A 1,120,423-nucleotide genomic window follows, 5' to 3' on the forward strand; every position below is an offset into this window, starting at 1 on the left:
TCAAGAATGTTTTGTAATTACAAATAACATGTGTCATCGTGATTATTATTAAAATCACTTTGTTTCCTGAGCTAGGTGATTCATCTCAATGAAAAGAAAGATTTGTGCTGTTCTGGATGATAAAAACTTTGCAAAACAATGATTGCTTCATTTCAGCAGCCCCTTCTGTGCTGGTCACGATGTCAGTCTACACTGGCATCAATTCCAGATAATCACTGAGCTTTCTGAAGGTTTTTGTTTGCATATTTGTTTTAGGGCAGATAGAATGACTTAGGTAGTACGATTACATTCTCAGGAATTCACAGAGATGAAAACACAGATCTGAAATGATGCCAGAAAAAAGCATAAGAGCAGAAAATCACAAGAACACTCAAGTGTTCAGTCTCCATCTTGTATACAGGAGGAACTTAGAAGTGTTCTCTTTTCTGGGCTTTTGACCCATCCAGTGCTGATAAAATAGGTTACCAATCATCTCTCACAGATCTTGTCTTGCTACTTTTGGCTCATTTTTATTGTTATCAAATATTTGGAATGTCTATAGGTGTTAAGGGTTAAATAGTTTTCATGTGATTGAGGTATTTGGCCAGAAGGTATTTGAGTATCATTCTGTGTTCAGGCTCTTCAGTGGTTTGGAACCTAGTATAGAGAATCTGAAAGGACAGATGAGATGGATGACATGTGAGGACACATCAAAAACAAGGCCATAAATTTGGGTTTTCATGCATGTCATGGTGTGGCCTAGTTGGAAACATGGGGTAATCAGGAAAGATTTACTAGTGAGGCCGATAGTGCACAGAATCTGGTACCAGCAATTCCTGCCACTTCCTGGCTGTGTGATTTTGGGTAAGCAACTTCCCCTCCCTGTGTTTCAGTTTGTTGTAACTGTGAACAGAGGATGATAGTGCCTTCTTTGTAGGGTAGCTGTAAGGATTAAATAAGTCAGTGTATATATAGCACTTACTGCAGCCCAGAACTTCCCAACCATCGTGCAAAGCACAAAGGCTTCACGTGAGTGGCAGACCTATTAATCCCAGGCCCCTGGCTACAAGCATTCCCCACCTGTTTACCGCAGTGTGCCTAATACACTGCATTTTCTTTGTAGGCCATGATATGACAAAGTCTGCAGGGCGCTACTAGGTACAGCTCTCTAGGCCTGAGGGGTGTGGGTGTCTCGGTAGATAAATGCACTGATGCAGCAAGATGAGGCCACTATTAAGAATCTGTATTTGGTCCATTGACATTAAAAGGTTTTAAGCTTTTATTTGATCCGCTGGCAGCAAAAGTGTTTGACACTGTGAGCACAGCTCAAATCAAAAGCAACTGAAGTGATTTGTGCCTCTTCTATTATCAAGAATTGGAATATTAAAAAAAAAAAAAAGAATTGGAATATAATTTGAATTAAAAATGAAAAAAGGATTCTTTAGTATAAACATTTGCCCTAGGGGCTAAATTCCTCCTACCTCCTTCCAGCTCTCTGGTAAATTAAAAGTTGAGAGTATGATTTTGTGGAACAGCTGACTCCATGCCACCCTTGTCTGTCACACAACCAGTGACACTAGGGATTTGGGGATTCGGCTTGAATGCTCCCAGTTAAACAGGTGGAGTGTTGCTCATCGTGGAAGATGGGGGTGGGCACAGATGGTCCTTTAAGCTGATCTATCTTTGTGTTTGTTTTATAATTTCCACAATTAAAGTCATTAAACATTTGTTCAAATAATTAAAGTCCCTTATATAGGATAAAGAATGATAGTGAATTATGATTAACTCTGTTCTTTATATTCTTTTTGAAAAAATATTTTATTTATTTATTTGACACAGAGAGAGAGAGAGAGAGCACAAACAGAGGGACCAGCAGGCAGAGGCAAAGGGAGAAGCAGACTCCTGGCTAAGCAGGGAGCCCGATGCAGGGCTCCGTCCCAGGACCCTGAGATCATGAACTGAGCCAAAGGCAGATGCTTAACTGACTGAGCCACCCAGGTGCTCTTGTTCTTTATATTCTTACAAAATTTTCTAAACCACACAGGAGATCTCAGTGTTCCAGACACTTGTTTCTTATTGTCTGATTTCTCTCTTTTCTTCCACTTTGAGAATAGAGTTCATTAAAAGCAATATACCATGAGTTAAGCTCCATTGATGCCAGTTAATAATAAGAGCAACAGCAGCAGACACTTACACACTTATACTTCCTATATGACGGGCACATTTTTAAGCACCACAGGCCAATGAGATAGATACTCTAATATCCCCATTTTACAAATGAGGAGATACAGGCACAGAGAGTAACTCCTTTGAGTTCACACAGCCAGCTAGTGGCAGAACCAGGATTCAAATCCAGGCCATCTGGCTCCAAAGTCCATGCTCTTTGATGATGTAAGATTGCACCAGACTTAAGCATCGGCTCTAGTATTTGCCCCAAATCTGTCTTTTGGCTTCAGCAAGGGAGCCAAATGCCTGCCTCCATCCATACCGTTTCTAGCATCTGTGACCTGGTGTGTGTGATTGCAAAGGCTGCCACCATGGTTCATCAGCTTATGTCAGGAAATATAAACAGGAATATAATTAGAATGTTGTGTTAATATTGATGCATTCCCTTTCAAAATATGGGTGAGTATTTTAGATGTTCTTTTTTTTTTAAGATTTTATTTATTTATTCATGACAGACACACAGAGAGAGGCAGAGACACATGTGGCAGAGGGAGAAGCAGGCTCCATGCAGGGAGCCCGATGTGGGACTCGATCCCAGGACCCCGGGATCACGCTCTGGGCTGAAGACAGTCACTAAACCGCTGAGCCACCCAGGTGTCCCATTTTAGATGTTTAGAGAAAATATCTTCTACATGCTCTTTATCTGAAAATTCTGTCAGCTGAAGAATCAATGCATAATTATTATTGCAAGAAAAAGATGCTGTAGTAATTGATGTGAGAGATGTTCATTTTATGTGCAAAAATAATGATCAAGTACACCAAAAAAATAAACAAATAGAGAAATAGGTTGACAATGTGAATAGGGAAAGTGTGTTAGCTAGATAACTTTAAGAAAAGCATTGTGGCAATAATTATATAAGGCAGAATGAGAGAGGATTAGATTGTTTTGTAATTTTCATTATGAACTTGCTCAGTGACTTGCATTCATAATATTAAGCCAAATGTTTCAGGGCTATATTTAATTTATAGTAAAATCTGTCTAGGTGATGAGCCTTTCAAGAGAAGCCCCATTTGGGAAGTCTCCACGTCTTGTACGGTGACTTGCAAGTAGAATATCAGAGTTTCACATGGAGAAAAAGTCTCTGAACTCATGTATAATATATTAAAGATAAATTATCTTCTCTCCAGACATAGCCAAGAACATAAACAGTGTGAATAAATGAAGAAGGTGTTAGAGAAAAGAGAAACATTGTTTGCTATTGTACCAACAACTGAAGGTGGACACATTCTAAATGTGCCTACAAGAGAGATATAGTTGGCAGCACTGAGAAACTTTTTCCACATGTAATGCTAAGCCTTTAAAATATGACTATCAAATTTTAAATGTTCTAACTCTTGAATATTTAAAATAAAATTTCAGATGTTCTGTGTTATATCCTGGAAGTTTATTTTATGAGAATTACCCATGTTAGGTCAATTACAGGTTTTAATAACTAGACTTCTAAAACTTGGCCCAACTGTATTCACTGAGCCTCTTGGAGCAAAAATTTCTGTAAAACCGGAATGAAATTTAACCTTATCTTAAAAATCATAAAATTTAGTAGAGAACTACACGACAGAAGTTATAGAAGAAAATGCAATTATCCAAAAAAGGAATAAGGAACAACTAGGTCCAAGGTAGAAAGATAAAGAACATGGAACCAGGGGTGACCACAAGCTGAGTAACAGTTGGCATTATGAACAAGTATGATTTAGAGGGTAATCATATTACCTATGTATTACATCTGTCAAACATTATGAAATATTATCCCAGTAAGTGTTGACAAGGACATACAGACACTGGACAGGGTGTAGACTGATCATAATTTTTTTTAGTGAATAAATAAGCCAGAATTGTCTCATTAATAAAACAGTTGACTAAGAGGCATCGTGATTACTTAATCAAGAATATGAAGGGTTTTTAATGGAAGAATGCAAACGTATAACCCCCATTATCTATGGAGGTCTGAAAAGGAAGGAAACCTTTTTTTTTAAAGATTTTATTTATTTATTCATAAGAGATGCAGAGAGAGAGGCAGAGACACAGGCAGAGGGAGAAGCAGGCTCCCTGCAGGGAGCCCAGTGGAGGACTTGGTCCCAGGACTCCAGGATCACACCCTGAGCCAAAGGCAGACACTCAACCACTAAGCCAGCCACAGTGTGGAGGAAAGACTTTTAAGTAAAATTAAAATTATACAGTATTTTATATAGTATTATACCTTCTTAAAGAAGGTTTGAAGATCTGATGCCTCCATAAATCAATCAATCCAAAGATATTTAGTGAGTTCAGACTATTTGTCAGGCACTATGTTGGGTACTGGGAGCAAATAGGCAGGTGGACATAATCCTTGATGAGAAAATGAGGAGGACTCCTGCCCTAGATGTTAGCCCCACGGGCCTTGGCTCAGGTCTCTGAGCCCATCTCAGACACATAGAAATATAGGGGACATGAAAAATTGTATTGGCTACTAAATACAAGTGGAGGAAAAACAGGGAAAAAAATGAATGTTGAAATATCTATGAAATGCAACATTAGTCTATAATGTATAGTTTGTCAGACACTCATCACTCCTCCTATTGGAGGAGCCCCTGGCTGGCTAGGTAGAGCAGGCAACTCTTGATCCCAGGGTTGTGAATTTGAACGCCACATTGGGTGTAGAGATTACTTAAAAATAAAATCTCAAAAAATAAAAAATTTATCACATTGGAATGCTACCTGTAGGCTATATATTTCCCCCCCATTCAAACTCCCAAATTTGCATGGTGATTGCTGTGAGTCACAGCCAATCATAAATGGGTTATTTATAGCCTAATAAATCCAAAAACAAAATTATAGAAGTTGTTTCAGATATTTTCATGGAAAGAAGTACAGCTCACGTGGGGCTCTGGTGCATGTTGCACACTTAGAGGCAACTGCTACCAACATTTTGATTAAAAATACTTTCCAAAATTTTTTCCTATTCCTCAGTAAACATATTTGCAATAGCTTTTTTGAGATATTATTCAAATGTCATTTAATTCACCCATTTAAAACATAAAACTCAATAGTTTTTGGTAAATTCACAGAGTTGTGCAAAATCACCATGATCAATTTTAGAACCTTTTTATCACCTCTCCCAAAACCCCTTTAGCTGTCATTCCACTTTTCCCTCCAAACCATTCCCACCCAAACCCTAGGCAACTACTAATCAGACTTCTGTCTCTGGATTTGCCTGTTTTGGACATTCCATATCAGTGGAATTAGACAATATGTACTCTTTTGTCTGGCTTATTTCACTCAGTATGTTTTCAAAATTCATGCATGTTGTAGCACGTATCAGCATGTCATTCTTTTCTATGGTAAATAATTTCCTGTTGTTGGGATGGACCACATTTTACTTATCCATTCATCAATTGTGTATGGACCCTTTGTCTTGTTCCCCTTTTGTCTCTTATGAATAATGCTTCTATGAAATTTGGGTATACCTTTTTGTAGGGACATACATTTTTATTTCTCTTGGCTATGCACCAGGGAGTGGAATTGGGTCATATGGTTACTCTGTGTTTAATAGCTGACTCTTTTCTGGAGCAGCTGCACCAATTTATATTCCCACCAGCAAGGTATGAGAATTCAGGTTCCTGCACATCTTCACCAACACTTTCTATTCTTGATTATAGCCATCCTAGTGAGTGCAAAGTGACAAATAAGTAGATTTTTTTGAGAAGGAGGAAGGGGAGGAAGAAAAGAGCTGAGATCATTTAATAGGCATGGTTCTGCCTATTACTTTTTCATGTAACATTTAATGTTAGATCCCTCCATGTCAACCAATATAATAACTGTAAATGCTTGCGTGACATTCCATTGGCAAATAGTTCAATAATTATGTTGCCAGAAGCTATTGTTGGACACTGTGCCTGCTTTCAGGTTTTGCCTACCATACGCAGCCTGCAGTGGCCAACCTCATCTTTGTGTGTATCTTTTTTTTTTTTAAGGTTTTATTTATTTATGAGAGAAACAGAGAGACTCCAAGAGATAGGCAGAGGGAGAAGCAGGCTCCCTAAGGCGAGCCCGATGCAGGACTCAATCACAGGACCCGGGGATCATGCCCTGAGCCAAAGCAGACTCTCAACCACTGAGCCACCCAGGTGTCCCATCCTTGTGTGTATCTCTGTACACTTGTCCCTTGATTTCTCCTGCAACTTAAAAAGTGGACCTTTCTAAGATCTTTGATAAATATGGCCAAATATCTTTCCACAAAGATCTTTCCAGTGTGTTTTCCACCTCCCCCTATATTCTTTTCCATAATGGCTCCCATATTCAAATTTTTAAAATGTAATTGTTTAAAAACATCCCATTTTAATTTGAATATCTTTGATTACTAATGTGATGAAACACCCCTTTGTAACCTATCAGCCATTTTTAGAATACTGGCTAGTTACAGTCTTTGTGACAAAGACAGATATTTTCTATTAGAGAATTTGTCTTTTTTTTTTTAATTGATTTAGAAGACCTCTTTATAATTAAACCTGTGATTTTTAAAAAAAAATCTTTGCAGAAAACATGCTTGTCATCAGTCTTTTAACTTTGATTATGGCATTTTTGCATTCAGAAGTGTAAATACTTAGATACTTGAATCTCAGGATTTTTAAAATTATGGTTTCTTGCTCTGGTATAGAAAACTCTTCTTCATCCTGGCATTATAACAATATTTACTTATGCTTTCATCAAATATTACAATATTTTTTAAACATTAACTCTTTAATCATTTACCATTTATTTTTATATAAGATATGGGGTAGGGGTCTAGCTTTTTTCTTTTCCTCTTTTTCCAAATCATGAATCAGTTGTCTCAAAACTATTAATTAAATAATCTTTCTAAGATAATTTAACATGTTATACTTCATCATACACTCAATTCCCACGTTTATGTGGGTCTGTTTCTGAGCCTTTTCTTCTTTGTTACTTGTTATTCTAGTTACTGGTAGCTTAAAACTAGCTACTCAGAAAGAAGACCAGTCATACTTTTGGGGCAAATTTCCTTCTTAATACTACTTTTCCATAAAATAAAAATAAAAAACTATTGGCTATTCTTCATACAGTTGTTCCAAACAAATATTATAATATAGTCAATTTTTAAAAAACAAAATAAAAATTTTAAAACACAAAAGAAAATGTTTTCATTTAAAAAACAAAATAGGGATCCCTGGGTGGCGCAGCAGTTTGGCGCCTGCCTTTGGCCCAGGGCGCGATCCTGGAGACCCGGGATCGAATCCCACGTCAGGCTCCCGGTGCATGGAGCCTGCTTCTCCCTCTGCCTGTGTCTCTGCCTCTCTCTCTCTCTCTCTGTGACTATCATAAATAAATAAAAATTTAAAAAAATAAATAAATAAATAAAAAACAAAATAAAATGAGAAACTCTAATGGGACTTTCAATTCCTTGTGTTGTATTTATAGGTTAACTTGGGCAAGCAATGAGAGCTATTTTTGTCCAGTTCTGTGCAGGAAATTGATAGCTCAATTAAACTGGGAAATAACGGAATGTATTTAGCAAAGCATGGGACATACACCAGGGCTGGGCACTAAGGCAGGGTGGGATGGGAGTGGGGGTGGGCTGCTGGCTGAGGCCGCCTTTGGCTCTGAAACGACCAAGGGCCCCTGAGAGACACAATAGACACAGTAGCTATATGAAGAGGCCATCCAGGAGGAGCTGTAGCCTTCTGCTAACCTTTGTCTCCTACAGGTGCCTCCCACTGGCCAAACCCAACAGAAGCCAGAGGGCAAAGGATTAGCAGGATGAGGAAGGATGGAGAGTGGGCCTAGGGGCAAAGGGAACCTGACCAGCCTTGCAATGTCAGTTCATTTGCACATAATATATTCAGAGTTGTGGGAAGCTTGGGTGGCTCAGTGGTTGAGTGTCTGCCTTGGGCTCAGGGCGTGATCCTGGGGTTCCAGGATCAAGTTCCGCATCAGGCTCCTTGCATGGAGCCTGCTTCTCCCTCTGCCCCTCACCTCACTCATGCTCACGTGCTTGCTCTCAAATAAATAAATAAATAAATAAAATATTTAAAGAAGGGATGCCTGAGTGGCTCTGCGGTTGAGCGTCTGCCTTCGGCTCAGGGCATGATCCTGGGATCCCGGGATTGAGTCCTACATCCAGCTCTTTGCAGGGAGCCTGCTTCTCCTCCCTCTGCCTATGTCTCTGCTCTCTCTCTCTGTCTCTCTTGAATAAATAAAATCTTTAATATATATGTATATAGGGGTTGTGAGGAGAAAGTTAAACAAAATTTACAAAAAAAAAATTACCCATTGTAAGGGAGATTGCATTCCCTTTATTCAATCCCAATTAGCCTTGGGCTGGGGGCCCTCCCTATGAGCCCTGAAAGCCGCTTTCTCCCCGTAATCATGTCTACCTTTCCCAATCAGGGCTGCCAAATTTAATAAATGGAAATGCAGGACACCCCAGTAAATGTGAATCTCAGATAAACTATATACATGGTTGCTTAGTAGAAGAACAGTCCTTGCAATATTTGATCAGCCCCCTCCCTCCTAGACTGGACTCATAAGAGGAGTACATTGTCCTTAGCCCTAGAATAGAATCCAGTACATACTAGGTCCTCCTTTGAATAGAATCTTGAAAGCCGCTTTATTGGATCATTGGTCATTTATTTAGAGCCAGTCAAAAATGGGGAAGGAGGGCATATATTTTAAAGCTGCATTTTAATTTTTCTTTGGGAGTCCAGAGGGATGATGAGAGAGGGTGTGTGAGGATGAAAGCAATCTCTCCGTGAAGCCTAACGCCCTTCATGAAGCAGGGACCTGACCCTGCTTCCCAAAGCCACAGTGGATGCGCCCTCTGCTGAGTCACTGTCTGACTCCCTGCAGTGGACTTCCTCTGCTAGCCACCAGCATTCTGCTCAGCCTCAATGCCAGGGATCCCTGAGGCTGCATGGGGCAAAGAGGAGTGGATTTAGAGGGTTCTAGAACCATCCCAGATATGTTTGTTGGGTTACTTCAGCAGAAAAGCAGGAGGAGTGAAGAGTCAGTCAGTATGTGGGTAATTCTGGACATGCTTCTCACCTGTGTCCTTTCTTTCTTTCTTTCTTTTTTTTTTTTTTCCACCTGTGTCCTTAAAGATGGATGTCTGTGGATAACTGGACCTTCCATGGAAGCCCACACGGGGGAAGGCTGGACCTGAGCATCTCTGAGATGTCTTCTTGTGATTATTGTATTTGAAGGGAGCCAGCACTAAGGCAGCTGTTTGGAGCATAGAATCTGATGAGCCAAACTCATAGTTTGAACTCCCTTCCATGGCCAAGACATTGTTCTTTCCTCTGGGTCCATGAATAGCAAGTATATGTTCTAACTTCAAAAGTAAACAGAGAATTGAGAAATTAGGGAGAAAAATGCATCACACCTGCACAAACAACTTTCTGCAGATGGTCCACAGAAAGAAGACCGGTCATGCTATGTTCATATAGAAAGGCTAAAGCATTGTTCACAGGCTCATGACCAACTGATGACGGTTTCCCCTGAGAACTGGACAAGAGGCAACTGGTTAAAATCGTAACAGGAAGTTTACATTATAGTGAAAAAAAAAAAAAACACCACTCACAGGAAGTGGTCCTTGATATTATTGGCTCTGGGAGGATATACATGTTTTGGTACCTGTCCCCCCCAGTGACATAGAGATTCTCTCGAATACATCCTGTGTGGGCTCAAACCACAGTGCTTTGAAGTTTAGATAGATCAAAACCTCTACCAACCCTGTTTATGAACCAGCCTCTCAGATGAAAACCTACATGACAACAGATACCTGAACCCTTGCCCGAGCAAACTTGGCTTAGGCATCCTGCCCATGTTTGGTGTCACTTCTCGAAAAGGCTACTTTGGCATTTATTAGGCATTACATCATGGTCTCTTTTATGAGCTGAAATTATGAAATATCAAGAAACAAGGAATTAAATATATGGGTCTGGGGTTGGTGAGACGTTTAGCTGGATGACTTGGTTTCCGATGATGACAGAAGTGGGCTTACCCACCCAGCCCTTTCCTTGTTTGGGCAGTGACTGGCCCATTAGAGTTGTTTTGGAAGCAACTAGAAATAGAATTGATTGCTGTTTGTGGTGATACAAAAAAATATATGTCTTGGGCTGGGAAATGAAAAATCTAAGAGGTAGCACCTGATGCTGGAGTGTGCTTTAAACTGAGTTAAGCTTTGGAACATTTACAGAAATAAATGTATATTTTAAAAGCCATATTTGAGTTTTATTGGGAACTTGAAAATACAGAGCTGCCCCAGAAGAGCCTTTAGTTCTCCCAGGGCAGTTTTTTGGCAGAGCCTTGTGAGTGATCCCAAGGGCTATTGTCCCTGACATGGGGACACTATTGTCCCTGACATGGGGATACCCAAACTGCTCTAGGGTCCTGATCCTGTTCTTTATTCTCTTTCATTGTCATCCCAAATACATAAGATGAGCATTGGTATAACTGAATTACTCAGAAATAAGGAAGAACCCGTTTATGGATCAAGTGTCTATTATATTCCCACTGCCAGGCACTGCAGAAGGGACAATTGGTGTCCCAGGTCGGAGCAGTACCTGCTTCCAAGGACTTCTGATAAAGTTGGAAGTTGAAACAAATATTTGTGAAAGAATCAGAGACAGGAGAGGAATGGACTTCTTTGGAGTGTATTCTTTTTTTATATATATATATAGTAAATTTATTTTTTTATTGGTGTTCAATTTGCCAACATACAGAATAACACCCAGTGCTCATCCCATCAAGTGTCTCCCCCAGTGCCCGTCACCCATTCACCCCCACCCCCTGCCCTCCTCCCCTTCCACCACCCCCAGTTCGCCTCCCAGAGTTAGGAGTCTTCATGTTCTGTCTCCCTTTCTGATATTTCCCACACATTTCTTCTCCCTTCCCTTATATTCCCTTTCACTATTATTTATATTCCCCAAATGAATGAGAACATACACTGTTTGTCCTTCTCCGATTGACTTACTTCATTCAGCATAATACCCTCCAGTTCCATCCACGTTGAAGCAAATGGTGGGTATTTGTCGTTTCTAATGGCTGAGGAATATTCCATTGTGTACATAAACCACATCTTCTTTATCCATTTATCTTTCGATGGACATCGAGGCTCCTTCTTGACCTCCAGGAGAACAGCAGTGTGCCAGGGAAGTTGGGCTGGTCGCAAATGTCCCTGAACTGCAGATGCACAGAGTGGGGGACGTGCACCCAGGAGCGAGGCCATAGCAGCAAGCCTGGGCGAGGTTCCGGGCACTGGGACAGAAAGGAAGATGGAGAGGAGCAGATCAGAGGAAGAAAGAATAAGATGTGGCTGCAACCTGGATGAAGGGAAGAAGGAGAGGGAGCTGGAGCCATGGGGGTGGCGCTGGCCCTGGGGCAAAACAGGGGCAAAGCAAGGTCAAAGGGACAAAGGGGGAAAGGCAATTTGGGTTGTGAATCATAGTTAACAGTAGGGTGCCCAGGAGGTGTCCTGTACCAAGCAACTCTGCATGCAGGATTGGCACACTTGACCAGCTGGGGATGAGGATTTGGGAGCCATCCTCCAGATATGGAAAGGCGGTGTCAGGAGGATGAGTGCACTCAAGGAATGAGCTACAAGGACCCAGACTTTCTCCTTCCTTCCTTCCTTCCTTCCTACCTTCCTTCCTTCCTTCCTTCCTTCCACCCTCCTTCCTTCCTACCTACCTACCTTCCTTCCTTTCTTTCACCTTCCTTCCTTCCTTCCTTCCCTCAATCCCTTTCTCCATCCTATTCCTCTTTCTTCCTTTCCTCTGTCCTTCCCTCTCTCTCTCTCTGCCCTTCTTTTTATTCCTTTCTTCCATTTCGTGCCTCCATTTTTATCCTTTTCCACCTGTACCCCCTCCTCCAGTAGGCAATCCCTTTAACGTATCTGATAGGGATTATTTGGTTTTTATAACTTCCTGTACTACTGTTTAAGTCATATATTCTTGGTAACTTTGTGTTCTAGAATAATTCAAATTTGCTGAAAAGTTGCAAGACTAGTGCAAGGAACTCCCCTATACCCTTTACCCAGATTCATTCATTCACACTTTGCCTGTTTGCTGTATCGTTGTCTCTCTCTCTCTTTCCAGCTCTCTAGATACACACACACACACACACACACACACACACGTGCACACCCAAACACACTCCCCGTACCTAAACACACACACACACACATAGACACACAACATCCAAATGCACACACACATATAGCCACACACACACCCAAATGCACACCTACAGGCACACATATAGACATATACACACATATAAGTACATATTTTCTCTGAACCATTTGAGACTAAGAAGCAGGCATTGTGTCCCGCACACCACAGTATGTATTCCCTAACAAAAACATTCTTGTGCACAACCACAACACAATGATCAAAACCAGGAAACTTTGCCTTGACAAAGCTATCATCCAATCCACAGTCCATATTCAAATTGTACCAACTGTCCCAATACCGTCCCTTATGGCCTCTCGCATCCGGGACCTGATTCAGAACAGTAGAGAGCGCTTAGCCCCTAGGTTCTCTGGCTCACGGCTCTTCCACGTACACCTCCATCCCCCGGGACTCCTTGTGTCCTGGTCCCCTCCGACCGCCCTCCTGCCCTGGGCTGGGGGCCACCTCTTTGTCCACCCTCTCCCTTACTGCCTCTCCCTCTGTGGGAGGTACTCTCCAGGGACATGGGCAGAGGACTCCTGTGATCCCTGCAGACCTCTCCACCCACTGGCTGCATGACCTCGGGCAGCTCTGTCATCCATTCATCTGTGACACCGGATGATGAGAGCACCCATTTCAAGGGCGTTTTCTGAGGACTAGATGGGCCCATTGTGAGGATTAATGGAGTCCGATTATGTGATGTGCACAGGACAGTGCCTGGCACACAGTGAGCACCCAGTGACGGCCGTCCCCTCCCATTCACCATCACCCTTTGGGGCTGCCTACCCCAGCGCCTGGCGCATAGCAGGTGCTCAGTAAAACACTTGCTGGAGACTGAGTCTCAGCTGGGGAAACAACACTGGGTAGTATCCAAGGTTGTGGAAGTGCCCAGGAGAAAGGGAAGGCTCCCAAGAGACTGTGCGGAGTTGACTGAGCACATTGCCAAGCCCCTTGTTCCTGCAGCCCCCCAGTTAGGGGTGTGCGGCCTCCTCAGGGGAGAGCCCCCTACGGGTTCAATTTCCCTTTGCCAGTCGGTGTTTTCCAGCAGCAGATGGACAGAGGTGGTGGAGGCGAACAAAAGGCTCTGATTTTAGGAGCTGGAGCTGGGCATTTGCAAGGAAGAAAGTGGCAGGTGGGTAAAAGGGTGACCTGGTAGGGCGGCCGGCCCTGTGTCCCCTGGGGGCTCCTGTGACTGGACCCCTGAGGGGCTGGGTGAGTGAGGAGGGGACCCCTAGTTTGCGCCGAGGTGGCGGAGCCAGGGATGCGGGCAGAGGGAGGGTCCGGTGCCCAGACAGCCGCTTGCACGCTGAGTCAGTGCCCCTTTGTTGATTCAGGAGAGAGTTCATGCCCTCAGTAAACCAGCGGTTGTGACCCAGGAGGGTGGGAGGACAGAGGTCCAAGGCCAGGACCTTGGCCCCCCACTGTGTGCCGTGATGAAAGAGGAAGAAGGCAGGAGGAGGTGAGCCAGACGCTTCTGTGTCCCAGAGGCCGCGGGAGCTTAGCCCTACAGGGAGTGAGCCCCGGAGCCACGGAGCCACAGAGCCACGGCAGGAAGCCAGGAGGCCAGGAGGACTCCACTAGTTGCATTTGCCCGATTTCAAGGGACGAAGGATCCAGCTGGGGGGAGGAGATGGCAGTGGTCCCAGTTAATATTTAAAACACGGGAAACGCAAACCGTTGTCTGAGTCAAACACAGGGTTTTCTTTCTGAGCCTTAAGAAATCCAGGCTGATGGGCCCCTACCTGCCAGACACCAGGCCCGGTCCCTGCCCGGAGCCTGATTCCCGGGGACACCACCAGAATCCCTGGAACCGTCCTGCCCAGAAGGCACGCTCTGAGTTGTCACTGGAGACCCAGAGATGGAGTCACGTGGCCTTCTAAGCACTGAGGGCCTTAATGTGACCTGGTGAGGACTGAGGATAGACCCACATCCTGGATATCTGTTAGCCTGTGTTGATTCTACCCTGGTGAAAGCACCAGGGAGGTGCAGACCACTTACCCCCCAAAACCCCTTTAAGAGGCCTGAACTTCTTACAGTATCCCCAGGAGAGGGATGGGGTATTAGGCTAAGAAGCTTTTTTGTTTGGGGCTCCAGGAGGGAGATAAAATGGATTGTCTCATGGGTGGTGACAGGGCAATGTGACAGAGAGCTTGTGTGCAGGGGGACCTGTGGGGTTTTGGGACAGGCACACTGGGAGCGGAGAGCGGGCCCTTCGACCTTGAGAAGAGCATGGAGGGTCTCTGGGGTCAAGTCCTTGGAGAGCTCTCACAAGCCGGGGTCCACAAAACCTGAGAGGCTATAGCACTGCTCAGCCATAGATGATGGGGAGAGGCGGCCCCAGAGGCCAGGGACGAAAGATGGGGCCCCTCTGTTTTGTTCTGGATCCTTGGATGAGCCCTTGGAGGCACAAAATGCCCGACTACTGACCGATCCTGCCACCTGCCTGGCCCTACAGGGCCTTTTGGTTTAGAAACACAATATAACAGTCCCACCACCAAGAGCTGTGGACCAAAGTCACTCCTGCCCTGCCCTAGTGCAGCCGAGAGGGGTCCCAACATGTATCCTGAGTTTTCACTGATTTATTCTTGAAATGCTCGAGTCATTTTTTTTCTAACACGTTTAATGATTTATACATTTCTATCATGGTAGGAAGCACATAGCACTGGACTCACCCTCCGAGTCATTTTTAAGTATGTGGCTCAGTAGCCTTCAATCTACTTCACAGTGTTGTGCAACAGGTCTCCAGAACCTTCTCCTCTTGCAGCACTGAAAGACTCTATTTCGAATCATTTTTAACAAGAGTCACTGGGGAGCTAAGCTGCCAATCTACATAGATAAAGATGTGTGCATTTATCCTTCATTGGAGTACACGCCGCGGAAGGCGGGAAATGGACACACCGGCCGTGATTTTACACCTGACGCCAGAAGGGCTCCGCAAACAGGAGGCCTGCCACATGTCACCGCCTCCTGGGCCACACCCCTGGATGGACAGTGATTACGGGGCGGACGGCACGTATTAAGTGAGGTCGGGTCACAGCACTCTAGCCCTTGTGACTGTCACCTTTGCACACTTGGAGTGACTTTTCACTTGGTCTCATGGCAATCTGACAGCACACTCAGGTCTGGAAAACAGGGAGAAAGAAGTTGTTTCATGCATTTCTAAAGGAAGCACAGAAGAACTTAGAACTTCTGTGGATTTTCAAATGTCACTCAAAGGTCTGATGCCCCCCAGGCTGTGCTTGGCTGTGGGAATGGCTGGGGGAGAGACTGTAATCCCTCAACCCAATTCTTTCATTATTATTTACCTTCTATGTCCTCTCTTTCAAGAATATTTTTTTGACATTTGCCTTCTGGCAGAGCTGGGACCAGTGAGTGGGAGTTGCAGGGAGGTGGACTTGGCTGAACATAAGGAAGAATGTTCTTAGTCAGAGCGGTCCAAAAATGGAATGGCCTGACTCAGAAGACAGTGTGTCCTCAGCCTGGACGAGGTCCTGGTGAGGTCCCTTCAGGGGAGCGCTGCCCGGTGCCCTGATCCGTGTGCACAGAAACCAATGAGAGGCATCTGCTCTGAGCACCTACTATGCGTCAGCTCCATTTCTAGCACTTCCAGGTGGACTTGACTCATTTCCTGTTCAAACGGCACCATGAGATGGGTCCAGTTATCTATCACCTGTTATGTTCTCCATTTCACAGATGAAGAAACTGAGACACACAGAGGCTTAGTGACCTGCCCAAGCCGATGCGGCTGGGAAGTGAGAGAGGCAGGCTGCAGGAGTCAGCTGCCTGACTCCCCTGCTTATACCTCAGGGGGTGTCCAGGAAGGGGCTCCATGCTCCAGCTCGGTGACCAGCTGCTGTGTGCTGAAAGGAGTTTGCAAGGCAGTTGACTCAGCATAAAACACCCCAGTGGAGGTCAGGAGGGCTGCTACGTTGCAGAGGCAAGGCCCCATCAGTCAACAGGTAGCCCGGGGCTGGGTTTGCTCAGGGCAGAGGGCAAGGGAAACATGCCACGTCAGGGCCCACACCCCCAGCCTTAGCATCCACGTAGTTCTGCCCCCTTGGGGACAGGGTCTGTAAACTGGCTCCTTGCCTGTTCCTTCCAACCCACCCTCCAGTTTCAGGAGTCCAGCCCAGACTTCTCCCTAAGGCCGAGTGCTTGCCTTGGTCACCTGTCCAGGACAGCTTCTCTGATAATGCTTTAGGGGAAGTGGCAAGAGGGCAAGCCTTTGGAATCTGGGCTTCAAGCCTGACCTCCCACCATTGGGAGAAGTTGCTTCTACTTCTGACCTGCATTTTTCTGTGGATGCCTGTTTCATAAGACTGTGGGGAAGATCACAATGTGCTAACTCGCAAAATCACAGATCGTGGCTGACCGACCTTTTCCATCCACAGACCGAGGGTCCCATCCTGAGAGTGGCCTTCTGGCATCCCGCCGGCAAGGGTGTTTCTATAAAAAAACACAGTGCAGCAAAGTCCAAGGAAGAATGTGCTTATGTTCGCCCTGCGGTGGGAATCGTGAGCACGGCTGATGCCCTTAGGCTGCAATTGCGTTGAGCTAGGTGATTCCTCTAACAATGCTCTGAGTCAGAAAACTTTGGTACTGCTCAGTTCCAGGACCTGTGCTTGGTAAAATGAGAAACTGCTAGAATATCCCTAAAACTCCTTCTAGCTCTAAAAGGTTCTGATTCATGATCAAAGGAAGGAGGAGACTGTGTACGTAATAAAATAAAAAGAATTTCTCAGATGGGCCAAGGGATGCGTGAATGCATATTCTGGGTTCCATATGCTTTATGTTACTAAGGCCCCCGAATGGGACATTGACTATTGTCTGGCAAGAGATTCCACGCAGGTGAACTGGCTGCAGGTGAGCTGGAGGCTGCAGCTTTCACCAGGCAGGCTTCGCCCGGGGCCTGGCAATCGTAGCATTTATGCAACGATTAGCTACGAGTAAAGTCCTTCTCAAATATTACTACTGACAGCGTGCTTTCCCTGCAATCATTCTACAAAATGGGTTAAGATATTTTTTTCTGGGCAGCCCCAGTGGCTCAGCGGTTTAGCGCCGCCTTCGGCCGGGGGTGTGATCCTGGAGACCCTGGATCGGGTCCCATGTCAGCCTCCCTGCGTGGAGCCTGTTCTCCCTCTGCCTGTGTCTCTGCCTTTCTCTCTCTCTCTCTCTCTGGGTATGTGTGTGTGTGTGTGTGTGTATGTGTCTCATGAAAAAATAAATAAAATCTTTAAAAAAAAAAAGATTTTTTTTTTTTTCTGATTTTGCATTTGGGAAAACTCCTGTACAAGAAGGTCTGGTCATCTTTCCAGAATGTGTGAATGGGGGAAAAGTTTGGGACCTGGAACTGGCTCCATCCTAGCTCAGCAACCCTCATGGTCTCAACCAATCCCATCTTTGAAGCGAAGGGAGTTGCTTCTCGCTTTCCATCAAATGTTTGCCCCCGATTACCACACCTGCTATGAGATTGCAGGTTCCTGAGAGCTGAAAGGGAAGCTTTTCTTCTCGCTTTCTTTCAAGACATCTTGAACTTGCTGCCCAGCTTCAATCAGAGGAGAGGAGGAGAGTCCTTTGTTACTAATTCCACTGTTTTAGGGGAGCGTTTGAACCAGAAGGAATAACAGCATGTGTGATTTTAACCATTTTCAGCATCTGTTGTTATGACACAATCTGAAGCCTTTTGTTAATTTTCCTGATGATTATCTTCCCCCCTTAGATTCTTTTCCCACAGCTGTCTGGCCCTTTTCCTGGGCCAGCCTGACACTCTGAAGTCACAGGATTTCTGAAATCCCAACTATGTTCTATCCCAAAAGACAATCTTGCCTGCCGGGGCCCCATGAGGTGTTTTAGAACACTGGTCTCTGGCAAAAAACAAAGAACTATAACATTCTCACAACAAAGGGTAATTCATCACATCAGAAGATGCAGATAGGAATGGTGAGATCCTCCATGTCATCCAAACCCCTTTCTCACCGTACAAACAAAAACAGTCTCCAGTGTAGGGAGTGTTTGTCATAATATGGAACTCTCACGGGCAAACATTGAGGGCTCCAGTGCGTGTACTAACTTTCAATCCCGGATTTTAGAATTTATGGGTATGTGTTCAATAAGGTGGTAACAGTGTTTCTTAGAATCTATGACCCACTTTACGGAGAAGAAAAAGTAACCAGGAATTTCAAATATGAGTCTCCTTCTTATGGGTGGAAAATTGTCTGCCGCAGATTTGGGTAGAGGAAGAGGTCCCAGACCTCAGATGTGGCTCACATTTCCCACATCACTTTGGACGGGCTGACTTGTTCATTTGCAGCCCAGAAAAGGTTTTCCCCGGACGCAGTAGAAGCGCAGCGTGCCAAAGGTGTCATGGTGGTGGACATGGAGAAGGGCAAGTACTCTCTTTCCTGGAAGACTGAGGGTTTACCTGCTAATCTGGAAGGGGACACTTCAGCTACCAATCTTGCACTTCCTTATACCCTTTCTAGACGTATTTCTGTGGTCTTCTGGAGAACAATAACTATGTAGGCTCCAGTGTTTACACACCTTGAGCAGCTGTCAATCAGCAGCCCGTGGTGGGCTCTGGCATCGACATGGTGCAGTAGCTAATGTAGGATACAATGATAAATTAAGGTTCCTATTTTCAATCCACTTCCCAATAATAAGACTTTATTTATCTATTTATTTCTTTTAAAAATATTTTATTTTATACAATAAATCTGGATCATGGAATGGCATTTCAAATATAGGTCCCCTTCTGTTGTTTATCCACGGCCAATAATTATAAAAAAAGAAAAAGCAAACCTTTGTTGCCAGGATACTGGAGGATCCTGTATTATCTACTGCACTGGATTTTCACAGAAAATGAGCCATTTCACGGGAAATGGGTCTTACCATGTACCCAGAATCATAAGGTATTTTTAGAGACAGAAAAGATTTTGAAAATCATATTGCCTAATATCTTCACAGGCAAGGAAGTCAGGCTTGGGCAGGTGACAAGCCCCCCAGACTACAAAGCCCCCAGAATTACAAAGACCCCACAGAGTGGGTCAAGTGGCCCCACTCACCACTCCACATGGCTTCTAGATGACAGGAGAGCTTACCCTCTGCTTTGTAACACACAAAACTCTGAAATGCAGGAACCTGACCTTGTCCACCTGGCCAGCATCTCCAGCTGACATGAGATGTCCACATGGGAGGGAATTATGGCCAGAAGCAGGGCTGCTAATATCATAGCAGGGGGAGGCAGTGCAAAACAAAGATGCAAAATTCCATATTCAAAAAGGAGAAAAAAAGCTTTGCTTTTTTTTCTGTGGTCTCTCTCCCAACATTTTTAAAAATTTGCTATTTAATGAGTATACTCCCCTCAGATGGAAAGTGGGGAGATCCATGCAGACCTCACTGGGAACACAGCACCCATGCTTGGGAGCCCTGTCCTCAGACTGTGTGTGTGTATGTGTTGATGGGGATGCTCCAAGTCACCTGGGCCAGACCCCACTGGGGGCAAAGGGTGTCAGTGGTTTCTCAATAGGGGCTGAGAAGGGGATCTGGGTCCCCAAGGACACCAGGGGACAGGGAAGGGGCAGTTGTGACCTTCTGTGAGGCTCCAAGCCCCTAGCACATACTCCATCATCCCATGGAACTTCACTTACCAACCACAAGGTCAGCGATAAAATTTTAAGTTCAAGACCGTGATTGCAGATCATTAAACCCCGTGCACGGGTCCCCTCTGAGCACAGGATCCTGTATATCTTACTGCCGCACCACCAGGAAGCAGGACCAGGTGTGATGGCCCCAGGGGTGACAGGCTCAGTTCAGGTAGGGTCCACCTTTCTTCCTATAGCCTTTGGCTACAGCATTTCCTACGGGATCTTCAGCTCTTGCCCATCATGGCCCAGGCAATGACAGATTTGGGGTGGACTCTGTCTCAGCAGGTGTCTGGAAGAGGTGACTAATACAGTCTCTAAAAGCTGATTTCCCCTTAGAAGGTGCACTCTTCTGAGAAGTGGGGAAGGGACAGTTTGCAGGCTGCAAACTGTCCCTTCCCCACCATTCCAATCTTTCATTCGGTCCATACAAGCTTTGCCCCTCAGGACAGCATCTTTGACGGCAGACTTTCCTTTCTGTGCCTTCTGAGTCTCACCTGGACTCTGATTTCCCTGCTCTTTGCTGGGATCCATCGGTGTTTTACACTTAGTTCTGGTAGGGCTGTGGGATTTCGCCCTGAGACTCTACGAGGCAAGACTCAGGCCATGAAGACCTAAGATGGAGAACCCCACATCTAAAAACACCACCTCCCCTCCCCAAGGAGGGAATCTTGGCATCTATTTATTTGCCAAGCATCGTGATGTGTGTGCCAGGCACTGTTTCAGGCACTTTGAAAAATTAGGAAGTTATTGTGTCCTGTTCACTACCAAATGAGACAGGTGCTATTTATTTCTAAGTCTTCAGATACAGTGAGTAAAACCAGAGAGGCTAAGAAATGGACTCTGACTCTCACAGCCAGAAAACAGGGAGCTGGAAGTCATTCCTGGTCTGTCTAGCTCCAAGCCTTTGGCCTGTGGCCTTCAGGCCACTGCCCCACATTCACATCCAGGCCCACCACCAAGGTGGGTGATACAGAAGGACTGGCCCTTTATCAGTTTAGTTGCCATGTGGACAAAAAGTATTGAGTCTTGGAGCAGGAAGTTTCCATGATAGTGAGTTTAGGAGACGTATTCCCTGGCTGTACAATGTAAAGGGCTATAACCGTCACCTCTTTCCTGACTTCTCATCACCAGTTGTTGTTTGGTGGAATCTCAAGGATTCTTCAGAGCTGGTGTTGCACTTCCTTGCCTTTGGTGGATGTGCCGTTCTTATTGGAAACCTTGGGTAATCTGAGTTTTCTCTCTTCCAGGTGGGCAAATGTGTGTTTGGAAATTTAAGTTTGTAAACCGAGCCTGGGAGGCATCCACAGCTCAGCATTGCTTTTGGCTATTGGCCTTGGAACAGTGACTACCAACAAACAGGCTGGCAGGATGCAGATGGGGTGCATGTGGACTGCGGGTCAGAGGAGGCCCCTGAGAAACCCAGAGCTTCTGCAGTGCAAGCTGGCCACTGGTCCTGTCTCACGGTTCACTGGCCCCATGGCCAGGCTCCCGGAGGTGGGTGGGAAGGAACAGGTGGCTGCTCTCTGGAACATTATAAAACCCCTGCAAAGCATGTGCTTTGTTTTCAGGGATAGTTGCCAAATTCTTGCCCTTGAAATAATTTTCCAGGTCTTTCTACAAGAAAAAGGTTTAATTTGGAGGATGGGGGAGGGAGGGGATATGGAGACCAGGAAGGAATAGCCAAGTTAGAATAAAGCACCAAATTCTCTGAAAAGGAGAGGAATCATATTACAGGAACCTGTTCTAAGGACAGACCCCCCCCCCACCACACACACACACACCCAATTCTGCAAAGCAAATAATCAGCACCATGACTGAATTCAGGGCGCCTGGTCAGGCACGTTGAGATAGCTTAGAGTCACATGAAGGCAACATGGACCGAGGGCCCCTTACCCCAGCTTGGAGAAAAACTGTCCTGTGTTTACTTGGTTGGGCCCCACACGCCCTGGGCCACAGCAGCCCCCAGATGCGGGGACCGCGGTGGTCCTGGCAACCCACACCCACTGCACTTTCTGCGGGCCTGGCCTCGTTAGCACCGCTGGGGCTCCGCAGTTAATCTGTCGAAAGCGGGGCCAACACTGAGTCATCCACCTCCTTTTCAACTAAGACATATTTCTGGGAATGTGAAGAACACCAGAGCGACGTGACATTCCTTAGCTTGTAGTAGTAAGGCAACTCCCCACTTCCTTTCTAGCCGGGTTGCATCATCTTCCTCAACAGGACGAAACAGATTTCCTTGAAACTTAACATGCCTCTGGGACAGAGAGGGGGAGTGCGGAGCCGCACCCCTCCCTCTGTAGGGCGCTCTCGCCCTGCCCCAGCGGGACAGCGGGCAAGCCTTGCACGACTGCTCTCTTGCCCTCGCTCGTGTGGCTCAGAAGGGCACACAGGACGGACCTCTCAGGCTCACCCCACGTGCTGCACAACCCGCACTGGCACAGTCGCTGCACACGTGCGTCCCAGCTCGCGTGTGTGGGGGGGTCTATGGACACATGAGCTCTGCTGAGGGGTGCTGCCGTCTTGGCCTTTCTTTGTCCTTTTCATCTAAGTCACAGGGCAGGTAGATGATCTCTGTAAAACCTTTGGCCGGTGGGTAAACTTTTGTTCGTCTAAATCCCAGAAGAATGTTATTTATTAACAGTGCTGTTAACAAACAAATATTGAGGGTTTGGGGAGGGAGCCAGGGGCAGGGGTGGTGGATGCAGAGGTGAATCAAGAGGGCCTCTGTTGTCAAGAAGGGCCCAGTGTCATCCTCCACGTCACACAGGGAAGGGCACGTCACGTGTGCGGTGAGGAGGAGGGGAGTAGAATGTTCTAGGAGCTGGTCAGAGAAGACCAATTCCAGGAGGCAGGCTGGGGATGGTGGGGAACAGTGTTGTCCCAGCGGTGGGGCCATCACAGAATGTGAGAAGACAGACACAAGGTTGATGCAGAGATGGGGAGCTGGAAGCCAGGCAGGGCGGGGTGCAAGCAGAGGAGTGCCCAGGCTAGAAACAGACCCCGGACAGTGGAAACCGTGCTAGGACAATTCAGGCTTTAGTTTGCTGGTGATTGTGAACCATGGAGAGTCTTGAGCAGAGTCAGACGCTCCAGTCAAGCCACGGAGAGGTCATCCTGGCGGCACGCTGGAATTCGGCCTAAGAAAGGCTGAAGGTGGGGGTGGGTCTGGAGGCCCCATCAGTGCTGTGAGTGGGCTGGGGTTGGGCCTGCCCCATAATGAAGGCCAGGGAGCACTAGAGGGTGATGATAAGGATAACGATGCTAACCACAACTCCCCCTTTTGAGATGCTAAGCACCTACCTCTTACTTCACCTAAGTGGCAGGTCTGCTATCAGCCCATCTTACAGATGAAGAAGCTTAGGTCCCACAGAAGGAAAGCAGCTGCTTGTGGTCACACAGTATGTGGGCAGCAGTGCCAGGGTTCAACCAAGATCTGTCTGACTCCAGTCCTACGCAGCATAGTGGAATGACAGAGTTGAAACCCAGCGAACTGTGGGAGGGGAAGGCGATGTTCTGGTGGTTTCTGCCTGGGTGCCTCGGAGGACAGATGGCAGTGGGTAAGTCAGGGGCAGGCAGGGGAAGGAGGAACTCGTAACTAGTTTGGCTGGAACCAAATGAAAATGATGCTAGCAAAATGCCACAGATGGTGTTGACTGTATTTGGAGTTAGGGCACTTATGTCAAAGATTGGAGCTAGAAGTATCCACTTGGTACAAAGGGAAGATGCTTGTCTGTATAACCAGGATAGAAAAGCAAGGTGCAAACAGAATTATAGGAAACTAGCTTGAGAATTTACAACATGCCAAGCACATGCTTATCATGCATCCTTATGACAACCTGTCCATGCTGCCATGTTACAGGTGAGTAACAGAAGCCTGGGGCTTAGTAACTCACCTAAGGTCACACAGCCAGTAGCGGTGACCTTGTACCTCCAGCCAGAGTCTACCTCCCGAGGGCATCTATTAGACAAATACAGGACGAATTCACCTAAAAGGGGTTATAAAGCAGCATCCTGGGATTTGCTTATCTGTATTCTGTCTACAGTTAACATGTACTATTTTTGTGATAGGAAAAAAGTTTTAATAAAGCAAAAAAGTAAAAGTGTAAATTGGTAGACTTTTTGGAAGACAATTTGTAGACCTCCATCAAAAGTTGAAAATGTAGCATATTTTTGGACCCAGCAATTCTATTTTTAGGAAATAATCAAAGAAGCAGGGGGAGATTTATCTATTAAGATGTCGAAAGCAGTAGATTAGAGAAAAATTGGAAATACCTCAAATGTCCAGTAACGGACTGAGATAAATTTGGGCTCAGCCATCCAGTTAAATTCAATACTAGGTAGCATCAAAACGGCTCCTGCAAATTGACATGAGTACGTGAAGAGTGCTCAGGATGCATTAATGCACGAGGAAAACACACCATAAAATATTACCTACTAATCGGTCTCATTTTGGTAAAAAAATGTGTTTATATGAATACATTCATCAAACTTAGTTTTTAAGAGAAGTAATGATGCAAATAATTATTCAGTTTTAATTGTGATAAATGACCATTGGAAGAATGTGTACTGTGATGGGGGAGGAAACCCAACCAATTAGCAGGAGGCACTTGAAGGCTAAGAGTTGGAAGGATATACACCAAATTGGTTGGTGACTTTTTCTTTTTAAAGATCTGTATTTTTTTAAGATTTAAATTTTTTTTTTTTAAATTTATGAGATACAGAGAGAGAAAGAGGTAGAGACATAGGCAGAGGGAGAAGCAGCCTCCCTGTAGGGAGCCCAATGCAGGACTTGATCCCAGCACCTTGGGATCACAAACCGATCCAAGGCAGACAGTCAACCACTGGCCTACCTAGGTGTCCCTAATGATCTGTATTTCCCAGGTTTCTTCTACAGGAAAAATAGATTACTTGGGGAGAAATATTTACTTTAAATAACTTTTAAAATGAAAGGGAAAAAAACAAGCCCGGAAGTAAGGAAAGGTGAAGAATGTGTTCAGGGAGTCGTGGAGGAGAGACTGTCCAGAAGAGTCAACAGCATCCACTACTCTGAAAGACGGAACAAGATGAAGACCAAGATAAAAAAAAAAAAAAAAAAAAAAAAAAAAAAGAGGAAGCCACTGATGATCTTACATTTCTTATGGGAAACGTTTATTTATTGCTCTTTATCTCTAGCCACCTTCCTCTCTCAGCCCCACATTTTCCATCGCCTCCTCTTGGACATCTTTACCGGGCTATCCAATGGATAGCTCAAACTTAGCATACCCCAGAACTGCCTACTCTCTCCACCCCTTCACTCCAGCCCTCAGTCAGACAGGCAGACACCAGACTCATTCACCTGTTTTCCCCATCCTCCTCGGTTACACTACCATCCACTCAAACTGAGTATCATTACAGAATCTTTCCCTCCATTTCCCTATGCACATTTAGATAATTCTTTAAGTATCTCTTTGACTAATCTCTCTAACCTCAAGGCTACAGCCTTAGTCAGGCCTCTTGATCTCTTATCTAGACCAACTCACCACCACCCTGCCTACCATCCTCCTACTCCTAACCCATCCTCCACATCTGCATGGACTTGGATCATTTGACTCACACATAACACCCTGACCCCATTCTCCCCAGAATAAACTCTAACTTCTTTTTAAAAATTGTAGATAATGAAATAATGAGCATCCATGTACATATAACTCACTTTATTCATTCAAAGTATTTCCTTGGGAGAAATTCCCAGGTTTGAAGGCTATGGGATACTGTTTGGTATCAACACTGCCACACATCCAAAATTGAGCATAAATGCACCTCCCACCTGCCTGCCCCCACTCTTCTCCATCAGAAGTGTTTTTAGAAAAAAAAAATCTTCATATTTGTGCCCTGACTTGGTTTGTATTTTTTCTTCTCTTCTAAATCAGGTCCCAGTTATCTTTTTTTGAGGAAAAATTATTTTAATTTTAAAGCAATTTGTATTTAAGCACTTCCCTCCCTCCAGCTTTTTTGTTTGTGTTTTGATTTTGCTTTTACACACATATTGCTTCAGGTTATAGAAACTTTTTTCTAACTGGCAGACATTCTCAAGTTTTGCAATGTGGCAATTTCTCCCCAGGGAACTCTTTTTAAAAGCAGGGCAGGGGTGGATGGAAGGTTGGATTTACTGCTTTCAGGTGCTCCAAGTTAATAGGAAAAGAAAAAAAAAAAATAATGCAGAGAGTGCTCTGTATTGTAGTGGGTTATTCATCCTCCCTAGCCTAATGGGCCACTTTCTTTTTTTCAATAAAGAAAAATTTAGTAGGCAAGGTGTCTGGATCTAGAGATACCGAAGCTCTCCTTTGAACTGACTTTGAATAGTTTGGGCTGATTTTGGATTGCCCTGAAATTTTCACAAGGATAAAACCATAGCTGAATAAGTGTCTGGGACATTCCTCCTCTCCTTTTATGAGATTATTCAGAAATCTTACCAAGGATATCTGTGCCATGGTGCTTATAAATGCTAGACTGGTTTTATATGTTCTCTTAGTTTGGGGCTAGTAGGGGAATTTCAAAAGAACTTGAGTCATTCACATAAACAATTGGCTTCAAATAAAACTTACCATATCTAGATTAAGTATGCATTTTTAGCAATAGAGCTTTCCCTCAAATCAGGAAGAATCTAGGAATGTTGCTTCATGAATGCCTTTATCAAATCCTCTCTGCTTTCCAAGGCTCGAACCTGCTTTCTCATCCTCAAGGATGACCCAGAAATGGTAAAGGAATGCCTCCATCTTCCGCTACAAACCCACTCACTCTTGTCCCAGTCTTTTACCTATCTTGTTATCTGCTCAGTAAAGGTTCTTGGAAGGAACTCTGACCTTCATGCCCCAGAGCCTCTGCACATGCTATTGACTCTTTCCACTTGCTCTCCACCCCTACCCCACTCTTTCCTTCCAGTGTCAGTTCCTGTAGTCTTTCCTCAGAGCCTTCCTTGACTGCTCTTGATGGGTAAAAAGTCCCACTTATATGTCCTCCTGGCATTGTGCACTTCTCCTCACAGGTGTCATTTTAGATTTTTTTGTGTATTTATTTGTTCATTGTCTGTCTCTCCAATGGGATTGAGCTTGATGGAAGCAGGACCCATGTCCATGATTATCTCCTGTGATTACTACCCAAAGAGTGATTATGGCCAGTGTGATGAGCCCAACCATGAGTATTATCTGCAAAGTCAAAGATGAAATGCAGCCTTAGAGCACCTGGGAGGTAGGAGATACCACTGATCACCACAGAGGTCCTGTGTTGTGATTCCTTTATTCCAGGGACTATGATAACTAAGTATTAATACATAAGAGATGAGGGAACAGTAGCTACCTAGAGAAAAGCACTCTTAGAAAGGCCTGTGGGCCGCCTACAGAAGACACCCCACCTCTTGTCTCCACTGCTGTCACCCCACTAGAAGCCTCCATGAGCTCGCTAGAGGACAGTCCAAAAATCTCCCCATTGTGTGTTCCACTTCCAGCTGGAAAGTTGTCCAACAGTCTCTGTAGAATCCCATCACTGCCCTGCTCATAGTGGAGTAAGACCTGTAGGCCCATTAGAACAAGTTCCAACCTCTGGCTGTGCAGCCCCATGCCGCCTGCCCTTACTTGTCTTCCTGTCTCTCCCCAGTGGCTCTGCCTCCTTGGCTGCCTTGAGGGAACCTTAGACACTCCAGCCCTAGGCTTGGTGTCTCTTCGAGGAAAGCTCTTCCTGGCTGTCCCTTCCCTTATAAAGGTCTCTGCTGGATTGTCACCTGCTCAGAGAGGCCTTCCTTAGTTCTCAGGCATGCAATTCTCATCTTATTCTAGTTCATGTTCTTCCTAGCTCTTATCTCTGTCTGCATCGTTGTTATTTTCTTGGTAACGTGTTTACTACCCATCTTTTCCTCCCAGGATGTGTGTTGCAGGGGCCTCCTTAGTACATGGCTAAGTGCTCACTACCTAGATGGGGAAGCACTTAACACAGGTTTGCCGAGTGGAAGATCAAATACACTTTCAGTTATTGTGTTTGAGAGGCAGAAAAATACAACATGTTAGGATTGCAAGGGTCCCAGGGTTCATCTAATCCCACATAATATCCCTGAGGTAGGTGTCCAGACCCTGCCTGACCTCTTATAGGGCCTAAGAACTAATTCTCACCCAGTAGACACACGGAGATAGCCAAAAATAGCCAACGAGGTGACATTATGTCATTTTCCCCGAGCTAATTTAAAAATCTCACCCTGGTTGTCCACTTAGCATAACATTTATTAAACATATATTCAGGGTGGTGGGGGAAAGGGGCAGACATACAAAGAAAATAAGTTGGGGCCCCTGGGTGGCTCAGTCGGTTAAGCATCTGACTCTTGGTTTCCGCTCAGGTCATGATCTTAGGGTCATAAGATTGAGCTCCACGTTGGGTTCCTTACAGTCTGCTTCTCTCCCTTTCTCTCTCTGCCCCTACCCCCAGCATTTCTCTCATAAATAAGTAAATCTTTTTGTTAAAAAAAGAATCTAAGTCAACACCCCAAGTGGGAGGACTTCAGTAGAACATGCCTCAGGGAATCTAGATTCCACCTAAGCCCTTTCCTAGGCATCCTAATGTTGGTTAAGTACTTGTGAAAATTAAAAAAGGTGATGTAGGAGACCCCTAGGTGGCTCAGCGGTTGAGCGTCTGCCTTCAGCTCAGGGCATGATCCTGGGATCTGGGATCGAGTCCCACATCGGGCTCCCTTTGAGAAGCCTGCTTCTCCCTCTGCCTATGTCTCTGGCTCTCTCTTTGTGTCTCTCGTGAATAAATAAATAAATCTTAAAAAAAAAATGTGATGTAAGACAATGGCCATCCAAGTGTCTGGCACACAGTAAGTGCCTAATAAATGTGTGGCTCAGGTCTCTCACAGAGCAAACAGCCAGCAACAGGCCCCCTCTAATAAAAACTACATTTCCCAGCCTCCCTGCAGGTGGTGGGGCTATTTGACCAAACTCTGGCCAATGTGAGCTCCAGTCAGATGTGCCACTTACTGGTAGGGCTTTCAAACGCTGGGCATGGTCCCTCACCCTTCCGGTCCCCTTCTCTAGGCTAACAGGCTTGATAGGGACCTCACTGCAACCAGGGATGAGTCAAATACCCTGGAACATGACAGAAACACGATGAGTGAGACAGGTGAGCACAGCCTCCCTGCCAGCCTCTCCACCTGACTGCCATGGAAAAGGCTGAGAGAAATGGTTCTCCATTAAACTGGTTTATTGGGGCCTCTTTGTCACAGCAGCTTTGTCTTTACCTCACCAGCTCAAGAATGATCAGGGAATTCTGCCGAGGTGCTGACATTTGTGTCGGATTTTGAAGGATAAATAGGAATTTCTCAGTGCAGGGGTGGAGTGGGTACAGATTTCACAGAAAACCACACTGTATCCAAAAGTACGGACACAGGAAGGCCCTTGGTGGACTGTGGCCCAGTGTTTCCCCAGTAGAAGGTCCTCCTTGCTAAACACAGATTCCTGGGGCTCCCTCCACCCCCACCCAACACCACCAGGCTTTCTGGATCAGAATCCATAGGGGACGGGCCAAGGAATGGATGTGAATTATTACCCAGTGCCTCGGGTCATTCTTCCCAGCAAGTCTGGGAAGCACTGGGAACTGAGCTGGGAAAGCTGGATTGAGCCCAGAGTAAATGGTCTCAGATCCCATAAGGAATTTGAACTTCTGCAAGCAGTTTTATTTGGGGGTTGGGGGGAGGCACAAAGTCTTTTAAAAAATTAATGAAAGTTATAAGCCTTTTGTCAGAAAATTCTCACCATTCCCTTGACATTTGAATACCTTTTCAGGGACCCCAAGAATTCCCCTGTGGAACCCGGTGGAAGAGGGGTGGGGGTGGTGATTTCAGTCAAGGCAAGGACCTGATTAAAGACAGCGTCCAAGACCAGGCAAAGACTATGGGTGGGCAAGGGGCTCCGGAAAGTGGAGTTCGCAGGAAGGGAGGAGGGGGACAAAGAAAGGCAGGAGGAGGAGGCCAGGTGACCAACAACTGATCACAGTAAAGCAGCTTTGTCTTTACCTCACCAGGTAAGGTTCTGCCTGGAGAGCCCCGGGGAGGGAGCGTGGGGGTGGGGGTGTGGAGCAGGAGCAGTGACTCCAGTTCTCTGAGGAGTCCAGTGTACAAGTGAGGGGGAGGACGGTGAGGGATTCAGACATCAGTTCCAGGAAAGCTGTGGATGTTCAAGCAGAAGATGGGGGGGGGGGGGGCTGCAGATTCAGTGCTTTTGAGTATGGGTGACAGCTGCCCTCCTGGGAGTCCATGGTCCCCTCCAGGACAGTCTGCAAAATGAGACAGAGAGACCCACCTCTGAGGGAAACCAGGAGAGGAGCCCATGGAAGGGGAGGAAGAGGAGTGAGAGACAAGAGGCAGAGGGGAGGAAGAGGAGTGAGAGACCAAGGAGCAGAAAAGTCAAGCCCAACGCCTGGGTGGCTCAGCGATTAAGTGTCTGCCTTCAGCCCAGGGCCTGACCCTGGAAACCTGGGATTGAGTCCCACGTTGGGCTCCCTGCATGGGGCCTGCTTCTCCCTCTGCCTGTGTCTCTGCCTCTCTCTTTCTGCCTCTGATGAATAAATAAATAATATCTTTTAAAAAAAAGTCAAGCCCAACAAATGCTGCCAGGGCATTGGACTGGGCAGCTCGGATATGGAGGTCACTGAGCAGCCCTAAAAGAGTCTTTCTTTTGCTAACTTTGCATTAACGTCCTTGTCCTTGGTAAAAACACAGCCAAGTATTTAGGAGTATAAGTATAAGTATAAGGAGACACGATGTCTGCAATTTACTTGCAAATGGTTTAGAAAAAATATATGGAGAGAGAAAGAATGATGAAGAAAATGTTCACAGTGGAGAATCTGGCCGAAGGGTTGGGGGGGTTCTCTGTAATATTCGTTAAACTTCTTTAAGTTTAAAATGATAAAGAGCTCCCAGTTTTAAAGAGAACACTTCGGGGGGAGTGCAGGACGCCGGCCGGAGCCGTCGGTGGGTTCGCGCGGGCGGACGAGCTTTGGAGGCGGTTAAGGACGAGGGAAGGAGCTCGCTGAGCATCTGAGGGCTCGGGCTTCTTTAAAGATGGGGATGGGGAGGAGTAGGTGTCGAGCATATATTCCGGCTAAAACAACCGTCTAGGGCTGGGAGGGAATGGAGGGGGACAGACAAGGGGAGGGGGAGGAGAGGAAGGGGGAAGGTGGCAGGAGGAGGGAGAGGGCGGGGGGAGGAGGAGAGGGAGGCAAGGGGGAGGAGCCCAACCAGGGTGAACTGTGGATCAGGCCGGGGTCCGCCTTGGGGTGGAAGGGGGGCCACGCTTCAGACGGACCGCGGAGAAGGCGGAGGTTGGGGCCACTTTGCCCCTGTCCATGCCCTTCCCCCTCCCGCCCCCGGAAGCGCTGGCCCTTTTAAGGCGCAGCCCTGCGGTGAGTCAGTCGGGCGGCCCCGCCCCCGCCCCGCCCCGCCCCCGCCGGCCCCGCCCCCCGCCGCCGCCGCGACCCGCCGCCGCGACCCCCTCCGGCCCCCCCCCCGCTTCCCCCTTCCCCCCCGCCTCCTGGACCCGCCCCGCGTTCCCCGAGCCGGCCCCAGCCCCCTCCCTCTTCGTCCCCCCTCCCTCTTCGTCCCCCCTCTGCCCCCCCCAGCCGGCCCCAGCCCCCTCCCTCTCCGCGCCCCCGCCCGCCCCGCGCCCCCCCAGCCGGCCCCCTCCCTCATCCCGCGCCTCCCCAGCCGGCCCCAGCCCCCTCCCTCTTCGCCCCCAGCCCCCTCCCTCTTCGCCCCCCCTCTGCCCCCCCCAACCGGCCCCAGCCCCCTCCCTCCCCGCCCCCCCCGCAACCCCCAGCTGGCCCCAGCACCCTCCCTCCCCGCCCCCCCCCCCCCCCCGCAACCTCCAGCCGGCCCCAGCCCCCTCCCTCCCCGCCCCCCCCCTCCCTCCCCGCCCCCCCCCCGCAACTCCCAGCTGGCCCCAGCACCCTCCCTCCCCGCCCCCCCCCCCCCCCGCAACCCCCAGCCGGCCCCAGCCCCCTCCCTCACCCCCCCCCCCCGCAACCCCCAGCTGGCCCCAGCCCCCTCCCTCGTCCCGCGCCCCCCCAGCCGGCCCCAGCCCCCCCTCCCCCCCCCCCCCGCAACTCCCAGCCGGCCCCAGCCCCCTCCCTCACCGCCCCCTCCCCCCCCCCCCCCCCCCCGCAACTCCCAGACGGCCCCAGCCCCCTCCCTCTCCGCCCTCACCCCCGCCCCGCGCCCCCCACCCTGCACCCTCCCAGCCGGCTCCAGCCTCCTCCCTCTCCGTTCCCCCCCCAACCCCCAGCCGGCCCCAGCCCCCTCCCTCACCGCCCCCTCCCCCCCCCCCCCCGCCCCCCGCAACTCCCAGCTGGCCCCAGCACCCTCCCTCCCCGCCCCCCCCCCCCCCCCCCGCAACCCCCAGCCGGCCCCAGCCCCCTCCCTCACCCCCCCCCCCCCCCCCGCAACCCCCAGCTGGCCCCAGCCCCCTCCCTCGTCCCGCGCCCCCCCAGCCGGCCCCAGCCCCCCCTCCCCCCCCCCCCCGCAACTCCCAGCCGGCCCCAGCCCCCTCCCTCACCGCCCCCTCCCCCCCCCCCCCCCCCCGCAACTCCCAGACGGCCCCAGCCCCCTCCCTCTCCGCCCTCACCCCCGCCCCGCGCCCCCCACCCTGCACCCTCCCAGCCGGCTCCAGCCTCCTCCCTCTCCGTTCCCCCCCCAACCCCCAGCCGGCCCCAGCCCCCTCCCTCACCGCCCCCTCCCCCCCCCCCCCCGCCCCCCGCAACTCCCAGCTGGCCCCAGCCTCCTCCCTCTCCGCCCCCCCCCACCCTCCCAGCCGGCCCCCTGCCCCTAAGCCGGCCCCAGCCCCCTCCCTCTCCGCGCCCCCCACCCTGCACCCCCCCAGCCGGCCCCAGGCCCCTCCCTCTCCGCGCCCCCCACCCTGCACCCCCCCAGCCGGCCCCAGCCCGCTCCCTCTCCGCGCCCCCCGCCCTGCACCCCCCAGCCGGCTCCAGCCCCTCCCTCTCACTCCTCCCCTCCCCCTCAGCCCCCCTCCCTCTCCGCCCCTCCCCCCTGCCCGCTCGCCGCCTCGGGGCCCACCGGCCGCCTGGGTCCGGGAAGCGGTCGGGGGCGCCCGGCCCATTCCTTCCCCCTGAGCCAGGCGTCTTCGCGCGGTTATCAAAGTTATTTTTACACGTCGAGAATTTTTCAAGTGAGCACTTGTGCGGTGGCACCTTCTCCTTGTCGCGCTTGTGCCTTGAAGAAATTTACCGGCTTATTTATAGCCCGTGTTTATTTTTACTCAACTCCTGAACTTGAGCTTCCTTAAGTGCCAGTCTGGGCGGCGGCGGAGCGGCAGTGAGCCCGGCCCCCCTGCCCCCGACCCCGGCCCCCCTGCCCCCGACCCTCCTGCCCCCGACCCCGGCCCCCCTGCCCCCGACCCCCGCCCCCCTGCCCCCGACCCCCGCCCCCCTGCCCCCGAACCTCCTGCCCCCGACCCCGGCCCCCCTGCCCCCGACCCCGGCCCCCCTGCCCCCGACCCCGGCCCCCCTGCCCCCGACCCCGGCCCTCCTGCCCCCGACCCCCGCCCTTCCAGGACTGTTCGTGACCTGGGAGGCCTGGGGGCCAGAAGAGGACTGACCAGTGCGGGCCTGGGGGGTGCTGGAGACCCCGAGCAGGGGCGGAGAGGCCCCGCGCGGCCGCTGGGGTCACTCTGGCCCCTAACAGCCCCCACCCCCACCCCGGGCCGCCGCTCCAGGTGCAGGAGCAGCCCAGCCTCGCCCCCGTGGGCGATGTGCCTCTGAGCTTGGGGCGGTATCAGACTGAGGAAAGACTGAGCTGATTCATCCTAAAGCTCATACTCCTCCTCTTAAGCTTGTCCTGTTTCTTGGGGGCTCAGGGCGGCAGCATGGATCCCCACTTGACAGATCGAATAGAGAAGCTTACGAAGTGGCTCCCAGTTACCCCCAGTAGCAGGGAACGGTGGGAGGGCGGGAGGGCGCCCCGCAAGGAACTGCTCCTTCTCCACCCTGACATTGGACTGGCCTTGCTGTCTGCCCAGGAAAAAGCCATCTTAGAGACAAGAAAAAGACGAGATGTGACATAAGAATGGGTTTCAAAGCCGCCGCTTGTCGGCCCCATCCATGTATTAATCACCGTGACTTACAGAAATTTCCCAGGGGTTGCCCAGGGAGGGCGTGAGCTTGGAGTCCTGAAAGACAGTTCAGGCAAAAACTCTAGATTTGGACTTGAGCCCTCAGACACCTCCACCATATAACTGGCCTGCTCAGGCCTGATGGAGCCTTTCAAGGTAATTTGGGGGGCTCTGGACTTTGAGGCACAACTCAGAGCTGAATAAACCCCATATTGATTCTTTTACATTTGCCCAGAGCAGCTAGACAGTCCATTATCTCTCGTGAGTCAGGGCCATTTGAATTTATTTTACATTTATTCTGAAACAAGCCTGATTTGGCTGAAGTCACCCTTATTCAGCTCTAAACTATAAAACCCCAGCAGTAGAGTTCAAAAAGAAAAGATCAGAGTATAATGCTCTTTTGTTTGATTTTGCTTTTACTCTCCAGAAAATGGGTCTGTGGGTGGGAATGGAGGTTTTGCAGACCTGTGGTCCCAGGCAGAGATTCTGCAGCTCCTGGTGATGGGAGGGACCCCCATTTCCGGGTGAGCAGCCTTGGGGCACCCTCTGTGTGTTTTGTTTTTCCTTAGATGGATGGGTGTGCAAAGGGCAAGAGCCCTTCAAAGAGAGCACTGAGGCAGAAAACACGTACTGCCTACACTGGCCTCCTGTAGAAGCCAAGAGAGCTCCCACCAGGACCACCTTCAGGCTGGGCACCTCTCATGCCGCCTGCCTGGGAGACCACAGGGACTCGCAGATTGCTTGCTTTGGGTGATTACTCTTCCTAATTTCTACCCTACAGGAGAATAGCTACTACATTCAACTAAGTACTTACTAAATCTTCCTCCTTATGGGCAGTTGGTCAAGATGTAAGACATTGACCCATCCTCAACAAGGTAGGCAACACGTGTTCTAAAACCTGAGTTGAACTTTGGGCTACTTAAAACAATGCTTTCTTCTCTTGATTTCGTTCCTTGATGCTTTGTTCATTTAAAGAGCTAGTTAGCAAATAGTTCTGAAAATTATAAAGCTCCGCTGAGCAAAAAACTGCTTTTAATGTTACAGTAAATATAGCTCTCATACTTAACTGTGTGGTCTCCCATGATTTTGTTGATATATATAATGAAATTAATTCCGTTTTCTTACCTTTATACTTTGAGACATGGAAAGAGTATGTTTATTTTATTTTTAAAGATTTTATTTATTCATTCATGATAGACACAGAGAGAGAGAGAGAAGCAGAGACATAGGCAGAGGGGGAAGCAGGCTCCCCACAAGGAGCTTGATGTGGAACTTGATCCTGGACGCCGGGATCACTCCCTGAGCTGAAGGCAGACACTCAACTGCTGAGCTACCCAGGAATCCCAAAGAGTATGTTTAAAATGTAATTTTGTAGAACATTAGGCTTTCTGGAGGAAAGATTCTAAGTAGCATCAGTCATCCCAGTCATGGACATGAATGAGTGTCAGTCTTCGCCTCCACTGAAATGAATGAATGTCTTCAGAAGGTGCCTAGATCTGGAGTTCGTCTCTGCCCAAAGCAATAACTCCCTTAGCTTCAGCGTTATGCATAATTCAAGAGGGGAAGGCAGGCCTGGACATTAGTGCTCAAGTTGGCAGAAGCTCGGGCATCCTCCCCTGGTGGCTGAGCCCAGTTGTGATGTGGTGCAGGCTCCTGGAAGGTCAGGGAACCCCGTCCCCTTCCCTTCACAGGTATACTAAGACTAAGCTTTTTAGGAAACCTACAAACAAGATACTCTTCCTCTTGCATGATTTACCCTCTTCTAAATAATGAGTCACATCCACCATAATCTATTTCAACGTCGCTAGTTTGAAGTATATAATCATTTACATATACATTATTTAAAAAAATCTTGCTGCACAAGAAAGATCAAAAGGAAAACATTTGGGGATCCCTGGGTGGCGCAGCGGTTTAGCGCCTGCCTTTGGCCCAGGGCACGATCCTGGAGGCCCCGGGATCGAGTCCCACGTCGGGCTCCCGGTGCATGGAGCCTGCTTCTCCCTCTGCCTATGTCTCTGCTTCTCTCTCTCTGTGTGTGTGACTATCATAAATAAATAAAAATTTTAAAAAAAGGAAAACATTTAATTTGTGAGAGGAAAGCATACCTGCCCTTATTTTAGTAGCCCTTCTTTGTATGTTAGTAACTTGGTGTTGATTTAAATGATCTTTCTCTGTTTCCTGAATAAATCTCATGTTTTCCAGGGGGCAAGATTCTATTTTCCTCTCCTTTGGCTTTCTATATAGTTTTGAGGATAATATAATTAAATTTCTTTTTTTAAGATTTTATTTATTTATTTATGAGAGACACAGAGAGAGAGAAACATAGAGGGAGAAGCAGGCTCCATGCAGGACGCCTGATGTAGGACTCGATCCCGGGACCCGGGGATCACGCCCTGAGCTGAAGGCAGACATTCAACCTCTGAGCCACACAGGTGCCTCTAAATTTCTTTTAAAATATTAAAGGAGAATAAAATATGCCACCCCCAAATACGTTACTTGCCTGAGGATTATTTTGAGCTGAAGGCAAAGGAGAAAAAGCAGACACAGGAAATGCATTCTGCTGCCCTCCTGCTATCTGCCTGAAAGTACAGTCTGTATTTCCCTTTGAAGATGTTCCCCACTCCCCCATACCAGGAAGGGAAGAACAACATACATCACCAGAGATGGGGACGGTGCTGGCATGAGTCTCCACAAAGAAATTCTTACTAAATAACCCTTGTTTTCATTAGTTTCCCCTGTATGTTTATCTCCCACATTCACCATCCCTAGAAGCCCACACACCTGCTCCTTTGTCTTGTTGCTTCTCCACATTTTATCCCTCTTTGTTAAATGGTCTGTAAGCTCCCCAAGTTTAACTGTTTCTTCAAGTCTTCATTTCTTTTCTATGAAGGCATCTGCCCCCATGAAAATTAAAGTATTATGTTGAATAAAATTTGTATGCCTATTTCCTGCTAATCTGGCTTCTGTCACCCTAGTTCACAGACCCAAGGCATAGAACCTAAGAGGGAAGAGGACGGTTATTTCCTCCCCTACAATATTTTCTTTTTTTTTTTTTAAGATTTTATTTATTTATTCATAGACACAGAGAGAAAGAGGCAGAGACACAGGCAGAGGGAGAAGCAGGCTCCATGCAGGGAGCCCGATGTGGGACTCAATCCCGGGGCCCCAGGATCACACCACAGGTTGCAGGCGGCGCCAAACCGCTGAGCCACCGGGGCTGCCCTCCTACAATATTTTCTAATTAGATTCATTAAGATGGGTAGTTCTATAGTTTAATCCCATCCATAAGATTTTATTATATGATAAATAATTTGGGGAAAGAAACATCCAATTTATTATTGTTGCGTGGAACCATTTGTAAATTCTTTCTAGACGTATCTGTATCCTTCCCCAGAACCCTAAGAATATCCATTTCTGGAATGTGGAGACAAAGACCTAAGAGCTCCTGACTACAGAGCTTTACAATCTATTTTTTTTTTTTTATGATAGTCATACAGAGAGAGAGAGAGAGGCAGAGACACAGGCAGAGGGAGAAGCAGGCTCCATGCACTGGGAGCCTGATGTGGGATTCGATCCCGGGTCTCCAGGATCGCGCCCTGGGCCAAAGGCAGGCGCCAAACTGCTGCGCCACCCAGGGATCCCCAGAGCTTTACAATCTAATACAAAAGAAATGTGAATGCTTTTCTTCCTTGGAAGGTTTTCTTCCCATGTGTCAGGTGATTCACTGCCTGGCTACTCTCACTGGCTATGCTGATTGGTCATCATTTGCTGATAGAAGCCAAGCCTTTATTCCGGATCCTAGGTAGGAGAAGATATGAAAGTATGAGAAGGAAGTGGCTTCACACTTCCTCAGGATGAGGTGGGGATGAACCAGAGCCTGGGAAATAGACACAGTTCAGCTCAGCAGTAAGCCAGGGAGGGTCCGCATCATCACCTTGGTCATCACCCTCACCTTGGTCATCCTCCTCCTCTTCCTCTTCCTCCTGACTGTTGTAGTCATGGTACCTGCCTGTATTCGCCATGCCAAGCAGCAAGAACATACTTCGCATGCATCACCTCACAGCTGTGGATGATCAGAACCCCTCTGGGGATTCTGTTCCCATCCCAGACGCCAAGATAACAGTCCCAGGGAAGGGAAACAAGCCGTGTGCATCCTTCTGGATAAGAGCAGCAGCAAATGCAAACTGATTATCAAGCCCAGAGAGAAGACGAAGCCGTTCAGGACAAGTTGTTGGCTTCCCCAGTAGGACAAAGAGTTCCCTAAGGTAGTGTCTTCATTCACTTGATAAAGATCGGAGCACCTACACTGTGTAGGAACCATGCTTGGTGCTGGGGTTTGGGGGCTGAATGGGGCAGAGGTGGTCCTGACCTCAGGCTTCCGTTTCTAAATGCATCCAGCCTTACAATCCAGTAGGAAGGAGGAAGCAAGCAGTCGATCCCTCTAAATCCAGGACAAAAGCAAAGAAAGCAGGAGTCTGGGACATGGAACAGAGAAGAAAGCCTAGCTGCTGGCTGGGCCTCGGGGAAGGTATGAGCAGGTGCAATGTGGCACCTGGGCCTTTTGCAGAGAGCAGGGCCGGGTCACATGGGCTCACAGAACAATAGGATAGTTCAAGGAGTCAAAACCCGAGTCAAATCGGGCTGGGGTGGGAAAGCCCCATAGAGGCCCAGGGAGAAACCATGTCTTCCGGAGAAGCCGGGAAATTGTCTGGGAGAGAGGGATGAGTCACCGGGGTGGGGTACTCCCAGCGAAGGGGAGTGGCAGGGCCCGCTGGACCTGACATGGCCATGGGAGATGTGTGGTCTTCCCTGGAAGACCCCAGCCCCCTACCCAGCTGCTGCATTGGCCACCTAGCAGCACCCTCAGGAGACTGGGGTCCCTGGCCCAGCCCCAAAGGAGACAGTGGAAAGGCTTCCCAGCCTCTTCCTTCTGATGTGAAGTAGTTGAAAGAGAAAATAAGAGCGATGAATGATCGGCTATTTGAATTTTGACTCCCTGGATCTTGCATGTCTTAAGACACCAGGATACAGAGGCTCTTAGCTGGAAGCGGAATGCACGGGCTGGAGACAGAATGTGTTTGCCCAAGGACTGGCTGCATACTGAACACACTGTAAGCTGGATGTTGCAGAGGAGGGAGGAAAAGCCCCCAAGACTCAGTGATCTGGGTTGCTGTGGAGGAGAGTGGGGTGATGGAAAAAGAATAGGAGGCCAGGAAGTACCCAGTGATTCACTGAGGGAACAGTTAGGACGGGCAGAAGTGTACTTGTGGCCCGGAAGCAGGATCTCAGAGAATGAAGTAGGCAGTGCTCCCTCCAAAACGGAGACACCTGGCTGCAAGTCTGAGGGATGTGAGATGACGTCCCTGCTTCCTCCTTCCTACTGGATTGTAAGGCTGGATGCATTTAGAAAAGGAAAGGTAAAAATGAGAGGACAAAAAAAAAAGATGAGAGGACAGAAGTTGGTGTCATCACAGCATACAGTAGGCCACCTGGACCCAGGAGAAATTCCATCCCGTCTCTGAGGGAGCTCCACAAATGGGCAGAGAGCAGTGTAAAAGTGAGACATCCACTGGAAGCCTCTTAACAAAAATCAGATTCTTTCACCTACACCCCTCCCCTTCACCCAAGTTTACGGAGCATCGGTTATTGGCCAGGCACTGGGATAGGTGCTGAGGACACAGTGGTAAAGGAGATAGATGTCATAGTCCCTGGCCTTCCAATGGCAGTAAGCAAGCAAAAGCCAGAACCGAAACCAAACAAGGTAACAGCCTAAGAAATACTGTAAACTGTAAGTTGATCTAACTGAGAGGGGCCTAAGTGGGGGAGGGTAATCAGAGGAAACCTCCTGCAGGTTGTGAAATCCACCCTGAGACCTAAAGGAAGAGAAGAAGCTAGCTAAGCAAAGGAGAGAGGACATAGCAGGTGCAAAGGTCCTGGGGCAGAGGACAATTAGAGCTACTCAAAGAGTGGAAAGAACACAGTAGGAGTGGTATGGGATGAACTTGGTGATAAGAGCAGAGGCTTTGAGGGTATTCAACAGGGGGATGGTGTGATCTACTTCATGTTTTAAGAAGGCCATTTTTGCTACTATGTGTAAACTAGATGGTGAAGCTTCTGACAAATTCTTGATTTATTAACAATTTCATGCCTTAGAAGATCTACTCCCAGGAACGACCGCCATATAGGGGGACTGTTAGCCAAATCAACATAATAGAAATCTGGAAGTAGCCAACTATGTGATTTTAGGGTTCGCACTATCCTAGAAAGATAACACAGAGTTAGCGCATATTTTGATTATCAGAGTGGAAGATCTCAAATCTCTGGTTGAAAAGTCTTGTGATTCTAAGAATTGCATCTCAAAAGGGGAGGTCAGTTCAGAGTACTTCCAACCGTGTCATTACAAACGACTTTCTTTCCAAAGAGGGGGAAATGGACATAACGGTGGACATGGTTCTGAGGGAAACTGAGATGTTTAAAGAACAGGTAGCTAAAAAGAAAAAGGGGATCCCTGGGTGGCGCAGCGGTTTGGCGCCTGCCTTTGGCCCAGGGCGCGGTCCTGGAGACCCGGGATCGAATCCCACGTCGGGCTTCCGGTGCATGGAGCCTGCTTCTCCCTCTGCCTGTGTCTCTGCCTCTCTCTCTCTCTCTCTGTGACTATCATAAATAAATAAAAATTTAAAAAAATAAATAAATAAAAATAAAAAGAAAACGAAGGTTAACTACCCACAGGCAAATACAAGATAGGGACCTCTGAGAATAATCTCAGGAATGCACAGCACCATGGAAAGGGAAATGGAAAATGATTAGGGCAGGACACCTGGGGCCCACAGCAGACAAAGGCACAGCGCTGCCTGGAGCCAGGGGAAGCCAGGGATTCCTCCTTCCCATATCCTTTAGGGAGGAAACCTGCGGGACGAGAGGCCAGGCCTCTGAGCACAGGACTCCTGCTTGCTTTGCAATCTGCAGCACCCCCTGCGTGGCTGGCCCAGGTAGGTGCTTGTTAATATTTGCTGAGTGAATGGTGACCCAGGTGGTGCTGCTGTGATAAAGATAGGCAAACTCTCCAGGCTAGGGGACCCGTAGACTGTCTGTCCCTGAGGAGGACTGTGCCCTGTTCTTTGGCTTCCTATCAGTAATTTCAGCAGCCTTACTGGGAGCCCTAGTGGGAACAGACTTCACTTGCCTGGACAGAAGTGTCAGGGGACGAGACTCTCTCCTCGCTTGAAGCTGGAGCATGGATCTGAGACCTGATCGGATGCTCTCGAACGGCACATGTGGAAGCCAGAGCTGTGGAGAGATTGAATCTGCAGGGATCCTACAGGCAACAACATCGTTCCCGCATAGTAAGAGGCTTGCAGGGCATGGGCCTGTCCCCTGTAGCCAGCATCCCTGCCCTATGCCTGCCTGGTTTGTCTTTCTTCCATTCAAACTTTTAATGTCGACGTGAGTGCAGATCCACAATTATAGTGATCATAGAGAGGTCCCGCATACTCTTCCCCAGCTCTGGTTACACCTCATGTGACCATGGGACCCAGAAAATGAGCCTGCACAATGTGTGCAGCATCCTGGCTCTTTTATCTGGTTCTGAGCCTTCCTACTGGTTACTGCCCTATGCAATACCATTTCAAAACTGTCTTTCTGTCTAAATTAGCCAGTCAGTCCTACTATTTTAAACTGAGAATCTGTCCTGGTGAAAAGTAAATAGGACAGTATAAGTCAAGACGTTGCAGCCTGTGGGGGAAGGGAAAGAAGGCTCCCGTGTGTGTGCCCCCGGGGGTGCTTGATGGGGCTAAGAAGACCAGGAGCTGAAAAAAGAAGCTGATGAGGGACATGTCTGGACTTTATTCTGTGAGCAGTGGGAGCTGTCAAGGGGTTTCCAAGTTGGGGATGACAAGAGCAAGGAGGCCTCTGGCTGCAGAGTGGGGGAGGGATGGTTGGGAGCCATACAGCTGGGAATTAGGAATAAATCGTCCAGAGAAGTAAATGAGCAGGAGCAGTGGGAGGAGGTGACAATTTAGGAATCATTCAGAGGTAGACCCTGCAGGTCTGGGATCTTGTTGGGAGGTGGGGGAGAAAGAGGACAAGGAGGAGAAGGTAGAGGAAGAGAAGGAGGGGGAGGCAGGGGAAGAAGAGGAAGGAGAAGAAGGGGAAAGAGGAGGGGGAGAAAGAGGAAGCTCATCAGAAGATGACAAGGCTTTGAGTCACTGCCCCAGCCCGCATTGGCCCTCAGTGCAGAATAAGTGGGTTGCAGGCGGCAGGAAATGAAAGCAGCCCCCGCAGAGACTGGGCACCCGGTTCTCGGCAGCACCACTCTGGTTTGAGGGACTGTGGTGTGGTCTGGGGCTGGCTCATGAAGTGCTGTTCTTTCCCTCCCACACGAGTGCACAGCTTTACTTTGGATGAACACCTCCCCTGGCTTGATGTGTGAGTCCCTGGAGCCAGGGCTTGGTGGGTCTGTTGAGGTTTACTGGGGCTGGTAATAAGGCCCTTCCCCATCAAGTTTATCTTTTCTAATATTTTTTTTCTAATATTTCTAAGAACTTCTGTGCCAGACGCTTTTCTAAGTGCCATACCTTTTATCCTCCATTTAATGTTCACTGTTCCAGGGGTTAGGCACCGGCATGGTGCACTTGGGACAAGGAGTAAGCAGGTGGAGACTAAAGCATCATTTTTGTCCCTGAACAAAGAGAATATCCCAGAACATGACCTGGCCTTGCTGGTTTCCTAGCCAAGTGGACCTGACAATTCTTCCCTAAGTTAGGAAGCTGTAGGCACCAAGGAGCAGGGCATGGCTGGCATGGAAAGGGGCTCAGTCCGGTCTCCCAAACACACTAGTCAGGGGAACTGACTCTCTTGGTGAGAAGGTGAGTGGGGCAGAGAGATGTCTCCCCAACCAGGAACAAAGAATGGAGTGATGTTTTTATGGGGAAGTTAGGAATGGTGCTTGGCTGGCAGGGTGCGGAAGGAGGGCGTCCCAACCTCAGAAGCTACAAAGGCAACTGGGTATGAGGTCTGAAGGTTGAACAAAACCTTCAGAGTGGTAAGGGCAGAAAATTTGGTACAAAAATACAAGTTATTAGGGAGGCAACAAGGCTTGGCTTGACTCTGGATATGGTGGTGATGGTGTCCCCCGGGACCATGGGACTGTTCACTGAAACCTAGCTTACACAGGGAGAAACAGATTGAGGAGAGACATAATGAGGTGGGTTTTGAGTAGTTAGAACTGCTTAGGCCCATGGGCCAGCAGGGGAAAGACAGGCAGGAAATGTATGCTTGAATCATCAGCATGTTTACTCTGCAAATATTTATCAAGCACCTAATGTGTGCCAAGAGCTTTCCTAGGTATTGGGAATGACATGGGAGAAAGATAACTGACCAGATTCCTGCCTACATGGAATTTAGAATCTAATTGTGGGGACAGGCATACAACAAAAATATATGAGTAAATATTCAAAACAAATTTCGTGTTAGATGACAAATTATTCTAGGTGTTATGAGAAAGCACCAGAGAGCTCAGGAAGCAGGAAACAACATTGCTGAGAAGAGGGAACCCAGATAGCTTATGCAAAGGCCCTGTGGTAGAAAGTTTTTGGTTTTCCCAGGGAGTCAAAATAGGAGCATAGGCAGTTGTGATCACAGAGTAGACTTAGAGAATGAAGGTGAAGAGTCAGGGATGGTGGCTCATATTTTTATCTTATTCTAGGTCCCATGGGAAGTCATCAAAGAGTTTTTCAAGTTTTTTTGCCCAGAGTGAGAGGAGGTTCCTATAACCACTCAAATGAGAAATTCTTTCACTAGAGTGATGGCAGGGGAGGTAGAGAGTGGGAGGGATTTAAGAAGCTGTGGAGATACAAGCAGTAAGCCTTGGTGATTAAATGGAATTGAAGAGAGGAGGGAAAAGGAAGAAAGCAGCAGATGTCCCAGGTTTGCATTGAGCAGCTGGCAAAGGGGGTGCTGCTCACTGAGAGAGGGTCCGGGTGGGAGCACGTGGAGTGTAAGGTGGTGGGACATCCAAGGGAGGGGCCAAAGAGCTGACTGAAGATGTGGGTCTGGCGTGGGGACCAGGTGTCAGGGCCACAGGTATGAATCTGGAAAACATTAGCTGACTGAAGTTGTTTAAAGTCATGGGCATGCGTGAGACAGAAGAACCTTTAAAATGATCTGGGAAGAATGGCCAGGACTCAGCCCTGGAGATCCCAGTTTTGAAGACCGAGGGGTCTTCAGTAAAGGAGCTGGAGTGGTAGTTGAAACAATGAGTCAGTTGGGGTTAAGATTTTTTTAGGTGAAGGATTTGGGGGGTGGTCCCAGAGAAAAGAAAAGAATGCTTCCAAATATTTGAGGAGTGACCACATGTTAGAGTGTAGACTCACTTTGTCTTCACTTGCAATATGGTCATTGGCTTAACATAAGGAAAAATGGCCCAAATCCAGAGCTGTAAATAGCTAAAAGGATCTAGAGGGAATTCATCTTCAGATGGACACTTGGAGGAGATAATCTTCCAACTCTGAATCCCGTCATTCTGGTTTATGTCTGAAACAAGAAGAATTTGCTTTGTTGCAACCTTAGCCTTCTAACAAAAACACCAGAAACTAGATCCAGTCACCAGGTACATATTTATGGAGCTCCTACTGCATGCTGGGCCCTGGGACTCAGTGGCCCTCCCGGAGTCTGAGGATGGACACCTTAGGTTTCCTGGGATGTGCCTATATCCCTCCTGCCTGGCAAGTGCAAGTCAGGGCTCACCCTCCACATCTCCCTGCTGATCACTGGAGTGCAGCAAAACATCATTGTTGGAAAGAGAAAAGACTCAGTTTAACAACACATGAGGTCAAGAGGTGAAACAGATGGTCTCCAGCATTTAGAAAATTGTTAGAAAGTTGAGTTCCACTTCCTCATCAAGTAAAAATTCCCTTTCATCAGAAGACAAATAATCCCATATTTTCACCACAGATTATCACCCACGGAGGTGAGGGTGGTTCGATGTGGTGTTTCAGTGCAGAGGAATTTAGGGTACAGAGCTTCATTCAGCCCTCCCAGACAGTTCCTAGAAGCCACGTGTCTATGCCCAAGGAGGCAGCATAAACGAAGCCAAAAGTTTATGATGCAATTAATAGTTATGCTGTTTGTGCTTTTCTTGAAAGGTCTCACTCCCATTCTTTCAGTAAGCCTTTCCCCCCTTGAAAAGTGCCACATGTTCATTATTAGCCTTTGTTAATTCCTTCATCAAATATTTATAGAAGGTGCTGGATAAATGAGGAGGAGCTGGGGCGATCCAGAGGAGAGGAGGGAGGTGGTGGAGAGTGTCGGCAGGTTCTCTGAGTGCAAAGAACAGAAATTCATCCAGCAAGATTGATGAGCGAGGGAGGCTGGGGGAAGGAAGGGAAAACGCCTAGAAGGGTAGGAGAAGGAGAGGGTGTAAAGAAGGGATGGGGTGGGGGGTGGGGGGGGGGTGGAGGGGGAGATCCCTGGGTGGCTCAGCAATTTGGTGCCTGCCTTAGGCCCAGGGCGTGATCCTGGGGACCAAGGATCAAGTCCCACATCGGGCTCCCTGCAGGGAGCCTGCTTCTCCCTCTGCCTGTGTCTCTGCCCCCCTCTCTCTCTCTCTCTCTCTCTCTCTGTGTCTCTCATGAATAAATAAATAAAATATTAAAAAAAAAAAAAGAAGGGAAGGGAAGGGGATGGGCAGGAGTGAGAGGAGAGTGGGGCGGGCAGCAAAGGGGACAGGTTGTCCAAAGAACAACTGCTAAGGGGCATTCCCTTCAGGGCACCACCTATGAAATAAATCTGCTCCAACTGTTTTGTTGTTGTTGAAAATTCAAATGCCAGACTGTCAGGGGTCAAATTCCAGAGGGGAGAGTCTGATTGGCTGGATTTTGCCACAACCTTTGGGAAGGTGGGGCATGTTGTTTGACACCATATTGGGGGTGGGGGGCAGGTAATTCCTCCAAGGAAAATCAGTTGCAGTCTGGTGGGGGAAACATGAAGAACTGGCAGAGGAAGTGCTATCTACCTTTAACAGGGAGGAAGCTGAGCCTTGCAGAGATGGTGCAGAATGTGTCCAGCAGACAGAGCAGCACATCCAAAGCCATGAATTGAGAAAGGACCAGAACTGAGGAAGGGGCAGCTTGTAGCCCCCCATAGTTGCAGGAGTTGCCATGGGGAGGGAGAGGCAGGTGGAGTGGTGGTTGGGTTTTCTCTAAGTTGAGATGCCATAAAAATATTCATTTTAAAAGATCACCTGGCTAGAAGGTAGAGAGTACGTGAGGGTGTGCTCAATCAAGTAAGCCCTCTCTGTGCCCTTGGTTTAGCACAGGGTTGTGGTTGAGAATGGAGCATGGACCCTGTAGGGGAAGAAAAGCTTCCTCAGCCTTCTTCGGTTCATGAGTGGAGTGTGCAAATTAAACTGACAAAGGACAGCTTAATAGGAGAAAAAGCATACAGATTTTGTTTTTAATTTTATGTACACAAGGGTTTCACAGAAAAGTGAAAACCCAAAGAAGTGGTTAGACTTGGGGGCTTATGTACCATTTTAACAAAAGGCATTATATTGTGGGAAAGAGCCAAGAGAAAGATGAGGGGGCTTCTTCTAGGAAGCAGTAAATTGTGGGAGGTAACTGTATGGGGGAACCAATGGCAGAGAGTTATTTAGTAAGGTTTGCTTATGCAGAGTTGCCTTAGTACCATCTCCACCTCTGCCGTTAGGGTTGCTCCCCCAGTCCTGGTACAAGAGAAGCCTAGGACATCTTCACAAGGGGAATTTATGCCCTGTGTTCAGGCAGATAGCTGGAGAGCAGAGAGCCCTTCCTGCTTCCTGTGGTAGCTTTTTCTGTTACCTTCACTCCAAAATAATCGTTCTGCCAAAGTAGTATAGTTTAGGGTGGCATATTCTGATCCCCTTCAAAGGCACAGGACCAAGATCAGCCAAGGGGTGGGGCTGGGAAGTCACTTTTTACAAGAAGGACAAAATGAACGTCACGGAGGCGGGACACGCGGAGCAGGAGTCAGCGTCAAGAAGAGTAAGCAGAGACCATGGAGCCAAGTCTAAGACCCAGGGTGTCCTTGAAAATGGGGAGGAGCCCACAGGTACCAGGCACCCAAGTAGGCAGGACAAGGACGAGGAAGGAGCAGGAGACACTGTGAGTCTAGATAAACAACAAGGTCCAAAGTCTGCAGTGGCTGAGACAGGCCAAGAGGAATGGAGGAGTCCACAGGAACAGCACCAGGAGGCAAGCTGTCTGCCCTCTGGGTCCCTGGCCTGACTTCTTGTCAGGGAGAGGAGATGTAAAGATCCATGTGTTGGGGAGGGTCTTGACTGAGGCAAGTACAGTCTTCCTGAATCTCCTTTAGTGAAGAGCAGGGTGATTCAGGGAAAGGAGCTTGGGGGCTAGACAATGAGATTCACAACTAGGAACTTTTCCTGCTGATCCTGTTGATGTACCTGCACAGATGCACAGAGGTTTGTTCATTAAGGCATTATGTGTAACAGTCAGCAAACAGACTAATAAACAAACAAGGAAATAGCCTAAAGGTACATGAGTAGGAAATTGATTAAACAACCATGGGCAGTGGAATATGGTGTACATATTGGAGTACAGTGGAATATGGAGTACAGTGGAATGGAGTGTATGGAGTACAGTGGAATATGGTGCACCATTAAAAAGAATGAAGTAGGTCCATATGTGTTGACATAAAGTAATGTCTAAAATGCTTTGTTTGAAAAAAATCCAATTACAGAACAGGAGTACAGTGGGATATCTGTGTGTAAGAACAGGGGTATACAAATATGTGCTAATATGCATATTGAAAATCTTTAGAAGGAAAGACAGAATGTTAATGGTGGGCTTTTTTGTTATTTTAATTTTGTAATATTTTGGAAAAAGGACTATAATTTTATGTGAAAATTAAATAAAATAATTCTAATTTAGTTTACAATAGATGGTGACATGTGACAAGCATGTTTAGTGTCCGTATAGAAAATTAATGTGAACTTAAGATAGTTATAAAAGTCTCATGATGGAAAGCAATTTTTCAGTAAGAATTAATCAATAGGGACACCTGGGTGGCTCAGTTAAGTGTCCATCTTTGGCTCAGGTCATGATCCCAGAGTACTAGGATTGAACCTCACATCAGGCTCCCTGCTCAGTGGGGAGCCTGCTTCTCCCTCTCCCCTTACTCCTCCCCCATGATCATACGCTTTCTCTCTGTCAAATAAATAAATAAAATCTTTTTTTAAAAAAAAGCATCAGTAATGTTAAGGAAGTTTTTGCCTACTATTTCATTTTTTATTCATGAATATAAATATGTTTTCTGATCAAAATGTTAGTATCCAAATAACCCTTGGATTATTTTTTTATATTTTTTTTTACTTAAATTCAATTTGCCAACATAGAGTATAACACCCAGTGCTCATCCCATCAAGTGCCCTTCTCAGTGCCCATCACCCAGTTACCCCATCCCCCGGCCTATCTCCCCTTCCATTACCCTTTGTTTGTTTGTTTCCCAGAGTTAGAAGTCTCTCATGGTTTGTCTCCCTAATTTTTCTCACTCTGCTTCCCCTCCTTTCCCTTATAATCCCTTTCACTATTTCTCATATTCCATGTATGAGTGAAACCATACATGTTCATAATATGATCAACAGTGGTTTTGTCTGAAAAGAAAGCCTGGGGCTAAGAAGGTGCATTCCTACTTTCCTCCTATTTGATTTCTCTTTCTGTGAGCATATCTTATTCCTATAAATATTAATTAATAAATACTGTTTTTAAAACCAGAGTAAAGAAAGATCCATAACTCATTAGAAATAGAAGGGATCTTCTGTAACTCATTGGAGGACATTGCCCAAAAACCTACAGCAAATATCACACTTAGAGATTAAATGAGAAACCTTCCTTTAATGTCAGGCATGAGACAGCAATGCCCATTGTGTGTGCTTCCATCCAACCACACAAAGGATTTAGATTCTAACCTGTGCATTAAAAACAGAAAAGTTAATAAAAGGTGTAAGGTAGAAAGGAGAAAACAAAACTGTCATAAGTCACAAATAATGTGATCATCTGCATAAAAATTCATGAAAATATTTGAACTAATACATTTTTTTTAAACTAAGAGTTTATCTTGGCTGCTGAATTTTAGGCTGATATTTAAAACTCAAGTGTATTCTTATATACTGGCAACAGTACAATTTTAAACTACAATTTATAAGAGCAAGAAAAATTTTATAACCAAGGAATAAGTATAACAAAATGTTTGTGATTTCTATAAAGAAAATTGTAGAACTACAATTATAAAATTTACAACATAAATTACACAATTTACAAAATTGTTTAAAATGTATGTATTGAAACACATTAGGGATGCCTGAGTGACTCAGTAGTTGAGTGTCTGCCTTTGGCTCAGGCTCAGGGTGTGATCTTGGAGTCCTGGGATTGAGTCCCGCATCGGGACCCCTGCATGGAGCCTGCTTCTCCTTCTCCCTGTGTCTCTACCTCTCTGTGTGTCTCTCATGAATAAATAAATAAAATCTTAAAAAAAAAAAAAAGAAACACATTAAAAAGGAGGAGAGCTATATACCATATTCATGGATAGAGATACTCAATATCTCATAAAGATGTAAGTAAAATCCATATAAATATATCAATTCAATGCAATACCAGTCAAAGCCCCAAAAGGAATTTTGAGGAAATTGACAAGCTTATGTTGGAGTTTAGATGCAAAAGCAAACAAGACAAAGATTTAAGACTATTTTGAAGAAAGAGGGCAAGGTGAGAGGTTGTGGGCCTTGCCCTTCTAAATATTAGGACTTATTATAAACTTACGAATTGAGACATGTGGTATTGGGACAAAAATAGACCAACAGACTAAAGGAACAGAGCCCAAAACTAAACCTATAGATATACAGATATTCTTTATGTGATAGATGTGGCACTGTTGTGATAGGATTTAACACATGCTCCCTCCAAATATGGCACCTTGGTATACTGAATAATCTAAATGGAAGGAATTTGAGAAATGATCTCCATCCCTTGAAGTAGATCATAGACCCTCAGAGGACAGGTGCCCTCTCTACACCCAGAGAAAAGGAGCATCATTATCTCCAAAGAGAATGCCAAGAGAAATCTGAATGAATAGATCTTGCTAAATTTCCCGCAGTCTACTCCTCTTGACTCCTACACCATTGTTCTATCACATTTTCCCATGACTTTTTACTCTTCATTAAACCCAGTATAAAAACACTCACATTTAACTATTCTTCAGGTCTCCATTTCCTTGTGAAAGCTCCTGGGTCATGGAGAATTTTTTTTTTTAAGATTTTATTTATTCAGAGAACACAAACAGGGGGAGAAGCAGAGGGAGAGGGAGAAGCAGACTCCCCACTGAGCTGGGAGCCCAATGCAGGGTTCCATCCCAGGCCCCTGGGACTGTGACCCAAGCCAAAGGCCACCCAGGTGCCCAGAAGAACTTATGTTAAGTAAATTTGTATGCTTTTTGTTAACCTATCTTTGGCACAGAGAGCCCCCACCAAGAACCTAGAAAGGTAGAAGGAAAAATATGTTTTTCCTCCCCACAACAGATAAGTGGTAAAAGACTGGAGTGGTAATTGGTGCTGAAGATCAGGTTGCATTTCTAGAAAAAAATTAATTTACTTCACACCAGACACAAAAGTATATTCCAGGGGAATTAAGCATGAAAAGCAAAATTTGAAAAAATTAAGGGAAAGTTAGGAGAATACTAACAAAAGATTTCTTAACCAAGACTCAGAAAGTACAAATCATAGATAATAAGGCAGACAATTCATTAAAATTAGAAACTTCTGTCCACCAAACATCAACAACACCAGAAACAAAAGGACAATACAAGACAGAGACTGGGAAAAGATATAGGTAGAGTTTTTAAACAACAAATGATTCACATTTAGGATTTATTAAGAACCCCTACAAGGAATTAAATAAAAGGGGACCCAAAAGGGAAATAGGTGAAAGCTGTGAACCGAAAATTCACTACATGTTTTTCCTATGCTTTTCAGTATGCATGAGATATTTCATGATTTACAAAACCAAAGCTCTAGTGTCAAGTTTCCCAGTCTGCCTGTATCATTTTGGACCAGTCACCTGCCCATCTCTGTGCCTCCTACCTCCTTTGTAAAATTGAGGGTTGCATTGGAGGACCTGCCATGTCCCTTCCAGCCATAAAATTCCATAACTTGTCAATCCATAAATGGATAAAGTGGTGTGTCCATACAATGGACTATTATGTGGCAATAAAAGCAATGAAACACTGCCACCTGCCACAGTGGGGATGCACCTGAAAACAGTATGCAAAATGAAATTAGCTAGACACAAAGGGCCACATATTGTAGGATTCCATTTATACAAAATGTGCAGAATAAGCAAATCCATGGAGACAAACAAAAGGCAGATTCTTGGTTGCAAGAGGCTGGCAGGAAGGGGAGACCTGGAGGGGATGGTGGCTAATTGGTGCAGGTTTCTCATTGGGGTGACAAAAATGTTCTAAAATTGATTGTGAAAATGATTGCACAAGTCTGTGAATACACTCAAAGCCGTAGAGTTGTGAACTTCAAGTGCGTAAACTATATAGCTTGTGAGTTGTATCTCGCTAAAACTCTGAAAAAACGAAAGTTTCCATTTCCCAAAAAGCAAAATTTTCAGTGACCCTGTGTTCATCCTGTGACTATTCACTCTGCAGTGGCAGTGAGCCCCTCCCTGGCGTTCTTGTTAATACAGATTCCCTGGCTCAGTTAGCTCTTTAAGAGAGTTGGGGACAGCCTATTAGTAAAAGTGGGTGTTGGTGACTAACTTCTGCCTCTCCTGAGACACATCTCATGGATTTGGATGTTGTGGACAGGAAAAGGATCGTGGTGTGGCAGGCAATCTGATAAAGGGAGCTAGGAAGGGGAAGGTCCTATTAGTCAAAGTGCATGAGAGCATTCCTCTACAACTGAAGGTAGAGAAAATAAAATCCTGACTCTGGTGGCTGTCATTGCCACCAAAAAAAAAAAAAAAAAAAGAGAGAGAGAGAGAGAGAGAGAGAGAACGAATGAAAATATGAGTAGCAAGTGGGATGCTGAGATGTTTCATGAACAAGCTATAGTCCTAGAATGAAAATACAGTAGCTTTGGTTGTTTCCAGCTGTAAAAGTGATTTGATGCCGGATATCAATTTTATGGCCTTTCCCAGGGTGTAATAACTGGAAAGTGCTCAAGGAAAATCTCTGTCCGAAATCTAGCAGCACTCCGCATGGGTCCTCCTGCCTGTACGAGTGAGAGCTGATGGGGAGCTAGCAAATAATTACATTATTTCTGCAGTAAAGCCCGATACGTCCCTAATAAAAGTTAATGATTATGCGCAGATTTTCAGACATTCGGAGTCTAGACTGAAGACACTAAAAGGAATCTTTGTACGTTCACTCTTCAGCATTCCAGGTGAGCAGGACTTTAAGGTGACTTCAGCGCCAGCCTCAAGCTGTTTGTTCCCTTCGGTCATCTGCACGGTCCCGCTTAGGAAAGTCCCGTTAGGACCCTCGGAGTAGATCAAGGATGTATTTTATGTTCTGAAACATTAGAAAGCCACAGTATTAAAACATAAATACAAAGGCAGAACACTTTAAAATGAGAAAAAAACATCCTTTCTTGGTAGGGTTGGAAGCTTCATCTCTTTCCCTAGACACGGTAAATAGATCCTTCTCTCTTCCTTCCCCAGTGGGAAGAGCAGGAAATGGGCAGAGGGGGGTGGGCAGGGAGTAGTGATACTCTGTCTTAGCTGTAGGATTTCAGAATTGGGAAAGAGCCTCAGGAGCCCTCAAGGCCAACTCTTTATCTCACGGAAGAGGAAACCAAAGCTCAGGAAAGTCAGATGACTTGCCTAAGGTCATTGGCCTCAGGCCCCTGGGGAGTTAATGTATCAGGGAGGATTGATGACTTTATGCATTTAAAAGAATGAACTCCCCTAGTTAGAAGATCACTCTGATACCTCATTTATTCATCCAACGAGCATTTACTGAGCACCTGCTCTGTGCCAGGCTTGGGCCTGTAATGACAGCTTGTCTCCTGCAGCTGCCCTCTTGTGGTAAAGTAGGGAGATGGGTGAGCAGGTGAGTCCGCAGGATACCTACTAGGACCGCTGGGACTGGGACTAAGGGGTTTGGGAAGGCTCCTCTGAGAAGAGGACGTCTGATCTGAGACCTGGAAGACACGGGAGCAGCCATGAGAAATGAAGAGGCTGTGCTTGCACTGGGAAGAGAAGCCAGGGCAAGGGGCGGAGGCCAGCGAGCGAGGCTTGTTTGGAACAGAGCCAGGTGACAGCAGGACTAGATATCGGACAGGAGGCCACAGGGGGTTATAAGAGAAGGAGGGACAGATGAGCAGAATGGGTGGTGGAGGGGAGAGGGCCAGAGGGGAGGTGACCAGGAGATGGGGAGGAGGCTTCTCAGGTCTCCAGGTGAGTCACTTATGGTCATGGTGGAGGTGGAGAGCAGGGCATGGATTCAGGTCTCATTGTGGGAACTAGTTAGAGCCACCTCGTCCAGGTGGTCTCTGGGCTCTGCTGACAGTGCATCGACTGCGTCTCTCTCCACCTATCACCTGTCTGTGTGCCCTCCCTGCTCTGTCAAGCCCTCCTGGCCAAGACCCATAGTAGGGCATGTGCTTGACATCAAGACCAGACCACATCAAAAAAACAAATATTTTACTGAAATTCTCTTATGTGAGTGCTGCATTCCAGCATTTTCCATTTTGCTCTATTTTGTTTTTGAAAATGCAGGTTGCAATGCACTGAATTGGTATAATGGCCTGCTACTGGAGGAAAGTACTGCCCTGGAGATGAGGCCATCTGAAGTCCTCCTCTTCACCCCACCCCACCCCGGCCTTCCCCAACCATCAGGTTGCAGAGGGCTTGTAGGGCTTATGTTCCTCATGTCTAAATATTAAAACATTATACATCAATTAACTATGATAAATAAAATAAAGCATGTAGACCCACCCTAGACTTCTGTGGGGCCAGGAAATGTACGTGGAGCCCCTGGCCCCTGGCCCACGCGTCTGTGTACCCCGCTTTCGGCTCTGCTCACAACACCCAACCTGCACATCCAAGCTCTACTCCAGCCTCCCCTCTCACATCCTGTTGTCCCTACCTCACACCGCTCACCTTGAGGGGCCTACTCCACCATCCAAAGGGCAGGCCCTACAAGTTTGCTTGGGGCCATTGGGGCAGGGGATTCTCAGGTCCCAGAAAACCAAAGTATGACCTAGAAGTGAAGACTGAGATCCTTGCTCTATGGGGAAGGGTTCAGTCGCTGGAGGACCAAAGTGGGGTCCTTGCAAGTAGGAGACCCCAGACAGGGCCCCGCCTGGGCTGGAGGTACAGCAGAGGTCATTGCTGAGGTACCACCATCATGCCTGCCTGCCTTCTCTGCAGGTGGGTGCTTTCTTTTATGATTTGGTTGGTGCAGATCCTTTCTTAAAGTTTAAATAACTTGGTTCATATCATTCAGAAGTAAAAGGCCAGTTCTGGTATCAAAGAGGAAGGCCAGGCACCTGGGAATGTCTCGTGCATCCTTAGGGCGGTGATCAGTTCTTTACCAGAGGCCTGAAGAGTGTCCTTGGCTGGTGCCCATGTGGTCCACACACCACTCAAGAAGACCCATTGTTGAAGGGACACCTGTGGATTCTGAGATTGTTGTTCCTGTCCCTTCTAGAAGACCATCCAGGCAATTAAAAATACAATTACAGAAGGCTTCTAAATTTATTTGCTCCACTGTTAAAAATAATGCATACTTTTATAAAAATGGGTGAAACAAAAAAATATCAAGAGAAGCATAAAAATAAACCACAGTGCCACCTCTCACAGAAAACCACTACACATTTTGATGCATCATTCTGGTCTTTTTTTCCATGTTTGTCTGTGTATCCATCTAAATACATGTTTTGGGGGGGATTTATGACCATATTGCATATGCTGTTTTGCTTGAGGGCTTCCTTCTTCACTTAACTATACCATGAACATTTGCACATATTAGATAGATATTCTTCTAAGACTGGGTCATGAGCATGTTTACAGCTTTTGATAATCTTTTTCAAATTATACTCCAGAAAGACTGTAGCACTTTGTGCTCAAACTCAGAGTCTCCCTGAGGGCATGGGGGCTCTGGCGTGAGCCCCCAGCAGAAGCAGAGAGGTCAGGAGCACAGACCCCTGCTTAGCTCTAAAGCCTGGTTCTGTACTTCACCCTGTGTGACCTTGGGATGGGTTACCAGATTTTCTAGCACAGGGGTTGGTCAGCTTTTTCTGTAAAGGGGCTGATGAGGACCGCCTTCATGGGCATTCATCCTGGGCAGTCACTGAGGGCCGTAGGCTTAGAAGGGCGCACGTTTAGCTTAATGCTCTGCTGCCTCTGCTTTGAAAAGTCATAACAGTTTATAAACAAGGGGCCCCAAATTTTCCCTTTGCGTTGGGCCCTGAAAACAGTGAAGCTGTCCTGAACTGGGGGCAAATATTCTGAGCTTCGGGGGCTGCATGGTCTCTGCTGCTACTACTCTAGATTGCAGGTGTAGAGTGAAAGCAGCCAAGATGATACGTCATGAATGGGCATGGCTGTGCTCCAGTAAAACTCTACCTACGAATGCAGTCTGCAGGCTGGATCTGGCCATAGAGTTGCCAGTTGCCAACCCTGGGCTGCTGCCTCAGTTTCCCAATGGGGCAAATGGGAAGAATATTATTCATCTTACATGACTGTTCTGAGAAGCAGTCACTGAGACAAATAAAGCACCTGAACAGTCAGCATTATAGTAAGTATTAGGCAGTGTGAGCTACTTTTATCTTTAAAAAGAATATTATTTTTTTTAATTGTGGGAAAAAATAATTAAAAAATTTTTTTAAAAATAGTGGCGAGTTAGACACAATAAAATTTATCATCTGTAAGTGAGCAGCTGAGTGGGATCAAGCACATTCACACTGTGGTGTACCCATCACCACCGTCCCTCCCCACTGCTATGGTTACCTTGCAAAACCAAAACTCTGTCCCCACCAAACACTGACTCCCTGTCCTCCCTCCCTGCCTCCTTCTGCCAGCCCCCACCCACTACCCTTCTACTTCACCTGTCTCCAGGAGTTTGACTCCTCAAAGTATCCCATGTAGGCAGAATCATCCAGTCAGTATATGTCCTTCTGTGACTGGCTCGTTTCACTGAGGAGAATGCCCTCAAGGTTCATCTTTGTCGTAGTGCGTGTCAGAATTTCTTTCCATTGTAAGACAGAATAATATTCCATCGTCTTAGCTCAGGCTACCTTAACAAGGTACCAGAGACTGGGTGATAAACAACAGGAATGCATTTGCCCGCAATTCTGGAAGTTAAAAGTCCAAAAATCAAGATGTCCACATGGTCGATTTCTAGTGAGAATGCTTTGCTGGCTGGTAGGGGCCATCTTCCGCTTGTGCCCTCAGTGATGGGGACAGAGAGAGGGAGAGCAAGTGGTCTGGAGTCTCCTCTTACAGGGCACTGATCCCAACTCAGGGCCCCACCCTCATGACCTCATCTAAACAGAATCACCTCCCAAAGGCCCCACCCCCAAATGCGCTTCCTGGCGGCTGGTATATCTTCTTGGCAGAAATGCCTGTTCAAGTCCGTTACCTGTTTCTGAGTTGGGTAGTTTGCTTTTTTGTTCTTGAGTCTTAGGAGTTCTGTATATATCCTGGATATTAATCCCTTATCAGATGTACAATTAACAAATCTTTTCTCCCATTCTGTGGGTTGCCTTTTTACTCTATTGATAGTGCAACTTTGATGCACCAAAGTTCTCCATTTTAGAGAAGTCCATTTTTTTCTATTTTTCTTCTAATACCTGTGCTTTTAACTTCATATCCAAAAAATTATTGCAAAACCCAGTGTAGTGAAGCTTTATTTCCTATTTTTCTTCCAAGAGGTTTATAGTTTTAGCTCTTATGTTTAGATCTCTGATCCATTTTGAGTTAGCTCTTCATATCATGTTAGGTAAGAGTCCAACTTTGTTCTTTCGCATGTTAATGTCCAGTTTTTCCAGCACAGTTTTTTATTTGTTTTATTTTTTGAGAGAGAGAGAGAACACAAGTAGGAGAGGGGCAGAGGGAAGAGGGAGAGAAAGAATCGTAAGGAGGCTCCACTAAGTGTGGAGCCTGACATAGGGCTCAATCTCATTACCTGAGATCGTGACCTGAGCCAAAATCAAGAGTTGGACACTTAACCAACTGAGCCACCCAAGAGCCCCTCCATTTGTTGAAAAGACTGTCCTTTCCCCCATGGAATGGTCTTGGCACCCTTGTTGAACATCATTTGGCCAGTTATATGAGGATTTACTTCTGGGACATCTATTTTATTCTGGTCTAGATTATTCCACCGGTCTAGAAGTCTTGTCTTTGTGGCAGTACCAACCTGTTTTGATTATTGTAGCTTTGCAGGAAGTTTTAAGATCAGGAAGTGTGAGACCTCTTACTTTATTCTTTTCCAACACCGTTCTGGCTATTTGGAGTCCCTTGCAATTCCACATGAATTTTAGGATGGATCTTCTATTTCTGCAAAAAGAATTGTTAGAATTTTGATAGTGATTGCACTGAGCCTGTAGATATGACAATTACTTTTTAAGGAGTTTGTAAATTATGGTATTGAAGTGATATTTTGTTGTTTTAACTTGTGTTTCTTTTATTGCTAATAAGGCTGATTAACTGTATCTCTCTCTCTCTTTTTTAGAAGAGGGAGAAGAGCTGAGGGAATGGGAGAGAAAGAATTTTAAGCAGGCTCCATGCCCAGTGTAGAGCCTGGTGAAGAGTTCGATCTCATGACCCTGAGATCATGACCTGAGCCAAAATCAAGAGTCAGACGCTGAACTGAACCATCCAGGCACCCCATATCTCTCCTTTCTGAGTTACCTGCTAAACTTTTTGCCCACTTGTTCACTTAGAGTTTAGGGATCACATATATGAAGGATATAAGACTATCAACACTTCTTTTGCTACATAAAAAAATCACCAGTCATTGGGCACCTCTTTAGACAAGCAGCTGTGCTGGATGTTGGCCTACATGGTGTGGTGAGGAAAACCCCACAATCCCTGCCTTCAAGGGGCAGGCAGGGAGGCAGTCGTGACAGAATTATCCGAATATGTAATTATGAAATGGGATAGCCACGTAAAGGGGAGGGGATCTGATCTAGTCCAGGGCTCAGGAAGGTTCTTCTCAGGAAGTGATGCTGGAGCTGTGCTTTGAAGGTGGAGTGAGCAGGAAATAGGCACCTGCGGTGGGCGGGGCAGGGGCTGGAGAGACCTTAGCCCTGGCAAGCCCTGAGGCCCTGAGGAGCTGGGTGTGTCCAGAGACAGGAGGGGAGGCGTTTCCAGCTGGAATGTGAAGGATGACATTGAAGGGAAGTGGAGATGGACACAGAGACTAGAGTTCCAGATTAAGGCGAGGCAGTCAGACAGGCAGCAAGCAATTATTTATGTTGTGTTTCTAGACTCTTTGTCCACAGCTATGAATAAGACAGCTACCCAAGGCCTAGGTGCTTAGCTCACGGTTCTTTAAGCTTTGCCATTTTCTTGGATGAATTCACCACCCATCATAGGGAAGTTTCCTTGATTGGCTCTTTCACCTGTCCATTTATTCCACAGGTAGTCACCGAGCACCTATGATGTGCAGGCTAGTAAATAAGCTAATCTCAGATGCTGATGAGTTTTTGGAAGTGAACAAAGAGGGGAAACGGTGGAGAGATGACCGGGCTCTGTGTTGGGAGCTAGCGTGGCAAGAACTCTGAGTAGCCACCTTGAGGGTGGCAGCAGGGGAGCGGTGTACGCCCCTGAAAGTGGAATAGGCTCTTCATCGTCATCCTCAGGGCAGAGGGAAGTTGAAAATGGTTTTCAGTCAGGAAGTGGCTCCATCAGGTTTGTGGTTGGGAAAGGTCCCTCTGGCTTCTCTGGGGATGATGAAGCCAGGGCTGCTGAGTAGACCCCAGAGGTCACAGGAGGTCATTTCTGTGGTCCATGTGGGATGAGGGCATCCTAAGAAGGACTGGAGGCAGTGAACACTCAGTGAGGTAAGTGGATGGCTCCAAGGCATTCTAGAAGGATAATCCACAAGACCTGGCAAAGGGTGGGTCAGGTCCGGGCAGGGGGGACCCAAGAGGTAGTCCCAGGTCCCATGAGTAGAACTGGAGAGTGCGCTATTTAATGAGAAACAGCCCAGAAGAGCCGTGCCATGGGAAAAGACCTTGAGTTCGGTCACAGAGCACTGGGTGAGAGAGAGGAAAGTCATGAGGAGGGACCCTGGTTTCCAGCTTACACTACCTAGAAAGATGGTGCTGTTTTGTGGCAAACACCCTTCCTCACTTGTCATTGGCCTTTTACCTTTTGGGGGTATGGGGTTATTTCAGCTCACCGTGAAAGAGTGGCTCGCCTGTACGTTTATTAATGTTGACCTGAGATATATCCAGATCATAGATTTTGGGGCCACGCTACAGCCTTACGTTAAAAAAATAAAGTCCTTGGTGTGCTCTAAGCAATAATACAAGGCCATGCCTGGACACAGGGTCGAGCTCACCACTTCTTCTAACAGCCAGAGAAACCGAGTTTGTTTCACGATCAACTCCCACGCCACCATCTTCCGCAAATCCTTGAGTCCCAGATGTGACTGCAAAGAACCTCGGACCGTGAGTTGCCACTGCTCCCTGGAGGCCGAGCACCTGCTGAATCCTTAGACAATTACAAAAACAACAATCTCGCTGGTTCCCGGTACGGCTGTGAGCCACAGAAATTAATTACATCACCTGTAAAATTAGCCGGTGTTTTGCCTCCACAGGTCAATGTTCAGGCCGAGAAATGGTTTAGTGCTTTCAAACACGGGGCTCAGCACATAAATATTTATCACAGGGACTCATTGTACACGGGGTGTTTACCTTATCAGGCAGTTACCTGGGGCAAAGAGTCCACTGTCTGCTTCCTGTCCCAATTTCTCTTGCCCAAGACCTTGGGCAATTGTTTATTTGACAGAGTGTTCTGTCCCATTCCCTTTCTTCTGGGAATAAAGGCGCAGCCTGCTAATCAAGCACATCACCTGGTCCACAAATACCTGGGGAGAGTTCTAGGTGTTTGCTTGAGAGATCCAACAACGGTTATGAAAGAGAAAACTTCTGTGACACCCACAGGAAGAGCAGCGAACATGCCTTTCTCCGGCCCCGACTCCTGTTTTGTTTTGGTTAGTGTTTCGAAAGCTCCCCGTGGATTCTGGAAAGCCCAAGATCTCGAGAGTGAAGGCCATGCAACAGACACGGGCGCACAGCGATCACAAACATGATTTGTGGCAAAAACACAGCCTTCTTTTTATTACTGTTTTCTATGTTTATGAAGCAGGAATGTTAGAGAAACATTGGCCAAGTTGGCTTGAATCTGGCCACATATTTGTTTTGGCCACTCTTAGCTTTTATTTCAAAAGTTCTCATACTCCCCAGCTCGGGCGATTGTTACATAAGAAAGCCCTGCTGGGCCATGCGCCAAAAATTCAACTCAGCATTTTTCCACCTCCCCATGGTGGTCTGGGGAATGGGTTTGTGAGCCTGTGGAACAGAAGTCTCAGGGTAAATGAAATGAGCTGATGTGCAAGGAGCCTCTCACAACATAGTGTTTTTCAGGTGTTGGTTTTCTTAGACCCCAATGTCTGGTTCTTACTAATCAATCATTACATCCCCTGCGTGGATTTATCAGAATCTCTTAGCCTTGTCTGTCCGAGCAGCTACTAACTGTTAAAGTTTCCTAGCAACTCTGCACTGTTAGATTTTTGCTGTTTTTTTTTTTTGTAAGATTTTAGTTATTTTTTTTTTAAATAATGCTTGACTTCAAATGGTTTTTTTTAAAGACTTTATTTATTTGTTCATAGAGACAGAGAGGGAGAGAGAGAGAGAGAGAGAGGCAGAGACACAGGCAGAGAGAGAAGCAGGCTCCATGCAAAGAGCCTGACATGGGACTTGATCCAGGGTCTCCAGGATCACGCCCTGGGCTGCAGGCAGCGCTAAACCGCTGCGTCACCAAGGCTGCCCTAGATTTTAGTTATTTATTCATGAGAGAGAGAGACAGAGACATAGGCAAAGGGAGAAGCAGGCTCCCTGCGGAGAGCCTGATTGCGGGACTTGATCCCAGGACACAAGGATCATGACCTGAGCCAGAGGCAGATGCTCAACCGCTGAGCCACCTGGGTGCCCATTTCCAGTGTTTTGTGGGAATTCGTGGCTACATGCACTGTTAGGCTTTAATTTGCAGATATTCTAATTTGCATTTAATTTGGTCATTTCTATTTCTTCCTTCTGAATGGCCTGCTGTCCTTTGCCTACTTTTTCTGGAGTTTTTTTGGAGTTTTAATGTCATAGAATATCAGACCTTCTTTCAGTAGATAAAATCACCAGTTATCCATCGGGCACTGCTCTAGTCCTGGGCCTTGTGCACGGTTCTTCTGTTTGTTCTAAATATATCCCTTCCAGGTGTCATAAGATAGTATTTCTACCTTTGGAAAAAACAAATTCATATTGATATCCAGTGATTCCACAAGGACAGGGCTTGGTCTGTCTGTGTGTCAGTGAATTCCAGCACCCAGACAAGTCTGGACCACGTAGACATTTGAAAAATTTGTCTAATAAACAGAAAATCCATCAAGAAATTATTCTCTATTTTTCCCTAGAGGCATCCTTTTTCTAGGAAAAAGAAAAAAGGTCCTAACCTCTTTATTCTAACCCCAGTATCAGCCTCTCATTCTCCTGATTATTTTAGTGTTTTTCCAAGATATTTTCTTAACATACAATAATTAAGAATGCATATGCTATCCTAGATTGTATACAAACGTGGGAACATATGTGTTTTATGAGTTTTTGGCCACAGCAACCACAGCTAACCTGTTAGCCAGTGTCTTCATTGGAATGATCCACTTGACCTCCCTGAAAACTGATATAATGGAACTTATTACCCTATCCTTATAATTTTGCCAGATTTCCCCAATTCATTAGCTTGTACCTGTCAACCCCAAAACAAGTTTTCAGGGCTACAGAATCCTTACGCATATGGGGAATGGGTCATGCCCACATCTGTAGAATGAACTGAGGAATTTTGAGACGATCCCTCCTGCTCCAGAACCTTTCCCACATTCAAGATGAACCTCGTCTGAGTTCCATTATTTATTGAGTGCTGACTTTGTGTCTGGTGTTATGTGAGGCACCAGCAGCAGAGATTTGTGCCTGGGGGCTAAAGATTTCCAGGCATTCTCTTTTAAAAAGTAAGTTCAACCAGGAATGGACATCACATTAATCATGGATGCCTGAATCAATTTATGAGGTCCCTCAGGTTTACCAGACCCCAAAGGGGTGGAGTCAGGATTCCCACCCAGGTAGCCTGGTGCCATAGAACCCAAACGAGTGTGGCCTTGTACATCATGGGGAGGTCACCCATGTATTTACTGTAGTGGTCCTGCCATTCTCCAACATGTTTGGAATTGCTCTCTTGGAATTTGATCAGAAACCGAAGGACTCGGAATCTAATTATGGCTCTCCCTAGTGAGTCGCTAAGAGGCCATAAGTCAATCACTTCACTTCTCCAGCCCCCTTTCCTCATTTGTAAAATGAGATCAAGCCTCATGTCTGATGAGATTCCCTCCAGCTCTAATGACCTGCAGTCCTGTCTTAACCATGGCATTTCCTTTCATTAGAAGCTTGGTTTTTGTGCTCTCTTCTGTAAAATAGGGATATTTAAACTTGCCTAGCCTGTCTTGCTGGGTTGCTGGGTGTGAATTACATGACAGAATAGCTTTAAAATCATTGAAGGGAACAGGAGATGGATATAGGTTCCGGTCTTGGGACTTTATGTCATCCAATGTCAGGCCACTGCTACTTCTAGGCTCAATTCAGTTTGAAGTTCAGTTAATAACAGTTTTTGGAACATCTACTCTGTGTCCATACTTCCCCAGGCTCTGGAGGAACAGTGAATACATGGATTCAGCACCCGAGTGAGACATAGACACCGAAACAAGTCAACAGACTCTACAAGTTCATCTAAGATGAGGGAAGCAGTGTCAAGGACACCAGCCAAGGGCTGAGCTGAAGACTAACAGTCCACCCTGGTTGGCTCAGTCATCTTAGAGGAGGGTCTATTTGAGACCTAAGCCTCCCCACCCCCAAAGATATGTCAAAGTCCTAACCCCCAGTACCTGTGAGTGTGACCTTTGGAAATGAGGTCATTGCAGATGGAGTTGGTTAAGATGAGGTGATACTGGACTAGGGTGGGCCCTTAATCCACTGTGACTGGCATCTCAGAAGAAAAGACAACAAATGCAGAGGAAAACCCCTTTGAAGACAGAGGCAGAGACTGGAGCAAGGCATCTGCAAGCCCAGGAATGCCAAGGATTGCTGGCAACACAGAAAGCTAGAACAGGCAAGCAAGGATCCAGCCCTGCTGGTTTCAGAGGGAACGCAGCTCTGACAACACCTTGGTTTTGGACTTCTGGTTGCTAGAATTGTGAGACATTTCTGTTGTTTTGAGCCACTCAGTTTGTGGTCATTCCTTAAGGCAGCCCCAGGACACTAGCATCAATGTGTAGGAGCCAGGCACAGAAAAAATGGGAGAAGAGGGTCCCAGGGCTGATGGAACAGCATTGGCAGTGGCTCTAAGGAGGCATAACCGTGGCGAGTTCAAGGAACTGTAAGAAAGCTTGCAAGGCCCAGCCCCGTCTGCTGCTAGGGCCGCCAGGGAACGTGTCTGGTTGTTAATGATGGCACTAGGAGATGGTAGAGGGTGCCAAGCAGATAGCAGGACGAGCCTGGTAAGAAGGCTGTGTGTAGGAAGAGGATGGGGTGGTGGGAGGGGAGCCCAGAATCTGGAAGCTGGTGCCCCTGTTCTAAGATGGTGCAGTGAGAGAGTGGCGATGGAAAGTTCTGGAAAGTATGATAGAAAAACTGAGTGGACTGGGGGCAAATCTGGTGCAAATATGTTCAAATTATAAATAAAGGCTTTAAATAAGTTGGTGTTCAGGCTGGTGATGTTCTTCGTGAGTGGGCGAGAATTGGGGAGGAGCAGGTTCGAGGGGGGAGGGGATACGGAGAGTTTGCTGATCTGTTATTATTTGGCTCAGTCTTTTGTCTTATTCATCAAACTTGGCTCCAAAGGACTTGGCAGATTCTGTAATTCAGGCCCCCTCATCCTCCTCCAAAGAGATGCAGGAGCCCCCGAGGCAGATATTCAGGAGAGAGTCTTGTCCTGCAAAGGAATTTCAATCATGTCCTTTCAAAGGGTGTAATCATTTGACTAAATCTCCTACTTTGAAGAGGAAAACACCTTTGAATATGTAAGTTCTGGTGTGTTTATAAAAACAGTCCATCGAATTGCTTTATAGCCATTCCCTCTGAGTCCAGGTTTGCAAACATCATGTCCGTGCATGTCCTCAAGGTGCTTAGCTTCATTATCAAAGGCTGTTTGCTTCTAAATAAATAATAAATGTATTTTCCCATTCCCACTTAATTAGGAACTTTATAAGCTACCCATGAGCTAAGAGTCTCATGATTAAAACAGCATGTAGCCGGAAATTCAAAACAGCAGTGCATGTGGCTCTCATAGCTCGAGACTCCGTTTTTCTAAGAGTTATGATAATGTTCATGGTAACAGAAAGAGGCACTAGCTACTGTAGTAGCCATTTTTATATGAAATGCTCTGTAGGATAAGGCTGGGGAAAAGACTCTACAGTGTTGGGGATGGCAATAAAAAGGTAGAGGCAAAAAAAAAAAAAGGTAGAGGCAGCCAGTGCAAAATGGAACTTGATTATATCTCAAAACTATGTAAACACCCAGACCCCCTTCCTTCTCACTCTCCCTGGTTGATGTCATCACCTCCCAGAGCTTTACTTATTATCACACAGGCTGGTGACCCTTAACTTAAATTGTCATTGCCCGGTCCTGCTCCTGAGCTTCAGACCAGGGCCCCTTGTGTCCTGTTAGGTAAGTCCTTGCAGTCCAAGGCTCCTGAATGGAATGTGCCCCAACAGAACTCTCATCTTCCCACCCACCCACCCACACCTGCTCTTCCCTGGGCTCTTGCCTGGTTTCCCCGCCCCAAACAGCATCAGGCCTCAGGGGGCTGTTCCTGATCATCTGCCATTATCCCCGCAACCATCTTTTGTCACCTGCATCATTGTCAGCTCTCCCTGGCTCACTCCAGTCCCCTACTTTCTGATCTATTGTCTGCATTGCAGGCAGGATAATATTTCATGAGTGCAAATTTACTCATGTCATATTCCTTTTTTTTTTTCATGTCATGTTCTTTAAAAGAAAGAAAACAACTCTTTGATATCCTTTCCTTTATTACTCTAAAGAGAAGCCCAATTTCCTTAACTTGGCACTCTGGTCTAATTCCGCCTCCCCATTCAGGGACACTCTGCCCTCCAATCTCCCCTGACCTTGGGACTGAGTCCAGTGCCCCCATGGTGCCCGTGCACCCTGTAGCTCTGTAGAGACACACATTTTACAATGCATGGAGGGATCCCTGGGTGGCGCAGTGGTTTGGCGCTTGCCTTTGGCCCAGGGCGCGATCCTGGAGACCCGGGATCGAATCCCACATCAGGCTCCCGGTGCATGGAGCCTGCTTCTCCCTCTGCCTATGTCTCTGCCTCTCTCTCTCTCTCTCTGTGACTATCATAAATAAATAAAAAATTAAAAAAAAAATTTACAATGCATGGAGACCACCTGATTACTTACTTGCACATGCGGGTGCATGGAAACATCCATTTCCCTCTTCCTCTTCAATCAAATTTGACTCCTAACCCCCATCCTGCTAGGGAAGCAGGAAAGTTAATATCACTCATTCCTGAGGTTCCTGATGTTCCCTCATCCTGGCCCAGTGCTCCAGTCAGAGTGAAACATTGGAGGCAGTCATCTGAGGGTACCATAACTCCAGATATCCTTGCCCCCACCCACTCTGCTCCTGGCCATTCCTGGACACTAGCCCCTCAACCCAGACTGGAGCCCTGGTGCCCAACTGCCTCCAGGAGGAATGGACTTACTCTCCGTTCTCTGACCAGTCTCAGGGGCTCTTTCCAACCAGGGACAGCCAGCTCTATCTCCCCAGTGGGTTCAGGTTTTTCTAGAACACAAGGAAGGTGGCTTCTTGATAATTTCTGCCACAAAAACCTCCTCTGGGGAGGACTCAGTACTGGAGATGGGAAAGTACAATGAGCCCAACGTGGGTTGCCATCCCTGTAAGTTATCCTGGACTTGCCTCCCTTCACTCAGCAGTGACCTCGAGGACAAGGCCATGTCCCTTTCTAACTGCCTGACACAGCGCCTGGTAATCAGAGGAAGATCAGTGATGAAGTATCACTCCAGACCTACCAGATGTGCAAAGATGAAGAAGTCTGATGGGGCCAAGTGTCTCCAAGGAAGTGGAGAATCAAGAGCCCTGAGACACTGTGGAGGGATTATAAATCCCTTTTGGGAGCAGACAAAAATACCAAGTAAAGTTAAGAATTTCACCCTGACATCCCACTTACAGTGTAAACCTGGAGAAACTTCTGCCCAGGGGCATGTGAGTGATCACACAGATGTTTGTTGCAGCATTGTTGATGACAGCAAAGTCCTTCAAAGAACATGGACATCCATCAACAGGTCAAGTAAATTATAAAATATCTTTATGTAGAGTGGTATTCAGCTGTGGGCTTCCACGTGTTTGTTCATGTTCTCCTTAAAGAGATTTTGTGAAACTATGCCCCCCTCCTCATATTTTTAATTTGACATCTGAAATAGCTCATTTTAAGTTTAACAACCGGGAGAAGTCATTTTTAGGACACTATAAGTACACACATTTTAAAAACACCTCTTCCATTACTCTTTTGACGATATTCAGTGGCATCTGAATGGGTTGATTGGATGTATTTTACAATGTATTTTTTAAAACATATGAAGAAACTCTTGTTTAATAGACATTTTAAAAAATTATTTGGGGGTCGTTATAATGAAAGATTCACAGCAAGTACATCACTTTAAATATTTTCTGCCATGTATTGCGTGACTATCAAAGAAAATCAAATGAGTCTAAAAAGGTAGAAATAGAAAGCATGAAAGCAGGAGGAATATCTGGATCTACTGGAGCTGCAAGAGCCAGCTGGAGAATGCAGCAAGCCTTGAATGTTAATCTTAGTAAATTGTGAAGTGGAAGTTAGTCTGGAAAATAAAAAGTCGTTTAGATATGTTATTTTAATAAATGATGAAATGGAAGTAAACAGTCTTGAAAACGAAAAATTGTTTAGATATGTGACTTTAATAAATAATGTCTTAAACAGAGCTCAATGTTTTTCTTTCCTCCTAAGAAAGAAATGTTTCAGCTATTAAAGTCAACATGAGGGGTGCCTGGGTGGCTCAGTCAGTTAGGCATCTGCCTTTGGCTCAGGTCATGATCCCAGGGTCCTGGGATTGAGCCCTACAGTAAGCTCCCTGAGCAGATGCTTCTCCCTCTGCTTCTGTGCCACCACCACCTGTGCTCTCTCTCTCTCAAATAAGTAAATAAAATCTTAAAAAAAAAAAAAAGCCAACATGAATGCAGTGAATGATAAAATGCTTGAACTTACTTGTAGATAAATCTATGAAAAAGAAGAAAAAGATGCAAGGACAAGAAAATGATGAATATCAAATAGGGAAAACTATCAATTTCAAGATTAGAAGTATTAGCCTGTTTTCAAAATTGTATGTGAATGTAGGTAATTTAAGAACAAAGTATGAAAAAATTTGAAAACTTCTGAGTTATTCCAACTTACTAAATCCTGAAACTTGGCCAGTGAGGTTTACAGAGTTTGTGGATGAAGGATGAAGAAAAAATTAATAAATTAAGCCAGTTTATTAAAATGACATTTCAAGAAAATATTTACCACTTATTTGATAATAAAGATGTTGATTTTTTAAACAATCTCAGGCAGTATAAAAGCAGCTAGAAACAATTGTAATGTGATTGCTGTTAGTCCAGTAGAAGTTGAGAGAGGATTCAGCATCTTGGTTGATGTTGAGAAGATTTCCAGTCATGGAGACTAGAGATAACCTAACAACTATTCCATTAATAGAAATCTTTTGAAAAATTTGGTGCTGCCAACAATTATTTTTTAAATGGTAAAATCGGCTTAACTCATACAAATATTAGATGAACACATGTCAAAGATTTTATTTAACTGATTAACTGATGAAGAAACCAGTAAGATGTTACAATCCACTCCAAGTAGAATTTGGAGAGCACACTATGTAGAAAACGAAAAGTGCCAAAATGAATAAATGTGCAAATTGATGCAAAGCAGGTCAATATCCTATATTATCTCCACAGGACAATATTAATTCGCATTTCTGTGCACAAAGATCAATTACATTACTATCAGTTTCCACAACATACTGAACTGTGAACTAGCTCAAAAACAAAGGTGCATATAAGCCCTAAGGACTGGAGACACCGATATTCTCTTCTTGACCATTTCCAATTTCTTAGTTTTTTCTGACACTGTCATTCCTCATGTCCAGTGACAGCTTGGACCTGCTGGCAGTGTCATATGGCTGGTGATAGCCATGCCTAACAAACAAACAAAAATTGTCCCTACAATTTCCAAACATCAACAAATGATTTTAACATGACTAGATTGATTTGATGAGTGATCTATGTTATAACTTATCACTTTGTAACCAATATAAAAATATATTTTGAGGCTGGGTGGCTCAGCAGTTTAGCACCTGCCTTCGGTCCGGGGCGTGATCCTGGAGTCCCAGGCTCGAGTCCCATGTTGGCTCCCTGAATGGGGCCTGCTTCTCCCTCTGCCTGTGTCTCTGCCTCTCTCTCTCTCTCTGTTTCTCATGAATAAATAAATAAAATCTTTAAAATATATATATTATAAATATATATTTATATCAAGATATAAAAGGCGTATTTAAATTTTGACACATTTCATAAAATGTTATATATAATACGCGCTATACTATATATGTTTTATATGGTGATTTACATATTTCTATTATTTGTATATTTATTTTTAATATATTCCCATTATATATTTCTGTTACTATGACATTATCAAATTTTTGGATCTGCCTCCAGCATCCACACAGACAGATACACACATCCTTGTGTGTAAGAACTGGATACAATGCAGAGAAATGCCAGGGATAAAGAAAGTCTCCACATCCAGGCAGATTATAGTGAAATATAGCTCTCACTTATAAGTAGAGAGGCATTCAGTTTATATGAAATCTATAAACCACAAACAACATGGTAGGTCTCAATGTACTACCATTGACCCAGTGGGTCACATCTAAAATCCAAGTATTGTCTTGGATTCTTCTCTCTCACATACAACCAGTCCATCCAAAAGCCCTGCCATCCAGGGCTGCCAAAATATATTCACTTCAAAATATATTCACTGTTCTTCAGAATATGGTGCTTCTCCCCATCTCCATCTCCATCTGGTCTCTCTTCTGGGCAGGTGCAGTGGTCTCCTGACAGCCTTCACTTCCTTGCTTCCCCCACTATGACCCATTCCTTGCTTTGCAGGCAAGGTGATTTTTAAACAGCAAATCAGATGTCATCATTCCCCTTATGCCCGTCAGTGGTGCTCTTAGACCTGTTGTCTAAATTCCCACCTTTAGCCAATAAAACTAAAAAACCTGGACTAGATCTGTTTCGTATCCATTTAAAACGATAAAACCTCCTTCCTTACCCTCGCACCGCACAGACCCTCCCTGATCTGTCTTTCCATGTAACTTATCACATTATACATTATATTATGCTACATAATATTAGACCTGTTATCTCTCTCCGTATTTTATTCTTTAGGTAGTTTATTGTTTGTCTTCCTTTACCACAAGGTATAAGCATGAGGTCAGGGATATTTGAGCATTTTATTCTATGCAAGTACTTAAAATAGTGCCTGGTATGTGGTAGGAGCACAATAACTATACGTGAACGAATGAATGGGTCCCCTCACTTACTAGACCAGAAGAGAGCCTGAGATTTTTCCCTCACTTGTTAGCCTGCCACATCTCATGGATGTGGGTCTTCTGGATCAGAGGCCAGGATGTTAGTGCTCACAGCACAGCAGGCAGCCCAGGCTTCATAATTTTAAGGGAGAAAAACAAACTGAATAAGATACTCTCAGACTGGGAGGGTGAGAGCAGTTATAGACTGGTATCGAAGGGGCCAGGGCACTGATGGAGAGAATGGCCCCAGAGGAGGGGCGGGGGCAGCATGGAGAAAGCACCTGCTGCAGGAAGGACTGGACCCAGGGGCAAGGCTGGGAGGCTGCTGTAATGGACAAAGTCAAGAGAAGGAAGAGAATGAAGGGAAGCGAGATTTTGGAGTGTTGACAATGAGAACAGCCAGAGGCTGAGACGGACACAGGGGAGGACGATCAGGTTTAGAGGAAAGGCAATGAGCTTAGTAAGTGTCCAGAAAGTAAGCAGGTGCACTTCCAGCAGCAGGCAGGGGTGGGAGGCCAGGCCACACCTGGGCAAGTGGTGAGCCTGTCACAGCACCTAGCACTTCTGTCCACTTGGTACCAGGCCGCTCACATGTGCTAACTTGTGTAGTCCTCCCCGGATCCCTTGAGGTCTGAGGACACCAAGCCGCAGGAGGTTAAGTGACTTCTCCAGGGTCACAGGAGGCAGGATGGTAATCCAGGGAATCTCCCTCTGGCCTGATACCTCCACTCCTCACCCACACACAGTGCCACAAGCTTTGACCAAGTACTCTGGACCTGGAATTATGAGTCCAAACCATAATGCAATAGAACTTTAAAAAAATATATTCAGGGGCTCCTGGGTGGCTCAGTCGGTTAGGTGTCCAGCTCTTGGTTTTGGCTCAGGTCCTGGAATGGAGCCCTGAGTCAGGCTCTGCACTCAGCATGGAGTCTGCTTGTTCTTCTCCCTCCCTCTCTGCTCTTCTCCCACCCCTCAAATAAATAAATAAAATCTTTGTTTAAAAATGTACTCAGCTACTTTTCTGAGAAAATACCAAGCGTGAGGTGAAGCTGGTGCTGCAGCAGGAGCAGAAGTCCCAAGCGTGGGTGGAGTTGGAGGCCACGCCACCAGGCCTGGCCACCTGGCCAAAAGCATGGAAACTATGGGCATGAAGGAGATTGTCTCTTCTCCTGCCCAACTCAGGATTCTAAGATCACTGAGTGCTGCTGGGGCCATCACTCCAGGATGAGGTTCTAAATCTTATGCCTGTCAAGGACACCTGGGCTGGTCAGCTAGGCAGGGACAAGGCATTTGCGGCCTTTGAGACTACAGTGGTCATGCTGCTCCGCTGCCATGCATGATGCCCTTGCTCCAGCCAGGCAGTTCGTCATCCCTGGGAAACAGTGCCACCAGGGAACAAGATAGGCAGGTGCCATGCTTGCTACTCCCTGAAAGGTGACAAGGCACAGGGACACTTGGCTCACGATGGTGTATCTGATCCCCATTCCTGGAAGGAAGGGCATTATCTCTGCCCTTGCCTAAAAAGTGGCCACCACTAGCCAATATTTACAACTATTCCATTTTGAGTAGGAGAGAGCTGGGAGCCTAAGCAACTCAGTTAAAGCCACTTTCCCTGAGCCTCGGAGCCCAAGAGCCATGCCACCTCTGACCCATTCATCCAAGATTCCATGCAGACAACCAATCCCCACAATAGTGTGCAATGGTGCCCACATACAGTGTTTTATACAAGCGACCCCAATCTACTCCCCAAAAAGCTTGTCCATTTTTAAGAGACTAATCACAGTGCATGGATCTTATTTGAAAATCCTGCTTCAAATGAACCAATGGTAAAATGTGAGCACTGATCATATAGGGATTAATTCCTTGGTGTGATAATGCAGGAATTTTTTTAAAGGTCTTTATCCTTTAGAGATACACTGAAAAATTTACTGATGACATTGTACCTGGGATTGGCATGAGGTAAGGGCAGGACGTCTGTCGAGGATTGTTGAAGCTGCATGATGGGCACATGGGGATCAAGACACTCTTATTTTTCTATGCATTTGAGATTTTTTGTAATAAAACATTTTCCAACCGTTCCAACAGATTTGAAAACAAATGTACACTGTGCTTTTCCTACGTTCACACTTGATTTCCATCAGTTGATCTCACTGAGTCTTGGCCAGATCATTTCTGTTTTGTGCCTTCCTCCGAGGATGCTTTTTGGGGGTCCCGTTGCTACGAGCTGGCTTCATCCACTTCTTTAATCTGCCAGTAACTTTTCTTCTTTAGTGAGGATATTCTTCTCAAACTGCCCCCAACTAATCAGAGGAAAGACATCAATTTTCCTTTCTATCCTAACTCTTTTTTCCCACATGAGAAAGAAGACAAAAATGGGAAGAATTATAGTCACCACACAAAATGGGGAAGGTCTCCGTGCTGGTTTTCCTAGTCAGAAGGGAAGGATTTTTCCACTTTATTCTTTCTTAAAGTTCCCAGCCTCCCTTCTAACAAATATTATCTGCTGCGAGTACTGCTGAAGATTTACATCCATTGGGTACTCTGATGCGTTCCCCAGAAGCTTTATCTATTGTCTCAAATGTCAACTATTTTAGAAACCAGAGCTCTTCGGACTTCTAAAGGAGCTTGGATCCTTCTAGCACAACCCTCTTTAAAAAGATGTAAGCAGAAAATTTAACAGATTTTAGGTTGTTTTTACTTCGATCCTTAAAAACATACGCATCACAAAAATTAACATTTTAAAACTCTTCCCGGGAATCAAACAAGACAGTTGCTACCTGTCCCCAGGGCAGATGTGGATTGAAAGTGCTCCTGATGTTAAAAAAAAAAAAAAGAAAAAGAAAAGAAAGAAAGAAAGAAAGAAAGAAAGAAAGAAAGAAAGAAAGAAAGAAAGAAAAGAAAGTGCTCCTGATGGTATCCGTGTTTCTCTGGGGATGGGGGGTGGGGGACAACCAGTAGTCCTATGGTGTTGATACAGTGGTATCGATCCAGAGTCTGCATTTGAAATTTTGTTTCCCATAGTCCCTTGAAAATATTTTTCTCCCCACAGGATCTGAATAGTGGAGATTGGAAAATGTTTAACATATGATCATTCATAACAGCTCGGCTTATTTGAAGGAGGAGGAAATAGTTGTAGATGAAGCACTAGAAGTGTTAAAAATGCAGGTGTCCCAATTGCTAGAATTGCATCACAGGAACTAATGTTCCCAAACCGCTGACCCCAAAACCCAGACAAAATATTCAGTGCAATAGAAACTTCTCTTCTGGGACTATTATTACCCTGTGCATTCTGGAGGACAAGTGGGACGGGAATAAATCTGTCCCATTTCCCCTTTCAGCGACTGAATGCTGCTTCTGTTGGAGTCAGCTGCTTTCACCGTGTGCCCGGGCTCCTCGCAGAGAGGGGACGTACAGAGCTTCGAGGGCGAGCATCGAGGCACCACGGAGACGTGCTGCCATAAAAGTGTCTTCTCGCATTTTCAACGTAAACAAATGTTATTGCCACCAGGAAATAGACCGCATGAAAAGAAACGTCGGGAACCTGGAAGAGCTGCCCAGGCAGTAATTCTTTTCGGCTTCCAAGTTCATTACCCTCATTAACTCAAGTCAATGAGACAGAACAAAAGGCTTCTCAAAAGCCCCATAAACACGAGGCATACATATTTTCAATCTGGGGCTATAATCTAACAAAGCTGATTTTTCTTCTTGCTCACTGGGCACTTCTAGTTTTTCTCTTATGGTAAGTGTGCCTTGTATTATAGTCCTCGTATCCTGTGTTACAAAGTACCATTTATCTTGAACTCACTGATGGTTTTTTTTTTTTGGGGGGGGGGGTGGAAGGCAAACAGCCATAACCCTAACTTTCTCAGCTTAGACTGTAGGAGGTAGCAGGTGTCACAGGTAAGTTGTTGAGAACTATGGATGCCCGCAGGTGGCAGGTTAAGCCCTGTTAAGATGCAGGGGTCCCTACTCTGGGAAATTTCTTGAGGTCTGGTGGTCTGGGGCATGCCAGGACTTCCCTTCCAAAGTGAAGGGGCAGCTGCTGCACTTTGGGTCCCCTGCCATCAGGATACATATGTAAAGAGGCCCATGCTTGGGTTTGGGAGGCCACCTGTGGCACGTGTGGATGACCTGTTCTTGCCGATTTACTGGATGACTCAAAAAGCCATCAGCTTGGAGAGTAAGAGAAGGAGTTTCAGCAGGGCCAGGCTGCAGTGTGGTGGCTATGGCCCTCAGAGTTCATGGCCCACCCTCCCACCGTCAGGAGTTGCTGGTCTTATCATGTGCACCAGCCCCTGCAAGCACTGGCTTTCGAGGATGCTGCAATGATGGTTAATTTTACATGAATGTAAAATTACTTGAATGGGCCATGGTGTGCCCAGGTATTTGGTCAAATATCATTCTGGGTGTGTCTGTGGGGGTGTTTCTGGATGAGATTAACATTGGAATAATGTACCCAAAGGGCCTAATGGAAAAAAATAACTTGGTCCATCTAGAAAGACGACATGACCACAGAATCAGATCTGCCACAGAGAAGGTCTGAGTCACCCCAACCAGCTCGGAATGGGGAACCAGCAAAAGGTGTCGGCTGAAGGAAGAACAGGAGCGTCTGTGTGCATGTGTGTGTGTGCGCGCGCACGCGCATTCTGGTTTCTAATTGGCCTCTTTTTCTCTTTACTTCAGGGTTACATGTAGTATATGTTTTAGGGGCTAAATTTATTCTTTAATCCACAGTTTGCATTATATACTCATGAGATCGTGATAGAACCAGAGAAAGAGCAGGCTTTTTCCTCCAGATCCTGAGTTTGAAGCTGGATACATTTGTGTATGAGTAACTGGGAGTTGGCTGATTTTCATTTGCATAGATAGTAGCTGTATTCTATTTCAGACACTTCTGGAATTATTGTGTATAAAGCAGGATGTGTGGGCCTTGGGCAGTCAGGGAGTGGACTGGAATGACTATCATTGCTGCTGGGCTGGCATTCATTTTTTTTTTTTTTTGAGAGAGAGAGAGAGTTCGAATGAAGGGTGAGAGGGAGATAGAAAATCTAAAGCAGGCTCCCTGCCCAGCGCACAGCCTGATGCGGGGCTTGATCTCAAGACCCTGAGGTCACTGGATGCCTGAGTGGCTCAGTGGTTGAGCATCTGCCTTCAGCTCAGGTTGTGAGGATCAAGGGTCCTGGGATCAAGTCCTGCATCAGGCTCCCTGCAGGGAGCCTGCTTCTCCCTCTGCCTATGTCTCTGCCACCCTCTCTGTGTCTCTCATGAATAAATAAATAAAATTTTAAAAAAAGACACTGAGATCATGACCTGAGCTGAAATCAAGAGTCGGACACTTAACAGACTGAGCCACCCCGGTGCTCCCCTTCTGACGCAGCACGCCAATATTGGTTAGGACACTAGTCCTCCCTTATAGGATATGGTCTTGAAAAAACTCAGTTAAAATATTCCTCCTTCCTCTGCAAAGAGGAGGGTGCATGACATAAGTTAGATGGGCCAAAGGCTTTCTCCCTGAAATTGGAATCCTTAGCAGAATCATACCCAAGTTTCAAATGGTGAGAGCTGTGTTATCCCAGAGGGAACAGCGTGATGAAATTATCACTTTGTTCCTGTTCCTAGATCTCTGTTCTTGTTCTGAGTCTGATTCTTCACCTCTCACTTTGACCCTATGAACTACTCCATAGCCTTTTTTTTTTTTTTTTTTACTCCATAGCCTTTTAATAAATTCCATTGTCATGTAAATTGGCCAAAGCCTTGTCTCTGCAGTTGAAGGCATGGCAGCAGATAGAACTTCCCTGGGAGGGTGTGTGGCGAGAAAAGGAGAGAGGAGAAGGGGGAGAGAGGAACACGCAGCAGCAAGGGGCAGCCCGAGGCTGGGGGAAGGCATGGAGGGTCCAAAGTGGAGCCACAGGGAGAGGTGACGGCCAGCAGGAGACTCTGGGCGGTGGGGTCAGGACCGGCTGGAAGGCCAGAAACTGATATGTGCCCACTACATCTACGGATGGCTTCAGTGTGGACTGTGGTGACAGGTGGGCACAGCTTGACTGCTGTGGGCTGAGGGGTCCATGGAAGTGAGGGTAGACAACATCTTAGTTAAGATACAAGTTGAGCTGCTGTCACATGGATCACAGTGACCCCAACAAGACAGGAGGTCTAATTCTCTCTCACACGAAGCCCAGCACACCTTAGCTGGGTGATTCTGTTCCCTGACGTCATCCTTTGACTGAGCTGCTCCTAGAAGTCACTCTGCTGTCCCCAGGGTGTTTTTTATGTCTATCTAACAAAGCCAGGTCATACCCTCACATTCACCCTCCAGTCTTCAAGGAGAGAAAAGAGGAGGCCAAGGCCAAACAGCTTCTTTGTGAGACATGTCCTAGAAGCAGCTATACCCTCCATTCAGACCCACAGGCTGGAAGTCAGTGGAGTGACCATACCTGCTGGTGAGAGAGACTGGCCACAGTGTCACCAGGCTGTGGCCAATCAACCCTGGGGGGTGGTGGTTATTTTCAAAAGAAAAAAGGGAAATGAACAATGAGGAGCCAATAGCAAGCATTGCCACAGACAACTGTGCCAAGCAGTCAGGCTATGAAGGAAAGATATGGGGACCTGGCTGGTGAGGCACTGGGGTCCGGGGTCCACAGGGGCCATAGAGAGAGATGTTGAGGGTTAAAAACCATTGATGATAAGAGAGGGAGAGCTCAAAAAAGAAGAGCCATAGGTCAGTACGCAGACACAGAATCTGACCTTGGATAGGATGATGGAACAGAGGAAAAGATAGAAGAAAATACAAAGCGGTTTGCAGGCTTCGTGGTGGCAGCAGAGAGCATCTGTTGGCTGCCATTTTCTGTGTAAAATAGGAAACCAAGTCTCCTGCTACAAATTGAGTGGGAAGGAGGGCTGCTGGGTGTCTGAGAGAGGGGACACAGAAATAGTCCTTGCTGGGAAGGCTGGCCGGCAAGCGTGGTGGGATCATTTGGCAGGATCAAGAGTGCAGGTGAAGTTGGTGAGTGGCACCCCAATCTTGGTGGCAGGGAGATTTCTCCAGTCAAGGGTGCTAAGTAAATCAGATACAGGTTTTCAGGAAGCAGATAATTGGGTTTCTCCAGTCCAAGTTCATATGGGGAAAGAAGTGAGGACGCCTTTATTGGAATGATCACGTAATCATTTCAACGGGTCTTCCAGAACACAGCACAGAAAAACCCGCTCTATTTTTGCAATATTGGGTCCGGGGAACAGAACTGGCGAGAATCAACACTTCCATAAAGTCAAACTCGTATCTGTTGTTACTCAGACCTTTCAAACAAATGCACCCAACTTCTGAACAACAGGCATCATTCGCTGGTGTGACGAAAAGAGATGGTCTTCGTTAGGATCAGAAAGTTGTTGACAGCTGAGCAACGTCAGCTTGCAGGCTCCATGCGGTGGAGGAGGGAAGGCTGGCCGCCCCCATGGGGCACACAGGAAGCATGCGACTGCCAGTCCTGGGTCACCAGTAATGGGTGCGCGTCACCGGTAGAGAGTTTTATGGGCCGTAATAGTTTTCTGTAAATGAAAATTGCTCCTCCTCGCTGGGCAATTGAGTTATATCTGAGTTAATCCAGGAAAGTCTTATTCATATGAACTATGACACACATGAGTCAATGAGTGAGTGTCACCCAGAGACTTAACGAGGCACTGTTACCCTTCCAGTTCTAGGATGGTTGCTTCCAGGGGTGTTTTGAGGTTGGTTGTGCTGTTTTGGCCATCTCCAGATGAAGCTAAGGAGGTTCATCCTCCTCCAGTGGATGGGGGTTGGACAAGGTTTTCCATAGGCTTTTCCCTGATTTAACCAATCCCAGCAGCTACTTGTCAAATGCAGCCCTGAGGTTTTTGTTTTCCCCTGTGAGCATCTCATTTACTCATTGGTTTCCATGAGAAACCGAGTTCTTGAGAAGCGATTATTACAGTAATATTAATAATAACAGTGATGACATTTTTCCTGTAAGTGATGTTCCCAGGTGGGGCTTCTGTGACTTTCCTTTTTTTTTTTTTAATTTTTTTTTTTTATTTATGATAGTCACAGAGAGAGAGAGAGAGAGGCAGAGACACAGGCAGAGGGAGAAGCAGGCTCCATGCACGGGGAGCCCGACGTGGGATTCGATCCCGGGTCTCCAGGATCGCGCCCTGGGCCAAAGGCAGGCGCCAAACCGCTGCGCCACCCAGGGATCCCTTCTGTGACTTTCCATATGGACACTAGTCAGGGTGAAGGAAAAACTTCCACCTGCTTTTAAATGTATGCTGGAGGGATCCCTGGGTGGCGCAGCGGTTTGGCGCCTGCCTTTGGCCCAGGGCGCGATCCTGGAGACCCGGGATCGAATCCCACATCGGGCTCCCGGCGCATGGAGCCTGCTTCTCCCTCTGCCTGTGTCTCTGCCTCTCTCTCTCTCTCCGTATGACTATCATAAATAAATAATAATAAAAAAAAAAATTAAATGTATGCTGGAGTCCACGTGTGATTGTGAATTCAAGCCCGTGTTGGGGAGCATGGGAGCTCTTCCAAAAGTTCAGAATGGCAGAAAGGTTATCTTGTGAAACTTGGAAGGACACAGACAAGATTTAAACCGAGAGGGAGAATGATTCCCTCTGAGTTCTAGCACAGCAGGTGCTCTGGGTGCCTGTAGGTGGACACCCCACCAGCTCCCAGCCCCCCTTCGTCTCAGTGGACCATGTGCCGATGAGTACAGCACCCTCCATTTATATGGTAGCAGCATCTCAACCAGGGCCACAGGGCCTGCGGGGATCTGTGTCAGGGGAAAGGTGACTCTCTCCATCTTACTATGGATGAAATGACCCGCAGGCATTTATTTCTTGGGGAGAATCAGGCTGATTGCATCAAGTCTCTGAGTGGAGAACGGAAATTGTGTGTCAGTGGAGTGTGGATTAAGCTATTTGCTGGACATTATTTATTTCCCTGCCTGCATTAACAGTACGAGTGAGTCATAAATACCACAGAGATATGTGTAGATTTTTAAACATTAACTTCGGATTTGAAAGAATAATTAGCCTTAGGTTAAATGTATAGACCAAGAGATTCTATTTTAAATGTGTGTAAACGCTACCAAGTCCTCTGTTTATGCGGGTCTCTACATGTGGTTAACAGGAGAAGCTGGTTTAGGGGGAAAAGGAGCATGTTTATAGAAACAGTGATAACTTAGCTCCTATGTTTCAAGATTAGTTCACTGTCAAGACAGATTCTAATCCTTTCATTTTATCCTTCTCTCATTTATAACAAGTCTTTACTGGTGGTCTGAACTTCTCACCTCTGACACACACACAGAGACAAAAACAAAGCAAATTTAGTTAAATATGGCATGTTCCATGGTCATGATGAAATTGTAAGCTTCCCGTATCCATTTTGATAATAATGGCCATTCCCTTCAAAATAGGGACTCATACTTTCCACTAGACCAACAATTTTGAAGATTTGCATCAAAAAAAATTTTTTTAAGCATCTACTTCTGGCTTCCACTTCAAATCCTCTCCACCCTCCTTCCTACTCTACCCGATTGGTTCTGAGCTGATTTCTATCAGCTTTGTTAGCTGGGGAGCAGTCCTATCTCAAGCCCACATGGGTATCCTTGGTAGCAGGTGATATGGGGGGCTATCAGCTCTGACCCCCATCCAGCCCAGAGGTGTAGGGAGACAGAGCTGTGGTCTACCCCTGATCAATGGTGGACAGGAGCTGGTGGGTACATTCCTCCCCCTTCTTTCCCCATGAGAAAAATTCTAAGACTGATTTCATGAGGCTCCTCAGAGTCCCACCAAACGGAGATCCCTTGGCCAACTCGGTGACACATCCTCGAATTGGCTTTCCTCTCTTTTATGTCTGCTTCTCCTACCCTTACTTCTGCTTCCTGGGTTTATACTCCCAAGTAAACGTTTCTCAGGTTTTGCTTTTGAGGAAACCCAGATCAAGAGTAACTTGAGTGTATATCAAGAAAAATCCCCCCAACTTAATTTTTACTACTGACAACATCATAATTTCCTACCAAGAGAAATTAAATTTTAATATTCCATTACAGGTTTGTCAACTAAACTTCACTGTCTCATAATGACACCTGCTGGAATTGTGCTGGTAATGATTAAATAGCATATCTACCTGTGAGCCATAGAGGCAGGGAAGGGCAGTGGGAGGGAAATGGACTTTGAGTTTTCATTCCAGCCCCACCTCTTACTAACTGTGTGACCTTGGGCAAGTCACTTGACTTCTCTGGGCCTCATTTGTGAAATGACCTTAATGCCATAAAGGTAGAAATTAATGACAAATAAATGAAAGGACCTTTCCCCTGGAAACATAAACACTTCTGATAAGTCAATGAAGAAGCATAAAATGAAATTGCAGGACGTCTTAAAAAGAACAATGAGGAAAACACAGCATATCAAAATGTCTGTGACAGAAACCTAAAACCTGGAGCAAAGTTATAGCCTTGAACACTTATAACAGTAAACATAAAAATAGGTGAAAAGGAATGAGTGAAACACACACTGAAAAATAAGAGACAAACACACAGAACATTTACCTTTTGAAAATTCAAAGAAAATTGACAACCCACCGGAAAAAATTGCTCAAAAAAAAAGATAAGGAAAAAAGTAAACAACACAAAGGATGAAAAAAGGACAAAACTGCAAATCAACAGAAATGTAAAATATAGAAAGACAATATTATAAAAACTTTGTGCCAATGAAGATAAATACCGATTAATTGGCAAATTTCTGGAAAAAGATATAACTTGCCAAAACTGACTGGAGAGGAAATAGAAAGCCCAATGCTCCCTAAGCTGATTTATGGCACAACCCCAATAAGAATATCATGTTGGTTTCTGGAGTTGTTGATGATAATGTCATGAAGAGGAATAAACAAGTAAAGAAAAGCCAGGAAAAGAAATGCAGTGTTTGGGGCACCTGGGTGGCTCAGTCGCTTAAGTGACCAACTTGTGATTTCAGCTCAGGTAGTGATCTCATGGTCATGGGATCGAGCCCCACATTGGGCTCCCGCCTCAGTAGGGAGTCTGCTTGAGATTCTCTCCCTCCCTTTATCCATCTCTCTGTGTGAGCACTCTCTCTCTCTCAAATAAATAAATCTTTAAAAAAAAAAAAAGGAATGCACTGTTGGGAGTTTGACTAGCATATCCAGGTATTAAAGCACATTTATAAAGCCCCTACAATAAAAACAATGTGGTATGAGTATGAACATATATAGAGACAAATAAAACAGATAGAAAAACCAGAAATAGACCCAAATGAATAGACCACAGAAATTTGGTATAGATCGAGGTGACATCTCAAATCAGTGGAAAAATGTGATATATGTTATTGGCATACTGGAAGGTATTTGAAAAAATCTATCTTTCAATACTACATACCAGAACATATTCCAAATGGATCATAGATTTAGATGTAAAATGAAGAAAATATAGGGAAGTTTCTTTATAAACTAAGAGTTATAACCAAGAAACTTTCTAACTCTGACTCAAATCCCAGAAGCAATAAGGAAAAGGACTGATTAATGTATTCACATAAAAGTGATAAAATTTGCATGGCCAAAAGCATCATAAGCCAAGCAAAATCACAAACAACAAAGTGCAGGAAAATTTACAGTTTTTATTGCAGACAAATGGATTAATACATCAGGTGAAGCCTGAAATTACTGATATTTAACCATTTGATCTAACAAAATAGCAATTTCATATAGTTCGTTTTAATGCCTAAAATTAAAAAAACTTCTAGAAATAAAATGGGCAATACCCACATAGAAGAATGACTAGAGTTAGGAACACAGTGTGTAAACTAAAAATGCAAGTGGCTTTTAGTCATAGGAGAAGACACCAAAGCACACCGTATCCCTTCAAAGATACACTGCCAAGACCCCTAAATGATGCATGCAAAACCAATTTTGTACAGTACTCTGTGTAAGAGCAAAAGACTGGACACACTCAAGTACCTTGATATCTGATAGAGTGAGTCCTTCAACATTTTTGTCCTGGGATTATTTTGGATATTCTTAATCTTTGCATTTTTATGTACTTTTTTAAAAAAAGATTGTATTTATTTATTCATGAGAGACACGCAGAGAGAGGCAGAGACACAGGCAGAAGGAGAAGCAGGCTCCATGCAGGAAGCCTGATGTGGAACTTGATCCACAACTCCGGGATCATGCCCTGAACCGAAGGCAGACGCTCAAACCACTGAGCCACCCGTCCCTTTATATACATTTTTGAATCTGTTTTTCAATTCACACACACACACACACACACACACACACACACACACACACAAAGTCCTGCTGAGATTTGCACTGGGATGACATTGAATCTGCAGACCAATCTGGGCAGAATGGACATCTTTACAAAATTGTGTATTTCACCCATGAATATTTACTTAGGTGTTTTTTCTTTTCTTTTCTTCATTTATTTTCAAAGTTTTAATTTAAATTTTAGTTAACATATAATGTAATATTAACTTCAGGAGTAGAATTTAGTGGTTCATCACTTATTTATAACATCATAACAAGTGCTCATCATTACAAGTGCCCGCCTTAATGCCCATCGTCCATCTAGCCCCTTCCCCTCCCACCTCCCCTCATCAACCCTCCATTTGTTCTCTATTGTTTAGAGTCTCTTATGATTTTCTCCCCTCTCTCTTTTTTCCCTTCCCTTTGTTCACCTATTTTGTTTCTTAAATTCCACATATGAGTAAGAGTATATGGTATTTGTCTTTCTCTGATTGACTTACTTCACTTAGGATAATACACTCTAGCTTTATCCAAGTCGTTGCAAATGGCAAGATTCCATTCTTTATGATGGCTGAATAATATTCCATTGTGTTGTGTGTGTGTGTGTGTGTACCCATCTTCTTTATCCATTCACCTGTTGATGGACATCTGGGCTCTCTCCATAGTTTGGCTATTGCTGATAATGCTTCTAGTTAGGTCTTCTTTCTTTAATCTCAATAATGTTTTGTAGTTTTCTATATACAGATCATTAACTTCTTTTATTAGATTTTCTCCTGTGCCTTTGATGTTCTTTGAAACTTGTAAATGCTACCTTATTTTTAAATTCACTTACTAGGATATTAGGGGCACCTGGGTGGCTCAGATGGTTAGACATCTGCCTTCGGCTCAGGTCGTGATCTCAGGGTCCTGGGATTGAGCCCTAAATCAGGCTCCCTGCTCAGTAGGGAATCTGCTTCTCCTTCTCCCTTTGCCTCTCTCCCCTGCTCATGCTCTGTGTGTGTGTGTGTGTGTGTCTCAAAAGAATAAATTTTAAAAATCTGAATGGCCATTAAATTTTATCAAATGATTTTCACCATATATTGAGATGATCCTATGACTTTTCCTATTCTTAGAAGGTGGTGAATAGCAACTAGTTAGTTTGAATAGCAAACTAACCCTGCATTTCTGAAACAAACCCAATTTGGTCATGATATATTAACTTTTATATCTAACCTTTATATCTAAATTGGTTCTAGTTTAGGACTGCTGTTTAGGCTTTATAAACAATAATGACAAGAGAGATGTTTCTTTCTTTTAACACCAGGCTTTAGCACTGAGTTGATACTGACAAAATGAATTGGGATTTTTTTTTCTGTCAGTGTTTTATCTTCCTTAAATGTTCAAAAGAATTTACTGATGAAGTCATCTGGGCCTGAAGTTTTTCTGTGGGAAGATTTAAAATGATGAATTCACTTTCTTTGATAGCTGTGGGCTACCTACATTTAGGGTATGGTTTTTTTCCTGGGAATTTTTTTCTTAATTTTCAGGTTCATTGGCATAACGTTATATATTTTTATCTTTTTAACATCTGTAGGAACTATGCCATGGATTTTATTTCTTCCAGATACTGGTTACTTGGATATTCTCTCTTTTTTTCTTGATAATTCCTCCCAGATGAATCTTTTCAAGAAATCAGCTTGAGGTTTGCTGATTCTTGTTTTCTCCTACGTTTTCTATTTTCACTAATGTTTGGCCTTACATTTATTGTTTATGCCTTTTGTTTAGGAGGTGTTAATTTCCATTCTTTCTCTAACTTTTTTAGTTGAATATTTAGGTCTTGATTGTCAGTCTTTTCTTCTCTGTGGCACACACTCACTGAAGACTCTAAGTCTTCCCTTCAACATGGTTTTAGGGTATGGTATAATCATTTTCATTCAGTTCAAAATATGTTCCAAGTTGTTTGTAGTAAGCTTTCTTCTCTGATTCTAGTTATTTAGAAATAAATCATTTAATTTCCAGATTCGGGGGAATTTTCTATTGACTTTTTGCTGTTGATTTCTAGTTTAATTCTACTATTTTCAGAGAATATTATGCCTACAGTTGAATCCTTTTAAATGTGTAACAACTTTCACTCAGGTGCAGCATTTGGTCAATATTTGTCAGTGCCCCAGATGCGCTTGAAAGGGATGCATGTTCTGCGGTTGGAGACAGTTCTGTAAATATCAGGCCAGATTTGTTAATTAGGTTAAATAAAGTCTTCTGTCTCCTTAATGATTATTTTATCTTCTTTGTCTATTCATTATGAAGAGAGGTGTGTTAAAATCTTCCACTGTAAAGGTGGATTTGTTTATTTCCCATAAATTTGTCAATTTTTGTTCAATATATTTTGGGATTGCTGTATTACATGCATTAGAATTTAGCATTTTTAAGTCTTCTTAATGGAATGACTCTTTTTTTCATTATGAAATGTTCCTCAGTAACTGTAACAATTCTCCTTGATGTAAAGTCTACCCTGCCTACTACAGTTGACTCTTAACAACTTGAGGGTTAGGGGTACTGATTCTGTCACCCTGCCCTGTGCAGTAGAAAATCCATATATTACTCCTGACTCCTTCCAAAAACTTAACTACTAATAGCCTACTACTGACCTGAAGCCTTACCAATAACTTGGTCAACACATATTTTATTTATGTATTATATACTGTATTCTCACAATAAAGTCATCTAGAGAAAAGAAATGTTAAGAGAATCACAAGAAAGAGAAATACATTTATTCTACTAGACTGTATTTATCGAAAAAAATCCACACATGAATGGACCCAAGCAGTTCAAAACCATGTAGTTCAGAGGGCACTTTTGTTAAAATAGCTACATCAGCTTTCCACAGTTAGACTTTCTACAGTTAAGCTTTTTGTGCTGTGTCTTTTCCTATCCATTTTACTTTCAATTTATCTATATCATTATATATAAGGTGTATCTCTTATAAGCAGTATATTGTTGAAGGTTTCTTTTAATCCAGTCCGATAATTTTTAAATTAATGATAATCTCTTAATTGGTGCATTTTGTGTTTTTACATTTGACATATGACTGGTATAGGTGGGCTTAAATCTACCATTTTACTATTTGTCCCATCTGTGTTCTTTTTTCTCCCTTTTGTTTTCTTTTTTTGGTTCATCTATTTTTTATTTCCACCCCAAGTAACTTGCTATACATTTTTGTACTGTTCTTTTGTTGGTTACCTTAAAGATTACATCTTGCGGTCTTTATTAAAGTCTAATGTAAGTCATAATTTCACCACTTCTCAGATAGTGCAACACTTTGTATTTACCCTATTTCTCAACTTTTGTGCTCTTGTTGCCACATATTTTAATTCTATTTATTCTTCCATATGTTTTGACCTCCAATGACAAACCATTATTTACATATCAGTATATAAAATAACATTATTTTATATACCAATATTCATTTAGATTTACCCACATTTTTAGTCTTCTGGAGCTCTTCCTTCCTTCCTTTCTATTTCTCCATGCTTCCTTCTCAGATAATTTTCCTTCTGCTAAAATAATCCTCTTTCATATTTCCCTTCATATGAACCTGCTGATGGGAAATCATCTCAGTTTTTATTGTCTTAAATGTCTTTATCTTGCCTTCATTTTTGAAGCACATTTTCTCTGGGTTCAGCACAATCCCTATCAAAGTCCCAAATGCCTTTATTATTCTTTTTTTTTTAAACAAGAGACAGACCTAGGATAAGGATAGCCAAAATAATCTTGAAACAAAAGAACAAAGATAGAGAATTTATACTTCTCTACTCCAAAACCTATTACAAAGCTGAAGTAATCAAGAGGGTGTGATACTGGGATAGAATAGACATGTAGACCAATGGAATAGCACAGAGAGGCTAGAAATAAAACCATACATCTGTGGTCAATTAATTTTTGACAAAGGTGTCAAGACTATTCAATGGGGAAAGTCTAATTTCTTCAACAAATTGTATAAGTGCTGAAACAACTGGATATTTATGTGCAAAAAAAAAAAATAAATTTGAGCCCCTATCTCACACCATATACAAAATTAGCTCAAAATGAATCAAAGATCTAACTGTTAGGGCTAAAACTATGAAATTCTTAGAGGGAAACATAGGTATAGATCTTCATCACCTTGGATTAAGCAACAGTTTCTTAGGATAACCAAAAGGACAAACAACCAAGGAAAATAGATAATTTGGACATGGTAAAAATAAAAAACTTCTATGCATCAAAAAACTATAAAGAAAGGGATCCCTGGGTGGCGCAGTGGTTTGGCGCCTGCCTTTGGCCCAGGGCGCGATCCTGGAGACCCGGGATCGAATCCCACATCAGGCTCCCGGTGCATGGAGCCTGCTTCTCCCTCCGCCTGTGTCTCTGCCTCTCTCTCTCTCTGTGACTATCATAAATAAATAAAAAAAAAATTAAAAAAAAAAAAACTATAAAGAAAGTGAAAATACAACCTACAAAAAATGGGGGAGAATTTACAAAATGTATATCTGATAAGAAAGTCTCTAACCCCTGGAATATATTACAACTCAACAATAAAAAAGACAACCCAATTTAAAAATGAGCAAAGGACTTGAACAGACACCTCTCCAAACAAGAATGGTCAATAAGGATGTGAAAAATGCTTAATCATTAGGGAAATTAGTCATTATGCAAATCAATACAAAGAAAAACAATGAGATACTAACTTCACATCTATTAGGATGACTATAATTTTTAAAACAGAAAAAAAAAACACCCAAGTATTGAGAATGTGGAGACATTGGAACCCTCACACATTATTAGTGGGGATGTAAAATAAATGATGCAGCCTCTTTGGAAAGCAGTCTGGCAACTCCTCAAAAGTTAAGTATAGAATTACCATAGGCCCATCAATTCCACTCTTGGGTTTATATCCAAAAGAATTGAAAACATACGTTCCCACAAAAACTATTAGACAAATGTTCATAGCAGCATTATTCATACTAGCCACAGAGTAGAAGCAACTTAAATGTCCATAAACTAATGAATGGATAAATATGATTTGGAATATCATTCAGCCATAAGAAGGGATGAAGTGCTGATACCAGCTACAAAGTGGGTGGTTTCTGGAAACATTACAATAAGTGAAAGAAGCCAGCCAAGTCTTGTACAATTACCTTGATACAAAATGTTCAGACTAGACAAATCCATAGAGACAAAGAGTACATTGTAGTTTCTAGGGGAAGAGGGGAAGGAAGAATGGAGAGGGACTGATGATGGGTATAGGATTTCTTTTGGAGCAATGAAAATATTTTAGAACTAGTCAGTGGTAATAGTTGCACAACCTTGCAAATATACTAAAACCACTGAATTCCACATGTTATATAGGTGAGTTTTATGGTCTGTGAATTGCATCTCAATTGAAAATTTTGAAAAAAAAATCCTTACATTCCTTGGATATTTCCAATACATTATTGTATCCATTGATTTTATTTAGGGTTTTTGTATATTCATTTATATGTGAGACCAGCCTCTAACTTTCTTTTATAAAATTGGTTATCTTTTAAGTGTGTGTGTGTATGTGTAAAAATCCCACATGGATGTCATGTGGGGGAGGAAGGACACTCCCTCTACCTTCCTAGTCTCCATATCTGGGTCCATGAAATAAACAAACAACAGGTAGATCAATAGGAGGAAACGTATACAAATGTATTAATTTTTAGTATTATGCACACAAGGCATCCCAGGGGTGAAAAAGGGACTACCCAAATAGAAGATAAGATTTGAAAGTGTATGTAACGTCTTAGTAGGGGAAGGAGAAGGGAAGGTGGGCCTCTCAGGAGGCCCTGAGAGGATTTTCCTCTCAGGAAAATAAATGATTTTCAGGAAGGATGAAGGGGCCCTTGGGAGAACAGATGGGAGGTGTGATCGTTTGTGACAAAGTCTGTGTGTGGCATGGATTTCTGGTCTCCTCTCCTGGGACACAAGTCCCTCCTCCTCAGTTGATGGACTCCTGAGGGGACATGACAGCCGAGGAGGACCTGCCTTCAGGCTGGAGGTGGGGCTCCAGAAGAAGCCTCTCCCAGCATGTGCTGTTTTGCAAGTGCCTTCAGCTCAAAATATCACTGTATGAAAGCAGCACATTTTGGGGTAGCGTGTCCTGACCTCCTTCACTAACAATATACAAGATGGAATCTAAATAGAAATTATTATTGTTACTTTAAAGATCTATTTATTTATTCATGAGAGACACAGAGAGGCAGGCAGAGACATAGGCAGGGAGAGAAGCAGGCTTCATGCAGGGAGCCCAGTGTGGGACTCGATCCCAGGACCCTGGGATCATGACCTGCCGAATGCAGATGCTCAACTGCTGAGCCCCTCAGGTGTCCTTAAATAGAAATTATTTTGCATCTTCTTTCTTGTCATAGTTCTTGAGTTTCTGGACAGCAGGAGAGTGGGACAGACGATGTGCTGAGCTCTCTTACTGTAATCGTTTGTTCGGTGGATCTGCCATTTCATGCCCAAGAGTGTCCTCTCCTGAGTTGTGTGTCTCCAAGTTTGTCCTGCCATCGTCCCAGCTGAGCCTTTCCCTGTGACATCAACCCACGCAGGGCTGGCAACCTTGCCATGTTAAGTCTAATTGCAGCTGAGGTGCTGCTTTATTTGGAATTTTTATAAACTTATTTTGTTCATAGCTTCCGACTCACCATGTGTTCCATCCTCCTCCACAGGGCAAATGGAAAGGAAGCCTTTTATGGAGCTTCCCTCTTTTCAAACTGGAAAATTGGCAGCAATGGGGCTTAGAAGTGAGTCGGAAAGTCTGTGTCAGGCTGGCAACATGACCCTTTTGAAGATGAGGGGTGTTTACGGGTTTATTTATAAAAAGCGACAGAGCTGGAGCTCTGTTCACTTGGCACCACAATGGAATTCTGACCACATTTTCAGGTAAAATCTCGTCACAGAGGCTTCTCACCTGTCCTTCCTCCAAGGAGTCACAGCACTCTCAGATGGCCAGGCATGAACTTCAGCGAGAGAACTTCTGGGGGCGGGGGGCAGGTGGACTTGAATCCTATCATCATTTGGTTGCCGTACCTTCTTCACATCACTGTACTTCCAAAGCAAATGTTCTCCAACATTGTCCTTTTCCAGAAAAATTCAGTATTCAAACATCACAAAATTTATAGGAAGTGTGAGGACAGCTAATGAAGTAGGTAGGGTGGATTTGGACCAATCTAGGTAACAAAACTATGAAAGTGGAGAGAGGATGCCATAAAAGATGGCCAGAGTAGAGCAAGGATGGAGGGGAAGCCCTGCCCTCACTTAGAACTGGTTCCTTGGGGTGAGGACACCTGGACAAAAAATGAAGGAACCACATCACTTCAGGCTGGCTCATTCATTCACAGCATGTCAAGTACCTGTTCTGAGTCTCGGGGACACAGGTGCACAAGATCTGCTCCTGAAGTTCAAGGAGCTCGCCCAGGTAGCCAGACAGGGATACGGGGACACACTCTGCTGGGATTCAGGACTCACTGAAGCCCTCATGTAGGTAAGCTGAGCTGCATGGGGAAGATGGGCTCCCGCCTGTGTCCTACTCCATGGCCGGGAAAAGAGGGTCCTACCAAGGCCTAAGAAAGTATATTGGCAGTGGGGGAGAAGAAACTCTCACACTGCCACCCTTTTTTTTTTTTTTAAGATTATTTATTTATTTACTTATTTATTCACGAGAGACACAGAGGCAGAGACACAGGCAAGGGAGAGAAGCTGTAGGAAGCTGGATGTGGAACTCGATCCCATGAACCTGGGATCATACCCTGAGCCAAAGGCAGATGCTCAACCACTGAGCCATCCAGGCGTCCCAAACCCCAAAGCCCTTGATCATGATTGGAACAGGGTCAAGAATTGACCTGGAAGCAATTAAAAATGTTAACTATGACACATTAAACCTCTTGAGAAATATGGTTGATGACTTTACACTCTCAGTTTTTCACCAAACACCTTGAAGTCTATCTACCTTCCAAGAGTGAAAGAGTTTTCACAAGAAGTGAACAGAGCATCTAAAGATGATTTACACCTCTAGAATTATCAGGAAATGACATGTCCAGTGGTTTGCATGATGAAGAATCCTGTCTGAGCTCCTGCTCAGAGTCCTCAACAGGGTTGACAAAAGTTCTCACCACCTTCAGAGGCCTCCCCAGCCCCTGGCCTCTCCCAGTCTGTGAAGGAGCCAGCAACATGGCACCCATCATATCTAGTGGTTCTTCTCCCAGGAAGCAATGGGGGCAGCGTCCTTGGGGCGACTTGCATGAAGCATATACAGCCTTGGCCAGGGTGGGCAACCCTCAAGCTGAGCAGGATTCGTCAACACCCTATGGTTGGCCGGCGGCAACCTCAAAGTTATTAAGTTGGCTGCTTCTATAATGTAGGCCCTTGAGTAAAGAATCTAATTTTATTTGAAAGAGACAACGGCTGTTGAGCAGGTTCCTCCTGAATGGGTAAGTCTGATCCATTGAGCTGAGTTGAAAAACAAGTTAAATGGAGTAAAAAAAATCTCTTTAAGAAAGAGAACAACGTAGGCTGTGTTGGGGCTGTAAGTGGAATTTCGCTCAGCAGGAGCGACTGTTTTCATCAGAGAAAAGATTATGGAGCTCTTGAGGGAGGTTTCCAAGAAACAGAAAAATAGTCCCGATTCAAACATGGTAAATAATGAGGTGTCTGTCTGTTGGCAAGTCAACTGTCGGCCTCAGTGAAGCCCAGGGAGGGAGGCAATGAATGTGCAGGGAGGCAGGTTCTCTGAGGCGAAGACAAAGAGGGTGAATTAATACCAAATGCCTCCTGGACAGAAGGAACATCACGGTGGGAGGGCAGAGTGGAGATTTGGGGGTGGGGGCCCCCGTGACCTTGCTAGTCAAGTGGAAATGAAGACAAAGCCCTCGGTGTTCAAATGGTGGAGATAACGCTCAGGGATCGAGCCAGCGAGAGCTCGACCTTCTGTTCCATCCAAGTTCAAAAGCACCTAAGTGAGGTTTTTGGGAAAATTAGAAGTCAGGAAACGATGCACTTCATATTGTGCAAAAATAGCAATAGGAGTCCAGGGTCACCCAGAAATCTTTCATTTCTACTACCCTATAAATTATGGCAGGAGTCCCTTCCTGGACAACAGGAACAAGCTTGTAACGACTTCCAAGATCCTTCCTCTGTCATGAGGAGATTCATGGTTTGGTTCTAAGTCATAGCCCCTTTGGAAACATCCCAGTCATAGGTGAATGCAGTAACGCAAGAGAGAGCAGTTGACGCTGCGCTTCACTACTTTCATTACACAGAACACCAAGGACTTCTGTTGGATGTGTACTTAAAGAGACTGTGCTGGGTTTTCTGCTTTTTAACTTATTTTATTATAAAGTAGCAGGTGTTCATTGTAGAACAACAACCACCCCATGAAGAGTGCCAAGGTGGCTGTATTAGTATAGAAGGCCAATGTCACCTGTCCCATCCAGATGCCACTGCCAAAGGTAGACACTAGGGTGGTTCAGAGGGTATCGTTCCAGACCTTTTCTTTGCATATACAAACTATATAAACATGCACCTCTTTCTTCCCTTAAGCTTCTAGAAATAACATTAGGATCAACATTTAAGCATTCCTTTCTCTTGTGCTACATTTGATAACTGCATGCTCCGTTCGAACCATGATCTAAACCAGATGCTTCCTCTCGGGGAGAACCATGCCAATTGCTAACTACTGGAATCGGAGTCATGTATTAACTCCTTTTCAGCCCCATAGTTGTTGAAGTCATTACGTCTAGACAGCCAAGACCCCAACCTGGTTGGCACCCAGTAGCTGCATCAGTCACTGAAAGCTTGCATAAATGGTGTTCAGGAGCCCAGGTAGACCTGGGTCGGAGGTCCAAACTTGCCTCTGTAGGGGGTACCCAGGAGCCCAGAGGCAGTTGTTCCAAACCAGTTCAAGTTTTTGATGATCACTGAGGGACACCTACAAGGAAATATAGCACAGCAAGTACATTCAAAGCTAGGACAGAAGAGGCTGTGTGTGAAAAGAAGTTCCAAGAACCAGAGTCGTTAAGCCCTTCCAAAACTTGCAGGAGCCTGGTGTCTCATGTGTGGCCATGGTGTCATCTGTCCAGAAGCAGTGGGACGTCTGTCAAACTCACCATCCCAGGCCTGCCGAGTCAGACTCTGCAGGAATCCTAACAAGCATTTCTAAAAGCACGACAGGTAGGTTGTAGTCACACCAAAGTGTGAGAACCACTGCCCAAGAGCACAGAAGAAAAGGAGACAGAAGTCTGTCTCTGTTCCCTGGGGCTTATTGCAGGCTACCCTGTGGCCAAGAAGACATTTAGGCCAAAGATGGGAAGGTCTCCTGGCCTTGGGCAGCCACTGCGTGTGCAAAGAAATCAAGTGCAGGGACAATGTCCCCCTGCAGAGGGGAGGAGAGGAGGTTCTGTGAAGCTAAAATAACTCGTTCTTTGATGTCAGAAATCAGTCCCTGTCATTTAACAAGCCAGCAGAATTGACCAAGAATGAGGGTGTGCTAAGCTCACGGGGCCAACTGATTTGCTCAGGGACAAAAGATAACAAGAGCCCAAACAGTGTTGAGCAGTGGGAGCCATTGTGTTATGAGGCGGGAGATCAGGTGGGGTAGGCAGGCAACCCCGAGGAGGCAGATGAGGGGAAACCAGGGTAATGAGGGAACACTTCAAGGATTGGGAGGATTTGAACACTCGCTCTCCAGGAATGGGCCCGGAGCTGGGAAAGAGCAGAGGATATTCGCACCCAAGTGGGGGCCGGGTGAAGGGAGTGCAGGTCCAGAAGAGAGATGAGGGAAGCAGATGATGGAGGGCCTGGAAAATTAGGCAGAGTTCAGGCTTCATGATGTGGGAAATGGCCAGAGGGATATAGAAGGGGCAGCCCATCTCTGCTGTGGAGAATGGATCATCTCCTGCCTTAGGGCGCTCCTGCAGAAGCAAGTGATACTTCCACCCCAAATCTCAGTGGGCCCCTAAATGCGGTCTAAGTTTTCCGTGGTAGTTCATAAGCAAGAAGCAGATCTGGGGGAGGAAGTCAAGGGCTTGGGTTTCGGACTTGGCGAGTTTGAGGAGCCGATTTGGATGTGTATCTGAGTGGAGGGATGAAGCAGGCAGTAGAACAGAGTTTAGAGAACAGGGGGATACAGCAGAAGGCTCCTTGGCAGCCAGCCAGTAGTTAGCTGGCACTTAGTGCATCAGGGGACCCCATCAGCCTGCCCTCCTCCAGCCCCACCGGCAACACCAGACTGGAACCAGAAGTAGATCTGTTCCCTCGCTCAAAATCCATCCCCAAGCATGGAGGAGTCCCCAGCCCTTGTGTCTGACTCTGAGCCATATTTTGTCACTTGGATGTCTTGCCAAAATGTCTAACATAAATAACGAAAAAACCCCAACGTGTCACAATGTGTGGAATGTATCTAAAGTTGTGCTCATAGGGAAACGTATAACTTCTGACGCTCACGTTGGGAAAGAGGAATCGTCAAAACATGGACAATCTGAGTGAATTTCAATAAGAAAGACAGCTGACCTCATAGAAATCCGAGGAAAAAATCTTGACCAGGTACCTTAGGAAATCCTGAGATGACCAATGGACACACAGAGAGATGCCCAACCTCATTAGTCATAGAGAAGTGTAAATTATAACCACCACTACACACCCGTGTATGGCAAAAGTAAAAGACAGACACCAGATGGCAAAAGTAAAAGACAAATAGTACCAGACTTGTGAGCAATAGTCTCTAGATGTGTTAAAACACGCTGCTGTTCGGAGGGTAAGTCTATAAACCTTTTGCAAAACCGTTTAAAATTATCTACTAAAGGCAATCATATATTTCCCCCAAAATGCCACTTCTGGATACATACTCAACAGAAATGTGTATATTTGTCCACCAAGGACACGTATTACGCCGTCCGTAAGCACATGGTCATAATAACCCTCAGCTAGCACCAGCCCAAGTGTCAACAGAAGGATGGATAAGTGCCTGAGGGTTCCTACAACACATGCAGCTCTGAAAATGAGCTAAGGGCCGCAACAACAGACACCCCTTCAGAATCAGAATGAACAGAAAAAGCCAGACACAAAAGAGCACACGCTTCTGATTCCAAAACCCAAAGCGAAGCGAAACTGTAGCTTCCAGGGATGCACACCGCGGCCCGGAGCTACGGGGGGCCCGGCCTGCAGGCTGCCTCCTGTCCGCCTGCACCAAGGAGCTCGCGTCAGCGTCACGAAATGCACTGCTTAGTTTGGTTGCCTTTTTTTTCTCTTGGTAGTAAGACTTCCGGATGAGGAAGCAGTGCGTTGATATAAGTCTGGGGCCATCTCCGCATCTGGCAGCATCTGGACACGCCAAGCAGCCCTGCTGTGCATCTCCTTGGCTCACCTGGGTTCACCGGTAGCTCGGCAGGCAGCTCCCAGCTCCAGCTGCTGGGATTTCCCTAGCACCCTGAGGACTTGCTCTTCCTCCGAACCCTGCGACCACAACGCAGAGCGGTTAATGCCTCCAACCAGAGATCCCTCAGACAGAGGGGACAGGGAGCTGCTAGATAAATGTCCCAGCTGCCATCCTCCTGTAGGACATCATCGGGCTTCTCAGAGGCCCGACAGGACTGAGCCCCCGTAGCCCACGTGGGTGACCTACTTGGGTCATTTACATCTGCGTTATTAGCTCTTCTCCTCCCCCCATGTCATTCCTGCTTCCTGGGACCACCTTCCCAGTAAACTAGCAGCTTTTGCAGGCAACAAAACGGACTCACGTGTGGATGTTACAGCGACAGAAAAAACCAGAAAGCAATGGACATAAAGGTCAAAATGGTGATTACGTCTTGGCAGGGGTTGAGAGAAGGGGTAGTGACAGAAGGCACGAAGGGGATTTCTAGGGAACTGGAGAGTCTGCTCCAGACCTGCCTGTGGTGACTCGTGAGTGATAAATCCCTGAGCTGTTAACTTTGTCACATGCGCTTTTCTGTTAGATTTCATGATAAAGTTTACTTTATAAAAATTTACTAATTTGGGACACCTGGGTGGCTCAGTGGTTGAGCGCCTGCCTTCAGCCCAGGGCGTGATCCTGGAGTCCCAAGATCGAGGCCCGCATCAGGCTCCCTGCATGGAGTCTGCTTCCCCCTCTGCCTGTGTCTCTGCCTCTCTCTCTGCGTCTCTCATGAATAAATAAATACACTCTTTTTTTCTTAATTTTCTTTTTTTTTTAAATTTTATTTACTTATGATAGTCATACAGAGAGAGAGAGGCAGAGACACAGGCAGAGGGAGAAGCAGGCTCCATGCACCGGGAGCCCGATGTGGGATTTGATCCCGGGTCTCGAGGATCGCACCCTGGGCCAAAGGCAGGTGCCAAACCGCTGCACCACCCAGGGATCCCTAAATACACTCTTTAAAAAAAAAAAGTTTACTAATCAATGGACATTCTTAAAATAAAAGATTAAAATAATTTGAAATTTTTATGTTTTAAATGTATTAATTGTATATACAGTGGTTACATGTTAGAAATTTCCATTCAGGGCAGCCCGGCTGGCTCAGCGGTTTAGCGCCACCTTCAGCCCAGGGCGTGATCCTAGAGTCCCGGGATCAAGTCCCACTTTGGGCTCCCTGCATGGAGCCTGCTTCTCCCTCTACCTGTGTCCCTGCCTCTCTCTCTCTTTCTGTATGTCTCTCATGAATAAATAAATAAAATCTTAAAAAAAAAAAAAGAAATTTCTATTCAGTAGATTCAAATTTTTAATAAATTGGACAAGCAAATAAAGAGATAAAGCACAAAAGCCACTGGAACTTTAAAGATCCCAGAGATGTACTCTCCAGAAGTTTCTTTTCTCAACAACCACCCAGCGGCCGGCTGAGGCTCCTCTGTGAATGCTGGGCTCGCTCTTCTCTCAGGGGAACCACAGCAAACAGAGTTGAGCTTGGCAGAGGAAGGCGTCCACAGGCACCAGAAAGCAACCAGAGCCTTGGGGTCCTGACCGCCTGGCAGCTTCATCGGCCCAGACCCGGGGCTCCCAGAGGTGGCTTCCTCTGCCAGGTGCCCAGAGCTGTCCCACCAGGGCTGTGGATGGAGCACATTGAAGTTCAGGGTGCCAAATATTGCCTGGAACACATTTCTGTGTAAAAATTACTATTTACCTGAATTTCACATTTAACTGGGCATCCTGCATTTTCTCTGGCAACCCTGTGTCCAGATGAGACTCACAGCCACCCTGGGTGCCACTGCCTGGGTCTTGGTTCTGGAGCCTGAGTCCAACACCCTTTGACTCTAGCATGGCCTGGTATCCAGACCCTGGGGTCCTGCTCTGGCTCAGCTCAGACTCTAATTGCAACCCTAGAGTTCTAACACCCCTTTGTCCCGCAGTTCGGACGGTCCCGAACTGGGTTGGGTTCCGCAGGCTCTATAAGGAGGGCGTATCATTTTCCTGCAGAAACAGTAATGATCAAGTTCCCAAGGCAGCCCATAACTGTTTTAACCCATAACATACCGTGTGGACACAGGTTCAACAACACAACTTCCAACTGCCTCCATTGTATGTAGATCAAGTAAATGCATTCGAAGGTCTGCGTGTGGCCCTTTACCAGATGCTTCCGGACTGGACAAAAAGGAATGGGGTTATTCCTAGCATTTGCTTTGCCTTGTAATTAGAGGATGGTCATTTTGTGACTTTTTCTTGATGGAGACAGACCTTCGGAGTTCAAATGCAGTCTCAGGGTGGCTGTTGCCCTCCCGGCAGGAGGAGCTATGGCAACAGGAACTGTGTGTGCACACGCACGTGTGTTCGCGCCTACATGTGTCTTATCAGCATACTTATCAGCGTGCATACATAGGAGTGTGCATGCACGCAGGCGGTGTAGGTGTTCATGTGCTTGTGTGCAGGCAAGTATGAATCCCTGAGCTTTGTCACATGCACTTTTCTGTTAGATTTCATGATAAAGTTTACTTTATAAAAGTTTGCTAAATCGGGACACCTGGGTGGCTCGGTGGTTTAGCACCGCCTTCCGCCCAGGGTGTGATCCTGGAGCCCCGGGATCGAGTTCCCCGTCGGGCTCCCTGCATGGAGCCTGCTTCTCCCTCTGCCTGTGTCTCTGCCTCTCTCTTTCCGTGTCTCTCATAAATAAGTAAAATATTTTTTTAAAAAATTAGGATAAGCAGATGAGGTTCAAAATGCACAAAATCCTTAGCGCAGGGCCCCGCACAAGATGTTATTAAAAACAATGATATTCATTTAAAAAAACAAAACAAAACACGTAGCTGTGTGCTCTGCAAGACAAATGCATCACAAAGTAAAAAGAACAGTTCAGTCTCGGAACCACGAATCCTTGCAAGGTCAGAAAATGCTGGAAAAGACCCATGCATGGCCTCTTCTGTCCACCCGTCCACCCGGTGCGGAGGAGCGCAGGACGCACAGGAACGCAGGACGGCCGCGGCGGGCTCGCGCCCAGGCCCGCAAAGGTGAGGCTCTTCCACCACCTGGTGGACGCCCGGGGATGGCAGGTGCGCCGCGGGCCGTCGCTGCCCCGAGGCCGGCTCGGGAGCCTCCTCTACCGGCCGCGCCGCAGGCTCGCTCCGCGGGCCCAACCGCCTCGGGGCTGCAGAGGGGCTGGGGTCCCCTCGGTTCTCTCTTCCTGACCTGAGCCCTCTCAAAAGCCGTCACCGACTGTGCGCCGTGAGCAGGGGGGCCAGGGAGGCACCAAGCCGGTGGGACCTGGGGTAACATCGAGTCCAGTGGGCTCCTGTGAACAGTCCCTTTGGGCCTGACCCGGTCACTTGATATGACAGCCCTTGGCGTTGTCCTCACCCGGACCAGGATGCTGTTTGGGAAGGGGCGGGGCTCCGTGACCTCCTAGGATGGTGTCCCCACCCCAGACAGTCCCCGGATTTCCCCGTTCAGCTGTGAGGTCCATGGGTGCCCTGCCTGGGCCAGGGGATCCCCTGGGTCTCTCCACTGGTCCCCACCCACTGCTGGGCGGGCCGACCTTCCGCACCGACGTGAAGGGTCGCCCCCTCCGTGGGGATGTTGCCACTTTCAGCTCTGAGCAGAGTGACTGCGCCGCAGCCAGGCTGCCGTGCGTGGGCCAGCTTGGCCCAGAACAAAATCCTCCAGGACGGGGTGGGGCCCAGCCTTGACCCGCAGGGGGCCCCTGGACCCAAGCCTCCTGGCTCTGTGCAGGGCCCAGGCGGGTGGGCTTCTCTTATGCCCCCTCCAAAGATCCCTCCCTCTCCTTCCCCGCAGGCCTCCTGTCTCCACCTCTGACAAGACGGGACATCTCATCCACAGGCAAGAAGACATGCCACCCTGCCATCAGGCCCTGGAGGGTTCTAATCTTGGAAGGTTCTAACTTTGGAAGGTTAAAGATGGTCAAAGGAATCTTTTTAAAGTCCTTTCTTTCTCCACAATGCCTAGATTTCAAGCCTTTTCTCTTGCTGTAAAATCCAATTTTGAACGCCAGAAATGAGCCATTAGCTTTTGTTCTCTTAGGGTCCCTCCCTCCCCTCCCCCACCCCCAGACTGATGGGAGCTAGAGAAGCAGCTGCCCAGCTGCTATCCACACCCACTTCCTCCTCCTCCCTGCAGGGACCACCCATCCTGGCCTCCCTTGCTTGCCGGGTGTGTCACGTCCCGAGTACCCAGACGGTGGCCTGTGAGCGAGCAGAATGTGGGCCTCTGCAAGCCTGTCTCAGGCAGAGCCGACGTAGAAGGAGCCTGGGTCCCTGAGTGACTGCGTGGAGGCCCCCACTCCACCCGGCAGGAGCACCCCTTTGGACCTCCCAGGAGTCCCAGCTAAGCTTCTATGGTGCGAAGCCCCTGAGATGTTGAGGGTTTTCAGTGAGGGCTGTGAGCTTTCTGCTAAGGAGCACGTCATTTGGGTATAAAAGCAAAATAGAAAAACACATTGGTATTTTCCCAAACTGTGTCTCCTACTTAGAGGAAAAAATAAGATAGAACCAGATATCTGATGGTTCATTCTCCTCTGCCTGGCTGGAGACTGCTGAGACTCCTCCAGGCCTCAGGGGGACTCTCTCCCCTCCATCTCTCCTGCCCATGGCACCATCCACAGCTTGGCTGCAATTTGCCCCCGTGGGCAGCTGATGCTCCAAGGATCATCTCTGAGCTCCAGACCCCTACCTCTAGTGGCCTGGATGCCTCCTTCTGTCTCAAAACCAACCTGCAACTCTCACCCCATAGGCCAGCCTGCTGTTTTCCCAGTGAGTCAACATTCCTTCATCCGGGTGTTGAGCTGAAAACTTCTTGGCACCTCCCTCCCCCCTTCCCACACCTCCTACCCTCCATCTATCAAGTCCTCTTGTTTTTACCTCCTAGATGCCTAACCAATCTGCATCTCGGTCCCTCCACCATCACTCCCATCTTCTCCCACCTAGACCATTCTATAAGCTCCTACCTGGGGCACCCACTGGTCTCCTGGTCCCCTCCAACCCATTTTCCACTCTGAGCTCCATGATCTTTGCAAAATATGAATACGGTTTATGCCATCCAGTTCCCTGCACCAAACACTTCTAAGCTTCTCCTTGTTCTTAAAATATGACAGCAGCCCACGAGGCCTGCAGGCTGGGCCCAGTCTGCCTCTCCAGCCTCCCCGGCCCCCACTCACCCTGGCCTCTGCATCCCAACCCCACTGGTTCCTCAGTCCTGCGCCCACCATGCCCTCTCCTGTCACAAGAGCTCAGCCCAAGTTGACGCCTGTGCCTGGAACACACTGCCCTCCTTACTCAGCTTTAGTGTGCTTCCCAAATGTCCCTTGTCCTCAACGGACACCTGACCAAGGTGGCCAAATTCTCCCTACTATAAACTTTCATAGGGCCACATGCTTCCCCTTGAAATACTTTCCATACTTTCACTACAGGCTATTTGCTCCATCATTATTTGATTCAGCCCACCTCACTTCCACCCCAGGCCCTTTGTTTTGTTTTTTTAAAGACTTTATTTATTCATGAGAGACACAGAGAGAGAGGCAGAGGGAGACGCAGCCTCCATGCAGGGAACCTAATGCTGGACTCGATCCTGGGACTCTAGGATCACGCCCTGAGCCTGAGGCAGATCCTCAACCGCTGAGCCACTCAGGCATCCCTACCCCAGGCCCTTTGCACTTGCTCTTTCCTCTGCCTGGTATGACTTTCCCCCAGATATCAGCACGACTAGCCCCCTGGCCTCCCAGTCTTTCTTCAAATGTCGCCTTCTCAGTAAGGACTCTTGAACAACCCTATTTAACACTGCAGCCCTAGCTCCTTCTCTGGGGAGTTACTATCTTCAGGCACATCACTAATCCATGTTATTTGTCTTGTTCAGTGTGTCTCTCCCTCTCTGCAGTGCTGTGCCTCCGCGGCAGGAACTTCTGTCTGGTTTGCCCGTGGCTGTACACGCGGTCCCTAACACAGTGACGGGCACAGAGTAGGCCCGGGTACAGGTTAGGGAATACGCGGAGGCAGTAGAAGCTTCTAGGCAGGGCCAACTTATCCGGACCGTGGGCTCAGCGCCTGGGGCACCCGGTGCTTGCAGCGATTGCCAGAACCTAGCGCATCTCTTGGAATCAGAGGGGAAGGTGAGAACCCTTAGGCCAAGGAAAAGCCTCGAATACGTGGTGCCCTCGCAGTCATCCCTAGCCAGCGCGTTCGGAAACCAGCACGGTAATCTTGGTGGGGTGGGGGGTGCGCCTGGGGCCCGGCCGGGGAGGGGCCCTGGCGGCCGCGGGGCGGCGGGGCGGTGCCGCTTTAAGGCCGCGCTGCGGGACCGCCGCGGGCTGCGCGGGATGCAGCGTGACGTCACGGCCCCGCCCCGCGGGGTGATGCTGCAGCCGCAGCGGCGGGCCGGGGGCTGCCGGGCGGGGACCCGGGCTGCGCGCGGGCCAGGCGGGAGCCCGGCCTCGGAAAGGGATGCCTGCTGTCTCGAACCACAGGTACCGCCGTTCTCCGCGCTGGGGCGCCGCGGCTAGGCCCCCGGGAATCCGAGTCCGGGATCCGGACCGAGGCTGGCCCGGAGACCTTTGTTCTTCCCTGATGGTGTCTAATTCTGACCCGTACGTGGAGCCCCGGTGGCGCCCCCGGAGTGCGGGACCCTTGGCCCAGGGCCCGGAGGCCGGGAGCGGCGGGGCTGGAATGTGCCCGAGGCCTGGTCCCGGTCACCTGGGCAGGTGTCATCAGCTTCCGGTTCGCCTCCCGCCCGAGGCCGACCCTCCTGGCGGCGGGGGCTCCTCGTAGGACCCCGTGGGCGTCCCAGGATGAAGTTTAGGGTGACTTCATGGCCAGGGCTCCGGCAGGGCTCCTGCAGCAGGAGGCTGGTAGCGTCGGTGCATTCTGACCTCATCAGCCAGCAGGGAACTTCGCAGGTGGTTTCTGGGGTCACCTGCTGTGCTATGCCATTTGTGTCTCCAGCTTCTTCGGGAAGCAGAGTCAGGGGCTCGCGAAACCCAAGTACACTGTGTGCCTGATTAGGGCTTTCGGGGTCACCCGGTTGTCAGAGAGGGACAGGATTCCGGACAGCAGAAGTGAGGACCCGGCCACAGTCGGTGACCAGCGCATCAAGCTCGCCCCTCGGGCCCTCACGGGCCTCCCCGGCTTGGGACAGTTTCCTCGAAGTAGTGGCTCTGAGCGTTGGTGGCAGCAAGAGTAGGGGAGCCCTGTGGCCTCCCCGGCCGCCAGGTGTAAAGCCCGTGTCATGTAAAGAGGAGGAGAGACAAATGAGGAAATGATTCTGCTCATAAAAGGGCCATTTTCAGCATTCAAATTGCATGGGCATTGTTTATTTTTATTGATAATTTGCAGTTTAATCTTCCCATACTAGAGTTGGAGGGATTCGTTACTTGGAACAGCCTCTGTATTCAAGAAACACAGTGGGCACAGCACAGAACCTTTGTGGGGCCAGGGATATATAATAATATAATATAACATAATATAATATAATATAATTTATATTATATATATTTTTTGGACTGAATTAATGCTCATAGAGTGTGATCAGGATGGCCAGATGGTCTGGTAAATATTTGTGTTTGTGTATTAAAATTCTATTTCATTATTCTAAATTTCACTTTCATGTTTTCACTCTTCATTTTCACTTTAAATTTCACTTTCATATTTTTTATGACATTCAAAAATGACTTTTAAGCATTCTTCTTAGAATAACCTTTCATGGATAGCTTTTAATAAATGTGTTCTTGAAATGAAAATAGTAACACTGATCCCCCGATTTGAAAATGAACCCTCAGGGAAGACTTTTTCAAGTCCAGGTTTCATTTCTGGTTTAGCTGCTAGAGGTAAGGCAGCGGTCTGGTCTCATTTTTGCTAGGACAGGCCGCAGGCTGTGTTCTAAAGCCAGGGGGTGGTGGGCAGGTGACAAAGTGAAGCGATCACCTCGTAGGCAGAGATATGAGCTATCCACATAATTCATTTTAAGTAAGGTCGAAAAGATTCCCCTTTTCAAAAATATGCTTCCACCATGTGCTGTTTAAATCTGAAATTCATCCAAAGTGGGCCATGGTTCTTCATTACAAAATGAAAGGCAAGGTTTCTAGCGCCCGTGCACTTAGGTTCACGTTATGGGGGTAGAATGGGATAGGAAAAGGTGGCGCCCTGGGCTGCTGGGCTGGAAGAGGGCAAGGAGCAGGGAGTGGGGGTGGAGCTGTGACCGGACAGGTGAGGTCAGGTCAAGCTCTCTCACGCACCTGTGCTAAAGGTCCGCCCTTTAAGGAGATGGTCTTATGCGGTGTTCCAACGGGCACTTTATTTTTGTAGTTTTAATGAATGAGTGAAGATCCAGGGAATGCTAACAGCCACTTGGGTTTGGGGGTTTTGTTCTTGTTTTTTTAAGATTTTATTTATTTGAGAAAGAGAGAGCACAAGCAGGGGGAGTGGCAGAGGGACCAGGAGAAGCAGACTCCCCTCTGAGCAGGGAGCCCGATGTGGGGCTCAATCCCAGGATCCTGGGAGCATGATCCGAGCTAAAGGCAGATGCTTAACCAACTGAGCCACCCAGGTGCCCTCACCTGGGTTTTTAAAGACAAGACTGGCCAAAGGACAGATTTTTCTGGAATATTTACTATGGGCTGAGCTAACACAGGAGGGAGAGAATCAAGAAGTTTAGCTTTTTAAAAAAAAATAAGTTTCACTTAATCTTCATAAATGAATTCTTAAAAATGTATTTACTTTAGAGAGAGAGCATGGTGGGGTGCAGAGGGAGAGGGAGAGAGAGAATCTTAAGCAGATTCCCTACTGAACATAGACCTCCCCCAACGAGGGGCTCTTTTTTTCAAGATTTATTTATTTGTTTATTTATTTTAAAGAGAAAGGGAGCAGGGGAGGGGCAGAAGGAGAGGGAGAGAGAAACTCAAGCAGACTCCTGAGCATGGAGCCCAAGGTGGGGCCCAATCTCATGACCCTGAGATCATGATCTGGGCTGAAATCAAGATTCAGAAGCTTAACCAACTAAGTCAACCCAGTGGTTATGATTTTAATGAAGTGTTATTTGCCTACACAATTCTTGGGTATCTCTGTTCCTGTTTTAGAGATAGCATGATAGTTTTCTAAAGTCACAAGATAAGTTACAGAAATAAGAGCAGACTGGGTCTCTGGGTATGTCCTTCCCTGGCATCTCTCAGCAGGGCCACAGGCCCTTCTTGGTCAGCTAATTCCTTCCTGATGGCTTCCTCTCTCACCTCGCTGACCTGGTGCCCAACTGTTGCACATACAGCTCCTTTACACAGGTAGTTCCCCCTGTGTAGGACACCTTCCCTCTACTTCCCACCCAACTTGGGGGCAGGAACTTTGTCTTTCCTTTATCTTTATGACCTCAGAGACTTGGTACTTAGTGCTCAGCCAAATGGGAGGATAGGTGGACAGGTGGACGGCTGGATGCATGGATGTTTGGAAAGGTGGATGGGTAGACAAGTAGATTAGAAGATGAGTGGGTGGATATGTGTTATGGGTGTGGTTGGATGGGTGGATAAGTAGGTGGAAGGGAGAATGGATGGATAGATGGATGGGTTGGTGGGTTAACACAGTGCTCTGAATCCTGCTAGAGTGTCTCTAAAGAAAATCACTTCCACCACTGGTGTCTTGCAAACAGAAGGAAGACAATCCTTGTGTAGGGTGGGGGGGGGGAATTTAGGATACAAATCTGGAGTGATGAAGCATTTCCTGAGTGCTTCATAAAGAAGTTATGGACTTGTGATAGCGTGATGGAAGGCAGTAAGTTAATATCAGGGATAAGGGCCTCATTTTTAAAGCTTAAAAGTAATTTTGAAAAAAAAAATCCTGTATTATTGATCTTGGTAAATAACAAATGTCCTTATCAGGAAGCCCATCAATGTTGGGCATGTTGTCTTGGGTTTGGGGCCTACTTCTCACGCAGGACTTAAAAGGAAATGTAGGCAATTACTGTTTTGTGAGGCGAATGAGGTGAGCTGTCAGAGGCCAGACTGAATCCTAGAAGGCTCCCCTCTGATGATTTTATCTGCCTCTTTACCTCTGATCTTGGTGGCCTTCCTCTCTCTATGCTTAATAAAATTGACATTGGTTAAAATGCACAGGTCAACATACTAGAATCTGTTCTTTTAACAGTTACAATCTCGATTAATTCCAAAGCAGCGAGAACCAGTTGCACCTGGGGCAGGACTCTGTGTGGCCAATTGCAAACCCCAGGGGGTCTGGGGGCCTGAGGGAGACTAATTCCCCACCCAGGGCCCGGGCATTATGAAAATTGCTCTAAAAAATGATTTGAGGATGGAAGATATCTATTTCTCACCCTCCGTGGTTCTTTTTGTCTCCCTCACTTGTGTGTGTGTGTGTGTGTGAGTGTAAGTGTGTGTGTGTGTGTGTACAGTATCCCTATTCAGGGAGTCATCTATGGCATGTGGGATTCAAGGTGTTTGGTTTATCTCTTTAAAAGAGAGCATTTTCAAACACAATAAATCTCAGTTCTCCTGATGACTAAAAAATGTCATTCATCCGTTGGTGCTGTAAGGAAAGGCTTGGAACTAAATGCACGCATCTGCTTTTAGACCAGGGCCCCAGCCTCCCAGGAAGAGGAGACACAAGTTTTAGGCAAGGTGACCGCTGTGACTTTCCATCCCATGAAAGAAGGGTTGTCCCACAGCTGTGCACAGGCGCTCAGGGTACCTGTAGGTGGGTCCTGCCGCAAGCCTGGGCTCCCCACCACTCTGCTCCCCTGGGACCTGCAGGCCAGGGCAGAGTTTGTCCTGAAATGAGCTGTGGGCCCTAAAATAGGCTGGCACCCCCTCAGAACCATGGGGTTCCTGGCCGCCCTCAGTTCCTAGGAGGCTCCTTGCTTGGCCCTCCTCATGGAGCCTCTTTAGGGGAAGGTCCCCTTGAGTTTTAGTGCAGGGACCTGCAGGACCGGGCTCCTCCCTCTGAGCAGGGACAGGGCCCCAGCTGTGGTCTCCTGAGCCACGTTGGACACGGGCCCTGGCGACATCTTCCGCCAGCAGTAGGCCTCCTCTCTGGGGGCACAGCAGTCGCCTCTAAGAACTCACCCCTCCTCATATGAAAAGGAGGAGCAGGTGCCACCAGTCGGGAGGGGGTGGAGGGAGCCACCTGGAAAAGCTGATTCTCACCGTGGAGGCTCCAGTGAGTAACTGCCGCCCCCGGACGGGCTTTCCCCACAGGAACATCCACCGGCCCCCCCTACGATGATCCCCCCGGCGAGCAGCACCCCTCCAGGAGAGGCCCTGTTCCCCAGTTTGGCTCCTCAGGACTTCTGGAGGTCTCAGGTCTCAGGCTACTCGGGGTCCGTTACCCGGCACATCAGCCATCGAGCCAACAACTTCAAACGGCACCCCAAGAGGAGGAAGTGCATTCGTCCTTCCCCGCCCCCGCCCCCCAACACCCCGTGTCCCATCGAGCTGGTGGACTTTGGGGACCTGCACCCCCAGAGGTCCTTCCGGGAGCTGCTCTTCAACGGCTGCATTCTCTTTGGCATCGAGTTCAGCTATGCCATGGAGACAGCGTACGTGACCCCCGTGCTCCTGCAGATGGGCTTGCCTGACCAGCTCTACAGTCTGGTGTGGTTCATCAGCCCCATCCTTGGTGAGCCCCAGCTCAGCCCCGCTGGTGGATGGCCTCCGGAAACCTATGGAAGCTTCCAGAAGCCCGAGTTGAAGCAGCTAGAGGGTCAAGGGAGGAGCAAGAGTTAAGTTCCACTCATTAGTTTGGGGTTGTGGGAAAACACAGGAAGGGTCACCACACCCCGTGTTTTAAGTGACTCCCTCTAAACAGGCCGTAGACCAGGAATTTCACAGACCCCAAGGATCACCACCATCCTCACAGAGCTGTCACTGGAGAATCCAAGCAATGAATTTAGCTTGATGTGGTTTGAGTCTGGGCGGCCCTGGAATTTCTTGGATTGCCAAGGGAGCTCACGGCTGCTTAGTACCTTGTAGGGGCCTAGGTAGAAGATCTGAGCTGTTCCAAGAGTCTGTCTTTTGTTTTTCTAGCTTAGGGTTGTGTGCTCCAAGTTTCATTATCTATTCGTTTGACGCCCTGGGATCTTCCGGTGCAGGTGTTTGAGGGCTGGGACCAGGCTGTCTCTGTCCAGCCAGGTATGCCCAGGGGACCCCAGCGATGACCTCTGAACTGCTCTCTTTCAGGATTCCTACTGCAGCCACTGTTGGGTGCTTGGAGTGACCGGTGTACCTCAAGGTTTGGAAGGAGACGCCCTTTCATTCTTGTCCTGGCTATAGGTCTGTTGTTTTGGAATTGAAATAAAGTGGAAAAAAAAAAAAAAAGAAAGAAAGAAAGGCCCCAGCTGCTTCCTCTTAGCAAAATCTGACAGTGTTGACCCAGGCAGTGATGCAGATAATTTCACAGGCGAGGTGGCAGGGAGTGTCCAAAACCTGGCCTGAGTTAACTGCAGCAAGTTATCACTGATTTTTTTAAGAACAAGTTAATAAAGTTTATGTCATTCCCGCCCTGCTTGACAAAATAAAAACCCTGATCCAAGTGGGGAAAAAAACTCATGGTGAGTCTGCAGGTGACTTTTCCAAAGGGCTCTGCTCGGTGTTTGGTGAAAAAGGCATCCTTGGGCCCTAGAGACTCCCCACTGAAGCGGCGGGTGCAGGGGCAGAGCTGCTCTGCGTTTCCTGGCGGCGTGACTCTGCTTCTCTGTCCGCAGGGGCATTGCTGGGCCTCTCGCTCCTGCTCAACGGCCGGGACCTGGGCACGGCGCTGGCCGACTCGGCCGACGACCACAAGTGGGGCCTCCTCCTGACCGTGTGCGGGGTGGTGCTGATGGACTTCAGCGCTGACTCCGCGGACAACCCCAGCCATGCCTACATGATGGATGTGTGCAGCCCCGCCGACCAGGACCGCGGCCTCAACATCCACGCCCTGCTGGCAGGTAGGTCTCCGGGCCGCGTGTGCACTCCCGCACGCCCTGGTGCAAAAAACAAGTCGATACAACTCCAATATATGGAAGAACGTGGCGTGCTTGAACATATGTATTTCAAACAATATTGTTCAGCAACACTATGGAGTGCTGATCTCTACGCATGTACGTGTACGAACTATACGTGTAGCCACATGTGTGATGTGTAAGTATCCGTGCATGTGGTTATATGCGCTCTTTATTCTCATTGTTCGAGGAGTTAGGTTCTGTAGTCACCATGAGCCCTGAATTAGCCGGTCCTGAGTCACTGCCCCTAGGGAAACTACAGGGTCAGCTTCCTGTGAACCTCTGGTCACATATTCCGTCCCAAGCAACCGGTCCGTACCTAAACTTGTCTTATGTGTTTCAGTTTAAAGACACCTTTTGGACGTACACCATAGACTCACTAACAAGGAGCGCATGGCAACAGCACCATAACGCATGCCTGAACAAGGCTTGCCAGACACACGTATTTGCTTCGTAAGACACATCACAGCCTTCTTGGACTTACGAACAAGAGACAGCTGTGCAGGGGCACCTGAGGGGGCTCAGTTGGCTAAGCGTCGGCCTCTGGCTCAGGTGATGATCTCAGTCAGGGTCTTGGGATCAAGCCCCGTGTCAGGCGCCCTGCTCAGTGGAGAGTCTGCTTCTCCCTCTCCCTCTGCCCTTCCCCCTGCTTGTGCTCTCTCTCTCTGTCTCAAATAAATAAATAAAATCTAAAGAGAGAGAGAGCAGTACATCAGTATTACACGTGGGGGCTGTTTTAAACAGTGATGTCACCAAAAAGGGGGGGGGGCAAAAAATCTGCAGAAACGTGGCACCATATAGACTACAAAAAAGGTTGCTTATTCCCAGTCTTGATGGTTGAAATAGGAAAGCAGAGCATCACCTTGTTTGGCCTCCTCTGGGACCTTGTGTGTCGGGCAACTCGGTTTTCGCTGCTCTGCACGTATCTGAGAGTGATTGTGTATGGAGTGTGGATTGACTAGAGTCACAGGTACATTTTAGTGAGCAGGTAAATTGGCAAATACAGATTCTGCACGTGATGAGGAGTCGCAAACACATGCGTGCCGCGTGCAACGGTGTGTGCTTGAGGCAAACGGGAGAAGGGTGCCCGTGGAGGTCAGATAGGAGGCGGAGTGACCAGGGAGCCCCAGGGCCTGTGCAATTAGAAGGGCGAGGATTAACCTCAGTGACTGCGCAGCACAGAAACCTTCAGGAGAACTGACTGCAGGACACTCCGAGAGTTCAGTGTGATGTCTGCCCGTCAAAGTTTCCTATAAAATTCAGTACTTCCAGCGTTCTTACATAAAACACGTACCTTGTTCAAAATAAAATGCAATAAAGCAATCCCTTTTAAAATAGCATTGGAGAGTATTTCTAAAGGTCAAGGGGAAGATGTAACAAGACCGGGTCTTGGAGGACCTGGGTGTGGAGGCAGGAGGCCCGCACGCGGCTGGAGGCCGGTTCCAGAACCTGGAAGCCTGAATCCATTCTGGGCTTTGCCTCCTGTTCATTGTGTGACATTGGGCAAACTGCTCGGTCTGTCCAGTCCCAGTTGGTTCTTCTAGCAAATGCCACTACCTGCCTCTACTTACACACATGCGTACATCAGGGTCCGGGGAACTTCTGCAGGGGTCTCAGCCGGGCCAGTGCTGGGGTGTGGAGGGTAGCAAGAAGGGTTCTGCTTTTAACCTTATAGTCTTCTGTATTGTGTCTTTTCTTTAAAGATTTCTTTATTTTGGAGAGAGAGAGAGAGAGAGAACACACACAGGTGCCCGGGGGTGGGGGAAGAAGGGCAGAGGGAGGGAGACTCTCCAGCAGACTCCATGCCCAGCACAGAGCCTGACATGGGGCTTGATCTCAGGACTCTGAGATCATAACGTGAGCCGAAATCAAGAGTTGCTGCTTAACCAACGGAGCCACCCGGGAGCCCCTCTTTTCTTTTTTTATTGTGCTAAAATACACATAATATAAAATATTATGTATCTTATTAAGATACATATCTTATTAAGATATTAAGATATTATATATCTTAACCAATTTTAAGTGTACAGTTCGGTGGCATCCAGCACATTCACACTGGGGTGCAGCCATCACCACCATCCACTCCCACACCTTTCTCATCCTGTAAAACTGAAACTCTGTCCGCTCTGAACCCTGACTCCCCATTCCCCACCTCCAGCCCCCAGGATCCCATCATATACTCTCTCTGTCTCTGTAACTTTGGCAACTTTGAGCACCTTACATGGATGGCATCACACAGTACTTCTCTTTTTGTGACTGGCTGATTTCACTTGGGGTGATCGTCATCCCCGCCGCAGCAGGTGTCAGCATGTCCTTCATATATAAGGCTGAATAACACTCTACTGTGTGTCCAGATCCTATTTTGTTATCCTTTCACCTGCTGGTGGACGCCAGTGGCTCCCACGTTTCAGCTGTTGTGACTCGTGCTGCTACGAATAGGGGTGTGCAGATGTCTCTTCAAGACCCTGCTTTCAGTTCTTTTGGCTAGAAACCCAGAAGTGAAATTACTGGATCATATGGTAATTCTATTCTATATTTTCTGAGGAGCCTCCCTACTGCATTCCGTGGCAGCTGCCCCGTCTTACACCCCACCAGCAGTGCACCGGGCTCCTATTTCTCTACATCTTGCCAACGCTTGTTACGGTTTTTGCTACAACCCATCCTCATGAGTTGAGGTGGGATCTCCTCGTGGTTTGGATTTGCATTTCCCCGCAGGCTAGGGATGCTCTCTGTGTGCTTCTTGGCCCTCGGTATGTCTTCTTTGGAAAAATAGACACTAAATAGATATGTAAGTTCTTTGCCTTGTTTGAATCAGGCCGTTTGTTTTATCGCGGCTGAGTTGTTCACACGATTTCTTTCCTGTGAGAATACATTTGCTTCAGTCATTGTTTTTTATTATTATTTTTTAAACAAGTAATCCTTGTTTTTTCTTTTTCTAAGACCCCATTGATTTATTCATGAGAGACACAGAGCGAGAGAGACAGAGGGAGAAGCAGGCTCCATGCAGGGAGCCCGACATGGGACTCGACTCTGGGTCTCCAGGATCACAACCCCGGCCGAAAGTGGCGCTAAACTGCTGAGCCACCTGGGCTGCCCCAGTCATTGTTTTTTAAAAAGTGATTAATAAAGGTCATCTCACAGCTGATGTTATTTAAGGGCCACAAAATAGCAATTATGTCTTCAAAAGAGGTGGGAAGAAGCTAACTGGGACCATGAACACGGGAAGGTAAGAATAAGAAGAGTCGGGGGCAGCATGAAATTCAAAGGCCCATAAGGACAGCTGGGGACAGATGAAAGGGCCATAGGAGGAAACCATTAAGAAGTAGATTCAGGGCCACATGCCATCTTTAGGGACCTGGAGAAGGATGAATTTTTCCGTAGAAGTCACAGCTTAAAAGTGGCTGGTTCTCCCCGGAGCAGAAGGTGACCAGATCGCAGCAGCCGGTTGAAGACAGGTTCCTCTCCAGGAGCAGAGTTAAATGGAGAGAACTCGGCTCCCAACCAGGAGACGGGCTCAGAACGTTGCTGAACTCAAAATAAAACAACACACCAGATCCCTGGTGTAGCAGGGAAGGGGGCTGGAGGTGCTGGGGACGTGGGAACTTGGGAGCCGGCGGCGGCGGGGAGACCACACTTCCTGAGCTCAGTAGATGGGGTGCTGCTGGTGGGGTGCGAGGAGGCACCACCCGCGTCTTTACGCGGTGCCGCATGCATCAGTGTGCCGTGCACCTGCTCCCCGAGGCCGAGGCCGTGGGAGGCAGCAAGCAGGAGCAGAGGAAGGGCCCAGATCCCTGCAGCCCTGTTGCTCCCTGATGGCTTGCCGACCTGGAGGGTTAGTCACCGGGGTGGCCATCCTTGGTCACCAGTAGGATGCCGGCATCAGGAGAGTAAGACCGGGGTGGCCACGTAAATCCCCTCCGCCCAACTGTGTCAGAGACCAGATCTTCCATATTTGCCTCCCCCAAGGGGAATGTGACCCAGTGTAGAGACCGTCAGTGTTCCAGCAAGGCCACGTGTAAGTGGGACAGAGGTGGACAGGCGGTCACTGTGCCCCTTGCTCTGGAGCCAGGCAGGCCCAGTAGGTGGCCCTCGAGCGGGAGAGGGGGCACCCCGAGGGGGTCCCCCTGGGAATCCCATTCTCACTCTCCCTTGTGCTGGGGTTTAGGAGGGACCGATGCTGTATCTGGATCCTCGCAGGGATTTGGCCACTTGAGTGAGACTCAGAACCACGACTCTCGAGGGCCCCCCACCGAGGGTCTCCTGCCCCCGCACCACCTGCAGGGGGTCAGCCAGGGGGACTTAATCCTGCTTCTGTCCTCAGGCCTCGGAGGAGGATTCGGCTACGTGGTTGGGGGCATCCACTGGGACAAAACTAGCTTCGGGAGAGCCCTGGGCGGGCAGCTGAGGGTGATCTACATCTTCACCGCGGTCACCCTGAGCGTCACCACCGTCCTGACCCTGCTCAGCATCCCTGAGAGACCCCTGCGGCCCCCTGGTGAGAAGAAGGCCACCATGAAGAGCCCCAGCCTCCCGCTGCCACCGTCCCCGCCCGCGCTGTGCGAGGAAGGCGCGGGCGAGCCCCTGCCCTGTCCCCCGGCCCCCGGCCTGTACGCCGGCCTGTCCAGCCCCATCTCCCCGCTCAGCCCCCTCACGCCCAAGTACGGCAGCTTCACCAGCCGCGACGGCTCCCTGACGGGGATCAACGAGTTCGCCTCATCCTTTGCCACGTCCAACATAGACAGCGTGCTCATTGACTGCTTCACGGGCGCCCCCGACGGCGCCCCGCGGCAGGCCCTGAGCGTCAGCTTCCCCCGGGCCCCCGACGGCTTCTACCGCCAGGACCTCGGGGACAGGCGGGAGGCAGCCCTGGTTGGGGGCCCCGACGGGGACGTGCTGAGGGTGGGCTCCCTGGACACCCCCAAGCCCCGCTCGGCCGGGATCCTGAAGAGACCCCAGACCTTGGCCCTCCCGGACGCAGCCGGAGGGGGGGGCCCCGACACCAGCCGCCGGAGGAACGTGACCTTCAGTCAGCAGGTAAAAGCGAGGGTGGGGGTAGGGGCATGGGACGGAGGGCACTGCGTGTTGTCCCCCCTCAGCAGTTAGAGGGAGGGGGATTGTGGCTCTGGAAAGACCCCCCACCCCGAGCTCCTCCCCCGCTGGAGGCGTTGGAAGGTCGGTGGAACTAAGCCAACAAGGCCTGGGCGTGAGGGGTGGTGAGACTGGGCCCACCGCGTCAGAGGGACACTCGTTTGAAACGTGGTCATGTCTGCCCAAAGGCAGGTCAGGCCAGGAGGTTCCCGGGGTGACTCTGTCAGGAGCATCCTTAGTGTCGTCCCCAGTGTCCATGCGCTTGGGCTGTGGTGTCTGGTGCCAGCAGGTCTAAGTCTCCCCCAGGGGTGGGCTCCGAACAGAACGTCTGGCAGACGATCCTGGGTCCTCCTGGGCTCCTGGAGGCTGTCAAAGCTCTGGATTCTACAAGGTAGTGCGTGGCACAGTCAGTGCAGGTGAAGAACCTTCCAGAAGGCTGTTGGTGTCGTATTTAGTGTAGGTCAGATGGGCTGAAAGGCCACCAACTGACAGGTGGGCTTTTAAGCAGCATCAGAGTCAGGAGGTCACCTCAAACAAAAGAAAGGCTACCCTGACGCTTGAAGTGGACGTAATCGTCCTGGGCCCGCCTGCCCTCAGGGGAGTCACAGGGTGAGAGAGGATTCCAGGAGGAATTCGGAGTTTCTTGAAAGGGAGTTCGACCTGCGGGGCCGAGGCAGGCAGCCTGGAGGCCGGGGAGCTCGGAAGCGCGGCCTGCTGACCTGACCCGACCCGACTGGCGGGCGGCGTGGGGCCATGTCTCCCGTGGAGCCTGGGAGGGCCTGCTCCTCGGCCGGGGTCTGTGCTCCGGGAAGGGCTGCCTCCCGGGGGGCAGCTGCATTTTCTGTCCCCGGGTCACCCTCCAGCACCTGTGTCTGGTTTGCTCTCCTGTGGGGCGCTGGCGGCTGGCTGGTCGTCATGCCACCTCCACAGCCCCAGGGAGGAACCGTCCTCCTGCGGAGGCACGTGGCATCCTTGTGGGGAAAGCTCGAGAACACCTCTGGAGCTCAGGACTGGAAAAGGCCTGAAGAAGCGAAAATCGCTGGAAGGCTGGGGGGTCCGCTTATGGCCGGAACAGAGGTTCCTCTCAGGCCTCGAACCTCACCCTCCGTCACTGATGACAGGAGGGCTCTCGACCAGGCCTCTTGGCAGCCCTGCGTCATCCAGTGCCGCTTCACTACATCCCACCTGGCTTCGGGATCCAGTTCTGTAGTTGTGGTCGGGGCTGTCGTCGGAATCCTCTCTTCCGGTTCCTTCCCCAGGGGGGCACCATGTAGGAGGCAGCTCCTTGAGGAGAGTCAGTCACGGGCCACGGGCAACGTGGCCGGCCTCGGGCGGGCACAGCGGTGGCCTTTTAGCCTCCTCCTCCTCCGCCGGCAGCCACGGGACGAGCTCCTGGGTCGTGGCTGCCTGGGGACCCCGTGCCGTGGGCTCTTAGCTGCCCTGCGTGGCCCCGCTGGTGACAGCAGCCCCAGTGCCCCTGTGGAGCCAGGGCAGCGCCGCCCCCCGCCCCCGCCGCTTGCAGAACCGTAGGTCACCTGGCTGGGGTCTGCACCAGCGACCCAGGCGAGCGACCCCGGAGCGGCGCCCCCTTGGCCTGGGGCAGTGAGCAAAGCAAATCAGTGAGCGGGTGTGGTGGGGGGGACTCCCGGGCCCCAAAGCAAGCAGCCCCGCGCCCAGGGCTGAGGTAAGTGTGTCTGCTGCCTGCACCTGCTCAGGGCCGCCGCGGCCTCTGTGGGGGTCGGGCCCCCTGGGAGAATTCTGAGCAGATCCCCCAGCCGCCCCCGCGCAGCCCTCTGCGCCTTACTCCGAGCGGGCGGGGCTCTTGGGACATCCAGGTTCGGACTGGCCCTTACTTCCCGTGTTTCCAGTGTCTTTCATGTTCGAGCAGGTAGTCACTGGCGCTCGGCGGCACCCATCTCTCATGCCACCAAAGGGTGGGCGCGTCCTCGGGTGCCCCGTGGCCCAGGGTGCCGCTCGGCGCTGGGCGTTCAGCTGGCACCAGCAGGAGCGCGAGCCCGGCAGGATCTGTGCGGCTTCCTTTTCAGGTGGCCAATATTTTACTGAACGGCGTGAAGTACGAGAGTGAGCTGGCGGGCTCCGGCGAGCCGGCGGGGCAGCCTCTGTCCATGAGGCACCTGTGCTTCACCATCTGCCACATGCCCAAGGCACTCCGCAATCTCTGCGTCAACCACTTCCTGGGTGAGCTCTCCGCAAACCTCGCCGTGCTCTGCGTGTCCCCACCCCCACCCCCGGCTCACGCTTTGCCATGGGGACATGCCGGGGACACGGCTCCCCGACCCCGGGCTCCCTCCCCAGCCGGCCTCCCGGGAAGCCCCGGAGCCCGTCCCGTCCTGGGGTGGGGGCGACATCGCCCATGCGGGTAGACTCCGTAGGTCCCATCGAGGGGAGGACGTGGTGTCGGGTGCCCCGGGGGGCTTCTCTGCAGGGGGCCAGACCGGTAGGTGCCCGGGGCCGCCCGAATGACGCCAGGTGCTCGGGCCGGAGGCACACCCCTTCCCCCCGGCCGACACCTGGTCTCCGCAGAGCCCGAATTCTGCTTACCAAGAGCTCTTCGGATAGCTCGCACCTCAGTGACGGACGCCACCGGTGGGGCCTGTACCTTGAGCCCGTCTGGGCCTCACTAGTGTGTTAGAGCCGAGGCGGCCGCACATACAGACACTCGCACGTGCCTGCCCGTGCCCGGCTCTGGCCTCGAGCCCCAGGCCTGACATTCCGATTGCCATTTCACTCCCTTCGGGATCTCCCTGCCGTCAGGTTGTTGAACCTCTGAGGATGATTAGGAATTTGAGATACTCTCGGGCTCTCCAATATTGTGGGATATAAATCAGGATGTCTTTCTGGAAGGCCATCTGGCAACAGGCAAGAATCTTAAAAATGTCCATAACCTTTATCCCAGTGACCCTACTCGATATTCCATGCAAGGCCATAAACAGAAATGTTATCAAGAATCTATGTGCCAGGTATTAGTCACAGCAGGATGGATAACAGCCAGACGCTGGGAAGCAGGGGTGCGGGGGGGGGGTGCAGGCCCAACAGCGGGAGAAGGGGTTCAATGTATTAATGTTGTGCCCACTTTGTGCAGCCTCGTGCTGCCGTTAACACGGGCTGTTTGAGAATACTCGCTGGCTTAGGAAGTCGTGCATGGTAACGATTGGGGTTCAAGAGGTCCCACAAGTGCCGTCCTCCCTTCCTCTACCGATGATGGAACTGACGCAGGAGCCCCGCGGTTCCTTCGTCCGAGAAGCCTGTGGGCCTCTGGCACCATTTGCACTTCCTAGCCTGCCGCTCTCGGCTAAGTGCCACCCTGTCATGCCAGCGGCTGCGGCTCCACTGGCATTTTCTTGTCCCCTTGCAGAGAGGCGAGTGGGAGCAGGATGAGGCGGTTAGAAGGAGTGAGGGCTTCGCTCCCTCCGGGCCATAGTGTTCAGAGAAAGAGCAGAACACGATCTCAGGCAACAGAGCCTGTGTTTATGAGGATACACATTTGCTTTAAAAAAGACTGGTAGGGGCCCTGCAATGGTTTAACAGAGGTAAAGTGATCTCTGGGTGTGAGGCTGTAGGTAATTTCTTCGTTAGGTTTTGAAGCCATAAAAACCGTGTATTACTCTGTATTTGGTAAAACCACCTATTGGCGAAAGAAGAGGTGGTAGCAGCGTCTTTGCCGGTGGTCACCAGCCCTTTCCCCTCCCAGGGTGGCTCTCATTTGAGGGGATGCTGCTCTTCTACACGGACTTCATGGGTGAGGTGGTATTTCAGGGAGACCCCAAAGCCCCGCACACGTCAGAAGAATATCGGAAATACAACAGCGGCGTCACCATGGGCTGCTGGGGGATGTGCATCTATGCCTTCAGCGCTGCCTTCTACTCAGGTACCCGCGCCCCAGGGAACAGGTGGGGGTGGGGGGCCCCTTGTGGGAATGACAGCTTTAGTGGGGTCCTTGGAATACTTTGAGTTGAGGGAGGTTTGTGACTTCACGATCGCAGGCAGAGCATCCCAATTTGGGGAACACTGTCATGGGACCACCTGTTGGGGCCAGCGGGGTGGCACTGCCCTGTGCTGGGCGATGGGGACCGGTGTCTATCCAGACCTGAGTAAGCCGGCAGGCAGAAAGGCCAGGCCCATAACTGAGGGCAAAGGGGAGCCCTAGGGACAAACACCGAGGTCACCCCCAGGCCGGTGGGCTGTCTGCCCACCCCCTCCACCCTTCCCACATTGGTTCGTGTGGCAAGTGGTCCAGAAGGAGGGAAGGAGCAGGTGAGAACGGGGTGGGGGGGCAGATGGGAGGGCATGTGGGGAGAGCCCAGGCCAGAGGCTGAGCTGACCTCGAGGTCTGTAGGGGGGAGCACAGGGGACACAGGAGGCCGAGCTGGATCCCTGCAGGGTGCCAGCGACCATCCCAGTGGGGACCTGGGTGATGGTGCCACCAGCAACTGTCATCTCAGGGTCAGCCCGCATGTTCCGTCAAGGGCCAGAGAAGGGGCGCTTTCGGCCTCGCAGGCCACATGGCCTCTGGGGAACCCCTGGACCCTGCCCCAGTGGCTCAGAGGCCACCACGGACAAGATGTTTCTGTCTAACAAGTGTGTGCGGTCAAGTCCCAGTAAAACCTCCTTTACGTTCAATAGAAATTGGAATTTCATATAATCTTCATGTGACACAAAATACTTGTCTTCTTTTGATTTTTCAAAACCATCTAAGAATATAAAAACCATCTTTAGCTCCGGGCGGTGTCCAGGCAGTGCTCCGGCCTGCTGGATTTTGCCTCCTGCCCTGTGTCCTGCCCCCCAAGCCTGTTTGGTGTTTTGGACCAAGATCCCTTCACCTGCACCCCCTGGGGCCTGCCGTCCCCTGGACCATGCTGGCCTGGGCACCCCTGGAACTGATGCCCCCTGCTCCCTCTCTGCAGGCTTTCTAGTGTGGGGCGAGCCACCTGCCAGACGTAGGCCCAGTCCTGGGGAGGTGGCCCAGGGAAACAGAGTGCCTGGGGCCACCGGGCAGAGCGTGACGCTCACCTTTTCCGGCCCGCAGCTATTCTTGAGAAGCTAGAAGAATACCTCAGCATCCGCACACTGTACTTTATCGCCTACCTGGCCTTTGGCCTGGGGACTGGGCTCGCCACCCTGTCCCGGAACCTCTACGTGGTCCTGTCACTCTGCATCACCTACGGGATTTTATTTTCCACCTTGTGCACCCTGCCCTACTCACTTCTGTGCGATTACTACCAGAACAAAAAGGTAAGTGCTTCCGTTTCTCTGCCTCGGGTCCTGAAAAGGCCGGCCAGGACCTGGCCTCCACCCCCCCAGCTGCCTGGAGGAACCCTACCTGAGAAATGGCCCTGGGAGCAGCTCCACGACGGGAATGAGGGGCCCGATCACACGCTAAGAATGTCCAAGCTGGGGTCCGCGGAGCAGAAACCCGAGTGGGTTGCTACCTCCGTTGGTGCCCCATTTGTTGGGGAAGTTGGGCGGCGAGGAGGGAGCAAGGGGAGGCTCACCCCTTCGTGTCCCCTGCTGTCAGGCTTCAGGGCCACTTGTTAGCCTCGGGCAAGGTGAACGAGCCACTCACCTGGGACACAAAAAAACTCAGTGATCAAGGTCAAGAATAGGTTAGCACAGTATTTCTAAAAAAGAGAATTAGTGCCAAAACTCCGTGCTGAACAAAATATCAGAACTTCAAGACAAGGTTAAATCACATCTCCGTGCCACACCACAGTGCAGATGGAGGCAAAAGGAAAAATCAGGAAAATCCATCCTGTCCTTATACAAAATTTTGACATTTTGCTCAGCATGGATCCTCCTCTGACAGCTTTGCTGAGATAGGAGTCACGGTACAACATCGTACGGTTCACCCATTTCAGGTGTGCAGTGTACTCTGAGACACTTTCGTCACTCCCAAGAGAAACCCCGTACCCATGAGCCATCGCCCTCCCCGTCCTTCCAGCCCAGGCCCCACCACCCCCCTCCTCTGCACTTGTCTGTCATGGAGACACGTCATGGAGACAAAATCATGCCACATGTGGCCTCCGTGTCTGGCTTCTGTCATGGGCGACCTGTTCCCAAGGAGCATCCATGTCGCAGCGTGTCAGGCCTTTGTTCCTTCTTGTGGCCAGTAGTGCTCCTGTCAAAGATTTTTTGCAGTAACTTGGAGATTTAAAGTACTGTATTAAAAGATCACCTTGACACCTGGGTTTCTTGCACCCCCTTTTAATTTGGGGCTCCTGTCGCCTCCCCCAGGCCTGGCCCCAGAGGCATCCTGAGTTGTTTTAGGGGGTTTGGAGTGTCTGATGACTTCAGCAGGGGCCAGCTTGGAGCACAGCATTTTTTTGTGAGATGTCAAAGTGGCCTGGAGCCCCTGGGTCCCTGGGTGGTAGCTGTAGCAGTCCCTCCAGACCCTTCTCTGCCAGCAGCTGGACTCCTGGCCCCACGTCAGGCAGGGGTCACGAGGACCGCACTTCCCCCTGGAGGGGACGGGGGACAGAACTATGACTGCTGCACCCCAGGGACCAAGAAGGGGAGGGGACATGAGCAGTGCTACCCCTGCTGGCTGGTGCTGTCCCCCTGTCAGTCCCCTGCAGCCCCAGAAACCCCTCGACTGGGAAGAACAGATGGGCCAGTTCTTGGTAGGAAGGGCCACCCTAACTGAATGTGGTCAGGCCCCTGGAAGCCTTGGGCCTCTTGCTCATAGAGTCTTCTAGACACTCACACTCCTGTGAGTCTCTGTTCAGCTGCAGGCTCAGGGCTGACCTGTGACCACCCCATCACAGCGGCCTTGCTGACTGTGTGCAGACGCAGGGATGGAAGGGGAGGCCAGTCTCCCTGGGACACATGAGGTGTGCATCCACAGAGCCGTCCCCGGGGTGGGGGCCGCACCGGTGTCTGCTGGCCCCCAGGTGGAGAACACACTGTACTTTGTGGGGGTGGCGCCAGCCATAGCTTCGGTGGGTGAGGGGGTCCTGTGCTGGGGAACAGAGTGAGGGGACCCACCCCGCCTCCTGCCACCATTGCTCCTGCAGCCCCGGTGGGGTGCGTGCGTGGCAGGGAGGGAGGGTGATGTGTCCACCCCTCGGGAAAATGGGCCAAGAGACTGTGAGGATATTTCAGAGTGTGTGTGGGCATCGTAGCTGTCAGAGGTCAGGAAAGGGGACGAGCCGGGACGCAGAGTGCCAGCCAGCCTGGCAGGTTGCCTGTCTTTCAGGGGAGAAGGCAGAGAAGTCCAGGCTCCCTAAGCCAGAGAGAGCCTTTGTGCCGCCGAGGCCTGTGGGAACACGGCCCTTCCGCTCCTGTTAGTCATGGATTCTTTTCAGGGCCATCATCTCTCTGAACACAAATATTATTAAACTCTTGGCTGAACTCCCTGCACATGTCAGTGCCGGAGAATGTGAGCCCGCTGCACGCGGGCCTCGTGGGTCCCCAGGCCTGCAGGAAATGTGGGGCTTGGTGGGCACCTTGCTGCCCAGGTGTCCCGCTGATGTGTTTCTCCTTCTGGATCAGTTTGCAGGGTCCAATGCGGACGGCACCAGGCGGGGCATGGGCGTGGACATCTCCCTGCTGAGCTGCCAGTACTTCCTGGCCCAGATTCTGGTCTCCCTGGTGCTGGGGCCTCTGACCTCGGCCGTGGGCAGCGCCAATGGGGTCATGTATTTCTCCAGCCTGGTGTCCTTCCTGGGCTGCTTGTACTCCTCCTTATTTGTCGTTTATGAAATCCCTCCCAGCGATGCCACCGAGGAGGAGCACCGGCCCCTCCTGCTGAACGTCTGACACCCCGGAACCTCAGCTTTGGCCTCGAGCCTGTGCCTGGGGGTCTGGAGCCGTCCAGCCAGTGGGAAACCCAGGGCCTTGGTGGACGCAGGACAGGTCTCCTGTGGAATGTACATATGTGATAAAACAATAAACAGCAGCAGCGAAGCCTATGGTTTCTGGTTGGGGCTCTCCCGAGGGTGGAGAGGTCACCTGGGGAGCGGGCTGCTCTCTATGGGGCCTTGGGGAGGGGGCTGTGAGAATCACTCATTGACAGTAGACGTGTGACTCAATCGTTCTCAATTGGCGGCGATTTTGCAACCCCCTCCCCCCACTGAACCGGAGAAGACACTTGGCAATGTCTGGGATCGTCACAACCTGGGTGGGTGCCTGCTGTCCACAGATGCCTTAAACCTTGTACAGTGCACAGGACAGTCCCCACAATGTAGACTGTTCCAGCCCCTGACGTCAATCGCACTGAGGTGCAGAGAACCTGATCTAACTGTGTGTTGCATCCCAGAATGGAGTTAGAGTATATGATGTGTTTGGGTCAGAAGGCCTTGTATTCATTCACTCATCCATTCTCCCACCCACCCACCCACTCATCCATGTATCCATCCATCCATCCACCCACCCACCCACCCACCCTACAGATACCCATCGAGTGCCCTGGGTGTGCAGGCAGTGGTAGGTGCTGGGGTCCAACTGTGAGCAAGTCTCTGCCCTCGTGGAGCTGATGTAGGAAGAGGCAGACAGTACACTGAGGTCTGTGCCTGAAGATGGCGGTAAGTGCTATGAAGGTCACAAGCAGGGCAGGAGGATGGGGTGACGGGCCTGGGGAGTGGGCTCTGCTAGGGAAAAGGGGGCATCCTTTTTGGAGAGATGCCGTTTGGGCAATGCCCTGGTGGAGAGGGGAAGATATTGGAGAACTGAAGTGGGAGTGTGCTTGGTGTGTTCGAGGGATCGTAGGCTCCAAAATGCTTGGGCCATAGTATGCCCTAAGGTGAGAACCTCCAGATGGAGATGCCCGGGTGAACGCATACCTACCCTCTGACTTGACCCACTGCCTGCACCCACCACCTTCCGGTGGATGGAACTGGATGAATCTCTGACTTCCTGTGAGTGTCAAGGTCCTTCGCCGGGTGGTTTCTCACCATCTTCCATCACTTGAGGCCCCTTCCCCGTGCCGCCGGGTGGGCTCCTGTCCCCAAACTGTTGAGTGCTGGCTGTGTGGACCGTGAGGGGTGGGTCATGGCCTGTCACTGTTGTGCCTGCCCGTGGCACTGGAACTGGGCCCAGCCCCTGGCACCTTCACTGCATGGTCCCTATATTTTGGGGATATATAGGAGAAAATGATCACAACCCCTCCCCCAAAAGCAATGGGGGTCCTAGGGCCATGGCCAGCCTCTGAGGAGAATCTGGGGTTTATGGGCAATTGACATGTCCCATCATTTTTTTGACAGGTCAGGGACAGTGGGTGTAAAGCCTCCAACCCTCTGCAGAGCACCTTACCTACCTCCCCACGTGGGCCATGGTCTCCCCCAGTGCCATTGCCTGCTGTCCTCCTGGAGCTAAGGTGGCTCCTGCGAGGTCCCTGGAGCCCAGGCACCTCCTCTCTGCCCTCACATCTGGCCAAGGATCTCTGCCCACTTGCCTCCAGTCGACCCTCCCTGTCCAGCCTCCACTCTGCAGCCGGGGGAGCTATGCACATGCCTGAGCACATCCCTTCCCCTTAACACTTTCTGGGGGCTTCTCAGAGCCTGAGGAACTGGGTCTAAACTCCTCATGCCCATCCCAGGCCCTGCCTGTCTTCCCGAGCCCATGGCCTTCTGCACAGCTCCAGCCTCCAGGACCACAGCCACAGAGCCCCTTCTACCCTGGAAGATGCCCTTCGTGCCTGTGCTCATGCTCTTCCCGCAGATGAAGTCTTTCTACCTCTTCACTGCCCAGCGACTTAGATCCGTCCAAATGCCACATCCTCTGTGCAGCTCGCCCTGGTTGGAACCAGTGAGTCCTCTTTCTGTGCCTTCGTGTCATGCCGTTTTACCCTTGGTGGTTACAAGCTAAGTGAGGCAGGTCTCATCTTCCCTGCTCCACGTGTAGGTGAAGTAGAGAGAATTTAGGTAACTTTTCAAAGTCACACAATTCCTTTGGGCCTCCTGTTAGTCCCATGCTTTTCCTGGGACTGCAGACTACTCCTCCTTGCATTTATATCGTTCACAAGAGCTTTAGATGTTTTAGAAAATGTGGCGTCAGATGGCTGTCACCTGGTCTGGGATGCTTTAGCCCAAAATGGTCAAATCTTTGAGCAGATAAAAGGAGCAGGGAAGCTCCCCTCTCACTCCTGGCTTGCCAAACCTTGGGCCTTCTTCCTAGAACTTTCTAATAAGTAAACAAAGATTGCTCTTACATGTGGGAATCTGCACAGAGTCAGTGGCTGAGCAGAGCCCTGGCCGCCCTCGGGCCTGCACCCAAACGCTGCTCTTGACCTTCATTCAGGTCTGTTCTCAGCAGATGGCAGTGGGAGCAACCACAGGATCCGAAACCGTGAGGCCTGGGACTTGCTGAGAGCCATGCCCGCTTGACTTCCAGATCTCAGAGAATCAGTCTCTTAACAATGGAGCTGTGATGATGATGAGGATGGTGACCACTGCTTGCAGGTCCCCAAGTCCTAGGACAGGCCCTGCAGTGAGCTACATGCCTGTGTAGTCTTCTGGCTTCATCCTCCCGACTAGGAGGAGGAGCCACTATGGCAGGCAGACCTGGATCCCGACACAAGCATACTAAGTGCCTGGCCTAGGTCACACAGGGTCGCACCCTTGAACCAGGGAATCTGACTCCAGACCTCACCCCGCTTAATGTTTCTGGGCAAATGCTGAGCGGCAGGTGTCCTTCCCTGCAACCTGTCTCCACCTGGCCACAATGAAGAAAGGTAAAGGAAGCCTTTGCTTCGTGGGCCCGTGAGGAGGCGGACACTCCCCAAGCCACTAAAACCAGACACTCCTCACAGATGCCACTCCATACTTTCCGCTCAGTAAACCTGGAAAACCAACTCTCGTCCCTTGACGCTGTCTGGGAATGTATACACCACTGCCTCTGCCCGCAGCCCACAGCATCTAGAGCAGACACTGAACATGGCGCCAAGGGGGCCAATCATGAAACCACAGCCTTCGCCGTCTGATTCCTTCTTCCCAGACTGTTAGACTAACACTGGACCCTGGTCTGGGATACAGAGAGTGGGCAAGGTGGTGTTCTGGACCACAGGTATTGAAGGAATGGAGGTGGCTTCCCTGGAATGTGCCAGAACTGGCAACTGCTAGGGCCCACTGTGTGGTGACATGCTTGGCTTCATATTACGTTCAAGTCATGTTTGCAGGGTCTGTAGGTGTGTGCTGTACCCTGTCATAGCTGTGAGCAGGTTGGAGATCACCCGAGGACCCTCTTCCTGGAACTCGGGGGAGGAGAGGAACAGATATCCTGAGATGGGGGCACACTTGGGGCACAGGACCCTTAAGGCAGCGGCAGCTCAGGAGACTCTCCGGGGGGCTTCTGGGGCCAGCATGCTGGACATCATCACTGCTGAGGGGCTCATGGGTGATTGCTACTCAGCGAATGTTTACTGAGCACCTATAATATATGGCCCAGCATGGGGGGATGCAGCTGAAAACAAAAGAGGGGCACCTCCTGTCCTCCCAACAGCCTTTCCCTGCCATAATATCCATGCTGGGCCCTGCCAGTGCCCCTGCAGCCCCCAGGTCCCCCCTTTCCTGCCATCTCTCACCCACACTCCTGCTGTGACCTGTTCCAGTGGCCCTTTGCTCCAAACACTCCACCTCTCATCTCTGGCTGCTTGTGCCCAGGAAACATCTGTTCTTTTACAAAATACATAGCATCAGTCCCACATGCCTCTCCCTTCGTCGCTTGGGTGGGGACTTGGGTCCCTGCACGTGGAGAAGAGTGATGCCAAGACTTTGCAGACACTGCCACCTGGTGGTCAGGACAAGAGTGGTAGCGAGGACCAAGTTCCAAATCTATTCTGTGCCATGACTTGCAACAGAGCTCATGCAAATAAGGGGAGCAGAGGGGACCTGGGAGTGACAACTGATGGACACAGAAGACGCCAGCTCTTAAACACTCTGCCCTCCCCAGGCTGGAAGGGTCTTCTGAGAAGTGCCTTAATGTTCTGTTTTTAATCTAATTCACTACATTGGGTGTCCACGCCCTAGGGGTTTCAACAGAGGCCACCACTGTGATGCAGATCTCCTCTCCCTGCCCAAATATTGAAGAAGAGGGCAGACTAGGGATGGAGCCAGAGGGGCTGTTGAGATCCTAGGGCAGACACAAGTGGTCAGGGGAGGCGGGATTGAAAGTTGAGGGAGAAAGGGGGGATCACTTCAGGTGCCCCAGTAGTGACCAGCTCCCTGGATGGAGCCAGAGGCCCTTCTAGCTGGTCCCCTGTGCCGACGGCTCAACAGCACATCCGGAGGATCCTTCCTCTGCGGGGGCCTGTTCAGTCAGTTAGCAAGTATTTGCAAAGCAAGTGCCTTCCGCACACTGGAACCTGGCACTCAAGGTAGGCAGTCAGGACGCCCACGCAGGTGCAGAGCTGGGTCGGGGTGTGGGGGGGTCAAGGGTACAGCCTCTGCAGCCTGGGTCCTTAATTTTCCAGAAGAAAACAATTACACAAGACTTGGAAGCTGTTCCTGGCAGAGACAGCTACCAGAGGAGCTGCCTTGGGTCAGAGAATCAGAGCCCGAAATGTGGGCTGCAGGCCCCCCCATGGCAGCTGGGAACCCTGTGAGGATCCAGGGAAAGGACACCCCAGATACTGAGTCTTCCAGGGGCCAAGAACACAGGACAGAGAACCCGGTGAGGGTGGGCAAGGCCGGTGGGAAAGCCCGTGCTGCTCCTGGGCCATGGGCTTCACCATGATAGACACCGTAGCTCCGACAGCCCGGCGCCTGCCAGGCTCTGCCTTCCACCGGGAGCTCCAGGACCCCAGAGCTCGCTTTATGCTGCAGCCTGAGGGGTCCAACTGGACAGCCAGCCCTGTGGGCTGCCTCCCCCGCGGGCATCTGGCCGATTCTCCCTGGGAGGGAGGAGGAGGGCTGAGGGTCCCTCTGCCTCTTGCTGTCTCCACAGCTCAGGGGACAAGTGCAGGACTGATACTTCTGCTGGTATTGGGGCCTGTAGCTTGACCCCAGGTGTCTGGAGTAACTGGTCCTATTCGGATTCCACAGCTTTTGAGTCCAGGAGCCGACTGGCTTGGCCGGGAGAGGGTGATAGCTGAAGTCCGTTTTGGTGCCAGGCCAAAGTGCTCAAGGTGCCACCTTGTGGCTGCCAGGGACTGGCAAGGGGGCGTCTCCCCAAATGTTCCGTGCACTTCCGCAATGAAGTACTCCAGCCGCACTCCAGCCGTCATAGTCATTCATTAGCCCCAGCGTCCGAAACTGGCTCAGCATTCTTGGTATTTGAGTGTCTTCTGTGTCCACATGGGAGGTCACTGCTGATCGCTCTGTCGTGCATCCTCACCCTGTGGGTAAGGGGCCTCGATTTACACCCGTGGGGCCTGAGGGAGCTGCCCTGACCCCCTGGACTTACCAGACATATGTATCAACACACCAATTCATGCACCAGGCCTGTGAGGGATGTTTTCTTAGCTCATGTTGCAGCAGAACCAGAGGGGCTGCTGGCCAAGCCAGGGATCCATTCACAAGGACTCTAGGGGCAAGAGGCAAGGAGGGCCTGGCTACGGCACCGTGGCTGGACAGCAGATGCTTCACCCTCCTCTCCTCATGAATCCAGCCACTGTCTGCTGCTGCAGGCGCTCCACTGAAGGGTGATGGCACTGTGGGGACAGCAGCCACAGTTGTCCACACCTGAGAAACCATCACAGCCTGGATGGCTCTGGGGGGTCCCTTCTGCAGCAAAGATCTATGTATCTTTTCAGACACTGATGTCTTATCATTCAACCTACTTGGAATTTGTAGTTCAGACATTTGTGCCCACAAAACACTATCTTCATAAAGAGCACAGTCTAAGAGACCAGCCAAGAAGGCACCTGGGTTCTGATGGCTCCTCCTTTCCCTCCCTCCCCCTGCCTCTTCCGTCCTGCCTTTTCATCCAAGACCCAGAAGGTCAACTACTTGTACCCCGCCCCCCATGCCTACTCTACAGACTCCTCAGGTTCGTCTCCCCCAGCTACCCCCAGTCGCTGGACCCATGTCAGAGGACACGGGAACTGTCTCTAGGGCATCTATGTATATGCCACTTGGGACTCTGGTGGCGAAGCCTTCTCATCCTCAATCAGGTAGTGTTGACACGAGCAGGTCCCCAGCAGGCAGAGTTGGCCTGGTCTGTTTTCCAATAGGGTTGCTTTTGCCCAATCTCCCAGGGCATCTAGAAACCCCTATTCCGGATGGAATGGGATGGTCTTGGAATTTTACGAAAATGCCGTGGACAGTCTCTGAGAGCACAGTCTGAACCCGCTGACTGCTGCCCCCTCACGGCCACACCCATATCCCACAGGCCATCTGCTGCACCGCTTGGCCCTCGGGAGCTAGAATGCATCCCCAACACTGGAGGGCGACTCTGAGGGCTGGCTAGCACACTGGCAGGCTTCAGGGAGGTGGCAGAGAGGAACAAATGTAGGAGCCCACTGCAGGGGGTGGGGGGCAACTAAAGACCTCTCTTCTAAGCGGGGAAGGATGTATATGCTCCTTCACCTTGGAGGGGGTCTACAGATTTGAAGTGTGGGTGAGTGGCAGGGGAAGAAAGGAACCTTGAGTGAGGAGAGGGTGTCCCTGGTCCCAGTGTTATCATCCCCCAGGCCCATTCTGCTGCTTGGGTAAGCTCACCACAGGTCCTGATTATCTCAAGCCAGCAGGTTGGGAGCATCCCTGAGAGCATTCACTAGAGAAATCCTTCTTACCAGACATGGCAAAGAAGAATCATTCTGGAAGTTGCTTTGGAAGTTAGGCAAGTGGTGTGCCAGAAACAGCTGAGAACTGAACTCTCCCCTCTGCTCTTTCCCCAACCCCGGGAGACCCAAGTAGAGGTAACTGCCAAGATCCCCACCCACTCCCAGGAATGAAACACAGTCCACTGGTCCACACCCAGCTGCTGTAGTGTAGCTTGGTTTTATTTATGTCCACAAATATTTCAAAAAAATTACAAAATACTCAAATGGAGAGAACACAGAAGTCACGATTTCTGGGTGTCTACTCTGTTTACACTGTGTTATCTCATGGCAAACTACTCATATATACATTTAGCTTCAAGATATATATAAACGTAGCAAATCAGAATGTACACTCTGCTCTGCTGCTGCAGTGAAATGTGAAGCTCAATCTTGACAACATTCAACAAGATACGTACAAAACACAGAAAAGCAAAACCAAACTTCAAACAAAAGGAAGGAAAATCCAAAAGGAAACCAAGGGGTCGGGCTTCAAAGACACTGTGAAGGTCTGGGGCCTCCTAAACACACCGTAGCTGACCAGTGAGGGTTTCAGGTCTTAGGTTCTTAAATGGAAGAATCTCAGTGCTTCACCTTGGGATATGGGGGAAAACCAAAACGTTAACGAGCAAACACCTTCAGACAGTCTTCAAGTAGAGACTTCCAAGTACTTCACTATGTCTCTTCTTTGGAAAAATGGATACAGAGAGAGGCGATCAAGAAGGTCTAACTGAATGGCAGACACTGTGTTCCACCCAAAGGAAAACAAAGATGCAGAGGAGGGGCCTCGGGCAGGAGGGCCGCCTGCCTCCAGGGGAGACAAGTGCCTCCTGCCCTTGAGGCCTGGCCCGAGTCTGGACACACGGTTCCTTTGAGTTTGCCTCTCTCTAAGAAGCTAGAGTTAAGGCAGAAATGGAACGGGAGAAAATTAAAGAGAAAAACGACAAACATATCCAGAGGATTCCCAGCAGACAAAACAATCCTGTCTGTCCCATCTGAAACCAAACATAGTTTTAATAGAAATGGAAATACCCCTGATGCAAGTGTGAGTCCAGAACCTGAATCTGAGCTAATGCCTGCTGGCTTCTGGCTCAATGTGCGGGCCTCTGGTCCTGGCCACACTGCCGCACCCACTGACCCTTGGGCACTCTGCCTCATGTTGTAGCAGCTCTCAGATGGGACTTACAACAGCAGGGGTGGCCCTCAAGAGTCTGAGGGGGGAGGAGCAGGAAAGATCACACCCTGACAGAAGGACTGATCTCCAGGTGCACACATCCCCAGGTCCCCCCATCCCTCCACCCTGGAGAAAGCACACCATGCCCTTGGCTTAGAAAGGAGAGGTGGGTCTTCTGCAGAATGGCCAGAGCCCTAGAGTGGCAGCTCCCAGGTGGAAGGAAGCTTGCCTTCTCATCCCACGTCGGCAGCTGCAACTCTCATTCCTACACCCAGAAGGAACAGTGGGACTTAAATGGTATCCCTGTCTGATGTGGGTCACCATGCACGGACCTGTTCCTGGGGGAGATGCACAGGCCACCACCCACAACCATGCCAACTCCTGGGCCTCCCTCGCTCTAAAGTGGCTTCCAGCTATGTGGCCAGGCTGGCCTGGCCTTCCCACAGGAAGATCCCGACGATAACACACACAAAAGGGCAGGTTTTTTTGTTTTTGTTTTTTTTTTAAACAGATTCCTTTGGCAAGTGTGTGTGCTGTGAATTTTTTTGTAGGGAATCATGTTTTCTTGAATTTTCTAGAATGTTCATGAAATCATAAGAGTACTTAAAAAGGCAGTTCATCCAGAACAACCAAATGTGTGTGCATAGAAATCTGTAAGGAAATCTACAATCAGACACACAGAAACATGTGCTTTCTATCATGCAGAAACAGAACAAAGTGGACATTTAACTCTTGCACTCCTGGTACAAAATAAAAAAGGTTTCATCTAACAGATATCTGGACCTCTGGCAAAGCACAAGCTAGGAAGAGACAGAAGTGAAAATCAAGGCAGCAAATCAAAGAAATGGTCTGTAACATTGTCCCTGCAGACCCCTGGATGCTCACTGCTGCGACCACACCGTGTCCCAAGCCTCTGCCCGTTTGCAATTAGTAACGCCCATCTGTTCCCTTTAATTAAAGGGATAATTATATATAACTTTTTATTAAAAAATCAACTCTGTATTCTGTCAATAGCTGGTAGGAATTCACAATTAGTGACATGGCTGGAAAAAATAGATCAGAATAGTTTGTGGAAGAAAAAAAATGCCATTCTAAAATTATTTATTTACAGACGTAAAAAGCCATGCTGCAGAACTTTCTCAAATTATGAAGATCTCCTACAATGTATTAAAATAAAAGTTTTTGTTTTTTTTTTTTTTTTTTAAAAATTATAGCTCTTGGATTCCAAACTCATATGCCACCTATCTGCAAACCTCGTGGGTTCTGGAACACACATAACTGAGTGTGTCTGCACGCACAGTGAAGGGTGTGAACTGGATTCTAGCACCTACCAAGAAATCAAGGAAGGAAAAGAAAACTAAAGCCAAACCCCAAGATTGCAGGGAAAGTTTTCTGAATGTTCAGTCCAGTCCAGGACTAAGTTTCTGGGGGACTGTCATGCAGGGAGACCCAAACCAGTCTCAAGGAATCCTCTCTACAAACAAACACTATTATGCTGATAACATTTTTAGTTGTGGGGTTTTTAAATATATAAAGAAATCTTTAGAAGATATTCTTTTTCTTTTGTAGCTCATATCGTATGTAAAAAGTCCTGTTTCTCCCCCCAAGAACTGGGGTTTCCACAGCCAGCACTAACAAATAAATAACTTATAACTGCTTGTCACCTTCTTTCTTCAGTCGACTAGAAAGAAAACAAAAGGAGAAAGTATTCAGCACCAGACCTGGGCAGGTGGGACCAGGCATGCAGCTCAAGGGTGCAGATGACCAGAGTGGCCTCCCATGCAGGTGACCCTCCCTTCCTCTCCCTCCCACCAATATGGCTCTGTGGGAGAATCCTCCAGTGCCAAGAGGTCAGGGCCTGCAGAGCCATAGGGAGGAGTCTGGCACTTGCTGATATGGGAGGAGCACTGTGGGCATGGCTAGGAGGGGAGACCATTAGGCAGGGTTAGTGGCCCACAGGTGGGGTCAGACAGCGAGCCCACTCCCTTCTGGACTCTCCCCACCTCACCTGTAATAATCTTCCTGACTTGGTAGGTGGCCACCATGCATGTGGGGGTGTCCATGCAGCCATTGCTGTTCCATGGCCAGTCTCTGCAGCTCTGCCGACTGGGCATGCATGGCCTGCAGCTGGTGGGCTGCAGACATGGGGGGTGGGATGGCCCCGGGCAGGTCTCGGGGGTAGGGAGTACCTGCCAAACACAAAACAGCCTTCGATACAGAAAGGCCAGGGAGTGGCCAGGACGAGGCCAGCAAGAGGTCAGGTCAGGAGATAACCTCCTGAGGGGAGGAGCAAGAGACTACTTACTCTGTAGGGACCCATGGAGCAGAGCCCCCCAGGAGAGAAAGAAGGCCCAAGGTACTGCCCCGTGGATCTCCTGAGCCTGGGGTGGAGGTCAGGGGAAGATAGAATATGCATTCCCTCATCCTCAGGCTCTTCTTCATGGAGGCCCACCCTGAACCCTCAGTGTAAATTCACTGCCTCTGTCACTCCTTTACATCGCATTGTCTTGATCCTGCTCTTATTAGGCATTCAGACCCATCCAGCCCCAGCTCTCTGAGGGCAGGGGTTTGCCTGCCTTGCTCCCCAGTGGACTCCTGGCACACAGGAGGTATTTGCTGAACACATGGATGAATGAATGAATGAACAGACATCAGATACCAAACCCAACTCTCACACTGGAACCCTCCGTCCCCAGGTGCATGCTTACCAAAAACTGGATGACGAAGCATCTCGTGCTCATGGGGGGGCTGTCCAAGCAGAGGGTTGGGGAGGGTGCCAGGGGGATAGGGAAAGCGAGCCAGGTGAGGGCCAGCGGTCAGGGGGTCGACCAGCGGGTGCACTGGGCCTGCTGAACCTAAGAGAGGGGCAGAAGTCCAGATGCAAGTGGTGCAGAGCTCTGGGGCTCTCTGCGTCTGCCCTTGTTGGCCGTTAACTACCAGTGACTTCCTCACCACAGCCAGCTCCTGGCCACCAGGGCCACCAAAAATCCTGACCCCAAGTGGCTGCCCCCACTCCAACCTATAGTAAAGTTCCAGAAAGTAACAGAGAGATAAAGGTACATACTATTTCCTCCTCTTGTTCTTGAGTACCCCTACAGGCAGCATCTTCCCTATGCTGTTTTGTTGATGATGCTTGATCATTAGAACCTGCCTGGCCAAATCCCTAGACCTTAGACCTGCCCTGTACCTGTCAGCTCCAGAAGGACCCTGGGGCCACTCCAGTCCTGCCATAGACAGTGTTCCTCAACCCAGTTGCTGGCTGGATTGGCAACGCTCCCCAGAGCTGCTTCCCTGGCCCTTCACCCACAGAACCCACAGGAGGGGTTCAGCAGATTGGGGGATGCCAGATGCTGCATGCTGTTGGCAGGGTGCCACTGGCAGGGACAAGGCTTACCAAACCCTGCTCTCTCCTCTCAGCCCCTGTGCCCCAGCCACCCTCCCTCCCTGCACATGTCTCTTCCCGCCTTCAAGCCTGCTCCAAAGTTACCTTCTTGATGAGGCTTTCTCATGGCTTTCTAACTGCAACCTTGTGCCCAGCTCCCCTGTTCCCTTTCCCTTGCTAGCTGTCCTCCAGAACACTGACTGCTTTGCTCTCTCCAAGACACACCGACTTCCTGCCTCCAGATTGGGAAGGTGGACAGGGCTGTTGTCATCATCTACTGCTGTGCCTGACACATCACAGATGCTCCGTAACTATTTATCAAATGGATGAATGTTGTATGAACGAATAACTCCCTGTCCCCATACAGCATTAAGACATTAAGCATGAAGACACATCCACTGGTTATACTGGGGCTTAGACAGCCCATGCTGGGTGGCATCAAAGCTCCAGGTGTCAAGACCATGGGTGAAAGTGACAGCTCCTTGGCTTCCCCAGAACCAACTGCCTGTATAGAGTCCAGGCTCCCCACATCCTGGCACAGGTAGGGAGCCAGATGCTGCCTTCTCCACTTCTGGGCCCTGCTCTGTCCCCCTCCTTCCCTGCATGGAGAGAGGTTTGCCCTCAGAAGTCCTGCATGCAGCGTGGGCTGTGCCATGGGGCTCCACGGCAGGCCTGGGTCCCAGGGTGCAGGTACAGCTCCTCCCACCCCTTCTAGCAGGGCTACAGAGCTACAGACAGAGGAGAAACTGTGTCTGTGTCTGCCTTCAGCCTGGTTGGCCAGTCAGCAGGGCTGCGGGAGCTCCCATTCTTGGAGTGGACAGGCCAGGGTGGTCCTGTTCCCCAATGGGAATGGGAGGACTGTTGGTTTCTATCACTGGGAGATGCTCTAGAGCCTCCTGGGTGTCCCACTAGCCTCCATTGGGTTCCTTGCCCCTCAGGCCCCACCTTCCGCCTTTAACCCAATTCAGTGAGCACAGGCTGCTTCCCACCATCCCCAGCACTGGAGGCACAGGGCCAGGAACACAAGCTTCATCCAGCAAACTGCAAGCAGAGGGCCCCAGGGTGACTCAGCATTCTGGGGACTGGCAGCTCTGGAGGACTGGGGGGCTGGGCAAAGACAGAGGCAGCGGGTGAGTAAAGAAGTAAGAGGATTTCCAGACAGATGTAGACTATTCTCAGATCAAGGATGAGGGATTCCTTTAGGAAAGAACCGTCTCTGCTATTGGATAGTGGCTCTGTCTCTGGCCTGCACCTCATCATAACCAGAGCTCAACCCACAGTGCCCCCTCATAGCCCAGCCTGGAGGGCGGGCACCCACCTTGGTGGAGGGGGTCCTGCTGGTGGAGGTGGAGGTGCGAGTGGATGTGTGAGTGCTGGTGATGGTGCGGGGTCACGTTGAACATCTGCAGGCGGGCCAGAGGGTCGCTGGTCAGCGAGGCCATGCGCTCAGCGTGGATCCGCTCGGCTGCCAGTCTATCAGGGTAGCTCATCTCAGGCCGCAGCTGGGGGCCCGCCAGGGCCAGTCTCTCCCTCTCCAGGGGGTTCAGGCCCGGGTGGAAAGAAGCAAAAGGGTGGGGGCCCGCAGTGGGGGGGATGGTGAGGGCGCTGTGCCGGGCGAAGTGCTCCATGGGGTTGGTGGCTGGGTGCAGGGGGTCCAGCTCTGGGGGCTTCACCTCGAAGCCTGGCTTCATCCTCTCCCGTAGCTCCCGCTCCCGGATCTCCCGCTCCCGGATCTCCCGCTCCCGGAGCTCCCGCTCACGGATGGTGGGGTCCACGTTGTAGAGGCCAGGCATGTGGTAGGCCAGCAGGGGATCAGTGGGGTTGAGGGGCATGTAGAAGGGGTGGTTGCGATTAGTGGGTGACATGACGTGGGGCCGAGCGTACTCGCTCAGAGTCCGAAGGGCAGGTGTGTCGGGCCCGATGTATGGAGGCACCGCAGCAATGGTGGTTGGTGGCGGCTCGAAGGATGGCCGCATGTGGCCAGGACCACTGAGCTGGGGGTCGCTGAGGCGGCCCTCATGGGCTGAGCTGGACGCCTTCTGCTGAAGGAAAGGAAGATGTGAGGGGCATATTCCTAGCTGTCCAGGGGTCTGAGCCTGGCCCTGCTGCCATCCTGCACTGACCAGCAGGAGGACCAGTTGATCCCTCCACCTCGACACCAAGAGCAGGCCCCAACCATGGCCTGGGACAGGCTTGAGCTGCAAGGACTGGTCCAGACCCTGCTAGGACAATCTGCTTTGTGCCTATGACTTCCCCTGTGCCCTAGATAGGGCCGTGTATCTGAGAGACAAAAAGAACACCCACAAGCGTGTGAGTGTGTATCTGAGAGAGTAAGCCACAGTACAGAGCTATAGAGGGACCCCCCCCCCCCCCCCGTGGCCTGGCTGACCCCCAACTCACAGCTGCTCTCTCTGCCTCCCGCTCCCGCTCTCGTTCCCGCTCGCGCTCTTTCTCCTTCTCCTTCTCACGTTCCCGTTCCTCTCGTGCTTTCTGCTCAGCCTCCCGTTTGGCCTTTTCGATGGCCTCCTCCCTCTTCTTGGCCAGTTTGGATCCCGCCAGAGGCATGAAATACAGGTCCGTCCGCGCACATGAGTTGTAACCACGGTCCAGGTGTTTGTAGAACCTAAGGAAGGCCACATCTCTCACTGGGGCCCTGCCAGGACTGCAGCCTGCCCCTGATGCCCAGCCTGTCCCTGCCCTGGCCATGTCCACATTCCTGGGAAGCCAGTACCTGGCTGACTGGCTGGCATGGCTGGGGGTATCCACCACGGTAGGCTCAGGGGACGGGCTCCTAGGTGGTGGAGGTGGGCTCTCGGGCTCCTCTGCATCATCCAGAGCCTCTTCCTTGATCTGGACAGTGGGGAGCGGGCAGGCTGTCCCCCCGGGTATGCTGCCTCCCGAAGAAACAGCAGCAGAGCACGGAGGCTGGGCTGAAGGGCCAGGTCCCGCAGGTGGCGTGGAGGTGGAAGAGCAGGTTGGAGGGGTGATGGGTGTCCCCCCAGGGACAAAGGGGTGCTGAGCAAATGAGGGCTGGGGGGGCACCTGGTGGAGGCCTGCTGGGGGGTGAGCAGTAGCAGCAGGGGGCAGGCTCTGGCTCTGGGTCAGCACTGGGGGCTGTGCAGGGGAGGAGGGCAGGGGCTGGCTCTGAGGCATGAGCTGTAGGGGAGGGGGATGGGCAGAAGGGGGATGGTGTGTGGACAGGGAGCTCAGGGGTTTCAGTGCTGGAGGGGGTGGGAGGTTGGCGTTCATGGAGAAGGGTGAGGGCCCCGAGAGATGAGGTGGGTGCTTGTGGGCTTGCGGGGCTGGCAGCTGGGGGATGGGCGTGGTGGGTGGGGGCTTGATGTGAGGCATGGCCAAGGGGGCTGGTGGCAGCGGCTGCTCCCTTGGGGGCTGCTGGGGCTGCAGTGCTGACTGTGAGGCTGTGGGCTGCAGGGAGGCATGAGGGAGAGTTGATGCCTGAGAGGCCTGGGGAGGGAGACTAAAGGGCTGAGGGGGGCCTGGGTGCTGTAGCAGGGGCCCGGCCTGGAGGCTATGAGGGCCACTTGGGCCCTGGCTATGCAGCGGGGGCTGGCTGTGAGGTGGGGCGGAGGTCTGCCCAGCTGGCACGGTCAGAGGTTGGAGTGGGGGATGTGGTGAGGGCAGCCTCTGGGGGTGCAAGGTGGGTGCCTGCTGGATATGAGCGTGGGGACCAGGAGCCGCTGGAGCCTGTGGCTGGCTTGGGGGCTGGGAGGCTGAGGGGGAGCCCTGTGGGGGGCCTGCAGTGGCAGAGGGTGTGGGCCCTGGCGTGGGGAGCTGAGAGGTTCCTGGTGGGGCGGTGGAGGGAGCCGGAGGGACCACACTGGAAGCCTGCAAGGCTGGGGGCTGAGCCTGCAGCATCTGCTGCTGGGCCGAAGAGTCCGAGTCACTCTCGTTGTCCTGGGGGCTGGGGATGCTGGGGGACGTGCTGCGATTGTCCTGGTCAATGTCTTTGGGGTCGCTGCTGCCCTCATCGTTGACACTGCGGCTGTCCGAACTCTCTCCCTCGCCTTCCGATGGGGAGTTGGGCCGGCTGATCTCCTAGGGCCAGAGATGGGAGGGATAAAGCTCTAGCAGAGCAGGGGCTCTGGCTGCCCTGCGCGGCTAGCACCTGACACACGACAAAGGTCTGTGCAAATGAGGCATGAGCCTGGCCCCAGGGACTGCAGGTACTCCTTTGACCCTCCTCTGACTCTAGCCACTCCAAGTCCCTCCAGACTGCTGGGCCCCAGAGAGAATCTGGGCTCAGGGCCTCTCAAGGAGCATTAGCTGCCAGCTCCAGTCACAGTGGCTCAGCTGCGCATCTCACCTGGGTTTTTGTCTTCTTGGAGCTGGTCCTGTCAGCCTCCTCTGTATCAGAGGCCACCTTCTCCCTCTGGCGTTTGGTGCTCTTAAGGGGGGATGAGGCTTCCTCCTTCACCTTCTGCAGTGGAAAAGCCCACAAGGGGCATCAGGCCAAGGGAGGGTGTTCCATTAGCCTCAGGGGGTAAATGATGATGGTTTGCTAACACCTTACTCCTGAATTCTGAGCTGCATCTCCAGAAGCAAGAAAGCTCTGGAAGGGACCAGCTGATGCCAGGAAAAAACAAGTATCTGGAGGTGGAAATAACGTGGCTTTGTGGGGAAGGAGCCTTCCCAATCACACCCTAACCTTTGCCCCCGAGCCCTTGGGAAACTCAAGGCAGAGATGGCCCCCAAAGGTCAGTGCTGGAAGCTGCACTGGATCCCCTCTCTCCAGGCCACACTCTGCAGGCCTAGTCCAGGGCAACACTAATACCCAGGGAAGCTCACAGGAATAATGTGCAGCCCTGTGTGTGAGGGAGGTGAACATCAAGTCCACAAACCTGGGGTTTTAAGAGGGCAGGGCAAAGCAGGCCTCACTACTTTGGGGGATGGGCACCTCACCTTGGCCGACTTCTTTTTTTTTTTAATTTAATTTTATTTATTTATGATAGGCACACAGTGAGAGAGAGAGAGAGAGAGGTAGAGACATAGGCAGAGGGAGAAGCAGGCTCCATGCAGCGGGAGCCTGACGTGGGATTCGATCCCGAGTCTCCAGGATTGCGCCCTGGGCCAAAGGCAGGCGCCAAACCGCTGCGCCACCCAGGGATCCCTTTTTTTTTTTTTTTTAATTTTATTTTACCTTGGCCGACTTCTTCACTGTCTCTGCTTTACTGTCATTGCTGGAGGTGCTGGCAGCACTGGGCGAGTTCCGGCCACTAGAGCGGATGTCTTCATTGATGGGCGAGGTACGACCATCAGGGCTGGCTGGCTGCTTCTTTCGACCACTGCGCAATGTAGACATCTGCCCACCCAAACCGGATGCTGGTGAGACTAGACCCCACACACACGCAGGAGCCTTAGGAGCAAACCCCACCGCCAGCATTATGGCAAATCCCCCGCCCTGGCCAGCATCAGGCACCTCTGGCTCTTCCTTGCTGTGTGGGAGTCAACATGGAGCTAGGGGAGGAGGGGGTGAATGGGTGGGTTCACATGGAAAAGACAGCAATTCTTAAACTGAAAGCACTCATTTCTAGGGACTGTCTTGGATGTTGTGTGGTAGAAATGAGCGAGACTTTCTGAGCGGCAGAAATCGGCCAGGACCACCTACCTGCGAAGTTCTCTGGAATGACAATCATACACTCTGCTTCAAATCACCTCACCCTTTCTGTTTAAACCACCCACTTCCTCACCCAAACCTAAACCAAACCCCTGCTGATTTCATCTGACAGGATGAGAAGTGACCCAAAGCGAGAAGCTGTCAAATAATATAGCTCAGCTCCTAAAACCACCAAGCACTTAAGCATGTTTCTGCAAAGCCATGGGGCTTAGAAGAGATGGGGGGGACAATGATTCACACTGGTCCACCTGCTGGGTGGCCAGGGCACCGACAGCCTTGACAAAATCACAGAAAGGCGTACAGTACCATCCACATGCCTGAAAGGGCCACTGGGGAGGCCAGCTACAAGGAAGGACGTTGGTGGCATCCCTAGCTCCCAGCCTGGGAAAACCCTTGCTCCTAAAGGTCCCTGCTGCCACATTTGCAACCTGGAAAACAAAACCTCTTTATGAAAAGGGCTATACAGTGAGGAGAAAAATTTACCACAAGTTTCCAAAAACACCTGCAAGTTTTAAGCAGCAGAGAGATGCCACAGTACAGGTGGTGGGCCTAGGGGCCAGAGGAAGGTTGGGGGACTTGGAGAGCCTTCACTGAACCAGACACTGGTACTGAAGAGCTCTCTATAAAAGCAAACTCAAAACATGCATCCCACTGACTCCCCGGGACAACACGAGGGAGGGCGAAAGCAAAGGCTCTTCCCAGATGCACAGACAAAACTAAGTATCTTTGGACCAATCATTCCTTTAAGGGGGCTGGTTCTCTACCTAAAATGAATCACTTCCCAGCCTCCTGGAAGGCACAAGCCTTAGCCTCCTAGAAACCTGCAGTGGCCTCGGTCGCCTGTCCTGGGGACTCACCGAGCCACGACTGCGCCGCGTCCTCATGCTATGCTTCCCACTGAGCCCATCGTCTTCCTCTTTGACAGGTTTGAACATGAATGGGGGAGGGTCCACAGGCTTCTCAATGGGGGGGAGCTCGCCGTATTTCTTGAAGTGGATGCGGCAGTCTGTGCAGAGTAGGATGTTCTCCCTGCCCCCGTGGTGCCAGTCTTTGGAGGCTGTGTGAGAGAAGAGGAGTGCAGGTGGGGAGCCTGGCCCTTCTGTGGCCTTGGACAGACACCCATTACTCACTCTGCTGCTGCCTGCTCTCTCCCAGGGTGGGAGAGGATTTCAGGACCACCTACTCCCTCCCCAATCTAACAGTATCCAGGAGGAGTTGGCAACAGGTTTCCCAGAAACACAGGTGTCCCCACTCCACCACACTGACTGTAATTGGGGGAGTGATAAAATATACAGATTTCATGCAACCAATGACACCCTGGCAGGTCTTCAATTGGATTCAGGAAATGTTCAGAACCTGAAAGTGCCTGAGCCTGTCCTGTCCCAGTGAGTGTCCCCACTGCTCCCTCCTCCCCCCATCCCTACTTACTGGTGGTAAAGCAGTGGCGGCAGGCGTACCCCTTCAGTTCCTGCTCGCTGTCCTCACTGTCAAAGTCATCCTCGCTGGCTGAACTCAGGTCCACTGGGCATGGCGGGAACACAACAGGGGTGGGGGAGACACCATCATGCTTGGGCAAGACTAGGGCCACCTGTGACCTGCCCCATGCTCTGAGCCACCAGTAAGAGTGGCCTGGAAGGCTGAAGTGGAGCAGTGCTCACAAAGGACCACTCTGAATTCCTCAGGGCCAGGGATCAGAATGAAGGACTCGTGTGAGGGATGGTACCCAAGGGGCTGCCCTACCATATTTTGGGGGACTGACATCACACCTATATCCTGGAGTGGCAAGCACTGATGGGAATGTGAACACAGGGGGAATGTGTGGGAATTCACAGCTGGGAATGTGAACAGGTGAAGTACATCCCTATGAATTCCCTGACAGATCCAGAAATCCTGAGGAGCTCCCTCTCCACCAAGTCCTACCCATGCTCCACTCTAGCACTAATGGATTATTTCTTGTTTGCACGTGCAACATAAGCAACCCTCAGGCTGAGTGCACTGAGCTAGGACAGAACCACAAGGCCCACTGCTGTATGCCAGCTTTTAAGGGTTAAGAAGGTATCATATTAGACTGCACATCATGCTGGGATCAAGAAGAGGATCTTGGCAAAGCAGGAGGAAAAAGAAGAAAATGTTAATCTGATCTTACTGCTAACACAAAACCAATGCAATGAGAACTCAAACAGTATATCATCCACTAAGTGAACTTCCTCTGAAGTTACTGATAATACCCCAGGGCAGGGCCAAGACTTACATTTTCATGAAAGTTAAAATGATGCTGAGTTTATTTTAAAAATTTAAATGCATGAATAATTAGCATGTAAAACTCTCCTACCAAATCCCCCAAGTCAAGCTACCTTTGGGTGCAGGCTTTGCACAGATGGATTAACACACACAACATCCCCAACCAGCACAGTGATAAGGATGCCTGTGAGGGCAGGCTCAGAGCTTGGACAATGAGTGTTTGGCTACACGGGAGAAGTCCCTCACTTACGGAATTCACTGGAGGGGGGTCTGGAGGGTGTGCTGACGGGTGTGGATGCAGTGCGAGTCTTGATCCTCCTGAACACGGCCTGCCTGCGGTGCCTACGATGGGCCCTGGAGCTGGCTGCTTCGGGGGTTTTCTTCCAGTAGTAATAGAAGGTGATCAGCTCCCCCTGCAGGAGAGAAGGGCTGATGGTGACGGAAACGCTCAGAGGGGCTTGCTTCTCCTTGTCCCCCCAGCACGCCAGCTCTCTTCTGCCAGGAGCAGAAGCTGGTTCCTAACAGCAGTGCTAGAGATGAGCACAAAGGGCAGTCATGAGAGGAAGAGGGCTTGCTCGAGACATACCCGTGAGCCGCCCACTAACTGGATGAAGGGGCTTGTCTCTTCAGTCCAGCAGAGTAGAATTTCTAGATATCAAGAACATTCGTTCATTCCACAAGTATCTGCTGAGCACCCACCATGTGCTACCATGGAAGTACACCAATGAACAATCAAAAAGAAGGAAAATCTGTGTGTGTGCACAGATGTTTTCTTCACAGCATTCACTGAAATCATACAGGTGTGATTAGACAGACTACTTCAGAAACAAGTAAATGAAACAACTTAGACGGTGGGGAACTGGGGTTAGGAAAAACAGAGACCCCCAAACCCAGGAAAACTGCTCCACAGCCTCTACCCCAATCTCTGAGTGCCCACATTGGGACAAGTTGGTACAGCATCATGAAGGTGAAGACTGGGGCTTGATAGACGAAGATCCTGGGGGACAAACACAGAGGTCCTGATGCAAAGGGGAAGTGCCACAGTTACAAGGCCAGCCTTCACAGGAGAAGGAGCTATTCTTTTCATGGCCCAGCAGAAAGGAAAGCAAGAAATCCTCAAAAAACAAAACAAAACAAAACAGCAAGGGGGGTTATGAGCCCCAGGGAAACTTTTAAAAAGGGGCAATTCTGGGGTGCCTAGGTGGCTCAGTCAGTTGAGCATCTGACTCTTGATTCTGGCTCAGGGTTGTGGGACCCAGCTCTGTGATGGGCTCTGAGCTCAGCAGGGAGTCTGCTTGAGAGTCTCTCCCTATGCATTATTCCTACGTGCACACGTGTGCTCACACACACACACTCTCTCTCAAACAAAAAAAATAAACCTTTAAAAATAAGAAAGAGGCACTTTTGCTACCCTCCCACTCTGGCCCTGGAGCTCAGTAGGCATGGCATACATGCCAAGAGGTGAATGACATGTTCAGCTAATCCTGGTTGACCTAAGACAAATTTCTTAAGAAACATCCCAAGATAAAGTTTCTTTACCTGGAATTAAAAAAAAAGGGAGGGGGGAGAGTGCAGAGAAAGCACCTACTTCACATTGATCTTCTCGAACTGAATCAACCTTGTGGACAATCAGTTAACATGGCTGAGTACCGTATCCTGGGAAGCCACCCTGTGGGCAACTCGCACCCCAAGGTGGGAGCCACTTGGCCAGAGCACCACACAGCCTCATGAATGGAGGAGCCAAGAGAGAAACAAAGATTTTGTTTTTCAGTGACCTCAGATCTGGCCAGTGCTGGGAAGCTCGAGTGGCCAGTCAGAGGGGTTCCACCAAAACACACGTCAGAAAGCAGTGCCCCCAGAACAAGGAGAAGTGAGTTTGGAGAGAAGTGGACAGATGTTCGGTGGGGAAGTAGCTTCTGCAAAGCAGATGTACTTGTGTGTTGAGTGCTCACTATTCAGAGTTGGATTCTATGCCTGTACGTTTTCTAAGAAGGGGGACCATAGCTGTCGTCAGATCCTTAAAGGTACCTATGATTCAAGAGGAGCTTCTGACCAGCTTCCATGAGCCTATAGCATGTATCTCTTGGAACTGTGACTATGTTTCAGTCTTTCCAAGTGCCACTTAACAAAATGCTAGTGACTGCCAATATTTAACAGATGAAGCATGACTCCAGGCCAAGGAGGCCAGAAGCCAGGCACCAAGAACGAGCACATGCAAGTCTGCAAGTTCACCCCACCCTTTTCAGTTCCATGAGATAGTAACTGAATGGTAAGGGAAAATGTAGGAAATGCCCTTGGATTTCTGAGCTGTTTGTCTATCACATGTTATTCTACAGATGTAGGCTACAATTGACCTATAGCCTGCACTTGTGGTGACCGGAGCATCCTAAGCCCCTAGGTCATGATCCAAAAACCTCCTGGCTCCAGCCTCTTTACTTCCTATTTTCCTGACTTGGAAAGTTACTTTTCTGTACTGATCTTTTGGTGTTGGCTGGCTAGAGGGAACAAACTCATAAATCCACTAGGGGATTAAGAGACCTGTGCTGATATAAAACTGATCTGACTCTGGTTTTCCTATGAGAAAATATGGAACAGAAGCCAAGGCAAGTTCACTGTCACCCTTCAATACTTTGTCAGTGACATGCTCTATCAGTTCAAAAGAACAACCAGTGCAGTAAATCATGGCCCAATCCCAAAGCTAGAAGGAAAAATGTGAAGCCCCAAAGCGGTACCCTTCCACTGCCTCCTCTAGCTAAAGTCATTTTAGGGGCCAACAGATGAAGAGGCCTGGGATCTAAGAGGAAACACGAAGCTACAGGAGACAGAAGGAATAAAAAATGGGAGAGAAAATGAGATGGGAAGGTGCTACCAGTGTCTCTGTTCAAACCTCCACCTGATCGGATGGCTGTTAGAAAGCAGCCATCCCATGGGATGCCTAGGTGGTTCAGCGGTTGGGCGTCTGCCTTTGGCTCAGGGCGTGATCCCGGTCCCGGGGACCAAGTCCAACATCGGGCTCCCTGTGGGGAGCCTGCTTTTCCCTCAGCCTGTGTCTCTGCTTCTCTCTCTGTGTCTCTCATGAATAAATAAATAAAATCGAAAGAAAAGAAGAAAAGAGAAAAGAAAAGAAAAAAGAAAAGAAAAGAAAAGGAAGAGAGAGAGAGAGGCCACCCTGACATCTCTATGCTGCATTGGTCTGTGGCACAGTATTGCCTTATGCAGTTACAAGGGACTGGGGATGAGGGGCACTGACACCCTCCACCACTTGCAGTTAAACATCCAGGTACAACTTCTGACTCCCCTAAAACTTAATCGTCTACTGTCAACCAGAAACCTTATCAATGACATAAATAGTTGATTAACACACATTGTGCATGTTATATGTATTACTTATGGTACTCTTACAATAAACTAAAGAAAATGTTACTAATAAAATCATAAAGAGGAAAAAATATATATATACAGTCCTGGACTACCCTGGGGGAAAAAAATCTGCTATATTGTAAGTGAACCTGAGCTGTTTTAACCTGTGTTAAGGTCAAATGTATTTCTATTTCCCAAATATGAATGCTTGAGTTTCAAATGGTTTTAAAAGATGGCATAACTCATAGATTAAAACAGGAGAAGCCAGAGTTCAATGAGGCTATGGTACTGGCCCAGTATCAGACACCAGACAGAAAAAGGCTCAGTAAAAAAAGCCCAGGTTCCCAACCTTAACTTCCACTCCTGAACTGCGTATTCCTCAAGAATGTGAGAAGATCAGGACATGACATAGAAACTTAATATCGAAATAAACAGTGACTTTTTGTCAACACTTAAGAAATAATAGCTTTTAGGGTAGCCTGGGTGGCTCAGTTGGTTAAATATCTGCCTTCGGCTCAGGTCATGCTCCCAGGGTCCTGGGATCGAGTCCAATGTTGGGCTCCCTTCTAAGTGGGGAGTCTGTTTCTCCCTCTCCCTCTGTCCCTGCCCCCCCCAACTCCTGTGTGTATGTGCTCTCTCAAATAAACAAATAAAATCCTAAAAGAAAAAAAAAAAAGGAGACAAAGAAATAGTAGCTTTTAAACAAGGAAAAGGAGTCCAGAACAAATTCTATTGTCTGAGTACCAAGAATCAAACAACCAAGCCAGAAGGAGTCTCCACTAGAAGTCTATAAATTAGATCAGAAAATCAAAATATATATTTCAGATTTCAGGAAGATAGGGTAGGGACTAGAACTCTTGTACACTGCCAGTGGGAATATAAAATGGTTCAACTAACTCTGTAAAACTTTGGCAGTTCTTACAAAGCTAAACAAACATTTACTGTATGACCCGACAATTGATCCCACTCCTAGGTGTTTACTCAAAAGAAATAAGAACATATGCTCCTGCAAAGACTTTTACAGATGCTCAAAGAAACTTTACTCTTCATAGCCAAAAGCTGGAAACAATCCAAACTCCCTTCAACAGGAGAATGAATAAGTATTACTGCGTACCCATTTACTAGATACTACGTGGCAATAAAAAGGCACAAGCTACTGATCGACTTGACAACATGGATGAATCTCAAAACATCACATTGAACGTGAGTAGCCAGATAAAAAGAGTACAGACGGTATGATTCTATTCTAGATAAGGCAAGTCTATAATCACAAAAAGTAAATGAGTGATTGTCTAGTCTTGAAGACAAGGAAGTAGAGAACTACCTATGAAAGAACATGAGGAAACCTTTGGGGTGAAGGGAATATCTTACGAATCGACTGCGTTGTTGTTTGCATGGAGGTACAGTTGTCAAACTTATGGAGCTGTGCCCTCGCTGCACTTACAGAGGGTGTACCTTTACGGTATAAATGGTACACATGCCAATTACACATCAATGAGGTTGACTTAAAAAAAAAATCCAGGCCAGGTTTTATTAGCTGCCTCTCAACCACTGTCTATGGAGGGATTAAACACTGGAATGGTGCGAATCTAGGAGGATTAGAAACAGCATACTGGTGACTGCATGGGTGGCTAGGTCTTGAGCGCAAACAAAAGAACATGTCGGGAAAAGCTTTGGTTCTACAAATAGGCAATGAGGCAGCCAGCGGCCTCACCAGGAATAAAGTCAATTGAACTTTAATCAAACATGCATAGTGTGTGCTGCAGAGACCCGCTGCACATAAATTCAGGGAACAAAAGCTGTTGCAGAAATCAATAGCTTGCTGAAACATTAACACAGGCAATCATTGATCAAAAGGCAGCTCCACAAAGGCAGCCTTGCAAATTAGCTCCTGCTTCTGCTTGCAAGCACACACAGAGGCATCGCTGTGGACATGAATGGTCGGAGCCGATCGTTTTGTTCCCGGTGCTCTCACCCACCTCACAACAAGGCCTCCCAGTCAGCGTACCTCACATCTCTGTGCTGTAATTGCACACAGCACGAGCAAGTGACTAAACTGGGTTACTGCCTGGGCAAAAAAAGGAAAGGAGAGGGGGTGAAGTCCTCTCCAATCGATAGCACTATGGGCTGCAGTGCTTGCTGAGAGAGGTGCTTAGAGCCAGTAGTCTATATTTAGCAGATTCTCTCTCTCCCCCAATTATTTGCCTTTTCTTTGGTGTAAGGGGTTGGGGGTGCACTGGATTTTCCCAACGGGTCATATGCAGAAAGCCACTAGCAATAAGGGATATGCTCCTGGATTTGAGCACCAGCTTTCCTCCCTGAGGCAGGATCTCTGCACAGCAGGTCTTCTCTGCAGGCAAACGACTCAGGGGTACAGAACCAGGCCCCATTAGGTTTCTCTGATTTTCAAACAAAATGAAAACACGAGTTGGCGAGTGCCTGGCACAGAAGCAGGAGAGAGTTACATGGTGTTCAGGGCTGTGCTCTATCTGGGTAGGTGGGGGCTGAGAGGAGAGACTGAGAGAGAGAGTCAGGTTAACAAAAGGGTCCAGGCACCAGCAGACAGCTCAATCACAGCCACTCCTGTAATACAGAAGCTTCCTGGACTTGCCACTCAAAATTAGCAGAAGGACTGGCTCCTCCTCCACTGTCACCATTGTACTTCTGTGCCTCCTCAGGTTAGACTATGAGTCCATCAAGCTCATTCAACGCAAAACGTCGGGGTAACCTCCATCCATGCCCACTGCCCCAGACCATCTGAACTGAAGCAACTAGGGGAGGGGATGCCTGGGACTGTTTACTACTACTGGTAGCTTTCAGGTATAAACTCATTTCAGGTAAGTTCTGCTGGTATGTCTGGGCCCAGTTCTGCTTCACCTTGGGAGAACAACAGACTGGCGACATGTTCCAGGGCCCAGGGTAAGCATCCCACTGTGTGTGTGTGTGTGTGTGTGTGTGTGTGTGTGTGTGTGTGTGTGTGTGTGTGTGTGTGTAAGAGCCGAAGCAGGGTCGGAGCCTAGAGGTGGGAGTTCACAGCCCGGCCCAGGAGACAACCTGACCAGGTCTCCTTCCTGTCTTACTAGAAGGTTAATTTACCTGCAGCCACTTGGAGAGCTAAAACAATCCCCACAAACATGAGTGCTATTTAATTTCCTCCAGGAAATTCCTCCTCCAGCACTTCCTCCTGCAGTGCTAAAGGAGGGGAATCTGTAACCTGTCCTGCCTGATTAAAAAGTATTTACACATACACACACACACACACACACACACACAATTATATACTATTTTTAAAGAAAAATAAGCTACATGTCTTCTAAGGGTCCCTGGGAAGGAAGGCACTGATGAGACAAGAAGGCACTGTATACACTGCAGGCCTCAACGGTTCACTTGGTGGGCATGGCTATCTCACTGTCCTGCTCTCCTGCCCTGAGCACAGTAGCAAGTTCCCCACTCCCTGGGTTCTCTGATACCTCAGCCCGGCAAGAAGCAGCTCTCTGGGAGGCCACTGTGGAGGCAGGAAAAGGTAGGCAATTATTTTTGTCCCAAGGTAGAAACATAAGGGTACACCTAGGACTGAGTCCTCCCAATTTCTGTGATTATAACATACCGTTACTGCCACAACTATGCAAAGTCGTGACATCCCAGGGTGAGGGTGGTGATGCGGGGGTGGTACGTGGCAGAAAGGAGGTCCAGAGACCCCAGATGTAGACCACAGGGCACCTGCAGGCTGCCATCTACTATTAGGCCAAGGAAGGCCTCAGTCTTCTGGAAATAACCCTCTTTTCACACACTCCTTTCATTCAATTCAGTGTACAGAGTTGTGCTACGTTATCTTCCATTCTCACAGTGGTTCTGTGACCCGCAGAAAAAAAGGGGGAACAACTGCTAGCCTTACAGTTATGTCAAGGAAGGCCATGAGAAACCAGTCCTTGGTCCCTGCATGGAGGGGCAGGGAGGACCTAGGAAACAGTTCCAGAAATTTCCAGTAAAAGCCACCCACGAATACTTCCTCCACTGGGGAGGGGGAACTGCTACTCACTACTTCTTCTGCACCAAAGCTTCAACAGGCATCCTCTGGAGCCAAGCACTACTTACTGTAAAAGGGGCAGTAGGGGAGGTTGGAGGGGGTGGAGGGGAGGCCTGGAAGCTGCACATGGATAATGGCATTAGAAACAGAGCTGCTCTCTGAAACTACCTTGCAGGCCCCTCAAGCCCACCTGCCACTGTCAGCTGATGTGATGGGACAGGACCCTCCATGTAGCAGAGCTGATATATGCACACCTTTGCACACAGCTGACATACAGCACTGCAGGGGTTAGGAAGTAAGCATTTAGGAGAAATTACTCTAATTCTTTAAGCCCCATTATTAACTGTTCTGATGCTAAATATTTTACTATGAACAAGAAGAGAGAGTATACTGTCTTCCACCCAATGCCTTTTTCTGCACACCCAGGTACAATTGGTTAGAATCAGGGTGTTGTTTCCCCACAAAAGCTCTGTCTGAAGGATACACTTCAGTTACCATACGGCCCCTTCTTTGGGGGCCCAGGTACAGAGGAGTGAGTGCCACTTGTTGAATGGAATGGAGAAATCTAAAGCTCCTCTCGTCCCTGCCTTCCCTTTCCTCCCTCCCTTCCTTCCTCTCTTTTCTTTTTTTAAAGGTGTGTTTTTCCAGAGAGAAGTTCCAGCAAGCAATGAATAGTTACAAAACAGGTCCCAAACCCAGGAGGGGTAGGAAGGAGAAGGAAACATGGCACAAAGCTGCTCCTTAGACTTCATTCCCCAACCCAGGGCCCCAACAGTGGTCAAGGCCCCAGGGGAATGTGGCTCTGGCTCTGGGAGCAGGTCCGGGAAAGCCTGCATGGGCCACATCCCCTGGGAAGCACTCTAACCAAAGGGCTGTGACCTTGTAGCTGAGTTTGGCCCCTCTGGCATCCATGACCACCTCTGCCCGGGAATTATAGCTGCATTTCTTGGCAAAAACTACCAACTCAAGGGTAGTGAGGCAAGTCAGTAAAATTTCCTGGCACAGACTCCATGCAAGTCATTCTTTCCTTTCACTCCCTGAGGATCCAAGGGCTGGAGCTGACAACTGTTGCAAACATCTGAGGTGAGAAGCTGGGCACTGGGCTGAACCATCAGCTATGTTTAGGAGCAGCCACCTTTACAGATCTTTTTCCATCAGGCAACTGGTTGTCTTCCAGCATCGACTCTGGTAATTAAAGCAGTGCTCTCCTGGGCTCCTTCTTTTGTTAACCAACCGAATCCCCTAATCCCTAAAGGAGCCCTGACACTGTCAGACTGCTCTGCTGCTAATTGTTAAATACCAACTCTGTGGTCTCAGAGTGCATCTGACAGAATGATGATCTGCTTGAAGGCACATGGCCGAATCATACCTTCTGCATGTGAGGGGCTACAAGGGCACCTATTTAACACGTCTGACAGAGGAGGCAGCCTGTTTCTGGGCAACACAACCTCTCCTTCCCACCTCCAGGTCCTCTTCTGCAGAAAGGAGGAAGGGAAGGGAAAGGGAGGAAGAAGATGATTCTGGAAATGCATAAAGGTCTCCTGGGTTTAATAGGTTGTAAAGAAAAGGCCACACTATGACACTCCTAGAGAGGTCCCAGAACCTGGCACTCCCCCAACATCTTTTTAAAACATCCTAGTTGAGGGGCCACCTGGGTAGTTTTGGCTCAGGTCATGATCTCCAGGTCATAATATTGAGCCCCACATTGGGCTCTGCACTTGGTGAGTCTCTCTCCCTCTCTGCACCCCCACACCTGCTCACATTCTCTCTCAAATAAATGAATAAATCTTTTTTTTTTAAAATCCTAGTTGAGCAGGTTAAAGAATTTTTTTTTTTTTTAAATAATGATTACCGCTATTCGTACACTGTGGAAAAACTAAAACAGAGGGTTTTTTTTTTTTTTGTGCCAAAATTGTAATGAGATTTCCTAAACTATATGTTGTTTTAGTTGTTGACCTCAGCCACTTATGGATTCTACCTCTGATCCCACACCACCACTCAAACATCCAGACTTGAGGTCGTAGGCTGCCCTGTCCTTTCCCACAAAGACATGCTCAGCCTTCCCAAAGCCCAGCTCTGACCTTGTCGCTCCCCTCTCCAAATCAATAAGGCTCCTCAAGGCCAACAGAACAAAGACCCAGTTAATTTGCTGCCTCTCTCAGGCCTCTCCCTCTGTCTGCACAAGACCCTTCTACTTCATTCCCTAACTGTCACAGCCCTTGGCTTATGCCAAACACGATGGCCAGTTTGTTGCCCCTCAGTGCTTCCCTTCTGCTTGCAGGCTGCAGCCCCGCAGCCCCACAAACCCCTCACCACTGTCTCCTCACTGGATCTACGTCCTTAGACCTTAGACCTGTGGCTCAGGTCATCACAGATGCTGCCAACTTCTCCTAGAAGCCTTACTTACCCTTCAACCCAACCTCCAAGGTCATCAAGGTGTCTGCACACCTATACTTTCCTACACTTGCCTCTTTCCTGGTATACCCAGGCTCTCTTTTGGACCATAACCATGAATGAACCTGTCCAATGTCCCCAAGCCTGTGTCTACTTCTTTTGCAAGTACCCTAAAGGTTTAGGACAATGTCGTAAATATGAGTATTCAGTAAACATTTGATGGAATGAGTATTTCCTGAGCATTAGAATTCACCTAAAATTAATTCCAAAAAATTAACTTCTGAGAAATAGATAACCAGATTACTGATTTTTTATTTTTTAAAGTACAGTCATCAAAAATAACTGCTTCCTGGGGGCACCTGAGTGGCTCAGTCTGTTAAGCCTCTGCCTTCGGCTCAGGTTGTGATCTTGGGGTCTTGAGATGGAGTCCCACTTTGGGCTCCTGGCTACTCAAGTGGTAGTGTGCTTCTCCCTCTCTCTCTGCCCCTCCCCTTGGCTTGTATGCTCTTGCTCTCTCTCACAAATAAATAAATGAAATCTTTAAAAAAAATAACTGCTTTCTGATCTCACCATTATTTCATAAATGACATTTTATCTCTAAAAAAAGAAAAAACACACAATATCTAGGTAAGAAGGGTTCCTTAATTTGACATCAAATGTTACGAAAAATGATTACACTGTTCTTATTTTTGTTTCATTTTCCAGGGGCCAGTGGAGACGTAATCCATGGTGGGCTGACAAGAGAGAGAGGGGGGCTGAGGAATCCAATGCCGCCACTTCCTCGTTGAGCAGACTTATGAATCAACCATCACCCTTCACTGGGTTGTGAAAGCTACAATGATGAGAGCTAAGCACTATAAACAATTGTCTTCCATACCTTAATACATTTAATCTTCATAGCTACCCTAGTAAATAAATATCTTCATTATCCTTGGCTTTACAAATGAGAAATCAAAGAACAGGAAGATGAAGTCATGTATTCAGCTCACACAGCTTCAAGCAGCAGCCCCAGGGGTTTGGTACCAAATCCTCTGCTCTTAACCATTCTGCTATGAATTGAGGGGAAATATGTGCATTTTTTTTAAGCCAGAGGCTCAAATTTGGGTTATCTTTCATTCACAAAGTATCTTAAACCTCTTCCATGGACCTTGAATAGTTTAGACAGAAGAGCAAAAAAGGGCACTGTGCATCCCTGATAACAATGGGTGGCCAGTCCTCTCCCCTCAGGGTGGAGCCAGCCCCCCCATGCCACACCCAAACGTGGCCAAAGCAAGGGTACCAGGTTCAGAAACACACTTGGGAGGCACAAGTGCACAATCAGAATTACACACAAGCCTAGACAAATGTGTTCTGCTTCCTGCACCAAGAACAAACTCCAAAGACTATATTGGACAGACCCTGGGAGCTCACAGCTATGAGCACCCCCTCACAACCTGCTCGCCATGCCTCAAGCCATCCAATGGCTTATGCTTTGGGGGAATCCCCCTGGGCCACTTTTGGCTCCAGGCTACATATGTTGAAGAGATGTGCCACGCAAGACTCTTGACCTGAGAAGGTTGAGAGTCTGATCCGGTGGAGGCCCTCAGGAAATGAAGAAATGACTTCTGAACATGCTACAAAGCATTTTTCCAAATTACCTCCAGCAGGAAGCACCTCTTTAAAATGGTGGCTTCTCGAAGTGTGCTCAAAACTGTGAGGATGACTCGAGGGCCACAGGGTGGATCTCCTGTACCTCCTCTTATTGCCACCTCTTCCAGCAACTCCACTAAAAAACCTATCAATCGAGCAACACATAGAAGATTCTTCCATTTAACCAAAAATAACAATAAAAAATAAATGAGAGATATGGAAATGACGTGTTTGAAGACAGAGGTCACAGCCATCACAAATCCTTCTAGAGCTCAGCCTGGAACAAAGGGCCCTGCCCTCACATGGGGGTGGCACTAGTCTATGGCACAGAAGCCTGGGCAGTCCTGAAGCAGCTGCCAGCCTGGTCTTCGCTTAATGTGGGACCCACTCAGGGGCCTTAGTCTCTGATTTTACTGAGCTGCTGAAGACGACATTTGAAGTACAATTATGCCAACACTGGGAATCTTGTGTTCTCTGTAGGGCCCCCAAACAACTAAGAATTCATTCGCTGAAATCAGTTTTCTTTCCTATAAGCTGAATACTTCGTTATTTCCCGAATTCATTTTATTGGAGTTCAGCAACAGGGCAAGTGGGATTTCACCGCCTTCGGTTCTATTACCACATCACCCTTCTTAATGTTTTCTTGTTCCTGTAACAAAACCACAATTCTACCAGCAAAGGGGGAGAAGAGAAGAGAGGAAAACAGAAAACCATAAAACTGTTAAAAGTGCTATTCTCCATCTCGTAAACATTTTTCTATTTATCAGCCTTTCATTATATGTGCAATATTATTATCCCTGCACAGTATCAAAGTGACATCGTCAGGGTCACCCTATAAAATATACATTGGCAATGTAACATTTAATGACGGGAACAGGACAAAAGATGAAGGATGAGAGAGGGTGGCATGCTGCAGGACGTTTTAAAGGGATCATCAGTTATATCTGTGCATTTCCCGAGGTGATAATTGAATGACAGCGGCTGGAGGGAAATCCATTTTTGAGCTCAGAACGGACAGTTAGGAGAAAAATGTTTTTGTATTGGGAGCATGTAATGACTGCCAGGAAATGAGAACAGCTACTCCAGCAACATTGCTTCTTCTATTTTATGGTTTTTATGGACACACAGCAAATTATCAAGTACAATCCATTTCTGCAAGTTGAATTTTAAAATAAAAGACTGGCTTCCTCATTATAAAGAAAGGAGGGAAAGGATATTTAATTTTGTCATTGAATCACATCTGTTTAATAAAAAGAGCAGAAGCAAAGATCACCCTTCAAAGCACACAGACACAATTACAATTCCACACCCTTCTTAGATGCAGACCTGAAACATGTCCTCTCTTTTGCCCAAATTTTGGATTTAACCTAAGGCAAAGATTTTAGAAAAATCCAGACAGGCTTGCAAACCCAATCTGTGCTCATGTCTTCCACATATGGCTAGTAGTTATTTCGTAGTGGCTTTTAGTAGGAAAGAACTCCAGGAAGGAGGGCGAGGGGGCAACAGTTGCCTTCACAGAAGCTGTTAGGGGCTGAGTTGTGTGTCTCTCCCCTCCCCTCAAATCATAGGCTCAAGTCCTAATGCCCCCAGCACCTCAGAATGTGACAAGGTGAAAAATTAAATGAGGTCATGAGGGTAGTCCTAATCCCATCTGACTGGTGTCCTTACAAGAAGAGGAAATTTAGAACACATGGGCACATAGAGGAGATGGTATGAAGACACAGAGAAGAAACCAACCCTGCTGACACTCCATCCTCAGCTTTTAGCTCCCAGAACTGTGAAAGAATAAATTTCTATTCTTTAAGCCCCACAGCTTGGGGTCCACTGGTAGTATAGCCCTAGTAGACAAATACACAAGCCTAAGGACAGGGCTTCACAGATTGTAGGAAGGAGGTGCAGAGGTGGCAATGCCCACCAAACAACTCCTCCAGGCTTTGAGAAGAGCCTACAAAGCTGGTTGCCAGCAGCAGACAGGGTATGGTCTTTCCCTGCGTGCTCCATGTGTCCTTAAAAGGTCACACTTGAACATCAGCCAACTCTAACAAAAAGTTGCACAAAGGGAGGGACACTGACAGATGAGCTCTGTATTCTTAGTACTCAAATCCCAGAAACAACTCTAAAAAGTCAACAAACTTTTCATTAATTCAACAGCTTTAAAAAGCTTGAGTTTCCAGTTGCAGGAAGCCTCAGAAACTGGCCTTTATCCAGTTCTGCTTCACTTTCCAAAAGAAGTCAAAACCCTTTGCAGTGAAGGAAAATATAAGGGTAGAGATTCCTCTGTGAGGCGATGCTTCAGACTTGGGCCCGCGCCCAAAGAGCCCTACTGTGCCGACAGAGGAGCCCACGTCAGGGCACAGAGCAGGATTCCCAAAGAGATATCCTTCAGAGGCCTGCTCCTACAAAAGCTGCTCTGCCATCTGCCAGGGCCTTGGTAGCCTCCACCTCCTACTGCATTTACCTTTCGAAAAGGAACTGGGGGCTTTCCCATGTGTACTACCTTCTGGCTTGGTGCAGGCTCTTGGAACATCTCTCCTCTGGTTGCTGCTAGCTCACGCCACCAGCACTACTACACATCTACTGCACTCCTCCTAGCCACCTTTTAGGGCACCTAGTCTATATGCCATCTCATATATACTATCTTTGCTGACCCCAGAGAACAAATTTCTTATGAGCCTCTCTCCATAAATACCATGTTCTCTCTTGCTTAGCTGTGACCCTTTCATGGCTCCTATGTCACTGAATCTGGGAAAATAGTAATTTACGTCTACTCCTCGATCCCCTACTTCTCCTTTTCCCAATTGGACTCTAACTGCATGTGAACAGGGATGCACTCACCCTACAGTCTGTATCCCCAGCAATAATTAGCATAGTGGTTGGCTTGAAAGAGGTGCTCAATAAATGCTCAGTGATTTGTACTGAGCTATATCACAGACATATACATATCAGTATTACACTTTAACGAGGAACATGCAAAACAAAAAAGACCAATGTTCATAAAAACTATATATTCTCAATTTTAGAAATAAGAAATTTGGTGATCTTTCATTGAAGGTTTTCAAACTTGAGATAAACATGAGCAAGATGGGAAACTAGTTATGAGGACTTAAACTCAGGATTATTAAGTTACAGGACTTTGTGTATTATAGGACTTTGTGTATTAAAGTAAAACAAAACACAACCCCAAAAGAGTTCTTCAACCCATTTTTAGGCTAACTCAAAAATGAAAATGATTTTCCTGTCCCAAGGGATATTCAAGTGTGAAATGAGAACAAGCATCCCATGGGTGGTGCTGCTTTATGTGCACACCGATGCATACTCAGAATCCCTCATGTGAGGAGCCACATAAGCTTTGGCCTGACACTGGCCCAGGGGCTCAGCCTTAACTTGAATTAACAAAGGTATCAGCTGATACCTATACCCTGGCCCAAATGAACATTCTGATGGATACTAAAATGGTAACTTCCATTTTTTAAAGGCTGGCTGTTTCCTTGTTTCATGATGTGAGAATGTTTTGGGCCTATCTTAAGTGCACTGAAGGAGATGGTTATAATTAAATCTTCCTCTCAGAGCTAGTGAAAACAGGCCCCAAATTCTGTTTCAATAGCATAACAGTTTATGACAGGTCTTAAAAATCAGACTGTTAAAAGAGGTAGAACAATTCCAGAATAACACAAGATTCTACAGGGGGAGGCAGATGAAATGAGAAAAGTTTTAGTAAGTTATCTGCACATACTACATTTTCAGTACTTTTACAAAGAAAAAAGATCTGTTTAATTTTAACATTTTGATTGGCTGATTCATGCCCTAATGTGGCTTCAATGTCTGAGTCATTCCTGGCTTAAATTAATACTTGTAGTATTTGTATCATAAAAGTGCCATATATTTTGTCCTGATGACTGTGATGCACTGAGAAGTTAGTTTCTTTCTTCTTCTTTCTCTTTCTTTCTTTTTCTTTCTTCTTTCTTTCTTTCTTTCTTTCTTTCTTTCTTTCTTTCTTTCTTTCTTTAATTTTGTTTTGGTTTTTTGGTTTTCATTTGTTGTCTTGCTCATGTAGTTTGTACAATCTGGTTAGCCACCCTAAAATGATTTAAAACTTTAGAATGCCATGTGTTTCTTATTTGATAATCTTCATCAATTGTACTGCATTTAATGAATATTAAACAGTGCATATGCCATACAAAAATGGAAATTTTTTTTTTTTTTTTTTTTTTTTGGCTAATGATAGGGAAACAAGAAACTCAGCAGGTGCCTGAATAACAGGAAGCAGGAAGCCAAAATAGCATCACAATCTCTTTATTATGATTTCCACTGTGCCCAGCCTCTGGGAGCATCAGCTCCTTCAGGAGTGAGGGCTGAGCCATGGGGAGGAGCATGCAGCTGTACTGGTGGGAAGACAGGGCTTGGGGATGTTCCCCTCAGCTTACTGTCAAGTTACCTTCTGCAGAAAAGAACAAAGGAAGGGTATAAGGGGCCAGAGGGCATTGGATCCTCCAGTTATGTGTTCTCAGGAACCCCCTCACAAGCCTGTATTTGGCTAGAAGATAGATCACAGGCTGAAAATGAGTACCACACTCCTTTAGGGTGCTCAGGCACACACAGGCTTCCTACAGGCATATACCAAGAGGCCCTGGGATTACAGTGTCAAATTAGAAGTCCTGATACAGTCTTAAGAAAACAAAACGGGGCAGCCCAGGTGGCTCAGCGGTTTAGCGCCACCTTCAGCCCAGGGCCTGATCCTGGAGACCCCGGTCGAGTCCCACATCGGGCTCCCTGCATGGAGCCTGCTTCTCCTTCTGCCTGTGAATCTGTCTCTGTCTCTCTCTGTGACTCTCATGAATAAATAAATATTTAAAAAAAAAAAAAAAAAGAAAGAAAACAAAACCAAAAAAGAACAGCCTGCTGGGCTATGGCCTAAAGCACCAGTGGTGGCAAATCATGGCCCATGAAAGTGCCTATGCTTACACCAGCTTGGCTGCAATGATCCTAGGTCCACTTCTATGCCCACAGCTATCACAATGTCAGTAGAACAGGGTGACACACAAAGCTCCCTCCATGTGGATTTAAAAAAAAAAAAAATCACTTTCCATTTTAGGCCTTGGTTTTAAAGGCCTTTTGGTTAATTTTGGTCCAAAGGTACCTGTGTGTATGTGCACGTGGCGGAGGGTGGGAGAGAACAGGCTCTTGAGGAAGAAAAGAGGAGGGGAAACAATGAACAGTTATTGGCTGTCTAGCCTTTCTCATCTGGAATTCCTCACTTGAACAACAGAAACTCACAATGAGAAAGGCAGCCACTGGTTATGCCACTTGGACAGTTTACCTAACCCCTCTTGGCTTCTGCTTCTTCATCTTAAAAACAGAGAAAAATAACAGCATCCACTCACAGAATTGTGATATTAAGAAGAGCTGATACACCCACTACAGAGGCTGGCATACTGTAAAAAAAAAAAAAAAATCCATAAATGTTGACGTTTATGATTACTTGATGTATGACACTGGAACAAACCAAAAGCCCACAGTGGTGGTGGCTGGCTGCAATGCTACCTCTTTTGCCCGACTGGAAAATAACTGCATCCCAAGCCACAAAAAAAATCTCCCAAGCAGGAGAAAGCAAACAAACTCAGTATTCCTAGAAATAGCAAATGCCTTAAATATTTTAAAACTCTGATTCAAAATGCAGAATTAAGCCAAACTGGGCGAAGAGAATACAATTATATTTAAAAAGAAGAAGGATCTGAACAGTTCAAATGCTTACAATGGCCTCAGGGATGAACTGGCTGTATCTCTGGGTTGGCTACATCCATCCCTGGGAGTGACAAACACGCAGTTAAGCCTTAGCAATGCCATAAGCAGGGTGGCCAAAGGAGACCTACACATCCCAGGTCAGCTACAAACATCTTCTGCTACAAATAACTGTTTCTCATCTGTATCTATTAACCTATGTTCAGCATAAACCAAAACACCTATAATGAGCCAGAATCTACTTCTGGAGTCTGATAGGACAACACATAAGGCTTTTCCCACCTGCATCCCTATTTCTGTACTGAATTCTTTCCAGTCCTCCACCTACTAGCTATGTGTCTATAAGAAAGTCAGCTAAGCTCTCTAAGATTCTATTTTCTCCTTGGGTGAATGAGAGATGGTTTATAGGGTTGTGGGTAGGATGAAAGTGCTTAACAACAGGGGCCTGGCAATTATGCTTGATGAATGACAATATTATTTTTATTGTTTCCATTTGGGAAAAGGACTAGAAACTCAAAACTAACTTCAACCATTTTATTTTATTTTTTTTAAATTTATTTATTTGAGAGAGGGAAGGAGCAAGCAAGCGAGCGAGTGCACATAAGCAGAGCATCGGGAGGGAGAAGCAGACTCCCTGCTGAGCAGGGAGCTTGATGTGGGGCTCAATCTCAGGACCCTAGCTGGGATCATGACCCAAGGTGAAGGCAGACACTTAACTGACTAAGCCACTCAGGAGCTCCAAGAATCATTTTAATTAACTGAATTTAAAAAGGAAATCTCTCAAAGAATAGTCTCTGTAACTGACTGAATTCTTCTATCATGTCTCCTGAAAACTACAGGCACTTCACACACAGAATAAGGGAATGCTAGACATTGTGAATAATAATGGTGTTTGGGGCCAAGTTCACAGGAGGAAGATAGCACAGTTCAGTGATCAGCATTCTCCAGAAGATCCCCAAACAGAAACACAGGGACAATATATACCTACCTAAAGGCCTCACTGAGTAAACTTAAATTTATTTATTTATTTATTTATTTATGTATGTATTTATTTATTTATTTATGTATTTATTTATTTATGATAGTCATACAGAGAGAGAGAGAGAGAGGCAGAGACACAGGCAGAGGGAGAAGCAGGCTCCATGCACCGAGAGCCCGACGTGGGATTCGATCCCGGGTCTCCAGGATCGCGCCCTAGGCCAAAGGCAGGCGCCAAACCGCTGCGCCACCCAGGAACCCCTGAGTAAACTTAAAAAGTCCTGTCTGCCCAAGCTCAGCTTCCACTCTCAGGTAATCAGCAAGAGAATCAGAACAGATAGTATCATTAAGCCTTTCAGCAGGAATGAGAACAAAACCAAGTTAATGTACCTGCTAATCTTTAGCAGGCTACCTTGGGGTTTACCAGCTATTCCTACACTTCAAAACAGAATTAGCTCTGATGGACAGATTGGAAAGGTCCTGCTAGGGGGACTTGCAACATCCCATTATTTAATTTCATGACACCATAAGTCTACTCTTAAAAAGCATCAAAGAACATACACTTATGTTAACAATGATACCTAATTACGATGAGCTCTATTACTGAACTTTAAAAATATTCTTATGATAATGTGGAACATAGTAGAGCAACACGAACCCCAGACTGAAAATTACTGGCTTAGATCACAAACTCTTTAAGCAGAAAGAAAATGCAGATGACTCTTCAAGAGTTTAAGATATACAGAATCTGCATTTCTGATGCTGAGCTAAGGATGGAAAAAATGTACAACTCACTGAATCACCCCCAAACATCCTGGGGCCTGGGTTCTACAATCTAGTCCACTGTGTGGTTGTCCTCCTGCCCCTCTGTTCTGTGTTGTCAGAGGATGGCGTGAGCCTGGGCATTTGTAAAGTTCAGTCTACCCCTGAGTTACATGTGTCTTTCCCTGCAGTCCCACTTTTCCCCTCAGGTCACACTGTCGATTTTGTAACGCTTTCCCTACAGGGATTGTACTGATGTGTCCAGAAAATTAATGTGCTGCTCTGGATGCACCGACATCCTAACATAGTGTTAATAAGAAGAGTAGGGATCCTCCCCTGGGAACTCAAGCAATCATTTCAACAGTAACTCACATATGGCAGCAAATAAAGAGGCAAGTGTTAGCTGCTTAAGGCAAGAGCAGAGATAAGAGGTGGTATACTAACCCCAGATAAGAGGAAAATTGGTCTGATGAGTAGCACTTAAAAATTCTTGTCACATATGTTCTGGATCAAAGGCTCCGATGCCACAACCAGATGCCCTGAAGGGGTTTCCTATGCTCCTTCTAGCCACAGGAAACAGCATGGTTCTGTACGCTTTCACTCAATTGTTCCAGAAAGTAATTCCAGACTGCTGATAAAGAACTCAAGCTACATTTTTTTAGTCCCATGACTTAAATCCTAAGAAGTCCTACTTATGTCTCATTCCTGTGGGTAGAACTGAAAATCAAAGTAATTAGTGCTTCTGTGAAACAGGTGAACTGTCCTGGCCATCAACACGTGATTCATGGATCTATTTCTCAATGGATGAAATGGCCAAGATCACTTTCTCAAACAATCTAAAAGTGAACCCAAAGCAGTCTCTGACAAGTCAGTCCCTTTTGCCCAATTCTCCTCCAGGGCCTGCCTGCCCAAGAGCAGATCTGCAGGGCTATTTCTACCAGCCACTGGGATATTGGGTCCTCTCACCTTCCGTTCCTGGAATTCTAGCAAAACTAGGTCAAGTGGACCTACGCTGCTCTTTACAAGAAGCAGAGGGGGAGAACGCAGCCACTGAATTGTTCTAACTGCATTTTAAAATTTAATATGCTCATTGTCTAAAATCAAATCAAAATGGATTATATATATAAATTAATAGTTCAATGAATAATACCAATACCTGCCACAGCATAATGACTGAGTTGACTATTAATGTCTTTAATGATGCCTCTTCGCCCCTCCGAGAGTCTCTGGCTGCCTCCTGCCTCCTTTGCCCTTTGCCTAGACAGAGGGTCAGGTCTAGTCAGGAAGTCTTGATTAAAACATAGCCCCTGATAAGTCGCAAATGATCCAAAGAAAACCTGTTCTAATTCCTAAAGATTGAATAGTACTGGGGTAGGCTATAGCAGAGTTCTAAATACTGCTTTATGTTAATTCACAAAGGAAATACAGAATACCCTGGGTGCCAAAAAGACCTTTAAGAATATCAGATAATCTCATACTTGTAGTTCTCGGTGTCAAAAACAACACAATACAAGCAAACTCCAGGCCTAAGAAGGCCTGATCAGCTACTTGGTGAGCTTTTATCTCCTTGAAGGGAAGACCTCTCTGTCATCCCTCCCTCTCCCTGCCCGCCGCCCCCCCCCCCCCCAACAACCAGGAGGAGTCAAAGAAAGGCAAAGGAGAACCAGTTTCCAAGCAAAGGAAAATAAATTTCACGAATTTAAGGTGTACTTCTGCCTCACTTGGTCAAAGTACTAGTATATTTAAGAGAAGTTGTGATACTGTGGTTAACTAATCTCTCCTTAAAAATTATCCTTGAGTCAGAAAGACAAAAAAAAAAAAAATTTACTGTTGCGTTTGTATAAATCTTAAGGAGAAAAGAGAGCCAAGAAAACTTCTCAGGAACCTCTCTCATTCCAAGCCAAGAAATACTTCCCGCATTTGGGCTTTACTAATAATAAGAGCATTTGTGAGTTCCTATTAGCTCGTGCAGCACTGTCCCATAAAGACATTAAAGACACACAAGCGAGGCTTCCCACTCTACAAAATTAGGCTCTGAAACACAGCCAAGGCCGAATCCCAAAGAGCCAGAGTTTCCTTTCTGGAGGCAGCAAATTGAATAGCGGCCCCAAATTCTTACGGTTGGATTTTCAAACAAAGCTTACCTCAAAAACAGAACATAGAAGACAAAGGTTTTGAAATCTATTCTGTATTCTCTCAAGGGAAGACTGCAACTTGGGATGCAGGAAATAGTGTGGAGAAATATTTCATAACGTGACTCGGAGAGGCTGTCCAAGTAGGAACGGAAGGAATAAGGAAAGACCAAAATTCAATGGACTGGATCTAGAGGTGCAATTTAATGCAACTTCACTTAAAATCCCACTGGTTAGTCTGTAGCACAAGATAGATTGCTTCTAAAAATTTTAAAGAGCAAGGGGCCAATAACCAAAATATTCTTGAAAAAGAAAAAATGAGTGGCAAAGTGCTGCACCGAACATCAACTATTATTCTAATGCTAGACAGTAAAGTGCTGACACACGGGCAGATAAACAGACCAGTGGAACAAAAACAGAGCCTGAACATAGATTCATGAATTTCTGGAAATACCATTTTTGACATATCTGGCAATACAAATTAGTGAAAGAAAGGGTAGATTTCTCAAAAGATGGTATTGGGACACCTGGTTACACACACACACACACACACACACACACACACACACACAAATGGTCCTCTACCTCATACCACACACAGTAAACTAATTCCAAGAGACTAAAGACTTAAATAAGAAAAGCAAAATTATAAAACTCTTAAAAGACAAAGAGAAGGGATTGCCTTTACAACCATGAAGGTTCCTTAAACAATACAAATTCAAACCATAAAGACTAATAAATTTAACTACATCAAAATTAAGAAAATGCTAATTCCACCATAAAAAACACAAAAGGTAAGCCACGAATCAGAAGTAGATATTTGCAATATTTAAAATAAGGAGCATCTGGAATTTTTACAAATCAAAAAGAAAAGACAATTCAATTGAAAAATGAGCAAAAGATTTACATAAATCCTTCACGAAAGAGGAAACATATGGCCAATAAATGCATTGCAAGATGTCCAATATCCATAGTAATCAAGGAAATACAAATCAAAACTACTGTGAGATACTTCAAACTCACAATGCTGGAAAACATTTTAATGTGTGACTCTATCAGGTGTTGGCAAGGATGTGATATTATTGGAACCTTTATATACATCTGGAAATAACTGCCTTCATTTAGTAAATTAAAAGATGTATGTGCCTATAGCCTAAGGAATTGCCCTTATACATGCACCAGGAGACATGTACAGGAACATTTACAGAATTGTTTGCACTAGTGAAACAAAAAAACAAACAAAAAACTGAAATGTCCATCAACAGCAGAAATGAGAAGTAAAATGTATTCTGTTCCCATAATGCTGTGAGTGTGGAACTAACTACCCAACTTAGTTAAATCTCAGGATAAAGATGGGTGAAAAGAACAAGGTACAGAAACTTATTCTTCTCTTTGACTCCACTTCCATGAAATTCAAAAACGTAAAAGTAAACAATATACTGTGGAAGAATACAAATATTTGAGGCAAAACCAAGAAGGAAAGGAAAGGGTTTATAGCAGAGTATTCAGGATAGTGGTTATCTCTAAGTGGAGAGGACAGGGAATTGGCTCGGGAAGGGAACAATGCATGCAATCTTAAACTTGTGGTAGTACAGAAATTCATTGTTATTTTTATATGAAACACGTATTTTATAAAGATTCTTTTATAATTCCTCAATTATTTACTGAAACAACAAGCCAGAGAAGATTGTCAAATATTCCAATTGGGCCATTGAAAAAAGGTTTCTCATCTTTACCAAGATAGTAACAAGCAAGTACTTCCTGTTCAGAAGCCCACAGGGCAAGGGTTTTACTCTGTCCCTGCTTAACTGTTTTTACACCCCAAATAATTCCTCTTCCACCTGCCCTCACTCTTCCCGATCTCTAGCTGCCTGAGCCCCCCTAGCATAGCCACTGCAGGGCCGCTCACATTTTGGTATCCTGCATCTACCTGTGTTCGAGCTCTTGGAATCCAAACACAGGCCTCGGGTCTGAAACCCTTCCTTCTCTTGCCCGCTCAGTGTTAGGACCACTGTTTTCCTGAATATGGTGATATCTTAAGGGAAGCGTGGTGCTTATAAAATGACAATCCCTTAGAAACCATGTATTTCTGAAAGGGGTGACAAGAAGTGCACCCCCCAGGGTAGTTCTCAAAATTATCCAAATGAACTTAAAATAAGCAGAGTTGTGCTTCCAGATAAGGCCAAAGTGACTATTCTATAGATGTGAACAGGTTCCAAATTAATGTGCAGGAGAAGGCAGCTCAAGTGATACAAAGAATATGCCAAGTCAACCCATGTGTATGTTTGTGTAAAACCTGGAAAACGAAGTATGTACATGAGAAAGAAGGTAAAATTCTCACCCTCAAACATCTGCTGGGTGTGCCATGTCACTGTCTTGCTCTTCACTCACAGCTATTTCAGAAAGCCCTGCCATCCCACTTAAAGATTTTTCCCGTTATTTGGCTCAGTGGATACTCTTACTGTGGTGAAGCCAGAGGTGGGACAAACAAGCACACAAAAGCCAAGGTTGCTGCCTGATTTCTCAACTTCCACTCCTGACCTACTTCAACCCATTTTCTACACTGCATCGTGTGTGTGTGTGTGTATGTGTGTGTGTATGTGTGTGTGTGTGTGTGTGTGTGTATAAAACAAAACAAATCTGATATAACTTATCCTGCTTGAAAATTCTTTAATGGCTTGTTTTATCATATAAAAACATAATGAGGTGTTTTAGAGTATGGATTCTTTTTTTTCAAGATTTTATTTATTTACTTATTTGAGAGAGAGAGAGCATGAGCAGAGGGGAGGGGCACTGAGAGAGGGAGAAGCAGGCTCTCTGCTGAGCATAGAGCCTGATGCGGGGCTGGATCCCAGGACACTGGGATCATGACCTAAGCTGAAGGCAGACATTTGATTGAGCCACCCAGGTCCCCCAAGGGTATGACTCTGTGGTCAAATCTTGGCTGCACTACTTTATAAACTCGGGCAAGGTACACAGCCTTCTATCTATGACGCCAACGGATCAATGCATGTAAAGCACCTAGAACAGCGCCTGACACAGGAGAGGCCCTCAGGACATGCTACCAGCGTACTGCCGGCGTTTGCAATGTCACCACAATCTGACTCTTTCCCATTACCTCTACTTCACCCTTCACTAGTCTCCTTTTGCTCAATACACCTCCATACGCTTATTTTCTTTTAGTCCCACCTGAGTTCCAAGGTCATCCTATTCCAGGGCCTCTATACAGGCTGGTCCCCTGGGATCGGTGCTCTTCTGATTCCATCCTTCCTCTTCAATCTCTGGGGTCATAATTTAAATGAAACATCTTCAGACATTCCTTTATTGAAGTTAGGTCCCTCTGTTACTATCCAGTACTTTTCCTTTTATAGTACTTATCAGAATTTATAACTATACATTTAAGAGATTATTCACTTAATTGGTCTTCTTCACAGATTTAAAATTTCCATGAACGAGGGAATCTATTTCTTGTGGAATGATACACTTCTAGCATTTAACACAATGTTTAGCATTATGCAGACTGTAAATAAATATTTGCAAAGTGAATGAGCATAAGCAAATCTAACACCAACTTGACTCATCTTTTAAGAAGTAACCTAAAAAACCACTTACATGTTCTTGAGATTACAAGTTAAACATAATGCCTCATTCTTTTGAGATAAAAAAAAAAATCTTACAAAGGACATTGTAAAAAAAATAGCAATCAGCAAAATATCATCCAACCAAAAAATAAAAAAAGTCTACTCTAACCAAATCCTTTTATCTTTTAAGTCTGATATTTTTACCTAACCTGGATACTGAATATATGTAATAAGCTTAGAAAGCACCCCCCCTTTCTCTTCTCCCCTGGGTCTCATTTTTCATTTCTAGCTTCCTAAAAATTCAGCAAAGATAAAACATTTGCTCTTCCCTGTCAACACTGAACACCTGCTTTGAACACAGTCCACATCACCTCCATCCTTCCTTTTAGTGGCTTTAATTATGGTGACAAAGTACTCATGATTCACACTAGTGGTGGAGTCCATCTACAAAGGATTCAGAGACCCTAATGGGGTTGGCCAGCATTCGTGAAGCTGGTGCACACTGAGTAAACATCTGCTGAAAGACTGTGGTGAAAACACTTCCATCAATTAGGCGATCTGGTCTGGAAAATTACAAACCCTGGAGGGATATCTGTGATGAAAGTTTCAGCTACTCGTGAAGCAGCACTTTGATCAAAGCAAGTGACCTGAGCAGAAAGACACAGCTGCAGCAGACGCGATGTGTCATCTCAGTGATTGTTTTCAATGGCCTTTCTTTCACAGAAATAATGTAAGAATTCTCAACTATGTAAAGCATGGTCAAGAATACAGTTTATACTATCCAATGAAGATGTGCACTACAGAAGATAATGAAGCTTATCATGAAGTATGAGAAAGAATGTGGTCAGTTTACTTATGATAAGAAGAAATTGGGACGGGCTCACAATTAGTGACTTCCATACAATTAGTGACCAGGCATTCAACTTATTCAAGACAATACTGCTTTGCCACATATTATCCTATGCTTTGCATTACTTTATATCTTATCTTTCCAGACATTTCTGAGGTTTTCAGTCTTAAGTTCTTCTGGGAGGGCTCAAATATAACAGTTCTTATATCCACCTCCAACTAAATGAAATAAATGTCAAGGAAGATGCAGTGTCCTACTTGGTGAGGCCTGAGCCACAGCATCTGCAACTCTGGGGCTCTTCTAATGGGAACCATAGTACGAAAACAGCAAGCACCAGCTTAGTGGACTTTCTTTCTCTTGGTGACACAATCTAAAAACCTGCTATATTGCTCTGGGTGAACACTTCCCCTTCCTCATGTCTCTTCTAGTTGTACTTATAAAATGGGTTTGATTTCTGGCCCTAAAAGATCAACATGCTTTGATAATGATACAGAATGTTCTGTATTACTGACATACTGGGTTCCCTCTTAACAAAGGAACCTGAGCACAAATAAGATTATTTCTGTTATTAACATCACTTGAACAGCATAGGTCACAGAAAACAATAACCCTCAATTCTGATGCATCCAGAATTGGGCAACTAAAGTAAACTAGAGACAATCAATGAAAAGTCTGGGGACATCAAATTACTTATGGATTTACTAGTATCCTGATAAAAATGACAACTATATAATAAACTAGAGCTTAAGATATCTCAAGAAAATATATTAAAGTTTAAGAATATAATTTTTAAATCCCTTGTTTATAATTTGAAGTGCTATAAGAAGCTTTAGCTAACAGGAGCTCAACGCTGGTCTTCCACACGTTTACTTGCTGATTCTGCAGCACAGGCCAAGGAAAGCCCCTGGTTTCTGTACTAAGAAACCCTGAGAGCTTGAAGACAGCAAGGTGGAGGGATGGGACTGATACATTGGGAAGACCAAATCAACTGAATTTCTTAACATTCTGGAATTCCAAATTTCAACTTCTAATTCCAGTACTCTAACTTTGTAGACAGGACAGAGCCAAATCTGGCATAAATTCATACAATTCATCTTTGGGTTCATAATACTGTTATATGAAGTTTCCTTGGTATTGTTTGAGAAGTGCAAGCAGAAATTTGGATTGTAAGTAAGCTCTCCCCACCCCAAAGTAAGCCATAATACGTATGTATGTATGTATGTATGTATGTGTGTGTGTATATATATAGTGTATGTAAGTATATATGTATAAAATATGCATATACGTAAATAATTTCAAATTGTAAAATTTTGAATAAGATTCTTTTGCTTTTCAAGTCCTCAAAATACTTTAGCTTTCACAACTACATACAGGTAAGACCATTTGGACCCTCAAGTACAGGCATACCTCAGATATCATGGGTTCAGCTACAGAACACCACAATAAAGTGAGTATTACAATAAAGCAAGTCAAATGAATTTTTTGGTTTCCCAGGGCATATGAAGTTATTACACTGAGACTATACTGTTCTATTAAGTGTGCAATAGCATTATGTCTAAGACAACAAAGTATATATACCTTAATTAAAAATACTTCACTCCTAAAAAGTGTTAATCATCATCTGAGCTGTCAACCAGTTGTAACCTTTTTGCTGGTGTGGAGGTCTTGCCTCAATGCAATGGCTGCAGGCTGCTCAGAGTGGTGGGTGCTGAAGGTTGGGGTGGCCATGGAGATTTCTTACAACAAGACAACAATGAAGTTTGCCACGTTGACTGACTCTTTCTTTCACGAACAATTTCTCTGTAGCATGTAACGCTTTTTGAGGGCCTTGTAGCCACAGTAGAACTGCTTTCATAATTGGAGTTAATCCTCTCAAACGCTGCTGTTCTCTATCAGCTGAATCTGTCTCCTATTCTCAATCCTTTGTTGTCATTTCAACAGTCTTCACAGCATCTTCATCAGGAGTACATTCCATCTTAAGAGAACACTGTCCTTTGCTCGTCCATAAGAAGCTAAAAGTTTTATCCTGAGGTTGCAGTGATTTGGTCCCATCTTCAGGCTCCACTTCTAATTCTAGTGCTCTAGCTGTTTCCACCACATCTGCAGTTTCCTTCCTGCACTGAAGTCTTGAACCTTCAATTTGTAAAAAACAGTATCTGCGAAGCACGATAACACAAGGTACGCGTGTACTCAATCCTCACAAATGTCCTAGGATGTAGGTCATATGATCCCCGTTTTATAGATGAGAAGACTAAAACAGAGCAATTGAGTAACTTGTCCAAGGACAGGGAACGCAGAACAAGAACTCATCCACATTTCTTTTTGCCAGCAATTTTATGTAAGAAGGAAGAAGAGGCTACTGCAGAGCTGACAAACTTATCAGTCATGAGATCTCATGCCAGGAAGAGAAAGGTTTAGTTGCACCCAGTGCTTATGGGGGGATGAGCAAATAAGAGTGATAACAAGTCATAGGTCTGCATCCCAGTGCTTAGCCACAGTCACCTAACTGCTTCAGGAGATTGTCATGAAGAAGAAAGAAGATAAAAACGTGAGAAACTGCTCTGTAAACTGGAAAACCCATTAAAGGGGTCTCTGGTACATCCTCAGTATCTATCTAAAAGGTCTTCTACACAGGAACTCAAATGTCTGTGGAGTGACTGGCTGACTGAATAAATACATATAAATAAAATTAAAAAGAAAAAACCCCACACTTTAAGGGCCAGTCAAAAAGCACTCCTCATGAAAAGTTAATTAACTTAGTAATAATGCTTCAGATATGGTGTCTAGTCTGATTTCCCTTAGTAAGACACTGCATTTTATTCCTCTGCTTCCTCCAAAATAAATCAAGTACTAGGAAACTAAAAATAAACTTAATAATACCAAAGAATGAGCAATTTCCTCTTTGGCCTTGTTTGTACGACTAGTTTAGGGAAAAAAGGAACCTTATTTCCTGCTCAGCTGTGCAGGCATCTGAGGACACTTGGGGCTGGAGGAAGAAAAAGGTGGAGGGGTATTTGACTTAGAAGAGTGGTGTATTTGCTAAGGACTGTGAATAAGGTGCTTTGAGGAAACAATGTCAAACTTGTGTGGATCTTTCTGTAAAATAGGTTTATTTCCAAAATTCTTTTGTGGAGATGTAAGACATCTGTGTTTCTAAACAGGGAGAGAAAAAACTTACCAACCTTCTTCACAAGAAGGCTTGCATGAGAGTGCAGTCAGAATGATGAGGGGCTCGACTCGTTTACAGCTGATGAGGCGTGGCCAGAAGCTGGCAGCAAGGGCACAGAGAAAATGGGGACAAAAACCGAGGAAGGAGTGTTCAAAGTATTACTTTAGCACAAATTATTCTGCTCCAACAAGGCACCAGGGACAGCTACCCCTTCTCTCTGTGCGGCCTAAAGGATGGCCATTCCATTAGCTATTCAGTTAGCAAGAGTCTTCAAGCCCGTACTAAGAGCCAGAATGATTCTCAAGAAGGCACAGAACCACCAGGAAGAGAGAGTCTGAGGGACCCTCGACACCCTCACTCCTGTTCTCAGGGATACAACTCCCATCACAACCTCTCAGTGGGGATTGGGGAGGGGGGGAGTCCATTCTGCGATGGTGTGGTTTCTCCGTGGCACAAGCTTGAATCTCAGCTTCTAGATCTGAATTCAATGTTAGGTCTACCGTCCACACTCAAATTCAAAACTGAACTTAGAAGCTCAGTGCACCCCATCCCAGTAGCTTACCAGAGTCCTTGTCTCAACAACTCCTGGACACAAAAGAGTTGTGTACTTATACTTCATCACTGTAAGTTGGCCAAGGAGTCCTACTGTGAATAAAGAATTTCTATGATAATAAAATCTTACTTTCCTCCTATAAGAAGCAAGCATGGCCCCAATTCCACACACTCACACCACAGAGGCTCTGCTTTTGGCTCACCCTCACTTCTGACCTAGATGGTGCTGGTGCAGAGGGCCCCTTCAGTGTCACTGCGCCTCAGTTTCCTTCCCTGAACTTGTACAAGAACCCTGGCATCCTCACAGGATATCAGGAGAAATGATGAAATGTCTGTAAAGTGTTCTCAACTACAAGGATGAAAAGAGCTATAAATACAAAGTCAAAGCAGTATTAGAAAACTTTTTAAAGCTGCAACCACTTCTTTCTTTTGAAATGGAGAACCACAAGAAAGATCAAAGGAGTGTCACTGTTTGTTGACTGCTGCTCTGGAGGCACCTCCACCTCCTCCCACCAGCTGGCAGAAACCTGAGAGAGAGAGAGAGAGAGAGAGAGAGAGAGAGAGAGAGGTCTACCATGATTTCTAACTTCACAAAATCTCAAGACACATTGTACAATGGTTTCCTAGAATGCCCTGAGTAGAAGATGCAGGGGCAAGCTACACAGCGGGCAGGGCTGGTTATACCCTTCCATGAAAGCAGGCATGACCAGAAGGCAGCCTCGGTGAGAAGAAATGCAAGGATGTGCGGAAAGTGGCTTCCCCTCATCTATCACAAAGACCTGGCGCAGTGATTCCATAAGCTTGCAGCAGCTTGCGTAATCAAATACATAACCTTGGCTCAGTTAACCTCCTGAGCCATAAAAGAGGGGAGAGGGGGGAGCAAAATTAAGCTTACGGGAAATAAACCTAATCAAAGCTGAACAGTAACAAAGGGCACCAGAAACATTTCTACTGTATCGCATCCCACGGGCTGGCCAAGAGCCCAGAATTCTCATTACAACTTTTCAAAGAGAGGGAGAAGGGAAAAAATATTTCACAAAACCATTATCAAGGCCCCAACCCTGGATGCCCTGCTGTACAACCAAAATTTGTGAGAGGTCAGCCTGTCAGGGAGTCAAAAACCCAGCATGTGGAAACTGGCAGGCCTTTTATATAGTAGGAGGGGTTCTTAAAACGACTACTGTTTTGCACTGAAGTCTCGGAGCTTCACAGACCATTAAAGGTTTCTGAACCACAGAGAAAGGAGGGCAGAGTTAAGGAAATAAATCAAAAGTTCCTCTGGGATGCACAAATGCCTACTTGGAACAGGCTTTCAGCACGAATATCCTCCACATTAAACAACAAGAAGGACTTTTCAAAATAAAAGCAGAAAAGAGATTCATTTTGTTATAAGCAATGTACTTTCTTTTTGGTTTAAAGGTTATGTGTGCTATAAAAAATGACCCTGGCCGGGAGCACTGGGGGAGGCAAGGGTTGGGCCGAGCGCAGGGGCTGGCAGTGAAAGAAATCAAGTGTAAGGAACAATGATCAAACAGAGAAATGCTGGATTTGGGAGCACCCCCAACAAGTTAAAATGTCTTGGAATATTTTAGGGGCAGGATGTGAGGTGGGGGAATGGCACTAGAAGGGACCTCTACACCATATGTACTCCTTGCCATCTCTGCCAGAGAACTCAATTTTCTCACAGCCAGAAAGAGTTCTTTTGTTTTTCTTTGCAGCACACACAGAGGAAGGCTGGGGGAACCGGACCGTATCCTCATGAATGCAGAGCCATGTGGTCTGAAGGAAGCACCAGTAGTCTCAAGACCAGCAGAGGGAGTATAGCATCTGAGAACAGGAAATGGTCAGCCTGATACCTAAGGATATGTGCTTATGCAAGACAGTGGTTGTGAGGCTCAGTTCTAGACCTTCTGACCTTGCCTGTGTGTTCTCCAGTAATGGTAAGCAGAATGAAAAGCTGGACTACCTACTCTGAAACAACCAGGTGAGGCCACAGGGATGCAAGGGAAGCGCCTTACTTCTGGCAGGGTATGTGTATTATCAACTGCGGTGTTGGGGTACTCTCCCCACCAACCTGAAAGGAGTGGGGAGGGCTCTATAGAGAGGAAAAGCTCAGTGAAAGGCAGAAAAATCCAATTTGGAAAACTGACAGCAAGCACTAGAGCCATGATTTCCCTTAAAATCCAGGGCTCCCAGTTTAGTCCATGAATAGCCCATTTCCCCATTTTTTTGTTTCCGAGTGGGAAGGGAGGAGAACTCTGTTACTCAGGCTTTGCTTTCAACAGCTGGTTGAAACAAAAAAAGCAGCCAACAGATGAAGGCACAGGTCTGCTAAATGACTATCTTCATCTTCGGCCACAGTTTACTAAAACATGTAGGAATGGCTGAAAGACTGCTTTGGTGCCAAGATTATAATAAGCATGGACAAGACTCCTGGAGAGGGTCTGGGGTAGAGATTAAAGCTAATGGTCCTTCCCACTAGGAAAGAGCCCATTGTTTCACGTTTGATTATGCTGTGGTTTGGCACTGGAAATCTTTGCTCAAATATACTTCAAGTGTGAAATGCTCTGATAATTAGTCTGAGTATACACTGCTATATCAGGTAATGTCTTTTATTAAATACTTGTTCACTGTGGGAAATGAACTGGGTTAAAAATGCTAACCCCCTTAAGATGTACTAAACTTAACAAAATAAACAAAACCTAAAATGGGACTTTCTCTTATACCAGAAGCGTGCACTGAGTTAATACATGTGCCTGCCTGCTTTTTGAAGGAGAAAGCCAGGGTGAGAGACAGGTGCTACCCTGGCTCTCTGACACTGCTGGTAGGGCCAAATCACAATGGTCCAGAGAAGCTCACCTAGAATGCATGGTGTGGAATGCAGAAGTCCAGGCAGGAGTGCTGACTACCCTGACCCATCTGAAGAGTCTCTATGAAGGAGAGGCATGGCACAAATATTTCTCTATGTCATCAAAGGACTCAATTTGGACAAAACATGGATGATGAAGGGATTCAGATCCCAGCTTAATAAAAGGAGGACATCTAAAGTAATGGAACTGTCCCAAACCACATCGGTCCCATTTAATGGGTTCAATGTTACCAGGTTCTCAGGAATAGCAGGGCAGCCACTCTGAAGGCATGCGACAGAAGGATTCAGGTATTAGGGAATTCCTCAAGGATACTTCAAGGACTTTCTTTGGCAAAGTATTTCTTTAAAATACCTATTCTTTACATAACTTCCAGATCTAAGTGCACATCTTCCAGAATGTTCCTTCAGCCCTTATCTTCAGGTGCTCTGATTCCTATTACCACATAGGGTCAGTGCCCCACAGTTTTACCGTCAGGGTCCTGACACTTGCACTGTGGTAACTGAATAGTCGGAGAGATCCTCAGCTAGTGGAGCCACATCTCATCTGCTCGTTAGACTCAATAAACTCTGGAAGTGCTTGCTGATTGATTGGTATTAGGAATAAACCATACATTCTTCTATTCACACTATCTAAACATCCTGCTACTGATTTCTAGGAAAATTTTTTTGCGAAATGGAAGTATTTATAGACATGCCTGGTAAGGCAATTTAGCATTTGGGCAATCAGTAATGAGAACAGAATATAGGACAAAAGAAAACAGTATGCTTTAGCTTCAATCTGAGACATACATACTGGACAAATGGATGCATATTCCAAGGTGTGAACTTGCACATTTTAATATAAATACAAAGTAACTATGTAAGAAGCATTATATAATGTGGTAGACAGAGAAGCACATAGTCTTTTTACCTGAGTCACCTGACAGGCTGACATGGTCAAAAGAATTAAGAGATTCGAGTTTTTCTTTAAGATTTTATTTAATTATTTTAGAGCGAGAGCGAGCTCGCTCGCACATGTGCGAGAGTGTGCATACGAGGCGGGGGGAGAACAGAGGGAGACAGACAAGCAGACTCTGTGTTGAGAGTGGAGCCTGACACAGGGCTTGATCTCAGGACCTTGAGATCATGACCTGAGCCAAAATCAAGAGCCAGACATTCAACCAACTGAGCCACCCAGGCGCCCCAAGAGCTTCAAGTTTTGATAAGCAAATTCAATCCACAGGACAAAGCAAATTTAAAACTTCCTTTTTAAAAATCTTGCTTTGCTTTCTATCCCACCTTCTCCAGAATGTCTATAGGGTTTGCCCACTTCATTTGCTGCCTGCTTTACTTTACTGAAGCTGGCCATGTATACAGATTCACTGGGCCTGTTTCCTTTAGATTTAATTACTCCTCCTGTTGTTCAACACATTCCAGATTCTCCTTCCAAAAGTTAAACACTTCCCTTGACAACTGAAGGCCACAAACCTCTGACCTGCTTCCATGTACTTCATTAGCACATTTCCAAAAGAGAGCATCTGTGGGAAGGAGAACGAAGTTCTGATCGTAGTAGGTGTGTGCCTAAATCAATAATCATCGAGTCCCAAGGGCTTTGGACCTATGCTGTTCCGGCCCTCTAAAATAATCAAATACTGAAAAGTCACCATTACTTGCCAAACTCACAGAAAATCCCAACTCCTACACATGGGGACAAAGAGACAATGGCTGCAGCTGAAAATACATCACCAAAGCATCAAAGGAGAAACTTTCAACTTGATATTGTTCAGAACATTATCAGTGGGATTTCATTCATACAGCAAAGACACAGGAGAAGAATTCCTGACTGTTTTCAAGATAATAAAATGGCATATGATGGTGACTCACTAACTGACTAAAAGGGGAAAAAAAATCCTTAAACAGTCACAGGAACCTTGAAAAGCTGCAGAGACCTGGCAACCCTGAACCTCGGTCACTTGGCTCTCACCTCCAGTACACACAATACATACAGCACACACACAGAACAGACATACAAACACACAGACACAAACACACAATAGTTTTGAAGCCAGGCTGCAATTGGCTAATGGCTTGCTCTACTGCTTAAATACAATCTTTTATTCTTGACTTGCTCAATAAACCTGCTGAGAAAAATAAACAATGGGTTTCAATCTTATAAATAATCTAGAAAACAGAATTGCTGTGCAAACAGCAAGGTTGATTTACTGCCCACGATAAGCACGAACAGGAAAAGTCCAAACAAGGCACAGTGACCCCCCTACCCCCAGTCCTAGTCTTACACTGTCTCGAGACAGGAAAGTTAATAAGGATTTTCTATCTCCTACATAGTCTAAGGCCTAGGATGTGCAAGTTTTAGCTGGTCTTTAAAATAGCAGATCTGAAAGCAGATCATGAAAAACACATGAAGAACAAAAAATGAGGAAAATCTTTCCTTACAAATACTGAGATATTTTAATCTTTTAGGACCAATAACTATATATCTATCTATGGTTACAGTGTATTTCCATCCCATTATTCACACATATGAATATATTCCCACACATATACAGGGCTGTACACCTCATTTTAAACAAATATCAAGGAAGAGTCTGTTGGGCACTACAGGAGATATAAAGAGGTATTACAATGAGAAGGGCTGCCCAGAAAGCCTTATATTCTGTATAAATACACAGATGCATATACTTGTGCAGAACAGAAATGCATGGAAGAAAAAAGGAAGCAGTGTCCATAGCCTAGGACTAAAACAAAATAAAGAATAATTTTTCAAGGGCAGAAAATACAATTTTTCTGAGAGAGAAGTTGGGCAATTTGTGTAATTGCCACCAGTGCACAGAGAGGAGAGCTTGTGTGGCTCTCATGACTGTGCAGTCCAAGCCCTGTAACTGGGCTCTGGACAGTCTCAGTGACTGTCACTCAGCACCTTCCAGAGGAGAACACAAGTCCCACTGGCCTCTTTACCAGTGGATTCCACAAGGGTAAGCACCCTCACACCCACCACAGATACCTCAAGGAGAATACACACCTTGGGTACCAAAGGTTCCCCCAAACAGTTCCCAAAACAGTCTCAATTTTGCCAACGGAGAACCATGGCAATGGTTTAGACACCTCCAAGGCCAAATCCTAGAAATTATGACACCATAATTTAGAGGTTTCAGAAGAACTTAAGACATGTGAACAGGGGATCCCTGGGTGGCTCAGCAGTTTAGCGCCTGCCTTTGGTCCAGGGCGCGATCCTGGAGTCCCGGGATCGAGTCCCACGTCCGGCTCCTGGCATGGAGCCTGCTTCTCCCTCCTCCTGTGTTTCGACCTCTCTTTCTATGTCTATCATGAATAAATAAGTAAATAAATCTTTAAAAAAAAAAAAAAAGACGTGAACAGAACAAAGAATTGTAAAAATAAAAAAATAATGGAGGTTATTAATATTGAAACTGAATTTAAAATGTAAACATCTCGAAAAAAAAAACTCAGCTTAATGGAATTCTAGTGTCCCAAGACAGTTTTCTTCTGCTTGCTTTTCCCACTTCTATAATACAATTAATGTTTTCCAAATTACATCCAACAGAGTAAAAAGAAAGCTTATGATGGGGAGGTGGGGGTAGGGGGGGGAGGACTGCCTGGGAGGCAGCCATGAGTAAGACAGAACTGAAGGCCTTTACTTTTCCAAACAATACATGTAATTTTTACTCCATTCCTTAGTACTACTCAAAGACATAACTTCAAATAAGATTAAAATGAACTGGGGCAGCCCCAGTGGCTCAGCGGTTTAGCACCGCCTACAGCCTGGGGTGTGATCCTGGAGACACAGGATCCAGTCCCACGTGGGGCTCCCTGCATGGAGCCTGCTTTTCCCTCTGCCTGAGTCTCTGCCTCTATGTCTCTCATGAATAAATAAACAAAATCTTAAAAAAAAAGATTAAAATAAACCAAAAACACAAGGATTAGGACTTCAGATATATTTTAAAACTTATTTTTGAAACAAGAGCAAACTGGATTTTCAAAGTTAGGACGGGTTCACCGATCTTATGAAGGCTAAAAAAAAAATCTATGATATAAGATATGAGCTCCAAGTAAATAAACACATTGAATATAACCACAGTAATCACAGCTTATAAGCCTTCTTAAAGATAATTTCAAACCTTTTACTTGTTTAACTGGCTAGTAAAATGGGGGAATCTACTTAGGCTTCAAAGTCATAAATGTCTCCATCTAAAAAGTCACCAGGTAACCAAGACCCAGTCAAATCATAGGAAAAATACAGGTTAGCAAATACCAACAGCAAATAAAGAACTGATTCTTGTAAGCAGCGGTGTGTTCAGTAACTTTAAAGTCCAAGGTAGTTTCATTTGGAAGCAGTATCTACAAGCAATACATCATACACAACTGAAATACTTTTTTGTTTTTAAAGATTTTTATTTATTTATTCATGAGAGACAGAGAGAGAGAGAGAGATAGGGAGGCAGAGACACCGGCAGAGGGAGAAGCAGGCTCCATTGCAGGCAGCCTGATGCGGGATTCGATCCCGGTCCCCAGGATCACATCCTGGGCTGAAGGCGGCCCTAAACCTCTGAGCCACCCAGGCTGCCCCACAACTGGAATACTTTCATGCCTTTCCCTTCAGTTCTGATATGCAGAATAAGGCCAAGGGTAGGCCTAAGACAATTTACAGAGAACAGCAAATATTCGAAGCCCCTTGGTTTAAACAGTCACCCAATTTTTAAAGACCTCCTTATTCCCACCAACATCAGCACCAAATATTTCTTACAAATTTTTTAACTGCTTTACTTACACAAGAGAATCTAAGCCAATCTCATTTAGATTACCTTAGTCAAAACTGGACCACTGCCCAGCCAAATATCCACATAGCTTACACTACCAGATGAAAAGATTCAAGCTTCTGCTTCATTTTAATGCGAACAAACCCCCTGCATGGCAATAACCATAGGATCACAGTACTCACTGCTAAAATGTAGTGGCTTTCTATCGGGTAATCACTATTTTTTTAAGGGTTTTATTTATTCATTTGACACAGAGAAAGCGCACAAGCAGACAGAGGGAGAAACAGGCTCCCTGCTGAGCAGAGAGCCCAACATGGGGCTCTATCCTATGACCCGGAGATCATGACCTGAACCAAAAGCAAGACACTCAACCAACTGAGCCACCCAGATGCCCCTCAGGCAATCACTTCAGGTTTGAATGGAAAATTTCAACTTTATCTGCCCCTACCTGAGGACAAGTTATTAAGAAAAGAGGCATGGCACCAGTCTGGGTCTCTCCTTGGATCCAATCTTGCCAACCTCTCAAAATATGTAGACTTCGTTATCGTATATAAGGGGGTGTCAGGGAAAGAAAGTAAGACCTGAAAACACCACAGTATTAAGTATGTAAATTTCATATAAATAAAAGAATATCATCCTTTCAAACAGAAAAGTTTCTCTTAAATACTTAAGATCTAGGCTAGCCTGACTCACATACAATTAACTGCATGTGGCAAGGAAAGAGGAGGACAACAGTTTTTATATAAAATGTGACAGATGTTACAATTGTGTTTCTAGGAAAAAATGAAAGATAGGAAAAGGGAAGCTATATTAAGAAATTCTATTATTGATAATGAAAATAAGCCCAGATACTGTTCTGTGTATGTGGGATACTTTGTAGTAATTCAAAAAACAAAATTAAGCCCTAACAGTGAAGCAATTTATAACGTTAACAGAATAAAAGCAACATTATTTTAAGAATGAATGTGAGAGGGGGCCTGGGTGGCTCAGCGGTTGAGTGCCTGCCTTCGGCTCAGGGCATGATCCTGGAGTCCCTGGATCAGGTCTCATGTCAGGCTCCCTGCATGGAGCCTGCTTCTCTATCTCTGCCTATGTCTCTGCCTCTCTCTGTGTCTCTCATGAATAAATAAATAAAATCTTTAGAAAAAAAAATGAATGAATGAATGTAAGATATGGGTTTAGGATTCTGCATATCCGCACTATTGTCAACAGCACTGCTTTTTAAACTATGCATTCAAATCACCTGGAGAGCTGATTAAAATGCAGATTCTGGTTCAACAGGAGCGGTGCCACAGTAAGGTGATGTGAGAATGCTGTCCAGAAGAGCACCCTGTGAGCGGCAAGGATGCCCAGCACTTGCAGCAGAGGTCTCTGGTTGTGTGGCTATAACACAACTGTGTCCTCAATAGTATCAACCTATTCAGGAAGTCCACACTTTGTTATGTAACATTAGATTAGGCATTAATGAGGCTAAAAAATTGTTTATCTAAGGTTTTAATCTGAAATTAAATAAAACTCCATGCTGAAGGCTCATGCCAAATGCTCGAGTCATTCTTAACCTCTTAATATTAACAGAGTTTGATTACTCAGTCTTAAAACCTTTCTCAGTAGTAGTTATTCTTTGCTGGGGAAATGTGCTTTATGCAAAGGATACTTTGCTTGAAGAAATGAACAATTAATATTCAATAGTTATGTACATATTTAACAGAATTCATTTCCAGAAATGTGGCTGAGAGAGGTGGTTGATTTTCATGTTACTTCTCAAATTAAAATCTTAAATCTCTAGTACTTTTCATACTATCATCCAATGTTTAAAAAAAAAAAGACAAAACCTAAAACATCAAAACCAGCTGCCCCTTCATCCTAGTGAAAAAAAAAAAAAGAGGGGGACACATTTTCACTGGAGAAAATCAAGATAAAAGACTCTTCCAGTTCCACTAATCACTCTCAACTCCAATTTTGGTCTTACTATGAGACCAAATTGTTACCTCCTTTCTGGTCTGCGCATCTTGTTCCTGCTGCTCAAGAATGCTCCCACAGCTCAGGCAAGACCTCTCCTTTCTCTTCCTAGAAGCTTTCAATGGGTCCCCAAATGTCTTCTCTGAAGAAAGTGTCCTCCACATCTACCCCCAGGCCGTAATTTTGGCCTAAGAAGTCTGACAGCAGCACCCCTGGTGACCTCCTCTCCACCCAGGCTGCTGTACGTGCTGGGGACGGTTTGCAATTTCCTGTCTCCATGCCTTTGCTCATGATATTTCCTACAGCTGGAAAGCTGCTTTTCTTCTACCCTCCCAGCCATGGCCTGACCAAAAACATATCCTTCCTTCAGAGTTCTAACACCACACCCTCCAATTAGTCTTCCAGGAGCCCACCCTCCCTTAGCACCCTGTGTTCGCTTTGTGGGGCCTGAGCCTATGCCAGGGCCCTTAGTACATATGGCCAAACATGGAAAGGATGCATATGGTTCACCTTTCTTGCTGCAATCCAGGGCACGGATGGCTCCTTGATTCTCAAGCTATAGAATGTTTAGCTCTGAAAATGGAAAGTGTTTTTTAGTATAGAAAATATTCATGCCACCAGCAACTGGGATTACAAACAACCTAAGATTAATCCCTACTGGGCTAGGTGTACAATATAGAGATGAGAAAGACACACCCTTTTCATCCTCTCCTCCTACAGGCTAATAACATGCTGAAGGTACCTCTCCTCTCTACCAAGCTGAAGCAGATCACATGGTCTTCTCTCTAATGTTAGATGTCTCTGAGATAGGTCACTGAGTAAGCACTCCCGGTCTACAATCCGATTCGTCTTGAATAACAGTAGACAGAGCTATACACAAAGGCCAGCCAGGATTCAAGGGACGATCATCTAGGTGTCAGACATGGAAAGTCTTTGATTCAAATAACACAGACATGTGCTCAGTGTGAAAGAAGATAGGTGTCACTGTCATCAGAGTAGTCCTCTCATGATTTTGAAGAAAATTGCAATGTATGGGGGAAAAAAATTGAACAAAAAATTATTTTTGGAATGCCCATGAATTTTGTATTTTTTGCAACATGGGTTCCCTTCTTGGTGATTTAAGGTTCAATTCTATTAGGTCTCCTATTTTCTCAAGCATTATCTTAACATCGAAGGTCATGTAATTCATCGATCCTAAGATTATGTAGCAGTGCTTAGTACCCCAAAGGCCTGACTGCCTATCACCTCAGAAGCTCAGCCACTGGGACACTTGCTCTGATTTACACAAACATACTAAAGCCCAAGACTCTGATGTGGATTAGGCCAAACAGTGTCTTGAGAGAGAAGAGGAATTTGAGATGCTCAGCAAAGATCTTTTACCATATCTTACTACTAATTACACATCTTATAAACGTATTGAAGAAAGGAAGAATGGGAGAAAAGTAGTAACTACAGGATATTTGCACAACCATGACACTAAAGTATTTGACTTGCAGTTATTCTCTTGGGTACCAATGAGGTTAATCTGAAATACCCACTCAACTAAACTTTGATATAATAGTTGATTTTTCACAATCACAGCTATTGTTCTCGGAGAAAAGCCAGATTTAGCTGCTGTGTAATAAACACAGAAGCCAAAAGAACTATGGAAAGCTGTTTATGTCCATGCCCACCAGAAACCTGTCTCCAAAACTACACAGAATAATCCAGCAAGGATGGAAGTCTCCTCAACAAAGCTTTAAAAACAGAGGAAAGACATCCTTTAAACTGGGCACCGCCCCTCAACACCTCCCAGTTTTTCAATGAAAAGAGTTCTTCTCAAGACAGGTGATAAGAAACCAGTCATTTCTTTTTACACAGATCTGGTATATTTACAAGCAGAAAATAATTCTGTACCTTCCACAGCACTTAGTTACTTCAGGTAGCTAGGACCCTTGCCTAGCTGAAAGTATTTGGGGTACATGGGACAAACCGTCATTTCCAAGTGTTTTTATACACGCTTGGCAGATACCATTCTCATTTAAATTCTCAAAACAATTCTAGAGGGTAGAAGGATTGCCCTATTTCACAGACACAGGCAGTTAAGGACAGGGAGGCTAATAATTTGCTGAAGGTCCCATAGCAGGCAAGTGACAGAGGAGACGAGAGCCACTTTGCTCTCAGGCAGAGCAATAACCAAAGGTCTGCAAACATCTTATTAAGACTGTAGCATCTAGGAACACCAAAGAAACACCATTTTAGAATAGATAATTCTCCAGTCCTTATCAGAATATGACCCTGAACTTCCCAATGAACAGCTCAAAGCATACTGCACAGTTAGAAGAGGTCGTCAAGTACTATAGTTACCAGTAAGGCCAGGAATAGAACACAGGTCTGGTGACCTCCACGCCATGCCCAGTTGGGCATGTTCTTTTGGATGCTGACACCCTTCTGAAGTTACAAGTCAGTTGAGAATAGCAAAGAAATGAGTTAATAATTTTAGTAAATAGAAGAGAATGTGGAGAGTATCTAGATTAGAGGGATTTGACCACATGAAGATTTCTACCAAGGAAGCTCTGAACCAAGGACACTAGTACCTGCAAGTTTTCTCATTTTCTGCAGCAAAAATGAAAAATAACCTTTGCCCTCCCCACCCTAGGAGTTGTGAATGATTAGCCTGGCTATGTCGATAACTAAGGAAAATATAAAATGAGTGCCTTTCTCTCAGATGATTAGAATACTTACAGGTTTACTCTTACCACCAAACTCCTCCAGTTCTAGGCAAAAGACAAGAGAACACTAGGAATGTTTAGCCAACGGCAGCCATAATAAACCCTCCAGTGCTGCAAAAACTCTCCTATTAGCACCAACGATCGTGCCCTGATGAAGAGGCTGGAAACAGGAAGGCTGCTGGGTGCCAAAAGGGAAAGTGAGGAGAGAAGCAACATAGCTGGAAAACAGGGATGGCAGGGAGTAATGGGGAGGAAGCGTCTCAGGACAGAGGTGCCTAGAAAAGACTGGGGAAACAGCTGGAAATGCTGGTGTGTGTATACCAGCAACTTCTCTGTGGGTGAGGAAAGACTACTTATCGAGTTGACATCATCAGTAAGTATAAGGGACAGCCAAGAGCAAGACAAAAAATAAATAAATAAAAAGGAGTGGAAGATCCTTACCTAGGCTAAAAGTTATTCAGATCCACAATCACAGCTACTGTGATATCTCTAAAGAGATAAAACGGCAGATAAAATTGTCTGGTGTTTCCCAAATGCTGGACGGCAGTTTTCAGATTTGATGTTTAATCTTACTATTATAAATTTATTTTTTAAAACAGAAAGATAAAATAATTGTCAAATCATATCTTGTATCAAATTCTTCATGGTTTGCAACTTCTAGCAGAGCACAGGGAGAGATAAAACTGGAGCTGAGAGATTATAATCTGGCCTATCACATCAGACCACACCTATTCATGGATCTCATTTTCACTCTAATTTGGCCAAGCCAAAATTCCTACACTTGGGTAAAACATTTTAGTTTCAGAAAAGTACATAGCAAGCTTCAAATATTTGAAATTCACAGAAAACTTAAAGGTATTTCCTTCACTGTGTCACATTAAATACCTCTTTCTAAACTGTTCTGGGAAGACCAAAAAGGGAAAAAAAAAAAATTTGGTTACATAGATCAGTTACAACATATATTTCGGTTTAATGTCTATAAACAATTCCCTCTCTTTTTAAACCATTCTCAAAATGACCCCTCTCACATATTTAGATGTATAATAAATATTAAAAGTTCAATGTAAGTATGAGTGGTTGATGCAAAACGATTTATATAAGCCAGTACTTGAAATCTCAGAACCTTTCTTCCCTACTATGAGTTACTGCTGTTCACACAAGGTACCCTACAGAAAAAGTGTCTAGAAACAGTTTACTAAAGAAAAAAAGAATAAAACTCAGAATAAAAGAAACCAAACTGAATAAGAGGAAATCAATCAACAACACTCAATTAGAAAACTAAAAACCAAATCAAACCAAAACAACCCAGCCCTTTCCATAATGGATATTCTCCATCTGTCTTTTCCTCCTTCCACTCAGGGAGGGCGGGGGTGGAATGAAAGCAGCTCAAGGTCTAAATATTCACCCTCCATCCCCAAGGCCTGAGAAGCACTTCCGGTAACTTGGCTCTGTGGAGGCCACAGACACTGGGACTTGCCTGGTCCCACTCCACTCCCAGCCTCCCCATTCCCTGGCTTAGCCAAAAAAAGAATTCCCCAGCCCCCTCCAATTCCACCTGGAGGGAATTCAGTTAAAAGAGACTGAATCTCCTGCTAGCATTCTCTTCCTATAACCTCACTCTGAACTTTCCTTAGCAAACTCTCCTACCCCAAGTTTAGCAAGAGATGGGACTCTTGGCTTTGTGAAATACCAAAGGAATTTGCAAAAGGCTCATTTAAGCAATTATTAAGAATCTCTGTGTATCTGTCCAATGAAAAGTATAAATTTTTATTTAACGTTATTTACTTAATCTCTAAACCCGGTGTGGGGCTCGAATTCACAACCTTGAGATCAAGAGTCGCATGCTCTTACCGACTGACTCAGCCAGGTGCTTGGAAAGTCCAAACTTTTAAGGCTGGGAAATCAGAGTTAAAACTACTCTTCAAAATATAAGCAACATTAAAGAAAAAGTCTCCATAGAATTCAAAGTATAGCAAGCCACAGATCTCTTCATTCTATTGTTTGGTTGATGATTTCTGTCAATAACCAAATCCAATTGGTGGTAAATGACATTTCCTATTTCAGCCACTGTATTTACAATTAGATGTTAATGGTTCAACACCCCAGACAACAAACTTTCTGTTGTCAAAGACCTTTCTGTTTTTAAAAGGGAAGTCCATCATCTTGGTGGGGGTAAGCACAATCTGTCACTTCACTATCTAAAATCAGGAGCTAAAACTAAAAGTAAAGGAAGTAAAATGAAGAAGATCCTAAGGACCAGCCAGAGATTGAGCACAGCACAGGGTTAAAGGAAACCATTTCATAAGATCAAATGCGGAGAAGGAGCAGGGGCAAAGAGGGGAAAAAAAAAAAAAAATCAAGTTACATAAAGTCCAATTGTACTCACGGTTTCCTTATTGGGAAGCAGTTCCTTTCTAATTCTGAAGAAGTTCTTGCCGTACTGCCTGAGCCCCTTAACGAAGCGTTTCTGTGATAAAAAGAAACAACAAATGGGATGTAAAAACCAAAAACAAAACAGGATGTCAGCAAAGCAAAGATATCTGCAATCAGCAGAATAACCACCGCAAAAAAGTCTGAGCTAGGGAATACTGACGAGGCTGGGAGACCATTTCAGCAGCACCACTGGGCCCCTCCGGCCAGGGCAGGCCCCAGAGAGCCTTTGTCGGAACCCTGATGGCACACAGCACACAGGTTTGGGAGGAGGATATCCTGGGTCTGAGGCTAAGAAGCAACGTGTGCCCTCTGTGCCACGGTCTCCACATCAGCCCACGAAGGTAGAAACAAATATGCTCCTGCTGTCAATAACACAGCACAACTGCTTTCCACCTGAGAACGAAGCTTCCCAGAGTGTTGAGCAGAGGGGGGATAATCAAACCTGGAGACTTTTCTCCAAAAGGTCACTCAGGAGGGGTTAAGAGGCCCTTTGGTCAATCTGAGGACGTGGTCAAGGAGGCGCCGATACCGCGGAAGCCCACGGGAGCCGGCCCCGCCGCCGGCCTGCCCCGCCATCGCCTTCACGAAGAGCCTTCGGAGGCACCGAATCATCCTTCGCGCCCCCTCCTCCTTCCCCACGCTCTGCACCACAGCCAGCCCCCGGCAGTCTGGAGACTTTCACTTCGTCCCATTCCCCCGCCCCCGCAACCCCGCCCCGGCCCCGTGGGGGGCAGCTCCCAGCTCCCAGCTCCCAGCTCCCGGCCCCGGCCCGGCCCCACCTCGGGGCCCCCACCTCGAGCCCCGGGCCTGGTCCCGCGCGGCCGACCCCCGCCACACTTCCGCAGCCACAGGTACGCGCGCCGGCCGTCCTCGGTCCGGCGGCGAGAGGCCGCGCCTGTCACTCGGCCAGGGCTCCGGCCAGGGCTGCGGCCAGGGCTGCGGCCAGGGCTCCGGCTCCACAAAGCGCAGGGCGGAGGCGGCCGGGGCGGCTCGGCGTGTGACTGCGGCGGGGCCGCGCGGCGCGGGGCGCGGGGGGCGCGGGGCTGGGGCCGCCACCGCTGCCGGGGGAGGAGGCTGGAGCGCGGCGCGCAGAGCCCGGCGCGGCCGCGGGCGGCTGCAAAAGGCGGCCTGGATCGCCTCGCCGCCCGTCGGCCCCGCGCTCCGTCCCCGCGCGGCGCCCGGCCCCCGGCCCCCGGCCCCCGGCCCCCGGCCCCCAGCGCCCCGCCCGCGGCTCCGCGGCCCCGCGGCCAGCGCCTCCGGGACCCCGGCGCTGTTTATCTCGGTGTCCTCCCTCTGCACAGCAGGAGTAAATCCAGGCAGCAAAGCGCAGAAACTTCCTCCCTACCACGGCAAGCGTGAGCAGAGGGCACCCGTGCGGCCGGGGCCGGGCCGCCACTCGGGACCCTGCTCAGGCCGCTCCGGCTCCAGTCCTCCTTCTGGGCCGGCAGAGTCAGCAGCGCGACAGCCGCAGGCCGACCGCCCCTGGACTGCGAAATGGGGGGCTGGCCCCTAAGACCCTCGCGGTCCCTTCCGGCCGGGATTGTGGGCGGCAGCTCCGCCCGGCCCAGGCATTAGCCTGCACCTCGCAGGGCGCCGTTTCACAACTAAATCACCGCGGAAGCTTCCCAGCCAATAAATCACCTGCCCACCGGGAGAAGAGTCCCTCCCACTCCCGGTGTTTGAGACCAGTCGGGCAAATTCAGTGAAGAGCCAGACTTGGCCTGCAAGACCGATCTGCAACCTCCTACTCCATTCCTGGAGGCTCTGCATTTTCAGATCTCACCCCCTTTCTAAGATATGACTCATCATTGTCAGTTTCCAATATAATTCGAATAGTTCAAAGGAAAAATCTGTCAAGGCACAAAAAAGCTCTCCTCTACTGTGAAGAGTGACCTTTCTGACTTGAATGATCAACATGCATCCTGAGCTCTGTGCAGAGTGTACCCTCTGGGGATGCTGGCAGGCAATGAGACTTCCCTGCCCTCAAGGCCCTCCAGTCTGGCAGGCAGGCAGGCAGGCAGGTGAAGGGATCAATTTCCTGGCCCTCTGAAAAGCAGTAGAGGGACAAAGGGCTATGAGTCGGACTAGGAGAAGGAAGCAATTTACTCTGCTGATGTCTTGGAGGAAGTGACAAGGAAGAACAAGCCTGCCAGGTGGGCTCCAGCAGGGTTTCCAACACAGGAGTCAGCCAGGAAGGGCATACAGAACATTCTGGGAACTGCAAGGACAGGGTATACAGAATGGAGTGCCAGCAGATAAGACTGAAGAGGCAGGAGAGGATCAGGTTGCAGAAGTCTTTAACCCAGGCTGAAGAGTCATGGTAGTAACTGTAAGCCACAAGAGAAGTTAAAGCATGAGTGGTCCATGGAAAGACTGGGTAAGGGCTGCTCCAGTGGCAGTGTGGTTGGCCTGTGTCATGGATAAGGGACAAACTGGCTGTAACGCAGAGATTAGGTAAGGAGGCTGGTGAGGTAACAAACCGAGGTGTGAGAAGAGAATGGCCAGAACTCCACCTCAGCCATAAGAATGAATGCTTCTTAACCCACTCTTTAAGTATTTACTGAGCATCTAGCACTGGGAGGGATTTTTTTTCTTAAGGGGGCAGCCATGGACCCTTTATTAAAACTATGATTCATTTTTAGCAGGTAAGATAAATGTGTGTGAAGTCATTATAGAACAATCTGAGACTTCATTCAGCTAAGAATAAAGTAGTAAAGTGTAACTCATCAATGCAGCAGGGGCATAGTAGTCCAGGATACCTTCACCAAGGCAGCAAGATGGGTCAGACCACAAAGAACCAACAGCATTTGCAGAGGTGGAGGGGGGTGGGAAGGCCTTCCATGAAACACAGAGGTGGAGATGGAAGTGGGTTATAGGAGAGAGGCTATACAAAGTTGAGGTGGGTGATCTGGCATGAGTCAGATCGTGGAATGCCAGCACTATGCAATCCGAATATAAGCTTGTGCCAAAGGACACACAACAGGCTCACCAGGAGAGACTGGCACAATGAAGGCAGCAGCTGAGAGACCAAATCTGAAACATCAGGGTAATGTGATAGATTTGGGCAAACTTGAATTCAAGTCCTGGTTCTCCTACTTGTAATGATGTAATCACCAAATATTATGCATTTAACTAGTAGTTATTAAATATGCCTGCTATATGCTAGGAGCCTCACGTATATTAATTTAAAACCTGCACAACCTTGGAGGAAGTACTATTACTATCTACATTTTCCAGACAAGGAAGCTGAGACACAGATGGTTAAGGAACCAGATCAAGGTCACCTAACTCTTCAGGGCAAGGGCAGAATGCAAAGCAGGATCCAAACTCCCATGTCCTGCAGTGGACATGGAGATAAGAGTCTACAGAGGTTGCCGCTTTTGGTCATGGTACCATTCATTACCTGCGACTGCGCTTTCCTGCTGGCCTCAACATCATGTCACCAAGTCCTCAGCATTCTTCCTAAGAAAGGTCTTTCAAAGCCCTCCTGTCTTACCCATTCCAGTGCTAGTCCCAGGCCAAGCCCTGATCTCTCTCTCCTACAAGTTAGGCTAATAGCTCATCCCCCACATCTGGTCATGTATAAGCTTCTACTAATGAATTCTTCAAACCACACATGTCATTGTGAGTCCCATACTGTCTTGCTCCCAGCCCCGACCTAGGAATAGCTCCTTGACCTCTTTAGAATGATATTTACACCCGTTATCTCTTAATTCAAAGACCCTCTAGGATCTTGTCTCTGCCTATCTTTCCAACCAGATATCTAGAAATGGCAACTGGCCCACTGCACCTTCTGTTGAACGCTAGACACTGGGGCATCTTTTCTACTATTTCCACAGACAACCCAAGATACTCTCAGTTTACCTCAAACCTAAGCTCAACCCCCACCCCCTTTGGCAAAACTTCTCTGACCATTCTGCCCCAATCACATGGCATTTGTTTATTTGTATAAGGCCTCACTTACACATAGAATCTGTGAGCCCTGAAAAGACAAGAACTGTATCTTCTATCACTTTGTCTCCCGATAGCATTAGGCAGTCAGAGCTCCTCAGTTTTGGATGCAGAAGTGAAACAAACCATGAGATGACAAGGCCTGGGCTTGAGTGGTCAAGGTGGAAAGAGACTGGTAAAAGTCAAAGGATCTGTCCTGAAACCTAACAATAGAGTTGACCTTGGCTCCATGGCACCAAACTCTCCTGGTTTTCTTCCTATCACCTGGCTTGATTTTTCACTCAAGTTTTAAATGTTAGGGCTCTTTCCACAGCTTTGTTCTAGGCTTTCTGCTTTCCAAACCCCCTCCCAATGTGATCACTGCTCCTCTGGCTTTCAATATCACCCAAGATTCTCCCTACTATTTTTAAAAGCTAAATCTATGGTCCAGGTCTAGCAGGAACACCTGCTTGAATGTCTAATACACATTTCAAACGAACTACTTCCAGAAATTTAAGTTCAACATTGGTAGTAAACACAGACCACCACTGTCAATGTGCATCAATGACTGTGTTATCAAGTGCAAAAGTACCATTGGCCCCACTTAAAAAAAAAAAAAAAAAAAAAGGAAGTAAAAGCTTCATGTGGCCTGTACTGTTACTTCTCTATGGAAAGCCACAAGGCCTCAAAACTGGCAAAACATCTGCTTCTCAGAGACCAGCCTTTACCTTGTGGTTTACCAGAAATGTAGAGTAGCCTTTAAAATCGAAACAAAGCCAACCCACTCAGAGCAGTCAATGATGAGAATAGGTCAGTATGTTAAGTGGGTTTCTGAGGCCTTAGACTCCTTCCCTCTATTAATTCATCTCTCTTCAAATGAGGACCCTGAAGGTTTTCAAGCTTTAATTTAATAATTAACACTACTGACTTAAAAACAGATACTATACACTCCTAAATGAAAATTCATAGACACAGTCTGTTTCTTAATAGCCTTCTAGTAGTTGAACTGAAATTCAGCATGTCCAGTGCTGAAATTCAAGTCTTCATGAATTATTTCTATGCCCATTAGCTTTTCTGTCCCTGGCAGTGCACAGATATTAGAATGCTAGGATGCTGGGGGTGAAGGAGAAAGAAGACTGTTCATTTAAGAGGCAGTAACTTTGGCTCAGTCACGGCTCCTGGTGCTTAGCAGCCCTGCTTTTGATACTCCCCAGAGGCTTGCCATCCGGCTACGCTCAAATGTATGAGCTCAGGGTCTTGGGGTATTGGCACTTGTTTCTCTGGAGCTGTTTGTTTCCAATCAACCTGTGTGTTCACCAGGAGCACAAAACAAGTCCTTTTCTATTTTTGAACTCCAAAGCCAGATGAGATCCAAATATAAATATAAATTTATTTATGGCAAGGAGACTGTCCTCTGCTTTGTTTTACAACTTAGCTTATAATAGTGTTCCAGGTTTATTTATGTATTGAAATATATTTTGAGGGGCCCGTAGGTAGCTCAATTGGTTAAGTATCTGCCTTCAGTTCAGGTCATGATCTCAGGGTCCTGGGACTGAGCCCCACATTGGGCTCCTTGCTCAGTGGAGCATCTGCTTCTCCTTCTCCCTCTGCCCCTCCTCCCTGATCTTGGTGTTCTCTCTCTCTCTCAAATAAATACAATCTTAAAGAAAAAAAAAAAAAGAAACATTTTAACATGCAACACTGTATACATTTAAGGTATACAACATGTTAATTTGATTAATTTATATGACCTTCATTGTAGTGATAATTGGCACCTCTATTCCGTTACATAATTATACTCCAATTTATAGACAAATTGCTATAGTTTTCTGTTACTATGCTGAAACTTTATATCACCATCAGAAGTCACCTAGTTCCTAGTAGAGACCATTTAAGTCCTGGCTTTTAAAAAGTGAGTTACCTGAACATAGCACTCACTGTTAAACTTGGGTTTTAATAGAATCTGCAAGGCAAAACTTTACACTTCTATTCTTAGTAAATGGAAGAGTAGGAGACCTAAACTCCAAAGTCCTAGGATCTAGTCTTCTCCTTTGTTCCATACAGGAAAATTTGATTAACAGGATATAATTAATAAGAATAAGCATAATTGGGCCCATATGCAATAACATTCTCTTACAATGAAGTAGTATGTTCGAAAGTTCCTCATGCCCTTGCCGCACCTGTCCTACATCCAAGCCTCCTGAGCCCTGTGCACTGGCCTTCCCAGATGTTGACCCTTGCCATCCTTGGAGTGGCAGGGGCCAGGGCAAGCAGCTTCATTGTCATGTGTCCATGACAGGAGAACAGTAGGGAAATACCACCCTACATGAAAATAAAAACGGCTCCACTGAGTGCTCCTACCACATGCCAGGCACTGTCTCAAGTGCTCCTGCTGTGTGGACCTATCTAAGTGCCACAGTGGCCTTATGAGGCAGGGGCTTCTAGCATCTCCATTTCACAGATGGGAAAACTAACTACATGTCAGCAAATCCTTGAACCAGGGTGGGAGTGTCAGGGGCGACACATGTGAACAACTGGAGAACCTCAGGGATGGGGTGAGATCTAAGAATGGAGTCAAGCACAGGGTGCTGGTCAGGGATGTGACAACTATCTCTGGCCTGTATTTGTATGTAAACATTTAAATGTTTCCCCTCTTAATCTATAAATGGACAAGTATAGGCTATATTGTTGTAACTTATTTTTGCCTCAATTTGTTCACCTTTTAAATTGGCCTTATAATACTTGTCCTACCTATCTCAAAACCATGACTCTGCATATCAAATTGGATAGCGCACAGCAGTGTACTGGACTGGAGTAAATCTTCCAAAGGACAAGGTGTGCTCATCTCTCTCATCTACATGTGAAACTCCCAACATGGCTCATCTCAAGTGCTGGCTCTGACCTGTGTCTGCAACAAAGAAGCAGGAAGAGCGGGCTATGCTACAAGAATGGCTAAAAGATAACTCTGCATTAACCCCTGGCTGAGAGCTTTCAAAATTAACTCCCTCTGGTGAATTTTAACTAGTGTATCACAGTCAGAGACTCACCAGGATTTCGGAGAAGCCATTTCTACTCAGTCCTCTTACATAACTGTTTGGAAAACACTGTAGGTATTAAAATGATTCCCACTGTGAAAATGGCTCCTTCTGCTCTACCCTGTTTTCTGCACAAAATTTTATGTTAATAACTTACTGATTCTCAGGGGACCAAAGAGCAGGCAGATCTGCAAGTAAGCAAACTACAGTTTCCCTCACCAGAGATCCAAACATCTAAGTCCCTATGCCAGGGAAGAAATAAGAGGAGTCTGTCCATGGCCCTTCTGTAGGTATAAAGCAGCAAAAGAGAATCAAAGAGGTGTCCTAAAGGTGGTCCTGTGTAAATGGCAGGGTAGGATGAAAGAAGAGAACGCTGATGGCAAGCAAAAGAAACGAAAGCCTTTCCAAACGTGTATTACATGATACCTACCAGTTCATCAATGGCTCTTGCTGACCAACCGCAAGATGAGAACCTACTACACTTCGTCCATATGATCCTGTATATTATAGATTTCTACCACCTCGTATCTAAAACACATTTCCTGCTGCAGACATACTACTAATAATGCTTTGCCAAGCATCATTTGGTTTTTGGTTTTAAATATTTATTAACATATTGATGAAATAGTGACCTAAAGTAAGGCACTACTTTTGCAGTAAATAACATCACAATCAATTTGTCTGGGAGGAGACATGCCAGCAAGCCAGGGTGGGCATTTCTAAGGGCTCTAGGATGTGCTCCTGATTTCTGATTCTACTTTGGAAGTACACTTTGAACTTACTAGCATTATTCAAGGATAGCTTATAATTTCATTAAACTAAACAGCTGGGCAGCCCTGGTGGCGCAGCCATTTAGCACTGCCTGCAGCCCAGGGCGTGATCCTGGAGACCTGGGATCGAGTCCCATGTCGGGCTCCCTGCATGGAGCCTGCTTCTCCCTCTGCCTGTGTCTCTGCCCCTCTCTGTCTCTGTGTTGCACATGAATAAATAAATAAGATCTTAAGAAAAAAAAAAACTTGTTACAGTTGACCCTTGAACAATGTGGGGGTTAGGGCAGTTGGACGCTCCCCAGCAGTTGAAAATCCACGTATAACTCCTGACTCCCCCCAAAATTAAGTACTAATAGTCTACTGTTGACCAGAAACCTTACCAATAACAGTCAATTAACACATATTTTGTATGTTACACATACTATTTACTGTATTCTTACAATAAAGAGGAAAGCAAATGTTATTAAGGAAATCATAAGGGGGCACCTGGGTGGCTCAGTTGGTTAAGTGTCTACCTTTGGCTCACATCATGATCTGGGGAGGGGAGGTCCCTGCTCAGTGAGGAGTCTGCTTTTCCTTCTCCCTCTGCCCTTCCCCCAGCTGTGCTTGCTCTCTCTCTCACATAAATAAAATCTTAAAAAAAAAAATCTTTTTTTTAAAAAAAAAGGAAAGAAAAGAAAATCATAAGGAAAGAAAGAAAAAAAATGATAAGAAAAAAAAATACATTTATAGTACTCTATTTATTGAAAAAGCCCATGTGTAAGTGAATTTCAAACCTGTGTTGTTCAAGGTCAGCTGTATAGTTTAAAAATAGCCAATGTAAAACAATAATCACATTTTCATGATGATTCTCAAATCTCTCTCTACATCTGACATTTTTTCCCATTTCAGGCTTGCACCTACACTTTCTATTCAGAGTAACATCTTCCAAAGACTCAGGACATCACAATCTCAATGTGGACACTGATGTGCCCCAGACCACATTCTCCTCAACAGGTGTCACTGGGGCCACTCTAGAGATGACGCAGCCGAGGGTCAGGTAAATTAAGTATCCTGCCCGAATCCATACTAAGCAGGAAGAGTGGAGGAGTAAATAAAGTTTCAAAATTGGATTAATTGCTTAGAATCTAGATGCAGAAAACATTCTATTGTACCTACTTATGCCAGAGGAATTAAAGAGTATTGTAACTTAAAACAAACCTCTAAAAGAAATGTTACATATACATACTTGCTTTTTAAGGCAAAAGCACTTGTCTGAGATTATATGCATATGCCGTGTTAAACATTTTCTCACAAAACAACTTAGCTTAGAGTACATAGCTCTGCCACTCGGTAACTTTATTGCTTGTGAAGGTCACCAACTCTCTCTCAAGGCTTCCGAGCATTCCTGTGTAAGAGGAGCCTTTGGGCCTTCTGCCACTTGTAAAGTCTCTATAGTCAGTGCCTCTAGTTCTCTTCCTCTGAGGGCCACAGTGAGGTAGGTAGCCTGTCTCCTATATAGAAATAAGAGGATGGCTATACTCTCCAAATAAGACTCTGTTAATGCAGGACATGTCTTCTCAACTGTCTTACTTGGACATTCAGAAGATTAGTCAAAGATATCTTTATATTAAATAAATTGTAGTTTTAGCGGCGCCTGGGTGGCTCATTTGGTTAAGCACCAGACTCTTGGTTTCAGCTCAGGTCATGATCTTAGGGTTGTGAGATCCAGTTCTGTGCTCAGTGGAGAGTCTGCTTGAAGATTCTCTTCCTCTGCCCCTCCCCATATATGTGCGCATGCTTGCTCTCTCATAAATAAATACTAGTTTTAACAACAAAAAGATCTGTTTCCCTGCCTTGTGCCATATTGATTTGACAGTACTTACATCAAAAACCCACATCCGAGCATGTTCATGTCTCAGAGAAGTCCTCTCTAGGATCAAATATGGCAGCTGCTTAGCTGTTGCAGAGGCATTCTCTTTCTTGTTCCTTTCCTTTCCTTTTTAATCTTCCAAAGAGCCAAAGAGTACAAGAATGAGAATGGGGGAAGGTAGGTCTAACATGATCCTGCCCTGAAGGAAGGTACTTCATTCACCAGTATCATGATCATGGACAGCTCGTGGTTCCAATCCCTGTTTTATATGTCCCTGTCCCCACAAGATTAGCTACAGAAACAGAACACTAAGGGGACTGAAGTGCCAGGCCCAAAGTCATTTGAAGCCAGCAAGAGAAGTCCAGGAGACCCCTACTTCCCCAGCTGACTCCTGCTCACATGCCCCAGAAACATCTACAAAAGCTGGGCAGCTGTCAAGTCAGCCCTCACTCCCTGTCACATCTGTAAGAATAGCAGAAGAGAATGTCAGAATTGGAAGGAAGCTTTCTTGCCCACACTTGTCAGTCAAGCAAACTTCAAGATGACTCCAATCCCATCTACCATCTAACTGCAATCTCATGAAAGCCCCCAAGCCAGAACCACACAGATGAGCCATTCCTAAACTTTGATCCCACAGAAACTGTGACAGATAATAAATGATTACTGCTGTCTTAAGTTGAGGTGATTTTTATTGTTGGGGTAATTTGTTATGCAGGAATAGGAAATCACTACAAGATTCACTACAAAACCACAAAAAACTTTAACCTCCATGTTAGTCAACTATTAATTAAGTGAACCAGTAAACAATTTTCCATCAGACTTCCTAAGACAATCTGCATGCCTTATCATGCTGTATAATCTTACTCTGATTTAACACATAGCACTTATTATCATGTGATATGACATGACATGATATGTAAGATACTGAATACGTGAGAAAATTTGTTCATTACTATGTCCCTGGCAACTAGAACAGTACCTGACACAAATAGCAGATGATCCACAACCACTGATTGAATTAATAAATGAATGTTATCTGCAGGTGAGCTGGTTTGGTCTCCCCACAATACTATTTGACTTACCAGCCATTTGCTCTCCAGCTTGACTCAATGCTTCTTGATCAGTGTTCACTGTTTCCAACTCTCTAATTACTACCTACAAAATGATTTGACACCAACTTTCCTGTATGTTCAAATGTGCAGGTCCCACTACAGAAACCACACCATCCCATCCTGTGATGCCAGTTCAGCACCCAGAGTGAAGCCAATTATTATCAACACACCTGTGTTGGTTAAATCCTTCCCAGGTGATCTCAAATGTCAAATGTCAAAGTGGAATCAGTATTCCTTCATTCAAAGACCACATGTCCCATGAGAAAATTACCTCATGTTGGATGGTTTACATAGCAACTGGGCCCACTAGCAAAGACCACTGAGCCAGACTATATAGCTTTGTCCATATGCTCCTCTGAGTCTAGATCACTACACTGAGTATGTGGAAGTCCTTTCATTATTTCAGGCCTAACAAAGCACTGCTACTGGGTGAATATTAGAATGCTTCAATGCACTTTCAAGTCAAAGGAGAACTGGCTAGTTAGGCAGCAGCATTAACAGATGTAGAAACACCGCCAGCTAAATACCTCTTGCCAATTATGGCTGCCCAGCTATGCCCAAATTAAAAATAACCCAACACTAATAACAGAACCCAAATGGGCATCAGAAGCTCCTTCTCTCCCTGCAATATCACCATAAAATTTCCACATAAATGTCTCTGTAAAGTGGCTCATAAATAAGTCATTAAAAAAAAGTAGAGCTCAGCACAGGAGGAAGGAAGAGGAAACTCAAAAAAGAAATGTGGCTTGTCTAAAAGTTACAAAGGAAAAAAAGAAGTAGAAATGTTTAGTGAGAAAGCATTTTGCAAAAATTATAACTAAAAGAGTCTAGATCTGTGGATGCCCAATAGAAACTGAATGTGAGTCAAATTGTGAGCCAAATAGGTAACTTTAATTTTCTAGTAGTCATATTTTAGAAAGAAACAGGTAAAATTAATTTTAGTAATACATTTTAACTTGATATATCCAAAATATTATCATTTCCAACACATAATCAATACAAAAATATTAATGAAATGTTTTACATTCTCTTTATCTTACTCAGTGTGCAAAATCCAGTGTATATTTTACACTTACAGCACATCTCAACTTGGACTAGCACATTTCAGGTGCTCAATAGCCCCATGTGGCTATTGGGTACTATATCGGCATAGGTCTAGAATGATCCTTACTTCTTTTTTGTAAAACATTAAAACACTCAAAACACTGAAAGTTTTCTATTTGGGAGGTAGAAATACATATACTGTCAGAATTATGGACAATAATATATATGCAATCCTAAATGAAACACCATTAATAAAGGCTTGTTATTTCAAATTAAGTGAAATCTGTCTTCCTGAAGAACTCAACCAAATCCAGAAGCTGTTATGATCTGCTCGTCTTCCAAAACAGGGGAAACCAAGGCCCTGACCAGCAGGGGCTCACTTCAATTCTTGTCACAGAAGGGGCTCCTGGACTGTTTTCCCATCATGACAACATGACAAGGGCCAGGGCTCCCCATTGAACTTGTTTACTTTAAAAAATCTCCAAAAGGGGAGGGAGATCAATTATTCCTTTAGAAAATGTAGGGGAGTCAGGGGAGGGAAGAGGAGTGTATTTCAATTACAAAAGGCAAACCTTGGTCATAAGGCAGATCTCTGTCTAGCCAGTGGTTATTGTTTTCTATTAACAGGCATCCCTTTTGGTCTCCTGCCATCGCCAAGCAGGATGGCAACCACAGAGAGTCCCTCAAGGGAGGATCCCACATTAGGGCCTGGTAATGGGCCCCACCACAAGGCTGCTCTGGTGGCTTTTGTTTGCAACAATAGTGCTCCCATGATACCTCACTCTTGCACGAAAATATTGGTATTAAGGGAGCATGAAACAGCTGTGTGTAAATTACACAAACAGATTAGATCTGTATATTTATAAGGAATACAAACACACTAATAGCACATTTACATACACAGTTGGATGCACTGGGCTGAATGCAGAGTGCAGTTTGAGTCCCAAAGTGCGTCCTGAAAATTTTACAAAAAGAAATGCTCAGGTTCCTTAAAATTTTATAAAAAGAAATGCTTGAGAAATGCTCAGCCAGCTAAGTCAGGCTGAGACCCTTCTACCCTATACAGAATACGTCCCAAAATGAATTCTTCTTCATCTCCACCTGCAATATTAAGAGTATTTGAGGCTCTAGAAAGGAGAAACCTCAAAAAGAACTTTAAAATTTACTTTTACAGCAAAAATAAATCAATATGGGATAATTTTCACAGTTAAAAGGTTATAATTATAAATGAGGGAGGGGCACAAAAAAAGGCAGTGTAGGCGGAAGCAGAAAGTGAGAAGAATCTGGAAGTTCAGAATTAACTTGTCCTAAAATGACAGCTCTCCCGTCACACATGGATGCAGACACATACAAAGAGGAAGGCCTATTTAAGTACCTATTAACACAGCATATAGTAAGACAAGATCTTTGGATTTTTCAGCTAATTTTGAGAAATGGAAAAGCAATCAGTACTTTATGATTACTGCATCAAATCTCGAACAGAAATAGGCATCAGGAAAGTAAGGCTATAGTTCTATGTATGATTCTATCAAGGCTTCATAGATGACACCTCAAGCAAGCCACTAAGATGGCCTGGGCTGAGTTTCTCAGGGAGAGACTGCATCTCAAGGATCCTAATTTAATAAATAAATAAATGGCACTAACTTTTAAGATGTTGAGTGTTCCAGTAAAAAAAAAAAAAAAAAAAAAAAAATTTAAGAGTAATGATCCAACTAAGTAAAAATATTAATCTACACATGTACAGAGAGATACATAACAACAAGCACATTATAGGCCCTAATTTTTATTCTTTAAAAAATCTGCAACAAAACCCTCCAACTGATTTTCTTTTTTCTTGATGTGGTTTGTATAAACTCCTGGTTTAAAAAAGAAAAAAAAAAAGGCCCATTTCTGAGGCGTGGGTTTACCATGCTCACAGTTCCACCAATAAATCATCTCCCGATCTGGGCTTGGAAAAGCACTGGCCACGGTTTGATTGCTCCAGCCCCGGGTTGCCAGGCAACCAACACACGGGGGAAGTCTGAGAACCTGAGAACCGCTGACAGATAGCCAAGTGGCTGAAACAACAGACTTCTCTCTGTCAAAAATGTGTTTCAGAGAGCCACTTCCCCACCTCTGCTCTCTGCTAAACACTACATGATTGTAAAATCACAATCAAAAGGCCACTGTAATAAAAACACACTTCCTGCTCAATTACTAATTGTTAAAAAGCTGTGGGGAGGCCCAGATCACACAGTATATGGCAACAGAAATGTGATATTGTAAATGAGATAAAGTCAGCAGCATGTGAGAAAACTGATCTAAATGCTGCTCTACAGCTTCAAGTGCAGGGACCTGTGCATGGAGCAAATCAACTGCCTAAGAAAGCACCAGGAAGAAAGTAATGATCTTGGAGGAGACCCTAAAGAAGCAAAGCAAAGATTAGCTCGAAAGCCACAGGTCTACATTTCTTAATAACAAAACCAAGAACATTCTCAATTGTGTGAAACGCATTCTGGAGATAACCAAAGTTTTCTCCTTCCACTCACTCTGGTGTGTGTGTGTGTTTGGGTGATTCCCTAATGTCTGACTGTAAACTGGTTACAGCAGATACTAATATCCTTGAGATAATGCCTGATGATACATCTGAGGTCTGACAATCTAACATACTGTGTTTTAAGTAACGCTAGGCTTGAACTCAACCTTGAGATCAAAAGTCACACGCTCCACCAACTGAGCCAGCCAGGTGCACCTACTGCAACATTTTAAATTCCTATCCCTACCGTCTATGCCCCAAGCTTGTAATGTTGCACAACACAGTACTATACCAAGCATCCGCTCTATGCAGCATCCTTCCATGAAACCACTTCATTGACTGTCATCTGGGACTCCTTGGTATTTGGACTGTCTGTGGTATTTAGAAGAGACCAGTACTCAGAAGAGGGTTCCTCACTTTTTTTGTGCCATGGGCGCTTCTGGCAGTCTGGAAAAGCCTAACCTCTTCTAAAAAAAGATTTTAAATGCCTAAAATAAAATATATGGGATAACAAATAAAACCAGGCATACTGAAATCTACTTATCAAAACATTAAAAAATGTAAATATACATCCTTTATTAGCATGTTAAATAACAAGGTCACAGAAGGCTTTGTTTTTTTTGTTGGTTTGGAGGGTGCTGTTCTGTTTTGTTTTTTGATATAAGCCAAGATTATAAACTCCCAGAGGGCAAGGACAGTGATTTATTCATCACTCTATTGCTATAGCACCATACATCCTGGGTTGTGGCCCACGGCTGGCCCACTTGTACCCTAGAAGATGTCTGCCAAGCTCCCAGGCTGGCCAGCCCTCTCCCCACACTCAGTCCAGATCCTATGGGGCCTGACTTTCCCTGGGCTTTCCCAGTGCCTAGGACTGGGCCTGGTAGGCAAGATTTGTAGGTTCAGAGTCTATAAACTAGGGTGTGCAGACATGAAACAGACCCACATGGTTCTAAGGGAATTCATTTCCAAACCTTCCACTTTCATAGGTTTTCTTTCCTAAATTCACCTGATAACATTCACCTCCCTGAGAGTAATTCCTGTGAGGAAGGTGCCCTTCTTTCACCTCCCCACATAGCACAGCATTCTCCCACCTGGAATGCTATGCAGCAGCACTGCCCCTGGTGCAGAAACTCCAGGGCACCAAACAAAGGATGGATTCAAAACCCTGATTTGCTGTTGACACAGTGACTAACTCTAAGGTCAGGATAAGAAAGTCTTATGCAAGTCAGGTACTTTCCAGTTCTTTGCCTTCAACAAAATTGAAGGAGGATCTGATGGAGGTATCATCTGATAGATTATTACAAACCAAGTCTGATGATCAATTATATTTTTGGCACTCTTATGGAAGGAATTCAAATTACTGAGTGACACGGTGTCAAAACTATTATTCCCATCTGCTTATTCATGCAAACAAAGGTTTCTGAGTGCTAATATCTACAAATACATGAAAAATAAGAACAAAAATTGATGCAGAACATGGCCTCATTCTAACAATAAGTAATGTTTATCCAAGAATTAATGTGTCTAAAACACTGAATCCCCAAAAAAATAAAAATAAAAATAAAAAAATAAAATAAAACACTGAATCCATCTTATTTCCAATAAATATTAAACAAAAAGTTAAATTTTATCAACATTTATAATATCTTGTTTTGATCAACTGTACACTAATAATTATTATAACATAACTGGAGAGAATTTCTCTTTTAACACTTAGAGCTTTATTGTTAATGGAAATAACAATATGTACATGTCTTTTGACACACATACTTTTTGTTGCAGGGTACAGCAAAGGGGTGATACGACATGGACTCCCAAGCAGGAAATGCTTTCTTTTCCTTTTAGAGATTTATTTATTTTAATTTGAGAGAGAGAAACTGTAGCAGACTTTGACAATGAACCCAATGAGATGCTCAATACCAGGACCCTGAGATCACAATCTGGACTGAAACCAAGAGTCGGACACTTAACCAACTGAGCTACCCAGGCACCCCAGGAAATGCTTTATATTAATAATAAAGTCTACAGGGAAGTAGATTGAAGAAAAATTACTAGTTACAGAAGTTAAAGAAGGGGAATAAAAGAATGTAAAATTTCACTGTTAAGGAGGAGCCCATTCACATATTTTTAGAATAATAATGGGCAAAAAATCGAGATGGTATTCAAAATGCCCTACATAGATTTAAAAGTGATGCAACAGTCTCATATTCAATGTCACTATTTATATGTTAGAAATTACATCCTTATCAGGAAAAGGTATATGCCAATTTAATCTTGGAAGGAAGCATATGGTTTTTAAAACAAAATTCTTTAGGGGCTTCATGGGAAAGTTATTTAATTTTTTTTAACTTTATTCCTACAAGGAAGATGGAGGAATTCTGGAGAACGCCAAGCATGCTTCCACCTCTCAGCTAGATTTATTAAACTCTGGTTTTACCTAACTGAACCAAACCAGGGTCACTACAAACATTTTCCAGGACTAAGATCATACCATTATAGACCCTGCACTGTGTAACTGCTATTCCACCAAGGTGAAGACCACTCTTTATCTGAATTCTAAAGAACTGATCATGGCACTTCCCTGCCCAAGACAGATGGAGGGAGAGCTCAAACTCCTTGGTGTGTGTATTGAAATATCTAGGATCTCCATTTTACCACTCTAGCCTCAGCACCTACCACCCTCAAGTGTATGGATTAGAAAATGTGTTAAAATGGAGTTTAACGTTTCATTTCAGCTCCTGGGAAGACAGTGCTATGTGAAATGTGCACAATGAACATAAGAAGGCAGGGGCAGCACTTGTGCTGCATACAGATCCCTAAGAACCTACCATGACTGCCTCCATTTACAGCCAGGCTGCTCCCTGACCATGTCCCACACTCCCCACACCTCAGTAGTTCATCACACAATATTGTATCTGGGGACCCTGTGCAATGTCACTTGGCAGCTATTCTTGGGCTGGAAGCTTTGATTCACTTACCACTGGTATGACCCCAAACAAGTTTATTTACTATCTCACATCTATGTTTTGTCATACTTCTCTGTGCTTCTACCTTTCTGCACACTCAAACATGGAACTTCCCACATCCTACCCAGCGCTAGGTTCTAGGCATCCAAGTCCATCACTGCCAATAGGGTGTCTCTCCTTGAGGTCAGGTGGTCCTATCTGGGTGCATCTATCAGAGACCCTTGCACATGTAAGTCAGGCATTTAATAAGCATTTCTTCAAAGACAATTCCTATTACCAGTACCTGAGCCTTTGGGGGGCCAGCAAAGACTAAATTATCTAATTAATACTCTCATTTCTTAGAGAGAGGATCAAAGACTTGCCCAAGGTATAGCAGCTGGTCTAAAGCACAGATTCAACCAGAAACAGGTTTACCAACACTTTTGTTTGCTACAACCAAACTTTACATCACAAGTAGGTGGTTGTCTCCAGACTTACAAGGAGTTATCTGAGAAAAATATAAGTGAAGAGACAGGGTAGAAAAAAAAAGGAGAAGAAACTAGAGATTCTTGTTTTTGAGCAAATCACAAACTGAAAAGTAACAGGTACAATGGTAGCAAACATTTAGAAGAAACCTGAAGTTTCGATCCCCTGGATGACCTGAGAGGAACCCTCATGACTTTCTCCAAGGCAGGCAGAAGATCCAGACTGCTCTGACTACAAGCCACCAGAATTGGTGGGACCTTTTTTTTTTTTTTTTGTGGTGGGACCTTCTCAACACAGTGTAGGATGGCTAACAGTGGAAGAATTCTTGTGGCCTAATAAAGGATGAAAGAAACATTCTTTACAATGAGGAAATGAATCATCTACCCATCAAGTTCCTTCATGTCTTTTTTTTGAGGCTTTCAAGTCTTTTTGGTAAAAGATATTGAAGAAAACAAAATCATAGTGACATCTACAGGGGACTCTACAGGTTAGAAAGAGCCTCCTTTTGGGTTTACCACAGCTTCTTCCGGCTCTCTTCACTACAGACAATATGCACTCAAAGCTGCTTTTAAGATCATCAGCAAAAGTTTTACAAGAACCAGATCCTTCTCTTCTAATCTGTCCCCCAATCTAAAAATAATGAAGAAGGTTTATAGAATCTTTTTGGCATTTAGAAATATTCTATTATCCCATACTTGAAAATGTATGAGAAATGAACAGACTTCTAATTAGCTACATGATTTTATTTCTACAGCAAAGTTCCCACCTGTCCTTTCAAGCAAATTCAGTTCGTTCTAAGCTCTCAAAAGTTCCCAAGTCCTGTAGCCATTTATCTGCTCCTAACAAGGAACAGTTTATAGGCAATTGAGACATGATGCAGAAAATCACCAGATGAGGGCTAAGGAAAAATGATTTACATACTACTTTTGATTAAGTGACTTGAATTATCAGAGATCTCATTTGTCCAGACTTACTCAGAACAGTCATATGGAATGAGAAGCTACTGCTACCCAGAAGAAGGTGGCTCCACGACTACACAGCCAATACCCTACTCAGAGTCTCCTAGAGTGTGACTGACTTGAACTCTTCATAGCATCCATCTGGATTACCTTATTTACATTAAATTGTCTGTGCTCCCTATTAGAATGTAAGTTCCATGAAAACCGTATGTCCAATGTTATTTTTATCTCCAAGCCTTGGACAGTATCTGGTACACAGTTAAATGCCTAACACTCGTGGAGTGATGGAGGAAACAAACAGCAAAATATATTCTGGACCCAAAGTTCCCATCTGAAATTTTAAATTCTAAATATTGTTCTATTAACAAAATCCTGTCTCCTCACCACTTGCCTCCATCTTCAACTTCTACATGTTAATCCAATTCAACTAAGCATTTAGTGAGCCATGCCGAGGAGTTGACACTCTAAGAGATAGATTGGCCCTCAAGAAGCACATCATGTAGCAGAGCAGCACAGAGGGGTCTCAGCCACAGGACCTAAAATAATCATCAATAACCACAGATTTCTCTCCTACCCCTTCCCCGTTATCATATCCCAATGCCTACTTCTGCTAGGGACATCTCACCTTAGCAACCCCACACTGGGCCTGCATACTATGTCCTCTAGAGACCTATTGACTTCTCTCCCACTCCTTCCCTGGTCTCTGTTCTCCAGATGCCCTCATGCCCAAAGTCCTCCCCAATCCCTCAGCGTCCTCATATCATGATCCATCCAACAGAACTTCCCAATTCCTTCAATAAGAGCCAGAGGGGTTTAGTTCCATGTGCATTCTTTGATTCCAGTGGTGACAATCCTGTCAGACCACATCATCTACCACCTCCAGCAGCTTTTCCTTATCACAGTATCAGCCAGCCATGCCAGTCCCCCTTCACCCCTATTCAGTGATCCTACACCTAGTTAAAAGTCCCTTTCTCTTTCCTTTTTTTTTTTTTTTAAGATTTATTTATTTATTCATAAGAGACACAGAGAGAGAGAGAGAGAGAGAGAGAGAGAGAGAGAGAGAGAGAGGGGCAGAGACACAGGCAGAGGCAGAAGCAGGCTCCATGCAAGGAGCCTGACATGGAACTTGATCCCGGGTCTCCAAGATCACACCCTGAGCTGAAGGCAGGCATTAAACTGCTGAGCCACCTAGGGATCCCCCTTTCCTATCTTTTGATGGTACTCTCAGGAACATGAAAAACCTTGCCCAGAGCCCTTCTAATATGGTTTGCATCCACAAACCTTAGTGCCCATTATTCCAACATAGCCACCCACTGGTAGCCATCCCTTATGGTTGGGCATCCCTGAAAATACCCAAGATATAAAACTAGAAATTTTCTTATTTACTACCATACCACCACCATTAATCCCACAAAACCTCTTCTCTGGATTGTGCCCCACAGCCCCTTGGCTCTTCTACCACCTCTACTTGGTTCCCCAAGTTTGGTATGCAGCCTGGGACTCACTATCAATTATTTAAACAGTGTAATCAATACTACTAGACATGTCTCAGTGTCCTGACCTTGTATCAACTTCCTTCCCCAATCTTTCAATGGAGTTATGCCAAAGATAGCCCCAGTCCTATTATTGCCCATACTAAAAAAAATACAGTTACTCCTCATATCCTATTGAGTTAAATATAATGTTTTACAAATTAAATAATATAGAGTCCAACCCTTTCTCCAGTCTTTTCTGACTTTGTCACTCTGTCCATTCCTATGCCTCTCAACATAAGAATTCCTCTGAGAGTCTCTTCTCACTCTGCACTGCTGTCCCTGGCAACTCATCAGATCTTGGCTCTTCCCCTTACTAGCTGAGATCCTGAGCAAGCTAATTAACCACTTCAAGCCTGGTTTCCTCAAATGTGAGTTTTCTCTGTAGACCAGAAATCTTTCCTATTATTAAAACTTCATTTCTAATGGCTGGATCCACCTGCATCTTCTTCAATCACTGCAAATTAACAGAAACTCTCCCATTCTCTCCTAAAGCAAGTACTTCTCCTGATGCCAGATTTTGTTAGTAATACCACCAGCCTCTGCCCTTGCACCAAAACAAAATCTGAGTTCTATTTCTCCACTCTTTTCTCACTTACCACCTCCAATCAGCTAGGTTTCCCCAGAGACACCATGTGGTACAGCAAGGTAGGAGATGGGCTCTGAAGCCAGGGGGTCAGACTCGAAAGTAGGTCTATAAATCATTCTGTGATACATGAGTAAATGAGTCAGTTCAGGCTGAGTGCTCAGAACAGCACCTGGCACAGAATAAAGGTCTTATGATTGCTCCATAAGTTGAAGTGACTTGAATTATCAGAGATCTCATTTACCACTTCATTCAATTTTAGTTGCTCCTCTCACGTCACCCTTCCTCTACCCCCGTTCTTCTCAACTTCAACTGTATATTAGAACTCAATGCCCTGGTCATATCCTAGATGAATCAAGTCAGAATCTTGGGATGGGGCAGCCAGGTAGTTCAGTCAGTTGGGTGCCAGACTCTTTAATTTTGGCTCAGGTCATGATCTCAGGGTCCTGGGATTGAGCCCCGCATAGGGCTCCATGCTGGCCATGGAATCTGATTAGGATTCCCTCTCCTCCTCGTCCCTGACTCCCTCATGCTCTCACACTCAAAAAAAAAAAAAAAAAAAATCTTGGAGTGTATCCCAAGTCTCTGTTTTGTATGTGTGTGTGCATGCTAAAGCTTCCATATATGATTCCAGTATGCAACCAAAGTTGAGAATTGCTGCTATAAACTCAGAGCTTTCAATAACTCTCACTAGGACCAGAGTCCTTAGCCTGGAACATGGATGCCTGGGTCCCACCCCCAAGATTCTGATCCAGTGGGTCTGGAGTACAGTCTGAACACTGGGACATTTTAAAGTTTACCAGGTGATCCTAACATGTAGTCGGATTTCAGAACCACTGATATCCTTCTCTATTCACTTTACTGTCCACATTACTGCCAGATTAATCTTCAATGATGGCTCCAGTTGTATCATTCCCCACATTAGAAAATGTGTGATTATTCCTTATTTTCTATTAAACATAAACTTCTCTTCCCATAAAGAGTGGGTGCCTTTGAATCAATCAACTATCTTAGGCAGTCCTCTACCTATAACTTCATTCAAACTGGCCAGTTGGCTATTAACCAACCACACACATTGTTTTATGCCTTTGTTCTTTCATTAACCTTGATCCACTGTGCCTGGCAAAATCCTACCCATCCTTCAAGGTAACAACTCTTCCTCAGAGCCCTTCCTGATCTCCCTGTCCATGAGCAGAAAGCGACATGTGCAGCCCTGCATTCCCCATGGACCCCCAGAACAATGTCAGGAGCAGGAGAAGCACTCAGATTTTCGTTTCCAATTGTGTGGCTGCCATCCCCTCTCTAGGTTGCCTGTGGTGACGACATCTAACTCAAGTGCTCATGTACACCCACTGCCAAAATCAGTCAAGGATGTCACTCTGCCAGGCAATTATCAAGGCCAGTGAGGATTCCTGCAGAGATCTTAGTGGTCAAAGAACAAATGTAATTTTCAAGTCAGTAATAAGCTCCCTTCTTTTTGGATGAGGAACTAATACTATTTTCTAATCTTGTTTCTAAAACATGAAGCTAAACTAACAATAGCAGGAAGAGAAGGCTCTAGAGGATGAATTATGACAGTGAGCAGTGGATAAGGGGGTTCCATAAGATCCAGCAGAACCTTGCAAAGAACAGGTATGGAAAGGCAGTGGAGTTAAGTTCAATAGAAGGGGGGAGGGGATTCCCCAACCAATAATATTTTTTTCCAATAATATTTTTTAAGGAAAATCTAAAGTTGGTTATCCAGAAAAAGATAATAATGCTTGGTTTTGAACTATAAAAATCCATTACTCTTTTTGTCAAGGTACTCCTTTGAAGGAGAGTGCCTTCCTTACAAAGTGAATATCTTCCTAGCAATGGAATTCTGCAGTGCCTGAAATTATTTCAAACTAGTGGAGAATAATATGGTACAATGCTTACTGACACCTCTAAATGTGTGAGCAACTGAATGATCCACCTGAAAGTTTGCCTTTTAAAAGCCAGATAATTTAAGTCGATCCTTGGGATGTTTGACACGAGTTTTAGAGACAGTACTGGCTCACAGGGGAGAATGTGAGCAGATTATAAAGTCAGAGAGTTCTAAGGAGGGAGACACACTACCAGGGTCAGGCTGTTCTGGGGTCAAAAACTTTGAAAGATGACAAAGTTGGGCTGTCTAAAAGGATAATCAGAAAAGAATCTCATTTTCATGGACTGGATTGAGAATTTCATTTTCATGGACTGGACTGAGAGAGGATCCCAAATATTCAGAGTCCATCTCAACTTTAAGCTGCTTTGGGAATCTGGAACAGCTCTGTCTGATGAAATAAGAAGTCCCAAGTGGTGTTCTGCTGGGAACACAGGAATAGGAATTACAGACCAAGAGCCCAGGGCCTTCTGAAGCAAAGCTATTTTATTTTTAGATTATTGTTAGATGGGTTTTGGACCCAGGTTAACTGGCTCCCCAAATCTATGCTTAATAACACCTTGTTAAAATTCATTCTCTAAAAATCCTCTTTCAAAAATGGATAACCAAGCCTGCTTAGCTAGTTATGTTATCCTAATTAATTAGAGGTCCTGGATGGAAAAAGAAAATGACTAATTTAGGCTGATTGTAGTCTGTTTAGAAAGTGGCTTATTAGCAAATGGGTTAACGCCTGCACAGACTTCAGGAATAGCGGCTCCCAGACAAGATTCAGGTTCTCAAAAGGAGAAAAGGGACTGAAGTAACACAGAACAGAACCATTGGTGATGGACTGTCCTTCCCTCTGGCTCTGGGATAGACTGGTACACTTGTTAACACGCATCTCTGCAGTCCAGAAATCTTATCTTATTACAGCTGATGGGAAAAATAAAACAATTAGAAAAAGATAAGAAAAATAAATAATCAAAACTGACAAATCAGCTGCAAGGGGAAACTAAGAACTCTTAGTTAGCAGTAGGACACATAAGTGTGTGGGCATACATACTTTCAAGTTTCTTAAACAGAGATGATTTCCTTTGCTATAGAGAAGACATCAGCCCAGTTTTATACCAGGGCAGTGAAAGGCAAGGGTGGCCAGCAGGCAGGGACTGGAATCAGATTCAGGTTTCCTGTCAAACACACCCACTGGCTATCGCAAAATTGGTCCTTTCCCATGTCTTCTCCTTCCTTGTCATTTCCTACACAAGATAATTAAGACCTAAGGTGGGGACCCGACTTCCTTGAGGTCCCAAAGGTAGCTGCCAGCATAAGGACCATTGTCCCGGCCTTGCAAGTCTTGGGTGGTCATTCTCTCTGTACCCTGCCCTACCCCAGCAAGTCTTCCAGAGAGAACAGAGAGGGGTGTGATTTATCCTCTTTCATTCCCCTGGAGCTTAAGTGTGCTGCATTTCAGTAGCATTCTTCATGCCCACGGACAGCAGAGCCAGGCAGGACACTGGACAGTGGCAACAAAGCAGAAAATATTCAGCATGTCCCAGACACATTTCCAAGACACAGATCTTCCTAGTATTCTCTGGGTCATAATTTCTGAACATTTAATAAAGGGATCCAGACTGACAGAGTATACACTTAAAAAAACCAAACAGGGGAATCTGGGTGGCTCAGTCGGTTAAGTGGCTGCCTTAGGTCATGATCCCAGGGACCTGGGATTGAGTCCCACATCAGGCTCCCTGCTCAAAGGGGAGTCTGCTTCTCCCTCTTCCACTCCTCACTGCTCTTGCCCTCCCTCTCTCTCTCAAATCTTAAAAAAAAAAAAAAAAAAAAAAAGGCTCAAAACATAAACTTTAATACAGTGTTGTTAGCCTTTTTGGCTCTTAAGGCCAAATGGTGTACTATCAGCCATTTTGCTCCATTCTCTATTTGGTTCTTTTTTTTAAAAAAGAAAGACTTTATTTATTTGCAAGAGAGAGAGCACCTGAGTGCATGTGTGAGGGGGAGGGGGAGTAGAGGGAGAGGGACAAGCCGACTCTGCCCTGAGCATAGAGCCTTACCTGGGGCTCAATCCCACAACTCTGAGATCATGACCTGAGCTGAAATCAAGAGTTTGATGCTTAACCAACTCAGCCACCCAGGTGCTCCTGTTTGGTTCTTGTTTTACTTGCAACTTTGCTTTGCCCCTTCCTTAGTTCTTTGGTATATTTTTTTGATAGTTCTTCTGTTTCCTATTGCTTGGATAAACTACATGGGATCTAGCTCTTTAAAAGGGAAGAAAATATCCCAAAAGTGACCAAATAAGGGAAGCACACTAGAGGTTTGGAGGCAACCTGAGAAGAAAGGTCTATTAACCACACACCACAGCCACAAAAAAGATGGCCCCAAACAACCAGACAGCCTTAAGAAAGATTTACAAATAGGTGGTTCTGCTTTCAAACCTGTGATGGGTCATGAGGGAAAGCTGGTTAGACTAACACCAGGCTATCAACTAAGGCTTCTTCCTTCTCCTCTTCATTGCTCACTCTCCCACAGCAGAACACGGTAACCACACACATCAACAAGTATGAAGTGATGCTGGCAAAAAGTGAGCTTTTCTCTATTGGAGTCTAGAAAATAAAACCAATGACACGTAGAAGGGGTTGGCTGCTGCTTCCAAGGGAAGCTACTGAGAAGAAAAGAATAGGGCGGTGTCCAGTCAATTTTTCAGGAGTTAGAATGAGCACTGGCCCGTGCAGGTGGAGGGAGAGCCCCCTGAGGCAGCAGCACATGAGCTCAGCCAAAGGGGCCAGCCAACTCCACTGATGTGATGTGAGGACCTGGGTGAGGAACCAACATTTATTAAGGTTTCTCTTCTATCCACTCAGTCAAAACAGTCTTTTCAGATTATCTACCACACTCCTGGCCCCAGGCTATGTTCTGGAGCTTTAAGAAGAATTAAACTATTGTCCCTGACCTTGAGACTTCCTAGTCTGATGTGGAAGCTCCCAGACCCAACTTGCCATCATAACCCAGCATGCAGGACCCCCCCCCCCCCCCCACTCTCCAGCACATGGCTAATGCACTGTGTGTGTTACTTGTTTTGATCTGTCTTCTCCATGAGAACGTCGGTTCCGGGAGCACCGGGATCCCTGCCTTTTTTGTGCGATGCTAGACCACCAGTACATAAGAGGTGCCTGGCAGGCAGAATGCTGTGCTGGTGCTCTATGAACATCTGTGGAATGCCTCAATGCCAATTATCTAAAATTAGAAACTGAATAAGTAACCTGGTAAACAACATGAAGGGTCATCCTATGTTCATGTTCACACAGGGTGGACAGTAATGGAGAATGAGCAAGTAGGCTTGTCATCTGCAAGCCCCAACACCAAATGCAAGAAATACAGAGCCGGACAGACAGATATGGGCCTGAACTCTAAGCTGGTGAGGTCAAATGCACAGACTTTTTCCCTTATGACCACCAAACATACTCTGCTTCCTAACACCTCAGCACTTTGCTTTATATATGTGGAAAATGAACTGGAAGTCCCCCATATTTAGTACTTTGGAAAAATGTCTGAAAGCAAGTTCTGAAACATCAGTCAAAAGTGTCACTTAACAGCATGCAGAGTGGTGGGGGATGAAGAATCACAAAACACTACCAGGACATATCCAAACTGTGCTGGCACTCCAGTGAGGAGGGTAGCTGGGGGGCTACTGAAGCCATTCTTACTTCTCCTTAAGAGACTTTGGGTGTTAAGACACAAGTATGCTAAGGAAGAGCAGACAGTTTAAAATGAGTTACTTCCTCTCATTGTACTGTTTGTTTGTTTTTTAACTTCCTGTTTCCTTCCCCTGACAACTGAACTCTAGTTACCCGCTGATACAGAACGTTTCACCTGTGAAAATGTACGGTTCCAAAGTCATCATACACAGAATGTTCCATGCATACACATTAAAATGGACTCCAGCTCTGTTGCTAAGAAACTGCAATAGGAAAGGGTTTTCTATTCTCTTCATTTATAAAATATCCACTTAGTCTATGGGAGAACAAATGCAATCTCTCAAGTTCCCTTGTGTCTTGTTCTCATTTTTTAAACGCATAGAGAAAGATGATGGAGGGCAGCTGAAAGTGTATGCTATCTCCATTTGTTTTACACGCCCTTGAAAATGAGATGGAAAACATGGTTTCAATAACCCACTGCTGTAGTGTTTATTAATCTTTCAAGCTGAAGATTCTCCCCAGTGCTCTCACACTTCAAGCAAAAATGAAAAATGTCCCATAAAAATTGCTCTTTGATTTTAAAAGATTATCCTAAGCAGCAAGGAATAACTCAGGGAATGCCTCTATTCAGTGTGGGGTTACTTCCCAGGTCTCTGCACTGCTCTGCATCGCCCCAAGGCCTGAACATGGACACAAGCATAAACATGGAACCCAAAGAACAGCACAATTTACTGCTAGATTTAAACAAAAATACCTAATATGGGGGCTGGGGGGGGGGGGTAAGGAACTTGAGAAACATATGGGTTAAAGAAAATATGAAAAAAGAATGACCTTGTTCAGAAAAACAGGCATACCACCTTCTTTGACCACAGTTTACAGAGGAAGCCTAGAAAGCAATAAAGCCCTGTATGTAAAAGGCAAGGTGACTGCTGAATTTGTAGATTTAACCCAGAGGCAACTTCTATTGATGCGGGACTCGATCCCGAGACTCCAGGATCATGCCCTGAGCAAAGGCAGATGCTCAACCACTGAGTCACTCAGGTGTCCCTACTAAAGGATTTTAAAATATATTTCTCTTTACAGGTTGTTAAACAGTAGAACCTTCTGCAAACTGACAAAATTGATTGTCTGACACCAACTCTCCTGCACATATAATTGATTTTTAATTCACTGTCTCATTGTTGAATGGACTTGACAATAAACTCCACTCTTCACACTATCGATTTGTTTAAAAAAGGGTTTGATTCAAAGGCTGATGGGCGTCGATCATGGGAAAAATAATCCAATTTCATTAATATTTGAAGCATTATACAAATTTATTTGTATCTAAATTTTTCTCTTTTATTTATTTATTCCTCAAGATTTTATTTTTTAAGTAATCTGTACACCCAATGTGGGGCTCGAATTTACAACCCTGAGATCAAAAGTGGCTTGCTCTTCCAACTGAGCCAGCCAGGCACTCCTACATTTCGCTTCACACTAAGGAGTGATTTTTGCTATGGACCATAAGAACACATGAACGAGTAATATGTGTATTACGTACGTATAAATAACATGCTAACATTTATACGTCTCTTATCTTTCCTACTCTCATATCTCAGAATTAGGTTGTTCATGAGGGATGGTACCAATTATATTAAAATGAGAGGAAGGGTAATCAGTTGAGAGAAAAAGCTACTTCAATTCTATTTAAAATTTATTAAATACCTATTATGTGTTGCACTAAATACAGTGTATCTCTATTTCGGGTTCCAGGTGAACTATAAACATTCTCAGATTAAGATCTCTTACAAAAGTGAGAATTTCAATATAATGATTCAATTTACATAAGTTTACAAATACATAAACCAGTGTAGGTATGAACAAAGACACGAAGAGAGCATGAAACCAGGAACGTGAGATGGTAGTGAGGTTTCAACCACCCTTTAATGTTTTCACAATGATGTTCTAACAGAGAAAATTCACATAAAATTTATAAAAGAAGAAAAAAAAATGAATGGGTTCATATTAGATGACCAAGAGGATCTTCCTATTACCCACATTTTTTGAATGACTATATAATATGCTCAATAACTCTGGAAATCTGACCATTCCTAAAAATCAGTATCATACAACTAAAGCTTCCCCTATATTGAAAATATCCAATCTAAACACCAAGATTAAGGGACATCTTAAACTCAAAGGATTGTCACTGCAGGCTGAGGGCAGGGTGGCTGGCTCTCTTCCCCCTTGTCACTGTCCCCATCTGTGCTTTCGCCTCCACAACCTCCTGCTGCTACAGGACCTTAACTTTGGTTTTGCTGTGATTCCACTTTCTACAGCTGCTACACAAACAGTAAATAAAATTCATTGTATTTTTGCCCCACTAAGCAGCTCTGTCTTCTGCCACATCCAGATGCCTGGCTTAAAAAGAGTGAACAATAAAAACAATGTTTTCTCCAGCAGACATTCCAAAAAAGGGCCTGACACAAAGGCATGTGAAGATGCTGTTGGGAGAGACACCATGCAGACAGCTGGTGTGTTCTGTGAAAGTAATTCCTTGACCAGCCAAATGGGTTCATTGGTTTACAAATATTCAGAAAATTAGTTTGCCATGTCATGTCAATTTTAAAGAAGGATTTTCATTTATATTTATGATAATGCTGAGCTTTAAATTGAAGGACAGTTTAGATGTTTTAAAATTTATGAATTTGTAAATCCAAATACATGGCCAATTAAAGTTTACCACCATACCACAGATTAACTAGCTATGAATAAAAATTTTAGAGATTATTTGTATCTAGGTTGTTCACTCAAAGTATTACATCAAAATTGGTATGAAATATTTAAAGGGAAGAATATTTCCAGATAAAAGCTACAGTTACCATGAAATGGAATGCTCTGTGGGAATTTCATAAGCAACAAAACCTTTACCTTTATGGAACACCTGGAATTTTGCTGAAAGCTACTTCAACATGAAAATAATTTCCAAAACAAACAAAGCCAAGTGGATGGGAAGCAAAGGGTAAAGTGCATAGCTCAGTGGAGTACCCAATCTTACAACCTTGCAAGTCAGGCCAAACTCCACAAGGAAAATGCAGGCCCAGAATTTTAAAAAGAATTCAATTAGCATCCCCAGTATTTCCATAATCAACAGCTGAATGCTAATTAAGAGCACAGCATCAAGCAGCAATGGAATCCCAGTGCAATAAGCAACAGCACAGCAGCAGCAAATGCTACCTTCAGCTCGCATGCATAAATAAGCAGAATTAATAACTACCCGAGCATGGAAGGGTGACTTAATCTGTTTCGATTAGGTGCAGTTCAGCCTGGGGCCTTTGTGTTATATTTAAATGTGTTCATCATGTTTAATTAAAAACCTAATAATCTAGAGTTTCTTTTTTTCTTTTTTTTTAAGTTCTGATCAGTATTTTTCTCTGGTTCTCTTCGTAAGTTCTACTGATTTAAATGGCTTCCTGAAATGGAACAAAATTTTTAGCATAATGTAAGTGAAACTGGTTAACTGTCCATACAACTCCCAAATGTAGCAGCCAGCCATTTACTTTGGCTCCATCCAACTGACCTAGCATTTCTTCCAAACTGCCTCTCTGATCTGACCCAGTTTATTTAGCCTCAGAGACTGCCTTGAGCTAGCTACCAATGTGTTTCTCAGTCATTCCACTAAAGCAGAGTGCAACTGTCATTCTCTGGCCTGGAATTTGACAGAAATTGCCCCAAATCTGGCATCTGTTCCACAAGATTTAAAGTGTCTCAGCCCCAAAGAAATTTCAGTAAGAAATACCATATCTATATATACACAAGTTGTCAAAGGAAGCACGAAAAGAAAATATAAAATGAAAGGCCTCCCACTGTGTAATTTTGAGGCCTAAAATTTCAAGAATTAGTGATTATCTGAAAGACCTAGGATGAAGAAGTTGGATGGTGTTATCATTAATAATATGGAAATGTTTTTCCAAAAGTAAAACTTCTAAGGTTAGCTTTGGGTGCATGTAAAAGTTTTTCTCTAATGCATAATTATTAACTATTACAAGTTTTAAAATGCTAGATTGAGGACAATCTTAATTATGGTAAAGAATCGTTAAAAACAGTAATCTTGAATAAAGAGTTGTCAATATTCTTCAAGCCTCTCTAAGACAAAGACATCATTCTCTAGCAGACACTATTCTCACCATCAGTAAGTACTCACTCTTAAGAAGTTTACCAACTAGGAGGGCAATCACTTGAAAATAAAGACTGTGAGGAACAGAGATGGTGATGGTGGAAGAAGAAAGTGAGGGGCAAGCTACCAACAAATATGGCAAGCAGGAGAAGCAGCTCAGAAGAGGGTATGATCACGACAGGCTGGGCCCAGGAACTGTTCTGAACCTTGAGGGTTGGTGAGGGTATGGTTTGGCAATATCAGGAGAGACTCATCTGGTCAGGGAGCAGTGCACCTGCTGGGATCACAGCACACACAGGCTGCCAGCTTGTAGCATGGTGGGGGGTTCACAATGGCAGGTGCTCATTCTACCAACCCTTGCACACACGTGGAGTACTCAGTTCATATAAACGTAATGGAAAATAACTTCATTGACAGTGCTGCAGTTTGATTAAACTGATATACTGGAGGCAATGATGCTTAAAAATAACTAAAATGTCCAAAGACACAGAAAACTGGGGGGGAGGGGTGTAGGCCCATGTACTTATTTTAGTCACTTGCTTTGCTTACTCCTATGATTCCCAGGGTGAGAAAATGTGGGGAATTTAACAGAAGGGGCCGCATACACACAGCAGGTTATGTTCTCACAGCCAAAACAAGAGGCCCTCAAGTTTCTGTGCCTTCTTGCCACATAAAGCTAGTCAAAGAATTGACTTGGGTAAGTTCATGAGAAGCTCCTTTCAGCCTATCAATGATTCAATCCCTCTTTCTCATTCACCTTTGAGGTTTTAGAAAGTGAAGCTGAACTTCCTATAAATAAGGGAACCGTTTGATCCCTGGGTTCTGCAAGGACTGGATGATTGACAGCACTTTTCTCAAAACCTCCTTAAAACAAGAAGCAAAGATGACAAAAATGAGTCCAAACGACAAGGATTTATTCAGCTAAGGATCATGACCATGTACTCAGAATGTGCAGCATTTTGGAGTCGTGTTTCATTTTTCAAAAGAAAGCCAGGCCTTTCCAACATGTGAGCCTCCCCTTTCCGTCCTGCGGTCTGCTACCAGGACCCAGGCGACGGCAGTAGAAGCAGGGACACAGTCCACACTGTGCCCAAGAGAAGCAAGTGCTGCAGGGAAAGGAAGGCAGCTGTCTTTTAAGTGGGAGTCCTTAAATCCCAGGGGGAAGGCCAGGCTGCAGGAGAAAGCATGGGAGTTCCCTGGTTGCTGAGGAGCCCGGGGTGCAGGTGAGCAAGGGCCCTGGCTGGGAGGCCCCCGGATAAACAGCCTTTCACACACTCTTTCCATCCTTTCCCCCTACTCATCTTTCTTCCACCAAGGCTGTTTGAGGAATCTTGAATTTTTAATCAATCAAAATTCTCCTTTCCTTCTAACAAAAATGGGTCCACAGTGAGAAACAACATCTGACTTGACAAAACAAACAAATCTCACATTTTTACTCTGTGACTATCTGAACAATAACACATGTTTAAGAGGTTTCTGACCCTTTACTGATCATATAAAGTTTTTAAATATTTAATTTCAAGACAGGAGCACCAATGTCACACACCTGATCAGCCACAGGTGTCAATGGATTCCTGAAAAGGCTCTCCCCTAAGTAAACCCTCAGGGGCCACTTCAGTCCCTCCCTGCGGCCTCCTGCTCCACACTTTGCCCCTCCCACCTGCCACCCACACACAGCCTTTACTCCAGCAAACCCACTGGCCTCTTGCTCTGGCAGTACACACCCAGGACCTCACCACTTTTCTCCCACACTGCTGCCATGGTCTTCAATCACTGGTCTCTGGCCTGGATGCCCGAAATTGCCCTGGAGGCCCACATTTGACTCAGGGGCCAAAGTGTGCCCCACCAGCAGATCAAGTTAACCCTCTGCTCAGAATCTGCTGGCACAGAGCAAAGAGCAAGGCGCCATGGGTTCACAGGCCACACGTGACCTACCCTCTGCGGTCTCCCTCCCACTCCAGTCACGTTCCTGTCTACTTCTTGACCATACCAGGGGCCAGATTTCTCTTCCTCTCAACTTAGGGCCCCTGTTCCAAAAGGCGTGCCTCTGCACTATGGTCTCTGCTCAAATGGATCTTAATTAGGCTTTTCCTCAGCCCCTTAAGAAAGATAACACCTCACCCAGTCTATCCCCCACCTTCGTTACCTACTCTACTCTCCTCGGCTCATATATGTACCACCACTTGACATTTACTGATTTGGATGGTCTCTCCTCTTAAAACATAAGCCTCAGGAAGAGGGACCTTTTGTTCTTGATAGTGCTCCTAACAAAGCACCTGGCACACAGTAAGTATGTAACAAATACTACCAGCTGAAAAAACGAAAGAGCAAGATCAGGAAAGCACATAAAGTTTCTAAACACTCTTTCTTAACATATTTTAAAATATCAGCGACGAACTTATAATCAATGTGTCTATCAGCGCCAGCCTTCATCTTAATTTCTTTCAATGTAAAGGGCAAATGTCAAGTAGTAACACTCAAACACAAGACTGTATTTGCAAAAGCACAAGTAATTTGTAAGTCTTTTATGGCAATACCTTTCAGAAGTCACAAGATGGGAATGTAGCTTAATGAGAACTCGGTCTGCTGGGACAGAAATCCATGAGTATTCAAATCTGTACTTGTGGGCACATATTTTATCTCCCCACCTTCTTTGATAGACCATAATGACATAATGAATATGAAAGATTCACTGTATTTATATAATCAGGTCTATGCTTCCTGCAAGTCACTGGCTCCACTCTAGGTTATCACCTGGTTTACAAATGCTTGTGTCTTAAAATAAGGAGGTATTCAAAAGCTGGCTTGCTAAAACCAGCCAAGCAATACTACCAATCTCATCTCTCTTTCCATGAAACCTGAGAAAATCCTTCCCACTAAGCTTACCAAGATCAAGCCTCCCTGTACAATTATGAGGCTTGAAGGCTCCTTCCTTTGACTAACAGATGCCACGGCCAGTCCCCAGAGAAGCATAGAGGGCACACATTTAAGAAGCAAACACCCTGATGACCCTGGCCACAAGGCTGCTCCCATCCACACTTACCACTTCATCCTCCGTCCAGCACTTTTCAATCAGTTTGGGCACAGGCTTCTTTACCAGGCGCTGCAGGGCTTTGCCAGCATCATAGCCACTTTCATGTAGCTAAAACAACAACAACAATTTTAGTTAGTTAAGTGTGCCAAATAACAGGTCTGGCAGCCAATCAATAAAAGAGAAGTCCTGCATTTGTTCCAGCAGAAGAATCATGGAATGGGCACATTCATCTGCAAGAGAATTCGTTCTTATCCAATCGCCCTCTGATCCCAGTACCAGCTGTTCTGGGAAAGGGAAGCAGGGAAGGCAGAGCTTAATTTTGGCAAGAACAGGAAGAGGATTCAGAACAACAGTAACAAACACTTAGTGAACATCTGGCCAGGCACAGCGGTGAGTGAGCACATTCTGTGTACACATTATCTTTCTTAATCCTATGAGGAAGGTATTCTCTCATTTAAGCTTATGTGTTAGGAACTATAGTCAACCCATTTTATGGATGAGGAAACTGAGGCATAGAAAGGTCAAACAAACAAACAAACAAACAAACAAGAAGAAAGGTCAAACAAAGGTGCTCACCACACTAACCCAGCAGGTGGTAAAACCAGGACTCCAGCCAAGTGTGATTCCCACCCACTGTTGTCCCATATAAAGCGGTTCACAGAATTATGTTATTTCCCTTTAGCATTTCTGAAGTCTTTCAACTGTAGTAACTTCACTAAAAAAAATTCAGGTACCTGAACTATAAAAGCTTTTTAATGAAACTGTATAACAGTATACTAACTGTTCAGCCTGTGAATGAAGATGCTGGTTTAGCTACACATTCCTTCTAGGACCAGACTTCTCTCTCATCAAAAGTAATAAACTTACTCCACTTCATATCCTTTCCAACCCCAGGCAGTGCCTGACACCACTCGCCTTCTCTATCTTGCAAAGACATTCCTTTCTTGGTTCATGTGACCCCAATCTGCTTTTAGTTCCAGAGTTTCAACTTGCAGATGATGGAATCAAGTAGTAGATAGAAAGATCCTCTTGTTTAATTGACCTTCCCCAACTGTGGCTGTCCATTGAAAATTCTCACCGGAAATCTGGCTTTCCTTTACAGATCTTGTTCTCTGCCACAAGAATCCGTTTCGGTTAAGACCTTATTTCCAGTGCCTAATAGTCCGTAGCATATGTAGATCCAAAAGAACTACTGATTAAATTAATAAATGCCTTTAACTATTGTCCCTACGTAAACTTCACCCAAATCTAAATCACAAGTTGATTTGAATTCATTCAGCCATATATTGACTAAGTGCCTATTGCTTTCTAGGGAATGTACTAGACCCTGGGCATACAGCAGTGACTGAAACAGGCAAAGGCATCCCTGCTCTCATGGAGTGGACCTTCCAATCTTCTCACTATGCTTCAATCCTTTATTTGAACAATTTACCACCATCAGCTGCAACTCAATACAAATAAGGTCCTGGGTGGCTCAGCAGTTGAGCATCTGCCTTCGGCTCAGGGCATGGTTCCGGGGTCCTGGGATCTGAGTCCCACATCAGGCTCTCTGCGAGGAACCTGCTTCTCCATCTGTGTCTCTCACAAATAAATAAATAAAATCTTAAAACAAGTAAGTTCCAAACCTTGGTAGCCCACGGTTTTTATTTTCATGAAACTCTCAAACTCCTGGGGATGTATTATGGGGACACAATACATATGAGATAACAAGATCAAGGAGACAATAGTTAATTGCTACCATGGAGGTGTAAGTAAAGAGCTACAGATCCACAAAAGGAGACAGTGCTGTTTCTCCCCTCTTTAGTAGAAGACTCATAAGAAGGATGTACAGATTGCCTTCCTAATAACTGCTACAGATCCAGGGCTTGGCATATAGTAAGCCTGCAGTAAATATCTGTTGAATAAATTAAAATAATATTTGAAATATTAAGTCTCAAGTCTCTCTTCTAACTATTCATTGCTATTGGAAGGGATATTACAAATATCCATTTTCACTGCTCAGAGAAACAGTATTAAAAATGAAAATTTCCGGGTGCCTGGGTGGCCCAGTCAGGTAAACATTTGCCTTTAGCTCAGGTCATGATCTCAGGACCCTGGGATCTCTGCTCAGCAAGGGTGGGCATGGGGGGAGTCTGCTTCTCCCTCTCCTCTTCCCCCTACTTGTGTACTTTCTCTATCAAATAAATAAATAAAATATTTTTTTAAATTAAAATTTCCTGAATATTCTCAAAGTCTGGAAGACCCCAATTTATTTTAAATCCAGGTCCAAGGAAGTCCCGGCTATATGTGTCTGTATGTTAACTAAAACAGTAAATCTATCTTAAAACAAAACACCTATGGCAACAATCAATGTTGGATTCTGGTTTTTATTTTTAAAGTTTTTTTTTTTTTTTTTTTTTTGACAGAAAGCACAAGCAGGGGGAGTGGCAGGCAGAGGGAGAGGGAGAAGCAGACTCTCCGCTGAGCAGGGAGCCCAATGTGGGGCTCAATCCCAGGACCCTGACTGAGATCATGACCTAAACTGAAGGCAGATGTTTAACCAACTGAACCACCCAGGCACTCCTGGATTCTGTTTTGATTCTGTATTTCTGTGTGTGTGTGTGTGTGTGTGTGTGTGTGTGTGTGGAGAGAGTATATGCACTGTTATGAATGCTAGATACTGACTTACATGTTTTCATAACATTCATCATTAGACTTTAAAAAAATATAATAAATATCATACTAAATAAATGCTAAAATATTTGAAAGCTGTCCAATCTAAACTTCTTTCAGCAGTATAGAAAGATGAAAATAAAGTTAGATTTTCAAACTTTGCCCCAATATCTAAACCAAGCAGATATAGGTCAAGTTCTATAATATAACAAGAATCTATAATATGAGCTTAATGTCATGGACTGTAACTGAATAAAAGGAAAAACTGAATACCTATTTAATTTTTTTAAAGCACATATTATAGTGATAATTTGAAATCAATTCAAGTTGATCAAATCATAAATTCTTAATAAAAAGCTTATGGAGAATTAACATTTCTTAAGCGGTAATTATAGTATATGGGAGTAATTATGAAGAACATGATGAAAATCCACGGATTCTGGAGCTAAACTACCTGGATTCCAATTCTAGCTCTATTACGTACTAGGTGTAGGAGCTCAGGCAAGTTACTTGTCCTCTCTGGGACTTAATATTGTCATCTTTAAAAATGAGTATAACAACGTCTACTTCTTAGGATATTATGAGGATAACGTTAGAAAACACATGTAAATTGCTAAGAACTGCACCTGGCACATCATATGCTAAATGAGTATTAGCAATTTATTTTTAAAAGGAAAGAGAGGGAAAAAAAAAAAGGAAGCAGTCTCTACTCAATTTTCATCAATTTTCTAGATTAGATAGTAGCCTTTCCACAGAGAGGGGGTAAAAAACTATTAAGCTATAAACAATATCACTTATGTTTCACATACTCATTTCAATAATTTTTGAAATTTGACTAAAACTCTGGTACAGTACACTGAAAAAAAATTTAAAATTTTAAATCTTATACGGCTGGTAGGAAATTACTCATAAGAACACAGGCCTGGGATCCTTGGGTGGCGCAGCGGTTTGGCACCTGCCTTTGGCCCAGGGCACGATCCTGGAGACCCAGGATCGAATCCCACGTCAGGCTCCCGGTGCATGGAGCCTGCTTCTCCCTCTGCCTGTGTCTCTGCCTCTCTCTCTCTCTCTCTGTGTGACTATCATAAATAAATAAAAATTTAAAAAAAATTTAAAAAAAAAAAAAAAACATTCCTCTCTAATATAGCATCAAGTTCTAACAAAATAATTTCATTTTGTGGAAAACATTATGTGGGTTTCAAATTTTAAACAACCAATCACAACCATAGAGACACATCTGTACAGTCAAGAAATTCAGTGCAAGCTTTACCTCATTATCGCTGAGGTAAAAAGGTCCTTTAATGTGAATAAAATTTTCTACCATTTCCCCAGAGAAGCCTGTCCAAAGAAATTACAATGAAGATGGGGGGTGGGGAACCCTCAAAATGACTTACAGCTTCACTTTGTAGTCTTGGAAAAGCAATTAAAGTAAGAAAAGTAAACCCTTTTGTTCATTTTGCAACCAAGCAGGGTTGGTAAAATCTGGGATTAAATGTGATTTTAATGTAGAGTACAGTAAACTGTACTATTTTGGAGTTGACTGGGAAAGATCATCACAAATTGCAGGAACGAAGATACAACATCATTACTCAACCAGCTTCCAATGTTTACAAGCTATTGATGGGAGAAGCATTTAGTTCTCACACCATTCCCATCACCATGCCAGCCACTAAAGCAGGATGTCATTCAGCAGAAACCACTGTTTTCAAATTCATCATCCCAGGGGTGTGTGTGCATATAACCCAATGACCATGGAGGCATATACTTCTAAATCTGCTGCTTCCACACTGAACTGGAAGTCTACACTTCTACACAAGCAAAATCTGTCTTCCCCTAAACCACAGGTCAATATCCAGGAAATTTGATAACAAAATGATAATACTTCATCAGTCCCCCAGCCTTTCAAGTCACTGTCAAGGAACCATCTCTGTTTTGCTGTTTTGCTGTTTTGCACCAGTTTGGTCTTTGGTGCCCTGGGCTTGTGCCATATAATCTTTAGGCTATGTTTTTTCCTTCACTTTTGGTTTGTTCACTGTGAGGTAGCAAGCAGAACTCTTCCCTTATTAGGTGTGTCTAGCACCCCCTACCACACCATCCAGTGCCCATAAGATCCAGTGGGACATCTCAGCATCAAACACTGTGGCATAAGTGAACCAGCAGAGTGGACTTGGTGGTGCAATTTGGTGCTAAAAACAAGAACAGCTTGGGTAACACAATCTCCTGGTTTGGTACAAATGAAACCGCTACACTGAATCCACTGAGCCAAAGACTATGATACCACATGTAATTGGATGCATTTAGCCAGTTACACAATGCATATGTGCCCAGCAGCCCCTTCTATATAAACCATCCCACAGTCAATGCCTTCTTGTTAATACCTAAGTGAACACAGCACAGGATTTGAGACAGGAGACGGATTTTGTTATCAGGTTTGTCACAAACTGGCTGAGCTGAGGTTTTCATCTATCAAATGGGCCTAAAACCACTATCCCTCAGCTGTGTCAAAAGACAATGGAAGGGATGAAATCAGATACAATGTGACAAGATATGTGAAATGTCAAAAAGCTACAAACTATACTGGCATCATCACAGGGAATCAAATTTTACACACACATCTCTTAGCAAAGACTACTCAACAACTAGAAGTTCCACAGATCATCTACTATACAGTGCTGGTGAGGATACACCCTCTATGGTCTCGTTAAGCTTCTGACCTCTCCCTGATTAGCAGGAAGAAAGGATCATGCCCGAAGAAGAAAAACACATTTCTGCATAATTGCCCAAGTTAAATGTGCTACTCGCACTTTGCCTGACAAATCATTCTCTGCTTATTACTTTCTATAATTTAATATATATAAGTGCTTTACTGGCAAGCTTCTTGAAAGAATAAATAATACTTAATGACTGCCTACAGTTTAATTAACTCATGATTGAACTTCTCATGGATTGCTATAAACATTAAATTATATCCTTCCTCAAAGCTGCCATAGATGGAGATCCAGTTTCAAGCTTTAGCTCTCCTGCCTTAAACAGTTTTGAAATTTCAGCAAATCTGTATATAGGACAGAGGTGAGAGAATAAACCTTACTGCCTAGTTATAAAGTATGTTATTTTATATAGCAAGGACAAGGTCTTAATTTAAATAAGACAGAAAATGTGCACATGTCCAAACACCTCATTTATATTACAGCAATCATTAAGCATCTCAGGATCTCAGGCAGTCTTATTAGCACAAACTCTGTGTATAACCACAAGGCTTCAAGTTTCTGCCCTGGCTTCTCATCTCAGCTGCCGTTTTCCGTCTGCGTGATGTTGCAAATAAATTTTCCTTTTGGCATGGCTCAGCTGTCAGGCACCTCTGTTCTATAATGAACCCATGAATTATATCTCCCTGCTCTGACATCTCTGGTCTCACACATCAAAATATTGTTCTTCAATTGTAATTTATAACTTAATTTAAATGTCCCTTTTACTGTGACCTTTTTAGATCAAATGGCATTGCATCTGGCAGTTTCTCCTACCTCAAAGCATCCTTTTGCAATTACAGCCATCATAATAACTGTAAAAAAAGCCTATCTGAGTTAGAGTGCATTCATGCTAAATACTAAATAATTGCAGTCCATTAAGAACAATATTAGATTTAAAAGTCTTTTGCTAAAAAAAATAAAAAATAAAAAAATAAAAATAAAAGTCTTTTGCTATATGAAATATGTTTATTTGCAAGAAACTGCCAAAATAGCTTAGAAAGAGGAAAAAAGTGGGATTTGGAAAAGATGTTAAAGTTCTTTATGAAGTTTTAATTATTTCAACTATTAACATAAATGAGAAAGATCTTGAAGAAATCTAAGACAAAACTTTAAAAAATTTCTTATAATCCATAATTTATAGATATCAATATGTTTCGTTCCACCACCAATGAACTAGTCAAGCTCAAATATAGTACATATATGCATTAAAAAACTAGAATTGAGGGATCCCTGGGTGGTGCAGCGGTTTGGCGCCTGCCTTTGGCCCAGGGCGCGATCCTGGAGACCTGGGATCGAATCCCACGTCAGGCTCCCGGTGCATGGAGCCTGCTTCTCCCTCTGCCTGTGTCTCTGCCTGTGTCTCTGCCTCTCTCTCTCTCTCTCTATGTGACTATCATAAATAAATAAAAAAAATTAAAAAAAAAAAACTAGAATTGAAACTAAGGCACAGTATTTATTTTTGTTTGGCCACTATCATTCCAAATGATGCTTTTAAGCACTAAGAAAGCTAAATTTGTATAAATGTTCTTATGGGAACACATTTTAAAGATAACAGCAAATGGGCACCTGGGTGGCTCAGTTTGGTGAAGTGTCTCCTTTGGCTTAGGTCATGATCTCAGGGTCCTTGGATCAAGCCCCATATCAGGCTTCCTGCTCAGCAGGAAGTCTTCTTCTTCCTCTCCCTCTGCTCCCTTCCCCCTGCTTGTGTGTCTCCCCTCTCTTTCTCCTTCTTTTTTCTCTCTTCTCTCTCTCTCTCTCTCTCTCAGCAGGGATAATGAATAAAATCTTTTAAAAAATAAAAAAATTAAGATAACAACAAAAAGACAGAATGTAGCTGCTTAAAGTAGGGCTGAGGAGCAGATCTGGTTAATTTTCAGAAGGAAAACACACAGTTGCTAAACCAACTCTCCCTGCAATTCTCCCTGCATAACTACGATGTCCCAGGAACTATGCCAGTCCCTGAAGTCACAGAGAACAGAGGGGCGGCCAAAGTTTGCTGAGCATCGTGTATGTGAGGTGCTGTATTAGATCTTCCTGACTTCATCATTCCTCACACCACTATTTGTGGTAAGGCTACTAAAAATGAGGAAGCAAAACTGAGAGGCTTGATATGTTGCTCAAGGCCACTTCCACCGCTGCAAAAGAACATAAGGCCACATCCAGGAGCTCTAAGAGTCCCTTCCCCAGCGTTTGTTGTGCACCAACTTAGGACCTGGGGGCCTGGTGGTGACCATGGGTTCACTAAATCCTCCAGCAGCAGTAGCACAGGAAGCTCGCTATCTTTTCTTCCCTTGAGGGCGGGGTGGGTAGACAGGAGGGGGAATCAGCAGCTCAGAGAAGAGGAAACATACACACACACATAAAGAAAATAATGAAATAAATGCTATCATAAAAACACAAAGACTGCCAGTGAACACTGACTCTATCTAGAAAAAAACAAGATGACTTCACGGAGCAGGTTTTCAAAATCAATAATCAGTGCACTATGATTGATAACCTTGTCTTGAAGAGCAACAATCAAATTAAAAACGTTCTAGGAACCAGTAAAAATAGGCAGTAATATGTCTAGGTAACATCTCACAACTGAATTTCCCGTGGCTGATATATACTCCCGTATTTCTCACTCATAATTACTTCCCACATAATAATGTGTCTAGAAATTAGAAGGTCTCCATCTCCTGGCCAGGGTGTTTTTGAAGGTATTCAAAACCCACAGAACAGGAGCCTCAACCAGTAAGCTGATCAGAAAGTAGGCATCAAATGCTGGCATCTACTGAGATCAGGGAACTATTTACAAAATACAAAACAAACCTGGGCAGCCGGGGTGGCTGGGCGGTTTAGTTCCACCTTCAGCCCAGGGCCTGATCCTGGAGACCCGGGATCGAGTCCCATGTTGGGCTCCCTGTATGGGGCCTGCTTCTCCCTCTGCCTGTGTCTCTGCCTCTCTCTTTCTGTGTGTGTGTCTCTCATGAATAAATAAACAAAATCTTAAAAAACAAAAAACTCTGAACATCTTCACCATTTCTGACCACTCAGCTATCCTGAGGCTCTAATCCAACACCATCTTCATAAACACCTGGAAAAAAGAATCTCCAGAGGTCCTGGAACCAACAATGAACGTGTGGGAGTTCTGCAGAGATGAAGCCCAAAGAAAGGGTTCTGAGCTCTGGCATTCATTCAAACCCCCAACTCTGCCACAGCTCTTGCTGTGTGGTAACAGGCAAGGTATCTCTCTTAACCACAGTTTTCTCAACTGCAGAAAAGGAAAATACAGAACCTATTTGGAGAATAGTTTAGGATGAAAAGATGCATGGTAGTCCCTGAGCAGGATTCCTGGAGCATAGGAAATGTTCCATCTGGGATGGCGGGCTAAAAAAGGGACAGACTGCACAACCATTGCGGGGAAACAGCACCAGTGCTGAGGAAAGCCAACAAGCTTCAGAACGCCACAGGAACAAAGTTTATTCTGCGGTGCTTACAAGACAGGATGTAATGTGGGACTGAGAAGGGAAATCAAGAACCAGGTGACTTGTTGGGAACTAGGAGAAAATCTGAGCCTGGGAACCAGGAAAGTAGCAGCAGGGGCAAAGGGGTTCGGGGTGTCCCTCCTTCACACAGTGACGCAGCCCCTTGGCTTCCTCACCTGTAGCAGAGTGGCCGAAGTAGGTCATTTTTGGAACTTCAAAGTTAAAATTTTTTTTTTGTACAGAGATTTCTTTTAAAATTAAATACCAGAGGATGCTATTTTTTGAATAAATAAATGGTAATATTAACACATTCAGTTAGAAAAATAGTAGAATAAACAATATAGCCAATGAACTAGGCCAAACTGCCCAGACCAAATCCTGAATAGCTAGCTGATGCAGAGGCTATACTGATATCCACTGGTTAATATCTTAGTTTTCAGGTTTCTGTGAAAACAGGAATAGTTTATGCCACAGGTGTTTAAAGACTTATTTATTTATTTATTTATTTGAGAGACAGAGAGAGAAAGCATACAAGAGTGGGTAGGGGGAGGGGCAAAAGGAGAGGGAAAGAACCTCAAGCAGACTCCTCGCAGAGCATGGAGCCCAACCTGAGGCTCGATCTATGACCCTGAGACCATGAGTTGAGCTGAAATCAAGAGTCAGACACTTAAACAACTGAGCCACCCAGGCATCTCTGTGCCACAGGTTTTTAAATAAAATTACAGATAATCATCTATACAGCAAACATATATATACCTCACTTCCTAGAAACCAAATCTTTCCTTCTGCTTTTTGCGTGAGTCTAGGCAAAGTACATAAAGAAAGCAAGGCTGCTGTGGATCTAAGCTATGAGCCATGTGATCCTGAGGGAAGGCTGACTCCTTAAGACTCAGCAAACCAATCCCCGAAGGATAAGATACAGCTTAAAGATACAGAATTAGTAGAATTCTGGCCACAGAGAGAAAAACTACTGGCAGATGCATAAATCTAGATTGTTTATGCTGCTTTTGTGAACGATAATTATTTGTCAGTTTGGGAAGATCTATGTGTGATCACAAGTGGAAATAGTTCAGGGCCACAAGTGGAAATTAAAACACTTTTTCATTTACTCCTTAGCATCCTCACAGCCTTGAATACAGAAAAACAGTATGTGAGGCTCTAACCTAGAGGGTGACAGGAAAAAAATAAAGTTCTATCTATCTCATGGAAATGTAGGCACTAGTGAACCCATTCATAAAAGCTAAATTGACCCAGAAAGTATATGTGAAAGGCCAGCTCTGAGTCAATTTTATCCAGATTCCTTCAGAAATTTAATTTGAGAAAATAAATAAAAACAAAAACCTCAAGACCAGGGGTGTCTGGCTGGCTCAGTCAGAAGACCATGTGACTCTTCTTGATCTCAGGGTTGTGAGTTCAAACCCCATGTTGGGTGTACAGATTACTTAGAAAACACAACCAAAAACAAACTCTCAAGCAGCTGCAAAATATTAAGCAAAAAACATTTACAGAAACTGTTTTAAGTCCCACTAAGTTGAGCTTAGGTGCATAAATGAATCCCAATCCATGAAGCTCATAAATCTTAACCTCAGTGCTTTTTGACAAGTAATTTTAAGGTTGTTTAAAAAAACAGTACACTTATTCTTTTTGATCACAATGATAAGGTAATGGAACAAGTAAAGTCAAAGAGGCATACACTGAAACATGTGTGACTCCAGAGTAGGGAGAACACTTCTGAGTGACTGCTCTTTTATCTGGAAACCTCAATGATGAACATAGCTAGTGACAAAGAAAGAAACAAAAAGACTCCAGGCAATGATAGTACTGCTCTCAAGCAATAGCCCTGGAGAATTTAAAAGGCCCTTACTCTGGGCCTTAGAAACTTAGCTTCTGAAATTATGCTTTCCCCAATCAAACATATGGTCTTAGAAGAACAGATAAGATTATATGATTTCAAAGCAGCAGTCATGGCAGACAGCCTAGCCTGACAATGGAAGATCCCCAAACTTGCAAGGTATTATGCAAACCGGAAGTCACAAATTCTAACAGCTGCACATGATTCTGTGTGATGGCCATATAATAATGACTAAGAGGTAGCAAGTAAAGACAAACTTGATTTAAGAACCCATGAAAATGTACAACTCATTTCTGGAAAAAAAAAAGGAGAAAAATGAGGAGCCAACCATCCTAAAAATGCTTGGGTAACTGACACTCCAAAGTCCTGAGGTGAGCTGGAGTACACAGCTGCACACCAGCTCAACACCTACTATGGACAGGGAGAAGGCAGGCCAACAAACAGGTAGAGCAGCAGGCCCGGCAAGGGCAGGAGGTCCTGTGCAATCACCTTAGAAGCCCAGCAAGTGATCAACCACGGGGGACTGTCCACCTCCTGGTTAAAAAAGATGGCCAGGGCAGCAAAATTTGTCAGAGTCTGGCAGGGCTGAGCTCAGGGCAGGGCTGTAGGGCTAGACTAGAAACCAGAACAGGGCAATTATTTTAGTGACAAATTATAATATAATAGTAAAATCCAACTGTGGTATGCTGAAAAATAACCGTCAGAAGATACCCACATAAAATCTCTGGAACAGATGAGACCTTAATTGGAAAAAAGGTCTTTGCAGATAGGATGAAATTAATGATCTGAGATGAGGAGATAATATGGACCCAGAGAGTTCAGGAAGGCAGTGTGAAGACAAGCAGAGAAAGATGTGGCCACAAACCAAGGAATGCCAGCAGCCACAGGAAGCTGGAAGAGGAATGATTCTTCTGAGGAGCCAGAGAGAACATGGTGTGGCTGACACCCTAATTTCATACTTCTGGCTGGCAGCACTGGGAGAGAATGCACTTTTATTGTTTTAAGCCAGAAAGTTTGTGGTAATTTGTTACACCAGCCACAGGAAACACCAAATTTCAAAATCTGAGGGGTAAAAAAATTATCTAGGAGAGCTATAAAAAAGTATTCCAAAGTATATTTTTAAACTAGGATAAGAAATATACATACTATCAAATATAAATTTTAGTGTTCTATAGTATATTTTAGAACTAATGGTAACATATGAGCCTTTTAAAAACTCGGGCGTATTTTATTCTACGATTAAATGCTTACTTAGATTATCAACACTTTCAACAAATGCATTCCCATACTTTCCAAAGAATAGGAAGTGAATAATGTTTATTATTGAATAAGTAAATGAATGAATGATTTTATTAAAGCTTCTTCTTAACTGTAAAAAAGCTCAGAGCTTTTATCCTGATTTGCTAAATACTTACTGTGTCAATATTAATGCTTACTATAGGTTCACAGATGGGTAAAATTCTGATTGATGTTAAGTGGACATTTTTCAAACATCACGTAATTCTCAAAACACTTTACTATGGGGAAAAAAAGTAATTTGAAAGAGAAGTTTCTTAAATTTATAAATGAACTTTCTAAATTTGCCAAATACAAGTAAAAGCCAAGTCAAGTCCCCAGCTCCTGCTGGGTGCCTAGGGGAAAGAATGGAGATGTGCCAAGAGGCTAGAGCATGAAGGACTTCTTTATATTTTATTTATTTAATTTTTAAAGTAGGCTTCATGCTCAATCTAGACCCCGTAGAGGGGCTTGAACTCACGACTCTGAAATCAAGACTGGAGCCGAAACCAAGAGTTGGACACTCAACAGAATGAGCCACCCAGGAACCTCAAACATGAAGGATTTCTAATGGGCTTAAGAGCAAAGCCTCAAAACTGCAGATTCTGGACATTTCAAGAAGTCTGCAATAAGGCACTGGCCTCAACTCTGTTCTATTTTCAAGTTTAAATTATTATGTATATAAATATATATGACAGTGTGCTTATTAATCTGTAATGATAATCATACTTATAGAATTGTTATAAAGATTAAGGGGTGCCTGGATGGTTTAGTTGATTACTCAGCTGGTTCCTGATTTCAGTTCAAGTCATGATCTCAGGGTCCTGAAATCCAGCCCCATACCGGGCTTTACACTCAGCCGGAAGTCTGCCAAAGATTCTTTCTTCCCCTCCCCAGCCCCTCCCCTCTGCTCACTCTAACTCTCTCTAAAATAAATAAATAAATAAATAAATAAATAAATAAATAAATAAATAAATAAATCTTTAAAAAATTATTATGAAGATTGTTTGTTTTTTAAAGATTTTATTTATTTATTCATGAGAGACACAGGCAGAGACACAGGCAGAGGGAGAATCAGGCTCCATGGAGGAAGCCCAATGCGGGACTTGATCCCAGGACTCCGGGATCATGCCCTGAGCCAAAGGTAGACACTCAACTGCTGAGCCACCCAGGCATCCCTATTATGAAGATTAAATAAATTCATTCATGAAAATGCCTCTACATCTTCGCCTAGCATTTGTTACTAATATTACTATTGTTACTAATAGTAGGCAGCTAACTAATAGTTGATATTCAATAAAATGAAAATAGTTATAAGCTTAAGGTCCTGTGATTGGTTCAAAATTCAGTCAAAATGCTGAGAGTGGGATAGAAATGGCTTAGCAAAGGCCATTTCTAAAGAAGTATAATTTCAGAGAGAAATGAAATGATACAAGACAAATACAAGACAAAAAAATGTGGCAAGCACACATTCATAAAAGCTTAGACTACATTGGGAAGATGAGCTTTTAGGAAAACAGAAGTGTTATTTCTTGGCCACCTTATACTGATCGGATCTGGGGGATGGTGCTTCAGTGTCAGTACCACATTTTTAAAAACTAAGACAAAGCTGACCAGAAGAAGAAATAAAATGGTTATATATATATATAATATAGCTAACATTATTACACCATAGACAAAACTCAAAAATGTTACCCTCAGTGAAAGAAGCCAGTAATAAAAGGCCATATACCATATGATCCCATGTATACAAAATGTCCAGAACAGGCGAATCCATAGAGATGGCAGGCAGAATAGTAACTGCCAAGGGGAGGGAAGGGGAAACTGAAGAGTGATTGCTAATGGGTACAGGTTTCTTTCTGGAATAACAAAAACATGATACAACTAACTGTGGTGACAGGTGCACAAATGTGGGAATATAATAAAAGTCATTAAATGGGTACACTCTAAATGGGTGAAATACATATTGTGTGAATTATATCTCAGTAAAGCTATTCTAGTAAAAAAGAAGAATAAAGGGACAGCCCAGGTGGCTTAGCGGTTTAGCGCCGCCTTCAGCCCAGGGTGTGATCCTGGAGACCCTGGATCGAGTCCCATGTCAGGCTCCCTGCATGAAGCCTGCTTCTCCCTCTGCCTGTGTCTCTGCCTCTCTCTTTCTCTGTGTCTCTCATGAATAAATAAATAAAATCTTAAAAAATAAAAAGAAGAAGAAAAAAAAAAGAGAAAAGAAAAAAGAAAAGAAATGGCTAAAGAAAAACATGAGAGTGATTCATGTTGGAGAAGTCAAGCCAGGCCACAATCATGAAGACTGGCAACAGAAGCACAACAAATGAAAAAAATTAGAGCAATACTTTTCTGTTACAACTATCAAAAAGAGGCATCCGGGTGTCTCAGGTCATGATTGATCCCAGGGTCCTGGGACTGAACCCCATGTCAGGCTCCCTGCTCAGACGGGAATCTGCTTCTCCCTCTTGCCCCTGCTCCCTTGCTCGTACTCTCTTCTGAAACAAATAAATAAAACCTTTTAAAAAGCCTATCAAAAATAAAATCACTGCTGCAGTTAAGTCATAAATGTGCCATTACCAGAGGTTAACTTAAGTGGCCTTTCATGTCCCCATCCAGCCCTGAGGGACTTTGAGAATGCTCTGTTGTATTTAGTAAAAGAACAGAGCAGGGCATAATATTCAACTTTGACTAAAGCTACAGATCACCTACAAGGAACAAAATATCAAAGCATTAAAGTAAAAATGTCATCTTCATCCAAATGAGACAGAAGGAATAAATTACATAAACTGTGAAAGTGTTGTTGCCTGGAACTTTTGGGTTTTTTTGTTTTGGTTTTTCAGATTCTCTCAAAAAACAAACAAACAAACAAACAAACAAAAACAGAGAATGGGTGAGTGGGGCAAGGGGCAGATGGGGAGGGAGAGGGAAAGGGATGGAATCTCAAGCAGACTCCTCACTGAGTGTGAAGCCCAAACAGGGCTCCATCTCAGGACCCAGAGACCATGACCTGAGCCAAAACCAAGAGTTGGACCGCTCAACCAACTGAGCCACCCAGGTACACCTGCCTGGAACTTTTGGTATAAAAGTGAATTTATGAAGTTCTCAGCCCAAAGGGAGCCACATGGATAAATTTCTAAACACTTAAAGAAATGATTTTCAAAACAAAAGTCCAAAATGTTTCCAATCAGTCAAAGTACAATTAAAAACCCCTCACCTTTATATATTATTATGCTGATAGTTGAAAAGGTCTTGGTTACACCAGAAAACCTCCATTGTATCTTCATTTATGCTATTATTAACAATGTGATATGCAGTAGACTCCAATATCTTGATATAAATAAAATACTAGCAGATGTGCTTGCCAAGGCTGATTTACATAGGGGGCTGCTCTGAAATTTATTGGATTTCCATAATAAGAAATCATACAGCATATAAACTTTTCCCATTTCTCTTTTCAACAACAAATCAAAAGCTTAGAGGAAAAAAAACCCCATCATTCTACAACTATTTAATACTGACTTATCTGAATGGAGAATGGTAAAAATAATTTAAGTAAGGGGGGTGGCTCAGTCAGTTAAGCTTCTGCCTTTGGCTCAGGTCATGATCTCAGGATTCTGGGATCAAGCCTCTGTTGGTCTCTCTGCTCAGTGGGGAATCTGTTTCTCCTTCTCCCTCTGCCCCTCTCCCCATGCATACATGAACTCTCTCTCTCTCTTTCTCATGAATAAATAAAACATTTTAAAAGATTTTATTTTTATTTATTCATGAGAGACACAGAGAGAGGCAGAGACACAGGTAGAGCAAGAAGCAGGCTTCCTGCAAGGAGCCTGATGTGGGACTTGATCCCAGGACCCTGGGATCATGCCCTGAGCCCAAGACAGACAGATGCTCAACTGCTGAGCCACCCAGGTGTCTCCCCCAACAAAAAAAGAATTTAAGTAGGGATGTGAACATAGCATGAACATCACAAGAATCCTGATCCTAAGCTTTAGACAAGTTGTAATAAAAGGGCTTTCCAGTAATGCCTTATTTAGGAGCTGGGAAACACTCAACATTCATTTAAGTCCTAAGTACTGCAAAGCTAACCCAGGGCCAGATGCTTTACTGAAGTTGTCCATTTATAATGAACAAACAGAAAACCTCCAAGAGAAATTCTATAGACTTAATTTTTTAGAATAAGAGAAAGATGAAAACTCTCTACTAGGCATCGAGCTACGGTTCAGAAAACAAAGATGAATTAATACCCAATGGTTAGCAAATAGTGATACTTATAGAACAGAGATTTTAAAAAAAACCATTAAGCTATTGGAGGGCTTGCATCCTTTGTTGAAGGAAATGTGGGTATGCATAAATAAATAAGCAAACAAATATATACTCTCTTGAATATGTAAAAAGCTTAATCCAAACATCTAAAAGGCATCCATATTTCAAGGAATAAAACTGTCCAGGCAGAAGTGAAATCTTTGTGGTCTCATTATAAATTTTACTTATATATAGTGTGCATATATATGTTTAGTGTTACTGAGAGAAAGTAAACATAAAAATGCAAATAAGTTCTGAGAAAGAGAAGCCAAAAGAATTTGAATTTTATTAGGAAATGGGAAGGATACCTGAGCCCAACAAAATGAAATCCAATATAAACTTAGTAAAAACAAGTCAGCATGGTATTTTCTAGAAAACCATAGTCTCAAACTATAGGACTCTGTTACAGTTTCTTTCTTCTCTTTCTTCTTCCCTCCCTCTTCCTTTTCCTTTTCCTTTCCTTCCTCCCTTCCTTTTCCTTTTCCTAAGATTTTACTAACTTATTTGATAAAGAGAAACAGAGCACAGGCACAGGGAGCAGCAGGCTCTATCCCAGGACTCTGGGATCACAACCTGAGCCGAACGCAGACTCAACCAACTGAGCCAACCAGGCACCCTCTGTTACAGTTTCTAAGCATAAATACAAAGATGATTTTGTAAAAGGGCAAATAAATGCAAGCACTAAGAATGGCTGAATCCCATTAGAATAATACAGGCCATCTCTATGTTATATAGCATTATGTTTGCAAATTATATATACACTAAAAGAACGCAGATGAACCTCACAGAAACTGCACATGAAGAAACACAAACCTGAAGAGTACACACACAGAAACATTTCTAAGATCTTCTAGAAGGAACACCATTGCTTTGTCATACTATACCATGTTATTTAACATACTATAAAATTACAAATAGAACAATTTTACATTAATAACTGCTCATAATTTAAAATAGTAAAATACAACATCTTTGCCAACATACATTAAGGAGTTTGCTCCCGTCACTAAAAACACCATCCTCTTCCAACAAGAAAGACCAACATATTTATCACATCATCTTCCTCTACATCAATACACATTTTTTAGTTTTTTGTTTTTTACTTATGAAATAAAAAGATAAATACATTTTTAACATAAATGATATACCTGTGTGGCTAACTATTCTGCAACTTCACCACTGGACCAAAAGTAGTAAGTCATGGCACCAGGAAAATAAGATACATTCACTACTACTGTGATTCTCCAATGAGAGCTATACCATTAAGAATGTATACATGTGGCTCAAGTTTTATATAATCTGAAGACCATCTATATTAGATTAAAATGGACTAAACACTCTAAACAAAAGGTAAAGCTTGCCAGACTAAATAAAAAGCCAGAAACAACTAAAGATTGGATATTCTTTAAATACAAAGAAAAAGCAAGATTCAAAGTAAGAAGCTAGAAGAAGATGTATCATGTGAATAAGCAGAGAAAGCTAGAGTAGTCCTCTTAATATCAAACAACAAAGAGTTCAAGACAAAGAGAGGGTCACCCCAAAAAGGTAAAAGGGGTAATAGACAGAGAAAGGTAGGGGCAGCCTGAGTGGCTTAGTGGTTTGGCACCTAACTTTGGCCCAGGGCCTGATCCTGGAGACCGGGGATCGAGTCCGATGTTGGGCTCCCTGCATGGAGCCTGCTTCTCCCTCTGCCTGTGTCTCTGCCTCTCTCTCTGTGTCTCTATGAATAAATAAAATCTTAAAAAAAATTTTTTTAAATTAAAAAACAACAACAAAAAAATAGGTCCATGTAATTAAAAAGTTCTATTAGAGAGATGCCTGGGTGGCTTAGCGGTTGAGCGTCTGCCTTTGGCTCAGGGAGTGATCCTGAAATCCCAGGATCAAGTCCCCCATCGGGCTCTCTGCATGGAGTCTGCTTCTCTTCCCTCTTCCCATGTCTCTGCCTCTCTCTATGTGTCTCTCATGAATAAACAAATAAAAAAAATTTTTAAAGTTCTATTAGAGATGGCAGTTTTAAAGATCGAAATATTTATTTAAATGCATCTAAATTTAAAGAGTCCTACTCAGATGTTTAACATTATAATGTGGCTGTATTATATAGTTTCATACACTTTAAATTTCTGTACTGTCCTGACAAACAGGAAATAGACACAGGTATATTCTAAGTTGAGAAATGCCTAACTTTGTTTTGACTCTAAGAAAAAAATAAATGCTTCTCACATGACAATGTATTTATCTTTTAATTTTATTACTTTTTTTTTTAAGATTTTTATTCATTTATCCATGAGAGACACAGAGAGAGAGAAGCAGAGACATAAGCTGAGGGAGAAGCAGGCTCCATGCAGGGAGCCCTACGTGGGACTCAATCTTGGGACTGACTCTGGGGTCACGCCCTGAGCCAAAGGCAAATGCTCAATCACTGAGCCACCCACGTGTCCCGACTTTCTGACTTCCTGAATAACCCCTTTGGTTATTTATTTTTTTTAAAGATTTTATTTATTTATTCATGAGGGGGGGGGGTGCAGAGACACAGGCAGAGAGAGAAGCAGGCTCCATGCAGGGAGCCCGATACAGGACTCAATCCCGGATCCCAGGATCACGCCCTGAACCAAAGGCGGTCATTCAACCGCTGAGCCACCCAGGCATCCCTAAATTTATTACGTAATGCAGCCTGAAACCACCATTACTCCAAGGAAGTTGAAATAAACATTAACTTCTCATAATATTTTCAATTCACCTCACTTTTCATTAAAGGAAGTACCTACAATTAAAACTGAGCCAGTAAAACAATGAAGTAGACTACTGTAACACTCACTAGACCTTTCCATTCATCACAAAATGTACACACAACTCAGTCCTTTCGTGGCTAAATGCACTTAGATTGCATAACCCAAGACATTTGAGCCATCTTGGACATGCCTAGACAGGAAAATTTCAAATGATGGGAAGGCAACAGAAATAAAAACTCATAAAACCAAAAGCCCTCTGGCAATGCTTAAGAAAATTTCAGAAGAACTTGCTACAAAAGACCATGGGCAAAAATAGCCCAAATCATTTCTATATAAAAGTATGTTCTACAGAATCCTTAGAGGGGTTAAAATAAGAAAGAGAACAAATTAGATCAATTCAGTAAAGTGACAAAAATAGACATTTAATTAATATGGCAACATCTTCGTTATTCAAAAATTCAACTGATCAGCATGGACATGAAAGGGGAATTTTTTTCATAAAGTTTTTATGCAAAAAATCCACAGAGAACAAGCTCATATCCAAGTTACTCTGAATAAACATAGACTTTTTAGGGTATTTTGAATTTAGCAACATTCACACCACTCCTAACATTCCCACTGTATACAGATTCACACATCTGCGTCTCTAATTCCTCATCAATAAAATACTCTCACAGGTCCCTTCTAGCTCTATCATGTATACTCAAAATAAAGACTTTATAAAAACAAAAACTCTAAGTATGGAAGAAGTGAGAAAGTAAAAGAAATACATGTATGGGGATATAAAAAAAAATCATTCAGTTCTTTAGCACACGGCCCAATCCCAGCAAGATCTCTCCACCTCTAATGTGTGAGAAGACTACTATCATGTCATGTAATCCTCAAGAAACACAACTAGACCAGGAATACACATCAGCCATATCCACGTGCTTCCCTGAAAGCAAGCTGGAAAGTAGAAGAGTCCCTAAGTTGGGAATCTGGGTTATTTTCTGTCTTCCATTATGAACTTTTTGGATTGCTAGCATTCACAACAATCATGTGGCCTTTTCGAGCCTTAGATTCTTATTTAGAGACTGAATTAGTCTGTGTGGTTACTAATGTGAAGTCATCAAATTTGATGAAGTAATAATGGACTTTTATGCATTTCTGATATACTAATAAAGTTATATATATTTACATAGGATTACTGAGCATGAGGCTGAGCAACTCCTGATGACTAACTAAATGTTATTTAAGCACCCTTTTTGTTTTTCATTTTTCTTGAGAGGTCATTGTAGTTGGAGGAGACTTCACACACAGAGAAGAATTATTTCAAGAGACTTTATAAAAAAAATAAAAATAAAAATAAAAAATAAAAAATAAAAATTAAAAAAAAAGAGACTTTAAAATACATTAATTTTCCTACAGAGCCTTATATGATGTATTCCAATGTAAAAAAAAAAAAGTCCAAAAAAAGTAAACTGGCTTCAGTGATCATATTATTTATAGCAATAGCAATTCGAGTTCTGTTCTTCTGAGCTGTGTGCGTGTGTGTGTGTGTGTGTGTGTGTGTGTGTGTTACAGGATGAGAAAAGATGAGTAAGCCTGCCAGATGTCATACAACCAACTCAGTACAACTCAGTACACATTAGGCTCACTTGTTACATTTTACTCTAGATTTTTTTAGGATTATTATTTTAAAATTCAATTTTGTTATATAATCATGTGAAATATTTATATGACTCCAAAGCCACATCTATAAAAAACAAATTTGTTCCAGGAAGTCTGGCTTCTTCTCTATTCCCTCCACATATTTTCGAATTCAGTCTCAGAAAAGAAGGCAAAAGGTATGGCCTCTAGATTCACATCTTGAGTGTATGACCTTGGCCTGTGACTTACTCACTCCAAACTAATTTCATCACATCTACAATGGTGATAATAATAAAATCTACTTCAGAGGCACGTTGTGAGGATTAAATAAGATCATCTGATAACAGTGGTCAGCTTTGCGGGATCTTGGTGCAGATCAACCACTAGCTTCAGGCTCTCATTTGAGGCTCAACAGAATCCTGGGGTACAGACACAGATAGGAAATGAACCTGGAGGCACCATATCACTGGATCGAGGTCATGGGGCCCATAGCCAAGACCGCAGCCCATCTTTCAATCCCAGCACTACACCACAGTACTCATTAAGATTCCAGGCTCCTTTACATTCCACACTCATCAAATACTCCCTACAGCCAGCACAAGGAAAATGAATTTTGTTCCCACCCAGGGCAACTTCAAAAGACTCACTGTATTCAGCGCATTGAGGGTAGTGTCATCCCGAGATGCTGCAACACAGCCATCTTCTGTGGAACCTCCATCACACATCCCTGCGAATGCTGCCATGCTCCTTGGAGGACAGGAAGGAAAAATATCAGCAAAGAAATTTTAACCCTCAGTTTTCAGAGTACATTTTCAGCCCAAATTCCATTACTACATGTGTGACAAGTTAGAGTGTTCAGTCCTATTTTTGCTTTTGTTTAAAAAAAAAATTTTTTAGGGGAGACTGGGTGGCTTAGCAGGTTAAGCAGCCAACTCTTGGTTTTGGCTCAGGTCACGATCTCAGAGTCGTGAGAATGAACCCAGGTTCCACAGCAAGCATGGAGTCTGCTTGAGAGTCTCTCTCTCTCCCTCTGCCCCTCCCCTAACTCGTGTGCTCACACCCACCCCCTCTCAAATAAATAAAAATTAAAAACAAAATTTTTTTTAGGGGTGCCTAGGTAGCTCAGTCAGTTAAGTGTCTAACTCTTCATTTTAGCTCAGGTCATGATCTCAGGGCCTTGAGAGTTGGACATGGAGCCTGCTTAAAATTCTCTCTCCCTCTGCCCCTCTCTCCAGCACTCACTTGCTCTCTCAAATTAAAAAAAAAAAAAAAAAAAAAAGTTAAGATCCTCTACAGTTCACCCTTCACTCACTCACAAAGGAAAATGTTTCATTTACTCTGGTCCAGCTGTGTTATTTCTTCCCATGCTTTACCAGTACTCAGATTAGTTTTGAGGGCATGAATACGCTAAAACTATTTGCCACAACAGCTGGCTAGAGTACAATCTTTTGAAAGAAAGATCATAATCTTTTCGAAAGAAAAATCTTTTGAAAAAAAATTAAATTATTTGAAACTTTGCTTAATTCTTTTCATGCTATACATCAACTAACCTTAGGTGAGTTAAAAGCGGTAAGGCAGAAGAGAAAAATTCTTAGTGGCCCCATACATACTACACTGAGGCAGCTTCATCTCAGGTATGTGCCTCCACACACAGCACAGCCTACCACAGGATTAAAATCCAGTTACCAGGCCTGCCCTAGTGCACACTGCTGATACTTCAGTTAGTCCCAGAGACCACTGCAGGCTAAGGCAGGCTCTCTGCCCAGACTGTAATATGCAGGGGCAGATTTAAACTTATCTTTTATATTTTAGGCATTTGTAGGCTAGCAAGTCCTCATGTAGTAGGTAAGCCACAAAAACACCAAGGTCAGGCATCAATAAACAGCCTAAAGTAGAGAAATCTGGAGTGCGATTTTAAAATGGGCTAAATGACCCAATTACTCTATCTGTATTTCGAAGTTTTGATAATTTCATGTATGGCTTAAGATGATTCCGTTCTGAAGAGTTCTACAATCTGATGTGGGGCAAGCATTGGAAAAAACAAAGTGACTTTACCATGGTAAACTTTTTCTCTGGCATTAAAAATCAGAGTTCTGATTACAGAGGGGTATAACAAAATGTAAAGTCAGAGAATGTTCAATGTATAAATAAAATTTCAGGGGAAAGGAGAAAGTTTATTGCCTCCTAATCAATTCAGATGGCCTAATTCAGAGGGTAGAATGGGGATAATTCCTATTACCTTGCTGCTCTTAAGTACATAAGGAGGTCACAGTCATTAACTCCAGGCATCCAGACCAGTTCCTCATGTTGGGTCACAGTGTCACCATCTGGAGAAGGGAACGGTTGCAATTCAGGAAGTTTGGCCTGTAAGACAGGAATGAAAAAGTCACAATCAAGGAGCATTTAAAGAGCTGCCTCAACAGGCAGGCCCTGGGAACAGATGCAGTAGTTACTGAGCCTCTTTCTTCAGGCAGTACAGAAATAACAAAAAAAGCGTGAGTCACTGAAACCAGCCTATAGCATGTTTCAGGATCATTTCACCATAGAAGATTTCACAATGGACTGCTTAATCTCTACTTAAGGAGCAGCAAACAGTATCAAAATAAACCAGTGCCAGCATGATCCAAAAAGTGAAACAGAAATGGATGCACGTGAATAAAAGAAATTAGAAAAAAAAAAAACCCAAAACCCCTTAGGACATAACCAAGTGCCTTTATAAGGGAAAATGTACATTTCCAATTTAACAAGTTTACAAAGAGACATATATAAATAATGAAATCTCACCTAAGAGTATCTGCTAAAAAACCAAATGAGCTATCCTATTAAGTTACTCTCAAGAGAGTCAATAACTACAGTATTATCATGGTAAACATAAAAAGAGACACAGAATTGGAGTTAAATTAAAAACACAGTGGAGAGATGCCTGGGTGGCTCAGTCAGTTAAGCATCTGCCTTCAGCTCGGGTCATGATCTCAGGTACTGGGATGGAGCCCCAAATCAGGGTTCCTTGCTCAGTGGGGAGTCTGCTTCTTCCTCTCACCTTCCCCCTGCTTCTACTCTTTGTCAAAGAGATAAATATAATCTTTTAAAAATTATAAAATAAATAAAATCACAGTTGAACTAAATGATGACAGCAATCAGACCAGCAGTGGCTTCAGGAGAAGCGGACTGCTTATAAAGGGACAGGAAGGAGCTTCTGGAGACAAGAGAAATGTCGCACCTTGATATGAACTATTACAGTAGATTCAACAGTCTACATAAGATATGAATAGTTCACTGTACATCAAGTATACCTCAATAAAATTTTTAAAAAAATATTTGAACAACAGTGCTTAACAACCAACAGTCTAAGTCACCTCTGGGTTAGGGCAGAGCAAGAGTCAGCAGGTACTAATGACCAGCACAACCATCAGAGACTTATAAAGTCAACCATCTACAAAATACACATTTCCTATTGTCTCAGATGACAAACACAGACACATCAGTCGAATATTTTAAATTAAGAGCTATAGTTAAAAAGCTCCAATGTCCAGAGAAACCGCAAAAAGATTGAATGAAACAAGGAAGAGGATAAGGCAGCACTATCCAACAGAAATAAAATGAGAGCTACATATTTGATTTTAAACATTCTATTATCCATATGAAACAAAACATTACCTCCTAGTTTGGACTGGCCACATTTCAAGTGCTCACAGCCACCTGTGGCAGAGGCTCCTGTCCTGGGCACACAAATATGAGGTGCTAAGGAGTGAAGAGAACCAGGGTATAATGGAGAGAGGGCTGCCCTGCCCAGGGAAAGCAACCAAGCAGGAATGAGAACCAATACTTGTATATCCCCTGATTTATTTCCAAAGTCCAGAAATTTTGATATTTTATGAGAGCTAGCACTTAAATGTTTAAAACAATTTTGTGGCAAAACGCAACATTAACAGACCATGTGGCTTCAGGGCTACCAGTCTGCCTCACAGGAAGTTTCTGAGACCTCTAAATGTTTATCAAGCATTGACCTTCTCCAAACAAGGACACTCCTCTTTAATTTACTACTGGTTTTTATAACATTTAATTGGGTGCCTCAATGAGTTCTGCTTAAGACATGGAGAGCACACTGGAATAAAATTTAAAACACAACAGATATTCACATCAAAAGGCATTTAAAAAATTTATTTTATTTTTTATTTTTTAAAAAGATCTTATTTATTTATTCATGAGAAACACAGAGAGAGAGAGGCAGAGACACAGGCAGAGGGAGAAGCAGGCTCCATGCAGGGAGCCTTCATGGGACTCAATCCCAGGTCTCCAGGATCACACACCAGGCTGCAGGCAGCACTAAACTGCTGTGCCAACAGGGCTGCCCCAAAAGGCATTTTTTCTTACATCTTTAGCAAGTTCTGCTTCCCCAGCACCAAGTATGGTACCTGGCACAGTAGCTCTCCAATGACACCATTTCCCATCTATCAAAATGATATAAATCCCAAAGTGTGACCATATACAAAGGCTGTGGTATTAGTACTTGCATGAGCTGCTAGCACAAATGCAAAAATAGTACGATCTCTACAGAGGGGCATTTGGTTATGTCCTACCCTTTCCATGTGCACGTGCCCTTTATGGCAGCCTTTCCCTTTCTGGGAATATATTCCAAAGACATGTTGGCAGAAATATAAAAATCTGTATATGCAAGATTCACTGCAGCATTACTTATAATAGCACATGATTGAAAGCAACCTAAATGTCCAACAATAGGAACTGGAAGAATAAACTGTTCCATTCCCGCAATGGAGTTCTGAGAAGTGGCAGAAGGAAACAAGGAGGCACGCTACATAAATGCTATGGGGGGAACGGCAGGATACGTTGCTAAAAGATAAAAGAAAGCTGATAAAAGTGTATATATCATGCTACCACTTATCTAAGAACAGAGGGTTGGGAATAAAAAGAAATAAATCAAAACCTTAAGTTTAAAAAACAAAAACAACAATTATCCATCATTAAGAGAAAAAACATGCGGAGGGAACAGAGGTAGCAGACTTTCTGAGCACCCTTCTTCCTATGTTTGACTTTGGAGCTATGTGACTAACTGAATAATTATATTGGAATCTTTGAAAATGGGATTTGAGACATGGGGAAAACACACAGATATAAAGGAAATAAAGATAGGATTAAACATAAAACCCAGATACAAATTTGAATTGGAATTAGAAGTATTAGAAAGAATCTAAAATATATTTTATCTTCAAAAAAAGGGGGAGGCATATTTCTTGATCTGTTCTCTGAAAAGGCCTAGGAATAGTAACCAACCCAGTAACAATGAACACCCCAGCACCCAGTCAAGAAATGTCACTTCCCAATAAAACAAAAAGGGCTCCTATGAGAAAAGTTTAATTCTAGATCGAGGGCAGGGAATATATAAGATGAGACATTAAAATCATGTGATACCAGTTAAGAGAACCCATCTAAAACCCCTGGGGTCCAACCAGTCAAAAGGGCACAGAAGACAGAAGGAAAGAGGCATCCTACTAGCCCAAGATGGATAATTTAATCATCAGTAAGAATAAGGACAACTGGTTAGCAGATAACAAATAGTTTAAAGTCCACTGGTAACTGTTGGGAGATGTTGGGAAACCAAGCTAGTAATTTTGAAAACTGGTGAACAGAAGGAAGGAATTGGGCATTTATCATCTTGCCTTTCCTATGTGATTCTGGTAACCAAATAGCTGGTGTAAAGGGAAAGCTTCATTTACTCACCTAATAAATGAAGGAATGACAGAATTAGAGTATCACCGTTTTAAAGGGTGGATCCAGTAAGCCATGGCTGTAAATCAGCACTACAAGGACATATATACATACATCCATTTATACAAAGACATATATACACAGCATACCTAGGCCAGGGGCAGAGGACTAACCTAGGAAGATATTAAACTTCTAGATTTAACTACTAATTTTCAAGATACGCCAAGGACCAGGGAACAAGTCTAAAGACAAATAAAGATGCAATCAGCCAAATTCAGACAATGGGACACCTTACTGGACAAAACACTCACCTTCTTCAATACATACACTGAGAGAAGGGGAAAATTAAGAACAATATACAAATGAAGAGAGATTTAAGAGACTTATCAACCAAATGCAATGTATGGCTCTTATTTAGATTCCAATTTGAACTATTAAAAAAAAAAAGAGAGATGTATGGGGAAATCTGGACCGAGGGGGTACTCAAGAAAATGCTAATTTTTATTAGGTGTTACATATTGTGATTTTGTTTTTTGAAAGAGCTCTTATCTTTGGGATATTTACAAGTAAAATGGTAGATTTGTGATTCATTTCAAAATAATGGTTGGAGAGGTGTGAAGGAAAATACAGAAGTTTGACCATACTTGGTATGTGTGAAAGCAGAGTAATACAGATAAGGGGATTTACTTTACTATTTCTTGACTTTTAGATATGTTAATGTTGTACCTAATTTTAAAAAGTTAAAATTTGGGCAGCCTGGGTGGCTCAGTGATTTAGTGCCACCTTCAGCCCAGGGTCTGATCCTGGGATCGAGTCCCAATTTGGCCTCCCTGCATGGAGCCTGCTTCTCCCTCTGCCTGTGTCTCTGCCTCTCTCTCTCTCTCTCTCTGTGTCTCTCATGAATAGATAAAATAAAATCTTAAAAAAAATAGTTAAAATTTTAATAAGGAAAATATTGCCAATGCATTTAAAGTCCTGTTATGTTTAGTGCTCCAAAACATTTCTTTTTTAAAATAAAGCCTAATAAATATATTTAAAACCTGATATAAAATAAGTGAAAGTATACAATAATCTAAGCATAGTAAATCTGTTCCTTTCCAAGATTTTAAGCATCTTTTACCTAAGAACCCCTTTTTTTTATTATGGCAAGGCAAAAAAAAAATGTAAAGTAAAACTTTAGTACTAAGATCTCAACTCAGGATACTAGAGACTCAAAACGGAAGAAAGAAATGGGTGGAAAACTACAGTGCAAGATGGCAGAGCAGTGCCAGGTGAGTACTGGATTCCCTGGTTAAGCTGTAACTCCTAAGCTTGCAGGCACAGAAAATAGTCGGTGGTAGTCAGATCCACCTACCAGGCCACATGAAGGCAAGGGTATACTTGAGCAAGGCAGGCATTAAGAGGAGTGTCCTCTTGCAACTTCTTTTTGCCTGTCTCAGTTATAATCCTAGTTCTGTGATGAAATGTGCCTTCTAGAAAATAGATGCCTCTGATGGTTTCTGTGTTTTGATTTTAATATTCCTTCACTTCTTAATTTCCTTCTCATTACAAAGTTCAAATGGGTTGTTAAAAATATAAATGGCGAACAAGAAATGCTCAAAATCCAGACAGAAAAATGAACAACTAAAGACTACTAAAACTTCTATATCCTTACGGTTGCCTATCTCTCGCATCCGTACTATGTGATGGCCACATAGCTCACTCTCAGCCTCCATTCCAACTGAAATGACAGCCCATGACAATCATGCTAAACTCACTTTTCTTACAGCTTAAAAATGGACAATGATTCAATCTGTGGCAATGAGATACAGGAGAATGCTCCTTGCTCTTAAGGGGAAAAGAAGGGTGATCCTTTCTTCTTCTCAACATCTGCTATATCTCATTCACTGGAAGATCCACTATTATTTTAGTGCATTTAGAAAGGAAAAATGCTGCCAATTAAATTATGCTCACACTCTAGAATGTACAATGAAGTCTGATATCAGAACTAATAAAATGTGAAGGAAAGTAGCACATCTTAGAATCAGTAGAATTCAGCTACTGCCTAAGAAAGAAGGCAGCCCTGGGAGATAGCTGGGCAGCAAGAGAATTATACAGAAGCTGAACACAGCCCTGGCTGGTCCTGTCTGACCAGGATGTGATACTACATGAGACCATCAACAACTATGGGCAGCCAGAGTTTTCTGGTCCTGCCTGTCAAAGTGTCCTGATATATAGATATGGGGGTGGGGGTCGGGGGTGGAACACCAAACAGGACATTAGGGGTCCTAGTAAACTGAATCGAACGAAAGGACACAGGTCATGACATAATAAGCTGCTGTCTGACACAGAGCCAAAGGATCCTGAAGCTCTTCTGAAGTTTTTAAAAAGTTACAATGCAAATATATAGGACCAAACGTACACGAATGAATGAATGAATGAATGTATAAACAAAATGTGGTAGCCTTTAAAAGAAATTAAATTCTGGTATGTGGGGCACCTGGGTGGCTCAGTGGTTGAGTGTCTGCCTTTGGCTTAGGTTGTAATCCCAAAGTCCTGGGATTAAGTCCTACTGCAGGCTCCCCACGGGGAGCCTGCTTCTCCCTCTGCCTATGTCTCTGCCTCTCTCTCTCTGTGTCTCTCATGAATAAATTTTAAAAATCTTTAAAAAAAATTAAATTCTGGTATGTGATACAACATGGCTGCACCCTGAAGGTTCCATGTAAGTAAAACAGGTCAGACAGTAGTACAAATACTGTGCAAATCCACTGATAGGAAAAACCTAGGTGAGTCAGATTCATGGAGACAACGTCTCAGTGGTGGCCACAGGCTTGAGGAGTTAGTGTTTACTGGGGACAGAGCTTCAGTCTGGGAAGGTAAAAAAAGTTCTGGGGGTGGGTGGGGTGATGTTGTGGTTGCACAACAATACAAATGTACTTAGAGCCACTGTACACTTTAAAAATGTTTAGAAAAAAATGTTAGAATGGTAAATTTTACATTATGTGTATCTTACCACAATTTTTAAAAAGTATGCAGTGATCAGGAAAAAAAATGTGCATTCATATTAAATTCCCTAAAGCATAACGATTCTCAGTTGCTGCTCCACAGACTAAAGGGCTAGCAGAATAAGAAATCAAACCCTATTAGAGAAGCGACTAAAATTTGCTTTACCTGATGGCTAGGACCAACACGAATTTCCCCCTGGGTGCTGTTCAGCCTCCTGTCATGAAAAGAGCAGATTAGGTTAGCACCATATAGTTCTGGCATAAACATTCACACATTTTTTTTCAAGGCATATAATTCACTTGAAATAAATGAGGGATAACACAGGAAGAATTTTTCCCACTATTTCTACTGTTGTCCTATACATGTACCCTACTCCAAAACCCCATACACATCTCTAAAATCTCTTTCTTCTAAAATCTCCTGCCTGCAGCTTCCTGTCATGAGTACCCATACCACAGTTCCTTCACACCTCAGAGATATACATTCTTACAGCACAATCCCAGTAGAGGTTTCTTCTTTTCAAAACATTTCATGTGTCTGACTATAAACCTTATTAAAAGATACACAAGAGAACTATAGTTCCTAGTGCACACACACTAGGTCATTCATTGATTCAATAAATATTTATTAAGTACCTACTATACGCTCACAACTGTCCAAGGTGTTGGGGATAAAGCAATCAGAAATACAATGTCCCTGCCTTACCAGAACTTAAATTCTTATCTGGGTATAAAACAAAGAAACAAAAAAACAAAAAACAAACAAAAAAAAAAAACAAACAAAAAATAAATAAATAAAACAAAGAAACAAGTAGTAGGTCAGATATAAAAGTGCCAAAGAATTAAGGAAATGGTGAACAATGAAATATTTTCACGGTTCTTTATACAGGATAGTCAGAAAAGGCCTTTTACGTTTTTTAGGGGGAGGGGGAGGGACAAAGGGAGAAGGAGAAGGATCACAAGCAGAGTCCACACCAAGTTCAGAACCCAATGACGGGCTCCATCTCACGACCCCAAGACCATGACCTGAGCTGAAATCAAGAGTCAGATGCTTAATCGACTGAGTTACCCAGGCATGCCCCAGAAAAGGCCTTCTTAACAAAGCAAAAAAGGCAGAGATGAAAAAGATGTGTGAGAATGAACCCAGGAGGTCTAGGAGGTGGAAGACTTTGTCTCATTTCTATGTCATTCCTACTGTACCTGCAAAGCTTACCCTCTCTTTGCTTCAAATCCTAGCTATCCAGGTTCCTTTTAGAAGCCACTGTATCTGTAAAGCCTTTCCTGATCTCCTTCCCATTTTACCCCACAATTCCCCAAAGTATAGACTGCCTTCCTTTTTCACTCCTTCACAAAACGCTCATTGACAGTCTGTTCTGTCCCAGGTCCTGCACAGGGTACTCATTGGGTATACGCTGATGCATAAAGAAAGTCACTGCCCTGAATGACTTTCCTGGCTCCCAATTACCCTCAGCTCTATTCCCAACCCCCAATTACTCTCAGCTCTGAGTCATGACTAACTGTGGGCGATCTCAGGACACCATTTCCATGCCCAGAGACATGTCTGTGGTGTTGTACAACCACCTTTGCATTTCCAGGAGTGCCAGGGATGAGAGCTGCAGGTGGTGACAGGTGCTGCGGAGCAGAACACAGTAGCAAAGGCCCAAACAGGCTGCACGGTCTTGTGTTTGCCCTCCCACAGAGTTGATAATCCCACCATGATGTGTAAAGTTGTTAAAATTAATTCTGAAAAATGATTATTTCCTTCAGGTCTAATGCTTTCTTCTTTCGACCCAACAATTTCGCTCACAAAGAGTCTTATTTGGGGAAAGTGGGGAGTAGACACAACAAAGGAAGTGAAAAGACTAACAGAAAGTAAGGGTGTGTGGCCCACTTCCTAAGGAGCTTCTATTCCAATGACCCAGGGAGGTAGCATCTATCCCTAAAATACCAGGACAGGTCCAATCACTACACTGGTTAAGCATAAAACATCTCAGGATAAACAGAATACAAAAATGCCGAAGGAAGTGATCAAAGTTAAGCAGACTTCACAGGGAGACAACAGTGCCTGCAGTGGTTAATATTCAAAGAAACCTCTGAAGGGGACCACATCAGCAAGGCAGAACAGAGGTCTTCCCAAGGGGGAATAAAAACCTGCAGAGGCGGGACATGGTGGGAGAAAAGCTTGCATAAATATTGTCTTTAACATACAAGGCACCTTTGTTTCCTCAGTAGGGGAATGGCATGTTGAAAAACAAGCCAGAAGATAGACTGTTCTAGTAGGTTCATGTAGGAATGTCACACTGTTTTAGGAGGTCTGAGAAGAATCAAACAGGCCAGGAGGTGATTTTAATCATGAGTGCTTTAAGACAAGCATGCAGTCAGTGTTACCATTTCTCTTCGAACTCGCCCCTTTCTGTTTCATAAGTAGCTAAGAGCAAAACTAGTTGCCAAAAGCTCTCCCCTATATTTCTAAATACTTTCCAAATGCTCACCTGCCTACAAGCAGGTCTAGCCAAAATGTGTCATCTGAGAGAGTTTTGGCCACAGCCCATCCAGTAACTTGTACCCAGTTCAACTTCCAAGTTCTTCTAGAAGGTCTATGCCAAGGTTCACAAGTGAATGCCTATGAAAGCATTTCCCCCATCACTGCTACACACACACTAAGTCCTTGATAATTCTAGGATAAACATTCCTGGTTTGTTTTTATTTTAATCTTTTCCCTTTTTTATTTCTTCTGTGGCTTATTTTTTGTTTTTTCTTTTAGTACTTTCATAAGCCAATATTATTATATTTAGCTAAAAATGTGCCACAGTAATAAAATAAACACCAAATATCTTATTGGATATGACTATATCCTACAGGTCTGTATAAAAGAGGTAAATAACTAATAATAATTATACAAGTGAGACAAATAAGTGTATTAAGGATCTTAAGGGCCTAAATTGGAAACTGTTTGAGAGAGAATCTCAAACGGGCTCCTTGCTGAACACAGGGCCTGACTCGGCTTAATCCCATGACCCTGAGATCATGACCTGAGTCAAAAATCAAGAGTCGGACACTTAACTGAGTTACCCAGGTGCCCTGCAATATGTTACTTTAGTTAGAATATAGGAAGAAAACCTAGCCTCACAAAGATAATAATAGGGAAAGGGAAGAATATTTTAATAGTCTTTTTGGCAGTTATGAATATTATTTTTGATACTACCCCAAAACTCAACAAAATGATCATTTCTTAAAGGTTTTTACACAATGTGAATCTAAAACCTTATCTATGATCTTTCTGAACTCTTTTACATTAAAAATCTGTTAGTCTTTCTTGGCCTTTCAAAGGGTCCTTCTACCCAGACATGATATTTTTAATGTCATGCATGAATTAGGTGGAAAATATTAGATGACAGGTTTATCCTTCAATAAGTAACAAAGATGGTTAGCATGTGAGTACTTCCTACGGTTCTGGGTGCTCTACAGTCTCATTTCTATGTATGAACTCATTTAATTCATATTTTGATATTAATGAAAACATTATAATGACAGTCACCAAAATATAGATCTTATTCTAATCTTATGTGTAAAACAACACAGTTACTAAAGAGGTTTTTACTTGATGTAAGTGTTGCTTAATTAACATAGTACGTCTGGGCAAAAACAGGACGGCCATCAATTAAGGAAAGAAAATCCAGGCCATCAATGGTGTAAATCTCAGTGAGGTCAGATAAAGGATACTACATACAAAATATGAAACCAAAGATGGAAGTCATGTCCCAGGATAATGCAGGACAAATCTATGTACACCCTTATACTTGCCTCAGGGTTTTCACCCATGTTATCTTAAATTCAGGATATCTGAGTGACATGACAAACACCAGCAAAATAATAATATTAGTTATCACTTATTAAGTGCTTTTTGCTCCAGGTATGCATTATTTCATTGTTCCTGTGACAACCCTATGAAGCAATATCTGCTCTTTATAGATAACAGTGACAGTACTAATTGTAATATTAATGAAGAAATATATATGGTGAACATTTACTATGTACCAGGCATTTTAAGCTAAGCAAATTCTATATATTTTCTTATCTAATCTTAGGATGACCCTATACGGAAGGTGCTACTATTACCTATCCATAGAAGGAAACTGAAGATAAGAAAGAGTTATGAAACTGCCCAAGATTACAAAGCTAACAAGTGGAAAGGGAAAACCAAGATTCAAACTTGTTTAGTTGACTCAGAAGCCAGAGCTCCTACATGGAATAAAGATTAAATTACTGAACCAAAATTACACAATTACAGATAGAACCAGTATAAGAAACAATGTCTTTATCTTCATTTCAAACACCAAAGCAAGACAGAATCATCAGGAAGAGTTTTAGTTTGAAAATCATGTTAAAAGAGAAAACCGATAGGGACGACTGTGTGGCTCAGTCAGTTAAGTGTCCAACTCTTGATTTCATTTGGCTCAGGTCATGATCTCAGGGTTGTGAGATTAAGCCCCAAGTCCGGCTCAGTGCTGAGTGTTGAGCCTGGAGCCTGCTTAAGATTCTCTCTCTACTTCTCCCTCTTCCCCCCCACCCCTTGCACCTCACAAGTGTGTGTTTTCTCTGTCTTAAAAAAAAAAATTAATGAAAAAACCATCAAAGTTAAACCAATTTATATAACATTGTCAAAATAATAAAATTATAGACACAGAGAACAGATTAGTGGTTGCCAGGTGTTAGGAATGGGGGTAAGGTGAGGAGGAGAGGTGAAGTAAGAGGTTTGTATGGTAACAGGACAGACATGACAATGGCAGTGTTACATAAAGCTACACTGACTACAGACACATTTTACTAATTTCATGTCTGGGTTCTGATGTTATGCTAGAGTCATACACAATGGGGGAAGTGAGTGAAGGGTACACAGGAGCAGTCTGCAGTATCTTGCAACTTTCCGTGAATCTAAAAAATTAAAAGTTTTTAAAAAGTCAAAAGAAGTGCTTGGCTGAATTATGTCTTACAGACTGGAGAGAAGCAAGCTAGATGTGAGAAAAGCTTATCAAATGGCCAACAGATTCCCCTAAGATGTACTATAGATAGCTGAAAAGTCACAGAGAAAAGAATGTCACAGTTCAGAAAGGAGATTCAAGGAATTAACTCAAGTCACATAAATTCTTTTTTTCCTTGTGTTTACTAAGTATTCTGGTCTGAGGTCATCCTTTTTGAGACACCCCTATGAATCATATTACAGAAAGAAAAAAGAAAAGAAAGAAAAGAAAAGAAAAATCATCCTCACTAGCAAGGACAAATTTCTCTGTAAGGTTAATGTAAATAATATATGTTTTTCAAAACAGCTGAGGTTCAGTCTCCATTATTCTACAAATCTTTGCTTTGGACTATGAAAATATAGTCCCAGAAGCCAAATTACAAAAATAATGGCAAGTCATCGTGTTTATTCCTTAAGCAGAGAAAGAATGGGAGGGAGGAGGAGGGGGGAGGGAGAGAGAGGGAGAGAGAGGAGGAGGAGGAGGAGGAGGAGGAGAGAGAGAGAGAGAGGGAGAGAGAGAGAGACAGAGAGAGAGAGAAATTCATTGTATATGAAATCCGATACAAAAGAAATCCGTGTAACAAAGCAGTATCCATGGCAACTACAACTTAATATTTCAGTCCTCTTCAGCTGCAGTGGATTAAATAAAATGACAAGATGTTCCCTTTGAAAAGTAACCTGTTACCATGGAAACGTTTTAGTCTAAGAAGTAAACAGGGAATGGACAGAAAGGGCAGGAAGCCTGTAACTGAATATCAAAAAGGGAGAAGCATCCACGCAAAGGAGATGAGATAGCGGCTGGCCAGATGCAGGCTGGGAGAGGCAAGTATCTGTGAAGGAACATACACTCAAGACACTCAAATAGCTCTACAGGAGTGTAGTAATTGCTTATGACAAGGATTTGGGTCTAAAAAGGAACAAGAGCATGGGGTCCAGGGGAGAAGACATGAGCTGTAGAATACAGAGAGCTGGCATGAGTTCCCATTATAAACCCAGACCTGGTCCCAAATATAAGCCCGGAGCATCACAGCATTCCCATTCCCAAAAGGCTGGACTGCAGAACTCTCTAGTTGGACCCCTTCTCTGTGGCTGGTGTCACCCATCAATGAAATCACTATGCAATCTTCCTTTACCCAATCCTTCATATCACAAGGCTCAAAGAAGATATAATTCTTACTTTTTCCACACAGTGTTCAGTTAAGCAGGAAGACTGACATGAAATCAACACAAAGACTCTAGAAATTCTACACTCAGTCAGAAAATGATCACAGAAATGGACTGTAGGTCCAGAACAAATATAGCAAATTTTAGGAAAATTGAAAGGCAATTTATCAGAATCACTTTCTTAAGAATGGTTGTGGGCAGGAGTGAAAACAAGGATGATAGTAAGGAAATCTAGAATAGCATGCTGGGTTTCTCAAATCTCTCCAGCATAAACACATTATTTCCAAAAGAGTCTTGATTTTTTTTTTCGAGATTTACTTATTTTAGGGACAGAGAGAGAATCCCAAGCAGACTGACGTGAGGCTTGATGTCACAATCCCAAGGCTCATGACCTGGCTGAAATCAAGAGTCGGACACTCAACTAATTGAGCCACCCAGGTGCCCCCCTCCAAAGGAGTCTTTAACAAGTCTGAAATGTCTTTAAAATCTGACACAGTATCTTAAAAACCCAGGTAAATGTTGTATTCTATTCCATAACATACTCCCATTAGTTCTAGGAGAAAAAAAAATTCCCTAAACTTGAGTAAAATCACTGAGCTTTGTATACCCCATCAGATGTCCCAAGATTCTGGCAGCCTGCTACGGGAGGGAGGAGATGTTACATACACCGCAGCCTAGATGCTCAGGTGCAAGGGAAGAACACAGACTTCAGAGTCAAATGAACCCTGGCTAAAGTTTCAGTACCAAAATTTTATTAGCTTAAATGTGACCTTGAGGACACAATTCAATCTCTCTGAGCCTGTTTCCTCATCTATGAAATGAAGTTCATAATGACTAGTTAGCAAAGTTGCTATAAAAATAAAAGATGATCTACAGAGAGAAGCAGCACTGTCCTGCTGCACAGTGCTCACTGCTATTATTAGCTCTAAGCATTTGCAACAGACTACAACAGGAGCTAATTCCTTTACCAGAAGTTCTCAAAGCACCACCTACCTCTTCTCAACCCTATTACAGGCATGGTTTTTTACTTATTTTGCATGATTTTGTATTTATCTTGTGCAATTATTTCTTCAAGGCCTTGCCTTTAGACTGAAAGCACCATGCAGGTAAGGGACCAACTCTGTTTTTACCTCTCCATTATATCCCAGGGCCCACTGGCACTCACTAAATATACTCCAAATGAATAAATGACTATACTATGTTAATTCAACTATTGTGTAGCTATAGATAGCAACTAAGCACTTTGGTGCAAAATTAAATCAAGTCACTGTGATAGAAGGCTAGTCCTCCTGCTCAGGAAGAAGTGCTTTGAATGAATATTTATTTATTTATTTATTTATTTATTTATTTATTTATTTATTTATTTATTGGATATTGATTTATTAAGAAAGAGAGAGAACCCATCAACAGCTCAAAAAGTTAATGTTCCAAGTTCATACACAAATGCTAAGGTCAAGACAGAAACTCATCAAAATCATAATATTCTACATTTTTTCTGATGGAAAGTTTCTTAGAAGCCATGTGATCTAATCTTCTAAGCCTAACAGAAGGAACCAAGGCCTGAGGAGATAAAGGTGCTCTTTCAAGGGGTCACCGGGAGTTGACTACAGAGGAGTCCAGGCCACAAGAAGTAGCTCTACTTCCACAGAGTAGTCCCCCCCCGCCCCCCGCCCAATATAAGTCAGAGTCCAGAACTAAGAATTTAGGCATTGGCTGAGGAATAAGATGAATTTCCATGCTGACAATAAGATGCAGTAAACGTGGCCTCTATACAAAGTATGTAACATCAGGGGAAAAAATGGTAAAAAAAAAAAAAATTTTAACACATGAGAAAGGATCTCATTTCAAAGTGGTAATCACAGGCCAACGTAAAGCTATACACACAAAAATGATGCTTCAAAAAACAGACTTATTATTTTAATCCCACTGTGGTTGAAATAATTTATAAAAGCAGCAATATTTGAAGATTAAGCCTATCTCCTAACCAAAAGTGTTGTTGGCTTTCTGCACACTGAAATCAAACTTTATAAAAAAGAAACATAGCACCCCCAGAAAAAGAGGGACATTGAACTGTAATTTAAGTATGTCTTCAATGCATCTGTGAATGTCTCTTTGTTCCCAGTGGGGAGTCTTGAGGAAACACTATGAAAAATATGACCATCACCTTATGCTTCTTCACTGTGGTGGTTTGAGTATGGGGAGGAGGGGGCAGAGAGGAAGGATGCAGCCTTCATAGCATTCGCATTCACACACACACACACACATACACACACACAACATCACAGAAAGAAGGAAAGAATGTTTAATGCTGAACATAGCAAATGTTTTATATGATATGGAAGTAAAGCTTCTTTTTAAATTTTTTTTATTTTTGGAAGTAAAGCTTCCTAAAAAAATTTTTTTTCAGCAAGTATAAAGAAAAACATAGAACACTCAAAGGGCAAGAGAAGAAAGGAAATCAGTAAATGGTGGTTAAACATACTGGCCACTAATTAAATTGCCATAATTCCTAACACAACTCCCGACACTGTCTTTAATAGATTGACCAAAAACTATAGAATCTGTTAAGATAACCATACCTACGTGAGACTGTAGACTTGGTTTTTGAATTATTGACAATAATACACTGAGAAGCTAAGTGTCAAGCAGTTTCAAACTGTTTTTACCCCATTTTATAACAATGTCAAAAATTATATTTATTTTATCGGAGATATGGTCATATATAGATATGACCCATGAGAAAACTGAGATTCAGAGGAGTGAAGAAATTCATCCAATGTTACTAATTAGGTGGCATTTGAACCATACCATCTAGCTCCAAATCTAGTCTCTTCTCTTACAATAAATGCGACCCATTTATTCAACATATTTATGCTGAAGGCCCCTTTGGGAGGCACTCTAAAATAGACTATGGCTACAAGTACAGATGCAGCCCATACACCAGAAGACAATCAAATAGTGACAAATAAATGTATAATTCAAAGAACTTTGATAGAAATAATGTCTAGGGATCCCTGGGTGGCGCAGCGGTTTAGCGCCTGCCTTTGGCCCAGGGCGTGATTCTGGAGACCCAGGATCAAATCCCACGTCGGGCTCCCGGTGCATAGAGCCTGTTTCTCCCTCTGCCTGTGTCTCTGCCTCTCTCGCTCTCTCTGTGTGACTATCATAAATAATTAAAAATTAAAAAAAAAAAAAGAAAGAATGTCTAATTGTTCCAATGAATTAAAATGAGCTGTTGTAGTTTAGATCCAAAATATCATAGAATGAACAATATAAGAATAGACTAGTTTTCTTTCAAATCTGCTTTAAAGATATGTTCAGGAACCTGTATCCTCCCCTATCACAAACTGCTCAATACAGATGATCACCACTTTGGGAGGAGACTCATGAATGCACACAAATTCATGAATTTCATTATTTCAAATCTTCCTTTAGCCTGTTTTTTTCTATTTTCTCTCTCATTCTGGATGACATTTTTTTTATAGCTTTAGAATAAATGCCTCTCTGGTGGAAAGACAGCTCAGTTCAGTAATGACCAAAAAGTAAAGTGGAAAATGAAAAATGAATTCAGAAAGAGAAAGGATCAGAAACAATGAATTGGACAATCACAGACATGGCAAACATCAGGTCTTAGGTGAACCAGAGTCTTTCAATTCATAGCTAACACACCAGACAAGAACTTAGGAAGTGGTAAAAAATGGAGCTATGTTATTAGCAGATTCACAGGCTCTGCAAAATTTATGTTTTACATAAAAGGAACACTTTAAATGTAAGCCTCAACTTTGGATTCAGATTCAAGATTCTAACACAATGACAAGAAAAGCTAATAACAGGATAATATTTTGGTGAACTTTTATGTTCTCCTGAAAACATAAGCTGTCCATTTTCACTAACATTTCCTGATACTCTGAGGTATAGCAGGAGGGGAGCCATAAGCCAAAATGAAGCTAACAAGCATCTTTCCAATGCCCAAGCTGCACAGACCCTGGACAACTTTACCAACCAAGAGAATAACCTCTCATGTGCTGTTTCTTCACTAAACTACCATGAGACAAGTATAGAAGACCCAAAGCAGGAGATGGTGGGCCAAAAAGTAACATCCCAAAAATATTTACCTAAGATAGGAAAGTATAGAACAAATGCAAACTACATAAGGAACTACTCTTGTGACTTACTTTACCTGATTCCAACACTGAAATTCGGCCCTAAACAGCCAGCAGTGGTAACTGTAAGTCCTCACCGTCTAAACAGGTGGCTGCAGTCAGGCTCACAAATGCACATCTCTATTAGGCCAGGCTGGCCAGCCAGACCAGTGGGAGGAAGCTGCCCAGAGCTGATTCACCAGTACAGCTTCCCAGTCACACTTTGTTTGCTAAATATACAAAAGTTGAAGAAGTAAAGGCCTGAGAAAAGAAAGGGAGTTCCATAACTATTTTCCGGACGAGTAATGTCCTGACTCAAATAAGGATTTTCTGAAACAAGTCTGGGGTGTTAAGTGCCCCTGGGCCCAGATCCTCTTGTCTGGAGAGAGGATAATTTAAGACTTACAGGAGAAAAGCAGAAAGAAGAACATTCTACATGGAGTGAATTAAAACAAGTTCCAGAAGCAACACTACATGGTAAAGGGAAAAACTGCCCAAAACTCCCAAATGTAATGTTCAAATAAATGCAATCCTAATTGGTCAGATAGACCAATCAATGGAAAGATCAATGGAAAACAAGATTAAAAATAGCAATAAATGATTAGTCCTAAAATTATCCCCGTATAATTCATCTCCTTAATCATAATCCTGAGACTAAACCTTCTGGAAGCCAGATGATACTTCAGTAATATTGTCAGTGGCTAGAATTCACCATTAGCCTTCCTTACAACTTTCTGCCAAAATCAGGGTCCTCCTCCAACAAGAGGTGAGCACACACAGCTCCATATTCATATTACACTATGAAGAGCTTACACTCAGAATCTCTCCCTGTATGTATCATCAATGTCTCATGAACTTCCTCACTATCCTATGAGAATTTTTTCAGCTGCATTCTTCCACATCGTGTACTTCCTCCTTTCAACCTCACAAATGCATAAAACTTAAATGTGACTTCAAAATTTTTTTCGCCTTTCATCAGAAGAAAAAAGGGGAGAGGAAACAAAGAGAAACAACTAATGTAATTCACCAACTTCACTTACCGTTTACTTGGTTAAAAATTCAATTTGTCCTAACCTGGAATATTACAAAGAGTTCCCTATGTTAACCATAGTGAGATCCATCTGTCTGAGCCCAGGCTGCAAAAAAGGACACATAAAAAGCACAACTCCCCCTCACAGAAAAGACTAGTGCTGGGCCCATCAAGCAGAGGGCACAGAATCTGACCTGGTCAGTGCCAACATTCTTAAGTATCAACTGCTCTTTTTACTTCTTTCCTATAGAACATACAAGTCACACAACAAAATACACATATACCACAAATGCCACCTTCTGCTAAAACAAACAAAATAAATAAACAAAATACCTGGAACTCTAACTTCTATCACAAATGTCACTGCAGACTATTTTTTCTTAATTGTCAAGACATTGTCTACAAACTGGAAAGAATGGAGTTTTCTTTTGAAGCCACAGAAAATGATGTGACATAACCTTTTATTTCTTAAAAAACCTCCATTTTAAGGTGATAATGTTGCAACCATGATCCACAACTGCTTCCTGCATATGTCAAAATGTACATACTATCTTGTTTTCAGACTTCAGAAACAGATCACAAGAAATATAATTTGCTCTGGCAAACAGGCTCTCAATCAAAACAAGTTCCACCCACCTTCAAAGCAACCAATAGCTGCCCACCTACCACCCTTCCTAAAACATCCAAACAGAGCTGCTCTTGGGCCCAGGCACTCCCTACCAGCCACACGGCAACAGAGCAGCCGGCAGGTTTCTTCTGCAGGTGCTTGAAGGCAAACAAGCTCACACCAGGCATCCATGCAGGACTCAGGTTAAAGCTGTACCCGGTGAGAAAAGGGTAAGGGAAACGGGAAAGGGACAGGGACAGCAGAACCCACAACGTTCTCCATTTGCTTAATGCATCTCCAGGCAGACCCCATTCTTAGCTCTGATTTCACGCTTCGCAACACCACCTACATGGCCAGCCAGGGTTGAATTAAAGGCTCTCAGGAACATGCACTATGAATGATGAAATGATTCATAAACATCTTCACAAGTGAGAAAGAGCAGCAAAAACCATCACTGTTTTGGGGAGGCCAGAGGAAGATAGCCTACCTGCAGGGGCTGAATGGATCATCCATGACTAACAGAGGCTCTGGTGAGTCTAAGCTGTGTCCCTGAACCTCTACTTACTGTTAAAACTCTGCCCTTTTCTACTCTAACAACTCAAAATGGAGGCACATGCAGTCTGAGAGACCTCATAGAGCTTTCACTGAGCTTGTGCTATGACCTAAGCCTTCACGCAGAACGCAGAAACTTCCCCCTCACACTGACAGGACTGAGCATGTGCTGTGACCCTCCCTCATCCATACACTGTCTCTCAACGCAATCAATCTCAACCCTGCTGTTTCCGTAAATAAAGCCCAGCCAACAGACTGCAGCTTCTCCCTGCATACCAAGCTAGTGTGCAGGGAAGTGGGGCCTTAGAAAGGGGATCTGAGACAGCCAACACCAGGGAACTCGGCAAGCCACACCAGCCATCTAGAGGCTTCAAAGAACTCAGACGAGACAACAGCAAGTTTTGTTTGTCTTTTCTTTTTTTGTTTAATTGTTGTTTTAAAGATCTTCAAGAAGGAATAATATCAAAAGATACAGGTACGAATGACCATACATAGGACTAATGAACAGAAACTACAGCACATCTATAAACATAGCAGTAGCTACTTAAGGCGGAACAACCCCACAGATTTCATTTTGAAAACTTTGTAAACATTTGGGAAAAGGCCACACAAACAATCCTGGCAAAACTGTGGAGTTCTGGGTATTGTCACACTACAAATGTAGTACAGACGGTATACCAAGCAGGGGATCTTAAAGAATACTGTGTTTTATGCAAGGAGCTAATCTTTCTTAAATAAGAAGCTCTAAAATTGCCTAAATAATAAAAACATTTTCCAAAAGACATAATAATCCAGTCAGGCATGTCTAACTTGAAGAATGTATTTCTAACACTAAGAAGGGTAGGAAAGTTCAAATCAGAATGTCAAAGAACACCCTGCCACAAATACTCAAGCATCTAAAAAATCTCATTTGAGATCTCCTGATTCAAAGTTCTAGGCAATTCTTTATAGTACTGCCCATGAAGCTAAATCCATTTAAAATTTAATCAGAAAAGATTTCTAAAGCCACATCAGCAAGGCCACATGCCATGCTAGTCATATTGAGTTCTGTTAAGTATATTGCCCACAGCACCAGCCAAGACACTTTCTGTTAAAATCTTTAAAAACACACTTTATGCGGTCTCCCCACAACCTCCACCTCCAACAAAAAGGCAAAGTGGGCTGGCAGCTACATAAGATATCCTGTTCTGGATGTGTATAGAAGCTTCGTTTCTATTTGCAAACTAAAAGATTCTATGTGTGATTACTTAGTTACAATTAAAAAAGAAAAACAAGACTATGAAACTCCAAAAAATATATAAAGGACAAGACAGAGTAGGAAAGAGCAGTGCTGTGTTTCCCGCAAATGTAACAGTGTGAAGAAATTAAGACCCGCTTAACAGAGTACTCCGTGTCCTCAAGATTCCTAAAATAAATGCAAGATCTCTTCCATTTCCTTAGTATTCCTGTTTTTGCTATCAAATAAACTAAATTCTGAGGCTATAATTTAAAAACTCTAATCATACTGAAAATGTCATTTAAACACAAGAAATGCCAAATACACCTAAAATAAGTTTTGCTTTTGACCCAGCACCTGAAGTATCTACTGGTTGGAAGAACACTTTCCATGTTGGTATCTAAGATAAAATGTCCCCAGATGTGTGAGACCAGAAACAGTCTGAAGAAAAAGACTCTCTAATACAAAAGTGAATTGCCTAGAAGCCAAAGAGTACGAATACGACTATCAAAATATTTCTTTCATAGTGCATTTTTCAAAACTACCAAATCACATGGAAAATGCTCACTTGGAGAAATCAACTAAAATAATAATTTAACAAATTCATCATTATTCTGAAAAACCACAGGAGCTGTTCCATGAAACATAGCATAAAAATGATTATTACGATAGCAATTCAAGAAGTGTAAATTATAACTTTGGTCCCACCAAATACCTTGAGTGACACTCAAAGGCAAGTCATCAAAACCCTATGACCTCTTCTCCAAACACTTGGTACTCAAAGTAGCTACCCCCTTCAGCGCCTTCTTGGTCATCTTTCCTGACCCTCAGCTCATAGCTGTCCTCTCACACCACCTGCTACCTCCCACCCAGCAGACCTCCAGCCCTGTCTCAACCCAGGACTCGCCTCACTCTCCAGTTACTCTTCTCTTGTATGTGGAGAAGTCCCTCACTTGCCCACAATCCCAACCAGCTCCTCTATGGAGAGACCTCCTTATTAGGAAAGCTCAGAGAACTTCGTTCTCCTCATGTCAGCTTTTTCTGGGGTGCCTCACCTCTCTTAACAGATGATAAGCTCTTTAGGGCAGGGACAGTACCAAAATCATCTTTACTGGAACCACTCAAATCTCTTATTTTGTACCAAAACAACAACAAAAAAATACATCTGAAGCACTGAGAAGGGCAAAATAACATTTAGATATTCATTCCCTGGCAGAACTTAACAAAACCTAAATCTAATCATGAGGAAACATCAAACAAACCTGAACTGAAGGATATTCGACAAAACTGGCTTCTAACTCTTCAAAAATGTTGATGCCATGAGAAAACAAAAAAAAGGCTAGAAAACATCTTATGAAAACAAAGAGAAGCAATGGATATTAAAGAGATCAAACAACTAAATGCCGATGCATGATCACGGGCAAAAAGTACATGAAGGTCAGTATTAGAAAAACTCGCAAAATTTAAATATGGACTATATTAGATTAAACGGTATTATATCAATGTCACCTTTTCTGATTTTGCTAACCATATAATGATTATGTAAGAGAATGTCTTTGTTCTTGAGAAAAACACACTGAAATATTTAGGGAGAAAGATGTTTGATGCTGCCATTCATTCCAAAATAGTTCAGGGAGGGAAAACACAACAGTGAAGCAAAGATAGTTAATAGAGAATAATCCAGCAAAAACAGAAATAATAAAGCACATCTGTAATAAAATTAAAAAGATATGTAATACATAAAATAAAAGAATAAATTAGTAAAGCAAAAATTGCAAAATGTTAGCTGGTGAACTGGGTGAAATATATATATGTGGGAGTTATATGTAATAACATCATAACTCTTGAGTTATATATATATATATAAAATATTAAAAATTTAAATATATACATACATATTAAAGACATCTAGTTTTACTAGTTAGTCTTCAATTATCGGTCCTCGTGGAATCTGGAAACTGGACACATGACTGGCAAGGAGTGACGTGCAGGGCTGTTTCCACAGTGCTCTAATCCTCAGACTGAATCACCTTAACACCAGCTCTGAGTGCAATCCAACCTCAGGATATGAGGTGAGTTCTCTGCCTCACAGAAAATTAAGGAGCCCTGAAACCTAGTGGTTTGGTAATTAAGTAAGTCAATGTATTATTTTAACATAAATTCCAATTCTAGAAATGGGCTCCTTTTCCACAAGCAAGCCCTACCTTACACTGAGGACCACCCTGTAATTCTACTCAGTACTTCCAAGCCCCTAACACCTGGACCTTGTTTCTTCCACGGTTGTCTTGACCACTAGATGTCTGCTTACTGCCTGTGACTATGTCTAGACCTCATTCCTGCTGCATTTCCTTGCCACCTGGCTGCTTGCAGGGATATGCCCACAGGCTGCCCAGGTGCTTCCTTTTGTGGTCTACTGCTAGGTCTTCCCAGAAGTCCTGTGATCCCAACTACTTCTACATTGTCTCTGGCTCTCAGACCTTCCTCTCTCCTACAATTAATCCCTTGGCAAACAACAGGTGAAGGATTAACAATTTTGAATAGATTAAAAGGGAGCTGAGAGGGTGAAAAAAATATACTATATTAACGGATTCTTTCTAAAATTAAAAAGGCTTACTACATAAAAACAGACTGAAAAAACAATTTGGCTACCGTAATACTTAGTTTTTCATGAGCAGAAAATTTACGTGTATCAGATGTAAAGCAAGTTTCCTTACTTCCTAATATAGAAGTTTCCTAGGTTTTAAGAGTTCTACTTACCAGAAATAGAAAAATATTTAAAATATTTTATTTACTAACAACAAATTGTAAAGCAAAAGCAGCAACGAAAACATTCAGGCAACTCTAGAGAAAAACACTTAATGGAAAAAAAATTCTATCTGACTTTTAAGATTTTATTTATTCATTCATGAGAAACACAGAGAGAGGCTGGGACATAGGCAGAGGGAGAAGCAGGCTCCCTGTGAGGAGCTCGATGTGGGACTTGATCCCAGGACCCTGGGATCACGCCCTGAGCAGAAGGCAGATGCTCAACCACTGAGCCACCCAGGTGCCCCTTGACTTTTAATTAGTACTAACTTCACATCAAGAGAAGGGAAGCATTTAAAAACAGTATGTTTACATTTTATTCTCTAATTGTCCCTCCTGTGTAGAAACGGAACTGAGGGAACCCTGGGTGGCGCAGTGGTTTATGGCCTGCCTTTGGCCCAGGGCGCAATCCTGGAGACCCAGGATTGAATCCCACGTCGGGCTCCCGGTGCATGGAGCCTGCTTCTCCCTCTGCCTATGTCTCTGCCTCTCTCTCTCTCTCTGTGACTATCATAAATAAATAAAAATTAAAAAAAAAAAAAAGAAACGGAACTGAGCGTTATATATACTGCTCTGATATCCGGCAAACATGCTGGTATATCATATCAGTTCTAACTATGTGTTCACATGCTTTCTCAGAGTCTCTATGGCAAAAACTATTAAACCATATTAGCCAAGGTTCTGACACATTTTCATGTCATAATGGACATAAGACTCCTATTGTTTCTGATTTTAGAGGGATATTTCCCAACACTCTGACTCTGATTTTTGTTTAATTAATCAGTAACAACAAGGAAGTTTGGGTCTACCCTTACTTTGCTAAGCGTCCCCTCCCCCAACATGGACTAGTTGTTGACTTTCAACATGTGTTTTCTCAAGATCAAGATGAGTATATATTTCTTCATCATGTTAAAGTGGTAAGCCATATTAACAGATAATTTTTTTAATTAATTAATTTATTTATGATAGTCACAGAGAGAGAGAGAGAGAGAGAGGGGCAGAGACACAGGCAGAGGGAGAAGCAGGCTCCATGCACCGGGAGCCTGACGTGGGACTTGATCCTGGGTCTCCAGGATTGCGCTCTGGGCCAAAAGCAGGCGCTAAACCGCTGCGCCACCCAGGGATCCCTTAACAGATAAATTTTTAAAGTAGTCTTGGGTTCTATAAACCCAACTTGGATAAGGCAGATTTTTCGTGCTTTGCCAGATTCTATTTTCTAATATTTTATTTAAACATCTTACATGCATGTTTCTAGGACTGACCTATAAATTTCACTTTTTTTTTTAAAGATTTAATTATTTATTCATGAGAGACACAGAGAGAGACAGAGAGACAGAGAGACAGAGACACAGGCAGAGGGAGAAACAGGCTCCATGCAGGAAGCCTGATGCTGGACTCGATCCTGGGTTTCCAGGATCACGTCTTGGACTGAGGGGGTGCTAAACCACTGAGCCACCAGGGCTGCCCCTAAATTTCACTTTTTAATCTGGTTTTGGTATAAAGATTTTACCAGCTTCTTAAAAAAGCCCCATTCTAATTTTTTTAAATCTTTGGTCTAATGAGAAGAAAAGGAAATGTCCTATACAAATTATGAAAATGCCCTTGAAGAAGGCATGCATTTTTTACCCACTTCTTCCTTCTTCCAGCCTGAGATCTGGATGTCATGGCTACCATTTGATCGACACCTTGAGTATAAGATAAAAGCTGAAGTTAAAGATAGGTCCCTGATGGTTGTAGAGCCCCACAGCCATCTAGGATTGCTTTTTCTCAAACTCAGCTTACATGAGAGGGAAATAAAGGTTCTATTTTGTTTTAGTCTGTTATATAGTCTTTCTCTGATAGTTCTAGTGTTGAAGTTCTCAGGTACACATCTTACCATTTGTTTTATCTGACTCAAGTTGATGTCACATGGTTTCTTCCAACACGTGTAACTTTTAACAGTGCATTTGGCATTCAAAGATACATTATTTGTAGATATCCTACAAGTTCTTGAATGAGAGCATGTCCCTCTAAAAAAATTTTACATATGCTTCTCCCAATGAAGCTCTCTCACTGAGCCTCTTGGAGGCTCATGGCCCAAGATTACTTTTTACATTATCTTCTCATCCTGGAGTTCTCATATTTTTCAAGAATGTAAATCCATGTCCCAAGTGGGGGCAAGGCTCAAAGTTATGAACTATAAGGGAAATTCTCCCTCTATTCCTCTTCTTTTCTGTGCTTCGAGTCCCAGTCCCAAACAAGTTTCTCTATCATTTCCCTCTAGTTCTGGATATACAACCTAGCTCACCCTTTCACTGAAGAACAGAACTTTGATGGCCCAACTTGGTGGAGGGCTCTCAGTTCCAACCCCCTTACCCCCTGAGATCAAGACCCCATCTCCTATACCTGGTGGGTGTTAAAGACAAGACCTTTGGTTAAAGAAAGAGTAACTAACCCAACCTCCTCTCATCATGGGCTGATGAAGAATCAGCTTACTGCTTTACTTGACAGTTTCTCTTAATTCCTAACAGGCTCAGCTCTGCATTTAAAAGTTCTGTCTAGGGGCACCTGGGTGGCTCAGTCAGTGAAGCATCTGCCTTCAGCTCAGGTCACAATCTCAGGGTCCTGGGATTAGAGCCCCACATCAGGCTCTCTGCTCAGCAGGGAGTCTGCTTCTCCCTTTCCCTCTGCCTCTCCACCACTCGTGCTCTCTCTTAAAGAAATAAAATCTTTTTAAAAATTTAAAAAATAAAAGTTCTATTTTACTCAGAATTGGTAGATGTTTACTGACAAAAGATTTTTGAAATTATCAAATCTAATTTTTGTCCTATCTTATTAGAGTTCTTATATCCTCAGCAGGGCTGTGTTTCCAAATACACACGAACTCTCAACTGTTTCCAAATATGCCATCTGACATAAACATCGTGAGTTCGACCGTGATGGCAGAGACAATCCAAACAAAAAAACCTGTATACCTAGCTCCAGCTTCTTGTCCTCAAAAGCTATACAAACACCAAGAGCTGTGATGAATAGAGAAGACAACAAACAGAAGATTTTGAAATGTCTAAAATCCAAATTAACTGAAATAAAGATCTAGATTGTTACTTTTCAGCTGAAGTATAAAGATTTATGTTGAAAAAAGATGGTCACAATTTTATTTAGAATAACTAAATATTAGAAAACCATAAAGTTCAACAAAATGGGAAGAGAGAAATTATGAGGCATCCACGTGAAGGTAGATAAGGTGCTCATTACAAATGTTTGTGTAAAACATTTAATGACATGGTAGTATGTTCATAATAAAAGAAAATGAGTAAAGGAATGCCTGATTATATATATATATTATGTGTAAGCAATATTTTAATTATAATTTTAATACATACACGTGCACACAGATGTAAACCGAAGGGGAAAAATACAAACATGGCTGATACAATTATGTATTTTTTCAGTTTGCTTCTTTAACTTTTGTATTTGTCAAGTTATTCTCTAGTGAGCACATATTTTTCTCTTTATTAGAAAAGCTTCAAGTTATTTTCCAACACAACCAGAAGAAAGTGAGGTTATATATGAGTTAATCTATGATAAAATCATCAATGTTAAGAGCACAGGCTTTGAGTCCAGTAGGCTAGGGGTTTCCTGTTTAGTAACTGTATGCCTTAGGTAGTTATTTAATATAATGCCAATTTTCTCATTTGTAAAATAAAGGTAACATCAACCTCACTGAGCTCTTACAGTAATTAAACAATCAAGCATAGAGCAAGCATTCACTTCTTGCAAGGAGTTGTTCTCCCATGGACCCTGAAAAGAAGATGTTAAAATTTGATTCTTTAAGGTCATACTTTCTTAAGAAATACCAAATGTTAAATCTAGTAAAGATACAGTTCAAGATGTCAAAACCCATCCATGTGTGGAAGAGAGCTGAGTCAATGATAGGAAATCAGAAGTAAAGATATTAAGGATGGTGAAATAAGGCTTCTCACTCTCAAAGATGAGAATTACAAATAAGAAAAAACTAGCAGGAACCCTATGGTATTAGATTAGATGTGGAGAATTTGGTATGAATGCATGGATACACACATACTGATACAGAAATATAGATGTAGAAGTCTGTATACCCTCCCTCTCCCTCTCACTTCCCTTCCCTCCCCCACCTGACACACCAGAGCTGTTTACTCAGAGGCCTGCCAGCAGTGACAAAGTAATAACCACACCTAAGTATCATTCTCCAAAATCTAAGGCAATTTGACCTAAGAATCAAAATGATAGTAAGAGATTATATAAACAACTAAATAAAATAGGAAGCCATTAATCCACCTAGCGTAAATAAATGAATAAAATGAAAGTTTCATGAGGAAGAGGCCATTGATACATAGTCTCAAAGCAACTTTCCATAAAATGGTCATTAATTATAAAAGTAAAAAGAGAAATGCTACAATTGCAAAGTCTAGCAGATAGCACCTTATTCAACTGATCGAAGTGAACATTACCAGCCATGAGACAAACTAAAATTATGATAGGATGCAGAAAAAAAGAACACATGACTTCTGTACTATCCCTGTCAAAGAAACATGATCTAAATCTAGTAAGGAAACATCATAAATGTAAACTAAGGGACAGTCTCCAAAGTTTTGGAGATTTTCCCTACAACCTTCAAAAGTACCAAGGTCATGAAGTGAAAGACTGAGAAACCATTCCAGACTGACCAAATAGTTGTTAAGACAACTAAATCCATCAAACTGGCTCATTCTACTACAAAAGTCTTTATTGGAAAACTGATAAAATCTGAGTGGGGTCTGTGAATTCGATGGCATTATCTGAACATTAATTTCTTGAGCTGGAGGACTGTATTGTGGTCATGTAAGAAAATGCCCTTGCTCATAAGGAACACACCAAGTATTAAGGTGTGGTACGGCCTCATGGAGACAACACACTTCTAAATAGTTCAGTTAGAAAAGATCTTCTATGATACTTGCAACTATTCTGCTTCAAAACAAAGTGAATGAATTATGCAAGTAAAACTCAGAGTAGTGCTGGGCACCATAGTGCGCACTAACTATAGCTATTATTATTAACATGGCCACTGTCAGTTGGGGAGAGATTATTTATAATTATTTATAAATCCCTGCAAGTGCCTCAGTTTATGATTGCTGCTAAATATAATGGCAATAATCCTTAAGTTTCAATAAGGCTTTAAGAACTCCTTGGAAAAAGAAAAGGAGAGAAGATCACAGACATTCTCTCCTGGATGAGATCTGAACTCTCAACTTGTTTTCCATCTGCATATTAAGAGAAGACTCATTTTCACAAAGCAAAGAACAAAAAATACAATCAGATGCTACAGAGCAAGTCTCGGAAGAGACCAACACTTTTAAAAGATAGTATGTGGTTGGGGGAAGGGAGGAAGCAACAGATCAGTGACCATCAATTAAAGATGCTATGTTTTATATCTTCTCTTCATTATCCCTACATGCAATTTTAGTGACCTGAAGAACTCTTACCTAGCGAGGGGAAACAAATGGCTGGTTCCTGGGAAAATTTATGCTTCAGAATTTAAGGATAAAGGTATCTCCTTTCCAATGGCCATTACTGAATCTTTCATTCTTGCTGAGACTCCATCATTACTCTTGCCCTTTCTCCCATCCTGACTGGCCTAAAGCAAGAAGGTAGGAGAACTTTTCCAAGGAATGAAAAGTATACCCAAAAGGGCCAGAAAGTACAGTAAAAAAAAGGTACTGGCCAATAATTTAAAGGATGAGAGGATGGGGTATGAGGATGAGGGGATGGGGAAGAGGACATCCAAAAATTCAATAAAACCTATGTACTATATAGGGGGAGTTCATTAACTATAAAAAGCTCAGATCTATTTATTAAGAAAAAATTTTTTCAATTTTCTCTCAAATTTTTCATTGAAATATTCTAACAATAGAAATGTATTGTTTCACATTAATATCACATATTCATTATAAATGTTCTATCAGTTTCATTAGAGGCAAGAAATTTATCTTTCATTCTTAGCAATTACTATATATTTTTGAAAAGAATTTTATAATCAATATTCCAAGCAGAGTCAAAAATCCCCAGTGTTCAGACTTCTGTAAGTCAGCACAATCAACCAGATGGTTAATGGTCTACTTGGTAGAATCAAGACATCTTAGGAAGTAGTTTATGTTTTGCTTTTGGACTTAACATTTTATGGGGTTAAAACAAAACAAAACAAAACCAAAAAACCTTTGATATTTTTCAACTTTTTTTTTTTCAAAAGAAAATTTATAATTCTTTTGGCAATTCCCAAGAAGCAACAATAACAAAAAAAAAAAAAAAAAAACTTCACAGTTTACACAAGCAACCTACAGGATAGCTTTGGCACTCCCACTTTATTGAGGTAGAAACAGAGTCCAGAAGTACCAGCTTTAGCCCTAGACACAAAGATGAAGTGACAGCCCAGAACCAGAACCCAGGCTGCCTGGGTCTAAGAGGGGAGTCAGTCTTATCAACAGATCAGATTAAATGGCTATGAGATACTACATAAATAAAGAAGCAACTAAGGACAGTAAGCAGATGAATGCAGCCATGTCCCTAAGATTACAGATTATAATCACCTCTTTTTGTAAGCCAAGACCAACCTAATTTAGTTTAGCCAAAAATACTGGTGGTTGTACAAATTCTTTAAGATCTAACTGGCTTTATGTATTAAGACTTGTGATCTGAAATTTACTGGCTTTATTTTCTAACCAGAGTTTGGATTAGAACCTTCAGAAAGAATGAGAACATAATGGCATTATTATTGCAAAGTATGCTGACTGTAGAATTAAGCTTGGGGTGAATCTTGCTCAGGTAGCCAAGGTGCACATTCCCTGAGTGTAGAAATGTCAAACTCCAGAAGCAAAGCCTGATTACTTAAGGATTCCAAATTCAGGCCTCTCTCATTAGTCAGACCCTTGCTGCTTACATCCTATTTGAAACTGGAAATATCTGCCACCCAATTTTTTACTTAACTTTTATTCCTTAAATGTCATGGCTAGCAAGAATATGGTTATTGCCATCCCTTATCAAAGATCTTAAGGGTCAGAGGATTTTCAGAATTCAGAAGTTTTTGGATTTAGAGAGGTACTATAGCCATATACCATATACTATGTGACACCTCAGCAGTGTCTGAGCAATGACCCCCTACTCTATCACACTAGTACTTCTGCAGTAAAAGTTGTGCAAACTCACTCAAAGTGAACTAACTCAAGAATATAAATAGTCACATCTCAGTTCAGGCCAAGTGTGACCATCCAGTGAGCTTCAGCTCATTTATTTTTAAAATTTTTTCAGAGCTTTCAGGTTTCAGAATTAAGTTTAGGATTTCAGAATTAAATACAGTATTTTAGAATGATAAAGATTCCATGTCAATTACCAAGTAATCCGCCCTCCTTGAACTTTAAAGGCAAAGTACCAAAGAATATAGAAAAGTCTGTTTCCTACTGTCCTAGACATGTTCATTAACGTAACCCCATCAAAACCAAGAAGTCTGGAAAGGTCAGGTCTCTGACAAGATGAAACATTCAGAAATATAATAATGAGGTTAAGGGAAACAATTTGTAAGAAGCCAAACACTGGGGCTTTAAAAAAAAAAAAACAAAAAAACAACCTTATTCAATAAACGCGAAAACACATTCCAAACTTTCAGTGCAGGTGACTATGCTAAATAAATTATGGAAACTTACATAAATCAACTTTTACTGTCAGAAAATGTGCTATGAGAAAGAAACAATCCCATTTCAAGTTTCAGTTTCAACTGCTCACTTGTTCCTGAGTTATTTAAGGGCAAGGGAGTAGTCACCAAAGTGACTGTTCTGACATTTGCAGTGGTCTCATCCATATATGCTCTCTCTCCCAGACACACAGCAGGTGATGTTTCTGTCCAAATGACTTGGGGCACCAAGAGCACAGAGCACCCTGTGGCCATGATTACATGACTACACGATTACACAGCTACACGACCACACAATTACATGACTACATGCCAGTCCTGCTCATTCAAATGGCAGAGAAATATAGCAGCAGCTCCTAGCACAACCCCATCCCTCACAGACTTGAAACAAAGACACAGACAGAGGTAAATTCTGCAAGAGTGTGAAGCCTGAGTATTCCAAGGATTAGACCATGGGTAAGCCAGGTGGGGAAAGAAGAATTTTTCTACAATCCTAGTAAATTACATACACTCGTGACAATCTGAGCAGCTTTGGGAACTGCATACCCAAACCCAAACTTCAGAGTTATAAAGTATTCAAGGTGAAAACACTGGGAGAGAGCAAATTTTTACACTCACTTTGTGAGAAGTGTGAGATTTGCCACAAGCTTTACTTATAAGCAGACATTCAAAGTCTTTTTTACCATTTCACTTCATCCTCATAAACCTACAACATATCATAGTACAAGATGACAAGGAGAACACAAGCATAGAAATGAACAAATAGCCACCAGGAAGTCAAAGCAGTAAAAGAAGTGACTCAGGAGGGGATCCCTGGGTGGCTCAGCGGTTTAGCGCCTGCCTTTGGCCCAGGGTGCGATCCTGGAGTCCTGGGATCGAGTCCCACATCAGGCTCCCAGCATGGAGCCTGCTTCTCCCTCCTCCTGTGTCTCTGCCTCTCTCTCTCTCTGTCTCTGTCTATCATAAATAAATAACTCTTAAAAAAAAAAAAAAAGAAGTGACTCAGGATGCAAACCTTATAAATGCACTGCCATGGGCATGTCTCAGGGCTGTTTTATCAGATGAGAGACAAATGTCCTTCTGCTGCATACCTAAGCCACACTTTAACATATAACTGATGGGAAGAATCAGTTGACTAGCAGCAGCATCCAATGAAAAATGAGACGAGAACTTGTGTGAGTCTCTACTTACAGTTAAGTTATATAATACCACCTTCAATAAGCATTCAGCAAAAAGACACTTAACCAAAACTAGTAAACAAAATTTATTTGGTTGCTTCTTATGAAACCAAGAGCTAAACATTTAAAACACAAAAGCTATTTAGTCAATTCGTGGATACCATCTAAGTTGTGCAATATGACAACTCCTGATCAAACAGTTAAATCAACGTGGCATCACTGAAATTATGGACTCCTTTGTATCTAGACAGAAATCCAAGATATGACCAGGCAGTCAATAAATCCATACGTAAAATAAATTCTGAAATATAGGACGCTCTTGAAATATGACCACCAATCAACTTCTTTGTCGCTGGAACAGGGCATACTTTAGAAAAAGAAAATAAAAGCTCAAATTTACTGTTTTCTAAAGGAAATAAAGGTAAGTAATAAAAAGGTGACCATTCATTACACCATTACCCCTATAGCTGCTGTCTACAATATATACAGAGACACTAATATGTATGCACCAATAGACCTTTAGGTAGTCTCTTACAATCGTAACAAAGAATATGTTGCCTTTTATTAACCCTGGAGTGACTCACTAAAAGTAACCTTCTAATTTTTACATATAATTTCTCAGCATCTACTAAGAGAAGGTTTTCTCTAAGACAATACCCATCTTGCAATTACATTGAAAGCAGCTCTTCCACTACCTTCCTTTGGCCAAGCAGCTTTTATTTCTAAGTCCTTATATCTGCAGAGTATGTCTCAGATGTCCCGAACACAGACTACCTGATCATTAGCTACCATTCTTTTTCTTTCTAAATCCTTAATCCATTGTAGTTGCACAATGGATACAGAATAAAAATGAATGCACATAACTCTTAAAGAACTTTTTCCATGTGCTGAGTTAAACTACAATCTACTACAAAGAATTTTTTCAGCTAAATTATTTTGATTCTATTGTTCCTCATTTAAAAAGTAATTCTAACATCGGGCTCCCGGTGCATGGAGCCTGCTTCTCCCTCTGCCTGTGTCTCTGCCTCTCTCTCTCTCTCTCTGTGACTATCATAAATAAATAAATAAATAAATAAAATTTTTTAAAAAAGGGATCCCTGGGTGGCGCAGTGGTTTGGCGCTTGCCTTTGGCCCGGGGCGCGATCCTGGAGACCCGGGATCGAATCCCACATCGGGCTCCCGGTGCATGGAGCCTGCTTCTCCCTCTGCCTGTGTCTCTGCCTCTCTCTCTCTCTCTCTGTGACTATCATAAATAAATAAATAAATAAATAAAATTTTAAAAAAAAATAAATAAAAAATAAAAAGTAATTCTACCTGTTACATACATCTTACAGAGATGGCTGAGAACTGAATGTATCCATCTCATACCAGTAATCTTAATGAAAATATTTCTATGAGTGTTTCTGGGGTTTTACAAATGAATAAAACAAATGACTAACCAACAAACTTTCCATAATGTCCTAGTGTTTTCAGGGGCACCTGGGTGGTTCAGTTGGTTAAGTGCCTTTGGCTCAGGTCATGACCTGGGGTCCTGGGATCAAGCCCTGAGTAGGGCTCTCTGCTCATCCGAGAGTCTGCTTCTCCCTCTGTCCCTCTCCCTGTTCATTCTTGTGTGCACTCTCACGCTCATTATCTCTCTCAAATAAAATCTTTTTTTTAAAAAGTCCTAATGTTTTCAATATGGTATCATGGAATGCTTGACACAATGTGCAGTAGGGCAGTAATAAACTGCCCATTCATTAAGTTCAAAACACAGATCAATTAAATGTCCATCTTTGCCTTGCCCTCTCAAAACCCAAATTTTCTCATTTTCCTTTTCTTAATAAAAATCAAGAGCAAACAATAAGCTGCTTTAGTTGCCAAAAACATTAATTAGAACTCCTTTCAAAGAGGCTTACTTTGGGTTTTGGAGTTGTCTTTTTAAAATCTTACGCATGCATGCGAGAAAAGCAAAAGTTCGCACTGAGTGGGCCCAACTGACTCACTTACCTTGTCTCAGGGTTGTAGCCTAATATGTAGAAAAATGAATCCACCCGAGCTTTAAACTCTCTAGCAGCAAATATGTCAGAAAAATGGGAGATGTTACACTTCCCTCTGAAAATAAACAAGCATAAAAAATATATTAGTATCACCGTCGACTGCTTTGCAAACCAAGACACTATTGGAGGGATGCAGGTAGGGGAAGACATAACTAAATCCACGTTACTCTAAAAACATGTAGAATATGGCTAAAGATCCCATAACTACCAGTTCAAAAAACTGGGAGTTCCCAAAAGAAAGAAGAAAATGTCCAACAACGTATTTTTCTGTTTCAGGACTGCTTTCACCTACAACTTCACAACTTGACTCCATTTACCTCAGCATTTTAGTCATGGAATAGAATTAATTAAACCACAGAGGTAAATTGAGGGCAGGACTGTGATGAAAGGATATTAAACTAGAAATGACAGGAAAATTTTAATTTAAACCACAGTTAAATTACTTTACAAAAATAAATCCGCCTAAAGCCTAGTTTGTAAATCATCAAAACAAAATGGGCCTTTTCTTCCTCTCACTTTATTGCAGGCAAAATGTATAACCGTCAAATATTTTACTTCTCTTTCAATGTGCAAGAAATAAACTGACTTGGAAATTAAAACCAAGAGACTTTAGCTTTTTAAATACATAGACTGGCTCTAATATATAAACACACACTTCCAAATTTTCAGGTAATGTTAAATGACTGTAAGTTGGAAAACACTTTCTCACAGAAATATTGAAATAAAAAGACTTTCAGGTTCATCTACCAACAAAATTTAAAACACATTATAGCTGAAAACTCTATAATCCTACCAAAGTCCTTAAAACACACACACACACACACACACACACACACACGCACACACAAAGTTGGGAGAATTTCCACAGTTCCCAATGAGGCAGGGAGGTTTTAAGCAACTCCCTTAGTGGTCGCAGAAGGGAACTCTAACACCAAGCAGAAGCCAAGGGTTAGGAGCACAGCAGATGGAATTGGAGAATCAACAGCACATCAACAGCACATGCGGGATGCTTCCAGGGGAATGAATTTCTATCACTTCAACAGGCATTTCATTCTCATGAGGACTCCATGAGTTGGTGCATTAACAACATATACACCAGCTAAGGACCAAGGTGTTTGAGAAAAAAAACTAGCTGAAGGATAGCAACCTGGGGTGATATTCATTTGCCTCCTACCAAGAAATTAAAAAGCAATGTCCTCCTCTTCCACGGAGCTTAAGAACTATGACCAAAGCCACAGCAATGCGCAGAAGCTAAGAGGGAGCTCAAACAACCTCCATTTTAAAAATTAAACAAAAATGTTTCTGATTTATTGAGGTTGATTTATTGGGAACTACTGATAACATAATGCAGAGCTCCTGAGCACTTGAAATGTGTCTGGTCCAACTGAAGAGAACTGGATTTTAAATTTTATTTAATCTTAATTAATGTAAATTTAAATAGCCACTTGTGGCTGGTGGCTAACATACTGAACATGGATTTATGGAACATTTCCATCACCACAGAAAGTTCCACTGGAAGCACTGATTTGTAAGTAACAGGATATAACTAAAGGGAAATATGGACTAGGCATCAACTTTGCAGGACCAGGACCTATCTTTAGTACATAGCTGGAACTAAAATGAGCTTCTGGAAAGAAAAGAAAGGCAAGATCACTTTTACACATGAACAAACAATGTACACATGAAACTACCCATCAATATGACATGATGTAGTCCCTGAAACCTAGAAAAAATAGGTAAGTTCCTTTATTAGCTGAACAGAGATAAGAACACCTGTTAGACCCATCTTATATTAAGAAGATCAAATAAGAAATCTATGAAATTTTATATACTACTTGGTGCTACACAAAAGAAATTATTTCTATCATTGTAACTAAAGGAAAGTGATCTCTCTTACTAGTCTTCATCATTACTCACATTCAAGTATACCCTTTAAATTATTTTTTAAGATTTTATTTATTTGACAGAGAGAAAACACAAGCAGGGGGAGCAGCAGGCAAAGGGAGAGGGAGAAGCAGGACCCTCGCTGAGCAAGGAGCCCAATGTGGGACTCAATCCAAGGACCCTGGTATCATGACCTGAGCTGAAGGCAGATGCTTAACTAACTGAGCCACCCAGGTGCCCCTCAAGTATACACTTTAACTTGAGTACTTAATCAATGTATTCGTTCAAGGTATAGAATCCCTACGAACCCACAATTCTAAACACAAGCACTGGAAATCAGATGTTTTATTTAGGAAAAGGTTTCTCAGGCTCAAAACTACTGACATTTTAGACTGAATAATTTGTTGTCAGGGGCTATACCCCCATCACACTCACAGTGACAATCAAAAATATCTAAAGACATCGCTAAATGTCCCATGGGGAGAGCAACACAACTGGTTTAGGGAAAGCCAGAAGCAGCAGGAACAGAAGTATAACGTCTCATAAATGTCCATGAAACTAATCAATGACGTCATCTACGAGTATGTCATCAATTTACTTTCTTTTTGATTATGTGAAAGCTACTGATTTTTGTATGTTAGCTCTATATCCTGCTACTAGACTGAATTCTTTATTATTTGATACAGTTTAATCATTGGTTTTCTGAGTTTTTCCAGGTATGCTGTTACTTGCAAATAAACATGATTTTACTTCTTTTTTACACTTTCTCAAGACTCAAATTGCGGGATCCCTGGGTGGCTCAGCAGTTTAGTGCCTGCCTTTGGCCCCGGGTGTGATCCTGGAATCCCGGGATCAAGTCCCACATCAGGCTCCCTGCATGGAGCCTGCTTCACCCTCTGCCTGTGTCTCTCATGAATAAATAAAATCTTAAAAAAAAAAAAAAAAAAAAGACTCAAATTGCATAGGCCCTCTTACAGAATATGGAAAGTAATGGGTACCCTTGCCTTGTTCCTGACCTCAGTAGAAATGTCTCTCAGGTATTACTGTTAAATATGATACTAGCTTTACAGAAAATCGGGCAGCCTGGGTGGCTCAGTGGTTTAGCGCCACCTTCAGCCCAGGGCATGATCCTGGAGACCCAGGATCGAGTCCCACTCAGGCTCCCTGCATGAAGCCTGTTTCTCTCTCTCTCTCTCTCTATCTCATGAATAAATTAAAAAAAAAAATAAAAATTAAATAAAAAAAACAAATATCATAGATTTTGAGATATGGGGTTCCCCCCCTTAGATGTAAGGATATGGTGTACAATATCAGCATAGTCTCTAACAGGGAGCCTACTTCTTGCAATCCTGGAATAAATCCCAATTGGTCATAATATCATTTTTAATGAGATATTAAATTTTTTAAAGGATCTGATTAATTAGATTTAATGTTTCTTCTCATTAACGTCTGTTCCTATTTTCCTTCTGTGTGCTTTTTTGCTGTCGTTCATAATAGCTTTTATTCATACTGGCATAGAAACAATCCAAATATCCATCAGTAAGGAAATGGGTCAAAAATTATTACATATTTGTAAAATGAAATACTTAAACACTTCACAACAGTAACAAGGAAAGAAGTACTGATACATAGCACATCATGCGGGGGAAGTCTCAAATGTTAAATGCTGAGTTGGGATGCCTGGGTAGCTCAGCAGTTGAGCATCAGCCTTTCACTCAGGTCATGATCCTGGATCTAGGATCGAGTCCCACATTGGGCTCCCTGCAGGGAGCCTGCTTCTCTCTCTGCCTGTGTCTCTGCCTCTGTGTGTCTCCCATGAATAAATAAATAAAAATCTTTTTAAAAATAAATACATACATACATACATACCGAGTAAAAATAGCCAGGCACACAAGAAGTATGACTCCCATTTATAATGAATGAATTTCTAGGACAGGCAAAATAATTTATGGTAAAAGAAATCAGAAAAATGGTTGCTTCTAGGTAGATAGATTTATGAAGAGGGTGGGTAGCTTAAGAGAACTTTCTGGGATGATGGGAATATTCTATGCCTTGTTCAGGATCAAACAAATTTATCAAAATTCATGAAAATATAAACTTAAAATGTGTTTTATTGTATAAATACTTTTAAGTATTAGGAGAAAATAAAACAGCAAGAGTCCTAGCATGTAACAATGGCTAGTTAATGCTGCTGTTCTTGGAGCACCTTGGTGGCTCAGTCACTTAAGCATCTGACACCCGGTTTTGGCTCATGTCTTTAGAGTGAGTCCCATGTCAAGGCTCCATGCTCAGTGTAGCATCTCCTTATCCCTCCCCTCTACAACCCTGTTCTCGTGCTCTCTCCCTTGCTCCCTCCCTCTCTCTCTCAAATAAACAAACAAAATCTTTAAAAAATAATAATAATGTTGCTGTTCTTGGCAACTAATGAACCATCTGTACAGAGCCCTGAGTACTAAGCAGAGCTGAAGATGGAGTAGGCAAGCCCACTATGGTTGGTATCCATTTCAAAGTATTTTTCACAGCACCTCTTGCTGAAGAGTAGAGCTTAGAATTTAAAGACTAGAGCTTACATTTAAAAAGTGTATAGGTATCATTTTAAGCATTCATTATTTTTGTTCTCCAAAGCACTCTTTTCATCTACTGTCTCAAAAGCAGTACATTATTTGACAGTGTTTGTGGAATGGAGGAGGAGAGACTGTTAAGAGAAAACTGCCATCATTATCACCTTGGTGAAATATGTGGTTTCAGAACCTCCAAGGTCCTATACACCCCATTTCTAATGGGATACTTCACTGTTAACAGAAACATGACTAAAGATCGGGAAGCCCCCTATTTTAGGGGCCTCTCATTTATCAGAAAAAGAAGGCCTAATGCTGGACTTGTTTGAGTATCCCTTGGTGTGGGGGCCCACAGTTCCACCCTGGGCGCTACACTGGCCAGTGGGAGGAGGCAACCTGAAGCAGATGAAGGAGCAGGAAGAGAATATAAATGGAAATATGGCCCAGGAATTCATTCCATCAGAGCTGTCTGTAACTGGGAAAGTCTCTGTATATTCCCAGGCACATGCAAACCCCAAAGAAACTTGCAAAGAGGCACACAGGCATGCACAGAATGCTTACAGCAGCAGACGTGCCTATGGCTTTGGTCATCACCCTTGCCTGAGCACAAAGGGAAAGAAAGATCTTGAGACAGAGTCAGCATCTTGTCAACTGTGAGCCATTTGATGAATGACAGGCAAATAATTTTTTTTTGTTTGTTTTTCATTCTACTTCTCTTCCCTTCCTAAAGGTTATCTGGACACTTTTTACGATTCACCTTGATTCATTTACAGTGTCTTGAGAACATCACTCCAGTTTCCTAAATAGGTACTGTTTGTGTGACAATTGACATCACTTCCACTTCCATGCCTCTGCCTCCCCACTGTCAAATGGAATGTTTTAAGCATCTCTTCTACATATGCTGAGCTCACTAGCAGTCCATCCTTTAGATTTGGTATTCTTTTTATTATTTAAGGTGGGAACTCAATCCTTTAATTTCATTTGAATTTATGCGCTTAGTGTAACTAGCTTTCCTTTGATCAGTGCTTTAAATGCATGCCACAGATTCTAGTACATAGTATCTTTACTTTTGTTTTCAAAAAAATTCTTTAATGTCATGGGGTGCCTGGGTAGCTCGGTTGGTTAAGCATCTGCTTTCAGCTCATTATCCCAGGGCCCTGGGATATAGAGCCCTACATTAGGCTCCCTGGTCACCTCTCTCTCTTTCATGTACTCTCTCTCTCAAATCAATAAAATCTTTAAAATTTTTTTTTAAATTTCAGGTTTTATTTCCCCTTCTACTCAGGAGTTGTTTAATAGGAAACTTTATTTTTTTTCAAGTTTTTAATTTCAATTTAGCATAGTTAACATGCAGTGTTATATTAGTTTCAGGTACACAATATAGTGAGTCCACAGTTTCATACGTTATTCGGTGCTCAACATGATGAGTGTACTCTAAATCCCCATCACCTCCTTCCCCCCTCCCTTTATTCCTCTCCCCTTTGGTGACCATCAGTGTGTTCTCTATAGTTACGAAATAGGAAGTTTTAAATTTCCTGGTGAAAGGGTCTTTCTATGTTTTCGTTTGTAAACTACAGTTTTATTTCCTTTTAATCAGATATGTTTTCTCTGTGATCTAACATATGATCAATTTGAGAATACGCCATGGTACATAAAAAAAGTGTGTTCTTTATTAGTAGGGTATGAGGTTCAATATACATAAGATTAAATGCATAGAAATAAATGTAACAAGAATGGGAACACCTCTATGAGGAAAATTCTTAAATAGTTCTAAACAACACAAAGTAAACATGAACAAATGGAAAAATATTCCCTGTTCTCAGATAGGAAAACTCAACATGGCATTTCTTCATAGTCTGATCTATAAATTCAATGCTATCAACTAGCTATTTAATAGAATGAAATATTTTACTATGAAGATTTATAGGAAAAACCAATAACTCAGAAAGGGGAAACTATCAGTATTACAGTAAAAAAAATACTATAATGCCTCTATAATTACAAAAGCATGTTGGACAGAATAACAAGTCCAGAACACATGGAACATAATCTATGACAAAGGTGGCATTGTGGGCCATTGAAGTGAAGACAGGCTTTTTGGTCTATGTCTGCTAAAAGAAGCACAAGATAGGCTTTTTAATAAATGGTGCTAAGACAACTGGGTGGAACTCTTCTGTAAATCGGGTTTATAGAGAGAGGTTTTCTAACTAGAACTCAAAGGCCTGAGGGAATAAATGAAAAGATTGACAAATTTGACTACATAGAAGTAAGTTTTGCAAAACTTTTTTAAAACCATAAAAGAAAACTGACAAATGGGAGCAAATATTTGCAACATATACAAGAGAAAATGTAAAGAACTTTAAAAAAATTTTTTTATTTATTTATTCATGAGAGACACAGAGAGAGGCAGAGACATAGGCAGAAGGAGAAACAGGCTCCCCGCAGGAAGCCCAATGTGGGACTCGATCCCAGGACCCTGGGATCACGACCTGAGCCAAAGGCAGATGCTCAACCACTGAGCCACCCAGGCGTCCCATGCAAAGAACTTTTATAGACAAAAAGACAAATTCCAAAGGAAATGACACGAACAGGTAATTCACACACACACAAAAAGACAAAAATATCCTTCAAACATAATGAAAAAAATGCTCAAACTTACTATTAGCAAAATAAAGTAAAAGAATACTTTTACTAAAGTAAAATGTACTATTTCTCACCTAGCAGACTGGCACAATTTTAAAAAATGAAACCACACATTTCTACTGGGGAAACAGAGCAATAGAAACTGGATATGCTTTCTGGAGGAGAATCACATGTACATGAGCCTTTCAACCCAGCCATCTCTCTCCAATGAATCTACCCTGATTCACAGCCAACAAGAAGGAACTACCTCTGCATGAGGACGTTCAATACAGCACCACTTATAACTGAAACATCCTGGAAAAAACCTCAATGCCCATTCAAAAGAGAGCAGATGAATGAACTATGGTCCAGCCACACAATAGACTTTATGCAGCTGTAAAAGAGAACGAGGAAGATCTGAATGAGCTATATGGAACAATTACCAAAACATACCATTAAGTAAAAAATGCAAACACTAAAGAGTTATCTGTAGGATGCTACCCTTCACATAAGAAAGAAGCGATGAAAACATAGACCTGCATTTGCTCATTTGAAATGAAAACATGAAGGAAGGATAAATTAAGAAGCAGGTGGGTAGGAAGGAGGTGGGGGATGGGTCATGATAAGAGAGTCGACAACTTGGTGTCCATCCACAGCCCTGACCCTCAGAAGCATAGCCACAGTCTGCACCCTCACAAGTCTAAAACTTAACAACAGTCTACATCAACCAAGAGGAGCTAGAAGTGGAACACAAGGTCCAGCAGATGAACCTAACTCTATTACAAATGGATAACACAGCCACACCATAAGGAGGTGCGGAAGAACAGAACTGATCGAAGCAACATTGGAAAACGCTGTCTTGCTGACACATCTCAAGACTAAAGACAAAAATTATGCAGTAAATCTATTTCTCACAGGGACATGGGTTACAAATTCTGAAACTATGTGTATTCTTGAAGAAGATAAAAATATTATATTTCAACAACAGGAATGGAATTTTTTACTGCTGAAGAAGAAGTTGCATAAAGAGGCATGATAAAAAAATGAATCTTGTGGTGCTGGCCTGGAAGCTTGCGTTCCCTCTCTATTCTAAGCTATGCAAGGATACAAGTCGGCAGTCTGCAAACTAGAAGAGCAATCTCACCAGAACTCAAACACACTGGTACTCTGATCTCAGACATCCAGCTTCCAGAACGATGAGAAATAAATTTCTGTTATTTATAAGCCACCCAGCTGATGTTATTTTGTTATAGCAGTTTTGAATGATTAAGACATTAGTGATCTTCAGAATGGTCTTCAGTTCAACTGTATCAAATTAATGCTAATTTCCTAGTTCTGATAACTGCACTACAGTTCTGTCATTCTGTGCTAACAATGAGGAAGACTGGGGGAAACACAGTACTTACAACTTTTCTGTGTGTCACAAGTAGCTCCGATAAAAGAATTTTTACAAGACTGAGAAGTACTCAAGAGCAGAAAGAGTGTATTATTCAGGTGGGTGCTCCCAGCACCTCTGAGCTCTTCCCCAACTAGCAGCTCAATGGTGTGTTAAATGATGAATGAGCCAATAAATAAAATGACTGTCAGGTTATGGTGTTTAATGAAGTACAAAGCACGTACAGACAACAATAAAAATGCTGAAGGTAGAGGTTATTTCACATATAAAAACAACAGGTGATTAAAGTCAGGAAATAATCTTGGAACTACAAAGCTAAAAGCTCTGAGGCATCATGAGACTCCTCAGGGAGCTCTCAGGAGCTAAAAGGGCAGTATCAGTGCTAAGAATGGTTGGGGAATTGTACAAAGACATAATTAGTCTGTACCAACTACTACACATACGATCCTATATGCCCATAACAAAGTAAAGAGATTGATTAATTCAGAATGAAAAGGAGGGTTTTAGAAGCTCTGCAGAGCCAGTTTAGGGTTTCTTGGCTCAGAAGGCTGCCAGAAAATTCAGACTAAAATATATCTCCATAAGACAAATCCGTAGTTAAGATGATAGCTTGTTACCTGACCTGAGGATATTTTTTTCCTAAGTGATTCCCTGAAGAAACAGATCATCAGAAAGTTGGGAACCAGCCCTTAAATCATGGAGATATTTATGATACTTGGGAATTCATGGTTACAGGTGCACAGTAAAACACAAAAATTCTGCCAGGTCACACATCCAGTCACAAAGCAATCTCTGTGGATCCTTTCTTTGATCATCAATAAAACATGATCCTTAGAGTGAAAAAAAGTAACAGAGGAAACAAATTGCAAGCGATAATTTTTATTAAGTGTAATAAAATTTATTTGTTTGTTCTCAGAGCAGGTTTATCTCCTCTTTCGCAGAGCATCTAGGGATGGCTCCTCAAGCTAAACTCTTCCTCCCATACCTGAAGTAATCAAAGTACCCAATCAACTCAGTCAAGAGGCAACAGAAAGATAAATGGATGCTGAGTAATTGTGCTGTCAATAACTTGGTACAGAACTACATTTAATTTTACTTTTTTCTTTTCTTCCTTTGATTTTCTTTTTTTTAAAGATTTATTTATTTATTTATTTACTTACTTATTTATGATAGACACACTTACTTACTTACTTATTTATGATAGACACAGAGAGAGAGAGAGAGAGAGAGAGAGAGGCAGAGACACAGGAGGAGGGAGAAGCAGGCTCCAGGATCACGCCCTGGGCCAAAGGAAGGCACCAAACCGCTGAGCCACCCAGGGATCCCCTCTTTCTTTTATTTTCTAAGTCCCAATTCAGATTCAGTGACTATAAACACTACTCATGCTACTGTGAGGCACTCTGAGAGACTTTTTCACACCTCTTATCTTACTGGATGTAGAACCAAAAGATGTGTGTTTGGTTTGGGGTTCTGTCATTTAATCACATGGCCTTGAGTAAATCTGTCAAATGAATAACTCAAAAGTAACACAAAAGTTAATGAATTTGACCCTGATCACAAAACAGAGCCAGGATTCAAACTGAAGTCTTCTCATTTCAGGGTGCCTGGGATGGCTGTCAGTTAACTGCCTGCCTCTAGGTTTCAGCTGAGGTTCTGATCTCAGGGTCATGAGATGGGGAGCCCTGCATTGGGCTCCACACTGGGTGGGGAGTCTGCAAGAGACCCTCTCCCTCTCTCTGCCCCTCCTACCACTTGTGTGCTTGTTCTCTCTCTCTCAAATAAATAAATCTTTAAACAACAACAACAACAACAAAAACAGGATGCCTGGTTGGCTCAGTGGTTGAGCATCTGCCTTTGGCTCAGGTTCTGATCCTAGGGTCCTGGGATTGAGTCCTGCGGCACCCTTGCAGGGAGCCTGCTTCTCCCTCTGCCTACATCTCTACCTGTCTCTGTTTCTCTGTCTTTCATGAATAAATAAATAAAGTCTTTAAAAAATAAATTTAAAAAACAACAACAACAACACCACCAGAAGTCTTCTTATTTCACTCTGACATATTTTTCCTATTTTATCAGCATGACCCAAAAACACTTACATACCAGGGAGTAAGGAGAACTCAAAAATACTTCTCTCAAGATACTAACTTTACTATATGGCTACTGATAAATGTAATAAAGAAAAGAAAACAAACAGCAATAGAACCTTAGCTTGAAAGGTAGGGATGAGGGACAGCCAACGCAAGAATTTAAAAACAGCAGCCAAGCAGCAGTGCTGAATCTGAAGGTTTCTGGAACTCATGGTCCCACAATCTCCCCTGGGAGTGAATTTAGTTTGGGGAGAGAAATACTAGAATATCAACACAGAATAAGCTGAAGAGGAAATCTGTCTTCCATATGATTCATGGAATGTGTGCTCTGTCCTCCCTTACTACAATCCTAGCACCAGCTTAGAAGAGAAAGCTGTGCATCATTATCCTCCTAAAGGAATGCAATGGCAGGAGCCCCCCTCATAGTCACTGAGTCCCATGAAGTCACACAACTAAGCACTTTGATCTTTGACAAGAAGGGTGCTAAGCACTAACGTAATCAGTCTTTCTCTTCTCTTCCCCGTTTTTTTTCCACTATGTTCATTTGATCCTTTTTCATGTGTCTATAGACTATTTTGTCGCTTTCAAAAATCATTTTATTTTTGGCAGAACTGCTTTATATCTATAGAGGAAAAAAAATTCTTTCTGTGGATAGATGGTGAAGGAAAAATTGGAGAAAAAAGTTAAAAGTTGGGGCACCTGGTTGGCTCAGTCGGTTGGGGGTCCTGGCTTCAGCTCAGGCTGTGGTCTCAGGGTGATGGTCTCAAGGTTGTGATGTGAGCCCAAATCAAGCTCTCCCTCTTCTCTGCCCCTCCCCCTGGCTCACATTCTCTTTCTCAAATATATAAATAACATATTTTTTTAAGTTAAAATTTAATTCCACTACCACCTCCTGCCATATTTTAAAATTAAAGTAATCCACGGGTACCTGGGTGGCTCAGCCAATTAAGCTTCTGAGTTTAGCTCAAGTCATTATCTCAGGGTGCTGGGATGGAGCCCTGCCATCATGTTGGGCTCTGTGCTAAGCAGGTAGTTTGCTTGTCCCTCTGCCCCTCCCTCCAGCTCTTACGTTCTCTCTATCTCAAGTAAATATTATACATAAAATCTTAAAAACAAAATAATCAAATCATCCAAATTTGCTAAGAGAAAAGGAACAAATAGAGATGGGGAGGAGGAACCACCATTCAATGCTGCTTTTATAGGAGATGATCTTATAGTGAGCACTCTGCCACTGAGAACCACGCAAGATTACTAAGTAATGGTAAGAGCCATACAGATTAGCTCAGATGCAGACAAATGTCAATACATGTACAAGCATTTACTGAGCACGTACTAGGACAGATCATTAAAATATTATGTGACTACTATTATCTGATATCTTTAAAAAAAAGAATCAAATTGTCAGGATGCACAAAGAGCTAACAAAATCAAATTTAAGATGACAGCTATAATGAAACCACCTCATGGCCACTTCAAAGATAATACCATAAGAAGAAAAAAACCTAATCAGTAAGGGTTCTAATCACATCCACAGTGAAAAGCAGACATGGAATTACCATCAGCATTCCAGACCTTCTGTGCCTAGGAAGAGGCAGTGACAACACAGTTATACATCTCCAGAAAGTGTGTGATTATAAACCTAGTTAAGTACATTCACTGGATCCAGCTGGAATTATGTGAGACAACTGGTTCCTCTAAAAAGCTTAAAATAGAGGCTCCTGGGTGGCTCAGTTGGTCAAGTGTCTGACTTCAGCTCACATCATGATCTCAGGGTTCTGGGACAGAGAGCTGTAAAGGGCTGCTCCCTGCTCAGCAGGGAGTCTACTTGTTCCTCTCCCTTTGCCCCTCTCCCTGCTCAGGCTCCCTCTGTCTCTGTCTCAAATAGGTAAATAAAATTTAAAATGTTTTTTTTTATTTTTTTCAAAAAATAAAAAGAGTAAATAAAGTAGTATAAAATGACTCCACAGAATCTGAAGAGCCACTAATATTTAAATATATTCACTTTAAGCAAATATACCAAAACATATTAAATAACCAGAGTTATGTCTCACATATTTATTTATTTTAACTTCAACTCTACTACACACTGCTTAAAATCATGTACCTTAACCAATGACACATAGAAACAGGAGGGAAAAGGACGCCTGGGTGGCTCAGTGGTTGAGCATCTGCCTTCGGCTCAGCGTGTGATGCCAGTGTCCTGGGATCAAGTCCCACATCTGGCTCCTTACAGGGAGCCTGCTTCTCCCTCTGCCTATGTCTCTGCCTCTCTCTCTCTCTCTCTCTCTCTCTCTGTATCTCCCATGAATAAATAAATAAAATCTTAAAAAAAAAAAAAAGAAAGAAAGAAACAGGAGGGAAAGAACATATACAGCAAGAAAAGAAAGAATGCCAGGATAAAGACACTTGGTCTTAACAGTTTAATGGCTCAATACATCCATCCAACCTTCCATTAACTTGCTTTGCTCAGCATCTCAAGTTTAAGACTAGAAAGTTATTGCCACAAAGACATAAAGAACTTGTGGGAATTTTGGAAGACCTTATAAAACATCAGAAGAATTCTTGAAATTTATCTAAAGTCCTGTAAGAAGCCAATCTACCACATATATTCCTTCCTATACAGCAGGGATTGGCAAACTATGACCCCTGAGCCACATCTGGTCTACTGCCTGTTTTTATACAGTGGAGAACTAACAGTAGTTTTTACATTTTTAAATGGCTAAAAAAGAAATCAAAAGAAGAGCAATATCTCCTGTGGAAATTAAATGAAATTCAAATTTTAGTGTCCATAAATAAAGTTTTATTGGCATATACCACCTCATTTATTTACATATTGTCTAGGACTTTTGCACTATAATGGCTGAGCAGAGTAGCTACACATGGGAGACCATATGAAAGATGATCTGGCCCAAACCTGCCCTAAAGGTTGCTACTAATTTGCCTTGAAATAACTGGCTTTAGTTATGTAGCTTTGCACAAGAGACTCCAGATGGTTTTACCGAATACTATCTGAGCAATATAAAAGAGAAATTATTTTATCTCATTATAGCTAAGCTAAAAGCAAGCAAATCCCTATGACTTATTTTTTTTCCAACTGTATTCTTTAGAAAAAGAAAGTAGTCTTTCTCCCTTTACTCTTTCTAGTTGGGAAAGAGTTAAAAGATTATTACTTGTCTTACTTCCTCTACCACTTAAGAAGCCCAAAGTCAGGGCACCTGGGTGGCTCGGCTCAGTGGTTGAGTGTCTGTCTGCCTTTCACTCAGGTCATGATCCCAGGGTCCTGGGATCAAGTTCCACATCAAGTTCCCCGCAGGGAGCCTGCTTCTTTCTGTGTTTCTCATGAATAAATAAATAAAACCATAAAGCGCAAAGCTTGGTCTCATGGTCACTTTTTCACATAATTACCTAAGGCTACCTGCAATATTAACTCCTTACTCAGAATAAAATCTTCAATATATTCTAACTCCAAGCTTTTTGGTAGGAAATTTTTCATACATACAAAAAAATGAAAGAATCGGTCAATAAAACTTCCTATACACCTGCCTAGGCTCTCACGTACATGCTGCTATGTATGTTTCACCAATTTCTCTGTCTTTTCTAGTAGAAGTAACGGATTCTTTAGAAAATAATCTGGAGATCATCGTAACACTTCATCCTAAATACTTTACCAACCAGTGCCAGGATCCTAGTTTTCAATACCAGCATACTAATAAGGGAACTGAGATGCAAAACTTCCAAGGGGAAATAAAAAAATTTTTTAAGTTTTTTCCCCACACACAGATTAATGAAAATACAAGTAACATCTGAAATCCCAATAATCTACAAAGTTAATTAACCCTGGAGTGTTAGCTTACTGAGACCATAAGAGTAGTCTGATTAACAACAGGATTATCAAAAGAAATCAGGATAGCTCAGACTCACTACCTCCCATGCTCGGTGACTGCTCCTTCGCAGGAAAGACCACGTCTCCGGTACTTACCTAAGGGCAGCAGCATGGTATGTGTCAACGTAATCAGAAATGAAGAGCTCTCGGTTCTTGATAACTGGGTCTGTAATGACAAGTTCTCTTCCAGAGTCTGTCAAAATAATTAATTAAGAGTATATTAAAATTGAGCCTCCCAAAAACAATTAGGAAAAGTTTGCAAAACCTTTCTTTCACGTTCACCTGCCACTAAAGAAAGTACAATAAATAACCAGGTCTGGTCAGGAGGAATAACAATAGGAACAAAGTATCCCATTGAGTGTGTTTTATGCCCTTTACTAAAGTCCTCACATTTTGCTAAAATGCTTTAAGCAATAAAAAAAAGAAGAAAGAAGAAAGAAAACAATCACATTTTAACACACTTGTAAAATGAAATAGTGATCCTGTCCATTTTAATTTCTTATTGCTAAATATTCCAGGATGGAGTGAAATCACACTGTTTCTGTTGAAAATATATAACCAAGTTACTATTTTTAATTAGGAACCATAATTTAACTATTTTAACAGAAATTTTTATAGTTTCAAAGAAGGAAAAAGCTAGTGATTACAAAAGAACATCATTCTTTAAAACTGTTTTGATTACTGCTTTGTTGACTCAAAACCCATCACCAAAAACAGTGGAGATGAGTGGGCAGACTACAGACATCAGGGCTGACCAAGCTGAATTCTGGCCAGGCTGGGACCACTTAGTAGACATGTCACCTGGCAACTCCTTGAGCATCTCTACCGCCTCAATTTCCTCACCTGAAAGTGGGCAGTGACAAACTCTAACTCATATGATTAATGGGTAACAAATGTGAATCAGCTAGCATGAGGCCCAGCGCTGCTCAAAAAAAAAAAAAAAAAAAATCAATAAAAATGCACGATTATACAACTAAACAAATGCAATACACATTTTATGTGCATATCTCACGTGTTGATAAAATTAGGTAGAAACTACAATTGCAGAGCAAGAAAAAAAATAAAAGATGCTCTGAATTACCTTCCTGATTATTGTGAAAGTCAAGATGCAAATTGAATCCCAAGTCCCTCAAGAAAGCTATGCTTTCAAAACTGAAGTTCACAGCCCTGAATGCAGAAATGCAATCATACAGATTATTGAAAAGGAAAAAATAAATAAATAAAATGTAACCCTAGTGTTTTAAGTATTATTAGCTCATCATTCGGGGAGAAAAAGTAATTTAAAAAATGAAATTACCGTTATTTTCAAAGAAGACCTATCTCTATTCCAAGTTTAAGGGGAAGATGTTATTAGCACATCTCTCTGGTTGTTTGGGGTATTTTAAGGCAAAAATAATGAAAGAACTCAGCAAAAGTAAATAAACATTCCTATAATTTCCTTGGTTATGAAAAGCTTTTTTAGAGACAATTTTTCATAGTGGTCATCTCCATTTAATGAATGTTTTCAGAAACAGCCTTGTCCAAAGCTAACAAGAAAATGTAAAAATCAAACCAGGACATATTTACCATTTTCATTATGCCGATCCTGAACCAAATGCTGGTACACAGAATCTGGAACTTCAGACTGACGGTAGTACCATTTCACGTTCATGAGTAGATGGTCCCTCTTACTCTGAAAAGGAAAATCTAACAGCATTAGGAACAGGATTTCGGGTGCCACTGGTGTATACCATACCCATGATCAAAAGCCCCTGTAAACAGGTGGAGAGGCAGAGAGGGAGACTCACAATTACTATCAGGACCACAAAAATACATTAAGTCAATGATGAGGTCAAAGGTGTTTTTAATCCCAGCCAGAGCACCCTCTAACCCTATCACTCAAAATGCTTTATTCCAGGAAACCAAAAGAGACCAAGCTTGAGCCTATAAATCTCCTCAGTTTAAGCAATTCATTCACTACTATATTCTTTATTTAGCATTAACTACACAAAACTACATGAGCACATCCTTCTATTTTAATTCTTAATCATTCTGCTAAAGAGTTATAAATTTTGTCAGCGCAGTATCAAGGCCATTGAGGACATTGTTAGAAAAAACTTACCCTGCAAGGCCTGGCACAAAGTCATCTCTCTGAGATGTGCCAATCTCCCAGACTGAACTACATCCCCCTCCGTGGTACTGCCACCTGACTTGCAGTAATTGCTACATGGTAAACTAACATACAAACTGTGTGTAGCTGTAAAGGTACTAGCAGTCCATGGAGCAGATTCTACTTTATTCATCTTTGAATTTCCAGAGAATGGAACAATGTGTTCATAAATATTTATGAATACTAAAGTTCTATTATGATCACGGGCCCCTAAATGTTAGTGGAACACTTAGTCATGTTATCCCCAGAAGCTAACTTTGCTCCTAGAGCTCATTCAAGAATAAAGGAGGAAATACTGCCTTTCTAGTTGAAGGCTATGGGGCCACAGCCTGAAGGAGATTGTGTCTGTGCACCTGGCTGTGAGATAGCTGAATATGGCAGTGTACTAGGGTTTCCATGGCCTCATAATATAATTTCTAACCCAAGTGAGGGCCTTAAGAGACCTCCCCAAGGTTAATGCAATATCATTCATTCCTCTTAGCTGCATCTACCTTCTCATCACAAGTCAGCAGGTGAGTCAGAAATAAATGAGAGCTAAAATTCAAGACCCGCTTTATGTTTATGGAGATGATCAAGTCCTAAAATATGTCAAAGGAGACTTCTTTATGAAGTAAGATGCTTTCTGCTTAAATAAGAGGTATGTATATGGTCTTCACTTAAATACCAGAAAGCCTCCCCCAAAAAAACCAACAAAAAAACCTTCACTGAAATACTTAAGCCATTTAAATGACTAGAAATAAAAGAATCACCAAAAGTCTTGATAAACTCAAATGTGAAGAAGTGCTATTCCAATGTGAATATCAACACCAGGGTCTGTACTTTATAATTAACTGTGTCAGACAAGCCTACAAAAACAGGGCATCATTACTGGTTTGCATAAAACAGACTGTACACAAAGAATAAACCTACATACTGGGTACTTTTTAGTTTTTATCTGTTTTGCATTTTTATATTCTACACTTTTATACTAAAGATGAGAAAATGAGGATAAATCAGTGTTAACATAAAAAGTATAAATGTTACATGCAAGAGTTTATACACAAGAGCAATTAATTACTCCCTGCAGAGAGAATTGTGAAGAAGGTAACAACTGACCTGGAGCGGGGGGAAAATGGGAAAGACCTGAGGAAGCCACAAAGAGAGAGAAAGGAGAGAGGAAGCACTAGACATTCCTACTGTCCACCTAAAACATGTCTCCACACATTGCCAAATGTTCCAAAGGGGCAAAATTACCACCCAGATGAAAATCAATAATCCAAGAGTTTCCTTTATAAAGAGAGCTAATGAGAATAAAACTTAGTTTAAGCACAATCAGAAGGGAACATGGAATGTAGGTAAGAACATGGTAACATCTGTCAGAAGTTGGGTTTAAACCCAATCTTCACCACTTCCTAGCTACATGACTACCTGTTACGGGCATGTTAATAAGATATTCCATCTCCTCTTTTCTGTAAAATGGGAATATTGAAACCTATATTGACTGACTGAAAGAACGAAGGCTGGAAAAGCATCTGGAACTGAGTCAATAATACTCTAAAGAGTACTGTCTTCTGTTAGTAGGTGACCATAAACAGTGCTTCACAGAAAAATTTCAGGAACTTTGTTGAGAGTCATAGGAGTTATTTCTTTATGAGAATATGGCTTCTTTCAAGAGATGACAGAGATCTCCAGTTCCTTAACTACTAACGGATGTCTCAGTTCTCACAGTAATGAACTACTTGTAAGTATTTAATGGAGCCCAAAGGAATTCAGATCTACTAGCAGACTTAGCAACAATGCTGTGAAATCTATACTTCTATATATTTTTTAAACACATCTAAGATGTCGGAAAACCTGAGAGGCAACAGAAATAAGCCTTTAAAAGTAGCATAATTGGCAACTATACAATGTCTATTTTTCAGAACCAAGCCAACAATTCTGATGACCTTTAGAGGTTTAATATCTGTGTTAACTTCTGACTCTAGCACACTTAATGATCTCTCTCTCTCTCTCTCTCTCTCTCTCTCTCACACACACACACACACACACACACACACAGAAAATTACTGCACTGGTTTATTCGTACCTAGATTTATGATTCCTAAGACAAGAAGCAGTTACAAAGGCAGTTGAAAGCCTATCAGATTTCCTAATGCAGTACTACTTAATCACCAGGGAGTGGCAGCATTGCATTGAAAAAAAGCCTCCAGACTTAATTCCGGTTACAAAAGAACAAAAGGTAGGTAGGTTCAAAGTAAACAAAAGTTTTAAACAAGCATAAGAGCTGTAACAAATATAATCTTCCTAAATAGGCCTGGAAATTAAAGATTAAACATCTATAAAAGGAGGCAATGTGCTGTTTCAGAGGGTACCAGACTAAAATAATCTAGCCTCCTAGTCCTGTCTGCAATCACTAGTTAGCTGGGGATAACCTTTGAGGAGTCACCTGGCCATCTGACAAAGAGGAAAACATGATTTCTAGGGTCACATTCCATTTTGTATGCTTACATCTAGAGTTCTTCCCCAGACAAATCCAGTAGATAAAGTGGAGTCAACATATTATTATCAGCTCACATTACCACTCTAAAGAGGTTTTACAAATCAAAACACCTTCCCTGGAAGCTGCTGTGCACTGAGGAACAGCAAAAGGAAACACAGCATAGCCCTTCTCCATAAATGCTCCCAATGCCACCTAAGACACACCTGTGCTGCTCAACATTAACCACAGGATAGCTTCATGTTCTTCCCACTACCCATTGGACAAGGATTTCTGTTCAGAATCACAGAAAATTGAAAGCAAAAGTGAACTTTTGATCATTTGATTTAGCCCAAACCACCTAAGTATGAATCAGTTTTGCAACTGATTTGGGCAAATGACTTCTCCAAGTCTCACTTCTCTCATACGTACATAGAGGGGAAATAATATTCTCTACCACATTCAGTTGTGAGGATTAAATAAATGAATATGAGTGGAATGAACTGGCTCTCAATAACTACTAGATATTACTATCACTGTTTTACGGATGCAGACAGGAATCAAGCTATAAGAGCTTTACTTACATATTTTGCTTTTCTGTAGTTTCAAAATTAAACCAGTAAGAGCAATACAAAAACAAATCATATAGCTAAGTAGAGGGTGGGGGTAGGATCCACTTCTGCAACAATTTGAGAAACATATCAAGTATTTTTAACAAACAGGCCTCATTACCGACTAGTGATATAACTGTACAATTCCATAAAGGCCAAAGTGGTTATAAATGACACATTTTAAATAGAATGCTGAATGAAGAGGGAAGTGGTGAAAGTTTCCCATGTGAAGACACTCTGGGGTATATCTCTGGATACAGAGAAGAACCGCCTGAGTAGTAAATAATTCCCCACCATTTTACCTTCAGAGAGAGAAAGATCGGACTCTGCAAGTACCGGAAAGCACCAGCACTAAGAAAGAACCACCACACAGGAGCACCTCCAAGTGCACAGAGTAAGGTTTCCCAGGGTGACTGTGCAAACAGGGAGAGCAGCTGATTCTGGGTTTAGGGATTCTTCCACCACCTGGATCTCTCTGAAAGGAGGGATATGTGTAAATTTAAAGAAATAGTTTAATTGAGGACAAAACCCATCCCTACCTGGGTTTAAAGACAAACAGTCTAATATTGGGTGTTTGGGAACAAACAGGAGGATTTACAGAACTATGAGTGTCAGGCAATGGACTGAAAATTAATGAACTAAAAAAGTCAGAACTGAAATTAAACATTCATGATGGGACAGGGGAAAGGCAGATGAGGGGAAAGGGAAGGCAAACAGGAGGCTGCCTGTTGAAGGGACTAGAGCTCGACCATCCCAAATAAACATAAGATCCAGGCCAGGGAGTAAATTGCCCTTCCTAGAGATCTTTCATGATTATTAATATAGCACTTCCATTGATTAAACAGCCAATTTGAATCTTTCCTAGGACCAGTCTTGATATCATCTAGGAAAAAAAAATATTAACATGAAAAAATAAATGATGGGCGCGGGGCTTGAGTTCATAAACGACCAATAAACCAACTGCAGATTCTCTCATACAATGTGGAGGAGCCCTCTAACCCAGGATGGGAAAAACAGTAATTTTAAGTTCACCAGCATTATACAGGAAAGACCCTCTTTGTCCCATCAATTACCTACCAGCTCCTAGAAAATACCATCAGGGTTCCCAAAGCCCTCCAAACAAGCCCTGCTATCCCTCCACCATTATTAAATAGGACAGAGGGGTCAGGCCAAAGACAACTAAGCAAGATATAAAGAGTAGCACCATCAAATAAAAAAGTTTGCAAAGTCAAAATAATCTGCTACAGATAATGACTGAGGAATTTCCTTCAAATTTTTAACTGTTTAGTTCTTGAGAGCTTGAATTTTAAATAATGGAAGATCTAAATTCAGAGTCCGGTGAAATCAGACCAAAATTCTTGTTTTCTAAAGCCAAAAGAGCCAATCAAGTTTTTCCAGAAATTTGGGAAGTAGGAACTAATATTTTTATACTACTATATGACTTAAGAAAATATCTTTTGAAGAAACTTTTCATACATTTCCACAACATGGTGATAATAAGGTTAAGAGTTACATGCATATTAAAGGTTTACTGTGGGCAGCCCGGGTGGCTCAGTGGTTTAGCGCCGCCTTCAGCCCACGGGCGTGATCCTGGAGCCCCGGGGATGGAGTCCCATGTCGGGCTTCTGGCATGGAGCCTGCTTCTCCCTCTGCCTGTGTCTCTCTGCCTCTCATAAAATAATAATAATAATAATAATAATAATAATAATAATAATAATAATAATAATAAAATAAAATATAAATAAATAAAATAAAATAAAATAAAATAAAATAAAATAAAATAAATAAATAAAATAAAATAAATAAAAGGTTTACTGTAGAATTCAGATAGATCCACACAAACTCGGAATTGGTGTTAGGACACTAAGCCTGCAGAGGAGGGGAAAATGGTCCACCAGAGACATAGCGGCCTCTCTTTTGGTGTTCCACAGAGCCAGTTTAAAGTGCCATTTCAATCCTGCTGGGTCCACCACCTCCACCCACAAAAGATGCCGGGTGGGAAGACTGCCCTCTAAAGATCTTGGGGACAGTCTTACTGGCTCCAATCATTGCTGACTATGAAGGAGGGGGAAAGGGACAGACAATGTGGTCAAGGCCTACTATTATTCTCTAAGGCTAAAGATACATCCAGGTATATGCACAAAAGAATCCAATGTATAGATAAGCTTTCTATATCAGAGGATTACACTGACCTTTGCAGATAAACATCAGGACTGAGATCAATCAATATGAAATTGGGTAGGAAATATAGTATTTCAAGCCACTGCTCTATTCCTAATATGAGACACTATTCCTAACATGAGACATTCCTGAGGAATGTAACAGTTTCTATATTTATATATAAAAGGCTTTATAGACATCACAGCTCAAAATACCATGAAAGAGTTACAGAAAAACATAACAAGCGCTATCAAGGAAGGCTTGGCCACCAAGGTCTATCCATCTCAGAGTTCTGCTCTGCTCTACCATGATTCTGACTCCAGAATCTTGTTCTCAAAGTAGAAGAAAGGGCTTTGAGTATCTCCTCCTATCAGGCAATCATATATAAATCTTCCAAATGTACTAAGAAGCATTTTGTTTTTTTATTTGAGAGGGTAGAGTAAGGGAAAGTATCTTATTGCCATTGAGTAAACAAAGTACCCACTCTTGTTTTGTCTTAAAATGTCCTTCTTCCAACGTTCTTAAGCGTGCAAGTGGGCCTGAAGGGTGTGGACCTGCAGGGGTCATGCTCTAAACCCACTGCCCAATGGAGACTGAGCACATCTCCCTTCTGGTGGCCATACCACCTGAGTTTCATTGTCCTGTTCAGTGGAATAATGGTTATATAATTTTATGTGTCAACTTGACTGTACTGAGAGGGAAGCCCAGATAGCTAACTGGTAATACATTTCTGAGTGTGTCCAGGAAGGTGTTTCTGGAAGAGATTAGAATTTGATTCAGTAGACTAAGTAAACAGAACTGACTTTAATGTGGGCAGGCATCACCCAATTTGCTTGGGGCTGAACAGGACAAAATAGCAAACAAAAGACACATTCCTGAGCTTGGTCATCCATCTTTTCCAGGTATCAGAGCTCCTGGTTCTGATACCAGTGACTCCAGGTTCTCAGACCTTTAGCCTCAACTGGGAGTTACGATACTGGCTCCCCTGGTTATCAGGCCCTTAGACATGGACTGAACTATATACCACCTGCTTTCTTAGTTCTCTATCTTGCAGACAGCAAATTATGGGACTCCTCTGTCTCCATAACCTTGTGAGATAATTCCTATGGTATATAAACTCTCTAGATATCTCTCCAATTGGTTTTGTTTCTCTAGAGAACTCTAGTACAAGTGACTATCATTTACTGGCATTTCCAAATGGACATAATCTGGAACTACATAGGGGTCTACTCAGAACTAGCATAATGAATACTCTCTTTAAAGATAAACATAGGAAAGAAACAGAAACAAAGCATATCCATTTGACCAAGGTGCTACCTGGCTATAGTCAACAGAATCAAGATTGCAAGCTCGTTTTCCAAAACTGTGGCACCTCAATCCAAAAGAATGAGCTCATCAGCAGCTGGATCCTGTAAAAGGATTTAAATCCCCTTGTACCAGATGAATCAGGTGTAGCAAGAAGGTGGAACTCCGGGAGCGCAGAGGACTTTTTACAGTGTCACAACTGAGCTGTGCAAAAAACTGGTTACATACAAATCCCCAGAAAGATGATACAACTAAAAATGTGGTGAAATCTAGGCTCTAATGATCAGAAATCATTTCTAAAGTCACTGTTTCTTGATGATGTCTTTTTTTTTTTTTAAGATTTTATTTATTTATTCATGAGAGACACAGAGAGAGGCAGAGGGAGAAGCAGGCTCCATGTAGGGAGCCCGACGTGGGACTCAATCCCAGGTCTCCAGGATCAGGCCCTGGGCTGAAGGCAGCACGAAACCGCTGAGCCACCCAGGATTCCCAATGATGTCTTATTTATTAAATTTCTGCCTGTAGGGCACCTGGGTGGCTCAGTAGTTGAGCATCTGCCTTTCACTAAGGTCATGATCCCACGTCCTGGGATTGAGTGCCACATCGGGGTCCCCACAGGAAGCCTGCTTCTCCCTCTGCCTATGTCTCTGCCTCTCTGTCTTTCATGAATAAATAAAATCTTTTTAAAAAAATTCTGCCTTTAATTATTTTTACAGTTTAATCTAGACAAAAGTCAATATTTTGGCAGAACCAAAAATGTAGATGAAAATGAAATCATCTCCCACCTGCTAACTATGGAACCCAAGCTTATTGAGGCATTTTCTATCTAGGACTACACTGTGTAGGCACAATATAAGTTTTAGACAACAGATTCCTTTTATTCCTTTATTAGGTGGCTCAACAGACAACAGTGGAGAGACCGAAACTGAGCACAGGTGCCGGCCTGGGAAAATTCCTACTTCTTGGCCTCCCTTGTAAGATAGGAGGCGGGGTTTCCAGGTAGTGTCCACTGGCACTGTGGAAGATTGTCTTTGTCCTCTTAGACTAAATAACAAGTTCATGTCACATACACATGAATAAGCCTACACTTAAATGGAAACTTCGTACACTGAGACAGGTAACATCAAACTACAAGGCATTCTTGTAATTTACCACATATATCCTGTATGTTATCTTGACAAAAATACTGAATGTCAGATTCAGGATTTAAAAGGTCTCAAGTTTGAGTAGATGGATCAAGTCAGGAAGGTGAAATTTCACAGATATATTAGGACTCTATACTTGAATCCCCAAGATCTGCTGCCCAAACTCAAAATAAATTCCCTTTTACAAGCCAGTATTAAAGCTTTCCAGCAGCTATGGTTTTATCAGATACATTTAAAACCACAAATTTTCTATTTGACTCCAAATAGTTGCCCCATGATGGAGGAAAAAAACAGCTGCTCATAGGCAGCACCATAAGAAATGGCCAAACTGCCTTTAATCCATACTAAATGGAATTAAATAGTCCAGTGAATTTCTTTTTTAAAAAGTCCAGCTCAAATACCATAAAGTTTGACATCTTTGCAATACTTTGCTTGTTCTCTGTTGATGGTGGTGACAGCAGCAGCAATTTTACTCACTCTGGGGATTTTACTCACTTTTACATGACCTAGCCAGAAAAGTTAGAGAGCTCTATCACAAACCAATAGCAGAATCAGATGGCGTAGTACTGAAAAGGAAGTTAAAGAAAGGGGATAAAACCTAGGCTATAGGCTTCTAAAATTCTCTAGGATTCTAGTTTCACAAATGAAACTGAAATGATCACTTTAACTTTTAAATAAAAGCTACTAACATGATTAAAGAGCTATATCGCACAGATTTTGCTATTAGAAACATAAGCTGAAATATCTTGAAAAGATTTCACTGAGTCAATACATGCTTTACAGAAGTGGTTCTCAAACCACCTGTTAGACTCGGAATTCCTTACTCTCTTCAAAATTATTTAGGCATTCGGGTATCCCTGGGTGGCTCAGCAGTTTAGCGCCTGCCTTTGGCCCAGGGCATGATCCTGGAGTCCCGGGATCAGGTCCCACATCAGACTCCCTGCATGGAGCCTGTTTCTCCCTCTGCTTGTGTCTCTGCCTCTCTCTCTCTCTCTCTCTCTCTCTCTCTTTCTCATGAATAAATAAATAAAATCTTTAAAAAAAATTAAGCATTCAAAGAACTTTTGGTTTTGTGGGCTATATCTTATCAATACTTTACAATATTGGAAAATTAAAATTAAAAAATTTCAAGGTATTTTTTACTAATCCATTTAATAATAACCTAACTATATGTTAACATAATTATAACAAGTTACTAAAAATTTTAAAACAAAATTTAGGAAACATGTAATACATATTTTAATATATCTCTTATGTATGACTTAAGATAACAGATTCTCATATCAGATACTTGCATTCAATCTATTGAGATATTACAGACCATTTAGCCATTGGAAAACTTACTGTACACTCATGAAAGGAGAATGAAAAAGGCAAATGCTATCCTAGCATAATTGTGAAAACAGTGTGACCCTGCACACCCATGGGCCAAACTTGAGAATAGCTGGCTCTATGGGATGAAGCAAACAAGCTGTAGAACTCTGATAGTCTACACAATGGAAGTAAGCAAGCATGCTGGCCAAATGAAACCATGAATGGAGATCTGAAAGCACACATTCATTTAGAAGTAAGATACTACTAAAGAATAGAAGACTGAGGGTACCTGGGTGACTCCGTCTGTTAAGTGTCTGTCTTTGGCTCAGGTTGTGATCTCAGGGTCCTGGGATGGAGGCCCATGAGCCCCATGTCCAGCTCACTGCTCAGGGGGTAGTATGCTTCTCCCTCTCCCTCCGTCCCCACCCCACCCCCTTGCTAGCCCACTTGTGCTCTCAAATACATAATTTTTTTAAAGATTTTATTTATTTATTCATGAGAGACAGAGAGACACAGACATAAGCAGAGGGAGAAGCAGGCTCCCCATGGGGAGCCCGATGTGAAATTCGATCCCAGGACCCGGGGATCACAACCCAAAGGCAGGCGCTAAACCAACCCAACCAACCCAAAGGGCCAAAGGTAGGCGCTAAACCGCTGAGCCACCCAGGTACCCCCATACATAAAATATTAAAAAAAAAAAAGATACAAGATTGTATTTTTATTTATACAATCCAACATTCTGATAGTGGGCAAAAAGTTAAACTCTTGTTAAAGGGAAGAAAATCTAGATAAAAAGTCATTTCAATTTAAAGTATTTTTCCTTCTAAAATTTAAGCTCAGGGGCACCTGCGTGGCTCAGCTGGTTAAGCATCTGCCTTAGGCTCAGGTCCTGATCCCAGGGTCCTGGGATTTGCCCCCCACCAAATCTGGTTCCCTGCTCAGCAGGAAGCCTGCTTCTCCCTCTCCCTGATTCTAGCCCTCTCAACCCCCAGCTGGTGCTTTCTCTCTCTCTCTCTCTCTCTCTGTCTCTCTAATAAACAAATAACATTTTTTGAAAAAAATTGAGCTCATTATAATAATAAAGAAATATTTAAAGCTTGATTCAAACAAGAATACATAGATCTACACTTTAAAAAAAGGTATACTTTAGAACAGTGGTGAACCTATGAGAGTTGAAAGCATGCATGCATAAAACGAATGGTCTGGATAACTATATGTTAACAATCTGAAATTCCAGGCAACTCTGTGACCATTTCAAAAGTGGTGCTGCTTCCTACTCCAGAAAACTAGCAACATGAAACAACATTAACAATTAAAAAAAGAAAAATAAAGGACTTTTAGTTTACAATACTATATTAAAGCAACAGTTTTTAGTTTTTATAACGATGAACACGCTTATTTTATGAGTCATTAATAGCCCTCTCTTTCTGGGTAATAACTTTTTTGTACCATCATTTTCTGAATTAAAGTGCAAAACTAGAGAGCTGGCAATGCAGTAAAACACCTTTTAGCAACACAAAGATGTTTAGAAATAGTATTTGTATTCTCAAGGAGCATTGATCTAGGCTTAGAAATCATTATTGATGTAAATAAAGTCAGCCTGTATAATAGGAAAACAATTACAGCTGGGAAATATTTTCAACTTGAAAATAAATTCAAATAGTCTGGTTAAAAAAGGAAAAATCAGTAGGAACCCTGAGAATTTATGTTTTGCCATTTCATTTTATGTGAACTAGTCTGTCTTGTATTAAATATCTTTATTATTCTTTTCTCCTTTTGACTCAAACCTAAACAAAGACTGTAACCTTTAATACCTGTTAGTCTATTTATAACTGTTCCATCTACAACCATTTTTCTAATACAAACATGCCATGATAGCTTATCTCAGGCCACATGCCAGACAACAAAGGCACACTGGCCTGCTGGAGAGGAGAACTGGAAAGCAGGAAATGAGAAGGCTTAGTTAATCCCCAGATAATCGATCAGTGTGCAGTCAAGTGTGAGCTGAGCTGGGGAAATAATGCAGAGAGAGAGAGAGAGAGAGAGATATCAAAGAACACATGACCAGAGAGCCACAGGTTCATTTTAAAATAGGTTAATTTCAGTAAAAAAGATTCCCCATCACGTTCAAGCCCTAATACAACGTATATAAATGTTAGTATCTTTTGAACTAAGACATTTTTCTTTAAAACCCTTCATCCTCTATCCTTTTTGAGAAACGAGTTTTAACTTTTGGCTTTTGTTTCAATGTTCTGGTTCATCTTTTTTTCTAAGTCAGCCTAACTTAGGCATAATTTATATACAATAAAATTAACATATTTACAATTTCAATTAGTTTGACAAATGTTTTAACAACCACCACAATCAAGATAGGGAATGTTTCCACTACCACAAAAAGACTACCTTCTTTTATAAGTGATGAATCTGAAAAAGCTTTGTGCCCGTGAAAGCTAGAAAAGAAAACATCCTAATCTAAATTCCTTCCTCTATTTTAACTCACAGAGAAGTAAATGTAAGAAAAACAACACTGAGTTAGCTGTTCCCCTAGTTATTGCTGAATACCACAGACAACAATCCCACGCTCTTTAAAATAAAATAATTTGCTAGATAAAAGTTTTGGCTGAGACTTTATTTATCTCCTAAAATTTCCAGAACATAGATAACAGTTATAGTGATCACAGTTACAAGAATGAAAATAATTTCAAATTAGTTTTACAGTATGCTTTCCTCAAATCATGTAACCAATATTTAATGAGCTTCTATGAGGTAACAGACATTGTTCAAGAGACAGACACTGAATATTCACATGAGATGACCAGATAAAGTCCAGACTTGACAGAGCTTGGGTTACAATGAAGGAACAAGACCCTTTGCCAATGCAACCCTTCCACCACTAAAAACAAGGCTAAAAAAAAAAAGAATGGTTAAGTGTTTCAAACAAAGCCAGGGGCAATGAAATCTGCCACTTAGTAACCATATACCCCTAGGCAAGTAATTTTTTAATACTATATATAGTCTATGGGGTTATTATTTTTCCCCCTGAAACTAGCAGTCTTCCCAAAGGCACCTAAGGATGGTAGGAAAACGTGTACTATGACTTGACTGTTTCATATAACCTTGACAAATCTATACATCAATCTCTCCATCCACAGGAACAAAACAAAAACCCAAATGTGTATATGTCTGTCTCTCAGCTAAGGTTGAACTTTGTTCATTAAAAACTCCAAAAGGCTGGGGATCCCTGGGTGGCTCAGCGGTTTAGCGCCTGCCTTTGGCCCAGGGCGTGATCCTGGAGTCCAGGGATTGAGTCCCACATCGGGCTCCCTGCATGGAGCCTGCTTCTCCCTCTCTCTCTGTGTCTCTCATGAATAAATTAATAAAATCTTTTTAAAAATTCCCAAAGGTTCTTCTATCTTCTTTCTTTTGAAGAATTTATTATGTAACACTTCACAGGCAGAAAGGGATAAAAATAATTTACTATGTACTAAACATTTTAAGGAATAAGACAGTACCAAACCTGAAGAAGCTGCCTGCACACTCCACCTAAACAAGGTTCTTTTACTTCCCCAGAGGTTACAACTACCTTGAATTTACTGTTGTTTATTCCTGTTCACTCTTTTATGCTTCTACTTCACACATTTATATAACTAAAAATATGTAAGATATGGTTTTGCAGTTTTTATACTTTACATAAAAGACATCATACTGATTTCTTCTGCAATCTGTTTATTCAGCATTATGCTTGCATGAGTCACCAATGCCCTAGTTCATTCATTTTAAATAATACATACTACCTTCCAAGTACAACACCAGAATTTGCTCATAAATTTTCCTGATGATAAATCATAAACTCCTATTCATGTCTGTGCAAGTTTGTCTAAGGTACATGAAACATTTTTTTTTGTTTAAGTAATCAATACCCCGAATGTGAACTCAAACTCAGGATACCAAGATTAAAAGTTGCATGCTCTGCTGACTAAGCCAGGCAAGTGCCCCTGAAACTTTTCAATTCAAATTATCTAAATTACTCTGAATGTTTGACACCACAGCTAACTGTCCAAACTTATTAGTATAACATTGTTCATAATGTCCTTCTGATATCTTATTAATGCCTATGGGACCTATAGTATTGTTCCAATTTTATTATTCATATTGGTAATTTGCTATCTTTATTTTCTTTATCATCTTTACAGGAACTTAAGTTTTATCAGTCATTTCAAAAGAGCAACTTTTGATATCGGGTGATTATCTTTGCTCTCCTTATTAATTCAGTAATTTGCATGCTAATCTTCATTATTCCCTTCTTTTCCTTGGGTTTAATCTTTTTTTTTCCCCCTTGGGTTTAATCTTAAATTCTTTTAAAATTTCTTAATATAGATACTTAGACCATTGCTTTTATTCAACCTTTTTTACTTTCCTATCTATATTTAAAGCTAAAAATTTACCTCTGAGTACAGCTTTACCTATAACCTACAATTGTGATATGTCCTAAATTCAATAATTGTTAAAGCAAAATATTTTCTAATTTCCATCACGATTTCTTATTTGAGCCTTAGAAATGCATTACTATATGGCACACATTTGTGGATTATCTAGGTACTCATTTTGGTTTTGATTCCTAGCTTAATTCCACTGTGGTCACAGAAAATGTTTTCTATGATTTCAATCCTCTGAAATATGTTAAAGACCTGCTTTAAGATCTAACACATTTGGGAAAGATACAAGAAATTGGTAACGATGGTTGCCTCTAAGGAGAAGTCTGGAACAATTAATTATGCAAGAAAGTAAGAAAGTGCTCAAAAAATAACTAGGACATATGAAAGACACACAAAAACTATCCAGAAAAAGTTCCCACTGGCTAAATCTGAAAAAAATTTAAAAATCAAAATATATAATGATAATAATGGATTATAATCCACTGAATAAAAATAGGAAACTATATGTCCATGCTGATATATATAAATGAATAAACTAAACAATTACTGAGGAACAGGATATTTTCACAGTCACAAAGTACCTTTTCACAAAATACTCACTAATTACAAAGGATAAAAAAATTCACTTTACAGCAGAGAGGCCTGGTAGACCCAACTATAATCAAGTGATCAAAGTGAACACCAAGAATAGAACAAACAGAAATGGAATAATGCCTGCAATGAGATGCAATGAGAAGATCCCTAAATCTGAATCTAATAATGAGGGAACACCATACAAATGCAAATGGAGGAATATTATACGAAATAACAGGCCTGTAAATCTTAAAAAATGTCAAGGTCATGAAAGTCAATGAAACACTGAGGAACCACTTCAAATTGCAAAGAACTACAGAAATATGGCAACTAGACCTAACACAAAATGAACAACTACCTAAACAAGCATGGGGTTTGAGTAACAATGTATGGGAGGCCAGTTTTGATGGCTGATTGTTAAATTGTGGGTTATATAAGAAAATATCTTCTTGGGACACCTGGGTGGCTCAGCGGTTGGGCGACTGCCTTCAGCTCAGGTCATGATCCTGGGATCCGGGATCGAGTCCTGCATCAGGCTCGTGCAAAGAGCCTGCTTCTCCCTCTGCCTATGTCTCTGCCTCTTTCTCTCTGTGTCTCTCATGAATAAATAAATAAATCTTTAAAAAAAGAGAAAGAAAGAAAGAAAGAAAGAAAGAAAGAAAGAGAGAGAGAGAAAGAAAGAAAGAAAGAAAGAAAGAAAGAAAGAAAGAAAGAAAGAAAGAAAGAAAGAAAGAAAGAAAATATCTTCTTTGTAAGAAATGCACACTCAAGTATCAGGGGTTCGTGGAGCATAACTTGATGACATTCTCAAATGACTAAAAAAAGTTTTTTTACATTGCACTTGCAACTTCTCTGTAAGATTGGGTTTGGTTGGATAAAAGATTAGGGAAATAAGTTTTAGTTCCAATTTAACGGTACATCATCACAGGCAGTAGTCTCTGAAAACCATTCTGACCAATCAATAAACTTAAAGTTGGGTGTGATGTGTAAGAATGAAAGGACAAGCAACTGTACAGAATAATGCATGCCAATGTCAGTCAGTTAAGAATTATTTTCAGGAATTGAGTTTATGATAAAGATGGTATTTCAGAATAGTAGAGAAAGATAAGCTTTTTAATAATTCTGTTGAGATTAGTGGGATGTCATCTGGAAAAAGAAAAAATTAAGTTACATCCGTACCTTATACTTTAACGTCAAAATAAATTCCAAAATAATAGTACAAAGACTGAAATATGAAAAAAACCATAATAAGAAAAATACAAATTAAAGTTACATCAAGAATATATTGCCCAAATTGGCAAATATCTAAGTTGTTAGCCAGACCGTGGGGAAACAGATTCTCATGTACTTCTTACAAAAATATTAATATATACAGTCCTTATGGAGGGCAATTGGGAAATACGTAACAAAATTATAAATATCTTCACCTGTTTCCCCAGCAATAGTACTGACTGCAATTTCTTCTAAACATATATTTGCATATACACAAAATAACATGAACAAACAAGTTTATTTAGCATAAACAATGTCCGTTAATCCTCATTAAGGGGACTAACACAAGGGAGTACCACACAGAGAATATATATTTTTAAGGGAGCAGGGAGGGGAGAACATTTTCTACACACTGATTGGAAAGATCATCAATGTATATTCTTAAGAGCAAGCTACAGAATAGTGTGCATAATTTGATAGCTGTTATATTTGATTGTACATCATAGAGACCCCTAGGAAGCATACATATGGAACATAATAACAATGACTATCTGCACAGGATGAGGTGTGAAGAAAAAGAACTTAGGCAAATAAAAGCCCAAGGACTGGAGGCAGACTTTTCAGTATACCCTTTAATACTTCCTGATTTCTGAATCATAGAAACATATTACCTAGGCAAACAATTTTTTTTTAAGTCACCGATTATCTTATGTCACAGGCCTCTCTTTCTTTCTCCACCTCCCACCCCCTCTGTCCACCCTGGAGTGTTTCTGTGGCTCTCCTTTCCAGGATGCTAGCCGTCCTTAGATGACAATGTCTAACTGAGTTGGAATACATATCACCCAGACTGCTAGAGAACAAAACAAACAGGAACAAGCCTAGTTAATTACAGCTGTTCATGCCAACAGTCAGGCACCCAATGTTTTACACCGAAGGATTCTAAGAATGTTAAGGCAAATAAATATAAAGCAGTCATACATGTTCTCAACTGCTTATAGAAGAAACTCACATACTCCCTTGCCCTCCATGCATACCATACCATCCTTACACAGAGCATCTCACCTCAAAAATGGTCACAATGTTGCTGAATTTAAAAAGACAGAGTTAAATAAAATTTTAAAAAAGAAAAAAAAGGGCAGCCCAGGTGGCTCTGCGCTCTGAGGCGCAGGGCGTGATCCTGGAGACCTGGGATCGAATCTCACATCAGGCTCCCTCCATGGAGCCTGCTTCTCCTTCTGCCTGTGTCTCTGCCTCTCTCTTTCTTTCTCTCTCTCTCTCTCTCTCTCTCTCTGTGTGTGTTTCATGAATAAATAAATAAAATCTTTAAAAACTAAAAATAAATAAATAAATAAAAATAAAAAGACGCAGGGTCTTTAAATATAAAATCTTGAGTCTACAATTGAATATAAGATACTCCACTCAATGCTGGCTATAAAACCAGCCCTGAAATGAAACAGAATTACCAACTCCTATTCATCCTGTAATTGACCATGGTGGCTGTATACACACTTAAACATGGAAGATGGATGTTATTAATAAGATGTAACTGAAACCCCACCTGAAAGATAGCAATGAGCACTATTTTTTATCATAATATTTTTTGTCTATGTTTGATATTTCCACAAACTCTTTTTTGATTACAGATCATGTCTTTCTAAGAAGACTACTTGGCAGCAAGCTGCTGACAAAGTATTGATGTCCGTCCTCCTTACACACAGCCTTATTAGCATTTCTATTGCTACACTGCACACACTGGCATTATAAATCACACACACTCACTGTCATGCACAATAACCAAACAGTTACCTAACAGTTACCTAACAACTAAGGGTATTATAAATGCTTTGAACTAATCTTTGAATATATGCTCTGATAATTAAATTCCATTAGAATTCCATTGGTACCTTTAAACCAAAACACAGCAACACTGAAATCGGGTGCCATCCACAGCGCCCTCACATTTGCCATGAAATGTCATTTATATTATATAGTTCATATCCAATTACTGAACACAACCAGTGAGAGCATCTATCACTTACATTAAAACAAGCAGAACCCAGCAGTGGGGCTGTCGGAAGCCATCACATGGCTTAAATGGATTTTTCACCTTTCAAATATCAAGGGGTCCTCTTTCCCAGAACATCTCACTAAGGGATTTGGCCTTTTAACAAAGAGAGCTACCCAAGTTGAAAGAAACATTCAAAAGGCAGGACATGTTGCAAAGCCCAGCTCAGAGCTGGAGACATCTGCCCCTTGTGTTAAAATACAAAATAGTAAAAGATCCTTTATATGAAAAATAAATACACATAAAAAGGAGCTTTTGTCAAGGCTACTAACAAAGAAGCTAAGTTATATTAATATCAATAGAGTCCTTGTTTTTGGCCAGTGTCCCACAGAAATTAGGGAGCCCTCCTGGCCTGAAGATCTATTAATTTCCCAGTTTTTAAGAACAAAGAAACCTTTCCTGAAGTCTTTTTGCCTGAGCCCTAAAGCTAAACTGGCCACCAAGCACAAAGCTATGCTCCCCTGTGTTCCTGTTATTCACGTATAGTCAGTAGGATTAGAGCAAGCTAAACTCCAGATTTGTGCAATTACACATTCAAGCACCTATCACCAATGATGATCTTAAAAAGTAGGATCAAAATAACTTCCCTAATCTTCTGAGTTCAGAAAAGCTTTTACTGTCAAAAGAAAACATTAGTAGCTGACTCCTGGCAATTAACACATAATACAGCCACTACTTACCTATTAACAATATTAGCATATTCTGTCATTTGGGGAAGAACATCATTACGGAGGGAATTGCAGGAAATCATTTTCTAGCTCCACCAATGTTATGTCAGATAGAGAAACTGTCAGAGTTCTAATTGGCAATAAATAATTACTAGGACATAAAATGAAACAATGCCCTAGAAAATTTAATCAGAGCATACAGAAAAGATAGGAGAATCAACTGCCCAGAGAACTTAGGCTACTGCCTCTTTGCATTTATAGAGAAATCAATAAGTGGTAACTACACATCAAATCAGGCTCTAGAACAATGGTTCTTAACCTTTGCTGAGACAATCTCTCTCCAAAGAAAAAAAGAAAAAGAAAAAAGTGCATACCATGCAAACTATTGCATAAAATGTCTGAATGCCCAGAGGCTGCCAGTATACTGTTACATTTGCTATGTACTGTTTGTACCCCCACCAAGCACCCCAAAAGAACCTAAGATCCACAAGGGCAGCAATGTCATTTAGTTTTGTTCCTTGCTATTCCCTGGAGCTAAAATAATGCCTTGCTCATAGCAAACCTTCAACTAATTGGAATGAATGAGTGACTAAATGATGACAATAAAAATCACAAAAATATGATTTAATTACCCCAAACAACAAAACATTCATTAAATTGCCCTAGACGAAAAAGACAACACAGAATTTGAAAATCTTCACTGCATCCTAAACTCATGAATAGTAAGATGCTACTTTGTACCAAATAAAGCTGGCTCCTCACTCATCCACCCATTTGTTTTAACATGTGAATAGGGAGGAAAAAGGTCGTCTAGTGCTCTATCAACATGAGGCCCTACTCTCCAAGCACATGATACCCTAAGCAGTCCATGAAACATGTGCTGACTCCCGCAAAGCTAGTTTTAAATAAAAAGTAACTTAAAATAAATCCATTTCTAAACAAAAATATTTTAAGATTTTGCATTTGTGTGCATTATGTGTGAATCTCTCAGTCTATGATACCATACAAATCCAGATTCATCTATTGTACAAAAATTCATGAGTGTGCCTACATTACAAAATAGAGGCACAGAAAATAATAACCAATTATTCATTACAAAGAGAAAATACCAGAACTGTCCTCTTAGTCCCCCCTTTCCCCTAAGTGTCGTAAATGGAATTTTAATATACTTTTAGTAGATTCAACCATAATACTCCAGTATGCAATCTACATCTTGATATACCTTTATATTATGCAGATATAAAATAGCCACAGGGCAGCCCGGGTGGCTCAGCAGTTTAGCGCCACCTTCAGCCCAGGGTGCGATCCTGGGGACCCGGGATCAAGTGCCACATGGGGCTCCCTGCATGGAGCCTGCTTCTCCCTCTGCCTGTGTCTCTGCCTCTCTCTCTCTGTCTGTCTCTCATGAATAAGTAAATAATATCTTAATAAATAAATAAAATAAAATAAAATAAAATAAAATAAAATAAAATAAAATAAAATAAAATAAAATAGCCACAATTAGGGAAAAATCAGGAAACACACTTAAAAAGTGCAAAGAATCAAATTTAATAAGGGTTCATAAGAATTATCATGCTATAGTCAAATCCCACCAAAACAGAAGCTTCATACACAGCAGAAATTGTCTTTTAAAAATCTGGTGACATTGATATGAAAAAAAAAAAGCATGGAGGAATTCAAACTGAGTTGTATCTGTAGGAGCCAGCATCTTTTAGAGGCTGACTATAATACAACAAGATAAAAGAGGCTAAAAGCTAACCAAATATAAATAGTAAAATGGAAGGACACTTCAAAAATTAACATTATAGACAGTGTCAAGTAACTTGGCAAGATCTCTTTAAAGTTCATCATCACATCTATCACAGGGCCCTATATAAATAGCCCCTTATGGGAAGTAATGGTAGGCAAATTACTACACACTAGAATTAGATATCCTAAACATCTAGAAAAAAAAACTGACACATAATAACCGAGGTGATTCAAACAGTTCACAGCATAACCAAACAGCCTTTAATTATATTTACCACATTAACTGGTCCATTTACTTTGGAATTCATCTCATGCACTACAGTAAAACCAGCTAGACACCAGTGAGTAAAACCAAATGTGAAACCTTTGATATAAGTTCTAGTTTAATGTACTGCAAATGCAAATAAAATTTGGATTAAACCCCAAAACTAGTGTTATAAAACAGCATTACAAGATTTACACTTACTTAACTGTATATTTTTAAATCTGCACTGGATTTTAAAAATTGACATATAACTTACACCAGTGAAATACGGGTACTTTTGGTACACCATTCAATTGGTTTTAATAACTATAGATATATAATATATAGTTATATTATATATCTATAGTTATATTTATATACACACACTCCTTTATAACAATATATAACTTTAATAACAATATATATACACACTCTCCTTTATAAGTTTAATAACTATACACACATACACACACACACACACACACACACTCCTTTATAACTCAAACCCCAAAAAACATTGCTACCAATGTAGAAAGTTCTCTAGAGCATTTTTACACTCAATCCCTCCCCTATCTGTAGAGGGAACCACTATTCTGATTTCTATCATGGGGAGCAGGATATATATATATAAAATATCCATATATATATATATATGGATATATATTTAAATTTGTAAGAAACTGTCAAACTATTCTTGTGGTTGTACCATTTTCATTCCCACTAGCGAAATATGTCACTTCCTTGCCAACAATCAGGGTTACAGGTCTTTTCCATTTAGCTATCCTAGTGTCTATGTGGTGGTGTTTACTAGAGCTTAATCTGCATCTTCCTGTAACTAATGATACTGAGCGCTTTTTCACAGGCTTACTCCACCATTTGTGCATCTTCTTTTACAAAGTGTCTTGTTCAAATTTTCATCTGTTTTAGAAAAAACGGAGTTGTCTTATTGTATTTTTTTACTTTCAAATGTATTCTGAATTCAATTCCTTTCTCAGATACATGTTGTAAAGAGTTTGTCACAGCCTGGAGCATCCCTATGAACATTCTCAACAATGTCTTTTGATTAATTCCATTTTTTTCTTTTATGGTTGTACTTTCTATCTTCTCTGTAACAAATCTTTGTCTACATCAAGACTGTAAAGATACTCTCCTGTTTTCTTCTTGAAGGTTTATAATTTTTACGTTTTGTTTAGGGCAATGGTCCAACTCAAATGAATTCTTGGGTATGGGGGTACCTGAGTGGCTCAGCCAGTTAAGCATCTGCCTTTGGCTCAGGTCATGATCCCACGGTCCTGGGATCGAGCCCTGTGTCAGGCTCCCTGCTCAGTGGGGAGCCTGCTTCTCCCTCTCCTTCCTGCTCATTCTCTCTGTATCTCTTGCTCTCTCCAATAAAATAAATAAATCTTAAAAAAAAATTCTTGGGTATGGCATAAGGTGGGTTGTGTGTTGTCTTTTATTTTTGCCATATGAATATCCAGTTGTTTCAGCCTATTTGTTGAAAAGACTTTCCTCCTCCCTTTGAAAATAGCTTGATAGTATACATGTGGATTCATTTAAATTTGCATTTAAGAACTAAAAAGTATATTTTAGCCCATGAGACCAATGGCATTTTAATCTCCCTTTAATCTCACTAATGCTGTATCATTTCCTCTTATTAGTATACTTTATATTTACATAAAATAGTAATACTGACCTAATGGTTACACATTATGAGATTTTTCCCATTTGAATTATGCAATTATACTTCATAAACATATACTTATTTAATATGTGTGCATATACACCAAACTACTGACACATGTAATGGCTAGTGTTCATGTTTACAAACATAAAATTTCAGCTATAACTGCTTGCTGACAAATTAAATCACATGAATGTATATGTCAGAAATAATATTCATACAGAACAAAACATTTCCTTAAATCTCCAACCCCACTCACCAATATGGTTGCTCCCTTGGCTGAAACAGTAATATGTTTTAGTGTCTTCTGTAAGGGATACACCAATAGGGAAAACTTGAAGCTCTAAAACATACTATGGGGAGCTCACATAAGTTCACCACAGTGCCCTGCCAGGACAAGGAGCAGTGAGAGGAGAAGCTACAAGGATTGGAACAATTACAAATTGAACAGAAGAGAAGAGGAGGTTCTGTGAAGTTAAGAGAAACTCCAGTGAACCACACTTCCTTTTGAAAGTTCATGAAAAATTAAATTTGCATAAAAATAAGTAATAGAAAAGTACTTGAGGATAAATTTCATACAATGTTACTAACAGGAAAAAAAAGGAGGAGCTGAATAACATCCCTACAGTCAATGAAAGCACGTGAAAAAATGCTTTCAGGCACCTGCTTGACAGGCACCTGTCATGCGCACACACATACACACAACATACAGCTAAAACTGTAATGAGCCATTACAAAACAAGCTAAAAGATACCATTAAATAAAGATACAAGACATTAGGGAACAATATCAATCAGACTCAGGAAAACTCAGAAATGAAATGTCAGACAAATTATTTAAGAAATGAAGACTAAACCAAAAGGAATACAAGAGTGAATAAATACAGCTAACAATGTCTTTTGAGGAGAAGAAAAAAGTGAAAAGAAAACTTTTAAAAGTTAAAAAAAGAAAGAAAAAACATAAAAAGGATCCAGGAGAAAGTGACAAATACTAAAGACAGGCAAGGAACAAATAGCATACAGACAGAGGAGCTCCTGAAAAAGAAAACCAAATTTAAATTTAAGAAGAAATACTAAACACTATAATCCAAAAAAATTTCCCTGAAATAAAAAGATTTGAAACTGTATACTTTAAGAGCACACAGTATACTTAAGCATAGTGGTCCAGAAGACCAACATGCATACTGTACACTGAAATTACTTGATTTTAAGATTTTTATTTTTAAGTAATCCCTACACCCAACGTGGGGCTCCAACTCACAATCCTGAGATTAAGAGTCACATGTTTTACCAAATGAGCCAGCCACGCACTCCTGAAATTAGTGGACTTTAAATGAAAAGGAAGTCTTCAAGCATCTAGGCAAAAAGAATACAGGAATTATGAGAAAGACAATTAGATTATCAATAAAATTTGACAGCAAAGCTTTACGCATGAAGAAAATATGTCTTATATTTAAGGAATTTGGGATGAGAAAACACCGTGTTGCAGATTTGAAAGTTACTAAGAGAGTGGATCTTTAAAGTTCTCACTACAAGAATAGAACTTCTGTAACTATATAGTGATGGATCATAACTAGACTTCATGTGGTGATCATTTCCTACTACATACAAATACTGAATCATTACGTCCATACCCAAAACTAATATAATGTCTTGTGTCAACTACACCTCAGTTTAAAAAAACAAAACATGAACCAGCAAATCTGATCTGCAACTGTAAGAGCACAACCTATTCTAAACACTGAAGAAATCAAGAAAACAGCATTCCTACAAGTTCTTTTCTAAGGAAACTACTAGAAAACAAACTCAGACAACTAAAATGACTAGAGAGACATCTATTTAAGAACTAATGTAAAGATTAAATATATAGAAACTTGGAAAATGCAGACAAAGTGCTATCATTTAAAATGTGGGAGAGAATATATAAAATTATTCTAGCTTAGAAATAAAAATGAAATGGCATATTCAAATTTCATAACAGGGAGAGTACAAACAAAACATTTTTTTAAACTCTTTTCAGTTGGACACCTGGGTGGCTCGGTGGTGGAGCATCTGCCTGTGGCTCAGATCATGATCCAGGGATCCTGGGATCCTGGGATCCTGGGGTTGAGTCCTGAATCAGTCTCCCCACAGGGAGCCTGCTTCTCCCTCTGCCTATGTCTCTGCCTTTTTTTCTCATGAATTAATAAAAATTTTTAAATAAATAAAGTCTTCAGTAACCGTAATTGGTGGTGGCAATATTAATATTGTTACTCTGAGGCTACTGTATGGGTAGGGTGAGATAAATAAAATAACTGTGGGATATTTTAATTCTGTCACTCCTGTGTCCCTGAGAACCAGGCATTTCTGTACAAAAGAAATCAGGTACAGATGGAATAAAGATTCAGTTAAATAAAAGCTCTGTAATTCTGAATTTGAAATGAAAAATATCAGTATGAGGTGCACCTGGGTGGTGCAGTTGGTTAACCATCTATTGGTTTTGGCTCATGTTGTGATCTCAGGGTCCTGGAATGGAGCCCAGCATCTGGCTCTGTGCTCAGCAGGGAGCCTGCTTGGGTTTCTTTCTCCTTCTCCCTCTACCCTTTGCCCCGCACGTGCATGTGTGTGCGCTCACTAACTCTCTCTCCCATAATACACACACACACACACACACACACACACACACACCCCTTGGGGTGCCTGGGTGGCTCAGTAGGTTTGGTGTCTGACTTATGGTTTCAGCTCAGGTCGTGATCTCATGGGTCATGGGCTCCATGCTTAGAGGGCAGTCCATCTGAGACTCTCCCTTTGCCCCTCCCCCTACTCTCTCCCCTTCTCTCTCTCTTTGTCGCATGTGTGTATGCTCAAATGAATAAATAAATCTCTAAAAAAAACTGTATCAGTATAAGGTATAATGGATATTTCCCAGCTCTGATCACTGAAATTTTAGAAATGTTCACATAATATATAAATCAAAAGACTGAGAACTAATGACCATCTTGGTAATGGTAACAAAAAGATCTAAATGGCCCAGACTGTGCTCTTGAAATATCATTTCTCATTAAAAGAAACTAAGGATTCTAGAAGAAATGCTGATTCCAGGTCTGCTGTGGGAAATTAACAAGATGAAGCTGGAGCACCTAGACATAGAGATAAAAATATGATCCACTAGGATCATATGAAAAGCACTCAAAAGCTAACTGGAAGAGCTCCCACTAGCCAACCACGGAGCAATTCAGGCTTCAAAAAGGATTCAGAACTGCAATTATTTGAAACCCATCAAAAAAGGTTTAAGGGTACCTAATGTATTATTTGAAAGTTGGGGAAATAATGAAGAACATTAAGTCTTTATCCTGTCTTTTCCTATATAAATTGCACAAATGGGTAACCAAGTAGATGACAGGAAGCCCTGCCATATAAAATTATTCAAGCTAATAAATGAAAACAAAATGAGAGAATTAGAACCTCACAATTTTGCAGCTCCCAAGGAATTACCAGATATAGGTAATACTATCAAAAATGAACAAAAAAACAGATGTAACATATAACTGATAACAGTGTATTACACCATCTGTAAACCTGCCCAAATAGATCAGACTAAGTCTGACCAAACCTCTGGATCTAGCTACTAATGTGCAGGAAATATAGAGGAAGGCGCACCTCTTTAACTGTACTGTATAACCAATAACATCCAGACTGTGGGAGAATCTCCAGGTCAAATGGCTTGGATTCATCAATAGATGAAATGTTAAGAAAATAAAGGGATAATGAGGGAGAATCTATAGATTATAACATATTTAAAAGAGATTATCGCAGGCAAAACTAAAACTTCAGTGCCCAGAGATCCACACATGGGAGATAAAACTATAAAAGAACATAAGTAACTACTTTAAAATCAAAGCCATGGTTAATATTGAAGGAAAGGAGGGGACTGTGATTGCAAAGGAACTTGGAAGATGGCTGGCAAAGTCCTATTTCTTGACCTGAGAGGGATTTCCTACATTAAAATAATTAATTAAGCTACACATATGCTTTGTATAGTTGTTTGTATGTGTGTTTTACAGTAAGGATTTTTTTTTTAAGAAAACATTAAAAACACACCTCACCTGCATTCTGTGTAAGAAAAGGTACCAAGCAAAGCTCTAGCAACCAGAGAAAGAAACTCAGGAGAAACAGAGTACACCTAAAGGACAAGTCTCTAATAAAGAAAGGTAGGTGAACTTCAGGCCTCAGACAGACTTCAGCTGGAGACCAGATGCCACAGATCCATCACACACAGCAGATAAAAGATGTATTTTACCAATGTTTCACAAATTTATACATCTCATAATTACGTGGTTGCTACTTAAAAGACAAAAACAGAACCAAACTAAAAGAACTAAATTAGAAAATGTCTGTAAGAAAATAGATAAGCATCTGGAATGGTCACAGGATTCTTAAAAAGGAACAAAGAGATATTTTGCATATAATGACAATCTCTGCAGCCTATTTGAGCACAGTGACATCCTTAGAGTAAGAATACAGGCCAGGAAACTAAAATTTAAGAACAATTTTGAAATATAAACAAGTAGAGCAAAACTTATGAGAGAACTAGCACTAAATTATTTTCTCAAAACAATTGCCACAGCTTCTGATGGAGCAAATCCCATCCCAGGTTCTGGGTCTCAAACCCTTTATCACAGAATTTCTCATCTTCTCTCACATACCTAACAGCCAGTCAATGATCAGAGAATCCCTGGACATCCTGACCCCAGCGTCTTTCTCATCTGTCCTCTACAGACTGCTTTATAGGAAAAAAGCACAGGATTTAAAATTATGGAGACCTAGGTTCAAAATCTGGCTGTCAATATATGATGTTAGGAAAAATCACTGAACTTCTCTGAGTCTCCATTCAAAATCTGCAAAAAACAGAATCATTTCTACCTACCCTTACAAAAAGCCACTACAAGTCCTCAGTGGATATAATACATAAATCAAATTATGAATTGATTGATACTGAATTCTAAGTATTCCCTGCCTGCAATATAAACTGACTGGTAGCAAGGACATTTGTTTTCACTGCACAACAGATAAATGCTGCTTAATAACTTAAGCAAGGTCTTCCCTTCCCCTCCAACTCTCACGAACAGCATCCAAGATCAGACCATTCACTTCGGTTCATCTGAACTATTTAGCAGCTTTCCAGTGAGTTCCTTCTAATTTAAATTTCTCAAAGCACAGTTCTGGTCATGTACTCATTTCCTAAAAAACCATCCATGATTCTCCATCATCTAACAAATGACATCTAGTTTATCAGCACGGCTTCCAGAGCTAGGCATATCTTTTCAGCTCTATCACCAACCACTGCTATCATCAAGCCAAACTAGGCTCCAATATTCAACAAAAATATTCTGCCTCTATCCTTTGTCTTAAAAAAGCTTCGGTTTAAAGCTCTGGTAACCGGAGATTAGCTGGTTATCAGTCAAATCCTTCTAACCCTTTGAGCCCAGCTCCAAACACCATTGCTCTGGGTTACCCTTGCCAGAAGTCCTAGCCTTGGGGAAAGGAAAACAAGTAAACAAGACAAACCACCAAAGGATTTCAGATGATGATCAGTGTCATAAGAACCATAAAAGGGATCCCTGGGTGGTGCAGCGGTTTGGCACCTGCCTTTGGCCCAGGGTGCGATCCTGGAGACCTGGGATCGAATCCCACATCAGGCTCCCGGTGCATGGAGCCTGCTTCTTCCTCTGCCTGTGTCTCTGCCTCTCTCTCTCTCTCTCTCTCTCTCTCTCTCTCTCTGTGACTATCATAAATAAATAAAAATTTAAGAAAAAGATTTAAAAAAAAAAAAAAGAACCATAAAGACATTAAGATTGGGCAATTAGGGATCCCTGGGTGGCGCAGCGGTTTAGCGCCTGCCTTTGGCCCAGGGCGCGATCCTGGAGACCCGGGATCGAATCCCACGTCAGGCTCCCGGTGCATGGAGCCTGCTTCTCCCTCTGCCTGTGTCTCTGCCTCTCTCTCTCTCTCTCTCTCTCTCTCTGTAACTATCATAAATAATAAATAAATAAATAAAAATAAATAAAACTTTAAAAAAAAAAAAAAGATTGGGCAATTATCTTTAAAAAAGGACTAAGGACAAAACAGGATGAGACCATGCATAGGGTAGTCAGAAAAGCCTTCCTGAGGAGGTGACACCAGAGTTGAGACCTGCAGGATGAGGAGCCCCTCCTTTGGAGATAGAGAGCAAATCCACCAAATCCAGAAACAAATAGCCTACAATCCACACAAAACAGTACTAGGGACCATAGAGAATATCAAAAATATTCAAAATACAGCTTGTCCCCTCAAGAAATGTAAAATCCATTTAGGGAGGTAAATTAACTCTTGAAATAAATTTCCTGAAGCCATGCAGAAAACTGAGGAGGAAATGTGACCCACTTTGCAGCCTACAGATCATATTGACTCAAAGGCCAAGGTAATCTATTTGGTATTTTGATTCTGATGCTGCTGGAGAAAAGAACACAAACATGCTTTTAAGCTTTCCAAAGTGAAACCTGAAATTTTCTAATCTTAATTAGTTTGACTTAGAAAAGAAATATTAAGTCACTGCTTCCAGGCAACAGGGTAAACACACCATTAATCTGCTAGTCTGGAAAATCTAGTCTTTAGATTGCATTTCTTCCACTTTTACTTTACTGGCCACTCCCAAAGCCTTCTCAGCAATGCAGATTCACAGCTGCTGCTTCTCTGCCACTGGCCACATGCCAGGGCTCACCCAAAATCCTCTAGCAGTTTCTTTCTCTAGAAACAGTTGAAGTACTGCGGAGTAGAAAAAGCTGCCAACCAATTAGTCTCCAAACTATCCTGACTCAACTGTATCGTTCTGTCAGTATCTGGAGCAGTTGAAAGTTATTCAACTATTTCAGATGTTAAGAACTGAGCATGAGCTTCCCAAATGTTTGCTCACTATAAAGCGGAAAGCCAGCAGACCTCTTCCAACTGAGACTCAGAAGAAAAGGCTGCAAGAGAGTCCTGTGGCGTGGCGTTGTCATCAGATGCACTACATCTTGTACCAACTTCCACAGGGCAACCAGAAAGTAAAGATCAAGCTACCTGTGCTGGCAGATAAGGCAAGTTTTTCTCTACGAATAAGCGGGTGGTGAAGAGGTTTTCCTGGGATAAAACAAGAAGGAAAGGTACATATATTCTTCAAATGGAAGGGTCAAGAAAAAGATGGTCTAAGAGCAAGAACAGTCCTGACTCAATCAGCAGTCGCCAAACATTTGTGACCAAAGTAGGTTTTTCTCAGTGACTATGAACAGCAAATGACCATCAGCATTATCTTCACTGATTAAGAGGGAAAAAGAATGCCAATGAATGCCTTTAGATGAAAAGCCAAGCACAATCAATGATTTTCACTGCAAAACTGCCTACAGAAGCTAATTAATAGACACTGCCCTTGATCTTCCCACATTCCAAATCTCATCACTATGACTAAAAGTCATCCACATGATGAAAACTACAGAGAACAAACACCACTCGGAACCAACCAGCAGCTGGTGATAAAAGTTTCTTCAAGTTACCAATCTCTCCCTTCCACTGCCCCTTATCTGTAAAAGCCAACTCCAAACCCACTAGTTCAGTTCATTAGGATGCCTCCTCCTCACCTTACAAATGGACAGGTACAATTATTTTGTGCCTCCTCTCTAATGTACAGACACTATAGCAAATACATTGCTTTGGAGCTACCTTAAAGACATCTACTATGTCCTGTACCTCCCACAAATATTTGCATATGTTGAAGGTAAGAACTTGGATTTTCTCTTAAAGATGCAGCCATCATGGGTAGCCCGGGTGGCTCGGCGGTTTAGCGCTGCCTTCAGCCCAGGGCCTGATCCTGGAGACCTGGGATCGAGTCACGTTGGGCTCCCTGTGTGGAGCCTGCTTCTCCCTCTGCCTGTGTCTCTGCCTCTATGTCTCTCATGAATAAATAAACAAAATCTTAAAAAAAAAAAAAAGATGCAGCCATTGTTCATAATCCCTTCCTCTATAGATGCCTCATATCAAACACTACATAATAAAAAGGTTTAATATACGCTGGCTTAACAAAGACTTTGATGGGGTGGGGAATGGCAACGCCAACGTGAAATATTACATTCATGGTGAAGACATTTTACTTTACTTCCTAATACTGGCAAACAATGAAATTAAGATTTGAAAGCAAATAAAATTCAACTAAATCACAAGCTACTTCATTCTTGTTAGACGTATCTCTTAAAAACCTCCCAACAGGGGTACCTGGTTGGCTCAGGCATGACCTTGGGGTCCTGGGATGGAGCCCCACATTTGACTCCCTGCTCAGTGGGGAGTCTGCTTCTTCCTTTCCCCCTGCCTCCTCCCCCCCCCCTTCACGTTCTGTCTCTCTCTCAATAAATAAAACCTTAAAAAAGAAAAAAAACCTCCCTACAACTTATACCCTACATGTGCTTACACACAATATACCAAAGAGGATCCAAATAGGATGCCAATTCCAAACCAACAAAAAAGTACCTTTTAAAAGTCATATTTCAAAGAGCTCTACTTCCATACCTCTTTTTAAGTAAGCTCTACACCCAACATGGAACATGAACTCAGAACCCTGAGATCAAGAGTGGCATGCTCTAATGAATGAGCCAGCCAGGTGCCCCTGTTTCCATACCTTATCCTAGGAGAAGCACACTTAAGCATATTTGCATGAAGCCAATCCACCTTGGTTTAAGATAAGGAACTGTAACTAAATTCACAAATTTATTTTCAAGTTATGAAAATACAAATAAATGTAAAATATATTTAAAATGTTCCTTTCTATGAAAGGTAACTATATATAGTCTCTTATATTTTACTCTGCTCTTGACATTCTCAGTATGTTTTTCCATCTGAGATATACAGTGGTTCTCCTAGTCCCCCTAAATAGCTGCTGCCCCTGGGGTCATTACTACTAAAGAACTGGACAGGGGATTCCCTGGGTGGCTCAGCGGTTTAGTGCCTGCCTTCAGCCCAGGGTGTGATCCTGGAGTCCTGGGATCAAGTCCCGCATCAGGCTCCCTGCATGGAGCCTGCTTCTCCCTCTGCCTGTGTGTCTCTGCCCCTCCACGCCTCTCTCGCTCACTGGCTCTCTCTCATGAATAAATAAATAAAATCTTAAAAAAAAAAAAACAAAAACGGACAGCCTTTGTGAATTTGATTCTTTGCTGAATGGCTCTGAGGCTTCAGACCTGTCCAACTGGCGCAGAGACTGCTGGCTGCCTACTCTACAGCCATTCTCTCATTTTCCTTAGTAACAGAACCCTTTCATTACTGGAACACAGCCAAAACAACTGCAGCCTCCCTGGAAAATCTGTGTAAACTGAAGTTGTTACATGGGGCTACTAGAGACACTCTGGAATGGAGATCTTGGCTTTTGCCTATGTGCCCTCCTCCCTCAGCTGTATGGCTGTAATGGAGAACCACTTGCAGAGTAGTACTCTTATAAAACACAAATACGATGCTGCATCAATGTCAGACAGCTATAAAAATCTCTAAATCGCTACTTTCCATTTCTGTATATATCTCATAATAGACTAGTAACAAATAGTTCATGTCCTGGGCCATGATCTGAATAACACTGGCCTAGAGTGTGTATCTGACAGCTGTGGCTGCAAGGGCCATCTGTGGCCACAAGGAAATCCTGAGAATGGAAATCATGCAATAAGGACAATGCAGCCAACGGTAGGAAACTAGATGCCTGGGAATCACGGTCTTCCTACCAACCTGGGATGGCATACCCCAGAAAACACCTTGCTTTACATGAGAATATAGACTTGTTACCACTGTGATTTAGGTTTTTGTTATATATAGCCAAACCCAATAACTGATACTCCTACATTTGTAGATCACTGTAAAATATTCAAAGCACTATTATTACCTCTCTTTATTCTCATGAGAATAATCTTATAAGTAAGCAGGATAAGTATTACCTTGATAAGACAGATAGATGGAAACTAATGTCATAAAAAATTAAATAACTCACCTAAAGTAAAGCTAGAAGTCTTGATAGTAAGAACTGAAAACAAAAGCCAGCTGGCTACTTTTCCACAAGGGCAATCTACCTCTCAGTGAAATGAAATTACTTAATCATAATTTAGTAAAATAGAATATAAATGATCAGGAGTATGTACCCACAATGAATTACCTGATGTGCGTATGCCACTGGATATAAGGGCATACCAGCTCAAAATAATACAGGAAAGGAAAATGCAATTCCCCAATAACTCTTTTGTTTGGTCAACTTGTGAAGACAGAGTCGGATTTAAAGACTGCAGTGAGATTCTACATTTTACAGTAGTAACAAAGCATTTGTGGAAAGAACACAAAGAGGCAGAAATCCCAAACAATTTTATAATAATTTAGCCAGAAATGTCCCAACTAAACTAAAAGCAAATAATACATATGTAACACATTAGTTTAGGTTATAACCCTCAAATCCTACTCTCAAAATCTGAAACATTAATACTCTATCTGGATATGAACAGAATCTGTCAATAAGTAATAACGTTTCTTAAAAATTGTTTGGATAAGGACGCCTAAGTGGCTCAGCAGTTTAGTGCCTGCTTTCAGCCTAGGGCATGGTCCTGGAGTTCCGCATCGGGCTTCCTGCATGGAGCCTGCTTCTCCCTCTGCCTGTGTCTCTGCCTGTCTCTCTGTGTCTCTCATGAATGAATAAATAAATAAATAATAAAAATCTTTTTAAAAAATTGTTGGGATAATATTGCCTTGGTTATAATAATACTTCATTTAATATAAAGACTTCTAAGAACCACTGTCAATTAGATGAGCTCTGTGCTGTTCTTTCAATGGTGAAGAAAGGCTGGCACGGAGCCATCTCCACTCATTCCCCACAATGCCACTGTGAGCAAAAGTCTATTATTAAAAAGCTGATGGTTAAGATCAGCCATGTCATCTGTGACTATGGGCTAATTTTTAATTGAGCATGTTTTCTTTGCCTATGTGGATATCAAATGTTTTATTTCATCAGCAACAAACACTAAATATACTTATCTGTTAAATACTAAATTAAACAGAAAAGTCATACTTTTCATTAAAAACAGATTTTTTTAAAAGACTATTCTGCTGTCCTGAATATTTTGTTGCAACATTAAAAAGAAAAAAAAAAAGACCCACACAGAAAATTAAGACACAAACTTTAATGTTTTTTATTATACACATTTAATCTTTCAAATTTCTTCTATAGATATAAGCTAACTGCCAAAGGAAAAAATGAACTAAAAAAAAAGCACTATCAATTCTTCCTATATGTAAATCCAAACATATTGTAAAAATCCTCAAGAACCATTAGTGAGAATAAATTCTCACAAGGAATACCTACCTATTAGCGCACTATACAAAAACCATAAGGGGGAGGTGGACTGGTTATTATAGAGAAACAGTAGGCATAGCTTTAAGTATAAGCATGAAAAATACTCACCAGCTCAAAGTCATACAGGAAAGGAAAAAGCAATTCCTCACTAACTGCCAACACACAACCCTCTCAGAGGCATGAGGCCAAGTGAAGAAGGAAAGAGAGCTCTGGAGTGACTCTTTCATGGGAATAATCCTCCACAGTTTATACTAGTCAGCAAACCACAGGCCCACAGGCGATATATATCCCACCATATATTTCTGTAAGTAAAGTTTTACTGGAAAACAGCCATGCTGTCACATATTATCTATGACTAAGGTAAGGAGATACCACAGGGAAGACAAAGCTGAAAACATTTACTATCTGGCCTTTTACAGTAAAAGCTTATTACCACTCCTGAGTGCAAAAAGCATCTGTCAATAAGCAATAATGTTACTAATCAGCTACCTGAGCAGCAGCAAAAAAATAAGATAGATGGCATTTCTCTGGAAATTGGCAAGAATGAGCCTAAGTTGCATAGGCACCCTTGTGTATGTATGTATATGCAGTTTTAGTTCGTGAGATGTAAGATTTGCCTAGGAAAAAAGCAGACCCAAAGATAGAATGTCTCCAACCAGTATGCCAAACAGAAAGCAGCCTATGAAATCTAGTGAACCACACTGATATTTTATCTCCCTTAGAGGGAAAACTCAATTTGAGTGATAAAACAGGTTTCTCTAATGAATTAACCTCAGAGATCTATGATCCAGTGTAACATATCTTTGGAAACAATGCTGACATAGAGTGTGTGACAATGCCCCGCAAAACGAACTGAGAGAAATTCCAAGTTCAATACTCCTAAAGGTCAAAAGCATTATTAAACATGACAGATGCCCAGGGCATGCTCCAGTTAAAAGGGAACTTTCACTGGATCTCACCTCTCACCACTTCCTCTGAGAGTTAAAATAGCAAGTGCTTAACCATTTCATTTGCACCAATGCTAATTTTTAAACAAACGTTTGAATTTTTTTTTTTAAGATTTTACTTATTTATTAATGAGAGACACAGAGGCACAGACACAGGCAGAGGGAGATGGAGAGGCAGTCTCCATTCCATGCAGGGAGCCCGACGTGGGACTCCATCCCAGGTCTTCAGGACCATACCCTGGGCTGAAGGCGGCGCTAAACCGCTGAGCCACCCAGGCTGCCCTGAATTTTTTTTAAAGATTTTACTTATTTATTCATGAGACACACAGAGAGAGAGAGGCAGAGATATAGGCAGAGGGAGAAGCAGGCTCCCTGTAGGGAGCCCGATGTGGGACTCAATCCCAGGACCCCAAGATCACAACTGAGCCAAAGGCAGATGCTTAACTACTAAGCCACCCAGGCACCCAAGCATTTGAATTTTCAAAGAAATTCATGTTGCTTCTTGCTTAAACTTGATCTCAAAAATGATAACCCAAACAAAAAAAAAAACAATGGGAAGAAAAAATACACAAGACTAGAAAACTGGGTAATAAGAACTCCGTGACTACAAGATATAGGTACAAAGGAACTGAGCCTGTGAAGTCCCTGTCCCGAGGGCGTGGAGAGAGGCAAGGCAAGGCTACTACTGCCTGTAGCACACAGTCTGTCAGAGTTAGATTCAGGGCAGAGTGAGAGACTGAAGTGCACTTATGGATGACCTCATTTGATCTGGACAATAATCAAATCTGTGAAGCAGGGCAGTTTCACTATAATTTTGTAAGTAAATATCTCACTGGATTTCTTTTTTTAATGATTAGTCCTTTTGACAATTTTCTAGTCCATCTTCTAAAAGAACTCATTCCTCTGCTCAACAAAATGCCTGGTTCTCAGCAGTCACTGTTAGGTAATTTTATTTCCTCCAGCAATTGCAGGAAGATATCATTTCATCGAGAAAGTGAGACCAAACACTAAGTCTCAGTCCTCTGCCCTTCTCCCCATAATATAAAAGGGTAATAAATCTCTTTCTTTCAGATAAAGCAATATACTCAGAATTCCAACTGCTGCACACTGAGACTATGTTCTCCAGATTTTTTTAAAGGTTTTTATTTTATTTTATTTTTTAAATTTTTTTATGATAGTCACAGAGAGAGAGAGAGAGAGAGAGAGAGAGAGAGAGGCAGAGACATAGGCAGAGGGAGAAGCAGGCTCCATGCACCGGGAGCCCGATGTGGGATTCGATCCTGGGTCTCCAGGATCGCACCCTGGGCCAAAGGCAGGTGCCAAACTGCTGCGCCACCCAGGGATCCCAATGTTCTCCAGATTACTGTGACATCACACGAGTGTGCATTTTAAAGACTCCTCCACTGGGATTATGAAATCAGCCGGATTTCATGCTGGAGTGCCACCCGTCTTTAGCTCCTGGACCGACCACCACACCCAAGTCCTTTACTTACTCACTCAACCAAAATGACTCAGAAAGGAACGGGGAGCTGTGAATCTGGTCAGGGAAATAGGAAACAATACATAAGACACTGCAAAAAGCAGCTGAGAAGAGATCGTCACTATGTATAGAAAGACAGGTGGGGCTCCCAGGGCATTCCTTGTCTCCCTACGCAGTACATACAGAACCAACAGACCTGGTGTGGGCTGCAATGTTCACGAATAGCATCTCTCTCCCCAAAGACTCTCTCACACTAGAACCCAGCCGGCCTGGGCTCCACTTCTCCCAGGTGAGCTCTCCCACACCAGAGTCTCTGCATGGCAGCTGGGCACCCACTGTGGCTGGACTCCATGCACATAAGCCACTTCTAATACTGTTACTGAAACCAGTCATCAAAAAGAATTCACAAAGACCTCCCTCTTTTTCTACCCTTACTTCATTACTTGCCCTTCCCTCTCGATCCTGCTCCACACTAGATAAAAGGATTTTTAAATTTGATCAGTCTTCCAGAGAAGCAGAAATGTGATTCTACATTATTCATTAGCCTCACCTCATGGTTCTGTTACAGGGACCAATGTTCTCTTAACATGGCTTTGTCCAGCTGACCATGCTCTTCCTGAGGCTGAACCGAAAAAAAAAAAAAAATCCTTTATAGGGGTGTCTGGGTAGTTCAGTCAGCAAAGCAACTGACTCTTGATTTTGGCTCAGGTTATTATCTCGATCCCAGTGTCAGGCTCCATGCTGGATGTGAAGCCTACTTAAGATTCTCTCTTTTTCCCTCTGCCCCCTCCCCAAACGAATGAATGAATGATGTTTATAAACAGTACTCTACCATAAATGTGTCACACCACCAATTTTGAAACACTGAAGCAGAGTCTCCTCTTTTCTTAGACTGTAGAAGAAGAAAGGCAGAAGTCTTCAAACTTCACCCCAAGGGGCGCCTGGGTGGTTCAGCTGGTTAAATGTCTGCTTTCCACTCAGGTCATGATCTTAGGGTCCTGGGATCAAGCCCCACATCAGGCTCTTTGCTCAGCAGCGAGTCTGCTTCTCCCTCTGTGATCTCTTTGGCTCTCACCCTCTCCCAAATAAATAAAATCTTAAAAAAAAAAAAAAAAAAACCTTCACCCAGAATATTCCAACTGTTTTGGTCCAGTGGACAAGTCCAGTTATGCGTCCACATGGCAATGCATCTCAGGCCAGTGGATAACAGCAAAGGACTGACCCAAAGGCTCTTCCTCCCCTAGCCTTTATGTTATACTGGGACTAGTTACACTACCAGCACTGAAAAAAACACAGTGCTGTTTTCTTTTCTCTCTCCTTGACTCCCATGAGATGAGGTTACTTTGTTTTTCAATTGGTTGGCTGAAATCACATCAACTACCTAACAAATTAACACCATTAAGAGTTATACACACACACACACACACACACACAATTAATACAAATGAAGTCAACTTCTTACAGAATTTTCTTCCTAAGGGAAAAATATGAAACTCAGCATGTACTAATTAATCAATGTATCAGGTGGATGTAATATGCCAAATGCAATTGATGTTTGCTAAGGGTACTGCTAAAATAATCTGTTAACCACCCACCCACAGCTACAAAAGAGAAAACAAACAAATAAGAAAACAAGATTAAAAAAGTATGTGTATATGCCCAACACTGTTTAATAACGCCAAAAGATACAAGGCCACTTGAGCAAAAGTAAATCACACATCTATTCAAGAGCATTGTTAAATGGAAGGAATTATCAAAAGGGCTCCACTGGCCGACTGAATAATTTTAATACAAAATGCCTAGCAAATCTCCCTATGCTGCCGACAAATCACCAGCTGAGGCAAATCCCAGATAATGAAACACTATAAGAAGGGCTCTTTTTAATAATTTAGCCCATCAAGGAGTATGTATCGATTCTTGTTTTCAGCAGAGGAGAGCGAGTTATCTTGAGCTTTCCAGCTCAATGACAACATCAGGGGATTTAATCACAGTGCCTCTCCTGCCACGCAATCCTTCAACTGTCATCTCGGATTCTTTGTCGTTCTTCATCCATTTCTAAAGAAGCCCTGGTCTCCTGGACGTGTCTTCCCTACTTAACCAACAGTAACCACAGCAGCATTTCAAGTTCTACAGATTAAACATATCTGTCAATTATCATTTGCCAGCTGCATTTCTTTTAAATAAGTTTAACAATGCATCAGATATCTTTGTGCATTCCCATCTTGTTTTTTTAATAAAGCTGCTCAATATCTTAAGAGCAGATTGCAGATTGTCATTCAATCATTATGGTGAGTGTGCCAATCTCTGGACATCTGTGGACATTTTTAATATACACAAGAAGGCGCTACTAAAAAGAAAAAATCAGGGGAAGCTATATAGGTATTATGCATCATTTCCTCATCTGAACACGGAAGGTCAGAAAGTCCCCGAACATTAAAAAAAAAAAAAAATTAACCAAATAGCAAATTTAGCCGTAATATTAAATTTAAGAGTATTCCCAAATTTTATATGCTAGAAACACATTCAAAACAAACTTCTTAGACTGAAATGAAGCCAATGGTCTCTGATTCAAGTACAAATCAAATAGCCCTAACCTCTGACAGAATGTTCTGCACTCCAGTTCCACTACCCTAAAACTCCACTAACATCATTCAATTTCCTTTCTGTTGTTGGGGACAAGCAGCCCCACCCTCCACCAAATGTGCTGGAATAGGACTTGGGGTCAGCCATCTCTGCCACTAATTTGCCTTTGGATACAATTCCAAAGCATCCCTCCACAATCCTTTGGATCAAGGTACCTTACTAATTAATCCCAAGGGTTTCTGGTTCAAGGTCACCACACACACCTACTGCAGGACACTAATGGCATTGTACAGCTGCCTTTTTAGTTCCTTCTATCTTTCCATCCAAACTATAAATTGATACAAGGCCCTGGGGCAGTGCAGCAGCATTCTCCATTCGATTCAGCCTCAAGGAGAACTGTCACTTGTCAAGAGGCTGCAACCAAGGGCAGCAGCCTCACAACCAACAATACAACCCCCACTTTCCTGTTTTAAGAGTTCCCTGTAAGAAAAATTCAAGGGGCAAAAACACTAGCATTAGAGACCAAGACAGCAAATAAATGAAGACAAAAACATAATAAACCAGCTTGAAGTTACCTTAGCTGAAAAACTGATATGCACATGTGTGCAAGGCATTTGTTGTATGAGCTCCACAAGCCCAAGAGAATTCCAACAGGTACAGAATCAAATATTTAAAATAAAAAATTTTTTCTGACTCATATACTAATACCTAATCACTGAAACCATAGCCAGGAATACTCTCCAGGTCCCACACCTCTCTTGTTTCTATGGGAGATAGAAAAGAGGGTGGAAAAACACCAGTCACTTTCCTCCAAAGAAACCTAATATACATGCACACTAGGTTCTTCTGGCTGGTACTGGCAGATCTTCCTCTTGACTGTATTGGATGCTATACTTTGTATTGTTGGTCTCATTTGTCATATTTAACATATTCCTTTAAAAAATCCTCCTTTACCTTATTTATTATATATATATATTTATATATTTATATATAATTTTTCCCCCTGTCCTCTAAATGAAAACAACTACTAATTCAATAATTAAGGAGTGACTTTTCAGAGTCAGGAAGTATTCCAGGCATTGTAAACAAGAAGATAAAGAATCACAGCCCCTTCATTAATTCTTACCAAAAAGACAGACTTCAGTAGACCCTTGAACAACACAGGTTTAAAATGAGCAGGCCTGCTTATATACAGATCTGTTATGGTATGGTAATGCAGCAAACGTATTTTCCCTTCCTTATGATTTTCTTAGTATCTTTTTTTCTAGCTTACTTTAAGAATATAGTTTATAATACATATAACACAAAAATATACGGTAAGTGACTATTCATGTTATTAGTAAGACTTCCTTTAGGCTGTCAAAAGTTTTGGGGGAGCCATGAGTTATACAAATTTTCTACTGCAAAGGGGGGTGTCAGTGCCCCTAAACCCCACATTCCTCAAGGGTCAACTGTATATATAAAATAGCCAAAGCACGATGTCAGGGACACTGGCCAGTTGTCTCTCTCAGGTGGGGAAGTGGGAGAAGGAGAAGGTTCATTTTTCTTTTCATTTAGGTGTATATCAGTGTTTTCAATATATTCATTTCTTAGATTGTCTATTTTATAATTTCAATTAACAGAGTTTAGAGCTCCATGATTTAATTCTGAATAAGTTTACATACAAATAACTAAGTAGTACTACTATAGGAATCACAAACTAAGCAAGTAAATAAGATAAACCCAATGTGCCACACATTAAAGCCACATAAGGACAAAGATACATCATGGCAAGCTACATTTAATACTTACGGAGGTTTCTCAATTACTATAACAAAAATGAAAGCAAAAGAAGAGCTGAATCATCTTGAGGATTCCGCTAGTGTAACTAAACATGCCATACACCACCCTCTAGCCCCCAATAATCTGGGCCATAAGCAATTAGTAACAAGTGGCTCTTTTATTTCAGCAAAACACAATCACCCATTCCATCAAATTGATGTTGGTAGTTAGAATTTGATTGGTTATTTTAGTGTGATTTGAATTTATAAATTGTCTCTTAAAGCTGTATTAGTGATATAGACATGCAGATTATACCTAATTTGTGTGTTGGGGAAGGCAAGAAATTAAAGTGATAAGGGAGAACCAGAGAAACAACTTTTAAAGAGCATAAGATGCTCAGGTTTGAGAAACATAAGAAGTCCTAGAACTAGTCCATATTCTGCAAAGGACATGATCAAATCTGCATTTACAACAGTCACTGAGGTGGAAGACAGAATTCCATTTGCTGGCTGCCCATCAGAATCTCCTTGGGAGTACTTGTAAATACTATGGACTCCTGGGCCTGGCTACAGAACTATTGAAATAATATTCTGGTTTTACAAGTGAGGAAACTGAGGGGCAGAGAGATTAAGTAACTTGATCACTAGTAAATGTTGCCAACATGAATCAAACCAAGACCACAATTTCAACAGTAAAAATGTACTTTTTAACCATGTCCATGATTCTTTCCTTCTAAGCAACTTTTCTCGCCCCTGGAGCTTAAAGAGGAAACAAACTCTATCACAGGGTTTCCCTCTTTCTATAAAAAAAAAAAAAAAAAATCCGAAAACTTATACAGTCCTTGTTGCTAAAAATGTAAAAAATAAAAAACCCTTAGGGTTCAAACAGGCTCTTCCTTCCCCCCCATCCCTGTACCCTTCTTTGACTTTACTCAAAAATCCCACACTTGAATTAATGGTAGCTGAATTGTGATCTACTTTCCAAAGGCAGAGCAATTTAGCTTGAGGTTTTTTTTTTTTTTTTTTTTTTTTTATGTGACATTCCACAATCGCCACAGTGACTCAGGCAAATATAATCACAGAGTGTTAATATTAGGGGGTGAAAATTTGATAAAGAACATAATATTTACTCGGTCTCAAAGTTTCTCCCTACAAATTATTCATTAATTACAAAGGAAAAGTTAGTAACTTATCCAAATGATCAAAGTTAACATAGCTAATAATGCGATAAACTGATACCATATTCTCTCTAATGTAAAGACCTCAGGATACAATACCACTATTATAATAGTCTGGCCTAAAATGTATAACCTAAATCTAATAAGCAAGAAACAGCAAACAATAACAAAAAAAAACTGGACTGTAGGCAGCCCTGGTGGCTCAGTGGTTTAGCAATGCCTTCAGCCCAGGGTGTGATCCTGGAGACCTGGGATCGATCCCACATCGGGCTCCCTGCATGAAGCCTGCTTCTCCCTCTGCCTATGTCTCTGCCTCTCTCTCTGTGTCTCTCATGAATAAATAAATAAAAAATCTTAAAAAAAAAAAAAAACTGGACTGAACTTTTTAAAAACACGTCAATGTCATGAAAAGACAAAAAAGGCTAAGATACTGTTTCAGACTAGAGGAGAGTTAAGAGACACGGTAACTAGGTACCAGTGTGATGCTGGTCTGGATACTAGGCCCCAAAAACAAATGGCCATGGAAAGCACTATTGGGACACACAGCAAAACTAATGGGACACACAGCAAAACATGGATGTCTACTGATTAGATTAGGATTGTTATACTGTTAAATTTCCCATTTTTGGTAGTTCTATGGTAGCTATATAAATAAATGTCCTTTATAAAATACACACTTCACTATTTAGAAGTAACCAGTCAAGATGTGTGCATTTTACTCTTGGATTCATAACAATAAGAATAGAAAGCCCTGGAACAGACCCACATAAATCCAGTCAACTGACCTCTGACCAAGGAGCAAAAAAGGCAATACAATGGAGTAAAGACAATGTCTCAACTACTGGTGCTAAACAAATGGACACTCCCAAAAAGAAACCTAGACACAGTCTTTAACACCCTGCACAAAAATCAACTCGAAATAGACCACAGACCTAAAACATAAAATTTAAACTATAAAACTCGTAAAAGATAATGTAAGAAAAAAACTAAATGACTTTGAGTTTGGCAAGACTAAGTTCAACACAAAGCACATAATCCACAGCAGAAAGAGTTGATAAACTAGGCTCTATTAAAATTAAAAACTGTTCTGCAAAAGACACTGTCAAGAAAAGAAAAAGATAAGCCTCCGATTGGGAAAAAAACTTACAAAAGACACATGACAAAGGACTGGTGTCCAAAATACGCAAAGAACCTTTAACACTCAACAATAAGAAAATAAAGAACCTGATTAAAAAACTGAACCAGAGGGACACCTGGGTGGCTCAGCAGTTGAGCGTCCGCCTTTGGTTCAGGGCCTAATCCCAGATTCCTGGGATTCAGTCCCACACAGGGCTCTTTGCAAGGAGCCTGCTTCTCCTCCCTCTGCCTGTGTCTCTACCTCTCTTTCTGTGTCTCTCATGAATAAATAAAACCTTTAAAAAAGAAAAAAAACTGAACCAGAGACCTTAACAGACACCTCACCAAGAAGACAGACAGCAAATAAGCATGTAAAAAAACAAAAACAAAAAAACTCTGTATCTTATGTCTGTCATCAGAGAAATCCAAATTAAAACATCAGTTAGATACCCCTACAGACTTATCAGAATGGCCACAATTTAGAACACTGACAATACCAAATGTTGGCAAGAATGTGGAGCAACAGAAACTCTCAATCATTGGTGGGAATGTAACAGGATACAGCTACTCTGGAACCCAGTTTGGTTGTTTTTTTTTTAAAAACTAAACATACTCTTACCATACAATCCAGGAGAAGCGCTCCTTGGTACTTACCCAAAGGAGTTGAAAATTTATATCCACACAAAAACCTGCACAGAGAAGTTAGAGCAGCTTTGTTCATAATTGCTAAAAAATGGAAGAATCAAGACATCCTTCAACAGATAAATGGATAAACTATAGTACATCCAAACAATGAAATATTATTCAGCATGAAAACGAAGTAAGAACTTCAAGCCAGAAAAGGCATGGAGAGGCACGAGGTATTTGGGAAATCTTTGCACTTTCTGCTCAATTTTCTGGTGAAACTAAAGCTGCTCTAAGACTAAAGTCTATTTAAAAAAAAACAAAAAAACAAAAAAGCAAGAAATGACAAGTACCCCATATTCAATCTAATCACACAACATGAAATTAAAGACAAAAACAGAAAATGCTCACTCCCAGGCATGAGTCATAATAATTTAGTATAATATTTTCTATAGACCCTGCAAATGACTGATTAACCTTAGGTTATTACTTAAACTTTACTCTAGTTCCTAACAAAAATCTGGTACCCTGTTGAAGGCCATGGTATTTGTACAAGCTGCTGTCACCAAAGTACTATAAGACATCCTAAAATGAGGGTAACACTAAAAAAAGTTGAGCTAAACAAAACTGCAAGTTCTGCTTCCATGTGCTGAAATTTCTTTTGCAATTTATATACTAATATAAATATAAATATACTAATATAAATTAATTCTGGAGAACTTATAGAACCTGAGAACTGCACATATTTGCTTAGATATTTTTCAAACAATATAAAACAGCCCCAAGAAGGCAAGGTTAAAAGACCAACAGTGCATGTAAGTAATAAAGGGTGATGCAGTAGTATCCCTGAAAGAAAAGCAGCTCATGAAACCTACAAGTAGGGATCCCTGGGTGGCGCAGCGGTTTGGCGCCTGCCTTTGGCCCGGGGCGCGATCCTGGAGACCCGGGATTGAATCCCACGTCGGGCTCCCGGTGCATGGAGCCTGCTTCTCCCTCTGCCTATGTCTCTGCTTCTCTCTCTCTCACTGTGTGCCTATCATAAATAAATAAAAATTTAAAAAAAAAAAAAAATTTGAAACCTACAAGTAATCTTCACCCTTCATATAGACCTTTGGTAACAAAAAGACTACTTAAAATAGTAGGCAGTTTTATAAAACCATAAGGTTATTCAAATCTATGTTCTGTAAATGTGGCTCAATGTCCCTTTTGTCAAAAAATAAAAATAAAAAAGGAGCAGATGAACATGACAGCAAGACAGCCCTTAAGAACAAATCAGCTGAAATTTGCTTTATGGAAGAGCAGGATATGAAAACAACTGTTTCAAGTGAAGAAATTTCTCTGGAAGGAGGACAGAGTACTATTCTAATACTGGTCGGTTGAGTATTTTAAGAAATTTTTAGACTTGCTTCATTAAAATTCAATAGCTATTAATCGCCTCTCATTTCAGGTAGTTGAATTAATCCTAGGCATTTGTATCAGCTATTTTTTTAAACCTTGTTGTTTTAACACCTTTAATTACAATCAAATATAAAAGACAATAGTATTTTTAGCATTCTTAATGTCAACTGAGGAAGCCACAGGAAATGCTGAAAAAGCAGGATATCCTGAGAAACTCCTGCTTATCTACACAAGCAATCGGATTAGAGTGCTTTATACAAACTAGGTAAGAAACAGAATCAGCATTGAAAACAGCATTTTATAGTAAATGTTCACTTTTAATTATTAATACTGAAGACCCAAGTATGAAAAAGAAGTTTTAGAAATGACACTTAAAAACAATAAATGCCTTACTTACACAAGAGATACTAATTTTAACACTGCTATGATTATTAAGCAAAGCATTCTTATCTTTTAAAAAAGTAAATGACATATCACAGAGGCTGGATGCAAGACATTCCTTATGGGTCGAGGAGGTAGTAAGGAGCAGTGGAAACAGCACTCACTGACCAGATACAGGCAACCCAGATTCTGGCCTAAGCAGCCCCCCATGAAGCAGATATCTGGCGAAAGCCACTGGGCCCTAGCTTCCTGCTCTGTTAGTGGAGCAAGCTTGTGTAGATCAGTGGAGTGGATTTACTCCAAGAGAAATGTAAATTCCATTTCTTACATGCACGAAGTTTTACCTGAAACAAACACACACAGATTAACAAAACAAACTACAGGAATTATTTTTCAAATGTATGTATATACCATTAAGATAAATGAAAAGGGAACTCAAAGAGCAGTGCTTGTTATTACGCATTTTTTTAATGAAATGATACTAAAAATAGGACTACCACAAGAGCTAAAAGGAAAATAAAATAAATGATACTAAGAAGGGTTCTCACACCACTGTGACCACCAGTGTCCATTCAGTCAAGGTGAGGGCCAGCCTGGGACACTCTCAACGGCAGAAGCCGTCTGCTCTACCAAAGCAAGTGAGCAGCATGCCAGCTCAGGGAACTCTTCAAGTAAAGTGGAGACAAAGGTGTACAGGGACCATCCAGGATGTACAGAAGCCAGCCATGAAAATAGCAGAGACTACACAAGGCCAGGGTGAGCTCCTCAGTAAACTCAGTCCTGACTATTCACTCAAGGCAAGATTTTATACAATTGTAAACCTCAAATTTTCTCATCTGCAAAATGAAATAAATATCACAAAGTAAACTATGTGTAAAGAGGAGCACAATGCCTGGGCACAAAGGAAATGCTCAATGTTAGTTTACTTCCTTAACATACAGCTAGCTGATCTGAGATTTTAAATAACCCACTGCAAAGACTGTATAAAGCCACAGTTCCTAATTTTAATTTAAAAAATATTTTTTTAAAGATTTTATTTATTTATTCATGACAGACACACACAGAGAGAAGGGGGGGGGGGCAGAGGGAGAAGCAGGCTCCATGCAGGGAGCCCAACGTGGAACTTAATCCCAGGTCTCCAGGATCAGGCCCTGGGCTGAAGACGGTGCTAAACCACTGAGCCACCCAGGCTGCCCTAATTTAAAATTTTAAAAAATATTTTAGGAATCTACTGATTAGCATCCATGATTGAAAAGAATAAATTCTCTCCAGAAAAATTCACATAAATATAAGACTCTGCAATCAATTTCAGAAGTTCATAGACTCTTAAACTCAAGTAGTCGTAGGGGCCTATGGATCCCAGATCAAGAATGTCTACAACACTAATAAATTATTTAAAACCTGAATTTGTATAATGAAAAACTATGTGGCAACAGATAATCCTTAATAAATGTTTATTATATGCTTACCATGCTAAGCAATTCAATGAATTATTATGCTTTGCAACAACCCTTGAGGTAGAGCATAGTGCTGTGCCATTTTATTAGTGAGAAAACTAAGTGTTAAGAAGGTTAGTTAATGTGTCTCTTGTTACAAAGGAATGCATCATAAGAAAAACATGTTCTCTAATGCACCAAAAACAAAATTTTTTTTCAAAAAAAAAAAATGACATAAATAAAATAGTTCAACCCACTATTACGTCCTGTCTTATCTATCTGTGTTAGTCACTCAGCAGAGTTCTTAAAACATGCAAAAAGATGGACTACAAAATAAAAAGACTAAATAACAAATTATTCTAATCCTTGATGTCCTAGTGAGGAAGGGGTTAGGTGCCCCAACAAGAATTCCAGCCTGCAGAACTGCATCCATGACAACAAAAATGAACGTGCATTTTAAGTTTCCTTTAAATATCAGTACCTTTCAGCTTTGGATTGAGTCTCAGTACTGCCATTGGACCCACCCATTATGGGAGCCGCTGGAGGCAGAGAGGATCATCTCTGCCTGGTCTAGGGAGAATCTGGGCAATGTTTTCTTCCCCTTCTCACTTCCCTCACTAGTCCTGAACCGCCAGTAAACACAGTACTTTTTGCTTTAAAAAAAAAAAAAAAAAAAAATCCAAGCTATTAGATTTTCCGTAGTAAGTACAAAGGCTGCCTTTCCAGCACAAATATTTTAAATATGAACAGTGAAACTTAATTTTATAAAATTTTAACAAATGAGTTGATGTCATCAGTAGTGTAGAAACACAGATCACATATACCTGAATATACGAAGAAAGTTACATTATGATGCAGTCAGCACTACCCTATAAAAACTAAATTAACAAAAATAGTCTATTAGGGAAGACATCTGGTGTATCATGGCAAAAACTGTTAATAATATTGTCTGCAACCCTGTAATCAATTTTTTTCTCCCAGCAGCTCTCTCATTGCACTGTATTAGATCTGTGTGCCTGCAGAATTTATGAGAGCTCCACACATGGGGGATAGCTGTGCCAACTGGATCCAATTCAGATCCAGTTCAAACGACTTTGGCAGCATGAAGCGTTGTTAAAGAACAATCAATACAGTTTGCTTTATGCAGCATCGTCTTGACTCAGAGAAGATTCATTATCTTACTACAGAATCTTCACAAACCTATATATAATGGTATCTGAGTATGCCACCAATCATGAACTTATTTAAATGCCCAGTGAATGCAATACTTTTACTGCTAAAATAAATAAATACTGATCATCACTAATGCTAACACAAAAAGTTTACTAAAGGCAATGTTATTATAGGCAAAATTTTAAACCCATTCAACAAATCCTGATTAGTGAATATTGTGGTAAATGAAATAGTCTAACAATGGCATTCACACTAAAAGGAGAATAAAATGAGAAAATACCAGCCTAAAAGATAAAATCATTTTCAGAGACATACAGAAATAAGATGGCACTAGTAAAGGCTGAAGTTTTCGAAGGAGGTAGTAAAGGTGGGACTTTGCTAATCTGTCCCTTAATGAGGTCAGTATATCTCTTAGGGATTAAAATTAGACTTTTATCTACCACATTGGGTTTTATCTTCCATTGTGAACAATTATTATATCAAGAATTCCAAGGATTTCACAATGTGAACCTTTTTTCTGGTCTAATTCTTGATAAATCACACCAGCAACTATTTTAACATTAAAGTGTTATGACGATTATTCCTAGTTTTGTTATGATTATTAATATCCTATATCTCCATTGTCCTGGCCCTCCTCAGTTTATGCATGGGTGACAGCCACCTAACTGCAGCTTCCGCAGTCAGCCCTGACTCCACACTGCTACCCAATCAATCTTCTTAATAAGCAGGCATTTGCAAATCAGCTTGCCTGGAATAAAAAAGCCTATGAAGGATTCTCTCTTCCGCCATCACATAAAATCTTCCTTCATCTCACCTTTACAACACTGCTCCCATGACCCACTAACCTGTACTCTCCGTTGATGTCCTGCGGTCGTGTCTCAACTCCCAGCTTCACCGGGCTCACTGCCTACATGGCTTACAGGGACAGGCAGACATGTACACTTGGAAGGCTCATCCAGCCTGCCTGTCCACATGTCATTGACGTACCAAAACCAAATCCACCTCCTCAAAATCTGCCTACCTTCACAAAACTTTCCCAAGTGATAGAGCCGATTTGCAGCACTCTCTTTTTCTATTTTCAAGATACTGTTTTTCTACACTGCAAATGAACAATTCATTATATATTGCCAGTATCTTGTAATATGCACATGCATACATGATGACTATTCTCTGGTGTTATTTTCTAATTGAGTATACATTTGAACCCCACGGTCAGATTACATACAAGAGAAAGGTCTTCAACTTCTTTAGTGATTAACAGCAGTCAATCAGAACAATAAACACCTGTCTTTCTGAAAATGTTATCATTAAATCCTTATGAAGGGGGAAAAAAGAAAGGTATATATACAACTTTCATAAAAGGTGAGATACATGACACAAATAACCCACACGGATCACTAACACCAGGCACTGTGTTCTATGAGTAAAACACCACAGACACTTCATCTTGCTTCACCTCACATACATCATTACCACCAGGTAACAGAGACATTACCAGGGCACAGCTGAGAGCACTAGATCTACATCCTTACTCAACCCTTTAGAAGGGTTTAATTCTACATCTGGCATTGCAGAAAAGCCTAGCTACTCCTGAGCAATATTCTACACAAAACGTCACCTGAGAGGACAGCATCCAAAATGTTTAGATTCATGGGCCATGAGTCCCAATGATGCTGGGGAGGTGCACATTCCACACTTGGACTCAAACTTACCCCCTTTTTTTCCCCATTTCAGTTGCCAACATCCATACTCGCCGCTGATTGCCAGCTCCTGCTCCTTGCAGCGGCCCAGCATGCTCTCTGCTGGCACCCAAATACCCTATACCACCAAACCCCACTGACTTCTGGAACTGTCCTAGAGGGGTAAGGTAAGTCCCGTATTTTGCTTCCTCTGTGCATGTACTTGTTACTCCTTTAAAAACACATACAATACAGCACATTTTTAAAGGGGCTCTGGGGAGGGAGGTAATATTCCTATTTTATACCCTATGGGATATAAAATATTGATAGCTTTTAAAAACGGGATTCTCCTTACCCCTACAGGCCCTCTCCCGGCTTCAGAAAGATGTTGTGGTGGCTGTGATGCCACCGGCAGAGAGCATGCTGGGGGGTCACACAAAGCAGGAGTTGGAGATCTGCAGCAGGCCTGGGAGTTGTGGACCTAAAAAAGAAAAGAGCTTTCAGTTAGCATGCCCAACGTCCCCTCCGGCCCTGGTTACTAGGGGCACGCAGCACACAAGCAGGTATGTGCACCATCCTTTAGCAGATGGCCTCTCAGATAATTTGTTCTACTGCTGAAGTTAGCCTCTCTGTTTCAATCAGAGCTGATTCTTTATTTCAGCAGGAACAAACCTACAACCCTTCTGGCTCCACACTATAAACTGGGTCCTGTTGTAAAGCAGTATGGTGTGTGCCCCCAAAATAACCAAGTTAAGATGCGACACAGTGCCAAAGCACAGTGACAGTGGCATGCTTTGCTTAGAATGAAAACAAAAAAGCAATGGTATCAGATAAACACAACTGTAAAATGAACCACAAGTGGACAAGCTGAACTTTCAGAACAGTTTCCAATGTGAGATGCTAGAGGCATAAGACAGATACTTTAATAAGAAAATATTCAAGGCATTGGGGGGGTCAAAGAAAGACCCTATCATTTTCTCAAAGTCCCAGTTTAATTTTGTAAAGCTAAAGGCAAGGTAAAAGACAAAGGCTTAATACCAGAGGGAAAGAAAGACACCATTCAAATGAGCATTTTCTCATAATGCCCACCTGAACAGGTACAAAACATAAAGCTTAAAAGAGAAAGTATTTCTTTTAGAGGCAAACTGAGTTCTCTGGTATGTATCACATGTCTTTATTACTTTTCTTTTGAACTTTGAAAACATTTAAAAGCAGCAGCAGATCAGAGAGCAACTTTTGAAGGCCAGTACCATCCCTTGTAAGCATTTAAAAAAAAAAAAAAACTTCAAATAACAGTTTGAGTGTGTTCCCTTTCAAATATTCTAGAGAGTACATAACACTTCCAAAAAACTAACCAATCCAATTTCACGTGGTTTTAAATAAGCTAATAAAAACTCCATAAAATCCAGATACTTAAGACTCTCCATTCATAAAGTTCTTTAAAAATGACAGATAAGCAAACTTTTTAATATTAAACCATTTTTAGGGAGCCTTGTTACATTTAGTTCCTTTTGAATCACTACCAACTTCCTGTGATCCAAGATTTTAATATCCTCCATTAACTACTTATTTTTCTATGTCTCTTTTAAAATAAACAAAAACATGAATCACAAGAAAGTAAGACTATACTCCGTACAGATCACCCTATAGAGTATACACTCGGTGCTACACAGGACACTTCCTGTGTGGCCAGGTCTCTGACTCCCACTGCCTCGGGGACAACACACAATGACACTAAGTGTTGTCAGCAGCATAACCTTCACCACCACACACCCCGCCTTCCCGTACCAGCACTGCAGATTCCAAATCAAAGAGTCAATTGTGCACTAGAATGTACAAGATACTTGATATTTTTTTACCATAATCACCCAATAAAAAGGAATTGCTGGTTAATATTTTGCACTAGGAATTCATCAAACAGATCACTCAAATCCTTATTCATTCAAATCAAGAGTCTTAAATGAAGAAGACACCAAATAAAGCATTTCAAAGCATGTTGGCATTATTTTAAATATGCAGTTCAAGTAATTTTTAAGGTATTTTACATATTAAAAAATACATTTCAAAGCATATCACTGTTCTTATTTATGAATCAGAAGTATCTGTTTCTGATTTTCTTTCAATTCTTCTAATGAGTTTTACTTGGACTATTCTGAGTCAGTTCTTAAACACAAACATCCACATATACGTACAAATTACAAATGCCCATTCTAGGGAATCAAGTTTGAATAGTAAGATTTTACCAATATTCTTGCATAGCAGCTCTCTGCAAATACCAAATTGTCTCAAACTTTCTTAGGTTTCTTTTTTAGAAAGATGAGAATGCCTAGTTTTCCACACTGAAAACATTTCTCATAGAATAGGCTTGATAAATAACATTTTTGACACGTATTTTATACAACAGTATAATTAAGCAAAACTCTTTCAGTGCTTTCTTAGTTCTAAAATCCAAATAAACCAGGAGGAAATGAATTACCCAACTTCACAGTAATTGTGAACCATTAAAACTTTAAATCCCACGTGGCCTATAATGACTGTCAGTCATGAGTGAAAACAGCCTGCTGAGAAGCTGAGTAAATGGGGCCAATAAGATGCTCTTAGATTATTTATTCCCAAAGCCTCACTGTGATTTTTCACTTACATGAATACCATCCCCTCCATTTATAAGTTGACATTCGTATCATGCAAAAAGGCAATGGTGATTCACAATAACTTTCAACATGATTGCCCCATAACTGGCAGGAGGAGTATCTAAACACCACCTTGTCCATTAAACTTGGGGCTTTCACCCCCTCTTGCTTTGTAAAGGATTAAATAAAATTATAAACTTCAAATTTACATGTGAAAAGGACATTTCGTTTCTGCACATACATTTATTATTGATGACTTACTCCAAACAAATAGCATGGAGTAAGTCCAATACCCCATTATAGTTTATTATCATGCTTATAGATAGCAACTAAGCAACCATGGCCTTTACTTAAAACGAAGGGAGAAAAAAAGATGTGGCTGCCAAAAGAATACTCTAGCACCAAATCAAGAATGTGCACCTTTTCTTAGAAATCAGAAGAGTGGTATAACAGTGACACACTGTTAGCAGGTGAGAACAACTAAACTAGCAGAAAGGAACAATTCTGTTGGAAGAATGATTTCAGCTGTACATTCCAGCATGTCTCTAAGTAACACCTGATTACAGACTACAAAGAGTTGATAATAAACTTCATGGGCTTCACTTCAGTATCCAACACTCCCAAGTCGCAAGGCTGTAAAAGCATGGTACTGACCTTTTCGTAAGGAATGAACTATGAGAAAAAGGAAGTATGGAAGGTAATGCTCACTTCGGCAGGCCTAACTTGAGGAACTCTAAGAAGATGAGAAAAAAGCCACTTTTCACACAAAAATGAACCATCACATCATAAGGCATTCTTCCTAGCAGCGTGGCCTTCTCAGGAATGTTTACCTGTAGACCAAGCCCTCATTTATCTTTGCTAAAAGTCAGTACTATTGAAAATTCAAAATAGGTTTTAATGCCTTAAAATTAAATGTTATGACTTTGGGACTTTGGCTACACTCATGTAAATTTCCTGAAGGAAATAAGAAATGAAGTTTTAATATATTTAAAGAATAATTATTTAAATATAAAATACTACACACTGCAAGCTAACCAAAATACTACACATTGTAAACTAAAGGTAAAGAAACAAGTCCTTTTGGTTTGTTTAATAAACAGGTTAATTTGTAGTTAATGCATCATATCAAATTACTACTAAAGTTTTTTCTTAAACCTTATGCAATGAATTTTTCCAGTAAAATGTTATTTTATTCAATATTCAATAAACATTTATTGTGGATCTTATATGGGCCAGGCAATGAGCTAAGCACACAGTATACATCAATGAATAACACAGGCATGGTGTCTACCAGAACACCAATGAAACATCGATATCACAACCATGTCATTCCATGGCCCAAGCACTATATACCCACTCTGTAGGCTTGATCTTTTCATCTAAAAACCACCTTATTTATACCCCAACCTCATAGGTATAAAACAAGGTTAAGAGGGTTAAGTGTCTTGCCCAAGGTCATTAAAGACAGCAACTGAAGAACAGACCAGCTGATGTCAAAGTCAAACTCCCAATATATGCACTCTACCATCCCTCCTCTCTCAGTCCCCCAAGTTAACACCTCAAATTCTGAATTAGCCACACTCACACTAATGTAGACCTCCCGTCCTACCCCCGGAAAAGTTTTTAATACAAGATTTAACTAACATTAAAATGAATGCCCACTTCTGATTATCTATACACCATACATTCTGTGCTAAGTGGTCACAGCAGCTAAGGTGGAATTAAATAATTGTGACATATGATGCATAAATGACAAACTCATTGTGTGTATACATAGATATGTGCACAGAGTGCATGTTAAATAAGTATCCTGTATCCTCCATCAGTATCTAGGTTTAGGTCTCTAACAAAAATGAAAAGATAAAATTACTTATCCTCAGTAAGTTTTCATTTTAAAGACAGAAAAGCAGCTTCTTGCTTTTAATCTACTTCTAAGAAACTTGATGTGGTGTAGAGAGGGCAACATCAATGATGCGTGGAAGCTGTGCTGAAGCTAATTTCTCTGCAGCCCCTCTATTGTACTGTGGCAATCAAGTTTTAGTGAAGGATTATAGATACAGACCAGAAATCAGAAATTCCAAATGTTCCTCCCCCGACTGCTCACATATGGCAACAAAACAAAGAAGACGGTGTTAAAGCTTGAATGACATGGCCCCCACATTCATTGCAGTTTTGGAGATGAGTCTTCTCCAAGGTAACTAGTGCTATGTAGCCTCAGCTACCCCACATTGACAATGGACACTTAGAATGGATGCCATCAGGGACATAAATGATACAAAAGCACACTCATCCATGCAGAGTCATAACAACTCAATGAGCCCTAAACAGTAGATTAAAAATACCACAATATCCCTAATGACATATCCCCGACTTCAGGGAATCTCTAAACCAGGTTTAATGTCAAGGACAACTTTTCCACTTGTAATAAACCAAATAGGAGTCAAGGTGAATCAATGGTATTTGCTCAAAATAATATTTGTAATAATTACATATGCTACCTGGAAATTCATTTCATACAACAGTTAAAGAATCAATAAGTATATAACTCTAGGAAACCAAAACTCTACTTTTTTTCTATTGTATGAATGATAGGAACTCATCAGGAATCCACACAGAATGCCTACATAGAATATTAAAAGGAATGGCTTCAATTACTTATCTGTGAGTGAAGAATTAAATATGGTCTATCAGAGGCAGACCAGGTACTCCTCGGTGTTCTATTGCAAGAAAATTACTAAACAATCTTATGAAGCATTTTCAGAACGTACAATTATTTCTAGATAGCAAGTTAACTCTATTATGCTAAAGACCTGGATTTCTATAAAAATGGAATTTTATTGTTTTTTAGTAAAAGCAAGAAGGAAATCTTTCTTTGGGGACCAAAGGCAAACAGATTCCTTCACATTAATTCCACTCAGAGTGCTCTCCAGAGAGGACTGGCATCCAGGGCTGCCACAGCTGCCTGTCCAATTCTAAGGTCACTGAGGTAAGAACTTTCTCTCAAAGACTACAGTCTCCTTCAAGGCACTGCACCCACAGAAGCACACAGAGTAGGCTTCTGCTAAATGCCCAACAAAGGCACCAATCACAACTGAAAAAACATTCCTCACTGCACTCAGTATTATCATGCTCCTTGGTGCTACCGACTCACTCAGGAACAAACTCTGAAAGCAAACTAGGTCACACATGACCTAGGAAAGCTAAGGGAGTGCAGCCAAAGGAAGAGTTGAAGATGTTATCCCAGGCTCTTTCAGTTAATTAATGGAGACCCACTCAAGCTGGCCTGAGACAAGAAGCCTTTACTAGCTAAGGCCTCCCAAGAGCTCAGGGGGAAGGCACACTCGTTCCCATTGGCCTTCTACTGCTCTCTGCACAGTTGCTTGGATCCTCTGTTCTCCCTGCCTTCCTGTCCTATCATGTCAGCTTGCTTGTGACCTGTTTACACCTGCCAACCCTCACTGCATTGAGGCGACTCTTGATTCATCCTTCTGGCTTTGCCTCTCAGCTAACTGCTTCAGTCTCTCAATCTTTTCAAGCAAGGCCACAAAGATCATAGATTGCCATTCCACATTACTATTCTTTCAAAGAACTAAAGATTTTGCCAGCTGCCTTATTATATATTAGTTCAAGAAACCTAAAGTGCAAAGCTGCCTTATTTAACTGACGATCCCAGCCTACTCCTACTTCTAAGCATACACTAACCATAATTCCACCTTACCTCTACTGTCTCAAGCCGCTGCTTTTACTACTTGTTTCACAGAAACTTCTGTCATTATAGTCAAACAAATCCAGTTTGGTCTCCTAGTCTATAAATAAGCCCAACCAAATTAACACTCCCCAAGAGGATGAAAGCTTCCTAACAGAACACATAATTTGCTTCCCTTGAAAATGCTACTTTCAAAAGTAGCCTCAGTTCTGCTAAGAACTCAATTACTTTGCACTGTCAATAGCTTCCACCTATCCCTGTGAAAGTGGGGGCTCTAAATAGATCTACCAATATAGGGTGATAGTAACCTTATGCATTTTGATGGTTAAATGTTAACAAAGCAGAAACCATGGATCCCATCCCCATAGGCAAGATGACCACAGAACACATTTGAGACTGAAAGGGGACACTGTTTAACAGTTTGCCGGGTTTAATGTAATCCTGCACATAGAGACAACTATGTTCCATATCACAGACTCCCGGCTCTATGGGATATAGTAGCAGAGCCTAGAAGACAACCCAGGTCCCCACATACAATCCTAAGACCTTGCTTATCTCTCACAGAACTAGTCCCTGAAATGTTACCCAGAGTCCTAAGTTCAACAAATTGGCATTATGCTAGTTTTGGTTACTGGTCACAGATATTTCCTTATGACCACTTCTTAGTTCCTTAACTTCCACTGTGTCTAACACTGTAATCTTACCTAATATGTACCATAAGGGCATTTGCCAAGTTCTTTTAACAGTCCCAAATATACCATATGTTCAAAAAGTAATCATGGTAAAAGAGTTCATTCTAATTCATGGTGTAAACAAAAGAATACATCCTTCAGTTACAACCCCAAACCAAAAAAAGCTTAAAAAGATAAAATACATAATTAATCAACATTTCAAAGCTATTAGGTTTTTGTTTTCCAGTGCTCCACTTGCCATGCATGGTATTTTCTGTGGGCAAAACCAACTCCAATTTCTTCTTTTTAAAATCTTGCAGAGAAACAAAGCATATTTCCTTCTTTTCATCTTTTCCCCTTATAGCCTGGATAAGCTGAAGGAAAAAAGAGCTATGATTATTCTCATCTATTACATTATCTTTTCATAATAGAATTGCAAACCAAGGGAAGAAGAAAGTGGATATCCACACAATAACGACGTTCCTTCTAGGAATAAGTATTTTATCATCTCAGTTATTCTTGCACAACAACTATGAGTATGTGCTGAACATAGAACTCAAAGAAAAACATGAGGCATAGCAGTGTGCAACTTACATACTGTGCCCATTTCCCATACTGTTTTTGCAGACAGCTTTAATGTGTTGTACCAGACCCATACTAACAACAGAAGCTTCAAGCTTTTATTGCTGTTAATACTCTGAGCAATTACTGTAACTCAGCAGGAACCTCTGCCCCAAACAGCAACTATCAGATTGTAATCAGCATTTCATAAGAGACGCTGTTCAAACATGAAGGCACCTGTTAATGTGCTAAAATTGTAAAAAAAAAAAAAAAAAAAATGGGGTCTGAATCTAATAAGTTAAAAAAAACTGTAATTTTGTTTCACAACTATATCTTTTCCATGGTGTACTGGTATTACATTTGGTTTAAAAAAAATCACACACAAAGAGGATGAGCAGGGACAGAGCAGTAGCAATGGCCACAAGCAAAAGAAAAATCATCAGGAAATGAGACCACTGCCCAGATTTTCAGATGTCAATACAGCATCTGCACAAAAAAAATCTTTGGAAGGAAATACAGAATAAATAGCAAAGACCTCGAAAAATGGTAAAACTTCATATTGACATAAAATCTGAAAGAAAGCATTTGATTTACAAAATTGAACTGCAAGGCCTCCTTATAAAACAAGCAGGGAAGTTAAAAGAAGCCTACCAAGAAGAAATAAATCTTATAAGTAAAGGGCACATTTGACTTTTTTTAAAAAAAACAAAACAGTAAGCCTGTGTTACTTATGCAACAAAACTTTAATAAAAAATAAATGACATGCAATTTTTTAACCAGCTAAGTTGGAATTTACTAATTGGGTATTTGGGGTCATCAAAAATATTAAGAAACAAAGGAGACACAGTGTTAAAGATCTCTCCACACTACATTACCTCATTACCTTTCTTTAGACTGAAGTATCACATACAAAGTGTGAGAATATAAATACTGTCAAGTTACAAAAAGTTTTGGAAATAACAGCATTCACAGATACTGAAACATACCTCTACAGAGCTACAGAATTAGGATTTCTCTATACCTAAGAAGGTAGATAGTGGTTCACAACCTTCAAGTACAAGGATCCCTTTTTAATGTTTCAAAAGATCCCCCAATGATAATACTCTGCTAGTATTTCATGTATCAGTTGTTTGAGGAAAATACATAATACACTGATTCTTAACTCTGTATTGTTATTAAATAAAGTGATTTTTAAAAATCACGCCAGCATATTAATATATTTGAAAAGTAGTTGTACAAACACATGTGAGGCATATTTTCAACTGAGAATGTTTATTTTCAGTCCTTTGTAAAATTCTCTATAGATATCCAGGGATCCAAAGCCCCCAGTATGGGAACCATTAGTCTAAAACCTAGAGACTGGCTAATGGGCCATATCAGCACCTCTAAACTTGGGGAAGGTTTGTAATGAGAAAGTACTATAGACATGCCATCCCCATGCCAGAGTCCTTCCCCCAACCTCCACCACCAGATGACCCCCAGATACACTCCATACTCACTAAAACCTCTAAAGAAATGAATAGCTGCCACCAAAAACTAGTCTCTGCTACATTTATATTCTTTTTTTCCAACTCACCACCAATTCCCAAATTTACTTCAGGGTCTTCAAAATGGCTGAGAAGAAACAAACTACTTCAGAAACTCAAGAAAATCTTTAAAATTATTGTCAAAACAGCTACTCAAAAAATGAAAACTTTGGGAACACTGTTCACAGTACAAGCTTTAAAACTGCAAGTGTTACAAAACCAAAAAGATAGAACTGGTAACTGCCTTACACATGCTATGGCTGCCAGGCAGTCAGTATTCAGAGGTGACCTGGTTATCAAGTCCAGAATCATGAAGAAATAATCAAGAGAGACAGCCAATGGAACTGGAAAGAGAGAAGGCACAGAGGAAAATCAAAAGCACATTAAAAAATGCTTACCAGTTTGAAGTCTTGAATGCTACAGATGAAATACGGCGTGTTTGGCCTCCGACTCTCGATATACACACAGTCTTTAAAAGAAAAAGAAATTTTAAAACAATGGTATTTACCATTAAGGGAACAAAGACAGGGCCTATAAAGCCATTGCATAAATAAACAAATGACAAAGCACATATCTTTAATAGAAAAAAAATTTTCAAAGATGTATTATAAAAGTACAATTAATTTTATGCTAGAGAGACAGCCCTTGGGTTCTTACTGACCACTTTTCTGATAATTTAAAGAACCTGATAAAGCCTCAATTATTGCTTCCAGGGTGCCTGAAGACGAGAGAGAAATCCCATGGGATTAACTATATGTTGATGAGGAAATTTCAATTAAGGGAATTATTTGATTGCAGCTACACAAGACAAAATCTTGAATGTCTTATTCAGAGAGAAGCTCCCATGTCTTCACAAAGAGAAATGACTTTGCCAAGTGCTTCTTTATTTTCACTAATTTGTGAGGAAATAAATGAAAGATGTAAAAGAAGACTAGCTTGAACATGCTATTATAATCACCTTTCCACCTAAGCCAAGAAACAGAAAGAAATCTAATCTGTTGTGGATAACTTACTATTAAACTTCAACCTAAACATGTTTTATTTTCTAATTATAAATAAAACCAAGGCATCCAATCAGAGGTGGGATGCAATAAACCAAACTACACTTTGCTCAAGGGAATAAGAGCACTTTCTTAAATTATATTTGACATGGCAATGGTTGGATAATTATTTCTGATGCTCTCAATAGCTGTAGTCTAAAGGGCTGCTCTTTAAAATGGCAGGTTAAGATACCTTTTTTTTTTTTTTTTTTTTAAAAAGAAGCAATGATTTTAAGGGAAGCAGTGGCTGGCTATAAATGGACTTTAACACTCCCCACAGGGCAACCCAAGATGATTATAAAGCTTAGGATAAGATCCTCTATGTATTATTTACTGAGAACTAAAGGCATCTGCAGTCAATCAAATTTTCAAGGGATAATGAACATAATACCCACATTCAAAATGCCATTTGTTTTATCCCTCCTCATGACCCTTCATAATGAGTGTATCTCAGGATAACTCAGATGCTTAAAAATACAAGCAGATTCCTCTACTGCCTTATGTTACATATGCAGAGCCAAGAAAAAGAAAAGGACAGAAATCTGGAGCCATCCATCCAGTGGACACTCCAGTACCACCACAGGCACTAGCTGACGCACTAAGAGATAGATGATGAAGAAAGCCCTCACCAAGAACACCTCTTTCCAAGAAACTTTCTGAAAAACGTCGGGATTTCTGTAGCCCAAAATCATTCCAGAAAAAGAAGAAATATGAATGCCAATTATCTAGGCATCCAGAATGTCCCAACTGAATTCTCTACTCAGATATAGACTCAACAACAAAGATTCAATCTCTGAATCCATGTACAATAGCAGCTCAAGAATAAACTGCTGACTGGACTTTCTACTTTATTCCAGGGTCCAGGATGCTATATAACTCTACTTAACATTCAGACAACATCCATTAACATGCCAATCATCTTAAGGAACAAGAGAACTCTCCCTAGTTTGGTAGATATTTGTCTTCGTATCCCTAATTTGGTATTCAAGTAAAAATATTCCCTAGATAAAAAAACTCCAGTTCCAACTTGCACAATTTTGGAACACAAATTTGCAAATTAAACAAACTTAATTTCTGTGTCCCAATCCCTGACGTACCCAGTACAAGTATCTCAAATCTCTAGGTATCAATTATTTACCTGTCTCACTCAACCTGCATACAAATCACAGTTGATAGGCCCTCTTCTTCCCTATCACCTCCTATAGAAAACCTTATCTTCTAAATCTCATAACACTGTCATACCGAGCTATACTGACTTCAACACGAATGAGTCACTTCCTAACTTAGGACTTCCACTTCCTTAAAGTTCATGGGACTAAAATGTGGTGCATACAATGGTCTGGTCCTGCATACATCTCAATCTCCACTGGGCTACAGTATCCAAAATTCCACTACATTGTCCATGCCAAGCCCTCTTTACTCCTTAATTCCACTGGCACCTACTTTATAATAAGTTAGCTTCAAGGGCAGTAAATTCTCATGGCTCCTCTGTAAAGAAATGGCAACATCCCCTTTCTTAAAAAAAGCTTTACGTGGGACACCTGGCTGGCTCAGCAATTGAGCATCTGCCTTTGGCTCAGGGCATGATCCCGGGATACCAGGATCAAGTCCCATATCGGGCTCCCTGCGTGGAGCCTGCTTCTCCCTCTGCCTGTGTCTCTGTCTCTGTGTGTGTCTCTCATGAATAAATAAAATCTTTTTTTAAAAAAAAGCTTTACGGGCACCCCCGGTGGCACAGCGGTTTAGCGCTGCCTGCAGCCCGGGGTCTGATCCTGGAGACCCAGGATGGAGTCCCGGGTCTGGCTCCCTGCATGGAGCCCGCTTCTCCCTCTGCCTGTGTCTCTGCCTCTCAGTCTCTCTCTCTCTCTCTCTCTCTCTCTCAATAAATAATTTTTTTTAAAAAATGCTTATTTAAAAAAAATAAATAATAAAAATAAAAAAAGCTTTACACATACTTTCATAATCCACAAAATCATCATAACTATGAACCTTCTAACTCAGAGACTTAAAGTAGCGATTAACTTGTATACAAAAAAGCTTTCCAGAAAAGGAAAATCTATACTCTCATTTCTCATTACAAAGTTACATTCATCTGCAAATATACAATGGATGTAACTCTCTTAGACAAGGGAAGAAAGGACTATACTGGGATGTGGAGAGCAACTCCTGGTACCCTGGGCCTAAACGCTTCCTGGCAGTCTTGAAGACAGACTCAAATCTGTTGGCCTGAGGAAAGTTGCCATGAGGAATAAGGCAGTGTGAAAAAGATCCTTAAACCTAATAGGTGGCATTAGCACATTTACTTATTAATGTCTTGTTAAGAAATAAAAAGTCAGGGGATCCCTGGGTTGCTCAGGGTTTAGTGCCTGCCTTTGGCCCAGGGCGCAATCCTGGAGTCCCGGGATGGAGTCCCATGTTGGGCTCCCGGCATGGAGCCTGCTTCTCCCTCCTCCTGTGTCTCTGCCTCTCTGCCTCTCTCTCTCTCACTCGCTCGCTCGCTCGCTCTATCATAAATAAATAAATAAATCTTTAAAGAAAGAAAAAGTCAGGGGCACTGGGTGGCTCAGTGAATTAAGCATCTGCCTTCAGCTCAGGTCATGATCTCAGGGTCCTGGGATTGAGTCCCACATGGGGTTCCCTACTCAGCAGGGAGTCTGCTTCTACCTCTCCCTCTGCTGCTTCCCACTGTTTATGTGTGCATGCTCTCTCTCATTCAAATAAATAAAATCAATTTAAAAAATAGATAAAAAGTCACCTCTTTTTGTTTAAAAAGCTACAATGCCAAACCAAATTGATCCAAATTGATATGAGACTAATTACATGACTAATTGATATGTGAGACTATTACATAACTAATAATCTGTAAAAAAGGTCACTGTATCAAATAATCTCTATCAGTATCTGGAAACTTATACATGAAAAAGATAAGCTCATTTCATAATTAAATGACAAAATTTTTAATTGTTTTTTTAAGTATTTTATTTGGGATGCGTGGGTAGCTCAGCGGTTGAGAGCATGTGCCTTCAGCTCAGGACATGATCCCAGAGTCCAAGGATGGAATCTCACATCGGACTCCCTGCATGGAGCCTGTTTCTCCTTCTGCCTATGCCTCTGCCTCTCTCTGTGTGTCTCTCATGAATAAATAAATAAAAATAAAATCTTTAAAATAACATCTTTTCTCAAAAAAATTAGGGTGATCCAACTGAAAGAGACTACATCCTAAGGAACAATTTGTAATTCAAGTCTCACAGGAAAAAAATCTACTTATCATTATTCTTAATGATTTTCAAAACAAGGTTAATTAAATAAGGCCAAAAACTCATAGAAAATATTTCCCTCTTGTCTCATTAATTAAACAGCTATTTAAGAAAATAACTTCATATAGATGTTTAAGTGAGCACAAAAATAAAGTGGTTTAATTTGGCAATGGAAAGATGAACACACATGAGTAAAGACCAATGTTAAAATCTCAGTAGGAATATATGCCCAGTAATCTTTTAAAGCCAAAATGATTTGGCAAGAATTTTCATGCAATTTATAAGTGCATAGATTGTCTGAAGCCTGTTATAAAATTGGTTTCAGTCAGTTGGATCAATGATCCTCAACCTGAAAATCTCCTATAGCCAACATAAGTAATAAAGACACCTTTTTTCTAAGAAAGAAAAGAATGAAAAGAAAGCCAGTCTTTTTATTACACTGCTACCAGTTCTGAAAAAAAAAAAAAAAACTGAGCAAAACTGATGCAATCCATTAAGTAAGTGCATACTGCACATTTTCAAAATTACCCATATGGAAATGCCTATTTACCAGATTGAGCAAACGGCTGCTACAGGGCAAATATATATTTTTTTTTAATCTTAAAATCAGCAAGCCTGAAATATGCCAGAGAAATGAGTGAGGCTATTACTATAGATATCAATTATTCCAAACAATACATGGTAATTTATTTTTTTCTTTACTAGGGATGTCTGGAAATAAAACCATGCGTGTAGATTGAGACTTGCTCTCTAACACCAAGCCTCTGCCAGGGAATGATGACACGATTAAGTGACCTCAAATACTGTATCCGTGATCCGTGCAATGATACTGAACAGGGGCGTTTCTGGCTGTTTCTCACAACCTAAACATAGCTTTGTGTCCAAGAATCTATTGTACCATCTGCAAACAACAGAGCATTTGCTAAGCTAGGGAAAGAAGTAAGCCAAAACATGAAGGCCGATTCTCAAGGCAAAGAAAGCCCTTCTCTGCTTTTCAATCCTCAGCAAATCAGCAGGTTTATGTAAATAGAGCAAGAGCATGGTCCTCTCAAGGGTAAAAACCCCAGCCTCAAGCATCAGGCAGTTTGTCAGCCTAAAACACAAAGAACCTGTCAGCATCCTTCCTGACAGCCTCCGCCCGGAGCACAGTGGACACTTACTTCATCAACTAATTGAGCAAGTAGTGCTGTGAGCTCAGCATTACAGCCATGGTCACAATGTGCAGCAATGCTCAGTCTGTGCTGAGCTCTGTAATTTAAAGAATTTCCCTCCTGTTAGTGCATTTCTGCCCCTTAATCTTTGAAATATCTTCTCATCCCTTTGCAAGGCATGGCAGTGCCACGCTATCATAATTTGCAATGGAAAACCTTCTACTTGAACACCTGGGTGGCTCAGTGGTTGAACATCTGCTTTGGCTCAGGTCACCATCCCGGAGTCCCAGGATCAAGTCCCCCAGCAGGCTCCCTATGGAGCTCATGTCTCCCTCTGCCTACGTCTCTGCTTCTCTCTGTGTGTCTCTCATGAATAAAATAAAACCTTTTAAGAAGAAAAATAACACCTTCTACTTGTTTAAAAAAAGAAAAAAGAAAAAGCATGCATGAACAGACTTTCTCACAAATGCATTTCCCAGAAACACACAGCGTGCCACAGTGGTGGACAAGAAGATTGACTCTCAGAACTGCTCTGTCCTTCGTGTTCCATTTCTCTTACACAGGATTCCTCCACCCTGGACATGGAACCATTCAGTGAGTTAACAGCCAACTGGTCTAATGTTACAGAATCAAAAGTCCACAAGTGTCTCACCAGTTAATATGGGTATTTCCAAATGTCCAACATGCAAAAAGGTATGTAGCCACATGAGGCATGTGAAAAACAACACTGAAATCCCAATCCACAGTGCATGGCTTAACAACGGGGGAGCCTCTCACCTGTACAACAGTTTCCCCATCTGTACAACAGTCAAATTTATCACAGTTCCTCGCCTCTATTACAATACACTACATTCCAGAGTAAACATTCAAAAAGTATACAAGGAGCAACTGACCTGAACAAAAATGTAAAAACAGAAAAGCAGTTATATGAGATCCTATTGAGAACGCTGCTGTGTACTATCAATGTGAACATAAAGAATGTTGTTTGCTAATAAATACTTCTTTAAGAAATAATTCAATTGCAGGACGATCTACTTTTAGTTTTCTACCAGATTCTTTTGTGGGGAAGGGATACCCACATCGGCTAGGAACATTGGAGAACTAAAAAGGGAAAAAGAAATAAAAATCGGGAAAACAGCACCTCGTTAAGTGAATCCTCTAGTGCTTACTTTTATCCTGTATTCTGAGCCTGAAAACTGTCACCAAAACTGACCTGCAACATCTTAAAGATTCTAAAGTCCATGGGGAAAAAAAAATCTCAGGTAACAGACGCTTAGTCCCTTCCTTTTTAAACTTCATAAAAATTAAATCCTGCATATTCCAATGTCTACAGATTTCCAACTACCAAGCTAGCATAGGTTTTTATCTAAAGACAGAACACTTTATATTTCCAGCAAATACTCATCTATCTTTATCCTCACTGCTATCAGGAAATTAAATGATGAGAAAAACCAGCTGGGAGTCTGGGGGGAACAGATCATAACAAACTGAAAGAGACTGTTTCAATTTCCCACCTTTTCCTTTTAGTCCTCTAGAAGTCAGAAAAATCTTCTAGGATATCAAAAGCTTAAAGACTGATCCAAAACAGTCTTCTTTCGAACCTGGAAAAAGTGATCCTGGCGTTTTAGAATAACTGCTGCAGTCAGACCCCACCCCCTTCTAAATCAATCATATGCTACATAGATTTGAAAATTCTAGACTGCCAGCAGCAGCAATTTTAGCAGTTACATGGATACGCTAAGGTACTGGCCCTGGGTTGGCACTCTTACTCAAGTAGAGTGTCTAAAGCACTCTCACCACCATTTCCTTCTGCAAATGTTCCTTAAAAAGCCCTCCTTGTTGGGTACCTGGGTGGCTCAGTGGTTGAGCAGAACCTGCCTTCAGCTCAGGTTGTGATCCCGGAGTCCTGGGATCTAGTCCCACATCAGGCTCTGCGCAGGGAGCCTGCTTCTCTCTCTGCCTGTATCTCTGCCTCTCTCTCTCTCTCCGTATCTCTCATGAATAAATAAATAAAATCTTTAAAAGAGAGAGAGAGAGAGAGAGAGAACACACAGAATCTAGCGTGCAGGGGAAGATTTTTTTAAAAATCATTGGTGGCCATCTGCCTTATGGAAGCAAAACATGTTAGGGTATTAGAGACATGGGGGAGGGGAATTTCCAGCCCACTCTCACCCTTGCTACCCCACTGTACCTATCTTTCTAGTGCTTAAGAAAAAAATATAAAAAATAAAATAAAATAAATCTTTAAAAAAAAATTTGTTATAAACCTAAAACTGCTTCTAAAATATCATCTTAAAAAAAAAAAAAGATCTCAAATTTTCATTACAGATCTTCAGCCCACTGTGAATTATAAAATGTCATTGGGGGACAAAATTCCACCTATCTAATGATTTCCAATGATCTATCTCCTTAGGATTCTACATGTGCTGATTTTGCTATAGAACATCTACATCATTCTCAGGCCAGAAAGTATTCTATTGGGGGGGTAGGGGGGAGTAGGTGAGATCTTGTCTGGTAATCTGCCATCCACCACCTGTCACTTTTATTATCAAAATTAGCAAAGATCTACGCAAGGGAAGCAGTATTTAAAATATCTAAATGCCTCTTGATTCCCAAATGAAATGAGAGATTTAGTTTATTGTTTGAGCCATAAGATGCTCTGGATGCTTTCTACCCGAAACTATACACAACACACTTCAAAAAATGAGTGCAGCTGCTCTGGGCCAATATAACACTTAATGAGACTTTTGCTTTTTGTAATTTGTACCTTGTAAAAATCATGTTTTGAACATCTGCTGAGATGAAATGAATCAGAACTTAGAGGAAAAAATTAGACTTCTCCATTTTAACTGAAGTAGTAACAGGCAAATCCTGTCAAGATTACATTAAAGCTAAATAAAAATGAAGATAAATATATTCTACAAGAAACAGAATCATAAAGTCCTAAAACATTCACACACAGACTTACTGGGCACCAGCTACATACCAGCTAGTGTCAGAGACACTCAGATGAATAAAAATATTGTCCTTCTCTTGACAAGTTCACCATTCTAATATCAGAGCCAGATATGGAAACAAATAACAAATGTCTGCAATAATTTTAGTTTGTACTTGTGTTTTAGTCTCTGTGCAGAGACTGCCAGCTGAGCATAACATTCATTCTCCCCTTCTTCCTTAATAACTGAACATCGTATGTCTAGCAGGGCCTATGGCTCCCATAAAATGAAGGATCAAGGACTAGAATCCTGTCTACTTTTGTATCTTGCCCTAACCTCATCTCCACAAAATGTCTTGCACAAAGTTATAGATACACAGGATCGCGTTCTTATGTTACCAGTTCATCAATGTGCCACTAATACTATTGCTGACTATCTAATATACCCCATTAAATTCTACTAGCTTATTCAAAGACTGTTCCAGGCCTTAAACTTAATTATCTGCTTTATACAATTTGTATAGTTTACATGATTTATATAAACTTCTAAGGGCAAATAAAACCTATTTCCTGACTCTCTTATTGTATCCGTACCTCTTCCCTCTCACCCTAAATCATTACTGTTTTAATTTGGGTTTTTGTTGTTGTTGTTACTGTTGTTTGGTCAGGTGCTTATTTTAAAATCAAAGTCAAAGACTAAAGATATTTTAAGAATAATTTAAAACTTCTAGTCAATTTCACGTGACTGAATAAATATTAAGATCTCAAATTTTCGGGATCCCTGGGTGGCGCAGTGGTTTAGCGCCTGCCTTTGGCCCAGGGCGCGATCCTGGAGACCCGGGATCGAATCCCACGTCGGGCTCCCGGTGCATGGAGCCTGCTTCTCCCTCTGCCTGTGTCTCTGCCTCTCTCTCTCTCTGTGACTATCATAAAAAAATATTAAAAAATAAAATAAAATAAATCTTTAAAAAAAAATTTGTTATAAACCTAAAACTGCTCTAAAATATCATCTTAAAAAAAAAAAAGATCTCAAATTTTCATTACAGATCTTCAGCCCACTGTGAATTATAAAATGTCATTTGGGGGACAAAATTCCACCTATCTAATGATTTCCAATGATCTATCTCCTTAGGATTCTACATGTGCTGATTTTGCTATAGAACATCTACATCATTCTCAGGCCAGAAAGTATTCTATTGGGGGGGGTAGGGGGGAGTAGGTGAGATCTTGTCTGGTAATCTGCCATCCACCACCTGTCACTTTTATTATCAAAATTAGCAAAGATCTACGCAAGGGAAGCAGTATTTAAAATATCTAAATGCCTCTTGATTCCCAAAATGAAATGAGAGATTTAGTTTATTGTTTGAGCCATAAGATGCTCTGGATGCTTTCTACCCGAAACTATACACAACACACTTCAAAAAATGAGTGCAGCTGCTCTGGGCCAATATAACACTTAATGAGACTTTTGCTTTTTGTAATTTGTACCTTGTAAAAATCATGTTTTGAACATCTGCTGAGATGAAATGAATCAGAACTTAGAGGAAAAAATTAGACTTCTCCATTTTAACTGAAGTAGTAACAGGCAAATCCTGTCAAGATTACATTAAAGCTAAATAAAAATGAAGATAAATATATTCTACAAGAAACAGAATCATAAAGTCCTAAAACATTCACACACAGACTTACTGGGCACCAGCTACATACCAGCTAGTGTCAGAGACACTCAGATGAATAAAAATATTGTCCTTCTCTTGACAAGTTCACCATTCTAATATCAGAGCCAGATATGGAAACAAATAACAAATGTCTGCAATAATTTTAGTTGTACTTGTGTTTTAGTCTCTGTGCAGAGACTGCCAGCTGAGCATAACATTCATTCTCCCCTTCTTCCTTAATAACTGAACATCGTATGTCTAGCAGGGCCTATGGCCCCTTAGAATAAAGACCCCATTTCTCAACTTCCCTCATAGTTGGTTTTATATATGACTAAACTCTGGTCAGGGGATATAAACAGAACTACAGTATTTCAACTTCTGCAAACTGATTTCTGAACAGAGGAGGCCCTATTCTCTTTATCCTTCCAGTAAAGCCTAACAGCAAATGTACTGGCTGGAGGTGGAGCATGAAATAGATAAAAAATAACAATGGGAATGGAAGCCACACATGCCAGAGTAACAAAACCTGTGACTGTAGCTAAAGAACCAGACCAAGAATTTACTATTCACAATTTAGGATTTCTGGCCATTATACACAAACATCTTTAAATTATTTTTAAAAGGGGGCACCGAGATGGCTCAGTGGTTGAGTGTCTGCCTTTCGCTCAGGTCATGATCCTGGACTCCTGGGATGGAGTCCCACATCAGGTTCCCCGCAGGGAGCCTGCTTCTCCCTCTGCCTATGTCTCTACCTCTCTTGGTCTCTCATGAATAACTAAATAAAGTCTTTTGAAATAAACAATTTTTTAAATGGGGCAAAATCTTTAAACTACATTCATGAACAAAGTGACATTCCAGAACAATGAGGTGGGGAAAACATTCATTTTTGTTTTTAATAGGAAAAGCTAGAAAGGAACAAATAACCCCTAACAAGCCTATAAAAGCATACTACACAGTGCTCTTGATTCAGAATGACTAAAACAGCTTGAATAGAGAGCACACACTACCCTCCAGTAGGATTAAGAATCAATTCCTAGAGGCAGATAAAATAAGGCAGAACAAATCCACAGCTGCCTCCCTAAAGAGACTTCACAGCTAAGTCAAGTTTCTACTGTGATTCCATCCCAAGGCTGCACAAGTAAGAATAAGGGACAGCAACTTCTCCTGCAAATTGTCTGGCACGTTGTGTAGAGGGCAGTTTGATGGTGTCCACTGGCACCAGAGGCTCTCCCTTTCTTCTCCACTTCCATGTGGGTTTGATTTGAGGACTTGAGAGACAATATGTGGCTATTCCTCTAACAAAAATACAGGGACCATTGATAACCAAATTTTCTGGAAGGTTTTATCATTTATGAAGTGATAAAAAAAAGTGAAAGCTGACCAGAATTCATACTGCACTAAATTCTCAGAATATAATCCATATTTTACTTCATACTAGAAAGAAGACATTCTCTCTAATGTCACAACTTTATATCCTCCTTTCCACATCATAACAGTGGATAAAAAACAGAGCACACAAATGTGTCTGATCCATTCTCTGAAGTGAAGATTTACTATCCAAAGGTGACACAGAGTCTCCTGCTCTACCTAGCAAACACTTCTCCAGTTTCAAAACCACAAATTCAGTCATTTGTAGAGGCCAAAATCCCATGGTACATCAGGGTTAATTGGAAAGAATTACAATGGCAGTACACAAAAAATCTTTGGATGTCCGGACATACCCTAAAAGGTAAAACTCAGTTAATTCTAGTCCTAAGGAGAGTCAGCAGAAATGAATAAATCAATGTTCACCATTATCACCAGATAAAGAAATATATTTGGAAAGAACCTAAAACTCAACAATATACAACTAGTCACACGATGGTATCTATCCATTAACACAGGTATACCTGATGTTTTTCAGGCCACAGACACCTTTAGTGACCTATACATTAGCTTTTCAAAAGCATTTTTTTTTTTTGTAAATTCACACACACACACACACACACACACACAAAAACATGTACTATAATACTTACCACAGTATGAGAAAAAACATTTGTAATATATGTACTTCTTTAGTGACTCGTTAAATAATAAAATTTACTAAAGGTTATTCCCTTAATAACCTCCATAATTTCAAAGTAGTGATGAACATAAACATTATTTTCAGATGTTTTTCTCTGTTTTATGTGATATGGGAATATCTGTGGGTTCATACTGGTGTCACAGGTACTATCAATATCACTACAGTTTACTGCCTATCTTCATAACTAAAGCATGACTGAATGCTAAATGTCATTTGAAATGTAACGAAGTAGTGAAAATAACAATACAATTTTTACCCACTCAAGTTCACAGTCTCCTGAATTATATTCACAGTCCCCTGGGTTGACCATGGACTCTTCTAGGTTTATAATGCCAGTATTATTGGTACAGTAAGCAACAATAATGACTCAGATTTGTAATTACTGGCATGGCAATAAACTCAGGACATGTTAACCTCAAAAGTATCATAACCTCACATGTGTTTACTAAGGAAAGTGATCATACAACAAAATATTAACATTAGACTCATGGTTTTGAGATTTTTAATTGTCGCTTATCTGAACATTTCAATTTTCTTCCCTGAAAATGTATTATTTGCTCATCAAAAAAGAATAAGTGCAAGAGAAATAGAGGGGGAAGATAAGAATTTTATAAATGCATTCACAGGGCAAAGGCAAAAGGTAACAGGTGAATTCAGAGGCGAGAAGACAGAACGGGACCACCTCTGGTGTACAGAAACAACACTGAAAAGGGAGTTTGAGATCCACGTGTAGCTCTACCAGATGCCACAGTAGTGAGCATCCTAGCAGCTGGGGAGGTAACAGAAGTAAAACAGATGACAAAACTGCTGGTTTCTACAAACAAGTAGCCTCCACCAATCAAGACGGGAATGCCAAAAGCACTGCAACTCCATGATGCCAAATATCTATCTACCTTTTGGATAGTTGCAAACTTCAAAAGCATTCTAGTTCATGAGCCTGAAAGACAGCCCAGGATTTTTCTCCCTCAAAATGCCTTCTAGCCAGTAGAAAGAGCACAAACTGGAAATCAGGTGTCCATTGTCTAGCCTGAAATGTGAAGCATAAAATCCCCTGTAAATAAGCACAATCTCGCCCCCAGTCTGAGTGCTGCTACAGTTAATTCTCAAATATAACCTCAAAATTTAGGTGTATTTTTGCACTATGGAATTGTAATTAAAACACTACTTTTTAGGTTTTTATTGTTCCCAACAATATAAAAACACAGCGTAACAGGTGAGGTGTGTTTTTGACATTTCTCTTCAGTCTACTAAAGGAAAAAAAAGGTCTAATAACACAAAGTATTGTTAACATTTCCTCAATCTGGTAATTGTATGCAAGGTACCTATGTTTCACAATACCAGAATAAGAGAATGACAGGACAAGCATGAAAACCAAATGCCACCTAAAAATAATAACAGCCTGCCTTAGAGCCTACAGTTACGTACAGCTTTACTAATGGAGCACAAATTAAAATGTTAATGTAAAAGCTGAGAATAATGAAAAGTAACATACTGAAATAATATTAAAAATCTATATTATAAACTCACTCTATTTCCCTTTTTAAAAGAACTGAAAGCTATAATCAACCACCCCATTTCTTTTTACTATATCTCTATTGATCAGTTTAAAGTGAGCCACTAACATGCCATCTCTCAAGCATCAATATCTGCCCCGCACACAAAGAAAGCCAGAACAATGCCTACAGCCTTCAGAAGGAATATATAACAACTCTATCTTTGCCTTTTATATTTCAGTTTACACATTTACTAATTATCACAGTGGACATCACTGAAGAGGCATTCCTTATAAAGGCAACCAAATAAGAAAATTTAGGAATATAAGTGAGAAAATAAATTCAGGGGTCAAATGAGTGAACAAATGCAGAATCTCTTTCATATGTAACACACAGTATGCTGCCTAATTCGTTTAAACACATATTTAATCATGAAATAATGAAAAAGATTTAAAGGTAATGGATATATTTAATGCATACATGATGATAAAGGGTCATCATGTATGAAAAGTAATACACTTGGTAAAGTGACTTTTAGAAGTCTATCCATTCCCAGGCATTTTAAGCATTAACGTAAAAGGACCAAGTAACTTACTTAACTGCTCCCATCTATCTCATGGTACTTAAAAATCTATTAACAAAATTTGTGCTAACACAAACATACTCCTTCATAGGAGTAGAAAAGCTATTTTTACTTCTGGTAGTGTTTGCAGTATTCAAATATCTTCAAAGCAAAATTCATTTACACAAGTATCTATTCTATAGTTTTTAAATGTTTTACAAAAGGAAATCATTCTTATATACATACATTTTTTTAATTCCACAACCATAATATCCTGTTCCATCTTTAAATTCACAATGAAAAAAATTAAAATAAATAAAATAAATTCACAGACAATGTTTTAATCTTGGAAAGTCTGGTTTTCTCAGCTGGTGAAGCTGTCAGAATAAATAGAAGGCAGCATCTGGAAAGATGACAAACACATGGGTCAGCATCAACTACAAGCCAATCTCTGTCAAGAACGGAGCCAAATTCCTGCATTTCAATTTCAAGGATACTCTCCAACTCAAATACCACCATGCCACTTCAAATCAAAATTGTTTCCTTTTAAAAAGAGCTTTTTACAAAATTGATAGAGTATAACAGATTAAACAACTCCTTCAGCAATTTTCTCAGCCACTACAAAGCAAGGCATCGATGTATACTTATAATAAAGGGAACATTTAACAATTAATTGAGCCAGCAAAAGCTAACCCTCCAGAGCTTAGGAGTTCAAATGCTCACTCACCAAGTTAAAGGGCCAAGGATTTTAACATAACTGCAGAAAATCTCAGTCCAATTAGACTCTAGGTAAATATAAATCTTTTCCGCTATGATTGGGACCCTATTTGTCATGGTCCATTGGGTTGATTTTAGTATCCAGCTTGGAGAACCAAACAAAAGAACCTCTGCTGTATCTTCCCTATACTGTGGTGTTAATCCAATTCCTCCAGGTTCTGTGCTGAACAGAGAAGATCTCTGGAAGGCTGCTAGCTTGCTTTTATCACCATCCAACAAATAAGACACCCAAAACATATCGCAAAACTGTGAGGTGATAACATCTCTGAAAATATTAAAGACTTGTGCCAGTTTATAATGGTGACATGTTAATTAATTTATTCTTTCCTCATTCAGTTTCTATGTAGAGGAGATGTACATACACTCAAAAAGAACAGAAATAAACACACAGGGCTTCAAAGTGGCATCATTTGGGATAAGCAACTACTTCACAGGGATATCTTCTCCATTGGCAAGCTTTATTTTTTTAAGATTTTTTTTAAGTAATCGTCTGCATTCAATGTAGGGCTTGAACTTATGACCTCAAGGTCAAGAGATGCATGCTCTATCAATTGAGCCAGCCAGGCATCCCATCTCCCAGCTGAGTAGAATGTTTATTGAGAATAATTTATACTGAATTAATGGGGGAGGACAGGGTCGAGATCGCCACAAGAACTTTATTCATAAGGCATCTTTCTATGTCTTGTAGTGTTTGATGGAAAGCAGGAAAAACTACAACTTAATATCAACAAGTTTCAACAATACAAACAGGTGAAAATTATTTTTAATTTAACTGAAAAGATAAAGCAAATTACATTTTTAAAGGTAGTAGAAAATACTAAGTAGTGAAAGAATTTTAAGGATTATTATAACAGGAAGAATTGGAGGTTGAGGCAGGCAACTCACAAAGCACAAGACTGGCACCACAGACTACAAGTGGTCAAATCTGACCCAATGCCTGTTTTTGTAAGACCCACAAAGCAAGGAACATTTTTTTACATATTTTAATGGGGGGAGGATAGGAATACTTCTTGATATGTGAAAATAATGTAAAATTCAAACTTCAGTATCCACAGATAAAGTTTTATTGGATCACAGCCATGCCCATTCTTTTATATATCACCACTCTCATGACACAAGTTCAGAACTGAGTTGTTACAACAAAGACTCAGTCACCTACAGCAAAGCTGAAAATATTTACTTTCTGGTCCTTTACAGCAAATTTACTAGGATGCCTGGGTGGCTCAGGTTTGAGTGTCTGCCATCGGCTCAGGGTGAGATCCCAGAGTCCCAGGATCAAGTCCCACCTTGGGCTCCCCGCAGACAGCCTGCTTCTCCTGCTGCCTACGTCTCTGCCTCTCTCTGTCTCTCTCATGAATAAATAAAATCTTAAAAAAAAAAAAAAAGTAAAAGTTTACTGACCACTGCCCTACAAATGCTCTGTAAGTAAGTAAAGTAAGTAAAGTAGCTCAAAGGATAATGTAAACTTTCTATCACAGAAGATTACAATGTAAAAGGGCTTTCATTTGAAAATGACACATTTGCTCAGGAACATTGTTTATAAAATGCTGAGGGTTTTTCTATAGTTTAGTATGGAGTGTACTAGCCTGAAACATACAAAATAAACCTTTTACCCAATACCTTCACAAAAAGAGTAGAGTGCCTCTAATATCACAAACCCAGGTCCCTTGTCATGTACTTCATCTGGGCTAACAAGTTAGATCACTTGTGAATCTAGATCAGGTATGGCAAATGTTCCCTCCCATACCTACACCCAAGAAAAACAGTCTATTGATAGAGCACTCCTTCTAAATTTACTACATTCAGCCTCAATCACTTGGGAAAAGAGATGAAATCCGTTTGCCATCTAATTTAGATGATTTATTCTTCTCATCCAGTTTGGTCTTCTTTACTGTTCATTCTTCCTTTATTGTTGTTCTTGTACCATCCTGTGTGAAACCCATATTTGGAACTTGACAGAGAGGATAACCACGTTATCTCAAAATGGAACAGGTAAGCTTGCTCTCTGTTATCTGAGAAGAGGCTATTAACAAGCCAAGCTACATAACATCAATTAAAAAAAAATAATAATGGGCTTCTAAGTCTTTTTATCAACATGTTGAGTATGAAGGGGCTCTTGATAACCTTGCATCCCACTTTTTTTTTAAACTTCATGTTTTAAATTAGATAGATAAATGCAGGCTCTACTGTGACCCCCAAAAAAGAGCACCTTTCTATGTTCAGCATAATATACTCTAGAAAGGGTCGTCTCAAAAAGTAATAACTTAACTTAGTAACCAATACCATCTAAAGCTATCAACTATGGCAAACTCAAATCATAGCTAGAGGGAAGTCCAATTCAGGTTCAAACATACAGATACACATAACCAGGAATGCCCCATGAGTGACCCACCAGAATGAGGTTCTCAACAGCCAGAGCCTATATTCAATAGGAGCCACATTAACATTGGCAGAGATGTTTGAGAGCAAAGTCTAGAAACTTAGTGACTATTTCTATCTTCCTTTAGTAGGTGTACATATCTGAAAAAGTTGAAAGGTTGAAAAGCTTGTGATTAAAAATTAAGTAATCCAAATTAATCAGGGTAGGAATTACCTCCTTAAATTGATATGCACCCTATATCCCTGTGAAGATTTCGAATTAAGAAAGATTTAAGAAAATCAATCTTAATGAACATGTTCTGGGTTAATAAAGAAAACAGGATATGTGAGATATTTTTGTTCTTTTTATAGTTAAAAGAACTTGACTTACAACAACAAACCAATTTTGAAAAGTAACACTTACCTAGGACTTTATTATAAGGCTAGCCTTCTAAAGAAGCCCAACAAGTCTGCATGTACACTCACTTAATCGCTAGTACAGCCCTTGAGGTGGGTACCCTAAGCCACATGAAGAAGAAACAAAAGCACAGAGGTTGTTCTTGTCACCTCCACCCATCGTCAGGGGCAGAACTAGCTGGACTGCGCTGGACTGTTTCTGTGTGAAATGGATTCAAACACACAGTCAGGATTGAAACCTAAATCAGTTTATGCCCAGCACTGAAATATCTAAGGCAACTCTTTAGGTTCACTTCATTTATAGGTCTAATTTACTTCACTTATAAGAATAGTTAAATACTTGAGAATAAATAGATTCCTTAAGAATAGAAATCAAATATTAAATTATTTAATAAGTAAGTCTAAATGCTGAAGATATTAACCACTTTATCAATAAGACCAATTATAATTCCAAAAGGCCTCAAAAGTGATTAAAATTCGTTTAATTTACAAAGGGTTGAGGTAAGTAAATTGAATTTTTAAAGTAAAGCAGTATCATTTAATTTTTAACTTTAACAAATTGAATTTAACTTTAACAAATTGAATACTAAAGTCAACTTTTTTGTATATGTATTTGTGTGTATGTATGTGTGTGTGTGTAGTTTTTTCTACACATAAATATCAGCCTTAAAAGTCTCTTCCCAAAAAGTCCTCAGATCAGCTGTTCTATACATGTGTTCAATACCCACATCCTAAAGGAGGCACAGCTAAGACAATGCCATTCCAGAGAGGCTGCCCAAGAAACATAGGGTGAACACTCAAATCTGCAGTCACTATTCCTGCCTATGTTAGTAAGTATTTGGGGGAACCAACAATGAAGTGCCTAGAATGTGGGACCCAGAAAACAGAGAGGAGTAGATTCAGAAAGCTACATTCCTGAATTTGATGATTCACTCCTCATAAAAATGGTTTCAAAGAATTACCATTTAATATGTTCTTGCCATTATCAAGAGTGACTTTTTATTTTTTTTTTATTTTTTTTTTAAGAGTGACTTTTTAAATGGCCACACATGAAACATTCTTGTTTCTTTTGGAGTACACAGTTTTACAATACATTCTGATTCAGGGTTTCTCACGTAGATAACTTCTGTAATACTCTGTTATGTTGCTGGGAAAACTTCTAGTTCTGCAGAAAATGTTCCTAAAGATTAAAGGGCTTATATAAAATACAGGGAAAGGGGCAGATTCTTCAAAAATTATGCAGCTCAAAAATCAGATTACTACATTCCCTTTAATCAGTAATTATATATCAAGAAAGAAGATAGCCCAAGGAGGCACCCCAGAGTGGCTCAAGGCTGCTATAGGGAATACTAAAAATACATAAAGGCGGGGGGAGGGGAGGGGCATGCCAGGTGTCTCAGTCAGTGAAGAGCTGACTCTTGGTTTTAGCTCAGGTCATGATCTCAGGGTTGTGAGATCAAGCCTTGCATTGGGCTCTGCACTGAGCATGGAGTCTGCTTAAGATTCTTTCTCTCCTCCCTGTCTCTCTCACTCTAAAACAAAAAACAAAAACAAAAAACAAAAAACAACAGGCACTGGCTTGAAGGCGCCAAAACAACGATACGGATTAACTAACATGGGGCTCCTGTGAAGGTGAGCAAAACAGGCAAGGCCACCTGCCAGAGTTAAAGTGGGTGAGGCAGAGTGCACCTCTCTAGGGAGAGATCCCTAGGCTGCAGGTGGGTGCTCATTATTTCACTTTATTAGAGATGAAAGGGCTCATACAAGGACAACAGTCAAATTAAAGCTTTAAATTCTCACCCATCTTTTCCTTTTCTGCTAAAATATAATCCTACTATATATATTATATATATATATATAATTATGTTATAATCTATGCCCCTCTATTCATACTCCTCTTGCCTGGAAATAATTGCACATGAGCCAGCACAAATTGTAATATTCCATTGACATCATTCCTCTATTTACCTATCACACCCACAGCAAAACCAACTACAAACAGCCATATGCTATGACAAGTTCTCCCTGAATCTGTGCTAGTGTAAGAGTCTACTGATGAAGTGGCACAGTGAATAGGGTTCATTTTTCTGGCTGGCTCTCATCTGCTTCCCCTATAGAAAGCTCCCTGATTTCACTGTAGAGAATTACGTTGAGCCCCACCATGTACAGGGTTAGGGGAGAGCAATAAATCAAGGTTTCTGCCTTTTTTTTTTTTTTTAAATCTAAGACATGCTTTACCAACTGAACTTACTCTACTGTGAATGTGCGTCAACTGAGTGACAGCAAGGACAGAAAAATGCTTAAGGGCACCACCCCAGTGGTAGCACCAAGAAGAATGGTCAGTGACCCAAAATAAGAACTGCCCTCATTCCAGGGAGGTTTCCACCCAATTTGTGGGTCACCCTACCAACAAATTATTTTTGTGTGTGACGTGACCGACGTTCTCCAGCTTTGCATTCAAGAAACTTTAACAAATCTAATAAGCTCACTTTTATTAAATCACAAAAACTATGTATTTCTCTTTCAGTTGCTGAGTTAAGGGTTCCAATCCAGAAATCAGCATTAGCCTAAATATTCTGGAACAATTTACCACCCTGGCTCAGCTTACTTCCCATAATTGTTATACATTTATCTTTTTAACAATCATTCTGTGTGTGTGTGTGTGTGTGTGTGTGTGTGTGTGTATAAGTGAGAAATAATTTCCAAAAGCAGGCAATATGTTAACTAATTTTACGAGCAGGAAAAAAAACAAAGAAATAAAGCAAAGTAATTATATCATTTGCATTTTCCAAGAAATGGGCCTTTCTTTCCAAAGGTGTGTTTTTGGCATTATCTTCAGTATTTTATGCAAACGTCCATCTATTCTGGGCTTGAACGATTTTGTCACAGGCCCATGCCACCTTACAAACTAGCTGTATGACACTGGTCTCTGTGCATTCCTCTCCTTATCTGTGTAACAGGGAAACAATGACTAGGCTGTACAGAGACTTTTTAAAGGACCAGCAACAACACACATAAAGTAAAGTAAGCCTAGTGCTGGAAACAGCAGATGCCTTAAATGTGGTAGTTAATTATCCATGGTTACAGCTTCCTCACTCCCTCACGTGTCTGCTTTCACCCAACTTCATAGTCCCTCTGCAATCAAGCACTTTACAAGATCCAAATCATTCCTAAATGACTAGTCAACTGCTCCGTTCCTCCTGAACCACATGTGCTTTATTTCACATCAAAATCTCAAGCCATGAAAGCTTATCTTCCTCCCTCTCCCCGCCTTTTGTTTGTTTGTTTCTGGATCTGCCTAAACTCTATCCTGCCATAAAAAAGTGACAGGTGTGCCGGAACACTGGTCTCTCAGCCCTTAAGGCAATGCACTCATTTTCTATTTATACATTAACTTGAAGGTACATTAACTTGAAAAAGACAAGGAGGGACACCTGGGTGGCTTAGTGGTTGAGTGTCTGCCTTTGGCCCAGGGCATGATGATCCTGGAGTCCCTGGGATTGAGTCCCGCATCAGGCTCCCTGCACCGGCCTGCTTCTCCCTCTGCCTGTATCTCTGCCCGCCCCCACCCCTCTCTGTGTCTCTCATGAATAAATAAATAAAATCTTTTTAAAAAATATAATAAAACACCTGGGAATCTTATGAAAACAAAAACTCTGATTCAGCAGATCTGGTGTGGAACCTGAAAGTCTGCGTTTCTAAATCAACTCTTGTGGGGTGGTAATCTATGGCCAACACTTGGAGCAGCAAGTATCTAGAGTACATGTTTCACTATATTTAATGACCCTTTCCTTATGAAAAAAAGATAGAATCGATTAGTCTCAAAATTTCCATCATTCTCCATTTCTTTGTTATAGCAACATAGGAAGAAAGTTTCTCTTGTTCCTCTACAGTCAGAGATAGAGTAATAACTTTTAATGTGCTAAAAAATTCTTTTACATATGCAGAATTTGCTAATTTCCTAATATGCACTAAAAGGCAGTTGCTTCTTGAGGCTCAGAAAAAGATGAAATAAAATTTCAATAGAAACAGGAAAAAGAAAACTAAGTGCTACACTAAGTAGCACTTAGTTAAAACTTTAGTGCTACAACTAAAAGCACACTAGAATGTGATTAAAAACAACAAATACATTTTCACAACTGCTCTAAGGACACCAAACTAAGAGAGCTGGATGTACTCACTCAAACTTGAGTCTAGGTAGCAACAAAAACTCTTCCCACCTGTTATGGACTGAATTCTATCCCCCAAAATTCAGATGTGAAGTCCTAACCCCCAATACCTCAGAATGTGACCTTATAAGAAAAAAGGGTCAATGAAGAAGATATAATGAGTTACAATGAGGTGGATCCTAATGCCATATGTATGCAGCAGGGTGAGGACTCTAATCCACCATGATTGGTATCCTGATACAAAGGAGAAATGTGGGTAGACACCGGGACAGGGTCAGGGACAGGCAGACATGGAGTGCCATATGAAGACTGCTGGTGTGCTAGCAAAGGTCAAGGAACTACCAGAAGCTCAGAAAGGCTTGAAGAAACAGATCCTTTCCTCTCCTTCAGGAGGAGCATGACCCTGTTGACTCCTTGATCTTGAGGTTCTAGCCTCCAAAATTACAAAACAATATATTTCTGTTGTTTAAGCTACTCAGTCTGTGGTACTTTGTTATGGAAGCCCTAGGAAAGGCACACACTGCCTCACTGAACTTCCTCCTCCCAAATAAAAGGTCTAAAGATGATTAGGCAGACATGCAATCACAACTGAGTCTGGCATGCCAATGAAGATTTTGGACTTAATACTACTGACAACAAGGGATCCACTGAAAGGCATTAAGTAGGTTAATATTAGGTTTATTGAGTGCAAACAAACTTTTAACACGTCAAACCACTTTCATTCAAGCTGGGCGTAAAGGTTCCTTTATCCAGGTCTTATGTTTCTTATTACACAAAAAATATTCATGCAATCATCAGCAAAATTTGTGCCTCAACCCAAAATAAGAACGCCACAAGAAACATCTTCATTTGCATGCCATGTCTACCTAAAATTCTACAAGTACGAGAGTAGATAAAAAGTTACAGATCAAATGCAGTTGTATTTTCTCCAAAAATTTAAGTACTAAAACACCAAATGGCAGAATTTTATTTTTGCTTTTATTTCTAATGTTTGTCTTAATGATTGCTGTAGATAAGCTTTCAATTATTCAGAGAATGAAGACTTTGAAACCAAGGTAGGCTCTTACCAGGTCAGAGAGCAGCCCCTCAGTGAACAATCAGTAGCTAAATGTTCAGACATGCCATTTGTTAAAACACTGGGAACAACTCTCTTCCCTTTTTAACTAGGAACTTGAATCAAAGGGAAATTATCCATTAGGAAAATAGTTGCATGTTTTAACTTTTTAGGTAAACTTTTCATTGAGGTATAATACGTAACACAGATAAGTACAAAGTAAGATAAACTCCCACAATGGGAACAAACCGGTGTAACTGGCAGTGTCACCATGAAAGGGAACATGACCAGGCGCTTGAAGGTCTTCGTGCCTCATTCCAGACACCAGTGCCTGCCGGCCTAACTACCACTTGACTTCGAAACACCAAAGACTGGCCTGGAAACACACAATATTATATTTTTTGTGTGTCTGCTCAATATTATGCTCAATTAATAGTCTAAATTTCGGTAGTTGTTCAAAAATATGTACATTCCATTCTCATTCAAACCAGATTCCTAGGTTTTATTTTGTTTAGATTTTTTCCAGCTTAAATTCCATTTGCATCAAAGGAAATTAACACTTCAACGTTCAATATATAACCAGTTCTAGCTTCTAGGTCTTTTTTCAGTTCAAGTTCCCAATTCCTAATAAAGGAGAGAAATTTGCAAATAAGAGGGGGAAATGTTTTATTTCACCTAAGATTTCACAAACCACAAACTTAAAAGTCGTTTTCTATATATAAAATTTATCTTCATGAAAAATAACACATTTTTTCCATAAAGGCAGAAGGAACACAGATGTAACAAATTTGAAAATCCTGAATCTTGATTTCCTCCCCTCCCATGTATGTGATAAAGATTTCTGTTATTCTAGGAATATACCTAGGGTAAATGGGAAAGTCAAACAGAAATAGCAGTGGATATGACAAAATATAAGAAATGCACAACAAACTTAACAGGCATTTTTTAAGTAACATGTTTCCATATCAAAGTAGCAAGCAAATTGATATGCCAAAATGAAAAAGTATCTCTCAATAATTTGAATTTAATTTTCTGACTGCTTTACCTGATCAGGAATTTTTAAAAATCATAGTTATCAAATAAAAATAAATACACTGTTGGCAAGAATGTAAATGGGTACAGCTCCTCATTACGGACAATGGTTTGGAGATTCTTCAAAAAACTAAAATCAGAACCACTTTTTGGTCCAGCTATTCCACTTCTGGGTATGTAGCTAAAGGAAATGAAATGACTACCCAGAAGAGATATCTATACCCGTATGTTCACTGTAGCATTATTCACAACCTAAGTGGCCACAAATGGATGAATGGATACTGAAAACACGTATATACATACAAATTATCCAGCCATAAAAAAAGGAGTGGGGGAGTGGGGGATCTTGACAACATGGATAAACCTTGAAGGCATCATGCTAAGTGAAACAGACAAAAAAGACACTTATATGTGGAATCTAAAAACAGCAAATTTATTGAAACAGAGAACAGATTAGTGGTTGCCATGGGGAGGGAGTGGGCAGGTGGGGGAAATGGCAGGAATGGGGTGGAGGGGATCAAAGGGTACACACTTCCATTTATAAGATGAAAAAGTTCTGGGGATATTATGTGCAGCATGGTGACTGCAGTTAACCATACTGTACTGTATGTTTGAAAGTTGTTAAGGGAGTAGATTTTAAAAGTTCTCATCACACACACATACACACACTCGCGCAATAGTACTGATGTGTGGTGATGGGTGTGTTAACTAGCCTTACTGTGGTAATCATTTTGCAATACGCACATATTTAAAATCACTACATTGTACGTCTTCAACAACATTAGACGTCAGTTATACCTCAGTAAAGCTGGGGGGAAAGGGGGAAAAAAAGAGGGGGAAGACATTAATATGCCACCCACAGAAACTTTAGAAATCAATATCCTATGCTAAAGAAGCCCATAAGGGAAAGCTGGCTACAACACAGTTGTGTAATACATCAATTTGTTACCATGACAGTCATCTCAAAAGTAGAGTAACAGTTGACAGACAACAAAGAAGTTAGATTACACATAGGGACAATATATAATAGAGCCCCACAAGGTTTTTTGTTTTGATTTTTATAACAAGTCTTTTAAATCATTCATTGGCAAATAAATGATTCAACATAGACTTCCATAAGCATTATTCTAACTTTAACATTAATCAATCAATAAATGTCTGAAAAGTTTTCAGAAATTTATTCAACAAATATTTAAAAATACACACTATTTGTACTCTACTGTCACAGGTGCCAGAAATTCAATGATAAACAAAAAGCAGACTTTCTGCCTTTGTGGAGGAGACAGGTATTAATCCTAAATAACAGAAATAAATGAAAATTTATTAGTTAGAAGTTCTAGAAGAAAAGAAACATAATGCTATGATGGTGTTTATTAAGAAACCTGTATAACTTTGGAGAGAAAAGGCAGTAACACTGAAATGGGGGCACTGAGAAAAGGACAGGAATTAAGTCAGTGTGTGTGTGTGTGTGTGTGTGTGTGTGTATGTGTGTGTGTACACACAGGGGAGGTGTTCACTAGCCTGAGGCAAAGCCAACTGCAAATGGCCTAAGGCAGGAGGTAACAGGGGCAATAAGTAACTTCAAGTTCCTCAGGCTGAGCTCCTGAAGACAAAATAAAAATAACTCCAGAGATGAAGAACCGGGGCAAAACAGAGCTATTTGTGACCATGCATGAGATTAACTTTAGCTAGTGACAAATTCTAAATAATATCCATTTTCTCAATAAAATCTCATTCTTCTGAGAATAATCTGAAGGACACTGAGAGGTCAAGGTCAGTCTCCTTACCAAAGAGCCATACATCCACTTAACCTGGCAATGTGCAAACCCTAGGCCACAACACTTACCCATCCGAGTAAAGGGGACACCTCATACAAAGTAGTTATGCTCTGAGTGTCACAGAAAACGTTCATAGCACTTTTGGTTTTCACAGATTCTTTATAATATATTTAAGTTTCAGGAGAGAACATATCTTTTTCATATTTCACAAAGGTCCTCAGACTTACCAAACAATGTCTGCCTTCATAAATTACTCAGCTCAACTCCAAAAGACTTTAAGAACTCACTGTTTGAAAGTAAGCCCGGAGTGATGTCCCTTCACAAACTCTTCCACACTTCAAGCAGGAAGGATTTCTACTATCCAGTAGAAGGTACAAGATGAATATGCAACAACTCCCAAACCCGTTTCTTCAAAACTAGTTTCTCTTGGGGAGTTAATCAGAAGAAACAGGGCACAACAATCCCATAAGTGGGAAAAAACAGCAGATTTAGTATCTTTTTGTAATGTTACAGAAGTTGCCTGAAGTGCAGAACTTCTCAGGGTCATTAACTATGAATCTCTTATGACACCGACAGTATGTGCAGCACTTCCCACACTATGTTTGACTACAAATATTTGAGGAAAGTATCATCACTGACACAGGAGTAACATTCCCTTGAGAAAGGTAAGCATTCAGTACTGCAGAAAGGCAGTCAGCCTTTTGACAATAATCCAGACAATCACATTAGCACACTGAATTGTTACGTATTATGAGAAAAGGATAACAAATGAGATCTTTCTTTATTTTTAAGTTATGATACTATAATCTATATCTAAAGGAGTTAATACATTCTCACGATTCAGAATTGAATAGGTCTATAGCATATAACATTTGGTAACTGTAATGAGATATTCTTCAGTGACTCAGAAATTCTTACTGTCCAATATCTAAGTCTTTTCAATCACAGACACCAACAATATCGCAACCCACATATTACTAGATCTCCACCGCCGAACTCTAGTTTCCCTAAAACCGAATGCTGATACTTTTGTCACATAAATATCTTCTCAGTTAATCATCAATCAATAAATTGTAGCTGTGACTACAAGTTATCTGTATAAGTTCTAATATTAACTATCTTTTGAAATTCAAAACAAATTCCAAAACAGGGGAAAAAAATCTGATACTTTACACAAAGTTCAGAAAAGTTACAGTACTCCTCAGTAAAACAACTGTACCAGGTTAGTCACATAACATAATTTCTTTAACCTCCCTTTCCTAGAAGAACAGCAAACTGGGAGGCTCTTAATCTCTTAATTACATCTCATGAAATTCATGTCACTTCTCAGCATAGTAAGTCATTCAAACAAAATGATTTTAGCTAGTTTTACTGCCTCTGTAAGAGAAATACCTTAACATACACAACACATGACATGAGAAAAGCAAAGTTTTGTGGGGCACCTGGGTGGCTCAGTTGGTTGAGCCTCTGACTTGTGATTTCAGCTGGCGTCATAATCTTATGGGCCCTGGGATCCAGCCCCAAGGTGGGCTCAGCAGAGAGTAGGCTTGGGAGTCTCTCTCTCTGCTCCCCCCGACTCATGCTCATGTATGCACTTTCTCTCCCGCTCTCTCCTATGCCTCAAATAAATATATGAATCTTTTTCTTTTTTAAAGGAGAAAGTTTTGCAGGTGCTTAGTAGGTTCTCAATCACCCGTTTCCCTATATCTCACCTGAAGGCTGGGTCTGTCTCTCTGAACAATGCTATAAACCTCAACACATTGAGTACATAAGCTACAGTACATTTTCTGGAAAACAAAGCAAATTAGTTGTCTTCATCTATTACCACTGGTTAGAGATTCTGAAGCTCAATTTCTTGGAAAAGGAGGTGATCAGGAGAAATAAAGTTTGGTCTAAAGGCCTTTAAAAATACTTCTTTAACTTCTGGCCACTCCTAAAGCTAATGTGAAACATCCTGTTTATAAGAATCTTAACTAAGGTTTACTTGACCCATCATGTATTCTATTCCGCAGGGTCACCACTGCCTAATGTTGAAGATAAAGAGCAAGGAGGAAATCAAAAGATGAAATCAACTGAGTAGATGGTGAAGATGGTGAAGGGAGAGGAGAAATAGCACAGGACATAAGGAAAGAACTGACAAATGCACAAACTAGAATAGAAGACAAAGTTGAGGCAGATACAAGCAAGAAGCCAACGAATCCAATTGCCCCAAAGTGGGTCAGTGTGTTTCCTACCCTGATTTTTTTTCTACCCAAAACTACTATCTCCTTTTCCGGGCCCCCTCCCTCCCTAATGTGGAGAAAGGCATATCAATGCTGATGCCACTTCTCTACCACAAACACTGCGCTCCTTACCTCCTGGTCTGTAGACAACATCATCCTCAGTTATGTAAGAGGTTATCTCCCCAGTATCTGTCCTTTCATAACGAGATTTTTTTTTCGGTGGTTTCTTTTTGTTCTTCTTCGTGGACTCCTCTGTGGTGGCACTATTGTTGTCATTATCCTCATCTTCACTGTGGTCACTCTCAGCATAATTTTTGGCTCCTCCTTCCAAGGTGCAGCTCCTGCGTGGTCTTGAATTCTCACCCTCTCTTGCTTTATCTCGTTTATCTCTCTCTCGGTCCCGATCTCGGTCCCGGTCCTTCTCTTTGTCTTTGTCTTTGTCTTTGTCAGCTGTCATGATTCGCCACGTGCCTTCTTCTGTCCTCTCACGGCTAGGCCTCCGTGAAAGGTAGACAGTAAGCCTGGGCTTCAGTCTTCTGAATTTCTCACTCAATTCCAGGGAAAATCCAACCACTCCAACTACCCCAACGTTTCAAAAACGCTAAGCAAGAAAAGAGAGACAAACTTATTTTACTTTGACATTTTCTCATTTGCCTTCCTAAAATAATGTTTTGTTAAATGAAATCTCTTACTTACTCATGTTTTAGCCCCCAAACTTCTGCTGAACCAGAGGAAAAAAGTTAGGACAAGTGACACAGAGCTTAAGAATATAGTTTTTAGCCTCAGCTAGTACATGGTTTGGGATTTACTACCATACCAATATTATGAAAACATCTCAATGCATAATAGTAAACCATAACATCAATTGTTTTCTTCTTTTGAAGGAGAAAGTGTACCCTAATATACAACATATAATGAGCACAATTATACAAAAGGAGCTTCATAACCCTCAATATTAATTTAAAGGAGTAAGAATCTATATACTTAAACTATTTCCACCTGGGGGAAAAAAAAAACTTGGATAGCCTGGGAAAATGTCTCAAGATGTCTCTCACAAGGTAATATCTTCTGAAGACTCCAGCCACGTCTCCAAATTTCTAGAGTTCCTCTCAGGAATAAACACAAGCTTTGACTCTAAAAGTGATGGCCTCAAAGCAAGATTCTTTTGCCTTCAATTACAATTTAGCCCATCTTCTAAGTCTACTAATCTAGTTATTTTCCAGGAAAAATGCGATCTCCAAATTATTTCTGCCTTGACAAAACATAACAGTTTCCAAAAACAACCTTCCATATTTAGGGAATATTAGGTGGTTTTTACATTCTCCCAAATTTCCACTATTAATAACTTCCCTAGTAAACTCCTCTCTAGAACTAAGCCCAACAAGGAAAGACTGAAGCTTTTAAAACTTTTACAAGAGAAGAGAAAATCCTGAATTCCAACCCAACACAATTCTTATGAAAATGTTACAGGGCAAGGGGAGTATGACGAAAGACAGACATGGACTGTTTTCTTTACAAGTAAGTTCTGGAATAGTCATAATTGCCAGTTATTTCTTTTTTGCAGTCCTGTATCATCTTCCCCAACATCTTCTTTCATTTGTTCAACTACCTGTACTAAACACTACCTATGTGCAAGGTGTTTGGAACTGAAGATACAATGAGAGAAAAACTTCAGCATCCTTGTCCTCAATGTTCTAATGTCCCAAAAAAAGCCCCCAAAAAGCATACTGATCAGTGATCAATATGAAAACCATCTGTTTCTTATGTTACCAGAGTCAAAGAGAAAATGACATATGCAAACAAACAAAAGATTGGTCCTCTTTACTTAGACAACAACAAACAAATCAGCTTGCAATTACATACCTTAAACACAGAGAAAATTCTCTTTTGGTCATGCCAAAACTATAAAAACTATCATATACTCTCTCTAAAGCTCTTAGGTCAAATCAGACACCCAGAAAAGACCTCTCTATAAGTACCTCAAATATCCTTAGGCATTCAAGAAAATACAAAATATTCACAACCACCTATGGGAGACAGACCTATGAAGGATGTCAGTAATGCTGATAATATAAAGCAAAGTCAGAAGGGGGAAAGCATGTAGCACAGATCTAGATTAATTCCTTCTACATAGGAAATATGCTTCTAGATAGGATTTCAATTTTCTAAACATATTTCAAGAAAATGAGAAATTATCCTAGTGCCTGCAAAAGTTCTGCCTAGATGAATCATCTGCTAAACAGACAGTAATATACTTCCAAGTCCCTGTAGGCCACTAGTGTTAGCGACTGAAAATACACAAAGAGACATATCACACAAAAAAAAGAGAGACATATCACTTTCTCCACTGAGCTTAAGTTTAAGCATGAACAAGCCAATCATGCAAGAAAGAAAACTATCACCTAACACCGTTGTTAAAACATTCCTCTTTGACACCAAAAACACACCAACATCTACTGGGAATCTATTAAGAACAAGAAGTTTAGACTGAAAACCTCTCAGAGCTCAGGGCAGACAATTGATGAATTTAAGAAAAATATCACTCTTCAGGGTTAACAAGATGACCAGAAAATTACATAAGATTATTTCAGCACTCAAAAGGAAATGTTAAGTTTCCAAATTGTACATTCAACACTACTCCCTGTAAAATCATATACTAGCTTCTATTTGCAAAGAAATTTGAGTTATTTCTGCCAAGAGTAAGCAGGAAAGAAAAATTCAAAGAAACAGCAGAAAAGGTATCTACAAAATAAAATCCCGTGTGTGTATCCAACTTTCAGGTAACTAAGAACTGTGATAATCCAAAGCAAAAGTCAACCAATTACCATTTACATTTGGCTCTAAAATATAGTGCAACAAGGATGTATTTTTTTTCCTCTACATTTACCATACTAATCAGAATTTTTCTAAACCACATTATACAATGACCAACATATAATAATGTGACATTTGAGAAAAGGGACCCAGAGAGAAACCAGATGGCACTGAGAAAGGTAGTTGTCACTTCAATTTGCTAGAAATGATCTAACGATACATTTTTGTTAACAACAAGGGGTTTACAGAGCAGGTTCCTGCCATGATCTCATTCAATTCTTTCTCTCAAGAGCTCAGTGAAGTAAACCAGACAGAAGTCACCAACCCCGCTTTATAAACTACAAAAGGGAAACTGAGGAGAAATCATGTGCATGAAGTTATACAGCCAATGATTCTGCCAAAGGTAAATCCCATCCAATCTGCTTACAACCTACTGCTCAGATCATAATCTGTGCCCCCAGGATCACCAGTTCTCCATAAGTGCTAACTTTTCCTGCACGCATCCAGGCTGATAATTTGCACACACACAGATTTAGGAAACACACTCACTTTGCCCTTCCCCCTTCAAAAAAAAATATTTGTCCAGTAACAAAGACAAAGATATTGAAAGTATTTCTGTCGATCCACTGCTCAACCCAGTTAAACAAAAAAACAGTATAAGGTATTTTTTTTATGATTTTAAATTTTTATTTATTTATTTATTTATTTAAATTTTATTTATTTATTTATTTATCTCAATTCTCTATTGAGAACGAGCAAGCGCGAACACGTGCATGTGTGCACACAAGTGCAAGCAGAGTAGGACAGGGGGACAGGGAGAGAGAATCTCAAGAAAACTCCACACTAAGCTCAGAGCCCCATACAGAGCCCAATCCTATGGGCCAGTGGATCACAACCTGAGCCAAAATCAAGAGTTGGACGCTTAACAGACTGAACCACCTAGGCACCCCTATAAGATACTTTAATAACAAAAGAAAATCTAATCTAGAACACACTCATATTCAAAACAATCTTCATCTATTCACTGAACAAATGTCTATTAAATGCCTACTGTGTACTAGTTACTGCTGTAGGTGTGAGGAAAGCAGCAGAGAAACACACACAAACTTCCCTGCCCTCGTGGAGCTAATGTTCCAGGCAGTGGAAAAAGACCATAATCAAAAGAATGATATGAATATAGTACATGAAGAGATCTTAAATGGGGAATCCAATGGGGGGACACAGAGCAGAGAGGATTGAGATTTTAAATGATGGTGAAGGAAGACCTCAGGCTTTGTCCAAGCAAGAGTGTCAGAGAAAAAGCCATGAGGGCACATGAAGGGAGATCATCCCAGCAGAGAGAGAGCAAGTGCAAATGTCCAGAGGCATAAGTGAGTTCAGCACACTCAAGACACGGGAGGCCAAAGGAGCTACAGTGGCATAAGGAAGAGTGAAATGGTGGGAGATGAATTCCTAGAGGTGAAGGGGGGCTAGATCCTACCTTACAGGCTAGTGTCAGGTCTCCGGCATCTTTACTCAAGGGCCACGAAGTGACGTGAATGACACTTCAGCCACTGCAGGGATCTGAGTAACAGAGAAAGACATGGTCTGACTTCTGTTTAAGATCACTCTGGCCATTGAGAAAAGACTTAAAGAGATGCAGGGGTTGCAGCATGAAGACCAGTGAGGGAGGAGGCTTACTGCAACATCCCAGGTAAGACGGGAAGGTAGCTAGGGCGGATCAGTAAGGCAGAAGCAGAGAAGAGTCGTCATCTTATTTTCTATGTATTTTTAAAGTAAGCATCAAAGAGAATGTGCTGACAAACTGGGAGGTGAGGTGTGAGGTGTCAGGAGCAACTCCAAGTGTTCTGGCACGAGCCACTAGATGATGAAATGGGCATTGTGTGAGTTTTGGAAGAAAGATTAGGAGCTCAGGTACTAACATGCTAAGTTTGAGAATCCTATAAAAACCAAATAAAGATTTTCAGGAGGCAGAGGTCTAGGCTAGAGATAAAAATTTACTTTTTAATTTAATTTTTAAAGCCATGAGATTGAGATCACCAAGGAAGTGAATGTACATAGTTTTTCTGATAAAATTTTTTAAACCCACAAAAACCTTTATTACTCATGCTTGAGTGGAAAGGATATTCAAAACAAACCTACAACTTACATACATTTCCAAAAGCAACACCTCAAGGACTCATAAAACAAAACAAAACAAAACAAAACAAAAAACCAGATATTCCTCTCACTAGTTTCCACATTTATCAGATTGCACTTCATTTTATCTTAACTGGTAAAATCTTGTCAACTAGCCTAGTCATGTTCTCATCTAATCAGAGTCAAAGGCCATCAAGAGTCAATGATCCAGAACTTCTCTTTATAACTTCAGGCTCCTTCACCCTCTGCACATTGTCTGCCTCTTCAAAGTGAAGCCAACAAATGCCCACAAACCCCTCAACACTACTTATCAAAACCAATTCAGATATAAACTGCTAAAATTTCTGTCCTGCTCAGGGCCCAAATCTTACTCTAAGAAAACCATTTCCTGATACTACTGAAGCCGGCCCATGACAGAACTGAGCTAAGAAGCCAAGCCCCAAGTTCTTGGCAATGCCATGTGCTGAATTGAATTGCCTTGGACAAATCACTCTACCTCTGTTTCTGAATCCGTTTCTCTGCTGTAGAATAGGGGCAATCACTAACTACTTCACAGAGCTGCTACAAGAATTAAGTTAATTAACCATACCATACGCATATGCACTTACAGATTGTGAAGTGGTTTACAGATGTAAACTCACTAATAGAAAATACCCCATAGTATATTACACCAAACATCATCTCTACCCTCAAGAACTTAGTATCTCTTGTGGCGCACATGCGCACAGGTGCGGGGAGGGGGGTGGGGGTGGATATTCTATTGTACAATTTAGAACTAAATCATGTAAAACTGACTACAAATGACAAAAATTCAAAAAGATCCTCTCTGGAATCATGTAAAACTCACTTGTCCATGAAAAATTGCCACTTCCTCCTGAGTTCTCACTCCCTGAATTCTAATCATCTCAGTTACTCAAACCAGATTCTGTAGGACATTTGACTCACCAAACGCAGCTAGTGAAGTAAAATTAATTCTTCCTCATTCAATCAGATCAAGAAATATTTATGTTTGTCAAATGCCCAACCACACACCAGGCATTTTGCTCAGCCCTTAGGGTCTACCAATCACATCCTGAATATCTCTATAATTTATCCACTGCTCCCACTAATTTAGTAAGTCATCATCATCTTTCACACAGATTAATACAACTGCCTTCTGACTGGTCTCTGTGACTAAAATTTTGTTCTTGCCTTCCTTCTGATTCATCCTGCAATGCAGCCAGCCAGCATGTCTGACACTGCATCACTTTTTTTAAACAGCTTTATAGAGATGTAATTCACACCCCTCACAACTCAGCCTTTAAAGTACAATTTACTGTCCACCATTCCTTCCCAAAGACTGCAGAGACCTTCAAATCCTAACTGCCCCCTTTGCTTCTCCAGCCCTATCTCCACCTCTCCTGTGTACTCCAACCATTCCAAAACACGTCCTTGCATCTCAGGAACCCATGTGTTTAGGACACTCATCCCCTCCCCTTGGTCTGCCTAACCTCTGCTCACCTTCAGGGCCTCAGGTATTTCTGTGACCCAACTCCAGGAAGGCTCCCACCATTCCCCATCCTGCCTATAAAAAGGCTACCGTTATCCATTGTTAACCTCTGTCAATTCTCCACTGACAAGGACCAAGTCTATCATAGCATGTTCACTGAAACAACTCCCACTAAAGCAATTTCCTATCTGTGTCAAATCCCCTGAAGGGTGTCGACCTCATTATCATTTGCCAGTCAGTTTCCCAGAGCTGACCACACACCCTCCTGGAAAGGCTGCTTGCCTTTGGGTTACCTAGCACAGTCCTCTCTTGGGCCTATCTACCTGATCCTCTACCCCCAGTACCCAGACAGTTAGAGCAGGAGTTCTACAGGACACTGTGTGGGATCCCTTCCTCATCCTCAGCTTCCATCCTCATCAATCCCACACATGTCCATCAGGCCACAGGTAACACACACACACACAGGTGATCCACAAATGTACATGTCTACCAAACCTCGGCAGAGTGAAAACTGCACCTGCAGTCTCCTCCTAAAGGTCTCAAAGGTATCCTCAATGTATCCAAACTAAAGGTACACTCTGGCCCAAATGAGCCCCTCTCCTAAATGGTCTCTCTCAGTGAATAGTGCCACCTTGTTGTGGTGGCACCTGCCCATCCTTGTTATGCAAGCTAGACATCTAAGCAGCAACATTAGTGCCTACCTTTCATCCCAGCATCAACAAATCCTGTCTCTGTTACCCTACATTTCTCTCAAGCTCCTCTACTTTGGGCCACCTCCAACACCACAACCTCAGTTAAAGCTCCTAGGATGGCTTTTCTGGACCACTTCAACTGACTTCTCTTCAAATCCACTCCAATGAACCCTTATAATTCTCCTTCTACACTTGAGCCAGGGTGCACCTTTCAAAAGGCTGATGTGATTATGTCAATCCACAGCCTAAAAATGGTCACTCAATGACTTCCCACTTCTATTAGCTAAAAACCCAAATCATAACATAATCTACAAAGCCATTTTGGGTTTTTTTTCTTTTTTTCTTAAATTATATCTAACCCCAGTATGAGGCTTGACCTCAAAATTCCAAGACCAAGAGTTGCATGAGCCAGACAGGCGCTCCAAGCCCCTTCACTTCTTTATCTGACTCATCTCACACCCTACTGGGATTCCTTCCCTTGGTTTCCTGAATACACCACACTTCTTCCTACCCAAAATAAGTACTCTGCTAATATTCTTCCTTTGGTCTGTGATGCTCCTCTCCTTTCTTGGCATCTCCTACTCTTCCTTCAGGTCACAGCTCAACAGCAACCTCCTTGAGATGTCCTTTCTGGTCCAAAATGACCAGTTTAAATCCCTTTGCAACACTTTCCACAACTGTAATTTCACATTTATTTGTGTGATTTGATTAACAGCTGTCTATAAGCTAGAAGTTCCATGAGAAGCTGACCCCTGACTGCTTTTGCCCTCTGTTGTATTCTCAGATTCTAACTCTGCCTGGTACATAAGGACAAGCAATAAATTACTTCTTTCTGCCCTCTCTTTCACACATGAGCTAGAGAAGTCAGAAGAGCACTAGGATAAGACTTTTATTTGGGAAAGAAAATATTTCACGAGCAAACAAGTGAGGTAGTGTTTGATCTGGATCATACATCATGAAAAGGGGAAGGAGGAGCAAAAGAGAAAACATTCCAGATGCAAAGAAGTTCAGTAAGAAGACTGTTGAGTTAAAATGCCAGCCTTGATGGGAACTACAGGGAAAAACCAGTAGGAAATAAACTTGGGTGGGGGGTGGAGGGATAGCTCAGGGAAGCCCCTAAAATAATAAAGAAGCTAACATTCACTGAGCACTTAACATGCACTAAGCATTTTACACATTAATCCATTTAATCTTCACTAGATTAATAAGTATTCAAGAAAAACGATATGTAAACTAGGTCATATGATCAACCTAACTCTATTCAGTAGGTACTATTGCTACGTACATTTTCGCAATGCAAAAACAAGCACAGAGAACCTGAGCAAATAGACCAAAATCACAAAGGTGTAATTTTGTAATTACACAGGTGTCTGAAGCTGAATTAGGAAAACAGAAGTAACATATCCTGAAAATCTTGATGTTTCCTGGTGAGCCCTGAAGGTTGTTAACAGTAATATTACTCATCAGTGACTTGCCTGATCATAGGGCCAAGAGGATGATTCTGTTATCATACACTTAAAGAGAAAACCTGATGTCCCTAATGTCAAGTACAAGGAAAACCAAATGCCTATGAATCCAAGCCCCTGATATGAAAGGGGATAGAATTCCTAAACTTACTTTCCCAAAGCATGGCTATAAATAGAAAACTAAGCAGATGGATAACTAAAATACTGCACATCCACACAACAGAACATTATTCAGCAATAAAAAGAAGTAAAATATTGATATATGTTACAACATGGATAAAAACTGGAAAACATTATGATACATGAAAAAAAGCCAGGCACAAAAGACCACATATCATATGATCCCATTTATATGAAATACCCAGTAAAGGCAAATCCACAGAGATAGAAAATGCAAATTAGTGATTGGGAGGCTTGGGAGAGGAGGTGCAGGGTCGTGGGACTTCTATGGTTTTGGGGTTTCTTTTAGGAGTGATAAAAATATTCTAGAATTGACCATGGTGGTGGTTACACTTATCTGTGAATATATTAAAAGCCATTAAACAGAATTTAAATGGGTACATTATATGCAAATTATATTTCAATAAAGCTATTAAAACACACAAACAGCAATGTTGCAAACTAATAAGAAAAAGTTCAAGCTTTACTACAGCTAAGAAAAAAGATGCATCTGGCTAAAATAAACATGAGCTTTTACCTCCATGATTGAGTAAAACCACGTCTTAAAGCTGTAAAAGCATAGTTAATTAAACATATAGAACAAGTTTTATTTCACGTAATGCCAGAAAGTAATCTCTTTTTTTTTTTAAAGACTTTATTTATTCATTCATGAGAGACACAGAGAGAGAGGCAGAGACACAGGCAGAGGGAGAAGCAGGTTCCATGCAGGGAGCCTGATGTGGGACTCAATCCCAGGACTCCAGGATCACACTCTGAACTGAGGGCAGACGCCCAACCACTGAGCCACCCAGGCGTCCCACACAATAATCTTTAATACATAGGAATACGTGGTGGGTTTACCGCCTCGGCCCAACATATTCACAAGTAGGTAAAGTTGGACAGGGTTGCTTTAAGTCTGCAGAGTAATTCACAACCTGGCAGAAAAGCTCTCAGCATTTGATGAAAGGTAATGAATGACAGGGTGAGTTTTATAGTTAATACAATTACACTTCACACAGATATGAAAAACCAAATGCATTCATAATACACTTCTAATCCAAGGACACAAATTATATCAAGGGAAAAATAGAATCCTAAAACTCACTGGAGCAGTCCTTCTACAGATACTTAGAATCCAAGTCTTGGATGGAAAGGAAAATAGCCCTCACTAAAAGCATTAGTCTAGGCCCAAACTCAACTGGCCATCTTCTACATGTAAGCTATTCTAACTGGCTGTGATTCTTTCTAGGTTGACCAAATGTATTACCCTGCCATCTTTGTTAGCCTGAGGTCAGTCAGAGAAAAGCAGAAGAGCCACCGAAACCACTCCACTGCAGATGCAGGCAACTAGTGAGAGAGCAGGGAATACTGGAGTCCCAGGGCCTGGACCTCAATACTTAGATGTGGTAGCTGTAACACTGATCATCAAATAAACACAAAGTCCAGAGCAGAGTCTCGGTTACTTCTTCCACGAATTAAGCAAATAGACATGTGTGACCAGAATATACAAAATCTCTAACCTCAGAGAGAGCCAAGAGTTTAGAAAGAGGGAACAGATGACAAACAAACAAGAAAATACATAGTATATTAACCCGTGAGAAGTGCTATGGAGAAAAGCAAAGCTGGGCAAAGGGGATAAAAGGTTGTTTATTTATTTAAGGTAATCACTCATAAGGGGTCATTTGACCTAAAGAAAGTAAGTGAGTAAGCTAAACTGTGTGGTTATCTGGTGGAAAAGCATTCCCAGCAGAGAAAAAGTAGGGACAAGGGCCAGAGGCAGAAGCAGGCCTGGCATATCCAAACAATAGCAAAAGGCCATGGTGGCTAAAGCAGTGAAGGCAAGAAGGAAGCCAGAGATGACGAGGAAGCTGGGGGCATTTACTAAAATAAGAGAAAAGCCACTGTAGGGTTTTGCACAGAGAAGTAACATCTGAGTTACATTTTAACAGACTCCCTCTGGCTGCTATAGAGGTATAGGAAACTATGGATTCAGGCAATAGTTCAGTGGTCCTGTGGGTGCTAGCAGAGGTCAGAACGTAGATGGTGGTTCAAGCAAAACCATCACAATCTGTTGTCAGAATGGTTGTAGTATGAGACAAAGAAGAGACCCATATCTGGACCTGAGCAACTGGACAAGTAGAGCTGTCATTTACTGATATGGGGAGGAGACAGTAAACTGGTAATTCTGTTTGGAATATATTAAATTTGAGATGCCTAGTAGGCAGCTAAACAGAGTTGAGAGGTCAGTAAGCTCTGGGCAAGTAAATCTAGGAGTCCTCACCATACAAGTAGTACCAACCACCATAAGACCAGATGGTCAAAGTATGGGGATGAAATATTCAAGGTAGCAAGAAGACATCACAGACAAGCCAAATAAATCTGTGAATGACCAGTGAAGCTGCATTGACAGGATGGTGGAAAAACTATACCAGGAACATGTTCTGAAAATCCTACAATGAAAACATACACTGGTTTACTCACAGAGAAACCCACTACATATATAACAGCTGCCTAGAGACAAATTCCATATTAATAATGATGTTACCAAATGCTGCATTTAATAAAATCTAGGCTGCTATGGTCTTAGTTGGTCTCCACTTTAGGAAGACATCAGATGGCAACACTCCCCCACCCTGCTTCAAAGGGAAAAACACCTGCTGTCCAAATGAAGACTTGCAGGTGGGGTATGCAGTTTGAAAAGTTCTCACCTTGCAAATTAATGTAAGAGAATTGTTGGATTTTTAAAAATTACATTTCTGAGGCCCTAAGTTAAATATTGTAAGGTCCATATGAAAAGAGAAAGAAAACATGCAGTGATGAAGTATATAAATTCAAAACATAAGTTCAATTCCAGAAAAATGAGGTTTAATAGGCTCATTAGTGATGTTTAGTCAGTGTCATAATTTGAATCCTAAAGAATTGGTAACCCAAAGAAGCAGAGGGTAAGCTGTATTATTATCATATCATATACTTAATATGAAAGGTTTAACTAAATTGAAAATCCATGTGCATTATCAAGAAAATTATGACTACAATGATCAAGGAAAGAGTGCCAAATTTAAAAAATCATACTCTGGAAACATAATTTTAAAAGATCAAATTACTAAATTTTGGCTAATGACAAGAAAGGTGTTTCCAACAACTAGAGAAGATGCAATATTCTTCATCATTTGCTACCTCCTCTATAAATAAATTCTTTCATGAATGGCAACCTTCAAAAATTTGAAAATATGTTCATCAAAAAGTCTTTATCAGAAATTGAATGTAATTATTTTATGCCTAGAATCTGAAATAAAAATGTATAGTTCACAGAAGAAGCTCAAATTTTCCATTAGAAATTTGGAAAATACTTTGTTGGATATTTTAGGCAAATTCAATGTTTACTATCTTCCCTCACTGTTATATCCTGTCTTATATTAGAGAATACATAATGAATTTTTCACACAGTCCCATATATGCACTCCCAAAATATATCCAGTTTACAGTATGCTATACAAATATCATTTTCTATGTATGTGAACAGTGGGAAGCCTGAACTCAGGTAATCTGAACAGTGGAAGCACATTCCACAATTGACTGTTTTAGGTTCCCTATACTTGTTGGCACCAGAAGACTGATTACATTAACATTCAGAATAAGAATAACCATAAAAGAAGGGGAAGGGTCACTACCCAGTAAGAGAGTTTACATTTCTAAAAATGCATTCTCACAAATAATTATCTCTCTGCCATCATTCATCAGCAATGAAGGCTACACTGCTAATTTTTTCTCAGCACTAAAATCTCCCTCTGACAAAGGGTACCCAAAACACCAAGGGCATTTAAGATATATATGACATACAAAAAAAAAAAAAAAGATATATATGACATACAGCAAGAAGCTAAAAAGCACAACAGTCAAATCATGGGCTCAAGAGCCACATGGTCACTTTCCACTCTGGAACTTGAAAATGAAGAAACTACAAATGGAAAAAAGGAAACTATGGAAGGAGGCATGGTACAGCACAGACCCACAGAGTGTCACCTGAAGTTCCTACTTTAAGCGTCAGCAGTAATCCCTCTGGTTATTCAGATATACCGTACTTGGCTTCGGGCCCCAATACATTAGCACCATTGTATCATCACAGTTTTTAAAGAGTCCTTTTGCAAAATAAAAATAGCTTAAGAATATACCAGTTCCCTTCTATTAGGTATCTAGAAAAAAATCTTAAATACCATTATCTCAGGATCAAATACTAATTCTGTCTACAAAACAAAACAAATGAACAAAAAACACCTTGAATATGTGTCAACAGCAGTATGTAAAATAAACTCATACGGAAGGCAGTTTTTCATTTTCATCCTCCTCTTGATAGGAACAGATACACATTCAAGAACAGTCCCTATTATTATACAGGAGTTTAATTTATTTATTACAACAAACTTTAAAGGATGATATAATAGCCCCATATCACCCATAATATACCGCAGTCCTGCTCAGCTTATAACATATTCTCTAATAAAAAAATCATTTACTTCTTGGATCAGGTCCACCTGAGAATGCAAAGAGAATGCCATCAAGTCTACATTAGGGATTTCCAATGGAAGTATGGTACCTCTTTAAAGCAAGTGTCTGCCAAGATCTTAAAAAGGTGATTATTGAGAAACCCATTAATTTGCAACAAAGGGCTCCAAACAATAAGTCCAAAATGAAAAAAAACAATATATTCCTTAAAGAATGGAGTGAGAAAGCTTAAGGCTGTCAAAAGTCTATGTTAAAACATACACACATTAAATCTACAGCATTATAATTTAAAATGCAAATTTTAGAGGTGCCAGGATGGCTCAGTCGGTTAAGCATCTGCCTTCAGCTCAGGTCATGATCTCAGGGTCCTGGGATCGAGCCTCACATCAGGTTCCCTGCTCAGTGTGGAGTCTGCTTCTCCCTCTGCCCCCAGCTCTGGCTCTCACTCTGTCTCTCAAATAAATAAATCCTTTATTTTAATGCAAACTTTATTAAATATTATGTGCAAAACTCCAGGTTTTTTCATAGGCCTCATTCCCATCATGACATTAATAAATTATTAAAGCAGCCCTGTAACTACCACTAGACTAAAAGAGAACCTTTTTGATTTATAGACCTGAACATTATCATCAGAAGGGAAAGCACTACAGAGAGGGAAAAATAAGAAAAGATATTTTTTTAAATATTTTATTTATTTATTCATGAGAGACACAGAGAAAGAGAGAGAGAGAGAGAGGCAGAGACACAGGCAGAGGGAGACGCAGGCTCCATGCAGGGAGCCCGACCTGGAACTCGATCCCGGGTCTCCAGGATCAGGCCCTGGGCGAAAGGCGGCGCTAAACCACTGAGCCACCCGGGCTGCCCAGAAAAGCTATTTCTATAAGAACTTTTCCAGCTAAGTTTTTTTTTTTTTTAAATACGAAAAACCAAGTGAAAGGATCACACCTTGGAACAATAATTGTGTTAAAACTGAGTAGGACTGGAGGAGGCAGAGAAAGCATTTCTTCCAGAAGCAAGTACATCTGCTAACAAGACTTCTATTGGTCATATTTTGGCAGGCTAAAGCAATACCACACAGGTATTTTTTTCTATGCTTTCATCCCATATACTCTTAAAAAAAAAAAAAAAAAAAAAAAGACAGAGCAATTGCCAGATTAAATAAGGTCTGTATCCCAACTGTTCAAAGTCAAGTTCACTTGACAAATTTCCTCAATTTTGTTGTCAAAGAAAAATTAAACCTACAAGCAAAATACTCATTCCATACTCCACAACCACAAAAATACCAGAAGTTCAGTTTTATTGCCCAACATAAATGTATAGTGAAGAGCTCTAGTCTCTAGTGACCTTTAAGAACACCTGGAAAGCGCAAGCAAGCAATATTCAACACGAGAGAACATAAATCTCAAAAGCAACTGACAAACTCAACCTGGAAGGCTAAACTGTAAATGGAGCAGAGTTACAGCAACATTCTCCAAAGAAATCCTTTCACTTCAGAACAGAAAAATTTCTTCTCAAATCCTTCCAATAGAAAAACTGCCACTTCTGATTAAAGTCAATTTGATCAAATCTATGAGACCTGAGGGAAATGCACAGGATCCTTTTCTTTACTCTCCTCCCTGCTTCATCTTGCAACTTGCAAATTAACTAACAATATGACTAACCACCTAGAGACATGTGTGCCATTTTCAGCAACTGGTAATTTACAGTTTTGTTTGTTTTTAACCAGCTGGATGTGATGTGTGTTGCCTATTCCCTACAGGTCTGTCACTTTTGATATTTTTTTAAACAAATGACATGATATGAACAAAGTAAGAAGCATTTTTAGACTATTACAGAATCTTAGAACTGTGTAGAAAAGGCATTAATAGTAAAAGGCAGCTCTTCTCACCAAAGCAAAACCCACAGAAGTCCCCAATAGTTGAGAAGAAATTTTTATACATCCCCAGAGCCTCATTACCACGTCCAAACTAAGCGAATCCTACTCTGCCAGGATCAAAAAACAGCAGGGTACTATTAACCTTTCTGATAAATTTTAGGCTTAGTAATCAACCAGACTGACTCAAAGACAAACTGAAAATGCTGTCAGGGCTTCTACCTCTAGTTCTCAGCCCATGGAGAGAAGCAGATGATGCGCAAAACTGAATGGAGAAGAGATTTTAATTTTGAAAACTGTCAAGTTTCAGCTGCCTTTTACATAGGCATTCAGACTGAGTTATCTACTGGACAACTGGAAATACAGTCTCAGCTCCATCAAATGCTCAGAAAAAAGACCAAGGCAAGGAAGGTGTCTTCAACACATAGAAAGTTTTCGACATAGAGAAAATACTAAAATACAAAGAATCCAAAGATTTTAATATGAACTAAATGAGATGGCCCAGAAAGACATTAAATGAAGAGCATAGGGCTTAAACACAGACACCACAGGCATTTTCCAAACCAAATTCCTAAAGAAAAACAAAATCTGGACACCCTTAGAGACAGCCCGAAACCAACAACTACACAATGAAGACTTCTGTTTAAAGTTAGTTGGGGTACCTGAATGGCTAAGTAAGCTGGGCATCTGCCTTTGGCTGGGGTCATGATTCCGGGTCCTGGGATCCAGCCCTGTGTTGGGCTCCCTGCTTGCTCAGAAGGGAGTCTACTTCTCTCTCTGTCCCTCCCCTGCTTCTGTATGCACTCTCCCTCACTCTCTCATAAGTAAAATATTTTAAAAATTAAATTAAAATAAATAAAGTGTGTGACACATTGCTAGTACTCATAAAGTTTATACCATATATTGTCGTATTAAAGGGTTGAAGAAGCCTGTAGGTAAGAAAAATGCTCAACAAATTAGTTATCAACAGAATCAAACACCCAGAGTAAATTGCCCAGTGTACTTCATCTCCAAAAAATGATCAATGCCAACTCCTGCTCTTCCTCAGAACAGTATGTGAGTTGTTGACAAAAGTAATTTAAATTCTCCAACTTAACTGCATTTAGCTCATCCTTGAAAGGTCTCATTTGGAATCTGATGCCCCAATTACTTGCCACATCAACTCATGCCTTAACCACTGCTAAGATTATAGAAAAGTACTCCTAACTAGTCAACTAGTCATTTTCTCCTCATGTTAGAGGAGAACCATGTAAAGAATGATTCATTTAAAAAAAAAAAAAAAAGGTGGGGGGGAGATCCCTGGGTGGCTCAGCAGTTTAGCTCCTGCCTTCAGCCCAGGACATGATCCTAGAGCCCGGGGATCAAGTCCCGCATCAGGCTCCCTGCATGTCGCCTGCTTCTCCCTCTGTCTGTGTCTCTGCCTCTCTCTCTCTCTGTCTCTCTCATGAATAAATAAACAAATAAATAATCTTTAAAAAAAAAATGATTCACTTCACAAAACACTCTTAGAAGGGAAGCTGAAGGACTTTAGTTAGGTATTAAGGAAAAACAGAAGGATTAAAAGGACAGAAGGAAGAGGGGGAAGGCTAGAAGAAAAGATCTGCCAGTCAGAAACATCAACTCCCTCAAGTGGGATATTAAATCAAAATGTTAACAAACATAAGGAGAATATGGATCTCAAGAAAAAAGAGGCCCTTAACATCTAAAACCACCGGGATCCCTGGGTGGCGCAGCGGTTTGGCGCCTGCCTTTGGCCCAGGGCGCGATCCTGGAGACCCGGGATCGAATCCCACATCAGGCTCCCGGTGCATGGAGCCTGCTTCTCCCTCTGCCTGTGTCTCTGCCTCTCTCTCTCTCTCTGTGACTATCATAAATAAATAAAAATTTAAAAAAAAAAAAATAAATAAAAAAAAATAAAAAAAAAAACATCTAAAACCACCATAGGATACCAAGGCAACGGGAGTATCTCTGGCCTTAATGTGCTCTCGCCACAACCCAGGCTCCAAGTCAGGCAAAAGGACAAAACCTCCCTTGTCACCACAGATGATCTATCAATCAAAGTCATCAGCACCACACCACAGGCTGGAAATAACAGCAAGCAGGTAGGTATTACCAGCCACAGTTGTGAACAATATGAATTTGGAGGAAAACTATCAATCTTTTTCTCTATTCCCAGCTCCTCCTTTATTATACTCTCTCTCCATAAACACAAATGACACCTACCTTTTGTCTCAGTTTTGAAGACCCTCATTCAAGAACTTTTGAGGAACATGTTAAAAGTGTGTCACAAAAAAAAAAAAAAAAAAAAAAAGTGTGTCACAAGTACAACCTTTCAGTTATAAGATAAATAACTCACGAAAAAAAAAGGAAAAAAAGATAAATAACCCACGGGATATAATATACAGCATAGTGACTATAACCAATATACTGTATCCATATATTTGCAAGTTGCTGAGAGTAAATCTTAAAAGTTCTCAACACAGGGCACCTGGGTATAAGCATCTATTGGTTTCAGCTCAGATCATGATCTCAGGGTCATGGGATCAAGACCCATGTATGGCTCTGCACTCAGCATACAGTCTACTTGAGATTCTCCCTCTACCCCTCCCCCACTGTCTAAAAATGAATAAACAATCTTTTTTTAAAAAAGCTCTCAACACACAAAAAAGGTATAACTGTGTGGTGATAAATGTTAACTACACTTATTATAGTGAACATTTTGCAATACATATCAAATATCAAATCACAGTATTATATCCTATAATATATAATTCATGTGTTATATGTGTCCTGTAACTAACAAATGTGACCTTATATGTCAACTATACCTCCACTTTAAAAACAGAACTTCTGAGGAGAGATTGTTGGGTCTAATTTCCTCCTTCAAGAAACCATCTCTCCAGTCCCCACTATTTAATTTTGTTTTCCCACAACTGTCCAATAAAAGCCCTCTATATGTATCCTCCACACTTGGGACTTACTCTCTTTCACTTTGTTCATACTGTCTCGACTGCTAGCTCAGTAAACATTGGTTGAATAACTGTGTATCATTCCAGTCCAATCCAAGGGCTCTGAGAAGTAATCCTTAAGGTCTCCAAACCATTCTTGTCCATCTTTAATTAATTCCTTTTGCAATCACAGTCTGTATCTTACAGCTTAACATTTTAACATATATTACTAATGCAAAATATCTCATTATTTATTTAGTAACTCATGTATTTCATATATTGTCTCCTCTCATCTTTCCCTGTAAGGGTCTACAAACAGAAGAAACACGCCCTGGTCCTTGATCCTTGATAGCTTTAAACCACAAGCAAGTCAACTGATCTGTCTAAACTCTGGTTTCATCATCTATAAAATAAAGATAATAATATAACACATGCCACAGAGTTGTGAAGAATAAGAAAAATAACCCAGGTAAAGTACTAGTCTGCACAATGCCTAGCGGATACAAGATGTTCTGAATGTATGTCAGTTAACACTGGTGATACTAACAGATTATGTTCTACACATCCCTAGAATCCCACAGCACAGAGGAACTCAATGAAGGTTTTGCAGAAGACAGGGACGCAGGGGTGGCTCAGGGCTTGAGCGTCTGCCTTTAGCTCAGGGCATGATCCTGGTCTGGGGATTGACTCCCACATCAGGCTCCCTGTGGGGAGTCTGCTTCTCCCTCTATATCTGCCTCTTTCTGTCTCTCTCAGGAATAAAAAAAAAAAAAATCTAAAAAAAAAAAAAAAAAAGAGGGGGGTTTTGCAGAAAGAGACAGCATGTTAGAATACTTCGAGCTAATCCTAGTATTATTTCAGTTTGTACTGCCAAATAGGAAGAATTGTCAGTTCTCAGAGAAGCTTGTACTCCTCCCCAAAGACTGCTCCCCAAGCCTTTATAAAGGGCTTTCAGGGCAGCCCCGGTGGCTCAGCGGTTTAGCGCCACCTTCAGCCCAGGGCCTGATTCTGGGGACCTGGGATCGAATCCCACATCAGGCTCCCTGCATGGAGCCTGCTTCTCCCTCTGCCTGTGTCTCTGCCTCTCTCTCTCTCTCTCTCTCTCTCTCTCTCTGTATCTCTCATTAATAAATAAATTTTTAGAAAAAAAATAAAATAAAGGGCTTTCTCCACACCAACCTACTCCAGCTGTCTAAGTATGGTCTTCTGTTTCTGCTCGGATTCCTAAGAGCAGAAATTAGACCATGTTTAACTTTGAAAGCCATCAAATATTTGATGAATGAACAAAATCCATTTATTAATCAGGCTACATTTTTCATTATCTATTAATATGCTTTCCTCTTATAATCAAAGAGCACAGATTATGAAGGCAGAATAATAAGGTTCTCATCAATGTTTTTCTTAAATACATGAAAATAGGCTACCTCTGGGTTTTTTGTTTTATAACTTAAATTGCAACTCTCCATGTCACATACTAATAGTGCCTTTTTATTTTATTTTATTTTATTTATTTATGAGAGACATGGGGATCGAGAGAGAGAGAGAGAGAGAGAGAAGGCAGAGATACAGGCAGAGGAAAAAGCAGGCTCCATGCAGGGAGCCTGATGTGGGACTCGATCCCAGTACTCTGGGATCACGCCCTGAGCCAAAGGCAGACGCCCGACTGCTGAGCCACCCAGGCGTCCCTAATATAGTGCCTTTATATTCCCTTTTTCATTCCAATTTTCTCTAAAAGAAAATAAATAAAAGCACAAGTCAACAAAATTATAACATGTCTGTACATGAGAGAATGCCCTCAGATGTTATTTATTACACAGCCATGTGAATCACTTATGGGATTTTTTTTTTTAACTTATGGGATTTAATACAGGACTGTGCTGTCCAGTATGGTGGCCAGGAGCCACCTATGACTATTAAAACTAATCAAAAATAAGTAAAATTAAAAATTCAGTTCCTCAGTCTACACAGCCACATTTCAAGTACTCATCAGTCATAAATGGCTAATAGCTACTATGTTGGACAGAGCAGATACAGAACATTTCCAACATCACAGTAAGTGCTATTAGATCTGATTCAGATTAAATGTATATAAATAAAAATATTAAGAATCCCAATTCATTAATAACCTACTCCCTTTTAATTAACTCTAAGAGCTCCAAGTATAAGAATATGCACAAACATGAACCCAGCGGCTTTATTCCTCTCACGAAGACAAGAGATCACAATCCTTCTTAGAAAAGACAGAGTAAGAAAGTCCCATAGCAATATAAGGCTTTATTCCTCTATTCTTTCAGCAATTTACAAAACTTGCAATTTACAAAAGCAAGAAAGCATTTTTCTGCACTATACCTTTTATCCAACAGAGTCACATCTGCCAAGTTTCAGACTCACAGGTTCCATTATCCTACAGTGTCAGCACTCCTTTGTAAATTCCCTTTCCACACTGATCTCCTTGGACTCACTCAACATATTATGCCATCACTCTATAATCAGGGCCTACAGTCTCCGGCACATAGGCTATACGTAATGACAGTCTGGATAAAATCATAAGTCTATCTGCTCTTGGAGGATTTTTCCAATCCTCTGCAATTGCTATGTGGGCATGTGGGAGGCTGCACATTTTTCTTCATAATAAAAACAAAATCCCAATTTCTGCAAAGTTGGTAAGTTACCTCTGCATTTATAACACAACATGACAGGCAGACCTGTTTTTCTATAAAATTAGGGCTTTTAAGAGCATATGTTTTCAATCACTTATTTCTCAATAATGACTGAAATATCTCAAAGCATTCCCTGAGCACTTTGCTAGTTTTATCTGCCACTTGTGTTGATTACCACAGGCTGCTTATACACAGGAAGAGAAGCAGAAGAGGGAAGAACTCATGACTCTGGGCAGGGATATTTTAACATAAGTCCTCTCTAAAATTTGAACCACAAACATCTTTCCATAATTCAACACTATGGTACCAGCTTTAAAACAATAACCCAGGGGAGAGGGTTTTTCTGAGTGATACGCTGGGAAGAGAATGTTATAACATAGGTACATGGCAAGAGATTCAATGTTTTGGAAGAGTGGCAGTCACATGACACCAACACACTTCTCACAGAGACTTGGGGGAACTGGGGAAGGCCAGATGAACTTGTTCAGTAATCATTCCAACTTCTTGGTTATTTCATTACAAGAATGAAGAAGAAGAAGAAGAAAACAAAACAAAACCTTTGTATTTGTATTTCACCCTGCAAGTCCCAAGCACTCATGATCTCTGAGAATAAGATCAGCCATCTTCCTTGAAAAGAGGCCAAAATGTGACCAACTAGTCCTTTCCACTGAAAAAGCAGCTTCTGAATCTGAGAAAGCAAGCAAAAGTAGGGTGGTGGTCTATAAAGCAAATTCTCCCCCAGGAAATTCTGACTTGAAAGCAAAGTATTCCACAGAAAATGTTTCCAGAAGGACTTTGACAACAGGAAGGAGCAATTCAAAAACAAGGACATAAAGTCACATAGATTGGGGGTAAAGTGGGTAAGTGAGGAGGCTGATGGAACAGTCTGTAAAAAAAATCTTAGTTCTTAAGGCATCTTGAGAATCAGAATTGAAGACTTCGAGGTAAAAAGCAAAGAGAGACTGTGAAATACAACATCTATGTTTAAATGGGTCCTTGGGAGAAAAGAAAAGCGCTCAGCCAGGATTAAAGAAGAAAGGGGAAGGGAAGGGGGAAGGGAAGGGGGGAGGGAAGGGGGAAGGGAAGGGGGAAGGGAAGGGGGAAGGGAAGGGGGAAGGGAAGGAGGAAGGGAAGAGGAAGGGAAGGGAAGGGAAGGGAAGGGAAGGGAAGGGAAGGGAAGGGAAGGGAAGGGAAGGGAAGAAAGAAAGAAGAAAAGAAGAAAAGAAAAGAGAAAAGAAAAGAAAAAAGAAAGAAAACAGAAAAATAAGGCAGGCAAGCAGTATACCACCTTAGTTCCCCACTACAGTATGAAATATTTGATTAACTTAGAAGTGAGAGAACACCATTTCATTGTTCACATCTAGTTCAGATTAAGTATTGCAAATACTATAACCCAGAAAAAAGGATAGAGATAAATAAAAGAATAAGAGAAAACTGCTTCCCACTAATATGGGTCAATTCTGCAGGAATACATGTCAAGAAAACATTACCTTGGGACACCTGGGTGGCTCAGCAGCTGAGCATCTGCCTTAGCTCAGGGCATTATCCTGGAGTCCCAGGATCGAGTCCCACATCAGGCTCCCTGAGAGGAGCCTGCCTCTCCCTCTATCTATGTCTCTGCCTCTCTGTGTGTGTTTCTCATGAATAAATGAAAAAGAAAAAGAAAGAGAAAGAGAAAAAAAAGAAAGAGAAAAGAAAGGAAAGGAAGAAATTACCTTATGTATTCTACAAATTTTAAGTACAGGTCAAAATTTCCAAAAGCCCAACCTGCTAAATGGAGGGAGGGTGAGAGAAAGAAAGTACAAAAGCAGGTAAAATAAAGGAGAGAATGGAAATTTGAAAATTCATCATAAAATAACCATAAACACCAAGAGATAAAAGTGCTAAGAATGGGGAAGGAAGGTCCTTATTAACAAGTCTACTGAGCTTTTAATTTTTAAAACCATGTGTCTTTTCTAACTTACAAAAAAGCTAACAGAAACAACTAGAAAGAAAAATAAATGGTGGGTGAGAAAGGATGTAGCAAGAAGAGATGTGTAACCAACAATAAACTACACTCCTACAATGGTCCAAGTACTTCCGAACCAAACTAGATATGAACCACATATAAAAGCTCACTGTTCACATACTAAATTCTTTACAGTAACTAAGGAGTCTTTTAAAAATATTTTTGTCAGGTGCTTTGAAAATGAGGTTTTGGAAGCCACATCTCACCATCTTAAAAAGGTAAGAAAGCTGGTTCTTTAGTTTAGCTCAGCTTTAATTTCTATAGCAAATATTTGACTTTAGAACATCTAGCACTGTACCAAAGTATAAATATTTGCTTAGCTTAATCATTATATATTTTTCTACTTCCCCTGTAAATATGAAATGTGAGGGGAAATCTAAAATCATTAATGCCTAAATTTGGCTGTAGTTTAAAATATACTATTAAACAAAATCTGAGATTGGGTAGCACTTCAAGTTCTGCATCACAAGCCTTTTATTAAATCAAGAAGACAAAATGGCATTTATCTCTACTACAGATCAGAACAGAAAGAAGTTTCCTGAAATAGATGCTCACATCAACAGCACCAATCTTCACAGATCTCAGTAAAAATAAAGAAACACAGTCCATACTTAGAATTTTAAGGGTAGCCTTAAGGAAGGAAGTCAGGAGTAGGAGGAGAAACAAACTGATTATTTTATATCCTAATATTCATTTTGAGAGATGTGGACAAATACGGTAACTCACTAGCTTTGAGAAGTTAAGCCCTTAAGTACAATAAACTCCATACCAGAAGTATTTTTGTACACTCTGCTCTTATTCAGCATAATCATGCAAAGCCCTAATGAGACTTGAGGCTTATTTTGATCACAAGTCTCATTTACTCTGAATCCTCGCCTATTTTGGCTAAGTGACAAAGACTTTTGCCTTCCTCATCCCCAGGCTGTCCTTTGTGCTGTAGCTCTGTCATATCATGAGATTAAATCTGTCTATTCATGTGTGAAATGGAGACTTGTTCCTTTGTTATACACAGCCTGTACTATAAGGAAAGTCAGGCTCTATACTCTTCATAATTTCATGACTACTAATTGCAAGTAAATTACATCTTACTTCCTTTGTAACATTTATAGAATATGATACAATAAATTCTGCACATTTCGACATAACCTTGCATGCTTCCTAAACTACACAACTAGTTTCTCTTCTGAGGTAGTTTGAACATTTTATGTAGTTTCTTGGGAGTTTTTTGTTGTTGAAATCAAACTTTCCTCTCTGTGCATTTCTGTTGTACTGACCTTGATAATCTACCCTATTTGAGTATGACCCACCACAGACATTTTCAAAATAACTGTGACCATATCTTTTTTAATGAATATATTTCCTGATTTCTTTGAGGTCACAATGTTTTACTATGTATTGACAATAAGACTTCCCATGTACAGATGATAAAAGCTAATATTATCTACAAAACAAAGATAACACTATAGTGACTAATGTCTCTACACCCAGGAATGTGAAGCATATAATGATTACTTATGAAATATACTGGCTCTAGTAACAGAAGCTAAAATAAAAACTATGGAGGCAAGTAATGATGTGCATCTCAGAGGTACTCCAGCCTCAATCAGGTTTCTTTAACCAAGCCTTTATTAGAAATGACAAGTGATTCTTTCACATGCTTTAATTCAAAGAAACTGAGTCTCAGAAAGATCACAGATTCAGAGTGCCTGGGTGGCACAGTCAGCTAAGCATACTGACTCTTGATTTCGACTCAGGTCCTGATCTCAGGGTCATGAGAATGAACCCTACATCAGACTCCATGCTGAGTATGGGGTACATCAAGACTTTCTCAAATAAATAAATAAAATTAAAAAGAAAGAAAGATCACAGGTTCAAAAGTGGGAGATAAAACTACTCAATGCTATGGTTTGGCAGAATGAGCACTGGAGAAGCCCAAAGACACCAACCAGAAATTAGGCTCTAATATTTACCAACTCTGTGCCTCATTTTCTTCACCTTAAAGAAGGGAAGGTGGGCACCTGGGTGGCTCAGTTAAGCATGGGACTCTTAATTTAGGCTCAGGTCATGATCTCAGGGTTCTGAGATTGAGCCCCACATAAGGCTCTGTGCTGGGCATGGAGCCTACTTAAGATTCTCTCTCTCCGGGATCCCTGGGTGGCGCAGTGGTTTGGCGCCTGCCTTTGGCCCAGGGCGCGATCCTGGAGACCCGGGATCGAATCCCACGTCGGGCTCCTGGTGCATGGAGCCTGCTTCTCCCTCTGCCTGTGTCTCTGCCCCTCTTTCTCTGTGTGACTATCGTAAATAAATAAAAATTTAAAAAAAAAAAAAAAAAAAGATTCTCTCTCTCCCCCTCTGCCCCTCCTCCTCCTTCCCTGTCTCCCACCCCTCTATCCCCCCTCCCCCCAAAAAAGATGAATGGGACTCTAAAGCTCTATTAGAATGATTCATCAAACTTCAACTGAATAACTTTGTAAACCAATGTAACAAATGTTACAAATTATTAATATTTTAGGTGCCAAATATCTGCAGGATTGGGAACACCAAACCTTGCACATCCAAACAGAAAGATGACAGGGGCCCACTGAAGCAAGTGGCATCCCCTCACTACTCCACTTTTCAGGCATTCCACAACTCAATACCACACATATGTACCTCTCTGCCCCTTTGTTTTTCTTTCTTATGCCATTTCTCCCTCCAGGCTTGTTCTTCACTTTTCCCCACATTCTCTGCTTGAGTGACACCAAAGGGCACTATTTAGAGCTAATGATTCTACCTAAGAACTAGAGAAATTAAATTGCTGAACTCTCCTAAAGAGAAAAAAGAGAGACTCTCCTGGAGAGAGAAAAGAGACCTTTCCACAAACCTGTGGTGACACACAGATAGTTGACAGTCTGTCTGCTATAGATGGCCTAGGGGAAAACCATCCCCCAGAGTTACTGGTGCTGCTTGCAAAAGAAAACCAATAAAGGTATAAAACAAAAAATATTCATTTACTGCACAAAATAAAAAAGTGCATCCACCCCTCTTAAAGAAAAATCACAACTCTATGGGGCTATTAAACCTAATCTTAATTTAAAAGAATTAAAATCAAACAAGTTTATTTCATAAGCACTCTTTCAAACCTAGATTAACAATACTATTTAATACATTTAAAATGCAAGGTGTTTGTTTTTACAGTTGGCTTTAAATGATCTTAGTAATAAATAAAAGATACTAAATAAAATTTCCTTTAGAGTCAAACGTGCTAAAGGTGACTTAAGTTTTTCATGGTTCAAAGAATGCCAAAAGCCTTCATTTTAAAGCATACTTCAATAATCAAATACGTTTTCAATGAATCAATCTACCAAGTAATACAGTAGGCCTATTAAAACTTCATCATCTTTTAAGTATAGACATGTTTGCTAGAAAACCCAGTGTCATCAAATAAAGAATCATTTCTCATTAAAAAAAAAATCCAAAAAAAAAAAATCCAAGGGCACGGAGCGGGGTGGGGGTGGGGGGATCCTGGGCATAGACAAAAAGTCCGTCCTTTTTTTCACATGATAGAATACTAAAACACACAAGCTTATGAAATCATGTCAAATAGGTATATTAGCACTAGGTGTCAAATTCACAGCAAAAACAAAAACAACATATTTCAACTAAACATTTAGAAAACAAACAGGAATGGTCAGTTAAACAATAATCAAGCTAAATAATCATTGTGGCTCCTAAAGAAGACAATCAAGATCAACCACAATCTTATGCCCTCCAATGCCACCTCCCCATGATGACAAGATCCATAAGTTACCACCATCTTGATTCCTGCAACAGCAGTGAACACAGAAGACAAGTTGGTCACCTTCAGAAACTAGCTACCAAAAGTGGATTAGAAATTCCTTCATTAGTACAGATATTTAGAGCTAACTTTCTGAGTTCCAATAGATGATTCACAGATACCTTCAGTTTAAGCAGTTTTCAAGTAAAGTCCTTTTCTTTTAACTATACCTCTTTGGGTTCCAACTGATAAAGAACTACAAATTTGCTTACTAGCTTCTAAGTAAATGTTTACCTATTGTTTCTATTGCTCTGAAAACCAGAACAAATTTTCCATCATTTTTTTCAAATGAGTGTTACAGAAATTAAAGGACATTGAAGTTAGTTAATTCTAAGAGTACCTGAACATCACATGTCAGTATGTAAGATATTATTTTAATCTTGGAAAACATAAGAATAGGAAAAAGGGTAAAACCTGTATAATCAAGCTAGGTCCCTTACTAATAGTAAAAAAAGAAAAAAAAGTTTCTTTTCCTACATGCTCATATTTGGCACAATTCAATATGAATTAATGTAGTAATTTATAATCTGTTCTCAGTTAAATTCGTCCACCAAGAACCTGGAAATGATTTATCTGCCAAGAGAATATTAAACAAGTAAAATTAATTCTAGCAGTGTCCAAGCTTTTGCTTCCTTGTGTTCTAGTATTAGATGCTGAAATCTAATTTTTTTAAAGCAGACACTGAACTCTCCCTGGCGCCTTATTTTAAAACTCAACCCACATTAGACCAAACTGAGGTTCTCCTGAGAAACTGAAAAACTGAAATGAGATTTAATGTTTTCATTTCTAAAGACACATTATTGAAAAAAGTCCAGTGAAATTATCTTACATTTAATATACCCTTTACACAAAGAATAAATTAATATTTATAAATATGACCAGAAACAACCTACTGAGGATCTTCTCTAAGGTCAAGGCATCTACTGAAATTAGCGACACTCAAAGTATGAGTTTTCTCTCCCTCCCCCTCTACCTCTACATAATCAATTACATTTGTTCTACAGAAATCTGTCTCCCAGTGGCCCACTGTTGCCCTTTCTTTTTCATCCATTCCAACAAGTCTGGAGGCTGTGAGGTAGAAGAAAGTATTATTCATAGAAATTAAATTAGGTATTGAGAGGCAATGAGTGGAACAACTTGACCTCTCAGCTATTTTCTCCTCTGTTTAATGGGAATTATGGTTCTACCTCAAGAGAGCATGCAGAGGATGAACTTTAGAATATTTTAATGTTACTAAAAGGAAAGATCATATTATCAGACTTGCACACTAAGGGCTGTATCTCTCTCTTCACAGTTCATCACAGATCTACCATATTCTCAACATTTTACAAAGGACTACTAAAAATAGATCCTACATTAATGAACTGTAATGTACTTGATGCATAAAGGAAACACAACTAGTTAAAAAGTCAAAACTTCAGAAAAATTCTTCCATCTTTCCCCATCTACCAAAACCAACAAACTTTTTCACTGACCAACTGGGTTGTCTTGGCAGAGTGTGATCACAATCTCATTTCCTTTATACTAGCACTAGCACTAAATTAAATTAAACAAGATTGTTTTGCTGGTGTACTGGTTTCAAAAAAAGAGAAAACATTATTGTTAAGTTCCTTTGATCTCTTTTATCGTCTAGGGAAATATTATACTAAATTCTGGGGTGTGTGTGTGTGTGTGTGTGTGTGTGTGTAAAATAAATCACTAGTAATTTTTCTACCTCATAAGTCTACAGTGTCCAAGCACTGTCCTGTTAAACTAAGATACATTAATCTGCAAAGATAAGATTCTTTAAAGAGTTTTCATGGGCAAGAAATCTAATAATTTACTGGTAGTTAGTAAATGTAATTGCCAACTTAAACCCAATTTGAAGAAAGCTATCTCAATATTTATGATGCTGTGTGATCTGATCAGCCTTCAGGGAGGAGATGCCACTAACTCCATGTGTCACTAAAACCCAACATTTTAAGTTTGGATTTTAAGAGGGCAGATTTGATCCTCCCCAAGAAGAACTTTTTAAGTACACGTTTCCTAATTCAGTAGTCTACCCACTAAACTTAAAAACGCTTTGTAGACAGTATTTTCTATTATACTAAGTACATGGCAATTAAAATATTTGTAGATCAAAGTTTCCATAGCAAATATTGATACTTCCTAACTTTGAAAGCTAAAATCGTATTTTCAAGTACCAAATAACAAATTACTAATGGTTGTAGGGAATCCAAAATTTAAAAGTTATTAAAGTCAGTTAAATAATGGACATTGACTTTTCATTGGTAGAATACTGTTTAGAATTCAATGTCCAAAACCTGGACATTGAAAACTGCTTTCAAGGTACCAGATGGAATTCAATGTCCAAAACCTGGACATTGAAAACTGCTTTCAAGGTACCAGATGAAACTAAATGATCTAAGATTGCTCCAATCTATCTCAAGTACTCCAGGTGGTATAATTTTTACACCAAATTAAAATTTTGACAAGTAAAATCCTACTAGATGAAAAAGTACAAAAGTAAAAATCCCACAACTATGTGTTTATCATTTAAAGCCAACTGTAAATAAATAAATAAATAGTAGAAAACATCAGAAAGTTCAATTGGGACATGTTAAGTTTTATTTTTATTTTTTGGGGGGGGGGGGGGGAGGCATGTTAAGTTTTAGATGCTTAGAAGATATCCAAGTGGAAATGTGAAGTAGGCAGCTGAGTGGGTCTGGACTAGGGATAAAATTTTTAGTTATGTTTATTTAGATCACTTTTAAAGCCCAAGTTCTAGGGCAGGGTGTGTAGAGATTCAATAAATTACTTATCAGACAACTATTATAATAGTGCCAGTCACCGTTCTACATGTTGGAGATATATCAGTGAACTACACAGTTGAAAATCTGACCTTCAGGACTTTACATTCTAGGGGGAGGAACAAGATAATACGCAATGAAAATAAATACATTAATATTATGTTACGACACTCTAGGGAAAAAAAACAGAGGGAAGGGGAACTGCAAGCAGAGACCAAGGGTTAGTATAGGCCTCCCAGAAACTTAAGGGTGAGGCCACACAGAAATCTGGGAAAATACATTCCAGACAAAGGAAAACAGGCAGTGCAGAAGACTTCGTAATCTTCACCAGAACAGTCTCTGGCACGATGGATTATGGACCTGAGAGAGGAGAAAAGAACCGGAGACATTAAGCACAGAAAATTCTTGTTGAGATGTTTTGCTGCAAAGAGGAGCAAAGAAATAAGCAAGAGCTGGCAGGGTAAATGGGGCCCAAGAAAGGGGGATTGGAGTTTTTTGTTTTAAGGTAAGAGAAAAGCAACACATGTCTATGCTGTTAGGAATGATCCAGTACAGCCTGAAACATGAATGACATGTGAGGGCAGAGGTGGCCTCTGGAGTGGCAGAAGTGGCGGGATGGGCTGGACTAGCCTGGCCCTTAGAGAGTTTAAGAACAGCTGCTCTGTCTACACACAGCCAGGAAGGCAGAGTCTGCTGCAAGGTAGGTCAATGTGCAGTGGGCATCTGCAAAAGTTTTCTTCTGACTGCACTGATTTTTCTCACTGAAACAGGAAGCCCAGCATGAAGACAAGAGGAAGTATATAAAAGGAGAAAGTACAAAAGAGTCATCTAGGAACCTGGGTGAATAAACTAAGAAAATAAAGTATGACTGCCCAGCAGCCTATAAGGGCCCACTTGAATTTTAGGAACCATCTGGGGATCAACACCAAGATATTCCCCTAATCTGAGACATAAGGACTGGCTGCCTTTCTATTAACAAATGAAAAATTCTTTAATACAAACTGCTTAAAATGGCACATGTCTAACATTTGGAGTGCACCAAATGTAAAACAATGCTCTGGGAAAGTTGCAGTTTCTCCAAATAATATGCTGAGAGAAACTACATTCCATTTTCACATCATATTCATAACTGCTTTATCATACCTTAAAGGAGTCATCAGTCACCAAAGGATTTAATAGCCCTGGGCTGAAGCTAACTTCCCTGTCACACCACTAAACAAAAGCTGGGTTTGAATACCTTCAAGTAAAGCATAGAATTAAGTTATATTCTTACTCATATAAGTATAAATTTATATATAAAAGATTATCTAAGAATATTCAATTAATCACCAGGAAACTGCCACATAAAAATCTATTCTTACTTATATTGTGGTGATGGTTGCACAACCCTAAATACATTAAAAACCACTGATTTGTACACTTTTTCAATTGTCTGTTATGGGAATTTTATCTCTATAAGGTTTTTTAAACTGTATTCCAAGGTTTGAATCTCAAGGGAATCATTTTTATCATCAGGAAATAAAAAATTGATTTTCTTTCTTAGTTTCTCTGTTAAAATTTAATGGGAAATGGAGCAAATACTGTATGTTCTGACAGGTCATAAATATTAACTTTGTAGGAATCCAGAATTCTTTCAGAATGAAGGGCAGAGTTTGAGTTGGGGCTATGAGTGGGTTTTGTTTTGTTTTTTCTTTTTAACTACTGAGAGTTTATAGCTTCTAACACTGCTATTTCATCCCTTTGATCAAGACATTAACTAAATGAACCACCTTAACTAAATGAACACAAGCAACCTTTTGACTAGATAGCTCCAAATAACACCTACATTCTAGACACTCATCAGCAAGACTAAATGCAAACCAATACCTGGACGAAAATAAAAGGCAAATGTCATTAAGTATTATTTCAAGTACTATCACATTTCTTAGAGTTATGATACTTCACAGAAATTTTATACTTCAAACCTAACCAGTAGGCCGAAGAATTCATTAATTCTATTTGTCTCCCTGGGACAGGAAAGATAAATTCAACAATTTCACCACAGATGTTTCAGTTCCCGTGTCAAAATGTAAAAAGCAGGAGTTATCTCTCTCTACTTTGAAAATAATGTTCCTAACAAAGACTAAAAATAAAGGTTATGTTCTTTCTAAGTCAAGAGATTAGAAGATTGGACTGCCAAAATTAAAGTGGTCATGGAAGGAACAATGGATAGAGAAGTAAGAAAAAATAGCTACTAAGAGGGTTAGCCACCTCCAAAATGGAAACTGTGAATGCAGGTAACTCAATTAACTTCTCCAGACTTGCTCTCCCATTTCGTAACCTGAGAAGCCAGCATCTGCTCTGCTTCCTTCATAAGATACTGTAAGCACCAAACCAGAGGTCAAGGAAGGCTGTTCTGTAGGTGTAAAGCCTTCTGCAAACAGAAGCATAATCCCCACTTCACTCCAGAAAAGCTCAGTCGCTGTGATAAGCTATTGATCACCTTTTACTCTGCACAGACGAAATTTACTCTGTAGTAGTCTGCTCAGGCTGCTGTAACAGAATACACAAACTGGGTAGCAGAAATTTATTTCCAACAGTTCTGGGGGCCAGGAAGTCCAAAATCAAAGTTCCATCGTATTCCATTCCCTGTATTCTCGCTGTGCCCTCATGATGGTGAGAGTTCAGTGAGAGCTCTGGTCTCTTTTTCTCCTTGTAAGGACACTCTTCTTATCATGAGGTGCCATCCTCGTGACTTCACCTGAACCTAATTACCTTCCAAAGGCCTTACCTCCAAATACTGAAACACTGGGGGGTTAGAGCTTCAATGTATGAACTTTGGGAGAACACAATTCAGTCCATAGCACTTTCCTATATAATTTTTTTAAATGACTGTCATCAACCAGAAATTAACCTTTTGTATAAAATATGAACAGGGAGCAGGGAAGATTTAAAGGCTAGCTTACTTTTAAAAGGGCTTACTTAAGGCAGCTTACTGAGATTCATACATTAGAAAATAAAGTTTACAACAGATGAGGGAAGTAAGATAACAAGAAAGCTAAGATTTATTCAGCATTCCCCTGTACAACATACTGCTCTAAGCGCTTTCACTTTACCCTTACAGTAGCCACACAAAGTAGGAATGATTTCTAGAAGAGGACTCCGCACACAGGGGTGAAAGAGGTGCGTGTTCTCAGGTCACACAGCAAATCTCAGAGGTATAGGTGAAGGAGCCTGTGTTCTAACTACACCTCCTACATTGCTTCTCTTTTCCTTGAGACAAAGGAAAATCGCAGGGGGTTGTGCAGAGATGAAAATGATGAAACCATGTATAAGGTGTTCAGGTTCATTTTATACCTTCCTTAGATGTGTCCAAAATTTTAAAGCAAATAGCTTAAAGGAAACAATCAGTCACAAGATTCTAAATCCATAAGTTAAAAACAAACCACATTGCTCCGGGGGGTCAGTGCCCTCTTATACTAAAAGCTGAGAAAAGTTTCTCCTCTAAATCCTCATAAAGACAGTTTGCTATGGTGAACAAGAGCCTTGTGAACCCCCAGATCAATCAACCACACTCAGGACAGGGATGCAATTCAGGAGTTCCATAACTGTCTATTGTGGATATGTAGCCCAAACATTCACAAACTGTGCTCTGGGGGGAAAAAAATCATTTAACAAGTTTAAAAAAAAAAAAAAAAGATGAGGTGCTTGGATGGTTCAGTCATTTAAGCAGCCGGTTCTTGATTTCCACTCAGGTCATGATCTCAGGGTCCTGAAATAGAGCCTGGCACACTCAGTAGGGAGTCTAGGGTAATTGAGGATTCTCCCTTTTCCTCTTTTTTTTTTTTTTATCTCTCTCTCTCATATAAATAATTAAATCTTTAAAAAAAAAAAAAAGGTGAACATTCCACTACTGAATATTCCCCCTTATCTAATCAACATGAGAATTATGCTCTGTGGAACAAGCACAGCCTATGAAAGAAGAGACTAGGGGGATCCCTGGGTGGCTCAGCGGTTTAGCACTTGTCTTCAGCCCAGAGCATGATCCAGTCCATTGTCAAGCTCCTGGCATGGAGCCTGTTTCTCCCTCTGCCTATCTCTCTGCCTCTCTCTCTCTCTCTCTCTCTCTCTCTCTCTGTGTGTCTCTCATGAATAAATAAAATCTTAAAAAAAAAAAAAAAAGAAGAAGAGGAAAGGAAAGGAAAGGAAGAAGGGGAGGGAGGGGAGGAGAGGGGAGGGGAGGGGAAACTACCTAGTAGATGATCAAAGACTTGGGAAGAAGATAAAAGCAGAGGGTGGGAGGAAAACAAAACAAGGGGGGGGGGGGATGGGATGGGATGACTGGGCACTGAGGGGGGCACTTGATGGGATGAGCACTGGGTGTTATGCTATATTTTGGCAAATCGAACTCCAGTAAAAAAAATACAAAAAATAAACCAAAGAATATATACACAAGTGAAAATTCTTCAGCCCAACTTTCCTAATTATTAAAATATCCACACACAAAAGACAAAATAATGAAATATGTAAAACTAGAAAATTGTTCAAGAAGCTCAAGTTTTAATTAATAAATGTACGTGTCTTTACTAGCCCTCACATATTTAAAATTCCTAAATTCAAACTATTCTCCTGTTTTATATTTAATTTATGCATTACTAAGCAAATAAATAATAGTACATATGGCCCCTCCAAAAAACTAAGATTTAGTAATTTATGTGCTTCAAAAAAACATTTATTAAATCTCTGTAAAAGAAAAAAAACCTTTGTATTGGGGAGTAGATCTGAGTTTTGAAGGGGTTTTATTGCTGTGTTTGTTGGTAATACCAAAAAATACAGAAAGTTCTCTATATAATGTTATATCAGTATAAGGTATCAATGCAATATATTTAACACTTTTAAAAAATTTTAAAAGATAAAAGGATAGTAAAACAACAAAAACATTTTTTTAAAAAAAATTTTTTTTTAAGATAATCAAGAGCCATTCTCCATCGTGCTCCTAAAAGACCACATTAAAAAAAGCTGTTTATTTATCTGCTTCTGTATGTAAGTACTCTGGTTGTTTGTAAAACACGTAAGCTGGCCCAAATAAGAAATCCTGAAAGCAAGGCAAAAGGAAGTAAGTAATTTCAACTGGCATTCTCTAAAGGCATACAAGTGAAGTCACTAGTCACTACTGCTGTTGAGGTTCAAAACCAGCAGAGACTTGAATATACCACTGTTTCCAACCAGCTATTTTTAAATTATTAGTAGATAATCTGGTGAGCTTGCAGTAAATACAGCTGTGAACACAGCAGTACACACCATCTGGAGGCTTTTGACTTAAGCAATCTTTCAAATGCACAGTACATTCAATCTATTTTGTTCCTTTGAAGCTCAACAGTCACATATAAACTGACCCTTTTTTAAAACCACAACTACAAAAGCTCATTCACTTTATGGAAAATAAGACAGGAGAAAGAGACCTAATTGTTCATCTTTAGAACAAAGTAATTATTTCAAATCTTTGCTGGCATACATACTTTAATTTTATAAATGATTTCCAATGCTTAACCTATGGTATTCTTAAAAACTCTTTACAGGTAACTTCTAACTAATCCTCTGAAATTAAAATGTCTTCTACTTTCTAAAGTGATTCACAGCCATTACCCCATTTTATCCCCAAACCTGAATACAATGGTCATATTAATCATTATAAAATTCTACCTACAGAATGCCATTAGCATTAACCTCTTAAAGTACTGACCAGTTACTGCTATTAACCTGCAGCTCCTTCCAGCCACCTTCTGGCACTTCATTATCTCACTGCCAAACTCAACATTTTCTCAGCAAACCACAAACTAGCTTCTACTCAGCACTGGCCTTCCTTCACCCTCCTGGGCTGTTCTGCTAGCACCCAACTCTCAGGGGTTCCACTCACTCCGGAGGAAAAAAGTATTTTTTCAGTAGTGCTCTCAGTTCACATTCTCCAGTCCAGGACCTCCAATATGTGCTGGTCTTGCAACCTCCTGCTTTGCACTTTCGGCCCTCTGTCCCTCCTTCATACTGCTGTACCTTTCAGACCTCCTTCTCGCAAACTGTTCTTCCATTTCCTCCTCTTGCCAGCATATTGGCTTTTTTGTTCTAATAACTACAAGTACATGCACTGCCTCAGCACTAGCTCCTTCTACATGAGAATCCATGAGTATCGTCTGGTTAGTTAGTATAAACACATCTCAAAACCATGTGGGCCACAACTGTGGGGGAAAAGACCAGAGGAAGCCCTTTTAACAAAGGTCACCTCTTGTAGGATGAGAGTTGGTCAAATTAAGAATAGGAGGTCAGAGTTTGGCTTGGACTATTCAGTAGCTGTGAGGCCTTGACCGCTCTAAACTTCAGCTTCCTTGTGTACAACAGAGGGGTATTTAAACCTACAAGGATTAAATAATGCATGCAAAGACAGAACAATACTAAGGAAATGGAGTTATGCATAATCCCATCATCTAAAGATTAGCACTATTAACGTTTGGACTATTTGTCTAACCTTTCTCCTTAGATTCTGTGAGTACATGTGGGTGTGCATATAGTTTGGAATTAAAATGCATAAGCAGTTCAGCTTCTATGGTTTTGTTCTACTGGACTTTACATTAGGGCTTTTTATATCATGATGATTCTTAATGGCTACATTATATTTCCTTTTATTGATGGGCATGAGTCAACATTCCCCTTCTTCTGTTTGACACTTAAACTGACAAATTACGATCTTTAACTTCTTTGCTTTTCCATTTTCCTTTTTTTTCTTTCCTAGAAAACATCTGTTCTGCCTTCTCTATTTCATCTGTGAGCTAATACATCACCTAGTTGTGTGAGACACATTTTATCAGGGAAGAAAAGAAAGAATGGTGGCTTTAGAAAGTGATGTTAAATTTCTCATATTAAGCTTCTAAAAACCACTGGCATGCCCAAAAGTCCCATCTTTGCACAGATCATCAGGCCTCCTTTAATTTGTTTTGTCTTCTTCCATTGGAATGTAAGTGCTCTAAGGACAGGGCTTCATCTTTTTTTTTTCTTTAGCAATTAAAACAGTACCTAGAGCAGAATTAGTGCTCACTATATTAAATATTAGTTGTTATTATGTGCCAGGCACATTCTAAGAATTTTGCATACCCGCTGAAGTAGACTGATCATTTTCCTCATGGTCACAAAGACGCTAAATAACGTATTAAAGGTCTCACAAGAAATACTCAGTAAAGCTAGGAACAGAACTCAGGCAAGCCCAGCTATCAACCAAGAAGCTGTACTTAATAAATTGATTAATTATACCAGCAGAGCTCCATATACAGCATTAAACACTAAGTACGATTATGCTTTTTCTAATTAAATGTCAACATTATTATTTTGTTTTATTCATTACAAATATATATCAACTATGTCAAGGACTAAACAGATTTGGCACGACAATTCCATGACCCTAATCACCATTAATATTTGGATTCCAAAAATATGGTCTCGGGAAAAAAAAAAAACTTGTGGACTTTTAAAATAATCTGTTTAGACCTAGGATACTTACTTCTATTTTTCCTTAGATTCAGCAGTTGCTGTTGCCAATCTAAATGTTTTGATTTAATTAGAGAAAACATTTTCTAGATAGACTACAATTGAAATTAACATATTTTCTAGAAAATGCCGCACTTTCTTTCCTCATTCCAGGTTATTTTGAGAAGGACTCACTTCTCCCAAGAGTTAAAAAAAAAAAAAAAATACTTAAACCTACGTCAACCTCCCTACTCCACCTACCCCACCGCAGCAATCCTAATAGCATATCTCCTTGTTCTTCTATCAGTAACTGGAGCTTTGAAAAAGGTTCTATGTATAAACAGATTTCAGTCCATTTTGTGGCTTTTACTCCTTTATAAGAAATGTAGAGGACAATTGTAGAAGCCTGTGGTAGTGAGTGTCCAAATACAGAGGCAGACAGTAAGGAGATCAGACTACCAAGAAAAATGTGTCATTCACATCACAATCTATTTTATGACCCGAAAAAACCTGGCTTTTGTCACAGTCCTATATTCAAACACTCAAAGCCACTCGATCTGAATACTTACTAGTAAGTTGGAGCCAAAAGACTTTTTTAACATTTAAAGGTGCCCACACATGTCCCTGAACAGACATTTCTAAAACCTTCCATCAATCACCCAGTCCTTGGCCAAACTGTTGTTAGTCAATGGCTGGCTCAGTCCCTTTGGTTACAATGTAACAAGAGATAAGAGACTGGGAGAAACAGTTTAGCCATGTTCTCTCATGGAGCTTAACATTCACTTCTGTTTTACAAACTAAGCCTAGAATAGCAAATAAAAAGCAGGTTTGTTTGTTTTGTTTTGTTTTTTAAATACTGGCTTCCTAGGTCATTATAAAATGGATGGTTCCACTGGCTACCCAGACTACACAATAGCAAGCAAAACCCTCTGACCTTGGAAAAGCATAGTCAATGTAATACCTACCAATAAATTACATGGTTTACCAATTTCCTCAAAACCAAAAATAAATCTCTAACAACTATTTCATGAGTAAACAAAAGCTTGTCTTGTTCTATCATTTGCTTAAAGGCAAGCATAGTGGCTATGGGAGAGGGATTAAGAAGCACAGCCAGACAAGTCCATAAAACCTCAGTGTAAGATAAAACCACCCTGCAAGGGCAGCCAATGCAGTCTGACCTAACAGCTGTACACAGTTGCACTAATTAAAATGAAAAGCTAGTCTGCATAACACACAAGCAATTCACTGAACCCTACTGAAAGGGTGACAGGGTTCACCATCCCACTCTTTGCCTCCCCCACAGGCAATGTAAACAATAAATTGGCACATAGCTGATGATACCTGAATTTGGAATATATATACATTCAAGCATTTCAGAAATAATCACAACCATGCGGACTGAAACATATCCTATAGGAACACTGGCTATAAAAAACCATACACACACAAAGGAAGTGGTACAGCTACATTACGTCAGCTCTCGCCTCAATTCATAAATGCAAAACCACAAAAACAAGACAAAAATTTAAATGGCCTTTTTCGAAAACCCTTCTTACAGTGAATGAATGTAGGGTAAGTCTTTAAATAAGTCACTGAACAGTACATTGATGCATCACTCTCAACAGCCAGGGGAAGGAAAAGTGTAACCTTAGTCAATTCTATCACGCAACCAGATCAAATAACATTTCAAGCGCCGCCTGCCAAGCACCAGGGCCTGCCAGAGTACAATGAGCACTCAAGTGCTCTGGACTGAAAACCACCTTTCACTGGTCTCAGAGATCTTTATAAAATGGTTTAAACACTACTAAATTACAGAGTTGGAAAAAACAAATACAAGCTTCTAACTGCTGCTCCCACAGTATTGTGAAGTTGCTGTTAAGCCTCTAAAATGTCTGCCTTGTGTTATTTTACTAAGCAATGTAAATATTCAGAAAGGCAAGTACCTCTTAGAGCTCAAATCGAACACATGCATAAAAATGTAGAGTTGGTTGTGCATCTGGAAATAATTGCCCACAGATCAACGGGCTTACAGGGGATATTGTTCCCATCTGTAAGGTTTCAAATCATGTCTACTTTACATGTGGAGTTCCTAGCCAAAAAGGAGGAAAATGAGGAGGAGGAGAGAAGGAGGAAGAAAAGAAGGGAAAAAAGCTCAATACATTAATTTTGGCACAGAATTTTAAGGACTTTATCAACTCTTGTTCTCAACTTTCACTCAGTGTCTCAATCTTAAACCACACAGACACAATTTTCAAAGGGAAAAATTAATCCTTGTTGACCCCTAGGTTCTTTCACATGACACTTTTTAAATTTCCATATGGCTAAGAGGCAGCCTCCAGCCAAACAATGCCCCAAGGAGAGCAGCAGAACATGTGCCCAAGGAAAGCCTAAAAGCTGAGAGTAAAACAAAGTAACCCATTAAACAAGTCTCAGCAAACAGGAAAGTGGTCAAGCAGGTCTCCCCAGAGCCTCAAGGAGAGCCGAGTAAACAAGGGGAAGGAGAGGGGAAGCCGGCACCTCAAACCAAAACAATTTTAACAATTTAAAGTTAAAGCCATCTTTTTCAAAACTATCTCTTCATTTTAGCTAGTCTGGCAAAACAACAGTTTTTTGGTCCCAGAAACAAATTATATTTGTCACTTATGTAGCCATAATCAAGTCCATCAAATTCATTGTATCTTTAAAATTAAATTTACTCCACAGTAAGCAATGAAGTTTCTAATCAGTGACTAGATTACTTTGCTCATCTTTAATAACATATTCCTTTCAGAAAAGACAAAAACAAACATACACATACACACAAATACACACACACAAATCTTTTAAAAATAGTGTTTTCTCTGCCCTGAAGGGTGTTTTATAATTGGTTTATTTAGTTGGGATTTCTAGAGTTTGAGTGATTTAAAAAAACCCACTAAACCCAACAAAAATGCAATGAGACACTACAAAAACTGATTCCTGATTCCTGGAAAGCCATTACCATTCTTAATACCAAAGTGGTTCATATTTGCAGGGTCAGCTACAACACTCTCAGTACACCCACCTCCGAGAGCCCCTGTGCCCACACTTGCCCAACTTCCTGACCCGCGACCCGCATCCCCCTTGCAGCATAAGGCTCTGGCCACTTGCCTGCGGCGGGTCGCGGCAGGAGCTGAGCCCGCAGGCCTCGTCCTCCTCCGGCGCAGGGCCCCCAAACTCAGGCCCGCAGGCAGGGGCGGGGCGGGCAGGGGCTGGGGCGTGAAATGCACTTGCTAAACAAAAGGAGGCCCTGGCGGCCACAGGGCAGCGCAGCTCGGGCTCATGTCCCCCAGCTCGGTGGCTTCGGGAGGTGGCGGCGTGGGGCCCCGCCCGTGGCTGGGGGATGCAGCCGCTGCTCCGGCTCGCGCTCCTTCAGCCCGGGCAGCCGGGCCAACACTGCCACATGCCTGTGACCCAGACGCCGGGAGAGAAAGAGCAGCCACCCCACGACAGCGGTGGCGGCGGCGGCGGCGACCGGAAAAACCCGGGCTGGAGCTCGGACTGCTCTGCGCGCACCCTTGCCTGCCTCCACCACGGCGGGCGGGGGCGCGCGCACACACATACACACACGCCACTGCAATTTTATCTCCTTCCGAGCTAGGCTAGCCTCTTCTCTCCCCATGTCTCCCTCCCCTCCCGACAGCCGGAACTAGGAGGCTGCGTGATTGATGGCAGCTCTTAATAGCGTGGTCAGCTAGAAAATGCATCTGCAAGCAAGATATTAAAGAGGCAGCGCATCCCTCTGATCAGCAGTTCACACAACCTAGAGCTGCCTCTGCTTCCGCGAGGAATATTAATGCCAACCACCTCTGACGTCTAACAAAATGCAGATGAAATAACCAATAATCATAGGCATGCAGAACATTTGTTTCAAAGACGCAAATAGAAAGAAGCATTGTTTGAGGTCAACATTTCTGACCCCAATTTTCCTTACAGTTTTTAGGAATTCTCTGTAAATCATTTGTTTAAAAGTCCTATTATCTCTCTGATCCTTTTTCCACAGAAAAATAAAGGTCCCTCTGCTAGACAAGGTTTATCTTAAATTAGGCTTGATTGAAATCCATCTAATAAGGAAGCAAAATAAATGTCTATTTTTTGCCATGTGGCCTTAAATAAACATATATACTACCCCACACCCCTCATTAACTCTACTTTTTATGTGCATCTAAATAGATTACCCACTATTAATCTCAAGTTAGTTTCTTCCCCTAAAATTTAGTAACATTAAACTGCATTTATATTAGGTATGCCCGTAACCCTCAAGATCATTTTGTTCCAATTAAGACAATCCATAGCAAATTTTTAAAAACACATTCCCTACAGCATATGAATTCAAAGTATTAAACTCACTCAATGTCAACCCAAATCTGAAGTTACAAGCTCAAAATTTAAATGATCTCTTTTGCTATCTTCAATAGTACACCTTTTGCCTTCCTGGCAAGTTTCATGGAACTCTGAAATAGCTTTATAAATGTTATTGGACCTTCCAAAGTCCAATAAAGTTGCTGAATTATTAGATACCCCCTTACCAATAGTCAGAGATTTAGATAAAATGATAAAGCCCAAAGACTCTCAAAGGGGGTCAGAGTGGAGAGCATAGAGTACAGGGGTCCTCCTGCCTTGCTGGCACAGATAACCAAAGTGATATGTCCATTTGCTATTTAAACATCATTCTGCTGATTTCTCTCAAAGAAAAATCAAGTTATTCTACAGGAGACAGAAATATCTATCTAAAATCACTAACACACGTAGTGAGAGCAAGACCTGATGAAGCATAATGCCTTTGCCATCCTGAAAGGTAGCCTGATCAATACAAATCAGAGGTGGTCTATAGCGCAAGCGTAGCTCTGCTATAAGCTCCACTGAACACCATTCCTCACTGAGATCATCCTGAGAGGATCTGCGGCTTCGAAATCTGCTACGTAACCAAGTGGCACTGAGATCACTCCATATATGTCAGAGATGAAATCCACCCTAAAGCCTAGCTACAAAAGTCACTCTTGTACATGGACACACTTCAAATTTTCTAACCATCTATATCTAGATACATGGCAGAGTATGACAAGGGTTCTGGTTATTTTGGGTGGGTTTTTTGTTTTTTGTTTTGTTTTTGTAGACCCTTTTTAAAATGCTGGTTTACACTGAGTTGTAAAGGGCTGTTAAGAACAACTAAACTGCTCTATTCTGAATTCATGCTGTATCTAGTCTGTCAGGGATTCTAAATGCTTTGACAGCACTTTATGATACTTAATACTCTTGTCTTGCATCCTCTCCTAGTCCTCCACCTTCCAGTTATACCAGTCTTTCAAATTTCCCAAGGTATCAGGATTTCTACCACAGGCCAGCAGCACACTGCTTCTTCCCATTAGAGCAGGACATTCTCCCTGTTAGTCCCAACACACACACACACACACACACACACACACACACACACACACATAGTTTAAAGCCTATACTACTCCTTCATCTCAAGTCAAATATCACTTTGTCAGAGTAACTTCCCTTGAGGCCCCACTCTAGGCTAAGTTCCTTTGTCATAAGTTCCCAGAGATCTGTGTTATTTTCCTTAAGAGCACTTACCTCAGTTTGTAATTCATTGATGTGATTATCTGGTTAATGTCCATAGACCCCTCTAGACAGTGAGTTCCATTAGAGAAAGTTCTATATATTTGCTCATTATCAAATACCGGGTGTCATACATACAGATTTGTGGAATAAATAAGTGAACAGAGGAACAACCTTGTTTTACTCATTTTGCATATTCTCTGCACAGTTCTTGGCACAAAAGAGCATCTGTCAAATAAGCAGCACCTATAGGTATTAATAGTATTTATTTTATTAACCTTTAAAAGTCTAGTAAAAGGAGATTTTTATCCCTGCTTTATAGAGATATAAATAATTGTGCCCAGGGTAATTCATTAAAAACACAGAGACCCTAACCAGTTCCTATTTGCAAGGTTCACTTTTCTTTTTTTTTTTTTTTTTTTAAAGAGTTAACGAAGTACAGAAGCCATCATTAATTTATTCAAACCAAATTCTTCCTACTTACCTGGCATTTAAGAGAGAGGCAAACAGCAGTGGATAAAGTGGACAGACTACTAAATCTTGTACACAGGTAACAATATAAACATAATATAAAAATCTGAAAGCACATGGTACTTTAGTCTGTCTTCAACACTTCTCTTGGAATGCAAAAGTACCACCAAATTCCACAAGGGAAGAGGATAATCCTCAGCTCTCTTTCACACTGAACTTTTCTTCCATTTTTTTCTCTAAGAGACCTCTATTTCCCTGACATAAAAGCCTTCATGGAGGCTTTCTTTTGACCTGAGGACACACCAGTCAGTGGTGACAGACCATTCCAAAACCACCCTCCCCAATTCCTCAAACAAGAATTCATTTTAAATCCTATTAAACCTCTTTCTAACTAGGGCCCAGTAGAACGGCTCCTGCAAAGAAGGGTGGTGAGAAGAAGGGCCGTTCTGCCCTCAACAAGGTAGTGACCAGAGAATACACAATCAACATTCACAAATGTATCCATGGAGTGGGTTTCAAGAAGTGTGCCCCTCAGGCACTCAAAGAGATCTGGAAATTTGCCATGAAGGAGATGGGAACTCCAGATGTGCACATTGACACCAAGCTCAACAAAGTTGTCTGGGCCAAAGGAATAAGGAATGTTCCATACCGCATCCGTGTGCGGTTGTCCAGAAAATGTAACGAGGATGAAGATTCACCGAACAAGCTCTATACACTGGTTACCTACGTACCTGTCACCACTTTCAAAAATCTACAAACTGTTAATGTGGATGAGAACTAATCGCTGATTGTCAAATAAAGGTATGAAACTGCAATAAAATAAAAACTAAAAAATAAATCCTATTAATCTCAGCTTGTAAGTTAGGAGATCTATAGATGAGAAATGCTAGTTTTTGCAATAACAATTTCGCAACAAGTTTTACGTTTGAGCATATGAAAAAGTAAAAGAATGTGTGAGGAAAAAAAAAAAGAATGTGTGAGATGAATTAAAAATATTAGATATACCAGACCCTGACCTCCAAATTAATCCTGTTAGTTTTAGCATTCCACATGGCCGTTCTTGCTTCCCACAGGATCTTACCCTGGCCTGTCTCTGTTTCCTTTTGTCATGAGTTCCATTCCACTGAAATTCCAGCTCCAGGTTTTAGAAACCCCTACATTTATCAAAACAACCCTGTCAAGTTGAGTACCATTAACAGATAATGAGAGAAGACAACAGATGTGGTTAGAAGCAAAGCACTCCATATTCTACAGGCCTCAGCATGCAGCCTAGTGAGCTGACATCTGACTTTACCCTAACAGTTATAATTAAATACAAAGTCTAGCTAAACTAACATTAAAGCTATGACCAGAAACAGTACACAAGGGAAATGTAAAGTATAACCTTAGCACTAGCTGAACAAGGCCCAAGCTATTTCTGACCCTTAACCTCCAACAACTGCACTGCATTTACTCTCTGTGCCACTCTGTTTCTGTCACAGTAAGGAAGACTCTTGGCCACATCTTCTAAAGATGGTGGCCTTGGACTACTCCCCCCAAGACCACCAAAGGAGCTCAGAGACCAGTATTTTTTTACATGAAAGTTTAAAGGTAACATGCATCTAACAATAACTTAGTAAGGTCTGCCAAGAGTCTATCAAGTTGAGACAATCAACACATGCTTTCCTATTGCATTATCTAGTAAAATCATCCAGATCCAGTAATTAAGCTCGCCTTTTCCCCCAGTTATCAAAAGGTCAAAAACAACCAAAGTCAATCAAGCAAACAGTGATGGACTAAAGGGTTGTGTTAGTAGTTGTTAGCTGTGTTTGCAGAGTGTAGACAGATAGGTTTGTATTACTGAGCAGAATATAGTTCTATTTTTAAGCAGACTGTCTCCTCTTTCTGTTTTCCAACTCACAAAACGGCACCACGTATTAAAACCTCTGGAGTTTTCAAAATTTTCTTTAAAAAAAGAAAAATAACTAGAAATAACATCAGATTCTAAAACATTCTAAAACATCAGATTCTAAAAACCAAGGAGACTAACCTGTAACTATAATTACACCATAGTGTTAAACCATAAAGAGCACACTCTCCAAAATTATATAGGGACAACATTAAGGTCGGATGTTAATACGACTTTTGTTTTGTTTTACACTTCCTTATAGAGCCTCAAACAAGTATTTCAATGACCGACTGCTAATAAACATTTAAAGGGTTATTACTTCATGAAACAGAAAAATTATCGACATTATTAAAACATTTCTTGGGGGGCAGAGGGGACACAGCTTGCAGCACCAAGTCCCATTTTTATAAGAACAGAGAGCAGAAGTACTAACTCCAGTGGAGACTCACAGCAAACTCTTCCAACATAGTAAGTCCATTGAAGCATGTAGCCCTCTAATGGATGCAGGATGTGAAATAGATCTTAAAGCAACTTGAAAGAAAGACAGAGAGACCTCTAAGATAGCATGTGTTTAAAAAACTTAAAGACATTTTCATCTCTATTTTTAAAACACACTAATGATCTCGGATTGTATAGATGAAATAAATCATAATGTTCCAATAAAACAATACTTGAAAGGGCAAAAATACAGTTAAAAAAGAGAGATTTCTCATTTGAAAAAGTATTACAAAATTTTTTTTAAAAGAGTTTTGTGGAAGAAATTAGCTCAAGGACTTATGACCTTGACAGGGAGTTTAGAATGGGGCCCTTTCCATACTGTCTGAGCTGACAACATATGATAAAACCATATACAAGCAAGTTTACTGGAAGTAATCATAAGAAAACAAATAACTCCAACTGGAATCATTACACCTTGAATTCAAAATACCAGATTTTTGTGCAACTAAAATAATGATTACAAATCCAAACACTGCTTTGCCCTTCTTTAAAACAAAACAAAACAAAAAACTGACGCATGTTCTCTCTGGTAATGTGCCTCTAAATAAACTCCTTTAAAATAAAAATTACAAACATCTATTTTCAGAAAAATATGAATTTAAAGGTTTCAAAACATTAAATAAGTACCATTTCCCAGGTTCCTTATCACAGGTAGTGTTAACAACCCAGTACTTTTCTGCTTAAAAACCAATCACTTCTCTCTAGAAAATGTCAGAAGACTCTATTTAGTTCAAAATATCCATTCAAACATGCAACACATTGGCTAAGACAAAATCAAAAGCCACAGTCTCAAGAATGTTTGACCTAAACAACACAGGGTGGTTTCTCTTTTTTTCTTTTCTTCTCTTTTTTTTTGAAGGAAGGAAGGAGAGGTTAGAGGTGAGTGAGATTATTGTGAAGACAAATTCACAACGTCTATTCAAGTTTAATTTTAACTGACTTGAAAAAGCAAATATTTGGACTACAGGAAACACAACTCAGTACAAAGGAAAACATGGGCTAACTTTTAACAATTACATCATTTGATTAATTCTTAACAATAAAACCTAAACACAGATCATCCCCTCCAATCTGCAGAGCAAGCTAACTATACAATGAAAAATATGAGAGCCCTATCAGACTCTGGTATGTTTAAACAGTTACAATGTAAAGCATGTTCTTTCTCACAAGTGAAAGGAAATGACTGCCAAATGCTTCTTTTACAATCTCTCCAGAATAGGGCAGATCCTTTTAATGTGAGATTTTCCTGACATTCCAATTGTAGCAGACCTTGAGCAAACAGAGACGCATTAAAAGCTGACCTGGTTCTATTATCTTTTATTGAAAGCCTAGCAAAGATCAGACTGAGTCCAGTGCTATTTACATTTTTTGGTGCATTAATCACTTTTATACTCAAGGGCTTTAGAAAAATTCAATAGTTGTGTGTGTGTGTGTGTGTGTGTGTGTGTGTGTGTGTGTTTTAATGACAATAACCACAGGATGTAACCATAGCTGTATTGGTCTTTTCTCAGGAAGGTCAGAAAAGCTTTAAAAACAGGAAGTCTGTGCTATAAGGTTGAAAAATGTTTGTTTTAAGAGTCTAAGGCTTTATGGTTGCAGTTTGCAGTCAAGTATTATGGAGGCCTAGAGTTTATTCTTCCCAGCCAAGGATTAATGTCCCTGGGGAAAAGGCCAAAAAGGTGCCTAAACAACTAGAAAGCCGCATTATCCTAAAATAAGACTTATGAAATCTGAACTATAAATCTTCTGAGCTATCCTTCAACATTAAAAGAGGAGCTAATTTAGTGAGCATAGTAGAAGAACAGTTTATCTCCTGTGATAATTTATAAAGGCTAAAAGAAGAACCATAGTAACGAGTGCTAAAACAGCCGTAGAGCAACAATCAACAGCTGGATTAAGATTGATACTTGCCATTTTATACATGTTTTCTATTGATCACCCCATTCATTCTCATTACACTAAATTAAATAGAAATCAAATATAATGACAATACTCCTTGAATGCAAATTTTGCTAAGAAACCAAACCAATGTAGATTAATTTTTTAAAGTTTGTTTATTCTCAACAAAATGACTGATTTCTGCTTTTAAAAAAGGACATACTTTGGGCGTCTGGGTGGCTCAGTGGGTTAAGCATGTGACTCTTGATTTCAGCTCAGGTCATGATCTTAGGGTCCTGGGATCAAGCCCAGAGATGCGCTCCGCATTCAGGGATGAATCTGCTTGAGATTCTCTCTCTTCTTCTTCCTCTGCCCCTCCCCTTCGCACACGCACACGCGCTCTCTCTCTCTCTCAAAAAAAGGGGGGGAGGGTACATAATTTTTTTTAATTCTACTAGGGTGTAAAAGAAATTCATAACATAGCCAACATGAAAGTTATTTTTAAAAATCTAGTTTCATGATTCTATTCTTTATTTAGCCTTTTTAAACAAACAGAAAGAAATGTTTTGTCATTTGTGGACTCCAATTTACATGAAATTAAATGTTATATTACGAAAATTTTAAGGCAAAGAATCCAAATATTATAATATGTATCTTATCAATTTAAAATCCATTGGGAGATATGTTCGTTAGATTACTCCTTTCTGCCCCTGGACGCCGCCGAGTAAGCATCATTAAAGTCTCCCCTCCCACCACCGTCATGTCTAAGTCAGAGTCTCCCAAAGAGCCTGAGCAGCTGCGGAAGCTCTTCATCGGAGGTTTGAGCTTCAAAACAACCAATGAGAGTCTGAGGAGTCATTTTGAGCAACGGGGGACGCTTATGGACTGTGTAGTAATGAGAGACCCCAACACGAAGAGCTCTAGAGGCTTTGGGTTCGTCACCTACGCTACTGCGGAGAAGGTGGATGCAGCCACGAATGCTCGGCCACACAAGGCGGACAGAAGAGTCGTGGAACCAAAGAGGGCTGTCTCCCAAGAAGATTCTCAAAGACCTGGTGCCCACTTAACTGTGAAAAAGATTTTTGTTGGTGGCATTAAAGAAGACACTGAAGAACATCATGGAATTTTGAATCCCATGGGAAAATTGAAGTAATTGAGATCATGACTGACCGAGGCAGTGGCAAAAAGAGAGGTTTTACTTGTGTGAGCTTTGACGACCATTGTAGACAAGATTGTCATTCAAAAATACCATACTGTGAATGGCCACAACTGTGAAGTAAGGAAAGCCCTATCGAAGCGAGAGATGGCTAGTGCTTCGTCCAGCCAAAGAGGCTAAAGTGGTTCTGGAAACTTTGGTGGTGGTCGTGGAGGTGGTTTTGGTGGGAATGACAACTTTGGTGGTGGAGGGAACTTCAGTGGTCGAGGTGGCTTTGGTGGCAGTTGAGGTGGTGGTGGATACAGTGGCAGTGGGGATGGCTATAATGGATTTGGTAATGATGGAAGCAACTTTGGAGGTGGTGGAAGCTATAACAATTTTGGCAATTACAACAATCAATCTTCAAATTCTGGACCCATGAAAGGAAGAAATTTTGGAGGCAGAAGCTCTGGCCCCTATGGTGGTGGAGGCCAATACTTTGCCAAACCACGAAACCAAGGTGGCTATGGCAGTTCCAGCAGCAGCAGCTATGGCAGTGGCAGAAGGTTTTAATTACTGCCAGAAAACAAAGCTTAGCAGGAGAGGACAGTCAGAGAAGTAACAGGGAAGTTACAGGTTACAACAGATTTGTGAACTCAGCCAAGCACAGTGGTGGCAGGGCCTAGCTGCTACAAAGAAGACATGTTTTAGACAATACTCATGTGTATGGGCAAAAAACTTGAGGACTATATTTGTGACTAATTGTATAATAGGTTACTTTAGTTTCTGTTCTGTGGAAAGTGTAAAGCATTCCAACATAGGGTTTTAATGTAGATTTTTTTTGTACCCATGCTGTTGATTGCTAAATGTAATAATCTGATCGTGACACTGAATAAATGTGTCTTTTAAAAAAAAATAAAAAATAAAAAAATAAAATCCATTGGATTCTAAAGGGCACTCCTTGGAAAATCATAATATCAAGATAATTTGTTTTAAAATATGAACACAAAAGGGTTATTACCACAAAAATCTGCCATATACCCCAGTGTGTGTGAAGAAAGAAAACAAGGTGGTTTTCTATTTGATGTTCATAGTTACCTTAAAATTTTTGAATGTTAAAAAAAAAATTTTTTTTTGAATGTTTACCTCCACAGTATTCCTACAGGGGTTTGAACTACTTTCATTTAATATATGGGAGTAAAATGATATTCCCTAGGTGTCCATCTTATCTTTTAAAAGGCATCACTCTAACAACAACTAGCCCTAAAAGGGTCCTACTGGTGTTCAGTCTATGTACACTACATAATGGTCAGGCTCCCTTCCTGGATATTGGAAGACAATAAAAAAATGTCTACAAAATTTTAAGGAACACAAGTATCCTACCAAAAATTCTATACTTAGCCAAACTATTAATCAGGTATGAGTATAAAACAGAGACATTTCAGACATTCACAACCTTAAAACATTTACTTTCCATGCACGGTCTTTCAGGAAATCACTCCACAAACGGAGGGAATCAAACAAAAGTCCATGAAAAATTATCTCCAAGGAGATGCTCAAGAGTGATGAAAAGGAAGATCCCTTCTAATAGCAAAGTGACAAATGAAGACATTAAATCAAGACAAGGGCAGCCTGGATAGCTCAATGGTTTAGCCCCACCTTCAGTCCAGGGCGTGATCCTGGAGACCCGGGAATGAGTCCCACGTCAGGCTCCTTGCATGGAGCCTACTTCCCCCTCTGCCTGTGTCTCTGCCTCTCTCTCTCTCTCTCTCTCTCTCTCTCTCTGTGTGTGTGTGTCTCTATAAATAAATAAATAAAGTCTTTTTAAAAAAATAAATAAATCAAGACAAAAAGTTCCAAGAAGGATACCACCAAAAATGCCTTATAGCATCCTTAACATTTTCTATTACACTGAAAGGCGTTTTATATAGTTCTGTTGGAAATGAAAGGCTGATTCAGAGATAGGAACATACAAAACTAAATGAAGAAATAAACATGAGACAGAGAAAGAAATTATTAACTCCAGGAAAGAAACGGAAGAAGTTGTACAAGAAAGGGAATTAAATCATAGTACCACCATATGTGCTTCAACTATAACAGTATATATACTGGCATAGGAATAGAAAGATTTAATATTGATTTAACACAAACTTTAATATAACTACACTGGGAAGATGGAGGAAAAAGGAGGCGATATAAAAAAGCTAAATCCTCATCTCCCACTAGGCAAAGTCAGCAAATAATGTCTAAAATAGAAAACTGGGGATCTCTAGGTGGCTCAGCAGTTTAGCACCTGCCTTTGGCCCAGGGCGTGATCCTGGAGTCCCGGGATCGAGTCTCACATCAGGCTCCCTGCATGGAACCTGATTCTCCCTCTGCCTGTGTCTCTGCCCCTCTTTCTGTGTCTCTCATGAATAAAAAAATAAAATCTTAAAATAAAAAAGATAACAATATTGCTTAACTACTTCTTTTGAAAAACTCACACATACCATTAGCAATTTATGGTGTGCTTTGATCATCTGGTGAACTGAGAGGTGTAAATTTCAGAACTTCAAATTAAAAAAAAAAAGAAAGAAAGAAAGAAAAAACCTAACCAAAGGAACAGTCAATCATTTCAGGCACCAGAGCTGAAAGAAATCCTTTTCTTCAGAGAAAATTGAACTCTATTTTGCCACCTGCTGGCAAGACTCTTGAAATCTAGCCACTCCATAATAATAATCCCAATTTTAAAAAGGAAAAAGAGGGGGAAAAAATCCAATCACAAGAAATTTTAAAAATAAATGATATAACAGCCCAATTCAAACACAATAACTTTAGTATTCATTAATGAGAAATGTTACCACTAACTAAAGTAACAGCTTTTTAAAAATGCTATAAAAGCAAAAGTACAGATAACATTATCCACCTTCAAAGAACTGAACAGGATTATTTAAACAATGTTCAGTATTTTACTCATTTGTTTATCCAAAGTTATATTCCATAATCAGCGAAATGCTTTTTAAAAAAGAGAGTAAGATGGACCAAATAAAGGAGAATTGAGGACATTCCAAATACCAGTTAGAGGCAGAATCACATGATTATCGTTAGGCTAACAATGGTGGTTTTCAGTGTCTCCCCAAAGCCATGCCTTGTCTTTGAGAATACACGCTGCTGAATTTTAATGCCATTGTTTTGTCAACAGAGTGCTTGCATCCACTTCACAGGTTCATTAATAATCCTCTAAGAAGACCTAAATTAAAGTTTGGCAAGCAATTTCTCATGAAACAAAATTTGCTTCTGGTCTGTTAGAACTAAATGTGCCAAGTGGCAAATTAAGATGTGGGAACACACTTTTAAAGGTTATGCTTTGAAAGTATTCAATGACTCAAACAGGGTATCATTAGGCAACAGCAAAACAAATACTAGGATGCCTATTTCATTTACAGTCTGTTAGGTTTCAGATGGATAATTTCACGGTGACCACCAAGAACTATTGGGGTAAACTTCGTAAGAAGATAGACATACACTCCCCCAATCTCCATTAAAGAACTGGAAGGAAACCAGAATGGATCCCACTTCCAGCATTAAAAGCGACAGAAAGAGTCCAGTAATTCCCAAAGAACCTGCCATTGTGCCAACTATATTGTGTGTTTATCGTCCGTGGGAATGCTGACATGTGCAGCACTGCAAGTGGTGACTGAAGAGTCAATTAAGTGGTGGGAAAAGGCTTGCAGCAAAAATTTAAACTAAAAATAATCTATTTACAGGAGAGCAGTATAAGAAACGCTGGCTATAAACTATAATCCAAGTCTGTATTCCCAGCTTCAATAGTAAACACAGTTGTTAAGAGTGGTTAACACACCACACCATAAGTTAATTTCAAGTTAGAAACATCTGTTTGACCAATGGCATCTTTATTATAGCCTCCATTTCTTTGCTTACAGAGTGTGAGAGTAAGAAAAAGAGCAGGTGTGACAAAGAAAGAACAGTCAATTGACTTGAGGGAACATTGGACCTTTCAAAGAATTCCTAAAAGTATAAATTCTAAAGCTAGATTCATATAAAGTTCTAAAGCTATATTTCTAGAAATTTATAAATTTTCTTAAGAAATAAGGTCAGAGGAGAGTATAATCTCTCCCCCACTCAGTCTCCACTAGCTGAGGCAGTATGCCTGACTCCACTCTTCAGAGTGTCAAAATTCAGAAAAATCAAGCAAACCAAAAAGGCAAAGACAGGAATGTCTTACAATTCATGAGAAAAAAAACAATGGTGCAAACCAATGATCTCTGACCTCTAACAAAGCACTAGTCAGCTAGTCCGTCGTCCCGTCCCCCCCCAGTTCTGGAAATAAAACTGTTTCATTTCACCAATGGTGAAGTTTAGGCCTATGTATTTTTCCAGGTCATTTTAAGTGGTGAGTGAGGCACTCTTCATCTGATGCTCCAAGAGCAAGCAGTACCAGCTCATCCCTAGCTCCCCAGCCCCCTAGCTTCTCAGTCTTTGGGCAATTTACCTAATACATAAAAGCACCAGGTCTGGGGAAGCCTGGGTGGCTCAGTGGTTGAGCATCTGCCTTCAGCTCAGGGCGAGCCATGATCCTGGGGTTCCAGGATTGAGTCCCACATCGACTCCCTGCAAGGAGCCTGCTTCTCCCTCTGCCTGTGTCTCTGCCTCTCTCTCTCTCTCTCTCTCTCTGTGTGTGTGTGTGTGTGTGTCTCATGAATAAATAAATAAATAATCTTTAAAAAATAAAAATAAATAAATAAAAATAAAAATAAAAATAAAAAGCACCAGCTCTGAAGTCAGATGCCAGTTTGCCCTGTTCCAGATTTATTAACAGAGTAACCTTGGAAAGCCTCCATATGCTCCTCTGTAAAATGTGATTAATAATAATAGTACCTAATACATAAGGTTATCGCAGGGATGAGATGAAATGACTTGAAGTAAATCCCTACAGGAGGGTTGAACCTACAACAAATGCCAAGGATTATTAGCACTGTGAGTGTGGTGGACTCCATCTTGCACTCACTGTAAGAAACTGGTTAAAACAGTCACCCTAGGCCTAAGCCACCCGATCAGTCAGGTTAACATTTCACTATCTGTTTACGCAGTACATCGCTGGGCGGGGTGTCAACACTCCGCTTTTTCATTCTTGTTTTTCATTCTTGTTACCACCGCCACTGCATTATTTACATGAACAGAGGAGGATGGTACCTGAAAAGATGCTTAGCTCGGTCAGGCAAGCAGAGCACCTATCACAAGAGGCAGGGGCTATCTCAGCAGCCAGACACTTCCCTAGCCTCCTCCTTCCCCTGCACTACTCATCTCCATGAAAAAGAGTGCAGTGGAGACACACAGTGGCCACATATGCTTTGTGGCCAAGCATTCTCATCATAGGTTCTGATGAAGTAATCCATCACTAAAAGATTCCTTTTCTTCTCAATTTATATCCTTAAAGTATTATTAGAGATCCAAAGGGGCCCAAGGTGTATTAGAGACAAAAGGAATGGGAAAGTAGGGAGGATAGATGTATTTCCAATAGGCATCCCACTATATATTTATCAAAGCAAAACTAATAAACTTATTTTTAAAACACCAATTTATAGGACATAAATATAGAAGGTAAATATGCTGTTTAATTCAAATGAGAGGAAAGACATGTCTATCAAGGAAAGGGTTTCTATAGAGAGTCACAAACTATATTAAATAAGTTTCCTCATTTCTATTTTCTCTAGACCAGTAAAAGTAGGCCTATCTATAGTTAATGGATTAAAAAAAATTTTCAAAACACTTGAAATAGGGACAACAGGTGGCCCGGCAGTTGGGTGTCTGTCCTTGGCTCAGGGCATGATCTCGCAGACCCGGAATCAGGCTCCCTGTGAGGAGCCTGCTTCTCCCTCTATGTCTCTGCCTCTCTGTGTCTCTCATAAATAAATAAAATCTTTAAAAAAAAAAAAAAAAACCTATTTAAAATAACCTACTTAAATGCTTAGTATTTTTTTTTTTGCAGGAAACACATTTAATTGACCAGACAATAATAGTCTTTTTTTTTTTTTTAATCAGATCATTGTATTTCCAGGAAGCAATCTCCACCCCTACATATCTTAATATAAAGATGTTACTCTTTTTTCTATTTATAGTACTAGGTACATAATGAGTTTTTAACAAGTAAATACCCATGGATTGAAAAGTTTGGTTGAAGATAATCCAGTCTTGCTGAGGCATGGAAAAGTAGGGGTGGGGTGGAACAGGAAGAAAGGAACTGGGGACTGGGGCCTGTGCATGGAAAAGCACTTAACTTTCTGGTTAATAGCTTGCCCAGAGAAAAAATACATTTGAAAATTTCCAAAAGATCTTTTTCCAAGGGCAAAGTATTATTACTCTAATTCTTTAAAAGCAAGGAAAAGTAAAATAGTAATTAATCTTGGTTTTATAAATCTTCCTCATTTCAAAGTCTATCCTACATACGTGCTAGATAAATGAGTTCCAAGTTTATTCAGGTTTCTACACATTTAAGTGTTTTCATTTATTCATCCCTTTCAGATGCATTGATTTTGAAGTGCCTCCACCCCCAGAGAGTTCAGGGCACTCTTAATGCCACCTCTCTACCCTCCCACATAATTCTACTGCTATAATTCTCACAGATTTAAAACTATTTTCTTATATGTCAGTCTCACTGTTACATGGAACTACTTCAGGCCACAAAGCATGTTTTATTCATTTTTGTATTTCCAGTTTCCTAAATAATTTATTTACTCATTAAAAAGAAGCCTACTATGTGTCAGATGCTATATTCACTCAATCAAAATGTACTAAACACTGTTCTAATAAACATTTGGAACACATCTGTGAACAAAGTGGCCTCATGGATCTTACATTCTGTAGATGGAAACTAGTAATAACCAACAGACAGAAGTATATCCAAAGGCAGTAAGTGCTAAGGAAAAACAAAAAGTGGATCAAGATAAGGAGGCTTAAGAGTATGCCAGGGGTAGAGCACTAGGGGCAGTTTTTAAATGGGTGATCAAGGTAAGGATTCACAGAAAAATGACATTTTAGCAAACCCCTTAAAGAAGGGAGGAAGTAAGCCAAGACTATAAAGTGGATTTCTAGAAAAGGGTATTCCAGGCAAAGGGATGCACCAGAGAAAATGCTAGTGATTTAGCTATCTTTCAGGAACAGTGGAAAAATGCCAGAGGAGCTGGAATGGGAGGAGTGGAAGGCACTAGTAATCTGGTCAGAGAGGGCCTCACAGGCCATTATAGGGGGTATTCTTATAACTGTATAACTCCAAGAACAAACAAAAAGCACATATATCAAAATACATATTTGCACATGAAAAATATCCAGGAGCTACTTAAAATTTCAAACAGGAGTTTTAGTGTTTCTCTTGCACCCCAATGGAGCAACTTGCACAACTTGTTCTTTGGAGAAGAAATACCCTTCTTCTTTTTGTTTTTTAGGATTTCATTTATTTTAAAACTGAGAGAGAGCCATTAGAGTGGGGTGAGGGGCAGAGGGAGAAGGAGACTCCCCACTGAGCAGGGAGCCCAATTCGGGGCTCTGATTCCCGGATTCCAGGATCATGACCTGAGCCAAAGGCAAATGTTCAACTGACTGAGCCACCCAGGCACCCCAAAACACTCTTCTTTAAAAAAAAAAAAAAAAAAGATTGATTGATTATTTGAGTGTGAGCAGGGAAAGGCACAGAGGAAGAGAAAGAATCTCAAGCAGCATCCACACTCAGGATGCAGCACAACACAGGGCTCAATCCCAGGACCCGGAGATCATAACTTGAGCCAAAACCAAGAGTTGGACACTTAGCCAACTAAGCCACCCAGACACCCCAGAAACACCCTTCTTTGAAGCTCACTGCCCTATGCTGTCACAGTTTGGATGGTTATCACTGCATTCTCCTAACAGCTAGGAACAGTACAGCAGGCACTCCTAAGCCCCTCAATGCAGCCTGGAACTTTCTCTGCAGGTATTAGAGAAGATCCTTGGATATGGGAGGGCTGAACCAGAGGGGGTTTGATTTTAGTTTTTCCCCACTCAGAAGTTTCTTAAAACACATTCTGGTAGGACAGAGGTTCCTGACCTGAGCCAAATGGATTTGGTGACTTGGTCCCATACTTGCTTTTCTCTACTGGAAGAAGTGCTAGCCTCTATTAAAATTTTAATTATATTCTGCCAAATATGTTGTCCATTCTGACTGTTTAAACATATGAAATCAATCTCTCAGCAAAACTAACTCATTTTATTGATGTAAAACCATCCCTGTCTTAACAGACACACATGGAGCTGGATAGTCATCTGCTACAATGCTCATAAACAGCTGTTTCTCACGTTGAGTAATTTATTTTTATAAGTACATTTTTTGTAAATGTAATTTTTTAAAAGTAAATTCTAGGCCCAATACGAGGCTTAAACTCACAACTCCAAGATTAAGAGCTGCATGCTCTACGGACTGAGCCAACCAGGCACCCCTGTAAATATAAATTTTTCTTAAGATTTGACTTTTAAGTAATTTCTGCACCCAACATGGGGTTCAAACTCACAACTCTGAGATCAAGAGTCAAAAGCTCTGCTAACTGAGCCAGACAGGCTTCCCTTATAAATATAATTTTTAAAATCTGCTTTGTTTCTATTGCATTTATTTTTTACAGTTACCTTCTACTTATGACAAGTTAACACAGGCTTTTTAATTTTTAGTAGTGAAATAAAGTTTTATTTTAAAACAAATGTATTGGGATGCCTGGGTGGCTCAGTCAGTTGAGCAGCTGGCTCTTGGTTTTGACTCAGGTCATGATCTCAGTCGTGAGACTGAGCCCCATGTTGGGCTCTACATGGAGTCTGCTTGAGACTGTCTCTCCCTCTCCCTCTGCCCCTCCCGTGCATGCTAATTCTCTCACACTCTCTCTGAAATAAATCTTTAAAATAAATGAATGAATGAATAAAACAAATGTGTTTAAGTACAAAGAGTTAGGACTTTTAAAATATTTTATTCTAAAATGTTTAATGCCATGTCAGTGGTACGTACAGAACAAGCAGAAATGATGAGGTTGTAGAGAGTGATTGATTGATGTTGAGGCAACCATGCTGTAGTGGAAAGTACAGACACCCTGAGAAACACACCACCTATCCTACTCTCCCAGCACTTGGACTGGCACCCAGTACTCTGCAAACAGTTGTTGAATAAAATGATAGTGGAGCCAGAATTTCAACTTGTATGTGTCTCTCTGGCTCTCTGGTTCACTTCCTTTCTATCCTTCCTAATACCAGTCAGTCCCAATCTTGGCTGCCAAAAGCAGTGGAATGTTTTTTAAATTTATAAAGTTCCTCAGGTGATTCTAAATGTGCCACCATGGGTGCACACCACTGCACCATACAGTGCCACCTTCCTCGTTAAATAAGCAATCAGAGTGCAAAGTGATCGGATTTATGCTGGGGCAAGTACAGCCCCTAGAGCCAAGCACCTTAACCTAGTTAAAAACCCAAGGAATAATTAATTGATACTTGAAAGAATGAGAAGCAACTAGCCAAACGGTATAGTTTAGGGAGAAGGAACAGCAGGTACAAAGGCCCAGAGACAAGAAACTATATGATAAATTCAGAAATTCACATTGTTCCCAACTCTCCAACTTAAGGTGACCGACTGTCCCAGTTTCCCAGAACTGAGAGGTTTCCCATCAACATACAGAACCTTCACAGGACAAATTCGTCATCCTACCTCTCTACTGTGACTGAGAAAAAGAACTGCTAATATATCCACTCTTCTTGAGAGTGACTGAAAGGAACAATTCCACAACTGGATTCAGTATGGAAATCAAAAAATCCTCTCCAAAAGAGTATTTTATATCTCCTACCTTCAAGGACAGAGTACTGCCAAAAAATGCAAATGGCCAGTGTTTGCATACATTTGCCCATTATTTGGTGCACAGTTTTTATTACAATTGAGCTATTTAAAATAAAACATAAAACCTCCTACAATTGTAGGGAGTACTCTAATAGATAAGTTTAGCAAATAGGAGACTTGCTATAAAATTTACTCTTAAAAAATAATAAAATAAAATAAAATTTACTCTTTTTTTCCCTCCTTATGAAAAACAACCAACAAGCAAGTCTTCATGAACACAAACTATACACAGGCATAGCCAGAGCACATGTACTGAACCACCTGGCTTGTCCCTCCGCAACCCCTTTGCCCACAGCAGAATGAAATAAAAGCCTGGGGAAAGGGACAGCTTGAGCCAATTGTTGTTTTGATTAAGAAGCCAGACAGCTGAGCATAGCCCCAGGGGAGTAGAGTCCTCCCCTCATTCTTCAAGCCTTCTAGGTAATGACTAGAATGCCATCAGGCAGAAGTTAAAACCTAACCTCTAGCCCAACCAATCTGTGGGTCCAGAAGACAGCTAGTACTGGAAAGTCTTGATTGATCTTGATCAAGCAGTAGTCGCTAGTCCAGGAATTTGGCTAGCCTCAGATGTGAAGATACTGAAGTATCTGATTTGGATGGATTTAGTCAACTTCACTTCCAAAGAGTCATCCCATCCCGTCCTTCCTCGGAAACTCCAGTAACATCTAGATCATGATAAGATGTTAGCATGAGCTTGCCTTGCTATGGAATTAAATAACAAGAAGGCAGCAGTCAGAGAATAAGCTGAGAACCTTTGCCCTCAGGCAATCTTCAAAAACTATCCTCCTTATCTCAGCCAAGAGCTCCACACCATGGCAGAAGAGAAGACATTTCTGTTAAAGAAGGGCTTGCCAAAAGGCAACTGGTAAAAAATCTCCATTAAAAAAATACTAAGTATGGGGGGCAGCCCGGGTGGCTCAGCGGTTTAGTGCCTGCCTTTGGCCCAGGGTGTGATCCTGGAGACCCGGGATCAAGTCCCACATCAGGCTCCCTGCAAGGAGCCTGCTTCTCCCTCTGCCTGTGTCTCTGCCCACCCACCCCCCTCCTCCGTGTATCTCTCATGAATAAATAAATAAAATCTTTTTAAAAAGTAAATAAACCTTTGGGAAAAAAATACTAAGTATGATTTAAAAACTACATGTTAAGCCAATATTCAACCTCATTATGAATGTGAAATATTAGGAGAATCTTAAATAAGGCGAAAATTATACACTATTGCTACTTTTATTTAACAATATTTTCAGAAGTTCCAGTTAATTAAGACAAGATAAATAAGAAATGTTTTATAAAGAAAAATAATTATTTGTAAACAATATGATTGCTTAACTGGGAACAATTTAAGGGAGTAAACTGGGAAAGTATTAGAACTAATAAGAGTTTGGGGCACCTGGGTGGTTCCTCTAGTTGAGCAGCCAACTCTGATTTCAGCTCGGGTCATGATCTCAAGGTCATGTTGGGCTCCGATTTTAGCACAAAATCTGCCTGTCCCTCTCCCTTCCCATATGCACTCACATGCTCTAGTGTGCTCTCTCTCTCTCTCTAAAATAAATAATCTTTAAAATATAGTAAGATTTTAGTAATGTTATTATGAAGTATCAATTGCTTTTCCAAGTACTAACAGTCCATTAGAAATAGGAGAGGATTCACAATATTAAGAATATTAAAATGATACTAAGAATAAATTTTAAGAGAGGGGTGCCCGGGTGGCCCAGTCAGTTAAGCAGCTGCCTTAGGTTCAGGTCGTGATTCCAGGGTCTTGGGATCAAGCCCTGCATCAGGAACCCTGTAGGGAGCCTGGTTCTCATTCTCTCTCTCCCTCTGCCCTTCTCTCCTGCTCATGCTTGCGCTCTCTCCCTCTCTTAAATAAATAAAAAAATTTTTTAAAAGTAAGAGAAAACATAAAGATGAATATAAATAAGACCGTATTGTTGTGTTTGTCTTGTAAAAATAATAAATTATATATATTATATACATCAAACTTTATTGAGGTTTGACCAAATCGAAAAATACAATGCTCCTACAAGAAAAGTAAGCCTTGGGCAGCCCCGGTGTCTCAGTGGTTTAGCGCCACCTTCAGCCCTGGGTGTGATCCTGGAGACCCGGGATCGAGTCCCACATCAGGTTCCCTGTATGGAGCCTGCTTCTCCCTCTGCCTGTGTCTCTGCATCTGTGTGCGTGCGTGCGTGTGTGTGTGTGTGTGTTTTGTGTGTGTTTTGTGTGTGTCATGAATAAATAAAATCTTAAAGAAAAGTAAGCCTTACTCCTTAAATTAATTAAAACTATTTCTATCAAGATTTCAGTATGTTATTTCATTTGTTTGTTTTTGGAGGTTGCGGGGTTTGGCATAGGCAAATGATAAAATGATTCTAAGTTCTCAGCACAGGTTATCCTCAGCAAAAGAAGCCCTTCCTCTGCATCCCCTTTGACGGTGGCTCTCTGCCTACTCAACTCTCCTGTCACCCTGTCAGTTTTCAATAAGAACTCTAGGCCAGGACGCCTGGGTGGCTCAGTGGTTGAACGTCTGCCTTTGGCCCAGGGCATGATCCTGAAGTCCAGGGATCGAGTCCCATGTCGGGCTCCCTCCATGGAGCCTGCTTCTCCCTCTGCCTGTGTCTCTGCTTCTCTCTATATCTCTCATGGATAAATAAATAAAATATTTTTTAAGATTTTATTTATTTATTCATAGAGATGCAGCGAGAGAGAGAGAGAGAGAGAGAGAAAGAGAGAGAGAGAGCGGCAGAGACACAAGCAGGCTCCATGCAGAGAGCCTGACGTGGGACTCGATCCAGGGTCTCCAGATCATGCCCTGGGCTGCAGGCGGCGCTAAACCGCTGCGCCACTGGGGCTGCCCAATAAATAAAATCTTAAAAAAAAAAAAAATTCTAGGCCACTGATCTGTTCCTTTTGTCCCAAACTATCACTCCTGGCATGGAAGGAAGAATTCCATTTTCATTCTACTCCTCTTTCCTTATCCCTCAATTTCCTTTGTTCCTATGTCACATCTACCCGAAAACCTTCAAGCCTAAATTGGATTTAAGAGGCATCCCAGGGCAGCAATAGAGGACTCAGGCTGAGGAGTCAGCCCACCTGGATTCAAATTCTGACCTACTACCTAACTCACTGTGGAAGCTGAGACAAGTTACTTAATTTGTCCAGCCCTCCATTTCCACACCTGTAAGTAATAATAGTACCTAAGTTAGAGTTGTAACGAGGGTCAAATAAGCTAATACATATAAAATCTTGACACTTCATAAGCACTAAAAATATCAGCTCCTATCTAGGGGCCGCTGGGCATTGGCAAAACCATCTGAACGAGGACTGGAAATGCTAGGGATTTATGTCTTCCAGTCTCATTGGTCATCAGCATTGCCCTGCTGAAGGTCTCTGTTCCACAATGCCCCTTTTCTGCCCACCACTGTTAAATCTGAGTATTCCTCGGGGAACCTTTAAATGGACTTCTCATCACACACCATACACTAACTCTAAGTAATTTCCCCTTCCAATGTTTTTAACTCCTGCTTACATAAATGATAATTATCAAATCTGTAGACACAATCTCCCTCTGGAGCAGGTACATATACCCAACTACCTATGTTGGGCCCCTCCCTGAATGTCTAACATGCACTTCCAATTCAACATGTTCCACACACCTTTTCCTCTTTGTATATTTTCAGTGTCAGTTAACGGCATCATCATCCACTCATGCAAAACAATCTTACTCCTCCCACCTCCTCATAGCCAATTGGTTACTAAGAATTACCAGGTCTTCATTTTAAACATCTCACATCTCCTCTTCAGGACCACTACTACTACCTCAGTTCAGAATTTCATGATCTCCCTAGCTGGTTGTGTTACTTTCCTGGGACTTCCCTAACAAAGTACCACAAATGGAGAAGTTTACAATAGAAATTTATTGTCTCAGAGTTCAAGCTAGAAGTCTGAGATCAAGGTATCCACAGTGTTGATTCCAAGGGCTATAAAGAAAAGATATATCCTAGTCCTCTCCTCCCTGGCTTGTTGATGTACATCATCTCCCTATGCCTCTTCACATTGTTTTCCTTCTATGTGTGTCTGTGTGACTAAATTTCCCCCTTTTAATATGGCCACTGTCACACTGGATTAGGGCCTACCCTAATGACCTCATCTTCACAAAATCCAATGCAATGACTATTTCCAAATAAGGTCTGTGAGAATGAGTTTAAAAAAAAAACAAACAAACAAACCCTTGGGGCACCTGGGTGGCTCAATCAGTTAAGCCTGGGATCAGGTTATGATCCCAGTGTCCTGGGATAGAGCGCTGCATCAGGCTCCCTGCTGAGCAAGGAGTCTGCTTCTCCTTCTTCCTCTGCTGTTCCCCTGCTAGTGCGCGTGCTCTCCCCTACCCCCCATCAAATAAATAAATAAAATCTTATTTTTAAAAAACCCTCACTTAAAATGAAGAGGGAGCTCTCAGGCACATACCACTCACCGCAGCCTACATAACCAGGAGGAAAGAAGATCTCTCCCTATCCTAGCAACAATGCACTAACCACCACTTGTAGCCAATGAAAAATCATCATAATCCCAACTCTTATTCTTCTCCAATGAACTTTTGTTCAAAACAACACCTATTTCCTCCTAAAACCTAAAAAAAGCTAACCCATTCTTTGTCTCTTCAAACTTGTCTATGGTTTTGCCATAATTTGCTTGTCCCAAGTTGCAATTCCTCTACTACTCCTGAACAAATTCAGGTTGCTGAATATGTCAGTTGCTGGCTATTTCAAAGGGTGACAGATCACATTCTGACATACAGAGTTAGGACTTCAACGTGTGAATTTGGGGAAGACACAATTCAACCCCAAACACTGTTTTTTCCACCTCTACATTTGCTCACCTGGGCCTGCATTCATCTTTCCCTTGACTATGAAAGCAATATTTTTAAAATTCAACCTGGATAATGTCCTTTGCCTGCCTAAAATCCGTATTAGCAGTTTTTCATCCAAGCTGAATGATGATGACGATACAAATATTTACTGAGTGCTTCATACTATTTTAAGTACTTTACATACACGATACTGATTCCTACAGGATGGGTACTCCATTTTGTAAATGAACAAACCAAGCAACAAAGCTATCATATAACATCTGTTCATCAAAACCGCAGTTATTAAGTTTCAAGTCCAGGATTCAAACTCAGGCTCTATACCTCAAAAATAAAAAGCAATCTGACAAGAAATTTCAATTTACTAGTCAATACAGGCTTCTCCTTTTAAACCTTTACCTATCACAAATAATGCACTGTACAATCCAATTAGAACTTGCTTTAGAGGAAAGGGGTACTAAGCAGGAATGATGCTTTGCCAGAACACAGCTATCATGTCCTGAATGCCTCACAAACATCAAAGCAGCCAATTATTACCAAAATAAGGGGCTGGGGAAGTAGGGGTGAGAAGGCAGAGAAGAATAAAATTGCACAATGACAACAGAGAGGGGGAAAAAATCTAACAACTCAGCCAGGATATATCTCTCACAGTGTCTGAAAGAGCTTTTACTAAGAAAAACATGAGTACAGATCTTCCTTGACTCACGATGGGGTTGTGTCCCAAAAAACCCATTATGCATTGAAATTATCGGAAATCAAAATTCATTTATTATCATGGCTCACCTACCATAAACGTGCTCAGAACACTTACGTTACAAACCCTATTGGGCAAAATAATCTAATACAATGCTTATTTTATAACCAAGTGTTGAAAATCTCATATAGTTTACTGAAAACTGTACTGAAAGTGAAAAACAATGAGTGTATGGGTGCAGAATGGCTGTCAGGGGATCAGTGTTTATACCCCTGTGGTCATGTTGCTGACCAGGAGCTGTGGCCACCCAGCAGCATCAGGAGAGCATACCATACCACTAGTCCAGGGATAGTTCAACTCAATGTATAATATTTTCACAACATCATAAAGTGGAAAAATCATTAAGTTGAGCCATTGTAAGCTGAGAACTGTCTATAATTAGACTGAATAAGATTAAGTATAAAATATACAAATATAGGGTTTTTTTTCCTCTAGTTACAACATAGAAGCAACCCCAGAAGTTATTTGAGGGAGCTTTAAAATATATATATATAAAATTGGAAACAAAAAAAATATTTTTAAGTGCTAAACATTTTTTTCCTTTCATTTGTTTTAGAATACTCTCTGACAAAGTCTTTTTTTTTTTTTAAGATTTTTTATTTATTTACTAGAGAGAGAGAGAGAGAGAGAGAAGCAGGCTCCATGCTGGGAGCCCGACATGGGATCACACCCTGGGTCTCCAGGATCACACCCTGGGCTGAAGGCGGCGCTAAACCGCTGAGCCACCGGGTCTGCCCTGACAAGGTCTTTAAAGGGTTCACTGTTAATTAAACCATCTTCATGGCCTAATGATTTTGAGTCCTAGTAATTCAGATTGTGTTGTATACATTGATTTTTAGCATAGTAAGAATCAACAGAAGTAACAGTTCTTCAGATTAACCAACTACTCACAATGTTTTGTTTTGATTTTTAAGATTTTATTTATTTATTTATGAGAGAGAGGAAGAGAACAGGCAGAGGGAGAAGCAGGCCCCACGCAGGAAGCCTAACGTGGGACTCTATCCCGGGTCTCCAAGATCACACCCTGGACTGAAGGTGGCACTAAACCATTGAGCCACCGGGGCTGCCCAACTACTCACAATATTAAGTAGAAAAAAGATATGCTATAAAATATATGGTGTCCCAGCACTATTTAGTGCCCAAAAAAGCTAACAAGTGGACTGTATTTTTTTAGTTTAAGCAGAAGAAAAGTAATCCCTACTGCAATAGGGATTAAGAACATATTGGCTCTTTCAATATTTCAGATAAGAAACTAATGCTAGGGTGCCTGGATGGCTCAGTCGGTTAAGTGTTCGACTCTTGATTGTCTTAGGTCATGATCTCAGGGTCCTGGGATCAAGCCCTGCATTTGGCTCCCCATTCAGCAGGGAGTCTGCTTCTCTCTCTGCTTCTGATTCCCCCCCTGGCTCATGCTCATGCTCGCTCTCTTTTGCTCTCTCGTTTTCTGTCTCTCAAAAGAGAATGAGAGATAAATAAATAAAATCTTTTTTTTTACATCTTAAATAAAATCTTCTAAAAAAAAGAAAAAGATCAAAATTAGAGACAACCTACTTTCCAGCTCTGAATTACCATCATTAGGTTGCACAAATCATCAGGTAGGGACAGAATACACCAAAATAGAAGTCACAAGCTAAAACAGCCTTGAAGCCAGTTCTTTCCCTTAAATGAGGCCTTTATATTAAACAAATCTATACAGCTCCTGTGAATTCTAGCCTTTTGACAATGTGTAAACCAAAGATTTTGTTTCATAATGCTTGGCAATTTTCCACATTTAAGATGTGATGAAGAAAACCAAATTTTTTTTTTTTTTACAATTTTATTTTTAAGTAATCTCTATACCCAATGTGAGGCTTGAACTCACAAACCTGAGATCAAGAGTCGCATGCTCCACTGAGCCAGCCAAGAGCCCAAGAAAACCAGTATTATCTTTTTTTTTTTTTTTTTAAGATTCTATTTATTTGAGATAGTGAACAAGCAGAAGCGGCAGGAAGAGAAAGAAAATGGGAGGGGAGGGGCAAAGAGAGAAGGAGAGAGAGGAGGAGTCTTCAGCAGATTCTGCACTGAGTATGGAGCCTGATTGGGGGTTTGATCCCTGAGATCATGACCTGAGCCAAAATCAAGAGTCAGACACTTAACTGACTGAGCCACCCAGGCACCCCAGAAAACCAACTTTAATCTTCTATATGACCAGACCCAACTTTAGACTTAACATTAAAAATGGCATTTATATCTTCCATCATATTAAGAAACACATTTATTTTATTTATTATAGTACCAAAAGCAACTCTAGATATGTGAATGAACTAAAGTTGTCAATAAATAACCACTTCCCTGTACCTCCTTCTTTGGGTTATTAGCTCAGGGGTTGGCAAACTATGGGCCAAGGGTAAAGATACAGCCCACTACTTTTGCATGGCCTGTAAGTTTAAGAAGGCTTCTATAGTATTTGTAAATGGTTTTAGGGGAAAACAAATAAAAAAGAAGAAGAATATTTCATAACACATGAGAATGATATGAAATTCAAATTTCAGTGTCCATAAATAAGTTTTATTGGAAAGTCACACCCATTCATTTATATACGGTCTTTGGCCACACTTATGCTACAAAGGCAAGGTTGAGGAGTCGTAACAGAGACTAGTGCCCACAAAACCCAAAATATTTATTATCTGACCCTCTTAAGAAATAGCTTGCCTAACTCTATTCCAGATATTGTCAAAGACTTGCATAACATGTCATTAGGGAGCAATGGACAGCAACAGAACCACAGGAGTATGATCACTGAAAGGAAAGATGCTCTGATGGGTAAATCTAGACATGAAAAGTAAATTCCTGCTAACACTGACAGACAACACCTCCATTTCATGAGCTATCCCATATGTGAAGTTGCTAATAGCCGTAACATGTGACTCTCTTAAGTAATATCCAAGACATTTAGACAGACAATTTAAGGCATTTTATAATCAGGCTTGAGAACATTTTTCACTAGAGCAAAAAAAAAGCTACTGCCATCAAGGAGAACAAAAACAAAAACAAAATCAACAAACTGGACAAACAGGTAAAATGGGGAACTGGGTAAACTGGGGGAAACAAAACACTAGATTTGGGTAAACTGGGATAAATTAGGGGAAAATAGTAACTAAAATTTGCTCCAAAGGAAAGAAATGGAATTGTGTTCACAGGGAAGTTTTCAAAAGTGTGAGAAACTGAGTGGCATGTATTGCTACAAAACATAAATTGAAAGAAATAAACTTAAATGGAACATAAATCTTAAGGAAACTTTCTCTTACATATTTCAAAATACCAAGAGACTTTGGCAATGTCCATTTAAAAAAAAAAAAAAAACTGGGATTCCTGTGTGGCTCGGCGGTTTAGCGCCTGCCTTCAGCCCAGGGCGTAATCCTGGAGTCCCTGGATCGAGTCCCACACCGGGCTCCCTGCGTGGAGCCTGCTTCTCCCTCTGCCTGTGTCTCACCTCTGTGTGTGTGTGTGTGTGTGTGTGTGTGTGTGTGTGTGTGTGTGTGTGTGTGTGTGTGTGTCATGAATAAATAAATAAAATATTTTTTAAAAAACCCGAGTAGTACTATGTATACCAAAGTAATGTTCTGTCATTTGCTAGAACTAAAACAAACAAGAGAATTAAGAATTCATTAATTAATCAAAATTGAGTACTAAGCTGAGGTGTCTAAAATCCTATGTAAAATCAGAGATTTAGTTGCATTCTGCTTACTATAGTGCTTTAAAATTTTACTTTGTAGGGGCACCTAAGTGGCTCAGTTGTTAAGCATCTGCCTTAGGCTCAGGTCGTGATCCCAGGGTCCTGGGACAGAGTCCTACATCAGGCTCACTGCGGGGAGTCTGCTTCTCCCACTACTTATGCCTCTGCCTCTCTGTGTCTCTCATGAATAAATAATTTTTAATTTATTTATTTATTTATTTATGATAGTCACAGAGAGAGAGAAAGAGAGAGAGAGAGAGAGGCAGAGACACAGGCAGAGGGAGAAGCAGGCTCCACGCACCAGGAGCCCGATGTGGGATTCGATCCCGGGTCTCCAGGATCGCGCCCTGGGCCAAAGGCAGGCGCTAAACCGCTGTGCCACCCAAGGATCCTTCTCATGAATAAATAAATAAAATCATTTTCTTTTTAAATTTACTTTCAAGGGGCACCTGGCTAGCTCAGTTGGTAGAGCCCATAACTCATCTCGGTGTCATGAGTTCAAAACCCCATGTTGGGACTATAGCATACTTAAAAATGTTTGGTTTTTTTTACTTTCTATTTCTAGATATAGTGTAAATGAATGTTTAACCTCAAAACTTCTTTCTACCCCCTCCCAAAGAAACCTCTCTGTAATTAACTTATTTTTTTCTTAAAACAAAAACTGTTTTATCTACATACCATATCAGTTAATATAAATTTTTAAACACAATTTCAAGTGAAAGCTCAGATGCATGTCATATTTATACACATGAGTAGGCATTTTATATTACTCTCTGTGATTAGGATAGAAAACAAGATACGTACACAGGTGTTACTGGAGCTGAAGCTAAAACCCAATACCAATAATCAAAGCTTATACACAATATTCATGGCTAGTTCCCAAGTGTGCTTCAGTTTGAACACTACCAAAAAATGTGGGGAACACCGTTTATCATTAAAAGTAATTGACCTGTTTCTTTCCAAAGAAGAAACAGGTCAAAATAACTTTTTTCCAACCTGGGGTGGAAAGTTATGGGGAGACACATAACTAGACAAAACAAGAAGAAGATGCTTTGTCTGGTTCTACAAACCAGTGTGAACACAGAGTGGAAACAGAATCCCCATGTTTCCTAAATCTGCACTATTTGCACTTATCATAAGGCCTTTCATCCAAAACTTTCAAGGTGTTTTCAAACACATTCACTTCCACCATGAAATTACCCTAGATCAGAAAAAGGAAATCAAAATCTTTTTTTCAAAAATATACTTTTTAAACAATAAAATACTACACAACTAGTTTTTTAAAAAAGTACACTTTGTTTAAGATCACTACAATAAGTCCAAATTTTTTAAAAAGCTCAAAATTCCAAATGTCCAACTGTCACACTTAACCACTGGGCATACCAATTTCCACACTATAACAACACCAGAAAATTCAGTCACAAAAATTGCTCCCTAATTTCTAATTAATAGTTTAAAATCTCAGGATAAAAAAAAAATAAAAAAATAAAAATAAAATAAAATAAATAAATAAATAAAATATAAAATAAATAAATAAAATAAAATAAAATAAAATCAAAACAAATCAAATCTCAGGACACCTGGGTAGCTCAGTCTGTTTGTTAGGCATCTCTCTTCAGCTCAGGTCATGATCTCAGGGTCCTGGGACTGAACCCTGTACCAGGCTCTCTGCTCAGTGAATAGCCTGCTTCTCCTTCTCCCTCTGACCCTCTCTCCTGCTCATGCTCTCGCTCATTCTCTCTCTCAAATGAATAAATATTCTTTTAAAAAAAATTGCTTTTATACTTTTTTTCCTTAAAAAGAAAAAGAAATAGTTTAAAATCTCAAATCTAAAATTCTAGGAGAGGGCTCAGTTGGTAAAGTAACTGCCTTTGGCTCAGGCCATGATCTCAGGGTCCTGGGATCCTGCCCGGCATCAGGCTCTCTGCTCAGTGAGGAGTCTGTTAATCTTACTCTCCTTACTCTCCCTCTGTGCTCTCTCACTCAAATAAATAAATAAAATTATTTTAAAAAATTAAAAATAAAATTCTAGGAGATTCATTAGTTTGGCCTTTGTGATAATCCCCACTTTTTACAGGAAGAAAAAAATTTCAAAGGACCCAAAACTCCCTGGACTACAAAATACATAACAGTTCTTTCTAAGCCACATTTGATGCCTTATGTGTAAATGAGTCAAAAACATACAGATTAGATTTCTGTGAAAATATACAGAAGTTTAAAAATTAGAGGGAAATGGGCAGCCCGGGTGGCTCAGCAGTTTAGCTCCACCTTCAGCCCAGGGCGTGATCCTGGAGACCCGGGATCGAGTCCCACGTCGGGCTCCCTGCATGGAGCCTGCTTCTCCCTCTGCCTGTGTCTCTGCCTCTCTCTCTCTCTCTCTCTCTCTCTCTGTGTGTGTGTCTTTCGTGAATAAATAAAATCTTTAAAAAATAAAATTATAAAAAATTATTGGCATAATATGTTTTGGGTTTTGCTAAATGTAAACATTTAAGTTTTTGAAAAGTTCAACACTGATACAGCTATTCACCAACCAAGCATCTGGTTTCAACTTTTCCACTTTGAAGGGCTGTATAAAAATGTATTGGGAATCAAGGCTCTTCCTGATTGTCTGAATTCTCTAATAGAGGGTACATTTACTTCCTACCCCAAAATATTTAAAAACACAAGATACACCATTCCTATTGCTTAAATGTTCCACAAATGCCTAAAAAACAAACTCAATTCAATTTAGTTGGATCAATAAGACAATTCCAGGTTTCTAAGCTAATATGTTTCAAACCAAGCATGACTATTCCCTAAGGCCAATATTTATGATATATTATCTAAGCAACCTTTCAAAGCCAAATCACAGTACTTCTTTCCAAATCTCACATTCTACCAAATTGACAGGGCAATGGGGAAGAGTTCAGAATAGTTCTAAAGAGTTCTCCAAAGCAAAACTTAAATACCAGACACAAGAACATGCTAGGTTACACTGCCCTCTAGAGTCTCCTTTTGATATTCTCTTTAGTCTGAAATAATTAAATTTTAGTCCTAAGACCCTTCTAATTAAGCAAGCCTTCAGTGTTCCAATATTGTAGACGGACCTGTTTAAAAATGGGCTGGCAGTAATCATTACTAGGACCTATAATATTTCAATCACCTACCATTATTAAAAGTCATTAGTACTTTCCCAACAGACAGGAAACTATCCAAAACGGAATTTTATAATTTGCTTTTTGTTATCTCTGTTTTGTTTTGTTTTTAGTTTTAAATGACTCAAGTTGCAGAGATCACTGAAATAAAGATAATTTGTAGCACATACTGATTGACCAAGGTAGCCAGGACTTCTCTCTAGCAAAACCCCAAGTTCATACATGTGACCAAACATACAAATATTGGTCCCATATAACCAGTGCTCCTCAGGGTTACTTCTCAACTTGCATCTGTCCTCTGAGCTCCTAGCAGTTCCTGCCTTTTCTCCTGCCAGGCAACCAGAGTCCTAAAGGGATCTTAAAGAGCTAATGAGAAGCCACAGCAACCAAGACCTGTGTTAGCTGCAAAGCACAAACACCAATACCCATTTTTCCTAAGCATTCAGTAAGCAATCTGCTAAGGACTCGAAGTAAATTAAAACCATCTCTCTAATCTAATAACTCCATAGGCACCTATAACACACCATAATTTGAGATTATTATTCTTTAAGATTTATTAAAAGACATCTTTTACCATTCACCACGGATGGTATAGCTTGCCTCAGCTATTATAGTGACTGTCTTTTGTTTGTTTTAATCTAGATTCACACGAGACTAAATAAAGTCTCAACCCTGCTCAAATCTTGGTTAGAGGGGGGAAAAAAATCCGTATCTCTTTAACAGCAAAAAACCAGGTCTCAAAAAAGAAACCAAAACTAAGATACAATGTTCCACAACAAAGTATCTATTATTACTTTTGAAAGCAATCTAATAAAAGAGATCTTGGGGTTCCAATCTAGTAAATTAAAACAGGACCATCTTTTGAAATATAAAAGTGAAAATAGTATTTCTATAGACCCTAAGACAGGGGCTGTCAAACTTGGGTCCCTGCGTCAAGTGCATGCAGCTTGTTTTTATAAATAAAGTTTTAATGGGGGATCCCTGGGTGGCGCAGCGGTTTGGCGCCTGCCTTTGGCCCAGGGCGCGATCCTGGAGACCCGGGATCGAATCCCACATCAGGCTCCCGGTGCATGGAGCCTGCTTCTCCCTCCGCCTGTGTCTCTGCCTCTCTCTCTCTCTCTGTGACTATCATAAATAAATTTAAAAAAAAAAAAAAATTTAAAAAAATAAAAAATAAAAAATAAAGTTTTAATGGGACACAACCTCATCCATTTGTTTACATAGTACTAATGGCTGGCTGCTTGCTTACTAAGAGAACAGAGTTGAATGGTTGCTACAGAGACCAAAATGGCTTGCAAAGGCTAAAATATTTACTCTCTGGCCCTTTGCAGAAAAAGTCTGCCAATCCCTGCTCTAGAACAAAGATTGCCGACTTCTCCAGAGATTTAGAAGCATGCCATACACACAAGCACAGGAGGGATGCTGGCTTGAAGAAAAAAAACAAAAGGGCATTACAGCTGCTCTCCAGTCTGTACTAAAACTTAAGGAACTGACATTATGGGAACACATGTGAAGAAGGAAGTGACAGATGCAGCCAATTCATCCCATGTAATGGTTCATACACACTAGGCTTTCCAAAAGACTAAATGAAGAATTCTAAAGGTACTTTAAAATATATCTGTAAGGAATAAATGGGGAAAATAAAAATTTACTCACAGTCATGCTACAATATGCTACATTTATGCTACAATAAACCCACTTCTGAAGTGGGTTGATACTCCTATCACAGAACATTTCAAGTGACCTATGAGATAACTATGACAATAAAAGTATCATTATAACCAGATCCCAGAATGAATCTGAAATAAATACCAAGGATTTAAATCAGTGAAGTATCAAAATAAAGATTATTTTCCACAATCTATAAGATGAAATATAATTAATCACCATGAAAGTAACTGTATGTAAATTAAAAAAAAAAAAAACAGTATGAAGATGATCTGGTCAAGAGAACCAGATTCTAATCTAGGTTTAAACTCTGTATAATCTTAGATCATTTGCCCTTGTTAAATTTCAGTGTTCTCATCTGTAAAATAAGGGGACTGGGCTAAATCAGTGGGTCTCAACCATTATCACTTATCAGAATCACCGACAGATTTGTTTAAACAAAGATTATGCAGCATCAGACTTCCAGTTTTAGTTCTGACCCACAGAGTTTAGAAGTTTTCACTCTCATCTGCAGAACAAGAAAAAAAAAGAATCCTGAAATCAATCAGAGAATTTGATCAAGGGTTGTAAACCACCACTCCCAAAATCTAGAGAGAAAAGAAAATACTGAGAATCACAGCTGAATTGGTAAGAACACTTAAGTGGTAATTTTGACAAATTTCCAAAGACTTAGACTCATTTGAGAGTTAAAAACTCCTGGAGGTCCAGACTTTGTGAGACCTGGATGGAAGTTCTACCTTCAGGAGCTCCACCAGATCAGAGAAAAATTCCTAGTGTTTTGGGCAAGGGGAGTGGAGAGTAACCATTTTTAAATAGTTCAGAGCATCCTCCATAAGGAAGGCCTGTCTTCTAACGGCAACTGCTTTGCCAGAGCCTAAATGACCTAAAGAAAGCACAATTAGTCAACTCCAGCCCCCTCTTACCTTCCTGACTCACAGAACACGGGTGGGGGTGGGGGCAGGGGAAGGAGGCTAAAAAATTTCTAAAGATCACAGCCCAGGGACTTATGCCCACTAAAAGACAAGTTTTAATATGATAAAATGTTCCTCCTCCCCAATGCCTTATCACCAAATCAACAGGGCTCCTGTATAAATAACAGTGTAATATCTGAGAGCTGCAAGACAGATCCTATTTAAGGAGGAATTCTTAGGGAAACCCAAAGACAATTTAGGAAGAAAATAACAAGAAAACTACAGGAAGCTGAAGCACCTGGCACCTACATCAAACATTAAATACAGTATGGCTGTTTATTACAAAGCCAAACATACATTGTTTTACCACACAATCCCACAATTGCACACCTAGATATTTACCCAACTGACTTGAAAACATATACAAAAACCTGCACACAAATATTTACAGCAGCTTTACTCACAATTACCAAAAACAGGAAGCAATCAAGATGTCCTTCAACTGGTAAATCGATAAGCAAACTGTGATACATACATACACTGGAATGTTACTGAGCAATAAAAAGAGAGGAGTTATCAACACACACAAAGAAATGTTAAGTGCACATTGCTAAGTGAAAGCCATTCTGAAGAGGATAAATACAATAAGATTCCAACTACAGTACATTCTGGAAAAGACAAAACTACAGTGTAAAAAGACAACAGGTTGCCAGGTGTTCAGGGGAGAAAGATGGATAGATGAACAGGTAAAGCACAGGGAAGTTTTAGGGCAGTGAAACCACACTGCATGCTAATGTAATGATGGATACATGACATTAGGCATTTGTCAAAACCCACTGAACTTTAAAACACTAAGAATGAATCTTAAAGTATGGACTTTAATAATAAAGTATCAATGCTGGTTCATTAATTATAACAGACCACATTAATGCAAGACATTAATAATAAGTGAAACCCTGTGTGCCGGTGTTGAATATAAAGGAACTCTATGTACTATCAGCTCAAGTTTTCTATAAATCTAAAACTGTACCAAAACACTAAGTCTGTTAGGGTTTCTTTTTAAGTAACCCTACACCCACATGGGACTCAAACTCACAACCCTGAGATCAAGAGTTGCATACTCCACTGACTAAGCCAGCCAGGTGCCCCTAACATCATTTTTTTTTTTTTATTGCTAGGCATCTCTAAATCTTTATACACCGTGTCATATATTACATTTTAAAAAGTTCTCAAGTGATGCTGATAGTCAAGGGCCACACTTTGAAAACACTAAGCGAGGCCTCCTTCCAGTTCTAAATTTTATTATTCTATTCAGTAATGTTTTTACAGGAGCAATGATAGCCACTCTCCAAATGGCCCCCAGTGGATCTCTGCCTTTTGGTACTCAAACCCTCCTATGGTGTCATCCCACAACTGAACAAGACTAATCTTAGTAATCAATACAATATTGGAAGAAAGACAATGTCTTCCAGACTAGGTTATAAAAAATTGTGTTAAGCTACTGCTTTGGAGTAATCTGATATACAACAAATGATAATTATTAATACAGGAACTTAAGCCAAAACATGAGTTTAAAGAGTTCTTCCACTCTTCTAAAAGTATTACAATTATAATTGTACAAATTCTTAGGAACATAAAGGAAATGGATAGAAGGAAGAAAAAGAGGAGCAAGACTTTCATCATCTCCCCCAAGCCATTACTGGATGTCCCAAGGCACAAATCTGAGAGATTCACTCTTTGCTTAAAAATTTTTAATAGCTTCCCAAAGTTTATGGAAGTGAATCCATACACTCTTCTAGATCTGCCCTATTCCTAGCTACTAGTCTCATCAGACGGCATAATGGATACACAAGTACACACAAAAATGGACCTTGTGTGACTAATCTTGGGTAAGTAACTTTATTCACCACTATATATATTATATATTCACCTGTATATTATATGTATGTTATATATATATATGTGTGTGTGTGTGTGTGTGTGTATATATATATATATATATAACTGTAGGAGACTGTAAGATAAACACTTTTTATCAGCTTCTTATTTAAGCTTTCTAGAGATATTCTATGCATATACAGCATATATGCATAAATATCCTTTTTTTTCTTATACAAATAAATAGAAGTATACTTCACATACCCTTATGCAACTTTTTTTGTTTACTTCATTTATCTTGGACATTGCTTTAGGCCAATATATATAAAGAGCCTCACTCTTTGCAACTGCTGCATAGAATTCTATTCCCTGGGCATACCATATCCATCTACCTATTCTATACTGTTTATAGCCTTTTGCTAGAGTATAAAATGCTGTAATGATAATCCTTAAACACAAATAAAAGGACAGATAGAGAATACATGATTATAGAGTCGTGCTGACCCCTTTTTTTTGGTAAGATTTTCTTTATTTATTCATGAGAGACACAGAGAGAGAGGGGCAGAGGTAGAAGGCAGGGAGCCCAACGCAGGACTTGATCCCTGGACCAAGGATCACTCCCTAAGCCAAAGGCAGACGCTCCACCGCTGAGCCACCCAGGTGTCCCAGTAGCGAAGACCCTTGAACAACATGGGTTTGAACTGTGCAGGTCCACTTATTTTTTGGAGTTTTTTCAATGGATACAGTACGGTACTATAAATCTGTCTTCTCCTCCTTGTGACTATACTTAAGGTAGTGAACACTTCACAATGTATATACAATTGCCAAATCACTATATTGCAGACCTGAAACTAATATTAACTATACTTCAATAATTTGAAAAAGAGAATACAAGGATCCCTGGGTGGCTCAGCAGTTTAGTGCCTGCCTTTGGCCCAGGGCGTGATCCTGGCGTCCTGGGATCAAGTCCCACATCAGGCTACCTGCATGGAGCCTGCTTCTCCCTCTGTGTGTGTGTGTGTGTGTGTGTGTGTGTGTGTCTAATGAATAAATAAATAAAAATCTAAAAAAAAGAAAAAGAAAAAGAGAATACATTATATAATACATATGAAGTAAGTGTTAATCACTGTACGTTATCAGTAAGTCTTCTGGTTAACAACAGGCTATTAGTTAAGTTTGGGGGGAGTCAAAAGTTACACACATGAGGCATCTGGATGACACAGTTAAGTAAGCGTCCAACTCTTGGTTTCAGTGCAGCTTGTGATATCTCAGGATCGTGAGATCAAGCCCAAGTCAGGCTCTGCATCCAGTGTGGAGTCTGTGTGGGGTTCTCTCTCTGCCTCATTCTCTGCCTCTCTCCACCCCATACTCTCCCTAAAATAAATTTTTTTAAAAAAATTTTTAAGTTACACATGGATTTGACTTTAGGGAGGTCTGTACCTCTAACCTCCCCACATTGTGCAAGTATCAACCATTAACTAGTAAATATAGTAATTATATATCATGACAAATATAGTAAAATGTAACTGTGGAATCTGAGTGGGAGGTAGGAGGTGTTCACCATACAATTCTTTCAATTCTTCTCTATTTAAACTGCCAAATTTATTCTTAAAATGCCTATCATGCCTATTCTTAAAATGCCCATCATGTTTTTCTTTCATTTTTCAATAAATCACCAACATGAAATATTTTATCAACCTTCAAAACAACCCAAAAGTTCCAAAAATGTAATAATCCAGCAATGGTTCTCGCCCTTGATTTATAACCCAAACAAACAAAAGAGGCAATTATCAGAAGAATCAGACTTCAATTCCCTTGCCATTTTACATAAGCCATAGTCAAGCAAAGTAAAATCACCCCAAGAGTCTTATTCTTTTGGTTTCTCTACACTGTTTTACATAAACACTTGGTCTTCACCAAAAACAAAGAGTTCCCTATAGGTGTCTGTTACATCTAAGAGAAGCAAAGGGAAAACAAAAACAAAAAAGTTCAGAGGGTCAAAGTTTGACATCTTCCTTCTTAGTTTCCTCCTGTAGAATTCCCAGAAGTTCTACCCAATAAAGAATGGTTTAACTCTTCTTTCTGGGGGGAAAAAATCTTATAATCTTTCTGTAGAGAATATATTCATCCTCCCTCTAAAGATTCAGAAGCAAAACCCTTACAAGAATTTACGGATCAGAGTATACCATTCCAGCCAAGGCACATCCTCAACCAGGATCTTAAGATAACAAACTCAAATGAATGCTTGTTTTGTTCTTGTTCTCTGACTGAAGGGTCCCCAGTGAAAGCCTACTAGCACTACAACAGAGTCATCTCAGTACGGTGCTTTGGTGGGTCGGAAGACTCATAACTCCTAAATATCAGGGAAGGGCTCCACAGAAAATGGATACTTGAGTTGTCTATTTGAGGAGGGGCAGTAGTTTGCTAGGTAGAGAAAAAAGAAAGAACATTTCAATCAGAGAAGAAATCACCCAGTTTTAAAGCTGAATTATTGCTTTTTTTTCTCCAAGGAATCAAAAGTGAATCACACTTTTATTTCCTAAATCTCTAAAATCGTAAGTTCTTAAAAGAACAACCACGGTTTTGAGGAATTCTCCATCTCCTCAGTTGTTGAACTTTCCAAAAAGAATTGCAAGTTGAGGAGAACTCATGTAAACTCTAAGTGTTGGTGCCTCCTGATCCTCCTTGATCCCGCCGGGAGGCACCAACAATCAGAAGTTCTGAACTTTTTTCTTTTTTTAAGATTGTTATTTATTTATTCATAGAGACACAGAGAGAGAGAGAGAGAGGCAGAGACACAGGCAGAGGGAAAAGCAGGCTCCACGCAAGGAGCCTAACGTGGGTCTCGATCCGGGGCCTCCAGGATCACACCCCAGGCTGCAGGCCGCGCTAAACCGCTGCGCCACAGGGGCTGCCCAGCAATTCTGAACTTTATCAATGTCCAGGAACTGGGCAAAATTATTCAATGGTGAGGGTAAAATCCAATGAAGCAGCACTAACTGCAGTCCTTCACTTTCCTTCTAGGACTAACTTAAAACACTCAAAGCTCACAGTCCGTGAAAGCCTATGGGAATATTGGCACTAAGTAAGTTTTATGTAGCTTTAGATTGTTGTGAAGTACACTATGGGACACAGGGGTGTAAAATAAACAACTGTTCTGAGGGTGTGTTCAGATGATATACACCTCTGCCATCACCCCATCCCAATTCCAGGGGTCAGCCATGACTCCACTGCGGGACTACACTGCCCAGCACACTCCAATCCTCTTCCCTGTACCCCTCTAAGATGCAACCCAGCCTTGAGACTCTTCATCAGCACCGCTCAGGCATAAACTTTATTGAGGCCTCTACCATGTACCTGTACTGTCTCACTGAGCCTTTTCCCATCCCCCACACCCTCAGGGCAGAAATTGTAGCCCAGATCATCTTTCTGCCCCTATCACCTACCACAATGCCCAGCATTCCAACACCAGGTCACAGTGCAGGTAGGGTTTCTGTACCAGACATTGTGCTCAGTGGTTTGTATACGCTAATCCATTTTACCCATTGCAATCCATTGCAACCATAGGAATAAAATATGATGAACACCACATCACTCTGACCCTGTGCACTCTACACACAGATGAAGAAGCAGGGCACATAGAGCTTCATCAAATGTCCAAGACACACAGCTAGTCAATGGTGGAACCTGCATTCTCATCTAAGCAGCCAGGTTCCAGAACCCATGCTACTAGTAGTGGGGACCCAGATACCTGGTAAACTTAACTAAGGGGAATTTCTAGTGGTGTTTCCCAAATAAATATTTTTAAGCTCTTATTTTTGCTACTTGTGACCAATTTCCACTCCTTCTATTACCTGACCTTTAAGTAGCATATATCACTGATAACCTCTTTCTTCAGAAATGCCTAGTTCTCCTGCTATTGTAGCCAATTTCCTTGTACTCTTTAGTAGGCTCCTCTTCAGCTGACCAGACCTCAGGGCAGTGATCTGACAACTCTAGCCTGGGCCCTACTGTTAATTCTTTCCTTAACATTCTCCCTGGGCAATCAACAGTATGTCTTCAGTCCAGAGCTCATTCCAAACCCATATGTATTACATGCTTTTGGCTATCTCTGCATCAGTGTCACTTATGCAAAATTTAGCATATCTCAAATTCACAGTCTATCCGTCTCCCCAAATAAGTTCCTCCTCCTGATCATATCAGAGCACTATACCAGCCTGAGTCTAATAGTAAAGAAAAACCAAACAGCAATTTGAATGAGAAAAGTTTTTAAAATAATTAACTACAACAAGAACTGGAGTAATAAGGAATTGGCTAGAAAGAAGTAAAAAGAACCCTAAGATATAAAAAAGAGGAGATGACATAAAATATAACAGCAAATATAATAACACATGGCAAAATATATTACCACTACCCTTAGGGCTGAGACAGAGCACCCAAAGAAGAGTTCTCCCCATCCTAGGACTGAGATCCAGACCTTATTGGAGATGGCTCACATCTGACAGAACTTCTAGAAATCAGCCCTCTGGAATAACAAAGAAAGTAGTTCTGCAGGGAAGTATCTCACTGGAAGCACCCTCCTACAAAACTGCCCAAGGTAGGGGTGGGTGGGAGAGGGCTGCCAGACTCTGCCAGGCAAGCACACAGGAACCAGCAAGTAAAACCCTTTCCTTTCTCCTGCCACTGGCCAAGGGGAAGTATTTAAAGGGTCCATATTCTTTATCAAGTAAAAGGAAGTAAAAAGTAAAGCTGGAAGTAAGAGGCAATAAATCAACAACTGGCATTAGCACCATCATCATTATCACTCTGGCACAAGGAAGAAACCTAGAATCATCCTTGATTCTTCCTTCTCCAGTCCTATAGGTCCTATCTTCCAAGTATTTTTTGAATCCATCCACTTCTCTCCATTCCTACTGCTAATGCCCCAGTCCTGGCTTAAAACAACTCTTGCAAGTATTGCCATCAGAGTCATAGGCCTCCTACCACAGATGTGCCCTCCTTTTCCCCTTCAACTGCAACCACTGTGATCTTTGTAAATGGCAAATCCAATTCTATCAATCTACTATTTCAAATCTCTCAGGCATTTCTCAAGTGTCAATAAGATGGGATTCAAAAATAGAAATGACTTTCAAAGTTCCTTGCAACTTTCCTCCTCAGAATCTATACCCCATGAATGCCTGGCTGGCTTTTAATTTTTTTTTTAATTTTTAAAAATTTTTTTATTTTATTTTTTTTAATTAAGATTTTATTTATTTATTCATGAGAGACACAGAGAGAGGCAGAGACAGGCAGAGGGAGAAGCATACTCCATGCAGAAAGCCTGATGTGGGACTCGATCCCAGGACGACGAGATCAGGTCCTGAGCCGAGGGCAGATGCTCAACCACTGAGCCACCCAGGCGTCCCTTATGTTTGCTTTTTTTAATTTTGTTTTGCCTCTGGGGCACTGAATAGAGGTTTCTTCCTACTCCAGAATGGGCTTTCATTTTGCTTCTTATTGCCATACCTGTGTGTCAGCTGATTCTTCATCATACTATAGGTTTCAACTCAGATGTCTCTTGTTCCAAGTCAAGTGCCCCTGCTAATTATACCCTCTTCTAAATAGAACCCTCTTCTCCCTCTTTTAAATTTTTTTTTTTTATTATTATTATTTATTTATGATAGTCACAGAGGGAGAGAGAGAGAGGCAGAGACACAGGCAGAGGGAGAAGCAGGCTCCATGCACCGGGAGCCCGACGTGGGATTCGATCCCGGGTCCCCAGGATCGCGCCCTGGGCCAAAGGCAGGCGCCAAACCGCTGCGCCACCCAGGGATCCCTTCTCCCTCTTTTAGAACACATACCACACATTACTGTAATTAACAATCTACTTCATCTTCCATACTTTTACCCCTATGAAGAAAAATGTCTTCCTCATCATTGAAACCCAAAGAGATGTCTAGAACAAAGTGGCACTCAAAAAAATATCAGTTTTCAGATAATGAATGTTAAATGAAGAAGGAAAAAGACTTTATAAAGTGAGTAACAGCTTGAAAGGAACGTATTTTCGTAATGACATTATTCCTGACATGTTGATCAGTGTACATGCAATAAAAAGATTACCCGTACATCACTCAAAAGATGAGGAGAAAATGGCTTTGTTCCATGCTTAACAACTAAGATAAAGTAAAATAAAAAGTCTACTCCTCATAGGGGAAAAAGAAAAAAATCTAATTCAACCAGCTGGTAACATAAATTAGTATGATCATATGGTGTAAGACCAGGAAAAACACTGTTGGTTTTCAAGGTGAACAGGGCCATTCTTCTTATATAGTACGTATACCAAAGGATTCAGTTTATTTACACCCAATAATGAAAATCAAATATTACAACATGACATTCCATAGCACACCATGGTTCCACAGTAGAAAATCAATACATCATATTTGTTTTCAGTAGACTTGTTTACTCAACCATAGTTCTAGAATCATTATGCAATGAAAACAGTCCTCTCAAGCACTCTGAACCCATGTGAAATCAAAACTAGCTCTTATCTGACACCTACTCCAAAAAGGAATCTCTCTCAGGACATCGGGTGGCTCTGTGTTTGAGTGTTTGCCTCTGGCTCAGGGCGTGATCCTGGAGTTTCAGGATCTTGTCCCACACTGGACTCCCTGTGGGGAGCCTGCTTCTCCCTCTGCCTCTGTCTGTGCCTCTCTTTCTGTGTCTCTCATGAATAAATAAAATCTTTAAAAACAAAAAGGACTCTCCCAGGATGTCCTCAGAAATGTAAGGATTAAAAGCTATAAAGCTAAATTGGTATGTAAAGTTATTCTGCCACTATTGAAAGATATGTAGGAATGCTAGTTCAGTACTGGTCCCATTCAACCATGCTGCTTTATTTTATAGTGTCTATTTAGACAACAGTCTGGCCAATCACACCAGAGCACAGTAGCTTGTACTTTTGCTATCTTCCCCAATACTTGGCACGCTACTAATCTAACAGCAAAAGTATAATAAACACAGGCTGACTGCTGAACTCTAATAACAATTACAACTTCCCTTGTAACAATATTCTACGATATAATTACCACGGCTGCCTTACTAAAATTTTCATACACAAACAGCCAGGGGCACATATGTTCACACACTCTACACATATGGTTTTTAAGAATTTATTTTTAAGTAATCTCTACATCCAAATGAGGGGATCAAACTTACAACCCTGAGATCAAGAGTCACATGCTCCACCAACTGAGCCTGCCAGGTGCCCCACTCTACACATATTTTAACTTAACAAGTCCAACATCAAGATGAGAATTCAAGCACCTAACATGTTTATGTGATTATTTCAACTGTTTTTATTCCAACTGATGTATATATTTCATTCTCTGTAAACTTTCTTTGTATATACCTCCATAGCCTCATTAAGGAAAGCCAATCAATAAAATGAAACTCAAAAAAGGCCTCAGAGCTAGCTATTCCCTCCACTAGAGAGTAGTCTCTCCTCAGACATCTGCATGACTCACTTCTTTGTTCTAATGCATCTTCCCCAACCACTCTTAACAAACCCACCATTACCACTCCCTCAATCCTGACACTCTTTTTCCCCCTTTCCTGCTTTATTTTCCCCCACAGGACTTATCACCATCTACATGTCTGCACTCCTTTGTTTATTGTCTGTTTTCTCCCACTGGAATGTTTCTCCATGAATTAAGAAATATTGGTTTGTTTTATTCACTGCTACCTCCTCACATCTTAGACTATGTGAGAAACACAGTAAGTACTCAATGGATACGGATGAAGTGAATGAAAATTAGAGTCCCAGAAATTGATCTTAATATGGAGGCTGTGAAATGAAAAGCTCTCCAAGTGGGAGTGGACACATATTTGAGAGATAATTCTCTTTAACTCAAGGCCTAAAGGACTTTATGAAATTAAACTGCTATTCAAGTTACACCCAAAGATCACTAAGGCTGCCCCTGAGTAACTACTCGAGTACATTTTAACAAAAAGCTAAGAATTCTATGTCCTGTTTCAGCACTGCAGAAAACTCTGCTGTAGAAAACACTTAAGTTTCATACATGGCAAGAGACAAATTTTATATCATACTTCTCATAACATTATGAGGTCCAGACTAACTACAGAGGGAATTCAGTATTTTACCTTTGTAACAGAATTTTCTTCAAGTATAATTCATCTGGTACTACAAATCTTCACAAACACGATAGTAATTCATGGTAGTTGCATCCTAAAATGCTTTTCAAAAAGTCCTGTGCAGGGCAACCCCAGGTGGCTCAGCGGTTTAGCGCCTCCTTCGATTTAGCGCCTCCTTCGATCCAGGGCCTGATCCTGGGGACCAGGGATTGATTCCCACATCAGGCTCCCTGCATGGAGCCTGCTTCTCCCTCTGCCTATGTCTCTGCCTCTCTCTCTCTCTCTCTCTCTCTGTGTGTGTCTCTCATGAATAAATAAAATCTTTAAAATTAAAACAAAAACAAAAAGTCTTATGCAGAGCAACATAACTGATGGGTAAGCTCTCAACCAAGTAACTTGATAGAAAACATTATACAATCAGGTGTGCCATATAGCCATTAGAACAGAATAGGAATAAGGAACTGATCAAATAGCTCACAGTATAGTATCTATTTGGTCAGGAAGGGATCACATTTAGATTTTAATAAGGCAGTAAAATAAAACAAGGTAAAATAAAACAAGAAAATGTAAAAGTAGAGATGCTGGTTAACAAATACTCAGTCTGCCAAGTGCACAGTTCTATACAGAGTTTCATGGTAAAACACGAAAGAAAACATCACCCCCATACTTAAAGACTCTTAGAATCTAGTTGGGGGGCAGCATCTGGGTAGCTCAGTGGTTGAGTGTCTGCCTTCAGCTCAGGTCATGATCCCAGGGTTCCGGGATTGAGTTCTGCATCAGGCTCCCCACAGAGAGCCTACTTCTCCCTCTGCCTGTGTCTCTGCCTCTCTGCATGTGTCTGTCATGAATAAATACATAAAATCTTTAAAAAAAAAAAAAAAAAAGAATCTAGTTTGGAAAAAATTAACAGGAATTGCAGAATCATGGAGAAAAATGCCCATGGTCTAAAATAGAAAACTTCATGGGGACATTGGTGGCATAGTCAGTTGAACAATCGGCTCTTGGTTTTGGCTCAAGTCATGATCTCACAGTGGTGAGATGGGGCTGCACTGGGCCCTATGCTCAGTGGGTGGTCTGCTAGAGATTTTCTCCCTCCGCCCCCCGCCCCTACCCCCACCCCTACCCTGTGCTCACAGTGCTCTCTCCCTTTCTCTCTAAAATAAATACATAAATATTTTTAAAATAAAATAAAATGAAAACTTCAAAATCACCTAGACCCAAATAAACAGATACCACATATAGAACAATTTGATTTTTCTTTGACATCAATAGCGCTGTTGATGCAGCTTATCCCACCTCTAGTCAAGTAGGTCAGTAAGGAGGTGTGTGCTACTCATGCTGGCCACTTTACCCCAGGCTATTTTAATTACTTTCATGGTTACACTTCCTCATTTACTGATATTTGGCATGTCCAGGTATCATTAAGTATTTTCATTTCCATCTCCCAAATGTTTTCCAATCTGTCTTCTCTACCATACCACTGTTGGCCTGGTTCAGCCTTCCTGGTCACCTGGTTAAATCACCACAAAGAGAAGTCTGATGAGCTTACTCTCCTGCTTAAAAACTACTGGATTCCACTGTCCACTGAATGAAGTCCTTGCACTCTAATTTTAAGATTAAACTTTTGGCCTCAGCCCTTCCTTCTCCATGGTCCACCTGCTGAGTCTTGGCAGCACACTTCTCTACCACCACAAGTACATTCCCTTCTTTTCTATCTTACAATATCCTTCTTACTTTTGAAAAGGCCCAGTTTAAATGCCATTGCGATGAAGATTCGTCGGGTCCTCAAAATCAGTATTTGCTTTTGGTTCCTATCAAAGTTTCCTGTTTGTACCTCTATTAAGATATATTGGGATGCCTGGGTGGTCAGTGGTTAAGCATCTGCCTTTGGCTTAGGGCGCAAATCCAGAGTCCCAAAATCAATCCACACAACGAGCTCTGCCTATGCTGGCACTCTCTCTCAAATAACTAAATCAATTTTTTTTAAAAATAAATAGATAAATTATAAAACAGAGTAATAAGCAAAGCAAAATCTGAAGGAAGAGCATTCCAGGCTGAGGGTTTCAATAAATATAATATACCTTGAATGAGAGTCAGCTTGTCAGTTCCTCAAACAACAATGTGACTGAAACCAACAAAGCAGGGTAGAGTGGTCAGAGGTTACATCAGAGAGTTGGAAGAGCCAGACTATGGTGGTATATGACCACTGAAAGAAATCTATAGACTTTACCCTCACAGGGATGAGGAACTCCTAAAGGGTTTTAAGTAAGAGAATGACGTGATCTATGCTTCACAAAATAAATCACTCCCACTGTGTTAAGAATGGATTTTAGAGAGCCAAATGTAAGGACATCTAGAAAGCAATTGGGTGACTATTATTCTTAGTTCTGTGCCTGGCAGTCAGTAAAAATGTGCTGAATGAGTGAATGCTGCAGCAGCAGAGTAAGAGAAGAGGAGGGCAGGGAGCAGGGTAGTACAGTGCTATATGGATACAAGCAGCACTGCCTCAATACAAAACCTGCTCGATATCTTTTAAGGACCAATAGGCATTCTTTTACTGAGCAGTGTCCAGGCTCTTTAAGTGGCTTCTGGTCTATTCACATCACAGTTAAGGGCTGGACTCTGGAATCAAACTGCCTGGATTCAGATCTCTATTCCATCTTTACCAGCAAGTGGCTTCCCTTCTATGTGCACCATCACCGTCAGCTGTCCTACTCCAAGGTTAGCCTTAATATCCGGTATTCTGTAACTCTGCTATGGCAGTTGATTGGTAAAGATTAGTCTACCAATGTCTAAGATTTCTTGTCAGGAAAGGTACAGTGTGCAATTTTCTCCCAAATAACACTGATAAATTAACTTTTTTTAAGTTTTCACATAAACCAACTCCAGTCCTTTTTAGAACTAATTATTCCAATTAAGGAACCCCTGGGTGGCTCAGCAGTTGGGTGCCTGCCTTTGGCTCAGATCATGGTCCCAGGGTCTGGGGTGGGAGTCAAGTCCCGCATTGGGCTCTCTGCAGGAAGCCTGCTTCTCTGCCTCTCTCTCTCTCTCATGAATAGGTAAATAAATCTTTAAATATATATATATATATTATATATATATTGGAAATATATATGTATATTTCCAATTAAACTCTAAAATGTTACATCAGGGGTGCCCGAGTGGCTTAGTGGGTTAAGAGTCTGACTTCGGCTCAGGTCATGATCTCAAGGTCCTGGGATCAAGCCTGGGATCCAGCTGAGCTCAGTGGAGAGTCGGCTTCCCCCTCAGCCCCTTCCATCTTTGCTTGCTCAAATAAATAAATAAAAATCTTAAAGTAAAATAAAATAAAATGTTACATCATTTCATGCCTTCAAAATACCTACTCTCAAAATAAGATTCCCTCCTCAAAAAAGTCAAGGGTTAAAAAAAATCTTTTATTCTATCAGGCATCAAAATAAGAAAACACTCATTAGCTGGGATGCATTAGTCATCTACAAGGAGACATGGTGCCTTAGTGGGTTCTGCCTCTAGTTTGTGTAATTCTAGGTTCTTTTCCCCCTTTTTTGGTCACAAAACGTTTTTTTAAAGATTTTATTTTACAGAGAGAGAGAGAAAGAGAGCAAGCACAAGTATGGGGAGGAGCAGAGGGGGAGGGAGAGGAACAAGCAGATTCGGAGAGAGCAGAGCCAGCACTGGGCTCAAACCCACAGCCCTGAGATCATGCCCTGAGCCAAAAGCAAGAATTGGGACACTCAACCGTCCACCCAGGCAGCCCCTGCCATAAAACTTTTTAATTTTAGCCACCAGACATACTCATATTCTTGCCACTGACTAGCCCATATTATATATCACAGATTTTTTTATAACATATAAATAGCACTTTTTAAAACAGAGTTGGAACAAAGATACATTTTACCTATTGCAGGAATCACATCATTTCTTTATATCAAATGCCTGAAGTTGCTACAAACAAATACTGTTGTTAGACACAGAATCTCAGGATGCTGTTTTTCTGACAACTGAAGCCATGCAGCTACCAAATAAATAGTAAATGTAGCAAATATTCCTTTGAATAAACTGCCAAGAAAAAGAGTAAAAAATGCTTCAAACTGAGACTACATGATGGGTACAGAACTCTCTAGGCTTCGTGCCACAGCTCGTTCTAACACTCAGGTGGGTGTAATTCATGGCCAGGATCCATCAAAGTCAGTCACCCCAGGGATTTTCCCAGGAGGACTGGATTCTAACAGACATCTTCTGTAACTGTCAAAAGCTGTCCATAGTAGACAGAAAGAAAAACTACTGAGGAAATATCATGCCAATTACCAACAAGGTTTTCCCACTGTGTGATTCTTCTGAAAAAGTGACTAATAATTTAATCAGTATTTTTCAAAAAGTAATTTAAATGCTTCTGATTAATATATGCATATACACATTTCTATTCCCTAATACGTGCATACGTGCATAATAAAACAAATGCTACATTAAAACCCTTTGGTTCCTGATAAAGACATGTATATGTAAAAAAAAATATCTTAATTTACGCTGAAAGATAGGCTGCTCAGTTGGTAGTGCATGGGACTCTTGATCTAAGAGTGGTGAGTTCAAGCCCCACAATGGGCATGGAGCTTACTTTAATTTAAAAAATAAAAATAATAAAAAAAAAAAAAGAGAAGAAAGAACAGTAACAGAAGGAAAAAACTATAAACTTTTGAAATGGGGGTAGGACCTGAAAATTGGATGCAGAAGAAATACCTTTTCCACGCACCTTTTTTTTTTTTTTTTTTTTTTTTATTTATGATAGCCACAGAGAGAGAGAGAGAGAGAGGCAGAGACACAGGCAGAGGGAGAAGCAGGCTCCATGCACCGGGAGCCCGATGTGGGATTCGATCCCAGGTCCCCAGGATCGTGCCCTGGGCCAAAGGCAGGCGCCAAACTGCTGCACCACCCAGGGATCCCCCCACGCACCTTTTCTATAGCATCTGCCAAGGTTCGTAATTCCCCATGTTTTTAGAATTAAGGATTACGTTAAACAGGAAGAATAATAAAGATTTTAGGGACGCCTAGGTGGCTCAGCCATTGAGCACCTGCCTTCAGCACAGGAGTCCCGGGATCAAGTCCCACATTGGGCTTCCTGCATGGAGCCTGCTTCTCCCTCTTCCTGTGTCTCTGCCTCTCTCTCTCTCTCTCTCTCTGTCTCTCATAAATAAATAAACAAAATATTTTTTAAAAAAGATTTTAATTGTCAAAGAGGAATCTTATTACATGCTTTAGAATTATGAACAATTAGGACGTTAAGGTCTCATTTAACTTGAGAGGTTTCTTTTTATTATTTTTTAAAGTGATCTCTAACCCAAATGGGGCTCGAACCCACAATTCCAAAATTATGAGTCTCACAATCTACTGACTGAGCCAGCCGGGCACCCTGGGAGATTTCTTTTTAAATGCCACCTTTATTTTTAAACGAAAAAAAAGTCACAGATATTAGCTCTGATATTAACCTAAGAGTTTAAAGATCTCCTTTTAAACTATTTAGAGAAAATAATTCTTAAGTATCCAGGAGTAAGAATCAAGACATATTTTACAAAATTGCTTTTCCTAAAAAGGTGTTTTCTCATTCATCTGTAATATGGAGAAATGTATGCTATCTTAAGGTTCATGGCAAAAGCAAACTTTATTATTTAACTGGATAATGGAAAAACTAGTGCTATCACCATATAAAAATCATTTTTCTTCCACATTCTGAATCCCCTTCTCTTGATGTGACGTAAAAATATATATTTCTTTTTTTTTTAAGATTTTATTTATTTATTCATGAGAGAGACAGAGAGAGGCAGAGACACAGGCAGAGAGAGAAGCAGGCTCCACACAAGGAGCCCGACCTGGAACTCGATCCCGGGTCTCCAGAATGACACCCCGGGCCAAAGGTGGCACCAAACCGCTGAGCCACCAGGACTGCCCAAAAATATATATATTTCTATGTGCAAAATTCATCTGCCTTTTTTTCCTATTCTCTCTGAAAATCTCTACTATTTTTCAGCTATGGAAAGTTCCCAGGTTAATAAGATTTTCAGTCACAGTTTGTCTTTCATAGCTTTAAACTACTATAATACTGAACATACCATTCCAAAAGCAATTATTAATCTTGTCTTCAATACAAGATGCTCCAAAATCCTTGAAACACCTTAGGACACTTCCTGAAACAGGTGCTCTTCTCTTGCCCATCATGATGATTTCTCATTAACTCTGAAAGATACTTATTCAAGTAGTCCTTGTTTACAAACACCCACCACCCCCACCTCTGCCCACCTTATCACTACCAAAAAAACAAACAAAAACACACCTAGGACATGCCAGGAATTACACCAAGTACTTTGTATCAGTTCCTTCTTTGCTCTTTCCCTCAGAGTAGGTATTCTTAATGTTGTGCCCATTTTAGAGATAAGGAGACTGCTTTGAATGGGTTAACTATCTTGCTCAAAATTACAGAGTTTTTTTAGAAGATTTTTTTTTTTTTAAAGATTTCTTTGATGGGCACCTGGGTGGCTAAGTTGGTTAAGTGTCTGCCTTTGGCTCAGATCATGATCCCAGGGTCCTGGGACTGAGTCCCACATCAGGCTCCCTGCTCAGTGGGGCGTCTGCTCCTCCCTCTCTGTCTACCCCTCCTCCCCCTACTCATGCTATCTATCTCTCTCTCAAATAAATCTAAAAAAAAATTTTTTTGAGAGAGAGAGTGCATGCATTGGGGGGGGGGCAGAGAATCTCAAGCAGACTCCCCACTGAGCATGGAGCCTGCCCATGGGGCTCCATCCCATGACCCATGAGATCATGACCTGAGCTAGAACTAAGAGCTGGACACTTAACAAACGAGGCTACCCAGGTGCCCCTAGATGTTCTTATTTTTAAATAACCTCTATAGCCAACATGAGGCTCAAACCTAGAACTCCAAGATCAAGAGTTGCATCAATACTCTTAATCCGACTTTTGGGAGAACAGGAAAGAAAGGAATTGTGACAAGCAGGCAAACTATTAAAAAGATGATTTTCAGGCAACACTGGCCACCCTGAATTTGAAGAGGGGGTAGAGAAGGCAAAAATCTCTGTACCTCTCTTCCTACCCTTATGCATGCGCATGCACGTGCGCACACACACACACAAACACACAGAGGCATTTCACCTAGACTACCTGGAACTCTCCCAACTGGAAATCCATACACACTGAGAGAGAGGTAGTACAGCACAGTGATTCAGCCTATGATTCAGGCTGTGGATCCTGACTGCCAGGGTCTGAATCCCTGCTCTACCACTTACTACCTGCATAACCTTATTTAAATTACTCTCTCTTCTTTGGTTTCCTCTATAAAATGGAGAAATAACAGTATCTCCTTTATAGCATTATTACAATGATAAATGTCCTTAACCCCACTGTCAAGAAATCTGAAACAGTGTCTGGCACCTAATAAGCATAACATCTACCTATTATTTATTTACACCTTATTTTTATACAAATAATTCTGGGAAACTTATGGGTAAAACATTTTAATGTGTAATCGTTCACTCATATGGCTGATAGTAGGAATACCTAACATCAAAGTCTATTCTCCAGAAGGTGAAATAGGGAAAACAGTTGCATGGAACACTGGAATGATAGGGCAGATATAAGACAAGTGCTGGTTTCTGAGAGGAGGGTATCTGGGCTTGTGGAGGAAGTAAGAAGGTCACATAAAAAGAAGAGGGATGGGACAGCCTGGGTGACTCAGTGGTTTAGGGCCGCCTTCAGCCCAGGTCGTGATCCTGGAGACCCGGGATCGAGTCCCACGTAGGGCTCCCTGCGTGGAGCCTGCTTCTCCCTCTGCCCGTGTCTCTACTTCTCTCTCTCTGTCTCTCATGAATGAATAAATAAAATCTTTAAAAAGAAGAAGAAGAAGAAGAAGAGGAGGAGGCGGAGGAGGAGGCGGAGGAGGAGGCGGAGGAGGAGGAGGAGGAGGAGGAGGAGGAGGAGGATCCCCAAAGCAAATTTTACTCATTTCCTAATTCTGCCTGAGGTCAGTACTATTCCCAAGGAAAAGAAACTATTCTCTGTAATACTATACACAAAAGGTTACCAGACATGATTTGGCTTGGGGGGGTGGGGGGACTGAAAGAACATTAATAAAATACTATGGGGATGCCTGGGTGGTTCAGTGGTTGACCATCTGCCTTCAGCTCAGGTTGTGATCCCAGGGTCCTGGGATCAAGTTCCACACCAGGCTCCCTGCAGGGAACCTGCTTCTCCCTCTGCCTATGTCTCTGCCTCTCTGTGTCTCTCATGAATAAATTTTTAAAAATCTTAAATAAAATACTATGAATTCCACAAGAAATAGATTCTTTGATTTTCTATAATATCTTCTCCTTCAGTCATTATAAAGAGGCAAAACAGTAAGAATAAATAATTCTCCTACCCTAGACTATCTAGGGAAGCCACACATCAGCAGGGGAGCCTTCACTGAGCAGAATGGGTCTCAATGTGCTGCCCCTGTCAGATCTTCACAAATTAGCACCCCAGTATTTCAGAAGCAACCAGCCTGACCACATGTAATTTAATATTTAATTAAAAAATAGTGGAGTCATTTTATCTTCAAATAAATAGCAAAGTCCATGTTTCTGCCAGGGTTCCTAAACAATGCCAAAGTTAAACTTATGCCAACCTGGCTAGTTTTGCTCTACTGATCCCCTCTACAATATCAGGTGAAAGAATGTGTAAAATACACATGGTTTTATTGTCAAGATTTCCAAGGACTGTGCTTATTCCTACAGCAACTAGTAAACTATACAGAATATCGGAGTTAACTCCACAGACTACCTCAGAGAAGACCTTCCTTTGCAGTTTTATATTCTTATATTAAATCTTTAGTTTAGGATCCATTTCATTACAAAAAAAAGAATTTCAGGTAGGCAACCATGTTGGAACCCATCTCACTCCTGAGAGCTTTCTCTCTATCCTTGCTTAATAAAATCCTATAGCTTTGCTTTACTCACCATTAATAAATAAAAAATTCAAGTACCTACATTATCAGCATCCTCATCTAGTGATATACAAAACACAAGGAAGTAAAATAAAAAGCAAAGGTAGAAAAAAAACTTAAGTCCAAGAAATTATAATGAATTCCCTCATTTGATTGTATTATAAGAACATCCCCCCAAATAACTTTTCCTTAACCATTGCAAAACAAGTAAAACCAAAGCAAATAATACAAGAACAGCTAAAACTTATATAGCTTCTAGGAGTGACCTATGTAATTTTCACAACAGCCCTTGAAAGGCTACTATTATTAACCCCGTTTTACAGAAAACCGATACAGAGACCAGGATAACCTGCCCACAGGTCACGAGGCCAGCATACGTGGAAGGGGAACTGAATTTGAGCAGACTGCCTCCTAAGCCTGTGCTCCTACTCACTGTAAGTGTGCCACTGTTCAAATGGGAATAAAAAGAAAATTGGCTGTCGCCCAAAAGATTGTCATAGTCACTGAACTGTGACTTTGCTTTGTATTTCTAGTCCTTCTACCTGAAAAAAGCACTTGCTTTGCAGGTTTATATTCTTATACTAAATCTTTAACTTAGGAATATTTTCATTTTTAGAAAAGAAGAAGGAAAGCAACACTAAGTACCGTCTTCCAGTTATATTAACATGGGAAGCACTAAACTTCCAGCAACCCCTATGATCCTTGTTCAGAGAGGAGTCTTCAAAATGATACACAACTGTAAAGTGGTAATTCAGAAAACTTCACAGTAACTTTATAGATATTCCATTTTCACAGAGGGACAGATTTTCAAAAGTAAAAACACTGACTACTGACAGGTAATTTGATGCCCTCGTCAGAACAGTGTAAGTGAACCAAGGTTTCTTGAAAGCTACCCAATCTCTTTTCCTATGCTACATTCAATGTTTCAAATAAGCCCATTCCCCTTGTAGGAAACTAATGTGACTGAGAGAAATAAAGGAATATACATGAAACCAGAGAATCTATGATGATAACAATTTAAAGTTCCAAACTTTAAGGGCACCTGGCTGGCTCAGTCAGTTGAGCATGTGACTCTTGATCTCAGTGTTTTGTGTTGGAGCCCCACACTGGGAATAGAGATTACTTAGAAATAAAAAATAATAAAAAAGATAAAGTGCCAAACTTTAAAATCATTCATAACATAAAGATTGTTTTCAAAGTAATACTTAACAAAGATAAACATTTTCCAAAAGCATTTTAATCAAAGTCCTATTTAAAGAAACTTCTGATTACAAAGTATTAAACTGTGGGACGCCTGGATGGCTCAATGGTTGAGCATCTACCTTTGGCTGAGGTCATGATCCCAGGGTCCTGGGATAGAATTCTACATCAGGTTCCCCGCAGGGAGCCTACTTCTCCCTCTGCCTATGTCTCTGGCCCTCTCTCTGTGTCTCTCATGAATAAATAAAATCTTTTTAAAAAGAAATAAAATGTTTAACTCTGAGGGGTGCCTGGGTGGCTCAGTAGGTTAAGTGTCTGTCTTCAGCTCAGGTCATGATTCTGGGATCCTGGGATGGAGTCCTGAATCAGGTTCCCCACTGAGCGGGGAGTCTGCTTCTTCCTCTCCCTCTACCCCTCCTGCATGCGCTCTTTCTCTCTCAAATAAATAAACTCTTTTAAAAAAAAAAATAAACATCATACAACACCAAAAAAAAAAAAAAAAGGATGACGTGCTATACAGAAAGTGTCAAAAGAAAAATCTCCACTATCTTAGAACTCTGTACCCAATGACCTTATCCTTTTTGTTTTTTTTTAATTTTTATTTATTTATGATAGTCACAGAGAGAGAGAGAGAGGCAGAGACACAGGCAGAGGGAGAAGCAGGCTCCATGCACCGGGAGCCCGACGTGGGATTCGATCCCGGGTCCCCAGGATCGTGCCCTGGGCCAAAGGCAGGCGCCAAACCGCTGCGCCACCCAGGGTTCCCTGACCTTATCCTTTTGAAAGTCAAGTAGAAATAAAGAATTTCTCAAACAAATTGAGAACTTCTCAAACAAAAATTAAGGGAATTTTTGTTGCCAGTAGGCATACTTTCCAAGAAGTGTTAAAGTAAGTTGTTCATAGAGAGGAAAACGATATTGGTTATAACTCAGACCTACAAAGAAAAGAAGAGCATTAAAGAAAGAATAACGAGCAACTGATATGCAGTGATACTAAAAAAAACAATACTAAAGAATGTGATGCTGAAGGAAAAAGGCAATTTGCAAAAAGATACTTATAGAATGACACCACTTATATGAATTATAAAAACATATTATACAATGCCTTATATAAAATATGGAATACATGTATGGATAACAAATATAAAAAGTCACTATAAAGAGTCAAAAGAGGGGCCCCTGGGTGGCTCAGTCAGTCAGTTAAGGACCTGCCTTTGGCTCAGGCCATGATCCCAGGGTCCTGGGATCAACCCACACAACAAGCCCCTCATTAAGCCCCACACTGGGCTCCTCTGCTCAGTGGGGAGTCTACTTCTCTCTCTTCCTCTCCTTCTGTCCCTCCCCCCACTTCCTGTTCTCTCTCTCTCAAATAAAATCTTTTTTAAAAAATATTAAACTGTGTATATACTGTTAAAAATATTAATAATCTGTCCTGAGCTATTAGAAAGAGATGTATAGCATGCTATTTTAATAGACCTAAACAAGGATCAATATTATTTAATTTTTAAAGGTCTGTTTATGAAATGCAATCATCCTTCATTAAAAATGCAAGCTGTGCTTCAGCAAGAGGTTAGTGTAAATGATTCAGAGAAAGATCTCTCTCTCCAGTATAATCTTCTTCTCCTGGGAGTTTCCTTTGGATGCTTTATCAAACCACTCAAGCTATTATTAAAAATGCTTCTCTGTGATAAGAGGAAAAAAAAAAAACATATCTCCATTCCCATTCACCACTGCCTCTTCCATATGAATGATTTATATCTTTTCCAGTCAAAAGTAAAATTCATTCTTCAAATCTGCACGTTTTTGCAATGATTTTTCACAAGAATTTCAAGATTATTTTATAATAAAAATAAGGACAAGATTTTTAAAAGTCAGAGGCTTTAATTCACTTACCTATCTTGATATTTCAGTATATAGTTGTCTTTCATTGAAATTAAAGGAAATTTACCTAATATTTGATGGATTTTAGAAGATTTTAAAACATTAACTCATCAAAAGCAAGTCGCTCCAAATTTAAATTCAATTGTCTTTGATTTAAAAATGCTAATGAAAATGGCTGTTTCAATGCAGTAGCATCTGGCTCATTATAACATTCAGTTTTAACTAATAAATCCTTAATTATTAAACTCTGATTCAATTCCTTTCACATGGACAAGCTAAACACATATTGCTACAATTAGAAATACCTGGGATAAATCAATTACAACAACATATCATGGAAAAGCCTTCCCCTCACTTCTCTGGCTGTTAAATAAGACCCCAAGTATCTTACAAGGGACACACATTTGAAAGACATTTGGGCTCTGGTGCATATAGGTGCTGCATTTATTGCCCAGCAAATACTTAACTGCTGGGTACTCAAGCATAATGCCCTGAGCAATTTGTCTGCTTGTGCAAATGGGCCGGTTTTTTTCCATATGCTTTTTCAGAGGAATATGTCGAAAACTGAATTTAATCATATGCTCTAATTCTGGCTTTACAAAGCTGATTCTGCCTCCATTTATGTGATGTTTTTATTAAGGTGTTCCTGAATATACGTAAGCGAGGCATTATTGCACATCATGATGTCTAGTAAAGGCTGAAATCCCTAAGAGAATGTATTTGCTTTTAAGCCTTAATATATGTTAGGGAGTTTTTCATTTTTCTCTCCCACCCCCCCCCCCAATTCTTTTTTTTCTTTCTTTTTTAATCAGCAACATCAACAGGACTGACTGAATATTTTACAATAGAGTTGCAGAGTATGTGTGTTCAATCGTTTGGCTTCCCAGAAGATTCATTACAGTTACATTAGAAAGTCAGATCAGGCAATTCTGCAGTCTGGTGAAAGCTAGCATATGAAAGGAGGTTAATACAAAAGAATTCCATGTTAAATAGAGGACATTTAGGACTTTAAAAAAAACATTATGATAAAATTTCTAAGATATTTTGTTCTGGCGTTACCACACGCTTTATAGGTCTAATTTCAGAGATGTCTAAATGCTTTTCTAGGGAAAATGAGAGCAAGTATGGGAGGAAATTGTTTGATCTGCAAGGTCTGCCATCTTAATGATCCTCATGTAAGAACACTGAAGATGTATGTTTTACCCTCACTTATGGGGGGGGGAGGAATCCATGCATTCTCTGACTACACTGATGAAATAGGAATCGGGTAAAAATCAAAGCGTATTCATCTAAATTAATATAAAGGTTTTTTTCAGTGATTTCAATACTTGTCTTTTGAGTATAAAGAAAACCAAGGATCTTCAGATCTTCACATGCATTTATATGACAAAGCCAGTAAGTTAACTGTTTTTTCCATGACTAGTAGTAGCAGATGTAGAAAAATCTTCTCAGGTGTACCTATGTTTAGCTGGCAATTGTGTGTAATGGTTTCCCTCTCACTACACTTCAGGCCTCAATAAACTCCTAACTAATCTTATTTAATTCGTTCCCACTGGTCTGTAGACAAGCAAAAAGTTAAAAATGACCACCTTTTGTGATGAAAAGAAACATGCAAGCCTCTACACCCAGCACAGTAATTTGGAGAATACAAAGTTCAAATATGAAGGCTCACCTTTTCTCTGAGTAATCCAAAAGCCTAAATATCATGGCAAGAAAGAAAGCAGCTAGCAGTGATAACAGGAAAGGCACTGTCTTCTGTGCTACTACCTTTGGCAGCAGTACAGATGGACTTCAGAGACCACTGGCTATGCTTAATTTAATATGAAGCTAAATACAGTCAAAACATCTGGTGCAATACTGATGGTTATCATGATAAATTAAATCTGACATCACACACAAACCCAAATATTCTATTTATATCCTTTTCACCTAGAACACAAAGCTAAAATCTGCATTTACTTTTTCATCTCCTCTAACAGTCTTCTATTTTAGAAAAGGTAGGTTTTGTGGGGTTTAATGTTTACACAATTTTAGGAAATTCTATAAGACTACAAAATTTTGTATATAAAATCCCAAAGGGCTCATGCAAGTGAGGGTCCCTTTAGTTTAAGCTTCATTAGCCCCATGGACAATCTGTCTCTGGGGAGCACTTAAAGGCAGCATAAGGTAAAGACTAAATGGTAGCCCAAGTGGCACATGGAATTGGTATGAAGAATAAAAAAAAAAAAACATAAAAAGCAGGCAGCTTAACTGACAATCTGCAGAGGAGCAAAAAAGATTTTCTGGGAAGGCACATCAGCAAAAATAAGTTCATCTATCTTAGGCTGGATTTATGACATGTGTTCATAAAATGCAAGACCCCAAATCTGTGCCAGACAACTGGAACAAAGTATTACTGTAAAGGAGAATATTAATGAAAGAACCAAATCATCAATTTTATAGCAACTACAGGACAAGGAAAAAATATAACTTTTGTAAGTATTTCATAGCGGCATTAGATAATCTCTAACAATTTGTTCTTTAAAAACGCAGAAGACCACTTGGAACTGGAATAACTACCGCCCAGACTGCTATAATCAAATTCCTGCATTTTCTATGGCATTGCTTTAAATGGTAATCGGTGAAAAAAGATTTAATTCCACTGCTACAGAAAAATTAGCCTCACCCACTCTTTCAAACAAAAAGGACATAAACCCAGATTCTACATCTGAAGAAAGGATAACACTTAATATAATAAATTCAGTACAATCAAAATGAGAACCATATTTCTGTTTAACTTTTCTCATCTTGACTCAAGAGCTGTGAAAAAAAGTTATTAAAATTAATGCATCAAAGTATCATAATTCTGTCCTTTTTATTACTGGTAATATTCTTTCTAAAATATTAGTCTGCTATGCTGTACTAGTGTATCTTTTTCAAAGTTCTCTCTGAAGATCAGAATCAGTTTAACATTAAGAGAAAAATGTACACTGAAAATAATCTCTTAAATTTCAGTGGGCTTGAATATTTAAAAATAATTCCCTCATTAGAAGCCACTTAGTTTTCTTCACTCTTGCAATGGTGAAAGATAATGAAGGTACTTTTCATTCTACATAAAACACACACACATATACACACAAACACAGTGTTGACAACTGGCAAATGTCAAATGTAAACATTTTCCTATTCCTGTTAAACAAAATGTATTTTATTTTAAGACTTTATTTATTTTTTTGAGAGAGAGAGAGAGCATGAGCAGGAGGAGCAGCAGAGAGAGGGAGCAACAGGCTCCCAGCTCCTAAGGGAGCCTAATGTGGGGCTCGAATCCAAGACTCCAAGATCATGACCCGAGCCAAAGGCAAACGCTCAACTGACTAAGCCATCCAGGCACCCCAGAAAGTGTATTTCTAATAACCACTGTCCTGTATAATTTTTCCCTAGGTTAGCAAGTTACTGCTCCAGTACTTCTTCACACTAAATAATTTCTTCTAAAATTAACACTGAAGAAATACCACTGTAAATCCTCACCCTCTACCTATCACTAAGTGAATGAACTACATGGACTATCAAATTTAACTTCTCTTCTGTATTACTAACCTATTATTAAATATGATGCTCCACCAAAAGGGACCAGGAGTTTATAGAATTCCCCGTAAACGGGCAGCCCTGGTGGCACAGTGGTTTAGTGCTGCCTGCGGCCTGGGGTGTGATCCTGGGGACCCGGGATGGAGTCCCGCATCGGGCTTCCTGCATGGGGCCTGCTTCTCCCTCTGCCTCTCTCTCGCTCTCTGAATGAATAAATAAATAAATCTTTAATATAAAAAAGAATTCCCCATAAACAACAGAGGAACAAATATAAGACAATGGGAAGATGAGGAACAGGATAAGCTGGTCTCTATTTTCCCATTCTCAACTCCCTGCAGGTGATCAAACTCTGGAATTGGATTGAGAGAACTGACAGAAAGTGCTGATACTGACACTAAATAGCTGGACTTCAGCTTTTGCTTTCATTCTAAAGGAGTCCAACCAAAATGCCACCATTTTCTATTTACCAAAGACACTCCCCCCATCATAAAGATGGTAAATATTTAATACTCATATAAAGACACAAAATGGGATTATTCTCTCACACATCAAAGCACTACCTAAGAAGATATTTAATATAGATTGTCAAAAAAAAAAAATAGAAGCATGAAATCACTGAAATAATCTTCAGAAAAATTAAGAATTGATATTTTAAGGGTATAGGTGGTGTTTCTGAAAGGAAAAGTGAAAGACTTTTGCATTTTATAGGAGTTAAAACTTTTCAATTGGGAAAGCCTAGATGGCGCAGTCAGTTAAACGTCCAACTCTTGATTTCAGCTCAGGTCATGATCTCAGGGTGGTGAGCTCAAGTCCCATGTCAGGCTCCAAGCTGGGCTGGGCATAGAGTCCACTCAAGATTCTCTCTCTCTCCCCACCTCCCTCATTGGTCCCCGCCTCACCATCTGCCTTTAAAAAAAAAAAAAACTCTTCAGATTAGATTCTTCCTGAGGTAAGGAAAGTAAAACCAGAATAAAGACTACAAAATTCTTTATCTTTCCTTCAGAGAACGTAGTTTAGTATTTTTTTTAATCAAACTTGAGATTTGGGGGCACCTGGGTGGTTCAGTGGTTGAGTGTCTGCCTTTGGCTTGGGTCATGACCCGGGGTCCTGGGATCCCATCCCACTCTGGGCTCCCTGCAGGAAGCCTGCTTCTCCCTCTGCCTGTGTGTCTGCCTCTCTCTCTGTTTCTCTCATGAATAAATAAATAAAACTTTAAAAATAAATTTATATTTGGGTTCCAATTCTATCCCAATAACTAAGTTACTCTGCTAATTTGATTGCAGCTTGTGTATAATTATATATATCCTTCAGGCTCCACTGGAAAAGAGCCATAGGGAACTGAGAACATTACCAAATTCAGTACACTCACAACTATAAAATTCAAATGTGAAAAACAATCTTTCTGCTAACACATGGATGATAATTCTTAATTCATATTATACATTTACTGATGATCAATGCACTGTTGCACTGTACAACTCTACTTGATTAAGGCCAATTTTCCATATGGGAAAAGGAAGATTTATCTGAGAAATGATTCCAAATATATTCCCCACAAATAAGGAGACTTAGACCTATTATTTATATTACAGCGGACAAATATATATATCACTTACAATCATTTATGTCAATCACCACAGTCCAGAAAAGTCAGGCTTGGAGTAAGATGCCAAACAAAATCCTAGTTGAATGAAAAGAAAAGGTCCCGGGTCAGTAAAACAGCTTTGTTAGCATGAATCTGGAGAGTATTCGGTAGAGGTAAAAGGCAGATCGCTCCCTAATATAGAAAGCAGTGGCCACCATGTGGAGTGCTGGAGTGCTGGGGGTCATCAGGGAGAGAGGCAGGAAATCCAGGAACAAATAACAAGTTGTATAGGCCTTTGGCAATAGAAGCGTGACTGTTTCTATGTTGGTTTTGAATCTACAACAATTATTCCCTTTTATTCTCTATTAGCACTAAAATTCTTTGCAAAAATTCAGCTGGTCTCAGTTATGCTGAGTGAAAACAAAAAAGTATTTTGTACAAATTCAGATTTAAAAAGAGAAACAGGAAAAATAAATAGATAAAAACAAAAAGAGAAGTAGTGCATCCTTTAAGATCAGAAGCAGTGAAGCCAGCAAGAATCTAGCATTAACGTTAGCCACTGTTTACGGAGCACTTACAAGGTTTCAAGCATCACACTCAATTATTAAATAATTCATAAGCAACCCTATAAAAGGTATTACATCCCCATTTTATAGGGGAGGAAACTGAAGCACAAAGAGGTTGTAGGACTCTAACAAGGACATGTGGTGGAAGAGGTGGCAGACCAAGGAAGCAAACCCTATTTTCCTGCTCTCATGCTCAAAACCAGTATGCTGGGATGCCTCGGTGGCTCAGCAGTTGGGCATCTGCCTTCAGCTCAGGGCATGATCCCGGAATGCCTAGATCAAGTCCCGCATTGGGCTCCCTGTGTGGGGCCTGCTTCTCCCTCTGCCTCTCTCTTTCTGTGTCTCTCATGAATAGATACATAAAATCTTCAAAAAAAAAATCACCAGTATGCTTTACGATCCCACCAAAATGAGAATCTAACTGAAAGAGTCCCAAAGAGAAATAAAAACTCTAAGGAACAGCCTGAGTTCTTTCAACAACACCCTCTTCCGGAGCACTCCTATCCTAAAACTGGGGGATTTGGGGGTTTTGCTATGTGACATTCTTGGTAAAGACACATATGATACTAAATCCTCTGGAAATTTCATTCAATCTCAAGGCTTCAACTATAATACTTCAAATACTCAAATACTCATTCTCAGTATTTCTACCTTCAACCCTGACTTTTTCCCAGGTCTACTTAAGTACTTCCATCACCGTAAAGACAAAAATCACCCAGATTTCTCAATGAAAAGTTGTATTTATTATCCTCTTTTCAAATCAGTACCTCTTCTTGTGTTCCCAAATCTTTAATAGTATTTCCATCCTCCTCATTACCTATGCCTAAAAATCCCTCTTTAAAGCTTATGCCTTGCTCTGACAACTGTCAAATCCACGTGGTTCTACCTCTACAAGTCTCACATCTATCACACCCTCTGTTTCCACCACTTAGAAAGCTGGGCTTCCCTGGCTTTTCACCCAGTCTCCAAATCTCTGTCTTTGATCACATCTTAGAAACAGCTTTCCTAAAGCAAAACTCCAATCATGTCATTCCTGTACTAGAAAAACCTTCAAAAAAGCTCAGGTGCCATCAGATCAAATACTTCTTTCTCCATGCCACCTTGTCTAATTCCCTCTCCCTCGACAGAAGTTATTGCTTTCCCCCCCTCTAAACCTGACAGCCCTTGACCTCCTGTATTTACATTACATCACATACATGCATCACCTCCTTACTGAAGGACAAGCTCCACAGAAGCAGGACCAAGGTCTGATTCATCTGAGTCTCCTACAGATTCTGGTGTGAATACAGTGCACATTAGGTATTCAATTATTTCTAAATTAACTTTCTGGATGCAACACTAGTTTTGTTAGCAACAGGACTTGTATCCATTTACTTAATTTTTTAGAAACATACAAACATATCTGTGAATTCTGGAATCATAATCATGATTTCCATCAAACCAGCTCTTTAGAAGTTTTATCTGGTTCCTAGAATAGGCAAGGAAAGGTGCTTATTTTATTTGGAGACAAAAAAATGTCTGTCAACTAAGTCAAGCAATATCTAATCTTCTATTCACTGAGGCCAGGAACTGTCACTTCACTGGGCCCCAGCTTTGGTAGTTCTCGATAAAGCCTCAAGGGAGCTTTCTTCTGACAGTGCACTAAATACATCAAGATGACTACTATTTAAAACACCCTTTTCATTTCCAAAACCTCTCTTCCAAACATCAATGTTTCTGCCATAAGGTCTGCTCCTTTTCTGTTTCCCTATATGGCAAGGCCCTAGTGCTATGGCTTATGGAAAAACTAAACCACATAAATGAAGACAGGGAGTTTAAGATGCCTGAATATCCTGGACCATGGATTTTACAGATCATTAATATCTAGCCCTGTACAGTAAAGTTACACCCTTGGGCATAAAGTAAAAGAGTAAAAAACATTATCATGGCCCCACAAACAACAAAAATCTAGGCCAAGGAAGTTGGGGTTTAGAAAGCTGAGAAGAGGGGCGCCTGGGTGGCTCAGTCCATAAAGCCTCAGACTCTTAGTTTTGGCTCCAGGCATATCAGGGTCATGGGACTGGCCCTGCTTTGGACTCTGAGCTCAGTAGGGAGTCTGCTTGTCTCTCTCCCTCACCCTCTGCTCCTTCCCTCACTCATGCACGTGTGCTCTCTCTCTCTAAAATAAATAAATCTTGAAAGAAGAAAGGAAAAAAAGAAAAGCAAAGAAAAGAAAAGAAAAGCAAAGAAAAGAAAAGCAAAGAAAAGAAAAGAAAAGAAAAAAAAAGAAAGCTGAGAAGAGGAAACATCAATCTGCGAAATTTCCCGTCTGCATACTACAGTAGTTATGGAGTAAAAAATGAAAATGGAAGACTATTTCTAGATATTCTGACAGAGAATGATGAGTAAAGTCATCTCAGTAAAATCACAGAGAAACAAATCCAGATTCTGTTTTCACTGTTTTATACAACCTTGTAAAAGCATAAGGTATAATCTACTATTTTAGGCCAGAAATAAGGAGTCCTTGAAAACTAAAATGAAAAAAAAAATCTATCCTTATAACCAGATTTTCCATGTAGTGTGAAAAATGAATATCTGGCCTATAATTCAAGAGCTAAAGGCAGAACTAGGTCACCAGTTGACCGAATATATTTATTCCCATGCAAAAAGCTACCTAAAGGTCAGACCTCTGCCACCTGCTGCAGTGCACCAGTCCTCAGAGGTTGTTACCCTGTGCTCCAGGCTTCTAATCAACTGTGCTTCCCAGTTTCCAGCTTCCCTTCCCCTTATCTTAGCTCTTCCTCTTCCAGGTCAAAAAGTACCCCAGGGCAGACAGGGAACAGCCACTGGAGGGCAGATTGAGCACAGGTTTCGCCTGGCCTTTGTCTAAGCAGAGCAAGAGCTACACACCATTCTTTCTATGATCCTACCCTCTTGTCATCTGTAAAACCATGACGGAAAGCAAGGCATGCACAATAATCATGCAACTGCCTTGGGTCCAATTAGAATTCCAAAACAACTTTAGGGGACGCCTGGGGGCTAAGCAATTGAGCGTCTGCCTTCAGCTCAGTGTGATCCTGGGATCCAGGATTGAGTCCCACATCGGGCTCCTTGCAGGGAGCCCGCTTCTCCCTCTGCCTATGTCTCTGCCTCTCTCTCTGTGCCTCTCATGAATAAATAAAATCTTAAGAAAATAAAAAGCATGTCCACACAAAAATTTGTACATCAATGTTCACAGCAGCTTTTTAACAGCCTAAAACTGGGGCCAATCCAAATGTCCCTCAATTAATGTATGAATAAATAAAAGGTACTATTATCCATACAATGGACAATTACTTGACAATAAAAAGGCATAAAGTACTAATGTTTATATAACGAGGATGAGCCTTGAAAACTTCATGCTGGGATCCCTGGGTGGCGCAGTGGTTTGGCGCCTGCCTTTGGCCTAGGGCGTGATGCTGGAGACCCAGGATCGGGTCCCACGTCGGGCTCCCTGCGTAGAGCCTGCTTCTCCCTCTGCCTGTGTTCTCTGCCTCTCTCTCTCCCTCTGTGTGTGTGTGTGTGTGACTATCATGAATAAATAAATAAAATCTTTAAAAAAAAAAAAAAAGAAAACATCATGCTAAATTAAAGCACTCATAAAAGAGAGCATGATTCCATTTTTACAGAATGTTCTGAATAGGCAAATCCAGAGAGACAAAAGTAGATGAGTAGTTGCTCACAGCGGGGGGGGGGGGGGGGGGGGGGGGGGGATGGGGGGGATGGGGGGGGAACGAAATGGGGAGTGAACGAAATGGGGAGTGACTGCCAATGAGCAGAGCGTTTCTTCTAGAGGTGATTAAATGTCTTAAAAATGATGACAGTGATGGCTGCACAACTCTGTGAACATACTAAAAAAAACTAAATTGTACATTTTACTGTTTTTAAGATTTTATTTATTTGAGAGAGAGAGAAAGAGAGCACGAGCAGGGGGAGGGGCAGAGGAAGGGGAACAGGTCGACTCCGAGTTCAGAGCCCAGCTCAGCGTGGAGTCCCCTGCAGGGCTTGATCCCAGAACCCTGAGATCATGAACTGAGCTGAAATCAACAGTCGGAAAATTAATGGATGGAGCCACCCAGGCGTCCCTAAATTATATCTTTCAAGTGAACAGTATAGTATACAAATTCTATCTCTATAAGGCTATTATAAATTAAAACAAAAGATCAGAAGGACTACAACGAAGAACACACTGGAAGGGCACAGAATCTGAACAGGCGCACTGGCATCAAAATTGAAACTCAGGAGAGAGATGGTGACCTGAACCAGAGTAATGAGACCAGGAAGAGAAAGGGGAAAAGGAAACAGTACTTGGACATAGAAGGGGGCGTGGGTGTCCACGATCTGCAGAGTTGCTGGCTTAGACAACTGAGAAACATTTATGAAAACAGGAAAACAAGGAAAGACATGTTTGGGTGAAGGGAAATTCACTGTATTTTTAAGTTTAATTATATTTACAGAAGTCACATTAAGTACTCAGAAAATGTTTTATTTCAAGAGTTTATTAGCTTTCCCAGTCAGGCATTTACTTATTCAATTTTTTAATGCAACTTAATGTTAGTTGTATTTATATATGGAACTGGGTATTTAAAGGGAATTAAGTCTGCTCAACTTGCATTAATCAACATACATCGAAGTCTATCCTAGAGGGATCCCTGGGTGGCGCAGCGGTTTGGCGCCTGCCTTTGGCCCAGGGCGTGATCCTGGAGACCCAGGATCGAATCCCACGTCGGGCTCCCAGTACATGGAGCCTGCTTCTCCCTCTGCCTGTGTCTCTGCCTCTTTCTCTCTCTCTCTCTCTGTGTGTGTGTGACTCTCATAAATTAAAAAAAAAAAAAAAAAAAAAAAGTCTATCGTAGAAATCATTTATCTTATATTTTTATAAAAAAATGTACTGGATACATAAACAGACTAATAAGATTTATAAATTAATTTCGGGCTTAAGAAAAACTGGATTTTACATTTTCTAACTTTAAATTGTTGACTTAATTCTGAACACCAGTAACTGTAAGTAGTTGGATATCACTGACATGTAGCATTAGTGGCTAGAAACTGAGAAGCTCCAATTTAATGGCTTCTATTTTCTTTATAAAACAGGAAGTGAGGTCATCTGTGTAAGACAAGGAAAGGAAGGATGAGTGGTGGAAGAAAGGGGAACGAGAACCTACTAGGCCTAATGAATAGTTCAAATAAAAATGATAGCAAAATAACAAGCAAACAGGATATACAGAAGGACCAGCTGGAACAATCACAGGCTTGCTTGGAGTGTGGAGAACACAACCTCACAGAGGCACCCATCAGTCAAATGACGCCTTTTCTTCACTTAGTCTGCATGACTTTCTCCAAAATGTTATATGCAGTTGGTTTTTCTAAGGTATAAACAGAATATGTTTCTAGAATTATTTTCAGCCATAATATAAAGATAGAAATAACCAAAAGGAAAATCTATTTACATAACATACTTAAGAGGAATACTTCTGTGCTCTAATCCTGACCATGGCAAAAAACTATTTCTAGTAAAGAAGTGTAAAACACAGTATCGCTTCTAGAAGATAATAAAAATGTCATTTATTCATTATACTTTAGTATCATTTCTGTGCCTCTTTTTTTTCCTTGACTCCTAAGTTAAGATCCTAGACCAGTGCTGTCCAACAGAACTTTAAGCAATGTTTAAAATATCCTGTTTCCACACCACCCAGGACAGCAACTACTATGGACAAGTGACTACCGAACATTTTAAATGTGGTTAATGTGAATGAAGAACTTAATTTTTAATTTTAATTAACTTAAAATTTAAGTAGCTGCATGAGGCTAATGATTACCATAAAGGACAGTGCACTAGAGTTGTTGTTTTTTCTTTTTCTTTCCCTTTTTTTTTTTTAAGATTTTATTTATGTACTCATGAGAGACACAGAGAGGCAAAGACACAGGCAGAGTGAAAAGCAGGCTCCCCATCAGGAGCCCGATGCGGGACTACATCCTTGAATCCCAGGATCATGTCCTGAGCCGAAGGCAGATGCTTAACTGCTGAGCCACCTAGGCGTTCCTAGAGTTTTCTCTTAAAGAAAATGAAGACATTTATGAGCAAGCTAAGTGAACACTCTTACCTCAGAAGACTACTGTAAAGATTAAATAAGATTTTGTTGCAAGGTACAGTATCTAACACATATCTAAAGGTTATGTGCTGATTTTTTAAAACTACAATTGGGGCAGCCCCAGTGGCTCAGCGGTTTAGCACCACCTTCGGCCCGGGCATAATCCTGTCCCGGGATCCAGTCCCACATCGGGTTCCCTGCATGGAGCCTGCTTCTCCCTCTGCTTGTGTCTCTGCCTCTCTCTCTGTCTCTCTCATGAATAAATAAATAAAAATATTTATAAATAAATGAACAAACAAACATACAATTGACTCAATCAGTTTAGAGTCCAACCCTTGATTTCTGCTCAGGTCATATCAGACCCATAATATTAAGACCCATGTTGGGCTCCACGCTCAGCATAGAGTCTGCTTAGGATTCTCTCTCCCGCGCCCTCTGCCCCCCCCCCATTCTGTCAAACAAATAAATCAATAAAATCTTTTAGAATAAGTAAATAAATAATAAAAATAAATAAAAATACAATTGACTAGAAGGGCCATTTCCCCACAGATTATGGATAATTAGGGCTTTACTTTTTCATTAACACAAAATTCAAAATCCACTGCTAGTATCATTCAATGTTTTGGTCAAATGTAGACCTAAGAGGAAATGTCACCTAAAGATTAAGAGCACAGGCTTGGAAAGCAGACAGCCTCGGCTGATTTGTAGCCCCACTACTTATTAGCCAAGTGCTCAGTTTTCTCATCTGCAGAAATAACAGGACCTTAAGAATAAGAGAAGGATTACATTGATGTATAACGGTACAATGGCACACCGCAAGCACTCAATAAATTCTGGATTTTTTTTTCTTTTTTTTTAAATGCTGGGTTTTAAAAAGCTGTGGCTGATGTACTTACTGCCCATAGGAATGTAAACTGGTACAACCTTTTTGGAGGCTAATTTAACAATTTCTATTAAAATTCAAAATGCACCTAATTTTTGACTGAGTAATTCCACTTTTAGGAATTTATCCTATAAAAATACTCATATTGCCAAGGATGATAACTACATACTGTTCACAATAAGAAAAATCAGACAAAACCCTAAATACCCACCAAGAGGGAACTAGCTAAATTACAACATTAACATGCCATACTCTGCAATGTAATTATTAAAAATTGATAGGCTATGTGTGTACCACTATGGAAAAATGTTCAGAATTTGTCATTAAGTGAAAAAAGTAAATTACAATACAGTATGTAGAGCATAACACTTTCTATTAATTTAAACAGACATCGGGATGTCTGGGTGGCTTGGCGGTTGGGCGTCTGCCTTCGGCTCAGGGCACAATCCTGGGGTCCCGGGATCAAGTCCCGCGTCGGGCTCCCTGCATGGAGCCTGTTTCTCCCTCTGCCTGTGTTTCTGCCTCTCTCTCGATGTTTCTCATGAATTAATAAATAAAATCTTTAAAAAATAAATAATTTAAACAAATGCAAAAGGTTTATAGTATGTTTTTATAGAAAAAGTTAGAAATAAAGATATACTAACCTACTAACACTTATCATTTTAGAAGCCAGAACTATTAGAGACTTATTTGCTAAACTATACATTTCTATATATATAATTAGTACACATACTTTTTCTAAAGGTTTTATTTGAGAGAGAAAGAGAGAGAGGGAGAGCGAGCACCAGTGGAGGGAGAGACAGACAGGAGGAGAAGCAGGCCCAACACAGAGCTCAATCCCAGGACCCCAGGATCATGACCTGAACTGAAGGGGACACTTAACAGACTAAGCCACCTAGGCACCCCTACAATTAGCATATATATTTTTATTCTAAGAAAAAAGATGACAGTAGGAAGCTTTTTAAAATAAGGTTTTCAAAGACCTGAGTATTGTGAGAAATCGTTTATGCTGCAAATGCTGTTTTAGGAAAAGATACAAAACTGTATGTATAAAAATGTGATCCCAATTTTCTGATACTATGACTAGAAAAAGAGATTGAAAGAAAAGATATCAAAATGCAAACAGCTGTCATCTCTATAAATTTCAGGAAGGTGGGATCTCTGGGTGGCTTAGCGGTTTAGTGCCTGCCTTCAGCCCTGGGCATGATCCTGGAGTCCTGGGATCAAGTCCCACATCGGGCTCCCTGCATGGAGCCTGCTTCTCCCTCTGCCTGTGTCTCTGCTCGCTCTCTCTCTCTCTCTGTCTCTCATGAATAAATAAATAAAATCTTTAAAAAATAATAAAAATAAATAAATTTCAGGAAGGTGAAGGCTTCAATTGTTTTATATTAAAATAAAAACACTCAGTAACAAATATTTTAATTAAAAAAATACTTCTAGAAATATACAACAATGTAACAATAGTTAACAATGCTTTCTGGGATCCCTGGGTGGCGCAGCGGTTTGGCGCCTGCCTTTGGCCCAGGGCGCGATCCTGGAGACCCGGGATCGAATCCCACATCAGGCTTCCGGTGCATGGGGCCTGCTTCTCCCTCCGCCTGTGTCTCTGCCTCTCTCTCTCTCTCTCTCTCTCTCTGTGACTATCATTTAAAAAAAAAAAAAAATGCTTTCTTATTTATTTGAAATTTGCTAATAAGAAGGTTAGATCCTAAGTGTTCTTGCCACAAATCAACAACAATAAAAGTGGTAACTATTTGAGGTGATGGATATGCTAATTAGCTTCAATGTGGTGATGATTTCACAATGTACATGTATATCAAATCAATCATACAGCTTGAATATATACAATTCTTAGTTGTCAACTCTAACTTCCTCTCTCTCCCTATCTCTCTGTGTACATGGTATAATTTTTTCATATATAACCTACTTCTACATTGGAATGAAACCTACTGCTGCTTCAAATAATTTGTTCCTGGGACACCTGGGTGGCTCAGTTGGTTAAGCATCCAACTCTTGGTTTCAGCTCTGGTCACAATCTCAGGGTTGTGGAAATGAACCCCATGTCAGGCAGGCTCTATGCTCAGCATGGAATCTATTTGAGATTCTCTCTCACTCTCCTTCTGCCCTTCACTCTGTCTCTCTCAAAAAAATTAAGCTTTAAAAAAATATATTTTATTCCTGATATATGATACTGTTTTACCATATCCTCTTGAAGCATCATTAAAAATATAATTTTACAAAATACACTTGAAATTCCATCAAGGAATCACATACCTAACTCAGATCTATTTACACTGAACAAGTGAACATCTGGTCTGCATATTGAATATAATACCAAATAAATTTTTAAAAAAGATTTTACTGACTGAATTTTTTTTAAAGTTTAAAAAAATTGTTAAACTTCAAAAATGTCAGTACTGCTTGACATCTCAGTTTAAAGATCTTCAAGTCAAACATCTGTCTAAACAGAGATGTCTAAGAAATATTCCATTCTTTGAAATGCTATAGCTATAATATGAAATTACATTAAATCATCTCCAGATGGCACATCTTTCATAACAAGTCTCATCCAAAGAAAGCAGTTACTGAATGTAAGTTGCCATTTTTCTGCAACTCACTATTAACTGGAGGCAGAAGAAAGAATACCGTCACTATGAAAGTATAAGCAGAGCATCACAGAATTTCTAACACATTAAATGATGTCCCATTCACATTTTACTTTTATGAATCAAATTTTTCATGTTTTTAAATTTTTTCATGAAGTATTTAAAACACACAGACAAGTATTAGAAAATATAAGGGACACCTTGTACTTACCACCCAGATTTAACAATGTTATTATTTTGCTGGATAGATGCTTCAGCTCTTTTCTCCCATGCAATTAATAAAATATAACAGATATAGTTAGATCCTCTCTTTTTAATATTTAAAAAGGAGGGATTAGAGATGACCAAGTTGCAGAGCTTCTGGATTTCTAAAATATCTATAATAACACATTTGTATCATCTTGGCTAAACACCACTAATTCAATGTGTAAATTTAGCCTGCAGAGAAAAGATATTATTGTTATATGAACCTGTCCATACAAATAACCATTAAAATAAAAAAATATTAAAGATATCCTCAGAAAGACTATGAATACATCTTTGCTGTTACCTATATTATTAGCATTTTGGTTCTCATTTTATTTCTAAGTGATTCCTTAGATCTGCACTGTCTGACAGAGTGGATGGACACTAGCCACATGTGGCTATTGAGCTTTTGCAATGTGTTAATACACACTGAGACAGACGTGTAAAGTACACACTGGATTTTAAATACTTAGTATGAAAAATAATGTAAAAAACTCATTAATAATTTTTGTTATTTACATGCTGAAATAGTATTTTGAACATACTGAGTTAAGTAAAATATAATTAATTTCACCCCTTTTACTTTTTTTTTTTTACTGTGGGTACTAGAAAATGTAAATATGTGACTCATGGTTAAAGCTCACATTATAATTTCTACTGCACAGTACTGTCCTAGATACATCAAAGTAGCACCAAAATAAGAACCACAATTTCATAATCAAGAAAAGAATCAAGAAAAACACAGAATGGCTTAAATGGTCAAAATGGTAGAGATGTGGCTGTTACCTAGGTGATTCAGAGAGAAGAATACTATTTAGGGAAAAGCAGGGCTCCAAGATTATGCTTCTACATCACAAGAACACCCCAGATAAACTCTGTTTCATTTCATTTTATTCATGTTTATCTGGTAAACTACTCTCCTAAAAAAGTCAATTCTTTAGTAATTGAAGTAGTCTGAAAACAGATATAATACAATGTATTCATTTAACAATTTTTATTAACTAGGACTAGGGATACAGTGGTGAATATGAAGTCACGTACACACAATGAACACATTAACAAGTAAAAAAAACTCATTTCAGAGAAGTGCTTTGAACAAGTCATGTGAAAACTCAGCAGTCTTTCCAGTCCAATCCTACGAATCAGCTTTTAGGACTCCTGGATGCTGTAGTCACTGAAATGTGTTTTAGAGGTGATAAATTAGTTATTTCAGTGTGTTCATACTGCAAGATCATTTTCTGTGTAAATATTTTCAATCAAAGCATTCTGCAAAACACATGTACTGTTCCCAACAACATCACACAAGAAAATGCAAGGCAATTTATGTCATTGTCATGATTTTCGTAACACATAAACGTCCAATTTGGCTTTTAATGCTTAATTAAGGAAAAAAAGTCAGTGATTATTTACCCTTTTTCACTGAAGGAAGGCAAATAAGAATATCTAACTACAAACCTGGGCAAAATGAATTCCATATTGTTAAGTCATCCAGCATCTAATATTAATATTCTGGTCCAGGAAATGGCACAGAGAACCAAGCTGACATGGTCAACTTCCTCTACCACAAAAAAAAAAAAATTTTAATTAAAAAATAAAAAACCAATCCCGAGAGTTCATAGTACAAATAAAATGTTAACGTGTGTGGCCATAACTACACGTAGCCAGTTGAATTGGTCTCAATAAATTATATGGTCAGAGGTTAAAAACCATCCTTCACTACTGTCAACTCTAGCACATCAATGCACCAAAACACAATGCAACTGTCATAAACCATATTAATTTAAAGACACGAAACACAATTAGGTAAGCAAAACAGTGGGTGTTTGAAATGCTCAATAACAATTGGATTCAGTCAGCAAAGCATAGCAGATTCTTAGAACACTACGTAGTTATTAAAAATAATCCTGACGGGCACCTAAGTGGTACAGTCAATTGAGCAGCCGACTCTTGGATTTGGCTCAGGTCATGATCTCAGGGTTGTAAGATCAAGCCCCACATCATGCTCTGTGCTCAATGCAGAGTATGCTTGAGACTCTTTCCCATTCCTTCTGCCCCTCTCACTGTGCTTACACTCTCTCACTCTCTAAAATACATAAATTTTTAAAAGATACTAATAATTATAATCCTAACAGTATATTAATTGACAATGAATGACATGAAAATACTCATATATTGGGACGCCTGGGTGGCTCAGCAGTTGGGCGCCTGCCTTCAGCCCAGGGTGTGATCCTGGAGTCCCAGGATCAAGTCCCATATTGGGCTCCCTGCATGGAGCCTGCTTCTCTCTCTGTCTCTCACTCTCTCTGTGTCTCTCATGAATAAATAAAATAAAATTTAAAATCTCATATTTAACTGGATATGCAGTAATTGCAAAATGTATCTAATGTGGGGGTGCCTAGCTGGCTCATTTGATGGAGTGCCTGATTCTTGATTTCAAGGATATAAGTTTGAGCCCCACACTGGGTGTAGAGTATACTTAAAACACACACACACACACACACAAGTGTGATAACTATTTTTGTGTATTAGATGTTTTATTCTTTATTTAAATTCAATGAATTAACATACAGTGTATCATTGGTTTCAAAGGCAATACCTTTTTTTTTTTTTTAAGTAATCTCTATGGTGGTCATGGAGCCCAACATGGGGCTTGAACTCATGTGAGACCAAGACCTGAGCTGAAATCAAGAGTCAGATGTTTAACAGACTGAGCCACCCAAGCACCCCACTAAAAATGTGTTTCTACTGCCTATAGCAAAAAAGTCTGGAATAGATTGCAAATAGCTAACATTAGTTATCTACAGATGTTGTTTTAGTTTCTTCCTTTTAACCCTATTTTCTGACACTCATACAATGAATCTATCATCTGATATTGTAAAGAAAACATAAAACTTATTTCTAAAGCAAGTTAGTTACAAAACAGTATATACATATGATATCCATGATATTCAAAGATGATATAAAAAGAAATGGGAATCATACAAAAATGCCACAAAATGTGAGAATGATCTCTCGGAGGTCCTTCCCTTTAAGTCCCATAAAGACTTATGAAAAGTCTTTACCATCTGCTCTTAGCCTTCCTTCCCACCTGGCCCTACACCACAATCAGGGTGAGGGCAACAAGAAGGTGCCCATCTGACAATTAACTGTAACAACCAGCTTTCTAGGTACCTCACTTCCAGTGACCTCGACCTTCCCACCACTGAAACCACCAACTTGCACAACTATAACTTGCTCCATCTCTGAAACCATCAGATCACAGGAATTCACCAAACTTACCCTCTGACCACTTGAATACATTTGTCCTCCTGCCTTAACAGAACTTTTCCTCCGTTGATCCTGTTTTCTGTCAGCATCTTTCAGGTTTCACTTCTACTAACTCTGGTTTATACTCATTGCCTCTAGGAATTTCCTATTTCTCCCTTCGTTTTGGTACACTATTTAAAAATTATACCCTGGGATCCCTGGGTGGCGCAGCGGTTTGGCGCCTGCCTTTGGCCCAGGGCGCGATCCTGGAGACCCGGGATCGAATCCCACGTCGGGCTCCCAGTGCATAGAGCCTGCTTCTCCCTCTGCCTGTGTCTCTGCCTCTCTCTATCTCTCTGTGACTATCATAAATAAATAAAAAATTAAAAAAAAAGGTATAAAAAAATAAAATAAAATAAATAAATAAATAAAATAAAAATTATACCCAAAGGGCACCTGGGTGGCTCAATCAGTTAAGCATCTGCCTTTGGCTCAGGTCATAATCTCAGGGTCCTGGAATAGAGTCCTGAGTCAGGCTTCTTGCTCAGTATGGAATCTGCTTCTCCTTCTCCCTCTACCCCTCCCTGCCACTCATGTTCTCTCTAGCTGTCTCTCAAATAAATAAAATCTTTTTTAAAAAATTATACTTTGGCAGCCTGGGTGGCTCAGCAGTTTAGTGCCACCTTGGGCCCAAGGCGTGATCCTGGAGACCGGGATCGAGTCCCACATCGGGCTTCCTGCATGGAGCCTGCTTCTCCCTCTGCCTGTGTCTCTGCTTCTCTCTCTCACTCTGTGTCTCTCATGAATAAAAATTAAAACTTTAAAAAAATATAAATAAATAAATGCTCAGTAACTTTCAGGGAACCTGGGTGGCTCAGTTAGTTAAGCGACTGACTCTTGATTTTAGCTCAGGTCTTGATCCCAGGGTCATGGGACAGAGCCAGGTGTGGGGCTCCCTGCTAGCAGGGAATATGCTTGGGATTCTCTCTCTCCCTCTGCCCCTCCCCCAGCTTAAGTGCAAAGCTCCTTCTCAAATAAATAAATACAAACTTAAAAAAAATAAATAAATGTTCAGTAACTTTAAATTTTTTACTTCACCTTAAGTTATCAGATACTCTCTCCCCCCAAAATGGTCTCATTTTAAGTATGTAATATACAGTTTAACAAATTTTAAAATAAGTTTTCCAGGCACCTGGGTGGCTCAGTCAGTTAGGCATCTGCCTTCAACTTAGGTCATGATCCCAGAGTCCTAGGGTCAAGCCCTGCATTGGGGTCCCTGCTTGGTGGAGAGCCTGCTTCTCCCTCTACCTCTGCCACTCTCTCTACTTGTGCTCTCTTACAATCTTGGTCAAATAAAGAAATAAAATCCTTAAAAAAAGAAAAAATTTTTTTCCTTTCCCCTCTCTACATACCATCAATATTTGACCTTCTACTTAAGTATGTTCTCTTTTACTGAATGTTAAAATAACATCAAAGTCAAAAATTAGAACTACTTATTCTGAGTGAAGCCAATAAGCACTTCAACCTCTGAAGGAATTCTAACTGGAGCAAGAAAGAAAGTTATCAATATTTCATCTGCTAACATTTACACCGTAACCTACTTAAAACAGTTAAGTTATATGGCTGTTTCAATTTCTGGAAGGCATTGGCTTATCTAAGAAATCCAGATTTTCTCCTTGCCCTCCTAGAAAAAAACATATTATCCCATGTCAACGAATATTTTTTATGTTTTATAGCGTTAAAATTTAATAATGGAACTGTGAAAGGAAGGAGAAAAAAAGAAGGGAAAATGGACAGGAGGAAGGAGGGGAGTAAGGAGAATACAAGAGGGGAAGGGGAGGAGAGTCTGAGAGGAGAAAGAGAAGGAGGAGGAAAGGAGGGGTGGCAGTACCTGGGCTTGTTGGGGAAGATCAGCTTGCAATCCTTGCATTGGTGAGGGATGGGGATGAGGTTGGAGATGCAGGGGAGGGAAGGGGAGGAGACCTGGCTTAGGTTCAACTTTTAGAACTTCTTGAAGGAAAATATCAATAAAATGGGAAATTAGAAGAGAATGTTTTATTTTCTAAATGAAATTAAAGAAAAATATAGTTTCAGGGATCCCTGGGTGGCGCAGCGGTTTGGCGCCTGCCTTTGGCCCAGGGCGCGATCCTGGAGACCCGGGATCGAATCCCACGTCGGGCTCCCGGTGCATGGAGCCTGCTTCTCCCTCTGCCTTTATCTCTGCCTTGTCTCTGCCTTGTCTCTGCCTCTCTCTCTCTCTGTATGACTATCATAAATAAATAATAAAAAAAATTAAAATATATATATATAGTTTCAGACAGATCATTCTAAAACTAAAAAAGTTATATTAAGGAAAGGTGTATGGCATAGTAGAAAAACTTCAACTAGCAAGACATAAGACCTTAGTTTGAACCCCAAATCTGATATCATTAGAAGCGAGTCCTCTCTGAATCACCATTTCCTTCCTTAGAAATCAGTAATGATACCACCTCTCTTAAAGAATGGATAATTAGAAGTAGTTATATTCAATATACTAAGCAAATAGGAAAGAACTGATTCACCTCAAGTATGAACCATTAAATAAAATTTGCTTTATGACTATACATGAGACAGCAAAACGCTTCTTATGGCATCACCCTGCACAGACGTATCTTATAGTCTCTCTGTTGTAGTCAGCTACAGAAAGTGGTTTCTTGATGTCAACCACTTTCTTTCAATCTGAGATTTGGGTATAACACTGTAAAGAGGTCTTTCTGTATTACTAAACCTAGGCACACTTCACTGACTCAAAGTTCAAATTGGACATCTCAAGAGTGAACTGGATCACATCTAAGGCAGTACACCCAAGTCCCTAACAGATTTCCAAAAGCCCAGAAAAGCAGAAAGGTGGGAGAATCACACAAAGCAAGGCATGAGAAATTACTAGTTAGCTTTGCAATGTGAAAAATTGACTTTACTATAGCTCTCATCTGTTAAGCTTACAATACATTGACTGAAAAATTTCTCAGCCATGCCAAAAGTCACAAGACCTGTTTATACATTTTAGCTAATTAGTGAAAAAAAAGCAATTAAACAAGTTAATTATCAAGAATTGAGGATACTTAAAACACTTCTTTTAGAGGTCCCCATTTATTTTAATTTTTAAAAACACTTGAGTGTAAGGGGGCAAACACTATACATTTTAATCAAATACTTTAGATGACTTCATTTTTTACATAGTTTTTTTAAAGTGTGTTCAGAAATGCAGTTATTGAACAATTTTATCTGTAATAAAACAAGAACTTAAAAAAAAACAAAAAATAATTAAAAAAATAAAAAAAAACAAGAACTCATTCATACTCTACACTAATTGTAAATGCAAGAAGATACTAATCTGTTATAAAGTCCAAGAGAACAAAGATTATTTTTTTCAACTTATTCATTACCAAATCCTCAGTGTCTAGAACAGTGACACTCAATATTTACTGAATGGAAAAAAAAATCCATACAGTGTTACTTACAATAATAAAAAATTAAATTTAGGAAGTATTATACACTCATTATAATGATAAAAATTATGTTATTGCATGGAAGTAATTATATTTTTTAAAGTAACCCATTCATTTTTTAACGCATTAACCACTTGGAAAATTGAGTTCTAACATCAGCTGGGTCACTAATTTGACTTGTGCCTTGAGGTAAATGATAATCTACCTGGGCTCCAGTACCTTCATGTGTGTATTGCTCTTCACCCCTAGTCCATTCTTGGGTAGAGATTATAGGGAGAATATACTTAAGCTGTATCAAAGCAAACAGAATCTGCACTATCCAACTGGACTAGATCCTTAGTGATATACTCTTCAAGCCACACTGACTTCAGAATCATCTATTTTAACTCTAGGGCCCCAAAGGCATACTTGAACCACTCTACAAAAAAACAGAGCCAGTAATTTAGGTCACACAATCCAACAGAACAATGCCATCCAGGGTACCAACATATCGAGCCCTACTGTCAAAGGAACTAGAAAATAAAGTACAGGTGGAGAGGGAACAATTTCACCTGCTGGAAATAAAGCCATCCAACAACTTGTACACAATGGAAAAGGATGTTCACTAATCTGCTGGAAGAAAAGCAGCTGTTCTCAAATCCTGAAGACAGGAATCCTCATTTCTTGTGGTCTAATTACTAGGCCATGCAAACTTTTAATATAAAACAGAAATCTTAAGGGAGGAAGTAAGGATGCTGTCTCATGGTCTTACTGACAAGCTAAAGACCAAGAGTTTCGGGCAGCCCCGGTGGCTCAGCGGTTTAGCGCCGCCTTCAGTCCAGGCCGTGATCCTGGAGACCTGGGATCAAGTCCCACATCTGGCTCCCTGCATGGAGCCTGCTTCTCCCTCTGCCTGTGTCTCTCATGAATAAATAAAATCTTAAAAAAAAAAAAAAAAAAAAGACCAAGAGTTTCTAAATTGCAGGTTCACAGACAAGCTAAAGACCAAGAGTTTCTAAACTGCATGGGACCCATTAATCCCATGAAATTAAACAAAATTTTGAGGTAGTAAGATACTTCTGTACTGTTACACCTGGGTGGCTTAGTCGGTTAAGCATACGACTCTTGATTTCAGCTCTTGATCTCAGAGTCCTGAATTCAAGCCCATGTATAGCTCATGTATAGCTTAACACTCGGCATGGAGCCTACTTTACAAAAAAAAAAAAAATTTTTTTAAAGCCAACTCTCTAGAGCCCTTTTTTGCTTTTCTCCTTTACAGCAAATATCCTCCAAAAAGGTGCTACCTTCATTCTCTCAAATGCTTTCATTTTCTCTTAAACCCACTCCAATAAGGATTTTGACCCAAACACTCCACTGAAATTAATCTTGTCAAATTCACCTCTGATCTGAATATTGCTAAATCCAATGATCAATTCTCCATCCGAAACTGACCCGATTTAGTAGATTGTTTTTTTTAACAGTTTCTCCCTTTTTCTTACTTGGCTTCCAAGATGCCATCTTGGTTTTCACTTTATGCTGATCTCTTCTCAGCAATTTTTGTTGCTGATTGTTCTTCTCTCAGACTTTTTAATGTCCTGAGGGGTTTAGTTCTTGGACCTTTTTTCTCTATTCCTGTTGTGAACTCTTCCAATTTCCCAGCTTTAACTACATTTGCCAAGAACTGGGTGGCTCAGCGGTTTGGTTTAGCACCGCCTTTGGCCGGGGGCGTGATCCTAGAGACCTGGGATCGAGTCCCGCGTTGGGCTCCCTGTGTGGAGCCTGCTTCTCCCTCTGCCTGTATCTCTGCCTCTGTCTCTCTCATGAATAAATAAATTTAAAAAAATTTTTTTAAAGTACAACTACATATTTCCAATCCAGGTTTCTCAACTGAACTCCAGACTACTTCTACAGTCTTAAAACAGTCTACTCACCATCTCCCCTTGGCAATCTACTACTTACTTTAAACTCAGTATCTAAAACTAAGCTCTTGGGGATCCCTAGGTGGCGCAGCGGTTTAGCACCTGCCTTTGGCCCAGGGCGCGATCCTGGAGACCCGGGATCAAATCCCATGTGGGGCTCCCGGTGCATGGAGCCTGCTTCTCCCTCTGCCTATGTCTCTGCCTCTCTGTCTCTCTCTCTCTCTCTCTCTCTGTGTGTGTGTGTGTGTGTGTGACTATCATAAATAAATAAAAATTTTAAAAAATTTTTAAAAAAATAAAATAAAACTAAGCTCTTGATCTTCCCCAAAAAGCCTACTCTAACCACAGCCTTCCTATTTTGGCTCCTGACAACTACATCTTTCTGGGGTGCACCAAGCTTACTCGGTCCCAAACCTTGAAATCATTCTTTTTTTTTTAATCTTTTAAAAAATGTCAGTCTTTTTTTTTTTTTTAAGTAAGTTCTTGTCCAAAGTGGGGCTTGAACATCCCCCAGATCAAGAGTTGCATGCTCTACGAACTGAGCCAGCCAGGTAGCCCACTATGTAATCATTCTCAATCTCTCTTTCACCCATACCCAACATGAAAATCCATCAGAAAATACTGCTGTTCTACTTCAAAATATATACAGAAGCCAAACACCTTCACTACTGTCACCCAGGTCTGACCCACCACCATTTCTCACCTGGATTATTATTACTATAGCCTCTTACCTGTGGTCCTCATCTCCACCCTTTTGCCTCAGTCTGACAGGGCAGTCAGAGCCACTCTTTAAAATGCAAATCATTGCCAAATCTCTGTTCAAAACCTTCTAATGCCTTTCCATTTCAATTTAAGCCAAGGTCCTGAAGAGGACCCCAGAGGCACCGGGGACCTTACTTGCCCCTACCCCCTTACCAGTACATACTACAATTTGTATCTATCTTCGGAGTCAGTACAGATGAATGGTGGTCCTCAAAAGGGGTAAGTCCTACTAGCCCTAGCCCTCAGTTCCTGTGAATGTTACTTTATTGGGGAAAAACAGTGTTTCCAGACGTAATTAAGTTAAGGATCTTGAGATGCGATCATCCTGGATTTATCCAATGACAGGCAGAAGATGAAATACAGGAGATGTGAGGACAATGAGAGTATGTGTCTACAAGCTGAAGAATGCCAATGACAGCTGGCAGCCACCAGAAGCCAGGAGAGGAGCTTCTGGGGGATCCTTCCTCAGACCCTCCAGAAAAGAACACATTTCCATTGTTTTGTCACCTAGCCGGCATTCCTTTGTGATCACCCTTTGTTATCACCGCTCCAAGAAACTAACCCACCCACCCTTCCCCTTGCTGGCCTTTGTGCTAGCATTCCCCTCATTTGAGCCCAGAATGTTCAAACTCCAGAGCTCTGCATGGCCAACTGGTGCACCATATTTAACCTTTTCTTCAAATATCACCCTACTAGGCCTATCCTGATTTCTGTATTTAAATCACAACTGCCATTCCTCCCTTCCATATTCTATTTTTTCCACAGCACTTAGCATATTCTAATATACTTAATGTTCTTATCTATTACATTTACTGCTTGATGACTTCACTTCACTACAGAGAAGAGTTTGGAGATTGTTGGGGTTGGGTTTTTCTATTTTGTGCATTATGTATACTAAACATCTATTATCTATGCCTGACAGAGAGTAGCCACCTGATAAAAATATATGCTGAATAAATGTGTTGAATGAATATGTGCATGTCTTTTCCTGGGAAGAGAGTCCACAGCTTTCCTCAGATTAGTAAAGTGATCTGCTACCCCCCAAAAAATCCTAATCTCTGCTCTAAATCTTTAAATGGCCATGGAAAATAAGATTCTAAAATTCTATCATAAAAGACCCAACCCTGGGGCACCTGTCTGGCTCAGACAGTAGAGCAACTCTTGGGTTTTTGGGGTTGTAAGTTCAAGCCCCAAGTTGGGTGCAGAGATTACTTAAAACACACACACACAGGGCACCTGGGTGGCTCAGTAGGTTGAGTGTGCAACTCTTGCTTTTGGCTCAGATCATGACCTTACGGTCATGAGATCAAACCTTGAGTCAGGCTCCCCTGCTCAGTGGAGAGTCTGCTTCTTTCCCCCTCTTTTTCTCCCTCTGCCCCTCCCCATCCCTCTCATACCTCGCTCTCTCTCCCTAAAATATATCAATAAATCTTTAAAACACATACACCCAACCCTAGAAAAGTCTGACAGAAATCAATAAACCCTCAACATCATGACAATATCCTGCATTTTGCAAACAGCAAATATTGTAAGTTTAAATTTCATACTCCTAAAAGAAACTTTCACCCAAAAAAACACTCCAAGTTAGTGCTTGAGAAATATCTCCACCCACCTTCCACAGGACCTCCTACACTAAGGGATGCCGTTGGCTAAGCTACTGTCTCCCTAAGGCTAAAGCAATAAAGAAGAGTGGTGATCCATGCAAAACATTCACATAAGCCAAGGTAGTTTCAGAAAGCTCAAAAACACTGTCAAATACTTTTCCTCTACCTGGCTAAAATCTTACGCAAAGTAGAAGAGTAGAACCAAAGCAAACCAAACCTGTCTAGCATCCATCATTCCTATGGAATAAACAGATGTTTACTCTGAATACAACATCACCGTTTGTACAGCCTTAGAAACCATTGTGGAATGGATGTCATTTACAACTACAGCTTTGGTATGAACCATAAAGCGTAACAATGAAAAGCAGTCAAGCACAGCAAAACTTGTTAATGGATTTTGATAACAGCAGAAAGGCACCCATTGCGTTCCTTATTATTGCTGCAACATATTTCACAGTTAATACTAAACAGGTCAAGTTGAACACAATCACACTAAGCACCAGAATTCAGTATACAATTTAACCAAGCATAATTCTTCAGACGTACCTTTTATATTAAATAAATGGCCATTGCAGATGAAAATTTGCACATCTGCTTCTATAGAATCTTTCTTGTTCCATCAGCAAATGGATTTACAATACAATCCAGTCCCAGCCCTTACCTTTACAGGTTCCTTTCCTCCACTTAAGCGGCTTAGTAATTTCAAGGATACAAAATCTACCAAATACTCTGAAGAGAAAGGCATTTTGAACACTACTAACTCATTTTCCAAGGTGGTTTTTTGCCTTAAGCTGGGTTTTTTTGTTTTTGTTTTTGTTTTTTTTAAGATAGACTGATTTGAGAAAGAGAGAGAGAGCACCAGCAGGGGGAGAAGCAGAGGGAGAAGGAGACTTCTGCCAAGCAGGGAGCCCAATGCAGGGCCTGATCCCAGAACCCCGGCATCATTACCTGAGTTGAAGGCAGGCCACCCCCTAACTGAGCCACCCAGGCACCCCTGCCTTAAACTGTTTTTTAACAAGTGGTAAAAACTTCACCTCTCAGGACACAGCATTTCAACAAATCCCAAACCTAAACACTCTCTTCACCTTCACCAGCCTGACTATCCAAGCTACCACCATGCCTCACCGGGATTCCTGCAATGGACTCCTCACCAGCCTCAAACCGGCAGCAGTCTTTTACAGAGCAGCTACAGAGATCATCTTAAAATAGAAATCAGATGCTGTCATACCCCTGGATCAAAACCTTCCATTATGCAGAGCATTAAAGGCAGAAACCTTACCATGGTCTAAAGAGACCTGTAAGACCCAGCCTCTCTCTGCCTCTCCCTCTGGCCTCACTCCTATAGCTCGTGGGAGCTATTCCACTGTTCCCAGACCACACCTGCAGGCTCTTACCTTGGGACTTCTGCACTTGGTTATTCTCTCTGCCTAGAATGCTCTATCCCCAGATTTCTGCATGGTTCTTTATCCTGTTCAAGGCCTTGCTCAAATGTCACCTCTTCAAAGAAGCTGTCCTCAAATACCTACTTAAAATAGTACCTCATCACCCCACCAGGTCTCTCCCCTCTTTAAGCATCACAGTTGTTCACTTTATAATTTAATTTGAGTAAGAACAGAGGTATATTTTCCTTGTTCAAAATGAAATCTGGGCAAAACAAATGGTATTTTATAGGCCACTCACTATGAAGACAGACACAATATAAAAATAAACACACATATCTTTTTAAAAATAAATATGGGGTAGCCCGGGTGGCTCAGCGGTTTAGCGCCGCCTTCAGCCCAGGGCGTGATCCTGGAGACTCGGGATCGAGTCCCACATCGGGCACCCTGCATGGAGCCTGCTTCTCCCTCTGCCTGTATCTCCGCCTCTCTCTCTCTCTGTGTGTCTCTCATGGATAAATAAATAAAATCTTCAAAAAAAAAAATAATTACAATGACAAATAAGTCCAACCTTTACATTGCTTGTATATTTATTACTCTCAAGGCATGGGTCTGACCGGTCCTGGCAGAAGAGGCCTAAACAACTATGAAGCCTAGTCCCTGAGCTGTCTGAGCTCTCACGGTAGCAGAAGCTGAGTGTACAATCACAGTGCAGTATCAGGAGAGATGTCCCAGGACAGACAGTCCAGGTACCACAGGAGAACATAGCTAAGTATGACCCTGAGGAAAGGCTTTCCCGATGAAAGGATGCCTAAACTAAGAACTGAAAAATAAACAGGAAATAGCCAAAAGAAAGGGGTTGGGGAGAGGTTAGGGCAGATGGGTGGATAAAGAGGTATGAAACAGACTGATATCTAGGTAAGAGGCAAGAAAAGAGATAAAACTGAGCCATACATATACTATTTTTTGTGATTTTAAAAAACTGTCCAATGGAAAGGTGCCTGTGTGGGTTGGCACAGTTAAGGATCCAACTCTTGAGTTGAGATCTTAGAGTCATGAGATGGAGTTCCTAGTCAAGCTCCACACTCGGTAGGGAGTCTACTTGAGATTATCTCACCCTCTCCCTCTGTCCCTTTCTCCCTTCAAAAAAAAAACCTGTCCCAATGGAGCACATAAATTAAGTCTACAACATTTATAAAATAACATCTATATTTGGTGGTAGGATTTTTAGTATATTCTTTATTTTTTATGAATTATAATACTAAATAAAATCCAATAGTGATAGTTAACCAACCACTTAGACTTCTAAAAGCCCTATTTTGTCCTGTGGCTCTTCTGTTTCCTTCAGTCTGTCTGGACTTCTGACTAAATACAAGTAAGGACAGGAAACAATTTATGCAGGAACACAGCACACAAGTGCACAAACACATCCTTCCCAGTTTGGCCAGGGTACCTCCCAACACAGAAGTACTAAGCCAGAAGTACTCAGACCTCCTCCATCTCTTTATTACCTCTACCCCCAACCCAAACACCCCATTCTTCTCAAGTGCCAACAGGAACTCTGTGCTTAGCATTCCAAGCCTCCTGCATTTGGCCCACCAAAAGTATCTCAGTCTATTCCTGCCCACAGATTCTTCAATCCAGCAAGCCTCCTTCTGCTTGACCCTGTACACACCACACTCAACCTTGCCTCAGGCTGACCCCCTGCTTGGACCTTCAGAACCTGTTCTCCCAGTTCCTATTCAAACAGCACCCACTCTTCAAGGCTGTGCTCTTAGCTTCCCAATAAATACTCAAATTCTTTAAACCATAATAATCTTTAGTTAACCTAAATTTGAACTATATAGGGACACCTGGGTGGCTCAGCAGTTCAGCATCTGCCTTTGACTCAGGGCATGATTCTGGGATCAAATCCTGCATCTGGCTCCCTACAGGGAGTCTGCTTCTCCCTCTGCCTATGTCTCTGCCTCTCTCTCTGTGTGTGTCTCTCATGAATGAATAAATAAATCTTTAAAAAATATTTCAACTATATATTTATATATTTATGTTTATGCTATACAATATGTAGTGCTGCTATATTCCACTTTTGTTCTAGAAATCTCTAAATGTATTCTTATAAGGCTTGCCTCCTAACTTGTGAGGCCAAAGGTAGGCCAAAACTTTTATTTTACATCTCACTTATATCAATATTAAACTCAGAAAACAAATATCCAATACCTTTTGGCTGGCTGACAGTCCCTGCGTGGAAAGTTAAGCAAGGCAGAATTCAGTGCCAGCTGCTCCTCTCTGGAGCTATAGGTTTAAGCACCATGACTGGGACTTAATTTACATGCTCCATCGGGACAGGAAACAGCATAAATACTGATAATGCAAGACAGTTAAAAGGACTATAACAAAAACACCTAAATAGAAGAAGAAAGATTGATTACTTGATTCCTAAGGTAAGCAAGCATCACCATATTCCAAGTCTCCCCAGCACCTTGTACATTATCTAGTAAATAGTAAATAATAGTACAAATAAATAATAAATCAATCTATCTGTGAATAAATAGATCTAATGCAAGTAAAAGAAATACTAAAGTAATAACTAAAAGCTTAGATTTTAATTGTAAAAGCCCCAAGGTGATCCTTGTGCTATTTTTTCAATGCTAATAAATTTTTTTAATAAATTTATTTTTAAACAATGCTTCAAACCCTCCATACAACAATATCTTAATTTTTCTGAAAACTCAGTGATCCATTCTCCAGGAAGAAAAAAGGTCAGGCGTTACTTCTTACTTAGGGAGGAAGAAAGGCTGGCAGGAGAATGAATTGAAAAATTAAAATATCATGTCCCTTGCCACCCAAGGAAGAAAACATGCAAAGCAGATCAGCATCTAATTTATTTATAGCACGTGACCATAAAAAAAAAAAATCTGCAGGATTCCAAGGCAGAAGAGAAGGCCAGGGGCAATGCTTAAGTCTTCTCAGTATAGGATATCTTATTCTTTTTTTCTTTTTAAGATCTATTTATTTATTTCAGAGAAAGCACAAGTGGGAGGGGCAAAGGGAGAGAGAGAATCCAAAGCAGATGCTGCACTGAGTGCACAATCCAACATGGGGCTCGATCCCACGATCACAACATGAGCCAAAACCAAGAGTTGGATGCCTGACTATGCCACCCAAGCACCTTGGACACCTTATTCTTTAACTAAAAACAGTTCTCTTTCCAAAAAGGGGACTTGGAAAAAATGAACAAAATTATTTTAAATAAGCTCTGAGAGTATGTTCTCTTTTTTCTTTTTTTTTTAAAGATTTTATTATTTGGCAGAGAGAGCACAAGTACGGGGAACAGCAGGCAGAGGGAGAGGGAGAAGCAGGCTTCCCGCTGAGCAGGGAATCCAATGCAGGGCCTGATCCCAGGACCCCAGGATTGCGAACCAAGCCTAAGGCAACCACACAACCAACCAAGCTACCCTGGTGCCCCTGAAAGTATATTCTTAAAGTAAACAAGACATATAGAAAGGTATTTCAGGTTCAGTGAAAGACAGAGCTAGTGTGCCCAACCTCTTCCTAGCAGAGATTATCCTCTTCTCCCTAGAAACCTTTAGCGACATGAAAAACCTCACCCCAGTTATTTCAGGCCACACAGCCATAATAAAGGTAGCTGCTTTGCAGGGCTGAAGACCCATTTGCTGACACAGGTAAGATGTCCATAAGCACTATGTAAATGTCCACGGTGCATGCACACCACTCACTCTGGGCTGTGGGCCAGCATGATGTTTCTACTTCTCTTACATAATTCTTTTCAGACTGTGTTTCAGTGATTCTTATTCCCATCTATTTCTCCAGGATCTCTGTCAGCACAGGGGCACGTCTTACCCATCTTCGTGCTCAGTGTGTCTAAGAATACTGTACCCTGCAAGAGGCACCAGAAACAGTGATACAGAATGAATGACCCAATGTGTCACATACCCTCCCTTAACAGCTGACCACCAGAAAAGAGGACACTTGGATGAGAGCAGCCTTCAAACAGAAGTCTGAAATTACAGATCATTTCTATAAAAACCATCATCTCACTTATTAATCACCTATTTGATCATTGCAGAAAAACAACTGATTTTCCATTTTCATGATTAGTATAGGTACACAGACAGTATGATTCTTCCAAAATTTTTTTTTCAAATTAAACACATCATTCCTGGGCCCCCATAAAAACTACAGGAGAAGAAAAGGGAGCATACTCTATGTGAGAAGAAAAAGGAATTAGTTTCAAACCTACAATTTTCTAAAACTCAAGCAAAATAGGAAATATGAAGGGAAAAAAAGCTCTGCAGAAACCTTTTAAGGACAAATAAAGTACATCATCATGATAAACTTAAAACAATATTCTCCCAGAATTTATCATCAACAGATCAGTTGAAGCTTCGTAGAAAAAAGATAAATTAGAAGAGAGCCTTGTTCACTTAATAAAGCACAAGTTACATCTTTTTTATAATCCATTAAGTTTATATAATTGAAAGGGTACCAAGTGTATAACTTCTTCCATGCATCTAAAAACAAATGTCAGTTCAATAATTCACAGCAGAAAGCAGGTAGTCACAAACACGGCAGGTTTAACCTCACCTCTGAAACATACTTTTAACTATGCACTTGGCCAGTTTCATAGTCATCCATTATTCTTACAGACCCTCTTATAATATCCACTGAAATATAATTTCAAATACTGCCCTCTAATTCAATGTGATACAACAACAGGTCTTGTGTCCAAAATTATATCAAATAGCCACAGTTCCTTTTTCAGTAACACCATGAGCAGGAGGCAAAAACCCTTCACAAATCATCCCTGTAAGTGAGTTCCACAGTGACTAACAGGGTGCCACGGGTGCACATAGTTACTCCTAGACAATCACTTCCTAAAAAAAGAGATGACTGTCACTGCATCTAAAGTTAAAACCAGGGATCCCCTAGTGGCTCAGCGGTTTAGAGCCTGCCTTTGGCCCAGAGTGTGATCCTAGAGTCGCAGGATAAAGTCCCATGCTCCCTGCATGGAGCCCTGCTTCTCCCTCTGCCTTTGTCTCTGCCTCTCTCTTTCTGTCTCTGTGTCTCTCATGAATTAATAAAATCTTTTGTAAAAATCATAAAAAGATAATAATAAAGTGAAAAACCAAACCTCAGAAACGCAGCCATACCAACTCCATTATCACTGGAGTTTTCTTAACAAATGTTAAGATGAGTGCAAACTAGGTCAAACTCCTTCCTCCTTGGTGCTTTAGCAACATTCAAATCTCTAACACTTCCCCCAGAGGTGAGATTCTTTTTAATGCTGTCTTATATGCAGTATTTTCTCTCAGTTTTGAGAAAGTTTAAAGAAGCTGGGAGGGGGGCTGAGGAGTACTTTAGAGAAGCAGGGGTCTATTTTTATATTGGGAGCTTAAAGTGAATCATTTTGGAGCAATGCAGACAAAGCTGAGGCCCACCTTGATGACAGCTGTATCAAAGGCCTAAATTTCCGAGGATCATAAATCACTATAGTAAGCATATCAACAGCATGTGGTACTCTGCGAGCACTTTACAATCTTAACATTACCATCCCCTACAGTCCTTTGATATTCTCAAAAGATGTCTTGAATTTCAAAGCCAGCCCCACATCAGCAAGGCTTGCAAATAGCATCCTAGAGAACTGCATGAACATGAGCAAGGCCCAAGGAAAATGAACTTTGGGGACACAAGGAATCTGCCAGCACCTTAATATTTTTAGGGGAGTGACAAAAACATGGTCACACCATTTAAAGGGAAACTACCCCAAATATACAAACCAAATGAGAAAACAAATTATATGAGCACCTCAGGAAAGAGGCAACTATCCACAGAACTCTCCCCTGATACAGGACAGTCTCCCCCCTCCAACCCCCCATAAATGACCAATATTAAGATCCAAATTAAGACTAATATTAATTGCTTTAATTCTAATTTACCTCTGACTCCTAAGCAAAAAAAAACTTTAGAGCTTCTTTCTTTTTTTTTTTTTTTTTTTTTTAGAGCTTCTTTCTTGAACAATTAGATGACAATAAGCAACTTGGAAGAGAAAAATGGCCTCTAAAATCATTTCAAGAGTCACAAGCTAAATCTAGCTTTTCCTCTCTTTATAATAAAAGTTCCTGGGTCTGGGACGCTGGAGTGGCTCAGCAGTTGAGCATCTGCCTTTGGCTCAGGTCATGATCCTGGAGTCCCAGGATGGAGTCCCAGATCAGGCTCCCCACAGAGAGCCTGCTTCTCCCTCTGCCTGTGTCTCTGCCTCTCTCTCGGTGTTTCTCATGAATGAATAAATAAAATATTTTTTAAAATTTAAAATAAAATAAATAAATAAAAGTTTTTGGGGCTGGGGCGCCTGGCTGGCTCAGTCAGAAGAGCATGCAACTCTTGATTTCTGAGTTGTGTTCAAGCCCCACACTAGGGGGAGTGATTACTTAAATAAATAGGGCAGCCTGGTGGCTCAGCGGTTTGGCACTGCCTTCAGCCTATGATGTGATCCTGGAGACTCGGGATCGAGTCCCACATTGGGCACCCTGCATGGAGCCTGCTTCTCCCTCTGCCTGTGTCTCTGCCCTCCCCCTCTCATGAATTAATAAAATCTTTAAAATAAATAAATAAATATTTGGAAAAAATAATAAATAGGGGTGCCTAGGTGGCACAGTTGGTTGGGTGTCCAATTCTTGGTTTCAGCTTGGGTCATGATCTCTGGGTTGAGGGATTGGTCCAGGCTCCGTGCTCAGCGCAGAGTCTGCTTAAGATTATCTCTCCCTCTCCCTCTGCCCTCCCAGTCGTGCACATGCATGCTCTTGCTCTCTCTCCCCCCTCTCTAAAATAAATTGATAAACACGGGCACCTGGATGGCTCAGTTGGTTAAGCGTCTGCCTTTGGCTCAGGTCATGATCCCAGAATCCCAGGATCTCCCTGCTCAGTGGAGAGTCTGCTTCTCTCTCTGCCCCACACCCCACTCATGCTCTCTCTTGCTCTCAAATAAATAAAACTTAAAAATAAATAAATTGATAAATAAAAATTTTTAACTAATTAATTTAAGTTCCTAGGCCTGTAATTGAGGTGGTAGGAAAAGCTGATACCTGCTCCCATTCCTAACTCAAATAACCTATTGATGCTATCCCCATTTATTTACCACAAAAAAAGGTATATTTACAGATTTCTAGAATTTAAAAAATAGCTGAGTTTGTTAAAAAAGAAAATGCAATGCATTATCCCACTCATACAATGTCTTTTTGATGTCTCCAGTCATAAAATGAAAACAAAAGTTTTTATTTTAGGACAAAACACCTACAAGCAAACAAGAGTTCTCTACTGCAGATGAAGGCTTACTGAGCAGTTATTAGTACCTGCATAAGAATATTTGTAACAGAGGCAGCCTGGGTGGCTCAGCAGCTTAGCACCACCTCTGGCCCAGGGCGTGATCTTGGAGACCTGGAATCAAATTCCATATCAGGCTCCCTGCATGGAGCCTGCTTCTCCCTCTGCTTGTGTCCTTCCTCTATGTGTGTCTCTCATGAATAAATAAATAAAATCTTTAAAAAAAAAAAAAAAAGAATATTTGGAACAAATATATCTGCATGTAGTGCTGATATAAGAAAAGCATCAAGATGACAGTGGACTTCTCTAGGTAACATTACAGAAGATAAATATTGCTAGACTAAGGCAAGATTGTGGGCTACAATAGCCCTGAGTTCCTGGGAAAGAAAAGGAAAACTACAGTACTTCACACTTACAGGGTAGTTTATATTTTCAAAGTATCTCCTATCTATTTTTTCATTTCAGTGTACATACTACAGTGACCATTTGACAGCTAGGGAAGCAGGGCACTTCATCACACTTGGAGCCCACAGCACAAACAGAATCGGGGTACAGGTCTTCTCATGCTAACTAGAAGACACACATCCAGAGCATTTACAATGCTCATAGGCTATCATGGTTCAGGACTTTTTGGGGAAGCAAGAAAAATCATGAATGACACAGCACATATACAGTGTGTTTAAAAGACCCAATTACTCCCTCCTATCAAATCAACATCCTATCCCTGAGCAAACTATTGTCTCTGGAGTAATATACACTGTTTCTCACATTTCTCACAGTATCTCACATTGATTCAAATGCACATATTACCCAAGAATTTCATTTTTTTATTTTATTTTTTTAGGACAGTGCTTCTAAGTGAGAAAACAGCCCTCAAGTGGAAATGGAAACGCCCACAAGCTAAGCTGAATGTTATGTTTGAACCACTCAATGTTCACATTAGTCTCATCCTAAGTAATCAGGCCACTGACCCAACTGTCAGTCCACATCAGTATCAAGCTCCATATGAAGAACAAAAGAAAATCTAATTAAAAGCCCAAGAGGGCAGCCCAGGTGGCTCCAGCGGTTTAGCACCGCCTTCAGCCCAGGGCCTGATCCTGGAGACCCGGGATCGAGTCCCAAATCGGGCTCCCTGCATGGAGCCTGCTTCTCCCTCTGCCTGTGTCTCTGCCTCTCTCTTGCTCTCTCTGTGTCTCTCGTGAATAAATAAATAAAAAATAAAATCTTTATTAAAAAAAAAAAGCCCAAGAAAAAATCCACTTTAATCAAAGCTGCAACCCAAAGGCCAAGGGACTTTACAGTAGGAAAAAATCCTAAAACATGAAAAAATTAGTAACAAGAAAAGAGATGTCAAAGAGGAAAAAGATGAGAAATTTTAAAGGACTAAAACCAAACTAATCAAAAATAACTTTCCAGGGCAGCCCGGGTGGCGCAGCGGTTTGGCGCCGCCTGCAGCCCAGGGCGTGATCCTGGAGACCCTGGATCAAGTCCCATGTCGGGCTCTCTGCATGGAGCCTGCTTCTCCCTCTGCCTATCTCTCTCTCTCTCTGCATCTCTATGAATAAATAAATAAAATCTTTAATTAATAAATAAATAAATAAATAAATAAATAAATAAATAAATAAATAAATAAACTTTCCAAACAGAGGAAGCATAAAAAGATGGAGAAATAATGGAAAATGGGAGGGTTAAAGTGCAGAGAATCACAATTTTAAGGATATTTTACTAAGAAGAATAGGAAATTAAATGATTATGACTTTATAAAATCAAAAGAAAAAGATGATACATTTGATTCTATCAAAATCAACAGAAAACCATCTATACCATGAGCCTGGGTTGACCTCTTTTCCCATGGGGAACAACCACACAGATGAGGGTCCTAGACTTGGCCAATAACAAGGGCCATTAGTCTACAGAGTCCCTGCACAGGAGCTCCCTATTAGATGGGAGCAAAACACATAAGACAAAAAAGGTTTAATTTAAAAAACTCAGTCTTACAAATTACCGGTATGCTTTTCTCCACACAAAAATATCTGTGTGAATTATAATCAGGAACACATACAGGCCAAAACATTACTGTTCTTAATGTGAAACAATGTAATCACCATATCAAAAACACACACATACACACATTAGTAGATGTTAAAAAGTCTCTGAAATAAAAAATGATCAGAGTAACTACAAAGGAGTTGAATCAACTATCTAAAAAAACTTACTAATTTTAAACACCATATTTTAAAAATCTTTTTACCTCAAAAGCTTTATTCATGTCAGAGTTCACGTTTTAAAATTTTTCAGAGAAACTCGAAAATTTGTACCACCTCCAACAGTTGGAAATCAGTTTCAACTATGAGTTATTTAAAAGAAATCACTCACAGCACCGAGATTCCAAAGCAGTTGTCATGCACAATTCCATGTCAGAACCCAACTAGCACGACTGCGCTCCTGGAAAGACGCCTACAGACTAGAAAAATAACAGCAAAAGTTGCATTTCCCATTTCATATTTTGAGCCTAATATGCTGATTAGTTTGGAAAGAAAGAGAAGACCTCAAGTTCAGCCTGACAGTTATTTATTACAAATAATAAAGCAATGGTTGGCACTCAATTTTAAAATAAATAACTAAAACCCACAGGGTATATACTTTAAAATGCATTTTTTTTCAAGATTTTATTTATTTATTCATGAGAGATACAGAGAGAGAGGCAGAGACACAGGTAGAGGGAGAAGCAGGCTCCTCCAGGGAGCCTGATGTGGGACGTGTTCCGGGGACTCCAGGGTTGCGCCCTGAGCCGAAGGCAGACACTCAGCCACTGAGCCATCCAGGCGTTCCGGGTGTATACTTTAAAAGGGTAAACTTTATGGTATGTGAGTTAGATCTCAATAAAGGTTTTTGTTTGGTTGGTTGGTTGTTTTTTGTTGTTGTTGTTGTTTGGAGAAGAGGGAGAGGGAGGGGTAAAGAAAATCTGGAGCACCTGGATGGTTCAGTCAGTTATCTGCCTTCCGCTCAGGTCATGATCCCAGGATCCTGGGATCGAGCCACCCTGCTGAGCAGGGAGCCTACTTCTCCCTCTCCCACTCCCCTTGCTTGTGCTCTCTCACTCTGTCAAAGAAATAAAATAAGGAGGGAGGGGAAGGGAGGGGAGATCTTAAGCAGGCCCCACCATGGAACCAACTGCCAGTCTCAACCTCACACCCTGAGATCTCCACCTACGCCAAAATCAAGAGTCAGACTCTGAATCAACAGGGTTACCCAGGCACCCCAAGCCACTGTTTTTTTTAAATAAATAAATGTTACTTAGAAAGTATTCCATATAATATAAACCACCCGGCTCTATTACTGAACATCCACAAAATGTGTATTTTAGGGGCACCTAGCTGGCTCAGTCGGAAGAGCACGGGGTCTTGAGTTCAAGCCCCACACTGGGTATAGAGATTACTTAAATATAAACTTTTTTTTAATGTGTATTCTAAATTTTGATATATAAAAAGATCATCGGAGACACCTGGATGGCTCAACGGTTGAGCGTCTGCCTTTGGCTCAGGGCATGATCCTGCAGTCCCAGGATCAAGTCCCACATTGGGCTTCCCTGCATGGAGCCTGCTTCTCCCTCTGCCTCCATTTCTGCCTCTCTCTGTGTGTCTCTCATGAATAAATAAAATATTTAAAGAAAAAAAAATTATCAACTTATGATCAAAGAAATGCAAATTAAAATGATATTGTATACTTTTCACCTATCAGGTTAACAAAGATTAAGAACTTTCATAATACCCAGGGTTGGTGAGAAAATAAAGACACTGAACCCTAAAGCACTCTTTGTGCACACTGGCATATCTGGGAGGGCAATTTACTAATAGCTTTCAAAATTAAAAATGTACAGAGGTGCCTGGGTGGCTCAGTCAGTTAAGCAGTTGCGTTCAGCTCAGGTCATGATCTCAGCATCTTGGGATCAAGGCCCACATCAGGCTCCCAGCTTAGTGGGAAATCTGTTTCTCCCTCTTCCTCTTCCCCTCCCCCCCACCTGTATGTGTGCACATTCTCTCAAATAAATAATTTTAATTTTTTTAAAAATTAAAAATGTACATACCTGTGGATTCAGCAATTCCATTTCTAAGAATTTATACTACAGATATGCCTATACAGCTGTACATGTACAAGAATTAAAAAAAAAAAAACCCTGAACTAATTTAAGTGTCCATTCATGGGAAATTATACACCCACACAATACCCACTATGTTGTCAAAAAAAAAAAAAAAAGACCTGAGGTATTACTAGAGGTATTGACTTGAATATGTGGTTGTTGAGCAACTGGGTGGCTCAGTCAGTTAAGTGTCTGCCTTCGGATCAGATTATGCCAGGGTCCTGGGACGAGTCCCATATCCTCCAGCTCCCTGCTCAGTGGGAAGTCTGCTTCTCCTTCTCCCTCTGCCCCTCCCCCAGCTTTTGTTCTCTCTCACTCACTCTCAAATAAATAAATAAAATCTTAAAAAAAAAAAAAAAGTATGTGCTTGAAATTAAATAAAGAAGCAAAATTCACAATAGTATGTATAGTTATGTATACATGTGCTTATGTATGCATAGAAAATGTCTGAAAGAATATTGGGGGAACAAGTATTACTCTTTTTGAACTGTAGGAATGTGATTACAGTGAGCATATATTAAGTTTTATAACTACAATTTGTATTAAATTTGAATGAATCAGGCTCTCAAAGTCTTCCCCTGGTGTTAAATCTCCCCTTGTTATATGACCCCAACTGGTTTTTCCAAAGGTTCATGGTTCCAGGCAAACCAGTCTCTTCTTCCCTTGAGAAATCAGCCCAAAGTACTCCTCTCCAAAATACTCTTACAACTTGGTCTGAACAGCTACAAGCAACAGCTTCAAATATAAATTATTGCAGTTGAAAGAACTACATATGCCTGCATCTGCTACAGAACATTTTAAAAGAATTTTTTAAAAAAAGGAAATCAAAACGCATTTAATAATCCTCATCAAGCAGCCAAAGTACTCCCCACTTCCCATCTTTCCAGTCTTGGTGCCTTTGCTCCATGCAATTTCCTGCCTGAAATCCTCTTAGCCACTTATCACATGTCCAAATCCTAACAATTCTTTAAAACACAGGTTAAATACCTCCTCCTACACCAAATCTTCCCTAATGCCCCCAGCCAAAGTTAATTCTCTTGAGGCTCTTTCCTCTATCAAGTACTCAACTGTGTACTGGTCTTTTTCCTATTGGTGAGAAAACTCATCAAGGGCACATATGTGTCTAGGCCCTGTGTATGCCTCATTTTATACATAAACTGATATTTCACTAAAGCATATAAGAAAATGGCAAGAGTCTAAAAATAAAAAGCACAGGTTTTTCCTATTTATTTTAATTAGATAATATTTATGTACCACAAACAGTAAGAGTATGAAAGGTGAGGATTCCTCTCTATCCCCCTCCCCAGTACCCTGGTATGCCTCCTTAAAAGGCAATCACTACAGGACACCTGGGTGGCTCAGTGGGTTTGAGCATTAGACTGGGTTTCAGCAGAAGTCATGATCTCTGGGTCATGAGATCCAGCCTCCTCTCCCCGCCCCCCTCCTTCTCTCTCTGAAATAAGTTATTAACATTTTTTATTTTTTTTTAAGATTTTATTTATTTATTCACAAGAAACACACGGGGGGGCGGGGCAGAGACACAGGCAAAGGGAGAAGCAGGCCCCATGCAGGGAGCCCGAGGTAGGACTCGATCCGGAACTCCAGGATCAGGCCCTGGGCTAAAGGCGGCACTAAACACTGGTTTAGCCACCCAGGCTGGCCAAATTTTTTTTTTTTTTTTTTAAAGGCTATCACTAGCATCAGTTTCTTACACAGGGTTTCAAGTAGTCCTTAGATACAACTTTATGATGCATTCCCTAACTTTGGGTCTAAGGTGACAAAAATAATTTGTAAACAGCATTTAAAAGTAAATTTATTTATAACAATTACACAATTGCATATAGTGTACCTACATGCTGAGGCAAATAAAATATGACAACCAACAGATGAAAAGATAAACTATGTCCTCTGACTTGCAAAACTAAAGTCACCCTGAGCTCTGGGAGGAAAAATCACTGTTCACTATCAGAATAAATGCAGACTCTTTTCAAGCATACCATCAACCAAGTTATTCAAAGTTTTTTTATAGTATAAAACCCACTTAAGAAAAAAAAAAAACCCCACTTAAGGACTCCATTAAGACTCCAAAATTCTCACTAAGCTACGAAAAAGGTGCTAAGTCATTACAAATAAAATATTTAAAAAGAATGTAGGGGCACCTGAGTGGCTCAGTGGTTGAGTGTCTGCCTTTGGCTCAGGGAGTGATCCTGGAGACCCAAGATCGAGTCTCACATCAGGCTTCTGCAGGGAGCCTGCTTCTCCCTCTGCCTGTGTCTCTGCTTCTCTCTCTGTGTGTCTCTCATGAATAAATAAAATCTTCAAAAAAATAAAAAATAAAATAAATAAATAAGAATGTAGAGATTTTGGAAAGCTAGATATCTTAAGAAATATTAGTAGAGTATTAATAAAGCATTTCTCAATATCATAACAAAGTGCACATTTTCTAATTTATAAATAGTAGGAATTAAATGTTTCTAAAAGGTCTTTAATCATAGTGTATAAAAACTTAGAAAAAAAATAAAAACTTAGGAAATTTCAGTCATTATTCCTAAACTAAAGAATCACATGGGAAAAAAAATACATGGCAGATTATGCTATAAAGATCAGGATGTTCAAGTCAGAAGGAAGTCAGTTGTCTTATCAGAAAATTTACCTAGCAATAAAAATCTGAAGCCATCATTAGATCAAAAAAAGTTTAGTTTAAAATTCTATACTGAATACTAAACTCACTGTAATAGACAGTATTCTTTTAAGATTTTATTTTTAAGTAATCTCTACACCCAACATGGGGCTCAAACTCACAACTCCAAGATCAAGAGTCACATGCTCTACTGACCAAGCCAGCCAAGCACTCCAGAGGATGGTATTCTTAGAAAAAATACTGAAGGGCAAATTACCCAATGTGTTAATACCACGTTATCCCTTGGGATTTGAGGCACACAGTGCCAGCTGTCTTGCAATATATGGATTTTTCCCTTCTTCCAAACTAAAGGAATCTCCAATTTCTTTTGACTATGCACACAGCCATCTCCAGGAAAGACTACATTTTCAGCTTCCCTTGCAGCTATCTGTGGCCTTGTGCTTTTGTTATAATTAAAGGGAAAGAGCAGAAGAGATGTGTGTAACTTCTGGAAAGATGGGGATGTACCCAGCTTTTACCCTTCCCACCTCCCCCCTGGTGAGAATGCAGAACTGACCACAAAAACTAGAGATGCTCTTTGACTAAAAGGAGAACTCTGGGACTTCTAGTGATCATGAAGTTACCATACTAGCTCAGAGCTGTCCATGGTTTACATGAAAGAAAGGAAACTTCTACCTTGGTCAAGCCATTGTTATTTTGGGTTTCTGCCACTCACTACTATACCTAATCCTACTTAAAACAAGGGAAACCTACAAAGAAAGAATACTATATGTATTTATAACATACTACTTCATTAAACAAATTCTAATACAAATTTTATACTTTCTAGGATTAAAATAAGAACTTTTTTGAGGGGCAGCCTGGATGGCTCAGCGGTTTAGCACCACCTTCAGCCAAGGGGGCAATCCTGGAGACCTAGGATCAAGTCCCACATCAGGCTCCCTGCATGGAGTCTGCTTCCCCCTCTGCCTGTGCCTCTGCCTCTCTCTCTGTGTCTCTCGTGAATAAATAAATAAAATCTTAAAAAAAAAAAAAAAAGAAACACTTTTCTGAGGATTCAAGAAACACTTTTTTGAGGATTCAAAAAACAAGCACTGAAATGTCTTTCTATACTATATGTGAGATATAAAAATATCTTTATCAAGAATTTGTCCAAAAATAAGCTTCCTTAATATTCTTTGAGGTCAGGATATTAAGCCAGATCTCTTGCATTGTCAACCTCAGTAGACTATACAATAATATTATCCAATCATTCACTTAACAAATGAATACCTACTACATTCTTCACATGCTAGATGCAAAGGATGTAGAGGTGACAAAAGCAGATATGGCCTGTGCCCTCCTAGAGTTAACAGCAGTATACCTGAGGTTGCAGAATATGAGGGCAACACTCCAAATGCCTCTCTTCTAGCTTCCAAGTTTATTATCCCCCTTTTGCTACCATGTTCTTGTTTCAGACTGAGTATAACATGATTAGGCTTCAACTCTGCTCTACTAACATAATCATATGTAATCATATTCCTCAAAGATTATACTCCCATTACCAAAATTAAAATCAGCACATTACCAAAATGCCATAGCAGCTATCATATCATTAATGGTGGACCACTTTTCCAAATGGCAAATCTCATTTTCACATAACATTTCTCCTTAATTTCATCTCAAAGAGTAACCTTATCCTTAAATTTAAAAAATACTTTGCAAAAAAAAAAAAAAAATACTTTGCAGTTTGCCCTAACTTCCAGGGAATGTCCTTAAAAAAAAAAAAAAAAAGTCAGAATGTAGGGCTACTAGACAGATGGCCAATCATAGATGGCCAATCATGTTTAGTTATTCCTCACAGGCTAAACCAAGCTCACTACAGAGCAGAAGCTAGACCAACAAGATGCCTTGCACTCTCTCTTCATCCTTTGCCTTCTTGAACCCCTCTAAGAGGAGGGAATACTAATCTGATTCAGTCAGAGTCCAAAACACTGATTGGACTTGTTTATAAATTTGAAGACTAAAGCAGATTAAATGGACACCTCAGTGGCTCAGCAGCTGAGCATCTGCCTTGGGCTCAGGGCATGATCCTGGGATCTGGAATCGAGTCCCACATCGGGCTCCCTGCATGGAGCCTGCTTCTCCCTCTATGTCTCTGCCCCTCTCTCTGTCTCTCATGAATAAATAAAAATAAATAAATGCAAATTAAATATAATACATATATATGAGGGTTTACTATCTTGTACTTGCTTATTTTACTCTCTTTGGGTCTTCTGTAAAGTAGCCAGCCTAAGAATAGTAAGATAGTGGGATTTAGGGACGACTGGGTAGCTCAGTGGTTGAGCATCTGCCTTGGGCTCAGGGTGTGATCCCACAGTCCCAGGACCAAGTCCCACATCGGGCTCCCTGCATGGAGCCTGCTTCTCCCTCTGCCTATGTCTCTGCCTCTCTGTGTGTGTCTGTCATGAATAAATAAAATAAAATCTAAAAAAAAAAAAAAAAAGATAGTGGGATTTAGGAGGAAGGGAGATCCCTTGCCTAGCTTGTAGGTTTAAGCAATATGCTACAACCCAGGATACTAGACAGCTCTGTTTTGGCCAAAAGCCAAACTAATAATAAAATAATACTTTGAACTTCCCACTTGCCATTGTTCTACTTATATAAATCTCCTTCAGGAACATCACAAAAGAAACTAAGCTATGACATTCTGATCATTTATTAATACCCCAAACCTTGCCATTACTCTATGGTCTGTGTCATTCACTTGGTATTTAACCATGTACAATTCTGTAGCATTTCCTATATCCAAGAAATAATAAAAGTTTTAGTTGGTAATTTAGAACTTATGTGAACCCTCAACAGTTGACCCACTGCTCCTATGTATCTCCTGGTTATTGAGTATTGCAGATAACAAAGAAAGCAAACAATGGAAAGTTAGAGCTCTAAGTAACAATCATAACAGTAAATAGTTTTTAAAAGCTAGTAAAAGCTTATTGAACCCTTGCTATTTCCCAGATATATTTTAAGCATCTTATGTATATTAATTACTTTGGTCCTCACAATAAACTTGTTAGATGAGTACTATTATTATCTTCTACTTTACAGATGAGCAAACTAAGATCCAGAGGGGTTAAGAAAACTTGCCTAAAGTCACAGAGTTATTAAGCAGTAGACTGGGGATTGAGTCTAGAGCTCTTAACTACTTTGTTAAATAGTATGATGGTTAAGAGTGGACAAAAACTGGTAAATTTTGAGGTTCAGTACCCAAAAGCCATCCAAGGAGACAGAGGGCAACATGGATCAGGACCTCAGGAAAGAGATTAGGGTTCTATTTATAAACTTGCAGATTGGACACACCAGATAGAACAAGGTCACACTGGAAAACAGAGCTGAGGGAGAAGTTAATCAACAGAATCGGGATCCCGGGGTGGCTCAGCGGTTTGACATCTGCCTTCAGCCTAGGGCGTGATCCTGGAGTCCAGGGATCCAGTCCCACATCGGGCTCCCGGCATGGAACCTGCTTCTCCCTCTGCCTGTGTCTCTGCCTCTCTCTCTCTCTCTGTGTCTCTCATGAATAGATAAATAAAATCTTAAAAAAAAAAAATCAACAGAATCATGAGAAACAGCAATATTTAAATACAAAGTATTTAAAGGGTTAAAAGTTGACATTTTTGGCCAAACTAATAATGCAGTAGGGTGGTATTTTTGTATGTTATATACACAAAACATATACTATATTACAAATCAAAATATGTAACAGATACACCTACTCTACAGGAACTAGAACGTAATTTCACTATAACGACTACAGGTTTATGGTAGCATCTCTGTTTTTATTGTACTGTTGGTCATAACTAAATTTTTCATGCTATATCTTTAGGCAAGAACACTACCTACAGAACTGTTCCTATGAGAGAAAATAACCCGCTTTAAGTTCTATCTTGGGGATCCCTGGGTGGCTCAGCAGTTTGACCCATGCCTTTGCCTCAGGGCATGATCCTGGAGTCCCAGGATGGAGTCCCACATCAGGCTCCCTGCAGGGAGCCTGCTTCTCCTTCTGCCTATATCTCTGCCCGCCCCCTCTCTCTCCATCTCTCATGAATAAATAAATAAAATCGTAAAAAAAAAAATCTATCTTCAGGAATTTTTTCCAGGGTATAAATCTGTGAAAATAAAAATGGCCTAAACACATGACCACCTTTCAATGATTTTAAGATGCCCAATGTTTACATTTGTAAAGCACTGGAACTTTACAATTTACAGACAGGTCTCACATAGTTTAATTGTTAGCATTTTTTTTCATTCTTAGCAGCACATAAAATGATGGTACATCTTACTACTGACCACATCTTAGATACAATGAAATGTGTCTTTCAGAATACATTTAATTCCACATATAAACATATATACTGGTGTAATTAAAGGAAAACTTTCTGATTTCATGAGGTTTATGGATCTAATGGAAAGGACATGATTTAACATTAAGTTATAAGAGCAAGTAATAAACATTAACACAAGATATGAATATCTTTTCGCCATTTTTCAATGCTGCCATAATGGTGCACATGAATGTCTTGGCTGATGCTCTCAAGAGCATCACCAGTGCTGAAAAGAGAACAAATGCCAAGTTCTTATTAGGCCATTCTCCAAAGTCGTTGTCCGGTTTCTGTGATGATGAAGCATGGTTACATTACTGAATTTGAAATCACTGATGTTATGGAGCTGGGAAAATCGTTGTGAACCTCATGGGCAGTTTAAACACATGTGGAGTGATCAGCCCCAGATCTGATGTGCAACTCAAAGATCTAAAAAATGGCATAATAACCTACTCCTATCCCACTAGTTTGGTTTCATTGTACTAACAACCTCAGCTGGCATCATGGACCATGAAGAAGCAAGACAAAATACACAGGAGCAAAAATCCTGGGATTCTTTTTCTCAGAATGTAATACATATATGCAAATAGAATGCCTCAATGAACACCCCCCCACCAAAAAAAGTGTTATTAAAGTAAGTGGACCTGAAGAAAAGAGAAAAGGTACTTAGTTGGTAGGAACTCAGAATGGCCAAGTCAAAAAAACAACAACAAAAAAACAACCTAAGGCAAGTATCTTAACTGATGAAATTAAATCTGGCATGCCTAAGTGGCGCAGTCGGCTAAGCATTCAACTCTTGATTTCAGTTCAGGTCATGATCTCAGGGTCCTAGGATCTAGCCCTGCATCAGACTCAGCAGGGAATCTACTCAGAGATTTCTCTTCCTCTCCCTCTTCCCCTCCCTCTCTGTCTCTTCCAAGAAAAAGGAAGAGATTAAATCTGTTCTAAGAACAATAGAAAGAAGGTAGAGAATAAATGATACCTGAACAAGGGTGGAAGGAGATGAGTAACATGAGGTCATGGTCACACTACTCTCCTCTAAGAACAGCAACTACTCTCTAGTCAAAGTAAAGCACTGCTTGAGGATAACTAATCAAAAGGGAAAACATTTTTAAGTCTTCTTTATTTTTCTCCTTTGAATCCCTCTAGTGGTTTTATTTTATTTTTTTAAGCTCTTATTTACTTATTCACGAGATACAGAAAGAGAGAGAGAGAGACATAGGCAGAGAGAGAAGCAGGGTCCCCAAGGGGAGCCCGATTCAGAACTCGATCCCAGGACCCCAGGATTACAACCTGAGCCGGAGGCAGATGCTCACCCTCTGAGCTACTCAGGTGCCCCCTCTAGTGGTTTTAAAATAAATCTACAAACCTTTAATACTCCTCTCTTCAAGAGGTGGAGCTTAATTCCCTTCCCTTTACACATGGGCTGGACTTAAAGACTTGTTTTAAAGAAATACAATATGATAGAGGTGATGGTGTGTAACTCCTGAGACTAGGTCAGAAAAGGCATTGAGGGAGCAATGCCTGAGGGGCTCAGTCAGTTGAGCATCTAACTCTTGATCTCAGCTCTGGTCACAATCTCAGGGTCGTGGAATCAAGCCCTATTACCACATTGGGCTCTGTGCAGGGAATCTGCTTGGGATTCCCTCTGCCTCTTCTCTGAAATCACTCACACACTTGCTTGCTTTCTCTCTCGCTCAAAAATAAATAAATAATTTTTTAAAAAATAAAAAAAAAGGAAAAAGGAAGAAAAGGCATTGAAGACTCCTCGTTGCTTCTTTCTCACTCTCCTTCTGATCACTCCTCCTGGGGAAAACCAAACACCACATCATGAGGTCACTCAGGTAACCACACAGACAGCAACTGAGGCTTCTTCCTACAGAGGCCTTCTGCCCAAAGTTAACTGAGTAAGCCATGTGGAAGTAGAGCTTCCAGCCCCAGTCAAACTTTCAGATGACTGCACCCCAGCTGGTATCTTGATTGCAACCTCAAGAGAGATCTGAAGCTAGAACCAGTGAAGCTGAGCCACTCCCAAGTGAATGACCTTAGAAACTATAAGATAATAAATATTTACTGTGCTGTCACCAAGTCTTGAGGTAATTTTTTTATACAGCAATACATAACTAATTAGGCAACCCCGGGATCCCTGGGTGGCGCAGCGGTTTGGTGCCTGCCTTTGGCCCAGGGCGTGATCCTGGAGACCTGGGATCGAATCCCACATCGGGCTCCTGGTGCATGGAGCCTGCTTCTTCTCTGCCTCTCTCTCTCTCTCTCTGTGACTATCATAAATAAATAAATTTTAAAAAAGAAAAAAAGAATACAAAGTCTTTAAAATAATAATAATAATAATTAGACAACCCCATGGTACTTTGTGTCTCTAAAGCACTTATGTTTATCTTCTAACAGTTATGTGTACAAAGATAGCCAGTATAGTCATTTCCGGAAAGCTGTTCTCTTCATGTTTATATATCTACAAGGCTAACCTCCATGAACTATACAATCAAGGACTTGAGGTAGCTTTTTTTTTTTTTAATATTTGTTCATTCTTGCCAGTGCTTATTATACACTGCAGATATCAAAAATGAGGTGATTGGGCAGCCTGAGTGGCTCAGGGGTTTAGCGCCGCCTTCAGCCCAGGGCATGATCCTGGAGACCCAGGATCAAGTACCACGTCAGGCTCCCTGCATGGAGCCTGCTTCTCCCTCTGCCTGTGTCTCTGCCCCTCTCTCTCTCTGTCTCTCATGAATAAATAAATAAAATATAAAAAAAAAAATGAGGTGATTATATCCTGAATAAGGGCACAGCTAGTGGAGTGGGGTAAAAAAGAAAATACTGATTTGACTGATCTGATTTAAAGATGGAATGAGGGATTATAGATATAAAAATAAAAAATAACTCTAGAATGGGGCCCCTGGCTAGATCAGAGAGTAGAGCATGGGACTGCTGATCTCGGGGTCATGAGTCTGAGCTCCACATTGGTGGAGAGATTACTTAAAATATACACATACACAGCCTCCAGAAGGAGGAAAAGGTAGTCATTTTGTATCCCTGGAAGTACATTAATTTTACATGTGTTTCCTCAAATTTTACATGTGTTTCCTCAAATTCTACAGTTCTTATGGGAACTACAGAATATTAGTTCCCATAAAAAGGCCACACATAGGGACGCCTGAGTGGCTCAGTGGTTGAGCATCTGCCTTCAGCTCAGGTCGTGATCCCAGAAATCCAGGATCGAGTCCCACAACGGGCTCCTTGCATGGAGACTGCTTCTCCTTCTGCCTGTGTCTCTGCCTCTCTCTGTGTGTCTCTCATGAATAAATAAAATCTTTAAAAAAAAAAAAAAAAAGAAGGTCACACATACTCTTTGGGGAAGAAAAAAAATAACAAATGAAACAAATAGACAAACAATTAAAAAAAAAAGCCCTCTGTAAAGTACAGGATATTTCTGAGCCTTTAAGGTATTAATAAGCATTACAAATTTACTTGAGGGTGAGGGGAAGGGATAATTGGGTGATGGGCATTAAGAAGGGCACTTGAGGGATCCCTGGGTGGCGCAGCGGTTTGGCGCCTGCCTTTGGCCCAGGGCGCGATCCTGGAGACCCGGGATCGAATCCCACATCGGGCTCCCGGTGCATGGAGCCTGCTTCTCCCTCTGCCTGTGTCTCTGCCCCTCTCTCTCTCTCTCTCTCTGTGACTATCATAAATAAATAAAAAATTTAAAAAAAAAAAAAAAAAAAAAAAAAAAAAAAAAAAAAGAAGGGCACTTGATATAACGAGCACTAGGTGTTATATGCAAATGATGAATCATTAAACTCTATCCCTGAAACTAATAATACAGTATATTCTAACTAAAGTGAATTTAAATAAAGGATAAAAAACAATAACAATAAAAATAAATTTACCTGAACTCAAAACACCTGAAATATTTGTGGTATATTAGTATGCCGTGAATAAAGTTTGGGAAACAAGGACTTGGGTAGGCAGGAAGGTAGACCACGTAGGTGGGTAAATTCCCAGGAAAAACACAACAAGACAGATGTAATAATATCATCTCATCTAGAAAAGAAATCTTAACTGACTACCATTTATGACAATGTAGTTTCTTAAAGCAAAATAAACTGTTGGATAAGCTATCAAAAGCAACAACAACAACAACAACAAAAAAAAAAAAGCAACAACAGCCATACCAGATGTCAGGAAAAATAAAGATAAAAAATCATGATAGGATATAACAGTAGAAAAAAATTACCTCCCACAGACTGTCTCAGAATGCCTCTCGAACCCATGTCTCCTACTATGTACCTCAACAGTTACGCACCCTGCCAGGTGAGCACCCTGCCATCTCGGAAGTAGCTGAAGAAGTGGTCTGGCTCCAAACCCTTAACCAACAGTCCTATCAGATCTTCTCTTGGGAAACGTTAATTAAATATATAATTAGTCATTAGTAGTGGAAGCGGAAGCAGAAGCAGAGGCATAAAGACACAAAGAAACAGGAGATAAAACAGCTGAGTGAATAGCAGAGGATTAGGTAGGCCAGCCCTAGCTATCTAGTGTCTTGTGCAGAACAATACTTTCCTTCAGTAAAAAAAATTTAAGTTAGGGATGCCTGGGTGGCTCAGTGGTTGAGCGCCTCCCTCCAGGGCATGATCCTGGAGTCCCAGGATCAAGTCCCACATCAGGCTCCCTACATGGAGCCTGCTTCTCCTTCTGCATGTCTCTGCCTGCATCTCTCATGAATAAATAAATAAAATCTTAAAAAAAAAAATCAACTTAGTATTTTACTAACTAATCTGAAGAACTTTACATGGTGATCCAACCAGAAAGAACAGGACCACAAACTGATGATACCCCTTCAGTCACTTCAGTGACCCACAGAGAAAGGAAGGAGAGGAGAGGGAAAGAGGAATGAAGGGCAGGGGGACACTAGCACTGGGTTTAATAAGGGTCATCCAGTTTAAATTCACGTCAATAATGTCTTCAAATACCAAACATCTTTTTAACAGTGGCCAGAGTCTTTGCTTCTCATTGGAAGTCAAGCAAAATTGTTGTAGCATGGCTACATCTCCTCAGTACAGCCAGTACAGCCACAGTACAGGTTCTGCCTAGGGAAGGAAAGGTTTCCAGAGCCTCCCCAGGCAGCTGCTCATGTTTGAGACACATGCCCACATTCTCACCTGCTCACAATCCTCCCCTCAAACTTAATTCACCCCACATACATTAAATGCCACCACTAGTCCTCTTATCCTGCTCCCCATCCCCAAAAGTAAGGCGGTAGGAATCAGGCCTCTGGGACCTGGCCAACATGTATAGGTGTCAATGAATGTGTACATGCATGCTCTGTTGAGTATGTGTGTGGCCATGTGTGCTAGAATGGGTTTTTGTATGAGAGGCTCTCCCCTGCTGCTCCAAGACTCTGTCTACAGATGCTGCATGGTCAGGCTTAGTCCAGGCCCACAATGTAAATAAATACTGTACCCTTTAGAGTGGTGTCCTTATGCTATACACAGCCTGCACAACCATACATAGCCCTGGCACTAGGGTATGTCTCAACAAACTCTTCCCGCTGAGGAGGCGATAGGTAATCTGGTTACTAAAGCTGGGCAGGATCTTTATCCCAAACAGTATTCCAGCATCCATGAGGCCAATCAGAACCTGGGGTTCTTGTTCTTTCTGTGAGGCCTGACTCTCCAGGCTTTCATTTCTGTTCCTCTTTTCTCCAATATGTGAAATGACTTGGAAGACTTTCTATTCTTGCACCCAAATAAGCCTAACCAAACCTTTGCAAATCACATGTACAACTAGTTTTAAATTAGGGCATGGCCAGGAGCTTCAACTTCTGATGCAAAAGCCCAAGACAAATAGGCTGTGAGGATTCCTCAAATACCAAGTGGTCTATGAATTAGAGATCATATCATTTTGTAACATAACCATATAAGGAAGTATTTCACAATTAAACATATTGCTTATGGTTGCTGATACAATGGCAAATTTTACTAAGTGAAAATAATTTTACGCTGACACAAACAGGTCACTTTACAAAAAACTGTTTATATTAGCACCCCTATCTGACCTAGTTACCTAATATACAGACGCATGGTGTATCTTACATCACTTGGCACACCAACAAGTTAATCATACAAATCACAATTCCAAGCAAAACCTCATTCTGGTAAATATATTAAGTATTTGAGCATGTTTGAGTAATTTGTGGTCAAATGTTCATTAGAATGGCTTAAGCAATCTTAACTATTTTCTAACACATAAATGCTCATTCTTTTCATTATTTTAAAAAATATTAGAACTGTTAGACAAGAAACCAAGCACAAGCCAACAGGCTCACCAAAATCACACTAACAGAACAAGCAAATTGGAATACAAATACAAATCTGGAATAACTACTAAGATACTACTAATAATTAACAATCACATAAACATGATTCAAGAGGAGTTCCTAGTTGTTGAAAAATTCTATGATCAGCTACAGCACAGTGTTATCAGAAAGTGATTATGTAAAACAATAGTGTATTGTTTCAGAGTGTGTGTGTCTGTGTGTATGTAATGAAGTTCACAGCTATGTTACACTAATGACTCTAAACATCTGAATTTTCTGCCATCTTAACCTTTAAATCAACTGCAAAAGAAGCTGCCAAAAGCAGTTAGTTGGAAAGCACAGAATTCCCAGAAGAACTCACTATATACAACTTATTTTACTACTTAAGTGTTTTTTTGATTACTGGGATTTGAACAAGATGTTAAAGATTCAAAACTAACTTTAACAGTAATGGGTGCTTACTAAATCCATAATATTATTCAACATACACTGGTTTTAGAAAGGCATAGGTCATATTCATATGTGCGTGTGTGTTTTTACAGAACCTGGCATATTTTTTGTTCAAAAGTACATGTTAATTGTTGCAGGACCTGGCAGTGGTTACTGTCCTTTTTAATAATGTTTTGACTGACCACTAAGTCAAAGTTGAAAAAGTAACTGGTACTTTTATCTCTTGATTTGGATTATCTTTATGTTGTAAACCAGTTCTCAACTACTCTAGTTACCTTGGAACAAAACACTGGCAGAGAATATGCTGGATTGAAAGTACCAGACACTATTTTCACTGAATAAATAATACATTTGAACTGTTCACATTTCATTGTAAAAGGTACACAACCCCTGGAGTCTAGGGGTTAGACCCTAACTTTTGAAAGCAAAGTGAATCAGAAATCACATAGAGTAGCCAGTCTGGAACAGAAGATGTTTATTCTATGCTGAGTCTCCTTTGCCTCTGCAAACCTCTCCAACAGTTCACTCCATTAAAACATCGAGATGGGGTAGGATGTGTTGATAATAAAAAACCTTCCAGGCATTTATCAAGTAGATTATCTCTGAAACTACACCTTGGATTAGAAGCCTTTGACCAGGAATTTGGCCTTCGTGTTAATCTGTGTATACATTCATTTCACATTTTCTCTTGCCTCTGTTGTTCTTTTTTTTTAATCTAATCCATAGAATAAATTGTCCTGACTTAATTTTGCTTATGTGACAATTGAAAACAACACTACTGCAGCGTAACACCACTACATCTGCAAAACTGCCAATTTCAGTGAGTTCCTCTTCCACCCACCTCACCCCATCCCCATGAAATCCCAGAAGAAAACCCCTGAGCCAAAGGCTAGGATTTTTCTTTGCTATAGGGTAAGTCTATGTGACTTTTTTTATTAATGATACTGAAAACTTTTTAAAGACTGCTAGTGTACGTACAGTTTCCAACACCAAGAACACAAATAAATCCCTTCATTTTGTTTAGTATTTCAAGACAAACTATGTTTCTCATAAAAGAAGAGTATCGATTCAGAAGAGTCCTTGGAAGTCACTATGTGTAAATACTTCTGACAACAGAACACATTAATGTCAAGACACAGCCAATAACGTAAAAAGCCTCGATGCATCTGTGCCAGTCAAAGGGCATGTGTATTAGCAGCTCAGGGAAGTGGCATTTGCAGGAAGGCACTACAACTGCATTCAAAAGAAAATCATTAGGCCTCAGCCGTTAATCCCCTCCCCCATGCTCCTCATCAGGATCCCTCAAAGCAATTAACCAGTAGAAGGTGCTATTCTGCAACCCACAGTATTCACACCAACCTCCATCCTTGGCCCAGAGCTGGGTTTAACCCAGGTGGAATCGGTCAGCCTATTCCCTGTCCAGTATTCAAGGAAGACTCTACACCAGCCCCCCAGCCACCAGATCTGTCTTTATAGCCCCTGTGTACAAAACAAAACAAAAAATGACATCTCAATGGCCAGCATACCTACTATCAGCCATCAGACCACTAATATGTCAAAACATACAGACATTCTTTACTAAATATTAATCTCAAACACGATCTTTTTCATCTTAATTGAGACGATCTACTTCTACCTTGAAAAGGCCCTGGTCACATTCACTACAATAAGAGTCAACTGAACAAATCACTGTCCCCAACAAAGTCAGGGGCAATGAAGAATAGGAAAGCTGACTACAAGGCCACGACACATAAAGAGGGATTTTATCTTTACATACACACAAAAAAAGAGCAGCAGAAACTAGGGCTGCAAAGGAAAGAAGGGAGGTGGAGGAGTCTCTGAACATGTTTTTGAGTGTCCTTTAGTTTCCGATATACTCTTCTGCCTCTTTTAAGGTTGAAAAAAAAAAAAAAAAAAAAAAAGGCCAGACATGAGATGGGTGAAAGAAAGCTGAAAAAGAAAAGCGTCCACCCTTCCCCCCATCTCCTCTCTCCTCTCTCCCAAAAAAGAGCTGTGTTTGTCTGTGCAAACCTAGTCCCAAATATGGGAGAGAGAGAATGAATGTGTGTATGGAAGAACAATGAGCCCTCAGCCTGGTATTGTGTGTGTGTGTGTGTGTGTGTGTGTGTGTCTGCCTCTGCCTCTTTTCCCTTCACCCTCAACAACAACAGGGAGAGCTAGAAGCCAGCTTTCCACCCAGGCCATCAAAATCAAAACTGGTTTATAATTTACAGTGGCATTAACTCAGCAAGGAAATCCATGGAAGGAAACAGCTACCCAAAGATGATTTTATTATTGTATAGATCCATCCTCTCTCCCCTCCCCCAACAGACTGAGACTAAAAGAAACCAGTGTACACCAGACAAAAAAAAGGTCTCTCTTTAAACCGAAAGCAATTATCAAAACAGTTTTGTATCTAAACATAGGGTGCATTAATTTGTGTGACATCAAAATGTTTGTTTTGCAATCCACGAAGTTTCCCTTTTACTAGTTATCTTTTCTGCGTTTAAAAATTTGCTTTGGGGAAGGCTATTTCGGGATTCATACAAAACTACTTTCTAAATGTCCCTTAAAATAGCAACAACACACACTGAAACATTTAAAGCACCCAGTTTCTCAAGGACACGTTTTTTGCTTAAATCAATGTCTGAAGTCTCTAATCCAGAGAAATTGCAAGCAAACCTTGGAAAAGAGGCAGAGGAACATGACAATTCGACAATGAATCATTCTGTTTTCCTTTCAACAACTTCTCAAGCAACCACTTTCAAAGGAAACCTGCAATACTCCCCCCTCCAACACACACACACAGACACACACACACATCTTATGTCAAACTACTACCTCTCTTCTTTTCAAAACCTTCAATAAAAATAAAAATAGAAGCCACTCTCTCTTTCAGAGAGCAGAACTCAAATATGGTAGTAAGAATCCTATTCTGCTGCAAACGATTTGGGGGTTTTCGTAATAATTTAGGAACCACACAGAGACCTGGAGATGTAGAGCACAAAGAGGGAATCTTTCCCTAATGTGAAAATGATACTTTCAGAAGAGTCCTTTCCACCACCACCACCACCACCAAGACCCCCAGACCCACAAACATTCAAGAAATGTACAGTCTGGGTCCCTGACTTCCCTTCCTGCCTCCCCACCGCAACCCCCAGTTTCAGCCAATAATTTAGTCACATGAAACAGTTTAACCCCCAGACAAGTCAAACTAGACCATGATTAAGCAGCAAAGAAAGAACAGGGGTCGGCAGGCGAGTGGGACAGTTACCTGGCCCGCACAGGGCCCAGGAAGCCCCGGCCCTTTATTCCCGACACCCCCCGCCCCCCCCGGCCGCGCGCGGCTTGCTGGCCGCCCCCCCTCCCGGCGGACCCGGGGCGCCCACGCCGACCCCCTGCCGCCCCGCGCCCGCGCCCGCGCCCGCGCCCAGGACGAGGCGCCGGGGACACGGCAGCAGCCCCACGCCGGCAAGTTGGAGACTTACCTTCCCCGGATGCGCTACACCATCAATGGAGGTGTGTTCGTCCGGCTCCCGGGAAAGTGGGGGACGGGGCGGGGAGGCCGCTGGGCTCGCGCCGACGAGGGGCCGGCCACGGGGACGGGGCCGGGGCCGGGGGGCTGCGGGGGCTTCCCTCCCGTGACCTCGGGGCCGGTCTCCACCAGCCTCCCTGCTGCTCGCTCGGCCAGTCCTTCAGGAGCGGGAGCCCAGGATCATGTCTGGTTTTGTTTTCCTGAGGGCGAGGGGCTCCCTGAGGATGATGCTGATTTTTTTCCCCCCTCAACTAGGAGAGAAAAGAAACAGAGTGTGGGAGGCGAGCGAGAGGAAGAGCGGCGGGGAAGCGGAGGTGGGGGCGAGACCCGAGGCGGGCGAGCGTCTAGGGCGTGCGGGAGGAAGAGGAGGCTGGGAGCGCGGGGGGCGGCTCGCGAGCGTCTGTGGGAGTAGCGGCGCCTCGGCGATGGTGGCCGAGCCGCGGCGGGGCTGCTGCACCGACCCGCCGCCCACTCCGCGCTCGGGCCCGGCCCACCTCGCAGTATCGCGCCTCGCCATTGGCGCGTCCCGGCGTGACGCGCGCGGAGGCCGGGCCAATGGGAGGCGGAGGGCGGGCGAAGGGGCGGGGCTTCCTGCGCTCTCTCATTCTCTCCCTCTCTCTCCCTCTTTTTTTTTTTTTTTTTTTTTCTTTCTAATAAAAAAGAGCAGGAGAGAAGGAGGGGAGAGGCTGGTCTGTACCGACGCGGCGGCGGCCCGGGCTCGAGCGCGCGCTCCGGGCGGCGGCTGGCGGTGGGCTCGGCCCCCGACCGCGGCGCGTCTTTGTGCAGGTCCCAGCGGCGCCGCTGGCCGGGGTCACAATTTGCCGTCGCGGCCACTTCGGACGCGGACTCGTGTCCCTGGGAAGGGGGGCGGGGGAGGAGGGGGGAGGGAGGAGGGGGACTCGGAGTGGGCTCCAGCGATTCGCTGCAGGACTCTTCCGAAATTCTGATTTCAGAAGATTAATTAAGAAAAGGAAAAACGAAATTCGCAGGTCGCGCTGCTTCTTTGAAAAAGAATATAATAAAGAGGCAAAGCCCGGAAAGTCTCATCAAGGAATAAAGAAGGGACTAGAACCCCAGCCGCAGAGGGCATATTAGGGAGAGAGCAGTGTGCACAACTCTATGCCGTAAGTTGGAAAAATAAAATTAAAAAAAAAACAAAAAAAAAGGAAAAAAACAAATATCACCTTTTTCTTTTGAGAAACCTAGTATTCTGGTAAGGCTGGTAATGACAGGGTCCGCGGTGCTGTAAGGGGAGTGAGGGGCAGGCCAAATGCGCATACTCTTGTTTAATATAATTTATAGGAATGAGAGGTTTGGAAATTTTAATTATGACGAGCAGTTTTTGAAATGCATATCATGCTTATTGAGTTCTTTCACACACCCTGGCACGAATCCAGGGCGAATCATCAACCTATTGTTGGTTTGTTAATATACTGTAAATGCTTATTGGTGTCCTTATACCATACACTCTCCCTGAAGGAGTTCAGATCTGTATATAATAGAATAATTAAGGGATAGAACACAGCGCAAAATAATTCGCTCATCTATTTCAAATAAAGTGATAATTTTCTCTTTGGAATATCTATTCAGATTATAATTTCCATATCCAGCAGTTTCTTTTAAGAATAATTTGGACTGAGCAGATATCATTGGGCTGTGACTCCATAGATTCAGAAACAAAACGGGTCTTTGCCATAACCTCTCTGAGTAACTTTCAGCAAGAAAAACCCTCTCTTGCTGCAATTCCTTCAGCTGTGAAATGGGAAAGGTAGTTAATACCTCATTACATATCTAATAATGTGAGAACTGAAAGTTACAACATAATAAATGGCTCCGGACATCCTAGATGTGAATGGAACTATTCGACCTCAGTTTGAAAATAGTAAAGTGTATTAGATGGCTTCAGTGTCCATCACCATCTACATTTACAAGGACACCCTTTCTAATAAAGGTTCAGCCCTGTGGTGGGCAATAGACAACAGTTTTTCAGAAGATGCCCGTGGATCCTACACCACCATTCAGCAGGGAGGAGAAAAGCTCTCAAGATCAGTTAGCCACATTTATTGTAGTATTAGGGCTTGCCATCACTTTCATTAATTTATAAAAATGTAGATTCAACTCAGTCACTTGAGCGTCCCAAGCTCTTGATTTCAGCTTGGGTCATGATCTCAGGGTTGTGGGATCGAGCCCCAAAACGGGCCACTGCACTTAGCAGGCAGTCTGCTTGACATTCTTTTTCTCCCTCCGCTTTTCCCTCTCCTCCCCTCCCTCTCTTAAAAAAAAAAAATAAAGTAGATTTAAGGGTGCCTGGATGGTTCAGGTGGAAGAGCATGTGACTTTTGATCTCCAGGTTGTGAGTTCAAGCCCCAGGTTGGGCATAGAGCCTCCTTTAAAAAAAAAAAAAAAATACATAGATTTAGAAGTTTCAAGATCTCACATTGTTATGAAGCATAATATTACGGTATTGCACCATATAATTGGAAAACTAGATCTCTTTAACTACAACAATCCCATGCAAGACTTATCGTCCAGCCATAAAGCTGGAGAGAACAGCCTTCCTGAGAGGCTGATAATGTAATAACAATACATCTTAATAAAGACAACTATTAAACGACGGACTGAAAGCTTTTTACGTCCCTAGCGCCATGCAAAGCATGTAGTGCTCCTTGGTCCACTTAGTCCTGACAACAATCCATGAGGTGTATTATTATCTCCATTGTAGAGGTCAAGAAACCGGCTTGGAGAAGTTAAATAGCTTGGTCAAGGTGAAAGGGGTCAAATATCTAGTGGGTTTTTTTCCCACTATAAAATTAGAAAGAATTTCCTTATTCTTTTTTCAGCAAGCTTTAGAAAGGGGATTTAGTTATTGAATTTGGAAAGATCAAGAAGGATTTTTGTTTGTTATTTTATGTGTCTTACTACAGGTAGAAGTGATTTCATTCTGAATACAGAGGTCATATCAGAGATGTAATACCATTATCTAAAAGAAGCCAGGAGAAAGAGGGATTCTTTAATAAATGACATTGGGACAACTAGATATCTATACAAGAAAACAAAACAAAATACAGGAAAAAAAATTTTTAGGGGTACCTGGGTGGTTTAGTTGGTAAGCATCCAACACTTGATTTCAGCACACGTCATGATCTCATGGTCATGAGGTCAAGCTCCATGCTGGATGTGAAGCCTGCTTAAGATTCTCTTTCTGGGCACCTGGGTGGCTCAGTGGTTGAGCATCTGCCTTTGGCTTGGGTCGTGATCCTGGAGTCCTCGGATCAAGTCCCACATTAGGCTCTCTGCAGGGAGCCTGCTTCTCCCTCTGCCTGTGTCTCCGTCTCTTTCTGGGTCTCTCATGAATAGATAAATAAAATCTTAAAAAAAAAAATTTCTCTTTCTCCCTCTTCCTAGGCCCCTTCCTCTGCGCTTGTTCTCTCTCTTTCTCAAATAATAAATAAATCTTAAAAAAAAAAAAAAAGTTACAGAGACTTTACTGTGGCTTACAGGACCTTGTAAGAGCCACTGAACCACTATTTGTTAGGTTAAGTTTAGAAGTTTATTTTATTACTGTCCTCTGTAACCCACATAGAGGTCAGATATTTTATGATTTTTTTAAATGAAAGTAATGAGAGGAATACTAAAATTTTTTCAAATCATGGATTGAAGAAGTTTTTTTTAAGCATGACTGGAAACCCAGAAGCCATAACGGAAAAACACCAATAAATTTTATCTATGTATATTTTACATCTCTATAAGGCACACACACACACAAAACAATGCAAGAAACAAACAAATGGAGGAAAAATATTGTAACACCCATAATAAAGTACTAATTTCCTTCTTTCTTTTTTTTTAAGATTTTATTTTTAAGTAATCTCTACACCTAACATAGGGCTTAACTTCACAACCTCAAAATCAAGAGTTGCAGGCTCTACTAACTGAGCCAGCCAGGCACCCCTAAAGTATTAACTTCTTTAATATAAAGAGCTCTTACAGATTCTGTAAGAAAAAAAATCAGAAGAATGGACATAATATAGGAACAAATTCACAGAGAAATGTGTTCAATAAACATGATTCAATCATAATAAAATAAATGCAAGTTAAAATCATGTCTCACATTAGGGAAAATTTTTAACTTCATAATACCCACTGTCAATGGGGATGTGGGAAAATAAGTACTCTGTAATGTAATCAGTCCCTTTTTTAGAACACAATTTGGCAACCACCTATGGAAAGTTTAGATATCCATACCCTTTGACCCAAAACCTCCACTTCTAGAAAGCCATTCTACAAATAATCTTGCATAAATGTACAAAAATATATACAAACAGATATATAAAAGCAACAATATTTATGATAGTGAAAATCCAGAAAAATCTAAACATCCATCAACAGAGTATTTATATAAATCATAGTACAAACATATAATGGAATACTTTATAGCTTTCAAAAAGGATTAGAGGGATCCCTGGGTGGCTCAGTGGTTGAGCATCTGCCTTCGGCCCAGGGCATGATCCCAGGGTGCTGGGATCAAGTCCCACATTCAGCTCCCTGCATGGAGCCTGCTTCTCCCTCTGCCTGTGTCTCTGCCTCTCTCTCGCTCTGTAATGAAAAAATAAGTAAAATCTTAAAAAAGGGGGGGGGGGATTAGATAAATCTGAATTGATATAGAATGATAATCAGGATTCAGAGTTAAAAGAACAAAGCAAGTCACAGAACAATTATCCAAAGTATAATTCTTTTTTTAAGATTTTATTTATTTATTCATGAGAGAGGCAGAGACACAGGTAGAGAGAAAAACAGGCTTCCCACAAGGAGCCCAATGCAGGACTTGACCCCAGGACACCCGAATCATGATCTGAGCCGAAAGCAGATGCTCAACTACTGAGCCACCCAAGGTGCCCCCCAAAGTATAATTCTATTTGAGTTTTAAGTAGGCTCCATGCCCACCCCGGAGCTTGAACTCACAACCCCCCAGATCAAGAGTCACAGGCTCTACCCAGTGAGCCAGCCAGTCGGCCCCTATTTGTATTTTTAGAAGGACAAATGTAAGTATGCTTCAAAGATGTCTAAAAACATATTCACCAGGAAAACATTTAGAGTGAGTCCACTGGGCATGGAATGAAGAGTAAGGAGGGAAAGACTTTTGATATCATTCTACTCTGTTCTGTTTGATTTTTTTCTCTTCATATCAAGCATGTATAATTTTTATAATTAAAAAAAAGAATTCAAGTTCTTTGAACATGTGACTAGTAGCTAGCCCTCATAATTCACCAGAAGTACCTGAGCTTTAGAACTAGTAAATTATTTTCCTCTAAAATGCCTTCAGCAAAACTGGGGTGTTTTATCAAGCCTGGTAACAGACTGAAGCTTGTTTCTACGCATTTTCTTTGAAACTGCCTTCCAAGTTTCTGCAGTGCAAATGCCAGCCAATATGAGCTTCAGCAACCTCACATTGCACTTTTTCAGGTTGAGCAAGAGCAGAGCTGACTGCTCCCCACTGTGGGGTGTCTGGGACACTCAGCACTCACCTTGGGTTTACCCACAATGGGGTTTCGCTTCATAGTTTGTTGTAATCAAATTTGTTCTCCAGTCTTTTCCCTCAAGCCAAGTGAGTAACCCCTGGCAGCCTTTGAAAGTCCCTGTACTGAACTGAAACAGAGAAATGGGTGATGATGGCACCTATTTGGAGGAGGTACATGTCATGCATCCAGACATGTACGAAAGTGAAACAGCTTCCCAAAACTCATAGCCCTTTTCCTTTGTGTGAACATGACTGATTGTGGATAACAATTAAATTGGTTCTCCATTCAACTCCAGGCTCAGATGAATTTTCTTTCAACCAAAGTAAAGTGGGTCTGTATACCAACACACCTATAGACAAATCTCTAGGAGACCCTGCTCCACTGAACCACATCAGACCCAGCAGAGTGATGCTCTTCTCTGCGTCGCACTTAGCCAGCCAATGCCACAGCATGCTATCCGGGGACCTTGGGTGCCTTTGGGATAAGATCTAAACCCAACATCTGACTTCAGACCACATGTGGTCATTGAAAAGTCTCACGGGGCTTCGTGAAAGAATTAAAGGGAGGAGATGCTGATTTTCATTGTCTTGGCCCAATTCCAAGTTTGATCGTTCGCAGTCCTCCTTTGTCTGCCTGCCATCTCACTGAGACGTGCTAGTCCACAGTTCCTGTTATAAACAGCTGTCCACTGTTAACCGAGCGAGCCGGAGAGCCAGCGAATTCCACCCTGGGGGAAGCTGCATTTCAAGATAAACATTTCCTCCGCATCTTTGGTAAATTACTTAGATTTACCTTGGAGGAAAGATATTTTTCTAGCAAGAATAAGGGCATAGTAATGGGGAGTTAAAAATTATCCACAAGCCCTATTTTGTCTCAATGGTGAACAAAGACGACTGGACTTAATCACAAAGGGGCCCTCAGAAGGGAGAGTCCATAGGAAATAAATATCAGATTCTAACATTTTATTTGGGAATCCAGAATTTAACCTTTTTAAATATTTTATTTATTTATTTGAGAGAGAGTGTGAGTGAGAGAAAGAGCATAGGAAGAGGGACAAGCAGACACCGCGCTAAGCATAGAGCCTGACACAGACTCCCAACACCCCAAAACCATGACTTGAGCTGAAATCAAGAGTCAGACACAACGGACTGAGCCACCCAGGCACCCCCAGAATTTAATCTTCAACATTGATGAAACAGGCGCTATTTGTCACCAAAATGCATTTGTTTACAAACAGAGCAAATGGGCAAGTAACTCTGTAAACCAGAGGAAACAACAAAATTCACCCTCTGCCATCCGAGCTCCAGTGTCTATGTTGGACATGTCTGGGGCACTCAGTTAAATGCCTCCTCCTTTTCATTCAACACTTACGACCTCTTAATTTCAAATTTCAACCCCAAATGTCTCCTCAAATACTCCAACTTCCAGAATAATTACTCTCTTTAATCTTTTTTTTTTTAAGATTTTATTTTTTTTTAATTCATGAGAGATACAGAGAGAGAGGCAGAGACACAGGCAGAGGGAGAAGCAGGCTCCATGCAGGGAGCCCACTGCGGCACTCAATCCCGGGTCTCCAGGATCACGCCCTGGGCTGAAGATAGGCATTAAACCGCTGAGCCACCCAGGGATTCCCCCTCTCTTTCATCTTAAAAGAGGGGCAGCCCGGGTGGCTCAGCAGTTTAGCGCCGCCTTCAGCCCAGGGTGTGATCCTGGAGACCCGGGATTGAGTGCCGCAGTGGGCTCCCTGCATGGAGCCTGCTTCTCCCTCTGCCTCTGTGTGTGTGTGTGTGTGTGTGTGTGTCTCATGAATAAATAAATAAATAAAATATTTAAAAAATCTTAAAAGAGCATTTTACCTTGAAAGTATCCAAAATATCCTTCAATAAGTGAATGAATAAACAAGCTATGTCGCATCCATTCAATGGAATATTATTCAGCGCTAAAAGGCACTAAGCTATCAAGCCATAAACAGGCATTAGGGAACCTTACAGGCATTACTAAGTGAAATAAACCAATACGAAAAAAGTCACTGTGTGTTTCCAACTATATGACATTCTGGAAAAGGCAAAACTATGTCTGGAAAAGACATCCTAGAATAGGAAGTAAAAAGATCAGTGGTTGCCAGGGATAAGGGAAAGACAGGCCTGAATAGGTGGATACAGGAGATTTTTCACTATACAGTGAAATAGTTTTCACTATTTCACAAAAGTTCCACTATTCAGTATGATTTTATAAGGGTGGATACATGTCATGATACATTTGCTAAAACCAACAGAATCTATAAAACACAGAGTGAATGGATCCTACTGTAAACAATGGACTTTAGTTAATAAATAATATTTCTATATTGGTTCATCAATTAAACAAATAGACCACACTAACACAAGTCGTTAATAAAAGAAGACTGGAGTAGGGGTGAAAGGGCACATAGGAACTCTACACTTCCTGCTTCAGTTTGCTGTAAACCTAAAACTACTCTGAAAAAGTCTATTAACTTTTTTATAAAGAGCATTTTACCTCTGCTGTTTGTGTTGTAAGACACAGAGACTCAGCATGTCAAGTAACAAGAGACAGGAACCCAGGCAAAGTCGAACCCAGTGACATCAGGAACTATGAGACAAGAAGCAGGGCCCCAGGAAGGTTGGGACCCCAGGACATCATCAAAGCCTCCCCTTCCTTCTCTCTCCCACATGCTGGCTTCCTCAACCTTCATCCTGTACCTCCTTTTCTCTCCAGAGTGTCTGCTTTCTCATCATCTCAGCTCCTCCATGTCTGTGGACATGTCGGCTCCCATGTGGCCTCTAGTGGCTTCTCTAGCTTTTCTGTAGCTTGTGGCTTCTCAGGTAGAGCTGCTTCTGCTGGCCACCTCAGGACTTATTTCCTACATAAAATTCCTGAGACAGGGCTCCTGGGTGGCTCAGTGGTAGAGCATCTGCCTTTTGACTCAGGTCATGATTCTGGAGTTTCAGGATTGAGTCCCCCAGGGGGCTCCCCACAGAGAGTCTGCTTCTCCCTCTGCCTTGTCTCTGCCTCTCTCTCTGTGTGTCTCTCATGAATAAATAAATAAAATCTTTTAAAAAAAACAGATAGGGACGCCTGGGTGACTCAGCGGTTGAGCACTTGCCTTTGGCCCAGTGTGTGATCCTGGAGACCTGAGATCGAGTCCCACATCGGGCTCCCTGCATGGAGCCTGCTTCTCTCTCTGCCTGTGTCTCTGCCTCTCTCTCTCCTCTCTGTGTATTCTCATGAATAAATAAATAAAATCTTTTTGTTAATTTTTTTGACACAAGCCATTCCAAAGGATACCATCCATGTCAGGCACATCAAGGATACTGCCAACACCAGGGCCTGAATGGCTCTTAAACAGGCCCACTTTAGGGGTGCCTGAGTGGCACAGTCGAATGGGTGTCTCACTCTTGTTTTCGCCTCCAGTCATGATCTCAGGGTCGTGAGATCAGCTCCACACCAGCATGGAGATTCTTATTCTGGATAAGATCTAAACCCAACATCCGATTTCCAACCACATGTGCTCATTGAAAAGTCTCACAGGGCTTCCAGAAAGAATTAAGGAGATGCTGATTTGTTGAATCACAAAGAAGGGGTGTGGTGGGGATTTAAAGAATGCATGTAAAGCCCTCAGGGTTGACTGTGGACACTGCTTAACTCAATATAAGACTCAGTTCAGTTATAGCCAATGTGAGTATCTAGCAGATGTAAGCTTCGGCATTGACCATTGTCAGGTATAAATCTTTGAAAACTTTTTTTTTTTAAAGATTCTATTTATTTAGATTTATTCTATTTATTTATTCATGAGAGACACAGAGAGAGAGAGGCAGAGGGAGAAGCAGGCTCCATGCAGGGAGCCCAACATGGGACTCGATCCCGGGACTCCAGGATCACACCCTGGGCTGAAGGAAGATGCTTAACCGCTGAGCCACCAGGCGTCCCAATCTTTGAAAACTTTTGAATGAAGTTGATCATTGGCTTTGGGGAAAATAAACTACTTAAAGTCACTGAAATGTTATCAAATCATTTTTTGTGAGCTAATTTAAAATAATTTATTTAGGGTCTCCTGGGTGGCTCAATAGGTTAAGTATCTGTCTTCAGCTCAAGTCATGATCATAGGGTCCTGAGATCGAGCCTTCCATCAGGCTCTCTGCTTGGTGAGGAGTCTGCTTCTCCCTCTCCCTCTGCCCCTACGCCCCCACTCCTGTTCTCGCACGCTCTGCTCTTTGTCTCTCTCAAATAATAAAAAAAATTAAAATTAAAAATAAAAAACAAGTTATTTGTCCTATAATGTTTATGTTAATTAATGTTAATGCAGATTAAACTAGACCAATATGAAGTAGACAAAGCTACAGGCATTGTTTTAATTTTTTTTGAAGAAATAAGCACTTCAAAAAAAAGAAAGAAGCATTTCTCTTTTTTTTAAAGATTTATTTATTTATTCATTAGAAACACAGAGAGAAAGGCAGAGACATAGTCAGAGGGAAAAGCAGGCCCCCCACAGGGAGCCCAATTTGGGTCTCATCCAGGATCCTGGGATCATGCCCTGAGCCAAAGGCAGACGCTCCACCACTGAGCCACCCAGGCATCCCGGCATTGTTTTAATCTTAAGGATTTTCTGAGAACCTATGATTGGACCATACATACATGTGGTGTATATCTGTGTTTGAGAAGTCAGATTCTTGTCTTCTTAAAACAAATCTGAGTCAGTCCTAATACAATATCCCCAGTGACTCGATGACCTCTCTCCTCCATATCTGTTTACATTCTATGATCAAGCACTGTACCCTCTGCCTTGCACACAGAAGCTCAGAAGCTTGTCCTCTCACTTCCTAATATTCTCCGAGTCAAACCATAATCCTGGTGATAATTCCAACATGCTGCCTACTTGACATCTCCACCTGCCCAGCCAAACTCTTTTGGCATCACACTGCCTGATTTTATTTTAAATCCATGACCACAAACCTCAAGTGGACTTTTAATGCCCTTGGCAATCATAGGATACTTACCCAGGTTCATTTCTCCCCCAGTGCTCCAGCCAGTAATCTCACATCCATTCCTCCCTCCTCAAACCTCCAACACCTCCTCCCTTCTTTCCAAGGTCACCGTGATTATTGACATAATGAGCAGAGAAAGTCCACAGACTGCCCACTCCCCACATCTATCTATCCATTTCTGAACCCACCCTCTGGCTTCCTTGCCTGCTATTACAGATGAATCACCAAGGGTCCTGTGGAAGCCCAGCCCTCTGCTTTGACCCTTTCCTTCCCATACTCATGAATATTACTCAGCCTTCTCCAGTCTCTCTGCTACATCATTTTTCTGTCTCTCATGAATAAATAAATAAAATATTTTTAAATATCTATTTGTCGGGATCCCTGGGTGGCGCAGCAGTTTGGCGCCTGCCTTTGGCCCAGGGCGCGATCCTGGAGACCCGGGATCAAATCCCACATCGGGCTCCCGGTGCATGGAGCCTGCTTCTCCCTCTGCCTGTGTCTCTGCCTCTCTCTCTCTCTCTGTATGACTATCATAAATAAAAAAATAAATAAATAAATAAATATCTATTTGTCTATTATGTCCTATACTTAGCTTGTTAAGAAAAAGTTTTTTTTTAATTTTTAAGAAAAATACTAGCTCTGGCGGCTGACTAGCTCAGTCAGTGGATTATGTAACTCTTGATTTTGGGTTTGTATACCCACATTGGGTATGAAGATTACTTAAAAATAAAATATTTTTTTAAAAGAAAAATAATAGCCAAATATCCTCATAATATTACAAAAAGCCACTTTCTCTTTCTCTATCATACGTTTTTTTTAAAGTAAGCTCTATATCCAACATGGGGCTTAAACTCATGACCCCAAGATCAAGAGTCACATGTTCTTCCAACTGACCCAGCCAAGCGCCCCTTCTACTGTGCATTTTAAGACAAATCCCTGCCACTCAACTTGGATTTTTTTTTTCAGCAGCAGAGTAAAGCTAGCAACAGTAGAGAAATGACAACTGCCCTTTACTCGGTAAACAAAGGTTGCATTTGCTTTCCATAGGATTCCATAGTCTCAAAGCTGAACTGAAAGGGGTTTAAGATTTAGGAACAACTCTTTGAAATGTAAACCTGTTTAATGTGGAGAAAAAATTTTCATCTGCCCTCAAAAGACTCTGGTGTCGTCGCTTCCCTTTTTTTGGGGTGTAGGAGAGGCCTGAACTCCCGACCCTGAGATCAAGACCTGAGCTCAAATCAAGATGTGAGCCAAGATCAAGAGCTGGACACTTGGGGCACCTGGGTGGCTCAGTCAGTTAAGTGTCCAACTGTTGCTTTTGGCTCAGGTCATGATCTCAGGGTTGTGAGATCAAGCCGGGCATTGGGCTCATGCTGGGTATGAAGCCTGCTTAAGATTTTCTCTCTCCCTTTTCCTCTGCCCCTCCCTTCTCCTCTCTCCCTCTCTTAAAAAAAAAGTGTCAGATGCTTGACCAACTGAGCCATCCAGGCACTCCTGGTGTCTTTGCCTCCAATTACCCTGGAGGAATGATTGACAGTTAATACCCTCAGTTTATAGCACGGTTTTTTAAACAGATATGTTGATCCTTAGAAGAGAAATATAAGCATCTGCAAATCATTAGCATGGTATTCATGGAAGTAACCAAAAAATGATACAGTCCCATTCAGTCAAGGCTACTAGTGCTGTACGAGATCCTTAGGATGGTGTGAAGATACAAATATCAAGAAACCTGAGAGTGAGAAAAATACAAGGTTAGCAGAAGCCAAGTCTGAATCCATTAAAATTTACCTTAACCATTAAAAGACGCTTAGAATCTTTTTTTAATAAAGCAGAATTTATTATTACCATTAAATAGTATAATAAATAAATTTATTGTTACCATTAAAAGACACTTAGAATCTTTTTTTTTAAATAAAGATTTTATTTATCCATTCACGAGAGAGAGAGACAGACTCTCCAAGGGCAAGGAGCCAGATGCAGGATTTGATCCCAGGACCCCGGAATCACAACCTGAGCTGAAGGCAGACGCTTAATTGACTGAGCCACCCAGGTGCCCCTTACCTTTGAATCTTATAATGCTTTATCTGGGTAGAACCCCTGAAATCATCTAGTCAGACTCTTCAGTCTCAGGATCTTAAATATTATTTATATTTAATATAATATAATATATGTTATATATATATAATAATAAAATCTTTAATTTTATTATTATTCATTTTATTCATTTGAGAGATTTTATTCATTTGAGAGAGAGAGAAAACACAAGTGAGGGGGAGGGGCAGAGGGAGAGAGAGAAGCAGGCTCCTTGCTGAGCAAGGAGCCCCACATGGGGCTCGATACCAGGACCCCAGGATCATGACCTGAGTCAAAGGCAGATGCTGAACCAACTGAGCCACCCAAGTGCCCCACGATCTTAAATATTATTAATTACTGTTTAGGTTGAATTATGTCCCTCAAAAAAGATATGTGGAAATCCTAACCTCTAGTCCCTCAGAATGTGACTTTGTTTGGAATAAGGTTGTTGCAGTGGTAATGAGTTAAGATAGTGTCATACTGGAGTAGAGTGGGCCCTAATCCAACATGAAGGATGTCCTCATAAGAAGATAGCCATCTAAAGATGCAGAGACTCAGGGAGATGGCATGTAAAGATGGGGGCAGAGATTTGAGCGATGTGTCTACAAGCTAAGGGACACCGAGTATGGCTGGCAGCCACCAGGAGTGAGGAGGGAGGCCTGCAACAGATTCTCCTTCAGCACCCTCAAAAGGAAGCAGCCCTTTGGGTGTCTGGCTGGCTCAGTTAGGGGCACCTGTGACTCTTGACCTTAGGGTTGTGAGTTGGAGCCTCACACTAGGTATAGAGATTATTGAAAAATAAAATTTTGTAAAAAAAATAAATAGGACACCTGGGTGGCTCAGTGGTTGAGCATCCGCCTTTGGCTCAGGTCATAATCCCAGGGTCCTGGGATCTAATCCCACATCAGGCTCCCCACAGGAAGCCTGCTTCTCCCTCTCCCTCTACCTATGTCTCTGCCTCTCTCTATGTCTCTCAGGAATAAATAAATAAAATCTTTAAAAATAAATAAATAATATAAATAGATAGATAGATAAATAAATAAATAAATAAATAAATAAATAAATAAAGGCATCTGGGTGGCCCAGTCAGTTGGGCATCCAATTCTTTTTTTGAGCGGGGGGCATCCAACTCTTGATTTTGGCTCAGGTCATGGTCTTGGGGAAGTGGGATCAAGCCCTGAGTGGGGCTCTGCACTGGCTGTGGAGCCTGCTTCTCATTCTCTCTCTCCCTCTCCTTCTGACCACCCCCCTCATGTTCGGAAGCACTCTTTCTCCTTCTCTAAAAAACGATTTGAAAAAAGAAGAAACAACCCTATGAACACCTTGGCTTGGGACTTTTAGCCTCCAGAGATATAAGACAATACATTTCTATTGTCTTAAGCCACCCGGTTTGTGGTACTTTGTTAGAGCTAAGGAAACCAAGAGAATAAGCCAAAGAGCTTTTGTTTCAGTGGGTTTTACCCTCTGACGTGTATCACATTGTCTTTGAAACACAAGAATACACAAACTCACGTTCTGCACACTGTCAGAACAATGACCTCATCACAGGTCACATAGCCTCTGCTAAACCCCACTGTGCACTCGCCATAGTGATTAAGGCAAATAGCATCTTGGTTTGTTGTGAAATGTTTTTGACCTTGCAAACCCCAAAAAAGGGTCCCTTGAGAACTGCTGACTTATCCAAATCCCTTCTTTTCTATAGACGAGGAAACTGAAGACCAAGGGTAGGAAGGACCCTTCCCTTAGTCTTGGGCTAAGCCCCAGCTTCCTGACTCCCTGTGGGGGTTCCTAGAACCACAGAGCCACAGAACAAATGTTTAGGGGAGGGGCAAAAGCAAGTAACTAGAGCAAACCAACTAGTTAGTCTACACTAGACACTGCTCTAGACTTAGTTACATTATGAAGTAAAGGTCCTTTATTTATCTTTTTTTTAAAGTAAACTCTCTCCAACATGAGGCTCAAACTCACAACCCTGAGATCAAGAGTTGCATGCTCTACCGACTGAGCCAGCCAGGTGCCCCAAACATAGTTCCTCTAAATTGGCTTGTGCACAACATTCATTTCATTTTTATTTTTTTTAAAGATTTTATTTATTTATTCATGAGAGACACACAGAGAGAGGCAGAGACACAGGCAGAGGGAGAAGCAGGCTCCATGCAGGGAGACTGATGTGGGACTCGATCCTGGGTCTTCAGGATCATGCCCCGGGCTGAAGGGGGCACTAAACTGCTAAGCCACCAGGGCTGCCCTTATTTTATTTTTTTAAAAATGTTTTTGTATTTATTCGTTTGAGAGAGACAGAGAGTGAGTGAGAGCCTGAGCAGGGGAGAGGGGCAGAGGAAGAGAGAGAAGCAGACTCCCCACTTAGTGGAGAGCCTGATGCTGGGCTGTATTCCAGGACCCCGAGATCATGACCTGAGCCAAAGGCGGATGCTTAACCGACTGAGCCACCCAGCTACCCCAGCACTCATTATTTTAAAAAGTGATTTAGGGGCACCTGGCTGCTGGCTCAGTCAGTAGAGCATATAACTCTTGATCTCAGAGTCATGAGTTCAAGCCGCACGTTGGACATGGAGCCTACTTTTAAAAAAAAAAGTGATTTATTGGGCAGCCCGGGTGGCTCAGCAGTTTAGCGCCGCCTTCAGCCCAGGGCGTGATCCTGGAGACCCAGGATCAAGTCCCGCGGTCGGGCTCCCTGCACGGAGCCTGCTTCTCCCTCTGCCTGTGTCTCTGCCTCTGTGTGTGTGTGTGTGTCTCATGAATAAATAAAATCTTTAAAAAAATTTTTAATTAAAAAAAGTGATATAAAGGGTGTGGCCCATATTTTAAGAGAGCTTTTTTCCCCAACATCAAAGGCAACATGTAATTGCAATGCTGAGGAAGTCTAGGGGGCCCATGGCCTCCTGGAGTTGGTATGAAGTAAGCGTGAGTGTGCATGCATACACGCAGAGGTGTGTGTGCACCCGACACATGCACATGTTTCGTGAGAAGGAGCCATAGTGCTCTTCAGGTTTTCAAAGGGGATCCATGACTCCAAGAAGATTGCTAACCCCTGCAAGAGGGAAAGGTCATCCCAGGAACGCTGACTTAGAGGCTTTCTCTCTCGGCTATATGTGGACTTTGAAATCAAGCTACTTCTCCCACTTCTGCACACAGGACAAGTCTTTCTGCACGATGCTCCGCACATTTGTGGACAGGACCTTGCTCAGCCCTGAGCTTTTCATGCCAATGCCTCATGACCTGAAACCAGATGTGCATGAAACAGCTAATTTATTCAGAAGTCATGTGAAGAATGACCTCCGCCTGCAGTAGTCATCAAATAACAGAATAATTCAGGGCCGTAGGGGCAGGCGGGGGCCACCAAAAGACAGAGACTTTGTGCTTTCACTCTCCATTTTGTCCAGAACAACCAAATGTTCGGATAAATACAAACCTTGTGACAGTGATCTTTAAAATTCTACGTATTTGGGCAGCCCGGGTGGCTCAGCGGTTTAGCGCCGCCTTCGGCCCAGGGTGTGACCCTGGAGCCTGGGATCGAGTCCCTGCATGGAGCCTGCTTCTCCCTCTGCCTGTGTCTCTGCCTCTCTCTCTGTGTCTCTCATGAATAAATAAATAAAATCTTTTAAAATAAATAAATAAATAATAAAATTCTACATATTTTAACACTTGAACATATATTGGATGGATCTTGGTGGACTAAACTCAGGTCTAGGTAAACAAGGTTTTTCTAATTGGAAATAAACAGCAAAAAAAAGTATATATATGTGTGTGTGTGTGTGTGTGTGTGTATTTTTTCTTTTGAGATAAATAAAGTCTTGTCATGGTTTCACCAACTATCTAAAGTTCAATTTCATAATAACCAAATAGTTCAGTTATTTGCCTTTTCATGGTCATGTTCATTAATCAGCTTCACTGGCCCAAACCACATTATTTTTGGAGGCTTCTGAGCAGAGAAAATTAGCAGATTGATTTGTCATCTAAACACCAAAATATACAGCACAGAAACAATTAAAAAAAAACTTCAGTTGAACAAATGTTGGAAATAACTCATCACTTATTTTTGCATATTTTGTGGGACAACAAAAATATGTCATGGCCATTTCTGGAAAAGGATATTTATCTTCCAAAGATGGTATTGGTGCACCTTCAAATTCACAAATGCTGCAACTGCTTATGGCCAAAGGAGGTCTTCCCCCCACCCCCCAACCCTCCACCTAGTGGGATTTAATTGCATATCCCCCCAGATCCCTATTTATGTATTCTATTTATACCTTGCAGCAATAAAAAGTAGTTCACTCTTGGTTTTTATCTGGTAAAATATCACAATTTAATTAACTTATTTTGGTCTGAGTCCAAAACAGCCTCTTCACGATGTCATAGAAGTTATAGGTTTTCTGATGGATGCCAAGACTATTAAGATGGTACTTACATTACGATCATTATGCATCAATGTATTATGGTCATCTCTATTTTACAGTTCATTATTTAATAGTGCTTGTCTAAAAGGTCAAAGTCTTTATAGGATCATTTGGCCCATTTTTAACTTGGCTAATTTACAAATAATTTCACAAATATTTTTGTGTCACCATTATTTGTTGACAAAGATCTGATTCAGGATATGGAAGCTTCAGATTATAAACACACTGCCTTAACCAGATACCCTTCAGCATTTCCTCATTCCAAATAATACCAGCTTGTCAAAGAGATATGACATTCATAATATGGTAAACTGATTTTTAAAAATCATCTTCTTGGGCAGCCCCTGTGGCGCAGCGGTTTAGTGCCACCTGCAGCCTGGGGTGTGATCCTGGAAACCCGGGATCGAGTCCCACGTCGGGCTCCCTGCTGGAGCCTGCTTCTCCCTCTGCCTGTGTCTCTGCCTCTCTCTCTCTCTCTCTCTCTCTCTGTGTGTGTCTCTATGAATAAATAAATAAAAATCTTTAATAAAAATAAAAATCATCTTCTTTTCATTATAAATCTCAGAAACTAGAAATCTAAGTTGTAGTTGCTTGTCATTAATGCACACCCAAAAGTGCCTTCATTTCTAACGTGGAGTAACATAGCATAGGGTATGTTGAAAACAAGTCATTGTCTAGCTAACACATCTCCATTTTTTAGCACAGCATAATCAAATAAAATGTGCTTTAGTTAATGCTGTGTTCTAGCATTGAATAAATAAAACTAGAATTGTAACCCTAATTTTAGTATCAAATAAGTTATCTGACAATACGTAATTCTTAAATTCTCAAACTGAGAATGCAATCTTTCTCAATAAATATAGATGCAATTTTCCAAAAGAATACCTTCATATAGAAAAAAAGGAAAGATGAAAAAAAAAAAGAAAAAAAGGAAAGATGAAGAAATGGGAAAAATATCAAAAGATATTTTTCATAACAAAATATTTTCTGTTTTTAGTGAAACCAGTCAAAAGCACAAAAATTCTAAGGGGATCATATAAATGCAATAAATCGTTCCAAAGAATGAAATGCATTCAATGTCTATAGGACTGTTCCCTGAACTAAGGAAATGCATTAGGGATGCATTAGCCACATCAGTGTGATTCTGGCCAATGGCCTCTTTGTCAACCTGTCCCTTACGGAGGAACACAAATCGATTTTTTTTTTTCACAAATCGATTTTGATGCTTATTAAAAAGAGCAAAGTGATTCCTTCATTCACATCTTGACTCAAAATCTCGACCTTTTTACTTATCCACAAAGGATAAGAGCGTCAGAGCTATCTATAATAATTGGTCCGTTACACAAATATTTGTTCCCTGCCTATGCAAGACTTTTTCCTGGGAGCAGAGCCTCACTTTGGATCCAGCACATACCTTGGAAGGCCCCTTGATGCTCTGCATTTCACTAACTGCCTGGCGTTCCTTTGAGGCTGGTAAGTAGGCTGTGCTGTACGTCTGAGGGCGGGTCTGAATGGGTCATCTTGTACTGTGATTTTGCCAGTGAAGCCATGGCTGTATGGTAGAATGGTTAATCAATAATTATTAAGCCAGGGATTAGGCCAGGAAGGGTCCTTCCAGATAAAGTAGTTATCTCCTATGACTGTCTGGGGGACGGAAAGCCAGTGTAGAATCCTATTTCTCATCACACACAAGATAAAACGTTAATTATTTAAAGAGTTAAATGGAACATGGGGTGGGGCGCTTGGTGGGCTCAGTCAGTAGAGCATGCGACTCTAGGTCTTGGTGTCATGAGTTCAAGCCCCACGTTGGATGTAGACATTACTTCAATAGTTTTTTTTTTTAAAGATTTTATTAAAAAAATAAAAAAATATTTTATTTATTTATTCATGAGACACACACACACACACACACACACACACAGAGGCAGAGACACAGGCAGAGGGAGAAGCAGGCTCCATGCAGGGAGCCTGACATGGGACTCAATCCCGGCTCTCCAGGATCATGCCCTGGGCTGAAGGCGGCGCTAAACTACTGAGCCACCCGGACTGCCCCAATAAATAGTTAACTATAGCAAAAATACTTAAACCTGGGGGAAATGTAGGTGACCGTTTCCCCTTTCAGTCTTCCAACTTGCAAATGTACTGCCTCAGGGCCCCGACCTCGGGTTTTTCTCTTCTCTCTCTACATTCAGAGCCTAGGTGCAGCACCTGTACTTATAGCTTGACATGAAAGTACATGCTGACAACTCCCAGATGGACACTCCAGCCCAGCCCTCTTCCCAGAGCTCCAAACTCAAAGATGGGCAGGCCTTCGTGGCATAGTCTCAGCAGCATCTTAAACCAGTTAGGCCCCAAACCAAACTCCTGCTTTCCCTCCCTCAGACATGCTCCTTCCTGGACTTCCTCATCTCAGTTGATGGCAGCTCCATCCTTCCAGGTGTTTGAGCCAAAAACCTCAGAACCATTCTTGATCTGCCTCTTTTTCATACCCCACATCCAACCTGTTGGCCAATCCTGTCTTCAAAATTGATTCAGGCTCTGACCACTTTTCTAACCTCCTGCAGTGGTTCTGCCCTGGTCCAGAGCTTGGTGCTCTCTTCCCTGAATTATATTAGTAGCTTCCTCATCCCCAACCCTCGGTCTATTCTCAGTGGAGCCACCAGAGCAATTGTTTGAAAACTTGAGTTTCAAACAATTTTTCCTTTCTCCCCTCAAACGAATCCACTGGCTTCCAACTCATTCAGAGAGAAACCAGAGGATTTATTAGGGGCCTACAAAGTCCCACATGATCTGGCCCTGTGTTTTCTCTATGGCCTCATTCTCCACTGCTCTCCATCTGGCCCATTTTGCTCCAGCCACACTGGCCTCCTGGCTGTTATTCACACAGATAATAGGCTTGGCACCCTGGAGCATTGGCATTTGTCCTCTTCTGTCTGAAAGGCCCTGTTATGGGTTGGATCATTTCCCCAAAAAAGCTATGTCCAAATCCTAGCCCCTAGGACCTGTGAATGGGACCTGATTTGGAGATGTCATCAAGTTAAAATGAGGTCCTACTGAAATGGGACCTAAATCCAATGACTGGGCTTCTTATAGGAAAAGAGTAATTCAGAGACGCAGAAGAAACACAGAGATAACAGAAGGCCACATGGTGACAAGAGCAGAGATGGGAGTGATGCATCTACATGCTCAGGGATGCCCAGAAATGCTGGAGAAGGTAAGGGAGGAGCTTCCCCTGGAGGCTTCAGACTGAGCACCACCCTGCTGACACCTTGATCTTGGACTCTGGACCCCAGGACTGTGAAAGAATAAATTTTTGTTGTTTTAAGCCACCTAGTTTGTGGTCATTTGTTATGGCAACCATTGGAAACTAACACATCACCCCCCCACCCCAATATCAGATGCATCACAGTGTCCCTTGGGTGGGGTTGCTTGCTGGGAGGGCTCCCAGGGCTAACCCATTTTGTACCTCTGCTCTACAACCTCTTCCCAGGTAACCCCCAGCATCATCCTCCCTCCCTGCCCCAGCCCCTGGGGATTTTCCCATAGTCTGGGCAGAGCCTGGGGGTGCCCCTTCTCTCCTTGTCCTCTTCCCAATTCTCTCAGAGTGACATAAAGCCTGATGCTTCCTTACCTTTTTCCTGCTGAGTCCTCAAAAGGGAGATATTGATTGTTCCTTGGCCTTTACATTCTTACCATACTTCTCATATTCTTGAAACAACATGGATCCTCTTCCTAAGGGAGGAGCAAAGGGAGTGGGAAAAAGAACAGCACAAATATTAATAGCTCAAGATATTGAAGATATTTTCTTGCTTGATTAACTCGTGGACAAGTCAGGTTCACCTGAGGGCAATATTAGAGAGAATACAAACTTTAACCCATTCATAGCTAGATACCTCCCCCCTCATTCCTTTCTTCCACATCTGACTCTTTCAGCTAATCCTGCATGATTAAGAAGCAAAAATGAGGGCACTTGGCTAGCTCAGTTGATGGAGCGTGTGACTCTTAGTCTCAGGGTCCTGGGTTCAAGCTCCACAATGGATGTAGAGTTTACTTAAAAATAAAAAAAAGGCTTGGGTATGCCAATTATATCTCAAGAAAACTGAAAAAAACTTTTTTTTTTTTTTTTTTAAAAGCAAAAATGGTAGGAACCTGTGATGGCAATGGGATAAGTAGCTATAGGCTATAGGTAATGTACTTATATGGGCTTTCTTTTTTGTAAGATTTTATTTATTTATTTATTCATGAGAGACACAGAGAGAGAGAGAGAGGCAGAGACACAGACAGAGGGAGAAGCAGGCTCCATGCAGGGAGCCCGATGTGGGACTCAATCCCCGCTCTCCAGGATCACGCCTGGGCTGAAGGTACCAAATCGCTGAGCCACCTGGGCTGCCCCTATATGGGCTTTCTGCCTTGCAAAGATCTGAGCAAACGCTAATCAGGCTTGCTGCTATAACGGGTCCAGAACATCACGATCCCGGCTCCGACACTCACACGTTGGCGTTTCAGGGGTGGGGCCATGCCTTGCACCCCACCCCAGCCGTGGGCTGATGACTCAGGTGGCAGAGGGTCTGTGGGAGGCAACAGATGGAAAGCCGTGAAGACCAGCAGTCGGAGGGACAGAGGGTTGAGTCCTCTGGGAGGCCGTATTCCAGAAGAGATACAGAGAGCTCAGCAGAGCAAAAAACCCATTTAATGCCTGGAGACAGAAGGGTGGTCAGTTTTTTCCTTATTAAAAAAATGGTTCAGATTCACATGCATTTTCTCTTCCATTCTCTTTCTTTTTTTTTTTTTTTTTTTTTTAAGATTTTATTTATTTATGAGAGACAGAGAGAGAGACACAGAGGGAGAAACAGGCTCCACGCCGATAGCCTGATGTGGGACTTGATCCCGGGTCTCTGGGATTACGCCCTGGACTGAAGTCGGCGCTAAGCCGCTGAGCCACCTGGGCTGCCCAACTAACTAGAATTTAAACAAAAATTTGAAACAAATCAACAAAGCATTCAGTTCCTCTGGCCCTTATAAGCAAAGGAGGAGGAGGAAAGGAAAGCAACCCCTCTGGCAAAGGCAACCCCCTTTCCCTGAAGGCTCTCAGCAAAGGGAAGAAGGAAGCGGAGCCCCACGAGGAGCCACGGTTCCAGGGCACAGGCAGGCCCGGCAGCCCTGTCGAGGTCCTGGCCCCCGAATTCTCCCTCCGGAGCCCCGGGCAGCCAGGCTGAGCACAGACGGGAGCCTGGCACCTCCATCTGGCCCCTCTGTTCTTGCTGTGAAGTCCTGAGCAAAAGGGTCCCTGCCTGTTTTTGCAGGATCTGGGCAAAGCAGCATGTTGGTTTCAGGGAGCACCCAGCTGCCCCGCACCCCCACCCCGCACAGGCCGCCGCTTGCCCGGGCAGCCTGCCTGTGCCCTGGGGGCCAGCCGGTGTGGCTCCCGCCGACCTAGTTATGGGCAAGCTTCTGTGCTGCAGCTCGGCGCGGGCCTGCTGGTTTTGTCCTTGTCCGGCGGAGGTGGGGGTGACCCATCCTTCTGTCCTCAGGGGCTCTGAGCCTGGCACGGGGAGCAGGGCCCCGGTCCTCCAGGACTCCTCTCAAGGTCTCCGTTTCCTTCCTGGCAACTCGTCCAGGAGGCTTTCTTCCCTGTTATGTTTATTACGGTTTCCTACAGAGCTTTACACGCAGGTGCCCGCAGAGTCATCTTTCCCACCTCCTTTGGAAAGTCATGAGCCACCACACTACGATTGAGAATGAGATTCACGGAGAGAAGCTCCTCCTTGCACCCTGTGCCCCCCGTGCCTCCCCTAGCCCTGCCTCTGACTTCACCCAAGGATGGTGGACGGAGGGCATCCTGCGCACGGGCCAGAGGCTGCCGGAGCTGCGTCCGCAGAAGGCGAGGGGAGGCCGTGCGGCCCTTCAGTGCCGCGGCCAGGCCAGGAGGCCTGGTCCCACAGGCGCAGGCAGGTTGAAGCTTTCATTCGTGCTGACTTTCCTAGGCCCCGCCAGGATTAAACTCAGCTAAAATTCACAGCCCCGACCGCCCCCTGAGGGCTCTTTTCTTTTCTTAAGATTTTATTTATTCATGAGAGACACGGAGAGAAAGGCAGAGACACACGCAGAGGGAGAAGCAGGCTCCATGCAGAAGCCAGATGCGGGACTCGATCCCGGGACTCCAGGATCATGCCTTGGGCAGAAGGCAAGTGCTCAGCCGCTGAGCCACCCAGGTGTCCCAGGGTCCCTTCCTTATAAGGTTGAGGTAGCTGAGATGTCAGCCCTTGGGGAAAGGGAGTCTGTGAGCACTCATCATGCCAGTGCCATACAGAGCTGGCATGGCACTGGCAAGAGGACAAAGTGCAGAACCTAGAAGGAAACCCTTGTGTGTAAGGTCAATCGACTTTTTTTTTTTTAAAGATTGATTGATTGATTGATTGATTTGAAAGAGAGAGAGAGAGAGAAGGTGGAGGGAAGGGAAGAGGGAGAGAATCTTTCAGCTGAGTGTGGAGCCACCACTCAGGGCTCCATCGCATGACCCATGAGATCATGACCTGAGCTGAAACCAAGAGTGTGACGTTCAACCAACTGAGCAACCAGGCCTCCCTCCTTTTTTAAGATTTTATTTATTTATTTGAGAGAGAGAGAGATCGAGAGCACGAGCAGGGGGAGGGGCAGCGGGAGAGGGAGAAGCAGGCTCCCTGCTAAGCAGGGAGCCCAATGTGGGACTTGATCCCAGGACTCAGAGATCACAACCCAAGCCAAAGGCAGACACTTCCCTGACTGACCCACCCAGGAGCCCCTCAGTTGACTTTTGACAAGGGAGCCAAGACTACTTGCTCAGTGGAGAAAAGATGGTGTTTTCAACAAATGGTACTGGGAAAACTGGACATCTACATGTAAAAGAATGAAGTTGAACCCTTCCCTTACATCATGGATAGAGAGTAACTGAAAATGGACCAGACATCAAAATGTAAGCGTTAGAACCCTAAACTTTTAGGAGAAAACATAGGGACAAAACTTCATAACCTTGGATTTGGCAATGGTTTCTGGACCATCACACCAAAAGCACAAGCAACAAACAAGTTAGACTTCATCAAGATGAGAAACTTTTGTGGGGTGCCTGGATAGCTCAGTTGGTTGAGCGACTTGGTTTTTGGCTCAGGTCATGATCTCAGGGTCCTGAAATCCAGCCCTGCATCAGGCTCTGCACTCAGAGGGGAGTCTCCTTGAGGTTTTTCTCTCTCCCTCTCCCTCGGCCCTTTCCCCCGGCTCTCTCTCAAATAAGCAAGTAAATCTTTAACCAAAAAAAAAAAAAAAAAAGATGAGAAACTTTTGTGCATCAAAGGACACAATCAAAATCAAAAAAAGTGAAAAAAACAAACAAACTACAGAATAGGAGGAAATATTTGCAAGACATGTATCTGATAGTACCTAGAAAATATAAAGAACTCTAGAACTCAACAAGACAAAGAAATTAAGAAATAGCCAAATCACCTGAAAAGACATTTCACCAAAAAAGATTAACAAATGATCGACAAGCACATGGGAAGATGCTGGACACTAGTCATGAAGGAAATGCAAATCGAGGCCACAATGAGATCCCACCTACTGAGATGACCCTAATGAAAAAATGGGAGAGAAAAAATGTTGATGAGAACATAGAGGAATGGGAACCATTACCACAGGATGTAAAATGGCACAGTTCCCATGGAACATAGTGTGGCAGATGCTCAGAAAGTGACATAGACAGTTCCCCTATGACCCAGCATCCATTGCTCAGTACCTACCCCAAAAGAACTGAAAGCAGGGACTCAGATATTTGCACACCCACGTTCACAGAAGCACTATTCACAATGGTCAAAAGGTAGAAACACCTATTCCATCAGGTAGAACATCAACAGGTGAGTGTCCATCAACAGATGAATAAACAAATATGGTACACCCACAAAATGGAATATTTAAAAAAATACATAATCACTTTATTTCTTTAAGTTTTTATTTATTTACTTACATAAGCTCTATACCCAACATGGGACTCAAACTCACGACCCTCAGATCAAGAGTTGCATGCTCCACCAAATGAGCCAGCCAGGCACCCCCACAAAATGGAGTATTATTCAGCTGTAAAAAGGAATGAAGTGTTGGCACACACTACAACATGTATAAGCCTTGAAAACGTTATGCTAAAAGAAATAAGGCAGATCAAAAAAGATAAAAATTATACAAGTCCCCTTTGATGAGATATCTAAAACAGCAAATTCACAAAGACAGAAAGTAGAATAAATGGAGAAAACGAGGAGTCACTGCTGGACGAGTATAGCATTTCTGTCTGGGACACAGAAAGTTCTGGAAATAGATAATGGTGATATACAATGTTTGAGCTATACTTTTTGTTAAGATTTTACTTATTTGAAAAAAAAAAGATTTTAGTTATTAGAGAGAGAATGGAGAGAGAGAACAAGCATGAGCACGGGGAGGGGGAGAAGCAGACCTCTGCTGACTGAGCAGGAGCCTGACACAGGGCTCGATCCCAGGGCTCGAAGACAGCTTCGAGCTGACCGAGCCGCCCAGGGGCCCCATGTTTTGGCTATACTTATGCCACTGAATTGTGGCATGAAAAGGGCTAAAATGGTAAATTCTGTTACGTATATTTTGTCACAATAAAAAGATTAGGCACAGCCTTGCACAGCTACATCTCCAGAATAGCACAGGGCGTCCTAAGAAGGGCTGGGAGGCTGGGGAATCTGCCCCCCTTAGACTTGAGGATACCCCCTTCAAGAAGCCGACTATCATGAGTTAGAAACAGTCTCAGCAGCGGTGGCTGTGATGAGGATGTTGGAGGCTTTTAATTGCTCCTGAATTAATGTGCTTACTTTTCACCCCTGGGGCGTGTGGGTTTAATTACAATCTTAGGTCACATATGCAAATGAGCCTGCTGTCATCCTTGGTCCCAGTGGACAGCAGCCCTCACTCTGCAGCAAGATTGGAGGGAGGAGGCCGGTTGCCCCTGGCCGGGCTGGCCTGCCCTCAGCTGGTGAGTGGGAAGAGGGTAGAGCTATGTCTGGGTCTGGATAAGCTGAGGTGTTCAAGGTGGATCCTGGGGGGTTCTTGGTCCCTGAAAGCACCAGGGATCAGTCGTCAATGGCAGAGAAGCCTTGGAGGACCTGAACTCATAGAGCCCTTGGGGATAGAAGGTTTCCATAGAAGAGGAAGGAACTGGGAAGGTAGCAGCCTGCAGAAGGGGCCATGGACCAGGGGATGCACACTGAAAGCTGAGGTGAGCCACACAGGTACGTAAGGGAAGCAGGTGAATGGGACCCTGCTGCCATCAGAAGTGAATGGCCGGGGCACCTGGGTAGCTCAGATCATTGGGCGATTGAGCGAGCGTCTGCCTTCAGCTCAGGTTGTGATTCCAGGGCCCTCGAATTGAGCCCCAGGTCAGGCTCCCTGCTCAGCGGGGGACCTGCTTCTCCCTCTGCCCTCCCCCTGCTTGTGCTCGCTCTCTCTGCCAAATAAATAAAATCTTAAAAAAAAAAAAATGGCCAACTGCTTGCCTTCTACAAATGCAGGCCCAGTGTAGCTAATTTCCCATCCATTAGATCCCAGAAAGTAGAATTTTTACAAGATACCTCCTTTTTAGATTGACAGCTAATTAGAATTTTATTTTTTAAAAAAGATTTTATTCATTCATCCATTCATTTGAGACACAGAGACACAGGCAGAGGGAGAAGCAGGCTCCATGCAGGGAGCCCGACCTGCTACTTGATCCGGGGTCTCTAGGATCAGGCCCTGGGCTGAAGGCGGTGCTAAACTGAGCCACCTGGGCTGCCCTAATTAGAATTTTTAAAAAAAACCTTAGATTGCCTGAGTCCAGGGGATAGGGGTGGGGGTGGGAATTGAGAAGGGGCTCAAGGAAGTCTTGGTACCTGGATAAGGTTACTAAACTGCAGATCAGCTCAGTGGGTGCTCATCCTCTGCCCTGGGTTCCCTGAGCAGCTGACCCCAAACTCTCCCTTTCGGCTTCGTCATGGTTGCAGGTGCTTCATCTACTCTGAAGGCCCTCCTCCCTCCCTTATGCCCTATACCTTTTCTTAGGGGAGGCTACTCGGCCTGACTGCTTCACTGCAGGGCCGTGTCGACGTAAGCATTGCAGTCAATGCTACTACATGATAACCCTCGGGCCGCCGCTGCTGTATTGTCAGCTCCATTTTACAGATGGGGATGCTGAGCACAACTGTCTGGTAGAAGGGCTACAATCTCAGCCTGTCTGGCTCCATCTGGGTTCTTGGCCATGGCACTGGCTGCGTTGCAGCCACTGTTGAGGGGGAGCGGGCCCGGGGTCCCCCTGGATAGGGTGGGGGATGGGGGAGGAGAGCTGACGGACTGGAATTCAGTCAAGGAGCAGGCCTTGGTTACAGGTTCCACGGCTGGTGCCCACCCTGTGAACGCCATTCCCAGCCTTCAGCTGCCGGCTCCAAGCCCTGGAGGCATTTATTGAACATTTCCGGGGAAGCCTGGCCACTGCCCAGTCTCCTGGAAAGGCCGGCATCCTCACCCCGCCTGCTCGGCTGACCCCCAGCCCTCTAGCCGCACACCGGTGCTCCCCGAGCCCAGCCGCGCTGCGGGCAGCTGGCAGGCCTCAACACGGGGACCCTCTGGGTCCCACCCAGAGCTTCGACCCAGCCCGGCTGGACAATGGGAGCTTTCCAGGCTCCCCAGGTGTTTCTCCAGTACAGCCGGGTTTGAGAACCAAACCGCTCCAAGTTTTCCATCGATTTTGTTCTGGTGTCAGAGTTGCAGAAGTTAGAAGACAACCACAGATGAGAAATAGGGGCAGCCCGGGTGGCTCAGCGGTTTAGCACCACCTTCAGCCCAGGGCCTGATCCTAGAGACCCGGGATCGAGTCTCGCATCGGGCTCCCTGCATGGAGCCTGCTTCTCCCTCTGCCTGTGTCTCTGCCTCTCTGTGTCTCTCATGAATAAATACAATCTTTAAAAAAGAGAAATACATGTTTTGTGGAAAAGCATTTGTAATATGAAGTTAAAAAAAAGGGGGGGGGGAGTGCCTGGTGGCTCAGCCAATTAACCTTGACTCTTGACATCAGCTCAGGTCTTGATCTCAGGGTCATGAGTTCAGGACCCAAGTTGGGCTCCATGCCTAGCATGGAGCTAGGAAATTAAAAAAAAAAAAAAAAAAGCACATAAAGCCAAATCCAGAAACTACTACCAAGTGCTAACAAAGCTGCTTAATAAAAAACACTTGAAGTTCCTGTAAACTCATGTGATCCAGACAGGTTTCACATCACAGGCCATCAGAAGGCCCAGAGGTGGTTTTCTGGAGACAGAATTAACACTGCCTGTCTTACTTGATTGGGCTCCTTGGGAAAGGCCCTTTGGCCTCTGGTTTTTTTTTTTTTCTTAAATTTTTATTTATTTATGATAGTCACAGAGAGATAGAGAGAGAGAGGCAGAGACACAGGCAGAGGGAGAAGCAGGCTCCATGCACCCGGAGCCCGACGTGGGATTCGATCCCGGGTCTCCAGGATCGCGCCCTGGGCCAAAGGCAGGCGCCAAACCGCTGCGCCACCCAGGGATCCCTGGCCTCTGGTTTTTCCTAGCTTACACATGCCAACCAATCTCATGCACGTGGTTTGTTTTGGCTGGGTCATAACCTGTCCCAGGGTGGGCATGGCACCCCCAGCAGCTTTCTTCACAGGTGGTGCAGATGTGAAAGGGACACTTATCCTTTCACTGAAGGGTGGTAAATGCCTTTATCTGCCATTGTTTTAAATCAAAGTTTAGTAAATGACATTAAACCACTTTTGAAAATACTCATGCTAACTTGCTGCTTTCCAGTTGGAATAAACTCTAGGAAGGTTATGAGGCCCAGTTCAAGGATTCCCTTTCCCTCTAGAATCAATTTTCAGATAGAAACCAGTCATCAACACCTAGAAAGAGTGGCTTTGGCTGTAGGAGTCATTACACATTAGGTGGAAATAGGACTTTGTCATGGGTTATTTGGAGATTAGGGACGGTTGCTGAGTTGACAATGGGTGGTGGCCTTGCTTGTGGCCTATCAACCTGACTATAGAGTCGTTAATTAAACACTAAATATTACTGTGAAGCTATCTTGCAGACCTAACTAAAACCACTAGTCACATGAGTTTAAACTATCCTGGATCATCTGGATATATGGGTACCCAGGATACCCTCAATCAGGTGGAAAGTCCTAAAAGCAGGGTCTGAGGTTCCCCAAGAAAGTGCACCTGTGAATCAACACTTCACTTGTGCCTGGTCATCTTCCCTTCTGACTGGCTGCCCTTTCTGACTTTGGATTTGCCTAGCCGAGCCCCACAATCTCAGAAGCCAATTCCTTGTGCTAAATCTCATGATACACCTTTTCCTACTTCTGCCTCTTGGGTTAAATCGTGACTGATAAACAGTGAACAAGAACGTCCACAAGGGGGCCTCCTAGTCCTCCAAGTGGGTGTTAAAACACAATTGCAGACTTGATCAAACTACTTGAAAGGAAAATGCTAATAAAACCCTAGACCCTCAAGGGGCACACAGCAACCATAGTAGCTCACCTCTCACTCCTATGGAAACCTATGGCCGTGCACGCGGTGCTCACTGCTCAACAGTGCTCTCTGCAATGCTATTTCACATCTGCACCACACAGTACAGTGGGTATCGATCACTACGTGAAACTTTGGAATACTTGAACTAAGATTAGTGAAAATGAGGAATGTAATTAAATTGCAGGAATCTAAAGAGGGTTCCAAAAGCCTCTAGATGCCCGAAGTTCCCTTTTAACCATTCCTTCACCTGCTTCCCCCAGAACCTTTGAAGCCACATTCCAGCTTGCCCAGAATGGTTAGCTGTACTCTGGCAGGCTTTCCGGTTTGCAGGACAGGGTGACATGACCTAGAAGCCACCACCTCCAGGTCATCTGTGACAGCTCTGCATTTGTACCTTCTCCCAAATAAGATGCCTGAACCTTAAGTCAGGCTCCACCCCCAAGACAGACCCTACTTCTGCTAAAGGATACAACAACTTTCTGCCTCACCTGCTTAGCCCAAGGACTTATGAAATGTCCTTAACTCCTCGTCCTCCCCCACCCCCCTTTTTAAAAGATTTTATTTTTAAGTAACTTCTACACCCAACATGGGGCCCAAACTTACAACCCCAAGATCATGAGTCATGTACTAAGGGGTGCCTGGGTGGCTCAGTGGGTAAGCTCAGGTCATGACTGAGTTGGTTTCAGCTCAGGTCATGATCTCAGGGTCAGGAGATTACGCCACCCCCGCCCCCATGCTCAACAGGGAGTCTGCTGGAGTCTCTCCTCTCCCTGTGCTTCCTGCTTGTGCTCTAAAATAAATAAATCTTGGGGATTCCTGGGTGGCTCAGCGGTTTGGCACCTGCCTTCAGCCCCGGGGGGGTGGTCCTGGAGACCTGGGATCGAGTCCCATATCGGGCTCCTTGTATGGAGCCTGCCTTCTCCCTCTGCCTGTGTCTCTGCCTCTCTCTCTGTCTCTGAATAAATAAAATCTTAAAAAAATAAAATAAAAAATATATAAATAAATAAATCTTAAGAAAAAAAAAAAAAAAGTGTGAAAAGTGTGTGTCCTACTGAGCCAGCCAGGCACCGCTTGTCCCTTTTGGGGACAACTCTTACAGGCCCAGAGCCCAGTGCAAGACTCACCAAACACTTGCCATGAGGAAAGACTCAGACTGCTTTAAACAAACACACACACACACAGCATTTCTATGGGTCACTGAGGCCTTTTTATTCTGCACATAAAACCACTGGGGATCTTGCCTGTGGACACCTTGATATTATTACATAGACAGACCTGGCTCCATATGCTTGGTGGAAGTGAGGTGAGAAAGCAATGATTTGGACCAATCACATGTTTACAGAGCTAGGGTTCCCAGCAGGGTTCCAGATGGTCAAGTCTGGTTTCTGTAGCAATTCTAAGAAAGCTTTGAGAACATCACGGGGAAGGCAGAGGGCAGCTAACTAGCACAGGGCCCTGCCACTTTGGGCTGGGGGCCTTGAGCTGCCCGGGGGAGCAGAGGTCTAACGAGCCAACTCAGGACCACAGGGTGCGCCACCTGGACCTTACTTGGCAAGGGGGTTTCTGAAGCTTCTGCCGGCGAACTTGGCCTTGCTACCCAGTTCCTCTTCAATTCTTGGGAGGCAGAGGAGAGAGGGGGGGAGGGGGAGGAGGAAAAGAGAAGTCAAACATCTGTCCCCAAGGCCCACATCCCCCACCCAGAGAGCAGGGACCAGCCTCCTCTGGATGTGGCTGCTCAGAGGCGGCAGCAAGAGAGGGGCATTTGGCTCTTGTGTCCACCCAGCTACCCCAGCAAGTGGGCCACCCACCGCTGCTTCTGCTTCCCAACCTCCCCCGCCCCCAGCATTTCCCAAAGACAAAGTAGAAAAAGGGCAGAAGTGCTAGTTCTTGGAAGAGAAAGAAAAATGTTTTTAATGAAAGGACAACCCAGTTTCTTTAGAGGTGGCATAAGGACACACACTCAGCGTGGATGTTACAGAATGACCCTGAATCCCCGGCACTCTCATGGCATGGGGAGAGCAGGTGGTTAAAAAGTAAACAAATGTTTCTCGGAGACCTATACTCAGGTATTTACAGGTGAAATCTTAGAACTGGAATGTGCTTCCAGTTCTCCAGTAGAAAAGGAGGAAACGTAGTGTATGAAGACAAGCCCCGTGGGAATGCCGACAGCTGCCCTGTGTGGGTCACAGGGCAGATGTCCCACCAGGCACCATTTAAGCAAAGGGTAATAACCAGGCTGACTCAAGACTGGAAAAAGGAACAAAAAAATAGACAAGTCTCCATGTTCAGGGGCCCCCAAGGACCCATTATGGTAATAAAAAGGGACCAGAACATCCAAAGGCACTGGGTTCCAGTGGGAACCTGCCTGTCCCCCTTCTCTGAGGCCCGGTCTCCTCATCCACAAAACACAGTGCTGGACTAGTCAATCACTAGGCTTCCTGCTGGCTCTAAAAATTCTAGGATCACATTATCCCAAGGGGGACCTGTTCCTTCCTCCACCACAAGATGGCAGCATGGTCCTCGGCCTCCAGCTCTGGGCCCATGCCTCAGGGGATATAGGCTCTGTGCTGGGGCAGCCCCTAAACCAAGGGCCCCCACCTGCATACCCCCCATAGAACCAGGTCTCCCCCTGGAGGATGGTGCCCACACACTCAGTGCAGGTTGGCTTCCTTTTTACCTGAGGATCTGGTTGTACTTGGCCAAGCGCTCAGATCTGCATGGTGCACCCGTCTTGATCTAGAAGGGAAAAGAAAAATCACTTGTGTTTGTCATGGATGCTCGATCTTCATGGGCATTTTGGGCAGAAAGGAGGGCATCAAGGGGCATCCAGGATCCCATCCTCCCCCTCCTTCTTGGCATGTTGCTCGACAAGCTGAGGTCCCAGAAGAGTTAAGTAGCTCTTTACCTGCCCAGTGCAAAGTCCCACCACCAGGTCAGCGATGAAGGTATCTTCGGTCTCCCCGGAGCGATGCGACACCATGACGCCCCACCCATTGGACTGGGCCAGCTTGCACCTACAAGGCAGGAAACCACCGGACGGTTAGGATGGTGTGACTCCCATTTCCTGGGCCCTGCAGTCGCTCTGGCCCTCCTGATGCCAGGCCTCAACACCCCCAGTGGGAGACCAGAGGCAGCTCAGGGCCAGGAGCTGCCATCAAGCCCTAAACCCTGGGGACACGGACGTTCACCTTCCTCCCCCCTCGCAGAGCCCTGAGGACCTTCTCAGTCTTCTAGGTTACTTTTTAAAAGGTGGGTTCAGACTCCTTGAAGGGAGAGGTTTATCTCCCCAGACAGTGCCTATGCCCGATGTTTTCCACCAAAGATCAGGTCATGAGTCTAGAACCAAGACTGGACAGACAGGACTAGGCCACAGCTGCCTGATACCCCAGTCTCCTTGGCGCCACTGCAGATTTCAGAAGCCACTTGCAAGCTCCCATCACAGCTCTAGCCAGGTGCTCTGGCTGACATGCAGTACCTTGTTCTGACAGCTGAGCCCTGAAGGTACTTACGCCTGAAGAGACTCGGTCACAGAGCCAATCTGGTTCACTTTAAGCAGGAGGCAGTTGCACGATTTCTCGCCCACAGCCTTGGAAATCCGCTTTGGGTTGGTCACAGTGAGATCATCCCCCACCACCTGGATTCCAGCGCTGGCAGTGAACTTCTGCCAAGCTTCCCAGTCATCCTGGTCGAAGGGGTCTTCAATAGACACCACTGGGGAAAGAGGAGCCATGTGTGGTCGGTGAGACCCCTGTGCTGACTGCCACCCGAACCTCCTCACTTGGCCTCACCCCTCTCCTGCAGGACAGGACTGGCTCCCCGTGTCCCCACCGACTCCTGTGACAGGGCACCAATGTCACCTGCAACCCTAGGACCCTACAGACGCTAAGTGGGACACTTCCTGTTCAGGGTGGCTTGAGTTTAGTGCCCACGAGAAGAGAAAAGCTGTGGGCTCAGGAGACTGCGGAGCTGGGCTCGCCCTGGCTCCACTCTGAGCACGTTCTCTAACTCTGTTCCAGCAGGGACTCAGATTTCCTGGTCTGATTCTTGCTCCGTCACCTGCTAAGCACCCTCGGGCCGAGTACTAACCCACTCCGTGCCTCAGTTCCCCTTGTGAAACAGCAGGAACAGTCCCTACCCGTGCGTGAAGTGACACAGAGCCTAGAGGAGCGCCAGCTCACTGTGTCACCCACGGGCAGTCAGCGGGCTTGAGGCTCGCTCTGCTCACGATGGAGCCAGGACAGCCTTTGCTCAGGAGGCTGTGATAGGGACAGAGGGCTCACACACTCTGGAGACCACCTACCACCTGAGGTCAGTGCTGGCTGGCACCCCAGAACCACCTGACTCCACTGCTCCGCCAGTGCCCGCCTGCCCCGCTCACCTGGGTAGTCCCTGATGAAGGACTTGTAGAGGTCAGCCAGCTGGTCAGGCGTGATGTACCTGCTGGGGTCATCAGGGGACTTGAAGTCCAGGTCATACTTCCCAGACCTGAAGAACTCGGAAGCAGCTACGTCCATGCCGATGACCACCTTATCGGTGTAGCCAGCCTTCCCGATGGCATTCTTCAGCAGTTCCAGAGCTGGAAAGAGGTTGGCGACAGGATTGGAAACAGGGCAGGTGGAGAAAAAAGTTCCCTTCAGCAGCTGCCAAATGGGGAGCTCTAACAGAATGACCACGAGGTACTCTGACCCCAATCGTCGCTTTGACGAGTCCAATACTTCTTTCCGCATTGGAGCAAGAAACTGCTGGAAATGGCCCCCAGCAGACAGCCAAATGGAAAATTCAGTCTCTCCTCCCAGAGGGTTTCTTGCTGACACAATGCTCCCAAATTTAGCAGCCAGGAGTGACTGTGCTGGCTGAGACAGTTACAGTGACCAGCTGAGAGCCGCTGTCCTAGGAACCCAAGAGGGCAGCATAAGGGCGAGCCCCAGCCTCTGGGGCCTGTTGTCTCCAGCTTGAGGGCGGCCTCACACGGCAGAGCTGCCCGGACAGAGGCGGACAGAGGCACTCGGCGTCTGCTCCCCACCACAGATCTCCAAGCTATCCCATTAAACCACGTGAAAGGGTCATTTTTTGTAGGTCAAAGTAGCCGAGTCTCAGCATTTCGTATGACTGACCCAAAGAGCAGGATGGATGCGTTTTCCTTTACTAGTTGTCCGAGACAACAAAATGTGGTTGAACCCTCCTTTCCTTCTAAAACAAAAAGCTCAGCCGTGAGTTCTCCTCTTAAGACTCTCTGTGCCCCACCCAACTCTTACGTTGAACCCTGTGCCTAAGGGCTCCAGGCAACAAGGCACTGTGTGAACAGCCCTGTAGTGGATGAACTCAGGGGGGTTCCTGGTCACGGGCTGGACAGACATCACCGGGACACAGTGCGGACTTCAAACCTTTGCCCCTTATGAGGTGGTTCAATAGCAAGAGAGCAAGTAGGGGCACCTGGGTGGCTTAGCTGGTTAAGTGTTTGCCTTCAGCTCTGGTCCTGATCTGAGCCTTTAGTTCAGGGTCCTGGGCTCAAGTCCCTCATCTGGCTCCCTGCTCAGTAGGGGGTCTGCTTGTTCCTCTCCCTCTGTCCCTCCCCCGTCCATATTCTTTCTCAAATGAATAAAATCTTAAGCAACCAGGCCACTCAGAAATCAAATTAATAAGCAAATTCCTTATTTTAACAAATAAAGTGCTAGCTTCCCCATCTGTTCCCAGAACTCTGCTTGGTGAACAGAAGGTGGAAGGACCAGAGCTCCCTACATCACAGTTACGGCACATCCGCTAAGCGTGCGGGCAGTGCCACGGAATGTGGGGACTCCTCCAGAGACTTTACCTTCTTTGTTCTCCAGGATATTAGGAGCAAATCCACCTTCATCGCCCACATTGGTGGCATCTTTTCCATATTTCTCCTTGATGACATTCTTCAGGTTATGATAAACCTCTGCTCCGATGCGCATGGCCTCCTTGAAGTTCGCTGCACCGACGGGAAGGATCATGAACTCCTGCATGGCCAGCTTGTTGCCAGCATGGGAACCACCGTTGATGACATTGAAAGCCTAGGGAGAGATGGAGAGAAATACAGCCATCTGGCCCAGAGAGCGCCCCCAAGCAGCCTCCTCATGACTGCTTGGCTCACAGTGTGGCTCTGAAATGCTCACCAGGTCTCTCCCGCTAAGAGCAGTGGTCACCACCAGGTGTGCTTAGTGTCCTGAGGACCAGCTATGACCTCAGCGAACATTCACAACCCAGCAAGTATGGTTTTCATTCCCTCATCAGCAGTAAGGGATGTGGGATACAGGGGAGGCTAGTCCTCTACTCAGGGTCATTCTTGGCAAGTGGCAGGTGTCTGCACCCGAGACCTCCAGGGCCTGCACGTGCCCACTGTGCTGGGAGAGTTCCATGTGGAGGACACCAAGATGTGGGAGGTCTTAGGTTCCCACAAAGCAAATACCCACAAGCTCCTCACTTGGAGTTCCAAGCCACTCACCGGAACTGGCAGGATAACTTCAGAATTGCCCGCCAAATCAGCAATGTGGCGGTACAGGGGTACCCCCTTCTCGACAGCCCCTGCCTTGCAGACAGCCAGGGACACTCCCAGAATGGCGTTTGCACCAAATTTAGCTGGAATAGAACAATTCAATTGAGGAATTTCATACTCCCAGCCGGCTTCCTGCTGACCTTCCAGCCTGCACCCCCACACCAGCATATACCATGGCCTGCATCTGGAACCTTTCCTCTCCTGACCACGTCTATTCCCCGAATCCGAACCAGAAACCCAACAGCTCTCCACATGAACTCATCTATCTGCTTTCTCCCAAGAGAAAGCCCTTTCTTTGGTCTGTGGAACTCTGGCAAATTCCACAAAATCTGCGTGCTGCTGTCACCTGGTATTGCTCCTGATACTTAGAAACGTGATTTATTCAGGTGAGGAGGGGGGCCCTGAAAAGCTCCCAGACTGACGCGCAGTCCTCAGTGGGGACCGCACAACCACCCCCAGAGGGTTGGAAGGTATTTGGGAGACACCAGCAGCCTCCACCCCTGACCACTCACATTTATTCTCTGTCCCGTCCATCTCGATCATCAGTTTGTCAATCTTTTCCTGCTCCACAACGTTCACTTTCTGCGGGGAGAGGAGAGGGTCAGTCACGGGGGTGGGGGTGGCAGCGGCAGTGTCATACCCCTCACAGGACCTTTGCACTCCTGTGACAGAACCCAGATAACTTTGGAACTGTGCAAAGTCCAAATCACTTCTATGTTATGTGTTTGGAAAGCAAAAAAAAGAAGCGGGGGGGGGGGGGGGGCGTGGATGGAGAGAAAACAGGAGGCACCAAAGCGCACGTCACTTGCTTTCCTGGCAGCAGGCATTTCTCCAAGGACCAGGGCCAGCAGTAAAATATGTCAGACATGGTCCCGGTGGCACCACATGGAAGCCAGAACTGCCTGGCACATGCTGACGAAGGTCACCACAAAATAGTGTGATGTGGGAATGGTACATAGCAGAACTCTGTTCACGCAAATGAGCTGGGCTCCTCACAGGTTAAGTGACACCACCACCGCTCGGCTATACCCAGTGATGGCACACTTCCCCATCTCGTGGCAAACAGGACTTCTGCAGGCAGCCCAGAATCACTCAGCAAGATGCTTGATGACAGCTCTAGATGAGTATTTCTGGTCAGAGTATAAAGCAATAAACTGGTGTCTTAAAGGGGCACCTGACTGACTCAGTCGACAGAGCAGGCAACTCTGGATCTTGGCATTCAGAGTTCAAGCCCCACGTTGGGTAGATTACTCAAAAACAAACAAACCCAAAAAACTGGAGATGCCTGGGTGGCTCAGTCAGTTAAGCACTTGCCTACTGATCTCAGCTCAGGTCTAGATCTCTGGGTTGTGAGTTTAAGCCCCAAATGGGCACCATGCTGGGCATGGAATCTCCTAACAAAAACAAGAACCCCAAATCCATCCCTGCAAAAACTGGTGTCTTAAAAACTAACTCATTTATCGAATGTCAGCATTACTTTAAAAACTTCACAATAGATCATAACGTGTACTACTCATTATGTGCTTTATAAAAGACAAAGAAAACCATCCCCAACTCCCATCATGCCACATTAATTTGACATTTGTTTTGACAAAGCACATTTGGCAGAAGTTAGCCACCATCCAGGAATGATGGCTTGGGGCAAATCCTCACTATGAGTTTGAAGATGGTCTCCCCTAGAGGGGAAGAAAAATGTCCCGGAAGGCCCTGGTCATTATGAGTCACGCCAGGCAAGGGCACCAGGCACAAAGATCAGGGTGTGTGGAGGTACCCAGGAGACTGAGTTTGGGGCGTGTGAGCCTGAAGAGCAGCAACGAGAAACCGTCTGGGACCAATTACCGAGTGCCATGAAGGTCGGGCCAAGGTGAGTGAGCCAGGGGGACATATTTCCACCTGCCACTGGCATACAGGACTTCAGGTGGGGAGGCCAGGGTTGGCCTCAGACCCAGAGAAGGCTCCTCTAGCCAGGGCTTTACACATCTTCCCCGACCTGCACAAATGCCACCCAAGTTATGGAGGGAGGGCCCTGGGGGGGAGGGGCTGTTGGGTTGTTTGGCCCCTCCTCCCTACTTCACCCACAGCAGCTCTCCTATTCTACACACTAAGGCTCCAAGTAAGATTTTTAACCACAGTTCCTCTGTTTCAAAAACGTCAGTAGAAATATAGTAAATAATTCCATAGTTCATGAAAAATAGTCACCACAGATACTATTATGCTCAATGCCCAAGAGCTGCTCTTAAAATTTCGATTTTAACTTCCCAAAGGTCAAGATAGTTGGAGGGGAAAAAAAAATTAAGGCCATGAGACGGTCTCCCGTCACTGTACTCCAATTCCATGCGCTGTTAGATGGGGACACGCAGGCAGGGGGTGGATGAGAAAAGGTGAGATAATTCTCATGCACGACAGGGAATCCAACTGGCTACTTTAGCTCTCAGAATAAGCTCTTCTATAACCCGGAAAGCCCACTGGCCTGGGAGACGCTCTGAAGGCATTAATACATTAGTTCTCAGGAGGCAGGTCCTACCTTGCTAATCAGGGCAGGTGCAATAGTTTTATTGATGTGCTCAACAGCCTTTGAGACACCTAGAAGGAACAATCATATCAAATTACCGACATTAACGAAAAACAGGCTTGAGCAGCATTGAGCGAACTACCAATGATGTTAACCCAGATATCTGGAAGCCCACCCAAAGACCGTAAACGGGAAAGCTTTCAAATCCCCATTTCTCTGTGCCCCCAGAATCGGGGTACATTCTGGCCCAGTCTGAGTGCTCTTACCTAGGACCCCCAAGGATTAGAGCCACACACAGAGCAACCATCTCAGAATGTCTGAAGGGCGGTTAATCGGCAAGACCATGCACTGAGAACACCAGCCATAGAAACTACAGGATGTCCAATGTGTTACCTGTGTGCACAAGGCTGGTGCCAGGAACTCATTAATATACTTAACGGGTCTGGAGACACCTGACCAGTAGAGATTGACGGAGAAGGAAAAAAGACACTCAGAAGAGAACAGGCTGTGAAGGACAGGGAGTGAGAGAAAGAGAGGAGACAGGAAGGCAAAGCCCTGCTTCAGACCAGAACGTGCCTGGGCTGCGGACAACAGGAACCCTGGAGCAGCTGCCTTTCTGTAGCATCATTGCTGCTTCACCAGCCCAGGGCTTCCCCAGCTCACTTCATCACTGCCCCTCCCCTGCAATATCAGATTTTTCCCTAATCACCCTCATCTGAAAATTTAATACCACAGACACATGGTACCTCCATACAGAGACCCTCTGGAGGGCCATATATCATGGGAATATGGTAGGAGATTTCTGCCTCCCCCAGGAACCAATTTCCATCCCTGGGTTGATACTGGTCCTGCTGAGAATGCATGGTCTGGCCCCACCTGCTTTTCTGTAATTTGGCCACATAGATTCTGTCTATAGAAAGGTGAGCATTGCAAAAACAGGAACAAGTCAGTCTGCACTGAGCCCACCAGAGGCTGGCTTTGCCAGACCAGTGCCTCTGTGACTTCATCAACAGAAAGATCAAGCTACTAGGACTGATCTGTAGGTGAGCCAGTGGTTAGACCTTCCAGAACTCTCCTGAGACCACACTCTCAAGAGACTGGGAATGTGGCATGGCTCTACGGTTAGTATTAGTTAACATGTCTTCTTATCCTTAGGTTCCCTGGCCTACCTGGGAGGTTTCCAGATTGGAGACAAACCGCAATAGAAACATTAAAACTCTTGCCCACCAACTCTTTTAGGAAGGCTGGAATCCACAGGCCAGCTCTCCCAGCTGTCCTGTATACCTGCCCACCATCAACACTGCACCGGGGTGCCACCCTCAAATACAAGGCACATGGGGAGCGGGCTACAGGCGTGGGAGATGCAGCCACGCTTCACAGACATGGGCTGGGGCTCTGACTCTTACCTTTCCCCATGTAGCGTGTCTTGTCATTGTCCCGCAGCTCGAGGGCCTCGTAGATACCAGTGGAGGCACCACTGGGCACAGCAGCTCTGAAGAGACCTGGATGTGGAGGGAGGGGAGAGAGTCACGATTGAGAAACACAGTTCAGCCCCTGCCCGGGTCCTGCCCCCCTCACAGATGGCATCTCTTCAGAAACATGCCACTTCCTTCCACCAATGGGGAGATTCAGACAGTTGGCTTCCCCTGCCCCGCATGTTGGTACCATTCTCCCCTGCTGGCACCGCCCAACAGAGAGATGATGCAAGCCACTTTGGAGATTTAAGATTTTGTAGTAGCTGTGTTGAAGTTACAAAGTAGAACCAAGGAAAATTAGTATTTTTTTGGAAAATTAATTTAATACCTTATTTATTCAAGTATATCCCAGAGATTATCATTTCAAACATATAACTAAGAAGACATGAGATATAAAGACAATAAAAGTAATAATTTAGTAACACTAGAACACAATGAAGTAGTGCATTATGCAGTCCTGCACATATAGAAACCAGCCACTGTGGAGCACAAACACGGCGATTCTTGGAGGTCAGATTCAAGAAGGGTACTGAGTGATCTGGTTACAAGGGCAGGCAGGTTCAGGGCAGCAGGAAGTGAAGGCAGCCTCTAGAAGTTACTTGAAACTGTAAGGGATTTCCCCATCTGACTTAGGCGAAGGCAAATGAACAAAGAGGGAAAAATCTACCAGGTATTATAATCAAATGATGGGTCACCGTGCCTGTGGCATCGCAGGGACCGTGTGCACACAGGACACGTGGTTTCCTGACACAGGTCCTGGCTTTCTGTATCCCCCATCAGGCACTGGACGAGGTGAGGAAGCCATGAAAAGAAAGTGACCCTAACCTAACTATGGACTTTGGGTGATGATGTGTTAATGCAGGTTCAGCTATAACAAATGTCCCAGTCTGGTGGGGAAGGCTGTGCATGTACCTGTGTGTGGGAACGTGTATGTACCCATGTGCTCACTCTCTGTCCCTTCTGCTCAATTTTGCTGTGAACCTAAAACTGCTCTAAGAAGTATAATGGAAAAAAAAAAAGAAAAGAAAAAAATAAAGAAGTATAATGAAAAAAATAAGTGATGGAAGGTTAACAAACCCATGACTTCCTGCTTTTGAAAGGCACTAAGAGACACACAAGAGAAAGAGTTCCATTCATTTAAATTTCAAAAGATATTAATTTTGACCCTTTAAAAGTGTTTTTAAAGGAAATGCTTCCTTCCCAAAAATCTTCTAATATCTTGAGTTTTTTTTCACTGTTGGTTAAAGTCCGCTAATTTCCAAATGGAAAGTTCCAGTCTAAGCATGCCAGTCTCATAAGACTAAAGGGAATTCCCAGCATCCTCTGAGAGCCCAAGGTACAAGGCATGAAGCACATGCTCAAAGAAACCCTGCTATGAGAGCACTCACCCAGCGGTGCTGAGCACATAGGCCTGCTGGTCAGAGCTGAGTCACAGGCTGTGCAAACTGCAGCCCTTCCCTTCCGCCCGCCCCTCCCCACCCTGCCTTGCCCTGTCCAGGAAGAAAACCTGGAGTCTAGGCATCACTGAGCAAAACTCTGCCTGTGTTCTGCCCCAGCTGACTTGCTGTGTTTTTGTTTCATGTGAGCAAACTCCTCCAAGGGGGACTTAGAGCCAGGTAAGAAACAAGAGCCTCTGGAATGTGCCAATACTCAAATGTAGGAACAGCATCCCCAGTCCTTGGTCTAAGAATGATTTCTAGAAGCAGGAATGAGAATGCTTTGCATATACTTGCACTCTCATCTTTCCTTTCCAAGGAAAAAAGCTCCATCCAACCACACCAGATATGCTTGCTCAGGCAGAGCAAGCTGTGAAGCAAACCAGTGATGGGCCCTTTTAGGGACGAGGTACGATCTTACTTTACCCAACTCTCACTGACCTGGGAGCAAGTTGTTTTAGATACCAAGAAGCAGCAAGACAAGGACCCCATGCCTTGTAACCCTCCCCCACCTCCTCCCATTCAGGAACCACAGCCTAGCACCCGTGCACATCAGAAGGAAAGGCTTTTACAACAGACCTTTTCTTGCCCAAGACTCTGTTGTTTAAATTTTAAAAAGATGGGAGTGTGGGAGAGGAAGTCCTGAAACAAAGGTGCACCTACCTTTGGAGGTGTAGAGGTCAACCTCAACAGTGGGGTTCCCGCGAGAGTCAAAGATCTCCCTGGCGTGGATCTTGAGAATAGACATGGTGACTTTCTGTGGGGGAAACACAGTTCATACTTACCATAAACCATAATGCAGCCTTGGGTCATTCATTCAAAGAATCGCTTCTGAGGATTCCTGGACTAGAAAGAATTTGCACTGGATACGGGATGCAAGAAGGCTGCCAAGAGTGGGGAAAGCCTGCTGTGCCCAGCTCTGCAGGGCCTCAAACCCCAGTGGTCTGGTGCTGGTCCTTTAAGCAAAGCAAGCCTGGAAATGTGTTGTCTGCACGCAGGATGGTTAAAGCTGAGACAGTCTGAAGCGGGTTACTGTCAATACCTCCCACCAAGGGTAGCATGGGAATGGACCAAGGAGACTCGAAGGTCAGAAGCTAACCCTTCCAGGACAAAAAAAATGCAAGGTGATACAAGGAGAGAAATCTGGTTTGTAGTAAAATAACGAATTCATAGTTGGGGACGGAATTCACCAAGTTAAACTTGAGGTAGCTGTAAGATGTTCAGTCGGTGGATACTGGGATACTTAAGAAATTTTGAGGCCAGGAGTGTCCTTGGTCTGTACAATGTGGTCTTTGCTACTACTGCCAACTTCTGGGCCTTTCACATTTCACAGTATTTGGATCTTTAGCAAGACAGGACACACCAAAAATCACATCTAATTAGTATTACTTTCAACAGGCATTTTACCCATTCAAAAAAATTAATTGTGAAATGTCATAATTGAAATCAAACTAGAATAAAGATTCTATCCTCAAATGTGAGGATACTCCAAGGGAGGAGGCTTTCCTTAAAAGCATCTTAAAAAAAAAAAAAAAAAAAAAAACAGATTTGCAGTTACAAAGAGCAATCACCTTAGTTCTCAAAGAAAGCCTTTCACCTCCCAGCCCCAGGGGCTTCCAAGAAAGAAAGGACCTTGTAGGACTGAAGGCAGCCCAGTGGAATTGGGTTAGTGTTCAGAGCCATTATCTAGCTGGGCTCCTCTCCAGTATCTTGTCTGGAATGTTCTGAGGCAGCAAATGGCACCTTTTTTTTTTTTAAATAAGTTTCAAAATTAGACAGTGAAATCACTTCGGGTGCATGGGGACTATTTAACAATGAAGTTTCATTCGTTAGCCAATAAAAAGGTAAAAAAAAGGTATCTAGTTTTTATTCACTATCCTACAAAACGGCAAATTTGCTTAAATGTATTTTTTAATTATAAGATTTTAGTAACTTTGAGTTTTGGCAAATCATATACCTGTGTCTGATGGCCACCACCTAAAAGTCCCTTTAGGCCCTTTGCAGTCAATCCCCCCCATCCCCAGGCCACCACAGACTTATATTGTGCATTTAGATGTGCTTTAAGCACATCTTTATTACAATACATCCTCTTGCTGTTTTAAGATGTCCTTTTGTTTAATTTAGTAATATTAATACGCAGCGACTTATTTCAAGCTGTGAAAATAAAAGTTCAACTTATTCTTAAACTGGTTAGAAAACTACTCCCGATGTCATTAAGGTTCAGTAAGCAAGGCCAGCAAGAATGGATGGAGTGTTCACGGCTCATCTGCCTGGGATGAACCCCGGACCAGGGGCAGCACGTGTGGACTGGGCAGTCAGGGCCTAGGGGTGTCCCCGGCCCCAATTCACACACCAGACAGGGAATTTTCTTAAAATACGTCCTTTTAACGTCAGACCGGTGGCCGACTGCCGAGAGCCCGGCCGGGGAGCCGGAGCAGCTCCTGCATGACCTGGGCGAGGTCGCCTGGACCGCTTTCCCAATTACGCAACGGTTCGGCCGCAGTCCGCTGAAGAACAAGCACCCTCTGAAGTTCCATTCATTAGAGGCTGCCCACTCCGTCACCAGCCTCCCGCCTCCCGCCCGCAGGCCGGGCCCCCAGCGGGGCGCAGGGGCTGCTGGTGGGGGAGGGGATCGCGGCTTCCGGGCATCGCGTCCCTGCCCTCCCTCCACTTTGGGAAAGGCCTGGCTCTAACGAGCCCCCGGGCTTAGGCCCGCACCTCCCCAAGCCCCTGCGGCGTCCGGCCCGCTGTCCCACAAGGCCCGCGCTCCACTCGCGAGCTCCCATTAGCCCTGTGAACCCCTAATCTCAGCCGAATCAGCTCCTGCCCCTGCGGCGAAGCCCGGCCCGCACGTGCCGACCCGCCCCTCCCACGTCCCCACCCCGGACCCACGCGCAGCGCCCCCAGGCTTGGGTGCCGGCTCGGCAGCCCTTCCTGGATTCCCTACCTGGCCGCCGATAGCGCTGCCCGGGGAAAAAGCAGAGGATGCCGCAGGCACCAAGGACGAGCGTTACGCCGGGGAGTCCGCACGCTCCGAGGACCCGAAGCTCGTCTCAGCCCCGCCTGCCCCGACTTCCTGCCCAGCTCCCCGATGCCCCGCCCACTCCCCGCCCCCCAGCCCGCCCCCGCGGCGCCGCCTCGTCATTGGCCCAGCGCGCCGTCACTCAGGCCTGCGCTTCCCGGGAAGGGGCGGGACTGTAGCGGCCCCCGCGGCCGGGAGGGGGCAGCGAAGACCCGGGGACGTGGAGCGGGGCGGGACTGGGGGGGTCGCGGCTCCCCCCGCGGCTGTGTGGGGGTGCGGGCGAGTCCCTGCCCCGGCGCCCTCCATTCTCGCCCCCGGCTGGGACCGCTGGCTGAGCCGGCCTGTGGCGCCAGGGCCCCGGGAAGGGGCGGGGCGGGGTGGCGCGGCCGGCATGAGGGTTTGGGGCTCCGGCACGTACTCCGAGTCCCGCACGCACGCAGCGTCGCTCCGGCGCCTCACGTCCGGCCCACGACCTTGGCGACGACCTTCGCGGCCCGCCCTCCCGGGCCGGCCCCGCCCCGCAGCGTGGGGCCGGAGACCCCGTCGGCCCGGCGACGTTGGCTCCCAGGCCGGGTCTGCAGCGGGGCCGCGGGGCCGCGTGCCGGGGGCCACGTGCGGCGGCCTGCGCCTGCGCCTGCGCGCTGCGCCCTGCTCGCCCCCGCCCCGCCCTCCGCGCGCCGGCCGGCGAGCGAGCCTTTGTGTGTGAGCGTGGGCCGGACACCGGGTATGGGGTTGGGCCCGAGGTGGCGCAGTTAGAGCTGATGCTTTTTGAGCCCTTCCGACGTGCCAGGCACTTCTCCACGTGCGTCTCAGGGTTAATGTTGCACCTGGAAGGCAGACTTCGTGTGCCTCCGTCCCTCCCCCCATCCCTGTGAGCCATGAGTACAGTGATTTGGGACTGGAATTTGCCACAGACCCGAGGCATTTCTCAGAGTTCAAAGCGGGTAGTATTCCACGGTAGTCTGGCAAGGGAGAAACAGGAGAACGGTGCGGTGATTTCATTCACCTTGCTGGTGGGGAAAACTCCATTTAATGCTAAAATGCATTTTAAACTGCATTTAAAATCAGTTCTGCGGCACATTCTGCGCTCCAAGAAAGGGCTGAGGCGATTACTTCGTTTTCTATAATCGTTAGATTTGTATTTGTCAGCATTCTCCTTGGTCTGGAAATCCGGAAGCTAAAATAATGTCTTATATCTCTGTATTTTCTGCATTGTTTTGCAGAGAGAGAGGGAGAGAGAGAGAGGGATTCAAATGTATATTTGAATTTAGTTATTATTTCTCCTGGTCAGCTGCAAAAACCGCTTTTCTTCCTTCACTGCTAACATTTTTATCTCCTGAGCTACTGGCTTAGGTTTCCAAGGCACTTGGTAAAGGTGGTATTTTGTTTCCTCTTGGCCAAGAAGCAAGAACTTTCTGATTAAATTAAAGCAACAAGGAAATTGTAAAATGTTTCCTAAAGAATTATGTGAATTTTGCAAGCACAGTTTGTGATTTTGCCAGCCATGCTCTGATGTTTCAGACTGCTTAAAGCCAAGATCCCAGCCCCATGACTCAGCAGCTAAACCAGCTTCTAAGCCTTATAACTCTAAGGAAATCAGACACTTAGAGCTCATGTTCAGAGCAGTTTTAAGGTGTGGCCCTGAAAGTGCTCCAAAAGCAATCTTTTATTTTACATTAACATGGTCTGAGTGATAAAAGAAAGAGGAGTCTCTCTGGCCAGACCCAGTGAATTTAGCAGGAAATCAAATGCAGAACCTGGTCTCAGACAGCTGCTGTTGCAACATTTTTGGAGGCCGCGGCATAGCATCCTGAGCCAGCATTTGGACCTCAAATTGTAGCTCAAATGTTAATGATTGGTAGAGATGCCCTCAAATCTTTCCTCATATCCACAGGCTGCCAAATGACCTCCCTGCGCCCGAGGCTTTGTTAGCAGGCCATGGAGCTCACATTTGCTTGCTGTCCAGTGCAGGGGCATTTCTCTTGTTACATGGATTTGTAACAGGATGCTTGTGGAGCAATTTTTGCCATGACATTGCAAAAGCAGTCCCCTTCCTGGTGGGCAGGGGTGAGGGGTATGAGTATCCAGTGCTATTATCAGAAGACCACACTGTGAAGCACTGCGTATAGCTCTTGAAAGACATTTGCTGATACCAGGGTTGAGGGAAGGTAAATCTGCAGCAGCCTATACCATCCTGGGTTACTGATTCTGTCTGTGGCACATATATGCACCCCTGGATGAAAACTGCTACAGGGCTGAAAAAGTGACAAACCTCTTTCAGAAGGCGAAATCTCTAGCCTGGTAGGAGACTTCAGCGTTGAATAGGGGCCTAAGACTGGTAAAAGATCAGAGAACAGAGGCCAGCAGGGGCTCTAAGTGAATGGCCTCTCCTTGTAACAAACTGGGAAGCTTTTCTGTTTATTTTTTTTTTTTAAGATTTTATTTACTCATGAGGGAGAGAGAGAGAGAGGCAGAAGGAGAAGCAGGCTCTCTGAGGAGCAGGGAGCCCGATGCAGTACTCGATCCTAGGACCCTGGGATCACAACCTGAGCTGCGGGCAGGTGCTTAACTGACCCCGGCGTTCTGAGGCTTTTGTATTTATTACAAAATATTTCATATATGGGCAGCCTCGGTGGCTCAGCGGTTTAGTGCTGTCTTCAGTCCAGAACGTGGTTCTGGAGACCCGGGATTGAGTCCCATGTCAGGCACCCTGCATGGAGTCTGCTTCTCCCTCTGCCTGTGTCTCTGCCTCTCTCTCTCTCTCTCTCTCTCTCTCTCTCTGTCTCTCATGAATAAATAAATAAAATCTTTTAAAAAATCGCATATACCAAAAACTACATAAAGTGTATCTGATGTAAAGAATAATAATATCTGTGTATCCACCTCCAGCTTAAAACATGGGACATTAGCAGTGCAGTTAACATCCCTGTGTAATCTTCTCAGGCCCCACTATCTTACCCATTGTCAGCTATCCTTGTGCTTATCATTCCCTTCGTTCTCTTTATAGTTATTAAATATTTTTTCAAACTTAATATATGCATGGCATGGCATCATACTGCTTATAGCCTTTTGGTACAATTCTTTTTGACTCAACTAAATGCCTGTAAGCACCATCATAAATGCTTCATTTTCAGGGCTGTGTAATATTCCATTATGTGAATATCACACTTTTTAAAATCGATGTACCTTTGGGTGGTTTCCCAGTTATTTTTTTTTACTAGTACCAGTAGTGCTGATATGAATCCTGTTGCAAATGTCTCTTGAGCACAGGTGCAGGGGTTTCTCTAGGATGCATACCTTGGACATATACCTAGATGTGGGTCCTGGGTGTAAGCATCCTCAACTTTGTTTTCTAAAGTATTTGTACATCCATGCACTTTCTTTCTTTCTTTCTTTTTTTTTTTAAGGATTTTATTTATTTAAGAGAGAGAGGGAGAAGCCAGACTTTTTGCTGAGCAGGAAGTCTGACTCGGGTCCCAGGACCTAGGGATCATGAGCCAAAGGCAGGCACTTAACCAGCTGAGCTACCCATGCGCCCCACCTCCATGCACTTCCACTGGCAACATATATGAGTTCTAATTTTTTAAAATTTATTTATGATAGTCACACACAGAGAGAGAGGCAGAGACACAGGCAGAGGGAGAAGCAGGCTCCATGCAGCGGGAGCACGACGTGGGATTCGATCCCGGGTCTCCAGGATCGCGCCCTGGGCCAAAGGCAGGCGCCAAACCACTGCGACACCCAGGGATCCCCATATATGAGTTCTGACCCAGTATGAAAAGAAAATTCCATTCTTCCTTTGCAATTTTTGCTAGAAATTTGATTGATTCTCAACTTACCACCCTTTCCGGGTCCTTCACTTAACAAAACCCACATGTCTCTCTCTACCCTTATGGTGGCTGTGAGGGCACATTCTAGGGCTTTCTGCTGTCAACACCCCCCTCCTTGGCTTTCTTCAGAGGTGACTTCACAAAGTCAGCTGGAGGAAGTAGGCGTTGGGCAAGACATGGATTTAGGAAGATAGAGCACGGTATGGTTTTTAAACAAAGTCACTGCTAGGAGAGTATTTATCTAGGAGTTCCCAGATGAGAAGAGTAAGAATAAGGGGGACTAAAGTTTAAAGAACCCAGGGAAGTCAGGGCAGCAAGGAGCAGGCACCCGTAAGCAGAATTCCCCTTGGAGGAGCTCATGAAGGAGAGCAAGTAGGGACAGCAGGCTTGGTTTGATAGAGCTCTGAGTGGATCCTCTGTGCCTCAACTCCTTTATCTTTGAAATAGGTATGATAATATCCACCTCAGGAGGCAGCCTCGAACTGTAACAGCCCCAGGTAGCTCTTTATCAGTGCAGGAATAATTTCTCAGAGCTAGGGTGAAGACCTGTAAGCTTCAGCAGCCCGTATCTCTAGGAGAAACTGTGACAGGTCCCTGGGGCACTTGTTTTTCCCCTGGGTTGTCACTGGAAGGCCCAGGCAGCTGTAGCCCTGGTAGCCAGAAAACCCTCTTTGTGTGGCCAGCACAGGCTCCAGCCTGTCAGCCGGGTGGGCGGCATTTCTAGAGGCAAGGAGTTCAGGACCCTCAGATGGCCCCACTGCCAAGCTGCTAGTCACTGCAAAGGAAGGAGAGAGGGCAGAGGTTGCAGCATGAGAGTTCCTGATAGAAAGTAGGAGCTGAGTTCCTCCTTCAGAAGGGATTGGGATTGTGATTCCCTGAGAGTAGGGTTTCTACAGGGCCTTCACGGGGATAATGAGAAATTCATCCTTTACGTTTCACAGATCAATGTTACTGAGGCCTTATTACCTGCCAGGTGTAACCCATTTACCTGTCACCAGGAGCATGAACAGGCTCCGTATGATCATCTTTATTCTCAAAGTGAGGAGAGGCTGGCTGACTTGCCCAAGCTCATAGCCAGTGAGTAGAGGCACCAGGAGACCAACACTTCCCCCAACCACTTGGCATCCAGCTCCTCCAAGAGGAAGTCCACAGTGTCCTTGGGTTTCAATGAATGGCCACACACTAAACTTAGTCCAAGGAGCCTTCTTGTAACTAGTGTATCTACCCAACTCCCTCACAGAATTTAACCGTAACAGCTTCAGATTGAGACATAAGACTCATGAAGCCTTCATTGTCTGTTGGATCCTTTAATTCTCTCCAGAGGGATGCCTGGGTGGCCCAGCGGTTGAGCATCTGCCTTTGACTCAGGGCGTGATCCCAGTTCAGGGATCGAGTCTTATGTCAGGCTCCCTGTGAGGAGCCTGCTTCTCCCTCTGCCTATGTCTCTGCCTCTTCTCTCTCTGTCTCTCATGAATAGATAAATAAGGAAAAAAAATTCTCTCCAGAAAGAGTCTGGAGTTGGAAGGAGAAAGCAGCTCGCAGAATCAGAGCAGCTGTTACACTATGTTGCAGATGAGTTCCAATTACAGAATGTCCCCAACCCCATACTCATGGTGGCATTTGCTGGCATTTCCTAAACAAAAAGATAGAAACTGTCTCTGATTTTCCACAAACCCTTTACAGTCCCCTTGAATCGAGATCCCTGGACCTCCTACACTGGAATTCCCTGGCTACTCTTTTACTCGTTTATTTGATTGCTTCATGATGGTCAGGAAAGTGCTGAGGACAGACTGAATTTCAGCGCAGATTTGTCAGAGCCTGTCAGGATGTTCTTGTAGCTAGTAGGGCAGAGCAGACTGGGTAGGTTTGTAACTGGCTGACTGGCTCTCCTAAGAGGCTTATCCCAAACTGAAGGCTCTCTTCTTGATGAGGTTAGCAAGAACATGCAGCTAAAAAGTCACAGGTCATCAGAGCTGGGTGGGACAGCTGTGCTGGTGAATGGCTGACTCAGGGTTTGCCCCAGACAGGCAAGCCAAGAAGCAGGGGTAATGAACTGCCCCCTCCTGAGGAGCTTCTGAGTGCCTCCATGCCCACAGTGCCCGTGGAAGGATTTCTCAGATACGGCAGGTGGTTACCAACTTCATGGAGCCAGCTGGATCAAGGATCAGTCCCAGAAGTGGCCAGTGAGATGGCCTGGCCTGAGAACTCTGCCAGGAAGGAGCATGTCATGATGGCCTGGGGGTGACTGGCCAGCCAAATTTGAATTCAGGATATACAAAGAGAATGATCTGACGGTAGAAACACACAGCGCAGGCCATAAGCAGAAGCCAGGAAGCTGGCCGGGGAATTCCAGTTAGGAGGTCCAGGGACCTCAATTATCATCTTACTTCCCCAGCTTTAGCAGAGGCAAACTCATCAGTGAGTCTTTTCAAAATCTTCTGTGAAATATTCAGTATTATGGTGGCCCATGATGCCCCCAGAGCTCCTGGTGCACTAAGTCCCCAAGCAGGACCACTGCACACGTGCGGTCAGAGTACGCACCACCCACGGGTGCTGCCTCTAAAGGGACACCATTTCCATCATGGCCATCTTACTTGTTTTGAAATTTTGTATTTTCATTATAATTCTATTGATTCCTGAGATGGAAGCAAAATGTCTCAAGGAACAAGTGTCCTCTGGGCCAAGGCAGCTCTTGCTGCCAAGCTTTTCCCTCCCCTGTGGCTGTTTGCCAGTTCTCTTGACTGCTTGGTACTTATCTTTCTAGTCTTGATTTAGTGCATATTGGTTTTATTGCACAGAGCTTTTCAGATGATCACATGGAACCTGTTCACGGTCCTGTTGACAGGAAAATGGGTTACACCTGGCAGGTAATAAGGCTTCAGTAACATGAATCTGTGAAAGTTGGAGGCAGATGTGGTGGCTAATGCTAAAGCAGTGTAGATTGAAGATTCTTGTCCAGCCCACAGAGGATCCTGCTAGGGAGGCAGTATGGGGGGAAGGCAGGTCCACCCTCAGCCACCTCCAGGAGCAGAGCAGACTTTGGGGGACTTGAGAGCTGAAAGAGAGTCTCAGGGAGGCTGGGAGCAGCTGGATGTAGGAGGAAAATAGGAGGAAGCATTTCCAGATGAGTCTTGGTTCCGCCACTGAAGTGCACTGTGTGGGGAGAGTCTGGGGGCTGCAGTGGCTCCCTTGGTGCTGGAAGGCATGTATGTATACATAATTAAGAAGAATTAAAATTAGCTTACTGCCACTTCTTTTGAGATATTTAGAATATGTTTAAGATGATTTATGAACACTTGAGATTAAGAAAAAAAGAAGAAGAAAACAAACAAAACCCCCAAGGCTGAGAATGAACACCCACCACAGATTCCATTCATAACAAATGGATTTTGGGATCCAGGAAAGACAGAGATGCTTCAGCAAAGACAAAGATGCTTCTGTAACTGCAATTAAAGCGTCCATTTGGATGCCATCCCAGGCCTCGCTAATGCGGTGCTTGTTCACAGACTCCTGGCAGCAGAAGGGCCACCGCTGGTGGTGCCAAGGTCCCTCTCCTGGTTCCATCCTAATGGTGTTCTTGGGCTTACTCTGGACAGAAGCTTTTACTCCTACTGCCAGATATACAGATACCAGCTCCCCAAGCAGGAGCCTACAACTTGGCAGTGCTTTTTGTACTCTGAGTTTAATTTATTTTCATTCACCCGAAGAGTCAATATATATACTATGTCTCATTTACGGCGAAGCGCAGTTTCTTAATCTGGGCAGGAGTCCCACGAAAAAGCCATCAGAGGCTCGAGGAGTGCCTGAAACTGCATGCAGATGTGGTGCGTCTGTGCACATTTTCTGAAGGGAAGGATTCTACTTGAAATTCCTGAAGGGTCTGTGGCCCAGAAAGATTAAAAACCATTGATCCAGAGTGCCCTGAAGAATTTTGTCTTTGTTCATCTGAATCACTTGAGGAAGTGAGTTGACTTCTACGAATTCTGTGTAAACTGTCCCTGTGTTTTCTCAACTAGAGCATCTAGCTATCGACTTGAAGCTCAGGAACTCTGTTTTGTGAACTACAAAGCTCTCAGCACTCACCAAAGGTGCTGGATCAGTATCTCCTCCTTCTTCCCAGCTTCCCAGGAAAATATCTTTGGGAACAGTCAGTCAAGAGACCCCTCACATAGGTCGTCCTGGCTCCCAGCCTTTCCTTGTGAAGATCTTTCTGAAGCAGTGCCAGGCAAATGCTTGTTCCCTATGTACTGAGCATAGGGTACGTACAGAGTACTGGGGGATCTGGAAGTTGAAGGAACATGGGCCTCTCCTATATTTTTTGATTCTGGCAATTTACCTGAAGTACAAAGTCAGGAGCCTTGCGGGGCAGAGGCAGGGAAGAGGCACCCACATTAGTAGGCACCATTATCCCCTCTGGGAATAATGCTTGGGGCCAGAATCTATGATAACTCTGAATCTATGGAGAATCAGAAAGATGGGGCAGGGGGAGGCATCAATTTCTACCACCCAGATTGGTAATTTTTTTTTACCTTTTAGAGAGGGTTACATACCCTTTTGGAATTTGAGGTTCTTCTCAATAAAAAACTGTGCATTTACGTGTTGATTCAGTTTTGGACGTTCTTTGACTTGGATGAGGAGAGAGAACTAACTTTTTGTTTGCCTTCTGTGTGAGCTATTTTGAAAAGTTCTACATGTAGCGACGTTTATTAAATGGCTTCCAGCCACCACCTTGGTGCTGGGGATTCCAAGGTGAGTCCGATGCAGTTCCTGCCCCTAAGGCAGCTGGGGGCTGGGTGGAGAGAGCATACACAGCTATGATGCAAAATTAAACGTTGAAGGGGTCCTTGATGTGGACCATGGCACGAGAATTATTTTGAGCTGAAGGCATTGAAGAATGGAATGTTTTGTTATTCTCTCTCCTTTGTCTAAAAGCAGAACCTCCTAAAGGAACTCAAATTGTCATAAATCTCTTTCCTAGGAGCAACCAGGGAAGACGGGCACTTATCGGTTGACACTGTCACAAAATTCCCATCTATTCTCCTAAGGGCCCTTCACCCCCTTCCTTCCCCTGTCAAATTTCTGATTTCTGAGTCATGTTTTTCTGTGAACTCCTCTACATACATGAATGAAAATTGGTAAATTGGTCTTTTTTTTTTTTAAGTTTCAAGTGTATAACATGATGATTAAATTATTACATATGTTACAAAATTTGTCTTTTCTCTTGCTGATCCGTCCTCTGTCAGTTTAATTTGCAGGCCCCCCAGTGACTAAACACAACAGAGTGGAAGAACAGTTTTTTCTCTCTAACAACATCATGCCTCGGGCTGCAACTCCTCTGGTTTCTGATTTGTATTGAAACATGATTCAGATTATGCACCCTAAAGTTACCTTGCTATTCCTCTGCTGGTTGAGGTTCATTCAACAAATATTTATTGAGGGCCTACTATGTGGGTAGGGACTGTTTTAGGAGCCAGCTATGGAATAGAGAGCAAGGTAAAGTTCTTGCTCTCACGGGACTTGTACCTTGATGCAGGGAACAAGCCATACGCAAGTAAGATGAAGATAGTTACTTGGTGGTAAAGGGTATGAAGATCTTTCAAGCAGGTCTCAGGGGGAAGGGAGCACAGGTGGGACATGTATGATCAGTGTGCTATGTGATCCATATAAATCAATGTATTAATACAAAATTCTAGCAGTTCATATCTTTAGAGACTTCCAGTTCTTAAAATAAGGGCAGAAAAATAGGCAGTTGAGCTTTTTACTACTTCCTTTTAAAATTCCAAAAGTGGGCAGCCCCAGTGGCTCAGAGGTTTAGTGCCGCCTTCAGTCCAGGGCGTGATCTTGGAGACCCGGGATCAAGTCCCACGTCAGGCTCCCTGCATGGAGCCTGCTTCTCCCTCTGCCTGTGTCTGTGCCTCTTTCTCTCTCTCTCTCTCTCTCTCTCCCTCTCTCTCTCTCCCTCCGTATCTCTCATGAATAAATGAATAAAATCTTTTAAAAAAATTCCAGAAGTACTCTATAATAATTAATTAAATAATTCAAGCACCCCAGAAACATATTCATTTCCCATCTCTATTTCACTTGCACTCTTAACAATCTGGTATGTGACCCTCCAGGTGTTTTCTGTGCACGTTTCAAGAAACATGTTCATGTTCATATAGAGATGGATACTTTTTAAAAAGATTAAAATAAAATAATACTAGATATATACCGTGACAATTTGCTTTCCTCTCCACCCCATTATATCGTGTGTATATTTCTCAGTTCATCTATCCTTGCTCTTCTTAAGGCAACATTGAACATCATAGTTTAAATATGACCTGTGATTTAAATAGTGTCCTGCTGGTGGAAGTTTTAGGTTGCCTCCAAATTTTCACTTTTTTTTTTTTTTTTAAAGACAGAGGAGGGGAAGAGAGAGAGGGAGAGAGAGAATCTTAAGCAAACTCCACGCCCAGCATGGAGCCCAACCTGGGACTTGATCTCACGACCCTGAGATCACGACCTGAGCCAAAATCAAGAGCCAGTTGCTTAACTGACTGAGCCATCCAGATGCCCCTCCACATTTTCACTCTTATGTGTAGGGCTGCAACATATATCCTGAGTGTGCAAGTGGTTTTTTTCTTTTTCCTTTAAGTAAGCTCCACAACCCACGTGGAGCCCAACATGGGGCTGAACTTGTAATCCTAAGATCAAGTCCTGAGCTGAGGTCAAGTTAGATGCTTAAAGGACTGAGCTCCTCAGGCACCCCTGTGGGGCCAAATTTCTACAATTTGAACTGAAAAAGAATTGGAATTTCTAGAATTTGAACAAATGGCATGTATATATACCATTTTCATAGATACTGCTAAAGTGGCCATACCAATACTATACATTGCTATCCTGTCAGCAGAAGAGAACTTTTGTCTCTGCACCTTTCCCAACATTCAATAACACCGTATTTTAATTGTTGCTAGTCTGAGGTTAAATGCATTAACTTGCTTTAATTTCCATTTTTATGAGTCTCGCCTAACATGAGCTTCTTTTCCTGTCTATTCCTTCAGCCCTCTCTTCCTCTGAGCAGAGAAAGCTGAGGAGATGGTCAAAGAAATTTGAGACTTGCTCTTCTGTTGGCTTCACCTAAGCCAGGAGTTCAGTCTCCAGGGCAGCCTCCCCTTTCACAGGCTTGTGTTCATGGAGATGAGCTTCAAAATGTAAACAAACTCAGTATATTCTCCAGATGCAGATGTGATTTCTCTACATCAGATCTTCTGAGAAAGAAACGTGGAGCAAGAGGAGAAAGAGAAAGAAACAGCAGATTCTTGGGGCCTGCCGACCATTCAGGGACGTGGCCACAGAATTCCCTCAGGAGGGCTGGGCATCCTACACTCAGCAGGAATTATCCAGGGATAAGGTGTTAGAGAACCACAGGAACCTCCCCTCCTTACATGAGGATAACTTCCTTTCGGGATTCCCAAACTGCACGCAGGGCCAATTTCTTTCCTTTGAAGAAGGTCTCCTGGCAGCTTCTTTGCATGATGAATTCAGATCCATGTGGTCTCACTGTACCTAAGTCAGACCTGGGCACCTTTGTGGAGCTAAAGCATGAGCCTAGGGATGTGAAGTGAAAGAGACAGTGGCTGTCCACCCAGAAAGACACTTGTCCGACACAGTCCTGCCTGTCGGTCCTCTGAAGATTCTCCTTGGTTCTTGTATCTTCCATCGTGGTCACCGCCAGGCCTGCGGGAGAACGTTTTCCCACCGCTTCCTTCTGGGCACCTGGAAGAATCTGTACCCATTGCTGAGGACCTCTGTGTTAAAGCCATTTAAATTCTGGTTTGGCTTCATGTCTGAAGTCTCTGAGGGGTGTGACAATACTGGGATTTGGTTCAGAAATCTCAGGAACACTGGAGACAGATGCCACATGTTTTCTGTTTTATTATCTCCAATCTAATGGGGGCTTCAGACATCACTGTGCAAAATTCAGAGTCCACGATTTCATCAGAGTACAGAACATCTCCCTAAAATGAGCCACCCAAGTGCCTCATCACCTTATTTTTTAATAACTATCATTTTATAATTTCATCTTTAGTATGAAGCTTCCTGGGATTATGTCCTATATGTTTTCACTTTCTGATTGAACTTATGTGAAATTTGTCTATGATTTTAGATCCAAAAGTTCTGATAGAATGTGCTGGAATGTACACATTTTTATAAGTGAGCCAGGGTACTTAGTAGGCACTTCATATTTATTAAAATGTTTGGTTCATAAATGTAGGTTTACTTCAGACAAAAAGTAATTATTGGAATTATCATCCACTTTCTTTGAAATGTATCTGAACTGTGGTGTAACTTAATCTCAAATGTTTATGTATCAGCGATTCTCAGCATATTTTACAACTTTCATGGTATTCCTTTATTCAGAATGAAGAGGTTTTTTGTTTGTTTAGTCTTTCTTTCTTTCTTTCTTTCTTTCTTTCTTTCTTTCTTTCTTCTCTCTTTTTTATTTTTTGCATCTAAGGGATGGATTACAGTCTTTACATTCTGTGTAAGAGTAGGAGCAATATTATATTAATAACATAATAAAGTTCTCTAATGTAATTTAAATGCTTATTCATTAAACTTCATTAGAGCTTTTATGATTGAGTGTAATGAATTTTCTGCCCAGTTTTACTGCCACATAAACACATGCCAATGATTCAAAACACTTGCTTTTCATGGGCACACAGTCATAATTTAAAATAGTAGTTTTATAGGATCTCTTTGATACTTGATACATCTATGTTTTATTTAGAATTTTGGGGGTTAAATTTTCCCTTATTCTTGTTTTGCAATTCCATAACAATACTCTTGTCTTTTAATAGTAGCTTCCACAACATTGGTTAATTGTGGTTTTGTCTTTTACCTATGTACTATGTTTTTTGATGACATTTTTCAACTCAATGCATTTTAAGACAAAATGGGGTTTAATTCAAGTATGAATCAGCCGTATGTCTATTTTCAGTAAAATTATATATATATTTATCTATATAAATGTTACCCATGCTTTGTTCATGACTTATCTTGTTCGTTTCTTTTGCTGGTTAATGTTATCAATGATTGTGTTATCCTGTCTGGGTGAGTTGTCAAAAAAATAGAATTAATTTCATCATCTATTTATTGATAAATTTATATTTTCTGTGTGAGAGAAACACTTTTTTGAATTGAAGGTAATTTTTAAAAACTCTTATACCTCTATTATCAACTTTAATTATTATATTTTATTCTTAACTGTGGTCAAAACACATGACATAAAATTTATCATCTTAACCAAACAAAAGTGAAAACAAAAACAACCCCCCCACACACACACAAAATAAGGGCCACCAAATCACAAGATCACCATTAGTGGGCACTATTAAACCTGCATGCATTTTTAGAATTAGCTAGAATAATGTTACATAAATTTCAAACTAAAAAAAAAATATATTATCAAGACATCTATTCAAGTCTTAAGTTCAAATCTCTAAAGTTAGCTCCAAGATAGAAGTGGAGACCTATGTCCCCGGTGAACTTTAGGACAAATAGAAACGAGATTTTGTGGCAAATAGAGTGTATAATAAGACCCAGTAGGACCTAGATAAGTGTTTGTTAACTGGTATTAAGTGAAAAAAAAAAATTCCCTTGTTTTCTGAAAGCAGTCTGAAGTTAGCAAACCAAGGTCAGAATGACAGGAACAAAGTTGAAATATTAGTATACACAGTCTGAGATCCCTGGGTGGCGCAGCGGTTTGGCGCCTGCCTTTGGCCCAGGGCGCGATCCTGGAGATCCACGATCGGATCCCACGTCAGGCTCCCGGTGCATGGAGCCTGCTTCTCCCTCCGCCTGTGTCTCTGCCTCTCTCTCTCTCTGTGACTATCATAAATAAAAAAATAAATAAATAAAAATAGTCCTTCTAGTTTTTTTTTTTTTTTTTTGTCCTTCTAGTTTTATAAAAGTAGTCAAATTTAGAAAGTACAGACGGGGCAGCCTGGGTGGCTCAGCGGTTTAGTGCCACCTTCAGCCCAGGGCCTGGTCAGTCCTGGAGACCTGGGATCGAGTCCCACGTTGGGCTCCCTGCGTGGAGCCTGCTTCTCTCTCTCTCTCTCTCTCTCTCTCTCTCTGTGTGTGTGTGTGTGTGTCTCTCATGAATGGATAAATAAAGTCTTTAAAAAAAATAAATAAAATGCCTTAAAAAAAAAAAAAGAAAGCACAGACAAATGAAAAGAAGCAAATAAAACCCATACATATATCCACTCATAAATGAGCCTATAAACAACTTGGAATTTGATTTTTCTTTCCTTCATAGCTTTATTGGGATAAATTTCACATAATATAAAACCCATTCATTTAAACTATACAATTCAGGGATGCCTGGGTGGCTCAGTGGTTGAGCACCTGCCTTTGGCCTAGGGCGTGATCCTGGAGTCCCAGGATCGAGTCCCCCACATAGGGCTCCCTCCTGGAGCCTGCTTCTCCCTCTGCCTGTGTCTCTGCCTCTCTGTGTGCCTCTCATGAATAAATAAATAAAATCTTTTTTTAAATAAATAAAATATTTAAAAAATAACCTATACAATTCAAAAATGTTTTAGTATGTTCACTGCATTGTGCCACCATCACCGTCTAATTATAGGGCATTTTACCCTCCCTTAGCAGATAACTCCTGCTCTCCCTACCCTAAGCATCCACTAATTTATTTCTGTCTCTGACAAAATTTGCCTGTTCTGGATATTTCATAAAAATAGCCTTAAACAACATGTGATGTTTTGTGTTTGGCTCCTTTCACTTACCATAATCTTTCCAAGGATTGTTGTAATATGTGTCAATACTTCACTTCTTGTTTTTGCTGAATAATATTTTATTGTGCAGATAAACTACATTTTGTTTATTTATTTTAAGTAATCTCTACCCCCATTGTGGGGCTTGAACCCACAATGCCCAGATCAAGTGTCATGCTCCACCAACTGAGCCAGCCAAGCACCCTAGATATACCACATTTTTTTTTAAGTAGGTGCCCAACACGGAGCCTGCACTCATGACCCCAAGCAAGACCTGGACTGAGATCAAGAGTTGGACACAACTGAGACACCCAGGCGCCCCAGATATACCACATTTTTAATCCATTCAACAGTTGGTGGACATTTGGGTTGTTTCTACCTTTTGGCTGTTATGAATAATACTTCTATGACTGTTTATGTGCATGTTTGTGTGTGGACATATGTTATCATTTCTCTTGCATTTAAAGCTAGAGGTGGAATTCTTGGATCACATTTGTCTTTTTTTGTTTGCTTATGTATTGATAGAGGGCCCTCCTCCCCAGCAAATGGACTAATTTTGAACATACTGTTAAATAGCTTGTTTTTTTTTCCCTCCCTCTTAAAAACATACTCTGAGACATCTTTTCATATCACTAAGCATTTCTAACCTATAATCTGAAAAATGAATTAGTGTTTTGGGCAAAATACAGCCTACGTCTGGAAAATGATATTTAGGGGGTGGACTTGAGGGCAGTTCTGCAGGTGCACCCACTCCAAACTATCTGTAAGGTTCTAGTATTATTTTAACAATAAAGTCAACACACAGCAGCCTGTGTACATGAAGCAGTGCACAACATTTAAATATTAGTCTAACAATAAGGGATAACAAGGATTCCTTTTTGTTGGGAGTTCAGGCTACTTACTTCCACTTAAATACCTTCAGCCCCAGGATGTCCTACCCAACAGAAGCACTGCAGGAAGAGGTTAAGCGTGTAGCTAGTGAGGGGCCACTGTGGGGCTTCACGCTGTCCTCACTCTTGTGTGACCTCTGATCCCCTGCCTGTGGCAGGGACACCTCAACTGGCAACAGCGCAGACTTCCCGAGAAAGATTATAGGGATTTCTCAATTCCATTTGTAAACATGGTCACTTTGAGTATGAAAAAGTCTAACACCAAGTACATAAAAAGTACCACGGGGCACCTGGGTAGCTCAGTTCTTGAGTGTCTGCCTTTAGTTTGGGTCATGATCCCAGAATCCTGGGATCGAGCCTTGCACTGGGCTCAGCTGGGAGTCTGCTTATCCCTCTGTCCTTCCCCCCTCTTGTGCTCTTTCTCTCTCTCTCTCTCTCAAATAAATTAATGAAATCTAAAAAAAAAAAAAAAAGTTACCTAAAATGAAGTTCTGTGATTAAAATAATTAAAAATAAACACATTCTATTGGAGGATAATGCAAGAGACTCATGCTTCCATACCTGCTGGTTTGATCCTGTCCCAAGTGGGTAGGCAAAGACAAGGGATGGAAAGAGGTGGGGAAAGTTATTTGCAGAGACCCAGGCACATGTGTCTTATTTTTCATTGTTTTGAGTAAATTTTGATTAGAAACAAAAATGATATTTTAAAGGTCAGAGATGATTGTGATATATTGAACGCTGGGAGGACCACCTGGCAGGAGAGAAAGCATGGGGCGATTCTTGGTGAGGACCCCTGAATCCCCTCCACCACCATTCCACCCACTCTTTGTCTCCTCCCAGGATCCTGGGATCCTGAGCTGTCTTTAACCTTCCCTTTGCCTTCCTTGAAAGTTGTCTTATAAATATGTGTACTTTCCATTCTAGATTGTATAGCTTACACAACTTTGACCTTTGCAGACATGGAATTGCACTCTGTATTTCTATCAGCCCATTCCTGCCCTGCTCCCCTCACTCTGACATTCTGTTCTTGAGGTTCTAACTGCAGACAACACAACAGTGCCTGTTATAGGAATCCTCCAGTCTTACATTTTTGACTGCCACTGATGCATCTTCTGGGTCCTGCTTCTTGATGTTAATCAAGAGTGGTAATAAACGGGTCTGGTCCACGAGCTTGTCCCTGGGTTTCTCTGGATGACAACCCTCCCATTCTGTCCCTCAGCACATAGTCTTGCTCACCTGCACCGACATGTCATAGCAGATGGTGACCAAATCACTGGAGTTTTCCTCATGCCTTCCACTGCATGTCTGGTTTCTACAGAGGTCTAGCTCGTCTTTCCCCACCTGGGAAAACACAACCCTGGCTTAGTAGCTTGGTTTTCCTTCTGAAGACTAGCTGATGCTTGCTATCAGAGGGTAAACCCCTGAAACTGGGGCTTCCATCCTGGTCCTACCCAGGACACAACTTACAACTTTCCATGCCTCAGGTTCTCTGTTAGATGGGGGAGAAACACCTGTCCTGCCTAACTCAGAAGTCTATCACAAAAAGAAACAGCCAGAAGTTGGCTCCCCACTTACCACCAACACAATCTGCTGGTGAAACAGAGCAGGATTTACTGCTACCACAGTAAGAGGGAATACGCCTTTGCAAAGTTTCAGCAGGGCCTCCAAGGGGGCAAGGTTAGGTCAGCATTTATTGGGAATTGGAAGTGTGACTTATTTATTATTTTTTAAAGAAGGTTTATTTATTTATTTTAGAGAAGTGAGGAGGGGTAGAGGGAGAGGGAGAGAGAGAGATTCTTAAGCTGACTCCCCACTGAGCATGGAGCCTATGCGGGGATTGCTCTCACAACCCTGAGATCGTGACCTGAGCTGTGAAATCGAGTTGGACGCTCCTCCAACAAAGCCACCTGGTGCCTCTTGGGAATAGGAAGTGTGGTTTAAAGTGGATCTGTCAATCTGGTGACTTGATAAGCTAAGAGTTATACAAAAGTCCAGGATTGGTGGGAAGAGGGAGATGGGGATTTCGAGATTAGCCAGTATTTTAAGGGATTCAAAGAATCTTAGGGCACAAGCTGTCTGTGGCTTCACTGAAGAGTTGATGGGTCTTTCAGGAAGTTCTTGTAATAGTAATAGTCAAAGCCATTTTCCTGTGCAAGAGACTCATGGAAGCATAAATACATGCAAAGAAGGACAGAATAAGGGCAGCAGCCTCAGTCAGGTATGGTTCTGGTTCTCAGTGGCCCGCTAATTCCAGCAGAGATGGTTTGTGTTCTCAAAACCAAAGCATGGACTGAAAGGTAGAAAGCTCCATACAAAGTCAAGGAATTGGTGATATTAATGAACATATCCTTAGCTTTCTAGAAAGCATTGATATCTAGGTGTAGAATGGGATGACCCTAGAACCTAGGCCAGGGACCCTGAGGCCAAAGGATAAGGAAGCATATTGTTTCCAACACCTGTGCCCTGTGAGTCCTCCTGCTGGTTAGTGGGGTTGGGGGACATGTGGAGGGTCTGTAACAACTCATGTTTCTGAATGTGGGGCTCCTTTCACCTAGGATGCAGACCCTCCTCTTTGACTGGGTGACCAAAACGACAAAATAACAACATCCCTTATGACGCTTTATATGGTGACAGTACAGAGGACGCTAGAAACCAACTACCTCTTCCTTAGCATTCCATCCCCACACTCCTCCTGGCTCTCAGCCTGTGGACTGGTGCTCCCTGCTCTGAACTCTGGGCTGTCTCTCCCACACCCTCTGACTGCCTGCTCTCCAGGCTGTCTCTTCCATCAGTCTAGGAAGTCCAGGCTGAGACTCCTCAGAGTCACTGCTGTATCCACAGGTCCAACCTAAAGCAAGAGCTTAATACATCTAGTTGGATGGATGAAGAGCTTCTCCACAGTGGATGTTGGATTCCAATATCCAGCTTCCTCAAACTGACCGTCTTGAGTGTCAGATTCCTCTCATTGTCCTTGTCTGTCCATGCTGAGATTTGGTGGCAGCCTTCAGGAATCCACCCGCATGCATGAGATTCTAAAGGAGAAACAGACCCAGCCGTTCTCAGGCATCCAAATCCCCCTTCCCAGTGGAGACTGGAAGTGGGGAATCACAGAAGACACCTACCTCTTCTGGTGGCTCGAGCAGGATCTCCCTGGGCTCTGGCAGCCACAAGGATTACCAGCTAGAAAACTCCCCAGCTTCCCGAGACCAGTGGAATGAACCCAGTTAAAAACTTAGCAAGCTGCTCAAGACGCCATTGAGCCTGGCATCTGTGATATGCAGGTTTTGGCACTAATCTGTTGTTCAGATAATTTCCCCCCCTGTAATCAGCAATTTATAAGGCACTCAAGCTCCAAACACTGTGTCAGAGGGAGAGGTGGAGCAGGGTAGAAAAACATCAGCTTCAGGTGGGGCTCAGCATCTCCCTAAGAGAGAGGAGATGGGTACTGATTTCTCTGCACCTTATGGACAGAACTTCACTGAGGGCGCTAGTGGACTGCCTTTATCTCCCCTATAATCTCCATCAGCATGTCCCCCAAGACATCTCCCCAAATACAATTTAGGTAAAATCAGTCACATGTGTTGTTTTGAGACAAGGCTGCTAGCTCTCTCTTCCAGTCCAGTTGCTGTATTGTACCAAAATCCTGGGGCTACTGCTCACCTTCTATCAGTGATCTCTATATCTAAGTTTTTTTTCTTTTCTTTCTTTCTTTCTTTCTTTTTTTTTTTCCTTGTGAGTTTTGTCCAGTTAACTTAGGAAGGATTCCAAAGTGATTGTATTTGATAGCATTCTGTATGACTGTAGATATCATGTGACTTCATGACATAACCCGTTTCTCTCACTACCTTTAACACCCATTCCAGATCTATTCCCCTTCTCATTTTCTGGGACACTTATGGTTTCCACAATGTCAGACCATGTGGCATTTTATTATATTCTTTCACTGCTTTTCCACTTTGTGGCTGACTGGGCTGCATGTCACTCCTCTCTGGAGGAAAGCACCCTCAACTTAGCCTTCAGGATTGTACCAAGTTCAACTGAGGACAAGCTCAGGAGACATGATTTGCAAACACATAAGGAAACAAGCCATCATGAGTGAGAGTCAGCAGAAACTACGAACAACAGACTTAGGCCAGCGAAAGATTTCAGATGTTGGAGTGATCAGATATAGATAATTAAATACCAATATATGACAAAAAGAAAAGGGAGTTAAAAATTGAACAATCAGAAGAGAATTCCAAAAATGACCAGATAAGGGCACCTGGCTGGCTCAGTCATGAAAGCGACCGACCATTGATATACAGGTTGAAGGAAAAAGTCCATATGATGATCTCAGTATACATGGAAAAGGCGTTTGAGAAAAGGCAACAATAATTTATGGTAAGAATGCTTGCCAAGGTAGGTATAGAAGAGAAATTCCTTAATCTGAGTGTATCAGGACTGCTAGGGCTGCGATCATACAGTACCACAGACTAGGTAACTCACACAACAGAAAAATACATCTTTCCGATTCTGGAGTCTAGAAGTTTGAGATAAGGTGTCAGCAGGGTTGGATCCTTTTGAGACTGTGAGGGAGAATCTGCTCCAAGCCTCTCTCCTTGACTTGTAGACGACCATCTTCTCCCATGCCTTTTCTCATCATATTCCTTCTATGTGGCTACCTTTCCCCTTTTTATAAGGACACCAGTCATATTGGATTAAGGCTCACCCCAATGACCTTATTTAAAAAAATTTTAAGTAATCTTTATTTTTTTTTTATTTTTTATTTATTTATTTTTTTTAAGTAATCTTTACCTCCATCATGGGTCTTGAATTCATGATCCTGAGATCAAGAGTCACATGCTCTACTGACTGAGCCAGCTAACCGTATCCCCCAACCAATGACCTTATTTTAATTGAATTATCTCTCGAAAGACCCTGTCCTCAAATTGGTCACATTTGGAGGTTGCCGGGTTTAGGACCTCAACATATGAATGGAGGAAGGAATAATTTAGCCATAACATAAACTAGGAAATTCCTTAATCTGAGAAACCATCCTTTTGATTCAGAAACATAACAAGGACCCTCACCATTACTGATTCTATTTAATATGAGATAGGAGATCTTGGTTAATGCAGTAAGAAAAATAAATGAAATATAGAATTAGAAACCCACTGTCATCATTTAAAGATGGTATGACTGTCTATATCCTTGCTGTCCAACAGAAATATACCATGAGCCACATATACCATTAAGAATTTTTAGTAGGCAAGAAGCAGGTAAAGTTAATTTAATAAATTTATTATTATTATTTAATATTTTATTTATTTATTCATGAGAGACAGAGAGAGAGAGAGAGAGAGAGGCAGAGATAGAGGCAGAGGGAGAAGCAGGCTCCATACAGGGAGCCCGATATGGGACTCGATCCCGGGTCTCCAGGATCACTCCCTAGACTGAAAGCAGCACTAAACTAAACTGCTGAGCCACCCAGGCTGCCTTAACTTATTATTTTTAAATATTTTATTTATTTATTCATGAGAGACACACAGAGAGAGGCAGAGATATAGGCAGAGGGAGAAGCAGGCTTCCTGTGGGGAGTCCCTATGCAGGACTCAATCCCAGGACCCCAAGATAATGGCCTGAGCCAAAGGCAGACACTCAACCACTGAGCCAGCCAGGCACCCCTGAAATTAATTTTAGTACTGTATTTTTATTTAACACAGTAAATCCAAAATGTCATTTTAATATGTAATCAATATAAAAACTTATTAATCAGATATTTTCATTCCTTTCCTTGGACCAAGTCTTTGAAATTCAGTGTATATCTTAAGCATATGGCACATCTCACTTTATCCACATTTCTGGCACTCAGTAACCATGTGTAGCTCTTTCTTCAGTAAGAAAGTGCTTTAAAAGTGAAGCAGAAGGGCACCTGGGTGGCTCAGTTAGTTGAGCATCCAACTCTTTATTTCAGATCAGACTGTGATCTCAGGGTCATGAGATTGAGCCCAGCATCAGCTTCGAGATTCTCTCCCTCTCTTTTTGCCCTTCCCTCCTATCACCACCCCCTACACTCTCTCTTTTTAACCACCCCCCGCACCACCACCAAAACAAAACAAAAAAGTGAAGCGGCAGATGTGTTTCTGCTGGTAAGGTCTGTGTTATGTCAACTCACACATTTTGCTGACTGCTGGCTAACCTCTTTGGAGTGGGGCCACAGGCAAGCCAAGGCAACACCCGCTCCTGCCAGATCTCTCCAGCCAGGCTTGTGTGTGTGGCTCTGGGAGGGGGGGGAAGGGGCTGACTTCTCTTGCAGGTCACCCACATTGTTGAAATTGGAGACTGAGGCGGTGACAGACCAATGTGGGTCTGGCTTGTCCTTGTGGGTTCCAGTTACACTAACTTTCCCCATTTTACATCCATCTTTCCTGTCCAACTGCTTGCCTACACAGAAGCACAGCCACAGAAGAACTATGTAACCAGTTCCCACAGTTACCCAGGGTCAAATCCACAGAAGAATCCTTTCTTCCATAGTGGATTCCTGGTCATTCTGATGAATTCTAATGGGTACAGGAAGAATAGTAGAAGATGACTGTAGTTAATTCTGACATAGTAAATGTATGACAATCCACAAGTCAATTAAACCCAAGAAGGAAAAGCTAAAAACAAACAAACAACAACAGAACCATTTCATTTGTTACCATTGAAAGTGACTATTATGCACCCTCCCTTCCCTGAGAATTGGTACTTGAAGGAAAAGAATTAGTATTTATCCTTATAGATTATACTCTATATTCTGTAGTAACCAAGTAGCCTCAATTGATGACAGAAAGCTCTAGTTACACAGGAATACCAGCTAATGAATGTAGAATGAATGATAGAATTAGAAAAGAAACATTTTGTGTCCTTGATATATTAACAATTATCCGTGTGCACTAAAGCAGTGAGGTAGGGGTTTGGGAGTGATGTGTGTGGTTGCATGATGTCAAAGTTCCATCCTTTGCAGACCACTTTCTGGATCTGGGTGAGGAATCAGCCTTGGGAATCTTCACCTTGTGATGCATTTCCACATTACAGCACTGAGATCAGCAGACGTGTAAGTCCTCATGACCTGATGTGATAGGAAGTATTGGGGATCAATCTCTGATTCATGCTTCAAAAAACTGAAACTGATGTGTCTGGGTGGCTCTGTCAGTTAAGCATTTGACTCTTGATCTCAGATCTCAGCTCAGATATTGAGCTCAGGGTTGTGAGTTAAAGCCCTACATTGGGTTCCACACTCAGATAGAGCCTACTTAAAGAAAAACAAACAAACAAACAAACAAACCAGAAACTGGATCCAGATCCTCCCTTTCATAGTAAATACAGGAGATTGAAGAACAAGGTAAATCACACCACAAGGGAGCCATCCACACCCCCCAGAGGACAACCCAGTTTATCCCAAATTATAGTTGTAAAAAGATAAATAAGAAGGAAAGAGTGACTGGTATGGGAAAATGGAGACGCAAGGGACCTAACAGCCTAACACAGTGTGGACCTGTTTGGATCTAGATCCAAACACAATAAATGTAAAAAATGCTTTTGAAAAAAATCCGAGAAACTTAAATATGGGCTGGGTATTAGATGATATTAAGGCATTGCTGTGAATTTTGTTAATTATGATTATGGCATGGTGGTTCTGCTAGGCTGAACAGTGGCCCCCAAAGATATGCCCATGTCCTAATCCAGAATCTGGAATATGTGATTTTATTTGCCAAAGGGGACTTTGCCAATGTGATTATGTTAAGGACATTAAGGGTGCCTGTTCCGTCCCTCTTTTCTCTTTCACGGCCCCACCCCCCACCACCTAATGCATCTCTTGCATTCATAATTCCATCCCAGCATTCGCTTCCTGGAGGACTCAACTGACTCAACCACCTGGGTAGGAGAGGTAGGTAGGGATTGGATCATAGAAATGATAATCAAACAGGAAAGTTTGAATTTCGTTCTGGGTCTAATGGGAAGCCATTGCATGGTTTAAGGGAGGGAAGTGCAATGAGATTTGCCTTTAGAAGGATTTCCCTGGAGTATGGGGAATGGGACAGAGCCAAGAAGTCTGGTTGTGACTGTTCAGCAGAAAGATTCTGCTTGGGTGGCACAGTCTGTTAGGAATCTGAATCTTCGTTTGGGTTTAGGCAGGTAGTGATCTCAGGGTCATGGGATTGAGCCCCGTGTCAGGCTCCATGCTCAGTGCAGTCTGCTTGAATTCCCTCTCCCTCTCCCTTTATTTCTTCCACTCATGTTCTCTCTCTCTCTCTCTCTCCCTCTCTCTCAAATATATAAATCTTAAAAAAAAAAAAAAAAAAGACAAGAAAGATCCTGCTGGGACTAAGACGGTAGCAGAGGAAGCAGTGCACAGTGGTTAGGTTCAGGATGTTTTTGAAGGTAGAGCCAACAGGGCTTCCTGATAGATTGGATGACCTGTGTGAGCTCCAGGAGGGTGGTGGAAACATTACTGAGATGGAGGAGGCTCAGAGGGGTGAACTTGGAGCACTGGGGAGGCACAGGTTGGAGACGTCCATGAGACATCCAGGTGGAGATGCCAAAAAGGTGTTAGAATTACAAGTCTTGAACAGGGAGACAGAAATCTGAGAGACAATATTTCCTTCCTGCCTTCCTTCCTTCCTTCCTTCCTTCCTTCCTTCCTTTCCTTTCCTTTCCTTTTTTTCTTGCAGATAAAGGTTTGTTTTATTGAATAACTGTGTAATTGCTGAGGCCAGTATGTACAGACAAAGAAGGAGAGTTTTATTTCTTGGTCTCTTCCTCCTTGGACAGAGCCTCGATGATTTCCTTCTCCTTGGCCTGATGCTGATCTTTGTGGTGCTTGCATGCTGCCTTGGCCTTAGATCTGTGGGCCTCAGCCTCGTCAGCCAGAAGCTTCTGGGGAGCCTTGTCTGCCTGTAGCTTGTGGACATGTTCCATGCGAATCTGCTTGTTTTTGAACATGTTGCCCTTCACCTTCAGGGACAGCTGTGACACATGTGGCAGTCAATCTGAAACTCACGGCATCTTTTGAGCAGCCAGCACAGAATTCTCGTCGCCCTCACCCAGGTCACCTTCTTGGACATTCGAGCATCGGCAGTACCTTTTCTCTTACCAGTGTCCACATACCTGCCCTTCCGATGGGTCAATGTGTTTGTCGGGTTTCCCTAACCTGGGAATGGACAGTCACAGACTTCCAGATGATCAGCCCATCTTGGATCAGTTTCTGGATCTGTGGATGGGAGTTAGTGTTGGCAATTTCACTAGTTTCACTGGGTTCCAACAAGATCTTCCTTTTGCCACAGTGGAGGACACTGGACACAAGCCTCTTCTGAAGCCTGAGCTTCCTAGTGGCTGTGGTCACAGTGGTAAAAGGAAAGGAGAGAGGGTATTTCAAGTAGCCGAGCTGGCTAAGCTTGAGGAGAGGACCTGCCGACGCTGCAAGGGGAAGCAGAAGAAAGGAAATGTGTGCTTTCCTCCTCTGCACCACGTTATGGGGCATCCATGAAGTGGAGTGGGCCTCCAGCATGAACAGAATGATCTACAGTGTATATATGCTGTGGGAAGGTGTGTGTCTACAGTGAAGTGATAGGGAAAAAAATCAGACCCCCAGGCCACACGTGTCACATGAACTCAACTGTGTGTGCGTGTGTGCATCTGGGAATATCTGAAGGACACACACCATATGGCTCACCGTGGCTACCTCTGGGGAGTGGCACTGGGGAGGAAGAAAATGGATTTAGTTTTACTCCTCTGTACACTGCTGGGATATTTTATTTATTCCTTTATTTTATTTATTTCATTTCTTTTCATTTTGTTTTGTTTACAACAAGCATTACTACTTGTGTACAGTTTTGGGAGCCCACACATGTTTGCTTCTGGCTGGGACTCAGATCAGGTATAATAAGGGGTGGTCGGGGCAAGATGGGGTGACATCCTGTGTGTCTTTGGGGCCCACTGAAGGAGGGAATGGCCAGGGAGACGGAGGGTGGGGCAAAGCAGCCAGCGGCTAGATCCAGCTGGGTTTTTCTCTTCACTTCCTGGTCCCTGGGATCCCAAGGGACAAGCTGGATAGATCCCCTCGGTGGGTGCCCCCAGCCCCCAAGCTCCACTGTGGCCCTAGACCATTTCCTTTTCTGTGGGGAAGGACTTGTTTGAAGATTAATTTTCTTGCTGTGTAGAGCTGCCCCTGGGCTCCAAAGGTAAATAAAACCTATCCATTTTCTTCATTCTCTTTTTGCTTTGTCTTCCCTGGTACGGTGTTGAGGATAGGCCAGGGCCTGTTTCCAAAAGTCCCTTTAATTATTTAGAAAAAGTCCTACATAATTTAACTAGAGGGACCCCAGGAATCAAATGCATAGTTGTCACAGGATACATTGACCAGAAAGTTCAAATGTAGTGAGCAGGGCTGTTTTGATTTATTAACTGCCTGGATCTCCCGGTGAGGGATTTCTAAAGACACGTCCTAGAGGGCCCCTCAGGTCTTGGGTGAGTCTACGTGCTAGGGGGCTGGCAGTGCCAACCCAGGGGACCAAGTGGCCAGGCGATTGGGTCAGGGCTGACTCTCCGGTGCCCACTGGCCTGCTGGCTGTCCAACTTAAGAAGTTTGCTGTTAGAATTTTTGAGGTGGGGCTGAATGAAAGTTGACACAAAGGGGGTGCCTGGGTGGCTCTGTTGGTTAAACATCTGCTCAGGTCATGATCCCAGAATCCAAGTCAGACTCCCTGCTCAGCGGGGAGTCTGCTTCTCCCTCTCCTTTTGCCACTCTCCCTGCTAGTGCTCTGTCAAATAAATAAATAAAATCTGGGGAAAAAAAAGAAAAGAAAAGAAAACAACACAAAGATCCACAGTGACTGAAGTCTCTTGAAGATTCTTGCCATTTTCAATAAGTACTTTAAAGATATGTTTTATTAGTTGGGGGCACTCCTTGGAAACCAAGTCGATGTCATTCTTGTTGATTTGTGTGTCTGCTTCTATGTCTGTGTGCTCTAAAAATGCAGATAGCTTACTTCTCAGCTTGCTTTCCTGATGAGCTCTATTGCCTAGCTCCTAAAGACCGAAGGGTCAGCAGTGCAGGGCACCACACCCTCTTTACAGTTAGCCCATAAAGAGGAAGACATTTCTTCTTCTTCTTCTTCTTTTTTTAAGATTTTATTTTTCAAGTAATTTCTACACCCAACATGGGGCTCAAACTTACAACCCCTAGATCAACCCCTACATGCTCTACCCACTGAGCCAACTGGGTGCCCCAAGAGAAGGAAACATCTAAGCAAGGGCTTTGGAGATTGAGTCGAATCCTGGTGTCTTAGACTGGGTCCCTTTGAAACACTGCAGAGGTTGCCTGGGAAGGTCTCTGGGGACAGGTGCCCTGTGGCTGTGAGGAGGGCAGGATCCAGCACCTTCTCCATGGGGAGAAAGTGAGCCCGGTGTGGCTGTAACTGAGGGCTGTTCTGTAAGAAAGCTGAAATTGAGACTGGAGGTCTGGGCCTTTGTATCCCTGCATCAGCAGGTGGAGGATGGGTGCCTGCCACAAAGAGGGGGCCTAAATGTGACTCTATAGCCTACTACCTCTGGCTGCCCCTGACAACTGCATGTCACCTGAGAAAGTTACTTCATATTTCCATGCCTCAGTTTGCTTCTCTGTAAAATGAGTCCAAAATACCTGAGCTTTTCAGGGTTGCTTTAAGGATTAGAGATATAAAATACACATAAAGGTTCTAGCACAGTGCTGGTATGGCTAGTAATATGTAAAATACACATTGGATTTCTGAGACGTAGGACAAGAAAAATAACGTAAAATATCTCAAAGATATTTTAAATATCAATTACATGCTGAAATGATGTCTTGGTTATATTGGATTCAATAAAATGTATTATTCAAATTAATTTCACCTGTTTCTTTTCACTTTTTCAACGTGGCTACTACAATATTAAAATTAAACAAAGGGCTCATCAGATGTATACACACTGCTCATACATGGGCAAAAGTGTCTTGAGTCTAGATTCTAGACAATATTCTTGGCTATTCCATCATTTCATCAATGAAAAATTATTCTTAGCACCCATTATGCTAATTAGCAAATTATCTGGTGTTGATTGAAGACAAAGAGAGCCAAAGTGGGCTTTCGATGAGTCTTTCAAATGTAAGTTCTAACTACCTCTGGAGTTTTGTATTTCCAATTGAGCAGACCTGGCTGTTCCTGGGAAGTGGACTGAGACTCAGTCACATGTAAAGACCACACTGAAGAATTTTAGAGTAAATTACAGGCACTCTAATACCCTTTCCAAGCCCTTTGGTCTTGAGAAGGCCACTGTGTTGTGTAGCTCAAACTGGGTCTGACAAATATGTTCATAATCACGTTCAGAATCTTCTTAGGAGACGGGAAATCTAGTGCTGTTTCAGAAAACATTTCATCCAAAATGGTGAACATATTTATAATGAGAGTTTATGGGAACCTTCATTTAGAACAAGCAGCTCTTTCTTTACTGTAGTTAAATCAGGAATATTTTACCATAGAGGGCGCCAAATACACCTCCTCATTGTTTTCTCCTCTTAAAGAAAACATGACAAATTAGTGACCCGGAAGATTTGAATAAAACACACACAGGGAAATCATTGTTTTGAGAGTTATTTTCAGCTTAATTAATTCACTTTGACTGTCCAAATTCATTTTAGGTCTGCAGGCTATTTTCAAACAAAATGTTATGACACAGCTCATACCAAAGATTTGGGGCATAGGATTTCCGTTTGCTGAACTGTCATCTCAAGCTAAACAAATGTCAACAGAGTATCCGTAGGCAAATTAACTTTCCCCTGAATGGGCTCTTTTATCTTGTCCATTTGCATTCATTCCCATCAGTACTTTCAGGCGGGCCTAACTGAATGATGGAAACTAAAAAAAAAAAAAAAAAAAAAAAAAAAAAAAAAAAAAAAAAAAAAAAAGAAAGAAAGAAAGAAAAAAGAAAAAAAAATCAATGGGTCGTTTGGGAAAAGTTGGTCCTGGTCTAAATAAAATTCTTCCTCTATCAATTTCAAGAAGTCTAAAAAACTATTTCAATTTCTTCTATTGATTTCAAGAAGTCTAACAATTTTTTCTTCAAAGAGTTAAGTAGGATGACCATGGGACCTAGGGATTCCACTTCTAGATATATACCCTAAAGAATTGAAACCAGGTATTGAAACAAATACTTGTATATGTGCTGCTGAAGCGAGCACGAAATAAACACTTGTATACAAATATTCATAACAGCACTATCAGCAGTAGCCAAATGGTGGGAACACCTGAAATGTCCATCAACAGATGATTTGATAAATATGTCAAATGTTATTTATTTATTTACAAAATATTTTATTTATTTATTTGAGAGAGAGTGAGTGACTGAGAGAGCACAAGTGGGAGAGAGAGAAGCAGACTTTCCACTGAGCAGGGAGCCCCACGTGAAGCTTGATCCCAGGACCCTGATATCATGACCTGAGCCGAAGGCAGATGCTTAATTGACTGAGTCACCCAGGAGCTTTCAAATGTGATATTTAAATAATAGAATATTACTCAGGCATAACAAGGAATGAAATGCTAATGCAATGATATAAGTCAATGAACCCCCCCTCCCCAAATTATAAGTTATAGGAACCAGACACAAAAGTCACATATAGGATGATTCCATTTATATGAAATAACCAGAATGGGTAAATCCCTAGAGAAGAAAGCAGACAGGTGGTTGTCAAGGACTGAAGGAAGGAGGGAATGGGGAACGACCGCTTAATGGGCATAGGATTTTCTTAGGGGTGATGAAAATGTTTTGGAACTAGCAGAGATGGTAGTTATACAACATTATGAATGTACTAAATGCCACTGAATTGTATTCTTCAAAAAGGTTAATTTTATGTTATGTAAATTTCACCTCAATTTAAAAAAATTGATCATTCTTTCTGTAACCGCATATTTGATGGTGTGGGGAGCGGGATTTTCTAAATAGCCAAATGACCTTTTATGGGCACCTATCAAATAGGTTTCTGGGGCAGGGGTGGGGTGGTGCTTGGGTAGCTCAGTCAATTCAGTGTCTGCCTTTGGCTCAGGTCATGATCCTGAGGTCCTGGGATCGAGCCCCACATCAGAATCCCTGCTCAGCAGGGGAGCCTGCTTCTCCCTCTCCCTCTGCTGCTCCCCCTGCTTGTGCACGCTTTCTCCCCCTCTCTCTCAAATAAATAGATAAAACCTTAAAAAAAAAAAAAAGTTTCTCAGATCAGCCTGGACTCTTGCTGACATTACAGCAGGGAGACACCAAACACATTCCTGTTTCACTGTGGATCCTTTATGCCTCTACAGACCAGCTGTTTGCAATAGCACCGTGGATTGTGTATGAAACGATAAATAAATAAATAAATAAATAAATAAATAAATAAATAAATAAATACTCTGCACAGTGTTTTTCTGACCACTGGATGTCATGAGCGTACAGTATATACTCCAGCTAGAGAAACTACACACTTGGAGGAGCTCAGTTGCATTCAATATGGCGACAGTCCTCTGTATGTCTGCATAGAGGGCATGAGGCAAGTGATGAGCCATTGAAAGGTTTTGTTTGTGCTAGCGTGACGTTGAGAGGCAAAGGAAGATGAGCAAAAACATAGCACTGGCTTCTTTGTGCTTTCCAGAGTACTTCAGTGGATTTCCAGTTATGGGCGAACAGTCAGAATCTAACATAAAGTGTTCTTGGGGCCACTTCTCAAACATTCTGACCAAGAAAAGTGAATGACTTGGTACCTTTTGGCCTTAGGCGGTACAGAGCTTCACTCATTTCACAAATTAAAGTAAGGACAAGTAGGAGCTTGCTGTCACTATCTTATATCCCATTGAATGGTCCTTAAAATTTCATTAAATTTATTTATTAATTTATTTATTTATTAATTCATTTATTCTTTTTGGGTAGGTTCAATGCCTACCACAGGGTTCAAAAGCACAACTCTAAAATCGAGAGTGGCATGCTCTACTGACTGAGCCAGCCAGGTGCCCCTCTCATTGAATAGTCCTTAATTCTTCTAGGTAGTAACTTCTATGTAAATCATTCTGAATGCAGTTGATCCCCCTTCAGAATTGTACAACCATGGAATTTTCAGATATACTCAGTTTTGGCATCAGTGCTTCCTCATTTATGAAAGTATTCTTGATCCTCTCTAAGTTGGGGTAGTTAAGGAGGCCTGAGTGTGCCAACTAGCAGCTCTAATTATTCCTCTTGGAAATCATTTGTGTCAATGACATTGCTAACATTTTCTTTTTTTAAATTAGGGAGGAGGATCAATGAATTAAGTAGGAAGTAAATTTGGGCTCTTGACAGTTTAGGTCTAATACTTCCAAGGACACCAGGTCCCCTACCCCCCGTAGGTAGGGCTGTCTGCAAGTTATAAGGATTTGAATCGTTTATTAAAAGCCTCTTCGGGTTCATGAAGATGGAAGTGTTGAAATCTGGGCTTAGAGAAACTAGGGAGTTGGAAAAAAAAGAATATATCCACAAATTTAGATAACTAAAAAAATCTTTTTCTTTCTTTCTTTCTTTCTTTCTTTCTTTCTTTCTTTCTTTCTTTCTTTCTTTCAGATTACTTGAGGGAGAGACAGAAAACATGCACAAGTGTGTGTGTGTGGGCAAATAGAGAGAAAGAGAATCCCAAGCAGACTCCTGGTTGAATGTGGAGCTCAAAGAGGGGCTTGATCCTATGACCCATGAGATCATGACCTGAGCCAAAACCACGAGTCAGATGCTTAACTGATTGAGCCACCGAGGTGCCCTTACATTTTCATTTCTATGAGTATTCAACAATAGGTGATGTAAAGAAGCAGTCCAGTACCTGAGCAAATCCAGGAGTGAAGAAAGGGAATGTTTATATTTTAAGAATGTGCTCAAACTTTCTGCATCCTTAATGCCAACAACTTCTAGTATGGAATAAAGATCAGATTCAGAACTTAAAAGGAAAATTTGATCATTCTTTAGAATGACAGTGCAAGAAGAAATAGGAAGGACTGGGAGTGACAGGTGGGTGTTTTAGGATGAATGGGCAGAGTGACCTTCTCTTAAGAGATGTCCCTCTACCAGTAACCTGAATGGGATGAGGGAAGAGTCATGGAATATCTGGGGGAAGAGCCTCCAAGCAGAGAAACAGTGGGTGCAAAGGCCTTGTGGTGAGAGCACATTTGATGGGAGAAGAACAGGAAAAGGGGGCAGGGTGGTAGGAGACGGTACTACCCTGAGTGAAACCAAAGCTGTTGGATGGCTTTGAGCAAGGGTTGCCATGAGCTGGTTCATGTTTTAGAAGGTTCTCTATGCTGCTTAGAGAATAGACTATAATGAAGGACCAGAGTAGAAGCAGAAGACCAGGTAGTGGCCACTACAGGTGTCCAAGCAAGGGGGCTGGTGGCTTAGACCAGACTGGTAGCAATGTCCAGGGGAAAAAAGATGGTCAGAAATATATTGAAAGTAGACTTGACAGGGTCTGTTAATGGATTGGGTGTGGGGGAGGACCCTCACACTTATGTTTCTTCTTGCCTTTGGGTTTTTGCTGATTGCTCTGCCAGGAACACTCCTCCTCAGATCTTTACCTGGCTCTTTCTTCTTGTCAGGCCTCAGTTAAAATGTCACCTCAGAGAGGCCTTCCCTGACCACCCTGTCTGATGTCCTGCTTTTCCCTTCCCTCATTCTGTATGCCATTATGCTGCTGTGTCTTAATAAATTTATCCCTATTTGAAATAAATTTTTTAAAGTTAAGAAAACTTACATACCCAGCATGGAACCCAACATGGGGCTTGAACTCATGAACCTGAGATCAAGACCTGAGCTGAGATCAAGAGCCAGGACATTCAACCAACTGAGTCACCCAGGTGACCCTAAGATTTTATTTTTAAGTAATCTCTACACCCAATGTGGGGCTTGAACCCACAATGCTGAGATCAAGAGTCAAATGTTCCACCAACTGAGCCAGCCAGGTGCCTCCATTTTATGTATGTATCTATGTATGTTTATTTATTTAATTTACTTTTATTTTATTTTAAAAAATATATTTTTAATTTATTTGAGACACACAGAGAGGGAGGCAAAGACACAGGCAGAGGGAGAAGCAGGCTCCATGCAAGGAGCCATGTGGGACTCAACCCCAGACTCCAGGATCACACCCTGGGCCAAAGGCAAGTGCTAAACCACTGAGCCACCAGGGTGTCTCTTTCATTTACTTTTTTTTTTTTTAACATTTAAAAAAAAATATTTTATTTATTTATTCATAGAGACACAGAGAGAGAGGTGCAGAGACACAGGCCGAGGGAGAAGCAGGCTCCATGCAGGGAGCCTGACATGGGACTCGATCCCGGGTCTCCAGGATCACACCCCAGGCTGCAGGCGGCGCTAAACCGCTGTGCCACAGGGGCTGCCCCTTTCATTTACTTTTAATACTTATTTCCTCCGACCAAAATATAAGCTCTGTTAAAGCATAGCTTAGAAAAGTGACAGAAATACTGTGTATTTGTGGATGTCTTAGGGAAATTTTCACATGCAAGTGAGAGAACTCCCAACTATCAGAGACTCATACAAAAGGGATTATTTCCTTGGATAACAGGAAGTTTAGAGGCAGCTGCTGGCAGTGTGTCAGCTGCTCTATGAAGCCATTGAGGACTCAAATTCTTCCTCTCCTTCTGCTTCGCCATCATTAACATACTGGCTTTTTATCTTCATGGTCACAAGATAGCTGCCACAGCTCCAGGCATCAGACTTGATTTTAGTGCTAAAAAAAGAGGAGGAGGAAACAGTGTTGGCAAGCTTTCCTCTCCTCTTGGACTATTTTTATAAGAAAGCAAGAGTTTTCCCAGAAGTCCCCCCAGCTGATTTCCCTTTAAGTTTCATTGGCTAAAAGTGAGTGATGTGGCTACTATTAGCCATAAGAAAGTCTGAGAAGTAGGCGAAGGAAAAGGGATGGTTAGTCAGCAATGGTGTCTTCCACAGTCGAGGAAAAATGAACTGAAAGGGATCGATCAATAACAAGATGACACTCACTTAAGCACCCAAACAGGCCCAGAGAATACAGACTGAAAGTTCAGGAAGTCTTAGAAGATTGTTCACCTGTTCGTTTGTTCATTCATTCATTCACTCATTCACTCATTCATTCCTGTTCTGTTTAGGATTTTTATATCTAAATTCATGAGTGATAATAAAATTTTTCTTTACTATGCAGTCCTTGTTAGATTTTGGTGCCAAGGATATACTAACCTTATAAAATGAGTTGGAGAGAGTTCTCTTTTATTGACAAATGTTTTCTTTTCCTTAAAAAGATTTTATTTATTCATTTGAGAGAGAGAGAATGAGCGGGGGGGGGGGGGGGGGGGGGGGAAGCAGGCTTCCCACTCAGCAGGGAGCCCGATTGGGACTCAACCACAGGACCCTGGGATCAGGACCTGAGCCAAAGGCAGACACTTAACTGCCTGAGCCTCCCAGGCATCCCTGGCAAATGTTTTCTGTAGAGGACCAGATAACTGGCTTTGCAGGTTCTTTGGTCTCTGCCGCAACTACTCAGCATGCTAGTTAGCATATGAGAGTGGCCACAGACCATGGGTAGAACAGACATGGCCAGATTCAGCCCACAAACTGTGGTTTATCCCTGTTCTAGGCTATGTTTTGTGTAAGTTTAGAGTCATTTGTGTCTTAAATGTTTGAGAAAACACTCTTGTAATACCTCATGGGCTTGCTTTTGATTTGCGAAGATGTTTTGGAACTGTTGATTCAATTTCTTTAAAAATTATAGGATAATTCTGCTTGTCTCTTTCTAAGAGACATTACATTATATTCTTGTAGAAAGCTGTCCATTTGATCTATGTTTTCACATCAATGGACAAAGAATTGTTAATAATTAACTTGTTAAATTGTGGTTACAAATATATATTATGTATGTAATTTTTAAAAAAGATTTTATTTATTTATTCATGAAAGACACAGAGAGAGAAAGGCAGAGATGTAGGCAGAGGGAGAAGTAGGTTCCAGGCAGGGAGCCTGATGTGGGACTTGATCCTGGGACCGTGGATCACGCCCTGAGCCAGGGGCAGGTGCTCAACTGCTGAGCCACCCAGGCGTCCCTATGTATGTAAATTTTACTATATTTTGCTACTTTCTATAGAGTAAAATTTACCATTCTAGCCATGAAAATGTTTTAAAAATTTAATTGTAATAAAATATTTATGAAATAAAACTTACCATCTTAGCCATTTTAATTTTTAATTTTATTTCTTTATTTTTAAAGATTTATTTATTTGAGAGAGAGAGAGTAAGTGAGGAGGAGGTGGTCGAGGGGGAAGGGTCAGAGGGAGAGGGAGAAGCAGACGCCCCACCCAGCAAGAAGCACGACATAGGGCTTGATCCCAGGACGCTGAGATGATGACCTGAGCTGAAGACAAATGTTTAACCGACTGAGCCACCCAGGTGCCCTGCCATTTTAATTTTTAATTGTTAATTATTTTATTTGATTTTTATCATTTTATTTTTCCATCTTCCCAAATAGAAACCATAACGCGCTAAAAACAGCAGTTCCCTGTCCCCAGGCACTGGTAACTTCTACTCTCTTGTGTCTACTCTAGGTACTTCATGTAAGAGGACTCCTACAATATGTGTCATTTTGTGTCTGGTTTCTTTCACTTGGCATATTTTCCAGGTTCATCCTGGTTGTAGGGTGTGTCTGTTGAAATGTCAATCCTAGCTCACACTATGGTGGTAATGATTTTGTGATAGATACATGTATCAAATTAATACACTGTCCATCTTAAGCTTACACAATGTTAGTGTCAATTTTATCTCAATAAAGCTGGAAAAAATAAAAATACTTCCCTTCCTTTTAAAGGCTGAATAATATTGTATCATATATATATATATATATAGTTTATATATAAACCACATTTGGTTTATCCATTAATATGTCAGAGGACATTTGGGCTATTTGCACTTTTTGGCTATTATGAATAATGCTTCTGTGAACACAGGTGTGCAACTATAAATATCTGTGATACTGTGTGAGTATCAGCTTTCAATTCTGGGTATATATCAAGAAATGAAAAAAAAAAAAAAAAAAAAGAGAAATGATATAATGATAATCAGCTTTCAATTCTGGGTATATATCAAGAAATGGAGGGGCTCCTGGCTCAGTCAGAGGTTGAGGTCTCTGGGTGGTGAGTTCAAGCCCCACATTGGGTTTAGAGATTACTTAAATGAATGAGTAAATAAAAACTTAAAAAAAAAGAAGTGGAATTGCTGGATTGTGTAGTAATTCTATGTTTAGCTTTTTGAGGAATTGCCAAAAGATTTTCCTTCATTATTAACTTAAAATTTTTTTTATTTATTCATGAGAGACACAGAGAGAGACAGAGACATGGGCAGAGGGAGGAGCAGGTTCCCCACTCGGGGGGCCCAATGCAGGACTTGATCCTAGGACCCTGGGATCATGACCTGAGCCAAACACAGATGCTCAATCACTGAGCCACCCAGGTGCCCCCATTATTAACTTTTTAATAGAAGTTTTACACATTGGTGATTACATGAATCATACATGTACACACTCAATCATCTCAAATCTACACCCAGCCAGAATCCTTACTGGCTCTCCAGAAGACCCTTGTGTTCCTTTCTGGTCACCTCCAACACAAGATATTAGTTGTGCTTGCTTTGGAGCTTTATATAAATAGAATCATTTTTTGTTTATTCTTCTGTGATTGCCTTCTTTCATTTAACATATTGTGTGATTCCTCTATGTAGTTGCCTGGAGCAGTAGCTAATTCATTCCACTGTATAAATACACCACTGATGGTATATTAATATTTGTATATACCCCCACCACTGGGGCACCTGCCTGGCTTAGTCAGTGGAGAGTGGCATCTTGATCTCAGGGTTGTGAGTTTGAGCCTCATGTGAGGTATAGAGTTTAGTTAAAAATGTTTTAGGTTTCATTTTCTGTCTGTTGCTATTATATAGAAATACAATTGCATTCTGTATACTATCCTTGTATACATCAACTTTGTATACTAACTTATTAACTGTAATAATATATGTGTTGATACTTTTGGATTTTCTACCTACCTAGTTATGTCATCTGTGAATAAGACAGTTGTATTTCTGCCTTTTTAATCTCGAAACTTTGCCCTTCTTTATTGCATTGGCCTGGACCTCCAGGTAAATTTTAAATTTTAAGTTGGGGTAGCAAATATCCTAGTCTCTTTCTTAATCTCAGAGGAGAACTTTCAATATGTAAGATGCTTGCTGTAGAAGTTTTCATACATATTTTCTATCATATTGAGAAAGTCCCTCTTTTTCTCCTAGTTTCCTAAGAATCTTTTCTTTTTTTTTCTTAAAAAAATTTTTTTAATAGATTTTATTTATTTATTCATGAGAGACACACACAGAGAGAGAGAGAGGTAGAGACACAGGCAGAAGGAGAAGCAGACTCCACGCAGGGAGCCCGACGTGGGACTCGATCCCGGGTCTCCAGGATCAGGCCCTGGGCTGAAGGCAGCGCTAAACCGCTGAGCCACCCAGGCCGCCCGCTTTTCTTTTCTTTTTTAAAGTCACAAATGGATTTTGATTTTCTCTTTTGGATGGTGAATTTTACTGATTGATATTTTTGCTGCATATGTTGAAATGCTTTTAATATCTTTTTCTCCTATTTTTTTGTTACATTGATTTTCAGATGTTAAACTAACCTTGCATTCCTGGGACAGACCCAACCTCTGGTGACAAATTATCCTATTTATATATCCCTGCCTTGGTGATCTCTTGCTTTCCAAGAGATTTTTCAAAAAACTAATTTTTTCTGGGGCACCTGGCTTTCTCAGTAGGAGCAATGTGAGACTCTCGATCTCAAGGTTGTGAGTCCCAGGCCCTCACTGGGAAATTACTTAAAGATAAAATCTTAAAAAAAAAAAAATTGTTTCAGCATTTCTAATTTTCTTGGTTGAAGTATTGGTAAAAAAAAAAAAAAAAAAAAAAAAGTCAGGCTCCCTTTGCTGAAGTGGAGAAATCTTAAAAGATTTTAGATTTCAGTGTATCTGTTACATTCTGCTTTCTACTCTTAGATCAATATTGCAGAGGTTCATATGGGCACAAGGCAGAGGGCTGTATCTTTCCTATGCAGAGGCTCCCTCTCCATGCCAGTCTGTGACTCAGGCCAAAAGGTGACTCTTCCGTCCCCATTGATGCACCAAGGGGTGCTGGTCCTGCCTGCTCCTGGAATATTGACCGTACTGGGTCTTTGACGCCTTCTCCTAAAGTATAACTGGCATTTCTTTCAGACTACTGAGTTGCTGCGCCAGCCCAACCAGCTGACCCTGGTCATTCCATTGTGACCATTAAGAGCTTAGAGAAGTGCCCAGCCATAGGGATTCCCTCCCTGGATCAACTCTCGTCCATCTCATTCCTCTACAGCTTTTTCCATTCCTGGTGTGTTTCATGACATTGCTGATTTATTACTCTGTTCTTTCTTTCTTTCTTTTTTTTTTAAGATTTTATTTATTGATTGATCAGAGACACACACAGAGAGGCAGAGACATAGGCAGAGGGAAAAGCAAGCTTCTCGAAGGGAGCCTGATGCAGGACTCAATCCCAGGACCCCAGGATCACGACCTGAGCCAAAGGCAGACGCTCAACCACTGAGCCAACCAGGTGCCCTATTACTCCATTCTTTAGAGTCTAAATCCACTTTTCAATGGCTCAAAGTTTAATTTAGCTTGGTGGGTCCCTACATCCTTCCTTGTCATAGACTGAATATTGCCCCCTGCCCCAAATGACCATGTCCTATTCCCTGGAACCTGTAAATGTCACAAGAGACTTGCAAGCGTTATTAAGGATCTTGAGATGCGGAGACTATCCTAGGTTTTTGAGGTGGGTCCTAAATGCAATCTTAAGAATCCTCATAAGCGGGAAACAAGTAGATCCAAGGAGAAAATAAGAGGTGTGATGGCTGAAATGAGATTGGAAGGATTTTAGGAGGGAGGCCAGTGGCTACAGAAGCTCGAAAAGGCGAGGGAATGGATCTTCTCCTCAGAGCCTTCATGAATTTGCATGTCATCCTTGCTCAGGGGCCATGCTAATCTTCTCTGTATCGGTCCAATTTTAGTATATGTGCTGCCGAAGTGAGCACTCCCTCAGAGCCTCCAGAAAGAACCAGCCCTGGCAACACCCTGACTGGAGCCCGGATTTTGGATTTCTCACCTCCAGATCTGTAGGAGAAAAAGTTTATGTTGTTATCAGCACCAAGTTTATGGCAGTTTGTTACAGCAGCAATAGGAAACTGATACAATCTACTTACATAACCATCGGCTTGGGTAAGGGAAGTCAGGACTCAGTATAGATTTGTAATTGCTTCCTGACTGGTTTCAGGGTGGAGCTGAAAGACACGTACCTGTCCTACAGAAGTAAGTTGGGGTGGAGGACATAAAAGAGATATAAGCAAGACTGTGGCCTGCTCTAAGAAGTAGAAGTTCCAGCCAGCAGGGGCAAATAGGACAACCAATTCCAACAGCAGGTCCTATGGTGAGTTTTCACAGATGAGGGGCTCAGAATGTTGATGGTAGACTGGGCTATAAATGTTGTTAGGAATTTGGTTCTGGTTTTGCTAATACCTAAACTAATAACAGAGAAGAGAATTTCCACAAGAGTTTTGGTGTGGGTGTTTTTTTGATGTGGGTTACTGGAAGAAGGGTAGATATGATGGAGGAACTTGCCTGCTGGTGGACGCTCTAAATGCTGAATTCTAGGTAAATGGGTGAGACTGGAGATACCCCACAAGGCTGAGTATCTTCCCAGGGAGGCTGGTGAGAGAAAACATCGGCATCCGCACTGATTGCAGGTGGACATGGCAGGATATTCTGCAAGCAGAGTATTTAATATGACAATTTAGTTATGTTAATGATTCCCTTATATGGACATAGCTGAAAGTCAGAAAGGAAATAAAAAATTTTAGGGTAGTCAAAAAAGATATTTCAAGGCTGCCTGGATGGCTCAGTTGGAGCGTACAACTCTTGACCTGGGGTTGTGAGTTCAAGTGCCATGTTAGGTGTAGAGCTTACTTAAAAAATAAATAAAATAAAATAAAATGAAATAAAATAAAAATTAAAAAAAGAAGTTTCAGGGTTCACCTATTTTGGTTTTAGTACTGCCCGAGGGCCCTGAGCTCAACTCTATCCATTCTTCTAGTGCATGTAATTCTAAGATGTGTAGTCATCTGATTTCTGGCCAGATTTAAAAAAAACAAAAAAGTAATTAAGAGGCCAAGAGATGAGGGCAGGCTAACAGACAACCCCAAGAGGAAACAGCAGACTGTGTGAGCAATGTTAACTGTCAAAAATAAACATATATACACTGTTACTTCCAGATGCTCTTGCTGCCACCCCTGCTCCAGCCTCACAATCAGCATACAGTCCACCCGCTAAAGGCAAAGCAAAGGGGCTACCAGACCTTGCTACAGCACCAATCTCATTTCTGTCCTGATTGGTCTTGCCCTGCCTTATGGATATTAATAATTAGAATATCACTCAGGAATAGCAGTGTATATTGCTTTAATAATTAAGCTAGCTAATTTCCACCCCCCTCAATATCTAAGAAATAAAAAAACATGATAGCTAGGGATTGTTTCATGTAGGGAGAACAGTCTTACGTAGTTGTGGGTGCAGCGGGCATTCATAGATGACAGTGCAGGATAGTTGATTTTCATATCAGTGAGCCTCAGTCATTAAGAAAAGCTGAATTACATTTAGCTTAATGTATTTAAGAGAATAGGCATGAGTGTGATACATTTTAGAAGTATTAATCCAAAATAGACTGTGTGTAGGTACTTCTATAGAATTGAGCCTTTAACCATCTAGAAAGTTCACTTGTCCAGAATGACTCATTCTTCAGGATTCCAGATCTAGTGCTCCTGAATGAAACAAAATGATGGCCCTGTCTGTATTACTGCAACCAGAATGTGTATATTCTTGCGTAGCCAGATCCATTCTTCTATGTTAGTCTTATGCAAACCTGAGCATTGGCTCACCGGGCTGACCACCCCTCCCTGCTCACCTGGGCTGACCACCCACCCCTCCCTGCTCACGTGGGTTGATGGTGCTTCCCTGTTTACCTGGGCTGACTGCACATCCTTGCCTCTTTCTTTTCTTTGCCTTGGTGGGTCTCCGTCACGGAGCTGCGGTGACACTGAGGAAGAACAAAGCTCCCTTCTCATTTTTGACATGATGTTATGATTAAAATGGCATACTTGTCAGCTCATCTCAGACAGTCACTCAAGCCATAGGCCTAGAAAAACAGGAGTTTAGAATATGACACAGCCTTGATGAGCCGGAGATGTGGTTGGATGATAGCGGAAATGAGTTCAGAGTCGAATGTAACACACTAACAAAGGAAAATGAAACAAAAACCGAACCAAAACAAGCAACTGTGCTTCACAAATACAAGAAGGAGGAAACTCATGTTCAAAGTTAATGGAAAATTTTATGGTTGAAGAAGATGGTGAGTTAGAAAGTAGGCAACGAAAGGGACCCTGCCTGACTCTGTCCTTTATGTGACTGGAGCCTGCCACGCAGGAGAGGGAAGGACCCTCTTTCTCTAGTAAGGCGCCCTCATGGGCAGGTGGGTCCTGGCTGGTCCAATCACTTGGTTAACTCAGTTTCTCACTCTAACCGCCTGTTGACCACATTACCCAGCTGCACAGATTGCCAGCCTGGTACTCACCTGAGCCAAGGATTCCGAGAAACCAGAGCAAGGCAGATTGATGGATAATGTGCTGCGGAATGGCTCCATGGTGAGGGTGCTAAAATTGCAGACTCACAGAAGCGACCATGTGCTTACTGTGAGGACTCTGTGGGACATTGAAAGTGCCACGGCCCTCTGGGCTTCCCCAAGCCTCAGCGCAGGACAGGGGAACCGGTAGGAAATGGGGCCATGGGTAGTAGCAGACACTCTCCAATTCCCCGAGCAGCGGCCAGGGACTCCTGCTCCTGGAGCCCTCCTTTCTCTGAGCATGGGTCCTGTCTCCTCACACTGCCCCGGCCCCCTCCTCCCTCCCTCTCCCTGCAGGCCACCTCTACCCCTCACTCAGCACCCCCTTCTCCTGCTCCCCTGCTCAGCTCCGCGCCCCCAGTTGCCATCAGGCCATGACACCAGGCTCCCTCTGCATGCCCTCCTTCCCTGAATACCACTTCAGATTCCCAAGAAAAAATGCTCAGACGCCTCGGTTTGTGTTTCCCTGCCTGCTGGATGTTGGGGGTCCCCAGCCCGGTCTGTTGGAAGGTCCCTGGCCGTCCTTGCTGTCCTCAGCAGAGGAGGGGTCTCAGGGGATCTAGGAGGGGGCCCTCTCGCAGGGCCAGGGCCCAGCAGGCAGGGCAGGACGCGCTTGGCAGAGGCCAGAGAGTGGGCTTCTGATTTCTGAAAATGTGAAGGAACGTTCCAGGAGGAGAACGAGTCCTTTGTTTTTACCTCTGGCTCCCTCCGGAACAGGCTGAACATGGCTTTTCTTTACAAAGGGAGGGATCTGAATGGGCAATACTGCCATTTGCACAAGTTCTGAGTACTGCACACATGTGTATGGTGGGATCCCCAGGAGAGAGGTACTGTTGTGAAAGCCTACTCAAGGTGGGGACACTGAGGCAGAGAATAGTGTGTGAGTAACTTGCTCTGGATCACACACAGCTCATCAGTGTAGGGCAGGGACCTGAACCCTGGCAGTCTGGCTTCAGAACCCTGCTTCACCAGGACTCCAGTATCCCCGGACTGATGCTGGGAGAAGGGCACGACGAGCTCGATAGCGGGGGTTAATGCTGCTTTCCAGAACAGTCCTCTGTGTCTGGCCAGTGCTGCAAGGGCCCTGCGGGGACACGGCCTGCCCGGTGCCTTTGCCCTCTCTGAAGAGCATGGGAACCGCTGGCCTGTCAGCAGGTATAAACTCAAAAATTTCTCCCTCGGCTAGCTTCAAGGACTGTTTACCCAAGTAGACAGGGGAGGATTAGGCACTGCCCTGCTGCAACCCGTCTGGGTGTGACCAAGCGCACTGCAGCTGTCACAACGAATGCATCTTGTGGGGACACAGGATGCCTGCACTAGCTCCATGGCCCCGAGCCATGCACTGGGATGTGTTTCTCAAGCTGGGCCTCCAGGGCCTTCGGTTGATTCAAGAGTGAGGATGAGAGCACAAGGGCCGGGCACCTACCTGTGTGGCTCAGTGGTTGAGCATCTGCCTTTGGCTCAGGGCATGACCCCCGGGGTCCTGGGATCGAGTCCTGCACTGGGCTCCCCATAGGGAGCCTGCTTCTCCCTCTGCCTAGGTCTCTGCCTCTCTCTCTCTATCCATGTCTCTCATGAATAAATAAATATTAAAAAGAAAAAAGGGTACAAGGGCCTCCAGATGGGACCCTCTGGTCCATGTGCAAACACGGTGAGGGGGTGGCCAGGCCATTCCCGAGGCAGCCCAGGTGTGCAGTGGTAGCCTGCATGGGTTGCTCACACGGGCAGGAAATACCACGCAGGATCTGGCGAGGGTTTCCGGGCCCCGGGACGGCCCTCACTCATGCCCCGAGCCCCACTGCCAGGAACGAGGGCATAGGGAGTGTCATTGTCCCAGGAAATCCTCCCCATCCTGCTCCTCTCTGCCTCAGGCCTTTTCCCTCTCCTGGGGCCACTCGGGCACAAAGGGCGCAGTGTGTGGCCCTTGCAGTGAGTTTTCATAAGCTGGCACGTGGATCAGCCCAAACCGTGGGCTTACCAGACACGGCGATGACGCCAGCGGGGATCGGGCAAGTGCGCGCCACCTGGCCCTGTCACCCCAGTCACAAGGACCATTGTGGGAAGGTGTTATTGTTTTAGTGGGTGCAGCTGAGGGTGGTAAGCGAGACTTGGTAAATTGTTATTTACAGTTTCTGAGCTTTTAAAAGAAGAGCAGCCCCAGCATCAGCCTGATTGCAGACCCGCGACACCATGAGGGCTCTGGCGCTGCTGCTGGCTCTGCCCCTCCTGGGGGCCCGGGCCCAGCACGGTTCCCTGTGGACCTACTCAGGTAAGCCCGGCCCAGGGCTGCGAGCTTCCTCGTCGCCCTCACCCCTGCTGGCGCTGCTCTCCGCGGCTGCCGAAAGCACCGAACCCTGATCAGGACAAGAGGAGTTCCCAGACCCCCGCTTCGCCTGCAGGGTTTTTGTTTTGTTTTGCTTTAGAACCTTTCCTGGCCACGGAGCTGGTTGCAGAGCCCACCCGCCTCTTCTGACCGCGAAGCCCTCTGCTTTCTCGGGCTCTGCACGCGGAGAAGGAGGTGGTCAGAGGGCGCCCTGCGACCTCACAGAGGCTGGGCGGGCTTGTGAGAGCTCTCTTCTTGGAGTGGGAGTTTTACCCAGAGCATCCCGACCTGCCAAGAACACAGCATCTTTGCACGGCTTCCCCTGCACCCGCCCTATAGCCACGGTCCTGGGGAGACCCAAATCTGCACACCTGGACACGGGGCACCCCTCCCACAGGGCAGTGAAGAGAGCTCCTGCCCCTGGCCCTCTTTTGCTGCGCTGCACCAAGGGATGGGGCTCTGCGGGACACTCAGGGCTGCTGGAGGACCCACTGTCCCCATGGCGCACCCCCCCCACCCCCCGGCTTCGGACACAAGACAAACCGGACATTCAGGGTGGATGTCTGTCCTGTGAAGTCAAGGGCAACAGAATTAGGGACATGCTGGGAGGCTCAGAAAGGCCAGCTGCAGAGGGCAGGACGACCAACTCTGACCAACCTCTCCACTCTGGAGCAGAGGGGCCCACACATGGCCAGTGCATGGAGGCCCAGGGCTTCTGCTTCCTGTGGCTCGTTGGTACCAGGGGTGCTTCGGTAGGGTGAGCAAGAGAGGGAATTCCAACAGGCAGGTCTTGCCCTGCCCAGGCTCGGCCCAGCCCCTGAGACCATGGGCCCTCTGAAGAGTCATCAAGGGCCTGGGAACACTCGGGGCGGCTACTTCAAATGCCTTTCAGGAATACTCAAGAAACCCGCAACACCGCCAGGGACACAGGCCAAAGCCTTTTTGATCCACATGGGGCGTGTGCTTGTGGCCTCTGGCCTTGATCCTGGCATCCCACCTCCAGGAAAGAATTGTTTAAATATTGGTGTGTAGCATCAAAGAAGAGCAGAGAAATAAGAAATGGACTTCTCTGTTAATTGCCAAACCGAGAGCTGCGAGGGCCCCCAATACAAATACCTCCCTTAAAATAAGCCCTGGGGTGGCCACACAGCTGCCCCCTAATGGAGAGGTGAGCTTGGATCCCCAACTGTGAATGGGTGGGTGTGAGCAGGACCCACAGCCCATTACAATGGCTAGCTTTCCTCCTTCCCTCCCTAGAAGTGTTACCCACCTTAAAGAAATACATTTCCTCACTTTGATTTTTTTTTTTCAACTAATCACTTTGGTCATCTTTCCCTTTTGTCCTGAATCCATAGGCGTAGGCACCTAGGTGGTCTTGACCATCCTTGGACCCAACGAAAGGGGCTGGAGCAAGGAGATAGGGGGACAGTCCTGTATTGGTGGAGGGGACTGCATTGTTGTTGGGGGAGGGTAAGGTAAATGGTCCCATTAGGAGGAAATGGGTACAGGACCCCTGAGGATAACACAGCAATACCAAACTGTGGGCGCCTTCCTGTGCATTTATCAGCATATTTCCATTCCAGGGGAAAACTAAAGCTATATATTAAAGATCTTGTTTCCAAACACTGACTCTCCTCTCAGGGGCCAGTGACAGCAACAGGGGAGATGGGAATCCAGGTCAAAGTCCCTGAGATGCTAGGTTCCACGGAACTGACTTCGACACCGCCCCCCCTTCTGCCATGAGCTGAGCTCTGAACTCTGACCCCTTGGCTCTCTCGCAGAGGGGGCACTGGACCAAGTGCACTGGCCAAGGGAGTACCCCACCTGCGGGGGGACGAGACAGTCACCCGTTGACCTGCAGAGGAGAAAGGTTCAGTACAACCCCTCCCTGAAGGCTCTGAAGCTGACCGGCTACAGGATCCAGGTGGGCGAGTTCCCCATGATCAACAACGGCCACACAGGTAAGGGCAGGCGGCAGGCTGCTGTCCAGGGGTGCTCAGCAGCAGGGACGGGTGCCAGATGTCAGGATAGCACACAGGACATGTAGAGTGCAGACTGGGAGCTAGAGGCCCAGGTTGGAGGTCACACCCTCTGTCCCAAGCTGCAGGCAGGGCCTCTGTCTTTGGCCTCAATTCCCAGCTGGCTCCATCCTTTCGAGTTAACCTCTCCCCAGGCTCACTCTGACCCAGTCACTGGGAAATCCAGCTGCAGAGGCAGTGCTGCCAAAACCACTGACCTGCCTGCGTGTTCTGTGGATCAATGCCCTGGGCTGATTTTCCCTATTTTCTGTACTGAGTCTGATTGGCTCCAAACGCCTAATAAGCAGGCCCCATATTTCTTGAAGGTGATTTTTGTTTCTTAAGATTTTATTTATTTATTCATGAGAGACACAGAGAAAGAGGCAGAGACATAGGCAGAGGGAGAAGCAGATTCCCTGCGGGGAGCCCGATGGGGGACTCCATCCCGGGACCCTAGGATCACAACCTGAGCTGAAGGCAGACGCTCAGCCGCTGAGCCATACAAGTACCCCTTTCTCAAAGGTTTTAAAAAGAAGCTCTTGAGATCTTGAATTGAGTTCTCTTTGGGAGGTTGGACAGGAAAAGGCTGGCCTGGGTCTTGGGGACTTCTGCTTCGGGAAGCCTGGACTGGAACAACTGTAAAATCAGTGCTTTCTGGTTACTGAGCATACTTTTGATTTTCCATGTGGGCCTATTCCTTCTGAGCCCCATGATATCCCCTGCTCCTGGCAGAAAGCATTGTTTGCGGGGGAGGCCAGGGGCCCTGGAGGCCAAAGAACTTAAGGTCATGAGGTCTCTAGTGACTGAGCCAGACCCAGGCCCCGGATGTCTGATTCTTCGACCGTGTTCTCCTGGGACCCCTCCCCATCCCACTTCCACCTGGGCTGGACCAACTCACCTCCTACCCCCATGGGTGCATGGGGGTCACAGAACTTAGTTCTCCTATTTGTACAAGTGAGAAGATAAAACCAGTTGCCCTTGGTGGGGCTGGCAGGCACAGGAGGGAAGAGATCTGTAAAAAGCCTCAGGCACATGTGGTCTGGGTCACTGAACTCCACAAATAATTCATGAAAGCCTCATTTTATCATTAATGGCAAGCTCCAATTTCCAAAGTTACTCTCTGAAGCTTCCAGCAGGTTGGCAGGTTGGAGCTCCCCCTGTTCTGCTTGCCTTTGATGAAGAGAGGCCAAAGGTGGCAGTTGAAGGCAGGGGAGAAGTGTGGTTGACCCCCCCAGGACAGTCAGCCTGAAACGGCAAAGGATTGAAAACCCCCCACTGGTAACAGGGGCTGTTTGTGTTGCGTGCCTGCTGTGTAGGGCTTCATGCTGAGGTCCCTGGTGGTGTTAGGAAGATCCCAACTTCCTGGGGTGGGGGCGGGCGGGGGGGGGGGGGTGCTTGCAGCAGCTCCTTTTTCCCAGTTTGGAGAGGACCCTGGATCTTCCTCCTATGGGCTGGCTATACTGGGCTCTCTGGATGCTGGAAGACTGTAGGATCCCCAATCTACCCCACATCATATCCAATGTATTGGAAAGCAGTCACAGCCCTCATTACTTATGTTTTTTGATGTAAAGTGTTTTGAAAGATTTTTATTTTTTTTATTTATTTATTTTTTAATTTTATTTATTTATGATAGTCACAGAGAGATAGAGAGAGAGGCAGAGACACAGGCAGAGGGAGAAGCAGGCTCCATGCACCGGGAGCCCGACGTGGGATTCGATCCCGGGTCTCCAGGATTGCGCCCTGGGCCAAAGGCAGGCGCCAAACCGCTGCGCCACCCAGGGATCCCTTGAAAGATTTTTAGAACTCTTTACAATTGGCTTTTCATTGTTAGCAAGCTCTGAGCTTCAAGCATTCTACTGAGGGAAAAAAAAAACCCATCCTAACCAACAAGTTTTCAAATTAATAACATTTGATGAGTAAGCTCAACAATGAAATTGATGTGATGTAATTAAACACTTATTAATCTTGATTTTGCAGGGTTATTTTTAGATCTTGGAACCTAAGATATATATATTTACATATATATACATATTTTATATACATATACATATTTTAATAGACTATATACATATTTTTAATAGACTTCATTTTTTAGGGCGGTTTTAGGTTCATAGCAAAAATAAATAGAAAGTGCAGATTTCTCATACACCTTCTGCTCCCACTTACATTGTCCCCCCATTATCAATATCACTCAACAGAATGGTATATATTTTTTAAATATTTTATTTATTTATTTAAAGAGTGAGCAGGGAGAGGGGCAGAGAGCAAGGGAGAAAGAATTTCTTTCTTTTATTTAAAGATTTTATTTATTCATGAGACACACAGAGAGAGGCAGAGACACAGGCAGAGGGAGAAGCAGGCTCCATGCAAGGAGCCCAGTGTGGGACTCGATCCCAGGACTCTGGGATCATGCCCTGGGTCAAAGGCAGGCACTAAACCACCACCAGGGATCCCCCCTGGAGAAAGAATTTCAAGCAGATTCTGTGCTAAGCACAGAGCCCAACACAGGGCTCTATCAAACAACCCTGACATCATGACCTGAGCCAAAAATAAGAGCTAGTTGCTTAACTGACTGAGCCACCCAGGAACCCCCGGAATGGTACTTTTTTTTTTTTTTTTTTACGCAGGATGAACCTACCTTGACGCAACATAATCACTAAAAGTCCACAATTTGCCCTAGGCGTCACTCTTGGTGTTAGACATTCTACGGGTTTGAGCAAATGTAGAATGACATATTATCAGTACAGCATCATTCAGAGTATTTTCACGGTCCTAATTTTCCTCTGTGCTCTGGCATTTCATCTCTTCCCCTGATGCCGCCCTGGCAGCCACCGATCCTTTTGCTGTCTCCATGGTTTTGACTTTTCCAGAATGTCACAGGGTTGGAATCGAAGAGTATGCAGCCTTTTCAGAGTGGTTTCATTCATTTGGTAACACATTTAAGTTTCCTCCATATCTTTTCGTGGCTTGATAGCTCATTTCTTTTTAGCATTGAATAATATTCCATTGTTTGGATAGACCACAGTTTATCCACTCACCTACTGAACGACATCTTGGCTGTCATTCAGTTCATAATTGAGCAAGTATAAATAAAGCTGTCATAAACATTTATGTGCAAATTTTTGTGTGGACCTGTTTTCAGCTCCACTGGGTAAAGACCAAGGAGCATGATTACTGAGTTGTATGGTAAGAATATGTTCAGTTTTGTCTTCCAAAGGGGCCATACCATGTTGTGTTCCCACCAGCAGTGAGTCTGTTCCTGCTGTTCCCCAATTTGGTGTTGTCACTGTCCTGGATTTTGGCTGTTCTGACAGGTTTGCTGTAGTATCTTATTGTTGTTAATTTTGTATTTCTCTGGCGACATACAATGTGATCTCTCTTTTCAGATGCTTATTTGCCATCTGTATATCTTTGGTGAGGTGTCTGCTAAGGCCTCTGGTCCATGTTTTATTTTATTTTATTTTATTTTATTTTTTTAAAGATTTTATTTATTTATTCAGAGAGAGAGAGAGAGGCAGAGACACAGGCAGAGGGAGAATCAGGCTCCATGCAGGGAGCCTGACACCGGATTCGATCCTGGGTCTCCAGGATCACACCCCGGGCAGCAGGCGGCGCTAAACTGCTGCGCTACTGGGGCTGCCCTCTGGTCCATTTTTTAATCAGTTGACTGTTTTCTTATTGTTGAGTGTTAAGGTTTCTTTCTATATTTTGGGTTGGAGTCCTTTATCAGATGTGTCTTTTGCAAATATTTTCTCCTAGTCTGAGGCTTATCTTCTAAGTCTCCTAATAGTGTCTTTCACAGAATAGAACTTTTCATTGTAATGGAATCTAGCTCATCAGTTATTTATCTCATGAATCCCGTCTTTGGTGTTGTGTCTAAAAAAAGGCACCACTCCACCCATGGTCATCTAGGTTTTCTCTTATGTTATATTCTAGGAATTTTATAGCTTTGTATCTTACATTGATGTCTGAGGCCCACTTTGAGTTAATTTTCAGGACGAGTATAAGTTCTGTGTCTAGATTCATTTCTCTGCATGTGGATGTCCAGTTGTTCTAGCGCCATTTGTTGAAAGACTCCATTGTATTATTGTCTTTGCTCCTCTGCCAGAAATCAGTTGAGTATATTCATGTAGGTCTATTTCTGGCCACTCTATTCTGTTCCATCGATCTATTTGTCTATTCTTTTGCTGAAACTACATTGTATTGATCATTGTCACTCAATAATAAGTCTTCAAGCCAAGTAGTATGAATCCTCCAGCCTTGTTCTTTGTCATTATTTCATTGGCTACTCTGGGTCTTTTGCTTCTCCATGTAAGCTTTAGAATCAGTTTGTTGATATCCACAAAATAACTTGCCAGAATTTTGATTGCATTGAATCTACAGATCAAGTTGAGAAGATCTGACACCTTTACAGTATCAACTCTTTCTACCCAGGAGCACAGAATATCTCTCCCTTTATTTATTCATTGATTTCTTTCATCAGAATTTTGAACTTTCTTCATGTTGATCTTGTACACACTTTGTTACATTTGTACATAAGCATTTAATTTAGGGGGAGTGCTGATATAAATGGTATTGTGCTTTTAATTTCAAATTCTACTTTATATTTACACTTTTATGTGGCCCATTTTTTATTCTTAGAGTCAACTGGTATAAAATTATATTTCAGTAAAAAGAAATCGAAAGCACATTTGGATATTGAGTCAAACTTAAATTGTTACAGAAGTTTCTAAAGCTTATTCTCAATTTCCCTATTTAGTTGTGGACTTGTAACAGTTGGTGGACCAGTACTCATTGATAAATATATATTTATTTTTTTATCCACCCAAAATATATATTCGTAGACTCCCAAAGAGTTTAGAGACCTGAGACATTGGACCTCCAGTGTCCAGTGGGAGAAATAGCACTGTTCTCTTAATAGGTACTATCAGCCACTCTGTTTGTTAGGCTCCTTGAAAGGACAGACGATCTCTCGTTCATCCTTCTATCTCCGTGCCTGGCACAGAGCCTGACACAGATCAGATGCACTTGAGGGGAAAAGACTTACATGGGAGAAGATAAATCCCACAAGTAGGTGCCCATGAATGATGTAGGGTTCTCAGCAGGTTTTGATCTCTGGCAGCTACAGGAGCAAGGCTAGTTTTGTCTTTAAAACAAACAGGGGTGCCTGGTGGTTCAGCGGTTGAGCCTTTGGCTCAGGCCACGATCCGGGATCCTGGAATCAAATCCTGCATCACACTCCCTGTGGGAGCCTTCTGCCTATGTCTCTGCCTCATGAATAAATAAATAAAATAAAATAAAAAAAATAAAACAAGCAAAAAAACACCCAAAGCCCTTTTCATTCTGAAATAGTTTTAGACTAGAAAAATTACAAAAATAGTACAGAATTCCCATCTACCCTTCTCTTACTTCCCTTAGTATTAACATCCTAACCTTACTACCTTGATACAACATGATCAACTACTTCATGGACCCCCGTGAATTCCATCATGTTCCCATAGATGTCCTCTCTCTGGTCTGAGACCTAATCCAGGACCCCACAATCCATGTGGCTCTCCTTCTCCTTAGTCTCCTCCAACTGGAGTCAGTTTCTCAGTGTTTCCTTGACCTTCACAACCTTGCTGTCATGTCTTGAGCACAGAATATGCTCAGATCCCGTGGATTTCCTGGCCTGATAAGAACATGGTTAAATTAGTTTCAAACAAAGAGGAGCAACTTCTGCTGAAAGTTAAATCAATTTTCAGAATCTGGGAGGTTAAGCAAGTTCATTTTGGGGGACAAGTATTTGGCCTCACATTTTCAAAGGCACAACAACATGCCCTGAAGCGCTGCCACTTTTTCAATCCAGCCTGTGCCATCCTGTCGATAAAACTTGAGCAAAACACTTGGTCTGCAGGAAATTGTGTTTTGGGGAAACATACTGTCAGGAGTTTTGTCATTGCTCGTGCGGAGCTAGCTGTCCAACCAAGAGTCTCTGGCCTGGTGCTCCACTTTTCACTCTCTTGGCACAGATGACTGGGCACATCTTCTTTTAAAGGCTTTTCCTTTGTTTGTTTGTGTGTTTTTTTTTTTTTTTTTTCATGTGAGCATTGATTTGGAAGCTGGATGCATTTTAAGCACTAAATACAAAGCTCCTGCTCTGCTAAAGAGCATGTTAAAATCTTTGGGGCCAGATTCCTGCTTTACAGCATGAACTTAATCACAGCTCCCTGCTGCTTTCGACACAATGGAAGGGAAGAAAGGGACATTATTGATAGATATCGAATACCTAATACTTACTCTTTAAGAAAATCTACTTGTTGGGCGCCTGGGTGGCTCAGTGGTTGAGCGTCTGCCTTCAGCTCAGGTCGTGATCCTGGGGTCCTGGGATTGAGTCCCACATCAAGCTCCCTGCAGGGAGCCTGCTTCTCCCTCTGCCTGTGTTTCTGCCTCTCTCTGTGTCTCTCATGAATAAATAAATAATATCTTAAAAAAAAAAAAGAAAGAAAACCCACTTGTTTATAACCATCTTTGATGACTTTAAGTAGAATGACCTGGCTAGCAGAATAAATGCTACCTGTTCCTGTCTGAGTCCTAAATTATGTATCTCCTCCTAGATATTTTCCTTAGTCACTCTCTACTGTCACTGTCCCATGTCTCTCTTTTGTCTGGTTCATTGCAAAATGCAGAGGTGTCTCCAAGGCCTGAGCCAGTGAAGTGAACAACTGCAGCTAGGTGACCAGAGTGACCTCCCTGGGGAAGTCTGTAGGGCATGGGGCAGGAGGAAGTGGGAAGAGTGGCTTGTTGTCCCTTTGGCAAGAACCCAACACTTGAATGCATTCATTGATAACCAGATCATGTTAAACCCCAGGCCAGGAGTTCATGTGTTTCCTGAATGCTGTAGAATTTGGTCTCTTGTCTTTTGAAGACAAGTGGAGGCCTGTAATGGTGGCATCCTGCCCCTGCCATGCCCCATTCTTGGCCTCATCTGCCCTCCCCACTCCCGTGACCTGTGTGCCTATGAGCAAGTCTTTCCTTTCCACCTCCCCAGGCTGACTTCCTTGTCCACAAAATAGAAGTGCTGAAGCCTTACAGGGATGCTCCCTTCTATGGAGTGGGTAGGTTATCAGTTGGGCTATTTCTAAAAGGCTATCCAGGATGACTGCGTTAAACACTTTATCTTGGTCTCATAAGCAGTACCCTGGAGTAAAAGTCATCAAACTAGTCCCAAGAGGGCCTCCTTCCTGTTCCCTACACTGTGGGCAAATTATGAAATTGGCCAGAAGTGGAGAGTAGAATTCTGTTGTCCACACCCACTGGCCAAATCTGTTAGGGCATCCTCCTTCCCCAGGGCTGGCAAGCTGGCCCTGCCACTCATGGTCTTGCCCATGACCTCCCATTCTGGGTAGGAAGGTGTGTGCCCTGCAAGGGGTGCCTGCCCAGCCCAGCTCACCCACGGCCTGATCTCCCATCCTGCCCTATGTGCCAGTCACCTCCTCCCCGTGGGCACCCGTGCTTATGGAGTTCTAAGCCAGTGTAGTCCTGGCTGGCCCCATACAGAGCTGTCTGGTCAATGGACCTAAGCCGTCCATATGCGTCTGCAGTGCTTGCAGTCCTTGCTCGTCTTCTCCTCCAGTGCAGATCAGCTTGCCCCCGACCATGCGCATGACGGCCTCTGATGGCACCGAGTACATAGCTCAACAGATGCACTTCCACTGGGGTGGCGCGTCCTCAGAGATCAGCGGCTCGGAGCACACCATCGATGGGATCAGATTTGTGGCTGAGGTACTTTGAGGACCCCAGCCAGGTCCTCTTTTCTTCAAACCCTACAGTCTCTTTCCTTATCAAAAAAGCCAAAAAACACTGCAATGGTAACAGTCAAGTCACCCCAAGGTTGATTTTTTTTTCATTCATTCACAACTATGTATTGGTCCCTGCTATGTGCCGGGGGTTCAAGCAGGGTCTCCCCTCTCACAGAACGCACAGCAACCAGGAGTTTACAGCCCATAGAATGGGGAAAGCCCTCTCTGGTTTAAGCTGAATTTCTATATGTTAGATTTGCAGGGTTCTCTCCTGCAGAGGTCTATCCTTAGGGTGGCCACAGTTTACAGTGTCCTCCAGGGCAACGTGACTCATGCCACACCTGTGAGACCTCAGGAGAACCCAGTGTCCTCATATGATGAGCCCTGCAGACATTGCCAGCTTGTCTACCTAGAGGGAGGTGGGGTCAGGGAAAAGCACTTAAATTACCATCCCAGGATCCCACTCATGCTCTTTCCATTCTTGGGAGAACTTTCTGGTCTTGATAGATCTCATACCCAGATGGAAGGCAGTCAGAGTTGTTTAGGAGGGATAGGCTGAGGCCTTGGGTGGAGCATCTTTCTCTTCACTCTTCCCTGAAAATCCGAAGCTTTTGAAGTCCAAATGTACTGCTATTGTTTTATCTTTCTTGCTCCCACAGATTCACATCGTTCACTACAATTCTAAATACAAGAGCTACGATATAGCCCAACATGAACCGGATGGTTTGGCTGTGCTGGCAGCCCTTGTTAAGGTAGGCTGAAACTATACATGTGAAGTCACAGACTGGTGTCCGAGGTATTAAATGTAGACAAAGGGTCTTCCTTCCTCTCCCCCCTCATCTGTTTCTGAGCTCACCATTCTTGAAAACAGACTCGGTGAAACCCTTGCTCATAGTCACTGTGTTCCTTCTGTGATACCAATCTTGGGGACCTTGGATAAGTTGGACAACCGACCTAAAAGAGCTAGGATCACAGCACGGTTGACCAAACATAAACCAGTCTGAGGGGTGGGGGAAGTCAGCAACCTGCCAGATGAAGGCAACACCTCTGCTTTTCTCAGAGAGTCTGGAGGGTAGAAGTTGCGGCAAGGTGGCAAGACGTGGTCAGTGAATTCAATTTCCTTCAAACAAGTGTTAAGTTGGATAAAATTGCCAAAAACAACCATATCCCTGCTCTGGAAATGGAACAAAGGCAGACAAATGGAGGCTTTTATTTGCGAAAGGTGGCTAGAATTTTGAGTAAGAACAATGGGGCTCTTCCTATCCCCACCCTCTAGTTTGGTCAGCAAGGTAGTTTTACTAGGGCAGGCTGGGCAGGAAAACCAGTAGTTTCACTGCCTGGGGGTGGGGGGTGCACTTGATCTGGAGTGTGAGTTGAAAACCAGTACCCCAGACACTATCAGTACAAGTGGCAAGCTTGACACAAAAGGCTGAAAACAGAGGGAAAATTTACAGCTCTGATAATCTGAGGCTGCAATCCTACCTGAGGAGAGTGTTAAGTGGCAGACCAATCAGAAATTTAATGAGAGATCCTGCAAATGAGAGACCCGCAGAAGGGCTGTGTAAGCTTCCCAAGATGGCCTGATGGAAAGGAAAAGCTGTGGCTGACCTGGTAACTGGCCGGACTCTGAATGTGCTTCTCAACTCATACAGACCCATCAGGGGAGGGTGCAAATCTTATGGACTCCTGGGGTTGAGCACAACCTCTCCTGAAATCATTGACTGATCACAAAGCTATGCTGCCCTACATGGTTCCTAGAATCCCCTCGGAATCCAAGCTAAAAATAAGATTTAAGAACAGAGCAGAGACATCAGCTTGTGTACATGGCTGGGGGAACACATCTTGCAGGTGAAAGAGAGGCAAATTACTAAACAGATACACAAACAAACAAACAAAACTCTCAGGACAATTTCCAAAAAGTCAGAACTCATATTTACTAACGTATATTATCTAAGATGTCAAGTTTTCAAAAAAAGTTGGGCATGCAAAGAAATAGAAAAATATGATCCATCTTTAGGAGAAAAAAAATACAGTCAACAGATAATGACTCTGGGTGGACTCTGTGATTTAGCAGACAGAGCTTTCAAACAACTATCATAAACATGATAGTTTATGATACATGATAATTAATGTTCAAGGAATTGAAAAGAAACTGTTGTGTTCAAAGAATTAGAGGAAAATATAATGACAATGACTCAAAAAAAAAGGAAATCTCAATAGAGAAACAGAAATTATAAAAATGCACCAAATGGAAAGTCTAAAGTTGAAAAGTTTAACAAATAAAATGAAAACTTCAAACATGGTCTCAAAGTAGATACAAGGCAGCAGAAAAATGAGTCAGTATATTTGGAGACAGATCAAAGCAACTATTCAATCTGAGTAAAAAGAAAAATGAACAAAGCCTTAGAGACACATGGGAATAAGATCACACAGCCCAACATAAGCGTAATGGGAGTCTTGGAGAGGAGAAAGAGAAAGTGATAGAAAAAATACTGAAGAATCAATGGCCCCAGATTTCCCAAATTTGATGCAAAAAATAATTTACTAACCCATGAAACTGAACAAAGCACATGTCTGATCAGAGTCAAAGTCAAACTGTTGACATCAACAAGAGAAAAAGAATTTTTCTTTTTCTCATAGGGACCAACTTCTCATTAGATACAAGTCATCAGACTGTGACCAACTTCTCATTAGATACAAGTCATCAGACTGTGGAATGACTGTCCATCAGGGATCCTTTATCTGACTAAACACCCTTCAACAATGAGGTGAAACAAAGGCATTCCCAGATAAAGAAAAACTGAGATAATTGCTAACAGATCTGTCTTACAAGAAATATTACAGCAAATCCTTCTGGCTGAAAGGAAATGACATTAGACAGTGACTCAAATGCACAGAAAGAAATGAAGAATGCTGGAAATCGTAAATATAGAAGACTATATACATAGATTTTTGTTTTGTCTTCAAAAAAAAACATAAGGTTCTTTAAAGCAATCATTAAACCACTTATTGTTGGGTTTACAATACACGTGGATATGATATCAATGACAAAAGTAGGAAAAAAGGCAGGAAAGAAGTACAGCCTAGCTTGGAGCAAAGTTGCTCTATTTTATTGGAATTAAGTTAGTATTAACATGACGTGGGTTGTGACAAGTTGTATGTTGTGCAGTAGCCCTTCCCTTCTCCTTGGTTTCACATTCTGAAGTTTTGGTCATCTGAGGTCAAGTGCAGTCCAGAAACAGATGTTCCTCCTAGCGATGTACTCCAGTAGCCTAACACTAGGTCCCAGCACCATGTCCTCCCCCTCCTTCATCTTGTCATGTAGGCATTTTATCATCACACATCATCACAGGAAGGGTGAGTGCAGTACAAGATGTTTTGAGAGAGAAAGACCACATTCACATAACTTTTATTGCAGTATCTTGTTATAATTGTTCTATTTTATTATTAGTTATTATTGTTAGCCTCTTACCGTGTCTAATTCATACACTAACTCTTATCACAGGTGTGTATAGGAAACAATGTGGTGTTTTTATGGTTTGGTGCTACCCATGGTTTCAGGCATCCATTGGGGGTATTGGAATGTATTCCCTTTGGATAAGGGGAACTCCTGTAATCGCTGGAGCAACCATTATAACTAAAAATGGTTAAATGGGACGCGAAAAGTATTTGTTTGACCCAAAGGTGGAACAGGAACAAGAAACCACGAGGCACCTAGAAAACAAATAGTGAGTGGTCATAAATCCAAGAAATTGGAATTCATACACAGGGAAAGAATTGGATCAACACCACCACTGTTGGAAAAGAACCATTGAAAATTCACCTTTTTCACCAAAAGCAATTTTTCTGACTTCTAAAAAGTCAATGCTCATATGAAAAAAAAATAGGGACCTGGCAGTGGACAGAGTTGGAGCAGTTTTGCCTTGGACAGATGGCTGTCCTCAGCTCAGTCACGAGTCCTAAGGATAAAGAAGGGAGCGCAGGAGACCAAGCCCCCTCATCACAGTGAGTCCACCCTGTCCACAGTCCCTGGGGCTATCGTAATGGTGACTTTTGGCCATGTCCGGAGGACCTCACCTGTCACCTCTGAGAAAGCTTTCCCTGGAAGCTGCCAAAAGGCTTCAGTCTTGTCTCCCTGGAACAGACTAGTGGGGCCAGGTAGTTGGTGGCCAAGAACAGCCAGGCACAGCAGGGACACCAAACAGCTGGATTAGCGGAGACAGTACCAGATGGAGGTCCCTTTTCCATTCGGTTAACTGCTCTGTGTTTCTCCTACAGGTCGAAGATTATGGTGAGAACACTTACTACAGCAACTTCATTTCTCACTTGAACAACATCAAGTATCCAGGTGAGTAAAGTGCACAGCAGCCGCAGGAGTGTGGGGTGGGAACAGGGGGCCGAGAGGGTGATGTCGGCAGAGAAGGTGGCACACGGGCCCTGCCTGGGGAGTTCCCCACTCCCTGGGCAAGGACTTTTGTTCTAGCAATTCCTGCTGTTGGCTCAGGCTGTGACCCTCTGGGAAACCTGTTCACAAACACCATCTGTGATGCCCACAATTGGAAGCTCTGGAAGGCCGGGTACTACCGCCTGGGGATAGCTTTACTTCAGTGGCTCCAGCAAGTAGTGAGGACCGTGGGCACCAGAGGGAGATGTCCTCCTTAGCTTTAGGCCGAGAAAAGCCTCACGCCTGAAGCTCCTTCTCGCTGGGCCTGGACAGGGCTGCTCTCCCTTTTTCTGTGCCTCCAGGAAGCCGAATTCTTGTCTGAGTGGCTGCCTACCTCTACCACCTGGGACCTGAGCAACAACCACATCCTCTTTGGCTACCTCTCCAGACTCCAGCTCCCTGACTTCAGTTCCCACCCCTCTGGGGAGTGCCTTGACCTCTGACCCATGGGCCTCCTGCTCTCACCCCTGGTCATGCCCCCAGGCTTCCATCTCTCTTTGCCCAGCTGAGACTTTTGGGCCTTCTGCTGACACGCTCTGCATCCCCCTCCCCCCATCCCTCCACGAGCTCACCTGACAAAGCTCCAGACAATTCTCACCTACTCAGAGCCTGAAGCCAAATGGCTGGATGTAGCTGGACAGACACACAGATGTCTGACTGCTGTTATTTTTATTCACGGCTCCAAATATGAACACATATTAGCACTGCCTGGAAATCCTAAAATACCCTCCAGGCATTTGCTTTTCCCCTTTCCAGACTTTTTATTTCACATTCTCTCCTCTCCCTGGAAGCCCCTCTGCCCTGACCCCAGCTTCCCCCCTGGAGCAGATTGGATGCCTTGCTCCCACTTCACCGAGAAGGCTGTCAGATGCTCGCTCATCTTCCTAACCCATGTGCACCTGACTAGCTCCACGTCCCCTCCTGTGTCACAGTGGGTGAGAATCCCTGCTCCTGACCAAGACGACCCCTCCACACCAGCGCCCACCACCCCTCTCTCCTAGCGCCCTTCCTCCTGCCCGCCTCTCTTCTGTCCACATCACCGATTTCTTACTGTTCATCCATCATTCCACTCAGCACACAAATCTGTGCTCTAGTACCTCCTGGTTCAAAACACAAACCAACACGTGTATCTTTTGACCCAGCCACTTCCCCGCTGTCACCCCATCTTCTACCCCATTTGAAGCTCCCTTGAAAATGTTGCATGACGGTCCTTGTCTCTTTCCTCATCCACCCTCGGCTGGCCCTGGGACACCACCATACCTTTCAGATCCCCTGTGTTAGATCGCCTGGCCACTTCTCTTTTCTCTTAATTGACCTGGAAACAAGCATCCACCACACCTGGCTTTCGTTCTGGTCACACTCTGGCTCACCCCCAGCTCTGCTGTCTCTGTTCTTGCTATAATGATGTGGGGCACCAGCTCTGCCTTCCCTGGGGACCTCATTCAGTCTCATGGCCTGGATTGCCCTCTCTGGGCCATGGACTCCAAAAATCTGTATCTGGTCCTCCATGCAGGGACAGTATCAGGCAGGACAAGATGAGGCAAAGCAGACTCAAGAACCAGCTGGCTATTTTCCGGATGGTTAACAAGGCCAGGAGGAGAAACCACAGGCCTGGGGTATAAATGAGGCTTTTCCCTGACTGCGCTGACTTTAGATATTGTTTCTACAAACCAGATACATTTCCTTTTACAATCCGATAAATTCCACTTCTGATCCCTACTGCCTACAGCACTGGCCTCCCTCTCAGCTCTGGATTGCTTTATCCAGCTGCTTACTTGATATCATCCTATGGATCTAAAACTTAATATGAACGTGGCCTAAACATAACTGAGCTCCTTACCACCCTCCCCCCAAGGCTTGTCCTTAAACCGACTTTCTCATCTCAGCAAAGGGCATCATAATGTATTCCATTGTTTAAGCCCCAAATCCCAGAATCACTCTTTTTTAAAAAATTGTTTTTAAGTAGGATCCACCCCCAACATGGGGCTTGAACTCATGACACTGAGATCTAGAGTCTCAAGCTCTACTAGTTGAGCCAGCCAGGCCCCCCTCCCAGGATCATTCTTGATTTTCCTCTTTCCATTATCCCTCACATCCAAACCATCAGCAGGTCTTATTGTTTTTACCTCCCTGCTTTCCACACTCTTGTGTGTAAGCTGAGAAGTAGAATTGCTGGATCATGTGGTAATTCTATGTTTAATTTTTAAAGTAGTGTCATATGGTTTTCCATAGTGGCTGCACTGTGGTTCGGAAATTCTTGATTCACTTAAATATATAACAATGATGAAACCAAACCTATGCACTAGAGCCCTTTAGAAGGTTGTATCTTGAAGTCTTTCCAATAACACTAACATTTAGAATTCTTTTTTTTTAAAATTTTTATTTATTTATGATAGTCACAGAGAGAGAGAGAGAGAGAGAGAGAGAGAGAGGCAGAGACATAGGCAGAGGGAGAAGCAGGCTCCATGCACTGGGAGCCCAACGTGGGATTTGATCTCGGGTCTCCAGGATCACGCCCTGGGCCAAAGGCAGGCGCTAAACCACTGCACCACCCAGGGATCCCTAGAATTCTTTTGCCTATTCATGGGAGTATGTACTACTAGATTCTGATGCCTTGGTTTAGTGAGCCTATTTATGTCTACATAAAACCTGTAACCTCTTTGCCATTAGAAAAATGCAAAGTTCTTAGGGAAAGTGAAATAAAATTCAACTCAACTCTGTATTTTTTGATAGTGTCATGCTGAGTTCAGGGGCTCAGTGTCATGACATGAAAGGAAGAGAGATTCTCTTGATGCACTGCCAGAAGTCTCTGGACATCCTGCAGAAGCCCCTCTCCCCACACCCACACCTGGCTGAGCTTGGTTCCCAGGGTCATGGCAGGATGAGTTCAGGACCGGGTGCCTGGACCCCTGCTTGGTTCTGATTCTGCCTTTCTAATCTCTATCCATTCATTTCTAAGTGAGCCCAAACCAAGGAATTTTGTTCATTCTTTGGGAGATCTTACCAAGAAGCCCCTGGCAGTCATAATTAATTTCTTCCATTTATCATAAAGCGTATCCTCTGCCCAGCAGCTGTGATGATGACAGTTTTGCTCATGAATATGTTCCTATGCGCGAGGTCAAAGGCCAGACTTTATAAGCACACCCCCCTTCATTCTCACGGCAATCCTATTGAACATTACCTTTCACAGATGAGGGAGCAGCCTTTGAGGAGTGAGCACTCAGCCAAGAGGAGGTATCTGAGTGGGTCTCTCCCCATAGTCTTTGCTCTTAACCCCTTCTAGGAAGCAACAAACTGGGGAAATGTTTCTAATGATCAGCTTCTATGTTCTGGTGAATCAGGAGATTCAAACATGAAGCGGCTGTCCTAAGCCTGAGCTGTCCTAAGGAGCAGCAGTGGTCCCTAACATTCCTTTGTCTTTTGTCACCTCTGTTAGGACAAAGCACAGTTCTGAGTGGCCTTGACATTGAAGACATGCTGCCTGAGAACACCCACCACTACTATACCTACCGTGGGTCGCTCACTACTCCTCCCTGTACTGAGAACGTCCATTGGTTTGTGCTGGTACATCATGTCCGGCTCTCCAGCATACAGGTAATACAGCATCACCTCACCAAAGTCTCCCCTTTTGATTGCCTGGGTGACAAGAATATGCCCCTCCATCTCACCTAATGCCAACACCTGGGCTCCCAGGGTGCCTTCCATGCACAGGCTCCTGGGCCTCACCTCTATCACTATGGGTGATCATACTAGTACTATGGCAAAGATGAGTAAATTGAGGCATCAGGGAATCCAAAGAACCACAGCCGATGTAGCAAAAAGACTGGGACCTGACCCCAGTCAGAGGAGAGGGATTGCATGATGAAGACAAATATTTACTGAGCACTGCTTCCACCAGGTACTGTTCTAGTCCCTTGATGGACAGAAGCCCTGTCCTCATGGAGCTTACATTCTAACTTTATAAATGGCTCTATGCAAGGACAGTGTCCTTGCTCTTTACCATGCTAGCACGCCTGCAGCCCGTTGAGGAGAAGAGTTGGGTCAGCCACCTTTTGTTCCCCAGCATAGCAGGGCGCATAATAAACAGTTTGTTGGGTTAATTAAAGGACGAATGTTATTGAGGTTGCAGAAGCAAGGCTGGCATTTCCTTCTGGGTGATGATTTTCTTCAGGAACAAACATATCTTTCTTAAACTTTTCATTTCCCCAATGGAGGAAAAGGTGGAAAGATCCCTATTCAAGGATACACACACACAAATCTGTTTTCTTCTTTCTCTCCTTTCTACTGGTGATCAAATACTCATAGAAAACAATTAGAAGAGATGGTTGAAAGGATGGATGGATGGATGGATGGATGGATGGATGCTCTGCCTGCCACATAGCAGAACTAAGATCTTCTAATACCTGCTTTATCGGGGTTATAAAAATAAACCCAAGCTCTAGTTCAATGGCTAATTGCACTCCTTTAAACCACCCAGTACTCCTTCCCTCCATAATTTACTTCATGTGGCCTGTAGACTTGGAAGCTTGAGAATTCCATATTGGATCACCAGAATAAGACCCTCCACAGTGACTACCGCAGGATCCAGCCCCTGAATGGCAGAGTGGTGGAAACCAACTTTGTGAATCTCCCTAGTCAGGGTAAGATCACCTCTTGTTTATCCTTTGCAATTTTTTGAGTCCTTGTTTTCTTCCTTCTCTGGGTGGACCCATATCTTCTGGCAGTAGTAGGGGAGGGAGAGTCATCTAAAGGACAAGAGCCCAGATGGGCCATTCTGTATAGGGAGTGTGTGGACAGAGGAGATGGCTCATCTTCCCAGTCCAGGCAGTCATGCCAGTGAGTAGAACAGAGACCATAGGAATGGACAGTTACATGATTCATTATCTACTTGGTCTTGGCCAGACACAATAGGAGAAGGGAGAGATGCTCAGCAACATCCTGATGCTCCCATAAAAGTTTAGGCTCAGGGTAACCTCATTAAATACAACTCAGATTATTTCCCTCACACTTTTATGTTGGTCTGTTCAAGCCCATCCCCAACTCCCACACATTCCCTCAAGGTGGGGTTAACTAGAATATTAGATATTAGATATTAGATATAATATTAGATATTAATTTAGAATATTGTTTACTGCTTTTTCTTGGGGATCATGCCCCAGACACCAGGGTGCTGGAAGTACGCATGACCCGTCCAGCCTCCCTGGGGCCCTCTAATGCCCTGGGTCAGGCTTTTTGGCTCACTTCATTGTTGTGGTTGCAAGAATGTAAATGTTGGGGCAGCCCAGGTGGCTCAGCGGTTTAGCGCCACCTTCGGCAGAGGGAGAAGCAGGTTTCTTGCAGGGATCTTGATGTGGATCCCTGGACCTGGGATCATGCTGAGCTGAAGGCAGAGGCTCAACTGCTGAGCCACCCAGGTATCCCTCACCCCAACTTTATATGCATCTTTCAAAACTTTTAAATCTCCGGGCATGCTTCCCCTCCCCACCAACAAAGGCCCATTTGCGATTTTCTTCCCATCTTTCCTTCCTGGTGCATTGATTGTTTTCCCTTGCATTTGTTTGCTTCTCCAACAATATTAACAGAAGAAAAAGGACACCAGTTATAATGATCATTTCCCCATATTATACTATATATGATATTAACTACAAATTCCTTTTCCAAAGGGTGACATCCTCCTAAGCAGGTCCAAATGCTAGCTGGCTAAGCCAAAGGGCACAGAGACCCACTGATCTGCCTCCTTATATTCTAATTTTGCCACGTCCCCATCTTCCCTAATAAGTTACAGTAGGCACATGAAATTGCATAGTTTCTCATATGCTAAATCCGCTCTTTCCACAAGGCAGGAGTGTCGCTCCAATTCACCCTCAGGAGAAAGCTTAGGTGTTTTAGATATCCGCCTCTCTGACCAAGATGCCCCACACTGCAGTTTGCCTATATGTCCATTTAGCTCACCCTTCTGAGACTCACTGTTTAGGATTATTAGGATTATTACTTCAGCTCCTAGTAGATAGTGAGAAGGCTTTGCCCCCCAACCCAGCCAGGGGGCCTGAACAACGGCCTCTCTTTGCTGTTAAGAGAATAGAACTGGGCATCTTCTTGCCCCACCTGCCCTCAGACCCAGACTTCTACATGGCAGCTAGGTTCCCAGTCAGCCTGGTTTGTATCACCCACCCGATGCCTCAGAGTTCCATCGAATTCCACCCCCAATGGCTTAATACTATCAATCAACCCATCAATAAGGAATGACCTGACAAAGGTGATCGGTTACAAAAGCAAGAAAATGGCCAAATATAGATGTCTTGCAATTCATTTATTAGAAAACACCTATGTCTTCTTAAGGTAAGGGCTACTGAGCATCACATGAGAAACCAAGGACCACGAGTAGAACCACCTTTGACATATCAGCCCTTGGACTCTGGCAGCTTACACGCTGAAACTCAGACACAGTGAAGGTGCTTGAAGCCAATGGGATGGGAACATGCAGGCATCCTAAGGAACCTGAAGTCCTTCCCTCCAGTACAGGTGTGGGGAATAGTGTCTGGCTGCCCCACATTCTGTTTTCACGAGGACCACCAAAGTCTTGACCTTCCTGTATTAACTCTTCTTTTTATCGCATATAATCTAGGTTCTGAGTTCCAGTTTTACGTAAATAAGCTCAACAACAAGATTGAATACTTGAGAAGACTTCTCGAAAAGACGAAAGTGGAAAAAAAACTGCACAGACACCAAGCTTGAAGGGAGAGATGTGTAGGAGGAAGAGGTGGCCCTCCCCCAGCTCTGAGAAATCCTACATCGGGATCTCAGCCTTCCCCTAGGCTCCTGTTTAGTTTCTGATTAAGACCATCATCCGTGAGCAGAAGTGAGATGGTTTAAGGGTATGAGAAGGGGTTTGTGAGATGACAATAATGGGAATTGATTGGAATAGAAATTTAAAGGAAATGGAGCCCTGCTTACCTTCCTATCGAATCATGCATGTTCATCTATGTAAATTAAAAGCAGCCCAGACTGTGGGATTTTGGGTGTAATAAAATATCTTTGGGAATTTTTCATTGGAAAATTTCTCTTTTCTATTCCTTTGTACTACTTTGAATTTGTCTTCTTTGCCCTGCCCTCAGGGACACAGGTGATGGGACAGAGATCAAGGTGGGAGGGGCTCCAGTTCAGAAAAAAGGAAAGAGAGTCTGTGTTGGGAGCTTATTAGTGGGGAGGTCTGGAGCCCCGGCCACGCTGTGTGAGCGAAAGGGAAATGAAAGAGCAGGAACATAGGGTGCCAGGAGAGATGGGAAAGAGAGAGGATCTGGAGGGAGGACTGCCCTGCAGATCCTAAATCAGGTGGTGGCTGGGACTCGTCGCTGGAGCCCCATTCAAGTGTCAGTTCTGCTACTGTGTCATGATTGCACACTGTGATAATCACCTTTCAGGCCGTGGCTTGAGGAAATTTTTTAAAAAATATTTTATTTATTTATCCATGAAAGACACACACACAGAGAGGCAGAGACACAGGCAGAGGGAGAAGCAGGCTCCATGCAGAGAGCCTGACGCGGGACTCGATCCTGGTACTCTAGGATCATGCCCTGGGCCTAAGGCAGCTGCTCAACCACTGAGCCACCCAGGCGTCCCTGGCTTGAGGAAATTGATACATGTTCTGCACTGAGGCCCCCTTCTTACCGCTGGTCCCTTGACCCCCCATCTCCGACCTGGCCCCTAACATTCCTCCCGGTTCCTTTGTCTGCCTTTGTTTCATCATCTCTGACTTCATTTACCACTCAGGGCTGTCCTCACTGAAGCCTCATTTCCCCAGTTTAGTGAATCAGAAGCCAAGATGCAGGACAGCCAGCTGACTTGGCCACCATCTCCCGGGTAGAAGACGGTAGAGCCAGGGTCTGAATCCGGGTCTTTTCTATCCATGTTGTGTTAGTTACGTAAAGCTTCCCTTCCATGTGTACAAGCTTTGTAAAGCACCTGCCACGTACCAAGCATGGGGCCGAGGACTGGGGCACAGAGATGGGGCGGGAGGGATAGTTCCTACACTGGGAGCTCAAGTCCAGAGACCAGGACGCATTTAACGAAGCAGTCACCCTCTCCTGGGAGAGCAATCGTTTGTGACCTCCGCAGAGGGGCTGGTGCTTGGCCTGGTTCAAGCGGTTCACCCCGCGCCCAGCTGGAAGGTGAGGGGCACCCCAGGGCAGGCCTGGGGATTAGATCCTGCTGAAGAGAAAACACATGGGAGGGAGAGTGGGGAAGGAGAGTGTGGTGTGGCCAGAGGAGCAGGTTCAAGGGAGCTGGCGGGGAAAGGGGCCCGAGCCGGGAGGTCAGGCACGTGAGGACCTCTGTGCCACTAAAGGGTTTTGGATTTTCTGCTGCAGGTGATGGGCAGCTGCTGCAGGACGTTCAGCAAGGGAATGGTATGAAGCTTTGCTAAGATTCATCCTTCCACTGGAGAGGAGGGTCTGCGATGAACTGGCGAGGAGGCTGAGCAGCACAGCCCAGGGGTTTGCATAAATAAGGAAATGAAGATGTAAACAAACAAGATGACACACGCCTGTTTGCGCTTGAAAACAAGGGGGAAAGGAACAAAAAATTAACTATAATGGTTTCTGAAAAGGGGAGGCAGAAGAAGAGTGGGAGATAGGACTGCACATAGGGTTTTTCTAAGTGCATCCTGTTCAGGAGTTTTAACTTTGGAACCTTCCATTTTAAGTCATTATAAAACAAAATTAAAATTTAAAGATCTTTTTAAATCCCTAAAACTTAACTTAAAATGTAAAAACATGGGACACCTGGATGGCTCAGCGGTTTAGCGCCCACCTTCAGCCCAGGGCATGATCCTGGAGTCTCAGGATTGAGTCTCGCATCAGGCTCCCCGCATGGAGCCTGCTTCTCCCTCTGCCTGTGTCTCTGCCTCTCTCTCTCTGTGTGTCTCTCATGAATAAAAAAATAAAATCTTTAAAAAATATATATATAAAAACATAGTAAAATGATTGAATAATTATACATTCAGTTGGTTTTCAGGGGGAGGAAGTGGGAGCATCAATAAAGACATGAACACGCTCACTCTCACTAATAACTAAGGTGATGAAAAAAAATTTTTTTAAGGTGATGAAAATTAAAACCACAACAAGGTAGTGTTTGACACCCTCAGACTGGCAAAAACTTTAAAAAGTCTGACAATTATCAAGTACCCTGAGGATGAGGGGTGATCGTCATCCTGTGCTGGTAAGAGTGTCCATGAAACAACCACCCGAAAACAGTTTGGAAATACGTATGACTTGGAACATGTGCTTATTCTATGACCCAGAAATCCCACTCGTAGTTATTTACCCTAGAGAAGCTTGCATGTGTACGTGAGAAATAAAAATGCTCACACTAGAATTACCTGTGGTTGAAACATATGGGGAATTTCCTAAATGTCTGCTAACAGGATAATGCACCATAATCATCTGGGTAGTAGTAAAAATGCATGAACCACAATCACACCAATCAACATGGTAGAGACTCACAAGCATAATGAGCCACAAAAGCAAGTAGCAGGAAAACTATATAGCACAATATTATTTATAAAAACTCGAGCAGTCACAGGGGTGCCTGGCTGGTTCAGTCTTGATCTCAGGGTCGTGAGTTCGAGCCCCATGTTGGGTGGAGAGATGACTTAAAAATAAAATCTTAAGAAAATAAAGTTGAACAATAGCAAAATAATTATACTTGTATATAATCTTAAGGTGGCATAATACACAGTAAAGGTGGTTCATAAGAAAAACATCAAATTCAGAACAGTGGTGGTGTTCATTACGGGGAGAAAGGAAGGGAGACACAGCCTTCACTTGTGTCTGTGATGATATATTGCTTAAAGTGGGTGGTGGATACATGGGTGTTCATTACTCTTTATTAATTAGTATTTATTCCTTAAAAAATATGAATCTAATCATATCACTTTCCTACTCAAAACCCTCCAACAGTTTCCCATTACACTTCAACAAAGTACCAAGGCCCTAATTGTGGTCTATACCATTTGGCCCCTGACTGCTTTCTGTACATCATCTCTCCCTTTTGCTCATTGAGCTCAGACCATAGTGTTCTTCAGATATACCAAATATATTCCAACCACAGGGCCCTTGCACATACTGTTCTCACTGCATTGAATATAGGACACAGGCTTCTGTTCTTTCTTGCCATGCTTCTACACCCACATCACCACAAAAGCCACCAGGACATCTTTGGTTCTATCCTAGAGATTGACAATGAGCTTGAGATGACCCTGGCTGTCCCAGGTAACACGGTGATGGGCTGCTTCTTCACCATTCTGTCCTGCACTGCGATCCCAGGCTGGGCCCATTGCTGTGTGATCCTGTTTGGGGCCTGGTCATCTGTGAATTGGGAGAAAAACTCGCAGGAAGGTTGCCCTAGGAAGGTTGTGTTGTGGAGGAGCCAGGGACTGTTGTCCCAGGTAGAATCATAGTGGTCTCCAGAATCCTCTCCAGTGGATTCCTGGGCTGATGAGCCATGTGCTTCCTCCAGCCTCCCTGGGCCATTGGTAGATTCAGACAATGGCCCAGAGCACAGCTCCAAGTGCAGGTAATGAGGCTGGTGGGGGTTCTGTCCCCTTGGAGGTAGCAGAAAGGAGAGGGAGAAAGCCACCAGGAAGTGGCTGTCTACTTTTCTTTAACTAGCTAAGTACAGAACATAATAGACAACGAGATTTTTCTTTTTCTTTCTTTCTTTTTACATTTTATTTCTTATTCATGAGAGACAGAGAGAGAGGCAGAGACATAGGCAGAGGGAGAAGCAGGCTCCCCATGGGAAGCCCGATGTGGGACTCGATCCCAGGACCCCAGGATCACACCCTGAGCCAAGGGCTGATGCTCAACCACTGAGCCCTCCAGGCCTCCCCCAAGGATTTAAATAATAGAGTCTTCTTGGGTGGGTTAGAGTATGACATTTTCTTGCCTCGTGAACAAGCATTACCTCTGTGATGAGAAAAAATTATATATTACAAACAATAAGATAAAACAAAATGAAAGAAGGAGAAATCTGGAATCTTCTAGAATGACCAATTTTTTTTGACTTTTTTGTAGTCAACCACATTGTTTTAATTTTATTGAAAGTTTGAAAGTGAAGGTCTTCAATCATCCCCGGCATTTTTACAACTTTTCTGGAAACTATAAATATTATTGTTTAATTGTGTTACTGGTTACTGTTGATTTATGATTCCAACTGTTCACAATTACAAACTACTTTAGTTTAAAAACTAAAACAAAAACACCCAAGAAAACCCTTAAAAGACTTCAGGCGGTAATTAATTTTGGGTTAATCTTATTTCCCTCAGATTGTCATTGCGGACACTGTTTAAGCTAAATTGCTGGGGTCAATTTTGTTTCCTCTCAGTTTTCTCCGGGCAGCCGCGAGGCTCTGAGGGCACCTTGCATCCCAGGGACAGCAGCCACCATCTGCTCCTCCAGCAGCCACAGGCCAGCTGCACGGTCAGCGGCAGACAGTCCCCCTCGGCCAGGACCGGGCCTGTCTGGGAGCAGAAACGGGGAGACCCCCTGGCCAGGCCCAGGCCCCCACTGCTCAGTAGGGGTTTCCGAGCTTCCAAGGTGCTAGAAAGCGGTGGCGAGTAACCCCGTGTCCCTCGGACACAGCCCGTTAGCTGTTCCCTGGGGCTCTCAGTGGGTGTCTCTCACCAGTGCCAGAATTTTCCACGAGGCCTTCTGTGGTGGTGCCATTTTGTGGAAACAAAGGAAAACAAAGGTTTTGCTGAAGATGGATGGGAGGGCTGAGCAGGTGGGCTGTGTTTGCAGAGGAGGTGCTGCCCCCCAGTGGCTGCTGCGAGGACGGCGGGGCCCCTTGGAGCTCTTCCTCCCATTTTTCATATCGGTAAACTGAGGTACATGGAGCCCAGAAAGGTCTCGTGGTGAGATACAGGCACATCAGCGACACACAGCACAGCGCCTGTCCCCGAGCTGCTCCTCTTTCTCACACAGGAAGACGCGCCATTGCCCTGGGCTGCGGGCCCTCCCTCGGCCTCCTCGGCCGCCTCCCAGGGTATCAGGGCCCCTTCCTGCTGGGCTGAGAGATGCCCAACTCTTCCTATCCAGCCTCTTGTCACCAGGGGCTGCCTCTCCCCAGCTGAAGGGACGGCCCGCCATTGAGGCCTCTCTAGAGCCCCGCTGACATCTGGGTGCCAAGGCCATACGGAGGGAGCCAGCACGCCACCCCGGGTCCCACACAAGCTGGGACTGCAGACACCAGGTCCTTCTAGGGACAGCTGCTGTCCAGAGAGAGGGAGGGTCAGTGTGGCTGGGGGTTGTGGGCAACGAGCTGCCGGTGACGGCTGGACCTGCGGGACTCCTGCCCTCGGCTTCCACAAAATTCCCCACAGGCCTCAATGGAGCAGATTTAATTGCATTTCTGCTCTTCATAAACACACACTCTCCAACCAGGACACAACACACCTTTTCTTTTGTTTGAGTCTCGGAAGCAACCAGGGAGGCTAGAGGGCCTGGTTTGGAACCTGGGACCAGGGAGCAACACACAGCCTCTTAGGGGACAAGTGGGAATTATGAGCCCTCACTGGGGAGCCTCACTGACGGAGACCTCTGGGCTGAGTTTTAGGATGTTGGGACCTAAGCATCTTCCAAATTAGTGTTAGATGCCCTGTTGGCCCTGCCTCTGGCAGCACAACAGGCACCTGTGGGTAGAAGCTGAGGTCAGAGGCCACCCCCAACTGCTCCAGTTTGGGCCACTCAAGTGTTGGCCTCTCTTTCAGTGCAGAAATGAGAAAAGCCTGCTGATACATGTCCTTCTTAAAAAAAAAAAAAAAAAAAGATTTTATTTTTAAGTGATCTCTACACCCAAATGAGGCTTGAATCTACAACCCTGAGATCAAGAATCAAATTCTCTACCGACTGAGCCAGCCAGGCACCTCTGAGGCACACCTATCCTAGAAGCAGACAAAGATGGGCAAACAGAGCCCTGGACCAGGAAAGAAGGAATATCAGATGGGACCGCCAGCCCTTGTCAAGAATAAAAGGCCCCACATTCACAGAGGGGGCCTCTGAGGCAGTGCCCCTCGGCTCATGTGCAAAAACAAGCACGCCATATGTTCTTCTCACTCTGTCCCACTGGGCCCGGGTCTACCTGGTGAGCTCCAGTTCATCCTTCAGGACGTGGTATCCTCACCCATGAGATAGTCACAGCACCCATATGATGCACATTTAAGAATAAGGAACAAAGGAAGTTAAGTGACTTCCTCCAGGTGTCTCAGGTATGAAAGGGCAAAGCAAGATCTAGATCCCAGGTCTTCTGTTTCTTAGGCTGGTCATCTCTCTACTATATTTCCCACTTAAGCAGACCTCATAGGGCTCCTATCAGAAGTTCACCACCAGAGACTAAAAATCCTTTATGGTTGGGGTGCCTGGCTGGCTCAGTTGGTTAAGTGTCTGACACTTGATTTCAGTTCAGATCTTGATCTCAGAGTTGTGAGTTTAAGCCCTGAATTAAATCCTTGGGGCCCCTGGGTGACTCAGTTGGTTAAGCAACTGCCTTCAGCTCCAGTCATGATCCCAGAGTCCTGGGATCGAGCCCCATATTGAGCTCTCTGCTCAGTGGAGAGTCTGCTACTCCCTCTCCTTTTACCTGTCACTTTGCCTACTTGTGCTCACTCTCTCTCTCTCTCAAAAGGAAAAAAAATGCTCTGTGGTCAACAAGCTTCTTTTGGAAAATGAAAACACTAGGAGGGGAAGTTAATAGGGTAGGTCTAAATCTCTAGCTGGCTCTGACTTGCTTTATTCTTTAAGGAACTATTTTATTCAAGACTATTTGTTTTCAGAGACAGAAAATCCAGATCAAACAGGTTTTAGCAACAAAGGAAGTCTATTGGTTTACCCTACTAAAAACTTCAGATGATGTCTGGCTTCCATCACAGCTGATCCCAGGGCTCACGCCATGTCATCAACACAGAGTTCTTTGTCGCTCTGCTCTGCCCTCTGCTGGTCGAGTTCTCATGTAAACCTTCCCCCCCATGGTGGGTCCCAGCAGCTCCAGGATTCCCTCCTCTTAGTGCCACAGTCAGGGGGGAGAAGTGGAATAAAGACCCTATCCAAAGTGGGACCCTGGAGAGAGTATCTTCAGCAAAAGGAAGGGCAGGAAAGAAGTCCACCCAGTAACAGGAAATGATGAGGAAGCCTGACGATCCAGGTGTCAGGCATTGGGGGAGGGTAAAGACATAGGCCTTGGGCTTTCAGAAGCATGGGCCAGCCTTCCACTGGCTTCAGGGTTCAAATACACATGATGTGCACATTAAGAGAACACAAAAATAAAAACAACTGGGGGGGGGATAGGTAAACCAAAAACTTGATAACTCCAGGTGCCTATAAAAAAAATAAAACAAACAAACAAACCAAAAAACAACTCCATGTGCCTGACCAGAGCAAACACAAAAATGCGTTGGGCACAACTGCAGATATTTAATAATGACCGGGAATATTAGGTGACGTTAAGAAGTTCTGTCGAGGGGCCCTGGGTGGCTCGGTCGGTCAAGCGTCTGCCTTGGGCTCTCAGGTCATGGTCCCAGGGTCCTGGGATCAAGCCCCTCCTCAGATTCCCTGCTCAGTGAGGAATCCGCTTCTCCCTCTTCCTCTGCCTACTTGTACTCTCTCTTTCTCAAATAAGTAAATAAAATCTTTTTTAAAAAAAGTTATTTTGAATTTTGGTATGTGAAATAGAGGTATAAAAACAAGGTTTTTTTTAAGATTTGTTTTTTTGTGGGGGGGAGGAGGTGAAGGAGTAGGGAGAGAATCTCAAGCAAGCCGCACACCCGGTGTGGAGCCCGACACGGGGTTTGATCTTATGATCCTGAGATCACAACCTGAGCCAAAATCAACAGTCAGAGGCTTAACCAACTGCTTAACTGAGCCACCCAGGCACCCCAACCAGGCTTTAGTTTTTAAAAATACATAATATATTTAAGGATGAAATGTCATGATGTCTGAAATTTACCCTTAAATATTTCAGCAAAGGAGGAGTAAGAGAGGAAATATGGCAAATTTACAAGTTGGTGTTTGTTTTTTTAAGAATCATTACCAGAAAAAAAGAAAAGAGGATCATTATGAGGATGTGTCTAGGGGTCACAGGTGAGAACCTGTGAGACTGAGAACAGGAATGGGAGACTGCAGGGTGTAGAAAGCAGAATGAGACGTGGGGACCAGGGCCCTCATCGTTGGTCCCCTTCTGTCCCCACCCAGGAAGCAAACAGGCTACTCGCAAAGTCCGGTAAATTGGCAGGAGCCCTGCCCCCTGCTCACGCCTGCTTCCAGCCTTCCAGCACTGCCAACAGTGCTGACCTGTCCCTCTCAGGAAGCAAAGCACCCATGTCTTTCCCTGACACTGGGGTCCCCGAGACTGGGCCAGGGGACGATGGTGAAGACCTTATTCATCATGGGGCTCCCTTTCCACCAGGACATGGGCTGGGGGCTTTTTTTTTTTTCCGTGTATTTTGGTTTTATTCCAACTACTTACAAGGGGCAAGGACATGAATAGCTACACATGTTATTTTAATTATAAGTTAATAAAAGCCTACATCAAATGCATTATTTTACAAAATACCAAGCTATGAGAGTATATAGACTCTGGGACAGAAGATGCTGAGATGGCAGGTTCTCTCGGACAGACAGACACCATACCTGAATGACAAAGGGGGGTGTTGGGTCTGCGCCTGCCCCCACAGAGGCACCAAGCAGGTGTCCAGGACAGGACCTCAGGACGGGGCCACACAGAGGTGGGGACGCAGGGCCAAGCTCCAAGCAGGAAGGCTGGGGACCCACTTGGGAAGGACATTCCACCGGTGAAGCTGCCGCAGTGACCGCTCACTCCGAATAGCACGTGCGCGGGCTGGGCGCTGCGGGCTGCACTGTATGAGCCCGCCTCGCTGGCTTCCCCAGAAGCAGAGCCTGAGTCAAGGATTCCAGAGCAAGTAGCTACTTTGGAAAGTGGAAGAAGACACTGGTAGGGAGGGGAGAAATGAGCCAGAGCAAGAAAGCAGCCAAGAAAGGGTGTGTCATGGAACCAGCTGCCAACAGGCATCTGCTGCTTCATCCCTTGGAGTCGCTCAGACAGGACGCCACCTGACTGTCCCACTGTCGGGCAAGGGCCCCGGGGCACGTGCACAGCAACTCCCCGGGCCAGTGGTACGGGGTGCTGCGCGGGTGGTCCCCCAGCCCTCTGGGTCACCCTGGGCTCAGAAGAACATCTTTGGGGAAAGAGGGGAGCAAAGCCAGACACTCAGAGTCTCGGCCAGGCCTCACCGGAGGGGGTCTGCCCCCCTGCCAGCCCACGGACACGCGGAATCTTCTCAACAATGCAACCAGGTAGATACAAAGACTATTATTCTTCCAGTTTTTCAGATTGGAAAGTGAGACAGAGAAGTTCGGTAACTTACCCAAGAGGCAGAGCCAGGATGGAAAGCCGTGCCGTAAGTGGCTCCAGAGCCCAGGCTGGAATGGGCTGTGTTTGGAGGGGAGAACTGCTCATCGATGAAGGCATTCAAGCAGAGGCTGAGGGGACAGGGCTAAGAGATAAAGGTCCTTTCGGTGCTGAAATCCATGATCTTTTGAATGGACAGGGGCGCAAATACATCCCGACTCGCTGGGCAATGAACACGCAGGCTGGTTTCTAGCAGACTGGTCACCAAGCAGGCAGTGACGACCTACATGGGAAATACCTGGCCACACACCTAGGGCTCATCAGAGCCCAAACCTCGCTCACTGTGCCATCAGGCCACCCTAAGACCTCTCTCCCAGTCCTTCCTGAGGCCCAAGAGCCGTGTTAGCCTCCGGGAAGCTCAGGGCTGCCTAGATCCCACGTGGACAGGCTGGCTCCCCCCGCACTGCCTGGGCTCAGGGTCCTCATCTGAGGGCAGTGATGAGACCATCACTGAGGTCCCAAGGTCTGGGGCTGTGGGGTTCAGGCAAGAGAGTGGTGGCCAAGCCTGGGCTTCTAGAACAGCCCAATCACTGTTGGTGAAACTGAGAACAGCACAGTCTGAATTACAAAGAAGCCTGTGTTGTGAATCATTCCAATATGCTGAATGTTTTCTTCATTCAAATGCACAACATCTGGCAGATTGTTAATCAAGTACTTAGAACCCTGAGATCTCGGCTCACACCCTTCCTTCTGGGAACCTTGACCTCGGCATCCTTCCTTATCTGCAGAGTCATGTCCTTGCAGCACCCGGGCTTGGGCATGAAGATTGCTGGGTAAACCAAGCAAAGTACAAAGAACTATATTCTTCTTTCTTGCACAAGGCACGAGACAGGAGCATGTGCAGTGACTCAGTCTGAACCCCAAACCTCAGAACAACAGTGGTGCCGAGGCCACCCAGGGAGAGGCTGCAGCTGTTATAACCTGGAGCCCTGGGTCACCTGGCTGTAACTAAACCCAGTGAACAAGCAAAGCACTTACTGCACTGCTGAGGCATATGCTAAGTGCCATCAAGCACTCTTCTTTCAAAGGCTGTGCCACCTCCATGGGGTGGATGATGGAAGGAATGCTGTTCTGTGCAGTGGACATGGGAAGAAATTCCGAGAAATTCAGGGGCTTGCTTCCAGGGCATGGCGTCTGTGGCCAAGTGGGGACTAGACTTCAGGCCTCTTGAATTCCAAGATCACACCAACTCCCCACAGCAGGCACAATCTAGAGACAGTGTGGTTTACCAATGTGAATTTTTAAAAATATTTTTATTAATCATTTCTTTTATTTAAAATGTACAATTTGAGGGGTACCTGCATGGCTCAGTCAGTTAAGCTTCTAGCTTTGGCTCAGGTCATGATCTCAGGGTCCTGGGATTGAGCCCCATATCACGCTCCCCTGCTCAGTGGGGAGTCTGCTTCTCCCTCTCTCTCTGCTGCTCCTCCTGCTTGTGCTCTCTTGCTCAGGCTCTCTCTCAAATAAATAAATAAAATCTTTAAAAAACTGAAATGTACAATTTGATATTTGGACATATGCATACATCATGGTATTACCACCACAATCAAGATAATAAATATTTCTATTATTCCAAAAGTTACCCCCCAGGTAGCCACTGGTCTGTTTTCTGTAACTTTAGAATAGTTTACATTTTTTAAAAAAATTATTTATTTATTTATTTATTTATTTATTTATTTATTTGGGAGAGAGAGAGAAGGAGGGGCAGAGGGAGAGGGAGAGAGAATCCAGACTCCCTGCTGAGCGTGGAGCCTGATGCAGGGCTTGATCTCATGACCCTGAGATCATGACCTGAGTTGAAATCAAGAGTCAAACCTTAAATGATTGAGCCATCCAGGTGCCTCAATTAATTTACATTTTCTACAATTTTATATAATTGAAAAAATACAGTATGTACTTCTTTTTTGGGGGGCTGGCTTCTTTCACTCATCAGAATTACTTTGGGATTCATGCATATTACAGCACTTGTCCATCATTCGTATCTGTTTATTGCTGAGTGGTACTCTCTTGTGTGGATATACCACAACTTCTTTAACCACACATCTAGGAATGTACTTTTACATTGTTTCCAGCTTGGGGCCATTACAAATAAACCTGCTATGGACATTTGCCTGTGTATGGACAAACGCTCTACTTTCTTTAGGTAAATACCTAGGAGTGGAATGCTGGCTCACTCGCAGATGTACTGTTAACTTTTTAAGAGACCAGCAAACTGGTTTTGAAAGTGGCTGCACCATCTTACAATCCTGGCAGCAGTGCACAGGTGTCCCTGTCTCCCCATTCCCCATCCTGTCAACACTGGATGTTGGTGAGTTCAGACATTCTAACAGGTGTGTTGAAGTAGCTCATTGTGTTTTTAATTTGCATTTCTCTAATTAATAATACTGAGCACCTTTCCCATGCTTATTTATTATCTATTTCTTTTTTTTATATTTCACTTATTTATTCATGAGAGACACAGAGAGAGAGGCAGAGACATAGGCAGAGGGAAAAGCAGGCTCCCCATGGGGGGCCCGATGTGGGACTCAATCCCAAGAGCCCGGGATCACACCCTGAGCCAAAGGCAGATACTCAACCACTGAGCCACCCAGGTGCCTCTAAATCTTTTGCCCATTTTTTTTATTGGGTTGTAAGCTCTCTTATTATGGAGTTTTGAGGGTTCTTTATACTTTAAAATATCTAGATACAAGTCTTTCTCAGCTATATGATTTTCAAATATTTCCTGCTGGTCTGCTTTTCTTTCATTATCATAGCAGTCTGATGTATCAATATTTACTTGTAGGAATTGTGCTTTTGGTGTTTTTTTGTGTGTAACTCAAGTTCACAAGTATTTATCTCTCATGTTCTATAAATTTTAGAGTTTAAGATTTTAATTTAGGCCTATCATGCATTTGGAGTTAATCTTTATATATGATGTGAAGTATGGATAGAAGATTTTTTTTTTTGCATGTGGATATAATCACCCAGCACATTTGTCAGAAATACTATCCTGGGGGCGCCTGGGTCGCTCAGTTGGTTAAGTGTCTAACTCTTGGTTCTAGCTCAGGTTGTGATCTCATGGTCCTGAGATTGAGCCCTAGGTGGGGCTCTGCACTCAGCATGGAGTTTGCTTATTCCTCCTCTGCTCTCCCTCTCTCTCTCTCAAATAAATAAATAAAATCTTTAAAAAGGAAAGGAAACACTCTCCTGTCATGGGGCTACTGGGTTGCACAATGGGTTGAGCACTGGACTCTTGGTTTTGGCTTAGGTTATGATCTCAGGGCCATGAGATCGAGCCCCAAGTTGGGCTCCTCCCTCAGCATTGAGTCTGCTTGGGTTTCTCTCCCTCTCCCTCTAACCCTCCCACTCATGGACTCCTTCTCTCTCTCCCTCAAATAAATAAAAATAAATCTTAAAAAAAAAAAGAACTATTATCCTGTCACTATTCAAGTTTTTTTTTTTGTCAAAAATCTGCTGTTTATGTAAGTGTGACTTTATTTCCAGATTCTTTATTGTGTTCTAGTCATCTATTTGCTGCATTGTACTGTTTTGATTACAGTAGCTTTATAGTGAGTCTTGACATTGGTCATACAGTCATCCAGCTGCATCTTTTTCAGAGTTCTTTTGGTTACTATAGGTTATTTGCATTTCGACATAAATTGTAGAGTCAGCTAGTCAATTTCTAACCAACCCTAAAAATGCCTGCTGAGACTTTGATTGGAATTGTGTTGAATTTATAGATCAATTTGGGGAGGATTAAGCCAATCTTGCATTTCTAGAATAAGCTCCAGTTGGTCATGATATTGTATTATATTTGTAACATTACAGCCCCCTGCCACAGAGTGAGGGGAAACCACCTCCCCCAGGAAGGCAGTGGAGTCTAGAGGCTTGGCCTCTAGCTCCTTCAGTTCTCTAACCAATGCCTTGATCAGGATTCAGGCTTCCACATCAGTCAGTGAACTGGAAACATTGTACTTTGAAGAAGTGCATCCATATATCATTTGGGTTTTGGTGTTAATGTAGAATCAGAGAATGGAGTTCTGATTGGCCAACCACTTCTCTACTAAATCAAGGAGTAAAGTTTCCAAAGTCTTCTGCCAAGGTAGTATAACCAAAACCTCAGAGCTCTTACTGTCCCTCAAGGCCTGGGGCAGAGCTCCCAGATAAGGAAGCCTTGAATGCATCACCTGGGGACACATGTTTCTTTGGCAAACAGAAATAGTGTGTGAGGCCCAACATCTGTGATTTGTCCTCATGTCTCAAGAAAACACTCTGCTTCTCTTTTTTTTTTTAATTAATTTTTATTGGTGTTCAATTTACCAACATACAGAAAAACACCCAGTGCTCATCCCATCAAGTGTCCACCTCAGTGCCCGTCACCCATTCCCCTCCAACACCCGCCCTCCTCCCCTTCCACCACCCCTAGTTCGTTTCCCCGAGTTAGGAGTCTTTACGTTCTGTCTCCCTTCCTGATATTTCCCAACATTTCTTTTCCCTTCCTTTATATTCCCTTTCACTATTATTCATATTCCCCAAATGAAAGAGAACATACACTGTTTGTCCTTCTCCGATTGACTTATTTCACTCAGCATAATACCCTCCAGTTCCATCCACGTTGAAGCAAACACTCTGCTTCTCTTGGCAAAAATTCAGTTTCTCTCCATAAATGTTTGGCCTTTGGTCTCAGGAATGACCATATCCACGTAAATAGTGGTGAGGAAACAAATTCCGGCCAAGAATGAAACTGTAGTTGCCAATGACCTTCCAAGCCAAGGGGCAGGAGAATGGGAGAAAGGAGGAGGAAAGAAGGGACAGGGACAGTTCTGGGAGAGGCCTTTGTGAGTCACAGAGGAATTTCTTGTGGCCAGCTGGAAAATTAGGTCCCACCCTCATGTCAAAGAGGACTTCTTAGCCTTCTAACGGTGGGGACATGATGTCCTCCAGGATGATGTGCACACCCTTAGGACAGGGAAAGAGGCTGGGGTGGGCTACCTGTTCCCTTGGTTACAGCAGGCTTTCTATTGCCTTTGAACTTGGCAGCCCAGAGGCCCTAAGTAATTGCTTCTCCATCATCTGAGTGAGGGAGTTCCCTTCAGTAGGTAGGAGACCGGCTTATTTACAGAGCTTGAAGTGGTACCACGTGTGCTTTATGGACCTTGAAAGTGTCTGTGAGCTGCCCCCTTGTTGAATAAGTAGAGGGGAAGCACTTATTTCCTGGAGCCCCTGCTCCCTCGTGGGTTAGGGGCTGCCCACACGTGCTTCCTGCCAGACAACCCCACTCACCTGGATGGAAGGGGACAAGAAGCTCATGGTGAGGTTGGACGGCCCATGCACAGCCCCACCTGCCACGAAGGCAGCTGGCCGGGAGGACTGCAGGAAGATTTCGGTCCTCACCATGGAGGGGGTGGGCCCTGGAAGCAGAGAACACAGGACGAGTGGAGAGCGGATAGGGGCTCAGAGGGCCCTCAAGGACTAGTGGTCCGGGGACCACTAGTCTATTGCAGGTGGACGAAGGGAGAAGCTGACATCTCTCAGCCAGCACACCCCACTTCCTCTCTCTTCGGGCTCCTCCTTGGGTGCACAGCTGCGCGGCATGGGGACAACCTCCGTGCGTGGGCCCCAAGGTCACACCGAGTCCACTCCACCCTGGTGTTGGTGCCAGTTTGAAATTCTCAGCCAAGGCAGAGCAGAGCTCTTGTGTCTGGGAAGTGCTGCCCCCCTGCGGTGGGCGTGGGGAATGGCGGTCACCTGCAGGTTACCCCTCGCCTTGGGTTTCTCAAACTTTTTCCATTAAGGAGATTTGTCTAAAATGTCCTCAGCCATTTTTCCCCTGATCACCACCTCTCATGAAATTTTATTTATTTTTAAAAGATTTTATTTACTTATTCGTGAGAGACACAGAGAGAGGCAGAGACACAGGCAGAGGGAGAAGCAGGCTCCATGCAGGGAGCCCGACGTGGGACTCGATCCCAGGTCTCCAGGATCCGTGGGACTCGATCCCAGGTCTCCAGGATCACGCCCTGGGCCGAAGGTGGCGCTAAACCGCTGAGCCACCCGGGCTGCCCAAAGAGTAACATTCTGTCCCTCCCCCCAACCATCTTCCAACCCTTGAGGGTGATATGGCCACCATTGAAAATGCACAGTCTCACTGGATGGAGATGGACAGGAATTCCAAGTCCCCGAATGGGCTGCCCTTGGGAAGTCAATCCAGTGAGGAGGAGGCCCCTTCTTCAAGGCTCTGTACCCCCAAATGGTGAGAATGGTCACCTGTGCTGCCCACCCTGTCCTGTTTTCCTCTTCATTCAGACTGGCAGTGAAGCAGTCCTTCAGAAGCTGGCTCGCCTGTCCAGTCCATCCACTGTCTGATCCTGAATCTGTGGCACATCTGATTACCCACATTCCTTAGGCAGGAGCCAGAGGCCCGGAGGCCTTGGGGAAGCACGGCGGCTTGCTCCAAGCCACACACAGGCAGGAAAGGGTGGACTCAGGTTCCTGACACAAAGACCAGCACTCTTCCCACTGGGCCCTCCTGCCTCCACATTTGAGGCTCATCGGGGGAGGTTTCCTGCCAAAAACCCCACCTAAACATCTTGAAACACGACGGTGTCGGTGTGGTTCATGGCTGTATCTGAGAGCTTGGCACAGCAAGACAAAGCCAGGATTCCATCACCGTGTGTTGAACGGAGCAGTACCTTTATTTTGGTGTTTGGACAGCTCTTTTTCTTTTTTCTTTCTTTCTTTAAAGATTTTTATTTATTTATTTATGAGACACACACACACAGAGAGAGAGAGAGAGGCAGAGACACAGGAAGAGGGGGAAGCAGGCTCCCTGTGGGGATCCCAATATGGGACTTGATCCCAGGACTCCAGGATAATGACCTGAGCCAAAGGCAGATGCTCAACCACTGAGCTACCCAGGTGTTCCTGGACAATTATTTTTCAAACCAACTTTCTACAGGGAAGGTTCTCATCTTAGGAGTCAGATCCCTTGCCCAGGCAGTGAGAATGGGGTTTGATTCTCAGGAGGACACGCAGGAGAAGAGGACACCAGAGTCTGGAAGCTCCTGAGAGGTAGGCTGAGGGAAGGCCTGAGGCTGCCAGCATATGGACAGAGGGGTAAGGCAACAAAGGATTATAGCCAAGGCAGGGGGTGGTGGGCGGAGGACCAGACAACCAAGCCTGCGTGGGCTGTGGGCTAAGCAAACGATACAAGGTTTGGATCTGAGCTGAGGTGTCCCCAGTGGGGTCTGGCTGTCACGAGCTCCTTCTTTGCAGAGGCTCCGTTGGGAACTGTTAGGAGTCACAGGAGATTGGTGGGGCCCCAGCCTGGCTGTGGCACAGGTTGGCACTTGATCAATGTGTGTTGAATGGATGAATTCAAACTGGAACAGCCTTCAGGGGGAAGGTAAACTGAGCCTAGCCTTCAAGTCTGGGCAGGGTTTGTACAGCAACAAAGGAAAAAGCAGAGAGGATGTCACAAGCATCATGAATTGAGGACATCCACTCATTCAGCAAGTGTTTCCTGAGCACCTGCTATGTGCCAGGCCCTGGGAGGCTGGCAGGGTGTGCAGGGCCCAACAGAATGTCCCACAATGTAGGCAAAGACGCAGGTGATGCCAGAGTAAGACAGCTTGGGGACTGTGCTCTGTGGGGAGAGGCAGGGTGGTCTGGGCCTTAGACAGTTGGCCTGGGACCCCTGAGAGCTCAAGGTCCAGAGCTCCATGTGCAGAAGAGGCCACCTGCAGGTCCCTACACAGGGCTCTACACTACCTTCTAGGAGCCACGAGGCCAAGACAGCTGGCAGACCACCATCCCTGCTCCCCACAGCCAGGACAACAGCTGGCACCAAATCGGGCACACAGACTTCGAGCACACTGAGCAGGGATCTAACTCACAGGACTAACTCACAGGACTAAGTGTCTTCTCTGCAATCAGAAGGCGAGCTGCGGAGGAGCTGGCACGGGCCTGGCGGTGGAGATGAGCCAGGAATGGCTCGTTCTATGATGCTACCTCCTGCTGCCAGGGGAGGACGAGGCTGGGAGGACGGCCTCCTGGAACGGAGGGGGCACGCCGGGTGACACGGGGATGAAGAGCCAGCGGAGGCCTCCGAGATCCAAGAGCTTGGCACAGCACAGACGAAGCCGGGATTCCATCACCATGTGTTGAACAGATCAGTACCTTTATTTTGGTGTTTGGACAGCTCTTTTTCTTTTTTTATTTCTTTTTCTTTTTTTAGGATTTAAAAAATATTCATGAGCGACACAGACAGAGGCAGAGACATAGGCAGAGGGAGAGTCAGGCCTGATGCTGGACTCGATCCCAGGACCCTGGGATCATGCCCTGAGCCAAACGCAGACGCTCAACCACTGACTCACCCAGGAGTCCCTTTTTCCAGCATTCTCCTTACCAGTTCCATCGGTCACTGTCTCCCCACCGGTTCCTCCACCGGCCTCCCTGTCTTGATATTCCCTGCGCACAACCAGCTTTGTGCCCCTGAAACTTGCCGTACTGCCTAGGAATGAAGGAAGGAGCCCTTCTGGGGAGAGGCCAGCAGGGAGAAGACAAAGAGCAAGGACCTTGTCCCTAACAGAACAATTTTGCACGTTCTGGCGTTGACAAGGGTTCCTGACTGCGGGCAGGATGGCGAAGAAGTAGCGAGGATGTATGAGATACTGCTTGTTTGTAGGCTGTTTCATATTATGGCCACCCTGTGCATTTTCATCTTTTTTTTTTTAAGATTTTATTTATTCAGTCATGAGAGACACAGACACACACACACACACACACACACACACACACACACACACACAGGCAGAGGGAGAAGCAGGCTCCATCCTGGGAGCCTGATATGGGACTTGATCCCGGGTCTCTAGGATCACGCCCTGGGCTGAAAGCAGGTGCTAAACTGCCGAGCCACCCAGGGATCCTGTCCTGCGCATTTTCAAAACGCTTGTGGAGCACAGGTAATAAACGAAGGCCAAGAGAATTACAAATTAAAAGAACGTGCAAAGGCAGCCCTGGTGGCTCAGCGGTTTAGCGCCGCCTTCAGCCCAGGGTGTGATCCTGGAGACCCGGGATCGAGTCCCACATCAGGCTCCCTGCATGGAGCCTGCTTCTCCCTCGGCCTGTATCTCTCCCTCTCTGCCTCTCTCCCTCTCTCGCTCATGAATCAATAAATAAAATATATATAAAAAAAAGGAAAACCCCTTTAAAAAAAAATAAAAGAACGTGCAGGTCTCCCCCGCTCTCTGAAAGCAGAGCACCCTATGAAAGATTTCATCAGCTGAAATCATGGGAAGCGGAGGAGCCATTATTATTAATTTCAACAGGCAAAAATTTGAACGTTCCCAGACCCCAAAATAACCTCTCTTAGGCTTTTCTGATACCTTAGGACACATCTTGCATATGATGCATGAAATAAATAGACCTAAAAAGCACAGATGTTCACGGATGTGGTTCAAAGCTCCAGCAGCTGGATGCTGAGCTGCTGAGACTATTTCCCAGGCGGAGGAGCTGGGGTGGCAGTGGGATGGGGGATGGGGGGTTCGTCCCACTAGCTGCTGCGGAGGGTGGGGTGCTGCTTCTCCAAGGGCTGGCTGCAAAACAAATACTTTTTCATAAAAGTGGATCTCTTTTGATTAGTGAAAACACATACTAATGCAGGTCTTTGGTAAAACAGAAACTTTCAAAAAGTGGGACACCTGCATTTCTTGTTCGGGGAGCCGATTATGTTTTAGTCTTACTCTGACACCACAGCTGGCCCTTGAGCAGCACGGGTTTGAACTGAGTGGGTCCACGCACAGATGAACTTTTTTTGATAAACACGGTCCAGTGTTGTAAATATATTTTCTTCCTTATGACTTTCTTAATGACATTCTTTTCTCTAACTGACTTTACCACTAGAATACAGCATATAATACATATAACTCACAAAATATGTGTTAATTGACTGTTTCTGTTGTTGATAAGGCTTCTGGTCAATGGTAGGCTGTTAGGTTTTGAGAGTCAGAAGTTACGCTTGAATTTTTGACTGTGTGTGGGGGGTCGAGCCCACTGTAACCCCACATTGTGCGAGGGCCGACTGTAATCCCAACGACTCTTCAGCTTCTACGAGGTTCATTTCCCATTTCATTCCGATCTGGTCCCCGGGATGTTCTAATGTTGCAGATGGTACATGGCTTGACGTGCTTCAGGATTTCGAGATGAGAGCACGGCCTCACTTTATAGCCTGGGGGTTCTTTGACCGACACGTCTCTAAATCAGACCAAGCTCATTTGCTAGAACATCATGTCCTTCCTCACGTGCTCTGTCCTAACCTTCTCGGGTGCTCGAGTATCCTTTCCCCTCTCTCTCATCACAGATCCCGACACTTGCTCGTTCTGCTGTCCACGTCGGCTGCCACGCTCGCCCTCTAGTTCTGCTTGCGTGGACCAACTTCAGACCTGTCTTCTCCTGAGTCTACCCCCGTCCATCCCAGAGGATTCTTTCTTTCTTTCTTTCTTTCTTTCTTTCTTTCTTTCTTTCTTTCTTTCTTTCTTTCTCTTTCTTTCTTTCTTTCTTTCTTTCTTTCTTTCTTTTTCTTTCTTTCTTTCTTTCTTTCTTTCTTCTTTCTTTCTTTCTCTTTCTTTCTTTCTTTCTTTCTTTCTTCTTTCTTCCTTCTTTCTTTCTTTCTTTCTTCTTTCTTTCTTCTTCTTTCTTTCTTTCTTCCTCTCTTTTTTCTTTCTTTCTGAATTTATTTATTTATTTATGAGACACACACACAGAGAGGCAGAGACATAGGCAGAGGGAAAAGCAGCCTCCCTGCGGGGAGCCTGATGCAGGACTCAATCACAGGACCCCAGGATCACGACCTGAGCTGAAGGCTGATGCTCAACCACTGAGCCACCCAGGTGCCCCCGGGCAGGTAATTTCTAGTAACTTGGTGCCTGAGTATTTAGCTATTGAAACACCTGTTTTATGGAAAGCTCTTCTGTTGTGCCTTCACGTGATGGCCGGAGCATCAAATGTCCCCGCTTGTTCTCCTGTATGTGTGTAGGCGAGTGAAACTCCCACCGGCTTCCCTTCAGGACGGGGCATTACAGAGGACTTGTCTATGAGGGGCAGGGGGGCCCAGGGCTGAGGACCATCTGGTCTAGTGGTGCTCCAGGGACCCCCCACCTTGCTCCGTGCTTCCCCACCAATCCCGTGGAGCAGGAAAATGGAGGTGAGACCTGGAAGAGGAGCACCAGCGTCAGCAGAAGGCAGGCCAAGCCACAGATGTCAGAGCCCAGCAGCAGGAGAGGCCGCTTCCCCAGCTGGCCTGCAGGAGAAGGGAGGATGGTGAGGAGCCTCCATGGCCTGACCCCTGGCATTCTTGGGTCTAGGAGTGGCTTCTGGCTCCACTCCCTCCGCAAGGACCTCCTAAGTGACCACTGCCCAAAGAGGATGGTAGCTGCTTATCTTGGCAGGAGTGTGACGGTCATGTGGTCAGACTGTACACTGCTGCCCTCCCTTGTTCCCATCATCCACAGAGCCCAGATCTCCACTCCCTGACCCCCATGACCTCCCCACGGAGGAACACATGGGAAGGCAGAGGGAGTGGCAGGAACGTGGGCAAGAGCCTTTAGTGTGGTTTCTAGGGGAAGGCAGGCTGAGGACTGGCTGGTCTGAATGACCTCAGCAGGTTCTGGGGGTGCAGAGGCCTCCCCTAGCTGTCTGGTACCTGCCCTGGGGCAGTTAGGGCTGAGGGAGAGAGGCTCAGAGTGTGAGATTCTACAGATGTGCCAGGTGTGTGGGCTCTGGATTGGCTGATTTCACGTGAAAGGTACACTTGCCAGTGAAGCTGTTTGCTCTTTCTAGAAATTGGCTAATCGTGGGAGGCAGGGCGCAGTCCCTCCAAAGTCAGGAAGGCCCCAAGGTGTCAAAGCATCAAATACAGAAACTAGAATACGTCCCCTCCCTTGGGAGTTGTGACAAACTGTCCTTTCAGTGGCGGTCATCTGATTTGTTGGCCTTCCTATACCCAAATAATCATAAAACTTGTATTTAAAAATAGCTCCCTGGGGCATGTGAGTGGCTTAGTGGTTGAGCATCTGCCTTTGGCTCAGGGCGCAATCACAGGCTCCTGGGATCGAGTCCCACATCAGGCTTCTTGCAGGGAGCCTGCTTCTCCCTCTGCCTGTGTCTCTGCCTCTCTCTTTATCTCTCATGAATAAATAAATAAGGTCTTTAAAATAAAAATAAATAAATAAAATTACCCCCCGCCCCCCAATACCTGCTGCTTAGATTCAATGTGGCTGTCTGGAGTCTGGCCTCCCATCAGGCCCCACTCACCCTGCACACTGCCCTTTCCACTCCCTGGACATGCATATTCCTTCTTGAATATTCCAATCATGAGCCATGTTCTTTCCAACTAACTTTCCCTACATCCTTCTGGTTCCCATAACACTTCCAGTTCTACTCCGTGCCTGCCATCAGCATCAACAGCAGTGCCCCACGGAGGGCCGACCTGGTGCCAGGCCCTGTGTGGTCACTCCTAATCCTCCCAGCAGCCCTATGGACAAGGATTATTGCTCCATTCAATGAGGGCCCAACATGAGCAAAAAAGCAGCCCTGGTTTATATAAAAAATTAGAGGAAGAAGACCAACCTCACGGTGTGGGCCTGACACCAGGGGCTATTTCTCCAGGTAGGTGTGGGTCCTGGGCAGGACGGTGGGCAGAGGGTCCTAGAGGGTAGGGTTCCCAGGAGGGGCCAGGCCCGCCCAGAAGAAGGGAACATGAAGGAGGGAGTCAGCGGGAGGGCAGTGGACAGGACTCCACGCAGGAAGGGTGGGGGCCGGGCTTGGGCTTACCCTTCCCATCACCCTCCTGCTCTCACCTCCTTAAATCCCCTGGAAGTTAGCTGGGGTTTAAACTGGCTCCGCGGTGATCCCTGGGTGGTGCAGCGGTTTAGCACCTGCTTTTGGCCCAGGGCGCGATCCTGGAGACCCGGGATCGAATCCCACGTCGAGCTCCCAGTGCATGGAGCCTGCTTCTCCCTCTGCCTATGTCTCTGCCTCTCTCTCTCTCTCTCTCTCTGTGTGACTATCATAAATAAATAAAAAAATTAAAAAAATTAAAAAATAAACTGGCTCCGGGGAAAGTATGAGCAAGTAATAAGTGACTTTCTAAAATATCTTCAGCCTCACAGCTAACTCAAGAAACAGTAACCAAAACAATAGTAAAACCCCCGGAGAGGTTCTACAGAAAGGAACTCTGGGGTCACGGCCACCTGATCTCGTGAACGAGCATTCCTCTGTTGATTTACTTTCTTAACGTGGCATATATAGCAAGGTGTGAGTGCTTCACACGTTAAATATAAAACTCTGAGATAAGTTTTACAGCAACAATAACTCCCACATCAGCACACTGGGTAGCGCAACCCCCACGACCACTTTACAAAGGAAGAAACTTGATTCGAAGGTAGCTAAGTGGCCTGGTGGAGGTCACACGAGTGGTCCGTCAGTATGTGGACATCCAGGAGTCTACGCCCCTCTAGTGACCCCAGGACCAGTACCACTGCACCTCTCAGCAGCCCCTTGGGGCTCCTGTGTGCCTGCCTCGCCCCTACAAGGGGAAGGGCACTTCCCCGTCACTCACCGAGGTGATGATCACCACTGTGTGGGTCCTGCCAACACCCACTGTTGCATACCAGGAGTGAGCGGCCTCCATGCCCACAGACACGTAAATCATGTCTTTGAAGGGCACAGGGGCAGTGAGGAGTGGCCCAAGGGCCCAGGCCCCAGGCTTACCCATCCTGACTTGACAACAAACAGTCCTGAAAGCCTAGGGGCCCCCTTGGATGGGAAGGAGTCAGTGGGTGGCCGGCAAGAAGAGCTGTGATCTGGAGTCCAGAGGCCTGGGGTCGGGCCTGGCTCTGTCTGGGCTTCCAGGTGCCAGCGGTGTCCCCTCTGAGCCCCTGGATCTGCCTCTCCTGGCCCTGCCCCCAGGACATGGGCACACACCGCACTTCCGAAATCCACAGGTGCTGTTGTGGCTTTGGTGGCTCTTGCCCGGGCTGTCCCCCACTCCTAACATCCCATGAGTCCCTGAAACCTGATGCCCCCTCTTCCTGACACATTCCTCGAACACTAACTGGGGCTAGCCGAGCAACCTGCGATGTTTCTGGGAGCGGCCCCCTTCCCCCCACTCCCTCCCTCCTGCTTTTTCTCAGATCTCCACCCTTCCAGCTGCACGTGATAGTTACAGCAGAAGAATCATGTTCGCAGACAGTGAGGCTGCCATCGGCCACACTGAGCAAGTCCAAGCTGGGCTCCTGACCCAAGCTGTGTCAACCAGCCCCCCCCCCGCCCCCCCCCCCCCCCGGAGCCTGACATGGGGTTGACACCCCCCCCCCCCCCCCGCCCATTCCAGCCTAGGCTGGCCTTCTGCAGCGGGAGGGGAGAGGACTGTTGGCAGGAGACTGGGGGGGCTCTCGGGACTGGGCAGCAAAGAAAAAGGTTCTGTAGCAAGAGAAGAGCAAGGCAGGCACGTGGGGAGAGGCAGATCTGGAGACAGAACCTCCCTCCGGGCTTCCTCCCTCCAGAGCCCCGACAGCGACAGCACAGCACACTCGGCAAGCTCGGCAAGCTCGTATTTCCAGGACACCGCACTAGAGCATAGAACCCTGTCGCTCAGGGGGGCGCAGGAAATGTTTGGTGGGTGTGGTGAAATGAAGTGGCTTTCAGGGGGACCAGAAGTTCTGAGGGACCAGAAGCTCATGGACAGGCCAGCAGCCCCCGAAGGCCTCATCCTTGCCGCTTGCCCACCCCCACCTGCTGCTGGGCACACAAGCTGCCCCTTGCAGCCCAGGTCCCACCTTGGTCCCAGGAGCTGCAGAGGCCAAAATGGGAAGAGGTTGGGCACCAAGAGGAGGCCTGGGCCTTCCTGAGGCTGACGGCAGCTCACTGGCCTCAGGGAGGCAGGGGGAGCTCCCTGCCAGCTCGGCCCACCTCTGGCCACAGCCCACTGTTGTCCTGCTGTGCTACTTGACCACAACAGGGTCCCCGACACTGTGATGGTGCCCCCATCACCACCACACCCACCGGGTCCAGCTCCCAGCTCCCAGCCCTCAACATCCATCAGTCATGAGGCTGACTCTGACCTTGACCGTGTTCTCCACCGGCCACGCCCTGAGCTGCCGGGGATGCACCCCCAGCCCCCCAACCCGCCATGATCCTGTCCCACTGGCGCCTGCATCTCCTGTCTTGGCAGCGGCCCGGCCTCTGGTGGGCACCGCCCAGGGCCACCTGCAGGGTAGCCCACAGAGCCTGAATCTTCCCTCCCTCGTGAGCTGTTTCTTCCTCACCCTCGTGAACCAAGGTAAACGCGGGCTCTTGGGGAAGAAGGGCAGAGAGAGGAGCTGGAGCAGCGAGGGGCCCCGAGTGCCAGCGTCCGGGCCGGCCTGGAGGGAGCCAACGCTCCGAGCTGAGGGGCTAGGGGTCCCGGGGAGCTGGGGGCACCCTCCGCGGGCCTCCCCGTGTCCTGACTCCCTCCTCTCACAAAGTCACCCCCCATGAGAGCGAGGACAGCAGGGGCAAGTCCTTGCAGAGATGGGGCTGCCTGGGACCAGCCACAGCGGGGCGCCACACTCAAAATTGGAGAAAATCATCCTAATTTTAAAAAGACAGGTTATTCATTCACTTTGCAGGAAGAGCATCGTTTTTCTTAACAGGCCTGTGATTTAAAAGCTTGAGCCCTGGAGGGGAGGAAGCCGTGCCTTGTTCCTACTGTTATGGCTAGAGACAGCATCCACTCCACCCCACGGGAGGGGGTGCCCAGCGCTGGGCCTATGGGAGCCCCTTCTGGAAGGTTCGGGGCCTGGGGTGCTGCCAAGGCTCAGGGAAGCCCTGCTAGCCAGGATGGAGAACGTGGTAGTCACCATATTCATCAGCCTCACTGAGCAGGGGATCCTATCACCAGAGCAAAGGGGACAGGCTGCTGCTGAGTGCCATGTGAGGGCACAGAGGGTGGGCGGATGGACGGATGGACAGACAGCACAGCCTGGGCACCAGGGCAGGCAGCCTCTTCCCAGTTTCCTGCTGAAGTTCAGCTGCACTTGGGAACCCTCACTGCCAATGGCCTTTCACTGAGCACCTGCTGGGCTCTGAGTCTCTTCAAGGTCCCTGGTGGTGAATCTACCCCATGGAATTTGGGTAATTTGGAAATGTTTATGAACAAAACAAAAACAATCCCACGCTGTTCCTTTTTTTTTTTTTTAAGATTTTATTTATTTGAGAGAGAGAGCAGCACAAGCAGGGAGAGAAGCAGAGGGAAAGGGAGAAGCAGGCTCTCCACTGAGCAGGGAGCAGGGCTCAATCCCAGGACCCCGGGATCACAACCCCAGCAAAAGGCAGCCACTTAACTGACTGAGCCCCCCAAACACTCCCCTTCCATGCTCTTGTAGGCTTGTTGTCCCTCCACCCCACCCGCGATGGCTTGGCCTTCTGTTTTCCTGAGGTAATAGAAGCAACCAGAAGACAATGTCCAAGGGCCCCTCCACCACTGCTGGCTCCTGCACCCACTGCCCTGCCCGGGTCATTCTGTTAGCAGTCAAGCACGCTGCATAGTGCCCTCTGGGAAACCCTTTTCCCTCCAGGCCCCCCCCACATCTTCTCTACAGCAGAATCCCCGAGCTGTGCGCCCTTGTCTCTGAGGCTCTCCCTTCCATACCGGGGAACCATCTGTCCCCATCACCCACCAAAGCTGCCCTCCCCACCCACGTCCCCCCAAGCTGCTCATCGCCCAACCACAGGTCACCTTTCGGCCTCAGCTGACCATGTCGTCCAGTAATGTGGCAGAGCTGAGGGCTTTGGCCACCCACATTGCCTTTGACCTTGGCGTGCTGCGGGACCTGTAGCCCTGCCCAAGATGGCCAGTGGCCTGAAGATCTGTGCTAGGGAGAGTCTCGAGATGCTAAGGATGTCCACCATTGTTCCCAGAGTGGCCCTAAGGTCCTTGGGAGGCCGCCTCTCCCAGGGGCATGGGAAGAGCGTGTGCAGGAGATGCCTGGTTCCAGCAAGACAGGAGTCGGAGGGGGAAGCAGTCCCAGCCTCCTGCGGTTCAGAGCCCAGAGCCCGGGATGTAATCCAGTCCCATCTGCTACTCCCTGAGTCAGCCGCCCTGCCAGGCAGCTCGAGCAGCCCCCCCACCCCTCCGCGGAGATGGGACTAGGCCCTGTGGTTTGCACTTATAAGGCAAGCCTTGCAGGATCCTCAGACCAGGGTGTCGCGAGGGTACCCTCTCCTTCCTAACTGCAGAGCTGGGGCCGCTGGCTACACACCAGGTGTGTGTCCCTGGGGAGCAGGACTTGAGGACAACTCTTGCTTTGACTTGCTTTCTGATTTTTCTAAAGCATGGATTACTTCTATCACTTTTTTTCTAAATAGAAAAAAATTCACTGGAGTTGAGAAACCTCGCTCCCCTGCTGATCGAGGCTTCAAATTCAGTATTCCTTTTGCTTGAAGCCCTTCCTCCTCAGAGTAAACGGTACATCCGCCTCGGAAGATACCTTGTAAAACCTTATCAGTTGTGTTTCCAGGTAAAAGTTTTTTTTTTTTTTTAAGATTTTATTTATTTATTCATGAGAGACACAGAGAGAGAGGCAGAGACACAGGCAGAGGGAGAAGCAGGTTCCCTGAGGGGAGCCCAGTGGGAGACTATCCCTGGACCCCAGTATCATGCCCTGAGCCTAAAGCAGACTCTCAATTCCTGAGCCATCCAGGTGCCCTAAAAGTGTGTTTTTAAAGATACTTCCCTGGGATGCCTGGGTGGCTCAGCGGTTGACCGTCTGCCTTTGGCTCAGGGTGTGATCCCAGAGTTCCAGGATCGAGTCCCACATCAGGCTCCCTGCATGGAGCCTGCTTTCTCCCTCCTCCTGTGTCTCTGCTCTCTCTTTGTGTCTCTCATGAATAAATAAATAAAATAAAATCTTTAAAAAAAAGAAAAGAAAAACAGAACTGCCCTGGATGTACCTTACCTACCCCCCAGGATCCACCACTACTTTCCAGAACACTCCATGCTGACTTGCAACAATGGCTCCTTTGCCTACCTGCCCCCACTTTGGTGCGGGCCTTGCCAAAGGAGGTGAGAAGGGAGAGAGAGCACCAGCTGTTGGGGGGCTGTTGGGGGGCTGCAGACTCTGCACCATCACCCTTTGTGGTGTCCCCGCTCTCTGCCCACCTTTGAGAACCATCAGGCCCCTGACTGACACAGTCAGCAGCGGGGTACCGGGGGAGGGGAGCTCTGCTGCCAGGAATGGGTGTGTGTTCATGTGTGGGTGTCTCCAAACAGAAACCCAGAAACCCCTCCTGACAGGTAGCCATAGGAGTTCTACGAAAACCACCTCCTAGGCAACAGTGAGGGCTCACCAGGTATGCACACAGGTTTTCTCAGCCACCTGGGGTGGCCACACCCCCCCGAGAGAACTGCCACCAGAGCCGGAACTCTGAGAGCAGATGATCAGCCAGGCCTGGGGCCCGAAGAGAACAAACAGCGCACACATGGCTGCCCCACCTCCAGCCTCCCGAGGACCGGAAAGCCTTAGCTTAGCTCAGGGCTGCCCAGATCCCACGTGGACAGGCTGGCTCCACCGAACCTCCTGGGCTCAGGGTTCTCATCTGAAGGCAGTGATGAGACCATCACCGAGGTCCCAAGGTCTGGGGCTGTGGGGTTCAGGCAAGAGAGTGGTGGCCCAGCCTGGGCTTCTAGAACAGCCCAATCACTGTTGGTGAAACTGAGAACAGCACAGTCTGAATTACAAAGAAGCCTGTGTTGCGAATCATTCCAATATGCTGAATGTTTTCTTCATTCAAATGCACAACATCTGGCAGATTGTTAATCAAGTACCTAGAGGAGGAGGTCCTGTGGTCCTGCTTTAATAAATAAGTAATTTTCACCAGCAATGTTTTCTTTAATGTGTGAAAATTGAATGGATATGGTTTTTTAAATGTTAGTTTTCTTTAGAGGGCTTTCCACTACCTCCTACAAACTGCCAACCTTGGCACATCAAGTGCTAAGTGTAATAATGAACTTTGAAGAGTGAGATCTAGGGGGGTCTGGCCAGCTCAGTCAGTAGAGTATGTGATCTTGATCTTAAGAGTTATCGGTTTGAGCCCCACATTGGGTTTTAAGAGATTACTTAAAAATAAAATATTAAAAAAACAAAAACAAAGAGCGAGATCTGGTCAAATGGAATGCCATGGTGCCTTCCCTGAGACCTCGGCTCACACCCTTCCTTCTGGGAACCTTGACCTAGGCATCCTTCCTTATCTGCAGAGTCATGTCCTTGCAGCACCCGGGCTTGGGCATGAAGATTGCTGGGTAAACCAAGCAAAGTACAAAGAACTATATTCTTCTTTCTTGCACAAGGCACGAGACAGGAGCATGTGCAGTGACTCAGTCTGAACCCCAAACCTCAGAACAACAGTGGTGCCGAGGCCACCCAGGGAGGGGCTGCAGCTGTTATAACCTGGAGCCCTGGGTCACCTGGCTGTAACTAAACCCAGTGAACAAGCAAAGCACTTACTGCACTTCTGAGGCATATGCTAAGTGCCATCAAGCAATCTTCTTTCAAAGGCTGTGCCACCTCCAGGGGATAGATGATGGAGGGAATGTTGTTCTGTGCAATGGACATGGGAAGAAGTCCCGAGAAATTCAGGGGCTTATTTCCAGGGCATGGCGTCTGTGGCCAAGTGGGAACTGGACTTCAAGCCTCTTGATTTTCAAGATCATACCAATTCCCACCACATGCACAATCTAGAGACAATGTGGTTTAAGTGAGGGCAACACATCTCCTTTACCTGCAACATCTGTCAAACAGCAGGCCAACTATCAGCGACTCCGGTAAGCCACTGAGAGGAAACAAGGATAGAGTGCAAGACCACAGGAGCAGCATGAGCATCTTGTCCATGAGTGTTCTGTGTCTCTCCAAGTAGGTTTTCTAACGGAACCTATAATGACTTTAAGACATGGAAACCATCCTCTATCTGCAGCCAAGAACACTGGGCATCTCATGAGAGATGATGATGTAATGTTCTCAGCTGCCCCTTGTCATTGTACTGAAGGGTGTTTCTGCTGGTACTCCTGGGACACAATGGATTCTCTGCTGTCATCTGAGAATAAAAAAGCCTACTATAGTGTGGAGTGAGATGAGGAACCAGACTGCACAAAAGGTCACCCAGGGGCATCTGGGTGGTTCAGTCTGTTGAACATCCCACTCTTGGTTTGGGCTCAGGTCATGATCTCAGGGTTGTGAGATAGAGCCCCACATTGGGCTCCACATTCATTGGAGAGTCTGCTTGGGATTCTCTCTCTTCTTCTATCCCTACCCTGCTGTTCTCTCTCTCTTGCTCTCTCTCTAAATAAATAAATAAAATTGTAAAAAGAAAAAAAGAAAGAAAAGAAATGTGCTTCAAAAGAAAGAAAGAAAGAAAGAAAGAAAAGAGAGTTACTGATTGTGTGACCTTGGGCAAGTGATCCTAACCTCCATAAGCCTTAGTTTCCTCATCGGTTATAGAGATAATATATGTCTAATAGAAAACTCGTGAGCATGCAGTATGATATGGTGATGGTACATTCATGACTGAAAAAAGATCATTGTAAGTATATTAACACACACCATGAGCAATTAGTACAGTGTCTCCTATAAAACAGTTGTGAATAAAATATAATTATAAATGAATGACATCATAAAGGTACAACAGAACTCATACCCAAATGAATGGTAATAGACCATGGGTCCTGTCCTTGCTCTTTATGGGGCTTTCTCCCTGCAGTTGTCCCCTGTGTGTCCTGCATCATAGCTCCTTCCTTTTTTTATTGCCCACTCCCTCTCAGTACACAAACTAGACTCCTGCCCTATAAAAACCTAACATGACTCTCTCATCTCCCTTCACTGAGTTTCATTTTTTGTTCATTTTGTTCATTTTTTGTTCCCTTGTGCAATAAAATAGCTGCCTGTCTTTGCTGTCTCTCCTCCATCCCACCCACTGGCCCTTGAACCCACTCCAGTCAAATGTTTGCCTCCAGCTCTCATCTCAGCTGTTCTTGTAAAGGTCATTCATGCCCTCCATGAGGTCAAAGCCATGGTCAGTTCTCCATCCTCAACTTGACTCATCAGAGGGGCTGTCCCTCTCTCTTGACTCATATGCCTTACGAGGCCTTGGGGACACTTTGCCCTCAGGATCCTCTCCACCTAACAAGGACCCCTTCTCCTTTTCCTTTGCTTGCCTTCACCCTGTCCCGATCCCTAGATGCTCCATGGTTCAGGGAGGAACCTGAACCTCCTTGACCCCAGTCTCTCTGCCACCTGCAAGTGGTCTTCCCAGGGGAAGGGCTGTGGGACTGAGGCTCAAAGCCACAGGCAGGGAACTCAGGTGTACTTCTACCCCACCCCTCTGTACCAATATGCCTGGAAAGGATGGGGAAATGACTCTAAAATCATTCCCTGGTCTCCAGACAGAGGTGGGCATCCAGGCGGAGTACAAGGGGAAGGATGATGGTGGCAGCCTCCCACCTGCCCTGTGCCCAGCTCGTTGGGCCTGTTAACCACAGCGATGTTGTAACTATACTAGAAGGTCAAGCCAAAGACTGCGCTCAGGCTCACCAACAGCAGCGTGGGCTGGAGTCTTGGTGGGAGATGGGGCTATGGTCAGGAGCTCTGGGGGGTCACCCTCGGCCCCCGGAAATGGGGAGCAGGGAAACCATGCTGAGTCCAGCTGGAGGTGGCGGATGGCTAGGGGCAAGGATGGCCACCCAAACACTCATTCCCTCCTGGAAGACCTGTCTATGCATGTCCTCTGTGCCTGGCCCTGGACCAAGTGGGGGCAGCTTCAAGGACAAAGGTCCACCAGCATGCTGCCCTCATGGAGCATGAGGGAGCCACCCTCAAAATTGTACACATATGCGAAATCCAAATAACAATAATGTGAGGACAGTAAGACGGAGTGATGGGTTGGAAGCCAATGGGGGCTGACGGGCTGGGTTCGGTAGGGTGGATGGGGAATGTGCCTCTGAGGAGGAGCCTTTGCCTGAGATCTGAATGGATGAGATGAGGCAGCCTGTGAGCTTCTGCAGAAAGAAAGTTCCAGAAGGAGGGAGCGACAAACCGATGCCCTGAGAACATACATGACTTGTCTTTTACTGCAGGACAGGCCCTCAGGAAAGACAATCACACTTCGCTGCTTGCTACAGCACCCAGGACAGCTCAGGGGTGGCTGAATTGGGTGGGGCAGGCTCTGTGGCTGCCGCCCAGGGCTCTCTCACACATAAATAAATAAATAAATAAATAAATAAATAAATAAATAAATAAATACAAATCTTAAAAAAAAAAAAAAGGTAGCTGGACCATCCCCCCAAAACTTTGCTTGCCTTGCTGCTTGCCTGAGACCCACCATCCCCATCAGCTGCCTGGCCTGGCACCCCTAGGAGTCAGCCTGGCAGACAAGAGCAGGATGAGGCACCTTTAGGGGCCGGGGTTTGGGTTTGGGGGGAGAACAGGACCGGGCAGAGGCTAGAGGGCAGGTGGCATCTCTGAAGTGCTCCAGCCTCCCACAATTCACTAGCTCTGACTCAGCCCCCTGTGCTGCATCTGAGCTGAGATTTTAGGAGAAGCTACTTGCTCACCACCCCCAACCCCGCTCTCTCAGAGCTGGCAACTCCCCAGGCAAGGCAGGAGCAGGGCTGTCCTCTCCTTGCTGGAAGCATTTCTGGAGCCTTCCTCTTCCCCCACAGGTTCCCTCTTCCCATAGGACAGGGATGGTGACAGTAGTCTCAGCACTTACCCCTCCTTGGGTGGAGTGGGTGGAGGAGTCCCTGTCTCCTTTTTTCTCCAACCCTGTTCAGGTGAAAAACAGTGCACCCTGCTTCCGAAGCGGCACCTGGGTCCTGCTTCGCCCTGACAGCTTGTAGCACCACCCGTTTCTCCCCCGGGGCCTGCATGGCTTTATAACCCTCTGGCCTCTGGACGCTGCTGAGGGAGTACATTTTCCTTGGACATGTTGACTGATAAGATAAGACTCACATGCTGCGTGAATTTTGTCTGTGCCTCTACCAAGCGCCAAACCAGAAGCTCCGCAGGTGCGCCAAGGAGGGGAAAACACCATGTGCCATCGTCCCTAGAAATGAGGAGTCTTGGAAACCAGGTCGGGCCTGATCGCCTGGATGTGTTATGCTTCTCCTGTGTTATTTCTCCGTCTGCGCCTCCTCTTACGAACCTGGACTAATTGTCCATTTAGAGGAAAGAGCAAAGTAAATTTAAAAAAAATACAGCCTATTTATTTCTAATTACGCTTAGTAGTATTAAATAAGCCATTAGAATTTTGAACAAAGGTTCATTTCAGATTCACTCTATCAGCTAAATAAAAAAAGGCAATTCACATTGCCTGGCTGGCTCAATGTGTAGAGTGCACAAGTCTTGATCTCGGGGTGGTGAGTTCAAGCTCCACAATGGGTGTAGAGATCACTTAAAAATAAAACCTTTGAAAAAAAGAGAGTGACTGAATAGCTTATGACAGCATCACCTGACTGGAAGGCCAGGCTGCCATTTCAAAACAGAAGTATGAGCATAGGAACGTGGACGCATACTGTGGACGTTATATGAAATGACCCAAGCAGAACACACGGGTGTGCGCAGGTCATGGTGTACCGAGGACATGTCACACGGTAGAGGGGATCCTGAGTCCCTATTTCCCCTAATGCTCTGCTCATGACAATTTAGGTATTCTCTAAAGGACCAGGCTATGTTTTCTCTGCTGCAGCCCCTGCTCCTCCCAAGGCCTGGAGTCCTGATCCATTAGGAAGGCATGTATCTTTGGTCCCTGCTCTCTCAGCTGCCTAAGAACGGGCCCTGAGCCCTGGACATTTCCTTAGCGAGATCACACAGCAAAGTCCAGCTGATGGCAAAACCAAGCTCCTTCCCGCTGCTCCTCCCGCTTAAAACATTCCTTCTCCCGATCCGATCGCAGGACAAATGTTGCCTCCCGGGAACATCTTCTCTGGGACCACCCTTCCAAAAGTAAGCCCCGCCCATCACCTGGCACGCTCTGAACACTATCTTGAGTATTCTCTGCGATAACCTTAAGTGCTTATTTACTTGTATTTTTGGCCACTAGATCCGTTATAGCCAATGCCTGACACATAGTAGGTGCTCAACAAATATTTGTTGAGTGAATATCCTTGATTGACAACATTCATCATCATGCTGCTCCCTCTTCCACTAGGTGCAAACACCTTTTCCACCGCACCTGTACAGATCTCGCCCATTCTTTTTCTTTTTTTTAAGATTTTATTTATTTATTCACAATAAGACAGAGAAAGAGAGAGAGAGAGAGAGAGAGAGGCAGAGACACGGGCAGAGGGAGAAGCAGGCTCCATGCAGGGAGCCCGATGCGGAACTCGATCCTGGGACTTCAGGATCGCGCCCTGGGCCAAAGGCAGGCGCCAAACTGCTGAGCCACCCAGGGATACCCCAGATCTCACCCATTCTTGAAGGCTCGGACCACTGTTGATCTTTTCTTCAAAGACCGTTCCAGTTCACATTCATTCATTCAACATCTGTGAGATGCCAGCGAGGGCCAAGCTCCCTGCTCAGATGATTAAGTCAGTGCTGAGAGCAGGCTCGGAATGAGACACATAGGTCTCCCATTCTGTCCTCTCTTATTGCCACTCCAGGGCAATGTGGTTTTCAGATCACTGGCTAGACTGCAGACTCTTTGCAGACAGAATATGCCCCACATGCGTCACTGCCGTGTTGCTCAGTCAACAGGCTGGGGAACAGCAGGAGGAGGACGAAGATGAAGCATTTGCGGGTAAGAGAGCCGAATCTCACGTGTTTCCAGGGCAGCTCCCTGTCTCCTTATTCTTCCTCCAGGAACCCAGGAACCAGCCCTGGAGGGGGCAGATTTCAGATGGCAAGATCCTGTCCCACTCCCATGCCCAAGCAGGACTTTTTTCTTTTTTCTTTTTTAAGATTTTATTTATTTATTTATGAGAGACATACACAGAGAGAGGCAGAGACATAGGCAGAAGGAGAAGCAGGCTCCCTGCGGGGAGCCGGATGTGAGACTCGATCCCAGGACTCCAGGATCACGACCTGAGCCGAAGGCAGATGCTCATCCACTGAGCCACCCAGGTGCCCCCAAAGTGGGACTTTAGACACAGTCCACAAGCCCTTTTATAAGAAAAAGGGCCAATATCACTGCCCTCCTGGTCCTGAAGCCTGCCTCCCGGGGTGGGGGGAGGGCAGTGTAGTGAGGCTTCTACAAAGAAACCTCTGCTCAGTTGATAGTTGATTTTGTGATCACGTCTTTCCTGTAAATTACATGAAATAATGCGCTTTCTTTTAAATGGTCTTTTTCTCATTATAATAGTAGTCTGGAGTTTCTCCTTCTCCTTCTTTGTCATGTTTTTGCTTGCAAAAAAAAAAAAAGGGGCGGGGTGGGGGGAGTCCAGTCCAATGCAGTCCACTGAATCTTATTTTTAAAGATTTTATTTCTAAGTAATCTCTATGCCCTCGAGTGGGACTCGAACATGGGACTCGAACTGACAACCCGGGGATCAAGAGTCACATACTCCAACTGAGCCAGCCAGGTGTCCCTAGTCCACTGCATTTTGATCTATGAAATCCAGAAGCGTGGAACCCACTGGTGAAAGCCACCTGCCACCCGCCTGATGGGGTGATGAATGTGCTCGTTGCCTTGGGGCTGGTGACCTCTCTCAGGTATACTCTTTGCAGCGTCACCTCAGCCTCGCTCTGTTCTGCCTTTATCACCTGAACTGCTCCCAGCAATACTCAGCCACTCAGAAAACATTCAGTGAGCCCCCGCCATGTGCCAGCCCCTGCACTTGGCACTGTGCACATTGCAGCGAGTAAACAGTGTCTGTAGCCCCCCTCTCCTCCTCCTCCTCTCTCACTTGCTAATTGCCCTGACCTTGACTGACCTTGGTCAGCATCCAAAGAACCTCCAACCTCCTGACACTTTGCAATTCTCCCAAACTATCTTTTCTCCTCCATTTTCACTTATCTTTGTTGCCACCTCGGCCCCCAGTGGTCTCCAAACCTTTTCTGTAGTACTATTCCATCAGTAATAAAGTTTTGAACACAAACTTCCAGTGTATGTGTATTTATTTTTTATAAGTTATGTACATGGACATGTCATGTGATAAAGCACACACTCAAACAGGAATCGTAAAAGGAGGAAGCAAGAAATACAGTAGCCCCCCATTATCCATGGGGGATCCACTCCCAGACCCTCCATGAAACTGTGGATAGCACCGGACCCTGGGTACACTGCTTTCTCCTATACATACCTGTGATCAAGTTTAATTTATAAATTAGGTACAGTAAGAAATCAACAATAAAACACAATAGTTTCACCATTATACTGTAATAGACGTTATGTGAATGTGGTATCTGTCTTCTGAGCCCCAGAGCCATGTCTGATGTCCTTCTGGACATTTCTTCCATATGTCATGAGCTTCTCCATCACAACATGTCCAAAAATGTTACTATCTTTTCCCCAAACTTGCCAGTCTGTTCCCAACACCTTTCACCACTGGCATGTCAGAAACCGGGCAGGGCACCAGGTGCCTCACCTGTGAGGGCTGAGTGGTCCCTAAATCCTACAGGTCTCTCTCTGAATTCTCTCATGTCTCAACCCAACCACTGCTGGCTCTGGAGGGCCCCCCCTATCTCTTACCCACTGCCCCCCCCACCTTTTTATTACTGCCACAGCCCTCCCTCAGACCCAGTGATCACCCAACACCCAGGTTGTGTGGAGGACCCCAGACTCACTTTGGCTCCCAAGGACCCACACCTTTCTGGCTTCATTTCAGATAGACCCGTACGACCCCTGAACACCTCCACAGTGCCATGCGGCTCTCACCTGGAACACCCATCCTCCACTTTCCTACTGCATCTTCTGCACTGGAGCGATCCTGTGGTCTTCCCTGGTTCTACACCTTCCTTGTGCAAGCCCAATCCTCTCTCTTGTGTTTTCTGACCCATTAAACATATCTGTAAGTGGCTTTTTCTTTCTTTCTTTCTTTCTTTCTTTCTTTCTTTCTTTCTTTCTTCTTTCTTTCTTTCTTTCTTTCTTCTTTCTTTCTTTTCTTTCTTTCTTTCTTTCTTTCTTTCTTTCTTTCTTTCTTTCTTTCTTTCTTTCTCTTTCTTTCTCTTTCTTTTTAAGAGAGGGGTTGGGGAGGAGAGGGAGAAAATCTTAAGCAGGCTCCAGGACGTAGGGCCTGATCTCGACCCTGAGATCATGACCTGAGCCTAAATCAAGAATCAGATGCTTAACTGACTGAGCCACCCAGGCGCCCCAGTATTTCTATATGTAGCAATCTGTGTTTATATTAAACTGAATGTGAGCTCATACTAGTATCTCCAACATTCATCTAGGGCCACATGGATCGTCCTAGGCTACCTATCTTGGCTTATTTGCACCAGTGAGATGGCTCTCACCATATGTCATTCTTTTGCTTAATTGCTTAATCCCAGTTATACATGCACAGTGGTCTCTCACTGCATATTTACCTGTGGGTTTATTTGTCCTCAAGATCAATGCTCATTTTCAAGCTCTTAAAAATAACTAAATACATAATGCATGCCAGCCGCTGATCTAAACACCATAAACATATTCTTTCATCCTCGTAACCATGTGAGACATCTGATATTAGCTCTGTTTAACAGAGGAGGAAACTGACATACAGAAAAGCCGAGCAAGGAGCCCCTGTTGCACCATAACTGAGAGGCAGGACCAAAGACTTAAGCTCCAGTCTCCTGGATTCTGGAATCCCGGAGGGACCGCTCCTCCGTGCTAAAAGCTCCCACATGTGTGGCTGTTTCTTGTGCCCCCTTGCACACGGTGTGTCCCTGCAGCAGGAAGTCAAGGGTGGTCCAACCACAGCGGGGTACTATTCACTTCTGGACTCTCGCTACTCTTACAAGTTATTTAATTCATCACCTGTGGAATCCCCATCCCACCCCTAAGAAAGCTGCTCCTAATTCCACCTCTGATCCACGTGGCCCCGGCTCTGCTTCCCTCATGCCTGGGAGCAGGTCTCCATTCTGTTCTCCACCTCCCTTGAGCCCCTACATCTCTAAGAAGAGTCGCTAGCTCTGCCTCATGTGTGGGGGCAGGGGCATTCCTCCTTCTCCTCACCCCTCACTTCCAGGGCCCCTTGGTGTTTGCTATGCACCTGAAGACATGCAGAGGAGCCCCAATCTTAAATTTTTAAAAACCACAACTTTGCAACCACCTCATCTCTTGCTTCTCCCCTTCTTCCTCCAAATACTGTCTGAGTGCTCCTCCACCCCAGGCTCTGTTCTAAGCAGAGGGATTCCGGGACAAGCAAAACTGGCCAAACTTACATCCTCGAGGGGCTGGTGCCGCAGCACATTTAATCTGCTTGAAGGAACAGGGAGCACCCAACCCCATGCCTTCTACCTGCTTTTAGGAAAGAAGTGTGTATTGGTGAGAAGTGATCATACGTGTTTTATTGAGCATACAGAGGCAATGCCATTGTCCATCAGCAATATAATTCAGGATTAATCATCTCTGACTCAATTAAAGTCTCCACAGGGACCTGCCCCAGCTTCTTAGACATCACACTTTGTAGGACTGGTATTTCTGAAGATGGACCTGGCAAGAGGAAGGATCCCTTTGAATACAGGCCTCTGGCCCTGAGAAGACCCATGGGATTGCAGAAGAGTTCCTTTCTCTGGCCAGAGGCGGTTCCTTCCATCCCATCACTGTAGTGATGATTTTCGTTGTAAGAGCAGGTGTTATCGGGAGCTACTACCCCAGGGCTAGCCCAGCACAGCTAGACGCACCTGCTCATGGTGAATCGGGAATGGTGGGTCAGTCTGGAGAGAGACACCACAGAAGCCTTTTGGACAGTCCCAGTGGGGCCTGCATTCCACCCTGGGCTGGTCCTCATTCTGGATGCTCGCAGACACTACCGGTCAGGAATAAAAGCCCAGAGGGAAGCTCCACACAGACCCGCTTGGCAGGCTCCTCTTCCGGAGTTACTGCCCCAAAGTAGAGAGCGGGAAGTCCTTTAGTTCCTCCTTTTCTGGGTGCACCTCTGACACCTTATTCATCTTGGTGAAAATCTGATTGATCTCCATGAATGTCTTGGCCTTGGTCTCGGGGACAACCAGGAAGATGTAGATGGTGGTGAGGAGACATATCACAGCAAAAATGATGAAGCTGTAAGCTCCAAGGCCCACCTGAGGGATGGGGACCAGGGTTCACTTTCTCGAAAAGGTTCTCCCTTTCCCCCTTGGGGATTTGTGCTTCTGGGTCCCCTGGGTCCCACTCACCTGAATGAACGGGAAGATCAAGCCCACGGTGAAGTTGGAAAGCCAGTGGACACTGCCACCCACCATGAAGGCCGACGGCCGGGAGGACTGCAGGAAGATCTCCGTGATGAGCAGCGCGGGGATGGGACCTTGGGAGGCAGAGTGAGAGAAGAGGAAGAGCTGCCTCCTCTGAAAGCAGAGCAAGACCACACGGGGTCTTGGAGCCCCTACTGGTCAGGGCACCCAAGGCAACGGGCCCAAGGGCCAGTATGTCTCCAGTACCCCAGGGCTTGTGGAGAAGCAGGGTAAGAAGACCAACAGCAAGAATTTGGCACCACAGGTGACACTCTGTGACGTCCCTAAAAGGGGCCCATGACCACCCTCAAGGGTCTCTACGCCAATCATATGGTGCATTTCAACACACACAGTCCAGGCTGCTTTACCACTTTAACTCTAATTATGCTCTGTCCAAACCCCTTTGCAATAAGAAGGCAGGGGGAGAAGCCTTTTGGGGGCTGTATCCGGTCTCCAAGGAGCCTCTTCCAGGTAACAGAGGTTTGTAGGGCTGATGGTGCAGGGGAAGAGATGCAGAAAGCATAGAGCCGGCTCTGGGGTACATACTGGGCCCAAGGGCGTGTCCTACGACGTAGCAGATGACACAGGCAATGCTGACATAAGGCATCCAGGATATTGTGTCCTGTGGGGAGAGAACAGAGTTGGATCACACCTGCAAAGCAGGCAACCAGGGATGGGGAACGTCGGGGATTTGGGTCCTCAGAGGGCCAGCCGCTCTGCAAGGGCTGGGGGAGGAGGGCACCTGGCTCCTCCAACAGGCAGCACCCCCCAGAGGCCTCCAGAAAATCGGCCATCAGTGGCAGTGGGCTGCTTTGGGGTGGGGGCCCCGGGGGCCTGCAGATGGTCCCCAGGCATCTGATTCATTGTAGCTGCTAAAAGACCACTTTGGTCTCCCCCCTCATACTGCAAGCGCGGGCTCAGGGGGTGGACAGAAGACTCCTGCCTCCACCCGAGCCCCAGCTGCCTCACCTGCAGGGCCAGAGCGGCCGTCAGCACGCAGCAGGCCGTGAAGCAGACAGAGAAGCCCAGAAGGAGCAGGAACCTGCGTCCCAGGAGCTCCACCACGAACACCTGCAAGGGAGGGGGCGCAGGATGAGCAGAGAGGCTCAGAGCCCTGCGGGACAGGAGGCCGCACCTCTGCCTGGAGCTGCCTTCCTGGGAAGCCCCCGCTCGTCCCACACACCCCTTCTGGAGGGGCAGCTGTGAGGAGACGCGGGCAGACCGTGTGCCCACTTGCCCATGTGCATGCCCCCCAGCAGGCCCCCACGCTGGCCAGTCCAGGGGTCCCACGCGTTCCTGGCACAGGTAGCAACCCCGAATGCCAGACATTGGGGAAGAGCCACTTCACGCAGTGGAAGCTTCCAGACTCTGGAGCAGGGTTCCCCACCTTGGGGGGGTTGCACAGGCTGCCTCTCCTAAGAGACAGGCTGTCATCTGACAAGGGCCAGAGGCTGCAGATGAGGAGACCAAGAGGCACCTCGGATCCGGCTCTTTCCTTGGCTAGGACCCTCCCCCCCAAGATGTCCTCCATCCGTGGTGGCTGTCGCAGACTCACGGCACAGATGGTCATCAGCACGTTGACAGCCCCGGTGCCCACTGTCACATACTGGACATCATGATTGTTCACCCCGGCACTCAGGTAGATCTGGTCTGCATAGTAGTAGATCTGGAAGGTACCCAGAGGCTGGTGGGGCCCTCAGGGCAACGCCTGTGATGCCGCCACCCCCCTGATGACACCGCCCCCTGGCCCCACAGCCCCACAGCCCCCCAGCCCAGCCCCCATACCGCGTTCACTCCCGACAGCTGCTGGCCGCCCATGAGGATGATGATGGAGATGACCTGCCACCGCAGGGACCTCATGCTGAACAGCTTCAGCACGGAGATGAAGCCTGCCGCCTTCTCCGCCTCGTCCTCCTGCTGGATCTCCTCCATCTCCCAGTCCACGTTGTCCCAGCCTCGCAGCCTCTTCAGCGCTAATGGCAGGGAGCAGGGCATCGGCTCAGGGTGCCCCAACTTCCCAGGGCCAAGACGCTGCAGCCTCTCTCCCCTGCCCACTCTGCCCCACACAGTAAAGCCTCACCATTTCTGGCAGCTTCTTCATCCTTCTTCTGGATCAGCAGGTACCGGGGGCTCTCAGGGAAGAAGGGCAAGAAGAGGAGCTGCAGAGCCGCTGGGATGCCAGTCAGCCCGAGGAGGATCGGCCAGCCTGCAGGGGTGCCGGTGTCCACGTGAGAGCCGGCCCCAGCCAGGTCACCTGCCCTCTGCGCCCCCAGCACCTGCTCTCCCAGGTGCCACTCTATCCCAGTCTATCCTGGACTGGTTTCCTTAAGGGTTGGACACAGAGCTGGTGACACTGGACACCCTCCCATGCTCTGATGCAGCATGCCACTCAGGACTCTGTTGGGGTCACCAGGACACCTGAACTAGAATGGCCCGAGCAGCACTGACCATCGAAATGAAAACCACAAACAATGCAAATGTCCGTGATGGTAGAATGGATGCACGAAGCACGGTGTATTCACAGAACAGAACTCTACACTGTGCTGAAAACCCCCACAGGAGCCAAACTTGGTGGTGGCGGCAGTGGTCCACACAATGGTCCAAAACTGGATGAAGTCCAGGAACAGAAAATTAGCTTGATCTTTGCAAAAGGTGACAAAAAACTATAGGGAGATGCAAGGATGAGATGGTAAACATCAGCACAGTTGGCTCCCTGTGGGGGTGGGAAGGCCATGGTTGAGGGGCATGCAGAAAGCTTCCAGTGGGGCGAGGTGTTTGGGAGGCCAAGTCGGTGAAGTGTCTGCCTTTGGTCCTGATTTTAGGGTCCTGGGATCGAGCCCCATGTTGGGGCTCCTTGCTCAGGGGGAGCCTGCCTCTCCCTCTGCCTCTGCCCTTCCCCTTGCTTGTGTTCAATCTCTCACTAACTCTTTGTCAAATAAATAAATAAAATATTTTTAAAAAAACAAGCAAGCAAGCAAGCAAGCTTCTAGGGGACTGGCCTGGTTCTAGTTCCAGATCTGTGTCCAGACTGAGCACCGGTGTTTGATCTCTGGCAGAGCGAAGATATGTCCATTTATGTCTTATGTGCTTCTCCTTTCTTGTGTTATTTTGCACAATAAAACTGGTCCAATGAGTGAATGAGTCACTCAGGCCCCTTCTAGGAGCTCTTAACACCTTGACTCTCCCTCTTTTCTCCTAGGGCTTGCAGTCAGTGACGATGGTGGACATCTGCGTGCCAGGCACTGTCCTAATGGCTCTCCGTGTGTTAATTCACTTCCCCATCACAGCCACGTAGTGAGGCAGGTGCCAGGACCAACCCCACCCTATGCCTGCAAACGCAGGCACAGGGGCCACAGGCCCTGTGCCCAAGATCAGGGGCAAAGCTCAGAACTGGACCCAGGCATGCTGAGCCCTGGGGACTCTTCACCACCTGTTATACAGACTGAGGCTCAGACTTAGATGACGGCCTTGTGACAACCAGCGAGTCTCACTCCTGAAATGGAAGAGGAGTAAACAAAGAACACCCGCATTTAGACGTCATCTTTTTCTCTATCTCTTTTTTAAAGATTTTATTTCTTTGAGAGAGTGAGAGCAGAGAGAGCCAGCAGGGGAAGGGGCAGAGGGAGAGGGCAAAGCAGACTCCCCGCTGATTAGGGAGACCAACGTGGGGCTCGATCCCACACCCCAAGATCATGACCTGTGCTGAAGGCAGACGCTCAACTGGCTGAGCCACCCAGGCACCCCAACATCATCTTTTTCAAGTCCCGTTTCAACCCCTGAACCTTCCCCCTAAGAAAATGAGTCCCATGCAGTAGGTTCAGCTTCTGCCCTGCCCACTGCTCCGCTGGGTGGCTCATCATTTTCCCGACCTCCTCCCTTCCCTTGTCCTGAATCCAGGGCTCCGCTAATCCCAGACTCTGACTCAGTCGCCCTGTATAGCCCACCACACGTATGGACTCATCTCCGATTTGGGCCACTGCCATCTGACTCTGGCCCCCACCCCACCCCCTCCATGGAAACTCCTCTTGGAGACCCCAAACTGCCAAATCCAGACACCCTGTTGCAATCTTTTCAAGAAGATTGTCAGACCTCTTCACAACCACTGCACCGTGACTGCCTGCCTCCTGCACTGCTACTCTCATCTGGGCTTCCTTCCCTTCTTCCTTGTTCTTGAGCATCTGTTACGTGCCAGGAATTGTGCTGGAGATTCAATGACGAATAAGGCCAAAGCTCTGTCCAGAGGAAGGGCTCCAACAGGGAAATAGCCTCAAAAAAGGATGGAGGAACAAATGCAGTCCACACAACAGTTGTAGTGCCCTGAACACACAGAGACTTTCTGCACTTCTGCCCCCATGCCTGTGTCAGGAATGCCTGTCCTCCTCTCCCCCCCGCCCCAGTCCGGGCTCCCTGCTGTACACTGGCAAACACTTTATGGGACACCAGGGCTCTGCACATTGCCCTGCGTCCTGCTGATCATTTACGTGCCATCACTGGGAGACAGGAAGTTAGCCCTGTGACCTCTGGTCCCTGCTCCTTATGAGGGGCATTGAAAGGGGGATCAGTGTTTAACATGGACCTAGGCCCAAGCCACCTGAAGTGCATCCTAATGAGACTTCGGACATGTTATCCAATCTCTCTATGCTTCAGGTTCCACATCTGTAAAATGGGCATAATAAGTATCTGCCTTATAGAGTTGTTTGGAGGATTGAATGGAATTAAGATAAAGACATAGTGCCTGGCCCCCAATAAGCATGTTATACATTTTGGTTGGCGTGACTATTTTTTTTAAGGATTTTATTTATTTATTTGACACAGAAAGAGAGAGAGAAAGAGAGAGAGCACAAGTAGGAGAGCAGCAGGCAGAGGGAGAGAGAGAAGCAGACTCCTCGCTGAGCAGGGAGCCCCATGCAGGGCTGGGATCATGACCTGGGATCATGACCCGAGCTGAAGGCAGACACCCAACCCACTGAGCCACCCAGGCACCCTGCAAGTATCACTGCCTTTGCCTGTTACTGAGCACCTACTATATGCTGGACTTGGGCTCTCGAGGAGGGAAGCATGGGGTCTGCAGCGATCCTGAGCTTACCTTCTTTGTTTGCAAGGAGGTTCCGAAGACCAAAGATCTGGGCCACAAGGATGCCGACAGTGATGAAGACCTGAGGTACCACCCCGAGGGCCCCCCTCAGATTTTTAGGAGCCAGCTCCCCCAAGTACATGGGGACAACGTTGGAAGACAGACCTGTCAGGGGATGGAAGTAAAAACACCGTCAGGAAACATTAGTCTGAGAGAGATCAGCTGCATCTCCAAACACACTTGTTCTTATCCAGTAATCACATTAGTTGGGCTGAAACTTTTGTCTCAAGGAGGCAAGAGTAAGCAAACACCTCTTTTAATTCTTCATCCTTTAAGCAATGGGGAAAAGAGAAAATAGTCTGAACCAAGGAAGTTCACAGACAAGCACCCTTGGTTTTCAACACGTGTCACTGGGGGCAGGGGACATGGGTGGCCTGACCTCTGGGCAGCCCTCCTACCTGGCTTCATGTCAGGGAAGAAAAGCCCAGGTGTGGTCTGGCACCTTGTCCTCTCTGGCTCCTTGGGAGAGTCTGTTCAGACAAGGCCAAGGACCCCTGCCCACCGGCTCCACCTTCTGAGAAGGTATATCATGTAACAAACTGATGCACAGATGCCCACAGACACCGAAGCACTAACTCTATTTATCAGTAAGCATGACAAATGTAAATATATATCGTAAAATAATTGCTACCTCAGATTTCTGGAATCCCCACTATTTAAACTTTTAAGTTTTCTCATCTTACTGAAACAAGAAAGAATAGGTGGAACTTAATTTTATAGGCTCTAAAGTATTTTCACATATATCATCCCATTTAATTCCCCTAAAAGCACAAGAGGCTGAGAATCTTGGATGGAGGTCAGCTGGGTTGTTAGTACCCCAAGGATGGGACACCCAGTCATGAGTCAGGCTGGGGCTCCAAGGGACAAGGGTCTGAGAGGAGGCTCCAACCACAGGGAGGTCGAGGGGAACCGTGTAGGGCTCGTGGAGATTGGAGCTGCTGGCAGCGGGTGGGTATTTGATGACATCCAGACAGGAAGGAACCTTTTGAGAGCCAAGTGTTCAAGCCTTGCGATTCTGCCCAAGGATATCTGCTTAGTGTTTTAAAAGAGGCTTGCTGCTCATTCACATTGGCTCATCCCAGTTGTCGGAGCAAAGAGGGGCAGCCTTTGCAGCAGCCCTGAGAAGTCTGGTGGGGTGTTGCTGGGGGGAGATCCTTGCAAGCCTAGTGCCCAAAGGGCTGGGAGGAGGCAGGGGCCCTTGACGGGTGGGCTCCTTGGTCACCACTCAGAGCCCAGGGTGGGGAACCCCACATCTCAGCAGCAAGTTGCTTAATTAGGGACAAAATCAAAGAAGCAAACGTCAGGAGGTTTGTGAAGAGATGGGTCCTCTTCATGCTCGTGCGAAGCAGTCTCTATTCTGACTTAAAAGAGACTCCGCTGGGCAATCCCAGCTGGTCCATTTGGATAGAGTCCGGGAAAGTGGCTTTTCCATTTGAAATTCCTTCGGTGAATGTGCCTGGCGCTCTTGCCACACAACTTGGCCAACAGTGAGCCGGTGAACTGAGCATCTCAAGTCCCACTGTATGTCCCTGCACTGCCGTTGTCCCATACCCCCTTTGGCAGCTGTTCACTTCCTTTTTAGGAAGTCTGAGTAGCATGCTGCTGGCTCACACACCTTCCTGACTTTTTCCAGAGCCATGTGAAAGGATTAACTACAAATGCATTATGACCTCAGATCCAAACATGATCTGAGGACCCAGGAAACTCCTGACACCTTTTCAGGGGGCCTGTGAGATCAAAACTATTTTCCAATCATCCCTGGATAGTGCCCTGTTCACTCTTGTCCTCGTGAGCACACAGTGGAGCATTCCAGAGGCTACACAACCAGCGGGGCACAGAAGCAGGTCTGAGAAGCCAGCTGTCTTCTATGCAGCCAGCCATTAAAGAGATTTGCAAAAAAACGTAAAGCAATGCCACTCTTCTCACTAAGTTTTTGTTGTTGTTGTTGTTTTGGCATACACAACTCTTCTCCTAGAGACATGTAATGGGCTTTCTGTTGCCATTTAAGTCAATTAAATGAACATTCGTTGGTTGCAATTTCTAAATGGCAAATATTGACCAATACAACCCACATGAGAAAGAAGCTCTTTGGAACCCTCAATAATTTTAAGAGTGTAAGAAGGGCCTGAGGCCAACACGTTTGAGAACTGCTGACTTCAAAGTCATGCTTATTTAAGAGTAAAGGTTGGGAGTTTTGTGACTTGTTCTCTTTTGGAGTCTAACATTTCCCTGTTGGGACCAACTCTGAAGTGCCGGATGGTCAACAGAAAAGGGCCTGCCTGCACCTGCCCACTGCTGACACCTGCCAGCCAGAAATCAGCCCTGTTCCAGCAGGGGTGGCAGGAGGCAGGAACAGGGCCAGGCACCCTCAGGGCTCAGGCCTCGGGCCATCCAGCGCTCTCAGGGAAAGCTGTACCAGAGTAGCTTGTCATGGGGCCTATCACTTTCCTTGACAGGACCTCTTCTCTCTTCAGGGATCTTATTTTCCTCTTCTCCTGGACTCCACAGTTCCTCAACATTTCCCCTAACACCACCTCCTCACCATCTCCCCCATTGTCCACTAGCACCAGCTGAGGGACTTGCTGGCTTCCAGCCAGCTCAATCATTTATCCTCATTCCCATACTTGAAGGAGAAGATGAGAGCTGCTGGCACTGCCAGGACCAGGTGCAGGGTTGCTGGCAAGGCACCCAGGATGCAGCATTTTGGGGGCGCCCACCCTGGATGCCCACCCTGAAGGCAGGCGCACAGCCCCGAAAGTAGGTGTCCTGCTCGCTCCCACCAGCCCTGGGAAGTACAGTCTACAAAAGAATGTCAGGTTGGGGAAAGGCCCCACACATAGATTTAACCCCATCTCTTCAGTCTGAAGCAATTATGGGGGAGCTTCCTATGACCACTAAAGGATGGCCTCCAATGATAGCTTTGGAGGGTTTGCAAAATAGCTCTGGGACTTATGAAGCGAGAGACCCCAATGAGTCATTGCCTTGGAGGAGTAAATGAAAACAGACCCCTGAAAAGCCCATCGCAAACATCACATAAAAGTTGTGATCACATTCCCCATAAAAGTTGAAAGGCTGCTCTCATTAAGGATTCATGGGGGCAGCCCCAGTGGCCCAGTGGTTTAGCGCCACCTTCGGCCTGGGGCATGATCCTGGAGACCCAGGATCGAGTTCTGCATCGGGGTCCCTGCATGGAGTCTGCTTCTCCCTCTGCCTGTGTCTCTGCCTCTCTCTGTGTGTTTCTCATGAATAAATAAATAGAATCTTTAAAAAAAATAAAATAAAAGAAGGAGTCGTATGTTGGATTGTTTGTCAACATGCTTTTTTTGACCAAGACCCACTAAAAAAACAGAAACCTGTTTTATATTGCAACCCGATTTTCACACCTGTATAGATAACCAAAACGAAAGTTGCAGAAGACAAGTCTTATCTCTACAGCACACGACACAAACTACTCTGCCTAGAACAAGAAAATGCAGCTCACTAATCAAGGGTCACCACCCACTCACCGTTCCTCCTGCAGTTGAGAAAACACAAAGATAAAGGACCAGACGGGAAGCGAGCTTCTGAACAGAATTCTGTATTTCTGACTTTCACAGAACGGCTCTCTTCACCAGAAGCGGCACAGGGATGCTCTGCCCTTGGCCACCCCTGAGACTAAGCCCCCGATCCAGAGTCTGGTTCAGGGCAGAGGCAGAGGAGCAGCCTCCATCTCCATTCTTCAGGGGTCCCAGAATGGTCTGGACCCTGGTGCCTGCCCCTCCTCATTGATTATCCTTTTTTTTTTTTTTTTTTTTAAGTATTTTGTGTATTCACAGGATACCTTAAACTTAAAGTCACATGAATGACATGAGGGTTGGGAAGGAGGAATTGGGAATATAAGGTTACAAGTTCTTTTATGTAATGTGTGAAGCAGTTTATTATTGATTGAAAAGTACACTCTAATCATTTGTAAATGTACATTTTAAATCCTACGCTGACCACTAAAAAAATCTTTAAAATAAGATATAGAAAAAAAATAAAATAAGACATAGAAATAATGTACCAATAGAGGAGATAAGATGGAATTGTTTTAAAATTTTAAAAAATTATTTTAAATTAAATAAAATAATTGTTTTAAAATTTCAACTCAGGTTCTCGATCATCCTAAATTACAGAGTGGTAGCACAGGGTAGTATCATTTACCTGCACATATTCCCACCAAAAGTCTGGACAAAATGATCATCTCAAACGACCGGGCGACCTCACTGCACCCCATTAAGATGGCGGGAACTATGGAAAAGACGTTGTTGAAGAGCAAGGTCCCTTTCCTGCAGAGGAGGAAATCTCAGTTAGCCTGGGTGCAGGATTCACTTATTCATTTAAAAGATAGATGTTCACCAACTGTCCGCCCAGTTACAGCATCGGGCTCTGTGGCTGCTTTATGCTCTCTGCAGTCAAAGACTGACAGGTCAAGTGCACAGCCTGGTGTGGGAACATTCTTTCTGTGAGACAGTGGAAATGACCACAGTGCGCAGCACATCAGTGGTGGGGAGCAGAGGGAAAGAGCCACATAGTACAATACACTCAAGGGTTTTTGAAATCATAAACTCTCATGATGTTAGTGTAATCTTGAAACCAGATCGGATAAGGACATTAAAAGGAATGGGTAGGCCAACCTCACTTATATTACATAGATGGAAAAATTGTGCATGAAATATTAGCAGACTGAATCCAACAGCATATATAAAAATCTTTTAATGTTTTAAAATGCCAAACAAGGAATGCCTGGGTGGCTCAGTGGTTGAGCATCTGCCTTTGGCTCAGGGTATAATCCCGAGATCCTAGGATTGAGTCCCGCATTGGGGTTCCCAAATGGAGCCTGCTTCTCCCTCTGCCTATGCCTCTGCCTCCCTCTCTCTATGTCTCTCATAAATGAATAAATAAAATCTTAAAACAGAAAAACACCAAACAAAATAAAATGCCAAATCTGGGAAAAGCAAAATTGTAATATTTTACAAATTATAGACAATCATTGTGACTCCAGATAGATAGGGAAGGCTGTCATCAGACACAAAAAGCAAAAACCATAAGGAGAGTTAAGTCTGTCCACTCGAACATTTAAACATCTTGTATGAAAAAGATACTATGTGTGTGATTAAGCAATAAAGCAAGAGATCAAGAAAATACTTGCCTGATACAACAGTGTTATTTGGACATGCCCAGAGATGGAATTTCCTCCTAGCTGTATAATCTTGGCTAAGTTACAGCATGGGAAAATGTTTTCCTATTTTGAAAAAGGAGACGGGGCTTTTGTATGGATTGGAAGAATTAATAAGCCTAAAAGTGTTCAGGATAGAGCCTGGCACAGAGGAACCCATCAATAAATTGTTGGTTGCTACTGTTATATAAGGAACAGATCCTTAGGAAAACCACAAACTACTGAATAGCGTTTATCATCTTCTCAGACAGACAGCTGGACAAGCAACTGTCTGCTCCATCTGTGGACCAAAAGGACCAATGGACCAAAGTCCTTTCCTTAGAAGACTTGTCCTTCAAACCTGTGATTGATTAACGTCCTGGCCCCCAGGGAAAACTGCTCAGTTCAACACCAAACTCCCAGGAAGACCTTAGGATTTTAGATCCCAAAGCAGAGGTTGTATGTTTCTAATCTCATACTCTTTTTGAAAAATATTGGAGAAGGCACTGAGTTCTGGTCTTGACTCTTGAGCTAAAGAGATCTGTGGCCAAGAAGACAATTTGACCTTACCTAGCTTCTGAGCTTGTCTGCCAAGGGAAAAGGCTGGTGGGGTGGGACTCTTAAATACTGTTAATAACAAAACCACTTTTTCATGCCCATGGAATTTATATCAGGGAGTGTGAAGTCTTAAGGACCTTTTTTGGAATCAAACATTAGAGATCAAGAATCTCTAATGTTTCTAGAATTAGTGGCAAAGATTGAGTCTCAGTCAGTTAAGCATCTGTCTGCCTTTGGCTAGGGTCATGATCCCAGAATCCTGGGATCGAGTCCTGCATTAGGCTCCCTGATCAGCTGGGGGCCTGCTTTCCTCACTCTTTCTCTGCTGCTCCCCCTGCTGTGCTCTCTCATTCTGTCAAGTAAATAAAATCTTAAAAAAAAAAAAAAAAGAAAACAGAAATCATCACAGCAGTTATTACCTAGTTTTACAAACAAAAAAACCATTTCAGTTTTGGCCCTCCGTTTTAAATGGTTGGGATCTAGGAGCTTCAGGAGCTGGGAATTCACATCGCCTTACCTGCCAAGTTTATTCACCAAGGGGCCGACCATGAGGGATCCGATGAAACCTCCAAAGGGGAACATGGACACGGAGACAGACCAGAGCAAGGTCAAGGAAAACTCATTTATGTAGTTATTGTTACGTTCAAAATAGGTCTCATTATAAAATGCTTTCATGAGCTGGAGAACAAAGAAGAAGAGAGTGCCACAATAACTTGACCTGGTTTTGCAAAAAGAATCCCGTAAGCTGCTGGGCCAACCGACAGATGGCCTGGGCACTAGTAAAGTGAAAGGGAAAAAGGATGAAGTTGTATGAACAGCAATTAGCCTGGGCACCAGCACACGGAGCTGCCAGGCCTCTGATAAGCACACTTCCCCTGAAGTTCCGAACTCCAGTCCTCTGGTCCTTTGCATGAGCCCTACCCTCCAGAATCCTCTGGACAGTGCAAGGCTGCAGAAGACCAGAGCCCCCACCCGCAATCCCGAGGCCAGCCCCAGCATGCACAACCAGGCCTGGCTCTCCAGGAGAAGCTGAGGCCGGGGGCACTGGGCCCATCCCCGTGGTCCTGTGCCCACCAGTCACTCTCCTGGGCTTGTGCTGTGTGTCTCGTGGGTATTTCCCTCTCCTGTTACCTGAGGACACACTGTGTGCCCGGGTGTGCACCTATTGCCACCATTGTGGACATGCCCAGGTCCAGGGAGCTCCAAGCCCCCCTCCTCGTTTGTGGGTGGCTGTGTCTCACTCACCCCAGGGACCTACCTCGTCAGGGGAGTTAACGGCGGCCACGTTGTACCCATACTGGAAGGATGACCCAAAGGCTGCTATCAGCATCGCCAGTGAAAGTACAAGTGTCAGCCTCTGCGGGAGGAGGAGAAATCCTGGCTCAGGTCATAGGAGGCGCTGGGGTTCAAGGGAACTCCTGATTTACTCCAATGTCATATAGAAGGATGCCAGAGAATCTGAAGACCCGTAGTCTTTCGACTGCTCCCTATCTTGAAGCCTACCTCTACCCACCTAACCTGGTAGGTTCCCTGAACTGTAGCACTTAGGGCCAGATAATTCTTTGCTCTGGGGAGCTGTCCTGTAGGCACTATAGGGCCACCTGTCCCCTACCTGTGACAACCCAGAGTCTCCAGACATTGCTAAATGTCCTCCGGGCTGGGGGAGGCAATTGCCCCTGAGAACCGCCGGGTCAGAAAGACACCAAAGGCTCACCTACTCCAACACTCTACCTCATGTCTGAAATGCTTCCATAACATTCCTACCACGGGGCTGTATGTGCTGACAGTAGCAAATGCACTCAAGTCCTGCCTTAAACACAAACTCCCCTAAAAATCAAAAAGAAGAAAATGTGAACAATTTTAATTGTTTCTTGAGGGCCACTGATTAACTTTCGTTAGCCTCTGGACTTTTGATGGAACAGGTACACAGAGAGAAAATATATAAATCCAGGTTTCTGGGGACTCAAACACCAGTGTTCTGTGATCATATCCCCCTTTGATACATGAGGAAAATGAATACTTATTTAATGGCAAGAGGAAGTCATTAGCAAGATCATGAAAACCTGGAGAAAAAAGTGGAAAAAGCTTCTCTTAGAATCTATGGATTCTATTTTTTTTTTTTTTGAATCTATGGATTCTATAATATGTTTGCCCATTGCCGCTTGCTAGCTTAATTGCAAGAATCTCCAGTTTCCTTATCTTCAAAAGGCAGGTCATCACACTCCCTCAGAGCTGTTACAAGGTTGAATTATGAAAGTGTCGAGCTATGGAGGTGAATCCACAGACCAGGGCCTGGACGCAGCTCTCAGAAGCCTCCCCTGGGCACCATCATCCATGTGCTCCCATGGAGGCCCCATCCAGGGGACACATGCCCATGGCAGCCGAGGCCCTCAGGTCTTCCTCCCGGCAGTGCCTCTGCAGCGAGTTAAGTGAAGAGCAGGGCAGGGAGAGAACCTGTAGCCATCCCTGCCTTGTCCTGCTGCCCCGGTGAGCATGAGCTGGTGCTCCATACAGCAGGAGCAGGAGTGAGACCTGTAAGGAGCCCCCATAAATGAAACCTCACCCTTCCCCTCCCTCCACCAAATGAATGAACAAATGGTTAATTCAGCAGGAAATTTCTGGTAAGGGAGATAAGAGCCATGGGCTCCAGTTTCCAGCCTCTCCTCAACCTCCACCATCCCCTAAAGGCAGGTGCATAAACAGGCACAAGCACACACCCCCCACCCCAGATGCAGGACGGGGCTGAACTAGCTCACCTCCCACCTGAAGTGCTCTGGGCAGTCAGTCACTCAAATGCGAGCCAGGCATTGTTCTAAGTGCTGGGGATATAGTGGAGAACAAAACAAAGTCCCTCCCCTGTGGCTGTTCTATTGCTTGATTTTGTGGAAGGAAGGAAGGAAGGAAGGAAGGAAGGAAGGAAGGAAGGAAGGAAGGAGAAAAGTGATAAAGTTTTCCTCTTCTAATTCTCTTCTAGGTAAATGATTAACTAGAAACACAACAGGCTTCACTCATGCCGCCAACTGCAACTCCTGACCACTTTCTACTTTGATGGGTCCTATGGTTTGAAGTCCTTAGCAAAGCTCTGCTGGGGAGCTGGCTGGTGCCCCAGAATGCGGGAGGCTGCCAGGCGTCCTGGACAGCCAGCAACCTGACAGCTTTTATGAGATCCCAGGGAACATTATCAGAAAGAACTCAGGCTGTAGAGTCCCTAAGCATAGAGCGTACAATTTAACTTCTATGCTTTTTGTCTTCCTCCTTGAATTCAAGAATGTGCCATAGGCACATGCAGGCATAGGGTATATGGACCTGTAGGAGTCAGGGGTTACCCTCTGTCGAAACAGCAAAGACATTCTGGGTAGGTTCTCACTGACCACGCTGGTCCAAACGCCTTCATTCATTAAACAAATAGTGGTTGACAGCTGACTATATTCCAGACACCACGCTACAGTCTGATGAGCAGATCAGCTGCCCTCAACATCATGGTCCAATGCGGAAGGCGGATATTTAAAAAAAGACATAGTATTTTAATAGTTTAACTATAACTGTAGTGAGCTCTACAAAGAAAAAACCCAGAAATGGTTTAAAAGAGGTGTCAGAAGTGTCAGGGAAGGGGGGCTCAGGTGGGGCATGGCTGAGCCAGGGGCAGAAGTACCTGCTCTGAGGACCATTTAGGGAGCAAAATCAAAGCACTGGTACCCCATCAGGAAAATGCAAATCGAAGCTCCAATGAGATACTGCTTCTCACTCACAAGGATGGTTAAAATCAATAAGACAGGTAGTAAAAAGTGTTGGCAAGGGGAAGATTGGGACCCTCTCGTGGTGCTGGCAGGATTGTATGATGATGCATTCGCTTTGGAAAGCCTCACAAAGTTCAACAGAGTAACCGTACGACCCAGCAATTCCACACACAGGTGTGTACCCAAGAGAAACCAAAACTTGTTTGCGCAAACAGTTGAACACAAATGTTCCTGGCAGCGTTATTCATAGCGGCCCCCAAAGGGAAACGATCCAAATGTCCATGAGTTGAAGAATACACCAACAGGTGCAGGACATCCATGCAATGGAAGATGATCTGCCCAAAGGAAGAGCAAAGGACACACACTACAAGTGGCCTTCAGCACTGCAAGGCGCTGAGCCTCGAAAGTGTGCTAAGCGAAAGCAGCCAGTCACGCTGTCTGCCCCCATCTTTGTGAAATGTCCAGAACAGACAAATCCACGGAGACGGAAGGTAGATTGGTGGTTGCCAGGGGCTGGGGAGAGATGTGGATTACTGCCGGTGGGTACAGGGTTCCTTCAGGGTGATGGGAATGTTCTAAACTTGATCATGCTGATGGTTGCCCAACTGTGAATTATTCATGGGTATATTTTATCCAAATTGCATACTTTTTAAAAAAGATTTTATTTATTTATTCATGAGAGAGAGAGAGAGGCAGAGGGAGAACCAGGCTTCATGCAGGGAACCGGACGTGGGACTCGAACCTGGATCTCCAGGATCATACCTCGGGCCGAAGGCGGTGCTAAAACCACTGGGCCACCGGGGCTGCCCAAAACTGCATACTTTCAAGGGGTAAACTGCATGATCTGTGAGTTATGTTCTCAGTAAAGGTACTATATGTAAAAAAAAGCGTGTAAAAGAAAACCATGGTTTAAGCTTTCTTCTTTTTCTTCCATCTATCTTTCTTTCCTTCTTTTCTTTCTCTCCTTTTCTTTCTTTCTTTCTTTCTTCTTTCTTTCTTTCTTTCTTCCTTTCTTTCTTCCTTCTTTTTTCTTTCTTCTTTCTTTCTTTCTTTCTTTCTTTCTTTCTTGGGAAAAGGAAAAATATCAAGTATTGAGCTGGATTAGGGCATGAGCGAGAGCCACGCAGGTCTTCCAGCAGCTTATATAAATGACAAGTGGCCTTCAGACATGAAGGGGGCGGGGGGGGGGGGCGTGTATCCTCAGAGGCCAAGGGGAGCCATGACTCAGCTATGCTTTTGGGAGAAATCGCACGTTCTTCATGCCCACAGTAAACTGGCTTCCGGTTTCATAACCATGAACACATTTTGAGACTTAGTAAAATAGCGGCCTTCGGGGTCCGTCTTCCAAATGGGTGTGATTCAAGGCTGCTGGGAAGGGAGCCCTGCCCCAAACAAATCCCTTTGGGAATTTGCTTCCTGGATCCATTCCCACTGTCAGGGATCCCCCAGAAAAACACACACATCTCCAGAAAAGTTAGTTCTTATGAATTATTAACTCTGAATCACTTTCTCACACTATTGATCCCAAAGTTCACAAACGGAAAGGGAGGGACAGAGAGGTGCCTTGTCTTGTGGCCATGGTGGTTTAGAGCACAAGAGCCTGGGATCGGATCCCAAGCTCCTGCTGCTCGCTGGGTGGACCTGGGCCAGTTACTGGACTTCTCTGTGTCTCAGATCCTTCACCTGTAAAAGGGGGAACCATACTCCCTCCCTCATAGGACTGATGTGAAGAATGGATGAGTTTATACCTGAAAAACACTAGAGCCACACCTGGCTTAGAGTAAGTGCTACACACAGGCTTGCTATCATCATCATGAGCAGCGATAGAGTCAGAAAGGAGGTTACCTGTTCCAAGATGCTAGGTGTTTTGATGGTGGATGTACCCCCCCTAAAATTATGTGCTTTCATTTTCTAAAATGCTTGGACTTCCCCGCCCCCCCTCCAGGCCAAGAGTCCTTTCCCTTGGTAAAAAGTCCTTGATGCCCAGTGATTAGATTCTCGTCTTTTCTTTTTTACTTATGAAGAACCAAAGGCCAGTGAGCCCATGGTCACACAGCCAATGGGGGACAGAGAGCTGGACCCCCTCCATCAGCGCACACAGTCCCTGCTTTCTGCAGGCTTCCCAGGGGCTCCCACTTTCCCTCACCTCCTAACCGCCCCCCCTTCACTCAGTAATCTGCAGATTCTTACCAGCAGCCACCATGGGAATCATTTTGTTTTCGGGTATCCCAGGAAGCCCAGCACGTGTCCTGGCCTTTGTCCAAAGGGGCAGGTCTGCCCTCAGGCAGCCAGGAAGGGATAGCCTTCATCCCACCTGCCACTGGAGGAGGCTTCCTCCCTTGGAGAATCCAGGGAGCCTACACCTTCTGCTTGTGACCATTTTAATCATATCCTTTCAAAATGTGTTGCTTCTTTTCAGGGACCACCATGCGGGGTGTTCTTCTGCATCCTCACCCAGGGGCACAGATGGCCAGCCTGTTCCTCTTTGAAGAGAGGGCACAGAGCAGCTGAGGGCCTCTCCTGACCCTTGAGCCCCTAAGTTCTTGTCACCGCACAGTCCCTTTTATATAAAATAGGGGGGTTAACACTGAGCAGTATAATGATTCCTTAGTTGTCACGAGAGTCTAACAAGATCCACGTGAAGGTGCTCAGCAACCTGGAAAGCTCTGATTCTCTGGGTACGAGAACACCTCTAATGAGAAGGGACTAGGGATGTTACTCAACATTCTGCAATACTCAGGCCAGCCCCTCACAGCAAAGAATCTTCTGGCCCCTGGGGTGCCTGGGTGGCTCAGTGGTTGAGTGCCTGACTTTGGCTCAGGTCGTGATGCCAGAGTCCTGGGATCTGCCTCTCCCTCTGCCTATGTCACTGCCTCTCTCTCTCTCTCATGAATAGATAAATAAAATCCTAAAAAAAAAAAAAAAAGAAGGAAAAGAAAAAAGAATCTTCTGGCCCCAAATGCCATGAGTGCCCTGCTCTAAAGGGTGAGCAAAGTAATATCAGTTATGGGGGAATCATGATGTACCAGGTAATTTGGGTACATTATCTCATTATTTGCTCCAGCAGCCCTATGAAGCGGTAGGATTATCATTCCCATTTTACAGATGCAAAAGCTGAGGCACAGAGCAGTTAAATAACTCGCCCAGGTTCCCACAGCTAGAATAGGATGGAGCAGGAAGGGAACCAGGTGCTTCCAGCTCGAAAACCTGCTCTTAACCCACGAGCTACAGAGCATGCTCTCAACCTGTCTGTTCTAATGGTCTCACATCCATGCCCGGTTCAATAATAATCTGCACAAATATGTACCTCTGCTGCCACAAATACAAGCAAATGCTGTTGCAGCAAATAAAACGCAAATTCCTTGAAAGCGTTCATAGTAAATTCATAATCTTTCTATCATTATGTATTTTCTTCAATGGGGAGACTCTCAAAGTACAATGGAGATGCTTTGAGTGAGGGGAGTGGGGTAGGAAGCAAAAGATCCAGAAACCAGGGAGCCTCTCATCTAAAAGGCTGGGACTCTCTGCAACAGATCTGAATTCGATTCGAGTCCTGCACAGTCTTTTCTGTGCCCACCTTCCTGCCATGTCAGCCCAGCCATGTGGCTTGCCGAAAAACCTAAAGAAGATGTTTCTGAAGCCAAAATCCAAACAGATCAAAATGCACCTCACCAGCAACATATAAAGGGTTTTGTGGCTGGTTGCAGAATGCCTGCCCTTCAAGCTTTTCTGGGGGAGGCAGTGGGGACAACTTAACCCTTTGCATCTCTTCAATTTGGTTGCAGGGATTTTTCAAAGCTGTTCCAGTAGAATGATCCCCGAACAATCTCTACATCTCAATAGCCCCTAAATCTGTCCTCTAGTCCCTGTCTAAGTGAACTCTGAGGAGCACCTTCCTTCCAACAGAACCCCACCCCCACCGCCACCCCCACCCAGCAATGCCGAGCAGGCCCCAGCAGCAGGCTGCTTCGTGCTCCCTCCTTTGCTGGGAGGCCCACTTACCCCCTCCTTCTTGGTTGGATCCTGTTGCTCCATCTTTGGTCTGCAAGCGTGGAGTGCTGCTTCCTTCCTTTCAGCCAAAATAACAAATGCACTGAATAGAGAGAGAAGACATTCTGGCTGTACTTTGGCCGTGCCAAGTAACAGCCAATAGCATTTTTATAGGCAGCCTGAGACCGAATAACCCTTTCGGGAGTCCAGAGGTGCGTCTTCTTTCACTTCTTTTAAATGAACCGTCTGGGGTTTCGCTCAGCAAGCGGGCGCCCCCCCCAGGAGCGCAGGCACGGCGCGCCTTCCTGATTGGGACAGTGTGGTACGTGCTCCTGCCAAAGCCTCCACTAGGCAGGCTCGTGATGAGTGACTGGAAGGGTTATTTCTGTCACAAACACATGGAAAGCCGCTGGCCCCACACCATAGCACGTAACCCGAGGGCAAGAGTTAGGGTCACCAGAGGTTTCTCAGAAGTGGTCCCTGCCAAGAAGCTTGCAGCAAATCCTTCCGAGAGGCAGCTTTTGCTCAAATAACCATGCCACACTTGCTCAGAGACTTTATTTTCCTTTGGAAGAACCAAGTGGCCTAAAGATGTGATTTTATGTGTAATCATCCCTACTGTAAAGGCAGTAGTTAGTCTGGATGTCTTTATCTACAGGGCAGGGAAAGTGAGTCACGGCTGCTGGTTTGGGTCCTCCATGCATGCCCAGGCCACAGCCAGGCTCCTTATGCTCAGCACGTGTTCAGCCACCATGGGGCACCCCCGGGTCAAGGGGCCAAAATCCAGAGCAGAGTCCCACAAGGCCCGCAGGCTTTCATCTTCACAGGATATATTTCCTGTTTTATTTGCTGTGGCAGAAATCCAATTACTTCAGCCATTCCTCCCTCACAAGGAGAAGTTAATGGGGAGCCCGCAGTGTGCCAGGCGCTGTTCCTCCCTCAGTAGCAAACTTGGGAATTGTAACCAGGTTCCTGTATGAGGGGGACTGTGAGGAGGGTGGCTGAGAGTCTCTGTGTGTGAGTTGGGGGCCCCCTGCCCCTCTCACAAGAGAGGATTGGCCATTTCCACCCCCACCAGCTGATTCCCTGTCTGTTCCCTGTGTCATAGTACGATGCCCGGTGAAGGTTTGGCAAGACCAGAGGTTCCCAGTTATTTCAGAGTTTTGAAAAATTCTCCCCAAAAATGCACTTTAGTTGGGGAGGAGGATGGGAAAGTGAAGGGAAGACACAAGTTGTGCAAACAAAAAGAATCAGCCTTAGTTGGCAGTCCTGGGTCATGCTCGGGCCCTCCTGCCCTGGCTTCTGTGGATACTGGGCATCATGGGCATAGCCGTGTGTCACCAGTGCCCCAGTGTGGCCGGCCAAGGGGGCACAGACCCACAGCAGCTCCAGCGGTCCCAGCCCCCTTTGCCTGGGCCCCTGCCACCGGGACCATCAGGGGAAGCACCCAAGGGCTCCAGACTGCACCCCCTGCAGGTGCTGTGTCCCTGCTTGGTCACTCCCACTCTAGGACCAGACCCAGCAGCCCAGGGTCTCTGGCTGCTGTTGGGCCCATGGAGGGGCCCTTGGGCTCCTGGGATCTGGGTGCTCAAATGGAGGAATAGCCCACTGGAGGAGGTATACTCCTGGCAGGCTGACTGGGGATGTATGGCCTGTGCCCTCCCCCTGCAAGTGGTCTCTGCGTGTAGTGGGCGGGGGAGGGGTCCTCAGACTCTGTCCTCTGGGCCTCGCCTTCCCTGACCAGCCCCAGTCCCGACTAGGAGAGGAATCTGCCAATGGAAGCCTATTTTTGCCTTGTGGTTTAAAATGACAGTAATGAACAACACTGATCAACCCAAGGACAGGCTGAGGCGTGTCCCAGGATCACGTACAAATATTTCCAGGAAACTATGCGTTTTGGAGCTACTTCTATCAGAGCCAAGGAACCACTCTTAAAGGAAAAGTGGATACTTGCAGCATATTTCGTACAGGCAGGGCCCTCCTGACTCTCTTCCCCATCTTCCATACAGTTTGGTTCATCATGGGGAAATTATATTAGGATTTTATCATTGAGGGAGAGAAGGACCCAAAGCCAATTTTCCTCCTTCTCCAGAGGGCCATATATTAGGTCCCCTCTAACCTCTCATGACGCTAAAGTGCTTGCCGGGGACTCTGCTGTGAGGATTTGGGTCCCAGATCTCAACTTCCAAATTGTTTTTACTAACATAAAATGTAAGTATGTTAGCACACAAATTTAGAAGACGTATCAGAATCTGACTGGTTAGTTATTTTGGGATGTGAGATCACAGATGATTTTAACCCTAGTGTATGTTTACATACATACATACATTTATTTATTTATTTATTTATTTATTTATTTATTTATTTAAAGATTTACTTATTTTAGAGAGAGTGAGAGCATGAGTGGGAGGAGGGGCTGAGGGAGAGAATCTCAAGCAGACTCCCCACTGAGCACCGAGCCTGACCTGAGGCTTGATCTCAGGACCCTGAGAAATCGAGAGTCTGGATGCTTAACCAATTGAGCCACCCAGGTGCCCCTACATTTAAATTTACTGAGCCTACTGTGATACTAGAAGGGGAATGCAACAGGGTTCAAAAATAAAAATCGCCTTCAGCCTCAGGAGGCTTAGACTCTAGTTGAGGACACAGCATAGTCAAATAACGGCATTGATGAATTTGATGAATTTGTATCTATAAAAGAGCTCTAAAGGTGGGGTGGAGGGCTGGTCAAGGAAAGGTTCTTAACAATGTGAGCTTGAGCTGTGACAGGAAGGAAGGATGAAAAGAGCTTACAGAGGCAAAGGGGGTAGGTCGGGAGGGGTTGGTGGACAGAGCCTTCCAGACAGGAACAATATGTGCCAAGGCCTGTGGTTGAGTGATGCCCTCAAGAAATTGCAAGGTCAGTGTGTCTGAGGAGCTGAGAGGAAGGGTGGAGGGAGGAGGCTGGAGGGTGGGCAAGGCCAGACTAGATTTAGCACTTGCAGACCACGTGAGTTAAGGAGCTTGATTTTTGACTTAGGATAGCAGAGAGAAGGCATTAAGAGTTTTGGAGAATGATCACATTTGTGTTTCTCCAAATTCATGGTGGCTACGTTGAAACCTGGAGGCAACAGAAGATTAATGGATTTGGGGAAGAGGAGAGGGAGCAGCTCCTTTGCTGTACAACCCGTGAAGGGTGGCCATGGCCTGGTGCAGTGTGGTGGAAGAGGTTAGAGAAGTAAATACATCCCAGAAATATTTAGTTGCAAAACTGATAAAATTTGGTGACAGACAGGATGAGGGGAGGAGGAATAAGAGGACTTCTATATTGCTGTTGTAATAAAGAATCAAAATGATCTTCCTGGAAATGAAGCTTTTTCAGAATTACAAGTTTCTATAGGAAAATTTAACAAAAATGTAAAATGTTGAATTGGCACCAGAAGGCAGGCTGGCAAATCCCTGGGCTGTTTTGAGACCAGACAATGATATTGGGACTTTGGGTCCCTGCTGGTCTCACCTCTACTAGCAATGGTCTGGACTCTTCAAGTTTTGCTGCAGACTTCTTTTGAACAGACTGCTGTAGCTCCCCCAGCCCATCCCCAAATCGATTAATCTCAGTCCTCTTCAACAGTAATAGAATGTGGGGAAGGACCTCTGGCTGCCCAAAATAAAGACTGCGTTTCCCTATGGCCCTTGCAGTTGGCATGGACATATGATGAAGCTCTGTATTTCACAAAGGTGTTGTGACCTGGTGGCTTCTAGGAACCTTGCTTTCTTTATCCCTTTCTCTTTCCTGCTGCCTGGAATCCAGATGCCACCAGCTTGGACCATGAGATCAAAGCTACATAAGATAATGCCACAAGGTGGAAGGAGCTTGCACCCCTTACCCTGTGGAGTGCTAGTCCAGCCCCAGACTACCTACCTGGACTTCCCATGTAAGAAAATCCATTTAGAAGCTGTGAGGACAGGGACACCTGGGTGGCTCAGTGGTTGAGCGTCTGCCTTTGGCTCAGGTTGTGATCTTGAGGTCCTGGGAGCGAGGTTCCCCATAGGAAGCCGGCTTCTCCCTCTGCCTATGTCTCTGCCTCTCTGTGTGTCTCTCATGAATAAAATTTGACTTTGGCTGTTTTCAATGAAAACAAATATATATACATATATGAATGAAAATGTCCTTACAGCTTCTTTTTTTTTTTTTTTAAGATTTTATTTATTTATTCATGAGAGACACAGAGAAAGAGAGAGGCAGAGACACAGGCAGAGGGAGAAGCAGGCTCCATGCAGGGACCTGATGTGGGACTCAATCCCGGGACTCCAGGATCACGCCCTGGGCTGAAGGCAGGCGCTAAACCGCTGAGCCACCCAGGGATTTCCCAAAATCAGATTTTAAATTTTGATGAAACAGCTCTCTATTGGAAGTGAGAGGCCTAAAGACCTTTGTCGTAAAGGAAAAATGGAACCTCTCTAATGCTGGGTTCAAATGTCAGTGGAGGTTTACCCAGGCTGCTGTTTTCATTAGGACTGGATTTGGTTTTGTGTTCAGATTTAAAAATTGCATGAGATTTGAGTGGGTCTGCCCCAACCCTTTTCCCCCTCATAAACCCTATTATTTATATGTGCCACATGGTAGAACATCGGGGTTCTTTAGGAATATGTGTATGGCGTGATAGTAGAAATGCCTGCATAGGGACGCCTTGGTGGTTCAGTGGTTGAGTGTCTGCCTTTGGTTCAGGGCGTGATCCCAGAATCCCAGGATGGAGTCCCGCGTTGGGCTCCCCTTGGGTGAGCTTACTTCTCCCTCTGCCTGTGTCTCTGCCTCTCTCTGTGTGTCTCTCATGAATAAGTAAATAAAATCTTATAAAAAAAGAAAAAGAAAAAGAAATGCCTGCATGTGCCTCAGAGGGCACAAAATGAGGCTGCCTACCCCCGTGCTGCCTGTAGGCAGGATTGGAGGGAGGGGTGGGAAGGGAATGGGTCATCTCCATCCAGGTTTAGATAAGGAAGGAGTGATTAACAGGTCCTAGCATGCACCCAGCTATCCAGGTGTGCCTTGCACTCTGGCTTTGCACAGGCAGTGCTCCTGGTGCAGTGAGGGAGGCAGAGGGGGTCTGGTCTATTGACATAAAACTTTTCAAGCCCAGGGCTCAGTGGGGCCAACCAAACACCACTGAGGCCTGCCACCTGGCCATCAGAACTCAACTCAGCATGGTGGGTAGAAGGAGGATGGAGAAGACATTATCTGATCCAAGCTAACTTTCTTGCTCCTTAGGCCAGTTAGGAGTTCTGACACTTAACCTGGCTCAAGATGCTATCAGGTATCCCAAGGACAGGAAGGCTGCCCATCACGCTCTGACACGCCTGGTGAGTAAACTTCAGACACTTTACAAGGTTCCCCTGTGTCCTTCCAAGAATAGAGTTTGACCTTGCTTATCAAAGTGTACATACACAAACAGGTGTGTCCCCCAAGAACCATGGACAGAAAGCGTGCAAGCCAAGGGGGGGGAGTTGTCACGAGGCTCCCTGGGGACCCAAGTGGCCTCTCTCGGTTACACATTACCTTAGGTAGACAACTCTTTGTTTTTAACTGTCATAAAAAACAAACAACAAACACAACAAAGCTTCCTATTTTTAGGCATACAGTTCACTGGCATTACGTATATCCACATTGTTGTGCAACTGAGCTCCTGAACTTTCTCACTTTGCAAGATGAAGGCTCTATGTCTACTACCTGGCAACTCCCCATTTCTCCCTCCCCCCCAGCTCTGGCAACCATCACTCATCTTTTTCTTTCTGTGAATCCACCCACTTTAGTTACCTCATATACGTGGAATCATACAGTACCTGTCTTTCTGTGACTGGCTCATTGCCCTTAGCAGAGCGTCCACACAGGTCATCCGTGCGGTTCATCCTTGTAGGCAAGGCTCTGGAGAAACTGGAACATCGCTGGTGGGAATGTGAAATGGTGCAGCTGCTCTGGAAAACAGTCTGATGTTTCCTCCAAAAGTTGAATGCAGAATTACTTTATGACTCGGCAATTCTACTCCTAGATATAGGCCCAAAAGAATTAAAGGCAGGTACTCAAGCAAATAGACATATACACATGTTCATAGCAACACTTATTCACAATAGCCAGAAGTGGAATCAGCCCAAATGTCCATCGATGGATGGATGGATAAGCAAATAGTGACATACACACACAATCAATTATGCAGCTATAAAAAGGAATGAAGTACTGCTGCAATGCCGCGTGAGCCTCTGAAACCTCCTGCTAAGTGAAAGAACCAGGCACAAAAAGGTCCATATTGCATGATTCCGTTTATATGAGAAATCCTGAATAGGTAAATCCATAGAGACAGAAAACAGATTAGTGGTTGCCAGGGGCCAGGGGGAGAGGAAAGTGGAGAGGGACCGCTTAATGGGTATGGGATTTCCTTTGGAAGAGATGAAAATGTTTTAGAACTAGTTGAAGTTATACCGCACGGTGCAGAATTGTACACTTTACAAAGGTTAATTTCATGTTGTGTGAACTTCACCTTAATAAAAGAATACTGAGACATCCTCTAATGATCTGAGAGCTACTGCACATCTTTCTGTGTCTAGTGACCACATGTTAATAAAGATAGTCCCCCCCCAAAAAAGTTAAAAATTACGATTCTTGTACAAATCAAAAAGAAGCACGTGTTAAAGGTTTTTAACTCGTGATTGAGGGATCCAGGCAGATGTTATGACTCGTTTGAAAGAGAATGCAAAGAGCAGACACATTTTATAGATCCAGAATGTCGAAAGGGATTTGCAGGTGGTTTTAAGTGACTTCCAGGGAGGACAGACAGTCAGGGAAAGTCCCCTGACAGCATTCATTTGGTGTCTATAGACAATTATTTTGTGCTAGCATCATTGTTGACAACTTGCAGAATTGTAAACTCAAAGGAAGTATAGAGGCAGAGCCCTGTGGAATCAGGAAGTGTGCTGTGGTAATACATGGTTTTCCACCGAGGCAAGTTTCTCCTACATCGTTTGAAACACGCCTCGGTGGGAGCATCACAGATATCAGCAAAAGCTAAAAATCAACACACACCCCCAGTCCAGTCCACTCCTTTGTCGAAGGCATACAGCAGCCCCATGGGATCTAGCACCATATGACACCCCAGGGCCACATAACGCATCTTACCAACCTGAGATCTTGAGGAAGAAGCCAGCAGCTCTACAGGGGCTGCCCAGCCACTCCAGTTCCCCTCAAAGCCAAACCCTGCAAGCACCAGTCCACACTCTCAGAGCTCCCAGAATCACAGTTTCCTTCTAGTTCTTGCTGGTTTATGGACAGGCAACAGCCCCATCACCTGGGAGCTTGCCAGAAATGCAGACTCTCAGCCTCCACCCCAGACCTGTTAAGAACCTACATTTTAACCAGAACCCCAGGTGGTTCCAGCTCTCCCTACCATCTGAGAAGCCCTGCTGTGTAGATGCCCAGCCCTGAGACTTCCCAGATCTGTGTCCCACCAGAGCAGACTTACCCTCTGGCCTTGTGTGCAGAGTCTCCAGGGCTCTTACCTGGTGGTGGTGGTGGTTGGCCAACGTCAGACAGCACTCAGCGCCTGCTCTGACTCCCCGCTCTCACATCCTTGCCTTCTGCTTTTCCTCCAGGGCTGGTGGGGCGAGAAGCAGCACCGGCTGCAGGGAGGCCACCTTCTCCCCAGCGCCTTGGGCCCAGACAAGCCCAGGGACCCACTGTCTTCCAGGAAGAAGAAAAGCTACCGGAGGGATTAGAAGGGAGGGTTTCCTCCCACCTCTGGCAAAATAGTCATGAGGAATGTCTCAAATGCTTCATAAGCTGGGGCTGCCCAATATTCTACCCTCCCAAGGGCCACCAGGACTGCTGGGCCCAGGGCCTGGAAAAGATGGAACTGGCTGTGTCGGGCGGGGCTGGGAGTAGAATCTTCAGTGTCGTTTAGATAACACAAGAAAGGCCAACGTGAATACAGTGACTAAGCATCGGGCCATTATTCCCATTTTAGATGAAACTGAGGCCAAGCCAGGTCACAGTTTTTTGCCCAGAGTGAAGCAACTATAGATGGTAGCATGTGGTTGACCCAGTTTCTCCCCTTCCAGAGCCTCATCATCCATGAGCATGGTTGTTGGATTCACCTGTGTCTCCCAGTCCCTTCCCGCGGCCTGCTCTCACACGGCTTGATGAAGATGATATGGCCACTTGCATCAACATCACTTATCTCTACCCTCGAGACTCTGGCCCAGAAAGATAGAAGCTGCAAGTAACTTTATTGTTCACTATAAGGACTTCCCAGAAACACTCAACAGCTCTTTAACAGAAAGCCTCAAGCGACATTTACACCCCAAACTCTTTATTTTTTTATTTTTTAAAGAATATGTTTATTCATGAGAGACACACAGAGAGAGGCAGAGACATAGGCAGAGAGAGAAGTAGGCTCCCCACCAGGAGCCTGATACAGGACTCTATCCCAGGACTCTAGGATAATACCCTGAGCAGAAGGCAGACACTCAACTACTGAGCCACCCAGGCGTCCCACCCAAAACTCTTTAAATCCCACTTTTGAATTTTCACCTCAGATGCCCACTAATCCCAAAACTGTGATATCATCACCCCAGTGCCTGGGTGGCTCAGGTGACAGAGCGTGCGACTCTTGATTTCAGGGTCGTGAGTTTGACCCTCACAGTGGGCATATAGATTATTTTAAAAAGGAAAAGAAAAAATATATATATAATATGTGTGATATTATGACCCTTGCCCAGTCAAAGTGCATTGAGACACCCACCCCCCACCACACAAGAGCAACATCACCTACTATCCCAATGTGGCCTGCTCCGGCTCTGAGATGCAATAAGGCCCATTGCAGGAGTACTTTTCCTTACCCAGGCCTGCAACTTGTGTAGTTAATAGAGGATAGTCAGAAGAAAGGCAGGCAGGGATATCGGGGCCTCCTGGTCCTAAGAGGAATTCACCCTTAAAAGGAAAAAGGCCCCATCCTCTTATTCTAGGCTTTCCTCGGGGTCCCAGCTTTAAGTCTTCCTAGGGGGAGGACTTGGAACTTGTATATGACAAGAAGGAGGGAATGGTTTCAGGCGTCCTAATCCAGGCCCAGGGGTCAGCTCAACAGCCCGTGGGATATCTAAACAGAGCTTGATCTGGGTGGCCTGTGGCTAACCAGCACTCCTTAATGCAGTGGCAGTCACCCTCTTGCTCCCCAAGGCTGCAAAACACCACCCTGGAAGGAGCCCTCCACTCTTTCATACATGAACAAGGACCTGATAGGTAGAGGAGTGCGTGGACAAGAATCTGATTGGGTGACAGGTGCAGGGAGGGTTAATCAGATTGAAACAGCCCACACCAAAGAGCACACAAAAACCCCTAGATTTAAACACCACATGGGCCACCCTCTTGGGGCCCTCCCTCTTTGGGAGCTTTGTACTATCACTCAGTACACTTTGTTTTGCTGCCCACCATCCTTTGTCCAGTCTATCTCTTCATTCTTTGAAGTGGTGTGACCAAGAACCGTAAGGACCAAAGCAAAAGACATCCTGCTACAGGATCCCGCCCTGAGAAGCACTACCTCATTTGGCCCCAAACGTAGTAATGACGTGCAGAACAAGGCAAATGAAATGTGTACATTTCTGAGTTCTTTGTCATTTATACTTACTGTTCTGATGCTCTTGCAAAATGAGTTTTTCTTCAAGGAGATTTATAAAAAGGGCTTTTGATAAATACAAGTATCTGACATCTTTAAGATCATAAAACCGAAATGGGTGAAAATTTCCAGAACTAATGAAAAAACTACATTTAAACTGAACAAGAAATAGTACCATGGGACTAAGTGAACAGAAGAGGATGATTACAGTTTCATGACTCATTTGAAACATTGCTGGTTCTCCTAATATTTGCTCTTCCAGATTAAGGAAACTTCTTAAGATATCCATGATTTATGGAAATGTGGTAAAGTATTCATTTGTGAACAAATTTTAGCACTTCTCTCTGCTTGAACCCTCTGAAATTCAAAAGGTCTCAGTAAGTATTCTTTCAATGAGAATCTGTTCTCCTTGTAACAGGACACCATTGGAAACATTGATTATTTTTACCAAGGCTTTGACTGGAAAGTTGTATTTGAGAGACATGCACTCAGATATGACCAGACAGTTGTAAGGAATTGAGGCTGATTTTATGAAACATAGAGCCAATAAAGCCCCTTGGAAATGTTGGCCTGATACCTTGCTCAGAACTCCCAGCGGCTTACCTGGTGAGTAAAGAATGTCACTTCCTGGCAGGATATTCGGGGACCTCAAGAAGAAGAATGCGGCCAAATCTATGGGTATTGCAGGCATGTCTGATGGCAAGGGTTGGCTTGGTTTCTGACCTAAAGAGGCTACTGAAAGTTCAATTGAGATTCTTTTTTTTTTAATTTTTTTTTAAATTTTTTTTATTTATTTATGATAGTCACAGAGAGAGAGAGAGGCAGAGACACAGGCAGAGGGAGAAGCAGGCTCCATGCACCGGGAGCCCGATGTGGGACTCGATCCTGGGTCTCCAGGATCGCGCCCTCGGCCAAAGGCAGGCGCTAAACCGCTGCGCCACCCAGGGATCCCTCAATTGAGATTCTTTATGAGAAGTTCCAGCAAAGCAGATTTTGAAAGATCTATGCGATCAGTCACTATTCTTGCTGAGCTTATGCAAATAATTAGGCCGAGTTTGTTCAAATTGGCCTTGCTTTACAAACAAATTAGTCTCAGCTTGGCTATCTCTGGAAATAAGGGTGATTTTAGAGAGGAAAAAATTATTTCAATAATGCATCTTTAAGATGTTAAATTCTAGCTCTGATTGTCTTTGAATGTTTGTTTGCCTAAGCTAGACAACTTAAGGTAAACTTCAGAGGAATAGCTCATATACAGATAGTTTTCATGCTTATTATTCTGTGGGAATAATAACAGGACCCCATGGGCATTTCATTATTTGAACAGCTGGAAAATGGGATGAATTCCCCACCAATTGTATACCTCAGCTACACCCTGACCAATTCTACGTGGCTGGGAAGACCATAAAAGCCAGAGCATATGTGGTGCCCAGGAGGCTCATTGATTAGGTGGCCGACTCTTGATTTTGGCTCAGGTCATAACCTCAGAGTTCTGGGATCAAGCCCTCAGATAATCTCTGCTTGAGATTCTCTCTCCCTCTCCCTCTGCCCCCACCCCCACCTCTGCATGCTCTCTCTCTCTCTCTCAAATAAATAAACAAATAAATGTTAAATGAAAATAAAATAAAAGTTGGAGCATACCTCACTCCATGAGATTAACTATGGACTTGTGGAAAGTGGGTAGCCCCACTTTCCTTATGATTGGATTGGATGATGCACTTGGGGATGCCCATATTCCCAGACAAGTCTCCTTGCATTTTCCAGTGATTCTTTGTAATTAGGATATTGTTGAGGCTATACCTCAAACAAAGAGGGCTTCTTGATGGTATTATCCCATAGCCATATTTGTCCTAGGAGCCACCTCTATTGATGTAAAATTATAAATAGAGGCTTTAGCCATGCATACAACAGCCACCTTTAACCAGATCCACCTCTAACGTGTGGCCATGGCTTCCCCCAGGCTGGATTGGGTGCTGTACTCTGGGTTTTGCCGGGAGTACAGATGCGTTATTAAAACCACTACACCCAGCCAACCTTCCAAATTTAAAACAATGGTGGACATGTTCCATGTTTCACTGATATGACCACCGAGCATCCATTCTTATTCCCTCTTCAGGACTGGAGGATGTCGTTTGGCACATGGAAACTTCACAAGGACACAGTCAAAGCCCTAAGTGACACTCAAAATAGCATTTCCCTATTAAATACTGAAGAAACACAAATGCATGAAGCAGTTTTACAGCATTAGATGCTTTAACTGCTGCACAAAGAAGAGAAGGAACATGTCCTATCATTAAAAACAAAATGCTGTGTACACATTCCAGATTACCACAAAAACATTTCTGGGTTTCTAAGTGACATGAACACTCACCGTGGCACTTTAAATGATCCTTCTCCGTCCTTTAATGGCTGGTTAAACTCCTGGACTGGAATGGATTCAGTGGCCTCTGCCTTTCATAACTCCTCGTATAGCAGCCCAATGGGGACCCAAAGAGAGGGACATCTCTACACCCTGATTCAGCAGGAGGAAGTTAGGAGAGGGAAGACCTTCCTCCCTCAGCAATCTTAAAGATTTAAGGGTCAAAATTATTCAAGGGGGGAGTTATGTGGAAAACAAAGCAAAAGAAATGTAGATAAAATTAAATCTCATGACTTGCAGCCCTTTGACAAGCACTTGGGAGAGGCAGAATGGCCTTCCTCAAGGAGCTCAGTGATGATGCTAATACTTCACTAGAGGCAAAAGGTGACCTTATCTTTTTTTTTTAAGGTGACCTTATCTTAATATTAACCACTCCCTTCCCCGCCCCCGCCAGGATCCTGTAAGTCTCCTTTAACATAGGACAATCCTTCCAGAAACTTCCTTTGTCTTTACTTCCCTCCACTCCAAAGTACAGAATCAGCCACTCCTCACAACTCCAGGGCAGCTCCTCCTACCCACGGGTCCTGTTCTCGTGCTTTAATAAAACCATCCTTTTTGGGGGGCACCGGGCGGGGGGCACCTGGGTGGCTCAGTGGTTGAGCATCTGCCTTTGACTCTGATCGTGATCCTGGGGTCCTGGGATCAAATCTCACATTGGGCTCCCCACAGTGAGCCTGCTTCTCCCTCTGCCTCTATGTGTCTCTCATGAATAAATAAATAAAATCTTTAAAAAACACACACACACACACACACCCCTTTTGCACCAAAAACATCTCAAGAAGTCTTTCTTGGCCGCTGGGTCACAGACACCCCCTGAAACCACATCAGTAAAACCTCAAGAAACACTAGCTATAGTTACTAGAAATGTCCTGAACTCCTAATAGTAGGTGCCCTTACTTCACGGAGTGTGGGTTCTGGACTCTGCTCCAGTAAGTGATTCTGAGGGGTTTGTTGGTTGGTTGGTTTGGACTCACATGCTTCATTCAGAAAGCAGTTCACCTCTTCCCCAAAGCTTCTCTCTTGCCAGGTGCGTGCTGGGCTGACCCAGATGGGGGCCCTGATCTATGTCGGGAATCAGGCAGGCTCTGGGGGAACAGGCTGGAGAAGGGGTCTCTGCAGACGCTGTGGCATCCCAGAGGTCTGTGTAAAAGGCCGTGGAGCCGAGGGAGGTGCCCTTTGGTGTGTCAGCTGGTTAAGGGCAGAAGTGAAAAGCCAGGCAGGAAGGGGAGAAAAAGAGCTTTCCAGGGAGAATGAATAGAATGGGGACAGCACTGTGATATTGTGATTTAATAAGGAATATATAACTGGTCTTAGTTCGAGTCCTGGCAAACAGATCCTAAAGTCCTTGGAATTTCCTAAGCATCAAGAATGGTAAAAGTACCTTTATGTCCATATGATGACTTTTGGAAAAGCCCCCAGGTAACCCAGAGACGAGCAACTGTGTGCCTGTAAGGAACCCTCCAGATAAACTCAAAGAATGGGGTCTGAAGGGCCTCTGAGTTGGTGGTCCAAGGAGAGCAGTACCCTTCCCCCATGCCTTTCCCCATGCACCCCTTCCATCTGGCTGTTCCTGAGTTATATCCTTTTATAATCAACCAGTAACCAAGTGAGTAAAATATTTCTCTGAGTTCTCTGAATCACTCTAGCAAACTCATCATACCCAAGGATGGGGTCGTTGGAACCTCTGATCATAGCTTAGTCAGAAGTACCAGTGATTTGAGAGTGGCATTGGAGGGGCAGGAACAGTCTTGTGGGACTGAACCTTTCACCTGTGGGACCCGATGCTGTCTCCAGGTAGACAGTGTCAGAATTGAATTGTCAGACTCCCAGCTGGTGTCAGAGAATTGCTTGTTGGCATTGGGAAGAAAAAACATGCACATCACAAACATGGCCCAGCGTGTTGTGCTACGGGTGGTGCAAAGGACCTCTCTAAGCAGGAAGAGAAGGTGCATGGGAAGGTCAGGAGGAGGTGACAAAGGAACACTGAGGGGAGACAGGACAGACTGGGAGAAGCATGTGGCACCTCATGAAGAATGTAGGGTGGCAAGAAGGTTCCTCAACATGGGCAACAGGGAGGCTTCTTCCATTCTTGCACAGATAAGCATGAAGCATCTTGTTTAGAGACTTGAAAGAAATGGCAAAGGAAATAGTAGCTTAAAAAAAAACCAAAATAACAGCCCATCACAGTGGTTGCCTAGAAGAGGCAGGACAAGTGCAGTCCTATTTATATTTGTGTGTGTTGCATCTTAATAGCAAAATTAATATAAAAAAGATGCAAGCCATTTCTAGGGGCTAGTCAATGTATTTTCAATTTGCTAATTTTATTAGGACTGATTTTTGGAACAGTTAGGTTCACGGCACAAGTGCAGGGGAAGTACAGAGGTTTCCCATATACCCATACTTCCATGCTCCCACACAGCCTTCTCCATTATCAACGCTCTCCACCAGAGTGCTGTGTTTGTGACCATGGATGAACCCACTGTGGCACATCATCACCTAAAGTCTGTAGGAGATCACTAGGGTCTCCTCTTGGTGTTGGACATTGTGTGAGTTTGGGCAAATATATATTAACAAGTATCCATCATCATAGTATCATAGGGGGTGGTTTCACTGCCCTAAAAATCCCCTGTGTTTTGCCTATTCATCCCTCCCTCTCCAACCCCTGAGCCTTTTACTGTCTCCATGGTTTTGCCTTTTCCAGAATGTCTGATAGTTGGAATCATACAGTATATGTAGCCCTTTCAGACTGTTCACTGAAATGCATATCATCCATGTCTTTTCATGGCCTGATAGCTCTTTTTTCTTTTTAGTTCTGAATAATATTCCACTGTCTGGATGGCCCACACTTTATCAGTTCACCTACTGAAGGACATGTTGGTCACTTTCAAGTTTTGGCAATTACAAATAAAGCCGCTATCAATGTTCGTGGAAAGGTTTTTGTGAAGACGTTAAGTGTTCAACTTAGGTAAATATTGAGTGCAGTTGTTGGATCATATGGTAAGAGTATGTTTAGTTTTATAAGAAACTGCCCAACTATCTTCCTTTTAAAAAAAAAATATTTTTATTTGAGAGAGAGACAGCACGGGTGGGGGTAGGAGCAGAGGGAAGAGAAGCAGACTTCCCATCCAGCAGGGGAGCCTAAGATGGGGCTCTATCCCAGGACCCCGAGATCATGACTCCAGCTGAGGGCAGATTCTTAACCGACTGCCACCCAGGTGCCCCCCAACTGACTTCTTTTTTTTTTTTTAAATTTTTTTTTTTTATTATTTATTTATGATAGAGAGAGAGGCAGAGACATAGGCAGAGGGAGAAGCAGGCTCCATGCACCGGGAGCCCAAAGTGGGATTCGATCCCAGGTCTCCAGGATCGCACCCTGGGCCAAAGGCAGGTGCCAAACCGCTGCGCCACCCAGGGATCCCCCCTCAACTGACTTCTAAACTGGTTTTACTACGATACATCCCACCAGCAACAAGTGAGAGTTCCTGCAGCTTCACATCCTCCTAGAATTTGTTGTTGTTAGGATTTTGGTAGGTGTGCAGTGGTATTTCATTGTGTTTTTTAATTAATTAATTATGATTTTATTTATTTGATAGAGAGTGAGCACAAGTAGGCAGAGCGGTAGGCAGAGGGAGAGAGAGAAGCAAAGTCACTGATGAGCAGGGAGCCAGATGTAGGGCTCGATCCCAGGACCCTGAGATCATGACCTGAGCTGAAGGCAGGCACTTAACCCACTCAGCCATCCTGGCACCTCAGTATCCCATTGTTTAAATTTATATTACCCTGATGATACATGACGTGGAGCATCTTTTCATGTGCTCATTAATGTCACAAAACCCAGAAAGTGTAAAAAAGAAACGAGCAGCACCCTGGAAAGCAAAGTTCCCAAGATGGAGCAGTTAGAGCCCAATTCTGAGGGCTGGGCTGCCGTTGGCCAGTTTTTGGATGGCTGTTACTTTCGGAGAAGAGCCCTGGAATGTCCCAGCAGTCCCAGCCACTGGGCAGCCTGTAGCTGCCATTGCCGTGAGTCCCGCTGTGCCGTGATAAAATGGTGCAGGGCAAGAACAGGGTCAGTGACTCGGTGCTGGAGTGTCTGGCTAATGGGAGTTTAGCTCCAAGCTGCAGGTCCTTGGAATCTGGATCTGCTGATCCTCATAGGGGACAGGGCCCAGGAATCTGTATCTAAAGTCCTCATTCCCTGCCTGCCCCTCCTACACCTGAGACCCTGTCAGGTGAACTCAGGAGAAGATGGTTGAGCCAATAGGTTTCCCCCAACTTGACTGCATTTGCCCACGGAGAAGGGCCCAGGTGTTGTTTCCAGGTCTCAGGTGTGTAGAAGGCTCTGGAGCTGCCCCAGAGCATAGGCTAGTCTGGGCCCACCTCAATCCCCAACCGGGCCACGGGCAATCAGTTTACCAAACACGCGAAAGAAAAAATAATTATTTTATTTAAGTTAAAATAGGGAGACTTTGGCTTCAACCCAAGATGATCAGGGTTTCGATACAGTTTTGCACAGGCCCCAAAGACCTCACAACTGTTATTATGCCATGACAGGAAGTTTGTAAAACGTTTCTGGTAGAAGGTTTCTTGTCGTTGTGTACATAAGAAGCGCTCTGTGTGCACCCTCAGCCCCGGCCAAATACTACTTCATTAAAAGACAAAACAAACATAAACAACTGAGAAGCACAGAAAGGCAGAAAGTGCCTGAGAAGAGAAGGCTCTGGGCTGAGGACACACGGATGAGGCCGTAGCATCTGTCCTGGCTGAGTTACACGTCTGTAAGGGAGGACACAGGTGCAGGAACATGCGCAAGGCTGATGGAAGAGAAAGAAACCCACGGAGGGGCCCGAGCTAAGTTCGAGAGGAAGCCTCTCTTGCTCTGATCGGAAAGCAGGAGCCCCTCCCGGACTCCTAAGATATGACTTTGCTCCCATCACCTTCCAGTTCTGAACCCCACAGAGATCCAGCCACAGCCTCCCCAACCCCCCACCGGGGCCCCTGGCCTCAGGCCAAGGCACTGGGACGCACCCCTCCCCTGCCCACATGGTCTCCACCAATCATGGGAACACCTGGGCCCTCGGCAGAGCCGGGCAGGCAGCAGGGGGAGTGGAAATGGAAATATCCAGGGGTAACATTTAGGTGGTTGTTACAAAAGCAGACAGCACAGCAGCGGCATCAAACAAGTGGAATGAGAACTTGAGGGAGCCCCAGAGAGTCTCCTGAGCCCCTCTTCCCTCTGCCGGCCCTTCCTGACAGCGGCCTGCCTGGGGACACCCAGTCTCGCCAGTCCTGTGGAAGCCACACCCGCCAGGCACTGCAGTCTAAGCCAAGGATTCTGGGGCCCTCTCCGAGCAGGCCCTATTTTCTTCTTATCCTCTGTGGCCCACAGGCTAACTCAGCTCTGAACCGTTTTCTCTCTTGCAGCAAGTAACTTCCTGAATTTCTGCTCCATTCTAGAAGCCATGTGCCCATGATCTGCCGTCTTGTCTTTAGGGGATCCCTGGATTCCCCTTCTATTGGCCATTTCTGTTAGGAGATTGCCCTATGACAGGCAGCTTTCTGTAGGGCAGCCCAGGGGTCCTAAAGGGATGATCACCTTCTGCCGATTTTCATAAAGAAACCTTTAAAAAAAGGGGGTGGGGAAACCAAAAATGAGTATTTTTTATCTAGTTCTATCAATGACTCTTCCCTTCAGATTATCTTCCTCTGACAGATTTTGCTTCTGAGAATAAAATAGGAATCAGCAGTATGGTGAGGCTTTGGCTTTAATCCAGAACGGTCTTACAGGTTCAGAAGGTCATCTTGGTTTTGCAGAGTTCTGACCAAACCCAAGGGAGGGACACCTATAGGCTAGAGTTATACTTCTCCCCATGCCTCCTGCGGTGACGCAGACACCTGCCATCTTTGCCAGTGGCTTCTGTGACTTAACAGAGAAACTGTTTTCTGAAATTAGAGGAAATGTTGGTGGAGGAGCCACGAATACAAAGATGTGGATGCTTATTTTAAATCCTTTTCTTTTAAAAGTAAATAATCACCCCAAGATGCCTGTGTCACTTCCCCCAACCAACAGGGAGGAATCTGTCTGTGGATCATTCACCAACTCTCTGGTCACCTTTCCTATAAAAAAACAAGCCAGGAAGTGAATCAGTCGATCCCTCACCAGTTCTCCCCGTTCCAGTCTTCAGGAGAACAGATGCGAGAGGCAGCAGGCACCCACAGGGATTCCCCGTAATACCTCTTCTTGTACCTGTTCCAGCTCTTGCACTAGAGAAGGGAACCTGTATTTTAAAGTGACCGCTGGAGGCAAGGGTATGGATTCTGGGCTCAAAATGCAAGCACAATCTGCATCAAGGGTTGGCAACCCATACAGAGAATTTGGGAGACCCCAAGGGGACCAGCTGTCCAGAGTGATTGTGCTAGAGTCATGGTAGTCACCTGGAAACCTTCAACCTGGTTAAAGGGAAATGGCTCTTTTGCTGACCAGCAAAGCTAGGCTCTCCAGGAAATCTCAATGCCCTGACAAACCCAAAATCTGCTTTGTCACATCTAAGTGGGGGATGCATCTCTGGCAACCCCCGGCATTTATTTAGGATAGATGCAAGGTATACATATTTCTTTGTGCCTTTCCCCCAGGTGTGGGTCCCTCGAACTGTAAATAGTGCTGTGTGGTCATGAGGCTGATGACCAGTGGACATCTATTAGGGCAACCTAACAGTGACCATGTGCCAATCTCACTGCCAACCTGCATGCAATCTCACTGCAGACAAGTACCCCCGAGTGCAGCCAGACATGGGGGCGAGTGGGTATGTGCTACCCGAGGGTCTAGGAGGTAGAAGAAGCTGAGTTCATGGCTGCTGCCCCACTGGGGGGGTCAAGAGCTTCAAAAGCAGAAGGCTTAAAGTGCCAGCAGATGCCCACCCCCACTCCCTGCAGCAGGGACTCATAGAGCCACCTGTTCCCAGGGAGGCAGCACCTGTATAGAACTAGGAAGGGAAAAGCTCAGGTGCTTGGAAGTTCATTTGGGGTGCGTCTGGATCCCTGAGAGTCTCCTGTCTTGGAGGGTGCAGGAGCCTTGGGGGGGCCAGTCGGGCTCTCTGTAGATGGCTGGGAAGAGCAGCAGGAGCAAACAGAGAAGAGCCGAGTTCGGACGGCCTGGGTGCAGAGGACGAACATGATGCAATTGGCGCCACCCTGAAACGTGTTCCCAATACCCTGGGGAGGGGAGGAAAGGAGAGGCATGAGTGCCCGAGCTGGAGGCAGTCTCTCTCTCTCTCTCTCTCTCTCTCACACACACACACACACACACACACACACACCAGGAAGTGCTTTGGGCCCCAGAACCCTGTCCTCCACCCACCGAGGCTGGTATTCAGCCCCCAAGCTGCAGGTCTTCTGTGTTGGGAAGGACAGGATCAAGGCAGCTCTCTCCGGGCCATTCCCAGGCCACCAGAGGGCCCCTTAATGCCCCTGGGCTGCACCTGAGCCTCACTGCCCTTCCACCCTCTCTCACTAAGACTCCCCCATTGGGTCTCAGGCAGAAAGGAAGGCACCATGGAGCTGAGATTCCTGCCAGTCCCAGGATGACTGGTGTGCTGGGATGCACCCACTTTGTGGGAGATGGGGGCTTGGGGAGGGGCGGGGATCTAATCCTGCACCAGAGCCAGAGCAGCAAGGGCCAGGGAGGGCAGGCCTGCATACGTGCAGAACAACCAGCACCGGCGACCGCACCGCTGGGGAGCCGCAGAGGGTCAAGACGAATCGTACGGTGCTCCAGACCCGGAGGCAGATGAAGATGAGTGGGATGAGGATCAGCTTCTTATCGGCCACGGAGGCGCGGCGCTGAAGCTGGTGCGCCTCGGAGAGGATGGGCCGGTACTCGGAGAGCGCCTCGTGCTGTGCAGGGAACGCAGAGAACAAGTGTGAGCCACTCATCCTGCCTATCTTTGCTCGATGTCACCCCCTGGAGGAGGCCTAGCCTGACAACCTCCTTTCAAGGGCAAAGGCATTTTCCAGGTAGTCCTGTCCCCAGATTCAGTTAGTTTTGCCCCCCCCTCCCTTTTTTTGTAGCTCTTAACATCCTCCATCCTAGAAGCTACTCATCTTTGTTTATCAGGCCTGTTGCCTATTATTGTCCTGCCTTCCCCCTCCAGAATGCAAGCTCCCCCAGGGCAGAGGCCTGTGAAGGAGGGGCTCCATGCAAAGCTGGGGCAGAAAGGACAGGGGAGCGGGCGGAGCTTTGTACTTCCCCACTCCCGGGAACACCTTCAGTGAGAAAAAGGGGGAGGCTCCATCTCTAGATCACAACTGAATTTGTAGCCATAGATGCAGCTATTCATAACAAAGATGTGTTTCTGAGCCTGGTCCTGTGTCTGGGACACTGAAAGCCCACGTGTGGGGAGAAGCGACATACCTTGGCAACTCTTCTTTGTAAAGCTTGCTCCAAGTCACTTTTTTTTTTCAAAATTTTATTTTTATTTATTTTAGAGAGAGAGTGCATGAGCAGGGGCAGAAAGAGGAGCAGAGGAGAAGGGAGAGAAATCTGAAGCAGACTCTGTGCTCAGCTCAGACCCCCACGAGAGGCTTGATCCCATGACCCTGGGAGATCATGACCTGAGCTGAAACCAACAGAGTTGGCCAATTAACCAACTGAGCCACTGGAGTGCCCCCAGCTCACTTATTCTTAGCTCTCCTTCCTAGCTAGGGGCAGGGAACAACCCCTACCCCTCCCTGCCCACTAGTCTTCCGGTTTTCTGGAAACACTTGCAGGATTGTAAGACAGGATCTGTTCTCCCATGGGGGCTGGGCTCCCAGGCACAGCTCCAGGTCACCCTGGAAGGGCAAGGAAGAGGGGTACATGGAAGGGCGGCTGCAGACGGACAGCCTGGGATGCTTCATCTGGGAGCCCAGAACCTTCCCAGGGAAGAAAAGGAGCCAAGAAGGGTGTTCCCAGCCCAGGCAGGAGACCAGCAAGAAGATGGATTCCAAACCAATCACTAAGCCCCTCAGGACCGCTCAGCAACTCCAGCAGTAGCAGAAGAGGGGGGCAGGGAGGCGGCAAGGCCGGGAAATTTCAGAGTGAAAGTCTAGACTCCAGAAGCCACTGGCAGGAGCCGCAGGGAACAAGCACCCTACGAACTCAGAAATGGCTGCCATGTCACATACACCCCGAAAGAATAAAGGGGGGCATACCCCCCTGCAGCTTCAGCCCCTGAAAAATGGGGCAAAGAGAAAGCCCAGCATGGCCATGGCGCCCCGGGGCCTGGGCTCGGAAGCCCCCTTCAGTACTCTCCCACCCTTCCCCACATCCACCCTGTCCCCACGCCCAGCCCTGTCCCCTGCAGCCCCACCGTGACCAGCCAGCCCCGCAGCGCCTCGGCCTGCAGAGCCCAGAGCCGGCAGTCAAGGACAAGGAAGGATTTTCCACATCATCAGAGGAAAACCTTTCTTGCCTGGAATTTCCAGCCAGCTGGGCTCCTGCTCTCTGAGCTCCCGAGACCCCGAAGAGTCTGCATTTATGACACATTTTCAGTGACCACAGGGAATGCGGTTGAGGCATCGTGTGGCCCATTAGGGGAATCTCATGCCCTTGTCTCCCGGGGCCATGGCGGCCCAGTGATCTGGATGCTGCTTCCCGGCAGCAGCACTCCCCTCCCGGTGGAGCAAGCCCGGCGGCCTGCCAGGAGAGGGCAGCAGAGGCCTGGCCCAGAACACAGGCCGCTGCTCCCCTCCCGGACTCCACACGCAGTGGCAGTGGCCGCAGTGGCCTGGACTTCACGGTCTGGGTGAGCCTAGGGGGCCCTTAGCCTCCGCCAGCCTCTACTCCCTTGTCCGTGGTGGAGAAATGACAGGACCCACCCCTGCCAGGGCTGCATCATTAGCAAACCAGACAGCCCATGATGCGTCACCCTGACCTGTCCCCCAAGTGGCTGAGCCCAGCACCAGGCTGCCAGGGCACAGTGGCCCCAGAAAGTTCTAGAATAGGGGCCGGGGGTGGGGGGTGGGGAGGCAGGTACCTACCGCTCTGTTTATGTGCTTCCTGATGAGGAGGTAGAGGACGGGCAGCGTGACATAGGCCAGCATCTCCCAGAGCTTCCCGGTCAGCAGCATCCACAGGATGCGGTCCTCTGCCTCCAGGTCGATCCAGCACCAGCCGACTGACACGTCTGAGGCATCGTAGCCGATCTTCTTTAGAGCGACAGCTGCCACGGTGATGGCCAGCGGGACCCCCCAGCTGAGGAACAAGGGGCAGACAGGAGGCAGCAGGTCAGGCTCCCAACAAAGCCAGCAGGGGCAATGCCACTGGCCGCTGTGCTCTCCAAACCTTGGACCACATAGCATCCCTGGAGAAAGCAAGGCAGGAGTCGTCAACTCCCCTAACCTAGCCCCACTCTGCCCAAGCCCTGCCAGGCCCACCCTAATGTCGCAGAGCCTGAGTAAGAGGACACAGGGATGTCCTGGCCTCCTGCCTGACAGATACTCCCCCACCCCCACCCCTCAGAGGCCAGGTTCTCATTCAGAATCGCTGGGCTCCTTGGTGATTGGTGTGAGAATGCTGTGGCATGGCGAGGGTAGCTCCTTCCTGCCCCCAGGGTGGCCTGCATGCCAGCGTGCACCAGCCCATGCACCCATGTCTCACCCACACAGCCCCCGTGGCCGCCTGGGCCCAGGGGTGCATGCACTGGCAGCTTGAGGTTGCCTGGGAGGGAATGCTAGGGTCCTGTGCACCTGCAGCAGGATCTAGGAAGGGGAACAGGGGCTTGGGTGGGCACATCTCTCTGGGCCTGAGGACTCCTTGCTCTATGGGAAGGATATTCCTGGCAAAGGTCACAGATGGCCTCTGAAGCATAAGGCCTGGGGCAGGGGCCCCCTTTTAGGGCAGCACCAGGCTGACTTTTTTGAGAGTGCATCCTGACGGCAACACAGCCAGATGAGAACTGAGCCCCAAGGTTCCCAGTGTCCCCACACCAGGCTGCTTGTGAAGCATTTTAAATGGGCCAGGGGACCCACAGAGGCTTCACAGTGGGATAGTGGGGTGGTGTGGAGTTTGGGCAGCCATGCAAGGAACAGGGTTCAAGCAGGCCCAACTCCAACTTGGCCTCAACGCAGCAGTGTTTTTCTCCACCAAGTGGGGGATGGTGATGGTGCCTGGAGCAGAGCAGGTTGTCACGAGAATAAACTGACTGGTGTACGTCTGGGGCACCGGTAAGTGTGTTGTTGTGTCTGACCACTGCTGCCGTGAGTCATGTCCAACGTCCCAGGACTCTGGCCTATAGTGCAGGTGCCAGGAACGTGTGAGGCCCATGCGGTTCCTGCCCCTGGGAAGAGTACACACGGGCCTATGGGCCTATGTCCCAGGTCAGTTGCTGGGAGACAAGCAGTATGTAAACAGGACATGTCATCAGTAAAACCCTGAGGTCAGAAATTGGTTATATCCTGAGAGCTCTGTGTGAGCAATAGCTGTTTTTTTTTTTTTTTTTTTTTTTTAAGATTTTTTTTATTTACTCATGAGAGACACAGAGAGAGAGAGGCACAGGCACAGGCACTGGGACAAGCAGGCTCCATGCGGGAGCCTGATGTGGGACTGGATCCCAGGTCTCTAGGATCACGCCCTGGGCCGAAGGCAGTGCTAAACTCCACCCGCGCTGCCCCAATAGCTGCCTTTTTATTTTTTTAAAGATCTTATTTATTTATTCATGAGAGACGGGGGTGGGGGGGTGGGGGAGAAGCAGAGACACAGGCAGAGGAAGAAGCAGGCTCCATGCAGGGAGCCTGATGTGGGACTTGATCCCAGGACTCCAGGACCACGCCCCAGGCCAAAGGTAGGCGCCAAACTGCTGAGCCACTTAGGGATCCCCCAACAGCTGCTTTTTTAAAGTTAATTTTTATTTATTTACTTTAAGGATTCTCTCTGTACCCAATGGGGGGCTAGAACTCACGACCCCGAGATCAAGAGTAGCATGCCTTTCCACTGAGCCGGCCAGTAGCAACTCTTTTAGAGAGAAAGTTGTAGAACAGTTGATGAGACCAAAGTTGAGTGTTAGTCTTGCCAGAATGAGGAGAAGTGCTGTGTTCAGTCAGGTCAAAAGGGACAAAAAACCCACAGAAGTTAAAAGGGTGGTGAGAAAGGTACCAAGTTATCCTCAGGAGTCTGTCCACTTTAGATGCTTGTCCTATCAGTTACTTATTTATGAAGTGGACATATATTAGCATCAAACTGTTCTGTCATAATATAGGGTTTCCATTTAGGGGCATCTGAGTGGCTCAGTTGTTGAGCATCTGCCTTTGGCTTGGGTCATGATCCCGGTGTCCTGGGATTGAGTTCAGCATCAGGCTTCTCCCAGGGAACCTGCTTCTCCCTCTGCCTATGTCTCTGGCGCGCGCTCTCTCTCTCTCATGAATAAATAAATAAAATCTTTAAAACAAAACAAAAAAACTCATGCCATCCTGGGGGCATCTGGGGACAACATGTCACAACAAAGAGCTCCATGAGGGCAGGTGCACTGCTCTTTCCAGCATCTAGAACAATGCCTGGCGCCTGGTAGGAACAGAACAGGGACCTGCTGAATGGGTGAAGTTTGTGGCAAGTGACCCAATCTACTCCTTAGCTCTTCACGGCATGAACATATTGTCGTTGAAAAGGAAGTAAAAAGCTTTTAGTTGTCTTGTTCCTCATGGCTTTATGGTTTACGGGGCTCCTCCAAGGAATCCTGCAATGGAGAAAAGCATGGTGTGTAGAGAGCCTCACCCTGCAGGAGGCTGGGCAGGGGCTGGAGGGGCGCCCTCCCAGCTGGAAGTAAGCACACAGGGTGCGCCCAGGGCAGGCGCTCACAGGCACAGTGATTCCTCCTTCCTGACGTCCCTCACAGGAGACCCGGGTTCCCCCACGGAAACAGATCCATTCTGTGACTTCAGGCTTGTCCTAGGAAAGCTAGAAAGCAATGGGTTTCTTCTGTATTACTGGGGTGCGTCTGGAGCTAAGTCTGTGTTGGGAGGTAGCCAGAGAGAAGACCAAACAGGCAGAAGGCTTTAAAGGGTTAAGAATGTGAGTTGATTGGGGCGCCTGGGTGGCTCAGTCAGTTAAGCCTCTGCCTTGGCTCTGGTCATGATCCCAGGCTCCCTGCTTCTCCCTCTCCCTCTGTCCCTCCTGCTTCCCCTCCTCATACTCCCTCAATCTAGCCCTCTCTCAAATAAATAAAATCTTTATTAAAAAAAAAAAAAGAAAGAGTGTGGGTTGATCAATCGGAGTCACTGTTTGAACCTCAGCAGATGGCCAGAAGCTGCTTGGGGAGGTATTTAAGTAGGAGGTGGTAAGGAGCAATGTCAGGGAGGGGTGGGAATGGAGTGGGAGGGAGGGAGAGGCTAACGACCCAGCAAAGCAGGCTCTACCAGACTTGTGAGTTATGGGTAAGGGCCGTGGTGTGCTGGTTAGTGTTTCACAACTGGCTCTGTACACAGAAAGGATTTGTATGCCGGTGCCTGTGTATGTACGTATGTAAGCATGCACATACATGTTTATTATTAATTTAACTGATATAAAAGACGTGAAGCACACAATCTGCAGGTAATAACACATCACACTACGGTCCTTGTGGTGAATTCCATATAGCCAATCGAGCCTCACAGAATGCACTCAATTTTTGCCAACCCACTATGGTTGCAGTTGGCAAATGAGAGTAGTTCCATGACATGAAGTTGTTTATGTTTTAATTTTTCTTCACACATAAGAAAAATGTGAAGGAAGGAAAAGCTAAGGGAGAAGACAAATGGTGACTAGGGAGCAACTTCTTTGTGGGATCAGATATTAATTTCCCAACCCTGGAAAGGTATTTCTACTTTTTTTCCCCCTGCTCCACAATACCATGTCTTCTCACCCCTTAAATACCTGGCTTCCTGCCTGCCCCATCTGACTACCACCTCTGCTGAAGTTCATACAAGGAATACTGTTAGGTATAGTTTTAACTATTGATGTTTCCTCTATCATCTTCTCAAATCTAGATAAAGAGTCCAGGAAACTATGGCCCTCAGGCCAAATCTGGCCAGAGTCTGCTCTGCTTTGTTTTGCTTTTCTTTCTTTCTTTCTTTCTTTCTTTCTTTCTTTCTTTCTTTCTTTCTTTCTTTCTTTCTTTCTTTCTTTTCTTTTCTTTTCTTTTCTTCTCTCGTTCTTTCTTTTTAAGATTTTTATTTATTTGAGAGAAAGAGCTCACAAGCATGCACACAGGTGCAGAGGGAGAAGGTAAAGCAGACTCCCTGCTGAACAGGGACTCTGGGATCATGACCTGAGCTGAAGACAGATGCTTAACCCACTGAGCCACATAGGCGCCCCTTTTCTGCTTTTTTAAATAAAGTTTTATTGTAACTGTAAGAGCAGAGGCTGAAAAGCTGTAATTGAGATCAGATGGCCTGTAAAGCTGGAAAAAAACCTATTATCTGGTCCTTTACAGGGAAAGTATGCTGACCTCTACTCTACACAATCAACAAAATAAACCAAGCCCTGATCTGTGGTGCTTGCTGTTTTTCATGGTGCAGTACTCCCACTGTGACTAATTTCAAGCCACCAATACATGTGGTTGGGGACAGATGGACAGTAATTGACAGTATTTCCATCCCATAGATTTGATAGTTGTAAATAACCTCAAGTGCACAGATAACAGTAAAATAATTAAGATGTATTTTTTAATACTCTTACTACTCTTTTAAATACAACTTATAAGTTTATATAGTTTAGTTTTTATTAATGATTGTACTTAATAATCAGCTCACAAAATGCCCTAAAATTTAATAATTGGGTCTCACCAGCTGGCTCCAGGATGCCACCAGGTGGAGGATAAAAAGCTGAAGATGCCCCGGGTTCTCCACCTATAGAGTGAGGAGAAAGTCCATATTTTTGGCAAGCTCAGATAAGCCAAGCCATTCTCTGGCCAGGTGGCTGGCCTGAGCTGTAGGGGCTGTGAATCTGGAAGATACTCTAGAAACACATGTGTGACATCCCTGCTTTCTAGAAATGCATACTTCCAATTTCTGTCACAGACCACGTAATATTTTCCCTCCTAATAAAGAAGCTGGCAACCAAAAAATTAAAATCAGAACAAGTAAAATATAGCTGAATAACAGCATGTGAAAAAAAATCATGGGCTTTAGTTGATTATGACCTAGAAACTCCCATGGTTGGAGGAAGCACCCTGACACCCACATGTGGGCAGACCAGAACTGTGAGCAAACTGTCCTGCCTCTGTGTGGATGCTTGTGACCCACATTCTAAATCCGAGATTGTTAAGCTATAACTCAGGCCGAGGAGAAGCAGTGCTGGGGTCACCTGGATAGAAGAAGCCCAAAGGCCACACTCTGGACACAATCCCCCACTTAGAGGGGCACCAGAAGCCCACACCCTCTTGCTTGTGTTCACCTGAAAACCTAGGCCAGAGTCCAAGATGGCTTTGTCCTCCTTCAGAGGCTGTTAAGAGCTGAGTTGTGTCCCCACCAAATTCATATGTCGAAGTCTCCTAACCCTTAGCACCTCAGGATGTGACTATAGTTGGAGATGGGTCTTTAAAGAGGCGATTAAATTAGAATGGTCTGGAGGATGGGCACTAATCCAGCACAACTGCCGACCTTATGTGGAGAGATTAGGACACAGACACACACCAGGTGCAGACTGTGTGAGGACCAAAGGTGTAGACGGCCATCTACAAGCCAAGGAGACAGGCCTCAGAGGAAACCAACCCTGCCAACCTTGATCTCGGACCTCCAGCCTCCAGGACTATGAGAAAATGGATTTCTCTAGTTTAAGCCACTCTGTCTGTGGTACATTATTAGGGCAGCCCCAGGAGATGACTAGGGAAGCTTTCTATGAAATATGGGGAAGAGACACATGCTAGTTCCTGGGAATCCCAACACATCTGGACTGGTGGGGTCCCTCAGTAAGCTTAGGGGAGGGGTAAACCAACAACAACAAAAATCTGTTCAGATCTCCGTGCCCAACATGAGGCTTGAACTCATAGACCCTGAGATTGAGGGTTGCATGACCTACCTACCTACCAAGTCAGCCAGGGGCCCTAGTGTCCTTTTGTTTTTATATCTCCTCCAGGGGAGCAGAACCAGAAGCACCACAGGATTAGCCAGGTGGTGAGTAAGCCATCCCATCCCCAATGCCTGAATTCCCTGCCGTTGGTCATCTGACCCTGAGCCGGGGGCCTGTCTCCAGGACAGTGATGCTCTGGGTTTCCCTTAGAGTTCCCAGCTCTGCCAGTAAGTGGTCTCTGAAATCTCTCCCACCAGAGTCACGGTGGGGGACACCTAGAGGGACAGTTGCACTTCACACAGAAGGGACTCTGCACAAAGAGTCTATCCACCTCCACCGTTAGATTCCTGCACTCTTCCCTCCACCCCAAACCTCACTCTTCCTACAGATGTTTCCAGAAGGGGGCTGGCATCTGATGGGAAAGAAACAAGAGTCTTCTCCCACAAACAGCAGTGCCTGGTCTATGTGCTGGGTGGCCTACGGAAAGCCTTGAATGTTAACTTAAAAAATGCTTTCAGAACAAAACTACCGTGCAACAATGTGCCAATTTAGAGAGTTCTTGGGAGCAAGACAGAGCTGTGCAGAGGGAAGCGCAGCTGCAGTGAGCCAGGCCTGGTGGAGAGAATCACAAGGCCTGTGGCTGCCTGGAGGTTTCTTCCCCAAACAAAGGGCACTTATTGTTGAGTGTGGGGCAGAGGGGTAGGTCGTGGGAGAAGTTTGAGGGGCCGGCCACTAGCCCGGCACCACGAGGTCACTCTGTGGCACTGGGCACAGAAGGGAGTGTGGAAGGGGGGTGTCCAAAGGAACTGTTATGCATACACACACCCTGGTGCCCCTTCTGCAGCCCCGGTGCTGGTGGGCGTCACAAAGCCACCCTGCAACACTCAGAGACACTCTCCTTCCCAGCCAGGTCCTGGCCGACTGGATGCCGGGTAAGGATGGGCAGAGTGGCACTTGCCCTGGCAGGGGGTTCCAGGGCAGCATCTGCTTTCTCACAGCCCCTGGGGCTGCGGACAGCTTCCCATGAACACAAAACGCTGTACAGAGACCTCACGATGCAGCAGTGCCCTCTAAAAACTTTTTTAGGAGGGCAAAAGCAAAGCCAATTCAACTCTTGTTATTTTGGGGAGCACCGATTGACATGGGGTACTGTTCATGCAGGTGCTTACATGCAACCCTCATTCAGACACACCTGCTTGGGGCCCCATCACTGAGACCCACAGTGAGCTAGTTTCCCATCAAAGAGCTTAGGGGATCTTCCCCTTCGTGGCCCTCACTTCCTCTTTTGTCTATATTAGAACTTCCCACTCCCCACCCCCATCAAGCAGGGGTCTTGATGGTGAGCTTGGGAACCACAGACTCTTCCTCCAGAACCCCAGGCAACCTCCAGGGAGTGGGAGCAGGTGGGCCCAGGGGCCAGAGGTCATGCTCACCACATCTGCTCCCACCTCGTGCCAGAAGAAACCCTATGGCTGCCTGAGGTGGCTAGCTTGGCCAGGACCCTTCCCTTACGATTTGGTGCAGTGAGGCTCCCCCCAGCCCAGCCTTCCTCCCCTGCTCACAGGACACAGGATGACATCTGCTACGGTGGTGCCTGGGCACAGGTACAGGAGATGGTCCACCGACCCTGCTCCGGCCTCGTTCAGAAGAAGGAGCCCACCGCTCTGACAACTGCTTCTGAGGGCAGCTCACCATCAGCAGGGGGGCAGGGATGGTTTCTGACCAGAAAAGAACTGATGGCACCCACAGTGCCTCTGGGCCTGACCTTCTGGGCACCTTCTCAGAGAAGGTATTGTAAATGCTCACAGATGCACATCCATGTGACTGTAAGATATCGGGTGTCCATGTCAGGCTGCCTCAACAGCTCACGTATGGTGGACAGGGACTTAATACAGGACCTTCCCTTGAATGCTGAATATTCTCACACAACCGTAGAAAGGCAACAAAAAACAGGAAATTCACTTCAGAACACTGTCAGATCAATGCATGCTAACTGGGTGGGTAAAGTCTGAGGCATAAGAAGATCTTTATCTCGACAAGGTATTTATTAATTACCAAGAGGAGAACAGGAACTGCTGTGCACAACTGGCAGGCAACACCCTTAATCAGGTGATCAAAATTATTATCACCAGAGGCAGAACAAATCAAAGTCCCTGGAGAGGGAGCAGTGAGAATCTTCTGTTAGATTCCAGCCCAAGTGCAAAACCTGAAACCACTTGTGGGGAAGCACCAGCCAGCCCAGCAGAGGGACCTTCTGCAAAACAATGGACCTGTATTCTTCAAAGAAGTGTCCTGAAACACCAAGAAAGAACTACTGCCGATTGCAGAATAGAGACCTAACAAGTCAAACACAAGCCAAGGGTTTCCCTTTGCTACTGGGGAAATCTCTGTAGAAGACGGGCAAAATCTCTGTAAAGTCCACCCTCGGTAATAGCATCATTCCCTGCTATACCATTTCCCTGCTTCTGGAAGGTGTGTGTGGTTACCTAAGAGACTGACACTTGCTTAGGGAAATACACACTAAAGGACTGAGGGGTTCTGGGGACATCAATCTACTCTTAAATGGTTCCAGAAAAATAAATGCAGAAGACAAAACCAACAGGATACAATGTCTGTCATGGCAGAAATCTGGAAAGTTAAAAAATAGTTTGATGATGTAAGAAAAATTTCTTCTAAAGATTTTATTTATTTATTCATGAGAGGCACAGAAAGAGGCAGAGACACAGGCAGAGGGAGAAGCAGGCTCCCTGCGGGGAGCCCGATGTGGGACTCAATCCCAGGACCCCGGGATCACGCCCTGGGCCGAAGGGAGGCACTCAACTACTGAGCCACCCAGGTGTCCCCAGAATTTTTTTTTCTTTTTTTTTTTCCCCAAAATTTTTTAATTAAAAAAAATATTGTTGGGCCAAGAGACAAGATGGGATCCTAAACCGAGGACTGACCCTCGGAGTTCTAACCCTGAGCCCCTCATTTATGGCCATGTGAGCTTGGGCAAGTCTTGCCAGCTGTGGCAGGACCAACCTGCCCGGCCCCAGGGCTACTGGTGGCCAATGAGCTAAGGAACGAACCAGCACTTTGCAAGCCTTCAGGAGCCAGATGCAACTCGTGATAGAATGCCATTTCCTTGAGGATAAAGTCTAAGCTGCCCTCCTTCTCCCAGCGGGCAAAGAAAATAAGTCTTTCTGTAAAGGGAACCTGGTCAGGTCTTATGATGGGGTCTGTGCAGGCATTTTCTGGGGAGTAGTGGTATGAGTGCAGAACTCTATCTGGCCTCCTACTTTACCTGGTTCGCTTTTATAGATGGCTTTTTTTCACTTAACATTGTAGCATACCATTTAAAAACCATTTAAAAATGGCTTACAGAGTTCAGAGCCAGTATCTGATGGCTGTGTAACATTTCTGGTGAGGTGTAGTTTGTGACCTATTGCTCCTCTATTTTTTGGACATTCAGGTTGCTTCCAAATTCCTGTACAAACTCCTTTGTACCTATGGCTTTGAATGTATTTTGGATTATCTCTTTACACTAGGTCCCTATGAATAGGATTATTGGATCAAGGGGTATGAACCAAATACTTTCTATGTGGATTATTCCAGTTTACAGTGCCAATAATAATGTAGGAAAATAAAATACCACTTTACCAGCATTTATCGTATTAGTATTCTACTTTACTATTTTTTTCTAAGTTAATGAGAAAATGGTACCTCATTGTTATAATTTGTATTGTTTTGACTATTGATGGGGTCAGCTTTTCCCCGCGTATATTTATGAACCATTTTGACTCTTCTGTCCGAATATCTCCTATGTCTATTTATCAAGATATTTGTTGTTTTTAAAAAAAAAAAATCATTTCAGGGGCACCTGGCTGGTAGAGCACGCAACTCTTGATCTCGGGGTTGTGGGTTTGAGCCCCACGTTGAGTGCAGACATTACTTAAAAATAAAATCTTAAAAAGAAATCATTTCATAAAAACTCCAATAGACATTCTCAACCTCTATGTTATCACATTTTAAAACTTTCCCAAACTGAAGTTTTGATGAGGACTGATATTCAGTTGTCTGAAATGGTTAAAAAGTAGATGACCATGGAGACTACATCTGGAGATGAGATTTCTCATGTCAACAGGTCTTAAACAATTATAAACTCCAACACCAAAGAAAGCCGATGGAGAGCCTTTAGCAAGGTCATTAGCAATACAGTCTGGGGGAATCTAGGTCAATAAATGAACCTGTTAGACAGGTTTCCTACCAATTCTCTTAGACCAGCAAGGTGAGCTAACTTCTGAAAGGGAGCTCCAAAGAACAAATTGTCAAACTCCCTTTGTAGCTTGGATATAGGTAAAAAAAAAAAAAAAAAAAAAGTTTTTTAAGTAGGTTCCACGTCCAGTGTGGAGCCCAGTGCAGGGCCCGAACTCCTGACTCTGAGAACAAAGTCTGAGTTGAGATCAGAGTCCAAGGCCACCTGGGGAACCCTAGTAATTTTCTTTTGAGAAGCTGATGGATCCCATTCAACAGAAAAGATGAGCAACTCCCTTCTTTTTTATGGCCAGCACAGAGGACACATGGGCTTTCTTAGGAGGCCTTTCCCTCGGCATCACAGAAAACACCCCTAGGACTGACAGAAGGAAGTCCCAACTCAGGTTCATTACGAAATGTACCTTTTCTATAAGATGCACCAGGTTTTCTTCATCATTTAAAAAAAAATTGTTTTCAATATTTTTTTTCAATATATTTTTTAAGAAGGGAAAACAAGAGAAAAGATTCTTGGCAAAGACAGGTCCAGTCATAGGCTCCTTCTCAAGTACATGTGAACTCTGGTGTACATGCTGTCCACACCCAGCAAGACTGCCAACGACTGGGTCTCTGAAATATGCAGAGGCCAGGGTGGAGAGGGGGCAAGGGGAGAAAAGGCAGCCCCTTGGGTCTCTGCAGCATCTGAGGTACTGTGGACTCCTTGCAAAACTTTTGACATGAACAGCTGAGAAGCAGGCCACTTAGTTTCCCAGGGACCAGCTGGCCTTCATCCAGCAGTTCTGAGACCTAGAGGTCAAATGACTCTCGCGGGCTTGTGATCTCACCGTTGTGACACCCAGGTGACCTGTCTCTACCAAAGTGCTGACTGTCCTCAGTTTGGTCCCGTGGAAAGCACTCAAGTATTTAACAGAGAGAGCCTATAATTAGGGCAGTATTTGGTGCTCTTATCTGGGAGAGGGAAAAGGAGAAACAAGCCCTGTAAAATTCCTGCCTTGAGTGCGGTGCAGGACACCATCAGATGTTCAAATCTTGAAATTACACCAAAAAGGGGCCAACCTTCCATAGGTGAGGGTTACCTGAGGAGGCGCTTTAGTGCCAGGGCAGGGCAGGGCCTGGGTTTACTCTGCTCTCATAGACTCCAGGCAGCTGGGGGCCCTCTCCCAGACCAGCCTCTGCCACTGACCTCACCCTCAGATTCCAAACCCTAGAAACTCGAGATCGTGTGAGTCTAGAGATGAGCAAAGACAAAATAATGAAGAAGGTACTTCGGAAATTTTACAGCAGAAACCCCGCATTTGGCAGGGGGTAGCTGGCCTGGGAGTGGCTGAACGCATCACACCTACTGGGGCACAGGGTGGCACCGGGAGCAGCCGCCCTCTCCCTCCTGGAGCATCACCTAATTCATCCCTCGGCCTGAGAACGAGCACTCTCTCCGCATGGGCAGCAGAGCGGCCAGAAAGCAGGGAAGCAGGAGGCAAAAGGCATCAGGTGTCCCTGCCATCTCTCCAGGTGCTTCCAAGCTAGGGGAGCCCAGCTCTGGCCCCCACCTCTCGGGCAGGTGCGGGGCGGCTGAGCCGACGCTCGACGCTGGGGCAGGTCCACCTCTCCGCCCGGGAACCTGAGCGGACCTGCCCCCTGAGCCCCCCGCCAGGGGTCCGACCGAGACGCGGGCGCCGGAGGGCGCGAGGCCCACGGGGGCAGAGGGCAGGGCCCGGGAGGGAGTCCTGGGGGGCGGCGCTGCTGCCACACACCTGACGACGTGGAAGGCCCAGAGCAGGCGGCCGGTCCGAGGCTCGCGCGCCGCGCGGACGATGCTGAGGTACAGGTAGAGGGCGATGGCCACGGTCCAGAAGAAGGAGCTGGTGTTGGCGAAGGTGGAGAGCGCGCCCTGCAGCACGCAGTCCCACGAGGGGCCCGCGAAGTCCTGCAGCACCCCGTAGAAGTAGGAGGCGGCCGAGAGCAGGTCCGCCAGCGACAGGAAGAGCAGCAGGCGCCGAGCCCGGCTGCGCAGGTCGGGCCACAGGGCGTGCGTGGCCACCAGCAGCCCCGAGCCCAGCGCCGAGAGCGCGCACGACAGCAGCACCACGGCGCGCTCCGACGGCCCCAGCTCGGTGGGCGGCGCGGGCGGCGGCATGACCCGGCGGGCAGGGCCCCCCGCCACCGCCACCGCCGTCTGGGCACCGCCGTCTGGGCACCGCCGCGCCCGCGGTCCGCGTCCCAGCCCGGCCCGGCCCCTCCCGCCCCTCCGCGCCGGGCCCCGGCCCAGGCCCCGCCCCCGCCCCGCCCCCAGCGCCCTCCGCGCCCCGCCCCCAGCGCCCTCGCCCCCCGCCCGCCCGCGGCCCGCCGAGGGCGCCCGGACCCCGAGCTCCACCCCGAGCCACGCCCCCTGCGCCCTCCAGGCTCCACCCCGTGGCTCCCGCGTTCGCTCTCCCTGCGCGCCGGGCCAGGGCGGCCGCTGCTCTAGCCAGGTGGCTGGGACGTCCCGTCCTGGAGAGGGAAGCGCTGGCGTTTTCAGGACTAGTGTTCCCCTCCTCTCAGCCCGCCGGTGTGTGTGTGGGTGTGTGTGGGTGGGCGGGGGCGGGGGCGGGGGCATTCTTCCCACTAGTGACAACTGTGATCAAGTCCCTCCTCATCCAGCGGTACCGCGCTGTTGGCAGGCAGGGACGGCTGCTCTGGGAAGGAAGTGTGCTCGTTCTTTCTTGCAACGAACATGCTATTTTGTAAAGTCAAGCTTATTGTTTTTTTTTTGAAAAATAAAATTTTGATTCCCGATTTACTGGGTTTTAGATTTTTGGAAATTTCATGTGTTTTAATTGAGATACCATTCACATACCATAAAATAACCCTTTTCAGTGTACGATTCCATATTCCATAGTTTATAGTATATTCGCAAGTCTGTGCAACCGTCTTTATCTAACTCCACAATGATTTCGTCACCTGGAGAAGAAACTGTTGCCACCCACTCCCCGTTTACGCCCTCTCTCAGCGCCAGGAGATCCCTAAGCCACCCTCTATGTCTGTGAATTTGCCAGCCCCGGTACCTGCATACATGCAATCAGATAGTAGGTCCTCTTTAGTGACTGGCTCCGTTCGCTTGGAATGTTTTCAAGGTTCATCCACATTGTGGCTTGTATAATATTTCATTTATTTTTATGACCAAGCAATATTCCAATGAATGGGTACACCACATTTTCCGTTTTTATATGCTGATAACACACTTTTTGGCTATTATGAATAATGCTGTTTAAACATTTGTGGACACATTTTTCAATTCTTTTGGGTATGCATCTAGGAATAGAATTGCTGGTCATATGGTTACTCTGTGTTTAACTTTTTGAGGAACTGCCAGACTTTTTCAAACTGGTTGCAACTTTTTATATTCTTCCAGCAATGCAGGAGGGTTCCAATTTCTCTCCATTTTCTGAACACTTTTTATTATTATTTTTTATTCTAGCCATCCTAGTGGTGTGAAGTGGCGTCTTATTGTGGCTTTGATTTGCATTTTTCTAGTTAATAATGATATGGAGCATCTTTCCATGTGCTGGCTCATCCTTTGCATATTCTTGCTGGAGAAGTGTATGTCTTCCATTCCCTTGCCTATTCTTCTGTCCTTTTGGTATTAAGGGGTAGGAGTTCTTTATATTTCTGGATACTGGACTCACATCAGATATATGACTTATAAAATCTTCCCTTCTGTGTGTTTTCATTTTCTTGATAATTTGAAGCATAAAAGTTTTTATTTTGACAATGTCCAATGTACTTATTTTTTCCCCTTTGGTTGCTGTGCTTTTGGTGTCATATCCAAGTACCCACTGCCTAGTCCCAGCTCATGAAGATTTACACCTATACTTCCTTCCTTCCCAGTACAACAAGTGTTTCATTAGTGTAGCTTTGTAGTAAGTTTTAAAATGGGGAAGTATGAGTCCTCCAACATTACTTTTCTTTTTCAATATTATTCTGGCTGTTTGGGGTTGCTTGCATATGCCATATTGGCATTTCCGTTTCTGAAAGAAAGAAAGAAAGAAAGAAAGAAAGAAAGAAAGAAAGAAAGAAAGAAAGAAAGAAGAAAGAAAGAAAGAAAGAAAGAAAGAAAGAAAGAAAGAAAGAAAGAAAGAAAGAAAAGAAAGCCAGCCAGCTGGGATTTTGATAGTGATTTCTTCGAATCTGTATATAAATTGGGGGGGCTAATGCTATCTTAATGATATTAAATCCTCTTATCCATGTACATGGGATGTCTTTCCATTTATTTAGGTCATCACTAATTTCCTTCAATGATGTTTTGTGGTTTTTAGTGTACATTAGATTTGCTTTTGCATGTGATTCACAAAAGGCAAAGATTATCATAGGCATAGACCTTTTGGATCTAACTTTTAAAAACACTGTATTCTGAAATATACATACTGAAAATTACCTAAAATACAAGGTACAATCTAATATTATACAACAAATACTCACCCAGAGCAAAAAAATATAACATTTCCAGCACACCAGAAACCTCCCGAAACCTTTCTTCCGCTTCAGTCACTTCCTTTCTTTTTACAAAACCATTCATGCATGCATCCCTAAACAAAATGGTATAGTTCGCCTGTCTTGAACTTCACATCAACGGAATCACACTCTACTTTGGAAGTGTCCCACCTCTCCATAGAGCTCCTGGGCTCTGCTTCTCCCATCCCAGGGGCTGCTGGCCCCACAAGGAAGACTGTTCCTTTTGTGTCTTCTGCTTTTTGCTCAACATCATTTTTGTGAGATTTACCCACGTTCTCACACAAAGCTGCAGCAGTTCATTCATTTTGATCACCATATGGTATTCTGTTGTATGGCTAATATATGTATCCATTCTACTGCTTTTGGACACGGGTTGTTTCCAGGTTTGGGCTATTACTAGCAATGCTGGAATGAGCATATATTCTTCTTTAATCAGAAAAGAATTTACTAAAAACAATTCTCAGGAGCTTGAGCAAGCATATTCATGGACTTTGCTCTGCAGAGCAGAAGAGCAGCTGTTTTCCTTCTGAGTCACTTCAGAAGCCCCTGACCTCCTCCTGAGAGGACCCCAGATAATGAACAGACCGCAGCGGCAGAGAGTACTGTCAATGAAGCCTCTCAGCTTTTTACAGATATTAATAGTTTTAGGCTTGGATTGTGCAATCAGCCCTGGGCTTTGGCACGTGGCTGGGCAAGAGCCTGGAATAGACTGCCCCCTCTCCCATCAAGATCAGAGTCATTTAATCCTTTGCGTGTTTGAGGGAGGATGAGGGACAGGAGAGATCTGGCAAGAGGCTGTGTCACAGACCAGGCCCGACTATATGTTTCTTGCTTTATTGAAATGAAAGCCCTTTGCCCACCTTCCCAGGTGAGTGGTTGGCTATTTTACAGGCAAGTCTGGTCAGGAGATCACTTGGTTTTCCTTGCACTGGGAAAGAATATTCAAAGAACCAGACCTCTCACTGTAGGTATGGCAGGGGCAGGGGAGGGGGGGGGGTGGTGTGAGGAAGAGACATGCAATGATATACCTTCAAATCACTTCAAATGAAGCTTGTAGCTAATTTTCCACAGCCTGAGCTCCCCAATGTTGCCCCGAGGGTCTAGGAAGTGAGACTCATGACTGCCAGGTTGCTGGGTGATTTTAAGCTACTTAGTATGGTCTCCACCAAAGGGAGCCACTGACTCCAGGCTCCCCACCTCTCCATAGAGCTCCTGGGCTCTGCTTCTCCCATCCCAGGGGCTGCTGGCCCCACAAGGAAGACTGACCCAGAGAACAGCGGACCCAGAAAAACCTCAGGCTCCAGGCTGTCCCCAACGGTTCCCATCCCACAGGGAATGCGATCCCTATGAGCCACATTTTCCACTTCTGGGCTCCCAGTCCTCCCTCCTTCCGTCCCCCTTGGGGAATTGGTAAGAAACGCAGATGGAGTCTTCCTTTGACCCCAAGTCATCTCTCTAGAATTTGCGCCAAGCGAGCTGGCAGTTGTCTGTTGCTCCATGTCCAAGGCCCTGGCACATCATGACTGCCTTCCCTGCATTGCAATTGCCTGACTGCAGAATGAGGGGCCCGGATGTGGAGTAACCCCATAATCATGGCCAGTGGCTCCAGAGGCAGATCGGCTTTGGTTGACTTCTCTTCCCTTCTCCCACCCCAGTCACTGGCACAAGATCCTCCTCCTTGGACAACAGCAAAAGGGGTGACAACTTGTCTCGAAGTCAGAGGAGCCCTAAACAATTTTCAGAGTGTAACACCAACCTAAGTAACTAGCCATGTATGTGAATTTAAAGATTTATTTATTTTTAGAGAAACAGAGAGAGGGAGAGGTGCGGGGGGGGGGGATAGTTTTCAAGCCAACCCCCCACTGAAGTCAGAGCCCCACACGTGGACTTGATCCTAGGACCCTGAGATCATGACCTGAGCCAAAACCCAGAGTTGGATGTTTAACCAACTGAGCCACCCAGGAGCCCCTTCATGTACATGATTTTAAAAACTAGAACAGAAGGGGGACTTTTCCTTATGTTGTTGATAGAAATGCGGGCTGGTCACCTTTCTCATTTCCCCGTTTGGAGGAGAATATGGCCCATCTTGCCCCTACCTTCCCCGGTGCCACAATGAGCAATGCTGTGGAAGAGGAACTCGGCCCATAGGGGCCCCTCTCTGTATTCCCCCACCTCCACCCACCCCCCCAAAGGAGGTTATGCAATCCCTGGCATGCTCATGAGGCCGTTGGGCCACACAGCTGAAAGGCCAGGACCAGCCTGACCAGCCGCGTTTCTGGAGTTGGGGGGCCTCTTCCCTCTTTAAGGGGCACCATCTGGTGGGGCTATGTTCCCACAGAGGCCCTCAGGTCTCAGTGGGATGTATTTAAACTCTCTCCCGACACCTTGAGCCTCCCCACTCCGCACCTCCCAAACTCTGAAAGCTGCTACCCCTGGCGTGCTGTGCACCCAGCCCTCCCACCTGTGCACCCAGGCCTTGGTTTTGAGGAGCCCCCAGGTTGGCCCCAGACTGCAGTTCTTAGACACCCAGATCTGTTAAAAAGCTAAGCCACTGGAAGGAAAGGCTATCTTTCTCTGTACCTCTGCTTGGGGACTCATTTTGCAGGTAGCACTGCCTTGAGGTACACTGCTGGCCCCAGGAGAGGGGTCCTGTGGTACAGTGACAACCCAAGTTCTAATCTTGTTCCTGTCCTAACCCCAGCTGTAGGCAGGATTCTAAAAACCAACCCCATCCCCCCAAGATTCGGGTCCTCTGGTATTAACCAAACACTAAATGCTGCTGGGAGGCTAATTTTGAAGATGTAATTGAAGGCCTGTTATGCACTGGATGTTTGTCCTCTCCGCCCCTTAAGCCCATGTGAAGTCCTAACCCTCAGTATGATGGTATTAGGAGCCAGGGGCCTTGGGGAAGTGATTCGATTTAGATGAAGTCACGAGGGTGGGGCCCCATGATGGGATTAGTGGCCTTAGAAGAGACCCCAGATGGCTTGCTGCTTCTCTCTTGGCCATGGAAGGATACGGCAAAAGCCATCCATCTATGTGTAAGCCAGGAAATGGGCTCTCTCCAGGAACCAAACCTGCCAGCACCTGGGTCTGGGACTTCCAGCCTCCAGAACCACAAGAAAGCAAGGTCTATCCATTTAAGCCACCCAGTCTGTGGCCCGTGCTGACAGGTCAGGTCCTGCGTCAGTGGGCCTCCAGAGGCTAGGAATTATTCAGGTTGACCTGGCCCAGTCTGGAGAACCCTTCAAAAGAAGCAGGGTTTTTTTTGGCTAGTAGCAAAAGAGGAAATTAGGGAAATGTCAAGAGTGAGGGAGATCCCTAGAAGGGGGCTCTGACGTGAGGATCCCACCGCTGCCCTCTGCAATGTCGCCAGTGGGCCCATGAATGTGGGAAGGCTGCTGGGAAATGAGGGTGGCCTGAAAACCACAGCCACCTGCACGCGGAGCTGAGGACACAGCCGGCCAGCACAGGGTGTGCAACACCCAGAGCAAGAGATCCAGCTGAGTCACAATCGACTTCTGACCTACAGTCACTGTGAGATAATAACCTGGTGTTGATTTAGGAGCCACCAAGTTTGTGTCACTGGTGACACGGGTAGCAAACAGATACACTGCGTGACCTAAAAGGGGCCACTTAACTTTGCCAAGATTAGCTAGGGGCACCAACTTGAACAAGTGATTTGTTTCTTAGACTCAGCTTCTTCATCTCTAAAATGGAGCCAACAGCAGCTATTTCTTTGGCAATGTGGCAGTAGCTGGGCACATGGCCACCCAGCTAGAGCCTGCTTTTCCCCAGAGCCCCTGGCAGCTAGGTGTGCTCATATGACTTGGCCTCACCTGAAAGGTGGATGGCGACACTGGGCTACTTCTAGGTGTGGGTCCTCAAACACAGCACATGGCCTTCCACTCTTGTCCCTTCCTTTCAACGGAATGCTGAGGTCCTGAGGCAGCCACACAGCGTGGACATGCAGACCAGGAGCACGATCTGCAGGATACTGCAGAAGGAAGATGGAAAGAACCCAGATCTCTGAACCCAGGTGGGTGTTAGGGTGCCCGCTAACGGGGCACACTCCCCTTTACCGGCGTGCGCGGGAGGAAGAAACATCTATTTCCTTGGAGCCACTGGATATGGGGGGGGGGCTCCTTATTACAGCACCCTGGTCTCTCTGCCTTAACCAATATGAATCCCCAATACAGGGTGCCTGACTGGCTCAGTGGGCAAAGTGTGAGACTCTTGATCTCCAGGCTGTGAGTTTGAGCCCTGTGTGGGGTGTACAGATTGCTTAAACATAAAATCTTTAAAAACAAAAACAAAATAACAGCCAATACAGGGAAGATGGGTCTGAGGGTTAGCCCAGGGTTTTGTTTTGTAAAGTGGAGACATACATACGCCAAGTAATTTATTAGTGCTTATAAGGAAGCAGTGTTTGAAGAATATTGTAGAATTTCAGTGAATCAAAGGGTTCTACTAAGTTATTCATTCCATACTTATCTATTGAGCTGCTGCTAATTATCTGAAGTTATGACACGGAATACCACCAAATCTCTCACCTTCTGGTCAAGAAAGATGGTAAACAATCAACAAACACACAATGTGTCCGATGGTGGTCAGTGTAGGGGAGAAGAGTAAAGCTGGGTAATAGGGCCAGGGGGTGCTGGGTGGGGTGGGTGAAGGGGGTGCTTCATACAGGTGTCCAGAGAAGGTGACTCCAGTGGGATGGTGTCTGACAAGATCCTGATGTTGAGCGAGTGGGAACTGGGTCACTCAGGGAAAGAATGTCCTAGGCAGAGAGGAAAGAGCACACACAAAGGCCCTGAGGAGGAGCCTGCTTCTTTGTTCAGGGAACAGCAGGTGCCACTGTGGCTGGAGTGGTGGCAGAGAGGGGCAAGGGAGCATGCAAGGCCTCTGGTCAATGTGAGAGCTTTAGCTTCTACACACTGGGCGACATGGGAGCCACTGGAGGGCTGAGCAGAGGTGTGCCTCAAGCTACTTGTAAGAAATAAAGCCTGGCTTAGAGGCCCCTGCATCATCCAGGCGAGGGATGGTGGAGGTTGAGGTCATGGATACCTTCTGGACGCAGAGATGAGAGGATTTACTGGAGGCTCAGATGTGAATGTGAGCCCATGAGGAGTCAAGAAATAGTCTAAACTTCTAAGATTAAAGGACAGAGTTGCTCTTCACGGGAGGGAACAGGTTTCTGGGGAGGCAAGAGCAGGAGCTCGGTTCTGAACACGTTACATTACCTCTGGACAACCCAAGTGGTGGAGGAGTCAGAGTTCTGGGGGAGGACCTATCTAGAGACAAAAATAGGAAGCAGTCAGCATAAAGGTAGCACTTAGGTCACAAGACCTGAGAGCTCCCAGGGACCAAGTATGGAGAATGACTGAAGAGGGAGCGGGGGCCACTGTGTGACTGGGAAAGCATCGGGAGGGGGTGGGTCACGTGGCGTAACCAGAAATATATCTTTAAGCAGTGATTTTTAATTTTTTAAATTGTGGTGAAATACGTATCACATAAAACACTGCCATTTTAACTATTTTTAAGTACACAAACCAGTGGCATCAATGACATTCACAAGATTATGTAAGCATTGCCACTATTTCTAAAACTTTATTATCACCCCAAACAGAAACTCTGTACTCCTTAAGCAATAACCCCACTGCCTTTTCTCCCCAGCACTAGCAACCACTAACCTACTTTTTGTTTCCATGGGTTTGCCTTTTCTGGATGTTTCACACCAACCAAATCAGATGACAGGTAGCCCTTCTGTGTACGGCTTCTTTCACTTGCTATGATGTCTTCAAGGTCAACCCAAGTTGTAGCCCATGCATTTCCTTTTATGGCCAAATAATACTCCACTGTATGACTGTTTTGCTTCTCTATTCATCTGGTGATAGACACCTCAGTTGTTTCCACCTTTTCGCCATTGTGAACAGTGCTTCTGTGAACAAGCTGTGACTCTGAAGGGACTCTTGATGAGTTCGGGAAGGAGATAAAACACATGAGCACCCCTCCTTCCCAGAAGCCCCTCAGAATCTTCCAGAGGAAGGATTTCTTTTGCTGTATAAAAAGGGAACGGAGCACCTGGGTGGCTCAGTCAGTTAAGCGCTTGCCTTTGGTTCAGGTCATGATCCCAGGGTCCTGGGATTGAGCCCCACATCGGGCTCCCTTCTCCATGGGGAGTCTGCTTCCCCCTCTCCTTCTGCCTGCTGCTCCCCCTGCTTGTGCTTGCTCTCCCTCTCAAATAAATAAATAAAATCTTTTAAAAAACAAATAAAAAATAAAAAGGGACCCTGGGCTTCACTAGTTTGAAAACGGGGCTTTAAAGCAAACGGGATTAAGAGAAAATGTTTGCTACGAAGAATTACATAACAATTTTCAGGAAACACGTAATTTTCAGGAAACACGTAACAATTTTCAGGAAACATTTCAGGAAACACGTAAGATAGTCAATAGGAAGATGGCACCTATGTGTATTTTATCACCTGTCTCTCCATAGATGGCACACTTGCTAAGGGCAGAGACCCGGTCTGCGTCGTGCACAGTGTCTGCACACAGTGGGTCCTCCATCAGTGTTTGCAGGATGAGTGATGGGAATATGCAGCAGCCACATGACGGTCACTTGGGCCACGTTGAGGTAGGTGCAGCGGGGCCCTGCCTGCCTCCTAAAGCAGGGTCCTTACCCTTACTAGGTCAGTAACCTAGAGGATGACTGGGTACCTCTGTTCTCACCAACTTCCCACAGGAATGTAGCATTCCCTGACAAATACAGGTAACAAGTCCTAGGAGTTTTTCACAGCACCTGTGATTCTGTCCGCAACACAAACTGCGGACATTTTCATACCACGGATGCAGATTTCTCTAAAGGCCATTAATGCTCATCACTCTTTTTAAGTTATAGTCATCATTAGCACAGCTTCTGCTGGATCTTATTTAATATGCTGATAAGGGGCACATATCTACGCTACAACAAATGTGGCTTTATCAACTAGTTGGATAATTACATTGCATTATGATTGTTCTGCTTTGTAATCCCAAGTATTTTATTTTTCGCCTTTATCTTACCTTTTGGGTCTACAGGCATCACTAGGTGGGCACAGGGGTCCGTGGTATGTAACAAAGGTTAGGAACCTGCTGTGAGGGCTTGCCTGGCTTCCCCCTCTGGAGTCCTCCTGGGACACACCCCGTCCTGGACACGGACTGCAGGTCCTGCAGGTCCTGACCCGGGTGTGTGTGTGTGTGTGTGTGTGTGTGTGTGTGTGTGTGTGTGTGTGTGTGTGTGTGTGTGTGTGTGTGTGTGTGTGTGTGTGTGTGTGTGTGTGTGTGTGTGTGTGTGTGTGTGTGTGTGTGTGTCGTGCCGCCTCTCGCCACCAGGGGGCGCCGCTCCCCCCCAGGTCAAGGGGAGCCCAGAGGCAGGTTCAAAGCTTCCTCCTTCCCACCTCCGTCCTAACCAGGGCTGGCAGCAGAAGCTCCTGGGAGTTTCCCCGCCTCCTTCTCTCTCTTTTTAAGATTTTAAGTAATCTCTACACCCAACGGGGGACTCGAACTCACAAGCTTGTAATCAAGAGTCACATGCTCTACCAACTAAGCCCTTTAAAAAAAAAATTTAATTACAGAAAACTTCAAACAAGTACAAAAGTATAAGAAGCTCCAGAAAGCCATGAACCAGCTTCAATAATTATCACCTCACGTGGGGAGCTTCCTACGTGTACAGATGCCCAGGCCTAGCCCCAGATGGAGGCATCAGACTTAGGGCCCCTGAAGCTCATAGGCCATTTGGGAAGCAGTTATAAGCCCGGCCCTGCCTCCTAGGACACCCCAAGTGACCAAGTGTGGGTCTCCAGACCACACTTCCTGCTCTCCCGACCTCAGCCTCCGACCCCCACCTTCGACCCCACCCTCAGGCCTGAAGGTCTTTTCCCGGCTCTGACCAGAATCCTGCTCACACTCATTTCCTCTCGCTCAGGCCCCACAGGACTTGGGAACAGCTGGCTCCCATCCTCTGTACCGTGACTCTTCCTGTGTCTATCTGGAAGCCAGTATTAAGTAACCCACGCCTCACACCCTTGAGCAACCACCCACAGCCACATTCTGCTGGCCACTGAGTCTCATGTCGCTTCTTCCTGCGTTGGAGAACAGACCCTGGAGTCGACAATTCTCGCCTTCTCAGACTGGGAAGATATTGTTGACTATTAAAACAAGATTCTGAAGTGCCCGGAATAATCTTAGAGACAGGTTGAACTGTGTCCAACCACCACCCAGCACCCCTGCCCCCAACCCCACCATTCATTTGTTGAAATTGTAAGCCCTGGAACCTCAGGATGTGACTTTATTTGGAGACAGAGTCTTTAAAGAGGTGATTAAGTTAGAATGAGCTCATTAGGGTGGTCCTAATCCAACATGACTGGCCCCTTTCCAAAGGGGAAATTTGAACACAGTGGATACAAAGGGGAGACCCTGTGAAGGCGGAGGGGAGGACGCAGCCTACAAGGCCAGGAGGCTGGCCTCAGGAGGACCCAACCCTGCTGACACCTTGACCTTGGACTTCCAGCCTCCAGAACTGAGAGAAAACAAATTTTTGTTGGTTAAGCTAACCTACTCTGTGGTTCTTTGCTAGGACAGCCCCACCAAATTAACAGAATAATCCCCAAATAGATAAAATTCACCAAACCAAAATTCCTCCCCAAATTCTGATGAATCAGTTTCTGATTACCACCTGAGGCAGCCCCATGCATAGGACCTGAGTTCCCTATTTGTGTGTATCCCCCCCGGAAGGGGGGCGGGCGGCTGGAGGGAAGATTCTGGTCCCACTCAGCTCCACTCACCCTGACCCTCTGGATGAGTCAGTCATGTCTTTTGCTGGAGCGCCTGCTCTGTGCCAGGAACTCCGGGGAAGTGGGCCCCAAGGTCCGATCCCATCTCGGGTTATGAGTTTGATGTGGCACAAGAGTCCTCTGGACCTGCAGCCTGATGGCCTGTGGTAGGCTGATAGAAACAGCGACATAATTCATGGGCAAAATGAAAATGTGGGACCTTTGTACAAAAATTACAAATTTCAAGTCCAAAGGCAGGCCCAGCAGAGCACGGACTTGACAAGTCCATGAAGCCAACCCTGCTACTGGGGAACAGCAAAGGGAGGCTTGGCAAAGCCAAGTGTCCAGGGCACAGGGCTGTCACCATCCCTGACTTATCATGTGGGCGCCTTCAGATCCAGTATGTGTGCATGTGTGCGTGCATGAGAGACAGACGGAGAAGTGGCCCCTCTTTGTCCCAATCTACTGTCAGATACAAAAATGCCAGAGTATATCCTATACATCTGTTCTAAAGACTGCAGAAGTAAATTGCCAAAAAGACACTGGTTTCCTACAAAGACTGGAATGGACGCAAAGCCTGCTTATTTGTTTCATTACTTATCATTCAGGAAGTTCTGCAGGTGAACTGTATCTGAGAAGCACCATTTTCTGGTTTCTGTTTTGGCAAAACAAAAAGCAAAGCTAGATACGAAAAGAGGTTACTTGCAAATAATTTTACCTGAACTCAATAGGCCAGTTAGATCACAACCCAAGAGTGTGGTTCTTAAAATTAAAATTGCAAAGCTCAAGATCCTGAATCAATTGGTGGTTGGGAGAAGGCAAGCATTCTTCATTTCTGCCTAAAACTGGGAAAAATAAAAAGACTTCTGCTCAGAAGCCATCCCAAATGCTGCCTTGGTCAAAACTCCCGTGAGGGATCTGAGTGTTGGTCTGTCACTGCAGCCGGCATTCCGGGCATTCCATCGGCCCCACTTCAGCCCACGCCCGGCTCCACGGGTCTGGGGAGCGCAGGGGAATTTGTGGCCAAGTGGGCACGGGTGTGGCCAGTCCAATGTGCGTTACAAAGGGGCCCTCTCTGAGGCAAGCTCTCTGAGCTCTGAGGAGAAACAGAACAATTCCCACAGGAATCCGATTTGCTCAAGAGAGCCTGGCTGCCCACTCTGCTCTCCAGCATGAAGACAAGGAGGACTGGCTTGGACCAGAAATGCGTCAGGGCCAAGCTTAGACTCAGAATACCTTTCTAATGGGTCTTCCGACTTACATAAAGTGGTCTAAATGGAAGCAGGCTCATTTGTCCCTCGGCGCTAGGAAGCACGGAGGTCGACAAGACAGAACCAAAAGATGGGGTCCAAGCAGGTGGGCATGAGCAGGGAAGGTGCCGCAGGCAGTGGCTGGAGAAGGAACAATGGGGGTGTGTGAAGGCCGGTAGGGGCGGGGGTCACAACAGGTGTTGTCTTGGCCTGCATCAAAGGTACAGAAGGCCCATCACCTCATGGACTCTAGAAGCTTCTCTTAGTCAATGGGGTCAGAGGAGTAAAGCTGACACCTGGCTTCACCTCTCAGACTTGTGTGAATTTCTATATAGCGCTAGATTGGAGAGTGGAAGAAATCAGTGGGACAGAGACTGGAGCACTCATGGTTCTGTCAAAGAGCACAAAGGCACCAGTGCAAGACAGACAAGGACCAAAGGCTGGTTCAGTGGGCTCTCTCAAAGCACAGGGCCTGAGGATGGGTTATCCGGGCTCACTGGAGGCCATGGATGTACCTTGTGGCCCAAGAAGCGACCCCTGTGCCCTTGCTGCCCAACCTTGCTTGGATCCCCTTCCTGTTGCCATGGCAAACCCAAAGTTGGCATCTGCAGGTAGAGCTGGGTGAACCCAGAGAAGCAGACTCTCTTTTAGCTGAGCTCCCATGGAGGAACCTTCCTCATCGGCCGCTGAGGCAGAAACACCAGCAACTTCTCATTCCTGTCAACATCCTGGGCCTGGACTTGACTGAAAAGGAAAAATCCTCCCCAAGGCAGACACATTTCCTCATGCCCACCCAGGCACACCCACCAAAACTAATGATTGCCTTCGCAATCTGCCTCGTGGGGGAACAGGAATGGTGTGTGTTCAAGCCACTCTGCATGGCAGGCCGGCCCACAGGGCAGGGATGCCACCCAAGGCCCATCTCCAAGGACACCAGCCACCGGTTAAGAGTACGGATTCTCAAGCCAGACTGCTCGGGTTCAAATCCCATCCCCCATTTCTATCAGCCACATCTTACCGTGGCACTTTGTCTTCTTCTCTGTAAAACAGAAGTAACAACAGACCCTTGCTCCTGAGACTACATTTCCAGTGCTTAGAGCAGGGCTTCATACATACCAAGTGCTCTGTAAATGCTGGATTTTATTATTCCTGCGTGCAAACTTCTCCCAGCCAAAAACCTCCCCTAAGCCAGCCGGGGTGCTTTTTCCCCCTCAGCATCCATGAACAGGCCGCTCCAGGCCCCAGAGCTGGCTTACCAAGCAACATGGCGGAGCGGAGCTTCCAACATCCTGGTTTTGGCATCTCACGCTGGCTCCGAGCGCCCCTCGCTTATTTCTTCCCTCTTGGGCCCAACAACGTGCAGCACTTCTAGGGCAGTATACTTGCTGATTGCTTCCTTCACTATTACTCACAACAACCAGCTAAGACACTGCCAAAGAAACACTCACAGCTGGCCCTGACGATGACTCAGGGGGCAGGCCTGCTCTGCCTCTCCTTCGGACCTGTGGATGGGAAGGGAACGTGGGGAGGAAAGACAGGATGGTGGAGAAAGCGGGGACAGGCAACAGCTCCCCACAGGCCTGGCCCGCCACTCACTGACCAGGAGAGGAAAAAAAAAAAAAAGTCATCACTTCCCAGGAAGAGAAAAGGTTAGAACTTTAAAGCCACATGAAAAGGGAGCAAGAGAACAACGCTCCCCCATCCTGGGCGCCCCCAAGAGAGGGGATCGGTCAGCATCCTACCCGGGAAGTGGAACCAGGAGGGGATACAGATGAAGAGGTTTATTTCAAGGAACTGGCTCACATGACTGTGGGGCTGGCTAGGGCAGCCTGGCAGGCTGGGCGCTCTCAGGCCGGAGCTGATGCTGCAGTCCACAGGTGGATTCTTTCCTCCTCAGGAAACCACCCCCCCCCCCCCCCCCCCCCGCCCCGCGCCGCTTTGTTCTTAAGGCCTTTCTACTGATTGGATGAGGCCCACCCACATTAACGAGAATAATCTTTAAAGTCAACCAGTGACATATGCCACCCACATCTGCACAAGGCCTTCACAGCAGCTCCTGGATGGGTGTTTGGCTGTTACTGGGTACTGCAGCCTGGCCAAACTGACGCCTTAGCTGACCATCACAGCAGCTTCTAGAATATTTAGTCACTAGCTTCTTTGGATGCGGACCGCTGATGGACAGTTCCTCTTCTGTGTGGGATAGGGACACACAGGGGTGTTCCTGGGAGAGTCGCTGTGCCCCCTTCCCCAGCCCAGGAGGTCCCAGAAACGGGTTTCAGGCAAGTTGTTGTGGATGAGGACAGCGTACGGGTGGGCAGGGCCTCTGCCGGAGAGGAGAAAGCCCCTCTGCAGCTTTGCCACACACGCTCGGCAGGATACAGAGCACATGCCGCCTCCTTCCTCGGCTGCTAAGTGTCCAGCCGGAGATGGTGGGAGCCTGCTCTCACCTTAGCCTTCTGCCACCAAACAGATGAACCCGTGATGCTCTGCCTAGAGCAAGCCAGACCAGACTGCTTTAATTATGGCTTTCTAGGGTGGAAGATGCACCTGTAATATGTCAGTTTCATCCCAGAGGTGAGTTCCAGCAGAGCACATCTGTCAGGTCAGAGCACTGGCAACGGCTGTCCTGTGCCCAAGAATCAGCTGGAGGCCCTGGTGAAGTAGGAATCCTGGCTCCGCACTGGAGCTCCTGACCACTCGGTGGGCCTGGGACGGGGCCAATGGCACTCACTGTCCGTGGTGACCGTCCTCACATCAGCACAGGGGCCGGCAAGAGCCGAGGGGCTTCCGGGCTGGCTGGATGAGGTGGACTCCTAAGTACTGGAAACAGCGGCAGGCCCCCCACAGTAAAGACAGCTGCGTGGGAAAGAAGCAGGAGCAGCACTCGTGGTGCCCGTGAGTACAGAACAGCATCTGGGGCGGGCTGGCCCTGCCAATGGTGTTGTGTGAGAGGCGGGAACAGGCTTGGGAGCGCTCAGTGGCCTCAGGCCTGGCACTGCTGTTGCAGAGCACGAGGTCAGGGCAGCACGGTGGAAGAGCCTGCATGCTTCCCAGGGACGGGGCACATGCCAAACCCCAGCAAGGTCAAGCACTCACAGAGCTCTAGGGAGGGAGGGAGACCAGGAGGTGCTGCACCTTGGATCCAGCCTAGCCTCTAGCTCAGAAAATGAACCAAAGGAAAAAGGAAAAGATGGCTTAGAAAAGCAAGACCATAAAAAATAAATTAATTAATTAATTTAAAAATTTTTTTAAAAATTTAAAAAAGCAAGACCAGATGTACCTTCTACTGCTCAGTAGCCCCTGCCCCCAACTTCCACACAGAACCCCATTTTCTGAATCTGGGCAGTGTTGTGGGTGAAGGTGTCTGCCTATGGAGGCTACTCCCAGGGACCAGGGCTGATCTGGCAGTTATAGTGGCCAGGACAGTGTCCTCCCTCTTCTTCCTCAGTCCAGGGTCCTCACAGAGAGGATAATCTTCCCAGTCAGAGAGGGGAGGCTTGGACTTCAGGGACAATCTCCCCAGTCACAGACACGAGGTCAGAACTTTAGGCAAGGGTGAATAATCAGTCAGTGGATGAAATCCGACTGTGTTCCCGAAGTATAAAGCAGGCAAAAAAATAAAAATAAAAATAAAGCAGGCAAGGCAGCAGTCTTGAACCAAGTCAGACTTTCCTGCCAAGTTGCAACCCAAGGTCAGAGTAAACGTACTTAGATTAAAATGTACATTCTCTTCTACTGAAAGGTCTTTGGTTCAACCACCAGGAGAGCTTCTGCTGCATTAACACAATATGTTTCAAAGGTCCAAGGCTCAGTAGAGCCCTGATTTTTGCCGTCACTTCACTTCCTACAGAGTCTCTCCTGAGTCCCCGGCCCAACACCCCTCACTGCAGAGCCAGGGCTGCGGGTCCAGGGAGCTGGGAGGAATATAAGAAAACCAGAAGTCATCTCTACCAAGGGAGTTTTAAGTTCCTAGCACTTAAATTTTAGGCGCTAAAGAAAAAGTGGATTCTGGCAACATGGCTCTTGGATGTTCCAATTCCTGGAAAAGGAGGCGCCCTCTTCATCCAGGAGATGTGGAAATTCATTCAGGAAACCTTCCCAATCCGATAGCACATGTCTCAGCAAGCATGAACGTCTCTTCCATCAGCTGCTGACTGTGCACCTAGGATGTACTGACCCCATGCTGGGCAGGGAGGGTGCAGGCCACCTTGGGCCTTGGGGTGCCCATGAAGAGAGAGATGGGCAAGAAATCACAGGCGTGCAAAATTACAAGCGTGAGCAGTTCTGAACCACGAGAACAAGCACTTTTAAAATGCCCGTTCTGGGGGCCAAAGCCTGGTAGTGAGAACAAGTCACAGCTTTGCACCACGTGCTCCCTCCCCCGCCAGGCCTGGAATCCGATGATTTCTACCATGATTTTCACCACCAGTCTTATTTAAGTGTCCTCTTGAGTTTCACAATTATGTTGAAAACTAGAAGGAAATTTTTGTGCTCTTGCAAGTGATCTCCAAAAACCTGACTCAGCGGCAGGAAGGTGATGGTGGCTCAGAGGAGCTTCAGAGACTTGCCCAGATCAGTGAGTGACTTCCATCCAGGTTAGAGCCTGGGCAGAGAGAAACCTGCCTTAAGAGTGGGGAATCTTGGGCAGCCCAGGTGGTTCAGCGGTTTAGCGCTGCCTTTGGCCCAGGGCGTGATCCTGGAGACCCGGGATCGAGTCCTACATCAGGTTCCCTGCATGGAGCCTGCTTCTCCCTCTGCCTGTCTCTGCCTGTGTGTGTGTGTGTGTGTGTGTGTGTGTGTGTGTGTCTCATGAATAAATAAATAAAATCTTAAAAAAAACAAAAAGAGTGGGGAATCTCATACAAAAAAAAAAAAAAAAGAATTACAGGCCAATATCCCTGACGAACATGGATGCAAAAATTCTCAATAAAATGCAAGTGATTAAAAGAATTATTCACCACAATCAAGTGGGATTTATTCCTGGGCTACAGGGGTGGTTCAATACTCACAAATCAATCAGCATGGTACATCACATTAATAAAAGAAAAGATAAGAACTGTATGATCCTCAACAGATGCAGAAAACATATTTGACCAAATACAGCATCCTTTTTTTTTTTTTTTTAAAGATTTAATTTACTTATTCACGAGAGACACAGAGAGAGGCAGAGACATAAACAGAAGGAGAAGCAGGCTCCCTGAGGGGACCCTGTTGCAGACTCGTCCCAGGACCCCAGGATCATGACCTGAGCCGAAGGCAGGTGCTCAACCACTGAGCCACCCAGATGGCCCACCCCATGGCATCCTTTCTTGATAAAACCTTCAACAGAGTAGGGATAGAGGGAACATACCCCAACATCATAAAGGCCGTATATGAAAGACCCACAGCTATTATCATCATCAATGGGGAAAAACTGAGAGCCTTTCCCCTACAGTTGGGAACAAGACAAGGATGTCCATTCACCATTACTATTTAACATAGTACTGGAAATCTTAGCTTCAGCAATCAGACAACAAAAAGAAACAAAAGACATCCAAATCAGTAAGGAAGAAGTCAAACTTTTGCTATTTGCAGACATGATACTGCACACAGAAAACCAGAAAGACTCAACCAAAAAATTGCTAGAATACATTAATTCAGCAAAGTTGCAAGATATAAAATCAATGTTCAGAAATATGTTGCATCTCTATACATCAATAATGAAACAGCAGAAAAGAAATCAAGGAATTGATTCCATCTGCAATTTCATCAAAAACAATAAGATACCTAGGAATAAACCTAACTAAAGAGATAGAAGATCTGTACTCTGAAAACTCCAGAACACTTGTGAAAGAAATTGAAGAGGACACAAAGAAACGGAAAAGCAATCCATGCTCATGGATTGGAAGAACAAACATTGTTAAAATGTCTACAGTACCCAAAGCAATCTACACATTTAATACAATCCCTATCAAAATAACATCAGCATTTTTCACAGAGCTAGAACAAACAATCCTAAAATTTGTATGAAACCACAAAAGACCCCAAATAGCCCAAGCAACCCTGAAAGAGCAAACCTGAAGGCATCACAATTCTGGACTTCAAGCTCTATTACAAAAGCTGTAGTCAACAAGACAGTATGGTACTGGCACAAAAACAAACACAGGAATCACTGGAACAGAACAGAGAACTCAGGATGGTGCCCACAACTCTATGATCAACTCATCTTCAACAAAGCAGGAAAGAATATCCAAAGGAAAAAGACAGTTTCTTCAACGAATGGTGTTGGAAAAACTGGACAGCAGCAGGCAAAAGAATGAAACCAGACCACTTTTTTACACCACACACAAACAAATTCAAAACGGCCATAAAACCTAAACATGAGACAGGAAACCATCAAAATCCTAGAGGAGAACACAGGCAGCAACCTCTTTGACCCCGGCCGTAGAAACTTATTAGACACGCTGCCCGAGGCAAGAAAAACAAAAGCAAAAATGAACTATTGGGACTTCATCAAGATAAAACGCTTCTGCAGACTGAAGGAAACAATCAACAAAACTAGAAGGCAACCTACGGAATGGGAGAAGATATTGGCAAATGACATATCAGATAAAGGGTTAGTCTCCAAAATCTATAAAGAATTTACCAAACCCAACACTCAAAAAAACCAAATAATCCAGTGAAGAAATGGGCAGAAGACATGAATAGACACTTTTCTGAAAAAGACATCCAGATGGCTAACAGACACATGAAAAGATGCTCAGCATCACTCTATCAAAACCACGATGAGGGATCCCTGGGTGGCGCAGCGGTTTGGCGCCTGCCTTTGGCCCAGGGCATGATCCTGGAGACCCGGGATCGAATCCCACATCAGGCTCCCGGTGCATGGAGCCTGCTTCTCCCTCTGCCTATGTCTCTGCCTCTCTCTCTCTCTCTCTGTGTGACTATCATAAATAAATTTTAAAAAAATTTAAAAAAAAAGATTTGATAAAAAAAAAAACAAAACCACGATGAGATACCACCTCACACCTGTCAGAATGGCTAAAACGAACAACACATGAAACAACAGGTGTTGGTGAGGATGCAGAGAAAGAGGAACCCTCCTGCATTGTTGATGGGAATGCAAAAAAATAAAAAAAATAAAAAGGAATGCAAACTGGTGCAGCCACTCCAGAGAACAGTATGGAAGCTTCTCAAAAAGTTAAAAACCGAATTACCAAAAAAAAAATTAAAAAAAAAAAAAAAACGAATTACCCTATGACCTAGCAATTGCACTAATAGGTATTTACCCAAAGGATGCAAAAATACAGATTTTAAGGGACACATGGACCCCAATGTTTATAGTAGCATTATCAACAATAGCCAAACTATTGAGAGAGCCCAAATGTCCATCAACTGATGAATGGATAAAGATGTCTCTCTCTCTCTCTCTCTCTCTCTCACACACACACACACACACACACACTAGAATACTACTCAGCCATCAAAAAGGACGAAATCTTGCCATTTGCAACACGTGGATGGAATTATGGGTATTATGCTAAGTGAAATAAGTCAGTAAGAGAAAGACAAATACCATGTGATCTCACTCAAATGTGGAACTTAAGAAAGAAAACAGATGAACATATGCAAAGGAGTGGGGAGGAGAGAGGGAGATAAACTATAAGAGATTCTTAACGATTGAGAACCGAGGGTTGATGGAGGAAGGTGGTGGGGGAGGGGCTAGGTGGGGGATGGGGATCCAGGAGGGCACTTGTGATGAGCACTGGGTTTTATATGTAAGTGATAAACCACTGAATTCTGCTCCAGAAACGAATATTGCATTGTACGATAACTAAGTAAAATGGAAAAAAATAAAAATAAATAAGCCTAAATACACGGTAAAAAAAAAAAAAAAAATAACACAACAGTGGGAGATCTCCGGGACAAGGCCATAAAAGACTTACTCGGATGTTTTAACCTTAACAATTATTGTCAGTCTGGGTCAAGGGGAATCAGCATTCCCAGAAGGGCAGGCAGCACCTCCGTTTCTCCTGAATTTCAGGATCCACTTGTGCCTGCCCTGGAAAAAAAAGAAAAGGCCACATAGTCCCTGGTAGGTGACACTGGTGCACGCTTGTCCCTCCATTGGACCTGCAACATCCCTGAGTAAATGGCATGCATGTCTGCTGGCTCTTGGGGGCTGCCAGCCAGAAGCCTGCTGCCTCTGCCCTCTGCAGAACTGGGGACCTTACTCATCTAACACCTCTGACTATTTAGAATCCTTAGTGTTTCCTATTCTAGTCCTTACAAGATGGAGGCCTGAAGCAGCACGTTCATCGGGAGGGAGAACAGCTCAAATGCTTGAGGACCACCAACCGGGACCACCAGCTCACTGGGAAGAGGAGTTGTCTGGCAAGTGAATGGGGAACAGTAGACGCCATGACTTTCTAGAAGTGCCCTTGAGTTAAGAATGGAGTATTATGCTTCCTTTGGGACGCCTGGGTGGCTCAGTGGTTGAGCATCTGCCTTTGACTCAGGGCATGATCCCAGGATCCAGGATCGAGTCCCACATCGGGCTCCCTGCAGGGAGCCTGCTTCTCCCTCTGCCTGTGTCTCTGCCTCTCTCTCTCTGTGTCTCTCATGAATAAATAAATAAAATCTTAAAAAAAAAAAAAGAATGGAGTATTAAATACATGTATTTTCAGAGTGAGCATTATTATTGGTTATTGACTCTCCAAGCCAGTTAGAAATCTGAATCAATTTCAAGTCTCCGATGTAGCAGATCCTGGTTACCTGCCCCAAATCCGTGCCTCTCTGCTCCTACTCACAGGCCCTGACTTGGCTCAGGTAAGCCCAGCCTCTTCTGAGTCACAGGCCTCACCGACGCCATCCCCGCCAGCCCCTTCCCTTGCCACTGATCCTCTGGGGCTGGCCGGGCCTCAGTCATCATTCTGGCCAATGAGATGTGTGGGAAAGTCCGCTGGGGCTTCGAGAAGGATTTCCTCACTCCGAACAAGAGATGCCCAGGAAGGCTGGCCGGGAAGAGAGCTGGTAGATAGAAGACAAGGTCATTGTTCAGAGGATGGCCGAGCAGAAATATGGAGAGAACCTAACGCCCCGACATCATCGAGCCCTGGATTCACCCCACCACGAAGCTGCCAGCCTCTGGAATTAGGGTTTTGTACAACACTTACTGTTCGGACTACTTAAGTCAGTTTGAGTAGAACTGCTGTCTTACTTGCAAAGGAAGGAATCCTAACAGATAGATCCCATGATCTAAGCAATCTAGACATCACAAATTACCTTGGAATTGAAAAAAACAACAGCAACAACAACAAAAACAAAAAACAAAAAAGGAAAACCATTTAACAAAAACATCTGTTTCAACGGCAGCAGAAACAGTAGCCCCGTCCTCTCCCTGAACAAACAGATGGAGCAAGGACAGTTTAGGCAGGTGGCCCCTGTTCTGAACCCTCTCCAGTGACCTGGTGGGTGATGTTCCCTGATGGCAGCAGAGAGGAGCACGCACGGACCACTTGGACCTTCAATGATGCCTGACAGGACAAAAGCAGTCCTGGTTTCGCATACAGGGTCCTGGGTTTGTGCTTTAGACCTGCACTCCCTTCCTGTCCTCTGACCAGAAATCCCCCTGGACACTAAGGGCTAAATACAGCGGGAGTGAAAATGCTGCAGACAGGCTTTCATAATTTCAGAACTTCACAGACAATTTCAAAATAAAATCCAGCCCAAGGGGCTATAACATAAATCTGAATTTTGTTAGAAGCCCGGCACTTCCCCCACCCCCTAAGTGCTTCTCTGAGTAGAGACTGAGGGTGTGGCCCTGATTTAACACTGAGCCCTGCTGCCAGGCAGAGAGAGCCCCCAGCCCAAACACACACACACACACACACACACACACACACACACACACACACACACACCCCGCTTATGGAAAACAGCCCATCTAACCACCATAGAGCCTTCCACAGGCTTTCTATCTGCACTAACTGAAAAACTCTGGTCCTTAACCCCTCAATAAGGATCACCAGAGCACCTGGGATACTGATGGGGCCCTGCCTTCCCCACTCACCATTAAGCAACCAGGCCCTGTTAAGACATTTATTTTTCGGAACAAAAGATCAGACAATTAGAAATGTGTCTTCTAATGCCAAGGCCAAATTTCCAGCACACACACAGTAAATCCTCTAGAAACAAATTCATGATTTTCTCTACTAATCCCAAAAGTCTTTTTCTCAAGGTGTAAATGTTCCCTGAAGTTGACAGTGAACTAAACCAGCAGGGGGAAAAAAAAAGGCAGGTTACCTGCTTTGTGGGCTGAGGGCCGGCTCCACCTGTCTGACCTGTCGGGCTTGCCACCTGGGGCCAGGCACCAGACTCGGTTGCCAGGGGCTGGGCTCTCTGCCAGCACCTGGCCCCTCCATAGGTGTGCACTCACCTGCGGAGAGGCACTCCCCCCTCTGTTTGTACCCTGTGATCACCCCCTCCCACCACCACCACCACCACCACCACCACCACCCCTGCTGGCACATCTTTCCTGAGTCGTTTGTATCTAATCTCAAAGCTGGTGGTAAGAAAGAACAAAGAGGAAGGAGGGAAGAGGAGACAGGAAAAACCCGGTTCCCACACCCATCAACAGTTCCTGGGTGACAGTCAGGGAGGTGGAGCTGGGTGGGACCAGGAGCCTGAGCAAGGCCGTCATGGTCATCATTGGGATCAAATTCCAGGGCTGCTCTTTCCCTCTGGGTGGCTATTTTGGGAAAGCAGCTTTACTCCAGCAGACTGGCTACCGCTGACACTGGAATCCGGAAGCCTCAGAGCTCCAACCAGGCTATGGCGCAGGTAAAGGCAGGAAGAACAGCCCCAAAGAGCAAAGGTTCCAGGCACCCTCGAGAAACTCTGCTCTAAGCACACACAGGCTCACCTAGCCTGCCTATCCCCACGCCTTCAACAAAGGTGACTGAGCACCTGGGATACTCTCTGGCTTACAAGAGGGGGTCCTGGCTTGATGTCTGAACCAAGGTGCTGAGGGGCACAGCTGGTGGGGCTGGTGGTCTCGAGTCCACAAGCATCATGGGTCCTTACCTTGCCATCCGGGACTAGGAGCCCTGGGCAGCCAGACCTAGCTTCTCTTCCCTTGCGCTCTCGGATGCTTGCCAAGTGCAAGTCCATAGTGAGTGTGTGAGCTCCCAGCACAGGTGTGTGGGAAGGAGGCGAGAGGGAGGGTCATCCCAACCACCGCTCAAGTTCAAATTGTGTGCTTTGGAGGTGGCCTAGTAATCCGAACCTCTGGGAGCCATTGAGCTGTGGGCACTACTGATATCTTCTGATAACTGGGGTTTTCCAGTGCAAGGGCAGATGCTAAGTTTAAAGCCCCTACCAGGAAACCAGAACCCATTTCCCTGAGCAGACAGTGAGGCAGGGAAAGCTGCCCAAGGGAGAAGCAGTGGTGGAGCTCAAGCAGAACCCAACCTCCTTCCTCGGGGGTGACCTCACTCCCCAAAGGAGCAAAGGAAAAGGCTGCCTGGGTCAGGAGAGGCCTCCAACCTCAGAGTTATGTCGGGCCTCAGGGCAACACTGTGCTTTGTGAAGCCGGATCTCAAAGTCAGCGGCTCCCTTACTCTGGTCCCAAGAGGAGCCAGCAAACAGGCCAGCCCTGCTCAAGGGGCCTGATGCACAGCCCTGTGGCATGATCCCGGGTGGGTCCATCCTAGGGCCTGACTCCCTCTTCCTCCTCCTCACTCTCAAACAGCCAGTCCCAGGTCACAGGCTTTCAGAAAATCCCTCAAGCTCTGGCCAACTTCAGACTGCCCTGGCCCTTAGATCATCTGCTAGTCACTGGGCTAAGACCCAAACTAATGGGAGAGAAATGCTCAGCGATTTCAGAAAACCAAACTGCAAAGGTGCTCACAGTAAAATTGTACGCAGGAGCTCCCCATGCTCGGAAATACTCTAGGGGAGCGCATATCAAACAGAGCTAAAAATGAAATTGAGGCTTCCTGCCCCCAATATAGGCGGCCAGAATCTTTCAAATTTACATATAAAGTCCCATGATAAGTCATTTGGGATCCCTCAAAGTAGGAAGGCTGCTTGTGGTTACAGCAGGGTGAGTCAAGGAAACAAACAAATGAGGCGGATGAGGTCAGCCTTTTGGAAAAGGAACAAAGAAAAATTGCACCCAAACGAGAAGCAGCTCATGATGCCCAAGCAGTGGTCATAGGAAGCCCATTTCTGAATCCTGGAGTCTGGTGGGTCTCAATGGGGGGGGGGGGGTGTCTGTCCCCCAGGGGACAGCTGGCAATATCTGGAGACGTTCTGGGTTGTCAAACTGCAGGTGGAGGGTGCCACTGGCATCCAGTGGGTACAGGCCAGGGATGCTACTAAATGTCTCACATGGCAGACAGGACACCCCCGACACAGAGAATCACCCTGCCCCAAATGTCAGTTTGGAAAACAGTTTGGAAACAGCCTAACACAGTGAGAAATACTTTTCTCTCTTCTTTAAAAGTCCTGGGCAATTGGTCACCTTTTTAGTCACTTGACATGTCCCATAGCCCAGAGGGCCACTGGTGGGGACCCCTCCTGCCTGTGATCATGGGCTCTGCATCTTTGGAGTGACCTCCAGGAACGGACTTCACCTTGGGCGAGCTGCCCAGCTGCTCCAGGCTCTCACTTGCCACTAGCAGAGGGCTCCAGACCTCAGGGCTCACCCCACTGCGGCTCAGCTCTGAAGGGCACAGACTGAAGCTATGAAGCCAAGGAGAAAGAACAATGACACCTCCGCCGTCACAGCAGGTAACCTCGCCTGGTGGCAGGTGCTTCACCGGTGTCAGTGAACTTTCACACAGTTTGTCTTGCCTGAATAAATACAAGCCTCACCCATTAAAGCAGAGTCTTTCTGCGTTCCTGACCTGCCAGCCCAGTGGAACAGCAGATGCCACACGTCCAAGTGCACGGGGGTAGGGAAGGGAGAGCCGGGCACATCCACCCTCACATCACATGAAGGCAGAGCTGATCGAGTCCACCTCAGACCTCCTGAGACAAGCTCCTGCCTGGTAAGCCCCAGGAGTACAGGGCTGAGCTGGTGGCAGACACATCTGGGGGATACCCCTGCACCTCACTGTGCACCCCGGAATGTGAGTCCTGCAGAGACAGAAGCTCCAGAAATGTAAGGAGCACATCACACTCCTGGAGTTTTTTCTGGTCTGCCACAGGCTCAGCAACTGGTCACCAGAAAACCCAGGAGCTGACATAAGCCCAGAACTGACAGTGGCTGCCTTTGGGGAGTTGTGAGGAGACGCAGGCCAGAAATGGGCCTAACCCATTAGCCTCATCTACCTCTGGATTGTTTGACTTTTTACGAGCGTTGTACTAATTTTATCATTTTAAAAGAACATTTAAAAGGAAAGAATGAGGGCAGAAATATCTTGTATCCACACCTACTTCCCTGGGAACACACCTTACCTGCTCAGGGCAGGCTTGCACGGAGTTGCTGTACTCGGTCACCAGACCCCAGAAAAGTGGCCCAAGTGAGACCACAAAGGCCAAAGACAAAGGGTAGAGGTGGTGAGACAGAGCTTAGTGCCAAACAGGGAAATGAGAAAAACAGCTCATGTGCCAGACCAGGAGCCCGGGCACGGAGGGGAGGCGGGGGAAGGAAAGCTGCAGGCCCGACACCCCCCTGTCTCCTGCCAACATCCCCTGAGCAGGTGACCGTCCCCACCAATGTCCACTCAGATCCAAATAAGGGTCTGGATCCAACACTCACCACTGAGGTTCACACTGAGGAACGTCATGCATGACTAAAATCCAGAAGCTTGCCAACCTCTAGCCACCCAGTCTGCTAAGAGTTCAAACAAGGCACTGCACCCCCACTTCCTGACCCTTGGGGCCTGAGATCTGCTTTTCCACTTAAAATCCTTGCCTCAGCCTCAGGCCTGAACTCGGCATCATCCCTACCACTTCAACCCCTTACTGCTTTCCATCATGAGTTCTGGGCTCCCCTCTACTGGCTTTCTTACAGGCTGGTGAATAACTCACACATGGTGTCACCTTTCCAAGTTACCCTATACTGCAAGAGGGACCAGACACCTAGAGACAAGACCGGAGCTGGGGAGACAGGGCTTGACCCAATGGGACCACTCACAAACTCTAACATTCTCATGAGCAGTTACTTCCTGTTGCCATCCAAGGCAAAACTAGAGCTGCAACATTCAGCCAGAAGCCATCACATTTTAATAGTTCAGCAAACATCGTAAAACATTGGAAAGAAAAAGAGGTAGGTTGAAAAATAATACTCAGAATAATTATCTAAGGTTTGTGTCTGTACATACGCCTTTAGCTTATGAAGATCAGCTAAAAGGCAAACAACAGCAACATTCCCAGTGGGCAGGATAGAGAAGTCACTTCAGTCACAGGGGTCTGGTGAAGGGGGTCATGCAAGAGGCAAGCCATTCGCCATAGCCCCAGTCCGGGGTCCTGGCGAGGGCTGCAGCTCAGGGGGTTAACTGGTGATCTGAGATGCGGAACCAAAGAGAATGGAAGACACACAGAAGCCAAATCAGATACGAATCCACTGCACCAGGCAGTGAATTAGTGGGGGAACCAACTGGTGTCCCCCAAAGGAAGGGCTCAAGCATCAAGTGTGTTCATAAGAGCATCAGGACTCAGTGTCCCAATGGTCGGACAGCTCAAGACTGACCTGAGAGAAGTTATAAGGGAGGGATGTGTGTGGATCCTGAGGATTGTCCCTTCTGCTCCTGTCCCTGCATACTGATGGCTTACTTTCCACCTACGACGCCCTCAAGTACCACATGTCCTCAGACCTTGCCTGACCATGGGCTCACCAGGCAAAACCTGCCCTCAGAAGAATACAGATGGGATGCGTGGGTGGCTCAGTGGTTGAGCATCTGCCCTCGGTGCAGGTGATGATCCTGGAGACCTGGGATCAAATCCCACACCAGGCTCCCTGAATGGAGCCGGCTTCTCCCTCTGCCTGTGTCTCTGCTTCTCTCTCTCTCTTTCTGTGCCTCTCATGAATAAATAAATAAAATATTAAAAAAAAAAAAGAGAATACAGACACCCTGATGTGCAAATTCAGTTGGCTGAGTGGGGAGCCTCGTCCTGTTGGGGGCGGAGGGGGGTGATTTTGCATTCGGGTGCAGAGTGAATCTGCTACCTGGCTTGAGCCAAAAAAACAAAGCTCTCTAATTTTTAAATGTCAGCCACAAACCAGCTTGCTGGAGAGTGGGGGTGGCGGTGGCAGGGGAGATCTCTCCAAGATCACAGACCAGGGGCTTCGGCCCACTGATGCTGACTCTCCTGTGCCTGGGCCTCGTGGCCCTGCCTTGCCTGCCCTGAGCATCCTTCCTGCTGGCTTCACTGACTGGCTCCTGCACAGGCTTTAGGCTAGGGGAGGTGGAGGGCGGGGAGAAGCATTGGCAGCCCTGCTGGATTTGGGACTTCCGGCCTCCAGAACTGTGAGAGAATCAATTTTTGTTGTTGTAACCCCCCCCCCCCCAAGTTTGTGGTAAATTTGTTACAGCCGCCACAGGAAACACAGCCCTGGAGTCATCCATTAACTCATTAAACAGCAACACAGGGTGGGGGTGGGTAGGGTGTTGGGGGGCAGGGAGGGAGGAGTAAGAAAGAGGCCTCTGAGCAGCACAAACTTCTACACCGAGTTCTTTCCTTTCCTCAGAAGGTACGGTTACCCCCAATGCAGTGTTCTGTGACTCTGCATACTCTGTTCATTAATGCTCCCCTTGGATAAACCGTCCCCCCAATGTGATAGTTAGCTGAAATTCAAAACCAGGTAAATTCATCTTAGAAGTCTCTCTGACTCTCTCTCTGTGTCTTTCATGAATAAATAAATAAAATCTAAAGAAACAATTTTAAAAAGCAAGGAATCAAAGACTCTCAAATGACACCCGGTCCCTTCCTCTGATACTGGGGTGGGGGCAAGATCGCCCTTGAGATTCACTCATTAACTCATAGCTCACAGTGCTAACCTGCCACGGGGATGGGGATTTCTGACCCACAGTCATTCATTCGTTCTTTCTTTCTTTTTTAAAGATTTTATTTATTTATACATGAGAGACACAGAAAGAGAGAGAAGGAGAAGCAAGCTCCATGCAGGGAGCCCGATGTGGGATTTGATCCCTGGACTCCAGGATCACGCCCTGGGCCGAAGGCAGGCACTAAACCGCTGAGCCACCCAGGGATCCCCCATTCATTCATTTATAGATTTTATTTATTTGTTCATGAGAGACGAGCTGAGATACAAGCAGAGGGAGAAGCAGGCTCCCTATGGGGAGCCTGATGCAAGACTCAATCCCAGGACCCCGGGATCACGACCTGAGCCAAAGGCAGATGCTCAACCACTGAGCCATCCAGGGGCTCCTGGCCCACAGCAATTTAGAAGCAGAAACTCAGAAGGGTGGAGAAGGTTTGAAGAAATCAGATTCACTGACAAATTCACCAGGGGAGACAAGTGAGGGGCAGAGAACGGAGTGATGGAAATGCAATAAAACATAGTCACCAGCATTAGAAAAAGCCCAGTAGTCTGAAGCTGGGGCCCTCAGGCCGCGGATCCACACTACCCAGCACAGCCCCGAACATTCAACATGATATTCCAGCTCGGCAGGAAAAGGTGAATTGTGTTTATTCGGTTTTAAGAAACATGCTATTCCCTTTGCCTGCCTGTGCCTGCAGTGGACTCTGGGGTGGTCACCCTGCCCCCAGGGAGTGAGACTGCCCAAGATGTCCCAGGCAGAGGGCGCCCACCTGCTCCTCCCCACTAACTCTACCGGGGACGCAGCAGAGGGACATGGCCACGACTGTAACCAAGGCCCGCACGGAGCAGACACACAGCGCAGAAGGAACTCACCCAGGTGTGCCGGACACGTGAACACGCGAATGAGGGAAGAAAAGAATAAATAAATGAATGGATGAATGTTAAAGTTCTGATGAAACATCAGAATTCTTCCCTGGGCGATTCCTTCTCTCTGCTGACTCTACCCCAAGCATGATTTCCCTTTTATCAAATTCCTGGGACCGTTTAACCATGGAAATAGCCATGATGGGATTAAGTCCCTGGAGGGCAGATACCTGTGATACAGGCGGATCAGGAAAATATGTAAGAAATGCTGCCTGGTGTCCTAACCACTTTTTTTCTCTTTAGGTTGCAAACTGTTGATGGGACAGGAACCTATAAGGACAAAAGATCCACAAATAAAAATTAGAAACTGCGGTGGAGAGACCCTGCCAAGCACCCTGGTGCCATCCACTCCTCCTGGGTGTGTGTCGGGCGGGGGGGGGGGGGGGGGGGGGGAGACCCGAGACTGGCTTCCAACCAACAGGGGCACCCTGCAGGTCACCCCTTCTCGGCAGCAGCTGAGTCATGCCACGTGCATTGGAGCCCGGCTCTGCCATGACCAAACTTACGTCTACGTTTCCTCACATGCAAAGCGAGAACAACTCTAGCTTCCTCCTACTGTTGACACAAGGATTAAATCGGTTAAGATTTGAGAAATGCTGACGACAGCACCTGGCACACAGTAAGAGCTCAATAAATGTTTGTTGTTTGTGCATTACTTATGCAACCTTCTGCTGTCCTGACTGGACGACAAAGTCTGTGGGGGCGGCGACGGTCTGTCTCACCTTAGCCTTCCACACGGGGTGGATGGAGGAGTTCGAAAGACCACTTCCTGGCATCCTCCTAGCGACTCTGGGCCCAGGAGTTCTTTATTCCGAGATAAGAAAACAGGTCGGGGAAACATTCAATTCTTGCCCAGGACCCCTGAGGAAATGAGGGGTAACCCGAGGGCCATCTCACTCGCAGACCACATTCTTTCTCTCTGCTGCCGTCAAGACAACTTTTAACAAAGTTAATTTGACACATACTTAAGGACAGCAGAAGTCTTAGCCTCCAGGACAGTAATTAGGCTTAAATGGAAACAATTCACATAAATGAACATAATTAGCACTATGCGAACACGCGGCAGCTCACATCTCTGGAAGCATTTAGGGGAAGGTGTGATTCCTCGGTGCAGGGATGAGCATGAGAGGCTGGGGGGAAGGGCTGGCTTTTTGCCCCTCCAATCAGTGTTGAATGATGTGGCTTATGAGCGGCTCTAAGGGAATGGAAGGTTTGTAGTGCTTGGTGGAGTTAGATGCATTTGAGGGGATAGGACAGTCCTCAGTGGGCGCCAAAGTGGGATGCAGGCTTGGAACCTGGCGTGGTTGGCGAGAGAGTTGGCCTGAGACAAACGGAAGAGGCCCAAGGTGAGCACTGTCTGGCCTGTGGTTATTTCCCTGGCGGATCCCACTTCTCCCTCCGTGCAATCTCTCAGGTCCAACTGTATCCCACCCGGCGCCCCTCATCTGGTTATGCCCTGGCGAGCCAGGGGGTGATCAGGGCAGGCAGACAGTGGGGTGGTACCCAGGGTGAGTCAATTCAACACCGCTCCCTCCCCGACCCAGCAACTTTCTCAGATTCTCAAGAACTGTTTCTGTCTCTCCAGGTCGAAGGCAAGGAAGGTTAATCTCCTCTGAGATTTGACACATCTCAAATTGACACAGAATTGAGTTTGGCGACAATTCTGACAATTGCCGAGGCCTCGTGGAGGTCTTGGAGGTGGGGCTGTATCGATCAGAAGTCAATCACCTGATCTAGTATTTTTTTTTTCTTAAAGATTTATTTATTCAGAGAGAGAGAGAGGCAGAGACACAGGCAGAGGGAGAGGGAGAAGCAGGCTCCATGCAGGGAGCCCGACGTGGGACTTGATCCCGGGTCTCCAGGATCACATCCCGGGCTGCAGGCGGCGCCAAACCACTGCACCACTGGGGCTGCCCACCTGATCTAGTATTTTAAACTGGCTTTACCCCACAATTGGCGGTAGGTTTCATAATAGAGGGGTTATGAGTAGTCTTATCCACTTTCAAGTCTGTTTTAATTAATTTTATCACGACCCGATGTGACAGCCTCAGTATATGTTTAACGCTAGGATTAGGAATCAATTCAATTCAACCCACCCTTGCCCCCCACACTCCCACTGTCAGGACAACTCTCCCTCCTCCGGATGGACCCTCCCTTTCTACCATCTACCTTCCCAGGGGAGGTGACAGGAATTGGGCAGAAGTACCTGCCTGCAGGAGGTCAGCGGGGGAAGCTGGAGTAGTGAGTCAGCACCACTCTCAGAAGGGGACAAGCCAAAAAAAAAAAAAAGGAGACAATCCAAGCATCAAATGACAGAGGTCATTAACATCAAATGGTAAGAGGTCACCTAGTACCACAGAGGTCAAGGTGGTGCCTCAGGATGAGACTGGGCTTCATGCATGGGAGCTCCCCCACAGCACATGGGGGTCCATTGCCACCTGCTCATAGGCAGCGACTTGGGAGCAGGTGCGTTCTGTTTGTATCAATCCAAGGCAATTTACTCCATTTAATGATTTTTTTTTTTTTTTTAAGTAGGCTCCAGGGCAGCCTGGGTGGCTCAGCGGCTTAGCGCTGCCTTCAGCCCAGGGTGTGATCCTGGAGACCCTGGATCGAGTCCCATGTCGGGCTCCCTGCATGGAGCCTGCTTCTCCCTCTGCCTGTGTCTCTGCCTCTCTCTCTCTCCTGTGTTTCTCATGAATAAATAAATAAAATCTTTAAAAAAAGAAAAATAAATAAAGTAGGCTCCACACCCAATGTGGGGCCCAGTGCAGGGCTCGGACTCATGACCCCGAGATCAAGACCTGAGCTGAGATCAAGAGTCAGATGCTCAACTGAATGAGCTACCCAAGCACCTCCATTTTACTCCATTTAAATATCTGCAATTCTAGTTAGCTGCAACAACAAAAATGAAAGCATCAATTTTTAGGAAGGGGAAGTTGAGAGAAATTATTTGCAATGCAAAAATCAAACAACTAAAAAACCTCACGAAATATTATCTTTGTAGAGGAAGATTCTTCTGATTTAATGAAAGTACTGAAAGAAAAGCTATCTCTGTGGATGTCTAATAGCTGCTAGTGCATCCTGGGCCACAGTCTATACACATTATCTCATGTATTTTACACCACGACTCTACAACATAGGTCCTAACACAATAAGCCTAATTTTATTATTTTTTTATTTTTTATTTATGAATCATGAGAGACACACAGAGAGAGGCAGAGACACAGGCAGAGGGAGAAGCAGGCTCCATTCAGGGAGCCCAATGCAGGACCCAATTCGGGACCCCAGGATCATGCCCTGAGCCAAAGGCTGACGCCCAACCACTGAGCCACCCAGGTGTCCCAATAAGCCTAATTTTATAGATGAGGAACTGAACCAAGGAAGGTTAAGTACTATATGCAGATTCACACGGCTGGTGGCAGAGATGGGCTTGGATGCCAATTCCTTGATCAGAAAGTCCTGTGCTTCGTGGACACTTTGGGCCCCAACAGGAACCAAGATGCTTATGAATAGAGAAAACCGATCCATACCCGCTGCCAAACCCTGGCATCTAGCAGCCTCTGCGTGGCATCTGCAGCCAGGCAAAGCGGGGAAAGCCACAAGGCCAGCCACTAAATGCTTTCACTCCTAATGGCTCTTGAATCCCTCAAGCTGAAATTTAAAGTAGCCCCGGATGGCCCTCCTGGCTGAACACACATAAGCTGCCCTCGCCACCAGACAGCCTAAAAGAAAAAGGTGCTGATTTCCATGGGCGCTGGTGCTCTGTACCTTAAGGTCTGAGGTAACAGATGTTTCTGTTCCCTGTCCTAACAGAGACCTGCAGGCAACCTGCTCGGACGAGGCAGCAAGTGCCAACTCGGCCAGAACTGCCAGGGGGCTCTGGGGTGGGACTGTGTCCACACCATCCTAAGGAGGGGAGCCCCACAGCCTCTCTGCACCTTGATTTTCATCTAACACAAATGAAGATCATCATCCTCATGCCTTCCCCACCTCACAGAGACCAGAGAGTGTGTTGTCAGCCACACCTGGGCAGCTTGGCTCTGCAGCGAGGGGTGGGGGTGGGGATGAGGGGTAGGGGGGTGTCCTGTCGCCCTCTCAGACTGGGTTGGGGAACAGGCTCTCCCACTCTCCGGCTTCTCCCCCTGCCACCCCCAGCCCCCTCGAGGGGCCTCAGCTATTCTGCTGCACCAACTCTCCCTTTGTAAGAACCTTCCACCCATCCAGAATCCAGCTCCTGTAACAGACTTCTAAACACACCTCGTGCCTTCCTAATTCTGCTAATGCCACCCCCTTCTCTCCAACTGTCTCTGAAGCCTGGCTGCTCTCCCAAGTTCAGGCCGAATCCTTTCTACTGCCCCAGCCCTGTGAGCCCCTGAAATCCCAGAGATTTACTATCCTATTACATTCCCCAGCTGGCCTTCATGCTCAGCTCTGCACACCAATCCTACCACTTTTTATGCATGCATGCATCCATGTATGCACCTACCCATCCAAGTGTCCCACAAATATTTATCAAACATCTGCCAGATGGCAAGTGCTGTTCTATCACTTCTAACCATTTTCTTCCCATTCTCCAAGATGACTATCCTCTGCCTCCTGCTCTCCCTAAAAGCTCCACCACCCATTCCCTCTGCAACCTCATTCGATCTCCTGGCATTCGGTACCATCTTAGTCACAAAGACGCCCCTGCCCTGACCAATCTCCCACACTCCAGGTGCCAGAACCCAACACCATCTCCAGTGGGGTGTCTAACAGGCAACATACTGTAGCCAAAACAGAATTCCAGATGCCCATAAAACCCAGCAGCCTGTTCCCCGCCCCTCGATAAATGATTCACCCATCTGTGCAAGCCACAGACGGAGTCATCTTCATCTCCTCTGTGTGGCGTCCTACCTTCCCGTGACCACCCAGCAGTAGACTCTGCTGGTTCTCCCTTCAAAACTGATGCTACAGCCTGGTCCGAACCACAGTGGTTTCTAACCAGTCCAAGGAACATCTCCAGTAGGTCTCTCTGCCACCACTCTCGCCTCTATATATTCTTTACAAAACAGCCAGAGTGGTAGTTTTAAAACCTAAGATTTCAGGACACCTGGGTGGCTCAGCAGTTGAGCATCTGCCTTCGGCTCAGGGTGAGGTCCCGAGGTCCCAGGATACAGTCCCGCATCGGGCTCCCCTTGAGGAGCCTGCTTCTTCTCCCTTTGCTTGTGTCTCTCTCTGTGTGTCTCTCATGGACAAATGAATAAAATCTTTAAAAATAATAAAAAAAAAAAGTACCTAAGATTTCAAAGTCCCAAGGCACACAAAGTCCTAATGAGCTGATTCCTGCCTAACTTCACCTGCTGCTGCTCACCACCAGATTCACTGGCCTTCTTGTCGATTTTGCAAATGCACCAAACAGCAGACCTTAGTGCTTGCTGGTGACCCTTCTGCCTGAGAAGCCTTCTCCTGGCCTCTTCAGGTTTCTCCTCAATGACTTAAGCCCTCCTTCCCCCATCAACACTAACAACCCCTTTCTAGCACTCTTCACCTTCCTACCCCTTCAGAGCATTTATCATAACCTAACACTGTTTTAAATGTTTGCTGTGTCCATGTATGGCCAGTTTCCTCCAACAGAAGATCAGCTTACACGACCCGTGGGAACTACCACCCAGCATGCTGGGACTGAAGGACCCAAGGCCAGAGTGTGTTTAGGATGATTGATTTGTAATGTGCACCAAGGGTGCGGGGTAGGGAGTATAAGTGCAGTCCTGTGGCTGCCACGTGTGTGAACCAGGGAATCTTTGAGGCCAGACAGACAACTGGACTGGCAGGGCAAAGCAGGACAGCACTGGCCAGTCCTCAAGCTGGGGAAGCTCAGGAGCCAGGCCACTAACCTACATGGCAGCAGAAGCCACTGGGCCCCAGGGTACAAGCTGATGCTTCCCCATCAGCCCTCTGCCCCTGGACAGACCCTCAAGGGGAAAGCTGGCAAGTATGGGAGCCTCGCCTCCTGCCCAGCACCCAACCTGCCAGCCACCCATCTCAGCTGCTACCACACAGCACTTATGGCACATGCCACATGTGGAAACTCAAGGGAGTGACCATTTGTCCCAAAGGCATCTCAGACCTGGGCGCAGAGGCAGAACTGGCCTCACATACAGTGGGCCCTCCTGCCCCCGTGATGTGGCTCTCAGCATCTGCTAAAGGAGTCCACAGGCACTAACCCAGGAAGCCCAGCCACTCCTCGCTGCAGGAGACATGAGTGAATATACCAGAAGGGCGTAGGCCTGGAGTCTTTGTGCACAACCATGCTGTCCCCTTGCTTCCTGTCCCTCAGCAGGCACAGAAATAGTGAAGGCACAAGAGCATGGGCCCTGTCTGTGCTACCAGGCCACAGCCACTTAACCTGGGGGCGGGGAGTTCCTGCGGAGGCCATCTGCTGATCCAGTCTCCATGCTGACCTGCAGCACCCAGCTGGACCCGGCTCTGGCCACTAGGGGGTTGTGGGGGGAGGGGGATGGAGGGCTCATGTCCACCTCGCGGACTGGAAGGCTGAAACCCCTTCTCCCGTTCCTCTCTTTAAAAATGCAAGCTGGCAAACTGGGCCCCGAATATAACACTTCCGTAGTGACCACAGGACTTTTCATATCTGCTGAGATTTGTCATAGCCACCGTGGGGAGCTAGTCTCCAGGCCCCCCGCTTTCAGGAAGCCGAGGTACGGGCCTCCCTCGCAGCTGGGAAAGCAGCGGCCATAAACCAGAGCCCCCCACTTCCACCCCCAGACCCACGAGCCCTTCTGCACCCACCTCGGAGAGTGAAGAAGAAAGAAACCACCAGCCAGCAAAACCCAGAAAAGGCATCCCTTTCTCTCCAAAGATTATGAAATCAAAGAGCATTTTGTTGCTTCTTGGAAATTTCTCTCCTTATGACTCGGAGGCCGCACGGTTCACCGGGGTTCCCGGGATCACCCTTCAAGCTCCTGCCCCCTTTCCCAACTCCGAGCACACTGAGAGCACGAGCGCTTACCTGCGCTCGCCGTGGGACGCCGAGGCCCGGCCGGGCTGCAGGGCTGCAGGGCTCCCGCAGGATCCCGAAATCCCCCCGGATCCGCGTGGTCACCGAGGGAAGCAGCCCGGCTCTGAACAAGCCCAGGCAAGCCCAGGCAGAGCCCGCTTCTGGGTCCTCCTCCCGCGCGCACCGGCCGGCCCCGGGGCGGGAGACGCGGCTGGCCCGAGGGCCCCCGGATGGGCTCGCCGGGCGGGTGGGGCGCCGGCCTCCCCGCACCTGGACGCACCGCCCGGGGCCAGGCGCGGCGCGGGGGGCGGGGCCGCGCGGGGGAGCCTCGCCTCCTGCCCAGGAGTGGGTCGGGGTGCGCGCCGCCCGGGGCCGTGGGCCACGGCAGGGCGCGCCGGAGGGGCCCGTCCCGCCGTCGCCACCCTCCGGGGACCGCGATGCCCGGCCCGCGCGGCCTCCCCGGGGAAGAGGGAAGGAGGCACCAGCGTCGCGGCCGTCGCGGGCGGAGGCGGCGTCCGGGGCCGGACCTGTCGTCGCCGAGCGGCCGGGAGGGCGCCGAGGGCGCGCGCAGCCCGGGTTGAGGGAGACCGGGAAGGGCCCCGGCCCCGGCCCCGGCCCCGGCCCCGGCCCCCGCGGCGGCGCCCCGCCCCACTCACCGCGCCCCCCGTTCCCGCGCGGCCCCGGCCCGGCCCGGCCCTGCCCCGGGCTCGGCCTCCCCGGGCCACCCGCACGGAGGCGCAGACGCGTCCCGGGCTCGGAGGCGCGGGGAGGGGCCGGGCCGCCCGCAAGGTGCGCGCCTCCGGTTTCTCGCGGTTTCCCGGGCAGGCCCGCCCTCGGGGCTAGTGCGGACGCCCGCGCAGGGGTGGCTCCAAAGACCCCCCTTCGCCTGCCGGCGGAGGGGAAGGAGATCCCCGCCACCACCCGCTCCCAGCCGTCTTAGACCCGCCGGGTCCGACCTGGCCGGGTCCTCTGGGAGACAAGCTGCCCCGGGATCCCCCTGCAAGCGCTCCTGCCCGGGGGTTGCTGCAGGACAGAGATCTCTCCGGGAGAGGCAAGCCCTTCTCCCCTCCTCGCAGGACTCCGTGCGAGGCCCGTACACCTAGCAGGCGTCCGTCTCCTACCCTGGGCCGCGACCGAGACCGACGCAAGGGCGAAGGTCCTCCTGATTTGGTGATGCGGCGGCTCCCGAAGCGACATGGGAAGCTCATTCGACTCGTACTGGGGAGAAAACAGCCCTTGTGGAGACGGCAGGGAAGCGGCTGCTGCCCTGGCTGCCCTGGAGTGTCATCACATCTGGGCTCGCAGGAGGGAGCAAGTGGAGGCCAGGTGGGGGCTGCCCCCATTTGATGGATGAAGATCCTGAGATTAGTCCACAGAGATTGTGGAGCCCAACGTTTCCCACACTTCCCCGGGGGATTCTGGAACAGTCCTAGAAAAGTAAAGAGTTAGCCAGCAGGTGAGAATGTCTAGGTGCAGGTGGATGGCTGCAGGTCAGACCGACCTTTCCCCACACCCACCATGCAGGGTAGGGGACAGTTCCCCAGCCACCCTCACCGCAGGATGGCCATCATCGTGGGGCAGATGGGGTGATGATGTTCTTCCCAGATCCTCAAAGACTCAGGAAGATTCAAATGAGGCCAGTGGCTCTAGAGGCAGCACACTGCAATGGAAAGGAAAAGGGGATTCTCCTGACTTGGGTGTAACCTTGACCAATGGTAATAACAGCTCATTTGCCCTGAGTGCTCTCAGTGTGCCAGGCATCATCGTAAACCCTTCCCCAGGCAGGATCTTCAAACAGTCCTGTGCGATTGGTACTGGTACTGCCCCCATCTCCAGGTGAGGACGCCGAGGATCAGAAAGGTAAAACTTGGCCACCGTCACAAGGAAGAGAGTGAGGCAGAACCAGGACCCCATGCACGCCTTTGAGACCCCCAGCCTCACCTCTGAAGCACTTGCCATTTTGTCTCAATTTAGCAAATTGCTTAGCCTCTCCAGGCCTTGGTGTTCTTGTGTGTACAGACAGCATCAAGTTCGAGGTAGGGAGTCAGTAAATCCTGTGGAACCTCTGCCCCTCGGGGAAATTGGATACACGGCATGAGATACAGTGCCTGCACGTGGTGGCACTTCGGGGCATCCCCAGTTCATCTAAGGGACCTCTGTGGGATGCCAGGCCCTGAGGATGCATTAGCTCTCCGCTGCCGTATGCATATAGCACCTGGGAGCATCCTGTTTGAGTGCTTTTGCCCTCATTGGCCCTTTCTGTTCTTGCTTTCCTTGCAGAACCACCAAAATGCCTTGACCCGGGCAGCCAACAGTTGAATGCATTCCCTTTGGAGACACCAGGTTCTGGCAACTAAAGCATTGGAATAATCAGATTCTTAACACACTTTTTCATCCAGAAAGGCCAAACCATATCCAGGCCTGATTTTCTTTTCCTTTAGCATTTTTGTGTAAATGAGGACTTTTTACAAAGTATGTACCAAAATCTGTCTCACTCACCTGTGCCCAGCCCCACCAGGCTCAAGGATGCCAAGCCATCTGTATTTCACCTAGGACCCACCCAGCACCCAGACATACACATACACCTGACTTACGAGCAAAGCAGGGCTATGGAGAGAGGGGGCTATAGAAGTAGTGTGGGCAGACTTCAGTGTATGCCTCCGGCTGTGCAAAGTCCACATCCCAGTCATAGCTGTGAACCAATGTGCCAGAAGGTTTTAGGCCTGAAATGTAACCAAGGAGTCCCACTCTCCAGTCAACCTATGGATCAATCTTGTGCAAAACAGTGAATTAAAAACAAACAAACAAACAAACAATGTCCTGGGATTAGATATGGGGATGGGGCACAGTTTGGGGAATACACTAAAACCCACTGAACAGTATGCTTTTAAGTGGTAAAATTTATGGCAAGTAAGTTATATCTCAGTAGGAAAAGAAAAAAGGAGTCACCAGTCTTCCTTATTGGCTACAAATACATGGCAAGAGCCCCGCCTGTCATCTGAAAGCTCTGGCACTCTTGGTACTTACTTATTGCTAACAGATCTAATCCAGGTTGTTGGTAACACAGGAGCGTCAGGCATCCTACAGCTCTAGCTGTGCTATGCCAGGGCCCTGGCTGTGACCATCTCAGGGGCAAGTGGCCAGGAAGCTGTGGCAGCCTGTCTATTATGCCCTCGAAGAAAGGACTACAGGGCCCCAGGGCCCTGGACTGGACCCTGCAGAAGAAAGAGTTCTTGCACCGAGGGACTTTCTTCCTTGCAACCCTGACATCAGAGAATCGCTTGGGAGAGTAATAGTGGAGGGGTCTGGGTATGTGCACACGGCACATGGGGGTGCTCCAGGGAGTCCCCCTAGCATTACAGAGCCCTGTGTCAGCAAGCACAGTTTTCAAGGCCCCATCTCTGAATAAGGAAGCCCAACTTGACTGGTTGGGCTGGTGAAGAAATCGCCACCAGATTAAAAATAGCAAAAAAATGTAAGAAGAGTGCTGCACAAAGGGGAGAATTACTTTGAAATGTTTACTCATTGCTATGCTGACTGGGCATTTTAACTAAACATAGTTTTGAGTTCTGTTTATTTTCCAGTTCCTAAAGTCACCCTTTGGCTTATGCATCAAGTCAGTCTTTTTCCTAATTGAGGACAGAGAGGTCAGCTTATTCTTAGGAGATATCTATCTATGGATTGATTGATCGGTAGATATTTAATACAAATGAATACATACATACGTTATTTACTACCCTTTATCAGGTGCTTATTCTACATGTTATACTCTGTTAATGTGTTTTACAGACTTGGTCTCACTTGACTCCCAGCAGCTCTATGAGATCCTTAATATTATGCCCATTTAGCAGGTGATAAACTGAGTCTCAGAGAAGCTTCAGTCATATCGCTTAAAAGGGACAGATCTAGGGGAACTGGGGGGGCTCAGTCAGCTAAGCGTCCAACTCTTGATTTCACTCAGGTCTTGATCTCAGAGTCATGAAATCGAGCCCTAAATCGGGCTCTGCGCTCAGCAAGGAGTCTGCTGGAGGTTCTCTCTCTCCCTCTGCTCCTCCCCTGCTCACTCTCTCTCTCTCTCTTTAAATAGGTAAATAAAATCTTAAAAAAAAAAAAAAGTGACAGACCTGGGATTTGGACCTCTGCTGAACCCCAAAGGCATGCTTAGCCTCAGAACACAGAGACACTATTTAACAAAGGCTGCAGGGACAGAGGGGAATCCCCTCCATTTTTATTGGAATGAGTGAAAACTCCCCAACCCTGAGTCCAGAGAAGGGAGATTTGCCCAGATCTGTTTGCCCTGCCTGCAGCTTTCATAAATATACATAACTGGTACCTCCTATTTCTCCAGCTCAAAGAGGAAAATAGGGCTAGTTTCTGTCCTAAGAATGGTAGGAAGGACATAGCCCCTCCCCAAAGAACCCTGGGAGCAGCAACTCACCCCAAGGCTGTCAGTCCTGCTTACTGCCTCCATCATCCCTCCAGAATAGATCTGGATGGTCAGGTTGAGGTCTGCTGGTTTCCCCAGGTACAGCTGGGCAGGGTGATGGAGGAGGATGCCCCATGTCTTGGAGAGAGCAGACCCACTACCCTCAATGTCTAGCTCTTTAGAGACAGAAAGTCTTGCTGATCCACACTGGATTATCTAACAAAGACTTACACTGGGGGTCTCCCTTGGTCAGGCTTGGGCCCAAGGTTTTACAGAAATGACTTTTTTAAATCTTCATAAAAACACTAGGCTTTTATTATTCCCATCTTACAGATGAAGAAACTGAGGTGTGGAGAGGTTAGAAAGCTCCCCAAGGTCATGCTGCTAGTTTGGGATGTGAGTCCAGTGGTCCGGCTCCAGAGTCAGCCGCAACCCCCTGTTTGTGTTACCATAGCCTCCTGGGTATCGGGGTGCCGGGTCTACCTGCTTCTCCAGGACTTCCTAGCTGCTGAGGTGGGCTTCCAATGGCTCGTTCCCCAGACACCTTTGAGGTGTGTTCCTTCTTGTTGTCCAACTGCATCAGGGTCATCCCCATCCGTCCCAGACAGTGGAAAGGTCTAAACTCCACCCTCTCCTTTCCCAAGGCTTACTGGCTCACTGCCACCTCCTAGTCACCTTTCTAACCACCTTTACCTCCACAGTGGGGAGCCAGCTCCCCTGGCTATAGCCCTTCCTCGGCCAGATGCTTCTGGTCTTAAATTGCCCCCAGAAGCCAGTGAGTGTCAAAGGGACCCTTGAGTGGTTCTTCCTAGGACAAGACCACTCCAAGATGGCTTCACAACTCCGCTGCCAGCGTTATGAACAACACACAACATTGAAAGGCAATTTCTCTGGTTAAGTAAACCTGGTGCCGCCCCACACTATATATGACGACATACGTTACATAAGAAATACATGTCTTATTATATAACATATAGGGGCACTTGGCTGGCTTAGTTGGTAGAGCATGTGACTCCTGATCTCAGGGTCATGAGTGTGAGCCCCACATTGGGTGTGGAGCCTAATTAAAAAAAATAAGAGGGGCACCTGGGTGGCTCAGTTGGCTAAGCATCTGCCTTTGGCTCAGCTCATCAACCTTAGGTCCTAAGATTGAGCCCACGTCAGGCTCCCTGCTCAGCCCCTCTCCCTACTCATCTCATGTTCTCTCTCTCTCTCAAATAAATAAATAAAATCTTAAAAAAATAAAATAAATATTATATATGATGGTGATGATGATGATGTAGTTACCATCTATTGCTCCAGATTAATGGTTCTTACCCTTTTGGGGGTTATGTAATCCCCTGAGAATATGATGAAAGCTATGAACCCTTTCCAGGGGAAAAAAAACAACTCACATCACACAAAATGTTACCTACTATTTCAGAAGCCCTCAGCTGCCTCCTCCCCCCTCTTTCCTCCCCTCAAATTTAAAAAGTTGAAACTACTATGGTGCTGTCCAATAGAAGTGTCCGTGAAGGTGAGAAAGTTCCGCGCCTTTGCCTCACGTGACTCCTGGAATTAATTATTTTTTTTTAAATTTTTTTTTTTTTAATTTATTTATGATAGTCACAGAGAGAGAGAGAGGCAGAGACACAGGCGGAGGGAGAAGCAGGCTCCATGCACTGGGAGCCTGATGTGGGATTTGATCCCGGGTCTCCAGGACCGCGCCCTGGGCCAAAGGCAGGCGCCAAACCGCTGCGCCACCCAGGGATCCCTGGAATTAATTAAATAAAAGGTAACATTTAGGGGCAGCGCGGGTGGCTCAGCAGTTTAGCGCCACCTTCAGTCCAGGGTGTGATCCCGGAGACCTGGGATCAAGTCCCACCTCGGGCTCCCTGCGTGGAGCCTGCTTCTCCCTCTGCCTGTGTCTCTGCCTCTCGCTCTCTCTCTTAGATAGATAGATAGATAGATAGATAGATAGATAGATAAAAATAAAAATAAAAATAAAAATAAAAGGTAACATTTGGTTCCTTGGTGCACAAGCACATGTGGCAAGTGGCCACCGTACGGGACCATGCAGTTCTCAAGCCTATCCTGGGGTGACCCAGAAGATCGGGAAATCATAGACCTGGGCTGCATCATGTGTCGGTTTGCTGTCACTGGCTTATTGAATATGAGGACAAAGATGGTGTTTAAAAGGAAGTAGTGTGACCGACCAAGTTTGGGCAGAATATTTCGAAAGGTCTGGTGTGTCACTTATGCTGGGCAGCCCAGTGCTGAGTGCCTAGCAGCTCCCAATAGGACCAGAAGTAGAGGTGGTTGGCCCCATTGACTAACGGCCTGGAGGCTATCTCTCTGCAGTCACTGGACACAAGAGGATAAGCTCTGGGGCTCTGCAGCTGCAGCCGTCCACACGAGACCCAGGGCAGAAGGGACGAGCTTCCCCTGAGTCTGTGGCATCCTCAGAACCTGAAGCCTGCCATGAGCCTGAGTCCAATGGATCCTCTTTCTTGCCAACTGGGTCTGGGGAGACAGCACCGAAGCTTGCTTTTGTACCACTCATACCTCGTCAGGGTCACCGACGACCTCTGTGCTGCGAAACCCCATGACCACTTCCAAGTCCCCTCAGCACCATTTGACATGGCTCATCCTTCCCTGATACTTGAAACTCTTTTTTTTCCTTTCCATTTGGATTTTTGGAGGCCACTGTCTTCATTCTCACCTACTCCGCTGACCACCCTTCAGTGTCTTCTGCTGGGCCCGCCTCTAGCCCCCACCTCTTTATGTCAGGGGACCCCAGGGCTCAGTCCACCTACACACCCTCCCTGGGTGATTTTATCCATCCCCATGGCTTATCAATCTCCTCTGTACACTGCTAACTCCCAAATTGTTATCAGCAGCCATGACCTCTCTGCTGACCTCCAGGCTCTGAGAGCCAACAGCCAATTCAAAGTCTCTCAGATATGTAATAGGAATCTGAAAATGTGACACATGCCAAACTGAAGTTCCGATCACACCTGGCCACCCTAGGCTGCTTCTCTCAAGTCTCCTCCTTCTCCATGCATAAGAACCCCATACTTCCAGCACCCTGGCAAAAATCCTTGCTGTCCATCCTTGACTCCTTTCTCTCTTCCCCTAATATCCAGTCCATCAGCAAAGCCTGCTGGTTCCACCTTCAAATAAAGCCAGAACCTAGACTCTTTTCTCATCACAGCCATCCCTCCTATACTGTCCAAGCCACTGTCATGCTTTTGCCTGAGTGACTGTCACAGCCTCCTACAGTTTTACTGGGCCCTTGCTCCCCAAGGCCTGTCATCAGCACAGCATCCAGGAGTGATGTTTAGAATGAAATCTAGTCACATCTCTCCTCTGCTCAAAAGTGGCTCCTCCCCCTGCTCAGAGTCAAAGCCAAAGTCCCTTCTATGGCCTAAAATCTTCAAATAAACCTGGCCCTGACTCCTGACCTCATGTCTTATTGCGCTCCTGCTCACTTACTCTATTCCAGCGACATCTGCCTCCTTGCCAATCTTGAAACACACCAAGAAGTCCTCTCTGCTACCTGGGAGGCCAGAGGAACCAGACCAGGGCCCTGGGGCCAACACTGTCACCAACATCATCATCACCAATGAGAACCAGAGGCTATAACCATTAAGCCCGCGTCCATCCTGAACCCCCAGTGAGACATAAGAGGTGACAGTTACTAAGGAGATGCTCTGGACCATGGTTAAAACACCCATCTCTTACAGCCACAGGGCTGTGGGGGTACAAAGTGGCAATTCTCTCTTAATTCAGAAAATATTAACATGGGTACTTTATTTCTGATGCAGATACCTACATTATTCTACTGATTAATCAAAAAGGAAAAAAAAAGAGTGACCTCATGCCAGTAGGAAATGTGGATTATTCAACAGGAGAAAGAGTCAATCCTGTTGAAAGGCAGGGTGAGAGAGTCCCACACCTAGCCCTTGAAGAGATGGAGCGGGAAGTGCCATAAGCATAGGTGGGGCCCTCATAAAACCAGGCAGCTGGTAAAAAGACACAGTAATTGGTGGAATAGGCTGCCCCCTGACAGTGAGTCTACTCTAAAGGATGACAGCTCAGCAGAAAGCCAGAAAGTCACCCACATCCCAGGACACATAAATATTTCCAATATAAGGATTATGGGGATGACTCCCATGCATGACTCGGGTCATTGTCCTTAAGGGAACCCCCTTTTCTCTACTCAGCCACACCAACGCACATCCTCATCCTTTGGTAGATACTGCCAACTTGTGTTTGTGGTCACTGCCCCAAGCCTCGCACTTAGCTGTGGATTAGCATCACCCATGTCTTTCTATAAATAAGCAGAATTCTTAGCACAGCCCTCAGAAGACTGTGTGTGGCGAGCACCTGGACTTCTGGCTGGAATAGATAAAGGCACTCACCGGGCTTCTTTGCTGGGGCTGTGTCTCTCCACTTGACCAGAAGGAACACCTTGGGAGAGCAGCCACTGTTGGCCTGCAAGGACCTAAGAAGCAAAAAAGTCATGAAGACCAAATCAACTGCAGGGTCAGGTGCATGTGGAGGTAGCCTGGGGGTACCTGGCTTGTCTGCTCAAGGGTCCCTCACCAACATTCTCTCCCAAGGGTGATTTTGCTAGGAGGAATTTCTTTCTTGAGTCAAAGCATTGCAGTCTCCAGGAAATGTCAGAGAGCCTGTGCCTTCCAGGGACCTACATGCACTGGTGTCCACAACAGAATTTGCAAACTTCTGAGGAGAGAGAGAGATGGGTCAGATCTAACAAAAGCATGGAGCTCAGGCCGCCAAGCTGAGCAGAGGCACCAAAAAGAGGCCCCATGGTGACCTGGGTCCCTTTGAGCCTGTGGGGTAGGCTAGTGGGGTGAAGGCAGTGGGGAGTGTCAAGGACAAGCTTGGCCCATTTCACATTTTTTAAAAAAGATTTTATTTATTTATTCTTGAGAGACAGAGGCACAGGCAGAGGGAGAAGCAGGCTCCATGCAGGGAGCCTGACGTGGGACTTGATCCTGGGACTCCAGGATCATGCCCTGGGCTGAAGGCAGTGCTAAACCGCTGAGCCACCCGGGTTGCCCTTCACATTTTTATCATGAGCCAGGCCTATCTAATCCCTTCTGTTTTGAAGAAAAACCAGGAGCACCTGGGTGGCTCAGTGCTTGAGCATCTGCCTTTGGCTCAGGTTTTGATCTTAGGGTTTTGGGATTGAGTCCCGCATCAGGCTCCCCATGGGGAGCCTGCTTCTCCCTCTGCCTATGTCTCTGCTTCTCTGCTTCTCTCTGTGTGTCTCTCATGAATAAATAAAATCTAAAAAAAAAAAAAAAAAAAAAAAAAGAAGAGGAAGAAAAACCAAATTAGTACTTAAAAAAAGAAAAGAAACACACAAACAAAAATGCCTGAGCCTAGTCTACTCCCTATTATGAAATAAGCACATTTATGACACAGAAGGAAGCCTGGTATCTCTGAGACCTTGAAAGGACTATTTGCAACATGTGGGCTGCAGGGCAAGGTGACCTTTAGACCAGAGTGGCAGTGCCTTTCAGAGGACGTGGCCTGGCCTTTCAAAGAGGACGTGAGACATGCAGGCCACTTCCCCGTTGTAGGGGACCTGGGAGGTTGCAAAAGGAAGAAATGTCAAAATAGGGTTAAAAAATGTGTTTCAGGGGGATCCCTGGGTGGCTCAGCGGTTTGCCACCTGCCTTCGGCCCAGGGCGTGATCCTGGAGTGCCAGGATCAAGTCCCACATCGGGTTCCCTGCACGGAGCCTGCTTCTCCCTCTGCCTGTGTCTCTGCCTCTCTCTCTCTCTCTGTGTCTCTCATGAATAAATAAACAAAATCTTAAAAAAAAATGTGTTTCAAACATTTAATATTTTAAAACAGAATGCTTTTAACAAATACCCCAAATACAAGAGAACTGTGCTGTACACTAGAACGGATAAAAAAAGACTGAAGGTTCTTTTGAACATAGGGCCCAGGCCAAATGCCCCACCTGGAGCAGATAGACCCCACAGCAAGATACCCCAAGAAAGCAAGTAATGGGCATTGACCCAGGCACTGGAACCTGAGCCCCAGGACTGGATGGGTCTACTTACCCTGCTTCTGAACTCAAGTGATCTGTCACTCTGGCACAATGTCCAAGTGCCCACTCTTGACCAGGACTTGGTTCAAGGAGGAGAAGGCAGAAACAGAACTGTCAATTCAGTCACTAAGAAGTGACCCCATCCCTTGGTGCTTTGCCACCGTATTGTCATACGGTGATATTGCTATTGATTTTTAAAGGCAGGGACTGTTGATACTGTTTGCACCTATTCACAGCCCCAGTTCTCACGTGAGTGGATGCTTGATAAATACTTGTGGGGTCGAATCATATTATCAAGAAAGTATGATCAAGAATTCCTTGGGAGATATACAGGGGTGCCTGGGTGGCCAGTCCGTTAAGTGTCTGCCTTCGGCTCAGGTCATGATCCCAGGATCCTGGAATCGAGTCCTGCATGGAGCCCTGCAGGGGGGTCCCTGCTCAGTGGGGAACCTGCTTCGCCCTCTTCCTCTGCTCCCCACCCCACCACACTGCCCCGCATCCCCCCCCCACCCTGCCCTGCTCATGCACACGCGCTCTCTCTCAAAGAAATATATAATCTTAAAAAAAAAAAAAAAAAAGAATTCCTTCGGAGATAGACAGTAGTCTTCCCTTCTCTGCAGGGCCATGTGTTCCAAGACCCCCAGTAGGTGCCTGAAACCTTGGATAAACCTATACACCCTATGTTTTTTCCTATGCATGTGCACCTGCGTTAATGTTTAATTTATAAATTAGGCACAAGAATAATGATTAATAAAGTAGAACAATTATAAGACTATAATGGAATAAAAGTTGTGTGAATGTAGTCTCTCTGTGTCTCTATTTTATTGTACCCTACTCACCCTTCTGTGACAGTGTCAGATGATAAAATGCCTACGTGCGGAGATGAAGGGAGGTGAATGACTAGGCGCTGGGACATAGCCTTAGGCTACTATTGACCATCTGACGATAGCTCAGAAGGAGGATCTTTTGCTTCCGGACCGTGGTTGACTGAGGGACACTGCGGAGAGCAAAATTGCGGCAAGCGGGAGGACGATAACAATTTTACACTGTCAGAGGGTCAGAAAGCCACGCATTGCCTACTGGTGCCCCTTGAGACTGCCCCAGTCAAATCACTCGGTTAACTGTCCCCATTTCTGTCATGTCGGCATAAACACCACCCACATCTTAGCAAGGGGCCCAGCAGCTGCCCTGCTCCTCTGTCCGGGAGTCCATGCGGTGCACACAAGCACGACAGTCTCAGACCTGCCCTACACTGGAGAACTAAGACGTGCGATCTTAGTTCACCTGCCTTCATCTCCGCACGTAGGCATTTTATCATCTCACACTGTCACAAGAAGAACGGTGAGTAGGGCACAATAATGTGTGACCTGTGCAACCTATTTTATCACGGAGAAGTAATCTCATGATACAAGAAAATGGACTGTCTTCTACATAATCGCACTAATTCACCTCCCGGCACCTGAAGGTCACCAGTACACCGCATTTTAGTTTCCAGGGTGTTCAGATCGGCCCTATTCACAACACCAAATCAATACTGAACAAGAGGAACCCCGGGGGATGGGAAGGCGGCCAGAGCTCATCCCATGCAAAAGTGAGCTGAGACTCTGCAATAGCAGCCCCCAACCAAGTGACAAAAAGAGTCATCAGGAAAGGTTGATGGGACAAGAACGAGCAAACCCAGTGGCCAATCCATGTGGACCCCCGTGGATCCCCAAGCAGGGGTGGGCACAGGTCCCCACCAGAAACCCAAGCGTGGCCTGTAGATCTTGCAAGAGGACCAGGATGCTCTCAGTTTGGCGTCGCTGGTGGGCAGTCCCATCTGTCATTTGCCACCTTATTCGAGGATGGCCAGTCCTCCCTTCTTTTATTAGTTGAAACAAAATCCCGAAAAATTCTTTAGCCTGACGGCGTGAGTCAAGTAAAACCAAAAGCCCCATCCGGCACCCCACCGACCCCGCAGCCCGCCCCCGAGCGGCAAGCGGCTGGGCTTCCTTCCCACGTCCTCGGGCGCCCTCTGCTGGAGGAAGCCTGACTTACAGCTCCGATAACCGCCATCCGTGCCAGAGGCCCCACTTGCTGGAATTGACCAGAAAAGCAACTATGATGAAGCCCCATGTTTTCGCACCCCACCTCCTGGCCCACCCGGCAGTTCACCCCACGATAATTGTAAACCAGAAGTGCCATAAACCTGCTCAAAGGCAGCACCCAGGTCCCGGGGCAGAACGCCCTGATGGCCATTACGTTTTGCCCATGGTCCTCAGGAGCTCAGGTTCCTGCCACCTCCCGATGCCCACTTTCCTTACCTTGTCCTATTTCACCAGAGTTAGGGTGGATCCAGTGTTGATGATTTCATCCTTTTCCCACAGGCCCAGGTCCAAGCACGTCCCAGAGACTCCCAGGTCTGCCCTGAGCCTCCTGTGTCCTTGGTCAAGTCGAGTGGTCTCTGGGGCTCCCTGTCCTCATCTCTGAGCCAGGGGCTTGGACCAGATGATTTCTAAGTATCTCCCATTTGGGAGGTTAAAGTTTACATGCATAAAAGGAAAGACAGGTTCTGGTCCTTAATCAGATTTGCGTGAGTGAGCATGGCAGAGAAACTGCCGATTCTACATTAGGTAGATAGAAAGCAAAAGGTGGTTAGTGGGACATCCATGGGTCAGGGTCTGGCTCTGAAGCCTTTTCCTGCCATCTGCCACCTGTCTCCCTGGTACTCCCCGTCTTGGGGTTTCTGGGGTTGCCGCTTTGCCAGGTGGACACCAGAGCATCCCATTTCCAGTGGAAACCCAGACCCTCCATTCACGGACCCTTTCCACAGACCTCGACCCTGGAGGAGCTGCAGGGACGGAGCTGGCCAGTTGGCTCTGCCCGGAGGGTGCAGACGGTCCCCTGGAGAACCGCCTGTCCCCATGCCCTTGGCAGGAAGACTGGCAGCCGCAGTGCCTGTCCCAGGCTGATCAGGGCTCCTGGTGTGAGTTCTGGGGCAGCCATGGGCCTGAACAGGGCCCCCAAACTGATGACATCAATGCAGAGCAGGTTCTACAGCCCCTGGCCCCTGCCATCTCCTCCTCCTCCCCTTCTCCAGTCACCCTCCTCTCCCAGCGCAATGCAGGCTCCTAGGGCAGCCTCCAGAGATGGGGACACTAAAAAGAGCGCTGGCTACCAGCACCAGGGCTCTCCTTGTGGACGTCCAGGGTCCAGGACCGTGAGAGACACCAGTCTCTGAACTGTCTCACAAGCATGAGCAGCCCCCAAAGAGTAGGCTCATGTACGCAGCGTGACATCACTTCCCATCCTGCCAGGCGATGGGGCGTTTGCCAGGAACAGGCCCCTGAGGACGAGTGGAGCAGTACTTTCCTGCTGCTGGCATAAAGGACAACCTGCACCAGAGGTTGCTATTCTGGGCGCAAGGTGCTGGCTAAACCCCCTGGGGCTGCCCTCTCCATCCCCCAGACCCTTGGCTCCTGCCACCTAAGCCCTTCACATCACCCAGGAGGGTCAGCTGGACAGGACCCCACCCACATTTGCTGGCTGGGCTTCCCTCTGCAGGGGAAGCTGGACCTCCTCCGTTGTCTTTAACCTCCTGCTACTGCCTCCATGACAATGGGGAGAAAACCTTCTCCCATGGTCTCCGTGCCTCAGTCTGTCTCCATAGGCTTTTCCAGCAATCCTGAGCAGGAGCGTTCAAGAATGCAGTCCGAGAAGGTCCCTCTGCTCACACCCAAGAAGATGCTGAGGTGGGAATCCTTTCCTTACCCCCCTACTGGAAAGGCAGCCTCGCTTTCCAAACTGGTGTCCACGGTGCGAGGGGCAGGAGGTCCAAAGCCAGGGCCTCGGTCACAGCTCCCCCTGGCTCATCTCAAAGCCTCCTCCCTCCTGATCCTTCCGAGGTGCTGCCCATCTTGCTCTTCTGTGGGGGCTTCCGAATCGTGCCCCCGGCTTGGTGGACGCTGAGTATCCAGGCGCCCATGGCCAAGGCTCGTCCAAGGAAGCGGGAAGCCAGTCAGCGCAGGAGCCCTGTTTGTCATCTTCCCACCGGGGGAGGCTGCCTCCTGCCTCCTGCCTCCTGCCCCAGCCGTCAACTCTGATGAAGAGTCGCGAAGAAAAGGTGGTATAAATAAAGCCCGAGACTCACTCAGTGCACCAATCAGGACCGGGTCCTGTCTCGGCGCTGGCTGCGCGCAGCCGCCGGGAGGTGGCCGTCGGGACGGAGCAGGAGCAGCCCGCCAGCCCGCCCGCCGCCGGAGCAGTGGTGCAGGGCCTCCGCACCGCCCGCTGCAGCCCTGCAGCCGCCAGCACTGCTGACTTGGCCCGGGCAGCGGGGAGGGCGGGGGGACCTGCATTAGCGTGGGGTTCCAGCTGCCCCTGCAGAAGAGGACCTGGAGCAGCAGCAGCAGCGATGGCAGGGCCGGCCAAGGCTGGGCGGGGTGGGAGGGGAGCGCGCCGAGAAGCCCTGACTCAGCACTGGTGCATTGCGAGGTGCCCCGAGCCCAGCCGAGCCTCCGACCCAGACGTACCCACCCCCACCACTACCCCCCCACCCCGCGCCTCTGGGCACAGCCCCCACCTGACTCAGGGACCAGCTCTAGCCTCATTTCCCCTCTCAACAATTAGGGGAGCACGGTGAGCCTGCCTCTGAGGACTCCGGGGGATGGAAAGAGAGAATTCTCTTTAAAAAGCAGCCCAGGCCCATGTCCCCCACCTAGATGTTACTGTGGGGTCAGGCCCAAGGCCGCGGAGGTCTGACCCACGGTAGGGCAGGGGAGATTCCTTTTCTCAGGCCTGTGGGTCTGCCATGGGGACCGTGGGGGTGTGCGGCAATCATCGCCAATGGCTTTTCTGCCTGACAAAACCCAGGAAGTGCTGACCCCTTGCTATCCTAGGCCAGCTCTTACCTCACCAGCTCCCTGTCTGCTGCCCCAGAGACCAGAGACTGGGACATCCAGGAGCTAAGGGCCTGCCCCCACCTACCAACCCTGAGGGTCTCCTGTCACCCTGACTGCTTCTTCCCCAGCTGCCTTGCTGCTGTCACTCAGGCCCAGATGGCACCCGCCTGTGGGGAGGGACACCTTGCTTGCAGTGAGAAGCCCCCCACTCATCTCACACTGGCAGCCAGTGGAGCTCATTCCCAAAACCCCAGCAGAGTCAGAGTGCTAGGCTCAGGGTCACCTACTCCCCCTCAGAGCGCATGTGCTAGTTCCTGTGTCACCTGACCTCCCTGAGGGGCCCAGAGACTGGTACACTTGGATAGCATGCTGGGGCAGGGGGGGCACAGCAACACTTGCTTTGCATCAACTAGAGGCTTTTCTCTTGGCTAATTCCAGATAGAAAGGAATTAATTGCAGATCTGAAGGATGCTCATTTGTCATCCAGGCTGGGTGGGGAGGCCCCAGATGGGAGAGGAGATGCCTGAGCCTGCCAGCTCTGTTCTCCTCCTCCCCAGGGTGGCAAGGCCACCGACATCTCTGTCCCATCGATGAGGGAAAACTCAATGTTTGTCCAAATAGCACATCCTAGCAGCTTCCGGGGCGGGGGTGGAGGGCCAGTTCTGGCTGACGCACCAATGAGACTGCACTTCAGTGCCACACAAAGCTGACCTCAAAAGCCCCAGAACGTAGGACCCCAGTGACTGGTTTGGGTGGACCAGGCTCGATATCTTTCATGTTAAGGATGCTTGTCTGGAAAGATAAAGTTGCTGCATATCACCAGGGAGTCCTACAAACACCCGACCCGGGTCACCCCAGATTTATAAGCAGGGGTCAGAGATGGTTTTAAATACACAGGGAATGTATAAAAATGGCTGGAGCAAAACTGAGGGTTCTGTGGGACAGAATGGGGATGGCCAGAGTAGAGAAGCAGAAAGACACTCCTAATTTGGGAATGGGGTGCTTTCACCGCAGAGTGCTCCTCCAGTCTGGGTGGTTATGTGGTCTGAGACTCTATGAAATACTGGTCTGTGAGCATGTAGTTTCCCAAACGCCTATAGAGGCTTGATAGGAGCACCTGTCGTGCCCCAGGGAGCTCTATCTCTGGCTCCCCTGGCCGAGCGCAGGTAGGCTTTCTCAGGACGAGCCCTCCAGTCTGGCTCCCGTCTCCAGCAAGAACCAGAACACGACGCAGGAACTCACGGAGGTCATGGCACATTGCCAGCCTCAGCCCAGTTGCTGTTTCAGGGGCTTGCCTGGATAATTTATGTCTGAGACGTTTGCTGCACATCCTTAGTGCTGATTTATTGTGAGACTGAATATGGGTTTTTTTGTGTGTGTTTTTTGCCTTTTTTTGTTTTCTTTTTTGGTAAAAGGACACCGTTTGCTTTGGGAGAATTGTGAGGAGCTCAGCCCTACCAGTGCCTGGGACCACCTGGGCAGCTGCGGGCATTGGCCCTGCATGACATCACTCTCAGCACAGACCAGGATCCCAGCACTGCATGTCCGGGAATGCCATGCCAGCAGTGCCAGACTGGGAGCTCCTCCAGCCAGCACCTACTGAGGCAGCGACTGGCTTTGGGGCGGCCCTTTGGCCAGGTGGGAAGGAGTCTGGTCCCAGAGACCAGAACTCAGGGGCCTTAAGCTGCTTGTTCATTTGCCCTGAAAAAGCCACTGCCCAAAGTGTGCTTTCAGCTGCTGCTGTGCCATCCCATCTAGATGAGCCCCCAGTGGAGCGCCCCCCAACTGGCGGGCACCCCATGTATCATCATTCAATACCTGCTACTGACACAGAGGGAATCCATCCATTCTTAAATACCACAGCCTTTGCCCCAGTGATCGCAAACAGTAATTTGCATTTTGAGTTTCCCTCCAAAGCTCACCTCAGTTTACCCAGAAGACGAAAACCTCAACCCCCGATTAATAAGGCTGCATCTGTGTTCCCAGGGTTCAAGCCATGCTGGGAAAAATCACAACAGAGATGGACCGAATGCCTCAGCCCGATTCCCCATAACTTAGAGAGCCAGTTAACCAGATACAAATGCGCGCTCCGAGGCAAGGACTAAGCTTAAACTCATCCATAAGTCTGTGGGGTCCCCTGCCCCAAGCATGCGGGAGAGGGAAACCAAACCAAAGTAAGATCCTGATCGGGCTTTTGGATTTTGCCCTGGGGCTGAGTGCTCCCCAGGCTGAGGTACACAGGGGCTGACCCGGAGAGTGGGTATCCCAATCTCTTCCCCCTCCCCTCCCTCCCCCCTCCCCCCTTCTCCCTCCCCCCCCCCCCAGCTGCCTCCTCCCACTGCCGAAGAGCTTCTGCAGTCACTTGAAGGAGAAAGATTTCGCAGTACGGCATTCTTAAAGCTGCAGTGCCCAAATTCTCCTTCAAACCCCAAGTGTCACGAACATCAGCTCACTTACGGGGTCCTTTGCAGATGGTGGGTGGGCAAGGAGAGAGGGAATGGGTGGGGGGGCTTAGAGAAGCCAGGCAGGTGGGAATCAGAGACTCCGACTCTAGCAAGGGTAAAGAGGAGAGGCAGACGGCACCATGAGAGCCTCTGCAGCTAAACCAGGTTGCTGGGACTGCAGCAGGACTGCAATGGAGTAGAATTTTTTTTTTTTTAAACCGTAAAACCCCCACCAAAATTTCCTCCGTAAACTTAACATTCTTTGCAGCTTCCTCAAAACACAAGGTGCAAACATGAAACCAACACGAGAAAGAACCCCATTAAAAATAATAATCCAAACAGCGTCTTAAAATTATTTTGAAAAATGTACCCCTGTGAGCGACTGACTCAGCTTTCCTTGCACCGCTCGGCTGGAAAGCCATGCGGGGAAGGACATAGAGGAACTTCATCAAGCCCGGAGTTTCCGCAAAGTGCAGGGAGAGGGCTGAAGCTTCTCAGAGGAGAAAGCTTTCTGAAACCCAAAGGAAAGGGGATCTTCCTGCCGCCTGCCTAAGGAGCCTGTGAAATGAGCTGATCTAGCATCAGGAAGCCAACACACCCCTCCCTGAAAGTTACCTCTTTCCTCTGCTCATCAGCTGCCGTGGTGCTGCCCGGATGCCGGCAAGTTGCAGACTGCTGCTGGGGAGGCAGGACCCGAAATAAGAAGTGTCAGCTGGGTCCCTGCACCGAAATGATGCCCGGAGTCAACGCTGCAGGCGCCACCGGGATGGTCTCTCCTCCTCCCCTCCGTTTAATTTAAACCCCTGACACTGCAAGATGCCCGCTCCTAGATCTCCAAAGAACCTCCTCCCTCCCCATACTTCCTCACAACCAGGTCCAAGGCTTTGCTCCACCTCCCCCCATTTGTTCACCTGAAGATGCTTTTCTTGCAAAAAAAAAAAAAGAACAAGAACAAGAAAAAGGAGAAGACCGGGACTGCGGAATCCTTAATTCCTTCCTTTCTGGGACCACGTTTTGGAGAAGGTGGGACTTGTTCTGAAGTTTGGGAATTGAAGCCTGATGCCCAGGAAGGAGCAGAGACAGCAAGTGACGAGTGATGGTCTGCTTTGCTTCAGACAAGATCACACCATCACTTTACTGAGAAAGGACAGAGAAAGACCCAGAGTAAAAGGAATAGAAAAATATTCCTTTCTGTCCCCTGGCAAAGTTTCAACAGTTTGGAAATGTCTATTTTTTGCTTTGTTTCAAGAAAATCCCATTTAAGAAATTTGTGTTCACGTGAAACGCACAGGGTGGGCCCCACAAAGTGTAAATTTTGTCCTGACAACGTCCATGATTCTTAAAGTTTTTGCTCCCGCCTCTCTGCAAGTTAGTATCATTGAAGATCGAGGTAGGGATTTAATTGGGAACGTTCCAGGGGAGAGAAGCACTTTAAATGCAGATATGGTTAGAACGGCACATCCTAGTATAATTCATGAGAGGTGATGCAGAATAGATAAACCCAGAAGTCGAGGAGGGTGTGGGGGGGACATGAAGTATCCCCCGATTTTGAATTTAATGCCAACTCAGAATCTGAGAAAGGACAGTAAAGGAGAAAGTGGGGGGAGGGCAATCGAGACTCATAAATAAATAGTTCAGAGGGACCAATTGCATCAATTCCATATATGTTTCATTACGGAAGGAAGACGCGGTGTGTGTGACTTGTTTCTAAACAGACCAGGAGGGAAGGCTCTGCTGCTGCACCCTGCCTGGGACACACGCGGCCACACTGCTACTGCAGTGCACTGCATCGTGCCCGCCGCCCTCACCCACCTTCCTCGCTCTGGGGCCTTGGCAGACAGGTAAGGCTGTGCCAGCGGACAGAGCCAAGGACCTAGCCGCAGTCAGGCTGTTGGCACTGTCCTCCTCCAGGCTGCACCCCTGGAGGCCGTGGCGGACGGCCGCAGACTCATGGAGCACCACGGTGGAAGGGACCCCAGAGAGCACACAGCCCAATCCTGCCATTTCACAGACAAGAAAGCTGAGCCCCAAGACAGTGACCTGGCTAGTGAAGTACAGAATCTAGATTAGAATTTGGATCTTCAGATGCTTCGTCCTGTCATCCTCCCTCCTGTACCTGTCATCACCTTAGGTGAGCCATCTGCCCCGGCCACCTCCTCACATGACCTTGAGGATTACTCTCTGCTCTGTCACTCAATATCCCCTCCCTAGATGGTCTGCAGACTTAGGCCAAGGAATACCAAGTCATCTTCTTGTTGCTAGAGGCAAGGCCATGCAGAAGGAGCTTTCTTCAGCATCCTCCAATTTTGAGACCCAAAATATCATTTGCATTCATCTGCTAGGGCTGCTGTAACAAATTGCCACAAAATTGGTGGCTTAAGGCCATAGAAATGATTGTCTCACAGTTCTAAAGGCCCAAAGTCTGAAACGAAGGTGTTGGCACGGTGGGTTCCTTCTGGAGGCTCTGAGAGAGCATCTGTTGCACATCTCTGTCAGCTGGTTTTTGGTGGTAGCCGGCAGTTCCTGGCATTCCTTGGCTTGTAGACGCACCACACCAATCTCTGTCTCCTTCTTCACGCGGTCTCCTCCCTGGGTGTCTTACTTCTCTTTTTGTCTTTCCTCTGATAAGGACACTTGTCATTGGATTTAGGACCTGCCCTAATCCAGCCTGGTCTCGTCCTCAGATCCTAAATTACTCTGCAAAACCCCTTTCTCCAAATAAATTCATCTTCACAGATTGCAGCTGGACAGATCTTTGGGGGCCCCATTGTTCAGCCCACTACCTTGTCTGATGAAAGGTTTCCTATGAGAACCAATAGTGATGAGATGTGATGCCGGCCAATCCCATCTCAGGCTTCAAAGATGCCATGACATGCCCACCCCTTTGGTTAGAAGAAGTGAATAGCTACATCTATGGAATGTTCAGCCTTTTTATAAGGGCTCTGCTCATTTCGAGTTAATTCTTACAACAACCTTGACTTAATTCTTACAACAACCCTCTGAGGCAGGTACTTCCTTATCACCTCCATTTTACAGTCAAGGAAACCAAGACAATAAAGAGGTTTGGGTCACACAGCTACCGAGTGGTGGGAGGTAGGCCATCTGGTTCTAGAATGTGTGCTCTTAACCACACTTCTGCTAATTCCTGCCATGGCTGCAGACTCCTCTCTCTCTCTCTCTCTCTCTCTCTCTCTCTCAACTTGACACCATTGATTTGCTATCCAACCCACATCTCAGATTTGTTTCTTTTGCAGATACTGGGCATTTTTGGATGTGTACTCTGTGCTGACATACTGTGGGACACCATTCTTTGCCATCCCTACTTAGGATGGCTCTACAGCCCATCCACACACACAACTCTGCTGATGAGCGTGCGGGATCACCTTGAGAATGGAGGGGCCATATCTCTGCACATCTCACTGTGTCACTAGTGATTAGCAAAACACCTGCCAGGTTGATAACTAACATGAAATGAGCTTTCGTTTTTAAACCAATAGGAAAAGGAAGAAACTTAGGAACGACAGTGGTCTTCAGGAACTGCCAACATTATGGGTCCTGTGTTTTACTTCACCTTGCTCATGGTGTTTTAGCAAACCCACCAATTCTTTCCCCTTTTTCAAGGACAAGCTCTAACACACAAGAGATTTCTTCTTAGACTCCAAGTCCTTGTATCTTTAGCTTATGAATGACCTTGTCAACTTAGACCTTGGGAAAAAAATATGTGCAGTTCCTTGTTCTGTCTCCCATGCTGGCCTCACTCAGGTTGCATGCTTGGAGGTGGAAGGCAGATCCAGCCTGTTTCCTTCCCAGGCCGCCTTATGTGAGGTTAATATGCAACAATTCTCTTTTATGTCCCATAACAGTGGGAGAAAACTGGGTGACACCTAGGAAGAGTGCTCTAACTGGCAGTTGTTCTAAAATACCACTCTAGGGTTGATTTCAGGGTCTTTCCCTTTTTAGGGTGAGGGAAAAGGCCTGAAGGGCCAGGAGTGGTACCTCCTGGAGATAAGCTCCAGATTGCTATCTGAGTCAGGAGATTCCCTACATCTTAACTCATAAAAAGTCCCTCGACCTTTGGGTAGCAAAACATCTGGGTTGGGACCGGGGTGTCGAATGCGCCACAGTGGTTTTTCTTTCCGGATGAGTAAAGCCTTCTGTGATGATTTCCATGTGCTTCGCCTTTGCTTCCCAACACAAAACCACCATCACCAGGGAGGGTGTGCAAGAGGGCAGCTTCTGTTTCCAACAGGGGATAAAGGTCTTCTGTGTCCTGAATCTCTTACCCCATATTGATAACCTCGTCATGTGCTCCCTCTGCCATGAGCCAGGCGACATGATGGAGCCAAAGCCGGTTCTGATCAGCAACAGCCCTTCCACCCCAAACACTGTCTCTTCCTCCTGCCTCTTCCTTGTCAGTGATCATATGGCCATCTCCTACCCTCCTGATCCGCCTCTGGGTATGTTTGAACAGAATCATAAATGCTCAGTTATCACATCTGCAGGCTTACCAGGGCACTCCATGGATATTCACACTTATTCGTTTAAAAAACGTTTCTGGAGCACCTACTATGCACAGAGCAGTGGAGAGACACAACTTCCATCCACGCTGGGCAAAGGTGAGTTTGCACAGCACAGATTGTTAACGTATCTCCGCTGGAGGTGCGCCGGCTGGGGCTGAGGTTCTTCCCAGGAATGTCTGTATGGAAGCTGCAGCGGATTGATAGGGGCATTCCTGGGCCCCGATGCCAGATGAAAAATCTCTCCAGTGCCAGGAAGCATTCCTGGGGTCCTTGAAATTACCACTCTGGTTGTGGAACCCAGATCTTTTGGTCTGTGCCCAAGTGTCCTCTATGGGAGAGTCCTTCCCTTCTTCCAAGTAGCACACTAGCACTGCCTCCTGCCCCTGTTTCTCACCTCACTTTTACTTCTCTTCTGAGCTGATATATTGTGCCTGGCATCGTACGCTTATTGATTTGTAACCACACTGCATTGGATTGCCACCTCCCCCAACGTAGAGAGGTTGGCTGTTGCATTGCTGCTGTGTCCTCAGCACCAGAGCAGTGCCCGGTGTGCAGGAGAAGCTGCATTTATATCTTTTTTTCCACTGTGCCCAGTGGAATTCTTTACCAATTCTAAGCAAACCTATGACCTCCGCCACTTGGGGACTTCTGGTGTTCCAGCATAAGTGCAAGTTGGCTCCCCAGAAGCCTGAGTTACGGCTGCTCAGATCATGCCCTTGGGAGTCACCCCCACCGTTGCCAACACAGCCGGAAGGAGCTCGCCTCCTCTACGGGCACAGCCCTTCTTGGCTGCCTCTCATCTTAGGGTAAGTGCAAACGCCTCCCTGGGGCCCAGGCCCACTGCACCCACTCCTGGCCTCCTCTTGGCTACTTTCCATGTTGAGCTCTGGCGGCATGGCCTCCTTGGGGTTTTTTAAAATGCCCTTTGCAGGGGCACCTGGGTGACTCAGTGGTTGAGTGCCTGCCTTCAGCTCAGGTCGTGATCCCGGAGTCCTGGGATCAAGTCCCGTATCAGTCTTCCCATGGGGAGCCTACTTCTCTCTCTGCTTCTCTGCCTCTCTCTCTGTGTCTCTCATGAATAAATAAATATAATATTAAAAAAAAAAGAAAGAAAGAAAAGAAAATGCCCCTTACAGTTCCCTCACCTAACACAGCCCCTTGCCCAACTGGCCCCTTCTCCCCTGCTCCCAATCCTTGGAGCCTCTTCTGACTGGTTCCCTGAACTGGCACCTGTCTCCCTGCTCCTCACTCCCTCCCGGACGGTCCCTCAGCCTGGCACTTGCCACTGCCTGTGGTTCTCTAGTTTGTCCTTCACTTAGGTTTCTGTCCTCCTCACAGGGAGGACAGTGTTCATTGCTGAGCTCTCTGACATCTGTAAGGACAGCAGTAGCAATAATAATATCTATTGGATAAAGGGACCAATTTCTGTGTCCAGGCACTCAGCCTGCTGCCACCTTTCCGCAGCCTTCTGCTGCAACACCTCTACCGGTTTGCTGGGGCTGCCATAACAGAGGGTGTGGACAGTGCAGCACAAACAACAGACATTTATTTTCCCAGTTCTGGAGGCTGGAAATCCGGGCCACGGTGTCGACAGGGTTGCTTTCTCCTGAGGTCCCTCTCCTTGGTGTGTAGATGGCATCCTCTCTCTGGGTCCTTGTGTGGTTGTCCCTCTGTGTGGGTCTAGTGCTAACCTTTCTTCTAAGGCCACCAGTTGGATTGGATCAGAGTCCCACCTAATGACCTCATTTGAACTCAGTCACCTCTTGAAAGACCCCATCCCTCATATAGTCCCATCCTAAGGTGCTGGGGGGTCTGGGCCTCGGCATGTGAATTTTGGGGAACACATAACAACACCCATGCCACCCACCGGCTCCACCCACACTGGCTGGGTGCATGTCCTCAGGCTTTTGGGTGACCTCAGCTCCCAGCCCCCGGCCCCCCGCCTGTGTCTCCTCTCAGCGACCTCGGCATCCTTGTTGCTCACATTTTACTCATCGAAGCTTTCTCCTTAGATCTTTGTTTCTCCAGTTGGACTATCCAGTTACTCTGCCCACTGCACAGCAATTACCACACTTGCCAGGGGTGTCCTAAGGGCCAGGCGCTGCCCCATCCCTTCCCACATTTAAGGCTCACATAAGCCACAAGGCAGCTCTAACTGCCCCCCTCTTATCTAGGCAGAAATCCAAGCAACAGACAGACCTACTGACAGACCGACAATCAAAGAGGATAAGGAAATATTGTGAGGGCAGGACAAAGACTGAAAAGCAGAGAAATCTAGGTCCATTTCACAGAAGGGCTGGTCGCCCTACATGCCTCAGTAGGCCCCCACGGCATCGCCATACACATCATCATGAGTAACAGCAGGAAAAAGGTCTGTTCTGTTAGGGCTGGCAGAGTTAGCCAATAAAAATGCAGGACTCCCAGTTGCATTTAAATTTCATATAAACAGCAAGTTATTTTTTCATATGAGTGCATTCTAGGCAATATTTGGGACATGCTTCTACCAAAGAATTATTTGTTGCTTATCTGAAATTCAGATTTACTGGGTGTCCTGTATTTTAATCCAGTGACTTTATATGTTCACTACATGGGTTGTCTATTATTTTTTAAGCCTTTTTTTTTTTTTTTTTTTTTTTTTTTTTTAGATTTTATTCATTTGACAGAGACAGAGATAGAACACAAGCAAGGGGAGTGGCACGTAGAGGGAAAGGGGAAGCAGGCTCCCTGCTCCTCGGGGACTAGATCCCAAGACCCTGGGATCATGACGTGAGCTGAAGGGAGACACTTAACTGACTGAGCCACCCAGGCGCCCTATGTGGGTACTTTAAAAAGACAAAAGAGTGTGACATGCATTCTGGAAAGATTTTTTTCTGAAATGGGTAAAAAAAAAAAAAGATTGGTGCTTAAGTGATCCTTTATGACAAATGTAACAGGTAAAACTGAGTAAATGACAGAAGCTGGAAATAAAGAAACAAACAAAATAGAAATTTCTCTCGCAAATGAAAAAAAATCTAGAGGTCAAAGGTCCTAGGATATCTTGGTGGCTCCACCAGGTGACCAGGGACCTGAGCTCCTCCTACCTTTTCTTCTTCCATTCTTAAACCTCCAGCCTCACGGTTGCCTCATGAGCCAAAAGAGTTGCTGAAGCCCCGGTTGTCATATCAGCATTCTAGGCAAGAAGCAAGGAGCAGGTGGAGGAAGAATATGAAAAAAGCACATGCCAGCAGTCTATTCCCCCTTTTCATCTGTTCGGACAACTTCTGCTTATATCTCATAGGCCAGAACTTAGTCATGTGGTCATATTTAGCTGTAAGAGAAGCTTGAAATGCAGTACTGTGTACATTGCCACACTGAATAAAATCAAGTGTCTGTTACTAGAAGAGAGGGCGAGTGGATACTGGGGAGGCAAATGGGCTCAGTAGAACACTGTGTCCTCTTTCCTCATTTATTAGGGCACCTGGCCTTTTCTGCAGGAGGATGTTAAAGGCCCACTTTTTAAAAATACAGGCAATTTTAACATGCTTACTGTTTTGTTTTATAGACTTTTCTGGTTACAGTTCTAAACCACCAAGGGCATAATTTAATATATCAGAAGAGTAATAAAATAAAGCAGCAAATTGATTTTTTTTATATCTCAAATCTAATTTTAAAAGAATGTTTTTAAGGAAAGGAGTAAACCCTTGAAGAATAAATACCTGGTCTCTGTGGATCACCCCATTTTCCATCCTTAGACTGTAATTCTATTGGGGCATGTCTAGATCCCACCATGTGCTAGGCAGGGTGCTACGATGGAGGGGAGAGAACGCTGGGTAAAGGGGACCCTCCATTGGGGTGCCTGCTCCCAGAGGTGGTAAACGAGTGTGAAATGGTCCAAGAGGGTACCCGGTTGCATTCTAATTAGGTTGCATCCATGTTGCAGTACCTGGGAGGAAGGCCCTGGTGGATTCATTAATATTCTGGACAAAACTCACCCACTGGAGGAGGATTCCAGTTTGCTGATGCTCTGCATGGGCCGTGAAGATCTTCATTAGCTGCTAGAGCTCTTACCTGCAACTGGTATTTTGGAGTAATTTTCTGCCCCCCCCCCCCCCCCGAAGTCCCTGAATGATTTGCATGACTCCCTGAAGTTCTGCTGAGAATTTTTCACCTTTTAGATTTACTATTAAGCGAAACTCTTTAAAAAAAAAAAAAGATTGTATTTATTTATTCATGAGAGACACACAAAGAGAGAGAGAGGCAGAGACATAGGCAGAGGGAGAAGCAGGCTCTTTGCCGGGAGACTCTCCTTGCTTTGCCTGCAATCTATGGTCATGAGAAGCATGTGTAGAGGGACGCTAAAAAGGACCCAGGCTCCATTCAGTCTTTAGAGGCCATGATGCCCCATTCCAGAGTGAGGTATGGACAGCTGGACCGCTTTACATCCAACAACTACAATGAAGAAGAAAAAGCGGGCAGCACTTTTGAGGTCAGGGAAAAGATGGCATTTAGGGGTCAGTGTCTTGTGAATATCGCCCCCATGTGGAGGAGCTTGTTTTCCCCTATTCTCCAGCTGACTGGAAGGATCTTTCTGGAGAACTCAGAGGGCAGGCACACAGCCCCCAGCGCCAGGGATGCAGCCCTCCCCTGACACATCTGAAGGCAGAGAGGGGGCGTGTGGCTAAAGCAGCCCCTGGCAGTGACATTCTTCCCCAGGCAGAGGGTCTGAGGTGGGAGCTTCTGCAAACCAGCTGTGCGTCTAGGAGGGTTCTTAAATCTTCCCAGCCGGATGAGATGGGAAGGCCTGGAGGGGGAACCAGAGGATGAGTTCAAATCTCCAGGGGCTGGGGGTGGGATTACAAATAAATAACAGAAGACTAGCCAGAGAAGGTGTTTTCACTGGAATCAAAAGGACGGCAGGAAAAAAAAAAAAAAAAAAAAAGGACGGCAGGTGTGAGCTCCTCCCAGTTGGAGTCTCCAAAGACCCTCCAAAGTGCCTGGTGCGGTAGGCTTCAGATCCCTGCTGAACCCCGGGAGCACTCATGCCGATCCATGGCTTCCCGGTCAAGGTAAACCTCACCTGTCCCCTTTTGTGTCTTTTTCCTGCCCCAACTGTGATTCTAGAGGAGGCAGGGACTACAGATAGCAGGTGGAAGCATGCACCAGCCCTTCCCCCACCTCCCCCAGGAGCTGGGCGGTGGGGAGAAGCTGTAACTTTGGGGTTTTGACTAGTATATGGGACTGGACATTTAAAATCCTGGCTAGAGAGCGAGGCCTGGAAAGTCAGATTTCCTCCTTCGATTCCATCCAAGGATGGAGTTAGAGCATCCCAGCAGGTCTGAGCCAGCAGTGGGGATAGGAAGTTGTTTTCTTTTGCACCTGGGGAGTCCTGTCCACCCCCCCCCCCCCATTCACCAGCTACACACCCTCAGTGGGGATAGGAAGTTGTTCTTTTTTGCACCTGGGGAGTCCCGTTGCCACCCCCCCACACATACACACCCATCTCCCCCCACCCCCACCCATTCACCAGCTACACACCAAAGCTTTAATACAGTCAGGGTTGATGTCCCAATTGCAGGGAAACACAATTAGCACATGCATTAAGTAGGGCTCCATTTACACTTCCTGCCTCACCTCTAAATACCTGTTTATGTGGAGCTGCACTCATTAGGGTTCTATTTGCAATTTGGATTTCTTCAAATACCTGAGAGCCTCGCTCTGACTTTACCAAGCATCCTGGAACTTAATACAGATAAATCCATTTGGGGGCCTTATCCACATGGTGCTTCATTCTAGGAGAATTAGAAGAGCATCACTGTTGCCTTGCCCGATTGCATGGGTCCCGAGAATGTCGTATTTCAGAGTCCTTGGCATGTGTTTGAATTTCATATGCAAAACTTGTTATTTCTCAACAGGGACTTAACAGGTACTCAGCACTCTCCCATACTGGACCAGTCATCAAGGCAAAGTATCTGACTTCAGCTAACACATGACTAACCTGTTACAATAAAATTGCAACAGGACAGGCATTGCTGGGGTGTTGGGAAGGGCAAGGAGCAATGGAGGCAGGGTCTGGATCCTTGAAGCAGTTCCCTTTCTGCCTCATGAACATTGGCTGCTGTCCCCGCTCTGGCAGATGTCAGCCCCTGGGATAAATATCCATGTGTCCAACCCTCCCCAGACAAAGGTAAAAGGATGACTGGCTTGATGTAATCCTGGGGTGCAGCAGAGACATGTGGGCACCTGATTAAATGATGCTACCCAAGCCAAGTACCTCTCAGCCCCTTGTCTGTGGGATGCTGCCCGATGTGACTTGGCTTCTTTTTAGTGATTTTTAAAATTGTGACAAAATATAACATTTACCATTTTCATAATTTTTGATCATATGGTTCAGTGGAATTAAGCATTCATGATGTTGAGTAACCATTGCTACCATCCATCTCCAAAACTTTTTTCATGCTCCCAAACAGAATCTCTGTTCCCATTAAATGCTACCGTCCCATCTCCCCCTCTCCTGGTCCTGGTAACCATCATTCTTTCAGTCTCCTTTGAAAGTGCCCGTTTTAGGTACCACATGTAAGTGGAATCCTATACTATTTGTCCTTTTGTGTCTGGCGTAAAATGTTTCACATTTCACTAAACATAAACCTCTTCAGCATTCACCTGCGTTGTAGCAGGTTTCAGAATGTCCGTCCATCTTGTGTCCAAATACTACTTCATTGTGGGGCTAGACCACATTTCATTTATCTATTCATCTGTTGGCTGACACTTGGGTTGTTTCTACCTTTTGACTGTTGTGAATAATACCACCATAAGGGGCACCTGGGTGCTCAGTGGTTGAGCATCTATCTGCCTTTGGCTCAGGTCGTGATCCTGGGGTCCTGGGATCAAGTCCCACATTGGGCTCACTGCAGGGAGTCTGCTTCTCCCTCTGCCTCTCTCTGTGTATCTCTCATGAATAATAATTTTTAAAAATACTACCATGAATGTTGATGTACAAGTATCTGAGTCTGTGCTTTCAATTCTTTTGGGTGTGTACTTAGCAATGGAATCTCTGGATCACATAGTAATTCTATGTTGAACATTTGGAGGGACCTCTAAATTGTTTTTCTGCAGCAGCTGCTCCATTTTATATCCGTACAAGTGATGCATGAGAGTTCTGTTTTCTCTACATCCTTACCAACACTTGTTATTATCCCCCCCTTTTTTTTTGGTTGGTTTGTTCGACGGTAACCTTCTAGTGAGTATGAATGGGCTCTCATTATGGTTTTGATTTGCATTTCCCTAACAACTAGTGATGCTGAGCATCTTTTCATGTACTTGTTGGCCATTGTATATCTTACTGTCTGTCTTCTTTGGAGAAATGTCTTTTCAAGTCCTCTGCTCATTTTTTAATTGGGTTGTTCGGTTTTTTGTGGAGTTGTAAGAGGTCTCTTTATCTTCTGGATATTGATCCCATATCAGACATATGATTTGCAGAATTTTGTCTCATTCTGCTCTCTCTCAATAGTGTCCTTTGATGCACAACCAAACTGACTTCTTGCATATGTTTTAAAAAAGTTGATCCGACAAAGATCTGCCAGAGGACACCTATGTTATGTTAATTAATTCACTCATTTATACATGTAATATAGAGAGTATTTACCCAAGTATGAAAAAAAAAAAAACCCAAGCATGTGCTAAGGAGAGTTTGGTGCTGGGTGTTGCTCTGTATTCATAAGATACAGTTGCCACCAGACCACTTTCAAAGTGCTTATAGTGTAGTAGACAAGATGCTTCCTATAAAACGGAGGCCAAAAAATAATAACAATAGATATTTGCAGGTGTTATATGATCATTTCAAATGTGTGATTTCCAGTTGATGGGATGGGATGTTCCAGCATCAAGGGAGGTTAGTCAGGGAAAGCCACTCAAGCCCTTTATCACCTGCCCCAAACCACACAATCAAATTTCTCACCAGCAATCAATATTTCCACCCTCACAGTAGCTGCTGTGTGACATCTAAATTAGCAAGCACTCGAGAATGTTAACTTAGGTGTTATAACATCCCCTGCCCATCTGGTCCCTTACCAGATCAAGGTTGTATTCCAGGAAGATACTACTTTATAGCTTTGTGACAGATATAAATATATTAGCAGTCCCACCTTTCGTGGAACCTATACCATCAAATCGAATCCACACAGAAATTATTTTATGTCATGGGTACTGTTGTTTAAATCTTGATTCCAAGTAATAATAGAAGTTATTTACTGTTACATGTAATTGAATTTGATGAAATACGATCTTACAAAACAAGAAAGTTAAAAAGCAATTATTTACATGGAGTAAAAGAGTATATTTTTGAAAGACTTCATCTTAAATTCCCATGAAGAGATTTTTCTAAGACAGATAAGGCGAGTTTAGGGAAAGCATTACATTCCTGGATGATGGCAGCAGAGCCCCTCATCATGGAAGTCATGGTTTCTCAAATGAATGTAAGTCCATGGAGAAATAGGACTTCTAAATGGTTACTATGAATGTTTGTATTATGCAATACTTTTTAGCAATATTTCTGTGATTTAAGGCAAGGTCCACCCATACTTCAGGGAGCCTAATGCCACTTGACTTGACTTGCCAACCTTCCCAACTTGAAGCTGGTCTTCCCTACAAGAGTTTAAGCTCCCTAGGGGGAGCTATGTCTTCTGACCTCCCAAAGACCTACTTTGAGAGTGAGGGACCCAGTTGCTTAAACCAAAACCCAGGCAGCATCCTCGGTGATTCCTCCTCCCTCATTCCTATGTCTAACCCATCAGACAATCCTGCCAATGTTGTCTCCCAAACTTCTCTCCGTAAGATACAGGAGCCCCTGATGCTCTGACACCTGCAGCCTGGCTGGCTCTGGAGGGCCTTGCCCTTCTTAGAATAGCCAGTTCCTAGAGATCGTAAATTATTTACCCTGGAGTATGCATTTCATACACAAACCAACCAATTCAGAGCCCACACTCCCAACCACCTCCTCTATCATGCTGTCACACTCAGGGCCACCTGCCTGAATCCCCCAGAACCAGGTACCGACAACTAGGGAGCAGTTTCCGTGGCCCAGAGCCTGATGAAACTATCAGACTAGCCAATACTCAGGCTTCTTACCCTGCCTTGCCCATGCTTTCCCACGGGAAACTTGTGCACATTTTCCCAGGCTCCTTCCACCTTTTTTCTGACTGACCCTGGGGCTTCCCCACGTAGCTCTGTGGGTGGTGTGGCCTGTCCTCTTTCCCGGGGACTGTCACAAACTACTTTTCCAATGACAGTGTCTCCTAATCAGTTGGCCTTGCCAAACCTGAATAATAGTAACACATTTTAAAAAATAGTAACACATTTGTGCCCCTCCCCTGCCTATCTGGACCCTTTGATAACCATCCCCACCCCACTCTCTCAATGTGTTTCTCCTTTAAGCCCATGGTCCGGGAGCCCCGGGGCCTTTTCCAAAATGAAAACCAATTGTGTTGCTCTCTTACTCATAATTCCCCAGAGACTTCCACTGAAAGTTGGAATAAAATGCACCATCCTCACGGGCACCTACAACTAGGCTTGGGACACTTCTTGCACAACTAGGCTTGGGACACTTCTTGCTCCATGCTCTTCCCAATGGCCTTTCCTCCATCCTTCAGAGATTCCACACCCTTTCCTGCCTCAGGGACATTCCACTCCATTATTCTGTCTTATTGTGGTCCTTGCGCTTGTCACTCTGTACTCATTCTTTTACATGTGCCCCCCCCCCATTCCTCCACCTGGAGTAGAATGGAAGCTCCCAGTGAACAGGAGCCTTGTCCATGTTTACAACCCCCAAGCCTCCACAGCCTGGCATGTAGCACTGGACTAATTAACAAGGGGCACCTTCCCTGCATTTCCACCACTAAAGAGGGAAGAAGTAGAAGGGTCTGATGACAATGGAGATGTCCCCTGCAATGACCCCACAGCCACCTGGGAGCTGCTGGCTCACCAGAGGCTCCCACATTCCCAGCCCTCAGACAAGATGACTGTAGTGTCAGGGCCAGGAGAGACAGAGCATGCCTGCTTCCTGGAGAAGCCAACCAGAAACCAACCTCTGTCTCATGAGGTCCTGCTGACCATCATGTTTCCCCAGCAAAGGTGCCCTATCCTTCCCCAGACCCCAGGCTCATCCATTGCCTGTTCCAGAAGCTTGGCTGTCCCCAGGTTGCGTCTCCACTTGGCCCAAAGGATACGATGCAGCTTTTGCTGGTGCAGAGATGTCTGGGGTGGCTGCCAGCACTTTTATCTTTTCATTTCATCTGCCAGCCAAGAGCCTTTCCCTGCTTTTGACTCTTGAAGCTTAAGGCAAGAAACATTGACCTTGAGTACAGGCACCTCTTGCTTTGTTACTCAAGGTCCCCTGTCCTGGTTCACATCCAGGCCAGCTTCTCCCCCCATCTTCTCTCTTCTTTTCTCTTGACTCCTTACCTCCTGGGAAGCCTCAGAACAAAATTTGGGATTCCCCCCCCCCCCCCCCAGAGATCTGGCTTGGGCTATAGTGGCACTACTGGTTTATCTCACTTACCCAAGGGCACCAATGCACCTCTCAGGCTGCTGCCAAGAGGGTGCTTAGAGAAAACACTCTTGGAGTGACTCACAGCCATGTGCCAAATGAAGGGGACTCCAACAGCTGAACCTGGTAGCTCTGGCTCCCCACCTTCAATGACATTCATTTGTCAGCATTTTTTAAGAGTCTATTATGTGTCAGGCATTGGTCTGCTGGGGACTCTCACTGGGCGGGGCAGGGACTTTGGTCACTTCCATGTTGCATGACTATCCAAACCAATGTTTTCAGAGCACATTATGTGTTAATCCAACAAAGCATCCTAGGACAATTGGACATCCACATAAAAGACTGAAGTTAGACCCACTACCTCTCACCTCATATACCAGAACCAACTCAGAGTGGACCAAAAAGTCTCAGTGTAAGAGCTAACACTATGGAACTCTTAGAAGAAAATGCAAGCATAAATTTCCACGACTTTGGATTAGGCAAAGCCTCCTTAGAACATGACACTAAGAGCAGAAGCAACAAAAGGAAAAATAGATCAGTTGGATATCATTACAGAATTAGCTTATGCTTCAAGGGGTGCTATCAAGAAAATGAAAAGACAACCCACAGGATGGGAGAACATGTTTGTAAACCATCTACCTAGGAAGGAACTTATATCCAGAATATATAAAGAATTGTAACAACTCTCTTAAAAAGAAAACCAAAACACTTTTTTTTAAAAAAGGGGTAGCCCGGGTGGCTCAGCGGTTTAGCCCTGCTTTCAGCCCATGGGACTGAGTCCCATGTCAGGCTCCCTGCATGGAGCCTGCTTCTCTCTCTACCTGTGTCTCTGCCTCTCTCTCTGTGTCTCTCATGAATAAATAAATAAAATATTTTTTAAAAAAATAAAAAAAAAAGAATTGTAACTCAGTAACAAAAAGACACCCCAATTGAAAAATGGGTAAAGAATCTGACTAGACATTTTTCCAAAGGATATAAACAAGTAGCCAAGAAGCCCATGAAAAGATGCCCAATGTCTAAAGCCATCAAGAAAATGTATATCAATCAATAAATAAAATCTTTATAATAAAAAAAAGGGACACCTGGGTGGCTCAGAGGTTGAGCCTTTGGTTCAGGGCATGATCCCGGGGGTCCCAGAATCGAGTCCTGCATAGGGCTTCCTGCATGGAGCCTGCTTCTCCCTCTGCCTATGTCTCTTCCTCTCTCTCTCTCTCTCTCTCTCTCTCTCTCTCTCTCTCTCTCTGTCTCTCATGAATAAATAAATAAAATCTTAAAAAAAAGAAAATGTAAATCAAAACCACAATTAGATCCCAATTCACACCTATGAGGATGGCTGGAATCAAAAAGTCATATAATAACAAGTATTGGCCAGAATGTGGAGAAATCGAAATAGGAAAGCTCATACACTGTTGGTGGGAATGTAGATTGGCCCAGCCACTGTGGCAAACAGCCTGGTGGTTCCTCAAAAAGTTAATGGGCGAGTTACCATAAGATTGGCTAATGCCACTCCTGGGTATATACCTAAGAGAAATAAGAACCTTCCACAGAAAAACATGTATGCATATGTTCATAGCAGCATTATTTATAATACCCCCAAAGTGGAAATAACCCATAACACATGCCCAGGAACTGATGAATGGATAAACAAAATGCTGCCTATCCATACAATTAAATATGATTTAGCAATAAAAGGAATGAAACATTGATACACACTACAACATGGATGACCCTTGAAAACATTATGTAAAAAAAAAAGAAAAAGAAAACATTATGTAAGTACACATTATATGTATGTGTATCTAATGTATATAGACACAAAAGATCACATATTCTATGATTCCATGTATATGAAATGTCCAGAATTGGCAAATCACAGAGACAGAAAGTAGACTAGAGGCTGCCTAGGGTTCAGACAGTTGGGGAGACAGAGGGAGTATGTGCTAATACATACAGTTTCTTGTTGGGGTGATAAAAGTGTTCTAAATGGATATTGGTGATGCTGCACCACTCAGTGAACACACTAAAGACCAATAAACTTTACACTTTAAATGGGTGAGTTATATTTTAGTAAAGCTATTAGTAGAAAGTCCTCAAGATCCTGGACTATCAGGAGGGCTTGAGACTCTGGAAAGTTATAATTTGTAGCACACAGAATATGACCCCTTGAAGATGTCCAGGCTCTAATGTCTGGAACCTGTGAAAATGTCACTTTACGTGGCAAAACAGGCTTTGCAGATGTGACTAAGGATATGGCCTCTGAAGACGGGAGAGATCATCCTGGATTATTTGAGTGGGCCCAGTCTAATCACGTGAGTTTTTAAAAGCAGAAGCTTTTAAAAACTGGGGCGCCTGGGTGGTTCAGTTGGTTAAGCATCTGACTCTTCAGTTCAGGCATGATCTCAGGGTCACAGATTCAAGCCCCATGTCAGGCTCCATGCCCAGTGGGGAGTCTGCTTCTCTCCCTCTGCCCCTCCCCCTGCTCACACACACTTTCCCTTTCTCTCAAAAATAAATAAATAAATCTTAAAAAACAAACAAACAAACAAACAAACAAACAGCAGAAGCCCTTTCTCAGAAGGGTCAGAGATGAACCCCAAAAAAGAGGAGATATTAAAGCACTCAACCTTCTGTGTGGCTTTGAAGACTGATGAAGGGGACCATAAGCCAGGGAATATGGTAGCTTCTAGAAGCTGGGAATGGCTCTCAGCTGACAGCCAGCTAGGGAATAGGAATCTCAGTCCCAAGCCACAAGGAACTGACTTCTGGCAGCATCCAAATGAGCAAGAAAAAGGCTGCTGTAGAAAGGAACACAGCCCTGCAGCCTTGGGGCTTGAGCCCACTGAGACCCATGCTGGATTCCCGATCCATAAGGCTGTAAGATAATACGTTTGCATTGTTTGAGTCACTAAATGGTGGCAAGTAGTCATGGCAGCAATAGAAAAACAATACAGAGCTGCTTCATGTAGACTTTATGAAGCTAATCTTTGGAGGGGGGAAAAGTGCTGAGCTTTCTCATGTCTGGGGACGAAAAGATCTACTTGTGGCTGAAAATCCACAACACCTGTTCTCCCCCTCCCCACCTGGTGCAAAAAGCAGAGTGAACAAGCAGAGCTGACTTAGTGAGTGGTTCTGAAAATAGAAACTGCAACGTGATTTTATTTCTAACTCCACAGACATCTCTTGTGAGTCATTCATCTTTCTGGGTCTCACTTTCCATGTCTGTGAAGCAGGCTGGCTTAACCCTGACTTCTGCCTACCCCACAGTTTAGGAAGATGAAAAAAAAATCAGCTTCACGAAGAGAACCATAGGGTGCTCCTTGACAGGTGGAAAGCCACCGACGCAGTCTGGGTCGCAGGATGCCTCACGGGTTATTGTTCCTTTCTTCTGGCTTCCTTCAGAGGGCTTGGGGCACACCTTGTCCTCTGTGATGTAGTCTGGATTGTCTTGTAGCTGTTGGTAACACAGAAATGAGAAAAGCTTCAGGTAGGCAAATGTGTAGAAGCCAGTAACACGCCCAAATGGGCAAGGTCTTAGATTTGTGGGTTTGGGGGGGCAATACTCTTACACCTGAAAAGAAAATTGTTTTATTTTTTCTCTTTAAAAAGATTTTATTTATTTATTTGACAGAGAGAGAGAGAGAGAGCACAAGCAGGGGGGAGCAGCAGAGGGAGAGAGAGAAGCAGGCTCTCCACTGAGCAGAGAGCCGGATGTGGGGCTCCATCCCAGGACCCCGGGATCATGATCTGAGTTGAAGGCAGATGCTTAACCAAGTAAGCCACCCAGGTGCCCCGAGATCAAATTGTTTTCATAATGGAAAGAAAGCAAAGTACTGGTCCATATCAGACTAGAAGGTACAGAGTCAGGATGAGCCTGAGATAAGGACTTTAAAAGTAAGGGAGGGGGTGTAGAGAAATAAAAACATCTCAGTGATGCATGGGAGTGGAAGGACCAGCAGGGAAAACAGCTGTGAGATCCTAGGCTCATTTCAAGTCACTCCTCAGACCCCACCCCACCGACACCTAAGTGGACACATGCATTTTCTTAATAAACTGCTTACAATTGAGGTGCCTGGATGGCTGAGTCAGTTAAGCGGCCAACTCTTGATTTTGGCTCTAGTTGTGATCTCAGAATGGTTGGATCAAGCCCCTTGGTAGGAAGTGGGAGTCTGAGCTCAGCTGGGAATCTGCTTGAGGATTCTCTCTCCCTCTCCCTCTGCCCCTCTGTCTGCTTGCATGTGCATGTGCACTCTCTCTCTCCCTAAGATAAATCAATAATTCTTTTTTTTTAAAAAAGCTGCTTATGATTGATTTGACTATGTCCTCAAGGTAGCCACAGATCACCTTTGCGATGGCTGTATTAGGGACCTAGGAAATATCCCCTGGGCTCGTCTTAGTCCTTGGGCACCTGTCTTCTCTCATCTGTACCTCTCTCAGCCCCAGTTTACACAGTTGTGTGAGGCATGGTGCACCCAGGGTTACAGAACATGGGAAGGGCTCTTGGCCAAGAGTCCTGGTATCACCCAGACTGGTTTGGCTCCCCATGCCCCAGACCCTCCTGCCCACTTCCAGCCAGTGGATACCTGGCTTCTTGACCCTCTCCCCAGGTCCCACCCTGTATGGTCTTAATTCTTCCTGAGGCCTGGCAGCTCATTGCAAGCCCCCAGGTGGCCCCCTGGCCGTGCTGACAGTGAGGCTCCACCCACTTTGGCTTCCCAGTCTTCCTGGAACCCTCTTGCCCAATATCCTGTGTGGTAATCTTGCCTGTTGGCTCCACTCCGTTTTGCTGGCCACTGCCACGTTCCCTCTACTAGTTCTCAATGCACTACCTCTAATGGAACCTTTGTGAAATAAAAGGCTGCTACCAGCTTTGCCTCTCCAGTCAGAATCCATTTCCTGGGTGGTCTGCACACTTTAGCAGAGGAGACCATGTGTTTTCCTGTCCCTGCGCTGGGAGAAAGGTGGATCTGGAGAAGGTACAGAGCTAAGATGCTCCAGGAGTAGGGATGTGGGATTCATATCCAGGACGTGGTCCTGGGTGGCTTTGCCGTAATGACCTGAGGTCACTCAGGATCTTCACTCAGGAAGCAGCAGCTGCCTCTCTCATGGCTGGGGTGCCACTAGGAGCGCCCACAGCCCTGTAGGGCTGGGAGAAAAGCAGGCACAAGGTCGCGACAGGGTAAGGGTCAGATGCTGCATGACCTTGGTAAGGACAAGGGTAGAGGACTAGTGTACCATCCCCTGGGTGCTGAAAGCAGCAGCAATGACCATGTCATCCCATGTACACACCCTGCCCCTACCCTAACAGGGAGGGCTTAGCCCCATTTACTGTGTCTTGCTAATAATGGCACACAGGTGCAAGCTCCCATTTACTGAGTGCTTGTCACAGGCCGCGTCACCGCTGAAGCACATCCTCTTACTGCCCCTACTGTACAGGTTTAGGTCTTCAAGGTCACGTGGGTATTAGCAGAGATTTGACGCTAAAAGCGGAGCCGGGGCCATAGTGAGCTCTCGGACCCCTAAATCACCTAAATCACCACTGCGGGGCGTCGCAAGTGGGATGAACCAAGCTGCTCTTTGTACAGATGGGCAAGGCCTTGTATGGGCAAAGGCCTGAGGAGGTCAGGTAACCTGTTCCAGGTCCCACAGCTCATGCCAGATCCTGGGGACGACCCAGCCACCCGCCCTCCAGGCTTCCTCCACGACACAACCACTTCCCCGGCCATTCGTGGGTCTCAGAGGGCAGCGCCTCAGATGCACAGCAGAACCCTGCGCTGGCGACCAGAAGAACAGCCGCGCCGCTTGCCCGCCCACTTCGCTCTGAAGACCCGCCCCATCCACGCTAACCAAGAAATCATTCCGGAGGCCCCGCCTCCCCCCCCGGGGCGACCCCGAACTAGGGGGCGTGGCTTCGCCTGCGCCTCCGCCGCGCGCCCCTCGCCGCGGACCCGACTGCGCGCGCGCGCCCCTGAGTCGGCCCCACTGCGCGCGCGCGCGAGCCGAGGCCGCTGTGGTTTGGGACCCGGGCCCGCGCGCGGGAGGTCGGGGTTGGGGGACCCCCCCTGTGCTGCCGGCCCTGCCACGGCTCCCGTGGGGCACGGAAGGGGCGGCCGGGCGGACTCGGCCTCGCGCCCTCCGCGCCCTCCGCGCCCTCCGCGCCGGTCGCCCCCGGTTCCTCTCGGCGAAACCCGAGCGCGCGTCCGACGCGGGGCCGCGTGACACGCACCTGTCGGGGCGGGCGGCGCCTGCGGAAGAGGATGCGCGGGGCCGCGGCCTGGCCCGAGCCCGGCCCGCAGTGTCGCGCGCCCCGCGCCGCCGCCGACCTTGCCCGGAGAAGCGGCGGGCTCCGACGGGCCAGATGAAGTAAGCTGCCTCCCCCGCCGGGTCTCCGGCTCCTTCGGCCGCGGTCGGGGCGGGTGGCGGCCCCGCGGCCCGGGAGCTCTCGGGCCTTCCGGGCGGCGCCGCCGCGTGTGCCGCGCTCCCGCGGGGCCTGCAGCCCAGCCCGCCGAGCGCCCGCCGGGCCCGCGCCCTGCACACAGACCGCTCACTTCCTCCTCCAGTTGCTTTTTTTGTTTGTTTCCCCCCTGGGGTCATTATAACTTTTGGCAGGAGCCCTCAGGTTTCAATCAGCGTTTGCAATACACCCAGCAGTGAATAGTTTTCCAGGAGTGAACCTATCTGCATCTCTGAAAACCAGCTCACTTGAATGCAGTCGGAAGTGAGAACTTCTGGAAAGATCATAAGCCGAAATTCTTTGCCCCCTCAACCTCCCCTGTCCTCCCAACCGTCCCCCCCACCCCGTTCATGAAAGGGAGCGAATTCGGGGAGACTGGTGTAGAGTGGGCATATTTCAAACTATTTTCTGCATTCTCTGCAGTGATGGATGGCGGATAGACTTTGAGCTTATGAGGCTAATCTTTTGGTAAGTTTTTAGGAGCACCTGAGATAAAAATGCTCCCTATTTGGCATGAACGGAGCTTATTTTTCAGACAGTACTTTGTGTAACTTTTCTTTGAGGTCCATGACTGCCCAATAAATAACCACTCTAGGCAAACATTCAAGTTATTTTTATCCAAAGATTGGAGTTCACTAAGTTACTCTTACAGTCAGATGGTTTCAGGTCATCTAAAAGGGAAACCAAGAGGCACCTTTGGCCATCCGTGGCCCCGCCACTTCTCACTATTGATGGAATAGGAACAAGGTAAGATGTCATTGCAGGATGCCAGATTCCCCACCCCCACCCCACCCCGCCCACCCTTCCTGCCAGACCCTCACCCAGGGGCAGAGCAGGAAGTCTGGTTTTGCTTTTTGCTGCCCTGAGTTGGGAGCCAGGTGGCTCTCCGTCTGGGAGAGCTCTTAAAACCATTGCCCCCTAAAGTATTTTTGCAGCCACGAACTGGATTTTTTTTTTAGCCCAAAGTTGAAATGAGGCGGATGGATCCCCATTTTACAGTTGGGTAGGTAGGTGATAGGCCTGTGGCTGCAGAGTGAAGGGGTTTATGCTGGCCCCTCTTTTTTGGGCCAGATTATAAATCCTTCAAGGACTTGAGTGGGGACTTTTAACCTTTTTAGCCTGATATTTCTTTGATTTTTCATCAGTATAACTGGAGGGTCACAAAGCTGTTGATGAGCTGTTCCTTGGCATTTTTTCTGTTGCGTGCTTGTTAATTAATTTTGTAGCAATTCCAAGCTAGCAAGAAAAGTAACTTTACCCAAGATACCTTTGGTTTAATAATGATAGAAGCTACATTTCTTGGGTGCTTACTGTATGCCAAGTGCCCTGCCACGTGTTTTATATGGATTGCCTCATCTTGTGCTTCTTATCAACTTGTTTTCCTACCCCATGGTTTCGACACATGAGAGAAGTAGACGGTTTGCTCCAGTCTCTCAGAGGGGCAGGATCGGTGTCCACGCCAATACAGTGTTTTAAATTTTACCACTTGGGGTTGTGATTCCGTGTTTTCCTGGTAGGTAGGAGGTAAGTGCCAAAGCCAGACTGCCCGTATTCACATCTGATCACCTCTGAACTGTCTGCCCTTCAGTGGTTTTCCTTCTGTGCACCTTGGTTTCCTCTGTTCTTGTTTTAAAAATGGGCATAATAATGGTGCCTTTCTCATAGGCTGTGGCAAGAATTTAAATCCATTGTTGAATGTGAAGCTCTAGTATTTGACATATAGTTAAATACTCTGTAAATGTTTCTTTTTATTATTAATCGCGTCGTTACGGTTAGGAAGCTGGTGTTAAGGTGTGCTGTGTCACTGTGCTTGAGGTCAGCAGTAGACATTTCTTCCTTTGTGCCATCATTCAGATGCAGATAGCTCCTACACAGGTGACAGTGGTGTTCTGCAGATGGGATTTATTTGTTCATTCAGCACATATTTAGAATGTACCTTCTGTGTCCTGGGCCCGGTTTTAGATACTTACATTCTTGAGGGGAGGGGCGGCAAGGACTAAACAAAACAAATATACTTTCCAAGGACAATGTATTGGAGACTGATACGTACAGCGGAGAGAAAAGCAGGGAGTGAGATGGAGGTGGGAGGTTTGCAATTTTAGAGTCGGCTGAGAAAGCCTTACAGAGAAGGTGACATTTCAGCAAAGAATTCAAGTTAGTGAGGGAGTGAACCATGTGGACATCTGCAGGGAAAAGTAGGTCAGGCAGAGCGAACAGCAAGTACAAAGGCCCTGAGGCAGGAGGATGGGTGGCTGGAGCTGAGAGGGAGGCACAGTAGCAAAAGAGATCAAGGAGGTAATGAGTGGGGAAGACAGAAATGGGAGGCCATTTAAGCAGTTCCTACAGTAATCTAGACCACAGGTAATGGTGGCTGGGACTAGAGTGGAGTGGTGGTGGGTTAGTAGCTGTGTTCTGGATAAATTTTGCTGATAGAAACTATAGGATTAAAACAAGAAAGAAAGAAACTATAGGATTTGCTAACAGATTGGATGACCTCCAATGTTTCTGGTCTCAGCATCTGTAAGGATGGAGATGCCATTTACTGAGGCTGGGGGAATCTGCATTTGGACCAGATTGGGGACTTCTGGGGAGAAATCCATTCAATTTTGAAGTCTTATAGGCATCCAGCTAATGGTGTCAGAGGAGTAGCTGATTGTATCAGCCTAGAGTTGAGGGGAAGAAAGCCCAGACCAGAGATGAAGGCCTGGTGTGGCATGCTGGTAAATGTATAACGACTCAGCAGGGGTGGGGGTTGGTGATGGAGAGCCCGATTTACAGCATTTGCCAATATCTGTGGTGCAATATTCCTAATTGGCTGTTGCAAGCACCGCAGTAGAGAGTATCTTCACCTTACAGATACAGTAGATATAAAAAACATAAAGAGCACAGGTTAGGAATAAAACGTAGTAAAATAATTAGGAAGGGATGAGCTGCAATAAGTATTTATTATCTTTGTTTTTAATATAATTTATTTAGCTCTAAAATTGTGCGATTTGGTTTTTAATAATGGCTGTGTTTAACGCTTGGCTTGAAAAATTCCTGAAAATGCAGCAGTTGAAATCTTGTGTGCCAGTACAAGGTGGCTCCAGCACACCACTGTGATCACAGGGAACCAAGACACCTAAAGAGGTGATGGGTATAAAGATTCTCTGAGATCAGGGCAGGGAAAGGGCCCCAGAGCCTGATCTTGCAAGTCTTGTCCCCAGTCTAGCCAAGGGGAACAAGTAGGGAAGGAGTACAGGTCTCACAGCGGCTGAAGGATTTGACCTACAGGGGTGTGTTGGGTGCTGATGGACCCGAACAAGGAGAGTGCAGGAAAAATGCTGGTGTTGGTGATTGTAGAGAGAACTGGGCACGTCCCCTCCCACTTCGGTTAAAAATGATCTTCAGTTTGAACTCTTGTTTTACTCCCACATGTTCTTTCAAAAATTCCAAACTCATGGGCTGTGATTTGAAGAAAACCTCCCTCCTTCCTGCTTGGCAAGCAGAAGGTAGAGGTCAGAGGTGTCAGTGTGGCATTGGGAAAGGAACAGGCTGCGGCAGCCACTGAACTTTACTCCTGCCCCTCGTCTGCTGGGAATAGGGGACTGGAGCTGCTGCTTCCTATGGTTTACCAGAAACCACCCTGCACTGGAGTGCCAGCACATGCTGGGTCCATGCAGAGGTGGCTCAGGCACGGCTGCAGGCCCCTCCCTGCCACCATTTCTGCCAGTCTTGCTTGGGCAGAAACAAAGCCTGGTACCCTGACTCTGATCCAATCCTTCTGGTTGGGCCGGGTCAGCGTTTGAAGCTTTGGGAATGTTAGCTACATTTTAAAAGGTGAGTCCGCCAGGAAGTCTGATGGGAACCCCTCCGACTGGGTGGGGGTGCCATGAAAGGTGCCCTGGACTGTGTACATGTGCCTCCTCAGGCCTGAGGCTGAGATGCACCTGTCTGGAGAAGGTCTTCTGCACCTCCCTGGAAGAGGCCCCCATAGCTCTGCTTTTGTGTTTCTGGCAGGTTTCTCGAATAATAATTGTTGTAAATGAAATCGCATCCTTCACACATTTAAGTTAAAGCTTCAGAGAGTTTTGTCTTAACTTTCGAATGACACGGAGCCATCAGCCCTTTGCTTCCTGTTTTAGCCCTCTTTCCCTGGCCCTGCTGCCCGGCTCTAAGGCACTAAGCACTTAACTGCCCTGTAGGAAGGCGGAGCTCTGGCATCTCCCTGATAGAAGAGGGGCTACTTCCTTTCCATGGAAAACAGAGGATCTGGAGGCAGTGAAGTAGCAGTGCTTCAGCTAAGTCTATTCACACCATAGATGAGGAACGGAGGCCTACGCAGGGCCCAAGATATGTGCACGGTGATGTGGTTTCCCCCAGGAGCCAGAGCAGAGCCACCACACAGTCCAACCCACTGCCTGATCCACTATCCTTGCTGTGTGGGCTCTTTGAACTTTTCACCAACGGCTTTCTTATTTACTTATTCATTAAAAATAGAAACCAATCATGGCAGTACCAGCTGTTGGAATGCCACATCCATGCTTCTGGGCTCACTTCAAGTGTGTAACTTTAGGAGGCGTATTTAGGTTCATTCCTCTTAGGGCAAGCAAGGAGGCAGGAGAAAGTGCTTCAGAAAACCCATCAAGGGGCACGTGGGTGGCTCAGTTGGTTGAGCGTCTGCCTTCGGCTCAGGTCGGCTCAGGTCGTGATCCCTGGGGTCCTGGGATCAAGCCCCGCATCAGGCTACCTGCTCAATGGGGAGCCTGTGTCTCCCTCTCCCTCTGCTGCTCTCCTTGCTTGTGCTCTCTCGTTCTCTCTGTCAAATAAATTTTTTTTTCAAATAAATTTTTTTTTAAAAAAGAAAGAAAACCCTTCAGAAGTAGAGCCTCATAGCATGGGAGCAGTTTAGACCACCGGTGGACGTGTTGGGGCCATCTGGTTTCCCTCACCGCCACTCCCAACCTGGGACCCTGTTCTTGACTCTGGTGGGCTTCTCCGAGCCTGTTTATGTCCCTGTTGGGGCAGCAAGGAGGACAGCCATATCTGTCATTGTCGCCCTGCTCTCTGAGCAGGGCATCACAGCTAGTCTGGGGAATGTTATGGGAATGCCTGTTTTGGTTCCTCCGTGCTGCCTTCTGTAGTCCCTGAGACAAGAGGCGTTCAGTTTTTCCTGACAGCAGCAGCATTATGCCACCCTTAGGAGCTAGGAGGGGCCTTCCATTTAGCTAACATAGTTCACATCTGCATAGGGTTTGTCACGTATGTCACCTCAGCTGATCTTTCTGACCCCCCCCCCCCCCATTTAGTTTGGTGGAACTGGCCCTGTTTGATAGGACATATAGGCCCAAATTGAATAGGTGACTTAATTAGATCACACACCAGGGGGAGGTGGTCTTGAGCCCTGGTCCTCTGACCCAAATGCCACGTTCCTCCACTTGACTGAGGAAGCTGATTAGCACAGTGGCTGGGGCCTCTGGCTTGGTGACATGACAGTTCTGCAGTCTTACGGAGTTGGGGTAGGGGTGCTGGCCCTTGGAGCTCCCTCACCTGCCTGGTACCAGGCTCTCTCAGGTTCCTGAGCTCCTCCTCTTGTTCCCGGCACATCCAGAGGCCTTGCTACCCGTATAGGATCAGGAGCTCTGAAATGCAGCTTGCCAGCTGGAGGCTCCTCCTCCTCCAGGCTGTTCTCTGGGCTTCAGATTTCTCACTGCCTCTTTCCCCGCACTGACCTTGCAGCTTTTTCTTCCCTCCAGACAGAGATGATGGCCAGTTGAGAAAGAAAATGCATAAAGGACCAAGGACAGGGATTGGGAAGCAGAAGAAAGTATAGAATGGTCCAGTGGGCCATCTGATTTGGAAGTGAGTGTTCAGGCTAAGGGGGAGGGGAAGGAGAAGCCTGGGAGGCCACTCAGCTGGTCCCTTGATCCCCTGGTTGAAGCTTCAGCAGTGGAAATGTCTGGTATGCAGATACTGCAGTTGGACCCTTGCCTTGGTTTGGCCACCGACAGAGAGAGATGAAGAGGCAGAGGGAAAAGTTGGGGCAGGGGTTGCTGGCTGTCCTCAGGATGGAGGATGGTATAGGGATGCAGGAGGGTGAGCTGGCCAGGTATCTCTTGAAACCTCAGTTTCTCTGCCTGACCAATACACTAGAGTGTCTTAGCTGAGGGTTTAGTGAATCTCTCTTCACTGCTTCAGTGCCCCAGGCCGGGCCCCATTGCCCCTTGTGTTTCTGAGATCTGCGTTTCAGACCATGATTACTTTCTCCGTCACCACTCCTCCCTTGCCCTCAGAGCACTGGCCTTGGTGGGAGACTGAACAGGAGAGCCAGAATAAGAACGCAACATAGTAAGCCCCCACAGCCTTGATCAGGAAGACGCGGGTGAAAGCAAATCCTTTGGTGCGGTTGAGGCAGGTCCAAGGCCTCTGGCCTTTCAGATGTGTCAGCTGCTTTAAATTAGGCTGGAAACCAGCTAAAATGTGAGACCCACCCCCAGGGAGGCTGTGGTGTGCCTTTACTGTGTGTGTGCTCAAGGGCCAGAGAACCTAGTGCCTGTCCAGCCCCTCCTTCCTCACCTAGCCCCCTTCACCACCTGAGCCTCGGCTTCTCTCACTGCAGAAGGGGAATAGTATCCACTCCACTGGTCTGTTTTCAGGACTTCTCTCTGGATCCCAGAAGATCTTCCGCACATGAGCACTTAGTTCAGTGTTGCGACTATCATTAACATATCATAGTAATATCACTTAGGCAGTGCTTCATAAGTGGTAGGCAGCGTCCTGAACATTTTCTAAATATTAACTCATTTTGTTCTTATGATTATTCTACAGCGTAGGTCACTGTTACCCCCCACTTCAGATGAGGTATGGGGAGGTTAAATAATTGTCCATGGTCAAACAGTAAAGAGTTGAGCTGGGGGGACCCTGGGTGACGCAGTGGTTTAGCGCCTGCCTTTGGCCCAGGGCGCGACCCTGGAGACCCGGGATTGAATCCCACATCAGGCTCCCGGTGCACGGAGCCTGCTTCTCCCTCTGCCTATGTCTCTGCCTCTCTCTCTCTGTGTGTGTGTGACTATCATTAAAAAAAAAATTTTTTTTTAAAGAGTTGAGCTGGGATTCAAACTCGGTTCCAGAGACTATATTTTTATTTTATTTTAATTAATTAATTTAAAGTAGTCTCCATTGCCCAGTGTGGAGCCCAACTCAGGGCCTGAACTCAGGTTCTGAGATCAAGACCTGAGCTGAGACTGAGTCGGATGCTTAAGCATAACTGACTGAGCCCCCCCAGGGGTCCCCAGTGTCTATGTTTTGAATCCCTACACTGTGGCAGTTCCTAGGAATCATTTTGTGCTTGGAGCCCAGCGGCCATGGGAAAAACAAAAGGAGGATGAGAGGGGATGATCATATCTTCTCATAGTTCCAGCCAGCACCTGAGGGCCTGTTTCCATTCCTGAGCTGCCCAGATGGTCCTGGTGACCTGTGCTCATGAACAAGACTGGCCTTGGTTGGAGAGTGGACAGCTCCAATTCCGTGGCAGCCCCTGCGGGCTTCCCTGGTGCCTCCTGCAGCACAGTGGCCCGTCTCCAGCAAGTGGCCTACCACCTTGCTGGGTGTAGTCCCTGTTTACAGGCTAGGCTACCTACCCACCTGCTCCTGGCATAGAAGCCAAACTGCTGAGGAGGGAGGGGCAAGCTGTGGGATTATAAAATTTTTTTCTGAGAAAACACGTGGTGGTGTTTTGCCAGACAGGAAATGTTTGATAGCCTAGAAATGTGTTTACCTCCACATCCCAGCCACCTGAACCATGTCTGATCCTTCCTGTTCCTTGTCTGTCCTACCTCTGCCCAGGCCCCCTGGCTGTTGGAAGATGCTCACAGTGGCAGTGTGCATGGCCTTTCTGGCTTGCCTGCAGGCTCAGGAGCTCCAGGGCCATGTCTCCATAATCCTGCTGGGAGCAACTGGGGACCTGGCCAAAAAATACTTATGGCAGGGACTGTTCCAGCTGTACCTGGATGAAGTGGGGAAGGGCTACAGTTTCAGCTTCCATGGGGCTGCTCTGACCTCCACCAAGCAGGGCCAAGAGTTAATCGCCAAGGTCCTGGAGTCCCTCTCCTGCCCTGAGGACATGGAGCCTGGGCGCTGTACCGAACTCAAGGGCCAGTTCCAGCGGCTGAGCCAGTACCGCCACCTGAAAACAAATGAGGACTACATGGCCCTGAGCAAGGACATTGAGGCACAGCTCCAACATGAAGGCCTTCGGGAGGCTGGCAGGATTTTCTACTTTTCAGTGCCACCCTTCGCCTATGCGGATATTGCTCGTAGCATCAACAGCAGCTGCCGCCCAGGCCCGGGCGCCTGGCTGCGGGTTGTCCTGGAGAAACCCTTTGGCCATGACTACGTCTCTGCCCAGCAGCTGGCCACAGAGCTTGGGAGCTTTTTCCAAGAGGAGGAGATGTATCGGGTGGACCACTACCTGGGCAAGCAGGTGAGCTTCACCTGGGAGCTTGCCAGAGTTAGAGTGAGCCGGGTAGATAGGTAGACCCCATTGACAGAGCCACACTGCGATTTGTGGGATTAGGCCTGAAGCCATTGTGAAATCCGAGCTCCCATGGCTGTCCTGAAGGTGGGCAGGCAGTGAGAGGCTGCAGGAAAAGCGGTTCAGCAAGGGCAGGACTGCGTGGCCTTTGTCCATGTTTCCAGTGGTTTGTTTCTCATTGCCCTGCATCCTCTATGCAGATGTGGGCCTGACTTCCAGGGGGTCGTGGTGTGGGAGTTAGAATTAACTTATTCCACACTCAGTCTGCCTTTTTTCAGTATCTCTGTTTTCCTGAGTTCTGTTTTGAGCCAGAAGGCTGGTAACAAGGTCCTACAGTGAGGACAGACCCTACATCCATGCTTCCCAGTCAGGTTCTGTGGCAGAGCATGAGGCTGAGCTCCTAGGCGATGCAGGCCGGCTGGCCACTTCACTCTGAGCATACCCTCCAAGCACCTCCAGAACATCCCTTCCTAGAAACCCCAGCAGAGAGCACATAGTGAAGTATTCTTTGGTAGTGACCAGGCTGGGGAGCCCAGGGCCACGTGTGTGGGCACCTCATAGTCTTCCAGGACAGAGGCATTGCTTTCTAGCCAGTCTTATTTAGAGCTGCAACATTCCCAAAGAGTGGTTCTTGGACCAGTGTCTGACCTGGTGAGGTTTTCACTTGTTTCTGGGAAAATGAAAAAAGAGCACTTCCTAAATGTATACAATCTAAAGGTTTTTTTGCTCCATTTTTGTTGTTAAAATATCTTTCTTTTATTAAAAGCTGATGGTAATAGTGGGCGCCTGGGTGGCTTAGTCAGTTAGGTGTCTGCCTTTGGCTCAGGTCATGATCCTGGAGTCCTGGGATCGAGTCCACATCAGGCTCCCTGCTCAGTGGGGAGTCTGCTTTGCCCTCTGCCCCTCCCCCTGCTTGTGATTTTCTCTCATGCTTTCTCTCTCTCTCTCTCAAATAAATAAATAAAATCTTAAAAATAATAAAAGTTGATGATAATAGAAGATAAGTAATCTTAAATATTTTTCTCCTTGCAAAATAAAAAGCTGGTAATCCTGTGGAGGTCACATAGTTTTTGGAGACTGTATAGAGCTGTGAAGTCCTAAAGCCCAGGGACTGTGGCTCCTGAGAGCATCTTCACTGAGCCAGGGGTAGAGACGTCAGGGCCCTCCCCTGGAGTCAGGATTATTTCATCCTGAGAATCAGCAGCATAACCGTCTCCTTCCCTGGCAGGCCGTGGCTCAGATCCTGCCTTTCCGAGACCAGAACCGCAAGGCTCTAGATGGCCTCTGGAACCGGCACCATGTGGAGCGGGTGGAGATCATCATGAAGGAGACAGTGGATGCAGAAGGTGCGTGAGTGGTCCTCCGCCTGCTCTGGGCCTGGTGAGGCATCGGGCCCTGCAGGGCAGGAGGATCTGCCCAGCCTCTGCCTGCCTTGGTTGGTGCTTCTTGGGGAGGATTTTGCTGGCATGTGTCTCCCTCCAGGGCTGCTGCATGCCCAGTTCTGGACCATGCTAACCCCCAGGGTGCCCACAGGCAAAGCCCACATGGTCCTTGCTCCCCTTAGGGGACACAGACCTGGAAGCCAACCTGAGTTTTACATGGATGTGGTGGAGACCCTCAGAGCTGCACAGGGGCTCCTCAGACCTTGTACTATATAGGTGGCCCGGTCTGCCTAGATGCTTCTTCTCACCTGCTCCTTACTGCCTGTCCCTCCTGGTTGTTCATTCCCAGCTTGGCTGCCACTTTCTCAGGGGGCTTTGCTCGGGGGCCGTTCTCCGTAGGGTCCACTCCCATCACACTGTCAGCCACCTCCCTCCCTGTCTACCCTCCAGTCTTTTCTGGGTCTTTTCCGGGTCCAGTGTGCCACTCTCGGGGCTGTAGGCACCAGGCCCCTCCATTCTGGCTCCTGGCACACATGTCAGAAGTGCCGAATAAATACCAAGTGAATGAGCAGTGTGGACCTGGGAGTGTTGGGCCTGTCTTTGCTGGGTGACCTCAGCACGTCACTCCTATCATTTGGGAGGGCGTGCAGGGGATAGCACCTCCCGAGACTTCTCAGAGCTCTGGCATTCTGGGATTTCTCCAGCTGTTTGGAGCATCAATGGTTACGTTCAAAGCATCCATTCTTACCCGAGACAGTACAAGCTAATTCTTCTTGTGTCAGCCCCCCCACCCCAAAAAAAACCACAATGGCCAAATGAGGTGGGTCCTATTATTAGCCTCTACCTACAGACCTAGTTTGGTGATGTGGCCAAGGTCACTGAGCAGGAAGTGGCAGGACTGGGTTCTTGGGGTGCAGTCTGGCTCTGGGACCCAGGCTCTGCACCACGGCATCCTGTTTATCCCGCTGGCTGCTCTGTGCAGCCTGCTCTGGAGTGCCCAGGGCCACTGTGCCCATCCTGCAGTGTGCCCCTGGGCAGATTGGGGGCCACAGACTCTTCGGGCCTGGTGGGGGTCCAGGAGGTCTTGTCTCCTTCCATTTGCCTTTTCCTCCTCTTCTTTCTCCTTCCCTTGGCTATTCTGTCCACCCTCCCTCCCTCCCTCCCTTCCTCTTCAAATGTGTATCCGGGGCTGAAGGCCATGGAGAGGGTGTGAGGGGAGCTCAAGGCTGTGCAGAGTGTGTGAGGCACAGCCTCCCCCTGATACCTCGCAGGTCACTGGGGGAGAGGCTATATCTGTACAGACTCCAAAATGAATGATGCAGGCAGGCAGTGTGAGGGGCCCCGCGAGCCAGGCCTCTGAGGGCATGGCTGGCCTAGAGAGGAGCTGGGTTTCTCCAGCCGGGAGCCCATACCAGAGCAGAAGCCCTCTCCACACTTCACTGAGCCTTCGTAGGTCTCAGGAACCTCCCCCTCCTCCTCCATATTTCCCTCCTGTCCTCAGCAGGGGCTCAGGCTGTGGGTTTGCTCCTTGCGCTGTGTCCCTGTGGGGGTGAGTGCTAGGCCTTGCTCCTGCTTCATCTGCAGAGAGATGCACCTCAGATCTGGCGCCGAGAGTGTGGGGGGTAGAGGATGGGAAGGTGCTGTCACCCCTTCTGTAGGCTAGCACCAGTCTCTGCCTGGATTTGGCTCAGCCACCAGCAGGGCTGGGACACCGGGACTCCTCCCCCATTTTTAGCAAGTCCTTGCTGTGCCCACCCTGGGCTGGGGAAGAGCTGGCATCTGGAGTTAACCACTTGACACTGTTGTCCTGTGTTCCTTCCAGGCCTCCCACCCCATTTCCCTTTTGGTTTCTGATGTCATCTGTAGGGTTTCTTTTTGTGGGATCCCTTGGGAGCCAGGGGCTAGGCAAACTAAAGGTCTGCTTACCCCAGCAAAGGTACCTTTGGATATTGGAGAAAGGAAGGGAGAAGGCAAGACAGAAAAGTGGGCAGAGGCCCGGGCAGATCTATTTGCCAAGGCCTGGCCTGAGGCGGGGGAGTCTCAGGTTTGGATAGCAGTAGACAGCCGAGGTCAAGAAAGGAAGGCACAGTGGCTCTGCTTTGGAGGTTGCTGTGTGGAACCAAAGCATGGGCCCAGCTGCCTGCAGAGTGTGGGTTTTGAGAGGAAAGTCTCATTGCTGCCATGCTCCAGAGCATACAGCTTTTTCACTCCTCTGGGCCCTGTGGCTTCAGCCCAGAGGCACAGAGACACAGAGCAGGCAGGCAGGCAGCAGAAGACCCACTAGCCCCTGGGGGACTTATAACCAGTAAGTGTGTGGTCAGTGGGCTAGTTCAGCCACCTGTCCCTGTCAGAGATGGCCAGGGGGACTGAAGTTGTCCTGGAGGTTGGATCTCCTTGGTCAGCCTATTTGCCTGCCAGTTGCATACCTGGGCCCAGACCAGGGTTACAGGGGCTGAGTTCTTGCTACTGTGCTCATCCCTGTAGCAAGGAGGGCCTCTGGCAACAGTGAGTTATCCCTGTCTCCTGGGCCTTGGGGACCCAGAAGGACAAGCATTCTCTGCATGCTGAGAAAGTGGCCTGGTGTAGCTCTGGAGGCCCAAACACTGATCCTCACTGTCCCTCAGGGGGCCCCTTATGGATACTTGAGTCTAGGCTGGAGAAAAGGGACAGGAGCTGGGGACCCTGCAGCCACTGCATGGCCAGTGAGCCCTGTGACCAGCTCATCGGGGCCTGGGCTGTGCCTCCTCCTGGGGTTGGGGATGGGAGGTGGGCAGGAGGAAGGACTGCCCTCCTACTGGAGGTCACAGTGCCTTGCTGTGGTTCAATGTGCTTCTCAGGAGGGTAGCCACGGTGAGATGGAGCATGGCCTGGAAGTTTCTGAGGTAGGCTTTAGAGCCCAGCACTTTGACTGTGAAGCTTCAGAAGGGCAAAGGGCAGTGGCTGTATCCCCCACCTGGCCAGGGCCTGCTTCAGATGTGCAGCCCCTCTGACTCCTGCACAGAGAAGCTCTGCAGCAGCCCAGTTCTGGCTGAGTGCCGGATCCCAAGCTGCTGCAGGCCCCAGGAGGGAGCTTCTGAGCAGCAGGGTGGTTGGGATGTCTCCCCTCACCTCCCAAACATCAGAGCTGCCTGTCCCCCTCTGTGGCCATGGGCTGTGTGAGCCGTTCTCCTTCCCTGCCGCAGCCTGGGGCCCAGAGGCATCTGCTGCAGTGTCACCATGGCCACTGCACAGCAGGAGGGAGAGAGCAGGAGTAGAGGAGGAAAAGAAGAGCCTTCCTCCCTAGTCCCAGGGCCCCCCGCTCCTCTCAGTTTCATCTGGGGCACCCCTCTCAGAGCCTCAGAAACCCCAGGGGCCAGGGGTCTCCTGAAGCTGCAGTACTGTGGGTTGGACCAGGAGTGACCGAGGCTGGGCCACTGAGCCACCATGTGGGGATGACCCTGCCTGGCTCTCATCACGGCCCCTGAGGGGCCCCACGGAAAGGAGGGCTGCATCATGAGTGGCCTGAGGGGCAGCCGTCCAGGCTGGACTGTCCTCTCTTCTAGGGGTGCAGCAGGAATGTGATCCAAGGTCTGCGGCACCTCAGAATCACGGTTTCTGACCACTGCGCCCGTGGCTGCAGTGTCTGTCTAGGCCCTTGGCACTTGGCCTTCCTGCCAGGATGTGCTCGTAGCGTCTCTGCGTCTCTTTGCTGCCCTACTTTCCCCTCTGGCTGGAAGGTTTTTTTTTTTTTTTTTTTTTTTTTTTTTTTTTTTTTTTTTGTAGGAAGAAAGGGAGACTTCCTGAGGATGGTGTAGCTCTCCCTGCCTGGGAGGGTCCCTGTTTGGACACTGGGGAAGGGGCATGGTGCATGCTGACCTCTGAGGGTCAGAGTGGCCAGCTCATGCCTCTCTCACAGAGACCAAGGCAGCCGGGGTCCTTCCAGGTGCGCACCAGCTGTCTTGCTGTCCAGCCTGCTGTGCTCCCCTCCTGCAGAGCTATCTGCAAGGTGAGCTGGGGCAGCCGCCAGGCCTCCTGACCAGAGAGCACGCTGGCCAGCCCGCCCGCAGACCTGCTCTCTCCTTGGCCCTCCCTGCTTTTTATTTTTAGTTCTCCCTGAAGGTATCGGTTGGGATCACAGCTAGCTTTCAGTGGTGGTGTTCTGAAATCTGTGTTTTCCCAGGAAAATCCGGATCTCCCACAGTGTGGAGGCGACGGGGAGGGGGTGCCCTCCTCAGCATGTCTCTGTGTAATGATGGTAACCACCCCTCCCCCCATTACCTCTCTCTCAGGGTTGGTTTAAGGATTAGGTAAAATAACATACATGGAAATACTTTACAAATAGAAATGCTGTTCTTCCAAGCTGGCAAGGAGAGGAAGCAGCCGAGTTCTCTGGGGCTCCCCGTGACTTCTCTGTGACGTATACTGGGTGATTTATGGACCCTACTGGTCTGTAATACTCTTTCATGTCTGTTCTTCACCTAATACCATCTCTCTTCGTCTCATATATATAGCTGAATATGTATTTAAACTTGCACATATCGACAGTCTGTATAAAGTATAACCTCTGTATTTCTGCTCGATTTTGTTTCACAGAAAATGAATTGCCCTATTATGAGGCATTTTAGCTGTTCTCACTTTCTGCCATTTTAAATAGTACTTTGCAAGCTTTTAAAAAATTAAGATATAATTCACATATCATAAAATTTACTCTTTTAAAGTATACAGTTTAATAGTTTTTAATAGATTCACAAAGTTGTTCAACCACTATCATTCTAGAACACTTATGAACACTTAAAAAATATTTTTCCTTTGAGTATGCTTCTGAAGTAGAATTATTAGGCCACATGGTAGAAATGACTTTATTACTCTTATTACATCTCATTAGGCTGTTTTCTAGAACGTGTGCAATATGTGTTTGTACCTATTTTTCCTACAGCTTTGCTCACCTTCGGTGCTCTGTCCTTCCTGTCCTTGCCAGTCTGGTAGCTTTGTAGGGGTTCTTTTCTTTCTTTCTTTCTTTTTTTTAAGTAATCGCTACACCCAACTTGAAGCACAAACTCATAATCCCGAAGTAAGAGTCACAAGCTCTACCTGCAGAGCCAGTCAGGTGCCCCATGGGGGTCTTCTCCAAGCACGTGGGGGTCTTCTCCAAGCACGTGGGACACAGCTTCTCCTGCCTTCCATGGGATACTACCCCATGAAAGTTTGAGGGGCAGCACAGCTAAAGGGCAGAGCAATGGGTCTCCCATGCTGGTGATCTTTTTTTTTTTTTAATTTTTTATTTATTTATGATAGTCACACAGAGAGGGGGGGCGGGCAGAGACACAGGCAGAGGGAGAAGCAGGCTCCATGCACCGGGAGCCCGATGTGGGATTCAATCCCGTGTCTCCAGGATCTTGCCCTGGGCCAAAGGCAGGTGCTAAACCACTGTGCCACCCAGGGATCCCCCATGCTGGTGATCTTATGGTCTTGGGTTAGTCTTGAACTTGAACCGTTTGGTAGCCAGGTTTATGGGGGTCTTGCTTCCAGTTGTCCAACCTGGTGGAGTTTTTTTCTCCCTTGTTAATACATCAGTGGGTTTCTAACCCTCAACTTTCAATGTAGGAAAGGATGCCAGGGGTTAATGTTAGATCATTTTCAGGAAAAATCAGCCCATGATGACTAGGGAAAAAAATGGAGTGGTTGGCATCCTTGGGAGAGCCCATCCCCTGACATGACTTCCCATCCTGTGCTTCACTGTGTGGCCTCTCCCTGAGAGGTGAAAAGGCAGAGCTAACCGAGGAGGGATGGAAGGCCACAAGTCTCCTAGCTGTGCTAAACACAGGCACCCCCTGAAGCTTGAAATTAAGGAATAAAGGAAGCTCTCTTTTACACAGCGGGTAGTAAATCTGTGAAGTGCATTCTCCCTGTGGAGTGTAAGAGGATAAAAATAGGAAGAGGGCTACTTAGGGATTTGCTAAACTAATGAATAGTAAACAGATAACAGGGCTTTTGAGGACTCTGCTGTGTTCTCTTCATCAAAAATTCATCTGTTCTCAAAGCTTTAACTATCCTGTTTATACCCTTAAATCTGTAATTCACTAATTCCAGGACACACCTTTTTTTTTTTTTTTTTAATTTTACATTTGAACATCTCAGAAATTGCGTGTACCGTTGATGGGGTGCCGTGGTTGACATAGTCCATGGTCTGGCTGTTTCTTAGTGGTTGTAAACCAGTGATGCTTTCACCATGATTGGCATTTTGGATTTGATGAAATCCAGTATATCTCTGACTTCTGTTGCCTCTCCAAGCTCTAGTCTTCTATCTCTGACTGGTCTTCTAGAGATGTTCATAGGATGTCACCACTTCAGACTCAGCAGATTTAGAACTTAAACTGTCATTGAAACACGAGCTACATTTTCTGCCTTCTTTATTTCCAGATGGTGACTGCCCTCTGCGTTGCCGGGCCAGTAGCCCCTCTTTTTCAGCTCCTGTAAAAATACAAATCCTAGGCAGGACCTGCCAGTGCTTCCTGTGTGCCAGGCACTGTTCCAAGCCCCATAGATAGATGTGTTAACTCATTAATGTCCACAGCAGCCCTGCGAGGGAGGGACGCCACTGTCCTCTTCTTTGTGTGAGGGAGGGCCGCTCAGGTAGGGTTGCAGAGCTGAAAGGTGGCAGAGCAGGTACTTGAATCCCTACATCTGGCTCCAGAGACCATACTCCAGGTCATGACTCCTGCAGCCTCAGGTCTAGCCAGGCACCACGCAGCTTTTACTCCTCCCACACAGCTTTTACTCCTCCCCGACCAATGTCTTTGCATTTGCTGTGACCCTTGTTACTTCCCTTATTTGCCCTGAGTGCTGCCTTGCTGCTACACCACCACCAGCCCACTCTCCATACTTGTCTTGCAGGTAGATGGGAGATAGCCCCACTATCCCACGGCACCCCTATGTGATTCCACTTCTGCTCTGATACTTGCTAGAAAAAGTCTTTTTTTTTTTTTTTTGAAAAAGTCTTATTAGAGATTCAATTCGCATGTCAGACAATTTCCCCATGTACAGCATATAATCCAGGAGATTTTAGTGTATTCACAGTCATGCACGCACCACCACAGCCAGTTTTAGAAAGTTTTCATCACCCCCAAGAGAAACCCTGTACCCTCCATCCTCATCCATATTCCCTCCCAGCCCCATGTAGCAGACGACCTGCTTTCTCTGTGGACCTGCCTGTTCCTGACACTTCATCTAAATGACATCACACAGTGGTGGCCTTTTGTGTTTAGCTTCTGTCACAGTGGCATGGTTTCGGGGTGCATCCATGCTGCGGCATGTACCAGTGCTTCTTTTCTTATTGTGAATAATATTCTGTTGTATGGACAGACCACACTTTATCCCTCCATTCATCAGTTGATAGGCATTTGGGTTGTTTCTGCTCTTTGGCCATCATGAATAATGCTGCCGTGAAGGTTCATGTACCAGCATCTGTGTGGACTATGTGTTCATTGCTCATGGGTGTGCACATAGGAGTGAAATGGCTGGATCATACGGTAGTTCTGTTTAACCAGTGGAGGTGAAGAACTTATACTAGCCCCTTGACTTCTCAGCCAAGTTTCCAAGGCCCTTTCCAACCGTTCTTGATTTCTGCTTTTCTGAATCACAGACTGGCTGCTTCTGCTAAACCAGGCTTACCGTCACCAGGCAAACTATGTTGGGGCCCTTGACCTTTGACCTAGATCCATCCTTCCAGAGCCAAGCTCCACTAGCTTCTCACTCCAAGTCACTGGTGCTCATGCCATTGTATGGTTGTTTAAATGGGAGTGGTGGAAGTTAAAAGGGGTGGTAAGAATTGCAGGCTCTGGGTTCAGATTCATATTTACCCCTTTGTGAGCTGTGTGGCCCTATTTCTAACTTCTCTGAACCTCAGTTTCCTTGTATTTTTAAAATTAAAATTTGTATTTTTTAAAAGATTTTATTTATTCATAGAGACACAGAGAAAGAGAGAGAGAGAGAGAGGCAGAGACACAGACAGAGGAAGAGGCAGGCTCCGTGTAGGAAGCCTGATGTGGGACTTGATCCGGGGTCTCCAGGATCAGGCCCCAGGCTGAAGGTGGCGCTAAACCGCTGAGCCACCCAGGGATCACCAAAATTTGTATTTTCAAAGTAAGATCTCCTTATAGATTGTTACTGTGAGGAATAAATAGACTGGTAGATACTGTTATTATAATTATTGTCTTTTCTTGATGCCTTCTCAACCATACTCTAAGAACCTTGAAGACCAGAACCCTGTGGGGCTAGGGGAGCTCAGGCATTGTTTCCATGGAGCGGGGGCAGGGGTGCTTTTGGCATTTTGGCTGGCCCCGCTGGGCTGATTGTCCAGCTCTTCAAGGGTTTAGCATAACTGGCCAGAGCTGTACCCTAATTCCTGGCTGAGAATAAGAGAGTCAGACTCCCACTACTGAGGACAAAGGTGCCTTCCTGCAAGCGGGCTCCTGGCTCCACTTCTTGCCCCACAAGCCGGGTGCTCCCAGGCCTGGCATCTTGGGCTGAATTCAGGGCACATTCTGCCAGTCGTGGCTGGCCCTGCTCGCCATCCAGCTGGCGTGACCGAGCACCGCAGGCCTGGTTGGGGCAGGTGGTTCGGACTGGTGCCGGGGACCCTGCGCGGCCCCTGGAAGGGAGCATGTGAGGCTAAGCAGGTCCAAACTAGGGACCACTTGTTTTTGCTTGTTTGAATTAAATATTGACTAGATAAAAAAGAATTCTTACTAAATGTGTATAGGATGTGAAGAAGTGTGATATAACAAACACCAGTGTACCCAGCAACGATTGTTTAAAAAGAGCTTCTTAAAAAAAAAAATAAAAAGAGCTCTTTGTGTCCTTCCCCAAATTCTGTCCCATTTCCTCTCCTTTACTATTCCAGATTTTGGTTCAGTTACTCCCTTGCTGCTCTTGATTGTTTCTGTGTAGGTCTGATTCCCAAGACAATATGTTGTTTAGTTTTGAAGAGGAGACATACTGCGTGTGCATGTGTGTGCATGCGTGTGCGTGTGTGTGCGTGTGTGTGTGTCTGAGTGAGAGAGTGTGGGTCTTTTTGTCTCTCTATCCTGCATACAGGATAATCTCTTCAGTTGTGTCTTCTGATGGCTGACTCTTTTCTACTGTTTCTACTTCATAAAACCCATTCATTGCATTTTTAATTTCCAGTTGTGTTTTTCATTTATTGGAGTTCTATGTATACAGTTCATTTTATATCCTATTTTCAAAATTAATTTTTATGTTATCAAAGCAAGCATGTTTCTCTCTCGACATTGTGTTTCTGTGAGCATGGATGTTCATGTTCTCTGCTGTCCAGGGTCCCATGGTATGGTCATGGGGCTGTGGCAGGCACAGGGCACACAGCAGTGGGCAGACAGGTGAGCTCCTACTCTGCTCCAGATTCAGGTGTGGCAGAGAGAGGGACGAGCGGGCACTGAGTCATTCACCTGGGCTTGCAGAAGACAGGGCCCCCAAGGAGTGCAGGCCAAGGGGTCAGTGAAACCCTCTAGAAGCAGGGACCTGCAGGACAGGTAGATGTTAGTGGGTGAAGACCCAATCCCAAGTTCCAGCTCACTCACATGAAGCCTTTGACAGATGATTGCTCCTCCTGTCATGATGTCAGGCTTTTTCTATAAGGCTATGGATTGGCTGGGTGTCGGCAGGTGGGCGGAGTATGAACTATGCCCTGTGAGGTGTTGTGCATTTGAAGCCCAGGCTGTGAGACTGCGGGCTTGTATGTATTTGAGTCGCTGATCATCAGACCTCGCCCTGAGTTCTGGAGGGTGTGGTGTAGTGTTGCATGTGCTGGCCCTAGACATTCAGTGCTTCCATGTGGTGTGCAGCAGGGGTAATGGTGGTGGCTGCCGTGCAGGACCCCGTGTGTGTGTGTGAGCGGAAGGGGTACGGTGAGCACCTAGCTGCTGTGGCGGGGCTCTCTGCTCAATGTCTTCTGTGCTACTCTCCTCTACCCTTGCAGGACCCTGCCCTCCTGCCAAGCTGGTGTCTGCATCTGGGGGTCTTACACTTAAACACACACAAAATGGACCACATGATTTCCCCTCCGTCAAATTGCTCCTCTCCCAGTGGGGCCTCCCCACTGCCCATTCTTTGCTTAGGCCTCAGTTCTAGAAGTTACCTTTGCCCCCCACCTTGGGCTTAGGCTTGCCACCAGTGTGCAGCAAGCCCAGTCACTTCTGATCCTGCAACAAATCATCCACTCCCTCTGGCTTTTCTGCTGCCACTTCAACTCCAGCCTGGTTGCCACTCTGCTGGGCAACTGTGTGGCCTCTGCCGTGGGCTTGTTGCTTCTGCATCCATTCTCCCCACAGCGGTCTGGAATCTGTTCTGAATGCGCACCAGATCTCGTCTTTCCCTGCCTCAGATTCTCCGCTGGCTTCCTCTGAAGGTAGAAGCTGGTACTGCTGGTACCGCCAGCCCCTGCTCACCTTCCTGTAGACCATCACAGCCGAGCTCTTTACTGCCTCGGGGTGTGTGCATCTGAAGGCTCCTTTATCATCTTTCCCTGTTTTTTTTGCAGCTCATTCTGGAGTCCTCAGGCCCTCTTCTCACTCTGTCTGTAATTTCTTTTTTATTTTTTTAAGTCAGCTCTGCATCCAGCATAGAGCCCAATGCAGGGCTTGGACCCATGACCCTGAGATTAAGACTTGAGTTGATACCAAGAGTCAGACACCCAACTGACTGAGGCAGCCAGGTGCCCCTGTAATTTCTTTGCTGACTTACTTTGTTTTCTCTCCTTCTCACTGAAAGCCAAGGGCGGGGCCCTCACACCTGCACGCTGCCTGGTGCAGCTGTGCCCTTAGTAATGGGGTGGTGGTTATTAGCCCATTTAATGGCAGGGTGCGAAAACAGACCCAGAAGTCAGGGAATGCCTAGAATCACACAGTACTAAGTGGCACTGGGACCCTAGAGCCCAGGCCCTCACCATAATGCCACCTCCTTCTCTGGCACCACACCCACCCACCAATTCCTGAGGAGAGCAGGAGTCTGGCCACCCATCTGCAAATAAATGCCCTCTGGCCTTTGCTGGGACAAGACCCTTCCCCACGCAGATTCTTAGGAAGGCCCAAGGAGTTTGACAGCTTCACTTAAAATGCTCAGGCACTCTCCTTCCTTCTTTTGTTGAGGTTTGCTCTGGGGTGTCTGGGTGGCTCAGATGATTAAGTGTCTGCGTTCAGCTCAGGTCATGATCCCAGGATCCTGGGATGGAACCCCATCTGCATCAGGCTCCCCGCTCAGCAGGGAGTCTGCTTCTCCCTCTGCCCCTCCCCCCTTCATGCTTTTTCTCTCTCTCTCTCTTTCAAATCAATAAATTAAAAAAAAAAAAAAAAAAAAAAAACTTCAGGATCCCTTTAGCGCCTGCCTTTGGCCCGGGGCATGATCCTGGGGTCCTGGGATGGAGTCCTGCGTTGAGCTCCTTGCATGGAGCCTGCTTCTCCCTCTGCCTATGTTTCTGTGTCTCTCATGAATAAATAAATAAAATCTTAAAAAAAAAACTTCATATATTAAAAAAAATGGTTTGCTCCGACATAAGTCATTTTTATAAGCTCTCTGAAGGATGAGGACTCCAGCTGCAGGGTGGGCGGGCAGGGCAGGGGTGCAGGGTGGGGGTCCACGTGTTTCTCGGGGAAGTTGGGCATGTTGCCAGCCTTTGACAGCCTCTGCCTCCCCTCCTCCTCCCGCGCAGGCCGCACCAGCTTCTATGAGGAGTATGGTGTCATCCGAGATGTGCTCCAGAACCACCTGACAGAGGTCCTCACCCTCGTGGCTATGGAGCTACCCTACAACATCAGCAGCTCCAACGCTGTGCTGCAGCACAAGCTGCAGGCCTTCCAGGCTCTGCGGGGCCTGCAGAAGGGCAGTGCTGTCCTGGGCCAGTACCAGGCGTACAGCAGGCAGGTGCGCAGAGAGCAGCAAAAGCCAGACAGCTTCTACAGCCTGACGCCAACCTTCGCAGGTGGGCTCTGGGGCCACAGCTTTCCAAGGCCAGACACCCTTTGGTTTGGGTTGGAAGAGACCTCAGGAAGGATATTCACAGGGGTGCTCATCACCAAGGAGGAAAGTCCTTTGCCTCTCTGGCCTTCCACCGTCTTTCAGCAGTAGGTCACCTTTTGGGTCGTTCTGGGTAAAGGACACCCCAGTGGTGGTCTCAGTTCAATCCACATCCACACACACTTCCAGAGATCTCTGAGCCGGGTTCAGACCTGGCTCCCGCTTATATCCAGCCCCGCAGTGAGGTTATCCACCTGTCTGGCCACAGCCCACAGCATTGCCAGGAGGCAGTCACCCTGCTGCTCAGACAAATGTCCTCTCGAGCCATCCTATGGACACTTCCCTAGGCCCAGAGCGTTCTTGGAAAGGGCTGACTCCCTAAGGCTGTAGATAATAAACTCTACTACAAGAGCAGTGATTGTTTATGGGGCACTTCCGACATGCCAGGCACTTGATATACGCTACCTTGTATAATCCTCAGGTGCACAGATCCGTGACGCAGCCATGATTGCTACCCCCATCCAGAGGTCAGGAAACCAGAGGCTCAGTGAAGTTCAGAAACTTGCCCAGGGTTAGGCACAGATAGTACATGGAAAAACCAGGCTTGGAACTCAAATCAGGTGTGCCCTCAGCCACTGGCTTCCACCACTTTGGTGCCTGCCCCCCTCCCACTGCAGCCCCCTTACCTGCACCCCACCCTGCTGTTGGCTCAGAACCCCAGCCCACCTCTTCTCTGCTGTCTGGCCTTGCCTCATGCGCATCTGGGTTCTCAAGGATCCTCCTCCCTCCACCAAGAGTCAGAAATGCCTCCACCATAAGACTTCAGTTTTCTTTGCTTGGGGCTGGGGGCGGCCAGGACTCTAAGGTGCCTCACAGAGGTGGGCACATGAGGTGGCCTAGAGGCTGGATTTTGAGGACTGGCTTGGGGGAGAAGATGCTAGAAAGGATGAGCATAGCAAGGCCAGGGGTGCTCCATTCAGAGAGGAGAAAGGTTGGTGGGGTGGTAAGGAAGGGAAGGCAGGTGCACTGGAAGTCCTGGGTTCTCTGTGCCTGAGTGTCACCTCCACTGTCCCCTGTCCTCTCAGGCATCCTTGTTCACGTGGACAACCTTCGCTGGGAGGGCGTCCCTTTCATCTTGATGTCTGGCAAAGCCTTGGATGAGAGAGTGGGCTACATTCGGATCTTGTTTAGGAACCAGGCTTACTGTGCCCAGAACGAGAAGCGCTGGGTGGTGGACCAGAGCCAGTGCCTGCCTCGACAGATCATCTTCTACATTGGACATGGTGAGCTGGGCAGCCCTGCCGTGCTGGTCAGTCGGAACCTGTTCAGACCCTCCCTGCCCTCCAAGAGCTGGAAGGAAGTGGAGGGCCGACCCGGGCTCCACCTTTTCGGCCGCCCTATCTCTGATTACTATGCCTACAGCCCCGTGAGGGAGCAGGATGCCTATTCTGTCCTCATATCTCATATCTTCCACGGCCGAAAGGACTCCTTCATCACCACGGAGAACTTGCTGGCCTCCTGGGTCTTCTGGACGCCCTTGCTGGACAGCCTGGCCCACGAGGTCCCACGCCTCTACCCAGGAGGAGCTGAGAATGGGTACCTGTTGGACTTTGAGTTCAGTGGCGCCCAGCTGCGCTTTTGCCAGCAGCAGCTGGAGCAGCTGGTACCTGGGCCAGGTTCTGCTCCAATGCCCAGTAACTTCCAGGTTCTTACAGCCAAGTACCGGGAAAGCCCCCTGATCTCGGCCTGGCCTGAGGAGCTGATCTCTAAGCTGGCCGATGACATCGAGGCCACAGCCGTGCGGGCCGTACGGCGGTTTGGCGAGTTCCATCTGGCACTCTCTGGTGGCTCAAGCCCTGTGCCCCTGTTGGAGCAGCTGGCCACTGGGCACTTTGGCTTCCCCTGGGCCCAGACGCATCTGTGGCTGGTGGATGAGCGCTGTGTCCCACTTTGGGATCCTGAGTCAAACTTCCAGGGCCTGCAGGCTCACCTGCTACGGTACATCAGGGTCCCCTACTACAATATCCACCCCATGCCTGTGCATCTGCACCAGCGGCTCTGTGCTGAGGAGGACCAGGGGGCCCAGATGTATGCCAGCGAGATCTCAGCCCTGGTGACCAACAGCAGCTTTGACCTGGTGCTGCTGGGCATGGGCACGGACGGGCACACAGCCTCCCTCTTCCCACAGTCCCCTGCTGGCCTGGATGGCACACAGCCAGTAGTGCTGACCAGGAGCCCCTACAAGCCACACCAGCGCATGAGCCTTAGCCTGCCCCTCATCAACCGTGCCAGGAAGGTGGCAGTCCTGGTCATGGGCAGAGTGAAGCGTGAGATCACCATGCTGGTGAGCCGCGCAGGCCATGAGCCCAAGAAGTGGCCCATTTCAGGTGTCCTGCCTAGTTCTGGCCAGCTGGTTTGGTATATGGACTATGAGGCATTTCTGGGGTGATGGTGCCTCTGGCCTTTGCTCACTCCCATGCTTGCTTTCCCCTGTACTGCCCCCTTCCTCTTCATCCCACCACCTGCCCTGGCTCTCTGGAACCCGATGCCTCAGGGTTAAGCCCCAGAGAGGAAAGGATGAGGCCTTATACCAATCCCTTTGACAGTCTGTATCTAGTTGTGGTGGGTAGACACAGACATAAGGAAGAAGTGGAGTATCTGCTCTTGAGAACTTCCAGTCCAAGTTAGGAGAGAAGTAGCCCCCTTAAGAACATAGCTGTAGCAGTTACGCATTAATACCAGCCAGCACAAATAGGACACTGTGAAAGCTCCCAACTTCAATAGCAATACAATGGCTAGGGTTAATTAGAGAAGGCTTCCTGGAAGGAGTGATCCTTGAACAGGCTCCTGTGCAAAAGAAAAATATGGATGATAGAAGGGAGCACAGGTGTTCATCAGGTACAGAGCCCATGCAAAGCAGGGTGCTAGAAACTGTTCAGAGACCTTGAGTTGGCTGAGTCCCTATTTCTCCCGTCTATTCCCTTCTTTCTGAGACTTTGACATTTAGTCTACTGTCCTGGCCTCTTTGTGGCTGCCTCCTGCTCTGTCTCTGTGCTGACTCAGACAGATGAAGGATGGTAGTAGTAACACAGCAACAGATAACTAGGAAGTTAAAAGGTCCCAGAAATCTCACAACTGGTATTTGGAGCTTCCTTTCTCAGTAGATGAACAGCTCTGCGCGGGGGAGGCCCCTGCCCACTCCCCCTTCTCTAGCCAACCCCGTCGTGATACACAGTGGGCATAGACGATTCGGCCATTCCAGGGGTCCCTCAATCAAGAGGGTCCTTTGCACCTCAGGGGACTTCCGATGGGTGTATACTCTCAGTATACCCTCTCACTTTACCAGGAAATTTGGTTAAGTCTTTCTGTGATGGGACACATCATTTGTGGGGAGAGATGTGATGTCAGTGGTCCAGACCGTCCAGGTGCTCTGATCTGCCCAGACAGGAGCCAGGCCTCCTCCACAGGCCAGGCAGCTCCTAGGCCGCACTGGCTACCCACCAGCTTCTCAGGAATGTGGCCAGTTTGCAGCCTTCGGGGGACAAGTGGCAGTCTACCTTCCTCGCTACCCCTCGGGGACACGGAGCCTGCCTACCTGCTATCTGCTGGCCCCTCCTGCCACCTCTCATGTCACTGCCAACACTGCTGACCACCTAGGGAACAAATAGATAGCTTCTGTTTGGAGCAGGTTGGGTCCTCTGTTCTTGATTAGCGCTGGGCCAGTACTAGTGTGTGGAGGGTCCCTCTGAAAATCTTTTTAAAAATATTCTCACTAATTATTATTTCAACTTCCCACATCATGCTCCCCAGACATTACCATAAAGGAATAAGACCAATCATTCTGTGTAACTGCTCTCTTATTGTAAAGTCACACTTTGTGTCAGGTGTTGGTGTCACCCTGAGGGCTTTCGTGAGAAGGAGCATCGCAAAGTGTATTTCTCTGCTTTTGATTGTTTACACTTTCTTCAAGGCAATGGATTTCAAAGAATTCTGGCTTTCATTTGAGATGAGTGCATGTGAATTGGGTGCCCGAGTGGGGGTTCTTTATGTGAAAGGCACTGGTTCTCTATGTGAAAGGCACAGGAAAGACTGGTAATGCCCGTGATGGCCCGCCAGCACCATCCACAGCTGCCCGCCCCTCGAAAGGTAAACCCCAGGGGGGCAAGGGCCTGAAGAGGGCTGCTGCCCACCCCCCACCCCCGTGTCACCAGACCGGTGTCAGGCCGTCCCCTGCTGTCAAAAGTCCCTGGCCTCCTATGACCCGTCTGGACAGGACATCTCCTTACACCAAGAGAGCTAACCTCAGAAAAGCGGAACCTCACTGCCGGGTCTGGATGTCTGTCTGTCTCTCTCTTTCTCTCTGGGGGTCCGCATTTTAGGGTTTTTTGGTTTGTTTTTTTGTTTTTGTTTTTGCATCTGGTGGGCCTTGCTCCTGAGGGGACCCAGGTGATTGCAGGCCGGGTGGTGCCACCTGTGGCCGCGTGGGGGCGCTCTTGCACCGCCCCGGCCCTCCCGGTGTGGCCGGCAGAGGAGCCTTCATCAGGGGAGTGAAAAGGACCAGGCCTGGGGCTACACACCCTGCTTGCCCTGCTCACTTGGTCTCATCTACCCTCTCAGCCAACCCTGAGGAAAGGGTGCAGTCTTTTTTTCTGGATGACTTTTTTTTTTTTTTTTTTTAATTTATTTATGATAGTCACAGAGAGAGAGAGAGAGGCAGAGACATAGGCAGAGGGAGAAGCAGGCTCCATGCACCGGGAGCCTGATGTGGGATTCGATCCCGGGTCTCCAGGATCGCGCCCTGGGCCAAAGGCAAGCGCCAAACCACTGCGCCACCCAGGGATCCCTTTCTGGATGACTTTGAACCTGAACCTGAACCTGTCTGTTGACAGCAGGCCTGGGTGCCAGCCCTGTCCTGCCCCTTCCTTCCCAGGGGGCTCTTGTTGCTCAAAGGGGTGCTTCCGAGGTGGTCGCAAGCCTGCATGCCCTTGGGGTCCTGGAAGAGGCCCAGGGCCCCTCCACAGCAAATGAGCATCTCTAGAGCAAGCACGGTACTATTTGTTGTGTGGAATGAACTAGGGACTTTCCAGGCTGTTGTAAACTAGATTGTGGTTCTGATCTGGGAGCAGTTTTCTGCTAAGCAAGTGAAAAAATGGTGCCTTGTTGACCTTCCTGCTGCTTGTTTCTCTGCAGACAGTGTTTTATTCCCGCTCTTGGGCCTCCAGGTGCGAAGAATCAAAGCTCGCTGCCAGCGAACTGATGGTTCAGGATGCCCCTCTGGGGCGTCCTCCCCCAAGTACAGGCTTCTGGCCCCAGGCCCAGAGCTTGCTCCTGCTCTGCCTTGCTCCCTCCTTCCCCATTTGTACAGAGCTGAGGGCAGTGTGACAGAGGAGGGAAGAAGCTTCCACCAGACCTTAAGGGGCGGTTTCCCGCAATTTAGTTTTCAGGAACAAAAAAAAAAATTTTTTTCCGACAAAAATACACGCAGCCTCACATAAGCAGACTCAGCATCAGTTGTATCCAGTTAGGCTTTTATCCTGAGCAGACAGAACCCTGCAGAACTTACTCCACTTGTAGAGAAGCTGCCTGGCAGCATGTTCTCAAATGAACCAGGCACAGGAAAGACTGGTAATGCCCGTGATGGCCCACCAGCACCATCCACAGCTGCCCACCCCTCGAAAGGTAGACCCCAGGGGGGCAAGGGCCTGAAGAGGGCTGCTGCCCACCCCCCACCCCCGTGTCACCAGACCGGTGTCAGGCCGTCCCCTGCTGTCAGCATCCTGACCTGAAGCCCTTGTTGCTTGCACCCCTCCTATACCTCCCACCACTGCTCTGCTGGGCCGTGGGCCACAGTCTGCAGCCCATGCTGGTGGCACCTGGGGGGCTGCTCGCTTTGTTCAGGTGACCTCCCCTCGAGGAAGAGGGGACTTCCTCCAGTCTAACCAGCATCTGGCAGCCGATGGGAACCTGAGGGGGTGTCTAGGCAGATAAATGGGGAAAATGGGCTCAGTTGGTTCTCCCAGTTCTCAGAGGCTCTGGGCATTTGAGTTCTAGCAACGGGTGTCGCCTGGTTGCAAGCGTGGATTGATTCCCGCCTGGGTCCTGCCTGCCCTCTCTTCCCTTGGCTCACCGGCAGGTCACCCGAGCCACAGGCTCTGCGGCCCAGCGTCCATCTCGTGTTTCTCGTGTTTCTGGGGTACCCTGTGCCCCACACTGTGCAGTCTCAGTACGAAGCCACAGTCCCTGGGTGTCCTCTATCAGCACTAGAACAGATCTCTGCCCCTGTTCAGAGCAGCCTTCGCTCCACACAGGTCTCCACCGGGTGGAGCTAGCGGGAACCCAGGCCAGCATGTTTTCTGGGGATGCGCAGTAGCAGATGTCTTCCCTAGAGGCGATGCTCTGGCCTCCCTCCCCTCCCCCCTGCCCAGCCAACAGCTCTGGGTGGTCTTTGAGCACGACTTCCACAGCTCATCACTAAATGAGATACAAGTTCATTAGTACTATCACCAGCATGAGACAGAAGTGGCAGGATTTGAGGCCTTTCTGAAATTATAGCACACCAGGGAACCTACCTCCCCAGCAGCTTCTGGTCGCTTCTGTTTGCAAAGCAGATCCCTGGGGTTGCATTTGTGTGTGACCTGAAGGTGAGATAGGGCATAGGTCTAGGTGAATTATGCTTCCACTTGTTTGTTGATTCCCAAGGATGGTCTTTGTCTAAGCCTCTTGCCCTGCTCTCAGGTGCTTTACAGCGCATCTCTGCATCTCTTCTGTCCCTCCGGTGTAGGGCCAGGTAAACATGTTTGCATTTGCTCAGAGCCCAGTGGAGCATATTGGCTAGTCGTTTGCTTTGAAAGTGGAAGTGCAAACAGACAGTACATAAATGTGTCGGTTTGGGTCTTTAGCCTTACCGCTACGGAAGTCTAGGAAGGTCAGTTAGAACATGTCACAAGATACATAACTGGGAAAGGAAAGGACCCTGGGTTAGCTCCAGACCAGGGCCCAGGGTGCATCCAGCTGTCTGAGGTGTGTCCTGTGCAGTCTGCTCCTCCAGGCCCCACAACCAGCAGGGCCTCCACTGGGCACAAGGGTGGTGCTGCCCCGGCCTGAGTGCAGAGCCTTCAGCCGGAAGGCCGTGCTGGTCCGGTGCCTGCAGGAGACCTAGACGGGGGTGTGGCGGTGTGGGGGCGGCCAGTGTGGAAACCAGGGTCTGTTACAATCAGGGCCGTGTCCGGGCCTTCTCTGTCCCATGCTGGGACACTCCATCCTGGGCTTCTAGCGAGCAGAGAGGGAAGCTCCTTTCTCAGAGGGACCATGTCCCTTATGTGGCCGGGCGACAGTAGGCATGAAAACTGCTCTCTGCCAGGCAGCAGGAATGTGCCTTGTTTTCTCACGCAGAGAAACTGCCCCTGGTTTTTATGGAAGTGGTGAACACTCAAAGATGTCTCAGACCATGAGACACATTCAGAATGGAGTTTTTAAAAAGACTTTTTGTATGTCAAATGTAACATTTATTTTTTAAACAATAAAATTGTTTTGCCACAGTCCATGCTCTCCTTCTTCCTCTGGGAGACAGGGTGCGTGGGTTTCGGACCTGGCCATTGTGCTCTGCGTGCTCTTGGAGGTGGGGGGTAAGGTCTGGGAGGGAAGACCTCCTGACGTCCTCACTGCAGGTGCAGGTGTGTGGGGGCAAGCCAGCTGCATCCCATTGGTACGAGACCCACAGGCCTCCTGGGAGAGACCGCAGTGGGCCAGGTGACTGGACTTCATGGGTCTCTAAGCTATTCGCCCAGCATTTCTGGCAGCCTACCAGCTGGGGAAAACCTTGCCCAGAGGAGGTATATTGTGGTGTCTGAGAGGGGGACACCAGGAGGGAGCTCCTCTGAAAGCTGCAGGGCTTGATGGCCATAGTTGGTCATTTTTGTGTCCTCTGGTCGGTTTTCACCTCCAACCTGTGTTATGTTCCCAGGAACCTAAAGATTTGGGGGAGGGGTCAGATAAAAGTGTCAGAACCATGGGGGGTGGGGGTATGGGAGCCAGAGATTCACTGGCTGTGGGCCCCAAGGAGGTGTGGTGACCTCACGAGGCAGTGACAAGAGCCACAGATTCATCCAGAGAATGATGTCCCCAGGGACCAGAGAGTCCTCGGCTCTGCTGCATCCCAGGAAGTGTGCCGAGAATGTGCTTCTGGGGAGGTGGCCCAGAGCTGGGGGAGAGACCGTTGTTGGTTCCCTACTGTCTGCTGGGAGCCCAGCCGGTGTCTGTGAAGGCAGCAGTGGAGAGTCTCCCCCCCCCCCCCCGCCGCCCCCTTCCCTGGGAGCCTCCGTGTACTTGTGTTCAGGGGTCCTGGAGAGACAAGACGTCCGATGCCCACAGCTGCAATGACTGGCTCGGTGGGGACTGTCAATCAAATCAGAGTGAATTCAAGGATGAGAGCCAAAGCTGTTCTGTGTCCTGGACCTGCTGGCAGCCCTTGCCCACCACGAGGAGCCTGAGAGTGAGGGGCGTGGCAGAGCAGAGCCCAGGGAGCCACCCCAGGCCCAGACACCAGTCGCACCGTGATACTGCCCACTGATCATTGATTTGCAGGAGCTTCAATTAGTGAAAATAGGGCTGTCACCTGTGGCAAGGAATACACTTAAGAGGCACCACAGCTGAGGGGCGGGGGATGAGGAAGCCCAACAGAAACCCCACAGTGACCTGAGAGGTGGCTGGGGCCCATCAGGAGGGCAGATGGCTCCGTCCGGGCCAGGCTTTCATCAGTCCAGGGTGGCCACACCAGCTCTGGCTGGCCCAGTGCTATAGCACTTTGGCTCTTAGTGGTTTCTTCATCTGGACCATTTTTCTTGCTTGACCAAAGTGTTTGCAAAGCAAGTCAGAAGGGCAGGAGGGATGGAGCTCTTGGCGGAGAAGCTCAGGAAACCCTGGCCTAAAGGGCTTCTCCGGAGTCTCCTCCCAGCCCTGCGGGACCACAGCCAGAGCCCTGGAGGGCGTCAGCTTGTACCCTGGGCCCCCAGCAGAGGGGGACGGTGTGGCTGGATGCCACTGGCTGTCCTCTGTTCTCTCCCCCATCTGCCCACTGTCCCTGACCTGTCCACTGAGTGAGTACCAAGACCCCAGAGACTCCACATGCCTGTGGCGCAGTAAACGTGTGACTGAATGGATAGAGGGTGATCGTGAAAGCTGGACAAAAATTGTCAGCTATGGCTGGGAAAGTTCAGGGACTGTCCTGAAGTCCTTGCTCACAGGTGCCTCCTCCTGGAGGATCTACTGAGCAGGGCCATCTCAGTAATGTAGGGAGGCTATCCCAGCAGGAGCCTGGGGGAGAGTCACCAAGAGAGGCTCAGGCAGGTCTGCTGGGGAGCCCCGAGGTAGGTGTCTGTGGGTGAGGACAGAACAGGGCTGGTGCCTGGGACCGCGAAGCTTCCACAGGGCGCCATCGGCAGAGCTTCTCGAAGCCAGGGCAGCCAATGCGAGAGGCCAGATGGGTAGAGGACAAGGTGGGTGTGGCAGCCAGAGGGGAGACTGATACATGGCATCACCTCCAGGGGAGATTGCATCTCCCACTTCACAGCAGCGGCTGCAACGGGCGCCAGTACTCATGTTGGGGTGATGGGCATGCAGAAGTGAGGCAAGGTCTACCCTCACACCTGGGACTTTCCGGCTTACTGCAGATGGGGAGCGGAGCCAGGGGTCAATGTGGCCGCCGGACATTGGCAGGCGTGACCCCCCCACCCCTGTGCCTCATCCGCTCCTGCCATCCTGAGAGGTGTGGGCACAGCCGCTCCCCTCTCTCGTCCCGAGCCCCGACAGGCCTGTGGACACTGCCATCATATTTTTTGTTTGAAGAAGCATTATTGGAAATAAAAATCATAAAACTAGGCTCATGCCACCACTTACACCCTCCCTGCTGCTCCACATGCTTTCATTTTTAGCAGAAAGAAAAAAATAATACAGAAAAGCAAAGATAAGAATATTAAACTAGGGGCACCTGGGTGGCTCAGCAGTTGAGCGTCTGCCTTCTCAGGACGTGATCCTGGAGTCTAGGGATCGAGTCCCACGTCGGGCTCCCGGCATGGAGCCTGCTTCTCCCTCTGCCTGTGTCTCTGCCTCTCTCTCTCTCTGTGTCTCTCATGAATAAATAAATTAAATCTTTAAAAAAAAAAGAATACTAATCCATGTAGATCACTTCCACTCAGCATTAACCACTATAAGATCTTTGGATATTGACCTTTTTTTTTTTTTTTTTTAAAAAAAAACAAAATCGCATATTTTGGTAAAAATAATGCATGCTGGGTATAACTGAATTTTTTTTTTTTTTTAATGATAGTCACACAGAGAGAGAGAGAGGCAGAGACAGGCAGAGGGAGAAGCAGGCTCCATGCACCGGGAGCCCGACGTGGGATTTGATCCAGGGTCTCCAGGATCGTGCCCTGGGCCAAAGGCAGGCGCTAAACCACTGCACCACCCAGGGATCCCTATAACGGAATTTTAACTGTACCCAAAAGCACACAAAGAAATGAAAAAAAAAAAAAAAAACCTCCCCGGAAACAAGCAACAGTGGCATTAGGTGAACTTCTTGCAAGACATGGATACAAATAGAACAGATCAAAAATATTTTGTAAAGACAAGATCTTTCTCTTGAAGCTAATTTCAACTTCAATAGTGCATTAATTATTTTCCTTGAAATTGAAAGTGTTGCTGAACTCCATGTAAATACTTGGTCACACGAGACCTACTATTTCCAAAAAGGGTTCTTTAACATGAGAAGTATCAAAAACATTAAGAGGCTGGGGTCCTCACTGGTTTTTAGCATGGCTTTTTAACTCCATGCTTCGATTTCGATTTGGGGGTCTGCTGACTTCAATAGGTAAAGACATGGGCTCTCACACAGCTTCCCGTCACCTGCACCCCCACCCCCGGCTCTGGATTTTGGTAGCTCTATGATTTTTATTTTGCTGTCGTCCAGGGTTCCTAATGTTTCTCCCAGTTGCCTCCTGTGGTCTCCGTGCCACACTACGTCACACTTCTGATGCCCAAATTCACCTTCTCCCATCCAGGAAGATGGAGGCATGACTACGTCTCCTTTGTCTTCTGAATGTGCACCCTCCCTCTCCGTGCCCCATCCCATGGAGGCCGGGGCTCCACGGTGTGCTGGCTGCATGCATCCCTCCACCTATACATTTACGGGGTGCAGGCTGAGCATGCAGAACCTCACCGCCCAGCCTCAGGGGGCCAGGCCCCAGGGAAGGGGCACTCAGTTTAGATACAGAGCAGCTGCTGGCTCAAGGCCGGGCTCTGTTCCAGCCCAGGGCATCCTGCAGGAACCAAAGACCCTATCTACATGGAGACCATGCTCCTCGTTCTCTCAAATCCTCCATCCCTCTGTTATTTGGGGTTCACACCCCCGTCTTTGGGAAATGCCTCCTCTGCTTCATTAGCCACCTCTGCCACTTCTCAGCATTCGAACACAAAGATTGTTTTGCAGGAATGCCCTCCTCGCTAGCAGATTTCTCAGTGGCCCCCCTACCTACTTCACCTGCACCACTCTGTCAGAAGTGCCCTTGAAGGTCATTATGACCTCCTATTGGACATGGCCACACCTTGGAGCTCACGGACGCAGTGAAAGGCCACTGCCACCACAGCCACAGTGTCCACAGCTCAGATTAAGACCTCATTTTGCTGGTGAGAAACCAAGGCATCAAGAGGTTCCCTAACTTGCCCAAGGTCCAGCTACCAACTGGCAAAGCCCCCAATGTCTGTCTGACCCAAGTCTACACCCTTAACTATGGGATCACCTCAGAAGCAGGTGCTCCTGGGAAAGAAGGTGCTGCCTTTGGGTAAAACAGCAGCGCTCAGCCAGTGGCCATCCCGGAGCCAGGCCATCTGCGCTTCCCCAGCCTCCATCAGATCCCCAGACCTGGGCTCCAAGTGAGAGAGGGCCTCCACTTTGGCCAGCTCTTGCTTCCTCTTCCCAAGGGCTTGTTTCTGCTGATCCACAGCAGAGAACATCATTAAGCTGGGGTGGTAGCCAGGTGAAGGCCGTTGTCACCAAGACCTGCTGGCTGCACCCAACTGGGGGGACTGGGCCGATGTCTGCTGACCCTGAGAGCAAAGCTGGGGCTGGGCTGGAGGGTGACTTCTGTTTTTACTGCAGTCCCTTCCTCCTCATTTAGCCCCTCCATTAATTTAACTACGATGGTTGCAAAGCTGAGGTCTGTTTCCCTTCCCACATCCAACCAAGAGGGAAAGCAATTCGTAAAGGTAGATTTTCTACCCTTTGGATTTCTAGTTATGTATAAAAAATACCATTAAAAAAAAAAAACGTGAAATGGGAAAAATTATCCACAGTGCCTGCCCACCACTCTATTATTTTTGTGTTCAGGGATCTGTCCTGGGACACTTTATCTTTACCATCCCAGGGTTCTGTATTCTGCTCTTTTTATGCATATGTTTTCATGAACATTCTCCATGTTTCTTCATGTCTTCGTGTTTGGCTTCCATGCATGCGTTCCATGCACATCCCATGGAACAGAAGCGTCCTGATGAACATTTCTATCCCGTCACTGAACACATTCACTATTTCTAGCATTTGTCTGCTGGAGGTAATGCTGTAACAAAATGTTTTTTTACTGCAAAAAAAAGCTTCTCTGCTCTTTTTGTTTTTCTTTTTAAAGATTTTATTTATTTATTGATGAGAGACACAGAGACAGAGGCAGAGAGATAGGCAGAGGGAGAAGCAAGCTCCCTGCAGGGAGCCCGATGCCAGACTTGGTCTCAGGACCCTGGGATCACGACTTGAGCCAAAGGCAGACACTCAACCACTGAGCCACCCAGGTGTCCTTTCTCTGTTCTTTTAAATTTATGGAAACGTGGGGTTTAAAATGAGATGGTAAACATGAATGACTTTGTAATGGGACAACGAACTCTGCAGTTATAACCACAGCAACAGTCAATGGCCCAGGAAGGAAAGGAGAGGAGAGTGTGAAGGAAGGAGGAGATGGGAAAGCAGGGGTCACCTGCTGGGTGGTTTCAGGTTTCAGGGCACCAGCCCCAGAAACCCTCCTTCGAGAGTTCTTGAGCCCCTAGTGCTATTCTTTGGGTTTTTAAGTCCTTGGATTCTGGGGTTGCTTTTCCCCCTGAACTGTAGCCATCACTGGCTATTTCAACCTCGACTCCTTTTGTTACAAGTGACAGAAGCCCAACTAGATTAGATCTGAAAGAACAAGGAAGTGTCAGTCTCCCGTCCTTGGAGGGCCCGGAGCAGAGCAGCTTCGGCACAACTAAATCCAGGGAAGTCAGGCAGTGTCACCAAGGAGTGGAGTTCAGCTCCCTTTTACTGGGGTTGTCAGAATTTGCAGATAAACCTATAGGACATGCAGATAAATTAGAACTTCACATAAAGCACAAAAATACAATTTCAGTAGACATATGTCCCATGCAACATTTGGGACATATTATACTAATGTATTATACTCCTTTTTTTTTTTTAATTTTTTTAATTATTTATTTATTTATGATAGTCACAGAGAGAGAGAGAGGTAGAGACACAGGCGGAGGGAGAAGCAGGCTCCATGCACCGGGAGCCTGACGTGGGATTCGATCCCGGGTCTCCAGGATCGCGCCCTGGGCCAAAGGCAGGCGCCAAACCGCTGCGCCACCCAGGGATCCCTGTATTATACTCCTTATACTATAAGTATTATTTGTTGTTTTTTTGAAATTCTAATTTACCGGGGTATCCTGTGTTTAACCTGGCAACCCTGCTGTGTGTGCAGATAGGTTTTCCTGTGGCTGCCTGCAGCTCTCAGCATCTGGATGGCCTGAGATGCCAGAGGAAGAGAGGGTGGGGGGCTGGCTCCTGGCTCTGCCAGGGAGCCTGGGGACCTTTGTTGTGTCCAGTGTGGGTCATTGCGGTGGCAGCACCAGGAGGTGCCTGGAGAACCCCCTGACTCCTCCCGCCCCGCACTGTGCACCCTCTTGGACGTGGTGAGTTGAGATGCTCTTGTCAAGTCAAGCACTGTGTCCCCTTTCCTGCTCAGATGCCTGCCCTGTATCTCCTCATGGGGCTTTGGGTAGGGCCCCTCTCTGAACACATGGCCAGATGGGGCTGGGAGGTGGGGGTGTCGTTCATCCCTGGGGTGCTGGGCCAACCCGCTGGGTTGCTCCCCAGGGAGAACACGCTGGCCCAGACCCACATGGATGGATCCTTCCCGTGGGCTGGACACGTGGGAAAAGCCTTATACTTCTCATTCGGCGCCTACCGGTCCTCAGAAATCAGGGCCATCTCATTAATAGAAATAATAGTTTTAGCAGTTATCCCAAGTTCCAGGGAAGGAAACGGCCACCTGAAAGGTTTTCCCATCATAAAGTGATTTTGGAAGCAGTCATCCCCCGAGAAACCCAAACCAAGGGCCTCGTTTTCCAGCCAGGTTCCTCCCACTGGTGCTGAGAGCAGAGCTCCCGGGGGGAACCCCAGCAGCAGCCTGGGGTCCAAACCCGAACTTGAATTCTCTGCAGCAAACTGCTGAAACCACCCTCCGTGCCTCTGAAACAAGGCTGTCAGGGCGTCTCCAGTCTCAGCCCTGGTTGATCCGTGAAGATGTTCCAACTCCAGGTGCTGCCAGAGAGGATTTTCACAAACCCTGAGATGCCACAGAGAGCCAGGGCCCAGGAGGCGTGGCCGCAGTGTCTTGAGCTCCAGTGACATTCCCGACTCCCTTGGCCAGACCACAGGTGACGCAGAGGCAGCTGGGGGCCGGGCTGGGGCTGTGGCCTCCCCTTGGAGGGCCACCTTGGAGGACTTCTCAGCAGAGAGCTTCCCGAGAACCCCACAGAGGCTTCCTTCCTCCCTTCTCCTTCAGCGGGCTCCGGGCCACCCTGTCTTCCTGCTCTCATCCCAGGATTCACCTGCAGCTCCCCTCCCTCAGGCAGGGCCCCTTCCCAGGGCCTGATCTTTGGGACACTTCGGGCTGCCCCATGCCCTGTGGAAAGGCCTCCTGTGAGGCAGCCAGACATGTCCCCGCTCAGCTGTACCCCTGCCGCCAGGCTTTGCCGGAGCCTCATCCACCGAGGAGTTATCTGTCCTAAACCCTGAAGAGAGGAGGCCCCCCTAATAGGCCTGAATGTGTGCTGAGGGGGTGTAGGACTCCAGTGTCAACCTTTCCAGCACCCCTTTATACAGACTTCAGAAGGAGGTGCCAGAGGCTGGGCCAATCAGGCCCCTTGGAGGCTGCAGGGAGGCCCAGCGGGGAGGCTGATACAGCAGGGTGTCGTCAGCTCTCACCCACCCTCCATCTGTTTGCTCCCACCACCATCAGCCTCCCGTCACCCCCGAGGGGTTAGTCTGCACAGGCAGCATCTCTGGCTCCGGCTGGGTCCATTAACAGGACAGGAAGAGCTGGATGGGTAACCTGTCACTCCAGCTGCGAAGGGTGGCTGCGTCCTTGGAGGAAGGCCCGGATGCTCTTGCGGCCCGGACTCCCTGTGGGTCTCTCCCCTGGCCCTCCAGTACCTGTGGCCTCCTACTGGCCCTTCAGGCTTAGGGGTGGGGGTGCACACAGCCCTCCCTGCCAACCCACAGCTCAGGCCTGCCCCAGCCCTTGCCGTTTCCACGATGGGCCCAGACCTTCCTAAAGACCTTCTTTCCCAGCTCTGCTCAAATTACTCTCATGCGTGTGCACCAAAAGCTGAGACACCTTCCATGGCACTTTTCTACCTGCAGCTGGTGGAGAAAGGGTGTTTTGTCCTGTGACTGGGAATTGTGTGTGTGTTTGCCTGGGGAGCAGGCAGCCAGGCCTCCTGGCCCAGAGAAAGAAGCCAGGTCGATGAGAGGCACGAAGGGGTCCTCACATCCCATCACCCAGAGGCTGGTTCCACTCATGCCTTCCTCAGTTTGGTGAGCCAACCAATCTCACCCTTTCTCAGGCTTAAACCAATTGGGTTGGATTTTTATCATTTGCAATTAAAGAGTCCTAGATAATACAGGATGGACAGATAAGAAACACCACTCTAAAACCAAATGGAAGCCTGACACTAGAGGGCATTACAGAGGACATGGGCAGAGCTCTGAGCCCCACCTGGGGACTGAGAGGGCTTCCTGGAAGAGGAGGTGCTGAGTTGAGTGTGGAAGGATGAGTAGACATCAGCCTGCAGAGGAGATGGGGAGCCACGCAGGGAATCCCAGGCAGTGGACCTAAAGCTGCCTGAATTGGGTCAGGGGCCACATGCAGTCCTGTGCTGCTGAATAAGACTGGTCGGGGGGGAGGGGGGGCGGGGGTAGAGACAGCAGAGGTCACAAAGGCCTGACCCTCAGGCCTTGAGGCCAGCTGAGGAACGTGGGCATTGTGGAGCGTGATCACCACTAGAGTTGGGAAGATGTGAAGACACAGGGCAAATTAAGCACCCTGTTCTAAGGGGAAAAAAAATCTGCTTCAAGAATTGAACAAAAATATTCTTTTTATGCTAAAACAACCCTGGGCAAAGAGCAAAATTCCACCCCTTTTGGATATAAAACACAAGACTTCAAAAACATTCCCACTGGAGGTAGGTGAGGGTGGTTTGGGGGAGGGGAAGCCTGAGCATCACTTCCGGGGTGGTGGGGGTCATCCAGGAGCTTCTAGCCCAGGAGGGGTCCCGCCAGGTCTGCCTATGGTGTGAGGGCCCAGCAAGAAGGGGGTTGGCCCTCCTGCCAAACAGCTTGCCCCTGGGGTCACTATTCCACAGATAACAATGCATGTGGGGGACTCAGCCGTGAAGGAAGCGGCAGGGGCCTCCCTCCCCACCCCAGGCTGTGATCTGTCACTTGGCACCCTCCCCATTGGCGCTCTGGCCCCACTGCCTGGCACCCAGCTGGCGCCTGGTGGGTGCTTGTGGACTCTGTCAATGACTGGATCAGTAGCAGTTCGTCAGGCTGCGTGGCCATGTGTTTTGTATCAGTGGCCGAGGCCAAGGTTTGCTGGCTCTGCCCACACAGCCCGCTCCCGCTCTCGGAGGGGCTGCTGCCAACAGCCAGAGATGCTCCACGTAGCCTGTGGCACATGTCTGCCCCCTCAGCAGGCTATTGGGAGCAAGGACCCAGGATTCCCACTGTCCTTGGCCTTTCCTAGACGTCTGGGAGGAGACAGCAGCTTGTGAGGTTAAGAGTTGGCACCCGGGGTCAGAAATATTTGGGTTCAAATCCTGGGCCCGCTGTGCAGCTGCAGAGCGATGGGGCTGATTTCACCACTGCCAACCAGGATAATAAACCCTGCTTTCCAGGAAGGAGGCGCAGAGCTGGGCTTCCATGGGGGTCTCAGCAGCCGAGACCCACAGCATGCCCAGGTGGCCAGAGGCACGGGCCCCACCGAAAGCAGGGGACACATACCCACCCACCAAGCCTGTTCCTCTAACACTTGTAGGTCTCTTGAGCGCTAGGGATTTGTCTTCTGCAAGGATGACTGAGACACGGCCCTGCACCCAGGAAATGACAGGCTGTTAAGACTCAAACACCCTGAACAGAGAGTTCTCAGGTGCTGCAGGGGGAGCAGGGGACCGTGAGGCTCCAGGTGCAGGTGGCCTGGTAGCCACCGATGAGCTGTTCTGATTTTGCATGACCCACAAAGCGACCCTGGCCTCACTTTGCCCACGTGCCTTGTCTCAGCACAAGTGAGGCTCCACCTCCCATCTGTTGCCCCAAAGCCCAGAAGCTTCTGGTGGGCACGAGGGGTGGGGGTGGCACAGAGCTCCCCGCTGGGCCTCTGCTAGTCCCTGTGCCCCTCCCAGCTGCCCTGCCAGACAGAGCTGACCCCCCCTGCCACCCCCACACGAACACCTTCTTGCAACCGGCCCTGCTGGCACAGAAAAACACAGGTTGACAATCCTACAGATGGGCCTGGATTTAGCATCCGCCCTGGAGTGTCTCCCAGATGTGGCTTCCAGACAGAGCTCAGCCCACTCTTGCTAAGTGCCAGCCGCCTGGGTGGTCTGGTATCTGAACGAAATCCAGAGGCCAGAAGGAGCCTGGGTTCAAATTGCCACCAATTTCCTGCAAGTTTCTTCTGGAGCTCTGGGCAAACCCGTTGGTTGAGTGAGGAAAAAACAGACCCCTCACTTAAAACCAGATGTCAGCATCTATCCTGCAGCAGCTCAGGGAGACGGAAACCCCCACCCCTTCTTGCTCCTCTTCCTCCTCTGCCCCCTCACCCTGCAGGCTGGGTCAGCCGCCACCCAGCCACACAACAGACCAGGACCCTGTGCAAAGGAAGCAACTTCTTAGCTGGCACCTAAAAATATTGACTTGGGTTTTTTCTTTAAATAGAAAGGAAATTCAACTCACTCCACCCCAGTCCTCCTCCTTCTGGGTTCTGAGTGGGCACCCTGGGGACCTCACCCAGACTCAGCTTCCTGGATACTGAGCAGATGGCTCTTGCTCTCAGAGGGGACGGAGCAGGGACAGGGTGGAGGACAGGGAGGGGACTCCCTCACTCCTGAGGGGATTCCTGGAGACAAGTGGGACGACCAGAGTGGCATGTAGCTGACTCAATATCCCAGGGCACCACTCATCCAGAGAGGTGCTGGGCATCTGTGGCACATAGAAATCACAGGATGAGGGCAACCAGATGACCCATAAAACAAGAAGGGGGCAGCGAGGCTCTGATGCTCAGGGCCACCTGGGTAACTGACCCTAGATCCTCCATGGGCCTGTGCCAACAGTGGCCAGTGGCCCAGACAGTGGCTCTCTCTCTGGGTCTGAACTCTGCCAAGGATGAGAGGCCACTGGGCTTGATGGCTCTGCTCCCGTCTTGGTGGCTGATGCCATACAGGTCCTCAGGCACTTGGAGAAGAGCTTGCTCAGGGCCCCCTGCAGCTGGCAGACATAGCTAGATGTGCAGCCACAACCATGCAGTGGAATGCTGGAGAGCCCCCTGTGCCCTGATGGGAGCCAGCTCCAAGACAGGCTATTAAGGGGAGAGCCACAGGAGGGCCATCCCGATGGGTGTGATGAGCAGCGCCCCGTGCTACAGAGCGCAGGCAGGTCTGGAGGACACACAGGAAGCCGCCAGACCTGGGCTTGTCTCTGGTGGGGGGGGGGGGGGAGGGAATAGGACTGGAGATCCCTCTTGTACCCTTTGAAGTTTCTTGTCCTGATTTGATTTGTATTTGAATCAAAATAATACATGCAAATAGTTTTTTACAATACCAGAGGGCTACAAGCAAAAGCAACCCCCACCCCAGCCATTTCCTGCCCCATCCCCATGCCCAGTGGTAACACCCAAGAGGGGACTACTTGCAACAACTTTTGGCCGGTATTTTGAATATTTATTGCCATATTTTTCAATAGCTTGTCTATATAACTGCTTCATATTTTTTTCATTTTTGACATTATCTAAGTGTGTAAAATCTAAGAAACTACACAGAATAATGGTTATGATGCAGAGTTTTGAGCCAGATTACCTGGGTTCAAAGCCAGGCTCTGCCATTTATGATGGTGCAACCCCCGAACAAGTTCTTCACCTCATCCGGGCTCAGTGCCCTTATCTGTGGTGTGGGGTAGGAGTATCACCCCCCCCACACACCCCCAGGCTCACAGGAACAGACAGTGGACCGGCAAGTGTGCTTATGTGCCAAGCTCTCAATAAGCGTTGGCCATTAATATTATTATAATAGTCATCATCTTGATGAGAACCTTCACTCTCCTCCCACCTTCAGAATAGAGTTAGATCACAGTAAGACAGGTAGTCACCCCATTATTATGATTCTCTATCATTTACAGTTGAGCCACGTATAATGCTATGATTACATTTCCTTTCTGGTGTGTGTGTGTGTGTGTGTGTTTTCTATAGTTAAGTATTATTTTGTCTTTTAATTTCCTATTACAAATTCTTCCCTCCAAATCTCTTTTTTAAAAGATTATTTATTTATTTATTTATTTATTTATTTATTTATTTATTTAAGAGAGAGAACATGAACAGGGGGAGGGGCAAAAGGAGAAGCAGACTCCCCGCTGAGCAGGGAGCCTGACTCGGGGCTCAATCCTAGGACCCTGGGATCATGTCCTGAGCCAAGGCAGATGCTTAACCTACTGAGCCACCCAGGTGCCCCTTCCCTCCAAAGACCCCCAAGAAAACTCCCTGGGGTCTCTTGTCTGTGGGGGGAAAGGCAGCCCTGGGAAGTTGGGGAAGGGAAAGGGGCGAAGTCCCAGCTCAGCAGGCAGACTTAGGTTTCATCTGGTTGTTTTCAATGAGGCACACCCCTCGCCCACACCCCTCCACCCTGCCTGGTGTCCGGAGCCCAGGGCACCTGTAAGTTGGTTACCTGGCTCCCCAGAGTGGGTGGGAAACAGCCTGGCTGCACCTGGTCAGGAGGGATTTGTGGATCCAGCTCTTTCACATGTACCTTCATACCAGGGATCCCCCTTCTCTCCAACCTGCGCTGCTTGCAGAGGGAAGGACACATGACAGCTCCTGATCCTCCCAAGCCCTGCGGGGTGTGGGGTGTGGTGGCTGGCTTCTCGGAGCTTCCTCCTGCAGATGCTGGCTCTGCTGTGCTTGCCCACTCTGAAATTTTTTGCCGTCCCCCATCAGCTGTCATCTTGCCCATCCTCTTTGTCCTCAGGCATTCATACTCAAAAAATCCCATTTTGGGAGGGAGACAGATAACTATGAGTGGTCAGTTGGCCATGTGTCACCAGAAGTCCCCTTCCTTAAAGCTCTGCTATGATGAGAATAACAGTAATGGCAGGAAAAACCATGGGTGCTGTCACCTACGGAGGCTCCATTCCAGGCATAGTTCCAAGGGCTTTATGAAACGAACGCCGATCCTCTCAATGCCTGGGACTGCAAACAGAGGTGAGGGTAAGGGGACAAGGAAAGAGAGAGACTCAGCATACAGGAGCACCCCTGAGCTGGTCTTATAACCTACCACTCAGCCTCTCAGGGAAGCCACTAGAATCCCATTATAAAGATTTTATTTATTATGAGGCACTTGGGTGGCACAGTCAGTTAAGCGTCTGCCTTTGGCTCAGGTCATGATCTCAGGGTCCTGGGATCGAGCCCCGAGTCTGCTTCTCTCTCTGTTCATGCTCTCTCTCTCTCTCTTTCTCTCTGTCTCTCAAATAAATAAATACAATATTTTTCAAAATATTGTATTTATTTATTTTAGAGAGAGAGTGAGAGCACTTGCAGGTGAGCAGAGGGGAGCAGAAGAAGGAGAAAGAATCTGAAGCAGACTCTGCACTGAGCACAGAGCTGGACACAGGGCTCGTTCCCACAACAGCGAGATCAGGACCTGGGCCAAAATCAAAAGTCAGATGCTTAACCAACTGAGCCACCAGGTGCCCCTAGGATTGCATTTTAGAAATAAGAACGTCTCCTTTGGCCTGCATATCCCATTTTATTTTTTAAGATTTTATTTATTCATGAGAGACAGAGAGAGAGAGGCAGAGACACAGGCAGAGGGAGAAGTAGGCTCCATGCCCATGCAGGGAGCCCGATGTGGGACTCAATTCTAGGACTCCGGGATCATGCCCTGGGCCAAAGGCAGGTGCCAAACCGCTGAGCCACCCAGGGATCCCTGGCCGGCATATCCCATTAGGCGAAGGTTTGCTTCTATGGGCAGTGACCAACTGCACCCCTGGGCTACACCCCTGTCCACACACAGGCCATGCGGGGTCCCACAGTTTCCTGAGCCTTGTGCGGGTGGTCAGAAGGGTGCCCAGGGATCAGGGCTAGCTTACCCCCACAGAAGCCTGCCAGCGCACCTGCAAAGCAAGTTGGGTTGTTGGCACAGGGATGCCTGGGTCTGGAAGAGGAAAAGACAAAGATGAGGGTCTGCTGAACACTCACGGGATCTCTAATACTATCCCCCTTTCACAGACGAGGAGGCTAAAGCAGAAGGATTAGGTGATTCTCCTGAAGTCGTGGTTGGGCTAAGGTTCAACTTGATGGTTGGGTGCCTCAGTCCACGTGGCCACCTTGCCTTTCTGTCACCTGTATGACAGAAATAATAATAGTCTCCTATACAGGAGTCTGGGGCTAAGCTTGGGGCTCACTCCAGAGGAAGGAAGAGGGCTCCCCAATGTGATTTCTGAGTGGTACAAAGAGAGACTTAACAAATATTTCTGCTTCCAGTTTTGGAATTTAAATCTAAAGAGCTAAGGTTAATCTCTGGTTTTTGTGCCAGCTAGTTTTGAGACTTTGAGCTAGTCACTGATGCCTGTATGCCTCAGTTTCCCCACCTGGCCATCATGGTGTTCAAGGATCTTCCCTGCCCCCAGTGCTGACCTTTGGGGATCCTGTGAGCCAAAGGCTCCCCAGCCAATGTTCCAGGTGAAGAAGGAAAGTGTTGGCATGTCCCCCCCGCACCGTCCTGCTGACTGCTTCTGGTGAGGGGGTCTCTGAGGCAGAGAACAAGGTGACCGAGGGTGAGCAGGGCATTGCTGGGTGCAGGTGGGTGAGGGACAGTGGCATCCAGAGCTGACTGGCCAACTGCCATGGGCTGGAGGCATGAGGGACCAGTGTCCCAAGGGACAGGAGGGAGATCAGGAGGGGCTCCTCTCCTGGTGCATCCCCCAGGGCCTGGCAGGGCCGGTGTTTCTCACCCCACAGGGAAGGTGGTGGGTGCCCTGTATTCTCCCATGGAGCATAATGCTGACAGTCGTGGGGTCTCCAGGAGACATCTTCCAAAAGGCCAGCACCAGAGGCATGTGAACCAAGCAACGCACCCAGGACCCTCCCGAGAATTCTAGAATTCTTTGTCCCTCGTCCCTTTTTTTCTAATGACTATCCCTTTATTCCCATATGACTAATCTTGCTCAAACAAATACATTTGCTCAACAAATATTGATTGAGGACTGTAGGAGATTAGATTCTCATTGAGTTAATATTTACTGTCCCCCTGCCCCCCCCCACACACTCCATCCACTGCAGAAGCTCCTTCCACACCCCAGGACCAGGCTTGCCCATGTCACTAGTTTTGACCAATGCGGAGCAAGCAGACATGACTCAAGTAGAGATCAAAATGTGCTCTCTGGACAGTGGCTCAGTGGTTTAGTGCTGCTTTCAGCCCAGGGTGTGGTCCTGGAGACCCGGGATCGAGTCCCATGTCGGGCTCCCTGCATGGAGCCTGCTTCTTCCTCTGCCTGTGCCTCTGCCCCTCTCTCTCCCTGTGTCTTTCATGAATAAATAAATAAAATCTTTTTTAAAAATGTCCTCTCAAAAGCACTCTGGACCTTTCCTTCTTGGTACCCCTGCCATTGCCAGGAGAAGCACTTCCCAGGGGCTTCCAGGACCTCTTTGTCCTGAGCCCCAGGATGAACAGACAGAGCAGATGGATGAGCCAAGCCAGGCAGCATAACAGTCCAAAGCATAGACACCAGGTCAGGACTGCAGGACACCCCCCTGAAGAAATGTGAGTATAAATGATCGTAACTGGAAGCCACTGAGTTTTGGGGTGGTTTGTTATGCAGCAATAGCTGACTGTTACAAAGGCCCACTGTATGCCCTTGGTCTGAGAGGTCTGAGATAAGGTCTGCAATAACTTTATCTTATCTTACACTGATAAATGCAAAATTCTCCCCATGACAAGTGTCGGTGGAGTGGGGTCAGGGATGTACATAGGAGAGTGTGCAGTAGTAGGCAATGATCAGGTCAGGTAGGATGGGAGCTGGTAGCAGGAAGAGGAACGGGGCGAGGGATTGAAATCCAGGTGGAAAGGCTGCGAGGCGATGCTTCTCAGCAGGAGGCAGCATGGGACTCAGAGGAAAGCAGTGGAGCCAGGAGAGGTGGGACAGGGCGCCATGCACAGCTGGTTTATAGGGCCACAGTAGCCAGACCACCTAGAGCCGGGAGGCAAGGTAAGAATCCTGGACTCTGTCTGAAGAGCACGAGTGGGCTCCATGTGCCACATGCATCTTGCAAAGGTCAGTTTCACTGCTGAGTGGGAAATGGATCAGAGGAGCCCTGAGTGCCTGCAGGGCAGTGGGTGAGGAGGCCGTGGCAGCCATCCAGGGAACACGTGATGAGAACACGTGATGAGAGCATGTGCATCAGTTCCCGAGGGCGGCTTTAACAGACTCCCACTAACCAGTAGCTTAAAATAACACAAATGTATTCTCTCACAGTTCTGGACTCTAGAAGTCCAAGATTGGGGTGTCAGTGGGGCCATGCTCCCTCGGAAAGCTCCAGGAGAGAATCCTTCTAGGCCTTCGCAGCTCCTAGTGGCTGTTGGTGATCCTTGATTTATAGATGCATCACTCCAACCCCGGACATCACATCACATTTTCCTCTGTGTCCACTTCTAACTTTTTTTTTAAGATTTTATTTATTTATTCACAACACACACACACACACACACACACACACACACACACACACACAGAGGCAGAGACATAGGCAGAGGGAGAAGCAGGCTCCCCACAAGGAGCTGACACAGGACTCAATCCCAGACCCCAAGATCATGCCCTGAGCTGAAGGCAGACGCTCAACTGCTGAGCTACCCAGGCATCCCCACTTCTCCTTCTTCTTGTAAGGACACTTGCCATTGGATTAAGACTCACCCTAATCCATCTTAACTGGATGACATTCTGGACCTATTTCCAAATAAGGTCATGTTCACAATTTGTGGGTGAGCAGGATTTGGGGGACAAGATCTTTACCCCAATGCAGACGGCTAGGGTGGGAGTGCAGAGGAGCGGGCAAGGAATAGGCGGTGCAGAGAGTTACTGAGGGGGTAAAATAAATGGAAGGTGGAGCTGAGCCCAACTGCTGGCCATCTGGGCTTCACTCTTCTCTTGATCACCGTGATGAGCCTCCACCTGGCTGCAGAGCCACCTCTTGGGGGTGGTGTCCACTTATTTCCTCATCAGGCTTGTCTCCTGTTTGGCTGTTGCTCTGTACCTGACCCCTCTGCAGGCTTGACAAGGCAGCACTTGACTTTGTCTCTGCACTAGGAGCCCTGAGTTCATAGGCATCGATCTGACCTGGGCCAAGATACAGCTGGGGCTCTTGAAATTGCTCCAGGTTCAAGTCTTAGCTCTGCCACTTACTGGTCATGCTCTGGATAATATGCTAAATCACTTCATGTCCCCCCTTGTCAAATGTAGATAATCATGGTACCTACTTCATAGGGGATGATATACATAAAGCACAGAGCACTGCACCTGCACCTGGCATATTGTTAGTGTTCAATAAATGTTAGCATATATATATATATATATATATATATATGACCATCTTATAGGTTTGGATGCCTAATTCTTCCTTCTTCCAACCTGACATCCCTGAAAAGAAAGATTCAGGATGCCCTTGATGAGAAAACAGCCCAGCCAGAGCTGGCATCACCAATCCCAGCCAGAATGTGCAGGTTCTGTGCAGAAGAGGTGGCAGGACCAAAGTTCCAAGCTCTTGGAGATGCTTTCCTAGGAGTGAAGTAGAATGGAAACCGGTCCATCCTCAATCTTTAAACTGGTCTCTGTGGGATCGATGCTAACTTCACAAGCTCCTGGCACAGAGCAGCACACAGCTCATTCCCAGTAAGTGCTTGCTGAGGAGCGAGGCAGCTCACCCCCTGACTGGGGACTGGAATTCATCCTGAGATGAGGATGGAGCAGAGGCCTGACCAGTCAGTTTGGACTCATTTTTTAAGGTGTCTACCAAATACAGCAAACCATGCTGTGGGGTCATGAAGGAAAAATGAGTCCCTGAATATTGGAGGTCTCTGATCTGTCATTTGGGAACGGAAGGATGACCTTTCTAGAATTTTTATAGAGAGTCTGAAAGTTTGAACTGAGGCCACTTTGACCTCTGTATAAAGAAAAATAGATCACAGAGCAAATTTACATAAAATGATTTATTATCACTTGTTATTATCTGAAATGATCTCACTTACTATTTATGGTCTGTCTCTCCCACTTAACTTGGAATTCTCTAAGGTCAGGAACCTGGTCTATTTGGTTTACTATTCTCCCTCCAGCATGCAGAATAGTGCTGTTTAATATTTATTCATTTAGTTCCTCACTACTGAAGTAAAAAAAAAAAAATACTGAAGGACCAAATGAATAAATACTTGGAAGTGTGCTTCACTTCTATGATGGGGTTCTTTAATTCTATAATATTGAAGTTCTATAATTAAAGATGTTGTCCCATGGGGAAAAAATACACTGAAAGACTGGAGTAAAGAGTTAAGACAGGCATCAAGATCACAGCCTTTTCACTTTTCCTTCTCTGGAAGTGTTTTTGAAGAACTTTACGATAATTAGTGTCACATGCCCAAGAGCATCTCTTCTCAAGGTCACAGGAAGTCTCCTCAATCTTGGTTATCATCTACTGTCTCATAAAGCTACAGAAGGGCACGTGGGTGGCTCTGGTTGAGCGTCTGCCTTTGACTCACATCATGATCCCACGGTCCTGGGATCGAGTCCCACATCAGGCTCCTTGCAGGGAGGCTGATTCTCCCTCTGCCTGTGTCTCTGTGTCTCTCACGAATAAATGAAATCTTTAAAAAAAAAATAAATAAAGCTACAGAAACTGGGCTCTGCATCTTTCCCTTTATTCTGATGATAAATAATGTCTGATAGAGCTACTCTGCAATATCATACTTTGCCAGCAGGTGTCGCTGTCTAACAATACATGACCTTGTGTGACACCAACAGCTTTTTAAGGCCAAGAGTATAAAATGCATCAGTGTACTATTTCATGAATGCTGTAAGATCAAAATTCTGTAAGATAAGTCCCCCTCTATTTCAGCTTCACTCCACAAGTTAAGTATATCTCATGATAGGAATGCAGGATGTGCCTCATATATTATTATGCCTCAGTGTTCTTTCTGTTCTGGTGGATCTTGCCACTCTTTTGTGTTATGGATTCCTCACTTTAACCAGGAAAGTATTTTTTATTATTGTCAATAATAATAATAATAATATCTAAAATGCATCTATTATTTTGAAATTTCTCAAAAACCTCTGATCTCATTCTAACACATTGTCCTGCCCATGTTAAACTCAGTATTTGTTGGATGACTGCCCCTCCCTGCCTCCCCTCAACCCTGGAAATCCTGGAGAACACATAGAGCACTGCTACAGATGGGGAAACTGAGTCTCAGAGAGGTTAAGGAACTAGCTCCGGGTCACATAGGCAATGAATCCCTTGCCCATCTGTTCATTCCAGGCAGCAAAAGGAACCTAGAGACAATGAGTCCCCCAGGAGACACAAGCGTGTGAGGGCAACAGATTCTGCTCAGAGGGCTCAAAAGGTGTGCAACATGTTTCTGGACAGATTTTTCTATTGTCAGAAAAAGCAGCTGATGTTAATTTGCTATCTACTAATTTTCTCCCGAGACAGATAACAGAAAGGAACAAATTGTGTGTGTGGATGCCAGTGATGAAATGTGTGGGTGGAGTAGGAGTGGGGGTGGAGGGGGCGTGGCATCACCAGGAGCCCAGAGCCACCCCCCTCCCTACTCACCCCTGTAGAGCACAGACTTGAGTCAGTCTTCAAATTCCTGGATGTTTATCAGCTGATGTCACAATATTGTAAGATTTTGTATCTTTTAAGCAAATAATAGTATCAGCTTTGATAGGATGAGTATACACTCCTTTCTCACAATCTGGTCTCCATGATTGTGCAACAATGCTCCATGCTGTAGTGGGTCACTGCTGGATCATCAGCTATCCAGCCATGGCCATACCTACCTGCGCAGAGTCCTGGTGGGGAGGAAGCCTCACTCCCCAGAGATCCCTTTAGGAAATTTAGGTCAGCAGGATCTAATTACCCTACTGGCTCAGAGCTGAGATTTTAAGATTAATGCTGAAGGAGGGTGGAGTGGGAGTGCTGAAGACTCCTAATTGGGAACCATCTGTTTCAGGGCCCTCACATCAAAGGTGGGGTCTCTGGCCCTAAATGAACAGATCCTGCCACTTGAATTACACACAATCTGCCCCAGTCTGCCCCAGAAGGTCTCCTCCAGAATAAGAGGTGAAGCCTGGAGGAGTCCCTCTCAGGAGGCTGACAACAGCTGGAGCGAGGGGCATACACTCCCTGAGTAACACACCCCACCATGCCTACTCCTCCAAGGGAGACACCCGAAGCACAGAAGTGGCGTCCTTTTTAGGAATTAGGTTACTTTGGGGGTATACCAGTAACTTGGAAAGACTCCTTTGCCATCCTGGATGTTTTCACAGTTCTTCCAAGTGCTATTCCATCCTGGGACAACTGACAGTTCTCACATTGCAAAAGGGCTGAAGGGGGGTCCTGGGCTCTCTTGAAATCTCACCCAGCCCTGGACTGCTGACCGTGGCTACCCACCTGAGCAGCCTGGGTTCCTAAACAACTGGAAGTGGCAGTGTTAACTGAGCCACCAGAATGCCCACCAAGGCTCACTCTGCGCAAGGTAGCCAGTCGAGCCTTAGTAATTTTTATATTCAAAACAAAACAAAGTTGATTTTCAGCACAGCGAAGTGAGACACCTGAAACGATAACAGAGTCCTTTGGGGCTGGAGGTTCTGACCCAGCAGGGCCTTTGCACCAGTTAGGGCGCCCTCACCCTAGAGGTCTGACAACAGCAATCTCCTATTACGCTGATATAGTTACAGAGGTACAGTAAAGATGAAAAAAACTCGACCACTTTGTTACCGCTCCAGTAACGCTGCTCCCCCACCTCCTTCGGTGGACACTACACACACGGGTGAGAAATGCAGGGGGATCTTCCTCCTAAAACACGAATTTCTTTAAAACGTTCCCGGTTCTATGGCTGCGGAGGGCCAGTCCCTGGAGGAGCCACGAGCCACGGGACACTCTGTACGAAGTCCTCGGGGAGGGGGGGCCCACCAGGCAATCGCTCGCTCATTCATTCCACAAACACTCCTGGAGCGGAGCGTCCTGCCTGCCGTGTGCGCTGAGCCCCCGTGCCCGGCCCCGGGGGTCCGGGAGTTCAGAGACCCCAGCGCCTGGGCTGGGGGTCGGGGAGCAGGGGGGATGGGAGCAGGGGGGATGGGGGTGGGGGCCGGGGAGGGATGGGGGGTGGGTACCGGAACGGCAGCGCCTCGGGGGCGGGGCGGAGAGCCCCGGGATGGTCCGCGGGCTTGCGTCCTCCTCTCCTGCGCCTCCGAATTACGGAACTTTAAGCTGCTGGGAATTTCAGATGAGGCAAGCGAGGCCTCGCTCCCGAGGTTATTGAAACAAACCCCACCGTCCCCGGAGATTTTTGAAATTGTTATTAGTAAGCCCCCTCCCCCGGACGGCCGCGGCCCCGCGCGTGTCGCAACCCCGGCCTCTCGCCCGGTGGAGGCTGCCCCGCGTTTCCCAAAGACGCCTCCGCAGGGACGCACGCTCCGGGGCCTCCCCGCGCGCCGCAGCGGCCTCGGGGGGGCGGGGGGCGGCCGCGGGGGGGGCGGGGGGCGGCCTCGGGGGCGCCCGGCACGGGATGCCCCGCCGCCGCCCTGCAGCGCACAGCGCGCGGGAGCGGGAGCGGGAGCGGGAGCGGGAGCGGGAGCGGGAGCCGGGCGAGGGGCGGGGCGGGGCGGGCGGGGCGGGCGGGGCGGGCGGGGCTCCCGGGGCGCCGGCCCCGCCCCCAGCGCGCTCCCCGCGCAGCACTTTAAAGCCTTCGCCTGCTTTTTCTTCTTCGCACAGAAGTCGCGCTCGGGCTCCCCGCGCGCTCGCAGCCGGAACGAGGCTCCAGGCGCTGGCGCCGGGGCCGCGGGAGGAGACGAGTTCGCTCCTCTCCCCGCGGCGGGCGCGGCCTCCTCGGCCCCGAAGAGCGGCGGCGGCGGCGGCGGCGGCGGCGGCCTCCCAGGCGCGGTAGGCAGCGGGGCACGGGCCGGGCGCGGGGTGGGGTCCGCGCGGGGTGGGCGCGGGGACCGTGGCCCTCGGGGACCGGCTGGCGGGCGCGGGGTGCGCTGGGGCCCTGGTGGGCGAGGGGCCGCGGGGAACCCCTCCCTCCCGCAGGTCCCGGGCGAGGGGCCGGGGCGCCGCCCAGCGCGGGTGCGGGCGCGGGTGCGGGTGCGGGCGCGGGTGCGGGCGCGGGTGCGGGTGCGGGCGCGGGTGCGGGCGCGGGTGCGGGCGCGGGTGCGGGTGCGGGCGCGGGTGCGGGTCGCGGCGGCCAGGGGTCCCACCTGCGGGGCCAGGCGGGGCGGGGGTCCTGGCGGCGCGGACACCGTCGCGCCGGGGGTGGAAGCTCGGCTGCCTGCAGACGCGGGAGGGACCCCCGCCGGGTTCCAGGTGCCCGGGCGCCCGGGGCCCCAGTTCCCGCGACGGTCCCCGCGGCCGAGGCGGGGGCGCCGACCTGCCCCGCCCACACGGGGGCAGCGCGACCCCGCTCGGCGAACTTAGTTTCGCTTTTCCCGCCAGTCGGGACCCGGATCTTCGGCGCGGCCCTCCTGGCCCCCTCGGGGCTCCCCCGCCCTGGCGGCTGCGCCTCCCCCAGGGAGCCCGCCGGGCGACACCCCGGGCGGCGCCTCCCTCCCCGCCGTCCCGGAGCCGCCGCAGCCTCTCCCGGCAACCAAGGGGGGAGCCGAGTGTTGTGTCAGCAGATCGATTAAAACAGGAAAACACACACACACACACACACACACACACACCCCCCAGAGCAGCCTGGGTCTGCCGGTGGCTCGGCGGGATGGGTCCACCCGCGCCCGGGTTGTGTGGGGACTTGGTGACTGTCCTGTCTGGGTTCAGGGCAAAGGCTCCTGGAATGCTTCCTGGCCCCAGGCGCGGTGGCTTCCCCTGATGGGAGACTGCAAGTGTGTGTGTGAGTGTGTGTGTGTCTGAGCACGTCAGGGTGGTGTGTACGAGTGTGTGTCTGGGAGATTAAGTGTGCGTGAGTGTGTGTGTGTGTGTCTGTGTCTTTGTGTATCTGTGGACATCAGCAAGTGTGCGCCTGGGGCGAGTGTGGTGAGTGCATCTGTTTGGGGTGAGTGTGTGTCTCTCTGAGTGTGTGTGTGTGTGTGTGTGTGTGTGCGCCATCTATGGTAACCTGGCAGTGGGGCTGCTGGTTACCGAGCGCTGCTTGGCTTGACTATTCCTTGCTTGGTTTTTTTTCTCAAAAGTGGGCTGTGCGGACCGGTCACCCTGCCCGTGCCAGCTGAAGCGGACACAGCCTTCCTTCTCCTTCTCTCTCTTTTTCTCTGAAAATGAACCCGAGGGTTTGAGGGTGAGTTGGCAGGGGCTGCTTCCTGAGTGAGTAATATTTAATTAAACTCTCTAGCCGGTAGCATCAGAAACTGGTCATGAGCTGAGTTTTAACAGGTGGTGATGGTAAAAACGCCATCCCTGGTGACTACAGTTTGGTGTCCTTGGCAAAATTCTCTCCTGGGATAGGGCAGCTGGGGAGGGGGCCCCAGAACTGCACCCCTGGTGTTGGGAGGACAGCAAACAAGGAAGGCAGTGGGGGCTTCTCTTCCCTTCTCTGCCACTCCCCCTCTAGGTGGTAGAAAGTGCTAGATTAAGCATGCAGGGCAGAGACAGGCTTCCCTTGGCTGAGGAATCACGGAGCTAGGGAAGCCCTATCTTACTCACAGGGCATCTATGTAGGCCAACCTTTCCCTTCCCGGCAGAGGCCCGGGGAGGGGGGCTGACTTACAGAGGCTGTCCGTAGCCCTGGCTGTTGCTGAGTGTTACAGCCTCTGGTGCTGAGGTCATGGGCCAGGCCCCTCACACCTCCCCAGCTGTAAGGTGATGGACAAGAGTAGATCATTTTAAGCACTTCTTGTTTTCTTACTCCTTTTTCTTCTGCAGAGAGTGCTTTACCCAGGGCAGTGGGGGGGTGGGGGGTGGAGATTAGCAATGGGGAGGTGTAGAGTGGCCTAATGCAGAAACTTTACGAATCCTTTTCTTTCCCAGCCTGGCTACATCAGGGAAGCAGTGGCACATGGACCACAATGGTTCTGACAGTCACGGGGCAAGCAGGGGCAGACCTGATTTCAGGGAGGTCGGGGCTATGGGGTGATCCGTGGGTTCTAGAGGTCGCACGGCTCTTAGGAAGGAGTGGTCCTGCCAGGGGCCCTGGGTGATGTCACTTTGTTGCTGGGTGAGGCTACATTCCTTGTGCTGCTCCAACAAGGCTAAAACCACCCTTCAGTGGGCTCCTGGGGCTGCCTCCTAAAACTCTGTGGGCCCCCCAGGCATTCAGTGTAGGTATTTAATTTCTCCTCTGAAGCCTGGGAACAGAACGGGGGTCTAGCTGGTGGAGGCCAGTGCTGACCCTGTTCACTAGGAACAATGGAGACTGCGCTCCCCTGGCTGGGCCTGGTCCCTTGGACCTTTCTTTTCCTTGGGTGAGCAGAGACTTGCCTACTGCTGTGTTTTCACACTTAGGAAAACCTCTGACTCTACAGCTTGAGGGTTTTGTCCAGGAATTTCACACCAGTTCTTTTCAAGAAATAGGTTATGGCTCTTGTGCATAATCAGTTTATTTTTTGGTTTCTGAAAAGTTTGAGAACGAGGATCTTTATTGGGCAAAAGCACAGGGCAGGCGTAGGTGTGCCTCTGCCAGCCTAAGGATACAATACCCTGCCCCTCCCTCACAAGCCTGACTGATGGAACCCAGACTTTTATTTTAGACTTCCAAAATAGTGCCTTTTTTTTTTTCCCAGTCACCTGATAGAGTGAGTCCTTCCTAATCTAAAAAGTCCAGCTCACAGCCAGGTGCCAGGCATGTGCTGCATGCTTTACAGGCATGATGTTGTTTGATGATGATGGTGGTAGTGGTAGTGAGAGTAGGAAATGGTTTTATAGTCGTGCTAGTGCCAGGCTCTATCTGAGTCCTTGACACACTAACCCTTGTGCTTTTCTTAAGAACCCTGAGGCAGCGAGCAGGTTCTCCTACCATCCACCTCCTCCTGAGGTTGGAATGGCCGGCCACATGATCCAGCCGTAGTCTTACTGCTACCAGGAGCAGAACAAAACTCTAACCCTATTTTTGGTGCCTAAGCTCTTTTTTTTTTTTTTAAAGATTTTATTTATTTATTCATGAGAGGCAGAGAGATAGGCAGAGAGAGAAGTAGGCTCCCTGCGGGGAGCCCGATGCAGGACTTGATCCCAGGACCCTGGGATCATGACCTGACCCGGAGGCAGACAGTCAACCTCTGAGCTACTCAGGTGCCCCTTATTTTTTTAATGAGAAAATTTTTATTATTATGGAAAATTTCAAATATATACCAAAGTTGGGAGAAGGGTGTAGGATCCCCTTACCAGCTTCAAGTGTCAACACCTACATGCACACCCATGCTCACATACATCTGTACACACCCACGCAGGTGTACACATACACACGCGCACACTCATGCTGGACCATTCTGATACAAATCTCGGATGCGGTGTCAGGCCTCCTGTAAGTCCTTGCTAAGCATTTAAGTGAAATCTCAAGTCTCAAAGAGGTAGACTGACCCCACTGGGGGCAGGTTGAGGTAAGCATACTCTTCCTGACTTGGACTTAAGGGTCCTTCCTGGCTGCAGCAAGGGGAGGATGGCTCATTGGGAGATCTGTCTTGGTGTGGCCACCACCTCCCTCCCAGGGTCTTTGGGAAGCTTCTGGCTTGTCTTTTGTTTTAAGAGTCCCGTTCGTTGCTTAACATTGCAAATAAATGAGTCTGCTGGTCATGGGACAAACCACGTCAACCACAGGCCTCAGCTCCCCGTGGGCCTCCCTTGGCGATGTGGAGGAGAACCTGAAAGGCGCAACCCTGCTTTGCTCCCCATTGAGGCTGGGCCTCGTGTAGGCATGGGCCTTCGAGATGGGCCTGGGTGGCAGAGGATGTGGAAGTGGTTTGTCAACAAGCATGGCACCTGACCCAAGCTTCAACCCAAGCTTAACCGTCTCGATTGAACACACCACTGTGTGGGTAACAGATGCAGGAGCGTGGGGGCACCTGCCACCCTTGGGGTGTCTCTGGGAAAATGAGGGACACAGTGGGTGATTTGGGCCTAAGACTAAGGCAGTGTGGGATGTAAATGCCACAGGGGGCAGGAGTCCAGGATCTGCCTGGTGACAGGGTCTTGACAGCTGCCCCCACTGTGAACAGCCCTTGCCAGACAGGCTGCTTGTGGCCACGCAAATGCTGTCTCTGCTTTGGGGCCTGTGATGATTAAAAATGTTTCCTTGTGTCGTGCTGCATCTGTTTCCATCTGCTTGAGACAGAAGCTGGCGGCATTTTCAAGGTGGAATCCTCAGGTTTGGTAACTATTTGGACACGAGGTATGAAGAAGTATGAAGAACTACAAATGTCTGTGAGCCTCCTGGCTAGTTTGAGGGTCAGAGTGGATGGCGACCCGACAGAGAAGGCTAGGGGCCAGGGGCACGGGGGTGCCTTAAGCCTCTCCTAGGTAGAAGTGGTCTGTGGATGTGTCCAGATGGCAGCTAGGCCTGGAGCTCTAGAGAGAGGCCTGGCTGGAGACAGAAACTCTGGAACCTTCCTTTCAAGGGGGTTAGCAGAAGAGCATCTGGCATGAGATGAGGCATGCCTGGGAATAGAACCCTTGCTCTGGCATTTTCATCTAGCCCTGGGGGAGAGACCCTTGTACCAGCATCCTCAGGCCCTAGTGTACCTGCTCGGGCCTGCGTGTGTTCTGGACGGTCCACCTCTGACAGTGAGGGTTGGGCGTAGGGTCTCCACAGTGGGTGCCAGGCTGCCCAGGAGCCAGGTGGGAAGGCCTCCCTCGGTCTGGAGGTTTCTGACTTATCTCTTGTTTTATCGTAATATACACATAACATCAAATTTCCTGTCTCAGCCACCCCTAAGTGTGCAGTGCTGCGGCATCAAGCACATTCATGCTACTGGGCAGCTGCCTCTATGTCCATCTCCCAGACTCTTTTTTCCAGCCTGCAAAACTCAAAGTCTGTCTGCATTAGATGCTAACTCCCCATTCTCTCTCCCCAGCCCCTGGCACCCTCCATTCTAGTCTGACTCCTTACATCCCTCAGGTGGGTGGAATCCTATGCACTGTCCTTCTGTGACTGGCTTATCTCACTCCATATGTTGTCCTCAGGTTCCTCTGTGGTGTAGCCTGTGTCAGAATGTCCTTCCATTTAAAAAAAAAATTATCTTATTTTGTATAGATTTGTGTTTATTTATTCATGAGAGGCACAGAGAGAGAGAGAGGCAGACACATAGGCAGAAGGAGAAGCAGTCTCCCTGCAGGGAGCCTGATGCGGGACTCGATCCCAGGACCTCGGGATCACAACCTGAGCCAAAGGCAGATGCTCAAGCACTGAACCACCCAGGTGTCCCTGAATGTCCTTCCTTTTTAAAGCTGAATAATACTCCCTTGTATAGATCTACCACATTTTGCTTATCCATTCATCCATGGATGAACTCTTAGTCTCCTTTTATTGCACTCCCTGAAAGCACAGCGCCAGGGAGGGGCCTCGTCATGGGCCTTTGGGGTGCTGGGGGAGGAGGTGCGGGGAAGGGGGGCACTGATGCTGGGCTGCTTGGGCCCCCTCTCTGCCCTGATGCGACTGGCCCAGCCCCACAGGCTGCTGCCCCCTCCAGCTGCTTGGACATAAGATGAGGCTGCCTGTGGGAGCTTGCAGGGCCCGGGAGCCTGGGTCATGGGGTGGAGGGAGTCCCAGGGCTCTGGCTCCCCTTGGTCCCTGAGCCCCCAGAGCTGCCCTCAGGCTAAGAGGAGCAGCTCATCCAGATACTGCTGCCAGCCTGCCTCCCACTCCCAGGTCAGTGCCTCTAGTCTCCACTTCCTCGCTTCCCTGGCACTTCTGGGTCTTTCCAGGAGCTCCTGGATGGCACTGGCCCAACTGCCAATAATCACTGAACCTGCTGCCTTGATGCTGTTGCCCTTCCTTCCTGCTTAGGGAATTCTCTGCACCAGCCTCCGTGGGGGGGGGGGGGGGGGCGGGGCGTCCTTCCCTCCCAGCATCCCCCCTCCCCCCCACCTCCTAATGTCCCTCACAGTCTCAATCCCCTGCATCTATGTCTCCCTGATTGCCCCCCCCCCGCCCTCCCCCTCCCTCCTCCGCCCATGTTCCGTGCAGTCCAGCACATTTCTACCTGGATGTTCTGCAAGCCCGTCTCGCTTAGGTTTTAAACCCTGACTCCCACGTGCCTCCCTCCTCCCGGGCCCGGTGGCTCACATGGTGCTCCCGCGGCGGCTCTGCCTCCACCTTCCACCCAGAAACCCAAGCCAGACACACACTCACCCCCTCGAGGAACCACGGGGAAGCTGGCAGTCATCCTGCTGGACTGGGCTGGGGAGCGGGCAGGGCCAGGCCTTGTGGGTGTCGCTCATCCCTCCACCCTCAGTGCTCAGCACACATAGTAGGCTCCTACTGGATACCCACAAGACGGCTGGATGCGGGCAGGGCCGGTAGTTCAGTGCTTCTGAGCGGGCTTGGAGAGACCTGAATCTGGGCTCTGGGAAGGTGCCAGTCCCTGGTTGCTGGATGACCTGGACCCAAGCTTTCCCCTAGAGCCTCTGCCACCCTAACTGCAGTGTGACAGCGGCTGTGGGGTTTCAGGAAGGTGACGTGCACCAGCACTGGCCACAGTGCGTAGTCCCGATGTGCTGGGGTGGGGGGTGGCATCGTCCCCAACAGACCCACCCATCATAGACCCTGGTGCCCTTTTCAATGTGCCTACCAGAACTTCCCCCGGGAGAATTTCCAGAAGTCCAAAACAAGCCTCCACTCTCACTATTTTTGGACTGCTTGTCATTCATTCTTTCATTCGTGCATATTGAAAGAATGAGTAGGCTGCATGCTGTAGGCACATATTGAGTACCTACAGTATGCGGCCCATCTGCTGGGCTGAGGATACAAAGGATGAGGGGGAGTGTCACTCTCAGAGACCTCTCTGTCTGGTGTGGGAGATCAGCCTGTCTCCAGTGATGACCTTGCCAGGGTGTGGTGGGGAGGGTGGGGGGAGGTAGGTGGGCATTCCTGGTGGAAGGACAGTAGGCATGGGAGACGAGTGGGGCCAGTGTGCCGCTGGCCTGGGGCTAGGTGAGGGCAGAGAAGCCGGCAGACACCAGGAGGGGGCCTGTGGGGTAGGGAGGGGGAGCTCTGACATGGGCTCCTCAGGGCCGTGGCTGAGGGCCTGTGGGGAGACTACTCCTCTAGGTCTGTCATTTTTACCCCCTTGGCTGTGGGTCCCTATAGCAGAGTGGCCTTCTCGTGGTGGATGCTGCTTCCAGAAGAGTTGACTCAGCACGTGTTCACTCTGAGTAGCCAGGATTGGACCGGGAAGAGCATTCTGGGCAGAGCAGAGCTGGGATGGCATGGGGAGGGGAGCTGGGAAGAACTCTTCCCTGTGGGATGCCCCTCACTCACCACCCGGACAGGGAGGTGGAGATGGGTGGAGTGTTGGGGAACTGGGGTAGGCAGATGGGTCCAGCTTAGGGGCACGGGAAAGCCAGGCCAGGATGGTTTGAACATGAGGGAGGAAGAAGAGCACATGCAGAGGTCAGGTGGACAAGAGGCAGCTCTGAAAGGCCGAGCACAGAAATTCAGGCACTGTGCTGGGCTTGGAGCCCCGTTAGTAACAACAGTTACTGGAGGCTGGTGAATCTGGGTGCGCTTGCAGGTGCTACGTGTGTGTGAAGTCAGGCTTCATGTGGTCTGTGAAGCCTGGCAGACGGTGCTGTCCCATTTTACAGATGAGAAGACAGATGCTTGGGGCCACTGAGCAATAAGGGGAGGAGCTGGGAGCCCAGCCCTGCAGCCTGGCTCCTGGGTTTACACCCTTACCCATGAAGCTCTGCCTCGAAGAAGCAGAAATAAGTGACGTGAGAGGCTAGAAGACCAGACGTCACTGTGGCCTGATAACTGGACATAGGGGGTCACTGAGAGTCAGAAGGGGCCCCAAGTTTGTGAGGATATGATGGCACTCCCAGCAGAAATGGGTTTGGGGCCCCAGTGGAGAGCCCTCACTGCTTCTTAATATACACTGGGGTACTGACTACTTCCTTTTCTTTAAATTGAGGTGAATTTCATATAAGCTGAGACAGACCATCCCAAAGTGACCAGTTCAGTTGCATTTAGGACATTCACAATGCTGTGCAGTCACCTCTGCCCCTCTGCCCACTTCCCCAAATCTTCGTCACCCGAACAGAAAACCTCATACCTGTTAGCAGTCACTGTGCCTGCCCCCCACCCCCAGCCCCTGGCCGCCACCGGTCCGCCTCCTGTGTCTATGGATTTGCCTATTCCGGACATTTCCTATAATTGGAATCATCCACTCTGGGACCTTTTGTGTCTGGCTTCTGGCTAATTACGTTTGGCATGGAAGATTGCAGCGTTTCCTGAATAGAAGCTGGATTTCCCTTCCTGGCTCACTCAGGGGCCACTTGAAGGTGGGGACAGCTCTGTCCAGACAGCTTGTCTAAAACATTCACCTAGAACTGTAAACACCTGCCTCTCTCTGTATCCATCGCCACTGCTCTCCTGCTGCTGGCCGTCTTTTTCATTGTTTCAAATTTTTTCCGGTGATCTTTTTAAAATGAACACCTGGTGATGTCCACTCTTCTCTTGAAACCCATCCATAGGCATGTTGCTCTTAGGGAAAATCCCCAAATCTGAGACGTGGCCTGTAGGGCATGACCTTGTCTCAGGCTCACTTCGTGCAGCCACCCGCCGCCCCCTCCATCTCAAGCAGCAATGCCACATGTGTCCCCACGTGGACCGGCTCTGGGGCTGGGGGTCAGTAACTCGTGGAGCTGCTTCTCCCCCAGGCCACCTGGAGCTGGCAGCTGTTTCTAGGAGTGGGCACTGGCAGTATGGCAATTCGGTGCCACTTTCAAATCTTGCTGGCCTGTCTGACACCAGGGCTTTCTTTGGCTTTAGCTGGTCATTCTGTCTCCTTCCTGTGGGTGTTTGCTGAGACCTGACCATCAGGCCTCAAGGGAGTGGACTGTCTCTGTCTCATTTGGGACATGACTGGGTGGGGCAGCGATGCCCTGACCAGTGTGCCATTTGCTCCGTGTCCATCCACCCTTGAATGGATCAGCAGCTCCCCTGCCTCGGGGGACCCTGCAGAGCCCTGGTGCCATCGCTGTGGGTGGGGTGGGGGACAGTTTGTAGAAAGGATACCAGTGGGGTGTCCCCCAGCATGGGAGAAGACCTGACCTGTCACACCTCCGGGGATGTTGGCTCTATCGTTGCTGGAGCCCCTGACAACTTTCCCCTGCCTTTTCTCTCCCATCCTCAGGCAAATATTTCAGTGAGGTTGTCTCGACTCCTGTCTGCTCAAAGCATGACTCTTTCAGAAATGGTGTTAACCGTTATCAAATGCCTGCTGTGTGTCAGGCACTGTGCTTGCTGTTCTAGACGGATTTCTAATGCTTCAAACATTAACCTAGGAGTTATAGGTCTGGCCTGCCCCTTTACAAGTGAGGAAAGTGAGCTTCAGAGATGTTTGCTGAGCTGCCGGAGGAGACACAGCTGCATGGATAGTAAAAGGCTGGCCTGAATCCACAGCCTCTGTTCTCTCTACTGTGACTGCTGAGCACACGGAGAGGGGTGGGGGGTGCATTTAGCACTTCTTGTCCCCAGGCATAATGCTGGCCGGAGTCTGTGATGGAGCAGATAGAGATGACAGGTATGCACAGGAATCACTGGCTAGCTGTCAGGTGTGGTGGGTACGGAGAGCCTCCTGTGACTGTTCCAGATGATTTGTGCTAGGCTGGGGGAGGGGTCTCAGGATAGGGGTAGGGAGGTAGAGTGACCCCAAGGAGGAGGGACTGACCATTAGGAGGAGGATCATAGGAAGGTTGCTGTACAACAGGGAGGCCTCGAATGCCAGGCCCCGGGCGGATGGATAGGAGGTGTCCCTGTCCCTTCCTACCCCATTCATCCCAAAAGTTGTTCCTAAGAGGCGTGGATAAACTAGAAATTTTTGTCTCCATCTGCCTCTGCCTCCTTCATTGAATACTCTGGCCAGGTCCTCTTAGGAGTCAAATCAAGCCCCTGGTCCTTTTCCTGGACGCTCTGGGACTCTCCTAGCAGACTAGTAACCATCAGCAATTGGCTACAGGTCTGAGCAAGGCTGAAGTTTATGGCAGGGGTGGTGCTGCATCCATGGCCTGAACCGCTGGTGAGAGCATGGGGAGGCTCTTTGAGGCTCCTGGACCCGCCAGAGCTAACTTCCCACCATTGGAAGGCACAGGAAACAGGCCACATGGGTAGGATCTTCCTGCTAGGTTGATCCCAGGAAGCCTCATGCAATCCTGACATAAAACACAGGATTCAGAGCATGGTGATTTTTGTGCAGGGTGAGGGGCCCCATGCCAAGTTCTTGGGGCACCTACATGGATTTCTGAGGGATAAGCCCCTGGACATATCAGAAAACCTGGGAATCAGAAGTGCGTTGCCTAATTACTCTGAAGTTGGGAGGAGGGGTGTAGGGGGAGACCTGTGAGGGTTTTTGCTTGTCTGAGGGTCTTTGCAATTTGGAGATTTTGAGAAGCTCTGATGAGAAACGTCACCTTGCATTTGTGAAGCTTGAAAGAATCACCCTAAGGGGCAACACCAGAGTGAAATGTGTTTAATTATATGTAAATTATATATAAATGTCAGGGTCTCTTTGAACAAACTTCATCATCTTTGGAGATACATAGTGTTAAAAAAGATAGGGATTTCCCCTCTCTCCTTCTGGTTTTATCCTATTGGGCCAAATTTGAGCTGTTTTGTATTTTGCATGTTTTGTCCCCCTCCACTCCCACCCTGTACCCCCCAGGGTTGCAGCAAGCCCGTCTTCCTCACCACCGTGTCTCACTCAGCCGTGTCCAGACGGCTCCGGCTTCATCGTCCAGCCAACATTCGCTGAATGCCGGAGCTGTCCCGGCTGTCACAGTCCCTGTGCTGAGGGAGATGCCCAGATGGCACCGACCCAGGGGACCATGTCTGAGCTGAGTCCAGAACTGAGACCAGGTCCCCCCCCCACCATCCTTCAGGTGTCTCACCACCCCTGAGGTTTTCCTTTGCTATCCATGTTTACATGCATATTTTAAGTGGAAAACTTAGAGGCTCTGCAGGCACAGAGATGGGTCTCATGAGCCCCACGTCTCCATGACCCAGTGCAGTGTTATCACCATTCATGTGTCTCTTTACTGTGCACGGGACACCCCCTGTCTGCAACGGTCCTGCTCAGGGGGTAATATCGAAGCCCCAGAGAAGCCCCGATGGGGCTCTTGTGCTGTGGATGCCACATCCCCTGGGCCCTGGTTTCATGTAGAGCCTCGGGCTGCCGCGCCCAAGTGGGAAGACCAGAGCATCTGACTTGGATCTTTTTTGGGGGGGAAAGTAGGGTTCTGTGCAAGACTTAACTTTGGGGGAAATTGAACTGCTGAAAATAAGTTTGGGGGCCAGTGTCCTAGAAGTAGACTGAGGGTGGTTTTCTATCGCCCCCTCCTGCCTCTGCCCTTCACCCAAAACATTTCAGTGAGGGGCAGGAGCAGGTAAAAGTCAATGTTGGGGGCCAGGCAGGATGGTTCTGCCCCAACTTGTTGGGCATTGGGCACAAAATGTGGCTCGATTGCCATATTTTGGGTGTCAGGGATGTGACCTCTGTATTCTTTCTGGGAAGGTGGGTTTGGAGCATCCATGGGGAACCAGATAAAATAGCTGTGTTGTGGCAATGTGAAAGACGATGGAGTTGTCTTTCACTCCTTAAGCCAGAGAATATGCAAGCATGAGGATACAAGAGCCCTTGTGATGACGAGTTTTTGCCTTGGTGTCACTGTTCCCCCTGAATTTTTAAAAAGACAAAGCAGGTAGAACCTGACTTTTCTGGGTATTATAGTGGGATGCAGTCTCTTCAAGGCTCAGAGTGCATACAGCAGGAGCTAATGCAGGATTCAGTTTCCGCAGTCTTACTGATATACAGTTCACATGCCATGCAGTTCACCCACTGTAAATGTCCACTTTGTTGATTTGATGGCAGCCAGCAACACCATCCTTGAATTCGTGACTTCTCAGTATGCCAGCACTCTCTGTAGGTGGAAACCAGGGTCAGGGGATTGCAGTTTCTAGTCTTTTGAGTGTGGGCACCTGTAGAGGCAGTACAGTCATGGAAGTTCCTTGGGTAAGCAGCTCATGAGCTGCATTTTGTGAGGATTGGACAATCTCACGCTTTGTTATCTCACTGAGCCTCAGTCTTGGAAAGCACCTGTTAACAGCTGCCTGGGTAGAGTTTGGGGCTTTATGGAGGATATAAAGGGGAAATGACTGGCAGTTACTCTTCCAATTGCCCAAAGCTGGTCCCAGGGCTGTCTGTGTGTCCCCAGTGGACTGTGCACACTGACTTTTCCTCTTGGGTTTAGACCAGTTTGTTTACTGTTTATTGAGCACTTACTATGTGCCAGGCACCATGCTTGGCACCTTCCATGCATTAACCTACTTACGGCTCCCAAGAGTGGAGTTGATTGTGTCCATTTTACAGATGAGAAAACTGAAGCCCCAAAACATCAAATAACTAGCCTGGGATCACACAGCCAAGAAGTCAGGCTGGATGCATCCCCCGTCTATGCTCTGAATCGCTGCCCCACGAGGCCTCTGAGCATGTAGAGGCTCATGATCTGGTGGGATGGGGAGTGGGTCAAAAGGCAGTAGTCATTGGGTTGCCACACAGTGTTGAATTACGTGATATGAGTGTGCCAGGGGTGCTCTAGGGGGGATGAGAACTTTCTGGAGGAGAGAAGCCTTAGCCAGACAAAGGAGGGGATGCAGGATGGGTCCCCAGGTGGAGGATGTATGAGGGCGCAGACTGGATGATAACTGGTTCCCATCGGCCTGTCCCTGCTGCATCTCGCTGGCCAGCCCTTAGCAGGTGCTCAGCAGAAACTGAATGAAGATGTGTTACTGGAGAGACAAGAGACTGGAGATCCTAAATCCTGTGTTTTTCCCTTCAGGAGTGACCCAGACACCTTGAGAATGCCCTCAAATGCTCACTTGACATTTTCAGCATCTCTGCTGGGCTGTGAGTAGATCCGGCTGTGTCCACCGAATCCTACCTCCCCTGCCCCCTCAAATAAACAGAACACGATAGCCAGCTGGGAGAGCTGGGCGGGGGGGCTTCTGGTTCTGCAAGCAGCCGCCCTGGGAGGCCTGCGCCTCAGCATCTGGACCCCCACTGCCCACCATCTGCGCGCCCAGAGGGATGAGGGCAGAGTGAGGCCTCTTGGTTCATTAGTGAAAGGAGAGGGAAGCAATTAGGGAACTGAGGGTAGGACCCCAGCCCCTCGCTTCTGCACTCCGTCTAGTAAATCACGTAAAGAATTTCAGAGAATTGCTATCTCCTCCCTGATTTGCCCTCTGGCCAGACTGGGGCGTAGGTCTTTTCACATCGTCTTGTTTTTCTCCAAGAAAAATCAGCCCGCAGCATCAGACTTTAATTACCTTCCCGAGGGACACTTACTGCGGATATTTCTAGTGACAAGTGGCTGAGGTCGTGCTCCTACATAAAATTAGGGTTTTAAACTGGGTCACAAACTGAGATGCCCCCAGAGGCTGGGAGGGAGGCACTAATGAAGCACCCGCACGCACCAGGTGGAAGGCTCTAGGGAGGGGGGAGGGCTGTGGCAAAGCAGAGCGCGGGTATCCTGTGTCAGGGAGTGGCTTCTTACCCCAGCCCTGGATCCACCACACTGTGGGGTCCATTTCTTTTTCCACCTAAGAGAATCCAGGAATCCAGGTGGTTTTGGTTGTTTTTTAATGTAGGCAAATAACTTAGTGGGGTTGTTTTGTTTTGTTTTTTAAGAAACAACACAGAATAAAATGTCTGAGCCCTCCTCGTACAGGCGAAGAAGACAAGGTCACGGAGCTTCAGGGCTTAGGAATCCAGGACTGGACTTGTACCTATGGGCGCCTGGCCTGGCCCCCCTCCACCTCCCCAGGCTGCCTCCTGGGTAAGGCAGCAGGGCTGGAAACCAGCTCAGCTGTCTGCTGCAGTGAGAGGGACAGAACCTGGAGGGACAGAGCCTTACAGCAATCCTCTAGCCACAGCTCCCCGGTGGCAGGCACCTCCTCAAGCAGCAGCACGCGTTGCCTCCTGTTGGGTGCCAGACACAAACCACTTCCCATAGATGGTCCCTGTGAGCCTGGCAGTGTTCCTGGCAGGTTCTGTTACCCCATTTTACAGATGAGGAAACTGAGACCCACAGGGGTTCAACTAACTGGATGGGGTGGGATCTGAATACGAGTCTGATCTCTCATGACCGAGTTTCACAAAGTGGGGACAGGGACGCGGTAAGCAGCGCATTTCACCCTCCACCTGGCGCAAACAGGCCCGCCCTCACGTTCAGCCGCGTCACCGGCAGTCTGGGGGACCTGGCCTGCATGTCGGGACCCCCACTCCCCTCCTGGCTCAGAACCTCGAGAGCACGGGCCGCTCCACCCACAGAGGCGCTACTCACAAGCTTGCTGACTAATTCTCTTTGCAAACGGTTCAGTTTCACAAGCTTGAGTTTCCAGTAACTATGTGGGTGGATTTGTTTCATTTTAGGGGAAAACAAAACAAAACAAAACATGGAGGGGGTTTTCTTTCCCAAGAAGAGGTCTGGCCAATGATGGGTTTAGTGTGTGCGGCTCCGGGCATCCCGATGCGGCCGTGCGGCCAGCGGGGCCTCTTGGCAGGCAGACTCCGAGGTGGAAACTGCTTAGTCATGGACAAGCGGGGACCAGGTGCACTTCCCCGCTCAGCCCTGCAGGCCTGGGAGGAGGGTAGGGAGAGGTGGGAAGACGGTGCCAGGTGGGATGGCTGGCCTCGCCCACCCTGGAGCTCACAGCATTCCCCTGGGGGACCTGGCCTGGGAAGGATACACTCCCCTGCTGGCTGGGGCCACCTGCTTCAGGTGAGTTGGAGATGGTGGTGTGCCTGGGCACGTTAGAGGGTGAGAGGCGGTCCCCAGGGGACAAAGGAGGGGTGGGTGTGGGTGGGTGGGTGTGAGCATGTGTTCTCACACAGGCTCGACCTGGTAATATTAGCATGCTGCTTTGGCCTGAGCACCAGCCGTGCAGGGCAGACCTTCGTGTCAGCCTGAGGCAGGATCCTGCTGTGCCAGGCGTGATGTCTGTCACTGCTGGATGGTGAGAGGGTGAAGGTGACAAAGGGGCTAATTGATGAAGGGGTTCCTGGGGGTTTCGGGGCAGTAGCTGTTTACCAAGAGATCAGGGACTGTTTGGGCATCTCGGAGCCCACAGGCGTCCTGCTGCCCCAGGGCACAAACGCAGCCCTTTGTGATGTTCTGGTTTACTGGTTTTTTCTCTGGAGGAAGCCACCTTGGGAAACTGTGTTTAGTCTGGGTCTGGGGGCTGGAGCAGCTAGGAGCCTGGCCTGGGAGTCAGGTGGAGGCGGCTGCATTGTTCTGGTGCTTCCTCTCTCTGTGGTCTGGGCTTTGGTCTCCCCTCTGTGAAATGGGGGCATAAGAGTACCACATGGATGGAGTGAGTTGACATGGGTGAAAGGTGTTGTCCTTCCCATAACTGGGATTCAAGGCCTGAGGTGAGATGGGGCCTTACCACCCGCGTGCCTTCATGCTCTGAGGGAACATGCCTTGGAATTTATCATCTTTAGTCCCGGCCTTTGAGTACTTGTTTGTGTGCTTTCTGGAAGAGAAGAGGCCAGATATATGGTTAACTCTCAAAGAATATCATGTTAGGCAGAGGCTCATAAAGGCAATGAAAGGTGAGCAGAGTTCTGGAGTATTTAGATGGGATTCAGAGCAGACAGATCCAGGAAGCCTTCCTGGAAGAGGCGATGTTAAAGTTGAACCTTAGGATGTGTAAAAACTAGAAAGAGAGAGAGAAGGGAAGAGATCTGTCACTGGCAGAAGAGGCTGTCCGTATCCCAAACCGCTGGGAGTGCGGTGGTACCCAGTGTGTAATAAGCACTTAATTAATATCTTTAAAATCAAGGACTCCAGGATTTTTAGGAATCTGGAAACCTATTTTTATAGTTCTGTTCTATCTATTTTTATAGGTGTGGAAAGTAATTTGTCTGGGATCCAGGTTGGAAGCCAGAGTCAAACTCATGGCCTTCCCAGGGCAAGAGGTGAAGTGTGTGTGTGTGTGTGTGTGTGTGTGTGTGTGTGTGTACACATGGGAGGGAGATTTTCACATCACCAGGTGGGAAAAGACCATTTCAAAGCCACACGCAACTGATTTCCTGTGGCAAAGGGAACCTTTTTTTTTTTTTTGAGTCCCAGCAGCTCCATAGGCTTCTTGGATGGGTGCTTTTTATTTTTCATCGAGCCTCCCTTGATCCCACATGTTTGCCAGAGCTCTCTGCAAGCCGGCTGCCGAGTGGGCCAGGCCGACGGCACAACAGACACAGGCCAAGACCCAAGGGGAGTCCCGACCCTGTGTGATTGCCCTGGTTGGGTTTTTAAGCCCGTGCTATTCTGGAACTTCCCAGTACCCCGGGCCTGCCCTGGAGAGCCCGGACTGGGCAAGACAGTGTGACTGGGCGTCTCCTGGGAGCCCGGGGAAGCGGGATGGACAGGCTTGGCCCCTGCCAGCCAGGTGGGGACCACAGGAAGCTGCCACACTCATTCCCACTTCATGGGAAGCTGAAGCACAGAGAGGGATGGTGTGTCCCGGGGCCCGGTGATAGGCATGGGCACCCGGGGCCATGACTGCCCATGCAGAGCAGTGGCTGCACCACACACACACACACACACACACACACACACACACACACACACACACATACACACACCACTCTGGCGTAGGCACACCTCCAGGCTGTCCTGCACCTGTAGCCCACATAGCACTCCTGCCACACTCCATCCAGCCGCCACCTCGCCAGGCTTCCTGTACGTCCTGGAATGACCCTGAGGTTGGATCCTGGCTTCTGACCTGGATCCTAGACACATTAGACTTTTCGAGTCTCACTTTCCACATCTTTAACAATGGGCACAATGCTCCCCTTGCAGAATCGCCACCATAAGGGCTAGACGAAGATCGTGGGGCTGCTGCCTGGTGGGCAGTTGTTTGCTTCATTCCAAGCACTGTTCTCTGGCCATCTGGGTGGTTCACCCTGGACGACGCAGGCCCCTGCCCTGGAGGATGTGCTGTCTGGTGGGGACAGTCACTTGAGCTATAATTATAACATGGTGTGACTGGTGCAGGGAGAGTTTGCAGGAGGGGCCCCCTGGCCCAGAGACCCAGCCCAGGCGAGGGTCGTCCTGCAGCAGTCGGTGTGCAGACATGGCAGGCTGGCTAGAGAGGAGGTGGACGGAGGCCCGGCCCTGTGAACCATTGCAGCCACGTGTCATTCACCTTGCCTGTGGAACACGCCCTGCGCCACAGGATCAGGGCTTCCCCTCCCATGCTACCCCCATCTGGAGCCTTGAAGGGCAAGGACAGAAGGAGAGGCCGGCAGGAGGGATGAGGACAGTCCTGGGGGCCTTCCTACCCCACCCCTCCTTGGAACCCCCTGAATTGAGTTGAGGAGGAGGTGGAGACCATTTTGGGTTAGAGGCTGGGTGAAGCCATGTGATCTGCATGCTCATGTGCAGTGGGGAGAAGCTGAATGAGGGAGCGGGTGTCCACACTGGAGTGTGGAAAGGGGACTGAGGGGGAATTGGATTGGGGTGGCAGGGGCCATGCGTTTTATGTGGCTTTGAAACATGGGATGTTTCCAGTCCCAGGTGTGGCTGGCATGGTTTGGGTGGGGGGTGTTGTTGATAGGGCCACCTCTGGAAGGGTGGGGCTCCCAAACACTGTCCCGCCTGGCGGCTGGAGATAGGTCATTTTGAGAGAACTCCTGAGTCCATACCGACTGGTCCTGTGGTTGCATGAACTGTTGGCCTTAGGTGGGAAGCCTGTCCCCCAGCTTCCAGCCCCAGACCTCCTGGGAAGACCCTGACTGGGTCTGGGCCTGGGCGGGCCACCTGCTTGCCTGGTCCTGGGGTCAGAGGCAGGACACTCTCCTTTTCCAAGAGGTGGAGGGGAATGTGTACTTCCTGTCCCACTTGGTCAGGTGACTTCTGTTGTGGCAGCCAGACTCACCTGCTCAGGACAGGGCCAGGTCCCCTGCCAGGGATTCTAGATGCCCAAGTTGGTGTCTCTTTTTCACTGTTTCTGGGTGTCTCCCACCCCCCACTTTGGTTTTTCTTTGCTTCCCTCTTAAACTTTCAGAGCAGAAACTCCCTTTTGCAAATATTTACTGAGCACCCACAATGTTCCAGTCATTGTTTTAGGCAGGGGGTTACAGCAGAAACAACACAGACTGAAGAATGATAATCATTGTTGTCTCTCCGGAGGCAAGGACTCCCTTCTGTCTGTTGGGAGGATCTCAATCTTGGGGGCCTACCTGCAACACCTCCTCCCTCCCTCTACCCCTGTGCTGGGCTTTAACCTGCTCTCACCTGTCCTCCCCACTGTCCTTTACAGATGTGTGTGCCCCTGCTCTCTTGTCTGACTGGCAGGTCTTGGAAGGTCCTAGAGCCAGGAGACTCCTTTGCATCTTTTCCAGAGCACATTATCGATGGGGCTTCTTATACCCAGTGGTTTTGCTCAGTGTTCCTAATGTATTAATTGAAGTAGCTGATCTCCGTGCTCAGTGCCTGTCCCAGGGGCTTGTGAGGAACTCAGGAGGCACCATGGGGTCTTGAGGGTTGTGGGAATCACTGGAACACCTCCCCGGGCAGAGACCTTGGTCCTCACCATCAGGTCCTGCACCCACCCAGCACAGTGGCTGGGACACCACAAGGGCTCATTCATCGGATGAATGAATGAACCGGCTAGCCAACAACAATGGAAAAGTTAGCGTCTTTGACCCAATCAGCTCATATTCTGCGGTTGCCTGTTGATGTCTGTCTGTCTCCATGAGAGCAGGGGCTCTGACTGCCTCCTTTGGCAGTCAAGGTGCCTAAGACAGTGCCTGGCACACGTAGGACTGAATCGGCTAAGTGCTTTTCAGGCTTCACTTGATCCCAGTTGTGGGGCTGACCCCCCCCCCCCCAGGCTGATCATGGCCTTCTTTTAGAAGGTGCCCTGGAAGGTGGGCTCTGTGTCTTGTTTCCTTGGGGAGGATTTTTCATTTATGTTGCTGGCGGTTTAAGGCCATACTCACTCTTGGGGCTGGTGGAGGTGGGTTGGAATTCTGGGATGCTCTGCCCATGAAAAGTTGGTATGACTGGGAGGGGCCACTCCCCACCCCCAGGCTCCAGGGGAAGACCTCCTCCCCCTTTAAAACAGGAATTATCTTCTCTGTTCCATTCACATCTCTGAATCCCTGAGTCTCTGACCCACTCCCCAGGCCAAGGGATGAGACGCACTTTGGCTAGAAAAGGCAGCAGTGTGCTTATAGGTATTGACAACAGTCCTGCCCCCCTCCTAACCTTCTCTTCCAACCCCTGTGCCCCCACCCCACCCCCACCAGACAAAAGCCCTTAAACCCTGAAACATTCACATTCCTAGGGCTTAGCTGATGCTTTTGAGTGTCGAGTTTCTGGGTTAGTGGTACAGGAAGCCAGAACTCTTTACAAAGAAAGCATGTGTGGGGTGGAATTCCAAATATCCTGGATGGCACAGGGTGGCCTCCAAGTCCCAGGGTGCACTCTTGGGAGAGAGCAGGCCCAATGTAACTTTTGCAAGATTGCCCTGACCTTTGGCCATCACCTTGGTACCTGCCAGGGAGGAGCCTGAGCAGTCGGGCTCTTCACACCTTTAATGAACACTTACTACTCAGCCAAAAAGTGGGTAAGAGTGCATTGGAGCAGTTTAGGCAGCGATGAGGGAGGCGGACACAGCAGCTCATTAGTCCTGTCCTTCATCACGTCTGAGACCCACAGCAAGGAAGGTTCCCCTTTTTTTTTTTAATAAGCTGCTGATTGTCCCTGGACCGTGCCGTGGACTCCAGGACCAGCCTGATCTCAGCAATGTTAACTGTGAGTCATCCTGAGTCATGAGAGACAGGATGGGGGCCTTGGACCAGCCAGAGGCATGGCCAAGCTCACGGGGGAGGTTCGTTCAGCTGCAGTGGTATCTCGGGTGGCAGTTGGTGGGGCAGAGTGGGGCCAGGGAGTGAACAGCAGCAGTAAGATCAGTGCTCGCCGGCCATGGTGGCCGCTGGGCTCTGTAGCCTCCACCCCAGTTGAGGAGCAGCCACGATGTGTCTTGTGCAGTAGGGCAGAGGCTGTCCTGGGTAGTGCACCCCTGGGAATAGCAGCGGGCAGAGGGTTTCAATACCTGCTCCCCTGAGCTCCCATCCTGTGCTGGGCTTAGTCCCTGGTACCTGAGCTCCTTTCTTGCCTTGGACTCGTCTCTGTGGCTTCTGTTTCAGGAGCACGCAGTACAAACCAGGCACCAGGACACATGTGCACTAGATGGCCTAACCCTGAAGCCACCCCTGTGACACAGATAAGGTTATTGTCCTCGTTTTGCAGACAGGGAAACTGAGGACCAGAAAAATCTCAGGTCCTCGCTAGGGGAGAGTCGGAGCTGGGATTTGAACCCATGGTTGTCACTTCTAAAGCCCATGCCCATCTCTGATGTTCACGAGTTTTCAGTAGATTAGCATTGATTCTTCCTCCCCAATTCCTATGGTGACCTGTCCTGTCTGCAGGTGGACTTGAAGTCCTGACCGATGGTTGATTGGGAGCAGATATCTGTGAATAAGGTCCGGGGTGACGGGTGTCCCTCCAAGCCGTGTGAGAGATGGCATCATTCTCGGGGAGAGGTGTGCTTACAGGGACCCTGGGGCACATTCTGAGGAGTCCAGGACCAGCTCTCGTTCCACCGAGGCTGAAAATTGGAATATTCTTGGAGAGCCAGGAGCACCAGAGCAGGGTGGCAGGTAGTTGTGCACGATCGGCCCTGCCCTTGCTACTCCGATGGTCAGCAGGGGGTGGAGGCACAGCTGTGGGGGCTCCTGGGATGGGTAGGGGTGCCGTGTTGGACCATCAGACACCTCCAGCGCCCCCACCCCAGCCCCCTTCCCTTTGTCGTCTGGCTGCGTCAGACGTCTGGCCTGGCAGAGAGGTTCCTGAATGGGCCTTGGAAATAGGTCACTCCCTTCCCGTGCTGCCGGCACTGACCCACATGTGACCTTCCCTGCAGTGAGTGTCTGGCTGTCACTCTTTGATGCTGTGTGCGGAGGGGCTGCGAGTGTCTGGGGGCGAAGTGCCCCACCCGACTCCGCCCCACTCTGGCCTTCGGGGACCTCAGCCCTCCACAGCCCTGCGGATGCCCGGCCGGCCTCGCCTCCTCCCTGCGGCCCTGCTGGACAAGGGGAAATCCACACTCCTGACCTCCTGTCTGAGCGCCGACCTCTTCCTCTCCGCCGAGTGCCCTGGCTGGGCCGGCGGCTCTGCCGGTCTCCGTGGAGCAGACTAGTTCCTGCCAGGTGGAGCCGAGGGGGCCTGACGGCTCCCCCCTGGCCCTTGCTGGCTCCCCAGCTCCTCCGCCTGGTGCTCAGCGGTGGATGTTCCTTCCGAAAAATCACCAGGGTTTTTCTGCTCCTCCCCGAGGCTGGCTAGGGGGCAGCTGTCACTCCAGGACTGCAGGTGGAGAGCATGGGGGTCTTGGAAGATGCTTCCCCACAGCCCGGATGCCAGGGGTGACCTGAAGGTGCACACTCGACGTCTTCTGACGCCCAGAAGGCAGTGCTGGGCTGTGCGGCCTCCTCGCCTGGCCTGGAGCCCTGTCTGCCATGGAGGGCTCACCTCGGGCTTCACTTTTAGTCTTCGTGGAATCCAGGTGTGCACAAAACAGAGAACAGAGAACACACCAGACCCATCTCCCCTCTGGGAGGGGGTTTCCTGCCCACACCTGGCTGCCTGTGTCTTTGGGCACCTGAGTCCCCTAGGCAGATTCTGGGGAGGTAGCCTTTGCAGATCTGTAAGGGCCCCTAGGCCTCCAGGGGTCAAGGCCACGTCCACACCACTGGCACCCCTGCTGGGTATACCGGGGATGAGGAGTCAGGTCTGCTGTGGTGCTCACAGACAGCAAGGCCGTGCAGCTTGGGGCCTCCTCCCTTCCTTCCTCCCTGTAGCTGATGTGAAATTTGGGGGGACTTTTCCTGCAGGAAGGAGAACCAGGATACAGACACAAGGTGGGGCGGGGGGTGTCACGTGCAGGCTTGATACGCACCAGCCGGTGGGGTGGGGGCACCCAAAATCCAGCTCCAGAATCCCTCCTCGGGGCACCCTGATTGCTCCCTTCAGGCATAATCTGTGGGGTTTTTTTCCTGTTTCTTTTTCCTACGTTTTTTAGGGCACATCTTTTATGTGTGCCAAAGTAGGGGACCAAGTCCCAATGGATGATCACACGTTCATGCTTCTCTTAGCAAGTTGGTGTGTTCAGTGCGGCCAGAGGGGGCTCCAGATGGACAGCACTTTGTCCTTTCACTGTTTGGACCCATGGTGGGCACAGTGCCAGCATTGAGTGGGGCTGTACATTTCCTCACATCACTGAATCGTGTCCCAATTCGCTGGGGTCCCTTGTGCTGCCCTCCTCTGTGGCAGGTTCCACTGCAATCCCATTGCTCACCGCGCGGTAGGCCCCCCATGAGGTCTTGGTGGGGGGCGTGGATTGTGTTCAGTGCTGCTCCCACACGCCTTGCTGTCTTCTGTGGTGTAGACATTTGGGCCCAGCCTCAGAAGGGTCCACTCGGAAGGGCTCAGGTCCTGGACACAGTGTCCCTGACAGGGAGGCCGGCCGGCCGGGTGGGGATGGGGCAAAGTCAAGACAAAGGCCTGGTTGTGCCCTCAGAGAAAACCCAAACCTGGTTTCCCTGAGGCTGAAACTGCCAGCACCCAGCCCGCCGTGTTCCCATAAAGGGAACTTTGTGTGCAGCTCCCGGCGGGAGGAGGAGGTGGCCAGCACCTCCCAGCACCCAGACTCTCCCCGGGAACGGGTATGACCGCCCAGGGGCTACAGCCCACTGTGATGATAACGCCTGTGATCTTTGACCTCTCTGAGCCAACACTGGCGAGACGGTGGTGTTTGGGACAATAAGTCTGTTCTCCTGTCGCGGAGCCAGTGCTGTCGGATCCAGACCAGACACATTCTTTCTTGGAAAACCAAGTGGGTGGGGGTGGTAGGGATGAGGCTGGGATGGGAGGTGCCCTGTAAGCGGGTCTGTGCCAGGCGGGCGCTGGGGGGGGGGGCTGTGGGAGTCCCGTCTGGAAGCGCAGCCACCTGCCAGCTGCTGCCCCTGAATGGAGGGCTTGTGTGGATGCTTGACGTGGGGACCCCAGGGCTCAGCATGTGGCAGTTGACAGAGCCTGCCTCCTGCTCCCACCGCTGACTCGGGGTTTTCCAGGAAAGAGCTGCCAGTGTAGGCAGAGGAAAGGGACCAAGATTGCCTCGTGCTGTCTGGGCACTTGCCCCGCCCTGCACACTAGGGTTGATTTGGGCTGTTTAGTGGTGAGCTCTTGCATGTTTGGAGACCGAGTTTTCAAGGAATGAGGGGCCTGGAAGGCAGGTAGGGGCAGAGAAGCTACGAATCAGTTGGGGGAAGGTTCTAGAGCAGTAGGGGACAGGCAAGAGGGATATCAGACTACACCTTTCAGAAGGTGGTGTAGACGTGGAGGCTCTAGGTGCTGCTTCCAGGGAGGTGGCATTTCTGTGGAGCTTGGCAGTGTGGCAGGTGGCACCATGGAATGGAAAGAGCTACTCATTCTACAAGTATTCATTGAGCATCTACTGTGTACCAGGCACTGTTCCAGGCCCTGGAACATAGAGGTGAACAAGACACCTGCCCTTAGGAGGCAAGTATTCTTGTTGGGGAACGGGTCATAAGCAAATAACCAAGTGAATGTCATTGGAAAGCTGAAAGTCATGGGAATGTCATTGGGGCATGAGGCAGGAGTGCTGGGGCCAAAGAACATTTGCCATTTAAATTCGGCTAGCTGGGAAGGCCTCTGTGATGAGATGACCTTTGAGTAGAGGTCTGATGGAACTGAGGAATTGCCGCCTTAGTGCCTGGGCCCAATGTACCTGGTACCATGCAGAGGGGCTTGGGAAGTGCAAAGGCCCAGAGGTAGGGGCTTAGCATGTGGCAGGAACAGCCAGAAGACCAGGGAGGCAGGACAGAGTGGAAGAGGGGGAGAAGGTGTAGGAGGCTGGGCTTGGAGGGAGCCTGTGGGCCATCGTGAAATACCTGCTTTTTAGTGGGTGGAACCCTGGAGGGTCTGGGCCAAGGAGGCTGATGTTGAGGGCCAGGAGGAGGCAGTGAGGTGATGAGGATGGCTGGGTTCTGGATAGACTGAAGGTAGGACTAACAGGGTTTGCTCCCGGACAGACCAGGATTCTGTATTTCTGTATTCATCACTTGAATATAACATGTCTGTGGATAAGCAGGGCTGCTCCCTCTGCCTTCAGTGGACATTTATCTGGCACTTGCTGTGTGCCGAACTCTGTGCTGGGTGCTTGAGCAAACCAGTCCCTCCTTCAAGGTGGGGGAGACAGGAAAGAAAGCCAGCAGCCACAGCATCTTCCCCTGGAGTGAGCCAAGCGGCAGGGCTCGGGTGCTCAGCACATTTGAGAGACTGTTTAATGAATGGAAAGAGCACACAGGTATGGAGACGCACAGCGTAGGGGCATCTAAGTAACATGGGTGTGTGTGTGTCAGGCTTTCCAGAGGGAACTTGAGTTTGGTTTCAAAGTCTCCTTGAAAAGAAGCCTGGTAACCCCAGGCTATTCAGGTGCAAGACACAGTATAAGCAAAAAAGTGGTCTTCAAAAAGCTTGGCTTGTGAGTAGATTAGGACTTTCCCAGTTGCAAAAGACAGACAACCCGGTGTTAGCCTTAAGCAAAACACAACCGGTTTGCTGAACTGGATTAAGCAGCCAAAAAGTTAAGAGGTTTCAGGCATAGCTGGATCCAGAAGCTCAAGTCCTGGCATCAGCAAGTGCCTCTCTCTCGCTAAGCTTAGTCTGCCTTTTTTCTTTCTGGCCTGGTTCTCAGAAGGTCATTTAAGCAAAGGCCCCAGGATTGGTTCTGACTGGTCTGCATCCTCACCATCACAGGGGTGGGTGATGCCCCAGTGCAGTCGAGTGAGCCCGGGTGCCCACCCCTGGAGCCCAGGACCCGGAGCAGGGACGGGGAGCCCTCCTAGACAGGATTGAGATGCATCACCAGAAAGAAACTGGGTGTGGACCCAGGAGTCAGACCCTCACCGCCACCCCTACTTGTTAGGGACACCATGCTTGTTTTTCAGCGGGTGGTTGTGTTTGTTTGGCGGGCGGGGCTGGCAGCAGGGAAGGGGTGGGGAATGAGGCCAGAAGGGTAGTCAGAACCAGGTCATGAAACGCTCTTGTATGTGAGAGTTTGACCATTGTTTTTGCGGTGGCCCTGTGCCTGGTACATCGTGGTCGCTCAGTAAACTACCTCCGATGACCTGTTTCACAGATGCCACTAGATGGTTCCAAGCAGGGAAGCAGCACCGTGAGATGAGTGAGGGCCTGGGCCACCCTGGTGGCCTGCTTGGGATGGGGGCGGGGCGCAGTCAGGAGTGAGCTGGCCCCATGCTTGGTGCTTGGCCTGGAACAGAGGAGGCCAGGTCCCTGCTCCTGCCTCCTTGATGGCTGGGGCTCGCACTTGATCTCATGCTCTCTCCCTGGGAGGCCGTCTGGACCAATTCGGGCGGCAGAGCGGAAGCTCGTCCTCAGCTTTGCCCTGCATGCTCGCAGCCCTCCTCTTACCAGGGAGCTGTAGGCTGATGTTTGTGGTGGATGAGCAGGGTGTGTTTCGCGAAAAGCAGCCAGTTGCCCAGTGAGGCCAGGCCTCCTTTTCACTTGGGTGGCCCTGCTTCCTGGGCTGGCACTAAGCTCCCTGCGGTTGAATTTTTTCCATCATAAAACTCGAGGGAAGTTGTATGTGTGTCCCTGCATCTGCCCGGACTTGCCAGGAGAAAGAAGATGCTACAGGGGGTCTGGGGTCCATGAGGTCAGAGTGCATTCTCTCTGTCCCCTGGAGTGTGGCTGGGCTGACCCCTGACATTGGAGAGGTCACACGGAGGATTGTCCATGTGGGTTTGGCCTTCCCTGCCTTTGGTCTGCGGGGCCATTGGCACTCATGAGATTTCCTGGGGAACGAGGCATCACCCTCGAGAGAGTGGAGGAAGACCTCAGTTTGGTCCCAGCACTCCCCAAGGGCTGCTCAGGTCACTTTTCTGAGCCTGTGCCATGGGGACCGCCAGATGACCCTGTGGGAGCCCCTGAGGCCCTCTGAAGTATCCATAGAGGGTCAGTGGGTGGTGTCCGAGTGGACTCCCCAAACCGCGCCTTGAGCAGTGGCTAAGGCTGAGAAGGGGAGTGATGGGACCTCAGCTTCTCTGGGGTCACTGCCTGGGGCCCAGTGTTTTCCTGGTGGGTGGACTGGCCTGGGAAGACTGGAACGAGGGTTGCTGGAGGCCCAGGTGGGAACTGGGGGGTAGGTCTGAGAACCCACTGAAGCTGCTGTGCCAGAGGCAGCCTCTCCCAGGAGGGAGCCACAGGCTGCTCTCCACCCCCTCACCAGCCATCTTCCCTCCCCGGCCTGGCACAAGCATGAACTCCAAGCCGGCTGTGTCCAAGGGGCTTTCCTCATTACTGCAGTTTGGTCTGCGTTGGCTTAATTTGAAAGACCTATTGCCTCTGAGTCAAAACACAAAAATCCCCCTGGATGTGCCATAGTGCTTGCTGCTGAGGGAGGAGCTGGCGCCTTCTGGGGGGTGGGGGGGGTGGTCCCTAATCCTTCCCTTCCTGCCTGCAGCCTGGTAGCTCCTGGGTCCCAAGACCCTGAGCCTCCTTCAACCCAGGGGTCCTCTGGGACAGGTGCTCAGGGCTGGGTGGGCAGCAGGATGATTGTGCATCCGTTGGTGAAGCTGAGAAAGAAGCACAGCCCCCACCTGAAGGCCTGAGCACCTGCAGGTGCTGGGTGACGCTGGGAACCCGCAGCCTCCAGAACGCCTCTCCTAAGATGGTCTGCCAAGGCAGGGGAAGAAATTCGTAGCTTGATTTTTTTTTAACCTCTTCCTGTCTAATTTCTATTTTTTTTTTATGTGTGTTTCATAATGTGTATTGTCTATCAATACAGAAACACAGGAGCATAAGGTACGCATAATATCTCTTTTAGGAGATATATACTTAAACGTTTGCTAACCTGGTACATAAACCGAAAAAAAGCTGGTACACTGTACTGTGAATGGGTTCTGGCTTGTGAAGGGAGGGGGCGTCCCTGGGGGTTCCAGGGAAGGCTGCGGTGGGGAAGTGCACCTGGGAAGGCAGAGCAGGTGCCTGGCGAAGGAGGGCGTGGGCAGGTGTGGCGTGGCAGGCAGCAGCATCCTGGCGCTGCTTTGTGCTTGGGCATCGTGTGTCATCCCCCTGCGTGTGGATGTGGGGGCCTGGGTCTGGTGGAACGGGCTCTTGGAGGAGTTTCGGGGAGAGGTTTGGCCCGTTTCTTCCATGGCAGACACCATTTCCTAAGGTCTGGACCAAGGGTCATCAAACTCTAAGAACCAGATAGTAAGTAATTAGGCTTATGGACCATGTGATCTCTCCATCACAGCTATGCATAGTGAGGAGAAAAGTAGCCAGAGGTGGTTATATCAATATAAGGGCATGGCTGTGTGCCGATAAAACTTTATTTACAAAAACTGACAGTGGTTGAGACTGGCCCATGGGTCGTCATTTGCCAAACCCTGGTCTGAACTAAGGGGATGGGGCCCGACGTGGCTCAGAACCAGCCGCTATCACCCAGCAAAAAGTGAGCCCCTGATCTTGCATTCACAAATGAGTGCTCCAGAGAGATATGCTTTGGGATTCGAGGAGTATGGTGGATTCTGCAGGGAGTTTGCAGAGGCGGAGCATGTAAAATGTCCCTTTCCATAACACAGCAGAGCACCCCCAACTCCAGCACACTTTTGCACCAACTCCTTTAGAGCCGGAGTGTCATGGCAGTGAAAGGAGGCAGGGCCCCTACTCATCAGAGAATCACAAAGCAGCAGTGCTGGAAGATTCAGAGGCCCTGCAAACTGGAGTCCCTTGCAGCTTGCGGCGTTGTGGGCAGGTGTCTGCACGAAGACTATCCCCTTCCCTTGGGTGTGGAAGCACCAGAGTTGAACAGCACCTGCTAGTGTCTGTCCTATAGGATTTTTTCCGAGCCTTGAAGAGGCTAATGGGCTTCGTGACTCCAGGAGGGCATAGCATATCTCCCCTAACTCAGAAACAAGTTTTCCAGTGCTTTAAGAATCTGTCTAGTCCCATTTGCAGAAGAGCCATTCTGCTTCGACACTTTATTTTACAGCTGGGGATACCTAAGGCCCATGGTGGTCGAATGTCTTGCTCAGGGTGACACAGAGACCTGGAAATGGTGTCGGGTTGGAGTTTCTAGTCAGCTACTTCCCTCCTGGCTCGGGAGAGCCATGGAGAGGAGGCGCCACCTCCTTGCCCTGATACAGAGTCACAGATGCAGGTGTCCTGGGTTGTGCTTCTGGCCACGGCCACATGAAGAGAGTTTTGTCCAGGGGTGCACTGCATCCGTTCATCTCTGTGTTTTCAACTGGGGCACTGTTGACATTACAGGCAGGATGATTTTTTGATGTGGGATTATCTGCCCTGGAGGTTATTTGGGGTACCAGTGGCACCTCCCATCCCTGGTGTAGCCCCCCAAAAGGTCCACAGACATGGCCAAATGTCCCCTGGGTGGGAGGCAGGTAAAATCACCCCACTTGAGAACTGCTGCTCTGGCTTAGTTAAGCTACTAAGTGTGGACTCTGCATTTCCTGGGATCTCTGATCAGTGGTAGGAAGTTTTGCTGGAGCTCTAACAGAGTAGATGAGAATCCCCAGGGGGCGCAGGGCAGGAGCACGAGGCATCCAGCAGGAAGTTTGAAGAGTCCTGAAGGTATGAGAACATTCACAGGTGGTTCTATTCCGCATTAGGGTCTGGTGCCCCCAATTGAGGGGTTCGTGGATGGGGAGACACAGCTAAAGAGGGAGGCAAAGGTGAAATCCTGAGTGGATGGAGGGCATGCATGCGCCCGGGGCCAAGGACTTCATGCCAGGGCAGGAGGGAAATGACTTTGTGGACAGGGAATGATGGAGTGTTCAGGCAGGGGGCTGCGGGGCAGTGGGTGGGATGTATGAGGAGTGCACAAAGCACTGGGATGGAGAGTGTTCTGGGAGGTGAGCCTGGCAGCCGACTAGAAGGCAGTGCCAGAGTCCGGGAGACCTTGGACAAGCAGCGGGAATGACAGTGAGCTTGGGTGTGGATGGGTTCAGTGGGAGGGTCGTGGACACTGTTCTGTGGGTAGCGCCACTCTACAGATGTTTTATTCTCAAAACTTTGATGGTATAAAGCTTCGGAGCCTGTTCCGGGGCTGATTCCCAGAGTCTAGGGAGAAGGGTTGCCCTGAGTGACAGACTGGTTCAGAGTGGCACACCAGCCGATGGCCACACATTTGTGCTGAGAAAGAGAAACCAGACGGTCTGCGTGGGTCTCGTACCACTGTTCTAAGCACGCGGGGCGTCCTTTCTCACCCACGATTGTTGAACAATTGCTAGGAGTCTCAGTTAGGGTGGGGCAGACACCAAGGTTGATTCACAGGCGAACAGTATATGGAGAGGAAAGAGATGGCACCTTTGTACTTGGTTGGTTGGTTGATTGGTTAGTTAGCTGGTTGTTCAAGGTGATGTGCAACTTGCAGGGGATTCCAGAGGGTCTCCTGGTTCTGTAGTGACAGATGAGTGGGGCAACCTGACATTGGCAGGTGTGTGAGTCTAATGGAGGGGCGGGGGTCAGAGCAAGCGAAGTGGTGGAGCGAGCCTTTCTGTGACAAAGTGAGCTGAGGTGAGTGTGGGAATAGCCTTTGGTGCCCAGGTCAGAAGTTTGGACTTGGTCCTACTGGCAGGACGGAGCCACCTTGGGCTCTAGAGCAAGAACATCCTGATGAACATCATGCATGTTCCAAGGGGATGGCATGCACGTATTGCTGGGGATTTTTTCACAAGACGCTCCCAGGAGACACGACTCGATCTGAAGCAGCATTGCTTACGGCTGTCAATTCTGCACGAAAAAAATACGGAGTTTGGTGCTATCAACACTTGTGCTTTTCTGTATGTCATTTTTTTCCATGGCGAAAATAACTTTATTGTTCCTGATTACGATGTGCACTCACCGTGAAGGCTGAGGGATATGGGATATGTAAATATACAGAAGTACAAATCGCCTGATCCTGAGGTCCCCACATTAGCCTTCTGATGCCTGACCACACACATTCGTATCTTCAGGCGGACACGTTTGGGAGACTATTTCGTGTCTGCCTACCACCCTCTTCCCTTTTGTCTCTCTCATTTCCCATCCCAAACTGATGTTAACCTGGAGCATGTCTTTCCATCCTTTTTTTCACGTTGCAGTGAAGTACACATAATAAAATTTACCATCTATAGGCAGCCCCGATGGCCCAGCGGTTTAGCGCTGCCTTCAGCCCAGGGTGTGATCCTGGAGATCCGGGATCCAGTCCCACATCAGGCTCCCTACATGGAGCCTGCTTCCCCCTCTGCCTGTGTCTCTGTCCCCCCCCCTCCCATGTCTCTCATGAATAAATAAATAAAATCTTTAAAAAAAATAAAATTTACCATCTGTCTTCATCCTCTTGGCTTGCTACAAGAGAATACCGCAGGCAGGGGACTTAACCAACAACCATGTACGTCTCAGAGTTCTGGAGGCTGGACATCCAAGATCAGGGTGCCGGCAGGTGTGGTGTGTGGTGAGACCCTCTTCCTGGCTGGTACACAGCTGTTTTATTGTATACTCATGCGGCAGGGAGAAAGATCATCTCTTTGGGGTTTCTTTTTATAAGGGCACTAACCCCATTCACCATCCTCTTGACCTCAGCACCTCCCAAAGGCCTGATCTCCTCGTATGATCACATTAGGGGTTAGGATTTCAACATATGCGTTTCTGGGGATGCACACTGAAAGTCCATAGCATGTCTTAACCATTTTTAGGTGTATAGTTCTGTAGCATTAACCATGTTTACGGGGTTTTACAACCACTGCCAACATCCATCTCTAGAACTCTTCATCTTGTAAAACTGAAAATTTGTCCCCAAAAAACAACTCGGTATCCCTTATACTCTACCCGCCCCGCAAACTCTGGTACCCACCATTCTAATTTTTTTTTCTTTTAAAAATGCAATTTTATTTCTGAGTTCTTAAAAGCTTTATTTATTTATTTGAGGGGAGACCAGGGGAGGAGGAGGAGAGGGAGAGATTCTTCAAGCAGGCTGCCGGCCAAGCATGGAGCCCGATACAAAGCTCCTTCTCATGACCCATGATATCATGACCCGAGCTGAAATCAAGAGTCCGACAGTTAACCGACTGAGCCACCCAGGTGCCCCTATTTCTAAATTTTAATGTGAACAAAAATTTTAATATTTGGAGCCATTTGTAGGGTTCAAAATTCAAAAGGCATAATACAGTAGATAGTGAAAAGTCTACCCCTCCCATCAACTCCTGTTCCCCAGATACCCTGGTACCCTCCATAGAATGTCAAATATAGTCATTTTCTTGGGGAGGGGGGTCCATCCAGATCTGCTGTGTATATGTAACCTTGCCTATAATATACTCTACTTCTCTCTCTCTCACTGAAACGGTGACACCTGTATTATACTGCATTGTACTTTGCTTAGAAAAAACAATCTTGGGGCTTATGCTGGGGCTTCCACATCCTCCCAGATCATTCTCTGCCATGCCCCATGTTGACCCCGGTCCTGGGGGCTGGACCAGTGGACCATGTCGAGGGACTCCTTTTCCCTCTGGCTTCCGGCTGGGATCAGAGAAAAGGAAAAGAGTGAGGTCAAGGTGGACTCGGTCCTGTGAGGTCATCTTGGGCTGGCCATGTCCGTCCACGGGCCTCTGCTGCCTTCCAGCATACCACTAGGTTCTTCTAGAATACCTTGTGCTCAGGTTGGAAGTTTGTCCTTTGGGCATGGAGTGGGTGACAGCCCGCTCCCCTAACACCCAATGACAGCAGTCTCCCCTTCTGGGCTCCTACGTGCCTGTCGATACCTTTATTATTATTATTATTATTATTATTATTATTATTATTACTGTTTTTTTTTGTATAGAACAGCTTTTTTAAAAGTCATTTTTAAAATTTACTTGTTTTTTCATCATAGTAAATATACTTTGTTATCCCCATTGCCCCCACCCAACTGCCACTCTACTTTTTATCCCTAAGCATCTGACTCCTCTAGGAACCTCAGGTAAGGGAAATCATACAGAATTTGTCTTTTTAGGACTAGTTTATTTCACTTAGCATAATGTCCCCCAGGGCCATATGCATTACAGCGTGTGACAGGATTTCCTTCCTTTTTAAGGCTGAGTAGTACTCCGTTGAGTGGGCGCCCCGCATCTTGCTTATCCATTCACCTATCAATGGTTTCTTCTGCTTTTTGGCTGCTGCGAACAATGCTGCCATTAACACAAGTGTAGAGATACCTGCTTGAGTCTCTGCTGGCAATCCTGGGCATATAACCAGAAGTGGCGGTGCTGGGCCCTACAGTAAATCTACTTCTGGTCTTTTTGAGGAGCCACCGTACTGTTTCTGCAACACCTACATCATGTTACGTCCCCGCCAAGACCGTACAGGGGTTCCAATTCTCTGCCTCCTTTCCAACATGTTATCTTCTAGTTGTTTTTACTTTGACACAAATCTCTTACTGAAGGTTGATACACCCCAAGTACCTAGCTCCATACCGCCCTGCCTGCCCAGTGATATATATGCATATATCTTTGGGGACAGCATTATTCTATTAAAACAGGCTCACCTTTCGTGGTCCCCATGACACTTCTCTCTGAACACATGTGGAAATGTCTCCAGATTCACTGGTGTGGTTCTACCTCATTTTTTAATCTTAATTTTTTAAAATTTATATTCAATTTAATTAACATATAGTATATCATTAGTTTCAGGGGTAGAGTTCAGTGATTCATCAGTTGTGTATCACACCCAATACTCATTCTGTCACGTGCCCTCTGTAATGCCCATCCCCTCCACTCCACTCCCCTGTAGCAACCCTGTTTGTTTCTTAGAGTTAACTGTCTCTTATGGTTTGTCTCCCTATTTTCATCTTATTTTATTTTTCCTTTCCTTCCCTTATGTTCATTTGTTTCTTAAATTCTACGTGAGTGAAATCATATGATAATTGACTTTCTCTGACTGACTTATTTCACTGAGCATCATACCTTCTAGTTCCATCCACGTCATTGCAAATGGTAAGATTTCTTTTTTTGATGGCTGAGTAATATTCCAGTGTGTGTGTGTGTGTGTGTGTGTGTGTGTGTGTGTGTGTGACTTCTTCTTTATCCATTCATCTGTGGAAAGGCATTTGGGCTCTTTCAATAGTTGACCTATTGTGGACATTGCTGCTATAAACTTGGGGGTGCAGGTGCCTCTTCGAATCACTACGTTTGTATCCTTTGGATAAATGCCTAGTAGAGCAATTGCTGGGTCATAAGGTAAACCTTATTTTTGAAATTGCTGTGTACTGGTTCATGGTACAGATGTGCCAGAGCTATCCACTTGATGACTCTTCCATCCATGACAATACACTTAATTTTGAGCAGCAGACAATGGCAGTGTCTCCGTAATATATACCCTATGCAGACATCCTTACTATGGCCACTTTTATCCTTGTGGGCCCAAGCCCCAGGAGTGCAATTGCTGGGATGATTTCTGTTTCGATTTTGTTTCCCCAAAGCTGCATGCATTCAGACCATACTGGCCGCGTGGGTGCCAGCTACTCCCTCCCCACCAGCAAGATCTCTGCATTGACTATTTAAAAACCTGGGGGTACAACGGATAACTCTATCACTTCAGTTCTGTGGGTCTCTGTGTACCAGGGAAGTCTGGCATCTTTCCATACATGTTTATTCACCATTTGCATTTACTTTTTCCCCAAATTGCCTATTCACATCCTCTGGCCATTTGACCATTGCACAGGAAAAGGACCAGAAGCGCATGTGACAAACCATTGACAACTGTTCATTTTAGGTGTTGAAAATACACATCCCTTTTATACATTTTTGAATTAGACATTTTCAAAATGAAGGAAGCCATCTACATGAGAGCGTTTCAGGAAGATTGGTTGTGTGGGCTGGGTCGAAGAGACGCTGTGGGCAGAGAGGCCAGTCTGGGGACTCTTGCGGCCTCCTTGCCAGTGATGGTGACTTAAACATGAGGGTGGGGACAGATTGGAGCAATTACGGGGGCAAGGAGTTTATACCATTTGGTGCTAATGTGGGAAGCCAAGAAGAAGAGTACAGGGAAGTAAGGGGTTTGAATCTGGGAGGATGGGAGGATGAGGAGAGAAATCGGCAGATATAGAGGCCTTGAGTCAGGGTGGGGTAGGGGGAACTGTGGGTGGGGGCAGGGTTGCCATTAGAGAGATGCTATCTGCTGGATGTGTCAAGGTCAAGAGGGATGCTCCCTAGAGCCAGGAGAGCAGAGGACCCCAGGGAGGGAGGGACTGTCCAGAGCATCTGTGTCTAAGGGGCAGGAGGAAGAGCTGGCAGAGGAGCTGGGGTGGGAGCCTTGCCCAGCGTGAAACCAATGTTTCAAGGTCAAGGACACGGTCTGTATTTTCACACGGCTGAGAGATGGAGAAGATGCTGTTTTAGGCTGTTCGATTTATTGATGAGGAGGTCATGACTTTAGAAGAACACTTTCCCCTGAAGTGGCTGGGGCCCCACGACAGCTTGTTAGGCTCAGCAGCCTGAACGTGTGGAGGGTGACAGAGGCCACAGGAAGTGTGGGTGGTGGCAGGAGCGGGCAACGAGTCCATGGCACACCCCGGGCTGGTGGCCCTCCAGCTCCATTTCCGCACTCGTCAGCCCAGAGCGGACACTGAGCCGCCCTCGTGGGCTGTGCAGGGTGCCCACCAGCCCAGGTGTCTCTCAGGTGTCTAGTCCCTGGTGGAATTGGCCAGAAGCCGCCTTCCTGTGAGAACCTCGAGAACCTTTGTCTCCTTGTTGCAGCGTCTGTTCCCAGAGCAGCCCCAAGGGACCAGGGGAGACATGAGTCATTTCCTGGACAGCAACCTATCCCAGCTTCTTAGCCATTTTGGGCTCGGCCTTCCAGAAATTATCTTCTTCTCCAAGCCCACTTATATCTCTTGCCGGTCCTACCTCCCCATTGGGTTTGTGAGGCACCCCCAGTGGGAAATAGTGGGGGAACACCCCCACCGCCCACCCACCCCCAGACTGGGCCTGGAAGCAGCCTGTCAGTATTCAGGCCTTTCTTTTCCTTATTCTGAGAAGAAGGGAGGTTGGCAAAAAAAGTCTCAGGAGCCTGTTAGCCAAAGAAATGGTGACATTCTATCTCTGCTTGGACCGATTTCCCCCTCTAGTTTGGCTCCTTGGAAAACAGCTCCATGTGTGGACAACCTTGGCCACAGTTGGCTGAAGGGGTGGGGATGGGGGGCCACAGCCAGGGATGGCTGGCCACATCCCTTTGCCTTGTTCAGCATTTGTTCTGGTAGCTCAGGGTAGAGGGACCCTTTTTTCCTCACTTAATTTTTCTATGCCTCAGGTTTTTCTTCCTTATTTTCAATAAAACAAAACATTTTTTAAAAAGATTTATTTTAGAGAGAGCAAGCAACTGAGCGCTTTCACAGAGGGGAGGAACAGAGGGAGAGGGAGAGAGAGAATCCTAAGCAGACTCTGCACCAAGCTCAGAGCCCAAAACAGGGCTCAATCCAATGACCCCCAGATCATGACCTGAACCGAAACCAAGAGTGTGACGCTTAACCAAGTGAGCTACCAAGCGCCCCTAAAATAAAGCATTTCTTACATAAAATTTATCGTTTTTACCCCTTTTAAGTGTACAGTTCGGTGGTGTCAAGCACATTCACACTGCTGTGCAGCCCTCACCACCATCCACCCGCAGAACTCTCTCATCTTCGTCTTCCCAGACTGAAACTGTGTCCCCATGAAACACTAACTCCCCTTCCTTTCTGCAGCCCCTGGTGCCCACCATTCCCCTTGCCATCTATGAATCTGAGTACCCCAGGTGCCTCATAGAAGTGGAATCACTAGTATTTGTCTTTTTGTGACTGGCTTATTTCATTGAGCATAATGTCCTCAAGGTTCATCCGTGTTATATAGCACGTCAGAATGCCCTTCCTTTTTAAGGTTGAATAATATTCCATTGTATGGATCTTCCACAGTTTGCTCACCCACGCATTCATCCATAGACACTTGGGTTGCTTCTACCTCTTAGCTGCTGTGAATAATGCTTCTGTGGACGTGGGCATACAAATATCTGTTCCAGACCCCACGTTCAATTCTTTTGAGTATATGCCCAGAACTGGAGTTGCTGGATCATATGTTAATGGTAATTCTGTGTTTAAATTTCTGAGGATTCAAGGGACACCTGGGTGGCTCAGCAGTTGAGCATCTGCCTTTGGCTCCGAGCGTGATCCTGGAGTTCTGGGATCGGAGTCCCCACAGTGAGCCTGCTTCTCCCTCTGTGTCTCTGCCTCTCTGTGTGTGTCTCTCATGAATAAGTAATTTTTTAAAAAGTCTTAAAATTTTTTTTGAGGATTCACCATACTACCTACCTCAGCAGCTACACCATTTTACCAAAAAAGCATTTTGATTGGATGGTGTTTTGTTTTTTTTTTTAAGATTTTATTTATTTATTCATGAGAGACAGAGAGAGAGAGAGAGAGAGGCAGAAACACAGGCAGGAGAAGCAGGCTCCATGCAGGGAGCCCGATGTGAGACTTGATCCCAGAACTCCAGGATCCCGCCCCTGGGCTGAAGGCAGGCACTAAACCGCTGAGCTACCCAGGCATCCCCATTAGGTGGTCTTTAAAATCTCTTTGTGCTTGAAAAGAAAGTAATGGTTCTCTGGTTCTGTGGTCAGTGGCTAGAGGATGATCTTTGGAGTTAAGATTTGACCACTTGAATATCATGTGAACAACAATTATTATGCCACCTAATGCATCAATATGTAAAAAGTGCAAAGTTCCCCAAAAATGCCCCCCTCACAGTGAGGTCTGCGTGAACATCCGGTATTGTTGAAGGATCCACTATGTGCTGGGAAATGTTGGCCTCTTCACATCTATTTTTTTTTTTTTTTTATGATAGTCACAGAGAGAGAGAGAGGCAGAGACATAGGCAGAGGGAGAAGCAGGCTCCATGCACCAGGAGCCCGATGTGGGATTCGATCCCAGGTCTCCAGGATTGTGCCCAGGGCCAAAGGCAGGCGCCAAACCACTGCGCCACCCAGGGATCCCTCTTCACATCTATTATTGTCTTTGATTCTCTCAGCCCTCTTGCAGACTACATATTTGTTACTCATGCTGTTGGTTGGAAATAGTATTTCTTGGGTTGATAACACACTTCAAATTTTGTTTACCTAAAAGAAATATTCTCTTTCTTCCTTCCTGGTTCTTAACCTACCTCCCCCAAAGTAAAAGAAAGCAAGCAAGAAGTATTCGAGGAAGTGTTTAGGGGGAGTGGCACACAAGAGGCCACCTCCTCTACCAGGGTCCCGAAGCCTGGAGACAATAAAAGGGCATCATTGCTGTGTTTATGGAGCCACTGCCCCTCATGGCACTTTTCATTAAGCAGAGCAACTGTAACTGCTCCATGGAAAGAGAGGACATTCATTAGCTTTCCATTTAAAGTGCTTTCTGGAAGCCCAGGGGGCCAGATGAACTTTCTGATCTGATACCTCCCCAGCTGGTCCAAGTGCCTGAGTCCTGACCCCCTATAGTGGCATTCAAGGCCCTTGCCATCCTGCTCCAGACCCTGTCTTGTGCTCATGCTCGCTAATTATTGCCCTAAATGCTCCTGCCACTCTAATCACTTGACCTCCCTTGGGTTCCCAAATACGCCATCACCACTGGCCAGGTTCTCTGCCCAGAGTGTCTCTCCTGCCTGCCTCTCTCAGCTCATCTCGCCCCCCACCTGTCTCTGCAGCCCTGCAGGTCATACACCTGCTTCTGCTGTGACTCTCCCACAAGGCTCCAGGCACCTCTGGTGTGTTTGCCTCGGTCTCCCCACCCAGGCTCTGCCTTGCCAGACAGGCAGACCATCACATTTGCTGGACAGATCATTGTAGTTGAAAAGAACAAGGCTGTGTCAAGAAGCTTTTTACTTTTTCCTGATGGTTTATGTTTTTCCTCTAATGTGGGAGGAGAGAGACTACAAAGAGAAAGCCAGTTTACAGATTTTTAAACAGAAGACACCGCCCAGTGACTTCTTCCCTAGCTGAACTCCTGTTGGGGAAAGCAGCAGTGGTCCCTTGCCCCAGTGGGGAGTCCTCAAGGGAGACAGAGGAAGGGGGCGCTCCCAGGAGGGTCTGGGGTCTTAGTCCAATGAGTCTTGGTCCTTTCACTTCCCCCGTTCAGAGCAAAGTCCACACCTGAAGGTCTGGAAGAAACTATCAACTCATGGGAGCGGGGGAGGAGCTTCCTATAGTTTCTGTCTGGCTGACCTAGAAACACTCCATTTCAATTCCCAGCATGTCAGAGTGGGGATCTCAGACTAACCCCGCAGCTCGGCACCACCCCCACCCCCACCGAGAGAACAGCTCCGTGACAGGGGCAGGGTGGGGCGGAAGTTGGCCCCTGGTCCCTCTCAGACAAGCAGAGACTTGGCCAGGTGGGGCAGAGAGACTGGGAGCTTGGCTCCGATACTCAGGGGAGCCAGGCCTTCACCTCCAAAGGTACTGGTGCCTTTTATTAAATTTTTTAAAATTTTTGTTTATTTATGATAGTCACAGAGAGAGAGAGAGACAGAGACATAGGCAGAGGGAGAAATAGGCTCCATGCACTGGTGCCTTTTAAAAGGAGAGGGGGCACCGCCCCCAAGCTTCCAGGCCTGCCTGGTGGAGCTGCCACTGCCACTGGTCCCCTCTCTCTCCCCAGAGCCAGTCCCCAAACAGGAAGCTTGCACCTGGCCAGGTGACCCCTCCCTTCCTGGCCATGGAGCCACTGGCCTGCCTCGTCACTGAGGTTGTCAGCTTGTTTTAACTTCAAGACCTCCCAGGTTTGAGAACAGAAAATCCGCTTTGTGCAGGGAAGGAGCAGGGCAAGGCTGGGGGTGGGAGGAGGTGCATCCCAGCTCTCTGCTACCCTTCTCCCTCCGGTCATGGGCGCTAACCCTCCTGCCTCGCATGGAAAAGGTTCCCCTGGTTAGCAGCCCCTCTGTGGGCAGGTCCCACACCCATCCTCAGCCCTGCCCTCCTGATGGGGACACTCTAGCCACTTGGAGTCCCAAGTGGACATTTGTTGAGGGTTTGAGGCCTCCAGGCCCCTGCCTCCTGCTCCCCGTGCTTCCTTTCCTGCCTCATCTTGTGTCTCTCTATGTCTCTATCCCTATCTCTCTGTCTCTTTCTCTATCTGTGCCCTAGGAGGCCCCTGAAGCCAGGGTGGGGTCTTCCAGCCTGAGACCAGCATGACTTCACTAAGACTGGGGAAAACCTGACTCCTGTGCCTGGTGGGGTGGGAGGAGTGGGGGTGGGGTGATTCCAAAAGTAAGACAGGTATTCTCATGGCTCTTCCTTTTGTTGGGGGTTTGGACCCACTGCCCCTTACCTTCTCCAGAGTTAGCAATCTGTCCCCTGGGGGGAAGTGACGGATGCCCCCGCCTTCTCAGTGTGGAAGTAGGGAGAGAAAGCAGGGCTTGAATCAGTGCTGGAAGATATTAAAGGCTCGGTATAAATCCACAGTGGGGGAGGGAGGGGGGCATGGGCCCCTCCCCCACCACCTGGGGGACACCTTGAGACTGGGGTGAGGAGTATCACTCAGCTCTTCCCCTACCCTATTTCCTTTTTTTTTTTTTTTTTTAAGATTTTATTTATTTATTCATGAGAGGCAGAGACACAAGCAGAGGGAGAAGCAGGCTCCATGCAGGGAGCCTGACGTGGGACTCAATCCTGGGTCTCCAGGATCACGCCCTGGGCTGAAGGCGGCGCTAAACCACTGAGCCACCGGGGCTGCCCCCCTACCCTATTTCCACTAGTGTATCCCTCCTGTGAATTTCTGCTCTTGGGGACCTGGGACATAACTGAGGCCCCAGCCAAGAGGTGCCTCTGCCCGTGGATGACCCAACTGCCCGGAGTTCTGGGTCTCCTCTGACAGGAGGCAAATGGGGATCAGTGCCCAGACTGGGCCCGGAGTACCCCCTGAGGATAGCCTTGAGGATGGCCTCGGTGCCATCCTGGCCCATCGCCTGCCAGCCCCAGCTGGAGCCCAGTAAGCTGGTGAGTTTCTGTTCATTTCATGGCAAGTTGTTTGGAGACAGGAGAGCTGGTCATTGCCAGAGGGGCTGGGAAGGGGATTCAGGGGACAGTGCTGTCATGAGGCTGCTCCTGCAGGCTGGACTGGGGTCTGGGGATATCACCTCCACAGCCGCTGCCAAGCCGGGCCCATCTGTCGTTTTGAAACCTCGAAATGGGATAGTGTCTGCCTGAGATCCTGCCTCTGCCCCGCTTCCTCTGTGACTTCAGGCCTTGCTTTTCTGGGCTGCCCTGACTGGGGTGGAGGGAGGCTCCCTGGCTCTTGGGGAGGGTGCAGCAGCAGCAGGAGGAAGGGAATGGGTTACAGAGTGGCCTCCCATTGGGCCCACAGCCTCCCTTCTGGAGGGCTTTTAAAAACTGGCCTATAACCTTGTAATTGTTCCCAGCAGCGAGGAGCGAGTCAGTGGAGGAGCGGCTCCACTGTTTGTTTTGCCTTCTGTGTTCTCCAGGCCGGTGGTAACCAAGGGCCGCTTCCCCTTGGTGACGGTGGAGCTCACTCAGGCCAGGGCTGATCCAGCCCCAGCGAGAGAGGTCTGGGGGACCCGCAGACCCGGGCCGCTGGCAGGGCTGGGGGCGCTGCCTCCTTTGCTCCCCCAGCCTTGAGGGCCCGTGGGCTTCTCTCCCAACGCCTTCCGCAGCCCCTGGCCCCAAACATTCCAGAACTCTGGATCTGCCGGTAGGTGTCCGGGAGACTGTGAGGCCACTTGCTGGCGGGCTGTGTGGGGCGGCTCTCTGGCAGGGTTGTGGGCCTCAGCCAGGATGTCACTTGGGGCCACAGAGGCCCCTGCCTTCTAGGTTCTGGCAGGACCCAGGGTCTGGAGGTGATTCTGGCAGAGGTTTTTGCGGGAGCAGGAGATGTGTGCATGAGGCTGACCCGGGAAGGCTCTGTGACCAAGAGTGCCAGGACAGACAGGCGGACTGGATTCCAGCAGGTGGGGTTGTTTGAAGTGACGGGGTCGGCACTGCAACATGTGTGGCCGCAGGAAAGTGTGAGGCTCCCAGAGAGCAGTGGCAAGGTTGGCGTGGGTCGCTGGTGGATTGAGGATATTTGGAGAGCTGAGGACTTGAGGGTGGGTAGAAGGGAGCCCCTGCCGGACTGTGAGCAGAGGAAGGGCTGGAACAGTGTCACCAAAACCTGGGTCTTCCCAGACCCCAAGTGGCCGGAGGCTTCTAGAAGGTGTGGGCCAGGGAATCTACAGCCGCTTTCAGGTGCTCCTGCTCCGGTGGGTCTGGCAGTAACAGACTCTTCCCCGTTACTTCTGTGAGACTTGTCGGCTTCTAGATTTGGTTTGTTAGGAGCCAGGTAGGTTCAGGACCGCTTCCTGGAGAGGCTGGACCCCCCTCCGTTTGCCTTCTGCCGCCTTCCCTCAGCCCCCCGCCCGGGCGCAGGTCACCTGGGGAGGGCCCGAGACTGCACTCCCAGCCAGCTGCAGGTGTAACCAGAAGCGGGGCGCGGGGTGGCTGGTCCCTGGCCCCGAAAGCAGCTGTGTCCTCAGGGAAGGAGTTGGACTGCTCCGCGTGCAGGGCCGCGGTCGTGTCTGGTTTCCCAGTTGGGGGCCAGGAGAGGGGCGCTGTCCGTCGGGAGAGGTGGAGAGGCCGTGGGGCCGGGCAGGGAGCGTGGGGGGCGGCCGGGGCCCCTGCCCGCCGTCACACAGATGCCGTCCACCAGCCCAGCTGCCGATACTGTTAAACCTCGGGGATTCGCTGCGCTTCAAGGGAAGGCGTCGTGTTAGGAAAACCGTGGGTCCTGGCCGCTTGTTTGTTGGCAGGTCCTGCTGCCTCAGCAGAAAAGAGGCGCTCTTGATATGGGAACGGAAACTTGGGACTGCCCTAGACACATCCAGTGTTCGGCGGGAGAGGAGCTGGGGTCCTCCTCCAGCTGTGGAAACTCGCTGCCTGGCCAGGAAGGCAGTCCCGGGGGGGCCCAGCCACAGCAGGGGGGGGTAGCACAGGGTCCCCACCACACCTGGGTCTACGGTCTGAGCTTCCTGTGGCTGTGACCTTGGGGGGGGGGCCGCATCCTCTGCCCCCCCCTCCCACCGGCTCCCCGTGAAGGTTACCTGCTGCCACCTGTACTTCACAGCAAGTCCAGCTTGCAGAGGAAGTACCTTTCTGAAGGTGGTCGAGGTGTGCACTTGTGGGGTGCACCTGCAGCCTTCACGGGGACCCAGGGCCCCATGGGACCTGACTCGGCTCGGATGGCCGATCCTGGGCTGGCTCACGTTTCTAAAGTTGTTCAGACAAGCTTGCTGAAGAAGCAAGCACATCCCTCCTGGCTTCTTCCTCCCTCTGGCCTGATTGCCCCCCTGCCCCACTAGCCCATTCAGTGGATATTGGGCCAATTTCCCTTTTTCCCCACTTCCCCTTTCTTCCTTTTGTGTTCTCAGATGTGATATGTAGGATAGACTCAGCCCAGATCAAAGTTGCTTCCCCAAGAAACTTCTCCAGATGTGTGTGTCCCAGCCGGAGGCCGCAGGGCCTCAGCAGAGCCCAGGACAGCCACAGCTGCCACCGCGCCCTGGAGCAGGCGCAGCAGGGGAGGTGGCTTGTTGGGGAGCCACCAGGGAGTGTCCAGCAGAGGCAGGCAAAACCACTGCTGGCCTTGGGGCATTGGCACCTGAGGGCTTCCTGAGGAGGCCTCTCCCTGCATTAATGAGCTTGAGATGGCCAGAGGCAGCCACCGAGCTGAGTCATGGACACCCTGAGGCTCTGTTCTTTGGGGTTGTTCTATGACTGCATTCCACCACTGGAGAGCTACCAGAGATGCTCTCCCAAGAAACCCTCCCAGCTTCCCTCCCTTCCTCCCTCCTTCCCTCCCTCCCTCCCTCCCTCCCTCCTCCCTCCTCCCTCCTCCCTCCTCCTCAAACCCCTAAATTACAAATGCATCACCAGTGCTAGGTCTTTATTAAGTGCCAAGCTCTCTATGGGCTCCTCATTTGATCCTCAGAGCAAAGCCATGGTGCCAAGCAGTCATGCCCCTATCATTCCAGTGGAGGACGCAAGGCTCAGAGGAGGGCGAGAGCTTGCCCAAGGTCTCCCAGCTCATGGAGCTGAAGCTTAAACCCAAGTGGCCCAACTCCAGACTGCTTGTGTCTTCTCCATCTTTGTAGGCACTTGGTAAACAAGTTGCCCTTGACTGACCCCGTTGCAGTTCCAAGAAGTCTTGGATGGAGGCACTGGGGCTACTCAGATGATGATCCCAAGGGGGCCATCTGGGCCCTTGGGGTCATTGTGGTCCATCCACATTTTGTAGATTCGGGAACTGGATTTTTTTCCCCCCAGTGTTTCCAATTTGGATGTAGTTTAGAGAGAGCTAACAAACTCACATAGACTGGGGTATAAACCTGAGGTAATTTGTTTACATACAGTAAGGAGTAGGACAGTCAGGTGTGCTAAAGATTTGTGTTCGCCTCTGAAGGTGACAAATGGGAAGCATAGAACCAGAGCTCAGGGAAACCTGTTGAATGGCCCTCCTGTTTTATAACCAATATCTGCTGTCCCCATCGGGGCAGATGTAACAAGAGGGTACATAGGTTAGGCCGCCATCTTCCCAGGCTCTGACTCTGTGTCCTCACTCACCACTAGCTTTTTTAAACAAGCCCTTTCTCCAACAAGCCCTTTCATTAGACAAGGCCTAATGTCACCTATTGGGTTATAATTCGTTTTGGTTACGCTCTGGATCCTACTGCTTCTACCACCCTCCCAAGTTCAAGCAACATCCTTGCATTGACTCTTCAGCTGGTCTCCCTGCCTCCACTCTGGCTGCCAACAACCTCTTCTCAACACAGCAGCCTAACAGGATCCTGTTAGAGCAGAAGTCAGACTGTGCCCCCTGCCTGCTCAAAGCCCTCTGCTGGTTTCTCATCACACTGAAGATAGAATCCAGAGTCCCTACTCTGGCTCACAGGGCCTGTGTGCCTGCCATCTGCAGAGCTCTTACCCTGCCTCCTTCCACAGCCTCCCCTCCCTGGGCTCTAGCCATATGGCCCCTCAGTTATTCTCTCAACATACCAAGCATGCTTCCACCTCAGGGCCTTTGCACCAGCTGTTCCCTCTGCCCAAAATGCTCTTCCTCTGGAGCAGGCTCATGCTTTCTCCCCTCATTCATCCAGATCTCTGTCCATATATCACAGTATCAGAGAAACCTTCCCTTACCACCTATTCCCATCCCTTGCTCTGTCCTCACTACTCTGCCTTGTTTTTCTTTGACCTGTATTACTTGACCCTGCATTAGATATTTACTCATTCAGCACTTATTTATTGAGCACCTACTCTGCCCCAGGCACTGTTCTAGGCATGGGAGCTGCCACAGTGAGCACAACAGATAAAAACCTTTGTCCTTGAAGCCTGCATGAGTTGTTCAAATGATTGCTATCCATCCCCCACCACACTAGACTAAGCTCCACAAAGGCAATGGTTTCTACTATGTATATCGTAGGTGCTTAATATTTTTGGAATGAATTCTGACCTTAAACCTTACTTGGATTTGGCTGTTTCCCAAGTGTTCATGAGCTGAACATGTATAGACCACCTCTCAGGTTGGATCACTTCTGTGGTGACTGTCCTGCTAATTTTGCCCATTCTTACCACTTTCCACCGGGGGAAGATGCTCTCTGGCAGCATAGGTGGGGCACTCTCCTACTTTCCTAAACACCAACCATGTGCAGCCCATACTTTTGAGTTTTCCACTTAGTTGAGGTACTCGGGGACTAAGAAACGAGGAAAGGGTCTTGGGAAGCTTGTGCTCCCCAGCCCCCCAGGGCCTAGCAGGTGAGTATGCAACCTGGATATTTTGTAACACCTCTGTATGCACATAGACCTTAAGGGTGGTTGTTTTTTGCCCAACTTTCCATGTTTTATATGAGTGAGTCCAGCCGCAGAGGGTCGGTGGGAGATGTTGGCACCTGGCCCAGGAGGCTTAGGTCTTTCCAGGTCTGTGAGCAATAATCCTCACGAGAACACAGAAACTCAACCCATGAGAACAGGTTTTCATGTGGTGACAGGTCCAGTCAAACCATGCCCCAGCCTGGGCCAAAGCCCTGTGGTGTGGCATCGCAGCTGGCAGGCGGGCACCAGCGTCATCAGCAGAGGGAGTGAGCAGGATCTGAGCTGCGAGAATGGTTTCCTGGTATCGCAAAGTAGGACCTCTGCCAATTTGGAGTGGCCTTGGGGTGTTGACTTGCTCTGTGCAAAAGCAGAGGCCTGGGAATTCTAGGAAGGCTTTCCTTGTCCCACCTCGCTCCCCAAGTGGGGAGAGCGCAGACAGTGATCACTGTGACATGGGTCCTTCCATAGCCTCATCTTCAGGGCAGGGTGCTCCTGCATGTGTTGTCACCCCTCCCCACACCACATTTTGGGTACAGGCACAGAGATGCAGGCACACACTCCAGATTCCTCCAGAGAAACTCGATCTACAGGTGCTGTGTCCAGGCAGCAGGTCTGCCAAACCACAGCTCTGCACTTTTTCTTTTGGAGGAAAGAGGGGGGTGGTGGGGAGCAGAGCACTGAGCAGCAGCGGCCCAGCTCTAGAAGGCTCCTTACTCCCCACGTATGAATGTTGTTGGCCATGGCCCTGTGTGTAACCCAGGCGAACAGGCCTCCTTCCACCTGCCAGACCTCCTCGGCTCCTGGCCTTCCTCGCCGCTTCCACACCCACCTCCTGCCGTGTGCACTTTGGACAGGTGGGCATCTGTCATCCATTTGTGCTTTTTTTGTTTGTCAAGGTGAAATTCACATAACGGTTTTCAAGAGTACAATTCAGTGGCATTTAGTACATTCATGATACTGTGCAACCACTCTCTGACTAGTTCCAGAACATTCTTATTCCCCCACCACAAGAGGCCCTAACTCCTTAGCAGTCACTCCCACTTCTCCCCACCTTCCCCAGCCCCCGGCAACCACCAACATGCATAGTGTCTCTATGGAGTCACTCTTCTGGCTTTATCATAACAGTGGGCTCATGCCATATGCGATCTTTTATTATGTCTGGCTGCTTTCACCCAGCATCAAGTATTTCATTTAAGATCCATCCATAAAAAAAAAAAAAAAAAAAATAAGATCCATCCATGTGGGCAGCCCGGGTGGCTCAGCGGTTTAGCGCTGCCTTCAGCCCAGGGCCTGATCCTGGAGACCTGGGATCGAGTCCCACATCAGGCTCCCTGCATGGAGCCTGCTTCTCCCTCTGCCTGTTTCTCTGTGTCTCTCTCTCTCTCTCATATGAATAAATAAATAAAATCTTAAAAAAAAAAAAGATCCATCCATGTTGTAGCCTGTGTCAATCCTCTATGCTTCTTTATGCCTGAATAATGTTCCATCATTGTATGTGTAATCCACAGTTTGTTTACCCGTTCATCTACTGACAGACATGTGAGTTCATCCATGTATGTTTTTGCAACGATAATAAAACAACAGTAAGGAAATATGAAAGAAAGGGAAATTCACACTAAACACAGCCACATTTTCAGTTTTCTGGCTTCCTTGTCATCTCTTTTCCCACGCATGCCTCTATAGTATGTTCTAGATTTTACTCTTTGGGCATATACAGTTGGTGATCTTCATTTCATCTGAAATCACAGACCTTTCTCCTTGCCCCTTGAACAGTGGTCCTTCCAGCCAGCATCTTGGATGGCTGTGTAATATTCCCAAGAAGTCTCAGCTTGGGGAGGCCATGTCCTTCCTTGCCCTCCCTGCGACAAGCTGCTGCCATGGGGGTATGGCACCTGGACCTTCTGCCAGCCTGGAAGTTCAGGATTGGTTTATTTGCTGCCTTTGGATTCGCTGAGCCCCTCTTGTCAAGATGGCAGCCCAGATGGTGTTCAGAACTTCCCAGGTTGACAGGAGAGGAGGAGGAGGTCCATGAGCCATCGTGGGTTAAGAAGTTGTTCCAGCTAGCTATGCAGAAATCTGAGCACCTTCCAGGCACCATGGCCAGTCCCAAGACCAGGAAGCCCAGTCGGAGGTTCCTTTGACATTTAATCTTCTGCTAAAGATGGACAGTAGGGTGGGGCCTTGAGGTCCAAGACTTCGAGAGTGATGAGAGAAGAGGTAGCCATGAACTAGTGAGAGGAAGCTGGTCTCAGGCCACCCTGCCAAGGAGAAATCCCTAACCCCACACATGACCATCACTATAAGCAACCTACACATTCATCTCTAGAGACAAGTGACAGATTATGATGATGGAATAACATATGGCTCCTAACACATAAAATTGACACAGGAGCTAATATACTATGACTTGGAAAAAGCCAACTGGGGAGTAGCATGTGGGTGTGATCCTTTCCCCGTAGTGAACTGACCCCCAGTGGGAGGGGGACACTGTAATTTACACTTTTTACGTTTCTGGATTGAGATTTCTTATGAGCATGTATGACACTTGAAATATTTCAAATCAAGATAGAACAAGTAGTTCTTAAAAAAATGGTGTTGTAAATCCGAGCCTGGCAGTTCTTATTTCACATGGATTCAAGAGTCCAAAATGTTGAGCCATAATTCATTTGAACCAGCAGCCTCCTAATCATGCAGAGGGCTCATTGGAACGCAGACCCCTGGGCCCCACCTACAGAGTTTCTGTTCTGTGGGTCAGGGGTGGGGCCCGAGCATTTGCTTCACCAGCAGGTGATGCTGACCTCCTGATCCGGGGACCCCACTTTGAGAACCACCCCTGAGCATCATCATAGCTTAGGGTGAGCTCACCATAGCTATCATGAGCATCATCGTAGAACATCCCTACAGCCTCTACCTCCTGCTGGAGAAAAGTTTTGGGACTTTCTGTCCCTGGTCCTGACCTAAGAAATTCACATTATTTAATTTGGAGTTTTGTTCATCCCCACCTGGGGCTTCCTGCCTCCCCACCTCCTTCGGGCAGTGTGGTGGACGGTGTCTGCACATCAAGCCGCTCCCAAGACGCCCCCTGGGTGGGACTGGGCTCCTTGGACTGCCCATTAAGGCCATAACTGGTAGTGGCCTGGTATCCCCTGGCTCAGTGCTCTTTTGCACTAGACATTCAAGATTCCATCCATGTCCCCTGGTGTTAAGAGGGAACGGGAGAAGGCAGGGTGCAGCATGTAGTAAGTACCTACTGTGTGTGCCCGATGCCATGTTGAGCACTTTAGCTTCTCCACATTGAAATGATGAGCGCTGCCTCCCCCCCACACCATTTCTGCCCCCAGGAGGTTTGAGAGCATCACCTGGGTCGCAGGGTAGGATGAGCAGACCAGCCTTCTAACTCCCCTGGCAGCCAGCCCACCGAGTCTCAAGGGACCCCTCCAGAGGAGGCCTTTCCCAGCTGGCAAATCCCACCGGAAGAGGCCAGAGTGTCACCTGCTCCCATTCAGGCTTCCAGGCTAAAGCCTGGGCTTGGTCAGACTTCTGTTCCTGGGGTCTCCCTGATGGGGGCAGGTGGCAGGAGTATTGCTCCAGGCCCGCAGGCTCTGGGGTGAGCAGGCCAACTGGTATCTTAAAAGTATGCCAGGGCTCCTGAGAGAACCCTTATTTCCTGCAGAGGCTCCTCCGGGCACTTGTGTCAGGGAGGGTAGGCTTCACCGCTGAGGCCCCCAGATCCTCCTGGGGGTGGCAGGTTTCTGCCCCTCAGCCCGGTGTACCCCGGCCTTTCCCCTGGGCTCCTGTGGGCTGTCCCTGTGGAGCTGGCCGAGTGCAGCTCTCTGCCCTGCCCTCCTGCTCCCTGTCTCTGGGGTACCAGCCAGGCCCAGTTTGATGGACGCCCAGCCCCCAGTGTAGGCTCATCTGCAGCTCCCTGTAAACTTTTGGTCAGGTCCCCATGTGTCACTGTGTGTCACTGAGGTCCCTCCAAGAACAAGGCTTCTCATCCGAACTAAGCACAGGCTGCTGCCGTCACAACCTTGCCTCAGGCTGCAGTCGTGACTCTTTATTTTAATTTTTAGTCTCTGTATGAATGTAATGCCGATTTCCCAGGGGCAAGGTTCAACTGATCTGCGCCCTTTCTGAAAGTGCCGTGAGTAATTTGGGTCCTTCTGTAGGTGTTTACAGCAGGTGCATTCTTGGTCTTTTGAGGTCAGAGGCTAGAGCTCTGGACCGTGCAGGATTTTCTCTCCAAAATCATTCGTCAGAACTTTCCAGAAGGGACCAATACTTTTTGTTGGTGGTTCTAAGGGAGACTTACTTTTATATCCCTGTTTGAGAAGCACACAGCTGTCCTGGGTGCTCCCAGGCATCTCTCCTCAAGTGGGCAGATGGGATGGGGCAGGGGACTGTAACCGCATGACCTTGTCCTGCTGGTGGTGACACCCATGCCAGGGGCTTCGTGGCCGGGCTCACATGGCGGACACCCCGCGCCTGCTCCCCCACCAAAGAGGGTTCCGAGTCCTGGCTCACAGGAGCACGACACCCTAATTAGCAGGCAGAGCCAGGCAGCCACTCAGCCAGGCTGCAGAGGTTGTATTCTGATCTAATAACAGACCGCTCCTGGGCATGCTTCTCTTGCAAAATTCTGGGCTTGCAACCACCGATGTGTGAGGTGGGGAGGCGGAGGGAGGGAGTTTATTTGATCTTCAGGTGAAAGGAGGCTTTATAAATAGGTCACCTTGTTCCACATCCTGAATTTCATTCTTTCCCCGTCTTGGGTCAAAACAATGGTTTTACTGTTCTGGGGTCAGTCGGACACACTGAGGGGGTTTGAGCTAAAAGGGAGGTGAGTGTGTGCCCTCCCCTCACCCCCCCACCCCGTGCATTTGTCACCGGTCCCCTTGGATGTGTCTCCGTCAGAGACTACTGCCCATTCAACAGACTTGTCCTTAAGGCAGAGGGGTAGTTTTTAGTGGAGGTGGGCTCCGGGGCCAGTTGACTCCAAAGTGCTTTTTTTTTTTTTTTTTTTTTGGAAAGTGGAACTGCAGAGTCGTGGCTTTAAGCCAAGGGACAGTATAGCGTTGCGGCCAGGTGCTGAGCTCGGGGAGCCAAGGGTTGAAATTCTGGTCCCTCCCCAGTCTCTGCCCGCTGAGGTGCTCCTTCCTCACCTGGCCTTCACTGAGCACAGAACAAGGGTGCAGCCGCCATGGGTCTCAGGTGTCGGGACAGAGCAGTTCTGTTCTTGTTTGGGGCAGTGGAGACTAGTAGCTACCCTGGTTTTACTGGGCAAATTAAAATTGCCAATTGGAAGCAGTGCAGTTGGAAGTCTTGGGGGAAATCGTTGTAGGAATAACGTCCCTCTTTGGGATGGCCCCAGGGCCGCACCCAGGGATCCCTACGCTTTATTTTAAAAGCCCTTCTGCTGACTCTGGATCCTTCCTGTGTATCTTCCTGCGTAAATCAAAACATTTATCCTGTGCTTGCTTTAGACGAAGTGACACGAGTGGAGAGCCTCTAGGAATTGCTTTGGGAAGCACTTGTTGATGGAAGTGTACTGTCAGTATTTCTCCAGCCTTTATTCTTTTTTCGCACGCTTAAAAATCATTTCATTACCAAAGTAACACTTGCGTTTAAAAAAATTTCAATTCAGGGATCCCTGGGTGGCGCAGCGGTTTGGCGCCTGCCTTTGGCCCAGGGCGCGATCCTGGAGATCCGGGATCGAATCCCACATTAGGCTCCCGGCGCATGGAGCCTGCTTCTCCCTCTGCCTGTGTCTCTGCCTCTCTCTCTTTCTCTCTGTATGACTATCATAAATAAATAAAATAAAATAAAATAAAATAAAATAAAATAAAATAAAAATAATAAATAAATTTAAAAAATTTCAATTCAAAAAACGTTCAAAGTCGGGGCCCCTGTGTGGCTCCGTGGTTAAGTGTCTGACTCTTGATCTCAGTTCAGGTCTTGATCTCAGGGTAGTGAGTTCAAGCCCTGCATTGGGTTCCATGCTGGATGTGGAGCCTCATAAAAAAAAAAAAAAAAAAAAAAAACTGTTCAAAGTGAACAAATCTTCCCTCTCACCTCCCTGCCCCCCACACGCTGGGGTTAACCATTGTGAAAGGTTTGATGTTTATTCATTTAGCCCTTTCTCCATGTCTACAAGCAGATAAATGTGCACAGATAGAATCTTCTTAAATTCTGTTCTTACAGAAATGGGATCACATTCTCCAATTTACTTTTTAAAATGTAAGAGCATCACATTACATTTATCAGCCAGGAGTCCGAGGGGCTGTCTTCTCAGGGCTGTGTGGTCGTAGGGCAGGGAGCACGTCCCTTTGCAGAGCTCCTGGGTTTTGTAGACAGGACCCTGGAAGAGCACCTGCCGGGGGACTGCTGGGCGTTTTACACCTGGATGGGGGTTGCTCTGTGGCATGTCTTGGACACACCCCCACACCTGTGTGTGAGTGACTTCCCCCCACATTCTCTCGAGTTCCTTCCCAACCTTTTTAACCCTGTGCATCCCACGTGGTTCCCTGTCCCCTCTCACTGATGGCACTCTGCCAGCATCCCTTCACTCTGACCCGTAGAGTGAGAACATGGCACATCCGACCACCGTTCTCCTGCCATGTGTGCCCGGGAGACACAGATACGCTGTATCTGTTCCCTTCCCCTTGATAAAGAATTGCTGCCTTAGATCACTAAAGACCTGGGGTTAAGATGGAGCCCTGGCCCAGGTCACAGACACCCCCCCGCCCCAGCAGTGCACCATGAGGATGCTTCTGGCTCCTCTCACCCCCTAGGGATCCGTATGTAGTTCTGGGCATCCTTCCTTGCACAGCTACCAATTCCAGATCTGGCCTCCCTGCCATCTGAGGGTACAGAAGAGCATACCCGGAGGGGCCGGAGAAACGAAAGGAAAGATAGTTTGTGAGGTTCTAGTGTTCCTCCCTATGGAGAGCTGTGGCCCAAGCAAACTCTCTCCAAAGCGGGCATTTGTGACAGGAGCCTTGGTCCCTGATCCGGGACTGAGACCACCTTAATTTGGCTCTCTGTAGCAGCAGTGGGAGCCGGAGGCTTTGGAAACTTGTCTGCTTAGAATCCAGGGGTCCACCTGGAATTCCTTTATGGACAGGATAAGTCCTGGAGCCACAGGTCACCCAGCCCATGGCAGCTGCAAGGGATAGTAGGAGGGATGCTTTTGCCCATTGGAGGCTTGGGGAGGCATCCCCTTGTGCAATGAACCATGAACTGACTTGACCCATCGAAGATGATGCATATGTAGCATTAGTGAGGGAGAGATGGGGGTTGTTGAGAGAGGGGAAGGGGTCCCCCCCACAGGTCAGACCATAGGCCTTAGTGGCATCTGGCCTGACAGCAGACACCCTCTCTCTCTGCTCCCACCCCCAACCCCCCCACCCCTAGTCCCAGAGCTTTTAAATTATCCACGAGATTGTACTTAAATGCAACATCTTAAAGCTTCTAAGGTGTGTTTGCTCATGTCTCTCTGTGTCCCTCTTGAGGGTAAAACAGGTCAGCTCACAAAGCCAGTGTATGAAGTACAGGTATCCCTGCCCGGTGGCTGTGGTTCCTGTGTCCCCCGCACTGGGTGCTCCTCCACTGCCCGCTCCCAGCCCTCCAGTGCTTGAGACAGACACAACCTCGAGCTTGGCTTTGATGTTGGGGGCAGGTCCTCTCCTCTGTCCCCCTGGGGACTGGGGCCAGTGCTGTGCTAGGCCTGGGATGGGGGTGGGGGGAGGTTGGTGCACCAGGCTGAGCAGAGGAGCAGAGGGAAGTGGAGCATGAAGAGTGGAGCCTCGGGGGCACACTCAATCCTGGTGACCCGCACCCAGCCACTCCTCGACAACCATGTGGCCCAACTGACAAGGGAGACGCCTGTGGCAGTGCGGTGGGGGGTGGGGGGCAGCTTGCCTGCCCTTCCCAGTGAGGAAGCTGTTCATATGGCATTTCTGGAACCGTACGGGGTGACTTTGACCACACTGAGCCCCACGACCTCACTGGCTCTAGGACTTGACCCCCAATCAGGCATGCTTCTGTGTTACGACTTCACACTCTGACAGTTGTGTAGAGTGTCCTTCCTCTTGTGCACTTTCCGAACCATCCTTGTATGGTTATTTTTCTCCTTGGGCCCTTTGGAGTCTTTAATCTACTTTTACCTGTAGAAAAATGCCACTAAGAGCTCCCAACCCAGAATGACTTGTCGACTCCATGTAACATGCAAGAATTGTCCTCCGGGTAGAGCTCCTTTGAACATATTTTACTTTGCTTCCATTTCAGTGCCTGTGTGCACACAGGTGTATGTGTGTGTGTGTGTGTGTGTGTACACAATGCACTCTTACTCTTCCTTGAGACACCCATCCTGCTGCATCTGTGCTGCTGAGGAGGGTAACAATCCACCCACCCAGTCCAAAAATCTCCACCCTACCCCCATCCTGGAGCCTCAGGTCGCCTCTTCCCCCCCCTTCTCCAGGTGTGCCCTGGGCCTTGGAAAGCATCAGGGGCTGAGGGCAGGGGGAGCAAGCTATTACCTGGGCAATCAGCGGTTGGCAGCGCGGGACAGGTGTACACCAGGAATTTGTCTTGAGGGCTGGCTTGGGACGGCCCTGAGTAGGGCAGGCAGGTGTGGCCTTGGGGACCCCGAGGCTAATGTGTGTGTGAGCTTTCTGAACAGGAACTCCCGCAGAGGGAGTGAAGGAGCCGCAGCCTGGCACTGTCGGGACTTCACTCCCTCCTGCCCAGTAGCCCCGACACCGCAGCCGCTACTGCTCTGAGCTTGTGTGTGGCTGAGTGTGGCTGATGGGTGGTGGCGGCAGCAGCAGCAGAGCCATCCCTGTCCTCAGGAGCAGTGCTGGTGGAGGAGAACAAAGTAGGGAGGTGCGATTGGGGAGGCGTCTGGTCAGGGGCCGTGGTGGGGGGACACCCTACGGCTCTCCCCAAGAAGGGGCTGGCAGGGCTCCTGGAGACCCACAGAAGGGCAGATCTCTGCGGCCACATTTAAAAATAGAAGGAAGGAGGGGCAGCTGGACCACCTCAATGGCCTTGCATGGCAAGGAGGTGGCCAGGTATGGACAGCAGGAGGTCTACGAGAAGAAAGTGTCAGCTCTGACTGTAGCGTGAATGCAGGGTGGGAAGAGGCAGGTGACAGACAAGGTAAGAGTGGCCTGGGTTGCTACTGTGGTTGCCCACTTGGGGTGACTGCAGCAGGATGGCCCAGAAGCAGCAGAGTGGGTGGGCCGTGCTCCCTGGTGAGGCTCTGGGTGCCCTTGCGTGGGAGCCATCCGCACTGCTGCAGACACTTTTACCTGCGCCCCTTCCTCCCAGGGGCTCCCGCTACTCCAGGTCAGGTGGTCCAGGGACAGAAGGACCCCGCCTCTTGGACAGTCCCCTGGGTCATGGCCCAAGAGGGCGGGAGCTTAGCACAAGGGCCATGTCAATGGACTGGCCAGGGGGCCGTGGAGCGGGGAGAGCTTGCAGAACTGGCCTCAACAGACAGCCGAGGTGCCACCGGGATGTTATGCCGTCTTTTCTGACGGCTCCTTCTGAGGCTGGACTGACCTCGCAGCCATCAGATTCCTCCCCACCTCCATCCCCTGCCTTCTGCAGTGCTCTGTCATCGGGGGAGATGACATGCCGGGCCCCTTGTCTAGCTCAATGGTTGGCTGACTGGGGAGCAGCCTATTCTTATAAATAAAGCTTTATTGGAACCTGGCCATGCTCGTTTATTTATGCTCTGTCTGTGGCTGCTTTCACACCACAAGGCAGAGTTGGGTGGTTCCGCTGAGGCTGCCTGGCCACAAAGCCTAAAACATTTGCCGTCTAGCCCTGTACACGGGAAGTTTCCGATCCCTGGTCTAGCTGAGGTAGGAGTTATATGTGTACAGGTCTCAGCTCAGGGGCCTGAGAGCTCCCTCCCTGTCCTCCAGAGGGCTGACCTGGGTCCCCACAGGGTCCTCCTGCACTGAGAGGTCGCAGGGCACCGGCCAGAGTGAGGTGTCCTGGCAGAGATGGATATGGGTGCTTCTGACTTTAAGAACTGCCCCACACCAGCTCAGGAAGATACTCGAATGGAGTCTGGGGAGGCTGCAGCCAGGCGGCTCCCAGTCTGTAGTTACAAGGACCATGTTTGCACCCCCCAAACCCCAGATCTCTCCACCCCCATACAGCCAGACAAGCAGGTGCCAAAGCCACGGGATGTCCCCGCAGGGCCACAGGCAAGTCCTAAAAGTATTGATGGTTCTCAGGAGTCAATGAGCCTGAAGGCTTGAAATTGGTATTGTCCTGGGGGATCCAGGACTAAGGTCACGATCTCCATAGAACTTTCCAGAACCGGGATGGTCCTCTAGCTGCAGTCGGACACCTCTGCTCTATACCAGCTTTGCATACATTTGACACTAGGAGTCTCTGAAAAAATGACCATGCCTCAGGGAGCGAGTGAGCCTTCCATTCCACAGCAGAAAGGGGAGGGTGAGAAGCTGGATGTGGTCAATGAGGGGGCGGGGGGCGGGGGGCGGTGCGTTCAAGTGCTCCCACATAGGGACACTTATCTTGCCGAGAGCCAGCCTCCCAGAGGCCTGGCTGCCCTGAAGATGTGGTCCCGGGGGCGGGAGGCGACTCAGGGTCGGCTGGGAGACCGACCACAAGAGACAGCAAGCCCACTGCAGATCCCTTCCCTCCTCCTGGCCCCGCTGGGAAGTTCTCTCCCGGATTCCCTTGCACCACCAGCGGCCCTCATCTCCCAGCAGGTGCTCTTCCCTGCCACCCACAGAGGGGAGTCCCGCAGTAACCCCCAGCAGATTCCTTTGTGCCCTCTTCACCTAAGGCACCTGAGTGCTCCTAGGAACGATCTCAAGAGTTTCTTTTAAAACCTTTGAGAAAGGGGGATCCCTGGGTGGCGCAGCAGTTTGGCACCTGCCTTTGGCCCAGGGCGCGATCCTGGAGACCTGGGATTGAATCCCACGTCGGGCTCCCGGTGCATGGAGCCTGCTTCTCCCTCTGCCTGTGTCTCTGCCTCTTCTCTCTCTCTCTCTCTCTCTCTCTGTGACTATCATAAATAAATAAAAATTTAAAAAAAAAATAAAAATAAAAAAATAAAACCTTTGAGAAAGGGATACCTGCATGGCTCTGTTTGGCTCAGGTTGTGATCCTGGGGTCCAGGGATCAAGTCCTGCATTGAGCTCCCCACAGGGAGCCTGCTTCTCCCTCTGCCTGTGTCTCTGCCTCTCTCTCTCTCTCTCTCTGTCTCTCATGAATAAATAAATAAAATCTTGTGGGGAAGAAAACGGAAACCAAATGACCTATTCTTTTCCCTCACCCAAGGCCGGACACCGGGACAGGTGTGGTGGGGGTGGTCGATTAGCCGCACATTTCAGACCCTCATCCTTGGAGGTAACTCTCCTGGCACTGCCAGCGGAGACACCGGGACAGATGGAGTGAGATCTCTCCTCCAGTCCCATGGCCCTGACCTCCCTTCGAGGAGCCACGGGATGGTGAAGTCAGAGTGGGAACAAGGGGTCCAGAGGTCTGACTTCCCCGCAAGATGAGCTGTTGGCACCCAAGGGGCCAAGTAACGGCTGCTGGTTAAAGGGTACAGGTACGGACAAGTGGGGTCCTCTAAGTGTTGTTCAGAATCACCTGAGGGAGGAGGGTGAGAGCTCTGTCCTCACCTGATCAGGGGACAGCCCAGGGGCCACGGGAAGAGTATCACTGGTACCCCTGGCCCAGGAGGGTCACAGGGCTGGCTGGGGAGTTCCCTGTGGCCTCAGGGAACCGCAAGGCATGAGACCCCGAGGCCTTCCAGCTGAGTACCATGCAAGCCCCCAAGTGAGCTTTCTACCTACACCAGGGTCCCCTTCCCTGGCATGAACCCTTGGAAGCGGCAGTGCTAGAAGAGAAGAGGGGCTGGGAAACGAGGTCTGGCCACTTCTGTTGCATGTTATGGCTTCACCTTCCCTCCAAACTGCAGGCAAGGGAAATCAGCTTCCCCTTGCTTTGACCCAGGAGGACACCCATTGCCTTGGGGCTGATGCAAGATCCATGCCAACTGGGCCTTCTGCCCTGAGAAACTGGGGTTAGGGTTAGGTGAGTGCCGTACAGCCAACACCACTGAGCGTGGTGGCCGGCCCCTCAGCCCACCTCTCCCTGCCGACTGCAGATGGACAGCCTGTCGCCTTCCTGGTGGTATGGCTGTGGCGACAGAGCCATGGCTGCGGCCTGCCTTGCATCAGGTAGCTGGGATGTGCCTGCGTGGGCAGCCTCATACTCCTAATTACTCTATTCCCCTCAGTCCCCAGAGGCCGCCTACCAACCTTCCTTAGGACTGATCTGGGCTTCATTGGAAAACCGGACGGAAGGCCCCACGATTGATGAGTTTGCTTTGGGACTCAGTGCAGAGGTGAAACCAAAGGCAAACATGGGTCAGAAGGTCACCGGAGGGATCAAGACCGTGGACATGAGGGACCCCACGTACCGGCCCCTGAAGCAGGAGCTCCAGGGCCTGGACTACTGCAAGCCCACCCGCCTGGACCTGCTGCTAGACATGCCCCCCGTGTCCTACGACATCCAGCTGCTCCACTCATGGAATAACAATGACCGATCGCTCAATGTCTTTGTGAAGGAGGACGACAAGCTGATCTTTCACCGGCATCCGGTGGCCCAGAGTACAGATGCCATCAGGGGCAAAGTTGGGTACACGCGTGGGCTGCATGTTTGGCAGATCACGTGGGCCATGAGGCAGCGGGGCACACACGCTGTGGTTGGGGTGGCAACAGCAGATGCCCCCCTGCACTCTGTCGGGTACACAACCCTCGTGGGGAACAACCATGAGTCTTGGGGCTGGGACTTGGGGCGCAACCGGCTCTATCATGATGGCAAAAACCAACCAAGCAAAACATACCCGGCCTTTTTGGAGCCGGATGAGACATTTATTGTCCCCGACTCCTTCCTCGTGGCCCTGGACATGGATGACGGGACTCTGAGCTTCATTGTGGACGGACAGTACATGGGAGTGGCTTTTCGAGGACTCAAGGGCAAAAAACTATATCCTGTAGTGAGCGCCGTCTGGGGCCACTGTGAGATCCGCATGCGCTACTTGAATGGACTTGACCGTAAGTGTTCTGTGCTGTCCAATGGTGGCAGTGTTCTCGGACCTCCTGGGGTCCTGGCTGCTCCTGATCAAAAGTTTACAGTCATTGAAACTAAAACGTCTTTAAGTAGATATCCCAGCATATTCGGATACTCAGAGGCTATTCTTGCCTGCCTCTGCTTAAATGAAGAATTCTAGCTGGAATCTGCCAGATTATCTGATAGCAAGCACCTCATGAACGGATGGACGGATGGATGGATGGATGGATAGATGGATAGATAGATGGATAAAGGGATGGATGGATAGATGGATAGATAAGGGAGTATGGATGGATAGATGAAGGGATGGATGGATAGATGAAGGGATGGATGGATAGATGGATAGATAAGGGAGTATGGATGGATAGATGAAGGGATGGATGGATAGATGAAGGGATGGATGGATAGATGGATAGATAAGGGAGTATGGATGGATAGATGGATAGATAAGGGAGTATGGATGGATAGATGGATAGATAAGGGAGTATGGATGGATAGATGGATAGATAAGGGAGTATGGATGGATAGATGAAGGGATGGATGGATAGATGGATAGATAAGGGAGTATGGATGGATAGATGAAGGGATGGATGGATAGATGAAGGGATGGATGGATAGATGGATAGATAAGGGAGTATGGATGGATAGATGGATAGATAAGGGAGTATGGATGGATAGATGGATAGATAAGGGAGTTGGATGGATGGATGGATGGGGGGATAGATGGATAAAGGGATGGATGGATAGATGGATAGATAAGGGAGTATGGATGGATAGATGAAGGGATGGATGGATGGTTAGAGAATGAGTGGATCGATGGATGGTTGGATGGGGGGATAGGTGGATAAAGGGATGGATGGATAGATGGATAGATAAGGGAGTATGGATGGATAGATGAAGGGATGGATGGATGGATGGATGGGTGGGTGGCTGGATGGATAGATGCATGGGTAGTTGCTCTTTGTTTCTGGTTGATCTACCTCTAATTTTGATCTGTTGTTGACCAAATTCTAGTACAGTAGCCAGCATATTATTGGGCTTGGATTTGCAGTTTTGAGGGTACGAGGACCTCTTACATAAATGAAAGCCAATAGCCTCTCTTGTTCATTAGACAGGTTTAGAGTCTCTTCTCGTGCTGGAGGCTTCTGAGTTGGCTCCTTTAGACCACAGTCCCCTGGCTTGTTCAGTCATGACGTCAGGAGGCCTTGGAGCGTGTAGATTAGAAACAGGCTGAATCAGCAGTGATTTCCACCCTTTCCTTTGGGAAAGGGAGTGGCCTTTCTCAGACCACATGTGAAAATAGCCATGTGGTGATACTATCCTAGTGTAGGAGGTGGAGGGCTGTGTGGCTTCGGGGCTGGGACCCCATGGTAGCAGGAGGTCCTAGGCTTCCAAAACTATCTATCCCCATGTTTGACCCTTACTCTTTCTTGGGTCCTTTCTACCATCTGCAGAGCCCAGCCTGAAAAAAGGTGCAGAAAGCTTTGCCCAGCCCTGTGTTGACCATCCCTATGAGGCAGGTCTGACCTGGCACCCCATAGGCCACGTGAGCATTCAGGGAAGGCCCTGCTGGGGTCGGAAGCACAGATGCTTACTCTGGTCTTGGAAGCCTCCAGAACTTCAGCTTCTCCCATGGCTCTTCCCTACTTCAGCCTTGGAAAATATCAGAGAAAATATCCAGGGACATAAGGCAGAGGGAACTCTTAAACGCTTCTCTTTGGAAGCCTCCACCACCCCTCCTTTCCCTCGCTTCTTGCCTCTGGCTTTGGCTGAGTGATGGCAATAACCTCACCTGTGCAGCCTAGTACCCCTAGGTCATGGGACTCCTGGCAGAGGCAGGTAGCCTCCCCAAGGAAATAACCTCAAACCTCATCATCTAAGGAACCAGCAGAGCAAGTTCTGTGAGTCTCTCACCCCAGGTGACGGTAGTAGAAAGTCCACAGCCAAATCTGCCCTAGGCTGGGGTGGGCAGGCCTTGGGAGAACTAGGCACATCTTGCCCAGGACTAGGATCTCAGGAGCCCTGGCCCTGACAGAGGAGTGACCACAGCCCTAGTCAGTGCAGTCAATGCCCATTCTGTGCAGACAGACAGATGAACGAACAACTGAGCCCCCTGTGTCATTGCCCGGTCACTGAAACCATTGGTCGAGACAAGAGCAGGGCAGCCCCTGTCCCCTCCAGGAATAGGTCCATCAGCGTTGGAGTTGGCTGGGCTTCTCCGTTCACATAGCCAGCTCTAACACAGAGCACAGAGCCCCGAGCGGCCTGGAGGGGACTGGCCTGTTCACCTGGCAAGTCAGGGCACATTCGACCAAGCATCATTCCTCTGCTGAGTCAGAGCAAGGCTCGGCAAAGGTTCTGCTAGGATGGCCCTGGAGGCCCAGATGTGCATCTTGGAAATAGATGCCCTGTCAGCTCTGCATCCGATGGGAGGTTGGATGCTTTTATAAATTTTCTTGTTGGGGAAAAGATAGAGGGGAGGTTGAGGGGAGCAGAGCAGGGAACGGGCCTGAGAATGAGTTGCAGACATTTGCACCTATGAACTGAGTCTGGGATGGAGACTCCCAAGTGCCAAATGGCTTGAGCCCACCTTGGATTCTCTTGGTTGATGATGAGGACCCTCCGCCCCCCAGAAATGTGATGCTGTAGCCCAAGCCAAGTCTGCCTCCCCCCTGGGCAGCACAGACCATCACTGGGATGCAGCAAAGAAAGGATTTACTTGAGAGACAGGCAAACCAGGAGACAGGAGGGTAAGCCTCAAATCTGCCTCCCTCAAGGGAGAGTCAGGGGAAAAAATGTTTTAAACATTTTTATGTATTTATTCATGAGAGACACAGAGACACAAGCAGAGGGAGAAGTAGGCTCCCTGTGGGGAGCCTGATGTGGGACTTGATTCCAGGACCCCGGGATCACAACCTGAGCCAAAGGCAGATGCTCAATCACTGAGCCACCCAGGTGTCCCGAGAGTCAGTGAAATTTAAAGGCAGAAGGAAAAGATCTGGGTAGAAAGTTGTGCCTGTTAGTCTGCAGCTGTGATCCATTCCATGAATTCCTTGGCCACTGGTTTCGATGCCAGACAACACCAGAGCGTTCTCTTGCCTTCTCAATGTCTCTTCCAGCCCTGGTTGGGCATAAATGGGCCCTGTTTATGTGATCGCTCTGGCTACTGCCTCAAAATGAATGGTGGGAGCGAGAGTGGCCACTGGGAGGCTGGGGAGGAACCATGACAGTCATCCAGGGGAGAGGTGGCCTGACTAGGGCTTGGGCCAGGGTAGGGGAGTTAAGTTTGAGACTCTCACTCCACACATCTTGGTGGCTCTACAAATCTGGATCGAGGTCACTGGGGCAGTCACCCACGGCTGGGCGGTTTAAGACCGAGCCCCCTGATGAGATCACCCAGGGAGTGAGGGGGCAGGGCTGAGGCTGAGCGCTGGGCCACGTCTGTATTTCAGGGTATGGAGGTTGAAGGGGAGAGGAGACAGAGTGGCTGTGGGGCTCAAGGGGAGAGTAGTGGCCTGGACAACGCATGAAAAGAGGACTTCCAGAAGGACAAGTTGATGCCAGGTCAAGTGCTGTGCTGGCTGAGAATTGTCCATCAGCTTTGGCATCCAGGCCATCTCTGGTGGCCTTGACAAAAGTCTTCAGGGTTGGGTGGGGTTCAGAAGCCTGACAGCGCAGTGGGTTTACAGACGGACAGAAAGGATGGTGTGTTTGATTCCTGGGGCTGCCGGAACAGATGACCACCCGCAGAATGCATTCCCTCACTGTTCCAGAGGCCAGGTGTCCAAAGTCAAGATGGCGACAGGTTGGTCCCTTCTGAAGGCTCTGAGGGGAATCCTCTCCAGGCCTCCCTCCTGCTTCTGCTGGTTGCCAGCAGTCCTCACTTGTGGATGCCCGACTCCATCTCCGCCTCTGTTGCCACATGACCTCCTGGGTCTGCCTTTATCTTTTGGGGACACCAGCCATTGGATTCAGGGCCCACCCTACTCTGGCATGACCTTACCTTAAGTGATGACATCTGCAAAGATGCTGTTTCCAAGAGGGTCACATTCCGAGGATCCAGAGAGTTCTGAATTTAGAAGAGAAGACACTATCCCCCTCATTTTAGATGTGGAGACAGGGACTCTAGATCATTCCCCCTGAGACCCCCATGCCACCCCCTGAAGGGAAGGCAAGACGGCCCTCAGATAGGGTATTTGTTGGGTGAGGTCGAAGGGGACCTAAGTCTTCTGCTCAGGAGGGTTTCCTTTACCTTCTGAGGCAGCTGAGGAGGGGGAATGTCATGACAAGACCGGATCTGTGGCCCACCCGGAGGAGCAGAGTGTGACAGGCAGAGAGTCTGGCCAGGGCTGGCTAGGTACCTCTTCCCGGGGTCACAGCCTCAGAGGCCGTCTGACCTGTCAGCACTCCCTGGGATGTCTGGGACGACCTCTACACCGTCCTTCCCCACTCCACTCCGCCCCAGAGGCCAGGTCCCGACCTCAGCAGGGAGTAGCAGTTTGCAGAGCTTGTCAGCCAGAGTTGCTAAGTGGGGGGCCCTCCCCGAGTGCTGCAGCGCTCACAGCAGCGAGTGGCCCCCTTCCCTGGTGTCCTGGGCACACCCTCCCCAGCAGAGTTGCTGCCCCCTCTGGGGCAGGGCCCAGAGCAAAGGCACAGAGTGATCAGTGTGTCCCTGTGCAGCTACCCCCACCGTCCCCAGCCAGCTCTGACCACAGGCCACTAGTTCTGATTCCTCCAGTCTTGAGACCTTCTGGGGCTGAAGCCACAGCCAGAGGAGCTGTGGTGTCACCTTCCTCTTTCCTGGGGTGAAGGGGTGGAGATGACCTTTGTAAGGGGGAGACCAGGCCCAGCTGGGCCTCCAGGCCTGCCTGTGCCCCTCCCTAGAAGCACAGAAAGAAAAGACCTACTTGCAAGCCGCAGACTGGCTGTCACCCAAGGGAAAGTCCCTGTCCCCCTGGGTCCTCCCTGCCCCCACTGCTTGTGACTGTGTCTCCCACTGAGGAATCCTTTTTTTACATTCCTCCATTTTTCAAATTCTCCCTTTTTACTGCTCCCAGAAGAGTATGGTGAGGATTTTCAGGATTCTGGGTTCTGAGAGGGCTCAGCTCTTTTCCTCAAGAAACTTTCCACTTGGTGACCTCTTCCAGGTGTCCTCCTGGCCTCCCTAGATGCCCTCCTGGGGCGCCTCACCTGATGGTGGCTCCCCCCTGCACCTCCATTCCAGCTGGGCTCCAGAGAACCTCCTAGTCACCCCAACCTCCAAGGGCTTCCTTCTGGGGAAAAGAGCCCACTTAGGAGAGAAGGGGCTGTTCTAGGCTCACTGTGTCAAGTATCCTTCCCTGGTTGCCAAGTACAAGGGGTTGGGGTCCTGCTTCTTTTTCATAAGAACTGCTTGATGTGGAGGGGAAATGCACACATATCCTGAGATGCCCGTCCTCCACCCAAGACTTTCTAGAATCCATTTCACAGGGCATTTTCACTGTGAGCTACTCGCAGGAGTAAGCATGAGGCCAGTCTTAGGAAGGTGAAAGCTATGGGTGTGAATGTGAACATGGCTGGACCAGGGGCACTTCCTGACATGAGATCTCTGTCCTCGACCTCGCGGACCCAAAGTTCATACCCTGAGCCCGTGAACTAGCGCAGCATCAGGCTCTGGAGGCATGAGTCAGGTGTAGTCGCTCTGAGAACTGTGGGAGAGGCGCAGGCGGGCGTGCCAGGCCATGCATGTTCAGATAGGCCACCAGGTAATCATTTCTCTGAAAAATGTGGAAGTTCCTGCATATACCCATCCAGTTCCTCGACTTTCCATAAATAGCACCTGATTTACTTCCCAGTTTCTGTGCTGAACTCCGTGCCCTTCACACCCCATTCATATAAACGATGTAAAGTTTAGGACGAGCGCCTCAGCTTCCTGGAGGTGGGCCTAGTGGCTGAGGCCCCTCGCATAGGTTATCAAATAAACTCTTCCCTTCCCTGTTTGGAAACTTCTTTGGTGGAACTTCAGTGGGTACCTGGCTTTGTGGATGGAGCTGGATACAGAGCCTGCAGTGCCCCATCAAAAGTGTTGAGGTAGGGAGACCTTCTTGGATCTATTAGTGACCACCTGAAATCAAGACCGATATCTTCCATGGCCTGGTACCACATCCACTTCTGTGGCCAGTGTACTCCTGGTCTCTGCCCAGCCTTTAGGAAGCAATCAGACCATGGCCCTGTGCATCATCGTTTGTCCCCTACAAGATCCAGGGGGGAAATGACCTGTTTTTGTACTTGTGGCCCCCAAGAACAGACCCACCATGGGCTGCTTGCATGGCTGGTCATGTTTTTGGCTCATGATGCATCACTGCATCTGTTAGTTGCTGCTCCTGCAACTCATCCAGGCAGATCTGGTATGTCTGAAGGACACATCCCTCCTGGGTTCACTACCCCTCCGTACCTGGATTTTTCAGTGTGGTCCAGAGATGGCCAGGCAGAGGAAGCTCCCCCATCTCACACAGCTGCTTTCAGTGCGGGTGGAAGGACGTAGCCATAGGTCCTTGTCCCTTGGGGTAGAGCACAAGGGGCTATCAGGAGCTTCCTCGTCATGTTGGCAAAGAGAGAGCCAGACTATGGAATTGGCTAGATCTGGGCGCATATCCACATACTAGCCCTTGGCTCTCTCCTCCCCAGGTCACTTCCCCATCTGTAGATTGTGGGGGGCACAGTCCCCACCAGGCACACGATTTGTGCTCCACTAACTGGAGCTGCTGCTGGGGCCATGACATTAATTTCAGGTAGGCTGTCACCAAGAATAAGGAAGCTGGGGCGGGGCGGCAGGGGGGTCTGCGGTGGTGGTGTTGCAGGCTCTGCCATTTAGAAACATCTCTTCGTTGAGGGTACCCATGCGATGCCTGGGAAACCATTAAGCTAAGAGGGTGTGACAGGAACTCCCTCTCAACCTTCCCTCTGTCGCTCTGCACAGCTCTCTGGGCATATTCAATGGCTCTTGATACTTTCTCAAGTGTCCCCAGCCACCAGGGGAAGCCCCTCTGTCTCCCCATGGGGGCCGAGCCACATCCTGGGGGAAAAAGGGGCTAGCCCAATGTGGCAGACGGAGAGAGCTCCTGAGTGGACGAGAGGAAGGGCCACTGGTTTCCCCCCACTCGATCTGCTGAAGGGCCACTCAGCATGTCCAGGCTAAGAGCCACTGGGTGGCATTTCTGGCCTTCAGAATCTCAGCTGAAGGATACTGAAGCATCTGGTCCATATTCCTCATCTGACACATGGGGAAACTGAGGCTCAGGCACAGGGAGTGATCTGCTTGAAGTCAGGCTGCTATGCAGGGCAGAAGTAAGGAGCCGGGTGTGGGGCCACTTACGATGAGGGAAACTCGTGGCTCTCTGGACTTGCGGTGGAGAAACCTGGTGGCCCTGCGCCCCAGGAGGCTGGAATGCTTGGCCCCCAAAGCATGCAAGAGCTTGTAGCTCCTCCTCCTGCCTCCAGCCAGGGCTCCCCTTAATCATCCTGTGCTGTCCAGGAAAGGCCCCATTTCAAAGCTTTTCATGAACAACATTGACCATTTTGGATACTTCTCCTGTCTAGCTGTGGCCAACTGCCCCTGAGAGATGAAGAGCAGTTGCTTGCCTTCTTTTGAAGCCAGGAATTTAATAAATGTGTTATCAACCCTCAGATTTATTCTTTTGTTAACAGCTCTGTTGAGATATAATTTCCAGGCCGTACAAGTCCCACATTTAAAGGGTGTAACAATTGTGCAAACCTCACTAGGATTGGTTTTAGAACACTTTCATCCCCTTCCTCCCCCCACAAAGAAACCTGAACGCATCAGTAATCACTCCCCATTTCCCCCCAACACCTCCAGCTGTAGGATCTGCTCATCAATAGTTGAGTTTTTTTTTTTTAATAGTTGAGTTTTTTAAATGGCATTTTTAATATTCTGAGACACAGTTGTATTGAAGAACTTCGATCCACTTCTCATTGGGGCAGTGGGGTCTCGAAGGAAATACTGAGGTTTTTTTCTCAGGTTTTTTGGTCACAGGGAAGTCTCAGCGTCAAGGGGAGACCCTGGACAAAGCCACAGATGCCCTCACTTCAGCTCTTTCCACATCCAGGATGCTGTGGGGCGGCCCTGAGCAGCTCCAGGTGTGCTCACCTGCACCTTGCTTCTTGGAAGAGACCCAGGAAGAGTCAACTACGGGGAGGCAGGGAGACCAGGGACCACTCTGCCCCCATGGCCTCCAGGGCCTCGCAGGGAGTGACTTGCACACTCCTTCTGGAGCAGAGTTTATCTGAGATGCAGGCTGCATGGAGCTTCCCTTTGGGGAAGACAGATCCTAGGCTGTCTAGGAACAGAAGGACAGAAGTGCTCTTGCAGGCTGTAGGCTGCAGCTGGAAGTTCCTCTCAAATCCAGGTGCCTGAAGCAGCGCTGCCATGAGCCCTGGCCTCAGTTTCCCTGGCGGTGCTTGGGACAGTCTTGAGGGTCCCAGTTGCTGAGGCTGGACTGGCATTTCCACTTTCCCTTGCCTGGGCCCTCAGCTCACTGTGTCGGGTGGGAAGAAGTACCTAGGACCTAGGGTTTCTATAGACACTGCACCTTCAGGCTATGGGGTGACTGGGCCGGGAACGGCCCCTCGGCTCTGCCTCCTGTAGAGTGGGTCTCTGGACCAGCATTTCTTTCTTTCTTTTCTTTCTTTTCTTTTCTTTCTTTTTCTTTCTTTCTTTCTTTTCTTTCTTTTCTTTCTTTTCTCTCTTTCTTTTCTTTCTTTCTTTTTCTTTCTTTCAGGATTTTATTTATTTATACATGAGACACAGAGAGAGAGAGAGGCAGAGACATAGGCAGAGGGAGAAGCAGGATCCCTGCAGGGAGCCCAATGCGGGACTCGATCCCAGAACTCCAGGATCACGACCTGAGCCAAAGGCAGACGCTCAACCACTGAGCCACCCAGGTGCCCCTACAATTTTTTTTTTATGTATTTTTTCAAGACAGTGAATGAGAAAAAAAGAGCATGAGAGGGGGTAGAATCAGAGGGACAAGCAGACTCGCCGCTGGGCAGGGAGCCTGATACAGGGCTCAGTTCTGGGACTCTGGGACCATGACCTGAGCAGACAATCAACTGAGCCACCCAGGCGCCCCTGGACCAGCATTTCTTACATCCTCATTGACAGCAACCGATGTGATTACTGAGCTCGGACTGCCTGGATTCAGACCCCAGCATGTAACCCGGATACATCAGGCCCTGCCTGCTTCGGCGCCCTCACCAGTGAGGTGGGGTCGGCTGCAAGACCTACAAGCATTGGGCTAACATAGAACGATTCCCTTCCTGAATGCCTGTTTGGGATCTGTGCTGGGACGGGCAGGCTTCCATGTGCTGGGTCAGATGCACAATGAAGGCTTGTCCACTGAGTGAGAGCAGTGGCGGCCTGGGTTCGGATCCAGCTCCTTCTCCTACCAACACGGTAACCCTGGGCAAGTTATTTGGACTCCCTATCCCTCTGTGTCCTCATCTGTAAAATAGGGATAATAATAATGCCTCCCTGGGATCGAGTCCCTCATAGCCAACTGTAATAAACCATTAAATGAGGGCTCACAAAGGTACCTGGCCCAGAGCAGGTTCTCCGTGGTAGCTATTAACAGTTGATTTAAAATGTAAAATTGCCTTATTACTATTTGTGTGTTAAAACTAACACCGTGGGGTACCTGGATGGGTCAGTGGTTGAGCGTCTGCCTTTGGCTCAGGGCATGATCCTGGAGTCCCAGAATCGAGTCTCACGTCAGGCTCCCTGCAGGGAGCCTGCTTCTCCCTCTGCCTGTGTCTCTGCCTCTCTCTCTCTGTGTCTCTCATGAATGAACAAATAAATAAAATCTTTTAAAAATAATAAAATAGAACCTAACACCGCTACAATTGCTGTTGTTGTTAGCATCGTTCGTTCTCGAGCCGTCCAGAGCTGTGCTAACCTGTCCCTGCTCTCTCCTCGCTCCCCCCAGCCGAGCCCCTGCCGCTCATGGATCTCTGCCGCCGCTCGGTGCGCCTGGCCCTCGGGAAGGAGCGTCTGGGTGACATCCACACGCTGCCGCTGCCGGCCTCTCTCAAGGCCTACCTCCTCTACCAGTGACCCTCCACCCTGCATCGCCAGCGCGACAGCCACCTGGTGCCACCTCACCGGCCTGCCGCCGTGCGGTACCCTGTGCCTCGGACTGGCATCCGGCCACGGGAAGACATCCCTGCTCTTCCTCTCCATCCTCCCCGCTGCCCCTGCCGGACGCCGACCGCTCGACACAGGCTCCTCTGTCCCCATGCTGACATTGGCAGAAGTCCCCTGCATGCCGTATCACAGTCCCTCTTTGGAAAAAAACACAGAGAACAGACTCCTAGGAAGCCCTACACTGAGCTCCAGTCTGCCCTCGGGGTGGCTCGGGGACCCCCCCCGCCACCTGCCAGGTCCCAGGAGGAGGTGCCCTGGCCCCAAGAGCAGACCCCAGGGCAGCTAAGAGGTGCTCAGATGAGGGCTGGTGCTGAGGCCAGGGGGGCGTGGCACAGCAGACAACGCTCAGGACATCAGAAACTCCCCACGGACACCCAGGCAGAAGCCAAGACTTTCCCCAGGCACATGAGCGCCCAGCATCACCACGGCTGTCAGCCCTCCCCCGGTACCCTGTATTTATTCTTTTAACAATAACAAAAGCCATTTATTTATTCCATTTAGAAAGGAAACCTTGTTTCATTCTCCTCTCTCTGGAGTGTTCTGTAGCTCTTCCTCTACCTGCCCCTCCCGGGGACATGCGTGCCTCACCTGCCCCTCTCGTTGGGCTGTGTCTGTGGTATGTCCTCACATGGGCACAATGGTGTCTTTATGTGGGTCCCTGGGCCCACAGTTTCCTGGGGGCTCTGCTCCGAGTTTCCGAGCACGCCCCTCAGGGAACGTTAGTCTCATGTGCAATATGAGAGTCTTAGGGGACCCGTCTGCAGGGGCCGTGGCAGCTCCCTGTGTCTCCAGGTAGTCACCTAACCACTCCGGCTCCTACGTCTTTGCACGTGGTTTTACTTCTTAGTCTTCTGTGGGGGGTTGCTTTTTGCTTTTGCCTCCCCAGCTGAGATCTCCCATGTGCAGCCTCAGAAGCTCTGGCTTCCCAAGAACTAAGAAGGGAGGATGGGTGGCGTCTGCGGCCCCAGAGAAGCCAGGGGCGCGGCAGAGTTGGGAGAGCAGAGTGAGGTGCCCCTCGGAAGCCAGCGCAGGCCTCCACATAGTGTTCCTGTCCGGGCTTTGCATCCGAGTGGAGCAGCCTCAGCTCATCACGACCCCCCAGAGCCACACGAGGAGCAGGGCGGGGTGAGGAGGGGCAGCCAGCAGAAGAGGGCCACCTGTGCCCTGCCACGGCCCCCCCACGTAGCAGACCCCAGCCCCTGCCACCGTACTCACCGCTTCTTCGATCTTGAAGTCAACTCTCTTAGAATCTGACTTCTGTTCATTTCTGTACAGGTACAATAGATGACTTTATTTGTTTAAATGTTTAATATATATACATATATATTTGTCTGTAAGAATTATGTTTTAAACAGCTGCTGTAGGGTACCTTTAAAAAAAAAAAGTCTTCCAGTGGAGTATATTTTTTAAAGCACAAAATTGGTGCCAAGTCTGGGTGAGGAATGTAAATTACCCCCTTATTATTTTGAGGTTTTTTTCCAGGGGGGAGGAAGGGGAGGAAACCTTACCTATAAGACTCTTAAAGACATTTTCTCACTCCTGTTTCAGGGTGGGTCATGTTCTCATGAATGTTGCACACGAGAGAGTTTTACTTACACAGATCCCAGCCTTACCGCCTTGACCCAGCCGTCTCCCACGGACGCTGGATGAATTGTGGGCTCTTGGTCATCTCTCTGCACCTCTGTCCCCGGCTTCCCAAACCTCAGCCCCACCCTTCTTTCCTCTCCGCTCAGAACCTTGTGACCTGTACAGTTTTGAAACACCCGTTCTATTTTATGATGGTTAATAATAGTCAGTAACCTAATAAAGGAAAGTTTATTAAAATACAAAACCACTTTTGAGTCCCTCTGTGTGCCTTGGGGAAAGGGGAAGAGGCGTGGCCAAGGCCTCCTTGCGTCTAGTTTTCAATAGATAATGAGATGATCCCCTGGGACACTTTGGCAGAAGGTGTGAGGAGAGCCCCAGCAGGAGGCGAATCCTAGAGAGATGATCCTAGAATGTCCCCATCCCTTTTCAGAAGTTTGTGAGCCTGCAGCCCAGACTAAGACTTTCTGAGCCTCACAGAAAGGATTTTGCACATCAGCAAGAGCCTCTGGCTCGCCTGTGTCTACAGCTTGACAGTGGGCTTTTTAGGGGCAGGGTATAAGCCCGTGTGAGCCCTCTCGGGGCCCAGGCGCTGTAGGTAGAAGGAATCGTACCGCCAGTGCCAGCGTGCACTGATGCTGGTGAGCCTTCACGGTGAACCCTTTCTCCAGCTCCAGTGGGCAGGTCCTCCCCCTCACCCCCTAGCAGAGAAGACAGGAAAATCAGGCTTATTCAGAGGATTGGTGAGTGATACACAAATCGTCAAGAAATTTCCTAGATAGGATCACATGTCATGACTAGTTTCCAAAGAATTGGCAAGACTGCATTTCAGCTCCCGGTGGGCCTTTCAGGATCTCACGGTGCTGTGGAAAGCACCCTGGTCTGAGGACCCAAGACCCCTAGGACCAAAGTCCCATGTCCCCTTCTCTGACAGCCTCCTGGCCAGCTGTCCTCACCCCCCCTGCATGGGCATCCCACGGGAGGTGTTGGCTAAAATGCACATTTTCTCCGAGCCCTGCCTGAGATGAACAAAATCAACGTTTCTGGGGCCAGGCCAGGGATCTGCAGTTTTCTCAAACTCCCCAAGCAACCTTGCCTAAGAGAGTTTGGAGACCACTGTTTGCGACTGTGTCAGCTCTTTTTCCGGACAAGTTGCTGAGGAAAGGGAAATTCTTTCAGTGTGTTGGTGGGTTGGCCCAGCGACGAGCACAGGGACTCCTGAGTCAGACCTGGGTTCAAATGTTGGCTCTGACCCCTCCTCCACTGTGCACTCTTGGATGAGCCTCCATCAAATGGTAATCCTCACAGTGCCCATCTCTAGGAGGGCAGCGAGGATGAGATGAGGCTGTAGGACAGGGCCCGCCACATCAGCAAATGTGCAGATAAATGGTTTAAAAAAGCTCGTGCACTTCTGTTCTGGAAAATGGAAGCTCCTGGACTGGAATTGGTCTTTGAGAACGGTCCAAACATCCTTAAACCAGCTTCCTGGTAAATGTTCTTTCTTCTTGGCTAAAGTCTCCAAAGATCAAGGTGGGTTTTGGGGGAAAGGGTGCCCTAGATGCCTTCCCCAGATGTGTTTGGGAGGAAAGGGGTGGCCTGAAATTCTTTTTCAGTTGGAGTTCATGTCTGGGTTGCAGTTGGAACTCAGCTTGCTTTGAAGGAGGTGGCAGGGGGAGGCAGGGGGTCAGGGTGGGGGCGGTGGTGGTGGTGGTGGTGGTGGTGGTGGTGGTGGTGGTGATGGAAGCCCAGGGAAAATAAGGCCCTTTGTACTGCCCGGAGACTTCTGGGGGAGCAGGGTTTCGTGTTGAAGGGAGCAGTCTTAATAAAACCATCTTGCAGACCAGCCCATGTGGTTGTAATTAATACCCTGCCTTCGAGCAGGTAGCCGGCCTGGGGCTTGGCCATAGATGGGAAGAGCACCCCCTCCTTCTCCTGCACCGGGCTTCCCTCCCACCCTTCCTCCCGCGCCTCCTCGGCGGAGAGATGAGGAATGTGGACTTTACTGAACCATAAAGTATGCTGGGGGAGCTGGGGGCGGGGGGGGGGGGGGGGGGGGGGGCGAAGACAGAGCAATTAGTTCATGCTCCAGTCCAGACACCCAAACATGGTTGGAGTCCAGCTGCAAGGAATATTTGAAATAAATGAGCTGCCCGGGGCCAGGAGTTTGCTGTGTTTTCTGTACGGGACCATGGCAACCAAGGAGGAAACCATGAGCTAGGGATTGGGCTCTAGAATCAACAAATGATGTCCTGGCCGAGCAAGCCCGGAGGAAGCCGCTCATGGCTCTCCGAGGGCTTCTTGGGGCTCAGCTGCTGGCGGGCGGCCGGCTGGTCCTCCTGGTGTGCTCAGCGAAATCCTGCCCCAGCCTCGGACCTCTGTGTCCTCTGCGGGGCTCTGACCTTTTTTCTCTTTTCCTCTTTTTTTCTTTCTTTCTTTCTTTCTTTCTTCTTTCTTTCTTTCTTTCTTTCTTTCTTTCTTTCTCTTTCTTTCTTTCTTTCTTTCTTTCTTCTTTCTTTCTCTTTCTTTCCTTTTTTTTTCTTTCTTGGAAACTAAAAGCTAACACTTCTTTGGAACCTTTCTTCCTGGGCCAGTGCACAGCTGCTGGTCTGATAATGATTTTGCTGAGCAGAGGGAATGTTCCTGATGGAGAAGCCCAGGCTGAGGGCAGCTGGCTAGATGGAAGGTGGCATGGACTTAGCCTGGGTCTGTCTCCCCGCCAGACCCAGCTGCAGCCCTTCAGGGTCTCCTTTGTAGGCAGGAGAGTCAAAGCCTCATTTATCCCTCCCCTGACTCTTTGGAGGGTAGACCTCACAGCCGTCCCTAAGGTTGTGTCTTACAGAAGCACACAGAGAGCAGGACCTGACTTGGGGGCCCTCAGCTGAACCTCGCAGGTATCTCCTGCGTCTGAATCACTAGGGCACCCTGGGGAAAAAGCAAAATACCAGAAACTTTGATGCAGTTGGTAAAGTCCAGGACTCTGCCTCGTGAAACATTGGAGCAGAGTCTGATGCATTGGCCTGGGGTATCTGCAGAGTTGTACCCAATGCAGACTCCCTGGCCTTCCCCATTTCCTTCAGAGACTTTCAGGGGCTGTGAGTCAGAGAAGTCTGGAGACCGCCAGTGTGGGGGTGATTCCGTGGAAATCAGCTCTCCCTACCCTGCGGTTTCAGAGCACATGCAAATGTCCCGCAGAGTCCCCAGCTGGGGCTGCACCGCTAGCATCTTCCTGGGCGAGGAAGCGCTCGGCTAGAAGAGTGAGCCAGGTGGCCTGAGAAAAATACCAGAGTGAGGGCACCTGGGTGGCTCAGTCGGTTAGACGTCTGCCTCTGGCTCAGGTGTGATCCTAGCATCCTAGGATGGAGTCCCACTTCAGGCTCCCTGCTCAGCGGGGAGCCTGCTTCTCCCTTCCCTCTGCCACTCCCTCGTCTAGTGCATGAGCTCTCTCTCTCTCGCTCTCTCTCTCTCTCTCTCAAATTTTTAAAAAAAATTTTAAATACCAGAGTGGAGGCAGGGAACCTTGGTTTTCCCAAGGAAATTAGTCCAGAAAACTGAACCAGGAGCTCGGAGCCACTGTGCAGGTGCCGTCCAGCAGGGCTGTCCACTGGGGGTTCCCCAGGTGGGTCCCACGACCTCAGTGCCCCCCAGGATCACGTCTCTCCCCGATTGTATCTTGTCTCCTCTCTTTACAACATGAGGAGCAGACAAGCTATTCTTCCTTCCACCTGGGCCCTGGGCCCCACTTTTTTACAGCTTTTTCAACCAAAGCACTTTGGGAAGTTCCTGCCTACTGATCCTGTTAAACAAACTTGCCATCTGGGTTGTGATGGCCACAAGTAGAACGAACTTCAGCTGTAAAGCAAAGAGCTTCACCATGGAGCTGGTCTGCATGTTGAGTCTGCAGGACCATGCAGAGGATCCAGGCTCCGGAGCCAGGACAGCCAGGGATGCACACCCAGCACCCCAGCGCACCCAGGATGGTAACTTCCAACAAGGATCTCAGGAGCTTTGCTGTACCCCGTCTGGGACATGGCAGCAGTAGTTTCTTACTCAGACCCTCTAAGACCAGAAGGTACAGGGTACAAGGACTCCTACCTCTCCCTTTTCAAACTGGGTTTTTAAACAATTGAGGTAAAACTCATAAAATACCATGTTCACCATTTTAAAGTGTACACTTCAGTGCCATGAGCACATTTGTGATGTTGTGCAGCCACCACCTCTATCTGCTTCCAGAACATTTTTATCCTCCCAGGGGAGACCCCGTGTCCATTGGCAGTCCCTCCCCACTCCTCCTGGCCCGCCCCTGGCAACCACCACTCTGCACTCTGACGCTACGGATTTGCCTGTTGTGCACGAACCATATTCCATGTAACCTTTCAGTCCTGCTTCTTTCACTTCCAATTGGCTTTCCAAGGGGGTGTTCCCTGACTCCCTCCCCCATTGCTTCCCTTTGTCTCAGTTTCCTCATTTGTAAAACGGAGAGAAAATTTCCTCTCTTGAGATTACTGTGAAGATTCAGTGAGTCCCAGGTTTGTGAAGAACGTAGAACACAGCCTGGCCTATAATAAGTGGTCAATAAAAGCAGCTAGTGTGATGTCTCACACACTGCCTGGGACTCCCCCAGACTCTTGTGTGCTCAGAGGTTGGTGAATAAGGCTTTCCTAGGAAGGCATCTTGCAGGGAAACTGCCTGGGCCCCAGAGCCTCCATCCTGCTAGATGGAAATGAGGGCAGTTTTCTAAAAATCAGCCTCATAATCAAGGGAGGCAGAGTATGGAACAATGAAGAGCCATGTGGTCTTGTGCTGTCACTCTGATGCCCAATTTCTAAATTGCATGAGGTTCCTGTGGCTGCTGTAATAATTTACCATGCACTGGGTGGTTTAAAACAACACACATTTATTCTCTTATAGTTCTGGAGGCCAGAAGTCCAAAATCAAGGTGTGGACAAAGCTGTGCTCCCGTCGGGGACTCGAGGGGAGAATCCTTCCTGCCTCTTCCACCTTCTGGTGGCTCTAGGCGGTGCTTGGCTTGTGATCACATCACTGACCTCTGCCTCTGTCGTCATGTGGTCTTCCCTCCTGTGTCTCTGTCTTATAAGGACACTCATCATTGGATTTAGGGCCCACCCAGGACAAAATCATCTTGCGATGCTTAACTCAATGGCATTTGCTAAGACCCTTTTTTTCTTTTCTCTCTCTCTCTCTCTCTTTTTAAGATTTTATTTATTTATTCATGAGAGACACAGAGAGGCCGAGACACAGGCAGAGGAAGAAGCAAATTCTCCTCAGAGAGCCGGATGCGGGACTCAATCTGGGCCTCCAGGATCATGGCCTGAGTAGAAGGCAGATGCTCAATCACTGAGCCACCCAGGCGCCCAAAGACCCTTTTTTCATATAAGGTCATATTCAAAAGTTATGGGGTGTAGGACATAGACCCACCTGTCTGAGGACCATCATCCAACCCTCTACACATATCTTTAGAACAGGGCACCTAGGGATGCCTGGCTGGCTTAGTCAGTGGAGCAGGCAACTCTTGATCTGGGGATTGTGTGTTCAAGCCCCATGTTGAGTGTAGAGATTACTTAAAAAATAAAAATCTTTAAAAAAGAAAAGACCAAGGCTCAGAATAGTACCTCCTCTTAGATTGATCATGAGGATTTACAAAATGATGAGCATGGAGAACGTAATCCAGTGCCAGTCCCAGGGTGGGTGCTGGCAACAAAGTAAGGATTCCCAGCATCATTAGCCACCCCAGCATCTCCTTTCTGCCCACGTCTCTTCCGGAGCATATCTGCTTTAGGATGGATGGTTGTTCTTCCATAGGGTGGGCACCGAGACTACACGTGGAAGCCACAGGGCCAGGCTCAGGGCAGGATGTTAGGAGAATGGGAAACCTGACAGCGGACAGAGTGCTTGGGCTCTCTCTGAGTGTCCCTCTGGCCAGCTACAGTCAGGGGTCGCAGGGTCTTGGAAGATGCAGGCAGTGCTCAGAGGTCATCAGAAACAGAGCCTGGACCAAGGGTAGGATGGAGTCTCAGTGCCCATCTCCCTCCATCTTTCTTTGAGACCGAATGAGGTAGCTCGCATCCCGCAGCTTCTCTAGCCAGGCCAGCTCCGAATTGATCGTACAAGGAAATGGAATGTGAGCCCCAGGCTATTTAAAGAGCAAGAGAGACTGGAGGCACGGTTGGGGCCTTGCCAAACAGGGTGCTTCAGGTCGGCGCAGTCTCCTCTTTGCACATGGTTTGATTTACTGGAGGGCCTCAAGCAACTCCAACTTCAGACACAGAACTATTTGAAGCAGCTGCCAGATGTTGTGTCTGAGTTGGGTTTTTACAACTTGCTTACTGGTTAGCAGCCTGCCTCCCGCTGGAGTTCAGCTTGTCCCAGCGGGTTCAGGGCCCTGGCACTGGCCCACGGGGCCCTTGTAGAGCTTTGCCCCTCCCTCCTGTGCAGGCCAAGCCTGTTCTGCTTTGAGGGGAGCCAGGGTAGGAGCCCGATTTCCAGAGCATCAGGTCTTCCTGGGGTGGCAGTGTGGCCCTGACTTCAGGGTGTCTTGCCAGCACCCTAAGATTGTGGAATGTTCCATCTGATATGTACCACTGGGCCCTTGGGGAAAGGCAGAATCTAAAACAAACCTTGAGACCTCGAGAACAGCTTTGCAATGGGGCATCCTTGGAGCAGGCCCTCCGAGCCAGGGCTGTCCCCCCTTAGCCCTGGGCGTGGCCCTGGAGGTCTGGACACAGACCTTTCCCTTTCTTTCCTGATCTCCTATCCTGGTCCCACCCACTAATTTCACTTTGGCCACTTGAGGCCAGCCTTTTTAAATGAAGCATGGAAGAACATGGGGAGGAATCCCTGGGTGGCTCAGCGGTTTAGTGCCTGCCTTCAGCCCCAGGGCGTGATCCTGGAGTCCTGGGATCGAGTCCCGCATCGGGCTCCCTGCTTGGAGCCTGCTTCCCCCTCTGCCTGTGTCTCTGCCTCTCTCTCTGTCTCTGTGTCTCTCATGAATAAATATATAAAAAATCTTTAAAAAAAAAAAAAAAGGAAGAACATGGGGAACGAGGGCTGGGACCACAGTCAATCCAGAGGGTTCTGGAAGGTTCCCAAACCTCTGGAAATTCTAATGAACCAGGGAAGTTCCAGGGAGGCACCAGTAGGACCAACCTTTGGATCAAGGCCACTGTGTCAGGTCAGAGGCCAGCCCTGCCAGTTGGGATGGGATGGGCCCAATGGGAGATGGGTGGGGTTCACAGGGCTCGGGGCTGGGGGTGAGGGGGTATTTCTCAGCCCCTCCCCCTCTTGAGGAGGCCTGTGGCAGGAGGCACATGATTCAAGTGTTCACTTCCTGAGGCCACTTGGAGTGACCTCTCAGAAGTGTGCTCTGGAGCAGAGCGGGCAATGAGGGAAGGGGCGGGGCAGGTGAGGAGCCGGGAGGGAGGGAGGCTGTGTGATTAATCTTGCTGCGTGTGAAAGCACACTTGTGTCCGTCCAGGAACCCCGAATGCAGCCAAAGTGGACAGAGTGTTCAGTCCCCTCCTGAAAGTGCCAGAAATGTTTTGTCCACTGGGCAGGAAAACATCCTCTGCTAGCGCGCTGGAGTTTGGCCCTCCCTGGAAGGAGACGCCTCTGCGGGCCGTGCCGGGAGGAGCCGGGCCTGGTGGCCGTGGGACAGAAGGAACAGCCCACTGGCCGGGGGACCCTGCCCCCTGGAGTGCAAGGGGTCGCCTCCAGCTGGTCTCTCCTGGCCACCCTGAGGAGCCTGGCTCCTCCCCACCACCCAGCCCCAGCCCCTGCACCCCTCTCGCTTCTGAGTCCTCCAGAGGACCGGAGACAGGAATGATCACAAGCAGGGAGCCCTCACCGCAGAGCCAGGAATGGTGGTGGAATTCAGGAAGCTCCCAGGCTGGCCTGCTGCAGGGGGAGGCCCACGGTCACCTGCAGAAGCGCAGACAGACCCAGGCAAGGGGGCGGGAAGGCTGGGGTTTGCACTTCACAGCACCAGTCCCTGATCCTGTGACTCCAGACATCACCTTTGAGAGCCTCAATTTCCTCTTCTGTGAAGTGAGAATAATGATACCTTCCAGCCAGGCTCGTGGTGTGCAAAGACTGAAAGAACTGGGTGTGGGGAAATGCATGGAACTGTGCTAGAGCCCACACATGCCCAAGGTCTTATCCACTTACGAAAAAGTGGGAAAGAGGAGCATCTTGGATATGCCTGCCCCTGCAAGAAAACACCCCCCACCCCAGTCCTGTGGCTTCTCCTCTGGCATCCTGCAGCCATCCCTGGAAGCTGAGTGCCCCTCTGGGATCGCCCCCACCCCCAGCTTCCTGGAAAGATGGGCTGGGGATGAGCTGGGGAGCAGACCAGCCCAGACTCACCGTTGGAGGACAGGCTTTTTAGGGCATTCTAGCCGCCTTTGAGGGAGACGAGCAACCCTTTCCTCCAGAAGGGCCTGTGGGAATGAAGAAAAGAGGGGCTATAGCCTCTGTTATCCCATTTAGCAAACGTGTCTTGACCGCATGTCTGTGCCAGACACACAAAAACACCAGGGATTCAGACTCAGAAGAGCAGGCTTCTGGGGCACCTGGGTGTCTCAGTCAGTTGAGCGTCCAACTTTTGATTACAGCTCAGGTCATGATCCCAGGGTCGTGAGATCAAGCCCCATGTTGGGCTCCATGCTCAGTGTGGAGTCTGCTTGAGATCATTTCCTTCTCCCTTTGTCCTTCCCCTGGCTCATGCTCTTTCTCTTTAAAATAATAAATAAATCTGAAGAAAGAGAGAAAAGAAAGAAAGAAAGAAAGAAAGAAAGAAAGAAAGAAGAAAGAAAGAAAGAAAGAAAGAAAGAAAGAAAGAAAGAAAGAAAGAAAGAAGAAAGAAAAAAAGAGAAGAAAGAGAAGAGAGAAAGAAAAGAAGAAAGAAAGAAAGAAAGAAAGAAAGAAGAAAGAAAGAAAGAAAGAAAGAAAGAAGCAAGAAGAAAGAAAGAAAGAAGCAAGAAGAAAGAAAGAAGCAAGAAGAAAGAAAGAAAGAAAGAAAGAAAGAAAGAAAGAAAGAAAGAAGAAAAAGAAAAGCAGGCTTCTGAGCAAGATGCTCAGCAGATGGGCACAGACCAGCAGGTGCAAGAGATAGGGCTCCAAGTGAGGCAGAGGGGCTCTGGATAGACCCTACCAGGAGATCAGGGCAGGGATGACCTGCCAGGGTTTTGAGAGATAAATATTTTTCAGGGGTGGGGGGTGGACTGAGCCCATTTGCACAGGTTCCTCTGTGAAATAGGGATGGTGATAAGACCTGCTCATTGAGTGGCTCTTTAAAAGGTGCTAGAAACAATGTCTGGCACAGTGAGTGCCATTGAAGGATTGCATGGATATAATAATAGCAATAACAGTAGTGTCTGGGGATCCCTGGGTGGCTCAGCGGTTTAGCTCCGCCTTCAGCCCAGGGCCTGATCCTGGAGACCCGGGATCGAGTCCCACGTCGGGCTCCCTGCATGGAGCCTGCTTCTCCCTCTGCCTGTGTCTGTGCCTCTCTCTCTCTCTCTCTCTCTCTCTCATGAATAAATAAATAAAATCTAAAAAAAAAAAAAGAACTTCAGGTACCTAGGTCATGTGTTCTGCTCACATCCAGAAGTTCTTCCATCCTTACGCAGCTCCTGGTCCATGCTGAGGCTCTGAATTGCCCTGGGTGCTCCATCCCTTAAACCCATCAGCAGTCCTTGCTCTGGAGAAGAGGCTGAGCTGGTCCCTGTGGCTCTTTGAGCCCTATCTTCTGGTGTCTTCTCTGGGAGCAGTCATGATGGCTACTCTGAGCCCACACAGTACAGTGTGTCCTGGGAAAGGGGGACCCCATGGGGCACCTGGGTGGCTCAGTCTATTAAAAGTCTGCCTTCAGCTCAGGTCATGATCCTGGGGTCCTGGAATCAAGCCCCACATCAGGCTCCCTGCTCAGCAGGGAGTCTGCTTCTCCTCCCTCTGCCACTCTTTTGCTTGTGCTCTCTCTCTCCCTCTCTCTCTCTGTCAAATGAATAAATAAGATCTTTAAAAAGAAAGGGGGATCCTGGGCCTCTTCTGTGCATGGTGACGGGTCCCTCAGGCACTGCACGGTGTCAGCGGGTCAGCCCTGTGATGCTGCTGCAGTGTCATGGGGCCTGGCGGGGAGTGGAAAGAACCCCAGCATATCCCAATAGATTGAGGCTGCCTTCCTCCTAAGTCATTCCGGGGCAGGAGCCCAGCAGGAACTGGAGCCTATTCCTCCTGGGGATAATAGATTCAAAAATAGACGAGGGTAAAAGATCCCGGCTCCACCTGCAGCCCTGAGACTCCTTAGTGGTCCTGGGAAAACAAAACCACGTCTCTGAGCCTCCACAGCCACCCTCCAAAGTAGGCACGATCATAACATCTACCTCTATTCAATACCCCAACCTCGAGAACTCGCCGTGTGCCAGCTAAAGCACTCGCTGTTCACACATTAACGTGTACTATCACCATGACGGCCTTTAACGGGGGGTGCCCCATGACCTCGGTTGTTCAGATAGCACCCCATGCACACACACAAGGTCACACAGCTGAAGTGGGGAAGCTGGAACTCAAGATCACTCACTGGCACCAACCTCAGGCTCTTACCCTCCTGTGGTGCCGCCCTGGGTGGTTGAGGGTGTTCTGCTACCCTGCAGAACTTGGCTCTCATTCATTCAGTGGGCCCTGGGGGTGACCCCTGGGACAGAGTGGACCCGACCCAGAGGTTCTTCTGCCACAGGCATGGGAGGGCAGGTGCCATATGTGATTCCCTACATGACCGTGGCACATAATAGATGTTCAATAAATACATATTGGTTGAACAAAAAAAGAGGCTGGAATGGAGGCTCAAGCCTCATAGGGAGGCTGCCCACAAGGCTGGAAGGGTTAGCAGGAGAAACCATTGGGCTTTCTGAAGCTGAAGGAAAATAAGGACAGGCCCTCTCTGACCACACAGGCTCCCGGCGCAGGGAGAGGCCTTGATGTCAAAGGCCAGGGTAGCCTGCAGGGTAATGCAGAAGAACAAATCTGTACCTTTAGCCAGTGCCAGGGTGGGAGCAGGAGGCCAGGATGCACTTGGGACAGCAAGACGTCACCAGATATCAGAAAGTACATTGCTTTCTGCCCCTCCCCAAAGGACCAGCCGGCCTGCTGTGCTAGCAGGGTTTATCTGGTGTGCGGCAGTGGGTACCTGGCCCTCTGTTCACAGGAGGAGTCAGGCGTCCACCCAGCACCAGATGCTCCCAAGCACTGGGCATACTCCGTACCAGGCAAGCCAGCAAGGGAGCCACTAGCTTCCACTTCTCAGAAGTCGAAACTGAGGCTCAGAGGGGTGCTGGGATTGTCTGCTGGGGCAGAGCTGGGTCCCTGCCTTTCTCATCCACACTGAGCTCTCTCCTGCCCAGGTCTGGCCTCTCCAGCACTGGCCCCACCGTGCCCACATCAGAGCCTCAGCTACGGCGGCTTTGCCCGTTCAGAAGGGCTGGTCAAGGCCACTCTTGGCCAAGGCCTTTTCCTCTTTCCATTTTCCAGGAACTGACATTGCTGTTTGGAGCTTAGAAATAGATCCCCCACAATGCTAGCAGAGAGCGGAGCTTCCCGGCAAACCCTGTGGCCAGGCTTCAAAGGTGAAGAGAAAAGTGATAACAATTGAGCTATATAGGCATCAGCCTGGGGAGGCTTTCACCACGCACCAGCGTACTCCCAAACTCTTTCTGCCCCTTATCCACATCGTCTTCATCCCCATTTTACAGATGAAGACACTGAGGCCCGGGGCGGCTGGATGCACCTCCAGAGGGAACTGGCAGATTTGGGCCATGTCCTCCAGAATCACACACACACACACACACACACACACATGGCACTCAGCCCCCAGCCCCTGCTTCCGGGGACCTCCCAGACCTCCAAGGCCCAAGGAAATGGTTGAGCCTTTACAGCCCATGGCCGCAACTGCCAGGACCCTTGCCTAGGGTGTGGGTCACCAGGGCTTCTTCAAGGTGGGGGCATCTGAGATGCATGCCCTAGGTAGGACCAAGGACATGCCTTCTGAAACAGCCCGCAGCCCAAAGAGAGGCTCCGAGGTCAAGAGGGCCCCTGGGGAGGGTAGACATCGTCACTGGGCTGGAAGGTACACAAGAGGCAGGACTGAGGGTGGGACGGCCAAGCAATGAGGCCAGGGTGCTGCCTCCTGCAGAGCCACAGGGCTGCCCTATAACTCAGGGAGTGCTAGGATCAGATCATGTGAGTCCCCGGCCTTGAACTCCAGGATAGGAGTCTGTGCTTTCACGTCTGTCTCCCCCATACCTGCCTGGAGACCTCTCAAAGACAAGGCCTGAGTCACTGCCTGGCACCTTGCAAGTGCTCAGGACGTATCTGTGGGTTGACTGAGCCCATGAACCAATGAACAGGTAAACAGGTGAACGAGTGAGTGAATGAGGTGGCGAGCCTGCCAACAGCACATGTGTCTCTTCAACCGGTCACCCAGATAACTGGGGTGACCAGCACTGGCCACTGGCTGAGCCCAAAAGCCCCAGGAGAGGGTGGCTGGGTGTTAGGTGGCCCTGGGGAAGCTGACGTTTCCACAAACAGAGGCCCAGCTGTCCCAGCAGACCTGTCCTGAGCAAGGTGGCTCTTCCTTCAGCCCTGCCTGCCACCCGGCTCCACAGAGAGACTTCAGAGCCCCTGCAGCCTCCCCCAACCCCACCACCACCCACCCACCCCGCCCCCTGCCTGGCCATCACCTCTGCTGAGGGGCACCAGCAGAGCACACTGGCTCCCTCAGAGCCACATGGAGGTTTGTTTTCTCTGAAAACATCCCAGTGTCCAACACCAACGTGGACAGTTGACCTAGCCGGTTACCTTGGTTTGCCCGGCCCAGTGTCAGCTCCTAGCTTATTTTTATGAGCTGTTTAATCTGCACACTGTCTTCTGTTCTCAATAAATGGGGCTGCGCATTCCAGGATGGCCTCGAATGATAACACCAGCTGTCTAGACGGAGGCCAGCCCACTGACACTATCATAAATAAAAATAGCTTTGTGTTCCAGTCTCTCACCAGAACCCAGGGAGGGGCCAGCAGACTCCCTGCGGGCTGGCTGGGACAGAGCTCACCCGTCTCCCTGCCCCCACCCCCAGCCCCATTCCCAGGGGACCAGGGAGCCGGTGCCCCCTGCGGGAGGGAGGAAGGAGGCCAGGCGCTCCTGGAGGGCCCACTGGGACCCTGATAAAGCCTCTGCCCTCTGCCCGGTGCTTCCCTTTCTCCGCCGTGCAGCTGCTGCCAGGGCCGCAGACACCCAGGTGGCTGGGGGGCTTTAACTCTGGACTCTAAAGGCAGTACTCCCACCACCCACTGGTCCCAAGGCCCGAGTCTGGTCTGGAGGAGACTGCAGACCCAGGCCCAGAGCCATTTGGGGTTAAGCTGAGAGAAAGGCGGTCCGTTGCCCCCACCCCCCAGCACAGATGCTGAAGCTAGCTAGCCTGGGTCCGGAGCATGGCTCAACCCAGGAAGTAAAAGCACATGGTCAGACATTTAGCTGCTTGCCGGCTCCTTTCTCTCCCAGTTGCTGATAGAGATGCAGGTCTGTCTCCCCTATACCTGTCTGGTCACTTGCCCCTTCCTTCATTTGTTCATTTATTTGGTCTCTACTTATTCCTTGAACCCTGCCTCAGGACTGCCCCCCAGGAGCCCAGTGAGGATAGGGATTGGGTTTGAGAGCAGCAAGCAGGTGGAGGGACCTCAAGGCATCCCCTGAGCTCAGCAGGGGAAGGCACAGCTGCACACATGCATATGCATGTGTGCTCCAGAAGTGTACAGATGCCTCCCTAAGTGTGTCCAAGCCAATGTGGGGTTCACATAAAGGAGGCTTGCCCCAGCTACCCAAATACACAGGCCTGCATTCCCACATTTACCCACATACCTCATATAAGTCAGTTTATGTGTACACTGACAATAGTGCCCTCATAGGCCGAGGCCCCTTGTACAGTACACAGCCTGAACACCTGTACAAGGCGGCCCTGTGCCACCTCCCCTCCTTTCCCCCAGGCCCAGCTGGATTGAGTCTCTGGAACAGAAAACGGGCTCCTTCTTTGTCAGTAAAATTTTCATTTCACCCCCTAGTATGGGCTGCAGAATCCCAGGGGGCCAGTAGTCAAGCAGAAGAAGGACATTTACGAAGAACCAAGAGGCTGATACTTTCAGATGGACCTCTCAGAAGAGCAAGAGTCAAAGAGAGGTGGTGGGGTGGGGATGGGCCCCACTGGGCTCAAACAAATGACACAGGAAGTAACAGGTCATCCTTCTGATCCTGCTGCCAGTGACGGGGTGAGGGAGCAAGGGTGCATCTCCCCAGGGACAGGAGCAGAGGGCAAGGACAGGAGGAGATGAAGCCCCCACCCCCAGAGGCTCCAGAGACAGCAAAGACCAGGGCGACCGAAGCCATACACCTTGAACCTTGCTCCCCTCGATCCACACCCAACGCACAGGAGGAGCAAAGACAGAGCAGAGGGGAGATAAGGGAGAGACCAGAGAATCAAAATGCCCCACATTCGCTTGTTAAAACTGAAAGTGAAGGAAATTCTCTAAGTCAAGGAAAGAATGGTTTGAGCACAGCTGGAGATCAAGCAACTGGAGTGAAGTCAAACCACACTGGGCTGTTCGATCAACTAGTGACCGGGCCCCACGCAAGGTGCGCACATACTCCACCTCCCTTAGCTCTGGAAGCGCTGCCCTGCGATTGGGGGTCTGTCCTGCCCTCACAGAGGCCGAAACAGAGGCATCCAGGACACAGGTTTGCCCGCTGCGAGGAGGCAGGGCCTGGGTTCAGATGGAGATGCTCGGATGCCTCGTCCTCTGTGACCTGCGCTGGCCCAGCACCAAGTTGGCACAAGACCTGGTACTCACACCCAGCCTGGAGAAAGCAGAGTTCCCCCAACCCCCTCAACCCCCAACACTCTCCCCCCATGGCTTCATTCCCCTGCCCCTCTCCTGATTCACACATCAGTTCCCACAGGCAGTGCCCAAGGATGCACGGGGCAGGAGGGATAGAATGTGACCCGCAGCCAACCTCTCTGGAACAACCAGCTGCCTGGCCACGAGATGACCAGAGAGGACACGAAGGGGACCCAGAAAGACAGGACACTGTAGAGCGCTGGACTCATCACCAGGCCTCAAGGTGGGACTCAGAGGTCAGGTTCCTAGATCCACACAGGGCGCCTGTCAGATGCCTGCTTATCCTCCTTGGGTCCTCTCGGTGATGGGGATCAGGCCCCATTTTTACAACAGGCCCAGAGGGCGGTGGTGCTGGCCCAAGGTCACATAGCTAGAGGTGGCAGATGGGGCTCCATCCTGCTCATTCACTATATCGGAGCCTTCCTGGAGAGCACCTGGGGACGTCCGTGTGAGGCAGACTTTGAAGGATCAGACCCGTCCCTAGGGAGGGTTTATGGTGCTGAAGCCCTGAGGCCAGGTGGGGTGTCCTTCTGCACCTAAGTGCCTTCATCCCCATCCCCAGACAGACCACCACCCCTTCCTTCCCAATTGCCTCTGCTAGGGTGGAAGGAGCCCTAGTCCCATATCTGTCCGGCCCCTCCTAACCCCCACAGCCCCAAGTGACTAAACTTCCACCCACCTTCCCCCACCAAGCACCTGCCCTTTCCAGAAGTCTCAACTGCAGCCTGATTTCCGTTTGGGGAGCCACCTACCTGACATGTGACCCTGTCCACCAGTGTCTTCCCTGGGACTTCTGCAGGCCCCATTGAGAGAGAAAGCCCCCTTTCTGCTGGGAACCTGAAGCCAGGAGGTCAGGAGCCCCCCACTGCTCCCAGGCACAACCATCCAAAACAGAGCTGGCACAGAGACACGGAGCTGGCAGGAGGGACACATGCCTTCTTCAGCCATCATTTGCACACCTGAATCCAGAGCTGCCTCAGGTGAGGCCACCATCACAGACTTTTCATGCACACGAGCCAATAAAGTCTCTCTTTTGCTCAAAGCCAGCTAGAGCCAGGAGAGGCTGAAAAGGAGACTCCCTGAGCCTCCAGGGAGGCTGTGGCCCTGCCCATTTGATTTCAGACTTAATGACCACCCCCCAAAATGTGCAAGAACAAATTCCTGTTGTTTAAACCCCCCAGTCTGGGGTGCTTTGCGATGGCAACCCCAGGAAACTAATACAAGCATAGAATCCCTGCCTTGAGCCTCCCCCCTTTTCTCCAGCCCACTATGGGGCTTCCCAACCAGAAGGCGGAGGCCACAGGAGCCCCTGATCCACACAGGGCAGCCTCAAGGAAGCAGGGGACGCTGGAGCCAAGATCCAAGTGGCAAGTGGAAGATACTAAGTAATAGTTATTATTACCGTGTCCATCACACCCAGACCCCAAAGCAAAAGTGGTGGCTCTTCTGTCCCCAAGACTGTGAAAAACAGAAGCCACGGAGACCTCGATGGGCCCAGACTGCCCGAGGGCGCAGGGAGCCCTGCCCACCCTGTGTCTGTGGGGCCGCTGATAAATGCACGTTTACTCCACCCGTTGTCACATGTGCACCCACAAGATTTCTCCAGAGAGCCACGTGCACTTTCTTCCCCACGTACTGTGTTCCAGAGCATCACGGAATAAAACACAGTAAAAGGGGCATCCGGCTGGCTCAGTGGGTTAAGCATCTGACTCTTGCTCGATCTCAGCTCAGGTCTTGATCTCAGGGTTGTGAGTTCAAGCCCCACGTTGGGCTCCACACTCGGTGTGGAGGCTACATAAAAATAAAGAAAGAAACAAACAAATAGAAATAAAACGTTGGAGAAGAGGGTGTCCTTTTACAGAGGGATGCCCAGGAGAACTGAAGCAGGTGCTCCCCTGGGGCGAGGCTGCTCTCTGTCCCCACCTCCCCCGGTGCAATACCAGGGTGAGTAGAAGACAGCAAGCAGGTAGGACTCAGTTTCTCACCGAAGCTCCCCAAATGAAACTGTTCAAGGAGGAGCACAGTGATCCACACTTAACGCCCCCCCCAAATACTGAAGTGGCCGCTGTTGAGATAAGACAGGCCAGAGTGGGGATGATTCCCACGGGGCTGGCTGTAATTCCAGCCCTTTCTTTCCCACCTGAGCTCATCACAGTGGCCGGGAGTGAGTGACATTATTATAAGCCGCTGCAGGTTGCAAGTGGCAGAGTGTCACCTGGAAGTGGGTTAAGCAAATCAGGGCATCTAGTGGTTCCCGTGTCGGAAAGTTCAAGTTGATGGGGCTTGACTGGGGTGATGGTCAGGAGGCACCTGCGTCCTCCCTCCGTTCTGCGTTCCTGATTTCAGGGGTGGCCTGCACCCCGGGGCGGCCTCACCCCCACTGGCCAGCCGGCCAGCCACGGCTTCGGGCTGACGTCCATCCTCGGCCACCTCGGTGGGAAGAGTGGTTCCCCGGGGTTTGAGCAAGAGTCCCAGCCTCCAGGCGGCCTGCCCTGCGGCAGGGAGAGGTACCGTTTGGATGTTTCCAGGCTGTGGCCCGGGGAGGGGCTGCGGGCAGGGCAGTAGGTTCCCAGAGGAAGGGCCGGGGGCTGCTCCTAGGGGAAGGGGAAGGGGAAGCGGGGCAGACAGGGCAGGCCGGGCCTCGGGGCCCTGCCTTAGCTTCCTGCGGCTGCTGTACCAGACTGTACTGCAAAATGGCTGAAAACAACACAAATGGATTATCTTACAGTTCTGGAGCCCAGAGGTCTCCAAATCAAGGTGTCAGCAGGGCTGACTTCTGGAGGCTCCAGGAAGAATCCACTTCCTTGCCTTTTCCAGCTTCTAGAGGCTGCCTGGGTTCCTTGGCTCCTGGTTCATGGGCCCCTTAGCATCCCTCCCCACCTCGCACCTCGTCCTCAGGCCACCATACAAAATATCATTCGCTGGATGACTTAAACAACGGGGTTTTATCACGGTTCTGGAGGCTGAGGAGTCTGAGATCAAGGATGGATCTGGCCCATTCAGTTCCTGGTAAAAGCCCTCTTCCTGGCTTGTAGCCAACCACTCCTGACTGTGTGTGTGCTTGGACCTTGGCTCAGTGTGTACACAGCCCTGGGGCGGGGGGGGGGGGACAGGGACAGAGAACAGCTTCTCTAGTGTCCCTTCTTATAAAGACACAAATTGGGTTCCTGGGTGGTTCAGTGGGTTGTCTACTTTCAGCTCAGGTCATGATCCCCAGGGTCCTAGGATCGAGCCCCACATCAGGCTCCCTGGTCAGCGGGGAGTCTGCTTCTCCCTCTGCCTCTGCTCTTCCCCCTGCTAGTGTTCTCTCTCTTTTCTCTGTCAAATGAATAAAATCTTAAAAAAAAAAAAAAAAAGACATGAAGCCCATGAGACAGGGCCCCCTAATAACCTCATTCCCTGCATGGAGCCTGCTTCTCCCTCTGCCTGTATCTCTGCTTCTCATTCTCTGTGTGTGTGTGTGTGTGTGTGTGTGTGTGTGTGTCTCATGCATAAATAAATAAAATCTTTTAAAAAATAAAAAAAAAAGAAAAGGGGTGAAAGATTTACAAGGGGACAGGAGGGGTGGTGGATCCAACACTGTTCCCTGGGTTGGCACCTACAGGGCTGACTGGCATAATGGGCGAATCCTGGCAGCCTCCACATGTCCTGTAAGCCCCAGCCGCGGTGCTTGTTGGCAAGGAGCTAGTGACCCCCTCCCCATAAGTATCCTGGGAAGGTCCCAGCAAACCCTGGGGGGGAGAAGGAAAGGAGGGTGCTTCTCTAGAGCGTCCAGCAGTCCTGGTGCCCCAAGGCCCACTGCTGTGCGAGCTTTTGTCACCCTTGAGGCTACTCCATAAAAACCAGGGCCTCCCTGAGTGCTGTCACACTAGACTCCAGGGGACGGAAGCATCTGGCAAGCCTAGTCACCAGGCTTGGCCAGGGCCCGTGCCGCTTCTTGCCTCTGGGAAACAGGTCCTGGGGGAGCTGGGAGCTATGGGATAATTCCTGGTCCCTGCAGGCTTGTCCTCTGGATGGATTCCAGGCTCTTGGTGATCCAGCAATTGGAGAGATTTAACTTTATTTTATTGTCTTTATAGATTTTATTTTTAGGTAATCTCCACACCCAACATGGGGCTCAAACCCACAAACCCGAGATCAAGAGTCGCAAACTCCACTGACTGAGCCAGCCAGGGGCCCCTGGTGAGATTTTAAATGACCCCTTGGTTAAATCGGTGAGGCTGAGCAGCAGCCTTTTTGGGGTGTCTGAGCCTAAGCACAGCACTGGCTGCACAGTTGGCACGGGGCCCCGGGCCAAGGCCAGCCAGCCACACCCAGGGACAAGCCAGGTTTTTCCTGAGTGGAATGTACCAGGTTTTTCCTGAGTGGAAACAGGGTTCAAATCCCATGTGCTCCGTGGGACTGAGGAGCCAGACAGGCCATCCGGGTCCCACAGAAAAGGTGGAGGGCTCTGGCCACCAGCCGGGAGGAGATGGAAGAGGATGCTGAGACGCGTCCAGGCTGCTTCTCCACCCTCCTGAGTCACACGGGAACGCCTGAGACCAGGAGGCAGGTGGCCCGGGGGGTGGGGTGGGGGGCCCACAGACTCTGCTTGGATCACAGCGGGGATGGGAAGAAAGGGGGCCTGGAGCCTCCAGGGAAAGCTGGAGAGGCTCAGAGGAGGGTACAGCTGCAGCCTCGGCCCAGACACCACTTCCTCTCCTCCACTCCTCCCTCCTTTCCAGGGCCACAGCCCACCAAAGACCTCATTCTCTGGACACACTGGCCGGCCCCACACCCAAGGACAGGGGACTGGCCTCCCCATTCCCAGCTGATCCCGGGACAGCCCACAGCCTGGACTTACATCCTCCCCTCTCTCCACCCCATGAGCTGCTGCTGCTTCATTCCATCCCCGACATCAAGCACCAAACCAGGCATGCAGTTGGTGCTTACTAAATGCTAGATTCCTCTTCTCCTCATGTGTCATGACCAGAATCTATCCAATCCCCACTCTGCCCCAGTATGGTCACTCACAAATGAGTAACTAATAATCAGCATAAGCTGAGTTGCCTGCCCCTGAAGGAGGTGGCCAAGGACCAAGCAGGGTCACAGTCACACACTCAGAGATTGGGGATCCCATGTACTGTGCCCCCGGGGAGGAGCTGCCTATGTCTGCTGCCTACAGCCACCCTCAATCCCCACTCCCTGAGAGGACCCTCCTGTCACTCTGATTAGAAAGCTGCCTTAGGGCAGCTTGTTTGCTGTTTGGTGCTTCCAGCAAGCAGAGCCATGTTTTGCCAGCTGCCAGGCTGGCAGCTCAGCTTATCCTGCAGCTGGAGGCCCAAGTGGTGAGTCCAGAGGAGCCCTTTGAAGTCCCTGCCTTGGCTGACAACCCTTCCTCTGGCCTCCCACCAGGGAATCCCACTGCCACTGGTGTGGACAAACACCCCTAGAGCTCAGAAAAGAGCAGCCATCTTTCCAGAAAACCTGCAGCGGGGCTTGGCCCTGCTGGAAGCCACAGCACACAGTTCTCAGAAGCTGGGATCAAGCTTTTCTGCAGGCTGTGGGGTACAAAAGGGGGAACTAGAAGACCTCGGGGTGTCCAACCCAGACCCACCTCTCACACAGGCACGGCCAAGGAGAACCTTGTGGAGGAAGATTATGCCAGCTGCTCCCTTGCACTCAGGGACTAGAGGTCGGACAGCTGGGATTAGTCAGAGATTCCGAATTGGGTCCTCAGCCAGCCAAACCATGGGGATCTTCTCCAAGTAGAAATCTCGGCCCGGACTTGGACAGAAGTTGCCTCTGAGCTGGAACCAGTTCGATCCACCTGGCTAGAGACAGTGGTGGCCCAGGCTGTTCCAGCCTCTGGGGGTCTGTAGGGAGAAGAAGTCAGGCTTTGCTATCTCCGATCCCTGGGAAAGAAGGGTGGCTCCTTCCCAGCAGAGCCAGGACCCAAGTGGAGGGCGCTAAGATGCAGAGAGGGACAGAACCTTGTCCCCACTCTAGAGGAATTCCCGGCAACACAGTATGTCTGCACAGATGCCATGGAAGCCCAGAGAAGAACCCACTACCAACCCTCACAGGATGGGGAGCTGGGCTGAAGCAGACTGGGGTGGTGAGGATGCTGGAGAGGGGCCTTTGCCAGAGCGGGGGAAGGGGTGTGCTCATTTGTTCAGCAGTCCCTTCCCAGTGCCCACAGAGTGCCAGGCCCCAAAAGGCATGGGCCGGTGTGCCAGCCCTACACCCCAGAGCCACAGCCTCCACCGCCAGGGAGGTCAGAGGCTGCAGCTGCACCTGCCCCGTCCCTGGCCAGGGGAAGTGACTCGCCTCTAAAGCTCCTGCAGGCTGCATCCCAAGAGAGCACACAGGAAAGAGTTTGCAAGTTTTACGGCCACTGAAGTCAGCTCAGGCCTGGGGAGGGCGAGGGCCAAGCCGGCAGGTTCTAATTAGGGGATTGGGCTCCTTGCAGTGGCCTCGGGGCTGGGGGTGACGCCAGGTTTGCAGAACAGCCAGCACTGTTTTGCATGGTGTCTCCCAGCAACGGGGGCCACTCTGGTGAGAGCCGCAGCCAGCCTGGCTGCACAGCCTTGTAAGTGGCCAGGGCTGGATGCCCATCCCAGGCTGGAGCTGGGCCACCCACTCTTGCTGCCCCCCTGAGGGGCTGCCCCCCTATCAGGCTGGCCTTGGAGCATATGGATCCCTGTTGGACTGAGGGAAAACTGCTTCCCCCCAGCCCCAGGCAGCACTGTCAGGACCCAAAGGAAGTGAGGGCAGGGCCTGGTTCTGGGCTTTACTGCCTTGCATTACCCTGGGCAAACATTCTGATACCATGCCTGGCACACACACATAGTAGGTGCACACAAAAAGGACCAATAGGCATGCCTGGGTGGTTCAGCAGTTGAGCATCCGCCTTCAGCTCAGGTCGTGATCCTGGGGTCCTGGGATGGAGTCCCACATCGGGCTCCCCACAGGGAGGCTGCTTCTCCCTCTGCCTGCGTTTCTGCCTCTCTCTGTGTGTCTCTCATGAATATATAAGTAAATTTTTTTTTATAAGTAAATTTTTTTTTAAAGACCAATAACCGGAACCCAGTATCCAGATCACACGTAGCACACAGTAGGTGCTCAAAAATGCAGACATTCAGTCTGCATTGGTTATTCAAACCAAATTCAGTGCTTAAAACCCTGCTTGGTGTACAGTAGGTGCTCAATAAGATGCACTGAGCAAGCAAAGGAATGAGGTTCATCTTGGCTTAGTGCAGGAGGCTACAGAAGCAGGCACCCTGCTGCGTCCAGCCTGCATGGGCAGTACCCGAGTCCGGGCAGGACGGGCCCCAGCGAGGTTCCTGCCCCACTGCTGGGGGCAGGGGTGAGGGAGGGACACGGCCGGCCGCTGGTCAGACAGTGTGAGTCTGGCCTTTGAGTGCTATTCCCGGCAATTCCTCTGATTCACAGCTGTCCCAGGAACAGTCATGGCTGTGTCAATAAATATTGGTGACTCTGAATGACCTCTCCGTCTCGCAGGGCCATTAAGGCCTTCCTGCCCCTCCAAAGACCCAGTCCGGGCCATTGTTATTTTAGCCAGCATGTCACTCTCCCTGCCAGATCCAGGGCCTTGCAGAGCGAGTGACCCAGTGAGTCCCTCATCCAGGAAGCATTTGCTGCGTCCTCGTTGCGCGTCCTCGTTTACCCGGATCCCCCAGACCTCCTGGGCATTCATGGCCATGGGGTGCAGATAAAAGATCCTCAGAAAGAGCCAGAAAGATGCTCCGGTTGGCCCTTCCTCCCCACATCCCTGCCCAGGTGCCCCCTTTCGCCTCCCTCCCTGTCAGACTAGGGCAGCCTCAGAGGGAAAAAAACGGAGAGCGAAGATGAGCTGCAAGCTGCCCTCGGTCCCGTTCCCCTCGTGGCTGCACATCCCACAGTTTAGACGGCCTAGGCTTAGACGGTTTAGGCGGTTTAGATGGTTTAGACCGAGTGAAGGTCTGAGTTCAAAGCGCTTCCGCAGCTGCACCCTCTTTATAGGAGGTGGGTTTCACCAGAGAAGGGACAGGAGAGTTGTGAGCACCCAGGATGTGTGTCATCTCCTCCATTCGGCTTCAGAAAGCATGGACTGCCTGCTGTCCCTACACTGGGAACTCCGGGCAGCAGGGCGACACCAGCGGAGACAGGCTTGGGCCTGCGCTCAGGGAGCTTGCAGAAGCCGCTCCGTGGGGCAGGACGAGGGCTTCAGTAGGCAAGGTGCTGCCGGAAGGGCGACAGGGACGCGCCACCGGACATTGCGTGTGATTCTTGGTTGGATCCTGGATCAAAGCAAAATAAGGACAGCAGCTAATTCCGGGGGCTGTTGGAGAATTCAGTCATGGGTTGCACCTTATATACTCTTCGTGCGTTGAAGTTAAATTCCTGGGTATGAAAATGGAATTTTGGTAGCACAAGAGACTGTCCTTGATCTTAGAAGGCACTTGTTTAAATGTTCATGAGGGGGACACCTGGGGGGCTCAGTGGTTGAGTGGCAGGGGGGCAGGGCATGATCCCAGGGTCCTGGGATGGAGTCCGCATCTGGCTCCCTGTGGGAAGCCTGCTTCTCCCTCTGCCTATGTCTCTGCCTCTCTCTGTGTGTCTCTCATGAATAAATAAATAAAAATAAAGATCTTTAAATAAATAAATGTTCAGGAGTGAGGTGTCATCGTGTCTGTGGTTGACTTGAATCTTTAGGTGTTCCTCAAGGAGGGGAGAAGCAGGTTCCCAGTGGGAGGCCAGGAGTTCAGCTTCAAACATGCTGAGTTTGGGTTTGTGGGCTCAGAGTCCCAGGAATTTGCAAGTGCCTTTGCTCAAATGACCAAGGGACCAATCTCTGAGCTCAGGCTGGAGCTGGGTGCTGCAGTGTCCTTCAGCAGCGCTGGCCAGGCATGCTGGGCGCCACAGGGGTGGGGTCCCAGCGAGGGCCAGGGCAGGCAGGGGGATGTCTGGAACAGAAGCCAGGGCTGTCTATCCTGCACTTGTTTTCCCAGGTTCCTCTCCATCTGCCGGGAGGGACGGGTAGGGCTGGGATCACAACATGCTCCATCCCCACAGGAGACCACAATGAGCCAGGATTCCCAGATGCACGGAGAGGCCACCCACCTCCTGTCCCAGGTCAGAAAGGTCTGATTTCCCAGAACTCGACGGAAATGAAGCCACACATTTCAGCCTGGGTTTTCTATGTTCCCATATGTCTAGTTTATTTATCATTCAGGCAATGCTGGGTGGCTTGGTCAGGTAGGAATGCGCCAGGCCCACCTCAGGGATGCTGCTGGGTGCCTGGTCCCTTCCTGGCCACCTGGAGGCCGAGCTCTCATTCCCATGATATAGTCCTTCAGCACATACTTATTGAGTACCTACTGTGTTCCAGGCACCATTCTAGATGCTGGCAGTAGAACAATCAGCAAAACCAGAGTCCAGTCTACAACAATAATAGCTCATTATTGTGATAAATAATCATTGGTAATGACATGACATGATATATATAGTAATGGATAAGCGTATGGTCATGCCTACCATCTATCGAGCACTCGGTAAGGCTGGGCACTGTGCTGGGTGCCCTCCATCCCCTGTAACCATCATGGCCACCTGTGTGTAGTATTATTATCCCCATCTGACAGGTGGGGCAGACAACAAGGGCTCAGAGAAGAGAGGTGCCAGCAAGCCCTTTAGCAGGTGAGAGTTAGAGTTTGAGACCTGATGCGGGTTCAGGCCCAGCTCTGCCCTCACAGGTTTGGCCTGACCCCCCCTCTGCTTCTCTGTGTCTTCCAGATCCTGGGCTCCTCCTTGCATCTGGATGTGACCCTGGCTCCCTGCTTTGGGGCTGGCTCAGCCCATCTTGCTCAGCAGCCAGCCCACACAGAGGGGTGGCCGGGGAGAAAGGGTGCTGGCCCAGGGACTGGTTCAGGTAGGCACAGGAGGTATGGAGTTGCCAAACGTTGCAGGGGACAGACTTATATTAAATAGTTATTTGTTGTTTATCTGAAATTGAAATGTAACTGGGCATCCTATTTTTCTTGCTAAATCTGGCTCCATTAGGGGTGGATGTGTGAAACAGTGAGGGGCTTCCCAGCAGGAAGGGGCATGGGAAGGGGGTTCGGACGAAATGCCCCAGGAAGGTTCATCTTTGGGTCTTTTACATAATCCTGAGTGCTCACTCGGCTGCCCTACTGACCTCACATGCCTGTCCTGCCAGGCAAGAGGTACCTGGTCTTTGGAAAGGACTCCCTGGCTCCAACCATCTCCCTGGGCAGCTCCATCCTGCTGAGAATAGTGTCCTTTTGGCTTCTGCCCAGTGGGTGGGGGTCTTTACAGACTTTGAGATTCCTACACGGCTTATCCTCCAAGAATGACGCTCATGAAGCTTCTCAGACATTCAAGAACCTTTCCTTCCTTCCCCCTGGAAGCTCAGGAGTGAGCTTTCCATCTCTTGATGGTTTTCACTCCACCAACATTTGCTTATGAGCTTTACTAGTAAAGGAGCAACACATGAGCCAGGCTTAGAGTTTACTGTTTACAGTGGTCACTGTAACACATCCTCCCACCTAGCCATGCTGGCACCACCCCACCCCCAATTCCAGCCATGCTCTCCAGCCACTGGGGCCTGTTTTTCTCTCTTAGAACACTTTCTCTCCAAGAGAAGGAAAGATGAATGAGCTGAATGACTGCGCCCAGTTCAGTGCCAGCATAGATGGGATACTTTCTGGCAGTATCCAGTATGCTGTCTGAATGACTGAGTGACTCAGTGAAAATGACCTGGTGCCCAATATTTTGCCAGCTAGACTGGACTAACTCTGAGTGTGCCCCTCAAGGCCTCCCCCACCCCCGCCTCTACCTCCAAGAGGCCACCCATGCTCACACCTTCCCATTCCAACCTGCTCAGTCCAGGTGGACCCTGGGGTTTCTGGGCCATCTCACAAACTGGGTAGGCACTGGACCTGCCCAAACCAGGAGGTGCCCACTTCGGGTTCTCAGATGCTCACCTGTGCCCAGGACACAGCCTCTGCATGTGTCATGTAGCCCCATGGATGTCCACTCAGGTTGTCTTGGTGAGCAGAGAGAGTGGACCCTCTAGGCCAGGATTGCAAGAACCAGTCCCCATATCAGCTTAGACACACAGAGTTCCAGATGCAGGGCTGTTGGCTGTGCTGACCCTGTGGAAGCCTCTCCTTGCATGAAGAATTTCCACATCTAGGCTCACGTTCCATGCTGTGCTGCTAAATGTATAACAAACAGTTCTCTGGTGGGGGGGGGGGCAATGATCCCATCAATATATATGCATAAGTTCATTATAAATCTTACTACACACAGAGGCGTGTGGGTAGCTCAGTCAGTTAAGCATGCAACTCTTGGTCTCAGCTCAGGTCTTGATCTCAGGGTTGCAAGTTCAAGCCCCACGTTGGACTCCATGCTGGGCACAGAGCATACTTTAATTAATTAATTAATTAAGAAAGAAAGAAAGAAGGAAAGAAAGGTACCTGGGTGGCTATGAATTTAGCATCTGCCTTTGGCTCAGATTATGATCTCAGGGTCCTGAGATTGAACCCCATGTTGGGCTCCCTGTTCAGTGGGGAGTCTGCTTCTCCCTCTCTCGCTCCCCCTGCTTGTGCTCCCTCATGCTTTCTCTGTCAAATAAATAAATAAAATCTTTTTAAAAATACATTTAAATAAATAGATAAGTAAATAAATAAATTTTGCTGCAAATAAATGCTTTATTACATCCAGCTCAGCGAAAGAAATAGTTCATGGATTGAAGAATGGGTGGGATTTTGACATGAAGCTTAATCGGTGTTTCCATTGCAATGAAAGACTCTGGGAAGGTGAGACGGTGAAGATGTTTATTGGGACTTCCCTAGCTGGCTGAATTGGATAATAGTGTTTGAATACTAGAAGAGGTTTTCCTTAATTTTTTGGAGGGCTACTCACAATGGAATGACCAGAGACACAACTCTCTCTCAGGTTTCATCTCCATCTTTACCCTTTCTCCATCACTGTCTTAAATCTAGAAAATCAGCAAAACAACAAAGCAAGTCCTATGAGCACTGGTCAATTTCCGTGGCGTTAATGCTTGCGCCCTGGCTGATTCCAAGCTGCCGATGTGAGGTCCCTGAACCTGGAGTAGAGGAGAGGAGCAGAGCAGCCACTGTTACATAGTATTTCCAGTAGATACAAATATCCTTAAGAGCAAACACCATAGTCGAATAGGAAGTGATGAATTTCAAGAGTATCTATTAGCTTGGTTTTTCTTATAATTCATTTAATTGTAAGTCTGTAGAACTGAATTATTAATGATAGCTATATTTAACCACTGGCTCACGAAATTCCTGAAAATTGAACATTTGCCTTTCATGAGCCAGTACAAGCCAGGTCCAACATTCCAGTGAACTCACATCTCATTCCCCTGCAGCTCTAAATGACGGGTATAACTGTCTCGGTTTCACAAATCAGGAAGCGGAAGCTCCGAGGCTCAGGACAAGGGTTTGCACCCCAGGGGATCTTAAGGCCAAGATGACTTTAATCCGGCACCAATCACCTGAGCTGGGCTGAGATGAGCAGGGACCGAAACACAGGTGTGCTTGGGGATTTGTTGTGAATCAGGGAACACATTACTCTCAGTCTAGTGTGGCCTCCAGACATCACAGCCCCAGCATGTAGAATCCTCCAGAACAAAGTTTCAACAGAAAGCCTTCAAAGGAAGATAATGTGATGGCAGATAGCCCTGGCCAGGACTCCACTGTGACACCATACAAGAGAGCTTTGCCCATCTTTTCCTAAAAAGAGGTGACAACTCTCCATAACCCAAACAGTAACAATCTCTAGCCAAAAATCATTCAAAAGTGTGGGATTAGGCCTCAGGGTTTCCCAACCTCAGGACTACTGACATGTGGGGCTGGACACTTCTTTGTGTCAGAAGAGAGCTGTCCTGGGCATCAAGGAATGTTCAGCAGCATCTTTGGCCTCTTCCCACTAAATGCCATTAGCACCCTCTTAGCCTGACTTATGACAACAACCAAAAATGTCTTGACAGTTCCAAATGTCCTTAGAGCACGGGGGAGGGAGGACTCTCTCATGTTGAAAACCAATGGGCTTGGGAAAGGCGGGCCAGGGAAAAGCCCAGCTCAGAGCGGACACATCGAGGCCACAGACTGATGAATGGTCTACATGTGCCCTTAGCCCCAAAGCTGGCCTTGGATGTTGGCTGAGCAATGAGAAATCCTGACAAGTGTGAGAGGACCCAGGGAACTCAGAGCCAGCAAAGCACACCCTGCCTGATGAGCCAGCCTTGAGACTCCACATCTGGACTTTCTCCAGAATGGCAGCCCTGGGGATTTGTACAAGGGTAGGGCCTGGAACCCCAGGCCTCTTTCAGACTGGTACCCATTCTCCCACGCACTGGGTCTGGCGTCAGTTTAACAGTTATGGGATCCACCATGTACCTGATGCTGCCAGGTGCTGGGGACATGCAGGTGAGAGAGGTGGAGATCCTGCCCTCTGTCCAGCTCCCTAATTGAAGCAAAATCTCCAAGAGGGCAAGAGCATTGGGTTTTGCAGAGTCAACAGCAAGGGTTTATATATACACCCATCGTTGAGAGAGACAGATGTATAAACGGGAGATTTTATGGAGCCAAGAAAAACTTCATGGACACCTGAGCTGAATCTCTAGGGCCTGGCAGGACCTAACCAGCTAAGAGCGCCAGGCAGAAGGTATAGCGTGTGGGAAGCTATGAAGGTGAGACAGAGCATTGCTGGCAAGATGTACAAGTGTCCTGTGGCTGCTGTAACCAATTAACACAGATTTCATGGCTTAAAACAACATAGATTTATTTTTTATCGTTCCAGAAGTCAGAGGTCTGGAATCAATCTCACTAAGAGTTATGGACTGATTTGTGTCCCTCTTCCCAAATTCTCATGTTGAAGCCCCAACCCCTATGTGACTGCCTTTGGAGATAGGGCCTTTAGGAAGGTAATTAATGTGAATGAGGTCATCAGGGTGGGGCCTTCATCTGATAAGACTAGGGTCCTTATAAGAAGAGGGAGAGACACAAAGAAAAGATCAGGTGAAGTCACAGCCAGGAGATAGCTCTCTACCAGCCCAAAAGAGAGCCCTCACTGCAAACCAAGTTTTCTGGTCCCTTAATCTTAAACTTACAGCCTCCAGCACTGTAAGAAAATAATTTTCTATTGTTTAAACCACCTACACTGTGGTATTTTGCTATCTCGGGCCAAGTAGACTAACATACTGGGCTAGAATCAGGGTTTTGGGAGCATTGTGTTCCTTTCGGAGGCTCTGAGTGGGGAGCCTGTAGCCCTGCCTTTCTAGCTTCTGGAGGCCACCCGCCCACATTCCTCGGCTCTGGCCCCTTCCCCAGTTCACTCCAGCTTCTGTTCCTGTTGTCACATCTCCTTCTCTGACTCTGACTCTCCTGCTTCCCTTTGATAAGGATGCCTGAGATTACGTGGGGCCCAAGATAATCCAAAACAGTCTCCCCCATCTCAAGATTCTTAACTCCAATCACATCTGCAAAGTCCCTTTGCCATATGAGATCATATAATCACAGGTTCTGGGGACTGGGGCGTGGACATCTTTGGAGGGCCATAATCCTGTCTACCATGCTAAGGTCAGCCAAGAGAAGCTTGTGTGTGTGAGTGGATTGGAGGAGTGGAGGGCCACAAGGATGCAGAAAGAATCTGGATCAAGACTGTACACCAGGCTACAACTTCTGCTTTGTCTTTTTTTTAAAGCAATCTCTAGGGCAGAGATTGGTGGTGGTGCAGTGGTTTAGTGCTGCCTACGGCCGGGGTGTGATCCTGGAGACCCGGGATCCAGTCCCGGGTGGGGGTTCCTGCATGGGGCCTGCTTCTCCCTCTGACTGTGTCTCTGCCTCTCTCTCCGCTCTCTCTGAATGAATAAATAAATCTTTTAAAAAATAAAATAAAATAAATAAATAAAATCTTTAAAAAATATTAAAGCAATCTCTATGCCCAACGAGTAACTTAAACTTACAACCCCCTAGATCAAGAGTCGCATGCTCTACCAAGGGAGCCAGCAAGGTGCCTCCAGGGCTAGTTTTAAAAAAATCAACTTGAACTGGTTCCTCCTGAGGACACTCAAGCCACATCCAACAGGGTAGAGGAGAGGCAGCAGTAACTGTGGGCTTGTCTCTTACTGAATAGTGCCAGAAACAATTCATACTGGCTTGGGGGGAGGGGAGCACCTATTAGGTTTTTTTTTTCTTTTAATTTTTATTTATTTATGATAGTCACAGAGAGAGAGAGAGAGAGAGGCAGAGACACAGGCAGAGGGAGAAGCAGGCTCCATGCACCGAGAGCCCGACGTGGGATTCGATCCCAGGTCTCCAAGATCGCGCCCTGGGCCAAAGGCAGGCGCTAAACCGCTGCGCCACCCAGGGATCCCACCTATTAGGTTTTATCTAAAAACTTTACAGTGGGGCCAGCTTCAGATACATCAAGATCTAGGAGTTCAAATGATGTCACCAGGTCTCCATCTTTCTCCATATCTCAAAGATTAAGATTTCTCTTGAAGCCCATCACAAGGGTCATCTAACACCCAGAGTTTGCCATCCTTGTGACTCAGCAGCCCCCAGGAAAGAGAGAGCATGCCCAGCAGCAAAGTGCCTGGAAGGGCTCTCATTGGCCAGTCTGGGTCAAGGGCGTATTCCTAAACCAATCGCGGCAGCCAGAGGTGTGAGTGGGTACCCTGATTGGCAGGCTCTGCGTCCTGGGCCCACCCCCAGGGTGAGGAGGGCGAGGTCTCAGCATTGGTGGGAACATTGACTCACCGGCTGGAGCCAGGCTCTCATCAGCAGGTAGAGGGGCTGCTGGGCGGGTGGAAACAGCAGTGCCCCCCTGTTGGGGTGCCCTGGTTGAGCCCCCTCCCAGCTCTAGCTCCACAGTTACCCTTCTAGCAGTCCCCCAGTCTCTGAGGAAAGCTTGAGTGGACTTTCTGTCCCTGAAATCGGAAGGGCCCATTCCCAGCACAGAGGGTGGTTCAGGCCTGCCAAGAAGTTCATCTGAATTCCAACATACCAGGCCTGGCCATAAGGCCATGTCTTTACAGCCTCACTGTCTTCCCCCTTGGGGCTGAAGGCTTCAGACTTTGGGGACAGCGATGCTCCAAGTCTGGGCCTGGTGGCGGGTCAGCAACAGGAGGACAGAGATTTCCCTTGAAAACAAAGCACAGATTCCATACCCAGTGGGTGCTTAGCAGATGCTCTTTGTGTAGGTTTAAGCTTTTAGAGAATGACCCCAAATAATTTGTTCCCAGCACTAAAAAATAAAATCTGACCATCCCATGCCATGTACCCCTGGGGCTTGGGAGGAGCATCTATTCTGCAAAAATACTCCAAGTGCCTCCTCTGTGCCTGGTACCAGCCTGGGCGCTGGAGGGCAGTGCAGACAGCAGTCGCTGGGGTCCTCTGTCCCACCCTCCCATTCCTGCCCTGGTCCCGAGCCCAGCCTCCCCACCCTGTCCTCGCCCTGACCCAGCAAGCAGGGCTTGGCCAGCTTGACCTGTTTTGCCTTCTAAGTGGAAACAGGCTGCTGCAAAGGAAAGTCGGCTCAGGGCAGAACCCAGTGACTCTTGATTCATGTTCACCTCTGACCAAGACAGAAACACAGCTGTGGTTATCAGAAAGCTGCTGAGAGGCTGGGGTGGTTGGGGGGGGGGGGCACGGGAGGGGGATGAGAGGCTCTGAATCACAGGATCTTATTCATAGGGGCAGATGTGGCCACAAGATGGGGTGTGGGGCGAGGGAGGAGATGGGAAGGGGAGGGGGTCCTCCGCTGAGAACACTCTTCCTCACCTCCTTTATCCCCCACCCTCCCCAGGGTGCAGGGCATTTCCTAGGAAGAGCAAAGGCAGTGCTTTCCCTGAGATCAAGGCCCAGGAGACAATCCTAGTCCTGGGAAGTTGGGGGGGGGGGGTGCTAGTTGGGCTGGCCCCAACCTGTGGGGGTAAATGAGTCCACTGCCCTGTAGGGCCACCTGAATCCGGCAAGCAGACTCCCAGGGGGCCAGGGTGGTGGAGGCTTTGGCCAGACTCCTGGGAGAAGTGTTCCCATCTCAGCAGGGCGAGTCAGGGTAGGACCAGGCGGACTCTGACCCCACCAGAGCTCCAGGGCCAAATCTGTTGTTGATTGGCCAACCCATGGAACTGAGATAGAAACCGCTCCCACCCACCCATGGCCAACAGCTGCCCAAACCACTTGAAAATGGCAAGTCTCCCACTGGTTGGAGACTTCAGACTTTGGAAAGGTCAAGATTAATTAGCAGATTGATTGCTCTGCTGTCCCTCAGAAGGTAATAGAGGAGACAGGAAGGTGCGGTGCAGACAATGGGCCTGGGGACAGCAGGCCTGGGCACAGCGGGTCAATGAGCTGGTTCCCAAGGGATGAAAGTGGCGGGCTCCCCTGGCCCGAGATTCTGAGCAAGGAGCAGCTCTACCCCATGAGCCTGGGCCAGTGGCCTAACTTCCCACAGCCATAGGACACTTCCAGGCAACTGGGACCTCCAAGCTCAGAGAGAACGCCTCCAAAATTCCTTGGGATTTTTCTTCCCTAGTCAACCAAGTGCATCTATTTATAGATGTAGAAATATGCACGGAGAAAGGACTGGAAGGAAATACACGAAATATTACCATGTTTATTTTCTTCTTTTCCTTATTGGACTGTCTTGCCAAAAATACATACGACTTTCAAGATAAGAAAACAGATTATTAAGGGGCGCCTGGGTAGCTCAGTCGGTTGAGCATCCAATCCTTGATTTCAGCTCAGGTCATGATCTTGGAGTCATGGGATCAAGCCCCGAGTCGGGCTCCTCGCTCAGTGTGGAGATTCTCCTTACTGAGATTCTACCTCCCTCCACCCCTCTGCTCATGCTCACTCTAAAATAAACAAATAAGGGATCCCTGGGTGGCGCAGCGGTTTGGCGCCTGCCTTTGGCCCAGGGCGCGATCCTGGAGACCCGGGATCGAATCCCACGTGGGGCTCCCGGTGCATGGAGCCTGCTTCTCCCTCTGCCTGTGTCTCTGCCTCTCTCTCTCTCTCTCTGTGTGACTATCATAAATAAATAAAAATTTAAAAAAATTATTAAAAACTAAAAAATAAATAAAATAAACAAATAAAAATCTTTAAAAAAAGAAACAGATCGTACGGTATGATTAATCTTGGTGTCAGTATTCATGCTTGTTACAGAAAGTGAAAGGGAGAAATCAGAAATCACCCAAAGTTCTAACATTGTGCTGTCCCTCCTATGCAAACATTTTGGGTGTGGGGATATTGTTGTGTGTTACACAACACACAACACAGTTACAATCATTTTATGTTATTATAAAACTTTTCTATGTGACCACCAAGTTATCATGCTCTTTTAAAAATGTCTGTCTGTTATTTATGTGTATAGACTACATTATTCTTGTGGCTGCTCTCCCATGTTTAGCATATACGGGGAGTTTCCAATTCTTCACTGTTACAAATAACACCACTGTGAACACCTTCACATGGAAAAGTCTTTTGTGTTTTTAAGATTCTTAAATTTCCAGATGGCGTCAAATTCTTAAATTTCCAGATGCAGGATTACAGTATGAAAGGTCGAGACGTGCAAAACAACATAGTGACCCAGGCCCCGCGTGGGTGTCATGCCAAAGCCCCCCCCATCTTTAATCCCAACAAATGGTATTAGGAGAAAAATGGGAATGAGGTCTCACTGGGGACCCTCTCCCCACCTGCCAGGTTTTTATACGGGATCCGTGAGCTCAGCCCTGGGGTATGGCGGTCAGGGTGCTGGGGAGGGTGGGGAGCATTGAAAGATTAGTTCGGGTAGTTGGGCCCATGAAGGAGAAACCCTTGTTCCGTGGGTGGGAAATGCGACAGAGCCCAAGAAGGCAGGGTGCCGGGGCGGGGATGGAGCTCTGGGGCCCTGGACTGGAGGGGAGGGACCAGCAGAGGGGCCAGGAGGTGGAAAGGCAATGAGATGCCACGCGGGCAGCGGGCACACGGACAGGTAAGCGTCCCCCGAACAGGAGGCAAAGCCCCTGCCCCTTACTCTTCCGTGTCTGAGGGTGGCTCCCCCACAGCCCCCAGGCCCCCCTCCAGCCTCCAGGCCAAGGCACCTGCCCCACGCCCACCCTGCCCGGGCCTCCACTCCCTCCCTGGTTCCCGCTTTTCTGTGGAGACCACAGCATCCTGTCCCGGCCCAGGCTCCGCAGGTGCCCTCCGACGCCACCGAACACGCAGGGCGAGCGACTTCCTGCCGCAGCCAGACTACCGGGCTCCCCTGGCTCCCCTCCCAGAGCCGCTACACACCCTGCACGCCCACTGCCCCGGCTCCCCCTCCCACCCGCATGCCCTCAGGCACACGCAGCGTACATTCTCACCCTGCACACACTTGTGCACACGGTGCACACACACCCACACATGCACATGCAGCACACATCCCCACCCCACTCGCGCTCATGCACACCCACAGCACGTGCTCGTGCACACACAGCACACACGCTCACTTGGAGTCGCCTTGCCCTACTAGCACATGCACAGGGGCATTCCTGGTCGACTCCCCTCACTGGGGGGGTAGCCGCCACCCCGGGGTCAAATGTGAGGGCCCCCAGCAGCCTCAGCCCCTGCTGGGCTCCTGCCCCTCTCCATGGAGACAGAGTGACAAGCTGCTCCTGGAGTGACCCGGGTCCATTGCTTGTTACCTCCCAGAAGACTGGACTCTAGCTACGATACGGGCACAGTGCCTCCTTCACTGGAGGGCTGGGCAAATTAAATAAATGCATGCTAAAGCTGAGTGTACCTAGCACCGGTCACGCGGGTTGTAAATGCTTGGAAAATTGAAGAGCGAAAAGATCATGGTGCTTAGCACACCTCCCACCTCTAGCTGCCAGGTTGGCTTCTGAGGCCCTGGGGTGGAGCGGCCCTCAGCTGCCCCCTGCACACCCACAGACAGCGAGGCCCAAACCTGGCGGGTGGTGCCCCTGCCTGGCTTCCTGCCGGTCACAGACACGCCCAGACAGTGGCATGCAGCCACCCAGAGCAGACACTCATCCCCAAACTGGGGCAACTCCACCCTCCCCAGCCCTCCCCAGCCCAGGACCCCTGGGCCCTCCCAGCACACAGCACCAGTCAGTCACGTTTTATAATCATTTTATAACTATGTTTTACAACTGTTTTATAACTCCACTCTGCTCTCTCTTTGCTCTAATTGCTCTGGTATTTTTCCTCTCTCCAGCACCCCCCCCGGGGGGGGGCACACTTCCCCCTCCCTGCTTTTCAGCCTCCATCCTTCACACTAAGCTCACAGACCTTCCCTGCTCTAGTGGTCCACATCCCATCCGCTGGACCACCCTGCCACTTCACGCCCATCCCCTCCTCCTTCTCCGCTCTCCTCTTCTCCATCCACACCTGAGCCTCTTCCTATGGCCCCTCCCCAATTCGTGCCATCATGTCCTCCCATCCCCATTCCATCTATCCACACCGCCCAACCAGACCAAGCCAGCATCCCTGGAACTCAGCTAAAATTTCAGCCAAAAAGGGTTTCTTCCTTGGAGCAGCCTCTCGGCAGACAAGGGCTAGTGGGAAAGGGGGTGGCTCCAAGGGGAGCTTCAGGAGGCCAGAACAGGCGTGACCAGAGTGAACCGGGGACAAGGAGCCACACCTGCATTCATGCTACAGGCAAGCCAATCAATGCCTGTGGATCTCTGCACTCCCTCTGTCTGGGGCCAGGCAGTCATCTGAGGGGTGCCTGTAGGGCAGGCTGGACTGAATAGGACTTATGTCACATTTGGAATAATACCCATGCCAGGGAGGGCAAGTGTGCCCAGCCACTCTGGCAGAGCCGTGAGCCAGTCCTGGGATGATCCGATCCATGGCAGCCAGGTGGCCCCATTCTACCCCCACCCCAGTAATCTCCCAAGGATCTTGGCGGGGGGGTACAGGTGGGGATCAGTGCACAACCTGGGAAACCTCTACCCTAGCTGTGTTGCTCAGAGCACTCTCACACAGGCGGGCAGCAGGCATTTGGAATTCACCTTGCCTAGGATGGCTCACGTGGCTTGGGGCTGATTACTATGAATTCAGTGCTTTGCCCTCTGTGGTCAGGAAGCTAGGTTTTGGGCCAGACAGACCTGAGTTGAGACCTAGCAATGACTCTTCTTCACTGTGTGACCCCAGGCAAATGACTTAACCTCTCTGAGCATCAGCTTTCTCATCTATATAATGGCAATTATTGGAGAATTTAACTCTAGGATTGTGAAAATTAAATCAGCTCGTGCTTGCTGAGCCAGATACGGGGTGGGCAGCCAAATAGTCTGATAGAAGTAGCAGTAGCTGCTGTTACCAATATTATTTCTCAACTCCATCGTGACTAAGCTGCCGGTGTCACAGATGAGATGTTGGCCCAGGTGCCCTAAGCAACGGGAAGAGGGGTGGGAGTGAGCCAGAAGCCTCAGAGCCCTGAGCCAGGACTGGAGGCTGGGACCGGGGCCCTAGGCCGAACGTAGGCTCTCCCCTCCCTCGTAGTCCAGAGCCCACCCTCTCCTAGACCCCAGAGATAGAAAGGGAAAACCGGGTTTGTAGCAGGTTGGTTTCAACTCCTCCTCAAAGGAGCACCTTGCAAAACTCTGCTGGGCCCCATTTGCTTTTGTGTGGTTGCTCTAAAGGCTACTTTCAGTGGTTGGGAAGGATAATGGCAACTCTGGCTGGTTTCCAGGGCTTGCGAGAGAAGGGAACACTGAACTTCGGCTTGGGAGAACTCTGCTTCTCCCACTTCCAAGAAAGGCACTTCCTTCCTTCCTTCCTTCCTTCCTTCCTTCCTTCCTTCCTTCCTTCCTTCCTTCTTTCCTTCTTCCCTCCCTCTCCTCATCCCCTCCCTCCCCTCCTTCCCTCCTGCCTTCCTCTCTTTCTTCTCCAAGGAGTCCCAGCTGGTAAGCAGGCTGGTGGGTACAAATCATGATACAGGTTAGAATAAGAACCACTTGACATGACATGGTAGAACGGTTCTACTTTCACTTTCTTTCCTGCCCAAACCTTTGCCTAGCAGAAAAAATATGGAAAAAGCCACTCCCACCCACCCCTATACATACCCCAATCTATATTTTTAACATCTTGGGTTGTCATTTACTTACAGTAAGCTTCTCCCACTTAGAGTGTACAATTCACTGAGTCTTGATGGATGTGTACACCTGTAAGATCACCACCACAGTCAAGAGACAAACACCAAATCTATTTTACTGGCTTCCTATGGGTGGCCCATTTGTGTTATTCATGGCATTTTTATAGGCAGGAACTCAAGTCACAGTACCTAGGCAAAGAAGGGGAAATACTGATGTGAATATCTGAATACACCAGTTTCAGGTATGGCTGGATTCAGGAGTTCAAAGGCTACCAGGAGTGTCCTTTTTCCCTCTCTCGAACAAATTCTCTCCCTATAAGTGGTAAGATGGCTGCTGGCAGCCCCAGACCACCATCCTCTCTATTTAGCCATGCCAAGGGAAAGAACCAACCTCCTCTGACAACCCTAAAGAACTCTGATAAGGCACCTCATGGTCATGTGTCCATACCTGGCTGGGGTAAAATCAGCACCAGTGATGTACTTGTGAGGGCTGGTTGTTCAGTGAAGTGAAGTTTGTAGCTTCAAATTGGCTATGATGAGAGTATTTACACCATGGAAATTGGCAGATGCTACAGACCAGGGCTTTTCAGTCCACCCTCCAGAGCCATCTGTTAAACACACCACTGAGTCAGCCCTGTCTAAACCAATGAAACAGATTCTCCTAAGGACAGAGGTATTCTAGTACCAAAAGAGCAGAAGCGGAGGCTGGTCAGACAAATAACAGAGATCTCAGCAATGAATCTTCCAGATTTCCTCCCACCCCAAAACTTCCAAGGAGACACTGACCAGGACCAGGTTGGACCCACCACAGAGACAGTCCAGCCAATGTGCAGTCTTCCAGGAGAGGGGCCCCGGGCTCTGCTCATCTCCCCTCCTCCCCATGCCTCTTGGTCACATTCTATGGAAAATTCAGGAACTTCCTGAGCCCGCCACGTTCTGCAAAGCCATTCCAGCAATGTAGACCCATGCTTTTCAGCTTGTTCAGCTATTTTAAAACAACTCTTTCAAATCAGCCCAGAAATGGGGGCTGTGGCTTGATTTGAGGTTAAACAAATAAGTGCCATTTATCCACCAACACTCTAGGAATGAAAATTTTCTTAAGGCAAATTCCCAAGCTATGTGCTCCAGAAAACTGCTGCCCCAAATTGCTGGGTTCCAGTCCAGTGTTCTCCATTTTCAGAGATGTTTGCATTGCATTCAGCTACGCTCTGCACAGAGTGCTAGGACTGACCCTGGAGTTGGCAGCTGGGCACGAGGCCCCTTGGCCATGGCAGCCTCCTACCCAGCACCCAAAGGACCCTGAGAGCACGTGGGATATTTCTTGGCCTGGTAGGGAACAGCTTCTCTTCATCCTAGGGGGCCTGGGCCAGACTGCTGGCTGGCTGAGGCAGATGGTTTCTCTCCCCCACGTTTTGAGGGTAGACAAGAATGAGCAAAAGGGAAAGAAAGAAAAAAAAAAAACACCTTCTCAAACAAATAAAGTGGCACTCCACCAGACAGGAAAGCTGAATCTCTCAGTATGTAGGTACAAGAGCAACTCAATGAAGTCTTCCTGCTTTTTCTCTCAAGGGACATGGGTCTTTGTACGGAAGCTGAAAATCTGGGCCAAGGGTTTTCCGATCTCCTATTCTTCCGATCTCCTGTGGCAGAAGCAAGAATGCTCACCAAATATGCCATGTGCTCCCCTGCATGGCCCAGCTGTGCCAGGTGACTAGCTGAGGCTATGAAACTGAGCAACGGCAGTAAAAAGCCCATGCCCCATCCTGCAGGCTCCCTTCCCCAGCCGCTGACTCTGGAAGCAGGGTGTTCCAGATGGTGTGGCCACAAGATGGACCTTCCGTCTGCCTGGGGCCCTGAGCGAGTCTTTGCAGCAGACCTGACTGCTGGCCTGCTGGGATGTATAGGTGTTGAGGGAGAAATAAACTTGTATTGTGTTCGAGTGCTGAGACCCAGGGTAGATTGTTTCTGCACCATTACCCAGCACACCCTGACTGGTTCGTGCTCAACCACACTCTGGTTTATGTTACCAGGCTGTTCGCTGGGAGAGACCAGCACCCAAGAGGTGGAAGGAAGACATCACTTCCTCCTCCTCCGGTCCTCAGCCTTCACCCAAAGGAGTGCTTAGGAGGGTGTATTGAGGGGCCCCTATCCCACCAAAGATTTAGGGAGCTTCCTTGCACTTGGGCCTGGCGTCTGTGCTTGCCTTTGAAGGTCCCTGCAGTCCTTGGTTGAATACTGCATAAAAACACACCTCTCTCACATCCTGAGGCACACAGAGCACAAAGTACTTCACCAGTGATCCCCCATGAGGCGAGTGACACAGGCTTATTTCTGATTTTAAGGATGAGGACACTGATGCTCCGAAGGATTTAATGTCCGTCTGAGGTTGCACAGCTAAATTAGAGAACTTGAACCTAGGTCTTGTGTCTCTTGCCATGATGCCTGTATTTCTCGAAATGTAGCTCGTGGACTGTGAGATGGTCCCTGGTAACCTGCATTTTCAAAGCTCTTCAGACCATAATTATGCCAAGTTTGAGAACCTTGGCACCACACCATTGCTGCTGCTCCTATCAGATGAAGCCAGCACCAGAGTGGCTGGTTTTGAGGGTTTAGCAAAGGACCCACTCCCCAACTAAAACAAAAGATCTCTCCTACCAGACTGCTCTTTGTGAAATCCTCCCCAAAGGGCCATTTCTTTGGGGTTTTTTTTAAAGATCTTATTTATTTATTCATGAGAGACACAGGCAGAGGGAGAAGCAGGCCCCATGCAGGGAGCCTGATGTGGGACTCCATCCTGGGTCTCCAGGATCAGGCTCTGGGCTGAAGGCGGCGCTAAACCGCTGAGCCACCCAGGCTGCCCTCCCATTTCTTTGGGTTAAAATACAAATTGTCCTAGAAACACTTGTTTCTAGAATTAACTTATTGTCCAGCTAGGAACTGCTTGTAAAAAGTGACTCTGCAAGATAAGTTCCTGCAGAGAAACATTAGTCAAGAGTCAAGACCTTGCCCTGAGAGCTGAAATCCAGCTGGAGACTGCAGGGGGTGAGGTCCTGGAGGCAGGAAGAGGCTGAGCATCCTGGGGGTGGCTGGGGAGCTCCGAGGAAAAGAAAAAAGTACAGCTGGGGGAGGCGGTTAAAAGCTCACACAAGAGAAAGAACTAGAGTGAAGTCTTAGCCTTACTACTTACTACCTGTGTGAACTTGCAAAACTGACTTCATTTCCCTGAGCCTCAGTGTTCTCATCTGTGAAATGGAACTAGGTACAGAACCTACCTGCCATCCAGTTGTTATAAAAATCAAATGCATTTGGGCACACGACAGCTGACCTTTAGTGATGCCCCCCACCCTGTGCCAGCGGCTCTTCCGAGTGCTTACATACATTCACTCATTCAGCAGCACAGCTACCCGATGATGTGGTTATTATTTTACCTGGTTGATAAATGAGGAAACAGAGGCACGGAGAGGTAAAGTAACTTGCTAAGGCTGCAGAGCTAGCTCATGAGTGTCAGAGCCAATATTTGAACCTAGTCCATCAGACTTCAGAGGCAATGACCCATAGGGAGGACTGTGGCTGCAGGGGGCCTCAAGGGGCCTTGTTGAAAAGCTGGGGCTCAGGGCAGGGTTCTGGCTGCCCAGGTCCAAGAACAGGCTGAAGAGTAGCCGTAAGTATTAATATCACCACCGAGCTAAAGGGTGAAGGAAAGCTCTATCTATTCTCCCCTTGAGCTCCCAGGGACTAGCCCTCCTCCATGCCCAGAGGAAGGCTCTGTTGGTTCCCTCCTGGAGCCTAGAGGCCCCACCCTGGATAGCCCCAGCCCCCTTTGCCTACAATGGGTGCTGACACCTGTACCGGCACTCCTGCTCCACTGCCCCACCAGGCGGTTGTTCTGGGATCAATGCTTTGGTTGGCTTTTTTGGTGCACCCTTAAATAAATGGCTGTGTTTCAAAGAGAAGAGGGAACCAGAATCTATTGAGCAGTGACTATGGGCAAGACTACTTATCAAGCAAATCCACATGCCTCATTGGGCCTCACAACTTTGTGAAATAGATAGAACTGTCTCCGCTTTACAGATGAGGAAACCTGGCCCAGAGAGGTTTGAATTACTTGCAACAAACCAGGAGTACCATCAAGTGTCAGACTCTTGCCTGTTTGAATCCAAAGCCACTTGCAAGAAGTGATGGCCAGCAAGAGCTTTTAGATCCAACCCCCAGAGATGAAGTTCTCTGTTCCTCATCATTCCTACACGTGCTGAGTGTTTTGAGGGGCTGCTCTATGCCAGGCCCCAGATCAGTGACTCTAGCAACCTAGCCTCAGCTTCCTTCTGCTCAGCAGGGATGCAGCTTTCCATGAATAGTAAATTCGGAGACGCTGCCGTCATCCCCAGGTTCTCTGAGGGCTGACCCTCAGCCCAGGGGCTGCTTCTCAAGTAGAGGGGGAGTCAGCCTCCTCCTGGGAGAATCCAAGCTCTGGGTGTTTCAGGAAATGTCTGACCTGCCAGGTTTCCGTGTGACTGATCAGTTAGAGCTGAGGAAGGGGGGCCGGGAGGGGAGGTTTCCCGTCAGCCCAGCTTTTGTCTCTCACATGAGCCCGAGACAGACAAACCACAACCACAGACTCGACCAGCTGTGGAAGCATCGAACAGGAAACCCAGAACATCTGGTGCTCCACTTCCTCTGAAGGCTGTGCAAGTCTGGGTGTGTGTGTGTGTCCGCTTGTGTGCAAGTCTGTTCTCTTTCCCACTGTTGTTTAGTGGGACGTGGATGCAGACAGGGTTGGAAACCACAGGCCTTGTGGTGACAAGGGAGCCAGACACTCACTCCCCAGCCCTTATGGTGCCTTGTTCCTCCCCAGACAGAGACCCAGGAGCCGACCCATTCTCCCAGGCCACCCTCTAACACACTGCACATGTTATGCTTCAAGTCACCATGCTCTTGAAGAAAGGGATTTTTTTTTCCTTTGGATGTAGGTGGTTTTAGAGGAGCTTTCTTGGGGATGAGGTAGGAGGGCTCTGCTTAAATATAACTTGGCCTCAGCGTACAGACCCACAGAAAGCAGTGTCTGGGTGAAAGCTGTTTTTAAAACAATTTGAGGAGAATCTGTGGATGACCTCTGACACGGGGTGCTGGTCAGGAAGCTGTCTTCTATGGGTGGTGGTGTCCTCCTGGTACGTTCTGAGAAGAAACACAAGAAAGTAGAAAGAAAGGGTCTCCCAAATGGTAGCATGAGGTTTAGCTCTTATCCACCTGTATAGAAGGTAGGCATTATTATGCCCATTTTTAGAAATCATGACATCAAGGTGCAGAGGGGAATCTGTAACTCACCCAAGATCACTGAGCAGATCCTGTGTTCAAAATCAAACCTGACTCCTGATCTAGCCACGCGCTAGATCCTAAATCGCCCTGCATTCTCAATGAACAGTCATAATCCAAACTGTGCCCAGCACACAGCTGAGGTCACAAACGTCTCTTGAATTCATCCACGAAGTGACTTCTCACGGATGGCAGAGATGTCATCATCACTGGATCCCCAGCGTCAGCACAGTGCCGCCCAGGAGTCTGGAAACACTGGCACTTCATTTACCTGGAGGGCATTTACTTAGCCACGTCGACTGTTTCGATCCTGGCTAAAAAATGTGAGAGAAGCACAAGCAGTCAAGAGAAGTCCTTGCAAGTCCTTCAAACTACAAGTCCCGAGTCTGGGAATTTGTGAGGCCCTCGGTAGGACTCTGGTTACACCCAGAGCCACAAACTTTGCTTGCTGATCTCACAGGCGCCGGTTTAGAAAGAGGGCCTGCTGAGGACGCTTGCTGGAATGGGCAGTGTGGGCATTCAACTAGCACCTTCGGCCTCGTAGGGGGCATTAGGATGCAAGGAGGGAGGCACCGGGAGGTGAGGACTGCCTGACTCAAGACAGCTCCGAGACAGCCAGATGGAACCGCAGCACCTCCGCCGGTTCCCGGGAAGGCGAAAGGCGCGGCTGCAAGCCGACCTCCGTCGGGTTCGCTCACAACGTGGTGTTTGACACAACCTGACATCACACGGACGCCGCGTCCGACGCCCTGCTCGCTTCCACACCTGCGCGTCTGCGGGGGCCCTCTGCAGAGCCCGGGTGACGTCATGCAGGCGCCGCGGGGTGGGTGGTGTCATCGGAGCGCGCCTCCCGCGGTGCAGAAGCCTGGAGCGGGGACTGGCAACGGCGTTGCTATGGAGACGGTGCGTCGGGCCCCGCCTCCGAGACGGGATTGGAGGAGAGCCGGTCAGCTGACCCGGGGGATTTCCGGAAGCGCGCGGAGCCCCCGCGGTCGCCCGGCAACGCGGACGCCCTCGCGCCTTGCGGAAGCGCGATTCCCGGGAACCCTCAAAGCTATAGAGTCCGAGCCCACAGTGCGACTTGAGGGGCTTTTTCACCTGAGGTAGTAAATATCGGAAGTGCTTCGGCCCGAGGAAAGTAGAAATTCCCACCGCCCTAGACTGGATTCAGTGTGAGGCTGGAGGCCCCAGTGAAGCTAAAGTTTATTCCTCCAGCAGGGTCCGGTGGGAAGAGACTGGCCCGGGAAATTTAGTGCCAGGAGTGACCTAACGCCTTTGGGTCTCGGTGTCTTCTTCACGGAGTCTTTCCCAAAAGCATATCACTATTTCTTCCTAAGAGAGTCTTTTCGTGACTCTGCTTTTCCCTGAGCTCCCAGCTCATCTCTCTCTCCCTTTATCTAAACATCCCAGCTTCCTTGAAAGAATGTCTGTATTCGCGGTCCCTGGCTCGCTTCCCTCTGTGCGCTCTCCCGGCACACTCGGTCTCTTCCCCGCGGCCGCCTTACCTGCTCTATCATCAGCATCTGAGACAGTTATCTCCTCCACCAAACGCTCGCATCACTTAGCTCGTAGGACCTGCAAGCACTCTTGGTTTTCTTTTCAGACTGCGCGAGAGAGCAAGCAGGAAGAGGGGCAGAGGGGGAGAGGGAATCTCAAGCTGACTCCTCGAGGAGAGGGGAGCCCCTCCGGGGCGCTCCATCCCAGGACCCTGAGATTGTGACCCGAGCCAAAATCAAGAGTCGGATGCTCAATCGACTGAGCCACTCAGGTGCCACACACTCTTGGTTTTCTTTCTTTTTAAGATTTTATTCATTTATTTATTCATGAAAGACACAGAGACAGAGAGAGAGAGAGAGAGAGGCAAAGACACAGGCAGAGGGAGAAGCAGGCTCCATGCAGGGAGCCCGATGCTGACCGATCCCAGGACCTGGGGATCATAACCAAAGGCAGATGCTCAACCACTGAGCCACCCAGGAGTCCCCACTCTTGGTTTTCTTGCTGCATCCCTGGCTTCTATTTCTCCATCTCGTTTGCTGGTTCCTCCTCATTCCCCTGACCTCTAAATGTAGCAGTGCCCCTAGGACTGGCTCCTTGGACTTCTCTCTCTTTTCATTTAATATCTTAAGTGGGAGCCTGTATATACTCCTAACACTTTGTTCATTTGCATTTAAGTTTATAGTAAGCCCCAAGTAAAGCAATGGAAATGTATATAGAACTGTTAGTTCTTACATGATTTAATTATATCAAGATACATGAATTTAACTTGCTTTAATGTAGGCAAACTTTTCACTTTGTCCATTTTACTGTTTATGTTAAAATAACATCCCTTTCCTACATAATCTTTTCTTGACTCAAATGAAATATTAACCTAAGGTCAAGATGGGAGAGAAACGACTGAGATGAATGTCTTTACTAAAATACCAATAAATTTGTCAAACTCAATAGTGTTCTTATTTTCTATTCTAAAAAAAAAATATATATATATATATATATCTTAAGTGGGGATCCCTGGGTGGCGCAGCGGTTTGGCGCCTGCCTTTGGCCCAGGGCGCGATCCTGGAGACCCGGGATCGAATCCCACGTCAGGCTCCCAGTGCATGGAACCTGCTTCTCCCTCTGCCTGTGTCTCTGCCTCTCTCTCTCTCTCTGTGTGTGACTATCATAAATAAATAAATAAATAAAAATTTTTTAAAAATTATTAAAAAAATATCTTAAGTGATCTCATTTAGTTTCATGACTTTAACCACCATCTGTTTTTGTTGATGAGGGTTTGGACCTCTCCCTTGACCCTCTATACTTGAAGGTACAACTGCCTATCTGGCATCAAAACTTGAATGCCTCGTAGGCAAGCTCAAACTCATCATGTTCAGAACAAAATTCACGAGCTTCCCCCCACCAAAAGGTGCTCTACCTGTGTTCTTTGTAATGACATCTCCATCCTTCCAGCTTCTCAGTCTCTAAACCTTGAGTTCTCCTTCACTCGACATTTGGTCTGTCCTGTTGGTAAATCCTATTGGCTATTTCTTCAAAACATATTCAGAATCCTACCCTCACTGACACCATCCTGGACCAAGTCCCCATCCTGTCTCACATGGGTTATTGTAATGGCCTCCTCACTGGTCCCCCAGATTCTACCTTCAGCCTTCTCCTCCCTAGTCCATGTTCACATGACAGCCTGTGTAAATTCTGTTAAAGGTCATATCATGTGGCTCCTCTGTGAAAGCCTTCCAAAGACCCTTTCTCACTGAGTGAAAGGCAAAGTTTTACTATGGCCAGAAATGTCCTGCACCACCAGACTCCTAGATTCTGGCTGAGCCCCTTTCCTCATTGTGACTCCCTTACTCACTTTATTCCAGCCACATGGGTCATTTTCCAGGTTTTTTTCTGTTTCTGGGACACTGAACTTGCTTTTACCTCTGCAAGGAACTTGTCCTCAAATATTCCCAGGACTCCCTCCCTCACCTCCTCAAGTCTCGGCTCCCACATTCCTTACTGAAAAAAAGCCTACTCTAACTTCCAGATTTGGGGGGAAGGAGGGCGCTGAGGGTGGGGGAGAAAGAGAATCTTAAGTGGGCTCCATGCTGGGTATAGAGCCCAATGTGGGGCTCTATCTCAGGAGCTGAGACCAAGAGTCAGACACTTAACTGACTGACCCACCCAGGTGCCCTTCTAATCTGATTTATTATTTTTAAGATTTTATTTATTCATGAGAGACAGAGAGAGAGGCAGAGACATAGGCAGAGGGAGAAGCAGGCTCCCTGCAGGGAGCCTGATGCAGGACTCAGCCCCAGGACCCTGAGTCAGGGTGTCAGGATGGCCACAGGATGAGACAAAGGCAGACAAAGGCAGATGCTCAACCACTGAGCCACCCAGGCATCCCTAACCTCCTGACTTTAAACACTAGCCTGACTCCCCCATCCTTCATTCCCCTTGGGCTCCATTTTATTTATTTTGTCTCTTTTTCCTTGTTGTAGACAGAAGCCAGCATGTGACAGGCACTTAGGAAGTATCTGTTGGATGAATAGATGCATTTCAAAACCAGACAGAGGCTGGGGAAAAGAGGACAGTGGAGGAAACTACAAACCCTACCTCAGCCAGGTGATTAAGATTCAAACAGCAACAACAACAAAACAAACAAACAAACAAACAAAACAAAACAAAACAAAAACTTGGAGTGTCCTGTAGTGGTTAAGAGCCAGAGCTGCAGGGGCTTGGATTCCAGTCCTGCTCTGCTACTTATCTGCTTGGTGACTTTGGGAAATTTAACCTTCCTGAGCCTCAAGTTCCTCATTTGCAGTGCCATTAAAACAGTATGTCAGCCTTTCACCCAATGATATAGAAAGGCCCCTATAGGAGCAGCAAGTGTTGTGCTAGCTGCTGAAGACACACTGGAGAACCTGAATGCACATGTTTCTTCACTCTTCTGGAGTCTACATCCTGAGGAAGGGATGCAGACAATAGCCATAGAGTCATCCAAATGTGTGATTATTCACAAACTGTGACAAGTGTGACAGAGTAAAAGCCAGATAGTGCCAAAGGCGAGGATGGGGGGGTGGGGGGAGGTGGGGAAAACATCCCCGACGGAAGGACTTCTCAATTGTATCAGTCGGCTCAGGCTGCCATGGTAAAATACTGTGGCTTAGCGGGCTTAAACAACAGAAATTTATTTTCTCACAGTCCTGGAAGGTAGAAATCCAGGATCAAGGTGTCACAAGCTTGGTTTCTTCTGGGGCCTCTCTCCTTGGCTTGCAGATGGCTGCCTTCTCGAGGGGTCCTCCCATGGCCTTTTCTCAGCGCACCTGTTCCCCTGCTGTCCCTCTAGATATCCTTATCTCTTCTTATAAGGACACCAGTCAGATCGGATTAGGGTCCATCCCAAAGGCCTCATTAAACGCAATTACCTCATGAAAGGCCCTGTCTCCAAATATAGTCCTATTCTGAGGTGCTGGGGGTGAGGGCTTCGGCACATGAATTGAGGGCTGGGGAAGCATGATCCATCTCATAGCATTATCAAGACCCAAAGGATACACAGGAAGGAAAGCCAGGACTTCTAGCAGAGGGAAAAGTATGTGTAGAAATTCTGTGGCTGGAAGGAGGGTGCCAAGTTGGAAGACATGACAGGCCCATGTGACTTGAGCTCAGAGTGAGGGGACTGGGTAGGAGACAGATGGGGGTTTGAGGGAGCAGAATGTACGGGACCTCGGAGACCACCTATGTCTGTTGCTGGTGATGTGATGAGTTGTCCTATGGATGGATTACTCTGACACCGAATGGTTTGGGGAGGGCTACTCCCAGCTCCAGAGTTGTGTGACTACCTGATGGAGTGCCTACAGAGTGGCTCGAAGTTAGAGCTCAGTAAAGAATTAACAAGAGTTAATGATGGTGTTTTTAGTAATGCCCACCTGATACAGTTGATGGAAAGATTAGATGAAAGACATCCCAGAAAGGGACTTCATAAACTGAAAGGTAAGCATCCAAAAGTAGTGTATCTCCATATTTGGGGGTACTGCATATAATTTAGTTAATATAGTTTGGGCAGATGTGGTTTATGACTATTATTGAAAGTTTTATTTTTTTAAGTTTATTTATTTTGAAGTAATCTCTACACCCAACATGGGGCTTGAACTCACGACCCTGACATCAAGAGTCACATGCTCTACCAACTGAGCCATCCAGGGGCCCCTAAAATTGAAAGTTTTATTTTTTTTAAGATTTTATTTATTTATTCATGAGAGACACACAGAGAGAGAAAGAAAGAGAGGCAGAGACACAGGCAGAGGGAGAAGCAGGCCCCATGCAGGGAGCCTGACATGGGACTCAATCCCAGGTCTCCAGGATCAGGCCCTGGGCTGAAGGCGGCACTAAACCACTGAGCCCCCAGGGCTGCCCAAAATTGAAAGTTTTCGATGAAATTAATGCAAAGGAGCAAAAGTGTAGATAGAGCAGTTGAATGCTTACCCCATACATCTGTGTACGGGAAGCCAAAATACGGTGGAAATGATTTAGTGAGAAGGAGAAGCATACATCTTTCTATGTCTTTTCTTCAGGTTCAGCCAAAAACTTCCCTTAGGTATACCTTTGAGGGACCAACCCATAGCAGGCACTCCTAAAAGATTTGGGGTGAAGGGGGGTGATCAGGCCCTCAGTAAGAGTGGCGTTGGATGGCAAGAGGGTTTCTCACTTTGTTCCTAGAATTCAGTGTCCAGAAGTGGAACCTGGTGTGACCTCCCAGCCACCTTAAACTTGAGTGGTGACCCCACCCTTTGATGATTTAATGCAGCAAAGACTCATTGCCTCTTCACATTGGAAGTAATCAAGACGAGCATTTCATCCCAATAGCTAAGGAACAATGACTGTCCTCTTTGACGCCATGGACAAAGTGTCATAATCTGAGGGCAATAATGTGCTGGTGATGGGGAATGTACAAGGCAACCAACCCATCCTAATTTTGAACAGAATTAACGGGTACTATCTCTTGTAAGTCCTGGTCTGGCTTTCAGGAGCTATGCAGACCCTGATCCTTCCTCTTTATAGCATCAAGGATTTGGCAAAACCTGTGAGGTACCCTTCTGAGGCTTCAAGACTTCTGTTCCCAAATGGAACACATCCCTCCAAAAGTATTCTTTGCTCAACAGTGTTTTTATGATTATTCTTGTACATAAATCTTTGTATACCTGTCTTCGGATACATTTCTATAAATGAAGCTGTTGGGACAAATGGTACATTCTATAGCTTTTGCTGTATATTTCCAGATTGCCTTCCAGCAAGGGTGCTTTTGTCTATCCGCCCACAAGTGGTTTACAAGAGAGCCTATTTCCCCACACCCTAGCCACCAAATGTGGGGAATTTTCATTCTTTTAATCACTGCCAATCTGATAAAGGAAAATGATTATCTCATGGTTGCTTCAATTTGCATTTCTTTGATTATGGGTGAGGTCGGACATGTTTTTCAACCACATCCTATACTTTTGCAATCGCCTTTTGGAGCTAAATGCAGGACCTTACATGTATTCCAGTTACATTTTATCTTGTTGGATTCCACCAATCATTCTTTCCTGTTGAGATAATTTGGATCCTGATTCTATAATTCCAACATGTTGGCCTTCTCTCCCAGTCTTGTGTTATTTGCACAGTTGATAAGCAGTTATCTTTGGCTTTATCCAAGTTGTTGATAGAATGTTGAAGAGTTTAGAGCCAAGGACAGACCTGTTTGGCAAGCCCCTAGAGAAACCCCTAGGAGGACACCATCCCATCTGCTGTTAGGATTCCACCTCACAGTGCCCAGCAGCCACAGGCGCTGGATGGGGCCTTCACCTGGAAAACAAGGCCAGGCACAGATTCCAGTCTTGACAGTAATTAGCTGGGTGGTCTTAAGCAAGTGGTGTCACCTTAAATGGAGATGTGCCACATGATTAGCTAATGGCCCTTCAAGCTCTAGCAGCTTTTCATCACTATTTTGTCCATAAGAATTTCTTGAGAAACTGACAGACTATTGTCAAAAGTCATTGCGCTATGGCAGAGTGCTCCCGCATTCACTAATCTAGTGAGAGACATTCTTTATACTCCATGTTGACCCTTATCATCACCCTTCCTAAATGCGAGGCAACCATTCATTTGATTCTCTGCTCCAGAATTTTGCCCATGATCAAAACAAAGTTCATTGGCCTTCAGTTTATCCAATTAATATATGTGTGTGTATTTACATTTAGGATCTCTGCATCAATTCTCCATGATTCCTCAGAGTACCCTGAGACATCAGAAATGCTTGAAGCCCCCTGCCAGGCCTTGTTAGATCTGCCACCCTGGCCCAGTTGTCCTGCATACAGAGAAGGAGCAAGTCCCTGGGATCGCCTCCTCCCCTCCTGGCATGGACAGAGGGCCTAGGGTATTGGGAGGAGGCTTAGCCAAAGCAGGCACAGCATTACAAGGAAACAGTTTGAATGGCTTAGTTTGAGGGGACAGCGGGGTCTTTGTGAGGCTGAAAAATACCAACTGCTCTCACCACTCAGTGAAGAAAGCTCCGTGGGCCAGGGACAGGGCCCTCTGGTTATTCAGCCTGCGACTTCATGCAGAAATTGAGCATCAGCAGAATCACCTTCAAGAATCACCTTTCTTTGGGTTACTTCAATATCAAAAATCAGGGGCACCTGGTGGCTCAGTGGTTGAGCATCTGCCTTTGGCTCAGGTCGTGATCCTAGGGTCCCTCTGCCTATGTCTCTACCTCTGTCTACGTGTCTCTCATGAATAAATGAATAAAACCTTTTTTAAAAATTAGATGACTATTCTAAGGAAGAAATACTAAACATGAACCCGGCACAACCAATTTAAGTGACAAAGTGAACCAGTCAGAACTCTGGCTGCCTGCTTCTTTACTGCCAGGCCTAGAACACCTTGTAAATTTATCACTACATTATGCACAACTCCAGCAGTTGTGGATTGTGTGTGTGTGCACTCATTCAGACTAGTGATAATAATGATGAAGATACCGACCCTCTTCTAGGAGCCAGGCGCTGTTCTGAGCACTGTGCATGAACTAACCCTTGTATCCTCACAGCACCCCCGGAGGGAAGGTGATGTCTTCATAGACGGTGAGATGGAGGCACTGAAGAGAGCAGAGGTGACCTGCCTAAGGTCTTGTGTGGGGGCAGAGCTGGGGCTGGGTCAGGCCACTGGGCTCCACATGCCAGGCTCTAGATGCCTCTACACATATATGAGGAAAAGAAAGGAACAGCCGTTGAGTATCATTTCTCCCTCAGATTATGAAACTGCTTTATGAACGGTGGTGCCCACTACAACAGGGTCACAAACCAAGGCTTTCATCCCCTCAATGTCTGCGTGGAAAGGGAGGAGCAGGGTAGAAGGGAAGTCAAGGGCACGAACAACAGGTAGCCTGGGAGCATCAACCTGAGGGATGCCCCATGCATGAGCTGTCAGTGCATGGTGCAGCCCCCGACCTAGCGTGCTGGGACCCCAGAACCAAGACTGTGACCATACCCATTTCAGGACCTTGCTCTGCAGCCCCTGCTACTCCTCCAGGATCAGGATCAGGAGACCCGTCGTGGTAACCGCTGGCACACCCACCATCCCCCAAGGCTAGGCCAGTCGACCAGCTCCCAGGATTGTCTTCCAGTTGCTAGACTACGCTGCTTTCCAGTACATTATTTGGAATATAAAAACTCAAATGTAAGTAAAGCATTTTAATACAAATAATTTCAACCGCAACAAGGCAATTGGCCCCTGATTGAATTGGCAAGAAAAGGTAATGAACTCATTCCGATTGACATATTTTGAGATCCTCTTGCCAAATCCAATTGGCAGCTTCATAATTATGGAAACATCCATGTTATTTCCACTCAACCAGGGTTAGGCCTGCTGGTATCTGATTCAATGTTTACTTCATGAATGAGGTCAGTCCCCAGCACAGCTGGGGTTTGAGCAAAGGAATCAGAGCTGCTGGTCAGCAGACAGCGTTCCCACTAGGATCTGACCATGGTTGTCAGGGCTTCCAGAGCAACCTCACGGCTCACCCAGGTTAGCCACTCTCTCTGGCATTTCTGGGGCCTGGCTCTTCTCCCTGCTTTGCTGACACTTCCCGGGGCAGTAACCAGAGCCCCACGTACGGCCCGGGCATGATCACGCCAGGTTTCCCACAGCCCGGCACCTCGCTCTAACCTGCCCCCTTGGTATTGCAACATCTCACCCCTTAGGAGTTTCAGAACTGCCAGGAAACAGGGTAAGGTTTGGGGTTTTGGGTTTTTTTTTTCAAGTATTTATTCCAGGAGGGCTGCATTTGTGGGGTGTGAGAGTGACTCAGAGTGCCTTGCAAGCCACCTCCAAAGGTAACTATGTCCCACAGGCCTGCATGGCCCCTGAGCCAACTCCCCACACTGGTAAAAACAAAACAAAAAAAGGCTCACATGGGCTCAAAACCCTCATTTTAAGAACACACGTTTATGGAGTAGTGTTCTCTACATTCACAGAAGTTACTGGGAACACTGCTGAGGGCAGAAAGGAAAGGTGACGCTCCACAGCAGTGACAGGGCTCGGCTCCAAAGGTCTTTGGAAGCAGCCAGGGCTCAAATGCTGCTGGCCTGGTGGCACAAGTCCTGCGCTGTCACATGGGGCAACGATGGTGCGTGTGGTCAGAGTCTAAAGCGGCTCTTTCCCAGCCTGGCAACAATTTCTCTATCGCAGAGGATGAGGTCCTAGGAAGCTTAGAGATAGTAATTTGGTTTGGATCCCAAAATAACTGTGGGCACGACATGCTGGAACACTTTTGCCTAACAAAATGGGGGGTCACGGGGAGGCTGGAGCAACAGATGGTTTAGGAACTGGATACAAGGGCAGACTCGATAAAGCGGCTTCCTTTCTCCATGTTGACAGAGCAGAGGATGTGCCACGCCACACATTCTTACCTCCCAACAGGCCAATAACTGCTGATGTAGACGGGAGGACAACACGGAGGAGGTGCTGTCCCAGATGGAAAGGGGTGAGCTGACCTCAGGAGAGGTCGTTTTAGGATGAAGACTTAATGCTCTTTTATTTAAAGGATCAGTCCAGGGACGCCTAGGTGGCTCAGTGGTTGAGCGTCTGCCTTCAGCTTAGGTGGTGATCCTGGAGTCCTGGGATCGAGTCCCACATCAGGCTCCCCACAGGGAGCCTGCTTCTCCCTTTGCCTGTGTCTCTGCCTCTCTCTCTGTGTCTCTCATGAATAAATAAATAAAATATTTAAAAATAAAAATAGTCCAGCTGTCACAGGAAATGTCAAAACATCTCTCTCAGTAGGGCTCGAAGCTCCTGCTCTAGGGCAAGTTAGGCCACTCCCTTTCCATGCTTTCCTCCAGAGCACAACCTGTCTCAGACCCAGGATGCTCCCATTACATACCCAAACACCCCGTCCTTGCCATCAACTCTGTAGCCTGTCTTATCCGTCAGTGTCACGGTTGCCACCTTATCATCTGAATGACTTGTCCCTTGAACATGCTTCTAGCAGATTTTGAAGATGGGACCCTAAACAAAGTCCACTCCTTCACTCTCTCTGGCTTTTTTTTTTTTTCTTTATGATAGTCACACAGAGAGAGAGAGAGGCAGAGACATAGGCAGAGGGAAAAACAGGCTCCATGCACCAGGAGCCCAACGTGGGACTCGATCCCGAGTCTCCAGGATCGCGCCCTGGGCCAAAGGCAGGCGCCAAACTGCTGCGCCACCCAGGGATCCCTCTCTCTGGCTCATTGTCTATGCAGTCTACATACCCGGCTGCAGCCACCCTGGCTAAATGCACCAGGCACATATCTACCTCAGGGCCTTGGCACATGCTGCTCTCTCTACCAGGAGCCCTCTTTCTGTGTCATCCCTCACTCCCTTCCTTGGGGTCTTCACCCACACACCCACTCAGCAGTGAGATCTTCCCAACCACTGTCTTCAGAGGTCCCTTTCCCCCATAATTTCTCGCAAGCTTGTGTCTCCATCTCAAGCAGCACCCACTACTTGTCTCATTCCTTATCTGCCTCACCCATGGGAAAGCCAGCTTCACGCGGGCAGGGATTTCTGACTCTCTTTGGCCTCTGTCACAGCCCAGCACCTACAACAGTGCTCAGTGTATTCATCCCACAAGACTTACTGAGTGTTTGCGGCACACCAGCGATGGAGGAATTCTGAGTTCCTCAAGCTCAAGGAAACTGCGTGTCTCCTGTGCTCCGGGAGATGTGGGAGGAGTTGGGCCACCGCTTGCCTCTCTCCCTCCTCCTCGATTCTGTATATTCTGTTTTCCCAACAAATACAGGAAAGTGGGGTTCTTCTAGAGGGAGACGGAGCCTTCCATGATTTAGGAACACAGGTGTTTGCTGTGCCAGGGCCAACTTAGCATGCTTCTTTATGAGCTCCTAGGAGGAAATGCATCTGAAATGTGGTCATGCTCCCCAGTTGCGAGCAGGGCTATGCAACTGGTAGAGCTGTGCGCGAGACAGCCCATGCAGGCAGGCGGCCCTTACGCAGGCTTTCCAGAGAGAGCTGGAAAGCAGATGCCCGAGCCACAGGAAAAAGGATGACCGCCTGCAGCCAAGAGCCTGACTGGAAAGTCCGCGTAAAGGACACCTGGAGGAAGCAGAGGCCTCCATCACCTCCTCCGCCCTGCCTGTAACCCTCCTTCCTCAGCCACCCCACAGAGGCGCCTTCCCGGAGCCTCGCTGCATTTTTGCCATCTGAAAGCTCACCGGTTTGTTCCAATGGACCAGAACTTCTTTTCTTTCATCTTGTTTGAAAAGTCTTTTGTGAGGTTAGGAGTGACCCAAAAGCAGCCTCTCTATTCTGATCTGTAGCGCCCAGGCCGGGCGTATGTGAAGACCGGATTATGCCTCCTAACCCCATCTCCTAAGCGTGTGCCAGCCACAGTTCCAGAATGAACAAGAAGCAGAGAAAAAAAATTGTGAATCAAGAGGTTTATTATTTTCCCCCCAGTAAGTATTTTGAAACCAAAATTTTTAAGGGTTTGATGTCATAAATTCCCATGTATGACTGCATTTTTAAAAAACTGTGTGTGTGTGTGTGTGTGTGTGTGTGTGTGTTGGAATGTGAGAGGTTTAGTACATAACTCAGAAAATAAACTCCTAAACTCAGAATTTGAGAGGCACAGACACAACAGGCCACTGCACTGGGGCATTTGCTACAGCGAATTCATGTGATGTTAAGACTGTCCCAGAACTGTCTGGAACTTAAATGTTAGTCTTCTGAAAAGAACCGGGACCTCCAAGTGCCAGCTGTTGTTATTCCAAGTGCAATGTAAGCAGGTTTCTATTTAAAACTTTCACACCTGGTACTTGAATACTTCTTGTTTTCCAAAGGGTACCCTCTTTACCTCGGATCCTTTTCCACCTTCCCTTTCCTGTGTTAGTCTGGTTTAATCCAACCTGCTGGCACAAAGAGAAAGATGTTTATAAAATTTGTTTAGAAAAGGAGCTCAGGGGCGCCTGGGGTGGGTGAAGAGTCTGCCTGCGGCTCAGGTCATGGTCCCAGGATCCTGGGATTGAGTCCTACATCAAGACTTCTTGCTCAGCGGGAAATCTGCTTCTCCCTCTCCCTCTCCCCCTCCCCCTCTGCTCATGCTCTGTCTCTGGCTTTCTCTCTCTCAAATAAATAAATAAATAAAATATTTAAAAATAATAAAATAAAATAAATAAAATGAGCTAGGAGTTTGTGGTCTTTCACCTTTGCTTGTCTGGTCTCCACTGGACTCAGGTGGAGACCAGATAGTCCTCCAACAGTGGAGGGGTGCCCAGGAAATGGGGAAGAAAGAGTGTCCCTGTCTTTATGTCAAAGAGATGGCATAGCAGTTGCTCAGTTCATTATACCTTCGCAGATAAGGCCCTTGGATGCCCCCGGATCCCTGGGGGGCCTGATCTAAATAAGCTCCAGATCCGTCACCATTGGCTGGGGGTGGGCAGATCAAATGGGTAAGGAGGGAATCAAATGAGCCCACAATTTTTCTCATTGTCTAGATCCAAAGTCCTCCTTGTCTTAATTCTAGAGTGAGAAGCAGTGAGGCCTAGATACTCCAGGACTGTGGGGTTTAAGCTTGGAGATTCTGTTCCTCTGTTGATTGCTGCAATTGTGCAAAACTTCTCACTGCGGATCTGCAGAAGATCCTCCTCCTCCTCCTCCTCCTCCTCCTCCTCTCTTTTCCTGGGCACCACCAGGGGCTGGGGCGGGAGCAGCTCGGAGTGACAGTGGCAGGGACAGAAGTGGGCTGCAGTGGGCCTGCCTCACCAGGGAACAAAGCAGCCCTGTGTGCAGAGGCTTTTCAAGGCGGTTTCACAGATACAGGGATGTTGGACAGCAAGGAACAGAGAAATTCCAGAGATTTTTCACGTGCAAGCGGATATTTCCTTTGAGAGTTTCTAGACTAAATAATACTCCTTGTGTGGAAGGGACAGTGTATACTGCTGACCTGGCAATGCTCTCTGTGCGCGGGGTGAGCACAGCGAGCCCCGTGGCAGCCCGGACAAAGAGAAGAGGAAGGTGAGGTTGCTTGAATAAATGTCTATACTGGACGAGTAGTGGTGTTTTCTCCCTCCGCCTGACATCCATTTCAAATATGGATGAAGAATTTGTTGGCAGACCTTGGGAATGAAATGGGCTGGACTTCTAAGAATAAATATACCCAGGCCTCTCTATTAACCATTTTCATGTCTATAAATGCCCCTAACCTCCGGCAATCACCATTCCTTTTACTACCTCTGTAATTTCGCCTTTTCCAGGATGTCATATAATTGAAATCATATAGTGTGCAGCCTTTTGAGATTGGCTTCTCTCACTTAGTAACATGCACCGAGGTTTCCTCTTTACGAGGCTTGATTGCCCATTCATTTTGAGAGTGAAACAATATCCCATTGTCTGGATGTAGCCATTTTCGTGTGTATTTAATGCCAGGTTTTTTCTAATGGGGGTGATATGATTTATTAATAACTAGCATTATAATAAAATCTGTGATAAGACAAAAGCAAGACTGAGGTTGAATACAACAACCTCTATATCAGCCCTATTAATATGAAGGCTGTTATTATCTTTCTGGCTGTAATTAGTAAACTGAGACGCAGAGAGAAGTTGACTTACACATGGCAGGTAGGTCAGCGGGGGGAGATCCATAAAAAGACAGAAGCGTCTAGAATCCCAGCCATTTGCTCTATCACATATCAGAGCATACTGTACCGGCTTATGTTTATAGTGTTTTAAGTTTATATACGTGGGGAAGAGGCAGGCATGTATTCCCACATCATGTTGTCATGCAGAGGGAATTCCGAGGGGGACACTTCTTGCTTCTCTCCCCCAACCCCTTACCACTTCCTCCTCCCACCCATTCCTCTCCCAAAGGAAGCAGAGCCACTTTCCTAACTGGGCGGATGGGGAGGAACTATACATATCCAGAGCATCCCCCTCTCTCCTCTTCTGGGATCCTCTGGCTGCAGAGAACACACAGGGCAGCCGGGCAGCTCTCAACCAGACAGGATGAATCAGCACGTCTGCTTCAGGAGTGCAACGTTAGCAAGCCCACATACCCACAGACCTAATAACTGACATTTCCATCTCCATGTTCTCTGCCCCTGCACCTGATCGGTTATCCCAATTTAAGTGGGGAGGACACCCCCTCCCAAACCTAATAATGTTATCCTGGATACATTTTAAAAGGCTCTCTTCACATTATCAGCTAGATTCTTTCTGGTGCCAAAGTGTCTCTACTATCGAGTCTGGTAACTTTGAAGCTATTTTAGGCCTGAAAGACAAGATTTACTGAACTGAAGTAGTAACAACGTTAAAAACACTGAACCAGCCTGAGAGTGCAGCCAGCCTACTTTCAGGGAATCATATGATCCCCCAAAGATATCTAACTAGAAAACTAATTTTCAACTGCAAATTCAACTACCTGCAGCCTATACAACAATCCTATCTTCTAGAAAGGTCTAGACAGAACCAACTTCAAACTGAAATTTCCATGAAAGAGAAACAAATATTAAGGCTAGATCCAATTTTTTGTCAGGTGTTCCAAAGAACCTCCTTCTTCTCTCTTAACAGTTTAATACACATCTTCACATCTTGAAGTCCATCCCACTGGGCATTGTCATTAAGACCCATCCCACTACATCCAGGTCACTTTGCAACATCTGAATTTTCTTGAGTTGAGGCTGAAACAGCACCACAATTTCCTACTAGTGGGTGATAGTAAAAAGTGTGACTTCTATGTCTCTGACTCTACAGGGACCCTATAAGAATCAGGATGAGTCCCTTGAGGACAGAATCTAATTTGCCCACATCTAGTGTCTAATCTACATGGCATCATTCATGAGAGCCCATTAATATTTGATAATGAGGAGGAAGCAGAGGAGAAGGATGGGGAAGGTTCTCCTGAGCAGAGTCACCATCTCAATTGAGGTGACACAGAACAAGACACAGATACTGTTGCCATTACTACCATGTTGACATTCCCAGCCCCCTCCTCTCTTGCCCAGCTCCACTGAGGCTGGGAGAGCCAATTTGTCTTGGCACAGTCCTACCAAAGGATGAATTGGGGCCTGTCTTTTGAGGACCCTCTGGAAAAGCTTTCTTTTTTTCTGTAAAAGACAGGTAAGACCAGCACTGCCACCTCGCCCTTCTTCCTTCCTTGACTGTGGGCCCAATTCCAGGAGGTGAACAACCACCTTCTAAAGCCACTAGGACCCTAGCACACAAAGGCTCTCTGGCTGCCAACCTTCTCTACCCCAATGGCGATCCAAGGACACTGGAAATGTTTGGAACATAATTAAGCCAAAGAAGACAGACTGTACCTATTATAAATACCTGCTAAGCTACTACCCTCTGCTAATCCAAAGGAGGAAAGATGTTTTAAAAAATGATGCTATTTCAATTCAAATGCAGAGAACCAGTAGGTGCCAATACCACGGTGTATCAGAGTGAGGTGCTGACTCGCTCAGCTGGGCCTGCTGAAAACCCGTGACCACTCACGCGTAGGGAGGGTGGCAAGAAATCAAAAAGATGATGTCTTCAGAGGAGTTGCGGGGTGCCCCACAAATGAGGGGAGGGAGCAGGTGAGAAGGTCCTAGAGGGGGCCATTCAGAGCTGATGTGCATGCCCAGCAGTTCAGAGGATCAGACAACCGGCATCTGCTGCGTGCCTGAGAAATCTTAATGACACAACACTGGAGTCAGAACAAGGGAGGTGGCTGCATGATCAGATGCAGAGCCCTCCTGCCCCCCTGTTCTCCCACACTCCAGATGCAGTGAGGGCTGCCAGGAGAAAGGATTGAGCAAAGATGCTAAGGCACTAGCTACAGTGTCCTCGTCCCCTCAGAGAACCATGGGTAAGCAATCCCCCAGCCTATGGGGAGTCACTGAGGAACCCCAAAGCCCCTCACAGGAGAAAGTGTCAGCTTCAAATATTTTCCATGACCAAAGGAAGCAGTGGCCGGTTACTGGGGTACCCCCCCACCCCACTTCCTCCTGGAGGAGCTGAGGCAGCCCAGCGAGTGGAAAGGAAGAAGGTGGACAGAAAATGTGGGAAAATCGGGGAGCCATGCAGGCTCAGTGGTTGAGCGTCTGCCTTCGGCTCAGGGCGTGATCCCAGGGTCCTGGGATCGAGTCCCACATCAGGGTCCCCCAAGGAGCCTGCTTCTCCCTCTGCCTGCATCTCTGCCTCTCTCTGTGTCTCTCATAAATAAATAGATAAATCTTAAAGAAAAAATAAAAGAAAATGTGGGGAAATCAAGTGTGAGGGTTAATTGTATATGTCAGTTTGTGCCACAGGGTGTCCAAATATTTGGTCAAACATTATTTCTGGGTGTGTCTGTGAGGGTGTCTCTGGCCGCGATTAGCATTGGAGTCGGTGGACAGAAAGAAGCAAAAGCCCTCCCCAGTGTGAGGGGGCCTCAGCCAATCCATTGAAAGCCTGAACAGAATGAAAGCCTGAGTAAGAAAGAATTCTCTCTCTGTCTGACTGTCCTCCAGCCGGACACTGGTCTCCTGCCTTTGGACTGGACTCAGAGCCGAACGTACACCATCGGCTCTCCTGAGTCTCATGCTTGCCGACTGCAAATCTTGGATTTCTCAGCCTTCATAATCCTTGGAGGCCAATTCATTACAGTAAATATATGTATTGGTTCTGTTTCTCTGGAGAACTCAGACCCATACACGGAGAATGCTCCAAGAAAGGCCCCTCCCCTTATCCCACCGCAGCTGCTTCTGGTTGGGAGCTGCCAAGTTGGGTGGGAAAATATCTAACTTCAGCGAATCTTTGCTGCACAGAGATTCTGTAGACTTGAAGCAACCAGCAAACTTTTTGTTACTCAGCAGCCACTGAAGGTCCCCGGGCAGTCAGACATTTCACCAGGGGGTTTGAAGAGAAATCAGCCACCCCACCTCCCAGGGAGCATCAAACAGGCTGGTGAGTGAAGAAGAGGCTTTCACTCCAGTGCACCCACAAACTCTGTCTGTACCATATCCTGGTTTTACAAACACAGCGTGTGATGTCTGCAGCTAGTATTTTTAGATGGAACCTGACTACTTCTCACGTCCCTTCTCCCAAGCACGAGCCTCCTTTCTCCCTCGTTGGAAATCTGTGCAGGTTCTAGAGTACAACACTACGTGGACATTAGCTCTTCTGTTTATGAAATAGAAAAAGTAGCTTCAAGGAGCGTAGAATTACATGATTCCTTATACATCTGCAAGAAAAGCAACCCTTTCAAAGCCATATCATCTCCCATCCTGCAAGAACCCTGCTGGAATGGGGAGGGCTGGCTCAGCTTGAGTGTCAAGCTGCCTCCCCACTGGTGAGAGAGGAGTTGGGTCTTTGCTTCAGACAGTGTGTTGAAAACCACGAGACCAGGAGTAGCTGACATTTATCTGCCTCTGCCGAATTCCCAGGAATACGGTGGGGGTTTCCAAGCCCAAGTGGGAAGTACTGTCAGCCTGTGCCTGGAGGTTCAAGAGAGGGAGATTGGGCAATCTCTGCTTCTTCGCTCCCGCTGCCCTCATCTTGCTTGGTGTTCACTCCTTCCAAGTTCTCTTGGTCTCTGGGCCAGAGCAGCCGAGATGCAGCCAGGATATTTATAGTGCTGGTACAGGCCTGGGCAGCTAGTGGGAGCAGATGTTTTCTGATACGGGGAGAGGGAGCTATTTATACTGGGAGTTGAATGAAAATTAGTCAGAGAGGAGGCTGCAGCCAGAGTTGATGTTCCTATCCTCCCAACACTGGGGAAAGTTCTGCAGATCCTTAGGTGAAAATATTTCTCAGGGTACCTAGGTGGCTCAGTTGGTTAAGCATCTGCCTTTGGCTCAGGTCATGGTCCCAGAGGCCTGGGATCCAGCCCCGCATCAGGCTTCCTGCTCAACAAGGAGTCTACTTCTCCCTCTCCTGCTCCCACTCCTGCTCCCCCTGCTTGTACTCCTCTCTCTCTTAAGTAAATAAAATATTTTTTTTTAAAAAAGGAAGAAAAAGAAAACATTTCTCATCCTCGCTGCCTAGATAGCTCACTGAGTGCCAGGTACTGAGCGGACACTAAGATGAGTAAGACAAGGCTCTTCTCGCTGGTACAGTTCAGGAGGAAAGACATAATGGAAGCAACTCATGATGAGCCTTCCATCCCTGCCAACTGGGAGCACCACTGGAGCCGGATGCCAGCATGATGGCAGCGGCTGGGTTGGGAGGGGCTGTTGCACTTGGGTGGGGAGAGCAGATGGAGTGGTAGGGAGTGCCACGAGGCCAGTGCCCACTAAGCTGGCTTGGAAGGATGGGTAGGAAAGGTCCAGGGGAGAAGGTTTGGAGGGAGGGGGAATGGAATTCGGGGCATGGATGTTTTGCAGCCTGCCTGAGGCATTCCAGAAACATCCAGGGAATCAGACGTGATCTGAGGGTGGAGGGGCTTCCTGAGGGATTTCAGAGGAGGGGCTGAACAGGTAAGCTGGGCCTGGGCTGTAAAGGGTCATCATCCATCTTCTGGAATGTGCCGTTGTTCAGACTTCACCTTCAGGCAGGAGTTGCTGGCAACACTTTCAGGGATGGAAGCCATGGTGACTCCAGGGAGCGGTAGAAACAATGTATCTGCGTCCAGGTTCCTCCTGCATCCTCAGAGTCCTACAGCGGCAGGCCTGGCACACAGTCGGTGATCCATAAATGCTCCTTGAAAGAGCAGATTTGCAGAGTTACGTCTCTGTCTCGAGGTGGCATGCAGACCACCCTGACATGAGTGCGGCAAACCTGCTACACGCAGGTGGCAGCTACAGGCACCACCCCAGGCTTTCTTCCATCGCGCCTCTCCGGCCCTGTCTCCCGCTCCGATTCCCCACCGCGTTACCTGCACCTGGGCACCAGCTCACGGCAGGTGCAGCCTCATTCCTCTGATTTGAAAACCAAGTACTAACACTATTAGCGGAAGACGTTTCTGTGTATTCTCGAGAAAAGCCTGGGGAGACGGAGCAAGTGTACAAATGCAAACAAAACATTATTAGCGTTTTCCCTGTTCCGAAACACCCGTAAGCCATTTCTGCCAACGTGGTTCGGGCCTTCGCCCTACTTCTGGTCCCCTTCTCCCACCTCCAGCCTCTTTGTGCCCCTCTTCCTCCCTCTACCCAAACGCCTGCACTTGTGTGATTCAGGGCAGCTCTCGGCAGCTCTCGGTGTTTGGAGGCTTTTGTTTCTTGGTCCTCTTTTTCTCTTAACTCTGAGGGCCTCATCTTTCACCCCTTAGCTGGGTCTTTTCCTAATCAAAGACTTTTTGTTCTCATTTTGTTCTCATTTTGTTCTCATCTCAGCATTCTCATTAGAGAATGCTGGTTCCATGAGGTAGAAAGCCATCGTCTCACACCACAACATTACGGAGCCCTGTGTGGTATGGTGTATATCCCACACCACTATCCTTGGGGCAAATGCTGGAGGACAAAGATTCTTTGCTTGACCAAACCTTTCCAGGCTCTTGAAACTTCTCCTATCCCAAACTGTGCCCTTCTTTGTGAGAGAACTCTGCTGAATCAATTCAGCAAGAACCCCCACACCCACCACCCCCTAGGTGATGTCTAACCACCCTGCCTGCCTTCAGCAGGAATCCCATTAGGTGGGTTTAGCCAGAACCCTCCATACCCTTGACATTCCCTCTCAGTAATTTCCCATCCCCCACCCCACCCTGCACCTTGGCTATCATTTCCTACTTGCCCCTGCTGTGTTCAGAGTGGAGCCCAACCTCCCTCCCCTACTGCAAGACCCCATTGCAGTGGTCCCTACACCTGTCACCATGCCCCTCCCTTGGATAAAGTCAGCCTCACCATCTTCAACAAGTGTCTGAATAATATGTTCTGTAGCAGGAGGAAAGACTTCACCCAGAGCAATGCAACTTGGTATTTAGTCTCTTGCTCCATGGCTGGCTCCACTATATATATGCAGAAGGACAGAGATGAAATGTGCCTATGTGGGCTGGGAGCAGATAGGACAGGAAAAAAGCTTTTCCAGATCACCTTATATGGAAAAAGTTAACCCTCCTAGGTCGGAGGCACACATGGCAGAGCTAGGCAATGGGAGGCTCATTGGGTAAGCCCTGGGGATGAGGGTGATGGGGGGGAGGCAGTGGCAAAATGAAGAAAGTGGAGAGACAGAAAAGGAGAAAATCTGAGCTTTTTATGTTTTGAGTAGCAGGAGAGAGAAGCCGAGAGGCACCACCCCAATCCAGGCTGAGATTGTTTTCTGAGCTGGGAACACGGAGAGCCTGGCGGCACCAAGGCCAGGACAGTGGAGGATGCTCTGGGCCAGCAGGCATGGGCTGTATTCAGCAGAGAGCATTTCCACCTGCAAGCCACCTCAGTCCCCTACCTTGAGTGGGTGACAAATTTTCTGGGGCCATTGTCTTTCAACAGAGATTGTGAACTTGCTGAAAAGTCCTTTGTATTTGATACAAACACCTGGGCTCAGCCACTCTGAGCAGCCCCCCACTCACCCCCACTCTCCAAGGGTGACGAAGCCAGCTGGTAGCACTGCGGGAGATGCACTAGGGCACATGTGTAGAGAGACATGCAAAAGGCCACCACACAGGTATCTGTGAAAAAGCCACATTGGGCACATCAGAGGCCCCCCAGTTCCCAAGGAGGAGGAGGGAAGGGGAACGAGAGACGCCCCAGGTCTGCAGAGCCTGCTGGGGCCTGAGGATTGATCACAGACAAGCAGCGAAATGAGAAAAGACAAAGGCAAAGGTGGCAAGTGTTTCATAAAGCTAAATATGCTCCATAAAAGACCATTCTCTGGGGTGCCTGGGTGGCTCAGTCGGTTCAGCATCTGGCTCTTGATTTGGGCTCAGGTGGTGATCTTGGGTCCATGGGATAGGGCTCTGCGATCATTGGGGATCTCTCCCTCTCCCCCTCCCTCTGTCCCTCCCTGCATATGCTCTCTCTCTAAGATAAATAAATAAATCTAAAAGAAAAAATATATAAAGACCATCTTTTGGTTGTTTACTCTGGGATTCAGTAATTCTGTAGGAAGACCTTTCTTTTTTTAAAATGATCAGAAAAGGGGCACCAGGCTGGCTCAGTCAGTGGAAAATGTGACTCTTGATCTTGGGATCATGAGTTTGAGCCCCACATTGGGTGTGGAGACTATTCTTTTAATTGTAAGAAAATAAAAATAAGAGTGATCAGAATAGTATACAGCTATTATCCTTAAAGTTCTTATTTGGCGAAATGAGAAGTTGGAAACATTGAGTCCTTCCAATTAAAAAGGAAAAAAAAAAAAAACCCAGCTGGCTCTAGGAAGCCATGAATTCAAGGATCACTCAGAGCCTGAGTGTGTACCCCTTCATCACCCAGGTGCCGACGACACCTGCTCTGCGAGGCGCTTTGTGGAGAGGGCTCCAGAAGGAAGCCGTGGGATAAGGAGCAAGGGGTTTTCCTGACATCTTTCTGAAAATGAGCCTGAGCATCATTTTCTGCCTTTGCATCCTCTCCCACCGCCCCCAGATGATATCTCCATTGTGAAAATGTCAGAGGGCTAGAATGTGCCCAAACGAGGCTGAGGGGCACGGAGGCACCGAGGTCAGTCCCATGCAGGGCAGTGGTGGCTAGAACACAGATCCCCAAGGAACAGAGGGCCAAGCTGACCCTTAGAGACCCCCAGTGAAACCACAGCTGCTTTTGAGATCCAGAACCCCTGCCACCCGAGGAGTGGCCTCAGAGCCCTACAACTAAAGTGATGAGTGTGTGAGGCCTTCTGACACCCTTCCCAACACTGCAGGCTCCCTGTATTGTCTGCTTTGTGAGTCCAGTGAGGCCAGGAGCCTGTCACTGGCGAGAACATCCACAATGGAAGAGGAGAAGCAAGACTGGCTCCCTCGGGAGACTTGGAAACAACACAGACCCAGACCATAACCATCGACTGCTCTCATGAATGGTTCCAGGCATGAGTGTGAACTCCTGCACCTACTGGCAAAATCAGGGGAAGGGGACTCCCCAGTTTGCATGCCTGTGAGTGTTACATACATGTGATCTCATATACCATTTTGCACACCACACCTTGCTCTCCTAGTAGGAGAGTTGAGATCCCTCTCCACGCCAGTGGCTTGACCTTTCCCCCTCCAATGACCCCTAGCCGGGCTCCCCCAGATATCCTGGGCAGCTCCTCCTCCTGCAGTCCTGCAGACAACGAGAGCTGTGACAACAGAGAATAAATCCCTGGACAATCCTCCCTTGGTACACGTGGGAGAGAAGCGAGGCCCAGCCCCTGTGCAGCCAAGACCTGCCACCATGGTCTCCTTGTAACAATCGACAGCAGCCAAGGAAGAAAACCATTTTGGTGTAGTTTCTTGGCATAGCAGCTGCTCCCAGGACTAATTAGGGTCTGATTAGACTCTTTTAAGAGAAAGCCTCCCTTTTGCTAGATCCACCTTCTCAGGGTCTCTTTACCACTAAAGATTCCAGAAGGGACTGATGCTATACTTGGAAAAAGGAGAAAGTACTTTTGAGTCATAAGATGGAACGAAAACCAGAGTGGAAACCAAGAAGGAAACTCAGTTTGGAGTCCACTGTTGCTATTTTATCAAAGAGCCTTTGTCAGGTAGGTCAGCTGTGTTTACTCTCCGAAAATCATCAGGCTATTCATTCGGAAACTTCAATGCCTACAAGCACTTTATAAAGTGGTGTGATTGTGAGAATCTGGAAGGTGCGCCATCCCCTTCCCTGAGCTTTAAAATCTGGAAGCCAGACCCGGATAACGTTAAAGGAGGAGTGTGGCGCCCCCTGGTGAGGGCTGATCGTAGCACCCAGAGGGGGTTCCCACCAGAGAGGACTCCTCTCCAGCTGCCTAACATCACTCCACCTTTGTGCAAACCCTAAGATCAAGAGCTTTGCACAAAGCCCTTCAGAGCCTGCACCTTCAGGCAACGTGGAGCTGATGTGGTTCAATCTTGGAAGACCTCATTTAGATTGTGGCCAAGTGGGGAAGGACATGTTTATCGCAGTGGGAGATGTGTAGACCAGTGAAGGGCTGAGATCATGGATGACCAGATGGGGGGCTCAGGCTTTGCGGTCCCAGGTACTACCCACAGGTCCTGTGACTCTCCTCTAGCCAACCACCCCTGCTGAGGCCCAGAGTTTTCCTCCAGGTTAAGGACTGGGCAGACATCAGGAAGCCTTCACATTGAACCAAGCATCTAGGTCCATCTGGGATAAACATACTTGTCGGATATGATTATAGACAGTCCCAAGGAAGAATAATACAAATGCCACAAGCTTGTAAATGCCCTTGTAAAACAGCATGGTCTCAGAACAACCCAACACCAGGTCTCACCTCCCGGGTCAAGTGGAAAAGTCTACAAAAGGCCAAAGATGGATTCTGTTCTTTCCAGACCTGAACTGGAAGCCTATATAGGAAGTTATAGGAAGTGAGACCCAGACAGGCCACGGTGCCACAACAATTTCTCCAGGCTCAGATTTACATGCCTGACAGTTCCAGGTCCCAAACTGAGATCCCACCCAGGGTCCATGACTTGATTCTCATAAATAACATCTGTCCCTGCATAGCGTTGATAAGGCACCCTCTGAACCTGAACCCAGAGTCACTGGGGACCCAAGTCCCCTTGGATCTCTACTCTCTCTACTGTACTTTCCCTCTCTACTGTAAGTGTTACTCAGGTGGTGGGTTCCTTCCAACCATTCTGAAATTCCCTGGGTGATCAGCCACAGCCGCTGTAGGAATTAGGCAAGCAGAACTTCTGTGTACCCTGACAGAGGTGGGCATTCCCATCTCTGGCAGAAGGTGTCAAGGTCCTGGATCCTGGGCTCTTGGAAGGCCCAGCAGGGATTCTAAGGAAACCTCCCCCCCAAAAAAAGAAACCCAGTATATCCCTTCATGACATCATCCATCCCATTAGAGAAGATCTGAAGATTGCGTATACTCAGTGGCTTTCACATGCCAAATTTTAGATCTTTTTTTTTCCTGAAGTGCAAGCACACCAATGATTAAACTTGAAAACCCCCTTGCCTCAGCAGAGCAGGAAAGCTTCCTCAGATTCAGAGTCTTGGTGGTGGTGTCCCAGCAGGGCATGGGGATGGGGCTTCTTTTCCCACTTCTCCATCTTTGTAATGATTGCAGCTCTCACCCATATATTTTTTCTTATTCTTACCTTCATGGCATATAATTTTTTTTATTGAGATCTAATTCACATACCATTGTAGGTGAATTGTTTGTTGAGATACAATTCACCCTTTCAAGGTATACAATGGAGTATTTTAGTATATTTACAAGAGTCATGCATCCATCACCACAGTCCCTTTTGCAACGTTTCCATCCCCCTCAAAAGAAACCCACATTCTGTAGTCATCATCCCCATTCTCTCCAGCCCTCCATAATCACTAAGCTACTTTTTCTAGGAATTTGCCCATTACTGACATCTCACATGAATGGAATCATACACTGTGCTTTTTTGGTTCTGGCTTCTTTCACTTGGCCAACATCTTCAAGATTCATCCATGGTTGTATCTGAGCTATATTTCTTTTCATGTCCAAATAACTTTTCATTACATAGATATACCACATGTGATTTATCCATTCACCAATTTCTGGCCATTTGAGTTGTTTCCACTTTTTGGCTATCATGAATAATGCTATTGTGAACTTCATGAACACGATTTTGTTTACACATGTTTTCATTTCATTTGGGTAGACACCAGGAAGGGGAATTGCTAGATCAAGGGGAAACTCCACGTCTATCCTTTCCAGGAACCACCAGACCACTTTCCAGCCCTAATCACTTCTCAGGAGTCCCAAGAATTGGTCAGTCATGTTTTACAAAACAATAGTATCACTGGATCTTTCCCAAAAAATTTCCTGGGTCTAAATCCCAATTTTAGCTGTGAGAAGTGGTCAGCCAACTGCCTTGGTTAGATGAAATTAATAACAATAATTTTAAGATCCCATTTGTTTTAACATTTAATGAGAAGCCTTCTAATTCAAATGACCACTTATAGTCGTGTTCCTGAGAAAGAAGAGTGCAAGGACACCTGGATGGCTCAGTGGTTGAGCGTCTGCCTTTGGCTGGTCATGATCCTGGGGTCCTGGGATCAAGTCCCGCATCAGGCTCCCCACAGGGAGCCTACTTCTTCCTCTGCCTATGTCTCTGTCTCTCTCTGTGTGTCTCTCATGAATAAATAAAATCTAAGAAAGAAAGAAAGAAAGAAAGAAAGAAAGAAAGAGTGCAGGGAAGATGACTTGATTACAGTGATCTTCAGGGATCATCCCCCCTTTCACTAACACTGATTAGGGGCCAGTGGCAGGTTGGGCCCAGGCCTGGGTACTCAGGACCCATGGATGAGCTAGTTAGACACTGGCTCTGCCTTTATGGGCTAAGTAGCAGCATGGGATAGAGTCTCACAAAACTGACAGAATTATTGTTTATTTAACAGAGGGACTAAGGGGAAATAATCAAGGTGTTAGGGGTGGGGGACGGCCAGAGAGTTCCTCTCTGAGTTCTACTGTGTAACAAGTTGCCACAAAACTCAGCCATTTAAAACAACACCCCTTTATTACACCATTCTGTAGGTCAGAAATCTGGGTGGGCTCTACTGGCGTCTAGGCTCAGGGTTTCACATGGCCAAAATCAAGATGGTGGCAGGGCTGGGCTATCATCTGGAAGCTCTTGGAAAGAATCCACTTCCAGGTTTGATTCAATTCAGAGTCCGGTTTCTCTGGAGTCACAGGCCTGCCATGGTCTGTTGGGGCTGCTATAACAGAAACCCCTAGGAAGGGAGCTTTAACAACAAACATTTATTTCCCACCTCTCTGGAAGCTGGGAAGATGCTGGCAGACTCAGTGTCTGGTGAGAACCCACTTCCTGATTCACAGGCAGCTGTCTTTCCACCATGCCCTCACATGGCAGGAGGGGACAAGACAGCTGTCTGGAGTCTCTTATAAAGACACTAACCCCACTCACAAGGGCTCCACCCTTGACCTAGTCACCTCCAAGGCCCCACATCCTGACACTGCATAGTGTCACGTTTCAACATGGGATCCCTGAGTCTACAGTGAGAACCGAGGTCCCTGTCTTCTGATGGCCTGTCAGCAGGGGACTGCCCTCAGCAACTTGGAGACACCCACATTCCCACCCACAAGGCCCCTCTGTCTCCAGAACAGCCGTGGTTTGGGGTGGGTCCAGTCCTTCCCACACTTCACTTCTGCCTTCATCTGCCAGCAGCCAGAGCAGTGCTCTGCCTCTGAGGGTGCACGTCTTCCTATCTCGAGGTGACCTGTGTCAACAATATAATATAACCACAGGAGTGATGCTTTATCATCACCCCAGATTCTGGGGAGGAGGGCAAGGGATGGGAGAGGACATTCTAGGCTTTGGCCAAGCACAAAGCTGACTCCAAGATCTAGAGCAGGAGGAGGAGGAGGTGAGGAGGTGGCCAGTGGGGGCTGGAGTACCTTGGACAGAGGAGGCAGCATTTCCCCCACCTCGACCCCCCCCTTCCACCCTAGGGGAGGAAGAAGCTTAGTCTGTGGGGGTGCTTCACGACCAGCCTGGCTGCAGGAGAACAGGTGATGTGGAGCCCAGCCTGAGGAGAGGAAGCGAGTGAATGGGGAGCATGCTCTCACCCATTATATCTTCCTAGACAGAGGTGGACAGGATGCAACTGGAAGTATACCAGGTCCAGGACACATGAAGGAGACTACCTTTTAGAATTAGTCCCTCAAATTCCTTTAAAAAAATACCTTAATATATTAGGTATAATGGACATTCAATAAACAGCACATATTTAAAGTGTATAAAATAAATAAATAAATAAAGTGTATAGACTGACAACTTTTGACACCTGCATACACCCATGAGAACATGCTCACAGCCAAAATTATGAACAGATCCATCATTCCCAAAAGTTTCCTCAAGTACCTTTGTTATCTCCTCCTCCCACCCCTGCTTCCCCCACCCCGTCCTCACCCCAGCAGCCACTGCTCTGCTTACTGTCACTAGAGATTAGTCTGCACTTTCTAGACTTTTATATAAATGCGATCATACAATACTGTCATGAGATGAACTGTGTCCCCCCAAAATTCATATTTTGAAGCCCTCACCCCCAGCATCCCAGAGTGTGACTGTATTTGGAGATGGGGCCTTTTTTTTTTTTTTTTTTTTTTTTGGAGATGGGGCCTTTAAAGAGGTGATGAAGATAAAATGAGGTCATTCAATTAGGCCTTCATCCAATCTGACTGGTGACCTTATAAGAAGAGGAGGGTAGGGGGTACCTGGCTGGCTCAGTTGGTAGGGCATGCAACTCTTGATCTCAGGGCCGGGAGTTCAAGCCCTACATGGGGTACAAAGCCTACTTAACAAAATAAAAGGAATTTTTTAAAAAGAAGTTAGGAAAAAACAGAAGTAAGAGAATATGAAGACACCAAAAGACCCATCTACAAGCCAAGGATGGAAGCCCCAGAAGAGACAAAACCTGCCGATGCTCAATCTCAACTTTCAGCTTCCAGAACCATGAGAAAATTAATCTCTATGGTTTAAGCCCCTAGTCCATGCCACTTTTTTCTGGCAGCCCTAGAAGACTAGTACAAGTACATACTTGTACTTTTTTTTTTTTGTCTGACTTCTTTCATTCAGCATCATTATTTTGAAATTCATCTACATTTTCACCTGTATAGGCTTATTTTTATTGTTAAATAAAATCCTACCAAATGGATACACTGCAATGTATTTATCCACTCATGTGCTATGAGCATTCAGGGTGTTTTCAGTTTTTTGCTTTTTACCAATAATGCTGCTATGGACATTGGTTTATAAGTCTTTTTATGCTGTACATTTCCCTTTCTTTTGGGTAAATACTTAGAAGCAGAATGGCTGGGTCATATGGCAGCTATATGTGGTACTTTATTTTTAAAGCACCAAACTGTATTTCCCAGAGTCATCCCATTTTGTATTCCCACCAGCAGTATATGAATTCCAGGTGCTTCACATCTTTACCAGCACCTGATGTGGCCAGTCTTTTCTTTTTCTTTTTTTCTTTTTTAATAATTTCTTTTCAATAGGTTCCACATCTAGCATGGAGCCCAATGCAGGGCTCAAACTCATGACCCTGAGATCAAGACCCAAGCAGAGATCAAGAGGCGTTAGATGCTTACCCAACTGAGCTCCTCAGATGCCCATCTTTTTAGTTTTAGCCATTCTAGCAGAAGTATAGTAATATCTCATTGCGGTTTTAATTTGCATTCCCCTAGTGACTAACGATTTTAGTGGTCTTGTATACTTAATGGTCATCCAACAGAGAAAACATAAGCTTATCAAACAAAATAAGCAATTCTTGGGGGAGATATTTAACTCATTTTTAAGCGACTTGTGGTCTTATTAACTTGTGAGAGTTCTTTATGTATTTGAATACAAGTCCTTTATCCGATATATGATTTGTAAGTATTTTCTACTAGTCTGTGGTTTGTCTTCAGTCTCATACGAGTATCTATCAAAATAACAGAAGTTTTTTTCATTTGGGTGAAATCCAGTGTATCCATTTGTTCTTTTATGGATCGTGCTTTTGGTGCAATATCTAAGAAATCCCTACCTAACCCAAGGTGACAAGATTTTCTTCTAGAAGTTTTACAGTTTTACATTTACATCTAGTTTGGATTAATACTTTTATAAGACAAAAGGTATGGATCAATGTTCTTTTTTCTTTTTTTGCAGAACATTTGTTGAAATGCGTATCCCTTTTCCTCAGAATTGTCTTTGAACTTTTGTTGAAAATCTGTTGTCCATATTTGTGTGGGTCTATTTCTGGGCTCTCTATTCTGCTCCATTGATCTATTTGTTTGTCTTTCTGCCAATTCTGCATTATCTGGCTTACTGTAGCTTTAGGAGTCCTGGAATCAGGTGGTATAAGACCTCCTCCTTTGTTCTTCTTTTTCAAAATTGTTTCAGCTATTCTACCTACACCACGTTTCCATCTGAATATTAGGATTGGTTTGTCAGTTTCTACCCAAAAAGCCTGCTGAAAGTTTGATTGGGATTGCATAAAATCTACAGATCCATGTGAGGAGAATCAACACCTGAACGGTATATATTTTTTTAAAGATTTATTTACTTACTTTGACAGAAAGCGAGCACATATGCATGTGCATGCATGGTGGGGAGAGGGGCATAAGGAGAGGAAGAGAATCTCAAGCAGGCTCCATGTCCAGCGTGGATCTCACCACCCTGAGATCATGACCTAAGCCAAAATCAAGAGTTGGATGCCCAACCAACTGAGCCCCCCAGGGTGCCCCTGAACAGTATATTTTTAATATACTATAACCTTCACCATTTTAAAGTGTCCTATTTGGTAGAGTCTCATATATTCACAAGGTTGTATAACCATCAACACAATCAAGTCCCAGAACATTTTCATCAACTCAAAAGAAACTCCAACCCCACTAGCCATTATTCCCCCAACCACACACACACACACACACACACACACACGCGCGCGCGCGCGCCATTCACCCAGGCCCTGGCACCCACTCATGTACTTTCTATCTCAATGAATTTGCCTGTTCTGGACTATCCATGTAAATGGAATCCTACAACATGTGACCTTCTGTGTCTTGCTTCTTTTGTTTCACATACTATTGTCAATGTTCACCCAGGTCGCAGCACATCTCAACAAAATTGAGCTCTACAGCACCCACACAAAGGGAGAGATATGCCAGCTTGAGGCACTGCAGAAATCACTTTTTAGAATTAAATCCCCCAAATCAGCTTTTGAAACATATATGTTTGCTTATTCTTTCTCAAAGTAAACCATGTGATTCATTTCCAGTTAACTGGAGAGGTGGCTGGCTGGAGTTTATAAAATTACTGAAAGTTAGAACTGACAGGAAACAGAAAATGTGTAGTCAAGAGGTTGCAAACCAGTTGCCCAGAAGCCAACTTGGCAATCAGCTGTGTTTGTGTGGCCTATGCAGGATATCATTAATATGTGAGCCAATACTTCAGAATTTGGGAGCTTTCACAAAAAAATTCTTTAAAAACTCAGACGTCTGGTAGACCAGGGCCCACATTCTGCTGGGGCTGGGGGTGAGGGGTGGACCCTCCTCTGGGGGTCTCCTAGGACCTCCATAGGACATCCACAACCTCACACCCTCCCCCTTCAGCCTCAGCTTACCTGCCCTGCCTGCAGACGGGGCAATTTGCATCTCCCCACACAGGACCAACCTCTGCCTTTCACAGGTAAGCCCTGGGAGGTGACCTGACCTTTCCAGGTGGGCAAACCATAAATGCTGACACTGAATTCTGTGTTTTTGTCTACCCTGTAGGCATCCCCTCCCACCAGAAGGACCAGCTCATTCTGCTTTGCTTGGGAATTCTCTGGTTTTAGAACATAAAGTTCTGTAGCCCAAAAGCCCTCTCAGTCCCAGGCAAACAGGGATCTTTGGCCAGTCTCCTTCTCGCTCCCCACCCCACCCTTTCCCCCACCAAAAAATAAAATCAACTGAAAATTTTCTAAAGCGCTGGGCCAGACGCTGTCATCAGCAGCACCACTGTCCCTGCTCTTTCTCCAGGCGGTGCGCGCAACGTCCCTGTGGCAGCGGCTGGGTGGGACCCATGGTCTCGGGCCTCCTGGGGCCCCTTGGGGAGGAGCCTGGGTGCTGCTGGGCGCGGGCGCAGCATGCTGACACCTTGCTGCCAGATGGCAGAGTGCGCCTCTGTTTGTGATTAGGGGGCTGACTGCATTCGGAACCGAGCAAGCCCATGATGAAAGCTGGGAAAAGAACATTGTTATAGACTTTTCATAGTTTCCCAAGTAAATATTACACTCACTGCTGCTTGAATTACTAATGCCTTGGAAGCGGAGGCTGAAATCTGTTCCCAAACAGACTCCTCTTTTTTTTCCCTGTCACCTAGGCACTCGGCATTGTTGTCGAATTGTTTTCCTGGGCTCACTCAGAACATTCCCTCCTAGTGACCTCTTGGCACCCCGTGAGCCCGGATCATTTCCCAGCGTCTCCACACTAGCTCCTTCTCCAGCAGGCAGCCTGCCGCAGGGCAGGGGACCCCCAAGTCCTGCTATGTGACCACAGAAAGGGGAGTGGGGGACCAGCAGCCCCAGCTCTTCTGCAAGGAGATAGGGCTTGGAACAAGCAGCTACAGGCAGAAGGAAGGACCCTGCCCTGGCGTTCCCTCCGGGCCCCCACTGTGGCACTCGACTTGTTCCCCAGCCGCCTGGAGACCAAAGGGCCCTTGGGTCTTCCCTGTCTTTATTACTGCTTATAAAAAGCTAGTAAACAGATGGTTTGGTTTAGAGAAGTATGCAGCCAGGGTTATTAAACAGAAAGAAAGCTGAGGAATGAGAGAGGAAAGGGAAAGCCAGCAGGCTTGTACAGGCAGGGTCGGTGACAGCTCGTAAATCCCGGCAGCGCCCGTTCTGCTTGTGTCTCTGGTTGGGGTTACCCTGTCCTCACCAAGCCCAAGGGAAGCCTGGTTAGACCCACGTCACGTCACGTAGAAAACGCGCTCCGCCCTCCCCAGCATCGCGCTTCCCGGGTGCTGTCTCACACAGGCTGGTGACACCAGCATCAGAGAGGTCCATGCCCCTCAGTGCCGGAGGACACACAAATGGGCTGTCCTTTGGGGAAGGTAGTCACGCAGTAGAGGCCACGGGAGCAATGACCAAGCTGTCACGGGGAGGGGCTGAGCAACCCCGGACACCTCCCTGGAGTAAGAGGTGCCAAGACCACAGATCTCCTGCAGGGACAGAGAGGGCACTGGGGACAGGGAGCTTGGTTACCTACCCAGTGTCACCCCAGCTAGAATAAAGCTGCCAGCCCACCTGGGTCCTGAGAGGCTTCCAGAAAGGACAAGCCCAGGACGCGTGGGCTCAGGACTAGGATGGTCGGATGGAGGCTCAAGCAGCGAGGGGGTAAATGGTGCCTCCTCCGGGCTCTAGGGACAACCCCTATGACACTGCGGTGCCAGGATTCAGTGCAGCATGTGGTTGGGGGCAAACGGAGCAGAGAAGATCGGAGTGTGGCACCGCCTTCTTGCCAGCTGGATAATCCTCCAACCCAGCTGTGGAGGGACCTTGTCCTGCATCTGAGAGACAGAAGCCACCAACGGCAGAGGGAAGTGAAACGTAACTCCTCGGGATCTGCTAGCAACTGAGGAGAGCGTGGCCTGTGTGCTTAGATCTTACCCAAGGATCCCAAAACAGGTGGGCAGAGGTTTGCATCTTTCACTTCAGCTAAGGCAGCGCATTCAGAACTAGGATGAGGATGGGGCCCCAGGCAGACACAAACCGCAGAGAAGGACAAGGTCAACTGAGGGCGGCAAGAGGGATCTCAAGGTGGTGCCGCTGCACAGGAGCCGGGGGCCAGGGGCCATCAGCTCACGGCTTGTCGCGAGTGCAACACAACAGAGAGAGCAATCAGGAGTAAACACTGAGAAACTTCTCTATGCCTTTTTCCCCTCGTTAGGTTTGTCCTACTATATTTTGGGAAATATAGTTTTGTGACTGTTGACTCTAATAACCAAAAAAAAAAAAAAAAAAAAAGAGGAAATGGGGGTTTGTATCTTGAACGGCTCTCATTTCTTCCATTTCATTTTCTTGACTAAGCCATGCATGGTACGTTTCACAGAGGCAGCAGGCTGTGATGAGCTGGAAATGTTGGAAGCTGGTCCTTCTCTGCAGATAGTTTGAAATTCCCTGGCCCAAGGGATATGAGGCAGCAAAACCAGCCCCCCTCCCTGGTCCTGGGACAAAACCAGTGAAATCCACGCAGAAGCAGGCACCCAAGGCAGCCCCACCCTGGGAGGGAGCCAAGAACCTAGGCCTGCCCACGCCACGGGGACACAAGGTGCCGCAGCTGCTAGAGCCCCTGCCCTGCACCCCCCAGGCACAAACACAGGGGTGATTGGAGCCAGACCTGCAGGGAGAGCTTCCCCCCCTGCAATGATGCTGGTGCCCCAGAGTCCCACCAGAAGGAATGAGGACTTTGGGGGGCCTGGGGTCTGGAAACCCCACTGGTCAGGCTCAATATGACTGCTCTTCCCCTCTTTTCTCCTTCCCTGAACATCAGATGGAAACCCAAGTTACATGGAGCACAAGGGAAAAGGATGCTGCGTCTTTCTTTTTTCAATCGAGACTGCCACCCAGCCACGCCCCACCATTCTATATATGTTGTCCAGTTCCTATCTTGACACCCACTGACCTGCGGGACAAGGAAGGTGCCTTCTCTGTGTCCTCTCGTCCCCCAGTGGCAAGAAGGGGGCCACTCAAGCCTCTCAGTAACTAAAAATGCTGTTGGCTCCAATCCAGGAGAGAACATAGTGTATGATTCCACTTATACAAAGTACAAAAACAGGCAAAGCTAAACTATGCGGTGAGCAGCTAGCATGACGGGTACCCAGGGGGTATAGTAATGAGGAGCGAGGACCCGGGGGCCCTGGGCAGGGGGCTGCTCATAAGCCGTTGCTTAGTCTGGGTACCGGCAGAAGGGTGCTGCTTCCGTTTGTGACCAAAAAACTGTACACTTATGGTTTGTACACTTCCTTCGTGTATATTAAATGTCAATAAAAGGTTTGAAAAGCCTATCAGCTCCAACCATAACAACAAAAGTAAAATAAAATACGGGGAGAGAGGTCTCACCCGACTTTGTTCCACTTGTGTGAAAGGTACAGAGTTGCAGGACCACGGGAAAGAACAATCACCCTGGAAGAGAAGCTGGGCTCTGGTTTTTGGGTCACTGTTTTCCCAGGTGGTTGGGAGGTGGGGGGCATTGTTGACTCATTTTCCTTGCTCCTCCTGCTGCTTCGTCCCCACCATGTGGGGCTGGAGGGGGGCCAAGGGCTGGAGATTGGGGCTGTTGCTTTGGTAATGCTTAAAAATTGGCTTCAAGTTATGATGGTAAAATAAACAAGCAGGAGCCTTGGGGAGCTCAAAGCGGCCCAGCCCGTTGCTCCCAGACCCCCAGGTCGAAGTCCATGCACCAAACTGGCTCAGTTTACTGAAGTCTACAGCTCTCTCCAGAGAGGATGGAACATAGGTTAGAGGCTGTGTGTGCCCCAGATGCAAGGGACCCATCCTCCATACCAGATGTCCTGTCCCAATAGATTCTCCTAAAATTCTTGCTCACGAAGTCTGGCAATATAGTGGCCAAGAACCTGAATCCAAGTCCTGGGAAAAACTTTCTCCATCCTGGAAGGTGGGCTATGCACAGAGGGAGTTCACTGAGCTAACATCACTGCTGTTAGCCGTGCTTGCTTTCAGAAGGCGAGGGCAAAGAAAACTGAGTTGTTTCTACAGGGTACATCCAGGAACCGGGAGCAGGGTAGTTGAGATTCACAGCAACAGCCAAGAGGATGAGGAGGCTGGTCCAGGAAGTAGAACAGAGCTTTGCTCAAGATAAATTCTCGATGCCAATCCTTGCTCTCACCACCAAGGTCTCTGATTTGAAGGTGTATAGCAAGTCCTTAGCTCCTCTGGGCCTGTTTCCCCGTCTGTAAGCCATTATTTTTATAGATGGAGGCAGGAGAAAATGGGACTCCAGCCCTGGGAACAAATCCCTTCGACGCTCATCCCAGCAGACTCTCCCAATGCAGCTGTGGCAGATGTGCAGTGCGTATTCCAGGGTTTACGACTCGGCTGCCCTCAGGGAAGTGGAAACTGTTCGCCTTGCCCATTCCGAAAGCATCCAAATAATAAACCTCCACCGAAGTCTTGGCTCAGAAGGTCTGCTTGTCCTGCTGCGTGTGCAAGGGAGGAGAGAGCATACACACTTGGGCAGAGGTGGGGTGGGGACAGCTCCCTCTGGGCACCATTGAGCACTGGGTGGTGCTGGGAGGAGCCCTGAGTGGGTGACAACCAGCATTAGGTCACCGCTGTCCTCCCCCCCGGGGTGTGATGTGTCAGCAGGCAGCGATTGGCTTGCAAGCCATGATTCATGGCGGTGAGCGTTCCTCCGCGGACCTCAACCCTCGGCCTGTTGCTTCCCTTCCCAGCGGCCTCCTTGTTTTCTCTCCCTCTGGTGCTGCCTTCTAAGGGCTCCAGCCTCAGGCAGCCGGCAGGGTGCAGGCCGAGACAGTGCACCACGGGGGCTGCGTGCCCCTGGGGACGCCGGAGATGCTCCTTCTGACACGCTGGTCCTCTGCAGGGCCACAGGCAGCAGTGATGACTGTGGGCGTTCATTGAGCACCTACTATGTGCTGTGTCAAGTGCTTTCAGTGCTAACTGTCCTTTGAGGGGGTGTTTCTCTTTCGTGGGGTTGCCCCTAATGAATTACCGCAAACTGAACCCTTAAAATGACACAAATTAGTTCCCTCAGTTCAGGAGACCACAAGTCAGAAATCGAGGTGTAAGCAGGCGCATGTTCCCTCCGAAGGCTCTGGGGGAGAAGAATTCCAGCCTCCTCCATCTCCTGGGAGCTCCAGGTCTTCCTTGGCCTTTGGCCACACCACTCCACTCTGCTTCAGATGGCCTTCTCCTCTCTGTGCATGGATGATCATCCTCTCCCCTTCTTACAAGGATACCAGTCATCAGATTTAGGATCCAGCCTAAATCCTAGGTGAAGTCATGATCTTTAAATACAAAGACCCTATTACCTTTTTTTTTTTTTTTCTTAACATTTACTTATTTGAAAGAGAGAGAAAGAGAGAAGCACCAGCAGCAGGGAGAAGCAGAAGGAGAGGGAGGAGCAGACTTCCCGCTGAGCAGGGAGCCCCATGTGGGGTCGATCCCTGACTGCTTAATCAGGGATTAAGCCACCTAGGTGCCCCCAAATACCCTATTTCCAAATAAGATCACAATCTGGGAGTCTAGGTGGACATGAATTTGGGGATCTCCTTTTTACAGATGAGCAAATGGTACCAGCAGGGTAAAATGGTTATTCCTAAATCTCTTGGCTGGTAAATGGCAGAGTCAAGATTCAAACCCATTCCATATGATCCCATGACCCACTATCCTGTCTGTGCCAGAAGCCATCATCTGTGAGAATGCCCACCCTGCATATCCAAGCACAAGGGGGACCAGGTGGGAAATCTCAGCTTTTGCGAGCCAAGCATGGTCCCAAATTCCCATCATTCTCCAGCTTCAGCTGTGGACACATCCCCAGAAGGAGCTTATAAAATCACTTGCAGGTTCTGACCCAGTTGGCTGGGGGAGAGGGGAGAGCCACAATCTGCACTATAAACAAGGCCCTGGACCCCATGTGACTTATACAGATGGGTCCAAGACCATGTCCTGAGAATCCCTGAAGCATCCATGGAGACCAGACCCTGACCTGGAGATCAGCCCATCTCCAGCACAAGGTAGGAGCGGAGTACAGCTCAGCCAAAGACTGGTCCCCTTGTCCATGCCAGACGCACCCAGTGCCAGGCCAGCGAGGACCAGAAGTCCTCTTCTGCTGAGCAACCCAAGGAGGGGTTTGGATTCAAACTCCCATTCCTGAAGGAGCCAATGCAGGCTCATTCTGGGACAGCACCAAGGCAGCTCTGGGCTCTGCCCAAACCCCAGCATGGAGGATTTGGAAAGGCCCAGAGAGAGAGCCAAAACCCTCTTTCCCCTTTACAATCCAGTGCAAACAGCTCTTCCCCAGGACTAGCCCTCACTCATACTGGCGTCACATGCACACCCTCCGTGCCAAGCGATGATGGACCCAGCGCTCCATCTTCCTGTTGGGGTGGGGGGCCCAGCCTTGCACCCCGAGCAGCAGAGCTCCCTCCCACTGCCCAGAGCCCAGAGCCCAGAGCTGCGAGGAAAACAGGTACAGCTGGTGAACAAGACGTCCTTGGCATCTCACTGGAGCTTGCTTTACCAGGTCTCATGAAAGTACATGAGCTCAGCTTCTGGACCAACCACTCAGTTCCCACGGCCCCTGCAGTGGGCAGTGGCCCTGCGGGCGACCGTGCCTAGAATTGCCGCCGGCTTTCAATCCACTGCAGGCCCCAAAACCTCTGAGGTTCAAAAAGGGAGAAAACAGGAAAAAAAGGGGTCTCCCCAGGAGCAGGCCCTGTGGACTGAAGAAGCATCCCAGGATGCCTGGGGGTGGACACCGGCTGTGTTTTTCTTTTATTAAGGTGAGCTTTACTTAACATAAAATTAACCATCGTAAAGTGAAGAACTCAGGGGCATTTGGGAGAGCGTTATTCACAGTGTTGTGCACTGTGTAACCATCACCTCAATTTACTTCCCGAACATTTCATCTCCCCTATAAGTAAACCCTTGGTTTCTTTGTGCCTTCTTCCCTGTCCCTAGTATCCACCAATCTTCAGCCTGTCTATATGGACTCACTGATTCTGGATACTTCCTGTAAATGGAACCATCCTGGGCACCTGGGTGGCTCACTGGTTGAGTGTCTGCCATCGGCTCAAGTTGTGATCCCGGGGTCCTGGGATCGAGTCCCACATCAGGCTCCCCACAGGGAGCCTGCTTCTCCCTCTGCCTGTGTCTCTACCTCTCTGTGTCTCTCATGAATAAAAAATAAAAAATAAAATAAATGGAACCATCCTGTATGTGACTGTATATGACCCAGCACCCCAATTCCCTTCTCCTGATCAGAGCACCTGCATCTCATTTTAGGGAAGTCATCCTACCCCTGGCCCCTCAATCCATGGGACTGCCCCACTCCCTGCTTGCAAGTGGCAAGCAACCCAAGCTTTGCAAATTAGGCACCATGATTGGTTCAGGGACAGTTTCATAACTCCATCCCAGCCGATGAGAGGCCACAGGATGTACACTGAGGCAGGCGTCCTTCTCTGCATCTCCCCATCCCTTGTGGAATAAAATACAGCTTCTTCACAGGGGGCACAAGGCCTTCCAGATCAGGCCCTTGGCCCCCGCACCCTTCATCCTTGTACAATCCGGCTCTCATTTAATATGCCAGCCACACCACACACACACACACACCCCTTCTCCTGCCTTTGCATCCCTGCTCTTCCTGTCTCCTCTGCCCAGAATGTTTTCATTGCCCCCAGCCCGACCCCCAAATGCTTACTCATCCTTTATCACTCGGTTCAGGAATGACCTCCTCCAGAAAGCCTCCCCTGACTAAGCGCCCCACCCCTCCTCCAGCTGGAAGACAAGGCCCCAGCTCCCCACAACTCTGCTAGTGGTTCAGTCACAGCACCTGCCTGGAGCTGTTTTTTGTTTTTTTTTTTTTTTTTTTTTTTTTTTTTTTTCTGGAGCTGTTTTTAATGACCTGTCCCTGCTTCCTCCTGCCCCCCAACATGGAGGGGTTGGGGGTGGTCCTTCAAAGCCATGTCTGTGCCTGGCTCGCTGCTGACCAACACAAGGCTTGGCCCATGGCAAGCCCTCTAGTCATGAATGAACCAAATGCTGTGGAACATCGCTTTGAGAAAGAGTTTATTTTCCAAGTTTCTTCCAAAGAGATAGTTTTAATTTACACCAGCAGCCCTCATCCAGGCATGCATCAGCTCCATTCTGTCCCATACTTAAGAGTGCAATTTCTAGTATTTCAGCCACTGTTCTTATTGCCTTGGCTGCGATTGGACTCTGGGGCCGTGCCCTCCCTGAACCCCCCTGTTGCAGGGGTGAGGAGAGATGGGCTTGCTTGCCAGCAGTGGCTCACAGGGAGGCCCCTCTGGCACCCAGTGTTGATGGTGGGGCATACAGAGGTCTCCCCCCCAGCCCAGATGATCCCGATCAGGCCTTTAGGCACCACCCAAAGCCTATCTAATGCCTCTGACAGTGGCCACATACATGTTTTTAAATATGAGACCCCAAAGCCTGTCAGAGGAAGCCATCCATCGTCTGTCCCCCTCCTCCCTCATCGGGTGGTTCTGATTTGCAGACCGGCCAAGGCAGTGATGTCAGACCTCTGCCCGCCTCTTGCCAGCTGGCTCCGTGAGCTTTGATTCAGTGTCTGGGCCTCCGTGAGCAGAGAGGAGCTTAGAAGGTGACGTTGGCAGAGGTGGGACCAGGAGCCTCCCAGCACATTCTTTATTTCTGAGGCTTCCAGAAGAGACCATCTCCTCTGGATGCCAATGAAGGTGTGAACAGCAGGGTGGGGCCGAGCCAGATGACTCAGGGCTGCTATGGGAACTGCTGTCCAGAGAGCGCCTGAGCCAGGGGTTCACAGATGCCTTGACCGGAGTTCTCGGTGAGATTCATTAAGGCTCCTGGGACACTCTCTTTCCCCTGCCAGTCCCTCCATTTACTTCTCAGGGAGCAGAAGTCGTCTCTGAACACTTGCCTCCAGGAGCTGCTGGGCTTCTGAGCCAATTTTCAGGTTTAACTTCCCAGGATTGGCTGCAGAGCTGGCCCTTAGAATTATAATAACCCAGTTCATCCGAGAACTTCATGAAGAAAAGTGGATTCTGTGAAGAAATGAAGAAAGTGGAAAGTCTATACTGGGGGAACCCACCGCTGGCTGATTGTCAGTGGGTCCTGTCTTCTCTCTGAGGGTCAGCAGGACAGGGCCTGGCTGGCTGGAAGCCATGGCACCCAGAAAGCTGCTCACCCTCCAGCTGCCTCGGTTTCTTGGGCATCTGCATTTCCCAACCTGCCACATGCTGTCACGGGTACTACTCAGCAACCCTGCAAGTCCCCAGTCAGACCCAGCAGCCCCCAGCAAGAGTACCCGGCCCACTCTGAAAGTTTTTTGGAGATTAGCATGGAAGATTCCTTCTCAAGGACTCCTTTTTTCAAGAATAGTCTATTAATTTGGGGAGAGGGGGGAACGCCTGAGTGGTTCAGCAGTTGAGCATCTGCCTTCCGCCCAGGGTGTGATCCTGAAGTCCCGGATCGAGTCCCACATCGGGGTCCTTGCATGGAGCCTACTTCTCCCTCTGCCTGTGTTTCTGCCTCTGTGTGTCTCTCATGAAAAAATAAATAAAATCTTTTAAAAATAATAATAATAATTTGGGCAGAGGGGTGGTGTTTCATGCATTTGTTTCTCCACCAACATTCATCCAGAGCCTCACAGGAGCCAGGCTCTGTGCTGGGTAATGCGTGGGCCACAATACTGAAGGCAGTACTCACCCTGGGGCCAATGACATTAAGTTAAAAACAGTTAATCGCTAGGAGAGCACATTGATAAAGTGCTCTGGGACCTGAGAGAGAACAAGAGAGTCTGAGTCCCTCTGAGAGTCCCCTCCTTTGTTTAGTTTATGTAACAAGGGCTTACAGAACATTCTGTGCCAGGCATTGTTCTAAGAACAAATGCTAAACCATTTAATTATCTTAACAGCTTTATATGATACTAGGATTACCACATTTTATAGAAGCTGGGAAGCAGGGGCACAGAGAGGTTGAGTAAGTTGCCGAAGGTCACATAGATGACAGCACAGAGGTGCTAAGTGGTAGAAAAAAACAACATTTCTACCCCAGTGGTCTGGCTCAGGTCCCTGTTCTTAGCCACCATCAAGGCTGCTTCTGAGGATGGGATGCATCTCTCAGGACAGATTCATACCAGCCACCCGGTCGCTCAGAGAGCAAGTGACTTTCCCACTCAGTTACCAGGCACAGGCGCATCTCCGCATCTCAGGGCACCCTGCTCCTCCTGCCAGCTCCGAGGTCAGGGGTCAGGTGAGTCAGGGGGCTCCCAGGCCTGACAGTTCTCTGTCCTCCAGCCCTCAGGGGTGAACTCCAGGAGCCCTGTGGTTGGGTCCCTGCAGTGGAGCTACCTGAGGCAGGATTCCTGCTGCAGAAAACAAGGTTTTATGCCTGCCCTTGAATGACCTTTTTGTTCCTGAAGGGTGAAACAAAACAATGAAACCTGATTCTAGGTAAGTGGAGATTTCATTTTACCAGTGAGAGAATGGTGTGGCTCCTTCCCTGCCTGGAGCATGGATGACGTCAAAAACACCACCCCAGAGGGAATGTTCCCAGAGGCTGCACAAGGCCCGCGTCACCTGTCACCTCCGCCAGCAGACTTATGAGGGAGCTTCTCAGGGCAGAGCCTGGTCTGGGAGGTCACTTGCTCCCTCATTGACAGCTGACTCTGCTCCCAGAGGGAAAAGGAGCTGGAGAAATTCTAGAAGCAGGAGATCACTTTCCAAACAGTCTCTGCCCTCAGAAGCAGCTTCTGGAGCAGGCCAGCCCCACCAGCCTGGAGCCCCAATTCCTGTCTTGTTCACTGCTAGGTGTCTCTGAAACACGGGATCACAAAGCCCCACCATTTTTGTGTAAATTTAAATCTGCAGGCCATGTGACCTCTGCCGCTTCCCTGGGCTCTGTCCCCACAGAACCCCAGCAGCCTGTTCATATGGAAGGAATGGACAAGGCTGTGTCTGAACAACACTGTATTTACGGATACTGAAATCTTAATTTCGTATCATGTTCAAATGTCACAAAACATTATTCTGCCTTTGATTATTTTTCTTCCCCAACCATTTAAAAAGGTGACAACCATTCTTTTTTTTTTTTTTTTTTTTTTTTGGTGACAACCATTCCTATATCACAGGCGGCAGTAACAGACACCAGGGGGGATTTGCCCCCCAACCCCCACCCCAGACCACTGTTGGGCGTCATGGTGACCATAATGCTTGGGATCAAAAGCAGGCATGAGGCTCCGGACACCACTGACTGGGGTCTCCTGGACCTCACAAGGACCCCAGCTAACATCTGCACTTCTCAGTACATGCCGCTCTTATGAGTTCTTCTGGAACATTCTTTCTCCCTTTCCAACACTTGATTGTTTTTTGTTTTTTAAGATTTTATTCATTTATTCACAGAGACACAGAGAGAGAGAGAGGCAGAGACACAGGCAGAGGGAGAAGCAGGCTCCATGCAGGGAGCCCAATGCGGGACTAGATCCCAGGTCTCCAGGGTCACACCCTGGGCTGCAGGCAGGGCTAAACCCCTGCGCCACTGGGGCTGCCCCACTTGATTGTTTTTTTAAGACTCAGATCAAGGGTTCCACTTCTAGGGATCCCTGGGTGGCACAGTGGTTTGGCGCCTACCTTTGGCCCAGGGCGTGATCCTGGAGACCCAGGATCGAATCCCACATCAGGCTCCCGGTGCATGGAGCCTGCTTCTCCCTCTGCCTATGTCTCTGCCTCTCTCTCTCTCCTCTCTCTTTGACTATCATAAAAAATAAATAAATAAATAAATAAAATTTAAAAAAAAAAAAAAAGGGTTCCACTTCTAGGAAACCTCCCTCCATACCAAGTCAGGTGTGGATACTCTTCTCTTTATTGCTCAGACCCCCCAAACTAGGACCTGAGTGTACTTACTTCGTCAGTTTGTCATCAACCTGGAAGCTCCCCAGTGTGGTGTCCGGGCCTTTTGTCCCCTATCCGGGCAGTCTGCAGTGCGTGGAACAGAGTATATGCTCAATAAATGCTCGTGGGACTCATTTATTGCTCCTCCTCCTCCTCCTCCTCCTCCTCCTCCTCCTCCTCCTCTTCTCCGAGCCTTTAAGGTTAGCAGACCTGAAGGCTCAGGGTCAGAGAGGTCTTTTCTCCACCCACCCTGTCATCCTGTGTGAGCTCACCCCACATCGGGCTTTCAGGCCACCTATGTGGTAACAACTCCCAAAAGTCTATCTCTGCTCCTGACGTTCCCCCTGGACCCCAGACCCAGACATCCTGCTTCCCAGTCATATCTCTGTGGGGATGTGGGGCAAGCATCCCGACCTTCCGGGCCGCACACCTGCCCCCTTGCAGGCTTCCCCATCTCCCATCTCAGCCGACAAGCAGCATCGATTCTCTGAAAACCCTGGAGTCCCCGTTTCCCCTCACAGCCTTGGTCTGACCCATCAGAAGCTCAGGCTGGCTCTGCTTCAAATACAGGCAGCGCCTTCATACCCAGCATGTCCCAGCCATCAGCCTCTCACCTGGATGAGTGCAGGGGCCTCTTACCCGGCTCCCTACCTCTGGGTCCTACCCGTCCCCCCACTTCTCTTCACACAGTGGCCAGAGGGACCCTGTTACAACAGAAGCTCCTGAGGACGGTCACACCTCAGCTCAGACCCTCTGGGGGCTCCCGTCTCACGCAGGGAGGCACTGCTGACACACTCTGCTCCTTACCCCTCACCACAGGCCTGAGGGTAGGACCTGAGACACAAAAGCACAAAGAGGTTAAGTTGCTGGCCCAAGGTCACACAGTACTGATAAAGCTCAATACCTTAAGGGGGCCTTCTGACCACACCCCTCCCTCCCTGGGGTCCACTCCTCCCTTAGCCCCAGGCACACTAGTCGCCTGCTTAGTTTTTTTTTTCTTTTAAATTTTATTTGTTTTTGAATAAGTGATGCAGGCATTTGGAATTTAAAATGTACACAAAGGGAATACAATAAGTCTCTCTCCAACCCCAGTCCACAACCACTCATTTCTTCCAGAGGTAAGCTTCTAGTGTTCATTTTATTTTTTTAAGATTTTATTTTTTTATTTATTTGAGAGAAAGAGCACAAGGGATGGAGAGGGTCAGAGGGAGAGGGAGAAGCAGACTCCCCACTGAGCAGGGAGCTCAACAAGCAGGGCTTGATCCCAGGACCCAGGAACAGGATCATGACCTGAGCTGAAGGCAGACACTTAACTGACTGAGCCACCAGGCGCCCCTAGAGTTCATTTTAAAACAGATAAATATATGTCTCTAGCAAGTTTGTAACGCACTGTTCTCCACTTTGGTTTGCTAAGTGTATCTCTGTATCTTTCCTCTCCTGGCTTCTCAAACACACCAAGCACACTGTACCTCAGGACTTTTGCAAACTGTTCACCTGCCTAGAGTGTACTTCTGCTGGATGTCTCAGCTCAGAGGTCACCTTTCCAGAGAGGCCTGCCCCTGCACACAGAGGAAAGAACAGCGGCCACCCCCAATTCCCCTTCCTGCCTTTCCTTCTCAATGGTCCTCTCGCTTTCTGTTCAGGGGCTCCTGTTGTTCACAGTGTGTCTGCAGGGCCTAAACCAGTGCTTGGTATCTAGTAGTGGCTCCATAAATCCTGGGGAGCAGGTAGTCACTCCCAACAGAGCAGATCCCAGGACTTCAGTCTTGTAAAATGTTAGCAACCTATATGAATGATTGCAGGAAGGAGCAAACAAGTGAAAGCATGAATGATAAGTATCAAACTTAACGCCAAGAGCCATGGTTCTCACCCTTTGGTGCTCACCAATCCCCTGGGACCTTCTGAAAATGAGATGGCCTAGACCCCATCCTAGGTCAATGGAAGTAGAATCTCTAGGGAGTGCAGTCTGAGTATCTTTGAAAATCTCTGCCTCCCACTCCACCTAATTTGGATGCACAACAAGGATCCAGAACAGCTGGTTGCAGACCGACCACCTCTGGAGCTCCGATCCAAGAGATGAAAGGAGTGTCCTCTGTTTGATCTTCCAGTTTCACATGCCTGGCAGCACCAGGTAGCAACCATGAGAGGCAGCAGAGTGGCCTTGCCGGGAGCTCACTTTGAAGGGAGAGCACAGAGTCCACAGCCTCGCTGCTCAGTGTGGCCCACGGACCAGCCACGTCAGGTCACCTAGTAGCCTGTGGGAAACACATCTCAGGCCCTGCTCCATAAAAGTCTGTACCTTGTCCATTCCTTCAGCAGTTCCTGGGCATATTCAAGCCCCCACAGTGCTGTGCCAGCACATGTCACAGGCGCATGGCCATCCCACTAGGTCCCCGTGTCCCGTGCACACACACACACACACACACACACACACCCCTGAAGTGCCTCACTTTCCTCCCTAGCAAACAGAGAAGATGATCCAAATGTTTCTGCTTCAACTAGTAGCAGTGAGGGAGTAGATCGAGGCAGCAACGGGCAGGGCACTTCATCATCAGCCAGAAACGATGAGGCTCTGTGACCCCAAGGGCAAGAAATCAGAGAAGTCGAGGACACTGGGCTGGAAAGAACCAGCAAATGTCTGCTCAGCTGGGACCAGAGGCCGGAAGCCCAGTGGTCATTACCAGGTCTTCAGGGAGCACCCCCTGCCTCGGCCTGTCAGCTGCCCCGGGCTCCATCAGCCCATGTCACCCACCCGCCCGGCTTTGAGCTGTCCTCTGAGCCGGGTCAATGGGCCGCCCATCCACAGCCCCAGGAGCCCGGGCTGCATGTTCCCAGACAAACCCTGGAGATCCGAGATGGGCTGGGAGCTGGAGCTCAGGCGTGGGGAGGCGGCGGCCGCTCCCTGCAGAGCACTTCCTAAGACTTTGATCTTGTAAAATGTTAGCCATCAAGCCAGGGAACATGTCCGAGCCCCTGGGATGCTATTATTCTCTCACTCGGGCTTTGTGCCCAGAAACGGTCTTCATGCTCAGCCTGTCACCTCCTCTCCGTGACATCACAGCAGCGCTCCTCCCAGACTCCCCGAACCTCTCCTCCTTCCATCTGGGCCTTTAACACCTGCCAGGCGCCCCGGCTCCCCAAAACAGCCACTGGCCATGCCGCCCTCCCCTCGCTCCCCAAGCCAGGCCCTCCAGCCTCTTCACCTTTATCGCCCTCTCTCCAAATTCCCTCCAAAGCCGCCACCGAGCTCAGTGTGTGAAGACCCAGAAGAAAATCCCCCAGATAAGAAACATCCTCTTATCTCCAAAGGTGTTATTTTTGTGGTAGAACTTCTCGTGGGCCTGATTGCAGACACGGTTTTGGCCAGATTGAGCATATTTGTGATACTCGAAGGCGAAGGCTTCTGCTGTCTCTGAGAGCTCCTGGCCCACCCTTCTGCCCTCCCCAGATGCTCTGCATCAAGCCACAAGGGGAAACTGCTTCAGCTTGTGATCTCTCTGATTCTACCTAAAGCACACGCCACCCTAGGAGCAGAGTGTGGAGCTCAGGGGGGTGATCCTGGAGCCCTGGGCCCGTCCCCACCACCCCCACTGGTCACTTCAGCAGCCCAGGGCCCCTGTTGTTGCAGGGACAGTGTCAGTTTGGAGCATCTCTGGTGGGCCAGGGAATGGCAGGGGGCTTGGCCACATTATTTCATCTGAAACAACCATCCTAGAAGGCTTCATGACCACCATCACAGGGAGGACACACTTGATTTGGGCAGGTTTAGGTAACCAAACACAGCTGTATGATCAGGAAGTAAGGGCTGGGATTTGAACCCAAGACCTTTACCTTTCCTCTGGAAGCTTCAATTCCTCCATGTTCACATCTGACCATCACAGGACCTAAAGGTGCTGGTCCTTCTGGTAACAAGGAAATTATATTCTACCCACTGCTGCCTCCAACTGGAAGAATGGAGCTGCTGTTTACAGGGGTCAGGAAGTCTGTGGAAGGAGCAGGTTTGGATGGGAGGGTGACAGTGGTTTTGCAGAAGTTAGGGCTGGACTCCCTACTGGGTATCCCAGCAGGGCTTTGAGACAGATGGATATGGGAGTCTGGAGTCTGTGAACAGAAGAGCCAGCCCCAATGGGCGAGACAGGGCCCCAGAAAGGTCCTCAGTGACCTGGTCAAGAGTGAATTTGATGGCATGGGGAGCACAGGTGGCTGCCTAGAGCAGGTTTCAGATCCTGCTTCTTACCACGGTTCTAATATAAATCCTCAGATGCTCCCACTTCCCTGGCTGAAAGATGGCCCCTCCGTTTCTATCTTCCTCTCTCACCATTTAACGATTCTGAAATGTGTGGTTCACTGGTCTACAGCAGATGCTCAACACTGTCAATCATCACCACCATCTACCTCCACAACTTCTCCATCCCTCCCCCGAAACACCCCATACCCATGAGCTGTCACTCCCCATTGCCACTCTCCCTGGCCCCTGGCGACCACTGATCTACTTTCCATCCCCACCGTCTCACCTGACCAGGACATTTCAGATCAATTTCTGTGTCTGGTATGGTCATATGACACAGTATTTTCTTCTTTTTTTTTTTTTTAAGATTTTATTTACTTTATTCTTGAGAAACACAGAGAGAGAGAGAGGCAGAGACACAGGCAGAGGGAGAAGCAGGCTCCATGCAGGGAGCTCGATGTGGGACTCGATGCCAGGACTCCAGGATCATGCCCTGAGCCAAAGGCAGATGCTTAACCACTGAGCCACCCAGGCTTCCCAGCACAGTATTTTCAATGTTCACTCACGTATCCATACTTCATTCCTTCCTATTGCCAAGTGGTATTCTGTTCTATGGATGTGCCACATATTGTTTATCTATTCCCTTGTCGATGGACATTTGGGTTTTTCTAAGTTTTCAACTACCATGAATGATGCTTCGACGAATATTTGTGTGCAAGCTTTTGCACAGACATACGGTTTCAATTCTCTTCAGTATTTACCTAGAAGTGGAATTGCTGGGTCATAGGGGTGACTAGATGTTTAACGCTTTGAGGAACTGGGAAGCTGTATTCCATAGCAGCTGCACCATTTTACAATCCCCCAGCTGTGTGAGGGTGGTCAGACCTGTCTGAACTATAATTGCTCATCACCCTGATCTAATTCCTTGTGTGCACACATGTGTGTGGATTGGGGGGTGCAATCCACTTTGGTAGACCCCGACTCTTTAGACTCTAACTTTGGAGAAGCCTATCTCATTGCAGGCTACAGAGTATGATGGCAGCCTGCAACTCTCATGTTCTGGACTGAACTCACTCAGGGACAGGGCAAGAGGTGCCAGGAGCCCCTGTAATGGTCTCACTTCCAGGGTGGGAGAGAAAGAGGCCTGCTTGCTCGTCAAAACCACAAGGGAATATCCAGAATAGAGAAATCTAGAAACATAAAGTAGACCGGTGGTTACTTAGAACTGGGGGCAGGGCATAGGAGGTTAGGCAGGGTGATAGCTAAAGGTTTCACAGTTTCCTTTTAAAGTGTCAAAAAAATTCTCACATTGACAGAGGTGATAGTTTCATGTATCTGCTTATACTAAAAACAATTGAATTGTACGTTTTAAATTGGTGACTTGTATGACATGTGAATTATATCCCCAAAATAATTGTTAAAAAAAAATAAAAATAAAAACAAAACACACACTGGGAGAGTGGAGAAAGTCGGGGATAGAAACCAAAGGATTAAATAAAGTACTCTGAAGTGACACTGGGATAGCCCTTCTTGCTTGCACATTCCTGCAGTCGTGACCTTGGTCTTGACCTTATGCACATCTTTTGGGTTTGTGCATCAACCTCCTCCCCCCACCCCAGGAGTCTGAAATCTCTGCAGATCTCAGAGAGGGTAGAGAAAGGAGGGCCGGGAAGGATGGGGTGGCGCTTGGGTAGGTTACTGTGGTCTTGGCCGCCCCCTGGTGGGCACAGGGGACTGAGGCACACAGGGGGCATCTGAATGGACCGCCAGCTTGGCACTCTCTCCCAGCCAGCCAGGGTACCTCTGGGTGTGACTGAGTCCCTTTGCACCCAAAGAAGACCTTATGTGACTCCTCTTTTTTATTTTTAAAACCTTTTAAAAAAATAAAATAAAACCTTTTTTTTATTATGGGTCATTTATATGGAGAATTGCAAACATATTTTTAAAAATAGAGAAAGAGGGGCCCCTGGGTGGCTCAGTGGTTGAGCATCTGCCTTCAGCTCAGGGCATGATCCCAGGGTCCTAGGATAGAGTTCCACATGGGGCTCCCCAGAGGGAGCCTGCTTCTCCCTCTGCCGGTGTCTCTGCTTCTCTTTGTGTCCCTCATGAATAAATAAATAAAATATTTTTTAAAAATAGAGAAATAGGGATCCCTGGGTGGCGCAGCGGTTTGGCACCTGCCTTTGGCCCAGGGCGCGATCCTGGAGACCCGGGATCGAATCCCACGTCAGGCTCCCGGTGCATGGAGCCTGCTTCTCCCTCTGCCTCTCTCTCTCTCTCTCTCTGTATGACTATCGTAAATAAATAATAAAATAAGAAAAAAAATTTAAAAAAATAGAGAAATAGTCTAATGAACACCTCTGCATAAGCACCCCCCTCAACAATTACCATGTGGCCAATCTCATTCTCATTTCATCTTGACCCCCATCCAATCTCTCCAACTGTATTATTGTTATTTTTTAAGATTTTTATTTATTTATTCACGAGAGACAGACAGGTCATGATCTCAGGGTCCTGTATTGGAGCCCTGCGTGGGGCTCTATGCTCAGGGGGGAGTCTGCTTCTCCTTCTCCCTCTGCTCCTCTATCCCCTTTTCCCCATGCTTGTGCTCTCTCAGTGGGTGAAGTCAGATGCTTCACCCACTGAGCCACCCAGGCACCCCACTACAAAGGTTTTACTGACCCTTTCTCTCCCAGTTTCCCCAGATCTCTGTGGTTCTAATTCTTCTATCACAGAAAACCAATTTTCTTTAAACAGAAATGCATTTGAGACACTATCAGAAAAATTTTAAATTACACAGTTGACCACTATCAGATCACCTGAACCTAAAATTTCTCAAGGTCCTGAGATTCCTAAGCCTGTGAAGAATAACTCCGTGTAGACAGTGGTACAAAATGCAAAGATCCAGGAGAGTCTAGGTTTGAGCAGATGAGACCCTCGCTCAGCTTGCTGGCTCGGCCAGCCTACACTGGGAGCCCTTGACTGCTCTCCCTTAGCCATCTCTCTTCCCTGAGCTCAGACACTCACTCTCCTTCCAGAGGAACCTGCCAGTCTTGATCCTGGAGGGCCCCACACAACCTCTGTGTTGGCTGCACCATGGCTTCCAAAACAAGAGCAATGACGTTAAATGTTGTAACTAACTTAGGTGTCACTTTGGGCCAACTGTGCCCTTTCAAGTTCAGATAAACATGGCTAACATGCCCTGAATTCACAACTCACTCAGGTCTAGATGAAAACCCAAACACAGATACATGCCATCTTCCAGTTTTCCATGCCCGGGGGTCCCCCGCCCCCCCAACCCGCTCCACTCTCCCAGCTAGGGGTGTTGCCCCATTGGCTTCCAATCAGTTCACCAGTTTACTCCAGAATCCAGTCACACTTAGGGTGTTCTGAGATTAATATCATCACCAAAATCAAAGACCTAAGTTGGGGTAGGGACGGGGACAGGGAGATGGGGGTCTTTCAACAGACGACTCTAGGGTTGCTATTTTGCTGGGCGAGGACCAGGGCACATTGACATGAAAGACATCATCGGCCATCTGAAGACAGCACTAGAAAATAATACAGAAAGATGTTATTTGTAAATATTTTATCCTCACAAATTGCTTATCTAATACAGTGGGGGTTTTTTAATGGAATCTAGAATTTTCCCCTAATGGCCAATCAATTATTTTGCCAATATTACCACTTCCTCTTAATTTCTTCCTTTCGTGAATTAAACAGTAGTACCATCAACTTGGGAATTTGAAACATATACTTCTTCACATTTTTTCATTTTTATTTTTTTAAAGATTTTATTTATTTATTTATTTATTTATTTATTTATTTATTCATGAGAGACACACAGAGAGGCAGAGACATAGGCAGAGGGAGAAGCAGGCTCCCTGTGGGCAGCCTGATGTAAGACTTGATTCCAGGACCCTGGGTCACAACCCCAGCTGAAGGCAGACACTCAACCACTGAGCCACCCAGGTGCCCCTTCACATTTGTTTAAATACTTACATAGGAAATAATTAATTAATTAATTAATTAATTAAAAAAATACTTACTTAGGGTTGCTGGAGATGGGAATGGGTAAAGCCCTGCCCCTCTCTCTCCTTGCCATCACCCACCCCAAGTCTTGGCACTTTGGCCTCACTCAAAAACCACGTGGCAGCGCCCTCCTCTGGACTTTCTCCCCTTGAGGGAGGGTCCCAAGGGAGGACCTCTTTCTATATCCAGCCCTTGCCACTGATTTTATGGGGTGGGTTCCCCTGGGCTGGTGCGGGCTTTCCAGAGGGGAGACGGTTGGCCCCCTCTCCTCTGGGGATGTGTCCTGGAAGGTCCTGAGGGGCGTCCGGTGAGGGGGGCGGCCCGGAGAGAAAGAGGAGTGGTCTCCATCCCAGGAAAGGTTGGTTATGGGTGGATGAAGGAGTTTGGAGCAGTCCTGCATACTGACCCCCAAGCGTCCACCAGTCCTGTCCTGAGGATGGTGGCCCAAGACCTGAGAGAGAGAAATCTGGAAGAAAACTCGGCGTGACCACCTTTGGGAACGTTTGAGGAGTAGGGCTCACCCCTGGCAAAGCCTCCGCCGAGGAAGCCGCAGGTGCAGGCGTGGTCCTGCTCCAGGTGCCCACGTGGTCCTGCCCCAGGCAGCCGGCCAGAGCGGCCGCTCCCCGCTGTGGCCACCAGGGGGCGTAGTGGCGCCCACGGGAACCGCAGGGAACCTGCAAGTCCTCGGGGACCACAACTAGCTGTCCACACTGAGCCATCCACCTGTGCCACCTCCGTGATCTTCACCGGCGCCGGCCAGAGTTGTAATAACTACCCCATTTCACAGGTGGGCACTGACTTGCCCAGTTTCCCAGGTTTACAATCACCACCAGGCCCCCTCCCCATGATTGTCCCCTGTAGGGTGATGAGGTAGGGGACAATGTAGACAATGTAGACATGAGGCTGACCGGGGCAGGCCTGGATGAGGGACAACTGCCATCCTTGCCTCCTTAGGCAGCCTCTCCCAGAGGCTCTTCGGTGAGCCCCATCCTCCCTTCTACTTCCCAGCTCAGAGGGCTGATGGGGGGGGGGGACTCAGGAACGGGGTTTGGCTGAGTGAGTAATTTATTTTAATAGACTTTATTTTTAGAGCAGTTTTAGGTTCACAGCAAAACTGAGCAGAAGGTACAGAGAGTTCCCATATACTCCTGCCCCCACATGTGCACAGCCTCCCCCAAGATCAGCATCCCCCATCAGAGTGGTGCCTTTCTTACAATGAACTCACATTGACACATCGCCCAAAGTTCGTAGTTCACTCTGGGATTCACTCTCAATGTTGTACATCCTAAGGGTTTTGGCCAATATATAATGACATACATCTACCATTGTAGTATCTTACAGAGTAGTTCCACTGCATAAAAATTCCCTCCTATTTGATGCTCCCTCCCTCCCCCTAACACCTGGCAACCACTGATCCATTTACTGTCTCCACAGTTTTGCTTTTTCCAGAATGTCCCACAATTGGTATCATACAGCACGTAGGCTTTTCAGATTGGCTCCTATCACTTAGTAATATGCATTTAAGTCTCCTCTATGTCTTTTCAGGGCTTGATCTCTCGTTTCTTTTTAACCCTGAGAATATCCCATTGTCTAAATGTCTAAAATTTATTTTTCCATTCACCTACTGAAGGACATCTTGGTAGCTCCCAAGGTTTGGCAATTATGAATAGAGGTACCATGAACATCTGTGTGTATGTTTCTGTGAGACATTGTGTGGGCAAGGAGTGCAATTGCTGGGTCACTTGGTAAGAATATGTTTAGTATCGTAAGAAACTGCCAACCTGTTTTCCGTTTCTTTTCTTTTCTTTTTTTTTTTTTTTTTTTAGATTTATTTATTCATGAGAGACACACACAGAGAGAGGCAGAGACATAGGCAGAGGGAGAAGCAGGCTCCCCCACAAGAAGCCTGATGTGGGACCCAGCCCCAGACCCCAGGATCACGACCTGAGCCGAAGGTAGATGCACAACCACTGAGCCACCCAGGCGTCCCTACATTCATTGGTTTTTGACTGTTGAACCAGCCTTGTACTGGGGATAAATGCCACTTGATCATGAGTGAATAATTTCATGTACCTGCCCTGTGACAGGTTATGGGTCCCATTCGCCCTATGCCACTCCCACCCACTCCATTGAAATTGACCCAGGAGAATGTGATGCTTTTCCTGACTCACTTCAAATTTGGAGAACTTCTTTCCCTCAGTAGGACTGTTTCCATCATTTCAGCACAGGTAGATGAGGCCGGAAGCCCACAATCTCAACACTTTCCTCCTTTCTCCTTTGCTATCTCAGGGCTGTATCCTCAGGCTCTGCCCCCTTGAACTGGGGGGTCACCCTAAACCTTATGCAACAGAGAAAGAGCAAGTCTGGATCACCCTTCTGCTGACTCTACTCCCCTAAATGGTGAACCCAGGCTTGGTGGCAGAGCCCCCAGATCCACACAACGTCTCCAGCTGCCTTTTCAGCCTTGCTTCCTCTTACCTCCTTACTCCAACTTCCAGCCTCTAAAAATCTGGCTACAACAAATCAACAGGTGATGCATTCACCCTGCAAAGATGTATTGAGAGCCCCTTTGTGCAAGACCTTAACCCAGTTCTGAGATACAAGGCAAATAGACCCAATCCCTGTCCTCAGGAGCAGACAGTGCAAGGAGACAGAGATGCAAGTAAATAAACCACTGTAACACTGGAGGGATGGGTGCCAGAGCAGGGGCATCACAGGAGCCTTGGATAGTTCTGCAGTCTCCAGCTTCTCTGCTCCCTCTTTTCTACACTCTTTTTTTTTTTTTTTTAAGATTTTACTAATTTATGCATGAGCTACAGAGAGAGAGAGAGAGAGAGAGAGAGGCAGAGACACAGGCAGAGGGAGAAGCAGGCTCCATGCAGGGAGCCTGACGTGGGACTCGATCCCAGGTTTCCAGGATCCCACCCTGGGCTGAAGTCAGCTCTAAAATGCTGAGTCACCCGGGCTGCCCTCTACACTCCTTTTTAAAATGTTCTTCCTGGATTCTTACCCCTGCAAACTTTTATTCATCCTGCAAGGCCCAGCTCAAATGTCCCCTCTTCCATGAAACCTTTGTTAGCTGTCCGTTCTGCCCCAGCAGAACTAATTGCCCGTTTGTCTTTGCTGCTTTTATAGCACTTGGTGCAAGCTCCAGGCCTCACCTCCAGGGTACACTATGCTAGATGGTCCCAACCCCAAGTACGACTCCCTGGGATAGTGTAGTACCAGTCCCCAGTGTCTCTATGTGGCCACCATGTCACTTTCCCACGGTCCTCTGTCTTTCTGCAGTAAACACTTCAGTCACCAGCCTTCTCCCAGAACCGGCCTATCATCATTAAGATCACAGACTCCTATGGAACTGGAGGGTATTATGCTGAGTGAAATAAGTCAGTTGGAGAAGGACAACCATTATACGGTTTCACTCATACGTGGAAAATAAGCAATAGTGAAAGAGATTATAGGGGAAAGGAGGGAAACTGAGTGAGGAAAAATTAGAGAGGGAGACAAACCTTGAGAGACTTCTAACTCTGGGAAACAAAGGGTTGTGGAAGAGGAGGTGCGTGGAGGGATGGGGTAACTGGGTGATGGGCACTAAGGAGGGTACTTGATGGGATGAGCACTGAGTGTATTACTATATGTTGGCAAATTGAATTTAAATAAAAATTTTTTAGAAGAGAGAGATCAGAGACTCCTGAAAGCAGGCAATAGCCCTGGGGCACTTTGGGGGCTAAACAGGATCACCCAGTATGGGTGGGCAGGATATGCACAGCACACATCAAAGACAGTGCTGTTCACATCATGAACATGCTGGACATCCTAGATTTATATGTTTATTGCATCAATGTCCTGACAATCAGGGGTCTAGAGGAAGGGATGCCTTTTGCTAATTTTCATAGGGTAATGGCCCTGGGCCTGAAGTAGCTGAGACTGGAGAGAGCCAGCTGCCTTGCTCATGGAACCCCACTGAGGACGCTGGGCTGGCAAAGACGAGAGAAGGGGGTGGGAGGGGAGAGCCTGCTGCAGAGGCAGATGCAGCCCCACTGTTCCCTTCACGCTATACTTTCTGTTCCTGGGGGTGCCTGCTAGGCCAGGTGCAAGTGGCTACTGATTAACAGAGGCTTCTAGGCAGCTGGGTGTGGCTTTTGCAATGAACTGTGGGCACGTCAACTTTTCCAAGCCAGATATGGGTAAAGAGGCATCTAGCATAGAGGTGAAGAGCAAGACTTGTGGAGTGTGGCTGGCCGTGGGTTTGGACCTCGGACAAGTTGGTGATTTCTCAGTTTCCACATCCGTGGGATGCAGGGTAGCAAACGCACCCACCCCATGGGCCTGTTGTAGCAAAGAAATAGGAGTTTGCATGTAGGGGCACCTGGGTGGCTCAGCAGTTGAGCATCTGCCTTCAGCTCAGGGAGTGATCCCAGGTCCGGGGATTGAGTGCCACATTGGGCTGCCTGAGAGGAGCCTGCTTCTCCCTCTGCCTATGTCTATGTCTTTCTCTCTGTGTCTCTCATGAATAAATAAATAAAATCTTTAAAAAAAAAAAAAAAGTGTGCATGCATGTAAATCGCTTAGCTCAGTGAGCCTCAATCACCTGTGACCCTTAGCGACTGAAACTGGTGGACCAGCAGGACCAGGGCAGACGCCACCTTCAGGCCCAGGAGACACTACACCTTGATACTTGTTGGAGCTCACAAGAATATTTTAACTACTTTATAAAATCAGGGGGAAGAAAAGGATTATGTTACTAATAAATATATAATAACAAATCCAGCCTGAATGATGTTTGTCTGTGTACTGACATGGTTCTAAAATATAACTTTTAATGATCTATTTGTGGGAAAAAGACCCGCGAAAGCAAAAGCACCCAGGGCCCATGGAAGTCATTACACTTCCCTGAGGCATTCAGGAGGCCCTCTCCCTGGGAACTTCAGTCTACTTGGTAAATAACACCGAAGCTCTTAGATGTCCCTCTCTGAGAAGGACACAATCCAGGATAAATTCTAAGCAGATGCTCTTGGGAACCAGGATGGGATTCCTGCCCAGGGGACAAGTGGAAGACAAAGGATACATTTGAACCTTTGAGGCCTTGACAGTGAGTGGTGAGCAAGTATTGATCTAGTGATTTGATTCTGGGTTTACCTGACTCTGCTCACATTCAGATCCTCTCTGGAAAAAGAAAAAAGAAAAGACAAAACTTGGCACAGTTTCAAACAAACAAGCCAGTCCTATCCAGGAGTGCGGTGGCAGGCAGGTCTTGCGCAGGATGGCTTTGTACCTCACCCTGGAGCAGCCAGTGCCCACAGTCTGTCCCACCAGGCCCAGCCCGCCCCTCTGGCGTCAGCTAGCAGCTGTGGGCCGCAAGGGGAGGAGGGAGCTCTGACCACTGACTTTCATGCGTGCGCTCATTCTGGCCTGACAGTCAGACAAGTTCCTGGCCAGCGTGGGAAAGGTCACAGAGCTAAAGTTACTTGCCTTGAATGGGTGTCCCTGCAAGCCCTGCAGCCCAGGACCTGCACTTGTTTACTCTATTTTTAAATGTTTTTTAATAACCAATATGGCTTTCTTCCAGGTGCAAGGATGAGAGATGAAGGATGCATGTACCTGGACAGGCTTCTAAGAGCCATCTGTCCTTAGAAGCTGGGGACTCTGTGCAGGGACAAACATCTCCATCCACAGAGCAGAGTCTCATGATCCCACTCCCTCCCTGTGCACACTGTCCCTTGTGACTATGCCCTGTCTTGTCCTGCCAAGCCTTCAATATCTTGTAGTCACTCCTGCTTACACGCAACAGGACAAATACATGGGCCAACGAGCATCTCGCCTTCTGGGCAAGACTCAGTGTTGCACTCGTACAAGGAGAGAATGGTGTCCAGGGCTCCAACCTCTCATTCCCTGCTGAACTGATCATTTTTCTCCTAGCCAGGGCACCTCAGAGGCTGGCAGGGGCAGGAGGAGCTACTGAAGGAGAGGTCCTTTAGGGCAGGGCAGCAGGAGACTCCCAGGGTCATTTCTAAGCCTGGCACTTAAGGCTTGGGTTTAACCCTTTAACCTCCCCCCCTCCACTGCCCCTCAGGTCCCTGCAGTGCTCATTAGTGCAAGGAACCTCAGATCTCAGGGACAGGCCAGGCAGAGGTTGTATATGGGTTTGATTCGCAGGGCCTGAGTACTATGTAGCCAAGGATGGGAGCCCTGGGGGAGCTGATCACACTGCAGGTCCTGATCCAGCCATGGCCAGGCCACTCAACCTGCCTGCACCTCCCTCTCACCATGGCCAAATGGGAATATACTAGCATCCACCACGCAGGTTATTCCAAGGATTAGATGGTGTAAGTAAGTTAATGCTTAACCTACATAGCTCCTGGCATGTGGTAAATGCTGTTTTGTTTTAAAATAAATACATCATATATCAGTTACAGGTACAAGGACCATATTGATTTCCTCTGACCGCTGTAACAAATGACCACCAACTGAGTGGCTTAAAACAACAGAAATGGATTCTCTCACAGTTACAGAGGCTGGAAGTCAGAAACCAAGTGTCCACAAGACGTTGCTCCCTCTGGAGGCTCTATGGCAGAGATTTCTCATCCTCCAGCTCCTGGCAGCTCCTGGTGATCCTTCACTTCTGGCAGGGCCACCCCAACCTCTTCCTCCTCTTCACGTGGACTTCTGCACTATTGTGCAAATGTCTCTTCTTTTACAAGGGCACCAGTCATTGAAGGTAGGGCCCGCCCAGATGATCCAGGGTGATCTCATCTAGAGAGCCTTAATTACACCCACAAAGATCCTTTTCCCAGCTTAGGTCATGTTCACAGGTTGTGAAAGCCCGTACTTTGGGGGGCCACTATTCAACTCAGCACAAGGCCTAACGCCCAGGAGAATTAATGGTGAAAAGGAAGCTAAAATCTTCAACATCCGCTGGTGATTGGATGCCCGGGTGGCTCAGTGGCTAAGCGTCTGCCTTTGGCTCAGAGCGTGATCCTGGAGTCTCCGGATCGAATCCCACATCAGGCTCCCTGCATGGAGCCTGCTTCTCTCTCTGCCTGTCTTTGCCTCTCTCTCTCTGTCTCTCTCATGAATAAATAAATAAAATCTTAAAAAAAGAAAATTTAAGGGATCCCTGGGTGGCGCAGCGGTTTGGCGCCTGCCTTTGGCCAAGGGCGCGATCCTGGAGACCCGGGATCGAATCCCACATCAGGCTCCCGGTGCATGGAGCCTGCCTCTCCCTCTGCCTATGTCTCTGCCTCTCTCTCTGTGTGACTATAAAAAATAAATAAAAATTTAAAAAAAAATTTAAACATCCTCTGGTGATAGGGTGAACCGGGCCCCAGGAGATCCACACAGTGTCCAGATTCACTGCGAATGTGCCGGGAGATCACAAGTGAGGCCAAAAAGCCTGCAGGTAGAGCTGGAACTCAAGGGGGTATGAACTCTTCGTGATTGCTCTGAAAACCCATCTGGCCTCCCTCCTTAGGCCCCTGTGACCCATCAACCTCAGCGAGAATGGATGCCTTTGACTGACACTGTGTGTGTGAGACACTCACCCTCAGATCAGCTTCTGGAATCGAGCTCTTTGGCTTCTTTGTGGCTGTTTCCTAACTCAGCTGCTGTAATCGTGTCTGGGTTTGATCTGGCATCAGAAAGTGGCCTCCCTCTGAGGCAGGGCAACACCGAGGTGCTGCAGACAGGGTGAAAATTCTGTCGCTTGCAAAACTGTCCCAGGTCATGATCCCAAGTTGCTGTCTTAGAGTTGAGAGATGACAATCCGAAGCTGAACCATGTGACTGTTTTTGGTTTGTGCACAATCTGTTCTGTTTTTTTTTATTTTTATTTTTTTATTTATTGATTCATGAGCGAGAGAGGGAGAGAGGCAGAAAGGGAGAGATACAGGCCGAGGGAGAAGCAGGCTCCATGCAGGGAGCCTGATGTGGGACTCGATTCCGGGTCTCCAGGATCACACCCTGGGCTGAAGGCGGCGCTAAACCGCTGCGCCACCAGGGCTGCCCTCTGTTCCGTTTTTTTTAACATTTATTTATTTAGGGATGCCTGGGTGGCTCAGCAGTTGAGCACCTGCCTTTGGCCCAGGGCGTGATCCTGGAAACCTGGGATGGAGTCCCACATCGGGCTCCCTGCGTGGAGCCTGCTTTTCCCGCTGCCTGTGTCTCTGCCTCTCTCTCTGTCTGTCTCTAATGAATAAATAAATAAATAAATAAAATCTTTAAAAAAGAAAAAGATTGATTTATTTGAGAGAGAGAACACAAGTGGGAAGGGCAGAGGGAGAGGGAGAGAGAGAATCTCCAGCAAACTCCCTGCTAAGCACAGAGCCCGACACAGGGCTCTATCTCAAGACCCTGGAATCATGACCTGAGCCAAAATCAAGAGTTGGACACGGAACCAACTGAGCCACCCAGGTGCCCCACAATCTGTCCCCTTGTATTCTCACTCAGTTTCCAGGACCTCACAGATGTGCATCACCAGTGTCAAGTGTGATGTGGTTTTATGCACCTTTGCATGGGCCTTCTCAGCTAGTCTTGAGCTGATCTAAAGCTGTTCCACCCAAGGTGGGGTCGTCGTGAAAGTAACTATAGCACTGACACAGCCTGAGAATTTACAGACACAGTGACACCTCCTGGTTGTCATTACATTACTAATCTAAATGAAGACTGCCTTGGGGCGTCTGGGTGGCTCAGTGGTTGAGCGTCTGCCTTCAGCTCAGGGCGTGATCCCAGGATCCTGGGATGGAGTCCCACATCAGGCTCCCCATGGGGAGCCTGCTTCTCCCTCTGCCTATGTCTCTGCCTCTCTCTTTGTGTCTCTCAGGAATAAATAAAATCTTTTTTTTAAATTTTTATTAAAAATAAAAAAAAATAAATGGAGACTGTCTTAAAGCTGTCAGTGAGGATTTTATTTTGTTTGGGTTTTTAGGGACAGCTTTATCCAGCTGTAATTCACATACCATACAGTTCGCCCACTTAAAATGTACAATATGCTTTTGATATATTCACAGATAGGTGCACTTCTAGAGCATTTTTACCTTAAGAAGGAGCCTTAGGCATTACCCACTCATTCTGCCTCCCTCAGTTCCCAACAACCACTCATCTACTTTCTTTTCGCCTCTATGGATTTGCCTATTCTGAACATTTCATACAAATGGAATCATATAACCTGTGGTTTTTTGTGTGTCTAGGTTCTTTCAAGTGCAGTAATGCTTTCAAGATTCATCACATAGTAGCCGGTGATGGTGCTTCGTTCCTTTCTATGCTGAGAAATACTGTATGAAGAGACCACATTTTGTTTATCTGTTCATCAGTTGATGGACATTTGTTTCTTATGCTGTTTGGCTATTATGAATAATGGTACTATGGTGTCCACATAAGCAAGTTTGTAAAGTATTGTATTTCTTTTGTGACCACAAGTAGAAAATGTACAAATGTCCTTAAGAGAACCATAGGCACCGTCTGGCCTGCTCACCAGGAGAGCATGGGTCATGAACTCTTTCCAGAGAGAGAAGGGACCTCTGTACACAGAGAGGGAGGTGTGCCTTAAGCATCCGGGAGCCTAGCAACCGTTCTTTCATGGTCAAATGTTTTTGCAAAATTTGCAAAAGTGAAATATTCAACAGCAATCAGGTAAACATTGCTTCTTTCTTTTATTTTTCTTAAAGATTATTTATTTATTTCTTCATGAGAGACACACAGAGAGAGGCAGAGACATAGGCAGAGGGAGAAGCAGGCTCCCTGTAGGGAGCCCGATGCAGGATTCAATCCCAGGACCCCAGGATCACGCCCTGAGCCAAAGGCATATGCTCAACCGCTGAGCCACCCAGGTGTCCCTCCTTTTTTTTTTTTTTTTTTTAAGATTTTATTTATCGGGATCCCTGGGTGGCTCAGCGGTTTAGCGCCTGCCTTTGGCCCAGGGCGCGATCCTGGAGACCCGGGATCGAATCCCACATCGGGCTCCCAGTGCATGGAGCCTGCTTCTCCCTCTGCCTGTGTCTCTGCCTCTCTCTCTCTCTCTCTCTCTCTCTCTCTCTGTGTGTGTGTGTGTGTGTGACTAATAAATAAATAAAAATTAAAAAAAAAAGATTTTATTTATCTATTGAAGAGAGTGAGCACAAGCAGGGGGAGCAGGAGAGGGAAAAGCAGACTCCCTGCTGAGCAGGGAGCCCCATGCAGGGCTCAACCCCAGGACCCTGGGATCATGACCTGAGTGGAAGGCAGATGTTTAATCAACTGAGCCACCCAGGTGCCCCAAATTTTGCTTCTTTCCATTTGGACTCCCCCTGCCAACTCACTGTTCTCCTGTCAGGGGTGGTACGTGACAATGATTGGGGACTGGTGAGGGGAGGGGGAACTGGGTTTCACGGAGTGTGTTAAATGGACCATAGCCAAGTCTGTTATGTTAAGTGTCTACGGACAAGGCTTCCAGAAATGCTTCCACCACTCACTGCAGCTCGCTCCACATGGTGACAGAGGCGCAAGGTCAGAGAGGGGGCAGCCAGATGTAGGAGAAAGAATGCCAGCAGACTGCCGGCCAGCTGATTAACTTTTAAAATATTTTTATTTCTTTTTTTTTTTTTTAAGATTTTATTTATTGGGCAGCCCCAGTGGCACAGCGGTTTAGCGCCGCCTGCAGCCCAGGGCGTGATCCTGGAGACCCGGGATCGAGTCCCACGTCAGGCTCTCTGTGTGGTGCCTGCTTCTCCCTCTGCCTGTGTCTCTGCCTCTCTCTCTCTCTCTCTCTCTCTGTCTCTATGAATAAATAAAATAAAATCTTAAAAAAAAAAGATTTTATTTATTTATTCATGAGAGACACAGAGAGGAGGAGACATAGGCAGAAGGAGGAGCAGGATTCCTGCCCGGATCCCCATGCAGGACTCCATCCCAGGACCCCAAAATCACACCCTGAGCCGAAAGCAGACACTCAACTACTGAGCCACTCAAGTCCCTGATTTTTTTAATTTCTGGATTTAAATAAAATGTTTTTACATCCCCTACTTTGTGGTGACTTCTAGTATCGTGGTGGGCAGCAAGGGAAATGAGGTTGGTGTGGGTCCCATCATGTCGGAGGCACCTGTGAGGATGTCTTGCAGGAAGTCCAGGGGAAGGCCGGAGGAGCTCATTGAAAACAAGTCTGGGTGGACGTGTCCACGTGGGAGCCCCAGCAGGAGGGTGTTTAGTAATGCCCGAGAGGAAGTGAGTCACCCTGAGACACAGTGCAGAGCGAGAAGGGCGGGCCAGGCTTCCTGCACCAGGAGGTGGCCACAGGGGGGTGGAGGGCCCTCTGGGTTTAGCAACCAGGAAGCCATCAGTGACTGTGGCAGGAGCAGTTTTGGTGGCTAGCGATAACGTCAGACTGAGGACAAGTGCAGAATCTAGCTCTAAAAGGGGGACACCTGGGGTGCCAGGGTGGGAGGAACCCAAGGCGCTTGGGGACAAGGTTTGTCAAAGATGCTAAATGCCAGAGGGTAGGAACCCATGGGGAAAGTCAAGTTCAGTTAAAATGCAGAAGAGGGAGTTGGAAAGCAGATGGGTGGTTGCCAGGGTTGGGAGGAAGGCCAAGTAGGTGGCTGGAGGGGGTGGGTGCGGAGGGGGCGCAGCAAACCTGTTCCCTGTGCCACTGGGCATTTCAAAATCTCTGGCACAAGGAGTGACTCTTAATGGGGGCAGACTTTTAAAAACTCAACGAGGAGGTTGGAAGATTCTGGGACGGGAGGCAGACTGTGACAAGGAATCCTGTGTGTTAGGAACATGTGATGCAACCTCACTGAAGGTGATGCCCGCCAAAGGTCACCTGACAAACTGGGGCTGAGTGGGGAACCAGAGGACAGAAGACAGGGGAGCCTCACAGACGCCCTTGCGCTCTGGTTGGTGAAGTCTTTCCTGGCGGTATGTGGGCGAACAGTTCTGCTGCACCACACGTGTGTGCCAGGATCCAATAAACCAGGCAGTGGACGGTGATGGTGGAAGCCCAGGCCTCACTGTTGGAGTGGAAGTGATGGGGGCGGGGGTCGGCTAGAAGGAGCCATGTGAAGTGGGTGTAGAGTGGGAGACATCAGGATGGACTCATGTTCAGCCTAATATAAGCACAGACAGATGAACACAGAAATCTGAGACATGTTGGGATGCCTGAGTGGCTCAGTGGTTGAGTATCTGTCTTCGGCTCAGGTCGAGATCCTGGGGTCCTGGGATCAAGTCCCACATCGGGCTCCCTGCGTGGAGCCTGCTTCTCCCTCTGCCTATGTCTCCCTCTCCCTCTGTGTCTCTCCTGAATAAGTAAATACAATCTTTAACAAAAAGAGAGAGAGAGAGACAGGTGCCAATGGGAAAGCTCCTGAGGTAGCTAACACTAGAGCAATTTGAACAAAATAGTGTAGTATTGATAACAACTCAAAGTAGACAATAAAGTTCTGTGAGTCTACGCTGATACAAGTAAATGATTGAATAAGTATATACATTGGAAAGACACACCTCATGTACAGAGGAATTCTAAGTAACGAAGTAGATATGACCCCTGAAGAAGGTGACGCACAACCCCCACCCTTTAAGTGCGGGCTGTGCATAGTGACTCCCTGCCAATAATGATACCATGGAAGGGAGACACAAAGGAAACTCTTTAGAGGAGACACCTGGCAAACACCACCTGAACTAGGTAGGTAACCAAGGTCAACAACAGCAGTGGTGAGTCATGTTGGCAGCAGGTACCCTTCATACGGTGTGATGAGGCCTCTGCCCCTCTGTGGTCTTCCTCCCAAAAAAACAAACAAGCCCAGGCTACTCATGAGCAAAAGATTGGATAATTTCCAACTGAGTGATGTTCGACAGAACACCTGCCCAGTATTCAGAATTGCCAAGGTCATGGGGCAGCTGGGTGGCTCAGTTGGATAAAAATGCAACTTAATTTCAGCTCAGGTCATGATCTCAGAGTTGTGAGATCGAGCCCTGCCTCGGGCTCTGCACTCAGTGTGGACTCTGCTTGAGATTTTCTCCCCCTCTCTACTTCTCCTTCATAAGAAGAGAGAGGCATCAGAGATGCCCACTCATGAAGGAAAGACCATGTTAGGATACAGAGGTAAGGAGGCCACCCAAGCAGAGAGGCTGTCCATGAATCCAGACTTGGTGGCACCTTGATCTGGGACTCCTAGCCCCCAGAACTGTGAGAAAATACATTTCTGCAGTTTAAGGTCCCCTGTCTGGGGCACTTTGTTAGGGCAGCCTGAGTAAACGGAGACGATAGGTAACCTGACATTGCTAGCTCTGGGAACAAGGGAGCGGCATTTACACAGGACAGGTGTGTTCCTGAGAACTGCTGTCCAGAGGGCAGTTTTCTGATCCCCTGAGTCCTAGCACATGGGCACAACCCTTGCTATCAGGGACTGCCACTCCTCTGTGAAGCCTCAGCATTGGTGCAGCCTGGATCTGGAAATAGCCGCATGTAAACCTCTGTGTGAGACCAAGTTACCTTGTCCACTCAGTCCATTCATTCATTCATTCATTCATTACATATGTACAAATGCTCAGCGTTGCCCAGTATTTTACTAGGTGCTGCCGATGGGTAGCATTATTAACTGCTTTATCACCAATATTCTAACCCATGGCTCCGCAAAATTTCTCTAAAGTACCAACCAATAATTGTTTTAGGCTTTGCAGCCATGCAATCACTGCCTCAACTACACCGCTCTGCCTTCGTAGGGAAAGCAGTCACAGACAATATGTAAGTGAATGGGTGTGGCTGTATCCCAATAAACTTTAAGGAACTTTGAATTTCTATTCTTTTCACATCATGAAATACTATTCTTTAAAAAAAAAAAAAGATTTTATTTATTTATTCATGAAAGACACACACAGAGAGAGAGAGGCAGAGACGCAGGCAGAGGGAGAAGCAGGCTCCATGCAGGGAGCCCGATGTGGGACTCGATCCCAGTATACCAGGATCACGCCCTGAGCTGGAAGGCAGATGCTTAACTGCTGAGCTACCAGGCATACCATGAAATACTCTTCTTTTTGTGTTTTTCTCCCAAATCTTTAAAAATGTAAAAAACAGGGCTTCTGGGTGGCTCAGTTGGTTGGGCATCCAACTCTTGATTTCAGCTCAGGTCATGATCTCGGGGTGGTGGCATCAAGCCTCAAGTTGGGCTCTACACTCAGTGTGGAGTCTGCTTAAGCTTTTCTCGCTCTCTCTCTACCCCTGCCCCTGCTTGTGTGCTGTCTTTCTCACTCAAGTAAATAAATAAATCTTCTTCTTTTAATGTAAAAAAGTGTTCTTAGAGCCCAGGCCATACAAAAATGGGTCCTCAGGCTGTACTTTGACCATCTTTATTCTGAAAAATAAAAAAATCCATCAAGACAGATGAATAATAGAATGACCCTGAGTCTAATTGATTCATCAGTTTCAGTTTTCCTTTGTTTTCAGTCCTCGCTGATGGATATGATTCCTGATGCCAAGTCTGAGCTATAAAACATACAGTTAAGCTGGGCTGTCTTCTTGAGATAGGAGCCCCCGCCTCCACCCTCCACCTTGGGAAATGATCCTGGAATAAAAACACCCACTTAAAGTCACTTTCCCAGTTCAGGCCTCACTGAAGACTTGTGACTTGTGACGGAATCTGCCATTCACGAACTTCTAAAGGCCTTAGGATGGAAATATGATCTGCGGCTGTCAGGGCTGACTGTGAGGGCACAGATGGGGGTCAAGTCCCTGAGCGGTGTCCTCAACAACGAGGGTTGAAGTGCCAGCTTTGCTTTTCAGTGGAAAGATTGGCTAGTCCTGGAGGTTGCCTAAGTGCTGGCAGGGCCTGGTCAAGTCCCAGAGCATTAGCGGAGCCCCCTGCCCTCCCCCAAGGGAAAGCCCTAGGAGGGGAGGCGGGCTGAGGAAGGAAGCTTCTCTGCTCTGTCACAGAACAGCGAGTTCCCCCACCAGCTGCCAGGACCAACAGTGTCCCGGGATTGGTCCCTGAGCCTTAGGCTGGGAGGTGCGTTTGAAACCCCACTGAGGGGCACCTGGGTGGCTCAGTGGTTGAGCGGCTGCCTTTGGCTCAGGTCATGATCCCAGGGTCCTGGGATAGAGTCCCACATGGGGCTCCCTGCAGGGAGCCTGCTTCTCCCTCTGCTTGTGTCTCTGCCTCTCTCTCTGTGTCTCTCATGAATAAATAGATAAAATCTTAAAAAAAAAATGAAACTCCACTGAATAGGAGGGAGTCCCTCTCACCACAATTTAAGACCAAAACAAAAACACCGATACCCACACTTTGAGGGGAACCCTAATCTAAAATTCACAGACTTTTAAAGAATAAAATGCTGTTATTTTTGAGGACAGGGGGTTGTTTGTTAAAATGGAGCTGACTAGCAGCTTTGCCGTAGCAAGGCTCTCCTCAAAAAGGGACCAGACAACTCTGTCATCTCTTCATTTTCCACATTTTTCCTGGGGCACAGGCCATGCAGTAAAAACTAAAGCAGAAACAATAAAGGGAAACAAATGCTTCTCTTTGGGGACACCGGGCTGAGGTGGCCGGAGGTGCATAGGGAGGAATGCTTAGCCGGAGCTGGGGCAGAAGAGCAGCGGGCTCCGCAGGGAGGTGACATTTAAGGTAGATCTACCAGCAGGGAAAGGGGAGAGTCCAGGCAAAGGGCACAGCATGTACAGAGACACAGGCATGAAGCAGTGTCCCGTGACAGAAGAATCTGGAAATATTGCCAAGAGCAGATTGTGCTTTGAAATGGTGGCTTAGACTCACAATCAGCTGGGCACCAAAGAATGGGAATCCTGTAAACCTATTGTTGAGGGTGTGTGGGATTTCTGCTGGCTACCCCAGCACTGCCACCCAGGGCTACTAGGTTCATGGATCAAGTATTGTCGGGGAGCCATCTGTATCCCCTTAACCAGCCCCCAAAGCCATGGCAGGTGCTCCCTTGGTGGACCCCTGTGGTTTACCGAATCCTCTAAGTACGGCCCCTGGCTATGGGAACACAGGACAGTCTGAGGGATACAGGAATTAGCCCCACAAAAGGAATAGGAGTGGGTGGACAGACACCCAGCTTCCATGCCCCTCAGGGAGGCATTCCAAACTGTGTCCCACGTGGCCTCCCTGAGAGCCCCAGAGGGATCTGGCCCCATATCCCCACAGTGGTAACAGCTCACTAGCACCCACTGTACCTCTTTCCTCTCTTCCCTCACCTCAGGGCAATGCCCAGGACCACCCCCCAAACAAACTAGCCACACTCAAGGCACATCACAGCCCCTGCTCTGGGGAGAAGCAAAAGCAAGCATAACTTTCCTATATTGTTCCTTCTGGACCACAAGAAGTATCAATTCAAACTCCAAGCTCACATGGGGGGTCAGGCCTGTGAGCACCCATTTTCAGAGAAGCTTTTTTCCCCTCCCCCTTGCGTCCAGATGACAGATATCTCTGGTAGCAGATGTGTTAAAGTCCACCGTTTGCACCCCTGGAGGGCCCCACCTGCACCCCTATACCCTGAGCCATCTGACCCCAAACACCTGGGCTATAAAATCCAGCAAATAGCTAGAGAGTAGCCACAACCCTCTGTCTGTTGACCCCTGGAGATTTCTCACAGATTTTCGTGAAAATGGGGACATCTGGGTGGCTCAGCAGTTGGGCGTCTGCCTTTGGCTCAGGGCGTGATGCGGGATTGAGTCCCGCATCGGGCTCCCTGTGAGGAGCCTGCTTCTCCCTCTGCCTGTGTCTCTGCTTCTCTCTCTCTCTCTCTGTGTCTCTCATGAGTAAATAAATAAAATCTTTAAAAAAAAAAAGATTTTAATGAAAATGGCATGGCCGCTCCCCAAAGAAGTAAGCATAGAATGACCACATGATCCAGCAATTTCACTTCTGTGCACACAACCAAAAGAACTGAAAAGAGTATCAGGGAATAGATATTTGTACACCCAAGTTCCTGACAATCTTATTCACAAGAGCCAAAAGACGGAAACAACCCAAGTGACCATCAGTGCATGAACGGATAAACAAAATGTGGTTTATATGTACAATGGAGTATTATTCAGCTGGAAAGGAAGGACATTCCAATTCGTGCTACAACGTGGACGAACCTTGAGGACATTATACTAAGTGAAAGTAGCTAATCACAAAAAGACAAATGGTATATTATTCCTTGTACGTAAAGCACTTAGATTTGTCAAATTCATAGAGAAAGAAAGTGAAAGGGTGGCGAGCAGGGACACAAGGAGGGAGCACAGAGAGTTAGTGTTTACTGGGGACAGAGTTTGGGCAGATGAGAAAGTTCTGGAGCTAGTTAGATGGTGGTGATGGTTGTATAGCAATGTGATTGTATATAATGCCCCTGTATTCTTAAAAATAGCTAAAATGGTAAGTTTTGTTATGTCTATATTATTATAGTTAAAAATAAATAAATGAATCAGAGAATAACTCAGCTTAGTGTTTTAAAAGTGATTTGTGAGGCACCTGGGTAGCTCAGTTGAGCACCTGACTCCTGATGTGGACTTAGATCTTCCTTTTTTTTTTTTTTTTTTGTTAATTTATTTATTTAGGGGATGCCTGGGTGGCTCAGCAGTTGAGAGTCTGCCTTCGGCTCAGGACGTGATCCAGGGGTCCTGGGATCAAGTCCCTCATCCGGCTCCCTGCATGGGTCTACTTCTCCCTCTGCCTAAGTCTCTGCCTCTCTGTGTGTCTCTCATGAATAAATAAATAAAATATTAAAAAAGAAGTCTTGGGGCTGGGGGAGGTCATCTAGGGAAAGGGTATGACCCCCAATCACAGATGAGGAAGCCTGGCATTTTTTGAGCTGTAAGAACCACATTTATACCACATGGCCAATCACCCAGAACATCCCCTTTGGTGGTGGGTGTTACAATCTGACAGCAACAGCATGGAATCTGGAATGATAAGACTCAGGTTTCATCCCATAACTCTGTCCCTACTAGCTGTATAGCTCAGCAAGATGTAACCTCTCCCAGTTTCCCCTTCTGTAAAATTACCTCGAGCCACTGGACCTCTTTAATTTATCAACAATGAAATACATTCCCCCAGGGCCCTTGAGCACTGGTTTTGCCCTGACGTGGACCCCACCCTTTAATGGGAAAGGCCTGGAGGCAGAGGAATGAGAGCTATAAAGCTACAAAGAAAGCTATTCCTGAGTCCCAAGGTAGCAGGAGGGGCCACTTCTAACTCAGAGAGGGTGTGTGTTGGGAAGATTCTGAACCACCTGATGAGGTAAGCATTTTATTCGTTTATTTATTTAATTAATTTATTTATTTTAAGTAAGCTCCATACCCAACGTGGGACTCAAACTCATGGCCCCAACAGTAAGAGTCACGTGCTCTTGCAACTGAGTCAGCCAGGTGCCCCTGAAAAAGGCATTTTAAGCATCTTTTTATTTTTATTTATATATTTATTTTTTAATAAGTCAGTTTCCCTTTTTTTTCTTTTTTTCTTTTTTTCTTTTTAGTGATACAAAAAATATTTATATATTCCACAAAAACTTCAATAAAATTGGTGCTTTAGTCCTGCAGAAACATAAGCATGCAACACACCCCCAGGACTCACCTGTTGGTGTGTTTGAATGTTAAAGTCCACAAAATGTCTACAATTCAGTCAATCTGGATCTATAACACAAACTAATTTGATAAAGGTGAAATCCTTTTATTTTTTATTTTTTTATTATTTTTTTATTTTTATAAATTTATTTTTTATTGGAGTTCAATTTGCCAACATAGAGAATAACACCCAGTGCTCATCCCGTCAAGTGCCCACCTCAGTGCCCGTCACCCAGTCACCCCCATCTTTTTTTTTTTTTAAGATTTTATCTATTTATTTATGAGAGACACACACAGAGAGAGGCAGAGACACAGGCAGAGGGAGAAGCAGGCTCCACACAGGGAGCCTGATGTGGGACTCGATTCCAGGACTCCAAGGTCATACCCTGGGCCAAAGGCAGGCGCTCAACCGCTGAGCCACCCAGGCGTCCCATTAAGCACCTTTTTTATAAAAAAAAGAAACATTCAGAGAAGGCAGGGAACTCACTCAAAGTTACACAGCCTGAAAGTGGCAGAGCACACAGTGGCATGCTCAGTTATCAGCTTTGATGTTCTTGGCCACAGCCAGGGCAGGCAAAGCCTTGCAGTAATGAGAACCCAGCCTGTCCTTTCTTTCTTTCTTTCTTTCTTTCTTTCTTTCTTTCTTTCTTTCTTTCTTTCTTTCTTTCTTTCTTTCTTTTTTTTTCAGTCTGTCCTTTTTTGCCCCTGCCTCCCTCCTCCCTCACCAGTAACAGGTTTACACATCAGCACAAAGGGACGTGATCTGTGGGGAAGGTGGCTCACATATCAGTTTAACTTGAGTCAGAGATAAGAAGATCTGGGGATGCTTTCTGCTTAGAGCCTCTAATCCAGTCCTGGGAGGAGGCTGGAGCATAGACTCCAGAGCCAAACCACACTGGTTGAAATCCTCTGTGCCTCAGTGTCCTCATCTGTAAAATGGGGACAATAATAGTAGCCTCCACCTGACCGGGTTGTTAAAACTGTTGAGTGAGTTAATAGAAGCACAGTTGCTCTATAATGTTAGTTAGGATTCTGGATCCCTTTTGCCGACCTGCCTCCTCCCTTGACCTGGGCCCAGGGCAGCAGCCTCCTGGCTCTGCCCTACTTAGACCATGATATTGTCAGGCCTGCAACCAGAGCCAGCTCCCCAGGGAAGACGGTGACCATGGGATAGTTTCCAGGAGCTAATGAATTCTTCAAATCCTGGGGCTTGTTGGAACATTACCCCTTCAGCTCTCTGAAGGGTGCCCTGGTTCTGCCTCCCAGGGCAAGGAGGTCCAGAAAAAGGCCCCCTGAAAAATGACCTGTCCAAGCCCAAAGCTGCTCGCTTCCCCAACACTTCTGGGCCTCAGTGGGGACCCATGCCCATCTCAGGTCAGCCCGGAGCTGCTGGGACCCCCCAGCCCTGTTCTATGTCCCTTGTCTACCAACACCTATGTTATCTTCCAGGAAGCCAGAGAGAGCTCGTATTTCTCAAAATACCATCAGGTGCAAATGGGCTGAAGCTGCCCCAAGAAAAAGAGGTCTCCCCAACTTGGCATTGGCTTCTCTGCAAGGCTGCAGCTCCAGGGCGCCTGGGGGGCTCAGCTGGGGAAGTGCCTGCCTTCGGCTCAGTTCATAATCCTGAGGGCCTGCAATTGAGTCCCACATCGGGCTCCCTGCTCAGTGGAGAGTCTGCTTCTCCCTCTGCCCCTGCCCTCCCCCCATTCATTCTCTCTCTCTCTCTCTCTCTCTCTCTCTCTCTCAAAAAAAAAAAAAAAAAAGAAGACGGCAGCTCCAGGCAGGCAGGACTCTGAAGCCCACCCACCATGGAAGCCCCCCTGCCATACCCAGGTTTGTACCAGAGTGAGAGCCAAATCAGTATTTGTCACATGAATAAGTGAATGAGTGGGTGGTACCCACCCCGTTTCTCTCTCCAGCTCTGCCCTACCTCCCCTCAGGGGCCAGAAGCCGCTGTGGGTCCAGTCACTGTCGCCTGTCCCTGTGGGTCCGCCACATTCCTGGAGATGCTCCCGGCCCAGCAACCCTCAGGATTCAGTGCTATGGGGCTGAGGGAAGCAACAGGAATCTCTTCAGCTCAGGGCCACGCTCTGTGGACAAGAACCCAGACCCCGCGTCCTCTGCGGGGGGTCCTCGAAGATTCTGGCACTATAGGCTTTCCAAGTGCCACCTCACTGGCTTAACCTCACACTGAGGGGCTGGGAGCCGAAAGCATGACAATAACAAAGCTTATGTTTAACTGCAGTTTCTCTGGCCAAGGGGCAATTATCTTACAGGAAGCCTCACCACAATTCCATGGGGCAGTTACTGTTACCATCTTACCCTTTTGCAGTTGGGGAAACAGAGGCTCAGAGAGGCTGACTTGCCCAAGTTTCTGGGATTTGAACGCACATGCCCTGACTCTAGGGTTGGTGTGCTCACCTCGGCCTCAGCTTGGCAGTGAGGCACTCCCATTCTGCAGGCTGGGGCTGGGGGTACCTTACTCAGTCTCTCTGAAGCTCAGTCTGCCCATCTGTGAAAGGGGCATCGTAAGAGCACATAGCTTCCCAGGAGGATTACAGGACGCAGCACCAGTGCTGGCCTGGCAAATGCTCTGCCTCCCAGGGTTGCTAGACGGTGAGATGCAACAGCACCCCGCAGTCCCTCGTCCACAACTCCAAAATCCAAAAAGCACTGAAGACCGGAGGCTAACTCCCTCGGCAGCAGAGCCTGACCTGGCTCCACCTCGTTTGGTGGCAAAACCTGACTTTGCCTGACCAGGAGGCTATTTACAGGGTGTTTTCAAAACCCCACAAAGTGTAACTATTCAAAACTGTTTTGTGCTGGAAGAGGGAATGCTGCCCTGGGGGTGTCACCCAGCATATACGTCCTTTGACTTCTCTGAAATCATCAGAACAGCTCTGACTTGTGAAACACAGCCCTGGGGGATTTGGGATAAGGGGTTGTGTTTATATGTCCTCCATACAAGGGCGGCTTACAGCAGGTGCTCAATAAATGACAGTTCTCTCTTCTCTTAGGATCCTACAGCTCCTTAACCTCTTTCTCTCCAGCCCACTCTGCTCTTCTATGTTGGAAACAAGGCTTCCTGTGCATTTCAATGACTGTAAATAAGTATGAGTAAGAATCCTGGTGGTGATGTCTGTGTGCACAGTACTGATCACACACGCGGCCCTGAGCCCTTCCTGTATCCTGCCTCAGACTGTGTCACTGCGTGGTTAAGCCCGTGCCCTCCACAATGGCACTTGCTCTGTTCAAATCCCAGCTCTGCCACTCACTAGTAAGGCCTACTGTTGGACCTCGCTGCGACATAGTGAATGGGGGTATGGTCATAGCTCCAATTTAGAGTCCTCAAAGGATATAGAGCAGTGGCTGGCACATGTTAAATATTAGTAGAATTATTATTACTCATCTCCTCTCTGTAATATGTACCATAACTAGCCTCGTCAGATAGGTGGGGAAACTGGCATGGAGGGGATCCCTGGGTGGTTCAGTGGTTTAGTGCCTGCCTTCGGCCCAGGATGTGATCCTAGAGTCCCGGGATAGAGTCCCATATCCGGGTCCCTGCATGGAGCCTGCTTCTCCCTCTGCCTGTGTCTCTGCCTCTCTCTGTGTGTCTCTCATGAATAAATAAATAAAATCTTAAAAAAAAAAAAAAAAAAAGGTATAAAACCTACTTCCTGGGCAGCCCGGGTGGCTCAGCGGTTTAGTGCCGCCTTCCGCCCAGGGCCTAATCCTGGAGACCCGGGATCGAGTCCCACGTTGGGCTCCCTCCATGGAGCCTGCTTCTCCCTCTGCCTGTGTCTCTGCCTCTCTCTCTCTGTCTCTTATGAATGAATGAATAAATAAAATCTTTAAAAAAAACAAAAACAGAAAACAAACAAACAAAAAATAACTACCTCCTTTGGTCACTTGGTTGGGTCTGCTATCTTCAGGGGATCCCATATATAAGAAATGAAATGAAATTTTTTTTCTCTTGTTAATCTCTCTTTTATTACAAGGGGGAGTCTCAGCCAAGAACCTAGAAGGGTAGAAGTAAATTTATTTTTCCTCCCCTACAGTGCATTCCTTCTAAGAAATGAACAGGGAAGCACGGGGGTAGGGACACCCAGCTCACGAAGGGCTCAGACAAACAGGTTCCAGCCTGGTAGACCTCAAGAGGGCAACTCGCTGGCAGTGGCTTATCCTTGCGGGCGCAGGGACAACGCAGGCCTTTCATTAGTGAGAAGGCTGGGCTTGCAGAACCTCACTGGAACTGTGGCAGAAACTTGGCTCAGGCTGCATCTCTCAAGGAGAAAGAGGAGAGAGAGCAGCAGCCTGCTGGGCATTTGTCCTTCACCCCCCCCCCATAGCCCCTGCCCCTGCTGCCCACCAGCCCCCTGCTGCAGACAGGATCTTGAACCTCAGCTCATTCTAGGTGAGGTCTCAGGAAAGAAACCAGCCCTGTTCCAGGCCTTAGCCTCAGCGAGAAACCCGAAATGCTCCCTACAGTTCTCTCCACAGATCTGAAATCCCAGCCTGTGGGGGTGCAGCGGGAAGAGGTGTTTTCCAAAGCCGGCAGCTTTGCAGAAAAACAAGGATTAGAGAGGCAATTAGAGGTTTGACAGCCAATAATCAGGGGAAGAAAGCAAGACGAAACCAGCAAGAGGTCAGCAAGAAGCCTCAGGCCCTTCAAAATTTGAACAGTTGCAAAAAAAAAACCCCAAACAAGCCTCTCTCCTTCTCTTACCAAATCTGGGAGCGGTGGCTTAAATGAAGGTAGCGCCTAAGTGGATTTCCATAACCATCCGTCTGAACCCTTCCTCATCACTAAACTTGTTATGTCGTGTGTATATTTACATATGTAATCTGTTTTGCTTTTTCCCCTTACAATCAACTTTCTTGAGATTTATTTGACATTCAATAAAATGCATCTCTTTTACTGAATTTTGACAAATATGTATACCCTGATTAGAAGAGAGAACATTTTCATCACCCTAAGAATTCTTCTGGCCTCCTTGCAGTCAGTCCCCCTTCCCATTCCTAGCCCCAGCCCCAGGCATCTATTGATCTGCTCTCCTTCACACTAATGGTTTTGCCTTTTTTAGATTTTCTTTTTTTTTTTTTTTTTTTTTTTAGATTTTATTTATTTATTCATGAGAGACACACAGAGAGAGAGAAAGGCAGAGACGTAGGCAGAGGGAGAAGCAGGATCCATGTAGGGAGCCCAATGTGGGACCCAGTCCTGGAACCCCAGGATCATGCCCTGGGCCAAAGGCAAGCGCTAAACCACTGAGCCACCCAGGGGTCCCCTAGATTTTCATATAAATGAAATTATGTATTCCTTTATGTCTGGTTTCTTTATTGTTGTTGCTATTGTTCAGATGCTGCTGTAAGAATTTTTTTAAATTTTCATATTGGGGGCACCTGGGTGGCTCAGCGGTTGAACATCTGCCTTTGGCTCAGGTTGTGATCCTGGGGTCCTGGGATCAAGTACCACATCAGGCTCCCCAAAGGCAGCCTGCTTCTCCCTCTGCCTATGTCTCTCTCTCTCTTTCTCTCTGTGTGTCTTTTATGAATAAATAAAATCTTTTTAAAAATTTTTCATATTGAAACTGCTTGCAGCTAGCAAAAGTTATTTCTTCCTTGTATATTGACCTTGTCTCTTACAATCTTACTAAATTCAATAACTAGTTCTAGTACTTGTTATATAGATTCCTTAGGATTTTCTAGTAAACTATGACATCATCTGTGACTAAAAACAGTTTTCCTTCTTCCTCTCTGATCTTTATATTTTGTATTTGTTTTTCTTCTCTTATGCACTGACTAGGACCTCTAGTTCCACACTGATCTTAGGGAGGTGGACAAGCAACCTTTTACCACCAAGCATGATGTTAGCTATAGATTTGTTGTAGATACCCTTTATCAGGTAGAGGAATTCCTTCTTCTTTTTTTTTTTTTTTAAGACTTTATTTATTCATGAGACACACAGAGTGAGGCAGAGACACAGGCAGAGGGAGAAGTAGGCTCCCTGCAGTGAGCCTGATACAAGACTCTAACCCAGAACTCTAGAATTACAAAGTGAGCCAAAAGCAGATGCTCAACCACTGAGCCACCCAGGCATCCCAGAGAAATTCCTTCTTAATCCCGATTTGCTGAGAGCTTTTTTCAGGAATGAGCATTCAGTTTTGTCCAATGTTTTGTTTTTCTGGATCTACTGACATGATCATCCAGCTTTTCCTTTTTATTCTGTTCATATTTTGAATTACACTGATTGACTTTCAAATGTTAAACCAATCTGTCATTCCTGAGACATATCTCTTTTGGTCATGATGTATAGTCCTTTTTATATATCACTGGATTTGAGTGCTGCTGTTTCAATAAAGATTTTTACCCATTTTAATCCCTGATGTACCCTCAGAGCCTAGAAAACAACCTTAAACAGGATAAATGTTCAATAAAAAGCATTGAATAAATGAATTAATCAATCCAATATCTTCCTCAATGTGGAAGTCAAAGAATGTGCCCATTTCAATGTTTGGCAGTGTCCACACTTCCCTCTGAAAATGTTGTCCCAGCCTGCACTCCCACCAACACCTATGCCAGGGTATGAACGCTGGTGCTGCTCACTGCAATAATTTGCAGCAACATGGACTGGTAGTCACAGCCACCAATCCTTTGCTGTGTGGTAGGCAGCAGAAGAGGGAAGTACTCGATTCCCCCACACAAACAGGGGTGGCTTTATAGAAAAGCTAATTGTTGAGCTGGTCTCAGAGGAGGTCCAGCAGAGGAAAGGGGCATCCTAGGCAACAGCATGTTCCAAAGCACAGAGGCATGAAAGATCATTGCATCAGCCACTAACTAGCTGTGTGACCTTGGGCAAATTTGTCCTGCTTATCCATAAAACGGGAACGAAAACAACAGGGCTGCCAAACAATGTGAGTAACCAACAAGATAATATATGTGAAAGACCTTGGAAAAACTTTACATGAAGGCAGTGTTACTCTTCACAAGGGGGTGGGGAGGCCTGTTCATGTGCCCAGCATAGCCCAGACTAGCTTAGCCAAAGCAGGCAGGAGGCTGGGTGCTGCCTTGTTGTTAGAAGCCTGGGTCTGCCTCAGACACCTCCATAAGAGCAGACAATAGGTAGGGCTCTGCTCTAAGGAGAGCAACTCCTCGGATTAGAACCCTGCCCGGATGGGAGAGGTTCCCTCCTGGTTAACAGGGCCCCCTAACTCTCTCCTTCCTTCTATTCATGCCTCATAAATCATCTTCAGCTAAGACCAAGACTGACTTCACCAGCAGCTAAAAGCAAGGGATTTGGGAGATCTAGAGAACCGAAAGAAACTCACTTTTTCCCCCTTCCTGTTTGCCTTTATTCTTTCCTTTTCTCTTTTTTCCTATATCATGGAGCTAGTGTGCTTTTCCCCCTTCCTAAGCCTGGGAGTAATGGTTTTAATATGGAGTATTCACTCCCTTTGTGTTTTGGATGACTGCTCCTAAGAGCTGTTTTTAAAGAGTCCCAGCAATCAAATATCTAGCTCTTGTGTTTGCACACAATTTCCCTTCTGCTGAGCTCTTTTTGTGTTTACACACTGGACATCCAGCAGCTTGGTCTGGAGATTGAAAACAAAGGGCTGATCTATCCTGTACCGTGTGCCTCTGGAGGGGGGGTAGGGGAGGCCTGTGAGAGCAGTTAGATTTTTTTGCTACAAAGTAGGTGAGAGGCATGAAAACTTCCAGCAGAAGTAAGGGAAGAAACACAGAGAAGGAGGTGGTGCCTTTGGGAGAATTTCAGGAGATGGAACTGCCAGATGAGTGAGTGACAGACTGCTGAGAAAAAGAGAGGGAGGGGGGCGGAGTCCACCCTGGTGTCACCTGGTATCACCACCGGGACAGGAAATTCAAGCGGCGGGGCAGGTGTGGGGGAGGAGAGGAAGAGAAAGAGGAGTACTTGGGACATTTATTCATTACTTTCTAGAGCATTACTAGCAGCAGGTGCCTTGTCAGGCACCATTAGAAATAAAAGAAACCGGGGATCCCTGGGTGGCTCAGCCTTCGGCCCAGGGCATGATCCTGGAGTCCTGGGATGGAGTCCCACATCAGGCTCCCTGCATGGAGCCTGCTTCTCCCTCTGTGTCTCTGTCTCTCTCTCTCTCTCTCTCTCATGAATAAATAAACAACATCTTTAAATTAAAAAGAAAGAAAGAAAAGAAACCAGATTCCTGCCCTCCTGAAGCTTCCACTCCGGGGGTAAAAGATCAGCTTAAAGGAATAAATCAACAAAGTAACTACAGGAGCCTACGTAAGGAAATTAAGTGTAATCATGTGATAATGTGGGGCAGGGTAGCCAGAGAAGGCCTGTCCGTCAGACCTGGAGGTAAGAGGCCAGCCTGAGTTTGACAGTCACCCAAGGACATCCGAGTAGAGAGGCAGCTGGACGAGAGAAGCTTGGAACTCAGAAGTCTGAGCCGCAGATAGAGAGGATAAACCAAATGCATTTTTGCAGAGCCACAGAAAAAAAATAATGATTTTTTTAAAAAAGCACACCCCGTTATAGGGGCGCCCTGGGGTCCAGGCTGCTGAGATCACGTGTTTTCCCTGAGCTGGATGTCGAGTACAGAGCTGTGAAATAGAAGATGCAATCTCTACACCTTTTTGCACATCGTATCACAAAAGCTCAACTGAACTGAAAATAGACTGAAAAAACGGTTGGGAAGTCCGGGCCCCGGGTCCCCCCGGGCTTTGCCTAGCCGGGTTTCTCCGCGTCGGAGCGGGTACCAGGCAGCCTCGGCCGGTTCTGGCTCCCGGCGCCCCGGCCCAAGCAGGCCCCGCCCACCCGGCCCGACCGCGCAGTCGCCCCACCCACGTCCGGCGCCGGCCAATGGGCGCGCGGGATCCGGGCCCACACCCCCGCCGCGTGCCGCCCCGGGCTCGCGCAGCCGCGTGACGACACGGCCCGGCCCCCGCCACGTGACGGCCGCGCGCCGGGCTCCGGCTGGTGCTGGGCTCGCGCCGCAGAGGCCGGTGAGGCGCCGGCGGCCACGCCGCGGAGGGCGCAGCGCGGGGGAGCGGGGCGTCGGGGCGCGCGCGCATGGCGGGGGCGCCGGCGGCCGCCTGAGGGCAGCCGGGCGAGCGGAGCGGGCCACCTCGCGCATCCCTCGAGCGACCTCGCGCCCGCGGCACCCGGCGGCGGCGGGCCGCGGAGCCGGCGCGGCCATGGCGACGGGCACCCAGCAGAAGGAGAACACGCTGCTTCACCTCTTCGCCGGCGGGTGAGCGTCCCGGCCCGACCGCACCTCGCGGGCCCCCCACCCCCCGCTGCGCCCTGGGGCGCCCCGGCCGGCCGCCCGGCCGCCCTCCCCAGGCCGGAGCGCGGGCTCCTGGAGGAGGAGGAAGTCCCGACGCTGGGGAGGCCCCGGGGGCGCGGGCCTTCCCCGCCCGGGGCCGCATCCTCCGAGGGCGGTTTTACCCCGTGCCCGCCGCGCTCCCGCGGCCTCGCCTGCTTTTTCTCCTTTTCGACAATTAGAAGCTGGTGTGACGAGCGTCACTCGGGGGCGGTCCTGCCTGGCCCTTGTGGCTCGGTCCGCCCTACGCCCTCCCAGCTGGCGGCGCCGGTCGCGCCGCACTCGCCGTCCTTCTGCCTGGATTGCGCTCCGGGGCCTTTCCCCCAAGGCCCTGGGCAGTCTGACTCGTGGATGCTCGGGCGCGGGGCCGGGGGGCGGGGGGCTTCCTCCGGGTAGCGCATCGGCGAGTGCAGACAGTCTGGAGGGCGGGCAGCAGGTGATGGACATCAGCCGGGGCCCGCAGGGTGCTGGCGTTCGGAGATGCTGGCCAGCAAGCAACCTGTGGGAGGGCTCCTGGGGGCCCTCGGGGTGGGGGCGGGAACGCGGTCCGGAAGCTGTGTTGAAATGCTTTCCACCTGCTGGTGGACGCTTCCCCCGAAAGATATGCCCTGTGTTTTGAGAGCTGCATTTTTTTTTCATCATCATGCACATGATATTTTTCAGGGGTGGCAACGCATTTTTAGGGACGTTGGGTGGTAGGGAGGTTAGGAAGGGAGCTGTTTTGTTTCTGTTTTTTTTTTTTTTTTTCAGAAAATAGTAGTGAAGATGTGTTCGAGCATTAGTAATTTTCTTTTAATACAGCCAGTGCCTCTGGGTCTTTTTGAAGTCTTCCAGATATTTTGTCTTATTTGAAGACCTCGGAAGCCTGGCACAGCAATTCTAAAGTGTAGGACGTTCTGCATAAACTAGAATTTATTCTGGATTATCATCTTGAGTATTTTAGTTGCAGCTTAGACTGAGGTATGTTCGTTATTTCAGACTAGTATCGGTTGAGAAAACTTAACCTGCAAAATAAATAACTACAATGAAAGTGTACTTATTATGGGTGATCACCCACTCTGTTTCTCCAAATAAAAAATGTTGGTTCTTCAAACGTAGGGAGAATTTCTCATTCATCTCTTTCTTGTCATTCCCTCTTCATCCTTTCACTTCATCTACCAGTGTTTCCAGAGTCACAGGGGTAAGGGGGTAGCATTTCTGAAGTCACACAGGATATTAATTGGTCATTCTGAGGAATTTTAAACAGGTTGGCCATGTTAAAGGCATCTCTCAAGCCAAGAAGGATAACTGAAAAATGATTTTATACTCCATGATTTTGATTTCATGTTGTTAGTGAGGTAGGCTTTACAAAAATCCTTTGTACTCAAGATTAGGAGAGTTACATGCTCCGGAGCAGCCTCTGTTAGGCTTGCTGCGTAATCCATTGCCCTGTCTTGCTGAATCTCCCTACCCGCCCTTCACAGTGCCCTCTGGCTGCTAATTCTCCGGCCGAGCACCAGCCTCCTGTGACAAGGGAAACTGCAGTAGCAGGGGCTTGCAAGGACTGATTAAAATGTAGAGGGTTTATTAGAATGGTGCCTGAAGCCATTGTATTTAACAGGTTCCTTCTTAAGCAGCAGTTCGGGATTACTTGCAGACACACTCAAGAAAGAAAATAAATCTTCCAACAGGATGCTTTCAGAGTAACTAATTGGATTTTGATTCATTCCCACTAGCCTGAAATACATTATTTCGATTTCTTTAAGGGAAGAGCATTAAAGAAGCTAAGTATTAAAAAAAAAAAAAAAGGAGCTAAGTATTGAGTGCTTAGCATATTATATAGTTAAAATCCGTAAACCCAGTGGATCCACCTGGTGTGATGGCTGATAGCACTGCTTTGCTCTAAGTAACTAGTTTTCACTGTTAAGCTGGCATCTTTCCAATGAACTGAAATTCAGGTCTTTGAAAAGAAGTCAGAGCCCTTTGTTTATAAATTGGTCACATTTCTCCTGTTGAATAGCCATTGGACTCTTAAGATCAAACAGGTTTAATGCTGTCACTAGTTAATGATATTGAACGATTGTTTTTATCAGGTAGCAGAGGCTTAGGTATAGTTGAAAATTAACTTTAGAGTGTGGGAAATAAAAACTACACCCGAAACAACTCATAGTCTTTTAAATTTTTTTGATTTTTTTTTTAAACCATTTCTTGGGCTCTTTGCAAAGGTAAAAATACTCCTGTTTTAATCTGTAATAGTCCTCTTTTTAACAGTGTTACCCTTAAGAGAACTGGAGAAAAAACCACCCACAAATCAACACCTAAAATAAGCGCTTTAGAAATGGTTCTATGCATGTGTACATGTACTAAATGTAATTCCATAGCTAGTTTTAAAATAGGCTCATATTCTTTAAATTGCTTTCTTCTTAGTAATACACTGAGTTTTAATGGCAGTATATAGTGAATTTTCTAGGTAACCCTTTAATCAGTCCTTAATGTTGGGTGGTTGCAGAGAGGAAGGCAAACAGCTTCCACGACCAGTGACTGGAATGTAGAGTGAGGATGTTATAGTAACTTTACGACAGGGCTACCTAACTTATAACTTATTCTGATGACCTACTTTCTTTTTAATCTTGTTTCTTATTTTTTGCTAACATGAATAACTAGATATCCTTATTTGTAGTTCTCTGGTTACTTCCTTAGGATAAACCACTAATGGTATAGTTGCTGAGTCAAAACACATTTTTAAGGCTTTTGGTACCTCCCAGCACATTCATAACCAGTTCTTAAAATGTGTTACTTCTGCATGAACAAACACCATTCACTTGATGTTGATTTTTAGTATCTTTAGGGATTCTGTGGTTTTCTGCTTCCTCCCAAAATCTGGGCAGTATCATCAATATAAAAAACCTATTCAAACAGATTTTGTTACTATATAGCAAAACCTGTAGTTCCTTTCTACTCTTTAGACTCTCTCAGTAAGAGAGATGCTGAAATCCTCTGAAGTTGCCCATCTGAGGCTAGACCTTATGTCTGTTAAGAAAAATCCTTTAAACTTTCCTTCTCACATGTCTTGGGGGTTCTCATAGTCCATATAGTGTTAGTGATGCCCTTCACCTGTTAAACTAGCAGTGACAGCCGGGTGATGACTTAGTAGACATGCTCAGCACCTGAAATAGCTGGGCTAAGCTGCCACTGGAGTTAGAGGGGGACAGCCTGGATTATATGCTTTAGTCCTCTTTTTGTAGCATGATTTTTTTCTTTTGTCATCAAAAATACATATCTTTAAAAAATCTATTTTAGTGGGAATATGGTATGTCTTTAAGGTTTTAAAATACATAATCAAGATAATTTTCAAGAATCAGTATTTCATGTACCCTCCCCCTTCCATTATGGGCAGCTGTCACCTGGTATACTTCTGTGCTGTGCTTGTCTCTATGGATGTAATCTGTATCAGCTAATGGTTACTTTTGGAGTGTTAGGCACATATTCGTGTATTTGCCAGGGGACCAATGCAAAGAAGGTGCAAGATTTATTTAAAATGCTTAAAGAAATTTTGGTAAGATAGGTATAGTGTGCGCGTAATACTTTATATAGGCATACCTACATATAGGTATATTGAGAATATAAGCTGACTTTCATTTCATCAGTGTATTTTTTATATGTGACAAACATTTTTCAATACTATATGGTTTTTGTATGAAAGATTCCTGCTAGAAGTAAGCTTCATGAGAACAGCAGCCATGTCTGTTTTCATCACTAGTATATCGCGAGTCCAGTATCACACGTGTTACACATGCTTGGTCAGTACTTGTTTAAATGAATAAAAGGTAGTGTGTGTCTTATCTGGGGGTTTAGATTTATGTGGCCTGCTAAATTGTCCCAAATAAAGAGAAGCAGTACTTTGATTATTTACGAATTGTGAACATGGTTCTATATTAACATTTGCTGAAACTGTATTGGTGTAAGGTAACATTATTTTGGATTTGTGTATTTGCAAAAAATAATGATTCTCTTCAGGTTCAGAAAGTACTACAGGATTTTTTAATCCATTTATAGGGTGCTATTTACATTTTCTTTCTAAATGAAATGGAATATAGGACATAGTATCTAAAAGGTAATTAGCTGCATTGAAACTAGACATTTTGGTTTGACTTGAGTAAATACAGAATTTGCATGATCCAAATCTTCTATGCCAGGTATTCAAATGAGACATTCTAGAAAAGTGTATATAAAGAAGCACTAGTGTTTTCAAGTAGTGACTATAGAGTTAGTAGATGAAAAGAGAATTACTGAAGGCCACATTTTGGGACCACAGATTGTCTGACAGTATCATTTGTTGGTGGAATCCATGGTGTAGATATGTATAAGCTCTGAATCTGGAAAGTAGTTTACTATCCATTAGGTAGCGATTATAATAAAGAGCAGATTGATCTTGGCTTTAGTGCCTAAGATGAGTGAGTGTATATATGGAAAACAAGTTCTTGTTGAAAACATCTAGTTGTTGTTGTTTTTTATTAGAGGCAAGGCAGGAAGAACTTCAGCCTTTTTTTTTTTTTTTTTTTTTTAAGATTTTATTCATGAGAGAGAGAGAGGCAGAGACATAGGCAGAGGGAGAAGCAGGCTCCCTGCAGGAAGCCCGATTTGTGGGACTCAATCCCAAGACCCCAGGATCATGACCTGAGCCAAAGGCAGATGCTCAACCACCACTGAGCCACCCAGGCATCCCTGTTGTTTATTTTTAAGATTTTATTTGTTTATTCATGAGAGCCACTGAGAGAGGCAGAGACACAGGCAGAGGGAGAAGCAGGCTCCCTGTGGGGAGCCTGATGTGGGACTCTATCCCAGGACCCCAGGATCACACCCTGAGCCAAAGGCAGATGCTCAACCACTGAGCCACTCAGGTGCCCCCCAGAACATCTGGTTTTAGAAAGGTGTCCTTGTTACTTGATACTCAGAGTTAAAAGGTAAAAGTTTGTCTGGATAATTAAAAGTTTTTGTGTCTCCGGTCACATGAAGATAAAAGAAAAAATCCAGTGTATATATTGTAGTAGTGGTAGTCTAGCTTTGTTCTGCTGTAAAGTGGAGGAGAGGAGCCTCTTCCATGGGCAGAGGGATATCAAGTAAGGCTTAGGAAGGTGAAAAGATTAAATCCACATGTCTGTACTAAACCCTAGACTTCAGTTCTGAGCAAGAAAGAATGAAAGAAAGTTGGGGGGAGGGCATTCAGGAATATGTAGTAGGAGGGAAAAGGCACAGAAAAATCCAGATAATAAATTTTTTAGAAAATTGGGCAAATAGATTTCAGAGAGCAACTCTCTCTTATGACTGCTCCCAGACATGTAATTTATTGAACTGCTCACTGTTCGTAGCCTTTGTGCTACTCTGTCCAAACCCTTTCCCGATGGCTACACTGAATGGAATATCCCACAGAGAATTCTCTCTGAACTTTGGCATCAGTGGATAGAGCAGTATTACCTTAGGAGCAAAATTAAATGAACATCCAAGGAGTTTCCTCATTGCTGTTGGAAACATAGCCTACTAGCTACATGAGTCCCAACTACTTTTGGAAGATTACTGATAATAGTAAAATTCTGTAAGTGCTTTCTTGAAAAAGGAGGATGTACTTTTTTTTTTTTTTTAATTGACTGGGCTCATTTAGGAGGCTTTCATTTGTAAGTAATAAAAAACTCATTTCCAGCTGGCTTGATTATTGGCACATGGACCTAAATTCTAGAGAACAGGCTTTGGTGAGGGCTTATTTAAGTAGCTCAACAATGTCAATATGGGACCCCTCATTGATTGCCATGTTCCAGAAATATCTGTGTGATTCCAAGATTGGTCACTGCATGAACTCGGAATGGCTCCCTGCAGCTCCTAGTGTTTCTCCACCATTGAAAAGTCTTGAGCTTAATCTGATTGGACCAACTTGGACGTGCACCCATCTCTAAACCGGTTCTGCTCCCAGGGGATTATTCTGTTTGTTTTGGGCTGAATCATGTGCCCATCTCTGAACAGATGACATGGCAATGTAGATGGTGTTATGTTGATTAAGTGAATCAGGTATAAAACTAGAAATGGGTTCAATATTACCCAAACTATATGACATAAGAAATTTGGAGTCTTGTTAAGACTTCATTAAGGAAGAAGAGAATGGATGCTGGGGAGGCGACCAGCAATGCCCTCCACATCGGTTGTACTGTTTTCAAGTAGATTGTCCATTTTATTGATCTAGAACAGAGGTTCTCAACCTTGGCCCAACAATTTTTTGGCAAAGGGCAGGATATCAGGATATTACTGTGGGGTTTCCCATGCATCCCATGTAGGATTTTTTTTTTTTATTTTTTTTTATTTATGATAGTCACACAGAGAGAGAGAGGCAGAGACACAGGCAGAGGGAGAAGCAGGCTCCATGCACCGGGAGCCCGATGCGGGATTCGATCCTGGGTCTCCAGGATCGCGCCCTGGGCCAAAGGCAGGCGCCAAACTGCTGCGCCACCCAGGGATCCCCCATGTAGGATGTTTAATAGCAACCCTGGTCTCTACCCACTAGATGCTAGTATAGTATCCCCTCCCCCAGTAGCAACAGCCAATGATGTCTCCATACCTTACTTGATGTCCCTCGGATGGGGACATAACTGCCACACTTGAGAACCACTGGTCTAGAGCAGTGCTCTGCAGACTAATCACACAGCCCTGTGGTTAAAATGTTTATGCATGTATAAATTTATATTATCCTATTAATTTTATACATATTGTAAAGCATATATACAAAATAGAAATTAAATAGAGATTATACAAAATTGAAATTTTTTTTCTGTAATTTTTTTTTCCCCACCAGGCCAGTATTCTATTGTGCACACTTAGGAGTATGCCCCCACTTTGAAGATTAGTGATCTGAAATACTGGTATCCAATCAGACTTGCTTTCCCAATGATATGATGCCAACACTGCCACCATATAATTGATCATTGGATGTGACTTTTTCTATTGTCTGTGCTTTGGATCCTGTGACCCTCAGCTGAACCAAGAGGCATCTACCCTGAGACTTAAAGATGGAGAATCTGCCTGACTGCCATTGATCACTTCACCCCAGTTTGTATATACAGAGCAAACAGGCTATAGTTGTCAGTGTTGTGGCACGTGGAGTATTGGGAGAGCGTTTTGCTGTCCCCAGTCCCTACTGGTCTGGGTTGTAGGTTGAGGGAATTTGTAAGGATGGTACCTTGCTCTCTGGCCAGTGCTTCCTGCAGGTGGGTTGTTAGCCCATGCCAGCTGGATGAGGAGGAACTGGTGTGCTGTGCTTGGGATGGATATGGGGGGACTTCCCACCAAGAGCCAACTTCACTGCCTCCTGACAGGGAAGAATGAATACTCTAGTGGGACGCCGCTTGGTGTCAAGGAGCACGGGGACCAGAAGAGGGGAAGGCACGCAGGGAGGGACTGCTCGAGGGACCACTATGGGGGTTCCCAGTATTGGGGCCTGTGGTGAGATGGAACACCACTCCAAGAAGGTTTGCACACCACCTACACATAAATCATAACGTCTGCCAAGGCCATTAGCAGAACACACAGCCAGGTGGGCCCACAGCAAACAGAAACCAACCACATGAGACCACTTTACTTGGAGGACGCCTGGGTGGCTCAGTGTTTGGGCGTCTGCCTTGGCTCAGGGCGTGATCCCAGGGTCTCAGGATCGAGTCCCACATCCGGCTCCCTGCGTGGAGCCTGCTTCTCCCTCTGCCAGTGTCTCTGCCTCTGTCTCTCTCTCTGGGCTCTCATGAATAAATAAGTAAAATCTTTTTTGTTTTGTTTTGTTTTTTAAATAAGTAAAATCTTCAAAACAAAACAAAACAAAAAAAACCACTTCACTCCTCTCTCCTCGTGCCCAGAGGACCCTTTAAGGAGTGGAAGAGAAAGAGCAGACCCAAGTCTCCTCAAGCCATACTTCTGGCTGGCATTGCTGGAGGGAGGTTTTGAATGAGATTTGAGATAGAAGTTTTGGACACACCTGAATTCAGTAGAGCACAACTGAAAAGCAGACACGGGGGGAGAACTGGTGGATGGAGCTAATATCTTTTTTTTGAATTGAGACTCATGAAAAACCCAGTTAATAAATACTGCACAGAGTCACAGTGGACAGGGCTTTATCTGAGCTGAGTGACCATGGTTAGGAGCCAAGCTAATACCGAAGGTCATCTTTGTATCAAAGAATTGAGAATTGGCAGGAACTTTTTTCTATAAATAAGGTAATTTGTTGTAATCACAAGTGCTTTGGACCCAACATGATTAAATGTTTTTAGAAAAATTTGGAAAGCCAATTCAAAGAAGTCAGTTTATACTCCCCAGACTGATGGATGTGCTATGTGCTGGTTCATGAAGAAAGGAAAAAAAAAAAAAAAGTTGAGCTGAAAGATAAAATTCTGTGAAATGTTTCTTTTTTTTTTTTTTTTTCTGTGAAATGTTTCTATTTCAAGAAGAATCTTCTCTGGAAATTTCAGTTTAGTATCAGAACTTCTTTCCTTGTAATCAGAAGTATTTTCGTGGTGATGTTTCCAACATAGGTTAATAACTTAAAAATTTTTAATGACTTAAAACATTTAAAATGACTTACAGTTGAGAGATCTGGGTGGCTCAGCGGTTGAGCATCTGCTTGGGGCATGATCCTGGGGTCCTGGGATTTGAGTCTCGCATCAGGCATCCTGCACGGAGCCTGCTTCTCCTTCTACCTGTGTCTCTTGCCTCTCTCTTTGTGTCTCTCATGAATAAATAAATAAAAATCTTTAAAAAAAAAACTTACAGTTGATGATGGTTTCTCATCTAAGGTTTCAAGTAGGTAGGGAGGGGCTCACCTGCTGAATAGTTGCTTCTTACCACTGTTTATAGTTGGCATTGTTTTCCCCATTTTGTCATTGCCTGTAACACTGTGAGGTGACATCACTCTGTCTTGTAGAAGAGGTGCCTGAGTACACCTTGGCTTGTCCCCTGGTGAGGAGTCTAGAAAGCCTGGGTCTTTTCACCACAACCACCATCCCCTCCTGCCATAGGCACAGGGTATAACACATAAGAAGGTGTATGGTAGTGATCATAGTCTGCTAGCCTCAAAGAGGTCACCAGCTTGCTATCAGGAGGGCACTTGCTTTCTGGGGCAGGCATACCTTCCAGTGGGTCATCCTTTGATCATTGGCATGGATTTGGTTGATGGTTGGCCAAAGTGAGGAATGTAACTGACATGGGGACAAAGCAAAGGTGGCTGACCTGTGTCGTGTTTGAACTTGTTGACTTTCTTATGAAAGACTACCCAGAAGTTCTGGGTTTTTTTCAGCAACGTGGAGTCATGTTATTGAACATAGATTTCAGATGTTTACCCTTACTCTGTAGTGTGTGTGAGTTTTCTAATGTCTTTTAATGTTAAGCCTTTTAAAACACATGGTCGTTTTTCTAATAGGTAAGGGTAATTTATTTCGTGTGAATGGAGATGAATTAGTGATTTTTACCTTTTTTTAAAACACTCCCCACTATATCCCATTTTCTTTAGACATATTCTAGTGCTTAGAGCAAATTATACAGACCAGTGTTCAGTTAGACTCACAATTTTTCATTGGTGCAGAAGAACACAGAATTTTATTTATTTATTTATTTATTTATTTAAATATTTTTTTTAATTTTTATTTATTTATGATAGTCACACACACACAGAGAGAGAGAGAGAGAGAGAGGCAGAGACACAGGCAGAGGGAGAAGCAGGCTCCATGCACTGGGAGCCTGACGTGGGATTCGATCCCGGGTCTCCAGGATCGCGCCCTGGGCCAAAGGCAGGCGCCAAACCGCTGCGCCACCCAGGGTTCCCGAACACAGAATTTTAAAGGCCTAATTGTCAAATAGGCAATTTGTCATGTATAGTGAATGTAAATAGTCTAAATTAGATACAAAACTATCTTTCCATCATCCTCCTATAGTGGGAAGAACATTGGATTTGGTCTCAGTTTAGCTACTTAGTCACTTTGTGACTTTGAAAACGTACATGACCTCATTGAGACCAGGGATCTCCATCTAAAAACAAAAGGACACTACCACTGGCAAAACCCTTGAAGGTCAAATGATGGTTGTCTGATACACATCAAGTCTTTCTTGCCATTCTGACTGTGATCCCCTAAATTGCTTGATGGCCTTTGGCCCACAGTTCAGAAAACCTTGTGCTACGTAAATAGTTCAATTTACGGTACATTACCAACATGATTTTAAAGCAGGTTTGCTTAAATAGCCAAAAATTACCATTTTCCTCTACACTCTCCCCCTAGTTTGTACATTTCATTCTCTTTTTTTCTGACATTCATACTTCTCGTGGTGAATGATAGTTCCTACCTCATATAGGATAGTTGGAGAATTGAATGTCTGTCATAACATAGTCACTGGCAGTAATGCTGTTATTTAAACTGATAACTTCCAGCTCTGAGTTGTCATTATTGTACTTGTTCTTTGGAACTTTGGGCTCCTGATTTTAAAATACCACATGGAGTTTTACTTCATTCCTTACTTCACCGTTTGTGTTGGGTGCTAGATTCACTTCTAAATTTCCAACATTTACATCTGGTGGCATAGGGAAGCTAACTTGAGTACTGTGTCTGCCAGCGCCTGTCTTTTCTTGATGTTGCTGTTTCCCAATCACAGGTGCTGGTGCTTAGCATTTTTATTGAGCCACCTGTTTGGCAGGTGTTATCCTACCTGTGTGCAAGAGTATGTGAATACTTAGCCCCTCCCTACAAGGAGCTCCCAGGCTAAGGGAACCTTTGACAGAAGGTATAAATATGTGCTATTTTTCAAACATTTAGATCCCCTGAAAGACATTGTCCTTGAAATCTGAATTCAGTAATTCTTCACTTAGCAAATACTGTTTGTGCACTTGTGAGTTCTGATGCCAGGGATATAACGAGTAAGACACAGGTCCTGATCATCAGTGTTTCCCAAAGAGTAACACTAGTGGGATGGTTTTAGATGGTCCCTGACATTATTAATCATGGCTAGCCCAGCAGACATGCAATTTCATGGACATATTGTTTAAGAAAAGATGAGGGGCACCTGGGGGGCCCAGTCGGTTGAGTTTTCGACTCATGATCTCAGCTCAGGGTCTTTTTTCTTTTTTTAAGATTTTATTCATTCATTCATTCATTCATTCATTCATTCATGAGAGACATGGAGGCAGAGGGAGAAGCAGCATACCTGCAGGGAGCCTGATGTGGAACTCGAATCTGGGACCCTGGGCTCGTGCCCTGGACCAAAGACAGACGCTCAACTGCTGAGCCACCAGGTGTCCCTCCTTTTTTTTTTTTTTTTTTTTTTTAAGATTTATGCAAGCACATGTGTGAGAATGCAGGAGGGTGTGGGGTCTAGGAGAGGGAGAAGGAGAGAGGGAGTCCGGAGTCTCAAACAGACTTCATACTGAGTATGGAGCTGGACATGGGCTCAGTCTCACAACCCTGAGATCGTGACCTGAGCTGAAACCAAGAGTCCAGCGCTTAACTGAGCCACCCAGGTGCCCCTCAGCTCAGGTCTTGATCTCAGGGTTGGGAGTTCAAGACTGGCGATGGGCTCCATGCTAGGTGTGGAGCCTACTTTAAAAAGAGAAAAAGAAAAGAAAGTGGGTATTTTAGAATAAATAATTGAATTGTCTTGAAAAATATTTAAAATTTTAAATTCAGTTAATATTTTGACATGAACAAACTATAAAGAGTGGTCAGGGGGAACCCTGATCCAGGGAGATTGAGGGATGCTTAAGGACTTCATTTTAAGGAGCTTTAACTTAATTTTCAGTGGAGGCCAAATTAATCATACTCTAATGGAAGTCTGTGTTGTAGAGAACATTGATTTCTCAAAATAGTAAAATTCCCTGAGTAACTTTCAATTGTGCAAAGGTGAATTATCTAGAAGAGTCACTGCAGCATGGCAGTGAAGTTAGAAATGACGAGCACTCCTAATGGGTTAAAATGGTAGACATTGGCACAGAGTCCTAGTGTATGGTCATCATAGATGATACTGTAGGCAAAGCTGCAGCCTCGGAGAGACTGAGAGATGACCAGCAGGCAGATAAGTGAGGGGAGGGGTCATTAAAAAGCCAGTGATAAAAACCCAAAGGGTATGCCAACATGTTAACGGTGGTTCTGTCTTTAGCTGCTGAGACTTCAACAAATTCTTTTTACCTCCCAGTATGTTCTAGTTATGAAACAAACAGGTGCCTTTTTCTTTAATAGAGAAAAATGAATTTTCCCACTTTATCAGCACAGGGAATAGTACAACTTATCCTGTTGTTATTTCTTCTCTTACAGATGTGGGGGCACGGTTGGTGCTATTTTCACTTGTCCACTAGAAGTCATTAAGACACGGTTGCAGTCTTCAAGATTAGCTCTTCGGACAGTCTATTATCCTCAGGTTCATCTGGGGACCATTAGCGGAGCTGGGATGGTGAGACCAACACCCGTGACACCTGGACTCTTCCAGGTTCTGAAGTAAGTTAAGTTACCGTGCTGGACGCCAGCGCCCAGTCTAAGTACAGAAGGTCTGTCAGGCTCACCAGATGCGGTGTTCTATTTGCAGTCTTTGTCCAAACTTGACAATTAGGTTTCCGTACTAATACCTTTGAGCTCTGACCTCCCTTGGCAGCAGGGCTACGTGTGATCATCATCAAGCAGTAGTCAAAGTAAACCTAACAAAGCAAACAAAAAATCCATTTTTAAATTGTTGCATCACGGTGTTGCTCTTGCCCGAAATCTTTGGAGGGCTGGCAAGATCTGGGTTGGTAGAGTGACATTAAAAATTTAAAGACTGCGCATAATATAGAGACAACATATTTTGATGTTTTTTGCTTGCTGTTTGGAAATAATTTCATATTTATAGAAAAGTTGCAACGTATATTTGGTGAAATAGTTTTTTAAATGTTTGTTTCATACTGAAGCTACCTGCCTAGGATGTTATTTTTACTGCATTAAAAAATGTCTCATTTGCTTATGAAGTGACTAAATATTCACAGACTGAATATGGCCTATCAGTCTCTATGCTTAAGGCAGAATCAAATGCAGAAGAGTCCTCAGCAATACCTGAGTTTTAGCTTAGGGTCATATACTTTATTTTACTTATTTACATACTTATTTTAAATATTTTATTTATTTATTCATGAGAGAGACAGAGAGAGAGAAACAGAAACATAGACAGAGGACCCTGGGATTATGACTTTAGCCAAAGGCAGACGTTCAGCTGAGCCACCCAAGTGTCCCGGGGCCATGTACTTTAAAAGAGGTGTTCAACAGGGGTGTCTGGCTGGCTCAGTCAGAGTGCGCAACTCTTTTTTTGTTGTTTTTTGAAAATTTATTTATTTGGGAGAGACAGCATGAGCAGGGATGGGTTGGAAAGGCAGTGGGAGAGGGAGAAGCAGGCTCCCCACTGAGCAAGGGAGCCCAATGAGGGGCTCGATCCCAGGACTCTGGAATCATGACCTGAGCCAAAGGCAGATGCTTAACCAGCTGAACTACCCAGGTGCCCTAAGCGGGTCTAACTCTTGATTATAGAGTTGTGAGTTTGAACCCCACGTCGAGTATAGAGATTACTTAAAAATAAAAAAATAAAAGGCGGTCAATAAATAGTAGTTGAATTTAGCTAAACATGATACTCAGATCTCTGAAACTTATCAGAGATAAGTGTTCAAGAAGGACATTGCTGTTTGTCAATATAGATGTTTCATTGGGAAACAGAAAAAGATGTGATAAAATGGAAATGTTCTGTCTTAATAACCATATCACTTAGCACTTTGGACAGAATTCACTCACATTTTAGATAAGGTGGAATGAATTGGAAAGTGCTTAATTTATTTTTAGGCACGTTTTGTTTGTAAAGTCTACTAATGAGTCACCCGGACTTCCATGCCAGATGTGTGTATAAGAGTGCATCTGAGTTTATTCAGCAAAACTGGACAGCAAAACCAGCGGCTGAGGGCAAGGTCCCAAGTGAGAGAATCAGAAACCCAACTAGGGGAAAAGAGGGCTGGTACCCAAGAGGTACTGAGAGGATCTGTCAGTTTAGTGAAACATGGAAAAGGGCTGTGGAGACACAAAAGGCAGAAAGCCTACCTGGGAGATAGGCCCAGGAAAGATAAGCACAGAGATATGGAGGCATGTTTTGATCTGAGTAGTGAGGGAGATAAGCCCACGTCATTAAAAAACTATGGCTGAGGAAACATCCCCATCCTGGTACGCCTTTTTATGTTTAGGCAGTGGCAGTGTCTCAAATGACACCTTTCTTCTGAGGAACACAAAGTGCTTTGAACATAATGAAACAGAGGTAATTTGCCAACTTTACTGACACCACCCCCCCCCCAGAAAAACTTCCTCTTATGTGCTTGCCAAATAACTCATGACTAGTGGATTTGTCTATTTACTGTAACTGGAACCTGTTAGCCAGAAGTTGTGGGTATCAACAGGGCCAAGTTTGTAAGGTAAATGGGGATGTTTCTCTAGTTAAAGTTTTCAGGATGCCTGTTCTGCAACTGTAGTATCTCCATCTTTCTTCTATCTCCTGTAAATCACTCTCTCTTTCTCTCCCCCTCTCTCTCTCTCTCTCTCTCTCTCTCTCTCTATATATATATATATATATATATATATATATATATATATATATATACACATACTTACATAAGTATTTTCCCCCAGTGAGGACAATTGTATATTAAAATGTAAGTCAAAGGGAAAAAAAAAACACCTCGCCATCTTGTGAGATGTAGGAACAGTGCTCACACCACTCTACACGTAAGATAGCTCCTTTCCCTGTCGGCCCACAGCATTCATGCAGCCAACAGCCGCACAATCTTGAGGCCTTACTGACGCATGAGTACTTTTTAAAATCACTTATTCTATATTCACATCAAAATACGAATAATGGGGGATCCCTGGGTGGCGCAAGGGGATCCCTGGGTGGCGCAGCGGTTTGGCGCCTGCCTTTGGCCCAGGGCGCGATCCTGGAGACCCGGGATCAAATCCCACGTCGGGCTCCCGGTGCATGGAGCCTGCTTCTCCCTCTGCCTGTGTCTCTGCCTCTCTCTATCTCTCTGTGACTATCATAAATAAATAAAAATTAAAAAAAAAAGAAAAAAAAACAAAATACAAATAATGGAAATATTAATTAACATTTTATTAGAAAAGTATTTGTAAATTGGCATTTTCCACCCGAGCTGTTTCATGAAGCTTTCTTTCCTCAGCTTGACGTGTATATACATTTTTTAAGACTCTGAACTGCTGTTTATTAGCTTTTGAGTTAGAAAATGACCATGTTTCTGTGGTATCATTTCATCGATTTTTCACAAGAATCCTTAGATGAGCATTCAGGTGTGAAATTAGTTTATAGATGAGGAAATGCAGATTAGGGGTTAAGTGACTTGCCTGATGTCATCTCAATATATATTCACCTTAAAATAGATTTCTAGGGGGATCCCTGGGTGGCTCAGCGGTTTAGTGCCTGTCTTTGGCCCAGGGCGCGATCCTGGAGTCCCGGGATCGAGTCCCGCATCGGGCTCCGGACATGGAGCCTGCTTCTCCCTCTACCTGTGTCTCTGCCTGTCTCTCTCTCTCTCTCTCTCTCTCTCTCTCTCTGTGTGTGTGTGTGTGTGTGTGTCTATCATGAATAAATAAATAAAATCTTTTAAAAAAATAAATAAAATAGATTTCTAAGGAAGATTTGAAGCAGCTAAGGGTAAAGTAGATGAGGATACCCCCCCTCCCCCCGCTCACACGAAGCTTGGCTGCTGCTTCTGCCCCTTTGCTGAGTCTCTGTGACAACCTTTTTTTTTTTTTTTAAAGATTTTATTTATTTATTCATGATAGGCAGAGACACAGAGGGAGAAGCAGGCTCCCAGCAAGGAACTCAGTCCTGACCCCAGGATCATGCCCTGAGCCAAAGGCAGACACTCAACTGCTGAGCCACCCAGGCCTCCCTCCGTGACCACCTCTTGATGTTGGAGGGCCCCAAGGGCTCCTGTGGTGGTCCCCTGCCCTAGCAACAGCCAGATCATGCTTTAGTCTTACAACTCTAAGTACCACCTGTAAGCTGACAATGTTTCTCCTCTGAGCCTCCCACGTTAGTCCAGCTGGGTGTTTGACCTCTCAGCTGGGGTGTTCTCTGGGCATCCAAAGTGTAATTTGTGCAAAACTGAACTTCCCCAAACCTACTGCTCCCAAAGTGTTCTCTGTCCATTAAAGACAACCCCATCCTTCCCATTCTGGATCTTTGAAACCCCAGAGGCATCCTGAGACCTTATTTCTCAAAACCCCACGGGAAAATCTCTGAGCTCTGCCTTCAGAATATGTACAGAATCTGACATATTTTTTTTTGTTTGTTTGTTTGTTTGTTTGTTTGTTTGTTTTAGAATCTGACATATTTATATATATTTTGCACTCCTTTCTCCACCACTGTCATGATGGAGGCCACCACATCTTACTGTGTTACCAGACTAGCTTCCTAACTAGTCTTGCCACCTTCCACTTCTCACTGTGCTCTCCACAGAGCAGTCCAAAAATCTCCTGCTCAGACCCCTTCAGGGGCTGCCCTCTCCCTCTAAGGAAAAGCCAAAGCTGTGCCCACCACTCCATAGGCTCTACATCGTAGCTACCACCCCTCCCTTAACTTCTCCGACCTCCCCTCCTGATGTTTCTCCTCTACCCAGCTACACTGGCCTCCTTTCTGTTCCTTCTCAGCCATTTAACCTGGGAACATTGAAACGTTTTCTGAGGAAGGGCCTTTGTACTGGACACTCTCTGCCTGACTGGCTCCCAGCTGTTACCTTTGCAGGAAGGCCTTGCGGTGACCATGTTATTTAAAACGAGCCCTCCTCTCATGCCCTATCCCTTCTTCCTGCTCTGTTTTTATCTCCAGCACTTAACCTCCACCCAACATACAGGATAGTTTACATAATTATATTGTTTATTTTCTCTCTGCCCCCACCAGAATAGAAATTCCTTGAACACAGGGACTTTGATTTGTCTTGATCACTGAGGTGTCCCCATGCATGTAGAATGCTACCTGTCACATAGTAATAAGCATTCAGTACCAACAGAATGAATGAATGAATGAATGGATGGATGGATTTTGGCATGCTGTAAGATACTGAGTATGAAGAACTCAGCACACACACCATGCCATGTAAATAATAAATATTAGCTGCTGTCATAATAGGTACTTTCTATATTTTTTAAAATTTTTTAATTTTTTTAAAGATTTTATTTATTCAGGAGAGACAGAGAGGCAGAGACCATAGTCAGAGGGAGAAGCAGGCTCCTTACAGGGAGCCTGATGTGGGACTCGATCCTGAGACTCTGGGATCATGCCCTGAGCCAAAGGCAGATGCTCAAGGCACCTGAGCCACCCAGGCATCCCCTTTCTGCACTTTTTAAACTTACGATTTAGGGGGATCCCTGGGTGGCTCAGCGGTTTAGCGCCTGCCTTCCACCCAGGGCATGATCCTGGAGTCCCAGGATCAAGTCCCCCATCAGGCTCCCTGCATGGAGCCTGCTTCACCCTCTGGCTGTGTCTGTGCCCCACCCCCACCCCCGTCTCTGTCTCTGTCTCATGAATAAATAAATAAAATCTTTAAAAAAAAAAATAAATAAAAATAAACAAGATTTATAACTGAGTTTCTTGGTGGCCAAGGCAAAAAGGGGAATATCCTATTACATAATTCTCATCTGAAGAAAGCATACTTGCTTTCCAGGGGTAATATAGGTCTCTCCCTCTTGTACTAAAAGCAGCCTGTTACCCAGCACTTACATAAAAAGAGTGTGCCAGCATAAGGAAGCACACTTTCAAGGTGGTGTAATAGATGGCAGCTACTTTTCTTGTTTCCTGCCACGCTGGTTGAAGCCACCCTGCTCTTTCACGTAGATTATTAGATAGCTTTCTCCTTCTTCCATTGACGTGGGTGAGCTATTAGGAGTGTTGATCTACAAAAAGAGAGGGCTTTTTATCTGGTAAATGACAAAAGGAGGACAAGAGTCAGGCCTTTTCTCTATACCACAAAGCCCATCAAGATTGTTCACATTTTTAGAAGACACTTGGTTACCAAAAACCCAAATGAATAAAATGGTTATTCACTTAAAACTAAGCAGCCTATTTCTAGGCTTACTCTTTCAGGCAGTAATACTTTAAAAGACTTAACAGGCAACAGAATTTGTTTACAGGAAGTTTATTTTTCAAAATGCAAATCAGTGTTTGCATGTATCTCATGTTAGGGTAACCTGTTAGGAAAAAAAAATTATCCTTCACTGGAGCACCAATAATCTTTACATTTTGAATATAGTTACTTAAAAAAGGCAAGATGCTAGCATGTTTAGGCTCTTGCTGTTTGATTTGCCATAGGGATTTTTTTTTAAAGATTTTATTTATTTATTCATGAGAGAGACAGAGAGAGGGGCGGAGACATAGGCAGAGGGAGAAGCAGGCTCCATGTGGGAAGCCCGATGTAGTACTCGATCCCGGACCGTGGGATGTCACCCTGAGCCGAAGGCAGATGCTAAGCCACCCAGGTGTCCCTGTCATAGGGATTATTAATTAATAAATGTTTATCTCTTGTGCCTGCTTTATGAGTTAATCTTTTTTTCCCCCCTATCAGAGCTCCCATTCTGTAAATTACTCAGGTACTTTATTTTTGTTTTTTTCAAGTACCTTTCTAATCTGAAAAGTAATATATTAGTGAGCTAGTCTCTGTCTTGTAAAAACTTTCATGTTTAGGGATACCTGGGTGGCTCAGTGGTTGAGCGTCTGCCTTTGGCTCAGGGCATGATCCCAGGATGTGGTATCAAGTTCCACATCGGGCTCCTTGCATAGAGCCTGCTTCTCCCTCTATCTATGTCTCTGCCTCTCTCTCTCTCTCTGTGTCTCTCATGAATAAATAAATAAAATCTCTTAAAAAATTTTATGTTCAGATGAGATCTTTGTCTTGGATTAGTCTACAGTATGTGTACTGTGATTAAAACTAGCAAGGAGAGGGCAGCCCCAGTGGCGCAGCAGTTTAGGGCCGCCTGCAGCCCAGGGCATGATCCTGGAGACCCTGGATCAAGTCCCACGTCAGGCTCTGCATGGAGCCTGCTTCTCCCTCTGCCTGTGTCTTTGCCTCTCTCTCTCTCTCTCTCTCTGTCTCTGTCTCTATGAATAAATAAATAAATAAAATCTTAAAAAAAAAAAACTAGCAAGGAGAATGAAATGCTCCAAACAAGATCCTGATTTCCTTTTGCGTTTCTTCTCTAAATCAAAGTTGATACGACTGTGGGAAGGTCAGTCTGGATCCTAACTAACATGCTTTATTATGAAGCCAAGGCGTACCATTTATAGTAGGAACTTGATTGTTCCAGAAGAATTTTGTAAACATCCAGATAGGTTGGAAGTTTGAATTATGTAACAGATTTGACTTTTTGCCCACTGTTAATATGCGTAGCTATGGAGACTGTCTTTCTGCAGTTCTTAAAAGGCCTGAGTCGCTTGAGGACACGAGTTCCCTACTGCATTATAGATGAGAGGCTTTTGGGCCTCCTGGAGCCAGAGTTCCTTAATTGTGTTTAACTGCCTCCTGGGCCTGGCTCTATGCCCTGTCCCTTAATGGAACCACAGACAGAATCCAAGCTTTAAAAATGTTTGAGTATACTGACCATTTGAAGTCTTTTATACCCTCCTGCAAGTTGTAGGTCATTTCAAGGTGTCACTTGACACTTTTGTTCAGAGACCTTGGCTTTTTGAAAGCATAGTTCTGTTTTGAGAAGGAGTAAAAGAAAAGTATTTACAGTTGAAAACTCTAAATTCTTCTGCCTCCAGTAAGAGCCAAGTGGCTTGTTTTAGCCAGTGTGAAAGTTCACTCAAAGTGCACGAACTTCAGCTCGTGTGTTAGGTTTGCAGAAACCCAAGAATGGTCTTTACCCCACCCCTTGCTTCTGTGACTTTGTGGGCTGTTGTCATGAGCTTAATATTTTTATAACCTATGACCCACACCTTTTTTTTTTTTTTAAGAACCTTTTACTTTGGGCAGCCCGGGTGGCTCAGCGGTTTAGTGCTGCCTTCAGCCCAGGGCGTGATCCTGGAGACCTGGGATCAAGTCCCATGTTGGGCTCCCTGCATGGAGCCTGCTTCTCCCTCTGCCTGTGTCTTTGCCCCTCTCTCTCTCTCTCTCTCTCTCTCTCTCTCTCTCTCTGTCTCTCATGAATGAATAAGTAAAACCTTAAAAAAAAAAAAAAAAACAACTTTTTACTTTGAAATAATTTCAGACTTACAGAAGAGTTACAGAAATGGTATAGACAACTTGGTTATATTCTTCAAGTCACCAATTTGTAATATTTGCCACATTTGTTTTTTTCATTTCTTCTCTGCATACATACATATTTTTTCTGAACCATTGGAAAATAGCTTACATGCATCATTATGCCCCTTTACCCTTGGTACTTCAACATTTATTTCCTAAGAGCAAGGTAATTCTCTTAGAGCCATGGTACGGTTTTTTCACATTCAGGAAATTCAGTATTCATATATTACTTCTTAACTAATCTACAGTCCATACTCCAGATCGATCAGTTATATGTTGTGATTGATTTAATGGAAGAACTGAATTTTAAAACTGTTCCTGCCAATATTTCCTCTGTTTCTTAGACCTTTGTCTTTTTTTTTTTTTTTTTAAGATTTTATTTATTTGAGCGAGAGAGCACAAGCAGGGGAAGGGGCAGAGGGAGAAGCAGACTTCCCCCTGAGCGGGAAACGCCTCGGAGCTCAGGACCCTGGGATCACAATCTGGGAAGGCAGAGGCTCACCCAGCTGAGCCACCCAGATGCCCCCACTCTGGTATTAGACCTTTTTCAAGGAGCCTTTCTTTCTTCCTTGCTGTGTTGTTTCTTGATTTGTTTAACGTTAAGATATAATTCACGTACCAAACAATTTACCCATTTAAAGAATACCATTCAGCCGTCCTTAGTATGTACACAGAGTTTTGTGTGACCAATACTACTAATTTGACTTTAGAACATTTTCATCCCTACTAAAAGAAATCTCTCACTCATTTGCAGTCACTCCCCATCACCCAGCCCCAGCCTAGGCAATCAACCACTAATTTCTTTCTGTCTCTGTATTTGTCTCCTCTGCACATTTCATATAAATAAAATAATACAACATAGGCCCTTCTGTGTCTGGCTGCTTTCACTTTTAACCAAATGTTTCTTGAAGGTCATCCTTGTTGTGTGTATCAGTACTTCCTTTTTATTGCCAAGTGATGTTATATTGTATAGCTAGGTTTCATTTTAAACGCTGTGCTTTTACATTCTCTAGGTGCCATGAAAAAAAAAAGAAAGGTACACTCTATTTAGAGTGAGATGCACTCTCTAATTGTGTAGTATCTCACACAGAGGTCCTTCATGCAATACTCAGGGGTGACCAGAGGGTTTAGGCTGGGCTACACAAACAAGAGTGTGTCATGGGATCCCATAAAAGGGCCCAGGCTGATAACTGCCAGTGAGAAAAACATTCTATGATAAGAAAATAAGACTATTGTTTAAAAAGAAAAGAAGACTGTTGTCTTCCTAATATTTTGGAATAAATTAATTATTTAGATGGAACTGAGATCCACTTTATTATTATTCACATATCCTAAAATTTTACCTTTTAAAAGTGTATAATTCAGGGGGATCCCTGGGTGGCGCAGTGGTTTGGCGCTTGCCTTTGGCCCAGGGTGCGATCCTGGAGACCCGGGATCGAATCCCACATCAGGCTCCCACTGCATGGAGCCTGTTTCTCCCTCTGCCTGTGTCTCTGCCTCTCTCTCTGTCTCTCTGTGACTATCATAAATAAATAAAAATTAAAAAAAAAAATAAAAGTGTATAATTCAGTGGTTACACAGTTATGTAACCACCACCACTATCTAATTCTAGAACATTTTCATCACCCCAAAGGAAGCATGTACCCACTAGCAGTCTTTCCCAACTCCCCCTACTCCACCCTGGCAATCACAGATCTACTCCATCTCTGTGGTTAGGAGTGTTCTTCTCTTGGAGGCTCTTGTAAATGGAATCAGTTTTTATCTCTGTATTCAGATTGTTCATTGCTACTGTGTAGAAATACAATTGATTTTTTGTATATTGATCTTATATCCTGCAACCTTGCTGAACTTATTATAGTAATCGTTTAGTGTATTAATTAGTATTTCTATGTTAATGATTGTGTAGTCTATGTGAATAGAGTTTTGCTGGGGCATGCCTGGGTGGCTCAGTCAGTGAAGCCTCCGACTCTCGATCTCGGCTCAGGTTTTGATCTCAGGGTTGTGAATTCAAAAGCCCCATGTTGAGCCCCACTTAAAAAAAAAGTTCTGTTTTTTCCTTTCCAATCTAAATACCTTTTATTTCTTCTTTCATATCTAATTGCTAGTCTGCTACTTTTGAAGACAGCTCTTACAGGTGCAAATATACTTTAATTTTCAAGCAATTGAAATATTTTATAAACATCCAAAAATTTGAAGAAAGAAGCCAAGGTTCAAATGTTTTAGTTTGTACATTCAGGGACTCTAGACCGTGAAAAATTACATTGACCTGAAAAAGGAAAGAAGAGGAAGGAAAGCTTCCTTCCTCTTTCTGGATAAAACTTGAACATTGCCTAGCATACCAGGGACCAGATCAACTGAACCTCTTCACCAAAAATTTCAGCTTTGTTTCCAGAAATTTTATGGGAAAAGTGGAAGGTGGTAGAAATAAAATTGGCAGGATTCAGAATCTTTACCAATAGCTTTTCCATAAAGTGGAACACAGCTGTTTTATTTTACCTTCGGAGTCATAATGAAGGTAAAGCATTATATAAACTCTTGACAACAATATGATCATTAGTGAGCTAGATAAACTTAGAAATTGGAGGTACTAATTACTGAGTGCAGAAAAATCTGCAGTAAGAAAAGATTAGAGGGGACCTCCGTGTAATGTAAATTCTCTTGGATACCATGAAAATTGAGCCAGTTGAGCCACTGAAAAGAATAAATTTAACCAACTTGAAGAATCATGTTGGAGCAGGAAAATGCCTCTAAAGAATGTTCTATACAATCCTTTCCTTAGTCATTTTCAATCAGAAAATAACACTTTTTTAAAGCACCTTGGCAGGAGTGTGGAAAAATTGGAACGCTTGTGCCTTGTTGGTAGGAATGTAAAATGATAAACAGCTGCTATAGTAGATAGCATGGCAGATTCTCGAAAAATTAAACAGAAATTACCATATGATCCAGCAGTTCCACTTCTGGGTAAGTACCCCTAAGAGTTTAAACTAGGGACCTGCCTGGGTGGCTTAGCGGTTGAGCGTCTGCCTTTGGCTCAGGGCATGATCCCGGGATCAAGTCCCACATCAGGTTCCTTGCAAGGAGCCTGCTTGTCCCTCTGCCTAGGTCTCTGCATCTCTCTCTCTCTCTCTCTCTCTCTCTCTCTCTCTCATACATACATACATACATACATACATAAAAATTTTTTTTAAAAATTACAAAAAAATGAACTAGAGACCTGAACAGATATCTGGACACTCATGTTCACAGCAGCATTATTCACAGTAGCTAAAAGTGAAAGCAACTTGAGTGTCCATTGACAGATAAATGGATAAACAACATGTGGCCCATATACAATAGAGTATTATTCAGCCTTAAAAAGGGAAATTCTGGCACATTCTACAACATAGATGAACACTAATGACACTGTGCTGGGTGAAATAAGCCAGCCACCAAAGGACAGATACTGAACAATTCCACTCGTTTGAGATCCCTAAAGTAGTCCAGTTCATAGAGACAGCACAATGGTGGTTGTCGAGGGCTGGTGGGGGAGGGTAATGGGGAGTTAGTATTTAATAGGTATGGAGTCCAATTTAAGGAGATGAAAAAGTTTTGGAGATGGATGGTGATGGTTGCTCAACATGTGGAAATACTACTACTGAACTGTACACTTGAAAATGGTAAATTTCATCTTATATATATGTTACTATGATTTAAAAAAAAAAGAAAAAGCAGTATTCTCTTTAAGCTTGAGATACTATGCTTTGTCTTTATTTTATTTATTTTTTTATGCTTTGTCTTTAAGTAAGATTCATCCAGCCCATGAAAATCATTAGGTTTTTCTATTCTGTAGATCCCTGATTGGGGCCTTTTACAATAAGTAAAGATCTGGAAGATTGGATTATTAGAGATAAGGAATAAATCCAAAAGGAATACAATCCAAAGAAATCTCAGAACCTGTTTCTCAGTGAATTTTGTTATTATGACAATATGATTCCCTGTATCAGATGTTTTGCCAGGCGCTCATCCTACCATATTAGGAGTTCAGCATGTAGTACAAACCCTGAACATCTTGGTCCCATGTGAACTAGGGAAAAGGCTTCTTGAAAACATGTCAAATTGATGCTTCTGAAGCATGCTTTTTCTCTGTATCATAAAAGGAGTATTTTTCAGTCTTCTAATGCTGTATTGTAGGACAATCAGGTAAGAGTCTGGGCTCTTGTAAACATTCTGTTCTGTATTCACAGAGCTAATGTGAAAGCTGAGGCCTCATTGTTTTGCATAGGCCCTGCCTAAAGGATTTTAAAGATCTTCTCTTATTATTCAGGTCAATCTTGGAGAAGGAGGGACCAAAGTCACTTTTTAGAGGCTTGGGTCCAAATTTGGTTGGAGTTGCGCCATCAAGGTAAGCATTAAACTTTCAGTTGGCTCACTATGTATAGTATATAATACTGACTCCTCTCTTACTGAAAAGCAGTACTGCTAGATGGCCAGTTTCTTTTTTCTGTATGGAATACATCTGACATACAGAATAGTGACAACTGCTAATATCTCTTTCGGTGTATGTGTGAGAGATTCTAGTTATTTTATTCGTAAGTGAAAATTCATCTGCTCTCATCACCTATAATCTTCTCTAAAGAAGTATCTGCTAGGGCAGCCCAGGTGGCTCAGTGGTTTAGTGCCACCTTCGGTCCAGGGCCTGATCCTGGAGACCCGGGATTGAGTCCCCATGTCAGGCTCCCTGCATGGAGCCTGCTTCTCCCTCTGCCTGTGTCTCTGCCTCTCTCTTTCTCTCTGTGTCTCTCATGAATAAATAAATAAAATTCTTAAAAAAAAAAAAAAAAAGTATCTGCTACTTCAAGTATGGTATGTGGCCAGCAGTATTGGTGTCACCCAGGGCTTGTTAGAACTACACACTCTCGGACTGTACCCCAGAATCCGCATTCTAGCAAGATTCCCAGGTAATTCCTATGCACTTAGAAGCTGAGATCTGAAGGAATTTAAGGGCTTCCAGGCTTTACTTTATTTAAAACATCCTTATTCTGTTATGAGGCTTAAATCTCTTTAAAGCCTGTGTTTGATAAAAGTGAACAGGTGAAGTGTGTGTGTAACATATCTCTGAAAAGTAGATAAGAAACTACTTGTAGAAATTGCCTCCTGGGAGGGGAGCTGGGTGACAGGGGTAAGATACTTATATTACTTGATGTAATACTCAGACTTCAAAGAGAATTAACCTTTTTTTTTTTTTTAAGATTTTATTTATTCATGAGAGACACAGAAAGAGAGGCAGAGACATAGGCAGAGGGAGAAGCAGGCTCCATGCAGGGAGCCAGACGAGGGACTCAGTCCCTGGTCTCCAGGATCAGGCCCTGAGCTGAAGGCGGTGCTAAACCACTGAGCCACCCGGGCTGCCCGAGAATTAATCTTTATAACAAAAATAAAAATGTTCTATAAAAGGTGAAGACTAAAAGCTTCCTAGGATTCTTGCAGATCTTTGCTCCAATTTATAATACAAATCACCTGAGGATGTTGTAAAAATTCAGATTGTTATTAAATCCTTTTGTTCCTTTAGAATTTTGTAGCATATGTGTATAACCTATTTAAAAATAAAAACACTAGTCTGTGAGATTATATGGTGTATACATTATTAATAGATGGTGGATATGTCACACTGCATATGTCCACAACTCAATAAAGAAAATGAGTTGTATCTCTTTGTGGACAGTGCTAATTTGGTAACACCTGTTAATCTGATGTAGCTTCCTGGCTGCCACACCCATTTAGAACAGTTGGGACCTAGGAAAAAAAACAATACTGTTACATAATACAATAATGATAAGTAGTCCAGGGCCTAAGTTGAAGAATACATTCTATGATTGAGGCATTGGCCAGCGAAAATGAAGAGACATTTTCCCTGACATTGGTGGTGAAAGAGCAGAGGAAAATACCAACCAGCCACTATTCCCCAGGCCCAGTAAGAAAGAAAGCAGACAGAGAAGACCTGACCAGAGAGGCAGCAAGGAGGCCAAACTCCACCTCTAGGAGTTACGGGGTTGAGGGGAGGCGGGGGGCGTATTCAGTAGCAGAAGCTCTGTATGGGGGATCCCTGGGTGGCGCAGCGGTTTGGCGCCTGCCTTTGGCCCAGGGCGCGATCCTGGAGACCCGGGATCGAACCCCACATCAGGCTCCCGGTGCATGGAGCCTGCTTCTCCCTCCGCCTGTGTCTCTGCCTCTCTCTCTCTCTCTCTCTCTCTCTCTCTCTCTCTCTCTCTCTCTCTCTCTCTCTGTGACTATCATAAAAAAAAAAAAAATTAGAAGCTCTGTATGAAAACATATATGTGATGGCTGTTCCCTGTGTGACCCTGAGTCATCAAAATAAGTCCAATATAATTTGACATACTCATTGTTATGTGAGGCAGGATGAGTGTGGTATATTTTAGAAGTATTACGAATTTTAAAAGTTGTATAGATTTTGGTTGCTTAAGAAATTGACATTTATCCAGAATGAAGAATATAAATGGATTTTGTATATTACCAAAATCTTCTCTTCCCCAGTTATTTTAGATACTTCTACCATCACTGAAATATTCTCTGGAGGGATAAGCAGCAGCTTGTGGTTTATAAGGTCAAGCTTTTGGTTACCTGTTAACCTTCTTATACTTTCCTACATTTTTAGAGGTTGCGGAAGGATGTATATAATGCCATGCCAATGTCTGTAGCGTTCTCTCTTTCTTCAAACAGGGCTGTGTACTTTGCGTGTTACTCCAAAGCCAAAGAGCAGTTCAATGGCATTTTTGTGCCTAACAGTAATATTGTGCATATTTTCTCAGCTGGCTCTGCAGGTATGTTACCCTAAGTGAGTGGAGATAAGTTTCTCAGTTTTCTAAAGCATGTGTTGTGCCAAACAGCTTTTTCCAGGAACCAGAAATTAGCTCTCTGCATCTTTTGCCTCTAAAGTCATTTTTCTAGTGCTTTATGTTAGAACTAATAAAACACAAATGTTCAAGAATAGATTGTAACTCGGTTCCATTTTCTTTGACAACTAAAATTTTATTCTTCCTCAAAATTTCATCTGTGCTCGTGCATACTTATTAGTATTACATCTTTTTTAAAGGAATATTAATGGGTTTCCATATCCTTCTGTTGCATTAAAGTTATTTTAAAAATTTGAGGTTTTTTTCTGTGACTCCCCATTGTGTCCAGCATATCCCATGCACAGTTGGCATTTCTGTCCACAGCTAGGTTCTGTGATGAGGGCACGGGGCTGTGGAGACCTTTTAGAAGGGCTAGTACCAGATCAAGGAGTATCTGCTCCCTTTTGAGGGAATCCTTTCTCTTTACTATAGAAAATTCATAACAAAAAAAAAAGAAAATTCATAACAGGATTTGTTCCCCTGGAAATAGTTGACAAAGAACCATGGACTTATAGATTGAGGAGAGAAGGCTGTCTCTTTTTGGGTACCATTTTATGTCTTATGTAAATGGAAGCGTCTCCTAAAGAACTTAAATTGGTATGCTATGAAGCATTTCTGCCTCCTGCCAGCCTGTAAGGTGTGTATGCACCAGTTTTATCTGCCTCTGTCACTCAAAATAAGAGTTCTACTAACACATCTGAGCAGTTCCGAGTCATAATTACTGGCCCTCAAATAGAAGATAGCATATGCAGAGCTGCTTCATGCAAGAAAGGCATTTCTATCGAACACGGAACTCCAAGGAGGAAATGCGGAGTGACCGAATGAACGGGTCAGCTCTCCCAAGGGTGAGCTCCCAGGGGTGGTCGCGAGTGAGCCATAATCTCTGAGCTGCTCGTCGGTTTTGTGACTTTTACAAAATTAACTTAAAAGAACCATTGGCAAATAAAGCAGACCTGGAGGGAGTTCTCTAAACCACCGTCTTGGTTCCTAATTAATCTGCCTAGAATTGTGGAGGGATCGAGGTGTTCAGAGCTCACTGTCAGGCTGATGCCATGATGCTGCTCTTTCTGGTTGATCTGGAACAATGAGCAATATAAAGATGGGAAAGGGTTTAGAAATGGTTCCTGTAAGCAAATCATCCTTTAAAACTTCAATTTCCTGAAATGATTAATGAGATACTAAAATGTGTATGTTCAAATTCAGGTAAATGGAGATTTAGTGGCTTCTGTTTTAGATTTGATATAAGGTAACCTTTTGGATTAGATCACTAACTTTTTAAAACAAATTATTTCTAGACCTGAAGCTTATAAATTGAGTTTTAGAATAGTGTCCATATTTATCATAGAAATTACATTTCCAGAAATATCAACAGCACCACCTACAGGTTGGAAAGACTAGACAGGGCTCTAGAAAATTGAGAGGTTTCTTTTAGGTCCAACATCTCAATGGATGTTACATTTTAAGAGAGTGTAACTTCCATCTGCAGTCTGGAAATGTAACTTCTTCCTACTGTCCAGTTTTACTTTTAAGCCATTTAAATCCTGATCTCAAAGTTTATCATATGAAATAGCTTTAATAAGCATGGATTGTGTTCAATGGTGACATTTGCTGTTTGTTTTTCTTCCAGCTTTTGTCACAAATACCTTAATGAATCCTATATGGATGGTTAAAACTCGGATGCAGCTAGAACGGAAGTAAGTCATTAATTGTTCCTCCTTAATATTCGTGAGGATTTTCTCCTTCCTCCCAATTCCAGTTGTGAAGTAAGGTATACAGAGCCCTTAGCCATCCCAATCCTTGTTGTTTTCTGAATATAAGTTATATGTAGAAAGTCCTTTTGTTTTGAGATGTGTGCTGCGAGGCATTGTGGGGAAATGAGGGCCAGCAGAAGTAGCACCTCAGGGCGGGGATGGGTTGGAAATTTGCTCATTTGCCGCCCCTAACCTGCTGCTGACTTCTCTCAGGTAGTTGGCAGGTCTCTGCTCTTGGCCGACCTACCCCCACCCTCAATTAGAGCACTTTGGGCTCCTCCAGATGGCTTCTCTTCTAAGTGGGAAGATGCTAGTAAGGGTAGAATGGCAAAGGCCTTCAGGTGTACTAGATTTCTGCCCTAAAACTCTGGCCCATGATTCATTTTCATGCTATGGATCCCTTTGGCAGTCTGGGGGCGCCTCTGCTTTTTAGAGTAATATTTTTGAAAGCAGTGGTAACCAATTGTTGAAGTACAATTATCATTTTTTTAATACAATATAGTAAGAGACTTCTTTAATATAGTAAATGGCAAGATCAAGCAGTGGCCCAGTAACTACCTTAATTTCAAAGAAGTGATGGTAATAAGGGACACTGTCATCAACTCTAAGAACCCTTGTGTAACTCTTGCCTGAAATATGTGTGGGCCCTGGAAGCTTTCAGCTAGCCCAGCCTAACTCTAAGCAACCTATAAAGAAAGGAGAGATGGAACGGAGAGACGAAACAAGACTACCCTCTGGAAGTGTAGCTTGGGGTCTGCCTTGGTTTGTTTTTTCTAACGATCACGGAAACCTCTGAATTGGTCTCAGATTCCATGTTTTCTTCAGTCCATTCTGCATGAAAGAACCCTCTAGAATACATCAGATCTCTTCATTTTGGATAGATCGCTTGCTCATAATCCTTCAATAAATCTTGCTTACTCTCATGGTCAGATCCTAACTTGTGGGCTTAACATTCAAGGTCCTTTGCAATTTTTCTATAACTGTCAGGTGTTCTTAGGCTTCCATCTCCCTGAGTGTGCTGACCCTCACCAGGAGGGATTAGGAGTCCCACACCCCTCTTGTCGCCCAAGAGTGCCTGTTTGTTCCTCAGGATTCTGACCAGCACCCTCTCCTGGAAACCCCTGGTAATCATTTGCTGTGCCAGCTGTGCCCTACACTGTCCTAGTATCATTGCTGCTTAACAGCAGGTACATGGACAAATCAGCTAAGAACCTCTATATCCATGCTTTTATATCTATGTCCTGGGATCCCTGGGTGGCGCAGCGATTTAGTGCCTGCCTTGGGCCCAGGGCACGATCCTGGAGACCCGGGCTCGAATCCCACATCGGGCTCCCGGTGCATGGAGCCTGCTTCTCCCTCTGCCTGTGTCTGTGCCTCTCTCTCTCTCTGTCTGTGACTATCATAAATAAATAAATTAATTAATTTAAAAAAATTTTATATCTATGTCCTAATGATTTGTGCTTAGGACATTTTATTTTACTTAAGGTCTATTTATTTATTTTAGAGAAAGTGTGTCAGTGGAGGGAGGGGTAGGGGAGAGGAAGAGAGAGAATCTTCAGGTAGACTCCCCTCTCCACTGAGTGCGGACCTGAGATCATGACCTGGGCTGAAATGAAGAGTTGGCCACTTAACCAACTGAGCCACCCAGCACCTCCATGCTCAGGATATTTTGAAGCTTTGTTTAACCAGTCCTGCAGCAATGAGTATTTGTTGCATGCTTGCTCTGCAGTAGTCACTGGGGAAACAGCAAGGACTAAGCCCTAGGCCCTGCCTTCCAGAAGCTCACGACTTTACAGGTAATAGAATTAGAGGCTGATGAGATAGGGGCCAGAAATGCTAAGGACCCCAAAGGGTCCCTCCTTAATGCTGTCCAGGCAGAGCAAGCACAGGGAGGGCTTCTGTTAGTGGTGATGTCCACCCTACCATCTGGAAAAAAATGAGGGAGGGGGTCCATGGCACTGCACATGCTTCCGGCCGAGAATGGAATATACGGGAAGCATGCATTCCCCGGGGACGAAAGGAAGGGAAGCATGGTTGGAGTGTGCTCTGTGTATATGTGCTGGAGGAGGGGATATATAAAAAAAGCAAGGCTACAGAAATGATGGGAGGGTCTTGGAGTTCAGCTTTGGGCTCTAATTTGAGGGCCGTAGACAGCCATTAGAGCTGTGGTTCGGGGTGTGAGTGGGGACTACTCTGTAGCACAGCAGTGTGGTTGGATCTGTATTAGAAAGGTTGCTCCAGCCAGGAAGTGGAGAAACAGCCTTGGAAAGACACAGTGAAGAAGGGAGAGCCTGTTGTGACTGGTTGGAGCAGGGGGCTCGCTGGGCCTCAGCCCCAAGGAAGGGCTCTTGGAATGTGGATATGCTGTCAGAAGGTTCTGTTTGCATTAGGCAGTTTAGGATACTACCCATCATGAGCCAGGAGCAGCTAGCCCAAGGCCAAATTGTGTAGTTTATTCCATGTTTATTTCATAAATTTAGAAATAATGGAATCAGAATACACCATTTGGGGACACTTGGGTGGCTCAGTGGGTTAAGCCTCTGCCTGCAGCTCAGGTTTGTGGTTCCAGGGTCTTGGGATCGAGCCTCACATCAGACTCTGCTCATCGGGGAGCCTGCTTCTCCCTCTTCCTCTGCCCGCTGCTCCACCTATTTGTGTTCTCTCTCTCTCTCTATATATATATCAAATAAATAACTTTTTTTTTTTTTTTTTTTAATACACCATCTGGAGACTAGAGTTAAGAAAGCTTACTAGTGTAACAAACCTTACTCAACTACCCAGGCAGAATGTTGGTGAGGTTTTTCCTTTGGCATTTTTTTAAAGCATATTTTTGCCATGATTGTAATTATACTCCTGCTTTCCACGCAAGCACTTCTGCATTGCTTACTGCCTTCACAACTATTTTAATCTAGTATGTGTATCCTAGTTTGCTTATCTATCCCTATTTTTAGACATCTGGGTTGTTTTTATTATACTGCAGTTGTATTTTCCTCTGTGATGAACGTCTTCCTCCATCCGGCTCTTTCCAAAATTAGGTCAGAGGCTATGGACATGTTTTTATGGCTCTTGGTACAGATGTACATACTGTTCTGTGGACTTATCAGGTGTCCCAGCTGGTGGGCCCAGGCTCAGCTGAACACAGGACAGGGAAGCCACATTTCACCCATGTGTAATTTCTCTTTATACTCAACACTCCTTTCTTTGCAGCCTGGTACAGGAGCCAGGCTCCAGAGTGTGCATTTTAACGGCTTTTCATTGATCTTTACACAGAGTTAGAGGCTCCAAGCAGATGAACACACTCCAGTGTGCTCGCTATGTTTACCAGACAGAAGGCATTCGTGGCTTCTACAGGGGATTAACAGCCTCGTATGCTGGAATTTCAGAAACTATCATCTGTTTTGCTATTTATGAAAGTTTGAAGAAGTATCTGAAAGAAGCTCCATTAGCCTCTTCTACAAATGGGACTGAGAAAAATTCCACAAATTTTTTTGGACTTATGGCAGCTGCTGCAATTTCTAAGGGATGTGCTTCCTGCATCGCTTATCCACATGGTATGTTTTGCTTTTTCTTCCAGAACAGTAAAACAGCTGTGAGGCTTGTGTCATTGTCCATAGAGCTAGACTTCTGCAGCTCACATGGAAATGCAAGTACCTGCAGGTACTAAGGTAATAGAATATGAGTGAAACTGGCTTCATCTGTCTGGTGTAGGTTATGTGAGCAGCAGGAATTCAGCTCTTCTCAGCTCCAGCTACTCGTGGCCAAAACATACAGTGCAAAATGTGGGCCCTGTGTTATAGAACTTCTGATGTTTTCAGAGAAGCCAAAAATCTGGATTTTATTTAAAATTCCTCGATTTAAAAAAATGGTGTGGGTGCCAACCAAAAACAAAACAACTCTCAACTTCCACTTTGAATGGAGTGCTGAGTGAGTCTACTTTGCTAAGTCTATTTTTTAAGGAATTAGAGACCTAATGTTCCACTGACCTACTTAAAAAAAGAATAGCTTAGTTTATTGTACCATGAAAAACAGGTTTTGTTTTCAAAAGCCTGCTGCACTGTCAGCTATGACGAACATACATGGTCAATTCAGAAGCAGGTAATTGAGCCCCTGTCACATGGTAGAACACTCAGCGGCCCCCTAGGGCTCAGGGAGAAGAGATCAGGCTGCCTCCTGTAGGGTGGGGAGACAGAAGGATGTCCAGCAGTGACAGCTGTCGTGCTTGCGGGGGGTGGGGGGGGGTGGGAGTTGTGCCTGTGTTGACAGGGGCCAGGTGTGCAAAAGTTTAAAAATGCAGGAGGCAGGGGATCCCTGGGTGGCTCAGCGGTTTAGCACCCGCCTTCAGCCCAGGGCGTGATCCTGGAGTCCTGGGATCGAGTCCCATATCAGGCTCCCTGCATGGAGCCTGCTTCTCCCTCTGCCTGTGTCTCTGCCTCTCTCTCTCTCTGTGTCTCTCATGAATAAATAAAATAAAATCTTTAAAAAAAAAATGCAGGAGGGGCAGCCCCGGTGGCACAGCGGTTTAGTGCCGCCCGCAGCCCAGGGCATGATCCTGGAGACCCTGGATCAAGTCCTGCATCGGGCTCTCTGCATGGAGCCTGCTTCTCCCTCTGCCTGTGTCTCTGCCCCCCCCCCCCCCCCCGCATCTCTATGAATAAATAAATAAAAATCTTTAAAAAAAAAATGCAGGAGGCAGCTTTTGAGCTGGACAGAGTGGTGGAGAAGGGTTATTAGTAGGAGAGGAAGTTGGCAAGCATATGAAAAGAAAGTCTTGATGATTTGCTCTGCTTAATACAAATTACACCTTCAGTGAAATTATAGCACTTGCTTAATTGGGAGTAGAAAACCACAAACTATCTTAAAATGGAGTCCAATTCAATGTAAACTTTTACAATCCCTTAAAAGTTATTTTGTATCTATAAGTAACATCCTTAATTGACCATTTCCCAGAATTAGAAAATATTTTAAAAAGATTGCAACTTTTCATTGTCCCAAAGTGACTATGCTGTCCAAGTAGAGCTGAAATGGCAAATAGCCAGAGATGTACATTGACAGTTACAGAGCTCTGTGCTTTGAATTCTCTCATTGTATTGCTTGGTGATGTGGTTTGTTGTAGCATAAAGTATGTGTTTCTCTCTGCAGAAGTCATAAGGACACGGCTCCGAGAGGAAGGCACCAAGTACAAGTCTTTTGTCCAGACTGCTCGGCTGGTCTTCCGGGAAGAAGGTTACCTTGCCTTTTATAGAGGACTCTTTGCCCAGCTCATCCGGCAGATACCAAATACTGCCATTGTGTTGTCTACCTATGAGTTAATTGTGTACCTATTAGAAGACCGTTCCCAGTAACAGGCCAGAAAATTGTGCTCTAGAAGAATAAAATTAAAAAACTATAGAGAAATTTTTTTTTCCATTGATGTTTAGAACGTTTGAGACTGAAACAGGAAAGGCCATAAAATATGTGGCTTATATCCCCTGTTGGACATTTCCTTTTGGATTCATGTTTTCTGGAAGGTTTAAATTCATTAACGTTAATAGTTAATTATAACTTTTGTTTTTTAACTTAAGAGGATTCAGGATTAAGCAGCAACTAAATTAAATCACACTACTTAATTTAAGTATAAATTTGGTTTGTGTCCTCTTTTATGTTCACTGTGCTATAAACTTACAGCTTATGTAATTTAGTGAAACATGACCCTAGAAATTCAGAGAAAACCTGCAAAATAAAAATACAACTTGTTTTCTCATCTGACACTACACTGCTGAACAATTAAGATGTGTTGCATTCTGGTGACACTGGGTGGACGGGGACAGGCTTCCCAGCCACTTTTCTGGTCTGTACATTTCCAAGTCTTGTGCAGATTGAGAATTTAAGGTTTCAGGGTGCTGAGTTAGAAAAAAAATAAGTATAACTTTCTGACGCTAAATATTTTAAACTGTAAATGTTTTTCTAAAGTTATCCTTTATCCCCAGTTGGAACCAGAGGCATGAGTTTTAATGAGTTATTTACCAAGACTTACTCCTGGACCTATTTCCAGAAGTTAAGCCAGGTCAAACCCCAAGCACCTTGTACGTGTCAGTTGTGAATGTGGAATATGGTGATTAATAGGCCCTTCCTGTCAGGTCTTTAACCCTGTTCTTGGATCCCTAGCACTGAAGGAGAGGACAGTGACACAAGGTTGATTGCCCACCTCTCGGTTCACTTTTATTTTTCTAGGAGATGTGTTTAAAAACAAAAACCAAAACCCTAGAAATGACAAATGACCAGAATTTTAACCACACCTCACCACTCCCCACTTTTAAAGGAAATTCAATAAAGGACAAAACGGTAATGCAGAAGGCAGGTCAGATGGACAACCTTCCCCAGCTCTTCCACTGGAATTTGCTTATTTGTCCATTGTGAGGTGAGTTTTCAGTCTGAATATCTAGAAAGATATTGGATTTGAATAACTGATGCATTGTAGTTTCAGATTCAGTTGCAGATGCACTGGTGGAGATGAGAGTAGGATATTTTCAAATTGTATTTAAGTGGAGTTTAATTTTGTTCGCCTTTAGGCACAAAGGAGGTTTGTTGGTATGCTTGAGCTCACTGGTAGAATTTGCTACAACTGTCAACAGCCATATAGAAGTCCAAATAAATGACTTTAGTCAAACCTCAGTGCTCATAAAATACATAGCAGTCAAGAGATTTCTCTTCCAGGAGCTCAGTTTAATTGATAGCCATGTTTAACAACATCTTCGTATTTTAGTATTCATAACAACACCTGAAGTCTTCAAGGTTTGATCTAGTATGAAGATTAAAACTTAGGTTTCTTAAAATCCACTAACTGGGTATGAGAATTATTTGAAAATAATTGTCATTTCTACATTCTTGAATTAATAAAATTTTTAAAAGATTTTATTCATTTATTCATGAGAGACAGGAGGTGGGGGGCAAAGAGAGAAGCAAGCAGGTTCCATGCAAGGAGCCTGACGTGGGAATCGATCCTGGGACTCCAGGATCACACCCTGGGCCGAAGGCAGGTGCCAAACCACTGAGCCACCCAGGGATTCCCACCCCTTGAATTAATAAATTTGACACTAATCAAGGATCATTCAGTTCTCTGCTTGCTTCTCCTGCACCAGGACATTGAAATGAGAAAGGCAAGCACCACGAGTAGAAAGAGAAGCAGGAAACTATAAAGGGGCTTGTCAGATTTGAAATGGAACTTGTCAGTGTTTGAACTGTCCACGGAGAGATCTCACAATTTCTCTTGTGCACAAGCTCAGTCATCAGGATTTCATTATTTCTGAGTAGCCATGTATATATATGACTTGTAAAACTCTCATTGCTTACCCACTGGGTGCCAAACACTGTGTATGATGTTCTGTATTTTCTCATGGAAATTATTTCTGACACAGCCTTGTGAGGCAGGTATTACCATCATCCACATTTTACAAATAAGAGAGGCTCAGAGTTTTAATGACTTGCTTGAAGCCTCAGAGATGGTAAGTTGTAAAATGGCCAGCAGTGGGTCTGCAGTGCTTGTTGGGTAGAGGGGGCATCTGAGCCTGTGTAATGGCCGCTCCCTGTGGGGGTCCAGTAAACCATTCCATTCACTCAGGGGGTACCAGCCCACATCACTACCACTGATGAAGGCAAGACCAGTTAACACCAACGACTGCGCTGGGTGTGTTCTCTGTCCATGTAGATCACAGATCCCATCCTGGGAGTGGGACATTACTCAGTCTCTGAATCTTCCTTGGAAAGAAAGTGGTACTTAAGTACAGTGCCACACAGCTTGAAGGAGGTTTCAGTGCTGCTTGTTCATACTGTATATTAGCAACATGGCCAAGGCAAGGCCTTGGCTCTGACACCCACATGGAAGAAAGAGGATCTGCAACGGGGCCTCTCTCATCAGCCCCTGGATACCCTGCCGGGCTCCTTGCCCTCTCTGCAGCTCCTGGGAATGCAGGTGACTAGGGTGCCAAGCAGATTACCTGATGTTACAGGGGTAAGGTGTGCTGCTCTATAACCCCACACCCACACCATCCACCACAAGGAGAGCTCCAGTGTTGACCTCAGAAACACTGGATGTGTAACTGAATACAAATGTTTACAATCAGCTGGGGTTTTTTTGTGGTTTTTTGTTTTGTTTTTAGTTATGAAAAGTAATTTAACTGAAGCCAATAATACTGAAAACGGCATAAAGTGAAACTTCTCTAAATCCACACCCTGGGGTAATCGTAGCTCAGCATTGAAGAGTCCTCGACTTCTACAAGCATACGCATATAGGAGCGTCTTTGTTCAAACTTAGTTCTCACCAAAATCAATGTGCACGTTCCTTTTTTTTCAAGTGTCCTCCCTCCAGGTCAATAGCCATATAGCTCCAGCCTTACGTCCCGCAGTTCAGGTAGGGCTGCCCTGTGATTAGTTCAACTTCTCTACGGACATTCATGTTCCCATTAGCTAATTTCTTATTTAATGGAGTGGATTCAAAGAGCAGCTTGCAGCAAAACAGCTGTTTGTGCACCGGCTGGCCTTGGCCGGGCGTCGGGGTACAGGACCAGCGGGAGAAACGGCGACCCAGAGTCCGTGGCCCGAGGCGCTAAGGGTGGCGGACTTCGCGGGAGGCGCGGAAGAGGGCGGGCCCGGGCCGGAGCCGCCTCCCGCCTCCCGCCTCCCGCCTCCCACCTCCCACCTCCCGCCGCGGGGGGGCGCGCGCGGCCTGGCGCCGCAGCTTCCGCCGGCGCCCCGCCCCCCGAGCTCGCCCCGGGCCCCGATTGGCTGCGCGGCGGGAGCGCGCCGAGTCAGGGGGCGGGCCCGCGCCGGCTACAAAGCGGCGAAGGTCACGGCGCGAGCAGGCGCGCGCCGCCGCCCCGCGTCCCGCCTGCGGCCCTGGGCCCCCAGCCCCGCCGCCCCCGCCCCGCCGCCGCCGCCCCCCGCCCGCCGCCCGCCGCCCGCCGCCGCCTGCCTGCCCCCGCGCGCGCAGCCATGGAGGGAGTGAGCGCGCTGCTGGCCCGCTGCCCCACGGCCGGCCTGGCCGGCGGCCTGGGGGTCACGGCGTGCGCCGCGGCCGGCGTGCTGCTCTACCGGATCGCGCGGAGGTGAGTGCGCGCGGCCCACGCGCCCGGCCCGCCGCCCGCCGGCCTCCCTCCGCGGCCGCACGGCGCCTCCCTGCCCGCGAGGCCGCGGCGTGGCGGCGAGGGCCCAGCCTGTGCGCCCACGCGCCGCCCCCGAGGGCCCGGCCGGGGAGCGGGCGCGGCGGGCGCAGGAATGCGGGGCGGGCGAGCGCGGCCGGCGCGTGGGTCACAAACTTCCTCCCCCACGGAGACTGCAGGGCCGCCCCCCGCCGCCCCGGCACCCCGCGGGAGGGCCGCGAGCCCGGGCTGCGCTCCTGCCCGCCGTCAGCCCCGCTCCGCGCCTCGGGCACCGTCGGGGGGCTGGCACTCGCTGGCACTCCCGGGTCTGCACACGCCGTCCCAGGGGCGCAGAGCCACGACCCCAGCTCCCCCCAGAGAAGGAAGCCGAGGGACAAAAGAGCTGAGAACGCTGTTGAACTCGGAGAGCCACCGTGTGCACTGCCGCGGCCGGCCCCGGAGCCTGCATTCCTACCCGCGGCTGTGCCGCCTCCAGGAGCAGGGAAACCTAATGTTCTTAAGTGGGCTGGGGTTCCCGCTGCTGCTTGGCGGCTTCGGTGGCTGCCCCAGCGCTGACGGGGCTCAAGCGTCAGGTGACCCCTGTTCAGAGCCTGCACCTCTGGGGGGCCTCTGTGGCCGGGGATGAAAGCTGAGTGGCCTCTGGCTTCAGCAGGGCCTCAGGGGCAGCCCAGCTGCTTCTGCATCTGATCCAGCCTCTCCGAGGACAGGGGGAAAAGGGTTGTGAGAACATTCTGGGGGCCACATGGGTGGCTTTATAGTTTCAGCAAGGGACCCGGCAAAGCTCCAACATGAGATGGAAGAAGAGAAGGAACTTGCCTGCAGTACCCCCCTGCAGCGACCGGCAGAGCTGGGGTTTGAACCTGGGCAGTCTGGTGGTTCTTCCTTAACCGCCACTACATATTGCTGCTCACCCAGGGGAGAAAGAAGTGAGGGCCACTGAGTCACAGGCTTCCTGGAGGAGGGAGGGGGGGAGGAGCATCGGTGGTGTCTGCAGGGTGAGCCAGACTGGCAGGCTTGAGGAGGGGGTGGCCTCCCAAGAGAGGATTGAAGGAGCTCTCAGCGCTCGGGGTCCCTGACACCCCCACGTCTCCCACTGTCCCAGTTCCTGCCCAATTTCTGGAAGCTGGAGGGCCTTCCAGGACCAGCTGGTTCAAAGCGGTCACTTTATACATGAGGGAACTGAAGGGCAGGAGCACATGGCAGTTTGCTCTGGTTCCCAGAGTGTGTGGACAGCAGTGGGGGAGTCCAGGGCCCAGCTTGTCTCCTGTGACACCCCTGCCTCCCAGTTACACCAAGGATCAGAGCCGGGGCCAGGCTTCCATTGAGTGTAGTACGGCTGAATTTGGACTGGGTTTGCTCACCGTGCCTCAAGCTCCTCTGTCTTTAGCTGTGGCTGCTCTCAGGGATCCTGTTTTCCCCTCCTGGACTACTGGCCACCACTTTGCCTCTCCCAGAGATAGGAATCTGGAGACTTGGTGCATTGTTGGGCAGGCTGGTCCGAGAGGAGCCAGGAGAGTCCCTGGAAGGCCATTAACACTCCAGCAGCACGACACCAGAGTCATGGTGTGGCATGGGGGCCCCTTGGTTGGGCTGAGAAGGACCAGACTTTTCCCAGGAGGCTCTGAAATTTTCAAAAAGCACTCGCTTTTATCTGGCCATCATAAATTGGCCACTGTCATGATTCAGAAGCAAGACCAGCCCTGCAGAGACTGAGCCCATCTCCTTCCACCAGGGCAAACACCCGGACAGTGAGGAACAGTGGCTTTGGCTCCACCATGGGTCTTGAGTGACCCTTGGGAAGATGTGTGAGGAGAGTTGTTTCTGGAAGGCGGCGTGGCCAGGTAGGATGTTTGTGGGCTCAGCACAGAGCTGGCAGAGACATATATAGAGCAAAGATTGGCCTGAGGCCACTTCTCTGAAGGCTGCAGCCCTCCCAGAGCCTCGGTTTTGACCAGATCGTTAGTAACTCAGTGCTGATGACCTGCGTAAGCACCTGCACGCCGCCACCTTGAGAAACCCATTCTCCAGGTGAGGGGACCAGGACCTGGAGGGTTGGGCTCTTGCCCTCCTCTTGCCTCTGTTAAATAGCAGATCCACCCTAGCTCCTCAGCTCCTAACCAAGCCGCACAGTCTGGGTCCTCGCGGAGCATGCACAGGAGGCCACCACTGTCAGCCTGGGGTGGGAGCTGAGTTACACTTCCCTGGGCTAGCTTGCCCTGCCTCCAGGTGGTCGTGATGGCTGCCTGTGCCTCCCCCACCCCAGATGCCCAGCTCCAGACTGCTGCTCAGCACCAGGATCTGTCTTTGGCCAGCACATCCCTGCTGAGGGCCTCGGGCCTCCTGTAGCACCATGAGTGTTTATTGAATTATCTACTTCTTGGGGTTTGGAGACAGAGAGGAGCAGTCTTCCCGCGTTAAGTAGCAGAGCCTCATCCTGGTGTCCAGAATCCTTCTGGCCACCTCTGGCCACACTCCCCTGGTCCTGCGCACTTGCCAAGGGGCCACCATGCCCTGGATGCATGCTGGGTGTACCCACCCCACCCCCGGCCCAGCCGTCCCGCCTGTATGAACACCAGCAAACCCATTCTGTAGGGTAATAGCAAATGCTGTGCTTGTTGGCCTATCCTGTGACATCTGTCACTAGCTGCCCTGTGAAGTTGTCATTCTCCTCATGTCCAGGTCAAAGTGGAGAGCCTTGCTCATTTCCTGTCTCCCTGTGAGCTTAGCATGTGCTCAGTACACATGGGTTGTACTGAGGTGAAGGAGGGCAGTCTGCCATCCCCAGGCCAGAGAGGTGGATTTGGGGGCTCTCTATCTTGGTGTTGGCAGGACTGCCCTGAGGATGGGCGGGAGGCCTGGAGGTACCAGGTTGCTTTTTGGTGCTGCTGGTCCTATGGCCCCGGAGACACCTACTCCAATTCTCCTGGCTGGATAGGACAACATATGTTGTCCACAGGGCATAGAGGAACAAATGAGCCACATGGGGGTCCAGCAAGGCCCCCCTCACCTGTGAGGCTGTCGGGGGCTGTCCTCCTGGGGCCCTGCTAAGGCTAACCTCCTAATTCCTGAGGGAACCAACCGGACTCTCACGGAGATAGTCTCCCAGATTTCACCTGGAGTCCTCAGCTGTGTGCCAGGCCCTTCTGAGGGCCTGGCAGAAACATGGCCACAACAGTCTTCCCCAGACTCTGAGCCCGCTTAGGGACAAAGCACCATCCGTATGTCTCCTCCATGTGGCACAGTGCCAGGCTCAGGGCAGGTGCTAAGGACCTAGAGTTGCATCCCTTAGAGTGGTGGGCCCACTCCTAGATGTCCCCACCCCCATCGTAGGAAAGTCGAGGCACAAACTTTGTTTTAACTAAGTGTCCATCAGGGCTGATAGGGTGATACCATTGTTGAGGTCATGTGTCCATCTTTCTTTCCCCAGTGTGTATGTTTAGGGCTTGTGGACAGGTGGGACCAGAGCATGTAGCTACTCCTTGCTTCTCCCCAGGAGCCTAGCCTGTTCCTAGATGCTTCAGACCTCCTCAGGCTGCCTCTGGCTCCAGCAGAGCCCAAGAGTTAAGCATGCAGGTAGCAGAAACTGGGTGAACCCTTCCAGATCCTCCTGTCCGCCCACCTCTTGGGGCCCAACCTTCCTCCCTAAGGTGACCTGGCCAGGGCCCATCTCCCTGTTGCCTGTGGGACAGGGACGTGCTGTCTTACCACCTCAGACTTTGTCCAGTCCTCAGAGTAGTTTGTCCTAGAGCCTCACTGGGATGCATTTGTTGGCTTGGGGAGAAGTGGTTTGGAGGTTGTATGAGGACCTAGCAGGGGGGAGGGAGGCTTTTCCTGAGCAAGAGCAGGACTAGCGCTAAGCTGGCTCAGAATAGACCCTAACACTCCTATGTCAGGCCTGATACAGGTGGAGTTGGAGGTGGAGGTGGGTGCAGCCCTGGGAGGGGCAGCGCTGAGTGGGGAGCTCGAGTGCTCCCTGGGCCTTTTCAGGACAGGCCACATAGGAGCTATGAGGGAGGCCTCAGTGGCGGGTGGTCCCCCCACCTTGGGCAGGGATTTCCAAATCCTGCCCAGGAGCCAAAGTGGCTGGTTGCCCTGACGGCCCCAGGGACTAGAGCTAATCCCCCACCTCCCCTTCCTGCCACCCACTTCCAAGCCAGGTTCATTTCCTGAGCAGCAGAGCTGGAGGCTCAGAGTGGAAATGATGGCTTCCTGGGGCAGGAGGGGCTTCGGGGACTCCCCGGGACTGAAGCCACAGGTCCTGCTCAGCCGCGTGGGTCCCCGGGCCGCCGCCTTTATCTCCTGCCTGGCTCGTTCTTTATGCCGAGGCTGCCAGCTCCTCTGCTTGGCTTCTCTCCATAGGCCAGGTGTGGCTTGCGGGGGTGAGGGGACCCATGGTGAGGATGAAGGGCCCCCGCGTCAGGTGAGAGAGATTTCTCAGCCTGCATCGTCACTCACTGGGATGTGCCCCTGCGCTGTCACAGAGATGCCTGCAAAGCAGGTGCAGACTGACAAAGGGAAAGCCAAGTGCCAGCCTCTCGGTGGAACGGGTTTCCACACCTCTTGCCTTGCCTGGCGCTGCCTTCAACCACTCTTTACGTGGAGCCCAGTGAAGCTGTCCAAGTGCCTCACGCCAGCCACCTGCCAGGCTCAGCACTTTCCTAAATGCCCTGGTTTGATCCTCTTAGTGGCCTCCTTTTAGGGCAAGGATTATCATTATCCCCATTATCCCCCAAAGCAGCGGAGGTTCCAGGAGGTAGATGACATTCCCCAGAGGCCATACCACACAACCATGATCTCAGGGCTGTGCTGCCGTTTCTAGGCCTTGTTCTGGCCTCTTGCTGTTGACAAGATGTGGTGGTCCCTTATCTATCATGAGGGCTTTGACCTGAGCAGGGGCAAGGAGTATGCTGCTGTGGCTGCTAGGGGCGATACAGGGTGCCCTCATGTACCCTGGGTCCTTCCTTGCATGTCTGCCTCTCTCCCTCACCCCTTCCCAGGCTCATTACCATTTATTAGGCATTTAGGCCAGCATTGTTACGTACTTTCCACTCTTGGCATGCTCTTGTCCCCAGTTGTCAGGGTGTAAGATTGAAGCCTGCCCATGGTCGATGGGGGGGCAGTGGAGGGGCTAGCTCAGGAGGTAGCTGCGGTATCAGGACGGTGGCAGGCCCAGGGACAGGAGAGTGATGGAGCTGGCCCTTGGCATTGCAGAGCACCTTTATGTGTCTCATGTTGTTGGATCGAAGTAACACGGAACGCAGCTTCTGTGATGGCTCACACTCTGCCAGGGCAGGCCAGGAAGCTCGAGGTCATGCTGCCCTGTGGACAGCACACATGAGTGTGCTACAGCAGGGGCCCAGGCAGTGCCCCAGAGCTGGAGGTTGCCTCTGAGGGAGGACAGGAGCTGTGAGGCCAGGACCCCAGGGCTCAGGCAGCTGCTACCCACTGCCTACATTGTTTCTAGGTCCCTGGACTGGAGGAGTTTGTTGGGCAGTTGCTGTACTCCCCCCACTCCACCTCACAGCCAGTGAGGTGGGTGGAGGGGCCCAGAGCACAGATCCCCCAGTGTCTGGGCCAGGATTACCCTACAGACCCCACCTGTCACCACATATGTGGCCAACAAGGGCCACTGTGGATTGCCTGCCCTGTCCCCTCCAGCAGGGACTATTGGCTCCAGCCTGAGCAGCTGTCTCTTGTCTCCACCCCTCAGTCTCCTTGGCTTCGCTCTCTTGGGGTTTTCATCTATGGAGCACAGGAGGCTCCTGCCATCTGGAAACTCCCCAAAGGACACTCTTCATATAGCCCAGGACAAGCCCAAAGTCTGTGAGCCTTGGGTGGGTGGTCCTAGAACCTGGGCACTGTCGACCCTATGGCTTGGCTTGCCCTGGCTCCTATAACCCATTCCCCCATCCTCCCACTCCACCCCTGCCTAAGCCCCAGGACACCAGGTGTAGGGGTGGGGGGGCACAAGCAGGGCAGGCTTTGCCTGGAGGCCTGTGGAGAAGCTCAGCTCAGCCCAGCCTCGGCCTCCTTGCTGGTCTGACTGGTAAGCGATCAACATGCAGCCAAGCCCATCCTGGCCCAATCATTTCCTCCAGTCCGCCATGTCTCCAGCTCTGGGTCTCCCATCCTACTTCCTGTGCTCTTTCTCTGGTCCCCTAGTACAGGTGGCAGATCCCTTCTGTTTGACTCTACTCTGTCCTCATCCACAGGATGAAGCCGACACACACCATCGTGAACTGCTGGTTCTGCAACCAGGACACAGTCGTGCCCTATGGGAATCGTAACTGCTGGGACTGTCCCCACTGCGAGCAGTACAACGGCTTCCAGGAGGTGCGGGCCTGTCTGGGGCTGGCGGGCACCCCCTCCTCTGACTAAGAGGAAACAGGCCCAGGGAGCTGAGGTGGTTTGGCCAGTGTCACACCACTACAAGTAGCAGATCAGGGTTCAAACCCAGATCTTTCTAGCTCTGAAGACACTTCCCTGGAGTGTTGCTAGATGGGGGCCTGACCTGGCAGGGAGGCTCTCCTGCTTGGGCGGGGGGGGGGGGGGGGGACTTCCCCCACCAACTCCGGTCCCTTTCCCCCCCACTCCCAGAATGGCGACTACAACAAGCCGATCCCTGCCCAGTACATGGAGCACCTGAACCACGTGGTGAGCAGCACGCCTGGCCCCCGTGCCCCCACGCAGCCCCAGCAGTGGGTGAGCAGCCAGGTGCTGCTGTGCCGGAGGTGTAGCCACCACCAGACCACCAAAATCAAGCAGCTGGCTGCCTTTGCACCACGTGACGAGGTGAGGTGGGCACAGCAAGGGGCTGGGTGCATTAGAGCAGCTGTGAGGAGGGGCGGAGAGGGCCCCCTCCTCATCCCGGGCCGCGCGAGCCCCACATTCCGGGCGTGTGATTTCTTCCACCTATGTTGGAACATGCTTCTTGCCCTCCCTCCTGTCTCGTGGTTGCTGCTGTTAGGGCTCCCAAGTGCAGAAACAACCTGGAAACCCCAGTGCCTGCAGGGGGTTTGGCCCTGTGCAGGGGGAGGTAGGATCCTTGGGCTCCCACTCAGGCTCTCCTGGACCCATCTTGTCTATGTCCAAGTCAGTCTTGTCCACTGGCTGGGCAGGCAGTTGCTCTGGAGTTGTCAGAAGACACTCCCAGCTTCTGGAAAAGGAGCCTGGTGTTAGGAGCTCGCTCCTGCCTTGGAGCCCAGCCGCCTGGTTAGCTAGTACATCCTGCCTGCCTGCCCCCTGCCAGGCCTCGCCTAAGTCTGGGGGTTCCCCAAGCAACAGGAGAAGAGTCCACCTGGGGCCCAGAGACTCTGGCTTTCCCACAGTCCTGTGGGCAGGGAGGAATATAGTGGGAGTCCTGGCTGGGCAAGGGAGACTTGCATAAAGAAGGGAAGACATGTGCAGTTTGGCAACCAGAGCAGCTGTGCTGGCATATTCGGCCCAGTAAGAGATCAAACTGAACACTCGTGGCTGCCACAGATTGAAATGTTTGGCTCCTCCAGCAATGAGGAAGGAGAAGTGTATTGCTCCCTCCCTGGAGAGAGGAGAGATGGAGACTTGAATCTTTTGAGCTATTCTAAAGCCCAAAGGACCCTTCAGCTCCCTGTAAAGCCTTTGTCTCTAGTGTTTTCTGGACCCTTGGTCTTGAGGAAAAGGGGCAGGCCCTGTCTCTGGGCTGTTCTGTCTACATCTAAGTAGCGTGAGGCTAGAGCCCTTTCTCCTATGACTCACATGCCTTCCTGGAGCCTTGGAGCCCAGGAGTGAAGCCTGAAGCAGGGGCCGTGTCCTGAGCTCCTGGCCTCCAGGTGCATCCTATGTGGCAGCAGAACCTGGCAGAGAGGTTCCTGTCACCCATGGGCCCCTACCATGTGCCAGCCAGCCCTACCCTCGGTAGCCCACATCACCACAGGCAGCAGGGCATTAGTCCAAGCAGGGACACCTTGCTCGTGGTCACCCCACTTGCCAGAGAACTCAGATCTGACCTGCTCTCCAGGGGCAGCCCCGGTTGCCAAGGACCCTGAGCCTCTGTCGCCCCCACTCCCGTGCAGGGCAGGTACGACGAGGAGATCGAGGTATACCGGCATCACCTGGAGCAGATGTACAAGCTGTGCCGGCCATGTCAGGCGGCCGTCGAGCACTACCTCAAGCACCAGAACCGACAGCTGCGCGCTCTGCTGCTCAGCCAGCAGTTCAGGCGCCGGGAGGCCGACCAGACCCGCACGCAGGTTGGAGCGAGGCACCCCGCAGGGCATTCGGGGAGTTACAGCCTTAAGTCTGAGATAGAGGGCGGAGCCTCTGTGGATGGAGGGCAGCTCTGCCGAGCTGGGATCCTTTCCCCAGGGGGAGTAGCCTTCTCTGGGGGGCCCCATTCCCACCCTGTCCCCAGGCCCCTTGGGGTCATCAACCTTAGTAGGTGTCCCAAGAAGAGCAACTGGGTCTCATGATACACCTGTGTTTGTGCTCTTGAGTGGGAGGGGGAGGTCTATGAGGGCCCTGCTGGACCTGGGCACTACCCCAATACTGGCATGCATTCCCCACAGCACCCTACATGGCAGGTACGCCCTTTGGCTCTATGACTCCCATGCACAGTTGGAAGTCAAACTTGGGGGTTCCATAGCTGGCTGAGGGACACACACCAGGATTTGAACACAGGACTATCTGGCTAAAATTATTTTTAGTTATTATCACTGTGCTAAGTGGATGGAATGTCCTGGTTTAAAAACTCTGATATAATAGTGGAATTAGAAGTAAAACCATCCACCCTAGAGGCATTCCTGCCTGTCCCGTGGGGTGCCCAGATGTGTTCTCTGTCCGGTTGGTGTGTGGTTTCCAGTCTGCACCCAGGCCTCTGACCACAAGACCACAACCCTGGCCTGCACACCCACTTCTGCGCAGCAGGAAGCCAGAAGTGCTGACCTTTGGCTTTCCTCCTCACCACTATGTTCCTAGACCAAACAACTTATTGCTGTGTTTAACTTCTTTTTGGCCTAAGTTATCTCTGTGTTTATTATAATGCCAATTCATAGTAGAAACTTTGAGAACTTCACAAAATGATTGAAAAACTTAATAGGAAAAACAGGTCACCATAATACCATAAGGGTTTTTCTAAAGAACGGAGCAGAACTGTAGCCTACCCAGCATAGTGACTTTCACAGTAGGTGAAGGCCAAGAAAGGATACAGATCAGTGGAACACAGCAGTAAACCTAGAAACAAAGCTGGGAGTACATGAGAATTTAAGACCGAGTAAGACTCCATCTCTGACCATTAGGAACCAGATGGGAATGTTTTATTTTTTTTATTTTTTATTTATTTATTTTTAAATTTTAAGTGGGGCTTGAGCTCAGGACCCTGAGCCCAAAACCTGAGCTGAGATCAGGAGTCAGACACTTAATGGACTGAGCCACCCAGGCATGCCTGAAACCAGGTAGATTCTTCTGCACGGTCTGGCAAGGTCTCCTTGCCAGACCTCTGCAGAGTGCGCACCAAGAATGATTGTCGGTGGCTCTGGCCACCTTGCTCACCAGTTTCTCTCTCCTGCAGAGCTTCTCATCCGCGGTAAAGGCCCCAGTCCAGGTCATCATGCTGCGTGCCCTCGCCTTCCTGGCCTGCACCTTCCTGCTGACCGTTGCGCTCTATGGCACCAGCAACCCTTTTGCCCCAGAGGCCACTCTGCCCCCAGCCCTGCCACCCGGTGGTAATGGCTCAGCCACACCTGACAACAGCACTGGCCCTGGGGCTGAGGGCTGGCAGCAGCTGCTGGGCCTGCTGCCCGAGCATGCGGCAGAGAAGCTACGTGAGGCTTGGGCTTTTGGGCAGAGCCACCAGATGGGCGTCGTGGCATTGGGCCTGCTCACCTGCCTGCTGGCCATGCTTCTGGCTGGCCGCCTCAGGTGCGTGGGGATCCAGGCAGGGCAGGACTTGGTGGGAGGAGTTGAAGCCAAGAGGCTGTGCTGGGCGTGCAGTGGTGGGTAAAGCTCCATGATATAGCTGGAGCACGACATGGTTCCTCTTCTCCAGTGGCTGGGAGCCTGGGGGGCAAGAAGAAAGCAAGAGCCTGCCCAAGGGAGTGGTGGCACTCAGAGCTGGCCAGCCACCTCCTCTGTACTTAGGCCAAATGGGGCATGCCTCTCCCCCCATCTGACTCCTCATCTGCAGAGTTGGGGTGGTAATGACCTCCTACCTCTCTGGTTGTTGGATGACCAGTGGGCTCCCCCGCCATGCACTTTGGAGACCCTGTGCTGGATGCTATCCACATCACCTCAGCAGCTCTGAGGGGAGGGTCCTTCACCCAGGTTTATAGTCCGGACTCCTGAGGCCCATTCAGAGTCACACAGCATGTGGATGTTGGGAGAGGGAATCAAAGGCCCACACTTTCCTCGACCCTGGACTCTGACCTCTGAGCAGGGCCAGGGACAGACATAGGGGCCAAGTGGCAGGAGGGGGTGGGTTCTTACCCTGACGCCATGGGCCCTCACCACCACCCCTGCTCTGTCCCACAGGCTCCGGCGGATTGACGCCTTCTCCACCTGCCTATGGGCCCTGCTGCTGGGGCTGCACCTGACTGAGCAGTACCTACAGGCTGCCTCCCCCAGCTGGCTGGACACACTCAAGTTCAGCACCACGTCCCTGTGCTGCCTGGTGGGCTTCACAGCAGCCGTGGCCACAAGGAAGGCGACAGGCCCACGGAGGTTCCGGCCCCGAAGGTCAGAGAAGCAGCAGTGACTGTGGGGGGAGGACAGACGGACGGACAGGCCCAGAGCAGGGCCCCTCTGACTTGCGTCTTAACCTGCCTCACTCCTGCCCTTGCCCAGCCTAGAGCTCCCTGTCCTTTCTGGCACCACCAAGCCACCCTCCAAGTGTCCTCTAGCTGCCCACCACTGCCGCCATTTTTCTGGCCAAAGACCCTGTTGCTGCCTTGAGACTGGATCACAGGCGGCACCCACACAGCCTGCCTCTGACCCAGGGCCTCCAGCTGGCAGCTCCTAGAGCCCCCACCCTGGCCACACCCTTTTCATGGTTCTCACACCCGGGGGTGAGGGTCAGGTCTCTGCTGTGTGCCTCTCCTCTCACTTTGCTCCATCCCCGAGCTTCTGGCTCAGGGGCTGGTGACAGTGACTGCAGGCTGAGCCCTTGGCGCATGGCCTACTCGGGCTGCTTGGCATGGGCAGGTGCGGCTGAGCAGGGGCCAGAACAGAGCCCCCCCACCTTGTCCTCACATCACTTCTCTGCTCTATCCTTTTAGTCCTGACGGTAGCCCAGCCAACCCTCACAGAGCAGGGAACCAGAAGGACACAGGGCTGCCCCTAAGAGCTTCCCGAGACCCACTGTCCCCCAGCCTCCTTCCCCAGGAATGGAGAATGCAATTCTTGGGTCCAGACTGGGCCTGACCATGAGTGTGGCATGAGACTCTTGAGGTGGACAGTAGAGAATCCTGTTTCTGTGGCCAGCAAGTGTCTTCTTAGCAGCCAGGTCATTGGGGAATCTGAGCAGTCTTTACTTTATCCGTCTATTTTTCGGGCACTGCTGTGGGCTAGGACAGAACTAGGGCACCCTCAAGCTGCTCCCTGTTCTGAGACATGCCTGGCTCTGCCCTAAAAGGGCAGGGCCCTATCGTATTGGCTGAGCCGTCCGCTCATCCTTGGAGGGGCTAGGGTGCAGGCGTCGCCAGCAAAGGCTGGCAGTAGAGGCCCGAGTACTCTTGGCCTGTGCCCTTACTCCCATGCCTGGGAGTTCCTCCACTCAACCCCCATACGATGCCTGGGGAAAGTTTTCACTGCGTGTGGATAGCACAGGGCGAGGGCCCAAGAGCGACACTCAGGACACCAGCTCATTTGTCACCTTGTCCTCATTTGTCACCACTACCCTCCTGGCTCCTGGAGCCCCTGATGGAGGCTGCCGAGGCTTCCTGCTTTCCAGTTCTCTGTGGGGTAGCTTTTGCTTCTGTGGGTCAGGTGGGAGGGGAGGGACAGAGTCACCGCTCCCAGGAGAGGCACACCTGCCTCTCACTAGCTGATCCTAGCCGGGCCCGTGCTCTTTCCAGCCTCAGTTTACCATCTGTGAAATGAGAGGTGGACCTTTCTCCAGGACCTCTGAGTGCTCACCTTGGTGTGGACACCCTGTGGAGACAGAAGTGCCAGCCCAGTGGGAGGACAGCCCCAGGCTGTTTCCTTCCTGAATTGTGCACCCTGATGACTCCCTCTGGGGCCAGTATGCCCTGCCACTCATCACTCTGAGCATGAGTCCCCCTCCAGATGCGATCCCAAGGGTCCCAACCACTCCGCTTTACACGTTGAAGCAGGAGAAGGCAAAGCAGATACCATGCACATGAGGGTCACAGCAGCTGCCAGAGCCTGAGGGGCAGGAGGGAGAGCACCCGGGGCAGGCCCTTCATGGAGCCTGGGCCCCACCGTCACAGGTCCTTACGTTGATGGGGTCCTAAGAAGCCACCCCGCACCACTCACCATATTGTGCAGCAGCCTGTGCCCCACCCTGGCCCCTGGGTGGGTCCAGAGCTGCCCCTGTACCAGTGTAGCCTCAGTTGTGTGGCCTCAGTCAAGGCCCCTCCTGGCTGGGCTCTACTTGTTCTCTGTGGAGGGTGAGGTACAAGGTGACTGACGAGCGGGGAGCATGCTGAACCGGGAGCAGGCCCTGCTGGCCTGGCCGAGGTGAGGGAGGAGATGGCCCCCCTTCTACCTCGTCACCCCCAGGCAGCCCGCCCAAGGGGAGGGGCGGCGGCAGGTACCAGGCTGAGAGCCAGTGGTCTGTTAGCTGTGCATGCCCTTGTATATGGAATCTCCCATTCTCAAGGAAACTGACAGTGTGATGCTAATTACTGCCTTTCTTGGCGTTGAGTAGAAGCAGGACATCTGTGTGTATGTGTGTATTTAAGTTAAATTATTTATAATAACCGTAACCAGTTCTCTTGCTGGCCAGGAGCCCCTGCCGAGCAGATGTCTTTCCTGCCCTCTAGTGGGGAGGGAAAGACACCCTCATGAGATGAGCCTCATCGGAGCAAGGCTTCCTGGGCTTTTTAGAGTTGTGTGTGACTTTTTAAAATGACCTGTCTGTCCTTTAAAGTTCGTTATTTGGAGCATATTCTAGCACCTTCTGATGTTTACTGGCAACCGCTGAGGAAGTGCTGGCACCACTGGGACCGTGGCTTATTAACTGGAAACGTGTTGCCCTACTGGGGACCTCTGTCCCCTCCACTGGGGACAACTGTCAGAGCACCTGGGGTCGGGGTGACCATCTCCAAGACCTGAGGGAGGCTGTCTTCTCTCTCCGAATTTGGGGTCCCCATCATGGGCTGAGCAGCCACCTGGACGCACCCGCCCCGGGAGGAGCCTGTGTCCCTTCTGTCCGTGACCGTGGCCAAGTGTCCCAACCTCTCTGGTTGTGTAGTAGAACTGCGGAGGATCGGCCGGTGACTCTCTCTGCTGTAACCATAACTCCTGGCCATAGATGTTGTGTTTTTCGTGCTGTATTTTCAATAAATGCCTCCGGGGCTCTGCTTTTACCGGTGGGCATCAGGTACCATGTCTTTTTTGTTTGTTCTTTCACGTTCCTTCAGAGGCTTCTGTGGCAGGGGCAGGGGATTTCGGGGTACAGGCATGCCCACAGGAGTCAGGTCTGGGTGCTGGCAGCATGGCCGCCAAACGCTTGGGGCCCAGCTGCCCTCACATGTCCTGCTGGGTCATATTTTCCCCCGTCTCAATAAACTGCTGCTTAAAATGTAGTCCTTTCTCTCCTTCCGTTCCTGTCTGGGACTGGGATTGGGTCGAAAAGACTGGACAGCCCCCTTAGTGTCAGATGGGATACAGTACAACCGCCTGACCCATCCCAGAACCTGTTTATCCCAGTGGATGTACAGACTTGGGTTATGGGCTGAGTGCTTCTCTGAGATGGTGTTTGAGGGTGCAGGGTGGTCTGGGGGGAACCCTTGCCAAAGGAAGTGTAGATACTTTGGAGCTCTCTGGAGCCTGGTAGAGGTTCCCAGGGACCGTCTGCTGCAGAGCCATGATGAGAGCTCACTTGGCCCTTTACAAGTATCTGCTAGTTGACTGATGTCACTGCATGTCACAGCAAGAGGGGTCAGACCAAAGAGCTGTCTCCTCAGTGCCAGTGTTCTTAGGGAATCAGATTGGGAACAGCTCTGTGCCAGATGGCTGAGAGACTCAAGTTTTAAGCACTAGGGTGGCCCCAGGTATGGGCAGGATCTGGGAAAAAGGGAAGAGCTGGAAAGACCCTGGAAGCTGCTTCTGGGCACAGCTGACCGCCTCTGAGCTGCGCAGCCTGGCATGGAGCCTCTCCCCTCACTTGCTGGTTACTGGGGGTGGGCCATGGGCTCTGCAGCAGGGGTGGGCACAGAAAGCCTGCTCAGAATCCTGCTGCCATCTGCTGGACAGGCCCAAGCGTGCCTTGCCCCCAGTGGGTCCTCTAGGAGGTTCAGGCCCAGCAGGGGACAGAGCTTCCTTCACACATGATCAGAGCCAACTGGCCAGAGGTCCCAGTGTGCGTCCCCTGCCCCTGCTGTGAGTTCGGTGGCCCCCCACCTCACCTTTCCCCACAGTAGTAGCGCCATTCTGCCAGATGGTATCACACACAGTTCTACAGTGACAACCTGTGTGGAGACAGAAAATCGACCTGTATGGAGACAACCTTCCTCAGGTGTCTGGGGGGCAAGGAGGTGGGTGTCAGGCTTGGGCAGAACAAGTTGGCACATGGAGTGCGGCCTCGTCCAGCCTGGAGTTGGCCAGACCCACCTCCTGGCGATTGGTTTGAGGAGTTCCTGCCACGATTTCCCCATGCCCCCAAAACCCAAGGCCCCGCCTTTGGTTCTGACATCCAGGTAGCCTCCTGGCACTTTGGAAGGCCCTCGGAGGAGGGCAGCGGTGGACATTACACTCGCCTCATAGAACTTGTTTAAAAGGAGGGATAGGAGTGAAAATAGTAGGGCAGTCAGCGGAGTGTAGTTTAGCTAGCAGTGCCCTGAGTATTTGTTCACGGTGGGTGCAGGGTGGGTCCCTTAGCAGGCCCCCGGCTCTGCTGCAGGGCCTGAGCCAGCCTGCCCCTCCGTCGGCACATTGTCCATGGCCCCAATTGTCCCTTGGGACTGAGGTAAGGCTGGACCTCCCCCAGCTCCGTCCAGACGGCGGACTAATGTATTAACTGCCTCTGCCCCTTCCCTCCTTCTGTAATCGGTTGCCTTAATCAGAAGCATGGTTGACAATCTGGCTTGGGGCCACCAGGTCCTGTTGTGTGATTTGTCCCATTCTCGAGTTAAAGAGACACTGTCACCTTCCGTCTTTGGGGCAGACCTTGCAATGGTTTACCTGTCTTTTCCAAGCTTGAGTTGTTAGGCTTGTGTCCCGCAAGAGCCTCTTCCCCGGGGAGTCCAAAGCCTGGCCACTTCCCCCTCAGCTCTGCAAGGGGCTTTAGAGGAGTGTCCGAGACCAGGGAGCAGCAACAGGATTCCTGGAGCCCTGCCCTGTGGAGCAGGGGGCTCCCCGAGCACAGCCGCCCTGTCCAGAGGCTCTGGGCACGGAGCACAGAGTGGCAAGGCCTTCGTTGAGCACCTGGCACGGGGTTGAGCATTTTTACTTCAAGGCAAAGGGTTGGCGTGAGGTTGGCAAGGGCGACAGTGTCACTTTAATACCGAGACCAGTAGTGGAACTAGTTTGCTGTGAAAGCTGAGGGGGATCGGAGGGGGCATGCAGGGAGGGGTGGGTCACGCTGGCACCTCCCAGCCACCCGCTCCTAATGGCGTGAATGCGGTTGGACTGCTTTTCTGCTTCAACTAACGCACGCCTCCCTGGGACCCCGACTCCGGCCCCACCTGGCACCAGGGGAGAGGGGACGGGATCTGTGTGGAGGCCACCTCCAGAGCCTCCCGGGGCTGACCCTCCTCTTGTCTCCCATGCCCGACGGGCTCTTGCAGGTGTTTCCCGAGAGACTCGGCCGGCCTCTTCCCCACGAGCCCCAACCTAGCCGTGCCATGCCCAGGCGCGGGCCCTGCAGCATCTCTGTTCATCCCCAGCCCGCCTGGCTTCCTGCCACTTGCCAGCCAGCAGCTGTTTCGGTCTCCTCGACGGGCCTCGCCCTCCTCGCTGCCAGGCCGTCTCAGCCGGGCACTCTCCTTGGGAACCATCCCCTCTCTGACTCGAGCAGGTAGGAGGTGCTCAGCCCAGGCAGGGTGAGCTGGGCTGGGCAGGTAGACGCTGACTGAGTGTGGGGTGGGATGTGGGTGAGAGCTCCTGCTGTAGAGATGTGCGGAACTGGCCTCAAATCCTGGCGAGTCCACTCAGTAGCTAGCTGCCTTGAGCCAGGGGGCTTTATCACTCTGAGCCTGTTTCCCTCAAAGACAATAAGGCTAGGGGGCCCCTGGGGGACTAATTTGGTTGGGCATCTGACTTCAGCTTAAGTCATGATCTCAGAGACCTAGGTTCGAGCCCTGCATCAGGCTTTCTGCTCAATGAAGAGTCTGCTTCTCCCTCTCCCTCTGCCAATTCCCCTGCTTGTGCTTGATCTCTCTCTGTCTCTCTCTCAAATAAATAAATCAAATCTTAAAAAAAAAAAAAGAAAAGAAAAGAAAATGAGGCTAGTAGCAGAACCTGCCTGTGGGTGTTTGTGTCAGATGAGGTGATGATACCTTCAAAGCATCTTCTAGAAGGGCAGCTGGCACCTTGCGGGCACTCAGACATCCACGCATATTGGGCATCCTCTTTTACCACCCCTCTTGCTGTCATTATTACTGCCATTGTTTTGAGGCCTTGGGGGCTGGAAAATTTGCCCCACTTCTTGACCGCTTGCTGCACATGGGCCCTGGCACAAGAGATTTTGTTTTATCCTTCCCCTTCTCCAGCAGAATCTTCCTGGGAGGTCAGTTATAAATTAAATCCAGTTTTTCCTCTTCAGAGCATGGCAAACACTCTGTGATGGCCCTCAGCGCTTGGGGAAGCCACCTGGGCGGACTAGGCTGCATCCTCCTTGGGATGTGTCCTAGGGACTGGCTCCTGGGGGGCGCAGGTTTGGGAGCAGGACGTCATGAGGCAGGATCCCAGCCTCCAAGAATGTGGACGGTGTCTTGGTTAATCTGGGCTTGGTAACCTGCAGTCAGAGTCCTGGATTCCTGTTTCGGCCCCTCAGCAGCTCTGCCTGTTTGGGGACTCCAGCTCTAGTCACATGCCCTCTGAACTTCAGTCACACACACCCCCCCGCCCCAAGCTTGGAGCTGGGCTTTGTACCCAGTCATCTGGCTCCTGAGCTCAGGCATCCTGCAGCCCTGGTGTGTGCAGGCCTGTGTCCTCCTGGGTAGAGGGTGGGTCACACCACAAGAGGGCAGGTCACACAGTGGGTAGGGTTCAGGGCCTTCAGAGTAGGATAGAAGGTGTGACTGCCCCAAGTACAGACACCTGGATGCCAGATGGTTCTGTGTAACCAGCAGTGTAACCAGCACCCTCCTCCGGGAATGGTCATTCAGTGGAGTTGATGAGGCCTCTTTGGGCTCTTTGTGAGCAGCCCTTGGCGGGAGAGGGGAGACCCTGAAATTCCCTGAGTGTGGGAACCTGGGAGGCCTAGGGCTTGGGCCCTTCCCCCTAGAGTATTCTTAGAGCTGTGTCCATCCAGCTTCCAGGTAGGGGTGGGGCTGGTTGGGCCCGAGGTAGGGACAGCTCATTTCAAGTCCTGCCAGAGCCTTCTGATGGCCGTGTTGGGGAGAGCCAGGGCAAATGCAGGGTTGAAAAACTGAGCCCCAGGCCAAGCAGGCCCCCAGCCCAAGACCCTGGGAGGATCTAGAACCAGAGGCTGTGCCTCAGGGCTGAGGTGGGCATGATATCAGAGAAGCTTCTAGAACAGGGCCTTTAGCAAACATGACTGAAGTTATTATAATGGGATAGGAATGCTGGTAACAGCAGCAATTGGAGGCCTAGCTCCTCCAAGGTGACTAAAGGCCATTTTGCTTATACCCCGAGTTGACAGTAGGATGATTTTCCTTTACCCTCTTAGCAGAGATATCCCTCTCTGTTCCCTGTGGGTCTTGAGGAAAACTTGGGGAGAGAGTTGGCTGCCTGTTGAGGGCACCAGGAGCCTAGCACCTGCCCAGCCAGGAGCAGCCCTGCCCTGGGCCTGACTCTCCTGGATGGCTCTCTGTGCATGCTAACCCCGGGTGGCCCGAGCTGGGGAGCTTCTATTTCAAGCCCCTCAGGAGGGGAGGGTGGCATTCTAGAGCCAGTGCAGGCCATTGAGGCAGGGCCTCACACCCATCGTGGAGGACCCGCAGCCTCCCTGTTGCCCTGTGAGGCTGGAGGTCGGGGTGGTGGGGCGTAGGCTGGTCTCAAAATGTCTGGTGACAGGTGGGATCCCAGGGTCTCCACTGCCAGGGGCATCGAGGATGAGTTTTTGCAGTTCCTTGGCTTAGGTAACCAAAAGGAGCTGGTAGTCTGGGGCTCAGGCACCAGGCCAGGTTCCCATTTCCTGTTTCTCTCTTTCTCACCCTCCTTGCCTCTGTTCCTTCCTGCTGCTGTCCTCATCCCTGCATCCCTATAGCTCATGCCCAACAAAGAGACTGCTCTCCTAGCATCCATAGAGCGGGCTCTGGAAAGGACTCTGTGCTTGGGCCATATGCCCACCCTTACCCAGACACATGGGTTGGCCGGGTCTTTGTTGCTGGGCCTTGTGAGGGAAGGGGCAGGTGGTGCGCTGTGACCAAGGGACCCTCATAGCCCCACGGGCAGTGGAGGAGCAGCCGCTCATGGCAGCACATGGTGGTTGCTGAATCTTTCCACACTCAGCTCCCACCTGAGTGTTGGGGAAACATAGGAACCTTGGGGTGGTGTCTCTGCCCTCGAGGTGTGCTTGACTGAGGAAAAGCAGCATGTTCAGTGCTCCCTGAGGTGTAGTACAGGCCAGCAGGTGCAGGTGGTGGGGAGAGGGCTGGCGTCTGTTTCTTTCTCCGTGAACTAAGCATAGGCCAGGCATATCTCAGACAGTAGTTCGGAGAGTCAGTTGAGAGCCTGTGTTTCCGTGAAGGCCTGATGTGAGTGACAAAGGTTAAATGTCAGCAGGGCAGGGACTGGACAATGGAGAGGGTGGGCAGCTGTCGTCACCATGGGCCTGATATGTCTCACCCTCCTCTTTCCTCTTCAGACTCAGGGTATCTGTTCAGCGGGAGCCGTCCGCCATCTCAGGTGTCTCGCTCTGGAGAGGTTCCTGTTTCAGGTAAGGAGAACGGGGTGGCTGCTTTTGCTGGGGACAGTATGGGCCCAAGTTTCCCGAGCATGCAGTGGCGGGGGCCGGGGGGGCGCGGACCAGCAGCGAGATTAACCATGAGCCTTAGGATCTGATGAGAGCCTTTGTTCAAGGGCCCTCAGCCCCATGCCTCCCAGCTGTGCAGCCCTGAGCAAGTGACTCACCCCTGTGCCTCAGTTTCCTCTTCTGTGAAATGGGCGTGATAGTTTCCAGGATTAGGTATAATGCCATCCCCTTCTCAATGATGACGGATGGATACACGCACTGAGGATCCCGCCATCAACAGAGCTTGGTCTAGTGGAGCTTAATTCAGTGCCCTTGGCAGACAGAGGGGACGGGGCTAAGGCTCTGTGATCCTCTGGCCTCTCTCAGCTCCTGGCAGGCTTCCCTCTGTCCCCCACCTTAGGCCGGCCTTGCCTTTCTTCTTGGGTTTCTAGAGGAAAAGTGGCAGGAGCACAGCTGCTGTAGCAAGCGTAGCTGTGACAGTAGGCAACACTCATCCTTGTTACCGTTCTTACCAGAAGTCGCCGTTTTTGTCCTCCTGCCTTCCAGATTACTTCTCTCTGCTGTCGGGATGCTGCCCCTCCTCCCCACTCCCTTCCCCAGCACCTTCCGTGGCCGGCTCCGTGGCCTCCAGCTCTGGCTCTCTGCGCCACCGCAGGCCACTCATCAGCCCGGCCCGGCTCAACCTGAAGGGGCAGAAGCTGCTGCTGTTCCCGTCACCCCCCGGGGAGGTGCCCAACACACCCAGCAGCTCAGACGAACACTCGCCCCACAATGGCAGCCTCTTCCCCCTCGAGCCGCCCCAGGTCCCACAGAGATCGCTGGCGCAGGACACGAAGCTCACTGTGGGTACGACCCTCTGATCGCCCTCCCGGGATACAAGAGAGCCCAGCCGAGTTGTGACGGTGTCTCTGGTCACGTGCAGGCAAGAGGCCACGCAGGGCCTGTCCTTGCTCTTATCCAAGCATGTACAGCCACCCTCCCAAGCTCCAGACACTCCTGGCCTGGCTTTTGGGGACCTCGGACCGTCCAAGACCTTGCCCTCTGTTGGCTGGTTTTATTTTCTTCTCTTGAAATTGACCTGGAGGGTCCTTTGTTCCTTGGGATGGATCAAAAATGCATTATACCCTGCTAGCCTGCATCTGTCTGGTCACAGATATTTTTATTTTGCTCAAATGGTGGTTGTCCTGTCAAGTATTTTTTAATTCTTAAATTTTTAACATCAACCTTTAAAATTTAGGACTTTCACATGAATGTGTGGATCTCCTGTGTCTCTTACAATGTCCGAAGATCTGGCCACAGTGGCTCTGAATACTGGCCAGACAGGTGGAAGGGCAAGTTGAGATCCCACGTCCCCGCCTCGGTCACCCCCTGCCCCACGTCTGGAAGCCTCACTTGTGGCCATCATCTGTCAGCACCTGTTGGCCGTGCAGTTTGCTGCTCCTGATCTAAAACCAGCTCCCTTCGTGGCAGCTACACAGCCGGGATATGAACGAGGACCTGGCCTTCCATTGCCCAGAGTAGGGCGAGTGGGCTGGGATGGCCAGGGCTGGCTGGCCACATCCAAGGACAGTCCTGGGATTGGAGGTAGAGCTGCCCCATGTCTGTCCCTGGGGGTGAGCTGTGGGCACCCTCTGAGACACCCCTTCTCTCTCTGCAGACATGAGGTCAGTGCCAGAAAGAGGCAGTGCCTGCAGCAGCCGCTCCATCAAGAAAGAGGACGACTCATCCCAGTCATCCACCTGTGTGGTGGACACAACCACCCAAGGGTGCGTGGAGGAGGCCACTGCCTGGAGAGGTCTGTGCTCTGATGTGGTTGAGGAGGGCACAGCGGCATGGGGGCCAAGGGTCTGCAGCCCCCATCACCTCCTGGTCTGTGTGGAACCCTGAAAGAGCGAGCTGTCCTGGGCCCTCGAGTGATGGGGGACCCAGCACCTTCTGGGTTCGACCACGACTTGGCAGACGGCATGCCCCACCCTCAGATCAGGGTCTGGATCTGCATCAGAACAGCGTCTCTGACCACAGGGAGCTATTTAAATTTAACAGAATGAGCATTTAATGCCAGTAAAAAATGTAGTTTCTTTGCTGTGCCAGCCACATCTTGAGGTCTCTGGTGCCATGTTGGGCGGTGGCTTCTCTTCCTGCATGGCCCTGGGAAGATGTGGGCCTGGAGAGCCTGGTGCACCGCGGGGCACGGAACTGCTGGGTTCCAATCCCAGCTCCTCTGCTTGCGGGCTGCAGGGCCGGATATGAGACTAGATCCTGGTTCTGTAAAGTGCCTGGCACGCAAGAGCCAGCGCCCCATGTTTTCCCTAGGAGGGCCCAAGGGACACATATGTGGGGAAGATGGATCGACGTGTACACGACAAGTCTTTTAGCAAAGAAACCTTTGAACTAACTGGAAATAGGTGCTGCCCCCAAATCCAGCCAGTCTGGGGTGCGACCCAGCAGCAGTGAGACCCAGAACACAAACCTGGAGCGGGGAGCCCCAGTCTGAAGCCTGGGCATGGTACTACTCACTGCCCTAAAGCCCCTGTTACCTGTCTGTAAAGTGGGGGACACACTCCTGGCCCTCTCACCAGGGTACAAGTACGGGACACACCCTGGCCCAGTAGCTGCCGGGTAGCATGAGCTCAGGAAATGAGGTGCCTTTGGGGGAGGCAGGACTTGACCAGGTGACCCCAGGTTCAAGGGTCTCTCTGGGCACCAGGAGAGCCCTGGGAGCAGGGCTGCAGGACCTCACAGCAGCATCTCTGGGGGGCTGGGCCGGTGATCTGCTGCACAGCAACCCTACCACCCACAGGTCCCTCTTCTGACCTTTGCCCCTTTGACTGTATCTCTCTGCTCTCTCCCGAAGGTCGTTTCAGGCCCTCCCTGGTCCGGGGCCTCCTGGCCGTGAGCTTGGCTGCCAATGTGTTCTTCACCTCCGCCTACCTGTACCAGATTCTGCGCTGACCTGTGGTCCGCAGCCTCCCAGCGCCCAGAGGGTCTCCGAGGCGCCCAGGTGCATGCTGCTTCCACCACTGCCGGCCTCAGAGCCCTCCCTGCAGGGCTGCCTCCGCCGTCCTCTCCAGGGCCTTTGACCTCGCTGGGCCCGTCCTGTGCTCGGGATCCCTCCTCCTCACCTAACAGACCGCAGGGCTGAGCCTGGTCCGTGAGGTCACTCTCCTCCCTGCCCGTCTCCTTGGCTGACATCTCTTGTGTTTGGTGCTGACCCTGATCCCGAAACCAGGGGTCCCCCAGGGGCTACAAGACCCTGGAGTCCACCCCCGACTGCCCAGCCTACCTGGCCGGCGTGCCACTACTACTGTACCTGCAGCAGGCGCTGGGCTGCCTCATGACCCTGCGCCACGGGCTAGGACCACATCTCCGTACTGTACTTCTATCCCACTACAGCCACCTCAGGTTCCCTGGGGGAGGATGGAGGGTGGTCCCCGTGTCCCTCATCCTCAGTCCTGCCCCGTGAAGAACAGACCTTGGGCAGGCCCTCTTGAGGACAGGCAGTACCTGGTCCTGCCTTGCCCTGTCCTGTCAGCTCCAGGCCCAGCCTGCCCTCTGGCTCTCCTGGTGGGCAGGCAGGTACCGGGGGTCCCCAGCCCAGGGCCCCTCAGAATTCTAGTGTAAGCACCTCCCCTCCCGCCCCCACCAGCCACCCTTCTGGCCTCTCGTGCCCCCATTTTATTACCTCCAGTGCCCTTCCCAGGCAGCAGCCCTGTGACACTGAGAACACTACCCAGAGCCCCCTACCCCATTTCCTGGCCTGTGCTTCTGGGCCCCTCCTCCACACACTGCCCACAGGGGAGGCTCCAGCCCTTGGCCTGCATTGCCCTGCGGGACAGGCCCGGGCCAGCCTGCAGGTCTCAGATGGGAGTGGACCCTGCCCCTCCCCTGCTGTGAACCTCCTCCCCTCCGTCTCATTCTGCTGTCACAGTGGGCTCAGGGTGACCTCTGTCTCAGGCCACCTCAGCTGGCTTTCCTTCCCACCCCACTGCCCTCCAGCCCTGCCACTGCCCTTCCGACTGCTACTGCACATTTGCCCCCCAACCCCTGCCTTTCTGCTGGGGTCCCGTCCTGCCCCTGAGAGGAGGAAGGACGGCCCTTGGTCTGGCAACAGGGACTCCCCCCGCCCCACTGCTGTGAGGAACGAGTGTGCGTGTGGCCATCAGAGGCCCCCCTGTCCCCATCCCCGCTGCCCCGGGGCCTCAGACACGGGTGGGCAGCCACAGTCTTGCACAATCCTGTGTCACTCGGGGAGGAATTGGCAGTCTTGGCGAATTCTGAGACTTGCTGGTGGAGAGTGGTGGTCATGAGGGCAGGAGGAAGGGTCTTTATCATTCAGGGATAAAGTTTAATTTTATTTTTCTACACATTTTTGCCAGGTAAGGCATTTTGCTGGTAAGCAGGATGCCACCAGTTCTCCCTGCCAGGGAGGTTTCGTTTTTTTAAGCCTTGGGTGCTTTTTTAGAGTTTTTTTTACCATGTGGGGAAGGAGTTGCTCTGACTTCCCCCTCTCTCCTCTTCCCCCCACTCCTGTCCTGAGAGCTGTTTCCTGCCCTGTCTCACCCCAGAACACGGGGCATGGGGAGCCAGGGGCCGCACCAGGACCCTGTGTCCAACTGCCAGAGATGATTCCAACTTGGAGGTGCTGCTTCTTGGCCCCCATTTGTATAGCGGGCATGTGTGTCAAGTTTTTTAATTTTATTTTTTGCCTAACAAAGCCAAACTCTGTTCCCGAACACCCTTCCTCTGTGGCTCTGAGGAAGCCTCAACACAGTGCCCAGCCTCCCGTCTCAGTCTGGGCCAGCTTGGTCCCTCCTGCCCAAGCCTGGAGGTTACAGCACCTCACAGGGGCAGGGGAGAGGCAGAGTGGGGAGGGGGGGCTTCCTCATGTTTTCTTTCAAACAAAAAACACAATCTTATTTTTCTTTACAAAAACAAAAAAGGAAACCAAAAAAGATACCAACCTTTGAACTATACATCTCAGGCCGTCTTGTCTTTATTCACTTGGGTGGCCCAAGCCCTGGCAGCAGGTGGGGAGAGGTCCTGGCTGCAGATGGAAATGACTTCATTTCTCCAACACAGGTTTGAGAGTGGGGTCCTGGGGCTTCCTATGCAGGTGGCAAGTGCAGCATGACCGCATCCCCAGGAGGTGAAGGGATTTGAACAGAAGACCTACTACCTGGGGCAGGCCTGAGTGGGAGGGGACAGGAGTCTGCTGAGCATAGAACAAAGGAGGGTGTTTGGGGGGACAATATGAGCGAGGGCTCAGGTGGAAAGCCTGTCCCAACCAGCAATCCCCAGCCCCACCCCAGAGCCTAGGGGCATGAGACCTTTTTCTCCCGAGCCTCCTCCCAGGGCCCCACTGATCCTCCTGGCAGTGAGACTCAGCACCAGTCCTCCTGGTGCGCAGGACACTTCCCAACCTGGGTGAGGAGGCCTCACTTCAGGCCCAGCGGAGGGCAGGTGTAGGGTGGGCCTGGAGAAAGCACTTGAAGATGCTGTACTGTACCCACGCTGAGCCCAGGGGCAGGGCCCATGGGGTGGCCCTTGTCTGTGTCATGTACAAACTCTGCTTGAGAGTCCATGCTGCCCTGAGCAAGACTATGATGAGCAGCATTTGCAAGTCCCTTTGGCGGGGGTCTGTGTTACTATGGGCTGAGTTGAAGTCTGAGGTAGCAGACTTGAGGGGGTGATAAAAGCACAGCATGATGCAGAGGGGCAGCCCAACAAATGTGAGCACCAAGGGGAGGATGGGAGGGTGGCATTTGGTGGGGACAGGGACTTGGCCAGTCATTCTTAGGCTAGAAGCTGATCCTCTGGGATGGCAGGGCCAAGCTGCTCACAGATGGGACCTCAAGTCTAGTCCCAGAGGTCACAGACTTCCAGGGTCCTTGTGATGCCCCAAGTCCATAACCAGCCTGCAGGGTATGCTCACAGGAGGAGCCCTCGGCTCCCACAGTCTCAAGCCACAAGCGCGTCCCCTCACCCTGGGTTCCCAGGGCTCCCCGGGCTCTGTGCTGTGAGCAGGAAACCAGGTGGGGGCGGTGTTGTGTCTGTGAGGGATTCTCTTCCATCCCTAGGTGTATTCATATTACTCTACTAACATCTCTTGTTGCTTTCTTATAAAAGGGAAATACGTTCATTGTAGGAAATCCAGAAATACCAGTGAGCAAGAAAAATCCCTCCCAGTCCTGCAACTTTATAAAGTACGGGCCTACTCTTCTGATTTTCTTCTATGTATGTGTTGGATAAATAGATGGATAGGTAGATAGATAGATTTTATTTATTTTTACAAAAATGGAATCTTTCTGTACCCAGCATTTTGTCACTTCACTTCTGATACCATCATAAAGCTGTTCCAGGCCATGAAGTCAGCTTTCTCATCCTCCTAGCGGCTGCTCTGTGCAACACTGCTGTGGTTTTTGCTCACTGCTGAGGGCCCGGAAGACGCCCGTTCTCCCCACACTGATAATTGGAGCTGCCAGTCGCCTCTGTAGGCTCCTACCTCTTCTATATGTAAGGCTTTTCTTGGGTAATTCTTGAGAGTCGGAATATTCTATCAAAGGTTTATCAAGATTCTAAAGCTTTCTATATGTGATGCCTGGTTGCACTATAGAAAAGTCAAAATTATGCAGTTATGGGGGTTTTTGCTGTTTGTTTTTCAAAAATCCTGAGCTGATTTGCTTTGCAAACCTGGCCACTGGTTACCAGACAGTTTACGTGGTGGGATGGGCAGATGACCAGGTTGGAGTTCTAATAATATTTGTGAAGAGATGGTGTTGACCCCAGGCTCCAGGGAAAATCTGGAGGAGGATGAAGGGAGGGGGCCAAGGTGCCCGGCACCCCCACTTCTATGCTGGGCTCCACTTGAGTTTTATGTGGGGAAAAGTTCTCCTGATTTTGTAAAAAGTTTCAACAACCACTGCCAGCCTTCCACATGGACCCTTACCCATAATCCCTCTATGCAGCAGGAGTGGGAGGACCTAGATGATCTGGCCCCTCTGAGAGGCGATCAGAGGTAAGAACCTACCTGTTAGGACACTTCGGGGGTTCTAGAGTGGTTCCACCTCTGCAAAGTGGTCTGTTGTTTTTTTAAGATTTTATTTATTCATGAGAAACACAGAGGCAGAGACATAGGCAGATGCAGAAGCAGGCTCCCTATGGGGAGCCGGATGCTGGACTTGATCCCAGGACCCCCTGGGATCACTCCCTGAGCCGAAGGTAGATGCTCAACCACTGAGCCACCCAGGTGCCCCTGCAAAGTGGTTTTTATGATAGTAACTCGGCATTTTTTGCAACCTGGTGTGGGGAACCTGGAGGAGGCTAAGGCACTGGGGTTCAGCTAGCTTCAGGGCTGACGTGGGATTGTGCCCAATTGCCAGCTTTGAGTTTGTGGGGTGAGAGAGCTGGATCATGGTGGAGAGGAGTGATCCAGGATTTCCAGGGCACACTCTCCTTCATCTGTCCATCACCAGCCAGATTTGCACAATAGTTGTTACAGTGGCCCCAGCGTGTGCATGGAACAGTGATGGTCCTGCTCAGTGGAGCCCTACCTAGAACAGAGGCAGGCTCAGGTCAGCGCATGCATAGCAGAAGGCAGTGAGGTCATGGGACACAGTATCTGGTGTGAAGAGTCAGGAGGCTGGAGAGGAGGATCAAGGACAAGATTGAGATCACTGTATGGGGGAGTCAGTGCCTATGGAAAGGGCCCAGGGTCAGCTTTCAAGGAATTGAAAGGACAGTGTGGCAAGAGCCCAGGGAGGGAGGAAGGCAGGCAGTCTTCCGTGAAGGGGGCACTGGGATTTTAGATTTTATCCTAAGAACAAAGGGAAAGCCAACGCTGCATTCAAGCAAGGGAGTGACAGGAACAAGTGTGCATTTTAATTTTTCTTAAGATTTTATTTATTCATGAGAGAGAGAAAGAGGCAGAGACATAGGCAGAGGGGGGATCAGGCTGCCTGCCTGCCATCCAGGTGCCCCCAGATGTGCATTTTTAAAAGGTCACTGGGCCTAATATGCCTAATATGGAGACTGGGTTGGAAGAGCATAAGAATGAAGGAGGGAGCCAGCAGGAGCTGCTACTGGTTCAGGAGAGAAGGTGCAGTGAGAACAGGAGTGTGGAGGACACTGCCAGATTGCCGGAATGACCCACAGGACTTGGCGATCAGAGGTGGGGGCAGAGGGATGTCCAGGTTGACCTTTGGGTGTTTGGCATGCATAGTTGGCTGGATGGAAGAGCCCCTCCTAATTTAGGGAAACTAGAAGGGAGACAGGGTAGACTGCGAATTCTATAAAATTCAGCTTTGAGCACTTCCATTTGCTGTTTTGGAGAGAGTGGGTGGACACCTGCCCATGGGGGCCCTACCCAGAGCCCTCCTGCCCTAACTGCACAGCTTCAGGTACCACTCAGAGGCCACCTGCTTTGAGAGGCCTCCTCTGTCTGGATCCACCTGTGACTCCCTCAGTGCCCTGTCGCCTCCATTCAGTTCCAGCGGTGGCCACCTCCCCTTCAGAAGATAATTCCCACCAGGGCAGACACCTCGGCTCATGGTGGTGGCTCCAGAAATACTGTTGAATGAATGAATGAGATGTCCACAAGGCATCTGGCCTGCAGGTATTTCCAGGCCTCAGCTCCAAGGAGAGGTGACAGTAGAGACCCGCGGGGTTCCCTGAAACCAGGCGATAGCACCAGGTGCTAGCTCAGGGAACTGGAGCCGACAAGGAGGGGGGGTGAGTTGGGGACCACAGAGCTGAGACCAGGTCCCCAGGGAGGCTTGAGGTCATGTGTATTCCATCTCCTGTCCCCTTAGGGTTTGCAGTGCTTGGTGCAAGGGGGACCAGGATTAAAGGAACAGTCACAAATAACTACGACTGTCAGACATCCTGTAGGACACCAGAGGCCAGGAGGCAGCCCAAGCCCCTCCTCACCCTGAAAATCCAACCCTGGAAGGATGGGGAGGGCTTCAAGGTGGGGCAGAAGGGGGCAGAAGGCTGGTCTGAGGGAAGAGGGCCTGAGCAACCCAAGGTTTGACCCTCTGCTGAGCTGCACTGTGTGCCAGAGGATGCCCAGGCCATGAGCGTCAAGGGGGAGTGTTTCAGGGTGGAAGCCCATCTCCAGCCTCATACTGGAAGTCACTGGGGAACTGATCTGACTTAGGCAGTTTTGACTTCCTGGATCCGTTTGGAGAAGGTCCCCGCCACCCACATTCAGAGATGAGGTGCTGGTGCCAACTGGGGTCAAAGGAGGGGGAGTCTCTCAGGAGGAAGAACTGGGGGATGGGCACTTGCAGATGTCCTGGTCGGTCTGGCCACTGACCTGCTGTGACCCTAACAAAGAAAAAGCTGTCAGGCCAGATCTGAGGCTACAGGGAGGGACCTCGTGGGATAGTGGGTCTGCAGGCTGCTGGGAGGCCATCACAGAGAGGAGTGCAGGGGCGAAGGGATGGCTTTCCTGGGGGCCCAAGATCACCGCCTTGGCTGCCACCCCAGGGATGGACCTCTGAGCTCAGCAGGAGCACGCAGACTGGGGACTGTGGCCAGAGCCGCTCACTGTGGATCCACACAGAACCAGAGAGGAAGCCACACTGACCCTTGGGGTCTTTCCTGCCTCCTAAAGCCAAGTAAGGACTTAATGTTAACCTAATGTCCCTGAGGAACTGGGACACCTCGGTGGCTCACCGGTTGAGCGTCTGCCTTTGGCTCAGGATGTGATCCCAGTTTGGGGATCGAGTCCCACATGAGGCTCCCTGCGAGGAGCCTGCTTCTCCCTCTGCCAATGTCTGCCTCTCTCTGTGTGTCTCTCATGAATAAGTAAATAAAATCTAAAAAAAAAAAAAAAAGCAATGCTGAGAAACTGCTCAGAGCCAGGCTTCCCATTCAGTGCAGGCTCTGGAGTCTGGGGGGAAACCTCCAAAAACTGACTGAGTCATTGCTGCCCAGAAAAAGCACATCCGATGTCAAAGAATGGGTCCCTAAGGGGCAGAAGAGGCAATGCCTCTATCATACGCTGTTGGGTTTGCAGAGACCCATGGTGGGTGTGACTCCCAGGGGTTCATCTGCTGTACTCAGTGCAGTAAGTCTCCCAACCTGGGGCTAAGGGTGCAGGGGAAAATTTCCTGGGGTCTTTTCATTCTTTCCATGGATTCTAAAGACAGAAAGCATTTTCAGGTGGTGAAGTTTTTTTTAACTAAGAGTTGTTCAATTTTTGGAGAACCAAAAAAGATCCGAGTCCAAGATCCATGTGCAGAGAAGCATTTTCTGTGTTTGATGTTTTCCTCTACTTAACAGAATCAAATATTCACTTAGCTTGAATCCTGTGTGGAAAGTTTCTTTAAGTGTTTTTTTTTTTTTTTTTAAGATTTATTTATTCATGAGAGGCTCAGAGAGAGAGGCAGAGACATAGGCAGAGGGAGAAGCCCAATGCAGAACTTGATCCCAGAACCCCAAGATCACGACCTAAGCCAAAGGCAGATTCTCAACTGCTGAGCCACCCAGGCATCCCTCCTGTGTGGAAATTAATAAACTAATGCCTACAGCATCTCAGCCAGAATCAGGCAGCACAGGTGACAGGGGTCACAGACAGGCTTCTGGGGCCACTTGATGCCTTTTACGGAAATAATTTCTGTAAATGAATTTGACTTTTCCTTGTAATACTAATTGTAATTTCCAGGTTAATCCATCCGAGTGCTGTGCATTAGCACAAATCCCCATGGAGGGCCCCAGCTTGCAGACCCCTACCCCCAGGACCTGCTGGGGGTTCCTTCCCAGTGTCGAGATGCAGGCTTTTCCTGTCTCCACTTGCTATAGACCCAACACAGGAAGAACAGAGCTAAGGTGCAGCACATGGTTTTTGATTTTATGGCAAAGTTTAGCACAGAGCAGCCGCCACTGGTTAGGGCATTTTATGACCTCGAGTCCTCCCCACAGCTGCTGAGAGGTTTGCTGAGCTGGGATTTTGTGTAAAGATTTCGTTTTCTTTTTGCCAAGACACTGACAATTTGTCATGAACTAGCAGCTTCCAAATTCAACTGTGGTCGGGCTTGAGGAACAGGCTTCTCTGTTTTGACTTTATAAATAGTAAAAGGGGGGAGCTGAATTTTTTTAAAGATTTTTATTTATTTATTCATGAGAGACACAGAGAGAGGCAGAGACATAGGTAGAGGGAGAAGCAGGCTCCCTCTGAGGAGTCCCATGTAGGACTGATCCCAGGACCCTAGAATCACAACCTGAGCCAAAAGCAGATGCTCAACCACTAAGCCACCCAGGCATCCTGGGAGTTGAATTTAATATTTTCATTTGGCCCCTTCACTCAAACTTGCCAAATTACCAACTGCATTCACTGATGACTTTACAAAAGGGCTGATATAAATGTCCCCAAATGACCCCTGGCACGATGGAGCAATGTAGAAAAAGACCAAATTAGCAGGTCCCTTCTTCCACCTTAATGGTGAGTAAACAGCAGGCTTAAATTGCTTTTTTTTTTTTCTTTAAGATTTTATTTATTGGGGCAGCCCAGGTGGCTTAGCGATTTAGTGCCACCTTCAGCCCAGGGCGTAATCCTGGAGGCCCCGGCATTGAGTCCCACGTCGGGCTCCCTGCATGGAGCCTGCTTCTCCCTCTGCCTGTGTCTCTCCCTCATTTTCTCTCTCTCTCTCTCTCTCTCTCTCTAAAAAATAAATAAAAACTTAAAAATATTTTATTTATTGGAGAGAGAGAGAGCGTGCGCATGCATGAGCAGGGGGAGGAACAGAAGGAGAGGGAGAAGCAGACTCCCCGCTGAGCAGGGAACCCTACAGCAGGGCTCAATCCCTTGAATCATGACTTGAGCCAAAGTCAGATGCTTAACCGACTGAGCCGCCCAACCCCCCAAGTTGCTTTCAAACACATTTTATTAAACTTGTATTTTCCTCCATGAAATCACTAGAATACATGCAACTGGTGTGGAGTTCCTCTTTTTTTTTTTTTTTTTTAAGATTTTATTTATTTATTCATGAGAGACAGAGAGACACACAGAGAGAGAGAGAGAGAGACACAGGCAGAGGAAGAAGCAGGCTCCATGCAGGGAATCTGATGTGGGACTCGATCCTGGGGCCTCCAGAATCACGCCCTGGGCTGAAGGCAGGCGCTAAACCGCTGAGCCACCCAGGGATCCCTGGTGTGGAGTTCCTAAATATTATCCTATATGAAAACAGAACCTTGTCATGGAATGTTGCTGATAGTGTTATGGGTTCATTCATCGAGACAGAGGACCCTAGAGCAATAGCATGAGATGGTAGCAGTCAAGGAAAGCAGATGTGGGGTGTACAGAAACCCTGCTATCTTCTCTGTAAATCTAAAACTATTCTTTTTTTTTTAAGATTTTTATTTATTCATTCATGAGAGACACACACAGAGAGAGAGGCAAAGACACAGGCAGAGGGAGAAGCGGGCTCCATGCAGGGAGCCCGACACGGGACTCGATCCCGGGACTTGATCCCGGGTCTCCAGGATCACACCCTGGGCCGAAGGCGGCGCTAAACTGCTGAGCCACCCAGGGATCCCCTCTAAAACTATTCTAAACTAAAAAGGTCATTTAAAAAAACAACAACAGAAGGACACCTGGGTGGCTCAGCCAGTTAAGCATCTGCCTTCAGCCCAAGTCATGATTCCCAGGGTCCTGGCATCAAGTCCCACATCCGGCTCCCTGCTCAGTGGGGAACCTGCTTCTCCCTCTCCTCTGCAGCTTCCCCTGCTCTTGCTCTCTCTCTCTCTGTCAGATAAATAAATACAATCTTTAAATAATAATAATAAAAATAAACAACAGAATGTGGGGAAGTGGTCATTTTATAATAACGTTACACAATGGGACAGTCACTTGAGTATTTTTCTCGGTATTTCCCCCAATAGATGTCTGCACTCTTCCCCTTGATTCCAAACTGATCACCACTGTATATGCATCACCACTGTCTAATTCCAGAACATTTTCATCACCCCAGAAAGAAACCCCGTATGAATTTGCAGTCACCTCACCTTACAGTCATTAGAGGAATAAAAACCAAAACTGCAGTGAGACCTCACCCCCTGCCCCCAGGACGGCCAGAAACAGCAGAGACAGACAGCAGCAAGTGTGAATGAGGATTTGGAGTAATCACAGCCCTCACGATTTCCAAACACTGCACACCAAGGCACCACGTGAACCAGCACCCCGACTCCTGGCACAGACCCTGCACAGAGACTCACACATCAAATCCATAGCAGCTTTATGCACAATGCCAAAAACTGAGCACAGCTTAAATGTCCATCACTGGGTGAATGGATAAGCAAAATTCAAGACCCATGGAACGGAACACAGCCTACAAACCAGGAATGGTGGGCAGCCCTGGTGGCACAGCGGTTTGGCGCTGCCTGCAGCCCAGGGTGTGATCCTGGAGACCCAGGATTGAGTCCCATGTCGGGCTCCCTGTGTGGAGCCTGCTTCACCCTCTGCCTGTGTCTCTGCCTCTCTCTGTCTCTGTCTCTTTGAATAAATAAATGGATAAATAAAATCTAAAAAAAAAAAAAAAAAAAAAAACAGGAATGGTCTGCATAACCAGCATGAATGGGTCTCCAAGTCAGCTACATTAAGCCAAAGAAGCTAGATACAAAGGAGTATTACATTATCATCCCATTTTTGTAAAATTCTAGAAAACACAAACTATAGTAATTAACAAACAACAACAATAGAACAACCCCCGACCCAGAGCTGCGGGCCTGAGCCCAGCCGCCTGCCCCCAGTCAATCCCTGAAAGTGGACCACACTCTCCCCTCCTCGCCTGGACGGCAAGCAGCTCAGCAGCCCCTCTGTCACCTGCTGCTCACAGCCCACACTTGGGGCACTGCTGTCTTCTCTCACCCTCCTCCTCCAACACCTACTGGGCCAGAAGTGGGCAGTCCCTCTCTCCCTCCCCCGGAGCTGGTTCCTCCCTGGGAGGGTGACTTCGGGGCTGG

General features: G+C 46.1%; 12 protein-coding genes, 4 long non-coding RNA genes and 2 pseudogenes across 38 annotated transcripts; 9 read left to right on the forward strand and 9 right to left on the reverse strand.

The window, feature by feature from the left end:
• Positions 1 to 11,203: 11,203 nt before the first annotated feature.
• LOC121500990 lies at positions 11,204 to 23,565 on the reverse strand. Its single transcript, XR_005990471.1, has 3 exons — positions 23,313 to 23,565; positions 16,746 to 16,815; positions 11,204 to 11,455 (listed from the first exon to the last, which is right to left on the reverse strand). It is a non-coding gene; the product is annotated as an uncharacterized LOC121500990 (long non-coding RNA).
• A 17,589-nt stretch (positions 23,566 to 41,154) lies between these two features.
• Positions 41,155 to 120,856, forward strand: SLC45A1 (solute carrier family 45 member 1). Of its 7 annotated transcripts, XM_041773078.1 has the most exons (11): positions 41,155 to 41,499; positions 73,481 to 73,881; positions 89,121 to 89,334; positions 106,062 to 106,584; positions 107,043 to 107,135; positions 107,567 to 107,791; positions 112,167 to 112,879; positions 114,979 to 115,132; positions 116,646 to 116,822; positions 117,981 to 118,186; positions 120,443 to 120,856. In XM_041773078.1, exons 4-11 carry the CDS (start codon positions 106,086 to 106,088, stop codon positions 120,707 to 120,709), a joined length of 2,334 nt encoding a protein of 777 aa, XP_041629012.1. In that variant the 5' UTR covers positions 41,155 to 41,499; positions 73,481 to 73,881; positions 89,121 to 89,334; positions 106,062 to 106,085; the 3' UTR covers positions 120,710 to 120,856. The 7 variants fall into 7 exon arrangements, with proteins under 7 accessions (XP_041629012.1, XP_041629015.1, XP_041629013.1 ...); XM_041773079.1 differs by lacking the exons at positions 41,155 to 41,499; positions 73,481 to 73,881; positions 89,121 to 89,334 and adding an exon at positions 100,488 to 101,070; XM_041773080.1 differs by lacking the exons at positions 41,155 to 41,499; positions 73,481 to 73,881; positions 89,121 to 89,334 and adding an exon at positions 100,488 to 100,985.
• Positions 51,502 to 60,010, reverse strand: LOC121500988. 3 transcript variants are annotated; one of them, XR_005990469.1, is made up of 5 exons: positions 59,949 to 60,010; positions 57,572 to 57,711; positions 56,262 to 57,173; positions 54,702 to 54,921; positions 51,502 to 52,720 (listed from the first exon to the last, which is right to left on the reverse strand). It is a non-coding gene; the product is annotated as an uncharacterized LOC121500988 (long non-coding RNA). The 3 variants fall into 3 exon arrangements; XR_005990468.1 differs by having other exon boundaries at positions 54,702 to 54,858; positions 59,723 to 60,004; XR_005990467.1 differs by having other exon boundaries at positions 59,723 to 60,004.
• LOC121500989 lies at positions 59,809 to 64,174 on the forward strand. Its single transcript, XR_005990470.1, has 2 exons — positions 59,809 to 59,913; positions 63,125 to 64,174. It is a non-coding gene; the product is annotated as an uncharacterized LOC121500989 (long non-coding RNA).
• Positions 120,857 to 127,811: 6,955 nt separating the features above from the next.
• Positions 127,812 to 529,214, reverse strand: RERE (arginine-glutamic acid dipeptide repeats). 6 transcript variants are annotated; one of them, XM_041770328.1, is made up of 24 exons: positions 528,726 to 529,214; positions 376,855 to 377,323; positions 349,150 to 349,220; positions 340,013 to 340,138; positions 290,344 to 290,449; positions 288,874 to 288,970; positions 274,301 to 274,405; positions 247,086 to 247,134; positions 240,448 to 240,572; positions 238,856 to 238,955; positions 217,559 to 217,657; positions 183,949 to 184,029; positions 140,329 to 140,491; positions 139,266 to 139,358; positions 138,695 to 138,894; positions 137,361 to 137,522; positions 136,527 to 136,640; positions 134,934 to 136,258; positions 134,603 to 134,825; positions 133,521 to 134,244; positions 131,529 to 131,675; positions 131,126 to 131,201; positions 130,829 to 131,009; positions 127,812 to 130,501 (listed from the first exon to the last, which is right to left on the reverse strand). In XM_041770328.1, exons 2-24 carry the CDS (start codon positions 377,177 to 377,179, stop codon positions 130,481 to 130,483), a joined length of 4,713 nt encoding a protein of 1,570 aa, XP_041626262.1. In that variant the 5' UTR covers positions 377,180 to 377,323; positions 528,726 to 529,214; the 3' UTR covers positions 127,812 to 130,480. The 6 variants fall into 6 exon arrangements, with proteins under 6 accessions (XP_041626262.1, XP_041626263.1, XP_041626266.1 ...); XM_041770329.1 differs by having other exon boundaries at positions 133,521 to 134,241; positions 528,726 to 529,212; XM_041770332.1 differs by lacking the exon at positions 340,013 to 340,138.
• On the forward strand, positions 418,356 to 420,992 carry LOC121500943 (60S ribosomal protein L31-like). The gene is made up of 2 exons (XM_041773034.1): positions 418,356 to 418,386; positions 420,020 to 420,992. The coding sequence occupies exons 1-2, from the start codon at positions 418,356 to 418,358 to the stop codon at positions 420,403 to 420,405; spliced, it is 417 nt and encodes a 138-aa protein (XP_041628968.1). The 3' UTR covers positions 420,406 to 420,992.
• Positions 529,215 to 547,803: 18,589 nt separating the features above from the next.
• On the reverse strand, positions 547,804 to 550,473 carry LOC121500566. Its single transcript, XR_005990416.1, has 3 exons — positions 550,277 to 550,473; positions 549,417 to 549,517; positions 547,804 to 549,080 (listed from the first exon to the last, which is right to left on the reverse strand). It is a non-coding gene; the product is annotated as an uncharacterized LOC121500566 (long non-coding RNA).
• A 9,055-nt stretch (positions 550,474 to 559,528) lies between these two features.
• ENO1 (enolase 1) lies at positions 559,529 to 573,867 on the reverse strand. Of its 3 annotated transcripts, none has more exons than XM_041772267.1 (12): positions 573,725 to 573,867; positions 570,948 to 571,041; positions 568,780 to 568,875; positions 567,386 to 567,444; positions 565,374 to 565,443; positions 564,811 to 564,944; positions 564,157 to 564,379; positions 562,723 to 562,920; positions 561,854 to 562,055; positions 561,250 to 561,358; positions 561,022 to 561,080; positions 559,529 to 559,958 (listed from the first exon to the last, which is right to left on the reverse strand). In XM_041772267.1, the coding sequence occupies exons 2-12, from the start codon at positions 571,030 to 571,032 to the stop codon at positions 559,889 to 559,891; spliced, it is 1,305 nt and encodes a 434-aa protein (XP_041628201.1). In that variant the 5' UTR covers positions 571,033 to 571,041; positions 573,725 to 573,867; the 3' UTR covers positions 559,529 to 559,888. The 3 variants fall into 3 exon arrangements, with proteins under 3 accessions (XP_041628201.1, XP_041628199.1, XP_041628200.1); XM_041772265.1 differs by lacking the exon at positions 573,725 to 573,867 and adding an exon at positions 573,232 to 573,385; XM_041772266.1 differs by lacking the exons at positions 567,386 to 567,444; positions 573,725 to 573,867 and adding exons at positions 567,767 to 567,825; positions 573,232 to 573,385.
• A 23,694-nt stretch (positions 573,868 to 597,561) lies between these two features.
• On the reverse strand, positions 597,562 to 600,206 carry LOC121500944 (annotated as a pseudogene).
• An 11,628-nt stretch (positions 600,207 to 611,834) lies between these two features.
• LOC121501129 lies at positions 611,835 to 611,947 on the reverse strand (annotated as a pseudogene).
• Positions 611,948 to 612,318: 371 nt separating this feature from the next.
• CA6 (carbonic anhydrase 6) lies at positions 612,319 to 638,147 on the forward strand. The gene is made up of 9 exons (XM_041772516.1): positions 612,319 to 612,339; positions 616,710 to 616,849; positions 618,685 to 618,864; positions 626,537 to 626,685; positions 627,362 to 627,454; positions 630,981 to 631,050; positions 634,583 to 634,740; positions 635,663 to 635,786; positions 637,772 to 638,147. Exons 2-9 carry the CDS (start codon positions 616,771 to 616,773, stop codon positions 637,879 to 637,881), a joined length of 963 nt encoding a protein of 320 aa, XP_041628450.1. The 5' UTR covers positions 612,319 to 612,339; positions 616,710 to 616,770; the 3' UTR covers positions 637,882 to 638,147.
• Positions 638,148 to 676,096: 37,949 nt separating this feature from the next.
• On the reverse strand, positions 676,097 to 695,861 carry LOC121500570 (solute carrier family 2, facilitated glucose transporter member 5). Its single transcript, XM_041772381.1, has 12 exons — positions 695,608 to 695,861; positions 689,127 to 689,225; positions 688,386 to 688,546; positions 686,317 to 686,441; positions 682,087 to 682,239; positions 679,081 to 679,206; positions 678,786 to 678,973; positions 678,556 to 678,666; positions 677,970 to 678,071; positions 677,547 to 677,622; positions 676,947 to 677,074; positions 676,097 to 676,853 (listed from the first exon to the last, which is right to left on the reverse strand). The coding sequence occupies exons 1-12, from the start codon at positions 695,638 to 695,640 to the stop codon at positions 676,650 to 676,652; spliced, it is 1,506 nt and encodes a 501-aa protein (XP_041628315.1). The 5' UTR covers positions 695,641 to 695,861; the 3' UTR covers positions 676,097 to 676,649.
• Positions 695,862 to 712,072: 16,211 nt separating this feature from the next.
• Positions 712,073 to 730,135, reverse strand: GPR157 (G protein-coupled receptor 157). 2 transcript variants are annotated; one of them, XM_041772478.1, is made up of 4 exons: positions 729,664 to 730,135; positions 717,661 to 717,874; positions 715,372 to 715,536; positions 712,073 to 714,855 (listed from the first exon to the last, which is right to left on the reverse strand). In XM_041772478.1, the coding sequence occupies exons 1-4, from the start codon at positions 730,044 to 730,046 to the stop codon at positions 714,643 to 714,645; spliced, it is 975 nt and encodes a 324-aa protein (XP_041628412.1). In that variant the 5' UTR covers positions 730,047 to 730,135; the 3' UTR covers positions 712,073 to 714,642. The 2 variants fall into 2 exon arrangements, with proteins under 2 accessions (XP_041628412.1, XP_041628411.1); XM_041772477.1 differs by having other exon boundaries at positions 715,342 to 715,536; positions 729,664 to 730,133.
• Positions 730,136 to 766,289: 36,154 nt separating this feature from the next.
• On the forward strand, positions 766,290 to 769,174 carry LOC121500945 (basic proline-rich protein-like). Its single transcript, XM_041773035.1, has 4 exons — positions 766,290 to 767,167; positions 767,455 to 767,704; positions 768,164 to 768,214; positions 768,659 to 769,174. The coding sequence occupies exons 1-4, from the start codon at positions 766,290 to 766,292 to the stop codon at positions 768,695 to 768,697; spliced, it is 1,218 nt and encodes a 405-aa protein (XP_041628969.1). The 3' UTR covers positions 768,698 to 769,174.
• Positions 769,175 to 805,465: 36,291 nt separating this feature from the next.
• On the forward strand, positions 805,466 to 835,126 carry H6PD (hexose-6-phosphate dehydrogenase/glucose 1-dehydrogenase). Of its 4 annotated transcripts, none has more exons than XM_041770496.1 (6): positions 805,476 to 805,597; positions 806,355 to 806,435; positions 813,513 to 814,149; positions 815,429 to 815,546; positions 827,284 to 827,553; positions 828,674 to 835,126. In XM_041770496.1, the coding sequence occupies exons 1-6, from the start codon at positions 805,593 to 805,595 to the stop codon at positions 830,035 to 830,037; spliced, it is 2,475 nt and encodes an 824-aa protein (XP_041626430.1). In that variant the 5' UTR covers positions 805,476 to 805,592; the 3' UTR covers positions 830,038 to 835,126. The 4 variants fall into 4 exon arrangements, with proteins under 4 accessions (XP_041626431.1, XP_041626430.1, XP_041626432.1 ...); XM_041770498.1 differs by lacking the exon at positions 805,476 to 805,597 and adding an exon at positions 807,101 to 807,212 and having other exon boundaries at positions 806,418 to 806,435; XM_041770497.1 differs by lacking the exon at positions 806,355 to 806,435 and having other exon boundaries at positions 805,466 to 805,597.
• Positions 835,127 to 914,862: 79,736 nt separating this feature from the next.
• SPSB1 (splA/ryanodine receptor domain and SOCS box containing 1) lies at positions 914,863 to 927,729 on the forward strand. Its single transcript, XM_041772618.1, has 2 exons — positions 914,863 to 915,684; positions 925,681 to 927,729. Exons 1-2 carry the CDS (start codon positions 914,991 to 914,993, stop codon positions 925,806 to 925,808), a joined length of 822 nt encoding a protein of 273 aa, XP_041628552.1. The 5' UTR covers positions 914,863 to 914,990; the 3' UTR covers positions 925,809 to 927,729.
• A 120,787-nt stretch (positions 927,730 to 1,048,516) lies between these two features.
• Positions 1,048,517 to 1,083,820, forward strand: SLC25A33 (solute carrier family 25 member 33). Its single transcript, XM_041771779.1, has 7 exons — positions 1,048,517 to 1,049,063; positions 1,061,435 to 1,061,614; positions 1,073,735 to 1,073,812; positions 1,076,149 to 1,076,249; positions 1,077,949 to 1,078,015; positions 1,081,343 to 1,081,623; positions 1,083,212 to 1,083,820. The coding sequence occupies exons 1-7, from the start codon at positions 1,049,008 to 1,049,010 to the stop codon at positions 1,083,412 to 1,083,414; spliced, it is 966 nt and encodes a 321-aa protein (XP_041627713.1). The 5' UTR covers positions 1,048,517 to 1,049,007; the 3' UTR covers positions 1,083,415 to 1,083,820.
• Positions 1,083,821 to 1,086,931: 3,111 nt separating this feature from the next.
• On the forward strand, positions 1,086,932 to 1,111,433 carry TMEM201 (transmembrane protein 201). 4 transcript variants are annotated; one of them, XM_041771815.1, is made up of 11 exons: positions 1,086,932 to 1,087,152; positions 1,093,419 to 1,093,539; positions 1,093,804 to 1,093,998; positions 1,095,258 to 1,095,434; positions 1,096,751 to 1,097,100; positions 1,097,710 to 1,097,913; positions 1,103,148 to 1,103,377; positions 1,106,354 to 1,106,425; positions 1,107,008 to 1,107,307; positions 1,108,119 to 1,108,227; positions 1,109,316 to 1,111,433. In XM_041771815.1, exons 1-11 carry the CDS (start codon positions 1,087,040 to 1,087,042, stop codon positions 1,109,539 to 1,109,541), a joined length of 2,097 nt encoding a protein of 698 aa, XP_041627749.1. In that variant the 5' UTR covers positions 1,086,932 to 1,087,039; the 3' UTR covers positions 1,109,542 to 1,111,433. The 4 variants fall into 4 exon arrangements, 3 of the variants coding, with proteins under 3 accessions (XP_041627749.1, XP_041627750.1, XP_041627752.1); XM_041771816.1 differs by having other exon boundaries at positions 1,086,933 to 1,087,152; positions 1,108,119 to 1,108,256; positions 1,109,316 to 1,109,545; XR_005990348.1 differs by lacking the exon at positions 1,109,316 to 1,111,433 and adding an exon at positions 1,107,699 to 1,108,045 and having other exon boundaries at positions 1,086,934 to 1,087,152; positions 1,108,119 to 1,108,197.
• Positions 1,111,434 to 1,120,423: the final 8,990 nt, after the last annotated feature.

Source organism: Vulpes lagopus, chromosome 10 (genome assembly GCF_018345385.1).
Source record: "Vulpes lagopus strain Blue_001 chromosome 10, ASM1834538v1, whole genome shotgun sequence".
Lineage (NCBI taxonomy): Eukaryota > Metazoa > Chordata > Mammalia > Carnivora > Canidae > Vulpes > Vulpes lagopus.

Excerpts from the sequence above, each read along its gene's own strand:
- SLC45A1 (XM_041773076.1), top strand. The coding sequence starts at position 101,193 with ATGCAGCGTGACGTCACGGCCCCGCCCCGCGGGGTGATGCTGCAGCCG. Across the intron at positions 107,792-112,166 it reads CATCCACGCCCTGCTGGCAG|GCCTCGGAGGAGGATTCGGC; the intron begins GTAGGTCTCCGG and ends TTCTGTCCTCAG. Across the intron at positions 115,133-116,645 it reads CTGCGTCAACCACTTCCTGG|GGTGGCTCTCATTTGAGGGG; the intron begins GTGAGCTCTCCG and ends TTCCCCTCCCAG.
- RERE (XM_041770328.1), bottom strand. The coding sequence starts at position 377,179 with ATGACAGCTGACAAAGACAAAGACAAAGACAAAGAGAAGGACCGGGAC. Across the intron at positions 288,971-290,343 it reads GGATCGGCATAATGAAAATG|ACTCTGGAAGAGAACTTGTC; the intron begins GTAAATATGTCC and ends TTATTTTGACAG. Across the intron at positions 138,895-139,265 it reads CCGCCACTGCTTTACCACCA|CCTCCAAAGACTGGCACCAC; the intron begins GTAAGTAGGGAT and ends TCTCTCACACAG.
- LOC121500943 (XM_041773034.1), top strand. The coding sequence starts at position 418,356 with ATGAAGCATAATGCCTTTGCCATCCTGAAAG. Across the intron at positions 418,387-420,019 it reads TGCCTTTGCCATCCTGAAAG|GGCCCAGTAGAACGGCTCCT; the intron begins GTAGCCTGATCA and ends CTTTCTAACTAG.
- ENO1 (XM_041772267.1), bottom strand. The coding sequence starts at position 571,032 with ATGTCTATTCTCAAGATCCACGCCAGGGAGATCTTTGACTCTCGCGGG. Across the intron at positions 564,945-565,373 it reads GGACGGGACAGAGAATAAAT|CTAAATTTGGTGCAAACGCC; the intron begins GTGAGTGGTCAG and ends GTTCTATTCCAG. Across the intron at positions 561,081-561,249 it reads TGGGACTTTGCACTGGGCAG|ATCAAGACGGGTGCACCATG; the intron begins GTAAAGAGCTAC and ends TTTCCCTTCTAG.
- CA6 (XM_041772516.1), top strand. The coding sequence starts at position 616,771 with ATGAGGGCTCTGGCGCTGCTGCTGGCTCTGCCCCTCCTGGGGGCCCGG. Across the intron at positions 631,051-634,582 it reads GAACAACATCAAGTATCCAG|GACAAAGCACAGTTCTGAGT; the intron begins GTGAGTAAAGTG and ends CACCTCTGTTAG. Across the intron at positions 634,741-635,662 it reads TCCGGCTCTCCAGCATACAG|ACTTGGAAGCTTGAGAATTC; the intron begins GTAATACAGCAT and ends TGTGGCCTGTAG.
- LOC121500570 (XM_041772381.1), bottom strand. The coding sequence starts at position 695,640 with ATGGAGCAACAGGATCCAACCAAGAAGGAGGGG. Across the intron at positions 689,226-695,607 it reads ATCCAACCAAGAAGGAGGGG|AGGCTGACACTTGTACTTTC; the intron begins GTAAGTGGGCCT and ends CTCCTCCCGCAG. Across the intron at positions 676,854-676,946 it reads TGATCTTCCCGTTCATTCAG|GTGGGCCTTGGAGCTTACAG; the intron begins GTGAGTGGGACC and ends CCCATCCCTCAG.
- GPR157 (XM_041772477.1), bottom strand. The coding sequence starts at position 730,046 with ATGCCGCCGCCCGCGCCGCCCACCGAGCTGGGGCCGTCGGAGCGCGCC. Across the intron at positions 717,875-729,663 it reads TGGGCCTTCCACGTCGTCAG|CTGGGGGGTCCCGCTGGCCA; the intron begins GTGTGTGGCAGC and ends CTTGTTCCTCAG. Across the intron at positions 714,856-715,341 it reads CGGTGCTGGTTGTTCTGCAC|GGTATTGGGAACACGTTTCA; the intron begins GTATGCAGGCCT and ends TCCCCTCCCCAG.
- LOC121500945 (XM_041773035.1), top strand. The coding sequence starts at position 766,290 with ATGACTCGGAGGCCGCACGGTTCACCGGGGTTCCCGGGATCACCCTTC. Across the intron at positions 767,168-767,454 it reads GGGGCCGGGCCGCCCGCAAG|GACTCCGTGCGAGGCCCGTA; the intron begins GTGCGCGCCTCC and ends CCCTCCTCGCAG. Across the intron at positions 767,705-768,163 it reads AGGGAGCAAGTGGAGGCCAG|GATCTTCAAACAGTCCTGTG; the intron begins GTGGGGGCTGCC and ends TTCCCCAGGCAG.
- H6PD (XM_041770496.1), top strand. Across the intron at positions 815,547-827,283 it reads GGAGACAGTGGATGCAGAAG|GCCGCACCAGCTTCTATGAG; the intron begins GTGCGTGAGTGG and ends CCTCCCGCGCAG. Across the intron at positions 827,554-828,673 it reads CCTGACGCCAACCTTCGCAG|GCATCCTTGTTCACGTGGAC; the intron begins GTGGGCTCTGGG and ends CTGTCCTCTCAG.
- SPSB1 (XM_041772618.1), top strand. The coding sequence starts at position 914,991 with ATGGGTCAGAAGGTCACCGGAGGGATCAAGACCGTGGACATGAGGGAC. Across the intron at positions 915,685-925,680 it reads CTACTTGAATGGACTTGACC|CCGAGCCCCTGCCGCTCATG; the intron begins GTAAGTGTTCTG and ends CGCTCCCCCCAG.
- SLC25A33 (XM_041771779.1), top strand. The coding sequence starts at position 1,049,008 with ATGGCGACGGGCACCCAGCAGAAGGAGAACACGCTGCTTCACCTCTTC. Across the intron at positions 1,076,250-1,077,948 it reads TTTCTCAGCTGGCTCTGCAG|CTTTTGTCACAAATACCTTA; the intron begins GTATGTTACCCT and ends TTTTTCTTCCAG. Across the intron at positions 1,081,624-1,083,211 it reads CTGCATCGCTTATCCACATG|AAGTCATAAGGACACGGCTC; the intron begins GTATGTTTTGCT and ends TTCTCTCTGCAG.
- TMEM201 (XM_041771815.1), top strand. The coding sequence starts at position 1,087,040 with ATGGAGGGAGTGAGCGCGCTGCTGGCCCGCTGCCCCACGGCCGGCCTG. Across the intron at positions 1,087,153-1,093,418 it reads CTCTACCGGATCGCGCGGAG|GATGAAGCCGACACACACCA; the intron begins GTGAGTGCGCGC and ends CCTCATCCACAG. Across the intron at positions 1,108,228-1,109,315 it reads GTGGACACAACCACCCAAGG|GTCGTTTCAGGCCCTCCCTG; the intron begins GTGCGTGGAGGA and ends TCTCTCCCGAAG.